Source organism: Hemitrygon akajei, chromosome 9 (assembly GCF_048418815.1).
Source record: "Hemitrygon akajei chromosome 9, sHemAka1.3, whole genome shotgun sequence".
NCBI lineage: Eukaryota > Metazoa > Chordata > Chondrichthyes > Myliobatiformes > Dasyatidae > Hemitrygon > Hemitrygon akajei.
Genome location: NC_133132.1, coordinates 83,200,100 through 84,353,532, shown reverse-complemented (window position 1 = coordinate 84,353,532; position 1,153,433 = coordinate 83,200,100). Strand labels below are relative to the sequence as shown.

The following is a 1,153,433-nucleotide window of genomic DNA, read 5'->3' as shown; positions in this document are numbered from 1 at the left end:
AACAGAAGTGTACATTTAGTATGATGTAGTAATTCAAATCAGTGGACAGAAACCACTGGAAACAGCATGACATTACAGTAATGTGAGAAACATCCAGCGTGCATATTTCAGCATGTTATGTGTTGCTTTTTTACTGAAATACGTACATTCCCAAGCAATGGATTGTGGGCTTACTGAACTCCCTCCATACACTATCTGATAAGAGCAGAAATTTAAGATCCTATGTCACATATGGATGCAGGATTTATGAAATAAATTAATTTAGTTAGATGCCTAATAAGAATTAGTTCAGTTGGCATTTGCAACATCCTGTGCAAAATCTGCAGTAACTAATAAATACTTCCTAATTCCAATTAGGCTGGCACCTTGCAGGTGGCAGGGAGTTGGTGTTGAAACCACAGCCTACCTCTCATCCAAGAAGTGTTTAGAGATAGTGATCCCAGCCTTGCTGCATGAAGGTTCTCAGGAGGGAAAAGAGCTCAGCATGCATAAACTCCCCCAAAAGGTGATGAAAGAAGGTGCAAACAGATGGTGCTCAAGAATATACAGTGACACAGCGCAAGCTGCAGGATACATGCAAAGCGCTAATGGCATCAATTATATACATAAGGTGTGAAAGTATGCTCCCTATTGCAGAATAGTTGTGAAATATGTACAAATCATTTGCTGAAGGGACAACGAAGAGAACATAATCTAATGTTTTTAGTAATGTGCCATTGACTGGATTCCTTAATGTGATGACACCAGTAACTTGTTAATCTCTCTTTATTGGGAAATTACTGGGAAGCCTGGTTGGAATTTTAAAGTGTTTTTTTTCCATGTGGGATAAATTCAATGATCCTGTGTTTTTTTTCAAAATTCCATTGTATTTCTTTATTTTCCTGTAAGTGCCTGCAAGTAAGTATATGGTGAGGTACACACATCCTGTTTACTTGCGTGGACCCCGTCCTTCTAAATCTTTCCCATTCATTCACCTGTCCAAATCTACTTTAATCATTGTAATTGTCCTGCTCTCACCTGCCTCCGGCATCTTGCATCGCAGACCCATTACCCTCTAGGTGAAAATCTTACCCTTCAGACCCCCATCAAATCTTTCCTAACTCACCTTAAATCTGTACCCTCTAATTTTCTCCTGCCTTACACCGGGATGAAGACTGAGACTTTCTATCCTAGCTATGCCTCTTATGGTTTTATAAATCTCTATAATATCACCACTCAGCCTCCTTCACTCCAGCAAAAACAGTCACAGCTATCTAGTATCTCCTTATAATTCAGACCCTCCTCATAAATCTTTGCTGTACCTTCACTAGCTTAATCACATTCTGCCGACATGTAACATCCAAAACTATGCAAAATACCCAAACTTTGGCCTAAGCAGTGCTTTGTTCAACTATAATATGATGTCCTCATTGCTATAGCCAAAGAAGGAAAACTTTCTATAGGCCTTCACTACCCTGTCAACTCCTTTCATGTATTAAACTACCATGTATTTTGTACCTCAATGTTCTCTGGTCTGTGACTCTCTCACAGGCTCTACCATTTCACTATGGTTTCATAGTGGCCTGGCCTGGTTTAGTTTCCAAAACACTTGTCTGCCATTCTCTTGCTCATTTTCCTAATTGGACAAGCTCCTTCACTGTCCACTACTCCACCAATTCTCGTGTTATCTGCAAGTTTACTAATCACGTCACTTATATTCTTGTTGTGTATGTGGACTGATTACACAACAATGCTATTAATAAAAACGCTGGAGACGGGAGCTAAGTTTCATGGTTCTTTACTGGCAGAAACCGAGCTTGGCACAGACGTACAAATCAAATGTGCGCCTAATAGCTCATGCTCAATACGCAGCTAACATCAGGGGTCCCAAAGTATCTTGCAGCATACTTTTGTCATTAGCATCCAATCTGAAAAGGAATCCTCCACTGTCACTGTCTGACTCCAACCGCTAAGTTAATTTTGTATCTATTTGGCTAGTTCACTGTGGATCTGATGCATTCTAACCTCCTGGAACAGTATAGACATGCCATAACTTGTCATTGGCCTTGCTAAAGTTCATAAAGTCCATGTCTACTGCTGAACTCTGGTCAATCCTAACAAAATTTCCCACAGCAAAACTTATGCTGACTCTCATTAATCAGAATCAGAATCAAGATTGATATCACCAGTGTATGTCATGAAGTTTGTTAACTTAACAGCAGCAGTATAATGCAGTACTGTACATGATAATATAGAGGAAAGTAAATAAGTAAATCAATTACAGTAATTATATATATGTATATTAAATACTTAAAATAAAAATAGTGCATAAACAGAAATAATAAAATGGAGGTAGTATTCATGTGTTCAATGTCTATTTAGGAATTGGCTGGGAGAGGGGAAGAAGCTGCTCCTGAATTGCTGAATTTGTGCCTTCAGGCTTTTGTACCTCCTTCCTGACAGTAACAGTGAGAAGAGGATATGTACTGGTTGATGGGGGTCCTTAATAATGGTAGCTACCTTTTAAGCTCCGCTCCTTGAAGATGTCTGTCCTTAGTAATGGATGCTACCTTTTTCAAGCACCGCTCCTTGAAGATGTCTTGGTTACTAAAAAGGCTAGTACACAAGATGGAGCAGACTGATTTTACAACTTTCTGTAGCTTCTTTCTATCCTGTGCAGTAGCTCCGTCATACCAGTCACTGATGCAGCCTGTCAGAATGCTCTCCACAGTACATCTGTGTTTTAGGTGACAAACCAAATCTCCTGAAACTCCAAATGAAGTATAACTGCTGTCTTGCCTTTTTTATAGCTGCATCGATATGTTGGGACCAGGTTAGATCATCAGAGATCTTGACATTCAGGAACTTGACATTGCTCACTCTCTCCACGTCTGTTCCCTCTTTGAAGTCCACCATCAGCTCTTTGGTCTTACTGATGTTGAGTACAAGGTTGTTGCTTCGACACCACTCAAATGGTTGGTATATCTCACTCCTGTACGCCCCCCATCCCTATCTGAGATTCTGTCAACAATGGTTATATCATCAACAAATTTACAGATAGTATTTGAGCTATACCTAGCCTCACAATCATGCATAAAGAGAGAGTAGAGCAGTGCACTATTTACACACCCCTGAGGTGCACCAGTGTTGCTCATCAGCAAGGAGGAGATACTATTGCCAATCTGCACAGATTGTGGTCTCCCAATCAGGAAGTCGGGGATCCAGTTGCAGAGGGAGGTACACCAGCCCAGGTTTTGTAACTTATTCATCAGGACTGTTAAACCCAGACCTATAATCACCCAACAGCATCTTGACATAGGTGTTTTTATTGTCCAGGTGATCTAAGGTCGTGTGAAGAGCCATTGAGATTGCATCTGCTGTAGACCTATTGTGACAATAGGCAAATTACCATGGGTCTAGATCCTTGCAGAGGCAGGAGTTGATTCTAGCCATGACCAAACTCTCAAAGCATTTCATCACCGTGCTACTGGACGATAGTTATTTCGGCAAATTATACTACTCTTCTTGGGCACTGGTATAGTTGTTGCCCTTTTGAAGCAGGTGGGAACTTCTGACCATAGCAGGGAGAGGTTGAAAACGTCCTTTAGTATATCCACCGGTTGGTTAGCACAAGTTTTCAGAGCTTTACCAGGTAGTCCATCGGGGCCTGCGAACTTGCAAGGGTTCACCCTCCTGAAAGACAGCCGAGACAGAGATCACGGAGTCAATGGGTGTAGAAGGGATCTTCACAGCTGTACTTATGTTCTTCCTTTCTAAGCGAGCATAAAAATTGTTGAGCTTGTCTGGTAGTGAACCATTGCTGCCATTCATACTATTAGGTTTCACTTTGTGGGAAGTAATATACGTCCTTCCTAATAAAAATTAGTCCTTTTTCTCAAACACTTCCAGTAACTTTACAACCATTGATTTAAGACTCACTAGCCTGTAGTTCACTGGCTTGTCCTATAACCCTTCTTAATCAATAGCACAACATTAGCCATCCTCTAGTCTCTTGATGCATCTGCTATCGTCACCATTAGTGCACAGTATGTACCATTTACAAAATGCACTGCTCTCAGGGCTTTCCAATTACATCTCCCAAACCTATAACATATACAAAAAAGAAGGTAGTATCACCACTTCATAAACACGAGATAGGTGCAGATACTGGAAATCCAAAGCAACACACACAAAATACTGGAAGAACTCAGCAAGTCAGGCAGCATCTATGGAAAGGTATAAATGTTGACGTTTCAGACTGAGACCCTTCTTTAGGACTCATAAGGAAGGGGGAGGATACTAGAATAAAAAATGTTGAGGGTAGGGGAAGGAGGCTAGCTGAAAGGTGATAGGTGAAACCAGGTGGGTAGGAGTGGTCAAGGTCTAGTGAAGAAGGAATCTGATAGGAGAGGAGAGTGGACAATAGGAGAAACCCATATCAGGGGCACTGGATACAATAGACAGCCTCAGAAGATTTGCAGGTGAAATGTTGCTTCGTCTGGAAGGACTGTTTGGAGCCTGAATGGAGGTAATAGAGGAGGTGTACGGGCAGGTGTAGGTAGCACTTAGGCCACTGACAGGGATAAGTGCCTGGAGAGAGATTAGTGGGGAGGGGAGAATAGAAAAGGGAATTGGAGAGAGAGTGATCCCTGTGGAAAGTGGTGGAGGAGTGAGGTAAAGGTATGTTTAGTGGTAGGATCCCAATGAAGATGGCAGAAGTTGCACATAATTCTGACTTGGAAATTTAGCATCATTTCTTTTAGTTGGTTTAAATTTGGTTATTATTATTGTTATCAAGTGTACTGAGGTGCAGTGAAAAATGTTGTTTTGCATTACCTCCATGCAGATCATTTCATTACATCATTATACTGAGGTAATACAAAGGAAAAGCAACAGCAGATAGCAGAAGAAGTGTTACAAAAAATGTGCAATGCAGATAGACAAAAATGCGCAAGGCCATGATGAGGTTGATTTTGTGGTCAAGCCCTCTCCACCACTGAACACATTTACACAGAGTGCTGTTGCAGGAAGGTTGCATCCATCATCAGGGATCCCACCACCCAATTCATGCTCTCTTCTCATTGCTGCCATCAGGAAGAAGGTACAGGAGCCTTGGGACTCACACTATCAGGTTCAGAAACAGATATTATTCCTCAACCATCAGGCTCTTGACCAAAGGGAATAACTTTACTCAATTTAAGTCGTCCTTAAGGTTAGTGTATGTGCTTTCAGGCTTTTGTATCTTCTGCCCAGTGGTTCAGGTGGGGTAAAACGGGAGAGAGAATGTCTGGGGGGGCAGTGTCTTTGATTATATTGTCTACTTTACTGACGAAGCAAGAAGTGTAGACAGTGTAAATGGAGGAGTGGCTGTTTTTTTGTGATGTGCTAAGCTATGTCCACAACTCGGTCTTGGACAGAGTAGTTGATACATCTAGTTAGGATGCTTTTTATAGTGCATCTATAAACAATAGTGTGAGCCAATGGGGACAAGCCAAATTTACTTAGCATCCTGAGCAAGTGAAAAGTGCTGGTATACTTTCTTGTCTGCAGTGTCTATGTGGTTAGACTAGCTCAGGTAATCGTGGTGTTTACTCCTGTGAGTTTGAAAGTTGGAGGGAAGATTTCAATTTCTGGGCTTACGTTATTAGGAGTTATGGGTTTTGGAAAGTTTATATTTTAGGTTAGGCATATGGTTATCAAGACCAGTATTTCTTCAGAATCATCCTTGAGAAGATAGCAATGAGCACCTTCTTGAATCTCTACAATTGTACTAGATGTGAACAGACCATCTGTAGATCCCATTGTATAGAAGGAAAGGGTATTCCAGGATGTAAATAAGGTGGTGTTGAAGCAACACTGATATATAGTATTTCCGAATGAGAATAGTTTGCTACCTGGAAGGGAATCAATAGATGGTGGTATTCCAGTGCTTTCTGCCTAACCTTGAATAAAGCTGATGATGTGATCACCTTTTGCTGGTTTGTGCTGTTGGTTTGTTTAAGGATAATTCAGTCAGCAACATAGTCTAGTTGTCACGAAATTTGAGAAAACATCACAATAAGGAATTTCCAAAGAACAGCTTGAAGAGAAAATGATAAACAAAATGATAAAATGATTCTGCAGATGCTGGAAATCCAGAGTAGCACACATAAAATGCTGGAGGAATTCAGCAGGTCATGCAACATCTATAAAAGGAATAAAAAGTCGATGTTTCAGGGCAAAACCCTTCATCAAGATGGCCTGAAACATTGATTCTTTATTTTTTTCCGTCAATGCTGCTTGACCTGCTGAGCTCCTCTAGCAATTTGTGTTTTGTTTATTCAGGAGAAAATGCCAATTTTAATCATATATATTCTGATTTGACAGAGGACAAGGTAAAGATTAAAAAAAACTCAAGCTTATTACTGAAATGAAAATGATTCCATATAAAATAAAATGTCATTACTTTAGCACCCATTTGTTTTGAAATTATTTATCTGAAGAAATTATAATCCCTGTACATACATTTAGTTCTCATTTAGGGCAGGCCATTTGCTAAGCAGTAGTTGTAGCTTAGTATGCCATTAACAAACATACAATAAGTCTTGACATTTATAGATAACGTAAATAGTGCAAATAAAATCTACAAACACCCACAATTTTGATGGATGACTGAATCTTGAAATTAGTCTCCATAAGGCAACACAGCAGAGTATCCAGTGGAAAAGCAAAGAATCGCTGCAAGTGCAATTTCCAGATTAACTGTTTAACTCTCTATGTGGCTACCTCAAAAGATTTTGTCAGCCTTGTGGTATAATAAGAGTGAGATTTTAATGTTAGCCGCCTTTATAACTGCAAAATTCAAGCCATTAAGTCTTTGATTCATTGATAGTATTCATATTACTGGTCTGCTGGCTGTTCTATCAAGCCTCTCTTTGTATGGTGAACCCATAATCCTGACTGATATCCCTGTATATTGCTCAGGGAGCAGTTCATGGATAGAAGCAGAATGAGACGTTACACAAAGACCTCATCTGCCCTTTTTGATGTTAAAAATCACTCAGGGGCATTATCATGAAGAGGCCGTGAGATTTATCCTTCGATTATCATCAAAAATAATTGGACATTGGTATCCTTTAAGTTTAAGGGATGTTACTGTGGGTGCAAGTAGACTGACATGTTTTCCACCATTAAAATACTGATTACAAAGGCTGTAAATTATTTTTGAATGTTCTATGTCATTAAATTTGGGATATGAATACAATTCTTATTTCTTTCATCAAAATTTTGTAATCTTCCTTATAGAGAACAATTTCCTTTGTGACATATAGTTCTCTTGTCTTCCATTTTGCAACACACCCCCTTTGTAACCTGCAATTGCATTTCAATCATTTAGAAGCATTCTTACATGCATGAACTCAGAGTAATTATGCCACAAAAAAATTGGATGTCGCTAAGATTGATCAGGAATAGACAACCCTATCTTTTTAGAGAGTAGATGTCACTCTAAATGCTTGTTTCTAAAAGGGCATAGAAATCAAATTGTTATTTCTTAACAGGATGTGTTCTTATTGCAATAGGGGAAAAGGAACCAAATTTGAACAGAGACAATCATTTGATTATTTGCTCTGCAGTACTTAACAGTAATCTCTGCACATCGACAGCAGAAGTAAGTGACAAACCAAAATAGACCAAAAACAAAATATCTCTTACATGAATCAAGTAAAAACAGAAAACTAAAAGCAGTTACGCCTCTCCATGAAACTCAAGAAAAAGTTAGGCTGAGAAGAGAAAAAAATATTTGCCTTGTCAAGCTCCATTCAATCTGAACTCCATGTTAAAAGTGAAAATCAATTGTTTGCATCCACAAAGATTCTTAATTAAAATGTTATTTAAAATATACTTCCATAGAGTAATTTAAAATTTTGATGTCTTTTACTTGTTGTTTCTGTGTTGTTTCTTATGTTCAGTGACAAGCTATTCTTAATATACTTCCTTCAAACAGTGAAGCACATTTGAAGATTTTGGGGAGAATCATCCTGCATGTCTCTGATAAAGCTCTTATTGTGGTAATGATCTGTGAGCTACATGCATCAATAGCTAAGCCACAAGATTTTTCTGCAGTCTCGGATGATAATTATCTGTTGATAGGAAGCTAAGACGTTGGATCCATTGTGTAATGAAAGGATGCAAAATTAGCATGGCTTTACTGGAAAACAAACCCATGAAAATGAGTCATAAGTATGATTTATGGATTACTAGATTTTCTAGGTTTAGTATTGACATTATTCAGTCATAAGCATGCAATATGAAAATAAAACAGAGTATTAACTACTTAGTAATTCAGCTGTAAATCAAAAAGAGTTATTGTTTCAGGTCAATCATCTTTCACCACGCCTGGGAATAAAGATCAAACAAATTTTAAGATGCAGAGAATGAGGATAAGGGAAGGAAAATGGGTCTGTGATACAGTGGAAGGCAGTTGAAATTATATAACAGAAACAGAGAAAATGCTAGAAACTATTAGAAGATCAGAAAGAGAAGCAAAATTAACATCTTAGGCCGAAGACACCTTGTCAACTCAATTATAAACTTTTCATAGCAATCAGATTCACCTCAAGTAAATAGCTTAATTTCAGGTTTCTGTAAAAAACAGAGCTGTCCCTGTTTTTCTTTGCACAGGTGCAGACTCATATGCTGAGTGTCTTTTTTTTGCATTTTCCTTTTGCATTTTGCAAGACCCTGCTGCCCCCCTCACTGGACCCCCTGCAGTTTGTGTACTGTCCCAACCGCTCAACAGACGACGCCATTGCCATCACCCTCCACCTGGCCCTAACCCACCTGGACAAAAAAGACACATATGTTCTGATGCTGTTCATAGACTTCAGTTCAGCATTCAACACAATCATCCCTCAGAAACTGATTGGAAAGCTGAGCCTGTTGGGCCTGAACACCTCCCTCTGCAACTGGATCCTAGACTTCCTGACTGGGAGACCTCAGTCAGTCTGGATTGGAGGCAGCTTCTCCAACACTATCACACTGAGCACGGGGGTCCCCCTGGACTGTGTGCTCAGTCCACTGCTGTTCACTCTGCTGACCCACGACTGTGCTGCAACACACAGCTCGAACCACATCATCAAGTTTGCCGATGGCACGACCGTGGTAGGTCTCATCAGCAAGAACAACGAGTCAGCTTACAAAGAGGAGTTACAGTGGCTAACGGACTGGTGCAGAGCCAACAACCTGTCTCTGAATGTGAACAAAACAAAAGAGATGGTTGTTGACTTCAGGAAGTCACAGAGCAACCATTCTCCACTGAACTTCGATGGCTCCTTGGTAAAGATTGTTAAGAGCACCAGATTTCTTGGTGTTCACCTGGCGGAGAATCTCACCTGGTCCCTCAACACCAACTCCATAGCAAAGAAAGCCCAGCAGCATCTCTACTTTCTGCGAAGGCTGAGAAAAATCCATCTCCCACCCCCCATCCTCATCACATTCTACAGGCATTGTATTGAGAGCATCCTGAGCAGCTGCTTCACTGCCTGGTTCAGAAATTGCACCATCTCGGATCGCAAGACCCTGCAGCAGATAGTGAGGTCAGCTGAGAAGATCATCGGGGTCTCTCTTCCCGCCATCACGGACATTTACACTACATGCTGCATCCGCAAAGCAAACAGCATGTTGAAGGACCCCATGCACCCCTCATACAAAAACTTTTCTCCCTCCTGCCGTCTGGGAAAAGGCACCAAAGCATTCGGGCTCTCATGATCAGACTATGTAACAGTTTCTTCCCCCAAGCTATCAGACTCCTCAATACCCAGAGTCTGGACTGACACCTTACTGCCCTATTGTCCTGTTTATTATTTATTGTAATGCCTGCACTGTTTTTGCACTTTATGCAGTCCTGGGTAGGTCTGTAGTCTAGGGTAGTTGTTTTTTTTTCCTCTCTGTGTTGTTTTTTACGTAGTTCAGTCTAGTTTTTGTACTGTGTCATGTAACACCATGGTCCTGAAAAAGTCTCATTTTTACTATGTACTGTACATAGCAGTTATGGTCAAAATGACATTAAAAGTGAATTGACTTGACTGATTTCTGTTTTTATTTCAGAGATGCAGCATCTGCATTTTAAAATTTCTATTTATTTTTGAGAATAGATGCTCATGGGGATAATGGTACAAGGTGATAGGAACCAAGAGAACAACCTTGTGGATAGGTAAAGAATAGTATCTGAAATAACAAGAGGAAATCACAGTGCATTTTGAAATTCTGAAATAAAAACTCCATCAATACATACGATCTCAAATTGGTAGGTCACGGAAGATATTTTATGCATTGTCAAAAAATGAGATGTTGTTTCAACACTGGGGTCCATTAGGAAACAAAAGGTACAGATGTAGAGTGGGCATGAGATGAAGAATTAAAGATAAATAATAAATGGATCACAATTGTGGACAAAATGGAGATCTTCTGCAAAATGATCACCCAATCTTACAAAATCAGACACTGTAAAAAATGCAGGATCTTGGACCAAAAGGAAATGAATTTTAATTTGCTGTAATGGGAAGATTTAAAATGTCTCAGTCTTTTATTGCAAGATCTCCACTAACCTCTGGAATGATAGAAATAATTTATAGGGTTAGGCTTTAGATGTAAGGTTGGGTCATTTTGATAAAAATAACTCAAAATACTGCAAGTTTTTTTTGTTTTCAGATTAAGAATCATGTTTATTATCACTGCATTATAATGTGAACTTTGTTGTTTTGTGGCAGCAGTACAGAGCAAAGACAAAAAAAAACAATGCTGCTAATAAAAGGAATAATGAGGTAGTGTTCATGGGTTCATGGACTGTTCGGAAATCTGATGGCAGAAGGAAAGAAGCTGTTTCTGCAATGGAAAGTATGTGCCTTCAGGCTCATGTATCTCCTCCCTGATGGTAGTAGTACAGAGAGGGCATGTGCTGGTTGGTGTGGGTTCTTAATGATGGATGCTTCTTCTTGAGGTGCTGACGCATGAAAATGTCCTCGACGGTGGGGATGATGGACCTGGCTGAGTCTATAACCCGCTGCCAACACTTCCAATCCTGTGCATTGGAGCCTCCAAAGTAAACTGTGGTGGAATCAGTCAGAATTCTCTCCATGAAATAATATGTAGAAACTTGAAAGTGTCTTCAGTGACATACAAAATATCCTCAAACTCCTAATGAAGTAGAGCAATTGTCATGCCTTCTTAATGACTGCATCAATGTGTAGGGCCAGTCGCCATGAAAAGTGAGCCAGGTAATAGTCATATAATGACAATGTTGATTAGACCATAAGACCAAAACACCATAAGACATAGGAGCAGAATTAAGCCATTCAGCCCATCAAGTCTGCTGCTACACCATTTCATCATGGCTGATCTATTTCCCTCTCAAACCCACTCCTATGACTTCTACCTGGAAGCTTTCACACCCTGACTAATCAAGCATCAATCAACCTCCCCCTTAAGTGCACCAAATGACATGGCCTCCACAGCCATCTGTGGCAACAAATTCCACAGATTCACCATCCTCCAGCTAAGTACCCCAAAACCACATCCTTAACAATCGACTCCAATGTCTTCCCAAACACAGAGGTCAGGCTAAGTAGCCTATAATTTCCTTTCTTCTGCCTCACTCCCTTCTTGATAAGTGTAGTGATATCTGTAATTTTCCATTCCAGAATAGTCCGGGTGACGTATCTAACTTCAGACTTTTCAGTCTCCTAAGCACCTCTCCCTAGTTATAGCAACTGTACTCAAACTGCACTCAATAGTCCCTTGACACTCTCTAACTTCCAACATACTGCTAGTGTCTGCCATGGTGAAGACTGATGCAAAATCCTTATTCAATTTGTCCGCCATTTTTGTCCCCCATTACTACCTTTCGAGCATCACTTTCTAGTGGTTCAATATTTACTCTCAGCTTTATTTTTACTCTTTATATATCTGAAAATCTTTTGATATCCTCTTTGATACTGTTGGCTAGCTTACCTTCACGTTTCATTATTCCCCCCCCCCCATGACTTTTTAGTTGCCTTCCATTGGTTTTTAAAACTTTCCCAATCTTCCAACTTCCTACTATTTTTTGCTTTATTATATGCCCTCTCTTTTGCTTTCATGTTAGCTACCCTTGACAGCCACAATTGTGTCATCCTGCCTTTAGAATACTACTACTTCTTTGGGATGTATCTATCCTGCACTATCTGATTTGCTCACAGAAACTCCAGCCACACTAATCTGCCATCATCTGTGCTAGTGTACCATTCTAATTGTGCAGTTCCTCTATCTTGCCTCTGTAATTCCCTTTACTCCACTGTAACGCTGATAGGTAGGCCAAAAGGCAGATACTTTATTAACCCTAAAGGAAATAACAGAGTCACAGTAGCATTACCAGTGCACAGATATAAGTATTAGAAGAGAAGTAGAAAGAATAAAAAATAAGTTACCACAACCAATCTAACAGGAGGGAGGTCATCACTTCCCTGGCGAGAGGTAAACTCATTATAGAGACTAATGTTCGAGGGTAAGAATGACGTCATATAGCACCCTTTGGAGCAGCACAGTTGTATTACATCTGACTTTAACTTTTCACTCTTAAATTATAGGGTGAATTCTATCATATTATGATCACTACCTTATAAAGGCTCCTTTACCTTATGTTCCCTAATCAAATCCAGTTCATTACACAACTCCTAATCCAGAATAGCTGATCCCCTAGTAGGCTCAACTACAAGCTGCTCTATAAAGCCACCTTAGAGCATAAGGCCATAAGATATAGGAGCAGAATTGGGCCATTCAGTCCATCAAGTCTGCTCTGCCATTCCACCATATCTGATCCTGGATCCCACCCAACCACATACATCTGCATTCTTGCCATATCCTTTGATGCCCTGTCCGATCAGGAAATGATCAACTTCTGCCTTAAATATGCCCACAGACTTGGCCTCCACCACAGTCTGTGACAGAGCATTCCACAGATTCACCATTCTCTGGCTAGAAAAAAAATCTTCCTTAACTCTGTTCTAAAATCTTGTAGGCATTCTACAAATTTCCTCTCCTGGGATCCACCACCAACTTGATTTTCCCAGTGCATCTGCATATTGAAAACCCCCATGATGATCGTAACATTGTCCTTTTGGCATGCCATGTCTATCTCCCATTGTAATTTGTGGTCCATATCCTGGCTGCTGTTCAGAGACCTGTATGTAACTCCCTTCAGGGCTTTTTTTATCCTTGCAGTTTCTTAGCTCAACCCACAAGAATTCTACATATTCTGATCCTGTATCACCTTCTTCTCAGGATTTGATTTCATTTTTATAAAATTACTATGAAATTTTCACTGTTCAGTATGATTTTCAACAAATGAGGTGCCAGAAAATAGCTTCAAGATTAAAAATAGAGCAGGACACAAATCTATTGTAAACAAATCCACTCCATCCATCTAGACTTCCCAATAGCATTTCTCTCCATTATATTCAGATGACATTGATTACATTTTCCTTCATAAACATCGAACCATTATTTCCTTTGGCTGGTGGCTCCATTACATGTCCAGGTTGGTTTTCATTCCATTTCCAAGATACTGTATATCATACATGCCATTGTATTCAGGGAAGTGGGCCAAAATCAATGTGCCTTACATGAAGCAAAGAGGCTTGAATGGCACATTTATGCATCTCTGATTATTATTCATCAGTATTTGAGATTAGCTATACAGTCTGTTCCTCAGTCATCAGCTGCTTCCTCTCTTCACCATTATATTGTCTCACCCTACCCCAGAGATGTATCCTCTCTGCTGATAGACAGCACACAGAGTCTGTCACTAACAACTGGGTGAACTGTCATTACTAATTTTTATGTAAAATTCCAACAAATAAAGCTTTTTATTGCATAGATTGTATCTGAAGAATTGAAATTCAAATTATTGCATAAGATCTTTTGCATGCATTTACTTGATATGTGGGATTTATCACTGAAGATAAATAAGAAACCATAATTCTCCCTGGAATCCATAGCTAAACTACTTAAGTTCAAATGTAAAAGTTCAAGGTAAATGTATTATCAAAGTACACATATGTTATCATATACACCCTGATATTTATTTTCTTGCAGGCATTCACAATAAATACAAGAAACACAATAGAATCAATGAAAGACTGCCACCAGCAGAAGGACAAACAACCAATGTCCTGAATGCATAAAATCATTCTCTCTGTAAACTGAAGTTCCATCTTTTAGGATATGATTGCAAACTGGAATTCTCTGTTGGTCTATAGCTGAGGAATGAACTGTGAGTATATTACTGATCCTGATTTTCTGAAAACTAATTTCCTGTCCTTCCTGTCAAGAGGGCAGCACGCATACACCAAGTAACAATAATCATGTGTGACTAATGTCAGTTGTATGAAAACTATTGAAAACAAATCCTGAGGAATAGAATTAATCTACACTTGGAAAGGCAAGGATTGATCAAGGAGAATCAGCTATATTTGTTGGTGGAAGATCTTGCCTGACTAATTCAATTGAGGGTTTTTTTTGTAGAGGTATCTAAATATATTGATAAGGGCAGTGCCGTTGATGTGGGTTATATGGACTTCAGTTATGCATTTGGCAAGATCCCCAAAGAAAAGCTGCTCGAAAAACTTAGAGCCCATGGGAATCAAGGCAAGTTAACCAATTAAAACCAAACTTCAGATGGTAAAAGCAGACAGAAGGTGATTGTGGAAGGTTGTTTTTTGTGATTGGAATCCTGTGGCCAGTGGCGTAACTATAGCGATTGATATTGAGACCCCTGACTTCTGTTACATGTATTAACAACTTGGATGTGAATGTAGGAGGAAAATTTAATGAGTTTGAAAAGATGGAGATTGATTGTATTATTTATTATGAAGTGATACCCTTAGGTTGTACAATAATATTAATCTGCTGGGTAGGGTGCTGGGATGTGAAATATAATCTTGATGAATACGAAGAATATAAGGGTAGGATATATAACAAAAATGGAAGTATTGATGGACAAAGTAACCTTGAAGCTCCCTGAGGCAGCACAGGTAAATGGTGCTGTGAAGAAGGTTACAGGATGCTAAATTATTGACATCACAGTGGTGCAGCAGGTAGAAATGTTGTCTCATAGCTTCAGTGATCAGTGTTCAGTCCTGACCTCTCACTCTGTTTGCTAGAGTTGAATTGTTTTTCCTGTGACCACGTGTGTTTCCTTGGGATGCTGCAATTTCCTCCTACTCCCCAAAGAGGGATGGTTAATTGTCCACTGCAAATCTCCCCTTGTGGTAGAATGTGGGGGTAGAGGAATACAAATTGATGGGGATATGGATAAAAGTGAATGAGCTTTGGTGGTTAGCACAGACTTGGTGGGCTGAAGGATCTGTTAACCTGCTACCTACTTTATCTGCTAAAAAAAAAAGAGAAGGCAGACTATATTACAGTAACATATACAGTGAAGCAACAGCATGTAACCTTCTTCAGTGCTGTGCAGAGAACTTGTGCCAGTACCTGAGGCCTCTGTAACTCCGTTGAATCATTTGCCTCATTGCACATACAACTGTTGTTAGTCACCCTCTGGACCATGCAGAATTATGTCATTTCACATCTGTTAGTTAATAAATTAAGCTACAAAAGCAATGTCTTCTGTTTGAGGGTGCACAATGGAACTACTGACTCCTCAAGCCCTCAGTTCAGAAATGGACCAGAGGAGAAGGTGATTTATAACGCCTAGAGTGACGTTCTCAAAAGACACAATACGCTTCTCCACTCAATACGTTTTGGAACTTACAGGAAATTAAGGGCTCAGAGCCACCCTTTAATCTGAATGATATCATTTCACTTCTTCATTGACAAAATGGTGTATAAAGGTCATGTGGATACCCTGTACAAGAATAACCTGAAAACGTGTCAAGAGGCCAGGGGAAAATAAATAAGATTATAGTGAATGGGCTTGAAAGTGGGGGGGGGGGGGGGGGTGCGTGCTCTTGTTGTCTTAGATTCTAAACTTCTTTCATCACATTTCTGCTGCTTATGATATATTTGTGAAAAATGGTGTGTCATCGATTGGAGCACCCTGCTCTTCCTACAATTCCTAGGAACACACTATGAAAACCTAAACATCATCAACGCAATGATCGCAGCACCTAGAAAATGGGAAACATATTTTTAGCCAATGAAGAAAGACTCTACCTCCCTCACTACAGTCTACTTCATTCTGGCTGTTCCACTTGAATGAGATGAATCAATTGGATGATTGATGAATTCACATCACAATAACGACTGCTTCAGTTTTAAGTGTCTAATCTGCCAGATTTATTGGCCGTATGCACAGATTGAGCACATTAGTACTGCGCCACAAATCTTACTAAATTTTGAAGCATCAAGACAAATGAGAAGCAAGTAAATGCCAGATATTGCACCCAACATTGTCAGCCACCAGAGAACATCTGCTGTCTGTGCAGATCATAGCACAGTTCACCAAGCTTAGAGCCCTTTCCAGCCAGCAGAATTTGGAGTTGTGAAGATGGAGATTCATAAAGCTGACAGACTTACCTCTTTAAGACCATTTTCCTTCACGACTTTTCATCCATTAATTTGAATGATTCAATCTCACTACATCATTGTAAAAAAGACACTCCAGTGGAGAACCTGCACACAATTGAGCCCTACATTACAAGAAGTAAACAATGACAGAATGGAGGGAGAACATGTTGCCCCATCCACAGACAGCACAGAGTTTATTTTGTCATTAGTAATGTTCCTTTCTGCTACTTGCCTATCAGTTACAGCATTGAGACAGATCTTCTGTTGTCCCAAAGTCGCAGTCTGCCAACTGCTGGGCTTGCACATCAGTTTTGCACAGGAATATCAGCTCCCAATAAGTCAGCATGACAGAGTGTTGCACAGGGGCTAACCAATGCTGGCAGCCGGCTGCCCTCGCACAACAGCTTTGATTGTTGGCAAGGCTCTGTCTCCAGGCCCCAGCTGTCAAATTTGTCAATCTTATCAGAGAATTCAATATTCACAAGCACTAGGAATCTGCATAAACAGCAACACACATTTAGAAAAATGCCTTATCCAAGCTTTCAAACGAATTGTCGACAATCGCTTTTTTTGCACAGATGCTGCTTGACCCATTGAGTTCTTCCAGCAGATTGTTGCTGAATAATTCTTTTCCACATCTAAAATAATGAACAATATACATTAAATATCAGATATAACATTGAAAGTAACTTAAATATATAATTGTAAATAAGCTATTGCTTTCTTCCCACTGGATCCCTCCCATCTGAATGCTGACAACCATTCTTGAACAATTTTTAACCTGGTACTAACATTGTCCAGTTTGAGAGCTGGAAGTTTTATGAAACATCACACTGCACCAGTTCAGGTTGTGAAGAGTTGAAAAGTTCATGCAACAGGTGGGCAGTAAACACTACTGCCAACTTAGGTTCAGGTCATGCCCCCCCACCCCCACCCCCAATCTGTCACAGCATTCCCTATGTGTATATCCTAATGTGCTTATGAGAGCACTGGAAATAGCCACCATTATTGGTCCAACCATAATAGCTCGACTCAAACCAAGCACTTCAGATATTCATTAATATATAAAACATAGTCAAGAGTCATGGAACGCTACAGTACAGAAGCAGGCCCCCCAGCACATCTAGACAATGCCAAGCCATTAATCTACCTAGTCCTATCGACCTGCACCCAGTTTATAGTCCTCCATACCCCTCCCATCCATGTACCTCCTTCTATTTTCTTAACCAGAGCCTCCATACCTCTCAGAAACCAATGTTCCCTAAATCTGATATCCATGCTTTTATTCTGACAGGAACAGACAAACTCTCTACTCTTAAAATTTCACCTCTTGAAGGCCTCCTACTTACCACATATATCTACCAAACAACTGCAACCATGCAGAAACGTGCAAGGATGTTGAACAATATTGTCCTATCTTCACAAAATGTATTGAGGCACATTCCCTGGTTAATAATTTTGTATGTTAATGCTCTGGAATAACCAAGTACTCAGGTTATATTAGATTAATTTATTTATGATGCAAAATATCTGTTTTAATTCCTGTTCATATCATGAATTTAATTTAATGCATGCAGTGTTTCAACACATAACTATGTCTCCAACACATTTTTACTCTAAGTGTTTCAAGTTAATAATTTGTGAAATACTTTTTGAAAGTTCTAAGAGTATCGAGATCAGGAGCTCTATAAGAAAAATAACTGCACAGTAGCATAGGGTAAACAGTATCAGCATTGTGAGTGAGAGGCAGTGACAATACCTTGGGTACAGCTGTGCACATTTACATGAGGCCACAATAAAGCTGCATCTGTCGAAGACTACACTATCTCCACTAAATAGAACAGTGAAAATTGCAACTGAGAAGGTGCTCAGGAAGCTTAATGGTCTGAGGGTGGATAAATCTCCTGGACCTCATGGAATGCACCCTGGGGTTCTGAAGGAAGTAGCTGGAGAGATTGTAGAGATTCTGGCATTGCACCGAAGGACTGGAAAATTGTAAATGTTACTCCGCTATTTAAGAAGGGTGGGAGGCAGCAGAAAGGAAACTATAGACCTGTTAGCCTGACATCAGTGGTAAGGAAGTTGTTGGAACTGATTGTAAGGGATGAGATTACGGAGTACCTGGAGGCACATGACAAGATAGGCCAAAGCCAACATGGTTTCCTGAAAGGAAAATCCTGCCTGACAAGCCTACTTCAATTCTTTGAGGAAATTACAAGCAGGGTAGACAAAGTAGATGCAGTAAACGTGGTATACTTGGATTTTCAGAAGGTCTTTGACAAGATGCCATACATGAGGCTGCTTAGCAAGATAAGAGCTCTTCAAATTACAGGCAAGTTACTAGCATGGATGGAGCATTGGCTGGTTGGCAGAAAACAGAGAGTGGGAATAAAGGGATCCTATTCTGGCTGGCTGCTGGTTACCAGTGGGGATCCACAGGAGTTGGTGTTCGGACCATTGCTTTTTACGATGTATGTCAATGATTTGAACTGTGGTATTAATGGATTTGAGGCTAAATTTGCTGGTGATACAGAGATAGGTGGGGTAGTGGGTCATATTGAGGATACAGAGAGCCTGCAGAGAGACTTAGATAGTTTAGGGGAATGGGCAAACAAGTGCCAAATGAAATACAATACTGTAAAGTGTATGGTCATGCACTTTAGTGGAAGAAATAAATGGGCAGATTATTATTTAGATGGGGAGAGAATTCAAAATGCAGAGATGCAAAAGGACTTGGGAGTCCTTCTGCAAAGTACCCTAAAGGTTAACCTCCAGGTTGAGTCAGATGAAAGAAATAAGATCAAGCAGACACTCCATAAGGCACTCCTGAGACCATACTTGGAGTATTTTGTGCAGATTTGGACTCCTTATTTTAGAAAGGATACATTGAAGTTGGAGAGGGTTCAGAGAAGATTCACAAGAGTGATTCCAGGAATGAAAGTTTTACTGTTTGAGGAATGTCGGGCAGCTCTTGAGCTGTATTCCCTGAAGTTCAGGAGAATGAGGGGGGATCTCATAGAAGCATTCCAAATGTTAAAAGGCCTGAATAGATTAGATATGACAAAGTTATTTCCCATGGTAGGGGATTCTAGGACAAGAGGGCACCCATGACTTCAGAATTGAAGGATGTCTAGTTAGAACTGAAATGCAGAAAAATTACTTTAATCAGAGGGTGGTAAATCTGTTGAATTTGTTGCCACGAGTGGCTGTGGAGGCCAAGTCATTGTGTGTATTTAAGACAGAGATAGATAAATAGATAGATAGATAGATAGATACTTTATTCATCCCCATGGGGAAATTCAACTTTTTTTCCAATGTCCCATACACTTGTTGTAGCAAAACTAATTACATACAATACTTAACTCAGTAAATAGATAGATAGATAGGTTCTTGATCAGATCAGCCAGGACATCAAAGGATATGAGGTGAAGGCAGGGGAGTGGGGATGACTGGAAGTATTGATCAGACCATGATTGAATGGTGGAGCAGACTCAATGGGCTGAATGGCCTACTTCTGCTCCTATATCATATGGTCTTATGGTCTATCCAGGCATTGCCCTCTTCTCGCTACTTGCATTGGGCCGAAGCCTTAAGTCCCACACGAACAGGTTCACAAACAGTTATTACCCTACAAATGGCATGGATAACTTCCATTATTACTACTCTGAATTGATTCTACAAGCTACAGCTCACCTTCCAGGACACTTTACAACTCATGTTCACAGTATTATAATATGCACAATTTGACTTCTTTGCACATTCATTGCCTGGTAATCTTTGGCTGTTTATGTTTAGTTTTTCATAAAATTCAGTTACAAATATCTATGGATAATGAAACAGAACCAACATTTCAGGTTGGAGACCCTTCAGTAAAGGTCAATTAGATGAAGGGTCTCCAAATTGAAACACTGACTCTGTTTCTTTTCCCACAGAGTGTTTTGAGTATCTCCAGCATTTTCTAGTTTTGTTTTATGTTTCCAGTATCAGCAAATTTTTTTTCTGATTTTTACTTAATGGATTTAAGGCACAATCAGAAGTTCAGTGAAATGTAAGGGGAGGGCGAGTTCAAATGAAGCAAGTGACAGTAGTCAGGACATTTTGTACACCACACTTCTTGAGGAGATGTTGGATTGTGTATAATTAGGTACCTGGCGAGCGCCAATATAAAAGGATAGGCTTAAGTGGGTCAGTCATTGTCAGTGGGCCATTGTTAGAGTGGGGAATTCAGGCTTTGGCTCATAGAAGCTTTGGCAAGGAGATGCAGAGGCTGTATTTGTATTTTTTCCAATTGATTCTCTCTCTCTCTCTCTCTCTCTCTCTCTCTCTCTCTCTCTCTCTCTCTCTCTCTCTCTCTCTCTCTCTCTCTCTCTCTCTCTCTCTCTCTCTCTCCCTCCCTCCCTCTCTCTCTCTCCCCCTTTCTTTCTTTCTTTCCTTCCAGTTAGAGCAGTTGGAATGCCAAGCAGGATATGGGAAGGCAGGGAAAACACCAGTGTATCTGATTACTGCACCTGCAAGAAGTACATTCAGTTGCAACTTCTTTCAGACTATGTTAAGGAACTGGCACTGGAACTGGATGAACTCCATATCATTAGTGAGGGTGCAGGATTGATCGACAGGACCTCCTCTAATCTGATAATGCTGATAAGTGTGAGGTGCTACATTTTGGTAGGAATAATCCAAATAGGACATACATGGTAAATGGTAGGGCATTGAAGAATGCAGTAGAACAGAGTGATCTAGGAATAATGGTGCATAGTTCCCTGAAGGTGGAATCTCATGTGGATAGGGTGGTGAAGAAATCTTTTGGTATGTTGGCCTTTATAAATCAGAGCATTGAGTATAGGAGTTGGGATGTAATGTTAAAATTGTACAAGGCATTGGTAAGGCCGAATTTGGAGTATTGTGTACAGTTCTGGTCACTGAATTATAGGAAAGATGTCAACAAAATAGAGAGAGTACAGAGAAGATTTACTAGAATGTTACCTGGGTTTCAGCAACTAAGTTACAGGGAAAGGTTGAACAAGTTAGGTCTTTATTCTTTGGAGCGTAGAAGGTTGAGGGGGGACTTGATAGAGATATTTAAAATTATGAGGGGGATAGATAGAGTTGACATGGATAGGCTTTTTCCATTGAGAGTAGGGGAGATTTAAACAAGAGGACATGAGTTGAGAGTTAGGGGGCAAAAGTTTAAGGGTAACACGAGGGGGAATTTCTTTACTCAGAGAGTGGTAGCTGTGTGGAACGAGCTTCCAGTAGAAGTGGTAGAGGCAGGTTTGGTATTGTCACTTAAAGTAAAATTAGATCGGTATATGGACAGGAAAGGAATGGAGGGTTATGGGCTGAGTGCGAGTCAGTGGGACTAGGTGAGAGTAAGTGTTCGGCATGGACTAGAAGTGCCGAGATGGCCTGTTTCCGTGCTGTAATTGTTATATGGTTATATGGTTATAAATCTCCTCTGCACTTTCTCAATAGTATCCACATTCTTGTAGTGAGGTTATCAGAACTAAACATAGTACTCCAAGTGGGGTCTGACCAAGGACTTATATAGCTTTAACATTACCTCACGACTCTGAACTCAATCCCACAGTTGATGAATGCCAACACACCATATGCCTTCTTAACAACACTGTCAATCTGCACAGCAGCTTTGAGTGTCTTATGGACACTGACCCCAAGATCTCTCTGATCCTCCACACTGCCAAGAGTCTTACCATTCATACTATATTTTGTCATCAAATTGGACCTACTAAAATGAACCACTTCACACTTATCTGGGTTGCACTCCATCTGCCACTTCTCAGCCCAGTTCTACATCCTATCGATGTCCCACTGTGACCTCTGACAACCCTCCAGACTATCCACAATACCCCCAACTTTTGTGTCATCAACAAACTTACTAACCCACACTTCTACTTCTTCATCCAGGTCATTTATAAAAATCACAAAAAGATCCCTGTGAAACAACACTGGTCACCAACCTCCGTGCAGAATATGAACCATCTACAAGCACACTTTGCCTTCTGTGGGCAATCCAATTCTGGATTCACAAAGCAAGGTCTCCTTGAATCCCATGCCTCCTTACTTAGAGGAGCAAATTTGTAGAGAGATTGCTGACTATTTCAAGAAACATAAGGTTGTGTTAGAAGGTGATTGTAACTTTCCACATATTGATTTGGATCCCATACTATAAAAGGCTGGATGGGATAGAGTTTGCTAAATGTGTTCTGTACATAGAGGTTACACAGAGAGCAATACTAGGTCTGGTATTAGGGATTGAGACAGGGCAGGTGACAAAGGTCTGTGTGGGGGAACATTGTGCATCTAGTGATCATAATGCCATTAGTTTCAAGATAATTGTGGGGAAGAAAAGGTCTGGTCCATAGGTTGAGATTCTAAATTGGATAACAGAACCGGCAAGTGTGGAGTGGGACAGATTGTTTTCTGGTAAAAGCATTCTTGATAAGTAGAAGGCTTTCAAAAGTGAAATTTTGAGAGTACAGAATTTGTATTCTCTTGTCAGAATAAAAGCAAATATAACAAGTTTAGGGAATCTTGGTTTTCAAGAGATATTGAGGTCCAGTTAAGAAAAGTATGCAGTGCAGAGAGGGTGTAGGCAGGTAGGAGAAAATAAGGTACTTGAAAATTTGTGAAAAAGATAAAGGGCTGGAGAAAGGGAAGTCTGATAGCAGAGGACAGAAGACAATGGAAGAAAGGGAAGGGGTGGAAGAACAAAAGGAAGTGATGGACAGGTAAAGAGATAAGGTGAGAGAAGTGAATGGAGAAGGGAGAAGAAATACTAGAATCTCAATAAATCGATGTTCATTCCATCAGGTTGGTAGCAATGCAGACAGAATTTAATATGTTTCTATTATGTTTTATATTTAGAAACACATTTTAGTATGTTTCTAATATGTTTCAACCTAAGTGTGGCCTCATCATGGCAGCAGAGGATTCCATGGACTGACAGGTCGGAATGGGAATGGAAAGTAGAATTAAAATGGGTGGCCACTGGGAGATCCTGTTTCTTCTGACAGGCTGTGCATAGGTGCACAGCAAAGTGATCTCCCAGTCTATAACAGGTCTCACCAGTATACAGGAGGTCACACCGGGAGCAGTGGATACCACAACAGACTCACAGGTGAAGTGTTGCCTCACCAGGAAGGACTGTTTGGGATGTTGAATGGCAGTGAGGGTGAAGATGTAGGGGCAGGTGTAGCACTTGTTCCACATGCAAGGATAAGTGTGAGGAGGGAGATCATTGGGGAGGGATGAATGGACAAGGAAGCTGCTTAGGAAGTGAGCCCTGCAGAAAGTAGAAAGTGGGGTGAGGGAAAGATGTGCTTAGTGGTGGGATTCCGTTGGAGTTGGTGAAAACTATGGTGAATTATATGCTAGATGCAGAGACTGGAGGGGTGGTAGGTGAGGACATGAGGAGTCCTATCCCCGGTGGAGTGGTGGGAGGATGGGGTGAGGGAAGACGTGCGCAAAATGGAAAAGATGCAGGTGAGGGCAGCATTGATGACGGAGGAAGGGAAGTCCCTTTCTTTGAAGTAGGAGGACTTCTCTTTCTATAATGTGTTATTTTAAGGGATTATGATGACAGATTCCATAATCAGGGATATCTGTCTAGAGAGGGGCTGATTAGGGATAGTCAGCATGGCTTTGTTCATGGTAGGCTGTGGCTAACCATTTTTGCATAGGAGGGGAATTAAGGGCAATGTGGAAAAGGCAAGTAGGTGGAGGTGAGTCCATGGGCAGATCAGCCGTGATGTTATTGAATGGCAGAGCAGGCTCGACGGGACAGATGGCCTACTCCTGCTCCTATTTCTTATGATCTTATTTAACCAATCTTATAGAATTGTTTGAGGAAGTTACCAGGAAATTTGATGAAGACAATGCTGTAGATGTTCTCGATATGAACTTTAGCGAGGACTTTGACTGGGTCCCATACAAGAGGTTAAGAAGGTTCAGTCACTTGGTATTCAAGTTGAGGAAGTAAATTGGATTAGACATTGGCTCTGTAGGAGGAGCCAGAGAGCGTTAGTAAATGGTTGCTTCTCTGACTAGTGTCCTGTGATGAATGATGTGCTGCTGGGTCCATTGTTGTTTGTCATCTATATGAATGATCTGGATGGAAATATGTAAACTGGGTCCGCGCATTTGTGGATGACACCAGGAATTGTGATGTAGTGGACAGCAAGGAAGACTATCAATGTTCGCAGGGGGATCTTCACCAACCAGAAAAATGGGCTGAAAAAATGGCAGATAGAATTTAATGCAGACAAGTATAAGGTATCACATATTGGGAGGGAAAACCAGGGCAGGGTTTACACAGTGATCTGTAGAGCACTGAGGTGTGTGATAGAACAGTGTGATCTGGAAATACATATCCATAATGGCTTGAAAGTGGTATAACAGGTGGGTAGTGTCGTAAAGAAATCTTTAGGCACATTGGCCTTCATTAATCAAAGTACTGAGTACAGGATTTGGGATGTTATATTGAAGTTATAGAAGACATCAGTGTGGCCTAGTTTGGAATATTTTGGTCACCTACCTAAAGGAAAGCTGTCAAAAAGATTGAAAGATTGCAGAGAAAATTTACAAGGATGTTGCCAAGATTTGACAATCTAAGTGATAGGAAAGGTTTGAATAGGTTAGGTCTTTATTCCCTAGAGCATGGAGAATGAGGGGAGATGTGACAGAGGTATACAAAGTTATGAGGGGTATAGATACGATAAATGCAAACAGACAAGCAGGGTTTTTGTACTGAAGTTCACTGAGATTAGAACTAGAAGTCATGGGTTAAGGATGAAAAGAGAAAAGTTGTAGGGGAACATGAGGGAGAATTTCCTCACTCAGGGAGTGCCGAGCGTATGGAACAATCTACCAGAGGAAGTTGTGGATGCGGATTTGATTTGAATATTTAAAAGAAACTTTGTTAATTACATAGACGGGAGGGGTATGAAGTGTTATGGTCCGAGAGTAGGCAGATTAATGGTTTGGCATGGATTAGATGGGCCAAAGGGCCTGTTTTGGTGCTGTACTCTTTTATGATTCTATGACTCTAAACCTAGCGTCTCAGGAAAAGGCCCTGGAGATTTTGATCCAAAGCTGATGAACCTATAGGATTTGTCAAATATCCACCTACTCACTATAGGTGGCAAAATTTAATTCTGCGACATAGAGGATTGTGAGGTAAATCAAAGTCAAATTTGAATTTATTGTCACATGCACAAGTACATGCATGTGCAGGAACAACAAGGAACCTACCTGCAGCAACATCATATGAGCGAAACACATATAAGCAGCATTCACAATTCACAAACAAATATATATTTGTTATGATACGGCATCAATGAATATAGAATTGAGACAGGTTTTTATAAACAAATACAACATTTATTAAACACTGCTTAATAAAAAACCAAAAGTAAACAAATGACTAACTTAACCGGAAGTTAACTGCTTTACGGCAACTCGAACAGTTCTTAAAGCAATATATGCGAACACAGTTCTTAAAGCGATAAATGCAAAAGTCCAAAGATTTACACAGTCAATTAGTAGAGACTTTCCTGAAGTAACAAATTCCTCGACGATGTGACGTTACTGCTGATCCCAGACAAAATATGCCTTGCCCGAAGGACTTACAATGAAGGAAATAAAAATGGCTTAAAGGCACTGGCCTTCTCCTTGGCGAATAACCTTGCTCCAGCCCTTTCTGCTCTTATAGCAGGGACCATCTCGGATGCAGGTTACTGTCTCTTCCGAATGAGGATTCAATGAGGTCGATCCTGTATTACCAATGATGACACCAACTTTACTCGATCCTTCGCGTCTCCGTACTTCCATAAATCTTCACTCTCTGACTGGACTAAACTGGCAGCATTTGGCGAGACTGCCGGCAATAACCTTTGAGACTTAAGGCAGAAAGTAAAAATCCTCTTTAAAACAAAACTGCATCATTAGACAAATACGCAGCATTACGGAGTCACTGACAAATTAAACCACAAACTGACCTGTGTCACAGCAAGGATTTCCCCTTTTATACCTGTTGAAACAGGCCATCACATGACCTCTCACTGGCGGGAAAATTACATCATTCCACCATCACAAGACCATTACATCATGCCTGGCAGAGACTCAATTGCATCATGCTTATGTGATAGTCACAAGATACCCACGGGGTATGTAACATATTAAACATAAATAATACACAATTTTTACAAGAAAACACAATTACAATAAAATAAAGGAAAGGTTATTTTATTGTAAAGTGGATAAAGTGGCACTGTCTTACGAAACTGTAGCAATTAGGGTTTTGCTGGTTAGCTCAAGAATCAAACCTGTGAAGAGAAGTAGCTGTTCCTGAACTTGATGCTTTGGGTCTTCAGACATCTGTCTCTCGTGCCCAATGGTAGCTGTGAAAAGGTCACATGGTCTGGGTGGTGGCATCTTTTATGATACATGTTACCTTCTAGTGGCACCACCTCCAGTAGGTACTACCAATGGCAGGGTGTGACATGCCCATGATATATTGGCAGTCTACAGTACTACTCACTACAGTTTCTTACATTCCTGTGCATTCATGTTGCCATACCAGACCATGATTTAGTCAGTTAGGATGTTAAGAAATTTTTAACATAATAACTGGCAGTGATATTCTTTAATCAATGACTCATTGATATGAAGCAAAGATTAAGTTGTCACATTCTTTGTTGTTGTGACAATGTAATGACTGTCAACCAAAAGACTATAACCATGCCAAATAAAAATATTGAATTTGAATGTAAGCCACAGAAACAGCTATATATAACATTTTTTTTTCTTTTAAACATCACTAATAATACGTTTGTCCTGGGCAGTAGCATATTAGACCCCAGGTGAATTATACTTTGTACTTCTTCTGATCTCCTTTCCTCTTGACTTTATTAAAGCAGGGAACTAAACAGAACATAACATGAGATGCCCAATTGTTATTACATATTTTGCACTCTACACAAATAGACAACTCCTAACAACAATCAACCTCTTTTTATTCCTTCAGTTTTTTTAGTTGCTGTTACATTGTTTAACTTTAAAACATTAAACTAATCCAAAAGAAGACACGAGAGTGCAACTTCATGTTTACTTTAAGCAAGGCACACATGTTACACACGTTAGCATGGTGAAGTAAGCAATTCATGTATTTAAACATAATTTAAACAAATTAGTTAAACTAACAAGAATACTTAATCAATGGTTCAATAGTTCAGTGGTTCAATTTAATATCAGAGAATGTATTCAGTATACAACCTGAAATCCTTACTCTTCACAGACATCCTTGAAACAGAGAGAAAAAGGAATGAGTGACAGAAAACATTAGAGCCCCAAAGCCCCTCCCTCTCCCACACACAAGCAGCAGCAAAAGCCTCAATCCTCTCCCACCCCCCCCCCCCCCCATTTGTTCCAGGAAAGCACAAACCTCCCACCATCTACCATGCGAGCAACAGCATAGCCCCAAGAGACCATATTCTAGAGTCCAACAAAAACAAATATCCATTGACAGGCTCTCTCTGTCATTAGCAAGGGAGAGAGAGAGAGAGATATCGCTCTTGCCACAGGGAGAGGGGAGACCAACAGTTCACTGTTTTGATGTTACAATCTGCTGCATCGCTTGTCTGAGCCATCCCTCCTGACTCGAAGACCAACAGACTCTCACTCACCATAGAGAGGAGGGAGAGAGAGAGATTGCTCAAGTGCAGGGGCCTTTGACTGCTGCACACACCACCCTCTGTCTCAATGTTTCAAGCTTACACAACACTTCAGGAAGAGAATTGGGTCATCTACAGGGCAGAACCCTGAAGGTGCATGTCTTCCAGGTTGCTACTGGAGATACTGAAACGCGAGGCCATTCGGCGGGTTTCAAGAGTGAGAACCCACCACCATGAAGAACGTAGTCTAAGCTCAACATTGGAGAGGGTCACTGACAGGACCCAGTCACTCTGAAAAGGAAAAAAAAAGAGACATAAGAAGAGAGTTAAACTGTTTCACTGATGAACTTGAAGAAATCACTCAGTTCCGCAAAAACCTCTAGCACCATCCTCCCACTCCAATCAAGCAATATATATATTGGATTACTCAAATATTACAAAACATTCCTCCCTGATTAGCTATAAACTCCAACTCAACAGAGAATGCATCTCAACTAAAAACAAAATTTACTATACAATATAACTACCATACAGACATCCACAGCAAAATATATTTTTAAATTTCCCAGGTCTAAAGATTTAATCACTGTGGATGATTTCTTACTCTGGTAGGATGAAGTCTTTCCTGACAAAGGGGATCACTCTGCTTGGCAGGTGAGACTCCTCTGACAGTGTAAACAATCTCAGGTATTGGCACCTCCTCCATAATGATTGTAGGAGTTGATTCTGAGACTTCAAGAAGTGGTCTGATAGCTCTGGACAACTTTATTCTCTTTCCATTTTCATCTATTCATTTGTACACCTTGATTTTGGGAAGGTACATTTAGTTCACTGGAGTATTCTCTTATTAATCCTTCTATTGCTCCCTTTACAATCTGATCTCTCCTCATGACTTTTGCATCCACAACATCATCTGATAAATAGCAAACATGAGGAAATCTGCAGATGCTGGAAATAGCCAGGCAGCATCTATAAGGAGAAGCACTGTCGACGTTTCGGGCCGAGAACCTTCGTCAGACATTTTGTGTTTATCATCTGATAAATCCTCTGTTTTCATTGACTCCTTTCTTTTTGACCTTCCATTCATCCTGCTGGGCTTTGGCCTTTGCATCTACTTTTACAAGCATCTTTTTGGCTCCGACATGAAGTTTGTGCAATAACCTTAATGCACACAGAGTAGATTCTGGTTCTTTATACTCACGAAAGCCAAATGCTTCCAGCTTAAATCCATGCCATATTTTGCAAGTAACTTCCTGATTATCATCTCAGAAGCTTTCGCAGATAAGTTGCCAACAAAAACTGTTGTTGTCAGACCACTGCTTTTGTTACTTTCATGATTCCTCTCAACAGCATGGTCCTTCCTTGATCTGATACTCTCTCCAACCAAAGGCACAGAATTTGGCACCAACACCGTTTTTCGCCCTGTTTGACAACAGCTCATGTTGCACAGCATGGAGACAGTTGTGGCATTATCCAATACCAATATATGTTAGCTTTCAGTTGACTCTATTGCGGGGAATGTGGCATGAAAATAGTGGATGGATCTCCAATCAAATTGTAGTTGTGTCAGCCAATCACACCCCCACAATGCTAATTCACCCATTTTTACCATGTACAAGTTCAACGTAGCCTGTTGGTTGTTATAGTTCACTGTTATAGATGTCATTACCACAGAAGTTTTCTTTTCTCCATTCTATGTTCTTAGTTAGATATCTACAGGCTTCAATTTAGTATCTTTGAAATGTTGTTAAAAGTAATTTTGTGGAATGACTGAAACAACCGAACCAGTGCCAATTGCATTTTAATTAACTTGCTGTTCACTTCTGGTGTAAACCATATTGCTTGTCTATTGTTAGGTTCCACATTGTAAATCTCAAGGCTATACAGTCCTGTGTCTCTCTCATCAATATCAGATTTTTCATCAGCAGCATGAAGACTAGTGCTCTTCTGGAATCTGCAACTTGATTTTTTAGCTTTTTTCTCTTCCCTGTGCAATCCATTTATTTTGTCTGCCTTTAATAAATATTTCTATGTATCCTACTGTGTTGCTTCTTCTGAAAGTTTTGCCTTTAAATTTGCATTGGTCAGGTATATGTGAGCTCCTGCCACAATGGTAACACTACTTGTTCAGACAGACCAGTTTCTGTTTCAACGTTGCAATTTTGTTCACACTCACTTTCATTCCAAACTGCAACTCAGTTGCATCTCTATGTGCTGTTTCCATTGATACAGCAATTTCAACTGATCCTTTAAATGTAATTGTGCTTCAGTTAGGAGCTGTAAGATTTTGCAAACCAAATAATCTCTCCGTTCATCATTAAACCCATTGTAATTGACAATGCTCAGACAATCTCTTCAATTTAGCCACATATGTAAATGGACTCCCTTTCTTTTTGTTTCTATTTATGAAACCTAAAGTATTCTGCAATCAACAATGGCTTTGTTTCTAAATGTTTCTGCATTATTTTCACAATATCAGCAAAACTTGTTTCGGCTGGTTTGGAACAGATAAAAATTGAAGCAAACTGTATGCCTTTAAAATCAATGCAATCAGCAAAATTTGTACTTGTTTTTCATTGGCTATTTTGTTTGCTTCACCATGTTCTCAGTTTCTAAAATCCTGTTATCTGTTATGCAATCAAATGTGTTTATCTTTCCAATGCAGCCAGCTATTTCTGCTCTTTTTTAAAATGATTATTATCAACTGTCACTCATTATTTATGAACCCTGAATTTTCCCGTTTACTGGCTCTTTAAAAAAAAAAGTAGACAGTCTCTGCACAAGTTACTCTGTGTTGTGTGTTTTGTTCACTTGCCGTTTCTCACTGTACTTTTTTTAAAAATTGAATTTCTCACTCTATATCCATCTTGCGATCATTTTAAAAATACCTGGTCACTCTGTTAAATTTTGTAACTTCAAAACATTAAATTAATCCAAAGGAAGACATGGGAGTCCGAAAGGTGAGTCTAACTTCATGTTTATTTTACGCGAGGCATGCATGGAATATGTGTAGCATGATGATGTATGAAATTCACGTTATACATATAACCCCTAATGAATTATTTAAATAAACAATAATGCTTATTTTAAACAATATATACAAGATTCCTCAAATATTACTGAAACAATAAATACACAACAGTTGCTTCTTACACTAAATTAATCAAGCAATTTTGCAACATTTTCTATGTACTAATAATATTGGAAACATGGCAAAATGTTCTCCCAGCTATTTTTATACTGAATTATGTGAATTATGAATTAAGTATTTATAATTTAGATGAAGGTAATAGTACGATGAACCTATTTTGACCCTTTTCCAAAAAAACACTCACTGTAGAAAATCTTATATCAAGCCAAAATTAAAATTTCCCCTTAGAATGAGAAGTAAGAGGTACACAAGAGAAAATATTTATCAAAGTGCATAGTTGATTTTTTTTTCTGTAGCAAGTATTGACTTAAGCTAAGGAGAATAATGCTTAATAGGTCAAAGCTCACACAAACTATGTTAAATATCCAGGCCTAAGTATTGATGAAATTCATACCATTAAGCTTCAGACAAATGTGGTAACCGATTGTCAATTATCTGTATTCCCCATGAAGCAATCAGAGTTCTTTGTTCATTGATATTGAATGATAGAAGGCTCAAAATTACTGTTGATGAAGTGAGCCGATCAATGCTTTTGTACTTCACACCTATTATTACTTCTTCTGAAAAACATATAAAGCAACATCAGGCATGTCTACTAACACAACTTTCCACAATTCAGGGCCTGATTGACTAAATGAAAATTGCTGAAAGCCTTCTCAATGTATTAGAATGGAATTAGGGTTTTGACTTACTGTCAATTATATTACTCACTGGGAATACAGCATTCTCCTAGGAGTGAGTAAATAATTATAGGCAAATGCTCGCTGCTATTGCAGGCTGTAAGATAGCCATTTCCCCTAAGGTTTCAGTCATGACACATTAACGTAATAATCATTATCAAGGCTTTGATCAGGCATTGGCATGTATATCAATTCAACTCTGTAACGGAAGAATGAAGTGAGCAGCATCGTCCACATTCTGAAAGCCACTGAAGTGAGGCAAGAAGATTCTCCCGTAAGTAATTTTTGTCATCAGTAATCATGAGTGGAAATCTAATCATCTCTTTGTACTTAATCTGCCCCACTTTTAGTTAAACTTTTAAAAATGAGTTTTCTCTCTCAACTAAATCCAGTTGATTTTGCTTATGTGTCTACAGATTAAAGATGTATTCATTTAGTCAGTGTAGTGCACATGTTATTTCTTATAAACTTATAAGTCTTATTGTCATTAGAAGAGTGGGCAATCATGCTGCAGGAAAAATTTGTAACAAGATTAAAAAGTGTAATTCTGAATGTTTCTTTATTGGAAGCTACCTACGGGTTCATATTTACCCACTAAATCAATCAGCCAAGTAACATTAGTGATGATTTGACCTGAAAGACTTGACAAAAAAAATTAAAGCTGGATTCTGATCAAAATCAAAATATTCTAGTCATGAAAAATGTGAGATGAAAATATAAAGTGTTGGATATACTCCATAAACCAGGCAGCATCTGTGTGGTGAGACACAGGGCAAATAGTCAGAAATGTTCAAAACAATAAAAAACTTTGATACTTCCTTATGTATCTGTCAGCTGCTTTGGGATTCACAAACATGCATGTGAGAAAAGTGATTCTGATGTTGCAGTTGAGAGCTCACACCTCCCTCCTTCCACATTATCCATCACTATACCAACATGGACTTGGCACTAGGAATTACATCACCATTAGCTCTGATAGGATTGAGTACCTTGGGGAATAAGTCAATAAGTCGGTCAGTAAGTTCAGATTTTTTTATTTAATTGTTTTAAAATATTTTTATGCATTTTTGATTTATAGTTTCCTCTTAACTGTTTATTTCATTGATGTAAATAAAGTTCTCTTGAGTAAAACTATCAGTGAGGACTATCTTTGAGTTATTTCATATTTCTCTGGAAATTCAAGCAGGAACATCCAAGCGGGCAGAAACCTTTGACATCAACTTTGACATCAAATTACAGCCTTTGCTGTGCTAGCTTCTTTCTGCAGTACTTTAGAACAAGTTAACTCTTGGCGTCACTGGGAACTCTTGGGTCAGTTAATGCTGGACTTGGACCCTAGTAAAAGTAAAAGAAACAAGAGAGACAACAGGTGCTGGAATCTGGAGAGAGAGACAGAGAGAAATAAAAGCAAAACTGCTGGAGGAAGTCAACAGCTTGAGCAGCATCTGTGGTGGAAAAAATGCTGAGATCCTACCTCAGGACCCTCTAAAGTAGATCACACTTAACACTTACTCTTAGACTGATTGCCACCAACCCCTGTATATTGACATCTAACATGCAAGTGAACTCCTAGCCATTGACAATCTAAGTAGATTTAATGAGTGCTGAATATGCTATAATATCTGAAACATTCATAAACCTTCAATATATTTTCAGTTTGTCAAGTTCTATAACCAACCCAGCCCACTTACGATGCAGAAGGTTCTGTCATAGTACAGGGGCTAATTGAAAGGGATCAGCGTGGCTTTCCTCCACAAGCCTGGGCTATCTAGGTTCTATGAGGTAAATCAGCAGGCCAGGCAGCATCTATGGAAAAGAGTAAACAGTTGGCGTATCGGGCCAAGATCCTTCATCAGGACTACATTTATTATCAATATATATATATATATATATATATAACACTATATATAACCTGGTTTTTTGGGAAGGAATTCACAGTAAATACAAGAAGCACAATAAAATCAATGCACCAAAAAATATGGGCAAACAACCAGTGTGCAAAATACAACAAAATGTTCAAATACAGAAAGAAAAAAGAATAAATGAATAAGCAATAAATATTGAGAATGTGAAATGAAGTAAATCCATAGGTTTTGGGGTGAGTGATGTTGAATGAAGTTACCCCACTTGTTCAAGTGCATGATGGTTGAGGGATAATAACTGTTCCTGAACCTGCTTATGTGGGTCCTGAGGCCCCTGTACATTCTTCCTGATGGTATTAGAGAGAAGAGGGCATGGTGGAGGTCCATGATGATGGATGCTGCTTTTCTGCATCAGTGCTCCATGTAGATGTACTCAATGCTGGGGAGGTCTCTACCCAAGATAAATTTTTGATGGGCATGATGCTTCTTATTGTGAATGAAAGTAAGTTCAGGAAGCACGCAAGTATTGTTCAGATTTTATTGTAACTTGCAAGCAGTAAACTGAAGTTAAAAGCACACAGACTAAGAGATATGTTTTGAAAAATTGTGGCATGAGACAAAGGTTAAGTGTGCACGAGTCAACTGTTAAGACAATGGGGTTGTTTTAATTGCCCTGCATCAACTATGGGTTTAAGGAGTTGGCACCATTGTAAATATAAATAACTTCAGCGAAGTACCCCAGCCAAGGTATTTGAAAACTCAGAGGAGTCTTCCGCTCTAGGTAAGTAATTCAAAAGGAAACATTGGCAACACAAAGTATTGAAGTAAACAATGTCATTGTAACTATTGAAACTTAATTGTATCCCCCCCCACTGTTAAAATAGTATGTACTTTGAGTTTGTGAGCTACCAAGAACAACTCCAGAATGACGACAACTAGTGACGAATAAAGACTTGTATATCTCCAGCTTCAGTGTCTCTCGGGTGACTTTGATCACACTCACATCCATGTTATGGATCTGGATACAGAATCTTAACTCGAAACATCAACAATTCCCTTGATGAGATCCACAAATGCTGCTTAATCCATTGGATTCATACAACAGTTTATTCTTGCTTCTGATTCCAGGATTTCTGGTGCTTTGTGTCTCCATATTAAAGGCAGAAGGATGATTAAGGCTCATCCAGACATCAAGGTTCAAAGGTTCAAAGTTTCAATTTAATGTCAGAGAAATGTATCCAATATACATCCCCCTGAAATGCTTTTTTTCGCAAAACATCCACAAAAACAGAGAAGTGCCCCAAAGAATGAATGACAGTTAAATGAGAGAACCCCAAAGTTACTCCCCCAGCACCCCTCTCCCAATTGTAAGCAGCGGCGAGCAACAACCCCACCTCCCCACACCAGCAAAAGAAAAAGCGCGCCTGCTACTGAGCACAGACATTAGCTAAGCGATAGCAACGACACAGATCTTGCAGTTACCCTAAAGAGTATCGCAATTAATCCGGTATTCAGCAATCCACAGGTTCTCTCTCTCCCAAATAAGGGAGAGGAAAGTATCCCCCATTATTCACAGCGAGCAGGAGACAGAACAACAATCCACTGTTTTACAATGTTAAAAAATCCGTTTTGTCACTTTTTACGAGCTCTGTGCCGGAAGATCACAAAGACCTTGGGTCTTTGGGCCCAGAGAAAAAGATTTTTCAGCCTCCCCAAAGACACACAAGTCTCCTGCCATGACAACGACCCTCAATTTGCTCATCTTCAGAGCCCTGAGATCTTAGGTTTCCAAACTCTAAGCTACCTCTCAGGCCAACCCCTTGGCGTGCCGAACAACAGCCAGTCCAGAAACCCCCAGAACGTGTCCCATTCCCACAAAGAACCAACTCCTGTGTGTAACTCCAGGTCAGGGTCTTCAAAAGAACAATAAAAGGGAAAAATCAAGTTATTAAAGATGGAAATGGAGCTGTTTCCGAAGATGCAAGCAAAGGAGTCGCCGTTTAGCGCCATCTTAACTTTGCCTCTGTGTCTGTCTTATTGCTGATCCAATAACACCAAAAATAAACACCACTTTGCTGGTCTCTCTCCAGAAAACTTGACTGCCCCCTGATTTTAAGCCTCCAGTTTAAATACATCTGTTTAAATAATGATCTGCATCTGCAGCTGTCTGGAGTAGAGAATTCCATAGAGTCAGGACCCTCTGAGAGAGGATATTCCTCCACACCTTCTATCAAATTGGGTGATTCCTTATTTCTGAATCTGTGCCCCACAACTCTAGATGCATCAGTATGGTAAACATCATCATAACTTTTGCCCTGTCAAACTCCACTGAATCTTATATATTTCAATAGGATCATTTCCCATTGGTCTATGTATATTATGATATTTGTAGGGCCAAATCGTTCAGCCTTTCATCATACAGTGGAGTGCTGTTCAATTCCTTTCAAAAATTCAGATGAAGCATATTATATTTACATTGACAATCCCCTCTGTTAAAATTTAGGGAATGTGGTAAGTTTGGTAAAAAAAAAATCAATCTACTGAAAGGCTTAGTGAATGATTTAGATATAAGCAGTTAGCCTACACTGTACATTGGCAATATTAGTAGCACTAACTGATTTGTAATTTGACGTGTTAGCCTTGAAAATGAAGCTTTCATTAATTAAGCTGAATGAAAACCATTTAAGGTGATATAATTTCTTATCTCTTTTTAGTAATTTTCTCAGCATCTTCCTCCAGACATTTTAAGCTCTATCTTCTTAGCTTTGTTATGTTTTCCAATTTATCTCAATTTTTATCTTTTAATTATTAAACCCTGCAAGTCTTAATATTTCTTGATTGTAAAGCTTAATTGAATGTCCCTTTACATTTGATCTAAGAAAATTCATGTTTGGCAATTCACAAATGTTCATATTGCAATAGACATTCAATAAATTGTAGGGTTAATCTGAGCTATGGGTGTCAGTAGCAAAGCGCTTGCCTTGGGTGTTGTTTTTTATTTCAGTCCAAGTTTACTTTGAACAGCCTCTGGTTTTATCCAGCATCCTTTTGTTTTGTTTTTTGGCTTCATGGAAATGTGTTTGATTTGCACCTTTATAATTCTTAAAAAATATTTTCCACTGCTAATTTGTGATTCAATTTATCATTTCTTTCCCAGTTAATTTTGCAAAGGTCCCTTTTTCATCTTGTCATAATATATTTTCCCAATTAAGTACCTCTGCATGAGGCGTATTTCTCTTGCTTCTTTGTCCGGTTTGTCTACTTCCAGGATCAGAATCAAATCATATTAAAAAGCGAATATATAGGCATTCCTAGGGTTAGGGCTTATCCGATAAGGTGTCATTGATCCACATTCATGAGTTCACAAAAATGGGAAGTAATATCATACAAACCATAAAACTTTGAATGATAGTGAATGACAAGTAGCTTTGAGAAAGAGATTTCTTTGACTGGAGTGGCCAGAAGTATTAAATTAATTATGGGATATAAGACTAACATTAAAGGTAGACATAAGAAAATACTTTCTTCCTCAGGAGGTTGTGAACCTTTATGGTTCTCTACACCGGAATTGTTTGTATGCTTAGTCATTGATAATATTCATGGCCTAGCAATAGATTTTTTGGGTGTCAGCAGGAATTCATGGTATCTGGATTTTAAAAAATGGACTTTAGCTTCAGTAATACCATGAAAAACCAATGTTAAGGGCCATGTGCCAACCAACTAGCGGGAGTATTCAAGGACATTTTCAACCTCTCACTGCTATGGGCAGAAGTTCCCACTTGCCTTAAAAAGGCAACAATTATACCAGTGCCAAAGAAGAATAATCTGGGCTGCCTTAATGATTATCACCTGGTAGCACTCACATCGACAGTGATGAAATGCTTTGAGAGGCTGGTTATGACTAGACTGAACTCCTGCCTCAGCAAGAACCTGGACCCATTGCATTTTCCGTATCATCACAATAGGTCAATAGCAGACACAATCTCCATGGCTCTTCACACAGCTTTAGACCAACTAGACAACACAAACACTTACATCAGGATGCTGTTCATCGACTTTTGGTCAGCATTTAATACCATCATTCCCACAATCCTGATTGAGAAGTTGCAGAACCTGGGCCTCTGTACCTCTTTCTGTAATTGGATCCTCGACTTCCTAACCGGAAGATCACAGTCTGTGCGGAATGGTGATAACATCTCATCATCGCTGACGATCAGCACTGGCGCACCACAGGGGTGTGTGCTTAGCCCACTGCTCTACTCTCTGTATACACATGACTGTGTGGCTAGGCATAGCTCAAACACTATCTACAAATTTGCTGACAATACAACCACTGTTGGTAGAATCACAGGTGGTGATGAGAGGGCGTGAGGAGTGAGATATGCCAACTAGTGGAATGGTGTCGCAGCAACAACCTTACACTCAACATCAGTAAGATGAAAGAGCTGATTCTGGACTTCTGGAAGGGTAAGACGAAGGAACATATACCAATCCTCATAGAGGGATCAGAAGTGGAGAGAGTGAGCAGCTTCAAGTTGCTCGGTGTCAAGATCTCTGAGGATCTAACCTGGTCCCAACATATTGATGTAGTCATAAAGAAGGCAAAACAGTGGCATACTTCATTAGGAGTTTGAAGTGATTTGGCATGTCAACAAATACACTCAAAAACTTCTATAGTTGTACCATGGAGAGCATTTTGACAGGCTGCATCATTGTCTGGTATGGAGGGGCTACTGCATAGGACCAAAAGAAGCTGCAGAAGGTTGTAAACCTAGTCTGCTCTGTCTTGGGCACTAGCCTATAAAGTACCTAGGACATCTTTAGGAAGCAGTGTCTCAGAAAGGCAGCATCCATTATTAAAGACCTACTTCCAACATGCCTTGTTCTTATTACTACCATCAGGTAGGAGATACAGAAGCCTGAAGGCACACACTGAGCGATTCAGAATCAGCTTCTTCCCCTCTGCCATCCAAATCTTAAATGGACTTTGAAGCTTTGGACACTACCTCACTTTTTTAATATACAGTATTTCTGTTTTTGCACACTTTTTAATAATCTATTCAATATGCATAATTGATATACTTGTTTACTTATTATGTTTTATTTTATTATTATTTTTCTCTCTCTGTGCAAGATTATGTATTGCATTGAACTGCTGCTAGTAAGTTAACAAATTTCACTTCACATGCCAGTGATAATAAACCTGATTCTGATTCTGAGTCTGATTCTGATGTGCATTGCCACTGTTTGCATTCTTCATGGTTTTAAGCACTAATGGCATGGCAAAAAAAAATAAAACCTCAAACTCTGTAGACAGTGCAACAATACAAAAAATAACATAAGAGAGAGAACCAGAGGTTTGAAAGGTCTCAGGTGTCGGTAAGTCAGGGCAATTTATTAATTCTACCCAATCACAAATAATCTAAATAGAGTTGAAGGTTCAGCTGGGGTAAATAATAGAGCAATGAATCATAGTTTCCTTCCACGTAATGTTAGAAAATGGAAATAGATGAGGAAATCTTTAGAAAATAGAGCAAAGGGGAAATTGTGATGAATGAAGTGTTAAAGAGAGTAAGAATGAGACTTACAGGACACCATGCATACATATATTTTTCAATATCATCCACTGTGCTCCCATTGTGTGGCTGAGAATAGAGACCACTATTCATTCATAATTAACACCTCTGGAACTGCTGGAAGTATTTTTTGTCTACATGTGCGCCAGTACTGATGCCATTGCGCCACTATTGTGGTCAGTGGTCAATATCGAGCTCTCGCTTGTTTTTTCATCCAGTTGTCTTTTTAGTTTTACTGAAACTGTTTGATATTTATCCTTTTGACTTCAGTTTTATTTGGGCTGTGTGCAATTTCATGTTGTGTTCTTCAATATGCCAACCTGCCAGAATGTAAAGAGTTTTAAAAAGTGATATGATTATTTATGAAGTATGAGGTAGGTGTGTGACTCCTTTCAAAAGTGAGTTCAAAGTTAAACTAATGATGGTGCAAACTGAAAAAAAATTAAAAGCAATGATGTCATGATCCCTATGGCAGAGCTGAATTCTGAAGAAAATAATGGAAATTAAATGATAGGGATGAAAGTTAAAATATTGAACACATTCTTGTGAAGTCAAAGACTGGGGGCTTTGCAGTTTCAGCCTTAGAAATTGATTCACGTGAGTGGCTACAGAGGTTTTCAGATCTTGAGGGGAATAAAAAATAAGGAAAAAATAAGGGAATAATGCAATACAAGTGAGGAAACAGAGACCAGGCAAACACTGGAAAAATTAACAAGGTTTCATTATTGGAATAAAAATATTATGATATGTTGATAACACTCCTGAGACTGTAAATGTAATTATACGGTACATATAAATCAATAATTATACAATTAAAAATTCAAACCCACCTGTATGTATTATGCAATCTTGGGAGAAGATTCCCAAGTTTGTCTCTATCTAGAACTATTGAAGTCACAAAAGATACACAATATTGACTGAATATCAGGAAATGGTAACTGTTCAATTGCCATATTCTAGTTGAAGCCTTTGCTGTGACTGAAATGTCTGACAGCCAGTAAAGGAAAATCTACAGAGGCATAAACATTGTCCAAAAATTAATCTCTTTGCTATCTATTTGTTGTTGCCTAATTTAAAAAAAAATCAGTTCAGAGGTTGTTAGTATTATTTTCTCCAAGTTAGCCTGGTGAAATAAAACTGGATATATTGTATAAAATGGTTATATTTATTATTTGTTAACTAAATATTAAAAAATACACACAAAGACTGACAAGCAACCAATGTGCAAATGTACGAATATAAAAAATACCAAAAATATGAGCTGTAGAGATCTTGAAAGTGAGAATAAAGTTTGTGTTCATAGAAACATAGGAACACAGAAAACCTACAGCGCAATACAGGCCCTTCAGCCCACAAAGTTGTGCCGAACAAGTCCCTACCTTAGAAATTACTAGGCTTACCTATAGCCCTCTATTTTACTAAGCTCCATGTACCTATCTAAAAGCCTCTTAAAAGACCCTATCATATCCGTCTCCTCCACCACCATGGCTAGCAGCCCATTCCACGCACTCACCACTCTCTGAGCAAAAAACTTAGCCCTGACATCTCCTCTGTACCTACTCCCCAGCACCTTAAACCTGTGTCCTCTTGTGGCAACCATTTCAGACCTGGGGAAAAGCCTCTGATAATCCACATGATCAATGCATCTTGTCAACTTATACACCTCTATCAGGTCACGTCTCATCCTCCTTCGCTTCAAGGAGAAAAGGCCGATTCACTCAACCTATTCTCATAAGGCATGCTCCCCAATCCAGGGAATATCCTTGTAAATCTCCTCTGCAACCTTTCTATGGCTTCCACATCCTTCCTGTAGTGAGGTGACCAGAACTGAGCACAGTACTCCAAGTGGGGTCAGACCAGGGACCTATATAGTTGCAACATTACCTCTCAGCTCCTAAATTCAATTCCACAATTGATGAAGGTCAATACACCATACGCCTTCTTAACCACAGAGTCAGCCTGCGCAGCTGCTTTGAGCGTCCTATGGTCTCGGACCCCAAGATCCCTCTGATCCTCCACACTGCCAAGAGTCTTACCATTAATATTATATTCTGCCATCATATTTGACCTACCAAAATGAACCACTTCACACTTATCTGGGTTGAACTCCATCTGCCACTTCTCAGCCCAGTTTTGCCACCTATCAATGTCCCGCTGTAACCTCTGACAACCCTCCACACTATCCACAACACCTCCAACATATGTGTCATCAGCAAACTTACTAACCCATCCCTCCACTTCCTCATCCAGGTCATTTATAAAAATCACGAAGAGTAAGGGTCCCAGAACAGATCCCTGAGGCACACCACTGGTGACCAACCTCCATGCAGAATATGACCCGTCTACAACCACTCTTGCCTTCTGTGGGCAAGCCAGCTCTGGATCCACAAAGCAATGTCCCCAATCCCTCCTTACTTTCTCAGTAAGCCTTGCATGGGGTACCTTATTAAATGTCTTGCTGAAATCCATCTACTACTCTTCCTTCATCAATGTGTTTAGTCACATCCTCAAAAAATTCAATCAGGCCCGTAAGGCACGACCTGCCCTTTACAAAGCCATTCTGACTGCTCCTAATTATATTATACCTCTCCAAATGTTCATAAATCTTGCCTCTCTGGATCTTCTCCATCAATTTACCAACCACTGAGGTAAGACTCACTGGTCTATAATTTCCTGGGCTATCTCGACTCCTTTTCTTGAATAAAGGAACAACATCCGCAATCCTCCAATCCTTGGGAACCTCTCCCATCCCCATTAATGATGCAAAGATCATCGCCAGAGGCTCAACAATCTCCTCCCTCGCCTCCCACAGTAGCCTGGGGTACATTTTGTCTGATCCCAGTGAATTATCCTACTTGATGCTTTCCAAAACCTCCAGCACATCCTCTTTCTTAATATCTACCTGCTCAAGCTTTTCAGTCTGCTGCAAGTCATCACTGCAATCACCAAGATCCTTTTCCATTGTGAATAGTGAAGTAAAGTATTCATTATTTACCTCTGTTATTTCCCCCGGTTCCATACACACTTCCCCACTGTCATACTTGATAGGTCCTAATCTTTCACGTCTTATCCTCTTGCTCTTCTCATACTTGTAGAATGCTTTGGAGTTTTCCTTAATTCTGCCCACCAAGGCCTTCTCATGGCCCCTTTTGGCTCTCCTAATTTCCTTATTAAGCTCCTTCTTGGTAGCCTTATAATCTTCTAGATCTCTAACATTATCTAGCTCTCTGAACCTTTGGTAAGTGTTTCTTTTCTTCTTGACTAGATTTATTACAGCCTTTGTACACCACGGTTCCTGTACCCTACCATAACTTCCCTGTCTCATCGGAACGTACCTATACAGAACTCTACACAAATATCCCCTGAATATTTGCCTTGTTTCTTCTGTACTTTTCCCTGAGAACATCTGTTTCCAATTTAAGCTTCCAATTTCCTGCCTGATAGCGTCATAATTCCCCTTACTGCAATTAAACGCTTTTCTAACTTGTCTGTTCCTATCTCTCTCCAATGCTATTGTAAAGGAGATAGAATTATGATCACTATCTCCAAAATGCTCTCCCACTAAGAGATCTGACACATGACCAGGTCCATTTCCCAATACCAAATCAAGTGCAGCCTCTCCTCTTGTAGGCCTATCTACATACGGTGTCAAGAAACCTTCCAGAACACACCTAACAAACTCCATTCCACCTAAACCCTCAATAAAATTGGAGCTGCCAATCAATATTTGGGAAATTAATATCTCCCATCACGAAAACTCTGTTATTATTACACCTTTCCAGGATCTGTTTCCCTATCTGCTCCTCGATAACCCTGTTACTATTACGTGGCCTATAAAAAACACCCAGTAAAGTTATTGACCCCTTCGTGTTCCTAACCTCCACCCACAGAGACTCCGTAGACAATCCCTCAGTGATAGGTTCAGTGCTGAGGTGAATAAGATTACCACGCTGATTCACAAGCCTGATAGTTGAAGAGTTGAAAGTGTTCCTGAATCTGATGATGTGGAATCTAAGCCCCTGCACCTCCTTGCCAATGGCAACAGTGAGAAGAGAGTACAGTCTGGATGGAGGGGTTCCAGTAACATAAAAATCATTATCTTTACTGAGACCAATACATTTGGTAGAATAAAGTTAAGAGTAGTGTGCCTGGTATCTAAGAGGGCTCCTGAAGAATGAAGATGCCTTGCTCCAAGCCATACCTCCTTGGCCCATCTCCCTAGACAGCAATTGGGAAGAGGACTGGTGGATGTACTTTCAAGTTTAGACAGATACAAAACCTGGTTAGTTCCATTGGAATCTCTAGGCATTGGACTTCTAAAAGGCATTTGAGAAGGTGCCTTACATTGGAATGATTAGAATAGTGGAAAATTTGGGTTATAAAATATATGAAAAAATGTGCAATGAATTAAAAACAGCATCAGCTGCTTTTGCAAAATGGTCATTTACAAGGCAGATGCAAACTGTATTGTTCCACAAGTTTGATTTTGGATTTTTGCTCTATATTAACAGATATATAAATGACCTGAACTTAACTGCAAGGTTTGTTTACAATTGAAAATTCAGAAATTTACTTAATTCAGGAAAACAGAATAAGTTACCGATGAACTGAACATGTACAATTTAGGATATAGTTCATAGGAACATAAGACTCTTCAGAGTTAATAACATCATACAGTGATTTGGTGTTCAATGGAATGGCAGGGCAAGGACTGGAAGAGAGCATATTCATCAAGATTGTTTTGAATTTTCACAATGAAAATTCACATTGAAATTGCACTTTGAGTTCTATTTTAAAGTACTAAATATATTTAATATTTTTCAAAACTAGACCTTGATCTTTATGCATGTTTATGCAATAACAGTAAAAACAACTCTAGGTAACTTGAATCTTGTTGGGCAACTTCAGTTAATGTTCACAAAGTTAAGTGTTTCTTGGACTGCATGGAAAGACACTCGCTAACTTCAGATTGCTTTCTTTAATCTTCCAATTCATTTCAAAAGCACTGGAGTAAAGAAAAAGGCATTCAAAGCTCAATAAGGATCTCATCTAATTTACCAGGTTTTCCATTTAGCAATGCTTGTTTTGTCTAATCACTGATAGCTTAACAAATAAACAGTCACTACTTAATGATATTAATTTTGCAATAGTCATTTAAGCCCTTAAGCTCTTAAATGGTTGCTGCCTTTGATGATCAGTACGTTAACTATTTCTTACCCATTTAGTTCCTTAATTTCCTTCCCTAAGAAAAAAAATATTTTATCTAATAGCTTTTTTGGGAATGAGTTCCAAATTTCCACTATCCTTTGAGAAAACCATCCTTGCTAATTCCCTGATTGGGCTCATTCTAATTTAAATGTTATGGCCTCTAGTTTTAGATCACCTCTTTATATGAACGTTTTATTGTGTTTTTGTATTTTCTTTATTAGTTAAAGGATTGATGTGGTCAACCAGTGAGCCATTCAAAATATAAGGGAATTTGACCCAGGAAATATGAAAAACATCTTCATAACTTAATCAAATTGCTGCCATCTGAATCCAGGTGAACTGTCACTGAAGCCCTACCTGGACTGCATAGAGAAGTTATGCGTATCTTAAGGTTTTTTTAGTTAATTGAAATAGACATATGCTACAATGCATAGGGAGGGAAGGGTTGAATTACCACCAAACTAGGGTTTTCAACCAGAGTGCGGAAGACAACAAACCATATAAATGCAAAAAGAAGAAACAATAATATAAATAAATAAGCAATAAATATTGAGAACATGAGATGAAGAGTCTTTGAAAGTGAGTTCATTGGTAGTGGGAACATTTCAATAATAGGGCAAGTGAGGTTGAGTGAAGTTATCTCCTTTGCTCAAATGCCTGATGGCTGAGGGGTAGTAACTGTTCTTAAACCTGGTGCTGGAAGACCTAAGGTTCTCGTTCCTTCTTCCTGATGGCAGCTGCAAGAAGAAAGCATGTCCTGGGTGGCGGGGTTTCTAATCAGGGATGATGCTTTCCTGTGATTGCATTTCGTGTAGATGTGCTCAGTGGTTGGGAGCCCATGATGGACTAGGCTGTATCACTACTTTTCGTAGGATGTTCTGTTCAAAGGCATTGGTGTTTCCATACCAGGCTGTGGTACAGGTGACATTGCCGAAGTGAGAGATTAAAGATCTCACTGAGAACACCAGCTGGTTGATCAGCGTAGTTCTTTAGTATGTGGATAGATACCCCATCCAGGCCGAATGTTTTTTGCGGATTCACCTTCATGAAGAAAGCTCACACATCTGTTTCAGGGACTGAAGTCATAGTATCATCAAGGGATGTAGGAGTTTGTGATGGTTCCTCCATGTTTTTATGGTTAAAGTGAGCAGAGAGGCTATTGAGCTATCTGGAAGTGAAGCCCTGTTGTCATTGAGAGCACTTAATTTAACTTTATAAGATTTTATGATGTTAAAGGTCAGGGAACATGAGTTTGCCAAAAACACACATCAGAGCACCCACAAGATTTTATCATAAAACACATACCTCCTCCTTTTGCCTCCTCTGACTCAATAGTCCAATCCATTCTGTAAACCGAGAAGCTGCCAGTTCTGATCTCTGTATCTGGTGTGCCAGGAAAAATCCACGTTTCAATGAAACATACAATGGAACAGACACTCGGTTCTCTTTGATATAGCAGCCTTGCCCTCAGGTCTTCAATCTTGTTCAACAGCAACTGCAAATTTGCCAACAAGTTGCTGGGCAGAGGAGGCCTCATCCCTCTGTTTCTCTCTTGTTTGGAGTCCCCCTCTCCTGCCTTGTTGTTGGCCAGGGCAATGAACTCTCATCCCTTAAAGGTGTTTTGCTTATATGGTCTATCGAGTCCTTCAGTCAGTCATGAGATCTGAAGGTCATTCAGCCCATTGCTTAAAGGAAAGTTTCATGATGCAGATTGCCGTGAGAAAAGCACTAAAGGGATACTCTTAAAAGAATTTGAGACAGACACAGTAACAATTTTTAAAAGGCAGTTGGACAGGTACATAGATAGGAAAAGTTTAGAAGTACATGGGAAATGAAAATAGTTTGGCTAGGGCATTTTGTTCATCATGGACCATTTGAACCAGAGAGCCTGTTTCCATGATATATAACTTTATGACTGTATATGACTCTAAGAATTTCTTATTATACCTCTGGTATTTACTTAGGCCAAAGACCTGACAGATTTGACCTTTGGCACATCTTCTCCTATTACAAATATAAATGGCTGATTTCTTTGATGTAAAAGCTTTGAACACAGTCAATTTACTTATATACACTTTCAGTCATGCAATAGTGAAACATTACCAAATATGAATTTGTTTCTTCCTGTATGGTAATCTCTCTGGATTCAGAGAGACTTGATTCCTTCTGACTTCTATGGGTCATGAAATGATTGATGAGAACAATGTGGAAATCACAGACCCTTTGATGCACCATCAATAACTCTTGGAGACGTGAGGTGAGATATAGGCTTTTATTGGCTGGAAGAAAGAACAAGCAGCAGTTGACCACCACACTGCATCCTTGAGACTGAGGCCGGGGCGGTGTCCCCAATCGCCTTTATACCGGGGTCCGTGGGAGGAGCCACAGGAGCAGTCAGCGGGGGGGGCGTGTCCAGACAGGTATATGTAGTTCACCACATTCACCCCCCCCCTTTGTTTTAAAAGAGAGTCCCCATGGGGCAAAGTTTCTTACAAGTATATTTACAGGTTAAGTCTATCGGGTGGTCGAATCTGTCGCTGCGATCTATGTAGCACCGGCGGTGATGGCACAGGTGCCGGTGGTGGTGATTGCACCGGAGACGGTGGTTGTGCTGGTTCCGGCCTAACTGGAGGTGTTAGCCCACTAGGCGTCAGTGATCCCTCATGCGTGTGCGAGGCGCCTGGTATATGCGCGTGCGAGACGCCCGGTATAGGAGTGTCGTGAGGAGTCTGTGTAGGGCTCGGTGTGCGTGGTGTCGCCTCAGGTACACGGTTCATAGTTACCGTGGAGTGTTCGGGTTAGTGGTCTGCTGCTCCTGCGGGCGCCAGGTCACGGACGGAGACCGTGTCCTCCCGCCCATCAGGTAAGACCACGTAGGCATACTAGGGGTTCGCATGTAGAAGGTGAACCCTCTCAACCAGCGGGGAGTATTTATTGCTCCTCACATGTTTCCGGAGCAGCACTGGCCCTGGGGATGTCAGCCAAGCAGGTAGGGTGGTCCCAGTGGCAGACTTCCTGGGAAAAGAGAATAGGCACTCGTGAGGGGTGGCATTGGTGGACGTACATAACAGGGAGCGGATAGAGTGGAGTGCCTCGGGGAGGACCTCCTGCCATCGAGAGACCGGCAACCCTTTTGACTTAAGGGCTAAAAGTGTGGCCTTCCACACTGTGGCATTCTCCCTCTCCACCAGTCCATTTCCCCGGGGATTATAGCTCGTGATCCTACTAGTAGCAATGCCCCTAGCCAGCAGGTACTGGCGCAGCTCATCACTCATAAAGGAGGACCCTCTATCACTGTGGATATAGCAGGGATATCCGAACAGAGTGAAGAGCTGGTGCAGGGCTTTTATGACGGACGTGGCAGTGGTATCGGGGCCGGGGATGGCAAAGGGGAACCGCGAGTACTCGTCGATAATGTTGAGAAAGTAGACATTGCGGTCGGTGGAGGGAAGGGGGCCCTTAAAGTCAACACTCAGTCGCTCAAAGGGGCGGGTGGCCTTGATAAGTTGCGCCTTTTCAGGATAGTAGAAGTGCGGTTTGCACTCAGCGCAGACTTGGCAGTCCCTGGTCATCGTCCTGATGTCCTCAAGGGAGTATGGCAGGTTCCGGGCTTTCACGAAATGGTAAAATCAGGTGACCCCCGGGTGGCAAAGATGTGCATGGAGGGCTTATAGCTGGTCGACCTGTGCGCTGGCACATGCTCCCCGGGATAGGGCATCAGGGGGCTCATTGAGCCTTCCAGGCCGGTACAGGATATCATAATTGTAGGTGGAGAGTTCTATTCTCCACCACAAAATTTTATCATTTTTGATTTTGCCCCGCTGTTGGTTGCTGAACATGAATGCAACTGAGCGCTGGTCAGTCAACAAGGTGAACCTTTTGCCGGCGAGATAGTGCCTCCAGTGCCTAATAGCTTCCACTATGGCCTGGGCTTCTTTCTCCACCACGGAGTGCCGAATTTCATGGCCTTGAAGGGTACGAGAGAAGAATGCTACTGGCCTGCCTGCCTGATTGAGGGTAGCAGCCAGCGGAAAATCGGAGGCGTCACTCTCTACTTGGAAGGGAATGGTCTCGCCCACCGCATGCATCGTTGCTTTGGCAATGTCCCCTTTAATGCAGCTGAAGGCCGCGCGGGCCTCGACAGAGAGGGGAAATGTGGTAGACTTGACCAGGGGGCGGGCCTTGTCTGCGTAATGGGGGACCCATTGGGCGTAATAGGAAAAGAAGCCCAGGCACCGTCTGAGGGCTCTGAGGGTGGTGGGAAGAGGGAGTTCTAACAGGGGGCGCATACAGTCGGGATCAGGGCCAATGACCCCGTTCTCCACGACAGGATAGCGAGTCGGGTGGTTCCGAACACGCACTTGTCCCTGTTATAAGTAAGGTTCAGGGCTTTGGCCACTTGGAAAAATCGTTGGAGGTTGGCGTTGTGATCCGACCAGTCGTGACCACAGATGGTGATATTATCCAGATAGGGAAATGTGGCCTTCAGTTGGTACTGGTCCACCATCCGGTCCATTTCCCTCTGGAAGACAAAGACACCATTTGTGACACCGAAGGGGACGCGCAAGAAGTGATAGAGCCTGCTGCCCGCCTCGAAGGTGGTGTAGGGGCGGTCCTCTGGGCAGATGGGGAGCTGGTGATAAGCGGATTTCAGATCTATTGTCGAGTACACCTTGTACTGAGCTATCTGGTTGACCATATCCGCGATAGGTAGGGGGTACGCGTCAAGCTACGTGAACCTATTGATGGTCTGGCTATAGTCCACGACCATCCTATTTTTCTGCCCGGTCTGAATAACAACCACCTGGGCCCTCCAAGGACTTGTGCTTGGCTCAATGATCCCCTCCCTGAGCAGCTGCTGCACCTCCGACTGAATGAAGGCCCTGTCCCCCGCGCTGTACCTCCTGCTTTTAGTTGCCATAGGTTTACAGTCAGGGGTCAGGTTGGCGAACAGCGGTGGGGGAGGGATCTTGAGGGTGGAGAGGCTGCAAGTGGTGTCAGTAGCACAGCTGTCGGCATGGTGCTGGGTGGGATGTGTGGGTCGGTGTGTGTGTGTGGTCAGTAGCGGGGTATATGACGAAGTCCCACAAAACTGAGGATTCCTGACAGTGAGTGGTGGGAGGGGCCCGTCATATGCCATAGTCACACTTTCGAGGTTGCTCTGGAAGTCCAGCCCCAATAGCACAGGCGCGCACAGTTGAGGCATGACCAGTAGCGCAAAGTTCCAATATTCTGTGCCCTGCCCCACCAATGTTGCTACACAACCCCCCCGGATGTCTGTGGAATGCGACCCAGAAGCCATGGTGACCCTCTGGCTTACCGGCCGTGTCACAAGTCCGCAGCGTTGCACCGTGTCCGGGTCAATAAAACTCTCAGTGCTGCCCGTGTCAAACAGGCAGCTAATCCTGTGCCCCTCCACCAGGATGTCCATCATTGACCTTGCAAGCTGGTGTGGGGCGCTTTGGTCGAGGGTTACGGAGGCCAGAGTTGAACTGCCGTCTTGGTGCCTGGTAAGCACCGGTGGGTCGGAGGCGGGGCGAGGTGGCGCCGACAAAAATGGCGGCCCCCATGTCTCGCACGAGGCGGGCAGGCAAGATGGCGGCCCCCATGCCTCACACGCAGCGCTGCTCGACCCTGCTCGTGGTTCAGACTTACAGACCTTGGCGAAATGGCCCTTCTTCCCACAGCTGGAGCAGGTCGCTTCTCGGGCCGGGCAGCGTTTTCGGGGGTGCTTTTCGAGTCCACAGATGTAACACTGCGCGGACTTGCGACTGACAGCAGCTGTGGTCGGGTTCAGGGAGTTTGTGGACTCACGACTGGCAGTGGCGGTGGTGAATTCGCTTGCGGGGGGCGGCGGCGGGGTCTGCAGTGACCACAGAACCGGTGGGGGATCGCGCGGCTGGACAGCGTCAGCGTTGTGCAGAGCAGCCTCCAGCGTGTCGGCCGTCTCGATTGTCGAGCGTAAGGTAAGATCGGCATTTTCCAGCAGCCACTGGGGCACGTACACTGACCTGATCCCCATAACGAAGGCGTCTCGTACTAGCAGCTCCGCATGTTGTTCCACCGTCAGTCCTTTGCAGTCGCAAGTTCGCACGAGTGTCTGTAGGGCTCGGAGAAACACGGCGCTCAACTTGCCGGGTCACTGTCGCCGCGTCGCTAAGCGATGTCTTGCGTAGACCGTGTTCACTGGCCGCAGGTACTGTCTTTTGAGGGCGTCCAGTGCCCCTTGGTAGGTCGGTAGGTCCCTGATAAGGGAGAATACTTTCGGACTTACTCTATATAGTAATATTTTGTACTTCGTGGCAGGCTCAGTCACTGGAATCTGTTCCAAGTATGATTGGAAGCATGCAAGCCAGAGTTCAAAGGCAAGAGCTGCTTCAGAGTCTTGAGGATCAAGGTCTAATTTTTCCAGACGTAAAATGCTTTCCATGTTTTAAAACTTCCAGCCAATAAAATTGATGCACCATCAATAACTCTTGGAGACGTAAGGCGAGATATAGGCTTTTATTGGCTGGAAGAAAGAACAAGTAGCAATTGACCACCATACTACATCCTGGAGACTGAGGCCGGGGCGGTGTCCCCAATCGCCTTTATACCGGGGTCCGTGGGAGGAGCCACAGGAGCAGTCAGCAGGGGGGGCGTGTCCAGACAGGTATATGTAGTTCACCACACCCTTTCATACTTGGGACAGAAGGTATGTGACAGAGCAGTTTGACGAGGAGTTGGTGAGGTAGCACAATTCTTCCTTTTGCTTCTGTGCTCTCTCAATAAACAATCTGATGGTTCTCAGTAACATCCTGAGTGCATCTTCAGTTAGACCACTCATTGGTCAAAGACTCCCAGAAGCTAAAGCAGATGTCTTCCACAGCTCTGGTAAAACATAATCAGAACAGATGGATTAGGGAAGGCTCACTCATGAACTCCTCCATCCTATCAAAAGCTTGGACTATGGTCTTGTCATAATCAACACATATTTTATCGGAGGGACAAGCAGGTACTGGCATGTTGCTCATTAAACTCAGACATCAAATATCCTTAAATTATTAAATCTTGACTTTTAATTTTAGCATTAATGAAATTCTCTGATTCTTTTTTAATATGGATTCTATTAATCTGCTAAATTGGCACTGGAATGTGTGGCAATGCTTGTAGACTGCCCCCAACACATCCTCAGGTGTGTTGTTTGTTAACACAAAGGACACATTTCAAAGTATGTTTGAGTATACATGGGATAAATAAATCTGAATCTTTCATTTACAAAACAGCATCAACATTGAATAAATCCTGATTTTGTAGCTTTCAGTTTGCTCCATCACATTTTTTAAGTCACAAATTTATAAACATTGGAAAAGCATTCTAAGTCAAGATATTACTTGTACTGTGGTACTGGTCAAGCTATAGATCAACCAGTGTGTGTCAATGATCATATTGGACTGCTGCCTGTCTGAAAGAGAAGGCCTCAGCAATGATAGTCCTTGTCTTGGCTCTTTTGAAACTTAGGGAAAAAGCAGATTTGTATAGCATTCTATAATCCTGGACCATTTTAACAATGATACTGATCAATTATTGTAGCATTTTTTCTACTTGCAAATAGAAAAGCAAATTTCTGTATATCAATTTATAAGTGATATTAAGTAGTAAGAAGGATAAGTTCTGGATCTCTATCTTCAGCTTTTTTCATTGCCTGGTGAGATAAAATTGAAAATCTGGAGATGACAAGGCTGTTATATGAGAAGCAATGAGGTTGGCCAAGCTGGTATTCACCAGAATTCAAAAGAATGAGAGGGGATCTAAATAAAACTTACAGAATTCTGACAAAGTAGACAAACGGTGTGCAGGAAGGATGGTTTTCATGCCGGGTCAGCTAGAATGATGACTATCAGTCTCAAGGTGGAAGATAGAGATAAGGAGAAATTTCTTCAGGCAGAGTGGTGAACCTGTGGAATTTGTTACCACAGAATTCTGCAGAGGCCAATTTCTGCTATATTTAGAAAGAAATTAGGCACATTTCCTGAATCAAAAGAAATCAAGAAGTATGAAGAAAGAACAAATATGCAGTGTTGAGATAAATCATTTTGAAAGGTGATACTGCCTTGAAAGGTTGAATGGCTTACCCTTTGCTCCTATTTTCTAATACTGAATTTATGCAAGAAATTAAAATATTTAATAGTAAATAGGCTTTCTATGATTACATCTAGTATCTGCTATTTTAATTTCCATTTGTGAAAATGGATGTTATCCTCCTTTTCTTCCTTCCTTACTTAATCTGCATTGAAGTTGCAAGCAGGGAAAAAAATCAGCCCCATCTTCTTGGAATAAATATTCCAATATTTCAATCATCCATACTTCTGAATTTGGAGGTATGATTTTTACTGTTGAATAGAGCAGAGATTAAGAGGGGAAAATACAATTCTACAACAAAGGAAAATTAGACAGACAAGAATCAGATGAGCTCTTCTATGATGAGCAGGTAATTATTCCTATTGACTTTTAAGAACTCTGTGCTGGTAGATCACAGAATATGCAAGTATAGTTGTTACATTTAAATGTATGCTTCATTATTTTCTGAGGTACTCTGAAGAACAACTGCATTTTAGATGTATTGTCTTGATAAACCATTAGAGAAGCATCCAATCAAAATCAGGCTCCAAAGCACAGGCTTGGAAGAGACTGCAGAACATTGCACACTCAGCCGGCTCCATCACAGGCCCAATGCTTCCCACCACTGAGGGCATCTTAAAATTACAGTGCCTCAAGAATGCAGCATCTACTGTATTACTGAGGACCCTCACAACCCAAGACATTCCCTCTTCTCATTGTTACCATCTAAGAGGAGCTTGAAGATGCACACATTCAATGTTTTAGGAATAGCTTTTCCCCTCCACCATCAGATTTCTAAATTGCTCATAAACTCATGAACATTACCTCACTATACATCTTTTACACTATTTATTTATTTTTTCATTGTAACTTACATAATTTTTTATGTCTTTCACTATACTCTCCTACAAAACAGCAAATTTTATGACATATGTCAATGCTAATTAACCTGATTCTGATTCTCATTCGGAAATGGAGAAGCACAGGTGCAATCTCTCTAATAGTCAATCATCATTAACCACTTCCTCCCCTCTCAGCTTAATGTCTAGGTAACCAATGGTTTCTGATCCTTTGCATTTTCCCAGTGATCTCTCCCAGACAACCATGAAACAGAGACACCTACTTTTGCCACATTATTTGTAGAGAAGCAATGAGATATTTAGTATGAACTGTAATCAAAAAGTCAAGGGACAACCTATGTTTTTAAAATGTGAAGTCAAAACATACAGAATGGTAGAGTTTACTAACGATGACATTAACAAAGTAGATATTTGGAGCCTGTTCACAAGCATTTCTGTAGTGCATCCAATTTCTAACTTCATAAGGTGTCATGGTGTCCCTAGGAACTGATGAAACTGTCAGAACTTGAAACATGCTTGCAGTATTCACAGATAAAGAAGGACTATGCAATAATTCCTGATGCCATTCACTACAGGGACCACAATGCTCTCACCAGACATGCAGTGGATATATGTCATCTGAATCGAGATTATGCATAGACAAAAAGGTTGATTCATTCCCTGGTGGGCCAAATGCCTAATCATTGCATCGGCAGGTTGTTGGAGGATTTACTGCTCCTAGGTAAGCATTGCCATGAACACAGAGAAAGTTCCATCAAGCAAATATCTAAGAGAAACAATTCGCATCCTGAAATATGAGCTTGATGGCCAACATAAAGGAAAACATTCATCAAAGGAGTGAAAAGCAACTAACTGCATACAAAGGGAATGCTGCATCTAGAAATGGAAAACAGTGGAAATGATTGCTTGAACTTAATATACAGTTACTGGATGGAGGAAAAAGAATCACGTAGATCTTTACAGTTTACTGACAAACAAGCAGTAAGATTTCCACCAGCCTTTGTAATCACCAATTAAACAAATCAAATGTAAGGAGAAACAAAATACCATAAAAATGTAGTGAAAATTCAGGAATAACAAAAAGGTTCAACAACAAACAAAACACAGTAACAAACACAAAATGCTGGCGTAACTCAGCAGGTCAGTTAGGATCAAAGGAAAGGAATAAAGAGTCGAAATTTCAGGTCGAGTCCCTTTATCAGTACCAACTCTTTATTCCTTTCCATAATGTCTTTGTTACCGGTGAGGATGACAAGAAACAGCTCTAAAATCTCAAGACAGTATTAAAAAGATGAAAAGATTATGGGCTCAGATCATGATATAATAAGTGTGAATTCTATAAACAAAGCATCACTTACCGTGGTCACACCATTGATTCAGAAGTTTTACAAAAATGTGCTGAGTAAATTCAAGCAATGGTGAATGCACCAAGGCTAAAGGACGTGTCACAACTGTGGTCTTTCTGAGGATCTGTCAGTTACTATAACAGGTTTCTACAAAACATGATTACTGTGGTCCACCCCTTTGAATTCAAGAGGACAACTAATCCGGGAAATGCTGATGAAATGTCCCTTTTGCCCTTGGGATAGGAAATACCTGAAAAATCTAAGAAAGAGGACACCCTTCTTGATGTATTCTCTCTAATGCAAATTGAAGGTCTCCATATTATGGCAGAGATAATCCAAACGAAAGGAAAAAAAAACAGGCCTACATGGCCACCCAAAAATGTTGGAAAAATTCTTCAGAAATTCCAGATCCCCCATTTTTACCAGCGTTGCGATGAACTTGCCCTTGACAGAGGTTGTCTTATGTAAGGATTGAGAGCTATAATACTATCTAACCTGAGATCTAAAGTGCTAGAGGAGCTACATGCTATGGCCATGTCAGGATCCGATCCAGAACCGCGTTCCGGGTTTTGATCCGGTCCAGGGGCTCCGGACTCCGGGTCCTGCAGTTGTCCCTCCCATCACCCATGATCTAGTTAGGACCCTCCTGGTTCAAGAAGACACATCTGTAACTCATTGAGCTGCAGGTGTTTATAAGGGGCCTTGGGACTGGGGCTAGATGGGTGGTTGTTTTGTTTCCCTGCCAGCTCAGAACTTGGCTCTGTATTCTGTTATCCTGCCTGGGCTCAGACCTATTCTTCAGCATGCTTCTCTACCTGTACCAGTATTACCAGGTTGGTCTGCTCTCCCACCTTTCTTCCCATGTGCTGGTCCTGCTTCTCTGCTTGGTTTTGTGTTTTGTGTGGTTGTGCTGTTTGCTGGCCATTTCTGAATTTTCCTGTTGTCATGGCTGTTGTGTTGGTTGACCTGGACCTATGCCTGTTCCTACCCCTTGCCCCTGTTGGGTATATCTGGCTGATCTGCCTTGGCCCGGCAGTGGTTTGGCCTGTTCCTATCTCTTACCTCTGTTGGGTGGTTCTACCCGATGGGCTGTAGCCCAGCGGGGGTTCTGCCTGTTCCTATCCCTTGCCTCTGTTGGGTGGTTCTGGCTGATGGGCTGTGGCCTGGTGGGGGTTTTTCCCCTCCTTCTCCTGCCTGAACTCTGGGATAGTGCCCACACCCACCTAGGGGTCTGTGTTGTGCCTATGCCTCTGGTGTTTCTGCCTGGGAGGTGGCCCTACCTGGGATACATACCCAGGGAGGGCTCTCTGCTAGCCTATTGCCACAAGACCTGTCTACCTGCCTGCTTGAACCCTGGGAGCCTGTCTACCTGAACCAGAACTTTGGGAGTAGCTCTACTCTGCCTGCCTGAACTCTATCTACCTGAACCCCAGCTACCCTTAAGTGCCATGGCATCCCCATCCTGTCCTCCCCCTAGTAGTTCAGTGCCTGTGTCCTGTGTTTGGGTCCATCTGGCCCCTCCTGATAGGCCAACATGGCAGCATTGGCTTAAAGCTTTGTTGTGACCTGGAATAGATCAGCAGATCGAGCAGCTTGCCCTGCACTGTCTGGGATGCCAATGCATCCTGAAGAAGTATATCCAGAGCTGTCAGAACCTTCCTACAGTCCCAGAATCAACTCCTAAAACCACCACTGAGGTGGCCCCAGAACCTGAGATTGTTTCATAGCCACAAGTCTCACCTGCTAAGCAGATCGACCTACTACCCCCTCCCCAACCACTGTCAGTCAGGAATGATGTTATCCCACAAAAGTAAAATATCTCCCACAGTGATGAAATCTTTAGGCCTGAATGGGACAATTTAAAATTCATTATGCAGTGAATGTCTATGTATTAGTTGTATTATATAGTGTATATATACCCAACATGGATGAAAAGCGTGCAAGGAGCTGGCTTGATTTAAACCCAGGACCACTCACCTCAATGTCCGGTGCAGATCCCTCTACGCCCCCAAGAGAAAAGAGAGGGATCTAGTGGTAATTGTACATAGTTTGATAAAATAGAAGTGTAGGTTGAACAAGTGATTACACAAATATTTAGAATCCTGAGCTTTACAAATGGATACAGAAAGGGCGAGAACAAGGAAGAGAAGATGAACATTTATAAAGGATTGATTTAGCCGCAACAGGACAATAATGACCATTTTTGATTATAACACTTTACAAAGGACACAAGGCTGTAACTGGACTGGAGAGAGTCCAGAGGAGATACACCAGGACATTGCCTGGGTTGGCGGGCCTGAGTAGTGTGAGAAATTGGTTTGGCTAGCTGTGTTTTACTAGAACCAAAGAGTTAAGGGTGGAACTAATAGAAGTATACAAGATTATGTGGAAACACACAGAAAATGCTGGGGGATCACATCTGGAAGTCAATGTTTCAGGTTGAAACCCTTCAACAGAACTGGAAAGGAAGGGCAAAAGCCAGAATAAAAGATTAGTGGAAGAGCTGGCAGGTGCTAGATGGAGCCAGTTGTGAGGAGGAAGGTAGAAGGATGGAAGATGGGAAAGAGGAATAATGTAAGAAGGTGGCAAGTGATAGCTGGGAAAGACAAAGGACTGAAAAAGAGGGAATGTGATCAGAGAGGACAGAAATGGAATAAGGGAAAGAGGTGAGAAACCCAAGGGAGGAAGGTGAAGGAAGGTTTGCAGGGCAAGGGAAGAGAAACAGAATGGAGAGCACAGTAATAAGAAAAAAAGAGGGGAGTTAGATTGTTAGAGAAATTGATGTTCATGCTGTCCAGTTGGAGACTAGCCCAAGTGGAATATAAAGTTTTGCTCCTGCAAGCTGCAACTGGCTTTAATGTAGTTGAGGAGGAGGAATAAACAGACATTTCAGCATGGGAATGGGAAGTGGATAGAATTGTTGGTCATAAAACACTGCAGCACAGAATTAGGCCCTTCATCCCATCTAATCTGTGCTGAGTCATTAATCTGCTGAGTCCCATCAACATGCACCTTGGCCATAGTCTTGTGTGCCCCTACCATCCAATGTACCTATCCAAATTTCTCTTGCATGTTGAAAATGAATTCACATCAATCACTTGCTCTAGTGGCTCATTCCACACTCCCACCATTGAAGAAGTTCTCCCTCATATTCCCCTTAAGCATAACCTCAGTTGTTTAGGAAAAAGCCTAAACCCGAATATTGCAATTTACCCCATCTATAACCCACATGATTTTGTATATTTCCATCAAGTCTCCTGTCAATCTTCTATATTCTATGGAATAAAGCCCAAACCTATTCCACCTTTCCCTCTAACTCAAGTCTTCAAGTCCTGGCAATACCATTATAAATTTTCTTTACACTCTTTTAATGTTTCTTGCAACAGTCTGCGATCTCTCTAAGAATTTGCTCATCTAAATCCCACAGACTGTTGAGTGGTCTACAATATAATCCCATTAAACTGGTCATACTCTCCTTATTCTTCTGTTCTACCCAGAAATCCTCACTAGATGAGTTCTCCAGCCTGCCCTGACTGAGCACTGCCATGACATCTTCCCTGACAAGTAATGCCACACCTTGCCCTTTCTTTAATCCCTCTCGCTCTATCTAAAACAGTGGAACCCTGGAACATTGAGCTGCCTATCCTGCCCTCCTGCAACCAAGTCCCACTAATGACTAATGTCATAATTTCATGAGCTGATACATGAAATAAGCTCATCCACCTTTCCCACAATACTTCATGCTTTGAAATATACTCAGCTCAGAACATTACACCCACTGTGCTTGAGCTTTTGATTCCTGACTTTGTACAGATGCTTAACAGAATCTTTCTCTACAACCACTTCTCTATCTGCTTTGATACTCTGTTTCACATCCCCCCACAACTCTAGTTTAAACCCTGCCCCACACTTGAACAGCACTAGCAAACCTTTCTGCTAAGATATTCGTCCCCTTCCAGTTCAGGAGCAAAACATTCCTTTTGTACATGCCCTACCTTTTCTGGAAGAGAACCCAGTGATCCTAAAAATCTGAAGCTCTCTCTCCTGCCACCTCCTTACCCATGTGTTAAACTGCATGATAGTCCTATTTCTGGCCTCACTAGCACGTGGCATGGGTAGCAATCCTGAGATTACAACCCAGCAAGTCCTATCCTTTAACTTTGCACCTAACTTCCTGAACTCACTTTGCAGAACCTCATCATCCATCCTACCCATGTCATCGGTACCATCATGGGCCATGACTCTGTGGCTGCTTAGCCTTCCACTTAACAATGCTGTGGCCTCAATCTGAGATAACCTGACCCTAGCACCCGGCAGGCAACAACCCATCTGGAAATCTCATTCTCATCCACAGAACCCCATTTCTTTCCCTATCAGTACAACTCACCTCTTCTCTCTCCCTCCCCTTCTCGTCTCCCTCCCTCCTTTCCCATCTAAGTCACAGAGCCAGAGACCTGCTCGCAGCTGCTTCTCCCTGGTTGGACCTCCCCCATAACAGTATCCAAAGCAATATACTTATCAATGAGGGTTCTAGCTCAGGATACTCTACACTGCCTGCCTATTCCCTTTCCTTCTCCTGACGTCACCCAGGTACCTGCCTTGTGCAACTTACTACCTTCCTGCAGCTCTTATCTATCACCTCCTTATTCTCCCATATCAGCTGAAGATCATTGAGCTGCAGCTCCATTTCCTTAATGTGGTCTCTAAGGAGCTCAGCTCAGTGCACTTCATGCAGTTGTAGTTATCAGTGTGACTGGAGGTGACCCAAACTTCTCACATCTCACAAAAGGCATGTCACTAACTCTGGATCCATTTTCTGTGCATTAGCTATGTATTAACAGGAAAAAAAACCTGACTGGAAACTTACTTAGAGCATGTCTCTGTTCTCACCCGATCCTGCTGAACCAAAGTCTGACCAATCTAATACTGTCCACTCCAACAATGGCTATTGCAACAATCAAGAATCAAGAGATCCAGGCTGTTACAGTGAATGGAGTGAAAGTGTTTAATGAAGCAATCATCCTATCTGTCTCAGGTCATACCAATATACTGGAGACTCCACTGGAAGCATCAGATACAATAAATGATACCAATGGATTCATATGTGAAACATTGATTGTGAAGAGAGGATTTTCTTTTTTATAGTAAAGATATTAAAGAAATGTTAGAGGTTTAAAGTGAGAAAAAGGGGACTTGAGAGAAAACATTTTTACACACAGAATGATTGATATCTGGGACATACTACCAGAGGAGGTGGTGGAATCAGATACACTTAAGAGACATTTAGACACACACTTAAATAGAGAAGGGATAGAGGGTGCATTTCCAATTTGGGCAAATGGGATTACTGTAGGTGGGAAATGCTGTGTTGTACAACTCCAAAATTTTATGACTGAAGATTTTAGAGAGGATGCAGAAAAGATTCATTAAGTTGGTTCCAGTGATGAGAATCTTTAGTGGACTGGACACGCTAGAACAGAGAAAGTTGCAAGTGAATCTGATAGATCTACTTAAAATCAGGAATGAGTGAACTTAACAATATGAGTGTTATTTTTTCAGATTTACATAGCTTGGCTCAATTCCCAACCCCCACCTTCTTATTCACTGGTCTTATCCAAGGTAAAACAAATTGATCAAAAGTATTGCAAAAGAAGTTTGTAGTCCATTACTTGGGTCATATCTGTTTCTTAAGTGGATCACTAGAAGATGATCATTGTAGTCACATTACTGGTACAGAACTGATATGATCTCAGACATGCCTTTTTTTGTTAGAGCAGTGCAAGGATAACTGACATCTGGACCAGTATTTCGTATCCTTTACTTTTCTATACAGCACTTGCCAGAATGATCATGCTGTATTATTGACAAAATTGTATATTTTTTTAAATTCCTTTTACACAATGAATCAACATTTGCACAGTGCAACATATTAACGTGTCAGCCTATGTGAATAGTTTGAAGGTGGTGAGAGCATAAGGATTAGAGAACTGAAAGAATTTTGATACTGCAAGCAACATAAGATCATCATCCTTTCACAGAAATATATATGACCGCTTTGTGAACAGATGATGACAATAGTTTACAGAGTCAAAAGGGATTAAATGTAGCTTAACATTTTTAAAACAGATTCACTTGGGAGATAAGCAGGCAACACATACAAAAGAGAATGGAACAGTTAGCATGAGTGCACAGGAAGTAATATTTAGAGAATTATTTCAATGCTCAGTTTCCCTCTAAGGGTATTGTTGCTGAAGGATTGATAATGAGTCAACTGCAGTGACAAGACAGACTCTATTCTCTTAATTTCTTTTGACTAAGTATTCAGTTCAAAATATAGAATGAATACTGCTGATGCCAGAAAGGCAAGGCATGATTTACCAGCAAGGATTGAAGGAGAGGGATATGGGCACAAGACCTTCTAAATGTGACTTAGGACATTGCAAACTCTTTCAGCAAGAGAGTATAAGGAATGCTATACACAGCTCTTTTTATTCTTATTGATTCAACTGTATTAGATCATCATTTACAAAAGAAGGCTCATTCCATTGTGCTTACTGCAGATGAAGTATCTACCTTGTTGAATAAATGAAAAGTTTTTTTCCAATTATCCCCCATATCTAATAAGATTTGCTTGTCCTGAGCATCTAGGAATCCTTTTTGCAGTGTTGGTCATCTTTGTGTTCAACTTTATTCTTTCTGACTCCCTTGAGAAAATTGATGATTTTATGGAAAAGGATGGCAGTTTGTGCATGATTATGATATTCTTCTTTTCCAAGCTTTCCTACATTCATACCTATCAATCAGCACAATCCAATGACTGCGCAGTTGCTCTTTTTAAATTTAATATTTGACTGACTTTTTCATTCCTTATTTTCATTTAAATTATGCCATTAGCTTGGGTTTTTCTTAAAACCTGGTGAAGGTGGAGCTTTCGTAAATTACCTCCTTGTTTACTGCCAGAGTTAAATTAACATGCTAAATGTGGTGAATTTGACTTCCAGTAACATCTGTCTATTAGTTTGACAGGAGGCCCTATAATGGTAATCTATTGTTATTTATTTCCCCAATTATAACTGCCTTTCCCCAATCATCATCAACATTCTCTTTAAGTGTACTAAGGTATATTTGTTTAATCATTACATTCACTATCCATGACCACCATAGTTCTTGACAAATTATTCTACAGAAGTGTTTTGCCATTGCCTTCTTCTGGGCAGTGTCTTTAGAAGACAGATGACTCCAGCTGTTATCAATACCATTCAAAGATTGTCTGCCTGGCGTCACTGATTGTATAACCAGCTCTTGTGATGTGCACCAGCTGCTCATACAACCATCCACCACCTGCTCCCATGGCTTCAAGTGACTCTGATCGTGGGGCTAAGCAGGTGTTACATCTTGGCCAAGGGTGACATGCAGGCTAGCAGAGGGAAGGAGCCTTACACCTTATTTGATAGAGACATAAATCCATCTTGCATCCCAGGTATATTATATTGTCTTAATATTATGTCTCCCCATATTCATATACAAATCATCTAAATATTTTACACTGATGATTTCACATTGGTGATTTATCAACCTATCTTCCAGTACTTTACCCTGTTACCTGGTGTTGATTGCTTCTTGTCATGAAGAGCATTGCCTTTTTTTACACAGTAATGTTCTATGGGAGAGATATAACTTTTATGCCTATTATCCTAAGCAATCATTTACTTCCATTTCCATAACCTAGTCAAGCAATGTCTCTAGTAGGGTGCTGTGAAAATAGTAAAAAGCAGCAGAAAACACTGAACATGTTGATGTGTCTGTGCAAATATATTTCAATTAAAATAAAAACATGCATGTGGGAGATGGCTCTAGCTGCAGTATTCACATTGCACGGGGGGGGGGGAGAGAGAGAGAGAGTGATCAATGCACATTCAAATAAACATGCTTTCACAATAACAGTCCATAACTAACTTCACTATACTAAAGATTCAGTCTTTTGTGTGCTGTCATGGTTTTTCCGGGCAGTGCCTCTGAACCGGTGGAGTGGCATCAGATTTGGCAAGTGTCTTGTCAAAGGCAATGGTCTCGGTTGCCGTTGTTACGTTACTGTCAGTGACATCATCACTGTGAGGTAAGTCCTGTGACTGTAATATGTCTGGCTTGTTGAATGCAAATGACTTGGGTGTGTTCTTTGACTGAGCATCTAGTATCTGGTCCTCATGACATCTCCAACATCCACTGAGTACATCAGAGCTCCAGTTCTTGTAGCTATCATCCTCTTGTCTTCTCAGTAATCATGTGCTACAACTTCCTGTCCAACCTTGAAGTTCCTTGCTGCTTCACTTGGCAACTGGTTGAACTGTTTATTCTGCACTTCCCTCCATTGATCTGGTTTCAGGAGGTCTATGCGAGGTCTCAGGGTCCTGCTCCTGAACAGCATTGTAGGTGTCTGATTTGTCATCGTATGAACAGCATTCCGATATACAAAAAGGAGGTTGTCCACCTTGTGCTGTAAAGAAATGTCCACCTTGTCCATCTCTTTAATGGACTTCTTGAAGGTTTGGATAAAATTTTCAACAAACCCATTTGTTGCTGGGTGGTGAGAAGCTGACTTGAAATGTTTGAAGTCATTTTTCTTCATGAATAGTCTGAATTCTTCTGACATGTATTGTGGTCAGTTGTAACTCACAGTTTGTTCAGGTAACACAAACAAAATGCTGGTGGAACACAGCAGGCCAGGCAGCATCTATAGGAAGAATTACAGTTGACGTTTTGGGCCAAGACCCTTTGTCAGGACTAACTGTAAGAAGAGATAATAAGAGATTTGAAAGTGGGGGGGGGGGATCCAAAATGATAGGAGAAGACAGGAGGGGGAGGAATGAAGCTAAGAGCTGGAAAGTTCATTGGCAAAAGGGATACACAGCTGGAGAAGGGAGAGGATCATGGGACAGGAGGCCTAGGGAGAAAGAAAGGCGAGGAGAGCACCAGAGGGAGATGGGGAGCAGGCAAGGAGTGATTGTGAGAGGGACAGAGAGAGAAAAAAAGGAAAAAATAATGAATGAATGAATGAATAAATAAATAGATAGATAAGGGATTGAGTAAGAAGGGGAGGGGGGCATTTACGGAAGTTAGAGAGATCAATGTTCATGCCATCAGGTTGGCAGCTACCTAGATGGAATATAAGGTGTTGTTCCTCCAACCTGAGAGTGGCTTTATCTTGACAGTAGAGGAGGCCATGGATTGACATATCAGAATGGGAATGGGACGTGGAATTAAAATGTGTGGTCATTGGGAGATCCTGCTTTCTCTGGCAGACAGAGCGTAGGTGTTCAGCAAAATGGTCTCCCAGTATGTGTTGCCACACCGGGAGCACCGGAGGCACTATATCACACCAGCCGACTCACAGGTGGAGTGTTGCCTCACCTTGATGCTCACTTTGAAATTCCCGCTTATGCAAGCAGCTCTGACCTTCCCTTCCTTGATCCCCAGGACAATAGGCATGGCCCAATCACTTCACTCAACCTTGGAAACAATGTCAGTTGCCTCCAAGCTCTGAAGTTCAGCATCCACTTTAGGATATAGTGCATAAGGCACTGGACATTCTTTGTGCAATCCATCTAGTTCAATTCTTGTCTTCATGTCTTTCAGTTTACCAACACTCTTCTCAAACACCTCATTAGTATTAAGCACTTGTGACTGCCTTTGTTTAGTACTATCATTTGGGCTGCAAGTGTCTGTTGATGCCACATTGGGAGCTTTGATTAAGTACTAGATTATTTAGATTTTTCTCAATTATTCATGTCTGAAAACTGCAGGACCTCCACTTCTCAATGCATAAAGCTCTAATTGCAGTGTGTTGCCTCCACATGTCACATTCACTTTCATTTTCCCATTGGGAAACACCTTTTCACCTATGTAGATCTTTAGCAGCACTGAGGTCTTCTCTGATGGTAGCTTCGAAAACAGTCTGTTGTAGTCAGCCTCTGGAATTATGGACAAAGCTGACCCTGTATCCAGCTCCATTTTCAGTTCTACACTGGACACATCTGTTGTGATCCACATGATTTTGTGAGCTGCCTCAGTAATGCTATGCAGTTCTAGGCATGACTGCTCACCTTTGTCAGACACTGTTGGCTGATTTTGCTTCACATTTAGTCACTTCGTGTATTTATTTAGTTTTGTGTTTGAAACTTTTCACCTTGGTTGTGCTTTTTTGTCAGACTTGTACACCTTCTACGTGACCTTGTCTGTGACACTTTCTGAAAGCGTTTTCATTGACCCAGCAGTTATTTGCATAATGGGTGGATTTACCACATTGACGACAGTTTTGGCTCTTCCGGGGACATTTTGTACATTTCACAGTCTAAACACTTTTTCTTTAGTTCTGCTGCAACTTTTGCTGCAGTCTCTACTGATATTGCAATGGTCATTGCTGGTTCTAAGGTTGGGTCTCTTTCTCACAGTAATCTCTGAGTGCTTTGACTATGCATGCCATGCACAAGCCTGTCCATTATCGCATTAGAAAATCCACCTCTAAAATCACAGTACTGGGAAAGTTTGCACAGTCTTGCAATGTATTCAGAAATGTTTTCATCCTTTGACTGGTTGCTTTTGTAAAATCTAAATGGCTCAGCTATTACCAGCAGTTTAAGGTTTCAAGTCATTTTGTAAAATTGTAACCATTTTGTCAAATGTTTTATTTGTTGACTTTTTAGGAATTATTATATTGCATAAAGCTTGTACATTTTAGCAGCTATTAAGCTAAGAAGCATGAATACTTTCTTTTCCTCATCCACTTGTTCATGTCACAATACAGTATACTCCCTCTCAATATACTATTCCCAGTCCTCATTAGCACTCTCAAATTCATCAACATCCCTAACTAAAGCCATCGTCACATTATTTTCACTTAATTGTGCCGTGTACTCTTAATCATATGTCCCCTTGTTTGCATCCGTGATTACCTTTGCCGTACTGATTTACTCTTTCCTCTCGCTGTCTCCCCATAACTATTGGGGTGGGTGGTGATAGCCACTGACTTTCAGGATCATACTTGCTGCCAATTTGTTGTGTTTGTGCAACTTCATATCAATTAAAATAAAAGCACAAACACAGAAGATGGCTATAATTGGTGTATTCATATTACAGGAGGAGAGAGAAAGAAATCAATGCGCATGCATAGAAGTGGGTAGGCTATCAGTCCATAAGTAGTCCTAAGGGGAGTCCTTGCTCTAAATGAGATAGATCCATACATTACACATGTACTTTCTTGGCCTCCTAAAATTCTTTCCTTACACCAACTGAAAGGGATTATTAAGAATCATTCTCATTTTCAGAGGTTGTCAGAAATGTATCCTCATTCTAACTCTGCTTCATAACAGCCTGCAAGTAGTTACTCTAACTAAAAAGTCCACAATAGATCCAACTTTCAGTGCCCAGAAGTTATCTCTTTTCGATCCTCCCCATTGTAGTGCTATACATCATCTCCAATGAGCTTTTTACTAGAGTGGAAATGATCTGAAGAATAAGCAGGCAAATTGGTGCCTTGCACAGAACTTGGATTGTCACCCTACCCACCAGTTCCCTCTCACTCACTTAACTTTCCTCTCCTTCACCTACTCCATTTGTCCATCGCCTACACAATCCTCCTTTCCCTCACCCCACTAGCTGATCCTCCTGTCCCACCTTCCCTCATTAAGTTCCATGCATCCACCTTTCCCTTCTGATTGGATTTCGTCACCTCAGCCCTCTGTCAGCTTCTCCAGGTCTTTATCACCATTTCACTCTTCTCTCATCTATCTGCCAATCACCCCTCCCAATATAACCAACTTATCCATTGCAACACACACAAACTCCTGGAGTAACTCATCAAGTCAGGCAGCACCTATGGAGATAAATATACAGTAAATGTTTCAGGCTGAAACCCTTCTGCAGGACTGGAAAGGAAGGGGGAAGAGGGCAGAATTAAAAGGTGGGGAGAGGGGAAGGAAGATAGCTCGAAGGTGATAGGTGAAGCCAGGTGGGTGGGAAATGTAAAGGGGTAGAGAGGAAGGAATCTGTTAGGAGAGGAGAGTGAACCATAGGAGAAAGGGAAGGAGGAGGGCACCCTGGGGAGGTGATAGGTAGTTGAGAAAAGGTAAGAGGCCAGAGTGGGAATGAAAAGAGGGGCAGGGGAGGGAAATCGTTTTTAGTGGAAGGAGAAATCAATATTCATGCCATCAGGTTGAAGGCTACCCAAACTGAATATAAGGTGCTGTTTCTCCTCATGATGGTGGCCTCATCGTGGCACAGATATGGGAATCAGAATTAAAATGTTTTGTCACCAGGAAGTTCTGTGGAAGTTGGAGGCAAAGTTGGGTGCATGAAGCAGCACCAATGCAGTCATCAATTTATTGGAGGAAGCATTGGGGAGTCTTACTAAGGAAGGCTTGGAACATGGAATCTTCTATGTAGCTAATGAAAAGGCAGGCATTTCTGGAGCCCATGGCTACTTCAAATCGGGATAAAATAGGAGGGGCCAAAGGAAAAATTGTTGAGCGTGAGGACTTTTTCTGACATATGGAGAAAGATGGTGGTGGAGGGGAATGGTTCTTTTATTGAGAAGTTTAATGCCTTCTTGATGGGGGAATAGAAGAGTATAGGGATTAGAGATCCATGGTGAAAATGAGGCAGTCAGGACCAGAAAGTTGGAAGTTAGTGAGGAGATCAAGTGTATGCGATGTGTCATATATGTAGATGCGAAGGGAGTGAATCAATGGGGATAAAATGGAATCAAGGTATGAGGACACAAGTTTAGTTGGGCAGGAGCAGCCTGAGGCAATGGGCCTATCCAGTCAGTTTTTTGGTCTTGGGTAGGAGGTAGAAGTGAGCAGTGCAGGGTAAGGGAACTATGAGTTTGGTGGCAGGAGATGGAAGTTCTCCAGAGATGATGAGGTCAGTTATGGTGTTAGAGCCAGGTCCAGAGTGGGGTGCTCTTTATGGGGTAGATATGAGAAGTGGTCTGAGAGTCTGGCCTCAGCAAGGTAGAGGTCAGTGTGCCCTGTTTGTCAGTGAGTTTGATGGTAAGGTTGGGATTGGGGCAGGAAGAGTGGAGGGCAGTGCATTTAGAGGGAATAAGGGACAAGGAGGAGCGTTATCGATTACGAGCTCCTGCATTATCCGTCTCCTCAACTTCTTTTTATATACTGGCTACTTCCCTGCTGCTCTTCCAGTCCAGAGCAAGACTCAAAATATTGTCCATTTCCCTCCACAGATGCAGCCCAACCCATTGAGTTCCTCAAACAGATCATTTATTGTTCCAGACTCCAATATCTGTAGTCTCTTTTGTCTCCACCTCAATCTCACCCATTGGTTTAAAAATAATACTTGCACATGGGCACACATAGCAATTGAGCAGTCATTATGTCCTTCAGTGAAGCACATAAGGTGAGACATACACTCAACATCCCAAGTCAATAACAATCCTATGGGAAGAAACTGGAAAATATGGATCACTTTCTACATCTAGTGAGCCATGTCTTAGTCAAAGCAGGCAACTTTGTTAACATTCTCCCTGCTTCCCTAATGCCAGCACAACCTTTGGTCAGCTAGGGGAAAGAGTGGTGGAAGGCCAATACTTCAAACCCTGCAGTCCCATAGTCTACATGCCAGTAGGGATCTTTGCCCTTCAGTACTTTTAGTGGGATAAGTATCTCAAAAAATCACTAAGCAATTACCATCAACAGATCACTAGCGATACTAGAGAAAACAACACACTGGACCATTGTCACACCACCATCAAGAATGCCTACCGTGCTATTCCATGCCCTCACTTTGGGAAGTCTGATCACCTGACTGTACTTCTACACCCTGGTATAGGCAGAAACTGAAGACTGCAGCACCAGTAGTGAGGTCCAAGAAGGTATGGACAAGGGAAGCACAGGAGCACCTACAGAACTGCTTTGAATTGGTGGACTGGACCGTATTCAGAGATTCATCTTTGAACCTGGATGAATATGCCGCAGTTGCTACCAACTTCATTAAAACCTGTGTTGATGAATGTGTACCTATAAAGACTTACTGTACATTCCCAAACCAAAAAGTGTGGATGAACCAGGAGGTAAGTCGTATGCTGAAGGCTAGATCTGTGGCATTCAAGTCTGGCAACCCAGGCCTGTAGCAGAGAACCAGGTATGATTTACGGAGGGCTATTTCAAGGGTGAAGAGACAATTTTGAACGAGGTTGGAGCCAACATTTGATGCACAGCAGGGTTTGCAAGACATTACTTCCTACAAAGTGAAACCCAGTAGCATGAATGACAAAGATGCTTCACTACCAGGTGACCTCAACACCTTCACTCCTGATGAAGGGTTTCGGCCTGAAATGTCGTCACTAACTCCTCCCATAGATGCTGTCTGGCCTGCTGAGTTCTGCCAGCATTTTGTGTTTTTATCAATACCTGCTATGCCCACTTTGAAAGAGAGAACACAACTACAGCTATGAAGATCCCTGCTGCACCTGATGACACTGTGACCTCTGTCTCAGAGGCCAATGTTAGGCTGTCTTTAAAGAGTGAAAGACAGAAGGTCCAGATAGAGTACCTGGTAAGGCTCTGAAAACCTGTTCCAACCAGCTAGTGGGAATATTTAAGGACATTTTCAACTTCTCACTGCTACAGGCAGAAGTTCCCACTTGCTTCAAAAAGGCAACAATTATACCAGCGCCTAAGAAGAATAATGTGAGCTGCCTTAATGACTATTGCCTGGTAGCACTCACATCTACAGTGATTAAATGCTTTGCGAGGTTAGTCATGACGAGACTGAATTCTTGCCTCAGCAAGGACCTGGTCCCATTGCAATTTGCCTGTCGCCACAATAGGTCAATGGCAGATGCAGTATCAATGGCCCTCCACATGGCTTTAAACCACCTGGACAACACAAATACCCATGTCAGGATACTGTTCATCGACTATAACTCAGCATTTAATACTATCATTCCCACCATCCTGATTGAGAAGATGCAGAATCTGGGTCTTTGTACCTCCCTTTGCAATTGGATCCTCGAATTCCTAACCAGAAGACCACAATCTGTGTAGATTGGTGATAACATATCCTCCTCGCTGACGATCAACACTGGCGCACCTCGGGGTGTGTGCTTAGCCCACTGCTCTACTCTCTATATACACATGACTGTGTGGCTAGGCATAGCTCAAATACCATCTATAAATTTGCTGACGATACAACCATTGTTGGTAGAATCTCAGGTGGTAACGAGAGGGCGTACAGGAGTGAGATGTGCCAACTAGTGGAGTGGTGCTGCAGCAACAACCTGGCACTCAACTCAGTAAGATGAAAGAGCTGATTGTGGACTTCAGGAAGGGTAAGACAAAGGAACACATACCAATCCTCGTAGAGGGATCAGAAGTGGAGAGAGTGAGCAGTTTCAAATTCCTGAGTGTCAAGATCTCTGTGGATCAAACCTGGTCACAACTTATCAATGTAATTATAAAGAAGGCAAGACATCAGCTATACTTTATTAGGAGTTGAAAGAGATTTGGCATGTGAACAAATACACTCAAAAACTTCTATAGATGTACCGTGCAGAACATTCTGACAGGCTGCATCACTGTCTGGTATGGGGGTGGGGGGGGGGGGGAGCTACTGTACAGGACCAAAAGAAGCTGCAGAGGGTTGTAAATCTAGTCAGCTCCATCTTGGGTACTTATCTACAAAGTACCTAAGACATCTTCAAGGAGCAGTGTCTCAGAAAGGCAGTGTCAATTATTAAGGACCTCCAGCACCCATGGCATGCCCTGTTCTCGCTGTTACCATCAGGTAGGAGGTACAGGAGCCTGAAGGCACACACTCAGTGATTCAGGAACAGCTTCTTCTCCTCTGCCATCCAATTCCTAAATGGACATTGAAACTTTGGACACCACCTTACTTTTTTAATATAGTATTTCCATTTTTTGCACTTTTTTAATGTATTCAATACACATATACTGTAATTGATTTACTTATTTATCATTATTAGTATATTACTACATTTTTTTCTCTCTCCTATATTATGTATTGCATTGAACTGCTGCTGCTAAGTTAACAAATTTCATTTCACATGCCAGTGATAATAAACCTGATTCTGATTTTGAAATTCTTTAGAGTGAAAGTAGCAGCAACACTGCTACAAAATCCTCCAAATCCATTGAAGGAGTAAGGAATTTAAGTTCATCATCTTCATCTGTGCCAACTTATCTGGCATTGAGGCTGTGATCACATTCAATCAGCTCCAACTTGCAGGCCATATTGCTTACCTGGCACCACACTTCTGAAATAGCAAGTACATTCAGCTCTGTCACAGTAAGGGTTTAGCAGGAGACAATCCTCTGAGGATGTTCTCAAAGTCTACTTGAAAAATAATGTAACAGGTCAATGCACCCACTATCACATTTGGAGCAGAGTTTGCAAAGTTCACTGGATTCCTCCAAAGATCACCCTCAAAGGGAATCTGTTCCACACTATACCCTCTGCTTCAAATATGCTACTTCCATATTTTTTTGGAATTAAAAATAAATATTCATCTGGCCATTGAACTATGTGCTAATAAAATAGTTTACTATCATTCATGATTTGTACTCTAGCATTAAACCTCCTTGACTTCCTTTGTTCCAAAGAAAACAATTCCAGTTTCTTCAGTCTAACACAATGGTTGAAATCTCTCATCTCTGGTTAATCTTTTCTGCATCCTCATTATCTCATCTCCACATATGCTTGATGCAATTGACAGGGCAAACAATTTACTATTCTTGTTTCTGTATTCTCAGTTCTATTGATATACAGTAAATTCTATCTTCAAAGCTCTGACCTTTTCGTGTTATAATAGAGTACTTCATGAACATGGCCAATCTGCATCCTTTCTGAAAATGCTGAGAAAAAAAATCCTTTGAAATCAAAGTCAAACTTTGTCCCTGATATTACAGCCAAATTTCATTTATTAGCTTTCCACATTCCTGTACTGAATCCCAAAGCAAAGTACTTCACATACTTGAAATCTGAAACAAAAGCAATAAATTCTGTAGGTAAGCAGCAAGTCAAACAGTATCTGTGGAAAGAGAAATACTCAAGGTTTTGGGCCTGTCTGTAACCTTCAGAACATTGTACAGCTGAAGATAGACAAATTGCAAGATTCAGAGAGCGATCATAAGACCATAAGATATCGTAGCAGAATTAAGCTATTCAGTCCATTGAACTGCTCTGTCATTTCATCATGGCTGGTTTATTATCGCTCTCACACCCATTTCCTGCCATCTCCCCATAATCTTTGATGCCCTAACTAATCAACTTTAAATACACCCAATGACTTGGCCTCCACGGTTGTCTGTGGCTATGAATTACACAGATTCACCATAGCTAAATAAATTCCTCCTTATCTCTGATTGAAACTGACTGCCTTTGTACTTTGAGTCTGTGGTTCTGATCCTAGTCTCCCCCACAATAGGAAACATGCTCTCTATGTCCATGCTGAAAGGCAGCATGCGAGCAGAAAACAATACGATGGATGCCAATAGAGGTTAAGTGATAAAAGTGATAATGCTAAGTGAAATTAATGTCAGTAAAGAAAGAAAAATTAGTGTGAGATTTATCTCAATGTGTATCAAATCCTGGAAACCTGAAATGAAAAGGCTCGCAATATCGATTATGCGTATTACTGAATTCTGTTGAGGTAAGAAGGCTGCAGGAGGCCTACATTGAAGATGCGACATTGTTCCATATGGGCTTCTTTGGGAGAGCAAGATCAGAGTGAAAGAGAAATACTGAATTAAAATAACTGGTGACTGGAAGCTGAAAGAGACAAGCATGAACTAAAGGTTAGGTTCTTCAAAGCACTTACTGTTTTGGTCTCTCTGTTGCATATGAAACCAGACTATTAGCAGTAAATATAGTGCTCTGAATTGAATGAAGTACATATACATTGGTACTTCATGTGGAAAATAATACTGGGGGGGGGGGGTCCAAATAGAGGCAATTAAGGAGTTCAAAGGGCAAGAGTTCAGTGGAAATCAAGAGAAGGCAAGATAAACAAGATGGAGTGGCATGGCAGCTTAGCTATTAGTGCAATGCTATTACAATGCCTGTGATCACTGATTGGGCTTCAATCCCTGCCACTGACTGTAAGGAGCTTGTACCTTCTCCACATGACCACATGGGTTTCCTCCACATGCTCTGGTTTCCCTCTACATTCCAAAGGTGCGTGGTTAGTGTTAGTGCATCGTGTGCATGCAATGTTGGCACCAGAAGTGTGGCGACAATCCTCACTGATTTGATCTGACACTAGTAACACATTTCACTGTATGTTTTGTTGTTTCGGTGTATATGTGACAAATAAAGCTAATCTAATAATTGGGAAAGCGAAAGTAGATATTATTGGAGTTGGAAGAGTGTGCTAGAGATTTCTGGAAGGAAAGGTTCCTTTAAAATGAAGGTGAGGGAATTTGTGTTTATAAATATACTGACATTTACCGCACAAACATAGCTGGAGTCTTTCCAGATAATGCAAAGATTTATTAGAATAGGCATGGGCAAGATCTTCCTCTTTTTATAGGAAGATTAATGAAGAGACCATCAATAGATTATAGTCTCTAAGATAAATGTAATCAGGAAATTTTAATGAAAGAGCAATAAGAACATAAAATGGAATTTGTAATTTATTATTGTCACTTGCACTGAGTTATAATGAAAGGCTTTGGATTGCATGCCATCAAGACAGGTTATTTCATACATAATACAGTGAGATAGTACAAAACAAAAACAAGAATGGAATGCAGAATATCGTGTTGACGTTACAGAGAAAGTGCAAGTGCAGAGGAGGTAGACAAATAAAGTGCAAGGGTGATGAAGAGGTAGATCGAAAGACAGAGTTGATCATATAACAGATCCATTCAAGGGTCTGATAACAGCTGGAAAGTTGTCCTTGGTCCTTGTGGTGTGTATTATCAAGGTATTACATTTTCTGTCCAATGGAAGAGGCAAAAGTGTAAGTGACTGGGATTGGAGGTGTCTTTAATTATGTTGACTGCTTTCTCAAAGAAGCAGGAAGTACAGACAGAATCAATGGAGGGGTAGCTGTCTTTTATGATACACTGGACTACAATCACTGGCAGTTTTGAGCAGAGCAGTTGACATACCCAGCTGTGATGCAATCGATTTAATTCTTACACAGATGCAGCTATAAAAATTGATGAGGGTCATCAGGCCGAGTTTCCTTAGTCTTTTGAGGAAGGGAGAGTCACTGGATTATTTTGCTGGCTGTAACATGTGTGGACTTAAAGAAAGCTAGGTCAGCACGGGAAGGAGAAATAAATGAGGGACATTTGGAGTATAAATGTCTGTGTATATTAACTGGGCTGAATGGCTTTCACCTTTGCTATAGGGCTAGTGTAAAGGTCTTTTATTTGTTATGCAGCACTTCCAGGGGACTGGAAGCATCAATATAATGCTTAAGGCATCATACATTGGTCTGAAGAACGACCTGATCTTTCCCTGTTTTGTGTTTTCAGACATTTTCATATTCCTATTGGCTCAGAGGGTTCCCATCCTTGCTTTTACTTACAGGCTTTATCTACTTACACTACTGTGCAAAAGTCTTAGGCCCATTATATAGAGCTATGGTCCAATATTTTTGCACAGTACTGGAGTAATTTTATATTTTGCACCATACTGCTGCTACAAATAAAAACAAATTTCATGACATTATGTGAGTGATGATAAACTTGATTCTGATATGGGTCACTAATGTGCATTGAGAGTGGGAATGGGGTAGGGAGAGGGGTGGAAGAGGGAAGCACCAGAGAGAGATTTTGTAATGATCAATAAACCAATTGCTTGGGATCAAATGACCTTGCCTGGTGTTTCAGATCTGGGTGCGTCTGCACACTAACCAATCCCTGCCCCGCCACTCCTTCTCTATCACCTGTCCCACACCTCTCCTGCAGCACTCCACCCTCCCCATTCCCAACATCCTTTGCTCCCACTAGATTTACAAACTTGTTCTCCACTCTACATTAATAAATAGAGTATGTGCATAAGTCTTAGGCATCCTAGCTATATATACATATCTGCTGAAGACTTATGCACAGTTCTGTACCTGTTTTAGTTACAGTTTTTTTTCTTTTAACTCTAGTTCTTTACCAATAACATTAAGATTGCTGAGGAAATGAAAGTCAACTTGAGGTAACAGCTTAGAAGAATTTACAGTAAAAGAATTTTTAAGGTAACTTTATTCAAACATCTAAAATCCTAAAGGGGCTTGATAGGGTGAACGTCGGAATGTTTTCACCAGAGGGATAATCTCAAACAGGAAATATAACTACAAGACAAGGGACCAGTCATTTAAAACTGAAGTGAAGTACACCCCCATATTATGGAGGCGTTCTTAGAAAATAATCTGTTATTCTATTTTCTGTAAACTGAACACCTGGCAAAGATTGACAGAATCTGTCATTTTTTTCAAATTGAGTGTTTTTCATAGTTATTTGCTCTTACATAAGATAAAGTATCTATTTCATGTTTCAAACTTATTTGGTTGAGAATTTATGAATTTTGTAAGGATGAATTTCCATTATATGAACTGCTGTAACACAGGAGAACACTGTGCAGAAATTTCTTCTCTCAGAGGGAGATGATTCTCTGCAAGTTCCCTTCCTCAGTGGGTAGTGGAAGCTGGGTCATTAGAATTACTCAAAAGTGGTGGTAGATGAATATTTGATAGGCTGAGGAATAGAGGTGTATGAAAAAATGACACAGGAGACAGGTTTGAAGCCAGTATTGATAAACCATGATCATATTAAATGGTGGGGCAGGCTGGTTGGCCTACCTGTACCTATCTGTCCTATGAGAAACATCAAAACATACAGTGGAATGTGTCATTTTGTGTCAAACCAAATCAGTGAGGTTTATGCAGGGCAGCCCACAAATGTTGCCATGTTTCCAGCGCCAATCTCGTCACACTAACCGTACATGTTTGGAATGTCAGAGGAAACTCATGTGATCATGGGAGAGAAGATACAAACTCCTTCCAGACAGTGGTGGGAATGGAACCCCAATCGGTGATTGCAGGTGCAGTAAAGCAATGCGCTAATGGTGATGCCACCAGATGTGATGCTCCACTCTCACTCTTAATACTGTACTACCAGAGTCAGTTTTAACTCAGCATTAAACTACTTAGTTAGTTAGTTAGAGCTTTATTGTCATTGTTGAGGACAACAAACTTGCAGTGCTACTCCAGTCAATGCAAAATAGCATACAGGCAATTCAATCACTAAAAACAGAATGACAAAATTTAAAATAAAGTCTGAGTTATTTAGAGTAACATCTAAGTGTCAACTGAACTAAAAATAAGCAACTCTAAAATGGAGCATTGTTCAGCTGCACAACAGCCCTGGTGTAAAAGCTGTTTTTCAGTCTGGATGTCCGTACAGAAATGTTTCTGTGTCTCCTGCCGGATGGTAGGAGATTGAAAAGGTAATTACTGTCGTGGGATGATTCCATCACAACTTCAGAAGTCCGCTGTAGATGTCGTGAGTTATAGATCATTTCCGTATCTAGTGGTTGTGTCCCAGTGATGTTCTGTGCAGTCCTGATCACTCGCTGAAGTGCTTTTTGGTTTATCTTGTTGCAGCTTGTGTACCTTACTATCATGCAGTAGTTCAGTCTTCTCTCAAATACACATTGATAAAGGTTTATCAGCAGCTTGTGGGGCAAATTTCCGCTCTCTACACTCCTAAGATGGTGTAGGTGCTGTTCAGCCTTCCTTACTATCAAGGAGGTGTTGGTGGTCCAAGACAGCTCCTCACTGATGTTAATTTCCAAAAACTTAAAGCTGGAGGCCCTTTCCACTGCTTGACCATTTATCAGTAGTGGAGTTTGTTTCTTACCTTCTCGATTTCCTGAAATCAATAATCATTTCTTTACTTTGAAGTTGAGTGAAAGATTATGGTTATTGCACCATTTAGATAGTTTCTGCATCTCCTCTTTGTATGACGTTCTGTTGTTATTTGTAATGAATCCAATTACTGTGGTGTCATCTGCAAATGTGATGATGGACTTGGAGGCATAGGCAGAGTGCAGACATGGGTGAAGAGAGTGTAAAAGACTGGGCTCAGTACATACCTCTTTGGTGCACTGGTGTTCAGGGACAGTGTTAGATACAAGAGTTTTGACCAAAGAAAAAATGGCTGAAGTTGCTTAGCACCTTAGTTCAAGGATGTTAATTAGGTGTGTCACAAATCAAACTTTAAAAAATTAGCGAAAATAGTGAAAAGAAAACTGCCAATATTTACAAAAATGTGTCTTCCAGAAAACACTCTATTAGTTCCATACTTTGTCAAGTGTGAAATCCTGGTGGCTGCAAGCTCCCTCTTACTGAGGGCAATCAGCTCCTTTTTTGATGCCCTTGGAATTACTATCTTTAATTACCAAAAAATAAACTTCAGACTATGTGTGAATTAGAATTAGCACAATGTAGTTACATTCATATAACAAAATAAACTGAAGTATCAACCTTGAGTACGGTATACTAACAATACATAGACAGTTACACATCCTCATTATGAAAGAATTGGAATATTCCACCGTGGATTACAGGAAAGGCTGCTTAAAGCCAACCCGAGTGCATCAGCTCATTTTAGGACCCACTATGAGAATATACTGGGAGAGTCATTGAAGTGCATACTCTAACCACAATGACAGCAGAAGGACATGGCGTTGTTTGTGTATGAGTGATTGGCGTATGGAAGGAGTGCATTTATCAAGCGCTCTCCATCTCAGTCAGGGTGGTTGATGTGTATTTGCCTAGTTTGTCTAAATATAAGTCTCCTTTGCATTTCTCTTATTTTCCCACAAATTTGAAGAAAACCATTTGATCCATCAAGTTTATGGGGAGTCTTTGGGGAATCTCAACAATCACATTCTCCCACTGATTTCTCTGCAGCCTCATATGCCCAGGCTGGTGCCTGCCTGCAACAGAGGTGGCAGCCTACTTCCAAATGGTGGAGAAACATTATCATTGATGGAATCGGTATGATATCAGCTCAGCAAATGGACATTGCTGATTGTAACCACTCCTACGCACTGTTTGAAGGGACACTTTGCAATTGAAATCAACCTCTATTTCACACTGTAGTGGTAAGCAATCATCTGGGACAGTAAAGCACAGTGTGTCTGCATCCATTATCATCCCAATAGTTCAAGCAAGTAACATTCTAGAAATTAAATTTCAATGTGCCGAGCTTATAACCCAGCATGAGTATCACAATTAAATCACTAAATTTCAGTAGGTCTATCTATATATATAGATTTATTACAATTACTTAAATGGTGCTCCTGAAAATACACAAGGGGTAAATTTTGTGCAGGAATTTCAATTGAATTACCCACAGCCAAATATCATTAGTCCCACTGCTAAAAACACTTTGGAAGCTGCAGAGTCTGTAATTAAAAAGAAAAACAGTCAGTTTTTCATGGTCCATTACTGAAGCCCAATGAGAAATAGTGATCTTGGGTTATTATAGTTTGATTAACACTATTTATTCTTCTCACTTTTTTCCCACAAATTTTGCAGAGCATGTAACCTTCAGGAGAATTGTAGAGATGTATTCAATGTTTTTAAAGTCTACCCAAAAGACTGTTGTTTTCTGTTGGAGATAACTGAAGTGTTCATAACATTTATAATCACAGAATGTTTACAGAATAGGAGGGAACATTCTGCCCATTGAGTCTGTGCTAGCTATATTTATGTTTAAATGCAATCTAACTGGTAACATTTTTCTCCCATGCTCCAGAAACCCATAGATGTATTTGCTTATAGATACTTGGGGATAATTCAGGATGCGCTTCATTGACTATGGCTTAGCATTCAATACTATTGAAAACTAAATCAAAACTAATCAATAAGCTCCGTGACCCCCACCTCAATACCTTCTTGTGCAATTGAATCTTTCATTTCCTTGTGTTTTTTTGTATTTACTGTGAATGCTCACAATTTCCTCACTTGCAGACCCCAGTCAGTTCAATTGTCAACAACATCTCCACAATCACCACTGGCACAGACGCAGCACAAGGTTATACGCTTATCTGCCTTGTTTTACTCGCTTTATACTTATGACTGAGACTAAGCTCAACTCCATATTTAAGTTTCCTGATGACATCACTGTTGTTGCCCAAATCAAGGCTGATGAGCACTCAGCATACAGGAGTGAGACTGGCTAAATCGTACCACAACAACAACCTCTTTCTGAATGTCAGTAAAACCAAAGAGCGAGTTATTGACTACAGGAGGAGGAAACCAGAGGGCCGTGAACTAGTTCTCATCGGGGATCAGAACTGGAGAGGGTCCGCAGCTTTAAATTCCTCAGCATTACCATTTCAGAGGACCTGTCCTGGGTCCAGCACATAAGTGCCATTACACCTTTACTTTCTTTGAAGTTTGTGAAGATCCAGCATGTCATCTGAAACTGAAAGGTTGCATCACGGACTCGTATCGAAACACCTTGGATCAAGGGTGTCAAACTCATTTTAGGTCATGGGCCGGATTGAGCAAAATGCAACTTCATGCGGGCCGGATCAGTCGGACGCGTGTGAACGCAGCTTTCGTTGCCTCTGTTTTTTCAGCCTGCTCTCATGTGTCTCAGTCTCTGCTATAACTACAAAGTGTTTCACTTTACAAATTCCGTTTCTTATGAAGAAGACTGCCGAGCAAGACTGCCGAATAAACACTAAAAACCCTGAAAACCTGGTACCTGAATAAACTCAGCATTAGCCATATCACACGCCATAGGCGCTTTGATTACTGGGGCCAGCTTTAATAGTAATTAGATATTATCTTGTGGGCCAAAGATAATTCCACCGCGGGCCGGATTTGGCCCGCAGGCCTTGAGTTTGACATATATGCCTTGGATGGAAAAGTCCACAAAAGTGGTGGATACAGCAAGTCCATCACTGGTAAACCCCTCCACACCACTGAATATATCTACAAGGAGTGTTGAGACAGGAAAGCAGCATCCATCATCCAGGACCCCCACCACCCAGTTCATGCTCTTTTCTCACTGCTGCCATCAGCAAGAAGGTACAGGAGACACAGGACCCACACCACCAGGTTCAGGAAAAGTTATTACCTCTCAACCATCAGGCTCCTGAACCAGAGGAGATTATGAATCTCGTGTTTTCCTGGCAATTATGAAGAATGAACTCTTCTCGGGCTTCCAGCCAGGTACAGGTATGGATTATAATTGATGTTTTGATGACAAACTCTGCCATTTCCAGCCTGATTGAAGATGACAGAGCTTGTCTTTGAAACATTGGTTATAATCTATCTGTACCCAGTTGGAAGCCCGAGAAGAGTTTATTCATCAGAGGGGAATACTTCACTCAACTTCATTCACCCCAACACAGAACCTATGGACTCACTATCAAGAATTCTTCATCTCATGTTCTCGATATTTACTGCTTATTTATTTTTTAATATCATTGTTTTTTTTTATTTTTGTACTGTATTTGCACAGTTTGATTTTTGCACATTGGTTGTTTGACTATCTTGTTGTATGCAGTTTTTCATCTATTCTGTTGTGTTTCTTTGTATTTACTGTGAATGCCCACAAGAAAATGAGTCCTCAGGTAGTTAATGGTGACTTGTATGTAACTTGTAACATTTTCAATGTCAACTTTGAGCTTAGCTAGCTCTCCTTTGTACACAACAATTCAATTTGCCTCCATGACTATCTGAGACAATCTAGTCCAATCAATCACTGTGAAAAACACTTCTATCCCAGGAGAACAGAGCTAGCTTTTCAAGACTAGCTTTGCACATAGCTCATTCACATCAGTTGTGTATGCCAGAGCCACCAGGCAGTAGTCATTAAGGAACATTATCTTGTTTTTCTATCCTAGGTTCTGGGATGATAGTGGTCTTCTTAAAATCAATGAGAATCTCAGAATAGAGCAGGGAAAATTTAAATAGGTCAGCAAATTCTCCTGCCACCTGATCTGCACTGTATCTAAAGACATAGATGAGATCACCATCCAGGCCTGATGTTTTCCATGGGTTCACTCCAGAAGACTGATTTTATATCTGCAACTGTGACTTGAGTTCGGGTGCACTGGGTGAGTGGTGACATTCGAATCCCCTTCTGTTAAAAGCATACATGGCATGTGCTAAGCTCATCAGTAAAGGATGTGATTTTGTTGGTGATGATACCCAACTTGTTTGTAGCCATCATACCAATCTATAGAAAATAAACAAACAAATAAATAAATGCGCACACTTCTTGCACAGATTTTCTTGCACCTCTTTACTACCCCTGAAGTTTATATTGCTTCTTTTCATTCCTGTGACCAAACTATAAAAATTCACACTTCTCAGAAGCACAATCAGAATCAGGTTTAATATCACTGGCATTTTTCGTGAAATGTGTTGTTCTGTGGCAGCAGTACATTGCAATACGAACTAAAAACTATAAACTTCAATAAGTAGATATAAAACAATAAAATTAAATTAAATAGGTAGTGCAAGAGAGGGGGGAAATAGTGAGGTAACATTCATGGGTTTATTGCCTATTTAGAAATTTGATTGTGGAGGGGAAGAAGGTGTTCCTAAATCATTGAGTGTTTGTCTTCAGGGTCCTGTACCTCCTACTTGATGGTAGAAATGCAAAGAGGGCTTATCCTGGGTGATGGGGGTTCATAATGATGGAAGCCACCTTTTTTGAGGCATTACCTTTTGAAAATGTCCTGGACACTGGGGTGTCATGTCCATTATAGAGCTGACTGAGTTTACAACTTACTGCAACTTTTTTCAATCCTGTGCAGTGGCCCCTTCATACCAGACAGTAACGCAACCAGTTATAATGGACTCCAAGTTACATCTGTGGAATTTTGCAAGTGAATTGAGTGACATACCAATTCTCTTCAAACTCCTAATGAAACATAGCTGCTGTTGTGCTTTCTTTGTAATTGCATCAATGTGTTGGGCCCAGGATAGATCCTCGGAGGTGATGACACCCAGGACTTGAAACTTCTCACCCTTTCCACTTCTAATTGCCTGATGAAGACTTGTGTGTGTTCCCTCGATTTCCCATTCCTGAAGTCCCTAATCAGTTCCTTGGTCTTACTGATGTTGTGTGCAAGATTATTTCTATGACCCCACTCAACCAGCTGATCTATCTCGCTCCTATACTCCTCATCACCATCTGAAATGCTGCCAACAATAGTGTCATCAGCAAATCTGTTTGTGCTGTGCCTAGCTACACAATCGTGGGTGTAAAAAAAAAATGAGCAGTGGGCTAAACATGCATCCTGGAGGTGCTCTGGTGTTATCTGTTAGTGAAGAGGAGACATTATTGGTAATCCATACAGACTGTGGTCTCCTGGTGAGGAAGTCAGGGATCCAGTTAGAGAGGGGGGTACAGAGGCCCAGATTTTGAATCTCGTTGATTAGAACTGAAGTGTATGCTTGCGTTGTACACTGAGCTGTAATCAATAAACAGCAATCTGACATAGGTATTATTATTCTCCAGGTGATCCAGGGCCGAGTAGAGAACTAGTGAGATTGCATCTGCTGTACACCTATTATGGTAATGAAAAAGGTGTTTATTTAGGCAGGAGTTGATTCTAACCATGACCAAATTCTCAACGCACTTCATCACAGTAAATGGGAATGCTGCTGGGTGATAGTAATTGAGGCAGCCCATCCTTCTATTCTTGGGCACTTTTGAAGTGTTGGAATCTCTGACTGTAACAGTGGCAGATTTAAGATCTCAGCATTTCCTTCACCAATCCTCTTTGTATCATTACCAAAACTGTTTCAAATTAATTAAATCCAACTTGCCTTTAACAAGCCAATGTGTACTTCTCCAAATGAATCTACTTTTGCCCTTGTGATGGCTGATTATTATTTCTAGAACTTTCTCTTCCACTGATGTCCAGTTGATTGGTATGCACACACTGGAAGTATCCTGACACCATTGCTGAACAAGCGTGTAACATGTGCAGTTCATCACTCCTTTGTCAACACTCAGAAATCTGTTAAAGCTGAGAAGATTCCAGCTGAACTCTGCTTCATTTCTTTCCTTCCCTCCCTCTGCAACCTAGGACACATCTCTTCCATGTTAATGTAGCTAATCTTCAACAGTATCATTTTAGCCCGTCTAGAATCCTAACTGCATCTCCATTTGCTCAACTCTGGTAACATCATCCTTATTGGTGAGAACTGATGCAAAATTATCACTTAGCACCTTAGTCATACCTTCTGCCTCCATGAGAAATTTCCAAATTTCTACCTCTTTTAGCTCTCTTATTCTTTTGCCTAGAATCATTTTTGGATTCTCTGGTGCATTTGCTGACAGCATTTTCTTATGCCTTCAATTCCTTTCTCACATTTTCTCTCAACTTTACAGCCAGCCTCATTCTCACATGTGTTAACAATCTGGAATCCATCAAAAGCTGGATAAGCAAATGTCAGTACATTCGGATATGGCCCAAGTGCAGAGAGAGAGAGACACTGAAGCAGGTCAATAGTCCACAGACTTTAATGGGAACAGATTTAGAGGGACAAGAAAGCAATAAATATTAGGCCAAACTGGGCCATTAACTAAAACTTTCAAATGGAAAAAGAAGCCAGCACTGCGGCTGAAAGGAATAACTAAATAGAAAATGAATCCCGCAAGTCTTCAGTGTCAGTTGACTCGACAGTCCAATTTCTCGGGCAAGGCGGAATGCAAGCAGGCAGCAAAACATTGCTGTGCTTTGCTCAAGTCTCGACAAGCACTACGACAAAAAGAATGGTGTTAAATACCATCAAAATTAAATAATAATTAGTTGACGTGAAGTTTCGTGAGTGCAATTGCCGTATTGCTGTGCTGCCAAATCCATGGTTGTGACAAGAAAACACTGCAGATGCTGAAAATCTGAAATAGAATCAGAAAATGCTGGATATACTCAGCAATTCAGGCAGCATCTGTGGAGGGAGAACAGTGTTAGAAATCTAGGTTGATGCCCAGAGATTTTTACAGTATTTTCTGTTTTCATATCTGTAAAATAATCTTTTTCCCTGTCCTGTTTTATTCTCTAACTCTTTGGTCTTCCGGTGGACATCTCCCTCAGAAAATGCAGCAGCCAAATCACTGAGGTACAAATTGGAGCAAAAAATAAACAGTAGGATGAACTCATCGTGCAAGCATTATTTGTAGAGGCAAAAGGATGGTCAGCATTTTGGATCGAGACCCTGCATTGGGACTGAGTGTATAGCCAGTAAATTGAAGTGAGATGGAGGGATGAGCCTAAGGAACTAGGTGAGAGGGGAGGTGACAGGGAGAAATAACAAGCAGATAGAGCAGGTGGAAGAGTTAAGAAGTTGGCAGGTGATAGGTAGCAACAGATGAAGGAGGGATATTGAGGGGATCGAACAAAATGTAGGGAAGGTAATGATTCTTTTTAATGAAAAAGATGAACAAAGGGAGGCAGACTCCAGGTGTACTGTTTGGGGTAGGAATGGAAAATGGTGTGTGGGTTACCTGAAATTGAAAAAAAATGTCAATTCTATTGGGTTGTAGGGTATTCAAGTGGAATATGAGGTGCTGTTCATCTAGTTTGTATTTGACCTCACTGTAGCAGTGGACACAGTGATGACATACAGTGTCATGATGGGAATGAAAAGGTGATTGTGTGTCATTTCAACCTGTCATTCTGTAACTTCGGTCTCACCCTCCCACTGACTTGTATATGCTGGCCATCTTCCCTCCACACTTTCAGCTCCAATGCAGGGCCCAAGATTTTAACCATCCCTTTGCCTCCACAGATATTGCTTGTTCTCCGAGTTTCTCTGCAGTTTATATTTTTTTCTGTTGAATCAACTTCATCTTCAAGGCATCGCACAATTTAATTTTGCCTTCTGAGCTCTGATGGCATTTAATCAATGGTTAAAAACTTAATTTGATTGGTCAGAATCATAACCAGGATCATCACTGACTGATAGAACATGAAATTCAATCGTTGATTTGCAGCAGCAGTACAGTGCAAGGACATAAAATTATTAAAACAAAATAAATAAATAATGCAAAAAAATTGAGTTACTGGGTAGAGTTCATGGATGAATGGATTCTTTAGAAAAAGCAGAGGGCAAGAAGCTGTTTCTGAATCCTTCAGTGTGGGTCTTCAGGTTCCTTTAGTAATGGGAAAAAAAGTATAAAATGGAGATAGCTGATTGTATCCAACACTATTGCCATAGTAACCAAAGCCTTAGATAAACAAAGGAATACTTCAAGCATGAAATTTTCAGACACTTAACCAAAGAAATGGGTCTATATAGATATGAAATGACCAAGCAGGGACAATGATTTCAACAGCAACTTATTATGCACTATATCTATTCATCTTGAATCAGTTGAGAATTGTCAACTGAAAACTGCACCTTACTGACAATACTTTGCCTTATTTTTCAACATGTATAAATATACCATATTTTGTAAAATCAGGATAGAGTGTGTAAAGTGAAAGGAGAGAATGTGATGTTGCAGCACTATTGTCACTGGATTTACACTCTGGATTGCTAGGACAACATCCTGGGGACCTCGGCTAAAATCCCATCTCAGCAGATGGTGATAAATTCTAATCCAAATGCTGAAAATACAAAGTCTGAAGATGACCATGAAAACGTTGATTGATGCAATGACTGAAGTGAGGAATCTGCCATCTTGTTTTAGATTTGACCTGCATGTGTCTCCAGACCCACTGTGACTCTTAACTGCTCCCCAAAATGCCCTGGCAAGCCGTTCAATTGTAATAAACTGTAAGAAAGCCACAAGGAAACCAAACTGGTACCAATCACCTGAAATTAAACAAGGTATTGGAAAAAAAAAGCAAAATGGGCCCTGTAGATCCTATAAGAACATTGTGCTGATTACCACATACCATTCCTCCTCAGCTGAATTAATGCGAGTCCATGGATGTCGCCAATAATTGGGGGAAGCACTGAGAGTGACATAAGTGCAGAATGTGGATGGATGTTTTAATGACGCTATTGGTAGGAGGTATTGTATGTTAAACACTATGTTAGATGGAGAAGATTGCAAATAGATATCCAAATCAGGACCAGGCATGCATGGGGCACTATGGGTTATCAACAACAGCAGATCTATACACTTCTAGTGCCAACATATCAAGCCTACAACTTAACTGTAGTTAGGAAACTCACGTGTTCATGGGAGAACATATAAATTCTCTGCAGACAACAGTGGGAATCAAATCACAATCACTGCCAATATAAAGTTTTGCACTAACTGGAGGAGCAGGATCCACAAAACCCCAACTTATCAGTGTAAAAGAGAAGGCTGAATCACTTGCAAGATTTGTTGCCAGAAGTTCTCAGTGAAAGATTCATCTTGGCTTCCTCCAGTGGTTTCAAACACCTCAGCCAATTTGAATCACTCCACGTTTCAAAATTTGGCTAAACCATTGCATATAGCAAAGGGAATGGGCCCCCTCACATTCTGCAAATAGGACTAAAGATTTGTGCTTCAGAACTTCCCATTCTCTGCACCAGGCTATTCCAATGCAGCTGCCTTCACTTGACGAAATGAGCAATTGTTCATGTATGTCTTGGTTGCAAAATGGAGAATAAATCAAAACTAATTATTTTATGAATAATTTAATCTATTTTATTTTATAATTAAGAATAGAAAATACAATATGATAATTGCTTACTCTTGACCATTGAGGGAAGAGATCATTTCTAGTGCTATCGGGCTTAACAGAAAACTGCCCTGTTTGGGTCCCAAGAAAGTCACCCTGCTTCTGAACTCAATCATGCCTTGCCTCAACATGGACAAAGAGCTGAACTCCAGATGTGAAGTAAGCATAAATGCCATACAAGGTTTTGTAGTTTAAGAGAATGCTGAAGAAACACAATGACGACTTACTGGCAGCAAACAGAACTACTATGTATTTTATTAAACACATTTTTTCTAGAAAATGATCACTGCAATCAATAGCCTGTAACTTCCTTTTCAGAGCTGAGATTTAGTTGTACGACCAATTATTTTTACAGTGTGAACTGAAATCTCTAAGGTGCAAGACGGTTGTGGCATGGTGTGTATGGACCAAATCGAGGCGGCAGGAGCCAGGCCCAAGAGCAAGGAATGAGCCATTGTTGGAGCAGACTAGGAGCCAATTCAAAGCGGTAGATCTGAGGTGAGGCAGAGTTGAGGTGGCAGGGCCTTGGCCCAAGAGAGTGGAATAAGCCAATATTTGAACCATTTAAGTACTAAGCAACATTGGAAAGTTTGTGTATGAGCTGAATCAATGTGGTGGGGCTCAGGCCAGAGAGTTAATCAAAGTGGCAGGACCTGGGTCTGAAAATGAGAAACAAACTGAGGTTTGGCAAATTTAAGTTCCAGGCCAGATTGAAAAGGTCAGAGTGTCAGCCATTGTTCAGCATCTGCTGTGATTGCATTAATAAGAGTCTCAATATTTGCAAAATTTTAGTTTGCTTATCTCGCTCTGGGATAGGAATTAAAGATACCAACATGTAATGTTGCTTAGCAACAACTTTACAGAGACTATTCAAGTCTTTAATACGAGTCTGCACTTGTGAGACATTTTTTGATTCCTACATAATGCTTTTAATTGATTGGATTAAATTTTTAATTTTGCTCACAATCTTCATATTCCTTTTGAGAACTTTCAATTCTATTTGTTAAAACTTTCTCAGTAAGTTTAATTTCTCTTTTAGTCCCAACTTCAAGGTCACTGACTTCAGTTCCACTCATGTTCCTTTTCCAGCTGCACACACCAGACCAAACAAATATCATTTAATTCAAATGTCGGCAACCAGAATACTTCAGTACTTCAATTGAAAAAAAGCGACAAACCCTTAGGCAAACACCACACCATAGAGCATGGCCAGAGCTGATCATTCCAAACTCTGTTCAAACCACCAACACACAGCATGAGTCACAAAAGGTCATTTCTTGCTGCAAGCTGCTCCTGGTTTCTTAGTGTTGCAATTCCAGTTTCACCAACAGATCTGTTGCAACCCATTGCTGTTGACTGATGTTTGTTTGGTATAATTATGGATCCTTTATTTTGACAAAAATTTAGCACTTATTTGAAAACAAACCAAAATCAATTAGTGACTGGGTGTGCGGGGGAGGGGGTTGAAACACTATGACACGCTATCCATCCAATAACAAAGTTCCAAATTTGAAGAATACATTCAATCTTTTATGAAGAAACAAGCAAAACAATCTTGAAACAATTAAAAACTAATGAAACAAAAACTTACAATATAACAAAATAAACACTCTTAGCCTATTAAATACACTTAAGCCAAGTGTTTTTAAATGCATTCAAGAATATTCAAACATATTTAAATGATTTAAACAGTCGTAAGCGAATATAAGTGATCAAAAAATAGATATCACCTCTGGCCTATTCTCCAGTTCTACCCAAACTAGACTGACCCAAAGATAAACCATTAATACGTAACTCAACTCTTTGCTTCTACTACCCCCAACCCACGTGACTAACTCACAATAATAAAAGTAATAAACGTTGAATGTAAAATACAATAGATACATAGCTCCTACACTTTTTATTGTTTACATGATTTGTTCCTTTTTTTTGCACATTGGGTGTTTGATGGTCATCTTTTTGAATTGGGTTCTATTTAATTTCTTCATTTTGCATCTGCCTGTAAGGAGACGAATCTCAAAGATATATAATGTACACATACTTTGAATCTTGCCCTTGAATCAAGGTCCTATCTAAATTGGTGTGAGAGGGAACAGAAGGGGAAGTCCTCTGCTAGTTGAAATCATACTGAGTGCAAAGGAAGATGTTTGTCCTGGTTGGAGGTCAATGATATCCGCCGCAGATTGTCTCAGCAGGAGTTCTTTAGAGTAGTACCCTGAAGCTGTCTTATCAATGACCTTCCTTCAATCTTAAATGATGTTCGTTGATGATTGCATAATGCTCAACACCATTTACGACTCTTCAAATAATGAAGTTGTCCCCATCCAAATATCACAAGACCTGGAATACATAGCTGGAAATCTACAGGAGGCACTCCAACTCGAAGACTCCTTAGATAGCACTTTCCAAATCTACAGCTTCTATCAGCAATAAGGACAAAGTCAGCAGAAACCTGGGTACATCACCACGTGGAAGTTCCCCTCTAAGCCACACACCATTCTGCATTGACAATATTGTGTTGGTTCTTTACAATCACTGGGTCAAAATCCAGGAACTCCCTCCCCAACAGTGTTATGCATATACTCACTCCTCAAGGACAGCAGCAGCTCATCATCACCTTCAATTCAGGCTGGACAATTGCCTGATAAGCCCACATCCCTTGAAAGAATAAAAAAGGGCTTTCTTCCCCTTTTTGAAGTGAAGTGAAACGTTAATTGAGAGAATACGTTTCATTTGTACATGAAAATATTAATTCTTTTACTCCATAGCACTTTCAGGTCTTCTCTCAATGTAAAATGAAACACATGCATGCACATGCACATGGATACTCATCCAGACACTGATGAAATGAATTCCAACTATTTCTTCTTTTTTCAGGTTGCCATTTCCAGATCGTTGAAAATGATCCTTCTCCTATTGATCATTGTATCCTAGGGGTAGTGTGCTTTCTATTCCATTGTTGCTCCAGATCTTCTAGTAACATGGTAACCTTTTCTCAGATATTCCCGCACTGATAGCGGACCAAAAGGGCAATTTTTTCACCCAGTGGGTGATTCACATATTGAATGAGCCATCAGAGGAAGTGGTTGAGACAGGTAAATTAACAATATTTAAATGACACACAGAGAAGTACATGGAGTAAGAGTGATATGGCTCAAACATTGGGGTGAGAGCAAACAGGACCAGCTTGATCGGTAACTTGGAAGACAGGATAGAATGGTGGGCTGACGGTAATTTCTGTGGTGTCTAACACTATGACTATGATAACTGTACCAATCAGCCTGGCACATTTTTCAGGATGAAATTCAGCAAAATGGTCTTCCTCATTAAGGCAGAAATGTACTAATCATAAAGGTTTTGCTAAACACACTTAGGTAACTTATTAAGCTCTTTCCCTGTATGTTATCATTTTTTCAGTATACATTCAGTGGCCACTTTGTTTGGTACAATAAAAACCTACCCGTTATTGCAAATATCTAATCAGCCAATCCAGCAGTAACAACTTACTGCATAAAAGCATGTAGACATGGTCAAAAAGTTCAGTTTTTGTTCAGCACAAAACATCAAAATTGGGAAGAAGAGTGATCTAAGTGGCTTTGACTTGGAATGATTGTTGGTGCCAGATGGGATGTTTTGAGTATCTCAGAAACTGCAAATCTCCTGGGATTTTCACACACACAGTCTAGAGTTTACAGAGAAAAAAAGAGAAAACTTCCAGTGAGCACTAGTTCTGTAGGCAAAAATGTCTTGTTAATGAAAGAGGTCAGAGGAGAATAGCCAGCCTGGTTCAAGCTTACAGGAAGTTGACAGTAACTCAAAGGACCATGCGTAAAAACAACGGTGTGCAGGAGAGCACCTCTGAATGCACAACACATCATACCTTGAAGTGGATGGGCAACAGTAGCAGAAAACCATGAATATACACTCAGTGACCACTTTATTAGCGACAGGAGGTACCTAATAAAGAGTCGAGTGAGTGTAAATGGCTAGTTAAAATCCCACATTAATGAACTGAGTTCTATTGACAGACTTTTTCCTGTCATGGTTGAAATCATTTACTCTTTTCCATTAATGTCTCCAGTGTCTTATTTGTTTTTTTCACAAACTAATGACAATGCTCCTACTCAATTAAATTGATTTAATTGTATCTTAAGAATCCGCACAATGGACCAGCTGTTGTTTAGGGAATTGATAGGCATCAAGAGTAAACTGGACTCAGTTCAGTTTAATTAAAGTTGCTAATTCATATGCATTAAATTAAATTTATTAAGCTGACAAATAGACCTTCAAAACAGTGTTCTATCATATTCCATAGACATGTACCACACTGAAGGGATATTTGACACACAAGTTTTATGCAGGGTTTATGTTACATGTTAGTTCCAGTCTTTTATCATTTAATTCTTGCAGTCTTTCCAGGAATGTAAGACTCATGCAGTCATAGAACCATATAATTCAGAGAACTCCAAACACTCAGGAGCCTCTGAAAAAAATCACGTCTTCCTTGACTTAAATGGAAGATCCCCAATTTCTTAACACAGATTCCTAGTTCTAGATTCACAATAACATGCAAATTCTCTGCCCAGCCACTTTGTCAAGACTCCCAGGAACTTATATGTTTTAGTCAAGACCCTCTCAAGCATTTAAATTCTAATAAATATAAAACTAACCAATCCAAACTGTGCTGACCAGAACTATACACAGCTCCTTCAGCACAACATTTGTCCCCACTCAGTTAAATATTATTAGTAGACTTGGAAATATTACATTTGGCCCCTTCAGCCAAATTATTGATGCAGATTGTGCGTAACTGGTCCAAGAACTGATCTCTAGTATCAGTCTAGTCACAGCATGCCATACTAAGAAAGATCCTCCTCTTTTTTTTATATTTGTGAACCAGCTCTTAATCCACAGTAAATATCAATTCCATTTTCTAAAACCTTACACACAAATAGAGCAACACTATCTTTTGCTTCTTTTTTTGAAAATGTTGGATTATCAGGTCCTTGAGATAGGCTCATTCCAGGACTTCATCCTCTAATCTACTAGTGCAAATTTGATTTACCAGTTCTATAAAGTCCACCATGATACCTGAATTGTCAATCCATTACTTCTGCAATTTGAAGACCTTAAAACAGCTCTCACCTGTGTTTCATGCCCCTGCTGTTTGTTAGGTCCATTCAAACTGATTCTAATTCTGTACTATGATCTATTGAGCTCAGATCCTTTCTGAGTATGGTACTGATGTTCGGGTTCATTAACACCTCTGTTCAATTCATATCTATGTACCACTATGGATGTCCCCCATACTAATCCCCTATTAGTATTGTTTTCTCACTCCTCTTCCTCCTCTCTGGTGCACTTAGGCCACTTATAGTGCAAGAATCACAGTTCTGGCAATGATAGATAGATAGATAGATAGATAGATAGATAGATAGATACTTTATTCATCCCCATGGGGAAATTCAACTTTTTTCCAATGTCCCATACACTTGTTGTAGCAAAACTAATTACATACAATACTTGACTCAGTAAAAAAATATGATATGCATCTAAATCACTATCTCAAAAAGCATTAATAATAGCTTTTAAAAAGTTCTTAAGTCCTGGCGGTAGAATTGTAAAGCCTAATGGCATTTTGGAGTATTGACCTCTTCATCCTGTCTGAGGAGCATTGCATCGATAGTAACCTGTCACTGAAACTGCTTCTCTGTCTCTGGATGGTGCTATGTAGAGGATGTTCAGAGTTATCCATAATGGTCTCCCAAGGAAGCATCACCCTCCTCAATATCAACGTCATACTTGCTGACACAGAATTACATCAGTCCTCGTCCCTACCTGTTATCATCGGATGAAATAAAAACTAGTTATCCTTGATGTTCAGAATTATTTGCTGTGCTTCCTACTTTATTATAGTCTGCAAATTTGGATACTGCCATCTCGAGACCTTCACTTAGACCATATCATGTTGAAATTCACATTGAACAATTATATAATCAGATCAGGTTCTTACTAATTCACGTACGGTTATGAAAAACATTAAATAAATGGACCAGAATGAGACTTTAATTCTTAAACTTTATGAGGAAAACTTTCAGAATCCATTAGTAACCCAAATCAAATAACGTTTTGATTTTAATTTATGCTTATCTTCAAACACATACCCAGTGCAATATAATTTATTGAGTACTTTAAAAGGAGAGTCAAAATTGAAGAGAATGCATTTGTAGAGAATTAAGATAGCTGGAGAACAATAGAGTGATCAGCTGCGGCCAGTGGACTTACAGTTAAGTCAGGATGTTGAAATATGAGCCTTACTTTTCTGTACGTAGAACACAGCTTTACAATCTAGATGGTAAATAAAGGCAATTGTGCATTCAGCTACTGTATAAATCAAAAAGATGCAACATAAATATATCAACTATAAGTATTAATAAAGTAATTTTTTCAACTTTTTGAAGTTCAAAGTAAATTTATTATCATAGTATATATATGCCACCATATACAACACGTAGATTCATTTTCTTGCAGGCATACTCAGTAAATCCAATAACCGTAATAGAATCAATGAAAGACCACATCAACAGGGCAGTAACCATTGTGCAAATACAAAATAAAAAATAATAAATTAATAAGCAATAAATCTGAGAAGCAAACACAAGGAAATCTGCAGATGCTGGAAATTCAAGCACCACACACAAAATGCCGGTGGAACACAGCAGGACAGGCAGCATCAATAGAAAGAAGTACAGTTAATGTTTCAGGCCGAGACCCTTTGTCAGGACTAGCACTAAATAAATTTGAGAAAATGAGATGAAAAGTCTTTGAAAATGAGTCCATAGGTTGTGGGATCAATTCAGTGATGGGGGGAGTGAAGTTATCTGTTTCAAGACCCAGTTGGTTGAGAGGTAATAACTGTTACAAAACCTGGTGGTGTGAGTCCTGAGGCTCCTGTACCTTCTTCCTGATGGAAGCAGTAAGAAAAGAACATGATCTGGATGGTGGGCGTCCTTGATGTTAGACAATGTTTTCCTCTGACAATGTTCCATGTAGATGTGTTCAATGGTGGGGGAAGTTTTACATGTGATGGACTGGCCATATCCATTACTCTTTGTAGGATTTTCCATTCAATGGCATTTGTGTTTCCATAACAGGCTGTGATGCACCAGTCAATATACTCTCCACCACACATCTATAGAAATTTGTCAAAGTTTTAGATGTCATGGTGAATCTTTGCAAACTCCAAAGGAAGTAGAGCCGCTGCTGTGCTTGCTTCATAATTGTACTTATACGCTAGGCCCAGGACAGGTCCTCCAAAATAATAACACCAAGGAATTGAAAGTGCTGACCCCCTCCAACTCTAATCCTTTGATGAGGACTAGCTCATGGACCTTCAGTTTCCTGCTCCTGAAGTCAATAATCAACTCCCTATTCTTGCTGACATTGAGTGAGAGGTTGTAATTGTGATAACACTCGGCCAGAATTTTCATCTGCCTCCTATATGTTGATTTGTCACCACTTTTGATTTGGCCTATGGCAGAGGTGTCATCAACAATCTTAAGTATGCCACTGGAGCTGTGCTTAGCCACACAGTAATAAGTGTAAGCTGAGAAGAGCACACAGCCTTGTGGATGTTATGATGAATAATAACTGCTATGCTACTTATAGAAGTAATTAAATATATTTCTGTGAGACTGACTGAGGAAACAAAGATTAGTACAACCAATTATAAAGAGTAGAGCATGCAGCCTTTCAAGCCAGCTTCATTCACCAAGAATAAACTTTTATCTCAAGTCCAGTTTCCTCCCTCATCTCCAAGTCCTTTATTCCCTTAGGTCCAACAATCCATCAAGTTCAGTTTTAAAATAAATCCAATGACTGAAAAAAAACCACAGACCTTTTGGGTATCTAAGATTCATAACCCACTGAACAAAAAAATTTCTTTTCATTTCTGACTTAAGTAACCAATCCATTTTCCTCAGGCAATATCCACTCATTGTGAAAAAAAGTTGCCAACAGAACCAGAAAACTGATAAATGGTTTAAAATAATCCCCCACTAATCAATCCATGCAATTAACAGCCTCCCAATGGATAACATACTTTTCCTTCGAGAGCATAAAGCAGATCTACAAATCTCCAGTAGTCGCATTCTCCCATGGTTCTGCTCACCGGCCACCACATCAAAGCTGAAAAGCCAAGGAATCTCAGTAAGTAAACAAATCTGCTACCTACAGCACTTGTACACAGTTCTCACAGTTTTTATGCTGAAAATCTTTCAAGTAAGATGGGAAAATACAGAAACACACTAGAGCAATGTCATCCCAAAATGATGGTGTGGTTATGGAGCTTCAGGTGATTGATGCAATTTTAAAACTGCTGAATGTCTCTGCTAAAATGTATTCATATTTAAGCATCACAAGAGTCAAATCATAGTTTAATTTTCTTCGGAGATTAATCAATAATTACCACGCGCAGGATTTGTGTGTCTATTAATGACAGAAATGCACAGTTGTTCTTGATGGCCAAGACTTCTCAGCCCCTTCACTATGGTTCCATCATGTTTTCTCCTTACTTGTAATGCAAGATATTTTGCAAGCTATGGAGCATTAGGTTAGGAATAGCACTCTTTCAAATTAATTCGTTTTGTAAATGTACTGGTGGTTATCATTAAGCTGTTACATAGCAATATCAAAATGTCTGCATGCAGTATTAATAAAGAAGTTTAGTTGCATCTGAAGCACCTATATTTTTTAATACTTTGCTGTTGAGACAGCATGTTCTATGCCTTTTCAGACTTTATTGTTAATCAAGTTAAATTCTACAGATGAAGGATTTCACAACAATATCAATGTCAGGGGTGATATCCATGTCAGGCCAAATGATCTTATATGTGCTGTGCAAGATAATGATTCCATGAATTAAGTAGTGTGTAAACCTGATACAGTTCTATCTACCTAGTAACCTTTGTACTTCAACACCTTCCACCTCCTAGCACGTTGCCAATTTCCCCTGAATAAGGCTACAATGATGCTGTTGACACTGTACCTTTTAAATAATTTGTCACCATCTCTAAAGATAGTCAATGTTATAAGCTGTCAGTAAATTCAAAGATTATGGCTAACTGATTATTTTCCACTGTAGGGGAAATGAATATTAAATCTCTCAATGACTTTGCACCATAATGCATTGCCTCATAAATGTCTCAAACATTAAAGCCAATTTCGATCAATTTGACCAATTGACAATCTGACCCATTTCAGTGACAGATGTCGTACTCAATCATGGAGTAATTCACTCCAGCAACAAGATCAGGTGAGCATGGTTGTCCATTGCAACCATATCAAATAAACAGAAGGATTTACACAAAGATGAAAAATCTCCAAAGTAAATGAAACATCAGTGACATTGCACTGAAGACAAAAAAATGAATGAACTTCAGAACATCTCAATGCACATTACAACCTGTAAATATTGATGTGCCATCAAAGAGCAGGGCCAAAACTTTTGTGAGAATCTACTGCAAACAAAGGTAAGGCCACTGGCCAGCTAATTACTATCAGTGATGTTGATCAAAACATTACAGTAACTCAGAACATCACAGAAATTTCATCAGCTCTTCCTCAAACTTCAGATGTTCTGGGATCTTTTGCATCCACATGGGGATTGGTAGTCCTCAGTTTAATACATTGCATGAGACAGACAGACAGACATACCTTATTGATCCCGAGGGAAATTGGGTTTTGTTACAGCCGCACCAACCAAGAATAGTGAAGAAATATAGCAATATAAAACCATAAATAATTAAATAATAATAATGTTAATCATACCAAGTGGAAATAAGCATAGGACCAGCCTATTGGCTCAGGGTGTCTGACACTCCGAGGGAGGAGTTGTAAAGTTTGATGGCCACAGGCAGGAATGACTTCCTATGATGCTCAGTGTTACATCTCGGTGGAATGAGTCTCTGGCTGAATGTACTCCTGTGCCTAACCAGTACATTATGGAGTGGATGAGAGTCATTGTCCAAGATGGCATGCAACTTGGACAGCATCCTCTTTGCAGACACCACCATCAGAGAATCCAGTTCCACCCCCACAACATCACTGGCCTTACGAATGAGTTTGTTGATTGTGTTGGTGTCTGCTACCCTCAGCCTGCTGCCCCAGCACACAACAGCAAACATGATAGCACTGGTCACCACAGCCTCGTAGAACATCCTCAGCATCGTCCGGCAGGTGTTAAAAGACCTCAGTCTCCTCGGGAAATAGAGACGGCTCTGAACCTTCTTGTAGACAGCCTCAGTGTTCTTTGACCAGTCCAGTTTATTGTCAATTCGTATCCCCAGGTATTTGTAATCCTCCACTATGTCCACACTGACCCCTTGGATGGAAACAGGGGTCACCGGTGCCTTAGCCCTCCTCAGGTCCACCACCAGCTCCTTAGTCTTTTTCACATTAAGCTGCAGATGATTCTGCTTGCACCATGTGACAAAGTTTCCCACCGTAGCCCTGTAGTCAGCCTCATCTCCCTTGCTGATGCATCCAACTATGGCAGAGTCATCAGAAAACTTCTGAAGATGGCAAGACTCTGTGTTGTAGCTGAAGTCCGAGGTGTAGATACCATACTCTGAGAGATTCAGTAATCTGTAGATTATACCCTTAAGACTCTGGTGTAGAAATTGAGACCATGATCTATTAAGCATAGAAGACAGAATTGTACAGCACAGTGCAGACTTTTCAGCCTCAAAGGTGTGCCAACATTTTAACCTATTCTAAGATCAATCCACCCTTCCCTCCTACATAGCCCTCCATTTTTCTTTCATCCATGTAGCTTTCTAAGAGTGTCTGAAATGTCCCCAATGTATCTTCTACCAGCACCACCACAGCAAAGCCTACCTCTGACATCCCCCATATTCTTTCCTCCAATCATCTGAGTTTATCTTCCTTAATTTGAGATAAGGCAGGAATATAACATTGAATTTTTGTTAAGTTGAGCTATAGTTACCAAGCTGTATATCTGCAAACTGTGAAATCAGTTCAGCATTTACTGAGACAGTTATTTTAAATGCTTGTAGATAATTGATCTGGAAAAGAATTCCAAAAGGCTGTTTACTATAGTGTAATGTCCAAGTGAACAAAGACAATGAATGAAAAGAAATTGAAACTTCTCTTGCACACAGACTCAGGGACCAAATACTGTTTTCCTTGAGTAACTCATCCAGTTTCCTGTTTGAACCAATATTAGGTTCAAGGCCAGATGAACCTCTTGTACAAACCAAAGTGGAAAAGAAAAGAATCACACCCATTATCAATAACTTAGGTTGAAAATACAATATGCAAATATTGAAATGTGCCAGACATATGTATGGTTAGATATTCAATCCACCATTTTCATGTTTGGGCAATAATGCCAATAAAATCTGGTGCACTTGCAGGCTACCCCCAGCATATTCTAAGGTGTAATGGTTGTTAATCAAATGGCACATTCCACTCTATGTTTTGATATGCCTATGAAAAACAAATCTGAATCTCAAAATATTTTTGAAGATTCATGAATGTCCTTGACATTTTCATAATTGTTAGGTTTTCCTTCTACTGTAGGAACAAGGTTAGAAATTCTTTGTTAGAGAAATTCATTACACATCATATTATAAAGACAAGCAGGGATCCTGTTGTTGTTTGAACATAAGAACAAGAAAGATAGTTCGTGGACTAGAAAAAAATATCTTGAAGAAAATCAGGTCTAAATTCAGGTCATATTACAGAATGATTAAAATAGCTCAGTCTCATTATGTCTGTACGCTTGTATTTAATAAATGGTTCCTAAAACTCTCAAATTACTATTATAATGGACTACATGGGTCTTTAAACTAAATTTATATCTGTGAAACTGCTCATATATTGCGTTAAGAGTCAATGACATTGGGATTTTATTGAAGACTGAAAATTGCACTCTGCTAGTCATGAAAACACTCTGTGGTTATCTGTGCTCCAACCCAAGCTACTTTTTATTCTTGAACATCAGGAGAATACGGACAAGAGAATCTATTTTCTTGTAGCAATGAAAATATTCTGTATTAAGCTTTAGCATGTAATAGATCAAAGCAGGAAAATCTCAAGTCTGTGCAACCAGTAATAAGATCATGACTGATCGGATCCTGGCCTCAACTCCACTTTCCTGCCAGATTCTCATTGTACTTCACTCCTATATGATCAAAAAATGCCCGTATCATGGTTAAAATATCCAATAACTCAGCATCCATAACTTAAAAACCCTCTAGTAAAAGAAATTGCTGCCCATCTTCATCTTAAGAATCACCCTTTTATTCTGAAACCATGCCCTTTAACTCTAAGATATCACCATGAGTTGAAGCCTTCCACAGCATCCACTTACCATATCTCACAAATGGTATTTTGGTAAGGTTAGTTCTCATTTTTAAAATTCCAATAAATATGAGCTCAATCTGATTAATTCTCTCTCGTAAAAGAATGACATTTTTGCAAGAATCAGCCAAGTGAACCTTTTATGAATTACAAGTATCTTCCCTTTTAGTGAGGAGACCAAAACTGTGCACAGTGCTGCAGGTATGGGCTCACTATCTTCTGCTGAGGAAACACCCCCTCTGTTTCTGGTTCCACATCCCTTACAACACAGTGCATTGTAAAATAAGCTCTAACCGCTTGTTCATATGAGTATTGTAGCTAGTGATTTTAATCAATAAAACTGAGAATTTTTATTTGTAAATCACAAATGTTTTTATAGTAAAACCCAAAAAACTAGGGGAAAGTGTAAAACATGAAAAACTAAAAATTTTAAAACTGAACTGCCAGCATTTCAGAAGTATTCACCACCTTACTTAGTTGAACCACCTCTCATTGTTATTACAGGCAAAAGTCTTTTATGATGTCTCTACTAATTTCGCACAACATGATGGAGCAAGATTTGTTCATTACTCCTTGCAAAATTACTCAAGCTGTGTCAATTTAGTGGGGAAATGTTGGTGGACAGCAGTCCTGAGGTCTTGCCTGAGGTGTTTGATTGGTTTAAGGTCAGGACTCTGACTGGGCCACTCAAGGACATCAATTTTCTTCATTTGAAGTCTCTCCATGGTTGTTCTGGCAGTGAGCTTAGGGGCACTTTGAAAAACAAACTTCTTCCCCAGTTTAAGCCATCTGGAAGAAGTTAGCAGGTTTTTTTCTAATCCAGGATCTCTCTTTATTTAGCAGTATTCAAATTCCCATCAATGCTGACCAGATATCCATTTCCTGCTGCTGAAAAGAATTGCCATAGCATGATGCTACCTTCACCATACTTTACAGTAAAAATGGTGTTACCTGGCTGATGCGCAGTATTACTTTTACGTCACATGTACCACTTAGTTTTGAGGGCAAAAGATTCCACTTTAGTCTTATCTGACCACAAGACCTTCTTCCACATCTCTAGTTCTTTACAGTATCTTCTAAGTAATGTTTTGCAAAGTCTTTACAAGCAGGGATATGTCTTTTTTTTAGCCAGGATTTCTTCCCTGCAGGGTATTACTGTGCTCCAGTCGTCTCCCATATTCCAAACAACGTATGAGTCGGTGTTAGTAAGTTGTGGGCATGCTGTGCTGGTGCTGGAAGCATGGCCAAACTGCAGGCTATTCCCAGCACATGTGAATTATTGATGCAAACAACACATTTCACTGCATGTTTCAAAGCACAAGTGACAAATAAAGCTATTTTTTTAAAAATGAACTTATCATTCACTATTGCTAATGTTAACATTGTCTGACAGCTTATTGAATTATTTGAGTCTAATTTCCCATGTTGCCATGGGAGTTAAAACTCACATCTATTCACCAATAGACAAGCTCTCTGGATGCTGGTCTGCTAATGTAACCAATGGGCTGTGATTAAATTATCAAATAAAACATAGTCAAGAGTGATTGCTCATGAATCACTGTCAAATTACATATGAAATTCTTGGCAGAATTCTAGAATCAAGTTATGAGACAACAGATAACTGATGAAGACTCTCGGCCCAAAATGTCAACTGTTCATTCTCCCTCTGTAGATGCTGCCTAACTTTTTGAGTACCTCCAACATTTTGCATATGTTGCTCAAGATATCCAGCATCTGCAAGATCTTTTGTATCTGAATTACGAGACGATTGAATGCTGAATTAAGACATGTCATGCTTTCACATACAGATACAAAAGGTGATCCGAAAAATTTGGATCTCCACAGTTCATTTGTGACCATATCATGGACCCTGGTGTTTTGATATCTAGATAAGAAAGAAAGTAAAGAATGGTTGACAACATCAATTTATGTACAGTTTAATGGCTCAAACTCTAGCTCTTACATAAAACTTAAGGCTGCAAGCCTATGAGTTATTTAGTGTCTGAAAAAAATAATTAGGTCCATATTGAATTACTTGGTGGCTGAAAAGATGTGTTAGATCCATACTGAGTAAGTGTGTGAGGGATTCAGAAGGGAGAGGGGTAGGTGAAGATGTTAAAGTGTTAGGGCTTCAGTCATGTGAGCCCTTGGCATGAAAGCTGTTCTGATGATTCAGAAGGCTTGCAATCAGGCTAAGATTATTAAATAAGTACTTTAAAATCAATTGATTTACTCATGAATAAATAATGAAAGGTTGTTATTAAAGGCTCCAGATCGACTGAGGGAAAGTTATGTCAGAAATACATGTTGAGGGGTTGGGAAACCTGGGGAATTGCCATCACAAAGTTGAGTATGCAAAAATAGATCTAGCTGAGGCAGCTTCCCAGCGCGTAAGGCAATAGCTTGGTATTTACACAGGCAGATCCTCTTTAACTAGCATAACATGTCTGATCTGCGCAGTGAAGGTTAGTTTAGCTAAGGATTGATGGGATAGGCATGTGCTGATAGAAATTACCAAAATGGTATCCAGTTATTGTGTTGCCCATGTCCATGTACTTCAATACTTTGTATATACAGATGACTTTAAAAATCACAAATTTTATGGTCTGATTATTAAGCCCAAAATTTTCTTCAATGAAAATATTTTCTTAGCACTTCATTTTACAATGCACATCAATATTATTAAATGCTATAGAATTTCTAGGCCATAAACTTCCATACACATTGAACAAGGACATAATTTTTCAGCTATTTGTATCTATTTGCCCTTTGAAAATTGTCAGTCTCTGAACATGACATTCATGTTTCATTCTCTAACAAGTTTTGGAAACTAATTTAATCTTTACTTAGTTTTGTATTTGTAATTTAGATTACATTGCAGAATATGATTAAATGAGCTAAATTACAAATCGGCCTCTAAAATATATATGTATATATATATAGTGCTTCATTGAAATACTCACTCAAGCAAATCACTTCTTTGCAAACTGAATACTTCAACCTCACAACTGCCACTTTATGTAATAATATAAAATATGAATTTTGATTTGTGAATTATTTTACTTTTAAGATCTACACACTCGGTGTACATTTCACTTTGACTTAGCCTGAAATCCTGTGCACTGATAATAACATTTCAATGCATTACAAATATAAATTATATCTAACTTGAATCTGCAATTTAATCTCAACTGGGAAAAAAGAAGAAAAAAATTTACTTCTATCATTCTGCTATTGATCCTGGGAGATGGAACCTCCTTCACTTGAAGGTTGAAAATTGGGTTGAAATGTTATATCCTGAGAAGAGCCTGACTGGGTTTTCTCCCTATAAGGAAGCGCTATAAATGCATCAATTGGGCAGAGAGAACCTACTTCCTGTGCTGGGGCTTCCAGATCAAGAAGGTATCTTAAAATTGCTGGTCATGTTCGGTCCTGATTAGAGAGAACATTTCTTTCTGTTGAATGTTCAAAATATGGGAATCCCTCCATGAAATCACTCTTGAGGCTAATTCAATAGAAGTAATCAAATCTGGGATTGAAGGACTTTTGATAATCAATGTATATCTGATTAGAGAACTGAGGTTAACAGATGGAGTTCAGGTATACTGGCAAGGTCTAATTGAAAGGCAAGATACTACATTCCTGTGTTCTTTTTCACAATATATTGGTCATTATGGTGAGTTAAAAATGACAACTTCAATGAAACCCTTCCATAACTGTTTATCTATCTGGCCCCCATTTTCATTTTCTGTGATTGAACCCTACCCACCCATCCCTTCTGCTCTGTAACCATGTGCAGAAGCATTTACCAGCATCAATCAGCCTTGAAAGCTATAACAGTTTAAAACCTGCTTTGGTAAACCCACTCCACCAGGTTCCAAGCTTCAACAACCACCCCCCTACACACAAAGCATTCCTCAGGAGTATGATTGGGGCACAATGTTTGCCTGCCAATCATAAAACTATCCAACACAAAAGTAATCAGCTCAACTTGAGAGTTAATTTCAGGATGTAAGTGAATCTGGATAAGCTGCATTCAATCCCTCCACTAGTCGTCACAGAGTCATACAGAACCAAAATAGGTCCTTTGGCTCACCTGTTCTGTGCTGATAATCAAAATTAATTTCAGCTATATATGGAATCTTAATGGTAAAGATCATAAAATTACTGGATGGCTGTAAAAATCCTTTCTGGTTCACTAACACTGCATAGGGAGTTTTGTTCCAGATTCCTTGTAGCTCTAGTTGCAGAACATAGTTTCTAAATTAACTTGGCAAGCTATTCAATATATCATCAGTATTATGTTAAACAAACTACCCAACTTCAAGTTAGACTTTGAATTTGGACATGACCATGTCACCCTCAACTTAGACAATCATGCAAAATCCTCCTGACAAAGATCTGGGGCTTTATGTCTAACCTGGGAGAACAGACCCATTGACTGGCACTTAGCACTGATCAAGTCAGAGGACAGGATCTGCAGCAGTTGTGTGCCAATCCGTACAAGTGTTAAACCTGCCTCCTTGTCCTCACTTATGCCAGATGTATCAGTCCATGAGAGCATTGATAGAAGTCATGATTACACTGTCCTTGAGCAGACAGAAGACCAGTTAGAGTCTGAGGACCCCTCCACTGTGTTGCGTGGAACAAAAATTACATTAAATGGAACATATATAACTCTACATCCAGGAGGTATCGAGGACCATAACCAGCAGCAAAAATTTACACTGCTACAAAATGTATATCAAAATTAGCTCAGAAGTAGGAAGCAGGGGGTAGTGGTTGAGGGCTGTTTTTCGGAATGGAGGTCACAAACTGGTGTTGTGCTACAGGGCTCGGTGCTGGGATACTTGTTGTTCATTATTTATATAAATGAATTGGATGCAAATGCATAAGTCTTGATCATAAGTTTGCAGATGACACAAAATTAAGCGGTCTTGTTGGTAGTGTAGAATGTTATTGTAGATTACAAAGGAATCTTGATCAGTTAGGGAAGTGGGCTGATGAATGGCAACTGGATTTCAATACAGGTAGGTGTCAGTACCTCCAGGTAAACTCTATCTTTTTGTGTTTTTTCCCCCTAGCTGTCAGTCTGTGGTTTTGTATTGCCACGTGCTCATGTCCCTGCTCCTACTCTACTCTGGCCCCTGTATCACTGAGTACTCCGTCTCTCATCTGTTTCTCATTATTACCTGTATTGCTGCCACCTGAGTCTCCACCTATCATCTGCATCTCTGTTTGTTGCTCAGTGTATTTCAGTCCTGTGTTTTCACCAGTTTTCTTGCCAGATAGTGCCAATGAATTTTCGTGAGCCTCTCTAGCATTTGTACTCTGAATATCGGCTCTGCCTGTTTCCTGATTTTGGTTTTTGGATTTTTCTGGATGTTTTGATCTCTGCCTGAACTTTGACGCCGACTTGGTTTGTACATCGGGATTTGTTACTCAATTAATATCACTGTGTGTACGGTATTGGATCTGCAATTGGATCCTTGCTCCAGCACCCTGACAGTAGGTCTGAGGGAATGCACTTTGTAAAGTCCAACCAGTTAAAGATCTACACTATTAATGGCAAGGCACTTGGAGTGTAATGGAACAATGCTGAGCTGCATCCATAACTCCCTGTGGTTTTTCACAGTCACTGAAGAGCAAGCTGTATACATCATAATAAGATTCTGATAGGATGCATTGATTAAAAATTTGAGAATCAAACGGGATATGCCAAATATCCTTAGATTCCTGCAGGAGTAGAGGTACTTATTCACCATATATTTGTGCTAGGACGGGCTATTGGGGATGTGCACTCATTGGAATTTGAGCCTTCAACCTCTTGAACCCCACACCATTGATGTAAACAGGAGCATGCACACTGCTCCCTTTCTGAAGTCAATAACTAGCTCTTTTGTTTTGCTAACATTAAGGCATGTTATATTGGTGCCGTAAGTGTTGCAACACTTGTGAGCTCCCTAACACAATTCTTGCCTATTTGATTTGACACAAACAATGCATTTCACTTCATGTTTTGATGTACATGTAACAAATAAACCTAATCTTTATCGGATATTGTCATGAAGTCATGTTATTAAGCTCTCTATCTCCTTTCTGTTCACTGAGTCATCATTATTTGAGATTCAGCCCACTACAATGGTGTGACCTGCCAACCTGTAAATGATCTGCGCAGAGGAAATGATTGAGGCAGGTACATTCTTAACATTTAAGAAGCACTTGGGTAAGTACATGGAGAGGCTGGGCTTAGAAAGATATAGTCTAAACATAAGAAATCGGGAATGGTTGGGTGGGCACCATAGTTGGCTTAGGCTTAGTGGGCAGAAGAGCTGATTATCATGCTGTACTGCTCTATGACTCTGGGTTCAGAACATGTCTCGCTCTATCACTATGGTCAGGCCAAGGGGCGAATGTTGGTATTGGGCAGTATGGTAGTGTAGCAGTTAGCATAATACATTACTGCACCAATGGCCCAGGTTCAATTCACACCATTATCTGTAAGCAAGTTGTACACTCTCCCTGTGACACCATGGATTTCCTCTGGATGCTCCAGTTTCCCCACACATTCTGAAGATGTATGGGTTAGTAAGTTGAAGGCATGTTAACCTTGGCTCCAGAAGCATAGTGACACTGCAGGCCACCTTCAGAAGTTCTTCAGACTGTGGTGGTTGTTGATGCAAATGACGAATTTCACTGTATGTTTAAAATTCTGTATGTGTGACAAATAAGGCTAATCTTTTCTATTTTCTTTTTTTTAATGACAATTGAAGAAGCCCATGAGCAGCACTAGAAGCTCATACAAAATGTGATCTCAACCAGCCACAACACAAGATTCTACCTATGCTAGACCTGCAACCAAGAAATCAAATCTCAGGATAGATGTATACCACTTTAAATTGTGAATGGTGCTGGACAATTAAGCACGGAGAAAAATACAGTAATATTTACATCAGGTCCAGGCCATGCTCTTTTCTTGCTCCTGCCACAGGGAACAAAGAACAGAAGTCGTAGGTCCCACAGCACCAGGTTCAGGAACAGTTATTCTCCTTCAACCTTAAGGCTCTTGAAACCAGCATGGATAACTTCACTCACCTCAACACTGAACTGATTCCATAGCCTATAGATTCACTTTCAAGGGTACTCTAACTCTTGTTCTCAGTATTATTGATTTGCTGTTTACAGTATTATTGTTATTTATTTTTGTACCTACTCTTTTTCTTTTGCTCATTGTTTGTCTATCAGTGTCTGTGTGTAGTTTTTAATTGATTCTGATGTATTTCTATGTTCTTCTGTAAATGCCTGCAAGAAAATGAATCGTAGGGTAGTATGGCAAACATAGAACTTTGAACAAAAAAATTCCAACTTCCACACCCCGTCCATCTCTGTAACCTCTCCAGCTCCTATAACACTCCCTCATCTCTGTAACCTCTCCAACTCCTACATCACCTCTATCTCTGTAACCTTTCGTCCATCTCTGTAACCTCTCCGGTTCCTACATCCTCCCACCCATCTCTATAATCTCTCCAGCTCCTACATCCCCCATATGTCTGTAATCTCCCCAATTCCTACACCCCCCCCCCCAATCTCTGTAATACATAGAACTTAGCACGTAGAAATTTACAGCCTATTACAGGCCCTTCGGTCAGCAATTTCTACAACTCCTACATCCTCTCCCCCCACCCCCCACTTTCCCTGTAACCTCTCCAGCTCCTAAACCACTCAGGTACAGTACAGGATCTGGTCCTTCAGCCCACAATGTTGTGCCAAACCAATTAAGTTAGTAATCAAATGGCCAATTACACTCCTCTCTTCTATTTATATAGAGATGATGACATATATGTACATACTTTGATAATAAATTTACTCTGAAATTCGATAAAAAGTATGAGGGGCAAAGACAGGATGAATGCACAACATTGAGGGCATATGCTTAAAGTGAGAAGGGAAAGTTGAAAAAGGAATCTGCGAGTCAACTTCCTCACAAAGAAGGTGCTGTTCCATTACAGTTACAACACTGGCACCTGGAGCAAACTGCCGGAGGAAATGGGAAAGGAGAATGCAATACATTTTAAAATATCACTCACATCTGGACATTTGGAGATGTATAGGCCAAATGCAGACAAATTACAGTGGCTTAGATGGGCAACTTGTTCAGAGTGGATGAGTTGGGCCTAAAAGCATGCTTCCATGCGGTATTACTCTGGGACTCTATCCCCAGCAAACCTGGCTTCCTCCCAAGTCTCAAAAATCATGGATAGCACTGTTGAGCCAATTTATTTCATGTCAGATATTATCTAGATACGTTTGAAAACACTGAACACAGCAGAAGTTTCAAATCCTGACATCCCAGCTACAGTACTGAATACCTGCATTCCAGAACTGGCAACACCTCCTAGCCAAATTGTCCCAGTACAGCTACAACATTGGCATCTGTCTGACAATGTGAGAAAAATGCCCAAGTCTGGCTTATTTATATGAAATAGGATAAACCCAATTTATTTTCCACCCCATCTACTTATAATGCTCAACAGTTCTATCAAGCAACCCCTACTGACCATCTCCAAATCATATCACAGCCATAAAATAGAGAACTGAATTGCAGAGAAGATTGACTGCACTTCGCGTCAAGACTTCATGTGAATGAGTGAGCTATCAAGATTCTTTGATAGAACCAAAGTCAAAAAGAAAATCATCCCAGTGGTTGGCTTCATATCTCACACAAAGCAAGGTATTTCTGGTTGGCTGAGATCAGACAGCCCAGCTCAGGATACAACTTGCCTCAAGGAATGGGCAGAACAACTCTCCTAGGACAACAATGTTGTATATGCTTGGCCAAAGCTTGCTTAGATCAAGTTGAAGAAAACAATCTAATTGGGTCATTTACTCAGCTTGAACTGCTGATCTTTGACTCCAGCTAAGGATTAGAAGTGTCCATGGTTTTCTTTGATAACTATTCTTTCCCACTCTGGTGGTTCATGAAAATATCATTGGTCTGTTTGGTGCTTAATTGGGAGTAGTCAATCATTATGCTTAGGCACAATATGATTTTGTCTTCACCGGATAAAACCATTAAGATCAATGACGGTGATTGTTGTTTGGAGAAGTCAGGAGTAAAGGGAAGCACCTTTAGCATTTTTGCTTGCAGATCTTCTGAGACCTTTCGAAGATGTTATTGTATACAATGAGAGGATAGATTGGGTAAATGCAAGTAGGCATTTTCACTGAGACTAGAACTAGAGGTCATGGATTAATGGTGAAAGTTGAAATATTTAAGGGGAATATGAGGGGGAACTTCTTCGGAGAGCATGGTGAGAGTGTGAAATGAGCTGCCAGCACAAGTGGGAGTTTGGATGGGAAGGGTATGGCATGGTATGATCTGAGTTTAGGTCCTTGGGAATAGACAAATTAGGCTGAAGGGCTGCAATACTTTGTGACTCCAAAGTCCACAACAGAGTGATTTCCAGATGAAGATTTGACTGTATGATACAGAAAGCCATTCCATTTCATACAGAAAAATTCATGACAGCAATCAGCTAATTTGCTTTTAGAAGATAACTAACTAAATGTCATGTGCATTGAAATTCATTTCAATCTTCTGCTTCTATAAAGAAATGTATTCTTGCTACAGTAATTCTGCTAATAATTTGACTGAGAATTTCAAGAGGTTCAAGAGGTTTTTCAGTTTTCCTGGGTCTGACTGTTGTTTTATTGGCAGTTTATTCCATGACCTATTTGGAATCAAATCCAATAATAAGTCTGGTTCCCTATGGCAGGAGAGATTCTAGAGGGAGTTGTCAAATAACCACTGCTTTCCACTTGACCCAAATTTGAAATCAAAATCTATATATTATAGCTTATTTCAAAGTTTTCAATTGTCATTTTTTTATTTCAGTGATTTTGACTGATATTGAATGGGTGAGGTGTTATTGCTGTTAGAATTAATGTTATAATGGTGTCAGAAACTGCAAGAAAGCTACATCAATTACAGTCCAGAAGTGCATATGGATTGTTAAAACATTATAATTTTTAATCAGACTATGATAAAATATAACAAACCAGAGAACAAGAATATAATCAAGTTTATAGCTCAAGAGCTAAAATTTAAACACACGCTGTTTCAGTGCTAATTTGGGAATCAATGTGAAAGATGTCACAAAATGCAAATTTGTTTCTCGTGACATTCAGATTGGTCAATATTTTTCAGCCTAGCCTAAACCCTGCTGGTAGAAAGCACTCAGAATCAAAAGTGTACAGGAGCTAAACACAATGGGCTCAAGCATGCTGGCAGTGGCTGCTAGTTCCAAGTGGAAGCTCCGGAGATCATTCACACTCAGTGAAGGAAGTACTGAGTTACGTTCAGGCACTGCCACTCTAGACTTCACTTGGCAACGCAGACCCAAATCTGTACTGTTTCACTGGTTTCTATATGAAGGCTTATAGCTGGATTCAGACTGGATGCGAATACCCTACATTTTGCTGCAATCATCTCTCATGTACTGCAACAGCTGAAAGAATTGAGACCGCATTAGTTTCATTTGGAGTTCTAGGCTTATGCTTAAGGTGGGGAACAGAGTCAGAAAATGGACTTCTTTGGAAATTGACTTGCTTTGCTTTAATGCTGTTAATGAGTTTTGAATAATTATAATTCCTTTTTGTTTTAGTTATTTATTTCAGTTGTAATTGTTTTAATTTTATTTCTGCTGTCAGAGATGTTTATCAATTAATATTCATGGCAGCTTTGACCAAGAACAAAGCTCCACTTCCGACAGTAACACAAAAGCACTGGAGGAACTCAACAAGTCAGGGAGCATCTATGGAAGGGAATGAAAAATGACACTTTGAGTAGAGACCCTTCATTACGAGTTTGTGGCACTGCATTCAGCTTTGAGTTGTGTTGAAACTCGTTACAGTGTTCAGGGGAGAGAGATGCCAGCTAGATGCCAAAGGTCCTTTCATCATTAAGACCACTTTGTTTGACTCAGGAGTATGTGGGCACACAGTGGGTGATGATTCTAGGAGACGGACTGATTCCTCACCTATTGACTGGAAACAGAACTGTTCTGATGAAAGGCTGTCGGTGTCATGGTGCACTCACAAAGGACTGGACCCAGGGACAGTCGGCTTGAATCTGACTTACCTCAGGCACTGCCCGACTCGCTGCATATTTCTTACATTTCCTGATTTTATTCCAGGTTTCTGTTGAGAGTAGTTTTTGCTTTTCCCTTCACCGCCATGCCTCTGTGAAGGAGCTCTTCTCTCAACTTGTGTCGTTTAGCATCTCCACTTTCACTGGTTTCTGTTTGCCCTCATTCATTTAGAGATACAGCATAGTAACAGGCCCTTTCGGCTCAGTGAGCTCACACAATTACAAACTATCCTACTAATTCTTAAGTCTTTGGAATGTTGGAGGATAACAGAGCACCTGAAGGAAACGGGGAGAATGTACAAACTCCTTGCAGCCAACAGCGGAAATTAATTCCTGGTCGTTGCTGCTCTAATTGTGTTACCCTTAATTTATCTGCATTTTATTTTTCATTTGATACCTCCACCCTTTCACAAACCTTGCCTTTTCATTATCTCAGCCCTTCTACATTTTTCTGCAGCTTAAAACCTAATTAATTCCTAACTTTTCTCACTACTGAGGAAAAATAACCATCCTGAAACACTGACGATTCTTACTGCCCCTCCTATCTCTCACAAATGCTGTCTGACTTGCTGAGTTCCTCTGGCAGTTTGTGTGTTGCATCCTGAAGCATTCTCTCTGTTTCTCTTCCATTGCAGCTAATCTGTTGATTTTTTTCCCCCAACTATCACAGCATTCTGTAGTGGAATACTTCAGTCAAGCCTGTCTCTTTTCTACCCTGTCCCCTTATCCAAGAAAACTTGAAATTCAAATGAAAATCAGATATGCACCCGTGTATTTGTGCACTTAACAGTGAGCTTAATGTCAACTTCAAAAGGAATGATTGCAAATATAGAAATACACCCTGGTTCTGTTAGTAATGTTGTAGAAGAGGCAGACTTTGTATTGAAAATGGAGGTGGTTAGGGGGAGGGTATGTGCCTTGTTAATCTCAACAGCACAGCATATCCTGATATCAGCTCCTTCCTGTCAGCTGGCCAGTAACCAAACATTACCAGTAGGCAGGAAGGTGCATTTGCAACAGGATCAAAGCCCCTGGAACTGCCTTTGCATTCGGAGGGACTTCTGACCTTGGTGTTGGAACTTACGATACACTCCCCACACTGTCTACCAGCTGCCACATGGATTGCTGCTGAAACGCCTCCACTTTCCTAGCATGTCCTGGCACTTTTCCCCAATTTTGACTCCTCCAATCACTTTCACATGTTTCTGAACTCTTCTTTGCTGAAGACTAGATGCTGCACTTCCAACTCGGAGTTGTTGGATATTTTCTGCTTGAGAGACATAACAAAGCCAGGGCTATGACCAGGAGATCTGCAGCATAATTCTGTCACTGTGGCTGTCAGGTTTCTTTTTAATACTGAGGGATTGAAAGAGCTACAAACTCAATTAGTTTACAAAGACATAATATTCAATCAGCATATACGTGCTTAATTAACTATCAGAAAAAAAAACAGAGGCTACCAATCCCAACCACTTTTTGTAAGAAAGCAGAGGTGTGCTTAATAATACGTCCAATAATTTGCATGATCACACCTGTCAAGGCTGAAAACAGTTCTGGTCAATCACTGCCTCCTCAAATTCTGATGGAGAAAGAAAGCATTCTTCCTTTAGCACAATACAGAGTGAGAACATGTTTCCTCCCACTCTCAGTCAAATAAAAGACTGGTCACCACTTGACAGGGCAGAACAATTAAGGCTTGAGTCATTACCTCACAATAAAATCTAGTTCTTGATGATGAACCTAGTGAGTTAAGCTGAACAACGAATCCGGTTTGATTAAATAAAATGGAGAGAAATTTTCCACTAGATAAACTAAATTGAAAAGGGCATGGAAGAACATAGAAAGCCTTTGGAACACTTCAGTAAGTTTGAACTCATCCCTTCAGTATGCCCGACCTTCCCCTTATAACGATTAACAATCTCTTAAAATAACTGTGGTGCTACGGTGGTGAGTACCCTGTTCAGTAGCCTGGTCCTGCTGCTCATCATTTTCTGTGTGAAGAAATTCTTATATCTCAAACTTGCAATACTCTCTTTAAGCTGTTGTCCAGTTTCACAGAATCATCAAAAATATGACACAAAAGGAGACCATTCAGCCCATCATTCCCAAACAAATGACAAATAACTACCTAGGATAAAGCCACTATCCAACATTAGGTTTCCAACACCCTGTGGACCATGCCTCTATGCCTACAGAAGCAATCTTCTGTAATTCCTGCTTTTCTTTGTAACAGCCTGCAATATGTTTTATTTAAACCTGAAAATTACCTGCATTGTAATGTGCTAAATCCCTTAATACACTATCCATACCACATTTACCCCATCTAATCTGACAAAATTTTGCTCCTCAACTACAAGTACAGTTTCACTTTCTTCTTTTTTAGCCACTTATTCTGCTTCCACACATAGGTCACCCTGCTTGACCCACAATGGAGACTACTTGGTCCTGTGTTTTAGCAATTTTAAAATTATAGTAAGAGACTATAACTTGCCCCTCAACCAGGCAAACAGCTACTCCTGGGGCACTGCAGGATGGATGCAATGGCACAAGAGCAAGAGGATGACACTATGACTTCAAGAACACAGAGGATTTTGTTGGAATAGACAAAGGGGAGATTTATAAACCTATAAGAGGAATAGTCACTATAAATAGAAAGGACCTATTTCCTTGAGAATATGAATCAATAATTATCAGATCTTGATTTAGGAAATAGGCTGGCTTAAAGTTAGAAGGGGAAACTTAGGATAGGTGTTGAAAGGCAGCTTCCTTGAGCTGGAAAGTATAAAGCTATGTATATAAACATCCATTCAATGCATTTTACTATAAGGATGTACATTTGCAAAAATAGAGTATCATTAATCAATATAAAAATACAAATTAGGAGGAGGAATATTCTGCTCTTCTCTCTGTGTCTTCTTGACCATTGAATCATCTTTTATTTGTGTATAGAGGGTCAGCATGAAGATGGTGGCCTGAATGGTTTTGTTTCTATGCCATATAACTCTGTATCCATGACCATGGCTAATCTGATTGTAACCTCAACTCCTTTTTTACATATCCTCCAGAAATTTTCACTGCCTTGCTTAGCAAGAATCTAATTACATTATCCTAAAATTTTTTGAAGACTTATGAACCTCTAAGGGTAATGATTTTACCTCATCTCTGTTTTAAATGGAGAGGATGGAGAAGAGGTCTACCAGGATGCTGTTTGGATTGGAGGGCAAGAACTGTAAAGAGAGTTTGGACTTGGGTTATTTGCTCTGGAGCAACAGAGGCTTTATAGAAGTGTATAAAAATTTGAGAGGCATAGATAGCCAATAGCTTTCTCCAAAAGTGAAAATGTCCCATACTAGAAGACATGTATTTAAAATGCAAGGGGGTAAGTTCAAACAAAACATGCAGTGGAATTTTTTTATATGCAGAGTGTTGGGTACCTGGAAACTTCTGCTGTTGGTGGGCGTAAGTGTAATAGAAGTGTATAAGATGTCCTTAGATAGCATATTAGTATCCAAAGATTGGAGGGATTTGGATGTTGTGCAGGCAGAAGGGATTCATTTAGTTAGGTGTTTAATTACTAATTTCACTGGTTTGGCACAACATTATGGGCTGAAGGGCCTGTTTCTTTGCTGTAGAGTTCTATGTTCCATGTTCAAAATTAATTTAATTTTAAAAGCTGACCTCTCATTATATTTTCTCTGACAAAGGAAAACATCTTCCACACATTCTCCCTGTCAACATTCCTTGTATGTTCCAATTAAGACAGGGATTAGTTAAGGCAGGTTTGTCATTGTTATAGCAAAGACAACCCAGAGAAGAATTCAAGATTCAAGATTGTTTAAGTGTAAGGAGAATAAAATAAGTGTTACTGCAGATCTAACAAAAAAGGATCAGCCATGATTGAATGGCAGGGCAGACCCAATGAGCCAAATGGTCTAATTCTATTCCCATGTCTAACAACCAGTGGTGTATTAAGACTGAAGAGTAGGAGTTTGGTCACTAAGGTCTGTGGAACAATAATCTTCAATGCCAAACTGAAATCCAGAAGCAGTATTCTGGCTTAAATGTCCTTGTTTTCCAGGTGAGCCAGAGCCAGGTGCATGACAGATGCTATAGCGCAGTATTGACATTAAGCATATTGATGAATGGCCAGTGTAGCAGGAATTGAGTGGCAGCCCTTTGCTTACAAATTAGTGATATTAATGTATTTGTTTGGATTCTCTGGCAGAGCTCAGTCTTCATTATTTAGTTTCTGCCATAACAAAATTCAAAACTTATAAAACAATAGCTGTAGATTTAAACATAAAATTTCCTTTAATTTCATTATACTCACCTTATGCTTGTGCACATGTCAGACCGATGAGTTCTATTACAGGCAGCACTGTTTCTCCATGCAATTTACTTCCAATTTATTTTTGTGTAATTTTCATCTAGAAAATAACTAACTTTAATCATAGCTCATCCCTCAAACAGAAAGGATGAACTATGATGAACTTTACACTGCATCTAGGCTTAAGGCTGGATCCTTGGTTTGGTTTAGGAATGAAAGAAAAACTCATTTCTCCTTTGTTGCTGTAAAACTCTTTTGATCCTGATCACTAAATGTGAGGATGGAAATTTATTTATGCAAAGATTTGTTGAATCGTGAAATGCCGCAGGGAATGCATAAGTCCACCGCGTTTCGTTCTGATTGTCTTTCTACTTGAGAATTTTCAACGACTACTTCAGAAGCAGTGTTTGATTATTCCTTTGGCGTTGATAGGTGGGTGAGGATGTTGGCAAGATCTGAAATTTATGCAAAGCCTGTTTTTGATTCCTGTGCCAATTATTTTCAAATAGCAGTTTTATCATGTTGATGCACCTTTTCATCAACACTCTGGTAATTCATGTGAACTCATGAGACTTTTATGTTTATCCAACAACATTTCAAGCTAGTATCTTTTGAGGTGTAAGTTTATACTTTGCAAGGGGTCCAAATTAATAAATTGCAATTTTTTAAAATCTTTGAATGAATTACATTTAAGTTCTACAACAGTATATTCATTATAATGTGCATGTGAAATGGCAGATGGGTTTATCCTTAAAAATAATGCGTGGTGTGCCACTATAAAGGGAACTATTAACAGCAGGATAGCACACAATGAATTGTAAGACCCTAGGAAGTATTGAGCAATGCAAGGTCTTTAGTGTACATGTCCAAGGATCCCTGAAGGCACAAACACAGATTGAGAAGGAGTCCAAGATATCTGCACTGTTTATCTGGGGCATAGAGAGGTTACAGTACAAATTATACACAGCATTAGCTTAGCCACAGGTGAAAAAAATGTGTGCTGTTCTGGTCAACAAATTAAATGAAGGACGTAACTGTTCCGCAGAGTGTGCAAAGAAAACGTATAAATATCTTGCCTGGAGTGGAGAACTTACCCAACAGAAAAGCCAATGGCACTCCTTCCAAATGAGTGCAAATGCTCAACAAAGCGATCACCCTAACTATTTTCTGTTTCTTCACTGAGAGACCACATTGTGAACCCTGACTGCAGTGCACTACATTGGAAGTCACCCAAGTGAATAGGTGCTTTGCCTGGATATCCTGGCTCTCTGAAAGGTAGGAAGGAAAGACGATGAACAGACAGATATTACACTTCCTACATTTGCATTAAAAGGTGCCATTTGTCATGAAGGGAGTCTTCATAATCATGAAAGGGAAGAACAGGATATACATACACACTCACATATACATCTGCTGATGGAACCTTGTTGTAGCTGGCAGAAATGGTGAAGAATGACCTCAAGAATAGGGAGCCCAGTGGCGTGAAAGGCAAATCCATGCTCAGTGCAGGAGGGGCAGGGGTGGGAGCATAGTTGTGGGAAGATGGTATGTGATTAAAGGCTATAGGGGGAGCCATGGTTCATGAAGAAGTACCGTTTGTAAGATACTTCTGATACACTACAGTGGAATACCTAATTGCTAGAGCAACTGTGACAGAGGTTAAAGGAACCAACAAAACTCAAACTGCAAGAGTGACACTGAGATTTTGGTTTTCTGCCAGTTGACGTCACCATCCCGCTCCTATTCTGCCCTTCCTGCCTGAGGTTTCATACACAAATAATCAATGTAAAGGATAAATGTAAAGGATCCTTGGAGAAGTCATGTGGAGTTTTCATGTAGATATAGACAAGCAGATGAGAACTTGGTCCAATAGTTTTTCTGAAAGAGATTATCCTTTGCAATTTTTCTTAGAATCAAGAAAAATTGTTATCACAGGCATATGTTGTGAAATGTGTTTTGCAGCAGCAGTACATTGCAATACTTAAAAATACTAGGAGTTACAATAAAATCTATATAAACATAAATAAGTCATGTAAAAAGAGACCAAAATTGTGAGGTAGTGTTCATGGACCGTTCGGAAATCTGATGGTGCAGGGGAAGAAGCTGTTCCTAAAATTTTGAGTCTGTCTTCATACTCCTGTAACTCCTCCCTGATGGTAGTAAAGAGCATGTTCTGGATGGTCAGGTCCTTAATGATGGACGCCACCATTTGAAGACGTCCTTGATGGTGGGGAGGTTAGTGTCCATGATGGAGCAAGTTGAGCTTACAACGTTCTGCAGCTATTTCCAATCCGGTGCATAGGAAGCTCAATACCAGATGGTGATGCAACCAGTTGGAATGCTCCCCATGGTACATCTGTATAAGTTTTCTACAGTCCTTGATTACTGTACAATATACCTGATAGATTATATGCTTACATGTTCAAGTAAGTCTTAAAGACAAAATAGATCACTGAGCCAAGCTTATTAAGTCACTGTTAAGCCAAAGCAATTGTCAGTTAAACAGTAATCCTGGCAAATAATGTGTCCATCAGTCGAAAAATCGCAGCCCTCCAGAAAAGCTAACACATTAGTGAAATATACAACAATTAAGAACTATTAATAGATTGCTGAGCTGAATAAGTATTTACAGTACTTAAGAGCATAATTCAAGATTCAAGCTTTAATATTCATTATCGTTTAATATCATTTCCAGCACACAAGTGTAAAGGAGAACAAAATACAATGCATAGAAGAAGTATTCAGCCTCTAGCTCTTTGTTCACATAAATGAGTATTATAACCAGGGATTTTGATCAACTTTTCTGAGAATATTTATTTATAAATTGCATGCTTCCTTTTCCACAGTACAGCCCCCAAAATAGGGAAGATTACAACTAAAAATTCATAAACTGAAATGTCAGCACTTCAGTAGTATTCATCCCCCTTTGCTCTATAATTGAACCAACTTTGAACAACCTCTCGCAGCTATTACAGCCAGTAGCCTTTTTGGATAAGTCTCCATTAACTTTGCACAAGGTGATGGAGCAAGATTCACTCATTCTTCCTTGCAGAATTGCTCAAGCTGTGCCAAGTTAGTTGGAGAGCAGCAGTGGACTGCAGTCTGGAGTTCTTGCCAGAGATGCTTGAGCAGGTTAAGGTCAGGACTCTGACTGGGCCACTCAAGGACATCGATTTTCTTCATTTAAAGCCACTCCATGGTTGCTCTGGCAGTGTACTTTGGGTCATTGTCTTGCTGAAAGATGAACTTCTTCCCCAGTTTAAGCTTTTTGGTAGAGGCTAGCAGGTTTTTATCCAGGATCTCTTTGTATTTAGTAGTATTCATCTTCCCATCAATCCTGACCAGATTTCCAGTCCCTATTGCTGAAAAGCAATCCTGGAACATGATACTACCTCCACTATATTTTATAGCAGAGATTATGTTATCTGGCTATTGCACAGTTTTAGATTTATACTACACATACCACTTAGTGTTGAGGCCAAAATATTCCACTTTTGGAGAGCATGCCTTAAGAGAATAGGTTGAGCAAACTTTGCCTTTTCTCCTTGGAGCAACGGAAGATGAGAGGTGACCTGCTGGAGGTGTATATGATGAGGAGCATTGATTGTGTAGATAGCCAGAGGCTTTTTCCCAGGGCTGAAATGGCTAACACGTGGGGGCTCAGTTTTAAGGTGCTTGGAAGTAGGTACAAATGGGATGTCAGAGGTAAGTTTTTCACACAGAGAGCAGTGGGTGCCTGGAATGCCACTACCAGCGAAGATGGTAGATATGGATAAAATAGGGTCTTTTAAGAGACTCTTAGATAGGACATGGAGCTTGGAGAATAGAGGGCTATGTGGTAGGGAAATTCAAAGCAGTTTCTAAAGTAGGTCACATGGCCAGCACAACATTGCGGGCCAAAGGGCCTGTAATGTGCTGTAGATTTCTATGTTTCTATAGTCTTATCCAGCCACAAGACATTCTTCCACAACTTTACAGTATCTCATAAGTGATGCTTGTAAAGCTTTGACAGGCAGGGATATGTTATTTTTCTAGCCAGGGCTTCTTCCTTGTCACTCTTTCACAAGTACCATTTTTGATTCAAGGCCTTAGAGATTGTGAAGCCATAAGCTTCATCTCTCTTTGCAGCCATAGACTTCTGCAGCTCCCTCACAGTGACCACTGATGTCACAGTAACCTCTCTTACCAGTGCCGTTCTTCTCCGGCAACTAAATTGAGAGGGGCGGCCTGACCTAGGCAGTATGGCTATATTTTTCATATTGTTTCCATTTTTCATGATGCTTTAAGCTCTGAGGTATTTTCAGTGCCTTTGAGATGGTCTTGTACCCTTCCCAGATTTGTGCTTCTCTACTATTATTTCCTGACTTGTCATGATCGCTCGTTATCTGCATTTTAGTTTAGTTTGTTGAAAATCTACCATACTGTTGGACCCTATAGAAAGAGGGGGTATTTATTTTTATGAATCCATTAAAAGCAAATGATCCTCAATTATCTGCATCAAAAAGTTGGGTGAGTTGGTAAGGTAATACAGTATATTGAAGCTCAGTGTAGTAATTACAAAAAGGAATACCTTTTAATCCTCACAATTTTGGTTTTTAATTTTCAGTATATTATTGACAGCTTTTGGAATGTTTCTTTTGATTTGACATGATGCACAATGTTTTATAGATTAGCTCAAAAATCCTATTTCAATATATTTTAAATTTAGAAAATGAGACAGTAACATATCAAAATAGTTGTAGGGGCTGAATACATTTTCAAAGCACAGTAATTCTAACTCTGAATGTGATGTAACTCAAAAAAACACAATAAGATAAATAACACAATAATAAAAACACAATAAATATAAACACATAAGATAGCTTTTATATGCATAGCTTGATTGTATGTTTATAAGGTGGCATTAGGCACAGGAACGTCTGTACGTAAAGGTGACTGAAAGGAAATGATAAAGCAGTGGTGGTGGGTTTTTGGATAGAGATGTTGATCAACCTTACCTCCTGGGGCAAGTTTTTAATTATTTAAGTGTGTTAGGAATATATATATATACACATACATATATATATTGTTTAAGGTGAAGATGCATTGTGTAGATCACAATGAGTCAGTGTTAATTGCAAGATACTATTGATAACATGCTTGGTCAAAATGTTTCTTTTTAATTTGTTGTTTTTTGGAAGTGGGCTGATTAACATATTCATTTCAAAGTGCTCAATACCCTATTTTATTTAATTACTTTCAAGTATGCAGTAAATCAACACAAATGTTTTAAGCAATTGAGTACAGTGGATTTAACCCACTGCAGAGTTTGCAGCCAATGAGATAATCAAATATTCTTCAGGGCTGATATCTGCCATGCTTACCTGGGTTAGAACCCTCCATGACTCCGGATCTAGGAAGAATTGTAGACTCTAAACTACACTTTAAAAGGGTCAGGCAAGTTATTGATGGATAATAAATGTTGGCTTTGCTTTCTTTGTCCTGTGGCCAAATGAAAACAATACATTTGGAAGATCTCTTCACCGGTTCCATACAAATATTCTTCATTCTCTTTTATGACATTAATGTGCTTCTCAGAGAAATTGATATCCATTGTACCCGTTCAACATAGCATTGCAATTGATTTCATAGAGTTATAAGAAAAGGACAGCACAGAATATGAACTACAGCCCATCTACTCTGTGTTGAGCCATTTAATCTGTCTCATCCCATTGACCTGCACCGGGACAATTGCCCTCTGTATCCCTACTATCCATGTACCTATCCAAACTTCTCTATTGAAATCAAGCTCAAATGAACCACTTGAGTTGGCATTTCATTCCACACTCACATGACCCTTTGAGTGAAGAAGTTTTCCCCCTCATGTTTCCTTTAAACTTTTCACCCTTCACCCTTAACCTATGATATCTAGTTGTAGTCCCACCCAACTATAGAAAAAGCCTGCTTGCCTTTAGACTTTCTACACCCCACATAATTTTGTATACCTCTATCAAATCTCCCCTCAATCTTCTATGTTCCAAGGAATAAAGCCTTAACCTATTCTGTCTTTCCTTAAAACTCAGGTCCTCCAGTCTCAGAAACATCCTAGTAAATTTTCTCTGCATTCTTTCAACCTTACTTACATCTTTCCCGGAGGAGTTTCAACAGTACGGAAATAAAAAGGCACAGCAAAGGAAAATTATTTTGTGAGACCATGAGAGCATCACTGGGTTTCACATAACAGCTCGGGCTCATTTCCATAGATATACAAGGCCCTAATTTCAAAATCAAGCATGCCTACTTCATTGCAGGGCTGCTTGCAAATCTGCAAACTCTACCAATCAATTGATCAAAATCAAATTGATGAGTTTAAAGACTTAGTTTGTAAAATAGTTGTTTAAATGTTTAAGTCTGTAAATCAAACACTTCACAAAGTATCCATATAGACTTCAAAGTCATAATGATGTTAGTTATCTAATCTTTGTAGTGCTCCAGCTGATGCTTTTTTTAAAAATATGATCAATGACCAAGATCTTAGTGTCCATTCTGGCCTCAGGTGAGATCCCAAAATTCTTCTTGTCAAAAAGCAAATTAATTTCTTTTTCAATAAATAGAATTTCAGGTTGTTTTCCAAATCCAGTCATTGATCTTTCCATTGATTACCACAGCCAATGAATTACAACTCCTGCATCTTGAATCAGAATTGTCACTTCAGAAGTGAAACTCAGTGCCAATTAGACTCACTCTTGCCTAATATTAAGACTGAGCTTATTCAACTTCTTAAAACATCAGAAAATACTGGAATTTTTCCGCGAATCAGGTATCATCTGTAGACAGTAACATTAACCCTGTTCCTCTCTTGTTAATGTTTTTATCATCATGCAACAGTGAGTGTAGGAATAGAATGAGGTGGAGGATAAATGTGTGGCTGAGGGCTTGGAGCAGGGGGTAGGGATTCAGGTTTCTGGATCATTGGGACCTCTTTTGGGGCAGCTGTGACCTATACAAAAATGTTGCGCTTGAATCCCAGGGGGACCAAAATCCTGCAGGGTAGGTTTGCAAAGGCTATTTGAGAGAGTTTAAACTAGAATTGCTGGGGGGTGAGAACAGAACTGAAGAGACAGAGGAGAGGTGGTTGGCTCACAAATAGAGAGCTTGGAGACAGTGTGAGAGGGAGGATAGGCAAGTGATAGAGAAGGGATGAGCTCAGACCGATGATTTGAGATATGTCTATTTTAAAGCAAGGAGTATTATGACCAAAGCAGATGAGCTTAGACCGTGGATCAGCACTTTGAACGATAATGTTGTGGCCATTACAGAGACTGGGATGGTTCAGGGGCAGGAATGGTTACTTCAAGTGTCAGGCTTTAGATGTTTCAGAAAGGATAGGGAGGGAGGCAAAAGAGGTGGGGCATGGCACTGTTGATCAGAGATAGAGTCACGGCTGCAGAAAAGGAGGAAGTCATGGAGGGATTATCTACGGAGTCTCTGTGGATGGAAGTTAGGAACAGGAAGGCGTCAATAACTCTACTGGATGTTTTTTATAGACCACCCAATTGTAACGGACATTGAGGAGCAGATAGGGAGACAGATTATGGAAAGGTGGAATAATAACAGGGTTGTTGTGGTGGGAGATTTTAATTCCCCAAATATTGATTGGCATGTCCCCAGAGCAAAGAGTTTAGATGGTGTGGAGTTTGTTAGGTGTGTTCAGGAAGGTTTCTTGATGCAATATGTAGATAAGCCTACAAGACAAGAGGCTGTAATTGATCTGGTATTGGGAAATGAAGCTGGTCAGGTGTCCGATCTCTCAGTGGGAGAGCATTTTGGAGATAGTGATCACAATTCTATCTCCTTTACCATCACTTTGGAGAGGGATAGGAACAGACAAGTTAGGAAAGCGTTTAATTGGAGTAAGGGGAAATATGAGGCTATCAGGCAGGAACTTGGAAGCATAAATTGAAAACAGATGTTCTCAGGGAAACATTCGGAAGAAATATGGCAAATGTTCAGAGGATATTTGTGTGGAGTTCTGCATAGGTATGTTCCAATGAGACAGGGAAAGGATGGTAGGGTACAAGAACCATGGTGTACAAAGGCTGTTGTAAATCTACTCAAGAAGAAAAGAAAACCTTATGAAAGGTTCAAAAAACTAGGTAATGATAGAGATCTAGAAGATTATAAGGCTAGCAGGAAGGAGCTTAAAATGAAATTAGGAGAGCCAGAAAGGACTATGAGAAGGGCTTGGTGGACAAGATTAAGGAAAACCCCAAGGCTTTCTACAAGTATGAGAGGAGCAAGAGGATAAGACGTGAGAGATTAGGACCAATCAAGTGTGACAGTGGGAAAGTGTGTATGGAACCGGAGGAGACAGCAGTGGTACTTAATGAATACTTTGCTTCAATATTCACTACAATAAGGATCTTGGCAATTGTAGGGATGACTTACAGCGGACTGCAAAGCTTGAGCATATAGACATTAAGGAAGAGTAGGTGCTGGAGCTTTTGGAAAGCATTAAGTTGGATAAGTCACTGGGTTGGGATGTACCCCAGGCTACTGTGGAAGGCAAGGGGGAGATTGCTGAGCCTCTGGCAATGATTTTTGCATCATCACTGGGGACGGAAGTGGTTCTGGAGGATTAGAGGGTTGCAGATGTTGTTCCCTTATTCAAAAAAAGAAGAGATAGCCCAGGAAATTATAGACCAGCGAGTCTTACTTCAGTGCTTGGTATGTTGATGGAGAAGATCCTTAGAGGCAGGATTTATGAATATTTGGAGAGACATAATATGATTAGGAACAGTCCCCATGGATTTGTCAAAGACCTTACAAGCCTGAATGAATTTTTTGAGGATGTGAATAAACACATTGATGAAGGTAGAGTAGTAGATGTAGTGTATATGGATTTCAACGAGGCATTTGATAAGGTACCCCATTCAAGGCTTATTGAGAAAGTAAGGAGGCATGGGATCCAAGGGAACAATGCTTTATGGATCCAGAACTGGCTTGCCCACAGAAGGCAAAGCGTGATTGTAGACGGGTCATATTCTGCATGGAGGTTGGTCACCAGTGGTGCCTCAGGGATCTGTTCTGGGACCCCTACTCTTCATGATTTTTATAAATGACTAGGGTGAAGAAGTGGAGGGATGGGTTAGTAAATATTCTGATGACACCAAGGTTGGGGGTGTTGTGGACAGTGTGGAGGACTGTCAGAGGTTACAGCAGGACATTGATAGGATGCAAAACTGGGCTGAGAAGTGGCAGATGGAGTTCCAACCAGATAAGTGTGAGGTGGTTTATTTTGGTAGCAAAAATATGATGGCAGAATATAGTATTAAAGGTAAGACTCTGGGCAGTGTGGAGGATCAGAGCAATCTTTGGGTCCAAGTCCATAGGGCTCTCAAAGTTGCTGGGCAGTTTGACTCTGTGGTTAAGAAGGCATATGGTGCACTGGCTTTTATGAATCGTGGGATTGAGTTTAGGAGCTGAGAGGTAATGTTGCAGCTATATAGGACCATCATCAGACCCCACTTAGAGTACTGTGCTCAGTTCTGGTCGTCTCACTACAGGAAGGATGTGGAAACCATAGAAAGGTTGCAGAGGAGATTTACAAGGATGTTACCTGGATTGGGGAGCATGCCTTATGAGAATAGGTTGAGTGAACTTGGCCTTTTCTCCTTGGAGCGACAGAGGATGAGAGGTGACCTGATAGTGGTATATAATGAGAGGCATTGATCGTGTTGATCATGTGGATATTCAGAGGCTTTTCCCCAGGGCTAAAATGGCTAACACAAGAGGCTTTAAGGTGCTTGGAAGTAGGTACACAGGAGATGTCAGGGGTAAGTTTTTTATGCAGAGAGTGGGGAGTGCGTGGAATGGGCTGCCATCGACAGTGGTGGAGGTGAATATGATAGGGTCTTTTAAGAGTCTCCTGGATAGGTACATGGAGCTTAAAAGAATAGAGGGCTATGGGCAACCCTAGGTAATTTCTCAGGTAAGGACATGTTCGGCACAGCCTTGTCGGCTAAAGGGCCTATATTGTACTGTAGGTTTTCTATGTTTCTATCAGAAACCCGATCTGCTGAGTGTTTCCAAAATTCTCTAATTTCATATTTCCAGAACCTGCAGCTTTTTGTTCTTTACATGTTTGAATGTCTTCTTTTCTTTCCCCCAGCCTCATTTTCAATGGTTGCTGCTGCATTATTTGTTGAGTTATTACTGACCCAGATGCACCAAAAGCATTGCTGAAAACTCTTTGATATTACTTGCCTTGCAGACAGCCTTCATTTAAGCCTTGGACTCTTTTGCCATTTAATCTTCAGGTATCCAAGACCCAAGAGGTGTATGAACTGAAATGTTAAATTTCCACAGAAACTATCTGGCCTGGTGAGTTCATTTTCTGATTTCATAATTGATCTTCCAACCATTTTGAACCACAAACCATAAGAATTCTATTTGACCATCTGGAATTTCTTTTCAATCCATCTATCCATTTCAAGACTTCACTTGGAAATGGTTGCTGTCTCTCATTCATATGCAAGAACTTAGCAACTTGTTAGCTCATAATTCAAACATAGGTGTCCACTTTATTGACTTTAAAACAGAAGTCAATTTTCTTGGTAACCTGGCTTATTGAATTGCATTAATGAACTCCAATGTAGGAACAGACAAAACCAGCCAATCTTCCAGCCTCTGTTTAACAGGTCACAACCTGCAATACTCTAATGATTTACCTGATTAATGACTGTACATCTCCTTCTTAAAATTGCAAATATAGTTGATTTTGATTACTTTCAAACAGTTGTTTCTGTAACCCCCATCCCCAAAAATACTCTACCTTCTGTTTCTTCTCTTAATAAGTTCTCTCAACACCCTCTTAATAAGTCTGTGTCTCTAAATGCAATTACCCACAAACTGTTTTCACATTCATGAAGTCGAAGTAAGAGACAACATCAAAACAGGCCCTTATGCCCACCATCAAGCATGCATTATCTTAAACATGAGGGATTCTATAGATGCTGGAAATCCAGAGCAAACCATACAAAATGCTGGAGGAACTCAACAAATCAGGCTTCATTGATGGAGGGAAATAAACAGTCAATGCTTCAGGCAAAGACACCTAACCCACGTTAGTCAGTCCACATTCCTAGCAACTCGTCCATCACCAGATCCTACCACTCAGTTGAAAACAGAAGTTAATTATCCCACTAAATTGCCGACCTCTGAGGCTTGGGAGGAAAGTAGAGCAGTTAGGGGACAAACACCTATAATGACAAGGAGAATTTAAACTTCACACAGGCATCGCTGAAGATCTGGATGAAGCCCGGTCACCAGAGTTAATGCCTAACAACTCTCACACCAGCACCACTGCGCTTTCCCATGGAAAAGGAATCCTTTGTTAGCCTTCCTTGTAGTTCTTGTGTTTTATGTCAGGCAACTGCTTCCTTCTTGCTGATTCTTTCTGTAAGATCCAGCTCAATTTAAGGTCGAGGTAAAGGAAAATAATCACCTCAAACTATAACTGAGCAGGAGAACATGGATTGATAGATAAAGAAAGGAGAACAAATGAGCTACCATTAGTTTAGCAGAAAATAATCTGTCACAAGCATTCCAGAAAGAAATAATGCCACTAAGTAGGCCACTGCAAACAATTTGGCAAGATACTCTTTTTGAGCAGTATAGCACTTTAAGAATGGTATTACAATGTCTGACAGGTAACCATAAGCAAAAGTTATCTTTATAGACATTTATATTAGATTAATATTACAGGCATGAAATTGGCCCTGTGTTGCTTCCTTTCAATATTGTCTAATACAATTTTATGTTAGGCTATGTTTATTGAAATTCTGATCTGTGTGCGAAGATTAATCCTAGTATGCACAACATTCTTTCCAGCTGTCAATGATACTCATAACTTTTTTTCCTGTTCATATTAGCTGCTCTGTTCCTTAGTTCAATTGACTATTTCAATTAATTGCATCTCTGAGCTTAGAAATCTCGTATTGTAATCAAGGGCTTCCTAAAGGACACAAAAGCAAATGTACCATTTTACAAACTAACTTCTATTAATTAACACGAGAATTATGGGAATGAATTTTACTGTACGCAGGAGTGTGGTAAGTAATAAACAATTCCCCTGCCAACTTCAACTAAAAGCCCAGACTATTTTTAACATCTGAACCTCACTTATATTCTACAATGGACAAAAACTGGGTGGTCCAGGAAGATCACTAACTAGAAAAGGTTAAGTTTATCAGGGAGGAGAGAGAAAGAGAGACTCAGACCAAAAGAGGCTAAGAAAATCATGTATGGAGGTTTAAGGTCGATCTAATGAAGCTGTTGTCTCTAATTAAAATAATTCATAGTGTAGGAAAGGAATGTGTAGACTCTCAAGTAACAAGGAGATAGACTGACAGTTGCAACACTTAAATAGTAAAAGCACATACAATGGTGTAGTCACCAGGAAGTGACTGAGAACCTAAATTCTCTACTGATAGTTTGATAGAGGATTTTTTTAACATAAATGAGCCCAAAAATTAGCAAAGATTCAGTGCAGTTTATGTTTGCAAAAGTTATGAACAAGGCACTTACTGCTTGGCTTCAAGTAAACTGCATATTCAGGTTTGTAATTCCATTATAAAAAATAACCTGTTTCCCTTCTCCAGGATATTCCTCCCAAACACTGCAGATCTTGGCTGTTAAATCTCATCAACCTTTATAGGAAGACACATGAGACAACAGATGCTGTAATCTGCAACAAACAATTTGCTGGAGGAACTCAGCAGGTCAAGCAACATCTGTGCATGAAAAAGAACTGTCAACATTTCATGTTAAAAATTCTGCAACAGGACCCAAAGCAGTGCTGATGTAGGTTTTTGACTGAAAGTATCAACTAAGCATTTTCTCCCACAGATAAAGATTAAAGATTAGCTTTATTTGTCACATGTACATCGAAGCATACAGTAGGATGTGTCATTTGCGTCAAATCAAATCAGGAATGTGCTGGGCAGCCCGTAAGTGTTTCCATGCTTCCAGCACCAACATAGCTCACTAACAGTAACTTTATGTCTTTAGAAGTTATTTGGAGGAAATCCATACGGTTATGGGGAAAACGTACAGACTCCTTACAGACAACGGCGGGAATCGAACCCCTGATCTTACAGCTGGCACTTAAAGTGATTGTGCTAACCGTTATGCTACTATGCCACTGCCCAAGCCAGCAAAGTTTGTTTTTGCATGGGAATAAACTGCCTCTATAAAGTTATGGAGAAGCCAGAATCGATGGATCAAAGAGCTTTTTTTCAATAACATGTTCTGTTAACCCTGCAGAGAAATGTGCCAGTGAAAAAACAATATGCAACTGAGACTAGAAGAGGTTTAACCATTATAGGGAGCCTCTACATTTGCCCAGTCATAGTTCAGTTCCAGAAAACACAATAAAATACAGCCACTGTGTGCCAGATAATCTATAGAACAGCATACAATCATTAGGAATATCAACAACAGAAAAATGGGTCATTGGTAGTTTTATGCTTCTCATGTGTCTTGCCTTCCCTTCATTAATTCTGGGTGGGAACCTTCTTCATTAACCCTACCTCAAGTGCTTTCAATTTTTACATTTATCAAAGAGGCTAATAGCTACAATTAACTAAAATTTTGGATCACTAAAGGCCAAGTTTTCTATATGAAAGAAGTTTAATGAAAATCAGACTGAATGCTTTCAAAGTGTACGAGGTCTGAGGCTTACTTTGGTTCATAAATTTAATTGTGATGTAGATAAGTATGTAGTGCAGCTCAGAAGCTACAACAATAAGCGTAATTAAAAAAGCCACTAAATTAAAATGGTCCAAACTATTGATGGCAGCCTCCCCTATGTTTGCATCTGGAATGATTGGATGTGCAATAGTTGTAATTGTTAAATAATTGCACCTGTTAATGAGTCACAAAGAGCTGGTTAATTAATACAGAGGAGAGCTAGCCTTTCATTTGAGATTTATTGCAAATGTTTCAAACTGTACAGGCTGCAATTGAATAATATGCCACCTGGACGTAGGCAAAATAAGAGCTCTCTTAGAAAAATACACCTTCTACTGATGCATTTAAGCTTGATGTATGCATTGAGGGAACAGAATAGACAGAAATAAAGAAATCCTTGTATTTATTAGATCGTTGCCTAACAATTTCACAGCAAATCAAAGTGCCTTTACTGCCAAAAGGCCTCTTCTGAAGCAGGGTGACTGCTGCTGAAGCCCAATGCGCTTGGTGGCCACTTTATTAGGTACAACTGTACAGCTGTACGTTAATGCAAATATCTTATCAACCAATCATATGGCAGCAACTCAATACTTAAAAGCATGCAGACATTGTCAAGGGGTTCAGTTGTTGTTCAGACGAAACATCAAGATGGGGAAAGTATTATGATCTCAGTGATTGTTGGTATTGGACAGGGTATTTTGAGTATTTCATAAATTGCTGATATTTTGGGATTTTCACACACAACAGTCTCGAAGTTTACAGAGAATTGTTTGAAAATCAAAATAACATCCAGTGAGCAGCAGTTCTGTAGGTGACAGTGCCTTGTTGAGGAGAGAAGTCAGCGGAGTATTGCTAGACTGGTTCAAGCTGACACGAAAGCTTCAGTAACACAAACAACCATGTGTTACAACAAAGGTTCAAAGATTAATTTATTATCAAAGAATACAACTCTGACATTCTTCTTCTCCAGATAGCCATGAAACCAAGAAAGAAAAGAATGGCAGCACGATCATCAGCCCCCAAATCCCTCCTCCCCACACAGAAAAAAAAACAAAAATCAGAATAGGCACATCAACCCCCAAATTTCCATCCCCACACACAAAATAATGAGAAAGATTGGATGAAAAGCACAGAATATAAAAAAACTATAAGCCTGAAAAAATGTCTATAGTCCAAGGCCATATCTAAAACACAGAAAACCTGGGTAACATTCTCTGGGCACAAAGGCAGGCCTTTCTCTCTGTGTAGCAGAGCGATCCTACCAGCAATCAAAAGGCAGTCTCTCTCCCCTCTCCATAGCAGAACAATCCCACCAGCAATCAAAAGGCAGTCTCTCTCCCCTCTCCATAGCAGAGTGATCCCACCAGCAATCAAAAGGCAGTCTCCCCTTTCCATAGCAGAGCAATCCCACCAGCAATCAAAAGGCAGTCTCCCCTCTCCATAGCAGAACAATCCCACCAGCAATCAAAAGGCAGTCTCCCCTCTCCATAGCAGAGCAATCCCACCAGCAATCAAAAGGCAGTCTCCCCTTTCCATAGCAGAGTGATCCCACCAGCAATCAAAAGGCAGTCTCCATTCTCCATAGCAGAGCAATCCCACCAGCAATCAAAAGGCAGTCTCTTGTCTCTGTAGCAGAGCAATCCCACCAGCAATCAAAAGGCAGTCTCCCCTCTCCATAGCAGAGTGATCCCACTAGCAATCAAATGTCAGGTAGCTGGCGTCACCTTCCACATTTGCCTCGATATTTCAATCTCCCTCGTCACTTTAATTGGTGAAGAATAGAAACTTTAATCAGCAAAATGAGTCGAACATTGGCTCACAGCCTTCTCACCACGAGGTTTGTGCACACTGCCTCTGCCTTCCAGGATCCTCTCAGAGACTGCTGAGTGCTGGAACACACAAACAATCTCCAAACTACACATCACAGGCTCCAATAGTTCCAGAGTCACATTCAAGACTAAAGCCTAAAGTAAAAGAAATAAAAGAAATGAAATATATGATTCCACAGTGGTGTGTAGAAAAGCATCTCTTAGTGCAGATGTCGAACCTGAAGTGGAGGGGGTACTGAAGCAGCAGAGCACACTGGGTTCCACTACCATATCAAATAAAGGACACTGAGTGTATATAAATAAGAAACTTCCAAATGTAATATTTCAGATAATCTTTACCTACCAGTACAATGGGGTCAACTCCATGTTTTTCTTTGAAGTAAGGCTATGATTCTTCAGTATCGATCTGTGAGACAAGCAAGACCTTGATTTGTCTCATTCAAAAGAAGGCACCCAACAGTGATGAAATAAGGTGGGGAGTAGTAAATGCAGGAAATAAACACCAAGCTAGATCTAACAGGCTTCTTTTTTCTGATCTGTCACAGTTCCTGTAGATTTAGACCCTAATTATGAATATAGGTGAACTTGATGGACAAGCTAGGATTTCCTGCCCATCATTATATTTACAGATACATCAGACGCAACAAAGTAACAAGCCCATATCACCCAATTGCACCCTTTTTACTAATGAGCTACTAACTCATACGTGTTCGGAATGTGGGAGGAAACCATAGCACCCAGAGGAAACACCTGAGGTCAAAGAGCAAACATGCAAACTCCTTGCAGACAGTGGCACGAATCAATTACAGATGTTCTTTTATTCAGAGTAGAATAAGGATGCAGCAAATTGTTTGCTAATACAATTGCTAAAAGGGAATCAAAAGTGGTAAATTTTGAAGAAATTTTGCTTAAATACTTATTTATCTTAAATCTCATAGGCTACTTGTTTGCATCCTAACTTATATAATATACATATATATTATAATGTATCCCAACTTATATACACATATGCAATATACTATATAACAAATCTTCTATATAGATATCCACAGAATAGTAAATATTTAATTGTTCCAGTCAGGCCTAGAGATTTCATCAGTGTGTAAGATTTCTTACTCTTGTGGAGTAACGTCTTCACTGACAATGTTGGTAAGGGATGACTCTGCTTGGCAGGTGAGACTTGTGACTATGAAACCATCTCAATTCCTGGGGCCTCCTCTGTGGTGGTTGTAGGAGTTGACTCTGGGAGCGCACACAGTGTTTTTGGCAGCTCTGAACACCTTTCTTCTGAACATGTTGGCAGCCCAAGCAGTGCATGGCAAGCTTCATTGGATCATGTGGATCATAATGTCTGAGTACAGTGTCTAACATCACCACTTACTTCACCTTTCGGAAAGCCACCTCACACTGCTTTGTCTATTGCCATTTCTTCCTGGTCTGTAGTAATGCATTCAAAGGGTGGAGCACAGTGACTAGGTTTGGTAGGAATCTATTATACAATTGACTAATTCTAAAAAGGACCACAGCTGTGACACATCCTTTGGAATTGGGGTATCTACCACTGCTTGATTCTTTTCAGTACACTTGTCGATAATCTGACCACAATAAGTGATGCTTGGGTTAAAAAACTTACACTTGTTGAATTGTTCTCTGAACCCACAACCTTCTAATCTTCTTAACACTGTCTTGATATTTTAGAGATGTTCCTTGTCATCCTTATCGGTGATGATGATGTCATCCAGATAGCACTGAGTGCTTGGACAGTCTTGTAGAACCTAGACTGTATCTTTCTGCTAGAGTGCAGGTACAGATGCTACTCTCACAATCAGCCAATTGTAGTGATAAGGGTAGTGTTTATCATCAGAACCACCTTGGTCTCTTCTTCCATCTCCATCTGTAAGTTTTCAGGTAAGTCCACTTTGCTGAAGTGTTTCCCTCCAGAACGATTTACAAAGATATCCACTATCCTGGACAGAGGTTATTGATCTACTTTCAGTTGATGGTGATTTTAAAATCACCACACATACTGACAGACCCATTCTCCTTGGTTACTGGGACCACTGCCATTGCATATCGGCTCCAATCAACCTTGGAAAGAATTCTTTCAGCCTCCATGCAGTCAAATACACTGGCTACTCTATCACGGATGGTATAAGGAACCAGACAGGCTTTGTGAAACTTGGGTGAGGTATTTTCATTTAACACTATTTTACCTTTGATATGTTTGATTTTTTTTCAATGCCATTCTTGAACAGGGCTGTGGAATCATCCAGTACCTTTCATGATTTCATTTCACTTGACTATATTGTAAGGGATGTGGCATTCAAATGGTGGATGGATCTCTAATCAAGTTGTAGTTATCTCAGCCAATCACGTCCACACAATGTTGGCCCTCCTGTTTTTTTATCCCACATACAAACCCAACGAGGCTAGTTTGTTGTTATATTTCACTGTTAGAAATGTCATTCACGCAAGAATTATCTTTTCTCTGGTAAAAGTTGGATATCTGCAGGCTTCAGTTCAGTATTTTTAAAATGCTGTTCAAACTCATTTTGTGCAACTACTGAAACAGCCGAACCAGGGTCCAAATCCATTTTAATTAATTTGCCGTTCACTTCTGGTGCAAGCCATATTGCTTGTCTATTGTTAGTTTTCACTTGTAATGCTCAAGGCCACTCAGTCCTGTGTCACCCTCATCATTATCAGATTTTTCCTCACCAGCTTGCAGATTAGTGCTCTTTTCGGAAATACAACTTGACTTTGTATCTTCCCAATGCAGTCCATTTATTTTTGTCTGCCCAATATGCTCTTTGTATATGTCCTTCTTTGTTGCATTTTCTGCAAGTTTCATCTTTAATCCTGCATTGAACTGGTATATATGAGGCTGTGCCTCAAAGGTAACATAATTTGTGCAGCCAGTCTGGTTTCTGTTTAGTTGCTGTAATTTTATTCATCCTCTTTCATTCCTGACTTCAATGAAATTGTGGTTCTGCCTCCCTGTCTCCTCTTTCTTTTGATACAGCAATTTCAACTGTTCTGACATGTAGGCAGAGGCGGAGTCATGATGGCACTAAATTTTGACTCCTTTCCATTCATCTACAAAAATAGCTGTTATTTCTACCTTTGAAATCTCTCCTTTTCCCTTTTAGGGTGGATGGGATTCTGTTGAAGACCCCGACCTGGAGTTACACTCAGACTGCGATTCTTTGCGGTGGTGGGGCCAGCTCCCGGGGGCTCATTCCTGCCACTTTATGAAATCCGCAGGACAAGGCCTGGAAGACAAACACACATACAGCTTCCAAGTTCGGAGGTTTGGCGGCCTTGTGGACGGGCTAATTCTAGGCCAGTGCTGCCGACTGAAGTATCGCGGGAGAGAAGGAACATCAGGAACAGCGGATCGGCTCTTGGAGGCTCTGTACTTGCCAAGTCATGATCTCTTTCTCATCGGTGGGTGAGAGGTTGTTACTAACTCTTGAGTCAGAGACCTCAGAAAAAAGCAATGTGACAGACTTTTAATACAGTAAATTAGCGAGTTGTTTTGTTAAGTCTCCCCTCTCCTTTTATTAAGGAGAGAGAGGAAGAGAGTCTGTGGCCTGTCAAATTGTCGGGGGAACAATTAGTTTGTGTTGTACTGCAGGTCATGGTCTTTCTTGGGTCCTTGCCATTGCACGCTTGGTAGGTGGAGGACGCTGATGCATCGTTGTGGAAGTGGGTGGGGTTGAGGAGGGTCGTTGCCTTGCTGCTACTTGTGTGTGGGAGGGAAGGTGCGGGGTGGGGGGGGAGCTTTTGGGTTCTATCTTTTTTTACTCTCACTCATTCTTTGGGGCATTCTTCTGTTTTCATGGAAGTCTGTGAAGAAAATGAATTTCCGGATGTATATTGTACACATTTCTCTGATATTAAATGGAACAATTGAAATGTAAGTTGTGCTTCAGTTAGGAGCCAACTGAATGCTTTCTTGTAAGATTCCGTCAAACTAAAATATCTCTCAGGGCACCATTAAGCCCATTATTGAACTGAAAATGCTCAATTTATTCAATTCATCCACGTAAGCTGAAATGGACTCCCCTTTCTCTTGATTACGCTTATGAAACCTAAAGTGTTCTGCAATTAACAATGACATCAGTTCTAGATGTTCCTGCATTGCTTTAGCAATATCAGCAAAGCTTATTTCGGCTGGTTTGGTGGGAGCAGTCAAACTCCTTAGCAGACTGCATACCTTTAATCCCCATACACTCTGCAAAATTGGCACCCTCTTCTCACTGGCTATTTTATTTGCTTTAAAATACTGCTCAATCCTTTCAGAAAACAAAATCCAGTTATCTGCTGTGTAATGGAATGTATCAATTTTTCTGATGTATACAGTTATTTCTGCTCTTTTTCTTAATTTGTGATTATTATCATCCAGTACATCCTGTATATGAACACACAAATTTGTTCATTTTCTGCTTTTTTTAACTATTACATTTTCTCTCCTTCTGAAGATGTTTTAACTTGGCCATTTCTCACTGTGCTTTTTTTTTAAATGAACGTTGTACTGTGCTTCAACAAGTAGTTGTCTCTGATTCATTTAAAACTTCTTGGTTATCACTGTTGTTTTGTAACTCCAAAAGAGTACTGGGTGATCATCATCATAAATCAAGCTAATTGAAAGCAAACACACAAAAATGGAAACACGGGTCTAACTTTGTTTTTACTTTAAGTGACTTACATATTTATCACAGGATAGAGTCCTGATGTATGTAATTCACTTATTTTTTTACATATAACCTGTAATGAATTATTTAAACAAACCACAAATGCTTAATCAACTACAGCTCTGACTTTAATACCATCATTCCAAATAAATTGATTCCTAAGCTCTGGAACCTGGGTCTTAGCATTCAGATCTGCAGCTGGATCTTCAACTTCCTCACAGACAGGACCCAGGCTGTAAAGATAGGGGACAAGCTCTCCTCTACAATCACTCTGAGCACCGGTGCCCCACAAGGCTGTGTACTCAGCCCCCTGCTGTACTCACTGTACACCCATGATTGTGTAGCCGAGTTTCCATCAAACTCAATATATAAGTTTGCTGATGACACCACAATTGTAGGCTGCATCTTGGGTAATGGCAGAAACAAATATCACTATGATGATTGTACGCTCTAGTATCAATTGTTTAGTGACAATAAAGTATTTGTATTTGTATTTTTAACAACAACATATTTATAATATTACTCAAAGATTACTGAAATATTAAGTACACGGCACTTCTCATTAAAATTTCAAATGGCCCATGACATTGAAAGGTAATCTAAGATGATTGTTGAAGCCTATAATCCGAAATGTTAATGTGCTTTCATGCCATTACTTTATTTTCTTCACAACATAGTAGGCCATTCAGCCCATCAAGTCTGCACCAGCTTTTGGAGTAATTCCTTCAGTTCTCTTCCTCCAGTTATTTCCCTGTAAGCTTATCTCTTTCAAATACCTGTCCACTTTTGCCACCCATCTACACTAGGTGCAATTAAAAGTAATCAATTATATATATTCTGCCAAGGCAAGTATATAGTAACATTCTGATAATCTGGAACACAATCTGTTGTTGTTAGACTGTCAGATATTTTTGGATTTTTGAATATTATTCATATTCCTTGAGATGTTTTAATTAGTTTTTTTTATTTGAAGATGTTACTCATGTTACTTAAATTAATTTTCAGGGGTGAACAGGGATCAAGGATTAGTGAATCCCAGACAAGTGTGGGGGAATCATTAACTCATGAGTCTGATGCAAAATCACTGGATTCCTGAATGATCAGATAGAAAATTATCAGAGTTTCACTACCACTGCTTTGACAAGCATAGAGAAAAAGAAAATGTGCAAATTATTTTGAGTGTGATCTCACCAGAGGATAAATTGTAATAAGATACTTTAGTTCCTTTATTTCAAAAAGTTTTGAAATGGAGGATCCCCAGTGCAGATATTCATAACACGATGGATTTTTATCATTGTGCAGGATGATAAAATGCAGCTCCACAATATTTGTTGAGCTGGTATGAAACATGACATCATTTGTATGATGATGTTCCAAAATATTTTTGAGGAATTTTCAAAGGAACCATTGATGGTAGTGTTCCAAGATATGCCGCTGATTTTGGTACCTCTCCATGGCTGTGAAATCAGAGTTTTGTATGCTCATGGCTTTGTGCACAGGAGTTTGGTTAGGGTCCAGAGATCATGACTTCAAAATATGATTTGTTAGCTTCTAAGGTGCAATGTTTTGCAGACTGGATCCTGTGCAGGATGTGCCAGTATTTGCTTCCAGGGAAAGCAAACCAACTTGGTAAGCAAAATACTTCATAATTTCTGGTAATTGTAGATCAATCTTGATACATTGTGACTGTATGACTAGCCAATGGGCTGATTCATGTAACACTTTCAATTTCTCAATATTGATGATGAGCTCCATGCATTTGTCTGCATAGGAAAAGAGTTGTAGGTGATCTAATAAAAACACAAAATGCTGGCAGAACTCAGCAGGCCAGACAGCATCTATAGGAGGAGGTAGTGACAACGTTTCGGGCTGAAACCCTTCATCAGGATCTATCTTTTTTTATTTTACAATAGCACAATCATCAGAGCAGTCATGTTTAATCTCCTGTTAGTATCCTGCTGGGCAATATTGAAAATCATTGGTGTACAACTGAAGGAGTGAGGATCTATAGAAGTGCAACAGGGATTTTGATTGTTACGTTTGTTTCTTGATCGCTAGGATTTAGTGTTTGAATGATGGGATGAAAATGAATTAATCAGTATGTGAAGCTAATAGTTTCATTGTTGAGGAATGAGATTCATGAATAACCTCAGTGATGTGCACACTTTTACCAGCATTCCACGATTTGATGAAGGGCATTGACCTGAAACCTTAACTTTTACCCTCATCACAACATAGAGATTCCTCCAGGTGCCCAGGTTGCCTCCCACATTCCAAAGATGTAAAGATTAATAGGTTAATTGATCACATGGGTGTAAAGGGGCAGTACAAGCGCATTGGACTAGAGGGACCTGTTACCTACTGTATCTGTAAATTCAAAAAATAATTTTTTAGGTTCTGATGAAGGGTCTTGGTCCAAAGAGCCGACTATTTATTCCCTCCATAAATGCTGCCTGACTAAGTTCCTATAGAATTTTGTTGCCCAAGATTTCCAGAATCTGCAGAATCTCTTCTGACTAAGAAAACCTGCTGTTTTCAGCTCTCACCTTTCCTCACCAGAATTGGCACTTTTTAAGCTTCAAATTTCTGTGTGTCAGCATCACCGGATCTTTCTGGGGTCCAAAACATTGATGCAATCATGGCAAAGGCACAAGAGTGACTATAGATCATTAAAAATTGAGGAGGCGTGGTATTGTAGGGCAAAGTATGGTGGAAACTTACTTAATTCACGACTGACATTGAGTTGGGGGTCACTTTAAAAGGCCAGTCTAACTTGATGATGTAATTACGCAAAGGGTTTTTACTTTGTGTTCAGTTTTTTGGAGTTCAATAAATATGTTGTTACAGTTTTGTTCTTAAACATAAAATGCCTCTCATCATTTTATTTGCGAAGACCTGTACTGGTGACCCCGATGCTCAAGGATAATTCCAGAATTATTGAACATTTCGACCAATGCAGTCACTTTGAAACTACCAGAGTTCTGGGAGCAAAACGCCGTTGCTTGGTTTGTACAAGCCGAGGCCCAATTCATTCTGTGAGAAATCACCGCTGACCACCAAATTCTGCCATGTGGTAGCATCATTCAGTAACTCTATGGCTGTGAGGGTGGTGAGTCTACTAGAACACCTGCCTGAACACAATAAATACTGAAAACTCACCTTTTACAGACTTTTTTGACTATCAGAGTCTGAGCTCTCCTTGCTTGTCCTCAGTGATGCTAAGCCATCAGAGCTAAAGGGGCACATGCTGTCTTTCCTCAAAAATCACCATTCCTTGTTTTATTTTTAAAGAACTCTTCATGCAGCAAATGTCTGATCAAGTTTGTATATCCTTCGCTAATACACCAATGAAGGACATGCTAAAATGGCTGATAGTCTACACTCAGCCAGGCAGTGGTACATCATTCCTCCGCTTTTCCCTGTCTCAATAAGCCTGGTCAGCAAGGACTCCAACATAAGCACGTGAAACAGACGACACCCTAACCTTGTTATTTGTGGGGGATACATTCCTCGCATGTGACACATAATGTGAAATCGCATAATGTGAATAATTATTTAAATGGAGAAAATAGGGACATATTCCAGAGGACTTCTTAAATATGTTTTAGCTGTAATTTATTCACACTTTCATACCAATATTACACAAAAGCAGTACCACAAGGCAACATTCGTATTATATTTCCTCAATTTAAGGTAATATTCAATGTAATAAATCATAGAAAGTTAACATACTAGGGTGTACAGTGCTCACCAACAGTGGCAGGTGTGTTTGCTCTGGGAGAGGAGTGGTTGTTGTGGTGTCGGGCAGTTTTACATGGATAAGGTGGATGGTTATGGTCGTCAGGATCACATCAAGCACAGCAAGGGGTGAAGGAAGACTCACAGAACTCTTAGAACTGCCGGCAGCAGGAGATGACTCCGGTTTGAAGAAAGTGCTGAGGGTTGTTTGCTTGGCAGCATTTTGTTTTTCAGCATAAATTTGCTTGTAGGGAAGAATGGTCGAAGGCAGGGAACAACGGAAATGCTGACTCCGTTCTAAACTTGGGTCCATGTCCATCACCATTTGTGCCAAGTTTTCCAACTTCCACCATTCCCTCATGGTTGGTAAACTCACGGGATTTTCAAAATCATCTGTTGCTTGCAGCATCTGAGAGATAGTTCGCCATTAAAAATAAATACGCCTTGAATGTGGATCAGACATTGGGTAAGTGGTTGAATCAGCGACGTTGTGTTAGGCGGCAGGAAACGCATTGTTCTGTTAGGAGGAATGCTGTCCAAATGTTCAGGATGGGCTGGCGCATTGTCAAGCAACAAAAGAAATTTAAAGGCAAAATTCTGTTCTGGGCAGTAACGTCCCAGTGCCGCGTTACCTTCACCTGATGCCACGCTGTTTATAATTTCCAACTTTTTTTCAAGTGTTAAAGCGGTTCTCTGCCGCTTGGCTGATGGCCCAGGACATGACATCGGATGCTTAGGAGGCACAGTTAAATATTTCAAACACAAAATCACTGCACAGTAGGTAAAACCAACAAAAGTTTAAGAGCGCAAGATCGCACATCCACACCTTGCCAAAACCAATGCAAGACTGGCAGGAGTGAGATTGTGAGGCACACACATCTGACTTGTGTTGGCAGGAAAGTGGTGCTTCTTGTCCCAACATGAGACTGTGAGGCTCGCACACTTGATTTGTATTGGCGGGAAAGCAGTGTTCCTCGCATAACTCTGAATCCGCAATGTATGAAGACGTATATAACGAGGACAGGGTGTACTAATTAACTGTGCTTTACCATGCTCACTTTGGTACAAACACTATGAGGTCTGGTTTAAGATGGCACTGATGAACCTAACTGGGGAGCTAACAAAACAAGGATAGCAACTAAATACTTTGTAAATTACACTTTTTCTGCCAAATGAACACCACAAGTAATAGTCTGTAACTTCCCTATGGACTTGGAGGCAATTCAATTTGGCAGATCCAAGGCAAGGTGAGGTGGCGGGCGCATCACCAAGGGCGTGGAAGAGCATGAAAGATCGGCCACAGGCTGAATCAAAGCTGTGGAGTCCAGGCACGAGACAGGACTGAGCATGACATACTTGTGAAGATTTATTGGCTGAATCTCAGTGGCGAAGTCCAGCATATCCAAGGGTCAGAACCTGTTGTTCGGAGGGAGATTTAAGCACTGGAACAGATTGAAAAGGTCAGGGTGTCAGTCCTGAGGAGAGGTATGGGCAGGTTCTGATCGCTGTTCTGATGGAGAGTGAAGCACTGGGCCAGATTGAAAAGTCAAGGTGTCAGAAAAGTCAGGATGTTGGGGCCTGAGGCAAAGTATGGGCTGAAATAGATGGCTGCTCCACAGCGTTTACACAGCTCTGCACTGAACTGTGGATCTCTCTTGCAGTCTTTAGTTCAGAAACACTACTTGCTTGCGGTTACTGCCTGCCTGATGTTTTCTTTCCATTGCATGTTGGGTGTTCAATGGTCTTTTTCATTGGTTATTTTATTCTTCTATTTTCTTCAGGACATGATTTGTTTTTTATTCTCTGCACATTGGGGGTTGGACCGTCTTCTTTCATATGTATGGTGTTTGATTTGGGTTTCTTTGCTTTGTGGCTGATGTCAGAAGACAAATCTCAAGGTTGTATAATGTATACATATGTCAATAATAAATGTACTTTGAACTTTGAACTGTGAAGTGCTGAATGCCTTGCAGCTCCAACAGTACTAGCACATTGGGACATCAGAAATCTGTGAACACCATAGGTTCCAGCTGCCAGGGTCTTCTACTGTTCATACGGACACCCTTTCAGAACAACGCGTCCTGTGTAACACTGGTGCTCAAGTGAGTGGGCTGCCGGCACCGCCTATTGTTGAGAAGGCAAAAAGTGCTGAAACCTCGCTGAAGCCTGCTAACAGCAGCAAGATCCAGACTTATGGGACACATCGAGTGATGCTCTGCTTCAGTGGGCAGCGTTTCACACGAGACTTCGTCCTGGCTAATGGGGCTAGACCTCTGCTCGGTGCATATTTCCTGAGTGCCGATCTTAATAACTGCTGGCTTGTGGATGTCAAGAACTTTGGTTTCCCCAGTAAGTTCCTCTCAATGACTCTATCAGGCACATGCACCACCACAGGTGGGTTTACTTGACTTCTGGGTGAAATCCGAAACCTCACCCCGCCCATATTCTCCACTACAGTCACAAAACATGAACTCGAACACCACATTCCCACAACTGGTCTGCCAGTCCATGCCAGCGCCTGCAGACTGGACCCTGAAAAGCTGGCAAAAGCAAAGGCTGAGTTTGACAACTTGGAAAGACTTGGCACTGTAGGCCATCAAATAGCCTTTTGCCCTCTATATGGTCCCTAAGTCCACTGGTGGATGCCCCCCATGTGGTAATTACCAATGCCTTAACTACGCAACCATTACCTGGTCTGATCTATCCTAGACTTTTCAACATGTTTAATTTTTTCCAAAACCAAACTAGTTAGGGGATACCATCAGGTGCCTGTGTGCTCAGAAGATATTCACAAAATGGCTGTGAGAACCCCATTTGGACCTTTTGAGTTTCTGCGCATGCTGTTTGGGCTGAAAAATGCAGCAGAGACTTTCCAATGGCTGTCAGACTTTGTATTAAAAGAGATTTTCTTTTTGTTTATCTGGATGATGATACTTGTCACCTGTGCATCCAAATCCAGCGCAAATCTCATCTCCACACATTTTTTGATCACCTAAGCCAAAGCGGGTTGATTATTAACCCTGTTAAATGCAAATTTGGGTTGTTAACCATTGATTTTCTCAGCCATCACATCTCCACAAAACCACTCCAATTGAAAGTAGCAGCTGTTATGGATTTATCTAGCTGCTATTATGTGTTTTTAGGTATGATGAATTTCTGTCACCACTTCGTCCCGGAAGCTGCTGAACTTATCCTTCTCCTGTGTAATCTGCTTAAAGGCGGTACCTCAAATCAGTAGACATGACCAAAGCATTCGATGATACCAAACAAACTCTTTTCAACTCGACCCTACTGGCACACCCACTCCATAATGTACACATAGCCATTACAACTGACGTTTCAGACTATGCTGTGGGTTGATCGAAGGCATGTGGCAGCTGCTCGCCTTCTTCAATTCACAGCTCCGTCCCCCTGAAGGAAAGTACAGCACGTTTGACCATAAGGATCTCAGTCTCTATCTGGCTGTCCACCATTTTCGTTTTCTTCTAGAGGGTTGCCATTTCACAGCATTAGTTGACCATAAACCCCTTGTGCAAATGATGGCCAAAATAAATGTATGCGAGTTCACAACTGATATACAACATATCGAGGGGAAAAGTAATGCTATGGCTGATTGCCTGTCATGGCCAACCATTGAGGCCATACACATAGGGATGGCTATGCTGGCATGGCAGCTGAGCAAGCTACTGACCCAGAGGACCAGGCTTATCTGCGGCTGGCTTGCATTAAGTTTGGGGAAGCTGGGCTTTCTCTCCTCTGCAATGGTTCGGCCAGTTGCCTTCACCTCATTGTGCCCGCAAATTGGAGGTGGACTGTTTCTAACTCTACACATGGCTTTTTGCATCCGGTGCTGAAGGCCTCACAATAACTGGTTGCACTAAATTTAGTGTGGCACGGACCTTGAAAGGTCGTGCGTGATTGGAGTGCAGCCTGCGGGCAAAAGATTAACCGTAGTATCCAGGCACCACTGCCACCTTTTGAGGTCCCTGAGCAACGGTTTGAACATGCCAATATGAACCTTGTTGGTTTTTCCCCCCCTCCTGCGGGTTTATCCGCCCCCTTACCATGGTTGATTATATCACCAGGTGGCCTGAGATCATCCCTCCAGTATTGACAGCATCCACGGACGTAGCTCGGCCATTCATCTACACCTGGGCTAAGCAGTTTGGCGTTCCGCCTGATATTTTACCTCTGACTTCTAGGTTGTGATGGCCCAGAACCTCGATGTTGGGCTACATCACACCACGGCGTACCTATCAACCACAGTCCAAGGGCCTATGCAAGTTGTTTCACTGCTCCTTAAAGGCTGCTCTGAGGGTTTCCCTAACCAATGAGTGTTGGCATGATTGTCTCCCATGGGTCCAGCTAGAGTTCAGAACTAATCCAAAAGAGGCCCTGCAGTTGTCAGCGGCTGAGCTGATGTACAGGCAGACATTAGGAGTGCCAGATGATTTTATTCTTGACGCCATGACCGCTTTGTCAGCCTCTCAACAGTGTTTCACCCTCCTCAGTAAATTCAATTCCTTTGCACCTATTCCTACCTCCCACTATGGCGGTTAGGACTCTTGGGTTCCTGTTGACCAACATTCCACCTCATTTGTTTTCCTCTGCCATGATGCACACCAACATCCTCTTAGGCCCCCTTTTAATTGCCTGTTCCGCATTTTGGAATGGAGAGAAAATACTTTTATTATAGATAAGAGGGTAAACCTGAATGTGTTTTGTTCGATCACCTTAAACCGGCCCACCAAGATTTGGAGTATTCCACTGCTGTGCCCCTGCCATCATGACATGACTATGAGTGTGCCAACAGATCTCTGGATGGGCCAGAGGCACCTGCTGTTCCTTCATCCATTGAACATAGGACCCGAGCCAGGCGGCTCATCGAGCTCCAGACAAGCTCATAATGCCAGTTTTAATAAATTCTGGGGGGCCTAGCATAATGTAATGGGTGGAAATGAACACTATTCACAAACGCTGGCACTGAGTTGGAGTTCACTTTAAGAGGCTCATCCGATGTGATAATGTAATTACCTGAAGGACTTTTACCACACCTTGTGTTCAGTTTTTTAGAATTCAATAAATGAGTTTTTATGTTTTTGATCTTAAACATAAAACACCTCACATTGTTTTATTTGTGAAAACCTACAGTATATGATCAAAGAGTTCAACAACTTTCCACAGATGTACAGTGTCACTGTGTTGGCACATGGCCAAGTGGTTAAGGCATTCGTCTTGCTATCTGAAGGTTGCTAGTTTGAGCCTTGGCTGAGGCTTGCATGTGTGTCCTTGAGCAAGACGCTTAATCACACATTGCTCTGCGACAGCACCGGTGCCAAGCTGTATGGGTCCTAATGCCCTTCCCTTGGACAACATTGGTGGTGTGGTGAGGGGAGACCGCTTGGGCAACTGCCAGTCTTCCAGTCTTCCAAAAAAACACTTTCCAAGGTGCAAATCCATTGTCTATCTCCAACTAACGGAGGCCTATACTGTCTGGTATAGAGACTGCAATACACAAGATCATAAAGAGCTACAGAGAGTTGTAGACACTGCATTATGGGCACAATCCTTCCCACTTTTAAGGATGCAGGTTAATGTAATTGTGAGAAATGTACATATTTCACAACCACCGACTTGAGTTAGGGTTTCGCTTTAGGAGGCTGGTTCAACGTGATGACGCATGATGTAAAAAGGTTTTTTTACAAGCATTTGTTGGAGTTCAATAAAATATGGGTTTCGTTAAACAAACACAATATTTTAGAAGTCACTTCTTTCCCTCTGCCGTCAGATTTCTGATCGATCCATGAATATAAATACCACCTCATTATTCCTCTTTAGAACTATGTATTTATTTGTAACTGATGGTAATTTTTATGTCTTGCACTGTACTGCTGTCACAAAAAAGCTAATTTCACAACATATGTCAGTGTTGATAAAGCTGATTTTGATTCTGATTTTACAGGAAGCACATTTTGAAGAATCTAATAACCTCCAGGTGAGTGACTTCACCTCCAGTAACTGAAGTAGCTGTTTTGTATCCACATTGAATGAGTTTGCCAAGAAATGAATTGCATAGCTGTCACATTGGGATTTCTTTTGAGGAATTTAAAGTGGTTTCACTGCAACTTATAATATTTTGAAACACTCTCCGTGAAGCTTTGTTCTTCAGTAAAGAATTTAGAATCGGAGAGTGTTGTTTCAGAACAAAAAGCCAGTCATCTAGAAGTGCATTGCAAGCAAGTGAACTTCTCTATTCTAAGGGGCGGGGAATTCAGAGCTAATTGATTGACAGTTGTCGTTTATCTTATTCTGTTGTGTAAGGAGATATAAAGCTGGGGTGGGAAATTGCAATTAAGTTTCAACAATGGTTTTACATGGCTTGTAGAAATGAGGGATGAGATTACTGATACATATATGATTCTGATTTGGCTTGATGGTGCAGATATTTTCATCTTAGAATTCACATTCATCCACATTACATCTTTGTGGGTAGACATGTTATGTGAGCAAATTACATTACACGTGCATATTGGGTGTTTCTATTTCCCCTTAACTTTTATCACAGCAATATCTTGGCATTTTTCTGCATCTATTGCACTACTATTTAAAAGTGACCATGATCTTACCAGATCCAACATCCTGGAGAATTTGATATCCCTTCCAAGGCTTGCCACTTAGTTGCTTGATGAATATCTTTCAATTGCTTTTTTCCACCCGTCAAAGTCCAAAAATTCTCACAGAATCTCTGACACAAGTAATATTGAGCAGTTGCTTAATTTCAGATTCAGGTTAGTCATTTTCAACAGGGTACAATAATAAGTAAAGCTCACAAAGTAAACAGTATACTGCAAAAAAAACAATAAATATAGAAAACACAAAGCACAGAATGTTGCAAATTATACATGTGCAAATTGTGGCAGTCTAGAAATAAACACTAAAGTGACAATACCAGAAGTAGAATTAAAGGTTCAAGAAGTTCAAAGTACAAAGCAAATCATCAAAGTATGTATAGTACGTATGTCACCATATACTACCATGAGGTTCATTTTCTTGCAGGCATTTGCAGCAGAATGAAGAAATACAATAGAATTAATGAAAACTGCACAGAGTTTGACAAACAACCAATGTACAAAAGAAGATGAACTGCAAGTACAATAAATAAGTCAACAAATAAGCAAATAATTAATACTGAAAATGAGTTGTAGAGTCCTTGGAAGTGAGTCCATAGGTTCTGGAATCAGTTCAGTGTTAATGTGAGTGAAGTTTTCCTTGCTGGATCAAGAGTATGATGATTGAGGGATCATAAATATCCCACACCTCCAGGTGCAGGAACCGTAATTAAGATTTTTTTTTAGAATTTACTTAAATCTTATGTAACTCTCACTTTGGCTAGTGGCTTAATATAGGGGATAATAACCCCCGGCCCGGCCAAACATAAGAAATCTTGTTTGGGAAGATGCTGCGCGATGTGTCCCCTGTTACAAATCAGTAGTCCGAAATAAGAAACAGTACACAATATGTGATTAAATGATTAAGCTTTATAATTCCTACTTTGACTATATGGTTAGTAAAGAAACAAAATAAAGGGCCCAATCTTATTAAACAGTCTGTTGCACTAAGTTGGAGCTCACTGGTAAGTTGATCGTCCACCATCAGCCTCCTCCGACCGTCGCTGCCCTTCGGACACTTGCTCCGAGTCCACCCCGTCCGGCGGTCTACCAAATCTCTCCATTCGCGTCTTCTCTCCTCATCTCTCCCAGCAAAAAAGACCATGAAAACTCTCCTTCCAGATTCACAAGACAGAGCAACAACCTCCTGATTAGCTACCAGAGTCCTGTTATCTCCAGCCATAACCCAAACATTGCTGCTACAGAGAAACCATTACCTCAGCAGTGAACATTACAGAGAAGCCATTTCATTAGCCTTAGCAGTAAAACATTACAGAGAAGTTATTACATTAGCAGTGAATCCATACAGCGTGTTACACTTACATCCATCCCACAACACGAGGGAGTAAAAATCTTTACGTTATGACTTTCTCACAATGTACAGACATGTGAATTTAGAAGTCAAATGGCTTGTAGAATGAAGCTGTCCCATAGCCTGTTGGCCTTGGCTTTAATGCTGCGGTACCGTTTGCCAGACAGAAGCAGTTGAAACAGTTTATGGTCGGGGTGACTGGTGTCCCCAGTGATCTTCCAGGCCTTCTTTCTGCACCTGCTGCTGTAAATATCCTCAATGGAGGGAAGTTCACATGCACAGATGCGCTGAGCTATCCGTACCACACTCTGCAGTGCCCAGTGATCAAGGTTTTTCCAGTTGGTGGTACCAGGTGGTGATACAGCCAATCAGTATGCTCTCAGTGGGGCCCCTGTGGGACTTGGGGGCCCATGCCAAACTTCTTCAGTCAACTGAGGTGGAAGTGATGCTGTTGTGCTTTTTCTGCCACACAGCCAATGTGCACAGTCCAGGAGAGATCATCAGTGATGTGTATACCGAGGAACATGAAACTAATCACCCTCTTAACTGCAGTCCTATTGGTGTTGATCAGTGCGAGCCTGTCTCTGTTCCTCCTGTAACCCACAATCAGCTCTTTTTTGTTACATTGAGGGAGAAGTTGTTATCCTGGCACCACTGTGTCAGGGTGTCAACCTCTTCTCTGTAGGCTGTCTCATCACCACTATAAATAAGGCCAATCAAGGTCATGTCATCTGTGAATTTGATCAGCAGATTGGGGCTATGTATGGCGATACAGTCGTGGGTGTTAAGGGAGTAGAGTAAGGGACTCAGAACTCAACCCTGGGGTCACCTGTGTTGAGGGTCAGAGGGGCAAAGGTGAGGAAGCCCATCCTTACAATCCGTCAGCAATCCAATAGGAAGACTAGCATCCAGCTACACAAAGTGGGGTGCAGTCCGAGGTCTCTAAGCTTCCTGCCAAGTCTAGAGAGAATGGTGGTGTTTAATGCTGAACTGTAGTCCAGGAACAGCATTCTAACATATGCATCCTCTTCTCCAGGTGAGTGAGGATGGAGTGCAGAAAGTGGGAGTGGAAGAGGTGATTGGTTTAGAAGTCTGACAGCTGTGGGGAGGTGGGGAAGAAGTTGTTCTTGAGTCCATTCATCTGGGTTTTCAAACTCCTGTATCTTCTCCTGGAAGGTAGAAGAGAGAAGGGAATATCCAGCCATTCTTAATGATGTTATGATCCCAGCCCCCTCCTTTGTGAGAATCGCCAGAGCCCTAGTGAAGGGGGGGGTCAATGACCCAAGAGAAGAGAGAGATACGTGCGGTGTTCCTCGTTTCACGGCGAGACAAAGCTGGCGCCGGTGGTCATTGTCTCGTGGAGACACCTTTGTGAATTGGGAACTGTACTACGTGTATACCCTCAGGGCAACGTGGGTGGAGAGATGGAGAGAGATTGCATCATCTCAACCTGATTGACATCTGACAGACGGCCCCCCAGACGCACCAGAAGACACGCTAGAAATCCTGCGACAGCGTTTAATAGCGACAGCCGGTGGTGGGGTTCGTGTGCGTCTTTTCCTTGCCTGGGATTGGTGACCTCACCACGAGAGAACGGCTTAGCTACAGGGGAGGCCACAAGTGAGCGTCCATTCCCCAACAAGACAAAAGATGAAATCGAACTCCTAAAGGTTGGAACAACCCGGCGGGTAACTGTTTCATTCAATCTCTCTCTCTCTCTTTCTAACAAAAGTGCACCAACGCGACACCACAAAAGACGGCAGCTGGTGGAACTGCAGTGACCGCAAGAGACTTTCAGATATACAGCGGACAATATATACATTACCCCTAGACAACGATAGAGCTTATTTCTTATTGATTATTACTATACCTGCGCTTTAGATTGAGTATTGACGACTTATGGTATCTGAATGGTTGTATTAACCTTACTTTTGTGCCCCTTTATAAATAAAACCGTTTGAAAATGGTACCATCAGACTTCAGCGGACCTCTCTATCTTTGCTGGTAAGTGATCCAGTTACGGGATATGTAACAATGATAATATTCACTTTTCTGATGCAATCTGCCACTGAATATGGACTGGCTGGAAGGATGTGATAAGCCTGTAATGAACTGGGCCATGTTCACCACCTGCTGCAGGTTTGCTCAATACAGAGCAAAGACGTTTCCATACTAGTCTGAGATGTAACCTGTCAGGATACTTTGTAGAATGCATTTGCAGTTTTCTCATGTGATGGAAGACAAAGACTTCATGTTGCTCATTCTGCTTTGCAGTGATATCTGCAGTCAATGCAGAATTTGTAATCATTGTGTTAGTGATAGTATCTTTGATCATTTGCTTTTATGTTAAAAATATTTCCCTTCTTATCATTCCTGACCCAATCTTACTATTGCCTATTTTTTCCCTTTGTGACTGCACAAAGAATGGCCAAGAAGGCATGTCAATTGTGGGAGCCTAAGTGCAGCCATATTAATAGTATACAAGTGTAGAATGATGGACTGAAGTTAATAAACAATACTATTTATTCAAACATAAATTTTCAAGTTAGTTGAGCTGTACACACTACATTATGTGTTAGAATATTATCCTTGGCAGCTACAGGGTTAAATGTCAGATTGTCCCAGTTACAGTTACAGCTACAAAAAAATCATTCATGTTAAATCAAATGTAGCTGTTCGTCATTTTATGTTTGTTTACAAATATTTACTACTCAAGTAACTTTTGGCGAAATCTTTGATTTACAAATCTATTTTTCATTATTTTTCATTTCCACCCACAATGCCTGCAATTCTCCAGCTTGGTTGATTTACAAAATCTCATTTGCTCCAATATTTTTCTGAGCTTCATGTAAGAGGTCATTACATTTCAGACTTACAAATATTGGATTTTAGTTGCAGTATCATGTTTAATTCTGGGTGTCACATTATAGGAAGGATGCGGGTACTCTGGAGTGTGCAGAGGAGGTTTTCCAAGACGTTGCAAGGATTAGAGGACAAACGAGAAAAAACCTGCAGATGCTGGAAATCTAAACAACACACACAAAGTGCTGGAGGAACTCAGCAGGCCAGGCAGCATCTATGGGAAAGAGTACAGTCAACATTTCGGGCCAAGACCCTCCAGCAGGTCTGGAGAAAAGAAGATGAGAAGCAGATTTAAAAGGTAGTGGGAAGGGAGGGAGAAACACAAAGTGATAGGTGAAACTGGGAGGGGGAGGGATGAAATAAAGAGCTTGGAAGTTGATTGGTGAAAGAGATACAGGGCTAGAGAAGAGGGAGTCCAATAGGAGAGAACAGAAGGCCATGGGAAAAAAAGGAGGCAGGAGCACCTGAGGGAGGTGATGGGCAGGTAAGGAGATGAGGTAGAAGAGGGTAAAGGGGATGGGGAGTGATGAAGGAGGGGGAGGGCCATTACCAGATGTTCGAGAAATCGATGTTCATGCCATCAGATTGGAGGCCACCTACAAGGAATATAAGGTGTTGTCCCTCCAAGCTGAGAGTGACCTCATTCCAACAGCAGAGAAAGCCATGGATTGACATATCGGAATGGGAATGGGAAGTGGAATTAAAACGGGTGGCCATTGGGAGATCCCACTTCTTCTGGCGGATGCAGCATAGGTGCTTGGTAAAATGGTCTCACAATCTTCGTCGGGTCTCACCGATACACAGGAGGCCACACCAGGAGCATCGGACACAGTACATGACCCCAGCAGGCTCACAGGTGAAGTATCATCTCACCTGGTAGGACTGTTTGGAGCCCTGAATGAGAGTGAGAGAGGAGGTGTAGGGGCAGGTGTAGCACTTGTTCTGCTTGCAAGGATAAGTGCCAGGAGGGAGATCAGTGGGGAGGGATGAATGAACAAGGGAGTCACATAGGGAGCGATCCCTGCAGAAAGCAGAAAGTGGGGTGGGGAAAGGGAAAATGTGTTTGGTGGTGAGATCCTGTTGTACATGGCGGAAGTTCCGGAGAATTATGTGCTAGATATGGAGGCTTGTGGGTGGTTGGTGAGGACAAGAGGAACCCTATCCCTGGTAGAATGGCGGGAGGATAGGGTAAGAGCAGACATGCATGAAATGGACGAGATGTGGTTGAGGGCAGCGTTGATGGTGGAGGAGAGGACTTCAATTCTGAGGAGAAACCAGATAGGAAGGGTTTGTTTTCCTTGAGCTAAGGAGACTGTAGTGTGACCTGAGGTATTCAAAAAATCATGAGAGGCACAGATAAGGCAAATAGCCAGTCTTTTTTTCCCATGGCAGAAGTATCAAAAACAAGAAGGCATAGGTTTAAGATGAGAGGAAGAAATGTTAAAAGGGCTTTGAGAAGAGCTTTTTTTTAAAAGAGAGTGGTGATATCTAAAACTTGCTTTAATAGGAAAAGGAGGTGGACTCATTGAATCATATAAGACATTTTGGCAGACACTTAGATGAGCAGGCAGAGAGGGTATCGACCTAAATTGGATGAAAAGTCCAGCATAGACGTGGTGTATCATAAGGGCTCACCTAAGCTCTAACTACCACATTTAACTTCTGTTCTGCTGACACTTGTGATTTTACACTTGAACAGGAAGAAATCAATTGGAGCAAATCACTTTCAGTTGAAGACTTATGTCTGCAAAAAATTACCTTTGCTGCATGGTTGACTTGGTTCAGAAGCAGCTGCATGTGATAATTCAACAATGTTGAGCTGAAAGCATGTTAAAGGTGAACAACTGCAATGAAATAGTGATGAAACTTGTCATTGAGAGGACTACAACTTGGCCTAATTAGGGAGTGTCAACAGGGCTTTGTGTGACTGAGTTGTTGAAGAAGGTGACAAAAGTGACTGATGAATGTAGAGTTGTAGATGTTGTCTATGTTGATTTTACTCGGGTGTTTGATAAGGTGCCACATGGTAGGCTTGTCTGGAAGATTAAGCTGTATGGTTTCCATGGTAAGTTGGCTATTCGGATTCAGAATTGACTTGCCCATAGGACACAGAATTTAGTGATCAATGGGACTTATTCTGCCTGGAGGCTGATGACCACTGGAATCCATAGAAGTCAGTACTGGGATCTCTGCTGCATACGTTATGCATAAATGACTTTGATGAATACATGGATTGGTTTGCACTGATACAGAGTTTAGTGGTGTTGTGGATAGTGTAGAAAATTGACAAAGGATTCAGCAGGATATAGATCAATGCATATATGTACAGAGAAATGGCAGATTGAGTTTAATCTGCCCAGGTCTGAGCTTTGTACTTTGGGAGATTTAAAGTAAAGTACAGTACACAGTTACTAGCAGGACCCTTAACAGTATTGTTGTATATTCTTGGAGTTCAAGTACGCAACTACCTGAATATGATTGCACAGGTTTGTAGGGTGGTAAAGAAGGAGTATGGCATGCTTGCTCTTTCTAATCAAGACTTTGAGTTCAAGAGTGAGGAACTTACAGTACATTGAAACTTTATAAACCTCTGGCTAGCCTGCATCTGGAGTACTGATTTCAGTTCTGGTTCCCCATTGTGGGAAAGATGTTGAGGTTTTGGAGAAGATGCAGAAAGGTTTTACCAGAACACTGCCTGGATTAGAGGGCATGTGCTATAAGGAGAGCTTGGACAAACTTGGGTTGTTTTATCTGGAGCAGTGAAGGTTGGCGAAAAACCTAACAGAGGTTTATACTATAAGTTTATGAGAAGCATGAATAGACAACTAATATCGTTTTTCCCCATAATAAAATGTCTAAAACCAGCTAGAGATGGCAAATTCAAAGGAAATGTGCAGGGCAAGTTGTTTTTTACACAGAGAGTAGTGGGTGCCAAGAATATATTGCCTGGGCTGGTGTTGGAGAAAACTATGACAGAGATGTTTAAGATAACTTAGAATGTGCAGAACATTGAGGGATAGAAGCCAAGGGTGTCAAACTTTTACATTCCATGCGTCAATTCTTTCACTCACAAGTTCAGATGCGTCATACAATTTTTGTAAAAATATGTTAATATAGAACTCGTGTGTGAAAAAATCGCATTGGAACTCGTGCGTGAAAAAATTGATGCATGGAATGTAAAAGGTTGGCCACCCCTAATAAGCATTATGTGAGCAGAAGAAATTAGTTCAGTTAGTCATATAATTACTTATTTAATTAGCCTGGTGCAATATCGTAGGCTAAGGGACCTGTCCCTCTCCTGTATTGTTCATAGTCCATATTCTGTTTCAACAATATTGATTGAAGAATAGATTGGATTGTGTGGTAATTGTCCCTCCATTTGTACAAACTGGTACAATGAACTATTATACATTCACCTTGGGCTTAATTGAAAACCTCATCCTAAAGACAATATATTAATTAGATTAATTAGTAGTCTGTGCTGAAGTGCAAGAACAGAAAAGTGTGTCTACTTTTTGAAAAAAAACATTTTGTGGTGATCGAAATGAATAGGCTCTTGATTGCTTCTTCTGCTGTTATTTGACTCTATTATTTCCTAAAATCATAGAAATGGCACAAAGATTTATTGGGATGATTGCAAGGATGAGAAAGCGAGATAATAAGGTTGATTTCCATGAAACAGTGGAGGTTGCAAATGGTTTGGTTCAAGGTATTTAAAATAGACCACAAGCCCAGGTGCTACCATCTGGGAAACAGTAGCGCAGCATAAAAGCCAGGACCAACAGGCTCCGGGACAACTTCTTCCACCAGTCTGTCAGACTGATTAATTCATGCTGATAAAATTGTATTTCCATGCTATATTGACTGTCCTGTTGTACATACTATTTATTGCCAATTACTATATATTGTACTTTGCACATTTAGATGGAGACATAACGTAAAGATTTTTACACATGAATATGAAGGATGTAAGTAATAAAGTCAATTCAATTCAAATCAATTCAAATAGGAGCAGAATTAGGCCATTTGGCCCATCAAAATAAATTTCCTGCATTGCTTTCAGGATACAGAAAAGCTTGTTTCGGCTGGGTTGGCTGCAGCGGTCAAACATCTGAGCAAACTCTGCTTTTCCATGCATTGCACTCAGTAAAACTGGTACCTGTTTCTCACTGGCTATTCCATTTACTTTAAAAATACTGCTCAACATGTTCCATGTATAACAACCAGTTATCTATTGTGCAATCAAACGTGTCTATCTTTTTGATGTAGCCAGCCATTTCTTCTTTTTTTTAATTTATAATTATTATCACCTGGTATTCATTGTTTATGAACCTGTGAATTTGTTTCCTGCCTTTTTTTTTTACACTCAAACATCTTTCTTCTCTTCCAAAGAAGAAAAAAAAGTGCTGCAATTATTTTTTTAACTCTAACGTCTCACTGAGCTTCAACAGGTAGAAAGTTATCTCGGGTTCAAATAAAACTTACTCATTGCCACTGTTGTGTGTTGTAACTCCAAAACATTGAACTAATTGGAAGGAAAATGTGGAGTGTCCAGAATGCATGATTTAATTTATCTTTTACTTTAAGCAGGGCATGCACATATGACTTAGTAATTTGATGATATTTGCCATGCACATACTATTACATATAACCCATAATAGGTCACTTAAACATAGAATGCTTAATCAAACAAAGTATTTACAACATTTCTCAAATATTACTGAAATAATAAATACTATAAAGGTCAATGGAAACACTTCGAAGATAACATCAAAATTAGACTGAGGTAATTTAATATTGCATCTAAAAACTAGAAGACAGTGTACTCAGTAGATACACCAGTAAGGATTCTGTTTGATGTGTCACAAAAAATGCTGGAAGAACTCAACAAGCCAGACAGCATTATTGTAAAAGAGTAAACAATCAATGTTTTGGACCGCAACCCTTCAACAGGACTTCTGCTGAAGGGTCTCAGCCCGAAATATTGTTTACCCTTTTCCGTGGTTGCTGCCTGACCCTCCTGAGTTCCTCCAGCATTTTGTGTACGTTGCTGGGATTTCCAGCATCTGCAGACTTTCCCGTCTCTGTTCAAAGGGAGCTGCGCTACCTGTGAGCGGCATCCACTGTGCCACAGTGGCAGCTATGTAAGAAGACACTGAATAACAAAGGGACCCAACCACTGCCACCACTTACTCTTGCCCACACCGCACCAGAATATGTGGATCCAAGATCAGCCTCTACAGCCACCTGAGGACAACCCTATAGGAGAACATCATACTCAACTCCAGTGATTGCACTATAACTACGACGACTACTATTACTCTTTCTAGCAAAACACAGCTGTGCAGTATACTTTGAGTGGATCAACAGAAACATCATCAGTGAATTTGTACTGGAGATTTACATACTTAGCACTTTAAAAGGCTGGCTTGAATTGCTCTGCGGCACACTTCACACTCTATCATTGAAATGCCCACTGCTTCAAATTGGTTGGTTTCAAAGTCAGATTGGGACCTGCACCCTGAAAATTGTTGACACGATGGTGTTGATGCGCAGCCGAAACTGCGTCACATCCAAGATACTAATCAAATATAGTGATTTCGTGAATGACTGGGCACAAGCTGCTTTTCTGTGCTGACTGAAGCAATGAAATTTACAAAATATGCAAGGGAATAGAATGTAATTTTAAGAACATTTCACAGATAGCATAAGATCATGCTGATGTCCATTGAGGACATAGCTGTTGATACCACTTACAGAGCTTTTCTAACACTGGCTGCCTGAGTGCTTTGACGTAATCTTTGTTGCCTGTCTATATGTTGCAGCAGCCTGCTTCAATCAAATCACATCAGCTTTTAACAATAACAAATGCTCACTCTTTAATTTTTTTAATTAGCTCTGGGTTTGTTATACTCCAAGCAGGAGTGGTGGGAAGTCTGGGCAAGACCTGAGGGCTCTGAAATCTGACTTTCTTAAAAGTAATCACACTATCAGCTCCACTGTTATTCATTCTGACTACTTCATTAGAATTTGATGAGTAAAACTAGAGCAACTTCAATTTCCTGAGCTAAATGTAATCACTGGTTTCTTATTGTTGCTGTGCAAAGAATAATAAATTGAGGGAAGCAGTTTTGTTTTGCGAAACTGTAATTATAAGTGATTAGTAGAAAGCCTTCTCTGATTCCTTTCCATACCAGTCAATAAGTAATTTTCCCAAGGAACTGGTGTAAACCTTGTGATTTGCTTCATTGTCTTCCCATTCTTATTGTTGTATTTCCAATCATTTTCCACATTATTGATTTTTAATTCCTCATAGTATAGAAAGAGGCCATTCTGTCAATTATGTCAATGGAATACCATCTAAGAACTTATTTCCCTGTGAACTATTCCCTCATGCACCCCCGTTAGCAACTGCAGTTCTCCCTCCAGCTATTGATACCAGTTGCAATTTTATCTTGGCCAATCACTAGTATACTGTACATGAAGCAATAATTATATGTTTTATTTCATGTGCTAATAAACATATCTCTGCCATTTTCTTATTTATGAACAAGGTGACCATTCAGTCCATTGAGTCTATGCTAACCGCTTGGATCAATCCCATGAATCCAATCTTGCACTTATTTCTCAGTAAACTATTCACTCTCCCATGCTCACATCACACTGTCTAGCTCTCCCAGTAATCGCCTACCAATCTGCAGTAGCTAATTAAACTAACAAACAACACCTATTTGGATGTGGAATGCACAAGGACATCAAAGTGAAACCTCGGTGAAACCTAAGTAATCAGAAAAAATATATGCAAACTCTCAACAGAAAGTAAGAAGTCTGGACTGAACCTAGGTCATTGGAGCTGTGAGCAAGAGGTAGTAATCACAATGCTCCCCTGCTCCCCACAGAGAACAGTGGCTCTCTGTGGCTGGCACAGTAGCACTGTAATAACTATGAAGATATTATTGTGTACAGTTCTGGTCACCAAATTATAGGAAAGATATCAATAAATTAGAGAGAGTGCAGAGACGATTTACTAGGATGTTACCTGGGTTTCAGCACTTAAGTTACAGAGAAAGGTTGAACAAGTTAGGTCTCTATTCATTGGAGCGTAGAAGGCTGAGGGGGGATTTGATCGAGGTATTTAAAATTTTGAGAGGGATAGATAGAGTTGACGTGAATAGGCTGTTTCCATTGAGAGTAGGGGAGATTCAAACGAGAGGACATGATTTGAGAGTTAGGGGGCAAAAGTTTAAGGGAAACATGAGGGTGTATTTCTTTACTCAGAGAGTGATAGCTGTGTGGAATGAGCTTCCTGTAGAAGTAGTAGAGGCCAGTTCAGTTGTGTCATTTATGGTAAAATTGGATAGGTATATGGACAGGAAAGGATTGGAGGGTTATGGGCTGAGTGCGGGTAGGTGGGACTAGGTGAGATTAAGAGTTCGGTACGGACTAGGAGGGCCGAGATGGCCTGTTTCCGTGCTGTGATTGTTATATGGTTATAAGGTATCCTTCTCCAAAGATCATCACCTTCTCGTGGTGGAGAGGCTTGTGAGTTCCTGAGATCCTGAGAGTGATGCTTAGCTACTGGTAGGGTCACTTATGGGAGTAATGTCAAGCGGAGGTTCCAGACAAAGAGCGACCCAATGGAGACTTCGACAATGGAGCTGGCGGAAGATGATGATGCATCACAATGGCAGTGAAGGTGGAGGAAGGCTGCAGCAATGAAAGATCCCCAGTTGTTTTACATTCCACGTCACTGGATGCTAACCCTGATCTGTCGAGAACTGTGTGGTGGCTGCCAGTGCATTAGCTTCCCAAGCCAAACAAATTCATGCACAGGCATTCTCAATTAAGGGAATAACATCTGGGAGATCATCACACTCACACAATCACACAAGTGATTGAACGACTAAAGTTACATTTAAAGCTTGGATTGAACAGTGCAATTGATGTCATTTAAGAATCCATCTTTAAGTAAGAATTGCAATGAATGGTGGACTAGTGGGTAATAAGTGCAAAGCTTGACTTTTATGTCAAGTATATAACCAGAAAGCCATTTATTAGATTATTTCAGTAATTGATATTATTCCAACACCAATAGTGTTAGATCTCTCTGTTCCAGCTGTTCTGCAGGATTTCCTGAGTGAAGGCCCAGTCCTGACAAGGGACAGGGTAGAATAGTAGTTAACATGATACTATTACAATGCAGGGTGTTCCAGAATTCGGAGTTCAATTCTGCCATCATTCTGTAAGGAGTTTGTATGTTCTCCCTGTGGTATGCATGGGCTTTCCTCAAGTGCTCCAGTTTCTTTCCACAGTGCAAAGATGTACCAGTTATAGGTTAGTTCGTCATTGTAAGTTATCCCATGATTAGGTTAGTTTTGGTAGGGCGTGGCCCAAAGGCCCTACTCCACACTGTATTGCTAAATAAAATATATGGTGTCAAGCATAGCTCTGAGAATGACAGCTCGCCAACACTGTGGAACTTCAAAAGATCTCCTAAACCCCTGCTGAGATTGAGCACCAGTTTAAAGTCAGGGATTGCTGCATGTCTGGTTATTGATGTGGTCCTTTCTTACTGACCACTAATCCAGGAACATATTCTGGCTCGAAGCAAATTTTCAGAAGGTAGTCAGGCCTACTGACAATCCATTAATATAGAGGTGCTTAGCACTCTTAAGTGTTTCATCTCCATTCTGTAACTTCTTCCAGCCCTAGAATGTTCTGCAATATTTATGATCTTCCCAGTTTTACAATTATATACCTTTTGGCTTTAATATCGTGCATTAATGGCAGTGCCTTCAGCTTCCAGCCTCCTGTACTCTGATATGTCAATTTGAAAAGCTTTCTTGCTTTTTTTTGGCCTCAAAGATGCTCCAAAAAATTCACCAATATAACTAAGCAATCTTTTTCAGTCATCTATCTCTATCTGCCTTTTGAAGTTTACTGTAATTTTTCTTAAGTTTCCTTCCGAAAACTTCTTTGACATGTATCGGCTATCATGCCTCCTTAATGAAATCAAACTGTATTTTCTGCCAACAACACACACAAGATGCTGGTAGAACACAGCAGGCCAGGCACCATCGATAGGGAGAAGCGCTGTCGACATTTCTGGGTCTCGGCCCGAAATGTCAACAGCACTTCTCCCTATCGATGCTGCCTGGCCTGCTGTGTTCTACCAGTATCTTGTGTGTGTTGTTGTTTGAATTTCCAGCATCTGCAGATTTCCTCGTGTTTGTATTTTCTGCCATTCCTTTTCAGTTTCAGCATGCTTTACCATGTTGAAGCAGCTTCTAAAATTCAAGTCATTGTTATTATTGCATTAAGTAAGTTGTACTGACTGATTAGCTGAAGCAGACAGCTCTTTCAGCATAGATAGATAGGGCTGAAATGGGTGCTTCTGGGGTGTATTACTCTGACTTGATTGCCCCTGGTTAATCTATGACTTTCTATACTAAGGCTTATACTGTTCCATAGAATTGAGTCAAATAACTTTCCTAGCACCAAGCTGAACCAAGGCTCATGTTTAAACAAGGTCCATCTTCAGCAGACTTTCAAACTTCTGGCACCACTTGCAAGGAAGAATGAACAATTGTAATCAGAGTCTTTAGAATTCCCCATGAGTTCTTTTAACAACTTTGGAGGCATTTCATAAGGGCCTGATGATTTATCCATTTTCAAAGATGATAAGCTATTTAATACTTATTTTTACTATGTTTCCTTATCTGATATTTTATACTTACTGGTTTTAATTACAACATTAGCAATACTTTCCACACTCTGCCCTTTAGTGAAAAGAATCGTAAAACATCTTACCCACATTATGCACCTCCATTCATATATTGACTTGTTGGTCATGATCAGGCCTTGTTCTCTCCATCATTATGTATGCTTGAGTTTTGTTTGATGTATTCTCATGTCAAAGTGAAGGGTTATAAGGGTTTTGGACCTGAAAATTTAACTGATGTGTTGAGCATTTTAAAATGTGCATTGCTAACTTTACTATTGGATTTTCTCCTAATTTTTCTATACCTTCCCAGTCTTTTTCTCGTAATAAGTTCTCCGTTTCTTTGGAAAAAGCAACGAATGGTAGGACTCTTGGAAGCACTGAAGAATGAAGTACAAAGATCTTTTTAGATTAGGTGCCAGGTAAATAAGGCAGAGAAAAAGGTACATGGGATACTTGCTTTCAGTAACCAAGGACAGCAAATAAGTGCAGTCAAGTTAGAGTACAACATTACAAAATATTAGTTAACCCTTAGCTGTAGTTCTGTGTAGATTTACAGTTATCACACAATGGGAAGGATGTGATCACACTGGAGACTGTGGAATAACCTCCTGTTGAATACCAAGGCTCCCTCAAGTTGTGAACACAGTAGTGATCTCAAACAATACTATATTCACAAGTGAAGCATGACATATGCTATCTACCATCTTCAGATATCTTCACTTGCACAGTCAGGACTGCCAAGGCACAAGTGCAAGGCTGCTACCTTATCCACAGAAGATAATAAATGTTCGAGCCAACTTTCTGTACATTCATACCTGTGTGAGTTGTACACGGACTGTTTGATGAGGTGGGGATGAAAGCTGATGGTCTGATAATATGCAGACTTTAAAGTCTGTATGTGTTGAGCACAGAACAGTATAATCATATCCTTCACTATGTTACAGTGTACTCACTCTGATGGCAATGCTCATTTCTTTCACTATGTTGCAGTGTGTTGCTCTTTAAAAAATATTTACAGAGAGCAATTCAATTTCTGGACCACAGATAGAAGGATTGATTAATGCAGCAGGGCTTTGGAGAATATCTGAGGAAGGATCCTAAATTTAAAATCTGTTTAACCAGGGCTGGATATCTACGGTAATCATTTTAGTCATTTCCCATTTTGTACTCACTCTTTATATTCACTGTAATTGTTTGCAGAAGGAATTCCACCAGTTCTGAGGCAGTTTATAATAAGTGTATACCAGGGACCCAATAGAATCTTTGGCTGCAGAGGAGACTTTAGTATTCAGACGTTCTCCCCCACAACAAGCGTGCTCTGTGTTGTAAATGGGAAACAGAATCTGCTGCAGTGAGATGTGGAGAATGGCTTATCTAAATGTAGATGGAATTGTTAATTTAGCAATGAATAGAGGCTTTAAAACTCAAAAGGCATATATTGTGAAGGGCAATAAAAGTTAATTAGTTCCTTAAGAAGCAGTGTTACTTCTTGGCTTCTGCTAGGTCCTAAAAATCACCACTTCTTTGACAGTTTGTACAATTGCTGGTGTATTCCAAGCAAGTTCAGCTATCACTATCCCTTACTCTTTACTGGACATATTTTATGATTAAGCTAATGTGGTTGACACTGTTTATTAACAATTCCATTAATAAGGTGAACTGCATTTCTCAGAACTAATAGTTTTTTTAGAAAATCTTTAACATAAACTCTGCTTGCTCTTAAATGCCACAAGATATTACAGCAAATATTTTATTACTTATTATGTGATTGTTCAGGTGTCCAAGTGATTCAGCATCTGGTTCCTTGAGGCTTCCTATCCCATTGTTCATTTAAACTCAATTCAGACTTTTCCCCATATGTCCTTCCTGTTCCCAATACGGCTATTAAACTGACCCAGGCCCATTTCCCATGCTCCTTTTCAGCATCTTAGGCCTCCTTCCTGTGCTCCTTGTAAATTAACCATAGTCCTGATGACAATGTTCCTATTAAACTCATCAGGACCCCATTTCCCCCGAGTGCTTTTCAGCACAACGGAGTCCCTTCTTGGTGCTCCTTTGAAACTTATGGGGCTTTACATTTTGTGCTTCTTTTAAACTCATGCGTGCCCCTTTTGCAAAATTCCTGAACTAACCAGGTCATGATTCCCATGCTCTTTTTACAATGATCAAACACACCAAACCACAAATAATACACTGCTGTTATTGTCCTTCAGAATATTGAATTAAAAGCGTGTTGCAATATTAACCAAAATATCATCCAACTGTCTGGAATATCTTCCTTTTGGACAATGCCAAAATCTGGAGATCGAATGCTTTAAAATACTCCATTCAAAACAGGGCAGAAGATAACAACCTGAAGTAAAATCAGAAAGTGCTGCATCTGCTTTGCAGATCATTGAATATTGTCAGTGGTGAATTAGAAAGAATTTTGGCTCATAAGGGAGTTGAGGGCTTTAGAAGTCAGCTGGGAAGTGAAAGGCAAAGTAGGATCAATCACAATCTTACAGAATGATGAAGCAGGCATAAGTCCAGGACTGGGCCATTCTTCTTTGTTACTTGTGCTCTTTTGTCATAAAGAGGAATTGTCTTACTGAGTTTTTCCAGCATTTTTAGTTTTTTGTTGATACTAAGATTTAGTTTTGAAGTGGCTGATGCAGTACCTTCAAACCTGCTCCAGTGGAAAAGAGGGGAATAAAGTGTTTGATTTATTGATTAGGTGACAGCAAGGTCATGGTTCAAGACTACTGACTGAGACAGAAACCCCCAAATGATATTATCATTTAAATAATGATAAGCAAATGATTTATTATTTTGTTTTCAGTGTGATTGGAATAGTAACAGAACTCAAGTTATAACAACTGACTTATTACGTAGTCATTTATTCCAGGCAGCAGTTCACACATGACCAGGTTCATTGAACTGAATCTCACAACTTGTCTTGAAGGGATTAAAATTTAATTTTGATGGAAAAGGAGAATATTCATTGTTTATAATGGATGGTGCACACAATCAGTAGTTCGATGCCCCTGATATTCTCACAACTTCTGGATTGCTAAAGTAGTAATGAGACAGCTTTAATGCTATATTCCTTAGATTTCACGAATTGTAGTTTCCTATTTTGACACATTGTGCAGTTCAGTCAGTGTCTCCATCACTTTCTGGTTTTGCTTCCGAGTTGTTGAGTTTAACTCAATGGACATTCTGTGTCGAGTTGATTAAATCAGGAAGTACAAATATTCACACACATCACATTTAAATATTAATGGTTCAACAGAAGTCAATGACTTTATAAAATGTTGGACAGACCTCTGCTGGAATATAGTAGTGTGCACTCATCCCGACAGATACTTGGAGAGATCTTTTCAAAGTTAAATAAATTTGTTTCCTTGATTTTGCTTTCTGATTTTTACTCACAGAATTCTATTTCCCCTTCACTCTCTTCAGTTAATTTTAAAAAAATCAACTTATTTCCTTCTCCATATTCTTTCCACATTCTTCTTCTATCATTATAATTAATTGGCTCAGGACATAGGACATTTGGGCTTTGTCATACATTAAACTGTCTCCAGGATATTAAAAGAAAGCACTTCTGGTAATTTAAGATGATATGCAAGAAATCAAGATAAGAATGCATGAAATACGATGCCAGAAACCAACTAATTCATGTTTATTTTTGTCTGAGGCACTGTCCCTCACTTACTTGCTTTCTCAATTCTGGCAGATATGTCTCTGAGATCAGGAAAACTTGTGGAAATTCATGTGCAACATATCACACTGCAGCACCATCACAATATCCCAACTAACAGACAGTAACTGGTGAAGCTCAGAGTAACAATAAAAGGCCACAGTATGAATTGTGAAACAGAAAGAACTAGATTTATTAAAATAAATTGGGGCATAATTTGTTTAGCAGAATCAATTGAATTACCCTGCAGTACCTCTTTACATTTTTATTTGTCATGTTAATCCAGTATTATTGAACAAGTTCTAATGAAAGTGTTTAACCACGTTAAAGATCTTTAAGTGCAAATTTGAGTGATTGCACTTTAGTACAAACAAGACGGCATGTTACAAATAGTTATTATGAAGGGCTGGATAGCCTGACTAAATCATTATCTTTCAAAGCCATAAGCTATTGCTCTTGATCAACCTATATGGAGAAATTGCAGATATTTCAAGATTAATATAACACATCTGATAATTCATCCTGAAAGTGATGACTGTTCAAAGTGCCCAGGGTTCTGCCTGTGCTCTGCAGAGTTGTATTTACAATAATGGGTGGACAGGATTCTCTTTGAGATGTTGTACAGTACCCACCTGCTGATGCATTTCACAAGAAGATTTTGGAGTTCCAGAAAGAGCAGAAACATTCTACTGCACAGGGTAAGGTACAGACATCAGTCAGTTATGATTTTAAATCAAAACCTCTCCTTTGGAATAGAAGTGAAGATGAATTTTATGAATTGTGGTTGAGTACCATTATAGCAGTTAGAGGTAGGATAGAAAGAATGTTGATAATCTACTTCATTCCAGCTTTCAACTTGTCATAGTCTTTGGCTGCCCTCATCTTAATTTTACCTGTGCCATTCAGATCTGTGATCCACTTACCAACGTCCTTTAATGTAAATCTTCTACCCTCATTCTTTCACTCAACCTTCCATACAATCTCCAGCTATGAGTATTCCATCTACTAGCCCTTTTGAGTGGTTTCCATGACTTGAAACAACCAGCCTCATCCAAAGTTCAAAGAAAAGTTTAAAGTTTAAAGTAAATTTATTGTCTAAGTGCATTTGTTGTATCCCATGTAATATTACATAGGCAATCATGGTCTTACCATGACCATAATTGGTCTGGCAATTTTTTCTACAGAAGAGGTTTGCCATTGCCTTCTTCTGGGCAGCGTCTTTACAAGATGATTGACCCAGTCATTTTCAATACTCTTCAGAGTTTGTCTGCCCGGTGTCCCCTTCAAATCTCCTTTTGTAACTCCATTAGCAACCATTTTCATCTCTTATTCTTCAACGATGAACTGGAAATTCAGAATTGGAATTCTCTTGAAGTTTTATAACCACAAGAATATATTGAAACCCTTGAATGTATTTCATAACATAATTGACATTTGAAGTGGAATGACAATTTATAAATTATATATTGAGATACAACATGGAACAGGCTCTTCTGCCCTTTGAGCCGCAACATTGAGCAATCCCCAATTTAACTGAGCTTAATTATGGATCTATTTACAATGACCAATCAACCTCCGAACTGGGATGTCTTTGGACTGTGTGTGGGAGGAAACCAGACCATGTGGAGAAAACCCACATAGTCACAGAAAGAACATGCAAACTCCTCACAGGCAGCGGCAGGAATCAAAACCCGGTCACCTGTATGTTAAGTGTTGTGTTAACCACTACACTAGTGTACCACTATGTACAGCTAAGGTGACAAATGTTATTCAGGATATGCATTCAGTAAAATTGAAAGCCATTGGGTATACAGTCCATTGGATGTATATCAGCACTGCATGAACAGTATATACCAGAGATGTTAAGTTTAGTGTATTATATAGAATTTGTAGCTGCGAGGACAGGAAAAGGAATAGATTTACTTGGTTAAATCTAACAAAAGAATTTTAACTGTACAGCAAAGTGAAGAATGTTTGGTTGGTCTACTGACTGGGAAGAACTAGCTAAAGCAAAGGACAAGAAGACCTTGATTTCAAACTTCAACAACCAGGATAGCAACTGAACTCAAACCACGACAGTCTAATTTATTTCATTGTAATTTATTCCTTGCACTGGCTTCTCACAAGACCAGATTTATTAAAGTGAATCGCACAACTTTCTACAGTGAGATAAATTTAAATTCAATTGAAAGAAAAGAATGGGTATTCATTATTAATGATAATAAACTATAACAAACAAAAGAAAATTGCTATAGTATATCTGAAGCTTCAATTGGCGCTGACAGCCATACTCAAGCCTCTGGTTATCTTGCATTGTTCCTATGAAGACAGCTTCTTTCAGTCTTTAGTGTATTACTCCCGGGCTTGCAAACATGATAACTAGAATTCTCAGAAGGGTGCATTAGCTTTGACTGTCATTTGTTTAAGCAGTGTCACAGGAAGTACAATATGACTAAAAGGGTCAAATCTCTGCAGAACCATTAGACAGACACTGACATAACTCAGTAAGACCATTAGTTCTGCCATTTGGTTTTATTTAAGTCCTCAGCCAAATTGTCTTGAAAAATGAACTCTGCTTCTCTCTCTGCAGAGGCTATATGTGCTATCGAGTATATCCAGCATTGTCTGTTTGTGTTTTTGATTTTTTTTCTATCTGCTGTATGTTATCTAAATGAGAATGTGTGTATAAGTGAATAGTCAACCTACCAATCTTGGATCCAGAACTTGCCAGCCATTTGCCCATTGCCCTGAAATGGGTGTGCTATAATGGGAAGGGAGGTGCAGCGGACATCATTGTTAAGAGGGACAAAACTAGCCGGGAAATTAAAGTCAAGAAATATTTTAATTCTTGCTCTGATTAAGTTAGGAAGGCAAGCATCATGACAGCTGAGACTTACATGGCCTGCACCTTATTCTGAGACCCTGACTCCTGGTTCTAATCTGTCTTCTTCAGGAGGAAAATCAGCACTTATTCCAGAATTTTCAGAATCAGAATCAGGTTTACTATCACAGAAATTTTGTAAGTTTCTGTGTAATTTCCTCTTGGAGTCATAGAGTTATAAAGCACTACAGCATAGAAAAAGGCTCTTCAACCCATCTAGTCCATGATGAACTGTTATTCTGCCCAGTTCCATTGACCCACACCTGGAACATAGCATTCCATACCTTCCCATCAAGGTACTTATCCACATTTCTCTTAAAAGTTGAAATTGAACCAGCATCCACTGTTACACATTTTCACCACGCTCTGAATGAAGAGTACCCTCTAAGGTTCTGATTAAGTACTTCACCATTCACTCTCTTGTTCTTCTAAACCTCAGAAAATATAGGCCACGTATCTTCAACCTCTCCTTATGTGGTAATCCTTGGAACCAGTGCAGTAATTCTTTGCTACAGTCCCTCCACCACGTTCTAGGAAAGGAAACCAAAACTACACAATACTCCAGGTGCCATCACACCAATACCCTTTGTAATTCAAGTAAGGTATCTTTACTCCTGTTCTCAGATCTTCTTGTAATGAAATCTTTCATGGTGTTCACCTTCTACACTAGATCATAGCAACTGATTAGATATTTCTTAATTTTGGTTTCCTTAAGCTCTCGGCAGAGGGCACTGATGCTATTTGGTGGTGGGGGAGGGGGGCGTTGCCTTGCTGCTGCTTGTGCGTGGGAGGGGGGAGCGGAGGGGCTTTAGGGTTCTAACATTTAACTGTCATTCATTCCTTGGTGCACTCCTCTGTTTTCATGGATGTTTACAAAGAAAAAGATTTTCAGGATGTATATCGTATACATTTCTCTGACATTAAATGTAGCTATTGAAACCTAAGTGAGAGGTTTACCCCTTTTATTAATAAAGAAAAACAGACAAGAACTCCAGCCCAATTCCTGTGGTTAAATGTTTAAATATATCTGACCAGCTAATGCTGAGATTTTCAATATACACCTTCGGCATTTAAAACCTGGCTTGATCTTATGTATTTTCCTAGGAGATGGTGGTCTTTTAGCTTCCGATATAGCTGTCTGAAGGATTGTATCTGTAAAGCATGAAATCCAGAATGAAGCCAAATAAATGGAGTTCCAGGTGATTAAAGACACAGAAGTAGTAGAGGAGACGGTCCTTTGAGCCTCTTTCTACTTTTCAATAAGACTGTAGTTGATTTGGTGCTTCCAAGCTGTCCAATCCTCTCTTCATCTTGACCTTGATTATACCCAATGACTGAGCATACACTGCACTCTGTATGAAAGAGAATACTGACTCTGTAAGCTACTGCAAAGCATTTTATTGTGCAAGCATTTAACACACAATCTAAATTTCTCTGTTTCTTGTTTTAACTAAGTCATAAATCCATTATAAAGTAAATAGGTTACTGCCTGTGTTAAACACTGCACATTAAACATCTATAAAATAGCACCAGTGAGAGTGATTTCCATGCTGTAATCTTATTTCAGCTGCAGTTATTTCAAATAATTTTGTGATGACTGATTTCAAAACAGGAACCCAAGGCTTTTAGTCACAGTCATTGAATTATAAAGCTACAGCATAGAGTATGGAAACAGACTCTTCAACTCTACACATCTGAGTCATCCAAGCTGCCTAACTGAACTGGTCCCATCTGCCCACTTTTAGCCCATGTCACTCTAAAGTATTCCTGTACTTGAATCTGTCCAAATGCATTCCAAATGTCTATGCTGTCCCACTTCTTCTCAATTCTTTGTTCTACATCGTGTATGCATCACCTACGGTATGAAAAGGTTTTCCCTCAGTTTTGGACTCGCCTAAAAGACTGTGGCTATTTGCCTTATTCACCTCATGAATTTATAAACATTTACAAGGTCATCTCTCAGCCTCCTACACTCTAAGTGAAGAAGTCCTGGCCTGGCCAGCCTCTTATCAAAAACCAAATTGTCCAATCTAACTACACCCTCTCCAATTTAATGACATTCTCCCTAGAGCAGGACAACCACAACTGCATGCAGTACCCTAAATGTGGCCTTATCAATGCCTTGTATAGCTGTGTTTCAATTTCAATATCAGAATTAGGCTTATCATCAATAACATATGCTGTGAATTTTGTTGTTTTTGTGGTAGTGTAGAGTGTAGAAGATAAAAAGTTATTATAGGTTGCAATAAAAAATAAATAGTGCAAAAGAGGCATTGTGAGGCAGTGTCCATGGGTTCATGGGCCATTCAGAAATCTGATAGCAGAGATATGAAGCTGTTCCTAAAAAGCTGACTGTCAGTCTTCAGGCTCCTGTTGCTCCTCCCTGAAGGTAGTTTGAGAAGAGGGCATGTCATGAATGGTGAGGGTCATTAAAGATGTATTCCATCTTCTTGAGACACTGCCTCATGAAGATATTGTGGATGGTGGGAAGGCTTGTGCCAGTGATGGAACTGGCTGACTTTACAACCATCTGCAGCCTCTTTCAGCATTGTACATTGGAGCCCCCATATCAGGTGTTAAAGAATCCAGTCAGAATACTCTTCATTGTACATCTGCAGAAATTTGCTGGAGTCTCTCGTAACATACCAAATCCCTTCAACTCCAAATAAAGTATAGCCACTGGCAAGGCTTCTTCATCATTGATTCAATATGTTGGTCCTAGGTGGATCATCAGAGATGTTGATGCTCAAGAACTTGAAGCTGCTCAGTATTTCCATTGCTTATCCCTCAATGAAGACTGGTGTGTTCTCCTGAATTTCCCTTTCTGAAGTCCACAAACAATTTTTTGGTCTCACTGATGTTGAGTGCAGCTGATCTGCCTTACTTCTTCATAGCTACTCATCACTATCTGAGATTCTGCTAACAGTAGTAGTGTCCTTGGTGAATTTATTATGGTGTTTGAGCTGTGCTTAGCAACACAGTATTAAGTGTAGAGAAAGTAAGCAGTAGGCTAAACACCCATTCTAAGGTGCACCTGTGTTGATTGTAAGTGAGGAGGAGATGTTATTATTGATCTGCACGGACTGTGATTTCCTGTTGAGGAAGTCAAGAATCCAGTAGCAGGGAATGGTATTGAGCCTGAGGTTTTGAAGCTTGTTGATTAGTACTAAGGGGATGATGGTGTTGAATGCTAAACCGTGATCAATAAACATCAGCCTGACGTAGGTATTGCTATTGTCCAGGTGGAGAGACAGTGAGATTGTGTCAGTTGTAGACCTACTATGGACATAGGCAAATGAATGCAATACAGATCAAAGGGTGACTAGATGCTATAAGGTATAGTTTTATTCTCCCTTTCAAAGCATGCATAAAAAGTATTAAGCTCATCAGACATGAAACATCACAATAATTTATACTGCTCAGTTTTGACTAACAGGAAATAATGGAAGGTAAACCCTGCCACAGCTGTCATGCATATCCGTATGAAGGGTTTCGGCCCGAAACGTCATCACTACCTTCTCCCATAGATGCTGTCTGGCCTGCTGAGTTCTGCCAGCATTTTGTGTTTTTATTTATTTCCAGCATCTGCAGATTCACTTGTGTTGTCATGCATATGATTGTGTTTCTACCTTTCCATGGAATTTCCTTCTCTTCTTTTAATGGCTTTCTGTGGGACACACTTGGACTTCTTGTAGGTTTCTGGATCACTGAATGCCGCAGATCTCAGCAGACTGTGAATCTCTTGGTATATTCATGGTTTCTAGTTTGGGACTGGCTCTGGTTCTGGTCTGGTTCATTCAAATGCATAAAATTTTCAAAATACTGAAATATCCTGCTCACATTTGGCAATCCATAAGAGCCCAAGCATGATTGAACATGGCATTTTTGATATAGTCATCTTTCTTTCATTCACTACCTGATATGACTGAGTGGCAGCATTACAGGCATCAAATCTCCATTCATTAGGATTTGACTGATGCCAAATAATTCCAGACACTGGAGGACTAAGCAATGTGGACCATGCATTAGTTAAATGTAATCAGATATAGCTCTAGCAATTGTCATTTACCCAAAATAATTGGGAAGTGGGAAACTCAGTTAATACAAATAAATAAAAACCCTAAGTAAGCCAAGCTGGTAGTGTGCTGGGAACTGAGGAAGAAGTTAGGACCATTAACAAAGCATTTGTAATTGAAAAATTGATACAATCAGGCAGAAAAACTCAGCAGGCAAGATATGTATATATTCTAGAAGGATACAGCTGAGTGGAACCAGACAGTCTGAATGTGGCACTTGAGGGTTAATGAGATTGATGAGTTATGTCAGCCTCAATCAACTGTAACCATTTCATTTATTTAATGTTTATCATAACAGCAGAGAGATTTAATTGTTTTTCCCAATGTAACTTTGCTCATGAGAATGGCAAAGAAAATATTGCACAGTTGTGGAGAAGTGGAAGCAAAATGTACTCAGGGAAGTTCTCACAATTATTTGGGTTTAGCACAAGCAACATTAGTTCTAAGAAAGCTTTCTGATACTGAAAGGAGAGCTATGAACCTTTTCAAGGTTCTTTTGAAGACTCTGGCCTGGATTTACACTCTGACTTCAGTTCTTTATGGGAATGGGACCTGCTCTCAGGGCCTCATGACCAGCCACTTTTTCATAGCCCAAGGATGCGTCCTGGAAGACTAACGCACCTTCAGGGTGCCGGATTTTCTTGGCTCTGGAGACGGGCTATTTCAAGGCCAGTTCCCCTGACCAAGGCAACGCAGGAGAACACAGAACACTGCGAGCAGTGGGTTAGATGCCATGTGCTGAGTGTCTAGAGACCTGAGCCCTGGGGATGACCCTCTGGGTGCAGAGCTTGGAAAAAGTGACCCAACAGACTCTTAACATCATAAATCAGTGAGTTATTTGTTATGTCTCCTTCTCACTGTGAAATAGAGAGAGAGAGAGAGCCTGAGGTACGTATAATTTCTGGGTGAACGGGTAGTCTTTGGGTTACTGCAAGTCTGTGTCTTTATTGATGCCTTGCTGCACACTTGAGTGCTCGGCGGGGGGCGCACCAAAGCTTTTTTGCTGGTGGGGGAGGGGGGTCATTGCCTTGCTGCTGTTTGTGTATGGGAGGGGGAGCTGGGGGTGGTTTTGGGGCTCTAACATTTGAATATCATTCATTCTCTGAGGCACTCCTCTGTTTTTGTGGATGTTTGCAAAGAAAAAGAATTTCAGGATGTATATTGTATACATTTCTGACATTAAGTGAACCTATTGACAGTCAGTGTTTAGTATTTCAGCAATATTTGAGTAGTATTGTAAATATATTGTTAGATTAGGTATCCTTTGTTGTTTACACAATGCGCATGGAGTATATGTAAAAGAACATGAATGGCATTCGTTATTGTGCCACCACATCATATGTGTACACTCCACTTAAAGTAAAAATAAAACTAAGGCTCGTTCTTCTGGATTTCTGTCTTTTTTCCTTTCAATCAGCTTTATGGTTTATTTACAAAATATAACAGCGGCAATAAGGAAGTTTTAAACAAAGCTGAAACAACTACCTACCTGTTGAAATGCAGCAAGATGTTCAATTTTAAAAAAGTGCAGCAAGAAATGGTTGTGTTAAAAAAAAAGCACATCACATGTTGTTCAGAAAAAAGGAGACAGGCACAGTCGGGTTAACAAAATAAGGCAAAAATAGGAAAAATTATCTGGTTCATAATCAGCACGTACTGGGTGATAATAATCATAAAAAATCAGAAATGGCTGGCTACATCAGAAAGATTGACATGTTTGATTATAGAAAAGATGACTAGAATATGTATTGTACATGGATTAAGCGGTATTGTAAATAAATAGAACAATGAGAAACAAATGTCAATTTTGATGAGTGTCTTAGATTTAAATGCATACAGTTTGCTTAGAAATTTAATTGCTCTCACCAAACCAGCTGAAATGTGCTTTGCTTATATTATGTAAGTAAATCAGGAACACTTAGAACTGAAACCTTTGTTGATTGCAGAATGCTTTAGGTTTCGTAAGTGGAATCAAAAGTAAAGACAGACCACTTCAGCATACATAGCTGAATTGAAAATGTTAACTGAGCATTGCCAGTTCTGTAATGCACTTAATTATGCCCTAGGAGATGATTTAGTTTGTGGAATCTTACAAGAAAACATTCAAAGCAGCTCCTAACTGAAGCACAACTTACATTTAAAAGAACATTTGAAATAGCTTTATCAATGGAAACAGCGGACAGAGGTAATCGAGTTGCAATCAGGAAGGAAAGTGAGCAAGAAAAAAAATTGCAATGTCTAAACAGAAACCAGCCTGGCTGAACAAATAGTGCTACTATTGTGGTAGTGTCTCACATTCATCAGACCAATGCAGAATTAAAGATGAAGACTTGCAGAATATGTAACAAAATAGGACACTTAAAAAGGGTAGACACAATTAAATGGACTACGCAGGGAAGAGAAAAGGATAAGTCAAGTTGTATCTTTAAAAACAAATCTGCATGCTGTTGAAGAAAAATCTGATAATGATAAGAGTAATGCAGGACTGCGTATATTTGGGATTTACAATGTGAAAACTAAAAATAGACAAGCAACATGGCTTGAACCAGAAGTGAACAACAAATTAATTAATATGGAATTGGACACTGGTTTGGCTGTTTCAGTCATTTTAGAAAATGAGTTTGATCAGTATTTCAAAAATACTAAAATAAATCCTGCAGATATCCAATTGAAGGCTTATACTGAAGAAGAGGTAACTCCTGTGGGAATGATATTCCTAACAGTGAAATACAACAATCAGCAAGCCTCATTGACCTTGTACGAGGTATCGTAAAAAACAGGAGGGCTAGCATTGTGGGGTTGTGATTGGCTGAGACAACTACAATTTGGAGATCCATCCTGTGCCATACCACCTGCAAAGGAGTCAGCTGAAAACAAATTAAGAAAGGTACTAGATGATGCCACAACTGGCTCCATATTCTGCACCATGAAATGTTGCCCAACAGAGGGCAAACTGTTGTTGGAAAGCATAATGGAGCAAGGAAGGAACATGCTGCTCAAGGAATTGTGAAACTGACAAAAGTTGTGGTCTGACTACAACAGTTTTTGTAGACAACATATCTGAGAAAACTTCTGAAATGCTAATCAGTTTCTTGTGAAGTGTGGCTTGCTTTTAAGCTGGAAGAGAGTTCAAGAAGTTTCAGGATAGTTGCAAGCATTTGGCTTTTGTGTATAAAGAACCAGAATCTACTCTGTGCATATAAAGGTTCTTGCATGAACTTCAAATGGGAGATATAAAGCTACTTGTGAAAGTAGATACAAAGTCCAAAGCTCAGTTGGATGAATGGAAGGCCAAAAAGAAAGAAGTCAATGAAGATATCAAAAAAGAGGATTCATCAGATAAGCAACCTAAGAGGACAGGTCAGATCATAAAGGGAGCAAAGAAGGTTTATTGAGAGAATACTCCATTGAAGTAAATGCACCTTTTCAAGATTGACATACACCTCACAGAAAGAAGAAAAAGGAAAATAAAGAGGATGGCAAACGTGCTAAGATAATGGAACAGCATAAACAAGACCTAATTTCTCGAGAAATTAGCAACTTCAATGATACTCACAAGAAACTTGAAGAAGAAAATGGAAGGCAAGAAAAAGAAAGACAAGAAGTTGGAAAGGACAGAAATAGATCCAGAGAAAAAAAAACTGAGAAAAGGAGAAGAAAGTTGGCCAGAGCTGTCAGAATCACTACCTACAGGCTCACAGTCAATGTCTACAACTATCACAATGGATACTATATATTATATATTTTTTCTCACCCCTTATGGGTGGTGTGTATGTACTTTTCCCTCAATCTAGGATCCTCTACCAGAGATTTGGGAGCTTGAGAGTTCAATGCAAAATCCTAGCAGTTCCTAGTAGTGTGCTCTTCTGGACTGAGATCTCAGATGTTGTTCCCAGGATTTATTGGAATCACACTCCCAATCCAGGAGTAATGGCTCCAAGTGCTCCTATCACCACTGGGCTTACTCTGGCTTTAAACTTCCACATCCTTGCTTTCTGCTTTTTCAAGCCGTGGTATTTCTCCCGCTTCTCAAATCCTTTCTTCCAGATGTTACTGTCATTCGGGATTGCCACAACTATTACTATTGCTTTCTTCTGTTCCTTGTCCACTATTACTATATCTGGTTGGTTGGCCAGTACCTGCTTGGAAGTTCCACAGGTTCTACGCTCTGTCATTGTCCACTACCTGCTCAGCGGAGTATTTCCCATTTGGATTTGGAAGTGTCCAATCCATATTCAGCACAGATTCCTGCAATTTGGTTGTGCTGTTTAATGAATGTTGTCCTTGCCTGCATTTTGCACCCTACCACTATGTCCTGGATGGTTTCGGTGATTCCTTGCACAGTCTGTATTTTGGGTCTTGTCTAATGCGATAGACACCCTTTTCTATTGCTTGTGTATTCAGCGCCTGTCCTTGTGGAGTCATGAGCAGTGCCTCTGTGCTGTCCCTCAGCCCTACCATTTCCAGCCATTGGTAGGACTTCCTTATGTCAGCCACCACTGGTATCTGACAATGGTGCATCCTGTACAGTGGCTTGTCCTGCCATGGCCTCTGTTCTCTGGCTCTGCTTCACCCACTTCCATTTCCATGCCCCCTGCCTGCTGTCTGAGGTATTCCTCTACTAGGTCATCCTTGGGGTCCATCTTCCTGCCACGCTTATGGATATTTTATATTTCTTCCAGGACTATGGCCTTGACACTTTCAGATCCTTGTCCTCCTTTATTCCAGGTGTACAGTGACTCAGCATTGGACATTGAGTGGAGTCTTCCATGTATTGTTAGTAGCTTATGGGTCTTGATGTCAGCAGCTTCCAGTTCATTCCTTGGCCAGTGCACGATTGTGGATGGGTATCTGATGACTGGTAGGGCAAATGTTTTGATGGCTCTCATATTGTTCTTCCCATTCAGCTGGCTTTTTATGACCTGCCTCACTCTTTGGAGGTACTTGGATGTTGCAGCCTTCTTTGTGTCCTCTTCATGGCTTCCATGCACCTGCAGGATCCCCAGGTATTTGTAGCTGTCTGGTACATCTAGTATATGGCTGTTAGGTAACTCTACTCTATCAACCTTGATGAGCTCACCGCCTTTTGTGACCATCTGGCTACACTTTTCCAGTCTAAATGACATCCCGATGTCTCTGCTGTACACCCTGGTCAGGTGGATTAGTGATTCAATATATGTACTATATACATTAAGCAGGGAGGAGTGTAATGTATTTATTATTTCAGTTATATTTCAGACGAGAAGAGGCTGAGGACGAGCTTCACTCCAAGTTAGGTAAGGCCGGGTAAGTTCCTTTCAAAGGAGAAAGTTTCAAAAGTTGAGGCAAGTATTGGGTAGGTCATGGCAGCTGAGATCGGCCCCGTGGTTTGTTCATCCTGCAGCATGTGGGAAATCAGGGATACTTCCAGTGTCCCTAACGACTATGTGTGCAGGAAGTGTGTCCAACTGCAGCTTCTGGCAGACCGCATTGAGCATCTGGAGCTGCAATTGGATTCATACTGGAGCATCCGCGATGCTGAGAAAGTCGTGAATAGCACGTTCAGTGAGTTGGCCACACCGCAGGTAAAGGCTACACAGGCAGAAAGGGAAGGGGTGGCCACTAGACAGCGTAGCAGTAGGCAGGTAGTGCAGGAGTCCTCTGAGGTCATCTCCCTCCTAAACAGATACTGTTTTTTGGATAATGTTGGGGGAGATGTCTCATCAGGGGAAGGCAGCAGCAGCCGAGTTCATTGCACCATGGGTGGCTCTGCGGCACAGGAGGGAAGGAAAAGGAGTGGAAGAGCTATAGTGATAGGGGATTCGATTGTAAGGGGAATAGATAGGCATTTCTGTGGCCGCAAACGAGACTCCAGGATGGTATGCTGCCTCCCTGGTGCAAGGGTCAAGGATGTCTCTGAGCGGCTGCAGGACATTCTGGAATGGGAGGGTGAACAGCCAGTGGTCGTGGTGCATGTAGGTTCCAACGATATAGGTAAAAAATGGGATGAGGTCCTACAAGGTGAATTTAGGGAGTTAGGAGATAAACTAACAAGTAGGACCACAAAGGTAATAATCTCTGGATTACTATCAGTGCCACGTGCTAGTCAGAGTAGAAATAGGAGGATATTTCAGTTGAATACGTGGCTTGAAAAATGGTGCAAGGGGGAGGGATTCAAATTTCTGGGGCATTGGAACCAGTTCTGGGGGAGGTGGGACCGGTATGAACAGGACGGTCTGCACCTGGGCTGGACTGGAACCAATGTCCTAGGGGGAGCGTTTGCTACTGCTGTTCAGGAGGCTTTGAACTAATGTGGCAGGGGGATGGGAACAAGGGCAGAGAGACAGAGGGGTGTAAAATGAGGGTAGAAGCAAAAAGTAGTAAGGTGAAAAGTAAAAGTGGCAGGCAGGCAAATCCAGGGCAAAAAGCAAAAAGAACCACTTTTCAACATAATTGTATAAAGGCTAATGTGTTGTAAAAACAAGCCTGAAGGCTTTGTGTGTCAATGCGAGGAGCATTCGTAACAGGGTGGATGAATTGAATGTGCAGATAGTTATTAATGAATATGATATAGTTGGGATCACAGAGACATGGCTCCAGGGTGACCAAGGATGGGAGCTCAACATCCAGGGATATTCAATATTCAGGAGGGATAGACAGGAAAGAAAAGGAGGTGGGGTAGCATTGCTGGTTAGAGAGGAGATTAACACAATAGAAAGGAAGGACATTAGCCTGGAGGATGTGGAATCGATATGGGTAGAGCTGCATAACACTAAGGAGCTGAAAATGCTGGTGGGAGTTGCGTACAGGCCACCTAACAGTAGTAGTGAGGTTGGGGATGGCATTAAACAGGAAATTAGAAATGCGTGCAATAAAGGAACAGTAGTTACAATGGGTGACTTCAATCTACATATAGAATGGGTGAACCAAATTGGTAAGGGTGCTGAGGAAGAGGATTTCCTGGAATGTATGCAGGATGGTTTTCTGAACCAACATGTCGAGGAACCAACTAGAGAGCAGGCCGTTCTAGATTGGGTATTGAGCAATGAGGAAGGGTTAGTTAGCAATCTTGTCGTGTGAGGCCCCTTGTGTAAGAGTGACCATAATATGGTGGAATTCTTCATTAAGATGGAGAGTGACATAGTTAATTCAGAAACAAAGATTCTGAACTTAAACAAGGGTAACTTTGAAGGTATGAGATGTGAATTAGCTAAGATAGACTGGCAAATGATACTTAAAGGGTTGACGGTGGATATTCAATGGCAAGCATTTAAAGATTGCATGGATGAACTACAACAATTGTTCATCCCAGTTTGGCAAAAGAATAAATCAGGGAAGGTAGTGTACCCGTGGCTGACAAGGGAAATTAGGGATAGTATCAAGTCCAAAGAAGAAACAAATAAATTAGCAAAAAAAAGCAGCACACCTGAAGACTGGGAGAAATTCAGAGACTAGCAGAGGAGGACAAAGGGCTTAATTAGGAAAGAAAAAAAGATTATGAGAGAAAGCTGGCAGGGAACATAAAAACTGACTGTAAAAGCTTTTATAGATACGTGAAAAGAAAAAGATCGGCCAAGACAAATGTAGGTCCTTTACAGTCAGAAATAGGTGAATTGATCATAGGGAACAAAGACACGGCAGACCAATTGAATAACTACTTTGGTTCTGTCTTCACTAAGGAGGACATAAATAATCTTCCGGAAATAGTAAGGGACCGAGGAACTAGTGAGATGGAGGAACTGAGGAAAATACATGTTAGTAGAAGTGGTGTTAGGTAAATTGAAGGGATTAAAGGTAGATAAATCCCCAGGGCCAGATGGTCTGCATCCCGGAGTGCTTACCACATTATCCTTTTATTCTGATAGTTCATTTACTTGAAGATGGCACAGTAGCATAGCGGTTAGCATAATGCTATTGCAGGACCAGTGACCTGGGTTCAGTTCCTGCTGCCCACTGTGAGGCTACTGTACATTTTTCCCATGACTGTGTCTGTTTCTTTTGGGTGCTCTGGTTGCCAAAGATGTGTGGGCTAGCAGGTTGATTGGTCAGATGGGTGTTGCTAAGTGAAGCAGTCTTGTTGGTCAGGAAGTGCTTTGACTATACTGTATCTCTTTGCTTTTGTAGCCATGACTTGCAATAAGGATTCAGAGACCTATACTGCTCTGAATCCTAGATCAGCAATCAAGTTTGTGTTGCAAGGACGTGGCAATGGAACAAACCCAAGTGCTGAACACGGGCGCGGAGGCTGAGTCGGGAGGCGTTCGGTTGTTGCGAGCGTGGAGTTGGCGCCAAGGGAGTCTATACCCAGAGTCTTGGTTTTAGCAGATAATGCAGGAATGATGCTAGACTTAGAATGGATAGTCCTAAGAACCATGAAACAAGGTTACTCATACATGAGTCGACCAATGAACTGGCACCTTCTAGTTGTGGTCACAGGATTCTTATACTGCATTGGCTGATGGAAAGCAGGTGTTTGTAATTATTGGAACCTGGGAATGATTGGAAACTAAACAAACTAATTAAGCCCCAATTCCTGAGGAAGATTGCCAGGTGCCAGAAGGGACCATGACAGTACCCCCCCCCCTCAATGGGAGCCTCCCGGTCATCCCCCAGGCCTGTCTGGATGGTCCTGTGAAAGTCCTGGATGAGGGAAGGGTCTAGGATGAAGGAGCGGGGGACCCAGGACCGCACCCTTCCCAATCCACCAGGTATTGGAGACCCCTGCCCCGACGGCGCACATCTAGTAGACGGCGGACGGTGTATGCCAGATGGTTGTCGATGAGACGGGCAGGTGGGGGAGTCTCAGCCGGGGGACACAAGGGGCTGACAGAGACTGGCTTTAACTGAGACACATGAAAAGTTGGGTGGATGCGCATGGACTTTGGCAGCTTTAGGTGGACCGCTGCGGGATTAATAACACTTTCGACCTTGAAAGGACCCAGGAAGCAAAGGGCAAATTTCCTATGTTTGTTTGTGAGCGGGATGTCCTTGGAGGAAAGGCACACCATCTGCCCAGGTCGGTACTCCAGTGCCGGAGTCCAGCGTCGGTTGGCTGATCTTATTTTGATCTGTTGATCGGAGTAGGGCCGTGCATGTTTCCTCCCACATCTTAAGGCACCGATTAATATGGTCCCGAACCAATGGTACTGCAATCTCCTCCTCTTGTGCGGGGAACAGCGGGGGGTTGGTACCCAAGGGAGCACTCAAACGGAGACCTCCGAATGGCAGAGCTCAGCAGAGAGTTGTGGGCGTACTCAACCCACGGGAAGTGGTCACTCCAGGTTGAAGGGTTGTTTGCCGTTACACAACGTAGCATCACCTCCAGGTCTTGGTTGACCAATTCCGTCTGCCCATTTGTCGGGGGGTGAAAGCCGGATGACAAACTGACCAATGCACCTAAGGCTTGCAAGAGGCCTTCCATACTTTCGAGATGAACTGGGGACCTTGATCAGAAATGATGTCCGCGGGCATTCCGTGGAGGCAGAAGACATAGCGGACGAGAAGATCTGAGGTTTCTTGAGAGGAAGGGAGTTTAGAGAGGGCTACGAAGTGCACCACCCTGGAGAATCGGTCTACCACGGTGAAGACAGTGGTGTTTCCACGGGAATGGGGTAGACCGGTGACGAAGTCTAGGGCGATGTGTGACCAGGGACAGGTAGAGGATGAAATAGGCCCGCAGGTGATCGATAAGAGACATTTCCCCGGGCACAGATGGAACAAGCCGAAACATAAGAACGGGTGGCCCCCTCCATGGACGGCCACTGAAAGTGCTTCCTCAGGACAGCCAGGGTCCGATCACTCCCGCAGTGGCAGGCGAAACGGGATGTGTGCCCCCATTGGAGAACCTGAGATCTGACGGAGGCAGGTGATCGCTGGGTCCATTGCCAGGGTCGGGGCCATCCTGCTGGGCTTCTTTTACTTTGGACTCGGTCTCCCAAGTGAGGGTGGCCACCACGCAGGATGGTGGGAGGATCGTCTCGGGGCTCGAGCTGTCATCTTTGGAGTCATGCTGGTGGGATAGTGCGTCTGGTTTCCCATTCTTGGATCCTGGACGGTACGTGAGGGTAAACTTGAACCGTCCAAAAAAACAATGCCCAACGGGCCTGGCGGGAGTTCGATCATTTGGCGGTCTGAATATAGCCCAGGTTCTTATGATCAGTCCACACCACAAATGGGTGTCCTGCCCTCTCCAACCAGTACCTTCATTCTTCCAGTGCTAATCTGACCGCCAGCAGTTCCCGATTTCCCATGTCATAATTCCGCTTGGCAGGGGACAGTCAGCGAGAGTAGAAGGCACAGGGATGAAGCTTTTCATCCGATTTTGCCCGTTGGGATAGGACTGCTCCTACCCCGGAGTCAGAGGCGTCCACTTCAACGACAAATTGATGGGATGGGTCCGGATGGACCAGTATGGGGGGTGGTGGTGAAACGCCTCTTCAGGTCAGTGAATGCTGAGCCCGCTTCGGAGTCCCAGCAAAACGGTGTGGTAGGTGAGGTAAGCCAGGTAAGGGGGGTCGCCACTCGACTGTAGTCTCTGATGAATCTGCGGTAGAAGTTTGAAAACCCCAGGAAACGTTGAAGTTGTTTACATGTCGTGGGTCTGGGCCATTCCTCCACTGCCCGGATCTTCTCGGGGTCTTCTTTTTCTTGCCCTCTTTCAATGATATAGCCTAGAAAGCTGACGGAAGGGTCGTGGAACTCGCATTTTTCCGCCTTTACAAATAACTGCTTTTCCCATGGTCTTTGGAGGACTTGATGGACATGGTGTACGTGTTCTTGGGGACTGCTAGAAAATATCAGGATATCGTCAAGGTAAACAGATACGAACCGATTGATAAACTCCCTCAGTACGTCATTGATCAGGGTTTGGAAAACGGCGGGAGCATTGGTAAGGCCAAACAGCATGACCAGATATTCAAAGTCTCCCAGAGGTGTATTGAAGACCGTCTTCCATTCGTCCCCCTCCCTCATCCTGACTAAATGGTAGGCCTTGCGAAGGTCCAGCTTTGAGAAGATGGTGGCTCCATGCAGTGGTTCAAATGCCGAACTAATGAGGGGTAGAGGATACTTGTTCTTAACTGTTATATTATTTAGGCCTCGGTGGTCGAAGCAAGGGTGAAGCGTCCCGTCCTTCTGTTCTACAAACAAGAAACCGGTGCCTACAGGGGAAGATGAAGATCTGATAATGCCCGCCGCGAGGGACTCGCTGATGTACTTCTCCATGGCCTCTCTCTCTGGTCGGGATAGGTTAAAAAGGCGAACGGTGGGTAGCGGGGCCTCGGGGAGAAGGTCGATGGCACAATCATATGGGTGGTGTGGAGGCAGGGAAAGAGCCCGTTGTTTACTAAATACTGATCCCAGGTCATGGTATTCGGTGGGGACTCGGGATAAATTGAGGGGTTCCGGGACAGTCAGGGTCACGGCAGCTTCCCTGGGAGATGGGGCTGACCGCAGACAGTTGGCGTGGCAAGACTGGCTCCATTTGGCTATCCTCCTGGTAGACCAGCCAATGTGGGGATTGTGTTGGGTCAGCCATGGGTACCCTAGAGCTACGGGGGCTTGAAGTGAATGAATGAGACTGAACTGTACCTCCTCCCGATGGTTTCAGGATAGGATCAAGGTCAGGGGAGGCGTACAGTGGGTCACCTGAGCCAGCAGTTTTCTGTCCAGGGCCCAGGCCTACAGGGATGTAGTTAGCGGCTCACGAGGTATTCCAGCCTGGAAGGCTATGTCCTCGTCCAGCAGATTGCCCTCAGCCCTGGAATCCACCAATGCGGATAGGGACAGAGAACGTCATTGATAATTCACGGTAGCTGGGATCTGCATCCGAGTCTGGGGGAGGCTGAAGGGAGTATCGTTGGACCCACCAGAACAGTAGGAGCAGGAGTTCTACGAGGAATGGAAAGGGGAGAGAGGTTAGCGCTGGTTGGAGAAGGTTAGGTAGACCATGAGATGGCCCGAGGAACGGGGTAACCAGTCTTCTCTCTCAGACGTTCTCGAAATTGATAATCTAATCGAATGGCTAATGAGATCAGAGAGTCTAGACAGTCCGTGTCATCCCTCAGGGCCAACTCATCCTTTATCTTGTCCGAGAGGCCTTGTCAGAACACCTCCCATAGGGCCTCATCATTCCACCAAGAGTCTGCGGCTCAGGTCCGGAACTCAATGGAATACCTGGCCACACTTCGCAAAGCCTGATGAAGAGTAAGCAACTGTTTTGCAGCGTCCTTACCGCGAATGGATTGTTCAAAGACCTTCCTCATTTCAGCGACAAAGGAGGAGTAGGAGGAACAAAACTCTGGTCGGTTTTCCCATTATTGTGGTTGACCAGGCCAATGAATCCCCTCGTAGCAGCCCCATGATGAACGTAATCTTTGATTTATCAGAGGTGTAGGTACGTGGCTGCAGCTTAATGACTAGGGAGCATTGTAACAGGAAGGCCCGGCACCTACCTAGGTCCCCGGCGTAGGGTTCAGGCTCGGGTACATACAGCTCTCGAGGGGATGGTGTTGCTGATTCTGAGGGCGAAGCCATCCCAAGCAGTGTGGCTTGGGTAGCCAGCGTTCTTGGAGGGGACGGAGAAACAGAAGCGGAAACCTGGCCCACCCATTCACTGACCTTCTGCACATTCATAGTTCGTGTCCGAATGTTTTCCGTGATCTCCTGAAGTAGTTGGTTGTGGGTGCCCAATAGATAGCCCTGGCTGGCCAGGGCCTGTTGTACGGGATCCGAGTCCGCTGGGTTCATTGTGGCCAGTTCGTTCTGTTGCAAGGATGTGGCGGTGGAATGAACCCAAGTGCTGAACACAAGCACGGAGGCTGAGTCGGGAGGCGTTCGGTCATAGCGAGCACGGAGTTGGTGCCAAGGGAGTCTTTACCCGGAGTCTTGATTTTAGCAGATAATTCAGGAACGATGCTAGGCTTAGAACGGATAGTCTTAAGAACCATGGAACAAGGTGACTCGTACACGAGTCAACCAACAAACTGGCACCTTCTAGTTGTGGTCACAGGCTGATGGAAAGCAGCTGTTTGTAGTTATTGGAACCTGGGAATGATTGGGAACTAAACAAGGTGATTAAGGCTCAATTCCTGAGGAAGATTGCCAGGCTTCCAGAAGGGACAATGACAGTTTGACTCCCATTCAGCAATTTCCAGTTGATAGACTCTGAGCAGAAAACTGTTCTGCGTTAAAGAATAGTGAAAATGTATTGATAATCTTCCAATATTCATTAGCTCAGGAGATACTTGACTTCTATCTTTGAAGAGTAATAATCAAAGCTTAATCATTATTATAATAAACTATCGAGGTATTAGATTTATTTTGTTAAAGATACAGAAACAATGGAGTAAAAACAACTATTGCCGTGGGGTCAGTCTTCTTGACTCTGAATTCATCTCCTCTGAAAGTACTACCTGAAATGGTTCTTGGAATAGGTTTTGTAGAGATTATGAACCATTCCACATTAAAAAGTTATGAGGGAGAACTAAAAACCTGTACTCTATCAAAGTCAAACTAAATTTATTATCAAATTACATATATGTCTCCATATGTCTACCTTTGGGATTGTATTTACTTGCTCTTCTTCTTGCATTGTACTGTCTGTTGTGGTGCTCCTGGTAGTTATCATATATTTATATTGGAATAATCTTGATCTGGACTATCGAAAAGACAAATATCTGGCCCAAATCCAAACCGCAGTATCCAACAAGGATGGCAGTGTAATATCTCATTTGGAGTTACATCTTCCAAAAGAGATTATACTGCCTTCCTAGTGAGGTTTCCTTAGTTTCTCAGCCACTTTCTCAATGAACAAAGCAATTTATCTGACATTGTTTGTAAAAATTCATGTCTTATTACTGTGTTTTCTAAAGAATAGCAATAGCTACATATCAATGTTGTGAAGCTTTTAGAAACAAACTGCACCAACCTCTCCCTTCCTTGGTTTTACAGCTTCTAAAGTTCTCTTTTCTTGCTTGCAACATAGGGCATATTAGCCTTTAGATTCACTTCCCAATGTTTCTACCGAACTCATGATGGACCAATCTTTCTGTTTCACCAGCAAATACTTCCCTTACTTTTTCAGATGCTAATTTTGCCTTATGACTCAGCCTCTGCCATTCCAGTAAGCCTGACAGTGAAGCACCATAGATTAAAGAGGGAGGACCAGAATTGCTACAGAGTCCATTTTACTATACCAGTGTGAATATGATTCCAACTTCTTTGTAATCCCTAAACTTTTCATAATATCTATCATCCAAAAGAAATGCCAGTTATCTAGGCTGGAAATATTCAGCAACTTAGCCAGCAGAAAAATAGTTAGCATTCCAGATCCATAATGCTTCCTCAGAACTCTCTTTATTCCAGATTCCACTATCTGTAATTTTCTCTCAATCTCTGTTGCATTTGCTCTCCTCGGTAAATTGCTGTGGAATTAGTATGAATTTCATGCAGTCTGTGTTGGTCAAATTAAATTATTTAACAGCTTCATTAAAGCAATAGAGAAAAAAGTTCAGTTATATATTTGTGCACTGAAATTATCATTTAAGCCATATGACCCTGAGTCTATAGGGATGAATCAGGCCATTTGGCCTACTGAGTTTACCATTCAGTCATGGCTGATTTATTTTCCCTCTCAACTTTATTCTCTTGCTTTCTCCCCATAATCTTTGACACTCTTACTAATCAAAAACCTACCAAACTCTGTTTTTAATATACCAAATAATGTAAAGCTCAATGTACAGCAAAGCAGGATATTATGGTAGAATATCTTCAAAATTTAATTTAAAAACAAATTACACAATTGTAAATATGTAAACAGTATACCTGGACTATCACTGGTCTCTCCTCATCTTGCAGAAGAAAACTCATTACACAACTGTCCCTATAGTCAATGTCATGACCCTCCAAACAGGAGGAAAAAGACATCTATGAACAAAATCCATTGGTAACTAATGTGAACAATTATTTGGTTGCTATCTCCTAATTTATTAGCTATTAGTCATGGCTGGTCCCGTAGCTTTTCATCAGTAAAGAAATGACTGGCTCGTGGTACAGAAGTATGAATAGCTGAGAATGATTAATGAGACTGCAATTTACTCAGGAGGATTAAAATGACATCATAGACCATGAGTGATGAGCTCAAACAGTTGATGAATCTCACATTAAACTAGCAATTATAGGGAAAATTCCATGTCACTAAGCTTCTGAAGAGGAGAGGTGGTACAGAGAATATGAATTGGTGAATATAAGTAAATTGTTAGACCTATCTCCAGTCCATTTCAGATTTTACCCACTGTTTTCATGGCTTGAGCTGTTCATTGGACTAATGTGATATTTTCATAGAAATAACCCTTCCAGTATTTCAAAACAGCAAATTTAATGAAGCAATACATCATATGGCTCACATGTGATATAAAAATATTAACCATTGAAATTGAAAACTATGGAAATCATTTATATGTAGAAAGTTTTGAAAACTGCTGGAACACTAATGCAGATTTTTTTGCATATTTAATAATGACTGTGCCTTACACTGATACAGTACCTTTGAAGCAGATATCCCTAATCAGCTAAAAATAGATGCCATGTAAATGAAAGTCAAAGACCATAAAGGAAAATTAGTATTCAAATATGGGCCAATTGCGCTTGGGTTTCAGAAACCTCAAAAACATGAAACATGAGCTAACTTGCTAACTTCTAAGCTTTAGACGGAGACAAAACCCGATCGTTAATTCATTTCCAGTGACTGGTCTTTAATTCAAAATTCAACATTCAAGATGCAAGTTCCAAGATTCAAGATGGCTTATTGTAAAGGAGAACAAAACGATTTGTTACTCCGGATTTGATACAGCATAAAAACACAATAAATATAATTATAAGAGTAATCCTATAAAACAGCATGTATAAGTAGCAGTTATATACATAGACTGATTGCACGTACATGAGTGATGCTAGGTGATGCTCACTGTATGCAGTGATGGTGGGGGATGGTAGGATGAGTTAATGAAGTGTCGATCAGTCTAACGGATTGGGGGAAGTAATTGTTTTTGAGTCTAGTGGTCCTGGAGTGGATGCTGTGCAGCCTCTTTCCTGATAGGAGTGGAATAAACAGTCCATAAACAGGGTGGGAGGGGTCTTTCCTAATATTGCTTTCCCAGCATCTTTCTGTATTTTTGTCCTTGATGTTGTAGATTTGATGCCAGTGACACTTTGGGCACTTTTAACTACGCATTGTAGAGTCCTCAGGTCCACTTCAGTTCAATTTCCATACCATACAGTGGTGCAGCATGTTAAGATGCTCTCAACTGCGCATCTGTAGAAGGTTGTAATGTAAAAGTGTTAATGAGTCTGACAATTTGATTAAACCTACTTTAACTGGAAAGTGGCTACTGTTGTTTCATTTTTTAAATAAGGTAGGCAAAATAACCCAGGAAACCATAGGCTGATTAGCCTGACACAAGCTGTGAAGAAGTAACTGGAGGGATTTGTGAGTGGAAGGATCTACAAGCATTTGGATATTCAGAGTCTGCTAAAGAACAGTCAGCATGCTTTATGTATGGGGGGAGGGGGTCTTGCTTGATGAAACATTTAGAGTTTTTTTAAGAAGTAACCAAAAAGGTAAATGAGGATGGAGCACTGGATATTGACTACTTGCACTTTAGCAAGGCTTTTGAAAGATGGCACAAGGTGGGCTGGGCTGGAAGGTTAGGTCCCATGGAATTCATGGAGAGCTAATAAGGTGGATTCAAAATTGTCTCAAATGTCAGAAGCAGAGAGTTGTGATTGAAAGCTGTTTCCTGCAATAGAGGTTGGTGACTAATGGTGTGCTGAAGGGTTTGGTGATGGGACCCTGGTTATTTATTATTCACATAAATGAATTGGGTGTGAATCCACAAGCCTTGATCAGTAACTTTGTGGATGACATAAAGTTAGGAAGTGCTGTTGATAATGACAAAGGTTATCACAGATTACAAGGAGGATCAGGATCAGTTAGGGAAGTGGACTGAGGAGTTGCAAATGGATTTCAGTACAGATAAAAGTGATGTGAAAAGTTTAGCGAGAGTTGGATCTAACCTGCCCCACATTACCTGAGATAATCCTGGTAACTTTTCTTCTGAATATGATGGTGCTGAGCTTCAGAAAAATAAATGATGGCTATAATATGGAGGTGAATGGAGACTGAAGATTTGGAGATTGAACATGAGTGAACAGATGATAAGGATGTACAGTATTAAAGTGACATCACTCATATATTTACAGTATATAATTGAGATAATCTACTCATATTAATATTGTTCTGAAACAAAAGAAACTGCCTCATATTAATTTTAAATAAGGTAAAAGAAAATGGCTGCAATACTCAAGTGGTTAAAAGCTGGCATTCATTATAAATGTATTAATAATTAATGTTTATTATTAAAGTAAATATCTTTAATGCATGCAAATACAAATGTAATTAAGTTACAACCACTTTCAATACTGCAGAATCAGACAGGCTGTATATTGCCATAACTTCTGAATGCATTAAAAATATATCTTCCTTATCTCCCCCTTGTTCATTCTGCTAAAATTTTAAATGTGTTCCTGACAATAGGAGATGCTTATTTACCCTATCTGGACCACTCATAATCTCATAAGAATAAAGATTCAAAATTTCCTTCTCAGTTCAAATGAGGTGTTTGTTGTCTGACCTGTAATAAATGCAGAGAATAGTTTGTAAAAGAAATGAAATTGTTGATGATAAATTCCTATTAAAATGCACAAAAAGAATGTTTCAAAATGTGTTGACAATTATAAGAGTATTGATAAACAGAGTTAATCACATATTATAGAGGACATTTTGGATCTTGTGCTCTTTCATTCAGGAAAGAAGCATCTGGCAACTAAATAAATTTAAGTTTGAATTAATATTATGAAACTTTGTTTGATTGCCCTTTAGGATTGCAAAGAATATTTTCACCATCATTTGTTTCCTTGGAGGTTTGCCTGTAAATAGTTCATCTACTTCATTATTTTAGTTTTCTTCAAACATTCCAAGCTTCTTTTTCCTTCTGCCACTATCTTCAAGGTTGCAACTGAGCCAACAATTAGTTTATATATTAAAGTATTTTGTCAAAACCTATGTCATGGGAAATGCCACATTTTTGTGCTGCAGACATCTTCGATAACAGAAAGAAGGCAGAAGTAGAAGCAGAATTTTACTACTGGACCCAAAGTAATGAATCTGCTGCCAATTTGAGAAGCTATTTGATTAACATAGTGGTGCTCTGTAAAATAAAATGTCATGTTTTGAAAAGATGAAGCTGTGTTAAGAGGGAACAAATATTTTGATAACATTAACAGTAAATAACTGAAAGGATTACCTGTTTTGTTCCCCAATGACACGTTTATTTACAGAGATTCAAATGTGAAGCTTGAAAATCAAACAACTTCATAGAATAAGATGCTTCTTTTAGATGACTAAAGATAGTCAGTTTGCTCCACTTTTTTTTCTCTTGAAAAATCACTGATTTTTTTTTAACTTTGGGGCAATTAGGAGCCAGAGTCATAGACAAAGATGAGCAATGGAATTATGGCAGGACAGTGTCATAAGAGATATCCTTCAAAAAGTAAGTGCATGTCATTCAATTTACTGTGGGACAGCTGCACCACCTTCATACTTTGAGCCCAGTAAAGTATTTCCAAGAGGTCACCATAGAAACAAGCTTCATGCTCTTGTCACCAAAGAAACAGAGGGAGCTAAATCATGTGTTAGTTTTGACTATTTGCAAAGCTGAATTATAAAACACATCAAGCAATCATGTGCAAGAGACCATATAAAATTATTCAAACATTTATTATTAAAGTGATTTAAAAAAACACATCTCCTCAAAATGGATTGAAGTGGTACCTTGTACATTTCCTTTGTTAAAAAGACAAATTCAGATAGAATGAAGTGGGAGGGGAGAAGCACATTCTTTTGTCTATTTAAGAATCTTGTAGGTAACTGTTGTAAATTCTATTATTGATGTAATACTTAGTAATTACATTGCATTTGTATAACTATGATTATAAATCATTGGTTCTTCTGCACATAAAACTCCTACCAGATTTTTTTCATTTATTTGTTTCTTTGTGTTGAGCTCAAAATTGAAAGCAATATGTATAATACTACATCCTGAAGAGGTTCTGGGCCAGTGTTATTTCCAGTGAAATTGGCCACTGTACCAGAGTGCTCGTTTCTTGGATTTGATTTGAATCAATGAAGTGGATGCACTTATTCAGTGAAGAGAGGAAAGTAGCTATGATGTTTCTTGGAACAATGAAGTTAATGAAAGTTCTCAAAGTCAGGAAAATATTTTTGGTATGAGTGAACAGATACATAGAATAGAATAGAATAGAATTTTATTGTCAATGCTCAACAGGGAACTGGATGAGAAATCAGAAGATATTGCTTGAAGGAAATTGGTAAAATGTTATTTCTTTTAAGCAGAAGGCTATCTTGACCTGTAAGTGATGGGAGCAGACTCAATAGTAATTTTCAAAAAAGGATTTGGATAAATATCTGGTAAGGAAAAAGTTTTGGGTTAATAGGAAAAAAAAGAATGTAATTGAGTAATTCCTTAAATAACAGTAAGTTCAGGCACAACCTCCTTTATATCTGTTATTCTATGATTTTCTTCCATCATGTAAGTAATTCTAAAGGTAAGTTAATATATTCATAACAAATGTATGCCTTCAGTCCAGGAACTGGCTCATTTGTAAACAGAGGTCAGAACTGATCAAATAAGTCTTAAATGCCAGAAATGACAATGTTCCTTTTCCCATCTTCGCTGATGGGTAGTAATGTTGCTTCTCTAACAGATCCAAAATGCTGGTAGAACACAGCAGGCTAGGCAGCATCTATAGGGAGAAGCACTGTCGACGTTTTGGGCCGAGACCCTTCGTCAGGCCAGAAACGTCGACAGTGCTTCTCCCTATAGATGCTGCCTAGCCTGCTGTGTTCTACCAGCATTTTGTGTGTGTTGTTGTTTGAATTTCCAGCATCTGCAGATTTCCTCATGTTTGTTCTCTAACAGATAGTTGTTTGTTCAGAGCAGCTCTGGGAATTGGGTCCATAAACAAGACTAAAACACTATTGAAGCAGTAAGTTTGTGCTGCATCATCAGAGGATATATGGAAAAAAATTAGCTTTACCAATGTTTACCAAGACAGGGCTTTGAAGATGTCAGGTTGGAGTGTAGGCTGCTCTGGATTAATAACAATGCATGACAATTTCTTTAAACCAAACTTTCTACATGAACTTTAGGCCAATAAGAGTGAGAACATTCCTTCTAGGACCTTTGTCTTTGCCTCCTCTGTCTGTGATCACTGGAAGCCCCCGGGCCCTGTAATACCCGAGTCTTCAACAACCCCAGCAAGCTTCAATCCCTGATGATACTCAATGATACTTCCTAACTATTTGCTACCTGCCCTGCCTCCCTTGGTTGCCTGTTGTCTAATGAAGGTGCAGGAAATATTCAGGGCAAGTTGATAGTGAGGGTTAAAATCACTCCAATCCATACATTAAAATGAATGGAAAATATCTCATTTCATTATATGAAAAACATTCATGCTGTCTCATTGAACAAGTAAATATTTTTCCCTTAACTGATTTGACTGAAACAGACTTTCTGGTCATTTATTTTATTGCCCTCATTGGATCTCAGCTCCTGGCAAGAAAAAATATAACTGGTCTATTTTAAAAGCTAAGCATACTTGCTTTCTGTGTGACTGATTTGTAGGTTAATGTTGGACGTTAATTTGGTTGCATTCTTATTACATTTTGACACAGCAGTTTAATATAGCTCAGTGCTTTGTAGACCATTTCATAGAACATTGGGATTCAGCCATACTATTGGGTACAAGGAGACACAATCAAGACAGATTGGAATAAAATAAAAACTTGCTTTCCTAAAGGGACACAGGAGGAACATGATCTAGTAGGTTCATAATCATTATTAATGATGGGATTTTTTTAATCCGAAGGGTATTTAGTTGAATTTATATTTCACAATTTCCCTGGTGATGATGCAGGGACTTGAACCAAAGCATTGGCCTTTTCTTGAACACCACAAGAGCTGCTCGATCTGCTGATTTCAAATGAGTGGTCTGCTCCATCTATTAATCTCATTTAAGACCGTGAGATGAGACCATAAAATATAGGATTAGAATCAGGCCATTTCATCATAGCTGATCCAATTTTCCTCTCAGCCCCAATCTCCAGCTTTCTCCCCATGTCCTTTCATTCCCTGACCAATCAAGGATCTATCAACCTCTGTCTTAAATATGCATAAAGAATTGGCCTCCACAGCTGCCTGTGTCAAAAAATTCCACAGATTCACCATTCTCTGGCTAAAGAAATTTCTCCTCATCTCCATTCTAAAAGGATGCCCTTTTATTCTGAGGCTGTGTCCTCTAATCTTAGGTTCTCCCACCATAGGAAATATCGTCTACGCATCCATTCTATCAAGGCCTTTCACCATTTGATATATTTTAATGAGTCACTCCTTATTCTTCTGAATTCTAGTGAATACAGACCCAGAGCCATCAAACACTCTCCATCTGACAAGCCATTCCATCCTAGAATCATTTTTGCGAACCTCCTTTGAACCCTCTCCAGCTTCAGCACATCTTTTCCAAGATAAGGAGCACAAAACTGCTCACAATACTCTAAATGCTTTATAAAGTTTCTACATTATATCTTGGGTTTTATATTCTAGTTCTCTTGAAATTAATACTAACATTGCATGTGCCTTCCTCACCACAGACTCAACCTGCAAATTAACCTTCAGGAAATCCGGCACAAGGAGGTCTTCCAAGTTCCTTTCAACCTCAGCTTTTTGTATTTTTTTCCATTTAGAAAATAGTCAAACCTTTCTTTCTTCTACCAAAGTACATGACCATACATTTAGCTACACTGTATTCCATTTGCCATTTCTTTGCCCATTCTCAATTTCTGTCAAAGTCCTTCTGTAGTCAAAGGTCAAAGGTACAATTTAATGTCAGAGAAATGTATACAGTATAGATCCTGAAATGCTTTTTCTTCACAACCATCCATGAAAACAGAGAAGTGCCCCAAGAATGAACAACAGTTAAATGTTAGAACCCCAAAGTACCCCCCCAGCTCCCCTCCCTCCCTCCCTCGCATAAGCGGCAGTGAGCAACAATCCTCCTCTCCCCACCGGCAAAAATAAAGCGCACCCGCTACCAGCACTCAAGTGTGAGCAAAGCAATAGCAAAGACACAGATCTGCAGTTACTCCAAAGACAACATCGTTCACCTGGTAATTCAACATGCTACAGGCTCTCTCTCTCCTAATAAGGGAGAAAGAGGTGACTCCATTTTCCAGCGAGCGAGGAGATATAACAAACAACTTGCTGGTTTACGATGTTAAAAGTCCGTTATGTCGCTTTTTCCAAGCTCTGTGCCTGAAGATTGCAAGGATCCCGGGTCCCCAGGCACACAGCTGATGTTCCGGCACTCCCAGCGACACACGGGTCTCCTGTGGCGACACTGACCCTCGATCCGCCCATCTCCAGTTCTTCGAGATCCCAGGCTTCCGAATCCGAGCTGAAACCTTAGACCAAGCCTTCAGCATGGCGAAAAGCGGCCGATTGTAGAACCCCAAGAGCAGGTCCCTTTCCCGCAAAGATCCATAGTCAGCATGCCTCTCTACTTCCTCACCACCTATCTTCATATCATCTGCAAACTTTGCTCCAAAGCCAACAGTTCCATCATCCAAATCACATAATGCAAAAAGAATGAGTTGCACAAAGACCCCTGTGGAATGGCAGCTAGACAGAAAAGGCTTCCTTTATTCCTCCTCTTTTGCCTCCTGCCAACCAGCCACTGCTTTATCCATGCTAGAATCTTTCCTGTACACCATGTAGCTTGTTCAACAACCTCACATATGGCACATTGTTAAAGGCCTTTTGAAAATCCTAATACATAACATCAACCAATTTTCCTTTGTCTATCCTCCTTGATACTTCTTCGAAGAACTCCAGCAGACTTATCAGACAAGATTTTCCCTTGAGGAAACAATGCTGACTATGTCCTATTTTATCATGTGCCTCCAAGTACCCTAGTCTTCCACAGTGAAGACTGATGCAAAATACTTGCAACACACACAAAATGCAGGAGGAACTCAGCAGGCCAGGCAGCATCTATGGAAAAGAGTACAGATGACGAAGGGTCTTGGCCTGAAATGTTGACTGTACTCTTTTTGATAGATGCTGCTTGGTCTTGCCACTATTTTTTACTCTATTATATCCCCTCTCTTTAGCTTTTAAGTTGGCTTTGACTTCCCTTGTCAGCCATGGTTGTTTCATCAGTCCTTTAGAATACTTCTTCCTCTTTGGGATGTTTATATCCTGTGCCTTCCAAATTGCTTCCAGAAATTCCAGCCATTGCTGCTCTGCCGTTATTCCTGCCAGTGTTCTTTTCCAATCAGGTTTGGCCAACTATTCTCTTAAGTCTCTGTAATTCCCTTTACTCCACTGTAATACTGATACATCTGCGCTCAGCTTCTACTTCTCAAATTTCAAGGTGAATTCAATTATATTATGATCATTTTCCCCTAAGAGGTTTTTTTTACCTTAAGGTTTCGAATCAATTCTGGTTCATTGCACAACACCCAATCCAGAATAGCTCAACCACATGCTGCTCTAAAAAGCCATCTTGTAGGCATTCTGGAAATTCAGCACCAATCTGATATTCCCAATCTACTTGCATATTGAAGTCCCCCATGACTATTGCAACATTCCCCGCCATAAATTATTGCACCATTCCCTCCATAAGTTCTGCCTATTTTTACAGCACTACAGCAGTGATTACATTCTCTCCCTGTAGCAGCCAGAGAGTTGTTAAATATCCCAATAGGCAATGGGGGGACATTCTGCTATAGACACAGAGAACTTGAGAAGTCTAACCCCAGCTAGGTTCAACTACAGCAGGGAATGTTTAAGGATAAATTTAAATATATTAGTGATTTTTGGAAGTTGTAAAATTACACCAAAGAGTTGTGTAACCAAAAGGGATCTTGAAACAAAAGTGTTAAATATTTTGTAGTGTATTTAATATTTCAGTAACATTATATTGTAAGTACATTGTTTTATTAAGCATTCTTTGTTTACATAATTCATTACGGGTTATATGTAAGAAGTAAGTTAATGGTATAGGTTATTATGCCATCACATCATATGCACGCACCTTACTCACAGAAAAAGAAACAGCACACACAGCCTGGTTCCTATGTTTTTCTTTTGATTGGTTTCTGGAGTAACAAAACTTAAGTAGAACCATAGAACATTACAGCACAGAAACAGACTTTTTCGCCCTTCTTGGCTGTGCCGAACCATTTTTCTGCCTAGTCCCACTGACCTGCACCTGGGCCATATCCCTCCAAACCCCTCTCATCCATAGACCTGTCCAAGTTTTTCTTAAATGTTAAAAATAAGCCCGCATTTACCACTTCATCTGGCAGCTCATTCCACACTCCCACCACTCTCTGTGTGAAGAAGCCCCCCCAATGTTCCCTTTAAACCCCCTTCACCCTTAACCCATGTCCTCTTTTTTTTCTCCCCTAGCCTCAGTGGAAAAAGCCTGCTTTCATTCACACTATACCCATTATAATTTTATATACCTCTATCAAATCTCCCCTCATTCTTCTACGCTCCAGGGAGTAAAGTGTTAGTAAATAAATAAGTGAATCTTTCAGTTGTTTGAACTACCCATGATTAATAATGCAGTGTAGTTATTCGGCAAAGTCATTGTCAGGTGCATTTTATCAGATGCTGCATTTAATTAGCAACAGTTCCTTCAGTGGGAGAGTGTCCTGAGCAACTGAACGGTATTTAGTAAACTTAAGCAATATTTTATTTCTTTCCATTAGCTTACCTACCCCAGGTCTGAAGTTCAATTCTTCCCTCCCCTTGTTCCCTCATGCCTCTACCAGTGGAGTTTGAATGATTTGTCTGGAGTTGAGCAGAGAAGCATAATAAAATGTGATATTGTAATTGTAATATCTGTAATCTGTAATCAGTACAGGAGGATATTAATTGATTTTAAATGACTTCCTGGGAGGCAATCCATAAACTGAATAACAAAGTGATGCATTAGGTAGTGGTACTACTAATTAGCTCCAGAAACCTGAATTCCTGATCCCCATCACAGTCTATGTGCAGTTTTCATCTTCTCCTTATGACAGTGTGGGTTTCTATTACTCAGTTCCCTGCATATTCTAAAGAGTCAAATAAGTGTTTGTAGCTGAAATGGTCACTGTAACTTACCCCTAATGTAGCTGAGTGATGGAAGAATAAGACACCAAGGTGGGGAGATGGGTTGTGATATTGGGGAATGTGTCTGATAGAATTGTTCTGAGAGCTCGGGTAGGCTGGCTACACAGCTTCTTTCTATGCAGCAGGGAAATATATAAAATAATATAAAGTTTTGAAGATGAAGGCAGGTACAGGGCAAGTGGTTAAAATACATAAAAGGCATATCCCCTCTCATCTTGCTGCCTTCCCTGTACAGAGTATAATCTTAACATGTACTTTGGATTGAATGTTTAATGACATTGATGAATCAACTTTTTGATCATGCTAAGTCTATCAGGAGAGGGACTGGGGGTTAGGATGGGGTTGATAAGGTAAAACATTTTATTTTCATGCTCCCTCAAAGGCCAAGAGTAGATTGGTTAACTTCATTTCCTTTCTTTCATCCATCTTATGTCCAGACCTAATCCATAATGAAATTTACATTTGTAAAGCTTGAACAATATAACAGGTCATGGAATTCCTGCTCCCATTTGTTCTGGGTGTGTAATTATTGTATCCTTCTCCCTATAAAATCCAGTCACCTATATCACTGCAGGAGTATCAAGGTAGAAAAAAAAATTGAACACCAAAACGTTGGTGATGAAAATCTGCAGAGTCCCAGTATGGATGAAATCTATTAAAAGGATGAAGAGCACTTGAAATTTCACTTGATATGTAAAGAATATCAGAATGAAAATGTGTGAACAATGGAGATTTAATATTGTGTAAAACAAATTAATTCCATTTCTTATTGCTTGTTTCTCTGGACTGGTAGACAGGTGTCATTGTGAGTTTCTAGATTAGTGGACAGGGATAGACAGTGCAGTCTTCCAAGACAATTTTTAATAACTGTACCGTGCTCCTATTTCAGTTTTTAGAACATCACATCTACTTAAGGTTGAATGCTAATTGAATGAGTAATCAAATACATCAGTAGTCAATTAAATCAGCTTCAGAGCTATGCAAACCTGTGAGTTAATATTCAAATTGTGTTTGAAAAAATGTTACTTGAATAGCAATGGAAAGTGTAATTATAACATAGGTAAGGTAACTACTTAACTGGTTTGTAATAGTCGCTGATCTAATGAATAATAATTTTCGATGTATTTTAGATTTTGACAGTCTGTGTTAATTTGTGTTACAAATATTAAAATGAATAACCCAATATCCTCAAAGTTCCTTAAAACATAATTCTCACTAATGAGAAAGTTCAGGGAAGTGTTTCTGACTTTTTTTAATTACACTGAAATTAAATCAGATTTCATAGAAAGGAAATTTGTCTATTCAAGGTATGTCACTGAACTTATCTTGGTTATTGATAGTCAGATAAAAATCCATATAAATATTAACAGCAGCATCTTTTGGAAATCAGGTAACACAATATTGCAGTAATCATTGAAGCAATGGTGGTCACCACTGACCATATAGAAATATCCTCACACATAGTTATCAATGTCAATGGAGCAACTTTCACTTTAGCCAATATCCATTTTTTGTCAAGGAAATTCCTGATGTCTAATGAAAATGCTATCAGTCAATTGACTGAGCAGCCCATCACAATGAAAGACTCTAACAGTCAACAAGCAGAAAAGTTCTCTAGTCTTAACAAATAACAGCTCAGATTTTCAGATTCACCATGTGATTCTTGTTGAACCATCACTCTGGTGACCATGATTAATGAGGGTCATAAATTCAAGTGACGGGTAGCAGCTGAACCTGAGGGGAACCAATATTCTTGCAGGCAGGTTCGTTAGAGCTGTTAGGGAGGGTTTAAACTAACTTGGCAGGGGAGTGAGAACCGGAGTGAAGGGACTCAGGAAAGGACGGATGGTAAAAAAGTAAAGATAGCGTATAGTCCGACTGTCAGGAAGCGCAGGCAGATGATAAAACATAATTGCAGCCAGTAGGGTGAGTATTAGTGCATTAGGGATGCAGAATCAAAAATGGTAGCAAATACAGTAATTAAAGTGTTATATCTCAATGCACAGAGTATAAGAAATAAGGTGGATGACCTTGTTGCACTATTACAGATTATCAGGTGTGATGTTCTGGCCATCACTGAATTGTGGCTGAAGGATGGTTGTAGTTGAGAGCTGAATGTCCAAGGTAACTTATTGTATTGGAGGGATAAGAAGACAGGCAGAGGGGGTGGTATGGCTCTGCTGGTAAAGAATGGCATCAAATCAGTAGAAAAATGTGACTTAGGATTGGAAGATGTTGAATTCTGGTGTGTGAGTTAAGAAACTGCAAGGGTAAAAGGGCCCTGATGGCAGTTATATACATAACTACAAACAGTAGATAAGATGTGGACCACAGATTACAACAGGAAATAGAAAAAAACACATTAAAAGAGTAATGTTATGAAAGCCATGGAAGATTCAACATGCAGGTCGATTTGGAAAATCAAGTTGGTAATGGATCACAAGAGAGTGAGTTTGTTGAATATCTACAAGATGCCTTTTTAGAGCAGTTTGTCATGGAGTCCTGTATATAACTGCCATCAGGGTCCTTTTACCCTAATAGGGAACCAGCTACAAGAGAAAATTTGCAGATTCTGGAAATCTGAGCAACACACACAAAAAGGTGGAGGAACTCAGCAGGCCAAGTAGCATCTATAGAAAAGAGTACAGTAAATATTTTGGGCCAAAACCCTTCATCAGGACTGGATTGGGTGTTACATAATGAACCGGATGTGATTAGGGAGCTTAAGGTAAACAAGACCTTGGAAGACACAATATAATAGAGTTCAATTTGTAAATTGATAGGGAGAAAGTAAAGTCTGGTGTAGCAGTATTTCAGTGGAGTAAAGGAAGTTACAGTGGTATGAGAGAGGAGTTTGCCAAAGTAAATTGGAAGGAGATGCTGGTAGGGATGACAGCAAAGCAGCAATGGCATGAGTTTCTGGGAAAAATGAGGAAGGTGCTGGATAGATACATTCCAAACACAAAGAAATACTCAAAATGCAACGTAGGTCAAAGCTAATGCAAAAGCAAAAGTAAGGGCATATATAAAAGCAAAAAATAGTGGGAAGACAAAGGGCTATGAAGCTTTTAAAACCCTACAGAGGGCAACTAAAAGAATCGCTTGGAGGGTGTGAGTGCAGTTACTATTACAAGGGAGAAGGTGCTCAAAAAGCTGAAAGACCTATCGGCACATAAGTCACCCAGACCATCTGAACTGCACCTTTGGGTTCTGAAAGAGGTAGAGTTAGAGACTGTGGAGGCAATCGTAATGATATTTCAAAAATCATTGGACTCTGGCATGGTGCCAGAGGACTGGAAAATTGCAAATATCACTCCACTCTTTAAGAAAGGAGGAAGTTATAGACAGTTAGCCTGACCTCAGTGGTTGAGGATGAGTTTATGGAGTAATTGCTAACTCAGGACAAGATAGGATGAAGTCAGCATGACTTCCTTAAGGAAAAATCTTGCCTGACAAATCTGTTGGAAATCTTTGAGGAGATTACAAATTGAATGTAGTGGATGTTGTATATGTAGACTTTCAGAAGGCTTTTGACAAAGTGTTAATCATGAGGCTGCTTACCAAGTTAAGAGCCCATGGCATTACAGGAAAGTTACTGGCATGGTTAGAGCATTGACTGATTGATAGCAGGCAGCAAGCGGGAATAAGAAGGATCCTTTTCTGGTTGGCTGCCAGTGACTAGTTGTGTTCTGTTGGGATTGGTGTTGGGACCACTTCTTTTTATGCTGTATATCAATGATTTAGATGCTGGAATAGATGGCTTTGTTTCCAAGTTTACAGAATAAATGAAGATTGGTAAAGGGGTGGGTAGTATTGAGGAAACAGGTAGGCTGCAGAAGGACTTAGACAGTTTAGGAGAATGGGCAAGAGAGTGGTAAATAGCAAGTGTACGGTCATGCACATTGGTAGTAGAAATAAATGTGAAGAATATTTTCTAAATGGGAAGAAAATTCAAAAATCTGAGATGCAAAGGGACTTGAGAGTCCTTGTGCAGAACACCCTGTAGGTTAACTTGCAGGCAGAGTTGATGGTGAGGAAAGCAAATGCAATTCAAGAGGTCTAGAGTTCAAGAGCAGGGATGTGAAGCTACAGCTTTATAAGGCTCTGGTGAGGCCTAACCTCGAGTACTGTGAACAGTTTTGGGCTGCTAATTTAAGAAATGATGTGCTGGCATTGGAGAGGGTTCAGAGGAGGTTCACAAGGATGATTCCAGGAAAGAAAGGGTTATCAACAGAGGGAAGTTTGATAGCTCTGGGTCTGTACTCGCTGGAATTCAGAAGGATGAGGGGGTATCTCATTGAAATCTTTCAAATATTTAAAGTCCTAGACAGAGTAGATGTAGAAAGGATTTTTCCTATGGTGGGGGAGTTTAGGATAAGAAGGCACAGCCTCAGGATAGAGGGGCATCAATTTAAAACAGAGATGCGGAGAAATTTCCTTAGCCAGAGGGTGGTGGATTTGTGGAATTTATTACCACATGCAGCTGTTGAGACTAGTTCATTGGGTATATTTAAGGCAGAGCTTGATAGGTTCTTGATTGGACATGGCATCAATAGTCATGGAAGACGGCCGGGGAGTGGGGCTGAGGAGGAGGGAATTGAATCAACCATGATTCCATGGCAGAGCACGTTCAAAGGGCCAAATGGCCTAATTCTGTTCCCATGTCATATGGTCTTATGGTCAAAATTACAAGGCATAAGCTTACTAAAGAATTGTAAAATTTGACCTTGATTTCTTCTGATTTGTATGATAAAGGTTTGGCTGTATTGTCTGCCTTTTGTTTATATTATTGTTCTGAAATGATGCACAGATCTGTCTTGAACTTATGCAATAGGTATATCAGAACACTAAGATCTCTGCTACTAATCCTTAATCTAATCTTCAATTAGTGTTTAATTAAAATAGATTCAGTGCCATTCCTAAACGAGAAATGAAAATTATATTTTCCATTATTTAACTTTTTATTTAATATTGACCACAGTGAATATTGTTCTGACTGTTCTGCTCATATCCTCATTTCAAAGTTCAAAGTAAATTTATTATCAAGTACACACGTCACCATAGTGCGTCATGCATACTTTCTTCTCTTAGACTCTCCCCCTCAGTAGTTAACATGGTTTTCAGCTGTATCTAGTGCTCTGACCACATCCTTGCTTACATTCCTTCTATCTATCTTCACCCTACCAATCTTTGCATCCAATAAGTCATTGTCAACCATTTTAGATATCTCCAAAATAATGCCAATACAGACACATTTTCCATTCTCTCTTTTCAGCTTTCCAAATGGACCAGATTTTCAATCAGTACCAGCTCTCCATCCCAAAGCATTTCCCGTGCATTCTAAAGCAATGTAACACTTGCTCTTTCGCTTCTTCTCTTCCTACATAAGTACTGGGAATTTCAGCAGGTCAGGCAGCATCTATGGAGAGGAATAAAGCTGACATTTCAAGGCAAGACCTTTCGTCAGGGCCTTCATCATCTTGCATCTATTGCCTTAGACATTCGGTCTGGAAACTGTCTCTGTACTTCCAGCCCATCAATTTGATTTTCCACTTCACTTCCATGGCAACCTCTCTGCAGTTCACAGTTCTACTGAAGATGAAGACATTGGACAGTATCTTCTAACTATGCATGTCGCAGTCTCCCCTACTCATATTCAGTTTGGATCACCAATGTTTCCTTTGTCTTTAATTCATGTATTTACAGACGTAATGAAAATCTTATTTGTAGCACTGAACAGTCACATAACATCATATAAGCATCATTCACAAGAAAAACAGGAATTAAACAGAAATTAAACACAATCTTTACAAGAAAGAACACAATTAGAACAAAAGAAGAAAATCCCTTTGAGTGCAAAGGTGTCATAGTGTTGCTAAACAGTGGTGTTGCCAGTTGGTTCAAGAACTGAATGGTTAAACAGACATAACTGTTCTTAAACCTGCTGGTGTGGAGTTTCAAGCTTCTGTACTTCGTGCCTGATGATAACTGCAAAACAATGGCATGCCTCAAATGATGAATATCTTTCCTGATAGATGCTGGTTTCTTGAGGCTGGGCCTTATATAGATAAATATAACTCCATCTCCACAGAAGCTGATTATTTCTAGCATTTCCTGTTTTTATTGCAGATTTTTTTTCTTTCATTTAACATCTCAGCTGATTCCTTGGAACTAATTCTTCCTGTAAATTTGATTCTATCTGTTAATATATATCAGTTTGTTCTGAGATACTGAATACAAGAAAATTAGAAGCAATAATGCTCCTGAATTAATCAGAATCATGACACGTTTTATTTCCACTATTTAACCAATTTATTACTGATTTCTTGAGTTATTATGTCTGAAATTCTCATCGATTTGACTTTAATGATCATTCACAAAGTACTTCATCAAATACATTTCAATATTCAGTTTGGCCATCTTGCTGTTTTCTGATAATTTCTTTAGAATATCAGTCCTTCAGAAGATTATAAAACTGGTTAGCTGAATATCTTCCTTTGTAATCTGTTACTGAATCATATGTTTTTGCTTGACAATGCAGATCTTTTAATGTCCTCTGCTCTAGATCATGAGCAACTGGCACATGTCCAGCTAAATCTTAAATGCAGCACTCTTGAGGAAAAATTCAGAGCAAGTAGATCACTGAATGTTGAGTAGTTCAGCATCAATTCTAGACCCTGAGAATGTAATTTTTTTCTCTAAAAAAGCAGACAAATATCCTGAAGGGAATTGAGTTTGAGATATTTAAACCTGGAAATTCTTCCTTACTTTTTGTTGCACTAAATTCTCAGTCAATTCGAGTTTAATTGTCATTGAACTATATTGTACATGAATACCCATGAACAGAGCCAAACAAAACTGTGTTCCTTTGGGGGGCCAAGGTGCTAATCGCAGTACCAGTAGTCATACACAGTGCAAAGTAAATATAGCAAATGTAATTATAATAGCAATTATTATTATTATTATATGTTTACTATGATAACAGTGAATGCAGAGAAACAAAAAAAATAACAATACAGCCCAAGACCCTGAGTGTCATGTCCTGTAGATTGGTTGTCAGCAAGAACAAGCCCACAGTAGTTTGATTATAGCATGCTCTTTCAGCCACAGACAAATGTAATCCGGCTTGTCTTCCACCAAAGAGGATCTGTGGAAATGGGGACCTAAAATGGAAATCCTATTGGGAATTTCATGATAGTCTCTTATCTGGCAGATCATTATTGATCCCAAGAAAGACATCTGATAAAGAATTTTCACCATCCAAACTGAGTATTCAGTGTAAATTCTGGGTTACATGCCAATATCCAAGTTATGCCAGTAATCAAGCAAATGTAGTGTGTGACTTTTAAAGTCATTCAATATGTGACTGATGCCTTGAAAATATCCTCCATCTGAAGGTGAGTTGAGCAGAAAAATGTCAAGCCAATGAGTATGTTTTCACCTAGAAGTAATCCTTCGTTCAGTCTGACCCAGGTAGAACTATTTATTTGCATGATTTGCATAGAGGCATTAATAAATCTGATTACTAGACCCCCACTTCCTTTACTGAAATGTCTACATCCCACTAATGATCCTAAAATAGAGTTCAAATGATTTTGTAAATTTTGAAAGAGTAGATTCACAAAAATTGCTTTTATTGAAAACAAAAGGGCCAAAAAGAATGCAATGTTCTAAGAGACTTTGGGAATGTTCCCTCCTAAACAAGGCAGTGGTCCAGGATGTGAGTGCCAATGACATACCTGAAGCATTTGTAAAAGCTTTCAGTCTAAAGTGAATGATTCATCTGTAGCTCCTCCAGAAGCCCTCACTGAAACCATTCTTCAGTTGTTTCAATTTACTCCATGTAATACCAAAAAGGTATTGTTGAAGACATGCTCTGGAACGAGCCATGCCAACTCCTATACTGTTGTATTGACATCTACCCAGCAATGAGAAGATTTCCCAGGCATGTGCTGACCACAAAATGAAAGGCAATCAAATCTGCCTAACAACCAGAATACTACAGTCGCACAGATAGCAGAGTCATTGCCTGACAATCCTGCCCTGCTGTTGGCATGCTCTCCCTACGAGTGCATGGCTTTCCTCAAGGTGCTTCAGTTCCTGTCAAATCCGAAAGTTGGCAGTTTTATTGTCCACTAAATGTCAAGTCGTAGAATCCAGGGGATTTGATGAGGATGTGGGATTACTTTAGGATTAGCACATATGGATGGTTGGTCATTGTCTTGGATTTGGTGTTACAAAGGGCCTGTTTACATGCTGTAACTCTCAATGACCATCATTTCAGATATCAGCAATGTGATCAAAGGCATCATAAATCACTCAGCAATCACCAATCCTACCTATTGATTCTTAGTTTCAGTTTTCCCAGGATTACTCATGTCCAGATGACATCATGATCTAGCTGAAGACCCAATGTCTGTATGCCGGAGCGTGAATCCAAGACTGCACATTAGGGTTAGAGGATGGTGTATGAGTATGGGTGGGATTTGTTTTGTTGTTCGTTTTGTTCTGTTTTATTGTGTTCTGTGTAATGTTCTGTGCTGTTCTGCCAAGAGTATTGTGTATGCCGGAATGTGTGGTGACATTTACATTCTCCCCCAGCACACCCTCAGGTCTGTTGGTTGTAAATGCAAATGAGACATTTTACTGTATGTTTTGATGTAAACACGATAAATAAACTTGATCTTAAATCTTGAACCCTTCTCCAACCAACAGCATTGTGAGAATGCCCTCAACAAATGTGTTGTAGCTATTACAGAAAACATACCTTACTCTGTATCTCAAGGTAACTAAGGATGGCCAAGATAATCTAGTCTTGTTCACATCTAATAAGAAGGGAAAGCAACACAGGTAGCTGCAATGTTATTGTATGTTAAAAAGAATATGCAGACAGTAAATATGCATGAGTTTATGAAGGCTGTTAATAATAATAACATCAACAAAGTGACATAAAACATCATCTGAAATAGCAACACAAATTTCAGAGAAGTACAGTATCATCTAAATTCGTTTTAATGTTTTCTTTTATTCCCAGCTTACCTTCATGGCATTATAGAACAAGACAGGCAACTTGAAGATGAATTAATATTAAATCATGAGCATTTTTACGATGTGCAGCATGACTCTTCCTCTGAAATTTCGCAAACCCGTTTGGCACAGGACCCTTGAAGTAATTGCAGATAAGCCATGTGTTTTGTTAAACTGGGATACAGTAGTTTAAAATTCAGTTGAAAGAGGTAAAATCAATCAGCGTATCCTGTGGCCCAGTTTCTAAAATCCATATAATTTTTCAATTTGAGACTTTTTAGGTTATTTCATGAGTATATTGAACCACTCTATTATCCGTGGCCAAAAGAAAGTAACTTCCCTTGGAAATAAAGGAACAAAGACACAACAGTTCAATGGAGCCTGCTTAAATTTCAACAGCATCGAGAATTGCTTTCATTCCAACTAACTTAATGCAATTGAAATCTACACTCCAAGGCAAAATAATAGTTCTTGCAACCCGTTCAACTTTCAAGAGTAAAGTTGTTTAAAAAGAAACACAAATATTATGGGAAGAAAACAAATCGGTATTTTGAATTTTTAAAAAAATCTTGTTCAGTAATTTAAGTGAACTATTGAACTATTGTCAATCAAATATTGTAACTTGCATTCTTCTCCTGTAGAATACTTCAAAATTCCAACCCAGAGCAGCATATTAACAAGGAAATATGGTATAATGCTATAAATTGGATTCAATCAGCCTTTAAGATTTCTGGATACAAAAATTAGTTAGTGTAACTTAATGCTTTAAAATTTGGTGTTTTTTCAATATCAAAATGGCTGATATATATTTTTCTAAATGTAGCATTACTTGATTGTTTGAATTATTCAAAGGATTCCAAGGAAGCAACTGCAGCTATCAAGTGACAAGGATTAAGAAACTTTAGACAGTTTGGCCAAGTAAAAGCAAACAGTTCACCTAAGCTACATGCATCTCTTTTTTTTGTTGCATTTAGTGGTTATTTTGTTGTAGAAAATTAATCATTGCGGGCAAGGACTTGTAGAAAATAATTAGAAATCTGCAGCACAGAAAAAAAGCCATGCAACTCATTGTGTCCATGTCTGTGAACACGGAATTTGGGTCACTCCTATTTCTTTGACTTTGCCCCGCAGGTTTTAGCTCTTCAAGAAATCATCCACCTGACGGTGTAGCTTTTGCCTCTATCATCTTCTCATGAGTGCAATCCAAAACCTCACCAATCATTGGCTGGAATATTACTTTCCAACTTCCTTCCAATCATTTCATCAGTTAACTTAATTCTATGTCTTTAATTACCATTTGTTTGAAGAGGGGAATAGATGTTTTCCTATTTACTCTGTTTCATAATTTCATGTATCTCTACTGGGCAGCGCAGTGGGCAGTTAGTACAGCTGTAGCCTCACAGTTCCAGAGACCTCGGTTCAATCCTGATCTCCATTGTTACCTGTGTGAAGTTTGCATGCTCTCATATTGATCGTTCAAGACCTCCGGTTTCCCCTCATATCCGAAACTTGTCTGAACTGATAAGTTATTTGGCTACTGTAAATTGCTCTAAGGTGTAACCTAGGTTAATTAAACCCAATGATGTAATGTTCGAAAGCTCCACTTGTAGAGGGATGAAAACAAGATTCGCCAAATTTGAAAAAGATCTTGAGAAGAAAAGCTATGCAAGAATGAGGTGTGGCTGACGTGGCGCTGGAAAGTGAGAGAAACACAGTAAACTATTAGAAACTAAAGATATAAACTGTTAGAAGTGGAATTAGTAGTGAGTATCTCTACCCTACTTACTTGAAAACCTCTGGGTGAAACCCCTGGAGGAGAGACGATAGGGATAAAAGACCTATTGATGCTATGCCTATAACAAGCAGCAGCCATAACAAGACAATATCGTCGAGACAAGCCTCCAAGATCTCTACCGTGTAACAGGGAATTAGTTCTGTTAAATCATACAAAGGGATTTGGTAGGTTTTACTTGTATAAGTATTGTCAATCGTCCTTCCATAGTTGATCAACTATTTCATCCAACAAAACAAGAAACAAGATCGCAAGCCACCCAAGATGAAAAACCAGCGCCAGAACAAAATGTTTCATGACGTAGAGGATTTAATGTGGTTGGATGCATAAGTTTATTTTCATTCAAAGGATCTGAATTTGATTTTCAGCAAGAAGTGATTATTTTTGCAAAGACTGATAAGTTGCTTAATGAGATTTACTGCGTTTAAAAGTTGTGATGTTAGAGAATTGCTGTGAAAAGAGTTAAGCTGCATGGATATATAATTTTAGAATTTGAAATTCGGTTTGTAGACATACTGGCTTAAACTGAAACTGCAGTTAACCATAATACTTAATAGGAATTCAATTAGTTTTCTAACTAATAGGGACAAAAAGAAAGGTCAGTCTGCAAACCTTTAAATAGGGCATAAAACTAGATCTAACTAGTCAGAGAAATTAGAGTAACAAAGGCTATTCTAATGAATATCACTGATTCCAACTAAACAGGAATTTGTTTTTTGATGACAGCTGAATTTGGAACCTAACAGAATGTTGGAATTTTGAATTGTACTTACTCGTGTAAATATTTTGTATACCTTGTTTTTTTTATTAACAAAACTTCCCTCCAGAATTGTGTATTTCCTATTCACTGCCTCCTTCCGATATCTAGAGTTTCTGATGGCCTACAAGCACTTAGTGTAGTACTATGTAATCTGATCTTTCTCATAAAGAACGTGGCGACCATTCACACGAAATAAGACAAGTGTTACACAGGAGTTACACTTAAGTTCAGTGGTAGGATCTGGGGGTAGTTAAAGAGAATACGGGAGAAAATAAGATAGAATTAATGATAGATAAGTGTTTAAAATTTGATTTTGGTGAAGATTTGATGGGGCAAAGCACCCATTTTCATGCTGCTTGCATTTTCATGCACTCACATCAACAGTGATGAACTGCTTTGAGAGGTTGGTTATGACTAGACTGAACTCCTGCCTCAGCAAGGACCTGAATCCATTGCAATTTGCCTATCACCACAATAGGTCAATGGCAACGCAATCTCAATGGCTCTCCACATGGCTTTAAAACCACCTAGACAAAACAAACACCTACGTCAGGATGCTGCTCATCGACTATAGCTCAGCATTTAATACCATCAATCCCACAATCCTGACTGAGAAGTTGCAGAACCTGAGCCTCTGTACCTCCCTCTTTAATTGGATCCTCAACTTCCTAACTGGAAGACCACAGTCTGTGCGGATTGGTGATAATATTTCCTCCTCACTGACGATCAATACAGGCGCACCTCAGGGGAGTGTGCTTAGCCCACTGCTCTACTCCTTGTATACACATGACTGTGTGGCTAGGCGTAGCTCAAATACCATCTATACATTTGCTGACGTTGCAACCATTGTTGGTAGAATCTCAGGTGGTGACGAGAGGGCGTACAGGAGTGAGATATGCCAACTACTGGAATGGTGTCGCAGCAACAACATGGCACTGAACGTCAGTAAGAAGAAAAAGCTGATTGTGGATTTCAGGAAGGGTAAGACGAAGGAACACATATCAATCCTCATAGAGGGATCAGAAGTGGAGAAAATGAGCAGCTCCAAGTTCCTGGGTGTCAAGATCTCTGAGGATCTAACCTGGTCCCAACATATTGATGTAGTCATAAAGAAGGCAAGACAGCGGCGATACTTTATCAGGAGTTTGAAGAGATTTAGCATGTCAACAAATACACTCAAAAACTTCTATAGTTGTACCGTGGAGAGCATTCTGACAGGCTGCATCATTGTCTGGTATGGAGGGACTACTGTACAGGACCAAAATAAGCTGCAGAAGGTTGTAAATCTAGTCAGCTCCATCTTGGGCACTAGCCTACAAAGTACCCATGACACCTTTAAGGAGCAATGTCTCAGAAATGCAGCATCCATTATTAAAGACCTCCAGCACCCAGGGCATGCCCTTTTCTCACTGTTACCATCATGTAGAAGATACAGAAGCCTGAAGGCACACACTCAGTGATTCAGGAACAGATACTTCCCCTCTGCCATTGGATTCCTAAATGGATACTGAAGCTTTGGATACCACCTCACTTTTTTAAATATACACTATTTCTGTTTTTGCACACTTTTTAAAAAATTATTCAATATACATAATTGTTTACTTGTTTACTGATGATGCTTTATTTTATTTTTTATTATTATTTTCTCTCTCTCTGCTCGATCATGTATTGCATTGAACTGCTGCTGCTAAGTTAACGAATTTCACGTCACATGCCGGTGATAATAAATTTGATTCTGATTCTGCTTGGCACTATGACTCAACTTAACATCCTTGCAGTTTCCTTAGTTACAAAGTAAACTTTCCCAGCCTGGGTAATCTCTCCTCATAACTATATAACTATAATTTCCAAGCACCGCAACATTTTTTTAAGTCTGTTCTGAGCCTCTGTAATTCACTCACATCTTAATTATATTTTTGAAGATCTACCAAATTATTGGACACTATTACATAGCTTTTTTCTTGAATTTTATCTCCAGTGATCTGTCTCTTGCAGATGCATTTATTTAGGGAATGACATTACATAGTCTTTGCAAAGTCCCATTTTTATATTGAGAACCTCTTTTATGTGCAGTACTGTTTTCCATATTCTCCAGCACTATATTCATTAGTAAAGGTTATGCCTATGCCATCTGCACCCGTGGTTAGCTATTTTTGATCTATAATCAGCCTCACCTCCCCTTGACAGTACATACTCTTATAAAATAAATTCAGATCCCCGTATTTGTTGGTCTCTGCATTTTTCTAAAACCCATATTGCTCTTTTTTTCAAAATTTTCCATTCATATAAAACCTAGTTCCCACATGTGTTATCATCCTGGCAGCTATTTTCTGCTCTATTTTACTTTACATCTCTTTGATCAGTTAGAGTGCTCTGGCTTTAATTCTACATTCTCCCCTGTGGAAGTGGCATCTATTCTCTACCTGAACCATCTCTTCATTAACGGTTGCCCAGTCTTCAATTACAGTTTGGCTTGCCAACCTTGGATTCCAATTTACCCAGACTGGTATCTCATTCAAATTAGCTTTTACTTAATTGATTATGTTAATCTTAGAGTGTTCCATATCCTTTTCAGTAGGTATTCTAAATCTTATAAGTGGAGGGTAAGCGGTTTCAATAACTATCATTCAATAGCGCTCACATAATGAAGTGTTTTGGGTGGCTGGTTATGGCTAGAGTTAAGTCCTACCTTAGCAAGGACTTGTACCTGCTGAAGCTTGCCTACTGCAGCAACAGATCTAGAGTGGACACGATCTTGTTGCCTCTGCAATCTGCTTTGGAGCACCTACAGTAGACAATGTCAAGGCATACCTCAAGCTATTGTTTATCCATCACAGTTCAGTGTTCAACACTTACAGAATTAACAACCAAGCTTCAAAACCTGGGCCTCTGTACCAGTCTCTGCAACTGGATCTTTGACTTCATTATTGGGAGACCACAGTCAGTGCAGATCTGTAATAGCATCTCCTCCTCACAGACAATTGATGCAGCTGCATCTCAAGGATGTGCACTTAGCACACTGCTTCACTCCGTCTACACTCATGGCTGTGTGCTTAAGCACAGCTCAAGCATCATCCATAAATATGCCAATGACACTATTGTTAGTAGAATGTCAGGTGGCCATGAGGAGACTTACAAGAATGAGATAGATCAGCTGTTCGAGTGTTGTCATAACAACAATCTTACATTCAATGTCTGCAAGACTAAGGAACTGATTATGGACTTCAGAAAGGGGAAGATGGGAGAACACACATCAGTCCTCACTGAGGGATCAGTCATGGAAAGCATGGGCAGCTTCAGGTTCCTGGCAGCAACATGCCAGAGGATCTCCCCTGAGTCCAACACTTTATGCAATCATGTACAATACATAGCAGAGACTTCCCTTCATAATGAATTTGAGGCGATTTGGTCTGTCACCAAGCATTCTTGTAAATTTCTAAAGATATACAGTCGACAGTATTTCAACTGTTCGCATCACAGCCTGAAATGGAGCCTGCAATGTGTAGGATTGAAAGAGACTGCAGAGGGTTATAGGCTTAACCACCTCCATCATGAACACATTCCTTTCCACCATTGAGATGTGGTGTCTCACAAAGGCAGTATCCACCTTAAGGACCATCACCATCCAGGACATTCCACCTTCTCATTACTAGCATCACTGAAGAGGAGCAAGTACAGGAGCCTAAAAACACATACTTCATGATTTAGGAAATGTTTATGCCCCTCCAGCATTAGATTTCTGAACAGTACACAAACATTTGCTTGTTACTCCTTTTTTACACCTTTATTTCTTTTTCTAATATATAGATTTTAATGTCTTGCATTGTACTGCTGCCACAAAACAACAAATTTCCTGTCATATGTCAGTCGTAACAGTCAGGTTCTGACTCTGACACTTACTCCATTTGGTTCACCTCATTCTTCAAACAAAGTCCTGCCATATATCCTTCCTCTTTTGATCAAAAACATATTGGTCAAGAAATTTCCCCAAAATGCACTTACAAAATTCTTTTTATTAGACCCTGATTATATTGCCATTCTTACCTATGTATATTAGGACAATTGAAGTCCCTTACTATCATTATTCTACAGTAAAAAAAAGAAACAAACTGCTGAAGGAACTCAGCCAACAAACAGTATCTGTGAAAGGAAAGGAATTGCTGACTTTCAGTTCAAAGCCCTGCATCAAGTCAATTTGATTTATGTTCAGAATTCTAGCATCAGCAGTCTCTTTTTACACTTAAGAGCATAATGAAAAAGAGCAGAGGTAGATCATTCAGGACCTCATGACTGATTTTTTTTCTTTCTGTGAGATTGTGACGGATTCATTAGCAAGGGCAGGTTAATATAAGGCATGGGCAAGCAAAGCAGCCATTGTTGCAGCTGGCCGGTGGTTTTGGCTCATCAGGCTTAGGCGAGATCAGGCTTCGGCAAGGTGAGTATCTGATAAGTTTCTTCTTCTTCTTTATTCTTCATTCCTTGTCTGTTAGTGTATAGTTAGAGCAGTGAGAATAACTCCAGGGGCTGTATAATGTTCTTTGTGTAAGATGTGGAAATTCTGGGAGACCTGCAACCACACCTGCACCAGGTGTACCAAGCTGCTGATCCTCAGAGAATATGTTACGGAACTGGAGCTGCAGTTTCGATGACATTTGGCTCATGTGGGAGACTGAGGAAGTGATAGATAGGAGCTACAGGGAGCTAGTCACCCATAAGTTGCAGGATGCAGGTAACTGTGTGACTGTCAGAACATAAGAAATCGGAACAGGAGTAGGGCATCTGGCCTGTTGAGCCTGCTCCACCATTCAATAAGATCATGGCTGATCAGGCCATGGACTCATCTCCACCTACCTGCCTATTCCCCATAACCTTTAATTCCCAGAACAGAATTTCTGGAAGGGAAATGGGCAGCCAGTGCAGAGTACCCCTGTGGCTGTTCCCCTCAATAATAAATATACCGTTTAGCATACTTTTGAGAGGGACGACCAACCATGGGAGCTGCAGCAACCGAGTCTCTGGCACCGTGGCTTGGAAGAAAACAAAGTTAAAGGGTCTACAGTAGTGATAGGAGTTCCTTAGTAGTGATAGTTAGAGGAATAGAGATGAGCTTTTGTAGGCTTATACAATACATTAAAGTTCATACATAAGTGATAAACCCAAGCTATGAAAGAATCCAGCTAGCAATCCCACTTGACTGATTCTCAGTAACAGATCGACAGACCTCACATACTAAGAGTTCAGAAAGAGTTAAGTTGTCATGCAACCTGACAGATACACAAACTACTCTACAAATTCCATATGCAACAGCAGGTCAAACAGCATGCAGCATATGGAGGGTCTTGGCCCAATGCATTGACCGTTCATTTCTCTCTTATGGATGCTGCCTGACACTTTGTTTCTTCTGCATCCTGTGTGTGCTAGGCAAGGAATAAACAAGGGACAGATTAAAAAGTTAGGTAATAAGCCATTACAACAAAGTTAAAAGATTGTTTCCAAGTATAGCTTTAATCTAATAAGGTAGAGAAAAGGTAATCTTTCAAACCATTTGTTGTCATGAGCCTTGAGGGCTTGTGCACCTGTGTCTTGTTCATTGTTGTCTTCTCCAGTCATTAAGCACTTGTGCTTTCTGTTTAATCTTCTCAACTTTACTTTGACTGGCACGAGTTTTCCACAAATTGCAATTATTTAAAGCGGATTCCCGCTTAACACATACTGCTGGGTCCTTCTGTTTTGAGAATGACTCGTCTTGCAGTGTCGCTCAGTCAAGCCACCAATGTTCTGTTGGAATTTCTTTGAATAAATTCTTATTTCTGTCTGTCGTTTTTCCACATCTGGGTTCAGTCGTTAGTCGGTGTACACCATGACAATTTGAAAATCAAGAGTAGTTCATTATTTGATCATTCTACCATTGACGGTCATGATTTTGGATATCAAGATTTAAAACCCTGACTCTAATCCCTCATCATCTCTTTCATCCTTTAAGTTGCTTCTTAATATCTACTTCTTTGATGAAAGTTAAGTTCTCTAATTGGCTCTAGACCAAATTTATGTATAATGGAATGATTCGTGTCAAGTCTGCACATAGAAGCACCTCCCAGCCTCCAGCCAGCTAATAAGAATCAACCGCCACTCATTCCAGACTTTATATCTACAGCCTATTTAACTCCAGTTCTCATTTACAGTACTTGTTTGGTTTGACTGTTTTGGACAACTACAGTAGAGTAAGTGAGATATGAAAAAAGATAGAGAATTAGCATTTTATATGCAGAGGTTCTTCAGTACGTATGAAAGATTGTCAATGAGACCTATTAATTTTCAGAATATGGTTAGATTAAAGTCGGGGTGTAAGGTGAATGATTTTATAACAAAGGATTAGTTGATTGTTGATAGAGTAAAATTTGTTAATTTCATGACAGATGTGGTAAATTGTACAACACAAATGAAAAATAGTTCTGAAAAAATTAAAATTGTATTAAAAGTTTCAGAAAAACCTCTAATGATAAAATACTTAACTTTAGAAGTTATTAATGATGCCTTACATGGAGGAGTAAATAACATTCACACTTCAAAGAGGGGTTGTAATGTTTCTTTTCTTTTTCTTATATTTTTTTCCTCTTTTTTATTTTAGTTACAATGTAGTGCTAGTAAACTGCCAGTCAATGGACAAGGGTTTTAATGCTCATCATACTGTGTGAGGTTGTGACACAAATGTGAAAGGGATGGTGGAGAAAGACTTTCTGGAAAAATAGTATTTGGTGTGCTTGAATAATGCTCAGTAGGTGGAGGTAATGCTCCTTGTGATGGTCTGCCAACCACCATTAAACATTACTAGAAGAAATGCATTCCTTGTTTACTCATCAAACTGGCCTCACTCAGTTGCTTCTAGCCTTCACTTTCCCTACCTAATGTTTATTTTGTTTCCTATTGTGGTTAGTTTCTGTTCTCTCTTGTTCTGTGGCCCCACATGGCTTGCTTTTTTGTGTGGTCAATTAGTAAAGTATTGTTTAATACTAAGTAACCTCTGCTGCCCTGCTTTTGGGTCAAGCCTCCTCTACACTTCCTGGCAGTCTTGTGATGTTGAAGTTCTTTTATAAGTACAAGAAATTTTGGTACCTGGAAGCTATGGTTCTACAAAAATCACAAAATGTGTCTTAACCCACAATGACAGAGATACACAAATGCAGGAAACAACCACTTACAATGTTCTTGAAGAACTGACCAGCAACTAAAGAGATTAAGTTAATACATTGCAGAAGTGTGTGTAGCGTGTAGCCAAGTGGTTAAAGTGTCTGTCCAGTGATCTGAAGGTCACTAGTTCGTGCCTCAACTGAGGCAGCGTGTTGTGTCCTTGAGCAAGGCATTTAACCACACAGTGCTCTGCGATGACACCAGTGCCAAGCTGTATGGGTCCTAATGCCCTTCCCTTGGACAACATTGGTGGTGTGGAGAGGGGAGACTTGCAGCATGGGCAGCTGCCAGTCTTCCATACAACCTTGCCCAGGCCTCAGTCATCATCGAAAATCAATGGACAGCCGAAGAAGACATTGAAGAAGTTACAAGAGACTGTTCCTGCTCTTATAGATTGGAAAATCCTGTATGCTGTGAAGTGTGTACAATTCACATAACTTCCAATCCTTTTGCCATTGACTTTATCACCCATTAAATCAGAAATACAGTGAATTGAGTAAGCCACCTTCTCAGAAGACTCACTAAATTACATTTCTACAGACCACAGTCTCCTAATAAATGCACAGCAGAAATAAACCAAATGTTGAAGAATTAGCCTCCCAATTAACTTGATTGGAGGTGATGATATTGTGAAAAGCGGGTCTGGAGATAATTCCTAGGGTGTTGTTCTATCCTCTAGTTTTAAACAAAATGCAAAATTGTTCAATGATTAGATGAGAAAGGTTAATACAAAGAGGAATCTCAGTCCAATGGTGTTTGCCTGGCTTTGTCATTGGAAATATCAAAACAGATTATGATTCTTTTCAGTGAACATGAGGCAAGTTTGCCTTCTGTTCTAGTGAATTAGAGATGTCATGAGACCTAACACACAGCTCTAATGGTGGTGACAAATGGCTCAGGTATTATATTAAAAAGATGTTATGCTGTGATGTTAAATGCATGTCATACAGGAAATATATTAAGCATTAATGAATGAATAAGACAATAAGTTCTGGCAGCCTGAAAAATGACATAATTAAGCAAGTGCTACATGTGCACAGTGGTGACCTTTCTAAGAATTTCTTTGGTGATATTTGTGAAGTTCTTGAGTTATTCTCCCTTCAACCTAATTAGTCTCAAAATGTTTACAATGTCCTCATAGAAATGTACAATGGAATGCCTCATGATATCAACACTCATGTTTTTGTGCTTTGATAATAACAGAATCTGATAAGAAGATTATATCCTTTCAATTTTTGGATTTCCAGGTTATTATAAGCTGACAAAATTGATATGATTAATAAAGTCCGAGAAAAGAGAATAAAAGCTGATACCATCAGCTGTTGCTGAAGTATTTACAGTGGAATCTGAAATGGTTCAAGGCTAGAGTTGGCTGGAAATGAAGCAGTGGAAGCTAAGATAATTCTTGAGAAGGTCACAATACCTAGTTATATATTTCTCGAGTGGAATTTTATGTGCCACAGAATTTTTAAATCCTCAGCTTCTAAATAATTTATATCATGAATCCTGTGTGCCTGTGCACCTGTTTTTCTTCATTGTTGTCTTACCTAGAGTTGTTAAACCTTTGTGCTTTCTGTTTAATCTTGTCCAGTTTATTTTAACCGGCACAGGTTTTCTGCATATTATGATTATATAAAGCAGACTTCCCATTAGCGCTTATCACGGGGTCCCTGAGTTTTGAGAATGATTCGTTTCCCGGCGTTACTCAGTCAAGTCATTGATGTTGTGTTGGAATTCCTATGAATAAACTCATGTTTTGGTCTCTACCTGTCATTTCAGGTATCTGTTAGCGAACACCTTGACAGTTTTATGCCTCAAGTATTTTTGTGGTATATATTTCCAACTTGCAAATTAATTCTTCATTAGGTCTATCACAGGTCATTGGAATGTTACCTGGATTCCCATTGTTAGATTATGATTGCAGAAAATAAAGTTGCATTTCCTTGAATTTAGAAAATGATATGATGATTTGATTGTGGAGTTTCCAAATGACTCAGAAGTGGCAGGATCAATAGAAGAAACAGTGTGCTGACTGAGAGCCTGAACACTCTGAGAGCCAGACCTTGGTTACAACACTTCTATTTATAAATATTGGTAGAGGTTTGTGACTCTCTACCTGAAAGGTCATTTGGTGCTACTTCATTTGTTATTTTATAGCTAAGATTTGAAGATAACTAAGGTTTAAATAATATTTGGAGGGAAAGAACCTATATAGAGTTAAGTTAGATATCATCTACAAACTTACCGAAAGCCAGGATAGTTTCAGTGTATTTAAATGCCTCATACTCTGCTACTCTTGTGTCTCTATTCAAAATCTATAACCCCTGGTTTCAGAGTAGAGACTGAAGTGAGCTGCAGCTTATATAACCATATAACAATTACAGCACAGAAACAGGCCATCTCAGCCCTTCTAGTCCATGCTGAATGCTTACTCTCACCTAGTCCCACTGACCTGCACTCAGCCCATAACCCTCCATTCCTTTCCTGTCCATATACCTATCCAATTTTGCTTTAAATGACAATACCAAACCTGCCTCTACCACTTCTACTGGAAGCTCATTCCACACAGCTACCACTCTCTGAGTAAAGAAATTCCCCCTCGTGTTACCCCTAAACTTCTGCCCCCTAACTCTCAAATCATGTCCTCTTCTTTGAATCTCCCCTACTCTCAATGGAAAAAGCCTATCCACGTCAACTCTATCTATCCCCCTCATCATTTTAAATACCTCTATCAAGTCCCCCCTCAACCTTCTATGCTCCAAAGAATAAAGACCTAACTTCTTCAACCTTTCCCTGTAACTTAGGTGCTGAAACCCAGGTAACATTCTAAACTGACACAGCTTGTAAACTGACACAATTTTAATCATCATTGTTGTATTCTAAGGATGTAATGCTGAGAGTTTATAAAGCATCAGTTAGGCCTCACTTGGAGTATTGTGTGCAGTTTTGGGCCCCTTATCTTAGAAAGGATGTGCAGAAACTGTAGAGGGTTCAAAGGAGGTTCACAAAAATGAATCCTTGATTGAACAGCTTGTCATATGTAGAGTATTTGTTGGCTCTGGGTCTGTATTCTCTGGAACTTGCAAGAATAGAGTGGATGTGGAGAGGATGTTTCCAATAGTGGGAGTGCCTAAGATCAGAGGACATAGCCTTAAAGTAGAGGGGCATTTGTTAGAACGGAGATGAGGAAGAATTTCTTTAGCCTGAATGTGTTGAATCTGTGGAATTCATTGCCATAGGCAGCTGTGGAGGCCAGGTTTTGGGAGGTTGATAGATTCTTGATTATTCAGGACATGAAGGGATATGGGGGGAGGGCAGGAGACTGGGACTGAGAGATGTGTATCAGCCATGATGAAATAATGGTGCAGACTCTGATGCACCATCAATAACTCACTCTGAGACGTAAGGCGAGATATCGGCTTTTATTGACTGGAAGAAGGAACAAGCAGTGGTTGACCACCATACTACATCCTGGAGACAGAGAGGCCGGGCTCAGGCCTCAATCGCCTTTACACAGGGGTCTGTGGGAGCAGCCACAGGAGCAGTCAGCAGGGGCGTGTCCAGACAGGTATATGTAGTTCACCACAGACTCAAAGAACCAAATGGCCTAATTCTTCTCCTATATCTTATGAAGAATTAACAGACTTACTGTACATCCTTAAATGTGTTAAGGCATTCTACAGAACTTGGCCAAAGTATTATAAGATATGAATCAAACATATACTGAACATTTGTGTTCTGGGGCCATGGGTTCCACTTCTACTGTGATACACCCATTAATTGCAGAAAGACTCCATCGTCAAAACATCTCAGATAATTTGCTTTGTTCTCAGTGTCTTAGCAGTATTTCAAAGTCATTGCAATCATTCATTTCTTTAAGCTGAAAAGAGTAAAATACCTCTTCATAAATTTCTGAGGCAGCCTCACTCAGTGTATGTGTTCTTTATTAGTCTTTAAGAATTCATCTTAAATGTGCTAATCACCTATGTTTGAAGCAAAATATTCTGCTGGAAGCTGTAACATCATGTTAATATCAAAATAATAGATAAAATAGATTAGAACCACTGAAGATGCTTCTTATAGTAAAGAATAAAGGGACAGCAGAATTGCTTGACAAATCTATTTCTGGATTTAGAATGAGTGATGAACAAAGAACTGTGGGTGCTAGAGGAGCAACAAATACATTAAACTATGAAAACATATCAATGGATCCTTAAAACTGGCACTGCACCACCAGTTAACATTCCAAAAGACTGAAATTGGCAATGAAAAAGGAAATAGAAGAGAAAATAGCAGCAATTTATTTTGTTTTTCATTTGTAGAACTTGGATGTTGTTGATAACACCAGCATTATTATTAATTTCTTAATTACTAACTGAACTTCATGGCTTCACAGAGTAGCAATCGGTCTGAAGACGTAAAGTCCAGAACAGTTATGGCTGGTAGATTTTCTTTTCTGAGGAACATTAAAGAACTAGAGCTGATATTATGATAATGATATCACCATTAATAGTCCCAGATTTTAAATAATTTTTTCATTTTATTTTTTTAAATGTTTCTCTATCATCATGGTGTGATTCTCCAATGACTCAGCCTTCTCTTGATGTCCAATAAATTAGCCTCTGTTGTACTGCACCTCTAAATACTACAGTTCTATTCAAGACAGAGATAAACTGGAATATTCTATGCCTGGTAATGGCTAAGATAGTGCTGATAAACCATGCCAATCTGTTGTGGGATGCTTACAAATGCCCTTTTGAGCCATCTTAATGAATTAGCAACTTCATGATATTCTGAAGGACTTGACAGATTTCATTGCCACAGCCGAAAGAAAGGGAAAGAGAGGAGAATTCCAAGCCAATTTAAACTCTGAGGAACAAACTTCCTCCAGCATCTTGTAAGCAAATATATATTTGCTGGAGAACAAAATGAAAGAACTAAGGACAAGATTACTGTATCAGTCGGAAATGAGGACTTGCTGTGTTCTGTGTTTCATGGAGACATGGCTCACTCTGGACATGCCAGAAATGTTGGTAAGACACAAGGGCTTCTTAATATACTGAATGGACTGGACTGCTGATTTGAAAAAGTCAAAAGATGGGGGTTTGTGTTATATGATAAAAAATTTTTGATGCTTGGATGCAGCAGTCTTGTTCCCAAGAACTGGAACTTCTGATGATTAAGTGTCAATCATTCTACTTAGCAAGAGAGTTCTCCTTCATGATCCTGTTTGCGTACCACCAAAGTTCACGTACCACCAAAATGCAGAGTTGAAAAAGCACTCGATGTATTGAATGCCGTCATTAACAAACAAGAAACAGCCTACACCGATGCCTTCCAAATCATAGTCAAGGACTTCAATCAGCTATGTTTTAAGAAATATCTGCCTAATTATCATCAATATAACACACATTCGAGCACTGTTACATGGCAATTAGGAAGCCTACCATTCCATGTCTGGATTGCATTTTGGAAAATGTGGTCAATTAACTGTCCTTCTCCTACCTGCATACAGACAGAGGCTAGAGCAAAGCTCCAGGAAAAGGGACAACAAAGAGGTGGGTGCAGGAAGCTGAGGAGCAGCTACGGGATTGCTTTGAGTCAGCAGACTGGGCCATGTTCAAGGACTCATCAGAGGATCTGAATAAATACACTATGGTTGTCATAGACACTATAAAAACAGTAATTGATGAGTGTATTCCCTCAAAATCATTCCCTAACCAGAAGCCCTGGATGAACAATGAGATCCACAATCTGCTGAGGGCGTGATCAGAAGCATTCAGGTCTGGTGGCCTTGTAAGATACAAGAGGTCCAGTTATGATCTCTGGAAAGCCACCTCATGTGCAAAGTGGCAATTTCAGATAAAACCTGATTCACTGAAAGACGCTCGACAGCTATGCTGGGGCTTGAATCCAAGCACCTCCTACAAATGAAACTAAGCGGCATAGATAACAAAAAGGCTTTTCTCCCAGATAAGCTCAATGCCTTTTATATTTGTTTTGTCCATCAAAACATGGGTGCACCTGCATGCTCTCCCACAGCCCCCAATGACTCTGTGATTTCCATCTCAGAGGCAGACATGAGAGCATTCTTCAGGAGGGTGAACCCATGGAAAGCATCTGGCCCAGATGGGCTAACTGGCCGAGTACAAAGACCAGTGCTAATCATCTAGCTGAAATGTACAGCATTTGGCCACCTCGTGAACCGATCTACCATAGTTAGGAGGTACCGCGCTCCTCGGGACACTGGTGGGGGTCCACGATATCCACATGAATGTGGTCGAACCTCCGGTGGGTGGGTTCGAACTGCTGTAGCGGGCCTTTAGTGTGCCGCTGCACCTTGGCTGTTTGGCATTGCGCGCATGTTCTGGCCCATTCACTGACCTGCTTGCAAGGTCCATGCCATGCGAACTTGCTGGAGACCAGCCGGGCAGTTGTCCTGATAGATGGGTGCGCTAAACCGTGTATGGAGTCAAAAACTCGCCGCCTTCAGGCTGCCAGGATGATGGGACGAGGTTGGCCGGTAGCCACGTCGCACAGGAGGGTCCTCTCACCTGGGCCTATGAGAAAGTCCTGCAGCTGCAAACCCGAGACTGTGGTCCTGTAGCTGGGCATCTCGTTGTCTGCCTGCTGTGCCTCCACCAGTGCTGCATAGTCCACCCCCAGGGACAGGGCCTGGACAGCTGGTCTGGAGAGTGCGTCCGCCACGACGTTGTCCTTTCCCGAGACATGCTGGATGTCCGTCGTGTACTTGGAGATGTAGGACAGATGTCACTGCTGGTGAGCCGACCAGGGATCGGACACCTTCATGAACACGAAGGTCAACGGTTTGTGAACACAGTGAACGGCCTGCCTTCTAAGAAGTACCTGAAATGCCGGATTGCCAGATACAGTGCCAACAGCTCCCGGTCGAAAGCACTGTACTTGAGTTTGGGTGGTCGTAGGTGCTTGCTGAAGAATGCCAGGGGTTGCCAGCGCCCCTCGATGAGCTGCTCCAGCACCCCACCAACTGCTGTGTCGGATGCGTCCACCGTGAGGGCGGTCGGAACGGCCGTTATGGGGTGCACCAGCATCGCGGCATCTGCCAAGGCTTCCTTGGCTTTAACGAAAGTGGCCGCAGCTCCCTCATCCCAAATAATGTCCTTCTCTTTACCCGACATCAGGGTGTACGAAGGGTGCATGATACAGGCTGCTGAGGGGAGGAAACGGTGGTAGAAGTTCACCATACCAACGAACTCCTGCAGGCCTTTGACCGTGTTGGGCCAGGCAAAGTGGTGGATTGCGTCTACCTTGGCGGGCAGAGGTGTAGCCCCGTCTTTGGTAATCCTGTGGCCCAGGAAGTCGATGGTATCGAGACCGAACTGGTATTTGGCCGGGTTGATCGTGAGGCCGAAATCACTCAGGCGGGAGTAGAGCTGGCGGAGGTGGGACAGATGCTCCTGGCGACTACTGCTGGCTATAAGGATGTCGTCCAAATAGATGAACGCAAAGTCCAGGTCGCATCCCACCGCATCCATTAGCCGCTGGAACATCTGTGTGGCATTCTTCAGGCCAAATGGCATTTGGAGGAACTCGAACAGGCCGAACGGGGTGATAAGTGCTGTTTAGGGGATGTCTTCAGGGTGCACCGGGATTTGATGGTATCCCCGGACGAGGTCTACTTTGGAAAAGATTCTTGCTGCAAAGTCTTGTATGTGCGGCACGGGGTAGCGGTCTGGAGTTGTAGCCTTGTTCAGTCTGAGGTAGTCGCCGCATGGTCTCCAACCCCCAGCTGCTTTGGGCACCATGTGCAGGGGGAGGCCCATGGGCTCTCGGACCTCATTACGATCCCCAATTCCTCCATCCTCTTGAACTCCTCCTTCGCCAGGTGGAGCTTTTCCGGGGAGAGCCTTCGTGCGCGGGCGTGGAGGGGTGGTCCCTTGGTCGGGATGTGGTGCTGTACCCCGTGTCTGGGCATGGCTGCCGTGAACTGCAGTGCCAGAATCGATGGAAAGTCCGCCAGGATTCTGGTGAATTCGTTGTCCGACAGCGTGATGGAGTCCAGGTGTGGGGCCGGCAACTTGGCTTCACCCAGGGAGAACGTCTGGAAAGTCTCGGCATGTACCAGTCTTTTCCCTTGCAAGTCGACCAGCAGGCTGTGAGCTCGCAAGAAGTCCGCCCCCAGGAGTGGTTGCCCCACGGCAGCCAGTGTGAAGTCCCACATGAACCGGCTGGCACCGAACTGCAGCTGCACTGTGCGGGTGCCGTAGGTCCATATTGTGCTGCCGTTTGCAGCCCTCAGGGTGGGTTCTGGCTTCCTGTTGCGGGTGTCGCACCCCATCAGGGGTAAGACGCTGATTTCCGCTCCGGTGTCGACCAAGAAGTGGTGTCCCAACTGTTTGTCCCAGACGTACAAGAGGCTGTCCTGGTGGCCAGCTGCCATAGTCATTAGCGGCAGCTGGCCCTGGCCCTGGCCCTTGCAGGGCGGGCGACAACAGCATGCTTTTGTGCCCCACCGCTGGTAGTAGAAACACCACTGTTCACTGGCCTCCTCACTCCTGCCTCTGTGTTGTGTGCGCCCCCCTGCCGGGCCTGGTCTGGTCCGCTGTTGGGCGCGTGGCCTGGTAATCTGACCGACGGACGCCATGCTCTCCCTCTTGGCTTTCCACAGCACGTCTGCCCGGGCCGCCACCTTCCGGGGGTCGCTGAAATCTGCGTCGGCCAGCAGCAGATGTATGTCCTCAGGCAGTTGCTCTAGGAACGCTTGCTCAAACATGAGGCAGGGCTTGTGTCCTTCAGCCAGGGCCAGCATCTCATTCATCAATGCTGACGGCAGTCTGTCTCCCAAACCGTCCAGGTGAAGCAGGCGGGCACCCCGCTCACACCGTGAGAGGCCAAAGGTCCCAATGAGCAGCGCTTTGAATGCTTCATATTTGCCTTCTTCCGGGGGCGACTGTATGAAATCCGCAACCTGGGCAGCCGTCTCCTGGTCAAGGGCGCTCACCACGTGATAGTAACGCATGGAATCAGAAGATATCTGCCGAATCTGGATCTGGGCTTCTGCTTGGCTCAACCACACGCTTGGTCGCAGCGTCCAGAAAGTCAGCAGTTTTAGCGAAACTGCGTGAACAGATAAAGAGTCGGTCATGTTTGGTCCAAATCCCGTCACCAATGTAGCGATGTGCTACACACAGCGCTGAAATAATGACACACAGCCGGTAAATCGTTTTGAGACTAGTTCATTCAAACTTCATGGCGCTGGCATTTAATCCCTAGCGCCCGCCCTCACCAGGTGGAAATGACATCCGAAGTGCTTTACCAAAGTCTCCCCCTGCGTGCTGACTATTTGTGAGCTGGTTCGCCTGCGCAGAAGGTGGGTCACCACACTGTATTAATTCCTGCTTGAGAAATGGCACAGATCCACGTCAATTTGCCTACCACCACAAAAGGTCAATAGCAGATGCCAGTTTATCGGCTCTTCACTCAGTTCTGGAACACCTGGAGAGCGAACATATATACACCAGGATGCCCTATAGCAACTACAGCTCAGCATTCAATACTATCATCCCCTCAAAACTAATCAAAAAACCTCAAGTCCTAGGCCTCAATACCTCTTTGCACAACTTGATCCTTGATTTCCTCACTTGCAGATTCCATTCAGTTGGAATGACAACATCTCCTCCACAATCTCCATCAGCATAGGTGCATCACATGGCTGTGAGTTTAGACCACTGCAATATTCGCTTTATGTTTCTGACTGTGAAGCTAAGCACATCTCCAATGCCTTTTTAAAACTGAATTAAAGGCCATGGTGAATCATCATATTAATGGGAGAATGACCATCTGGTTGAGTGGTGCTACAGCAACAACTTCTCACTCTATGTCACCAGGACCAAGGGGATGATTATTGCCTTCAGGAGGAGGAAACCAGAAGTCCGTGGGTCCTGATGAGAAGTCTCAACCTGAAACACTGACTATTTACTCTTTTCCATTGATGCTACCTGGCCTGCTGAGTTCCTCCAGCATTTTGTGTATATTATTTTGATTTCCAGCATTGTTGCTTGTTTGTGGTTCATAAGCCAGTCCTCATCAAGGAGATCAGTGGTAGAAAGGGTCAACAACTTTAAATTTCTTGAAGTTATCATTATAGAGGATCTATCCTGGATCCAGCACATAAATGCCATTATGAAGAAAGTATGACAGTGACTCTACTTTTCTAGAAGTTTGCAAAGGTCTGGTAAGTCATTTGAAACTTTGACAGATTTTTATCGATGTGTGGTGGAGAATATATTGAGTGGTTACATCACGGTCTGGTGTAGAAACTCCAATGGCCTTGTACAGAAAAACTTATAAAAAGTAGTGGATACCTCTCGGTTCATCATGCGTAAAGCTGTCCCCACCACTGAGTACATATACATGCAGCACTGTCACAGAAAAGCAACATCATCATCAACGACTCCCACCATCCAGCTCTCTTCTCACTGCTGCCATCAGGAAGGAGGTACAGGAGTCTCAAGACCCACAACACCAGGTTCAGGAACAGTTATTAACCCTCAACCATTAGTCTTTTGAGCCAGAGGAGATAGCTTCAGCAAACTTCCCTCACTCCATCACTGAACAAATCCCATAATTTATGGACTCACCTTTAAGGACACTTCATCACATGTTCTCAATATTTACTGCTTATTTGTTTAATATTATTATGATTATTATTAATTATTTTCCTCAGCTACAACTGATAGAACCTGAAGTTCAGGCATAGCCAAGCACACTAATTTGTCAATTTCTCGATACCTTTGGACTATTCTAGTAGTGTTTAGTATTGTAGTTTTCTGAAGATTTACATAAATATTGTTGTGTAAGCCTAATTGTTCAATGCTATTGTATAGTGACTTTAGGATGATGTAGGTTTTAAATATTACCATTGGGAAAATGTGCACCCTCCTTGTGTTCCACAGTCCTTCAATGTCTTCTTTCAATTCAGCACAGTTCTGGTGTTTTCACTTATTGATTTCTATATGTTATATGTGTACTAAATGGCTATATCTATTAAATAAATTGTTTCTTCTCTTTGTCCTGTAATTACAGTATTTTCTAATACATAGTATTTTCTAAAATTTGTCATTTCATTTATTATTTTTCTTTGCAAATTTTCCGAATGAGTTTCAGACCAAGATATTATGCCAGAAGAATATGCTAATTATGGGTATAGCAAAAGTTTTTTGTTGCCTTTATAATATTTGTTACTATTCAGCTCTGGCAGATTTTCCTACACTTTGAAGCAAATTATGTCAAAACTTTTCCCTTGATCACACTATGATCTATTTTCTTTGCTTGTTGATATCCCAGATATTTGTGCATCCATGAGTTGTATTATATCCTGCTACTCTGTTTTATTGCACCTTCCTTAATGCTTAGTGTTCTGTATTTATCTAGTTCAAAGTTCATGTTTATATCTTTGGAAAATGGTTCTACTGTTTAAATTAATTGCTTTAACTGATGGAGTGAATAATTTCAAATTGCCCATGTACAGAAGGAGGTGTACAAGTATAAATCTTTTGGTTGTCTGATTTGATACCCCATTTTTGTCTGATTCAGTAATTTTAGAGAGTGGGTTGAAAGCTAGACAAAACCGTAGTGGGTTTATTTTGCTGAGGTTGTTCTTTTTTGGCTGTTAATAGGTAGTATGCCAATGCTTAATCATATGTAGAAATTTCACAACTGTTTGGTGTAGTCAGAAATATTTTTGTTAGTCAATATAAGAACGTGAAAGATTTCTGCTTTTCCTCTGGGCTTGATATACAATTACAGAATCTTCACATCCTTTCATATCTTTACAGAATTCTTTCTGCCCTTCTTGTAAGAATATTGTGATTATCTAAGTGAGTCCTGATTAGTTGCGAGATGCATGATGTTATAATTTCATATATAATTTGTAAATAAGTAATCGATCAATATGAGTCATTTGCGATTTCTCCTTTCGATAGGAGATGCGTTTTACCTTCTATCAAAGATTCAGGCACTTGTCAGGATTTTTTAGAAAATTATTCATGTGTATTGATGGGTACAGAGGAAGGCTAGTAAATGTTTTATACCAGTAATTATGAATGTTATCACTGCCAGTACTTTTCTAGTCATGGATATTTTTTATAACTACTTTTAGCAAATTCATTGTAACTTCAGATATTCGAATATCCTCAACTGTATGAGTGCATTCTTTTTCCTCCCTAATCCAGCTTGCTTCTTAATACTGTGTTACTTATTTTAACCAGATATTAGACCAAATATGTATTATGTCTATGTTTATTGATTATTTTTTTGCAAGGTTTGGTGACATTTTGATGCATCAAATTTAATTTCAATGTCCTGTATAAACCTTTTTCATTGTTCCTGACCTGATAATTCTGTTTTCTTCATCTCGTGCATTTCATGTATCTGTTTAGATTGGCTTTGTTTGCACCAAGTTTTTGTTTTAGTGTATGTATAAATCCTACAATATTTTTGTTAGGTTGATAATATCTAGTGTAGACCTTATATTCCCTTTGTGGCGACCCACTTCCCAGTGCACTCAAACCGGCTCACAGAGTGGCGCGCGCCGGCATTGAGGCTGGTCCCAAAAAGGGTGCCAAGCCTGCTTCACCAGCAAGGGGACAATCCCGCACGTGGGACGGGACTGTGAATACGCGCCCCCTACAGCATTCCACCCTGGGAGGGTGGGATCAGGAAGGCTTTAAAGCGAGGCCGCAAAGTTCGAATAAGTCTCTTTTGCAACTGCAGTTCATCGACTCTGTGTCGTTATTTCAGTGCTGCGTGTAGCACACCGCTACAATTGGTGACCCCGACGGCCCAAACAATATTTGAGCCAAAGATGAATGATGCTGCATCTGTTCATGCAGTTTCGTTAAAACTGCCAAGGTTCTGGACGCTGCGACCTCACCTATGGTTCCAGTAAGCAGAAGCCCAATTCCACATTCGGCAGATAACCTCAGAGGACACACGTTACTACTACGTGGTGAGCTCCCTTGACCAGGAAACAGCGGCCCAGGTTGAGGAGTTCATACAGTCTCCCCCAGCAGACGGCAAATACACGGAATTCAAAGCCCTGCTCATAAGGACTTTTGGACTCTCACGGCGCGAGCAGGCTGCCCGCTTACTGCACCTGGATGGTTTGGGAGACAGACCGCCATCGGCTTTGATGAGTGAGATGCTGTCCCTGGCCGGAGGACACAAGCCCTGCCTCATGTTTGAGCAGGCATTCCTGGAGCAGCTGCCCGAGGACATATGCCTGCTGCTGTCCGACGCGGATTTCAGCAACCCCCGGAAGGTGGCAGCCTGGGCAGACGTGCTGTGGAAAGCCAAGAAGGATAGTGGGGCGTCCGTCGCACAGATCACCAGGCCACGCTCCCAGCAGCAGACTAGACCAGGCCCGGCAGCAGAGCCCACTAACCCCAGAGGGAGGGGCGAGGAGACCAACGAACAATGGTGCTTCTACCACCAGCGGTGGGGCGCAGAAGCCCGCTGCTGTCGCCCGCCCTGCAAGTTCCCAGGAAACACCAGGGCCAGCTGCTGCTGATGGCTACGGCGGCTGGCCATTGGGATAGCCTCCTGTATGTGTGGGACAAGCGGTCGGGACGCCGCTTTTTGATCGACACCAGTGCCGAGATCAACGTCTTACCTCCGACGAGTTATGACACCCACAACAGGGCACCGGGTCCCACCCTGAGGGAGGCGAATGGCAGCACAGTAAGGACCTACGGCATCCGTACGGTGCGGTTACAGTTCGGCTCCAGCCAGTTCACGTGGGACTTCACACTGGCCGCCGTAGCCCAACCGCTCCTGGGCGCGGATTTTTTGCGGGCTCACAGCCTACTGGTTGACCTACCAAGGAAGAGACTGGTCCACACCGTGACCTTTCAAATGTTCTCCCTGGGTGAAGCCCAGTTGCCAGCCCAACACCTAGACTCCGTCACCCTGTCCGACAACGATTTCACTAGAGTCCTGGCGGATTTCCCATCAGTTCTGGCACCGCAGTTCATGGCAGCCATGCCCAGACACGGTGTACAGCACCACAGCCCGACACAGGGACCACCCCTCCACACCCGTGCTCGAAGGCTCCCCCCGGAAAAGCTCCAACTGGCGAAGGAGGAGTTCAAGAGGATGGAGGAATTGGGGATCATACGGCGGTCCGACAGCCCATGGGCCTCCCCCCTGCACATGGTGCCCAAAGCATCAGGGGGCTGGAGACCATGCAGCGACTACCGCAGGCTGAACGAGGCTACAACACCAGACCGCTACCCTGTGCCACACATACACCCGAGCTCAAATACAGTGCTTTCGACTGGGAACTGTTGGCGCTATACCTGGCAATCTGGCATTTCAGGTACTTCTTAGAAGGTAGGCCCTTCACCGCGTTCATGGACCACAAGCCGCTTACCTTTGCGTTCACGAAGGTGTCCGATCCCTGGTCGTTCCGCCAGCAGCGCCATCTGTCCTACATCTCTGAATACACGACGGATGTCTGGCATGTCTCGGGAAAGGACAATGGCATGGCAGATGCACTCTCTCGCCCTAACATTCATGCCCTTTCCCAAGGGGTAGACTTTGAGGCGCTGGCGGAGGCGCAGCCGGCAGATGAGGAGATCCCTAGTTACAGAACCGCAGTCTCCGGTTTGCAGCTTCAGGACCTCCCCGTAGGCCCAGGTGAGAGGACCCTACTCTGTGACGTCACCACTGGCCAACCCCGCCCCGTCGTCCCGGCAGCCTGGCAGCGGCACATTTTCAACTCCATTCATAACTTGGCGCACCCCTCCATCAGGACAACCGTCCGGATGGTCTCCAACAGGTTCGTTTGGCACGGACTCCGCAAGCAGGTCAGTGACTGGGCCAGAACGTGCATGCACTGCCAAATTGCCAAGGTGCAGCGGCACACCAAAGCTCTGCCGCAGCAGTTCCACCCCACCCACTGGCGTTTCAACCACATTCATGTGGATATCGTGGGCCCCCTGCCAGTGTCGCGAGGAGCGCAGCACCTGCTCACTATCGTGGACCGGTTCACAAGATGGCCAGAGGCGGTCCCACTCACTGACACCACTGAATCTTGTGCCCGGGCACTGATCGCCACCTGGGTATCTCGCTTTGGTGTACCGGCCCACATTACCTCCGACAGAGGCACCCAGTTCACCTCCAGCCTGTGGTCAGCTATGGCCAGCCTTTTGGGGACACAGCTGCACAACACAACTGCCTACCACCCACAGTCGAACGGATTGGTGGAGCGTTTCCACCGTCACCTGAAGTCAGCTCTCATGGCCGGCCTCAAAGGGCCTAACTGGGTGGACAAGCTCCCCTGGGTCCTGCTCGGAATCCGCACGGCGCCCAAAGAAGATCTGCACACCTCGTCGGCCGAGTTGGTGTACGGCGCACCCCTGGTCATCCCAGGGGAGTTCATACCAGCCCCAAGGGGGCAAGAGGAAGAACCCGCAGCAGTCCTGGGCAGACTACGCGAGAGGCTCGGTGACCTGGCCCCCATACCCACTTCACAGCATGGGCAGAACCCGACCTGCGTACCCAAAGACCTGCAGAACTGTAAGTTCGTTTTTGTACGACGGGGCGAACATCGGGCACCGCTACAGCGGCCCTACGAGGGGCCGTTTACGGTGATCAGAAACAACGGGTCCACATTGGTGCTGGACGTTGGGGGGAGAGAGGAGGTTTTCACGGTGGACCGACTCAAACCGGCCCATGTGGACTTGGCGCAGCCGGTCGAGATTCCGGCACCGCGGCGCAGAGGCCGACCTCCCAAACAGGGTCCGGCCCAGACTGTGGACATTGGGGGGTGTATCGCCGGTTCTGGGGGGGGGGGGTTATGTGGCGACCCACTTCCCAGTGCACTCGAACCGGCTCACAAAGCGGCACGCGCCGGCATTGAGGCCGGTCCCAAAAAGGGTGCTGGGCCTGCTTCACCAGCAAGGGGAAAAGCCCACGCGCGGGACGGGACTGTGAATACGCGCCCTCTACAGCATTCCCGCCCGGGGAGGGCGGGATCAGGAAGGCTTTAAAGCGAGGCTGCGAAGTTCGAATAAATCTCTTTTGCAACTGCATCTCATCGACTCCATGTCGTTATTTCAGCGCTGCGTGTAGCACACCGCTGCACCTTATTATTTCCTGAGCTTTTCTCTTAACTTTCTTGTTAGGTAGCATAGTGATTACGACAACACTTTACAGAACATGTGGCCCAGGTTCAAATCCAGATGCCACCTGTAAGGAATTTGTATGTTCTACCTTGACCGTGTGGGATTCCTCTGGCTCCGGTTTCATCCTACAATCCAAAGACATACTGGTCAGTGGGTTAGGTGGTCAATGTAAATTGTCCTGTGATTAGGCTAAATTGCTGGGATTAGTGTGTCACTCAAAGGGCCGGAAAGGCCTACTCCATGCTGTATCTCAATAAATAAAATAAATACATTTTACACTCAATTAGGCAAGCTATTTCTGCTCTTAAAGCTTCAATTTTATTTCTTAATCTCATTTGCCATTTTGGTGTTCTCAATTCATTACTCCATTTTGAGTTCCTATTAATGAGCACCTCTATTTTGGAGCCATTGCTTTGTGCTACTGTTAATGTTATTCTATGTAGTTCTTCAAATATTTTGTTTTCCTAAATATTATGGAAATAAAATATTGCCTAGAACATTAAGAATTTTTGCATATTTTAATTAGTTTTTTTTTGTTTTGGTATGTATGGTCTTCTTGTTGAGTCAATGCTCATATATTCTGTTAGTGTGATGTTAAATATTAGGATAATTTTGTCTGTAAACTCAGCTTCATCATCAGCATTCTACAGAGGCTCTGCAACTGTGTTGTTGCTGTTACTGTCAGTTTCTGAAGCAGTTGTTGAAGTAATTCTATCTTCATCAGTGCATTGAGAGGTTGCTAGTTCTATTTTTATGGTCTTTAGATTGTTTTCTTCTAGCTCCTATGCTAATTTGTGTTTCATTTGGTTTAACCTGTCTATAGATACTAAGTTATTTTTTTATTATTCTACATTGTTACTAATATTATTATTGTTTTTTTTTCTTTCTTTTTGTATTTACACAATTTGTTAGATTTCTTTTCACATTGGTTGTTGTCCATACTGAGGTGCGGTCTTTCATGAACCTGTTGTGTTTGTTGCATTTACTGTAATTGCCTAGAAGAAAAAGAAGCTCAGCATTTGTATGTGGTTACATATACTGTATGTACTTTGATAATAAATTTACTTTGAACTTTGGTAGCTCTACATCAATGGAGATTATAGTAAAGATTGACATCATAAGCACTTAATAAATTGTGGTTCAAAGTGGATAGTAATATTAATCTGTAAAAGGATATTCCCATCTGATTTAATTGAATTCTTTGAGCAAATTTCTGGGAACATTGAGGAAGGAGTTTAATGCAGTAAAATCATTGAGATACATGTACATGTTATTAACGAGTAAAAAAATTTGTGTCTTGAGGAATAAGTCAAAAATTTAAAACTGAGTTTAAACGACATTATTTCTTTGTGTTATGACATTCAGTTGGAAGTATATTCCAGGTCTCCAAGTTGAAACATTGACATAGCAACAATAATTTCATTATGGCCTTAAAAAAATGGTATTAAGAAGATGATGTAATTATTCAAGACTCTAGTTGGGGCACAACATGCATTGTTAGATGTATAATCTTATGCAAAGCAATTGAAATAATGCAATGTAGATTAAGTGGTATTATATTGTGATGTAAGATTGGATAGACTAAAATCTTCCACTGGAGTATAAGATCATAAAGAATATGAGCATTTGATCTATCAAGCATGCTATTTTATTTAATAAAGTTATGGTTCCTATAATTGTTAACCTTAATTTACTTTCATGGTTGTTGTATTTGGCCTTGATTATTCTGTGGACCATAAACCCATCTAATTCAGTTTTGAATATCGTCAGGACACAGCATCTATAGGGGAGAAGAGAATTCCAAAAAGTCACAGCCCCTGATCAGCCAAATTGGCATTTCATCACCAGAAAACCATGTATTGTAATTTTAGGTTCACTCATGAGGTGAACATCCCCTCAGCATCTACACTGTCAAAGTTCCTTAGTACGTCACATGTTTCAATTAGATCATCTCAGTTTGTTAATTCCAGAGTACAAAGGCCCAAAGAAGTCATGAATCTGACACATCCGAATCCCATAGTCACTCTGTGGCCATTTTACACCCGTACAACTGTTCAGTAATGCAAATATCTAATCAGCCAATCTTGTGGCAGCAACTCAATGTATAAAAGCATGCAGAAATAGTCTAAATATTCAGAGCAAACATCAGAATGGGGAAGAAATGTGATCTAAGTGACTTTGACCATGGAATGCTTATTCATGCCAGATGGGGTGGCTTGAATATCTCAGAAACTGCTAATCTCCTGGAACTTTCACACACAACACCCTCTAGAGCTTACAGAGAATTGTACAAAAAACATAAAACATCCAGTGAAGGGCAGTTCTGTGGACAAAAACACCTTGTAATATCACCATCAAGAACACTTATTCCATATCCACACTTTGGAAAGTCTGATCAGCCGGCATCCTTCTACTCCTAGTGTATAGCCAGGAACTAAAGTAGGAAGGTATGGTCAAGGGAGGCAGAAAAACGCTTACAGGACAGCTTTGAATCATGGACTGGACTGTACTTTTGGATTTATCTTTGAGTCAGAGTGAATATGCCACAGTTGCCAATGACTTCATCAAGACCTATGTAGACAGGTGTATGCATTCAAGGCAGCACGGTGGCTTTAGAATCAGTGCAGAAGACCTCACACAAATCAGGGAACGAGCGTATTAAATGCTGGAGCTTTCACAGGATTTTGGTAGTGCAGTTGCAGTCAAATTGCCACAAGAGGCCTCATGCATTAGCAAAGGCAAATAATGTTGAAAGTCTTTGATAGAGTGGATGTGAAGAGCATGTTTCCTATTGTGGGATGTCTAGGACCAGAGAGCACAGATTCAGAACAGAGGGATGTTGCTTTAGAATGGAGATGAGGGGGAATTTCTTTAGCCAGAGGGTGCTGAATCTGTGGAATTTGTTGCTACAGCCAGCTGTGGAGGCTTGGTCTTGGGTGCATTTAAGACAGAGATTGATAGGTTCTTGATCAGTCAGGGTGTGAAACGTTAGGGGCAGGAGGAAATAGATCAGCCATGATGAAATGGCAGAGCAGTCTCGATGGGCCAAATGACCTGATTCTGCTCCAATGTTTAAGAACACAGCGGACATACCCAAACCAAAAGCCATGGATGAATCAGGAGATTCAGTCTGCTGAGGGCTGGATCTGTGATATTCAAGAACACTTTTTCAGAACTATACCAGAAGGTATCTGATCTGATTCCAGGTGCAACCCATGGAAGACTATTTTAAGAGCAAAAATGCAATTCTGCTTGAGGTTGAAAATGGAATCAGATGTACGTTAGCCCTGGCAAAGTTTGCAGAACATTCTTCCTACAACATTAAATCACACATTGACAATGGTTGTGATATTTCATTCACTATTGAGCACAGCACCCTATATGCACACTTTGAAAGGGAAAATAAAACTGCACTTGTGCAAATCCCTGCAGCACAAGATAACCCTGTGAGCTCTGTCTTAGAGGCAGACATCAGAACATTTTTCAAGAGGGTGAACCATTGCAAGGCATCAGGCTCTAATGGTGGACCTGGAAAGGTTCTGAAAACCTGTGCCAACCAACTGGCAGGAGTGTTCAAAGACACCTTCAACCTCTCACTGCTGTAGTTGAAGGTTGCCACCTGCTTTAAAAGGTGACAATGATACCAGTGCCCAAGAAGAACAGGATAAGGTGTGTCAGTGACCATCACCCACATCTACTGTGATGAAGTGCTTTAAGGTATTAGTCATGGTTAGAATCATCTCCTGCCTAGGTAAGGACCTGACTTCAATTTGCCTATCACTGGTAGTACAGTGGATACGATCTCACTGGCTCTCCACTCGGCCTTGGATTACCTGGACAATAGTAATACCTACACATAGCTGCTGTTTAGTGATTACAGTTCAGCATTCAACACCATTATACCCTCAGTTCAATAGATACATTTAATGTCAGAGAAACATATACAATATACATCCTGAAATTCTTTTTCTTCGCAAACATCCACGAAAACAGAGGAGTGCCACAAAGAATAAATGACAGTTAAAGCATCAGAACCCCAAAGACCCCCAGCTTCCCCCTACACACAAGCAACGATTCCCCCCACCCTACCAGCATCAGCACCTCCACCGAGAACTAGCACGCAGCAAGCATCAATAAAGACGCAGTACCTCAAAAAGTACTCATTCATGAAATAATTAGATATACCATAGGCCCTCTGTCTCCGTCATAAGTGAAAAAGAGGTGTCCCCATTTCACAGTGAGAGGGGAGAGATAACAAACAACTTGCTGACTTATGATGTTAAAAATCTGTTGCATCACTTTCTCTGAGCTGTGCACCGGAGAGTCGGCCCCAGAAAGGCACAGCTCTCCAGACACACAACCCACGGCAACTTCCCCACTGCTTCCGGTGTTCCGTGTTCTCCCACAATGCTTCAGTCAAGGGCACTGGCCTAAAATCAGGACGTCTTCAAAGCTACAAAAATTCAGCACTCTGAAGGTGCACTAATCCTCCAGACCATATCCTTGGGATATCAAAAAGTGGCCGGTTGTGAGGCCCTGAGAGCGGGTCCCATTCCCACAAAGAACCCAAGTCAGAGTGTAACGCCAAGGTCAGAACCTTGGAGAAGGAAAAAAGAGAGATCAAAGATAGAAATAGAGCTGTTTCTGAAGATACAAGCAAAGGAGTCACCGTTTAGCACCATCTTGACTTTGCTCAATCAACAAGCTCCAGAACCTCCATCTCCAACTGGATCATTGACTTCCTCACCAGGAGACCACAGTCTGTGTGGATCAGAAATAACATCTCTCCTTGCTGACAATCAACACTGCCACACCACAAGGATGCATACTTAGCCCACTGCTCTACTCTCTCTACACCCATGAATGTGCAGCTAGGCACTGTTCAAATGCTATCTATAAACTTGCTGATGACACAGCTATTGTTGGCAGAATTTCAGATGGTGATGAGGAGGTAGACAGGAGTGAGATAAATCAGCAGGTGGAGTGGTGCCTCAGCAACTCACTGTCAGTAGGACCAAGAAATTGATTGTGGATTCAGGAATGGGAAGTCAGGTGAACGCACACCAGTCCGCATCGAGGGATCAGAAGTGGAAAGGGTGAGCAGTTTCAAGCCTCTGTGTGTTAATATTGCTGATGATCTAGCCTGACATACTGATGCAATTACAAAGAAGGGAAAATCTCTAGCTGTATTTCATTTGGAGTCTGAGGAAAATTGGTATGTCTGCAAAGACACTCGCAAATTTCTACAGATGTACCATAGAGAGCATTCTAATTGGTTGCATTACTGTCTTATATGGAAGGGCCACTGCACAGGATTGGAAAAAGATGCAGTAAGTTGTAAAGTCAGCCCACTCCATCATGGGAACTAGCCTCCCCAATACTGAGAACATGTTCAAAAGGAGATGTCAGAAAATGGCAACGTCCAGCATTAAGGACCCCATCACCCAGGAGATGCCTTTTTCTCATTGCTATCATCAAGGAGGAGGTTCAGAAGGATGAAGACATTGTGGTGAACTACATATACCTGTCTGGACACGCCCCCTGATGACTGCTCCTGTGGCTCCTCCCACAGACCCCTGTATAAAGGTGATGGAGGTCTGAGCCCGGCCTTTCAGTCTCCAGGATGTAGTATGGTGGTCACTCACTGCTTGTTCCTTCTTCCAGTCAATAAAAGCCGATACCTCGCTTTTATGTCTCAGAGTGAGTTATTGATGGTGCATCAGACATATACTCAACATTTCAGCATAAGGGTATTCTTCCCTTTTGTCATCAGATTTCTGAAAGGACAATGAAACCACAAACACTTCCTCATTATTGTTTCCCTCTCTTCTTGCACTACTTTTTTTATTTTTATTTATTCGTGCTCTTATTGTAATATATAGTATGTATCATTATGTATTCTAATGTACTGCTGCTGCAAAACAACAAATTTCATGACATATGCCAGTGATATTAAACATGATTCTCAGGTTCTGAGATCTGTGTTAATGAAATAGACAAGAGGAGACTAGTGGGACTAGTTCATGCTGACAGGAAGGCAACAGTGACTAAAATAACCACACATTACAAAAGTGGTGTGCAAAAGAGCATCTCTGAACACACAACACATTGAACCTTGGAGTGGATGGGCTTCAGAAGAAGAAAACCATAAGATCAGAAGACATGAGAGCCAGTCAGCCCATCAAGTCTGCTCTGCCATTCCATCATGGCCAATTTATTGGCTTGAAAGGGATATTCTCCTGCCCAATCCTCTAACTTCCCACTAATTTTTGCTATATTATATGCCCTCTTTTTTCCTTTTATTCCATCATTGACTTCCCTTGTCCACCATAGTTGCATTATCCTCACTTTAGAATTCTTTATCTTTGGGATGTTTCTATCCCGTACCTTCTGAATGGCTCCCAGAAACCCCAGCCATTGTTGTTCTGCTGTTATCCCTGCTAGTTTCCCCTTCAAATCAACTTTGACCAACTCCTTTCTCATGCCTCTATAATTCCCTTTACTTCGCTGTGATACCAATACATCTGACTTTAGCTCTCCCTCTCAAACTGCAGGGTGAATTTTATCATATTATGATCACTGTCTCCTAGAGGATCCTTTACAGTAAGCTGCCTCATCAAATCTGTTTCATTACACAGTACTGTCCCGAATTCCCTTCCCCCTCATGGGCTCAGCCCTAAGCTGCTGTAAAAACCATCTCATAGACTTTTTACAAATTCTCTCCCTTGGGATCCAGCACCAATCTGATATTTCCAATATGCCTGCATATTGAAATCCCCCATGAATATCATAATGTTGCCCTTTTTGCATGCCTTTTGCATCTCCTGTTGTAATTTGTATCCCACACCATGACTGTTGTTCCATCAGGGTCTTTTTACCCTTTCAGTTACTTAATTTTACCCACAAGGTTTCAACATTCTCATCCTATGTCACTTCTTCCTAAGGATTTGATTTAATTTTTTATGTCATTTTTTACCAGCAGACCCACCCCACCCCCTCTGCCTACCTTCCTGTCCTTGCAATACAATGCGTATCCTTGGATGTTATGCCTAACTGATCATAAACAAGAGAACATCTGCTGGTGCTGGAAATCAAAGCAACACACACACAAAATGCTGGAGGAACACAGCAGGCCAGGCAGCATCTATGGAAAAAAAACAGTCAATATTTCAGGCCGAGACCCTTCTTCCATCCTGATGCTGCCTGGTCTGTTGAGTTCCCCCAGCATTTTGTGTGTGTTGTTCCAGACTATGATCTTCTTTCATCCATGATGTTGTACCTGCCAATCTCTCACTACAAGATCACCTGCCTTATTCCATATACTGTGTGTGTTCAAATATAACACCCTCAGTCCTGTGTGCATCACCCTTTTTGATTTTGGCCCCGTTACACTTCAACACATCTCACTGACTGCAATTTTGCCCTATCATTTGCCTGTCCTCTCTCACAGTCTCACTACACATTATATTTATTTGTACAACACTACCCATCCTCAGCTCTGTCACTCGGGTTCCCACAACCACACATTCAGTGACCACTTCATTATGTACAGGGGGTACCTAATAAAGTGGCCATTGGGTGTATGTGAGCTGTGGAGTCACACAGTATAAACATTTTCCTCAGCCTTCTGAGTGTGTGATGAATATCAAGCACTTTTTACAGTATACAGTACTAATTCTACATTAATCGTAGTTTTTTCTTCCCACATTCCTATGAGTTTTCGCGCGTTGTATCACTCAGCTACACATTAGGGACAATTAACTATGGCCAATTAATTAATACACTCCCACTCCCTAACCAGCAAGTCTTTGGGATTTGGGGATTTGGGAGGAAATTGAAATACAATAGGGAAACCCACAAGTTGTAGGGAGAACAAGCGAAATCCACACAGACAGAGAGATAAGAGATTGCAGATGTTGGAATCTATAACAATGAGTATATTTACTGTGGATGGGTCAGACAGCAGCTGTGGAACCTCAGAGATGGTCAAAGTTTCAGGATGAAAATCTTGATTCAGTGTCTCAACTCAAAAAATAGCAACCATCCCTCTGCCTTCACAGATGCTAACTCTTGGTTAGAAATTCAGGCTGGAGCATTTTGTTTTATGTTCCACACAGAGAGAACCCAATTCATTGGAGCTCTGGTGCAGCAGCTATACTATGTTGTCTACTATACCTCCTTGGAATAGTGCAGATTCCAGATTGTCTCTCTGCAGGAGCATGTCATTCCGATCTGTGAAGAGCTTAATCTTTTAAGCAATAGGCCACTAAACTGCTTTGAACAGAGCTTAATCCATACACCTCTGGAGCTCCAAAGTCTGTTTGAGGAATGAACAAATGGACATGAGGGAAGTAGGTGACCTTTATTCTGCACCTGAAAGTATATCTCCATCATAACAGTTTCTGATAGTCTCACAACACATAAGTGTTAAACGTGTGTATAATAATCTAACTAGCTATCTTACCCCTTCAACCAATAGGCTCTTGAACCATTGGGGATAACGTCACTAACCCCAACACTGAACCGTTCCAACAAGAACTCTTCATCTCATCTTCTTACTATTTATTGCTTATTTATTTATTATTATTATTTTCTTTTGTATTTGCAGTTTGTTGCCTTTTGCACGTAAGTTTTCATCCGCCCTGTTGGATGTGGTCTTTCATTGACTCTATTCTGTTTCTATTATGTACGCCCGCAAGAAAATTAATCTCGGGGTTGTATGTGGTGACATATATGTACTTCGACAATAAATTTACATTGAACTTTGAGCTTTTCTTTAAAAGACAACTTTAAGATGAAAACTTAACAAACCCATGATTAATGTACTGAAAAATTAATGTCTCTAAATGGTCTTATAAATTAAAGTCACAAGTGGATAAAGGACTGTTTTATTTTTCGACAACACTCTAGAACTCTAGAGAGGTAACGTTGCAGCTATATAGGACCCTGGTCAGACCCCACTTGGAGTACTGTGCTCAGTTCTGGTTGCCTCACTACAGGAAGGATATGGAAGCCAGCCATAGAAAGAGTGAGAGGAGATTTACAAGGATGTTGCCTGGATTGGGGAGCATGCCTTATGAGAATAGGTGGAGTGAACTCAGCCTTTTCTCCTTGAAGTGACGGAGGATGAGATGTGACCTGAAAGAGATGTACGAGATAATGAGAGGCATTGATCATGTGGATAATCATAGACTTGTTCCCAGGGCTGAAATGGGTAGCACAAGAGGTTTAAGGTGCTTAGAAGTAGGTACAGAGGAGATATCAGGGGTAAGTTTTTTATGCAGGGAGTGGTGAGTGTGTGGAATGGGCTGTGGTGGAGGCAGAAACGACAGGGTCTTTTAAGAGACTCCTGGTTAGGTACACAGAGCTTAAAAAATATAGAGGGCTATGGGTAAGCCTAGGTAGTTCTAAGGTAGGGATATGTTCAGCACAGCTTTGTGGGCCAAAGGGCCTATATTGTGCTGTAGGTTTTCTATGTTTCTATGTTTCTAAGTCAAACAACCACAAAATGAATTGTAAGTAAGCACTAGCTCTACTAACCAATAGTTCAAGAAAATATTTACATGATAAAAGGAGACAAAAAAGGCGGTCTCAAGCACATTCCTCCAGGGCCACCTCCCAATAAAATGAACTATTTAAGTAAAATCCTTTTCTCAGATGCTTGCAACTATAGTGCTTGAAATATTGATGAACCTTACTGAATAATCTACATGTTACAAATAAGAAATGACATTCGTCCCTTGCTGCTGTGTATGGAACCTTTAAAAAGCTTTTAACATTGAACATACCTGCCAGTTTCTGTTGTCAACTTCATAGTTCTCTCTTTAAAGACAGATCTGTCCTTGCAGGCAGTGAAATCTCTTCTCAATCAAAAGCCTATTGTTTCAGTTGAATAGTGGCACTTAGTGTAATTTAGCTTGATGAGTGGACATTTTCAGATTAAGACTGAATTGGTGTACCAAAACAAACGGATGTTGTGTCAGTAGCTTGTGTCAACTGAATGTTTAGGTATCATTCTGTCTCGTGCTTTGAAGCATAGGTAGCAGTCTTCATTCACTGTTGCTGCAACTATTCTGATTGATGACCCAGTTAATTATTCATTTAGAATCAGAATCAGTATCGGGTTTAATATCACTGACATATATCATCAAATTTGTTGTTTTGCAGCAGTAGTAAAGTGCAATACATAAAATATACTATAATTGTATACTACAATTTACAATAAGAAATATATATATATAAACACAAGTATTGTAATGTCTTGGTTGGTGTAATGACTTACAGATTCCAGCATTCAGGTTCAATTCCTGCCACTGTCTGTAAGGAGTTTGTATAGATAGATAGATAGATACTTTATTCATCCCCATGGGGAAATTCAACTTTTTTTCCAATGTCCCATACACTTGTTGTAGCAAAACTAATTACATACAATACTTAACTCAATAAAAAATATGATATGCATCTAAATCACTATCTCAAAAAGCATTAATAATAGCTTTTAAAAAGTTCTTAAGTCTTTTCCCTATTCTCCCTATGTCTGTGTAGATTTCCTCCAGTGTTCATGTTTCCTCCCACATTTCAAAGATGTATAGGTTAGTAAGTTAATTGGTTACTGTAAGATTCAAAATTAAGATGTGCGTTTCTGAAAGAGGTCTGGGTTAAAGTCAAAGGATAAAGGTGATTTAATTATGTCCGGGGACAAATGTGATTTAATTATGTCTGGGTTAAAGTCTGAAAACAAATGTGATTTAATTATGAATGCAGAAGCCCTGACAAGATTAACTGTTTGTGGAATCATTGAAGTCCTGAGATATGGACTATTGTTTTACAGAAACGTGTAAAAAAACAACTCCAAATATGGAATGGGAAAACACTGTGTACCTCCCGAGTCAGGGAGGGGAGGGGTAAGGAAGAAGGATAAAACCTGCTGCCCTGTAAGGTTCAGGGTTCCCTTCTCTGAAGGGGCCCAGCTCTGCAGAACTGTTAATAAACTTTGTTTCCTTGAATTTGTCTTGAAGCCATTATTCGGGAGCGTGGCTCGTTTCTGACAGTTACTTTGGTGTAACTGGGCAGAGCGGGCTTGTCTGACCAAAAAGCCCTATTACCGTGCAGTATGTCAAAGTAAATAAAAATTAAATTAGTGAGGAAGTGTTCATGGGTTCATGGACCATTCAGAAATGTGATGGCAGAAGGGAAGAAGCCGTTCCTAAAACGTTGAGCGTGTGTCTTCCGGGTACTGTAACCCCTCTTCTATGGTAGTAATCCTTGGTGGCGAGGGTTTTCACTGATGGATGCTGCCTTTTTGAGGCATCGCCTTTTGAAAATGTTTTCACCCACCCTCCAAATAATAAATTATTATCTTCTAACATAAAGAGTCAATTAATGTCTCACCTTGGACTAAGTTGTTTACAATCATCTCCAGAGTTATTACTTTAATTTGGTTTGTGTATTAATGTAAGTCAAATCAAAATACTAATATAGGCTCTGCTGGAGGTGGATCTTCTAAAAGCCTCTTCTACTTTCACAGGAACAGCAGGAGGCGAGCAGTGGTTTATCCACACCTTTAACACTGATTGTTTAACTTCCACTGTATTATTTCTACATCCTCTGCAGCCAGTATTTGCCCCTGTATAGGACTAATTTCATGAGTCTGTGTGAGGCCTCACTCCAAGAGAATTTGCATGTGAGCATGTGAGAAAGATATAAGGGTTCTAGTTAAGAAAACGAGGGAGGCATGTACTGAAGAAAAGCAATTGGGAACTTGTGAATCTCTTGATGACTAGAAAAAGTGAAGAACTGCACTTAAGAGAGAAGTTAGGAAAGCAAACAATCAGCCAGGATCAGGGGCATTAGATTCAATTATAACTGGCTCAGTGGCAGAAACCAGAAGATGATGGTGGAGGGTTGTTTCTTGGACTGAAGGCCTGTGTCTAGCGGTGTGCCACAGGAATCAGTACTGAGACCATAGTTGTTTAAGCAGCTGAGAGCAAAATTAAATCTAACAACAAAAATTAAACAGTGTTCATCTGTCATAAGGATAAACAACTACTCACTGCCATTTTCATTTTTTCTCATATTACCCCATTGCAGAGGAGAAAGCCAATCTGCTCTTTGAGTCTATGCCGACTCTCATCTCCACACTAATTTTCCTGCAAACTCCTCTCTCACATGCCCATTAATGCAGTCAATTCTCCTACTACAAGAACAGAGCAGAGGTAATTTACACTCAGTGGCCACTTTATAAAGTTTCTCTTGTACATAATAAAGTAGCCACGAGTGTATGTTTGTTGTCTTCTGCCACCTTCTGAGGATCAGAGGTGAAGAGGGTCAGTAACTTTAAATTCCTGGTTGTTACATATCTCATAGGACCTGTCCTGGGCATGTAATTGCAAAGAAAGCACAACAGTGCCTCCACTTTTTAGGAGTCCATAATGATTCAACTTGTTATCAAAAACCTTGACAACCTTCTATGGATGTATGGTGGAAAGTGTATTGACTGACTGCATTATGGCCTGATATGGGAGCACCAATGCCTTTGAGTGGAAACTCCTACAAAAGTTAGTGGATTTGGCCTGGTACATCATGAGTAAAGCCCTCCCAACCACTGAGCACATCAACGTGAAATGTTGTCATAGGAAAGCAGCATCCATCATCAAAAATCTTCACCACACAGACCATGCTCTTTTCTCACTGCTGCCATCAGGTAGAAGGTGCAGGAGTTTCAGGACTCATACCACCAGGCTCAAGAACAGTTACTACCCCTCAACCAGCAGGTTCTTGAACAAAAGAGGTTAACTACACTCATTCTACTTTTGGTGTTCCCACAACCAATGATCACACTTTAAGGACTCTTTATTTTGTTATTTCATGCTCTCATTATTTATTGCTATTACTTGCATTTGCATTTGCACAGTTTGTTGTCCATTGATCCTGTTTACAGTTATTGTTCTATATATTTGTTGAGTATGCCCACAGGAGAAAGAACCTCAGGGTTGTATGTGGCGACATTGTATGCACTCAGATAATAAATTTACTTTGAACATTGAACTTTGACATGTAGCCCATCCACTTCATGGTCAAACATGTGTTCAGCAATCAATGCTATTTGAGTTACTGTCACATTCCTGTCAGCTTGAACCAGTCTGGCCACTTTCCTCTGACCTCTCTCATTAATACTTTATCCCACAGAAATGCTGCTCACTGGATACTTCTTCTTACTTGAAACATTCTCAATAAACAAGAGGCTGTTGTGTGTGACAGCAAAAGTTAGTGAATCAGCAGTTTCTGAGAAAATCAAACCACTCCGTCTGGCACCAGCAATCCAAGTCACAAAGATCATAGTTTGTCCCCCTTCTGATGTTGGACTGAACAACAACTGAACCTCTTGACCATATCTGGATGCTTTGATGCATTGAGCTGCTGCCACATGATTGGCTGATTTTGTAATTGTATTAACGAGCAGATGTACAGGTGTGCCTAATAATGTGGGCACTGTGTGTATGTTAACCACTTAACTAAACAGCCAACTACACTTTAGGATATTGGAGGACACAAATGCACCCACGACAAGGTCACAGGGAGAACTTGTAAACTCCTCACAAGAAGCACGCCTAAATCAGGATTGAATCTAGGTCATGTGAGATCGCAACGCTACCTGCAACGTACTGTGTTACAACTCTCACTAAAAAAAAAGAAAGAGATTTTAGCTGCCCAAATATAATAAGAGCTAAAATCTGATTAAATACAATATCTTTATTTGGTTTGGACCACTAGACCATAAGACCCTAAGACAAAGGAGCAGAATTAGGCGAACTGGCCTATTGAGTCTGCTTCACCATTCCATCATGATTGATTTATTATCCCTCTCAACCCCATTCTCCTGCCTTCTCCCTGTACCTTTGGTGCCCTTACTAATCACGAACCTATCGACTCCTGCATAAAATAACCAATGACTGGGCTTCCACGCCGGTATGTGGCAATGAATTCCACAGATTCACCACCCACTGGCTAAAGAAATTCCTTCTCATCTCAATTCTAAAGAGCCATCCCTTTTTTCTGAAGTGTGCCCTCTGGTCACATGATTACATGGAATTCTTTAAATTAGCTTGCATATTAACTGTGGAGCTGAATGCCAGTGAGACAATAGGAAGCAAGACATGCTCTGTAACACTCCAGAATCACTCTTATTGGAACAACTGGTTTGCACAATTGTGACAGTGCCCTGATCTATTATGCTTGGGATAAGAGACATTATATTTGCAATCAGACATCCCTTTTAATTATTAGGCATATAGAAATTGTATTTACTTAAATATGTGGAGAATAATACTGACAGTTCAGCCAATTTTAGGACTGAGGAAAGTAAACATACTGCTCCCGGTTTCATGTTTCTCTTTGTTTTCACTTGTTAGTCACTTAGTTGTTCATAAGTACAAATTGCTTTCCTCATTGCTAACACTGTGAAAATAGCAGAGTCATTACTATTCATTTGAATACTGACATGAGAGACTAACAATCTCTTCAATGTAATGGGGGAATTAAGAACCGTACCCATTCCAATCCCAGTTTGTTTAGGTGCTTGTTGTTCAGTATTTTTCAATTTCATAAGGCTCTATGACTCCAAGAAAATCTGAGAAAGTATCAAAGTGGTTAGACTTCTAAAACGATTTATTTGTTACCTAATATAAATGCAACCACTGCTTTCTGCCCACTGATTTGAGTATGGTCAGGTGCCTCTATTGTACGTCTGATACTATCATATTAGTGCTGTCATTGAAATGGCTTAGAAATAACATTCATGGGAGGGACACAATCAAACAAGATGGGAAGGTTGTGTGCTTTATAAACATTGTTTAAAATAATGAAAGAGAAAGGAAATTGACAAGTGAGGTAATGAAAACTATAGATAGACTATAATTTGGGAAAGGGCACATCTTCTCCTTCATTGAACCTTTCAAGACCACTGGAGTCTGAAAGCTGAAGAGGACGGATTGTCTCAAGATTAGAGTACTGTGTGTGTTGGTGGGTGGGAGTGAAGAACAGGGCTTGTTTTACTGCTGTTGTTTTGTTGCTTGTTGTATTCTGTTTTATTGTGTTCTGCATTACTTTGTTAGTCATGGTAGGTAAAATGTATGTCACTTGTGGGCTGCCCCTGGTGTTGCTTGTTCTGGTAAATTACACATTTCACTGTACGTTGTATAAATAAGCTTGAATAAACTTGCTGCCCCAGGACATCGCTCCAAACTCAGCTGTCCAGCTAGAAGGCGTAATCTCCTTTCAGACAGACAGAAATTTTGCAGCTTCCGGCAAGACCCACAGAAAAGGTCTGTGCAGCCACATCAATAAGAACCGGTGCTGATAACGGTCCACTGCACAGCATAGACAGAGTTTTTAATGGTGGAGTGCAGGACCTTGTAGTTACTGAAGGAGTTCACTGTCATTGTGCTCAGTACTGTTATTTGCCACCCTGTGCTGGTGCTGGGGAAGCACTGCAGGAGATCTACGGTACCGTCTGCAACCTTGAAACCATTCACTCCCATGCTATCTTCATTGTTGCTGCTGATTTCAATCATGCCAGCTTAAAACCTGCCCTGCTAAATTTCTACCATCTTGTCAACTTCTCAACCAGAAGAGAGAATATATTAGACCTAGTTTTTACTGAAGTTTGTGAAGCCTACAAGCGTGTCCCCCTTCCTCACCTCGGATACTCAGACCACATACATATTTTACTGATCCCTGCATACAGACCACAGGTTAAACAAATCAAACTAGTTTACAGAGAGTTCAGGACTAGTCTAGAAGGTGCCAATTCAGCACTCCAGGACTGTTTTAGAAGCATGGACTGGAGCATATTCAACGAGCTAACTACCTATGATCATCATGTCAACATTGATGAATATGTGGGATCAGTGACTGGCAACAAAGGAAGTGTATTGAGGACACCTCCATGATTAAATGCTACACTGCCAAGGCAAACCAGGAACCATGGCTGACTGGAGAAGTTTGTGCACTGTTTAGGGATGTGGATGCTGCCGTCAGATCGAGAAATAGGACAACTCCAAGGTCAGTAAGAGCTGGGCTCTTCTGTACCACCAGGAAGGCAAAGCATGAGTATACATAGAAAATCCATAGCCACCTTTGTGACACCAGGGACGCGCAGCGCATGTGACAAGGTATACATATCACAGTAGCACTGTGGTTAGCGTGACACTCTTACAGCTCAGGGTATCAGACTTTGGAGTTCAATCCCAGCATCCTCTGTAAGGAGCAACACACACAAAATGCTGGAGGATCTCAGCAGGCCAGGCAGCATCTATGGGAAAAAAGCACAGCCGAAGTTTCAGGCTGAATGGAAACTGGTCTAAAAGATACTGCCCACTGATATTGACTTCAACAATCACCTAGTGCTTTAAGCAGCTGGTAATGGATCATATCAAATCACATCTTCCAGCTACATTGGACTCCTTCCAGTTTGCCTACAGATCAAACTGGTGCACTGATGTTCTCATACCCTCGGCTGTCCACTCCATCCTATCCCACCAAGAAAACGACACCTCATATACTAGGATGCTATTCATCGGCCAGCTCAGCATTTAACACAATCATCCCTCAGAGATTGGTGGGTAAACTGTCTTCAATGGCACTCAATACTCTTCTCTGTAACTGGATCCTGGACTTCTTGATGGAAGAAGTCCATCTTCTTAATGGATGGACTCACCTCATAATAAGCAAATGCTTGGAAATGCTGGTCAAGGACTACATCCGCAGCATGCTACCACCTACACTGGACCCCCTACAATTTGCCTACTGACACAACCAATTGACAGATGACGCAAGTGCCACAGCTCTACATACCGTCCTTACACATCTGGAGAAGGATGCTTATGTGAGAATGCTGTTCTTAGAAACATAGAAAAACTACAGCGTAATACAGGCCCTTCAGCCCACAATGCTGTGCCGAACATGTACTTACTTTAGAAATTACACAGGGGTACTCAGCCCTCTATTTTTCTAAGCTCCATGTACCTATCCAGGAGTCTCTTAAAAGACCCTATCATTTCCGTCTCCACCACCATCGCCGGCAACCCATTCCACACACTCTCCACTCTCTGCGTAAAAAAACTTACCACTGACATCTCCTCTGTACCTACTCCAAGCACATTAAAACTATGCCCTCTCGTGAAAGCCATTTCAGCCCTGGAAAAAAGCCTCTGACTATCCACATGATCAATGACTCTCATCATCTTATACACCTCTATCAGGTCACATCTCATCCTCCATCACTCCAAGGAGAAAAAGCCAAGTTCACTCAGCCTATTCTCATAAGTCATGCTCCCCAATCCAGGCAACATCCTTGTAAATCTCCTCTGCACCCTTTCTGTAGTTTCCACACCCTTCCTTTAGTGAGATGACCAGAACTGAGCACAGGACTCCAAGTGGGTTCTGACCAGACTCCTATGTAGCTGTAACATTATCTCACAGCTCGTAAACTCAATCCCATGGTTGATGAAGCCCAATGCACCGTATGCCTTCTTAACCACACAGTCAACCTGCGCAGCAGCTTTGAGTGTCCTATGGACTTGGACCCCAAGATCCCTCTGATCCTCCACACTGCCAAGAGTCTTACATTAATGCTATATTCTGCCATCATATTTGACCTACCAAAATGAACCACCTCACACTTATCTGCTTGAACTCCATCTGCCACTTCACAGCTCAGTTTTGCATCCTATCAATTTCCTATTGTAAACTCTGATAGCCCTTCACACTATCCACAACACCCCCGACCTTTGTGACATCAGCAAATTTACTAACCCATCCCTCCACTTCCTTATCCAGGTCATTTTATAAAAATCACAAAGAGAAGGAGTACCAGAACAGATCCCTGAGGCACACCACTGGTCACCGACCTCCATGCAGAATATGACCCATCTACAACCACTCTTTGCCTTCTGTGGGCAAGCCAGTTCTGGATCCACAAAGCAATATCCCATTGGATCCCATGCCTCCTTTCTTTCTCAATAAGCCTTGCAGTGGGGTACCTTATCAAAAGCCTTGCTGAAATCCACATACACTACATCTACTGCTCTTCCTTCATCAATGTGTTTAGTCACATCCTCAAAAACTTCAATCAGGCTTGTAAGGGATGATCTGCCCTTTACAAAGCCATATTGACTATTGCTAATCATATTATACCTCTCTAAATGTTCATAAATCCTGCCTCTCAGGATCTTTTCCAACTTACCAAAGACTGAAGTAAGACTCCCTGGTCTATAATTTCCTGCGCTATCTCTACTTCCTTTCTTGAATAAGGGAACAACATCTGCAACCCTCCAACCATCCGGAATCTCCCACATCCCCATTGATGATGCAAAGATCATTGGCAGAGGCTCAGCAATCTTCTCCCTTTCCTCCCACAGTAGTCTGGGGTACATATTGTCCAGTCTTGGAGACTTCTCCAACTTGATGCTTTCCAAAACTCCAGCACATCCTCTTTCTCATTATCAATATGTCCAAGCTTTTCAATCTACTGTAAGTCTTACCTACAATCGCCAAGATCCTTTTCTGTAGTGAATACTGAAACAAAGTATTCATTAAGTACCTCAGCTATCTCCTCCAGTTCCATACACATTTTTCCACTGTCATACTTGATTGGTCCTATACTCTCTCGTCTTATGCTCTTGTTCTTCACATACTTATAGAATGCTTTGGGGCTTTCTCTAATCCTCGTCGCCAACCCCATCTTATCGCCCCTTGTGGCTCTCCTAATTTCATTCTTAAGCTCTTTCCTGCTAGACTTATAATCTTCTAGATTTCTATAATTACCTAGTTTTGTTGAACCTTTCGTAAGCTTTTCTTTTCTTCTTGACTAGATTTTCAACAGTCTTTGTACACCACAATTCCTGTACCCTACCATTGTTTCCATGTCTCATCGGAACGTACCTTTGCAGAACTCCACGCAAATGTCCCCTGAACATTTGCCGCATTTCTGCCGTACATTTCCCTGAGATCATCTGTTCCCAATTTATCCTTCCAAGTTTCTGCCTGATAGCTTCATATTTCCTCTTACTCCAATTAAACACTTTCCCAACTTGTCTATTTCTATCCCTCTCCAATGCTCTGGTAAAGGAGATAGAAATGTGATCACTATCTCCAAAATGCTCTCCCACTGAGAGACCTGATACCTGACCAGGTTCACTTCCCAATACCAGATCAAGTACAGCCTTTCCTCTTGTAGGTTTATAGGCTTATTGATATATTGTGTCCGGAAACCTTCCTGAACACACCTAACAAACTCCACCCCATCTAAACCCCATCCTCTAGAGAGATGCCAATCACTATTTGGGAAATTAAATTCTCCTACAACAACAACCTTGTTATTATTACAACTTTTCAGGATCTGTCTCCCTATCTGCTCCTCAATGTCCTGTTACTATTGGGTGGTCTATAAAAAACACCTAGTAGAGCTATTGACCCCTTCCTGTTTCTAACTTGCACCCTCAGAGACTCAGTAAACAATCCCTCCATGACTTCCTCCTTTTCTGCAGCCATGTCACTATCTCTGATCAGCAGTGCATGCCCCCACCTCTTGGATTACAGTTCAGCATTCAACACCATAATTCCCTCCAGGCTTGACAAGAAGCTCAGAGACCTTAGCCTTCACTCTGCCTTGTGCAGCTGGATCCTGGACTTCCAGTCAGATTGCTGGCAGGTGGTAAGGGTGGGCTCCCTCACCGCTGTCTCTCTGACCTTCAACACAGGTGCCCCTCAGGGCTGTGTCCTAATTCCCCTCCTTTACTCTGTATACCATATATGTCAAACTCAAGGCCCATGGGCCAAATCCGGCCCGCGGTGGAATTATCTTTGGCCCACGAGATAATATCTAATTACTATTAAAGCTGGCCCCAGTAATCAAAACGCCTATGGCGTATGATATGGCTAATGCTGAGTTTATTCAGGTACCAGGTTTTCAGGGTTTTTAGTGTTTATTCGGCAGTCTTGCTCGGCAGTCTTCTTCATAAGAAACGGAATTTGTAAAGTGAAACACTTTGTAGTTATAGCAGAGACTGAGACACATTAGAGCAGGCTGAAAAAACGGAGGCAACGAAAGCTGCGTTCGCATGCGTCCGACTGATCCGGCCCGCATGAAGCTGCATTTTGCTCAATCCGGCCCGTGACCTAAAATGAGTTTGACACCCCTGCTGTGTACCCATGACTGTGTCACCACTCACAGCTCCAATCTGCTAACTAAATTTGCTGACGATGCTACACTGATTGGCCTAATCTCAAATCATAATGAATCAGCTTACAGAGAAGAAGTCATCACCCTGACACAGTGGTGTCAAGAAAATATCCTCTCCCTCAATGTCGCAAAAACAAAGGAGCTGGTTGTGGACTACAGGAGGAATGGAGTCAGGCTAACCCCTATAGACATCAATGGATCTGGGGTTGAAAGGGTGAACAGCTTAAAGTTCCTCAGCCACACAACAGTGAGGATCTCACGTGGTCTGTACATACTAGCTTGTGTTTTGAAAAAAGCACAGCAGCACCTCTTTCATCTCAGATGGTTGACAAAGTTTGGTGTGGGCCCCAAATCCTAAGAACTTTCTATGGGGGCAAAACTGAGAACATACTGACTTGTTGCATCACTGCCTGGTATGGGACCTGTATTTCCCTCAATTGCAGGACTCTGCAGAGAGCGGTGTAAACAGCCCAGCACATCTGTAGATGTGAACTTCCCACTATACAGGACATTTACAAAGACAGGTACGTAAAAGGAGCCCGAAGGATTATTGGGGACCTGGGTCACCCAACCACAAACTGTTCCAGCTGCTACCATCCAGGAAAAGGTTCTGCAGCATAAAAGCCAGGACCAACAGGCTCCGGGTTAGCTTCTTCCACCAGGCCATCAGACTGATTAATTCACGCTGATGCAATTGCATTTCGATCTTATATTAACTGTTCTGTTGTACATACTATTTATTACAAATTATTATGAATTGCACATTGCATACAGTCGGCCCTCCTTATCCGCGGATTCCACATGCGCGGATTCAACCAACCGCGGATTGGGAAAACCCGGAAGTTCTCTCTCCAGCACTCGTTGTTTGAGCATGTACTGACTATTTTTTCTTATCATTATTCCCTAAACAATACAGTATAACAACTATTTACATTGTATTAGGTATTATAAGTAATCTAGAAATGACTTTAAATTACAGGCAGTCCCCAGGTTATGAATGAGTTCCATTCCTGAGTCCGTCCTTAAGTCAGATTTGAAGTCAGAACAGGTACATCTGGTATTATTTAGCATCAGTTAATCAAAAGTTTTTCTTAGTATACATTGCATATTTTACCTTTCTATGCATATAAAACATTTAAGAAACATACGTATTTCAATAATTAAACCATTGCGTTACTTAGTAATAATTGTTGCTTTCATCGGGGCAGGGCCTTTCACATGCTCTGTTAAAATTGTTCAGATCGTTGACTGACTGTAGCCTAATGCTTTTCCAATGACTGATGGTGTTTCTCCTCTTTCCGATCACTTTATTACTTCCACCTTATTTTCAGTCGTGACAGTGATTATTTTCGTGAACAGAAACACTGAAGATTCAGAGCAGCGCTGCCGGGTTCAAATGTCCACCGCACTGAGACATATTAAATGAAGTCCGAGTTCCACTGGGTCCTAAAGACCACCGCACTGAGACAGGTTAAATAAGGGACTTGAGCATCCACGTTTTTTGGTATCCCCACAGATCTCAGAACCAATCCCCTGCGGATAAGGAGGGCCAACTGTATTTAGATGAAGACATAACATAAAGATATTTACTTCACGTATGTGAAGGATGTAAGTAATAAAGTCAATGCAATTCAAAGACCTCAGTCAGTCTGATTGGGCAGCACCATCTCAAGCTCCATCAAACTAATCATTGGAGCCCCTCAGGGCTGTGTGCTCAACCCACTGCTGTTCATGCTGCTGACTCACGACTGTACTGTCAGATGCAGCTCAGACATCATCATCCAGTTTGCTAATGATTCAGCAATGGTTGGCCTCATCAGCAACAGTGTTAAGTCAGCATGCAGAGAAGAGGCAGAGAGGTTTGTGAGAACAGCAACCTGAGTCTCCACGTGGACAAGATAAAAGAGATGATTGTTGACTTCACAAAGGTGTCAGTTGATCATTCTCTATTGTACATTTGTTGTGCAACATGGGCTTGGTTCAAAGGTACTTGGAAGTCAATACCTTTCAAGGTCCTGATGATGTGGCGGGAGCAGAAGGATTATGTGACAGACTGCTACCTCTGTCTGAATAGTGTGTCTTGTTTCTTTGCTAAGAACAAAAAATTAATTGAACGCCCCAATCTCCCTTTAGACGTGAGACTTGTGCCTCATGTCAATTGTTTTCCAGTACCGCCGCTACCAGTCACATGGAGTCCAGAGGAGGCAGATGAAGATGCCATGATGCACAAGCCAGGAATGGAAAACCACACTAATACTAACACAGATTTTGAACTGTTTATGTCAAGTGAGCCTCATCTGATAACTCAATCTGAGTTAGCTGACCTGGTCAGAAACTTGGGTTCATCAAATGCAAAAGCAGAGTTACTAGGTTCAAGACTACAAGGATGGAATCTGCAGTCACCAGGCACAAAATTTTCTGTGCAGGATTTTAATATTTGAGACAGATGTTTCACAGTATAACTGATACCATGATTAAGGAAGACATTTTGTTGGTCCACAAATCAAACAGGTTTTCAATGACAGGCAATTCGAAGAACTTCAAGTGGGACCGGAGAAATTCACTTGGAAGGCATTCAAGGAAGTTTTTGAAAATCTTCTTGGCAACTACAGAGCATCAAATTACGTACAGCTGGTTGACAACATGCTTCAAGCATACAAAACCATGATGTGTATCATGTCACTAAAGATTCATTTTCTGTAATCCCATTTAGACTTCTTCTCTGCAAATCTTGGTGCTGTCAGTAACAAGCATGTTGAAAGATTTTACCAGAACATTGCAGTCATGGAGAAATACTATCAGGGCAACTGGAATCCATCAGTGCAGGTTGATTATTGTTGGACACTTAAGCAAGAAGCCTCTGACACTGAGTACGAATGAGAATCATCAACAAAACATTTTCAGCTTAGTTGAACTATTGCAAAGCATCAGCACTGTTACGCAATTAAATGCATGATATTCAATAAAAGTTACTTTTGAGCTTCTCCAAATTCCTGCATGATACAAGTAGCCTGTAATTATATTTCTTTTCAGCTTTAAGCAGTCTTATAAAACCACAAAACATTTCTGAGAAAGAAACATTTTTGAAAAAAATTGGTTTCCAGTGTTATAGGTTTGTCATGATGTGGGGAACATTTGCAATCCTGACCAGTTGCATTGAAATCTGAGCAAGGCAGGTGGCAAGGATGAGAAAATTCCATTTGTCAGGAATTCCATGGCAAATTTGGGACTCATTGGGATCTGGCTGTTTATAAATGGAAAACAGCAGAAGGTCATCAAAATAAAGGACCAAGACTGAAGCTGAGGTGAAAATTACCTAGTGACTTCTCTCTCTCTTGCATAAGCTCTATCTTACACTTAATCAAGGAACTTAAGGGAGTTTTGGTTCAATTTTGTTAGTTGAATTCCATTCAGTTCGGATGTGTTGTCAAATCTTAAATACATTTGGTCATTAATCTTTACTACTTCTTGTTTAACAAGAATGGGAGCTGGCGAATGCTCAAAATCATTCAATTAAATCTGAATAAATCCTCACTCTTGGCATGAATCACCCATCATGATAATAATGAAGGAAAATGTTCCTGCAGAAAACCATTGATAACAGGATAAATGTACTGCTTGATTATGAACCAATGTAATTTCTACTGGGTTGCTCATGTACTCAGTCACATGCAGGATGGGAGAAGATTTAAAGGATGCCTTCCTTCACTCATTTGATAGTTAAGATCACCATTCTTTGTGAAATTATGTATTCCCAGTGCATTTCTAAATATTAATCATATTAATATATTGAAATATTAATTATGTCTAAATATTTTTGTTATTTAGCCTTCCTCTGAACAAGTGTTATATTCTGAATGCAGCATTTTTGATTATTAATTCTGCATTGCCATTTCATCAACAGTGATAATAGCAGTGACCTCATCAATTAAGACAATAATAGAAGCTTTCAATAAGAATTTATTTTTGAATGCTGTGGTCAGAAACAGCCACTCTGGATTTTGCCAGGAACAGTCAGTTCAGACTTCATCTCAGTCTTACATCACTTTGACTACTTAGCATTAAAATAAACTTTGTTTTTTTTTTATCTTTCTTGTGTAGAATTTATGAGTTTCTTGTGAATGTTATGTATCTGATGCTATGTCCCTGGGATGCTGCTGTAAGTATTGTAGATTTTTTTATTGAACCTATGCACATGCACACTTGTGCATATGCCAATAAGCTTGACTTTTTTGACTTTTGAAAGAAGCAATTTCACTTAAAGATGGTTGTGGTATGATCTTTTCTGGATGAAGTTTAAATGAGACTAACATCCGGTATATCAAATTTTCAGACAAATTTGCACTTTAAAACTAGTCAATAGTATGGATAGGTCTTACAGAGGTGAGCAGCAAGAAAGATAGAAAGAAAGAATGAAGAAAAGGAAACAAAAAAGGTAAGACCTCAGAATTTCCAAATAAGTTTTATAACTAATGATATTTTGTTAGCATATGTACAAATGCCTTAATTGTTGGAAAATGTTTTGGTTATTTTGTTGGTCCTGTCCAAATGTATGTTGTTTTTTTCATATTATGGTTCATAAATTTGATTACAGAATTGCTTGGATTAGAATTGATGCTTCCACTTGCAGTGAATATCCGTGTAAATAAATGAGAAAGTGCACCCAATAAAACACCACTTCCAGTCCAAGAATTCTATTATTTATTCACCCTGTAGTAAACACAATCTTCTGTCTTTACAACAGTGACTTTCAAGTGGACTGTAAAAGGGAGTATTTGGCAGCATAGATCTATTTGTTTCCAGCATTATTTTGTTAGATCCGAGTTTTGGCACCTCACAGTTTTCTTGTGGTTCTCCCCAAAAGACCATCCTTCACTACAACAGCTAACATATTCAGTCAATATAGACTCAATACGCGCAACTTAAACCAAATATTTTCTGACAATGATAAGATTTAGCACTTTAAACACTTTTAGATTCTGCCCAGCAAGAATCTGGGGAAGATCACTGAAGTTGCATTAACATCAATTTGTCAGCAAGAGTGCCTTCATGATGAAATCTTCATTCTATATTTATATTCAGTGATATTACCACATTTGCTAAGAGGAAAAATGTAATAATAATGTTGCCTTCTTCAATATTCTACAACCATTTTGATGAGCAACTCAATTTTGAATGACTGACATTTCCACATCCTGGTAAAATTAAGTCTGAATTAATATTCTGCTTCTTAAATACATGCTTGCAGCTGATTAATTGTCAACTAGCATCTGGCTGAAATTTATTTGTGAATCATTTTATCTTCTGTACCTTGGTGTTTAATTGTTTTCTTCTTGTTGGCAGTAGAGAAGAATAACAACTTGCAGCCTCCAGGGAGAATCAGAAAGAGGATTGTGTTGGAGACAGTGCATACAGTACATATTAAATCAGCTTATTTAGCTGTGTACTTCTAGACTTTACCATAGCAGATAAAATTATTTCTGTTCAGTGAGCAAGAACTCAAAAGTTAGTTAGATTAAAAATGTTATAAATTCCAAGCATAGAATTGTAAGAGGCTGCAGAGGTTTATAGTGTCAGCCAGCTCCCCACCGTCAAGAACATCTTCAAGGGGTGGTGCCTCAAAAAAGTAGTGCCTTTCATAAAGGTCCATCACTATTTATGAAATGCCCTCTACTTATTACTACCATCAGGAAGGAGGTATAGGAGCCTGAAGACTCACACTCTGATTCAGAATCCAATTTTTCCCCTGCACCACCAGATTTCTGAACAGTCCATGAAATCCATGAACACTACATCTTTATAGACACGAGATTCTGCAGATGCTGGAAATCTTGAGTAACACATACTAAACGCTGGGAGAACAGAGTCCTGATAAAGGGTCTTGGCCCAATTTGTCAACTGGTTATTTCCCTCCATGGCTGCTGCCTAACCTGCTGAGTTCCTCCAGCATTTTGTGTGTGTTGCTCACTACCTAGATATTTCTTCTTTTTCCATATTTTATTTCTTTTTGTAATTTATAGTGACTTTAACACAACACTATCATCCCCTCAAAACTAATCAATAAGCATCAAGACCTTGGCCTCAATACCTATCTGTGCAATTGGATCCTGGGTTTCCTCACTTGGATTGGCAGCAAAATCTCCATCAACACAGGTGCACTACATGGCTGGATAATTAGCCCCCTGCTCTACTCACCTTACACTTATGACTATGAGGCAAAGCACAGCTCCAAAGCTATATTTACATTTGCCAATGACACCTCTGTTAATGGCCAAATCAAAACTGGTAATGAATCAGCATATAAGAGGGTGATTGAAAATCTGGCCATGGTGCCACAACAACAACCTCTCACTTAGTACCAGCAAGACCAAGGAGCAGACTATTAACTTCTGCAGGAGGAAACCTGATGTCCATCAACCAGTCCTCATCAGGGGATCAGAGTTAGAAAGGATCAGCAACTTAAAATTCCCTGGTTTTATAACTTCAGAGGATCTGTCCTGGGCCCTGCACTTAAGTACAATTTTGAAGAAAGCACTGCAGTGTCTCTACTTTCTTAGAAGATTGTGAAGATTCGACATGATGTCTAAAACTATGACAAACATCTTTAGATTAGTGACAGTTTATTGACTGGTTGCATTATGGCCTGATTTGGAAACACCTACATCCTTGAACAGAAAATCCTACAGAATGTAATGGATATGGCCTGGTCCATCACAGGTAAAGCCCTTCCCACCATTAAGCTTATCCACACGGAGTGCTATCACAGGAAAGTAGCATCCATCATCAAGGACCATCACCATCCAGGCCATGCTCACACCTCAATGCTGCCATCAGGAACAAGGTACAGGAGCCTCAGGACCAACACCACCAGGTTCAGGAACTCCTCAACCATCAGTCTCATATAATACTTAATTTCACTCACGCCATCACCGAACTGTTCCCACAACCTATGGACTCACTTTCAAGGACTCTCAATCTCATGTTCTCATATTTATTCATCTTCCTCCTCCTCCTCCTCCTCCTTCTCTGTCGTTTAGGAAAGGTGTGAATCTAGTTTAATTAAACACTAATTGAAGATTAGATTAAAGATTAGTAGAAGAGATCTTGGTGTTCTGATATACCTATAGCTTAAATTTAAGATAGACCTATGCATCATTGCAGACTATAAAATACTCACTAGGAATACAGTACAGCCATAATTTCTTCAGTAAGCATATGCTCTATAATTTATGGCCTACATTAGTCTTGAAATCACTGGAGTGACAGTTCAACAAGAATCACATGGTGTTTCTGAAAGTCTGAGCTGATATATGAGAAGATTGGGGAACTTTTCTGCTTGTTGCCTGTTAGAGTTTCTCATTGTGATGGGCTGCTCAGTCAATTGTCTGATAGCACTTTCATTAGACATCAGGAATAGTGGAAACAGCCCAGTCCATCCACCTCACCACTACTGAGCACATCTGCATGGACAGCTGTGGCAGGAAAGCAGCATCCATCATCAAGGACGCTCACCACCCAGCCCATGCACTCTTCTCACTGCTGACTTCAGGAAAAAGGTACAGGAGCCTTAGGAGTCACACCACCAAGTTCAGGAACAGTTATTATCCCTCAACCATCAGGCTCTTGAATAAAAGGGGAAAACTTCAGATAACTTCACCCACCTGATCACTGAACAGTTCCCATAACCTATGGACTCACTTTCAAAGACTCTTCATCTCATATTCTCAATATTTATTTAAGGAGTTAAGGAATTGGAGCTGGAACTGGATGAAGTCGGGATCAGTCAGGAGGCTGACGGGGGTGATAGATTGGACATATAGAGAAGTAGATACACCCAAGGTTCAGGATACAGGAAACTGCGTGAGAGTATGGAAGGGGAAAGAGTGCCATTCCCCTCAACAACAGGTTACCCCTCAAATTTGGATACTGTTTGGGGGGGGTTTGACTTAACAGAGAAAAGTCACAGTGGTCAGGTCTTTGTCAGTGAGTCCTGCTCTGCGACTCAGAAGGAAAGTGGGAAGAAGGAGGATGGTAATAGGGGATTTGTTAATTAGGGGAACAGACAGGAGGTTCTGAGGGCAAGAACATGATTCTTGGATGGTATGTTGCCTCATAGGTTCCAAGGTCTGGGATATCTCAGACTGAGCATTCTTAACTGGGAAGATGAACAGGCAGAAATCGTGATCCATTTAGGTACCAATGACATGGGTAGAATGAGTTACAAAGTTCGGCAGGGGAATTCAGGGAGTTAGGTGTTAAGTTCAAGGGCAGGACATCCAGGGTTGTGATTTCAGGATAGCTACCCATGCCACATGCTAGTGAGGCCAGAAATAGAAAGATGACACAGATTAGTATGTGGCTAAGGTGTTGGTATAGGACGGAAGGCATAAGATTTTTGGATCTTTGGGCTCACTTTCAGGGAAGGTGAGATCTGTACAGACGGGACGGTTTGCACCTGAACTGGAGGGGTCTAATATTCTAGTGGGAAGGTTTGTTAATGCTGCATGGTAGGGTTTAAATAGAGTTGCACGGGGATGGGAACAAGAGTGCCCGGATAGTTAGTGGAGAGGTTATGGAGGCAAATGTTGGGAAGACTTCAGACAAAGTTAGAAATCAAAAAGTTGAGCATGGTGCAACTCGTGTCCTGAGTTATTTCAATGCAAGAAATATTGTACAAAAGGTGGAAAGGTGGACAAAGTGATGAAGATGAGGTAGCTGGTTTACAAACAGATGCAATGTGTAGTGAGGAAAGGCTATTGATTGGGTAAAATTGCAGTCAACAGGATGAGTTGTAACATAAAAGGTGTACACAATCATAACAGGTGAATATAGGACTGATGGTGTTATATTTGATTACGCGCAGTATAAGGAATAAGTAGGTGAACTTGCAGCACAGTTACAGATTGACAGGTATGATGTAGGTATCACTGAATCATGGTGGAAAGAAGAATATAGCTGGAAGCTTAATGTCCAAGGACACACATTGTATCAAAAGGATAGGCAGGAAGGTAGAGGGGGTGGCATTGCTCTGTTGGTAAAAATTAAATCAAATCATTAGAAAGAGGTGTCATAGGGTCGGAAGGAGTTGAATCATTGTGGATAAAGCTAAGGAACTGCAAGGGTAAAAAGATCCTGATGGGAGTTGTATCCAGACCCCCAAAAGTGGTAAAGACGTGGTCTACAAAATAAAATGGGAGATAGGAAATGCCTGCCAAAAGCGCAATGTTACAATAGTCATAAGGATTTCAATATACAGATAGAATGGGAAAATCAGGTTGGTGCAGGATACCAGGAGGGAGAATTTCTGGAGTGCCTATGATATGGCAGTTATGAGCAGCTCCTGGTTGAGCCCACTAGCTCAGTGGAGTAAAGAGAATTACAGAAGCATGAGAGAGAAGATAGCCAAAATCGGTAGGAAAAGAACACTGGCAGGGTTGATGGCAGAGCAGCAATGGCTGGAATTTCTGGAATCAATTTGGAAGTCTCAGGATATAAACATCCCAAAGAGGACTAAGTACTCTAAAGGCAAGATACCACAGCCATGGCTAACAAGCAAAGTCAAAGCCAACATGAAAGCCAAAGAGAGGGTGTATAATAGAGCAATAATTAGTGGGATATTAGAGAATTGGGAAGCTTTTGAAAACCAACAGAGGGCAAGTTAAAGAGTCATTAAGAAGGTAAAGATGAAAAGCAAAATTAAGCTAGCTAGTAATATTAAAGAAGATGCCAAAAGTTTCATCAGAAACCTAAACAGTAAAAGAGAGGCGAGAGTGGATGTTGGACCTCTGGGAAACACTGCTGCAAAGGTAGTAATGGGGGACTAGGAAATGGCAGGTGAACTGAAGAAGTATCTTGCATCAGTCTTCACTCTGGAAGACACTAGCAGTATGGTGGAAGTTCCAGGTATCAGGGTGCATGAAGTATGTGAACTCACCATAACCAGAACGGACTGAACTGGGAAGCTGAATGGATGGAAGTTAGATGTCACCTGTACATGCCAGGGTTCTGAAAGAGGTGGTTAAAGAGTTTGTGGAGGCAGTTATAATGATCTTTCAAGAATCACGAGACTCTGGAATGGTTCCAGAAGATTGGAAAATTGCAAGTATCACTCCACTCTTCAAGAAGGGAGACAGCCAGAAGAAAGGAAATTAAAGGTATTCAGTCTGACCTCAGTGGCTGGGAAGTTGTTTGAGTCAATTATTAAGGATGAGATTTCAGCATACTAGGAGGCATATGATAAAATTGGCTGTAGTCAACATGGTTTCCTCAAGGGAAAATCTTGCCTGACAATTCTGTTGGAATTTTTTGAAGAAATAACAAGCAGGATAAACAAAGGAGAATCAGTTAACACTGTGTATTTGGATTTTCAGAAGGCCTTTGAGAATGTGCCACACATGAGGCTGCTTAACAAGCTGTGAGCCCATGGAATTACAGGAAAGATTCTAGCATGGATGAAGCAATGAATGACTGTTTGGCAGGAGGTAAATTGTGGGAATAAAGGAGCCTATTCTGGTTGGCGGCCAGTGACTAGTGGTGTTCCACAGCATATGTGTTGGGACCGATTGTTTTTACGTTATATGTCAATGATTTGGATGATGGAACTGGTGGCTTTGTTACAAAGTTTGCAGACAATATGAAGATTGGTGGTGGGGCAGGTAATTTTGAAGAAGTAAAGAGGCTTCAGAAGGACTTAGACAGATTAGGAGAATGGGCAATGAAATGGCAGAAGCTGTACAGTGTCAGGAAGTGTATGGTAATACACTTTTGTAGAAAATAAAGGATTGACTTTTAACTAAATGGAGACAAAATACAAAAAAAAACTGAGGCACAAAGGACTTGGGAGTTTCTTGCACAGGATTCCCAAAAGATTAATTTGCAGGTTGAATCTGTGATGAGGAAAGCAAATGCAATGTTAGCATTCATTTCAAGAGGACTAGAATATAAAAGCAAGGATGTAATGTTGAGACTTTATAAAGCACCGGAGAGGCCTCGCAGTATTGTGAGCAATTTTGGCCCCCTTATCTAAGAAAGGATGTGCTGAAACTGAAGAGGGTTCAAAGGACATTCATGAAAATGATTCCAAGATTGAATGGCTTGTCATATGAAGAGTGTTTAATAGCTCTGGGTCTGTGTTCACTAAAATTCAGAAGAATGAGGGGTGACCTCACTGAAACCTACCAATTCATGAAAGGCCTTGATAGAAGAGATGTAAAGAGGATGTTTCCTGTGATGGGAGAGTCTAAGACCAGAGGAAACAGTGACTCAATAGAGGGACGTCCTTTTAGAATAGAGGTGAGGAGGAATTTCTTTAGCCAGAGAGTAGTGAATCTGTAGAATTCTTTGTCACAGGCAGCTGTGAAGGTCAAATGTTTATGTATATTTAAGGCACAGGTTGATAGATTTTTGATTGGTTAGGTCACAAAGGGATATGAAGAGAAGGTATGAGATTGGGGCTGAGAGGAGAATTAGATCAGTCATGATGGAATGGCAGAGCAGACTCGATGGGCCAAATGGCCTAATTCTGCTCTTTTTTCTTATGGTCTTACTTGTTCTGTACTATTGTTTCTGTTTTGTCTTTCATATTTGCACCATTTGTTGTCCTTTGCTCTTTGTTTGTTGGTCCATCCTGTTGTCAACAGTTTTTCATTGATTCTATTGTGTTCCTTGGATTTACTGTGTATGCCCACAGGTAAATTAATCTGAAGGTTGTATTTGCTGACATATATGTACTTTGATGATAAATTTACTTTGAGCTTTCTGAACTTTGATTTTTATATCTTTTCACAGGGCTGCTGGAAAATAGCAAACTTCTCGACATTTATGACCGTGATAATAATACATTTGACTTTCCTCACTTCTTGCTTTATTCTACCAATGAGCATCATGAAACTGCAAGGCCATTGTCTAATTAACTTTATTTCCCGCTAGCATTTTCCACTCTTCTCACAATATAACTCTGCAGTTCACAGAGTCACAAATACAGCAACTGGCCCTTTAGCCTACAAGTCCATGATGACCATCAGGGTACAAAATCTTGAGAATTTGTACCATCAGTTTCAAAGACAGCTTCTAATCTACTGTATCAGGCTCTTAAACAGACCTCTTTATATGTGAACGATGATCTCTTGAACTCTCAATCTACTTCATGGCCCTTGCACTGCATTTTCTGTCACACTATATTCTGCTTTGCTTTTTTTTCCTTTCCTTTCATTCAACTTGATGTACTTATGTATGGAATAATGCATTTGAACAGCATGCAAACAAAAGCGCTCACTGTATCTTGCTACATATGACAATAATAAACCAATTACCATTTAAAGTCATCCTTTACAAATCATATTTTATTCTCTCCATATTCCCATCAATCACCCCTTCAGATATTATCACTCATCTACACCCCATGGACAATTTACAAAATGGCTGATTATCCTAGGAACATGCACATTTTTGTCAAGTAAATCAAGTTTATTGTCATTTAATTATATACATGTATATGACGTATATAACCATTAATATATATAGAAATCAGACAACATTTCTTTGAACCAGGGTGTAAAGCACAGTAGTACACATAACAGACAAACCACACAATAACTTATGAAGGTAAGGATAAAATCTATAAATGAATCACACAGAAATCACAAACTACATTGCATTAATATTAAGTATTGTCAGGTACGGAACAGACTAACCAGTCGCACTTCAAATAGGATGTGGCCAGGAGTTCAGAAGCCTAATGGCCTGGGGGAAGAAATGGTTTCTCATCCTGACCGTTCTTGTTTTTATGCTTTGTAGTCTCCTGCCTGATGATAGAAAGTCAAAGAGGATGCTGAGTGGATGGGTGGGATCTTTACTAGTACTAAGAGCCCTGCGTATGCAGTGAGAGGAAATCACATTAAGGAATGTGAAACTTAGAGAAAGTTACAAGATCACAGGGAGAATGTGCGTACTCCACAAAGACTGAACCTTGGTGTCCGGAGGCAGCAGCTCTACTAGTTTGCACTGTTTCATGCCACTATGTCTCCATGCATAATGGGTAACCAGAAAGGTTCACCAAAAACAATATACTCCGCTCTAGAAGAAAGTAACCAGTCATTGTCTATTGTTCCCTTCAGCAAAAGACTGTTTTAAGTACATTTATGAGATATTGCCTCTCTGTAAAGACCAGTATCACCTTCTATAAAGTGAAAACAAGTGACATAGGTGACAACAAGGTTTCACTTCCAGATGGGCTCAATGCCCTTTATGCTTGTTTTGACCATCAAAACATGGTGGCACCTTCATGAACTCCCATAGCCCCCAATGATCCTGTGATTTCAGTCTCTGTGGCCAACATGACAGCAGCCTTCAGTGGGGTGAGTCCATGCAAAGCACCTGGTCCACATGGCATACCTGGCTGAGTACAAAAGACCTGTGCTAATCAATTGGCTGGAGTATCTTTAACTGATATCCTTAACTGCTTGCTTTGGCAACCTGAGATACCCACCTGCTTCAAGCAGGCTTCAATTATACTGGTACTTCAATGGCTATCATCCAGTACACTGACGTCAACTGTGATGAAGTGCTTTGGATTCAGTCCAGTTTGTCTATCGTCACAGTAGATGCCATTAGCTCTTCACTGAACTCTGGAGTATCTGGACAGTGAAGATACATACATCAGGATTTTCTTCATTGACTACAGCTTGACATTCAATTCCTGAAAACTAATCAAGAAGCTCCAAGACCTAGGTCTCACTACATCCTTGTGCAACTAGATCCTCGATTTCCTCGCTTGCAAACCCCGGTCAGTTCGGATTGGCAACAACATCTCCTCCACAATCACCATCAGCACAGGTGCACCACAAGGCTGTCTGCTTAGCTTCTTACTCTACTCACTCCAATGCCATAATGCTGTTTCATTTGGCAGTATTAATGGGTATTCATGTATTGTTGCATGATAATTAAACTTGAACCAAGTTTGCCAGTGGCACCACTGTTGTTAGTCAAATCAAAGGTGGCAATGAATCTGCATATAGAAAGGGAGACTGTAAATCTGGCTGAGTGGTGACACAACAGCAATTTCTCATTCAAGTGTCAGCAAGTCCAAGGAGCAGATTATTGACTTCAGGAGAAGGAAACCAAAGGTCCATGAGCCAGTCCTCATCAGAAGATCAGAGGTGGAGAGGGTCAGCAACTTTTAATTCCTCAGTGTTACCACTTCAGCTGCTCTGTCCTAGGTCCTGCATATAAGTGCCATTACAAGCATTGCAGCACCCCTCCTTTTTCTGAAGTTTGCAAAGACTCGGCATGTCATCTGAGAGTTTGACAAACTTCTGTAGATCTGCGGTGGAGAGTATATTGACTGTTTGCATCATGGCCTAGTATGGAAACCTCGACAATCTTGTACAGAAAATCCTACAAGAAGTAGTGGATACTGCCCATCATGGTTAAAGCCTTCTTACCATTGAGAACACCTACATTGAGTTTTGTTGCAGGGAAGCAGCATCCATCATCTAGGACCCCTAGCATCCAGGCTAAGCCTTCTTCTCACTGCTGTCATCAGTAGAAGGTACAAGAGCCTTGGGACTTGTACCACCAGATTCAAGAACAGTTACTACCCGTCAACAATCAGGCTCTAGAACCAAAGGGAATAAATTCACTCACTTCAATTTCCCCATCACTGAATTGTTCCCACAACCTATGGACTCACTTTCAAGGACTTTTCATCGTATGTTCTTGAAATTTATTGCTTTCTTATTTGCTTTGTTTTCTTTTTGTATTTGTATAGTTCATCGCCTTTTGCGCATTCATTCTTTGTCCATCTTGTTCTGTGCAGCCTTTCAGTGATTCCTTTGTGTTTCTCTGTACTTACTGTTCCAATTAAAGACAGCACTGATGGAACACAGTGATGCTTCACTGGAAACAAAGGAAACTACTAACTACTCCATTAATCCCACTTTTTCTGGATAATTATCAGTGTAACCAATAGCCTGTAACTTCCCTTTTGAAGTTGAGCTTTTGAACTGCCTGCTTGACCTGTCAATTTTGCGGTGTGAACTGAAGTTTTGAGGGTGCAGGACGGTTGCACCATGCTGTATACAGGCTGAATCCAAGCAGTTGAGCCTGCGGCTAAGAGCCAGAATGAGCTAATGTCTGGCCATCACTGGAGTGGACTTGGAGCCGATTCGAAGTGGCAGATCCAAGTCAAGGTGAGGCAGATTCAAGGCAGCAGGGCCCAGACCCAAGAGCAAGGGACGAATCAATGTTTGTCGATTTAAGCACTGGGCCAGATTGAAGAGAACAATGTGTGATTTGGAGGGGTACCAGCAGTAGTAGGGCTCCCATTCACCCACTTCCCTGTACATTTTGGTGTAAAGAGGTCAGAGCTTGGGAGAAACCACTAGAGTAGTTAAAGTGCAGTTCATCCTTCATCCTGTCACCCCTATACTGAATAATAAAGGCAATTAATGGAGGATGTGGAGCCAATGAAGCAGGCTGATCTACCTTGGTTGGCATCCAAGTTTTTATGTGCTATTTTATATATTTAGAGATATAATGCTGTTCAGGCCCTTCCTGCCCAGCAAGAATATGCTACCCAATTACACACATGTGATCAATTAACCTACTAACTCATATGTCTTCAGAATATGAGAGGAAACCAGAGCATCTGCAGTCACAGAGAGAACGTACATGCTCCTTACAGACAGCAGTGGGAACAGAACCTAGGTCGCTAGCACTGTAAGGCATTGTTGTAACCACTACACTACCATGCTGCACTGTTGGAAAACATTCAGGCATACAGTATGTGCAGCACAGTCGGCCCTCCTTATCCAGATTCCGCATGCACGGATTCAACCAACCGTGGATCGGGAAAACCCGGAAGTTCTCTCTCCAGCACTCGTTGTTTGAGCATGTACAGACTATTTTTTTCTTGTCATTATTCCCTAAACAATACAATATAACAACTATTTGCATAGTATTTACATTATATTAGGTATTATAAGTAATCTAGAAATGACTTAAAGGTACAGACAGTTCCCGGGTTATCAATGAGTTCCATTCCTGAGTCTGTCTTTAAGTCGGATTTGAAGTCAGAAAAGGTATATCTGGTATTAATTAGCGTCAGTTAGTCAAACGTTTTTCTTAGTATATAGTACGTATTTTACCTTTCTATGCATATAAAACACTTAAGAAACATATGTATTTCAATAATTAAACCACTGCGTTGCTTAGTAATAATTGTAGCTTTCATAGGGGCAGGGCCTTTCAAATGCTCCATTAAAATTGTTCCGATCGTTGACCGACTGTAGCCTAACGCTTTTCCAATGACCGATGGCGTTTCACCTCTTTCCGGTCGCTTCATTACTTCCACCTTATTTTCAATCGCGATCGTGATTATTTTTGTGAACAGAAACACTGCGGATTCAGAGCTACGCCAGGTCCTAATGTCCACTGCTCTGAATATGTTAAATAAAGTCCGGGGGTTCCGCTGGGTCCTAAAGACCACCACACTGATTCAGGTTAAATAAGGGACTTGAGCATCCGCGATTTTTGGCATCCGCGGGGGGTCTTGGAACCAATCCCCCACAGATAAGGAGGGCCTACTGTATTTATTGTGCAAAGAGTTTGAGATGTCAGGGGGGTAACTTGCCATAAGATAGCCAGTGTCTGACCGAATCATACAGCCACAATTTTGTGAAGGTAGTCCAGTTGCTGGTTCATGATAATCACAAGGAAGATGATGGTTGGGGATAACTCAATAGCAAATCATTTTTAAAATAGATGGTTAGTTCTTCCACTGTAGAAAAGGGACTTTGACCTGAATCATTACCTGTACTTCTCTCTTCACAGATACTACCTAACCTGCCTAATGTTTCAGCATTTTTTGTATTTACGTTAGGTTCTCCCTTGCAGGCGATGGTCATTGCCTGGAGTTCATGTGATATGAATGTAAATTGCACCATTTCAGCCCCTAATTGAATGCATTCCAAATTTGTCGTGTGGATTCATGAAGACTGAATTCTGTTAAGCTGCAATCTGATACAACAGGCATTTAAATGGTCACCCTTATTATTTCTAATGTTCTTGTAATATCATTCAATGTAATATCACACATTGGAAACCTCACTTGAACATAATGCACTTCTCTGTGTAGATTAAACTTCAAGGTCAGCCTAAAAATGTTTACTGGTAATTGTTACAGCTTTGAGCTCTGAGACCCATAAATATAGGAAGCCCTGGGGTAAATGTTACTCTCAAACTATTGCACCACTGGAGCATTCAAACTAAACAACTTATAATATGAAAGTGTCCTTAATTCAGCATATGTTAGGATTTGGTCACAGCTGTTGCCATTACCTCAGAAAGAAAACATTATCCAATAACCTGGCAACTTTAAAAATTTGGATTTTTATGAATTTACCATCTTGCTTTTGTGTGTTAGAAGCCAAAATCAAACTGGCTTTATTCCTTGACAGCAGGTTTGATACTTCAGCTCTGGTAGACTTTTCTCAGCAATATATTATCTAAGCTGTCTCATGTTCTCCAGCATTCTCCCTATGCAGGCTGCCAGATCCCAAGTTTTTAATCTTCTCTTTTTGCACCTTGCAAATCAAATCTGGCTGACTGTTCATCAGTGTTATAATATTCACTGGAGGAAGGCAGAGTTCTAGAAACTTATGTTTAAATCATAACCTTGTGATCTTACTATGCAGCTTTGTGACAAGCATCTAAAATTCTTTTTCACTTACCTTAAAGATGACTTAAAAGTAAAAGACTTCTTACTGTCATCAATGAAATGCCTTAGTTTATTTTTTTTTCTACGTTGTAAAAAAAAATCCTATCAGTACTTTTTCTGCGTGGTAACATCCTTCCTGTTATAAAGTCCACCCCAAATACCAGTTGAGATCAGAAATCAATTGTAGTTTCTCATATGTTCCCAGAACTGGCTGAATTGTGACTAGACAAAATTCAGGACAGTGTTCATAGTTGGTGTGTGCCATCCACAAAACACGGACAGCACATTTCTCGAAATGCAGGATCTTAGATCGCAGAGTCAAATTGATCAGTCCACCATGCCCATACCAGCTCTTCGAAAGAACTATTTAAATCATCCCATTTTCTGCTCTTCATCATGATTTATTTTTAATAGGTACTATTGAATCTGCTTCCTCTGACTTTGCAGTTAGTGCACTATATATTATAAAACTCACTTATTTCAAGAAAAAATATGACCAATATGTATGAAAAGTGCTATTTCATTATATGCTCAGTGGCCACTTTATTAGGTACCTCCTGTATTAAGTGAAGTGTACATTAGCGGTTTCCTGCTGCTGCAGCTGATCCATTTCAAGGTTTGATGTGTCGTGCATTCAGAGATGTTCTTTTGCAAACCATCATTGTAAAGTGTGGTTATTTGAGTTACTGTTGCCTCAGTTTGAACTAGTCTGGCCATTCTCTGATCTCTCTCACTAACAAGACTTTTTGGCCCACACACCTGTTGTTCACTGGAGGATTTTTGTTTATCGCATCATACTCTGTTATCTCTAGAGACTGTGGTTCAGCAGTTTCTGAGATATTCAGATCACCCCCATCTGGCACTAAGAATCATTCCATGGTCAAAGTCACTGACATCACATTTCTTCCCCATTCTGAGGTTTGGTCTTAACATCAGCTGAACATCTTGATCATGCCTGTATCCTTACATGCATTGAGTTGCAGCCATAGGATGAGATGATTAGATATTTGCAATTGTGAGCAGGTGTACTAATAAAGTGGCCACTGAGTGTATGCTAATCTGTTTTAATATTTACCTCTTTAAAGATAGGCTATGTACCATTCTTTAATTTAAAAAGAGCAAATAATAAAATAAAGTAGTTGTGTTTCTGTTTAAATTGTAATCTTTGAGTAATCCAATGTGAATTTTTTAATATTTCAGAGTTGTTAAACTTCACATAATCATTATTACTGTTTAAATCATTTTTGTTTACATCACTTCCCAGCACTGTGCTTTTATTCTCCTCCATTCTTGTTCTTTGTATTTGCAGATTAAAAACTTGTGCATTGTGTTTCCTTCTTTATCTGAGTGCTGTTCCTACAATACAGAGTCTGGAATTATTCTGTCATATGAATTAGTCTTTTTTATACTGGATTCTGCTTTCATGAATAAAATCCTTTAGAAAATGAATTGCCTTGTAGATGTCTACAGGTACAGATTAATTCCACTATAAAATAATTTCATTTATAAACCTCTGTTAATTTTGCATCCAGAACAATATTCTAACATATTGTAATTAATGATAATATGTTTATTATGCAAACTCAACTACTCAGCAATTATGGGAATAATAATTTGTATTCAATGTCAATGTTATGATGAATCATACTAAACTCCAATGTTGCCATGAAAATCCTGTCATGAATTCATAAGTAGGCTAGTGATTTAATACAAATAATCACTTATTAATAAATAATAAATTGTGTAACATCTGAGTGGTTTATGACTAATAGCAGCTGAGATGCAAAAGACCTGATAACCTGCAACAGGGAAACCAATCACAACTAATGCAATCTCTAAATGGTTAGTTCTAATTGCTTTTTTTTAAAAAAATCACACTTTTTAGTATATGCATTATTTGGAAATATATCACCATTCCTTCACCATCGCTGTGTCAAAATCCTGGAAAAATCCCACTAATAGTGTTACAATTATAGCCACGCCTCAAGGACTGTAGTGGTTCAAGAAGGTTGCTCACCATCATCATTTCAAGGGCAACTATAGATGGGCAATTAAGACTGACTTACCTTGTTAAGCCCACACCCTTTGATTCTTTGAATGAAAATATATATTTTTAGAAATATCACATTAAGTATTGCTCTCAATAAAAATAAGCAGGACCCTGACTAAGATGTGTATTGTATACATCTTGTTAATATTTAGAGGCTAAAGTTAAATCTTCTTAAATTATTTGTCAAAAGTAGTGTATGAGTATTCAATATGCACTTTATTTGGTACCTCCTGCAGCTCAACCATGTCAAGGCTCAATGTGGTGTGCATACAGAGATGCTCTTCAGCACATCAATGCATGGTTATGTGAGTTACTGTTGTCTTCCTGTCAGTCTGGCCGTCTCCACAAGCCTCTCTCATTAATAAGACATCTTCACCCACAGAACCACCGCTCAGTGCATGTTTTTCTGTTCTTTACACCATGCTTTGTAAAATATAGGGACAGTTGTGTGTGAAAATCTCAGGAGATCAGCAGTTTCTGAGATACTTAAACCACCCCGTCTGGCACCAACAATCATCCCACAGTCAAAGTCACTTTTCCTTCCCATTCTGATGTTCGGTCTGAACAACAACTGAATCTATTGAGGACATCTACACAGTTTTACGCATTGGGTTGCTGCTACATGGTTGGCTGATTGGATATTTGCATTTATGAGCAGGTGCACAGGTATACCTAATAAAGTGGCCACTGAGTGTATGTTATTGTGTACTGTTCAGATATTTGATTACTATCCATTCATAGAATAAGCAACATTTACACTAACAAATTGAGAATTGCTTCCTTAATGGCCCTATAATTTCCAGGAACTGCAAATAGCAGAGAAACTGTTGGTGTTCACATCTGATAATTCAGCTGGGAACAGTATCAGTTCTCAGGTTTAAATTATTAATAGTGGTACTTTAGCTGCCGACTGGTTTGCAAGGTCTATTTCAACTGCAGGCTCTTCATTGACTGTAGCTGGTCTGACATTCTGAGGAAAGGAATGGAAGCCAGTTGGGAGGTGGTTGGGAAGAAAGATGGATCTTGCTAAAGCATAGGAGATTGCTAATGGGAAAAAGTAGAAGGGCTATGTTTCTGAAGGATGAGGGCAGTAATTGGGGAGCTGTGACCATGAGATAGGCAAGAAGAGATTACAGTGGGCTTCAGTATTGCATAGGAAGCAAAAGATTTACAACAGTGAAAACAAATCAAAAAATGCTGGAAACATTCAGCAGGACAGACAGCGTCTATGGAAAACAAAACAATGATAACTTTTCAGAGCTAAGTGTCTTCAACAGAACAGGAAAAATTGAGCAAACAAGTTAGTTCTAAACTACAGAGAGTGTGATGGAGATATGGATAGGACAAAGAGAGTATCTCTGACAGGGTGACACCGATTGTCTTCCTAAAAGAGATATATGAACAATTTATTGATATAAGATAATAAGAAAAGACAGAGAGAGAGTGAGAGATGCAGAAAACAAAGAGACATGTAAAAACAATGATATGGGGGAAATATTGCACAGTATACCAGAGAACTGAGATTCAAACATATAGACGCAATATCTTCACTCCCATCACCAAGCTATTTATTTATTTATTTATTTATTTATTGAGATACAGCATGGAATAGGCTCTTCCGGCCCTTCAAGCCACACTGCTCAGCGATCCCCCGATTTAATCCTAGCCTAATTATGGGACAACGTATAATGACGAATTAGTTTACAGCTGTCTGCTGCTGTAGCCGATTCACGTCAAGGTTCAATGCGCTGTGCATTCAGAGATGTTCTTCTGTTGTAACGTGGTCACTTGAGTTTCTAACACATTCTTTTAGCTTGAAACAGTCTGGCTATTTTCCTTTTACCACTCTCATTTACAAGGCATTTTTGCCCACAGAACTGCCACTCACGGAGAGTTTTTTTCTTGTTTTTCACACTGTTCTCTGTAAACTCCAGAGAATGCTGTGTATGAGAATCCCAGGAAATCAGTAGTTTCTGGGAATCTCGTATCACCCCATCTGACATCAACAATCATTCCACGGCCAAAGTAACTTACATTACATTTCTTTCCCATTCCGATGTTTGGTCTGAACAACAACCCAGCCTCTTGACTATGCCTGCATGCTTTTATTTATTGAGTTTCTGCCACATGATTGGCTGCTCAGATATTTGCATTAACGAGCAGGTGTACAGTTGTACCTAATAAAGTGGCCACTGAGTGTATAGTGTAGCTTTTACAACTGAAAACACATCACTACATATTTGATACCTTCAAGGTGCAATCACAGTTATAACTTGGGAAATAGGCAATGAATTTTCACTCTATAGGGTCCTACAAAGTAGACAGACAGACATACTTTATTGATCCTGAAGGAAATTCGGTTTCGTTACAGTCACACTAACCAAGAATAGTGTAGAAATATAGCAATATAAAACCATAAATAATTAAATAATAATAAGATAATCATGCCAAGTGGAAATAGGTCCAGGACCAGCCTATTGGCTCAGGGTGTCTGACACTCTGAGGGAGGAGTTGTAAAGTTTGATGGCCACAGGCAGGAATGACTTCCTATGATGCTCAGTGTTAATAGTAAAGTGATAATGAGCAGATAATCTTTCCTAATGAACATCCAAAAGCAAATTACTCCATGTGCTGGTAATCTAACACAAAACAGAAAATGTTTGAAACAATCAGATGACCGGACAGCAGTAGAGAAGCAGGGTTAACATTTTAATAGTGTTAACCCCAAACAGTCCTTTCCAGGTGAGGCAAAATCTCACCTGCAAGTCCATCAAAGTCATCTTCTATATCAGGTGTTCCCGGTGCAGCCTCCTCTACATTAGGGAGACACAACATAGAGTGGGCTTGTTGAGCACCTCCTCTCTGTCCACCACAAAAGGTGGAATTTCCTTGTACCCACCTATTTTAGTTCTACTTCCAATTCCAAAATGTCCTCCTCTACATTCATGATGAGGCCACTCTCAGGTTGAAAGAGCACCACCTCATATTCAATCTAGGTAGCCTCCAACCTGATGGCATGAACATCGATTTCTCCCCACTCTACCTCTCGGTTTTCCCATTTCCCATTCTGGCTCCCCTCTTACCCCTCCTCTTCTCCTCACCTGCCCATCACCTGCCTCCGGAGCCCACCTCCCCCATGGCTCCATTCTCCTCTCCTATCAGATTTCTTCTTCTTCAGAGCTACACACACAAAATGCTGGAGGAACACAGCAGGTCAGTCCTGAAGTAAAAGTCTCAGTCCAAAACATTGACTGTTTATTCATCTCCATAGATGCTGCCTGACCAGCTGAGTTCCTCCAGCATTTTGTACGTGCTGCTCTCGATTTCAAGCATCTGCAGAATCTCCTGTATTTATCATTTCGTTTTCTTCAGCTCTTTCTCTCCAACCTATCACTTCCCAACTTCTCACTTCATCCTCTCCGCGCCCCCTCCCCATCCATTTACCTTGCCCTTTCCTGTGTTACACCTTCCATCTGACTGCTGTACTTCTTCCACTCCCCACCATCTTATTCTGATTCTTCCCCCTTCCTTTCCAGTCCTGATGAAGGGTCTTGCCCCGAAACATTGTTTGTTTGTTCTACTCTACAGCCTTTACCGACTGAGTTCCTTCATGTTTCTTCCTCTCCATAGATGCTGTCTGACCTGTTGAGTTCCTCCAGCATTTTAAATGTGTTTCTCTGGATTTCCAGCATCTGCAGAATCTCTTGTTCAGCTTGATGGCCTTTCAGCTCCATCAGTATATCAACAGGGGTTAAATGCTCCTCACGATGTTGGGGAGAACTCTGCAACTCTTTGAAGTATTGACACAAATATCCTTTTCTTCCAGTCCACCCAAGACAAGCTCATCCAGAAGAGGCCACCTCTTTCATGTCAGCAATTTGAAGGCATCCAGTTTTTCTGCCTTCCCTCCATGTAATAAATGTGAGCTCTACGTTAGCCACAATGGATAATTGAGTGTTAATTACGGTGCCAATCCATGGTCACAACATCATTGCATTTTTGGACCACATTATCTTCTACCTGAGTGGAATTTTCCATTGGCACAAAGAAGGCCAAAATAAGAGCCCTAGGGCACCAGGTTAATATGGATAATATTGTGCCCTGAGGAATGATCTATAGTTTTTATTAAAAAAATACAGTGATTAATTTAGCCAAATGACAGTGATAGCCTAGTGATATGCTTAAAAATCTAGCTTGTTCAGGTTAGCTTGATTCAGGGGTCTAGAGTAACCAAAACTAACGTCAGGTAAAGCAAAAGCTTCATTTCTATCTTAGTGGGTATTACCCTACACAGTCACAGAGTGTAATTAATCACTGAAATAGGATAAAATATACAATAGCAACATTTTAACCAGTACCCTGAAACTAAGCAGAAATATGACACCCATTATCATTGTTTGCTCGCAAAATGTTGTCCAGCTGCAAAACATATCCCTATGTGTCCTGTGTCATGGATAACATATTTAACTCATGGAGCTGTAGGTTTAAGGAGATTAAGCATTTTGTATATACCTTCAGAGTAGAGTCCATCTTAGATTTTTGGATTACCATTGCAATTAACATTGGAGGAAAAATCATAAAATGAATGTAAATGGACAGACCAGACATTAATGTATATATAATATTTGACAAAGCTGTTCAATTATCTCTTCAGTCAATCTTGAGGAAGAACCTTTCATATAACTACAATAAATACAATGGCAATGCATTTACCCTACAACAATATTAGCAATATCAGCAGCAAAATAGTCACAGGGCATGACAAAATACCAGAGAAATGCAGTGCACGAAGTGTAGGGAATCAGTGCAATATAACTTTGACGCATTGTTTTGTCAGATATTGCTGTTAACTGACAATTAGTGCCTTTGATGCAAGGAAGTTCTATTCACAGCTCTGCCCCTGCTATTTGCTTTTTGCAAGCAGCCCACAAAAGATGAGATAAACACTATGAGAACCAAACAAAGAATGTCTTTCACTGGCACCTGAAACTCCTCCTAAGTGTAACTTAACTAGAAGACATTTGGTATGGAAGTCACCAATATCATCATAGCAACCACAAAGCTTGCCAATGGCCACAAAAAAATGGTGAGGTTTCAATTTTAGATTTGATGCATTTATAGCTTCAATTTCCCGAGCACCAACATCTCGGAGGAACAATTCAGAGCCCAGCATTTTCATGCAGTTACAATGATGACATCCTGGCAATTCTACTTCATCAGGAGTTTGAGGAGATTTGGTGTGACACCAAAGACTCCAGCAAATGTCTGCAGATTATACCATTCCGACTGGTTGGATTATAACCTGGGATGTAGTCTTCAGTGCATAGGATCACAAGAGGCTTAGGCAGCTCCATCATAGGCTCAGCTCTCCACCATGGAGGGCATCTTCGAGAGGCAGTGCCTCAAAAAGGTGGCATCCATTATTAAGGACCCTCACTGTCCAGGTCTTATACTTTTCTCATTACTACCATCAGGGAAGAGATATAGTAACTTTAAGACTGATACTCAGTGATTTAGGAACTACTTCTTCCCATCTCACATCAGGTTTCTGAATGATATGTGAACCCATGACCATGGCCTCATTACTTCTTTTATTTACACTATTTATGTATTTTTGTAATTTATAGATATTTATGTCTTTGCACTGTTGTGTTTCACAAAACAACAAATTTCACAGTGTAGGGCAGCAATAACAGATCTGAATCTGATTCTGATCATTTTAAATTTGTGGAACTATCATCTTCTTACCTATTTAGGATTTGTGGCTGGCTTTTCTGTTCTGTGTTCTCCTTTTGCTATTGTACATCTGTAGAAGCTGTTTGGTGTTATGCCAGGCAATTCATCAGACTCACTAAATGGAGTGATTTGTTTCTATCCATGTATTATTTATTGCTGCTCTTTTAAGTATATAGCATCATATATTAAACCATTGCATCCAAATTGATTATATGACAAAGTTGTTCTTACTTCCACACTTATTCTCTGTGGTGCACTCATATTTACTTGTTCACTGGCCTCCCAAATCCCTTTCATTTTTTCTGTACTGGTAATGTTAATCATGGCAGCTGAAATTAGAACGTGATTTAGAGAAACTTCCCACATAATCTTAAGCAGTTGCTGAGCAGCTGCACATATGAATCAGGAAGTGATAACATTGTAATATAAAGTAGAAACACTTAATATTATTTCCACAAGTTTCCTTCTAATCTCAGACAAAGCAAGAAATGGTATTATCTAACAGGGTTATTACGAATTAACCCACATGTCAAAGTTAAATTTATATGTCAGTTATGGTTAAGTTGCCTCTAAGTCTGAAAGTTGCGAGTTCAAATCCTACTCCAGAGACATATGCATATAGACCTTGGCTAGTATACCCATTAAATATTGATAGGGAACTGGCTATCTGTAAGTGCCATCCTTCAGATAAGACATTAAACTGAGGTCTCCTCTCTCTCCTCTCAGGTTAATGCAAAAGATGCCAAAGCATTATTTGAAATGACTGCAGATCAAGATTGCAGGCTGTAGAGTGGCAAAGAATATATAAAGTTAGGGGAGTTGCTTCATGACTACAGGATTTGCTTTCAGCTTGTTTTCAGTTCACAGCTCCAAATACAAGAACATTAAAATGAAGAACACAAAAGTTGTGAAAGTATTATGCCATGTTAATTTATTCATCTAAAACTCTGGGAAAGCTTCTTCAACTCAACCAGGTTCCAAAGGAACAGGCCCTGAGAAAATAAAGAGCTTCAGCTTTAAATCCTTGAACAAGGCTTAAAGGAGGCTTAAACTGGAAACAGATGTTCTCAGGGAAAAGTACAGATGAAATGTGGGAAATATTCAGGGGATATTTGTGTAGAGTTCTGTATAGGTACATTCCAATGAGACAGGGAAGTTATGGTAGGGTACAGGAACTGTGATGTACAAAGGATGTAATAAATCTGATCAAGAAGAAAAGAAAAGCTTACAAAAGGTTCAGAGAGCTAGGTAATGTTAGAGATCCACAAGATTATAAGGCTACTAGGAAGGAGCTTAAGAAGGAAATTAGGAGAGCCAGAAGGGGCCATGAGAAGGCCTTGCTGGACAGGATTAAGGAAAACCCCAAGGCATTCTACAAGTATGTGAAGAGCAAGAGGATAAGATGTGAAAGAATAGGACCTATCAAGTGTGACAGTGGGAAAGTGTGTATGGAACCAGAGGAAATAACAGAGGTACATAAAGAATACTTTAATTCAGTATTCACTATGGAAAAGGATCTTAATGATTGCAGTGATGATTTGCAGCTGACTGAGAAGCTTGAGCAGAGGAGTGAGTAGTCAGCATGGCATTGCAAAGGGCAGGTTGTACCTTACGAGCCTGATTGAATTTTTTGAGGATGAGACTAAACACATTGATGAAAGAAGAGCAGTAGATGTGGTGTATATGGATTTCAGCAAGACATTTGATAGGTACCCCATGCAAGGCTTATTGAGAAAGTAAGGAGGCATGCGATCCAAGGGGACATTGCTTTGTGGATCCAGAACTAGTTTGCCCATAGAAGGCAAAGAGTGGTTGTAGACGGGTAACATTCTGCATTGAGGTCTGTCACCAGTGGAGTGCCTCAGGGATCTGTTCTGGGACCCTTACTCTTCGTGATTTTTATAAATGACCTGGATGATGAAGTGGAGAGATGGGTTAGTAAAGTTGCTGATGACACATGAGGTGTTGTGGATAGTGTGGAAGGCTGTCAGAGGTTCCAGCGGGACATTGATAGGATGCAAAGCTGGGCTGAGAAGTGGCAGATGGAGTTCAATCCAGGTAAGTGTGAAGTGGTTCATTTTGGTAGGTGAAATATGATGGCAGAATATAGCGTTAATGGTAAGACTCTTGGCAGAGTAGAGGTTCAGAGGGATCTTAGGGTCCAAGTCCATAGGACGCTCAAAGCAGCTGCGCAGGTTGACTCTGTGGTTAAGAAGCCATTTGGTCTATTGGCCTTCACCAATCATGGAATTGAATTTAGGAGCCAAGAGGTAATGTTGCAGCTATATAGGACCCTGTTCAGATCCCACTTGGAGTACCGTGCTCAGTTCTGGTCGCCTCACTACAGGAAGGATGTGGAAGCCATAGGAAGGGTGCAGAGGAGATTTATAAGGATGTTGCCTGGATTGGAGAGCATGCCTTATGAGAATAGGTTGAGTGACCTCAGCCTTTTCTCCTTGAAGTGAAGGAAGATGAGAGGTGACCTGATAGAGGTGTATAAGATGATGAGAGGCATTGATCATGTGGATAGTCAGAGGCTTTCTCCCAGGGCTGAAATGGTTGCCACAAGTGGACACAGGTTTAAGGTGCTGGGGAGTAGGTACAGAGAAGATGTCAGGGGTCATTTTTTTACTCAGAGAGTGGTGTGTACATGGAATGGGCTGCCAGCAACAGTGATGGAGGTGGATGCAATAGGGTCTTTTAAGAGACTTTTGGATTGCTACATGGAGCTTAGTAAAATAGAGGGCTCTAGGTAAGCCTAATAATTTCTAAGGTAGGGACATTTTTGGCACAACTTTGTGGGCCGAAGGGCCAGTATTGTGCTGTAGGTTTTCTATGTTTCTAACCATCTCATTAACATAAAACCAGAAGGTACAAGAGTAGAATTAAGCCATTTGGTCCATCGAATCTGCCTTGCCATTTGATCAAGGCTGATTTATTTTCCCCTGATGTCCCTCTGTAAGTTCTGCTCGCATGGAACTATTAATTTTCTGCTTCTCTTATGGTCACGCCTTATTTTCATTTGTGCCAAGGAATAAAGCCTCCTCAACATCTCTGTAAAGGTCAGGCCCCAGCAACATTCTTGTAAGTCTTTTTTGCACTCTTTCCAGCTTTAATTTTGGCACAGCACAGTGTTTCAGGGCCAACATTTACCCAGAGCAGAAGGCTGGATGTCAGCCTGTACTCAGTAGACCCAACTTCCACCCAGTTCAAGGGGAAAAAGGCAACAGATATAATTGGAGACACAAGAGACTGTAGATGCTGCAATTTGGAGCCAAAATCAAACCATTGGAGACATCAAAACCTGATACCGAGTCTCGATTTGAAATATCAACAACTCTGTTCCCTGTACATATGCTGCTTGACCCATGAAGTTTCTCATTGGTTTGTGTTTTGCTCCAGATGTAATTGAATCTTTTGGCTTTCTAGTTTAACTTCAAATTGTATTCAAACTATCGCTGTCCCTTAACCTCTTGGGTTTTATTTTTCTAAAAGTCAGATTTAAATTTGCTACATTCACTTTTGAATGTCTATTTATGTCAATTATATGATTGTCAACAATTTTCTTAGCTCACCAGGAGCAATGAAGAAAATTATGCCTCATGCTCACAAATTACTGGACGTTTGTGCATAATAAGAGGAAGTAGAAAAAAAAATCCATGAGGGTGACATTCATGTGGGAGAGGTATAAAACAGTAGCAACACATTAATAATGAGAAACACAACAGATCCTGCAGATGCTGGAAACCCAGAGTAACATACACACAATACTGTAGGAACTCAGCAGGTCAGGCAGCATCTATGGAGAGGAACAAAAGTTGACATTTCAGGCCGAGAGTCTTCATCAGGATATTAATAATAATGTTAAATTATGTTACAACTCTCACCATTATATTGGCTGAGGAGTTTAAACATGTAGAAGAGATGGAATAGCTGGCTGATCTGACCAACAACTTGTTTATTCTTATCTTGATGAAAAGTTATCATTTAGTATGCTAAACTCATATAATAGTGGATACTTTTTCAACCTTAGTTTTTTTTTGGTTATGACTCGGATTTTCCATTTGTAAACAAATGACCTATCTTAAAAAAAAGGTCTACCATGAGCTTACACCAGGTGGCAACATTGTGCAGAACACAGTGATCCAGAACAACAGGTCTGACCTTCCAAATATTGTATCAGTGTTTCAGTATCACGATGATCACTGAAAGCCATGGGCAACTAAGTGCTTGGCTTATATTTTGTTACATGCCATGTGAAGATATGGAATGTTGGGTATGTGTATTCCTTCCACTCTCACTAATTCTCCTACAGAAGGAGCATTAGTATGAGTGCTTAGCCAAGCACTGGCTCTAGATATCAATTCAAAATTGCAGGATGACCTAGTGGATCAGAAATGTGTATATACAGGCAAATCTGTATCTATCAACCTGTTCTGGAGACACTTTATCTTATCAAACATACTGTGGACACAAGACTGACATAACATGGAATCTGATAAGTTGTATGACAACCTAGTATGGAAAATCTGATGCATGGTTTACAAGAAGCTCCAGAGACTGGTGGACACAGAAAGTTCCATTATTCAGTACAACAATCCACACCTTCAAGAATATCTGCAATGGGTGATGTCTTTGGAAAGTAACACCCTTCATCAGTGACTCCTCTCCCCAAGTCTTAGATCGTGCTTGTTTCGTACTGCTGTCATCAGCAGGAAATACAGGAACTTGAAGACCCAAGGGTCAATAACAGCTTCTTCCTCACTGCCATCAGCTTCTGGAATCAATCTAAAAAGCCCTAACATTATTTTGAACTATATTTCTTTATCTTATTCTCTACATGCGTAAGTATCATCCAGAAGGGTCCCGGTACAAAACGTCGACTGTTCACTCTTTTCCAAAGATGTTGTCTGACCTACTGAGTTCCTCCAGCATTTTGTGTGTGTTTCTTTGGTAATTAATTTCTGTGCATGTGTACATTATGTATGATTTATGTTAATTAGGTTTATCATGCTTTTAATGTACTCTATTGCTGCTACAAAAAGTTTATTTTCATGACATTTATGGTGAGTACATGCATGCCTACAGCAATAAAATTGAACTTGGAATCTCTGTTAATTTCAGAAAATTATTAATTTTCTCAGCATCAGAACTGTCAATAATTCTTCTTAAACACAAGAGATTCTGCAGATGCTGGAAATACAGAGCAATGCACATAAAACACTGGAGGAACTCAGTGGTGAAGGTGGAGATAAAGGGTCTCAGCCAGAAACATTGACTGTTTATTCCTCTCCATGGATGCTGCCTGACCTGCTGAGTTCCTCCAGAAATTTGCATATGTTGCAGCAAATCTGCAACTAGCTGAGGCAAAGCTTTGCATTGTTCTGCAAGTGAAAAGGTAATAACGCCTTCAAACAGTACAGCTGGGTTTAGTTTGCTTATTCTTCTTCAACCAGTAAGTGAGGTTTGTTGAGGGCTCAGTTTCTGTGTTGCATGTGAAAGCCTGAACATTTGGCAAGATCAAGGGCAGCTTCTTCAGCAGCAAAGTCTAGGCCCAAAGTGAATTGCCGCAGCAGTGCCCGGGTCCTAATGCGAGGTACAATCTGCAGTTTGGACAATATAGACTGTGGGCTCCTTGCTCCATGACGCTGAGATTGCGTGCTTTGTATCAGCAAACTTTGTGGCGATTTGCCCCGCTAATATGATAAGCTGAGTACCAAGGCTTTGGGCCTACTCTGGGCTGTTCCAGGGATTTGGATTTAAGTACTCAATTTTGGAATGCTGTTGTCACTGCTCTGTTCTATTGCACTGCAGCAGCCCAATCAGCAGTGAAAGCAGAGCACAGCAATGATGTTTCTCACAAATCGGTGTCGCTTGTTTCAAAGCAATGCTTCGTGGGCGTTCGGGCTTGTTTTGATGGCCCAATCAGCAGCAGGAGCAGAGCACAGCAAATTAAATAAAAGTACAGAAGAGACTAGCGGGGTGACCATTGTTGGTAGTAGGCCAGAGGTAAGAGTAGGAGTGTCAGGTTTTGGCTCAAGGGAGACTTTGGCTCAAAAGAGATGTTGGCTTCAGGTAAGCTTCTGTTAAGGTCCCTTTTTTTTCTCTTACCATTCCTAGTGCAGTAAATGGCCATTGTGTGTGTTCTTCTTGCCAGATGTTGGAGTCCTGGGAAGAGCACTCAGCTGCAGCTCCTTGAAGGTGGTGGTAGGGATCAGGAGCAGCAGCTGGATGACCTTCGGTAGATACAGGAGAGTGAGGAGATCATCAATCAGAGTTACAGGGAAGTAGTCACCCTGAAGTTGCAGGAGGCAAGTAGCTGGGTGACTGTGAAGAGAAGTGGAAATGAGCATAGGCAGTTAATGCAGAACATGCCTGTGGCCATTCCCCTTAATAATAAGTGTACCGTTTTGGATACTGTTCTGAGGGATAACCTTCCAGGGTAATGCTATAGAGACTAGGTTAGAGGTCCACGGTGCAGAAGGGAAGATGAGAGCAGTAGTGATAGGGGACTCAGTAGTCAGGTAGTCAGAGGAACAGACTTGAGAAACTCTGGACATCCGAATGGTATGTTGCCTCCCAGGTGCCAGGGTTAGGGACATCTTGGTTTGCGCCCGCAACATTTTGGAAAGGGAGGGAGACCAGCCAGATGTCTTGGTACATATTGGTACCAAAGATATAGGAAGGAAAAGTAAAGAGGTCCTGAAGAGAGAATTTAGAGAGCTAGGTAAGAAACAGGAACAGCCGGGTAGTAATTTCTGGACTGCTGCTTATGCCGCGTGCTAGTGAGGGTAGAACAGGATGCTTTGGCAAATTAATGCATAGCTGAGAAGCTGGTGCTTCAGGTTCTTGGATCATTGGGATCTCTTCTGGGGGTGGTATAACCTGGGTTGCACCTCAACCCAATGGAAATCAATATTCTCGTCGGCAGGTGTGTTAGAGCTATTGGAGAGGATTTAAATTAATTTGGCAGGGGGGTGGGAACCAGAATGAAGGCACTCAGGATAGGACAAGTGGTGAAAAAAGCAAAGACAGTGTGCAGTCTGACTGTCAGGAAGGGCAGGTAGATGATAGGACATAATTGCAGCCATCAGGGTGAGTATCAGTGCACTAGGGATACAAAATCAAAAAGGATAGCAAATACAGTACTCAAGTTGTTATATCTCAATGCACAGAGTATAAGAAATAAGGTGGATGAACTTGTTGCACTACTACAGATTGTCAGGTATGATGTTGTGGCCATCACTGAATCGAGGTTGAAGGATGGTTTTAGTTGGGAGATAAATGTCCAAGATTACACGTTGTATTGGAGATATAGGAAGGTAGGTAGAGGGGTTGATGTGGCTCAGTTGGTAAAGAATGGCATCAAATCAGTAGGAAGATATGACATAGGATCAGAAGATGTTGAATCCTTGTCGGCTGAGTTAAGAAATGGCAGTTATGTACAGGCCTCCCAACAGTGGACCACAGATTATAAAGGGAAACAGAAAAGGTGTGTCAAAAGGGCAATGTTATGATAGGCATGGGAAATTTCAACATGCAGGTCGATTAGGAAAATCAGTTTGGTAATGAATGTCAAGAGAGTGAGTTTGTTGAATGCCTACAAGATGGCTTTTTAGAGCAGTTTGTCATTGAACCTACCAGGGGATCAGCTAAACTGGATTGTGTTTTATGTAATGAACTGGAAGCATTTAGGGAGCTGAAGGTAAAAGAGCCCTTCGGAGGCAGTGATCACAATATGATTGAGTTCAACTTGAAATATCACAGGGAGAAAGCACAGTCTGATGTAGCAGTATTTTAGTGGAGTAAAAGGAATTACAGTGGCATGAGAGAGGAGTTGGCTAAAGTAAATTGGAAGGAGATGCTGGCAGGGATGACAGTGGAGCAGCAATGGCGTGAGTTTCTGGAAAAAGGTGCAGGATAGATGCATTCCAAAAATGAAAAAATATGCAAATGACAAATTAGTACAACCATGGTTGACAAGGGAAGTCAAAGTTAATGTAAAAGCAAAAGAGAGGGCATACAACAAACCAAAAATTAGCAGGAAGAAAGACGATTGGAAAGCTTTTAAAAACCTACAGTGAGCAACTAAGAGAATCATTCGGAGGGAAAAGATGAAATATGAAAGCAAGCTAGCAGACAATATCAAAGTGGATAATAAAAGCTTTTTCAAGTATGTAAAAAATAAAAGAGAGATGAGAGTGGATAAGGGCCACTAAAAACTGAGGCCAGAGAAGTAATAATGAGGGACAAGGAGATGGCAGATGAACTAAATGTATATTTTGCATTAGTCTTCATTGTGGAAGACGCTAATAGCGTGCCAGATATTGCAGGGTGTGAGGAAGGGAAATGAGTGCAGTTGCTATGACAAGGGAGAAGAAGCTCAAAAAGCTTAAAGACCTAAGGGTAAATAAGTCACCCAGACCAGAGGAACTGCACTCTAGGGCTCTGAAAGTGGTAGCGATAGAGATTGTGGAGGCATTAGTAATGAGCTTTCAAAAATCATTGGACTCTGGCATAATGCCTGAGGACTGGAAATTTGGAAAATTCACTACACTTTTTAAGAAAGGAGGATAGCAGCAGGAGGGAAATTATAGACCAGTTAGCCCAACCTCAGTGGCTGGGAAGATGTTGGAGTCAAATTTTAAGGATGAGGTTATGGAGTACTTGGTGACACAGGACAAGCTCCAACTGCTATGCTACCATGACAAAGTCAGTATGGTTTCTTTAAGAGAAAGTCTTGCCTGATGAACCTGGTGTAATTCTTTGAGAAGATTACAAGTAGGATGGATAAAGGAGATGTAGTTGATGTTGTATATTTACACTTTCATGAGGTCGTTGACAAGGTGCCACACATGAGGCTGCTTACCAAGTTGAGAGCCCATGGTATTACAGGAAAGTTATTAGCATGGTTAGATCATTGGCTGATTGGTAGGAGGCAGCAGTTGTGAGGAAGGCAAATGCAATGTTAGAATTCATTTCAAGAGGTCTAGAATTCAGTCTTTTTTTTAAATTGAGTTTTTGTTTGTGTTCCTTGCTTTGCAGCTGCCTGTAAGCTGACAGACCTCATGGTTGTATAATTCTTACATTCTTTGATAATAAGTGTACTTTGAATTTGAAAGTGCAAAGTAAATTTACTGTCGAAAACAGTAAAGGAGGTTTCAAAATGGTGGCAAAGTTGGTACAATATTGGTAAAGTGATTGAAAATAAACAGAACTAAATTTAAGAAGCAGAGTAGAACGTAAATAAAAAGATCTTGATATGCAGGCAAATTCTTGATGGTCATGAACTAACAGCTCAAAATGCTGAACAGGATAATGATGCACAAAAATTAACTGGAATGTGTATACGGAAATTGAGCAGTATTTGAAATGCAAATGAAATAGTCAAAAAGAAACATACAGTTTACTTAGATGTTTGATGCTTCAGCTACAGCAGCCGAAATGAGCTTTGCTGATACCAAGAAAGTAATGCAGGAATATTTGTTTGTTTGTTTGTTTGTTTATTTATTTGGTGATACAACATGGAGTTGGTACTTCTGGCTTTTTAAGCAACTCTGCTCCAGCAACCCCACAATCCCAATTAACCCTAATCACAGGACAATTTATACTGATCAATTAACCCGGCTGATATGATTTTGGACTGTGGGAGGAAAGCAGATGACCCAGAGAAAACCCATGCATTTCACAGGGATTCCTTACAGAACAACTCCAAACCTCAGGCCCGCAAACTGTAATAGCACTGCTCTACCATGGCACACAGTGATTTACATTATGTTTATCTATAACACAGAAAGTCAAGCTGTTGGAAAACTGGTGTAAATATGCCAGAGGAGTAAAAACAACCACCATCTACAACATGAAGAAACAGAATGACAAGCTGTTAAAGTTCTATGTTGAAAGTAATGAACAGAAGTTAATGAAAAATACAAAAGCACTGCATAAAGCGAAAAATGAAGATTGTGATGTTCATTTGTCATGAAAAAGTGGGTTTGGCAGCATCAGAGAAAATATATACTGCTTAATGTCATATTGATCATGAAACAAGCAAAGGTCTATCATGACTAACTGAATATTGAAGGTAATTGTGAATATTCAGCAGGCTGGTTTCAGAAATTTAATAAAAGGCACAACATTAAATTTTTAAAGATTTGTGGTGATAAAGTATCTGCTGATCAGAAAACTGCAGCGAAATTCATTGATGAGTTTGCCAAAATCTTCACAGGTGAAAATATCGTGGCTATCCCTCGAGGTTGAGGATGATGGTCTTCATTCCGTTTCCACAGAGCGAAGACGCCTGTGCGTGTATTTGTTTAACATGTATTTGATGTTGCACTCCAAGATACTTCACAAATCAATCAACTGATTCAAATGGAATCAACCAACTGATTCAAATGGCATGTAAACCACAACAATTGGAGCTGATGGATTTGTTGCAGCCTTCATCTGCCTTCACAGCCATTGAGTTTGAAGTAACTTCGTCTGCCTGTTCCACTGTTGAGGTCTTGGTTGGATTGTTCTTTGTCAAGGACCTCACCCTCAACCTTACCGCCATAGGTGACCATACCAGGAGCATAGATCCAGACAGCATCACTCTTGGGATCTCAGGAACACACAAGCTTCCCCACCACGACAAGGTGACAATCCACGGAGAAGATGAAAATATAACGCTAGAGCAAGTCTACAATACTGATGAGGCAAACTGGTTCTGCCATTATTGCCTCAGGAAGACACTGATGACAGCTGATGAGAAAGTTGCTGCAGGAATTAAGGATGACAAGGACAGAATTACTGTGCTGGGATGTGCTAATGCAACTATATACCAAATCAGTGTACTGTAAACTTTTAATCAAGTATGCTGCAATGAGCAAGTGGAAGACAAAAACTGCTTACTGGTAACACATGAATTCAAAGTGGGGAATGATGGCAATGCCAAGCAGTCACTGACTGTACAGCTAGCCAGCTGAGGTAGTGATACCTTACCTTTCTGATGGTTCATATACACATTTGGTTCATGCACAAAATTATTTTAAAATGATATAAAACTGGTTTCAGGGTATACAAGCTTTGTACGTAATGTAAATGAATTACAGGTTTAGGCTTGGGTCCCTTCAATTATCTCATTATATATATGCAAATATTCCAAAATCTGAATAAATCTGAAATCTGTAACACTTCTGGCCCCAAGCATTTAGGATAAGGAATGCTCAACCTATAGTAATAATAATAATAAATAGATAAGTAAATTAAAATGAGGAGCTCAACCTAGGGTAATATTAATAAATAATTAAGGTAATAGTAACACTGAGAACTTGAGCTGTAGAGTCCTTAGGTTGCATTCAGTGATTAGTTCAGTGCTGAGATGTGTGAAGTTATCCACATTGGTTCATGAACCTGATGGTTGAAGGGTAATAACAGTTCCTGAACCTAGTGGTATGGTACCTAAGGCCCTAGTACCTTCTTCCTGATAGCAGCAGTGAGAAAAGTGCATAGCCAGGATGGTAGAGGTGCTTTCACCATATGATTTTCCTGGACTCTCCAGTACTGTGTCCTACCAGTCCCTTTGGCTCTGATAAGGACAGTCACTGTCAAACCCAAGTCAGCCATCCCAAGGGTGAATGAAGGAATATGTAGAGTGGCTCTTAGAACTATCTCAGTTTGATTTGATTTATATCTGTATATTAATTTTATTATTGTAGTTTGAAATTATTTATATTGCATTCCATATTCTCTTTAATTTTGCATTTCATTCTAGAATTAATTATGGCTGAGTGATTTTTAATCCATATTAATTTCTGAATATTTATCATTCTTTCGTCTTCTTATATTCTCTGTGCATCAAATTGAATTATTTGCAAGGAAACCGACCTGGCTGCTATCCGATGGTGCGGTATAAGGAACCAATAGACTTAATAGACTTAATTCCATTAACATTTTGTTTGGTGTCTCAGTTTACCATCACTGCTTTGTTTTAGAGTTACAGTATTTTCAATTCTCAGCAGGAAAGTCACTTAAGACACATGGCACCACCTATGTATCTGTAGCACTTTATTGACCATACATCAGGGATCACCCATGCATGCTGTCTACTTGCCTGGAAGTTTTGAATATGTTTTGATTCAACGGCCTACCTTACTCTGATTAATGCCACCATAATCAGAAGATAGGATAGGGAAGAAATCAGTAGTACGAGAGATGACAGCTGTAGTTAATATTATCCCCACTGTTGCAGAAGCAACTGTGGCTAGGTCAGACAATGCCCCTAAATCATGCGGCTCACAATGGATCATTTAGGTAGTGTTTTCTGCAGATCTAAATGCCCAAGGTGATTTTCACTCAGACAAAGGTAACTGTTTTTCTTTTCCCTTCTCCTAACCTCTGTTCAGTCATTTCTTAACCATTATTGCTGTTTGTGCCTTCTATTTCTATTCAACTGTATTCTTTATTTTACTGCATCAGAGAAGTAGTTATCATGTGATTTCATGAATTATCTCTCTCATTGGGGATGAACTGGTCTTAGAATCACAGTGAACATGACTTTGTCCAGGGGAGAACAGAAGTTCAATTGCATCAATTATTTGGTGTCCGCCAGAAGGAAAATAATTAAAAGGACCCTGCTAAATTGCCTCCTTTCTGCGACAGAAGAGCTGGTCTCCAAATTATAGTGTGAATTCTACCCATTGAGATGCATAAGGAACACAATTTCCATCACATAACAGATCTATAAAAAAAGTAGCACCAACACTTCAAATTAACATAAAAATTCACCTGCAACAACAGAAAAAGAATTAATTATGTAGATTCCTTCTAGTCTCTGGTGTTGAATTTCCCCATGGGGATGAATAAAGTATCTATCTATCTATCTATCTATCTAATCATCATTATAAGTATTTTACATTGTGAGATGCAAGCCATTAAAGGGTAGAATCAGTGCTGTGGCAAGGAAGATTGATGACAGGGATGGAGAAGTGACTAAACCTTGTTTAACCACTATTTAAAAAATTGGCAGATTCAGATTGTTGAGTATTTAATATTTCAGTAGTATTTGAGTAATATAATAAATACATTGCTTGATTAAGCGTTCTTTTTCATTTAAATAATTAATTGTGGGTTATATGTAAAAATAAGTGAATTGCATACATCGCTTAAAGTAAAAACAGAACTAAGATACATTAATCCCAGCTCTGTGATTTTGTTTTCCATTAGTTTAATGTTTTGGAGTTACAAAATATAACAGTGGCAATGAGCAAGTTTTAAAGCAACCCAAGATGATTACCAATCTGTTGAAGCATAGCAAGATGTGTTCAAGTAAAAAAAAGCAGCACAGCATGTGTCTCTTCAGCAAAGGAGACAAACACAATCAGGTTAAAAAACATAGAAAACAGATGCATCAAGTGTTCATAAACAAGTGAATATCAGGTGATAATAATCATAAATTTAAAAAAAGCCAAAATGGCTGGCTACCTCAGAAAGATAGATCTGTTCGATCGCACAAAAGATAACTGGAATACACATCTATGGAACAATTTGAGCAGTATTTGAGAAGCAAATGAAATAGTCAATGAGAAGCGAGTGCCAGTTTTGCTGAGTGCATTGGATTTAAAGGAATACAATTTGCTTAGATGTTTGACCACTCCAACCAAACCAGCTTAAATGAGTTTTGTTGATATTGTGAAAGTAATGCAGGAATATTTAGAAGCAAAACTACTGTTGATTGCAGAATGCTTTAGGTTTCATAAGCAGAATCAAAAGGAAGGGGAGTCCATTTCAGCATAATGGCTGAATTGAAGAGACTGACAGAGCATTGTCAGTTCAGTAAAGGGCTTAATGATAGATAGATAGATAGATAGATAGATACTTTATTCATCCCCATGGGGAAATTCAACATTTTTTCCAATGTCCCATACGCTTATTGTAGCAAAACTAATTACATACAATACTTAACTCAGTAAAAATATGATATGCATCTAAAATCACCCTCTCAAAAAGCATTAATAATAGCTTTTAAAAAGTTCTTAAGTAGTTTACTTAAATACATTGAGTCCTAACCCCGGCACTTTAACCTATCTTACTCCTGGCAGTTGAATTGTAAAGCCGAATGGCATTGGGGAGTATTGATCTCTTCATTCTGTCTGAGGAGCATTGCATCGATAGCAACCTGTCGCTGAAACTGCTTCTCTGTCTCTGGATGGTGCTATGTAGAGGATGTTCAGGGTTTTCCATAATTGACCGTAGCCTACTCAGCGCCCTTCGCTCTGCTACCGATGTTATACTCTCCAGTACTTTGCCCACGACAGAGCCCGCCTTCCCTACCAGCTTATTAAGACGTGAGGCATCCCTCTTCTTAATGCTGCCTCCCCAACACGCCACCACAAAGAAGAGAGCGCTCTCCACAACTGACCTATAGAACATCTTCAGCATCTCACTACAAACATTGAATGATGCACTGAGAGATCATTTAGTTTGTGGAATCTTTCAAGAAAGCATTCACAAACAGTTCCTAACTGAAGCATAACTTACATTTAAAAAAATAGTTGAAATCAGTGGAAACAGCAGACAGAGAGGCATTTGAAATGCAGTCAGGAATGAAGGTGTGCATGTACAAAACTGCAGTGTCTAAACAGCAACTGGCCTGGCTGAACAAATTCCGTTGTGGCAGTGTCTCACATTCACCAGACCAAAGCAGATTTAAAGGTGAACTTGCAGAAAATCCAACAAAGTAGGACACATACAAGGAGTAATTCAGGCAGACAAAAATAAATGGCCTGTAGGGGGATGAGAAAATAATTTAAAAAATCAAGATGCATTCTCAGAAACACCACTAATCTGCATGCTGTTGATGAAAAATCTGATTATGATGAGAATGATACATGACCGGATAGCAATGAGAGTTACAATGTCAAAACTAGCAATAGACAAGCAATATGGCTTACACCAGAAGTGAATAGAAAACTAATTTAAATGGAATTGGATGCTGGTTCGACCTTTTCAGTCATTCCACAAAATGAGTGTGAATGACATTTCAAGATACGGAACTGAAGCCTGCAGATGTCCGCTAAGATCTTACACTGGAGGAAAGATCATTCCTGTGAGAGTGACATTTGTTACAGTGAAATCAACAACCAACAAGCCACATTGTGGCAAAAAAACAGGAGAGCCAATATCGTAGGGGCATGATTGGCTGAGACAACTACCACTTGATTGGAGATCCATCCACCATTTGCATGCTACATCCCTATAATAGTCAAGTGAATGCAAATTAGGAAAGGAACTGGATGATGCCACTGCAGTCTTCAAGGATGGCATTGGAAAACTCAAGCATAACCGGGGTAAAATAGTGTTAAATGAAAATACCACACTCAGGTTTTGCAAAGCACATCCAGTTCCTTATACCATCTGTGGTAACATAGCCAGAGAGCTAGATTGCATGGAGGCTGAAGGAATTCTTTTCAAGGTTGGGTGAAGCCCATGGGCAACACCTGTTGTCCCAGTTGCCAAGAAGAATGTGTCTGTCAGGATCTGTGATGATTTTAAGGTCACTGCCAACCCAGTTCTGAAAGTAGATCGATACCCTCTGCCCAAAATAGATGTCTTTGCAAACCTTTCTGGAGGGAAACACTTCAGTAGAGTGGACATTACTGAGATTTACTTACAGATGGAGATGGAAGAAGAATGCAAGATGTCTCTCACTATAAACATTCACAAAGGGTTTTTCACTATAGTAGGCTTATTTTTGGTTTAGCAACTACTCCTGCATTCAGGCAGAAATTTTTGGACCAGGTGCTGCAAGGCTGCAATTGTTAGAAAAGAAAGGTGGCCAGGGTTGTCAGAACCACTTTCTGCAGAGCCAGAGTTAACTCCCACAACCATCATGGAGGAGATCCAGAACCCGAAATTGTTTCACAGGCCTCAGAACCGGATATTGTTTCACCTGCCAAGCAGTGTGATTCCACTTGTCAGGAAAGACATGTCACAAGAGTGAGCAAGCCTCAACATTCATGAAATCTTAAAGCCTGAATGGAACAATTTTAAACTTGCCGTGGATGTCTGTATAGTAGTTGTATTATTATAGTATACTGTGTATATAGTTGAAATGCATCCTACATTGAGTTGGAGTTTGTAGCTAAGCAGTGAGAAATGTTATGTATTTAATACTTCAGTGGTATTTAAGAAATATTGTATATATATTGTTTGATTAAGCATTCTAATTAGTTTAATAATTCATTACTGGTTATGAGTAAAAATTTATCAACTGCTAACATCATCACATTATCATGTCATGCAGGTGTGCCATACTTTAAGTAAAAATGAAGCTATGATATGTTATTCCTGGCTCCGTATTCTTGCTTTGAATTACTTTAATGTTTAGGAGTTACAAAACATAACATGTGATCATGGGTGTCAACATCTCTGAAAGTCTATCCTGGGTCCAATAGCGAAGAAGACACATCACCAGCTACATTTCATTAGGAGTTTGAGAAGACTTTGTATGTCATCAAAGATTCTGGCAAATTTCTACAGACGCACCATGCAGAGAATACAAACTGATTTCATCACCATTTGGTATGGAGGTGCCATTTCATATATTTGAATGGACAATGCACACATGTCCATTTAATATAATTAATGTATTTATAACATTTAAAATATTGATATTAATATAATTTATATACACGTACATTAAAATAATTATATATACACTTTATTTATCTAAGTACTTTCCCAAATTAGCGTATAAATATTGCACTTCTTAGGAATACTTCCAATTTCATATAAATGAAGTCATTACATCTCAATATTCAATCTCAATGTTCAATTACTATTATAAAGTGTAGCTGCTATCAGTCACTCTGGGGCAACCAAGAGTTTTCCATTATGGCATTTATAGTCTCTCTCTTTGAGGCCAGTGTTCCTGAAGTGCATTTTTGTGTTGCCTAGATAAGCTTAATTTAGGAAAGTGAGCTAGGACCATGGTGAGATCATATCAATGGCAGTATTCATACTGATCTCCAATCAGCATGAAAATTCTGACCTCCCTGCTATACTTATATGAAACATATTCCTCCTGCAGTCTTATCAGCTCTATATACTAGCATTACCAATACATCTCAATAAAAAATATACAGTAGACAAGATTGCTTCATCTGATTTTTTTGAGGGAATGGTCTAAAGAGTTGTCAAACAATCTGGTTCACTAAATGTTTTTCTGTGGAAGAACATCTGCCTTCTTTACCTGGTCTTATGTATGTGTGAATTCAAACATAACAATGTGGATTAACTCTTTGGCCCAGTGTGAGGTGTTGCATTTTGTAGGTTAAAGCAGGCCAGAGCTTACATAGTAAAGGAGAATATTGTAGAACAGACAGACCTAGGGGTACAGGCACATAGCTTCCTGAAAGCGGTTTGCCTTCAGCTGTCAGGACATGAAGTGCAGGAATTTGAATTGCACAAATCATTGGTGAAACCACGTTTGGACTATAGTGCACAGATCTGGTCCCCAAGTTTAGAAAGCATGCCATTAAGCCGGAAAGGATGCAGAAAAGATTCAGAAGGATTTTACTGGGATTGGAGGAATTGAATTATGGGAAGAGGCTGGATAGGCGTGGACTTTTTTTCAAGGCTGCAGTGTGAACTCAACATAAAATCATGAGGGGTGTAGATATGGCAGGTGGTCACAGATTTTATTCCCAAGGTAAATGAACCTAATACTAGAGGGCATAGATTTAAGGTAAGAAGGAAAAGGTTTAAAAGAGATCTCAGAGGTAAAACAGTGAATTGTGGGTATATAGAATGAGCTTCCAGAGGAAATGTTCAAAATATATTTGGATAAATTCATGGAAAGGAAAGGTTCAGTAGGACATTGCCAAACACAAGCAAATAAAACTAGCTTGGATATCTTGGTCAGCATGGATGTTAGACAATTGAGACCAGGCTCTCTTCTTGATAGTATCATTGGACAGGAGGCACAGGAGCCTTAAGCTCCACACCACCAAGATCAGGAACAGTTATTACCCTACAACCATCAGGCTCCTGGACCAGTGTGAACAACTTCACTCATTACAACTCTGAACTAATTCCATAACCTACAGACTCACTTTCAAGGACTCTACAACTCATGTTCTCAGGATTATATATTTGTTTTATTTGCACAGTTTGTCTTCTTTTGTACATTGGTTGTTTGTCAGTCTTTGTTTATGTATAGCTTTTCATAAATTCTATTATATCTCTTTATTTTCCTGTAAATGTCTGCAAGCAAATGAATCTCAAGGTAGTATATGGTGACATATACATACTTTGATAATAAATTTACTTCGACTTTATTTCCATGCAGTATACTTTTATGATTTTAATCTTAGCTGACTAATCTTGCCAGCAAATCCCACATCCATGAACCAATAAATTGAAATTTTCATTGTACAATTTTGGCAGCTGCTGTTCTTCTATCACCGAATAGTTACAGCAGAGAAAGCCCTTTGTCCCATGAAATCTTTACAAGCTGTGTGTAACTATAGCTCTTTACAGGGCTATGCCTTTTTCCCATAGCTCTGTAAAGTCTCTCATTTCAAATACTAATACTTCTCTGTAACAGGAAAAAATAATTGGATCCATTTTCTTTTCCTGTGTAAAAGAAGGCTGAGGGGTCAAATAAAATGAAGTCTTTCAAACTATGAAACATTTTCATAACATAGACACAAGCAGTGTGTTTCTTCTTATGAGGAAGAGCAAAATTTAACTGTCATTGAGAAAACAACTATGAAATTCAGGAGCAATTTGTTACCCAGCAATGAAGTGAAATTGTGAAACTCAGCATCACAGTGAGTAGTTTTGGTGTATAATACAGATGAAGGACCCCCATCTTCCAGTATATGCTCTCTTCTCAATACTATCATCAGGGAGGAGATACAGGAGCCTAAAGGCACACCCAGTGTTCTGGAAACAGTTTCTTTCCCTCTGTCATCAGATTTCTGAACAGGCAATAAACCAGCTAGTGAACACTACCTCACTACTTTTGTTCTCTTTTTGCACTACTTCTTTATAAGAGTATATACTGTATAATGAATAATATTTTGTAACCTGGGGAAATCACACTTGCAGGACACCAAACACTTTTTGGGGTCTTTAATTTCTTTATCTGTTTTTAGATGTTTTAATGCAGAAAGTGGGTATTGAAATAAAAATGACTAAATAAATTTTTTTTAAATACAGTTCCCACTGTTACAATCTCTGTTTAATCTCAGACTGCATCCTAGTTATGTATGCAGTATGAAAATAACCAAAACAAAATACAGTAGTGGCAATTTTTGCCACACATGTGCTTAACTTCCAAACACATATAGGCTAGACCCTGAAATGAGTTCTCCTTGCTCATGCTATGTAAACAGAGATTAACACATTCACATTATTCTTACATTCACATTCGGTCAAGAAACAATAAAGTAAGACAAAAATAAACTTTTACAAGAATTTTTTTACAATTTATTACTTTGAAGTTTAAATTACAAAAGACTATTAAGATCATCACCCCATCATGCAATCCAGTGCGCCCCCACCACCACTACTTTATCATTGTGCCTAGTGTCACTTTATGAATAATTATACAATCAATCTACATATGATACAAAACAATCTATGTATATAGACCACATTATGTACTTACATTTATTGTGTTTGTTTTATTATTGTGTTCTTTATCTTATTGTGTTTTTTGTGCTGCATCAGATCAGGAGTAATAATTATTTTTTTCTCCATTATACTTGTATACTGAAAATGACACCAAAAAATCCTGAAATGTGGAATATAGTTCTTATTGTAATTTATAGTATTTTATGTATTGCAATATACTGCTGCTGAAAAACAATAAATTTCACGACATACCTCTGTGATATTAAACCATATTCTAATTCCGTTTCTGATCCTGAAGGATGCTTTTAAGAGAAATTCAATAAAAACTTTAAAAGAAAAGAACTGAACAGTATGGTGTTGAAGTGGCTGAGAAAGTGGGAGCAGGGGGAAGCATAATTGCATAAATCCTAGCATGATTTGGAGTAAATGGCCTGTACTATAAAATATTTTTGTGTAGAAGTGTTAACAGCTCCTATATGAGCGACTGCACATAACAAGCCAATACAAGGAGTAAATATGTGTCAAAGTATATGGGGGTCCCCAGATTAAGTCAGGGTTCCTTTTCCTGAGGACAGTCCACAAACTGAATTTTCTGTAATCTGGATCAAACAGTTTTCCGAAAAATTGTAGTGTGAAGCCTTGACAGTCCTTGAAGACTGATTTTCATATAGACTGGGGAGGGTCAGTGTCGGTGACAGGGGTTGTTCCAGCAAGAAAACTGTGAAGAAATCTGAGTACTGTACCTGGGAACAGAGTCTGGAAGAATGTACGTAAAGCTGGGTTGTTCTAAGTCAGGTCTTCTGTAACCCAAGAACCCCCTGTAGTTATGACTGTGATTCAGTTTAAAGTGACCTCAAGAGGAAATAGTCTCAAAAAGCTGTAAATATTCTATCACAAGTGGTGTACAAAGGGTAATGTCGAGTGACTTCCTTTTGATTGTGATTTTATTGTGCACTAGTTTAAGAATCTGAGTTCTAACGTCAAGGCTGAGTTCAGGGAAGTGATGATATCATCTTGTTTTATTTACCTAGAGATATGGTAATAGACCCTTCCAACCCAACAAGGCCATTCTGTCCATCTACACCCATGTAACTAGTTAACCTACTAATTCATACACTGTTTTGGAAAGTTAGGGGAATCACCCAAAACAAAACCCACACAGTCACAAGGAGAATATACAAACTCTTTACAGACAGCAGTGGTAACTGAATCCAGGTTGCTAGTGCTGAAATAGCATTGCACTAACTGCTGTGATACCCCATAGCATATATTCCCCAAACTTTTATTTCCCCTTTTTCAGCTATATTATACAGAATAAAAGGATCCAGGATCCAGGCAAAGTGTTCCAGGCACTAGCACTAGGAAATGGGAGAAGACCAAGGTGCTCAGAAATGAATTGACCATGGGATGTCATAATGAAGGGAGAAGGAGAGTAAAATACATGAGTGGTAGAAAGGTAGCTGCATGTTAAAAGATCTTTATTGGCATTGAAACACTTTGAAGTGAGTTTAACATAAAATGATGCTCTTAAGAGACAACTTCCATCTTATTAATTAGCATTCTTCTCTACTATAATGAGCATGACAGAAATAAGGAACTACTATGGTAATTACCTGATTGAATATTGATTAGAACTCCTCAAGTAATAACACCTGCAGTACATTTGTCAACAAACTAAGTATTAAACTATTTTAAAGCAAATTAGTGAAATTGGATAAGCATTTAAATATGATTTGCTCCTTTAAGTATCTATTTTAGATTGATACAACTAAGGAAAGGAATGACACTAATACAAAAAAAATGTTACAGCCATATATTGAAGCAAACCAAAACGCAGGTGTCATGAAGGTTACATTTTAAAAACCTACGGGAGGAAAGGAAATGTGATGGAGCTTTGGATTGATCTCCGATTGGGATTGAAATCAATTGTTTAGAGTCCGTATTCAGTTTGAGTAATATAATGCACTTCCAAACTAAATGTGGACTGAATTGATCTCTGTCCAATGACTCAAAAGTGCTACTTGGTGTTATCAAAGCCTAACACAGGAACAGATCTCTTCAAAAGCTTATTCATGAATATTGTACAGTTTACTAAGTGTCTCCAAAATAAGCATTCTCTTTTAAATTTGTTTGGAAAATAATAATATACTGCAAACTCAGACATAAAAAACACTCTTCTTCATAGAAGTACTATCAAATAATTTGAAGAATGGGACACTAAAAATCAGCATTGTCTCATGTTTGCAGAATTAATCCCAAGTAATCCCTACAAATGTAAATCTATAAATCACCACAGGGGATCGAGGTGGATAGGGTCAGTAACTTTAAATTCCTCAGCTTTATCATTTCAGAGGATCTGTCCTCAATACAACATTTATGACATAGCCTCAAGATTCAGAAGAGTAAATTTAGAATGGAGATGAGCAGGAACTGCTTTTCCCAGAGAGTGGTGGATCTGTGGAATTCTCTGCCCAATGAAGCAGTAGAGGCTACCTCAGTAATATATTTAAGACAAGGTTGGATAAATTTTTGCAAAGTAAGGGAATTAAGGGTTATGGGGAAAAGACAGGTAGGTGGAGATGAGTCCATGGCCAGATCAGCCGTGATCTTCTTGAATGGCAGAGCAGGCACAATGGGCCAGATGGCCTACTCCTGCTCCTATTTCTTATGTTCTTAAGTATCATTGCAATGAAGGTATGGCAGCTTAGAAGTTTGCTAAAATTTGACAGGTCATCTAAAACTTCGACGAACTTTTATAGATGCAAGCTGGAGAGTTTACTGACTGATTGCATCATGGCTTTGTATGGAAACACCAATGTCATTGAATAGAAAAGTCCACAAAAGGAAGTGGACTCACCCAGCCCAGTGAAGCCCTCCACACCATTGAACACATCTACAAGTAGTGCTGCTGCAGGATAGCAGAATCCATCATTAAGGACCTCACCCTTCCAGGCCCTAGTCTCTTCTCATTGCTGCCATCAGGAAGAAGGAACAGGAACCTAAAGTCCCACAGCACCAGTTTCAGGAGCAGTTGTTACACCTCACTCATCAGGCTGTTGAACTAGAATGGATAACTTCAACCATCCCACCACTGAACTGATTCCACATCCAATGCACTCACTTTCAAAGCATTGACCACTCATGTTTCAATATTAATTAGTTATTTATTTGTTATTATTACTTTGTTTATTTTTCTTTCTGTATTTGCACATTGGTTGTCCATTTTTGTTTGCAGTTGCTCACTGATTCTGTTGTGCTTCTTTCTATTTTCTGTGAATACCTGCAAGGAAATGTACATCAGGGTGGTGTATGCTGATACATGTATATACTTTGATAATAAATTTACATGGACTTTGAACATCCTCAGGAAGTTAAAGAATTGTCGCACATCCCCATTGACACTTACAGAGTTTTATCCGTGCCCCCTCCTATCTGTATGCATCCTGGCTTGATATGGCAACTACTCTGTTCATTGATCACAAAAACTGTAGAAAGAGGTGGACACAACTCAGTATATCACAGAAATCAGCCTCCCCTCCACGAATTCAGTCCACCCTTCGCGCTGCCTCAGTTAAACAGCCATTATAATCAAAGACCCTCCCCACCTGGGCATTCTCTCCATTCCCCTCTTCCATTGGGCAGAAGATACAAAAGCCCCAAGGACAGTTTCTATCCCACTGTTGTAAGAATACTAAGTTATTTATTAGTACAATAAAATGGACTGTTGACCTTACCATCTACCTCTTTGTGATCTTACAGCTTATCGTTTACCTGCAATGCACTTACTCTGTAGCTGTGACACTTTATTCTGCATTGTTATTTTACTTTGTTTTACATTGATGTAATGTATTGACATATATGAACTGTATGCGAAGCAAGCTTTTCACTGCATCTTGGTAAATGTGACAATAATAAACCAATTCCAGTAATAAATCAATTCCAATTTCAATTCCAACACATAATGCAATTTCTAAAGTTCTTGTGGGAAGGAGACAATGAGCAGAAATAGACAGATAGGTATTGATCCAATGGCAAAGTGATCCATGACGACTGGAGGTCAAGTTCTATTCTACAGACTTACTCCACAAATACAATAAGACATAAGACTGTAAGGCAGAGGAGCAGAATTAGGCCATTTGGTCCATCAAGCCTATTCCACCATTCAGTCATGGCTGATCCTTTTATCCACTCCTCAGCCACACTGCCCAGCCTTCTCCCCATAATCTTTGATGCTGTGTCCAATCAAGAACCTATCAAGCTCTGCCTTAAATACACCCAATGACCTGGTCTCTACAACTGCCTGTGGTAATAACTTTACTCAAATTCACAACCCTCTGACTAAAGAGATTTCTACTCATCTCTATGTTAAATGGACGCCCCTCTATCCTGAGGCTTTGCCCTCATGTCATAGACTTTCCCACCATGGAAAACATCCTTTCCACATTTACTCTGTCTCAGCTTTTCAACATTCAAATGGTTTCAGTGAGATCCCCCTCACCTTTTTAATTTCCAGCAAGTACAGACCAAGAGTTATCAAACATTCCTTGTATAATAACTCTTTCATTCTCGGAATTATTCTTGTGAACACCCATTGGGCCCTCTCCAATACCAGCACATTTTTTCTTAGATGAGGAGCCCAAACTTCTTCACAATACTCAAGGTGGGGCCTCACCAGTACCTTATAAAACCTCAGCAGCACATCCATGCTCTTGTATTCTAGATACAAATGCTAACATTGTATTTGCCTTCCTCACCACCAACTCAACCTATAAGTTAACCTTTAGGGTATTCTGAACAAGGACTCTCAAGTCCATTTGCATCTCAGATTTTGGATTTTTTTCCTGTTTAGAAAATATTCTGCACATTTATTTCTACTAACAAAGTGCTTGATCTTGCATTTTCCAACATTGTACTTCACTTGCCAGTCTCTTGTCCATTTTCCTAATCTGTCTAAGTCCTTCTGTAGCCTACCTGTTTCCTCAACACTACCTGCCCCTCCACCAATCTTCATATCATCTGCAAACTTGGCAACAAAGCCATCTATTCCATCATCTAAATTATTGATATACAGCATAAAAACAAGCGGTCCCAATCCCAATCCCAAAAGAACACCACTAGTCACTGGCAGCCAATCAGAAAAAGGATCCTTTTATTCCTACCAATCAGCCAATGCTCTAACCATGCCAGTAACTTTCCTGTAATACCATGGGCTCTTAACTTGGTAAGCTGCCTCATGTGTGGCACCTTGTAAAAGGCTTCTGAAAGTCCAATTATACACCATACACTACATCCCCTTTATCTATCCTATGTGTAACCTCCTCAAAGAATTCCAACAGGTTCAGGCAAGATTTTCCCTTGAGGAAACCATGCTCACTTTGTCCTGTCTTGTCCTGTGTCACTAAGTACTCCATAACCTCGTCCTTATAAATGGACTCCAACATCTTCCCAACCACTGAGGTCAGGCTAACTTTCTGTTGCCTTCCTCCTTTCTTAAAGAGTGGAGTGACATTTGCAATTTTTGAGTCCTCTGGCACCATGCCAGAATCCAAAGATTTTTTGAAAGATCATTACTAATACCTCAACAATCTCTACTGCTACTTCTTTCAAAACCCTAGAGTGCAGTTCATCTGGATTTTCAGTTTTTTGAGCACCTTCTCCCTTGTCGTAGTAACTGCACTCACTTCTCTTCCCACACACCCTGCAACATCTGGCACACTGCTAGTATCTTCCACAGTGAAGGTTGATGAAAAATACTTACTTAGTTCATCTGCTATCTCCTTGTCCCCAATTATTATTTCTCCAGTCTTATTTTCCAGCAGTCCTGTATCCACTCTCATCTCTCTTTTATTTTTTACATATTAGAAAAAACCTTTTACTTTGATATTGTTTGCTTGCTTGCTTTCATAATTCACCTTTTCCCTCCTAATGATTCTTCTAGTTGCACTCAGTAGGGTGTTAAAAGCTTTCCAATCCTTTGCCTTCCCATCAATGTTTCCTTTGCTGTATGCCCTCTCTTTTGCTTTTAAATTAGCTTTGACTTCCCTTGTCAGCCATGGTTATACTATTTTGCCATTTGAGTATTTGTTCATTTTTGGAATACATCTATCCTGCACCTTCCTCATTTTCCCCAGAAACTCACAACATTGCTGCTCTGCTGTCATCCCAGCCAGCATCTCCTTCTAATTTACTTTGGCCAACTACTTTCTCATACCACTTTGAATTCATTTACTCCACTGAAATACTGCTACCTCAAACTTTACTTTCTTCCTATCAACTTTCAAGTCGAACTCAATAATATTGTGATCACTGTCTCCTAAAGGTTCTTTTACCTTAAACTTCCTAATCACCTCCAGTTCTTTACATAACACCCAATCCAGTATAGCTGTTTCCCTAGTAAGCTCAATGACAAAATGCACTGAAAAACCACCTTACAGGCATTCAACAAACTTACTCTCTTGGGATCCATTTCTAACCTGATTTTCCCAATTGCCCTGTGTATTGCCCTTTTGAGATGCCTTTTCTATTTCCTGTTGCAGATTGTGGTCCGTGTCTCAACTACTATTGGGATGCCTGTATATAACTACCATTCAAGTCCTTTTATCCTTTCAGTTTCTTAACTCAATCTACAAGGCTTCAACATTTTCCAGGCCTATGTCACATCTTTCTACTGATTTGATGCCATTCTCTGCCAGCAGAGCCATGCCACCTCCTCTGTCAACCTTGTTCCAAAGGACTGGAGGGTTGCAGTTATTGTTCCTTTATTCAAGAAAGGGAGTAGAGATAGCCCAGGAAATTATAGATCAGTGTGTCTTACCTCAGGGGTTGGTAAGTTGATGGAGAAAATTCTGAGAGGCAGGATTTATGAACATTTGGAGAGATATAATATGATTAAGAATAGTCAGCATGGCTTTGTCAAAAGCAAGTCATGCCTTACGAGCCTGATTGAATTTTTTGGGATGTGACTAAACACATTGATGAAGGTAGAGCAGTAGATGTAGTGTATATGGATTTCAGCAAAACATTTGACAAGGTATCCCATGCAAGGCTTACTGAAAAAGTAAAGAGGCATGGGATCCAATGGGACATTGCTTTCTGGATCCAGAACTGAATTGCCCACAGAAGGCAAAGAGTGGTTGTAGACGGATCATATTCTGCATGGAGTTCGGGCACCAGTGGAGTGCCTCAGGGATCTGTTCTGGACACTTACTATTCGTGATTTTTATAAATGACCTGGATGAGCAAGTGGAGGGATGGGTTAGTAAATTTGCTGATGGCACAAAGGTTGGGTGTGTAGGTAGGGTGGAGGGCTGTCAGAGGTTAGCAGCGGGACATTGATAGGATGCAAAATTGGGCTGAGAAGTGGCAGATGGAGTTCAACCCAGGTAAGTGTGAGGTGGTTCATTTTGGTAAGTCAAATATGATAGATAGATAGATAGATAGATAGATAGATAGATAGATAGATAGATAGATAGATAGATACTTTATACATCCCCATGGGGAAATTCAACTTTTTTTCCAATGTCCCATACACTTGTTGTAGCAAAACTAATTACATACAATACTTAACTCAGTAAAAAATATGATATGCATCTAAATCACTATCTCAAAAAGCATTAATAATAGCTTTTAAAAAAGTTATTAAGTCCTGGTGGTAGAATTGTAAAGCCTAATGGCATTGGGGAGTATTGACCTCTTCATCCTGTCTGAGGAGCATTGCATCGATAGTAACCTGTCACTGAAACTGCTTCTCTGTCTCTGGATGGTGCTATGTAGAGGATGTTCAGAGTTATCCATAATTGACCGTAGCCTACTCAGTGCCCTTCGCTCAGCTACCGATGGCAGAATATAGTATTAATGGCAAGACTCTTGGCAGTATGGAGGATCAGAGGGATCTTGAGGTCCAAGTCCATAGGACACTCAAAGCAGCTCTGCAGGTTGACTCTGTGGTTAAGAAGGCATATGGTGTATTGGCCTTCATCAACCATGGGATTGAATTTAGGAACTGAAAGGTAATGTTGCAACTACATTGGACCCTGGTCAGACCCCACTTGGAGTGCTGTGCTCAGTTCTGGTCGCCTCACTACAGGAATGATGTGGAAGCCATAGAAAGGGTGCAGAGGAGATTTACAAGGATGTTGCCTGGATTGGGGAGCATGCCTTATGAGAATAAGTTGAGTGAACTCGGCCTTTTCTCCTTGGAGCGACGGAGGATGAGAGGTGACCTGATAGAGGTGTATAAGATGATGAGAGGCATTGATCATGTGGATAGTCAGAGGCTTTTTTCCAGGGCTGAAATGGTTGCCACAAGTGGACACAGGTTTAAGGTGCTGGGAAGTAAGTACAGAGGAGATATCAGGGGTAAGATTTTTTCCTCAGAGAGTCGTGAGTGCGCAGAATGGGCTGCCGGCAACAGTGGTGGAGGCAGATATGATAGGGTCTTTTAAGAGGCTTTTAGATAGGTACATGGAGCTTAGTAAAATATAGGGCTATAGGTTCGGCACAACTTTGTGGGCCGAAGAGCCTGTATTGTGCTGTAGGTTTTCTGTTTCTATGTTTCTATATTCAGCTCCTAACTACAACTATCCTTCAGCATGATTTAGTAATGGCCACAAGATCATACCCAGCAATCTGTAAAAGTGCAAAAAGATCATCAACCTCATTGCTTACACTCCATGCATTGAGATATAACACACATTAATTTGCCAAATCATCCTGTTTCTACCCTCACTGGCATGTTATACAGGCAGCAATCCAGAAATTACTACCTCAGAGGTCCTGCTTCTCAGATTCCTACCTAGCTCTCTAAATTCTCTTTTCAGAACCTCTTTGCTTTGCCTTCCTATGTCATTGGTACCAATATGTACCAAGACGTCTGGCTGCTCTCCCTGCCTTTCCAAAATGTTTTGGACATGATCCAAGACGTCCATGACCCTAGCAACTGGGAGGCAACATACCATCCTGGTGTCCCTGTTTGTTCCCCTGACTATTGAGTCCCCTATCACTACCACTCCCTTCTTCTTCCTCTTTCCCTTCTGCACCAGTGCCAGTGCACAGTGCACAGGTTACTCAGTGCCAGTAACCTGGTCTCCATGGTATTCCCCTGGAGGGTCATCCCCCACAACAATATCTAAAACAGTGTAGTTGTTATTGAGGGGAATGTCCACAGGGGTGCTCTGCGCTAACTGCCTATTCACATTTCCAGTTCTTTGGACAGTCACCCAGCTACTTGCCTCCTGCAACTTCGGGGTGACTACTTCTCCATAATTCTGATTAATTATCTCCTCACTCTGTTGTACAAGTCAAAGGTCATCCAGCTGCTGTTCCAGATCCCTAACATGGTCTTCAAGAGCTGCAACTGGATGCACTTGACAAAGATTTAGTTCCCTGACAGACTTTGGGTCTCCCAGGACTCTAACATCCAGCATAAAGAATACACAACAGCCAGTTACTACACTAGGTACAGTAAGAGAGACAAAAAACCTTAACCTTAATAGAAGCTTACCCAGAGCCAATGCCTCTTTCGAGCTGAAGCCTCCTTTGAGCCAAAGCGTGACACTCTTAACTCTCACCACTGCCCTACTCCAAACAATGGCCACCCCGACAATGGCAGCCCTGCTTATCCTTTCTGTATGTTTAAACAAGAGTTGCCAGCCTGTGAGAAACCCAGTCACTGTGGTCTGTCCTGCTGCTGATCGGAGAATCAGAATAAGCCTGAATGCCTGCAAAGCTGTCCTTTTAAACAAGCATCTCCGACCTGCGAGAAACCTTGTTGCTGTGGCCTGCTCCTGTTGCTGATTGGACCAACAGAATTGAATTAAATTGACTTTATTTCTTACATCCTTCACATACATGAGTAAAAATCTTTACGTTACGCTGTCATCTAAATGTGCAATGCGCAATCATAGTAATTTATAATAAATGGAACAGTCAATGTAACATAGAAATACACTCAGATCAGCATGAGTTAATCAGTCTGATGGTCTGGTGGAAGAAGCTGTCCTGGTTTTTATGTTGTGGTACTATTTCCCAGATGGTAGCAGATGGAATAGATTGTGATTGGGGTGACTTGGGTCCCCAATAATCCTTTTTACACAGCTGTCTCCGCAAATGTCCTGAATCATGGGAAGTTCACATCTACAGATGTGCTGTGCTGTCAGCACCACTCTCTGCAGAGCCCTGCGATTAAGGGAAGTATAGTTCCCATACCAGGCAGTGATGCAGCCAATCAGGATGCTCTCAATTGTGCCCCTGTAGAAATTTCTTAGGATTTTCAGGCCCATACCAAACTTCCTCAACCGTCTGAGGTGAAAGAGGCTCTGTTGTGCATTTTTCACCACACAGCTGGTGTGTACAGACCACGTGAGGTCCTCGGTTACGTGGATACCAAGGAACTTAAAGTTGTTTACCCTCTCAACCCCAAATCCATTGATGTCAATAGGGGCTAGTCCATCTCCATTCGTCCTGTAATCCACAACCAGCTCCTTTGTATTTGCGATATTGAGGGAGAGGTTGTTTTTTTTTGACAAAACTGTGTCTGAGAGATGACTTGTTCCCTGTAGGCTGCCTTGTTATTATTTGAGATTAGGCCAGTCAATGTAGTGTCATCAGCAAATTTAATTAGCAGATTAGAGCTGTGGGTGGTGACACAGTCACAGTCATGGGTATACAGGGAGTAAAGGAGGGGACAGTACGCAGCCCTGAGAGGCTCCTGTGTTGAGAGTCAGAGGGGTGAAAGTGAGGGAGCCCACCCTTACCATCTGCCAGCGATCTGGCAGGAAGTCCAGGATCCAGCTGCACGAGGCAGGGTGAAGGCTGAAGTCTCAGAGCTTCCTGTCGAGCCTGGGTGGAATGATAGTGTTGAATGCTGAACTGTAGTCCAAGAACAGCATTCTCACATTAGCATCCTTCTCCAGATGTGTAAGGATGGTATGTAGAGCTGTGGCTGTTGTGTCGTCTGATCAGTTGTGTTGGTATGTGAATTATACCCTTCCTGCCCTCTCTGTCCTCACTGTCTCAGAATCCCCTCCCTATTTCTTTCCCCTTCTCACTTCCCCAATTCATTTTTCTTTTTATCCACTGTTCTCACTCTCATAACCATCTTCATCCAGCCTTTACTCCTCTCCAACTACTCACTGCCTACTCACTCCCTACTCACTCTCAGTCTTGAGATTGAAGATCAGACAAGATTGTATTGAGTGGCAGAGGAGATTCAAATGGCTGAATAGTCTACACCTACTCTTAATTTTTCTCCATGTTAATATTTTTTGCAGTCTTCTGGTGCTCTGTGGTGCACTTGCGGGTCCCAACTAATGAATGTTGAATGAGTGACAGCATCTCACTTGGCTTGTGTCATCACTTAGAATGTCTAATCCTAAACTCACCTATCCTCTATATCTCATGTCCCCTTCAAACTGTGCAGCATGCCATTTCAAAACAAACTAACAGAAGTGGCTTCCATTAATTTTATCAGTTACGCTTACTACTTCAAAGACATTAATTATTCATGCAATAGCCTTCTAAGCTCTATGTAATACAACCCTATTTATATAACCTCACTTCATAATTTAGTCCCTGAAGTCCGGGCTTCATTATAATACTCCCATCTGAGGTTTAGAGTGCCTGGGAACTGGTCATAGTTAATGACAAAAATAAAAGCTGCTAATGCTTGCAGTCTGAGATAAAAACAGAAAATGCTGGAAACACTGAACAGATCAGGCAGCATTTGTGGAAAGAGAAATAAATTATAAGTTCATAATTTAAAAGAAAAATTATTTGAATCTATTTTTTTGTCCAAAGTTAGTGACCTCACATTTGTCTGCATTGACATCTATTTATGACTCCATCATTATTCCTTTCTGATTTAATGTGATCCATGTTTAAACTTCATGTTGTCCGTTTTTGTGTGATTGATACTCTTGGGCATATGCTTTCCTGTCTCATCTTCAAGTGCAGTAAATGGTCTCTACTTGAACAAAGATTCTCAAAAAATACTGTCACATCCTGTCAATTCAGAATCTGCCCATTATTGCTACTCCTTGTTTGTGTTACTCAGACAGTTCCTCAGCTAGGCTAATCAATTATCAGTCCAATGGGGTTCAAGTTCATTTAGCAGTCTTGCATAAAGAACTTCATCAAATGTCTTCTGGACGTACACTGAAATGGCACATATAGATATTTCCTTTCTCTTCAGTCCTTCATCTTTTCTACCCACTTAGCTTCACCTTCTAGATATCCTCCTTTCCCTCCCCCACCTTTTTTATTCTGGCATCTTCCCCCTTCCTTTTCAGTCCTGAAGAAGAGTCTCAGGCCAAAATATCGAATGCTTATTCATTTCCATAGATGCTGCCTAATTTGCACAGTTCCTCCAGCATTTTGTGTGTGTTACTTCAAATATTTACCTGTTTATCCCACATAAAGCAACAAAGGGCTGAGGACACCTTTCAGCTATCGGAATCCAGCTTCTGGTGCTATTTCCACACTCCCCTCTTACATCTCCTTATCAACTCCCTCATCCCGATTCTCATAACATCTGCCAGTTCTTGCTCCATCCCTTCCCTCCACATTTTTATCCTGGATATCTTCCCTCCATCTATCAGTCAAGATGAAGTATCTTGACCCAGAACATTGATAGTCTATTCCTGTCTGTAGATGGACAGGGGAGGAAATGACAATATGAAGCAATTAGGGACTAGTAAGCAGGCAGCCATTTTGTATGGCTTCTGGAGAAGACCAAGCAGTAAGTTACAAAACATATTGCTTTGCCATGGATGTTATAGAATTGTCAAGGAAAGAATATTAAGCAGGTTTTTCAAAAATAAAGTTAATCAGCTTTATTGGGGGAAAAATTATGCTTTTAAAGCAGTGAATGTGATTAATGATAGTATGTGTTTTCGTTTATAGAAAATAAACCTAAAAATGATGGTGTCCTGATTGTACATCTGTTGCTGCTATTGTTTGCCTTCCATAAAGATATTTTTAAATCAAAACTTCTACCCAAAATGCAACCTGTATCAGCCTGCACTGTCCAGTTCATGAATAATTCTGGTGCAATAAAATTCTATGGTTCTAAAGCAAGGCTCTAAATAAATCAGTGAAATATTATTTGCTGACACAAAAGGAGCACTCATCACAATAATTAATTTTAATGCTGTAATGTACCGACCATACTAGAAAACATGATAAAGAAACAAGAGCCACTTCAATATTTGTTTTAACAAGTCAAGTGGCAATCACCCTTTCACAGCCCTGTGTAGGTTGCCATCAATACAAGATGTTTGTTTTTCCCTGAGGAGCTAAATGCAAATCCACCCATTATATTGATTTGGCAGTTGTCTTTCCATTATCAGAAATGAATTAAGATAACTCTAAGTCATTAATCTTAATTGCAATAACCCACAACATTCGATTAATCTGTAAGATTGGCAAATATTTTTAATAAAGGCAAACAAGTGTCATTAAAATATTACTGGCAAACCAATTTGTTCAGATGGAGATGTGTTGATGGTAGTCTGAGTATCATATCTGCTCTAAAAGCTTGGGGGAAGATGCATGTCTGAAAATGAAATCCAATGCTTTATATTTTAACAAAATGAGATAAATGAGACTGTCTAATATTAATTTTGTTTTCAAATACTTTTCCATTATAATATGCCATTGTACCATCATCTGCTACAATTGATTATAGAAGTGATGATAGATCACAGGCAGCATAATAGTGTAGTGGTTAGCTTTACAGTACAGGCTACTTGGGTTTATTTCCCACTGCTGTCTGCAAGGAGTATGTTCTCCCTGTGGCCGCGAAAAGAAGGCAGGGGATTAGAGCTGAGAGGAAAAATGAATCAGCCATGATGAGCCAAATGGCCTAATTCAGCTCCTATATCTTTTGGTCTGATAGCCTTTCCTCCAGGTGCTCTGGTTTCCTCCCACAGTCAAAAGATACTTAAGTTAATTGCTCATTGTAAATTGTCCCGTGATTTGGTGATGTATGAAGGGCTTAAGGGCCTTTTCTGTGCTACACAATGATAAAAAGTGTCAAACTATTTTTAAAATGTGCATGATGAAAATCTGAAGTAAGAACAGGCCTGCTGCGTTCCACTGGCGTTTTGTGTGTGTTGTAAGAACGGGAAATCCTGGAAATGTTCAGTAATATATTGATTATTCATAAAAACAAAAATGCTATTTCAATTTTCAGCTATTGAACATCTATTAAACCAGCTCCATTGATAAAAAGTAGTTGGTGAAATCATCTGAGGCTAAAGGTGAGAGTTTTTCTGCAATTTTTACAGAAAAAGTAAACAATATAAAATGTAATATAAAACAGACCTCAAGAATAAACATTTGAACCTCTACAAGGCATGGAGAGATTGTCTATGAAGTCTCTGTGAATGGAAGTTAGGAACAGAAAGGGGTCAATAACTCCACTGGGTGTTTTTTATAGACCACCCACTAATAACAGGAATATTGAGGAGCAGATAGGGAGACAGATTCTGGAAAGGTGTAATAACAACAGGGTTGTCATGGTGGGATATTTTAATTTTCCAGATATCAATTGGAATGTCCCTAGAGCAATTGGTTTAGATGGGGTAGACTTTGTTCAGTGTGTTCAAGAAGGTTTCTTTTTTTCTTTTAAAAAATTTTTTTTAATTAGTTTTTCAAAACATTTTACAAAATTAAAAACCCCAAATCCCAATGAGGAGAATTAATACAGTGCAAGATTAAGCATACAATAACAATATGCTACAAAGGAAGAGAGTTTAACAAAAAAGCACCTAAATTGAAGACAAGTGAGCTTAGTGTCCTCCCCAAGCCCCACAACACAAGAAAAAAACAACAACTCCAGACCAACCACCACACAGTATAAAGAGTATAAGTCCGGACAGTCAAACTCCCAGACTGTAAATACACTTAGTAACAGAGGATAATAATGCCTACTGCCAGAAAAAAAAAGGAGCTGAAAGCAAGGGACCGAAAAGAAGAAAGAAAACGGAAAAAAAAACCCCTAGTCAAGAGGAAGGTTATGAAAGTACTCGATAAAAGGTCCCCAGACCTTATGGAACTTTAGATCTGAATTCAGAACTGAATAATGAATTTTTTCGAGGTTCAAGTAGGCCATAATGTCGTTAAGCCATTGCGCATAAAACGGCCATTTGTATCAGATATTTTATTATGGAGTTCAAAAGGAATATTTGAGTTAATAAGAATGGAAACTCCCCTAGCTTTAGCGTCAAAGGATGAATGAAAATGCTGACCCGCCCACTTTGACAGAAGCCGGGAGTTATCAGAACAACAAATATGAGTTTCTTGGAGGAAAGCAATGTCAGCTTTGAGTTGTTTAATATGTGAGAATACCTTCCTCCTTTTAACAGGGTGGTTCAGTCCCTTTACATTCCAGCTCATGAATTTAAGTGCACCAGCCATTATCAAATACTAATGCATAAAAGGCAGCAGGCATATAAAAAATCAAGCAGTACAATAACAGTCTGGAAGCAGAGATGTAAACATAGATTCGTAAGGTCAAAATATAAACATGTCCTAAGCAATAAAGAGATGTTGGAACTGGAAAACCCACCCCATCTGCACAACCCAAAACTAGACGGCTACCAAAACAAGTAGCTAGCTCTACCAAAAAAAAATTAACCCAAATACAACTTCCAGATCTGTGTCATTAACAACATTTCCGTATAAATATTATAGCAAATAATAACTAGTTTATGCACTAGAAAACATAACTACAGATTAGAACACCTTCTGCAGAAATATACCACTTAATACAGAGAAAATCAGAAGAAAACCAAAACTAACCTACCCGCGAAAAAAATTATAGAAGAGTAAAGTAAGAGAAAGGGAAAAAAAGGTAAGAAGGAAAAAGAAAAAAGAAGAGGAAGGGAAAAATTATAAATTCAAGACGAGTATTTATCAATCATTTACAGAGAAGGGAGAGAAAAATTCAGAGATTAGAAAAAGGGTGAAGGAAAGAAAAAGATAAAATAAATAAATATTTAAAGCAAAGGAAAAATAAATCAGCAGTTGAACTGTGAACCGACAAACAGGGAGGCCTTCACTAAAGACTTCGAACCTCCAAAACAAGTTAGAGTTAGTTATAGAACTCTGTAGGTAAAGTTATACAAGAATAAAAATAGATTACACACACACCAAATCCCGGGAGAGATTGTCAACAGCCCTTAAAGTTTCAATGAATAATGTCTGAGTGATTCAAGTGAATTCCGAGTCCAGAGAAAGTAATTTTACTACGAGGAGTACTTATCCACCATTTTAGGAGGTCCGATCAGATTCCGAAGATGACTAGATAGCCGGAAGACTTGCCACAAACGCTTCAGCTTCCTTTACTGATTTGAACCACTTGAATTCCCCGGTATTAAGCTTGATTCGTAGATCAGCAGGATTATGAAGGGAAGGTTTGAAACCACAATCAAAAAGCACTTTCATTACGCCTTTAAACTCAGCGCGCATCTTTAAGGTCTGGGGTGCAAAATCTTCCACAAAGCGAATGGTTGTATCCTGGTAAGAAAAAGAACCTCTGCGACGTGCCTCCACAATCAGACTGTGTTTTACCTGGTATTGATGGAAACACAAGACTACTGGTCACGGACGGGAGCCCAGAATTCCGGAGGTAACGTAAACTCTGTGTGCCCGTTCGAGCTCGGGCCGCTTCGGAAGCAAATCTTTCCCGAATAACTCACAGAGAAACTCGGTGAAAAACTTCACAGTTGATCCCTTTTCAGTCACCTCTGGTAGTCCCAGAATTCTGAGGTTGCAGCGTCTGCTGCGATTTTCGAGATCCACCATTTTGGAAAGAAGTTTATTAGACTTTTCCTCTAAGCTGGAACAGAGAGTCTCCAAGTATCGAACACGACTTTCTAAATCTTCAGAAGTCAAATCGATGCGAGATAAGTGTTCAGCATGTTTGTCCACTTTATCGTTGATCCGATCCAGTTTGTCTTCTAACTGTTTGAAAGCGGTTTTAAATTCCTTTAAGATTTCATCTCAGAGGTTTCCCAGCGCAACCAGCGTCTCGTCCGACGCGGTCATAGCTTCTTTTCTCCCGGATTTAGAACTCTTGCTAGACATTGTAAGTTAGATATATTCACAGGCAAGTAAGAGATACTGAAATAATTCCTAACTAAGGTTTAAAAAAATGGAGACATTTAGTGCAAAGGTATCGACAGTAACGGAACAAAAGTTCGGAGCAGCTAAACAATCGCCATCTTACTGGAAGTCCCGTCAAGAAGGTTTCTTGACACAGTATGTAGATAAGCCAATAAGAGAGAGGTTGTACTTGATACGGTATTGGGAAATGAACCTGGTCAGGTGTCAGACCTCTCACTGGGAGAGTACCTTGGAGAATAGTGATCACAATGTTATCTCCTTTACCACAGAATTAGAGAGGGATAGCAACAGATAAGTTAGGAAAGTTTTTAACTGGAGTAAGGGGAAATATGAGGCTATCAGGCAGGAACTTGGAAGCATAAATTCGGAACAAATGTTCTCAGAGAAATGTACGGGAAAAATGTGCCAAACGTTCAGGGGATATTTGTGTGGCGTTCTGCATAGGCACGTTCCAATGAGACAGGGAAAGGATGGTAGGGTACAAGAACTGTGGTGTACAAAGGCTGTTGTATATCTAGTCAAGAAGAAAAGTTACAAAAGTTTCAAAAAACTAGATAAAGATAGAGATTTAGAAGATCATAAAGCTAGCAGGAATGAGCTTAAGAATGAAATTAGGAGAGCCAGAAGGGACCATGTGAAGGCCTTGGTGGACAGGATTAAGGAAAACCCCAAGGCATTCTAAAAGTATGTGAAGAGCAAGAGGATAAGATGTGAGAGAATAGGACCAATCAAGTGTGACAGTGGAAAAGTGTGTATGGAACAGAGAAAATAGCAGAGGTTCTTAATGAGTACTTTCCTTCAGTATTCACTATGGAAAAGGATCTTGGCGATTGTAGGGATGACTTACAGTTTAAGCATGTAGATATTAAGAAAGAGGATGTGCAGCTTTTGGAAAGGATCAAGTTGGCTAAGTCACCGGGACCGGATGAGATGTAACCCAGGCTACTGTGGGAGGCAAGGGAGGAGAGTGCTGAGCCTCTGGTGATGACAAGAGAGGTTCCAGAGGATTGGAGGGTTGTGGATGTTGTTCCATTATTCAAGAAAGGAAGTAGAGATAGCTCATGAAATTATAGACCAGTGAGTCTTAGCTCAGTGGTTGGTAAGTTGATGGAGAAGATCCTGAAAGGTAGGATTTATGAACATTTGGAGAGGCATAATGTGATTAGGAATAGTCAGAGGCAGGTCAAAGACAGGTCATACCTTACAAGCCTGATTGAATTTTTTGAGGTTGTGACTAGACACATTGATGAAGTTAGAGCAGTAGATGTAGTGTACAGTGGCATGCAAAAATTTGGGCACCCCTGGTCAAAATCTCTGTTACTGTGAATAGTTAAGTGAGTAGAAGATGAACTGATCTCCAAAAGTCATAAAGATAAAACAGTCTTTTCAACATTTTAAGCAAGATTAGTGTATTATTTTTGTTTTGTACAATTTTAGAGCGAAAAAAAGGAAAGGAGCACCATGCAAACATTTGGGGACCCAAAGAGATTTGAGCTCTCAGATAACTTTTACCAAGGTCTCAGACCTTAATTAGTTTCTTAGGGCTATGGTTTGTTCGCAGTCATCGTTAGGAAAGGCCAGGTGATGCAAATTTCAAAGCTTTATAAATACCCTGAATCCTCAAACCTTGTCCCAACAATCAGCAGCCACGGACTCCTCTAAGCAGCTGCCTAGCACTCTGAAAATTAAAATAAATGATGCCCACAAAGCAGGAGAAGGCTATAAGAAGATAGCAAAGCATTTCCAGGTAGCTGTTTCCTCAGTTCATAATGTAATTAAGAAATGGTAGTTAACAGGAACGTTGGAGGTCAAGTTGAGGTCAGAAAGACCAAGAGAACTTTCTGAGAGAACTGCTTGTAGGATTGCTAGAAAGGCAAATCAACCCCCCCCCCCCCACAATGTTTGACTGCAAAAGACCTTCAGGAAGATTTAGCAGACTCTGGAGAGGTGGTGCACTCTTCTACTGTGCAGCGACACCTGCACAAATATGACCTTCATGGAAGAGTCATCAGTAGAAAAATGTTTCTGCATCCTCACCACAAAATTCAGCATCAGAAATTTGCAAAGGAACATCTAAACAAGCCTGATGCATTTTGGAAACAAGTCCTGTGGACTGATGAAGTTAAAATAGAACTTTTTGGCTGCAATGAGCAAAGGTATGTTTGGAGAAAAAAGGGTGCAGAATTTAATGAAAAGAGCATCTCTCCAACTGTTAAGCACGAGGTTGGATCGATCATGCTTTGGGCTTGTGTTGCAGCCAGTGGCATAGGGAACATTTCACTGGTAGAGAGAAGAAAGAATTCAATTAAATACCAGCAAATTCTATAACCAAACATCACACTGTCTGTAAAGAAGCTGAGGATGAAAAGTGGATGGCTTTTCCAACAGGATAATGATCCTAAACACACCTCAAAATCCACAATGGACTATCTCAAGAGGTGCAAGCTAAAGGTTTTGCCATGGCCCTCACAGTCCCCTGACCTAAACATCATCGAAAATCTGTGGATAGACCTCAAAAGAGCAGTGCATGCAAGGTGGCCCAAGAATCTCACAGAACTAGAAGCCTTTTGCAAAGAAGAATGGGTGAAAATGCCCCAAACAAGAATTGAAAGACTCTTAGCTGGCTACAGAAAGCATTTACAAGCTGTGATACTTGCCAAAGGGGGTGTTACTAAGTACTGACCATGCAGGGTGCCCAAACTTTTGCTTCAGGCCCTTTTCTATTTTTTTGTTATTTTGAAAATGTAAAAGGTGGAAATTAAAAAGTAATCTTGCTTAAGATATTAAAGAAATGTGTCATCTTTAACTTTATGCCTTTAGGAAATCAGGTCATCTATTACTCGCCTAGCTATTCACAGTAACAAAAATTCTGACCGGGGTGCCCAAACTTTTGCATGCCATTGTATATGAATTTCAGCAAGGCATTTGACAAGGTACCCCATGTAAGGCTTATTGAGAAAGTAAGGAGGCATGGGATCTTAGGGGATATTGCTTTGTGGATCCAGAACTGGCTTGCTCACAGAAGGCACAGAGTGGTTGTAGACGGGTCATATTCTGCATGGAGATCGGTCACCAGTGGTGTGCCTCAGGGATCTGTTGTGGGACCCCTGTTTTTCATGATTTTTATAAATGACCTGGATGAGGAAGTGGAGGGAGGGGTTAGTAAGTATGCTGATGACACAAAGGTTGCGGTGTTGTGGATAGTGTGGAGCGCTGTCAGAGGTTAGAGCAGGACATCGATAGCATGCAAAACTGGGCTAAGAAGTGGCAAATAGAGTTCAACTCAGATAACTGTGAAGTGGTTCATTTTAGTAGGTCAAATATAATGGTAGAATATAGTATTAACGGTAAAAACTTCACAATGTGGAAGATCGTAGGGATCTTGGGTTCCGAGCCCATAGGACACTCAAAGCTGCTGCACAGGTTGACTCTGTGATTAGGAAATAATATGGTGCATTGGCCTTCATCAATTGTGGGATTGAGTTTAGGAGCCGAGAGGTAATGTTGCAGCTATATAGGACCCTGGTCAGACCCCACCTGGAGTACTGCGCTCAGTTCTGGTTGCTTCACTACAGGAAGGATGTGGAAACCATAGAAAGGGTACAGAGATTTACAAGGATGTTGCCTGGATTGGGGAGCATGCCTTATGAAAATAGGTTGAGTGAACTCGTCCTTTTTTCCTTGGAACGACGGAGGATGAGAGGTGACCTGATAGAGGTGTACAAAATAATGAGAGGCTTTGATCGTGTGGATAGTCAGAGGCTTCTTCCCAGGGCTGAAATGCCTATCATGAGAGGGCCCAGTTTTAAGGTGCTTGGAAGAAGGTACAGAGGAGATGTTTGGGGTAAATTTCTTATGCACAGAGTGGTGAGTGCATGGAATGGTCTGCCAGCGACGGTGGTGGACGCAGATATGATAGGGTCTTTTAGGAGACTCCTGGACAGGTAAATGGAGATTAGAAAAATAGAAGGCTGTAGGTAACCCTAGGTAATTTCTAAGGTAAAGACATGTTCGGCACAGCTTTGTGGGCTGAAGGGCCTGTATTGTGCTGTAGGTTTTCTATGTTTCTATGTTTCAAAGCGCAACATTATGAACTAAACTCTTTTACTAAAATAAATTTATCTGAACTTTGAGAAATAAGTACTCAGCTAAAACCGTCCACTTATGTCCTTGATGTTATTCCCACAGGCTTTTTTAAAGAGATTTCGGATGCGCTCATCGACAGTGTACTCGACATAGCTAATTGCTCACTTCTTTCTTGCATTTTTCTGGATTTCTTAAAAGCTGTAGTAGTTAAGCACCAGCTTAAGAAAAATAATCTAGACTGATCCACTTTGGACAATTTTAGACCTATTTCCACCTGCCTTTTCTAAGTGAAATTTTAGAAAAAGTAGTTTTTGACAGTTAATGAATTACTTGAATATAAATTCTATTCTTGATAAGAATCAGTCATGTTTTAGATCAAATCATAGCACAGAACTGCATTGCTTAAAGCTGTTAATGACTTATGGCTTAATGCTGATGCAGTTGACAAATCTGTTCTTGTTCTCTTAGATTTGAACACAGCATTTGATACCATAGATCACAGTATTCTCAGAAACTGCCTTAGTCAATGGGTAGGGGTTTTTTGGTACGGTTTTAAGCTGGTTTCAATCTTCTACAACCAGTAGAAAGTTCTTTGTTAGCTGTGGTGATTGTGTGTCCAAAATCCATGATAATGTGTTTGGAGTGCCACAAAGATCAATGCTTGGCCTGTTGTTGTTCTCACTCTACATACTTCCATTAGGTCGGATTATTTCAAAGCACGTTGAATTACCACAGCTATGCAGACAGCACGCAACTGCGTTTGTTTTTATGCCAGGTGACCCTGAGGCTCTACACCCTCTGATCCCATGTCTTACTAGCATTACAGAATGGATGAGTTCAAATTTCCTTAAACTAAACAAAGAAAAATCAGAAATTTTGGTTATTGGTAGCAATAAAAAGTGTGAATTTAGAAATAAACTTGAACATCAAGCTCCACAAATCAAGCCAAAAATAAAGAATTTAGGTGTTATTATTGACTCTGATCTAAATTTGAAATCACATTTTAACTATATTATTAAGGCTGCGTTCTTTCGTTTAAAGAACACGACAAAAGTTTGATTTTTTTTTGTAACATCTCAACATGCAGAAAAATAGATACACCTTTTTCTTGGAGTCAACTAAACTACTGCATCCACTCTTTTCAGGGCTGCCTAAGAAAGATATAAATTGGTTGCAGCTGGTTCAAAATGCAGCAGCAAGAATATTAACCAAAATAAGACAATCTGAGCACATTTCACTGGTTTTGGCATCATTACACTGACCTCCTGTGTCATTTATGATCAATTTTAAATTACTCTTAATTGCATTTAAGGCTCTGAATAATCTAGCCTCTCCATTTACAGTATTTTGGAGTGTCTATCCCATTACATCCCTAATCGTTATCTTAGATCCATCAGTACTGGTTTTCTCAACGTTCCTAGAGCCAAGCACATAAGAACTGGTGATGGAGTCTTTTGCTCCTATGAACTAAAAATCCGGAATACTCTACCAAGTGAAATACTCCAGACTAGTGTTGAGAAACATTTCAAACATTTCTAAAAACCTTTTAAAAACTTTTTAAATTTGGTCTACTTGTAGGATTATGTAATACCTATTGATCTTGATTACAGTTATTGCACAAAATGCTGGAGGAACTCAGCAGGTCGGGCAGCTTATATAAAAATGAATAAACACCCGATATTTCAGGCCAAGATCCTTCATCAGCACAAAATGTTGAATGTTTATTAATTTCCATAGATGCTACCTATCCTTCCGAGTTCCTCCAGCATTTTGTATGTTTTGCTTTGGATTTCCAGCACCTGCAGATTTTCTTGTATTTATTGATTACGCTTATATAATTTTATATATTTGATTACAATTTTCACTGTATAAAAATTTGGTCTTATGAATTTTAATGAAGGTGGCACATTTGAATGCAGTGGCCTCTCTGAGGCCAATCAAACATGCACTTCTCTTTTTAAAAACTGTTTTTCATGAACATAAGACTGTTCTGGACTCCAAGAACTATGGGTAGAGCAGGTCAACCGCATCAGTGATTAGCTCGATATACGGAACAGCTGGCCATTGTGTCAAAGCAGCTGGCGGATATTTCGGAAAAAAAGTGGATGGCAGTCGGATCGTAGAAGGAAAAGCTGGTGGTTGGGACAGAAAAGTAGAACCTGGCAGCTGAGTCAGAGAATGAATATCCGGCAATCGAGTTGGAGACGGAGAATCCGACAGTCGGGTTGGAGACGAATAATCCGACAGTTGGGTTGGAGACGGAGAATCCGACAGTCGGGTTGGAGATGAATAATCCGACAGTCGGGTTCGAGACGGAGAATCCGACAGTCGGGTTGGAGACGAATAATCCGACAGTTGGGTTGGAGACGGAGAATCCGACAGTCGGGTTGGAGACGAATAATCCGACAGTTGGGTTGGAGACGGAGAATCCGACAGTCGGGTTGGAGACGAATAATCCGACAGTTGGGTTGGAGACGGAGAATCCGACAGTCAGGTTGGAGATGAATAATCCGACAGTCGGGTTCGAGACGGAGAATCCGACAGTCGGGTTGGAGATGAATAATCCAACAGTCGGGTTCGAGACGGAGAATCCGACAGTCGGGTTGGAGACGGAGAATCCAACAGTCGGGTTCGAGACGGAGAATCCGACAGTCAGGTTGGAGAAGGATAATCTGGTGGATGGGCTGGAGTGGGTTTGGAGGAGCTGATCTGGGTGCAGACTGTGCTGCTGCCTGCTAATTGACAGCATTGGAGTTAGTGCGTGAAAGCAGCGTGAGGTGTAACCGTGAGTGACTGTCTTGGACATTTGTCTTGCAATAGCAAGATCCTGATGGACATTGACAATGTAAGAAGCCAAATGTCTGTTACCCTTATGAGACAGGCAAAGAGGCACCAGCATGGCCTCAGTTTTAGTGATGACTAGGCCTCAAGCTGCAGGCTTGCCTGTTACTGCAGTACAGTGAGGCATTCGTGTTCGGTTGGGGGATGGCCTCTCCTGTCCCAGCCTTCCAATTTTTTGACCGTGGAGTGATAAGCTAATTGCCAGGAGCTGAACCATCAATTTGCATGTTACTCAGGATCTTGCACTATACATGTGCTTTTGTTATGTAAAGATGTGTGTTTTATTTTTCTCTCTCTATTTTGAATGTTCATGCACCTTGACACCAGAGGAACACTGATCTTCTGACTGTCTCCATGATTGGTTTGAATGGCAATTAAACTTGAGTTGATTTAATTTCATTTCATTTTTATAAATGCATTTATTTATCTTTAGAACTTATGTAAAGCACTTTGAGCCTACATCTTAGTGTATGAAAGGTGCTATATAAATAAAGTTATTATTATTATTATTATTATTATTATTATTATTATTATTATTATTATCATCATCATCATTACTATCGGTTATTTTCTCAGCTCAGGCTGGTAAACCTGAGGTGCAGGCATAGCTAAGTACACTCATTTCTCAATTGCTAGGAACTTTTGGACTATTCTAGTAGTGTTTAGCGTTGTGGCTTTCTAAAGATTTACATAGATATTGCTGTGTAGCCCTAATTGTTTAATACTGTTGTGTAGTGCCTTTGGGATGAAACCAGTTGTAGGTATTACTATCAGGGCAATGTATACCCTGTTTATGTTTCAAAGTCTGTCAATTTCCTCTTTTTATTCAGCATATTTCTAGTATTTTACACTTACTGATTTCTGTACCTATGTGTGTTTGCAATAGGTACATCTATTAATTAAGTTGTTCTTGCTTGTTTATCCTGTATTATTACATCCAGATGGTTATTATGGATTGTCCTATCTGTAATAACAGATCGGATGTAACATAACTTGTGGGATTCTGACTCTAAACTAGATCAAGTTTTTATTTATAGTAAGGTCTTTCATGAATTGGAATTTAAAGCAGGATTTTGGTGAATGACGCTTGTCACTTAATTGTGACTGTGTAAGTAATCAGATTGAGTTAAACTGCTGCAGGATCTTGTAGTGTGTTGGATTGTTTCTGGTTTTTCTTGGCATTTTCCGCATTTATCATCTTCAATTTGTTTTTTTTTAATTATGCATTTTTGATAATATTCTGTTATTGTGATTATGATTATGATTATTATTATTATTATTATTATTATTATTATTATTATTACGTTCTCCCCAGATTCATAATAATGAATTCATGTTCAAAGGCTGAACTCAACTCATAAATAGTAAGAAAATAACTAATAAATTATGTCATTTAGTATTAAATAAAATAAATGAATTTAGTTTCATACCATGATTTATGGTTCACATGTTTTGACATTGAATTAAATAAGTTAGCAGGGAACTTGATCAAAATTTTGCAGAGATAAAGCAAAATAATCTTTAAAACAATTTAAAAAATACAAGTTCTTTAACTCTGAAGTAAATATAGAAAGCATTGGAAATTCTTAACAGGCCAGATAGGAAAGGTAAAGAGAAACAGAATCACCATTTCATTTCAATGATGCCACTGTATTTGGAAATCTCAGATGACTCGATAGAAAGCTGCATCTGCGTGTTTCAAAAGAAAAAAGAAGCAAGACAAGTGGTGATAATAGAAGCATTAAATGATAACTGTTCTTAAAAGTTTAAGTGAATAAGTTTTCAAAGTACGCTAATCTGAGGTGATTCACTTTGGATAAATAAAAAGTTGTAAACATTGCTTCAAACTGGACTTTGAACAAACTAGTTTCGTAAATATTGTAGCTACAAGAGCAGGCAAGAGATGAATATACAGGGAACTAGGTATCCTGTGGTTGGTGACTCATCTACCTTATACCCTGAAGCTTTTTCATCATCAATAAGACATATCAGCTGTGAGATGTAGTCATCTCTACGTGAAATGCCAACAAGCTCAACATTGCCCAAGAGAAATCTACTGACTTGACTGGCACGTGATCTACCATTGTAAATCTTAATTTCCCCACCACCAGCAGACTGCACCTACAGAGTATGGTATCTAGAAAATACACAGGAGGCTACATCAAAAGCACCTCCCAAACCTGTGAGCTCTGGCACTAGGCTGTATCTCAAATAACGATGAGTTGAAGTACTGGAAGGAGATAGAAAGCTTAGTAACATGGTGTCATGACAACAACCTTTCCCTCAATGTCAGAGAAAAAAAAAATTGACATTTCCTTCAGGAAGGGGTTGTGATGAATGACAGTATATTCTTGTCTACGTTAATGGTGATGAGGTCAAGAAGATTCAGAGTTTCAAGATCATTGGAGTGAACATCACTGATAGCTTATCCCAGTCTTGACACCATGGTCAAGAAAGTTCACCAACATCTCCACTTCCTCAGGAGGCTAAAGGAGGCTAAAGATGCCCCTGTCAACCATCACAACCTTTACTGATGCACTGTAGAAAGAATTCTGTCAGGATGCTTCACAGATTGGTATAGTAACTGTTCAAAGTTCAAAAATTCAAAATAAATTTGTCATCAAAGTACAAACGTTTGTACATATATGTCACCACATACAACCCTGATATTCATTTTCTTGTGGTCATTCATAGTGAGTACAAAGAAACGCAGTAGAACCAATGAAAAACTGCACATGACAAAGACAGATGATCAACCAATGTGGAAAAGACAGCAAATTATACAAATACAATAAGAACAAATAATTGATAAATAAACAAATACAAACAAATAAATATTGAAAACCTGAGTTGTAGACTCCTTAAAAGTGAGTTCATAGATTGTGGAATCAGTTCAGTGTTGGGGTGAGTGAAGTTCTTCACTCTGGTTCAAGAGCCTGATGGTTGAGGGGTGCTCAACTTGATGGTATGAGACCTTCATAGTGGCAGTGGTGAGACGAGAGCATGGACTGGATGGTGGGAGTCACTGATGATGGACAAGGCTTTCATTTGACAACACTTCTTGTAGATGTGCTCAGTAGTTGGGAGGGCTTCACCTGTGATGGTTGGATGCATGCATTACCTTTGTACACTTTTCCATTCAAGGGCATTGCTATTTCCATACTAGGCCGTGATGGAACCTGTCAATATACTCTCCACCATGCATCTATAGAAGTTTGTCAAAGTTTTAGATGATAGATAGAATACTTGCAAACTTCTAAGAAAGTAGAGGTGCTGCCATGCCTTCTTTGTAATGGTCAGTTACGTACATGCTGGACAAAGGATAGATCCTCTGAAATGATAATGCTGAGGAATTTAAAGTTGTTGACCCACTCCAAATCTGATCCCCTGATGAGGATCAGCTCATGGACCTCCAGCTTCCTTCTCCTGTAATATGGATCTATGCTTTAGCTGACACTGAATGAGAGGTTCTGCCGCTGTCTGCAAGAAACAGCAGGCAGTTTTGGAAACAGCTCAGTACATCATGAAACCCTACCTTTGCTCAATGAACTCTGCCTGTAATTGTCACTGCCTTAGTGAAGCAGCCAGCATAATTGAAGTCCCCACTCACTTTCTTTTCCCCTTTTGCCGATCAGGCAGAAGATACAAAGGCCTCAAAGTACCTACCACCAGACTCAAGGACAGCTTCAACCTCTCTTTATAAGACTATTGAATTCAACAAAGTGGGGTAGAAGCTGTCCTAGAGTCCCTAGTATGATAAGATTGACCTTTGACATCACAATTGGCACAAATCTCGTTAAAAGCTTGTATCTTGTTTCCCACCTGCACTGCACTTTTTTCTGTAACTGGTGCACTTTATTTTGCCATGTACTACCTCAGTGTACTGTCTGTCTGAGCAATGCGCAGGACAAGCCTTTAACTGTAGCTCATTACATGTGACAATAATAAAACAATTCCAATTCTACCACCATTACAGGTTCCCTTCCAGATCACACAGCATCATAACTTGTAAATATTTTCCTATTCCTTCATCATAATCTGCTCTCCATCCTGGAATCCAGCATTTTGAGGATTTTTCCCTAGAAGGACTGCAGCACGTTAAGAAGGGGACTCACAATCACCTTTTCAAGGGCATAAAGGTTTCAATAAATTTGGACCTTGCCGGGAGTGCCAACATCTCCTAAAATTGAAAATAAAGTGAGCAGTCCAATCTATTGGCAAAACAAAGTGGTCACAACACACCAAGAGTGCACTGAACAACTCACATCATGGATCTAAGAAGGATTAGTGGCTTGGAGCAAAGAAATACCTTTTTAAATTGTCAAGGCCCCAAATGTTATATTGTAATTTATCACAGAAACTGTGGTGGCTTTTCGCATATTTTTAAAAAAAATTATTATTCCATCATTTTCAACGTGTGCCAAGAGGACAACGAAAGAATGATCATTCCCGATGGTTAGTGGTCCTAGAGCCAGGGAAAAGATTTAGAACCTGAGCCAGGCTTTTCAGGATTGAAATCACAAACTATGCTTTTGTAAGTGGTAGGAAATTGGAACTCTCTTCAGTTAATGTTGATCTGGATCCACTGGGTTGAGTCTCTAATCAGCACATTGAACAGACTTGAGGAGCAAATGATGAGCTCCCTTGTACTTATATTCCTAGAGTTTTAAAATTGAGGCATTGCTAAACCGAGAGCCAAAATAGGATAGAAACCATGGGGATGAGTGATGATTTGGAAAAGATCCAAGAAGGGATATAGATTACTGAATGTAATGAGTTCAGGAAATAACATTAGTGCAGACTGGCAGGCTGATTAAGAGAACACCAAATATGCCATTCAGGAGAGCATTGATGTCAGCTTGTGTTCAGGAAGTGCTGCTATTGTCATTAACTTCATTTATTATTTGTTCCTAATTACTCCTGGGGACATGGAGTGAGCCACCTTTTCAAACCATTGCAAACCTTATGGCAAACATGCAGGCACAGTGCTGATTAGGAAGGGAGTTCCAGGATTTAGATCCAGTGATATTAAAGGATGTAGATATGCCAAGGCAGGGATGCTGTGTGATTCAGAGGGAAGCCTGGAGCTGGTGATGTTCCCATCCATCTGTTGCCCCTTTACTTTGTGATAGTCCATGTCACAGGCATTACTGATGTGTAGATTCCTCACGCAGTGGCATTGGAGGTAACGAACACTTCCAGTGGTGTGTGACCAGCTAATTAAACTGCTTCAACTAATTGGGGCAGCATAGTAGCCTAGCTGTAAGCATAATTACTTTATAGAGCCAGCTGTCAGATCGAGGCTTGATTCCTGTCACTGTCTGTAAAGAGTTTGTACATTCTCGCCATAACCATGTTGGTTTTTTTGGGTGTTCCAGTTTCCTCCCACATTCCAAAGATGTACAATTAAGTTTAGTGAGTTATGGGTGTGATATGCTTGTGCGAAGAGTGGCAGCACTTCCAGGCTGCCCAGCACAATCCTCATTGATTTGATTTGATGCAAGCAACGTATTTCGATGTACGCATGACAAATAAAGCTAATCTCTTGCATCTCACTTCATCCTAAATTTATGTCAAGCGCCTTAAGTGTTGTTGATGCTGCACTCAGTTAGGAAAATGGAGAATATTCCATTACACTCCGAACCTGTGCTTTGCAGAGGGTGGAAAGGCAGGAGGTGGGTCAGCACTACAAACCTTGAGGCTAGCTTGGAGTTGAGATTATCAACGTATTTAAATAAAAATACTAGTATTTTCCACTAAATATCATCATTAAGGGGGCCGGCTGGTTGAAGGGAAAGCTTCATCACCAACTTCTCAAGTCTTCCCCGATAGACATGAAGCTGGTCTTATACACATAGTAAATAGTTTAAAAAAGGCTTGAGTAAGAGCAAATAATAATTTTAAAAAACAACAGATGCTGGAAATCTAAAATAAAAGCAGAAACTGGAAGAATTAGCAGCTCAGGCAGCATCTGTAGAAAGAGGAGAAGTTAATGTTCCAAGATCTACAAAAACTATTTGGGCCCTTTTACTGGCACATTGACTGCATTTGTGAGGCTTCCTGCACTCGGGCAGAAATAAATTTTATTACTTTTCTGCCTGTCTCCACCTACTCTCATCTACACATGGTTCATTTATGAATCTTCCTTTCCCATTCTGGAACTATCCAGCTCCATCTCAGAAAATGGACAAGCCACTAACATCCATTGCAAATTCCATAACTATCTTGTCAATATTTCTTTTCACCCTACCTCCTGTCAGGCATTCATTCCATATTCATAAATTGCATTTTCTCTCACAATGAGGCAATCTGTAGAGACTTCCTTCTTCCTGGGCAATGGCTTCCATTTACCATAGATAAAACCCTTGACTGCTCCTCATCTACTACCCTCACAGGCGCTCTTAGCCACTTTGCACGTAGACAGAGCAAGAACAGAGAGCCTTGGTTCTAACCTTCCACCTTCTACCAAACTTAACCCTCAATGAATCATCTTATGAATACGCACATACAGTACTCCCATCACATCCCCATTCAGTATTTCAAGGTGTTTACTTCCTTCATGAATCCCTCTCTTGCAACCCCATGAACATCCCACAAAATGGAATTTTTCCATACTACACCTGTCACCCTTTCCCTTCTCAACATATTAGACCATAAGACCATTAGGTATAGGAGCAGAATTAGACCATTTGGCTCATTGAATTTGCACCACTATTTCATCATGGCTGATCCATCTTTTTCTCAGCCCCATTCTTCTTGCCTTTTGCCAATCAGCCACTGCTTTATCCATGCTTGTATCTTTCCTGTAATACCATGGGCTTGTAGCTAGTTAAGCAGCCTCTTGTGTGGCATCTGAAAATCCAAGTACACAACATCAACTGATTCTCATTTGTCTATCCTGCTGTTATTTCTTTAATGAATTCCAACAAATTTGTCAGGCAAGATTTTCCTTTGAGGAAACCATGCTGACTATAGCCTATTTTATCATGCGCCTCCAAGTACCCTGAGAACTCATCCTTAATAATCGACTCCAACACATTTCAAACCACTGAGATTTGACAAACTGGCCTATAGTTTCCTTTCTTCTGCCTCCCTCCCTTCTTGAAGAGTGGAGTGATAGTTCCTCCAGAACCATGCCAGAATCAACTCATTCTAGAAAGATCATTTCTAATGCCTCCACAATCTCTTCAGCCACCTCCTTCAGAACCTTTGGGTGTACACCATCTGATCCAGGTGACTTATCCACCTTCAGACCTTTCAGTTTCACAAGAGCTTTCTTCCCAGTAATAGTAACTTCAGGCACTTCATGACCCCTGACACCTGGAAATTCCACCATACTGCTAGTGTCTTCCACAGCGAAGACTGATGCAAAATACTTATTCAGTTCATCCGCTATTTCCCTGTCCCCTGTTACTACCCTTCCAGCATCATTTTCCAGCAGTCCACTTGTCTCCCTCATCCTCCGTTCTCAGCCAATTTCTTGAGGGAAGACCAGTGGTCTCACTATTGTCTGATTTTGGCCTTGATATCTCTCCTCCATGTGTTCTTTGGCTATTCCTTTTTCCTCTTTCCTTGGGGATTCCATTTTTATGCCTGCCTGATGATGTTATTGGTTGACTTCCTCAGTTTGACTGCCATTTCTTTGTCTCCCATTACTACCTCTCCAGCATCATTTTCCAGTGGTCTGATATCCATTCTCACTGCTCTTTTACACTTTAGGTATTTGAAGAAACTTTTGGCATCCTCTTTAATATTATTGGCTGGCTTACTTTCATATTCCATCTTTACCTTCTGAATGACTTTTTTAGTTGCCCGCAGTTGGCTTTTAAAAGCTTCCCAATCCTCTAACATCCCATTAATTTTTGCTCTATTAAATGCCCTCTCTTTGGCTTTTATGTTGGCTTTGACTTCACTTGTTAGCCTCAGTTGTGTCATCTTTCCTTTAGAATACTTCTTCCTCTTAGGGATGTATGAATTATGTGCCTTCTGAATTGACTTTAGCTTCTCCTTCTCAAATTTCAGGATGAATTTGATCATATTATGATCATTTTCCCCAAAGGGTTCTTTTACCTTAAGCTCTCTAATCAATTCTGGCTGTTTGCACAACACTCAATCCAAAATCTCTGATCTCCTTGTGGGCTCAACCATGAGCTGCTCAAAAAAACCATCTCATAGACACTCTAGAAATCTCCCCCCTCCTCCCTGCTAATGTTTTCCCACAGTGTCTGTATGGTTACTTTGTCAGTCTATCCAATGTTTAGGATCCTTCTCAGGCACTGGTTGCTAAAAGCCTGCAGTTTTTGTAGTGTCTTCTTTGTTGTTCTCCAGGTTGGAGAGCCATGGTGGAACACTTTTCTAACATCTGAGTTGGAGATTCTGATTTTGGTTTTCCTTTATATGACTCTGGATGTTCACACTTTGTTCAAAGTGTCAAAAACTACACTGGCCTTGATTATTCTGGCTTTGACATCCTCATCTATTCCACCATATATATTCACAATGCTTCCAAGATAGACAAAGGAAGTCACTTCTTCCAGAGTTACCCTTGTGAAATGAATACAGATGTTCTACAAAGCAGAATGGCTACATTAATTTTGCAAATGTAACCCCGAGCTTCCTGTTGCCTGTCACTTTAAATTCTATCCCTTTCCCTTTCCCTTTGTCCTGTCAGTCTGTGGCCTCCCGTTGTGTTTAAAATTAGCCAATTTTAGACAATACTCAATTTCTTTCTGCTGATTGCACTAGCACTGGCCATTTTTACTTATTATCATTTCAGACTGGTGTTCTGGACAAGTCTCATAGCCTTTCTGCAGATGTTAGAAATCTTGAGCAACACACATAACTCCCTTCTCTTTCTTCCACTGTCCTCTCTTATTAGATTTGTTCTTCTTCAGCCCTTTACCTCTTCCACCTATCACTTCCCCACCCACTCACCTTCCACTTCACCTGGTCTCACCTATTACCTACCAACTTGTTCTCTGTTACCTCCTCTAACTTCTTAATCTGCCTCCTTCTAACATCCAGTTCTGGTGAAGAGTCTCAGCCCAAAATGTTGACTGTTTATTCCTCTCTATAAATGCTGGCTGACTTACTGAGTTCCTCCAGCATTTTCTGTGAGTCTGCCAAAAAAGCATAGTGTGATCCTTGCCAAGAACTATATCATTCATCCCACTGGAGGTATTTTCTTTGTTGCATTCAACACCCCACCACCACGATCTCTACCTCTGAAAAATAACTTGTTTTCTTTCTTTTTAGATTTTAATGATGATTCCCAGGCCTGAGACTTCAACTGTTTTTCCTTCCACAGATACCTTCTGAGTGGATCCAGTATTTTCTGGCTTTTGTTATTATTTAAACATTAGAAGGTACTGGAGAGAGTCTGCTAACTGGCAAGTACAGGACCTCGGCACTAGAAAATGCCTTCAGCAGAACAGTTGTGTAGGAAAATTAATCGAGAAGAGTTTGCATTAAAGAGGGGGAAATTAGTCTCCTCTTACTGCAATGAATTTACAATGTGATGATAAATCTTCATCCTAGCATTTCCTCAGAGCTGACAGATTTGACCAATGCTTAGATTAGTAATGTATAGGTACTGAACAAGTAATCCCTCAATGCACAATTTTGTTTTGCACATCCTTCAGTTTTACAATAATAGCATGATACTCATCTTTGCAAATGCTAATCTTGCTGATTGTATCAATGTCATATAGTTCTGAAATGCGCCATTTTATGATACATTTGTTTGTTCACAGCTTTGTGAGCAAGGGAGATGTCTTCACTTCATGTTTCCTGTGAGGACCCATTTTAGAAGGCTCCGCCCTTGGATTAGGACATTACCTGTGAATACTAACAAAAGCAAAAATAAAACTGCAGATGTTGAGAATTTGAAGTGAAGCAGAAAAATTGGTGATAGTGCAGATACATTTTTGTAGCTGTCCAGTTAATGGGTTCAAGGGGGCATTTAGTAATTAAGAATACAGAAAAAAAGAGTAAAAGATTTGGTAAATGCACCACTATAGGTCTTCGCCAGAATGTACGGTTGTGCTAATGGAGAGATACTTTCTACACTGTTGTTTATGAGATGTCTTCTTTCGCCGTGGACTGTAGCTTCCACTCAACCACGGAGGACAGAGATTTGGACACCTTTCGTATATAACCGGCACCTCGGCTCTTATCTCCTCTCTTGCCCAACAGACCAAAGATAGAATAACCTTCTGGTGTAGTCGGTGACCCTCCATGGATGGAAGAACAATGGAGGGTTAGAGGCTATGTAGGGCGTAAGGTTTAGATTGATCATGGAAAATGTTTATATGGATTAGCACAATATTACAGATTGAAAGGTCCAAACAGTACTGTACTACACCGTTCAATTTTCTGATTCCCCTGGGCCTTACTTTACACCTCACCAACCCTTGCTTTCAACAGATCTTCCTTTGTAGTTCCCACCCACTTACACTTACAGTAAAGCTAATTTGCTTCTCTCTCATAGCAGATCTGATGAAGGACCTTCAACTTCTTTCTGTCTGCACAGATTTTGCCTGACAGGCTGTGTGTTTTCAGCATTCTCTGTTTTACATATAGGAATACCAGCTACAGGAGCTATGCTAATAAGGAAAACAGAAGGTCCGGCCAGCAAAATGAACTTAATATGGATTTCAGTCACAATGCAATGCGTATACCAAATGAAGATTCAATTTGAGGAAAATAAAAGGCAAAACCATGGGGATCATTTTACATGATGGCAGTTCTGCAGAGACTATTAATAAATGGAACACTACAATAAAATTAAACACACAGCTACTGGAATTGGCAAGATTCATATAGGGGTGATATATGACCATTTCTATTGTTTGCATATGTCCCATTATGCTCTATTGATCACCACAAAAGCCAGTTCTTAATCCAGTTGGCCTTCCATCACTATGAACTTTGTTGTTTAAACAAAACTCAATAAAATATAGGAGCAAAATTAGGCCATTTGGCCCATTGCCTCTGCTCTGCCATTTCTTCATGACTGATCCATATTCCCTCTCAGCCACAATATCCTGCCTTCTCCCCACATTGTTTCATGCTCTGGCTAATCATGAATCTATTGACCTCTGCCTTAAGTGTACCCAAAGACTTGGCTTCCACAGATTCACTACTCTCTGGCTGAAGAAACTCCTCCTCATCTCCATTCTAAAGGGATGCCTCTCTATTCTGAGGCTGTGTCCTCTGGTCTTAGACTCTCCCACCATAGGAAACCTCCTCTCCACATCACTCTATTGAGGTGATTCACCATTCAATAAGTTTCAATGAGGTCACCCTTCATTATTTTGAATTCTAGTGAAAAGGGCCCAGAGCTTTCAAACGCTTTTCATATGACAAGCCTTTAAATCCTGGAATCATTTTCATGAACCTCCTTTGAACTCTTACCAATGTCAGCATATCCTTTCTTAGATAAGGGGCACAAAACTGCTGTAGCCTCTCTCTTTCCTCAGAACCATCTGTGCCTCCACCTATCTTTGTATCATCTGCAAACTTGGCCACAAATCCATCAATTCCATTATCCAAATCATTGACATATAATGTAAAAAGAAGCATCCCAGCACCCATTGCTGTGGAATACCACTAGTCACTGGCAGACAATCAGAAAAGGCACCCTTTATTCCCACTCTTTGCCTCATGTCAATCAGACAAAGATCCATCCATGTGGCAGAAAGTAAACAATTTCACTCACTTAAACTGCAAACTAATGATACCATTTTTGAAAATACTAATTTGGCTGAATACACCAAATTGAAATTCAAATCATTTGAGGACCATAAGTGTGTGTCTAAAGTCATTATTTCACCTTTGCTGGGAGATAAACAACTGACATATATATGTGTGTGTGTGTACATATATATATATAAAACAGTAAAACAGTTACTAATTAAGTAGTCAGTGTGGAATTTACATTAGGCTCATTAGTCATGATAGTTCCAAAGTCATTTTTGTTAATGCTCTAAGTTTATTCCAAGAAGCACACTGGGATTTAAAGTAAGGTTTTAGTTAAATATTGTACCATTAATACCAAAAGAATCCAGGACAAGTTATAGAGAGACATTCAAAAGAATAAATAGAAAAAATAAGGAAATATGAAGATAGGATTATCCAAAGGAAGATCATATACCTTTTTAAAGATGGTCTTCGAGAGAATGGTAGGCAGGGTGGTGATATGTCTCTATTAAAGGAGGTGTAAGGTGTCTTTTCTCTCCGCTAGCCTACAGGTCCCCCTTGAGCAAGGTGTAGCATCTGCTTAACCGCTGTGATCAGGGTCACATGAAGCTATGGGAGCAGGCAGTGGATGGTTGTATGAGCAACCAATGCATATCACACTTGACCATTGATGCCAGGCAGACAATTTCTGAAGAACATTGACAATGGCAGGTGTCACCCGTCTTGCAAAGACACAGCACAGAAGAAGGTTATGGAAATATTTGCCAACAACAATCATGGTTATGGAAAGATCATAGTCACCCACATCATGCAACATGGCACATAATAAACAAACTTCAAGGAGAAGAGAGGAGGGAGAATTTGAAGGAAAGAATTCCAAAGTTTAATACTAGAGCAAATTTGTTTGACTTTGATTAATTAGCCCGCTCCAACAATGTGTATCAAACTGGATGAACTCACAGTTAAATCAGAAGAAAGGTCGTGAAGTAATTTGAAAGCATTTTACATTTTGAAGTGCCATCAGAAGGTGTGAGTTAAGGAGGAGAGAACTAAAGACCGTGTTTCTGGGTCGGACAGCAAGGTAATTAGTGAAAGAGCTGAACTTCTCTCAGAGAGAGTGGAGAATGGGAAGACAATCAAGATAATTTTATGTCAGTCACAAAAGTGTGGTGGGTTTAGCAACAGCTACACTGAGCTGAGATTGGAGTGGATGAAGCTACTGAGGAGCAGCCAGGCAAAATGAAGAAGTTACAGAAATTTTAGGGGCAGTATGGTAGTGTAGTGCTTAGCACAATGCTTTGTAGTACCAGTGACGCGGATTCAATTCCTGCTGCTGTCTGTAAGGAGTTTGTACGTTCTTGCCGTGACTGCGTGGGTTTCTCCCGGTGTTCTGGTTTCCTCCCACTGTCCAGAAACATACTGGTTGGTAAGTTAGCTGGTGATTGTAAATCGTCCTGTGATTATGCTAGGGTTAAATCAGGTGTTGCTGGGCTGGAAAGGCCTATTCCACACTGTATTTCAATAAAAATGAATAAATAAATTGTCAACGCTGAGAACTTCATCACTGGTCAGTGGTGGTAGAATGAATGTGTTGTACTCCATTCTATTCAATTACTGGAACTCTAATGGAGCAGAATGGATGGTCTGAATGGCCTAACTCTGCTCCTGTGTCTTATGGTCTAACTCCCTGAGCGCAAGGGTCTGCATTTCTGAGGCAAAGCATTTATTATTAAATAGCACCTTCAATGCTAGCAGATAATGATGGAATTCCAGACAATGGTCTTTTCACTCTTTGGTTGATGGCTAACACAGCTAGAAAGAAAGTCTGCACTCAGAAAATAATTATAACTGCTGGCCACAATCTTGTGGTTGTAATTATCAGACTTCACACATTATTACACCATTCAGCTGTGTGCAACTTTGTTACCTTCAGATCGTAATGCATAAATTGCTGGAAGAACTCAAGCTAAATCTGTGGAGGCAAAGGGATGTTTGACATTTTGATTGAGACACTGCATCAGCCCAAATTCTGTCAATTAGACAAAATTTCAATTACTAATGTCAATTACGCCATTTCTGACACCTCCTTCCCCTTATTCCATCTCTGGAGACAAACTGTCAACCAACATCTTTTATAAACCTACTGATTCCCACGGTTACCTCTTCCCACCCAATCTCCTGTAAACATGCTGTTCCTTTTCCTCAGTTCCTTTGCCTCTGCCACAGCTATACCCACAACACGACTTTCTTTTCCAGATCAGCGATTCCCTCCCTTCACTATTGAAGCTCCCCTCATCCGAAATTTCCTCCACTTCCTGAATATCTCCCCACCGCCTTAACAGTGTGAGAGTTCCTCTTGTCCACAAGAACAGCTCCCTCAGCGATCCCCTTGTCTATTCATCTGTCCCCAGTATTCTCCCTCCCAGCACTTATCCCCATATGCTTCCTAAGTGCTAGACCTGCCCATTCACCTCCTCCCTCACTTCCATTCAGGTCCCCAAACAGTCCTTCCAAGTGAGGCAACACTTCACCTGCAAATCTGCTGGGGTCGTCTATTGTTGTCCAGTGCTCCTAATGCGGCCTCCGACGAGGCCTGTCGTAATTTGGGGACCACTTCGTTGACCACTTCTGCCCCATCTGCCAGGAATGGAACTTCCCACTGGTCGAGCATCCTTAATTCCGATTCCTACTTTCGTTCTGTGATGTTGGTCTATGGCCTCCTCACGTGCCAAGAAGAGGCCACCTCAGGATGGAGGAGCAACACTTTATGTTCTATCTGGGTAGCTCCAATCTGATGGCATGAATATCGATTTCTCTTTCAGGTAAAAAAAATTCCATCACTCTCCCCTCTTCCTCTATTCCCCACTCTGGCCTTTTCCCTCTTCTCAATGACTATCGCATCCCCTCGGGTTTCTTTCTCTTATGGTCCACTCTCCTCTTCAACTAGATTCTTTCCTCTGCAACCCTTTACCTTTGCCACACACCTGGCTTCACCTATCACCTTCGAGCTCGCCTCCTTCCCCTGCCCCTACCTTTTTATTCTGGTGTCTTCCCTCTTCTTTCTCAGTCCTGAAGAAGGGTCTCAATCCAAAACTTCAACTGTTCATTCATTTCCATAGATGCTGCCTGACCTGCTGTGTTCCTCCAGCATTTTGTGTATGTTGCTTTGGATTTCTAGCAACTGCTGACTTTGCCATATTCATATTCTATCAATCAGTCTTTATTTTCTGATTTTGAGCTTTCAAAAATATTTCAAATTAAATCATGGACTTTTATTTGACTTTATGTGAAGAAGCTGTCTGTTTTGGTTTCATAGTCTAGTTGTGGAAGATCATGACTGCAGAAACAAATTCACACACCCATTAGCCGAGGCATAATAATATTGTCTCACCATCTATACAATTACACCTTGACAAATAGATACGTGGACATGGTTTCCAGCCAAAACCCTTCAGCAGGACTGCAGAAGAAAGCTGAGTAGATTTAAAAGATGGGCGGAGGAGAGAGAGAAACACAAAGTAATAGGTGAAACCTGGAGTGGAAAGAATGAAGTAAAGATCTGAGAAGTTGGTTTGTGAAAGAGACTGAAGGCCATGAAAGAAAGAAAAGGTGGGAAGTGCACCAGAGGGAGGCAATGGGTGAGCAAGGAGATAAAGTGAGAGATAGAAAAGGGGGATGGGAAATGGAGAAGGGTGGGGGGTTGTTGGAGGGCAATACCGGAAGTTTGAAAAACTAATCATCATGCCATCAGGTTGAAGGCTATGCAAACAGAATATAAGGTGTTGTTCCTCCAGCCTAATCGTGGCCTTATCACAACAGTGGAGGAGGCCATGGATGGACATATCAGAATGGGAATGGGAAGTGGAATTAAAATGGGTTGCCACTGGAAGATCCCACTTTTTCTGGTGAAGCAGTCTCCCAATCTACATCAGGTCTCACTGATATACAGGAGGCCACACCAGGAGCACAGGACACAGTATATGACCCCAACAGACTCACAGGTGAAGGTTCGCCTCACCTGGAAGGATTGTTTAGGGCCCTGAATGGTACTGAGGGAGGAGGTGTACGGGCAGATGAAGCACTTGTTCTGCTTGCAAGGTTAAGTGCCAGGAGAAACGAATGGACAAGGGAGTCATGTAGGGAGCAATCCCTGTGGAAAGCAGAAAGTGATGGGGGTGGGGGTGGGGAACATGCTTGGTGGTGGCAGAAGTTTCAGAGAATTATGTGTTGGACACAGAAGCTGGTGGGGTGGTAGGTGAGGACAAGAAGAACCCTATCCCTGGTAAGGTGGTGAGAGGATGAGGTAAGAGCAGACATGCATGTAATGGTAGGGATACGGTTGAGAGCAGTGTTGATGGTGGAGTTAGGGGATCCCCTTTCTTTGAAAAAGGTGGATATCTCCTTCATTCCAGAATGAAAAGTCTCATCTGGAGAGCATATGTGGCAGAGACGGAGGAATTGTGCGAGGGGATGGTGATTTTGCAAGTAACAGGGTAGGATGAGGTATAGTCAAGGTAGCTGTGAGCGTCCGTGGGTTTATAATAGACATTGGTGGATAAACTGTCTCCGGAGATTGAGACAGTGAGATCAAGAAAGGGGAGGGAGGTGTCAGAAATGGAGCAGGTAAATTTGAGGGCAGGGTGGAAGTTGGAGGCAAAGTGGATGAAGTCGACGAGTTCAGCATGGGTGCAGGAAGCAGCACCAATGCAATCGTCAATATAGCGAAGGAAAAGCGTGGGACGATCACCAGTGTAGGGTTGGAACATAGATTATTCCACATAGCCAACAAACAGGCAGGCGTGTGAGTGCCCATGGCTATCCCTTTTGTTTGAAGGAAGTGGGATGAGCCAAATGAGAAATTATTTAGAGTGAGGACTAGTTCTGCTAGGCAGAATGTACATTCACAGTACATCTTTTCTTTCTCAAACTCAGTATACTCCAAGGCAAATTATAAAAAATGTAATGTCCACACAATTATAATGTATACCACACAGCCTCCAGTTTGAACATCATTAATATTCAAAGGAGTGCTTCACATAGGGACTGGTGAGTACCTGGAACGCACTGACAGTGGGAGTGATGGGAGAATTACTTACAGCATTTACGAAGAGTCTAGACAAGCACTTAAATCCCTAGACATAAAAGGCCATGAGCCAAATGCTGGATTAAAAGGGATGGGTGCCCATTGGTCAGATAGGCCACTATCATGCTGTATGACTCTATGACAGTAAGTCTGTCTATGATAAACCGGATTGCTAATTAGACCTCACAATAATGAGCAGATAATCAATTTTAGTGATGTTGATTGAGGGGTAAATATTATTCATAACACCAATCTTTCATATTGTACCAGAAGCTCTTTTACCTAGAGGGTTTAGTTCAGTGTTTCATCCAAAACTTGACACTTATAGTATATTATCAATCTCACAATCACTCAGGAATTAGTTAGCTAGATGAAGTCGCAGAAAAGATTTTACATTTCAATGAAACTCATTGTCTACTTTGACACAATTTGAACACTGGCACTGCCTAATGTGAGTGGCGGTGGAATAGGAAATGTACATGCTACTCTTTTTCAGGCCTTGCTATTTTTGCTTTGTTTAAAGCTACACCAAGCCAGCCTACCTGTAAATCAGCCTTGGAACTATAGGTTAACGTCCTTTGGCCATACCCATTGCAAATGTCCTTGGCCTGTTGAAGCCATAGGGGAGCACTAAATAGAGATGTGGCAGGGTGACTGTTTGTCTCCAAAGCTATTGTAGAAGGATTTCAAAAGAAGACAGGATAGGAAACTGCTGAGGCTTTATAAGGCAGTGGTCAGACCACATTTCAAGTACAATGACGAGTTTTGGGCCTGCATCTAAGAAAAAATATGCTGCCATTGGAAAGGAACCAGAGGAGGTTTACAAGAACGATCTCAGGAATGAAAGGTTTAACATATGGAGAGCATTTAATGGCTCTGGGCCAGTACTGACTGGAGTTTAGATGAATGAGGGAAGATCACACTCAAACCTAGGCAGGTTTACTAGAGGTATTGAGGAAGATTTAAACTAATTTGACAGGAGGAAATATGTAGTGAGATTCCTAGCAAGGAAAGGCTGATGATATGGCAAAATTGCAGTCAACAGGATGAGTTGCAATGTAAAAAGTGGACAAATCAAAAAGGGTGAGTACAGGACTGAAGGAGTTATATTTGAATGCATGCAGTATATGGAATAAGGTGATGAACTTTTAGCACAGTTACAGATTTGCATGGAAGACATTGTGGGCATAACTGAATCATAACTGAAATAAGATTATAGCTGGGAGATTAATGTCCAAGGATACACATTGTATTGAAAAGACAGGCATTAGGCAGAGGGGGTGGTACAACACTGTTGACAAAAAAAGAAATCAAATCATTAGAATGAGGTGACATAGGATCAGCAGGTACTGAATTGTCATGGATAGAGCTAAGGAATTGCAAGGGTAAAAGGACCCTGAAGTGAGTTATATACAGACCCCCAAACAGTAGTAAAGATGTGATCTACAAATTACAATGGGAGATGAAAATGCATATCAAAGGGCAATGTTACAATTGTCATGTAGGATTTCAATATGCAGATAGATTGGAAATCAGGTTGGTGCTGGATCCCAAGAGGGGAAATTTATGCAATGCCTATGAGATGGCTTTTTAGAGCAACTCACGGTTAAACACACTGGAGTATCAGCATTTCTGGATTAGGTGTTGTGCAATGAATCAGAGTTGATTAGAGAGCTTAGGGAACAGTGATCATAAAATGATGGAATTCACCCTGCAATTTGAGAAGAATTACAGTGTAGTAAAACGGCATGAGTGAGGAGCTGGCCAAAATTGATTGGAAAAGAACACTGGCAGGAATGATGGCACAGCAGCAATGGCTGGAATTTCTGGGAACAACTCAGAAGGTGCAGGACATATACATCCCAAAGCAGAAAATGGATTCCAAAGGCAGGAGGACACAACCATGGCTGACAAGAGAAGTCAAAGCCATCATGACAGCCAAAGAGAGGGAATATAATGGAGCAAAAATTAGTGAGAAGTTAGAGGAGCTTTTAAAAACCAACACAAGGCAACTAAAAAAGTCATAATGAAGGAAAAGATGGAATATGAAAGTAAGCTAGCCAATGTATTAAAGAGGATATCAAAAGTTTCTTCAGATTATTATAAAGTGTAAAAGAGAGGCGAGAATAGATATCGGACTGCTTGAAAATGATGCTGGAGAGGTAGTAATAGGCAGTGAGGAAATGCCAGATGAAGTGAATAAATATTTTGCATCAGTCTTCACTGTGGAAGACACTTGCAGTATGGTGGAATGTCCTGGTGTCAGGGGTCATGAAGTGCCTGAAGTTACTATTACTGGGAAGAAAGCTCTTGTGAAACTGAAAGGTCTGAAGGTAGATAAGTCACCTGGATCAGATGGTGTACACACAAAGGTTCTGAAGGAGGTGGCTGAAGAGATTGTGGAGGCATTAGAAATGATATTTCCAGAATGAGTTGATTCTGGCATGGTTCTGGAGGAACTATCGCTCCACTCTTCAAGAAGGGAGAGAGGCAGAAGAAAGGAAACTATGCCAGTTTGTCGGACCTCAAGTCGATTATTAAGGATGAGTTCTCAGGGTACTTAGAGACACATGATAAAATAGGCTGTAGTCTCCATAATTTCTTCAAGGGAAATCATGACAAATCTGACAAATCTGTTGGAATTCTTTGAAGACATAACAAGCAGGATAGACAAAGGAGAATTGGTGGATGGTGTGTTCTTGCATTTTCACAAGGCTTTGACAAGAGGCTGCTTAACAAGTTAAGGATCCTTGGTATTACAGGAAAGATACAAGCATTGGTCAAAGATTGGCTGATTGGCAGGAGGCAAAGAGTGGGAGTAAAGGGAGCCTTTTCTGGATGGCTGTCAGTGACTAGTGGTGTTCCACAAGGGTCTGTGTTGGGACCTCTTCATTTTATGGTATATGTCAATGATTTGGATGATGGAGTTGATAGCTTTGTGGCCAAGATTGCAGGTGATACAAAGGTAGGTGGAGGGGCTGGTAGTTTTGAGGAAGTAGAGAAGCTACAGAAGGACTTCGACAGATTCGGAGAATGGGCAAATAAGTGGCAGATAGAACATAGTGTCAGGAAGTGTATGGTCATGCACATTGGTAGAATAAATAAAAGCATAGTCTATTTTCTAAATGGAAAGAAAATTCAAAAATCTGAGGTACAAAGGGACTCGGGAGTCCTCGTTTCGGAATCCCTAAAGGTTTATTTGCAATGTGAGTTTGTTGTGAGGAAGGCAATTGTGATATCAACATTCAAAGGAGGTTCACAAAAATTGATTCTGGGATTGAAAGGCTTGTCATATATAAAGTGCGTTTGATGGTTCTGGGACTCTACTCACTGAAATTCAGAAGATGAGGGGTGACGTCACTGAAACCTATCAAATGTTGAAAGGCCTCAATAGAATAGATGTAGAACAGATGTTTCCTATGATGGCAGACACAACCTCAGAACTAAGTTGCATCCTTTCAGAATAGAGATGAGGAGAAATTTCTTTAGCCAGAGAGAGATAATTCTATGGAATTTGTTGCCATAGGCAGTTGCGAAGGCCAAGTTATTGTGTATATTTAAGGTAGAGCTTGAAAGATTCTTGATTAGTCAGGGCATGAACGGATCCAGTGAGAAGGTAGGAGATTGAGACTGAGAGGGAAGGTGTATCAGCCATGATACACTCAGTGGGCTAAATGGCCTAATTCTGCTCCTATATCTTATGATCTGTTGATCTAATACCACAGGCTTCTCAGCAAACGACAAATGACACTACAGTTGTGAGGATCCCTGCTGCACCTCGTGACCCTGTAATCTCTGTCTCAAAGGCTGATGTCAGAAATGGTAGATGGAATACAGTGTCGTGAAGTGTATGGTCATGCACTTTGGTAGAAGAAATGAAAGGGTTGACTATTTTCTAAATGGAAAGAAAATACAAAAAACTGGGGTGCAGTGGGACTTCGTAGGATTGTGTAGGATTCCCTAAAGGTTAATTTGCAGGTTGAAACTGTGGTGAGGAAGGCAAATACAATGTTAGCATTCATTTCAAGAGGACTTGAATATAAAAGCAAGGCTGTCATGTTGAGGTTTTATAAAGTACTGGTGAGGGATCACTAGGAGCATTGTGAGTAGGTTAGGGCCCCTTATCTTTGAAAGGATGTGCTGTAACTGCAGGTGGTTTGAAGGAAGTTCATGAAAATTATTCCAGGATTGAATGGTTTGGCATATGAAGAATGTCTGATGGCTCTGGGCCTGTATTCACTAGAATTCAGAATAATGAGGGGTTACCTCATTTGAAACCTATTGAATGGTGAAAGGCTTTGTTAAAGTGGATGTGGAGAGTACGTTTCTTATAGTGGGAGAGTCTAAGACCAGAGGACCCAGTCTCAGAATAGAGGGGTATCCTTTTAGAATGGAGATGAGGAGAAATTTCTTTAGCCAGAGAGTGGCAAATCTGTGGAATTTGTTGCTCTTATGGCCTTGTGAGTGAATAAGTTTTCCTTATGTTCCCCCTTAACCATTTCACCTTTCACCCTTACCCTTGACCTCTGGTTGTGGTCCCACCCAACCTCAGTAAAAAAAAGCCTGCTTGCATTTACCCTTTCTACACACCTCATAATTTTGTATGTGTCTATCAAATCTCCTCTCAATCTTTACATTCTAAAGAATATAGTCCTCATCTATTCAGTCTACCTTATAACTCAGGTCCTTCAGATCCAGCAACATTCTTCTAAATTTCTCTGCACTCTTTCAACCTTTTTTACATCTTTCCTGTAGGTAGGAAACCAAAATCGCTCCAGTACTCCAAACACGAGGAAATCTGCAGATGCTGGAAATTCAAACAACACACACAAAATGCTGATGGAACACAGCAGGCCAGGCAGCATCTATAGGGAGAAGCACTGTCGACGTTTCGGGATCTTACTATCTTTCCTTTCAGTTAGTCCTGACGAAGGGTCTCGGCCCGAAACGTCGACAGTGCTTCTCCTTATAGATGCTCCCTGGCCTGCTGTGTTCCACCAGCATTTTGTGTGTCCAATACTCCAAATTAGGCATCACCAAACTCTTAAGACCATAAGATATAGGCACAGAATTAGGCCATTTGAGCCATCAAGTCTGCTCTGCCAGTTCATCATGGCTGATTGAACTTTCCTCTCAGCCCCAATCTCCTGCCTTCTCCCTTGATGCCCTGACCAATACAAGTGCCAGCACAAGTGTGCATGTGAGCTTGATTTTAAGTTATAAAGGAAGTTTGGATAGGTATCTGGGTAGTAGAGATATGGAGGGCTATGGTTCTGGTGCAGGTCGATGAGAGTCGACAGTTTAGATGGTTTCAGCATGAAGTAGATAGACTGAGCAACCTGTTTCTGTGCTGTACTTCTCCATGACTCTGTGACTCTCTATTTTGCATGATGTACATTGGCCTGGAAATCTGATTGTGCATTGTGTTCAGGGTCAAGCCTAATTGAGTATCAAAAATTAGGTTGTGATTCTGAGGCTTTACAGGACATTGGTTAGATGTGCCTGAAGTATTGAGAGCAGTTTTGGGCCCTTTATCAAAGAAAAGATGTGCTGGCATTGGAGAGGATCCAGAGGAGGTTCATGAGAAAGATCCCAGGAATGAAAGGTTAATGTATGAAAAACATCACACACTCCACAGGAACTCAGCAAGTCAGAGAGCATCTATGGAAATGAATAAACAGTTGAAGTTTTAGGCTGAGACACTTCCTTAGGACTGGAAAGGAAGGGGAAGATGCCAAACTAAAAAGGTGATAGGAGAAGAGAGTAGAACATAGGAGAAGGGGAAGGGGGAGGGAACTCAGGGAGAGGTGACAGGCAGCAAGAAAATGTAAGAGGCCAGAGTGGGAAATAGAAGTAGAGGGTGTGGTAAACTACGTATACCTGTCTGGACACGCACCTCTGCTGACTGCTCCTGTGGCTCCTCCCACAGACCCCTGTATAAAGACAACTGGGACACTGCACCTCCCTCAGTCTTCAACATGGTCGTGCTCCCCTTTTCGCTGTTAATAAAAGCCTGTTGTTCACTTCCAGTCTCCTAGAGTGCATCAGAGGGTGAGGGATTTTTTTTACCGGAAGGAGAAATCAATATTCATGCCACTAGGTTAGAGGCTACCCCGATGGAATATAAGGTGTTGCTCCTCCACCCTGAGGGTGGCCTCATTATGGCACAAGAGGAGGCCATGGACTGACATCTCAGAACAGGAATGGGAATGGAAATTAAAATGCTTGGCCACTGGGATGTTCCGCTTTTGGAAGATGGAGCAGAGGTGCTCAGCAAAGTGGTCCCCCAATTCATGACAAGTCTCACCAGTGTAGAAGAGGCTGCATCAAAGACAGGAGACAAACACAATAGACAAAGGCAGCAGATTCACAGCTGAAGTGTTGCCTCAACTGAAAGGACTGCTTAGGGCCCTGAATGGAGGTGAGGGGGAGGTGTATGGGCAGATGTAGCACTTCGGCCACTTGCCAGAAAGGAGATTAGTGGATGAGGGACGAATGGACAAGGGAACCTTGGAAGGAGCGATCTCTGTAAAAACAGAAGGGAGGGTGTTTGTAAAGCTGTACAGTATTTGGTAGTAGGATCCCTTTAGAGATGGCAGAAGTTGCGGAGAATGATATGTTGGTTGCGAAGGCTACTGGGTTGGTAGGTTAAGAACAAGAGGAACTTTATCTATTAAGGAGGCAGGAAGATGGGGAAAGCACATACGTTCAGGAAATGGAGGAGATGTGGGTGAGGGCAACATCAATGTTGGAGGAAGGGAAACCTCCTATGGTCCGTTCTCTTCTCCTATCAGATTCCCTCCTGTCCAGCCGTTTACCTTTCCTACCCACCTGGCTTCACCCATCACCTTCTAGCAATCCTCCTTCCCCTCCCCTCACCTTTTTATGCTTGAGTCTTCTCCCTTCACTTTCAGTCTTGAAGAAGGGTGTCCGCCCAAAACGTTGACTGTTTATTCATTTCCGTAGATGCTGCCTGACCTGCTGAATTCTTCCAGCATTTTGTGTGTTTTGCTTTGGATTTCCAGCAACTACGGAATTTCTCATGTTTATAGTGTATGAGAAGCATCTGATGGCCCTGGCCTGTACTTGCTGCAGTTTAGAAGAAAAAGGAGGATCTCATTGAAACCTACTGAATATCAAAAACTGAGGATTTTCTTTATTGAAAAAATCCTGTTAAATATTGAAAGGAATAGTTAGACCAGTCATGGAGAGAATGTCTCCTATAGTGGGAGAGTCTAGGACCAGAGTGCATAGCCTCAGAACACAGGGATGTCCCATTAAAACAAAGGTAACAAGGAAATTTTTTTTAGTCGGAGGGTGGTGAATCTGTGGAATTCATTTCCACAGATAGCTGTGGAGGCTGTGGGTATATTTAAAGCGGAGGGTGATAGGTTCTTGCTAAGTAAGGGTGTAAAGGTTACAGAAAGAAAGCAAGATAATGCAGTTGAGAGGGATAATAAATCAACCATGGTAGAATGGCAGAGTGGACTCAATGGACCAAATAAACTATTATGGCCAAATTCCTATGTCTTCTGATGTTCTCCTGCATTAACTGGGGAGGCACATCACAATGGCAAAGAACTACTGCAATGACTTGTATACATAAGATTTAGGTTTTGTGAAGAACTGTTTATTATATTAAATGTAGTTATCAAAAGGAAAGCAATGGTTGGAAGGGGCAAAAGCATGCTGCATTTCCTGTACCCTTGGATGACTTTGGGGCTTAGATTCCAATCAGAATAGAGATACTCAGCTGGTCCATGAATACACAGTCATGGATGATTGTAAAGCAAAATGGAAATACTGGAATGTAGCCTTGGCTGCCTCTGTTCAGGCCTTCTCGGTCTCCATTTCTGACCATCACAGACTCACACTCCAACTCTAGTCATCTGCACCTTCTCCACACCCCCTATTAAAATAAATTCTCATTACTGGTTTTGAAAATATAAGTTGACATTGCATCTGAAATGTTTTATAGAAACCAGTTGAAATTTCCAATATCTTGACAGGCAGCCGTGCTTTGTGACTTTCCTGTGAAATGTGTCTAATTTCTCTAATCTAAAAATCATTATAGGATTATTCTGGGTTTTCTCATAGGAAGAATTATTTTCTATGAATTATCCTCATCAAGTTGCTTAACAATTTTTGGCACAATGTTCCAAACTGAAGAGAATAAAACTCATGTACAGTTAAAAATCCAAATGTTCAGACAGACCATCAAACTCTTCATTTAACCTATTACTAATCTGGCTACCTATCTGATGACTATGTATTTCTTTGGAGATTCAATGCCCAAAACTGAGCTCAATCCTCCAGTTGAGAATTGACCAAACTACTGAAAAATTTAAGCATTAGTTTATTATGGTTGATGCCAAACACTACCTAATAAAGATCAATGTCAACCTTGTGATTATTTTCTTGTTTGAGTCTTTATAATTTATGAAAGGGATCTGTGTACCTGAGCACCTATAACCCTCTGGATTATTAATGTTCATTAACCTTTTCCTTTAATCCTTTAACATTACACACTCTTATCTTTAGTTACTCACTTACATCTGCTTGGATGACTACTGGCTACTCAAAGTATTCATTCCACATACCCTTTATGTTTAACTTTTCTCCATATTCAGCCTGAAATTTATGTTTTATCTTGTTTCTCCACCTCCAGACAAAACCTCTATTTGCATTTTTCTCATATCTCCAGTAGCTTTCTAATAGCCGCTCACTCTCACGAACACCAGTTGTTTAGAGAAAATAAACAGAATGAAATAAGCCAGGAGAAAAAAAATGTTCAATGCCTTCGTCTGTCAGTCGGAGCAGGATACCCAAGAGCATCAGACCGGGCAAGCACTGGTGGCATTTTAGAACAAGGTTTCTGCATGTTAACTGTGACCGTGACCACATGTTTGTAAAGTTTACTGACCTTTTTGCTTTCTCCTAGGACCAAACCAGCTTGAATACATTTTATTGATGGAAACAGCACCATGAGATGCATGCCAATTGCTCAGTCCTTCACAGGTACTCTCTCTGATGCTTTATTCTGGATGGGTAAGATTGTCATACAGAGGCAATGGACAAGAAATAACTGACTAAAAAGATTGATGCAAATGATAAGCAACCAGAGAGCTTATTGGAGAGCAAGGCTTTCTCCTGGTTCTGCTGAGCTTCATACCGATAGCAGAGCATTTGGATTCACAAGATGCATTTGATACCCATGAGCATTCAGAGTAGCAGTTTCTACTGTTTCAATAAGCCATTCTGCTTTAAATGATCTAGCAGCTCTTTTGCGCTTCACATCCTTTGCTTCTTTGGAATTTGACGTAGTGAATCAATAATTCCTTCAATAAAAACAGTATAAATAAGCCAGTTCTCAAATCTGCAGACAAATCATCACAAATTCCACATTGTCAACACCATCTGCATCAGAAACTGGAAAAGGAAAGGTGATTGTGTATGATTGTGAAATATAATTAACATGTCAACAAGATAGAGAGTAACAACTTCTTTTGTGCAGTTTAATTTCCTTTGTGCACACCTTAGAGGGAGTACTGGGCCCGACCTCACTCAGAATCCTCACTTTGAACATGTGGCTCAGAGAGGCTATAAAGGAACCCATCTTCTTCTGCCTACTGGGAAATCCTTGAAAACAATGAGTCCCAAGCTAGTAGGAGTACAGAATTAGAATTAGAATTAGAATTTTATTTCTTACATCCATCTCATAACATGAGGGAGTAAAAACCTTTATGTTGTGTCTCCATCGCTATGTGCAAGCAATTAGGAAGGGAAATGTGGGAGGATATCGCCCAAACACTAAGACTGTATACATAATTGTTTTGTGTACATGTACGCACAGTCAGATATGCAATCAGATCAATGTGTGTTGATAAATCTGATGGCCCGGTGAAAGAAGCTGACCAGTAGCCTTAAGGCCGCAGTAGCGTTTGCTAGATGAAAGCAGCTGAAACAGTTTGTGGTTTGGGTCCCCGATTATCTCGCCCCCGGCCCTTCTTACGCACCTGCTACTGTAAATGGCCTGAACAGAGGAAAGTTCATATCCACAGATGAGCTGGGCTGTCCGTACCACTCTCTGCAGCGCCCGAGGGTAGCACAGGGTAGCACTGGTGATAACACAGTCAGTCAGGATGCTCTCAACAGTGCCACTGTAGAAAGTCCTGAAGATTTGGGGACTCATGCCAAATTTCTTCAGCTCTCTGAGGTAAAAGGGGCGCTATTGTGCTTTTTTCACCACACAGCTGGTATGTACAGTCCAGGTGAGATCCTCGGTAATGTGTATACTTGAAACTACTCACCCACTCAACTGCACTCCCACTGATGTCAATAGGGGCTAGCCTGTCTCCATTCCACTTGTAATCTACGATCAACTCCTTTGTTTTTTTTCAACATTGAGGGAGAGGTTGCATTGGGAGTGGCATCCCTCACATCCTTAGCGAATCAGCTCCTTCAACTTCCCTTTCAAACAGAGCTATTCTTCTGCCAAGACAGCCTACTCACTAATGTTTTCAAACGAGTCTTGCATTTGCTATCTTAGTAAAGATTTTAATCCATTTTAAAATTCAGGAGTTAATGCATACCTGCATTAAAATACATGGCTGGAATACTGCAGAATCTTGTACGGTGTTTATTCAGTAATGTCAGAAACTGTCATCTTTAATCTGGTATTATCTTGAATCTGATGTTCCTTACTTTTAAACCAGAATTCAATTTTTCAGCTGTCCAAGCAGAAACTAAGTGTTATCAATGCAGTAGTAATCTTTACAAAGGTATTTAAGCTTTTTTTTGCAGTCATAAGAGGTCTTGATACATGGGGTACTGACCTCTATTCTCTGACCATTGATTTGTGCCAATCATCAAGGCAGAATCCAAGGATGAGCACAGATGGCAGTGATATTATACACAGATTAGGTACTTTCTGTTCCAGCTTTGTCACAAGCCATGGATATGTCATTATCTGCAGGAGCAGAAAACACAATTGTCACAGTCTTTCTAACCATCCACTGCAAAAGTGTAGCTGTGAAATTTTGAAATTTTACTGTAGTCTCAACAAGAAGTTGCTAAATTTTGGCAAAGTCGCATGCTTCATTTTTAATCTGCATGTAATTTACCAGAAAGATGAAGAACAGGTCCTGCTTTTTTCGCTCATTAAAGATTCACAATTCTTGCATGTGTGCCTTGAAGTTCTCAGCATGGAATGTACCCTTGTTGTCTGAAAATGTCTTCTGAAATGGAATACCATTACCAAACACAAACTTTGACATGGTGTCTACATCCCAATGGTATCTACATTGAATTCTCCAAGTTCAGGTCATCTACTCTCTGGGGGATTGGGTGGAAATATGTCTTTCCCAAAGGAGGTAGAAGACACTCCATCCCTCTCCTATTCTGCAGGTCACACTTGGGCAAGATGTATCACCTGCTTAGAAACCACCCCCCACCCCCACTGATCAGGGTTACGTGAAGCCATGGGAGCAGTTGGTGGATGGTCACATGAGCAGCTGGTGGATATTACAAGTCCTGGTTATGCAACCACTGATGCTCATCACATAATCTCTGAAGAGTATTGGTAATGACTGGGGTCACCCATCTTGTAAAGGCACTGCCCAGAAGAAGGCAATGGCAAAACACTTCTTTAAAAAATTTGCCAAGAACAGTCATGGTCATGGAAAGACCATGATCGCCTTTGTCGTACGACATGGCACATAATGAACGAACAACCCTCTGTCCCTTTTATCCCTCCTCCTGATTTACTCAGATCTTTCTACACTCATCCTAAACCCCATCATCTTTTTTTATTACCTCTCCTTCATTCATTGTGTCTGCCTATTACACACACACACACTCTCTCTCTCTCTCTTTCCAATAGTGCCTCTCCACTCACTGTCCCCATCTCCCTTAATTGGTTCCATCTATCAACTTCCTCTCCTATTAGATTTACCTGCAGACCTTTCTCCTCCCAGCATCTATTGCTATTCCCATTATCCCTGCCTCCGTCTGGTTATCACCTCTCCTCACCTGATTCCACCTATCACTTGCTCCACCAATTTCCTTCACCTTTTTATATTTGCTATCTCTCCTCTATCTTTCAGTCTATATGAAGGGTCTTATCCCAAAGCATCGACTGTGCATTTCCTCCACAGATGCTGCCTGGCTGGTTGAGTTCCTCCAGCAGCTTGTTTTAAGCTGCAAGCCTTGACATGTCAATCTGGCCTTCACCTGCTATACAAAGGCATTGTGAGCCAGCCAAAATACACATGTTAAAATGGCTGCTAAATCAATATACTTCTTGCCCCTTCTGTAACCAATATCTGGGTATAATGCATAAAGATCTTGATGAATCTTCCCATCATACCTATTGATGCTACTGAATGATAGGTCAGTTAATTAAACTTCGTATTAATGTTTGCTCAAATAAGTACTTTGATCCATACTTGCAACTGCAAAGATTTAAGATGCTAATTTTATGTTCTTTATTTCTCAGAGAAACATCATGCTTAGGACTCTCTGAGCCTGTTCCTAGTGTGTGGTCTGCATGTTTGATAAAGCACACATCCTAACTATGCATCAAGTGCAATGGCATCACTATCATGGACAAGCAAGTGAAAGAGCTCTCAGGATCAGTGACAGGGCTCTCTCCCAGGCATGGTTTCAGTGACCTCTTCCTTCCCTTTCTCACAAGATCCACTCTCTTCTCCTATCAGGTTTCTTCTTCTTTAGTCCTTTACCTTTCCCATGTATCACCTCCCAGTTTTTCACTTCATCCCCCTCCCCTACCCACTTCCACCTCACCTGACTTCTCCTCTCACCTACCAGCTTAAACTCCATCCCCTCCCCCTCCTTCTTACTCTGGCTTCTTCCCCCTTCCTTTCCAGTCCTGATGAAGGGACTCTGCCCAAAACATCGACAGCCTATTCCTCTCCACGCATGCTATGTTTCCTGTTCGTTGCTCTGCATTTCCAGCATCTGCAGAATCTCTTGTGTTGATTGTTTCAGCTTTTCACGGCCACTGCTCAGCTCGAGAAGAAGACTCACCAGCACCGTTTCCTCAAGGAACTTTGGAGACTGCCAATAAACGCCCAAATCTTGAAATTAATATTCCTGACACAAATTCATAAGGTGAATCAAAATTAAGGAGAAATGTTCGGCTAAAGTCACTCTATCTACCAACCACATCAGGCTCCTGTCTCACAGTTGCCATCCTCCTCTCTATACTGGCCACCTTCCCTCTTCACACTCAGTCATGTTTTTTTCTCTCTGCACATTGGATGTTTTATTTAATGGGCTGTTTTGGGTTTCTTATTTTGTGGCTGCCTGTAAAGAGGTGAATTTCAAGGTTGCATAATATATACGCTTTGATAATAAATGTACTTTGAACTTTGAGGCAGGGCTTTGACCCAGTGTCGACAATTCCTCAATCCCCACCCACCCCCTTACAGATGCTGCTCAACCCACTTGTTCCTCAGCAGATAGTTTGTTGCTCCAGATTTTCAGCATCTGTTGTCTATTGTGCCTCTTAAGTCTCAGAGTCACTAGTTAATCCAGTGTAGGGAAGATTTATTTATTGTGTCTCATTAAAGCTGTTACTTTAGTAAAACCACAAGTAATACCTGTGACAAATATTCATGTGGAAGAAATTGTATATCCTATTTCTTGTGCCAATTAATAGCTGATAGCAAGGCAGTTATTCTGGCTTCAAACAGAGGGCACAAATGGAGTGGTGACTGCACCCCAGGTAGGTTTCATGTCAAGGTAACCATTAGAAGCTCTGCTGCAATATTTCATTGGAACACTTTGTAAAAACACATGTGATAGGGATGTGCAAAATGTCGAAAAAAAACCTGCATGCTTGGAGAACTAAAAATGCAAGTGACACATTTTTGTAAAATGTTACTTAAAAACTCACACAAAATGCTGGGGGAACTTAACAGGTTAGGTAGCATCTCCGGAGAGGAATAACGAGTCAATGTTTGGGCCAAGACCCTTCATCAGGACTAGAAAGGAAGGGCAAGAAGCCAGAATAACAATATTGGGGGAGGAGAAGACGAAGACAAGTGGGGTGAGAGGTGAGTGGGTGTGGGAGGGAGCATGAAGTGAGAAATATGATGGCGATAGGAGGAAAAGGTAAAGTGATCAAAAAGAAAGGATTGATAGGAGAAGAGAATGGAACATGAGAGAAAAGGAAGGTGGAAGGGCACTGGGGGAGTGATAGGTAGGTGAGGAGAAGAAAATGAGTAATAGGGAAGCCAGAATGGGGAATAGAAAAGAAGAAAAGTGGAGGGGGGAGAAATGACCGTAATTTGGAGAAATTGATGTCCATGCCATCAGTCTGTACTCAAACTGGGCAGATCTCTTGCAGGATAACTGGTGGATTTTCCCATTCAATTCAATCGCTGCCTCAGTTCACATCAGCTATTGACCTGGTACTGACCTATTATGTGCAATTTTTCAAAAGCAGAAATTTGGACCTAACTGATAACAACTGATGCTGAATGTGGTGGCTTTGGAGAGGATGCAGAAGAGATTTGCTTGGTACTGGATTAGCCAGGTGCTATGAGGAAAGGTTAGACAAACTGAGATTGCTTGCTCTGGAATGGGAGAGGCAGAGAAGCATCATAATGGAAGTTTATAAAATTATAAAAGGCCACAGATAGAGTAGAGAGTCAATATTGTTTTCCTCATACAATAAAGGTATTTAAGAAGCTATTAGAGAGGCATATATCAAATAATAGAGAGATTATGGATCACATGCAGGCAGAATGGATTCATGTAATCAGGCAGTCATGTAATTATAAACACAAGAAATTCTGCAGATGTTGGAAATCCAAACTGACATACTCAAAATACTGGAGGAACTCAGCAGGTCAGACAGCATCCATGGAAAAGAAAAAAATCAGTCAACATTCTGGTCAGAAACACTTCTTCAGGACTGAGAAGGAAGGGGGAAGGAGCCAGAATAAAAAGGTGGGGGGAGGGAAGGGAGGATGGCTAGAAGATGATAGGTGAAGCTAGCTGTGTGGGAAAGGTAAAGGGCTGGAGAGGAAGGAATCTGATTGGAGAGGAGAGTAGACCATAGGAGAAAAGGAAGGAGGAGGGGCACCAGGGGGAGGTGATATGCAGATGAGAATTGGTAAGAGTCCAGAATGGAAAATAGAAGGGGGGGGGGGTGCATCCTTCCGGTAAGATGGCAGCATGTAGGAATGCAGCAGCTGCTCTGGGGCCAACCAAAGGTGCTTTTACGATCCAAAGATAATTCTGTTACAACTACTTTAAGTACTGCAGGGCTAGTCCATCAGTGAGCTGCTCATTGATCAGAGTAGCTGGACTGGTGTTGTCAGCAGAGCCGGCCGAGACATTGGAGAAGGAGCCAGCCGAGGTGTTGAAGGGGCTGGTCAGTCAGGATATCGAGGAAGGAGATGGTCGGGATTTTGGAGGAGCTGCTTTGGGTACAGAGGACTCAGAGTGTCTGAGTCACTGCCCGCTACTCAGCAGCATTGGAGTCAGTGCAGTATAAAATGGGAGATTCACTCAGACATTTCACATGCAATTGTGAGACTTTGTTGGACAGTAATGATGTAAGTTGCTGCAGGCCTGGTACCCTTCTCTGGTGGAGAGACCAGCAACATGGAAGCTGTGTAGCTTCAGCTGTAGCAAGGACTAGGCCTCAAGGCTCAGGCTTGCCTTCTGCTGCAGACCAGATGAGAGAATGTAGAAGTGTTACAGCAGGGTGTCCACTACTTTGAATTATGTTACTCTCTATTTTGAAAGTTTGTTTGCTGTTTTGAATGTTTTGCACCTTGGCTCCAGAGGAACGCTGTATCAATGAATGGTTTGAATGATATTTAAACTTGGATTGAATTGATTTGATTCTAAATCTTTGAGGGTTTTTTTACTGGAAGGAGAAAACAATATTCATGCCAACAGGCTGGAGGCTAGCCAAATGGAATATAACGTGTTGCTCCTCCACCCTAAGGGTGGCTTCATCATAGGACAAGAGGAGGCCAGGAACTGATGTGTCAGAATGGAAATGGGGCTTAGAAATAAGATGTTTGGCCACAGGAAGTTCCACCTTTGTCAGATGCGGCGATGGTGCTCGAGGAAGAGCCCCTCCCCCAATTTAAGATGGGTCTCACCAATGCAGACTAAGCCACATAGGGAGCACCGGACACAATAGACAACCCAGTAGATTCACAGGTAAAGTGCTGCCTCAACTGGAAGGACTGCTTGGTGCCATGAATGGAGGTAAGGGAGGAGATGATTGGGCAGGCGTAGTACCGAAAGATCACAGCCCTCCATACCGCTCTCATCCAAACTGCTTTTAAATATTAAAAATTATATATTATATTGCATCCACCACTTCTGAAGTTAGATTGCATGGTGAACAACAACAGCAAAGCTATGTATGTCTGGTCTAGACAGTGATGTTTCGGACATTTTGGCACACTTCAGGTAGTTCTTTGTTTTATAAAATGGAATTGAATAGAATTCCAACAGCACTGATGCTTCAAAGGCACAATTACCTGGGTCTGAAATAAAATTTGGGATTCCCACAAAGCACATTTTGCTTGTAAGCTTAAACTAAGTGAAACACCTGACATATAATAACTCTTTAACTCATGAAATAAATATCAATATTTCATTTTTCATTATATATTATACAATTTAAATACCATATACACTTAATAAATGCCTGACAAAACACTGCAAGATCAGGGCATTGATCACATGAAAGCATCTCACTTTATTTAATTTTGTCATCAATTTATGCTTCTCATAACAATTGCTACCATCAAAGATCATCAGAATATTTCCTAGGCCTTCTTCAAAATTATACTACAGATCCTGTCTGATAGCAGGAATATACAGCATACAAAGAGTAACAAAAAACAGATGGCTGAACATTTTTCCATAAATGTACTAAAGGGTAAGCAGAGCTGGAATATTAAAGCATATGAAAGAGATAAGTAGGAGGTCATTTGTTCCCTCGTTCAGTAGGATCATTGCTGATCATTTACCCCAGTTCCATTTTCCTGCAGTTTCTACAGTAAATCGTTTGATTCCTTTAATATCTAAATATCAATTCCAGTCTTTACTACACTCAGTGACTCCATTGTTACTTTGAGTGTGAATGGATGACCCCATATTCTGAGATTGCAGCCCTTGGATCTGGACACAGAAGGGGAAACATATTAGTGTGTGAATTAGGAGTGGAATGAGATCACTTGGCACTTAAGCTGCCTCTGCCATTCAGCTTATTGTAATGTTAACACCACATTCTAGTTTAACCCTTCCAGAAGCTTTAAGTCCCACAACACCAGGTTCAGGAATACGGGTAGCTATTACCCTACAACCATCAGGCTGCTGAACCGACGTGGATAACTGCACTCATCTCAACTCTGAATTGATTCCACAATATGCAGACTCACTTTCAAGGATACTTTACAACTCATGTACTAAGTTTTTTTTATTTACACAACTTATCTTCTTTTGTACATTGGTTGTTTGTCGGTCCAATACCACCAATAGATGTACCCACCACTCTTTCAGAAGAGAATTCTGAATACCCTCGGATTACCTTCTCTGAGATAGTGAACTAATTTCCCCTACAGCGTGTTTTGCGCAATGACCCTTCTGTAAGCTGCTTTGACTTGGAAACAATAGAATAGAGTGGAGTCAAATAATCTACAACTAACTAAAACTTCACTGCATTCTAAAATGGTGAGTTCACCGATTCTGCAAAACAAGATTTTGATGGGCTATGCCTTCTAGAAGATACCGGATGAGACTGTTGCTTTTGCATTTTCCTTAAGTTACACTACTCCTGCAGCCATATTTCCAAGTAGATTCTGTGAGAGAAATCTGGGCCTGATTCTTGTAGCAATCATTGAAGAACAATCAAAATCTTGCAAAAAAAAAACCTGTAGCAGTTTACTCAGGATCAAATAACTAGAACATATACATTCTGGTATATTGTTGTTGCTGTGAAAAAATATAAGTACTAATTACCTCGTGACAAACCTGTCTCTCAGCATGTAGCAGGCATGAGCTATTAATACTTAGATATGCATGCCCTGAGATTTAAAAGCTAATAATCACTGCCTGAATATACTGGCAATTACGGAATAATGAGTCAATCTCTTCATCAGGAAGACCACCTATCTCCAGCTATCTGACATTGCTGCCTCCAGTACTATCATCGTAAATCAATGTAAGTACAGTTAATATAAAATATACTCTCACAATCTTCCAGAATCATCAATAACTTATCCTGATGCAGATCACCATCTGCGGTATTCATTGCTCTTGTGCTCACTGCAACTTAAATCTTCAAAAATCTGAACAGTTTGAAATATTGGATTCAATCATGTGAAAACATACATTATTTTTTATCCTACTTCACCAAGATGGATTTGTTTTCCTGCAAAACTCTATTAGAATGGTGGATACATTGCTATTAGAATGCATATAATTACTAGTAATCACTTCCATATTTATAGTGGATGAAGGAATATATCAGAGATGTGAGTGGTAGTTGAAGAACAACAAATATGAATCAATATGCAATATGCAATTAGACTGTGTTCAGATGCAGGAGGAGGGTGATGCTACTGTTACTAGGATATTAAAAGCTCTAAGAATAAAAAATCCAGGATAGATAACATTGTTCACTCCCAATCAACTATAGCTCAGTATTTAATACCATCATTCCCACAATCCTGATTGAGAATTTGCAGAACCTGGGCCTCTTTAGCTCCCTCTGCAATTGGATCCTTGACTTCCTAACTGGAAGACCACAGTCTATGTGGATTGGTGATAACACATCCTCTTCGCTGACAATCAACACTGGTGCACCTCAGGGGTGTGTGCTTAGCCCACTGCTCTACTCTCTATATACACATGTCTGTGTGGCTAGGCATAGCTCAAATACCATCTATAAATTTGCTGACAATACAACAATTGCTGGTAGAATCTCTAGTGCAGAGGTGCTGCAGCAACAACCTGGCACTCAATGTCAGTAAGACAAAAGAGCTGATTGTGAACTTCAGGAAGGGTAAGATGAAGGAACACATACCAATCCTCATAGAGGGATCAGAAGTAGAGAGAGCGAGCAGCTTCAAGTTCCTGGGTGTCAAGATCCCTGAGGATTTAACCTGGTCCCAACACATCAATGTAGTTATAAAGAAGGCAAGACATCGGCTATACTTTATAAGGAGTTTGAAGAGATTTGGCATGTCAACAAATACACTCAAAAACTTCTATAGATGTACTATGGAGAACACTCAGACAGGCTGCATCACTGTCTGGTATGGAGAGGCTACTGCACAAAACCGAAAGAAGCTACAGAGGATTGTAAATCTTGTCAGCTTCATCTTGGATAATATCCTACAAAGTACCCTGGACATCTTCAGGGAGTGGTGTCACAGAAAGCCAGTGTCCATTATTAAGGACCTCCTGCACCCAGGGCATGCCCTTTTCTCACTGTTACCATCAGGTAGGAGGTACAGAAGCCTGAAGGCACACACTCAGCAATTTAGGAACAGCTTCCCTTCTATCATCTGATTTCTAAATGGACATTGACCCCTTGGACACTACCTCACTTATTTTAATGTCCAGTTTTTCTGCATTTTGCACGTATTTTAATCTATTCAATATATGTATTCTGTATTTATTTATTACTATCATTATTATTATTTTTATTATTGGTCATCTCATTTTTGGAAGAATGTAGGAGCTTTAGAGAGGGTGCAGAGGAAACTTGCCAGGATGCTACCTGGATTAGAAAGCATTTCTTATGAGCACAAGTTGAGCAAAGTGGGGTTTTTTCTTTGAAGTGAAGGAGGATGAGAGCTAACTTGATGGAAGTTTGCAGAATGATCTTCACAGGGTGGACCTGGCTATTAGCAGGGGCTATAATCTTAAGGCAGCTGGAAGAAAGAATAGGTAGGATGTCAGTGGTGAGCTCTGTACAGAGAGAGTAGTGAGTGCATGTAACACCCTGCCAAGGGTGGTGGTAGAGGCAGATACACTTAAGAAACTCTTAAATATGTACATGGCTGATAGGAAAGTAGGGGACTATATAGGAGATTGATTGAACTTAGCATAGATGTAAATGTTGCCTCAAAATGATGGGCTAAAGGGCATGTGCTCTGCTTTATCATTTTATGTTCTATGTTCTAATATAGTATTTAATGTGCCAAAGAATGAATGATGTTTATTAAACTACCTAAAAGAAACTTGATGTTTGACAGAAGAAAAAACAGTTGCTAAAATGCCAAATAAGATATCAAAGAGAAATTATTGGAACTTAAGGTTTCCAGAATGAAGCGATTGTCGAAAAAGAAGCAAAATAGGTGCTTCTGAGTTTGGCAAGTGATTAGTAACTTTAATTTATCATTCAGTGTTGGGATATGTTCTAGCTTCCATACATACATAATAGAAACCATCCAGTCTTTAAATTAAAGAATAGATGCCTCAGTTTAATGTGGATACCAGACTAAGAAGAGAATTAAACTGTATTGGAAAATGTGGGAAATCTCATAAATAAGTACAAAGATTAGAGGAACACAACAAATCCATTAGCTGCAATTTGGCACAGAACATGTCAATGCATCTTTTGTGGAAGAATGGCACACTGAAGTGATACAATTGCATATGTTTTTGGGAACTCCATAAGCCAGAGTTTCCACTCTGAGCAACGTTTCCCTGACTTGAAAGTACATTAACATTCCTTCATGTTTCCTATATCTGCAGTCCACTAACTGGATGGTGACCTTCACCATGGAACTGGATGAGTATGATCAGAGTCGCACTGTTGGGTATGTTGCTCTGGAAGAGGAGATTGACATAGGTTATTGACTAAGTGGTTTTGGAGAATTTTTATTTCCAATATTTTACTTCTGACATTTCTTCAGAACTTTGTGCTGCTGGTAATAAGTTGCTAATGCAAACAGGAGGACAGGGGAGAATGCTGCTCTGTAGACCATGAGTTAGCCGCTGGGTTTGAAGTCCAGGTCTTCAAGCACTCCTTTCTAATCCTAATGAAGGCTGTCTTAATTAAAGGTAAGTAGTAGACTTAGTCTTCAGTGTTTCTTTCACTGACAGGTGGCTCCTAAGAGATGGGTAGTGATCTGCAATGACTAGGGTCTCAACTAGGCTCAAGATTGTTGGGGCCCATGTTCTGAGATGAAGGACCTCTGTTTTCTAAACGTTTAGAATTGGAGTCCACCCTCCCATAGGTTTTGGTTCAAGGGAGCATGAGAGATGTATGAGTGATTAGGACACGGAGTAATGAAGGGTCAGAGGATGAGATGGTAAGTAGAACCAATAATCTACAGGAGAGCTGAGTGGTCATAAAATATTTGGATGGTAATTATGATCCTGGCCCAAAATAGTGTTATTAAAATCTAATTATTGTAGAAATGTCTAATGATGGACATTTCTGAGAAAACACATTCAAATTCTCCAAGCAATAGCTGATCACAAGCAAGATTCATATCCAGAAATACCACTCAAATTATTAGGTAATTTGAATGTATCTTCCTCTGGAAAAAGCTGATGGCTGAATAAACAGCAGTTGAGAATCACATTTCAAGGCTGTTGGTTTACTGCAAATGCTTTCCAAGTACATCACAATCATGCCAAAAGGAAATGGCCTCAGTCTCTCAGCAAGTCATATTTAGATGAGGATAGAGACCTAACTTGCAGAAGTTCAGGCTCTACTATTGACTTTCTGCACCCAGTTCAAACTGGCCAAGGAATTAATTATCTAAAACAGCAATGGCAATGAACTAACACTGTTAATGTTAGAACATATCTCAAGGATCTGCAGAGAAGCTTGTCAAATCAAATCTAGGATTGGGCTACGCAGGGTAACTATTCACAATGTTGGTCAAAGAGAGAGGTAATTAATTGCAAGCATTCTTAGACAGGCACATGAAAGTGCAGTGCTTTCTGGTATGCAGTGAAACTTCAATAATTCATACCTGGCACTTTGGTTAGAGCTTTGAAACTGAAGGCATGGTCACCATGCTTTTAAAAACAGAGATTCACAAAAGTGCATGAATAAAGCTGCCTCTACTTGCTGAGGCCAGACGGTAACTCTCAGACACCTCCTCCCCTTGAGACGGACCACACTCGGGACCATCAGGGCATTTTCTCCAGTAACATCACCAACCTCATCAACTCCAGGATATCCCATCCTCTGCCACCAACCTCATAGTTACCATACCCCATACTGCTTATTTCTACCCCCTAACAAAGATTCACAAACTTGAGTAATGTGTAGGCACATTGCTTCTGCCTGCTCCTGACCCAATGAACTCAAGTCCACATACCGCAATTGCATTTTATCCCTTTTGGTTCAGTCCCTTCCCACCTACAACCACAATACTTTACATGCTATTGTTCTCCTCAACAACTTTGAATTCCCTGGCCTTGATTGCCTCATTTTCACCATGGATGTCTACACTTCTTTCTTCCATCAAGAAGGCCTTATGAGAATAGGTTGAGTGAACTTGGCCTTTTCTACTTGGAGCGACAGAGGATGAGAGGTGACCTGATAGAGGTGTATAAGATGATGAGGCATTGATTGTGTGGATAGCCAGTGGCTTTTTCCCAGGGCTGAAAGGGCTAAAATGAGGGGGCATAAGGTGCTTAGAAGAAAGTATGGGGGGGAAGTCAGAGGTAAGTTTTTCACACAGAGAGTGGTGGGTGTGTGGAATGCATTGCGGATGGCAGTGGTGGAGGGAAATACAATAGTGTCTTTCAATAAGTACACGTAGCTTAGAAAAATAGAAAGCTATGCAGTTGGGTATGTAATTCTAGGCAGTTTCTAGAATATATTACATGGTCAGCACAACATTGATGGGACAAAGGACCTGTAATGTGCTGCAGATTTATATGTTCTTTGTTCAATATGGCAGGGTGATTGGAACCAGTATGATAGAGCTGAAGATGAGTCAGCAGGTTTACAAGTAGATAATGGATATAACATGAGTGTAAGAAAGGACAAGCAAATGACTGGGTACAAGTGCAGACAGAGCAAAGAGTCAAATAGTACCACAAAGGCAAAATTCAAAAGGGAATAGAATGCAGGACTGGACATTCTGTATTTAAATAGGTGTAGCACTCACAATAAGGTGGACAAACTTTTGGCACAATTAGAGATTGGTCCATATCACGCTGCGGGCATCACTGAGTTGTAGCTGAAAGAAGGCCCGAGGGAGCTTAACATTAAATGATATACTTTGTATTGAAAGGACAGGCAGGAAGGCATAAACAATGGTGTGGTTCTATTGATAAGAGATGGAATTACAACTTTAGAAGGAGGTAACACTGGGTCAGAGAATGTTGAATCTTTGTGGTGGTGTTAAGAAACTGCAAGGGTGAAAAAACCATTGTGAGGATCATATATAAACCTGCAAATAGCAGCCAAGGTGCAGAGTTAAGATTGCAAAGGGAGCCTGAAAAGACATGCAATAAGGATAATATTACAATTGTAATGGGTTCTTCAATATGCAAAGGGTTGGGAAAATCCAGTTGGTGTCAGATCACAAGAGAGGGAATTTGTTGAATGCCTTCAAGATGGATTTTTAGAGGAGCTTATGCTTAAGCCTACTTGGGGAAAGGTTATCTTAGACTGGGTGTTATGTAATAACCCAGATTTTTATTTTTTTAAGGAGGCTAATGTAAAGCAACCCTGAGGAGGCAGTGATCATAATGTGATTGAATTCACACTGCAATTTAAGAGGGAGAAGTGTAAGTCACATGTATCAGTATCACAATGGAATAAGCGGAATTACAGAAGCATCAGAGAGGAGTTTGCCCAGCTGCACTGGTGCGGATGATGGCAGAGCAGCAATAGCTGAAGTTTCTGCGAATAGTTCAGAAGGCACAGGGTAGATATGTCCCTCAGAAGAAGTAGTTCTCAAATGGCAGGGGTAGGCGACCGTGGCTGACAAAGGAAGTTAAGGACTACATAAAAGCCAAGGAAAGGTGACCAAGCAGTTTGAAAAGCTCAAACAAATAAATAGAGGGTTACCTCAAGTGGAGCGGCCTGTGTAAAGTGGCCAGTGAGTGAGTGGGCCAGTGAAGGAGTGGAGATTTGAGGCTTTGACTCAAGAGGCTTCGACGAGAAGAGGCGGAAGACGAGCTTCACTCCAAGTGAGGTAAGGCCAGGTAAGTTCCTTTCAAAGGAGAAAGTTTCAAAAGTTGAGCCAAATATTGGGTAGGTCATGGCAGCTGAGATCAGCCCCGTGGTTTATTCATCCTGCAGCATGTGGGAAATCAGGGATATTTCCAGTGTCCCTAACGACTATGTGTGCAGGAAGTGTGTCCAACTGCAGCTTCTGGCAGACTGCATTGAGCGTCTGGAGCTGCGATTGGATTCATACTGGAGCATCCGCGATGCTGAGAAATTCATGAATAGCACATTCAGTGAGTTGGCCACACCGCAGGTAAAGGCTACACAGGCAGAAAGGGAAGGGGAGGCCACTAGACAGCGTAGCAGTAGGCAGGTAGTGCAGGAGTCCCCTGAGGTCATCTCCCTCCTAAACAGATATACTGTTTTGGATACTGTTGGGGGAGATGTCTCATCAGGGGAAGGCAGCAGCAGCCGAGTTCATTGCACCATGGGTGGCTCTGCGGCACAGGAGGGAAGGAAAAGGAGTGGAAGAGCTATAGCGATAGGGGATTTGATTGTAAGGGGAATAGATAGGCGTTTCTGCGGCCGCAAACGAGACTCCAGGATGGTATGTTGCCTCCATGGTGCAAGGGTCAAGGATGTCTCTGAGCGGCTGCAGGACATTCTGGAATGGGAGGGTGAACAGCCAGTGGTCGTGGTGCACGTAGGTACCAACGATATAGGTAAAAAAACGGGATGAGGTCCTACAAGGTGAATTTAGGGAGTTAGGAGATAAACTAAAAAGTAGGACCACAAAGGTAATAATCCCTGGATTACTACCAGTGCCACGTGCTAGTCAGAGTAGAAATAGGAGGATATTTCAGTTGAATACGTGGCTTGAAAAATGGTGCAAGGGGGAGGGATTCAAATTTCTGGGGCATTGGGACCAGTTCTGGGGGAGGTGGGACCGGTATAAACAGGATGGTCTGCACCTGGGCTGGACTGGAACCAATGTCCTAGGGGGAGCGTTTGCTACTGCTGTTCAGGGGGCTTTAAACTAATGTGGCAGGGGGATGGGAACAAGTGCAGAGAGACAGAAGGGTGTAAAATGAGGGTAGAAGCAAAAAGTAGTAAGGTGAAAAGTAAAAGTGGCAGGCAGGCAAATCCAGGGCAAAAAGCAAAAAGAGCCACTTTTCAACATAATTTTATAAGGGCTAATGTGTTGTAAAAACAAGCCTGAAGGCTTTGTGTGTCAATGCGAGGAGCATTCGTAACAGGGTGGATGAATTGAATGTGCAGATAGTTATTAATGAATATGATATAGTTGGGATCACAGAGACATGGCTCCAGGGTGACCAAGGATGGGAGCTCAACATCCAGGGATATTCAATATTCAGGAGGGAAAGACAGGAAAGAAAAGGAGGTGGGGTAGCATTGCTGGTTAGAGAGAAGATTAACGCAATAGAAAGGAAGGACATTAGCCTGGAGGATGTGGAATCGATATGGGTAGAGCTGCATAACACTAAGGGGCAGAAAACGCTGGTGGGAGTTGTGTGCAGGCCACCTAACAGTAGTAGTGAGGTTGGGGATGGCATTAAACAGGAAATTAGAAATGCGTGCAATAAAGGAACCGTAGTTATAATGGGTGACTTCAATCTACATATAGATTGGGTGAACCAAATTGGTAAGGGTGCTGAGGAAGAGGATTTCTTAGAATGTATGCGGGATGGTTTTCTGAATCAACATGTCGAGGAACCAACTAGAGAGCAGGCCATTCTAGATTGGGTATTGAGCAATGAGGAAGGGTTAGTTAGCAATCTTGTCGTGCGAGGCCCCTTGGGTAAGAGTGACCATAATATGGTGGAATTCTTCATTAAGATGGAGAGTGACATAGTTAATTCAGAAACAAAGGTTCTGAACTTAAAGGGTAACTTTGAAGGTATGAGACGTGAATTAACCAAGATAGACTGGCAAATGATACTTAAAGGGTTGACGGTGGATATGCAATGGCAAGCATTTAAAGATCGCGTGGATGAACTACAACAATTGTTCATCCCAGTTTGGCAAAAGAATAAATCAGGGAAGGTAGTGCACCCGTGGCTGACAAGGGAAATTAGGGATAGTATCAAGTCCAAAGAAGAAACAAATAAATTAGCAAAAAAAAGCGGCACACCTGAGAACTGGGAGAAATTCAGAGACCAGCAGAGGAGGACAAAGAGCTTAATTAGGAAAGGGAAAAAAGATTATGAGAGAAAGCTGGCAGGGAACATAAAAACTGACTGTAAAAGCTTTTATAGATACGTGAAAAGAAAAAGATTGGTCAAGACAAAAGTAGGTCCTTTACAGTCAGAAACAGGTGAATTGATCATAGGGAACAAAGACATGGCAGACCAAATGAATAACTACTTTGGTTCTGTCTTCATTAAGGAGGACATAAATAATCTTCCGGAAATAGTAAGGGACCGAGGGTCTAGTGAGATGGAGGAACTGAGGGAAATACATGTTAGTAGGGAAGTGATGTTAAGTAAATTGAAGGGATTAAAGGCAGATAAATCCCCAGGGCCAGATGGTCTGCATCCCAGAGTGCTTAAGGAAGTAGCCCAAGAAATAGTGGATGCATTAGTGATAATTTTTCAAAACTCCTTAGATTCTGGATTAGTTCCTGAGGATTGGAGGGTGGCTAATGTAACCCCACTTTTTAAAAAAGAAGGGAGAGAGAAACCAGAGAATTATAGACCGGTTAGTCTGACATCGGTGGTGAGGAAAATGCTAGAGTCGGTTATCAAAGATGTGATAACAACACATTTGGAAAGAGGTGAAATCATCGGACAAAGTCAGCATGGATTTGTGAAAGGAAAATCATGTCTGACGAATCTTATAGAATTTTTTGAAGATGTAACTAGTAGAGTGGATAGGGGAGAGCCAGTGGATGTGGTATATTTAGATTTTCAAAAGGCTTTTGACAAGGTCCCACACAGGAGATTAGTGTGCAAACTTAAAGCACACGGTATTGGGGGTATGGTATTGATGTGGATAGAGAATTGGTTGGCAGACAGGAAGCAAAGAGTGGGAGTAAACGGGACCTTTTCAGAATGGCAGGCAGTGACTAGTGGGGTACCGCAAGGCTCAGTGCTGGGACCCCAGTTGTTTACAATATATATTAATGATTTAGACGAGGGAATTAAATGCAGCATCTCCAAGTTTGCAGATGACACGAAGCTGGGCGGCGGTGTTAGCTGTGAGGAGGATGCTAAGAGGATGCAGGGTGACTTGGATAGGTTAGGTGAGTGGAAAAATTCATGACAATGCAATTTAATGTGGATAAATATGAGGTTATCCACTTTGGTTGCAATAACAGGAAAACAGATTATTATCTGAACGGTGGCCAATTAGGAAAAGGGGAGATGCAACGAGACCTGGGTGTCATTGTACACCAGTCATTGAAGGTGGGCATGCAGGTACAGCAGGCGGTGAAAAAGGCAAATGGTATGTTGGCATTCATAGCAAAAGATTTGAGTACAGGAGTAGGGAGGTTCTACTGCAGTTGTACAAGGCCTTGGTGAGACTGCACCTAAAATATTGTGCACAGTTTTGGTTCCCTATTCTGAGGAAAAACATTCTTGCCATAGAGGGAGTACAGAGAAGGTTCACCAGATTGATTCCTGGGATGGCAGGACTTTCATATGAAGAAAGACTGGATCGACTAGGCTTATACTCACTGGAATTTAGAAGATTGAGGGGGGATCTTATTGAAACGTATAAAATTCTAAAGGGATTGGACAGGCTAGATGCAGGAAGATTGTTTCCGATGTTAGGAAAGTCCAGAACGAGGGGTCACAATTTAAGGATAAAGGGGAAGCCTTTTAGGACCGAGATGAGGAAAAACTTCTTCACACAGAGTGTGGTGAATCTGTGGAATTCTCTGCCACAGGAAACAGTTGAGACCTGTTCATTGGCTATATTTAAGAGGAAGTTAGATATGGCCCTTGTGGTTAAAGGGATCAGGGGGTATGGAGAGAAAGCAGGTACAGGGTTCTGAGTTGGATGATCAGCCATGATCATACTGAATGGCGGTGCGGGCTTGAAGGGCCGAATGGCCTACTCCTGCACCTATTTTCTATGTTTCTATAAGGTAGGAAAAGTGAGTGAGAAGTTGGATGAATGGGAAGCTTTTAAAATCCAACAAAAAGCAATTTAAAAAGCTAATAGAATGAAAAAGATGAAATATAAAGGCCAACCAGCCAATAATATAAAGCAGTTAACTAAAAGTTTTCTTTTCAATTATATAAATAGTAAAAGGTAGGTGAGAGTAGATAATAGACCACTGGAAACTGATGCTGGTGAGGTAATAATGCAGGACAAAATAAATTGCAGATGAACCTAATGGGTACTTTGCATCAGTCATCACTGTGGAAGACACTAGCAGTGTGCCAGAGGTCCATGAGTGTCAGAGAGCAGGAGTGAATGCCATTGCTATTATGCAGGAAAAAGTGCTGGGCAAACTAAAAGGTCTTAAAGTAGATAAGTCAGCTGGACAGATGGACTACATCCCAGAGTCCTGGAAGAGGTTGCTGAAGAGATAACAGATACACTGGACATAATTTTTCCAAGAATCACTTGATTCTGGCATAGTCCTAGAGGACTGGAAGATTGCAAATTTCATTCCACTCTTCAAGAAGTGAGGAAAGCATAAGAAAGGAAATTATAGGTCAGTTAGCCTAACCTCAGTGGTTGGGAAAGTGCCGAAGTCTATTATTAAGGATGAGGTTTCAGTATACTTGGAGACTAATGATAAAGTAGGTCAAAGTCAGCATGGTTTCTGTAAAGAGAAAATCTTGTTTTACAAATCTGTTAGAGTTCCTGAAGGAGCACATTTGAGGAAGTAACAAGCAGAATGGACAAAAGGGAGGCAGTAAATGTCATTTACTTGGATTTTCAGAAGGCCTTTAACAAAGCACCGCATATAAGGCTGTTTAACAAGATAAAATTGTCTAGCATTACAGGACAGATACTGACAAAATTAGGGAATGACTGACAGGCAGGAAGCAGCAAGTGGGAATAAAGGGGGCCATTACAGCAGGTCTTAGATAAATTTGAAGACTGGGCAAAAATTGACATATGGAATACAATGCATTTTGATAAAAGGAACAATAGTGCAGACTATTACCTAAATTTGGTAAAGGATCAACTATCAGAGGTGCAGAGGGACTTAGGAGTCCTCATACAAGACTCCCAGAAGGTTCATTTATAAGTTGAGTCTGTGGTAATGAAGGCAAATGCAATGTTGGCATTTATTTCAAGGGGCAATCAAAAATAAAGATAATGCTGAAGCTTTATAATGCACTAGTCAGGCCACACTTAAGAGTATTGTCAACAGTTTTGAGCTCCACATCTCAGAAAGGATGTGTTGTCATTGCTGATAGTCCAGAGGATCTGCACAAGGATGATTCCAGAAATGAAGGGATTCACATATGAGGATCGTTTAGCAGCTTTCGCCCTGTACCCACTGGAATTTAGAAGAAAGCACTATACTTTAAAAGTGCTGTACTTGCCCATTCACCTTCTCTCTCACCTCTATTCAGGTCCCCAAACAGTCCTTCCGGCTGAGGCAACACTTCACCTCTGGTTCTGTTTTGTTGAGTGCCTTCACTCCATCCAGAAAAAGCAGGATTTCACGGTGGCCAATCATTTTAATTTCAATCTCCATTCCCATTCTAACATGTTGGTCCATGGATTCCTCTTCTGCCGTGATAAAGCCACTCTCAGTTTGGATGAGCATCACCTCATATTCCATCTAGATAGCCTTGAACTTGATGGCATGAACATCAATTTCCCCAGTTTCCAGTAATTTTCCATTCCACCTTCCCCTTTCATTAATCCCACACTCTGGTTCCCCTATTACCTCTTCTCCTCACCTGCCTAATACCTCTGGCCTGGTGCCCCTCCTCCTTGCCTTTCTCCCCTGGTTCTCTCTCCTCTCCTTTTTCACCAGTCACCTCCCAGTTTCCTACTTCATCATCCCTCCTCCACCCACCTGGCTTCACCTATCACCTTCTTGCTTGTACTCCTTACCTTCCCTCCCCCCACCCATGTTCTTCTTTTGGCAATTTCTCACTTCCTTTCCAGTCCTGCTGAGGAGTCTTGACCCCAAATGTCAACTGTCCATTCACTTCTATAGATACCGTCTGACCTTTTGAGTTCCTCCAGCATTTTGAGCATATTGCTCTGGATTTCCAGCAGAATCTCTTGGGTGCGTGTGCGTCTTGGAAACATGTAAGACTTAAGGAAATAAGAGAATTAGGAAGGAGAGGGGCTTTGGATGGATTTAAAACAAGATAACAATTTTAAATTCACAGATTGATGAAGACATGAATGAATCTCATCCCACTCATTGAACCCATGTTAAGTATGTGCAGAGCAAAGCAGTCACCAACACACCTACTCTATCCTGACATCTCTGAGATCCTTTCCCATAAATTTGTATCCATTTCTTTTTGATTCTAAGCCACTGGTATTCCCTATGTAAGCATACATCTCCACAGCTCCCCACTGTATGATTAACTCAAGACTTTAAATCAGTGTCCCTGAGTCCTTGTACAAACAGCTTACTGAAAAAAATAGGAGGCAATTAATATCAGCAAATAGAACTTAGACTCATTTGGACCATTTTAGGAAAAAATAGAAATAGGGAGGCTGGACAGCTGTGTGTTTAATGGAAGATTCAAGTCCAGAAGTAACAACAGAATGGATAGGAGCTTCAGCAGCAGACAAAGGGGGGCAAGGGATATAAAAAATGTGTTAAAAATTGAAAATGGTGTGAAAATCTGGTCTACAATCAAGAGGAATAAATTCTGTTTGCCCTTTTTATGCACGTTTTTGTATTGTTGTACTACCCTTTAAAATCCTCTCTGCACATTCTCTCTATTTCTTAATAATATAGTTGCCAGAATACAAACAGACAGACAGACATACTTTATTGATCCCGAGGGAAATTGGGTTTCGTTATAGCCGCACCAACCAAGAATAGTGAAGAAATATAGCAATAGAAAACCATAAATAATTAAATAAAAATAAGTTAATCATGCCAAGTGGAAATAAGTCCAGGACCAGGCTCAGGGTGTCTGACACTCAGAGGGAGGAGTTGTAAAGTTTGATGGCCACAGGCAGGAATGACTTCCTATGATGCTCAGTGTTACATCTCGGTGGAATGAGTCTCTGGCTGAATGTACTCCTGTGCCTAACCAGTACATTATGGAGTGAATGGGAGTCATTGTCCAAGATGGCATGCAACTTGGACAGCATCCTCTTTTCAGACACCACCGTCAGAGAGTCCAGTTCCACCCCCACAACATCACTGGCCTTACAAATGAGTTTGTTGATTCTGTTGGTGTCTGCTACCATCAGCCTGCTGCCCCAGCACACAACAGCAAACATGATAGCACTGGCCACCACAGCCTCGTAGAACATCCTCAGCATCGTCCAGCAGATGTTAAAGGACCTCAGTCTCCTCAGGAAATAGAGACGGCTCTGAACCTTCTTGTAGACAGCCTCAGTGTTCTTTGACCAGTCCAGTTTATTGTCGATTCATATCCCCAGGTATTTGTAATCCTCCAATATGTCCACACTGACCCCTTGGATGGTAGCAGGGGTCACCGGTGCCTTAGCCCTCCTCAGGTCCACCACTAGCTCCTTAGTCTTTTTCACATTAAGCTGCAAATGATTCTGCTTGCACCATGTGACAAAGTTTCCCACCGTAGCCCTGTAGTCAGCCTCATCTCCCTTGCTGATGCTTCCAACTATGCCAGAGTCATCAGAAAATTTCTGAAGATGGCAAGACTCTGTGTTGTAGTTGAAGTCCGAGGCGCAGATGGTGAAGAGAAAGGGAGACAGGACAGTCCCCTGTGGAGCCCCAGTGCTGCTGACCACTCTGTCTGACACACAGTGTTGCAAACGCATGTAGTGTGGTCTGCCAGTCAGGTAATCAATAATCCATGACACCAGGGAAGCATCCACCTGCATCACTGTCAGCTTCTCACCCAGCAGAGAAGGGTGGATGGTGTTGAACGCACTGGAGAAGTCAAAAAACATGACCCTCACAGTGCTCGCTGGCTTGTCCAGGTGGGCGTAGACACGGTTCAGCAGGTAGACGATGGCATCCTCAACTCCTAGTCGGGGCTGATAGGTGAACTGGAGGGGGTCTAAGGGTGGCCTAACCATAGGCCAGATCTGCTCTAGAACAAGTCTCTCCAGGGTCTTCATGATGTGGGAGGTCAATGACACCGGTCTGTAGTCATTGGAGCCACTGGGGCGCGACGTCTTCGGTACAGGAATGAGGCAGGACGCCTTCCACAGCACAGGAAGCCTCTGAAGACTCAGGCTCAGGTTGAAGACATGGTGAAGACATGATGAATAGTGTGTAATTCTCCGTGTAGCCTATTCATGATTTAAGACAAGTTTAGAATGACTTCTGTATTATTCCATTCTGTCCTTCAAGAAATAAACCATAGTGTCTTGTTTGCCTTCTTTATGACCTGGCTAATCCATATCATATTTCTGAGATTCCTTTGTCCTTCTACCCAGATTATACTCTCATCTACCAATATGTGTTGAATCTTCACTTTTATTTAATATTCTACATTAGTTTAATACTCTCTGGTAATTTACTTTACAAATAAGTAGAAATAGTTTAAAGTAAGATGAAGAAAAATATTAAGGGGAACTGAAATCTACAATGAGACTATGTATCTGGCTGTGATATAACAGCAATGGACTAATTTAGCTCTGTGGATTGGAGTATTTTTTCCCTAATTAAGCCACAAGAAACCAGTTCCCCAATGCTAATTTAGTGATGCCTTAAATATTCAATACTTGGTAGATAAGATAACTACAAAACCATCATATAATGAGATAATGTTGTGGTACCGAATTGGAATTGCAAATGTAATTCAGCAGAAAAATCCTACACATTGCTATCTTAATTCTTTTGCTATTTTCTGAAAAATAAAATTAAATATTTCTTTAACAGCAACAAAGAGACAATGCTTCTTTTCATTTAAAAACATTTATTTTGACATTTCATCTACTTGAGAAAAACTGTCTCAATAAATTTGAATTTATATTTTTTCCCTTTATTAGAAAATAATGCTCCTATCATTTCACCAGCAACAACTGTTTCAGCCACAAATAGGAAGGGGTAATTTCATCTCTAATGTAGGGCTGCACTTCTCAAGAAATTGCAAGCATAGAGCTAGTGATTTTCTGTCCCTTTACCTTTTATGAAATGGAAAATTAAGGGCTATATACCTGCAGCTTACCAAAACTCCCTTGTTGGGAGCACCACTCAGTTCAAAAAGTGCTTGATTGTGAAATTGCATTATTACAAAGAAATACTGTATCTCCCTGGCAGGCATCTTTCTTGTTGCAAAGGATACCCATCACTTCACATAGTGCTAGAGTGCACACTTAAAACTGAGGGTACTAGAGAAGTTCAAGAATACGCACAACACTGCTCCTTAATTCTGGCTCAAAAGAGGGGAAAAAAGAGTTAATTCTCCAAAGTTTACATTGAAGATTTATAATTTTCATAAAACCTCATTAAGAACTTATCAATGCTGAACCTCAATGTCAACTAATTACTTCACAATTAGTGCAATATCACAGGAACTAACTTTTTCCCACCTGTTCCTTTATTTGTATTTATCACTTCTTGACCAAGGAAAGCTTGCATTAAAACAAAATCATATCTTAACAATGGCCTTTTTTGCCATTCAATAAGTTCATTGCTAATCTTTTGCTTTAGTCTAAAGTACCTGTACCAACTCCATATCCTTTAAAATCTGAAAATCAATTGATCTCTCTCTTGAATGTAATCAGCCAATGAACCACCCAGCTCCCCTGGACAGCAAATTCCAAAGTGGTCCTAGCCTCTGGACAATTTCCTCTCTCTCTTCTTAATTTTGAGTGACATTTCATTCTTAAATTACTATCCCTCCTTCAATCCAATCAGGGAAAACATTGTCTCTGTACCTAACCTGTCAAGACCCTTATAGATTCTGTTACTAGAACAGGAAATGTCGGAAATACTTAGTTGGTGAGGCAGAAACTGGGGAGAGAGAAGCAGTTTTGATATTTCGGATTGATGACCCAAATGAGGAAAATTTAAGAAACACGCATGGAGGGAAGGGGGAAGGGAGGAAATAAAAGAGTACATCTGTGATAGAGAGGACAAAAACAGACTGAAGGATGCTGGTGATCCAGACTGAGAGAGGGTGGTAAAGGCTTGCTAATTGTGATTAACTTGTCAGATGGAGATGTAAATAGAGAAAGATAAATAAAAATGAGGGAGAGAGAGGAGCTGAAGCATTATGAAATGCAGAAAACCACAATTACTGGGAATATTCAGCTCTGGGAACATCCGTAGAAAAGTAAAAACAGGAAATGTTCCAGGTTGAAGCCATTACATCAGAAATGACCAGTTTTGTCACATGTTGGAAAGACTGCTTATCTGAAGCCATTGAAGTGAATAATTGAAAAGCAAAGAGCTGCATATAGTTGCTGGAGAAGTGTAATAAGAAAGTGCTGAAAAGTTCATTGTATCTGGTAACATCAGTGAAGACGGACAAAGAATTAATGTTCACAGAAATTGTTATTGAAGTGTCACATCTGTGATTCTCTCCAGTAGTAGCCTGACTGCCAAGTATCCCCAGAAATTTTTGTTTCTAATTCTAATTCAATAATGAATCCTGACAGCTTAACAGAAGATGAGTGGAACAAGAGAAGTGTGGATGGTGATGAATCCAAGTGCAGAGTAAGGTCTAGAATTAACTCAGACTCAGAATAAACAAGACAATACAAACCAGTACTACTAGAAATAGAACTCCTACAACCGAGTGTTGAACGCTCAGCAAGAGGCCTCCAAGTCCAGACTTTCCATGAAGGAATGTGGCAGGTAATAATTTGCTGTCTGAGTCTTAAAGAGACAGCAGCTGTTAACCATACTCCAGAGAACTAGAGGGCCAAAACTTGGAGGCCTGCCACTGTTCAGTCAGGATCATGACAATGAGATGCTGCTTCTCAAACTGAAACTGAGTTCTATTAGACAGTACAAGTGGATAAAGACAGAAATGTCAAAGTGAGAGTGAGATAGAAAATTAATTACTTCATCAACAGGAAAATCAGGGTCACACTTACATACTCAATGGAAATGTCCTGCAAAGCATTCACTCAACCTGTACATGGTCTCTTTAATATCGAGAAAATCTCAGCACCAGTACAAAGAGTAGCAAAGTGAGATTAGTAACCATGGTTTGTGACTCTGGATTACGGTCGCGAATTTGTATTCATTCAAAGGCTGCTCCAAATCAAGGCACACCATGCCCATTTATTCTACCTTTAACACTGTCTTTCTGCCTTTGGTGAATTGTTTTCTATCTAAGTACATTGTTGTGGAATGTGAATAGGCTGAGCCACTAAATTCAAATTAAATTTAATATCAATGTATGTATATGTTAGAATATACTACCTTCAGATTCATTTTCTCACAGGCATTCATGGTAGAAAAAAGAAATACACACAAAGACTGACAAAGTCAATGTGCAAAAGAAGACAAACTACGCAAGTACAAAGAAAAACAAATAATAAGTAAATAGAAATAGATAGATACTGAGAAAATGTGTGAAAGAGCCCTTGAAAGTGGATTGTGGAATCATGTCAGTGTTGAGGTGAGGTGCCTGATGGTTGAAGAAGAATAATAACTGTTACTGAAGCTGATGGTATAGGACCTAAGACTCCTCTACTTCCTTCATTAAATTGGAAGAAGTATTGGTGAACCACTACTTCCACTGGAAGGTTAGTATGGCTCTCTGGAAGGTGGGAATGGAAAAATCAAAAGAGCAGGTGTTACTTCAGTTATATGGGAATGTTGTGTGAGAAAGAGAGTGGATGTTGGAGTTGGGAAAATAAACCACATAGCTGGAAAGAGTAGATTAATTAAGGATGCTAACACTGGGGAAAAGATCTGCCTGCTGCTGAACTCATTCCTCTAACCTGACTTCAGACAGAATTTGTTATGTTTCACTGAAACCATTTCACATTCATCTAAACTCAAGAGACCATAGGTTAATCTCTTTTGATATGATAAATCAATCTTGTGAACCTTCATTGTATTCCCTCTGTCACATGTACAACCTCCCTTATGCATGAAAATCTAACCTGTTCGTAATATTCCAGATGCAGTCTCACCAGGGTCCCATATCGTTGGAATGAGATATTGCTACTCTTATATTCAGAATTTCTTGCTGTAACGACCAAAATCCCATTTGCCAACAGTGACTACAGTTCAAATGTCTGTCTTGCTTGTAAATCAGTAACCATAAATTACACTATTTAAATAGAGGTTTTCCTAGGATATATTTTGGCTCTTATAGAGAGAGTTGGAAACAAAGGGATCAATGGTGCTTTTGTTCTCAGACTAATCATCGACATTTGAAGAATAATGACAGCAGAAGTCTGGCATCTCTGCCTTCATAGATGATCATAGATCAATGTCCTCTGGGATGGAATTGTAAAAGAAAAAGATGAGAATGTTGCCTGTAGAAACATTCTCTCCCCCCATGACATCCACTGTGAAGAAGTGTTTTGAGAGATTGGTGATGAAACAGATCAACCTCTGCCTGAGAAGCACCTTGGATCTGCTTCAATTTGCCTACTGGCACCACAGCTCCACAACCGATGCCATCTCATTGGCTCTTCACTCAATCCTAGAACATCTGGATAACAAGGATACCTACATCAGGATGCCCTTTATAGACTGCAGCTCAGCACTCTTTTACTATCGTCCCCTCAAAACTAATCAATAAGCATCAGGACCTTAGCATCAATACCTCCTTATGCAATTAGAGCTTCAATTTCCTCACTTACAGACCTCAGCCAATTTGGGTTGGTAACAACATTTCCTCCACAATTTCCATGAGTTCGGGTACACCACAAGGCTATGTGTTTAGCCACCTGCTCGACTCACTTTACTCTTCTGAGTGTATAGCTGAGCACAGCTCCAATGCCATATTCAAGTTTACTGATGACACCAATGTCATAGGCAGAATCAAAGGTGGTGATGAATCAGTATATAGGAGGGGGATTGAAAATCTGGCTGGGCGGTGCCATAAAAACTCAATGTCAGCAAGACCAAGGAGCTGATTATTGACTTCTGGAAGAGGAAACTAGAGGTCCATGATCCAGACTTCATTAGAGGATCCGAGTTGAAAACTGTCCTTAAATTTCTTAGTGTTATCATTTCAGATTGTCTGTCTTCGGCCCTGCACGTAAGTGCAATTATGAAGAAAGCACAGCAGCACCTCTACTTAGATGTTTGTGAAGATTTGGCATGACATCTAAAACATTGACAATCTTCTATTGATGTGTGGTGGAGAGTATATTGACTTGTTGAATCACAGCCTTGTATGGAAACACCAATGTCCTTGAACAGAAAATTCAAAAAAATGTGATGGATAAGGTTCGGTCCTTTACAGGTAAAGCCAACCCCACCACTGAGCACATCAATATGGAGCGCTGTCAGATGAAAGCAACATCCATCATCAGGGACCAGCCACCACCCAGATCATGGTCTGTTCTCACTGATGCCATCAGAAAGAAGGTACAGGGGCCACAGGACTCTCACCACCCGGTTCAGGTACAGTGATTACACCTCAACCATCAGGATTTTGAGCCAGCGGTGATAATTTCACTCAACTTCACTTGCCAGTTTCTCTGAAATGTTTCCACAACCTCTGAACTAACTTTTAAGGACCCTTTATCTCATGTTCTCAATAATTATTGCTTATTTACTTATTATTATTTTTTTCCTCTTAGCTCAAGCTGGTAAAACTGAAGTATGGGCACAGCCAAGCACACTCATTTGACAATGGCTAGGTACTTTCAGACTATTCTAGTGATGTTTAGTATTATGACTTTCTGAGGATTTACTTAGATATTACTGTGTAGCCCTAATTGTTTAATGCTATTGTGTAGTGCCTTTGGGAGGACACCCCAGTTGTAGATATTACTATCGAGACAATGTATATCTTGCTCATGTTCCAAAGTCCTTCAATTTCCTCTTTTAATTCTGCATATTTCTGGTGTTTTTAACTTATTGATTTCTATAAGTTATGTGAGTTTGGAATGGCTATATATATTAAATAAGTTGTTCTTGCTTGTTTATCCTATATTTTTATGTCTGGATCAGGCTTGGATTTATAGTAAGGTGTGATTTCTTTTATGAGTTTGTATTTTAAAGCAAGCTTTTGATGACTGATGTTTACCACTTGATTATGCCTGTGTAAGTAATAGATTGAGTGAAACTGCTACAGGATCCTGTAATGTGCTGGATTGTTTCTATCTTTTGGCATTTTATACATTTATTATCTTGAATTTGTTGGTCTTTTATTACATATGTTTGATATTTTTTGTGTTAACCACCTGGTCCTGTATTGCAGCAAGGAACCCTTCTGTTTCTGGGAAGAGGTCTCCAACTCTGTGCCAGGTGTTCTACACTTCCTTGTTGACATCTAGTTTGCTCAGTTTGTGGGAATGTCTTCCAAACAATTATTAGTAGTAGTAGTAATATTGTTGTTGTTGTTTCTTTTTTCTTTTATATTTGCACTGTTTGTTGTCTTTTGCACATTAGCTGTTTGTCCACCCTGTTGACTGCAGTCTTTGATTGATTCTATTTTGATTCTTAGATCTACTGAGTATGCCTGCAAGAAAGTGAATCTCATGGTTGTATGTGGTGACACATAGTATTTTCACAATAAATTTACTTTGAACTTTGCTACAAAACTTCTTAATTATCTGGCAACAACACTGGAATACTCAGATATAGCAAAACCAAAATTATTTTTAATTTTATCGGTTACATTGAGAATTACAAGTAGACATTATCCAGAGACACAGATAAAGCAAGTTTTTAACTGATCAAAATGAGCATGGAGGGGAAGTCTCTGGAGGAGATGGTTTCTCCAATTGTCAGTTACAATAATTTTTAACCATCTTTGTACAAAAATATAGCGTAACAGTTTACAAATTGTGATGTGACCAGCGTAAGTATTGTTAATGTTTAGTTGTTCAGTTAAGTTACCCCACAGGCTCTTTAACAATGGCCAAAGAAAAATCTTTGTCTTCTCAATCAGGCTTCATCCTTGACAGAGATGTGATTCTTAGTCCCGATCTATCTTGCCCTCACTTCACCCTGTTCTGCTTATTTGTATTCTTGGACCAAATGCTTATTCAAATATTCTTGGGCTGTTTGTTAGGACTTAAACTGCTGGTACTGATCTATGGATTTTTAGTGTTCCTGGCCTTCTGACATTCTTACATTGCTCAAGTGTCCCAGCAGGCTTCCCAAGTTTTGCTCAGAGCATTTTTACAGTGCAGAAAATATTTTTAGAACAATAGTACATACATTTACTCAATTTCAAAGATCAGATTTGTGATTTTACACATTCCCCATAAAGCTAGACCTAAGAGTTGTACCTAATACAAACAGGTAACATTGGAACAACTTTTACACAAGTGTTCAACCGGTGAATCACCATGGAAACTGTTACTGGATTTTATTTGCCTGCAAATAAAATCATATTATTACTATTTTATCATAGTGTTCTGGGCACTGATCTTAGTTCTCACCGCCTGTAAAGCAGTAGATTTATACTGCATGCTGTTTGAACAGACAGCCTTTTTATCCACTTAATTTATTCAGAATTAAATAGGTACTTTTTTTGCTTTTGCACTCAGCTGTCTTGAGAATGGTAAATTATGACCACTGCCTACCTTTGACCAATGCAGTTCACAGTTTGCCTTGACACACTGTGAATCTATTCCTTACTCACCGTGCTTATAATAAAATAGAATATTGAAATTAAAATCATTAGCATTGTTGCTTCTGTACATCCTGTGCAGCTGTTATCTGAAATCCATTCTTAGCTTTTCAAGATTCTACAATGAGGTGGCTATTATGAAAAACAGGAACAGTGCAATTATTGTGCTACATAATTGTGGCTTGAAGAGGGGCTGATACCTTAGCACGTTGCAGCTCCTTTTTCAAAATTCACATTATTAATATTCTCCAGATGGTTGGCTGTTAACTGACCTCTGAAGAGGCCTAGCAAGTTACTCAGCCCAAGGGTAATTAGTGAAGGACAATAAATGGTGATGTTGCAAGGATGTCCACACCCATGAACATATAAACAAGCAGACATGTAGTGATTCTCACCCAACTCTGGCTGAATTCTTGTCCTACTTTTGGTCATGCCAATATGGCAACAGGCACAATTGCAGCATTTAAAGCAGATTTGGATATGTTCGAAGTTCTAATGGGACTAGCTCAGGTAGATGATTTAGTTGGCATGGATGAATTGGGCCAGAGTATCTGCTTACAGCTGTACAGCTCTATGACTCTATAACATTCCTATTTCGTACAGTCATTGACCAACAAGCAGCTTACCCATAACGCATCATCATTTCACATATTCGGTGAACATTTTAAATGATTAATTATTGAGATTTTTAATTGTCATTTTGCTTGACTACAGTCACTATAAATCACTTTTCACCTACACTACCTGACTCATAGGAAGGTACCCTCATTGATAAAAGAATCTAACAGGAAGGTTTTTAGATTACGGAAGGTCATTATGACATATAGTCGATGATTTATAGTCTGGTAAGAAATGGATTAAGACACAGGATGCTGAGGCATCTATGAAAGGAAATCAACACTTCAGATCAAATGCGTTCATCTGCCTAGTTCCCTCCATGGATGCTGCCTGACCTGCTGAGTTCCTCCAGCATCCTGGGTATTGCTCCAGATTAAAACATCTGCAATCCTTGTGCCTCCATCACTCTAAATAGTATTAATTATTAAAAGGGCATTGATGTCAGGAAATCCTATGAAAGGAACATTTAGATTATTTTTTCAACTGGGAACAATAAATGACGCATATTGTTGAAGCAATAACTGTAAGGAGTTTGTATGTTCTCCCTGTGACTGTGTGGATTTCCTCCGGGTGCTCTGGTTTCTTCCCACATTCCAAAGACATACAAATGTGTAGATTAATTGGTCACGTGTGTAATGGAGCAATGTGGTCTTGATGGGCCAGAGGGGCCTATTACCAAGTGGTATCTCTAAATAAAATAAAATAAAATAAAATAAATAAGATAAAAGACAATAAATCTCCTGAACTTGACGGCCAGGTGTCCTAGAGTTAGCTTACAGCAGGGGTTCCCAAATTGGGGTGCCCGCACCTCCAGGGGGTGCGACAAAGAGTGGTTTGTGTCCTTGAGTGACAAGTCATGAGTCATCACTCAGCCAGCTGCCAGTGTGCCTTGAGAAGTGGTAGTAACATTTGTCCCAAGCACACTCCAGTCTCCTGCTGCTCAAGTCAGCGTTGAGGAGTCTCATCAATGTTAGCTAGAAGGTTACATCTCAGAGTTAAAAATCATCTCATAATGCCAAAATCTTTATACATCCCGAATCAACCATTGAGTAACGACTTCACGTTAAAACCAAACCCGCAGACAGTAGGTAAATTATTCAATTATAAAATTTTAAAAAGACGCATTTTGATAAAAAGCAGCTGAAGTCATTCATTCATATTTGTCTCAATGCATTAAAGAAGTTTTTGAATTTCAAAGTTTTTTTTTCTCTTAAAAGGTTTTTTTCTTGAATCATTGATAATTTTGAATTGTGTTAGTTGAGAAGGTATCATGGTTAGCACCGAGGACTTTGAATTGTGTGATGAGAGTTCATATCTCCAGTAATCATCGGAAATAGGTGTGTAAATTCAGTAGAGAGTAGCCTAATAAGTTGTGTCGTGTCCCCAAAGCACTTCCACCTGACGATTTATCTTGGCGTAACCGCAGATAATATCATAATATAATATTCAAAAGCGTATTTCGCATGATACTTTACTGTAGGCATGTCTGGTTGAGTAAAGCAGTCATCCCTGACTTAGTCAGATAGTTTTTCTCATATTAGCTCATATTTTTCTCTTTACCCCTAACCCTTCATTAACCCTTCATCATGTCAAAAAGAAGGAAATGGAATGATGACTATGTGTGCTTTGGTTTCACTTGCACAACAGGAAATGATGCTTGCAAAAACCCCAGTGCATTCTTTGTAGCGTTGTGGTTTCCAACTCAAATCTGAAGCCATCCAAGCTTCAAGAGCACTTCAAGAACAAGCATGGTGGAGCTGATGTTGAAGGACATGATGTTGGGTCATTGAAAATCAACAGAGCTCGTTTTGATTCACAAGGAACTCTTCCAAAATTAGGTTTTGTTTCTGTTGAAAAACCACAATCACTTGCTTCATACCAAGTGGCATATAAAGTGGCCAAATCCAAGAAGCCCCATACAATTGCGGAAGATCTCATCAAGCCATGCGCACTGGAAATGGCAACAATTATCCTGGGCAAAGAAGCAAGGAAAAAATTTGAACAGGTGCCCCTATCAAATAATGTCATTCACAACTGAATCAGTGATTTGAGTGAAGATATTTTGGACCAAGCCATCTCAGATGTCAAAGCTAGTCCTCTTAAAATCTCTATTCAGTTGGATGAGTCAACTGATGTCTCCAGTTGTAGCCAACTCATCACATTAGTGAAGTATGTCAATGATGGTGCTGTGAAGGAAGATCTCCTGTTTTGTAAAGATCTGAAAACAAACACAACTGCAAAGGATGTGATGCAGCTGGTGAAAGACTTCTTTGCCAAACATGATTTAGATATCAAAGTCATTGGTTCTGTGTGCATTGACAGGGCACCTGCAATGCTTGAAAATAAATCTGGCTTTTCTGCATTGATGAAAAAGGAGATTCCAGACTTGCAAGTTACCCATTGTTTTCTTCATCGGCATGCTTTGGCATCAAAAACATTGCCTCCAAATTTGAAGAAAGTCCTTGATACTTGTGTGAAGATCATCAACTGGATCAGGGAGCATGCTTTGAACCATCACATCTTCAAATCTTTTTGTGAGGATCTGGGAAGTGAGCATTCAGTTTGGCTTTTCCACACTTTGTCCATTGGTTGTCACGAGGACAAGCTTTAACCCGCTTCTTTGAACTGCAGGAAGAAATCAAAATTTTTCTGGAGGAGCGTGAATGTGATCTGGATGGGGCAATGGAATCACAGTAATTCACCCAAATGCTGGCTTAATTAGCTGACATTTTCACTCGTATGAATGACCTGAGTGTTTCTCTTTAAGGAAAAGGGATAGATATATTTAAGGCTTGTGAAAAGTTGAATGCCTTCAAAGAAAAGTTACGTCTTTGGCGTCAAAGGATGGAAAGAGGCAGTCTCTCAAATTTTCCTTCACTAGAAGAGATGGTTGATGATGCTGGATTCATAACTCCTATTGTGCATGAAGAAATTGTGGCTAATTTGGAAATGCTGTCAGAATCGTTTGATGGATATTTTGCTGCTGGAGACCTGAAGATTTCAGAAGAATGGATCATGAATCCATATTCCTACAATTTGGAGAAAATGTCAGATGATGAAGAGCTGAAGGAAGATCTTACTGATTTGCGGACAAATCGAGCTCTTGAAATGCAATTTGAAAGCAAGACTTTGGAGGAGTTTTGGTGTGCAGCACTGGATATGTTCTCAAGACTTGGTGGAAAAGCACTCCGTGTCCTCATTCCATTTGCAACAACATACTTGTGTGCAAGACAAAATCTAGGAATCGCCTGAATCCACAGGCAGACCTGGGGATCGCAGTCAGCAAGAAAGTTCCATGTTTTGAAAAAATCATGAATGAGAAGCAGGAGCAAAGAAGTCATTGAATTTTATGTTCACAATTGGGATTGATTTTACTGTTTACAATTTTTTCTGAATAAATTAGAATCTAATTGCTCAATTTATATTTGCATTTTATGCACTGAGTTAAAAGCTTATTTTTTTAAGTTCAATTTATTCACCGGCAGTATCGTATGTGGTTCAAAAATTAGAAATTAGACTTCTCCATCTTCAAATGGGATATTACTTTTGTAGGGGGTGCAAACATTAATCAAACATTTCCTAGAGGTGTGGGGCATAGAAAAGGTTGGAAACCATTGGCTTACAGTTTGTCCGTGGATTGAAATAGAAACACAAAACATTGTAAATTCTCGGCAGATTCAACAACTATAGCAGTTTCTGTGTATCATTGGATGAACTGGTTTTCAACCTTCCAAAGTTAGCTAGATTTTAGAAATGGTCCTTGCAAGTTAGAATATAGAAGAGTTAACCACGGTGTAACATGAAAAAGACAAGGGAAAAGAATAACAGAGGCTAGCATATTAACAGTGCTTAAATTGTTGATTTAATAAGTCATTACTAATTCATGCTGGGTTTTCCAATATAGCAGCCCAGTCAATAAAGAGAATGTGGTGGCTTTCCTAAAGTATCTCAGCAATGGATGGCATTACTTAAAAGTAGGGTTCGTTAGAAAATAGGAGAATTGGTAATTAGCAATTACTTTATTATTGTCACATCCCAAGATACAGTGAACTGCTTTATTTGCATGGCATCTGGACAGATCATTTCAAACATATGTACATTGAGGTCGTAAAATGTGAAAAATTATTACAGATGGCAAAATATATTGTAACAGCTACTGAGAAAGGTAGACAAATGAGGAGCAAGGACCATGACAAGGTAGACCGAGAGTTCAAGACTTCATCTTTATCGTACAGAGTTCATTTTACTGATCATCTTTAGTGTGGAAAATCACTTCTGGTGGTTTAACACAAAACCTGGGTCTGAACTAGTTGTGATCTACCTCAGTAATGTAAAATACGATGAATACATCTATGTTTCCTGGCGCAAAAATTATCTATTTTACTCAGTATATATTTATAAACTGGTAAAGTGAAGGCATGAACATGACAGATAGAGTATAAAATGAAGCACGATGTGAACCTATATTGCCCCTTGGGAAATATCAGAAAGAAAATATGGTAGATTTAGAAGGTGAGAGATTTCAAAATAAACCACAGAAAGTTAAGCTGGCGGTGTGGCCGCAAGTGTCAATTTTACCTGTTCATCAAAAGCCACTCCCCCATGTTAGGTAGGGACTGGCACACTTAAGGAGCTTTGCAGCCCATCCATAGCTGCCACTGGCTGATGAGGTCACAGTGCCAGTGGAACACACTGAAAGCACTCGGTATTTTTGCTTTGGGTGCTTGCTGACGGAATCCAGTGCCAGATGAACAGCAGAGGGTTACTGCAGTGGGAGAGGGTCTGAATGGACACTTTGGATAAATATTTGTACTGGGTGTGTCTTGAAGGGTTTACTGAATGTTTAGTGTCTGTCTTGCCCTGTAAATAAATAGTGAAATTACTTAAAGGTCATGTCTTCTGTCCCTATTCACTGAACCCACAAATCTGATTTCAAACAATGGTCCTTGTACATAAATCACTAAAAGTTAATGTGCTACCACAGCAATGACTAATAAAGCAAATTGTATACTGGCTTCTACAACAAAGTGTTGGAATATACAAATAAAGAATACTAATAACAATACAGTAACTAAGGTCATAGTGAGACTACACATGAAGTACTGTAATTTTAGTCTTTGCTAAGGAAAGATATATTTTGTCATAGAAGGAAAACAATGGGGCTCTTCAAATTCATTTCTGAGGTGGGAAACACCTTATAAAGAAAGGTTGATTAAACTAGAACTTAATTCCCTGAAGTTTACAAGGGTCAGAGAAGCTTTCATTGAAAAATATAACATTATAAGAAGTTTGATGAGGTATGTTATGGAAGGATGTCTAATGTTCTTAATATTTATTGTTTATTTATTTATTCATTTATTTATTATTAATTGCTTGTTTTTAACGGGGGTTTCTTTTTTATTTACTCTGAATGCCTGCAAGAAAATGAATCTCAGGGTTGTATTCAGTAGCAAATATGTACTTTGATAATGAATTTATTGTGAACTTTTATATTTTCCATGGTTGTTTAGTCCATATCTAGGTGCAAAGTCTCAAAATTAAACATCAGAAATGAGATGAGATTGTTGGCCAGAAAGAATGACAATCTTCAAATCAGTGAATTCAAATGAATCAAGGACAATGGAAGCAGTCTTTGTTCTTGCCGTGTGCTTGGGGGATGGAGGCTGCCATTTTGTGAAGACACTCGATTCCCCATTTTGTGAGCTTGACATGCTGGACTTGATTAGTGTTTTAAAGAAGGCACAAAGACTCTTCAGGTAATCTACTGGACTGGAGGTCATTTCCAAATAAGGAGTTATTTGTGAGGTGTCCTTTGGTTGGCTATAACATGCAGGATTGTGAATGCCTGAGGCGATTCGAGCTCATTGCTGACTGAGAACAAAGAGCCATGAGTCAGCAACTGTCCCTTGATGAGAAGAGGACAATAGATGGATGCTGGCTTGGACCAGAGCCAATGACCAGGTGTTAAAGACCAGACACATGACCTGCGGCCAATGACACGGGAATGCAACATTTAAATTGATAAGCAATGGATATAAAAGTGGATGCTTTGTGTGTGCCGGTGGCGGTAACTTCGAAGAATAACCATCACAGACACAAGCGAGAAGAACCCTGCGTGAAGCACGTGGAGAGTGAATCGGGACCACGAGGAACAAGGAGCGCCTGGCCAGCGTAAATTCCTCCACCCGGGTAATACCTTTGCTATTCTTTGACTATCCAGGAGAGTCAGGGACACTTAGCAGGTGTGCACACAAGGTATTTAGTGTATGAATTCACATATTAGTTAGTTTGAACAATAAAGGTAATAGTCCGTAAATACAGATCTCTCTGTGCCTCACTCAGAATCGTTGGAAGAGGTAAAAGTGGTATCTCTCTCTCTCTCTCTTTTCCAACAAGATAATTTTATTCCCCACTCAAAGCCTTGTGAATTTACTCATTTGCAATGATACAGGGCTCCAGATTTTTTGTCTTTGAGTATATTCAAGAATACAATTGCTTGATTACGGATTCAGAGGAAAGCATGACATCTGTAGAGGAAGATGAAGTTGTAGTTAAAGTTCAGATATGATATCAGTGAACATTAAAGCAAACCCAATGAACTATATGGCATGCCTCTGGTTCTATTTCTTCTGATAGACTCTCCAAGCACCAAGACAAAAATCTGTTCATGCACAATGTTATTGGATTTGTCTTTCGGGTATATCTGTGAGAAATAAGAACATGGAGAACAAACAAAACTCAGTGGGTAACTCCGCATATTATTGCGGCCGTCTTAAATTTTCAACATTTTCAATGGATTATTTACATTGTGTAAGAATTTTTTCTCTTTTTCGCCTATAGCCATTGTTAACTGTTGGAGGAATTCTGAAATAATTTAGCAGCTAGAAATAGCAGTTCACAATATTACTGATCAGTGAATGTCAGCAAAACAAACAGAAATACGAGGCTAGAATCTAATGGGAGCGAGGAAAGGGATTACCGCCAGATAACGGGGGGGGGGGGAGGGGGAAGGCACTGATGTGAAGAAGAGACAGAATGCAAGATGTAAGAGAATCTGAATCTGATGCCATGTACAGTTTGCAACTTAAATCTTTTATTTAAACAAGTCTTTGCCAAGCTCAATATTTTGTTGGAGTAGCCCCACAAAAATAAATGGAAGTGTTCCACTATTTCTCTGCAGAAATAGAAACTTGGTGAAGCTATCATTTTTATCTCCTTCTGCATATTGTTAAAGAATAGATCGATCTTTAAGGGCATATGGCCACGGCACTGTCCTTGGAACAATAATGATTCATTCAGGCTGAGCGGGAGTTGCTTTTGCAATGAAAACATAATACTGCTTTTCCAAAGGTACTACTGTACCAACATAAATTCCATGTAATAAGGCAACATTACAGTATTTTCCTATTTCAAGACAACTTTGTTTCTCAGCTTATTGACAAAACATAGTCAATGGGCAGATACACTGTATCCTTCAAATTTTTAGCCTCAGCAGAAAATAAGTGCAGTCAGCTGAACTGTACTCCTACATTGAATCTGAAATCTTCCCTAGAAGTAAATAATTTAGCTAATTCATTATGCTTGCTGCAATAGAAATCTATTCATCTGCAAGTCAATAAAACAAAATCTTAATTAAATGACATCAAACAAAAATATTAATCTGACATAAATACATACACAATTCTGTTTTCTAATATAGATAAATTATAATTCCTGATTATTAATCTTAAGACAAATATACAGACAGGGCAATGGGAGAAGAAATTAGGTGACAATAAATGTAGGTCCGAAACCTATGAAACCTACTGCAGAAACTATGAAGCTGAAATGAAGCAGCAAATGCTAGAAATACTCAGCAGGCCAGCCAGCACCTGTAGAAAGAGAAACAGATTTAACACTCCAAGTCAAATGCCTTTCATCAGAATTTGTCTTTTGCAAGTCCAGTCATTAGCAGATTAGAATGAGTTAGTGGACTGGCAAAACTGAAATGCCACACAGGAAATTTGCAATGAGGAAATCTAGACAGGAGAGGCAACCAAAAGACCGAGGTCCAGATGGATAAAGACATTCTTTCTAATAATGGGAGAATTTGTACACTATCGCAAGGGAAAACTTCTCACTGAAGAGTTAGACATAAAGCCAACAAGTGCAACACTACAGTGGGCTCATGGTTCATTTTATTGGAGATCTAGGAGGAAGAAGTTCTGGACTCTGAGGACATAGAATATCAGGACTCTCTGAGCTCAGGTTTAGAGAAGATCAAAAATATGGCAAGGCCAAAACCTGAGGGACCAGTGGATGAGACTATAGTGGGAGTGAAAACCAGAAGGCAAGCCTTCAGTACTTGGACTAATGCCAGTAAATATTTAAAGACCTCACACAAGTGTTTCATAACTTCTCTTCTTCCCAAAAAGTTTAGATTGAAATCCAACTCAATGCAAAGCATTCAATCATTCACCACTGACAAGTTCTATCAATCAAGGCATTGCTATAACTTCCGAATGTCCCATATAAATCTTACATATCTCCTACTAGTCCAGGACCTCTTTGCAAATAGAACATAGAAAACATAGAACACAGAACATAGAAAACCTACAGCACAATACAGGCCCTTCGGCCCACAAAGTTGTGCCGAACATGTCCTTAACTTAGAAATTACTAGGTTTACCCATAGCCCTCTATTTTTCTAAGCTCCATGTAGCTATCCAAAAGTCTCTTAAAAGACCCTATCGTATCCGCCTCCACCACTGTTGCTGGCAGCCCATTCCATGTACTCACCACTCTCTGCGTAAAAAACTTACCCCTGACATCTCCACTGTCCCTACTCCCAAGCACCTTAAACCTGTGCCCTCTTGTGGCAGCCATTTCAGCCCTGAGAAAAAACCTGACTATCCGCATGATCAATGCCTCTCATCATCTTACACACCTCTATCAGGTCACCTTTCATCCTCAGTCGCTCCAAAGAGAAAAGTCCGAGTTCACTCAACCTGTTTTCATAAAGCATGCTTCCCAATCCAGACAACATCCTTGTAAATCTCCTCTGCACCCTTTCTATGGTTTCCACAACCTTCCTGTAGTGAGGTGACCAGAACTGAGCACAGTTCTCCAAGTGGGGTCTGATCAGGGTCCTATATAGCTGCAACATTACTTCTCGGCTCCTAAATTCAATTCCATGACTGATGAAGGCCAATACAGCATATGCCTTCTTAACCATAGAGTCAACCTGCGCAGCTGCTTTGAGTGTCCTATGGATTTGGACCCCAAGATCCCTCTGATCCTCCACACTGCCAAGAGTCTTACCATTAATACAATATTCTGCCATCAAATTTGACCTACTAAAATGAACCACTTCACACTTATCTGGGTTGAACTCCATCTGCCACTTCTCAGCTCAGTTTTGCATCCTATCAATGTCCTGCTGTAAACTCTGACAGCCCTCCACACTATCCGCAACACCGCCGACCTTTGTGTCATCACCAAACTTACTAACCCATCCCTCCACTTCCTCATCCAGGTCATTTATAAAAGTCACAAAGAGTAAGGGTCCCAGAACAGATACCTGAGGCACACCACTGGTCACTGACCTCCACGCAGAAATCCCTGAAATTCCACATAAACTTACCTAGACAGGCACGATGTTAGAGCATGTTATATGATGCTCATCTTGAGGAAAAATATGGCATGATGTTTTGCTTCTTTTTGGGAGCAAGGTCTCATATTGGAATGCTTTGGCATAGAAATCTACGGATTGAGTGTTAGAAATGATTTTGGTCTAGGTAGGTACTTGATGGCCCATGTGAACAAAGTGAGAAGGTCTGTTTATGTATTGCATGATGCTCTATGACATTTGTAGTATGTCTTTCATTTTATGTATATCAAAATATTGTACATAATATGCTCCCCTGTAACAACTGAGAGAAAAACCTTGAAGTGGGTCATGAGCATCTGCTTTTTAAGCTGCTACAGGATTCAATTTTGATTTTACTTGATGTAAATCATGTTGCACTTTATTTCTGAGTGAAATCACTCTACTTGCAAAAGCTGGACGGAACTCTTCCAGCTGCAATGTAAATGACCTTTCCTGAGGACAGATGCACACCAGACAGGTAGCATCCCTTTTCATCTATAATGATATAAACTAGAATTCTGTGTTCCACACTGCAACTGACAGGAAACTCTCCAATTCAATGGAGTTGAAATAGGAGAACATAGCATGAACCTGTTGCTTTTCTCACTATTTTAAACTTTGTCACATCGGGGGGGGGGGGGGGGTCTCTCTAGCACCTTTAGAAGTAGGTGTGGGCTGTTCAAACATTTTTCTAAGCTACAACTAACAAGGACTGTTTTTTCCTACTGACATTTAACTACTGAGGAACTCATGCTACAGGTGGATCAGGGCCACAGCAATGACATATCCATTTAGAAGTGCCTGGCACCAGAGGGTATACAGGCAAACCAAATCCTAACTAGAGCTTTCTCACGAGTAAGGTAGTCACCTGCTCAGGTTTTCTGGCATCAGGAGATACCTGACATCTAGCAAGAAAACCTTCACCCAATTTCTCATTCCTGGACTGCACTCTTCATGGAAGTTAAGGTCATATTGAGTGACTGCCTAATCCCCCAGGATCTTTCCAATTAGTTGAATCAAGGAAGTCACTCAGACATCATACTCATGAAGAAATGATGTTATCTTTGCTTATTTCAGTGAGAACCATGTGGCATCTCAGCCACAAGCCAGCTTTATCGGTTTAACCTAAGTGCACTCAGGCATTTATGTGCTCTTAAAGGATCCTATTTAAAATCGAGTTATACACATGGAAACAAGTCCTTCTGCCCAATTAGTTCACTCTAACCAGCAAGGGAGGAGATGGGCATGTGAGAAGAAAAGGGATCAGAAAGGAACACAGAAAGACAAAAGAAGTGGTGGGGGGGGGCGGGAGGGGGGAAGAAATTACCAGAAGTTAGAGAAATTGATGGTCATGCTATCAGTTTCAGAATCGGAATCAGGTTTATTATCACCAGCCTGGGAAGTGAAATTTGTTAACTTAGCAGCAGCAGTTCAATGCAATACATAATATAGAAGAGAAAAAATTAAAATAGTAAATAAATAAATAAATAAATAAATAAATAAATAAATAAATAGATAGCAGTTAATATATATTGAATAGATTTTAAAATGTGCAAGAAAATAGTGCATATCTTAAAAAGTGAGGTAGTATCCAAGGATTGAATGTCCAGTTAGAAATCGGATGGCAGACGGGAAGAAGCTGTTCCAGAATTGCTGAGTGTGTGCCTTCAGGATTCTGTACCTCCTACCTGATGGTAACAGTGAGAAAAGGTCATGCCCTGGGAGCTGGAGGTCCTTAATAATGGATGCTGCCTTTCTGAGGCACTGCTCCCTGAAGATATCCTGGGTACGTTGTAGGCTAGTACCCAAGATGGAGCTGACTAGATTTACAACTTTCTGCAGCTTCTTTCGGTCCTGTGCAGTAGCCCCTCCATACCAGCCTGTCAGAATGCTCTCCACGGTACATCTATAGAAGTTTTTGAGTGTATTTGTTGACATGCAAAATCACATCAAACTCCTGATAAAGTATTGCTGCTGTCTTACCTTCTTTATAACTACATCAATATGCTGGGACCAGGTTAGATCCTCAGAGATCTTGACACTCAGGAACTTGAAACTGCTCACTCTCTCCACTTCTGATCCCTCTATGAGGATTGGTATGGGTTCCTTTGTCTTACCCTTCCAGAAGTCCACAATCAGCTGTTCCGTCTTACTGACATTGAGTGCCAGGTTGTTGCTGCGGCACCCCTCCACAAGTTGGCATATCTCACTCCTGTATGCTCTCTCATCACCACCTGAGATTCTACCAACATTGGTTGTATCATCAGCAAATTTATAGATAGTGTTTGAGCTATGCTTGACACACAGTCATAGGTATATAGAGAGTAGATCAGTGGGCTAAGCACACACCCCTGAGGTGCTCCAGTGCTGATCGTCAGTGATGAGGAGATATTATCACCAATCTGCACAGATTGTGGTCTACTGGTTAGGAAGTCGAGGATCCGATTGCAGAGGGAGGTACAGAGCCCCAGGTTCTACAACTTCTCAATCAGGATTGTGGGAATGATGGTATAAAATGCTGAGCTCTAGTTGATGTACAGCATCCTGTTGTCCAGGTGGTCTAAAGCTATGTGGAGAGCCATTGAGATTCTGTCTGCCATTGACCTATTGTGGCAAATTGCAATGGGTCCAGGTGCTTGCAGAGGCAAGAATTCAGTCTAGTCATGACCAACCTCTCAAAGCATTTCATCACTGTAGATTTGAGTGCTACCTGGTGATAGTCATTAAGGCAGATCACATCATTCTTCTTAGGCACTGATATAATTGTTGCCTTTTTGAAGCAAGTGGGAACCTCTGCCCGTAGCAGTGAGAGGTTGAAAATGTCCTTAAATACTTCCACTAGTTGATTGGCATAAGTGTTCAGAGTCTTACCAGGTACTCCATCTGGACATTCTACCTTGCGAAGGTTAATTCCCTTTAAAGACAGCCTAACATCGGCCTCTGAGACAGAGATCACAGGGTCACTGGGTGCAGCAGGGATCTTCACAGCTGTAGTTGTGTTGTCCCTTTCAAAGCAGGGATAGAAGGCATTGAATCCATCTGGTAGTGAATCATTGCTGCCATTCATGCTATTGGATTTCACTTTGTAGGAAGTAATGTCTTGCAAACCCTGCCAAAGTTGCCATGCATCAATGTTGCCTTCAACCTCATTCGAAATTGTCCCTTTGCCCTTGAAATAGCCCTCCGCAAATCATACCTAGCTTTCTGGTACAGCCTGGTTGCCAGACTTGAATGCGACAGATCTAGCTTTCAGCAGACGATGTGCCTCCTGGTTCATCCACAGCTTTTGGTTTGAGAATGTACAGTAAGTCTTTGTAGGCACACACTCATCCACACAGGATTTAATGAAGTGAGTAACAACTACAGCATACTCATCCAGGTTCGAAGATGATTCCCTGAATACAGTCCAGTCCACCGATTCAAAGCAGTCCTGTAGGCACTCCTGTGCTTCCCTTGTCCATACCTTCTTGGTCCTCACTACTGGTGCTGCAGTCTTCAGTCTCTGCCGATACTCAGGGAGTATAAGTCCAGCCAGGTGATCAGACTTCCCAAAGTGAGGGTGTGGAATAGCATGGTAGGCATTCTTGATGGTGGTGTAGCAATGGTCCAGTGTGTTGCTTCCTCTAGTATTGCAAGTGATCTGTTGATGGTAATTGCTTAGTGATTTTTCAGACTGGCCTGGTTAAAATCTCCCAAAACAATGGTGAAGGTATTATGATGTGCTGTTTCGTGCATGTTGATCCCATTGCTCAGATCATCTAACACCTCATTTGTATTGGCCTGAGGTGGAATGTAAACTGCTACTAAAATGATTCCGGAGAACTGCTGTGGTAGGTAAAAAGGACAGCACTTAACTGCTAGATATTCCAGATTTGGTGAGCTGAATTAGGACATCACTGATATATTCATACATCAAGAAGAGTTGATCATGAGGCATACTCCTCCCCTCTGTTTTTTAGAGAGTCTATGGATTTATCTTGATGGTGTATAGTAAACCGTTGATCTGATTTGCTGCATCCAGTATGGAAGGGGTTAACCAGGATTCTGTGAAACAAAGGACACATGCGGTTTTAATGCTGCTCTGATTCAGCAGCCTAGCTCTGAGATCATCAATTTTATCCACCAGAGACTGCACGTAAGATCATTGGTATAGATAGTTTAAAACCCCATTTCCTTGAAAGCACTTGTAACCCCGCTCTACAGCCACGCTTCCTCTGAGGTGTCCTACGTGGGTGCTTCTGTCCATAATCGGTGTTGTTTCCATCGGTTTCAAACAGCGATAGTTCATTTAAAGGCATTAAGACATCTTTTTTGACTGTACTGACCTTGGAAGCTTTTGTGCTTTTTAGCTGTATCAGGCTGAAATGGGAGTATTTAATCGTATCCATTGACAGTACTGCTGCTACTCGAGTTGTGCCTAGGCGCCCCAGAAGTATTAGGCTATCCAGGTAGAACATGAGCTGTTGGTCCACCAACTGAATGCGACCTCATCATGACAGTAGAGAAGGCCATAGACAGTCATGTCAACATGGGAATGGGAAGCAGAATTAAAATGGATGGCCACTGGGAAATCCTAACTTTTATACAGGACTGATCGAAGGTGCTCAACAAATCCCTACCAGTCGTGCCTTTGGGCCAAATCTTTTCTTCAACAGGGTAGAGTTTACAATGTATTGGTGATCATGGATCATGAGAAGAAGTTCAGCAACGTGAAGACCTTGTGTTCAGACATCATATGTGACCTATGTATCCTTTAAGACTCCACAATGTTCCAATTTTTTTAGTCACCAGTGCTGTTCAGACAGATGGATACAGGAGATAAAGTCTTCCATTTAAGTTCAAATTCAATTTCAGGTTTAATCGTCATCAGCCATACATGAATATGAAACAGAGTTACTCAAGGGCCAAGGTGCAAAACACAATACCAAAGGCACACAGCACATACAGCACATACACTGTGGTTACAACAGCAGAAAAACATACAGTCACAAAAAATATAGCCCTAGTCCTTGAGTGACATGGCCTATAGATTGATGGTGCATGGGATGTTGTCCTGGTCCAGCTTATCTTCCGTCAGGCAGACAGTGAAGGGCACCACCAGCAGGAGGGACCAGCCCCGAACTCAGTACAGATTCCAGTCTGCCCACAGAGTCCTCTGCTCTCTCTCACTCCATCTCAGCATCTCCTCTCCTGGACATCTGCAGCAGGCAAAACTGGAGCATGAGGGCCTGGTCCACACAACAACCAAGGCAACGACATTCTACGTTACGCATGTCCAGTAGGGTCTTGTGAGCATAATTGTGCATATTCCAAGACAATCTTTTGCACTCTTTCTTGGCCTGTGTGCTGCCTCCACACAACAACAGTACGTAACAAGTTCAGGTGTTAACACAATATGCAATCAGACCAGCACCGCCACTATCAAGCAACTTCCTGATGTGGCAGACTTTCAGTGCTTGATGTTCTTAATATCCAGCAATGTCTTGCAATCGTAAAAAACACATAAAGGGCAAACTTTTGTACCTTTGGTTGGACCCGGAGCATAAGACGGTAAGCTATAGGAGCAGAACTGGGCAATTCAGCCCATTGACTCTGCTCCAGCATTCTATGATGACTGATTTATTATTCCTCTCAAACCCATTCTCCTGCTTTCTCCCCATAACCTTTGACACCCATACTAATCAAGAAACTATCAACCTCCATTTTAACCAAAGCCATCTGTGGTAATAAATGCCACAGATGCACCACTCTCCGGCTAAAGAAATTCCTCATTCTCTTCTATTCTGAAGCTGTGCCCTCTGGTCCTAGGATCCCTTACTACAAGAAACATTTGCTTCATTTCCACTCTATATAGGCCTTTCAATATTTGATAAGTTTGAATAAGAGCTTCTAAACTCTAGTGAATACAGACCTAAAGCCATTAAATGCTCCTGATACATTAATCCATTCATTCCCGTGAACCTTCACTGGACCCTCTCTGATGCTAGGGCATATTTTCTTAGATAAGAAGCTCAAAACTACTCACAATACTCTGAGTACAATCTGGCCAGTGCCTTAAAAAGACTCAACATTACATTCTTGCTTTTATATTTTTGTCCTCTCGAAATGAATGTTAACTTTACATTTGCCATTCTTAACACCAACTGAACGTGCAAGTTAACCTTTAGGGACTCTTGCACAAGGCTTCCAAAGTTCCTTTGCACCTCTGATTTCTGAATTTTCTCCCTATTTAAAAAATAGTCCATGCCTTTATTTCTTCTATCAAAGCGCATTACCATACACTTCCCTACACTATTTTCCGCTTACAACTTCTTTGCCTATTCTTCTAATCTAAGTCCTTCTGCAGATTCACTATTTCCTCAACACTACATGCCCCTCCACCTACCTCCGTATTGCCTGAAAACTTGGCCACAAATCTACCAATTTCTTCTTCCAAATCATTGACATATAATGTGAATAGAAGTGGACCTAACAACAACCCTACGGAACGCCACCAGTAGCCGGCAGCCTTCCAGAAAGACCGTGTTATTCCCATTCTTTGTCTCCTGCTTGTCAGCCAATCTTCTGTCCGTCCTAGTATCTGCAATATCATGGGCTCTTATCTTGTTAAACAGCCTCACGTGCAGCACCTTGTCAAAGACTGTCTGAAAGTCCAAGTAAACAACATCCACTGGCTCTCCTTTGTCTATCCTGCCTGTTATTTCCTCACATTATGACGAGCATTCCTATTGAGTCAAGGATATTAGATGTAACAAAAGCCCGAATCATTTTAGGAAGAATCTTCAGGTCTCTTGAAAGTTAGGTTTCATTACCTTCATCAGTCCAGGAAAGTCATACTGATGTGAAGACTTCAGCAGCTGGCAATGGCAGAGAACAAAAAGACGTAAGACCACAATACAAACCGTGGAGAACAGCAGAGTAAGAGAAGCAGGAGATGGAAGTGCTTCCAGGTGAATTTTCTGACTCAACACCCACAGTTTCATTTCTCAGGCAAAGTGACAAGGTAGGAATTGGCACATGTCCTGATAAAGTATCTCGGCCTGAAATGTTGACTATTTATTCCTCTCTATAGATAATGTATTTGACCTCATAGGAGTGAATAAAATCGTGAGGACTACAGACAGGGTGAATGCGCTCAGTCCACTTCCTGGGGAAGGGTAACTATAAACTAGAGGGCATAGATTTAAAGTGAAAATTGCAAGATTTAAAAGGGACCTGAAGGGTGGCTTCTTCAAACGGAGTAGGTGTACAGAATGAGCTGCCAGAGGAAGTGGTTGTAGCATGTAGAATAGCAACATTTAAAAGACATTTTGTGAGGTACATAGACAGGAGGGATTTAACAGATGTGGGGCAAATGTGAGTAAATGAGAATAGCTAAGGTTGGCCCAAAGCAACTGTTTCTGTGTTGAGTGACTCTGTGGCTCTGAGAGGCAAACTAACATATATTGGAAATCCCATTACATTTTCAGTCTAGTTCTTCCTGTACTGAATATAATCCATTACTGATAGATTACCTGTTGTTTCCATAAACTGCCTCCTGCAAACTCCCAGAATTCCTCCAGAATGGCACTTAAACAGTTGCGATCTGGACACAAAATCCACTTTCCTCAGATCTGCTCCACTCTGTAGGTTATGCATTTTGGTCAATATTCATGTGTCCCTTGGATGGCTGCTTAAAATCATTTGTGGTCAGTCCTCATTATACCACAGCAGCCGAAGTGGCAGATTGGCATTCGATTGGCAGGAGATATAATGAGGAGCCATCAGTTCATGCAAATGAAATCTACTCTTTTTAACCCATTGCACCAAATTAACCCATTTCAAAGTTCTCAACAGAGAACAGCTGAAAAGGACTCATCAGTAGAAGCTTACAGCCACAGGGTCTGATCTGTGCTGTGTCGTGTCTCCTACATATCCTATCATTTTCCATTCATAATCTCTACACTATTTTTCTCAAACTCCTTGTGTCTTGTACACACTGCCACATGCACATGCACAGCAAGGGGGCATCTGAAAGAGTAACAATGTAGATAGTTCTTCACAGCATACAAATTTACTCATATTTCTCACCTCTCAGAGGAGTCACTTTTACTGAAGCAGTCGCAACAATAATTATAAGAGGAGAAAATAATTGGGATAAAGTAAGTAATTTCTCACCCTTGGGGTGCAGACATAAAAGTCACAAGAACAACATTGTAGCTATGGTACATAAGAACATAAGAAATAGGAGGCCATCTGGCTCGTCGAGCCTGCTCCGCCATCATAGCTGATCTGGCCATGGAGTCATTTCCACCTACCTGCCTTTTCCCCATGACCCTTAATTCCCCTACTTTGCAAAAATCTATCCAACTTTGTCTTAAATATATTTTATATGGTATAGGCATAAAAACTTCATGTAATCCAATGTCAGGAGAGCCCGCATGCAAAGGTCATCAAACCCTGGGTGAATATTTCTGTTCATGAAGAGCTTCAAGATTCTCCAATGTGGCAGAAAGCTGAAAACCAGGTACAATAAGGTGAGTCAAGATAGAGATTGAAAGATGCTTATGCCTCCAAAAACCTGTTACCAGCACCATTTTGTGTTGCTTTATTGAACAGTTGAGGTTGCTTTACTAATAATTGCACACAGTGAAGGAGGAGTCTTCTGGTCATGGTATTCTGGTTCCACACAACTTCTGCATGAGCATGGAGATAAGCTCCTACTTGCTCCAGACATTTTCTGCAATCAACTGGCAGGTCTGACAACATGATCAGCATCTCAGTACATATCTATTTCAGGCCTGTCATGAAAGCATCAGTTGTGGTCCTCACCTGAAGCTAACAAGGCAGTATAGATGCATGGAATTCCCATCTGCTCAGTCCTCACATCAGATGCTTGCGACTAGATTTCAGGCAAATGGAGCCTTGTATATATTTTTTCCTATTTACTTATTTTAGTGATGCATTGTGAAACAGGCCCAACTGGCCCAATGAATCACACCGCCAAGCAGTCTACCTATATTTAACCCTAGCCTAATCACAGGACAATTTACAGACCAATTATCCTACTAAGCAGTATGTCTTTGAACAGTGGGAGGAACCCGGAGCATGGAGAGTAAACCCATGAGGTCACTGGGAGAATATACAAACTCCTTACAGACAGTGTTGGAATTGAACTCCAAACTCTGTCACCCTGAGCTATAATAGTGTAGCTGCTATGCTACCGTGGCACGCAAAGCTGCTGTGCAACACTGCTGGCAGCTGCATTCAACAGAGTTTGAAGTTGTCCAGTTTTAGCACTCAGTTATAGGCATAAACCATCTTAACATTCATTCAAGGTTCCGTTCAACTAATTTTTCAATCTTTTTACATGGTTCCAATTCTTTGCCATCTTTCAAAGCCACCTTTTAACAGATCAGAAACAGATGAGTAAAATTATTTATTAAAAATATCTACTTAACATGCATTCCTCTATGTTTATCACACTCATCCCCTGGTAACCTAATGTTCGTGTATCTTATGTCAAAAGAATACTTGAAATTGTTAAAATGCTATATATTTCATTTTCCTCTCAACTGTTTTTTACACTCTGTTCTAAATTCATCTGATGAATGTTCCCATCATGTTCTTCAAAATTTTAGATTAATTTTTATCTTTGATGTTACTTATCCATGGTGTAATATCTGAGGTAGTTTTTCTTATTTTTAAATAAAATATGAAATATAAATTCTGTATTCTCTCAAACTCTCCTTAAGTAGTTCTGCCTCCTTGTCATATTCTTCTGCAGTTTATCTCTCACTTTCATTTTCATTGGCTCATAATTGTTTTTTCTCCAGCCTGTCACTGATTTATGTAACATTTATTTCTGTAAATCATCAGCTGAAACCGACTCCCTATATTTTCTCCAACATTTATTTCCTCAGTCTGTTTCAGCTCATTTTAATTAGTCAGTTTAGCAATGCTTCCTCCTTTATTATGCATCTAAATTATTGGGTAAATATTGAGCTTACTGGTTAAGCTTCTGCATTTCATTATCTCTCTCTTTGCAGTTGAGTTGGTGGTTGCGTGGAGCTTCAAATTTTTCAGAATCATGAATCATTGTTTTCCAGTCTCTTCATATAATTGCAATTTAATGCTTCCCCCACTTCTATTCTGCTTTTTGAAACACCCATGTACATCTTGAACAGTGTGACATTTGCCTTCATATATTCCAGTTGGGACTGTGAGCCTGGTATCTTTCTCATGCCATTGCTTCTCATCAACATGGTTGCCTCTCAATCCTCTCTCTTTTCTATATGTATTGCAGCCTGCAAAACTGTTTGTGTCCTGTCTGTAGTTTTACTTTCAAAGTCAAAGTCAAGTCCATTGCAAATGCACAAGTACATGTATGCACAGGTGCAATTAATTAGGTTTCTTGGACAGTCCTGTTATGAAGTTAGCCTCAAGATGCATCAGTAGTCACAGCATCCTAATAATGTAACCATTCTCAGAAATTCCCTCACTAATCTTAGTTTGCTCCATGACAACATTCATGGCATAATCCTCACCAATGGATTTGTAGTTAATAGTTAGAGCTTCATTGCCATTGCAGACGACAATGAGATTGTAGTTCCAGTCCATTCAGTGCAAAACAGCACACAGGCAATACAATTACTAAAAACACAATGACTAAATTTAAAATGACATCTGAGTTTTTAAGAGTGACATCTAAATTACAATTGAATTAAAAACACACATCTCTAAAATGGGGCATTGTTCAGTTTCACAACAGCCCTGGGAAAAATGATGTTTTTCAGTCTGGATGTCCATGAAGAGAGTTGCTAAATCTCCTGCTGGATGGTAGGAGATTGAACAGATAAATACTGGGGTGGGGTGAGGCCATCATGATTTTCCAATGTGGACATCATGAGTTTTAGATGGTTTCTGTATCTGGTAGTTGTGTCCCAATGATGTTCTGTGCAGTTCTGATCACTTGCTGAAGTGCTTTTTGGTTGAGCTGTTGCAGCTAGTATACCTTACTATCATGCAGTAGTTCAGTATTCTCTCAATCACACATTGATAAAGGTTTACCATCAGCTTATGGGGCAAATTTGTTCTCTTCACACTCCTAAGATAGTATCGGTGCTGTTGAACCTTCCCTACTATCAAGGAGGTGTTGGTGGTCCAAGACAGCTCCTCAGTGATGTTCACTCCCATTAAATTAAAGCTGGAGACCCTTTCCACTGTTTCTCCATTTATCAATAGCGGAGCTTGTTCATACCTTCTCAATTTCCTGAAATCAATCATCATTTCTTTGCTTTTTTGAAGTTGAGTGAAAGGTTATGGTTATAGCACCATTCAGACAGTTTCTGCATCTCCTCTCTGTATGCCATTCTGTTGTTATTTGTAATAAATCCAATCACTGTGGTGTCATTTGCAAATTTGATGATGGAGGCATAGGCAGGGTGCAGATATGGGTGAAAAAGTATAAAGGAATGGGCACAGTACACATCCATGTGGTGCACTGGTGTTCAGAGTCAGGGAGGGTGATGTGTTTATTGTCTAGTCTGACTGACTCGGTGCGATTGAATTGATTTGAATTGACTTTATTTCTTACATCCTTCATCTGCATCAGGAGCAAAGTTCTTTATCTTCATCTCTGTCTGAATGTGCAATGTGCAATTTACAGTAATTTGCAATAAATAGTACGTACAACAGGACGGTCAATATAGCAAAGAAATTCAATTGATTCAGCGTGAATTAATCAGCCTGGCCTGGTGGAAGAATCTGTCCCGGAGCCTGATGGTCCTGGCTTTTATTCTGCAATACCATTTCCTGATGGTAGCAGCTAGTGGTTGGGGTGACTCGGGTCACCCAGTGATCCTTCAGGCCCTTTTCATGCACCTGTCCCTGTAAATGGCCTGATAGTGGGAAGTTCACATCTACAGCTGCACTCGGCTGTCCACACAACTCTGCAGAGCCCTGTGATTGAGGAAATTACAGTTCCCATATCAGGTAGTAATGCAGCTAGACAGGGTGCTTTCAATTGTGCCCCTGTAGAAAATTCTGAGGATCTGGGGACTCATGCCAAATCTTCAACTATCCAAGATGAAAGAGATGCAGTTGTACATTTTTCACCACACAGCCAGCATATACAGATCACGTGAGATCCTCGGTGATGTGTATATCAAGGATCTTAAAGCTGTTCACCCTCTCAGCACAAGATCCACTGATGCCCATTTCCATTCTTCCTGTAGTCCACAACCAGCTCCTTTTTTCTTGTGACATTGAGGGAGAGGTTGTTTTCTTGACGCCACTGTGCCAGGGTGATGACTTCTTCCCTGTAGGCTGCCTCGTTATTATTTGAGATAAGACCAATCAATATGGTTTTGTCAGCAAACTTAATCAGGAGATTGGTAAGAAAGTCCAGAATCCAGTTGCAAATTGATGGATTCAATCCCAGATTGTGTTGTTTAATGACCAGCTCGTTGGGGAATATGGTGTTAAAGGCAGAATTGTAGTTAATAAAATATTCTGGTGTAGGAGTCCTTATGCTCCAGGAGTTCCAATACAATGTAGAGAGTGATGGAGATGTCAACCTTGATTGATTTGTTTGGTGCTAGTCCAGAGTAGCAAGGATAATGTTCTTAACGTGGAACATAAACAGTCTCTCCAGGCACTTGGCCGGTGGGGGGGGGGGGGGGGGGGGGGAGTGAATACAACTAGTCTGTAGTCCTTGAGGTATGTTACCGCTGCCTGCTTTGGGATTGATATGATGGTTGATGTTTTGAAGCATGCAGGGACCATCACAAGGGACAGAGAGAAGTTAAAGATTTCAGTAAAAATTGCTGCCAGCTGGTCAGTGCACTCCCTAAGAACCCGCCCGGGTTGGCTAGCTGATCCAGTTGCTCTGTGTGGTTTGATACATGTTACGTATTCGGGCAACAATAATATAGATGAGTTAGGCAAGGGGTTTTATAACGAATAACACGTTTATTAAACACTGATAACAAACCCCCTTCAAAAGTAAACAAACCCAAACAATGACCCGAAACCAGCTGCTGGCAGCTGAATCAAACAGTTCTTAATAGCTTTGCAGTCCCAAACAGTCTTTAAAGTAGTATTGAAAAAAACTCAGTTCTCCAAAGCGATATGCCGAATGAAAGCAGTATTTTAAAACGATATGCCGACAGTTCAAAAGCTCACGGTATTTTTAAAAGGAGAGACTTTTTAAAGCGATGTAAATTCTCTTCCACGTCGATGTCCTTCGATTCCCAGCGTCGAACTCCCACGTCGAATTTTATTAAATATAACAACTTAAAGTGACTGACCTTCCTTCCACACTATTCTCAAACCCTTTCTGGTCATCCCAGGGGTCAACAGCGAGAATAGTCAACGAAATCCTTCCGAATGAGGATCAAACAAGGTCGAAGTCAATCCATCGAAAATCGATTCTTCTTGATCTCCAAACTTCACTCTCCATTAGCAAAGAAACCGTTGGCTCTGACCTTTTAAACTTTAGGCATTATATAAAACTTCATTTTTAACTAAACTGCGTCATCACATTAAATCACACAGTAACATGAAGTCATCTTGGCAAATCCAGCCACGAACTGCCCCACCTGACAGGGTGGGTCTTCCTTTTATACCCTGTAGAAAAAACCTGTCACATGACCTCTACTGGCGGGAAAATGACATCACTCCACCATTACCTCATGTCCAGTATAACTTCAACCCCAGTCACGTGACAAGGGTACCACTGTCATGTGTCACGGGTACGTAACACCTCCCTCCAAAAAAAACATTTTTGGTCTATCAAGAACAAAAATTTTTAACAATTACTTACAAGAAAAAAAACAAATGTATAAATCATAACATACACAATATACAATACAGTAGGAGTGTTACAATAAAAAAAAACCACTCAAAAAAAAACATTGTACAGTCAACATCGAGATAGACAATCAGCAACCACATTATCTTTACCTTTAATATGAGTTATCACAATATTGTACTCTTGTAACATCAAACTCCAATTTAACAATCTTCTGTTTTTGTTTTTCATCTTACTCAGAAAAACTAACGGATTATGATCAGTGTAAACAATAAGTGGTTTTTGAGTTGTACCAACATATACCTCAAAATATTCCAAAGCTAAAACAAGAGATAACAATTCTTTCTCTATTGTTGAATAGTTTCTTTGATGCTTATTAAATTTCTTAGAAAAGTAAGCTACTGGATGATCAACCTCATCACCCTCATTCCTTTGCATCAATACTGCTCCCGCAGCTTCATCACTAGCATCCACAGCTAATGAAAAAGGTTTTTCAAAGTCAGGTGCTTTAAGCACAGGTTGTTCACATATCATTGTTTTCAATTTTTCAAATGCTTCCTGACAAAACACTGTCCACACAAACTTTACATTCTTCTGCAGAAGATTAGTTAATGGAAGGGCAACATTAGCAAAATTCTTACAAAATTTTCGATAATATCCTACCATTCCCAAAAACCTTCTGAGAGTTTTTTTCCCCGTTGGAGTGGGAATTTCCAAAATTGCCTGAACTTTTGCCTGAACAGGAGCTACCTTACCTTGACCCACAACATAACCAAGGTAAGTCACAGTAGCATGTCCAAATTCACTCTTGGCTAAATTAATAGTCAAGTTAGCTTTTGAAAGCTTTTCAAACAATTTCTCCACCGCAATAATGTGTGCTTCCCAAGTATCATTTCCTGTCACTAAATCATCAATATAAGCATCAGTATCTTTCAATCCCTGAATCACAGAATTAATCATCCTCTGAAAAGTACCTGGCGCATTCTTCATCCCAAATGGAAGAACATTATACTCATATAACCCAGATGGAGTTACAAATGCAGAAATCTCTCTACCTCTGTCCGTTAATGGAACACACCAATACCCTTTCAATAAATCAATCTTTGTAAGGAACTTTGCTTTTCCAACTTTATCTACACAATCATCTACTCTAGGAATTGGATAGGCATCTGTCTTCGTTACAGCATTCACCTTCCTATAGTCCGTACAAAACCTAATACTACCATCAGGTTTTGGCACCATTACACATGGCGAACTCCAATTCGAGTTAGAATGTCTAATAATATCATTCTCTAACATGTATTCAATTTCTTTCTCAGCAAGTTCACATTTTTCCATGTTCATCCTATATGGATGTTGTTTAATAGGTTTGGCATCTCCAACATCTACATCATGTGATGCTATAGTAGTCCTTCTCGGAACATCTGGAAACAAATCCTTATACTTAAAAATCAATTCCTTCATCTGTTGTTTCTGCTCTAGCTGTAAATGCGCTAATTTCTCATCCAATTTTTCCAAAATAGTCGAATTAGGTAACCTAACAGAAACAATGTTAGATTTAGAATGAAAGTCAGATGAATCATCTATCATGTTCCCAGTTAAATCCAACTCATTCTCACTAACCACAACAGTCACAGTATCAGATTGTTTCTCAAAATATGGTTTAATCATATTTATGTGGCAAAGTTGTGTTGACCTTCTACGATCTGGAGTTTTTATTACATAATCCACATCATTAACTCTAGACACAATTTCATAAGGTCCATGAAATCTAGCTTGTAAAGGATTTGTCTGCACTGGGAAAAAAACCAACACCTTATCTCCAGGCTTAAACATCCTCATCCTAGCTTCCTTATCATACCAAGTCTTCATTTTCTCCTGAGCCAACTTCAAATTTTCCTTGGCTAAGCTACAAGCTCTATGTAACCTGTCCTTAAATTTCAAAACATAGTCCAACAAATTAGTATGCACTTCCTTACTAATCCACTGTTCCTTCAATAAAGCTAAAGGTCCTCTAACTCTATGCCCAAACACAAGTTCAAATGGACTAAACCCTAAAGATTCCTGTACCGATTCCCTCACTACAAATAAAAGTAAGTTTATACTCTCATCCCAGTCACTTTCATTCTCCACACAATATGTCCTAATCATATTCTTGAGAGTAGAATGAAACCTCTCCAAGGCACCTTGCGATTCTGGATGGTATGCAGACGAAGTAATTTGCTTAGCTCCCAATTTATAAACTATCTGTTGAAACAATCCAGACATAAAATTACTACCTTGATCAGTTTGTATTTCCTTAGACAATCCAAAATAAGTAAAGAATTTTATAAGAGCCTTCGTCACAGTTTTAGCTTTTATATTCCTAAGTGGTACTGCCTCTGGAAACCTAGACGAAGTACACATGATAGTCAACAAATACTGATAACCAGTTTTTGTCTTTGGTAATGGACCAACACAATCTACAATAACTTTAGAAAACGGTTCACCAAATGCTGGAATAGGTTGTAATGGAGCTACTGGTGTAACCTGATTTGGTTTACCCACAATTTGACAAGTATGGCATGTCTTACAAAACATCGCCACATCTTTTCTTAAACCAGGCCAGTAAAAATGTTTTAAAATCTTGTCCACAGTTTTCCTTACCCCTTGATGTCCACCTAAAGGCACACTATGAGCTAAAGTCAAAATCTCATTCCGATAAACTTTAGGAACAACCACCTGATAAACAACATTCCATTCCTCACTTGCAGGAATTGTAGGCGACCTCCACTTCCTCATTAACACTCCTTTTTCCAAATAATATCCTACTGACACCTTCTCAATTTCACTACCTAGTAAAGCTTGTTCCCTTAATTTTATAATCTCAGGATCTCTATTCTGCTCTGCTATCATCTCCTTCCGAGACAAAGATAAATCTTCATAGTCAGACTTACTCCCAGAATCTTGTTCAAACAACGAAGGTAAGAAAGTTTCTGACACATCCTCAAAACTCGAATCCTGAGTTGAACAGTCATGAGTAACAACCTCATTCTGCACATCAATTTTTTTAGCCATAGCTCTAGTCACAACACAGGAAGAATCTGTGTTAGAATTCACCTCAGGTACCTCTGACTCCATTGTCAAATGCACTTCAGGAAAAACTTGTCCACCTGCCAAGTCATTACCTAACAATAAAGAAATACCCTTCACAGGTAAGCTATGCTGTAATCCTACCTTAACAAATCCTGTAACTAACCCTGACTTTAAAGTTACTTCATGTAAATGTACAGGCATAAAATCACTTCCAACACCTCTTATGTAATTTACCTCACCAGTATCACTCTCTTCATTAAACTTCAACACACTATCTAACATCAGTGATTGAGAAGCTCCAGTATCCCTAAGAATTTTTATTGGCACCAGAGTAGATCCTTCTTTCAAGGATACAAACCCTTCAGTTATAAAATGATCATATCCCTTTCTAACTTTGTCAGACTCTAACAAATCCTCATTTGTGTTTACCAAACCCTGTAACTTTACAGGTGCTTTAGTATGTTGCACACAAGCATCCGGAACTGCTTCCTTCTCTTTCTTTTTCAATTTGAAACAGTTAGCTATTACATGGCCAGGCTTCTTACAATAGTTACAAATAAGACCAAACTGTTTTTCCTTCACAGGTTTTCCTTCCTCCTTACCTCTCTCATTAACCTCTAATTTAATTTCTGATTTACCTGGAGTCTCCATATTATTTTTCCTCTTGAAAATTCTACCCTGAGGAAATTTATTCTTATGGATTAAAACATACTCATCAGCTAATCTAGCACAGTCCTGCAATTTATCAGTATCCCTCTCATTTAAGTAGGTCCTTACTTCAACAGGAATGCTTCTTTTAAATTCCTCCATTAAAATCAGCTCTCTCAATGTATCATAGTCCCCATTTACATTTTTAGAAGAAACCCATCTCTCAAAACACATAGCTTTATCATAGGCAAATTCCACATAAGTCTTTTCCACAGACTTTTTCAAACTCCTGAATCTTTCCCTGTACGCTTCTGGGACCAACTCATACGATTTGAGAATATTTTCCTTCACAATATCATAATCTAATGCTTGTGCAGCAGTTAAAGCTGTGTAAACCTGTTGTGCCTTTCCTTTGATTACACTCTGTAATAACACTGACCATTTATCTTTCGGCCACTCTGACATCCGAGCAATAGTTTCAAAATGTTGAAAATATCTCTCCACTTCTGTTTCACTAAATGGAGGGACCAATTTAATTTCTTGGCTAGCAACAAACGGTTTTCTAGAATCAGCAGACTGTTCTACAGACCTTAATTTCTCCATTGCATATTCAAAATCTCTTTGCTTTTGTTCAATTTCCAATTTACACCTTTCTAACATCATTTGTTCAATTTGCAACTGCATCTCCAGATTACTTATTGGAAACGATTCTAAAATCGATTCTTCAAAATGACCCGAAGCCACAAAATGTGATGCGATTTTTCTCTGTATTACAGCTTTTGATGTAGTTGGCAAGATCCCTTTAAGATGCAACCGATTAGCAAGTTCAGAGACTTCAGTTTTTTTCGCCTTCACTAACAAATCCGCGTCTGGCGAATCCAGAAACTCATCAATATTCATCGTTGCCGAATACCACTCACAAGCCAATCAAACAAAAAAAAACCGAGCAATCCCCCGTTACCAAAACACCGATTCAAAATTCAAAAAACTTTTTAAACACAAATAATTCAATCCCGGACGAGCCCCCATAATTATGTTACGTATTCGGGCAACAATAATATAGATGAGTTAGGCAAGGGGTTTTATAACGAATAACACGTTTATTAAACACTGATAACAAACCCCCTTCAAAAGTAAACAAACCCAAACAATGACCCGAAACCAGCTGCTGGCAGCTGAATCAAACAGTTCTTAATAGCTTTGCAGTCCCAAACAGTCTTTAAAGTAGTATTGAAAAAAACTCAGTTCTCCAAAGCGATATGCCGAATGAAAGCAGTATTTTAAAACGATATGCCGACAGTTCAAAAGCTCACGGTATTTTTAAAAGGAGAGACTTTTTAAAGCGATGTAAATTCTCTTCCACGTCGATGTCCTTCGATTCCCAGCGTCGAACTCCCACGTCGAATTTTATTAAATATAACAACTTAAAGTGACTGACCTTCCTTCCACACTATTCTCAAACCCTTTCTGGTCATCCCAGGGGTCAACAGCGAGAATAGTCAACGAAATCCTTCCGAATGAGGATCAAACAAGGTCGAAGTCAATCCATCGAAAATCGATTCTTCTTGATCTCCAAACTTCACTCTCCATTAGCAAAGAAACCGTTGGCTCTGACCTTTTAAACTTTAGGCATTATATAAAACTTCATTTTTAACTAAACTGCGTCATCACATTAAATCACACAGTAACATGAAGTCATCTTGGCAAATCCAGCCACGAACTGCCCCACCTGACAGGGTGGGTCTTCCTTTTATACCCTGTAGAAAAAACCTGTCACATGACCTCTACTGGCGGGAAAATGACATCACTCCACCATTACCTCATGTCCAGTATAACTTCAACCCCAGTCACGTGACAAGGGTACCACTGTCATGTGTCACGGGTACGTAACATACTGCAGAGAGTACGTCTCGCTTAATGTGGGCTCAGTGTCAGTGCTGTGTCCTCGGGTGCAAGGCCTTCATCACTGGCTTGTTGTTGTCCCTTAAGACTGAGTAAAATAGCTGTCTGTAGGGCAGGAGATCTTTCCTTTACAGTCAGTGATGGACCTGATGCTTCCCCACGCGTGTTTGGGGTTGGTGGCATTATCGAAGTGTGTCTATCTGTTGTGTGTCTTTAGCAGCTTTAATGCCTTTTTTAAGGTTTGAATTGGCTTTGCTGTATGCTGCAGTGCCGCTTGATTTGTAAGCAGCATCAGCAGCCCTAAGCATGGTCTGGACTTTGTTGTTTATCCATGGCTTCTGATTCGGGAATACATGGATGTTTTTATAGCTGCTGACGTTGTCTACATTGTGTTTGATATAATTCATGACCATAGTGGCATATTCCCGAATCATGCTTTGCTTGGCATGCAAACAGGTTCCAGTCTGTGAACTCAAAGCAGTCCTGAAGCTGTGAGGCAGCTCCCTCAGGCCATACTGTCTCTGACTTGGTAATTGGTTTTGTCTTCCTTATCACTAGTCTGTAGGCTGGAATTAGAAATAAAGACAGGTGGCTGGACAGTCCCAGATGAGGGCATAGATGAGCTCCGTATGTGCTTGCAATATCGGTGTAATACTGGTCTAGATTCAGTGCATTGTTGCCCCTTTTGGGGCATTTCACATTCTGGCAAAATTAGGTAACACTGTCTTAAGGTTGGCTCAATTGAAATCACCACTACAATGAACGCACTGTCAGGGTGGACAGACAGTTACTTTTTGATAACATCATACAGCTGTGCTAATGTTAACTTAGTGTTGTCTTCAAAGGTTCATTTATTATCAAAATATACAACTCTGAAATTCTTCAATTCTCTGGATAGCCATGAAACCGAGACAGAAATGAAAAACAGCATGATCATCAATCCCTAAATCCCCCTCCCCACACAAAAAAACAAAAACAGTCAGCCCCCAATCACCCCTCCTGCATAAAACACTGTACAATGGAACATGCACATTGACCCCCTAAATCCCTCCTCCCAGACAAAGAAGCAAACAGGATGGAACAGGCACATCAGCCCCCTCTCAAATACCCCTCCCTGCACAAAAAAATGAGAAGACCGGCGAGAAAACACAAAATATAAAAACTCATAGAGTGTTAAAGAAGTCTATCGTCCTGGGCAACACTTTCTGGGCACAGTAGCAGGCTCTCCCCTCTCTGGCACAGAACAACTGACCAAGGGGCAAGCAGCCAGTGCTCACGCTCTGCACTCACTTCAATGCTTCAATTTTCCTTGATGCTTTAGTCAGCGAAATGGAGCCAAACAACGGATTAGCACTGCACTACAGCCTTCTCACCACAAGGTTCGCACACACCCTCTCTGGCTCCTGGAATCCTCTCAGAGACTGCAGAGTGCTGGAATACCAAACTTCCGCACTCGTCTTGAAGCTTCAGTCGCCCTTGTCACTTTAATCAGCGAACTATGGAGGCTATAATTGGCGAAATGGGGTCAAACATTGCTCACTGCTCACCCCGAGGTTCGTTCACGCTGTCTCTGCCTCCTGGAATCCTCGCGGAGAATGAATAGCGCCGAAGCACGCAAACTATCTCCAAACAGCAAAACATAGGCTCCAACAGTTCCAGACTCCCATTCGAGATGAGAAGCAAATGTAAAATATATAAAAGAAGTAAAATAGATGTGTTCATGATCTATCCAGAAGATGACGACCCAAGGAGCATTGTACCAGATGCCATCTTGATCGGAAGTTCCAGTTGCTCTGTACTGGAGATGGGCAAGGCCATCACTGCACCCAGAGGGCATTGCTCAGGACTGTAGACTCTTTATTTTCAGACTTACAGTTTTTTATGTTCTGTGTTTTTTCACCCAATCTTCTTGTGGTTTGTGGTGGAATGTAGACCACCGTATACAACTGTGAATTCTCTCGGCAGATGGAAAGGCCTACACTCCAGCGTGAGAAATTCCATGCTGGGACAACAGTAATGATCAATGATAACAGAGTTCATGCACCAGGCATTGTTGACATGAATGCATAAGTCATCACCTAATTTCTTACCATGATCCTGCAGTCTATAGGCTGTATGTCCTGCTAGCTTAATCACAACATTGGGTACTTTATGATCCAGTCAGCTTTCAGTAAAGATCGTTAATCAGTAAAGATCAGGTAAATTCCTTTGTGTGCTAATTCCCAGTCTGATTTCATCCATTTTATTAGCCGTTGATCAGGTGTTTGCAAGGAAGCACTCGGAAGCAAGAGCTTGAAAGGTGAAGCTTTTAGCCTAGTACAGATCCCGCCTCACTTACCATGTTTCTGTTCCTCTTGTTACACCGTCTGCAGCATCTCCCTACAGGGATGGTGTCCAGGCTTGCCCCAATGTTATGGCAACCTCTGACGGTATGTTTTCGATGAGAGTGAGCTGATTGCTCTTAATACACTTGATATTGATTTTCAGAAGTTCCCGTCGGCTATGTCATAGAGTGTTTTCCTGATTTGCAGAGCTTGAAACCATTATGAGAATGCAAGCCGCCATTTTAAAATGGGGAGTATAACACATATTTCCATTTCCAATGAGTCTAGAGTCAACCAAGGGGCTGTAATGGCACCAATATTCTTGCCAACTTTCTTCACTGTAATATTTCAATTTAGTAAGAAGCTCACTACTGTATTGAGAATGAGCAGGAAACTGTACAACATTAGAGGTCTCGGGATTCAACCAAGGCAAACTGACCTTAATACATCACAGACAATGATTGTGTATCTGTAAATTTGGAAACTGCAAGAACACAAAACACAAGAAAATATGAACAGGGATAGCCCACTTCGCCCTTTCAAGCCTACCATTCCATTCAATGTGGTCTCAGCTAATCAGCCCCAAGCCTTAAACCCTCTGCTGTGACTAACTTCAAACATGTACAATTTACTCCTTAAGGTTGTTAAAGCTGGAATGGGAGTGGGAGTGACCCCCACTACCTATTAAATGCTTCCAATAGCATGTGTCTCAAATAGCCTCTGACCATCAAGTCCAGCTCCTGGCCTTCATGTGTGGCTTAGCTACTAAGCCCAATGGAACTGCTTCTATTGACTGGAGAAGTGGCAAAGGCTGGTTACTGGTGCCTTAATACACATCATTTTGGGCAGATGGGATGGCAACTCATCTAGGAGAAAGAAAACTCTGATCTCAAACCTCTGCTGCTTTGCGCTATCCCCAAGGAAAGTGTGAGCTTTCAGAAATACTTTCCTATCCACCGCCCCCCCTACCAACTTTGCAGTGCATTTGTATCTTGTCTCTCTCACTGAGATGTCACAAGATGGCAGTGTGCCTGAACACAGCAGCCACTCCGGCTGCAACCAACTGCAAAATTTCTTGTCCTATTTATCCTTTCCATAACCAAAAAACACTGCTGACCATTATGAACACTAAAATCCACAAACCTACTGTGCTAGCAAGCGGAATAAGAAAGAAGGTGCAGAGTTACGGATTAACACGGGGAGCAGGCTCTCACTCTGCACCATGGTCTACTGGAGCTACACGGGGGAGCAGTGCATTCAAACACAGACAGGTATTAAAGTGCAGCAAAATGTATCCTTTTAGGCCCACGTTCCCATCGACTCTACTCGCTAACCTCTGATTGCTACAACATAAACTGTGTCTGCATCTGAACCATTGGGTGATGAGAAGCTGTTGCACTTCCATCCAGACAGAAACATGGCTTCAAAACAACATTCCAGACTCAGCCATCCACCTGGAAGGCCTAATCTCCTTTCGGGTGGACAGAAATGCTGCAACCTCTGGCAAGACCCATGGCACAGCTCTGTGCATCTACATCAATGAGAACTGGTGTGTAAATGCCTCAGAGGTATTCGTGCACTGCTCACTACTGATAGTTTTTAATGGTGCAAAGCAGCCCCTACCACTTGCTGAGGGTGTTCACTGCCATTGTGATTATTACTGTTTATAATACCCTGATGCTTTTGCTGGGGAAGTACTGCAGGATCTCTTTACAATCTCCAGACCACTCGCCCTGATGCTGTCTTCATTGTTGCTGGTGACTTCAACCATGCCAACTTAAAAGAAGTCATACTGAAGTTCTACCAACATGTCAACTTTGCAGCCATAGGAGAGAATACATTAGACCTGGTCTATACCAAAGTTCGTGGAGCCTACAAGGCTATCCCCCACCCTCACCTAGGATACTCAGACCACTTATCCATTTTTCTAATCCCTGCATACAGACCCCAGGTTAATCAAGGCAAGCCCAGTTCACAGAGAGATCAGGACCCAGCCAGGTGCCACCTGAGCGTTGCAGGACAGCTTCAGGAGCATGGGCTGGAGCATATTCAGGACGTGGCTACCTACGATCATCACGTCAACATTAATGAATAAGTGGAATCAGTGACTGGATACATAGGAAAGTGCAATGAAGACATTACCATGATTAAACACTGCACTGTCAGAGCAAACCAGAAATCATGGCTGCTCAGGGATCAGGGCACGGTCTTCAGATTGGTGGACAGAACAACTCTAATTTCAGCAAGAGCTGCGCACTCACATGCCATCAGGAAGGCGAAGCATGAGTATACACAAAAAATCCACAGACACTTTTGTGACACCAGGGGAAAATGGCACATGTGGCAAAGTATACAAACTATAACCAATTACAGGTCTACTCTGCATATCAACAACAGCAACGTCTCCCTTCCTGATGAGCTGAATGCTTTCTAATTGACTAATTTGACTAATTGAATGATGTGACATCGAGGAGAGCCACTTCTCTTCCTAAGAAACAGGCAGTCTGTCTAGCCGCAGCCAAGGTGAGGAGGGCCCACACAGAGCTGAAGGCGCAGACAACCTGCCTGGTCAGGCATTGAAGGACTGTGCAGCCCATCTATCAGAGAGATCTTTCCAGACAACTTTAATATCTCTCTGAAACAGCTCTCTGCTCCTGCAAGCTTCAAGGTAGTCACCACCACTTTGGTGCCCAAGAGACTAACGGTAATTGGCTTCAGTGATTACCACCCAGTGGCACTAACTTCAACAATCATGAAGTGCTTTGAGCAGTTGGTAATGGATTGTATAAAATCCCATCTTTCAGTTCGGCTACCACTCAAACTGGTCTACTAATCATACCATAGCCTCAGTCCTCGTACGATGCCAGGATGGTGTTCATCGACTTCAGCTTGGTATTTAACATGATCATCTCTCAGAGGCCAATGGGTAAACTGTCATCATTGGGACTCAGCACCCCTCTCGGTAACTGGATCTTGGACTTCTTGATGGAAAGACCCCAGTCAGTCCAAGTTGGCAACAACATTTCAAGCTCCATCGCGCAGAGCACTGGCTCCCCCCAGGGTTGTGTGCTCAATCCGCTGCTGATTCACGACTGCAGTGCCAAATTTAGCTCAAACCACATCATTAAGTTCGCTGATGATACTACAGTGGCTGGCCTCATCAGCAATAATGATGAGTCTGCCTACAGAAAAGACGTAGAGAGGCTTTTCGCATAGTATGAGAACAACAACCTCAGTCTCATTGTGGACAAGACAAAAGAGAAGATTGTGGACTTCAGGAAGGCACTGGTCAACCACTCTCTATTGCACATCAATGGCTGTGCCGTGGAGAGAGTGAGAAGCATGAATTTCCTTCGTGTGCACATAATGAAAATTTAACCTGGACCCACAAAAGCTCCTCACTCATCAAGAAGGCACAGCAGCTTCCACCCTCATTCTAACAACTTCCAACAGGAGGACCATCAAGGGTGTCCTGTCTGGTTGCATCATTGTGTGGTATAGAAGCTGCAAGGCAGCACTCTGCAGGACCCTACAGAGGATCACTGAGGGGATATCCCTCCCCCCTATTTGTAACATTTATCTGGAGTGTTGCAGATGAAGGGCCCAAAGCATTGTTAAGGATCCCTACCACCTATCCCACAATCTCTTTGACCCACTGCCATCAGGAAGGAGGTACAGAAGTATCAGGACTAGGACTGCCAGGCTCTGAGGCTAATGAATACCCTGACACCACCGAGATCTCGTCACCAGGACAGTGAGCTGTTTACTGTTTATTGTTTACTTCAGCTGAACTTTACCACATGCATTTGAACTTATATTTTATTCATTTATTCATAGTATAATATTTTGATTTATGTGCTGTGTGGATGCATTGTGGTCCAGGGGAACGTTGTTTCACTTGGTCCTATATATGTACAGCCAGATGACAATAAACTTGAATTTGAACCTGAACTTGTATGACGTTATAAATCACACCACACACTTGTTGCGGCATTGATGAAGTAAATTTTGCAAAATGATGCTCTTCTAAAAACTCTGCTGTTGAAAAAGACTTCTGAAAAGCTTGGGTGTATTGGTAACTAAGAAAATCTGCTCCCTTGTTACACAGAAAACTTGTGATTAATGACTTCTAAGTAATAAACAAATGGGAACATGGGAAATGTGAATATTTCTTGATGTTAGGGCATTTTTATCGGATTTACTTGTAAGTGGATTTATTTATTTGTTGTTACCTGAAGACTGAAATAGCAATCCAGCTCAGGATTTTACAATCAAAGCATTGCTGTGGTTCAGCATTTACTGTTTGCTTTATTTTCTAAACCCTTCTTTTGCATTCAGATTAAACATGTCAACGAATATCAAACTGTAAATGACTGTTACATACCCTGATACTACAAAGCTGGTTAATGTATCTTACCTCCCACGATTGTTGTTAAAACTGTAAATCTGACATGAAGCATTTATGACAAATAAGCCAAACATGTTTTTGTTTGAACGATGTTAAAGAATTCGTAAGAACCTTATCATTCTAAACCAGAATACTCAAAGGGAAGTTCAGACAATGCCAGTGGATATTAGAAATGCAAAGGCGAGAATCAAAATAAATTAACTCGTGATTTGAAAAGAAAACCGTCACTTATCACACCAAAGTAAAGAAAAAACTAAAATGTTTGCCACAATTTTCCTCAATGGAAAATCTGGAAAATTATAGTAACAGCTGAGAAGTTATGATGATGATAAATCTGATGTATAGAGAGTGGACATGACTAGAAAGCCTTGCATCTGTAGAGTCTTTTCATGGTCATTTCAAATCGCCTTACAAACGATTGCAAAGAGAAAATCTGCAGATGCTGGAAATCCAAGCAACACACTAAATGCTGGAGGAACTCAGCAGGCCAGGCAGCATCTATGGAAAACAGTACAGTCGACATTTTGGGTTGATGGGTCTCAGCCTGACTTGCTGAGTTCCTCCAGCATTTTGTGTGTGTGACAAACAATTGTCCGCTTTTTGAATGCAGTCTCAAAGCTGCAGTTTGAGTCAAAATGCCATAGAGAAATCCAGCACAGGAAAAGACCTTTGGTCCACTCCTTTATAACAATCCTATATACAGTAAATCCCATTTTTATTTATCATATAATCAGAGAGTAATCCAGCATAGAAAGAGGCCCATCAGTATAACTCATGCATGCCATCCAAGGTCTCCCTGTAAGCTGAGCCGTTTACCCATGTTTGGCCCATTTCCATAAGACATAGGAGCAGAATTAGCCCATCGAGTCTGCTCCGCCATTCAATCATGGCTGATCCTTTTTCCCCCTCCTCAACCCCAGTTCCCAGCCTTCTCCCCCTCTAAACCCTTCCTGGTACCTGTCCAAGTGCTTTTGAAATGTTGTTATAGTACATGCCTCAAACACTTCCTCTGGCAACTTGCACCACCCTCTGCACCTTCAGTTACCTTTTAAATCTTTCACCTCTCACCACTAGTTTTTGATTCCCTTTCCCTAAAAACAATACTTTATCTATGTCGCTCATGATTTTGTTGACATTTGTAAGGTTCCCATTCTCATCCCCTACTCCCCTTACATTCTCATCAGCTCCTTCAAGACTTTACTAATTACCTACATATTCAGGTCAGTTTTAAGTGGCCAGTTAATTAAACAACCCAGTCATCTTTGGGCTGTGAGTGGAAATCAGAGCACTCAGAGGAAATTAATGCTGTCGCAGAGAGAATGTGCAAACTCCATACAGTTCTGTGCAAAAGTCTTATATATATATATATATATATAGCTAGAGTACCTAAGACTTTAGCGCAGTACTGTATTTGTCAACATGTAGAGTGAGTTCGTAAATCAGGCAGGAGCAATGGATGTTGAGAATGGTGAGGGTGTTCCACTGGGAGGGCTGCGGGACAGGTGGCAGATAATGTGTGCTGGGGCGGGCAATGGCACAGGTGCAGATACATCCAGCCCTAAGACACCAGGCAAAGTCCACACAATTGGTTTATTGATAATTACAACACTTCTCTCTGGTGCTTCCCACTTCTTTCCCTCTCCCTTCCCCTTTTCCCAAACATGATTCCCCTCCCCCTGCCCCCTCCCCACTCTCAGTCCACAATAGAGACCCATATCAGAATCAGGTTTATCATAACTCACGTACAGTATATCATGAAATGTGATTTATTTGTATCGGCAGTACAGTGCAATACATAAAATTACTACAGTACTGTGGAAAAGTTTCAGGCATTCTGATTATGAATAGAATGAGGATCTGTCTGGATCTGGAAGGAATGTGGAGCAACTTCCCCTTGCACATATCCTTGCATGGACCATGTGCCAGAATTGCAAATGATTTCCAGGTTTCAGGACTGATAGACTTTTCACAGTCTTGCCATGATACTGTTTCTGTTTCTCTTTCCCTTTTACTTTAGCCATATTGACCTTGTGTGCTTCTCAGGTGTCAACAGGTTTTCATGCACTGGAAAATTAGTGTGTATGTACTGACCGATCTGCATTTGGGCTAGTGACAGGCCATTCTGTGGTGGCACACTTCTGTAAATAATCAGACTTCTATGGAAATCCTCTTGCCCATACTGCACTTTCTTCATGAGACCCTTCACAACCTTGACCAAACCCTCTGTTAGGCCATGTGCATCTTTCTCGTGGTAGCCTCAGCTTTGCAGCACTTTGCAAAATGATCCATTTCCCCCACAATTATTGCAGTAATTTCCATAAGCCAGACACGTCTTTGGGGTGTGCCTACCCCCACATTTGCTCCATTTGCTGTTTGAGCCTTCCTTTTGCTTAGCTGATGCTTTAGGAATTGCCCTGTACTTTATCCCTCTGTTTTCACAGCATGCACTGTTTTTTCAGCTCTGTGCAGTTCCTTAACCTGTACTCATGTGGTCTCCACTGCCCTACACATGTTCACAGTCCTTTCTGGTGTCAAATCCTTTTCACGGTGCAAGCTTTCTCTGAGCTGTTTATCTGGGATTCCACAAACTATTTTGTCTCTGACTAGTGAATCTCTTAAATATCCAAACTCACAGAATTTACTCAACGTGTGAAGCTCAGTTAAGTATTGGTCAAAGATAACACTTTGTTTCTGGTCACAGAAAAGTAACTTAACTCTCAAAAGTAACATTTTTACTCGGGACATAACACTCTTCACATTTTGACATCAGAGTATCCAATGTAAAGGCTGTCTCATTGATTTGAAGATTTGAAAGCTGTTATAGATGTCAAAGCATGTTTGGCAATTACATGCGAAAAGATACTTCCAATTTTTTATCTGCCCCTCCCACTCTGCTAGCCGTCATATAAATAAATAAACATTTGACCGCTCTTGGACTGTACCCCTTGGAGTTTAGAAGAATGAGGGAGGACCTCATAGAAACATTTCAAATGTTGAAAGGCATGGACAGAGTGGATGTGGCAAAGTTGTTTCCCATGGTGGGGGAGTCTAGTACAAGAGGGCATGACTTGAGGATTGCAGGGTGCCCATTCAGAACAGAGATGTGAAAAAAAGTTTTTAGCCGATGGGTGGTGAATCTATGGAATTTGTTGCCACGGGCAGCAGTAGAGGCCAAGTCATTGGGTGTATTTAAGGCAGAGATTGATAGGTATCTGAGTAGTTAGGGCATCAAAGGTTATGGTGAGAAGGCGGGGGAATGGGACTAAAGGGGAGATTGGATCAGTTCATGATGAAATTGCGGAGCAGACTTGATGGGCTGAATCGCCGACTTCTGCTCCTTTGCCTTATGGTCTTATGGTCTTTTATATATAGAATGTCTCTTTGAAGTGTTTCCAGTTATCTGTTAGATTGTTTGTAAATTGCAAAGGTACGGGAGGACTTAACTTATCCATGATAGAAAATTTTTGGCTCCCATTTGGATTTCCTGTTTAATCCAGTGTACTTCAGGACATAAGGTGCTCTGTTGCCTTGCTGGCCTGCTTCGCTCCTTCACTCTCCGTCTAGTGTCTCTTTCTTCAGTCGCTCATGGTAATCATTTACCGTCCATGTTTAGGCCTCACGCTGACTTCTTACACTATGTTATGTTTATTCTTTGTAAAGACAAACAGTGCGGTAAAAATGCTAGAACTATTTTATATACAGATTTACAGCAATGGCTATTGCTCCAACCCGAGCCCATGGGATGATCTCACTCTTGTGGTCTTTGGTTCTGAGTGAATCACCCACGTTGCCCATTGGGAACTGAAGTTCCTTATTATGTACACGTATAATACTCAGTAGTTTTAAAGAAACTGCAACCAACTTGCCCTCTGCAAGTTCGCAAAAGAATTAATGGGATAGTGACCACGTAATCTGATTGCGTGATACTGAAATGAGGGGTAAATATTGGCCATGACCCTGGAAATAAATCTTCACAAAACCACCAAAGGCACCACTGACATCAACTTGAAAAAGCGTACAAGGTATTAGTTTGTAGTCTGGACATGTTGAACACTTAAAATGAGGAAGTGCAATTCCAAAAATAGTATAATTGTTATCATGTTCAATATTATTGTATTTGAAATAAATACAAAATAAAATGCTGAAAATATTCAATAGGTCAAGCTGCATCTATTGAGAAAGAAACAATGTAAGCAGGTGAAATTATGCTGATGAGTGCATTTCAGCATGTTACATTTACATCTGTGTATTACAACAAAGTATGGAATATGCTGGCGATCAGATGAAGGAAATCAGACTTCTTGCAACAGTTAGCACACTCTGTAAGGTGCTGAACTCAGGGATTATATGTACTTCACACCTGGCCCCTCTACTTCTTGCCAGCCATGCTGAAGCACATCTATCATAGCCCCATATCTTTGAAGGGAATTTTATGTACCTGCATAAAAAGTATAAACAAAGCTAACTTTTATACACTTAATTAATATTAGTATTACATAAACTTTTTCCTAAGTTGAATGATTCAAATTAACTTATCATTTTACTTTAAACAGCTGCTGTTTCTAAGTGATTCTGATCAGTGGAAAGTGGCTTCCACTACCTTGAACATCATGGAAGAACTGCATCAGTGAGATCTGAGTGATATCAGGAACCACACAATGCCATGAGGTCAGTAGGACCTGCCCTTCATTAGAGCTGAAAGCATTTGTAGAGCAAAAAAAAGGGAAAGAGGCAAGAGTAAATGGGAAGAACTATAATAAGATGGAGGGGTGGAGAAATGATGTGAGAGAAAAGCGGTCATACTGAGTGAGAGAGGGTGGGGGAAGGATATAAGTGAATAATGGGATAAGTTCTGCAGGAGGAGTAAATAGACAAGTGTAACAAATCTGTGAAGTACTGGGAAAAAGGCGGAGAGAAATCTATGAATACTGGAATACAAAGGGAATTATCTGACTATCCTGAAATGCTGAGCTCAGCGTTAAGACTGAAAATGTCCCAAGTATGACAAAGTATAGATAGCCTTAATCTCACATTGGACTTTCCTAGAGGTCAAAGTCAGAGTGTGAGAAGAATGGAAAGCTGGTACAGAACTGTATGTTGCCTAACTTACAGAGTATTTACAAAATTTTCTGTTTTATTTCAGATTCCCAATATCAACAACTCTTCTTTTGTTTTTGGACATTAATCCACTCCTTAGAAAGGCAATTTTTCCTGGCTTATGTGTGCTGGTGAGCACAGCTTTAATGCAGTGTGTGAGTTCTGTGGGAGAGAGAGGAGGCGCACTAATTGGGCAGATAGCCAGCAGGTGAATGAGCTACCAGAAGTGAATATTCTGTACCCATCATTACAAAGACATTGTAAAAGCTGTCAGGTCAAGCCTTCTTCAATCTGTAAGCAACAAACTTTCTATTCCACTAAGTTTCATCTTCATTTCTATCAGGTATGAGGTCACTAGAAACATTCTGATCAAATGGTAATCAATAACTATCTCACCTGTCCACATAAGAAGTCCCTGCCTCTTCCAAAGAGTTGGGCACCTTGTGAATCCCTTTGTTTTCCCAGTTAGCATCCATCACTTCCTTTAATCTCACTTTAATCAAAACAGAAGTGCGCAGAAAGGATCAATGAATCCTTTACTTACCAGTTTATGGGTTAATATTTTCTGTTGTATACTTTAAAACTGTTTTACCTTTAAAAACATGTGCTTCCCATTTTGATGCCCTTCATTAATATAATGAATCTGACTTTTTTTCCAATTGTGTGTCTTTGGCTCTAGAGGTAGAAATAAACAAACAAGCAATCCAGTGCTGGATGGCATTCTGCAGCTACATCAATCTGAGAGCTTTAATATTTTCTAGTTATAAATGAAGCTGTAAGGCATATTGACACTAAATGTAAAACATTATGCGCCATTATAGTAAAAATAAAATTAAGATTTCTTGGAGTTTTATGGCATGCTCCAATCCAATTTAATTTGAATTTGAAGAGTATTTCTCTGACTACCTCACAATATTTAATTTTATCTGTTGTAATCTGTCTTCCAAGATCATCTCTTCTGCTTCAGGCTAAGGATCTGCGTGACATCAGTGGTTTAGTGATAAACTTATGTAACACTTACCCAAAAGGTTGGTATATGTCTAGGGAAAAAGGAGATCCAGCCACACACCACTTCGCACCGCTCAGGCAGGCCAGCGCATCCTCGACTCTTGGGACAGTATATTGATCAGGGACAGTTCGCCGATTCAACGTCCTGTAGTCAACACACATGCGCACTCGCCCATTCTTCTTCCGTGCCACCACTATTGGGGACGCATAAGGACTTCGGGACTCAGCTATGATTCCGGCCTCCTTCAACTTGCACAAGTGCTGCCGCATGTCCTCTACATCTGCTGGAGCCAGCCGCCGGGATCTCTCTCGGAACGGGGTGTCCTCCATCACCCGGATGGTGTGGCGAGTGCTTTTGGAGCAGCCCACATCAAACTTGCCCCGAGAAAAAACAGCTTCCATCTTCAGCATCTTCTCCACTAGCCTGCGTTTCCACTCCGGCGACACAGGGGAATCCCCGAAGTTAAAGACTTCAGCGGTCAGCTCCCTTCGATGCTCCGCTCCCTCCCCGTAGGGGTCCTCACTGGTGCGCTAGACATTACCGTCACCGGGAACAGATGTGCCAGCGGCATTCCCCTCTTAAAGGTGATTTCTCTTGCCGTGGTGTTCCTTATAGCTATACGCCTCGCATGTACCACCCCTGGTCTCTGCACTTCGGGCCTCACCAGCGCCCCCGCCGGAAATCGTGTCTCCCCTTCAAGATTGTCCGGGGCGTCTACTAACAGGGCTTCGCCCATCGGCACTCCTGGGAATCTGGGGGTCCCCATCACTAGTGCTACCTCCCCGGGTCGGATCACCTTGGGCCTCGCCTGCGTACACCACACCGTCCCTCGTTTACACTCCGGGTCCAGTCCTAGGGAGGCAACCCCTTCTTCGAACACTGCTCGAAACACTGGATGCACCGAGGGGATCTCCAGAAAGTCTTCCCCCGCTTTCTCCTTACAAGCTCCCAGGAGCCGTCGCACAACGGGGGAATTAGTCCCCACCAGGAGGGCAGCACCACCAGTTTCCACCGGGTCAGGACACACCAACACCAACGTCTCAATAGCTTTGGACACTCCCACATCGCCCTCCAAGAACTCCAATCTCACCGATAGGTACCCATCGTACGGGTAGTCACCCTCACTCACACCCCAAATCTGCAGGGCGTCAAATGGGGTTACGGGCAAATGCTTTAGATATTGGTTGTAGAAAGACCGGTACAATAAGGTCACCTGCGATCCCGTATCAAGAACGGCTTTTGCGTAAACTCCCTCTATCCGTAGACCCACACTGGCACGGGGTCCTACCAGCCCATCTGGAATAGAGGCGTGGGCACCCGGTGGTCCCCTGGCTGATCTCTGGGAACGTGTTCCTCCAGAGGCTCCAGTCCGTTCCCTCACTGAGCCTCTCCTAAGTTTCCCGACACCTCCCCCTTCTTAGTCGCAGGGGGGCTTGTCCTCCGCGGAACTCCTTGTCTCTCACAATCCCACCTAAAGTGTCCCTCCTCTCCACAGCTATAGCACACCCTCGGCCGCCCACAGTCCCGCCTGAAATGCCCCTCTTTCCCACAGTTAAAGCACACGCTGCCTGCCGCCCCTCCTCTCCCAGGACGACTCCCACTCCCAACCCACAGCACTGGTCGCCCCTGAGAGTGGGTATCTCCCCTGTCTCTCCCCTCCAGAGGGGGTTCTCTACCCCTCGGTGGGTTGTCATTCCTCCACCCAGCCACCACTTCCTGTGTCGCTGATGATCGCTCCCGTAGGCCCGTGCCCCTTTTCCGCCCCAACGCTCTCTCTTCCTCCCGCACCTCTCTAATCAGTGGCCCGAGCGATGGAGGAGGGCCTTTCCTATAAGCCTGCCGGATAGTCCACGCCACCTTGTCCTCCTCCAGAGAGCCACTAAATAACTGACTCATCCTCATGCTAGCCACGTCAGGCGCCTTCACTACCCCCCGGCGCCGCAGCCCCGAGAGCATCCCCTCCATCCTAAATATGTACTCGGAGAGCTTTTCCCCTCTCCGTTGCTCCAGGCATTGGAACTCTGCTAAAAGCAGCCAGGGTTCCCCTGACAACCCAAATGCTCCCTCCAAAACTTCTATACATTCCTCCACTGAGGCCCCAGGCTTCTCCACTTTCAACTCCCGAACTGTTTTGGCTGCTAAAACCCTCAAACTTCCCACTAATCACTGCCGCTTCTCCTCCTCCGAGCCTGGCCACTCCTCTAACATCAAGGACGTATGCTCGATCCAGGTCTCATAGTCCACCTCCCCGTCCTGAGTCGGATTGGCTCCGGAGAACACCCCCAGCTTCAACCGTGGCCTCTCGGCCACTCCCACCAGGGAGTTAAGTGCGGCTGCCAGCTCCGAGGCTTCCCCACTACCTGGGGGGGCGGGGCCTAGTCACAACTCCCTCCTCCCTCCTCCCTTTGCTAGTGCCTGCCACCTCTCCGGGGTTTTCCTCTAGCTCTAGCTCCTCCTCCGATGTCTCCTCAGCCTCATCCTCGGAGAGAGTGTGGAGCCCCCACAGCCCCTCCTCTCCCGGTACACTGACCGTCGCCGGCAGTTCCAACGTCCTGACGTCAGCACTCGTACTAACCATTAACTAAAGAAGTATTAGGTAATACAATATATATATACAAGGAAAGAAAAAAACAAAAGGCGCCAACTTATCAAAGTTCAGTCAGTGTAGTGCACATCGTAGGAGCTCAATCAACGAATCATCCGACAGCCACGTCGTCACCCCTGGGACCACCCGGTGGTCTTACGAGCCGTCTAGCGCCAGTCGCGGTGGTCCTATGAGCCGTCCAGCGCCCATCACGGTGGTCCTACGAGCCGTCCAGCGCCAGTCGCGGTGGTCCTACGAGCCGTCCAGCGCCCGTCCACCTTCCTCGTCCGTCTCTCCTGCCGACTCCCTTCACCCCCAAGCCCGCGCAACCCCTCCCCCAAGTTCCCAGCCTCACAAAACATAATAACATTCCCCATTGATTAACAAATGAATACAATTACCATATCAGCCATTCTAAAGTGAAACAACGGCGAGAGAAACTTTTAACAGACAAAGAAGCATTCCTACTCATAACAAACCAAAGAAGCCCTTTTTAGTAACATACACAGGACATTGTACACTTACAACTTTTATTGGTCTGTGTTCTACAAAATAATTAAAACTGTAGCATGTCTGGTGGGCATCACAGAAGTGTAGTGGTTAGTGTGATGATATAACAGCTTGGGCCATCAGAGTTTAGAGTTCAATACCAACGCCACCTGGAAGGTGTCTGTACATCCTTCCCATGAGTGTGTGGGTTTCCTCCTGGTGCTCTGGTTTCCATCCACAGTCCAAAGATGAACTAATTAGTAGGTTAATCGGTCATTTTAAATTGCCCTGTGATTAGACTATGATTAAATAGGTGGGTTGCTGCGTGGTGCAGTTCAGTTGACCAGAATGGTCTGTTGGCTCTGTATCTTTAAATAAAAAAATTTATGTGCCATATGTGGGATCCATAGATCCAAAGCAAAATACAATGGATTTTGAAACCAGTGTTTTCAGTATTGAATTTGCATCAATATTGCTCTGATAAAAGGTCACTAAACTGAAACATTAACTCTTTTTAGATGCTTCTGAGTGCTGGCAGCATTTCAGTTTTGAGTTTCAGGTTTGAATACACTATGGTATTTGTTCTTGATTAATAGTTTTGAAGTTTCTTCCAATGAATTCAACCTTTTGGCAAATTCAGAATTTCAGTGAAATCATTTTTATACACGACTGAAACCTTCCTAGTGAGATCACTAACTACAAAGTGCTTGTAAGAAATTATGGCCCCAGAGGTGTCAGGGTCACTGGTGAACTCAAGTGCAGGAATCCCAGGGACTTTGGCAATTCAAACAAAATGAAAGGTGTAATGCAGAGATTAACCAACAAAACTAACAGGAATGCAAGGAAATTATACAGAGTCTTGAAGAACTGAAATCACACATGATAAACAGAAGAACTCAGTCAGAGTTTCACCAGACAGGAATTCATGACAACTGAGCTAAGAAGGGTTGGCAAGCCCCCTGAAACACACCCTGGAGCATGTAGGAGATCAGGACAAAGCAGACAGCCTTGGTGTCCAGATGAAGCAATGTAAGATGTTGCAAATCCTGTGCAATTCAATTACCCCAAATTGAATAAAAATGATAAATGCAAACAGAGCTTAACAATCCCCATGATAACAAATGAGACACCTGCAACACAAAGTGAAAACCCAGAGCTAGTCCACGGACAAACAATTAGACATTAAAGTAAGCAATCCAAGGAACATTAGATACCCACTAGGTTACACCGTTAAAAACCAATCCACACAATCTTTTCTTTTCTTTGTTCTAAACGACCTCTGGTTGTGGCAAGAGGATGCTCAAAAGATTTATTTTGCAAATGAATGTTGTACGTTTTTCCTGCTTTAGACTTATCATGCAAGAGTATCCCTTTTTCAAGTTTTTAAATCATTAAATACTACAAATTAGTAATTAGGATTGAAATAAACATTTCTTTGATATGGTTGGGCTTTACCTTTGATCCCAGTGGCCAATGCAAGGTTAACTATAATAATTCTGTTATTACATAAATAAATACTGTTGCTATGTGATGAACTTGCACACCATGGGCAAGGAATTGCATGTTTAATGTTAAAGAGTGTTAATGAGAGTTTTTACACTCTTCACAGATGGAAGGTCCAGATGTCAATTAATGGCACTTACCAGGATTTACCAGGATCAAGGCAAGCAACAACGTTTTCCCTTTTTTGCAGTTTCATACCACTGAGGCAACTCCTGCACAATGTAATGAAATTCATTGTTAACTCAACCACCTCTTCAGAGACACTCAGAAATATTGGTTGCTCTAAGATCTCTGGGATAGCAAGTTTCTTGGCAGGTCCATTAAGGCAGAGGATACTGGATTGTGTATATTATAGATGGTGTATCCGTATTGTTTTATTTTTACAATCTCACATTAAACTTTCCTTTAAATTACTTGTCACCCTTCTTACTAGATTCCACATCTGTAGCTTTTGCTTCCACATCACCTTCGAGCCTCTCTCTCTCCTTCCATCGTCCCCTCCCCTCCCCACACCAGACTCCATCTGTCCCTTCTCTTCTCTTTTCTGTCTCTACCTATTACCACCAGCCATCATCTCCACACTCAAGCTCTCTCCTCCCACCTAGCTCAATCTGCTGATCATCTTTTGTTCTCATCTGGTTCCACCTATCAAATGCTAGTCTCTGCCTCACCCATCCCTCTAACCTCTTTACACTGGCTATCTCCCCCCGCACTCTCAGTCCTGATACAGAGTCTCCACTGAAATGTCTGTTATCCTTTTCCTCCACAGATGCTATTTGGGCTTCTGAATTCCTCCAACAGTTTGGTTCTTGTTTCAGATTCCAACCTCTGCAACCACTCTTGTCTCTCTGCAAACTATTCTCACCACATACATTATAATTCTATCAGTCACTATACTAGGGGAAACTTAGAAGTCAAATACTCTGCAACCCATGTATCTTTAGAATATAGGAGGTAACTAAGGACTCTGTGGTCACAGGAAGAACAAATAAACTCCAGACAGACAGTGCTAGAGGTCAGGATTGAGCTCAGAATGCTAGAGCTGTGAGTCATAAAGTAATGGCTAGGCCCTTCAATCCAACAAAATTTGTGGCAGCCATCAAGATCTTTTCTATACTAAATCCGGCTTTCCAGCACTTGGCCTGAAGACGTCTATGCATTGGAGATTCAACTGCTTATCTGAATATTTCCTAATTGTTGTAGGAATACCTTCATTTGCCCTATCTATGCTCTTCATAATTCTGTATATCTCAATCAGGTCCACACTTGGCCTCCTCTAATCCAAGGAAGACAAACCTGGACTACCTAACCGTTCTCATTATTGAAACTCCTATTTCAGGCAACATCCCGGTAAATCTCTATTGCCCTCTTTCCAATGCAGTCTCATTCCTCTTGCCGTGTGCCAACCAGAATGACACACAGTATATTGGACGTGGACTTACTGATGTTTTATATACTGTAGTTGTATCACGTCCCCATTCTGTGGATTAGTTAATGAAGGCAGCAATTCCTCCTGCCTTTTTACATACCATAACTACCTTCAAGGATTCTTGCTCAGCTACATCCAAAATCTCCTTGCACTTCAGTATTTATTAGCTACACATACATTATAATTCCACCAGTCACTATACAAGGGGTAAATTAGTGGTCAAATAATACACCAACCAAGACATCATTGGAATGTAGGGGGTAGCTGAGCACACCAAAGAAACTCGTGTCATCACAGGAAAAATAATCAAACTCCAGACAGACAGTACTAGAATGCTTATCACCTAGACTTATTGGTCTGCCTGAAGTATATCACCTCACATTTTTCAGGATTAAATTCCAACTCCCATTGCCCTGCCTAACTTACCAGCTCATCAATATCATTCTGTTGTCGGAGATATCTCTCGTCGCTGTCAGTAACACTACTAGTTTTTGAGGTTTATTATACGTACAATAGAGCATACAGGCAGTCCCCGGGTTACGTACGAGTTCCATTCCTGAGTGCATATTTAAGTCAGAGTTGCAGGTAAGTCGGAACAAGTACATCCGGTATTATTTAGCGTCAGTTAGTCAAACGTTTGTCTTAGTATATAGTATATATTTTACCTTTTGATCCATATAAAACACTTAAGAAATGTATGTATTCCAATCATTAAACCACTGCCTTGCTTAGTAATAATTGTAGCTTTCATCGGGGCAGGGCTTTTCACATGCTCCATTATTCTCACTTTATCCGTTATCCTTTAAAATTGTTCCGATCGTTGACTGACTGTAGCCTAACGCTTTTCTAATGACCGATGGCATTTCACCTCTTTCCAACCACTTTATTATTTCCACTTTATTTTCAATCGCAATCGCTTCCCGTCAATGGAACAGAAACACTGCAGGCGTCGGGTCCCGACCCCGCCGGCTCCCGAGGTCCGCTGGATCTTAAGGACCACCGCACACCGTCAACGGAACAGAAGCACTGCGGGCGGCGGGTCCCGAGGTCCACTGCGTCCTAACGACCACTGCACTGAGACAGGCTGAACGGGACAAGTGGGGGCTGTGCTGGGTTTGGGTATTTGATCATCCACAATATTCCGCGCGGGAATTTAAACTGAAGGTGGCAGTGAGTTTTTTTTACGAGGTTGAGTTGTGAGATCGCTATCAACCCGCACGGAAGCAGTCTGTCACTGGATTGAATCTCCATTCTCTAGCCCGGCGCTGATCTGACTGCGCCACCAGCCGACCGGAACGAGGGGTGGGGGGGTAGCGGGGTCAGGGTGAATCTTACTAAGAAAATTCTAAGCCAAATACAAAGTTAAACACTCAACATAGTGTCAACGGCAACGACTCAAAATGGCGGACGGCGTCGGGATCTGACGTTAAATGATGGACGGCGTTCTCCTTCCTCGGTTCGTGAATACGAGTTGTCTGTAAGTCAGGGACTACCTGTAATCTAATTGCTGGAGATGCTATAACTTTAAAGCACCACGTTACAAGGTTAATTAGTGCAAAATCGTACGCTCCATGACTTGAGCTCTTGTGGGGCAGCTGCTCTAAAGAACAGGTGAGCTTCCCTGACTCTCCGAATGCAAATGAGTAAGAGAAACCCAACACTTTAGGTCAATAAATGGTTCACCTGGCTCACCAGCTCCATGGACAGGACAGTACAACTAATTCTGCAAAGTTTGAATTGATGTTGCATCTGAGAGATGAAGCATCCTTGTTTAGTATGTTGCTGCAGTTTCCCCAATACATCAGAATATAAGCTTAGTTCGGGCATCAGAGCATAAAAGCAGGGCACAGAGGACCTTACTTCTATGATGAGTGGACTTCAGAGGAGAGTGCAAGAGGGAAAGAGGAGCTGTCACTCACTCCAATCTGTGGGCCAGAAACTTGGGGGATGGAAACTTGAAAGAATATGGTTTTGATGAGAGGATGAGCATAGTACGATGGCAGCAGCTGAAACTGTAGATAATGCACAAACACTGTGCACAGTGCAAGTGCAAGTTGAACAGTATTTGAGTTGGAGGAGCAATTTTACTTTATGGCAGTGAATCAGCGCTGATGGCCAGAGGCGGGTTTCTTTATACCTCTTCTCAGTAAATGGAGCATTTGACAGCTATTTGACAGACTGTTGCTGAGTGACAGAGGACAAGCGGAAAGACAAGAACACATCCATTCTGTTGAAGATGCAGAGGCCTGATGATATGCAGGGGTTCTGCAAAACAATGTACATCTGGCCAAAGTAAAAATGCCCACTGCATACAATACAGCATCATGCTGATAATCTTGTTTTATCAGAACCAATGCAGGTTAACACAGTCTGATTAAGAAAAGATGGAACAGATTGTATAATTACTATGCAACCAGGGCAAATAAATTGTTTAACAAATGAGAAAGTATCAACTATTGCTGCTACTGTTCAGATATGGCTACTGTTCGATGTCATAGAGAGGTTTAGTATGTTTTTGTTTACAATGATGTGCCTTAATTATTCATTTGAATGACATGGACTTCATTAGCTAAGCCAGCATTTATTGTCACTCCCAAGCTTCCCTTGAACTGAATGGCTAAAAGGCCTTTACAGAACATGGTTCAACCATTGCCTCAATAATTGATCAATAATATATAATCTATAAAGTAATGTAACTTTGCAGGTACAATTACCAATTTCCATGGGTGGGAAAGCTCTTTCAGAAGCTCGTAAAGGATATGGACCAAATGCCAGTGACTGGGATTAGCTTGGATAGCCATTTTGGACAGCATGGAGCACTGGGTCTATTTCCATGCTGTATGACTCCATGACTTTACAAAAGAGAGGCAGACTCTGATATGTGCTGTCCAGCTGTGTGCAACCACTTTTTTTTCTTCCCTCCTGATTTCCCTTGCTGGAGAATTGTTGGTAAGCCAGTATCATGGCTAAACAAAGCAGACAAACACAACAAATTGCACAATTGAATTTAATACACACTGAAAGGATTAAACTTCCCTTCACGAAAATGTGAATGTGTTCATCAAAATAGATCACAACAGTTACTAATTCCTGATCTGAAGTACACTGTTAAATGCCAAAACAAGTTTGGTGGATTATTCTACCAGTTTATAGATTTGTTGCCCATTAACAATGCAATCCTGTCTCCCAGTCCAAAGGCCATTTCTCTCCATCCCCTTCCATTATCACATGAAATCCACAGTACTGGAAGTTGATGACAAGAATAGGATTCAAATTCAGATTTATTTATAAATCACATGTACATTGAAACATACAGCGATATATGTCACTTAGGTTAACCAAAACATACTGGAGGGATGGCATTACTAGTCACATCACAGCAGTGTCCATCACGACAGACTGGAAAACACGACTAGTGAGGTATTATGGGTGGGACTGAGAAATGAGAAATATATGACCATGTTAATGAGGCTATATTACAGACCATTCAACAGTACTAGTGATTTAGAGGAACAAATCTGTTAAGAGATCACAGCCAAAGTTATTATAGTATGTAGATGATTTAAACTTTACACATATTGACTGGGAATCCCATACCATAAAATGACTAGATGGGATTGAGTTTGTCAAGTGTGTTCAGGAAAGTTTCATTCATCAATACATAGAAGTCCCAATGAGAGAGCAGGTGATACTGAATCTGCTATTAGATAATAAGGCAGGACAGGTGACAGAAGTTAGGGGAACATCCAGTAGCCACAATGACATTAGTTTCAAAATAGATATACAAAAAGATAGGCCTGGTCCATGGGTTGAGATTCTAAATTGTAGAAGGACCAAACTTAATGGTACCAGAAATGATCTGGCAAATGTGGATTGGGTCAGTCTGATTTCTGTCAAAAGTGTATTGGAAAGTGGTAGGCATTCAAAAACTAAATTTTGAGAGTACAAAGCTTGTATACGCCTGTCAGGATAAAAGGTGAAAACAACAGGTGACTACCAGCAAGGCCTCTGTCAAAAAGGGGTAGGTTCAATCATTTTAATAGTGTGGCGAGTACTCTTGGAGTGAGTAACATCTACTCATCAGTACAAAAGATGTCTTCATGTTCCCACATCTTCTCAGTTAATCACCTTTTCCATTCATTGTCTATTGGTGAGTCATCAAAGTTGAATGAGTTTGAGGTCAGCTTCCTTGATCCAGGAGATTGTTCCTCTTCCAATTCCCCGAGAAAACTAGACCCTACCATTACAGTAAACCGAGGAGCAATCAGCATCATGTATCTGAGGTCATCCTGACAATTACTGTCATCCTGAAGATATCTGCAGTTCAGATCTCACCAGTATTCCTGCAGGTAAGTGTGACTCTTCTTCCTGATCATGAGGAGCATCCACTTGGCTGGCCAAGGCATTAGGCATTCCAGCAAATTTGGGGATCCCCATCACTCAGCTACTCCTCCAGGATGTAACATGACAGGTCCCTTGTTTCTGCTCATCTACCTGCTTCAGAGGAACTTGCACCTTCTCAAAAGTAGCTCTGAATACAGGGTGAATGGACAAAGTTTTCAAAAAGTTCTCTCCATTCCTCTCCTTGCATGCTCTCTTGAGCCTTCTCACACTGGAAGTATTTGTTCCCACAAGAATGGAAGCTTCACCCTTTTCAACAGAATCCAGGCAGACCAGCACTAGGGTGTCAATCAGAGCTTGGTCTCACTAAACCTTCAGGAATAGTGTTTTGCACTTTAGTATTTCTCCTGATACACTGATTGGAATGTAACCTCTCTGGTGCACCATCCCGTTCCTTTACTGAGTCCCTCCATAGTTTTGCTTCTTTTCTTCTCTGTTTGATTAACTGCTGAAGATTTTCCTGCCCCTCACAGTCTCACTTGAAATGTCCATCTTCTCCACAGTTGTAACAAAAAATACTGGTCACTCTCTAGTCAAGAAACCCTTTCCAGCAGCATTCCTCTGTGTTGTAAGTCCTACAGGTGCACATTAACCCTTGGAGCTTATACTGGAGTCGTCTTTTACTTACACGATGGTTCCATGCTCATTGTGACACCATACACCACGTCCCAAACTTCCTTCAAAGTTATTCTCGAACAAACTTGCCCTCCCTCAGGAGTATTGGCCCTTGGAGCCATTCATCTGCACAAAACACTTTGTGTTCTTTCCAACAGCATTCTACAGCATCTTCCCTTCTGTCCCACTCCGCAGCTCCGGACAAAAGACCCCAAGCCAGACTACTGCCCATCACAAAACTCTCTCCAGCCCACTCTCTCTGGAACTGTGTCCCGATCCCACTATCCTGAGTGAAAGACACAACATTCCTAAGTTGAACAATATGGTGTCTTATCTCTAGCCAAAACCAAAACATCCTACCAGCAGGACACACTGCTTTCAGAAAACAGCTGAAATCAAATACCTACTGCATAGCAGGTAGAAATCTTAACCAGGGCATTACATAAGGTTAAAAGAGTGCAAAGAAATTTTACAAGGATGTTGCTGGGTCCTGAGTTATAAGGAAAGATTGAATAGGTTAGGACTGTTGTCTTTAGAATGTATAAGATTGAGAGGAGAGTGATAGAGGTATACAAAGTTATGGGGGTATAGATAGGGTAAATGCAAGCAGGCTTTTTCCGCTGAGCTTGGGTAGGACTACAACCAGAGGACGTGGGTTAAGGGTGAAAGGTAAGAAGTTTAAGGTGAATATGAGGAGAAGCTTCTTCACTCCGAGAGTTGTGAGAGTGTGGAATGAGCAGACAGCACAAGTGAGCTCGATTTCAATGTTTAAGAGAAGTTTGGATAGGTATGTGGATAGTGGTGATATGGAAGGCTATGAGCCCAGTGCAGGTTAATGAGGGTAGGAATGTTCTAAATGGGTTAAAGGGCCTGAATCTGTGCTCTATTTCTCTATAACTATGACTCTATAACCTAAGGATATATTGACAGCCCAGAAATGTTGCCATACATTCTGATGTCAACATCGCATGTCCACAATTTTCAGCAGAATGAGATTCTGTGAATGTGCCTATCCTTTGCTGGAACTTGATTGTCTCAAGAATTATGTTTCTTCTATACAAAGATGACTGAGTGATTGTTCTCTCACATCACAGCATCTCTCTGCCTATGTGCCTTGGGACAAGTGATGTCCCAATGCCTATCTGCATGCTCACAGAATTTCCTGGTGAGAAATTTTGTCTCTACTCTTTTGAGTTGTAAAAGCAACTAATAACAAAAATACCTCTTCCTCTAATTCTGAATTCTCTTCAGTGTCAATTAAGTGCCCTGCAAGATCAGCATGTTCTGAACTTTCCTATGTTGTTTATACTTTTTAGCAGCTTACCTGATGCAATCATCCAATCCATGTTTTGGCACTTCCATTGCCATCTGGTGCAGTGTATTTTTCTTGATAAGTGCTTCTGGTTAAGTTAGAATGGCCTTCTTTCTCTTTGGCACTTACAGGTGAGGTCCAAAGCCAATGCACAGACACATGCTGACTTGAAAATCAAATGTCTAATGACTGCAATGGTTTACACTGAGCATCCGCACAGACAATAAACAAACTATTCTTGACAGCATCATTTAAGAACCTAACAAATCAGAGGAGCTTGCTAGATGTTTCAATGAAATGTTGTCAGCAAGAACTACCATTTTGCCTCGATCCAATGATGAACTCCGAAGTGTACTGCAATGAGAATTGACTTTCATGTGAAATATATTTTGCCAAGGCAAATGCACCAATATTTTTGGTGTAAGAAAACTCTTAAAAAACCCAACATAGTGATGAATATATTTTCCCTTTTCTCATCTGCAATAACATTTTGCCAATAAACTCTATTCAAAGAATTGCAAACAATAATCAAAATTTTCTTTGGATCCCTACTCAGTTGGCATTTGATTTCTCTGCAAATTTAGTTTACCAGGGAACTTTAATTGCAATAAACATTGGTGGTTACTCACGCATCCCAAAACAATGTACAAGATATTTGTGGTACCCAGCTCAGGTCAGTTCTACCTCATTGCCATGGTATTAACTATGGTTACAATAAAATAGAAAGGAGACTGAGACATTTGATAGTGTGGTCACATTTATTCTTCTCTAATCCTCACTCCTGCTGGTAACTATTGCAACCCAATGCAAGCAAGCATAATAAACTGCACAGCTTGGTGTACACTACTACCATATTGGTGCATTTGGAGTCACCCACTGGTCAGACCAAGTAGGTGTGACAGATGTGACTTCCTGAAAACACCCATGAATGAGCTGAATTTTTTCAACAATCCAAAAATTTCATGATTACCATGACACATTTTTCATTTCATATTTATTTAATAAGTTAATTCTATTCAAGTTCAAATTTACTGTTGAAGGCATATATACTCATGGTATAAATGCCATGAAAATTAGGTTTTGTATAAATTAAATGGAAGCAAATTAATATAAATTATACATAAATTACACAACACAATAAGTGAGAGATAATATAATGATATGAGTGAAAGTGGAAGGAAATCATAAATCGCATAAATTGCATAGGTCACTAGATCCTAAAAGGACAATGAGTATCAGGGCACTTTATTTCAATGCCTGTAGTATTAGAAACAAGGTTAGTGAACTTGTGACATAGATCAGTACCAAGGTATATGATTTAGTGGCCATTCCAGAAACCTGGTTGCAAGGTGCAGATGACTAGGAATTTAATATCCAAGGGTATCAAGTAATACAGAAAGATAGGCAGGAAGGCAAAGGAGGTGAGGTGGTGTTCTTAATTAAGGATATCAGGGCAACTGTGAGAGGCAATATAAGATCTACAGAGCGGAATGTTGAGTCCATCTGGGTAGAGATTAAGAATAGTAAAGGGAAAAAAAATCACTGGTGGGTGGTGTCTATTGGCCACCTAATAAAAATATTGCAGTGGCAGAAGTGATTAATCAAGAAATAACTGAGGCTTGTAAGAATGGAACAGCAGTTGTCATGGGGGATGTAGTGTTCTCGCTCAGGTGTAAGGGAACGCTGAACTAAACACCGAGGTAAACCGTAGTCAATGAAAACAGGATCGCAGTAAGATTAACCGTTTACTGTTCACTCTTCCACATTATCGTATAGTGAAAACTGTTGATAAAACAATACAAGATTTGTACAGTATTTGTTTCCTTCTTGATATCACATTTACATCGTAAATACTTGCAAAAGTAAACTACAACTACATTACATTAAAATGCAGCATACAGTCAGAATCTACCTACGCCATTGACTGCTTTAAATACACTTCAACACAAACTATCCGCAACTCTTTAACTAACGAAAACATAAACCTTATCAACCGTCATTACTTTTAAAAGAATCAGTGTTAACATTTTAATTCAACATATCGATTATCTCATGAACTTGCGGCGTTGCTTCGCTATGTTTCTAATGCGTAGAAAGACAACTTTTCTTGCGCTGATCTTGCACATGTGAGCCCCCTCCATCCCGTTTCTCCAAACCGGTATTTTCCCACAAGACGCGGCGAAACCGGATGTGACGTCATCACATGCCGCGATATATCACAGACAACGAATTTACTTTAAACAATCCTAACTTTAACTAAAAAATGCCAACAAACGAATTACTAAGCAAAAATATTATAAACTAAACAAATGCCATAAAGGCAACACACTCCCCGCTTGACCTTCGTAAGGTCACAATGAACATAATACAAAACTTCAGTCTCTAAATCAGTCCTTAGGTAGAAGTAGAATGACTTCTGTAACTGGCCTTTGGTAAATTTTCACATCACCTTGGTCGGTAGTTTTCAACTCAACCTTCCTGACATGTCCATCCCTACTAGGGAATGTGGCAGTGATTCTGGCCATTGGCCAGCTGTTGCGGGCGATTTGCTTGTCCCTGAGCAGGACTAAATCTCCAACTTGAAGATTCCTGCAGGGTTCTGTCCACTTTTGTCTGTGTTGCAACAAAAGTAGATATTCCTGTCTCCAACGAGACCAGAACCGATTTGCCAGAGCCTGGACCTGTCTCCATTGCTTTGTGTACAAATCCTTATCAGAGAAGTCCCCTGGTGGAGGGGGGGCTCCTGCCTTCTGCGTAAGGAGCATTGATGGCGAGAGTATGAAGGGTTTTTCCGGGTCAGAAGACACGGGTAGGAGTGGTAGTGCATTTATAATGGCTGTGACCTCTGCCATTAGTGTGCACAGTACCTTGTGGGTCACTCGGGTGCATTGCTGCATCTCAGGTTTCCTTTTCAGGGCTTTATTGCAAGGACGTGAACCACTTGACTGCCTGCTCTTTGTTGTTTGGCAAGCACTGGCGTGGTTCTCTGAAAGGTAGTGGGGCGACCCAATTATTTGCTTCATCTCTGAAGACCTTGGTGTCCTTTGTTTTTAAGAAAATGGCGTCTTGAGCTGACGGAGCAAGTTTATTATCGTGCTCAGTTTGAGTGAAGACTGACTGACCCAGCGTCTTGTCGGTTACTTTACATTTGTTAAAGCCTTGTCGTGCTTCCTTGATACACATGAAACTTGTGCAGGGTTGAAAAATTGAATGGCAGCCACTCTCTAGCACATTGGTCTTGAATGTGTTAACCATCGGTTTGTGTACGTTGCCAAGACACACCTCTCCTATCAGCACCCAGCTCAGATCCAGGCATTGCACAAAGGGGGCGTCGTGTGGTCCATTGACCTGCTGCCTAACCTTGTGCACCCGGAGAACATCTCTTCCTAATAGCAGGAGTATTTCTGCTTTTGGATCCAGTTCTGGGATGTGGTGGAGATGTGGCTGGTGTAGCACCGCACTTGGCGTCGGGATCTCAGTGCGGTTATTCAAAATTTCATTGCACTCTAAGAGCGGAGGGAGACAGATGACAACTTTACCATCCAGCAACTCAAGCTGGAAGCCTTCTGCCTTCCTCCCATATGTTTCTACGCTGCCTGAACAAGTTCTAAAGTAGTATGGGAACTGATTACTCTCTACGTTAAACAAATCAAAGAACTCTGGTCTGACTAGTGAGCGATTGCTCTGGTCATCCAGAATTACATAGGCTTTGATGGCCTTGTCTTTGGCTCCCTTAGGGTACACCTTAGTGAGACAGATCTTTGAACAAGAACGGCTTGACTGACCTTGACCGCAAACTTCTGTGCAGCTCGAGCTGACAACAGTTGTCCTGGAGTGAGCCTCTCCCTCCCCGCCGTCCTCTTGTGGGGGTGGTGGAGCTTTGTCGGTTTGCAGTAACGGGCCGGGATGCATGGCCCCATCGTGATTAGTGCTATTACATTCCGGGCACCTCACGGCGATCGTACACTCTCTAGCAAGGTGAGAGGTAGAGGAACAGCATTTAAAACATATTCTTTTCTCCTTGAGAAGGGCCAACCTCTCTTCAAGGGGTTTTTCCCTAAATGTTCTGCATTTCTTGAGGGGGTGGGGTTTGTTATGTAATGGACAATTCTTGCTAGGGTCGTTGTTAGTTGTAAAGGCTTCAGTCTTAAGCACTGAGACTGGTTTATTAATGTTGAAATTATTCAAAGAGGATTTATCTGGCTTGGTGTAAATTGTATTGCTTCCTGGACCCATGAGGCTAGGGTCGTTTCGCTTCTTCACCTCCTTGCACACAAACCTAGTGAAATACTCAAAGGGAGGAAATCGACCTTTGTGGTCTTCCTTGTACTCTGAGGCAACAGACACCCACCTTTCTTGCAGCCCAAATGGAAGTTTGTCCATGATTTGTCTAATCCCGTATGGAGACTCTAGGTATATTAGACCAGTTGAGTAGCCATCTTCTTTGGCGCCTTGAATCTCCATGAGTGAATCTCCGAGCTCTCTTAACTTAGTGTAGTTCTTGGCTGACACCTTAGGAAAATTTTCCAGACGTCAGTATAGCGCCGCTTCAATAATTTTGGGGGCCGCATAGCCCTCCCGAAGTCTCTCCCATGCTTTGCTCAAGGCTAGCTCGGGTTTGTTGATGTACACTGAACGTATGCGTCTCACCTGTTCGCATGATTCTTTTCCCAGCCATTTCGCCATAAGATCCAACTCTTGGGTTGCTCTGAGCTGGACTCCGTTGATAGCGTTGGTGAATGTGGAGTACCACGCACGGTAATTTTCAGGTTTATCGTCAAACTGGTATAGTCCTGAAGTGACGAGATCTCGTCGTGCTGAATACTGTGCCATGGGTTCAACTGCAAGTGGCATGCGGGCTGTGGGAATGTGTCGGCAGGTATATGACTGAGAGCGTACATCTGTTATGGAATTTGCTGTTCTGAATTCGGCCTTTGGCTCTCTTCTCGCCAAATCTGGTAAGTTTGGTGTCGAGAAGTATTTGTCATCAGCCCTTTCATTCTTGAATTCATCGCGGAGTTGCGAGGGTAAGTCGTCTTCCTCGGATGGATGTGATGCAATCGGGCATCTCGGAGACTCCTCATGAAGTGGGATGTTATCAAATAACTATGGAGAGGAAGAACGAATCTTCCAGTCTATTTGAGATTGGACATAGTCGCTTGTGCGTTCCAATCTGATCTTTTCTGAAGTAGATTTTGCGTCAACCAGATCATGCATTCCTTCAGCATTTTCTATGAACTCTGCTTCCACCCTGGCAGCTTCTGCTTCTTGTTGTAGCGTCAGCACTTCTAACTCTGACGCTATCCTTGCCCTTTCCAACTGGTTTTCGGCTTCTCTGGCAGCCTTTTCCATTTCTCTGGCAGCCTTTTCCATTTCTCTGGCAGCCACTTCCTTCTGGTTTTCGGCTTCTCTGGCAGCCGCTTCCATTTTCAATTTTGCTTCTCGATTGGCGTAGAGCGCTCGCACCCTGGCGGATTCTGCTTTAGCTCTTGCATGGGCAGCCTTACTTGATGGCTGGATGGCAACGACTTGATGCTGGATCAAGTTGTCATTGCAGCACTTGAAACACCTGATAACAACGCCTTTTCACTGTAGTGTTCTCGCTCAGGTGTAAGGGAACGCTGAACTAAACACCGAGGTAAACCGTAGTCAATGAAAACAGGATCGCAGTAAGATTAACCGTTTACTGTTCACTCTTCCACATTAACGTATGGTGAAAACTGTTGATAAAACAATACAAGATTTGTACAGTATTTGTTTCCTTCTTGATATCACATTTACATTGTAAATACTTGCAAAAGTAAACTACAACAACTACATTACATTAAAATGCAGCATACAGTCAGAATCTACCTACGCCATTGACTGCTTTAAATACACTTCAACACAAACTATCCACAACTCTTTAACTAACGAAAACATAAACCTTATCAACCGTCATTACTTTTAAAAGAATCAGCGTTAACATTTTAATTCAACATATCGATTATCTCATGAACTTACGGCGTTGCTTCACTATGTTTCTAATGCGTAGAAAGACAACTTTTCTTGCGCTGATCTTGCACATGTGAGCCCCCTCCATCCCGTTTCTCCAAACCGGTATTTTCCCACAAGACGCGGCGAAACCGGATGTGACGTCATCACATGCCGCGATATATCACAGACAACGAATTTACTTTAAACAATCCTAACTTTAACTAAAAAATGCTAACAAATGAATTACTAAGCGAAAATATTATAAACTAAACAAATGCCATAAAGGCAACACAGGGGATTTTAACTTACACATAGATTGGGTGAATCAGGTTGGTCAAGGAAGTCTTCATAGAATGCATCTGATGGGTTTCTTTTTTTTATATATTTTTTATGAAATTTTTAAGAGAATTACATACAATGAATAGAATACTAGAGTAATGAAAATGATGGGTTTCTTGAGCAGCATGTTAGTGAACCTACAATGGAAGTTGCTATCTTAGATCTAGTCCTGTGCAATGAGACAGGAAAGATTAACAATCTTGTAGTCAGGGATCCTCTTGGAAAGAGTGATCATAGTATGACTGAATTTCACATACAGATGGAGAATGAAATAGTTAGATCTAAAACTAGTGTATTATGCTTGAACAAGGGAGACAACAACAGGATGAGGGAGGAGTTGGCTAATGTGGATTGGGAGCACAGGCTATTTGGTAGGAGAGTTGAGGAACAGTGGAATACTTTCAGAGTGATTTTTCACAGTGCTCAACAAAAGTATATTCCAGTCAAAAGTAAGCACAGTAAGTGTGGGGAGAGCCAGTCTTGATAACTAAGGAAATAAAAGATAGTATCAAATTAAAAGCTCATGTTTACAAAGTCACAAAGAGTAGTGGGAGACTAGAGGATTGGGAAAACTTTAAAAAGCACCAAAGAACAACTAAACAAGATATAAGGAAAGGGAAGATAGAGTATGAAAGTAAATTAGCACAAAATATAAAAGCAGATAGCAAAAGTTTTTATAAATATATAAAGCAGAAGAGGGTGGCTAAAGTCAGCGTAGGTCCCTTGGAAGACGAGAAGGGGTAATTGATATTGGGTGATAAGGAAATGGCTGAGGCATTGAACAACTGTTTTGTGTTGGTCTTCATGGTGGAAGACATGTCTAATATGCCAAAGAATGATGTTATGGACAAAATGAGAGGTGAGGACCTCGATAAAATCACTGTCACTAAAGATACAGTGATGAGCAAACTAGAGGGCCTAAAGATAGATAAGTCCCCTAATCCTGATGGGATGCATCCTAGGGTGCTGAGGGAATTGGCGGAGTTTATAGTAGATGCGTTGGTAATCATTTACCAAAATTCTCCAGACTCCGGGCAGGTCCCAATGGATTGGAAGGCAGCAAATTTCACACCACTTTTTAAAAAAGGATGTAGGCAAAAGACGGGCAACTAGAGGCCAGTTAGCTTAACATCTGTGGTTGAAAAATTCTTGAAGCTGTCATTAAGGAAGAAATGGTGAAACATTTAGAAACGAGTTGTTCCATTAGACAGTTGCAGCATGGATTCAGAAAGGGTAGGTCCTGTTTGACAAACTTACTGGAGTTCTTTGAGCACATAATGAGTGCAGTGGATAGAGGGGAACAGGTGGATGTCATATACTTGGATTTCCAGAAGGTATTTGATAAGGTGCCGCACAAGAGACTTATAAATAAGATACAGATGCATGGAGTTGGGGGTAGTGTATTGGCATGGATAGTGAATTGATTAACCAATAGAAGGCAGAGAGTTGGTATAAATGGGTGTTTCTCCGGTTGGCAGTCGGTGGTGAGTGGGGTGCCACAGGGGTCAGTGCTGGGCCCGCAGCTGTTTACCATTTACATTGATGATTTGGAAGAGGGGACTGAGTGTAGCGTAGCAAAATTTGCTGATGACACTAAACTGAGAGGAAAAGTAAATTGTACAGATGATGTGGAGAGTCTGCAGAGGGATATAGATAGGTTAAGTGAGTGGACCAAAGACTGGCAGATGAAATACAATGTTGGTAAATGCGAGATCATCCACTTTAGAAGGAATAATAGAAGAGCAGATTATTATTTAAATTGTGAAATATTGCAGCATGCTGTTGTGCAGAGGGACTTGGGAGTGCTTGTGCATGAATCACAAAAAGTTGGCTTGCAGGTGCAATAGTTTATTAAAAAGGCAAACAGAATGTTGGCCTTCATTTCTAGATGGATTGAATTCAAGACCAGGGAGGGGATGCTGCAACTCTACAGGGTACTGGTGAGGTCGCACCTGGAGTACTATGTTCAGTTTTGGTCTCCATACTTGATACTCCATACAGATGAAGGATATATTGGCTTTGGAGGCAGTGCAGAGGAGGTTCACCAGGTTGATTCCAGAGATGAAGGGGTTAACTTATGAGGAGAAATTGAGTCACCTGGCATGATACTCCGTCTGGAATTCAGAAGAATGAGAAGGAATCTTATAGAAACATACAAAATTTTGAAATAAGATAGAAGTAGGAAAGTTGTTTCCATTGGTAGGTGAGACTAGAACTAGGGGACATTGCCTCAAGATTCAGAGGAGATGATTTAGGACGGAGATGAGGAGAAACAGTTTTTCCCAGAGAGTGGTGAATCTGTGGAATTCTCTGCCCAGGGAAACAGTTGAGGCTTCTTCACTAAATATGTTCAAGATACAGTTAGATAGATATTTACATTGTAGGGGAATTAAGGGTTATGGGGAAAAGACAGGTAGATGGAGCTGAGCTTACGGACAGATCAGCCATGATCATATTGAATGGAGGGACAGGCTCAGTGGGCCGTATGGCCTTCTCCTGCTGCAACTTCTTATGTTCTTATATTCTTATGAAATATAATCTGAGATGATTAAGGTTTTTAGGTTAGTTCAAGAATCTGATAACAATGGAGAAGAAGTTATTGTCAAACCTTGAAGTATCGATCTGCAGACTCTTGCCAGATGACAGCAATGAGAGGAGAGTATGGCCTGGGCAGTGGGGGTTCCCTGATGATGGATGTCACCTTTCAGATAAATCACCTTTTATAGATGTCCTCAACGGTGGAGCACGCTGTATGTATGCATGATAGAAATGGCCAATTCCAGCACTCTGTAGCCTTTTGTGTTCCTATACATGGAGTTTCATATACAAAATCTGCAGATGACATGGTGGGATTCAAATGTGTGCCCTTAAAATCGATGTTACTAGTTTTTGGATTCTGTAATTCAACAAATATGCTGCATTACACCAGGAGATCCAGAAACAAAATGCAACCATGAAACTATTTAATGAACACTCTGGTCTGGGTCTGTGCACAAATTTCATAGAAGTCGTAGTTACAGGGCACCAGCAGGAAAATATAAATGACATAGAAATTGTATTGTATCATTGCCCTGAATACCCTCGGGATTGTGTGTTGACTTAAAGTATTCCTGAAGCTTGATGTTTAGTCAGCTGAAAGCTTCCCTGATTAACCCCAGTCCTTTCATATATTCTTCTTCCATTATGAACAGCTAGTTGCTTCTTGACCTTTACACACACCCTGAGGTAATTGATGCCGATGCTCACGAGTCTTCTATAACATCTCTGCCTTGTGCTGCACTGACTCCTGTGGGTGTTGTGGGACAGAAAATATTATATCTGTAATATTTCAGAGATTGCTCACGCATGCCAGAAATACAATATAACTGCAGCTTAGATGAGGACTACCATGCAACATGCCGTCAGACAACATAATGCTAGCTACAGAAAATAGCGGAAAACATCATTAAAACCCAATGAAAAACTAACAACAGGAATCATTTAACATAATGTCAGTGCTAGATCATTCTGTCTTCACAGGTCAGAGACAAGAATTATTGCGAAAAAAACAGTTTGTTCTACAAGCACACTTTTATTTCTATTACATTGATGTTTTGCAATTTTTATGAGCAGAAGGGCTGCAGAATATTCTTAGTGATAATAGCAATGCTGATATGAAGTACATTAGCTCTTGCATTGAATTTTTAAACTTGGTAGATTGTCTTTACTTCTTAAAGCTTTTCAACTCATTTACAGATCTTTTGAATTACTACATTCTGTACTCAGCCTGCAGCAAGATTTGATACTTAGAAATCCACACACAAAACACACTTTTCTACATACATTTAAGTACATCAGTAGTATTAGCTTATAAACTATTGCTGTTGCTTTGAATGTTCAATGGCTGGGTTCCGGGACACAGCTACAAATTTCTCCAGGATCTCAGATGTGTCAGTATCCACAAAACAATATCAGAGTAGTTTGTCCTCTGTTGTTTGCACAAGGCATTTGATTTACTAACTTCTCTGCATCAAACATCACCTCTGGAATTCCATTTCACTCTGTCTAGGCTTATACTGAATTATTCTGAAACATTTCTACTGCTATAATAAATCTGAATCCAGGACCTGCAACTATGGGAGACACACTCAAAATTTAGCTTATAAAAGAACACAGAAACCTTGCTGCTGGCCATTAATTCTAATTGAAATTACAGATCCTGATATTATTATTATTTTTTTTTTCTCAGCTGAAGCTGGTAAAACCTAAGGTACAGGCATAACCAATCTCACTTATTTCTCAATTACTAGGAACTTTCAGATTATTATACTGTAGTGGTGTTTAGTATTGCAGCTATCTGGAGACATATAAACATTATTGTGTAGGCCTAATTGTTTAATGCTGTAGTGTAGTGACTTTGGAATGACATTACTTGCAGATATTACTTTTGGGACAATGTCAACCCTTTTCATGTTCCATAGTCTTTCAATTTCCTCTTTTAATTCAGCATATTTCTGGCGCTTTTCACTCACTTATTTCTGCCTGATATGGGTATTAAGAATGGTTATATCCATTAAATAAGTTGTTCTCGCCAGTTTTTCCTGTAATATTATATCTGGCTGGTTATTATAGGTTGTCCTATCTGTAATAATGGATCGGTCATAATATCACGTGCAGGACTCTCACTCTAAAACTGGTTCAGGCTTGTTCCAGTTGAATCAGTAATATATGGTGTCTTCCATGAGTTTGTATTTTAAAGAAAGATTTTGGTGAATGATTTTGCCACTTGATTATGACTCTGTAAGTAATCCTGATTGAGTTAACCTGTTGCAAGATCTTGTAATGTGTTGGATTGTTTCTGGTTTCTTTTGGCCTTTTCTGCATTTACCATCTTTAATTTATGAGTCTTTTATTATGTATTTTTACAATATGTTTTGTGTTAACCACCTAGTCCTGTATTGACACAGGGAATCCCACTGTATCTGGGAAGTCTCCAACTCCAAGCCACTTCCTTGTCAACATCTAGTCTGCTTAGATCAACTTCCTTGGAGGTTCATGCTCTTCCATTCCTTAACGTTTTAGTGACAATTACTTCATTTTTCTGGGTTGTGCTTTCATTTAATTTTAGTGATGTGTGCTTCTTATCAGAATTGTGTATGCTCATGTAAAGTGCTGAATCATTTGTTTGTTGATGGAAATACCGTAGATTCCGGATTTTAAGCCGCTACTTTTTTCCCACATTTTGAACAGCTTTGAACTCTGCGGCCTTTAATATAGAGCGGCTAATGCATTATTTTTTTTCATGCCGCCAAAAACATTTTGCCTCGTAACAGTAGACCAATAAAATTGATGAGTAGTTCACAGAGGTCCAATGAAATTGTACGATAAATCAAGCGCACTTTCACAATTAAATTATTGTAAATCAGTCATTTGTACTCACCCTCATCAACATGGAAAACACTCGAAGAAAAGCATTGTGCTGCCTTTATGGCAGTTATTTAGTTTATAATATTTTCGCTTAGTAATTCATTTGTTAGTTAAAGTTAGAACTGTTTTAACTATATTTGTTTTCTGTACTACATCGCGGGATGCTATGACGTCACACCCGGTTTCGCCGCGTCTTGTGGGATACCGGTTTGCGATAAACGGGAAGGAGGGGGGCGAGCGGCGGAGCGAAAACGCTGCTTTTAAGTTAAAGGCGATCAATAACTTTTCCTGGTAGGCTGCAGTATATATATTTTTTACCAGTCGTTAGGAGATATTGGAATGTTGTTCAGTAAAGAAGTATACGCAACGTATATTTAAAAGTAGCCGCGTTACAGGCACGGTTCGAAAAAAAGCATTTGCAATATGTATTTGTTTATGTTACCATATGGATTTAATTAAAAGTTAAAAAATCCTCACGTGTAATATCTTTCTGTGTAAATATCTCATATTACAACGTGGGACACCTGCGGCCGAAAATCCGGTGCGGCCTAAAATCCGGTGCGGCCTGTACAAGTAAAAAATTGATTTTATTTCTAAAATTAGAGCCAGCGGCTTTTAATCAGGTGCGCTCTGTAGTCCGGAATCTACGGTATATCCTCAGAAGTTTCATCTCACTGTTGTGTAGATGTGTTATGCCTGTTATTCCTCTTCCTCCATCTGTGTGTTCTAGTATACAGTGTGTTCTAAAATTTGTCATTTCAGAAAAAAAATAACAAATTTTCATTGTAAATTTTCCAGATCAGTTTTGGACAAGATATTATGCAAAATGATATATTGATATGTGTATAGCGGAAGTGTTTATTGCCTTTGTTATGTTTTTACTATTGAGCTCTGTTTGGCAGATTTTCTTTAGCCTTGTAGTAAATTCTGTCAAATATTTTCCCTTAATCGCATTATGATCTATTTTCTTTACTTGCTGAAAACACAGATACTTATGTTTCATACTCATCCATCAGTTGGATTGTATCCTGCTGCCCTGTTTTATATTCTACTAGCTCTATTGCACCTATCTTTAGATAGTGGATACAGCCCAGTCCATCATGGGCAAAGCTCTCCCAGCCATTGAGCACATTGACATTAAATTATCTCACAGAAAAGCAGTGTTTATCATCAGGGATCCCTACCACACAGGACATGAGCCCTTCCCTCCGCTGCCATCAGGAAGAAAGTCCTGGAAACTCAGGATAGGATTCACACCACCAGGTTCAGGAATAGTTATTATCATTAAACCATCAGGTTCTTGAACCAAAGGGGATAACTTCACTTGCCCCATCATCGAAATGCTCCTGCAAGCAATGGAATATGGATTTGTTGAGCACAAGAAAATGAATCTTAGGGTTGTATATGATGACATATATGTACTTTGATTATAAATTTACTTTGAACTTTGAACTCTAATGTTCTCCAATTATCTAATCCAAAGTTCATACATATATCTTTAGAAAATAGTTCTATTATTTGTATTAATTGCTATAGCTTTACTGATGAAATAGCATATAATTTCAAATTGTCCGTGTATAGAATGTGAGTCATTGTATAACGTGTCTGGTTGTCTCTGATTTGATACCCTATTTTTGTCCAATTTGATAAATTAGAGAGAAGTTGTAAGATAAGCAAAACCATGGTGGCTTAGAGAGTCATTCTCTTAAATCCTGGCACATTTACTCTGCACATTCTTCAAATCTTCTACATCCTTCCTATAACGAAGCAACCAGAACTGAACACAATATTCCAAGTGTGGTCTAGCCAGAGTTTTATAGAGCTACAACATTACTTTGTGATGTTTGAACTCAATTCCCTGAGTAATGAAGGTTAAAACACCATACACCTTCTTAATAACCCTATCAATTTGTATGGCAACTTTGAGGAATCTATGGATGAGGACCCCAAGATCCCTCTTGTTTTCCACACTACAAGGAATCCTGGCTTTAACCCTGTATTCGGCCTTCACATTCAATTTTCCAAAGTGAATCATTTCATCCTTTTCCAGATTAAACTCCATCCAGCCCAGCTCTGTAACCTGTCGAGGTAGGTTAATTAGTTAATGTCAATTTTCCATTATGTATAGGTGAGTAATGGAAACTGGGGGAACTGAACAGAGTTGGGGGGAATGTGAGGGATGGGTGTGAGGAATAAAACAGGATCATTGTACAGTTGATTTAAAAGTGTGTTTGGTGGTTGGCACGCCATAGATGGCCCAAAGGGCCTATTTCCCTAAACTTTGACACTAAGTGTCCACCAAACTTAGTCTTGAATAAACTCAGCAACTGAGTATTAAATTCCCTCTAAGATCAGGACCCGCAAATATTTACAACATCTTGGGCGCCATGGTAGTGGAATGGTTAGTATGATGTCATTACAGCTTGGTGTGTCAATCCTAGCATCCTCTGAAAATAGTATCTATATTCTCCCTATGAAATGCATGGGTTTTCTCCCGGTGCTCCAGTTTCCTCCCACTGTTCAAAGTCACAACAGTTAATAGGACGAGTCTCGACCCAAAACGTTGACTGCTCCTTTCAACGGATGCTGCCCGACCCGCTGAGTTCATCCAGCTTGTTTGTACGTCTTGATTTGACCACAGCATCTGCAGTGCACTTTGTGTTTACTATTAGTTAATGGGTTAACTGGTCACTGTAAATTGTTCTGTGATTGGGTTCCGGTTATATTGGGGGCTTGAAGTACCAGAGGGGCCTATTCTATGCTGTATCTCTAAATAAATAAAATAAAATTCAAATAAACAATGAGATTCTGCAGATTCTGAAAATCCAAAGTAACACACTCAAAATGCTGCAGGAACTCAGCAGAGCAGGTAGTATCTTTGGCGAGGAATAAAAGGTCACCATTTCAGGCCAAAAGCCTGATGAAGAGTCTCAGCTTAAAAGTTTGACAGTTTATTCTTTCACGTATATGCTGCCTGACCTGCTGAATTCCTCCAGCATTCTGTGTATGTTACAATACTCCGCATGAAGAAATATTTTCTAATCTTGAACAAGAACAAAAATGCTGGAAAAACTCCAACCAGTCCTGCAACATCTGTGGAAAGTGAAAACAGTTATCATTTTGGGTCAGGGACAGCTCCTCTGAAGTGAGGAAAGGTCATTAAGTCAAAACATCAAATGATTTGTTTACACAGATCCTGCTGAATTGGCTGAGATCCTCCAGCATTTCTATCTTTATTTCAGGTTGCAACATCTGTAGTTTTATTTATTTATCATGTTCTAATTTCAGCTTTGAATGCTTCGCTCATCCTCTTCCTTTATCCTGGAGCCATGTCTTCCCAGTTCCAAATTGCCTTGACAGAACAAACAATTGCCCTGAGAAATTATTCTTTGAACTTTTTATGTTTCATAGAAATCGCTTCACATTCTTATAAAATCCAACAAGTGTAGACCGATCTCACTTCTCTTAACATTAATCTATCAATCGAACATCAAATTTTTACTGCATTGACTGCATTCAGATATATCTTCATGTTCAGAGATCAAAAGTGAGGAGCAACAGTACAAAAATAAGAAGTGTCATTTTTATTTAGAATACATTTGGAGAAATTATGTAGAGTTTTATCATTCTCTTAGTAATGGGAGGGTGGGAATCTATAAAATGCCTCAAAATTTCCCCATTTACAATAACTTAAAAGTTTGGTTAAATAAATGGATAGTTTTACACCAAGGCTTGCAAATAATGCTAAAAGGGAGACAAGGCAGTTTAAATAGCCAAGAAAACAACAAAGATAAAGTGTGAAATATAGGAATGTGAAGTCTTTGACTTTGGATTTAGGAAAGCATTACAAAATATTTTGTTGAAAACTCTATGGCCTGAAATTTTCACTTTGTTTCTCTTTTCACAGAAGCTGCCTTATCATTGAGTATTTCCACCAATCTCTGTCTTTAATTTCAAATTTCTACCAGCTGCATTATTTTCTTTTACAAAATAAGAACATTTTCTTGTTCATTGTGACTGCACTGGAATGAAATCTTAAGCAGTTTCAAACAATCTTTACAATGACTTATACAGACCAAGCCTTATCATATTGGATTTCTTAAGTTTGCAAGGTCAGGTCACTTTCCCTAGACATGATCACCTCAATCTCACATCCAATCCTACTTCAGTGTAATGCGCTGAACATGGGCTCAGCTCGAAGGGCACTGAACCCACTAAATTTATACTTACAAAATCACAGATGGATGCTCTCATTTTCATTTACTATTTATAGTGAAGTGGACTTAAATTTAAAAAAGATCAGCATCATAAAACTGTCTGCAAGAACGTTTGCAAAGTTTTCCTCTGACCATATAGTCTTCCAAAACATTTCCTATGTGTGTGTTTTTAGAACACTTCCATCTATGACTGACGTTCACATTCCTCTATTACAGGCAGATCATTTCTGTTATATCCACCTGCCCCTCCATGGCCTCAAACCACTGTCCTTTAAATTACCAGATTCTATGATATCCGGTTTAGAATGACATAAAAGCTGGTATTTATTTATTTATATAATTGTTCACTTGTTTGCTTATTTATTATCTACCTATCTATTTATTTATTGATGGAGATATAGCACAGAATAAGCCCTTTTGGCCCTTCTAGCCACTCCATCCAGCAATCCCCCGATTTAATCCTAGCCTAAGCACAGGACGATTTACAAAACCCAATTAACCTCCCAACTCATACATCTCTGGAATGTGGAAGGAAACCAGAGCACCCAGAGGAAGTGCATGTGGTCACAGGGATAGCAAACAATCTCCCTACAGGCAGCTTCAGGGATTGAACCCAGGCCGTTGGTACAGTACTGTAATACGTTGTGCTAACCACTACGCTACCAAGCCACCCCTAATTACTGGCCAATTCCACATGCTGATGATGAGAGATCATCAAGTATGAATGATATGAATGGATCCAGCCACAAAAGACAAAGAGAAACCCAGCAGAGGGAAGAGGGGTTGTGGGGAAGAGAAGGCGGACACAAGAGTGCTGATGGTTTCTATAAAAAGACTGTTACACTATCATTTCATTCATTTGTGCTGTTCCTCTGTATAGTCAAAATCTTTATTTCTTCTCCAAGTTGTAACTTTATGAGGAAAGTTCAGATTGACTCTATTTCTCACATGTACATTGAAACATACAGTGAAATGCATTGATGTGTCAAATCAAAACAGCAAGGATTTTGCTGGACAGCCCACAGGCGTTACCACACTTCAGTGCCAACATAGCATGCCTGGAACTCACTAAACCTAACCCAATGTCTTTGGAATGTGGGAGGAAACCAGAGCACCCAGAGAAAACCTACATGATCACGGGGAGAACATACAAACTCCTCACAGACAGCGGTGCAAATCGAACCCCGCTGTGAAGTCTTGCACTATCTCCTACATTACCTACCATTCTGCTTGGGGGGGTGGGGCAGATTTGGGTGAGAAATGAGATCATAAGTCCATAAGATATAGGAGCAGAAGTAGGCCATTCGGCCCATCGAGTCTGCTCCACCATTCAATCATGGACTGATCCAGTTCTTCCAGTTATCCCCACTCCCCTGCCTTCACCCCATATACTTTGAAACACTGGCTAATCTCTGACTTGGCCTCAGTGGTGTAGGCTCCAACACAACTACTCAGTTTGAAAAATTAAGCACACGTACACACTATCACATGAACTTGCAGGATGTCATGAAAAATATCAATATCTCATCTGCTGTAAAACCCATTAGCTTTGTGATGGATCATTGGAATCACATTCCCTTCCTCTTCTAGCAATTTTTATTCTATAAAATGTCTCTATCAGAACCTAATTTGCCTGTAATGCATTTTGTGCAGAAGGATGAAATGACTGAATTGACAGAGAAATACCTTGGGGACCTTAAAACAACCTGGGCAATTCGGAGGCCACTGGAAGAATCCCAACACACATCCCTCTCTAACAGGTTGGATAAGTAGGCTGGTAAAAGTATGAAAACTGCCGATTAAAGAAATTATCTGAGTTTCACACACTGCTGCCAAATGGATCTGGTTCAGTGCTGTCACAGCATCACACAGTTGGACTAAATTATGTTTATTTCCCAATTGTCATCATGTAACATGCAAATACTCTGTCAGGTCGCTCTAAACAGAGAACAATCCAAAGTGGATAGTAAACAGAGAAAAGAGCTTTAAAACACCTTGTAGCTGAAAGTATAGCAAGAAATAAAGTTAAACCTTGCCACATTGTGCCTTCTAGTCTCATTTGCTTTGAATCGGCAGGATGTGTACTTTGGTCCTTATTCCGATTACAGAAAACACAATATGCTTTACTGCCAATGAAGCGTAATTACTTTTGGGTGATGCAGACTCCTCAGTATAGCAAAGTGCCACAAAAAGCAAGCTGTGTCCAGATAAATGGATTGCTTTATTGATGCTCATGGAGGCATAAAAATTGACCTGGGCGCCAAGGAGAACTTTTTATTTTCCATTAAAATAGAACCAAGGGACCATTTACATCCAATCAAAAGTGGAAACGAAGATTCAGAGCAGAGCTTTGCCACTAAAAGAAATAGAAGTTGTCATGTGCATAACAATGGCACTGCATGGAGAGCTGGCATTGCTTTTGTTTGGCTGTACACAAGGCCCAAGATGTCGCATGTGGGCAACAGGGATTACAAATTGGAAAGGGATCAGAGGCCTTTCTTCTGTTATCTGGTGTTGCTGAGAGTGCAGATTGCAGTTGAGGTGTGAATGTGGCCAGATTGGAATGATCTGTGGAAATCATTGCCACAGGCAGCTGTGGAAGACAAGTTATTGTGTATATTTAAAGCAGAAATTGATAGTTTTTTCAAAGCTTACAGAGTGAAGGTAAGAGAATGGACATGAGAAGTACAATCAATTTATTTATTATTTACTAGTTAACAGTGGAACCTCAGCCATGAAGGAAAGGCAGAACAGACTTGATGGGCTGAATGGCCTATACTGCTCCAATGTCTTTTGGTTTTATGGACATTTGATCTATAAGGCACAACGTGGATGATCAAGGAAAGGACTGCAAGTTAAGGAAAATTTGTGGGAAAGACTGAAAGAGGGGGAGAGGTCTTCAGGCAGTTTGATGGTTGAGAGGAAGTGTGTACATCAATACAGGTCAGTTTGCTCCACTGTGTGATGAACTGAGGATGAGGTTGTGGGCCTGCTCTGGCTGCTCTGGGCTTTGTGTCTATGGACTCACTTTTGTTCTGAAGGCTGTTGCTTGCTTTTATTGTTGGCACGATTTGTATTTTTTGGTGCACAGGGTGTTTGTTAATCTTTTTTAATGGGTTCTTTCTGGCTTTTTTTTGCTTTGTGGCTGCCTGGAAGGAGACAAATCTCAAAGTTATATAATTGTTACATACTTTGATAATAAAAGCACTTTGAATGTTGAACACTGAGTTAGGGAGATGCTCCAGGTTGGGAATTATCTAAGAGGAAATCAATTAGGAAGGTGTTGTATATGATCTCGATGCTGCTGACTAGTTAGGCTGCATTTGTTTGAAGATCTCTGCATGTTGCCTGATTACTAATAATGAGAACTGAAGCAAGATGGACACTTCAGTTTCCCGAGTAGCTGCCAAAGTAACATAAGGCCTTTAATCTGAATTTAAAAAGTAGGACTCAGCTCTCAGGTAATACTTGTTTTGAATCCCAGTAAATTATCTCTCAATCAGTCACTTCATAATGATGACAGAGTGAAGCATGGACAGGACAATGCTGGAGTCATAGAGCCATAGTGAAGAACAGCACAGAAACAGTCCACGCCAAAGCCATTTAACCTGCCTACTCCCATCAACTTGCATCGAAACCAGAGTCCTCCAAATCCCTACTATCTATCCAAACTTCTCTTAAATGTTGAAATCAGGCTTGTATGCACCACTTGTGCTGCTGGCAGTTCATTCCACACTCTCACGGCATTCTTAGTGAAGAGGTTTCCCTTCATGTTCCCATTAAACTTTGCACCTTTCACCCTTAACCCATGACCTCCGGTTGTGGTCCCACCCAACCTCAATGGAAAAAAAAACTTCTTGCATTTACCTTATCTATACTGTCAGTCTTCTAAGTTCTAAAGAATACAGTCCTAGCCTATTCAATCTTTCCTTATAACTCAGGTCCTCCAAACCTGGCAAAATCCTTGTAAAACTCTCTGCACTCTTTCAACTTTATTGACATCTTCCCTGTAGGTAGGTGACCAAAACTGCACACAATACTCCAAATTAGGCCTCAGTAACACCTTACACAACTTCAAAATAACATCCCATCTTCTGTACTCAATACATTGATTTATGGTGGCAAATGTGCCAAAAGGTTTCTTTATGCCCCTATCCACCCATGATACCACTTTCAACAAATTATGGACCTGTGTTCTGAGATCCTTTTATTCAACCACACTTCTCAGTGTCCATGCCCTTCTGTGTAAGACCTACCCTGGTTGGTCCTGCCAAAGTGTAAGTCTTCGCACTTGTCTGCATTAAATTCCATCTGTCATTTTTCAGACCATTCTTCCAGCTGAGGCAGATTCCTCTGCAAGCCATGATTCTCTTCCTCACTGTCCACTACACCCACAATCCTGGAGTCATCCGTAAATTTGCTGATCCAGTTAACCACATTAACAATCCAGATCATTGATATTGATGACAAACAACATCCCTGTGGCACACCAATAGTCACAAGCCTCCAATCAGAGAGGCAACCCTCTACTACCACTCTCTGGCTTCTCCCACAAAGCCAATGTCTAATGTAATTTATCACCTCATCTTGAATGTTGAGCAACTGATCATTTTTGACCAGCCTTCCATGTGGGACCTTGTCAAATACCTTACTAAAGTCCATGTAGACAACATCCACTGACTTGCCTTCATCCATTTTCCTGGTAACTTCTTCAAATAATTCTATAAGATTGGTTAGACATGACCTACCATGCACAAAGTCATGCTGATTATCCTTAATCAGTCCTTGTCTATCCAAATACTTAATATCTCTGGTTCCTTAGAATACCTTCCAATAAATTCCCCACAGCTGATGCCAGACTCACCTTACCTCTAAACACGTATAAAATTGCCACACTTTGTAAAGTTAAACAATGTGTGTGGATCACACTGTTAAGGTGAATTAACCTCATCAAACGGATATGATTGACCTAAAGTAAATGATTCCCTCCAAAATATCCAATGGAGGATATGGAGTTTGATCTGATGCACAATGCATCCAAGTGAGATTAGCAATAAAATTGGAGTCTGACCTCAATACTGTAGCACTCTTTCCATGGTACAGTGATGTAACAGTGGTGAATCTGTGCTCAATTTGCCAGAATATGGTTTGAATCCTCAGCATCTGGACCAAAGTCAGTAATGCGGGAAATTCAGTCATGCCGGTAAATAATGACGGACCCAGCATAGTGCTGACTGCAGCAGAATATACACTCAGTGGCCATTTTGTTAGATACACCTGCTCATTAATGCACATATCCAATCAGCAAATCATGTGGCAGCAACTCAGCAACATTCATGGAAACATGCAGAAGTGGTCAAGAGGTTCAGTTATTGTTCAGATCAAACATCAGAATGGGGAAGAAAACACAAAAATACAACTGCAGATGCTGTGGATCAAAGAATACGTACACAACGCTGGAAGAACTCAGCAGGTCGAGCAGCATCCGTGAGAAAAGAGTAGCCAACGTTTCAGGCCGAGACCCTTCATCAGGAATGGGGGGGAAGAGAGGGCCGAAGCCCAGTAATAGAGATGGGGAGGGGGTAGAGCCTAGAGGCACCAGGTGCAAAAACCAATCAGAGGAAAGATAAAGGGGGGAGGGGGAGGGGATAAGCATGAAAGAACTGTAGAGATAAAGAGCAGAAAGTTGAAAGGGGAAAGAGGCAGAGAGGGACCTGGGATAGGGGAAGGGGGAGGGAATTACCGGAAATTGGAGAATTCAATGTTCATAGAACCAGGCTGGAGGCTGGAGAATGGGGAAGAAATGTGATCTAAGTGAGTTTGACCGTAGAATCATTGTTGGTGCAAGATGGAATGATTCGAGAATCGCAGAAAGTGCTGATCTCCCAGAATTTTCATGCACAATGATCTCTAAAGTGTACAGAGAGTAGTGAGATAAAAAAACATCCAGAGAATGACAATTCTGTGGGCAAAATTATCTTGTTAATGAGAGAGTACAGAAAGAGAAGGCCAGACTGGGTTGAAGTTGACTTGAAGGTGACAGTGTAAACTCAAGAGATTGTGCTGGTGCTGGAGATCTAGAGCAACACACACAAAATGTTGGAAGAACTCAACTGAACAGGCAGCGTTTATGGAAATGAATAAACAGTCTATGTTTCAGCTGAGACCCGTCATCAAGTGTCATGACGGACTCCAGCTAGAAATGCATAAGAAAGTGGAAGAACGAAAACTAACACAAGGTGAACAAAGATGAGAGAGCAGGACTGGACTGGTGAACAAGTGATTACAGGAAGTCCAAAAAGCAGAGACAAAGAAGGGGATTAAACTGCGAATGGTAGTGCACAGAATGGAGAATGGCTGAGCTGAGTTGTGAGATGGAGAAAGCCCATGCTGTTCCGCAGTGGCATTTAGAAAGGGATACAAAGCTGTAGCAGCAAAAAATGATGATTTGCTGCATTAGGGAGCTGAGGAACAAGACATGGAGCAGCACTCACTGGATTCAAACCAAACCATTATTTTGGATCAAATAGGATGGTAAGAAAGTGGACAGCTGATCTGATCTTTAATTACAATTTAGCAGAAGGGCAGCTTTAGTAACCATGAGATTCAACAGCTCATCTCAAGTGTTGAATACCATACAGGAGGAATGGAGGCAGGCTAACCCCTATTGACATCAATGGATATGGGGTTGAGAGGGTGAAAAGCTTTAAGTTCCTCAGTATGCACATCACCAAGGATCTCACATGGTCTGTACATACCGGTGTGTGGTGAAAAAAAGCACAACAGTGCCTCTTTCACCCCAGACAGTTGAAGAAGTTTGGTATGGGCCCCCAAACCCTAAGAACTTTCTACAGGGGCACAATTGAGAGCAACCTGACTGGCTACATCAGTGCCTGGTATGGGAATTGTATTTCCCTCAGTCACAGGACTCTGCAGAGAGTGGTGCAGACAGCCCAGTGCATCTGTAGATGTGAACTTCCCACTATTCAGGACATTTACAAAGACAGGTGTGTAAAAAGGGCCCGGGAGATCATTGGGGACCCAAGCCACCCCAACCACAAACTGTTCCACGAAATGGTACCGCAGCATAAAAGCCAGGACCAACAGACTCCGGGACAGTTTCTTCCACCAGGCCATCAGGCTGATTAATTCATGCTGATACAATTGTATTTCTATGTTATATTGACTGTCCTGCAGTACCTACTGTTTACTATAAATTAATAAATTGCACATTGCACATTTAGACAGAGACATAATGAAAAGATTTTTACTCCTCATGTATATGAAAGATGTAAGTAATAAATTCAATTCAATTCAATTCAATTTAGTTTTGAACTTCATGATCATGTACAGCTCTTATTCATCCATCATTATGAAGGCAGTCAGAATGAGTGATTATGAGTTTGATGGGGTTTAGAAGGTGTGTAGAAAGAAATATCAGGAGCAGGACCAATCATACTTTAAAATAAGGCATCAATCATCTAAACAGCAGCATTGGGTATCTGCCATAACAGAATGCAAAGTGAACAATCTGCTCATCCAGAGTAATGTCCAGCACAGAATAATCATGGACAGCAAAGTAACCATTGGGAGGAGTAGATCCCAATACCTAGCACCTCAAAGCTCAAGGACAGCTTCCATCCCATTATTATAAGACTACTGAATGGTTCCATAGTATTGAAAGATGGATTTTTGACCTGACAGTCTACCGTGGCATAGCCTTATTGTCCTGCGGCAGTGCACTTTATCTGCAGCTGTTACACTTCATTTTCCATTCTGTTATTGTTTACCCATGCTTTACTGTTGCGGTGAAGTGATCTGTATGGACAGCATGCAAGACAGGTTTTTCACTGTGACAATTTACCTGCATTATAGCAGAGTCCAACATGTCACGGGCAAGTATTGAAGTGTTTGCAACAATCAATGACACAACATGTCTGAAAGGCAATCTCATTTGATTCCTCCAGAATTGCATTCTATAGTTCATGCCAGTGCATTGCCATTCAATTCAATCCATATGACATTATGTAGTGTTTGATTTAACTGGTCAGAACATGCTCCGTAACTATTTGATTCTTTGGTGCAGTGTTGCCTACACTCAGTGGCCACTTCATTAGGTACACCTGTAAACCTGCTTGTTCATGCAAAGATCTACCCAGCCAATCATGTGGCAGGAACTCAAAGCATAAAAGCATGCAGACATAGTCAAGAGGTTCAATTGCTGTTCAGACCAAACATCAGAATTAGAAAAGAAATATGATCTAGGTGGCTTTGACCTTGGAATGATTGTTGGTGCCCAATGGGATGGTTTGAGTATCTCAGAAACTGCTGACAACAGTTTCTAGAGTTTACAGAGAATGGTGTGAAAGACAAAAAACATCCAGTGAGCAGCAGTAGAGTGGGCAAAACACCTTGTCAGTGAAAGAGGTCAGAGGAGAAAGGCCAGACTGGTTCAAGTTGACAGGAAGCTGTCAGTAACTCAAATAACCACACATTACAACAGTGGTATGCAGAAGAGCATCTTTGAATGCACAAAATGTCGAAACTTGAAGTGGATGGAAACATAGATAGAATGTGCTACAGTAGCAGAAGACCATGCATGAGGTACCTAATAAAGTGGCTACCGTGTGTACATTATTCACTACTCAACCAGTATAGTGTGTTGCCTGTGCTTTACAGAGTGACTGATAAATAATTTTGTGACTAAACTTCATTGGTTGCTAAACAGAAGGGGACGTGAAATCCACTATAAACCTTTTGGCTCAGCTGACAATGTGGAAAATTGGCATGCATGCCGTATCCTTGGAAAGCTGAACAAATCTAACCCAGTCAATTACTGACCTGTCAGCCTCCACCCAATCGTCAGCAGAATGATGGAACAAGTAATCAATAGCACCATTAAGCAGCAACTGCTCATCCACAACCTGCTTCCCAACGCTCAATTTGAGATCTGCCACAAAGATTAGGCTTCATCAAATTCCTGATCCAAATGCAAAGCAAGAACTGAATGGAAAGAGGGTGGAGGGAACATCTACTCTCAAGCTAAAGGCAACATTTGACTGAGTGGAGTACCAAGAAACTTTATCAAAGCAACACGTGCCCTTTAATTTCTCTCTATCTTCCAGTAATCCAAGTACTTGTTAGCTGCCATTGTCTGTCAATTGATAAATTGGTTTATTGTTGTCACATGTACCAAGGCATAGTAATTCAATTGCCCTCATCATCTAAGTTGTACTGCATTCATTTCTCTTAGTGTGGTCTCCTCAACAATGAAGTATCTCATGCTTGGAGTTGTATCTGACACAAAGAAAATATAAATAGAAAATGTTGGAAATACTCAGCAAGACAGGCAGCATCTGTATAGAGAGAGAAACAGGGCCAAGAGCCAACATGACAGGTATCATACAGATTCCTCTGTCATTGATAGATAACACTGGAAAAGTGAAAACACCCTGTATAGCTAGCTATATGAATCATCTCATAGAGTCTTACAGCATGAAAACAGGCTATTCATCACACCATTCACACTAAATATGAAGTACCCAGTTACACTGATCTTAAACAAGTGATCTTAGCCTGAAACATCGACTGTACTCTTTTCCCCATAGATGCTCCCTGGCCTGCTGATTTCCTCCAGCATTTGTGTGTGTTACACTAATCTTATACCACTCTCATTTTATTAAGCCTACACTCCTACCGCTCCCCAGAGTCCGCCTCTCACCTACACACTAGTAGCAAATTATAGTGGCTACTTAACCTACTTTGGGTCATATTTGGGATTTGGGAGGAAAATAAAGCATCCAGTGGAATCCAGGGAGAACATGCAAACTCCACAGAGAGAGCACCAGACATCAGGATTAAAATTTGCTCAGTGAAGATCTGAGATTTGAGGCAGCAGCCCTACTACCTTCACCAGAGTGTCATGCTCAAGATTATTGTGCTACTGACCTAGATTATTTTTACCTTGATTTTTATTGTTATAAATGTTACCATCATGTATTCAGGGCTATCAGGGTGTTTTTGCCAACAAGAAACAACAGGCAGAAACACTGAGTCTTGTTGTTGGCAGATAACAGAATTCTATTGAATTCACAAGTATAAATCTTAGTATAAAATGTAACTACCACTGAAACTTAATCAGTACCACTGAAACAAAGCCATAATTATCATTATAAGATTTATTAGTAGTGAGTGTAGCAAGCTGAGATATTGCTGCTGCCAGATGGCGCTGGTGAAGAATCCAATTAACTCTTTCCCAGATGGGTTTGCACAGCCGACTGTCTTCCAGATGCAAATAATGATGAATTTTCTCCTAACAAGATGGATAATCACCTGGGTGCTGTCCAGATCAATTGTGTCCAGGAGGGTTAATAACATATCTGTCTTACTATAACACTTTCTTCTAAAATCAGCTTCTGGTTCTGTTTGTAAAGGTTACAAGTCTAGAAGACAATGTAAACCAACCAGAGGTATTTGCTTCAGGGCTAATCGAAATTTGAGAGTTTTTAGAGGCTCTTCAAAATTATATCAGTACTGGTGAACTCCCTGTCAATAGTCCTTCCTATTCTAGAGTGCCAAGTAGTCTTTCCATTCTATGCTCAATCAAGAACATTTAACTGTTCTCATTTACTGTCCTTCATAGGAACTATATTAAAAAAAAATCTGCTCTGAATGAAACCTAAGGAAATGAATTTAACATTGGAAGGGGTAAATTCAAAGGAGATGTGAGGGCCAAGCTTTTTCTGTAGAGTGTGGTGGATGCCTGGAATGCACTGCCCAGGATGGGGTGAGAGGCAGATACATTAGAGACTTTTAAGAGGCCTTAGATAGGCACATGAGTGTGAGGGAAATGGAGGAATATGACATTGTACAGGCAGAGGTGATTAGCCTAGTTGACATTTGCTTATTAATTTAATCAGTTTGGTACCACATCGTGGGCCGAAGGGCCTGTTCCGGTGCTATACTCTTCTGTGTTCTATGAATCTTCAATGTATTTTGTTCCATGATGTAATGAAGCATTGAGCAAGTTCTGATCTGGATTTACCTTTACCTGGATTATCACAGATGTATTACCAGTATTTTCTGGGGATTTTTAGGGGTGCCTCAAAAGGACAAGGCACATAAAAAAAACAGGTTAACAATTCAAATTTAAACTGGTGAATGGGGTCAATCCTGATTGCTACCATAACTTCCAGACCTGTTATTCATTAGCCGCTTAAGGTATCTGGCCCGGGGGCAGATAATGATTGTGAGGATCCAGAGTGTTTGAATTTGTATTACTTCCGCATACAGGTTTTCAGAGGTGAAAGAACCTGAGTTAAAATCCATTTGCAATCCTGGTTGATATTTGCCAATGCAATACGCCTTTCAGCTCAGGGTTTGCAGAGTTCTCATCAGCAGCTTATTTTTGTGTAATATTGGGTGTTAACAACTATTGCTCTTTATGTTTGCTCCACTTTAAGCAGCATACCATGTGACTGACTACACTAGATTGGAATATCTCTTAGAATGGAATTTGCTGGAAGCTGTCAGTTTTTATAGAAGAAAGGCATGGCTGCAAAATATTGTCTAGACATTGTAAGCCTTTCTTTTATTTAATAAAGCACCCTTGTCGGTTTGAATTACCAAGTCTTTTTTCCAGTATATATACTGAGACTCGGTGGCAGAAGTGCTGATTGAAGTTCTACATCAGGTCTGAAGGCAAATATTAAATTCTAGTCATCTTCCTTTGCAACACATAGATGTGAACCAAGAGCAGAAAATTGTGTGGTTTAACTGAATAGGTATACAATACAACATCTAAAAACGCCAAGATTCAAGGCATTTTCAAGTCTAAAGAATGAAGAGAGTAGAAGGAAGAGTTTACATTGAGTATTGAGTCGTTTTGGCAGCTAATCCAGACAGACAAAAGTAATTGTTGTTGTATCTCATCAGTCACAAGGGGTGAGGACTGTGCAATACCATAAAGACCTCAAATGAGACCTTCGAGAATACATTAGATGAATTGCCAACACTCTTCAACTCGCTCAGAAATTAATTAGCTGACCTTTACCTGTAACTCATAGCCAGTCATGTGATGCAATCCTTAAAGTGGTATAGCCTTAAAATAAAGTCAAACTGGAATTTATTGTCATATGCACAAGTGCATTGGAAAATTTGCTTGCAGCAGCATCACAGGAATAAAGCATCAGTAAAGCAGCATTCACAACATAAATTAACTATAAATTAAACAATTAGTTAACAAGAAAACACAACTAGAACAAATAATGTCTATTTTAATACAAAGAGGTTGTAAGTGTTGCTGTAGTGACAGGTTGCAAGTTGGTTCAAGTGCCGAATAGCTGAAGCAAAGTAGCTGTTTTATTATTTTTATTCTTTGTTCTAGTTCTGCTTTTCAGCAGAAACCAACATCTCTAAATAATCAGACAGAAGAGATGCTGCAGGTGCTGGAAATCTTCAACAATACACAAAAAATGGTGGATAAACTCAGCTGGAGGTCTGATGGAGGGTCTCAGCACAAAAAGTCAACTGTTTATTTCTGTAGACCAAAAGATTTAGAAGCAGAATTAGGCCATTCAGCCCATCAAGCCTGTCCACCATTCCATCATGGCTGATCCTGGATCCCACTCAACCCTATACACCTGTTTTCTCACCATATCCTTTCATGCCCTATCCAATCAGGAAACCATCATCTTCCGCTTTAAATATAGCCACAGACTTGGTCTCCACAGCAGTCTGTGGAAGGACATCCACAGATTCACTACTCTCTGACTAAAAAAGTTCCTCCATACCTCTGGTCTAAAAAATTGTCCTCTAGTTCTGGATACCCCCGCCTTAGGAAACATCTTCTCCACATCCATCTTATCTATTCCTTTCAACATGTGGTAGGTTTTAATGAGATCCTCCCCCGCCCCCCCCCCCCATGCATTCTTCTAAATTCCAGTGAATACATGCCCAAAGCTGCCAAATGCTCCTCATAGGTTAACCCCTTCATTCCCAGAACCATCCTCATGAATCTCCTCTGGACTGTCTCCATTGACAACACCTCCTTTCTGAGATATATGGCCTAAAATTGTTGACAATACTCCTAGTACAGTCTGACTAGTGTCTTATAAAACCTCAGCATTGCCTCCTTGCTTTTATATTCTATTCCCTTTGAAATAAATACCAACATTGCATTTACCTTCTTTACCCCACACTCAACCTGCAAATCTGGAGTCTTGCCCATATAAGTAATAGTCCACACTAATGTTCCTTTTACCAAAATGCATTATCATACATTCCCAACACTGTATACCATCTCATGAGAAAATCTGCAGATGCTGGAAATTCAAACAACAACACACACAAAATGCTGGTGAAACACAGCAGGCCAGGCAGCATCTATAGGAAAAAGTACAGTCAACGTTTCAGGTCGAGACGCTTCGTCAGGACTAACTGAAAGAAAAGATAGTAAGAGATTTGAAAGTGGGAGGGGGAGGGGGAGACCCGAAATGCTAGGAGAAGACAGGAGGGGGAAGGATGAAGCTAAGAGCCGGGAAGTTGATTGGCAAAAGGGATACAAGGCTGAAGGGGGAGTTTCATAGGATGGGAGGCCTTGGAAGAAAGAAAGGGGGAGGGGAGCACCAGAGGAAGATGAAGAACAGGCAAGGAGTTATTGCGAGAGGGGAAGAGAGAGAGAAAAAAATAAAAATTAAAAATTAGGGATGGGGTGAGAAGGGGAGGCGGGGCATTAATGTAAGTTAGAGAAGTCAATGTTCATGCCATCAGGTTGGAGGCTACCCAGACAGAATATAAGGTGTTGTTCCTCCAACCTAAGTGTGCCTTCATCTCGACAGTAGAGGAGGCCATGGATTGACATATCGCAATGGGAATGGGACGTGGAATTAAAATGTGTGGCCACTGGGAGATCCTGCTTTCTCTAGCGGACAGAGTGTAGGTTTTCAGCGAAACTGTCTCCCAGTCTGCTTCGGGTCTCACCAATATATAGAAGGTCACACCGGGAGCACCGGACACAGAATATCACCCCAACCCACTCACAGGTGAAGTGTCACCTCACCTGGAAGGACTGTCTGGAGCCCTGAATGCTGGTGAGGGAGGAAGTGTAAGGGCAGATGTAGCACTTGTTCCACTTACAAGGATAAGTGCCAGGAGGGAGATCAGTGGGAAGGGATGGGGGGGAAATGAATGGACAAGGGAGTCATGTAGGGAGTGATCCCTGCGTAAAGCAGAAAGTGGGGGGAGGGAAAGATGAGCTTGGTGGTGGGATCCCATTGGTGATGGCGGAAGTTACAGAGAATTATATGTTGGGCCTGGATGCTGGTGAGGTGGTAGGTGAGGACAAGAGGAACCCTATCCCGAGTGGGGTGGAGGGTGGATGGGGTGAGAGCAGATGTGCATGAAATGGGAGAGATGCGTTTGAGAGCAGAGTTGATGGTGGAGGAAGGGAAGCCCCTTTCTTTAAAAAAGGAAGACATCTCCTTCATCCTGGAATGAAAAGCCTCATTCTGAGAGCAGATGCGGCAGAGATATCTGTATACCATCTGCTAATTCTTTGCCCATTCTTCCAATTTGACTAAGTCCTGCTGCAATCACATTCCTTCATCTGCACTATCTACCCCTCCACCTCTTTATATCATCTGCAAACTTTGTCACAAAGCCATCAATTCCATTACCTAAATCATTGGCAAACAATATGAAAAGTAACAGCCCTAACACTGACCCCTGAGGAACACCATTAGTCACTGACAGCCAACCAGAAAAGGCCCCCTTTATTCCCACTCACTGCCCCCACCTGTCAGCCATTCCTCTATCCATGCCAGTATCTTTCCTGTAACACCGTAGGATTTTATCTTGTTAAGCAGCCTCATGTGTGGGAACTTATCAAATGCCTTCTGAAAATCTAACTAAATCACATCCACTGCTTCTTCTTTGTCTACCCTGCTTGTTACTTTTCTTGAAGAATTCAAACAGATTTGTCAGGCAAGATTTCCCTTAATAGAAACCATCCTGATGTTGACATACTTTATCATTAGTCTCCAAGTACCCTGAACCTCATCCTTAATAATGGACTCCAACACTTTCCCAAACACTGAGGTTAGGCTAACTGGCCTATCATTTCCTTTCTTTTTGCCTTCTTACCCTTCTTAAAGAGTGGAGTGACATTTGCAATTTTCCAGTCCGCCAGGACCATGCTTGAATCAAGTGATTCTTGAAAGATCATGACCAATGCATCCATTATCTGTTCAGCAACCTCTCTCAGGACTCTAGGATGTAGTCCATCTGATCCAGGTGACTTACGCATTTTAAGACCTTATAGTTTGCCGAGGGCTTCTTCCTTTGTAATAGCAATGGGACTCACTCCTGCTCCCTGACACTCACGAACCTCTGGCACACTGCTAGTGGCTTCCACGGTGAAGACTGATGCAAAGTACCCATTAAGTTCATCTGCCATCTCTATGTCCCCCATTATTACCTCACCAGCATCATTTTCCAGTGGAACTCCCACCTCCCTTTTACTCTTCATATAACTAAAAAAAAACTTATAGTATCCTGCTTTATATTATTGGCTAGTTTACCCTCATATTGCACCTTTCTCTTATGGCTTTTTTAGTTGCCTTTTGTCAGATTTTAAAAGGTTCCCATCATCTAACTTCCCATTCACTTTTACTACCTTCTCTGCCCTTTCTTTGGGTTTTATACAGTCCTTAACTTCCTTTGCCTACCCCTGTCATTTGAGAACTTCTTCTTCTGTGGGACATATCTATCCTGTGCCTTGTGAACTATTCCCAGAAACTTCAGTCACCTCTGCTCTGCCGTCATCCCCACTGGTATCCTCCTCCAATCCACTTGGGCAAGCTCCTCTCTGAGGCCTCTGTAATTCCCTTTTCTCCATTGTGATGCTGATACATGTGACTTATGCTTCTCCCTCTCAAATGGCCGTATGAATTCAATCACATAATATTCACTGTCTTCTCAGGGTTCCTTTACATTAAGCTCCCTAATAAAATCTGGGTTATTACACAACACCCAATCTAAGATAACCTTTCTCTGAGTCGGTTCAAGCTCAAGCTACTCTAAAAAGCCATCTCATAGGCATTCAACAAATTCCCTCTCTTGCGATTTGACAGCAACCTGATTTTGCATATTGAAATCCCCCATTACAATTGTGATATTACCCTTATTACACGCCTATTTCAACTCCCTTTGCAATCTCAACCCCACAACTTGGCTACTATTTGAAGGCCTATATATGATTCCCATAATGTTTTTTTTACCCTTGCAGTTTCATAACACCACCAACAAAGATTCAATATTCTGTGCTGTATGTCACCTCTTTCTAAAGATGTAATTCCATCTCCTACCAACAGAGCCACATCACCACCTATGCCTTCCTGCCTGTCCTTTCGATACAAAGTGTATCCTTTGATGTTAAGCTCCTAACCATGGCTTTCTTTCAACTATGACTCAGTGATGCCCACAACATCATACTGACTAATCTCCAATTGCACTACAAGTTCATCCAAATGCTACATACATTTAAATTAAGCATCTTCAGTCCTGCATTCTTCAGCCTTTTGAATTTTGTCTCTGTGGTACAGTTTAACTCTTCACTCTTTCTGGATTTGTACCCAATCATTGGTTTGTCCTTCCTTACATTCATCCTCAGTTCTATCATACTGGTTCCCATCCCCCTGCCATTTTAGTTTAAACCATTCCCAACAGCCGTAGCAAACCTACTCACAGGAATATTGATCTCCTTCAGATTCAAGTGTAACCAGTCCCCTTTGAACAAGTCAACCCTACCCCAGAAGAGGTCCCAATTATCCAGAAATCTGACTCCTTGACCCCTGCTCCAATTTTTCAGTCACAGTCATTCTATTCCTATCCTCACTGTCGTGTGGCACAGGTAACAATCTCAAGATTACTAACCTTGAGGTCCAGCTTCTCAGCTAGCTTCCTAACTCCCTGTATTCTGTTTTCAGGACCTCTTCCCTTCTCAACCTATGTCGTTGGTACCAATATGTGCCATGACTTCCGGCTGCTCAACCTCCCCTTTCAGAATATTGTGGATGCAGTTAGAAACATCGTGGATCATGGCACCTGAGAGGCAAACTACCATCCATGCTTCTTTATCGCGTCCACGGAATCTCCTATCTGTCTCTCTAACTATAGGATCCCCCATTACTGCTGCCATCCTCTTGAGATCCTTACCTTTCTGAGCCACAGGGCCAGCCTCAATGCCAGAGGCATAGCTACTGTTGCTTCCTGCAGGTAAGTCGTTCTCTCCAACAGTACTCAAAATAGAGTACTTATTGTTGAGGGGACAGACACAGGGGCTCTCTCCTCTATCTGACATTCTCCCATCCCTCTCCTGACAGTCACCACTTATCAGTCTCCTGTAGCTTTAGTGTGACTGCCTGCCTGTAACTGCTGTCCATCACTGCTTCACTTTCCCTAACAAGCCGAAGGTGATCGAGCTGCAGCTCCAATTCCTTAATACAGTCTCTTAGGAGCTGCATCTCGATGTATCTGGTGCAGATGTGGCCGTCAGGGAGACTGGTAATCTCCCGGAAATCCTATGTCGGACACACAGAACAGAACAATGGCTCTGTAGACATACCCCCTATTCTCTCAAGAGTTAAATAAGAAAGAAGAAGTAAGAAATAAGGAATGAACTTACCTACCTACCTTGCTGCCGCCTGTTCTCGTCAAAGCCCTGTTGAGCCAAAGCCTTACTACTCTAACTCAGACCACTTCCATGATGACAACTCCACTAGGTGGTACCCCTCTTTTTAGGAAATTTGGTTTTTAAAGCTCTTCACTGGACTTGCGCGGGAATGCTTCTACTGCTTTCACGCAGTACTCAAATCAAAGCTTTATCCCTCCATAGATGCTGCCTGATCTACTGATTTCCTCCAGCATTTTGTGTGTCTTGATTTCAAGTTAATGCTTTATAGTGCCTGACTTCCTGAGCCATGTAAATTTACAGAATTACACACTTGAGCCAAATAATCTTGACTGTCCAATTTTGCAGTGTCAAAGCATTCAAAAATTAATATCAAAAAACTGCTCTAATGGTAGGTTGCTCTTTATTTATGATTTTTTTCAGGTAAAGAACAATTTTTTTCTGAAGTCTCTCTCTTTTGGAAGGAGAAGGAGCGATGAATAATTGGAGTCAATTCACAATAGGTGAAAAAAATAGATTAAAGGAGTTTCTTTCCATGTTTCTTGACCTCTTGTGTGGGTTGAGGTTTGAAGCAGTATAAAAAGGTTTCAGAAAGGAAGGATGCATTTACATACTGCACTTCACTAGTGTAAAAGAATAGAAAAAGATGACTTAAGTTTACTTATGCCATCAATCAGCAATACCTAATCTGGCATAGAATTTTAAATATTACAGCAGAGATTTAATAATAACTATGTTGTAACCACTTAATTGAGTAATATTTCTTGTAAAATGTAGGCATTTTGCTAATACTAAACTATCTCAGATATTACAGATGGGAAATACTCAAAAAGTAAGCATCCATTAACAACCAGATGCCAGGCACACTCATAGGAGAACCATTACATGGTATTTGATTGAATTCACTTATGCGTTTTTTAATGCTAACCTTTTTTTCAGCTTGCTTTCATAGCTGTACACTAAAGAGCCCATTACCATTGATTTAACTCAAAGAGCAATTTTATTGAATGGCAGCCAGGTATAATCTGCCCTGTTGTATATATTCATTTTGATCCTGAGTGTTGACTCATACACAAGTGCCTGCAGTGAACCCCACCCCCGATGTCTTGTTAGGCTTATGCATGGCCTTTTACTGAACAAAGCCATCAGCCCAGGATAACTGCTGGTTCTGTCCCCGTGCAGTACTGAACCAGCTGAGCTCAGCAGTAGGGCTTACCTACCGTAGATTCCGGACTACAGAGCGCACCTGATTTTTAGCCGCTGGCACTAATTTTAGAAATAAAATCATTTTTTTAAATGTAAAGGCCGCACCGGATTTTAGGCCGCACCGGATTTTCGGCCGCAGGTGTCCCACGTTGTAATATGAGATATTTACACAGAAAGATATTACACGTGAGGATTTTTTTAACTTTTAATTAAATCCATATGGTAACAAAAACAAATACATATTGCAAATGCTTTTTTTCGAACCGTGCCCGTACGCGGCTACTTTTAAATATACGTTGCGTATACTTCTTTACTGAACAACATTCCAATATCTCCTAACGACTGGTAAAAAATATATATACTGCAGCCTACCAGGAAAAGTTATTGATACCTTTAACTTAAAAGCAGATTTCGCTCAGATCCAAAGCCGCTCGCGTAATGCCGCTCCCCCCCTCCTTTCCGTTTCATCGCAAACGGCATTTAAAAGCAGATTTCGCTCAGATCCAAAGCCGCTCCGCCGCTCGACCCCCTCCTTTCCGTTTCATCGCAAACGGCATTTTCCCACAAGACGCCGCGAAACCGGGTGTGTCGTCATAGCATCCCGCGATGTAGTACAGAAAACAAATATAGTTTAAACTAAGAGGGTAGGTAGCACAATGCTTCGAGTGTTTTCCATGTTGATGAGGGTGAGTACAAATGACTGATTTACAATAATTTAATTGTGAAAGTGCGCTTGATTTATCGTACAATTTCATTGGACCTCTGTGAACTACTCATCAATTTTATTGGTCTACTGTTACGAGGCAAAATGTTTACGAGGCGGCATGAAAAAAAAAATGCATTAGCCGCTCCGGATTATTGGCCGCAAAGTTCAAAGCTGTTCAAAATGTGGGAAAAAAGTAGCGGCTTAAAATCCGGAATCTACGGTAATTGGTTTCACTGACTCTGGGACAGGGAATGCGAGAAATTGCCCATACCTCCTTCTCTAAATCGCTATCTTGGCTTTAGATACAAAGAATGGGCTCATAGGTGACCTGTGGGAGAGCCTTGAATTTATTATGGATTGAAATCCATAGTGAATTGACATTTTTAAGACAGGAAGGAAAAAAATATACAAAGTATTTTTTTAAGAACACATTTCTATTACATTGAAAAACCTTAGTACAGATAACAGACAACAAAATGATACTCCACGCGGCACCATTCTGCTTACTTTTATTTTGCAGCTGATGTTTCTCATTATAAATTGAATCCTTTCTCAAAAGCTTATTCATCCCTAAAGCCCTTAATTAAACTGTTCACCTAAATGTAAATTTTCTGTTGCAAAAATGCTATTTTGACACAGAGGAGGCAAATTTCTTTAGACTGTAGATTTTATACTCATCTTTTGATGTGATCCTAGCATCATTCTAACAGTGAGACACTGAGCTGTGTTGTTCTTATCCCATTACTGTACCAGGATTAAACAGCATGTGATTCTTATATAAATGCGGTTTTCTTTTATACCTGTTGTTTATTACCACACTCTCATCGTATAGAATAGGATAGTTCTAGTTCAAGTTTATCGTCATTCAACCATACATATGTATACAGTTAAATGTAACATTGTTCCTCGGGGGCTAATGTTCAAAATACATATAGACTCACACAGTATATATAGTTACGATACAGCACATACAGTTAAGTTAAAGGACAATACAATCACAAGATAATATTAACACAAGACTGAGCAGCATGGCCTGAAGTTTAATGGTGTATGGATGTTGTCCAGGAGTCATGTTTCTGTAAGTAAAAGCAAGTATCAGATCCTCATCTCATGGTAGGTCAGTTGTGTACAAAGGTAATACAGTTAGCTTTCCAGGGAGAGCATTTTTGACGGGAGGGCCAGACTGCAGAGGTTATCCTTTTATCCTAGAATGGATTCCACTGCACTCTCTCATACCACCTCCGGTACCTCCTACCCTGAGTGGCTGTAACAGGCGACGCCCACAGAATGAGAGCCTGGAGGGTCTGGTTTGTGCAATAACCCAAGGCCACACAGCTCCTCTGCTGTCGGTGTTGCTAATGAACGAGACATACAGTATTCTGTATTATTAATGTTCAACAGAGTCTGGCAAACATAAGGCAAATGTGTAAGTAAAACATTTGCATCATTTGTTGAATCTGGAGACTAAGTGTGCGAACACTTTACTGCAAGTCACTTCTTGGATAAGATATGATAAAATAGGATGGGATAGAGGAAGAGGATGGGACGGGACAAAATGCAACCTTCACCTTTTCTGAACATATTGTGACTTCAAGTACAAAAACCAATGTGATTTTAGACATACCGACTATAAGAAAAGACACTGCCCTTCAGGTGTGTGGTGTTATGAATGTGAAGCAACTCTGAGGGGCCGAAGGGTACAAAGTCACCCCCTCCTTTTTGAGAGTCGCAAGATCGCTATTAATTCGGGTCTGGGACCCAGGAAATGAGAGGGAGACACGCAGAATACACAAGGTTTGGAATGTGTCCTGGCCTCAGCGGAATGGAACCACTGATAACAGCCATTGTCTCTTGGAGACGGAATTGTGTATTGAGTACTGTACTATTCATTGAAACCCCTCAGGGGACGACCAGAGTGGTCTGGTTGAGGGATTGCATCATCCCAACTTGATTGACATCTGAGACCCCATGAGTAAGGATAAAAGAGGGGTCTGGGGAACAACCCCTTTAGACTCACCAGGAGAAACGCTAGAAATCCCGTGACAGCGTTTAGTAGCGAAAGCCGGTGAGAGCTCGTGTGTGTCCTCCCTTGCCTGGGGTGGCGAGCTCATCACGGAAGAACGGTTTAGCTAAAGGAGAGGTCACACTTAAACGGCCACACCAACGAGACACCGACGGATCGAAATCATAAAGGAAAGCCGGCAAGTTTTTCTCCTAAATCTCTCTCTCTCTCCAACAATTACAACACAGCGGTCCCCAACGGCTGCAGCCTGCATGAACTGAGTGAACTTTATATTTCCATCGGACAATACATTATCCCCTAGACAACAATAAAGCTTATTTCTTATTGATTATTATTATACCCGCACTTTTAGATTTAGTATTGACGATGTATATTATCTGTATATTTGCATTGATATTATTTTTGTGTATTTTTGCTAATAAATACTGTTAAAATTAGTATCATCAGACTTCAACGGACATCTCCATCTTTGCTGGTAAGTGATCCAGTTACCGGGTTCATAACAGTGGACAGAATCTTCTACAGTTTAGAATTGCTTCCAGCCATTCTATCACATAAATGACCATGTTGATATTTGTCAAATGAATTATTAGTACATAATGAATTACTATAACATTATAAAGTGCATAATTCTCTGTCTTTCCTCTGCAAAAGAATAGTTGTGGAAAAAAAATTACCATATGTCATAACTATGACTGTTATTAGACACTAATGTTCAACTCATTAAATAATTATAATAGGTTTCAACCTGGTTTGAATCTCTGGGAAGAACAAATTTGTTAGTTCTCAGATAATGATCCAATTGTCTTTTTTCTGTAACAGAATTACATGTAAGATGTTCCCTCAATTACCGGATGAAGAGTGCTGTGAAAGAGAATATTATATGAACATGGAGGTTGTTGCCTGTCTAACCAGCAGCATGGGCAGCACAGAAATTTGGCCCATTGAATCTGTGTCGGCTCTTCAAAAAATATTTAAAATAGAACTATCATCCTCTTTTGTCACCATAGCCCAACAAATTATCCTCAAATACTCAAGCAATTTCTTTTGAAAGTTGCAACTGAATCTGCATGGGCTTTTTTAGGCATAATAAGTGCAAACAAGGCTTTTCCTTATGTCACCCATGATTGCTTGCTAATTATTTTAAATTACTTTCTGGGTCTTTCTGCTGAAAAGAGTACCTTATATTTGCCCTAACCATTGCAGATCTGCACACACAGTCTGCTAGAGGAACACAACAGATTGAGTAGCATCTGTGGGAAGAAAGGAGCTGTTGATGTTTTGAGTCATAAGGACTGAGAGTGGAAAGGTGAGATCACCAGTGTGAAGAGGAGAAGGGGAATGGTGAAACAGAAGCCCAAGGTGACTGAAGTGGTGTGTAAGATCTGCACACATATGCAATTCTGTGGACGTGTTTCAACTTGTGTTCAACATGACACCTTCTTACTTTTACTCTCTATGACGATGTAATGAGCTCTCTGGTCCTGTATGGGGAGCCTGAGAGCATAGGGCTCTGAGGTCTCCAGAGCACCTTAACTGGTTAATTGTTGTTTAATAAGTATCATTAATTGTTTAACCTTATCAAGTTTATCTTGATAGGCTCAGGGATTCTGTGTACCTGTCTTATTTAAGTGAATGCTCCTTAGCACTTATCGCAGGGTCCTGGTTTTGAGAATGTTTTACCTCGCAGTGTCACTCGATCAAGCCACTGATGTTCTGTTGGAATTCCAATGTATAAACTCTGGTTGCTATCGCTACATGGGAGTCTGTCTTTCCTTTGAGCTTGGGTTCAGTCATTGCCAGCACCCACTGTGATGGACTCTATTTATTAAGTTCACGCAATCACACATTTGAATTCATCAGGAGAGGACATCCATTTCCTGAAGCATGGTGGCACGTGCAGCACACTCCACATACTGTGTCAGTCCTTGATGCAAATCGGCGCATTTCACTGTAGATTTCGATCTTTTGATGCACATGTGTCAAATAAAGTTAATCACAAATCTTAAAAAATGGCCTTCTGCATTTTACATTGTATGACTAAATAACCAAAAGATATAACATGCCAGTACTAGTTGCTGCAGGTATTCCTTAAATAGACCTTGGACTCTTGTCCAAACGGGGGTATGTAAACAAGAGCAAAGTAAATGCCTGTTTCCTCTCAATAGATGGGAGGCTTTTTAAATTGTTAATCAGGGTCAAAGGTTAATGGGCACTTGGACAAGTCAGAATTATGAAGGGGAGTCAAATGTGGAAGACAAAATGTGTTTGATTAACTTGATTTTGTTTTGTAATGAGCTAGCTTAAAGAAATAATAAGGATAGCATGGGGGTTGTAGATGTAGATATTCAGAAAATGTTTGATAAAAGGCTGGTAAAGTGAAGTTGGTCAAATAGGAGGGTCTTTGACAAAATGGATAAGAAATTGGTTTAGGGAGTGAGAGCAGAAAGACATGGTAAATATTTCTTTTCTGATTGATTGGTGATCAACAGCAGTGTTACCCAATTTTAGTGGATGAGCCAATGCTAATTTTGAATAGTATATCTGACTTAGATATGGGTTGCAGCATTTAAAATTTGGTGGATGAAGCAAAGCTGAGCAAAAAGGAAAACAGTGAGGTGGAAGGAAAGAGGGAGATCAGAGATGAGCTTTTATTTGTCACTTGTACATGTGAAATGTGTTGTTTTGCATCAAATCAAATCAATGAGGATTCTACTAGGCAGCCTGCAAGTGTCGCCACACTTCCAATACCAACATAGCTTCCAATAACTCACTTACCCTAGCCGTATGTCTTTGGTAAACAGAAATGAAGGTTAGTCATGACTAGACTGAACTTCTGCCTCAGCAAGGAGCTGGACCTGTTGTAATTTGCCTATCACCACAATAGGTCAATGGCAGATGCAATCTCAATGGCTCTCCACATGGCTTTAGACCACCTGGACAACACAAGCACTTACGTTAGGATACTGTTCATCGACTATTGCTCAGCATTTAATGCCATCATCCCCACAATCCTAATTGAGAAGTTGCAGAACCTGGGTCTCTGTACCTCCCGCTGCAATTGGATCCTCGACTTCTTAACTGGAAGATCACAATCTGTGCGGATTGGTGATGACGTCTCCTCCTCGCTGACAATCAACACTGGTGTACCTCGGGGTGTGTTTTTAGCCCACTGCTCTACTCTCTATAAACCCAAGACTGTGTGGCCAGACATAGCTGAAACACCATCTACAAATTTGCTGATGATACAACCATTGTTGGTAGAATCTCAGGCGGTGATGAGAGGGCATACAGGAGTGAGATATGCCAACTAGTAGAGTGGTGCCACAGCAACAACCTGGCACTCAACATCAGTAACATGAAAGAGCTGATTGTGGACTTCAGGAAAGGTAAGATGTAGGAACACATACCAATCCTCATAGAGGGATCAGAAGTGAAGAGAGTGAGCAGCTTCAAGTTCCTGGGTGTCAAGATCTTTGAGGATCTAACCTGGTCCCAACATATCTATGCAGTTATAAAGAAGGCAAGACAGGGTTATACTTTTTTATGAGTTTGAAGAGATTTGGTACGTCAACAAATACATTCAAAAACTTCTATTGATGTACCGTGGAGAGCATTTTGACAAGCTGCATCACTGTTTGGTATGGGGGCAGCTACTGCACAGGACCAAAGGAAGCTGCAGAGGGTTGTAAATTTGGTCATCTTCCTCTTGGGTACTAGACTACAAAGTACACAGGACATCTTCAAGGAGCGGTGTCTCAGAAATGAGTGTCTGTTATTAAGGACCTCCAGCACGCAGGGCATGCCCTTTTCTTACTGTTACCATCAAATAGGAGGTACAGAAGCCTTAAGGCACGCACTCAGTGATTCAGGAACAGCTTCTTCCCCTCTGCCATCCAATTCCTAAATGGACATTGAACCCTTGAACACTAACTCACTTGTTTTTAAATATGTAGTATTTCTGTTTTTTTTGCACAATTTTTAATCTATTCAATAAGTATACTGGATAATGTTTACTTATTTATTATTATTATTTTATTTTTTCTTCTATATTATGTATTGTATTGAACTGCTGCTACTAAGTTAACAGATTTTATGTCACATGCCGGTGATAATAAACCTGATTCTGATTCTGATATGGGAGGAAACTAGATCACCCAGAGGGAACCCACACAGTCACGGGGAGAATATACAAACTCCTTACAGACAGTGGCAGAAATTGAACCCTGATCGACAATCTCTAACATTGTAAAGCACTGCACTAACTGCTATGGCCCATCGTTTTGTGGTGTATCTTTTATATTGCAGTGTGCTCATTTCCATGTTCCTGCTTCCCCCCTATAACACTAAATTTTTGTCCAATTCACTTTCAAAGTTACTTAGCAAATCAGGTTCTCCTTCCTTTCAGCTGAAGCAGTACAAATTGCAGCAAATGACTGGATGCAAAATAATCTTCACATCTCCACTTTAGACTTTTTCAGAGTAATTTTAAATATATAGCCCTTTGTAATGACCTGCTTGCCAAAGGGAATAGCTTATCTATCCACTTCTTCAAAAACCCTCATCATAAAAGCCTTTATTTATCCGCTATTTGAAATAATTATTTTCCTTATTTCAAAAAGCACAGAATGTTTTAATCATCCAAGTTAAGCAGTGAGCTGCTTTTCATTACTTTTCTCTGTGAACCGTTCTCATAAGGTGAATTACTGTGGGGATTTCTCCACACTCTATTGTAATTTTTCTGGGAGATTTAGAAAGCAGGAAGAAACACAATAAACATTTACATTTATAGAGCTTCTCTCATGACCTCAAGATGTCATAAAGCACTTTGGGGTTAATAAAATTCTTTTCAAAAGTAATCACAATTGAAAAATAGGACAGGTGGTAACCAATGGTTCTTAGCATTGTCAATGAACCCTCCCATCCATCCTTTTGGATAAGGATTGTTAGGATGGGAAAGAGCTTCTTTCCCCAGGTCATGAGAATACTAAACTCCCTGTCACCACCTAGGTCTCATCACACATAAAACGCTAGCAATGGTGTACTACATACTTCTCAACTTGTGTCATAAATGCACCATATTATTTATTAATTTATTTGAGATAATATTACTTTGTGCATTGTATGTGAGTTATATGTACTGTGTTGTGCACCTTGGTCTGGTGGAACATTCCTTCATCTGGTACAATACATGCATATGCCTGAAATGACAATAAACTTGAACACAGCTCCGAAAACATCAAGAGTTAATTTCCAGATGAACATTTTTTGTGCCATTAAAGTTTCTTTTTTAACCAATTTCATTCCTGAAAAGCAAGACTTTAATAATTTCCCCCTCCCCTCCGGTCTTAAGTTCCCTGCTAGGGTAAGTAGTTTAGCCCCCCCCCGCTCTACATAATATATCAAAAGCTTCTGTAAAATCATCTTTTATTCTCCTACGTTCCAGACAGTACAGCTCTGGGTTCTGTAATCTCATCCCATAATATCAAGCTAGTAATACCTGAATCATTCTGCCCAACTACTCTCCAAGACACTTCAACCTTCAGTGCCTGTGTTCTATCTCACACTGTGTCCTCTTCATCCCCTGTTCCTGATTATCCAACACCTCAGTTTAAGTTCTTTATCCTAAAGGGTCTCTATTCTATCATCATCTTTGTTCTTTTGAAGCATTCTCCAGCTCCAGGGCATTCAGAGGAGTCTGTGTTCTTTTAATCCTGGTCTTTTGAGCCTGAGTGATAATCATTCTTCAATATATGCTCATGCTTGCAACTACAAAGACAATGCCTTGATTTGAAATTCTTCCCTAAATTTTTCTGCCTCCTACCACACTTTCTTCTTCTAAAACATTCATTAATATAGATCTTTTAAACTACTTTTTTCAAACTGCTTTAATATTTCCTAATATATTTTCGTGTCATTTTTTACTGTACTCCTGTGAAATGAAATGTTGTACTGCATTAAAGGTATAAAGCAGCTGTGCCTTTCTTTTCTCAAAACATTTTAATTTAATATACAGTTGGGTCTTTCAGGAGCTTTCTGTTTATTATGAAAGTGCCTTATTCTATATCTACTTAATGCTCACCATTACTGAAGATAGATATCTAATTTCAGATTTATTCAATTAATAGAGTTCAAAAACCCCAGCTGCCAAGGAGGAATTTGATTTCATATATCCAGGTCATTATTCAACGTAGAATACCTTTACTATGTAATCAAGTCCTTTGTGAAATTCAGTGTTCACATTTCTTGCCTTCTCCATCATGCCAGTGATCAACTAAATTAAATGGCATAACCTACCCTTCACAAGTTTCTGCTGGCTTGCTGAGGTATTGATACTTGTTCATGCTCACTCACTGTGATTTCCAGTAACTCCCTAGAAATTATGTTAATGTTATAAGACTTTGGATTCTCTGATGGAAACATCCATCGTTGATCATGTGTGTCAATTATTTAATATTGGAAAAACTATGCTATGTGTTTGACATCAGACTGGAGCAGAGGCTCAGAACTAGAGCAGTGTACAAAATCCATTGTATCACTCAATGAACACATGCAAGAATAAGTTCTTACTCCCTGTACTGTATGCCTCTAAGTTTTCTGCCCAGTGCTCCAGGCCAAAACAACTCTATTCTTATTAATTTTCCTCATCCACAATACCCATTGCAAATATTTGAACATACTGAATATCATTTCTGAGCTACCTTTTCAAGATGCCCCAGTGAAATATTCCAGTTTGTAGACTAATCAGGAATCGTCTCCTCCCATCCTCCCTTCCTCCTGCCTTACATCTTACATCTGTTGCACCATTAATTGCATAGCCCTAAGCAAGCTATTCCTATCGTCTGGAACTCTTGTATTAAACTTCATCCAAACCTCAATAAAACTCCTCAAAACCTACCAACTTAACTATGGGTTATTACTTCCTGAAGGTCTTCCATTGTGTGACATCATTGTCATAGTCATAGTCTTAGAGCACTACAGCACCAGACACAGGCCCTTTGGCCCATCCAGTCCCTGCCAAATTGCTATTCTTCCTAGTCCTTTAAAAACACATCTGAACCATGGCCCTTCACATTTTTCCCATCTATGTACTTATCCAAATTTCTCTTAAATGTTGAAATCAAATCTACATCCACCACTCCTGCCGCAGCCCATTCCACACCCTCACCACCCTCTTGACTGAAGAGGTTCGCCCTCACGTTCCCCTTGAATATTCCACTTTCACCCTTAATCTATAGCCTCTAGTTATAACTATAGGTTGTCACATCCTGAAGCTCTTCTATTGTGTGACAAAGGAAGAACTTCCATTGTGTAGAGCTCTGTGGGATAGCTCTGCAATAGCTGAGACTTTTCTATAGTTTGAAGGAAGGAAATGATTCACCAGCAAGAAGAGGCACATCATTATAAGACAAATCAAGAAACAATCATTATATTATACTTAATTTTCTATTGTTTAATTTAAATTGTAGGATAGTTAAGTGGAAGGGGTAGTAGAGGAGACTGAGTAGCAAGACTCCAAAATTCTCAGAGCCACTGTCTCCAAGAGCTTCATTTCCAAACAGATAGAATTTGTAATTGGGCAATAAAAATCAATTTCACAAAGTTATCCTCTTACTAGAACACCAAATAATTCAGTCCCTTTTGACAATGAATTTCCTATTAACATCGCCAAATTCAAATCATTAGATAATGCATACACAGAGAGAGAAAAAAAAATTATGTGTCCATTCAAACTGGATTGCTTCTGAGTAGGAACAGCATATTAATGAGCAAAGGAAGGGATCTGTTCATTCTCCATGTAACAGAGCAAGTGGTGACAATTCCAAATCACTGTCAGATTCGCAGGCTGACAAGGCATTGGGTGCTACTGGATCTCAGAAGTGGCTGTTGAAAAAGTTGATGCATTGGTTTCAACTTTCCAAATTTCCTAGACTTGTGTAAGATTAGAGAATAGCAAGTGTGAGTACAATATTCAGGAGATAGAAAGAAAGCAGGAACACTTAGATCCTAAAACTTGCCTGGCTGACCAGGAAACTATAAGCCAGTTAACTCAACATCTGGCAGAGGGAAAATATTTGAAGTTATTATTGATTATCTTATAGTTAGCCACAACAAAAAATCCAATATATGGTCTCACTACTTACATCACACAAAACAACAACACCACACATGGAAACTGGCCCTTCAGCCCAAATAATCCTTGACATCCAAGAGTCCCACCTAAGTTAGTCCCACTTATTCACATTTGGCCCATATCCCTCTAAGTGTTTCTATCCATGCACTTATTCAATAACCTTTTAAACAGTGTTAATGTGGCTGCCTCAAACACTTCCTCTAGCAGCTCAGTTCATATACTGACCACTCTCCAAATGAAAACATTATCCCTCAAGCTCTCATTAAATTTTTCCCATCTTATCTTAAGCATTGGCCCTCTATTTCTTTGTTCCCTGACCTTTAGAAAAAGCCCATGGACATTGAGTAAATCTATGCCCCTCAGAATCTTATACACCTCTACATGATCACCCTTTATTCTCCTACACTCCAATAAAGAAGTGTCAGCCTGCTCAACCTAGCCCTCAAATCATGGTAACATCCTCATACATCTCCTCTGCACTCATTCCAGGATTCCTACTTCTTTCCAAGAGCAAGGTGTACAAAACTGAATACAATACAGTATTCCAAATTCAGCCTCTCCAATGTCTTGTACAACTATAACATAATATGTTTGCATTTATACTCAGTGCCCTGACTGATGAAGGCCAGCAAGCTAAAAGCCTTCTTTACCACCCTGTAATTTAACTTTCAGGGAGCCATGTACACCCCTCAGTTGTACAACATTCTCCAGAAGCTATCAATCGCTGTGGAAGTCCTACCCTCATTTACACTCTCATAATGCAACACTTCCAACTTACCCAAACTCACATCTGCCCATCAGATCAATGGAGACACAGCAGGTGCTGAAATTGAAATCAAAAAACAATCTGCTGGAAGAACACCATGCGTCAGCAGCATCTGTGGGAGGGAAAGAATTATTGATATTTTGGATTAAAATCCTGCATCTAGGGTGAATCCAGGTATAATGAATTATTTAAGGTCCTGTAAAGGAACTTAAGAGCAAGCCTGAGATCCCTCAAGGGAAGTCATTTTGGCTTGTGAATAAGACCGTGGTGAAGGCAGTATAAAGGAGTTGTGTTCAACCCAAGTACTTCTGTCCACTCAGGTACAATAATTGGTGAAGACCTTTAACTCACCACACAATAGCAAGAATGAGAGGGGATTATCTGATTAATAATGATCTCCCCCTGGATAAATGGAACCCTCTTTGATTTAGGACTCCTCACAGGCATCAGAGACTGGGGCAGTGTCGACACCTTTAAATTTTAAGGTGAAGTTCCCCACGTTCATGAATTGGTATATCACTAGACAGGGATCAAACGAGAATGTTAGTATTAAGTACAAACTAGATGTTGCCTCATTATGTAACTGGATAATTGATTAATAAGATAATTCTAAGACTGAATGCAGGTAGGAAGGAATAGCATCATTGATATTATGACTGGTTGAAATTTGGAAGCTCAGAATTATCAATAAGGTAAAAAATGTGATTTTGAAATACACAAAAGTCAGTTTTTAAATCAAAACCAGTGTTACAGAGTCATAGAGCACTATAGCCAGAAACAGGCCCTTTGGCCCATCTAGTCCATACCAAACTATTATTTGGCCTAGTCCCATTGACCTGCAGCTGGACCATAGCCTTCCATGCCTCTCTCATCCTTGTATCTATCCAAATTTAAAATTTAAATACAAATTTAAATTTAAATTGAAACTTTAAATATGCTTCTTCTCCTGAACTATGAACAATTGTGCTTGTAATTTCCGTGTGATTTGAGCAGGCTGAGTAATCTGGTATTTCTGATATCTCCTGGGGATTTGGTGAGGTTGGGAGTGGAGTGTGCAGGCATCGTTTCCTAATGGTGGAACGCAAACCCATTGTCAGCTGCATTACTCCTTGGTGATTAAAACGTAAAGGAAGATTGAAATGGACGAGGATGAGAGCAGAAGATGAGTGAGTGTTCAGTAGCATCTGCCGGCATTTGACCTGTCTCTCTCTTTCGCTGCTGCAGGTTCAAATGCCTCGGTGGTGTGGATTTTGGCTGTATGACTCTTTTTCAGCAACTTTGTGGTTTGATGTTTAATGTCCTCAGTTGGTGGTACCAGTTTTTGAGTACTCTGAGCTTCATGTTCCATGTGTTTCTGGTTTGTTGAGGTGCTGCAGTTGAGGCATGCCGTTATTAACACAGTGCTAAACTGAACTGACTCAGTAGCTGTTTCGGGGACTCTACAGTGTAATGCTTAATACTCTTTGTGCTATTTGCTCATTTTTTGATGTTTCTGTGATTTGTTCCTTTTTTCACATATTGGGTGTTTAAATGGTTTACATTTTGTTTCTTTATTTCATGGCTGCCTACGGGAGGATGCATCTCAGGGTTGTATAGTGTATACATGCATTGACAATAAATGTACTTTGTAACTGTAAAACTTCAAAACTTTGAAAATTTATCTTAAATGTTGAAATATAACCCACATCTACCATATCCTCGGGCAGCTTATTCCACGCTCTCACCAAACTCTGAGTGAAGTTTCCCCTCGTGTTCCCCTCTTTCACCCTTAGCCCATGGCCCATGATATTTCTACAGAACTTAATCTGAAATAGATGAAACATTGTCCATGTGTACATCCCCAATTCATTGCACAAGGGTTATTAAAGAGTTTCTCAGCAGCCAAGGTTTGTCAGAAGAGTTGTCTGAAGAATTCCTATGCGCAAGGCAAGGACCTCCTTTTAAAAAATGCGTTTGTCCTACGACTATGAAATTTTGATGTAAAGTTGGTAAGTTAGTTTACCTTTGTCACATGCATGGAGGTAGTCAAAATCTTCCTTTTACTTGTCATTTTATTTCAATGCATTCAGGTAGTACAAAGGGAAAAAATAACAGAATAAAGGATAAGATGACACAGTTAAAGTGCATAGCAAATGGCCAATAAGGCACAGGGCCATAACCAGGTGTACTGTGAGGTCAAGAGTCCATCTGTCATACTAGCAGACTATTCAATACTCTTATAACAGGAGCACAGGAACTGTCCTTGAACTTGGCGGTATGTGTATTCAGGTTTTTCATCTCGGACTAAACTGGAGAGAGAATCTGCAACAGCTTGTGGACTTACATCCATGTGATGACCTTGTATTGTGTTCTTATTGGTACCAGCAAAGTCTAAATGCTTGTTATATGGTGTTCCATTGTACTGTGAATATCCTTTTATGATTTAATGTATGTCATCATTGAAAAACGCTGGTACAATGCAATCACTGACAGGACATTAGTCAGAGCCCCTGTAGATTTCACTTCATGTTCTCTGAATAAATCTTGCTGTTAATTGATTGGTGGTTTCCTGGCCAAAAATAATACTTACTTGGTGACATTGTATAAGAACAAAACAGAAGCAACCTATAACACACACAAAATGCTGGAGGAACTCAAAAGGCCAGGCAGCATCTATGGAAAAGAGTACAGTCAACATTTCAGGCTGAAATGCTTTGGCAGGACTGGAGAAAAAAAAACTGAGGAGTAGATTTAAAAGGTGGGGGGATGGAAACTCAAGGTGATAGATGAAAACTGAAGAGGGAGGCATGAAGTAAAGAGCTGGGAAGTTGACAAGCTGGCAGCTAAGACATGTTCCCAGAAGGGATACATGGCTGTAGTAGCGGGTCTGGGTAAGCATGCAGTCGAAGAGTTGGAGAGCAGCAGGGATCACAGAGGGGGAGCAGTGAGTGGGGATTTCATGGAACTCCTTTCGAAGGGAAGATTTAAACTTCTTCAGGGTAAGCATCCCTGGAAGAGACTTCACAGTGTAGTAAGTCCATCACAAACAATACAAAATCTGCAGATGGTGGGAATCCAAGCAACACAGGCAAAACGCTGGAGGAACTCAACAGGACAGGCAGCATCTATAGAAAAGAGTAAGTCAGCACTTCGGGCAGAAAACCTTCGGCAGTACTGGAGGAAAAAAAGCTGAGGAGTAGATTTAAAACGTGGGATAAGGAGAAAGAGAAATACAAAGTGATAGGTGAGGTGAAGTCTTGAAGCAGAAAGGCCTTTTTGAGACATTAAATAGCAGTTCTTTCCAGAGTTCTTTCAGTATGGATTGAGAGAAATGCAAGGAAGCTGGGACCTTGAACATTAGAAGCTGATGTTTGCAGAGATGACAGCAGAGCAGCAATAGTGTGAGTTTCTAGGAAAAATGAGGAAGGTTCAGGATAAATGTATTGCAAAAACAAAGTAATACTCAAATGGCAAAATAGTACAACTGTGGATGACAAGAGAAGTTAAAGCCAATATAAAAGCAAAAGTGAGGGAATAAAACAAAGCAAAAATGAGTCAAAAGTCAGATGATTGGGATGCTTTTAAAACTCTACAGAGATCAACTAAAAGGATTATTAGGAGGGAAAAACTGAAATATGAAAGCAAGGCAGCAAACAATATCAAGTTAGTAAAAGCTTTTTCAAGTATGTGAAAAATACAAGAGAGGTGAGAGTGGATATAGGAGCGCTAGAAAATAAGGCTGGAGAAGTTATAATCAGGGACAAAGAGATAGCAGATGAACTAAATGAGAATGTTGCATCTGTCTTCACTGTGGAAGACACTAGCAATGTGCCAGATGTTGAAAAGTATGAGGCAAGAGAAGTGAGTGCAGTTGCTATTACAAGGAAGAAGTTGTTCAAAAAGCTGAAAGACCTATGGGTACACAAGTCACCCAGGCCAGATAAACTACACCCTAGGGTTCTGAAAGAGGTAGTGGTAGAGATTGTGGAAGCATTAGTAGATAGATAGATAGATAGATAGATAGATAGATAGATAGATAGATACTTTATTCATCCCCATGGGGAAATTCAACATTTTTTCCAATGTCCCATACACTTGTTTTAGCAAAACTAATTACATAAATTACTCAGTAAAAATGATATACATCTAAATCACTCTCTCAAAAAGCATTAATAATAGCTTTTAAAAAGTTCTTAAGTAGTTTACTTAGATACACTAAATACAATCAACCCCGGCACTTTAACATATCTTACTCCTGGCGGTTGAATTGTAAAGCCTAATGGCATTGGGGAGTATTGACCTCTTCATCCTGTCTGAGGAGCATTGCATCGATAGCAACCTGTCGCTGAAACTGCTTCTCTGTCTCTGGATGGTGCTATGTAGAGGATGTTCAGGGTTTTCCATAATTGACCGTAGCCTACTCAGCGCCCTTCGCTCAGCTACCGATGTTATACTCTCCAGTACTTTGCCCACGACAGAGCCAGCCTTCCTTACCAGCTTATTAAGACGTGAGGCGTCCCTCTTCTTAATGCTGCCTCCCCAACACGCCACCACAAAGAAGAGGGCGCTCTCCACAACTGATCTATAGAACATCTTCAGCATCTCACTACAGACATTGAATGACGCCAACCTTCTAAGGAAGTACAGTCGACCCTGTGCCTTCCTGCACAAGGCATCTGTGTTGGCAGTCCAGTCTAGCTTCTCATCTAACTGTACTCCCAGATACTTGTAGGTCTTAACCTGCTCCACACATTCTCCATTAATGATCACAGGCTCCATATGAGGGCTAGGTCTCCTAAAGTCCACCACCATCTCCTTGGTCTTGGTGATCTTTCAAATATTATTGTACTCTGGCATGCTGCCAGAGGACTGAAAAATTACAAATGTCACTCCCCTCTTTAAGAAAGGAGGAAGGCAGCAGAAAGAAAATTATAGACCCAATTTAAGTGGTTGGGAAGATATTGGAGTTAATTGTTAAGGATTAGGTTATGAAGAACTTGGTGACACAGGATAAGATAGGAGAAAGTTGGCATGGTTTCCTTAAGGGAAAATGTTGCCTGACCAATCTGCTGGAATTCTTTGAGAAGATTGCACTTGGGATAGATAAAGGGGATGCAGTGATGTTGTATATTTGGACTTTCAGATGGCCTTTGACAAGGTACTACAAGTGAGGCTGCTTATCAAGTTAAGAATCCATGGCATTACAGGAAAGTTACTGGCATGGTTAGAGCATTGGCTGATAGGTAGGGGGCTGTGAGTGGGAATAAAAGGATCCTTTTCCGGTAGGCTGCCAGTGACTAGTGGTGTTCCACAGGTGTCGGTGTGGGGACCGTTGGTTTCTGTGGTGTATATCAATGACTTAGGTAACAGAATAGATGGCTTTGTTGCCAGGTTTTCAGACAATATGAAAATTGGTGGAGGAGCAGGTCATTTGGGAAAATTGGTAGGCTACAGAAGGAGTGAGACAGATTAGGAGAATGGGCAAGAGAGTGGCAAATGAAATACAATGTTGGAAAATGCATGGTCATGCACTTTGCTAGTGAACATAAATGTGCAGACTGTTTTCTAAATGGGAGAAAATCCAAAATTATGAGATGCTAAAGTCTTGGGATTTCTTGTGCTGAAAACCATAAAGGTAAACTTGCAGGTAGTGTTGGTGGTGAGGAAGGCAAATGCAATGTTTGCATTTCTTTCAAGCAGCCTAGAATACAAGAGCAGGGATGTGATTCTGAGGCTTCATAATGCACTGGTGAGGCCTCACCTTGAGTATTGTGAACAGTTTTGGGCTCCTCATCTAAGAAAAGATGAGGTGGCATTGGAGAGGGTCCAGAGGAAATTCACAAGGTTCATTCCCAGAATGAAAGGTTTATCATACAAGGAACGTTTGATAGCTCTGGATCTGTACTTGCTGGAAGGATGAGGGGGGGATCTCTTTGAAGCCTTTTGAATGTTGAAAGGCCTGGACAGAGCAGACATGGAAGTATGTTTACCATGATGGGGGAGTGTCAAAGGTTTAAAATGTACATTTAATATCAGAGAAATGTATACAATAAACATCCTGAAATTCTTTTACTTTGCAAACATCCACGAAAACAGAAGAGTGCCCCAAAGAATGAATAACAGTTAAATGTTAGAACCCCAAAGCCCCCAGCTTCCCTCCCCTCACTCATGCATAAGCAGCAGCAAAGCAATTCCCTACCAGCAATAAAAGCATCAGCACCCCCACCAAGCACTCAAACATGCAGCAAAGCATCAATATAGACACAGACTACCCCAAAGACTACTCGCTCACATGGTAGTTTGACATACCACAAGCTTTCTCTCTCTTTACTAAGGGAAAAAGAGGTGTCCTTTCTCATAGCGAGAGGGGAGATATACCAAAACAACTCACTGATTTATGATGTTAAAAATATGTTGCGTCGCTTTTCCCAAGCTCTTTGCCCAAAGAACTTGGGCCCCTGGGGACACAGCCAGCAGCCAGCTAACTGTTTTCAATCTTCCGTGTACTCCCACGACACACCAGTATCTTGCGGAGGCACCGACCTGGAGTCCATCCACCTCCAGGGCCACGAAATCCCGGAAGCCTGAAGGCACACTAGTCTTCTGGGCCACATCCTTGGTATATCAAATACGGCCGGTCGTGAGACCCCGAGAGCGGAGATTTTCTTCTCAGCAATGACACTTCTGGATTGCTTCAGCTCAGCCACCTTCAGTGCAATCAAAGTTTCATGTTTCATGTTCAGCTTCGATCTTAACTTTCGTTATCAGTAGGTAATTAGCTGTTTCCAGTGGAACTGACACCATTATGATCCTTTTGATGTTGCAAAAAAGCGCTCATAAAATTGCTCATCTAAAATGTACTCAAAATATTACATTCGCAAGCATCCACTATCAAGAGATTTACAGGAATACGCATTGGCTTCTCTCGGACAAAGAGGAATGATCCTTTCAGAGGCAATGGAAACAATGATAAATTAATGACAATGTACAATGCCATTATTTTTAAAATGTAGTATTTATCTTCTTTATTATAGTGAACAGAAAATTCAAAGTACATTATGTACATTTCAAAATGCTTAAGTGTGCTTTTAAGGTCCTATAAAACAGTTAACAAAAGGAATTAATTGAAAGTAAAAACTGAAGGGAATCTCAATCTTTCAGGGTTCAAATGAATATAAACTAATTACATCGAGCAGATGGGGATATGTCAAGACAAACACAAGCAATAGTTTTCAGAGAGGAAGACAGCAATACTCTGCCACTGAACACTCTGCCAAACTAATCTCTCACAACCAATTCCCTTCCAACCCAAACCTCTATCACCCAACCATCTTCTCACACAAACCTCTCCCACTTAACCACCTCCAACCCAGTATGCCCCAATTAACCAACTTCTAATGAATCCTCTCACATTCAACCCTTCTTCATCCAATCTTCTATTCCCGCCTAACCCTCTTGCTGTCAACACTATCAATTAAAACCTCTCTCACCCAATCCTGTCTCACTGAAGCCACCTAAGCCAACCTATTCACTCAGAAAAACATTTTCCAGCCAAATCTCCCCCATAAAACACTCTTCCAAAGCAACCCATACAACTGACTCTCTGCATCCTCTTTCACATAGCCATCTCTCTCCTGATCAACCATTACCCCCACCCCTTCACTCAGCAAGTCAGCTTTTGAGTAAGTGGACTTGCAAAGGGTGAGACCATCCTAACACACTCCTCCTACACTCTTGGGCTTCCAGAGGGGTTCTCCTTACACTACTGCAGGTATTAACAAACTTGAGCAATCACAACACATGTTCACAAATGGCAAGCTGCTATTAACTGAAAAATAACAAGTATCTCATTAAGTTCTTCTGTGTGAAATTCAGCCCAATTATAAACTAAGACTTGTAACAATGAACAGCTGCTGAAGCAGTGTTTAGTACTTAGGTAACAATTTTTATCTTACTTGTGAAGATAAATAATGCACATTTGTGCACTGGAGCCAAGTAATTAATTTGCTTGGCATCAGATGAGAGAAGGGTGTGATGGCCACAACCGGTCTTTGGGTGGATACAACATTGCACTGCGGCATTTCTATGTAGGCAAGGCACTGATAACTTAGTTGTAATTTTCTTGACTATTTCTCTAGCAAAGTTTTTCCAAAGTTGAGTGGGACTCTTTAAGCTTTCTCAGAAGCCATGAAGTTTTTTCAAGGAGTCATAAGGTAATACAATATGGAAACAGACCCTTCAGACCTATTCAATCCTGATGACTATGGTGGCACCAAGCTATTCCAGTTACTCATATTTAACACATATCCTCCCCAATCCATGTACAATACTTACTCAAAAATCAGTGGTGTGAGTGATTTGGACTATAAGATTAATGGATTTTTGGCTAAATTTGCTGATTTTACAAAGATAGGTGGAGGAACAGGTAATGTTGAAACATTTTGAGGAAAGTTTTATTGTCTGCTTGAATATAAAATTGAAATGGTTATTTCAGAAGAGATTTTATTCTGTTATTATTGTACAAGGGAGGGATTACATGTCTGCAGTAAGATGGAAAATGCTCAAGACAATTTATATTTTAAGTATACTTTTAAATACTGACAAGTGATCACCAAATTTCCTTCTTTTTGATCTGGAGACTTGTTTGTAGTTAAACCGATGGGAAAGCAAACCAGTCTCCTTACTTATGGATGAACACTAATATGTTAGAAGTGGTTCAGAGTAAGTTTATTCAAACAATACTTGGATGGTTGCCTTTTGCAGAAAAGTTCAACAGGTTAAGCTTGTATTTATTGGGGTTTAGGAGAAAAGGGGTACTTGATAATAACATTGGTCTTAATAGGATGAATATGTTATCCACATTGGATTTTTGCTTCTGGAAGTATCTACATAAAATAGGTAGCCATCTCTGTTTAGAAATAAAATGTTTTTTTTGCTTTTAGGTTATTATAAGTCATTGGAAGATTGTTTCTCAAAAGCTGGTGGCAGAAAATTTATTAAATATTTTAAGCCAAAGTAGACAGATACTTGGGAATCAAGGATGTGTTTTTTAACAGCAGGACTCTTTTACACTTATCTTATTAAATGGCAAAGTGAGATTGCAGAGCCAAATAGCTCAGTCCTGCTCCAGTTCTGGAAGTTTATTCATAAGTACTCAACTGAATGCCAAGAAGGCATTGAATGATTTATGCATCTTCATATGCTCTTGATGTTAAGACTGTTATGTTTGATATTGAGGGATAGTGCAGAGCACACCAGAATGCCAGCCACGCAGGATATTCAACTGAACTTTGGTGATAACCCTGCTTGTACAGAACGTGAAATCTTTTCATGTGGGAGTGAATAACTGAGTAGCATAGGAATAACCTATCTCCCCTTCTTGAAAAAAGGAAAACCAAGTACAGTATGTACTTCCTGACCATAGAAAATGCATTAAAATTATAGTCACTGAAATTGAACAATTTACCCATAGCACATAACTTATGCTCCTTACATAAACTGGAAAAATTGCCAATGTTATAACTGTCTTTCTTTTTGTTTTAATGGTCTCACTCTTTGCATACTTTTTTCCCTCCCACCAATTCTTTGTTTTTACAAACACTGCCATTTGTGAAATGTTTTCAACCTTTTAAAAAACACAATCTAATGAAGGTCAGCATAGAATACTAGATAGATGATAGATAGATAGATACTTTATTCATCCCCATGGGGAAATTCAACTTTTTTTCCCAATGTCTCATACACTTGTTGTAGCAAAACTAATTACATACAATATGATATGCATCTAAATCAATATCTCAAAAAGCATTTATAATAGCTTTTAAAAAGTTCTTAAGCCCTGGCGGTTGAATTGTAAAGCCTAATGGCATTGGGGAGTATTGACCTCTTCATCCTGTCTGAGGAGCATTGCATCAATAGTAACCTGTCGCTGAAACTGCTTCTCTGTCTCTGGATGGTGCTATGTAGAGGATGTTCAGAGTTTTCCATAATTGACCGTAGCCTACTCAGCGCCCTTCGCTCAGCTACCGATGTTAACTCTCCAGTACTTTGCCCACGACAGAGCCCGCCTTCCTTACCAGCTTATTAAGACGTGAGGCGTCCCTCTTCTTAATGCTTCCTCCCCAACACGCCACCACAAAGAGGGCGCTCTCCACAACTGACCTATAGAACATCTTCAGCATCTCACTACAGACATTGAATGACGCCAACCTTCTAAGGAAGTACAGTCGACTCTGTGCCTTCCTGCACAAGGCATCTGTACTAGAGTACTCTGGCAAAGACAAAGGATTATTTTGCCTCCTAGTCTTAAACCCTAATTTCCTTATTACCTCTGCTCTAAAGGGTTGCCCCTCAACTTTGAGGTTATGTCCTCTAGTTCTGGATACCCCCACCTTATCTATTCCTTTCAACATGCAGTAGGTTTCAGTGAAATCCCCACAAATTCTTCTAAATTCCAGTGAGAATAGGCCCAAAGCTATTGAATGCTCCTCATACTGTCATAAGTCAGGTGTTGAATCAGGACCCAACTGCAGGACACAGACATTGGAGTCCCAGATACAGGACTAGACAGAACCCAAGGACAGGACAGGATGCAGTCAAGGCAAGGGAAGCAGGACCAGGACGAGGGACTGGGAACAAGGAGCCTGGGGTGGACTCTGAGCCCAAGACTAGATAAGGACCCAGAACCTGGGTCTTGCCTCAGGCTCAGACCCCCAAACCCAGGCGAAGATGTGACAAGGCTTGGCTAGGGACTTGGGGTCTTGAGGCTTGGGTCAAGGCAAGAGCTTTGGCTGGAGACTTAGGGTCTTAAGGCTTGGCTGGAGGCTGTGGTCCTGGAGCTTGGGGAACTCAGAGGCTGGAGCTAGGGGCAGACTAGGAACTTTACATCAACATGGAGATAGGACTTGCCCTCCAACAAGCCAGGGCTCATCTTTGACAGGACACTAACATAAGACAGGACAGTACACAGACATAGAGCCTAGGCTTATCCACCAACAAGCCAGGACTCATATCTATAACTCCACACCAAGGTAGGGCAGGACCATCCATCAGGTAACAGCAGAACAGCCTGACCTACCCAACAGAGGCAAAGACAAGACAGATCCCCCTGCAGGGCAACAGCAGAATAGCCTGACTTACCCCACAGAGGCAAGGACAGGAAGCGACAAACACCAAAGAACAACAGACAGTTCCACCTCTGCATCAGGGTAGCTCCAAGTAGCCATTACAGCCAGTAGCCTTGCCTAGCTACAGAAACAACCAGATCCCTACCTAGCTCAAAATGGCTGACAGTCACCCAGCTGGCCCAGGAAACAGCTGAACCACTACCACAATAACAGTTCCAACTACAGCCAGCAAGGCTCCCAGAAGCCATAGTCCTCTAACACAGCCCCAAGGATGGCAATAACCCATTCTAGCCTTCCACCAACCATCTGTACCATAAATCTCTTGACATCATCATCCCCAACCACACTCAATGCCAGGGCCACTTATATTCCCAGTTCCAATATGAGCCTCAGGTGGTTAAGTCCAACCACAGCAAGGGACAGCTGGAAAACCCGGAGTCCGTGGACCGGACCACGAACTTCAGACTGAACCACCACACATACTCATGAACCTCCTCTGGGCTCTCTCTAATGGCAACACATCCTTTCTGAGATAAGAAGCTCTTTACTGTTGACAATACTCCAAGTACTCCAAGTACAGCCTCACTAGTGTCTTATAAAGCCTCACTATTACCTCCTTGGTTTTATATTCTATTCCCCTTGAAATAAATGTCATCATTGTATTTGCCTTATTTACCACAGACTCAACCTTTGAATTTACCTTCTGGAAGTCTTACACGAGGGCTCCTAAATCCCTTTGCACCTCTGATGTTAGAATTCTCACTCCATTTAGATACAGTAATAACCCTTTTACCAAAATGCATTATCATACATTTCCCAACACTGTATTCCATCTGCCACTTTTTTGCCCATTCTTCCAATTTGTTTAAGTGCTGCTCCAATCACATTGCTTCCTCAGTACTACCTACCACTCCTCCTGTCTTTTTATCATCCATAAACTATGCCACAGAACCATCAATTCCATTATCTAAATCATTGACAAACAGTGTAAAAAGCAGTGGTCCCAATACTGACCCCTAAGGAACACTACTAGTCACTGGCAGCCAACCAGAAAAGGCCCCCTTTATTCCCACTCACTGCCTCCTAGCTGTCAGTCTTTCCTCTAGCCATGCCAGCATCATAGGACTTTATCTTGTTAAGCAGCTTCAAGTGAGGCACTTTATCAAATGCATCTGAAAATCTAAGTAAATGACATCCACTACCTCTCCTTTGTCCACCCTGCTTGGTACTTCCTCAAAGAATCCTAATAGATTTGTAAGGCAAGATTTCCCTTCAGAGAAACCACACTGACTTTGACTTATTTTATCATTAGTCTCCAAGTGCCCTGGAACCTCATCCTTAATAATGGACTCCAACACTTTCCCAAACACTGAGGTTAGGCTAACTGGCCTATAATTTCCTTTCTTTTTGCCTTCTTCCCTTCTTAAAGAGTGGAGTGACATTTGCAATTTTCCAGTACTCCAGGACCATGCTTGAATCAAGTGATTCTTGAAAGGTCTTGACCAATGCATCTATTATCTCTTCAGCAACCTCTTTCAGGACTCTGGGATTAGTCTATCTGATCCAGGTGATTTATCCATATTAAGTCCTTTCAGTCTGACTGGCACTTTTTCCTTTGTAATAGCAATGGCACTCACGGATCTCTGGTACATTGCTAGTGTCTTCCACCGTGAAGACGGAAGGAAAGTACTCATTAAGTTCATCAGCCATTTTTTCTCCCCCCTTACTACCTCACCAGCATCATTTTCCAGTGTTCCAATATCAACTCCAACCTCCCTCTTCTTCTTTATATAACTGTAAAAAATTAGTATCCTGCTTTATATTATCGGCTAATTTGCCCTCATATTTCATTTTTTCCCTTCATACAGCTTTTTAAATGTCTTTTGCTGGGTTTTTGAAAAGCTTCCCACTCTCTTTTTTCTATGTTATATGCCCTTTCCTTGGCTTTTATGCAGTCCTTAACTTTCCTTGTCAGCCACAGTGGACTAGACCTGCCATTTGAGAACTTCTTCAGTGGGACATTTCTATCCTGCACCTTGTGAACTATTCCCAGAAACTTCAGCCATCACTGTTCTGTCAACTTTGAAATTTTGAATATGGAGAGGATGTTTCCAATAATGAGGGAGTCTAGGACCAGAAGGTATAGCCTTAGAATACAAGAATTCATTGCCACAGACAACTGTGAAGGCCAAGTCTTTGGGTATATTTAAAGTGGAAATTTAGGTTTTTGATTAAAATTTAAACTACGATGTTCAGGGCAATTTTTTTAATCAAAGTACATATATATCACCATAAGAGCATAAGACCATAAGACATAGGAGCAGAATTAGGCCATTCAGCCCATCAAGTCTGCTCCACCATTCTATCATTACTGATCCCACATCCCACTCAACCCCATACACTTGCTTTCTCGCCAGATCCTTTGATGCCCTGACCAATCAGGAAACTATCAACTTTCACCTTAAATACACCCACAGACTTGGTCTCCACCGCAGTCTGTGGCAGAGCATTCCGTAGATTTATTACTCTCTGGCTGAAAAAAGACCACCTTACCTCCACATCCACCCTATATAGTCCTTTCAACATTCGGTAGGTTTCAATGCTGCTTTCCTATGACAACATTTCATGTAGATTTGCCAATAGTTGGGAGGATTTTACCCATGATGTACTGGCCTGAATCCACTACTTTTTGTAGGACTTTTCATTTAAAAGCATCAGTGTTTGCGTACCAGGCCATGATACAGCCAATCAATACTCTCTCCAGTACACATATATAGGAGTTTGTCTCTGCAGACTCCTAAGAAAGGAGAGGTGATACAGTGGTTTCTTGGTAATTGCATTTATGTGCTGGGTCTAGGACAAGTTAATGTTGCTAACCCTCTCCACCTCTGATCCTCCAATGAGGACTGGCTCATGGGCTTCAGGTTTCTCTCTCCTGAAGTCCATAATCAGTTCCTTGGTCTTGCTGACATTGGGTGAGAGGTTGTTGTTGAGACACCACTTAACCAAATTTTCTATCTCCCTCCTGTATGCTGATTCATCACCACCCTTGATTCAGCTCACAACCAGTCAGGGTATCAAAGGTTCCAGGGAGAATGCAGGAGAATGGGGTTGAGAGAGATAATAAATCAGCTTTGGTGTAATGACAGATGCCGAATGGTCTAGCTTTGCTCCTATGTCTTATCAGCTTATAGTATTATACCCATTCTCGACACAAATGACAAGTCGGTAGGCACTGAACTGTATGCTGAAATAACTGAAAATTCTTTTTCTCCTAGAGCTTGAATTATCATTGGAGATTTCACAGATCATTAACCCCAGGCCTCTGGGAGGCTAAGCTACTGGCTCACACTGGGCCCCTGTTGAGAACTAACATCAAGGCTCCATTTGAAGACTGACACCAGGGCTCTTGTTAGCCATTGGCTGGAATGACTGGTTGAGGTTTTGATAGGTAGCAAGGGAAAACTAGGCTCAGTTGCTGGATCAGCATAAATGTTGCTCCTGTAGATCAGGTGAAAGTTGTTCACAGAAGTTATTGGGAAAGTCAGTGTTGGACAGGTACAGGCAGAAGCCATTGTCAATTGTTCTGCTTTCATCTATTTAAAACCAATAGTTGATCTCCACTCTGTGTTAAATACACCTTAACAATCCATAATTTTCAAATATATACATAGCTTTATTATCTAGAATATTTACAGTTAAATAAAACCAACATGTTTGCATGAACACTTTCATTGCATCAGAATCCAGTATCTCAAGGTTCTGGAATATTTGTATAGTGTACAGCATAGAAAGCATAAACTATTCATTTAAAAGTGGATCAAGGCTAGCTGTATTAACAAACATGACTGCGACCAGAACTGGACACAGTACTCCAAATGTGGCCTAACTAGAGTTTTATGGAGCTGCATCATTACATTGCGTCTCTTAAACTCTATCCCTCGACTTATGAAAGCTAACACCCCATAAGCTTTCTTAACTACCTTATCTGCCTGTGAGGCAACTTTCAGGGATCTGTGGACATGTACCCCCAGATCCCTCTGCTCCTCCACACTTCCAAGTATCCTGCCATTTACTTTATACTTTGCCTCGGAGTTTGTCCTTCCAAAGTGTACCACCCCACACTTCTCCGGGTTGAACTCCATCTGCCACTTCTCAGCCCACTTCTGCATCCTATCAATGTCTCTCTGCAATCTTTGACAATCCTCCACACTATCTACAACACCACCAACCTTTGTGTCGTCTGCAAACTTGCCAACCCATCCTTCTAACCCCACATCCAGGTCGTTAATAAAAATCACAAAAAGTAGAGGTCCCAGAACAGATCCTTGTGGGACACCACTAGTCACAACCCTCCAATCTGAATGTACCCCCTCCACCATGACCCTCTGCCTTCTGCAGGCAAGCCAATTCTGAATCCACCTAGCCAAACTTCCCTGGATCCCATGCCTTCTGACTTTCTGAATAAGCCTACTGTGTGGAACCATGTCAAATGCCTTACTAAAATCCATGTAGATCACATCCACTGCGCTACCCTCATCTATGTGCCTGGTCACCTCCTCAAAGAACTCTATCAGGCTTGTTAGGCATGATCTGCCCTTCACAAAACCATGCTGACTGTCCCTGATCAGACCATGATTCTCTAAATGCCCATAGATCCTATCTCTAAGAATCTTTTCCAACAGCTTTCCCACCACAGACATAAGGCTCACTGGTCTATAATTACCTGGACTATCCCTACTAACTTTTTTGAACACGGGGACAACATTCGCCTCCCTCCAATCCGCCAGTACCATTCCCGTGGACAACGAGGACATAAAGATCCTAGCCAGAGGTTCAGCAAACTCTTCCCTTGCCTCGTGGAGCAGCCTGGGAAATATTCCATCAGGCCCCGGGGACTTATCCATCCTAATGTATTTTAACAACTCCAACACCTCCTCTCCCTTAATATCAACATGCTCCAGAACATCAACCTCACTCATATTGTCCTCACCATCATCAAGTTCCCTCTCAGTGGTGAATACCGAAGAGAAGTATTCATTGAGGTCCTCGCTCACTTCCACAGCCTCCAGGCACATCTTCCCACTTTTATCTCTAATCGGTCCTACCTTCACTCCTGTCATCCTTTTGTTCTGCACATAATTGAAGAATGCCTTGGGGTTTTCCTTCACCCTTCTCGCCAAGGCCTTCTCATGCCCCCTTCTTGCTCTTCTCAGCCCCTTCTTAAGCTCCTTTCTTGCTACCCTATATTCCTCAATAGACCCATCTGATCCTTGCTTCCTAAACCTCATGTATGCTGTCTTCTTCCACCTGATTAGATTTTCCACTTCTCTTGTCACCCACGGTTCCATCACCCTACCATTCTTTATCTTCCTCACCAGGACAAATTTATCCCTAACATGCTGCAAGAGATCCTTAAACATCGACCACATGTCCATAGTACATTTCCCTGCAAAAACATCATCCCAATTCACACCCACAAGTTCTAGCTTTACAGCCTCATAATTTGCCCTTCTCCAATTAAAAATTTTCCTACCCTCTCTGATTCTATCCTTTTCCATGATAATGCTAAAGGTCAGGGAGCGGTGATCACTGTCCCCCAGATGCTCACCCACTGACAGATCTGTGATCTGACCCAGTTCGTTACCTAATACTAGATCTAGTATGGCATTCCCCCTAGTCGGTCTGTCAACATACTGTGACAGGAATCCATTCTGGACACACTTAACAAACTCTGCCCCATCTAAACCCTTGGAACTAATCAAGTGCCAATCAATATTAGGGAAGTGATGCACCGTCAATAACTCTGAGACGTGAGGCGAGATATCGGCTTTTATTGACTGGAAGAAAGAACAAGTAGCAATTGACCACCATGCTACATCCTGGAGACTGAGGGCAGGGCTCAGGTCTCAGGTCTCAATTGCCTTTATGCCGGGGTCCATGGGAGGAGCCACAGGAGCAGTCAGCAGGGGGGGCATGTCCAGACAGGTATATGTAGTTCACCACAGGAAGTTAAAGTCACCCATGATAACAACCCTGTTATTTTTGCACCTTTCCAAAATCTGCCTCCCAATCTGCTCCTCGGTATCTCTGCTGCTACCAGGGGGCCTATAGAATACCCCCAGTAGAGTAACTGCTCCCTTCCTGTTCCTGACTTCCACCCATACTGACTCAAAAGAGGATCCTGCTACATTACCCACCATTTCTGCAGCTGTAATAGTATCCCTGACCAGTAATGCCACCCCTCCTCCCCTTTTTCCCCCCTCTCTATCCCTTTTAAAGCACTGAAATCCAGGAATATTGAGAATCCATTCCTGCCCTGGTGCCAGCCAAATCTCCGTAATGGCCACTGCGTCATAATTCCATGTATGTATCCAAGCTCTCAGTTCATCACCTTTGTTCCTGATGCTTCTTGCATTGAAGTACACACACTTTAGCCCTTCTACCTTACTACTTTTATACCCTTTATTCTGCTGCTCTTTCCTCAAAGCCTCTCTATATGTTATATCTGGCTTTACTCCATGCACTTCTTTCACTGCTCTATCGCTCCAGGTCCCATCCCCCTTGCAAATTAGTTTATCGCCCCCCCTTTCTCTCTCTCCCACTCTCTCTTCAGTTTCTCCTTTCCCCCTGTCACTCTCATCTCTCGTTCTGAACTCAGCAAATGACCTGAAGATCTCTAGGGTCAAGGCTGCCCCCTGCTGGGAAGCACAATCAAAAGTCACAGAGGGAAATGGAGCAGGTACAATGTCAGCCTCCTAAACTAACAAACACCTATTTTTTCTGGACACCCATTTAGGAGCTTAATAGAGAAGCAATCAATCTTAAAACATTTAAATTATTTTCATAGGTGGGCACACCAGGACCACTTTTGGGGCACTTTTGGCCTCTATGAGGCCACTCTCAGGGTAGAGGAGCAACACCTCATATTACGTTTAGGTAGCCTCCAACCTGATGGCATTAATGTTGATTTCTCCTTCCCGTAATTTGATGCCTCCCTTTTCCCGCTTCTATTCCCCACTCTGACCTCTTACCATTTTCTTCACCTGCCTATTGCCTCCTCCTTGGTGCCCTTCCTTCTTTCTTTTCTCCAATGGTCCACTCTCCTCTCCTATCAGATTCTTTCCTCTCTAGCCCATTGCCTTTCCTACCCACCTGGCTTCACCTATCACATTCTTGCTGGTCCTCCTTCCCCTCCTCTCTCTTTCTATTCTGGAGTCTTCCCTCTTCCCTTCCAGTCCTGAAGAAGGGTCTCAGCCTGGAACACCAACTGCTTGTTCCTTTCCATAGACGCTGCCTTACCTGCTGAGTTCCTCTGGCACTTTGTATATATTGCACTTTTGGAATATGTTCAGTTTGCAAGTCTTCAAAACAACGGGGATACTGTAACAATTTCCATTTTCTCCAAGCCAATTTCAATTAATGTAGCTAACAGGTAATAAGAGATAGAGACTAATGACTTGAGAAGACAGTGTTGTGGACAGATGTATTCTTCCTGATTTTAAGATGGAGAGGTTTCCATCTATTGCAAGTGCAATAGCAACTATGGGCACCAGCAAAGCAGGAAGAAGGTTAAAGCAGCACTGGGCATGAGAAATCGCACAGAATAGTCTTCTCACTGTTCCCGAATCGAAAAGCAAAGAACTGCCGGCACTGAAGTAAAAGCAGAAGAATAGGAAGTCGGGCAGAATCTGTGGAGAAAGTAAACATTACTGATTCTATAGCTTTTCAGAAGCTATCGCCAGTATTTTCTGTTTTCATTTCTCATTAGTTCTCTTGGGTGCATCTGAGAAAATGCATTTAGAAAACAGAAAAGGGGAAAATCAGCCTCTGTGTAACTAATTACAGTGACTGACTTTCCAAAGCAATTCATCGGGTGCAAATGTCTTTCAGATATGAGGAGAATATGCTGAAGCTCTTTATTATATTTTTCTCAGACATATCCAGAGGTAAGCCACAATTTCCTAGCCCTGAACAAGGATTTTTTTTTCCCAATAAATGTTTTCTCTTTGGCTACATATAGCAGTTATTTTAATCATAAAAATTAATTTTATGCATTAGTGAAGGTGACTGTAAAACATACCTGCAGAAACTGTACTAAAGCAATGTCAACATGCTGTTATAAAGAAATCCATTCAAAGCCTTTAGCATATTTGTGTGAGCAGCATAAACAGCTTTGCGCTTGGGTGACACGTAGCCTCTATGAATGTCCCCAGAGAGACTAAATGCCTGAAAGCTGTTAAGAGAAAAATTACCTTAAACCTTTACAAGTGGATTGTGTTGTACTGCATGGAAAGATTTGGTACACAGTGTTAAAGTAATCTGCCCATGGCTTGGATTGAGAGGTCAGTTCTGCTCACTGTAAATTCAGGATTACGCTTGTACTTTGAACTCGGCGGATCAGTCACAACACAAAAGCAACTGCTTCTCTCTTTCAAGTTACAACGTGTTGGAGGATTAAAGTCATTGAGTTGCTTCCTGAAGTCAGCATCTCTCTCAATCTCCTTTTTGTGAGAAAGCATGAAGCATAAACAAATGTTTCGACCATTTTGACTTCCTACTTGCAGGAGCAATAAATATTCATGCTAGGAGGTGATCTTGTGAATTGCCAAACATCTCATTTCTGTGAGGGAATCTGTGCCAACAAGCAACCTGTCACCAGTGGGATGTATGGTTAACCTGGGGCATTGAGGGGATCTGGAAATATGTCTAAAGTAATATCTGCTTTTGAATGCTTCACATCAGACAAAATTTTAAAAAATATTGCCCCCAACAGCAGTTGGCTCCATTCAAATATGCTTTATTTGTAAATCCTTCAAAAGGAACTATGAACATTAAAGCAGCTAAAATTGTTTCATATTGAGACCAACTTGCTTAATACTAAAACAAATTCAATTGTTTCTATCTGAGTTAGAGGTGAATAACAGAAATAGTGAATGGAAGCTATTGAATGAAACCAAATACTGGCCAGTGTCTGGCTTTGTTATTGATTGACTCAAAGTACAAGAATAATGGAAACTCTAGGTCAGAGAGCATTTGTTCCGGGACGAGTGACTTCATTACTTCACATGAGGAATATTGAGATAGGTGACTAAAACATCCATTCCCACATGCCCCTAAGTAAACCTTAAGTACATCTTAAAGGAGATAAGGAGGAGCTGGAAAGTTGTCATGTTGATTTGGGGAGGTTCCTTCAGAGCTTAGGGCTTGATAACTGGTTTCCATAAGCAAAGCAATGTGATGTGCAAATAGCTAGAATTGCAAGAGTACAGAGATCTTGAGCATTGCTGTCTGATGGAGAATTTAGAGAAAAGGGATGTTCAAGGCTATCAGTGATTCAAAAGCCAGCAGACAAAGCATAAACAATTCTCTTGCTTGATTGGAAGCCAATGCCAGTTAGTGACCAGAGTGGTAGGGGTGATGAGAAATTGTTATTAGCCACTCTTTGCATAAACCTAAGCTGAGGGAAGTGTGTGAAATTGGGAAGCTAATTGGATACATTTCTATCAGAGGCCAAATGAATACTTGCAAGTTGTTGATGATCCAGAAATTTGAGTGCAATAATTACTTTGGCTTTCACCTGCAGTTTCCTTTCCCTTTGGTGATTTTAGCTATGAATGTCACAGAACAAACTGTAATTCAAGGTCAGGATCGTTTGCCAGTTTGAGTCTATTCAAACACTGCGTCTCCTATAGCTGCAGTTTGTATCATAGTTTCTTATGTACAGTGGCGCAAGGAAGTTTGTGAACCCTGTATCATTTTGCATAAAATGTGATCAGATCTCAACATAACTCCTAAACTAGATAAAGAGAACCCAATTAAATAAACACAAATAACAGCATAATAACAGGCCCTTTTGGCCAACAAGACCGAGCCACCCAATTACACCCATGTGACCAATTAAATTACTAATCACTACATCCTTGGAATGTTGGTGGACGCCAGAGCACCTGAAGAAAACTCACGTTGTCATGGAGAGGACGTACAAACTCCTTACAGACAGTGGTAGGAACTGAACCCAAGTTGCTGATGCTGTGAAGTGTTATGCTAACCACTACGTTACCGTGCCACTCAGAGAATCAAACTCTTCGTGAGAATTTTATCCACCCAAGCAATTCTTCAGCCAGCAAGATTGCTGAAGAACTATCACTTGCAGTGTAATGCATAAAATCTTTTACAGTTAGCAAATATTCCCTTGGAAGTAAAAGCATCCCAATTAGATCCATATAGCTACACAGACCACGTGAAGGACCCATCCTGCTATCCCTTTGCTCTTAATGGACCAGTAGAAGCCCCTGTGATTCTCTTTCACCTTGTCTGCTGGACCAATGTCATGCCTTCTCATGATTTTTCTTTTAAATAATACACACACACAAAATGCTGAAGGAGCTCAGCAGGACAGGAAGCATCAAGAGTAAACAGCCAGCATTTCAGGCTGAAATCCTTCTTCAGGACTTTCCTTTTAAGTGTTCTCTTGCATTTCTTATACTCGGTGACCTCATTTGTTCCTTGCTGCTTACAGCTGCTATGCACCAACTTCTTCTTAACCAGGGCCTCAATATCACTTGAAAACTAAGCTTTCCTAAACCTTTTAGTCTTGGCTTTTATTTTGACAGGAGCATACAACTCTGTACTCTCAAAATTACACTTTTGAAGGCCCAATCCACACTTGCCAGAACCTTTCTGATGCCATCAAGATTGGCTTTTCCTCAAATTAGAATCTCAACCTGAGGACCAGACCTAGCCTTCTCCATAATTATCTAGAAAGTAATGGAATTATAATCACAAGATCCAAGTTGTTCCTTTACACACACGTTGTCTCATTCCTTAATAGGAGAGCCAGTAACGCACTCTCTCTAGTTGGGGCTTCTATATATTGATTAAGGAAACCTTCTTGGGCACATTGGACAATCCCTATCCCATCAAGCCCTTTTATAATATGGGAGCCCCACTCAATATGTGGAAAGTTAAAATCACCTACTATCATAACCTTACGTTCCTTGCAACTGTCTGCTATCTCTACAAATTTGCTCCTCAAAATCGCTTTAGTCTTCAAATAGTTCCCTGTCATAAAAGTGATTAAGCAAAACTCATCATGTAATAACTATTTATGTACACTGGTTAATAATAATTTAGTGCTATGATTACTGAGAAAATGTGGAGGATTACTAACACTAGAAATTTTCCCATTGGCCCCAGTAATTCACAGATTCTGCTGATTTGGCAGAAGGCACTATGGATTACAATCCAATTAAAGCCTTGGAAGAAATACACAAAGTCCACAGGGAGTACAAAACTGAAGAAGGATAAACATTACTAAGAAGCATTATTTTCTAAAGTGCACAGGTGAGAGATGGCTGATAGAGATTTTTGGCTGATGTTTTAGTTTGTTCCAGCAAAGAAAATACATTAGAATGTCACATCATTCTGATTGAGCCTCAGATCCAAACAACAGAAGGAACTTAATTGCAGACAATCAATGATTTAAGGATGCCTTTGAGTGCAGGAAATCGGAATGGATATAAGATGAATAAGGTAACTACCTTGATTACTGCCATTGATATATTCATATATGTCAGCTGAGGTAAATACCTTCTGAGGTAAATAACTCAGGTCCTGAAATCACAGCACAGTTTAGTGAAGAAATATTAATGCTTTTCAATTAGAATTCAGTGTATACTAATGACATTAAAGATTCATAATAAAACATATCCTTTCCACCTCTAGTACTGAATTAACCACATTTCACTTGACAAGAATACCACCATATTTAAAGTGAAAAAGCAAGACAATTCAGCAAAAGGTCTAAAATTTTCCACAATAAACACTACAAATTTGCAATTGAATTTTCTCTGTATTTTATAAATGGGACAAAGATCATGTTTGGTATCAGTTACAGATATAGAAGAATTTTATTAGATTATGTAGAACAATTTGAGTTTGCTTCAAATTTGGAATGATCCACATTTTAAATTAAACAAATATTTAATACAATAAATTAGTACATTCCTTTATCTGGAAAGAGAAGAGAGGGAGATCATTTTTTCAGCAAATTATTTTCTTGCCCGAGTGGCGGTGGCTAGGAATATTTCTAATGATCGTAGTGAACAATGACAGAGAAATGGATTTCGGCTCATATTAGCAGAGATGCAAGTTGACACATTTGAGTATATCAGAGATACAATGTGGACACTGCTTTTGTCTTTCAATTGGCCCGAAATAGTAATAACTTTTATTTTTGCAGAATAGGATTGGACATTAAAAAACTGCAAATTTTTCTTATCCATCACAGGTTCATTGCTGTTATCTTTCATTGAATTTTTATTTGCTTAATGTTCATCTGCGGCCTCCAGTTAATTTCTGATTTGAGGAAGGACATTCTGCCTCTACAAGTATTACCAGTCACCCTTTATGGTAGCAGTTGTTTGTACCTTAAGTGCCTAAACAGACCTGTATCTGTCTAAGTGGCTATCATCCCCAACATGTACAGCACAAGCAGCTTCAGTTTCATTACTGGGATGTGAAAAATCTATTGTAGACTACAAATCGACACCTTTACATTAAGATTTCAAAGAATATATTTACTAGGTGTATGTCAAAGTTCCAAGTAATTTTATTATCAAAAGACATGTATGTCACAGTATACTACCTGGATATTCATTTTCTTGCAGGCACATACAGTGGAACAAAGAAATCCAATAGAATCAAGGAAAAACTATACACATGTGCAACTAATGTAAAAAAAGACAGACTGAGCAAATGTGATGCAAGTTTGGTTCAGTCAGTGAAGTGCTTTTAATAAAACCAGTTAATAGTTTGGCAAAAGGAACAGTTTGTGTTATAGTGTTCTATAACTTTAAACCATTAATAATGCAAATGTATCAGTGATTAAAAGCAACATTCATAACTCATCCCCAATTACCACAACTATATAGAGGGCATTTAGGATCAAGCACATTGCTGGATATGCAAACCCTATGAGTGTGACAAATTTCCTTACCTGCCAGCCATTTTTAATGATCACCATGACTATTGCTGCTTTATTTAATTCCAGATTTAATGAACTAAATTTAAATTTCCCAACTGTCAGAGTGGGATTTGAATCTCTGGATTTCTAGTCCAATGTCTTAATCAATGTGTTATTCTACAGTAATATTTGCCTAAAAGGCAAATATTTTAGAAAGGCATAGAAGTGGAGTTATAACTTGATGATTTGAATATCTAACCTAAGCAAATATTATGGTGTAGCACTAGATTAACTGCATGCTGGTGGAGATAGTGTTCTTTATGATGAGATGTTAACCAGAAGCCTGTGTGAATCTGTAACAAGGATGCCATGGCATGATTTGAAGTACAGCAAAATCTTCCCCTTCATTATTCCTTTCTCAATCACTGACAATGAACCCTGAATTTCTTGTTTCTTATCTCACTGCTATTTGTGAGTACCTGCTGCATGGATTGATCTCAATAGTACAAGATGAGAAACTTTGAGGCAAAACTTGAGATACCAACACTATTCTCTTAAGAAAACATCTATTAACTGAAAGTAAGCATTAAAAATACAAGGAAGGAGGGTACGAGAGATTTATTCCTGTTTTTGGAACATGGAATATTGGCTATGGTAGGATGTGCTTGTCTTTTGGGAAAACTGGATGAAAATATTTGGAAGATACTGGGCTAGAGAGAGAATGCAAAGTACAGGATCCATCATAGCTGACACATAGCAATGGTAACCATATGTACTTTAAGGATTTTTATTCTCTGAATAGGTCTTCAAAACAGAGACTACGCTGTATTAGATGAGTGGTTTTTAAATATCTGGGAATATTGTAAGTTACTTTCAAAGGGAAATTCTTTCTATTTGCTTTCTGTGTTGCATCTAGTTTCATTTTAAGAAATGGATAGTTTAGAAGGCATATTGTTTATTTTTATTGTTTTTATGATTTTATTATGTGTTGGCGCATGGCCAAGTAGTTAAAGCATTGGTCTAGTGATCTGAAGGTCCCTAGTTCGAGCCTCAGCTAAGGCAACGTGATGTTTCTTTGAGCAAGACACTTAACCACACACTGCTCTGCGACGACATCAGTACCAAGCTGTATTGGCCCAGAAACATGGGTTAGATGTGGGCATACCAAGTTGGTGCTGGAAACATGACGGCGACACTTGCAGGCTGCCTTGGACTGTGCTGGTTATTGATGCAAGCAATGCATTTCACTGTATGTTTCAAAACAAAACGAATCAAAGAAAACTATGGAAATCAGTTCAAAGAGAAACACCGCCGCACAAGAAAAAGAATGTCAAAATGATCCTCGATCCCCCCCAAACCCCACCTCCCCTTACAAAATATGACAAGAACATCAGCCACCAAAACCTCCTCGCCCCGCACAAAATGCAACAAAAACATCAGCCCCCAAATACCCCTGTCCCTGCACAAAAAAAACAGAACGGGAGAAAACAGAATATAACATCCATAAGACTGAAGAAATCCATGGTCTGAATCCATAAAAGCAGAACCTCAGTAACATCCTCAGATGTCATAAAAAGACAGACTCCACTTAGCCCTGGGGCACAGTGAGCCTCCACACAGCAACAGGCTCCTTCTCCTGCAGCAATCAAAAGGCAGGTAGTCAGCGATGAACCCTCGATCACCTTCCACAACCACCTTGATGTTTCAATCTTCCTTACCGCTTTAATCGGTGAATAAAGAAATCTTTAATCCCCAAAATGGAATCAAACATCGGCTCCTGCCCAAGATGGAACTTGGACTATCCAAATATAGACTGAGTTAGGAATAACATACAAGTTAAAGAAGGCAAGGAATATGTGAAGTGTGTTCAAGAGACTTTTTTGATCAATATGTTTCCGGCCTAATGAGAAACGTTATATTGCTAGACCATATTCTGAAAATGAATTCCACCAAATAGTCTAAATATCTGAAGGGAATATCCAAGAAACAATAAACATGATATCCTAGCTGTAGGGTGGTTGGGGTGAAGATTGTTGCTACCAGAGGAGGTGTAAAGTGCTTCCTCCCTCCACTGGCCTGCAGGTCACCCTTGGGCAATGTGTAACACCTGCTTATCCCCTCCCCCCGATCAAGTTCATGTGAAGCCAAAGGAGCACGTGGTAGATGGTCATACATACAGCTGTAGCACATCACAAGTCCTGGTTTTGCAACCACTGACAAGAGGAAGACAATCTCTGAAGAGCATTGAAAATAGATGGTGTCACCCATCTTGTATAATACACTGCCCAAAAGAAGGCAACTACTTCTGTAGAAATATTTGCCAAGAACTGTCATGGTCGTGGGACCATGATCCCCTACGTCATAATGATGGTCCTATCTATGGAAAAGGATAAAGAACACGCTTCGGTAAAAGTAGTCAATTAGAGAGGGGATGATTTTAATGAGATGAGAACAGATCTGGCTCAGGTAAACAAGGCGCAAACATAGCAAGACAGAACTATAGTTGAACAGTGGGGTGTCTTTAACATTGAGATATTTCAATTATATTCTAGGTACATACTCATGTAGGAGAAGGAAATTAAAGGCAGACACTCTAAGGATGAACAAAAAGATAGAGAATAAAATGTAGCAGGTGCCAAGATGTTAGCGTGAATGAGATCCAGGCTTAATTGCAAACAAAGTTTCAGAAGGAAATGAGAAAATGAGAGAAGAAAAGATAGTCTGAGAAAAGACTGGTATCCCAAACATTCTATTGAGGTGTGAAAGGGAAAAGGGTTGTAGCTGCAGAGGTGGAGCTCAGAATATAATCTGAGCTATAGAAAATAACCTCATGGTGGCAGAGGGCATAGTTGAAGCATTACATGGTTAATTTATATATCATTCTGCACTGAGGAAGCTGAATCTTCAGGAAAAGAAAACGTAGTTGAGATAATGGATGGATGACTGATTCAGAAAGAGGAGGAACTTGAAAGACTGACCGGATCCAATGCAATGTTTCCAAGATTGCTGGAGAAAAGGGGAAAAATGTAGGAGATCTGTTCATAATCTTCCAAATGTCAATCAGTTCAAAAAAAAATTGCAGGTCCATGGAGAGAGGCTAAAGTATTGGAAACATCCAAATTAATCTTACACAGATTTAAAGGAATCAATGGACTAAGAGGCCCCTTTTCATTCTATAAATGATCTGTGATTCTATGATTTGGTGGCATACTATGTTTTCAAGGTACGGTGTAGTCTTCTGCTGACATCCAATATATTAAGAACAGCCACTGCCATAAGTTGACAACAATGAGCTAAAGGAAAGACTCCAAAGGCTCCAAAGACCAACGATGCTCCTTTTCCAAATTAAAATACAATTACTTGTGAAATATTGCCTGTGAGAATAACATTCATTTACATTAAATCTCAGAGCCTTCAAGGGTCCTCTCCCCAATATGACTGACAATACAACTTTATTAAGAAAGAATGTTTGAGCAATTTCACTATCTCCATGTCTGTCAGAGGCATTATTCGTGCTTAAATACTTTGACTATTAATGCTTCTCATGCAGGTAAAACCCCCAGGTTCTGCGGGCTGTGTTAGTCTAGGGGAAGACAGTCCATTTGTGTTGATGCCGCATGATGTTTCCCCTGTTACAAATCAGTACTACAAGATATCAAACAGTACACCATATGCAATTAAACGATTGAGTTTTATCATTCTTAATTTGATTGTAGGTTAGTAAAGAAAAAAAAAAGAAAAAGGGCCCATTTTAAGGAAACAGTCTAATGTGCACGCTGGAGCTCACAATTTTCCTGTCTGTTTGTTCTCCATCGATTTCCTCCGGGCATCATCAACTCCTGACCCCATTCCAAGTCCACTCCGTCCTGTAGCCTACCACCTCTCCGTTCTGGCATCTTCTGTCTCCATCTTCTGCTGAACAAAAGCCTGCAAATCCCTCGCTCTTGGGCACAGAAAAACCTCCCCTCATTGGACGCTGCGCATTCCAAAGCCCCCGTTATCTCTAGTCATAACCCAAACACTGCTGCTACAGAGAAACCATTAACTTAGCAGTGAAACCTTTCCCAGGGTGTTACACAGGTAATTACACAGTAATCAAAATTCAAATCAACTCCATTTCAAAATTAAAGCAGGCAATATAAAAAGTTGATGAATTTAAACAAAATGAAGTTCCCACTGAATTATCTTCCTATAGAAGAATGTCGTACACAGTAAATAAAGTAAAGCAAGCCATGATTTCAAACTAAACTTCAGTGGTTGGGATGGTGTTGGAGTCAATTGTTAAGGATGTGGTATCAGGGTACTTAAGACCACAAGTCCATACAAAATAGGAGCTTAAATAGCCCATTTAGGCCATTGAGACTTTTCTGCCATTTCATCATGGCTGACCCAATTTTCCTCTCAGCTGCAATCTCCTGACTTCTCCCCATAACCTTTCATGTCCTGACCACTGAGGAATCTATCAATGTCTGCTTTAAGTATGCATAAAGACTTGGCTTCCACAGATTCACTATTCTCTGGCTAAACAAATTCCTCCTCATCTCTGTTCTAAGAGAATACCCCTCTATTATCAGGCTGTGTCCTCTGGTCATAGACTCTCCCACCATAGGAAGCAGCCTCTCCAAATACACTCTATCATAGCCTTTCACCATTTCAGGTTTCATTGAAGTCATCCCTCATTCTTCTGAATCCGAGTGAATACAGGCCCAGAGCCATCAAACACTATTCATATAACAAGCCATTTAATCCTGGAGTCATTTTCATGAACCACCTTTGAACACTCTCTAATGTCAGCACATCCTTTCTAAAACAAGGAGCCCAAACCTGCTCATACTCCAAGTGAGGCCTCACTTTATCAAGCATCAGCAGTACATCCTTGCTTTTATATTCTAGTCCACTTGAAATGAATGAAAGCTTTGAATTTGCCTTCCTCACCACAGACTCAACCAGCAAATTAGCCTTTAGGGAATCCTACACAATGAATCCCAAATCCCTTTGCATCTGAATTATTTGTATTTTCTCTCCATTAAAAAATCATCAACCTTTTCATTTCTTCTACCAAAGTGCATGACCATACATTTCCTGACACTATATTCCATCTTCCATTTCTTTGCCCATCTTCCTAATCAGTCCAAGTCCTTCAGTAGCATCTCTACTTCCTCCAAACTACCTACCCCTCCACCTATCTTCATAGAGTCTGCAAACTTGGCAACAAAACCATCAATCCCGTCATTTACATGTAATGTAAAAAGCTGGTTCCACCACAGATCCCTGTGAAACATCCAAGATCACTGGCAGCCAACCAGAAAAGACTCCCTTTATTCCCTCTGTTTACCTCCAGCCAATCACCCAATATGTTATCCATGTTAGAATCTTTACTGTAATACTATGGGCTTGTAACTTGTCAAGCAGCCTCATGTGTGGTACCTTGTTAAAGGCCTTCTGAAAATCCAAGTAAACAACATCAACTGATTCTCCTTTGTCTATCCTGCTCATTATTTCTTCAAAGAATTCCAACAGATTTGTCAGGCAACATTCTCCTTTCAGGAAGCCATAATGACTATGGCCTATTTTATCCTGAGACTTCATTCTTAATAATCAACTCCAATATCTTCCCAACCTCTGAGGTAATAGAAACTGGCCTACTGTTTCCTTTTTTTCTGTCTCACTCCCTTTTTGAAGAGTGGAGTGACATTTGCAATTTTCCAGTCTTCTGAAACCATTCCAGAATCTAGTGATTCCTGAATGATCATTACTAATGCCTCCCCAATCTCTTCAGCCACCTCTTTCTAAAGGGGTGTACACCATCTGGTGCAGATAACATTCAGACATTTGTTTCCCAAGAACCTTCTGTCTAGTTATTCTAGTTATGGTAACTTCACACACTTCATGCCCCCCAACACCTGAAACTTCCACTATCTTTTTTAGATATCTTTGTTGCAAAGTTTGCAGGTGATACAAAGATAGGTGGAAGGCAGGTAGTTTTGAGGAAGTAGAAGGACTACAGAAGGACTTAGATTAGGAGAATGGGCAAGGAAGTGGCAGGTGGAATACAGTGCTGGGAAGTGCATGGTCATGCACTTTGGTACAAGAAATTAAAGGATTGACTATTTTCTAAATGGAGAGACAATACAAAATCTCTGAGGCATAAAGGGATTTGTGAGTCCTTATGCAGGATTCTCTGAGGGTTAATGTGCAAGTTGAATGTTAGCATTAATTCCAAGAGGACGAGGACATAAAAGCAAGGATGTGATGTTGAGATTTTATAAAATACTGTGAAGCCTCACTTGGAGTATTGTGAGCAGTTTTGGGCCCTTTATCTTTGAAGGGATGTAGTAAAACTGGAGACAGTTCAAAGAAGGTGCACAAAGATGATTCCAGGATTAATCAGCTTGTCATATGAAGTGCTCTTGATGTCATACAGGGGAGTTGAATCAGGACCCAAATGCAGGAAGCAGACACTGCAGTGCTAGGACCAGGTCAGGACGAAGCTAAAGGACAGGACAGTACGTCTGGGGTGGACTCCGAGCCCGAGACTGGACAAGGACCCAGAACCTGGGTCTTGCCTCCGGCTCAGACACCCAAACCCAGGCGACGTGATGCAGCTTAGCTGGAGGCTGGGGTCTCGAGGCTTGGCTGGAGGCTTGAGGCTGGAGTCGAGTGGGACTGGGGTTGAGGCTGGAGTCGAGGCTTGGAGGCAGACTAGGAACTGTACATAAGCATAGAGCCGAGATTTCTCCTTCGACAAGCCGTGACTCATCTGTCACAAGACACTAGCCTGAGACTGGACAGAACATAGACATAGAGCTGGGACTTCTCCTTCAACAAGCTAGGACTCAACTTTTACTCCACACCAAGGTGGGGCAGGACCATCCATCGGGCAACAGCAGAACAGCCAGACTTACCTGACAGAGGCAAAGACAAGACAAATTCCCCCCACAGGGCAACAGCAGAACAGCCTGACTTACCCCACAGGGCAAGGACAAGAAGAGACAAACACCAAAGAACAACAGACAGTTTCATCTCTGCATCAGGGCTGCTCCAAGTAGCCATTACAGCCAGCAACTTTGGCTGGCTACAGAAACAAACAGATTCCTACCTAGCTCAGAGTGGCTGACAGCCACCCAGCTGGCCCAGGAAACAGCCAAATCCATACCACAATGTCAGCTCCAACTACTGACAGCAAGGCTCCCAGAAGCAATGGTTCTCCAACACAGCCTAAATATGGCAAGTGGCCATACCAGCCATTTGCTCCAGGGAAGCTTAACAAGACAACCCTCCAACCACACTCAATCCCAGGGCCACTTATATTCCCAGCCAACAAGATGAGCATCAGGTGTTTATGGTTTAGTCCAACCAAAACAAGGGACAGCCGGAGGACCTGGAGTCCGGAGCCTGCAGACCCCGGACTGGACCATGACACTTGATGGCTCAGGACCTATGCTCACTGGAATTTAGAAGAATGAGGGGTGACCCAGTTGAAACCCATCAAGGTGAAAGACCTTGATAGAGTCGATGTTTCCTATGGTAGAACTGTCTAAGATCAGAGGACACAGCCTCAAAATAGAGGAGCATCCTTTGAGAATGGAGATGAGGAGGAATCTCTTAGCCAGAGAGTGGTGAATCTGTGGAATTCTGTGCCACAGGCAGCTGTGGAGGCCAAGTCTTTATGTATATTTAAGGTAAAGGTTGATAGATTCTTGATTGGTCAGGGCATGAAGGGATAAGGGGGGCAGGGCAGAAGATTGGGGCTGAGAGGAAAAATGGATCAGACTTGATGGGCCAAATGGCCTAATTCTGCTCCTTAATCTTAAGGTCTTATGGTCTTATTTTGTAATTTGTATAACATCGAGTTTGCCGTTTGCAGTGAAAACTGCAGCAGGGGTTTTCTATAAAATGGTAACCCTTGGTTACAAGAATATAAACAGATCACATTAAGTCCAATGTTGAGCTTATATTTTTCTGGTCAATTCAATAATTTCACAATCTCATTTCCTCAGTTATCAGGGAGTCTGGTGATAATGATCTGCTTCTGCCATTCAGATTGCCCGAAGATTGATCTTTCAGTTGCATTACGTTAAGACACTGATAATATGATATGCTTGGGGCTTTGTTGGTGTTTAACTGTTAGATCTTCCAGACTGGATGTTATCCTTATTAATAGCCCAACAAACTTCTAATTCACATTTGATTAAATATTAGATTTTCCAGTGAACCTATTAAGTTTAAAGAGAAGGTGGCAAATGGGACACTGGTAAGCTTAAAGGGTGCATGGAATCTGGGATCTGGAGCACAGGAAGCCCGCTTAGCAATATGGATTATGTGAAGGAGATAGAGAGGCCAGTGTAATGGCATTAATACAACAACCTTTCACTCAGTCAGCAAAACAAAGGAACTTTGGTTGGTGTGGCAGAGCACACACTCCTCTATATATCAATGGTGCTGAAGTGGAGATGGTGGAGAAGTTCAAATTCTTGGATGCAAACATCAACAATAAGATTGTTCTGCACTCACTATGTATAATCTATGGCTAAGTAATCATACCAGAAACCTCACTTCCTCAGAAGCCTAAGAAACTTTGCCAATTCCCCACTAGCCCTCACCAGTTTTTATAGATTCATCATCTGGATGCATCGCCGCCAGTACGATAACTGCTCTGCCCCAGATCAAATGTATTTGTAAAAAGCTCATCCATCATGAAAAATATTTCACCTCCACTGACTGTCTACACTTTTTGCTGCCTTGGGAAAGCAGAATAATCAAAGTCCCCTCTCATTGCCCTCAGTCACTCTTCTGCCTCCTTTCTGATGCTGCTGTCTTGTGGCTGCAGTGCTTGGAGACTTCCGTACGAATGCAGGATCTTGATCAGAAAGATAATTTCCACCTTTTGCCTCCACAACATTTCCAACTTTACAGTTCTTTCATTGTTTGAAATTATATTGATTTATGTTACATCCTGAGATTCTTAACAATCAATAAATTAATCTTGACATGAAGTTAAAATTTGTGACCAATTTGCATATAATAACATCAATCGAATCCAGAGTTGAAGAACATATTAATTAATAATTGGTATTGGTTCCTTATTGTCACACTTTGCTGCTTAAATTAGTTTCTGTGATTCATTGATACCAATATTGTTGACCTACAGCTATATTATGTTGCTATATCTGAATCAACAGTTGTTCACATCATGTACCAACAATCAAATAGGTTTGTTTTTCAAAACCTAAAGCCTTGCTCACTTGCTGCTAAAACATCAATACAACCTGACCTATGTAAATCAGATGAAACTATAGAGGGAATCCATGATGTATGAACTCACTAAACAAATAATGCTGCAGTGTTCAGTAAGATCTCCAGCAAGCTTCTTCATATTATTTATATTGTTCCACACATTTCTTGAGTATGTCTGTATATATGTGAACTGACAATAAAACAGTCCAGGAAAATATTAGAAACATGGAAAACCTACAGCACAATACAGACCCTTCAGCCCACAAAGCTGTGCTGAACATGTCCTTACCTGAGAAATTAGCTAGCAGTACCCATAGCCCTCTATTTTTCTAAGCTTCATGTACCTGTCCAGGAATCTGTTGGAAGGCCCTATCATATCCACCTCTACCACTGTCGCCAGCAGCCCATTCCACGCACTCATCACTTTCTGCGTAAAAAACTTACCCCTGACATCTCCTCTGTACCTAGTTCCAAGCACCTTAAAACTGTGCGCTCTTGTGCCAGCCACTTCAACCCTGGGAAAAAGCCTCTGACTATCCACACGAACAATGTCTCTCATCACCTTATGCACCTCAGTCAAGTCACTTCTCATCCTCTGTCACTGTAAGGAAAAAAGGCTGAGTTCACTCAACCTATTCTCATAAGGCATGCTACGCAATCCAGGCAACATCCTTCTAAATCTCCTTCAGTTTTGCATCCTATCGATGTCCCACTGTAACCTCTGACAGCCCTCCACACTTTCTAAAACGCCTCCAACATTTCTGTCATCAGCAGATTTATTAACCCATCCCTCCACTTCTTCATCCAGGCCACTTATAAAAATCACGAAGAGTAAGGATCCCAGAACAGATCCCCGAGGCACACCACTGGTCACCGACCTCCATGCAGAATATGACTCGTCTACAACTACTCTTTGCCTTCTGTGGGCAAGCCAATTCTGGATCCACAAAGCAACTTCCCCTTGAATCCCATGCCTCCTTACTTTCTAAATAAGCATTGTATGTGATACCTCATCAAATGCCTTGCTGAAATCCATATACACTACATCTACTGCTCTACCTTCATCAATGTGTTTAGTCACATCCTCAAAAAATTCAATCAGGCTTGTAAGGCATGACCTGCCTTTCACAAAGCCATGCTGACCATTCCTATTATGCCTCTCCAAATGTTCATAAATCCTGCCTCTCGGGACCTTCTCCATCACCTTACCAACCACTTAAGTAAGACTCACTGGTCTATAATTTCCTGGGCAATTTCTACTCCCTTTCTTAGATAATGGAACAACATCCACAACCCTCCAATCCTCCAGAACCTCTCCCTTCCCCATTGATGATGCAAAGATCTTCACCAGAGGCTCAGTAATCTCCTCCCTCGCCTCCCACAGTAGCTCGTCCAGTCCCAGTGACTTATCCAACTTGATGCTTTCCAATAGCTCCTGCACATCCTCTTTCTTAATATTTACATGCCCAAGCTTTTCAGTCCACTGTATGTCATCTCTATACTCGCCAAGATCCTTTTCCATAGTGAATACTGAAGCAAAGTACTCATTAAGTACCTCTGCTATCTCCTCCGGTTCCATACACACTTTTCCACTGTCACACTTGATTGGTCCTATTCTCTCACGTCTTATTCTCTAGCTCTTAACATACTTGTAAATTGCCTTGGGGTTTTCCTTAATCCTGTCCGCCATGGCCTTCTCATGGCCCCTTCTGGCTCTCCTAATTTCTTTCTTGAACTCCTTCTTGCTCGCCTTATAATCTTCTAGCTCTCTATCATTACTTAGCTTTTTGAACCTTTTGTAATCTCTTCTTGTCTTCTTGGCTAGATTTACAACAACCTTTGTACACCACGGTTCCTGTACCCTACCATCCTTTCCGTCTCATTGCAACGTACCTATGCAGAACTCCAAGTAAATAACCCCTGAACACTTGCCACATTTCTTCCATACATTTCCCTGAGAATATCTGTTTCCAATTTATGCTTCCAAGTTCCTGCCTGATTGCCTCATATTTCCCCTTACTCCAATTAAACGCTTTCCTAACTTGTCTGTTCCTATCCCTCTCCCATGCAATGGTAGAATAGTGATCACTATCTCCAAAATGCTCTCCCACTGAGAGATCTGACACCTGACCAGGTTCATTTCCCAATACCAGATCAAGTACAGCCTCTCCTCTTGTAGGCTTATCTACATATTGTGTCAAGAAAATTTACTGAACACACTTAACAAACTCTACCCCATCTAAACCCTTTGCTCTAGGGACATGCCAATCGATATTTGGGAAATTAAAATCTCCCACCACAACAGCCCAGTTGTTATTACACCTTTCCAGAATCTGTCTCCCTATCTACTCCTCAATATCCCTGTTACTATTGGGTGGTTGATAAAAAACACACAGCTGAGTTATTGACCCCTTCCTGTTCCTAATCTCCGCCCACAGAGACTCCATAGATTATCCCTCCATGACGTCCACCTTTTCTGCAGCTGTGACACTATCTCTGATCAATAGTGCCATACCCCCACCTCTTCTGCCTCTCTCCCTGCCCTTTCCAAAACATCTATAGCCTGGCACTCAAAGTAACCATTCCTGCCCCTGAGCCATCCAAGTCTCTGTAATGGCCACAACATCATAGCTCCAAGTACTGATCCGTGATCTAGGCTCATCCGCTTTGTTCATAATACTCCGTTTTAAAATAGACACATCTCAAATCATCAGTCTGAGCATGTCCCTTTCTAGCATCTGCCTATCCTCCCTCTCGCACTGTCTTCAAGCTTTCTCTATTTGTGAGCCAACCGTCTCTTCCTTCATCTTTTCAGTTTGGTTCCCACCTCCCAGCAATCCTAGTTTAAACTCTCTCCAACAGCCTTCGTAAACCTCCCTGCCAGAATATTGGTCCCCCTATGATTTAAGTGCAACCTGTCCTTTTTGTACAGGTCACTCCTGCCCCAAAAGAGGTTCCAATGATCCAGAAATCTGAATGTCTGCCCCCTGCTCCAATCCCTCAGCCACGCATTTATCCTCCACCTCACTTTTTTTATACTCACTATCGCATGGCACAAGTGATAGTGAGTTTCTATTGTTTTGGGTCATGACAAAATTTAACTTTAAAGACAATTATCTTTGTGTCTGTAGCAAAATCACATGCATCAGTGTCAATTCCACTTCATCAATAAACACATTAATTAAAAAGGAATTCATACACAAAGGCATGAGGCCCTGATGGTTTACCTGGCTGAGTATTGGAAACCTGTTTCAACCGCTGAATGAAATATTCAAGGACATCTTCAACTGCTATAGTCAGAGTTTACCAGCTGCTTCAAAAGGGCTGCAGCCATTCCAGTGCCCAAGAGTAGAGTGAGTTGTCTCAATGATTATTGACTAATAGCACACAAACATTCCATAATGAAGAACTTCAAGATATTGGTTACAGCTAGAATTAACTCCTGCCTGAGCAAGGACTTGAATCCATTGCAATTCACTTATCACTGCAATAGGTCTAACCCTGATGCTCACTTGTTCTCCATTTAGCTTTGGAGCACTGCGACGACTTTAAAACATGTGGCAGGCAACTATTCATCAATTACAGCTCAGCATTCAACACCATTATCCCTCACTTTTTAATCACCAAGCTTCTAAACCTGGGTCATTGAACTTCTAGCTGCAACTTCTGATTCTGCTTCCTTATCAGAAGACCACAGTCAGTACAGATCAGTAATAACATCTCCTTGTTGACAATCAACACAGGTGCATGTTAAAGATCTGTGTTTGGCCCATCACTTTACTCTCACTACAATCATGAGTCTGTGGTTAAACACAGCTCAAAAAGCATTGATAAATTCACCAATGACTGCAGTATTAGTATGATCTCAGATGGAGACAAAGAATCATACTGGAGTGAGAAAGGTTAGCTGGTTGAGTGGTGTCACAACAACTACCTTGCACTCAACTGCAGCAAGACCAAATAATTGATTGTGGACATCAGGAACAGGAAGTCAGAAGAACACATACCAGTCCTCATTGAGCAGTCAGCAGTGAATAGCTTCAAGTTCCTCGCATCTACATCTCAGAGAATCTATGCTCAGCCAACACATTGTTGTAATCACAAAGACACACCTCAATATATGTTCTTTTACATGCTCTTGGGACCAGGACAACAATAGCAGATATCCAAAATAACTTGTCTCCACAAGATCTCCCAAATTCACTGTAAGGCTAAGTGAAACAGTGTCAGGGTCATCACCCACAAAGAAGAATGCTTAGCCCACTGTTCTACTCTCTGCACATGCATAACTATGTGGCTAAGCACAGCTCAAAACACATCTATAAATTCAAAAATTACACCGTTGTTGTTGATAAAATATTAGATAGCAACAAAGAGGGAAACAGGAGTAAGAAAGATCGTCTAGTTGAGTTGTATCATAAAAACAAACTCACACTCAACTTCAGTTTGACCAAGCATTTAATTATGGACTTCAGGAAGGAGAAGTCATGTCATACACACACCAGCCCACATTAAGCAAAAGGTGAGCACTGTCACCTTCCTGGGTATCAATATCTATTCTGGAACCAACACATTGAAGCAATCATAAAGAAACCAGCTGCTCTACTTCAGGAGGAGTTTTGTAATGTCATGAAAGACTCATAAAATTCTACGGATACAGAGGAGACCTTTCTGACTGGTTTCAGCACTGCCTGATACAGAGGCACTAATGCACAGGCTCACAAGAGGCTGCGGAGGGTTGTAGCTTCAATCTGCTTCATCATGGCCACTATCAAGGATATCTTCAAGAGGCAGTGCCTGAAGAAGGTGGTATCAGTCACTAAGGACCCTCATCATTTGGGACAAGCCCTCCTCTCATTACTACAATTGAGGAGGAGGCACATGAATCTAAACTCAGTGATTCAGAAACAGTTTCTTCCCCTCCACCTTCAGATTTCTGAATGGTCCATGAACCCATCAACACTATCTTGTCACTCCTTTATTTGCACAATTTATTATTTATTTATATTGCATAGTAATTTTATTTCTTTACACAGTTGCTGCTGCAAAACAACAATTCATATTATATAAGTTTATGATGATAAAATGTGATTTTAATTATGATTCTGACATAACTGACATAAGATCTGTGGCATTCAAGTCTGGCAATGCAGGTCTGTACCAGAAAACCAGGTATGATTTGCAGAGGGCTATTTCAAGGGCGAAGAGATAATTTTGAACGAGATTGGAGGCAACATCGGATGCACAGCAACTCTGGCAGGCTCTGCAAGATATTACTTCCCCTAAAGCAAAACACAGTAGCATGAATGGCAGCGATGCTTCACTACCAGATGTGTTTGATGCATGCTTTAAAAGGGACAACACAACTACAGTTGTTTAGATCCCTGCTGCACTTGATGACCTTGTGATCTCCATCTCAGAGGCCAATGTTAGGTTGTCTTTAAAGAAAATGAATCTTTGCAAGGTGGAAGGTCCCGATGGAGTACCTGGTAAGGCTCTGAAAACTTGTGCCAACCAACTAGTGGGAGTATTCAAGGACATTTTCAACCTCTCACTGCAATGGGCAGAAGTTCCCACTTGCTTCAAAAAGGCAGCAATTATACTAGTGCCTAAGTAGAACAATGTGAGCTGCCTTAACGACTATCACCCGGTAGCACTCACGTTGACAGTGATGAAATGCTTTGAGAGGTTGGTCATGACCTGACTGAACTCCTGCTTCAGCAAGGACCTGGACCCATTGCAATTTGCCTATCACCACAATAGGTCAATGGCAGATGCAATCTCAATGGCTCTCCACATGGCTTTAGACCACCTGGACAAGACAAACACATACTTCAGGAGGCTGTTCATCGACTATAGCTCAGCATTTAACACCACCACTCCCAAAATCCTGATTGAGAAGTTGCAGAACCTGGACCTCTGTACCTCCGTCTGCAACTAGATCCTTGATTTCCTAACCTGAAGACCACAATCTGTGTAGATTAGTGATAACATCTCCTCCTCGCTAACAATCAACACTGGCGCACCTCAGGGGTGTGTGCTTAGCCCACTGCTCTACTCTCTATATACACATGACTGCATAGCTAGGCATAGCTCAAATACCATCTATGAATTTGCTTCCAATACAACCATTGTTGGTAGAATCTCAGATGGTGACGAGAGGGCATGCAGGAGTGAGATATGCCAACTAGTGGAATGGTGCCACAGCAACAACCTGGCATTCAACGTCAGTAAGATGAAAGAGCTGATTGTGGACTTCAGGAAGAGTAAGATGAAGAAACACATACTAATCCTCATAGAGGAATCAGAAGTGTAGAGAGTGAGCAGTTTCAAGTTCTTGTGTGTCAAGATCTTTGAGATGTTTGAGGATCTAACCTGGTCCCGACATATCAATGCAGTTATAAAGAAGGCAAGACAGCAGTTATACTTTATTAGGAATTTGAAGAGATTTGGCATGTCAACAAATACACTCAAAAACTTCTATAGTTGTACCATGGAGAGCATTCTGACAGGCTGCATCATGGTATTGGGGGGGGGGGGGGGGGCTACTGCACAGGACTGAAAGAAGCTGCAAAAGGTTGTAAATCTAGTCAGCTCCATCTTGGGCACTAGCCTACAAAGTAGCCAGGACATCTTTAGAGAGCGGTGTCTCAGAAATTCAGTGTCCATTTTTAAAGACCTCCAGCACCCAGGGCATGCCTTTTTCTCACTGTTACCATCAGGTAGGAGATACAGAAGCCTGAAGGCACGCACTCAGTGATTCACGAACAGCTTCTTCCCCTCTGCCATCTGATTCCTAAATGGACATTGAAGCTTTGAAAAACTACCTCACTGTTTTTTAAATATACAGTATTTCTGTTTTTACATGCTTTTTCAATTTATTCAATATACGTAATTGATTTACCTGTTTATTTATTATGATTATTATTATTTTTGTTTTAGCTATTATTATCTTTTTTTCACTGCTGGATTATGTATTGCATTGAACTGCTGCTGCTAAGTTAACAAATTTCACGTTACATGCAAGTGATAATAAACCTGATTCTAATTCTGATTCTGATTCTGACGTCAGTGGCATATCTCACTTTCAATTCAGTTATTTGTAGGTGCAAAATCCGATTGTTCAAGGGCCATCCTCTGTAACAAATGGAAAACTCCATACTGATTGATGGCCTTTTTATTGAACTCCACTATTACATTATTATTCTGTTCCCTCATATTAGTTTTTGTAATTTATTTTTTTATTGAAGTTCATCAAACAAACATTTCCATAAGATGTATTTCAGACATTGTACATATATATCATATAATCATATATATCACAAAATCTCCACAAAGTATTTATCTGAGGTATACACTTATAGAAAAGAGTGGAAAGAAACAACAAGCAAAAGGAAAGAACTATGTACAAGTAGGGAGTGATCGTTTTTTTACAACAGATTCATTGATTTGTGAGAATAAAATCAGGCCTATGAGGCATTATATAGTTAAACCATTTTTCCCAGTATGAATCAAATTGTTCCAGCTTATGATTAACACATGCTGTTATCTTCTTCATTTTGTAAATGTCCATTGTTATTTCCATCCATGTATTTAAAGTTGGGGTCTCCTGTGATAACCATTTCCTAGTAAGAGTCTTTTTACCAGCCACCAACAGCATATTTATTAAATATTTATCTCTTTTCAACCATTCTTGAGGTATATATCCAAAATATATGGTCTTACTCTCCAAGGGTATTTCACATTTAAAGATGTCTTGTAGGGCATTGTGTATCCCCCTCCAATAGTTTTTGATAACAGGGCAGTCCCAAAAAATATGATTCTGCCTCAGATGCCTTCTATTTCAATTAAAAGTAAGAATAGACATTCATGACAGTAAAATAATTTCTTAAAAATTAAAACTGTGAAGAGGCAAAAAATACTTATCAGTATAAGAAAATTGATTGACCAATAACAGTCCATCTCCAGAATTACTCCCAATAACCATTCTCCTGTCAAATACTAATGTCCACCCTGCTCCCAAACATATTACCACTGCTATTTCCTTGTGAGATTGTTACATTAGCAGCACCACAGAGCACAATTTTTTTGCAATCTTCTTTATCATGCTCAGATTCGTTGGGACCTGGATTGAGAATGCCCTAGTTAATTTCAATTGAAATTTTATATAGCTTTTGCAGAAAAGAGACATTTATCTAATCTCATGGGAATGAAAAGGATTGGAGCCCATCTTGCTGAAATTAAAGGGCATATTTCCAAAATGTGCAGGCTGTGCTTTTAAACCATTTTCTCGTGTAACTGTCTTCATTTTCTTCACCTCCAGCCCTAGAGCACTTTCAGATTTCATTTAAGTGCAGTAACGAACTGCCCTAATTTTTGTCTTCAACAATTGTGTTCCATTTATTAGCCAAGGAGCAGAAAAACTTGGTTGAAGATAGGTAAAAGTTACAAAGCCACAAAGATCAACTTGGAGAGAAAAAAAATTCAACATTGAAATGCTAGGACCCAAACTACTTTGTATGCTCCTGTCTTCATATAATACTGTTCTTAGAACTCATATTGAAAGAAAGTTATGTAGAGCTAGTATTAAGTAAATATGATGTTTGTTAGTTAATTTATTAATTTCACATGTATCAAACTAAAGTGAAAAGTTGTTTTTTTTTGTGTGCCCTCCAGAAAGATCATTCCACAGATAAGTACATTAAGGTAATTTAATTTTAATGGGAAATTTAACCCATTTATGCAATTTGATTCAGGAATAAATAACATGTTAAATTAATGGATGACTCCTTTATTTGAAATAAGCAAGTCGGGCTACAATTGGGAAACAGCCTCATGGAAGGCAAGGATTCTCTCTCACTATGGTGTGGCAATCACCCATTAAACAGAGCAATGCAGAGGAGCTTGGTATTAAGTGATCATGGGTTTACCAAGCTCCCTAACCTAAGCCAAGAGCTGAGCAGTACTGCAAAAGACCTGACAAATTGACAAACAAGATAATAAAAACTGCAATCTCGCAACTGCCTCTTTTACAGATTTTGTGAAAGACTTTCTTCACAGAAGGGAGAATATAAAAATATAAGACATAGAAGCAAGAATAAGTTATTTGGCCCCTTCTTGCCTGTTCGACCATTCTGAGACATTAATTGTGCCAATTTCTTATTGGTTCTTTCTGCATAGAAATTGCCTAACTTAATGAATTTTGAAAACATAACTAGGAAAGCAACAAACAACTATAACATTAAAATATGAAAGGACATGCAGTAAAACAAAATAATGAAATACCTTACAGACATTAATAAAAATGAAAATGGGTTGGGAGGAGGTCCATTAAAAATAGACACAAGAATACCACAAAGGTATACACATCAATCTCTAAAACAAAGATTACTAAAATATAAACTTAACAATAAAATAGATAGTCCTAATCCCCACCCAATGTGTATCTATTTATGTTGATGTCTACAAAGGGATGTGGAAGAAATGTTAATTTATTTCTTTCGCTCTAGAATTTACTGGGGAGAACAGGTATTGGGTGATGAGATTAGCAATGAAGTGAGTGCATTTAAGATAGAGAATAAAAGGGAAATACTGAGAAACCTACCCAGTGAGGATAAAAATTCTGTCCAATATGGATTATATCTGTACATTGTTTAAAGCTCACAAGTTAACATGGCAGTAATATTGCCGCTCATTGTTAATAATCTATTAATGAAAATTACAGTGCCAGGTAGACTATAGAATGTCTTTATTTACAACAAGGGAAATAGGAAATGCCTTGGGAATTATATGCTAATCAGTTTGACATCAATAGTAGGGAAAAATTAATCCCAGCTAAAGAAGAAAACGGAAGAATATCCAAGGATTAAAATTATAATAAATATACAGCATAAATTCCAGAAGAGAAGTAATTGCTTGACAAAACTGATTGAAATTTTCTGGAGGAAGCAAACGATAATATTAAAAAGTGGGTATAATTTACTAGAATTTCCAATGGCCTTTAATAAGATATCACATAATAAATGAATTAAAGAGGTCAAATAGAAGAATGGCTTATATTGGACCAGAAGACCATACAACATAGGAACAGAATTTGGCCATTTGGCACATCCAGTCCGCTCTGCTATTTCATCATGGCCAATCCATTTTCACTCTCAGCCCCGATCTCTTGCCTTCTCCCTGTTATCTTTCATGCCCCAACCAATTGAGGATCTATCTACCTCTGCCTTAAATATACCCAAAAAGTTGGTCTCCACAGCCACCTGTGGCAACAAATTCCACAGATTCACTATTCTCTGGCTACATAATTTCCTCCTCAGCTCCATTCTACAAGGATGCCTCTATTCTGAGACTGTGTCCACTGGTCTTAGACTGCCTCACCATGAGAAACATCCTCTCCACGTCTACTTCATTGAAGCCTTTCAACATTCAATGAGTTTCAATGAGGTTACCCATTGTTCTTCTGAATTCTATTAAGCAGAGGCCCAGAGCCAACTAACGCTTCTCATATGATGTCATCCAATCCTGGAATCATTTTCATGAACCTCCTTTGAACCCTCTCCAATGTCAGCACATCCTTTCTCAAGTAAGGAGTCCAAAACTGCTGACAATAACCCAATTGAGCCTCACCAGTGCTCTATTAAGCATCAACATTACATCCTTGCTTTTATATTCTAGTCCCCTCAAAAGAAATGCTAAAATTGCATTTGTCTTCCTCATCACTGTCTCAACCTTCAAACAAACCTTTAAAGAATCCTGCACAAGGACTCCCAAGTCCCTATGCACCTCAGATTTTTGAATTTTCTCTCTATTTAGAAAACAGTCCACACTTCTATTTCTTCTACCAAAGCACATGACTACATCCTTCCCAACACTGCATTCCCTCTGCCATTTCATTGCCCATTCTCTTAATCTGTCTGTCCTTCAGTAGCCTCTCTACCTCCTCAACACTACCTGCCCTTCGACCTATCTTTGTATCATGCACAAACTTGGCAACAAAGCCATCAATTCCATTATCCAAATCATTGACATTTAATGTAAAAAGAAGTCGTCTCAAAACAAACCCCTGTGAACATCATTAGTCACTGAGAGCCAACCAGAAAAGGCTCCCTTTATTCCCACTTTTTACTTCTTGCTAATTAATCAATGTTTTATCCATGCTAGTATCATTCCTGTAGCACGATGGGCTCTTAACTTGTTAAGCAGCCTCATGTGTGGCACCTTGTAAAAGGCCTTCTGAAAGTCCAAGTACATAATATCCACCAGTTCTCCTTTTTCTATCCTGCTTGTTATTTCTTCAAATAATTCCAACAGATTTGTCAGAAAAGACTTTTCCCTCAGGAAAGAAACCATGCTGACTACAGCCTATGTTAGTATGTGCTGCCAAGTACCTCGAAACCTCATCCTTAACAAGTGATTCCAACATCCTCACAACAAAATCTATAATTTGCTTTCTTCTTCTTCTCTCCCTTCTTGAAGAGTGGTGTGATATTTACAATTTTCCATTCCTTCGGAACCATGAATTCAATTGATTCTAATGCCTCCACAATCTCTTCAATCATCTCTTTCAGAGCCCTGGCGTGTACACCATCTGGACCTGGTGAGTTACCTATTTTCAGAACTTTCAGTTCCTTAAGAACCTTCTCCTTAGTAACGGCAACTTCACACACTTCTGCCCCACCCCCGGCATTTTCAAACTTCCAGCATATTGCTAATGTTTTCCACTGTGAAGACTGATGCAAAATACTTAATCAGATCATATGCCATTTCCTTGTTCACCAATCCTACCTCTCCAACATCATTTCCCAGTGGTCCAATATCTACTCTCGCCCCTCTTTTACACTGTATATATCTGAAGAAGCTTTTTGTATCCTCTTTAATATTTTTGGCTAACTTACTTTAGTATTCCATCTTTTCCTTCTTAATGACATTTTAGTTGCCTTCTTTGGTTTTAAAAGCTTCCTAATCCCTTAAATCTCCACTAATTTTTGCTCTGTTATATGCCCACTCTTTGGCTTTTATACAGGCTTTGACTTCTCTTGTTAGCCACTGTTGTGTCATCCTGCCCTTAGAATACTTCTTCCTGTTTGGGATGTATATATCCTGTGCCTTCTAAATTGCTTCCAGAAAATCCAGTCAATCCCTGCCAGTGTTCTTTTCCAATCAATTTTGGCCAGATGCTCTCTCATGACTCTGTAATTCCCTTTACTCCACTCTACTGAACATCTGACTTGAGTTTCTCCTTCTCAAATTTCAGGGTGAATTCTGTCAATTTATGATCACTGACCTGTAAGGGTTCCTTTACCTTAAACTCTCTAATCAATTCTATTTCATTGCACAACCCCCAATCCAGAATTGCTGATCCCCTAGTCAGCTCAACCATGAGCTGCTCTAAAAAGCCATCTCATAGGCATTCTACCAATATCGTCTGTAGGGATCCAGCAGCAAATGATTTTCCTAATATACCAGCATATTGAAATCCCCCATGACTATTGTAACATTGCCCTTTTGACATGCTTTTGGTATCTCCCATTTTAATTTCTAGACAACATCTTTACTACTGTTTGGGGGGGATCTGTATATAACTCCCATCAGGGTCTTTTTACCGTTGCTGTTCCTTAGCTCTACACTCAATGGTTCAATACCTTCTTATGTCTCCACTTTCTATTGATTTCATTTTATTGTTACCAGCAGAGCCATACCACCCCCCTCTGCCTACCTGCCTATCCTTTTGATACAATGTCTATCCTTGGACATTAAGCTCCCGGCTATCATCTTCTTTCAGCAACAATTCAATGATGCCCACGTCATACATGTCAATCTGTAATTGTGTTCCAAGTTCATCTATTTTGTATTCTACATGTATTCAAATATAACACCTTCATTATTCATTCATCAGCCTGATGAAATGTCAATAGTAATGTTAGCATTTATTGTCCATCCCTATTTGTCTTGAATTGAAAAGGCAGCAACGGTTCAACCACATTGCTAGATCTAGATTCACATAAACACCAGAAGGGGTACAGACAGCAGACTTTCCTCTCTGTAGGACATCAGATTATTAATGGCCTTCTTGACAGTGAAAACAATGTATAATTATTCATAGCAGAAGAAGGAGAAAGTGATATTTTACGAGGATTGGTACTGGAGCCATTGTTTTTCATAACTTACATTGATGATTTGGATTCTGAAATGAAAAACAACTGGGTTCAATTCCTGCTGCTACCTGTAAGGAGTTTGTATGTTCTCCCTGTGACTGGGTGAGTTTCCTTTGGGAGCTCTGGTTTCTTCTCACATTCCAAAAAAGTGTGCGAGTTAGTAAGTTACGGGCATGCTATGTTGCCACTAGAAGAATAGCGATAATTTCAGGCTGTACAAAAAAGTATGACACAAGCTACATATTTCACCGTGTGTTTCGGCGTACATGTGACTGATGTCAAGATCTCTGAGGATCTAACTTGGTCCCAACACATTGATGTAGTCATAAAGAAGGCAAGACAGCGGCTATATTTTATTAAGAGTATGAAGAGATTTGACATGTCAACAAATACACTCAAAAGCTCCTATAGATGTACTGTGGAGAGCATTCTGACAGGCTGCATCACTGTCTGGTATGGAGGGGCTACTGCACAGGACCGAAAGAAGCTGTAGAAAGTTGTAAATCTAGTCAGCTCCATCTTGGGAACTAGCCTACAAAGTGCCCAGGACATCTTTAGGGAGTGGTGTCTCAGAAATGCAGCATCCATTATTAAAGACCTCTAGAACCAAGGGCATGCTCTTTTCTCACAGTTGCCATTAGGTAGGAGATACAGAAGCCTGAAGGCACACACTCAGCGATTCAGGAACAACTTCTTCCCCTCTGCCATCTGATTCCTGAATTTTCTTTGAAGCTTTGGACACCACCTCACTTTTTAAAATATACATTATTTCTGTTTTTGCATATTTTAAATAATCTATTCAATATATGTAATTGATTTTCTTGTTTATTTATGATTATTATTTTTAATTTTTTATTATTATTTTTCACTGCTAGATTATGTATTGCACTGAACTGCTGCTGCTAAGTTAACAAATTTTGTATCACATGCTAGTGATAATAAACTTGATTCTGATTCTAATTATGCTAATCTTTAGTAGATACAACAATCTCTACAGGTGCAAAATCAATCATAGTAGTGCAAACTGAGATGGTGGAAAAGGAAATGATAAAGTAAATAATTGGCAATGTAGTTGAATAAAAGAAAATGAGATGATATATTTTGTGAAAGATGCAAATCTAGGTAGGGTAGAGATGCAAATATACCAATTACATATGTTTATTCCAAAGCTTATCTATTTAAAAAATATCTTGCTTACAAAGAGAGATAGAATCGACAAGTTGGGAAGTTATGCTAAATATAAACTTTTGTTTGCCTACACTGTGTAAAGTTCTGATTGACATAAAAAAACATATTAAGCCATTAATTGGGTCTTATTTCTAGTGAGAGAAGGAAGATGAGGCTGATTTCTTTTTGTTGGAGGCCTTCACAATGAAAAGACTGCTGGAAGTGTACAACACTAAACTTCTCACTGGCAGCTTGCCAGACCTCATGAGGAAGGGAATTATTACCTTTATCAACAATAAGAAGGGGAAGAGAGAGACAACTTCATGAATTGGAGATGCTTTCATTCTTGAAAGTAGATGATTAGGTCCCGTCCAAGGCTATTTCCAACAGGTGATCCACCAAGTCCAAACCTGTGCAGTATCTGGCAGGAAAAGCTCTGACAATCCCATGAATATGTGCAGGGGAGAGGGGCAAATGACTCACTGGACCAGTAGAAGGCTTTTGACAGGATTTCACACACATACAACGTGTACATTCCCAAAATGAGCTTCAGGGAAGGAATCAGAATTTGGAGCTAACCTCTCCACACAGATACGTACAGTATAGTACAGTTCAAATCAATGGCTGGATGATATTGTTACGAAAACCCCGTAACCAGGTAACTTACCAGCAAAGATAGATGGATCAGCTGAGTCGGATGCTACTATTTTCAACCGTTTTATTCAACAAGGGCACAAACGTATGGTTAATACAAAACATTCAGATCATCAAAACTCAATCTAAAACACCGGTGTAATAATAATCATTCAAAACACAAGCTCGATCGTCGTCTAGGGGTAATGTAGATTTTATATCGTTCACTGGATATCTAAAAGTCTTTTAGATCATGGCAGTTTCACTTAGTTGCCGGCGGAAGTGTCGCGTTGGTGCACTTTTAGTTAGAAAGACAGAGAACATGAAGCATTTACCCGACAGGTTTTCCAACCTGTAGGAGGTAGTCGGAAGTCTCGTTGGGGGAATGGACTCTCATCTGTGGCTTCCCCTGTAGCTAGGCCGTCTTCCGTGGTGAAGTCGCCAATCCCAGGCAAGGGAAGGACGCACACGAACCCCACCACCGGCTGTAGCTATTAAAACGCTGTCGCAGGATTTCTAGCGTTTCTCCTTCGTGTGTTTCCTTGGTGCATCTGAGGGTCCTCCCCTCAGACCCGCCTTTATACTTCTTCACGGGATCGCAGGTGTCAATCAAGTTGCAGGTAATGCGATCTCTCTCTCAACCAGCCCACTTTGCCCGAGGGCTTTTCAGGTGGTCTCCATGAGACAATAGTCAAAGTCACTTTTATTCTGCTTCTTGGAAGAACGTGGTCTTTCGCACGTCTCTCTCTCTTGGGTCAGTTGACCCCCCTTAACTAGAGTTCTTGCGATTTTCACAAAGGAGGGGGCCAACGGCATAACAATATATATTTTACCCATCAAGTCTGAAGTCTGGCAGTATTGCCTACTGTCCCCTGTCTTGTTTGTATTCGACATAGAACCCATTCCTGAATCAAACAGGAGGGACAAGGGCATAAGAGGGATTATGCTTCCAGCAAGTGGATGTTGCCAGGTCAAAATCTCCCTGTACATGAATTGCCATCAGGTCCAAAGTTAACTGTGATACAAACAAGGTCATGCTCTTCATGAAATGGACCAACTGATCCAAAGTCCCCTTCTCTGGCGGGACTGTTTACCTGAAAGCGCTTGTATCTCTGCCTCATAGCTGAAGGTCTTTGCAGACATGTGCAACTCAAGACAATCCAAAACAATAATGACATTTGCTCATTAACATTCAGATAGTCTGCAACTACATGAAGACATAAGGAAAAGAGGCAGGAGCAGACTATCCAGAAAGGAGCAAAGCTTTAGGTAGCATGAATATATATGTACATGTATGTATTTATTTTTGATTTGGTCAATTGGGAAGTAAAGTGAAAAATGGAATTTACGACAGAAAAGCATGAAGAGTGAAATTCGGAAAATGCAAAAAGGCAAGAGGATTTACAATAAATGGCAGGATACTGGGAATGAGGAAAAACTAAAGAAACTGTGGAATGTATCCTTAAAGGGAATGAGCTTCATATATGTCAAACTCAAGGCCCGTGGGCCAAATCCGGCCCGCGGTGGAATTATCTTTGGCCCGCGAGATAATATCTAATTACTATTAAAGCTGGCCCCAGTAATCGAAGCGCCTATGGCGTATGATATGGCTAATGCTGAGTTTATTCAGGTACCAGGTTTTCAGGGTTTTTAGTGTTTATTCGGCAGTCTTGCTTGGCAGTCTTCTTCATAAGAAACGGAATTTGTAAAGTGAAACACTTTGTAGTTATAGCAGAGACTGAGACACATAAGAGCAGGCTGAAAAAACGGAGGCAACGAAAGCTGCGTTTGCACGCATCCGACTGATCTGGCCCGCATGAAGCTGCATTTTGCTCAATCCGGCCCGTGACCTAAAATGAGTTTGACACCCCTGACTCTAGATCAATAAGATTGTCAAGAGGTTCAGAGAACACTTCTTTCTTTAGCTCAATCATTTAATGAAACAATTTAACAACACTATATAGACTAGTACTTACATGCATTGTATTTGAACATTAAGGTAGCTCATCAATAGAAAGACTATCAAAGAATATTAGAGAATTTCATCAAATACCAAAGACTGCTATAGGCATAGTAATACTCAGAAAGCATAACAAAGTCCAACGCTACAGAGCAAAATCTGAAGTATGCAGTCAGAATCAGAATCAGAGAACTAGGTGTATTATCATTGAAATATATTGTGATATTTGTTGATTTGTGGTAGCAATAGAATGCAAGACCAAAAAATCACTATGTTACAATAAATAAATAAATAACTGAATGAATGAACCTACCAAACAAACAAATTAGTAAATAAACAGCGAGATGAATAAATAGTGTAAAAGAAGAATGCACCATTCATAAATCTGAGGGTGGAGGGGAAGAGCCTGTTCCTAAAATGTTGAGTGTGTGTCTTTAGGCTCCCGTACCTCATCCCTGATGGTAATAAGGAGCAGAGGACATAATGGATCCATCTTCTTGACTCACCGCATTTTAAAGATGTCCTTGATGGTAGGGAGGCTTGTACATGTGATGGACCTTGTTGAGTCTACAACTGTCAGCAGCCTTTTTTGATTTGTGCATTGGAGCCATCATTCCAGAAGTGATGTCATCACCAAATTTATAGATGACATTTGAGCTGTGCCTCACCACACAGTCATGAGTCCCGAGAGAGTAGTGCAATGGGATAAACATGCATGCTTGAGGTGTAACTGTGTTAATTGTCAGCGAGGAGGGGATACTCTTACTGATCCAATTGTGGCCTCCCAATTAGGAAAACAAAAATCCATTTGCAGAGGGAGGTACAGAGGCTCGGGCTTTGAAGCTTATTGGTTAGTACTGCAGGTGTGATGGTGGTGAGTGTTGAGCAGTAATCAATAGACAACAACCTGACACAGATATTGCCTGATGGCCAAGGCCAAATAGAGAGTCAGTGAGATTGCATCCACTGTAGGCCTGTTGCAGTAGTAGACCAATTACAGCCAGTCCAGGTACTTGCCCAGGAAGAAGTTAATTCTAACCATGGCCAACCTCTCAGAGCTCTACCTCACAGAATGCAACTGAGTGATAATTGTTGAGGAAGATCACCCTGCCCTTCTTGGGCACTGGTGTGATTGATGCACTATTGAAGCAGGAGGCAATCTCTGAATGCAGCAATGAGAGGTTGAAGATGTCCTTGAACACTCTAGTTAGTTGGTTGGCACAGGTTGTCAGTACTCTGCCTTTTACACCATCAGAGACTGATGCCTTTTGATGGTTCATCCACTTGAAAAATATTTTGATGTCAACCTCTGAGACAGAGATCTCTGAAATCCCCAGATGCTGTGGGGATGTATAAAAGGCACTATGCTCATTTGGGAGTGAAGCATCACAATCATTTATGCTGTTAGGTTTTGTCTTAAAGGAAATATTGTCATGCAAATCCTTCCATTGTTGTTGTGTTTCTAACCTCTATGATAGTCTACAATAAGTCATATGCTGGACTTCTCATAGGGTTATAGAACACCAGCCTTGAATGAGATTGATCTAGCCCTCAGAAGACTACAAATAAACAATAGGTTCATCTACGGTTTCTGGTTTGGGTATGCCTGATATGTTCTCGAGGGCACATACTCATCCATATAGGTCTCGATGAAGTTGGTGACAACTGTGGAATATTTTTTCAGGTCCAAAGATGAATCCCTCAACATGGTCCAGTCCACTGATTCAAAGCAGCTTTGTAATCACTCTATTGACTCCCTTCATGATTATTATCACCTGTGCTGTGGTCCTCAGTCTTTGCCTGGATGCCAGGAATTTAAATACAGCCAGATGATCAGATTGGCAAAGTGTAGGTGTAGAACATCATGGTAAGCATGTTTGATAGTGGTGTAACAGTGGTCAAGTGAGTTGGCTCCTCTGATTTCACAGGTGAAAGCTTGTCAGAGACTTTGTCGAGCTGGCCTGGTTGAAGTCCCCTGCAATGATTAGGGTGAGTTGTTCATAGGGCTCAACTTGTCTATTGCCAGCCTAATGTTGGCCAGATTGAAATGTACTTTGTAACGAGGATGACAGCAGAGAACTCCTTCAGCAGATAGAATGGATGACATTTCACCACCAGATGTAACAGATCAGGGGGGCTGGAATGTGACTGAACCATTATGTCTAAACACCATAATGAGTGAATCATGAAGCAATCACCACCACCTCCACCTTTACTTGATGTTGCTGTCCAGTCCATGTGATGGAAGCCAAAGCCATCATGTTGTCCCACTGTATCTGGAGTGCTGGGGGTGAGCCACGTCTCTGTGAAGCCAAGAATGCAGCAGTCCCTAATGTTCCTCAGTTGCTGCAATCTTGTTCTAAGGACTTAAATTTTATTTTCCAGAGACTGTACATTAGCCAGGAGGATAGGAGAAGATGTTAGGAGTATTTTGAGATCAGTTTATCCTGTTACTTTAATTTCAGTCCCATCACTCATCTTGTGCTATCAATTGAGAACAAGTGTTTCATTTGAGGAAGACAAGCTCCAAGTTCAAAAGTTCAAAGTAAATTTATTGTCGAAGTATGTATACAATATACAAACTTGAGATTCATCTTCTTGCAGGCAACCACAAAAAGAGAAACACAAAAGAATCCATGAAAAACCACATAGAACAAAGACCGACAAATATCTAATGTGCAAAAGAAGACAAATCGTGAAAATAATTTTTAAAATAAACAATTAATACATGAAACATTAGACCATAAGACATAGGAGCCGAAGTAGGCTATTCAGTCCATCGAGTCTACTCTGCCAAACCATCATGGCTGCAACATGAACGGTAGAGACCTGAAAGTGAGTCTGTAGACTGAGGAGCCAATTCAGTGCTCAGGCGAGTTAAACTGGTCCTGGAGCTCAATGGCTGGAGGGCAACGTCTGCTTCCAATACTGGTGGCATGAGACTCAAGGTTCCTGCAACTTCCTTATGAAATTACCTTCCTCCACAATCTAATCTTGTTCACATGATATATAAGTTACCAACTCATGTGTGGTCTGATGTAAAAGTCAGGGAAGGGCTGGAGTCAACTCGGGATCAAAAGGCCATTTTTGCATAGACATGGGCCAGGGTGGAATACTTACTGGAGCAACAGGCATTCTACTAGAGGAGCTTAATAGGTTGAGCAGCATCAATGGGAGGAAAGGGAATGTTGAAATATCAAGTTCTGATGCAAGTTCTCGACATGGCACATTACTATTCCTTTCCTCCCAGAGATGTTGCTCAAACTGCCTAGCCCTTACAGCAGATTGCTTGTTGCTCCAGATTCTGGCATCTGCAGTCTCTTGTGTCTTTGGAATATTTACTGAGTACTTTGTGGCAATTTTTGTAGGGAAGATGATGCTACCAGACTATCAGAGGAATGAGTGAAAATTAATAGGATGAGGTATCAGAAAGTCTGACAGTGGGAAATCAGCTGGTCCAGAAAGTGAAAATTACGGAAGGGTTTGATTTTCTATAATCTACCCATCTTCCTTCAGTATTTGAGAAGGGTTAAAGGCCTACTCCACATGAAATGCAACAGCTCTGTTTGAACAGTTGCAGTAATGTGTTGAGTATAAGAGGTGGAACATTATGTTTCAGCTGCAGAAGTGCCGGTTAAGCTGCATTTGGAGTATTGTGCTCACTTCTGGTCACTGCCCTATAGGAACCACATGATAATGCTGGAGGGGGTACAGGAAATACGGACAACTAGTTTGCCTGTATGGAACGGCTTGAATTATCAAGATCAGATTTGTTTTCCCAGGAGCAAATCAGTCTGAGAGATGATATAATGGTGACATAAAATCAGGCATAGGTAGCTGGAGTCTGTTTCCCATTCTAGTCATGCCTAAAATGAGAGCATGTAGATTAAGGTAAGAGGAGGTGGCTTAAAAGGAATTTGAGAGTAATTTTTTTCTACACAAAGAGTAGGAGTTGAAAGGTTCTTTATGAATAGGAGTGTCAAAGGCAAGAGAAGGAGGTTGAGAGGGAAATTAAATCAGCTACGATCAGCAGATTCAATGGGTCTAAAGGCCTTATTATGTTCCTGTGGTTTATGGGCTTATGGAATGTATAGCAGTGTTATAGGCAGGAACTGTAACAACTTCTATGAGGCAGCTTGACTGGTATTTGAAATAGACGAGGTAAGAAGGGATATGGAATTAATGAAAGCAAGTAGGATTGGAATAGATTGATAGGCACGAAGGTCAGTATAGATGTGATGGGTCAGAGGATCTGCTTGTGCTGACAGCTCTATAATTTTATGACATTGCAGGCTGGTTAGTTTAACCTCACTGTTGAAGAAAGCGTAAGAGAAAAAAAAACGGGTAACAAACTAATAGGTACTCAAGTGCTTTCAGAGTTATTAAAAGATGAACCATCACAGATCCATTGGAAAAAAATGAAATTGTGACTGATTTTTTTCGTGAGGTGACAGAAAGGCTTGAGTGTGGAATTTAGTAGATGGCATCGATATGGATTTTCAGCTAAAAGGGCTACTGTAGTTCACAGATCTGATGAACGTGAAACAATAGGGTCAGAAACAATGTGGATAAAAAATTAACTTTGATTGCAGAAAATGGTTGGGTTTTTTTACACAGTTTGAAGGTAGACAATGGCTTTCTCCGGAGATCAGATGAAAACCATAGCTTTCTGTATATACTGTGTATTAATGACTTGAATATGGTTGCTCAAGAAAATTGTCAAAATATGAGGGTGACATCAAATTCAAATCTAATGACATAGTTGATAGTGAGGAAAATAGATAAAGGATGTGGATTAAAAGAATGAGTAGACAAATAGAAGACAGTATTTACCGGTAATAAAGAGAAATGTAAAATAATACTTTTAATCTTAAATAACAATGCATAGACTAAATGGCACATTTCTAATGAGTGTGTAGGAATAGACAGATCATCTATGAAAAAGGAACAATATGCTGAGAAAGCATGTCCACTTACTGAAGGATATAGCACCTGAACTTCATATAAAGAGGCATGGAATATAATTATGTTGGTACTAAAACACTAGCTGGACCACAAATGATGCATTACTGCTCATCATACTATACAAAGGTCGTGAAGGTCCGGGAAAGTCTACAGAGAAAGATACTCTTGAACATTTACAGGGATGAGAGACCTCAACTCCGAAGTTAAATTGGAGAAACTGGAATTATTTGCCTTGGAGCAAATAAAGAAGAGACTTGATACCAGTTGACAGAACTTGGTGAGTATTAACAGGTAAATGGAAAGAAACATATTTTTCCAGTAAAAGTTGTTTTGAAGACTGTTGTGTCTGTAGATTTAAGGTGGATGTGAGGTAAACTATTTGATACAGATTTGTTAATGATTTGGCATTCATTTCCTGGAATAGTGGTAGAATCGCAATTAGTTATTTCAAAAGGAAAATTAGATGGGTCATGAAATAAGATGATTCGTATGGTTAAATTTAAAGAGCACATGAAAGGAACTGACTGGTTTATTTACCAGGAGGCAATGTTTTAGACTGATTAGCTCATTCTGTGGCATAACAACTCTATGATTCTAAATCCTAGTATAAATGTCCTGGTGTTGTCTGATACTCATCCATCAGCAGCTATCTCAGTTTCATCAAAACTTAATATTATACAATTTCATTTCTAGACACCGCCTTAACAAGCTTGATTATATTTTTTAAATCCTTTATAGGGAACCTTGATCTTGTAAATGAACTTCTGTAATTCAATGAAATGAGTGTCCTCTGTTTCCTGATACATCAGCCATTGAAGCCACATGAGTAAAATTAGCCACTTGCAAGAAGTATATCCTTAAACTTTCTCTATAGTGGATACTATAGAGAGAGCGCAGAGGAGATTTACAAGGATATTGCCTGGATTGGAGAGCATGCCTTATGAGAATAGGTTGAGTGAACTCGGTCTTTTTCCTTGGTGCGAAGGAGGATGAAAAGTGACCTGATGGAAGTGCATAAGATGATGAGAAGCAGAGCCAGAGGCTTTTTTTTTCCCCAGGGCTGAAATGACTAACACGAGGGGACATAGTTTTAAGGTGCTTTGAAGTAGGTACAAGGGGGATGTCAGAGGTAAGTAGTTTACACAGAGTGTGGTGGGTGTGTAGAATGCACTGCCAGTGAAGGTGGTAGAGGTGAATACAATAGAGTATTTTAAGAGACTCTTAGATACATGGTGCTTAGAAAAATAGAGGGCTATGTGGTAGGGAAATTCTAGGCAACTTCTAGAGTACATTATATGGTCAGCGCAACATTGTGGACTGGAGGGCCTGTAATGAGCTGAGGATTTCTGTGATTCTATGATAGATTGCATTCAACTATATTAGAAACTGCAAATAAATCCTGGTGCACAGTGCACAAATGGGAGATTTCAGTTTGTGGGCTCTTCTTAGTCCATAATTATCTTTTAATCTCCATTCTCAGTTCTGGTCTATAAAAGCTTTTGTGTACTTTTTCTAACTCATTGACTAATTTCATTTAAAAATTAAAAAGCCAATTTCCATTTGATTTCAGTAAGGTCATGATTGAAGTGGCTGAGGAATAATTGATTTGTAGGAAAAGTGAGGACTTTTGTAGATTTCACTATAAATTTATGTTTTTCTCCCTCAGCATTTTATTGCCCTGGAAAACAGCTCCTTAAAAAAGAACATGAAAATGTTAAAGTCAGCCAGTTTATCCAGAAATGAATCTGCTGCTCCACAGTGTAATAATGAGATGAGAGTGGTAGCACAAAAGCATATTGTACTTCACTGTTGGATCTTTAGTTGAATCTGTACAAGGGACATCTTGTATTTACAAAGGATTTCATTTATGTCAGCCATTTATTCCAACAGTTTATTTATTTCATAGCGCATATTAAATGTCCTCAAACTGTTGTTTATTCTATATTTAACTTAGGGATGGCATTGTACCTCAAGGCATCATTAATTACCACAGATTAACAGAATAGTTTATGATAATTCCATGTCCTGTTTTAATAGAAGAATGCATCAAAACCAAATGGGAATTCTTAAAAACGGAGCAGGCGCGGATACTATGGGCAGTGTGGCAACCTCCTGTGCTGTAATAGTTTTTATGATTCCAAAGAAAGATTTGTTACCATGTAAAATGATGAGGGGGACCATAAGTGGAGGAGGAGCATATTTTATTTTCAAACCATTAAAATCATTGATAACAAAAGTACAACTCTAACCAAATGAACACAAAGTTAGTTTGCCCAGGAAATAGCGCCTACCAGAAAGGCAGGAGAAGTGTCATTTTCTACATTATTTCTGGTGCCGCGCTGTGCTCATCAGGGTGAAGGGCTGCAGTGGAGGAGAATGAAACAGTTGATTTGTAACAGTAGCCCCATTAGGTACAAAATAAATGTACTTTACTTCGATCCGAGCAACAAAGAATTGTTTTCCCTGTGCAATAAATGGAACAAACTAGGCAATACTTTATAGATAATTCTGCTAGAATGTTTTCTACAATGCAGTAGATCTCCTGCCAAGACCTAGTCAACATGTCCATAACCTAACCTATGCTAAATGCTCTGGGGCCTTTATTTATTTGTGGTGGTTCCTCGTGTTGTCCATGTTGCAACAAGTACACTTGCCTGGAATGGTGATGTGGCTCCCTATACGGTGAAAAATGATGTGCCTCCCTAAACTGTGAATGACCAGATTCTGATTCTTACTTTTCTTTTAAATTGACATCAAATTTACAGCACGTAAACAGGTAATCCAGCCTACTTAGTCTATTCTGGTGCCATAGAAGGCTCCACCAACTCAATTAATTTCAGCATTATTTCCCAATCTGAATTGATATCTTTTCCCCCAAGGTTAATTCCTGTAGGGAAAATAATCTCACACATTTTTCCTGGTGTTATATAAATGCCCTTGTCTATTGTATATTTCTATGTCATTACAAGATGGTGGACTATCTGTAGATTCTCGCTGCACCATTATCCAAATTCAACCGGTTAAGAGTAGTGAAGAGCTCATGGCATGGTCAGTCTCACCCGAGTCTGCCCAATAACTTCCCTAGTCTTTGTCTTTCTTAAATGATTCAATGTTAAAGCCATTTGACAAGTGGGCAACATCACTGTACATCGACACATGATGCTCTGCCGTGGAATACTGAGTGCAACATACCACAGGCTTTTGTTATAATAGTACACATCTGGTGCTTTTGAACAAGGATGAATTCATAGGCAAATATGCTCAGAATTTTGTTCCAATCAATACTCAAAGCGAGCTATCCTCAATGAGTCAAACTCAACTCCAGCAGAACAGCCTATCTTGGCATTTTGATTCCACTCGTCTTCAGTTAATGATCCTTCTGAATTGTTTCATCCATTCTGCTCAAGCAATATTAAAACTAGACACTTAGTTACATCACTACCTGTGTTGACTATGATCCATCCCATTTGGGATCCATAATGTCCAGGATAATTTTGTGCAAAGGGCAGATTGGGAGGGATTGGACTAGACTGGATCTGATTCAAGGCCTCTTTGATGAAGGGACCACATTGTAATGGACAGCATGCCCAGCAGTGAGATATATTCAATGTCTGTTGGTCATTTTAAAGTAAATACGTGGTTTTGAACATGACACTGCTTGGAAATCACATAAATAGGCAAAATTGGAAGAGGTTTTCTCTCTAAGTTTGCCAAGTATCTTTTAAACAAAGTAATTCTTGCATATTTGCTGCCCTGAAATGTTGATGTGTCTTTCAAGTCTTTTACCCTTGTATCATTTCTAATTCTCTTCTAACTCCCTTCTAAATAAAATATTTCTTGCAAAGTATGTACATACACTTGGTGGTCAGTTTATTAGGTACACCTGCCCATTAATGCAAGTATCTATTCCGCCAATCATGTGGCAGCACTCAATGCATAAAAACAGACATGATCAGGAGGTTCAGTTGTTCAGGGAAAAAATCAGAATGGGGAAGAACGGTAATCTAAATGACTTTGACCATGGAATGTTTGCTAGTGCCAGTTGGGTGGTTTGACTATTTCAGAAACTGCTGATCTGTGATTTTCACACAAAACAGTCTCTAGAATTCATCGGGATGGTGCAAAATAACAAAAGAACATCCAGTGAGCGGCAGTTCTGTAGGTGAACTTGCCTTGTTAATGAGAGAAGACAGAGGACAATGGCCAAACAGGTTTAAGCTGACAGGAAGGGGACAGACACGTAAATAACCAGCGGTGTGCAGAGGAGCAGCTCCAAACACACAACATGTTGAACCTTGAAGTGGATGGACTAAAGCAGCAGAAGACCACAAACATGTAATCTGTGGCCACTTTATTAGTTACAGAAGGTACCTAATAGAGCAGCCACTGAATGCATGTGAGTATGCATGTGCACAGAGATTGATATGGCATTTCTCATTTGGGGACGGGAGGTAAGGAGAATCTTGACAGGAAGTAAGGTCAGAGGAGAATTAATAATTGAACAAAGATTTCAAAATATAATTTAGTTTCTGGTTCACTGAGCTATATTTTGTCTTTATTTTAATAAAATGCCCTAATTTTGGATTATTCTTTATCGCTATTCTGGAAACAGGTGTTCCACTTCAGGTCAGGCATATTGTGAGGACGATATGAGAGAGAGAGAGAGAGAGTGTTGCATCACATTTGGAGTTAACTAAATCTGAGGATAGTTTCCATGGATAATGGAGTGACGTGATTTTGCTTTGGATGTAGGGAATCTGAGAAAGAATAGGAAAATTTGGTCATGTCCACCTTTATTCTCTGAATTTAATTTATCAGAACAGGGATAGCATAGTTATTTCTAGGCCAGATAATCCTGCTGACTCACACCTGAGTGGACTCATGTTTGATCCTGACCTCTGGTGCTGTCTGTAAGGAATATGCATGTGCTCCCAATGATGCTCCAGTTGCATCCCCACCCCCCAACATTTTTTTGCAGATTGGTAGATTAATGGACTACTATATGTTACATTTGGTGAAAGACAGGGAATTAGGGAAGTTGATGGGCAAATCTTATAATAGAACGTAAGTTACAGGGAGGTAGTTTGGAAATGAGATTGAAGGGATTACATTGAAAGTCAGCATAAACTCAATGGGAAGAATGATCACTCTTTTATGTTGTAAAGGAATATGAAAATATGTAATATAAAGATGGTACTTAGTGAATACCTGAATCATCAATGATTCTGTTCTGTCCAGTGGGCTCAACTCCCCACCAGAAGTGTAGACATAGAGAATTATTCCCCAAATGCAAATAGAATAACTTTAGGATACTGAAATCAGACAAAAATAAAAATATATTAATTCCAGGAATAATATTAAAAATGGTTAACAGGGAAGTTGACATTGATCCAGTGTTCTTTGTTCACTCAATGTTCGATGTTCAAATACTACAACCAATAACGCAAGTAGGATATTTCACCAGGTAACCAAAGCAACCACACATGTCAGAGAAATCATGCTCAGTAATATCCCAGTCAGGGTACAGCTTGAGTTCTATACCCACTTCAGGCCACTCTCATCCATTCTCCCAGGAGGCTGTTTGACAGCAGCCATGACCCAAGTTCTATGGTGTGGCAGAAAACAAGTAAAGCGGATTTTTCCTTGGATGTGAATTAGAAGCAACATTACAGATGGACAGGAAATAGTAATTGTATTTGGAAGACATAGATTCAGTAAATTATTATGAGAATGGCACAATGAAGAAACAATTAGCAGGTAAATTTAGGACTAAGTTCATGAAACTCTTCTTCACCTATTCTACCAATAACAAAAATATGTGGTGATTTTTTGCAAGGAGAAATGAACTCTGAAATTCCTAAAATGAATTGAAACTATCAAATGCCAGGATGGGCTGAGGTTGGAGTGGGAGGTGAAGGACCCAAAGCAATTTTTCTAGATAAATAAGAGAGAAAAATGGCTATCATTCTCTGATTTTGAGGATATGAAATATGTTAGTTTTGATTTTTCTGACATTTCTCAATGCGATGACATTTAACACAATTAGATTTACTTCACACTATTTTAGGTAACTGCAAATATCAGCAAATGGAAAAACATCATATTTTACTCTCTGTAGTACTTGGTGAGTTATTTTGCTGGAACAGTTGCCAAATAATACCATGAGGAAGAAGGGATGCAACGCACTTCCACTGGCGGCCAAACACTTTGTGCAAAATATTGAGTTAAATGTAGTGTGAAATAGTCAACTATTTTTTCTATTCCATTATTTTTCTCTTTGTGCATAAATTTCAGACAATACACAGTATGGACTTCATTTATTATCACAATATATGGCCAAGACTTTGCCTTTTATTACACACAATAGTTCATCACTGTATGCTATCAGCCTAATGGAAACCCATTGAGATTTAGTGCCCAAGTGTTCATTTTTTGATAAAAATTATTACAAAAATTCCATACAAAAACTATTTTCATATAAATCTTGCATTTCCACAAATAAACATGAACATCTTGAAAAACTGCCCACAAGGAGTTGTAGCAGTGGTGATTTGAGATTTAGTGCATTCTACAAAAGAGTCTCCTGCAACATTACCATGGGATCATGTCAATGAACAATCCTATATCCGTATTTATTTTGGCAGAACCACACGAGTTGAAAGGTCAGGTGTCAAATCACTTCAGCTGGATGTGGGTGTAGGTGGGTGACACAATTTGAAAGGACTGATTCTGAAGAACCAGGGAGGGAAAACACACTCTTCTGTTACCACAACGAGGTATGCAAACCGAAACGTTAAACCCTACCTCATCATTCAAGTTCTGAAAAGTACTTCACAATCCATCATTTAATAAGATTAATTGTCTAATAGTCTCTTTTTTTGAGGGTTCATTGCAGTCTGAATCTTGCTTTTAACGAAGTAGATCGACAGAAAACAATTATTGCCTTGTGTTGCCTTCTGATGGCGAAACACCTGAGAGATCACGAGGGTTTCACCAGGCTTCCTATGCCTCTCAGTTCTCTTTCATCTTTAGCCTCAATTATTTCAATGCCCTCTGCGCATCTTTGAACATTTATTAGCACCATGTGCTCTTTTTATAATTTAGCTAAAGCTCCATATCAGTTTTCTCTTTCCTTTCCATTTTTCTCTCTTTTCCATTATTATCACAGTTTGTTACCTGCATGGGGAGAAAGAGAAGGAGGGATGAGAAGAGGAAAGGAAAGGGAAAAGTCTAAGCTCTTTTTAAAAAATTTTATTTGTAAGTTTTGGTCCTTCACAAGGTTTTCAGGATCTGGCTTTGACCACCCTGTTTTTATGTGGTAGGTAACTTCTGTTTCTTGATGCGGCAACATGAGGTAACTCGCTTGTTCGGCACGGTTTGCATATTTCCACAGGAAACACTCTTGCAGGTCATTGGGAACAAAGATTGCTGTTTGTGCTCGGTGTGGATTTTCTACACTTCATGCCATTGTTTCCTTTCCAGGCAATCTCCTGTCGTTGAAGGTATGCATGTTGATAACCTCTTCTGTTTTCACTATGACTGGTGGCTGAGGCCTGTGCTTCAGTCGTCGTTGACACTTGAGAGACAACCTGAGCTCCTCGACCATTGCACTACAGAAGGACCTCTGTGGGGAAAATTAAAGACTGAAAATGAGATGCCTTGAAGCAACATCAAATTCACATGTCAGCATAGATTCTTTCCCCTAACACCAAGTTTTCTCGACAAAGATAGAAAACAAACCCTTTAGTACATTTCTTCTCTTTAAATAAAAAATCATGATTGATTTTTAAATGTATTCTGTATAAACTGCAAGAAGCTATGGGGATGAATGATATAAAGCTGGAAATATTCAGTAGATCGGGCAGTGTCTATACAGACTTAAAAGCTTGTCTGATTTATAATTTTCCCTCATTCTGATCAAAGGGAATTTACTCAACACATTGCTTCTCTTCATGGATACTGCATGACCTTCCATAAACTACCAACATCTACTCTATCTAGTATCTGCAGGTGTTTTAGAGCAGCAATGGAGCAATCTATTGTAGTCACACAGTAATCAAATGAATATTACATATCAACAAATAATACACATAACAAAAATAAATGCTGATCATAATCTCCTAAATCAGTAGTTGCCACTGTAAGGTGACCAATTAGTGTATGTTCCCACTGATAACCCCTGATCTACAAACAACCCTATGCCAAACTTTTCTCTAAGAGAGAAAGCTTTCTTCAGTTGTCAGCACTAAACAAGTGCAAGGGTATCATTCTTTAGGTTTATTCAATGCCCACACATTTAATTCAATTGACTTCAACAGAGTGGGATGCATAAGATGTAGGAATGACCACAGCTTGATACACCCACACAGGTTTGGTATTGGTAGGCAAAAGTATGTTTTTATCACCAAGCTGCCAGGATGAATTGTAACATTTCTAAAGATCACTAGCAGTTAGATTTAAATTACACAAATGAAGAAGAATATCATCTCAGATATCTGAATTTTAACCCATAACACAATGGCATGAAAGGAGATTAATTCCATACATTGCCATTGAAACTTGTTAAAAGTCAGTCAAGGCTTATTGCACTTCTCAGCTCCACACCTGCAGCTCATTTCAAAATTGACTAATAGAGCAGTTACACTTATCTTACAAAAGAATAGAGAAAAGCTACCAAATGCATTAACCTTTTAACCGACAGTATTTCACAAGCCGGTGTGCTAAAATCAATCATGATAAAACAATCAAACCTCGGCATCTTTTAATGCCTGTACAGATATGCCAGAAAGGCTCAGCCCCCAAGTTTGCTTTCTAACCAGTCTGTGACTCCTCCTGCCATTCATTAGGACACTCAAGTGATGATTCGTGAAGAAACCACCCGTCCGGCAACTTAACCCCCGAGGCAAAATGAGTCCTAAAAAAATGTGGACATGTGACAAGATGTAAATTTTACATGATAAAATTTAAACAGGAGAAAGTAGCTAAAAAGTATAGAAGTGCAATGAATATAACCGTTTGTAATCCTTCAATTATCTGTTGCTGCAGCCATAATCTTTTTTTTAAAAAAAGCTAATGGCTTCTTGAGGCTGAATAAACCACATATTGGCCCATGTTTTGACAGTAGAAAAACAAGTCAAAGGTTCAGATTTACTAATCATAGTTCTAATGATTGAACATACTTCACCTATGTTGAAAAGCATTACATTTGCTTTTCCCATAATCTTAAACGTTTGTAATGGTGACCAATTTGAATGACATGATCATTCTTTCATTTGCCATAAATGAGGCAGGCTTTGTCCCAAGACTACTCTTACTCGCTGCAACTTGGCAGTCAGAGAAAGTGCAAGGCCTCAGTTTAATGCGTCTTGAAACAGTGTAGTAATCATTGCACATCTACAGAAGAAAACAGCGTTTAATCAGAAAGGAAAATTCAGGAGATGTTCAGTGGAGACAAAGCATTATGGTTAATTAAAAGCACAGCATGAATCAAAAATGCTATAAATGGTAAACATGGATTCAGCTTATTATCTGACAAACACAACTGTCAGTTGTAACATGTTTGTGGACTGAGACATGGATTCAATGACTGCTGTTTTAATGCACTCTGCTTTCTACTATCTGTGTTAATGAGACAAAGTCATAATGCTTCCTTTTTATTACTGTTTCCTACACTGAAATATACTGAACTGCCAATAACTACTTTACACAATTACATTTATTGAATTGAACACCAAATACAATGGGTAAACAATGAAAACATTGTGTTTTTTTTGCTGCTCAAAGTTTAGAATGTACCTCAGACACAAAACAAAATTTATAGTTTTTCAAACGGAGGTATTCATGCAGTATTTGAATGTGTCCCCCTGGTTATCTCACACAATGAATAAATGATATTATATAACACTGCATTAGTGTTAACACTAAAAAAAATCATTATTGTACATCTTCAAAGAATGATTCAATAGAAGTGGGCTTCAAGAAAGTCGGTAAATATTACTATTGGTACAAACTTTAAGTTCTGCAAACATATATTTAAAGTCTGCCATATTCAACATTTAAATACCACATAATCAGTTTTTGCACTAATATAGGATCAATTGGACTGCACCATACAATCTCCAGTAACTTGCAGATGTGCTGGAAAAGTCCTTTACCTTCTCAAGCTGTGCACTTTTTTTCGACTTATACAGAAATTCGCCCACTGCTACAAAGATGGAGAGCACCAGACCAGCAGCTAGTACTATAAAGATGCCCCCAATGTTCTGGACTCCTAAAGCACTGGCTTCTTTACTTTCTTCCTCAGGGCAGCCATTCCCCCTCCACCATTTCTCTTTCATCATGTGCAACTTGCCGTCCTCTTGTAGCTGGAGAATGGCAATTGTGATCTTTTCCCTGTACGGTGAACCTGGAGGTCAACAGAATGAAATAGGATTAGCTGCTTACCATTGAGTTCCATCCTTTTGTTTACAAACCTTATGATGGCCAAACTGCTCTATGTTGCCCAGTAACTATAAAGATCAAAGAGATAAACAATCAGTACAAAATAAGTTTGTTGTGAAGAGATAAACATATGCCTGTGATGTACACTGGTGCTCTGAAGTCAGGGCGACTTGACTGTAGTCAGTTGAAGGTATCGGTAGAGGGTGTTAAGGATTGGACTGAATTTTTGACAGCAGACATGCTTGTAAGAGCATCCCCTCAGCACGAAAATTAAGTAGAGAGACCAATGAACAACTGATACATTGAGTCAGTCAACCCCTCCATTCAATCAGGTCAATAAACAGTATCTTCTGCTAAAATAAGCAGACTTTTAAATGTGCTACTTTTAATCAGATCTGACAGTGGAGAGTATTATAATGTGAAGTATCTAAAGGAAATTTTATGATTCAGGAGAGGATCATTAAGCCTATTGTGTCTGCATCTGACAAAAGAAAACTGTAAACCCACTCCCATCCTCCTGCCCTGGGCCTATATTTTCACAGGCAATGGAGCAGTGGAAGGAGTACTCTGTTTTACAAACTTTGTTTTCCATCCCATCAGCCACCTCCAATCCCATCGGTGGAAGACTAGATGACTCCCAAATTGGCTTCACAGAACCAGAGTCTAGAAATATCATCCTTAATTCTAAATAAATGTCTAGGAAGTGAGCAGGAACATCTATAAGTACCAGCTAAATACAGTAAGGTTTCTGGTTTGACCACAAGAACAGAAGAAAATATGTGGGACCAGGTCGCCTGGTTCCTCAAGCCTACTTCATCATTCAGTTTAATCACTGATAACCTGTCTGAGGCCTCCATTCCACCTTCTGAGCCAGTTTTCTACAGTTCTGAATTCCTCAATCCTTCAAAAAATTCTCCACCATCTTTGTAAATACCCCCAGTGATCTGGCCTTTACAACCCATCCGAGATAGATAATTTTACAAATCTACCACATTCTGACACATTCACATTGTTCACATTCACTTTAGTTTTAAAAGGTCAAGTCCTTACCTTGTAACTGTGTCTCCCCATGACTCTTTCACTAGCAGGAATATCACAGTACCTTGTTATGCTTCCTTAAGACCTTACATGTTTCAATATGCTCACCACTCATTCTTTTAAACAAGAAATTCATGACCCAACCACGGTCTAAAAGAAAAGCAATTTCCTTATCTCCCCTCTAACCCGCTACCAATTGCTGTAAAACTCTAGTCTTCAATCTTAACTACTCTACAAAGGGAAATAAATTATTTCTTTTCATTCTGTCTCAAGCCTGCATTATTTGATGCAATTGACTTCCAACTGATTCCCTTATCCCAAAGAAAATAACCACAACCCACAGAATTATTCCTCTAATGAAAATGTCCCAATCCTGACAAATCTTTTCTCCACTTTCTCCAGTGCAGCTGGTGCCACAGGAAGGCAGCACCCATCAGTAAGGACCTTCACCATCTGGTACATGCCCTCATTGCCTGACTGCCATCAGAGAGTAGGTACAGAAGCCTGAAAACCCACACTCAACATTTTAATGACAGCTTCTTTGCATCCAGCATCAAATTTGTGACCAATCCATGAACCTATGAGCACTACCTCACTATTCACCTTGACTAATAACTGCAGTGCAGATTTCTTTCTTTCATCTGGAAAATAAGATCAATAGGTTGGCTTAAAATTGCACACCATTTTGTCTTAGAAATAAATTATAGTTCCTTTAGTCAGTTCACTTGGTCCACAACCTAAAACTCCCACCCAGTCTTCTTGAACCATTGCAAACCCAGTGAGAATAGCTTCCCAGTAGGGTTGTAGATGTTCTGGAAAACAGTTCATTCTCAAGAGCAATGGTTCCGGGCTTTTACAGTGACACTTCATTCTGTACCTGAATTTTAAAAAAAACCATAGACTCACACAACAATGGAACAATTTTCACTTGAGGTATCAGATAGGGAATGTCAGAAACTGGTGGCACAGCAAGTGGATAGTCACTGTGTGATTTATCTCCTCCAGTTTCATAGGTCTTGATATTAATCAGCTTTTATTTACTGACTATCTGAAAACAGCAAAGAGATTGAGAGTTGTTGTTGTTCAGGAAGCTGTGTATATGAGCCACTGAAGGTGAACATGTAGCTACAGCAAACATTTAAGAAACCAAATAATAGAGGACTTGAATGCAAGAACAAAAACAACTTTCACCAATTATATTAGGTCCTGGTAAGGCCACACCTGGAAAATTGCGTACAAGTGGGATGGGAAGATTGTCCTTTGAGAACAGATTAACCAAACTGGACCTGTACTGTTTTGAATTTGGAAGTAAATGCCTTCTCATTTAAACGCTCAAAATTTTACTGAGCACAAAAATTTAGATGCAGGGGTGATTTCTCCGTTTAGAGTCACAGTTTCAAAGAAAGTAGTCAGTATTCAACACAGAATGAGAACTTCCATCATGCAAAGAGCAGTGAATCACAGGAAATTTCTACTCAGCATTGTAAAGGCTCAGTTGCTAAATATGTTCATAACAGAAAGAGAGAGATATGTCAACATGAAGAGAATTAAGGGACATGATGCATCAAGAAAGTGAAGCTGAGTTAAAAGAGCAGACATGATGTCATCAAATGATGCAGAAAGCACAGGGCAAAATAGTCTACTACTTGTAATTTTTTATTGTTGTTCTCTAGCCTTAGAGACTGCACTCTGCTAATACATCCTGAACCCAAAACTAAGTACTAATTGGAGATCTTTGCATGGCAAATACTTGATGGATTAATGGGCAACTCAAAGTCTGTCTGAATAAGTAAGCATTCACAGAGTAGCCCTCTGCTTGGACTGAGCTGCAGGACAAAGCCCAGCTAAGGAACTCATGGGAAGAAAGGGAGAGGCAACGGCACGGAACAAATCACAAATTGCCTTATGTGACCTCAAGAAGAAGCTCTAGTTTTTCTGGTACAACAAGGAAAATGCTTGTACTCCCAGCAGCTGCCAATACCTACTTTTACTGCTCAAGTAAATGCTGTTTCAAATTTCCTACTCAGTCCCCGGTTAAAATGAAATCAGAGCCCCATTGCCATCATACACAAATTTAACAGAATAATTTTTACAGTTCATATTGAAAATGGAAATAAAACTGAGTCAACAGCAGAAGCCACTGACAGCTAAAAGACTGATTGCTTCTCTTTAGATGCTGCCTGATATGCTGAGCATTTCAGGCATTTTTCATTTTCATTTTATAATATATAGTTTAAAGATTATGTAATACCCTGGGAAAAGTTTTACTGCTAACGTAATGGCCATTCTGTAGCAGCAGTGTTCGGGTTATGGTTGGAGATAACAGGTGCTTTGGAATGTGAGCCGTCCAATGAGGGGAGTGTGTTTTTCGTGTTGTGTGTCTGACACAGTGTGTGAGCGGGGTCATTTGGTTTGGTGGGAGATGAAGGGAGAAATCACTGGAGGGAAGCAGTCATAGGACTCGACCTGGAGCGGGACCACGATCCGACAAAGCCAGGGGAGATCAAAGGAGGATCGGCAAAAGGGAAACTGTGAGTCCAACTTGTGCACATTAGGCTGTTTCGTTAAAATGGGCCCTTTCCCTTTTTTTTGCTTTTTCTTTACTAACCCTGTAATCAACTTAAGAATTATAAAGTGAAATCATTTAATTGTATGCAATGTACTGTCTGTTATTTCGCAGTACTGGTTTATAACAGGGTAACAAATCACACAGCATCCACACAAACAGGGGGTTTCGAGTTGGGTTTACACTTCAATCTCACACGTTCGGTGGGGCCAGAAATTGTCTTCCCTAGACTTACGCAGCCGACAGAACCAGAGTGTTTCAATTAGATTTATTTGTCAGATGTACATCAAAGCATACAGTGAAATGCATTGTTTGTGTTAAATCAAATCAGCAAGGATTGTGCTGTGCAGCCCACACCCTTTTACTTAACATTGTATGTTTCATTTCTGCCTGGCCTATAATCAATTAACTACATGGGAGGATGAGCAAGTGGAACTAAAGATCAAAGAGACCCATGGAGTTTTAGAGAGATATAGCACAAACCATGTCCTTGCAATCTATTTGTGCTAATCTTACATTAATCCCATTTTATTTTCCTCATATTTCTGTCAATTTCCCTCAATTTCCAAGACTCGCCTACACAATTGGTGCAATTCAGTGTCCAAACAACCTGCATGTCTTTGGGATGTGGGAGAGAGTAAACCCATACAGTCATGGGGAGAATGTACAACCACCCCACAGGCAGTAATAATGATAAATATAAATGAAAATATAGATTATACATACAGGTAGTGCAATCCAAGTAATAGTTAGCCGACAGTTAACCGGCAGTTAACTGTTTAGCAAAGTGACCGCAGTAGGGAAAAAACTTCTCCAGTGCCTATTAGTCTTAGTCTGGAGGAATCTGAAGCGCCTACCAGACGGAAGCAGATCAAACAGACCGTGCGCATATAATGTAAGCTACATATAATAAATCTGTTCATTTGATGGACACATGAGCATAACACTGCTCGAGTTGACAGTATTTAAACTTGAAAGATAAAATTTTACATTTATTTAGTAATGTCAGGGCATCTTACAGAGCCTTACAGCTAATGAGGAACTTTTGTACTGTTGTAATATAAGTATTGCCGATAATTTGTGCATAGCAAGATCTCACAATAATCAATCCAGTAAGGAATAACAATATTATGGAAGTTGTGGTAAGGCAGGGGTTAAAGACAACATCCAGGCAAGTACAGCCTGGGGCAGTTGTTGTCAGGTGAAACCTTTGAAGTGAGACCACCAGAGACAGCTCTGTTTACCACAGACAAGATAGGCTGGGGTGGCTGTGGCAGCATGTACTCAAGCCAGCAGAGTTTCTAGCAAGGTCTTCCTAAAACACAGCACTCCTTTACACAACAGGAGGTGCTGGAGACAAATGAGATAAGAATAACGGAAGGATGCGAAACATACATAACAATGAGGGGATAATTGCTTTACTAACATCGAAGTATCAGCTTGCAGTTTCTATTGACCTAGAATATCTCTATTGTGAATGGTGATTCACAATAAGGAACTCAAAGGTATACAGACAATTTACCAAATGGTCAACATCCGTAACAGATAAGCCAATTCTGCATAAAGATACCAATTTTCTGTCCTGGCTTCAGAACAGTGTGGGTGACAGGGGTCATGTTGTTCTACTTGTGTAAAAGTAAGCACGTTTGAGTTGTAAGATTGAGTGTGTTCTGCACCAAGTTATGTTATTTATTTTATTATTAGCAATGACAGTTACTTGGAGGTTCCACTGACATGGCTAATCTTTGACTTTGTTATACATGAGGAAGGAATTCAGCCAAGTTGTTGATCAGTCCTAAAGCGTACGGTGCTCATATTTGAGCAAAGAACTTAGTCTGCTGCTGGAATGCAAATTTCCTCTTACATGGAGTAGCCAAGGTATGCCTGTACCTTAGTTGCAAACACAGGAAAACAGCAGCATTAAAAAAAAGGTTGCCTGGGCCTGTGTTGTACCCCATATAATGTTGCTGTGGTCAAGGATGTGTCCTGCATGAGGTTGCCATGGTTTAGGTTGTGTCACACATGTGGTGTCTCACACGAAGCACAGGGAAATTTGATAACTATGTGGTTAAAAAAAAAGAATTCCAAAATTTGTACGTGCATGCAAGTGTTTCTGTGTGTGTGTGTGTGTGTGTGTGTGTGTGTGAGAGAGAGAGAGAGAGAGAGAGAGAGAAAGAAAGAATATGGTAACATGAAAGTCCCGTCTTGCACCTCCGGTAGCATGCATGTTTGTACATTTTAAGACTATAAGACATAGGAGTAGAATTAGGCCATTCCAGCCCATCGAGCCTGCTCTGCCACTTCAACATGGCTGGTTCCGGATACCACTCAGGCCCATACACCTGATTTCCCGTCATATCCTTTGATGCCCTGACCAATCAGGAAACTATCAAATTCCGCCTTAAATATTTCCATGGACTTGGCCTCCACTGCAGTCTGTGGCAAAGCATTTCACAGATTCACAACTCTCTGGCTAAAATAAATCCTCCTTATCTCTGCTCTAAAAGCTCACCCCTCAATTTTGAGGCTATGCCCTCCAGTTCTCTTGTTCTGAATACACCCCCCCCCCCCAACCAGAGGAAACATCTTCTCCACAGCCACCATATCTAGTCCTTTCAACATTCAGTAGGTTTCAATGAGAGCCCTTTGCTTTCTTCTAAATTCCAGTGAGTACAGGCCTAAAGCTGCCAATTAAGGAGTCTGTGGACTCCAGGTTGGGAACCCCTGAAAAATGCGAGGACACTGTGGTTGTTCAATGTATATGTGAAATGCAAAAACAGCTAGATGAATCCTGTAAAAAGCAGAGAAAGTGAGCAAAAGTTATTGGAAAAGAACAGGCAAAGTATAATAGCATCTACCTCTGTGTTTGAATAGAAAGAATTAGCACCAGAGTCTGACGATGAACCTGTATCCCTGCTTACAGGTTTTAACAAAGCCCATACCAAGTGATATCTCTTGATTACTCAGTGACGCTGGTGTCAGCTGGTACCCTACCATAGGCAGTGGTTCCCAAAAGCAGTAAGGGAGATGGGAGACAGGTGACGGAGAGGTGCAGAGGGGATGAGAGAAATGTGATTTAAATGTACCTTGAACTTAACTAGTAGAAACTTTTACGAAAATATTCCCCTCGCACTGAGGATTGGCACAAAAAATGTGTTAGATGGGACAATGATATTAATGAATATGTAGAACACATGTGTAAGTGTTTTCAAAAGTATTCTGGATTTAATGTAGAAGTGATGACACCCAGTTTAATAAATGTTATTGAAAATAAATTGCAACCTAGTTTGAAGGAAAACATATACTGTTACTTCTGTGAGATGAGAAGAGTGAAGTAAAATTGTGAGTGTTTTACAATATTGCCAACAGTAATTACAACTTCAGAGGATTAAAACTGTTTAGGGGAATGGGGACGATACGTGTGAGATTTCCCAAGATGCTCCACTGTAACCTCTTGGCAATATTGTTCATTGCTTTAAAATTATTGCGATAGCTTCCTATACAAGTTGAATGCTATTTTAACATACACCTTTGTCCTATACTTAATCAAACTGGTAGTGACCAAATTTTGGCTAATCATTGCCAAATTAACTTCTCCTTAAAATTTTATTGTCAACTTTGGTTTTAACATTACCTGCTTTATACACATATAGCTCATGCGACCCACTTGCAACTTGTAATTTTTGTTTTGAACAGCATAGTTGTTTAGATAATAATATTCTAAATGTGAAATAAATTCTAAATGGGTTTTACAGTTCTTTGATGTAGCAAACATGGAAACGGGATGGTGGACTTGGTGGGGTAAACATGGGTATGCCTGGCCAATAGGTTCAAAGATGCCCTTGGGCCAGGACAACTTTGATAAAAGTTTGTACCTCTACCATCATCAGCACCATAGACTATGCAACCTATGTATTTCCGAACTATACTTAAGAACTTGCACAATTTTAATTTTGCCCGTTTTTAAATGTCACCTAATATATGCCTACACTACATGTGATTTTTCTCTTGACTATTTTTCTTCCCAATCTGGTACTGGGGGAATTTTAGTGGGAAATGCCATTGGAAATAGAGCGTGTGCACCACATATACCAGTTTAGGTGGTGCAGCTACCTTCCCTCCTGTTCCTGCTCTGCTCAAGCCCTGTTTACTTTAACTAAAACCTGCAACCTTGCAGCTGGTGCACTCAACCTCGCTATGCATTAGGAGTAGCACATGACAATGGACAATTAAGAAAACTACGCATGTTTCACATCTCTTTGGAACTCCGATAAAACAGTGAATTAACCATGAATCTTTTCCTGCTTTTCAATCACTTGCTACAATTGTTGTTAAACTATGTCGTTCATACAAATGGGAAGAATGAAATCTTCTGTTTTAGGTAGTGCTACCGAATGTGTGCAATAGCTTACTGGTCGTCAAAAAGCTAAAAAAAAATCTGACCAAAACATCACTACAAATACCTTTTTTGAGGTAAACTGTGTTAAGTTATCGCAAAAAACAGTGACGGGACAACTGATGGTGAGGGAAGTTCGGGAATTGAATTGATGCAGATGGAGTTCCAATGCTCTTACAGCTGGCCTGGGAGTGAGGCAGGATCACTCTGGTAGCCAAGCTGATTTGAATAGTTTGAGAGTGGTTTTGGGCTGGGTTGTGAAATCTGGGCCAGGACTGAGTCACTGGGTGATGAAATCTGGGCCTGGAGTGAGTTACTGGGTGGCATGGTCTAGGCCCGGGGTCCTTCACAGCAATGGTGACTGACTCCTAGTGCAAGGAACCTTACGCTGTTTAGACAATTTAAATGCCAGCCCAGATGGGAGGCGAGTGCCAATTTCACCTACTCTCCACGATCTTCACTCAGGGCAGGGCGCCGGTGCCTTTCGCTGTTCTGTTGTTAGGTCAATTTAAACATGGTCCCAACAGACTGAAAAGACAGGGAGTCGGTTGGGATAAGAGCTGATTTTGCTCGTTCTCTACGATTGTCATCTCCATGGCACTGGCTATGAAGACTGCCCCGATAGTGTGCTGCTGTGCTTTGTGCCCTGATAAGTGAGGATTTGGGCTGCTACAGGGTTTGGATCTGAGGACTGAATTGTGGTACAGAATGCTGTTGTTTGCTTCAACTGTTTGCATGATTCTTATTTTTTCCCTTTCTGTGGCGCTTCGAAAGTTGGTCTTTTATTTTTATTCTTTTTTGGTTTGTTTTGGGTTTCTTGCCTTGTGGCTACTTGCAAGCAAACAAATCTCAAGGTTGTATAATTTATACATTCCTTGATAATAAAATGTACTTGAAATAACTAAAGGGATCTAACAAGCTAACTCCTTTGATGAGGCAGCTAAAAGATATCTTCTTGCTATGTAGCATTTCACTGTGATCAGACTGCCAATATTTTCCATATTCTTTGATGAACTATTACACCATGATGTGTCAGTAGTTGAAAAAGACTTTTTAAAGCACATTATGTGCAAGACTACATAGAATGATGGTTATAATCGAAAATGAAAAATTCTCAGCCAAAGTGAGTAAAGCTGCAGCAACTGTATGATTTGCGAGAGACATAGTCCTGAAAGACACTGCCGGTGTCTGCAGTTGCTGCGTCCTCGCCCCGGAATACATTTGTGCATTTTCAAATGGACTTTATGCAGTTACCTAGATGTATGGATTATGATTATGCACTTGTTATTTTGCTTGTTATCTCCACGGGTAAGAGCTTATCCAACACGGAGAAATTATACTGTACTGTTGCTGATTGTTATGATGAGAATTTATCCATAGGTTCGGGATTCCTCAGAAAATCACAAGTGATAATGGTCCTCACTTTATCAGTAAAGTATATAGGAGTTGACAAAAATCTTGTAGTGTAAGTATCACCTCACTCGCCCTTACCACCCTCAATCTTACCAGCAGATGAAACGCAAAATTGGAGCCCAGAAATGCAGGCCAGCTAAATTGTGCGACAAGACTGAACAATAGTGGCCAGAGGTACAACCGTTGGTCCTCATGACAACGTGCTGCGCTCCAAACTGCGTAACAAGCCGATCTCTACATGAGATAGTTTTGCAGCATCCTGTATACTTGCCGGTAGCCCTGCCCTTTTTGATTAAACAGATGGATATCATATTGTGAGTGGAAGCATGTTGCATTATTGTATAGCACTAACATGAGCTCTTAAAGGTTTCCATCAACAGGTACTTAAAGCCAAGTAGATCATGCTGACTGCAGAGTGCCACACTGACCAACCAAGAGATTGGGTACCGCTGAGAGCCTACTGATGAAACAAATATCTGGAACCCCACTGGGAAGGTTCATTCCAGGTGTTGCTGACCATATAGATCACTTTAATAATCCAAGGAAAGCTGCTGTTGATACATGCTTTACATATTAATCCTGTGGTGCCACCAGACCAGGGAAGAATGTTGATGATGAGGACTGATGGACTGAACTCTTGATCTTTGCTATTTGCCGCCTTAAGTAATCACTATGCATTATAAATTTGTGTAATCTGAACATCTGTTTTCTGCCTAAATGCAGAAGTATATCACAACACTAATAATCCCAACACTTTTCTTTGCCTTGGTCACATATTAACCAAGTTGGGTTGTTGGGTGTGTTCTAGTGAGGGCCCATTCATTCAGTTGGTCGCTTGCTGTGGTGAACTACATATACCTGTCTGGACACCCCCCCCCCCCCCCGCTGACTGCTCCTGTGGCTCCTCCCACGGACCCCGGTATAAAGGCGATTGGGGACTCCGCCCCGGCCTCAGTCTCCAGGATGCAGTGTGGTGGTCAATTGCTGCTTGTTCTTTCTTCCAGCCAATAAAAGCCTATATCTCGCCTCACGTCTCCAAGAGTTATTGATGGTGCATCACTTGCCAATGTGTTTATCATAGTAATCTTGATCCTGCGTTTTACTTTGATAATGAAATTAGAACCATAAAAGGAGCATAGGACTGCACTGCCCATAGGAATGACTCTTGCCAAAACCATTGTTTTCAAGGATAGCATCAACCTACTTATAACAATTGCATAAAACAGCTCCCCCCATCCCCCTCCACCACCCCCAGCTCCAAAGCTGCTTCATGAGGACAGGGTGAAGAATATTACTGTAACCAATGAGGGACGGAGTTGGGTAACAGTATGTGCAATGTCTCTACTACTGCTGACACTCCGAATCCTGTTAACCAATAGGCCTATCACTGGCTGTCAGTGATACCCCTTCTAATATGGATCTTTGTCCTGAACCAAAACATTGGAGGGATTGGCATCTGGCCTACTCTCTCTCTCTACATGCTACTGTGTCGGGCTGCCATTCAAGAACTACAGAGACTGAGTGTTTTTGGATTGTAATGTTCCTGTTCTAGGAACCTGCCAGGCTGGCTTGTGAAATCACTAACACTGTGTTAGCACTGCTGGAGAAACTGGCTAATGATACAACCTTAGTACTACATGGTACAGGTCAGGCCATCAACAACATAACTGCAGAAATGCTCCAATCTGCATTGTGGCTCTTCAAAATCAATCAGCACTGGAGTTTCTGTTGCTTGAAAGGTGGCACTGGTGCAATTATTAGCTAGGAGTTTAGCACATATGCCCCTGATGTCAACAGCCAACTATCCCTGATGAAACTCTTAATCTCAGAGATTCTGTGCTATTGAAATACAATAAATACAATATCTCTACAGGACAAAGAGGTGAAAGTATGGAAGTTGTGGTAAGACAAGGGTTAGAGACAATAGCCAGGCAAGTAAAGACCTTTGAAGTGAGATTTTAGAGACACCTCTGCTTACTACAAATCAGGTAGACTGGCGCAACTGTGTTAGTGTGTACTCAAGACAGATGAGTGAAGCCTCTTTAGTGAGACTTTTCTGGAAAGGTCTTTCTAAAACATAATGACACTACACAACAGGAGGTGCCAGAGACAGGAATAATGAATCACACCCAGCAACTAAGGGACAATTGCATTACTAACTTCAAAGTGGCAACTTGTAGTTTATGTTGACTTTGAAATCTCTATTCTGAATGGCAATTGATTTTGCAAGTAAGGAACTCAAACATATTCAATTTACCAAAGAGTCAATATCCGTAACTGATAAACCAATTCTGTATAAAAATAAACAAGAAAAAATCTGCAGACACTGGAAATCCAATGCAACACACACAAAATGCTAGAGGAACTCAACAGGCCAGGCAGCATCTATGGAAAAGAGTACAGTCGACATTTCGACCCTTCATCAGGACTGAAGAAAAAAGATGAGGAGTCAAAATAAGAAGGTGGGTGGGGGGGGTGGTGAAGGGAGGAAGAAACACAAGGTGATAGGTGAAACTGGGAGGGGGAGGAGTGAAGTGAAGAGCTGGGAATTTGATAGGTGCAATAGATACAGGGCTGAAGAAGGGGGAATCTGATTGGAGAGGGCATGTCCATGAAATAAAGAAAAGGGGGAGGAGCACCAGATGAGCAGGCAAGGAGATGAGGTGAGAGAAGGAAACAGGAACGAGGAATGCTGAAGGAGAGTGGGGTGGGGGAATACCAGAAGTTTGAGAAATCGATGTTCATGTAATCAGGTTGGAAGCTACCCAGACAGAATGTAAGATGTTGCTCCTCCAAACTGAGTGTGGCTTCCTCGCGACAGTAGAGGAGGCCATTGACCAGCCACCAGCCTCCGCATCCAACACATATTTCCCCATAACCTCTGCTGTCTCCAATGGAATCCCCCCAGCAAGCACACTTTTCCCTCCCTCCCTCCCCCCCCCCCCACAATTCCAATTTCTCTACGCGAATCTCTTGTCCATTTGTCCCTCCCTACTGATCTCCCTCCTGGCACTTATCCTTAGCTCTACACCTCCTCCTTCAGTGCCATTCAGAACCTCAAACAGTCCTTCCAGATCAGGTAACATTTCACCCGTGAGTCTGTTGGGGTCATCTGCTGTATCTGGTGCTCCCGGTGTGGCCTCCTATCTATTGGTGAGACCTGACATCAATTGGGAGACAGCTTCACTGAGCACCTATGCTATGTCTACCAGAAAGCAGGATCTCCCAGTGGCTGCCCATTTTAATTCTATAACCTATTCCCATTCCGACATGCCAGTCTATGGCCTCCTCTACTGCCACAATGAGGCCACACTCAGGTTGGAGGAGTGGGTATTCTGTCTGGGTAGTCTCCAACCTGATGGCATGAACATCGATTTCTTGAACTTCCAGTAATGCCTCCTACCCACTTCACCGTTCCCCATTCCCATCTCCCTCTCTCACCTTATCTCCTTACATGCCCATTACCACCCTCTGGTGCTCTTCACCCATTTTATTTCTTCCATGGCCTTCTGACCTCTCCTAAAAAATTCTCCCTTCTCCAGCCCTGTATCTCTTTCACCAATCTACTTCCCAGCTCTTTACTTCACCCCTCCCCACTTCCCAGTTTCACCTATCACCTTGTGTTTCTTCTTCCCCTCCCCCTACCTTCTAACTCCTAATCTTTTTTTCTCCAGTCTTGATGAGGGGTCTCAGCACGAAATGTCAACTGTTTACTCTTTTCCATAGATGCTGCCTGGCCTGCTGAGTTCCTCCAGCATTTTGTCTGTTTAAAGAGAGCAATTTTCTGTTCACACTTCAGAGCAATGTGGGTGATGGGGGTCATGTTGTTCTCCTTGTTCACAAGTAAAATAAATGAAGCTTGAGTGATAAGAGTGTATGTGGTCTGGGCCCAGTTATTTTAGTTATTTTATTATCAGTGATGACAATTTGTTTTTTGGAAATTATTTCAGGGGCAAATTGAAGCTAAACTGTGCCTGATCTAAGATCTCAATCTCAAGCACATTGTGGTTAAAACATATTGCAATTATGCAAACCTTCTTTCTTTAATGACAATTAATTAACTTTTAAAATATACATACATATTGCAAAAAATATTTCCAACAAAATGTTTATCCACTAGAAAAACAACAGATGGACTTCAGCCTGGAGTTCTGTTTAATGCTTGTTTCAATAATTGAGATTTGAAATATTGTGGAATATTGGTAGCTTGGGATCAATAACTGAGATTGCTCACAAAAAATAACTGTTCAGAGAGTGTTCTTCAGTTGTTAAAGTTGCTCAGTGCAAAGAAATAGAAGCTTACTTGTACAAAATGCCGTGTTAGACGTCACTAAAAATCAATCATTTTCAGTTCAGTAGCTAAAGTGCTACAGCAGTTGAGTGTTTTGGTTCCAACTGTAAAATCATGAAATGATGTCCAAGGGTTGCCAATCTTTTTACTGTCTCTATTGGACAGGCTTTGTCAGTTTTCAACCAGCTTGTTTGGTGGAATGTCACATGTTAGCAAGCTTTTCTACTTGAGACAGGATGAAACTGCAACAAGCTCCCAATCGAGCAAACTGAAAGTACTGTTAATGACAGCTGTGGAGACAAGAACAGCACAGATATGCTCTGCCATCCATTGCACGGGAGTCTATTCGAACACAAGCAACATCCATTTGGAAACAAAAATACGCAGAACCAGTTCAAAAATAATTTTTTCCAATCTATCATATTAGAAACATATCTCTGCAGTATAATATTGTTCCAGAAGACAAGTCATTCTATTGAGAATAGGAAAATTGAACATTTCTTTTAGAAGTTCTAGTGAGTATATGACTTCAGTATGTGAATTAGATTTACTAATCCATTATAAAAAATCAATTGTATTTAAATTTTATGCTACCAAATTAATCTTTCTTTGGAATCATTGGACTGAATAAAATTGAAATTGATGTATTTTTTAACATGTTATTAGTGGAGTTTTGTTGTTACAGTTGAAGGCCAGCTGTTACTGTGCAACCATTATCATGAGAAAGAACTCTCTCTGTTCCCCTAGCAATGATTATAGGCCTTGACATACATTTGGTTATTTTAGACTAATTGCAGTTTTTCATGTTTGCACATTTCAAATTTTCACTCTGCATGTTAAACTGACTGTTAGATTAGCTCAAAAACCCAACAGTATAAAAAATGAATAATTTTCAAAATTTTTTTTAAGAGAATATAGAAAGTTGCAGCAAACTGATAAGCCACGGCCAATTATGACAGAAAAGTATGATTGTGATATCTTTCTGTCTAATATTTTAAAACAAGGATTGAACTATTTAATTGAAATGGGTTATTTATAATCTTTTTACTGTAAATTTACCTTCTTTTACTCCTGTAACTTTACATCTTCTGCCTTTTCCAAAACAAATCTAATTGCTCACCTGCATTTTAGCATCTTCCCATATTCTAGAATCACTTTAATATGCCAGACTTCAACTGCTCTAAATCATTGCAGATCTGTCTATCATAGTCATAATTAGATTAGTGATGCCATCTTCCTCTGGATATTCTGTTGTCCCATTAAAAAAAAACAGTGTACCGTAGATTCCGGATTTTAAGCCGCTACTTTTTTCCCACATTTTGAACAGCTTTGAACTTTGCGGCCAATAATCCAGAGCGGCTAATGCAAGGTTTTTTTCATGCCGCCTCGTAAACATTTTGCCTCGTAACAGTAGACCAATAAAATTGATGAGTAGTTCACAGAGGTCCAATGAAATTGTACGATAAATCAAGCGCACTTTCACAATTAAATTATTGTAAATCAGTCATTTGTACTCACCCTCATCAACATGGAAAACACTCGAAGCATTGTGCTACCTACCCTACTTAGTTTAAACTATATTTGTTTTCTGTACTACATCGCGGGATGCTATGACGACACACCCGGTTTCGCGGTGTCTTGTGGGAAAATGCCGTTTGCGATGAAACGGAAAGGAGGGGGGAGCGGATTACGCGAGCGGCTTTGGATCCGAGCGAAATCTGCTTTTAAATGCCGTTTGCGATGAAACGGAAAGGAGGGGGGAGCGGATTACGCGAGCGGCTTTGGATCCGAGCGAACTCTGCTTTTAAATGCCGTTTGCGATGAAACGGAAAGGAGGGGGGAGCGGATTACGCGAGCGGCTTTGGATCCGAGCGAACTCTGCTTTTAAGTTAAAGGTATCAATAACTTTTCCTGGTAGGCTGCAGTATATATATTTTTTACCAGTCGTTAGGAGATATTGGAATGTTGTTCAGTAAAGAAGTATACGCAACGTATATTTAAAAGTAGCCGCGTACGGGCACGGTTCGAAAAAAAGCATTTGCAATATGTATTTGTTTTTGTTACCATATGGATTTAATTAAAAGTTAAAAAAATCCTCACGTGTAATATCTTTCTGTGTAAATATCTCATATTACAACGTGGGACACCTGCGGCCGAAAATCCGGTGCGGCCTAAAATCCGGTGCGGCCTTTACATTTAAAAAAATGATTTTATTTCTAAAATTAGTGCCAGCGGCTTAAAATCAGGTGCGCTCTGTAGTCCGGAATCTACGGTAATTGTTCGCTGTGCAAGGCATGCTTCCAACTCCTCAATTTTCTAGTGGCACACACATATGCTCTTTAAAAAAGATAGGATGTTGCTAAGAAACGAAGCATTCTTGGAAAGATGGTGGTAAACGACCAGGATGACACCGGGAATTGCTACAGTCCGTTTTGTGAAGGTAATCCACAGCACTGTTGAGTAGGGAGTTCCAGGATTAAGAGCAAAAAGGAACATTTCCAAGGCAGAGTGATGTGTGACAAGGAGGGTAACCTGCAAGTTCATGGTGCTCCTCTGCAGCTGCTGGTTTTGTTCTTTCATATGATACAGAGCTCAGATCTGGAAGAATATTTTAAAAGTACCCTGGGCAAGTAACTCCTGTGGCTTTTGGTAAATAGCAGACACTGCAAAATTGGCAGTGATCTTCAGGGTAGTAGATTACACTCGTCCAACGCAATACTGATAATCAAAAGGCTTGAATAATCAGGAGATGTGCCATTTACTGCAGGATATCTAGTGTCTGATCTGCTGTTCAGATTTTCTTCATAACAATGGAGTTGAAAACTGTCTTTCTACTTCTGAATGAGATACTCCTTCATGCTATAAGAACAAAGTATGGCAATGTTCCACTCTAATTCTGTGGCCAGCACTGGAATACTTCTGGATTTTTATGGATGACTCCAAAACACTGGATCAGCTCACACCTAATTTGAAAATCATCATTGAAAGTCTTTGAAAACATCCAATGATCCAAATTTAGAACGATCATTGAGGGAATATGACAATATGCATAATAATTTAGATTCAAATTCCAGTGGTTAGCATTCCAAATATTCCAGGTGTCATCCTAGTGGTCTGGAATGGAAAGTTAACTAGCACTGAAACTGCAAAAGTGAAATTGAGGCTGGGACAATAAGAAAACTGAACGTTACCCATTTTGAGGGAAACTGTGCAGAGATTTCCAAATGTCGTACTACTGCACCATTCCCTCCTTTGCACTACCTATGCATCCAAGTCATATTTCAATTTTTATCTCCTCCTGCCTATGAGTATGGACAATCTTGAACACTCCATGCATACCCTGGCCCATTCAGATCAAACAATGAATGAGTGTTCATCAAATAATAATATAACAAAAGCTTGTTATACAACCTTGTGCAAGAGCTAAGATTTTCAGTTGATGAAGAAAGAGAATATCCTCTTCTGTTTAACCCAGACAAGCACTTAAAGTAGATTAAATACAGCAATGTAGAACATCAATGCCAGATATATAATTTAAAAAGGGCTAAATGGCTTTTGGAATTTAAACAAACCAAAGCAAACTTGTTCAAACACACCTACAACAATCTACAGCACATTTCAGAACATAAAGTGTCTTCTGCCACTTTAGAACTGCAGAAAGTCACAGTTAAAACAATCATTATATTGTCACCATACAACCTATAAAAAGCTTTTTAACATCTAATCAACCCTGCAAACAAGATGAAAAGGGTAAAGAAGACAACTCTTAAATAATGTCTCTTAGAGCACAACATACAACGAAGAGCAAAATCTTTTATTTAGCAAACATGGCAAGTAGTTTCACAAATTTTCACAGATTTCTTTGTTTAGAACTGGAAAGCAGGTCAGTATTTCTGAAAATCTAACATCTATTGATCACCCGGCCCTAATCGTTCTTGAGTAGATGTTGGTGAGCTTGATTTTTGAGCTGCTGCAATTCTTCTGGTGACTGTGCTGCCACAACACGGATGGGACTAGGGTCAAGCAGCAAAGGAATAAGAATATATTTCCAAATTGGGTTGGTGAGTGAATTTAGGAAAAACCTAGAGATGGTGGCTTTTACATGCACTTGCTACCTTCTTGATCTATGATGTTGTAGAGTATACTGGTCTGGGGTGGGCTATTAATATAGCTTAGGTGAGAATCAGCTGTGCATTCTATAGGTGGAGCAAACTTAATGGGCTGAATGGCATAATTCTGCACCTATTTCTTACGGTCTTATGGCACAGACTGCAGCCAATGTGTGATGCTAAAGAAGCAGGTTGATAAACTGAAAGGTGATAAACTACTGTGATACTGTTAGAAGATAGAGAATAACATCTCTCACATGTAATGATTATCAATTGGCACCCGTATAGCACAAATGTTGCCACTTATCAGCCAATGACAAGATGGTATCTGGAGACTAAATACTGTACTGCTGCAAAACAACAATTTTCACAACATCCTGTATGTCAGAGATAATAAACCTGATTCTGAGATCTTACAAGCAGGCATGGACTGCTTTAGCTAGTGAAGAGTTGTGAAAAATTAACAGTTGGCTTAGATTTAATGGCACTGGGAGCAGTTCTCCCGATTTACAATAGACATGACAGTAAGCCCTGAATAAGTGGTTCAGGTTGTATCCAGTAGATCATCATCACCGCCTTATCTCTCGCTTGTCAGCAGATGCAGGGCTTTACAATGGCACAGTGAACTGTTTTTGTTTGTGACCCCTTTCCTTTGGATTTTGACAGACCTTGCTGAATTATCCGTGACATTATGGATTCTGCCTTCTTGTCTTGTGGTGACATAGGATGATATCTACAGTACTCATATACTTTCTTGCTTTAATGCCTGCTTAGTTTGAATGGATTCATAGGACAGAAAAATGATTCTGAAGAAAATAAGCTTAGAGATACTGTATGGTACATGGGGCACTACTTGTTAACCTTGTAGAGGTAAATCAAGTCATAAACAGGCTGCAAAAAGCAACTAAAGATATGCAACTCTTGCAGGGAGGTTAAGTCCACATTAGCTTGTGTTATGTTGGATTAGGATTCTGGATTCAGGCAGCATTTACATTAATAATGTAACATTTGTTTAATAACAAAAAGCCCCTGCTTTTTGCTGGCTACTTATAATGGTATGAATGCAACCATTATCAGACAAATGTTGCTTGTTAAAAATAATCCGGTAATTGACCCCCATAAAAAGACTACCAATAAATCACATAGAATCAATGAAAAATTTTTTTCTTGGATTTAATAAAATAAGGACTGTAGTATGATAGCTCTAAAAAGATTTGCTAAAGCGAGTACCGTATTCAAGACCAATGAAGAATATGCTAAATCTACCAAAAATTGGGAAGCTTTCATGTCAAAAAGCTCTGCTAATAGCTTTGAAATGAAAGATATCTTTTGGCTGACTCTGGATTCCAGAATCATTAGTAGTATTGTTCCAAGATCTGTTCTCTAAAGTATTAAAATGTACTGAAGAAAAAAAATATATACTATAACAATTAAGTGTTACTTTTCCTTTGGAAATCGAGTGTTTATAGAAACTCTCCAATTCCTGTAAGCAAAGCCTTTGGAGGGAAAGAATTAGAAGCTTCTTTTTGCAGAGCATTTTACCTCTCGTTCAGAACATCACAGAACACTTTACAGTCAGTCAGTATGTCCTCCAAACTTTGAGTGCATCTCCATGTGCGGCTCGACTGAACTAAGGAGGAGAGGCATGAGGAAGAAGAGCAAGTAGGCAGATGGAGAATAAATGAGAAATATGAGAAAAGATGCAAATGCTGGAAGTCCAAAGCAACACAAAACGCCTGAAAAACTCAGCAGGTCAGGAAGCATCCTTCAGGGTCTCTATGTGAAAAGTCAACTGTTTACTTTTTTCCTTAGATACTGCCAAAACTGTTGAATTCCTCCAGGATTTTCTGTGGGTTACTGCAGCAGGAGGTTAATCCTGAAAAGTGTGAAGTGTTGCATTTTGGAAATCAAATGGGATGGGTATATACAGTAAATGGTAGGGCACTAAGGAATGTTGATAAATATAGAAATCTAAGGACCAAGTCCATAATTTACAGAAAATAGCAAATTATATCAATATGGTGATGAAGAAGCCATATGGTATGCTTGTCCTCATAGGTTGGGGCAGAGAATAAAAGGAGTCGAGAGGTTATTTTGCAACTTTGCAAAACACTGGTTAGGCCACACTTGGAGAAACATAAGCAGATCTGGTTTTGACACTAAAGCAAGAAAGGGATTGAATTGGACACAGTACAGAGAAGATTCATTAGGATGTTACTTGGATTGAAGAATTTTATTTAGATAGGCTGAGCTTGTTCTTCCTGGAGCAAAGCAAGCTGACTGATAACCTAACAGAAATATATAAAATTATGGGAGATTTAGATAGGGTAAAATAGTTATACTAGCCTTACATTGGCAGGACTTGGAAAGTTAGAGTATTCAACAGAGGTGAGAGAAAGTGGTAAATTTCTTATACAGAGAGTAAAGGACAGAACATACTGCCAGAGGAGGTGGTGGAATCAGATACAAATGTTTTATTTAAGGGTCTTTTGGACAGATACTTAAATTGGCAAAGCAAGGAAGGATATGTTCCTAATACAATAAATGATATTAATGGCCAAAAAAGTTTTCCGCAGGCATGGTAGACCAAAGGGTCCATATCTGTGTTCTACATCTCTATGACTCAATGGCTCTAAGGCAGGGGCAATAGGAAATTCAATAGCTAGGGCAAGTGGATTTTATATGGTGGTAGCTATGACTCTAAGATGATTTCCAATATCCCCTGGAGCTCCAGCAACTCAAGTTCAACCCTGACCTCCAGTTCCATGTGACAGCTTAGATGTTCCCCCTGTGACCACATGTATTTTCATAAGACCGTAAGACCACAAGATATAGGAACACAATTAAGCCATTTGGCCCATCGAGTCTGCTCCACCATTTCATCATAGCTGATCCAATTTTCCTTTCAGCCTCAATCACCTGCCTTCTCTCCATACCCCTTCATGCCCTGACCAATCAAGGATCTACTGGCCTCTGCCTTAAATATACATAAAGTCATGGCCTCCATAGCTGCCCATGGCAAAGAATTCCAAGATTCAGCACTCTCCGGCAAAAGAAATTCCTCCTCAGCTCTGTCCTAAAAGGACGCCCCTCTATTCTGTAGCTGTGTCCTCTGGTCTTAGACTCTCTCACTATAGGAAACATCCTCTACATCCACTCTGTCCAGGCCTTTCACCATTTGATAGGTTTCAATGAGGTCACTCCTCACTCTTCTGAATTCCAGTGAATACAGGCCTAGAACCATCAAATGCCATTCATATGACAAGCCTTTCAGTCCTGGAATCATTTTTGTGAACCTCCTTTGAACTCTCTCTAGTTTCAGCACATCCTTTCTAAGATAAGGGGGTCAAACCTGCTCAAGTGAGGCCTCACCAGTGCTCTATAAAGTCTCAACATTACATTCAAACTTTTATTTTATTTTATTTTTAAAATATTTTATTTATAATTTTCTACAAACTACAACGAAGAAAAGAAAATCAATAATATACATAGAAGGATCATTGCCATATAAACAAAAATAACAATAATACATGTCTTAACAAATGAGCAAGTCACCCATAGTAAAAAAGGAAAAAAAAGAGAAAAAGAAAGAAATGCACCCAATCCATCACCTATCCAACTCCAAGCCAACCATTATATGAGATACACTTTTATTACCCCAGAACTATATATTGTAATAAAAAAGGGGGGGGGGTCAGCCTGCTACCTGATCAGAAAAAAACAAAAGGAAAAAAAAAGCTGGAAATGTAGGGTCCGATTATCAAGGGAAAAAAGAACAAACACCTGTCAATCTAGGTGAGAGTTATGAAAATATTCGAGAAAAGATCCCCACACCCTATGGAACTTTATGTCCAAGTTAGAAAGTGAGTAGTGAATCTTCTCGAGATCTAAACAAGACATAATATCCCTAAGCCATTGAGCATGGGTAGGGGGAACTACATCTCTCCATTTAAGGATTACTGCTCGTCTGGCTAGAAGAGAGGCAAAAGACAGTGTTCGTTGTTTAGCCGGGGTCAAATGCTTGTCAGGGTCTCGAAGAATACCAAAAAGAGCGATCAAAGGATCAGGTTCCAAATGACAATTTAATATAGAAGATAAAGTTAAAAAAACATCTTTCCAAAATTTTTCCAAAGTAGGACAGGCCCAATACAAATGGAAAAGGGAGGCCTCACCTCCTTTGCATTTGTCACACCAGGGACTAATATCAGGATAGAACTTCGCCAATTTGGTTTTGGACATATGAGTCCTGTGGACAACTTTAAACTGCAGGAGACAATGACGAGAACATAAAGAGATTGAATTGACAGATTTAAGAATTGAATCCCAAACCTTGTCGGACAAAGAAAAACCTAAGTCATGCTCCCAAGCAGTTTTAATTTTTTCACAAGGGGCTCGTCTGAGAATCATAAATTTAACACGAATAGTAGAGATTACACCTTTGGCCAAGGGGTTCATTTGAAGAAACAAGTCTACAACTTTTTTATCAGGTTGTTCAGGAAAATGTGGTATTAAAGGGCTAATAAAATGTCTAATTTGAAGGTATCTAAAAAAATGAGTATTTGGTAAATTAAACTTTATAGACAACTGTTCAAAAGACACAAACCGATTGTCTATAAAAAGATCTTCAAAACGCCTGATACCTCTCCTACACCAGTCTTGGAATGTGGAATCCTACATAGACGGTTGAAATAAATGATTGTATAGAATAGGACTAGAGAGGGAAAAACTATAAAGACCATGGTATTTTCTAAATTGAGCCCATATTCTCAAGAGTATGCCTGATTACAGGATTAATAATAGATTTTGGCAATTGACAAGGAAGAACAAATCCAAGTAAAGCTGGAATAGATAATTTCTTATAAGCGTTTAATTCCATTGCCACCCATGTTGGACAAACAGACTGATTATAAAAGTAGGACCAAAAGATAATATTACGAATATTGGTTGCCCAATAATATGACCAAAAATTAGGGAACGGCAAGCCACCTTCTCTTTTAGGCTTTTGAAGATGAGCTTTATTAAGTCTGGGCTGTTTACCCTTCCATATGTATGATGAGATAATAGAATCTAAAGAATCAAAAAAAACTTTAGGAATAAATATTGGTAAAGATTGAAATAAGTATAAAAATTTAGGGAGAGTATACATTTTAATTACATTAATTCGCCCAATTAAAGACCATGGACAGAGGTGACCACTGTGCTAATCTCTGTTTTATAAAATTTAAAAGATTATTGAAATTCTTATCGAACAGTCGATTATAGTTCCTTGTTACGATAATACCAAGATCAGTAAAACAATTGTTTACTACTTTAAAAGGGAGATTGTGAAATTCTAATTCTTGTGCTTCCTTATTTATCGGAAAATGTTCACTCTTATGTAGATTAAGTTTGTATCTGGATAGCTGACTAAATTTATTGAAAAGTGAAAACAACAAAGGTAAGGAGGTGGTGGGGTTTGATATAAAAAGTAACAAATCATAGGCGTATAGAGAGACTTTGTGCTCAAAACTGCCCCTCCAGATCCCAGTCAGTTCTGTACAACTGCAAAATGCAATTGCCAATGGCTCGATAGCCAGATCAAATAACAGAGGGCTTAAAGGGCATCCCTGTCGGGTGCCACATTTAAGATCAAACGGTTGGGATTGCTGGGAATTAGTCAAAACTAATGCAATTGGATGGAAATATAGTAACTTAATCCACTTAATAAAATTATGTCCAAAATCAAATTTTTCTAAAACCGCAAATAAATAGTGCCACTCTACCCAATCAAACGCCTTTTCGGCATCAAGAGAGATAACACATTCAGGGGTCCCTGATGAAGATGAATATAGAATATTAAAAAGACGTCTAATATTGAAAAAGGGAAGGCGATTTTTAATAAAGCCAGATTGATCCTCAGAGATAATTAAGGGTAAAATTGTCTCCAGCCTACGGGCCAAAACCTTAGTTAAAATTTTAGCATCTACATTTAATAGAGAAATCGACCTGTATGAAGCACATTCTAATGGATCCTTGCCTTTTTCCACTAAAAAATGATACAAGCCTCATCAAATGATGCAGGCAATTTATTTTGTTTAAAAGAATCAGAAAAAACTAAACTAAGTTGGCATAAGAGCAATGAGGAAAATGATTTATAAAATTCTGTAGAGAACCCATCAGGACCAGGAGATTTACCAGGCTGCAAAGCAGAAATAGCAGAGGATATTTCCTCTAAGGATAATGGCTCATTCAATTTATGTTTAAGATCAGAAGAAAGTTTAGGAATATTTAAACTATCTAAAAATTGCATAACAGTAGTATTACCATTAAAGGATTCAGAGGTGTAAAGTTGAGAGTAAAAATTCCTGAATGCATCATTAATTTCAGACTGGTCCACACTAATATTCCCATTACTCATTCGAATTTTAGTGATGTGTTGTTTTGCTTTAGTGCACCTAAATTGGTTAACTAAGGACTTACCAGATTTATCCCGGTGAACATAGAACTTACTCCGACTGCCCAAAAGTTGGCGTTCAATCGGATAAGTATAAAATAAGATTAAATTTAGTTTGAAGTTCCATTCTTTTCTTATATAACTCCGGATCCTTGACCTGGGTGTATAATTGGTCTATAGCTTTAATCTGATTGATCAGTTCTAAACGTTCTTTGTGAGTCTTTCTTTTCAAATTTGCTCTGTAGGAAATTATTTGACCTCTTAGATATGCTTTCATTGCGTCTCAAACCACCTGACTAGAGGTTTCAGGTAGTGCATTGGTATTTAAAAAGAAAGTTATCTGATCCTCCATAAATTTTACAAAGTCTTTATCCGACAACAAGGTCGGATTAAAACGCTAGTGTTTATTTACTTGAGGGAGGCCAGGGAGAACTATGGACAATGTAAGTGGGGCATGATCTGAAATCAATATACTCTTATAGTCACAAGAACGGATGGATGGGATCAATTGATTATCAATTAAAAAATAGTCGATTCTAGTAAATGTATGGTGAACTTGTGAGAAAAAGGAGTAATCTCTTTCATGTAGATGAAAGAAACACCAAATATCAGATATTCCATAATTAGAAAGAAAAGATTGAATAAATAAAGTAGATTTACTTAATTATCTAGGGACAGAAGAAGATCTGTCCAAAACTGGATCCAGCCAACAGTTAAAGTCACCACCCAATATAAGAGAGTATGAACTTAGTTCTGGCAATGAAGAAAAAAAACGGTCAAAAAACCCTACATCATCCAAGTTAGGAGCGTAACGGTTGGCTAAGACCACCCGTGTATTATAAAGTTTCCCCGAAACAATAATAAAATGACTATTAGGATCAAATATCTTATTATGAAGCTCAAAAGAAACATTTTTGTTTATAAGAATTGAAACACCCCTTGCCTTGGCTTGAAAAGTTGAATGAAAGTGTTGTCCTGCCCATCGTGTCTTAAGACGAGAATTATCTGAGTGACGAATATGTGTTTCTTGTAAAAAGGCTACCTCTGCTCTAAGCTGTTTAAGATGTGCGCACACTCTCCCCCTTTTAACCGGATGATTCAAACCCTTAACATACCAGCTGACAAATTTCAATGGACTAACCACTGAACATTAGAAAAAAAAGGATAGCAGGCATTAAACCATATCTGAAATTTATATGTAATTCTGGGGCAAAAGTATAGAAGAAAAAAAAACAGGATGAAATTACATCCTGTATAGTACAAATATGTCAAAATTCCATATGTAATATTAGCATTGGAGTTCCCACCCACACCCTCTAAACCTACAACAAGAAAGCTGCAAATATGAAGCAGCAAGCTCTCCCTGAGAAAAACTAACCCCTACTGGACTTCCAATTAGGTAACATCTTAATTATCTCCACTCCAACTGTTGATACAGTAATGGAAAAAACACCAAAAAGCTTTAAGAGTTACAAACAAAGATTTACCTTAACAAGAAAAAACAATACATTCAAAGTTTGTAAATCTTAAAGTATAATAATGGTCTAAAAAAAACTTTACCCCAACCTTCCCACTAGAGTTGATAAACCCAAAAAAAGATCATCTATAAACTCAGTAATAAAAAAAACTTTAACGTCAAAGTAAGTAATCCAACCGAATCATAAAAATAAGAAAAAAAACACAAATAGCATCTTGAAACACAGGGAAAAAAACCACCAAAGAAAAATCCATTTGAGAGGAATTTGATCCAAAGCTGAAACTGAGTTTAAAGGTACAGCATCAACTGCTGATAAGGTTAAAATAATCTAACTGGAGAGAAAAAAAATCATCACCTTTAAAGAACTAAAATTATGTAAGATAGAAACTAAAGTTGAGAAAATGGAAAAAAAACACTTCAATAGGACAATGCAACATAACTAAGCTACTGATTAAATAGATGCGACAACAGCTACATTTTAAATTTAAAAAAGAAAATATCAAGATTTGTAGAAATTGGAGACTGAAGTCTGAAAAGAAAAACAAAAAACCATTCAAAGACGTCGTCACTTCACGAATCGATATCAATTTTTTAATGCAACACTGACTCCATTTTGGAATAAAGTCTCCAAAGAACTTTAAGAGGTGTCTAATTACATAGTTTCACAACCAGCTCTATTTAAGGAATATGAAAATGCCCATACTGAAAAATAGAAATCCACTGTATCAAAATATATTGAGTTAAATGGATAATGAAAAAGATAGAAATAAAGATTAGAATATTAGAAAAAAATAACCGTTATCTAAACAGAAACGAAAAAGGCTGAAGAAGAAAAAAAATCATATCATATCGTATCTGAGGAACTCGAAGCAGCAGATAGGCTATCAATGAAGGTCTGCACCTCTGCAACCGAATTGAAACGTTTAAAATCGCCGTTCCTAAGCTTGATTCGGAGCCGGGCTGGATAGGCGAGAGACGGATGAAGTCCACGATCGTAGAGAACTTTCATTACTCCTCTGTATTCAGCACGTTGACTCATAACTTGAGGTGCATAGTCCTCTACTAAACGGATAGCATGACCTTTATATTGAAGCGTTTTATGTCGGCGAGCTTCTTTAATTAGTAAATCCTTGATTTGGTAACGATGGAGGCGAATTATCACTGGACGTGGGCTCTGGCCATCCGCTGAGCGAGATGTAAAGATACGGTGCGCTCGATCAATCTCTGGAGGACTGGAAAGTATTTTGCTTCCAAAAATCTCACATAGAAAGTTTGAGAAAAATTTGACAGGAGATCCCCCTTCAACAGTCTCAGGCAAGCCGAGAATTTGAAGATTTTGGTGTCTACTCCTGCTTTCAAGGTCCATAACTTTAAGAGTTAACTTGCTATTATGCTCCTTTAGGGTAGAGCAAACTCTTTCCAGGTCTTTACAACGACGGTCTAGTTTCTCCGTGACTTCTTCAACGTGTGATAAACGTTGAGCGTGATTCTCCAGTGTAGAGTTGATTTTATCCAGTTTCAGTTCCAACGAGCTAAATTGAGAAAACATATCTTGTCGGGTTTGTTCTAACAGCGACACAATTCCACTCAAGGTTGCTCCCGATGGAGTGTCTTTTTTTGCCAATTTAGTAGGCTTAGATACACTCATTGTGTAGCCAGCAACTTCAATAGTGGGAGGAAGAGTAAGAAATAAATGCAAGTATATGAAATGAAGTAAAGCAATAGTTTTAGCGACTTAAGCTACCGCCATCTTAACCAGAAGTCACATCCATGCTTTTATATGCTCGTCCTCTGGAAATGAAATGCTAACATTGCATTTGCCTTCCTCACCACAGACTCAACTTGCAAATTAACCTTTAAGGAATCCTGCACAAGGACTTCAAGTCCCTTTGTGCTTCAGTTTTTTTGTATTTTCTTTCCATTTAGAAAATAGTCAACCCTTTCCATTTCTTCTACAAAGTACATGACCATTTACTTCTAGACACTGTATTCCATCTACTATTTCTTTGCCCATTCTCCTAATCTGGCTTAGTCCTTCTGTGGCCTCTTTACTTCCTCAATGCTACCTGCCCCTCTACATATCTTCATTTAGTCTGCAAACCTTGCAACAAAGCCATCAATTCCATCATTCAAATCATTGACATATAGCGTAAAAGGAATCGGTCCCAACACAAATCCATGTGGAACACCACTAGTCACTGGCAGCCAACCAGAAAAGGCTCCCTTTATTCCCACTCTGCCTCCTGACATAGGCAGGAAAAAGGACGAGGTCCTGAAAGCAAACTACAGGGAGTTAGGAAAAAAGTTGAGAAGCAAGACCACAAAGGTAGTTATTTTGGGATTATGGCTGTGCCACGTGACAGTGAGTATAGGAATAGAGTGAGGTGGAGGATAAAAGCGTGGTTGAGGGATTGGAGCAGGGGGCAGGAATTCAGATTTCTGGATCATTGAGACCTCTTTTGGGGCAGGAGTGACCTGTGGAAAAAGGACAGATTGTACTTGAATCCTAGGGGAACCAGTATCCTGGTGGGGAGGTTTGCTAAGGCTATTGGGGAGAGTTTAAACTAGAATTGCTGGGGGGTGGGAACCAAACTGAAGAGATGGAGGAAGAGGCAGCTGGCTCTCAAATAGAGAAAGCTTGGAGACAGTGCAAAAGGGAGGATAGACAGGTGATAGAAAAGGGACGCGTTCAGACCAATGGATTGAGATGTGTCTATTTTAATGCAAGGAATATTATGCAAAAAGCAGATGAGCTTATAGCGTGGATCAGTACTTGGAGATGTGATGTTGTGACCATTACAGAGACTTGGATGGCTCAGGGGCAAGGATGGTTACCAGGTGCCAGGCTTTAGATATTTCAGTAAGGATAGGAAGGGTGGCAAAAAAGGTGGGAGCATTGCACTGTTGATCAGAGATAGTGTCATGGCTGCAGAGAAGGAGGAAGACACGGAGGAATTGTCTACGGAGTCTCTGTGGGTGGAAGTTAGGAACAGGAAGGGGTCAATAACTCTACTGGGTGTATTTTTATAGACCACCCAATAGTAACAGGGACATCAAGGAGCAGATAGGGAAACAGATTCTAGAAAGGTGTAATAATAACAGGGTTGTTGTGGTAGCAGATTTTAATTTCCCAAATATTGATTGGCATCTCCCTAGAGTGAGGGGTTTAGATGGGGTAGAGTTTGTTATGTGTGTTCAAGAAGGTTTCTTGACACAATATGTAGATAAGCTTACAAGACGAGAGGCTGTATTTGATCTGGTATTGGGAAATGAACCGGGTCAGGTGTCAGATCTCTCAGTAGGAGGGCATTTTGGAGATAGTGATCACAATTCTACCATAGAATTGGAGAGGGACAGGAACAGACAAGTTAGGAAAATGTTTAATTGGAGTAGAGAAATAGGAGGCTATCAGGCAGGAACTTGGAAGCATAAATTTGGAACAGACGTTCTCAGGGAAATGTACGGAAAAAATGTGGCAAAATTTCAGGGGATATTTGCGTGGAGTTCTGCATAGGTATGTTCCAATGAGTCAGGGGAAGGATGGTAGGGTATAGGAACCGTGTTGTACAAAGGTTGTTGTAAATCTAGTCAAGAAGAAAAGAAAAGCTTATGAAAGGTTCAAAACACTAGGTAATGATAGAGATCTAGAAGATTAAAAGGCTAGCAGGAATCAGCTTATGAAAGAAATTAGGAGAGCCAGAAGAGGCCATGAGAAGGCCTTGGTGGACAGGATTAAGGAAAACCTGAAGGCATTCAACAAGTATGTGAAGAACAAGAGGATAAGACATGAGAGAATAGGACTAATCAAGTGTGACAGTGGAAAAGTGTGTATGGAACCAGAGGAGATACTTAATGAGTACTTTGCTTCAGTATTCACTACGGAACAGGATCTTGGTGATTGTCGGGATGAATTACAGTGGACTGAAAAGCTTGAGCATATAGATATTAAGGAAGAGGATGTTCTGGAGCTTTTAGAAAGCATCAAGATGGATAAGTCACCGGGACCAGAAGAGATGTACCCCAGGATACTGTGGGAGGTGAGGGAGGAGATTGCTGAGCCTAACTGGCAACGATCTTTGCATTATCAATGGGAAAGGGAGAGGCTCTGGAGGATTGGAGAGTTGCGGATGTTGTTCCCTTATTGAGAGCCTGATTGAATGTTTTGAGGATGTGTCTAAACACATTGATGAAGGTAGAGCAGTAGATGTACTGTATATGGATTTCAGCAAGGCATTTGACAAGGTACCTCATGCAAGACTTATTGAGAAAGTAAGGAGTCATGGGATCCAAGGGGACATTGCTTTGTGGATCCAGAACTGGCATGCTCACAGAAGGCAAAGAATGGTTGTAGACAGGTCATATACTGCATGGAGGTTGGTCACCAGTGATGTGCCTCAGGGATCAGTTCTGGGACCCCTACTCTTCGTGATTTTTATAAATGACCTGGATGAAGAAGTGGAGGGATGGGTTAGTAAATTTGCTGATGACACAAAGGTTGGGGGTGTTGTGGACAGCGGGACATTGATAGGATGTAAAATTGGGCTGAGAAGTGGCAGATGGAGTTCAACCCAGATAAGTGTGAGGTGGTTCATTTTGGTAGGTCAAATATGATGGCAGAATATAGTACTAATTGTAAGACTCTTAGCAGTGTGGAGGATCAGAGTGATCTTGGGGTCCAATTCTCTAGGACACTCAAAGTTGCTGCGTAGGTTGACTCTGTGGTTAAGAAAGCATATGGTACATCGGCTTTCATCAATCGTGGGATTGAGTTTAAGAGCCAAGAGGTAATGTTGCAGCTATATAGGACCCTGGTCAGACCCCATTTGGAGTACTGTGCTCAGTTCTCGTCACCTCACTATAGGAAGGATGTGGACATCATACAAAGGGTGCAGAGGAGATTTACAAGGATGTTGACTGGATTGGGGAGCATGCTTTATGAGAATAGGTTAAGTGAACTCAGCCTTTTTTCCTTAGATCGACAGAGGGTGAGAGGTGACCTGACAGAGGTGTATAGGATGATGAGAGGCATTGATCATGTGGATTGTTAGAAGCTTTCTCGCAGGGCTGGAATGGCTAGCATGAGAGGGCACAGTTTTAATGTGCTTGGAAGTAGATACAATGGAGTTTTCAGGGGTAAGTTTTTTTACACAGAGAGTGGTGAGTGCATAGAATGGACTGCCGGCAACAGTGGTGGAGGCAGATGCAACAGGATCTTTGAAGAGAGTCTTGGACAGGTACATAGAGCTCAGAAAAATAGAGGGCTATGGGTAACCCTAGGTAATCTCTAAAGTAAGGACATGTTTGGCATAGCTTTGTGGGCCAAAGGGCCTGTATGTTTCTATTCTATGTTTCTAACCTTCTCTTTAGTCATAACTTCATGCACTTTATGCCCCATGATACCTGGAACTTCCACCATAACGCTGGTGTCTTTCACAGTGAAGACACATGCAAAATACTTATTTAGTTTGTCCACTATTTAGTTGCCTCCATTACATTCTCTCCAGTTTCATTTTGCAGTGGTCGAATATCCACTCTCATATCTCTATTACACAGAATGTATCTGAAGAAACTTTTAGTATCCTCTTTAATATTATTAGCTAGCTTATTTTCATATTTAATTTTTACCTTCTTAATGACTTTCTTTAGTTGCCTTCTGTCTGTTTTTAAAAGCTTCTTAATCCTCTAATTTCCCACTAATTTTTGCTCTAATTTAGGCCCTTTCTTTGGCTTTTATATTGGCTTCGACTTCTCTTGCGAGCCATGGTTGTGTCATCTTTACCTCTTCCTCTTTGGGATGTATATATCTTGTGCCTTCTGAATTTCTTCCAATAGTTCCAGCTATGCCATCATCCCTGCCAGTGTTCTTTTGCAATCAATTCTGGCCAACTCCTCTCTTGTACCACTGTAATTCCCCTTCCTCCACTGTAATACTAATACATCTGACTTTCAATTCTCCCTCTCAAATTTTAGGGTGAATCTGATCATTTTATGATCTCATCCCCTAAGGGTTCTTTTAACTTAATCTCTCTAATCAATTCTGGTTTATTGCATAGCACCCAGTCAGAAATGCTGGTTCTCCAGTGGCCACAACCATGAACTGCTCTAAAAAGTCATCTCATAGGTACTCTAGAGATTCCACCTCCTGTAATCCAGCACCAACTTAATTTTCCCAATCTATCTGCATATTGAAGTTCCCCACAACTATTGTAACATTGCCCTTTAGGCATACATTTTCTATCTCCCATTGTAATTTGAAGGCCACATCCTTACTACTGTTTGGGGGTCTGTATACAACTCCCAACAGGTTCTTTTTAACCTTGCAGTTCCTTAGCTCTATCCACATTGATTCAATGCCTTCCGACCCTATGTCATCTTTTTCTAATGATTTTATTTCTTTTTTTTTGCCAACCAGGCAATGCCACCTCCTCTGCCTACCTGCCTATCCTTTTGATACAATGTGAATCCTTGGACGTTCAACTCCCAGCTAAAATTGTTCAGCCATGATTTGGTGATTCCTAGTACACCACACCTGCCAAATTGCACTGTGCTACAAGTTCATGTACCTTTTTCATATACTGTGCACATTCACATGCCTATACTGTGCCTTCTGGCCTGTATTCACTCTGCTTGATTTTGTCCACCTTTTACATTGAACTCATCCTGTTGACTTCAATTTTCTCCTATGAATAGCCTCTCCTCTCTTCACTTTGCCTCTATTTGTAAATCAGTTTTCTCTGGATGTTCCTCCCACATTCCGAAAAGTGCAAGTAATAGATTAATTGGTTGCTGTGAATGTTTCATGTGTGGATGAGCCTGTAGAATTTGTGGAGATGGTGTAGTGGAGGAATTGATGGGAATGTGTAATGCAGAATCAACTGGGATTTGGGTAGGATTAGTGTAAATATTGTTGGATGATTGACACGGACTCAGAATGACTCTGATGCCCTGATAGAGAAGCTCAAGGTTTTCAATGGCTGACTTGAGAGGATCCTGAAATGGTACAGTGGAATTCAAAGGATATGCTCTAGGTCCAGAATACATGGACATCCCATTAGAACAGAGATGAGCCGGAATTTCTTTAGTCAGTGGATAGTGAGAATATGGAATTCAGTGCCATAAGACCAAAAGACATAGGAGCTGAATTAGGCCATTTGTCCTATCGAGTCTGCTCCATGATTTAATCATGGCTGATGCTTTTTGCCCCTCCTCAGCCCCACTCCCTGGCCTTCTCCTTGTAACCTTTGATGCCATTTCCATCTAGAACTTATCAAACTCTGCCTTAAATACATCCAACAACCTGACCTCCACAGTTGCCTGTGGTAATAAATTCCACAAATTCACCACCCTCTGGCAAAAGGAGTTTCCTCACATCTCTCTTTTAAATGGTCGCCCGTCTATCTTGAGGCTGTGGCCTCTTGTCCTAAGACTCCCCCACCATGGGAAATATCCTTTCCACATCTACTCTGTCTTGGCCTTTCAACATTTGAAGGTTTCAATGAGATCCCTCCTGATCCTTCTAAATTACAGCCAGTACAGACTCAGAGCTATCAAACATTCCTTGTATGGTAATGCTTTAATTCCCAGAAACATCCTTGTGAACCTCCTCTGGACCCTCATCAATGCCAGCACACCTTTTATTAGATGGGGCACCCAAAACTGTTCATAATACCCAAGGCGAGGCCTCACCAGTGCTTTATAAAGTCTCAGCATTACATCCTTGCTTTTGTATTCAAGACCTCTTGAAATGAATACTAATATTGCATTTGCCTTCTTCCCCACCGACTCAACCTGCAAGTTAACCTTTAGGGTAGTGGTCGCCAACCAGTCGATCATGATCATCTGGTCCATCTTTGAGACTTTCCCAGTAGATCCCGAAAAAAAAATGAAGAACGCTCACTGGGCAGAAAAGACCGGAAGCAAAACCTCGCAACCCCGGAAGCAACCTCTCCCCACAAACAGCTCTCCACAGCGGGAGCACCGATACATCACCATTATCCTAATCGGCATCAACCTATCTTTATAATGCTCACATTGCAACACTTCTCCCCCTTTAAATTCCAACATTCCCCAAATGTAAAAGAACTGGGAAACAAAAAATAGTGGTGTCATTAGCTTGCATACCTCTGAAACGTATACTAGTGTCTCAGTAACAGTTTACCAATACAAAACACCTGAAAAATGTGGCAGATTCAACATTCAGTCTAACAAAGGAAACTGTCCATTCAAATATTTAGTCTGTCAGGAGGTTTTGGAGGGCGCTGTGCTGCAACAGATGAAAATTATTAAATCTAAGTACAGGAGCTGTCTTACTGACAGACACCTCACAGACTGTCTCAAACTGGCTGTCTGTAGTTATGAGCCAAATTTCAGGGAACTAGCAGAATGTATTCAGCCCCAGTCATCACACTGAGTGCAACAGTCAATTTTTATTCATTTATTTTTTGTGTTGAAATAAAATTAAATAACGAAACATAGAAGTAAAGGGGTTGTAATGTGAGCATTATAAAAATAAGTAATACCAATTAAGATGATGGCAACATAGCAACACTCCCGCTACAGAAAGCCGTCTGCAAAGAGAGACCGCTTCCGGGGCTGCGGGGCTCCACTTCCGGTCCCTGTGTCTAAACGATTTAGTTGGTCGATCTTGCCTTTCACTAAGGCTGAGGTAGGGAATTTTGAGCTTAAAAAGGTTGGCGACCACCATTATAGGATGTTCTGCACAAGGACTCCTAAGTCCCTTTACATCTCAGATTTTCGGATTTTCTCCCCATTTAGAAAATAGTCTGCACATTTATTTCTATTATCAAACTGCATCAAATGTGTATTTTCCAACATTGTATTTTATTTGTACTTTCTGGTCCATTCTCCTAATCTATCTAAGTCTTTCTGCAGCCTACCTTTTTCCTCAACACTACCTGCCCCTCCACCAATCCTTGTATTATCTGCAAATGTGGCAACAAACCCATCTAATTCATATCTAAATAATTGATATATTGCATGAAAAGAAGCAGTCCCCACACTGACCCCTTTGGAACACCACTAGTCACTGGCAGCTAAGCAGTAAAGGATTCTTTTATTTCCACTCACTGCCTCCTATCAGTTAGCCAGTGCTCTAACCATGCCAGCACCTTTCCTGCAATACCATGGGCTCTTAACATGTGCCTTAACATGTGCCTTATGTGTGGCACCTTAACATGTGCCTTATGTGTGGCACCTTGTTAAAGGCCTTCTGAAAGTCCAAATATACAACATCCACTGCAATGTATAGTCTCCTCAAAGAATTCCAACAGGTTTGTCAGGCAAGATTTTCCATTAAGGAAAAAGAAATCACTTAAAGCAGAAGTTGATTGGTTCTTTATTGGTAAAGGTGTCACAGGTTACAGGACGAAGGCAGAAAAAATGAGGTTGAGAAAGATAATAAACCAGCTGTGATTAAATGGTGGAGCACATCGATGGGCTGAATAGACTAATTCTGCTCCTGTGTCTTATGGTGGCACCAATAATATAGGTGAAAAGATTATCTCCTCCGAACAGGTATTAAGGAACAAGAAAATTGGTTAAAATACAGGATCCCAAAGACTGCAATCTCAGATAACAAGCTCAAACTACAAGTTAGAACAAATGAATATATAGATGAAGAATTGTTACAGGAGTTCTTAGACTTTAGTATCATTTCTGGCACAGTTGGACAGATTATATCTCACCAGGAGTGTGACCAATATCCACAGGGAGGGATGTACTGGCGATATGGGGGAAGATTGAAACAGGGTTGAACAGGGCATATGGGAAATTGAGATTAGTCAAGAGGGAGGGAAGCACAGAGAGATGGAAGTTATAAACGATAAAAATGAGCAATATGGGAGATGGAATACAGTGTGGAGAAACATGGCAGATGAGTACACTGTGTGGAATCATGCAAGTATCGAGTTCAATAGGAAAGATTTAAAATATTTTATTTAAATAGGAAATGTTAATGTGCTAATTCTGTACATCAAAGCAGCAGTCAATTAGGAGGGCAATAGTTGTGTTGGTTTAAGTATATGAGTGAAGGTCTCTAATAACAGTTTTATAGGACTTGGTGAAATTAAACCTGGAATACTGTGCACAATTTTCATCTTCTCAAGAAAAAAAAATGGTAAACTTGCGGCTGAGGAAGTGCCATAAAGATTCATAGGACTGGTTCTTGTTGTGGTCACTCTGTTATATGAGAGAATGAGGAGGGTGTCTTTTTTCTCTCGCCTTCAGAAAATAGAAGTGACCACATTCATTACTGTGAAATTCTTGGAGAATTCAACAATATAGATGCAAGAAGGAGCTTACAAACTGTTGGGATAGATGTAACATAGGCTGCAATTCTCTTTCAACCATAGTATATTAACACACAAAGTAGAGATTATACATATAATAAATGTTGACAAAAAATGCCACTACTCTGTCTTATGGTGCAGAGAAGCTTCTTCAGAGTAATAACATAAATGAGATTTTTGAATAATTATCTTGCAGCCAGCCTTTCCATAAGAGGCAAAAACAAATATATCTGACCTTCCATGGAAACTAACAATAGATCAAGGATCAGCATTCAATAGACAATAGACAGTAGGTGCAGGAGTAGGCCATTCGGCCCTTCTAGCCAGCACCACCATTCACTGTGATCATGGCTGATCAAACACGATCAGTACCCCGTTCCTGCCCTCTCCCCATATCCCTTGACCCCACTATCTATAAGAGCTCTATCTAACTCTCTCTTGAATGCATCCAGAGACTTGGCATCCACTGCCTTCTAGGGAAGAGCATTCCACACATCCACCACTCTCTGGGTGAAAAAGTTCACTAACTAAGCACAACAACAGTATGAAAAATTTGATAGTTTTCATCATGAGGTTTTAAAGGACTACTCTTAAAATCCAGATGTGTCAGTAGCACACTTCTATACCTCTTTTGATTCCGGAATTGCTGCACCCATTCCTCCATCAGCAACACCCTTTCACCTCGAAACAACCCTCAACTCAGCAACCCTCCCCACCCCCCAATATAAAACTGCAAGTTCATTATTGGGTAATAGTTCAATAATGTAATATTTAATATCTGTTTTAAGAGGTTTGTTGACATTTACAGGCAAAGACAGAGTGACTAGGCATGGAAAGAAATTTGAGGAATTAACAAAAGTCAATGTGGGTTTGTAAAGGGGAAATTAATGCCTCATAAACTCATTGAATTTTTAGTTAATGTCTAAGTGGCAGACAGAGAAAAATATAACATATGCACTTTATATGGATCTCCCGAAGATGCTCAATAAATTCCACATAAGCAGTTCACGAACTTTAAAGCTCAAAGTTAAGTTATTCATCTGGATAGGAAAGTTCCATTTGTAGAAGGTAAAGTTTATAAATATTGGTCGTAAACCTGAATTAGAACAAAATGGAGTCTTTAGGATGAGAATTCAACTACTCACTACAGTTGTGAATGACTTTAATAGCACAAGAGGACAATACAAATCATGATACCATTTGTCTATTGTCATTATTTAAATACATTTGTCTACTTACGAAGAGACAATTTAAGTTTGTTGGCCAAACTGTTAGATGGTATTTATCACATTTAGGTGAGAGGTGAAAGTAAAATATGGTGAATCCTAGAAATCCGAAATAAAAACAGAAAATGCTACAAATAACCAGCAGAGACGCAGCATCTGTGAGCATCTCTGGAGAGAGAAAGACATAGTTAATGCCTTGGGATGATGATCTTTCATTGAATTTTAAGGTATAGAGGCCATTGACAGAAAAAAAGGAGAAAGGAAAAGGGAAGATTTGTGAAAGTGGAAGGCAAAAGGGATAATCAAAAAGTGGATATTAGAAGAAGGAAATACTGTATCAAAATGTTAAGAGCCTAAATATTGAAATATCTTTAAAATATTGTAATTATACAATCTCTTCCACTTCCTCTGGCATCTTATTCCATTCACTCAACACACTTGCCTCTCAGGTCCTCTTTTAATCATTCCTCTCTCAACCTATGACCTCTGGTTTTAAATTCCCCTAACCAGGAAAAGGGCTGTAACTATCCACCTCAAGATTTTATAAACCTCTGTAAGGTCACATCTCAACTTCCTTCACTCCAGAGAAATCAGTCCCAGCTGACCAGACTACTATTCTAATTCAAGCCCTCCAGCCCTGGCAAAACCCTTTCTGCATGGTGACAAACTTAATGGTTTCTTTCCTATAATATGTAAACCATGCATTATTACAGGTGAGGTATGATTTGTCACCATGTTTGTACAGCTGCATCATGATATCCCAATTCTTATTACTCAGTGCTCCAGTCGTTAAAGGCAAGTGTGCCATTTGCATTCTTCATCACTGGTTACCACTTTCAAGAAACTATGGTTAACAGGGCTCCAAAGGTATAAGAATGTGAGGCGTAATTTAATAGAAACATATTGTGTGGAATATAAAAGATTAAGATTAAGGAGTGATTTGGAGGAATTTGAAAGGCAAATAAAGAATGCAGCCGTTAGAACTCTAAAGCAGAAAGTGTTGGGAATGCTCAGCAGGGAGTTAGGAGAAACAATCAATATTTTAGTTACCTCCCATTTTCATTGATACAGGGAGAATTCAGAAAGGAAGCATGCAAGAAAGAAAGGAAAGAGAGTAACAGCAAGAAACAGCAAGGTATTGCTTTTGCAGACAGAGAGAAAATAAATAATTGAAGTGGTGGTTTTGCTGGCTAAAAGCGCATGTTAATTTAAACTGATCAGTTTGTAGAGAATGAAAATAAAAGAGGTGAAAGAAAGTAGAAAAAAGACTGTCTCCAAAAGAAGCTTCCTTTCTCTTCTACTCACTCATTCCTATTATTTGCATTATCTCCATACAAATTACCTCTAATTAACATCTTTCCCCACCAACATTTCATCCAATTAGGCTCACTTGGTCTCTATCCTACCAATCACATAGCTTTAGACCTCTTCCCTTTCCCCACCTTTCTCCACCCCATCTCTCACAAACACATACACTTCTCTGCATCTTAATGCATGGTTGATTCCTAAATTCTCTTGGTCCTATTGAAAAGTCATTGATCTAGAACATTAGCTCAGTTTCTCTCCTCATGGTACCACCTGACCTGCTGAGTGTTTCCAATATTTTCTATTTTTCTAAGTTAATCCATAAGTTAAGCTACCTGCGAAAGTCAAGAAAGTTTAAATATGTCTGCAGGGCAGACCGAGGGAAACTTTGTTTTATTCTTGTCTAATCATTCAGAAGTTTAGTTAGGAAGAAGTCCACATATTGACAAATGAAGCAAATATTGAATATTCATTCAAAAAGTACAGCAGATGTCACTTCAGTTAATAATTTATAATTAAAGATCAATTGATCTAGACTGCCAAATAAAGATCATAAGATATTAAGCAATGTGAGCCAGCAATTTCAGAAAGCCTCAGTGGTTTAAAGCAGCCTATTGGAGGAATGTGCAAAACTTCTCTCAGTTCTATTCCACTAAGCATCATGTTAGGGCAGAAAGGCTGATAAGATCAGAGGATAAAGAAAAATTCAATGGTGAAGACAATGGATTAGAGAGTGGGGAAAGGGCGTTTAAGTTGTTGTTCAGGGACAAAGAAGGACGAGACCAGATTTATGTGAGAAGGTATCGTCAGGAAAAAAATTGTATTTTGCCATCCTATGGTTATGAACGCCTGACTTAGTGACACTTACACAGAGAAATGAACTCCCATAATATTATTAAATACAAAATTCCTATGTACCTATATACATTTGTTCCTACAATGGTATAACTAGTTTCCTCTTGCCTCTACTTTTAAAATTAGTTCCTTCTTACCAGTCTCATCTCTTTCTGATGCCTTTCATTTTGTACCAAGGAGGTATAGTTACCCATTTGAGTAACTTATTGGGTATCATCTCAACTTAAGGACCTGTTTGTACCTGAATTTGGTAACAAAGATCAGCGATAGGTAAACAAATGACCAGAGTCTTAGAGTTTAGCTTGCATCATACACTGGGGCCCTCTCTTCAGTTACTTGATGAGGTAATCATAACCTTTGGCCAGGGGCAGATGTCATTAGGTGGTCCCCAACCTTCATAGAATACTTCTACCCTTAATCACTACATTCCCCAGCTGGCATGTCAGCAGTGGTGGCCAAGACACTGCCCATCTGCTCATGATTTCCAGCTCAACTCCTCTCACTTGCTCCATATCCAGCAAAAGGCTCTTTTTGTTTCCTTCTCCATCCTGCAAGCTGCTTGTTTCTTGCTCTTTTCATCAAGGCCCAGCACAGACAGCAACCTCCATGCTGACCTTGCTGGGAACCCTCTACTGCCAATATCCACGGGCAATAGCCACGTCTACCATCGTTTTTCCCTGAGCTCCTGGACTAAGGACCAGTACTTCAGAGCCGTCATCCCATGAGCCTCCTCACATCCTTCCTCCCATGGTACTGTGAGCTCCACCAGGATGATTTTCTTGTCCTCAGTGGACCACAGTATAATGTCTGGTTGAAGTGTGATTTGCACCACCTCCAGGAACTGCAGCTTCCTCCCCACATTGACCCTCGTCTCCCATGATTTGGCAGTTTGCATCAGAATGAATTTAGGCCTCTTTGATATGATTGGTGTGGCCCCCTCCTTGAAGAAAATGCCCCCTTTGCCTCTCTGCCACCTGGTTTCTTTTTACACCTTTCCTGCTCCAGGCTGTCAGCAACGGACAGAAGGAACTTGTCATGGTGCCACTTATATCATTATGCTAAAGCTGTTTTTGCATAAGTGACTGTGTGGCGGGTTTTGAATCAATTGGAATCGATGGCATTGGACACAGAAGTGATTAGGTATTAGGTAGAAAGGCAATCGAGTGCCATTGCTAAGGTGGAGATAGGGTGGGGTGAAATCAAACGAAAATTCACTGATGATTTTTTTTTCTTTCAACTTTCAACTCTGTGTGTGTGTGTGAACAGTCCTGGGGTTACTGTCAATTTCATAGTTTAAAAACAGGGAATACTGACAGATTTGCCATCATCACACCACAAAATCTGAGCTATGAAATCCATATTTTCAACAAATTTCCTCTGATGGAGTGATGGCATTGACCCTAACAGCAGTCATTCAGTCACAGACATCAGTTATCACAATCTGAGTGATCTGATTACTGCTAATTTAATATTATGTTAAATGTGAAGAGTGTGGTCTTGTTGTTTGGAATACATTGTTCCTGCAAGAATCCATAAATAATACATGCATCTCATTTCCAATGATTTATAACTTGAAGAATGGCCTTTATGTGGAGAATAATATTAATAATTCATGATTCTCAGCTCCTGACTTGTAATATGAATCAGTATAAGTTAGAGGTCTAATGAAATAATATATGTTGCATCATTGAATTGAACTGACCAGTTTAAACAATGCAGTTTAAGAGTTTTCTAATACAGTGAAAAATTTGTAGTATTTCAAAATTATATGTGAACATTCTTCAGTTGGATCAGCTTCCAGACTTTCTGTCTTTGAGGTGTTTGTGGTAAGGAGTAATTAATCAAGCATGATTCATCGTGTATGACTAGACATTGCCCTTTAAAACTAGTCTGCTTCCCTTTAAAGCAGTTACTTCAGCAAGTGCTCCCTTTTGGGCAATGCATCTCCTTCGGTTAAGCAGTCTAAGAGGATGGAATGGGTGGTGGAGGGCAGGTCAAGGATGACTTGTTTTAACCCCAGTTCAAATGTAGACGCCACAGAATGCCATGGATCAAGCAGCAGGTGCTTGGGAGAGGCGGTGAATGGAAAGTTTATTGAGTGCTCTCCTGCTGAGTTTCTCTGCACTACTGATCAATCAACACAAGAGTCCTGATTTCCCCCTTCCCTCCTCTCCCACACCCCAGATACTCATTAATTCCCAGTAGTGATAGGCTGGGAATTCACAAAGGATGTTGGAGATATTACACCTTCTTAAGGAGTATTTAAGAACATTTTATCTTTACATGCTGGAATCCATGTCAGAATAGAGTACATTTTAGAAGATTGGTGGTTGGCATGTTTGTGATGTGGCCTGATTTCGGTTTGCCTACATGGCCATAGATCTGAAAGAATTTGCAGAGATATTTCTTGTGGTTTCTCTCAAATGTTTTGAGGTGACTGTAGGTGATAGAACAGATATTTCAGCACAAACTAGGCCCTTTGGCCCATGATGTTGCGCTAACTTTTTAACCTACTCTAGAATCAATCTAGCCCTTCCTTCACACATAGCCCTCCATTTTTTACCATCCAAGCCCCCAATGCATCTGCCTCTATCGCCATCTCTGGCAGGGTGTTCCATTCACTCAACACTTTCTGAATTAAAAAACCTATCGCTGACATCACCCTCTGATCCCAAGGAAGTACAGGACTACAGAGATCACTATTGCCCAGTAAACCGACAAACCAGGTTTGTGGACGATATGAAGATGTGGAGAGGCAGTTAGTGATGAGGTAGAAACAATCCTGCAGAATAATTTAGACAGATTAGGAGAATAGGCAAAGAGGTTGCAGACAGAATACAGTATAGGGAAGTGTATGGTCATGTGCTTTGGTAGATGGAATAAAGGCATAGACTATTTTCTAAATGGGGAGAAAATTCAGAAACCAGAGATGCAAAGGAACTTATGGGATCTTTAAAGAGTCTACAAGTTAACCTTTGGGAATTCCTACACAAGGACGCCCAAAGGTTAACTTGTAGACTCTTTAAAGATTCCATAAAAGTTCCTTAAGGTGGTTATAGCTGGGGGAGTAGTGGGGATAACTTCACAGTACCAATAAAATACTCCCAATGACATGCATCTCAAATAGCTTCTGACAACCAAGTCCAGCTCCTGGCCTTCACGTGTGGCTTAGCCACTAAGCCCAGTGGAACCATTTCCAATGAAAGGGGAAGGGGCAACAGCGGGTTACGGGTGCCTTAAAACCAGTTGCTTTGGGCAGATGGAGCTTGTCAACTGCGATTGACAGCTCATGTAAGAGAAAGGAAACACTGATCTCAAAACTCCACTGCCTTGTGGCTATATCCACTCATGGGGAAACCTTCAGGAAAATTTTGGAGCTGGAGTTTCTAAGGCATCCTACGTTGGGTTCAATGCTGACTGGCAATTCCTGCGACATGGCTGCTGCCAAACTGTATTGGTTTCTGCTATTCTTTTGGAATCATCAGCTTCGTGGGGTGGAGCCTGCTACATTGGCACAGCTTGCTTTCCATAGCATACTGCTCTGGTTTGAGCAGAGAGCTAAGACATAACTTTCACGTTGAGTTGGTAGTATGAAAGGCAAATGCAATGTAAACACTCATTTTGAGAGGACTAGAAGATGAAAACAAGGATCTAATGCTGAGGTTTGATAAGGCATTGGTCAGGCAGCACTTGGAGTACTGTGAGCAGTTTTGGGCTTCTTACTTAAGAAAAGAGGCATTGACATTGGAGAGGGTCCAGAAGAGGTGTGCAAGAATGAGCAGGGATCTCATAAAAGCCTACTGAATATTGAAAGGCTCGGATAGAGTAGATGTGGAGTGGATGTTCCTTACAGCATTGGAGTCTAGTGTCAGAGGACACAGACTCTGAACAGAGGAATGTCCTTCAGAACGGAGATGATGAGGGAATTTATTAGCAGAGATCGGTGAATCTGCGGAATTCGTTGTCACAAACAGCTGTGGTGGCCAAGTCATTGAATATATTTGAAGTGGAGGTCAATAGGTTCTTAAATACTGTACTAAGGGTGTCTAAGGTTCAGGGAGGAAGCAGGTGAATGGGGATGAGTGGGATAACAATTCCACCATCTTTTTTGCCGGTGGGGGGTGGGGGAATTGTTGCTTGCTGCTGTTTACATTTGACTTACAAGTGGGAGGGGGAGCTGGGGGGGGGGCTTTGGGGTTCTAACATTTGACTGTTGTTCATTCTTTAGGGCACTCCTCTGTTTTTGTGGATGGTTGCGAAGAAAAAGCATTTCAGGATGTATATTGTATACATTTCTCTAACATTAAATAGTACCTTTGAAACCTTTGATATAATCACAGAACAGACTCGATGGGCTGAATGGCATAATTCTGTTCCTACAGTATGTCTTATGGTCTTACAAACAAATAAAGGCCGTGCTAGCACATGGAAAACAATGGTAAATTTCATAATTGATGAAGTTATTGCTGAGGAGTGGCTCTCATGAGATGGAAAATAGTTCATATTTTTTAGGGTCTCTTCATGGTCTCTAGTGCAGGACAGCTATTTTAGACAACGGTGTAGCTTTGTGGATGTTAAGTGTAAAGTTCACTCTCTTCACTTCCTGATGTGCAAGCATTAGCTGCATGTTGCATCTTGATGACTAAAGCTGGCATGATTTTCATAGCTTCCAGAGGCTCTACAATATGTTGGTGAAACACTGAGCTTAGGTTTGGTTACCCTGATTTAGGCAAGATGCCATGAAGCAGGAAGGAGTGCAGAGGTTTTGAAGGATTGAGTTATAGTGAGACATAGAGAGGGTTGGGACTTTATAACATCACTCTACATTCTGCTATGGTTCAATGAACAGAGGCATATAAAATCATGAGGTGTATAGATAGGGTGAAAGTGAACAGTCTTTCTTCCTAGGATTGCAGAATCAAGATGTAGAGGACATAGCTTTGGGGGGAAGCAAGATTTATTAGGATTCTGAGGGGCAACATTTTCATCCATAGGGTGGTCTGGAAGTGGAATGAGCTGCCAGAGAAAGTGGTTGAGGTAAGTACATTAGCCATTTGGATAGGTACATGGGTAGGAAAGATTTAGAGGGTATGGGCTAATGGGACTAGCTGGGAATGTTGGTCAGCATGGACCAGTTAAGCAGAAGGGCTTGTTTCTGTGATGTATGGCTTTATTACTTTATGAGTCTACAATAGTTTTCTGTTGGTCTAGCACATTAACCTCACTCCGTTGGAAAACTAGATGAAGCTGAACTACAACATGATAATGACAATGACTGAGGATAGTTTACGGACAATGACCCAGCCTTGATTGACATAAGTCTGCATTGAATGTTGATATATTGTGAATCCATTGGTAAAAATTACAGCTTGTATGCCGTTAAGTACAATAAGAGGTGTTTTATTACTGACCAAGCATCTTCTCAGTGGCAATTAATACCAAATTTCTCTTACCTATACAAAGAACCCACATTTCTCCTCCTCATGCAAGAATAGCACACCTTCCACAGCCAAATGAAAAAAAAAATGTCTAAGCACACCTTTGATCAGTAACTGTGTACCTTCTGGGTTTAAATATTTGAATTGCACTGTTGCTACAGCCTCAGTGACTGCAATGTCTATAGTTATTCATCTCAGCTTGGAGGGAGAACTGGCAAGTTTCCCTCCACATTTATATTTTATCCAGTATGCAACAGAGAACGTCTCTTCTCTTCATCTCTACTCCTAGGCCACTTCTTTTTTTTAATGTGAATCTTGTTCCCCATGAAGAAGATTGTCAAAAGGCTTTTGATTCAAGTTGAGAAAACAGCTGATGCTGCTGAGCCAGCAGATCTCAGCTTAGAAGTCTTTCTTTGATTCTTAGCAAGCAAGGGAAATCTCGGTAATGCCATTGAGATATGAGTCCCCACAATACAAAGCAGAAGAGGCAGTAAAATAAAATCAAATATTACAGATGCTGGAGATCTAAACGTAAACAGAAAACGATGGAAATACCCAGCAGGTTAGGGAGTAATGTGGAATGAGGAGGAGTTATATTTTAAGTTCATTCACCATTTTACAGCATCTTAGTAAAGCTATAACTTTGATAGAGTCCCTGGAGTTCATTTTCATTTGGAAATACAAACTTATCAATTAGAAGTTATGAATGGGTTAGTTGGCTCCTCAAGTTTAGTGTCATGGAAGTCTTACTGCTATTTTCTCAGTATAATTTATTTTCTTATTTATTATTTTGTTTTTTGCATTTGCATTGTTTTGTCTTTTTTATCGATTGAGTGTCAGTCTTTCTGTGTCGCTTTTCATTGATTCTATTGTACTTCTTTGTTCAACTGTGAATGCTCATAAGGAAATGAATTTCAAGGTGGGACATGGTGACACCTTTTATCCTCCAGTTTATCAACAACCTACTTATAGTTCCCTATAAAATATTCCTCTATTCTTTAAGGAAGAAAGATCTGAAGACCTACCATTCAGAGGAAACAAAAAGTCTCATCTCTGTCTTAACTGGATGAGTCCTCTTTTGAATTAAAAAGAATGATTACTGGCTCCAGATTCGTCCTCAAGAGAAAATGTACTTGGTGTTGCCACCCTATCAGAATTACTCACGATTCTGTTTGTTTCAATTAAGTTCCCATTCTCTCCTGTAAAGTCCAGCAGAAATAAGCTTCACCTGAACAACTTTTTTCCCCATGGTAAGTCCTAGTCCAATAAACCTTCCAAGGCATTAATGTCGTTTTTTAACAAGCAGGTATGGTACTCAAAATAAGGTCTCATCATTATATCCGAAGCTTAACCTTGCAAATTTCATGTTCAAGTCTGCTAACAATAAATAACCAGAGAGAATTACACCTGTAAATAAGAATACAGAAATTTATGAAGTGCATGGCATATACCATTAATTGAATTTTTCTCTCTTTCTCTCTCACCATATATTTATGTACAGGCACCCAGGGAACTATTTACATAGTCTATGCAAATTACTAGGCAGTTTAATGCAACTTACAATATATTTCTGTTAATAAGTGACTCAGTAATAGGTCACCTAACCAAGACCTTGAAATCTGCTCGATCTTAGAGATGAACTTGAACCTAAAATTCCAGCATTGCACCAAGGTTGTTATGGTAATGTTATCACATCCTACATCACTAGATCTATCACATGACAAGTGACTAGAAGTGACATAATTTACCCTGTGTCCAGTACACCAGGAGAGCCTTCAGCCACATAACAAATCAGGACTATTACCCTGGCACCAAGCTCAAGATGACCGAGCAGAAGAGATCCTCGCTTTCTGAAGAAGAGATAGAGTAAATGTGGAGAGGACGTCTCCTATAGAGGGGAAGTCTATGACCAGAGGGCACAGCCTCAGAATAGAGGAACGACCCTTTAGAACAGATGGTTGTATGGTCTTCCCTTCAAAGACATGGCCACCACACAAGAGGCATCTCAATACACTGGAGGAGTATCACTAATAGCACTTCCAAAAATATCCTCCACATGGACTGGGAGATACATGAATCAATGGTAAGTGTTCCAGTACTATGTTCTCAGCATCAAAGCTCTCTTCATAATCATTCCAGTGTAGTGGTAATGATGTCTGCATCTTGTCACCAGAGTCCGGAATGAAGCTCTCTACTCCAAATTCCATCGTAGCAAGTGATTCTCAGGAGGACTGATAATGCTTGAAAGCCTCTTTGCCGATAAGTAACCAATTCACTAACTCAAAAAATACTCAAGATTGATGGTGAGGCATCCAGAAAGAAATCACTGACACCAAATGCAAACAATCCAAGGAGTGTGTAACAATCCAAGCAACCCACTCACTTGCCTCATTAAGGTCCAAGAGCTCCACCTGTGGCAGAGTATGTGGGTCCCGCCTTAACATATGTTATCTGAGAAAACACGGGACAAGAGCGAGAGCAAGTCACACTCACACCACGGAGGGACAGCTTAAGAAGGGGATGACAAGAAGGAAGAATAATTTGCAGCTGACTCACTAGCAGCTTTGGAGAACATCATCACCTCTTTATTGGTCAACAACGCAGGTCGACTCAAAGATGCATGCTTAGTCCCCCTGCTCTGCTCCCTATACACAAATGACTGTGTGACTAAGTGCAACTCCAATGCTATCCTCAAATTCACCAGTGGTGCTACTGCTGTTTGACGAATCACAGGTGGCAATATGTCAGCTTACCAGAGTACGATAGAAAACCTCGTTGAGTGGTGCTACAGAAAACAACCTCTTATTCAGCAATAGCAAAACTAAAGAGCTAATTGCTGACTTCAGGCAGGGGAATGAGGGCACACATGCGACTGTCTACATTGGGGAATTAGCAGTGGATGAAAGTGAGTAGTTTTACATTTCAGGACTAAAGTATTTCAGATGATCTATCCTGGGCTCGGCACTTAAACGCAATCATACAGAAAGCACACCAGCATCTTTACTTTCTTATTAGATTCAGCTCCCATATATGAACTGTCAGAAATATTCTGACTGGTTGCACCATGGTCTGGTCTGCCATTTGAAATATGCAGGAACACAAGAAGCTGCAGAGAGAAGTGGACTTTGTCCAATATATCACAAGTACATCCCTCCCCAGCAATGATAGTATATACATGAAGTGCTGCCTCAAGAAGGCAGCATCTATCATTAATTATCTCTACCATCTGGGCCATGGCATCTTTTTGATGCCAAAACTTTTAGTTGTCCTGCCCTCTAACCGTTTTGCTTTTCATTCATTCCCATGTCTTAGACGTTTTATTAGAACTATTATTTGTGTTCCCAACATTCCTGATTAGCCATACCCATCAGCAACATACTCTTGAGTTCTGCACTTTCTTTGAGTTGTTGTTTTTCTCTCTGTCTGCATTTCCTTTCCTTAAGACAAGGCTAGCAAATCATTGTGACAGCAATTGCCCAAATTGGCAACAATCTTCTAAAAAATTCTCTCCCATGTTATGGTCATTTTGAGCAGAGATTCTCATTGATCAATGAATTAATAGCAATATTTATGGACTTTTTTTTAAAAAGGAAGAAGGATAATTTCTGTTGCTTATTTAAGTGTATACATTGTTTTACTATTAATAAAAGTATAATAGGGACAGATTGAAATAGAGACAGACAGTACTTTAGAAAACCTGTTCAAAACTGATTAATATTAGTCTTTTAAAAGGACAATCTGAAAATATCATGTCGAAATAGTATTGTTATTACAATATTTGCTATCTAAGTATTGACATGTACATCAGATTGGTGAGGATTTCAAAACATATCATCCAACATCAGGTGTTCTTGCAACAGACTAACTGGCACCAAGCTGGCATGAGACATTTCCTTTGAGAACATCTCGCTGCTCTCAGGTTGTAAAAAAGTAATTTGCTGCTTCATTTGTCAATAAATATACTGACTATGCATCTTTTTACTATTGATGGGGTTTAAAGAAACAAGGGAATGGCACTGTACGTCTACAAAGTTTTTGTCATGCCTTCTTTGGCCATGCATGTCATAGGCTCACCACCCCCGAGACACAAGGACATATTTCTGAATGCACTGAAAAACATTTATAGACCTTCTTTGAGACAGGAAAAAACCATATCAAGTCAGCAAAAAAACAATATCAAGGCAAGCAGCAGAGGTAAAATCATGATGGAAAACTCAATAAACATCAGATAGAAATTTGCTGCTGACACACAATATCGTAGCATCTTGGTAATATACACTCAGTGACCACTTTATTAGGTACACCTATACTCCTGCTCGTTAACACAATTATCTAATCATCCAGTCACGTGGCAGCAACTCAATGCAGAAAAGCAAGCAGGCATGATCAGTTGTTATTCAGACCAAATATCAGAAAGGGGAAAAACTGTGATCTAAGTCACTCTGACTGTGGAATGATTGTTGGCACCAGACAGGGTGGCCTAAGTATCTCAGAATCTGCTAACCTCCTGGGATTTTCATGCACAACGCAAGAGTTTACAAAAAACGGTGCAAAATGCAAACAAACAAGAAAAAAAACAACTAGAGGTGGTAGTTCTGTGGGCAAGAAAGCCGCGTTAACCAGTGAGGTCAGAGGAGAATTGCTAGACTGGTTCAAGCTGACTGGAAGGTGAATGTAATTTAAATAACCACACATTATAATGTGGTAGAAGAGCATCTCTCAATGCACAGAATGTAAAACTGCAAGGAGGATGGCCTATAGCAACAGAAGACCACACCAGGTTTTGCTCCTGTACCTAATAAATTGGCCACTGAGTGTATATTCCACTCCTAGAATTCCATGTCAATGCAACAAAATTTTAGACACGGAGCACAACAGAGAGTTCCTATTACGCTGCACATTTATTTAAAGTAATCCAGTGTGTACTACTGCACATTACATGATTATTTCAAAGGAATGCAGATGAAAGCATCCAGAGAGAGTAAGAGGCATAGCTATCAATGGGGAACCAAAACAGAGGGATAAACAGAGTGGTTTGAATTTAGGGGACGGGAGAGTGGAAAGGCATGTTCGGACAGGAAGAAACAGCAGACATATGGAAGGACAGGTTACAACATCAGCTAAACACAGCAAGAATCATCACTTGAAGTATTGTTGGTCAGCAGCAAGGAGGGGAGCATGATAATTTGGGGTAGAACGGCTATGTTTTAGATGATCCATTTAAATTTACAGTAAGGTGAGAATGGGAGATTAGTCAGCAGGGTATTCAGGTATTTGAATCTGGAGTTAGTCAAGAAACATAACTGAGTTTCATATTATGTGGGCTACCGAGAAGTGTTAAAACCTGGTCACAGAAAGGAAATCTGGTTTCAAAACAGGTTTAACATTGCAATGGATATGAAAACCTTAGGCAGAATTCAGAATGTGGTTTGGAACATCCACTATGTATGGGGTGCTTGAAGTTAGGATTAAAATTCCTGGGATTTGGTCTTCTTGGTTTTAACAGGAGGAAATTATGGTTTATTCATGACATAGACCACATGTGGTGGTCCATTCGTGAACACAGCCCAGCACATCGCACAATCCAATCTTCCATCCTTGGACTCACTTTACACCGCATGCCGTCGGAGCAGTGCTGCCAGGATAATCAAGGACACGACCCACCCAGCCAACACACTTTTTGGCCCTCTTCCCTCCGGGAGAAGGTTCAGGAGCTTGAAGACTCATATGGCTAGATTTGGGAACAGCTTCTTTCCAACTGTGATAAGACTGCTGAACGGATCCTGACCCGGATCTGGGCCGTACCTTCTAAATGTCCGGACCTGACTTGCACTACCTTACTTTCCCTTTTCTATTTTCTAATTATGATTTATAATTTAAATTTTTATTATATCCACTTAGATTTGTACTCCAGGGAGTATGAAGCAAAGAATCAAATATCGCTGTGATGATTGTACGCTCTAGTATCAATTGTTTGGTGACAATAAAGTAAAGTAAAGTAAAAGATGCAGTGAAGCAGCACACCCAGCTAACAATGGTGCTCACATGCAAGTTGACCCCTGGAAGAAAAATAATATTGCCCACGGAGCTTCATCTAGAGCGGGAACAGGAAGGCCCAAGGTCCTATTTATCAATTAACTAATCTGAGACACATTTTCCAATTCTGAATTCTTACTGTAGCAAAATTAGCATTCTACGAATGCTTATTGTACATAATTATAAACAATGTAACTTTTGCACCAATTCCATTAATAACAGAAATAATAAATTGGAGTTAACGTAAGCATAGACACATTTGTCAGGTATAAATTGTACAAATTACACTACTTTTTAATGTAAATTATACACATATTCTTATTTCATAAACAGAACTAACATGTAATTCAGCATCTGATTATAAAATTGATGTTAACCTCTCTGGTGGGTATTTCAGCAACAATCAAAATAATTATTAAGAAATGCATATGTAAGGCAGCCTCAGCTACATATTGTGCTTCCAATCTGCAGACACATGCATCATCAGGATTTATAACCAAAAGCATTTTTCCATATATTAGGTATCAGAGAGCAAATTCATGCAAAGAAAATTCATTAGTCAATAGGTTAAATAATATGTGTTTATGCCACGCAAAATGAACAGCAAGATTTATCATTATAAAGCCTTGCTACAAAAAGAACATTGCCTAAGTCCTACTTGACGTATTACAGCATTAAGAAACTTATGGTAAATAATGTGTGTACAAATAGCTTGCGACATTCAGTGGCAGGCTACTTTTAGTTTTATTGTGTTCCTGATTAATTTACACTGAATAAATCGGCTTTGTTACATACCCATGGGAGTGCCAACTCCATAAGCTTTGGAATCTATGAGACCTCCGATCTGTGTCAAATTGCAGTTTCTCTGTGTGACAAACTCAATGGTCGTTGACTCCATTAGCAAGGCATAATCTGTGGTTAAAACACGTTGGATTCCCTCTTCATTATTTTTGACAAGCGCTGTGTGCTGTCTGCTGCTCATGAAGGCCCACATCTTCTCATAGGTTGATATTTTGGATTTCTGGAGGAGATGAGCATGGAAGGGAGAGAGAAACAAAAAGTACAGCTGAATGTGATTTCTGAGTGGAAAATTAAATGGCTGTGTCAGTCAAGAGAAAGAAGTGTTAAAAAAAGGCATGAGTAATATTCCTGTCAATCTCCTTTAATGTTCATGGCAAGGGAGCAGCTGAGTGCTGTAAAAGCCTGTGAGGATGCTCAGGCTAACATCAGCACAAAAACAATCACAATTTCTTCATGAAATGTTCTGTTTTCACTGCTGACAGCAGTTTGCACAGTTGACAGAACAGAAATGGACCAAAGAAATGGAAAGTCACCAGTGGAGTTACTTATTGGAAATAACATGTATATTAAATATGTAAACCCAACAACTGACTTCAGAAACGCTGGCAGTAATTTCTTTCCAACTCTTCATCTCACACGCATGATCATGCATTGTTGCCTTCTGTGTACTAACAATAATTATTAATGGAATTGCACTCCTGGGGGCCAGCATTGGTATAATTTTAATTTAAATTGCAACTTGGCACACAGAGAAAGCTGAGCATGTACAGTGGAATCCACTGGCATGCATATGTAGCCTTTATCATGTTACCCTATTTACTTAGAGCCAATCTACCTGATCAAGTCATGGGTCATTCTGACATCTGCCCCTCCCGCCTCCACCATCACCAATCAATCATCCAATTCCCCTCCCCCCATTGATCCTTGAGCTATTCCAATCTATGTTTTTAATCTCCCTATAAATCAAGCAGCTAATCATGAACTATAAAGTTACCAGAACCTTGAAATCCCAGACCCCCAGACCACACAATAATTTCCTAAACCTCAAAGAATATATTTCTCCCCTGCACCCCCAAATGCTCCTGTAAGATGGATCTAGACTTGCACATACAGGAAGGAAAAACCTGTTTAGTTGGATGAACAATTGCATATCAGGAAAGTCCCACTAACAGCAATTATACAAATGAATAGTCCACTCAATCAAATTAGTTTCTTAAGAAATAACTATGAGGCGGGGGGGGGGATGGGATGGGGAAGAATCAGGATAACTGTAAGAAAGAAATAGCAAATGTGATGCAAATTCAAGTCCTGTCATTATGTTTAGAAAATCTCCACTTTATAGGAAACTTAAATTATTTAGGAGTGATGGCCACCAAACTATTCACTGTGAAAATTAGTTTTACAGTATCAATTTGTTAAACAAAACATTAGCCAGCTTGTTGCATGTACTCGATTAATTCCCTTTTACTGGTCTCCAATTCTTTACAATGCAGCTCCCTTTGTTCTCATTTCTGATTATAATTGAAAAACAAAGATAAATGAATCCTGGAATTAGTCTGTTCCAACTATGATGAGTATGCAAATAATGATTTTTAATTTTGAGATTATTATGGATTTTAGTTATTTAGAGTATATCTAATAAAATAGACAGAATATGAAAAAAGCATCATTAAAATTAGTCTTTTTTTAAAATTTTCCATTAAGTATTTAGTTTAAATTCATTGATTCACTATTTCATCATTTAAATATGCTAATTCAAATAGCTCTCAATGTAATAGACTTGCAGCTAAAGACTACAGTTAGATATTTGAAATTAAATACTGGAAATACTCAATATGTAAAGCGGTATCTGCAATAAGAAAAACAACATTAAAATTTCAATTTTCAGATAAGTTCATCAACCCTGTTCCTCTGTCCACAGACGACACCTGACCTGCTGAGGATGTCCAGAACTTTCTGTTGCAATGTTAAACATAATAATATCAGTCTTTGTTTATTTACGGCATTTTCACTGAAGCTTGAATTTCACATATTCAGAATCCACTCTAGAGACTGGCATTCATAAACTGACCTTCATAACTGCATTGAACCAGGTTGGCTGGATCATTTCGGACGACCTGAATTGCCAGGCAGCAGCACTATCTGCTGTGCCAATCCACTTCACTCTCTTTACAGTATTTGAATCTCCTAAGGTCCCAAAAGGTATTGTATAAGTGCAAATGCCTTCTTTCACTAACTCTGCTGCATACAAATTAACACTAAAACTATTGCAGTCATATTACAAAATGAAGGAAAGAATATGCAGCTCCCCCATCAGGATACACAAACCAATTAATTATTTGCATATAATTTCACTGATGTAGATGAGCAGAAATCAGAAATAATTACGAAAGTCCCAGCAATAGCAACAAGTTAAATAAGAAAGTTGTCTGCTTACTTGGATGCATGGCTGAGGGACAAATATGGGGCAAATAACAAGAAAATCAGGTCAGGACACAGGAAATTAGCACGAGTTCAAATCCCACTGTGGTAGTTTAGGAATTTATATTTAGTTTAATTACCTGGAATTAAAATAAAAACCCTCTGGTCTTAATGTTGCTGACACAAAAAGACTCCTGGTAATAAAACACATCTGCTTCACCAATGTCCTTCAAGGGAGGAAACCTACAATCTTTCCCAAGTGGGACCCATCACATGGTGGTTAATTCTTAATTGCCAGTTGTCACGGCTCAGCAAGCCACACTGTTACACCCAAACCACTACAGGAAAAACATAAAATCAATAGAGGCGTCAGACTAGCTGATATCAACTGGAAGATTAAATTTGGACAGACCAAGCCGAGCCCAGGGAGAGATGTTTTAGTGTCTGATGTAACAGACTGATATAATCAAACTTCCATCTATCAACTGATTTAGATGGAGCTATTGCTACAGGCCTTCCCTCTACTTTTTTATACTGACTATATCCCCTCTATCTTTCAATCCAGATGGAGGGTCTCAACCTGAAAAATTGATCGTGCATTTCCCTCTATAGATACTGCCTGACCTACTGAGTTCCTCCAGCATTTTGTGTGTTGCTTCGAGTATTACCTTAAAGACAATGGGCTAAACTATTCCAACAGTCAGGTGGGAATAGCCCTGGAAGACTTCACTATTGATTCCAATCTCCAAAAGATTTGTTGGTATCATGTCAACCATATAGAAGGAAACCTCCTCCGGACTACCACCTTCCACTCTCCCTTGGCTGATAAATCAGTGCTCTACATTGGTGAGACTCGATGTAGGTTGGGGGACCACTTTGTAGAGCACCTTCGTTCTGTCTGCAACATTTATGATTTTCTGGTGGCCAATGTCTGTAATTCAAATCCCCATTCCCTTTCTGACTTGTTGGTTCAATGGTCTCCTGTAGTGCCATGATGAGGCGACCCTCAGGCTGGAGGAGCAACAGCTCACATTCCATCCATGTAGCCTCCAACCTGATGGCATGAAAATCGATTCCTCTAACTTCTGGCAAATTTCCCCCTCCCCCTTCCCTCTTCTTCTATTTCCCACTCTGACCTCCTCTCTTCTCGTATAGCTATCACAAGAAGAAACAAATGATAGCAGTGAAAGGACTGTAAGCAGGAAACCAGACAAGGAGGTAAGTGTGTGAGAGTGGACTACTTGTGCAAGAGACAGAAGATGAGAATTTAAGAAATCTCAATGCAGGTGTCATATAAGAGGTTGTTAAATGAACTTGAGTTATTTTTTAACACATCCTCTGAAGCATCGACAGTCTATTTTTATGTATCTAATTAGAGTCTTGTATCCTACTTTCCCTTTTCTTTTGGATGCTTTGGTCCTGCTTCACTGAATTAAGTTTTTTTTTGATTATCAGCCTTTCTTGGCAGGATCTCTGCCCAAAATGTCAACTTTTTCATTTGCACAGATGCTGCCAGACCTGCTGAGTTCCTCCAGCATTTTGTATGTGCCACTCTGGATTTGCAGCATCTGCAGAATCTTAAGTTTAAATTAAGATGGATATGACAGGTCTTTAAAATTATGAGGAGCATAGATTGGAGAGACTACTTTTCACTCTATCTGAAGCAGATGTAACTAGAAGACGTAAACTTAGGATAAAGGGTAAGAAGTACAGAGGGACACAGAGAAGACCTTCTTCAGCCATAGGAATGCAATGCTTGAAAGAGTGGTTGAGGCAGAATTACTGACAGCATTTAAGAGTGCTGAAGTGTATTCTAAGACTCGATCATACGAAGATAGGTGCGAAACTGCTGATGCAGAGACATACATTTATGTGGCATGCAAGCAGCCCACTGTGTCAATTGGAACCAGTGGAAACCATCTGTATTTATCCCAGCACTTGCTCCCATTGCCTCTTAATGCCCAGGAAATTGAAGTACACGTCTGGGCCAGGAGGATAAAATAGAATAGGGATTGTGAGGAGATGAAGATGAATGGAGGGCAGAAAACAGGTTCAGGATAAACACTGGATGGTAGACCGTGGAACAGACTTAATGCATTGCATGAGACAGGAATTGTAGATAAATCTGATCAAGAGATAGGAGATGTAGATAAATTTGAAGCAGGAGACAGGAGAATAAACAGAAAATGAGGATAATTATGAGGCAGGAGACAGGCAAAGAAGAACATTTACAGCAGCAGGCAATAGTTGAGGATAAATTTGGTTTAAAAGATAGGAGATGCAGGTAAATATGTGGCAGAAAATGGGAAAAGTGAAAGAACAGAGGCACTTGGCAGCAAATTTACTATGAACAACATGCACACAAAATGCTGGAGGAACGCAGGTCAGGCATCATTTATCGAAATGAATACACAGTCGACATTTTGGGTTGAGACCCTTCTTCACGACTGGAAGAAGAGGGGAAGCACCAGAATAAAAAGGAGGGGTGAAGGGAAGAAGGACTAGCTACTAGATGATAGGTGAAGCCAGGTAAGTGGGAAAAGTAAAGGGCTTGAGAAGAATGAATTTGATAGGAGAGGAGAGTGGACTGTGGGCAAAAAGGAGAAAAAAAAGAGCAGCCGGGGGAGGTGATAGTCAAGTGAGAAGTAGAGCTAAGATGCCAGTATAGGACACAGAAGAAGAGGGAAGGGGGAGGGAGAAGAATTACTGGAACGATGAATCAATGTTCATGCCATCAGGTTGAAGGCTACCTATATGGAATATGAGGTGTTGCTCCTCCATCTTGAGTGTAGCCTCATTATGACAAAAGAGGAGACGTGGACCAACATGTTGGAGTGGAAATGGTGATAGGAATTAATATGGGTGGCCACTTGGAAATTTGCTTGTGGCAGATGAAGCTGAGGTGCTCAACAAAGTGGTTCCCAATTTACGTCAGGTGCCACCAACGTAGAGGAGGCTGCATCAGAAGCACTGGATACAACAGACAGCCCCAGCAGATTTGCAGGTGAAGTGTTGCCTCAACTGGAAGATCTGTTTGGGACACTGGTTGGAGGTAAGGGTGGAGGTAAATGGGCAAGTGTAGTATTTCAGTCACTTTCAGGGATATGTTTCAGGAAGGAGATTAGTGGTGATGGATGAATGGACAAGGGAATCATGGAGTGAGCAACCCCTGCGGGAAACAGAGAGTGGTGGGGAAGGGGAGACAAAGATGAGTTTGGTGGTAGGAACCTATTGAAAATGGCCGACGTTGCAGAAAATGATGTGTTGGATTTGGAGGCTTATGGGTTGGTAAGCGAGGAAAAGAAGAGGTCTATCCTTGTTAAGACAGTGAGAAGATGGGGTGAATGTGGATGTTGAGGAAATGGAGGAGATGCAGGTGTGGGTAGTATCAATGGTGGAGGAAGGGAAACCCCATCCTTTGAAGGAGGACATCTCTGATATCCTGTAAAGGAAAGCCTCATCCCAGGAACAGATGTGATGGAGTTGAAGGAACTGAGAAAAAGGAATGCATTTGTACAGAAGAGGGAAAAGGTATAGTCAAGATAGCTGTGGGTATCAACAGGTTTATAAAAGATGTTGGTAGACAGAAATGTCATGAAAGAGGAGAGAGGTATCAAAATAGAGCAAGTGAATTTAAGGGCAGTGCTCAAGTTCGAGGCAAATTCAATGAAGTCGGCAAGCCCAGAATGGGTGCATGAAGCAGCATCAATGCAGTCGTCAATGTAGCGCAGGAGGAGTTGAGGAGCATTAACAAGGAAGGCATGGAACATGCTCTATGTAGCCAACAAAAGGGTAGTCCTAGCTGGGGCTCATACGGGTGCCCATGGCTACCCCTTGAGTTTGAAGAAAGTGGGTAGAGCTAAAGGAGAAATTGTTGAAGGTGAGGAACAAATCTTGCAGACAGAGGAAGGAGTTGATGGAGGGAAACTGGTTGGGCCTTTTACTGAGAAAGAAGTGAAGGCCTTCTAGATGGAGATAGAAGTGTATTGGGACTGGACATCCATGGTGAAAATTGGGCAGTTAAGGCCAGGGAACTGAAAATTGTTGAGGAGATCGAGATCATGTGAAGTGCCATGGCTGGAGGTGGGTAGGGACTGAATCAAGGGGGTTGAATGGAGCCAAGGTATGCAGATGCATTTATTCATTTCCATAGATATGACCTGAGCTGTTGAGTTCCTCCAACATTTTGTGTGTGCTGCTCCAGATATCCAACATTTGCAGAATCTCTTCTGTTTACAATTTACCACGACCCAGGATATACTTACAAATGTAGGAATGCAAACAGGATATAACAGATAAAAATGGACTGGAGTTGGTAAGGTGAGACTAAATGTGAGGCAGACTTACATATAGGAGAATAAAGATAAACATGGGGCAAGAGATAGGATAGGAGAGTATCTTAGCGACACTAGGCGGGGGGGTCATCAGGAAACTACAGGACAGCTGGATAGAGATAAATAAGGACAATTGACTGATAAAATGCAACAGAACAACTCCATTTTCAAAAATGATTAAAAATGGAAATTGTGGCTTAACTTCATTTCTTCATCCAACATCAGTAATCTGACAGGTAGGATCATCTGCCAAATTATGAATGCATTAAAATCAGAGGTAAGTGAGCTTATTTTAATAATACGATCCCCACATTATGTTCCTGGATAATTCTCTATATTGTGATTTTCCATCATGCCTCCATCATCTGCACATGCATCAAGAAACCCAAGTTTTTAAAAAATAATTATTTTGTGTTTATTTTTCCACATAAATTTTTAAGAGTAAATTTTGCTCCGCATCTCAATTTTTGGGTTGTGATTTGCACATACTTTAAGGGCAAATTTCCATCATCAAAATATCCATAATGCAGGGGTCACCTTTATTAAGCAGATGATAATCTCCAGCAGAATACTGGCCTCATAGTCAATCTAAAATCTATTCTGTATTTTCTATTGGAACAAATTACCCTGGATACTCTTCATTTCTTATACAATAAGAAGCAATTAGTGTTTCTGCTCTTACTACAGAGGTTTCATAATGCAGCATCCTGTGATGTTTGATGTTTAAAATCAAACTTGACTGAAATACCATTACTACATCGTGGATCCTCCAGAGAACTCTTCCCAGATCAGTGCCAGTCACTAACTAGATTACCAACTCACTAAATGTATGGCAGGAGGAAACAAGAAACCTGGTTCTTATAAAAGTGGCATTGAGTATAAAAACAAGGGAAGTCACCTAAGTATTTATGAATCACTGATTAGGCTCCAGCTAGGGTACTGTTTCCAGTTCTGAACATAAGTATTGTCAAGGACTGATGTGCTGGAACCCATTGATCCACACACCAGCAAGAGTTTTAGAAAGACATGAGAGAGAGTTTAAAGAAATTTGTTATTGTTTGAGAACATGCTGTTAAAATATTTATCTATCACAGCGATGTGAAGTTGGAAACAGGGTTGAACCAGCTATGAACAGGAAATTAAAGAATTTCAGTTGTGACTTGGAGCATTCTCAGGAACAGCAGGGAAATGAAGCTTGTAAAATGATTCTTTCCTTCAATACTGCAATCATTCTTACTTAAACAAAAGACTTACCAGGAAATGATGAAAGATGATAAAATAAGTGAAGGAGTGGCTTGCTCCAAAATGGTTTCAACTTGTGTAAAAACTCCAGTGATTGACTGATACCTACCAACGTGGCAGAATTGATACTAACAACAGAGCACATTGGAGGAAGTGCACAAGAAGCAGTGGCGGGGCATGGAAAGTGACCTTGTGATTTCTTGAGATGAAATTACAGGTTGCATGGCAACAAACTTTCTCAGTGAATTAAAGTCAGTAGCATTATTGATCCATGGTAATGCAGGCTCCCTGATCTCCAATTTTGTAGATTTTAAAGGAGGATTGGAGAAATTCTCTCTTAACTATCATTTATGAGGTCTTTCATGAAATATTATTGAATAAAAGCAGGATAATACACAAATAGCTCTTTTATTCTCTCATTGCTGCTGGTGATTTCCTACTTTGTGCCGATTACATGCAACAACATCAACCACATAGTATAAGTAACTGTTTACAAAGTGCAAAGAGAAATTGTGAGAAAGCAAAAGGTGCTAAATGAATGCAAATTCTATATCTTAAAAGAATATTTTAGTTCCTTTTGCTGCTAATTTGTTTTCAAACTAATTAAAGAAAAATGTGTTTGTATTTGTGAAATATGTTTCAAAGTTTCCAGTACCAATAGTTTCTATTTTCATTTAGTAAGACCATAAGACACAGCAACCGAATTAGGCCATTTGGCCCATTGAGTCTATTCCACCATTCAATCATGGCTGCTCATTTTTTCCTTCTCCTCCTCGACCCCAGTTCCTGGTCTTCTCCCCGTAACCTTTGATGCCATGTCCAATCAATAACCTGTAAACCTCTGCCTTAAATACACCCAACAACCTAGCCTCCACAGCTGCATGTGGCAACAAATTCACCACCATTTGGCTAAAAAAAATTCCTCTGCAGTAAAATGGACCCCCACTCAACTGCTGCTTCAAAGGCTTAATTACTAAGCAACAAAACAAAGACCAGTTAATTAAAGAATCAGTATGGATATATAATGGGTAAGTAATTTATGACAAATCTAGTTAAATTTTTAATAAGCAGTTTACTTGGATGATTAACAGTGCCTATGGATGTTACTTACAGTGCAGTGAAAAGCATTTGGTTAGGTTCTGCATGAGAGATTATTAACAAAACTGGAAAGGCAGAGAATTGGAGGTAATCTTCTGACATAAGTGGATAATTGGTCGGGACAAAACAGGCAGAGAGTGGTGATAATGAGAACAACCTCTGATTGATGGAATCTGACAGGTAGCATTCTCAGGGGATGGATTCTGGGCTCTTATCTTTTCTCATATGTTTGACTGACTTTGATGATTTCTTATTCAAGTTTGCATTTGACATCAAGGTTTAGATACTTGTATGCTCAAGTGTAAATGAGTGCAAAGTATTGCAATCTAACAGAGAGGATCTGTACCCTAACCATTGATATGGAGCCTCCGCAGCTAAAAATCAAGAGAACCATTAATTAGATGTCTCAAGACAAATATTAAGGGAACTATTAGGCTACTTGCTAGTGTTATTAAAAGATCTAATGGCAATAGACTCCTTACAAAACTTAGTTGAATATAAGATGAGCAAAATTTAGGTTTCAAGCTTTTAATTTAGTTAAAACCAGATATGCACTCTGACCAGGGGTTGACTCCTGCCATCCTGATGTTGGGGTATATAGCTCAATAGACAATAGACAATAGACAATAGGTGCATAAGTAGACCATTCGGCCCTTCGAGCCTGCACCGCCATTCTGAGATCATGGCTGATCATCTACTATCAATACCCGGTTCCTGCCTTGTCCCCATATCCCTTGATTCCCCTATCCATAAGATACCTATCTAGCTCCTTCTTGAAAGCATCCAGAGAATTGGCCTTCACTGCCTTCCGAAGCAGTGCATTCCACACCCCCACAACTCTCTGGGAGAAGAAGTTTTTCCTTAACTCTGTCCTAAATGACCTACCCCTTATTCTCAAACCATGCCCTCTGGTACTGGACTCTCCCAGCATCTGGAACATATTTCCTGCCTCTATCTTGTCCAATCACTTAATAATCTTATATGTTGCAATCAGATCCCCTCTCAATCTCCTTAATTCCAGCGTGTACAAGCCCAGTCTCTCTAACCTCTCTGCGTAAGACAGTCCGGACATCCCAGGAATTAACCTTGTGAATCTACGCTGCACTTCCTCTACAGCCAGGATGTCCTTCCTTAACCCTGGAGACCAAAACTGTACACAATACTCCAGGTGCGGTCTCACCAGGGCCCTGTACAAATGCAAAAGGATTTCCTTGCTCTTGTACTCAATTCCCTTTGTAATAAAGGCCAATATTCCATTAGCCTTCTTCACTGCCTGCTGCACTTGCTCATTCACCTTCAGTGACTGATGAACAAGGACTCCTAGATCTCTTTGTATTTCTCCCTTACCTAACTCTACACTGTTCAGATAATAATCTGCCTTCCTGTTCTTACTCCCAAAGTGGATAACCTCACACTTACTCCCAATTAAACGTCATCTGCCAAGTATCTGCCCACTCACCCAGCCTATCCAAGTCACCCTGAATTCTCCTAACATCCTCATCACATGTCACACTGCCACCCAGCTTAGTATCATCAGCAAACTTGCTGATGTTATTCTCAATGCCTTCATCTAAATCGTTGATGTAAATTGTAAACAGCTGTGATCCCAATACCGAGCCCTGTGGCACCCCACTAGTCACCACCTGCCATTCCGAGGAACACCCATTCACCGCTACCCTTTGCTTTCTATCTGCCAACTAGTTTTCTATCCATGTCAATATCTTCCCCCCAATGCCATGAGCTCTGATTTTACCCACCAGTCTCCTATGTGGGACCTTATCAAATGCCTTCTGAAAATCGAGGTACACTACATCCACTGGATCTCCCTTGTCTAACTTCCTGGTTACATCCTCGAAAAACTCTAATAGATTAGTCAAGCATGATTTGCCCTTGGTAAACCCATGCTGGCTCGGCCCAATCCTATCACTGCTATCTAGATATGCCACTATTTCATCTTTAATAATGGACTCTAGCATCTTCCCCACTACTGATGTTAGGCTGACAGGACAATAGTTCTCTGTTTTCTCCCTCCCTCCTTTCTTAAAAAGTGGGATAACATTAGCCATTCTCCAATCCTCAAGAACTGATCCTGAACCTAAGGAACATTGGAAAATGATTACCAATGCATCCGCAATTTCCAGAGCCACCTCCTTTAGTACCCTAGGATGCAGACCATCTGGACCTGGGGATTTGTTAGCCTTCAGTCCCATCAGTCTACTCATCACCGTTTCCTTCCTAATGTCAATCTGTTTCATTTCCTCTGTTACCCTATGTCCTTGGCCCATCCATACATCTGGGAAATTGCTTGTGTCTTCCCTAGTGAAGACAGATCTAAAGTAGTTATTAAATTCTTCTGCCATTTCTCTGTTTCCCATAACAATTTTACCCAATTCATTCTTCAAGGGCCCAACATTGTTCTTAACTATCTTCTTTCTCTTCACCTACCTAATAAAGCTTTTGCTATCCTCCTTTATATTCCTGGCTAGCTTACGTTCGTACCTCATTTTTTCTCCCCATATTGCCTTTTTAGTTAAGTTCTGTTGTTCCTTAAAAATTTCCCAATCATCTGTCTTCCCACTCACCTTAGCTCTGTCATACTTTTTTTTTAATGCTATGCAATCTCTGACTTCCTTTGTCAACCACTGTGGCCCTTTTCCCCCCTTTGAATACTTCCTTCTCTGGGGGATGAACTGATTTTGCACCTTGTGCATTATTCCCAAGAATACCTGCCATTGCTGTTCCACTGTCTTTTCTGTTAGGATATCCGTCCAGTTAACTTTGGCCAGCTCCTCCCTCATGGCTCCATAGTCTCCTTTGTTCAACTGCAACACTGACACCTCCGATCTGCCCTTATCCTTCTCAAATTGCAGATAAAAACTTATCATATTACTCCTTTACTTCAAGATTGCTTATCAAATCCTGTTCGTTACACAACACTAAATCTAGAATTGCCTTGTCCCTGGTCAGCTCGCGTACAAGCTGTTCCAAGAATGCATCCCGCAGGCACTCTACAAACTCCCTATCCTGAGGTCCAGCACCAACCTGATTCTCCCAGTTCACCTGCATGTTGAAATCCCCCATAACTACTGCGACATTACCTTTGCCACATGCCAATGTTAACTCCCTATTCAACTTGCACCCAATATCCAAGCTACTGTTTGGGGGCCTGTAGACAACACCCATTAGGGTCTTTTTGCCCTTACTGTTCCTCAGTTCTATCCACACAGACTCTACTTCTCCTGATCCTATGTCCCCCCTTGCAAAGGACTGAATCTCATTCCTCACCAACAGGGCCACCCCACCCCCTCTGCCCACATTTCTGTCCCTACGATAGCACGTATACCCTTGTACATTCATTTCCCAGGTCTGATCTCCCTGCAGCCATGTCTCCGTTATCCCAACAACATCATAGTTACCCATTCGCACCTGGGCTTCAAGCTCATCCGCCTTATTCCTGACACTTCGTGCATTCAGATATAGAATTTTTAACCCATTTCTCCTCTCTCTGTTTGAATCGCTGCCTATTGTGCTTAACCCAGCTCCCGAACTCCCATCGGGCTATACGCCCCTTGAATTTTGTTGTCCTTCCTAAATTTACTTATTCTTTCTGCACATTTAACTCCATGTTCCGTCAGACCATCCCTCTGTACATGTGTCCTCCTTATCACCTGTTCTGCCTCACCTTTCTCTACTACACACTTAATATTCCGGAACAGTGTAGTCCCCACCTGTCCTTTATTCTTCATCTCGCTATCCTCTCTCACATTCTGGATCCCTGCCCCCTACAAATTTAGTTTAAACCCCCCCGAGCAGCACTAGCAAACTTCCCTGCAAGAATGTTAGTACCGCTCCATTTCAGGTGTAAACCATCCCTCAATTTCTGTTCCAAAGACAGAAACAACAATTAGTTACATGAATGAGATTAGTATGATGCAGAGGGACATAGACTAAGGCAAAGCTCTGGCAAATGTATGTATACAGTGATAAATTGAGGGATGATCCACTTGAGGTGTTTAAAATGATGATGACTTCTTTTTATGCTGTATATCAATGATGGAACAGATGGCTTTATTGCCAAACTTGCAGATGATACAAGGATTGGTGAAGGGTCAAGTAGTATTGAGGAAACAGGTAGGCTGTAGAAAGACTTAGATAGATTAGGAGAATGGGCAAGGAAGGGCAAATCAAATACAATGTTGGAAAATGCATGGTCATGCATTTTGGTCATATTTTTTGGGACTGCCCTGTTATTAAAAACTATTGGAGGGGGATACACAATGCCCTACAAGACATCTTTAAATGTGAAATACCCTTAGAGAGTAAGACCATATATTTTGGATATATACCTCAAGAATGGTTGAAAAGAAATAAATATTTAATATATTGTTGGTGGCTGGTAAAAAGACTCTTACTAGGAAATGGTTATCACAGGAGAGCCCAACTTTAAATACATGGATGGAAATTACAATGGACATTTACAAAATGGAGAAGATAACAGCATCTGTTAACCATAAGATGGAACAATTTGATTCATACTGGGAAAAATGGTTTAACTACATAATGCCTCATAGGCCTGATTTTATTCTCACAAACCAATGAATCTGTTGTAAAAAAAAGATCACTCCCTACTTGTACATAGTTCTTTCCTTTTGCTTGTTTTTTCTTTCCACTCTTTTCTATAAGTGTATACCTCAGATAAATACTTTGTGGAGATTTGTGATATATATGATTATATGATATATATGTACAATGTCTGAAATACATCTTATGGAAATGTTTGCTTGATGATGAACTTCAATAAAAAAAAATTTACAAAGAAATAAATGTGCAGACTATTTTTCTAAGTGTGGAGAAAATCCAAGCAAAGGGACTTAGGAGTCCTTGTGCAGAACACTCTAAAGGTTAACTTGCAGGTTGAGTCAGTGATGAGGAAGGCAAACACAATGTTTGCATTCATCTCAAGAGGTCTTGAATGCACGGGGAGGGATGTGATTTTGAGGCTTTATAAGGCATGGTGAGGCCTCACCTTGGGAATTGTGAAGAGTTTTGGGCTCCTCATTTAAGATGTGCTGACATTGGAGAAGGTTCAGAGGAGGTTCTCAAGGATTATTCCGGGAATTAAAGGGTTAACATATGAGGGACATTTGATGGCTCTGGTCTGTACTCACTGGAATTTAGAAGGATCAGAAGGGATCTTATTGTCTGCTTTCAAATGTAGGAAGGCCTAGACAGAGTAGATGTGGAAAGGATGTTTTCCATGGTGAGGGAGTATAGGAAAAGTGGGCACAACTTCAGGATAGAAGGGTGTCCATTTAAAACAGAGATGCAGAGAAATTTCTTTAGCCAGAGGGTGGTGAATTTGTGGAATTTGTTACCACAGGCAGAGCTTGACAAGTTCCTGACTGAACACGGCATCAAAGGTTCAGGGGAGAAGGCTGAGGAGGGGAAAATAGAATCGGCTACAACTGAATGGCGGAGCAGACTCGATGGGCCAAATGGCCTTATTCTGCTCCTATGTCTTATGGTTTTATGGACTTTTACAAAGAATTTTATCAAAGATGAAGGTCTCACTCGAAGTAAGAACTGGAATTCAATTGTAAACAAGGTGGGAGAGCGGAAATTTGATTGGATGAGGACTAACCAATAAGGAGGGTTGGACTATGGGGGTATAAATACCATTGGACTAGACATACCCACACATCATCCCTGATGAAGATGGCAGAGTTTGTCATCAAAACATTAGTTATAATTGATGCCTGTACCCGGCTGGAAGCCTAAGAAGGGTTTATTCGTCAGTTTTCAAGTTGTTTATTATGGACACTGAACTGCAAAAAAAAATAGTTAGTTGCAATGCTGCCCTCTACCTGTACACAAAAATGAATGACATACGTCAATATGCGACTTACTTCACGATTATTCAGCATCGACACATAATACATTAGAAGCTACAAATTATGGTATATCTGTGTTACGTTTATATCACGCTGTTTACATTGGGTGCTATTCAACCAACTGTAGCCATGCTCAGTTCAATAATGAAACCTGGCACTATCTCATCCATGGTTGCACCCTGTGTGTTGCACAATATATTAAACAATGCAGTGAAATAATGGTTAAAATAGTTTAAATTGAAGAAATTGCATCTCAAAGTTAACCTCTCAATCATACTATTTCTATAATTCAAATTAAATCCTCATCTAATGATATTATGTGGATCATTTTGTGGATCCTACAATATTTAACAATGTTAATTAATGGCAAGGTATTATTTTTTTTTAAATGACCGAAGTGACACATTTGGCTTCAAACACAATGTCAAAGTAAGTTTGTTTCAGAATAAAAGGGCACAACATAAATTGTTTCACTGATCAATTTTCTAAAGAGATACGTAAATGCTCAGTAATTCTTATAAACAAAGCACCAACCATTCAATGTGACTTTGGAGATTAACGTGCATGGATTCACTGTAATTGCTCTCTCTTGCCATCAACAGGTCAATTGTTACAGCCACCAGTAAACAAAACCCCAATTATACTCATTTAATAAAGTTTTTTTTAACCATCAATAGGATTGAATTTTACTGCAGCCATCAAGGCATATAGTTAGGGTAAGTTTTTTTTAAACATTTGGTGGTACCATTAAAGAGGCAACTCGTCTGAGCAGCTCCAATGGAAATTTTCAAATATTCCCATTTTAGACTGCTGCAGCTGAAATCCACAGCTACAGACATGGCTAAAATAGTAAATGACATAATTTTAAGGTGTTTAAAAATTCCATCACTACTCAAGGTCGATGGATCTCAGATCTCGAATCTCCGGCTCCAAGTGCAGACAGTAGAATACAGATAAGACGGTGGAAGAAAGGATGATCCACTGGTTTAAAAGTTAATCTAAGGAGAAGAGGGCTCTGACTTCCACTACTGTCTAATCTGCTGGAAAAAAAAATTGAAAACCTCAGAGCAAGATTGCTGTACCAGTGAGACATCAGAGACTGTTATTTTTTTTTTGTTTCACAGAAACTTGGTTACTGCTGCTATTCTGGACACAGCAATACAGCTTATTGGTTTCATGATTCACCATTATGATAGGACTGCTGAGTCTTTCAATAGCAGAGGAGGTAGAGTATGCTTTATGATTAACTCCTTGTGGTGCAAAAGAACAATTCCAATTGAGGTTAGAGATGGAATCAGATGCACGCCAACTCTGGCAGGGTTTGCAGGCCATTACTTCCTATAAAGCAAGTCCTAATAAATAGCTCTCATGCTTCACTCCCACATGAGCTTAATGTTTTTTTATGCATGCTTTGAAAGGGAGAATAAAATTACAGCTATGAAGATCCCTGCAGCATCTGGTGACTCTGCGATCTCCGTCTTGGAGGCTGACATCAGAACATCGTTCAAAAAGGTGAACCCCTGCAAGGTGACAGGCCCCGAAGATGTTCTTGGTAGGGCTTTGAAACACTCTGCCAACAAACAGGTGGGTGTGTTCAAAGACATTTTCAATCTCTTATTGCTACATTTGGAAGTTCCATCTGTTTCAAGAGTGTAACAATCATACCAGCGCCCAAGAAGAGCAGGATAAGCTACCTTAATGACTATCACCCAGTAGCACTCCCATGTACAGTGATTAAGTACTTTGCAAGGTTGGTATGCCTAAGCAAGAACCTGAACCCACTGCAATGTGCCTATCATATTACTGGGTCTACAGTGGATGCAATCTCATTGGCTCTTCATGTGGTCTTGGACCACCTGGACAGTACTAATACTTATATAAGGCTACTGTTTATTGACTACAGTTCAGCGTTTAACAGAATCACTCCTACAGCTCTGATTGAAAAGCTCCAAAACATGAACCTCTGTACCTTCCTCTGCAACTGGATCCTCACCAGAAGACCACTGTCTGAGCAGATTGGAAATAACATCTCCACCTCATTCATAATCAACACTGGTGCACTTCAAGAATGCCTGCTTAGCCCATTGCTCCACTCTCTGTACACCCATGACTGTGTGGTTAGGCACAGCTATATAACCATATAACAATTACAGCACTGAAACAGGCCATCTCAGCCCTTCTAGTCTGTGCCGAACGCTTACTCTCACCTAGTCCCACTGACCCGCACTCAGCTCATAACCCTCCATTCCTTTCCTGTCCATATACCTATCCAATTTTACTTTAAATGACAATACCGAACCTGCCTCTACCACTTCTACTGGAAGCTCATTCCACACATATACCACTCTCTGAGTAAAGAAATTCCCCCTCGTGTTACCCTTAAACTTTTGCCCCCTAACTCTCAAATCATGTCCTCTTGTTTGAATCTCCCCTAATCTCAATGGAAAAAGCCTATCCACATCAACTCAATCTATCCCCCTCATTATTTTAAATACCTCTATCAAGTCCCCCCTCAACCTTCTACGCTCCAAAGAATAAAGACCTAACTTGTTCAGCCTTTCCCTGTAACTTAGGTGCTGAAACCCAGGTAACATTCTAGTAAATCTTCTCTGTACTCTCTCTATTTTGTTGATATCTTTCCTATATTCAGTGACCAGAAATGTACACAATACTCCAAATTCGGCCTTACCAATGCCTTGTACAATTTTAACATTACATCCCAACTCCTATACTCAATGCTCTGATTTATAAAGGCCAGCATACCAAAAGCTTTCTTCACCACCCTATCCACATGAGATTCCACCTTCAGGGAACTATGCACCATTATTCCTAGATCACTCTGTTCTACTGCATTCTTCAATGCCCTACCATTGAGGAAATACGGTCTGCCTCAGGAATTGCTGCTGCAGTTCTACACTGCAGTCATTGAGTCTGTCCTGTGCACCTCCATCATTGTGTGGTTTGGAGCCGCCACCAAGCAGGATAGAACCAGACTACAGCGCACAGTGAGGACTGCCGAGCGCATCATTGGAATCTCCCTGCCCTCTATTGTGGACCTGTACTCTTCCAGGTTGAAGAAGAGGTCGGGGAACATCATAAAGGACTCCTCCCATCCTGCGCACGGACTGTTTGATCTGCTTCCATCTGGTAGGCGCTTCAGATCCCTCCAGACTAAGACTAATAGGCACTGGAGAAGTTTTTTTCCCTACTGCGGTCACTTTGCTGAACAGTTAACTGCCGGTTAACTGTCGGCTAACTATTACTTGGATTGCACTACCTGTATGTATAATCTATATTTTCATTTATATTTATCATTATTATTGTTATGAGCAGAGAGACAACATCTGCCGGAAGTAAATTCCTTGTACGTGCATAGGTACTTGGCAATTAAAGTCTGATTCTGATTCTGATTTACCATGTATGTCCTAGTTGGATTATTCCCACCAAAATATAGCACCTCACACTTATCAGCATTAAACTCCATCTGCCATCATTCAGCCCATGCTTCTAACTGGCCTAAATCTCTCTGCAAGCTTTGAAAACCTACTTCATTATCCACAACCTTAGTATCATCTGCATACTTAGTAATCCAATTTACCACCCCATCATCCAGATCATTAATGTATATGACAAACAACATTGGACCCAATACAGATCCCTGAAGCAGACCACTAGTCACTGGCCTCCAACCTGACAAACAGTTATCCACCACTACTCTCTGGCGTCTCCAATCCAGTCACTGTTGAATCCATTTTACTACTTCAATATTAATACCTAACGATTGAACCTTCCTAACTAACCTTCTAGGCGGAATCTTGTCAAAGGCTCAAATACCATCTAAATATTGCAGACAATACAACTACTGTTGGCAAAATTTCAGATGGTGACAAAAAGGCGTGAAGTAGAGAGAAAGATCAACTGGTTGAGAGGTGTCACAACAACAACTTTGCATCAATGAAACCAAAGAATTCATTGTGGACTTCTGTAAGGGCAAGACAAGGCACACACACTAATCCTCACAGATGGATCAGAAGTGAAAAGGGAGAGCAATTTCAAGTTCCTGGGTGTCAACATCTTTGAGGATCGATCTTAGGCCCTACATATCAATGCAGTGCCAAAGAAGGCACTACGGCGGCTATATTTCATTAGGAGTTTGTGGAGATTTGGTATGTCACCAAAGACACTCGAAAATTTCTACAGATGTACTGTGGAGAGCATTATAAGTGGCTGCATCACTGTCTAGTATCGGGGAAGGGGGGTCACAGCACAAGATTAGAAAATGCTGCAGAAAGTTAAGAACGAAAGTCAGCTCCATCATGGACACTAGCTTCCCCAGCATCCATGGCATCTTCAAAGAGCAATGCCTCAAAAAGGCAGCATCCATCGTTAAGGACCCCTTTCACCCTGGTTATGTCTTCTTCTCATTGCTACCATTAGGGAAGAGGTACAGAAGCCTGAAGGCACACAAACAATGATTCAGGAACAGCTCTTCCCCTCTGCCACCAGATTTCTGAATGGACATTGAACCCACACTACACTACCTCACTACTTTTACTCCCTCTTTTTACACTACTTATTTAAATTCTTTAAAAAGAAAATTATATATATACACACACACACACACACACACACACATACTAATTGTAATTTACTGTTTTTAATTTTGTATTGCATGGTACTGCTGCCACATAACAACATGACATATGCCAGAGATATTAAACCTGATTCCAATTCTGATTTTGATTCTGAAATAGGTAGAATTTTAGCAAGCCTGTGTGACAATATACTACATAAATTAACCCAGCATATGTTTGATATTAGTCTAGCAATTCCAACCATAAAATCATATCCCTTACTGTTTGTCACAAAGGAAATTAAGTCTTGACCAAATATCCATACAATACCTTCTAATATTGGTGACCATTTTATACTGTGAGCAAGCAGACTTTCTAAATATTAAGCCACCTTTTCAGGAAAAGAGTGAATCACAGACCTAAAACAAAGTCTGAGGATTGAAAAACATATTTTTATGACAAACATGTTTGTTCCACAGAAAAAAGCACCTTTATAAAGGGCTGTAAGCACACATTTTATTGTATTCTAACGTGTATCAGAAGTTAGTACATGCAGGAGAATAATTTGAGACAATTCCATTCTGCAATTTATGGAACATATGTAGTTCATAGTTGTCCAAGTATTTACCGAATGTATGACAAAAAAGTTTACTGCGTCTTTAACAGAAATAAATGTAATGGCAGCCATTTACAGAAGTAAGGTTCACTATAGTTAGCAACAGAAGTAAAGATGGCAGTATTCATCATTAGAAGTAGCAAGGTTATATCACTCTGGACTTGGAACTGTGTTTAAAAGCCATCCATTACAGAATTTGGGTTTATAGCTGTCGATAAAAGAGAGCAAGTTTAAAAAAAAATTAGTAAGTCCAAAGGTAAAAGTATGCCCTGAGTAGGTCCAATCAGCATGGCTTTGCGTAGTGTAGGGCAGGCCAGGCCTAACTAACTTGATTGAGATTTTTTAAGGAAGTAACAAAGACGATTGATGAAGACAAAACAGTGGATGGTGTCTACATGGATTTTATTGAAGCATTTGACAAGGTCCCTCATGATACACATGGGATCTATGGTGCCTTGGTCATTTGGGTTTAGATTTATCTTGCACATAGAAGACAGAGGGTAGTGTGGTTAACGAGTCTTACTCTGGCTGGAGGTCTGTGACTACCTGTGACCAGTGGTGTTCCACAGGGATCCGTCCAGAGATCTCAGCAGTTTGTGATATATAACTGACCATGATGAAAAATCTGACATACTGGGGGATCCTGAGGTCCAAGCCCACAGCTCCCTGAAAATGGTCATACAAGTTGATAGGCTGATAAAGAAGGCATATAGCATGTTAGCTTGCATTAATCAAGACAATGAGTTCAAGAATCAGGAAGTTGTAACTTTGTAAATCTCTGGAGTATTGTTTTCAGTTCTGGTCACCTCATTATAGGAATGTTGTGGAGGCTTTGGAGAAGGTGCAGAAGAGGCTTAGAATGCCTGCATTAGAGTGCAAGTGCTATAAGGAGGGATTGAACAAACTAAGGCAGTTCTCGCTCTAATGAGAATTGATAGATTTTATAAGATTAGGAGAGGCATAGATCACTCAGTTATTAGTAATAATAAAGGGCATGCATTTAAATTGAGAGGGAAAAAATTCAAAGGAGAAGTATGGGATGAGTTACTTTACTCAAGAGAGTGGTGAATGCTAGGAATGCACCACCAAGGGTAGTGATGGAAGCAGGAATAATAGAGATGTTTAAGAGGTACATGAATATGAAGAAAATGGAGAGGGGGGACCACGTGCAGGCAGAAAGGGATCAGTGTAATTAGATATAGTTACTTTAATTAGTTCAGCACAACCTTGTGGAGTAAAGGGCCTGTTCCAGTGTGGTACTATGTTCTGTGTAATTCTATTGCACTATTAAAGTGATTACACTATTAAGACAATATACTATAAACAATTAACTCTATTAAAGTTCCTTAGGTTGGCATAGCCGGGGAAGGTAGTGGGGATAAGCTCCCGCTGTCTATTAAATACTCTCAGCGGCATGTGTCTCAAATAGACTCTGACAACCAAACCCAGCTCCTCGCCTTCACATGTTACCGAAGAAGAGGCAAAGTAGGGTTAAAACAGTTGCTTCAGGCAGATAGGCTGAGTCCCTTCACTTCATCAGGACTGGAAAGGAAGGGAGAAGATGCGGAAAATGGAGCTAGGGTAGGGGAGGAAGTACAAGCTAGATGAAGCCAGGTGGGTGGGGCAAGGGGGGTGAAGTTAGAAGCTAGGAGTGATAAGTGGAAAAGGTAAAAGACTGGTGAAGAAGGAATCTGATAGGAGAGGAGAGTGGACCATGGGAGAAAGGGAGGGAAGAGGGGCATCAGGGAGAGGTGATAGGCAGGTGAGAAGAGGGGAAAGTGGGGGTTACAGAGGACAGTCTATGCACCAAGCTTTCCTGGTAATGCTCTCCAACTCTTTCTGTGCTACATTGCTGACTGCATTGGAACTGCTTCATGCATTTCTGACATCTCTCACCTCTTTCTCAATCTGTTTGTCTCAATCTCTGCAACAAAAACTGTCCACCAATATTTTTTGTAAACCTACCAATTCTCACAGCTATCTTGACTATCACTCTTCCTACCCTGTTTGCTGTAAAGATCCTTTTCCATTTTCCCAGTTCCTTCATTGCCACTGCATCTGTTCCCAGGGTGAGTCCTTCCTTGGTCTGGGGATATTCCCCTTGCTCAAAGAACAGGGTTTCCCTTCCTCCATTATTCATGCTGCCCTCAGCTGTATTTCCTCCTTTACCTGGACTTCCACACTCACTCCATCTTCCTATCACTTTATCAGGGATAGATTTCCTCTTGTCCTCACTTACCTGCCATCCCACGAGCCTCCATATCCAACACATCACTCTCAGCAACTTCCGCCATCTTCAACAGGACCCTACCACCAAACATACCTTTACTTTCTCATCCGCTCTCTGCTTTCTGCAAGGATCGCTCCCTCTATAATTGTCCTGTCCATTCATCTCTCCCCACTAATCTCACTCCTGGCATTTATTCCTGCAAGTGGCAGAAGTGCTACCCTCTCCCTAACCTCCATTCAGGACTCTAAGCAGACCCTTCCAGTTGAGCCAACACTTCACCCGCAAATCTGTTGGGGTTGTCTACTGTATCTAGTGCTCCAAATACAGCTTCCTCTACGCCGGTGAGACCTTCTGTTGACTGTTGACACTTTGATGATCACCTTTGCTCAATCCACAAAAAGCAAGATTTCCTGGTGGCTAAACGCTTCAGTTCCAATCCCTAGTCCCATTCCAACATGTTGGTCCATGGCCTCCTCTTCTGCCACAATGAGGCCACTCTAAGGTTGGAGAAGCAACACCTTATATTCAGGGTAGTACACACAAAATGCTGGAGAAACTCAACAGGCCAGGCAGCATCTATGGAAAAGAGTAAACTGTTGATGCTTCAGGCCAAAACTCTTCAATGGGATGAGTCCTGATGAAGGATCTCGGCCTGAAATGTCGACTGATGTCTTTTTTCCCCCATAGAGGCTGCCTGGCCTGCTGAGTTCCTCCAGAATTTTGTGTGTATTACTTTGATCTCCAGCATCAGCAGATTTCCTTGTGTTTGTAATGCGACCTTATATTCTGTCTAGGTAGCCACCAACCTGATGACATGAACATCAATTTCTCCAATTTCTGGTCATTTTTCCCTCCCTCCCTTCCCTCTTCTTCATCTTCTCACTCTAACACCCCCCCTCCAATTACTTCTCCTCACCTGCCCATCACCTCCCCTTGGTGCCCCTCCTCTTTCCATGGTCAACTCTCCTCTCAGATTCCTTCTTCTCCAGCCCTTCACCTTTTCCACTTATCTCTTGTCAGCTTCTTACTTTATTCCCCCACCCCCAGCCACCTGGCTTCACCTATCAGCTTCTTGCTTGTACTCTTTCCTCTCCCACACGTTCTTACGCTGGCATTTTTTTTTTGCCTTTCCTGTCCAGTTGTTATGAGGGGTCTCAGCCTGAAATGTCAGCTGTTTTTTATTTGCCACCTGACCTGCCGAGTTCCTCGTAGATTTTGTTTGTAGTTCTTTTCGTTTGCCTCTGCTAGACTTTTAAAAGGAATACTTTACAGTTCAAGATGGACTCTGAGAGACATCAAGGATAAATGTTTTGAGAAAGTGAATTACTCTCAGGTAACGTGGAGCCTCATCACTTCAGTCAAATGCAGTCATGGTCAAAGTTCATTCGCAATAATCCATACCAGATACGAGAGGGGCAATGGAGAAACTGAGCAGGGAATGGGTCTGTTAATTAAACCCAGTTCATTGTTGCACTATTAAGTTCTAACTCCTCACTAAATAAACAGTGTAAGGAAGTCAATTTCTGTACAGTAGTAGCTTCTGGTCTGCTCAGGGCTGTGCAAATAATATCAGCAGTAGTAAGCTTGAATTCATTGCAATTGCCACAGCTCAGCTGGAGCCTTCAAGCTCCAAGGCCGTACACAATAAGTGCAGTGTGTATGTATATAACATCAATGAACGCTTCAAAGTAATTTGTTTTACATATTTTGCCTCAGGATATTTCTGAAACACGTGTGCTATGCTTTCTTAAATCTGATTCTTTAGATTCTTCGGCTGTGCACATTTTCCTGTACACAGCCTTTCATCATTACCACCTTTCACTTCATCATAAATATACAATCCCTAGGTGAAGTATGTCAGAATCCACATTTATAATGTCTCCAATTTGAACTTTCTCTTCAGTTGAGTTCAAAGAAGCAAAATCTGATGGATAATCACAAACTTTGGCAAAGTGTTGGACTTTTAAGAAGGATCATGCAAATGGAAGAAATTGAATTCTTTAAAGATCAAGGTACATTTATTATCCAAGTATGTATACGAGATACAACCTTGAGGATAGTCTTACAGGCAGCCACAAAACCAATAAACCCAATAGAGCCCATTATAAAAAGACTGTCAAACACCCAATGCACAGAAAAAAAACAAATAGTGCAAGCAATAAAAGTAAGCAAATAACACTCAGAACTGAAACTCACAAAGCCAGTCATAGCCGATCCAAGAGCTCGTTAGCTGCAAGTCAGTGCAGAGATGAGTTAATCTCATGGAGCAGCAAGCTGAACACCAACGCATCCCTCACCTATTGCCCCAATACCCTGACCTTTTCAATCCGGCTCGGCACTTAAATTGGCCAAACCTCAGGTCGTTCTTCGCTCTCGGACCTGGGCTCTGCTGCTACAGGGTCTTGGTCCTGTCACCTCAATTTGACTCATACCTGACCTTTCCAATCTGACCCTGTGCTTAAATTGGCCAAACAGCATGTTGTTCCCCTCTCTTGGACCTGAGCCCTGCTACCTCGATTCTGTCTCATTTCAGTTCTATCACTTTGAATCGTCTCCAACAATGGTCAAACATTGTTCTCTGCTCTTGGGCCTGGACCCTGCCTCCTTGATTTGGTCATACCATAACCGTCCTGCACCTTCAAGACTTTAGTTCACACCACAATAATGCCAGGTTGTACAGGCAGTGCTACAGCTCAATTCCAAAAGGGAAGTTCCAGACTATTGATTGCAGTGATCATTTTTGAGAAAAAGTGTGCATAATAAAGTGTTTGCTGCTAGCATGTCGTTGTGGTGCTTCACCAGTGCCATCTTAAACTAGAAGAGTGGATATTTAAGGAGGGTATTTCAGAGAGTAAGATTTAAATGACCTCAACAAATGGAGTAAAAACAGAGGAGGGTATGTAGGGGATCTTGGAATGATCAATGGGATAGAAATGCATAAAAGGTGATAGAGAGATATGAGCCAAACAAGAGATCCAGAACAAATGACTGAGACTGAAAATTTAGTCTAGAATGCAAAACTGCAAAGACAGCCGAACAGCATTTCCTCACGTACAAAGGTTAGGCTTTTAAAACACTAAACAGAAGACACTGTATAAATTTGAAAGAATAATTAATTGACTTCCTGGATCAGACTATAGTATTAACTTTTCAGAGCAACAATCAGGAGATAGCAAAAGCATTAAAGACACGCTGAACAAATTAAGGTTGAAGGAAGGTCAAAGGTTCAACACTGTGCCAGAGAGTAAATATGCAATGAGACATTAGTAAACGCTGGTTAATGTTGATTGATTCAGTATAAACAGACCTGGCAAAATATCTATCAGGGAAATACGCTGATTGATCAATTGACAAGTTTATTGCAACCCAATTACAGACTGTGATTAAAAATATCACGGTGTAATTTCATTAATATACAAAATGGGTGCATTCTTGTGTCAGTTCATGAGTTTAGAAACATAGAAAACATAGAAAACCTTCAGCACAATACAGGCCTTTCGGCCCACTAAGTTGTGCCGAACATGTCCCTACCTTAGGATTTACTAGGGTTACCCATAGGCCTCTATTTTTCTAAGCTCCATGCACCTATCCAAAAGTCCCTTAAAAGACCCTATTGTATCCGCCTCCACCACCGTTGCCGGCAGCCCATTCCAAGCACTCACCATTCTCTGCATAAAAAACTTACCTCTGACATCTCCTTTGTACCTACTCAAAGCACCGTAAACCTGTGCCCTCTTGTGGCAGCCACTTCAGCCCTGGGAAAAAGACTCTGACCATCCACACCAACAATACCTCTCATCATCTTATACAACTCTATCAAGTCACCTCTCATCCTCCGTTGCTCCAATGAGAAAAGGCAGAGTTCACTCAACCTGTTTTCGTAAGGCATGCTCCCCAATCCAGACAATACCCTTGTAAATCTCCTCTGCACCCTCTCTATGGTTTTCACATCCTTCTTGTAGTGAGGTGACCAGAACTGAGCACAGTACTCCAAGTGGGGTCTGACCAGGGTCCTACATAGCTGCAACATTACCTTTCGGCTCCTAAATCCCATGATTGATGAAGATCAATACTCTGTATGCATTCTTAACCAGAGTCAACCTGCACAGCTGCTTTGAGCATCTTATGGACTCGGACCACAAAATCCCTCTCATCCTCCACACTGCCAAGAGTCTTACCATTAATACTATATTCTGCCATCATATTTGACATAACAAAATGAACCACTTCATACTTATCTGGGTTGAACTCCATCTGCCACTTCTCAGCCCAGTTTTGCATCCTATCAATGTCCCGCAGTAACTTCTGACAGGCCTCCACACTATCCACAACACCTCCAACCTTTGTGTCATCAGCAAATTTACTAACCCATCCCTCCACTTCCTCATCCAGGTCACTTATAAAAATCACAAAGAGTAGGGGTCCCAAAGCAGATCCCTGAGGCACACCACTGGTCACTGACCTCCATGCAGAATATGACCCATCTATAACCACTCTTTGCCTTCTGTGGGCAAGCCAGTTCTGGATCCACAAAGCAATGTCCCCTTGGATCCCATGCCTCCTTACTTTCTCAATAAGCCTTGCATAGAGTACCTTATCAAATGCCTTGCTGAAATCCATATTCACTACATCTACTGCTCTTCCTTCATCAATGTGTTTAGTCACATCCTCAAAAAATTCAGTCAGGCTCGTAAGGCATGACCTGCCCTTGGCAAAGCCATACGGACTATTCCTAATCATATTATGCCTCTGAAAATGTTCACAAATCCTGCCTCTCAGGATCTTCTCCATCAGCTTACCAACCACTGAAGTAAGACTCACTGGTCTATAATTTCCTGGGCTATCTCTACTCCATTTCTTGAATAAGGGAACAACATCCGCAACCCTCCAATCCTCCAGAACCTCTCCCATCCCCATTGATGATGCAAAGATCATCGCCAGAGGCTCAGCACTCTCCTCCTTCGCCTCCCACAGTAGCCTGGGGTACATCCCATCTGGTCCCGGCGACTTATACAACTTGATGCTTTCCAAAAGCTCCAGCACATCATCTTTCTTAATATCTACATGCTCAAGCTTTTCAGTCTGCTGCAAGTCATCACTACAATCACCAAGATCCTCTTCCATAGTGAATACTGAAGTAAAGTATTCATTAAGTGCCTCTGCTATTTCCTCCGGTTCCATACACACTTTCCCACTGTCACACTTGATAGGTCCTATTCTTTCACATCTTATCCTCTTGCTCTTCACATACTTGCAGAATGCCTTGGGGTTTTCCTTAATCCTGCTCACCAAGGCCTTCTCACGGCCCTTCTGGCTCTCCTTATTTCCTTCTTATGCTCCTTCCTGCTAGCCTTATAATCTTCTAGATCTCTAACATTACCTAGCTCTCTGAACCTTTTGTAAGCTTCTCTAGTCAAGAACAAAAGATTTACTACAGCCTTTGTACGCCATGGTTCCCATACCCTACCCTAACTTCCCTGTCTCATTGGAACGTACCTATGGAGAACTCCACACAAATATCCTCTGTATATCTGGCACATTTTTTCTGTACCTTTCCCTGAGTTTGAATCCCATCAAGTTGACACTTCCTTGCTGAACTGATAATAAAATGTATTCTTCAGTGAGAACAATCAGGAATATACTTAATCTCTTCTGTTAATATCAGTCTTGTGGTATTGGTTAGAGAATGGATGTTTCTGGTTAATGATGTGAGCTCTGGGGAACTTGGGACCAAGTGCAATAATTTTGATCATATGGGTGGATAGGGGAGGGATCTTCAAAGAGATTCTTCACTGTGTTAGTCTGCACCTTCCCTTGATCTGTAACCTGGATTCTATCTACGGTGATAACCGGCTATCATAATTATATGATATTATATTTATCTATTCAAGATGTTTTTTTCTGCTTCAACAATTGGAGTTCTGTTTAATGATCACCATACTAGGTTCACTGTTGAATCTAACATAGCACACTAGATATTTTGATTGCCTATCTTCCCCCAAATTTTATTCTGCATTTTTACCAAATATGAAGTTTAATAACAAGGGACAAAGATCTTGATCTTCCATAAAGATGGACAAGTATTGAAGACCATAAAGCATAAGAGCAGAATTAGGCCACTCAGCCCATCAAATCTGCTCCTCTACTCCATCATAGCTGAATTATTATCCCTCTAAACCCCACTCTTTTGTTTTCTCCTTATTATCTTTGATGCCATGAGTAAAGCTCTGCTTTAAATATTCTCAATGACATGGCCTCCACAGCAGTTTATGGCAATGAATTCCACAGATTCATCACCCTCTGACTAAAGAAATTCCTTCTCATCTCTGTTCTAAATGGACGCCCTTCTATTCTGAGGCTGTGCGCTCTGGTCTTTGGCTCACCCACTGTAGGAAATATCTTTTTCACATTCACTCTGTCTAGGCTTTTCAGTATTTGAAAGTTTTCAATGAGATACCCTCTTCATTCTTCTAAACATTACTAAGTACAGGCCCTGAGCCATTAAATGATCTTCATATGTTAACCCCTTTATTCCCAGAATCATTCTCTTGAAGCTCCTCTGGACCATCTCCAATGCCAGCTCACTTTTTTGTAGATAAGGGGCCCACAACTGCTCATAACACTCCAGTGTGGTCTGATCAATACCCTATAAAGCCTTAACATCACACCCTTGCTCTTATATTAAAATTCTCTTGGACTGAATGCTGGCAGTGCTTTTCCCTTCCTTATTACTGATGCAACCTGCCAGTTAACCTTCAGTGAATCCTGCACCAGGCCTTCCAAATCCCTTTAAACCTCTGATTTTTGATTTTTCTCCCCATTCAGAAAATAGTCTGTGCCTTTATTCCTTATACCAAGGTGCATGACCACACACTTCTTCACACTATATTCCAACTGCCACATCTTTGCCCCTTCTCCCATCCTGTCCAATTCCTTTTTGCAGATTTCCCTCTTCCTTAACACTACCTGCCCCTTCACCTACTTTGTGTTTGAGGCACAATTGGCCACAAAATCTTCAATTCTGTCAACCAAATCATTGACAGACAATGTGAAAAGAAGCGGTCCATGTGGAACTCTACTTGTCACCGGCACCCACCCCTATATCCCAACTCCTTATAACCATATAATAATTACAGCACGGAAACAGGCCATCTCGGCCCTTCTAGTCCGTTCCGAATGTTTACTCTCACCTAGTCCCACTGACCCGCACTCAGCCCATAACCCTCCATTCCTTTCATGTCCATATACCTATCCAATTTTTATTTTAATGATAAAATTGAACCTGCCTCTACCACTTCAACTGGAAGCTCATTCCACACAGCTACCACTCTCTGAGTAAAGAGATTTCCCCACATGTTACCCTTAAACTTTTGCCCCCTAAGTCTCAACTCATGTCATCTTGTTTGAATCTCCCCTAATCTCAATGGAAAAAACCTATCCACGTCAACTCTATCTATTCCCTTCATAATTTTAAATACCTTTATCAAGCCCCCCTCAATCTTCTATGCTCCAAAGGATAAAGACCTAACTTGTTCAATCTTTCCCTGTAACTTACGTGCTGAAACCCAGGTAACATTCTAGTAAATCTTCTCTGTACTCTCTCTATTTTGTTGACATCTTTCCTATAATTCGGTGACCAGAACTGTACATGATACTCCAAATTCGGCCTTACCAATGCCTTGTACAATTTTAACATTACATCCCAACTCCTATACTCAATGCTCTGATTTATAAAGGCCAGCATACCAAAAGCTTTCTTCACCACCCTATCCACATGAGATTCCACCTTCAGGGAACTATGCACCATTATTCCTAGATCACTCTGTTCTACTGCATTCTTCAATGCCCTACCATTTACCATGTATGTCCTATTTGGATTATTCCTACCAAAAAGTAGCACTTCACACATAGCAGCGTAAAACTCCATCTGCCATTGCTCAGCCCACTCTTCTAACTGGCCTAAATCTCTCTGCAAACTTTGAAAACCTACTTCATTATCCAAAACAACACCTACCTTAGTATCATCTGCATACTTACTAATCCAATTTACCACCCCATCATCCAGATCATTAATGTATATGACAAACAACATTGGACCCAGTACAGATCCCTGAGGCACACCACTAGTCACCGGCCTCCAACCTGACAAACAGTTATCCACCACTACTCTCTGGCATCTCCCATCCAGCCACTGTTGAATCCATTTTACTACTTCAATATTAATACCTAATGATTGAACCTTCCTAACTAACCTTCCATGCGGAACCTTGTCAAAGGCCTTACTGAAGTCCATATGGACAACATCCACTGCTTTACCCTCGTCAACTTTCCTCGTAACCTCTTCAAAAATTCAATAAGATTTGTCAAACATGACCTTCCACGCACAAATCCATGTTGACTGTTCCTAATCAGACCCTGTCTATCCAGATAATTATATATATCATCTCTAAGAATACTTTCCATTAATTTACCCACCACTGCCGTCAAACTGACAGGCCTATAATTGTGAACTTTACTCTTAGAACCCTTTTTAAACAATGGAACCACATGAGCAATACGCCAATCCTTCGGCACCATCCCCATTTCTAATGACATTTGAAATATTTCTGTCAGAGCCCCTGCTATTTCTACAGTTTGCTTCATGTAATTCAGCCAAACTTTTATCCTTACTTACATCTTTCCTGTAATATTAGCAGCTCTTACCTTTTTAAGCAGCTTCATGAAAAGCATGTCAAATGCTTTCTGAATATCCAAGTTAGAAAACAGCCACTGACTCTCCTTTGTCTATCCTGCCTGTAATTTCCTCAAAGAATTCTAACAGATTTGTCAGGCAAGATTTCTGTTGAGGATACTATACTGACTTTGGCCTACTTTATCATGCACCTCCAAGTACCCCAAAAGCTCATCCTTAATAATGAACTCCAACAGCTTCCCAATCACTGTTGTCAGCCTAACTAGCCTATCATTTATCTTCTTCTGTCTCCCTCCATCCTTAAATAGTGAAGCGACATTTGCAAATTTCCAGAATCTAGTGATTCTTGAAATCGTTACTGATGCATCCACTATCTCTTCAGCCACTTCTTTCAGAACCCTGGAGAGTAGTCCATCTGGTCCAGGTGACTTATCTACCTCAGACCTTTCAGCTTACAAAGCACCTTCTCCTAAATAACTGCAACTGCCTCACTTCTGGCCCCTGGCACTCTTGAATTTCTGGAATACTGCTTGTGTCTTCCACAGTAAAGGCTGATACAAAATACTTAAGTTTCTTTGTCCTCCATTACTACATCACCAGTGGTCCAATATCCACTCCTGCACCTTCCAAACTGCCCCCAGAAACTCCAGCCGTTACTGATCTACCATCATCCCTGCTGGCGTCCTCTTCTAATCAACTTTGGCCAGCTCTTCTCTCATGCCTCTGTAATTCCCTTTACTCCACCTGCAATACTGATACATCTGAATTCAGCTTTTCCTTCTCAAACTGCAGGGTGAATTCTATTATATTATGATCACCGCCTCCAAAGGGTTTCTTTATATTACGCTCCTTAATCAGATCTGGTGGACTAATTGTCTCTCAACAATTTCTGGAACATATTAAAGGGCATTCTTAAAGACAGATATCAAAAATAACTCATTTGACCTATTCTTCATATGACATTTTTTTTCAAATCAAATCAGCGAGGATTATGCTTGCCAGCTCACAGTTCTGCAGATAGATGTTGCAGAGGATGTGATACAAATTACAACTTCTACACATCATTTAGAGGATGCTACTAAAGCCCAACTGATTCCACTCCCTCCTCTTCGCTAGGTGCAGCACTGATAGGAGGCTCACATGAAACATACAGTAGAAGCTAAGGGGCTAGAGTATCCAGCCTTTAGATCACGCTTCACTATTCAATTTAAACAAGGCTGAATGTCTATTTCAAAGCCATGTTCCTGCTTCCTTCCAATAGCTTCTGGATGCCTTTTTCATCTACAAATCTATTTACCTCCTTAAATATATTTCCCAACTTATACACTTATACTCTTATTCTTGACACTCAGCCCTGTGAAAACATCTCCTCTGCATCCAATTTATCTAGCCCAGTCAGAGTTCTATATTTTCCAATTAGATTCTTTCTCAATTTTCTAGACTCATAAAAATAAACTTATTTGACCTGATCTCTGTTCAGACAGCAGTCTTATCATCCAAGGAATCAGTTTGGTGAAATTCTACTGCATTCCCTCAATGATAGGCTTATCCTTCATAGGTAAAGAGACTGAAAATGCACAAAATAAAGTCAATCTCGTCAAGGTCCTGTGTGGGTGCAGTAAGGTTTGCTTCCTCCTGAATACAAAACCTCTTACAATGAAAACCAAAGTAGACCTTGCCTTATTAGGTGCTTGCTGCATCTATATAGTATTTACCTCAAGTGACTGATGTACAAGGACTTCCTATCTTTCTGTCTTTATCTGTTTATCTCCATTAAAATGCCACATATCCCTTAACACTTCAAAATTCAGATTATGAAGACATAGGTTAGCTCTGATATGTACAGTCACCAATTGACTGAATCAGGCAACATTAAATACTCTTGCTGAAGACTTCTTCAGGCCACAACAATTCAACATCTTAATATTGCCAAATTCAAAATGAATTCAATGGCTTAAAAGTACTTTGTAATGTTCTGTGGACATGAAATACATCAACATAAATTCAAGTCTTTTGATGGTGCTCCATCTGGTTCTTGGTGCAGACAGAAATCAACTTCTCTGTATCTGCCTATGCCATATGGAAAGGCCACTAACATGCAAGTCCATGTTCTTTCATATAAATAGGCTAGTCAATGGTCTACTATAACTAACTTGAGTGGAATACAACCAACATTTATTGGTAATGCAGAGGAGTCTAAAGAAAAATTGGAGTTATTTTCATAAAGAGCAGGAATAACTTTCTGGGACTGATATGCTGACCAAAAAAAAAGGCCACTGCATTGCAAAATTTTCCTCATCCCCACCCGCTACAGAAAATAGCACCTACACTTTCCTCAGACCAAATGATTAGTCATTTGCCCAATGTTATTCTAAACTTCCCAGGGGCATGTTTTATACCTGTCACTTATTTCCATGTATGACTAAGCTTTAATCCTCTCACTAGTAGGCTCAGACTTCAGACAATGTAGCAGGGATACAAATGTCCAAAACTGATGGAGAGAAAAACCTACTCTCCAGTTTCCCACTTTGCCACATTTTCAATATTGGTAAATTGGTAAACCAATTCACTGTTGTCACTATACAAATGCACAGCAAAAAAGGTATCAGATGGTGGCACAAAGAAGCAGTTTCTCTTCCTTGGCAAACCCTTTGGTAGCAAGGATCCACATGCAACAGGCCTGCAGGTCACAGAATTAACATTACTAAGCTACAGCTCCCTGCAATCTTTGATGCACAACCAATTTTCCTGTCGACGAACAATGCACTTACTATTTACTATTTCAGATTATAAGGCAAATTTAGAAATGATCACTCTAAAATAGAATTTAAGCACTGGAAAGTGCCACTGTATTTTCTTTCTTCGTGTTTCGTTAAAGAAACAAGGTATAAATTACCAAGTGATTAAAAATAACTTAATGAAACTGTGTCACTTCACACAGCCATAACAATGACTGAATGCATAGAATCCTAAGTCTTTATTCCTATAATTGAAGTCAGAAGCTGACTCATTAACCAGTGCTTACTAAATGTTATTTATCAATGTCGTACTGACAATATAATTCGTGCTTTAATGAACATGCCACAGAGACATGTCCTCTAACTTGAATCGCTCTTCTTTTTTCTTTAGTGGTATGAACAAATGTGAATAAAGAAATGGTGTATGCAGCAAGAACATACCTTAAAGAAAGTCACAGTGGCTCCATCTGCAACTGCTCCATACTCTATCTTGGTTTGTTTTGCCAAGTCATCTGCTGAATCAATAGGAGATTCCATGCGCTCTACCGTGAGAAAAGCAGCTAAGTTTGCAGTGTACGATGAAATGATGATCAGCGTGAAGAACCACCAAATGCCACCCACGATCCTGGTGGAAAGGGCTTTGGGCATTAGTTCGGAACCTGACAAGAGTGGTTGGGGAGTGGGGGTGATGGTGGTTGGGGGGGGAAGGGGGGGAACAAAAGTGATGGAGTTAAAGAGCACAGGGTGGTACAAGTGTCTCCACTTGTGGTCTGAAACACCAGACAAAAATACATAGAGTGCTTAATGAAAATCACCACGGTATCAGATCAATCAGTGCTCCAATTTGTTTTGTGCAATATAGTCAGGGGTTCAATTATATTGTTTCCATATCTGTAAGGAGCATTAATTGCAAATCTATCATCTGATGTGATGTTTCAGACTTGCATTGGTAGAATAGGTATTTCTTTGCTTTTAATCAAAATATTTGCAAATAACAGCATCTGAGTAAATCAAATTCTTCAAGGAAACCAACTGAACCTTTTTTTTCCCCATTATAAAGATTTTAGCTCTGAACAAAGGGTCAGATTTACCTTTGGAGGGTACAGTCCAATGCTTGGCTCTGTTTATACAAAAATAAATTGAACATTTACTGCTAATTTACACTATATTGGTGATAATTTTAAGTTTTGGAATTTGGAAACCAAGAAAGTGGTTGAGGTCGATAAAGTTCATCATTCCTCAAGATCTCTTTTAGAAGTTTACCAAGAGGAAATGTTTTCAAACCCTGGTCTAACAAATTCCTGTCAGATGTATTTTGAGTTCATGATGAAAACATATTGTCATCCACTTAAACAGTAACTATTTAGCCAAAGATAAATTTATAGAATTTGTATAGCACAGAAAGGGGCTCCGAAGCTCAGCATATCCATGCCAAACCTTTTGACCATCTTAACTAATCTAAATTTACCACATTAGCAATGCAACCTTTCATGACTTGCGTATTTAAGTAAGTCACAGTGATTGTATCTGACTCCAAAACTTCCTCTGTCAACACTTGCCAGGTATCACTCACTCTCTGTGTAAAATAATCTTTCTCCTCAAATCCTCCTTCAAGCTCCTTCACTTATCTGAAAACTGTGCCCTCGTGTTCTTGATAGCACTTTTGTGGTAAAAAATATTCTTTAATGTCTACATTATTTATGTCTTTTATAATTTTATATATCTCTATACACTCACTCAACAGCCTTCTTTGGTTGAAACCAAACCCAAACTACCCAAAACACAACACCCTGCAGATGCTGGAAATCTTGAGTAACACACAAAATACTGGAGGAACTCAGCAAGTCAGGAAGCATTAATCTAGGGAAATAAACGGCCAACATTTTGGGCCAAGTCCTTTTATGACCAACCATCTCTCCCCTTGCTTCCCATAACAATTTGAGATAGAATTCAGCTGGAGTGGTATTAGTGCTTATGCATCCTATAACATTTAACACCACCTGCCTAACAATGACAAACTCCAGATTATCCATATAATCTCTTCTGATCTCACTATTTTCCATGTTCCTCTCCTTGGGACTTCAGCCACATTAACTAGCTGCACAGCTCAATAATCCCTTTGGCCCAATGGGAACCCCACTGCTATTCTCTCACTCCTGATATAGTGTTTCTTGTGATTCTCCTTAGTCTTAACTGCCAACGATATTTCATGCCTCTTTTTTTATGTCCTCCTGATTACTTCCTTAAGTTCTATTCTTCACACTCTATATCTCCTCAAGATAGTCAGTTGTTCACAGTTGCCTATAGTAGCCATTTCTTTACCCCTTTTTCTCTGAATCAAAACTTCAGTATACTTTGTCATCCAAGTTTCTATAATCTTGCCATCTTTGCCTTTTACCCTCACTGGAATATGCCACACCTGAACTCTTATTCTCATTTGAAAAACTTGTGCTTGTCAGCTGTCACTTTATCCACAAGCATTAGCCCCAATTTAGTTTTGCCAAGCCCTTTCTTAACTATTGAATTACGTTTTCCCCCCAGTTCAAGAAAACAATCGGTGGACTAACCTCATGCCTTTGTAATAACTATCTTGAAACCTACGGAATTATGGTTAATATTCTTAAAGTGTTCACCCTCTGACAATTTCACGGCCTGCTCAGATTTATTTCATAGGATAAGGTTAAGCACTATCCCATCTCTAGAGAGAACAACTCTCAAGTAGATACTATTGTCATTCTATTAACTTTATTATGCTTTCTGTAGATTCAAACAAGAGAAATGTGTTTCCAACTCATCAGTATAAATTATAAGGACTGAAACACAACAATGTTGGCTATAGTTAGGTAGAGCCATATATGGTAATTTTAATCATAAATGATTGCCTGAGTCACAGATTCTTCAGTACTCAGTGGCTTGGGAAATACGTTTCAAAATGTATTTTTATTCTAATCATTTTCATCAAGCCAATCAATTGAAATTTGGTGTGTTCATTGTGTCTCACCAATAGAGTATCTGTCGAAAAATATTACTTGTTAATCTTCATGACTGTTTTATTTGGGATAATTGAATGGTGATATAGACAGAGGTATCAGTGCACTGTATTTAGAAACTGTCTAAAATGACATTGAATGGTGGACTTGTTCAAATTTTCAATTCTCCTTATTACAGATGCACCTGAATTTTATTAATATTTTATTGAACCCCTGAGTATAGTGTTTCCAATAGTTAAGTAGCTTAAAGTATATTCCATTTATTCAATACTGGATGGAGTTGACTGTTCGTGATTTTATAACAGTCATAGGTCAGCATTATACTAAATAATGAGGATAAGCAAACCTTAATCCTTAAATAAATTCATACTTGTGATCATTTTTCTCTCAATCAGTTTTGTAATAATATGTTTAACTGGGGCTATATGAGTTTGCCAATGATGAAGAACCATATCTTTGCAAGTATATATTGGGGATCTGCAAATACACTTAGTTAATTGGATTAAAACCCCATATCTAATGGAAGGAAAAAGTCTGTAAGTAGGGTAATCTTTAAATCTCGGCATTTTATAGAATCTCAGAAGGATTCTGTGGAGAGGAATGCCTTTCAATGCTACATGGCCCAGATGGCTTTGAAGAAGCTATCCAAACAGTGCTAATCACCTTCCTTTTGCACAATGCCTTACATCTTATTACATTTACTTTTGAAAATAAACTTTGAATCTCATTCCATCATCATTTCAGCATGTACATTCCAGAACTTAAAACGTGCCATATTAAGTCTCCCTCATGCAGCTTTTGGCTCAGTTGCCAATTAGATTAAATTTGTCTCCATTGGGAACTGGGCATTTTGCCTTTAGAAGTGGTTTCTTCATTTTGGTTCCAATCAAGCCCTTTGATCATTCCTCACTTCTATCTTAAATTTCTCAGAAACTGTTTGCAGGGAGTTTATGCTGCAACTGTACAGGGTACTGGTGAGGCCGAACCTGGAGTGCTGCGTGGAGTTCTGGTCTCTTTACTTTGGGAAAGGCATACTGCCTTTGGGGGTGGTGCAGAGAAGGTTCACCAGGTTCATTCTGGAGATGATGGGAGTTAACCTATGAGGGGAGATTGTGTCACCTGGGACTATGCTCACTACAATTCAGAAGAATGAGAGGGGATCTTATTAAAAAAAGCATAAAACAGGGATAGATAAGATAGGGGCAAGAATGTTGTTTCCAGTGAGACTAGACTAAAGGAAATAACCTCAAGATTCAAGGGAATAGATTTAGGATGAAGATGAGAAGAAACTGATTTTCCTAGTGGGTAATAAATCTGTAAAATTCTCTGCCCAGGAAGCAGTCATGGCTACCTTATTTAATATATTTAAGACACAGTTAGGTAGCAAGGGAATTAAAGTTTATGGGGAAAAGGCAGATAGGTGGAACTGAGACCACATCCAGATTAGCCAGAATCTTATTGAATTGTGGAGCAGGTTTGATAGGCCAGATGCTACTATTTCTTATGTTCTTATTTCTGCTCTCAAGGGATCACGCCCAGTTTTTCCAGTCATTCAGATAACTAATGATTTATATTCCTTGGTACCATTTCCAGATTTTCTTCTTCTGTTTCCTCTCTGAGGTTTAAAAACATCTTACAAAGCATGGTGACACCTTGCTGGGTTTTAAATTCAGAATGTAGACATGAATGTAAAATGGCCTCAATTGATCTACTTAGCACAAAACTGTAGTGGTAGCATGTCATTACTTGAAAATCACTTGAATCCCTAAACTAATACTGGTATAGGCTAAATGCCTTCAAAGCAATGAAAATGCAAGTGAATCCAATTTTCTATTAGTGAATACATGCCAAAGAGGTATTTAGCAACTAATGGGGTAGGGGCAGATCACATGTCTCCAGCTGACATTTTCAATAAATTTTCAGTGAGAATACAAATTAGGACTTCCACTAAAATGATCATCAAGAAATATTTCTCCCCATCTCATACTTGGGCTAATTATTAAAAGAAGAAATTGCACAATTGATGCTCAATCATGCATTTTATTGCATGCTATGTTCATTTAACAGATATCATGCAAATGTAAGATTGCTTACATTAACCAGGATGGAAACATTGGAAGTGCATTTTAATTAGATTTGGGTAATATGGAATGTGAGAAAGATGGATTCTTTAGATAAATTTACAACTCCTTCTTCAAGCCTTTGAGTAATTTGGTTTAATGACAAAGTTTAAGAGACAAGTAAGCTCTTTTTGATCCATCTTACAATCACAACCCATCTTACCGCCTGACTCCTAAACTACAATAGCTTGGACATGACAGCCAACTCCAAATCCAGTCTTAACTTTATAAAACTCTAAGAAAAGAAGAGAAGTATACCTTGTTCATGATGACAAATAGGCCCTGAGAGGCATGCAGTCCGATACATAAATTCATAAATCATACCCACTCAGGGACTACTCGCCCACTTGGACTGCTCTTAACTCCTTAAAGGTGGGGGCTGCAGTCAAGCAATGTTGCATTTGCAGGCACACAACACGCCAGGGTAAGACGGAACTATCTGCTGTAAGAGTCACGCAATTACCACACAGTTCTTATCTTAGCCACAAACCAGAGGAGGTGCCTTTTAAGGATGCTTAGACAGAGCCTGGTTGGGGCTGACTGTCATGTACCCAAGGTAACGTCATGTCCAACACTTTATCCCACAGTTTTCTGGGGGGTCAGCAGGCGAAGAAGGGTTCCCTCTTATCATGTACCCTGTTGTACTGAGGAATGTGTGTTAATGTGATGGGATACTTACCTGTACATCAGGCACACATGTCATGGAGTCACATGCAGTGTGTAGATAATGATGAGCGCCAAACTGCGCAGCTCATTTCTGATGTAGATCAGTAGATGCTTTTAACAATGAAAATGTGTGTGCTTAGATAGGATACATGCAAAGAGGCACCCATGCAAGCCAAGTGCCTGAGAGCAGTTACCCCCAGCAAAGAGTGGGACATGTGCCCAAAGAGAGGTGCAGGCTGAAGCGTATACCTTGCTGCATGAGAGCTCCAACTCCAAACCAGAAACTATTTAGCAAGGTAAAATTGTTTTCCACCACATCTGAGTCGGGATTGCAAGGGTGGGGATTATACCACTCATATGGGCTAAACCTGTGGTAATTGAGAGAAACAAATTGAAACTATGAGCAGAGAAAATCTCAAAAGAGTGCACGATTCCTGGAGGAAAAGAAAACAAAGGCAAGTTTAAAATCCATAACTGAGATTTCACTAACAGATTCATAAAACTTCTAGTCCATTGTAAAACAAAATTTGAACAACACATATAAGCAAAACTGATTTTTAAAACATATATGTTCTGAAGGTGACTTCAACTTAAAACACCCAAAATTAAGCATTTCACAGTATTTCAAAGCAGCACTTCCAGAATTAATTGGACATTGTTAGCAGTAGTGCTTTAGTGTCTCGTCTAAAGGTATTCCTTCTCTGTCAAACATTTTGTGGTGGTAGAGAATGAAACAGATCCTTCAGCAAAAATCTACCCTAGTATCCTGAGCTTCTGGCATTCATGTATTTAACTACAACCAAATTGAATATTGTTCCATGGATTAGTTGTTAAACAATAAAATGTTTTGTTTTGGAAATTCAGGCATTTTATCTTATGTCATCTAGTGACAGTCACAAGAAATTTTATTAGGTTAGCTCAACATTGGTTGATTTGGATTAAACAACCTAAAGAGCTAAATTAAGATCTTTAAGCAATTCAGGAACAGTGCAAGTAAAAAAAAATGTGCCGCATGCTCCTGATGAAATATCTCCAATATAATTTAAAATCAGTTCTCCATCTGCTCTCTTTTCTGCAACCATGATTGTTCCCTGCATTGTTTAGCTTCTTAAGCATAGCACTGTCTTTCTGAATGATAAGGTCCTTATTAATCTGTTCATCATAGGTGCAAGAAACCTGACTAAAGCAATTACATTTTTATTTTCATTGTGTGTATTTTGTCGGTGAGTCAATTCATTTTACCTCAATGAGCAAAAGTATGCATTGTGGTTGATCTAAAGATTTTGAAGGCAGAGCAGTTCAATCCCTTTTTAAGTTATGTTCCTTCTTTTTCAGTTCTACCATATACTAATCACCAAGAATGAAAGGGAACATGACATTTTGCTTCCAGGGGTTGATCCCAATTCTCCAACTACTACACTTTATACTAAAAATACCCAGTTTTCTAATGGATTTCTGTTTCATCAAATCCAAGGTGTGGAAATGTGAGAATGATTCAATGTAATCCTGTGGTAGGTGTGCATTACAAAACCACTTAGTCCAGTGAAGCTTGATTTAGCATGTAGTGGAACTGTTAGCTTGGGATAATGATAGACTCTTCTGTTGGAGTGCATTGTTACCATCAGAGAAGAGTTCTGCACTTATAGTGTATATTTCGTACATTATTATATAACCAATGTTACTGCCCTTAATTCAGTTATATAGGTACAAACCAATGGAGTATCTGGAATGAAAATAATAGATTATTCCTCAATATTTCTCACTAAATTGACTTCTTACCAATAACATATATCTTACTAAAACTTAATTTTTTTTACCATTAATGCAGACATTACCAATTTGGCAGTATTGAATTTCAGCTGTTGATAATCTTAGCAATCATGGAACACTTGCTACTTCACACAGAATGACTCTTTTGAAGAAAAAAGTAATTTGAGAACTTGCATTGCCTTTTAAGGTCAAACAAAACCACAAAAAGTAATAAAAAAGTGCCTTTAAAATGGTGCTCCACAAGAATAACTAACAAAAACTGTGTCATACAAAAAAATCTTCAAAATGCAGAGTGTAGAGATGTAAAGAGTGTTGCAAAAAAGGAAGGAAAGGCAGAGATTTCTTGAGGAAATTTCAGAACTAAAGCAATTAAGGGATTCACAAAGACAGCCTTAAACTCCATGCACTACTTAATTAAGAGCCAAGGTTAATAGTTGAATGAGATGGAGCAAGGTATAAAAAAGACATTGAAGTTTTGCACTGCTCAACCAAGAATGTACTGGAGATAACAGAAGAAACAAGACCTCAATGAGTTTGGGTTTCTGTGACCTTAGCGATATTAACTGTATGTGGTCAGAAGTTTTTCTTGGAGTCTGATAAGATACCAGTTGCAAGGGGGAACATTGTAGGAAGCAGCTCAGAAATAGAAATTATATCTCGGGTTGAAGAAAGTAGTTTGGGGCATCTGCATTATTTGAGAACTTTTGTTTCTCATCCAGTACTGGATCCTGGCCTGGATAACTGATCAGTCAATTCAGATCCAGAAGTAGAATTGAGAGAGGGGATGGTGAGATACATTGCTATGATGTCAACATAATGAGGAAATTGATGCTCTGCTTTCATATAAAGCTAATGCAAGACATTGTGCCAATGAGAAACAAGATGGGATCAAGGGTGAATCCTTTGAGAGCAACGGTATGGGAAAGGAAGTTGACACAGGTGGTGGGCGGGGGTGAACAGGAGGAGATGGAGACAGAGAGAATAACTTTAGAAGACAGCTTGCAGTACAGAAATCACTGCATATATTACTACTTTAATACTATTTGGTCATTTATCAGTCAGTGAGGAGGAAGGAGGTAAAAACATCTACAGATCTAAATGGTCCTTATGCTTGTCATTTAGAAGCTTAGCTTAATTTTTTTATACAATTAGGAAGATACAAATAGTAAAGTAACAAATTGCTCACTGATTCACTTTCCCACTTTTGCCATGACACATCTTAGAGATAAATATGCAAATATTGAAGGAGTCTCAACTGTAGTGTTTCAGAGCTTTCAGAACTAATTGAAAGGCAAGACATACCAGCAGTGGGAGCTGCAACACTGATGATCCATAGTGGAAGTAGAATTATATGCCAAGCTTCATGGTTGTCTTTATTATAGAGATGTGTGTTTTGTTCAAATCATTAAAGCTACTCACATAATTATCAGCTTCTTCTTCATATGTGTCAGTTTTCACTGAATTCTAATGACATTACTGTAGCCAGATCATTAACATGGGATGCACATTAAACTGGAACTAGATAATTCGCAGCCCTTTATACCTTGCCTGATTTTCTTTCCATTGATCATTGGAAAGGCCTTAGAATGGATAGCGGGATTATGCCAGCATCTTCCACCCCTGTCAAAGTCGAAAGTATTTCTTTATTTCACTGATTTTTTCAATTATATTTTCAACAATTAAATGTGGCAGGCTATGTAGCAGGCATTTGTGGGCTTCATGCTTTGTGAGGTTTCTATTTACCCAAGTAATTGATGACTTGACATCTGTTAGATATTGGGTATTCCTGATCAGGTTAGCTACTGACACTGATTTCTTTAAAAGCTGAAAACATTTCAACCTAATTTACTTGGGCAATTTCACACATTGTTGTATTGATTTAGGTTTCCAACAAACCAATTTCATTTCTTTTATTTTGTATCAGCATTTTAAAAGTATAAGTACATAATTTTTAAAAATAGGTTAAGTTTACAAAATCTTGAATTTAGTAGTTTTTAACATTCAGTGCTAATGATTTTACTTTGACGTAAAGTTGATGCAGAGGTTTAAACATGTTATTTTAATTTTACCTTTAGAAACTGTGGCTTAACACCTGCAGCTAGAAGCTCAGCAACAAACTTGGTAGTTAAACAAAGTTATATTTATGTTGTAGTCAATGTAATTATGGTTTTGGAAATAGGTAGGATTTCTACTGTCATTGCAGAAATACCACTTAATCCTGAAAATGTGATTTGGACAGGCATACCTATGAAAAGGAAAATTAAGGGGTTTATTTATAAAACACCTTCACAACCACAGGATATCCCAAAATACTGTCCTTCAAAACAATACTTCTGATTTGCAACTTTAGGATGCTTTAGAATGCCCAATTTCCATTCTAACTGCTATTTAAATGGGAAGGATAGGGCAGTTTAGAGAAGTTTCAAAGAAGATTTACCAAGATGCTGCCTGTATTAAAGAGCATATGCCTGTATAAGAGAGCGTCTCTTATGAGGAAAAGTTGGAAGAGCTAGGGCTTTTCACTTGTGAGCAAAGGATGATGGAAGGTGAAATGATAGAGGTGTGTGAGATGATAAGCAGCCTGGAGGGCTCTTCAGGAGAGAAGCATTAGAGTAGGTTAAAAGATAGGTACAGCATCGTGGGCTGAAGAGCCTGTACTTGCTGCACTGTTCTATGTTCTTTGTTCATGAAATACAGTATATTTGATGTGGCCTTGAGTAGTGATTCCAGATTATACACCTTCTTACATTAATCTTACATATGGTCAGTCAGGATAAAAACCTCTAGCTAAGTTACCAATAATCGCAATATATAAAATAAAACATCACCCTATTGCAGGGTACCATTCTATAATTTGACAGGCCGTATTAAACAAAAAAAATTGTGCAATACATGCCAGATATTTTATTTGAGCAAAAGTAAAAACTAACCTGTCATCTATCTGAGAAAAGATAAAACCAACAAGACAAGGGTAAGAAGAGGCTGTTAGCAGAAACAATAACCAATCTATAGCAGCGAAAAAGCAAACACAAATATTTCTTAGCATTATCTGGCAAGAGTTTGAATGTTATTTCTAAAAGTAGAACAATGTCACTGAAAATGAGTTGATGCTTCAGTAGGAATAAAATGAAAGATAAAGCCAGCTGTAATTTCAAATTGTTCTGCATGAGTTATAAGCTTTACATATGACAGAGCACAGATTAAAGCATGGACCCAAGAAATAAATGAAGTACTAATTAAGGGATTACTGCATAGATATTAATGTTGATTGCTGGATTTCTGTTATATAGTAGATCTGATATAATACATTGGAAAAATACTTAGATTATGGATGGAATTTATCCAGAGTGTAGACATGTAGGCTACGCAGATCCATTTGCTATATCACAACAGATAGGATTCTGAGATGTTCAACTAAAATCTGCAATATCTTCCACACCAACTGGAATGGAGTGACATTTTATTCAATGAATATCTGCTCAGGCCTTTGAACTGTTGTCCTAGATTTTGAAGAGTAACTACATTGAAACTAATAGCACAAGGATATTCCAAACTTCTTGTCAGAGACTCGCCACACTCCTACATTCTGTGCTGCACATAGTTTTCTCCAAAGGAATCAAAGAAAATCATTTGAACTGCCTTGAATTTGTTACTTATGAATTAATCATTGCAAAATACCCTATAAATCTTATATCTGTTACCAGAAGTTCAAGTAAATGATTACTGAGTTACAGTTATTGCTTAGCTGGTCCTATCTTTCCATGAAGAAATCAATTTCATGTAAGATTATTGTAATTCCATCATATGAATATTTTAAACGGTAAGGGATTAAACATTTTTAATTTAGTATTGTTTCAGCATCAACAACTTCTTGCAAATGCTCCAACTTATTTGGCACTCTACATAATCTTTAAAAAAACTGCAAATTCAAATTAATGTGTTTGCTCTCCCTTAATTCTCTCTAAGTTCTTCAATGTGATTGGCTGCCCAGCCGGCTTGATGATACCACAGCTACTGGATGCCAAGGATTCCATTGAACTAATGCTGACCTAAGCAGAAACTGGAAAGGATGTCTCATTGCAGCATTGACAAATCTTAGTGGTTAGCTCTATCCAGCAGACATCAATTGAAAAGTTAATACTTTGTTTTTGCAATATTTTAGCAATTATATTTTCTTAGGTCTGTGCCAATAGAACTAAAGGCTTCCGATCAACTGGTTACTTACAAATATATCACCTTAACTAATTCACAGGTCATTATGAACTTGCTATATAAACATGAATATACAAGCTATTTTCTTTTCTCTCTTTTCATTAGACTTCCTTCTTCCTTGTTTTTTTTACACAGAAGGAAAGTGAATCTGTTTTGCAATACCTGTTAAATGATGCTTTGTATTACAATCAATCCAAATGTATTGAAAAATCTAAATTTAGTGCCCTGGGGTGAAATTAAAATGTAGTACCCCTCGTACTTCTTTAATGCCTTATCCCATTTGTCTATTACTAAAAGAGATTATACACTGCAGATTACATATTATATTATTTTATCACAATTCTTCCCTTCCTTCCAACTTCAAATAGATAGTATTACAACGGTTTTAACATTTGGATTCTTAACTATTTTTGTCTCTTCATAGATTTTTATTTCTAGCATGTTTGTATTTTGGTTCAGAATTTATTCCACGTTAAAGAGAGAATTGTCATAATGCCATCATTATCTCAGCGTTTAACTTATCTCAATGATGGGGTTGCAGGAACATTGTAGTGTTTGTACAACAGCAGGGATTACAAAGTGCAAACTGTAATCAGGGAATTGAAAATTCACTTGTACAAAAACTCCTCTTTACATTAAAGCCAGACCTGTTTACACTCTGTTGCTATCTGTGTGCTGGGAATGTTTCTGAAATAATTTTAAAAGACGCAGAACAGAAATAGCTTCGGAAAAATGTCTGAAATAAATTATTTTTGTAATGTAAAGATACTAATGAGATCATTCAGCATCTAGATTTAGTATATTTGAGTCTCCTACGCTGTGTATTATAAGAAGAAATCTTTATCATGGTCCCAGCAACATTATCATGTTACCAAGTCCGAAGCACTAGAGCAAGTTCTTTGATAATGTAAATAATATCTAAAGGAAGTTTTACTTTAAGTGCTGTTCAAATTCAAGAGACCATCAGTATATGAAGTTTGTAACAGAACATCTGTAATTTAAATAATTTTGGAAAAATGGGAGTTCTTTACAGCTTCGATAGAAACTTTTCTATGTTTGACTGCTTTGCTAAGTTAAGTTTTAGTTGAGGAAAGCCAAGGCATAGAAATTATATATCAGTATTAACCTATGAATAATTAATCAAATGATATTTGACTTCAATTAATCTGTTTCCAGTGGCAAAGAAAGACATAACCTGTTGAAAATGAATCAAGCCACTGTACAATGGCATTATGCAGTAATAGTTCCAGGAGTTCAAGTTAACTGATGAAGGGATAGTCCTTGCTTAGCTTTCACAACTCCCACCTGAGTCAAGAAGTCATGAGGATAAAGGCCATTCCAGAGCATTAAGCAAAATGTCCATGCTGATGCTCTAATACAGTCTGAAGTATTATGCCATATTTCAGTTAAGACCTTAAATCAAACTGCCATCTAGTGTGATACCATTCTGAAAGTTATTTATCCTATTCCAATCTTACCCATCAATTATTACTAAAAAATTATCTTAAATTACCATATTACTTTCTGTAAATTGTTCTGAACCCAAAATGTTAATTCCATTTCTTATCCCACAGGTGATGTCTGATCTGCTAAGAGCTTGCAGCACTTTTTTATGTTTTTATTTTGGATTTTCAGCATCTACAGCATTATACAATGTTTTAACATTGTATTGCTTCATTTTCCTTATTTCGAGTCAGACTGAGCTTGTGAAAAGTGCTGCATTCAGCCTTTCCTGTTATTCCTTATAATTAACTTGGAGACAGGGACTTGCTGTATGAACAAAAGCAACTTTCTTTTCCTGACAAGGAGAAATTAATACCTAACATGTATACACAATACACGTATAAGTGTACATCCTTATTTATACAACATGCAGACAAAAGAAACAATGACAGAGTGAACGTCTTTTACAAGAGAAAAAAAGCTTTATGAAAATATATTTCAAATTGTGGAAATAAATAACTATATCCTGTGTGGAAAATATTCTGTAAAGCTATATTTCTTTGAAAATATGTAAAGCTATTGCTATTTATGCTACAATGTTTGACTAAATCCTTGGCAATCAGTCATTTTTTTTTACGTTTGACCTAAGACAAAGTATTTTTGGCTGACCCTGCATGTACCAGATTTAAAAGGCAATACACAAGGTATTAAATGCTCCAGTGGAGCTGACCAAATCACTTACTTCTGTGTGACAGCTAGTGTTACCATCATTGCAACAAAAAAAATCTATTTGCAGAAAGGTGTTCTTTAAATCCATTTAAGGTAAAGTTATTATCAAAATGCAAAAAAGATTTTTGACCTTCAACACAAGATCCCTACAACCAGAATTAAACTGTGTTGAAGGTAAATATTGTAATATATTGTGATATGTAAGGTATCATGCTGGATGGATGATTGTGCTTTCCATGTCCAACATGGTCTTTTGTCCCTGCTTTACTAGTCCTCTGCTACTGGAGATACTAATAATTCTGGACTGTTAAAAATGATGCTCATGGCAGAAATACAGGAGATTTTGGAGACACAGTCAAACATGGACTAAATATCAGTCTAACAAATACTGGGGAACAGGGATTTTCATGAAGGAAATTGAGATTCCTCACCCCTACCGTTCACTTTTCACAAAATACTTTATTTTATCCTAATCTAGTTTGGCTAATTCTACAGATATTGACTGTGAAAGGACTGTACTTCCCTGTTCTAATTCCATCATTTACAATTTCAACAAAATATATAGCAAAATGAAAATAAAAATCAGTTTATTTTCTTTTCCTGCAAGGTATTAGTAATAGAATTAAATCCATGAGCAATGAGCTTTGTTATCAGTGCAAAGAAACCTGTGCTAAACAACAATAATGTAATTCTGCTGCATTTTAGAATGCACAATAGGATCTTGTAATGAAAAATATATTGACTTTACGGCTTAGATTTTGATGGATTACACCATACATTACAAAATGCCACCTGCTTTTTTTGTATGCAAAGTATAATTTTTGTATTTTCCTCTAAACTACTCCTACAGAATCTGGGTTTTCTTTGCACAGTATGGATTTCTTTTCCTAACACCAGAAGTTAAGCCTTGTGATTACTGTCTTACTTTCATTAAAAATAAATCTTGTTGATTAGAGTGCATCATTTAATTTTGTGACAAATAAGTCTCGACACATGCTGATTTCTTTTTATCTTTAGCTTCACAGACGAGAAAGGCGAAAGAGGGAGTAACTTACCTAATTTATCCTCACAGAGATGGTGAATAAAAAATAAGCAGGTGCATATTCTGAACCAACTTAGATGACAGTTGCTGCTCATTACTTTAGGTGTTCGTATTGCCAGTAACATCCATTGAGTGGCCAGGCCACTGTGCTTTTCACCATTGCTTCAAGTACTGACCCTTCAGTTAATCTTACAGGAGATATGTAGTCATGACTTCACTTCATTTTTGGCCTCTGCCATAAAACATATGCTGAGCCATCTCTAATTTTTAATATGTAGTGGCATTTTTCTTTATTTTTCTCTAATAAGTTCTCTGTTACTTCACAGTGAGCACAGAAGCTACTCTGGCATCCTCAGAATTATGGGTATGAAGTACGACTAAACCATATGAAGCCTACCATTCCTATCCTGACAATTACTTCAGATTTCAGATGGCATACCAGAAGAACCACTCACTAAAAAGTAAGAACATCAGTACAAATAGGCCAGACAGCCCACTGAGTCTGCCTGGCATTATATCCAAAAGTCAATTGATTTAATTTTCAATGTACTACCTAAAAGAAGCACCCATGGCATAGTCCTCTAGGGTAGAGCCTTACTATAGTTAGGTAAAGTAAAGTACTTTGACAGCCCAGAACTTAAGATGAAAACAGTGGCAGAGATAAGTGCATAAGGAGCAAAATCTACTGAATGCTCCTTGTAATTATATTAAAGTACTAGACCATAATCTGATCCACCGAGAGAGCTGAAAAACGGCAATGGATAAATTTTCAGCTCACTCTCCTGGTTCCTTGAAGCACAACAGACTAAACTTTAGAAAAATGTGTGAACTCACCAATTGGCAAGATCTAATCATGGACACATTACCCGCAACGGTGCATCCAAGATTAAACTTGAATTGTTGTGGTGTGATCATTGTTAACAGAAATAGCAAATGTGTTCATTAAACCAACATGAGAAAATATATTATTTTTCTGTTTCTTCCTTCTTCACTTTGATGAATGATTCTTTAACAGCCTACCAATGAGAATGACAGTATCAGCAGTGATTGTGCTGACATTTCTAAATTAGGTTTACATGGCCTTCACAGATTCACAAAATTATAGAAATTTGTGACCCATCATGTCCATGTTGGGATTAAAAAGAGCTATTCCCATGTCCTATTTCTCTTTCTGTACAAATACTACCTCAACAGCTCTATCAAGATACTTTTTAAATATGGGAGTGCTTCTGCGTCAACCACTCTTGAGGCAGTGAATTCTGAGGCCAAACCAGATTTTTAAAGATAACTGTATACCATCCCTCTTCATAGATTCTCTATTTTAGCCTTTACAACCATTTCCACATTCAGGGATCTCAGGGTATATACAAAATCCCTCTGTTCCTCGAAAGTCCAGCACACTATTAATGATTTTGCATTCCTTTGCCCTATTAGCCTCCCACAGATGTACTAACGGATTTTCATCTGAAATAAATTTCATATGTCACATTTTGCAAGGCTAACCATTTCACTGATACTTTTCTGCAGCTAAGTTAAATTATTTCCACAGCCCATTTCTTGGTCTGCACTCTAAATGGCATAACTTCCTTCCTCACTTCACCAGCTTAAGTTTTGTCATCAAATATCTTAATTGTAACTCCTGCATATATGTCCAAAGCACAATTAGCTGCTACAATAAATGAGGAATCTAGGAATTCAACAGCATAGGACATGTTTCAGGGAGGTGTCTATGGCCCAGCTACTTTCTGCTCCTCCACCAACCGCTTCCCTCCATCACAGGGTCAGGCAAGGCGGCATCTGCTGACACTGCTGCAGTGTTCAACTCCAATAATGGAACAGCTCATGGCAGCAGCATTGGACTTTGACACCTGCACAAAAAAAAAGCAATGCCTGGATATGCTCCAAGCTACATTTGACAAGTGGCATCTGCTGCAAAGTTCTGTGTCAAAAACTCATTGCATAAGAGACAGCCTAGTTGTCTTCAACTGACTTTCATTGCTATGCATGCCTGACTGACAGTACCAAAAATGGTGTGCAATAACATGGCACCAAACATCATGCATTTGCTTGTTACTGACCAGGTAGGGCTTTCAAAGCATTCATGTTTCACTTCCGTAGTTTGCTACTCAGAAGATGACTTTAACCCGAGGACATTAGGATCACAGCTGTAAGACTAGAGCGGAGATTGGCTACATCAGAGCAAATAGCTCACTTCCTGATCTTTCGGACCGTCAAGAGTCATCAATAACAACCACAATAATTTTCAAGATTTTCAGCAGTATTCACGACCAAGCAGGGATTGAACTGACATTCCTATCTGCATCCAACTTCCTTTTTCTTCAAAGTATTGGGTCTCTAATATACCCCAATAGCATCATGCCATCCCTATCGGGATCTCTACAAGAAGAAAGGACTAAAGCTCTAGTTTAAGGAATATCATTAACATTATTTCAAATAAATGCATAAAAAGTTGAAGATATATGGCAGGCAAGGCAGCAACAGTAGACTGAGAAATAAAGTTCAACATTCAGATCAATGACCTGTTGTTAGTACTAGGATAAGAGAGAAATCAATCATGTTTTAAATGGTAGAGAATGAGAAGTGAAGAGAACAGTGGGAATATCTGTGATGGGATTGGGACCAAGAAGGAATATGTACCAAAAGTGATAGTGGTACTGGTTGAGAGAGGGTGGTAAAGGCGTGCTAATCACGGCTGATCCGTGTGAAGGAAATGTAAATAGATGGAGATGAATAGAGTGGAGAGAGGAATAAATAGTGGAACTTTGAGATATAAAACACAGCCCCTTCTACATAATACTTCTTCATTCAAATCAGTATTGACTAACAAGCCTTCAATACTATCTCTCAGCTGACACAACCATCATTTTTTTTATTCAGTCCCTTTTGATCCTCATCTGATCAGAGACATTCCCTTCAGTTTACTCTCCACTTTCATCCTCCTTTGCAGGAATCTACTCTGGTCAACCACAGGTAGCCCATTTCTGTTGACTGTAGCTTATGGAGAGATTGGTATAGAGTAAAGAGACTTTGAAGATAAGAAGCTGTCTCAGACTTTGCCCTGCTCTTAAAGTTGTGGTAATTAATATGCCTCACTGAGATATCTGAAATCACCAGTCCTTCTCTGATACAGAAGGGGACAGGTAAAGGTGCTCATGTAATATAGAATTGGATAGGTATTTGTGCCATTTTTAGATGTTAGTGGCCAGGTTGACTTGATGGCATTAGGCAGCATGCATTTGGTATATTTGTCAGGCAAAGCCTGGACATTATCCAGCTCCAGCAAAGAGCCTGGACCTCCTTATTATTGAAGTAGTTGTGAATAGAGAGAATAATGTGGAACCATCCTCAAATAACTCATGATCATGATGATGGAAGGAAGGCCATTGACACAGCAGCTGAAAATGGCCGGGCTGAGAATACCTTCCTCAGAAACTCCCCCCACGCTTCCAGTGATATCCTGGGTTGTGATGAATGGCCTTCAACAACCTGGAAATTTTTCACTGCAATGAGTAGCCTCTGAGAGTCAGTGGAGGGTTTTCTGCAGAAACTCCTCTACCTCAGTACAGCCAATGATACCTCTCACAAAACCAAACAGTTTTGACAAAGGTCCACGGTGCTGCCTAAATATAAGAAAAAGCTCCTTTCACCCCCCCCCCCCTTCTCTGGCAGTCAATGCATGAAAGAAATAAGTATTAGCATACTTTTCATTCCAGAACTGGCATTGTAAAATGACATTTGATTTTGTTCCTACACTACTCCATATTCTACTTAGCCATACCGAGTAGGAAGATCCATTTCTGTGTAAGTTAGCTCAGCGCAACCAGAAGGGGCAATGACACTCCAACTGGCCTCTGTTTTTCTGCATCAGAAAAAGGGAAAAATTAGCTCAAATTTGCACTTTGCAATGACAAACAAATATGCTTGCTGAAATCCCTACAGTCAAGTAATTTGCCAACACATAGAGATTAGACTTACATGTGAAGAAGTTTAACACTACGTGGGGAGCACATTTTTAATGAGAAAACAACACGGAAGACGGTGTCATGGACAATAATGAAGGAAAATATCGAGACACAAGAGACCGGAGATGGTGGGATCTGGAGAAACAAACAACCTGCTGGAGAAGCTCAGTGACGTGAGCAGCATCTGTACCCCGATGCAGGGCTTAGGCTCGAAACATCAACAGTTCCTTTCCCCCACAGATGTTGCTCCATGTATTAAATTCCCCCAGCAGATTGTTAGGGACTATGCAAAAATTAATGGACCAGAATGGAAACGGTTAAGCAGAATTGCAGCCAATCTCTTATTTGTATCTTTAACTGTTGGCTCATCTGGTGATTTTAAGATTGCAATAGTTTATTAGAAGCAATTCTAAATCTTAAATTTTACTCATCGAACAGGATAACATAATCTTTAAATGCTGATCTCTTAAAATAAATAATCAAATCTTAATTACTATTTTGCAATTGTTAAGTTTGGAAATGCTTAACTATTGGTCTGTGAATGAGTGAATGAAAAGAAATGAAATCTATGGTTAGGATACAGTAAAAATATTAAGGGGAAAAGTAAGTGGGTTCTGTCTCTACAATGAAACCTTCCACTATAGGATAGGCAGAAAACTTGGATACTGACAGATTCTCATGAATGAATAGCAACAGATTTATGGTTAGCAGTTTCACATGGTTGAACAACAATTGACTCTAGAATGAATGTGCTGTGTGATAAGCAAACTGGTCCATACTGTTACAAATTGCAAGGGTACCAGACTGTTAATTCAGCAAGAAAAATCCATTTGGTCAAACATGACATCTTTTCTTCCAGTACTAAAGTCTGGGGACAAAGGTGCTTTGCTGCTGAAGCAAGATGTTGAGTGACACCTAACGGTGATAAGGAAGGGTATAAAGGGAGAAAAGATCTGCCCTGTTGTGAATTATCAACAGAAGGAAGAAAACTTGTGTGATGTGGCTAATGTGACAAAAGTAATCACTATGCTCTGTTTCCTATCTTTGTCTGCTCTTGTACTGCAAAGTGAATATTGCCACGATCAAGGAATACATGAGTCTCTATCAAAAATAAAAATGGAATACGGATATATGGTTGATTCAATAGGTGGGAAGTAAAACTGTGCTTAATTACTAAACAAAAGACAACAGTGCAGGAAACTCCAAGCTAGAAGGAATAAAGCCAAGAATTTCCTCAGCAACTCTTGCTTCCCCAAAAATGTAGTGAAAATTATGCTTAGTCATTCAAATAGCATGTCCATGAGATAACACTTCCAGGCCAAAAATCTCCAAAAAGACGTTTTCCAGCCTGAACATAGCAATGAGGGAAATTGGGAAGTGATCAGGAAATATAATATTTGGTATTGAAAGTGCAGGATTACAGGAAGCAGTAGGACATCCACGTTTTAAATCCAGCACAAAAGACCTAAATTTATTCGATGGTTCTCACACATTTAAGAGGCAGTGGTTCATAGGCAACTTCATTTGAAATTACAATCTTCTTGTAAGCAAATTTGGTAGCTAATCGATCCCTTATAAATTGAAATGAAAGAAACGGCCGGGCAATTCTTTAGTGCAGATTACTGGATGAATTGTCAAATGTACCATGAAATCTCTAATAAATGAAGCAAGCAGATACAAAGGTCTTTTTTTCCCACCCCAACACTACTAGTCTGGCTTTAGGTTATGGGTCAGATTGGGTGGGCTTAATCACAAAACCTACGAATATCATATCACAAAACTATGATGATGCCAGAACAATATCATGTACAAGGAACATAAGAGCAAACATGGAGGTACAAAATATTTAATGGATTTTTTGAGCAAACAACAAGCATTTGCTTGTAACCTTTTCTAGAATTGTGAAAAAAATATGAATTTCTTTTTGAAGGTCTTAGAAATGTGTGGGGAAGCTTTTTCTCATCAATCATGATATTTACTGGAGTTGCAGCCCCAAGCAACAGATTAGTTAATTCAGTGACCACCTTAGAAGAATGTGACACAGTCCCACTGTTTATAAAAACCTGGGCGTGTTCTTGGCAGAGTTGGAGGTCCATTCACACAAGAAGATGGACAGGTCTGCAGTGCATAAACAACAGAGTTTCAGTGATTGTAAACAAAGCAACTAAAAGAATGACCATTGAGTGTAATAGCACAATCATTGAATAAGTTTTGATTTGATTGATCGGACAGTACAATTAGACACATATAGGTCAGTCTTTAAAAACTTCGTACAATTGTAAAGAAAGGAGGGAAGATGATTAGTCCTTCAAGAGGAGGAAACTGAATCTCCATGAGCCAGTCCTCATTGGGGCATCAGAGGTGGAGAGGGTCAGCAACATTAAATTCCCTGGTGTTATCATTGCAGAGGATCTGTCCTGGGTGCAGCATGCAAGAGCAATTACAAAGAAAGCATGGTAGCGCCTCCACTTTCTTAGATGTTTGCAAGTAATTGAAATGTCATCTGAAACTTTGGTGAACTTCTATAGATGTGTGATGGAGAGTCAACTGAATGGTTGCAGCATGGCCTCGTATGGAAGCACCGATACCCTACAAAAAGTAGTGGATATGATCCAGGCCATCACGGGTAAAGCCCACCCCGCATCTACACAGATCACTGTCACAGAAAAAGCAGCATCCATCAAAGACCCCCACCATCCAGGCATGCTCTCTTCTTACTGCTGCCATCAAGAAGGTGGTACAAGAGACTCAGGACCCACACCACCTGGTTCAGTAGCAGTTGTTAGCCCTCACTCATCAGGCTCTTGAACCAGTGGGGATAACTTCACTCACCCCAGCACTGAACTGTTCCCACAACCGATTGACTCACTTTCAGGGACTCTTCAGCTCACTATTTGCATAGTTTGTTGAGGGTTTTTTTTTTGCACATTGGCTGTTTGTCCATCCTGTTGGTGTGGGCTTTCATTCATTCTATTGTTTTTCTCGTATTCACGATGATTGACTGCAAGAGAATAAATCTCAGATGAGCATAGGCGAGGGGGTATGTTGAATGAGTAAGGTGACGTGCACCTACTATCCATTAAACTGTTCATCACTGCCCGGTTTTGGTTTCACCAGAACTATTCAGCTTATCTCCAGGGTTTAGCATTGCCTTAAGGAAACACGGACGAGATCTGAATATTCCAGTGGCAAATTATATCATTTGAGCAAGTGTGGCTTCAAGGAGCCCAGGTAAAACTGGAGTCTTCAGACATCAAGTGAGGGAAAAGAAAACACTCCAATTGTTGGGAGTCATATCTTGCACAAAGGAAGGTGGCTATAGTGACTCATTCCAACTCCAGAACAACACTCCAAGAGTACCTCATAGTAGTGTCCTATGCCCAACCATTTCAGCTGCTTCATCAATAATCTTCCTTCCATCATAACATTGATATGGGGATATTTGCTAATGACTGCATAATGTACAATTTCATTGGCAATTCCTGATCAAATGAAGCAGGCAATGCCTCCAGGCAGCAAGTCCTAGACAACATTTGGATCTGGGTGGATGAGTTTCAAGTAACATGAATGTCACAAAAATACTTGGCAAAGGCTATCTCCAAGAACAGAGCATTTATCCCTCAACCTTCATATTCAAAAGGATTTATCATCAGCAAGTACTCCCTCCCACTCCCGCATCAACACATCCGAGGCCACCAAGGACCAGAAGCTCAGCTAGATCAGCCTTACAAACACTGAACAGATCACAGCATGGCATTCTATATCACTTCCTGTATCTTATATATATTTGCATGGTGAAATTGTAAGTGGGCTGATGACACCTAGGAAGGTTGCCAAAGGATATAAAACAGATGGAAATATGGGCAGATGGAGTTTAATCTGGACAAGCATGAGGAATTGCATGAGGACAAGCTGGACAAGCATGAGGAAATTAATGAAGCAAGCTTTTTATTCCACAAAGCGTAGTAAGAGCTTGGAACATTATGCTAAGGAAAGTAGTGGAAGCAGATACACAGATACACTCACAACAAGACAAAATCTGCAGATGCTGAAAATCCAAAGCAACACACACAAAATGCTGGAGGAACTCAGCAGGCCAGGCAGCATCTATGGTAAAGATTACAGTCGATGTTTCGGACCGAGAGTCCCACTGAAGGGTCTTGGCCTGAAATGTCAACAGAACTCCTTTCCATAGATGTGGCCTGGCCTGCTGAGTTCCTCCAGCATTTTGTGTATGAATCAGATATGTTCACAACATTTAAGAGGCACTTGGATGGGCACTTGATCAAGCAGGGAATGGAGGGATATTGACTATGTTCATGCAGATGAATTGGTTTAAATTAACGTCATAAGTGTCAAGGACTTCAAGAGACTATGAGACTGTTTCTGTGTTGTGCTGCTCTACTTTGTACTTTCTTCTCTCCATAAGCAGCCTATCAGCTCTACTAGCTGCAGGATACTCTGAAGTTTCTCACCTTAGATCCTTCAGAATTACATCCCAGAACTGCTACCCTTACAGGCAGCACATGTAATACAGGCTCCTTATCAGTTTAAACAAGTTTGAATTCAAACAGCTTCCTGACTTAGAAATACACTGCTTGCTGGTGAAGTACTTTCACTGAATGATACAGTACTGAAAGGAGGCCACTAACCACTATTTTCTGAAGGTACCGTAGTTATGGAAGGAGCAATAAATGTTGCCCTTACCACCAATACCCATATTCTGAAAATATATAATATAAATTATGGTGGGAGCAGGCTAGTAAAGAAATTGGGCTGAATATCCTTCTAAAAATTCTATGTACCTTTGATCCTATGCAGAGGTAGTGGTGCTATATCCATAAACTTTGTCTTGTCCCCAGTCAGGCTGGAGGCTGGGTATCACATAGCAAATGCCTTGCCTTCAGATACCCAACAAAGCTCTTTACTGTCCATGAAGCGCAAGTCTGAATTTACCTAGATGAGTGCAACTCCAATAACTTTTAAGCTTGACATCATCCAGGACTAAGAATTCTGCTTGACCGGGCACTGTGCATCATCCTAAACACTGAATACCTTCTCTATTACATTTGGAAATGAGACAAGGACAGATAATACCTGTCTCTGTTATTTACACAAGGCAATAACATTAGCTTTCACACCATGCAGCACCTTTCAGAATGAGACTTCAAGGCAGGCATCAGGTTTCAACCAGAGGAATGAAAATCACTCACATTCCAAAATGTACAGCAACAGCCAACAAATTTGTCCTGGTGCTTACGGTATTTGCAAGACTTCCTTTATAGTGAGATTTTAGCTCTATAATGCCTACTCTCACACCTTGTACTCCTTACTTTATATATCAGAACTTTAATTACGAATAAACAATGATATATGGGGGTAGCACCATAGTGTAGTAGTTAGCATCATGTCATTACAGCTACCTGGGACCTGGGTGCTTCTCCCACCAGTGCCTGTAAGGGGTTTACACGTTCTCCCATGACTGTATGAGTTTCCTCTGGGTGTCTGATTTTCTCCCACAGTCCAAAGATGTATGAGTTAATAGGTTAATTGATCACATGGGTGTAATTGGATGGCATGGGCCTGTTGCTATACTGAATCTCTAGAAATATCTAAACCCTAGAATTAATACAATGAATGCAGTGTAGCCATAAGCTTCCAATATTGCAATCTACCCTGTAAATTGTGGCTTTGTCTTTACTTAATACACGTCCTTAATTGCTTTTCATGTAAATAATTATAGACATTTTACTTCAAGTGCTGGTAAATAAATAGTCTGGAATGATGATGATTTGGAGGTTTTCATCTTTGCTACATGCCAGTTCTCACCAGTATTATACCTCAAAATCTAATTGAATGAACTCTAAAACTTAGTAAAATCATAAACTATATGTCATTTTCCTGTTTGGAAGTGCACTCATTTGGAAAAGACGTGAGACCAAGGTCACGTCCAGAACCTCAGTTATACTTCTAAGATCTAAGCACATGAAGAACAGGAAGTCTATCACCACACCCCAACCAATTCCTCAAATAGCAACACTACAACAAATTATCTGGCCATCATGGCATTCTTACTTTGAGAGCCATGCTCTATGTAAATTATCTGCCATGTTTTGTTCATTGCAACACTGACAATAAAAACAAAATAGAGGGCTATGGGTCACCCTAGGTAATTTCTAAAGTAAGTACATGTTCAACACAGCATTGTGGGCCAAAGGGTCTGTATTGTGCAGGTTTACTATGTTTCTATGTAATAATTCAGGAGTATCTCATTGACTGTAAAATACATTTTAATAGCCCAAAATCATGAACTGGATCTATGTACGTGCAAGACTTTCCTTCATAGAATCCTAGAAATGTTACGACACATAAATAGGCTACTTGTCCCATCCGGCTATGCCAGATCCGTTGATCAATCCTTTCATTTCCCTGCTCTTACCCTTACCCAGAAGTTTGGTGAGTTGCTCTTCCTCAAGTTCTTATCCATTTCTCTTTCAAAGGCATTGAGTGATTCTGTTTCCACCTCCGTCTCAGAGGGGCAAATCTAGGCAATTAGCCTCTCAAGTTTTTCCATCACTTGATCTTTCATATTATATTCAAAATGTTAAACTTTGTCACAGACTCTTTAATTTCCCCCTTCCTAAACCAAGTTGTACACCTCTATGAAATCTCACCTCATGCTACTATCCCGCAAGGAGAAAAAACCCAGATTCTCCAGTCTACAGTTGTAGCAAAAATCCTTCAGTGCCGTAATTGTTAAAGCAAATTATCATTGCTCCTTCTCGTGGATATCCATATCAGTCTTAAAGCATGGTAACCAGAATTGGATTCATTAACCCAGATGCATCACTCCTTAGTTTGTACAGATTCAAGGTTACATTTGTACTACGGCACTCTGCAGCTCTATTTATGAATCTAGCATCCACATGATTTCCTGATGTATGACTATATACTGTGGTTCTATTTCCATACAACACTATAGAAAGTATAACTAAATACTACTGTACAGTGGGATAAATCTTGCTCTCTCTATCACCTCTACTCCCACGATATCTCCATCCCAGCCACTCCCACCACAAGCAAAGTGCATACATAATAATTTTAGTACTAATGAGGTAACAAGATCAGCAAATGATTGGTTCATTTTGCTGGAACTTTCTTGGACAAATTTACAAAAATGTTTGAAACTTTTGTAATAATCAATCCTAACATGAGCTTAAATCTCTTCATAGAAAAAGCTACTGCAAATACAGTATCTGATGTTGAAAGGACTGCAATGGCAAATATTGCTGGAAGAGCTACTTTCTCTTCACCAAGATGCTAAGTGCCCTTTTCAAACATTATTTTTAAAGTCTGATCTGGTCAGCCATTGCACTATAATCTGAAATGTAAAGGTGGAAGTCCTAGACATTCTGCAGATTTCCCTCTATCTCCTCAAGTGTAATTATTTATGGCAGAAAATATCTGATAGCAGATGGGAGACAGCAGCGTCTCGCATGTGCATTTTAGTACAAATTATGCTCTCATACTTTCCCACTTTGTAATATGAATCACTACTCCCTATTCACATTAATCTTAAAAATGCAGTCAGTACTGCACTGGCTGATGCAGTATATAACTGCAGCAATGATATCATGTTCAAAAACATGCATTTGAAGCAAGGTGAAAAGCATTTGTTGGTAACAGTGGGGGTTGGGCACTTGGTTATCCTAACTTGCAGCGCTGCATGATAAACTACCATCTCTCTACTACTTTGCCTGTCCACACAAATACCCCTGCTATGACTAATTAATAGCCTTTCTTAAGACGTTTTCTGTGAAACCACATTTTCTATGCTTCAGTCCATGTGTGCAGTGAAACGGTGTAATGTGTAAAATTCAATTAACTGCCTTCATTTTTCTTCTGGACAGCATTCATCGTTTACACTGTGTCAGCAGCGCAGTAGGGGGACTTTAAAAAAGAGATGCTGGTTTAACATACTTATCTGCACCAGAAACCCAAGTCGAAAATGCCTTTCTGAAGCCATTTTGTTTTCCTCCCCGATATTAGCAAGATTTAATCTCAGACAGAGATGACAAACAGCACAGAGGTGTTAAAACAAAGAGGGACAAAAAAAATCAACAAAAAAAAAATCAGTGACTTTTGACAACATTTGCAAAAACATAGTGGCATTGCCAAAACTCACTGAAGGCATCATGTTACCTGGCTATGACAAACAGCACACAACTGACACCCAAGTAAGCCAGCAGAATATACATCCAGATATCAGGGGAGAGAGGATTCAGGAAGGAGAAAACGCCAGGGTTTGTACCGTTGGGCTTTCGGTACAAAATACTTATTCCCAGAGTCATGAATGGCTTTGAGAAGTCAATGACCTTCTCTCGTACGTAGGTGATAGTCAGGGGTGCAACTGCAAGATCAGCTTTCTGTGGACAAAAGAAAGAGAACGTCTGGTTAGTACATTAGCAGGGCAGAGCACTGTCACAATATCAAATTGGTTATGGAATTTCTAAACAAAAAGCTGCAATATTTTCATAATAGGTCCTTCACCAAAAACACAATGTCTTGGCAATTGACACAGCCACTGATAAATAATATTGCTGAAGTCAAACATTAAGTGTAAAGTTAAGAAGTGAAACACTACAATATGTTTCATTGGCACATTCGATCCCTTGTTCACAAAGAATTGGAGAGTGGACTTTTAATTACACTTAAAATGTTACTACAAGTGGATTCCGGAGAATTTATTACTTGCTGGAAGATTTTCTAGATTCAGTACTACCAGTCACTTCCTAAAGCAGGCCTTGGGGACTCATCAGTCTGCAACGTACCTTTGTTTGCCCTATATCAAGTTGACCGATGATGTAACTACAGATCATGGGTTTGAATTTTCACTCTGTACACTGGTTACTATACCACATCACAGCTTAGCACTGCGAGCTCCTTAGAGGCAGCCCATGTACTTCTGGAACACATTTCAATTCCAGAAGTATTTTTATTTTGCACTTAGTAACTGCATGAATGTTTCATGACTTCCACAATAATCTTGTTTTATTCTGCACACGGGTTGAAACAAATATATAATCTGCTTTTTCTTTATTGGTGAGCAGGATGTTTGGTAAAGATCTGAACCACAAATCAGTAGCAGAGAGGGAGAACTGGGTGGCACATGAATTTGAAGGTCCCTAGCCCTGTCTCTATGCTTCAAAACCCTCTCAGGTATAAGAAAACAAAAAAATAGCAGTAGGCCATCACTCCTCTCAAGGTATAAGTAAGCAAAGAGGAAGTGTTGCCTTTTTGATGAGAATTGGAATTGGAATTAGAATTGGTTTATTATTGTCACATGTACCAAGGTACAGTGAAAAAACTTATCTTGCATACTGGTCATACAACAGCAGTACTTAGAGCTGACATTCTTGGAAGATTGTCCATTGAGGTTTATCATCAATCTGTCCATCAGATTTACTAGAATGTTATCTGGGTTACAGCACCTAAGTTACAGAGAAAGGCTGAACAAGTTAGGTCTTTATTCTTTGGAGCGTAGAAGGTTGAGGGGGGACGTGATACAGGTATTTAAAATTATGAGGGGGATAGATAGAGTTGACGTGGATAGGCTTTTTCCATTGAGAATAGGGGAGATTCAAATAAGAGGACATGGGTTGAGAGTTAAGGGGCAAAAGCTTAGGGGTAACACGAGGGGGAACTTCTTTACTCAGAGAGTGGTAGTTGTGTAGAACGAGCTTCCAGTAGAAGTGGTAGAGGCAGATTCGATTTTGTCATTTTTTTAAAAATTGGATAGGTATTTGGACAGGAAAGGAATAGAGGGTTATGGGCTGAGTGCAGGTAGGTGGGACTTGGTGAGAGTAAGCGTTCGGCACGGACTAGAAGGACCGAGATGGCCTGTTTCCATGCTGTAATTGTTATATGGTTATATGTTATATGAGGTCTTATGTTTAGAACTTAGAAACAAGATGGGGGGAGTCACTCTAGTGTAGCTGCATTAGATCCCGTAATAGCCAGCCAGAACTTGAGGAGCAGGTATATGGAGAAATTACTTATAGTTGTAGTTATAGTGGGAGATTTTCACTGGACTGGACTGGACAACCCATACTGTTAAGAGTCTGAATAAGATGAAATTTGTGAAATGGATCTAGGAAAGTTTCCTAAGTCGATATATAGCAGGACTGACTAGTATGGGTGCAATACTAGACCTTCTCTTAGGGAATGAGGTAGGACAGGGAACTAGAGTGGCAATCAGGGAACAATTTGGCTCTAGTGACCATAATTCTATTAATTCTATGATGGCTATGGAAAAGAATTGGACAGGTTCACAGGCTAGTGTCCTAAATTAGAGCAGGACTAATCTTGGAGGAATTACGGAGAATACGTAACAAGTCAATTGGGTGAATCTATTTGAAAGGAAAGGAAAGAAGAGCAGGTGGGAGGGTTTTAAGAGTGTGATATCATACATACAGAAGCAACAGATTCCTGTCAGGGTGAAGGGTAAACCTGGAAAGTTTAGGGAAGCTTGACTGACAAGAAAGATTAAAGCTCTGGTCAAGAAAAGGAAGAAAGCATACTTAGGGTACACTCAAAAAATTAAGAGTATTCTTAAAAAGGGTAGTAAGGAAGACAAAGAGAGGGTATGAGATTGTCCTGGCAGGTAAGGTTATGAGAACATCCAAACTGTTCTACACCTGTATTAAGAGTCAAAGGAGGGGCGTGGAGAGGGGGGAGAGGGTCCCCTTAGGTCAGCAAGGCCATTTAGTTGCTCAAGAGATGAAACAAGCAGAGGTATTTTGGAGAACATTCATAGTACCAGAAAGGAAGTATTTGCTGCCTTATAGCATATTATGATAGATAAATCATAAGGCTGCATCCTTTCTCCACACCTTTTTAACGTCTACACTGAGATGATCAGGAGACTGACAATTCCAGACAACACTGGCATTAAAATAGGAGGAAGAACCATCAGTAACTTGAGATACTCCGATGACACAGCCCTGCTAGCCACAACAGAAGACCTACAAGCACTACTCAATAATGTTGCAAAAGTCTCTGCTGAATTTGGATTGCTGATAAATGGTAAAAAGACCAAAGTTATGGTGAAAAGCAAAACTGCAATTCAAGCTGACATCTACATTGGAATCGACAAGATTGAACAAGTGTCCTCCTTTATATACCTTGGTGCAGAACTAAATGACACAAACGAATGCAGCAAGGAAATAAGGCGAAGGCTAGCAATGGCATGCACAAGCACTACCAAACTCTGGAACATTTGGAAAGATAGATCTGTGAGCACTGACAGCAAGATACGCCTCCTCGAGTCTCGTCTGGCCATTAGCCCTACATGGCTGTGAAACATGGACCCTAAAAGCAGCTGATGAAAAGAAGTTGACAGCATTTGAGATGTGGACATACAGACGGATCCTTGGGGTATCATACATTGAAAGGAAATCCAGCAATTTCAACCTAGAAAAGATTGGCACAAAATCAATACCTCTGGAAACCGTTATCCAAAGGAAACTTGGCTATTTTGGACACATCTCAAGGACTGATGACACACTGGAACACACTGTGCTTGAAGGCAGAGTCGAAGGAAGCCGCTCCCGAGGCAGTAAGAGGACAACCTGGATCGACAACACCGAGAAGTGGACCAGCCTCACCACCAGAGATGCAAGAGGCTGCTGACAGATTGCAGTGGAAGAAAGTGGTCACCGAGGCTCTGGCAGTGTATGGCATGATGATAATGATAGATAAATGGATGGATTTTAATACAAGTAAATGTCAGGTGACACACACAAAATGCTGTTGGAACACAGCAGATCAGGCAGCATCTATAAGGAGAAGCACTGTCAATGTTTCAGGCCGAGACCCTTCATCAGGACTAACTGAAGGGAAAGATAGTAAAAGATTTGAAAGTAGTGGGGGGAGGGGGAAATGCGAAATGATAGGAGAAGACCGGAGGGGGTGGGATGAGGCTAAGAGCTGGAAAGGTGATTGGCGAAAGTGATACAGAGCTGGAGAAGGGAAAGGATCATGGGACGGGAGGCCTCGGGATAAAGTGGGGGGGAGGGGAACACCAGAGGGAGATGGAGAACAGGCAAACAACTAAATATGTCAGGGATGGGGTAAGAAGGGGAGGAGAAGCATTAACAGAAGTTAGTGAAGTCAATGTTCATGCTATCAGATTGGAGGCTACCCAGCCGATATAGAAGGTGTTGTTCCTCCAACCTGAGTTTGGATTCATTTTGACAGTAGAGTCAAATGTCAAGCGATGTAGTTTGGAAAGTTCAACCAGTGGATGACTTATACTATCAAGGTTAGGCCACTAGGGAATGTAATGGAATAGACTGAGTGAGAAGTAATAAGTGCATAGTTCATTGAGAGCTACACCACATGTAAACAGGGTGGTGATGAAGGCAGCATGCTGGCCTTCATCAGTCAGGGCACTGATTTGTTTGGAGTTGGAACATTATGATGTGATTGTATAAGTTGTTGGTGAGGCCACACTTAACAGTTTTGTACAAAGTTTTGGTCACTCTTTTCTAGATAAGATGTAGTAAAATTGGAAAGATTGCAAAAAAAAAGGACAAGAATGTTGTATTAGATGGATTGAGTTTATAGGGAGAGGATGACCAGGTTAGAAGCACAGGAAAATGAGGAATGGCCTTATAGAGGTTTATAACATCATGAGAGGCATGGATAATGAGGATGCTAGCAATTTTTTCCCCAAGGTAGGGGAATCCAAAACTAGAGAGCACCAATTTAGGGTATGAAAGGAAAGATTTAAAAGGGACCGAAGAGGATCTTTTCAGTCCAGAGAGTGGTGAGAATGGAATGAGATACCAGAGGAAGTGGTTGCAGACAGATACAATAGTATAACTTAAGAAGCACTTGGATAGGTACAGTACATGGAAGGGTGAGTTTTAGCAGAAGCTGGAACTAGATATGTTGGCACAGTGGTCAGCATGGATTGGTTCGGCTGTCATTGCTTGGATTCCACATGACACCAAGCCTGCCCTATTATTTAATACAAAATAAGCTGACTTCAAATCCTCTTCTATGTCAGTTCTCAATAATCCTTAAGTCCCTCTTAAGTAACACCAAGACAGGCTTCATATGACATGATCTTGCACAAGCAGCAGTCAGACAATGCAGCCCGCATGTATACATGATTCATGCCAGTGGCCTGCAGGTGATCTCTCTGGGTACACCTGGTATGCTCTGTGCACTAACACCATACTGACATATAGGACCATGAAGACTTGATGCAATTCATTTAAGAACTATAATTCTGGCTGATTATTGTTCCAAATGCCAGATCAGTGGAATTCTTTAAGTCGTTTCTCATCACACTGGTGAGCTGTGTTGTGGTGTATGTAAACAGCCTCTAACAGATTGAGCAGCTGCCCATTCGATGAGCAACTTGATACAAGCTAACTCATACGTTTCAATCCACACTATGTAGGGGAAGTTTGAAACAGAGAAGGAGCAGCTTTCATGTAACTTTGAGTTAATTAACAAATCTCGGTGGGCCAATGATGATATTCAACTGTACAAACACTCTCCTGAAATAAAGATATTTTATTCATTGCAGGTATTTTTTATCTCATTAAAGGAGAAGAAAACTCACCCTAGAAACATTCTATAATGTAACCATAAATTTAAAGCTTAGTTTTCATAATTTTTTTTTCAGTGGATCAGAATCAAGTTTAAAATCACTGGCAATATACCCTGAAATTTGTTGTTTTGGGGAGCAGTACAGTGCAATACATAAAAAGAACTATAAATTATAATAAGAAAGATATAAGTTAACTAAAATAAATAGTGCAAAAACAGGGCAAAAATAATGTGGTGGTGCCCATGAAATGGATTATTGTCTATTCAGAAATTTGATGACTTAGGGATATGAAGCTGCTCCTAAAACAGAGAGTGTGTGTCTTCAGGCTTCTGTACCTCCTTTTTGTTCATAGTTCAAGTTTAATTGTCATTCAGCCTTACATGAATACCCATGAATACAGCCAAAAGAAACCCCGCTACTCTGGGGCCAAGGTACATAATGCAATACCAACGGTCCTACACAGCACTGGGCATATAATAAGGTAGTAAACACCTACAAGAGATCAGTATAATACAGTCACACAAAGAATATATGGTCCAGGATCTTGATTCCATGAATGTTGTAGCAGTCTGCAGTCAAACACAATACAACTTGTCTTCTGCTGAGTGAACACTGGGGGGCAGCACCGACTCCAGCTTGGATGCTGCACCATTTCACTTCTGGTCCCCCAGTGGAGTGCACCAACTCCAATGCCTCTCTCCTGGGTGGCTGTAAACAGGCAACACTGCAGCTTGAATCCTGAACTTCACTACAACTGAAGCTACTCAGCTCCCCTGCCGTCTGCTAACACCTTGGGTTTGCTGCATTCCACATTAACAATTTCCAATAGGATCTTGTGATCACAAGAAAAGCGCCTAAGACAATCATTCACTTTTAGACTGGACACCACCTTTGGGCACCGACTTGTCTGACGCAGGAAGCAGCACGATTTGCCCAAGTCCAGCTCCTTCAGTTTCTCCACCAATAAGCAGTTCGCTGATAAGGTAGTGACAAACCAGATCTCCTCAAACTCCCAATAAAATATAGCCACTGACAATTAAATCAATACGTTGGGTCCAGGGTAGATTTTCAGAGATGTTGACTTCCAGGAATTTGAATCTGCCCACACTTTCCACCACTATTCCCTCAATGAAGACTGGTTGTGTGTTCCCCTGTCTTCCCTTTCTGAAATCCAAAATCAATTCCTTGTGAATCACTAGAACAGCATTTTTAAGCTGATATTTTCTGCTTAGGGCGAACAGTACTCTCGATGTAGCATTTAGCAATAGAGCCACTGGGCCAAAACACAGCTATTTGTCACTGGATGGCTGAACTGACATTCCCAATATGCAGCAGGATTTCCTGCAAGTTTGCAGCACCAGCAAATCAGGAACATGCTTTAGCAGTATCATGCGGTCTGGATAACCTGTGAACAGAATAATCTACCAGCTAATGCACAGAGAAGCTGCTGCAGTGCAAAAGGTAATTGGCAAGTTTGAAGCGATCTCAATCAAGCAGCCAAATGAAGCCTTCCAATGAAATCAAAACCACAAGAGTTTTAGCACTTTGTCACTCCTTTAAAACAAGCAGTAAACCTGCTGCCTTGTGGTGTAACTCTTGTTTACCTCACTCCTTTTGTAATTGCCTGATCATCAAATTGACAGATGTTTGGGATGACAATGGAATTAAAAATCCCCGAGTTCTAAAACAATCTTCCCTCAGGCACAGTGCTATCAACATTAAGCACAACACAGGCAGGTTTCAGGTTCTCTACACCGAATACATGTCTTTGACTCTTTCTCAGTACAACCTCCAATTGCACTTGCACACATTTTGCTAATTATGTGTCACCATCTATCACTATCGCCTGAGTAACTTTGTCAATATATTTTCCAAATCAAGTGGTTTGTTGTGTGTCCATATTTATAAAGATTTGATTGACAACATCAATAAAAAGTTAAAATTAAATATAAAGTACTGTGTTGTCTTCCGTTTTGCCTCCTAAATCTGTACTAATTGATAAACTGGATCTCTGAGTCTGTCACTGAGTTTCAGGGTTCCATGTTTCACAGTATATACACAGATCTCTAAGACGTGTTTTACTTTTAAGCCACCAGCACAACTTGGTCCAGAATAATCAATGCAATGTTGTTCAGAGAATTAACTGCAGGGGGTGGAATTTCCATTCAGTGGGAAATTGAGAAAAGCTTGCTTGGTCAAGTCTCCCCTATAATTTATTGATACACAATCACAAGTGTAAAATAGAGCATTATAATTTATTTCTCTTTCTAATATAAAAATCCTTGACGCAGCCAAGAATACTGTTGGAAATTAATTTAGCTGGAAATAGGTTTATCAGCAGGTGCATTTTTAATAAGGGTGTCTGGGCCCCTATCTGTGAATAATCTGACTTAAATTAGTGAAACTGACTTTAAAAATATGCTGAACTACTTAATAATTTCCTTGTGCAATAGTCAGTTCATTAGTAAATTAAATATTGTTGATATAAAAAGCTCTTAAAATGTGCCCACGTGTGCATGTATAAAAGAGAAAAAAATGCAATTTGAAGCCTGTGGCAAAGCTAATACCCATAGTAATTTTGACCCACAGCATTTTGACCCTTATCTTGTTAAGCAGTTGGCATTAAAGTCAAAGAACTTCTCAATCCAGCATTAAAATTCTCTATACAATTCAGCTTTGAGTTAAAAGAAAAGATTTTCTGCATCAGCTGCTAAATAGGCAACAATTAAATGAACACATGGCCCAAACAAATCAGCAATCCAAACTCCAATCAAAACTTGCAGTTGTTGACTTATCACACTTGCCTTAGTGCCTGGCTTCTATTTGGCTGGTTAAGAATGCCACAATTTGAAAGGAGTCATCAGAATCAGAATCAGGTTTAATATCACTGGCATATGTTATGAAATATGTTATTAACTTTGTGGCAGCAGTACAATGCAAAACATAATGAATATTGGAAAAAAAAACTGAATTACAGTAAGCATATGTATGTATATTAAATAGCAAAGTAAAAGTAAGACAAAAACAAAAATAAGTTTAAAAAATAGTGAGGTAGTGTTCATGGGTTCAATGTCCATTTAGAAACTGATGGCAGAGGGGAAGAAGCTGGTCCTGAATCGCTGAGTGGGTACTTTCACGCATCTATAACTCCTTGCCAATGGAAGAGGGGATGTTCTGGGTGGACTTTGCCATCGTGTGGCACCACGCCTTGATATCTTGGACACTACAGAGGCTAGTACCCATAACGGAACAGACTAATTTTACAACTTTCTGCTACTTAGTAGTGTGCATTGCTCCCCGCACCCCACCCCTCCCAATACCAGATGGTGATGCAGCCAGTCAGAATGCTCTCCACGGTACATCTACAGAAGTTTCTGAGAGTTTTAGGTGTCAAACCAAATCTTCTTAAAACTCTTAATGAAATATAGCTGCTGCCTTGCCTCTTTAAAGCTGCATCAATATGTTGTGACCAAGTTAGATCCTCAGAGATACTGACACCCAGGAACTTGAAATTGCTCACTCTCTCCACTTCAGATCCCTCTATGGGGATTGGTTTGTGTTCCCTCATTCTACTCTTTCTGAAGTCCACAATCAGCTCCTTGGTTTTACTGAAGTTGAGTTCAAGGTTGTTGCTACGAGACTATTCAGCTAACTAGCATATCTCACTCTTGTACGCCTTCTCATCACCATCTGAGATTCTGCTAACAATGGTGGTATTATCAGCAAATTTACAGATGGTATTTAAGCTGTGTCTGGCCACACAGTCATGGATGCAGAGACAATAGAACAGTGGGCTAAGCACACATTCCTGTGCAGGTACATTTAAACAATCCACAATTAAACAGAGCATTAAAGGTAGCAGATGGATGTCAATATCCAATGTGTGAACAACATCTCATTCATTCAGAGAAGACAATATTATTTTGATGAATGCTGTAATGAGCACAACATGTATTTTAAAAGATAAATGTTACTCATCATATTTTTTTAAGTCCATGATGTGATCAGATGCAGAAGTTGGTTTCATCAGGAACTATGAATCTTCCTTGACACAGAACCAGTGCCTCATATAAATTAATTTTTCAGAAATCAACTGATAAATAGTATTACTGAAATTAACTTCTGTGCATTGGCAATGCAGCTACCACCTTAACATTCTCATATTCTGTCAGCTTGGCGTTCCTCTTACACTTCCACCCTTCAAGCTATTCTGAGATAATATTTTATGAATGACAAATACAGAATTAATGTAAGCTGTCATTGCATTATATTTGCAAAATACTGAACTTGGTGCCAGTTGAGGAACAGAAATGATCAATTTATTTTAATATAAGCTTCACCCGTCAAAACACCTACATACACAATCCCAATTTTAAGATAGCCTGCCTGGGTGTGAGCATATTCGACACCCCTCCAAATTTTACTTCCCAATTAAGTCAAAATCAGGACTATTATAGTTAAAGCACAGAAGGAAGTAATTCATCCCATTTAATCAAAGCTGGCTCTCGTACCCACGCCCATTAGTCTCCTCTTTTCATAGAGCCCTGCAAAATATTCTCTCTTAAGTGTCTGCCCAGTTTTGTTTTGGAAGCAATCATTGATTCTGTATCCACTTCACAGGTGATGAGTTTCAGAGTACCTGCATAAAATTGAAGATTAACCCTACAGTCCCTTTGTCTTTGCCAAAAATATTAAATCTGTATGTATACTAGAGAATTAGGCAAAGAACAATGCAAACAAAATTTAGAATTTAGAACTTAAGGATATTTTCCAACCTTTTACAGCCATTGAATGACTTCTGAATGTAAGGAGCTTGCAAACAATATTTGATCAATATGATCTTCAGTTGATTACTGACATTGCTGAGACAGAGGCAAAGAAGCAACGTGTAGCACAAATCTGCTGTTCTCTTTTAGATGATAGCACAGTGATCCCACCACTGCCTCTGCACCAGTGCCCTTGTAATTTGCCTGTCAACCTACAAATCCCAAACACAACAAGACATAACCTGAAGCTGGGACATTCAAGCTTAGGGACGATCACACTTTTCATTCAGGGCCCCCTATAGCTTTCTCCATTGTAAAGCAATAGTCTTCCATCAAATCGGCTGCAAACACCGGGGGATCAATGCACAGCAGCAGCAAGAGATGCAAAGCTATATGGAAGCCAGGCATTGAGGGTAGTCAAGTGTAGTAAGTCAACAACTGCAAGGTTTGGTCTTGATTGGAACTAGGATTACTGATTTGGTTTGAGAAATGCACTCATGAACTTCAGTCGTTGAAGCTGCAAAGTTGAACAGAGGGAATGTAAACCACTGTAGGTGAATGTGGACTTTCTTTTCAAAGTACACATTTGTGAAAAGTCACCTTTTAGTGGCAGGGCTGAGCTTTGCTGGAAGTGTTAGTAATTCCATTGTTCATTCATGAGAGGACACCACTCAACCTATCCAATTTATGCCAGCACACAGAGCTACATTTCCTGGTCATCCTTTGCTGACTGCATTCTCACTAATTCTTCCACCCACCTACACAAGGTGTTGGCAGCGTGAAGCAATTAAAATATGGAAGAAAACATCAAATTTAAATGAGTCAAATAGAAGTGGACAAGCCAATTGTCTTTGCTCTTGTCATGTGGTTTTAGGAATGGAGGCTGCCATTTTGTGAAGCTGCTCTGTAAGCTCCATTTTGTGAACTATCTTGTGAAATGGTTTTACTCCGGAGTAATTGTATCAAAGTGCTTTAAAGTAGAAGCTTCTGATGATCTGCTGAACTAGAGATAATTTCTTAATAAGAAGTTATTTGTGAGGCATTCTTTGGTATGATAGAACATGCAAGTTCATGAATAAGGGTGTCTGTGTCTGAGCTGAGTATCTTGATCCTACTAACTGGCTGGGCCTGCTCTGATTCAGAACAAAGAGATATTAATTACTAGTTGTCATTAGCGAAAAGAGCAATAAAATGGTGCTGGCTTGACCAGAGCCAATGGGAAGCAGACACACGTTAACCAGGTAGGCCAGAGCCAATGAGATTGAAATGCAACATTTGAACTGATAGGGAGTGTGTAAAAGTGAGAGGCTTCAAATACAAAGCAATGAGAACTTTGGAAATCCCCCATTCCAGGGGCTAGAAGAAGAAGGATCAGTTGTTTGGCCAACAGAATATCCCCTATTTTAATGTTTAAATTGGAGAAATGTTCTGAGTAAGTATCGGTATAGAGGGAATGGTAGAATTCATGTTTTAATTTGTTTGCTGGGGTCAACATAGTTAAGTTGACGTCTGTACAGAGACAATAAGGTGCAAGGTTTGATTAATTAAGAGTTGGATAGTGAATCGGTCAACCTAGATCAGTTGATAATAGTCAACATAAGGGTAAAGTACAGTGACAAATTAAGCTACCATCCCCTACTATGTGGGGAAAACCAGAGTACCTGCGGTAAATCATGTGGTCACAGGGAAAAACAGCAGAGCATAATTTGCTGCAATCCCTCAGCAAGGGCTGAGGACCCACTGCACTGAACGTACACTGTCAGCCCTGACTGAGGATGAGCAAGACCATTCATTTCACTGGAGACCAACGACTGCAACAAGGAAAGGCAGGTAGAAGACCTTTTTTTTTGATTGAGTTTGTTTTTTTTTATTTTTAAGGACTAAAAAATATTTTAAAGTGTTACTACCTAATCCATTTCTAGCTTTGATTTACTTTTGCCATCTTTGTTTAATTGCTTAACTGCTTTTTAATTGCAGAACAATCTGCCCTCCAACTGATCAGAGCCATTGCTGAGGAACTGCCATGAAGAACTGAAACTACCCATGCAGAACACAGATCTCATAATACTTCAGATCCAACAAATGTAACTCCTGCAAAATCATGAGTGAGGGTGCCAGGTGGAAAAGGCAGCAGACATCCGTGAGCCATCAACTGAGGGAAGTGTCACTAACATGGGGGAGTGAGGATGGATGATAATCAGAATCACATGGGAGTACAGAAAGAAAATCTATAAATAAAATACTGAGAGCAGACCAACTCAAGCAGAGTTCCCATTCCTTAATTCCCTCTGGAGAAATAGAGTACAAGCAGGAGCAACCACTCCACCATAGTCTTTATGGCCAGCCACTGATCATAATGACAACCTCTACTGACTAATTACTTAACACCTCACCTCACCAAATCAAGTAGTCCTCCTATTCACTCATCCCTCTTCCCCCTTGCATCAACAGTAGAAACCTTCAGCACTGACCTCCTCACACCTTCCGATCTACTAATTTTGCTCAGCTCTCCATTGTGCATCCCTCAGCTCTGATCTTGAAGGTGTGACATCAGTCAGAACAAGCGCAATGACCTCCATCAGGTACACCACAGTCACATGGAAGTGCCCAGACAGACTGTGAGTCCCTAGTTGTCATTCACTATTCATTTTTCAGGGAAATTGGATTGCATAACACATGGAAGTACTGCACAATGCAAAATAATTTCTTGCCATGCATCTGTTTCTGCACTCATGCAAAATGGGATAGATTCAGGACAGCTTTACCAACTCTAATCTAGGCATCCATTCAAACTATGCACCATCAGTAGCACCAGAACACAAACTACAACCTAGAAAGAAAGCACATCTTTGAAATGATCACTAACATGAATCAAGATGGTAACTAAGGCAAAACTGCCCCAACCTCAAAAAATGAGTCACAATCTGAACATCCCTGTTAGGAGCAGGAGTAGACGATGTGGTTTCTCAAGCCTGGCCCAACATTTGATAAGGTCATGGCTGATCCAACTAACCTGTATTCCTGTGTAGCCAGATTTCTCATATTTTCACATGATATTCAGCCTAGTAAGCTAATGCCAATTCTCAAACCCATCACCCCACTTATTTTTCTGTAACCTACTGCTCTCACATGTTCATCAGTTCTCCCACATTTTCTCACTGACGGATGTTAAGCTGATGTACCTGGTGAAGATGCAGCAGAACATTAATAGCATCATGCTGTGTGCAAAGCAAAGCAAAACAATCCTACAAATAACATATTAATTGAAATCTCCAAAGTACTGCAAAATCCAGCCAGAAACACCAGTTATCACAAAACAGAGAGATGCATGTGAACGTCTTCTCATGGAAGCTGAAGAATCTGGTGAAATTTCTATTCCAAAATGTTCTGGGTGAGATCATCGAGGGCATTTGAAGAAATAGATTCCTTTTTTAAAAAAAAGATAGCTGGTACAGAAGAGGACATGAGGCTTGAAGCAGATCAGATTTATTGAATGGTGGGGCAGGACTGAAGAGCCAAGTGGCTTACAACTGCTCCCAATATGTTTTTATGTTCATAATTATATCAGTGTTAGCAAACCTGACTGTCTCTATGTTAAAAGGAAATGAGTTCAAGCCTCATACCATAATTATCTTGTATTAACATTCAAAGCTGAGCAGGAAGTTTTCCTGACCCTCAATCACCCCTTAAGTAAGCAATATTAATAATAGACTATTTTTTTCCTTTTTCTTACCGTTGTTCATTATGTCTTAGAGCATGCAAACTAACTGCTGCATTTTTGCATAACTGCACTCTCGAAATATTCAGTTGGTTTTGATGTCCTCGGGATTTCATAAGATCATGAAAGATGTGACATAAATGTGTTACGAAAACCCCGTAACCAGGTAACTTACCAGCAAAGATAGATGGATCAGCTGAGTCGGATGCTACTATTTTCAACCGTTTTATTCAACAAGGGCACAAACGTATGGTTAATACAAAACATTCAGATCATCAAAACTCAATCTAAAACACCGGTGTAATAATAATCATTCAAAACACAAGCTCGATCGTCGTCTAGGGGTAATGTAGATTTTATATCGTTCACTGGATATCTAAAAGTCTTTTAGATCACGGCAGTTTCACTTAGTTGCCGGCGGAAGTGTAGCGTTGGTGCACTTTTAGTTAGAAAGACAGAGAACATGAAGCATTTACCCGACAGGTTTTCCAACCTGTAGGAGGTAGTTGGAAGTCTCGTTGGGGGAATGGACTCTCATCTGTGGCTTCCCCTGTAGCTAGGCCGTCTTCCGTGGTGAAGTCGCCAATCCCAGGCAAGGGAAGGACGCACACGAACCCCACCACCGGCCGTAGCTATTAAAACGCTGTCGCAGGATTTCTAGCGTTTCTCCTTCGTGTGTTTCCTTGGTGCATCTGAGGGTCCTCCCCTCAGACCCGCCTTTATACTTCTTCACGGGATCGCAGGTGTCAATCAAGTTGCAGGTAATGCGATCTCTCTCTCAACCAGCCCACTTTGCCTGAGGGCTTTTCAGGTGGTCTCCATGAGACAATAGTCAAAGTCACTGTTATTCTGCTTCTTGGGAGAACGTGGTCTTTCGCATGTCTCTCTCTCTTGGGTCAGTTGACCCCCCTTAACTAGAGTTCTTGCGATTTTCACAAAGGAGGGGGCCAACGGCATAACAAATGCCAGTCCTTAAACCTCAAATTCTTGTTGCATACAGTGCACTGTACTATGGTTACAGCTGACCCCCATCTGAGACTGGACTGACAGCCATGTAAAATAGCAGTATGGTGAAAGGCCGAGCTGTACTGTATGATGTTGGATTCAATTAATGTCATTCTTGCTGGAGCAACTTCTCTTGATGTACCATGTACTAAGCAACTTGAAAAATTGGTGACATTCCCATTACTTCCAACTTAACTCCAAAATGAATCACTGGGTCAACAGTTTCCTAACACTTAAAGCTATTCATCTGCAAATTTTGTCTCCATAATTTTGAAGAAGCATTAAATGATTTATTTTTATGTTTTATATGATCCTAAACTAATCGAATGAGGAATTGCTGGAGAACATATTATGAGGCAATTGGCAAGACCTTTACATTAACATGGAATTATATCAGACTTTGAAGTACTCAGTTGTTGCAGAAGCTGGGAGAAGCCTGTCAAGAAAATGCTACTGAAGGGCAGCTGCAATAGTGTAAGAGGAACTCTGCACTGCAACAGCTGATATTGTCTCATATGGGATGAACTCTTGGAAAGCACTTAATTACAAACAATCATATTCAAATAAAACTGAGTCTGAGGTAAGAATCCCAATCCCCTGAATAGGTAGATTGCAGATGGAAGGCAAGAGAAAAATGTGTCAAGTCTGAAACCCATCTTTAATTTGTATTTCTGGTTTTAATGGAGGCAAGTTAGGTCAGATACTGAGATATCTGAGATATTTTAATGACAATTTGTTTATATCTATATATATTTTAATGCACAGAAATTTGAATTCTTCCTGGAAATGACAGCAGTTAAATTTGTGGTGGTGGGGAGGTGGGAGGTGTGCTTCTAAAAAAAACAAGCAAAGTGGCCTCTTCACCCACCTCTGATCATCCAATGCCAAATTCAATGTCAAGTTCCTGTTCTAACATCAGATTCAACCCTACCATCACATCAGATTCATCCACTGCCCCTGCTAGTCAGACTCACACACTCATGCAGTGCCAGGTTCACCCACTATATCTGCAAAATCAAATTCACCCTCACTTCCATGGTTAGGATCACAGCCCAGATTTCCATAAAGTCAGATTCATTTACACCTCTACCCAGATTCATCCTGTATCATCACTCTTGCCTGACTTTGTCTCTCCTGTAGGTTTTTGGCACTGCAACCAGGTTCATCTGTAGACTAGTTGGCTAGCCAACAGGACAACATACACAACAACTTAACAAGATTTCCACCTACCAAAATGGAACTGTTCAATTAATCCATTCCTTCATAGAAAGTATACCAAGTTTTACTTGTTTTGAGCTGGTCAGAAGTGAAAGCACTCTTGCACCACCATCAAGAACACTTAATGTGCCAAAGAGTCTGTGCCTTGGCATTCCAGCCACCTGGCTGTGCTTCAGGAGTAGAAGCAAAGACTGATGACAACAAATGTATGGTCAAGGGAGGTGGAGAAGCATTTACAGGAATCAGTAGACTGGATAATATTCAGGGAATTATCTTTAAATATGAAATAATATGCTACAGCCATCACTGTCTCCATCAAGACCTACGTGGAAGAGCACGTTCCTTAAAGAACGTGCTGATTCTTCCCAAAGCAGAAGACCTGGATGAACCAGGAGACTTGCAGTTTGCCAATGGTTCAATCTGTGGTGTTCGAGACCAGTAAACCAGAACCCTCCAATGAGTTCAATACATTTTATGCATAATTTGAAAGGGTGAATAACCCCATGCCTGTGCAAATCCCCACACCATCCAGTGATCCTCTAGGATGTCAGAAGATCCTTCGGGAGTATGAACCCTTACAAAACCCTCATGCTGTACCTGGCCAAGTACTGAAAACCTGTGCCAGCCAATTCACTGGAATGTTCAAGGATATCTTCAAACTCTCACTCCTGTGTTCTGAGGATCTTACCTACTTCAAAACGGCAGTAATATTACTGGTGCTCAAGAAGCTGCCCTCAATGACTATTTACTGGTAGTACTCATCTCTACCATACTGAAGTGCTTTGGGAGGTTCATTATAGTTACAGTTAACTCCAGCATGAGCAAGAACGTGAATTACTGCAATTCACTTACTGCCACAACAGGTCTATATAGCTGACACAATTTCACAGGCTCTCCACTCTGCGTTGAAGTACATAGACAGCAACAATGCATACATAAGGGTGCAGTTCATCAATTATAGTTCAACATTCAATATCATCCCTCAGTATTATTCACCAAGTTTCTAAATCTGGGCCTCTATTCCTCCCTCTGCAACTGGATCTGCAGCTTCCTCATTGGGGGACCACAGTTAGTATAGATTGATACTAACATTTCTCTGCAGTGACAATAAACACAGGTGTACCTCAAGGATGTGTGCTTAGTCCACTACTGTATTCTCTCTATACTCATAGCTGTGTGGCTGGGCACAGGTCAAATTTCATCCATAAATTCATAAATGGCACTGCTGTTGTTGCTAAAATCTCAGATGAATACAAAGTGGTGTACAGGAGTGAAACAGGTTGGGTGGTTGAGTGGAGCAACAGCAACAATCTTCACCAGCAAGATCAAAGGAGCGGCTGGGGACTTCAGCGAGGGGAAGTCGAGGGAACATGTACCAGTCCTTGTTGAGGCAAGGTCAGCGGTGGAAGGGGTAAGCAGCTTTAAGTTTTTGGATATCAACATTTCAGAGGATCTATCCTGGTGCAATCATGAACAAGGCATGATAGTGGCTCTGCTTCATAAGAAACTTGAGGAGATTTGGTATGTCACCCCAAACTCTTGCAAATTTCTGCAAATGTACGTGGAGAGCATTCTGACTGGTTCATCACAGCCTGGTATGGTGACTCCAATGCAGAGGATTGCAAGAGCGCATATAATGTTGTAGACTTGGTGATCTCCATCGCAGGCAGAACATCATCGAGAAGCACTGCCTCCAGAAAGTGGCATCCATCATTAAGTACATTACTACCCAGGGCATGCTCTCCCTCTTCCTATTACCATCAGGGATGAGGTACTAAAGGCCCACATTCAATGATTCAGAAACAGCTTCTTCCCCACAGGCATCAGATTCCGGAATGGTCCATGAACCAATGAATGCTATTCATTACTCCCTTCTTTCTGCATTATTAATTTATTTTGTAATTTACACTCATTTTATGTCTTTGCCCTGTACTGTTCCTGCAAAACAACAAACTTCATGTTGTGATTAAAAAAAAACTTGATACTGAAACCAAAACCTGAGCAAATATTTTACCACCTTTATTTTTACCACTGAATAGACCTCCACATACAAACCATTTTCAATGTCAGTGCCACAGTAAGAACAGGGAGCTAGTTGTCCTAAAGTTACACCATAACCAAATGAATACTTTCAGAGTTTCCCCATTTGAGAATCACACTTCAACGTTCAAAGTAAATTTAATATCACAGTAAGTATCACCATATACAACCCTGTGATTCATTTTCTTGTGGGCATACTCAATAAATCCATAATAGAATAATAACCATAACAGAAGCAATAAAAGACCACAACAAGTTGAACATTCAACCAGTATGCAAAAGACAACAAACTGCAAATACTAAAAGAAAGAAATAATAATAATAATAAATAAATAAGCAATAAATATCAAGGACATAAGATGAAGAGCCCTGAAAGTGAGTCATTCCCCTCCTCTCTCTACCATTCCATTCCTTTGTTTTTGCTAGGTTTGAATGTTCACACTGTGACCACTTGCATTTCCATCAGATACTCCCTCACATTCCAACGTCCTGTAGGTCAATGGGCCACTGTGAATTGCCCTTACTGTTGTCAGGTGAGGTAGATCAGGGAGAAGTTGATAGTAATGTGGGGAGAATATGTTAAAATTAGTAGGGAAAAGGGATTGTCCTATGACCCAGTATAGACTCAATGGGCTGAAGAGCTCCATTCTATATTGTAAGGATACAATACAAGCACACAGAAGAGGCAGTCGATACCTATGACAGGCCAGCAACTTGAATGACGATTCCTCCAAATGAAAATGTGCTGAGGTATTGTCCAAGTCAGTTACTATGCCAACATGATCTCCTTAAGTTACAATTAAAAGTAATAAGATACTTCAGGCATGAAATTAGATGTACATTATATAAAATAATCCCCTGCAGTTGTTATTTTTCTTTACATTTTCTTGCCATCTTATTGCAGATCTGTAAAACCAATAATTCTTACGTAATCTGTATTATTAATGAAAGCTTCTCACAAAAGAATTATTTAAGCACTCACTTTATCACATTCCCTGTAATCATATGCACATGATACCTGAAACCAGCTTTTACGAAGTCCATCTATGACACTTTTTCTACATTATAAAAGTATCTAATTGATTGTAAAGCCCTTTCGGACATGCTGCAGTGAAAAAAACCATTGCAATTATGGTTTTTCTTTTATTGTATTTATAATAGTTCCAAGCAAAATTACTTACATGATCCATCAGTTCCCTGACCATTCCATTCCACTGTCCTTTTTCATCCTGAACTCCATATCTCCCATCATCCACCAATCTGACCTCATAGGTGAATCCGAGGATATTGGACAATTCCTTGAGGAGGTCAATGCAGAATCCCTCAAATCGACTATTTCCATAAAGAGGTTTATCGGACTTTTTAAACATCACATAAGGCTCTTCCTGTGAAGGTTGATAACAGAAAAGAGATCAATGCAAGGACTTTACATGTCCCTGGTGACAAATAAATCTTAGAGATAATGTCTACCACAACTGCCCTCCACTAATCAGGTACAGACCTAAGTCAGAGCAGATAAATTTCAAAGGCTTCTGGCTATAATCCCTGAAGGTTGGCATTCCCTGCAGTGGGAGCTGTTGAAACTGAACTATTAGCTGTTGGAAAGGCTGTAATTTCAGATCAGAGCTATTTAAATAACAGATTTAGGTTCTATTTTCATTTATCCTGACATTTAAATTTTCAATACCATTAAAATTACTAAATGATAAATGTATATGTATATAGAAATAACAAATAATTCACTGTGAGTGCTTCCTGACCATAATTAGCATCTATTGGTTTTATTTCAGTACATTATTTCTGTTTCTATCAAGCCAAAATAAATAGGACTAAATATGAAAATTAAACGGAGAGAAATAGTAGCATAATGACTTGGATATTACCTCTTCCTTGCAGAAAACTTTTATTTTAATTTAAACTTGCACAAATTGTCCTGTACCAAGAATCATGGGTTGTTGTTTGACTTTAGCTTCTGTACAATCATGTAACATGGTGTAAACATTTTCAGAGTCTTTCATTCCCTTTATGATTGCCATATTGTATACATACAAAGAGATAGACCATCTCATGTCAAGTGTCATAGTCGCTGAGTCAAGAGGTGAAAGGGGCAAGCAAGAGGATCAGCAGCATCACCATCTTATTTTGTTTCTCTGCTTCTGCCTTGGTGTCCTACACATGCAAAGACTAATGTATGTATTTCATTCTGGTGTCCAAAGAGGATGCTGGTTTTATAAGACAATAAAACACAGGAGCAGAATTAGCACATTCAGCTCATTGACTCTGCTCTGCCATGCTAACGTGGCTGATTTATTACCCCTCTGAAACTCATTCTGATATCTTCTCCCCATAACCTTTGACACCCTAATTAATCGAGAACTTATCAACATCCACTTTAAATATACCCAATTAATTGGCCTCCACGGCCATCACAGATTCATCACCTCCTGGCTAAAGAAATTCTTCCTCCTTATATTCTGAGACTGTGTCCTCTGGTCCCAGACCTTCCCCACAGTAGGAAATATCCTCTCTACATCCTCTCTTTCTCGTCCTTTCATTACTTGTTTTGTATCCACTACATCTAGGAAGTCAGATCCAGATTCATCTAAATCAGGCATTCTTAACTGGGGTCCTCAAGGGTCTGTGGATAGATTCCAGGAGGTCCGTGAACTGGGATGGGAAAAAATTTACACCTTTATTTTCACTAACCTCTAACTGTAATTTAGCATTTCCTTCAATTATGAATGTAGGCGACAAATCACAGTAGTTTTAGCAGTATCTGTGACTTTGTCACCAATAGAAATCACCGATATTTTCATATCACATTACAGTTGTTACAAATATCTCAAAATATCATTACTACTTCAAAATTACAGTAGTTATTAGTGCTGCCGCTAGATCGAATGTGATTGCAGTCTTGCTGTCGACAGCAACTCACATGGCGTAGCAGGCCAACTTTTGGGCAGCCTACATCTAGTAGTCATCCAAACACTAAATAGTGAAGTCGCATTTTCTCAACTTTCTGTCCCAGACATCTTCACTGCTCTCCATTATTCCCTATCTACAATTCCTTGTTGATCAATGCGTAGAAGGAGGTAAGTCATTTTTATTGTTTATGTTTTGCAAAATTGGACAGTTCAAATGAAAATTCTTAACTCTCCATATTATAAGGCCTTCTGTAATATGGATAGGTGTGCAGGCTACGAGTGTAGGACAGGCAAGTTCAAACATGTTGACAGTTGTAATAACTGCTAAAGTGCGTTATTTAAAGCAACATATTATTGCTAACAAATTGGGAAGTGATACAGGTCAAGCACAGTGATGCAAGTTCTGTGTTTCTCTTAGTTCTTCCTTTTTGTAGACTGTTTGTGTTCTGCAGTAAGGACATGCACACTCAGTATGTTTTATAAGTGGTGTTCATGTATTATTATTCCATGAAAACACTGCACATCTTAAAAATAACATTGCAAAAATACTGCAAGCTATATCAGATATGAGAACCACTATTACTAGAAAGGCACAGAAAGTCAGATAACTGCACAACAATTGCTGAATTCCAGGAAGGATATGATACCTAAGCTACTGCTGTAATCCTTGCATCTATGCAGGTATCTGAAAGCTCTGAATTAAAACTTTGGATGAATTGTAAAACCTGCCTTGTTCTACTTACTTGGCATACAAATTTTGTTGATAGCTTACACTTCATTTAATTAAGTTTCTTTGCAGATTTATCAAACAACTTATTTAAAAACATACAAGCATTTTCTTTCAAAATATGTCAATTGAATAAAATATTTTATTTTAGTTTTTTTTTGCAGACTCAATTTAAATTGAGATGTCGAAGAAAGAGAAGTATGATAAAAAGGTTGAGACACTTCCAACACCTGGGTTTGCCTTATAGAGTGGTTTTTTTTCCCAGTTTGCTGATCAAAAGAAGACTCACAATATTGGCGAGACTTTTAGTAAAGCCATGTCCACTGGAAATGATCAAAGCGGTTTGTGGACTGGAACAGAGGGAAAAACTGGAAGTTGGTCCCTTATCAAATAATGTGATATGATCTAGAATAGTTGATATTTCTTTTAACATTTTGAAGCAAGCCATTGAGGAATTGGGAGCCTCGCAATTCCCACTCAGTATGCAATTGGATGAAACTACAGATATTTCTCAATGTAGTCAGCTCCTTCTTTTTGTTTGTCAACACTATCAAAGAAGAATTCCTATTTCTGAGTCACTTTTGGAAACTACAAAGGCCATCAATATTTTGGAAATGGTAAGTAGTTTTTCTGCCAAACAGAACTTTGACTGGAAAGAAAAAGTTCATATTCTTTGCATAGATGGAGCTCTTCTTTTGCTTTGTAGTGTGTCTTGTTTTGCTACTTCAGTGAAAAAGGAAACTGCAACAAAAACACTTCCGACAACCCCGAAAGAGGTTTTGGCAATAGCCATGAGAATCATCAACTTTATTGGAAGAAAATTTCTGAATTATCACATTCTTTATGAACCAACACACACAAAATGCTGGTGGAACACAGCAGGCCAGGCAGCATCTATAGGAAGAAGTACAGTCGACGTTTCAGGTCGAGACCCTTCGTCAGGACTAACTGAAAGAAAAGATAGTAAGAGATTTGTAAGTAGGAGGGGGAGGGGGAAATCCAAAATGATAGGAGAAGACAGGAAGGGGAGGGATGAAGCTAAGAGCTAGAAAGTTGATTGGCAAAGGGGATACAGAGCTGGAGAAGGGAGAGGATCATGGGATAGGAGGCCTGGGGAGAAAGAAAGTGGGAAGGGAGCACCAGAGGGAGATGAAGAGGAGGCAAGTAGTGATTGTGAGAGGGACAGAGAGAGAAAAAAGAGAGAAGGAACGAATATATATATATATATAAATAAATAAGGAATGGGGTAAGAAGGGGAGGAGGGGCATTAACGGAAGTTAGAGAAATCAACGTTCATGCCATCAGGTTGGAGGCTACCCAGATGGAATATAAGGTGTTGTTCCTCCAACCTGAGTGGGGCTTCATCTTGACAGTAGAGGAGGCCATGGATAGACATATCAGAATGGGAATGGGACGTGGAAGTAAAATGTGTGGCCACTGGGAGATGCTGCTTTCTCTGGCGGACAGAGGGTAGGTGTTCAGCGAAACAGTCTCCCAGTCTGCATCGGGTCTCACCAATATATAAAAGGCCACACCAGGAGCACTGGACACAGTATATCCCACCAGCCAACTCACAAGTGAAGTGTCGCCTCACTTGGAAGGACTGTCTGGGGCCCTGAATGGTGGTGAGGGAGAAAGTGTAAGGGCTGGTGTAGCACTTGTTCCACTTACAAGGATAAGTGCCAGGAGGGAGATCTGTGGGAAGGGATGGGGGGGACGAATGGACAAGGGAGTCGCATGGGGAGCGATCCCTGTGGAAAGCAGCAAAGGGAGGGATAGAAGGATGTGCTTGGTGGTGGGATCCCGTTGGAGGTGGCGTAAGTTACGGAGAATTATATGTTGGACCTGGAGACTGGTGGGGTGGTAGGTGAGCTCAAGGGGAACCCCTATCCCTAGTGGGGTGGCGGGAGGATAGGTAAGTCATTTTTAATGACTTTGTCAAGAAATGGGGGCAGTATATGAAGTGCTTCTCTACCACACAAAAGTTCACTGGCTTTCCGGAGGACGTCTTGATGCGCTTATTTGAACTAAGGACAGAAGTTTCACTTTTTCTGAATGAAAAAGAAAACCCAACCTTGGAAGTTTGATAAAAAAAAGAATTGTATTCATGGGTTGGCTTACCTGGCAGATATTTTTAACTGTATGAATTAAATAACTCCTTCAGTTCAAGGTCCTGAAGTCACCATTATGGATGCTACTGAAAAATCATAAGGTTTCTTTTCTAAACTGCTGATGTGGAAGAAGAGAGTAGAGGTCGACATCTTTGCAAACTTTCAAATGCTGGAGGAAGTGCTTTACCAAGATGGAGTTGAGATACAAAATTCTCTGTCAATTTCTTTGAAGAGACACATATATGAATACCTCTAAACACTTTAGAACTCCTTCAAAAGTATTTCTATTAAAGTTGAACCATGGATCCGCAATCCTTTTCTTTCTGCTGTAAACGGTATCAAAGATGTTGTTCTAGTCAAAGATGAACTCATTGATCTGAGGACAAAAATTTACTACAATGGGAGTTTAACTCAAAGAGCCTTGAAGAATTCTGGTGTTAATTGAGAAAAGCCTATCCTCACCTTGTAAAGCAAGCTATAGAAGCTTTCATTCCACTTGCACCAAGATATTGTTGTGAATCAGGATTTTCAACATTTCTAACCATTAAAACAGAAATCGATATTGACTGGATGTCCAACATGACATTTGTATTGTTTTGTCAAAGACCACCCCACAGTTTAATTTTCTTATTCAAGCTAAGCAACAGCAGCCTTTACAAATACATCTTTAACAAATAAAATTTAACTTGCCTGTATTTTAAATGTATAGCCTTATTATTTGATATATTAATAAAGCAAAAATTGCTATGAAATAAATGTTTGTTAATATTTCAATATAATTGGTTTCTTTTGTAATCCTCTATTTTTATTTTATATATTTAAATATATTTTTCTGTGAAGGGGTCCACAGGCTTCACTGAACTGCCAAAGGGGTCCATGGCATAAAAAGGTTAAGAATCCCTGATTTAAACATTATATTACATTTCCATTTAGTTTGAAATTTATCAGCGGTAGTTACTTTGCATTTTGATTATCAAAGGGATTCATTGTTACTCATTTTCACCTCCCAAACCCAGATCTGCTACTGCTGTACAGAACGTGGGCAGTAAACACCAGGGAACAACACAACTTGCAAGTAAGCACCTCTCCAGAACTAGCATCAGCTGAATGCTATTCATCCATCATCACTGAGTAAAAATCCATAAACTCCCTAACAACACAGTGGAAGTACCTAATACTCACATATTGCAGGAGCTCACCAACACCTAATGAAGGATAATGGGAGCTGTGTTATAAATACTGGTCTTTGCAGTGACTTCCGCATCTCTTGAAAAAATCTGCAAGAATACATTTTTCTTAAATGAAGAATCAAAATTGCCGTACTTACAAACGGCAAATCGCCAGGCTCTCAGTTCAGGTTTGTTTTGGATCCAATTTCTAACTTTGCTCTGATATGTCATTTGTGAGACCATTTAACTATGCCTGTTACATACTAGTTTTGTTGTACCGCATGCATGTAGCTCTAACTGGAATGCATTCTGCACCAGTCATAACTGCAACTACTTTTTAAGTCGAAAGCAGTGAGGAATATGCTGAGGCCAAATGTCAGATTCTATTTGATATTTCAACTGATGATGATCTGCAGCTTTTCCTGGGTGCCTGGTTTACATCTGCAATGCATGTTAAGGGTCTAAGACACTTAGCATGCTTAACACCATAAGAACACCATTAGTCCATTTGATCCATCAAGTCTGCTCTGCCATTTCCCTTTCAAATCCATTCCCCTACTTTCTCCCTGTAACCTTCCACTCCCTGACTAATCAAGAACCTAGCAACATCCACATTGAATAATCCCAATGACTGGGCCCCCACAGCTACCTGTGGCAATGAATTCGACAGGGTCACTACCCTCTGGCTACAGAAATTCCTCCTCATCTCCATTCTACATGGATGTCCCTCTATCCTGTGGTCCCTGATTCTGCCACTATACGAAACATCCTCGCCACAACCACTCTATCAAGGCCTTTCGACATCCGATAAGTTTCAATAAGATCCCCCCTCATTCTTCTAAATCGCAGTGAGTACAGGCCAGAGCCATCAAACACTCTTCATATCATAATCCTTTCATTCCATGAATCATTTTCATGAACCTTCTTTGAACTATCTCCAAAGTCAGCACATCTTTTCTTGGATAAGGGGCCTAAAACTGCTCACAATACTCCAAGTGAGACCCCACCAGTGCCTTATAAAGTCTCAGCATTATATCTGTGTTCTTATATTTTAGACTTATTGAAATGAATGCTAACATTGCATTTGCCTTCCTCGCCAACTACTCAACCTACAAATTAACAATTAGGGAATCCTGCACAAGAACTCCCAAATCCGTTTGCACCTCAGACTGTTTAATTTTCTCACCTTTTAGAAAATACGTTTTTATTCCTTCTAATAAAGTGTGTGACCATATACTTCCTGACACTATATTTCATCTGTCACTTCATTGCCCATTCTCTGAATCTGTTTGTCCTTCTGCAGCCTGTTTGCTTCCTCAACACTACCTGCCCCTCCACCTATCTTTGTGTCATCCATAAATCGGATCTCAAAGCCATCAATTCCATCATCCAAATCATTGCATGCAATGCAAGAAGCAGTCCCACCACAGACCACTGTGGAACACCATGCAGCCAACCAGAAAGGCCCCCTTTATTCCCACTCTTTGCCTTCTGCCGATCAGCCAATGCTATTTCCATGCTAGTATCTTTCCTGTAGTACCATGGGCTCTTATCTTGCTCAGCAGCCTCATGTGTGGCACCTTGTCAAAGGCTTTCTGAAAATCCAAATGCACACCATCAACTGATTCTCCTTTGTCTATCCTGCTTGTTATTTCTTCAAAGAATTCCAGCAGATTTGTCAGGCAAGGTTTTACCTTGAAGAAACCATGCTGACTATGGCCTATTTTATTATGTGCCTCCCAGTACTCCAAAACTTCATCCTTAACAATGCACTCGAACTTTTCCCATCCACTGAAGTCAGGTTAGCTGTCCTATAGTTTTCTTTCTTCTGCCTCTCTCCCTTCTTGAAAAGTGGAGTGACATTTGCAATATTCCTGTCCTCCAGAACCATGCCAAAATCTAGTGATCCTTGAAAGATCATTACTAAGGCCTCCACAATCTCTTCAGCCACCTCTTTCACGACATTCATCTGCTTCAGGTGACTTTGCTACCTCAGAGCTTTCAGCTTCCCAAGCACTTACTCCCTAGTAATGGTAACTGCGCTCATTTCTGTCCCAACTCTCTCGAAATTCTGGCCCAGTGCTAGTGTCTTCCACAGAGAAGACTGATAAAATAAATACTTCTTCAGTGTGTCCACCATTTCCTTGTCCCCCATTATTACCTCTTCAGTGTAATTTCCAGTGGTCCAATACCTGATTTCACCTCTGTTTTACTCTTTGCAAGGAAGGATTTTTGACTTGGTGATGCCCGCTAATCTCCAAATGTGCTTCAAGATCATCTATCTGATTCCATGTACTGTGTGCATTCAAAATATAACACTTTCAGTCCTGTATTCCTCATTCTTCTCAATTTTGTCCCCCTGTTACCCTGCAACTCATCCCACTAACTGCTATTTTGCCCTATCATTGGTTTATCCACCTGACAGTCTTTTTACATACTGCATCTGCTTGTATAACAACTGCCCCATCCTCTTCCCTATCACTCAGTTTCCCATCCATCTGCCAAATTAGCTTAAACTTTCCCAACAGTTCTAGTAAACCTGCCCGCAAAGGTATCGGTCCCTCTTGGGTTCAGGTGCAACCTGTCATTTTTGTACAGGTCATACCTTCCCAGAAGTGATCCAGAAATCTGAAACACTGCCCTCTGTACCTGTTCCTCAGCCAAGCATTCCTCTCCCAGTACATGGAGAAGATCCTGAGAGACAGGATTTATGAACATTTCAAGAGGCATAATATGATTAGGAATAGTCAGCATGGCTTTGTCAAGGGCAGGTCATGCCTTAGGAACCTGACTGAATTTTTTGAGGATGTGACTAAACACATTGATGAAGGAAGGGTAGTAGATGTAGCGTATATAGATTTCAGCAAGTCATTTGACAAGGTACCCCATACAAGGCTTATTGAGAAAGTAAGGAGGCATGGGATCCAAGGAGACATTGCTTTGTGGATCCAGAACTGGCTTGCCCACAGAAGGCAAAGTGTGGTTGTAGACGGGTCATATTCTGCATGGAGATCAGTTACCAGTGGTGTTCCTCAGGGATCTGTTCTGAGACCCCTACTCTTTGTGATTTTTATAAATGACCTGGATGAAGAAGTGGAGGGATGGGTTAGTAAATTTGCTGATGACACAAAGGTTGAGGGTGCTGTGGATAGTGTGGAGGGCTGTCAGAGGTTACAGCAGGACATTGATAGGATGCAAAACTGGGCTGAGAAGTGGTAGATGGAGTTCAATCCAGATAAGTGTGAGGTGGTTCATTTTGGTAGGTCAAATATGATGACAGAATATGGTATTAATGGTAAGACTCTTGGCAGTGTGGAGGATCAGAGGGATCTTGGGGTCTGAATCCATAGGATACTCAAAGCTGCTGTGCAGGTTGACTCTGTGGTTAAGAAAGTATATGGTGCATTGCCCTTCATCAACCATGGGATTGAGTTCAAGAGCCGAGAGGTAATGTCACAGCTATATGGAACCCTGGTCAGACCCCACTTGCAGTATTGTGCTCAGTTCTGGTCACTTCACTACAGGAAGGACTTGGAAACTATAGATAGGTTGCAGAGGAGATTTACAAGGATGTTGCCTGGATTGGGGAACATGTCTTATGAGAGTAGGTTGTATGAACTCGACCTTTTCTCCTTGGAGCGAAGGAGGATGAGATGTGACCTGATGGAGATGCATAAGATGATGAGGGGCATTGATCGTGTGGATAATCAGAGGCTTTTTCTCAGGACTGAAATAGCTAGCATGACAGGGCACAGTTTTAAGGTGCTGGGAAGTAGGTACAGAGGAGATGTCAAGGGTAAGTTTTGTTTTTTTTTTTACGCAGAGAGTGGTGAGTGCGTGGAATGGACTGCCGGCGATGGTGGTGGAGGCAGATATGATAGGGTTTTTTAAGAGACTCCTGGACAGGTATATGGAGCTCAGAAAAAGAGGGCTATGGGTAACCCTAGGTAATTTCTCAGGTAAGGACATGTTTGGCACAGCTTTGTGGCCTGTATTGTGCTGCTTAGGTTTTCTATGTTTCTAACATCCTTTTCTTACCTTCACTGGTGCATGAAACAGGCAGCAATCGAGAGATTACTACCTTAGAGGTACTGCTTTTCAGCTTTCTACACAGCCCCCTAAATTCACTCTTAGGATCTCCTTACTCTTCCTACCTATGTCATCGGCATCACCATGTACCAAGACTTCTGGGTACTCACCCTCCTACTTCAGAATGCTGTGGACCCAATCCAAGATGTCCCCAAGCCTGGCACCTGGAGGCAGCATTCCAACCAGGTGCCTCCATTGCATCCACAGAACCTAGTGTTTACTCCTCTAACCATGGAATCTCCTATCACTACTAGCTATCCTTTTCATCCCCCTTCCCTTCTGAGCCAAAGAGCCAGAGACCATGTTGCTGTGTCTCCCTCATGGTAGGTTATTTGCAGCACACCATCCAACCCCACCTCCAAACAAGTATACTTAAATTATTGAGGGGAACAGCTACAGGGGTACTCTGCACTGGCTGCCTGTTTCCTTTTACTCTCCTCACTGCCACCCGCAACTTAAGGGTTACTACCTCCCGATCACCTCCTGAGTTTCCCGTATGTTTAGATTGACAGACGATATGTTGAAAGGTACGTAGACAGGACAACAACTTGAAATTACTAGCAGTGCTTCTGTCACTGCTTTCAGGGCTCGATATATCTGTCAAGAAGAGGTCAAGTAGGTTTAACTGTGTATTCACTCATTACACGCTACAAACTCCTGCTGATGGCTATGTCCTTCAGGGAATGTCCAGCTCATTCTGAAATGGTGCTACAAAGCCACTTTTGCTGATGAGCATCATGGTTCCCTGATTCAGAGTATATTCTGTCCCCTGTTAATTTCGGAATCCCCTGAAAGTATTGTTCAATGTGGGGAAGCGCTGATTCCCAGCAATAACAAAGTAGGCTCCCCATGTGGTGTCCCCATCCAAAAATGTCCCTCTACAGATACTGCCTAGTCTGTGGCATTTTGCATGTGTTGCCTCAGGTTTCCTCACCCACATTTGAGCCGACAGCAAAATGATAGTGGTTATTTGCAGTTAAACACATCAGCCATAAACCACAGGTTTCTGCAGCTTTCTCCACAAGATTCAAAGGAAAATCAGTTGAATCAGTAAAGAAATTGAAACATTTATAAACCAGATCAAGAGATTAGTTTACACATGCTGTAGGAGGCCTTGAAAATCCATGCTCTGTTGGATGAGGACCTCATATGAGAGTTTAGTGGCATACTAAGCTACTGCCATTGTTTAACAAACTCCTGGGCACTACGATAGATAAAGTATTACTGGAGGATTGAAATATAATACTGAGGAAATCTTGCTGTATTGTGTGACCATACTTGATGTAGTGTGTATAATATGGCCTGTTGATTTTAGGAAAATCACATTTGCCTTACAAAGAATGCAATAAGGTTTATTCTTGGAACAAGAAGTATGTTCTTTGAGGTGGGTGGGTAGAATAAACCCACATTCTCTTGAGATTAGAAGAATGAATCATGTATCCTAAGGACATTCTTTGTTGATAAGTTGTTCAAGTTTATTGTCATCTGATTGTACATATATAAAACCAAATGAAACAACGTTCCTCAGGACCATGGTGTGTCCACAAAACATATTGCTCACAGCACAGAAAAAAAATGTTATACTATAAATATGTAATACCCTGGCAAAGGTTTTACTGCTAATTTTGCAGAGTATTTCATGTAATGGTCTTTCTGTAGAAAGAGTGTTTAGGTTACTGTTGGAGGCAAGGGATGCTTAGGAACCTGAGCCATCCTATCAGGAAAGTAGAATGGGGAGAAGGTTCTAGAGAGGTTTGGGGGAACGGTTTTGTAACTGACACCAGTGGTGGGTCTTTTGTTTGGCAGGAGACGAAGAGAGACGACACTGGAGAGAAGCGGGCAGAGGATTTAATCCGGTGGGAAACACGATTCAATGGAGCCCAGGCGTGGAGGTCTGCCGAGGACAGATAAATATAGCTTTTGAAAGATTTGAGCTCTAACCTGTGCACTTTTGACTGTTTAATTATAATGAACCCATTTTTTTGCCTTTCTAATCTTTACTAACTCTTTGGTTAACATTCACAAATATACCGGTACTTCTTTTTAATTGTATGCAGTGTGTGATTTGTTATTTTGTGCTGGCTGGCTTTTGCAGGACAGTAAACCACACAGAATTCATACAGACTGGGTTTGGGTGGGTGTGACATCCCAACCTCACAGATTTGGTGGGACCAAAGTAATATACTCCCTGGATGTAAGAAGCTGGAGAAAGGCAGGTTCTTGCTACAGAATCCAGGGGCTGTTATTGAGGGGCTAACGAGCTGCATTTCCAAAGATGCCCAGTAAAAAGGGGTTGCAAATAAGTTAATAAAATATAATTAAAAATGCATGTAGAAAATGCATTGAAAATGCACAGCACAGGTAAACAGTAAACAGCTCTCTGTCCTAGTGACAATACCTCAGTGGTGGCAGGGTATTCATTAGTTAATTGGTTATTATTAATTCATTACTCCTTGTGTGTGGCAGGGAGGGGAGAGTTGTTGGAGAATCAAAGGTATGTGAGAAAGATTAGGATACAGAGAAATATGTGAATGAATGGGACTGATTTGATTTTTCTGAGAGGTGGCATAGACTCATTGGGTTAAAGTCCTTCTTCTGGAGTCCAACAGAGCACCACAAATCTCCATAGATCTTTCAGTTCTCAGAAAGGAAAGTGTGCCCACTGAACCAAGTCAATGGAGTAAATGGCTGCCAGAACAAAGCTAAATATACTTTTTAGTCTAATCACATTAAGGTCTTTTAAAGTGTTTGAATTTTGATGAAGAATGCATGTTTTTTTTAACTTTGAAAATACAATCATCTAAATTATTTTTTTAAGTTATTTGGCAGTTTGGAAATTGTTTCAAACTGACAACTTTAATAGCTGGTGATCGTGGGAGAAGACAGGTGAGGAAGGGTGGGGAGGGTTGGAGCACTCAGTTATTCTGTGAATGGAGACCGATACTGGTTCTGAGATAACCTCTACAATAAACTCCATTATGCTGAGATGCTGGTTAGCTGGGTTCCTGGCAGAAGACTGCATTGAAAACCTCGCTCTAGGAAATCTATTTAAACATAATTTCATTATATCACTGCTCCTTTTTTCATTTGTTGTGTTGCCTAAATCTAAAGAGTTATTAACATGAAAATAAAGTATGTTTGATGATGAACTTGCCAGGGAAAGACTACTTAAATCTCACTTAATTTCTGCTTTCAAAATCATGGGCTAAAATGCTTGAATGTACTAGTTGACTACCATGATGTTGTTATTGAACAAAGAATCAGGAGAGGAGCAATTTTACCTGTCAGCATAACTAATGAAAGATAAACTTTTAGACCTCATGGTAGCATAATCAAATCCATAACCTTCTGATTCAGTGGCAAGTTCTAATCAAAGATTTTATCAGACAAGTCTGCTCTGACACTCCAATATTTCCTGTGGAACTGTTGCAAAGACCATAAGACATAGGAGCAGAATTAAGACATTGGGTCCATTGAATTTGCTCTGCCATTTGATCACGGCTGATTTGTTTTTGCTCTTAACCCTATTTTTCTGCCTGCTCCCTGTAATTTTGACACCCTTACTAATCAAGAACTGATCAACCTTCACTTTAAAAATACCCAATGGCAAAAGTTACAGACAATGATGTTTTCTCGTTATCCATTTAAAATTAGAGGAGCTGCATTACAGGTTAGATATGAACAGTGACAAAAAGAGAAAATGCTGGAATTGCTCAGCAAGCTATCAATCTGAATTATTAGCTCTCTCTTCCTAGATGCTACCTCATCCACTGAATATATGCAGCACTGTCTTGATTTGATTTTACATTTCTGTACCTGCACTAACTTGCACATATTACTGATAAATAAGGCTCACCATTTTCATTCAGGAAGATGTTAGTAACCTCATGAGATATTTTAGAAGGTTCCAGAGGCACAATCCTGAGTTCTCCAATAAATGTTCATCTCAAGTCATCAGCAGAAAAACACTGATTTGCTTATCATTACTACGTCCATGGGGGCGCTCAAGTACAAATTGGCCTACATTGCAATGGCAACTAATTTCAAGAATGTCCTCAAAGTCACCAGGAAAACATGCAACAACCCCATCAGCTCATGGTAATCCTCAGTCTATGACCACTTAAAATGGAGCAGGAACATTTTGAATGCCGCTGTCCAAACATAGGACAGAGAAGGCCAGTGTAAAACATGGATAGAATGCACTGCCTCCACAACTACCCAGCCACCCATTCCAACCAGCTCCACCTGTGCCACAGTCTGCAGGTCTACCTCAAAATTCACAAGGACTACAGTGGAAGCAAAAAAATGCCTGAGAAGAATGTGCCAACACCATTTTTACTTCGGACTATAAACACTATAACAACAGCACAAAGAATAGCATAATGGCTGATGACTACCAAGGTCATGGGCCGATCTTCATAATATTGGTAGCACTACAGCTTCATGCTTTGGTGTGGCACAAATGCAGTGCTGTTTCTTGGAACCAATTAAGACCCTGTAGAATTCCCAAAGTAGGTGACAAAGCTGGCAAAGCTGAATGTAGTCCTGAGATAGGAGGCTGAGGGGTTCAGGTTGAGAGATTAGAGCTTCAGTGCTCAGGATTTGTGGGACTAAGGCTCCAGGGTGAAAAACTTTGGAGTGGAACCTAGCATGTCAGGAGTTGAATCTTGGAGAAGTTGGGGCAGCCTTTGTGATTGTAGACATAGTAGACAGAATGATCATAAATTGAGGCCAGGATAGTGCAGGAGAAATGGGTCAATTCCTTGAGTGATTAGAACAGCATGCAGGACACGTAGCATTATACAGAGACCCTACCAGCAGGATATTTATCAAATATAGAGTACTATAGCACAGAATCAGTCATTTTGGTCCATCTAGTCCTTGCTGACTTGATCTTCTGAATAGTCCAACCTATGTGCACCCAAACCATATCCTTCCAACCTCTCCCATCCACTTACCTATTCAAACTTCTCTTAAATGTTACAATGTCTGTAGTGAGATGCTGAAGATGTTCTATAGGTCAGTTGTGGAGAGCGCCCTCTTCTTTGTGGTGGCGTGTTGGGGAGGAAGCATTAAGAAGAGGGACGCCTCACGTCTTAATAAGCTGGTAAGGAAGGCGGGCTCTGTCGTGGGCAAAGTACTGGAGAGTTTAACATCGGTAGCTGAGCGAAGGGCGCTGAGTAGGCTACGGTCAATTATGGATAACTCTGAACATCCTCTACATAGCACCATCCAGAGACAGAGAAGCAGTTTCAGCGACAGGTTACTATCGATGCAATGCTCCTCAGACAGGATGAAGAGGTCAATACTCCCCAATGCCATTAGGCTTTACAATTCTACCGCCAGGACTTAAGAACTTTTTAAAAGCTATTATTAATGCTTTTTGAGATAGTGATTTAGATGCATATCATATTCTTTACTGAGTTAAGTATTGTATGTAATTAGTTTTGCTACAACAAGTGTATGGGACATTGGAAAAAAGTTGAATTTCCCCATGGGGATGAATAAAATATCTATCTATCTATCTATCTAATTGAACCATTTCTGCTGGCACATTTACACCATTTTCTGAGTGAAGTTTTCACTCAGGTTATGATGCCACAGTAACATAGCGGTCAGCTTAATGCTGTTACAACTCAGGGCATCGGAGTTCAATCATAGCGTCCTCTAGGGGGTCTCTGGACATTCTTCCTGTGGAATGAGTGTTTCTTTTTTTAAAAAATCAGGCCTTCTGGTTTCCTTGCACCGTCCAAAAACATACCAGGTAGGTTAACTGATTAATATAAATTGTCCCGTGCTAAAATTAGGGTTAAATCAGGGTGGGTCAGGGGTTGCTGGGCAGTGGTGCTTGAAGGGTGGGATGGGCTTATTCCATGCTGTATCTTGAAATAAAAAATAATTTCCTGAAATATTCCAAGAGTGACCACCAATTGTCAATTAATGATTGTTTCCAGAAAGTGACTCAATTTCCAAAACAGTATTTCAAAAAAAAAACAATGCACTTGAAATGGTACCACCTCAACATGTGTCCAATGCAAATATTTATTATGATTGGAAATGGGCAGTTGAATTTTTGAATAAATGGTTAACTATGACAAAAAAATGTTACAGCTGCTTTGCCATTTGTCAATTTATATGGGATCTTGCTGTGCTTCAAAAATAAACCGCATGATTGGGTCCAACATCAAAGCCAATGTAAGCTTTAAAATCTTCAAAAAAAATGGAGATGACTAATGTCAAGATGTACACACACAATTCTTTTTGCTCATAACATACAGTATATTCAGAAGACAACATGCGCATGTGCTGCATTTTTGTGAGCTGCAAAGATATCAATACAAGTAAACAGATATTTACCAGAATATCGATTTAAAAACAGGCTAGGCTTTTCCAGCAAATAACTAAGTCTGGGAATTAAGTGAAATGGCCCAGGTCCACTAATTTAATTATTTTTTTCCACTCAACAGTTTTTTTTAAATCAGAGTGATTGATGAAAGGACAAATCTCTGCTGAGCAATCTGTACAAACTAATGTTTTCAGTCTGCGTAGCTTCAAGCTTTCCTTCTTCTATTAGCTTTGCTGAGTGTGTGCAACTTTTATGTTCATTACTACTTCGTGCTTTACATTGCCAGTTCTCTGATGTCCAATGCTTAAAATAAAATTTTGCTTTTTGAAGAGGTGCCAGCAAACAGCAAAGGTTTTCGTAGCATGCAATGAGCAGGAGAATTGTAGAGGACTTCAACCCCATCAGTTTTCCTGCATATAGCTTCAGGATGGCCCTTACAGTTTACTTAAATTGATTGTCTTCATCAATCACCCTCTAACCAATGGCAGTCAGTCAAAGAATTCAGTGTAATGGGATGTCACTAAAAATAGAGTATAGGAATTGGATTTTGAAGGTGTCAATTGCAGTACGCAACATAACTAAAAATATTGATTTATTACCCTCTGGTACTCCATCCAAAATTCAACATACAATCTTTTTTTTTACAGAGATATCAGATTCTGTAAGAAAAGCTATAACTTAAAGAGAATGAGAGAGAAAGGAAGGACAGAAAACAAGAGAGGAGGATTGAGAAGAAGTCAGTGAGGAAGGGAAAGAATGAGAGTATGTATTTTGTTCTGAGGAGATAGAGAAGAAAACAATTAACCCTTTGAGGTTCAAACCTTTGTTTATTTTCAACTCAGCCCAAAAGTGACTATACTGACATCAAAAAGTGCTGTAAAAGCACAGCAAATCAATTAGTAGCTGAAACAAAAATGATGTGTTGATTTCTCATCTGGTAACTCTTATTAGATTATCCTGCTGTCTATTCCAAGCATTTTATGCTTCCTACTTTGCAACATCTTATCTCTGAATTGTTTTACTTTTCAGCAATATGACCCATAGTTCCTTGGTGGGATTGCATGAGTTAAATATCATTATGTGCTGTGCTGCCTTAGCCTTAACAATACACATCTAGAAAGATATAATAATTGCTATTATGATATGAAATTATCTCTATGAAACAACTGCTGGTTTCAACAGCCTGGAATAGCAGTTAATCCTATTACTTAATACTGCAAAATGTCACTGCGCATCCATGCCAACACTAGCAATTTTCTAATTGAGAAAGCAGCTGAAAATTTGACAAGACCATTGGTAATAAACTTCATTTCTAGATTATAAAACATGGAGTAATATCTCTGTTGAAAGTTGACTTCAAGCAAATGATCTACAAATACCAGGAAATGGATGAACGAGTGTACTTGCCAGAGTAAACACATAAAATGTTGGAGGGACTCAGCAAGTCAGTCAGCGTCTTTCAAGAGGAACAAACAGTCAGTATTTCTGGCCGAGACTTTTCATCAGAACTCCTGATGAAGGGTCTCAGCAAAATACTGTGATTGTTTCTTCCTCTACATAGCCTGACCTATCAAGTTCCTGTGCGCTACTCTGGATTTCCAGCATTTGCAGAATCTCTTGTGTTTATGAATGTCTTTACCATCATTTTTACTTAGTTGTCTAGGGAATATCACAGTAACCCACCATCAAAACAGATTCCTCAAAATAATTAAACCCGGAGTGTTGAAACAGCATCGAAGGAGATACAAAATTCATGACTTGAATATCCCAGGGGACAGACCCTCGCATTCCATTCAAGTGGTCATCATTGAAAACAACATTATCATGAGTAAACATGAGTTATCAAGACAGAATAAATAAATCTATATTTGATTGGCTATTACAACATGCTTCTCTAATGTTCCTTTAATGAAAATTGAGGGTGATGTATTATCTGATATTGGCTCTGATTTCCATCAGCTTGCTATTTCTAGTCATCTTTAGTGTTGCCAAACTTTGTGATCACAAGGGCATTTTGACCAGGTGTAATTTCCACCATCCACTTCAACAGACGGCAGCAGGAATTTTACCCACCAACCTAAAGCACAATACCAGCTTGCATTGCCTTTCAAAGATAAGCTATCTGAGGAACATCTATCTCAGCGTCGTCTGTAGACAAAGCTTCCTTACTGGTGTCTAAAGCTCAGCCATTTAATGGAGACATTCAAAGAGATACTGGAAAATTTAATATGCTCTGAATTCTAAAATTTTACTTATAAAATCCAAGTTTTGTTTAAATACAAATGTACTGAACAGTGCAAACTAGGGATTAGCCTTGGGGAAGAGTGGTGCCATACCTGGCTGCAGTGGCCTCTGCGGGTCCCACAAATGGTGCAAATGTTTGTCTTAAATGTTCTTCTTGTGATCACAAGACCACGCTGGACATTTAGAAAGGACTTTTTTTTCCCTTAACAGCTCAGATTTAGCTTAATTGCTAGAAAGATTAAAGCAGAAAATATCACTTCATGGAAGAATGTACAAGGGTCTCCAATGAAAGGGTGGTGGTAAAAGAATAACTTGGCATATTTGAAATGCTCATCCACACTTTTCAATTCAGAGGATGAAAAATGTGGAGGACAAAGGACCAACAGCAGGGCAGTAGGATGAACCAAAAATCCACTCTAGACTGACATTGACAGATGGGGTTAAAAGCATCTATCCATATGTCAATTTTCTATTATTCTAGTACTCATTCATAGCCTGCTTTCATCACTTGGCCTTTATCTCATCTGCACATTAATAAACTACATGCCTCCATCTGATTATATATCTCAGCATATTATTTTCCGATGCTGAAGTCCTGTCTCCTGTGAACACCATGAACATTTTAAATTTGTATTTGGATTAGAAAACTTTCAATACTGAGGAAGAAAATTCAATTACCTCACAAATATGCTAATTTAACCAACCACAAGTGACATTCCTAAATGTTCCAGCAATCAAGCTGAGAGAGTTTAGCATAAGCAAATTAATTGTTTTCTTTTCACAGCACCCGAAAATGGAATAAAGCACTCACAGGTCACCAATTTGTACTTTAAAACAGTTCTGATGAATGATTTTGGATTTGAAACATTAACTCTGTTTTTCTTTGCAGTAATGCTGCCTGAAATATTGAGTGCTTCCAGCATTTACGGCTTTCAATCTTATTGCATTTGGTTTGTGATTACTTAGAATTTTGGCCCAAGTGCTGTATTTTTGTGCTTCGGATCCTTGCAACCCTCCTCCTTCAATCCTACTCTATAATGAGTCATTTCTAATCCTTTTATGGTAAAACTGAAGACTGGAGACACTGCAGTACTTCTGATGAAACATCAGTCACTTTAATGTTACACACACACACACAATGCTGGAGGAACTCAGCAGGTCTTACAGCATCTAGGGAAAAGAGTAAACAGTTGACGTTTCAGGCCAAGACCCTTCTTCAGTACTGGAGAAGGGTCTCAGCCCAAAACGTTGACTGTTTACTCTTTTCCCTAGATGCTGTAAGACCTGCTGAGCTCCTCCAGCATTTTGTGTGTGTTACTTTGGACTTCCAGCATCTGCAAACTTCCTCTGTCATTGAATTGTTAATTCTGTAACACTATCCACAGATACTTCCTGACCTAACAAATATTTCCAGCATTTTCTGATTTTATTTCAGGTATCTAGCATCTGCATTCTTTTGCATTTAGTGCAGAAATTACTTTGACAGTTCTGGATTGGAGTGAACAATAGTTATTTTTCTTGTAATTTAACATTCCTATGCTAGCTTATATTTTTATATATTCACCGATATGGATGTGAATTTTCCAGTAATTGTGCTACAGCTGATTCTGTATTTTTCGACACATTTAATTTTAAGTTACAGGAGTCATGGCACTCGAATCTGTCAATTTTATAGGTTAATTGTTATTAGCGGAATTTGTATTATTTCTAATCTGAGTATGTGATGACCATTACTGTTTTTTTCCTTTACCCTTTCTTTGTTCTCTTGACTTCTCATTCTTTGTTCATTCTTCGTTCCTGTAACACTTAATAAAATTGCTTAGCAATTAGCTTTATAACCCATTCTTGACTTCCAAAGAACCTTTGGATCATAAAAGCATCAGGAAACATGAGCTGTTCACCATGAGCACAATGGACAGAATGGTCTTTTCTGTGCTGTAATTTTCTTGGATTTAATGCACTGCATACTGTATGTACGGTCAGCTGCCCTGCACTACCATCAACAGAAGCTTCAACAGGAAGCAGCAGCTGGGACCATCTTAATATCATACTTCTATTTCTCATATTGTGTCTCCTTATGGACCACTTTGTGTCAACTCAAGGGCTGTTTTGCATCAAGGATTTACTAGGTTGAAACTGGCCAACTCATTCAATTACGCTGATTGTATGCTTTAGATTTCCTTCCACATGGCTGAGTTTTACTTGGACTCAGATTTCAGATGTTAACTTTTCAAATATTCATTATTATAATCTTCCTTCCTGCAGGCATTAGAAGATTAAGAGCATGAATCTGTTGCAAGATTACAGAGGTATGATGTACATTTGAGCTAAGAATCCCCAAATGGTAAATCTCAGCAGCTCTGTCATGGGGGATGGTTCCTTCAGGCAGGTAATATTAAAGGATGAAGCAGTCTGATGCCTCTCACGCACCTTCAAATGCTTGGTTGCAGAATAATTTTGGCAGAGATCCAGGAGAAGAATGCCTTTTTTCCTCTTTTAATAGTGGCAAGATACTGATAAGTGCTGATCCAATTTACCCGTAATATAGGGAAAACAGTACATTTCAATAGTATGTTTCAATTCTTATATTTTTTGAACTAAATAAACAGCCAAAGTAAATGACTGGCCCAATTCACATACCTCGATACTAAAATTATTTGTCCTTATTAATTTGGGAGAATATAGTAATTTAACATGAACTATTTGCATAAATATTGCAATATTAACCACCCTGTGAAATATTTTACTCCAAGTCACACATCTCAACCTTAATCCACTATAAAAGTTTACTCTAAATCTTATTAGTGCATTATAATTTTAATTGCAAATTAAAATTGTCAATTCATGAATTGATGCAGTGCAGGGAAAAAATAAGGCTGGAAATTGTTGATTTTATTTTAAGGTTTTTCATACATCGACTCAAATTTCTTTTTATCTTCACTGCATGAACAGAAACATAGAAATTTATGGCATGGACTATGGACGTTCAATACATTGTGTTCCTGCCAGCTGAAAATTAGTTTCTTTGGATAATTATGTTGCTTGCCAAGGTCTGATTTAGTCCTATTAATAAATCCTTCCTTGTGATTCTGTGGTCTTAGAAAGCTACTGATACTCATGACAAGAGGTTGCTGGGTCTTGTTTGATGCGATGATAGTACAGTTGTATGAGGAGAGATTGGGTTGATTAGGCTTGTATTCAATGATATTTAATGGGAATGAGACAAGATTTCATTGAAACATGCAGAATTCTAACAGGATTCTGCAGGCCAGATGATGGTAGGAAGATTTCTATGGCTAGCAGTCGAGGGATCAGAGTCTCAAGATATTGAGTCAATTAGGAGTGAAGACAAATTTAGTCACTCAGAGGAGACTCAATTAACAGAAAGTTCAGATGGCTGGAAAGTAGTTGACAAGAAGAGAAAGAGAATGGCACTTTTCCACTTTATTTCAGCTCGAATTAAATTTTGCAAAATTTCGAACACCACTTGAAGATAAATCTGTGCAAGTTTCGTGGAATAGAAAGTCTGGATTCAAACCAAATTTACAGTGCCTTCTTGTTAAGAAACTGTATTCTCTCAGGAATCATTTTGTAAAGTACAATTCAATTGAGGGAAATAAATATCAGCAAGCAAAATAAAGGAAAATTGAAACAGCTTTGAAAAGATAAATGCTACGAACATAACAATGGAAATACAAGGCTCTATTTAAGGAACAGAATAGCGTAACTGCAAGAAGAGTGGTCCAAACAAATACTTCAAACTATTTAGTGAAGGAGGAATGGTGTGAAACTACAGGGAAAATTCTCTGTCAGGATCTGCCAGTACGTGGGTCCCGAAATAGGAAATTGCCAAAAGGAAGTTACAGCACTGTATTCCACTAACGAACTCTAGCTGTGGGACTTTCACACTGCCTAACTGAATACCCATGAAATCCAGTGGAGCAGCAAGGAATTTCACAAATTTCTCAGATCTTATTGTCTGCAAATCAGAGTTAGATTTAGTATCACTGGCATATGTTGTGAAATATGTTACCTTTGTGGCAGCAGCTCAATGCAATATATGATATATATAGAAAGAAAATGTACTGAATTACAGTAAGTATGTATATTGAATAGTTAAGATAAATAGTGCAAACACAAATAAATTTAAGTAATGATATAGTGTTCATGGTTCAATGTCCGTTTAGAAATTGGATAGCACAGGGGAAGAAGCTGTTCCTGAATCATTGAGTGTGTGCTTCCAGACTCCTGTACCTCCTTCCTGACAGTAACAATGAGAAGAAGGCATGGCCTGGGTGGTGGTGGGGGGGGGGGGGGGTCCTTAATGATGGACACTACTTTCCTAAGACATTGCTCCTTGAAAATATCTTAGAGGCTAGTACCCATGATGGAACTGATTAATTCTACAACTTTCTGTAATTTATCCAGATTAACCTGATTCATGCACAGGGGCCCAATGAAATCAATAGGACTAAATGACTGTTAGGAGAAAGGCGAGTATCAATTCAATTTTATTAAGTTAGTTTGAAATTTTCAAGTTTGTGAGTGAGTGAGCAAACATTTGTGTGCATGTAGTCACTCTTTAATTTTTCTGTGATAACTTGAAGATTTTAGTATGATCATTAATACTTAAAGGATTTCAGTGATTTAGAACATTTCAGAATGTCAAAAAATCTATAAACACTCATTGTAAACACCAGTTTGACAGCTGAGGGTGAGCCCCATTGTTGTTTTTGTTTCTTCATAGATTAACAAAACCAGAGGAATGTAATTCTAAGAGAGAAATACAAGGATATTGCCAAAAATCATTTTGAGGGAAGATTGTGATTTTGCAGGATATACTGAGTGATTATCAGTGGTGAACAAATTATTACTCAAACCCACATTGTGTTACTATGATTTAAAATTAATCTGATGAAAATTTAATTGAGGTGCATAAAATTATGAGAAACTGAGTTATGATGAATAGGAAGAATGCATTTCCCTTAGAGGAGATGAATAATGAGAGACATTGATCAAAAGTACTCAAAAGAATAGGTGTTGATGAAAGATTTCTATGACACTATGTATGCCTCCATGAAATTTTTTTTTCTCCCCCACTCGAAAAACAGCAGGAGTCCGGAACCTTATACCTGAAGATTGGGCATGTATGGTGGGATGGTCAGAAACCTTCACATTGAGAATGTACTTGGAAGAAAATTTGACATTCATGATATCAAATTATTTAATTATGATTTGAGTCAACCTTAGTAGTAATCAAGGTTAAAGACCAAGATGGAAACTATGGTTTCTAGAGAGAGGATCGCCTATGATTGTGGAAACAGATTCAAAGGCCTACCCTTGCTCCTATTTTTCTAACCTATACATTTTGTCTTAGGATCCATTGCTAGGAAATTCCTGAACCAATGAATTCCAGTTATATCTACTCCTCCCATAGCTGAGGTCAACTCCTGGTTTAAGCATGTATGAGATCAATTGTTTATTCTTATTAAAGCTAGGACATTATCGTCTGCAGGCATTCTACTGGTGCAAAGTTTGATTGAAATTGACCACCAGCCCAGCATACTTGTGAGAAAACAGCTACAAGTTTCACTTATATAAGTTGGGTCCACTTATATATTTTATATTATATATTTTTTTCAGGCTCCATTGTTTATCCTGAGATTGTTCAATAATGAGAAATCAGCATTGATGAAATATCTGCAGTCAAGTTCTCAAATGAATTTAAAAGGAGCATTACTTCATTCATTCCGGGGGGTAAAGTTTTAATTTTCAAAGCAGATAAGCCAAAAGATTTTCATCTGCCTGGCCAGTTAGAAAAAAGTCTGAGGATCTATGAATTGTGGGTTGAATTAAGAAACTGTAAGGGTATAAGGACCTTGATGCCAGTTATATACAGGCCTCCCAACAGCAGCTGAGATGTGGACCACAGATTACAGCAGGAAATAGAAAAGTTGTGTCAAAAGGCCAATGTTATGATAGTCATGGGAGATTTCAATGTGCATCCAGATTGGGAAAAATCAGATTAGTAATGGATCTCAAGAGAGTGAGTTTGTTGAATGCCTATGAGATGGCTGTTTAGGGCAGTGTGTTGTTGAGCTGATGAGGGGATCAGCTATACTGGATTGGGGTTTAAGCAATGAAACTGAGGTTTTAGTGAGCTTAAGGTAAAAGAACCTTTAGGAGACAGTGATCACAATATGATTGCACTCAACTTGAAATTGGATAGGGAGAAAGTAAAGTCTGATGTAGCAGTATTTCAGTGGAATCAAGGAAATTATAGTGGTATGAGAGAGAGGAGTTGGCCAGACTAAATTGGAAGGAGATGCTAGCAGCGATGACAGCGGAGCAACATTGGCGTGGGTTTCTGGGGAAAATGAGGAAGATGCAGGATAGATGTATTCCAAAAACAAAGAAATATCCAAATGGCAAAACAGTACAACTGTGGCTGACAAGAAAGCTAATATAAAAACAAAAGAAGGCATACAACAAAGCAAACATTAGTGGGGAGATAGAGGACTGGAAATCTTTTAAAAGCCTACAAAGAACAACTAAAAGAATCATTAGGAGGGAAAAGATGAAATATGAAAACAAGCTAGCAAACAACAAAGTGGACAGTAAAAGTTTTTCAAGAATGTAAAAAATAAAAGATGGGAGTAGATACAGGACCCTAGAAAATGAAGTCAGAGAAATAACTTAACAGGGGACAAGGAGATGGTAGATGAACTAAATTAGTATTTTTCATTAGTCTTCACTCCGGAAGACATTACCAGTATGCCAGATGTTGAAGGGTATGAGGGAAGAGAAGTAGGTGCAGTTACTATTACAAGGGAGAAGGTGTTCAAAAACCTGAAAGACCTAAGGATAGATAAGTCTCCCAGACCAGATCAACTGCATCCTAAGGGTCTGAAAGAGGTTGCGGTAGAGGCTGTAGGGGCGTTAGCAGTAATGCTCTTTCAAAAATCTGTGGACTTTGGCATGGTGCCAGAGGACTGGATAATTGCAAAGTTTGCTCACTCCATGAGGAAGGCAACAGAAATGAAACTATAGATTAGTTAGATTCAGTGACTGGAAAGTTGTTGGAGTCAATTGTTATGGATGAGGATATGGAGTACTTGGTGACACAGGACAAAGTCAGCATGGTCTCCCTAAGGGAAAATTTTGCCTTACAAACTTGTTGGAATACTTTGCAGAGACTACAAGTAGGATAGATAAAGGGGATGCTGTGGATATTTGGACCTTCAGAAGGCTTTTGACAAGGTGCTACAACATGAGGCTGCTTACCAAGGGAAGAACCCATTGTATTCCAGGAAGGTATTACAGCATAAGTGCTAGACCTGTCCCTACACCTCCTCTCTTACCACAATTCAGGGCCCCAAACAGTCCTTCCAGGTGAGGCAACAGTTCACTTGTGAGTCTGCTGGGGTCACCTATTGCATACGGTGCTCCCAGTGCGGCCTCCTCTACATTGGCGAGACCCAAAGCAGATTGGGGGACCGCTTCATCGAGCACCTGCGCTCTGTCCGCCACAACAGACAGGATCTCTGGTTGCCACCCACTTCAACTCTGTTTCCCATTCCCATTCGGATATGTCCATACATGGCCTCCTCTACTGCCATGATGAGGCCAAACTCAGGTTGGAGAAGCAACACCTCATATACCGTCTGGGTAGTCTCCAGCCCCTTGGTATGAACATTGAATTCTCCAACTTCCGGTAATTCCCTCCCTCATCCCACTTTCACTCTGCCTCTTCTTCCAGCTGCCTATCACCTCTCTCATGATGCTGCCTTCTTCTACTACCCATAGTGATTTCCCCTTACATTCCTTCTTCACCTCTCCTGCCTATCCCCCCCTGCTTCCCCTCCCCCACCCCTTGATCTTTCCTCTGATTGGATTTTCACCTGGCATCTTCCACCCTCCCCCCACCTTCTTTATAGGGCTCCTGCCCCCTCCTCCTTTAGTCCTGACGAAGGGTCTCGGCCCAAAACGTTGACTGCTCGTTTCAACGGATGCTGCCCAACCTGCTGAGTTCATCCAGCCTGTTTGTACGTGTTGGTATTACAGCATGGTTAGAGCATTGGCTGATTGGTAGGAGGCAGCAAGTGAGAACAAAATGATCCTTTTCTGGTTGTCTGCGAGTGGCTAGTGGTGTTCCACAGGGGTTGATGTTGGGACCACTTTTTTATGTTATATATCAATGACTTAGATGATGGAATCAATGGCTTTGTTGCCAAGTTTGCAGTTGATATGAAGATTGGTGGAAGGACAGGTAGTGTTGAGGAAACAGTGTTAAATGGTATTGTTGAGTGATGGAGAAGGACATGGACATATTGGGAGAATGGGCAAGCAAGTGGCAAATGAAATACAATGTTGGAAAATGCATGGTGATGCACTTTGGTAGTAGAAGTAAATGTGCAGACTATTTTCTAAATGGGGAAAAAATCCAAACATCTGAGATGCAAAGGGACTTGGAGTGTTGTGCAGAACACCATAAAGGTTACCTTGCAGGTAGAGTCGGTGGTGAGGAAGGCAAATTCAATGTTAGCATTCACTTCAAGAGGTCTAGAATGCAAGAGCAGGGAAGTGATGCTGAATCTTTATAAGGCATTGGTGAGGCCTCACCTTGAGTACTGTGAACAATTTTGGTCTCCTCATCTAAAGAAACATGTGCTGGAATTAGAGGGGGGTTCAGAGAATGTTCACAAGTATGATTCCAGGAATGAAAGGGTTATCATATGATGAACACTTGATGGCTCTGGGTCTGTACATACAGGAATTTAGAAGGATTAAGGGGGGGGGGGGGGGATCTCATTGAAACCTTTACAAATGTTGGAAGGCCTAGACCGAATAGATGTGGAAATGATGTTTCCTGCGGTGGAAGAGTCTAAGACAAGAGGCAGAGGCTCAGGATAGAGGGGTTTCCATTTAAGACAGATGTGGAGAAATTTCTTTAGCCAGAGTTAGGTGAATTTGTGGAATTTATTACCAAAGGCAGCCGCAGAGTCCAGGTCGTTCAGTGTATTTAAGGGAGAGCTTGATAGCTTCTTGATTGGATAGAGCACTAAAGGTTATGGGGAGAAGGCCAGGGAGTGTGGCTGAGGATGGCTTAAGAAAAGGACCAGCCATGATTGAATAGTGGAGCGGACTCAATGGGCTAAATTCTGCTCCTATGTCTTCAGGTCTTATGCTCCAATATACTGTTAGCACTCGGGACAGCAGAATCATTCTTTTGAATTAACATTTTGCAAGAAACAGCACATCTTTGAATGTCATAATCATTCCTTGCTTCAGCATTGGAAAGAAAGTTATGACGCAGCAATGAACAATTTGACTTAACCTTACCTAGATTTGCCAGGAGGTGCTTTAATTTTGTTTTGCCCCAAACTGACCTGTAGGTAAATGAGCTGAAAATGTTCAGTAAAAATCTATATTGAGTACAAAAGTACAGGACTGGCTGGTTCAAGGTTCAAAGTAAATTTATTATCAATGTACATGCAGTATATGTCACTGTATAACCCTGAAATTTTTATTCTTGCTGGCATATTTGGTAAATTCAATAAGGATAAGAGAATCAAAGGAAGACCACACCCAACAGGGCAGACAACCAGTGTGCAAAAGACAACAAACTGTGCAAAAACAAAAGAAAAATAATAATAAATAAACAAAGCAACAAACTTAAAGAACAGGAGACAAAGAGTCATTGGAAGTGAGTCCACAAGTTGTTGGAACAGTTTAGTGATGGGGCGAGTGAAGTTATTCCCTCTGGTTCAACATCGTGATAGTTGATGGGTAATAACCATTCCTGAACCTGGTAGTGTGTGTCCAAGGCTCCTATATCTCGTTCTGAAGGCAGTAGCAAGAAGAGAGCTGTGGGGGACCCTGACGATGAATGCTGGAGTCCTGTGACATTGCTCCATATAGATGAGAGTGGTGGGGAGAGCTTACCTGTGATGGATTGGGCAGTATCCACTACATATTTTTAGGATTTTCTATTTAAGGTTATTGGTGTTTCCATAGCAAGCTATGATGCAATTAGTCACACATCTATGGAAGTTTGTCGAAGTTTTAGATGTCATGCCAATTTTTTGCGAACTTCTAATGAACTAGAGGTGCTACTGTGCTTTCTTTGTAATTGAACTTGTGTGTTAGGCCCAGGACAGGTCTTCTGAATTGATAATAGTGAGGACTTTGAGGTTGGTGACTCTTTCCACCTCTGATTCTCGAATGAAGATTGGCACATTAACCTCTGGTTTCCTCCTCCTTAAGTCAATAATTAGCTCCTTGGTCTTGCTGACATTAAGAAGTTGTTGTTATTATTATACCTCTCAGCCAGATTTTCAACCTTCCTCCTATTTGCTGATTCGTCACCAACTTTGATTCGGCCATTGACAGTGGTATCATCAGCAAATATAGCATTGGAGCTGTGCTTTACCTCACTGTTGTAAGTGTAAAACAAGTAGAGCAGGGGGATAAGCACACAGGCTTGTGGTGCACCTGTGCTGATGGTGATAGTGGAGATGATGTTGTTGCCAATCCAAGCTGACTGAGGTCTGCAAGTGAAGAAATTCAGGATCCAATTACTCAGGGAGGTATTGAGACCAAGGTCATAAAATTTATTGATTAGTTTTGAGGGGATGGTAATGTTAAATGCTAAGCTGTAGTCAATAAAGAACATCCTGATGTATGTATCCTTGCTGTTCAGATGTTCCAGGGTTGAGTGAAGAGCCAAAGAAATGGGCATCTACTGTGGACCTGTGGTGCCAGCAGGAAAACTGGAGTGAGGACAGTATAATTGATGCTTTGTTCAAGTAACAAAGTAACAAAGTAAGATTGTGTCTATAGCAATGGTTTTCATCAATGTTTGAATTTCTGAACATCTTTGATTCATCCCATTACAATAACTACTTTAGTTTTATCTGCAAAAGTGCATAGATAACAATTGCTCTAGCAAAGTAATAGACTGAAAGTATAAGCCCTTTGATTCTGAAAAGAGGATGCTGTCCAAGTTGCATGCCATCTTGGACAATATCTCCCATTCACTCCATAATGTACTGGTTAGGCACAGGAGTACATTCAGCCAGAGACTCATTCCACCGAGATGCAACACTGAGCATCATAGGAAGTCATTCCTGCCTGTGGCCATTAAACTTTACAACTCCTCCCTCAGAGTGTCAGACACCCTGAGCCAATAGGCTGTTCCTGGACTTATTTCCACTTGGAATATTTTACTTATTATTATTTAATTATTTATGGTCTTATATTGCTATATTTCTACACTATTCTTGGTTGGTGCGACTGTAATGAAACCTAATTTCCCTCTGGATCAATAAAGTATGTCTGTCCGTCTGTCTGCCTGATTTAGGTATATCCCCAACAGCAGCACCAGTCTGCCAGTCAGAAACTACACCCTTTTCCCTCGTTTCTTTCTCTTGATTTCCAACCAAACCTCAGGAACAATATTGAATATTCATACATATTCACTTTAGCTTATAATGCTGCTAGATTATAACTTGCTTGCACAAAGAGAAAAAAAATTAAAATTTTACTCATCTCCACCCCAAGCTACCACATTATTCTGTTTCTGACCTGAAATGACCTGTAGCTGTTTCCTAGTTTGCTTGGCTTTAGCTCTAGGTTCTTGCTGTTACCTGGTATCTTTGTGCAATCTCCATTTTGAAATCCAGGAGCCATGCCAAATATGCTGTTCAATGCAACCACTGGAATTTGAATTATTCAACTACAGCCTCAGGAGTAGCTCCCTCCTGAGTAGTATTGGCAATGTCTTTGCTTGTGTAACTCTGGCACATCTACAAACTGGCAGAATGAGTCTACCCTGAATTCCAATGTGGTTTTCGCGCAAGGAGGTTAACTATCAACATGAATTTCTCACTCCGTCAACTCCAGGAAAGGTGCAGGGAACAACAGAAACACCTCTGTGTCGCTTTCATCAAATTGACCAAGGCTTTTGCTTTTGTCAGCAGGGATGGGCTCTTTCAGATTCTCCTCGAGATCGGCTGTCCCTTGAAACTCCAAAGTATCATCAAGTCGTTCTATGACAACATAAGGGCTACTCTTCAGTACGATGGCAGCTTATCAGAATCCTTTGCTATTCATACTGAAGTCAAACAAAGATGCGTGTTGGCCCCAACATTATTCTGCATCTTCTTCTCTCTGCCATTGAAGCACGCATTTGGGACATTGACAGAAGGCATCTACGTGCACACCAGGTCTGATGGGCAGCTGTTCAACCCTGTGCGCCTGAGAGCAAGAAATCTTAATACATGACATGCTCTTTGCCAATGATGCTGCTATAACCTCGCACACCAAACAGCAACTATTAGCTCTCATGGACCACTTCTCTAAGGCATGCAAGGACTTTGGGCTTATCATCAGCCTAAAGAAAACAAATGTCCTTGAGCAGAACGTAGTGGAGACACCAGTTACCATCAACATAGACACTAGTTACCATCGACAATTGGTAGAAGTGGTCCACGAGTTCACATTCTTGGGGTCGACCATTATCGACACTCTCTCCCTTGATGCTGAAATCAATAGGCATATTGGCAAAGCAACAATGATCCTTGCTGGACTCTCCTCATGGGTCTGGGAAAATCCAAAACTTGCTACAAAGACCAAGACTGCTGTGTACAATGTATGCGTTATTCGCACCCTCCTGTATGGTAGCGAGACTTGGACCATCTACTCCAAGCAGGAGAGGAAACTCAATAGTTTTCAACTGTGCAGCCTTCGCCGCATCCTCGGCATCACCTGGAGAAACAATGTCCCAAACTCTGAGGTCCTCTCCCATGCTGGACTTCCCACAATGTTCACGCTTTTAAGACAATGCAGACTGTGCTGGCTGGGCCATGTCCATCATATGAAGGATGGTAGACTGCCAAAGGACATCCTCTATGGAGAACTAGCAACAGGCAAGAGGAATGTTGGTAGATCCCAGCTTCGCTTCAAGGGCCTCTGCAAGCGTGATGTGAAAGCCTTAAAAATCAAGACAGAGTGCTGGGAGGATACAGCAGATGACCGCAACAAATGGTGAGGTACTCTTCAGCAACACCTAGAACAAGGTGAAAGAGTGATCCTGAGTCAGTTTGAGGAGCAGAGAGCTAAACAGCGGACAGCGGACAAAAATTCCACAATGCCCTACACATGCAGCAACTGTGGCAGAGTCTGCCGTTCTAGGATCAGCCTCAATAGCCACAGTCGACGCTGCTCGACAAACCAGTGACTACCAGAGCCGTAGTACCCATGGTCGACCACTACCGGCGGAGGCCACACACACACATTCTTGCCACATGTACAGAGGTACAGTAAAAAGCTTGCTTTGCACAAATTCATAAGATCATTCCTTCACACATGGCATTGAGGAGGTACATGGTAAAGCAATCACAAAATGCAGAATAAAGTGTAACAGAAAAAGTGCTGTGCAGGTAGAGAATAAGGCATAGAATCATAATACAATAGATTGTGAGGTCAAGGAACCATCTTATCATACTGGGGAATCATTCAATAGTTCTATAACAGTGGGATAGAAGGAGTCCTTGAGCATTTCAGGCTTCTGTATCTTCCACACAGTGGGAGGGGGAATGAAGAGTGAATGTTGAGGATGGGTAGAGTCTTTGATTATACTGGCTGCTTCACTGATCATGATCAAGTATAGGCAGAGTCCATAGAGAAGGAAGAGGAGAATGACCATCACATTATTTTAATGGATGTCTTAATTAGAGAATGTCATGGATACTTGGCTGCACTGAATGATGAATACCATGTACTAAGATGAGATAACTGCATGGTTCAGATTTTCCACCTCATACTTGAATCTTGAGATTACTTTTGGTTAGGTAAGGAATTCAAACCCGATGAGCATCACAAATGCACTACATAACTATGGCTTTGATGCAGGAAGCGGAATAAACGGAAAATCACCAGAATGAATTTCAGAGTTCCTGCAAAATCTGACATTGGTGGCTAGCTAGATACAATGTTTTGCACCACTAAGTGGGGATAAATTCTAGGTAAGTGACTTATAGACTAAAGTTTCAGGTAAACTATGGTATTCATCTGAAATAAAACACATAGATAGATAGATAGATAGATAGATAGATACTTTACTCATCCCCATGGGGAAATTCAACTTTTTTCCAATGTCCCATACACTTGTTGTAGCAAAACTAATAACATACAATACTTAACTCAGTAAAAAATATGATATGCATCTAAATCACTATCTCAAAAAGCATTAATAATAGCTTTTAAAAAGTTCTTAAGTCCTGGCGGTTGAATTGTAAAGCCTAATGGCATTGGGGAGTATTGACCTCTTCATCCTGTCTGAGGAGCATTGCATCGACAGTAACCTGTCGCTGAAACTGCTTCTCTGTCTCTGGATGGTGCTATGTAGAGGATGTTCAGGGTTTTCCATAATTGACCGTAGCCTACTCAGCGCCCTTCGCTCAGCTACCGATGTTAAACTCTCCAGTACTTTGCCCACGACAGAGCCCGCCTTCCTTACCAGCTTATTAAGACGTGAGGCGTCCCTCTTCTTAATGCTTCCTCCCCAACACGCCACCACAAAGAAGAGGGCGCTCTCCACAACTGACCTATAGAACATCTTCAGCATCTCACTACAGACATTGAATGACGCCAACCTTCTAAGGAAGTACAGTCGACTCTGTGCCTTTCTGCACAAGGCATCTGTGTTGGCAGTCCAGTCTAGATTCTCGTCTAACTGTACTCCCAGATACTTGTAGGTCTTAACCTGCTCCACACATTCTCCATTAATGATCATTGGCTCCATATGAGGCCTAGATCTCCTAAAGTCCACCACCATCTCCTTGGTCTTGGTGATATTGAGACGCAGGTAGTTTGAGTTGCACCATATCACAAAGTCCTGTATCAGTTTCCTATACTCCTCCTCCTGTCCATACTCAAGCAGCTGGTTTTTCTTTTACTTTCTGACATTGTATTTGGGTCTTCTATTCTTGGCACTATTAACATAAATCTATCCAGCTACATTTTCAGTCCTGAGTCCACTTAGTGCTGTCAGATTGCCATCAATACAATAAAAGCAAAATATAAGGAGGCTGATTTGATGTGCTGTTTCTGACAATAATTTCAGAGTTGGGACTGAAACATTGAAACTAGTGATTGTAATTGTGGGATGAATCTTATATTTGTCAATGGCTGTTATATGGCCGTAACAGAATCACCGAAAGTTCTGGATCACGAATCTACTGATTATGAATGGGGCAAAATACTCTCTCAAGTGCTTTTGCAACAACCCCCAGATAATTTTTAATAAATAATTTATTTTGATAACTAATACAGTACATGTTTCATATAAAATGGATTTAAAATTAATACAGAATAGCAACATAAAAATCAACCCTTACAAAACTGATTATCAAGCAAACTCAGGTCATGAGAAGGGAGGCTGAAATTTTCCCCAATAGGAAGTACGGTCATGGATTAACTCCTAATAAAGCCCATTGCAGATTCCTTCACCAGTCCAACTGATTACAATGCTTACCTAACTATACATGAACAGCTGTACCACCTTTAATGTGTCTGTGGTATTTCTCAGAAACATCATCACAATTTCATATAAAACCAGACTGATTTCACTCAACAAGCTCTTTGCATTCAAGACATCGCTGTCTTGATGAAAGGTCTCAGCCCAAAATGATGCTGCCTGACATTTTGAGTTCCTCCAGCAATTAGTGTGCTGCTCTGGATTTCCTGTATCCAGAGCATTTCTTGTGTTCAGAAAGTAAGTATGTGCTGAATTGCAAGAATCTTTGTTCTTAGCCCAGGTGAATAGTCTGGCACAGTCCAAACCAACCCTATACGTCTAAAACTAGAGGGTAGGCATTAAGATGACTTCAGAGGATGAGTGATTTTGTTTTATTTTAAATTTTAATGCAGATAGGGAGAGCCTAAATGTGCTGCAAGGGATGGTAGTAGAGGCAAATATGATGGAGTTGTCTCAGAGACTCTTGGATTGGCACATGAATGTGCAAACAATGGAGGTATAGAGACATTATGTAGGCAAAATGTAGATGGGCCATATTCTGCATGGAGGTCAGTCACCAGTGGAATGCCTCAGGAATGTGTTCTGGGACCCCTACTCTTCGTGATTTTTATAAATGACCTAGACAAGGAAGTAGAAAGGATGGGTTAGTAAATTTTCTGATGACACAAAGGTTGGGGGTGTTATGGACAGTGTGGAGGGCTGTCAGAGGTTACAGTGGGACATTGATCGGATGCAAAACTGGGCTGAGAAGTGGCTGATGGAGTTCAACCCAGATAAGTGTGAGGTGGTTCATTTTGGTAGGTCAAATACGATGGTAGAATATAGCATTAATGGTAAGACTCTTGGCAGTGTGGAGGATCAGAGGGATCATGGGGTCCGAGTCCATAGGACACTCAAAGCAGCTGCGTAGGTTGACTCTGTGGTTAAGAAGGCATACGGTGTTTTGGCCTTCATCAATAGTGGAATTGAGTTTAGGAGCCGAGAGGTAATGTTGCAGCTATGTAGGACCCTGGTCAGACCCCACTTGGAGTACTGTGCTCAGTTCTGGTTGCCTCAATCCAGGAAGGATGTGGAGACCATAGAAAGGGTGTGGAGGAGATTTACAAGGATGTTGCCTGGATTTGGGAGCACGCCTTATGAGAATAGGTTGAGGGAACTCGGCCTTTTCTCCTTGGAGCGACAGAGGATGAGTGGTGACCTGATAGATGTGTATAAGATGATGAGAGGCATTGATCGTGTGGATGGTCAGAGACTTTTTCCCAGGGCTGAAATAGCTAGCACGAGAGGGCACAGTTTTAAGGTGCTTGGAAGTAGGTACAGAGGAGATGTCAGGGGTAAGTTGTTTTTTTTTCCAAACACAGAGAGTGGTGAGTGTGTGGAATGGGCTGCTGGCAACGGTGGTGAAGGTTGATACGATAGGGTCTTTTAAGAGACTCCTGGATAGGTACATGGAGCTTAGAAAAATAGAGGGCTATGGACAACATTAGGCAATTTGTAAGGTAAGGACACATTTGGCACAGCTTTGTGAGCAAAGAGCCTATATTGTGCTGTAGGTTTTCTATGTTCTATGTTCAAAAGGAATTAGTTTAATTAGTGTGGGATAACATTAAGAACTGAAGGGCCTGTGTAAAGGGGGTTTCTTCTTTTTCTTTGTTACTGTGTATGTTTGTGTTTTGCTGTTCTGCAGCCTATGTTTTATATAGTTCCATTGTCAATGCTGGCAATTCGCAGAGGCTAATGTAGAAATGCAACCTATAATCCAGAAGGACTGCTGAAACCATGATGCCACCTTGCTTTGTCTAAGGAGAACACACCTGCCCAGTTATTTCTTTTGCATCTGAAAAAAAATGACACCACAGAATGCTGCAGATATTGCTACAGGATAAGAATATGAAGCTGGTCAACAGGCACCAACCCCTGAGCAACAAATTCAATGGTGATTCTGATTTTGTTTTCAGTTTCCCTTTGTTGTCCATTGAAATGGAGCTTTCAAGTTAAAGTGAAATAGCATTGAATTATAGGAATCTTTGTTCCAGTGATCAAACTTCCCTTAAGAGAAAAATATTGATACAGTGTAGTCCAGACCAGGGGTTCCCAATCTGGGTCCACAGTTCCCTTGCTTAATGGTATCGGGCCATTACATAAAAAAGGTTGGGAACCCCAGGTCTAGTAAATCAAATGCAAGTCTATTCCTAATGCTGCAATTCTTAAACAACAGTAATGTATCAATCCAAGAATCCATAGGGACTATTGAAACCTTGACACCACCTACTTAGCTCCTTCTGAGGCAAAGGTTAGCAACACCCCATTGAGCACTGGCGTGCCTAAGAATCAACAGATAAAGGAAGTTGTAACGTCTTCCGTCTGGAGCAGATTTAGATGTTGGATCACATAACTTTATTTGAATAATAAAGCCTAATTGCTAAAGGACATATTCTCGTTCCAAATAGGCACAGTTTTGGCCTCACCATACTAATGTCATACTTCATCCAGTACAGACTTTAATGATAAGGATGATCAAAAAGAACATTGTCATGGGTGACTCATTATTGCAGCTTTATTGCTCACCTCGGTCTTTCAGTTAATATAAAAGCAGAAAATCTTGAAAAAAAACAACAGGTCAGGCAGCATTTGTGGAAAGGTTATTGTTTCAGGTCAAAGGTCCTTCATCTAAACTACCTTGTCTCTTCCCCAGTTCTGAAGCAGTGTTTTTGAACTGTAGCAGTAGCTTTATTTTCTCTTTCCACAGATATTGTCCAACCTGCTGAATGTTTCTGAAATGTGCAGGCTTTGTTTCAGACTTCCGGTGCCTGCATTTTTTTTAATTTTAATTTTCATTTGCTTGCTTTTAATGGCCAGAGTGCTGATAGTTCACGATCAGGAAATATTTGAAGGATAGTGGACAAGGCACAGAAGAGTTACACAAATGAACAACACTTACAAAAAGCTGGCATGAGCATAATGGGCCAACTGATTTTTTTTTGTGCTGTATCATTCTACGACTTCTGTTTATACAGTTATTACCAAACTATCAGAATACTATTGGTATTGGTTTATTATTGTCGCAAGTACCAAGATAGAGTGAAAAGCATACTGTATGAAGAGATCAAACCATTACACAGTGCATCAACCTAGATGAAAGTAAAACAACAACAACGGCGGATAAAGTGTAAAAACTGCCAAAAAAGTGCAGTGCAGGTAAATGATAAAGTGCATGATCATATTGATGCAGATTGTGAGGCCAAGAGTTTTTGTATAAGAGATCCATTCAAGAGCCTGAAAAAAGTGAGACAGGTGTCACACACAAAATGCTGGAGGAACTCAGCAGGCCAGGCAGCATCTATGGAAAAGAGTGCAGTCGACGTTTTGGGCCAAAATCCTTCCTTGAATCTGGTGGTTCAAGCCTACAAGCTTTTTATCTTCTGCCCAATGGGACAGGGGAGAAGAGAGAATGTCTATGATGGTTGAGATTTTGATTATGCTGGCTGTTTTATGGAGGCAGTGAAGAGTACAGACAGAGTCCATAGAGGAGAGGCTGATTCCTGTGATCTGCTGAACTGTGTCTACAGCTCTCTGAAGTTTTGTGGTCACATGCAGAGCAAATGCCATACCAAACTTGTGTATCCAGGCAGAATGCTTTCTATGTTGCATCAATAAAAATTGCCAAGAGTCAATGTGAATATATCAAATTTCTTTAGCCTGCTAAGGAAGTAGAGCTATTGGTGAACTTTCTTGGCCACGACATCACTATAGTTAGAGCAGGACAAGCTATTGGTGATATTCACAGCTAACAACTTGAAGATTTCAACCCTCTTAACCCCAGAACCATTGATGTAGACAGGAGCATGTACACCTCCCTCTTTTCTGAAGTAAATGGCCTGCTCTTTTGTTGACATTTAGGGGAAGATTGTTGTCATGACACCATGTCACTAAGCTCTCTACCTCCTGCCTGTGGGCCGACTCATCATTATTTGAGATGCAACCCACTGCAGTGGTATCATCTGCAAACTTGTAGATGGAGTTAGAGCAGAATCTGTCCTGCTGAAGGGTCTCGGCCCAAAACATCGACTGTACTTTTTTCCAAAGATGCTGCCTGGCCTGCTGAGTTTTGTTTTGCATATCATTCACTTTTTTAACACTGGTCTTGGATTTGGTTTTTAAAATATATTAATTTTGCTCTGGCTAGAAAGTGAATCAGAGGTTCATTTTATGCATTATTTCTCCATCAAAAAAGTCCTTTGATTTTGCAAGGAAATGTGCTGCAAAGTATATAATAATAAACTCGGTAAGTGATCCCTGGGAATAATAATGCAAGACATTAAGTAAATACAGGAAGCTGCCACGTGTGAGATAACTTTCCAGTTCTGGCTACAAGAAACTGCAAAGCAATGCAGATTAAATCATACATTGCTTTAGGAACAGAAAATCATTGGAAGAAAACAAAATGAAATCAGCAGAGCATAGATGTAATTATGTTTCAGCATCTCTGCCAATATTTTGTCGACCCCAAATGCCAAAGGCAATTATAAACAGCCATAAATAAAGTGCTTCAATGCAGATGTTTCTGGAATTTTTCTGTATTACTAACAGAAGGCAAATTTACACCTATTTTAACACCATCTCCGGGGCCACCTTTGTATGCTGCCACTTTAATCCTTTCAGGGCCTAACAATTTAAGGTTAACAAGTGCACATATTTGTTTTGTCAGGAAAAATGTAGATAGAAATTAACATTGCATGCACTATGTTGTTCAATGGGCCGGCTAACCACATGGTCACTGCAGATATCAGAAACAGCGCATTCCTATTGTGGCACTGTTCAGTGAAGGGCAAAGATGTTTGCTTGCAGTCCTGGTCAACAATAGTTTTTCCACAACATTACCAGAAAAAACAATTACTCATGTCAAAAGTTACGGAGTCATAGAACATGGAAACATACCCTACAGCCCAGTAACCATCAACTACCCGATTTACACTAACGCTACACCAATCCCATTTCTTATTCTCCCCATATTCTTGCCCAGGGAAAAGAGATTTGTTTATATTCTGTATGCATCCTCCAATTCCTACTTTAATTATAACTGCCCTAAATAAAAACAATTCATATTTAGAATTGCAGCCTTTATCATTTTGGTGTGAGCACAATTTGAGTCTCACCATGGACAAGGCTAAAAAGATGATTGCCAACTTTAGGAAGGTGCAGACTGACCTCTCCTTCATGGAGAGATTTAGAAGGGCCAAGTTTCTGGAAGTGCATATAATGGATGATCTCACCTGATTGTCAATACCATCTCTTTAGTCAAGAAAGCACAGCAACATCTCCACTTCCCGAGGAGCTTGAGACAAGTGAGGATCCCCCCCCCCCTCATTATAACCAATTTTTACAGGAGCACCATTGCACCAATGAGAAGGGATACGGGGGGGGGGGGTGGAAAGAAGGCAGGAAATTGGGCCTGAGGGGGAAAAAATTGATCAGCCATGATGAAATGTCAGAACAGACTAGATGGGCCAAATGACCCAATTCTCATCCTGTATCCTACAGTCTTGTTATTCAGGAACGCTGCATACGCAGGGCCCTTAGCATTGTTAAATCTCCTTCCTATCCATTCAACAATCTCCTTGACAACCTACCATCATGCAGGAAGTAACATAACATTAGGATAAAGCACTGTTAGGATGGGAAATAGCTTCTTCCCCAGGCTGTAAGACTACTGAACTCCCTGCCAGCACTCAGGTCTCACCACATATGAAGCGCCTGTAGTGTTATATTGTTTACTTTTTAAACTTATGTTGAAAACACACCTTATTATTTGTTGCTTCCTTTATGGCAACATTACGTTGCATTTTGTGAGTTATACAGCATGAACGGCCAAAGAAATATTGTTTCATTTGGCAATATATACGTGTACAGTCAAAATGACAATAAACTTGAACTTTACTGCACCATTCTACGATAGCCTATCCCAGTTTGCAACTTCAAGACCTCTCAAAAGACTGGATATTTAAGCATTTTGCATTATTGTGGATTATGCTGCACTTCTTGAGGATTGTTAAAGCTACACTCATCCTCTGAAAAGTCCCAACTCACACTGACTTGAAATTTTAGAAAACATCTGGGATGTTAAGAAATCAGTCATGAATTGAACTCATCTCCAACCCATTGGCTTCTAGGCCTAGTTGTATAACAACCACACAGTAGTTCCTGTTGTGCTCATGATCACTCAAACACAAAAGAGTAGAAATGATTAGTGAGACTTCTTTCTCAGAAGGGAATTCTAAAAACAGTCTTTGGGTAACATGAAAGGGAAATCTTGTGTGATGGATCCAATAAACCCTAGACTGACATTTGCCAAAGAAATGTGTCACTCTTTGTTGTGATGGGTTTTAAGGGCCAGATGGGACCACAGTTTGATTACTGGTATTACCTTTGTTGGCTCTCGGAGTTCTGTGATCTTCAAAGTTCAAAGTAAATTTATTATCAAAGTACTTATATGGCACCATATACAAACCTGAGATTCATCTTCTTGTGGGTATTCAGAGTAGAACAAAGAAATGAAATTCTTGGTCGCTTTGTCCAAGAAATTAAGAAAAAAAATGAGCTAGGTTTCCAAATTCAGGAGGCCATCCAGATACTTCCACTGAGAAATGGATGTGCAGCAATGGATACAATGTTATTCTGCTCCTACTCCGTTTACTTCATAAGCAGTCTCTCATAACTGATGATGACTTGCCTCCCTTTAGTTTCTTGGGGGAGGTGGTGAGTTAAAGTCCAATGTGGGAAAGGCTGTCTTTACAACAGGAGAGCAGCTGATGCTTGGTGGGCAACTAGGTAGGTAGATAAGAATGTTGTGTACGACTTCCATGATTAAAGAAGCAGCCTTTTCATACACCTTAAAAGGAAGCTCAAAAATGTAAAACATCTTGGGGGATTCCTTCTCCCTGTTAAGTGGTCCTAAGCCAGGGATTCCCATTAATCAGTGATCATGCTTTTCTTCCCTATCTCCCCCCCCCCCTCCGAGGAGCCAATGAGAGAGATCGTCAAGTGTTTTTTCTGTCCTTGTAATGGAAGTCAGGGCACCATCCACAAATTTGGCCCTCGTTGGCCACGCTTATAAACACTGGTTTCTGAGGAGCAGTCACTAAACATGAACACAAGAACAAGAACCCAAGAAAATAGGAGCAATAGCAGGCCACTCGGCCTTTTCAGCCTCTTGTGCCATTCGTTGCCATCATGGTTGATCTATGTTTGCCTCAATTTCTCATCTGTGCCTACTTCCACAACACTCAACTCCTTGATTTGTCAAACGTTTACCTATCACAACATTAAATATATATCAGCCAACACCTGCACCTGAGGAAGTTTTTAGATGAGGAACAATGCAACTATACAGATGTGGAAAAAACTAATTCTATAAGTAGAATTGCTCTCTGAAGAACTTTCTCACTGGTGAGCAAGCACTAATAATACTGAGTCAGCATTCAAGGTTTATAACAGGTTTCTAATTGCTCTGGGATAAAGGAGACCACAATGGTACCCAAGTCACATTTCATACACTAAGATAAAGTTTGCATTTTCAGAAGTGCAAACAAAGTGAGAAAGCACCAGAGATCTGTAAAATGGCAAGGTCTGATAGCATAGTGTGGACTAGAGAAGAGCGAACTTGTAATCAATCTGTCAGATCAAACTCACTCTCACCTCGATCTGAAAATGTTCCAGTGTATTATTAATGTTGTGTCATCCCTGATAAAATCATTTATCTGTTCAGCGTTAATCTTGTCAAGGCATTGCAGTATGGGGAATACATGTGTTTACAATCTGTGCAATTGGATTAAGCACCAATAAATCATTCCAGTAAGGGATCGGCATCAGATTTGTAATGAGTGCAATAGGCTTTCGTAGTTCCTTAATTTTGCTTTACTCTTTTTGTCATCATTGTTGGTATTTTTATGGTGTACCCTTCTTCCTCAAGGACCTTGGCCCTTTGCTTTGAGAGAATTCTATTGGCAATGTCCATCCTGCAATACTTTGACTGTGTGCCATTTTCCCCAAGTGAGTCTTGATGGGTTTCTTGGTGAATTGCCATTTTTTGTTTTGCTGCAGGAAATGCAGTAAAATAGGATAGCTACATAGGATAGCTTACCCTGGTCAGACAATTTTTAAATTCCCTTCAGCCACAAATCCTCTCGCCAGGTTATTTTCCCCAATTCTTGGATCAAAACATACCAAAATAATTATCACAAGACAATGGAGGAAAGTTTTGGAGAATCCCTTCCCTGTTGTACTGCTCCCTGAATATAAATAAAGTCCTAATCCTAGGCATTGTACCATGAGTTTCATCATAAAGGTGATAATTATGAGAGTATGAAAGCTGGGCTGTTCTACACTAAACAAGTTCCCTCTTGGCACCCCAAATCCTACCCACCATCCACAATGCAGACTTAAGAAATGCAATGACACCCTCTCCATTGCCTGATTGAGTACAACTCCAGTAATACCCACTAGGATCCATAGTATCCAGGTATGCATCCAGCACAACAAAGCCTTGCGCCCTCTGCCATCAAATCACTGTCAAAAACCAAGTTCTTAAAGGATAAAAGCCAGCATGTATGCAGATTCCACAGCAAGATTTACACAACGCTAATATGGAAAAATATCATTTTTTCATTGTTGCCAAATCAGTACCCTAGAACTACCTCTGTAACGGTACACTGGAGTATGCTCAGCTAATAGACTGCTCCTTCCCAAGATATGTGGAACCAGATGGGCAAACATATTCACTAAAAGTAATCTTAATAATCAAGAAAGTAACAGCACCAAGGAAAAGTTTTTAGAAAATAGTAGACGCTGGTCTGAGCTTCTGCCAGTGCACTAATATACAGCCAAGTAGACTTGAGCCCAAGATTTGCTCTTGCAGGTGGAGCTTGGAATCAGACTTTGTAGATGCGAAATGTGAGTCCTTAATATCCAGAGTGACAGTGAACTTGGAGACCGCACTAAGTAAATACTTCCTGTTGTTTACACAATGCTCAGGTTTAGTGCTGGCTATAGCAGCCTTACCGCTACACAAATTGAAAGTCAAAGTTGAGTTTACTATCATGCACAATTACAGACGTGCAAAAGTGCAAGCAAACCCTTGCAAGAGCATCACAGGCACAATATTCACAGGAAAAACCTTGCATGATTTATGTTTAAATAAGAAAAAGACATCAGACCAAAACATTTTATATTGCAAAGTGGTCATAGTGTTGCTATACTGAGTTAGCAATAAGGGTTATGCAGATCTGAATGGTTCAAGATCTGAATGAAGTTCTCAAACCCGATAGTGTGGGACTTCAGGCTTCTGCACATCCTGTCTCTACTCACACTGATGTGAATTACCTTAAGACAAACCAAAGTCAGAGCAAAGATCTGAAGGAGATGGCGTTCCCCTTATTTCTGCATCTAAGAACTGAAAGGGCCAAAGGAAACAAGTTTTCTGTAACTTTCTGAACTGGTCAAAAACAAATCATTCAGTTCACTCAGTTCCTGTCACTGAAGAAACCATTATGGACAGGATATTCACATGCAGGTCATTGATCAGCTTTCAGGCGTCTATTTGAGGCTCCTGGCAGTCTCTGGTGGGTATTAGACAGGCTGTGCAGAGGAGCTGAATGCACTTTGCATCTCAGACTTCCTCAGCCATTTAAATTGGGTCCTGTCCTTAACTGAATAAGTGAATGCAGCTGAATGCCTTGATCTTTCTTTGCATTGTACTGAGATTGTTTTAAATTCATTTATTGCACTATAGTATGTGTTTTAAGTAAATGTATTATTTTCATTACTTTAAAAAAAGACCTGCTTCCATTTAAATTGGTGTTTAAGTACCTCTGATGAACCAGAGGTCAAAATGCAATAACAGGGCAATTGGAAAAGACTGGAAGCCTCATCACCTGTCTGAATCATGGCAGCAGATCATGAGGAAATGTTTGAACTTGCAGGATTACAAATAATGACCACAGCCTTGGGAACACCACAGACAGTAGGCAACAGTGTTGAAGAGCAGGCTAGACTTGTTTGTTCTGGACTAACAGATGCAAGCTCTACTGTGTCCAGAATAGCATTGCTTTGTGATTATTAGGTAATCAATGCCCATCTATCAGTATCAGACCACTCTGAACTCCACAGGGGAGATATGGCATTGAATAGAATCTGAGAATAGACATGTACTATTACAGGCTGAATAGCAAAATAGGAAAACACAGTAGCATTGCAAATTGAAAGAACCTCATTTTATTTTTAACAATGAGTGATCACAATACTTGGATTCATTAATACAATTATCTGTTGATTTAACCCAAACGAACTGAGCTTTTTTTCCTGTCATGATACAGCTTGCTGGGTCACTATGATATGCAGAATCATACCCAACACACAAGAAGTTGGAAAGTAGTCATTTTCTTTCTCCAAACCAGAAAGTAACCCAGGATCCTTATGCTCGAGGCTCTGGTATATCAACTCCAATCTTCAGTTATCTTGATGCCATAATTGTTCTAGCTCGCGGTTCTGAATTGCAATTTACTATCTTCATGGTAGCAGGTCAAAATCTATTTGCTGACTCTAAATACCCAAATGCTCAAGGCAGCTTCAAACATTTTGAGTATTAAAGAAGTAACATTTAGCAAGTACCCCTGACTGGTTAGAATCCTACAAATGCGATGTTGATGAAGTGGTATTGACTATTGAAATTTAGCCTAATGAAACTGATACTAAATATGCAGGTTATTATAATTTTCCAGGCTAATCTCCTTGCCACTAGATAGACATTTATTTAAAACTCTTGTGATATAATGTAATTAAATAAGCCCTACACACTGGCTCCATCTCTTGCAGGAACAAGCATGAATCAGAGCACAAACTGGTAATCAATTTTCCACAACTTTGTGTCAGCAGTACAGAATATACTAACAGGAAATACATGCACTCTCACGTGTCTATGAGTGAGCTGGAAACCATTAACTTCTTTCTGTATCAGGATGCCTTGTGCAGGATCCTGCTGACACCTATGCATATCACTATGTTCTTTTTTCCTTGACAGAACTCTGATAAAATATTCAACCTTAGAATCCAGAGTAATGAACCTCTGTACTTCACCTCAAACTTCTGGGAACATCTATCAGTTCTCTAATTCCATAGTGCCATACTATAAATGGAAGGGCAACAGGACAGATTTTCTAGCATCTATAAAACTCCTGCATTCATCTTACTAACACCCTGAGCATCATTTAAGATACTGAGCTGGGCATACTTCTGGTCACGGCTCAGCAGGAATGAATCCCCTATGGAAGAAGCAGTTACATGCAATAATAATAAACTGTTCTAACAAATTGCCTGTGCAGTTCCAATCTCTATTCTGTCACTACCAACAGAATGCCCAAGTTTATTACTTAATTGGCTGCAGAGGTTTTGAATAGCTTAATGCTGGGAGTTTTGCAACTAACAGAAATTCTACTTTGTAACCTAAAAGGACAAAAGTAGCAAGGGGATCAGAATCAAGTTTAATATCACAGCATATGTTGTGAAATTTGTTGTCTTGGCAGCAACAGTACAATGCAATACATAATAACAGAGAAAAAACTGTATTAAAGTGTGCATGTGTATATTATATATAATTTAATTAAATAAGCAGTGCAAAAATAATTTTTTAAAGTAGAGAGGTTGTGTTCATGGGTTCAATGTCCATTCAGAATTGAATTTTTAGTTTTTACATCCTTCACATACTTGAGGAGTAAAAATCTTTGTTACGTCTGCATCTGAATGTGCAATGTGTAAGTTACAGTAATTTGCAATAAATAGTTTGTACAGTAAGATATACAACAGAACAGTCAATCTAGCTTAGAAATACAATTCTGTCAGCGTGAATTAATCAGTCTGATGGTCTGGTAGAAGTAAATGTCCCGGAGCCTGTTGGTCCAGGCTTTTATGCTGCGGTACCCTTTTATGGATAGTAGTAGCCACAACAGTTTGTGGTTGGAGTGACTCGGGTCCCCAGTAATCCTTCAGGCCATTTTTATGCACCTATTGCTGTAAATGTCATGAATAGTGGAAGTTCACCTCCACAGATGTGCTGGCCTGTCAGCACCACTCTCTGCAGAGTCCTGCGACTGAGGGAAGTACAGTTCCCATACCAGGCAGTGATACAGCCAGTCAGGATGCTCTCTATTGTGCCCCTGTGGAAAGTCCTTTGGATTTGAGAACTCATGCCAAACTTCAACCGTCTGAGGTGAAAGAGACACTGTTGTGCTTTTTTCACTATACAGACTGTATGTGCAGACCAAGTGAGGTCTTCAGTGATGTGTATACCGATGAACTTGAAGCTGTTCACCCTCTCAACCCCAGATCCATTGATGTCAACAGGGGTTAGCCTGTCTCCATTCCTCCTGTAATCCACAACCAGCTCCTTTGTTTTTGCGACATTGAGGGAGAGGTTGTTTACTGGACACCACTGTGTCAGGCTGATGACTTATTTTCTGTAGGCTCCCTCTTTATTATTTGAGATAAGGCCAATCAATGTAGTGTCATTAGCAAATTTAATTAGCAGTTCAGTGGTAACACAGTCATGGGTGTACAGAGAGTAAAGGAGAGAAGTCCTGTGTTGAGGGTCAGATGGCAGAGAGGAAGAAGCTGTTCCTGAATTGTAGAATATGTGCCTTAAAGTTCCTGTACCCACTTCCTGATGGTAGCAATGAGAACAGGGCATGTTCTGGGTGATGGGGGGTCCTTAATAATGGATGCTGGCTTTTTGAGGCATCGCTCCTTGAAGATGTACTGGATTCTACAGAGGCTGGTGCTCATGATGGAGCTGACTAAGTTTACAACTCTCTGCATCTTATTTCGGTCCTGTGCAGTAGCCTCTCTCCCACCCCCATTTTAGACAGTAATGCAGCCAGTTCAAATGCTCTCTCCACAGCACATCTGTAGAAATTTGCAAGTGCCTTTGGTGACATACCAAATCTCCTCAAACTCCTAATGAAATATAGCCGGTATCATGTTTCTTTGTAGCTGCATCGATATGTTGATCTCAGGAGATATCCTCAGGGATGTTGCCACCTAGAAACTTGGAATTGGTCACTTGTTCCACTTCTGATTCCTTTATGAAGACTGCTGTGTGTTCTCTCATCTTACCCCTTCTGAGGTCTACTATTAATTCTTTGGTCCTACTGACGAGTACAAGGTTGTTTTTGCAGCACTACTCAACTATCTGATATACCTCACTCCTGTACATCCTCTCATCACCATCTGAAATTCTGCCCACAATAGTTGTGTTATCAGCAAATTTATAGATGGCATTTGAGCTGTGTCTAGCCACACAGTCATGGGTGTAAAGAGAGTAGAACAGTGGGCTAAGTACACATCCCTGATGTGCGTTATTGTTGATTATCGGTGAGGTGGAAATGTTATTTCCAATCTGCACAGATTGTGGTCTTCCAATTAGGAAACTGAGGATCAAGTTGCAGAGGGAGGTACAGAGGCCCACGTTTTAGTGCTTTTCAAATCAGAACTGTAGGAATGGACAAATGTAACAACTTCAAGTGATGTACTATCATAATTTGGTTATTTATACATACACACATACATACTTCCATCATTGCTGGGACAAGATTCCTACTACTTAACAGAACTATGGAAAGGCCATTAAGATGCAATTTAAGATGGCTGCTCTCTCATACCTTCTGAAGGAGTCAGCAACAAAATCCAGCTTCAACAATGATTCCCACTGTCCAAGAATAAGCACAGAATATGATTTGCAAAAGGTGTTGCTTAAGCTATAGAGGCAATAACCATATGAAAAGTTAAATCCTTGAAATTTCGGCTTCGCCATCAATGGCGTTTAGTCCATCAGAAATAAAATTAGGGCCAAATGGAAACTTCAACAATAGAATCAAATCATCTAGCCTCTAAAGGTGGATACTGCTGCAGAAGTGGATAGATAGCAGCAGAGGTAAGCCCAGAGTAGGCACATTACAAAGAATAAATCACCAAGTCAAAGAAAAACAACCTGTGCAATACCGTTCCCTCTAAACTGCGCGGGTGCACAGCTGCACAGTAATTGAAATGCTCCCACACACACACTGTATGCTTTCCACTTTATGCATTTTTACATATGAGAAATTTTATTTTATAGAGAAGGATTTTTATTCAGGGCAGAAATATAGCAGAACAAAAACATTGGAGAAACTAATTTCAAAGACATAAATTTCAAATGTTATACCTGAAATAATCTTTGTTCCTCCACTGCTCCTCAGCCTGTGTGAGATTATTTCAGTAAAATGCACAAGGATGCCTTTATGTGAGCAATTTGAACCAATTGTCTGCTTGATTTAACTGCAACGAATGGCACATGCTACATTCATGTAGAAGACAAGAAAGTGCCCAAATGACTGATGAAGTAGAATCCTGCCAACTAGAGAGGGAACTGAAAGGTGGGACATGCAGTGAGAGTAAACAATCTGGAAAACAACACTGGTACACCTTTCATTGCTGTTTAGTCAATAGATTTCTCATCTCACCATAGGACTGGATCTGCAGCATATAATTTGAGCATAAGGAAATTGGAATATTTCACTCGACCTAAAGTCTCAAGAGATACCCCAGATTTGCTGGCTAATAAGACTTTTCAATCTGCAAGAAAATAGTAAGGAGAGGGGTTCCTGTGAACTCAGTGGAAATAACGTCAGTGAAATATATCATGGAATGCCACCTACCTGTCACATAGTTTACCCTATCATTTGAAGTAACAATTACTCCTGAGGCACTGAGAACCAACAAACCTAATTGTAAGATTAAACAAAAATGTTTAAAAAACTGCAGAAGCTGCATTCTGTGTACAGGTCCAGATAATAAAAGTGGAACTGTAGAGAAGCTGGATAATATGAGGAACATTTAATGTAAATGGCCACTCATAACATCACTAAGCAATCTGAATTAGCACATTGCATTTAAAATAACAGCAAATCATAATCTTGGCTTTTAAGTTCTGCATGGATATTCCAATCCCATGCCAGGAGTTCAGACAGAGAGCAACAGAAGCCCAGAAGAAATTGTGTAAATATATCTTTTCATTTACATTAATTTCTTGAAAATTTCAGCAACCACATACTCAGAACATTCCCACAATAAAACGGAAGATAGCATTTATTACTGAGATGTGCTTTTCAGTACTGATTGAAGTTAGTTGTTTTTCCTATAACCACAAAATATCAGCATGGCTAAGGCTTATGTTGTGGACCATATATTTTGAAGAACTGAATACTGATAGCTAACACAGGTTAAATAGCATTGAGAGTCTCTCAATAACTTCCACAGGCATACAGCCAGAATTAATTGATTGAGAATGATAACACAAATGATAACGTGCTAACACAAACAAGCCTCCACACAATTTTACCTTTAAAATTAAGTAATAATCCTATTTTGGAACATGCTTTGTTTCTTGACCAAATAAAAAAACAGGTGAGTTTTTGCATTGTCAGAATCCTCTAATTAAAGTGGCAATAATTTTACAGTGCACACTTTATTCATTATGAAAGAACAGCAAACACCTTACAGTCAGAATGAGCTTGTGAACGTACCTATTTCAGCACATAATAAATGTACAGGTGATTGAACTTGATATTAGGCAATCCAAAGGTTTTGAGAAATGCGTTCAAAAGTGGCTCCTGAAGACTAGATTTACCTTCAGTAGACCCTTTCCATTTTACATCCTTAGGATCTGTTATCTTAACATCAGTCACCATATTATAAACAGACTGAACTAAAGCAAATCCTGAAAAATCAGGTAATGCAACTAACAGGTCCATGTCTAACCACACACATAGCTTTGGATAGGTTAGTTTCAGCAACATATATTATTATTGACTGAGCAATCTATATTATTAAGCACATGATAGTTTTATATCTATTTTTAACTGGGAAATATGGTCCTGAGTAAACTTCAACCACATTTTCAGCATTTACCTCATGGCCAAGGTCTTCTTCCTTTTCAAAGACCTGTAATTTGTTAGACTGCATCATTGAGAAACCACCCCCTTCCTAAACCTGCAGACAGCAATAAATTAGGAATCTCAATGTGCTCCACGTATGAGTTTCAAGTCAGTTATATATTCCCACTGACAGCAGAGTCAGGTGATTCTGCCTCAGAGGAGTAGTCTACCAATGAGCAATATTTCTGGAAGAATATGGATTTCTGGCAGACCTCAAATAACTGCAACCTAATGCACCATCATGTCATGAATTTTACAAAAGATAGGATGCTGGAGGAAGGGGTGGATTAAGCTCTCTTTTATAAAGGGAGTTTTATATAGAAGCATGACTGATCCAGCAATATCTGCTGGGATACAGGCAACATAAAAATTCATTGCAGTGGTAACCTTCACTGATACTGATGCAACAGTATAGATAATTAATTATCCTGGAAAAATTTTTATGCACAGCATAATATGCTGTTCTCATATCCTGTTCTGCCACGACTTTGCATCTAGCTTAACTATGAGAGATGTGCAACTTATGCATCTCTTATGTTCCCTAATCACTGGAGACACATTATAATGAAAATACAAATCTGTTGGACTTCACTTAGGTCTGACTATTCACTACAGCCCACCTGCATTATATTATAACTGAAAAGAGCAAGATATGGGTCAAAGTTTTAAAAGTTTATAATCTACATCTGCTACTACAAAGTTTATAGCCAGAATATTGTTCTAAAAATATTGGCAGAAAATTCATCCATAATTGATTGGATCAAACATGCCAAAATGTGATGCTAATTTCAATGGAATGAATTTTAAAAGTGAAACTCAACGTGCTGATCGTACACAGTGTGTCAGTGCCACCAACAGGGGTAAATGTCCAGCCAGCAGTTGTCATAATGAGGAAAATGCATGATATTCTTTTAGAAGCATAAAATGCAATCAAAGAGTTTAGAAAGTTATGTTACATACAACTGAGCAACAAGGGTCCATTATCTTTGAACTTCTGTTATCTCTACCTTTTCTTTTTTCCCCTACATGGGTCACATTTTCCAAATAAATGCTCCTCACTTGCTGATTTGCATTACCTGCTGTTTTGCTTTTACGAAGTTTGAACCTTGTACTTGAAACCTTTGCCTTGTTTTCTCAGAAGTAAATGGTTTCTCAGCAACTAATCGTATTATCTAAATGTTTCGTGGGTCTTTAAGGCCTGTGAATTTCAGTTGGAAAATAGCACACATTCTCTGTTCCTTTTCAGAGCTTTCCACATTAGCATAGCACTATGTCAGAAATGAGAGGAACTTTACCAGGATTGTTGTAACAACTAAAGACCGGTTAGATAACGAATCTGTGATATTAGCCGTCTTTCCTTTGCGATTCTCAGTCATGTTCAACCCACTGTTGGTTTCCCAGGTTCCAACCTGTAAAGGAGAGTGACATTATGCAATTATCAAAATAGCCACACCCTTAAGAGAATCCTTAGATGGCTTTACATTATGAAGTAACCTTCCCCAAGAATTATGACTGAATGTAACAATTATTAGCAATTAACAACAAACTATTCTTTGGGTTGCATTTCTTCTTTAGTTTTTTTCCTCCCCCTTTTCCTTCCCACCCCTATGGAGCTACAGACTCAATAAACTATTATCCAGATATTCCTATTGGAAGCTGGTGAGATGCACCAGCTCAAACCCCTGGCCTTCTTGGGTGATCATTAGACCTAGCAATACCATGTGGCTATAAAACCTGACATAATTCTTTTAAAAAAAAGCAAAGAGAAATCATTGAACAGTGTAGCTTCAATTTTCCCTTGTGAAGCATCAAGAATGAACATGAAAACTGTATTCTGCTTCTTCACCATATAGATTACTTTGTTTCTCTGATCCTGCTGCATTCCCACCAGATATAAATTTTATGAGCAGATGAAAAGTAATAGAGTTCTTCTTTAAAAATACTGATTATAGACCCTGATGATTTCTTAGGGACTAAATTACAACATCAGATCTAGGCCTATCTGAAAAAGCCATCCTGACTTCACTGCCAGGATAAATCATACAACAATAAAAGCAGAAAACATGGAAATACCACAGTTAAGGTTAAATAAAAGTAAGAATCTGTTTTGATTCATTTTTATGTTTCCTGAGCAACTTCTTAAGCTTCCTCCATTTCATGCATCTCTGTTCCTTGATACATTTGGCTGCCTCTCCCAAATACAAACCAAACCGGTGAAGACCCTTCCGTTTAGTTCCCAGAATCCCCCACACCAACGATCTGAAATGTATTTGGTGATAATGGTGCTTTTCCACCTGGTGAGAAGTTCACTCTGGCTATGAAAGATAATATTTCAAAGTTAGAATTCTCTAACTCATTCTCTCGCTGGTTGGGTGCTCTCTCATTTTGCTAATTCTCCAGGTGTGCATAGTTAACCCAATTTATCAATAGTATAAAATCTGATTAAAGATGAAAACTTTGATTCCATCTTCAATTTTGTTTTAGTCTAATTTTAACGATGGCTTAGCTGGTCAATGGTAATTGTTGGTTCTATTACACAATACCAGAGGCATTTGAATAAGTACAGGTGTCTAAAGAAAATACATTTGCAAGGTATATCCCTGTGCATCAATGCTGTTGAATCATCACTGCATCTCTAAGCAATATCTCAGCTATCAAACTGGTTTTCATTTTCATAAATGCCATTAATCTGACACACTGTCTGATAGGGATTATGTTTTTCCATTGTTTTACAATTACCCCGTATTTTCCCTTTGTGTTCAGTTTGCTAAGTTTAAAGCAGAACTCAAATACCTTTTCAAGTCCTTCCTCCTTCAAGCTGATCACATCCAAATCAAAATCGGTTCTCAAGCCATTAGAACTATTGAATATAATCCTCCCTGTTAGACCTTCCCAGTGAGCCTAGATAGGAAACAAAAGATAAGCAAAGTATAGAAAGCATAGGTTCTTTGCAAGATCAGCTGAGCATTTTAATTTGAAATTAGATATATATTTGTCACCATTTATAGCATAGTGTTAATGGACTCTACTGGCTACAAGTGCTGGGCAGTAAAAACAATTTTCCTGGCTCTCCTAGTTATTAACATATTGATTGATGTCAGATGAAACTTCTACTCAATTCCTGGAGAACTGCCAACAAAAAATGCAGGTCTCCCAGCAATGAGAGAGTCATTAAGGAGGCAGACAGCAATATTGAAGCTTTCTGGATTTCTCATCAGAATTAAGGAACGTGCATCACACTTCTGTTAAAACCAGAGAAAAGTAAACAAGATGCACTTAACATTGTCATGGTAACAATGGTACCAGCTAAAATGCAGTTGCCTGTGATAAGCACAGATAACTTAAGTGCATCTTAAAGGGATTGACAAGCCTGGACAAAATTCAATCATTGATAATAATCATTCTTGAATTTGTTAGACCTAAGAACCATTTTCTTCCCTGAACAGATTTTATATTATCTTTGATATTGGAAAGCTAATAAGATAGTTAAGGACATACATAGCTAACATGGAAAGACAATAACCTGTAGCTGGAGCACTACCAGATATAAATACACCTAGGTCTTGTGTTCTGCGGTGTACAAGCATTAATGTTTGTAAAGCTTCTAAAGTAGTTTTGCTGTAGGAGGGCTAGAATACCAAGGGGTCCATTAATCAGATGTTTGCATTTCTATAGTGCCTTGTTTTAGAGACAACTTCTCCCTTTTCTCAGTAGAAAATATATGTCAGTAACTCAGGTGAAGTCGCTCGGAAACCCCTAGGCTAAGAGCTTCTTTAGCTTCAGATTGGGATTTCCCTGTGTCTGTTTTGGGGCAAGTGATCTTGGAAAAATGGAACCTAGCCCTGGAAATGTAAGGTAAAAAGAAGGAACAGCTGCAGACTCAGCCCCTTTCAAAAGGAAGAATGATAAAACCCCATCTCAAAGGCTGCCAAGTTTTACCAGGCAACCAGTCCAGACCCAATATACTCCCGGCTATTAGTTATGAAGATTCTCAGATTTAATTACACTGACATTCCATTACAATGTATCTTCCATCTGTTTTATTCCATATTTGTTTGTCATAAACACAAGACACATTATACAGGTGCTGGAAATTCAGAGCAACACACACAAAATGCTGAAGGAACTCAGCACATCAGACAGTAACTATAAAGAGCAAATAGCAAACCAACGTTACAGGCTGAGACCCATTATCAGAACTGGAAAAAAGGGGGAAGAAACCAGAATAAAAAGCTGGGGAGGGGAGGAAGGAATACAAACTAGAAGGTGATAGGTGAAACCAGGTGGGGAGTGAAGTAGATAGGTGGGTATGTATTGTTTTCATTATATTGCTCTTCACTTTTAACTATTTTATTATAACAGGCCATTGCCTGGGGAGGAGGGGCACCTGGGTGATTGCAAAACCATGGAGATGTAAGGACCTTTCTGATTTGCTCAAAAAGTTTACTAACAAATATAGTCCAACATCCATTCAATGATAAGATCAAAAACTTTTTTGAGCTGGACCTCCAGCATAAGTAAGAGATCAACCACAACTAAAGTGAATGGAATAACAGAGGCAAGAAGCTAAATCGACAACTCCTTCGTCTATTTCATATGTTCACGGACATTTTTCAGGCAACTTATGAGAAGACGACATTGGCCCACACAGTCATAAAATACATGTGGCTCTTCTCATCTAACTAGGCCAAGATTTCAAATTATTATCACTGCAGTGACTCAAGATCTTCCTCCCCAGGACATGGATAAAGCACCAACTGGAGGGAGTCATATGAGTGCAGCAGGAGGAAGTCAAAAAGAGGACATACAAGCAGAGAGGAAATAAAAGCTTGAGATTGAAATGCTTATCAACCAAGCAGATGCTTTACTTCACTAGAATTAGCTAACTAGACAATTCAATGACAAAACCCAATGAAACTTTTGAATGAGACGAGGAAATAAGAACTGATCGAACAGGAGTTCAATAAAAATCTATCACCTGCACTGCAGCATCAGCAGTAAACAGTGAAGACCATTAGTGCTATATCATTACAGTGTAGCGCAGCGCAACACAGGAACAGATTCCTTAGTGTTTCACGTCTGCACTGACCATAGTGCCAATCTAAACCAATCCCATCTTCTGCACGTTGTCCTTATCCCTCCATTCCTCTGCCTGCCTGTCTGTCTGTCTGTCTATCTAACACTGTTATGCTATCTGCTTCTACTACTTTCCCAGGTAATGTGTTCCCAGGCACCCACTATCCTCTATGTAATAGTTCCCTCATACATTTCCTTTAAACTTTGCTTCCCTCACCTTAAATCTATGTCCTCTAGTATTGTGGCACTTTCAGCCAGGAGAAACACTTGTTTCATCAAAAACGCTCATCATTTTGTAAACTTCTGTAAAGTTTCCCTCTGGCTGCTGATGTTCCATCAAAAGCAATCCAAGTTTGTTCAAATCTTCTTACAGCCAATACTCTCCAATTCAGTCAACAATCTGATGAATGTGTTCTGCACCCTCTCCAAAGCATCCATATCCTTCCTCTCTGGCTATCCATCCCATAGGATGATGATGGTTCCTTTCAGTTAGAAAGGAACAGCGTATGCATGAATGGATTTCAGGTGAGTAGGGGGTTGCGCAGGTCCAGACCCACACTCTCGACATCCCCACCTGGATCCACTGGCATGGTGGGGTCCAAGACGGGTGGGGGAAATTCTGTTGCAGTGACTGGCCAGACCAAGCTTCGATGAAAGGGATGCCCTTCCCGCGCTTCACGGCACATCTAGCACGTGTTTGCTCGATGGCCGTTGACCCTACAGGAGTGTTCATCCGCCCTTTGACAGGTCTTGTTTTTCGTCCTGCAGGGTGTCTAACCACCCTCGTCACCAGGCAAGACTGGTGGGGGAGCTGGTTTAGTCGCCGACCACCCGACCATGCGACAGGTAGTACTGGGTTACATGGTACCAGTCGCACTCAGACAAGTGATCTGACCTGATCCTTCCTACAATACAACCAAAAGTGTACACACTACTCCAAATGTGTCTGAACTAAAGCTTTATACAGCTGTAACATGACTTTCCAACACTTATATTCAATATCTGGACTAGGAAGGCAGGTATGCTATACATCTTCTATACCACCCTTTTGACTGAGCTGCTGCTTACAGGGAGCTATAGACTTGTACCCCAAGATCCCTCTATACATCAATGGTTCAAATAATCCTGCCTTTTATTATATACTTTACTCTTGCCTGCTACCTCACACTTTACATTTTCCATCAACAATTCCTTTCTCCCCACATATGTTGATTGACCACCGAATTCCTCCAGCAGACTGATCATTGCTCTGGATTTCAGATTCTGTAGTCTCTTGTGTACCCACCTCACATCTGTCCAGATTAAATTTCATTGGCTATTTCTCTGCCCAAATTTCCAGCTGATCTATGTTCTTTGATAACTGGTATCCTTTGACAATCTTCCTCACTCTGCAATTCCACTAATTTTTTAGGTCATTCACATATTTTTGTCTAAATCATTTTTATATATAACAAGCAGAGGTCCCAACACCTGATCTTACAGAATACCAGTGGTTACAGACCTCCAGTCAAAATAACAACCCTCCAATCACTACTTCATTCAAGAGATGATAATGTATTATCATACAACAAAGCTTCACCAATTTGTATTCTGTGATAGAAAGTCTGTCCTACGAAGAGAGATTAAACACATTAAGCCTACACTCTCATGAGTTGAAAAGAATGAGAGCTGGTGTTATGGAACTCACTTTTTATGGGAATTGATCAGGTAGATGCAGGGATGATATACTTAGAATCAAGGGTCACAGTCTCAAAAGAAAAGGTTCAGTGATTGATAATAATAATAATAACAATAATAATAATCCTTAAATTTGTGAGATAAAGAAAAACACTTGAAAATACTTTCAATGACATACAAAAATAATTTTCCAAACATCTTACTGTTTGTCATACCTCTTTAATAAACTTCATGAAACGTCCTCCGAAGCGCCAGGGTTTGTGCCTGTTGCACTGTAATGAACTGACTGTCATCTGTGGGGACTGCTGGACAGCCACAGATACAACGTGGACGGCATCATACACCAAAGCAGCATTTGTCTGAAGTGAGAAACAGAACAGTAAAAGTTAAGCATTAACCTGGAATATCTAGTACAGTTGTTGCAGCACAGCACCACTGACCTGGGTTCAATTCCCAAATCCCGGTGGTATCTGTTTACCTGTAGAACTTGCACATTCTCCCTGTGACTATAGATATTTCCTCCATATGCTCTGGTTCCCTCCCACATCCCAATGCCATGCAGATTGGTTGGTAACTTGGCCACTGCAAGTTGCCACCAATGTTAGAACCTGGGTCTGTTGATAGGAATGTGGAAAGAATAAAATGGAATTTCTATGACTGGGCATTCAATGATCAGTGCTGAATTGATGAGCTAAGGGCCTTCTCCATGCAGTTTGACTCTAAGATTCAAATAAAATAAAATTTCCAATTCACTAACAGGTTTGATCAGTTAAATTATAGATCATAATGTTGGAAGGCAATACAGAAAAGAGATCAGACCAAAATGTGGTTCTGCTTTTCTAACACGTTTTATTTCAATTTCCAAAATTCATGACTTATTTCAGTCTTTACTATTTGTGAAAGTAGTGAGCTACCTAAAAAGTGAAATACAGTTTACCTCCTGAGGGTAATCATAAATGTGTCAGCATTTTCATTTTTATAAAGTAGCCTTTTGTTAAGGCATAAACGAAAAACATGTGAAACTGAAAATCATAAAGATTCTTTCTTGGCAGGTCTCATAATTATTTCTTTACTCAGAGCGACCATATTTCAGTGTCCGTCTCTGGCTCTCAAAATCCACTTGTAGGAAGAGGCTGCTACAGACTCACATACATTGAGGCTGAAGAGTCAATTTTGATCAACTTCCCACTTTGTCTTGGCTCTTCAATAGTATGCTTCTGGGCTTTTATATACAGTTTACATTTCTAGGATAATGGTGAAGTTCGAATTCTACATTCTGTTCTTTGTTGGACCTTTAGCTTCAATAAGTTATCAGCCCTACTTATGCCCTGCTTGACCTTTTTATCTTGTATTCCTTAATCCACTGCTTCAAACAATAGCATTAATCTGCGTGTCTTAAGCAGGTTAATGTATCTACTAAAGTAATAGATTATGAAATTGGATATTAATGTTAATTCTTTTAATCTATGAGAACCAATAAAGGCAAAGCAGTTTTATAGACTGTTCCCGTATTCAATTATGTGATGGCTGCTATCTACCCAGTGGCGTACCTAAGGTATGGCAGGTATGGCATGTGCCCTGGGCGCCACTGAGCAGTTTCTATTAAAAGTCAAACCAGCCATCCTTGGATAGTGAAATAGAATTTTCTTCAGATGTATGATCTGTCTTTGATTATCATGGGTGAGAAGCACTAGGATGGCCTTATGTCAGAGCATTGTGTAAGAAGACCATGAAACGTTTCTTCACGAAGAAGAAGGAAAGTGGAGCTGAAGGACGGAAGAGACGAAAGTTGGAGGGGGAGGAAGTCAAGAAGTCGAGCAAGTTCTTCATGCCCTTCTTTGAAAAGCCCGGAACAAGTAGTTCAACATGTTCCATGGAGTCGCCTGTACCTGCTACAAGTTTGTTAGAATCCGAAGGTGGATCAAGTACAAATACATCACAAGCCGAGGAGGAAGTTAAGTCAGATAAATCCGAGTATGATGAGATTAAGAGTGAGGCTGCCACAGAGAACGTGGACATGACAGGAGGGGAAGACAATGGTGGTAGTGGTGATGTTGAGTTTATTGACGCGATTTTACTTGACGAGATTGAACCTGACGACACTGAACCTAGTGAACTGGATGGTGTCAAAGAGCCTCGAACTGTCATACCAGGAGTGATTGAACAGCATGAGATCGGACTTCTGAAGTTCAACAAGGATACTGGAAAAGCAATTCTGCCTGATGCGTTGAGAACAGAAATAATAAAGCTGGGTTCGAAGTAGTTCCAAAACAGTGAGGGGCCTTTCCTACCAACAAATAACCGCTCAATGAACAAAACTTGGTTCAAGAGGAAATTGAGAAATGGTTTTGGTGAGGAAGTGACTCCCTCATGGCTGGTCTATTCCCCTTCTAAAAGGTCTGCATTTTGTATCTGTTTTCTCTATTTCCAATCAGACCATCAATCCTCATTGGAGTAGGAAAGAGGATTCAAACAGTGGAAAGCACTTGAAATGACTATTGTTCATGAAAATGTCAAGATTCATCGGGAATGCTTCACACAGTGGAAAGAAATTTAGCTGGAAACAGAGGAGTTATTGACATGGTATTTCAGTCACAGTTTTAGAAGGAAAAGCAGAAGCAGCGTGATATCTTGACGAGAATCCTTCACTGCATAAAATTCCTTGTGACTCAGAAACAGGCTTTGCAAGGACACCGGGAGTCACTTCAGCTAGACGATGACTCCAATGTGGAAAATTTCCTTGGCTTACTGAAACTACTGGCCATCTTTGACCCTGTCATAAAAGAACACCTCACTCATTTGGAAGGTCATCCTGGATCCACGTCTTATCTTTCACCGGGTGTCCAGAATGAATTCTTCCACATGATGGCATCTATTGTTCACCAAAATTTACTGGGAAGCATTTGTAAAGCCAAGTATTATGGTCTCAAGTTTGACTTGACTCCTGATCAGGCACACCGTGAGCAGATGTCAGAAGTAGTGAGGTATGTGGAAGTTGATTTTGAAAGGAAAACAGTCTGTGTTAGAGAGTCCTTCCTTGGTTTTATCCAGATAAGCCAGAAGGATGCTGAGAGCTTGGTTGAAGACATCTTGAAACAGCTAGAGAAGGACAAAATGGAGCTACAAGATTGTCGGTCACAGTGCTATGACAACGCTGCTGTGATGGCTGGACACAGAAGTGGTGTTCATCAAAGAATCAGTGAGAAAAACAACCTGGCAGTGTTTGTGAATTGCGACAATCACTCACTCAACTTGGTGCGTGTACATGCAGCCAAGCAGGATACAATGATGGTCACATTTTTTGGAACCATTGAAGCTCTCTACATGTTTTTCTCTTGTTGAACACAGTGTTGGGAAAAACTCAAAAACGCCGTGCCTGTGGTTGTTAAGTCGGAGTCTGAAACCAGATGGAGTGCAAGGACAGAAGCAGTGAAGCCTGTCAACAAGTACCTTGAGGAGATACTTCAAGTTCTCCAGGACATGATAGACAATGAAAATGAGACCAGTGAAACAAGAAGTGACGCAAGGCAGCTGTACAACCGCATGTTGAGTTACGATTTTCTGATTTTGCTAGGATTTTGGAACAAAGTACTCAATCACATTGACCGTATTCAAAAGAGGCTACAGGATCCTAGCATGAATTTCCGCGGTGCTGCCCTGGATTTGAAAGCCCTCCAAGTTAATTTTTATGATGAAAGAGAAATGTTCGTCAGTGAGTCACTCGAAGAAGAAGTCGGTCTCTGTCAAGAATGGAATATTGAAGTTGAAAAACATCAGAGACGAAAGAAACAAATGGTTGATGAGAATTTGAGAGACACTGGGTTAACAGCTAAGGAGGAAATGGAAAAAGTCATGAAGGGAACACTTGACTGTCTTCACAGAGAAATGGATGAAAGGTTCGCTCGTTTGCACAACACTGACACCAAGTTGGGTTCCTTCTCAATGTCGAGGGACTGTGTTACAGCGCCAACAGTAACAACCTAAAGAAGAAGTGCGAAAATTTGGGTGAATTGTACAGCTCTGATGTTGATGGACAGCAGCTATATGAAGAAATTTTGGATTGCAGAATGTTGCTATCAAGATGGGTCAACATGAAAAAATCAAGACCTGAAGAGCTTCTTGTATTTATTGTTCAGTATGGAGATGAGAGCATCTTCCCCAATCTTCACATTGCTATTCAGATAATGCTAACCATTGCAGTTTCCATCGCCAGCTGTGAGAGATCATTCAGAAAGTTAAAACTAATACTTTCATATTTGAGAGCCTCCATGGGTCAAGGCAGACTCTGTGATCTTGCTCTGCTGAGTGTAGAAAGAGAAGAAACTGAAAAAACTGACTTTGATCACATCATAGACCAATTTGCATCAGTGAAAGCAAGGAAGGTGCAGTTATAATATTCATATAGTGCCATAATTTGTTAATTAAAAGATTAACGAGCTTGTCTTGTATTTTTGAGCTGATATTATGGTAAAGTTATCTAAAAGATGGGTGTCAGATGTTTGGACAGGGGTGCAATTTCAGGGCTTGCTACAGGCGTTATTTTCTGTAGATACGCCCCTGTATCTACCTTAATTTCGTCCAACCTCAGTTCCAAAAAAATCTTATGATAATATTACAAATATATTTTTGAGGTCATTGTAAAGAAAGCAAATGTAATGTTAGTATTCATTTTGAGAGGACTAGAATATAAAAGCAAGGATACAATGCTGAGGCTTTATGAACTATAGATCAGACCACGTATGGAGTATTGTGAAGAGGTTTGGGCCTCATATCAAAGGAAGAATGTGCTGGAATTGAAGATGGTTCAAAGGAATGGTCCTGGGAATGAAAGTGTTAATGTATGAGGAGCGTTTGATGGCTTTGGGCCTGAACACAGTGTGGTTTAAGAGAATGAGGGATAACTTCATTGACGCCTATTGAATATTGAAAGACCTAGATAGAGTGGAGCTGGAGAGGATTTTCCATAATGGGATCTAGGACAAGAAGGCACAGCCTTAGAATAGAAGGATGTCTCTTTAGAACAGAGATGAGGAGGAATTTCTTTAGCCAGAGGGTGGTGAATTTGTGGAATTCATTGCCACGGGTGACTGTGGAGGCCAAGTCATTGTGTATATTTAAAGCAGAGCTCTTGATTAGTAAGTGTGTTAAAGGTTACAGGAAGAAGGCAGGAGAATGGAGTTGAGAGGGATAATAAACTCAAGAAGTACAGCAGCTGCTGGAAATCTAGAGCAATACACATAGGAGGGATAATGTATCAGCCATGCTGCAATGGTGGTGCAGTGGTGATGGGCCAAATTACTTATTTCTACTCCTATCTCTAACAGCCTTTTGTTCTTATCAGCAGGATCACAGAAAGGAATCCTGATATCAGTCAGAAATAAAATCATAGTCACATGTACAGCTTGGTAGATTTTTAAATGGTGACAGTATTTTTCACATGAATACCTGCTATTGAGTTACATGAAACTATGAATGCTCTGGAGGTTGGCATGGACTTTGAATGTTAGGTAAGTATTCTGACGGGGTGGCCACAATACTTTAAGATTAAAATTCAGATTTATTTATCACATGTAGATCGAAACGTAGCGTAAAATGCTTTGTTTGCAAGGATGTTTTGGGAGCCGCCCACAAATGCCAGCATACATTCCGACTCCAACATAGCATGCTTACAATGCTAGGCAGAACACAACAAAATAGAAGATACCCAGCAACATAGCAACAGCAGCATTTTTCACCACAACATAAATAATGACCCATTTTTCACTGACAGATCTCAACAACATACAAAAGTTTATTTTCTTTCTTCTCCTCTGTGTTCAACAGAACCATCAGTTTGGTGATGGGCCAAGAAATCTGTATCTCATTATGCCAAACGGCAAAATAGGTAGAAATTCACCACAGAACAAACCAGTTTTAAAATCATAACAATTAAAACGGGTTCATACAGTACACCTAACTAGTCAGTGGGACAGATTCTGATTGTGTGGATTAATGTGAAACAAGAGGTTCTCCATTGTGTACCTCACAGAATACCATGCTTGCTTTGTTCCGAGCAGAAGCAAAAGCTTGCTCTACATCACAGAGCGATCAATTTAAACAGCAGTATTCAAGATGAACTATACGGCAGTTTTAGTTCACTTTGGTAAGATGACTGAACACTATTCGGAAGTAGCAATGGTTGCAGCCTCAACTAAAGTGTTTTCACTACACTATGCATGAATTAATAAAGCTCCAATCACTATGCTTACACTGCTGATTTTATGCATCATCAGTACAGCCCACCACATTCCTACACTATAACTATGTTATTCATGATACACAGCTATTCATGAAGAGCTAAATAGTAATACCTGGGCCTCCTGATCTCACAGTTTCAATAACAACCACACTGTAGAACTGCAGTTTCCTTACCGGAATACATGAAAATTAAAACTAGAAATTCTGATTTTGCTCATTTGTGTGAAACGTGATGGTGATTCAGCCATCCATTTCATGCCCCTGGCAAACTTGCATGATTTTTTTTGTTCCCATATCCAGTAGAACGGATGACAATATGTTCAGGGATTCCTGTCAGAATTGACACTGGCTAACATTGTTCCTTTTGGAGCTTGTGGATTACTTTCTGAAGACTGCCGAATGCCCGCGAGGATATTCAGATGAGATCAATCCTCAATCAACTACAAACATCTTGCTGATTGGGTCAGAACCTGTGTCAAACATTTCTTCTATCTGATGTCCAATTGATCCTCGATACGCTTTGGAGTTAGCCACAGTAACACAGGCAAAGCTGCAACCAATATTTGTACCACAATGCCCCATAACCAGCGGCTTGAAGATTATCAGATACTCTGGATTAGAAATATTGACTGATGTAGAAGCTTTGATCAGGACATTCATACAACTCAACAACTTCTCCAAAGATTGCAGTTATTTAGAAATAACTGAAAATTAGCTGAAAATACAAACAATTTGCCTTCAAATAATAAAAGCAAATCAATTTTATTAACAAGCTTTGATTTGGATTGGCTAAATCATCAGCCTCACTTTACCACCTCCAGACCCACCCCCACAGCATGACCATCAACTCCACCTCCTCCAAACCTCAACTACTGCACTGCTTCTCTGCAATCTCAATTTCAGGAAATCTCTGATCTTTGCTCATTAATATGAGTGGTCACTGATTGCAAGTATTCTCTCCAGCATCAATTACTTTAGCCTATTATGTCTGAGATCATCAATGTTAACTCACACATCTTGTACATCATAGTTTCTCTCAATGAAATTTTATAAACCTTACATTGCTGGATTAAATTTTACTGTTTTACGAACAATTAAATTGCATTATATTCCCACTAAAGCAAACATCATTCTATTTCTCCACATGTTCCAAATTCTTGCATTCGGCATCTTTTACTCACATAAGAGACAGATTCGTTTCCCCCCATCTACCTCTGGTAGGATTTGTCAAGTATTACTGCAGCACTTAAAAAAACTTGAATTATAACATTATAATTTAAAAAAAACTCTGAATTGGAACAGATGTATTTTAATCTCACAACAATAACTTTTGATAAAGTGATTAAAACTGATTCCGAGATGGTCTTCTACACAGCACTGCAAGGTTATTTGAGCTACTGTTGCATTCCTGTCAGCTTGAACAGATCTGGATTTTCTCATCTTACCTCTCTCATTAACAAGGCTCTTTCACCCACAGAACTGCCACTCACTGCATGTCTGTTTCTTGCATCATTCTCTGTAAATGCCAGACTAGAGATTGTTCTGCATGTAAATCCCAGGGGATCAGCAGTTTCTGAGATACTCAAACTAACCTGTCTGGCACCAACAATCATTCCACAGTCAAAGTCACTTAGATGGCATTTCTTCCCCATTCTGACGTTTGGTCTGAAAAACAACTAAACCTGTTTGAGTTGCTGCCACATCATTGCATTAATGAGCAGGTGTACAGGTGCACCTAATAAAGTAGCCACTGTGTGTATATTGCTTGCATCAATAACTCAGTTAATTATTCTTACACACAATGTCCACTGACAATCTATTTTCAGTTGGTTTGCTCAAATCACTATTTTATGCTGTTTCGCCGGCCAATTTCAATAAGTATAGATTATATATGATAAATTATTACATCCAGCTGATCAGAATCAGAATCAGGTTTATTATCACCAGGATGTGACATGAAATTTGTTAACTTAGCAGCAGCAGTTCAATGCAATGCATAGTCTAGCAGAGAGAGAAAACAATAATAAAATAAAACATAATAATAAATAAACAAGTAAATCAATTACATATATTGATTAGATTTTTTTAAATGTGAAAAAACAGAAATACCATATATTAAAAAAAAAGTGAGGTAGTGTCCAAAGCTTCAATGTCCACTTAGGAATCAGATAGCATCATCTCTGAAATCACTGATGTGGTATCCAATTTTCAGCTCACATTCCAACTTTCCTGTTCCATTGAACCCAAATCATACCGATGCTGGATGTGCATTGCTTATTAAAGGTGGCCTTCTCACTGTTATCTGTGCAATGTGGCTAGCAGAGTTAGCTAATGAGTAAAGTTTGTTATGGTGAGAGAGTTACAAATACAAATGGTGAGAGTTGAAGCTTTATAATCAGAATCAGGTTTATTATCACCTGTATGTGCTATGAAATTTGTTATCTTAGCCACAGCAGTTCAATGCAATACATAATATAGGTGAAAAATAATAATAATAAGTAAATCAATTACAGTATACATGTATTGAATAGATTTTAAATCATGCAAAAAAAAGAAATATGTATTAAAAAAAGTGAGGTAGTGTTCATGGGTTCAATGTCCATTTAGGAATCGGATGGCAGAGGGGAAGAAGCTGTTCCTAAATCGCTGGGTGTGTGTCTTCAGGCTTCTGTACTTGCAGCCTGATGGTAACAGGGAGAAAAGGGCATGCCCTGGGTGCTGGAGGTCCTTAATAATGGACACTACCTTACTGAGACACTGCTCCTTGAAGATGTCCTGGGTACTTTTTAAGCTAGTTCCCAAGATGGAATCAACTAAAATTACAACCCTCTGCAGCTTCTTCCAGTCCTGTGCAGTAGTCCCCCCCACCCCCCTACCAGATTGTGATGCAGCCTGTCAGAATGCTCTCCATGAAACATCTATAGAAGTTTTTGAATGTGTTTGTTGACATACCAAATTTCTTTAAACTCCTAATGTAGTATAGCCACTATCTTGCCTTCTTTATAACTGCATCGATAAGTTGGGTCCAGGTTAGGTCCTCAGAGATCTTGACACTGAGGAACTTCAAGCTGCTCACTCTCTCCTCTTCTGATCCCTCTATGAGGACTGGCATATATTCCTTCATCTTTCCCTTCTTGAAGTCCACAATCAGCTCTTTCGTCTTACTGATGTTGAGTGCCAGGTTGTTGCTGCAACACCACTCCGCTAGTTGACATATCTCACATCTGTACGCCCTCTCGTCACCATCTGAGATCCTACCAACAATGGTTGCATCTTCAGCAAATTTATATATGGTATTTGAGCTATGCCTAGCCACACAGTCAAGGGAGAGAGTAGAGCAGTGGGCTAAGCACACACCCCTGAGGTGCACCAGTGTTGATAGTCAGCGAGGAGGAGATGTTAACACCAATCCGCACAGATTATGGTCTTCTGGTTAGGAAGTTGAGAATCCAGTTGCAGAGGGAGGTACAGAGGCCCAGGTTCTGTAACTTCTCAATCCAGATTGTGAGAATGGTGGTATTAAATGCTGAACTATAGTCGATGAACAGCACCCTGAGGTAGGTGTTTGTGTTGTCTAGGTGGTCTAAAGCCATGTGAAGAGCCATTGAGGTTGCATCTGCCATTGACCTATTGCGGTGTTAGGCAAATTGCAATGGGTCCAGGTCCTTGCTGAGGAAGGAGTTCAGTCTAGTCATGACCAACCTCTCAAAGCATTTCATCACTGTCGATGTGAGTGCTACCAGGCGAAGGTCATTAAGGCAGCTCACATTTTTCTTCTTAGGCACTGATATAATTGTTGCCTTTTTGAAGCAAGTGGGAACTTCCATCCGTAGCAGTGAGAGGTTGGAAATGTCCTTGAATACTCCCGCTAGTTGGTTGGCACTGGTGAACCTCACTTAGAGAATCATACGCAGTTCTTGTACACTTATCAAAGAAAGGATGTGTTACCATTGGAAATAGTTCAAAGGTGGTTCACAAAAATGATTCTGGATTTGAAAGACTTCTTATATGATGGCTCTGGGCCTCTACTCATTGGAATTCAGAAGAGTGAGGGGTGACCTCATTGAGAGCTATCAGATGCTGAAAGGCCTCAATAGTCTGAATGTAGAGAGGATGCTTCCTATGGTGGGGAGTCTAAGACCAGAGGACACAGCCTCAGAATGGAGGGGAGCATCCTTTTCAAATGGAAATGGGGGGGAATTTGTTTAGCCAGAGAGTGGTAAATTTGTATAATTCATTGCCACAGGCAGCTGTGGAGGCCAAGTCATTGGGTATATTCAAGGCAGAGGTTGATAGATTTTTGATTAGTCGGGGCATGAAGGGTTACAGGAAGATGGCAAGAGAATGAGCTGAGAGAAAATATATCAGCTATGATGAAATAGTGGAGCAGACTCAAACTGCCAAATGGCCTAATTCTGCTCCTGTACCTTATGGTCTTATTAGGACCGATATCTGTAGGTGTTTTTTTTACACAGAGAGTATGATTTTGATTACTTTATGCCTTTGAAAATCTCTGGCTAATCTTCCCTTTAAGTATCTCAATTTTAGCAACAACCCAGCTTATCTGCATAACTGGCCACCCTCCTCCATGCAATATTTCTGCACTATTTTTCAGTCCTTGATATTTTTCTGAAAATGTCACTGCCAGAAATTAATTCTAACTATGTATAGAGTTCAACAAGACATTGCATCACTTCTGAATAATATTATAAAACTAAGAACCAGATATTATTACTGTTTTTTACAACGTTTCCAATTATCATCAATAAATTATGTGTATGCGTCCCAGATTTATGTTATGGTATATCCCTGCACTGCTGAAGGAACATTGATTCTTGTATTAAAAGTGGAATGAAACAGTTTACACACAAATAACAATGCAGGAATGTATCTATTAACCCAATCCTTCAGGCTCCATGCAAATTTCCTCCCATAGTTTTTCCCATCATCCCAATGCTTTATGTTTTCCCTAATTGCTTACTTAGCTTCTCAGTAGATATGGCTGACTTGGCCACATGCCCACAGAGTTTTGGCAAAAACATTTGAAATTCACTGGTCCTGACAGTCACAGATTTTATGCAAGAGAATTTTCTAATAATGGTACTAGATGAAAGGAATTTTCAACATGCTTGTACATCTCTCATACCACCTTGTATTACTTTATTATACTTCGGTAAGTCAACTAAAATTTCATCACTTTATGCTTCCTGATAAAGTTTCCGAATGTATCATACAGATCAATAAAAAGCATGACACTGAAAAGTCTTATACTTCGATTGACTATAACACATTAACACAATGCAGAAGAATAATCAATTGCTACTCATTTCCACTGTTCAAACACATTATTATTCCTCATGTGATATTTTTGTAAATTGAAGATCTTTGTATATAACTCCACAGTATGGAAATACATTTAATTATTATATTAGCATTTTCTGAGCTAAATAGACCAAACAAAGGAATTAAATTATGAACTGTAGAAAATATTGAAAACATGGAAAATTTAACAAGAATTATAGCATTAAACAGACAATTTCAGTGTTATGGATGCCAGCTTAAATAGTCACAGCATTTGGAAGAAGAATATTATTCTGGCTGCATGTTTAGTAAGTCAGAAAGAAGAACTATACTACTGTATGTAATCTTTAAACAAATTCCTCAATTATACCCATGTGAATATTAATACACAGAACTTCAAAGCACTATTTAAAATTCAAATAAATTTCGGCCTTTGAGAAAAATGTTCACAAATAAAATGGCACTGCTTGAATTGTGCCATAAAATGCATGTAAAGGTATTGCTTTTTTTATGGAGGAAATGCCTCGAAGAGGAAAGTCAATGAACTATTAAATGAGAAATCATCTTGTTCCAGATTTACTATTACATTTCTCCAGTGAGCCATTATCTGATGCAGGGCTAAATCTTCTCATTTTCTGGTGTAATATTCCCACACATTTCAATAAAGCAGGCAATGATGAATGGTAAGGTATGTGTTTATCATGGAATTTACCACACTTGCACCTCTTTTGGCAGGAGATGCAACGTGATAAATGGACATGCTCTTGACTATTGTGGCAAAATAATAGAATCCATTGTTTTTAAAAATGTATGTATCGGGAAAAAAAGTTGAAAAATTTGCGTATTAGAAGAATAGTACCTTTATTTTATATCATGATTTATTTGCAAATTTTGTGGCAAACGATTATGTATGCCCGCATCAAAAAATGCCATGTTTTTCCCTCTTTGAAGCATAATTCAACTGACTGTATTTCTCAGCATGACACGTCAACAGAGGCTGCTGAAAAGTGTCTTAATGTTCTTACATCCACTTTTTTGTCCCGATTATTTGAACTTGATGCAATGACTACCAATGGGACATAATTAGCTCCATTTTCTGTCAGCAGAGACTTTTTTCTAAGACATATGGTCCGTGCTTCAAGCAGAAACTAATACTACAGATTGCAAAGCACCTGCAGCTGATTGTCCTTTACACAAAAGGAAAATGCAGGAAATACTCGACAAAGTGGGTGATATCTATGGGGATGGAGGCAGTGTTAAAACTATAGCTCATTGACCTATCATCAAAGACAAAATTGTTGGTGCTTCAGAATGCTAGCTATTGTAGTAGTACAATACTGCTTTTATTTTTAATATGCTTTGAATTTTACTAATAATTTTACTCAATCAGCAGGATCAGAATTAAAATGTTATTGTTGTGCCCTTATTTCCCAGGACCTAAAGCTGCTAAAATGAATTGTCTCTATCAATTTTTCCTTCCTCCTTATAAATTATAGGGCATTTCAAACCAGAGCAGGACCTATCTACACCAGTCATTTTTCCAAATTTTCTTTCTAAAAACATCTGTTGAGTTTGTAAAATTCAATTTGACTGTCTGTGCATGCACACATATGTGTATACAGACAGAGCCAAGGGCCTGGTGAGGTTTCCGGAATTGGGAGATGGAAACCGGATCATAGCCAAGACCGTGGGTGGAAATTAAGGAGAAATGCAGTGAGAAAGGTCTCTTGTGCCTGCGTCCATTGGTGAATGAGTGTGTCTTAGTTCCCTTTGCCACTGTACCAATACCTTGCTCTATGAAGCCCGTCACTGGTATCCCACATTGAAACTAACTTTCACTCCTAATATGAACTTCACAGCCAGTCCAAACAGCAATTGATCTGAGCATCACTCTGCTGTTATAGGTCAGGACCGATACTAAATTACTTTGCCATCAGTATCAGTTGACTGAATAAAACAAAATGGGCAGGAGTTGGCCAGTTCAAAGATAAGCCTGTGGTCACATTTTCTTTTGGCAGGACAAATTAGAAGTGGAATGTTACCACATGGAATGAGCTTTGCCATCAAGAATAAACTAGTTCAGTGTCTCAGCAACACTTTCCGTAGAATTAGCAAATGTCTTAGGATGTGTTGTCTGTCTGACGAGGAACCTAAATACTTAAGCCATCAGTTATACACCTTAACCTTTGGATTTAAAGCTTTAGGTGAGGACAAAGAGGACATTTACTCTGACCTGGTTAAAATCACTGTCCTCATTCTAGTGGGAGACAAACTGATACCCCTAGCTGACCAATGCCGGGGTGACAAGAAACTCAAACCTCTGGTTAGGTGCGATTCGCACCTTTGGTAAGAAAGGAATAGGGATAGCTAACTCCAAGAGTCTTTGCCCTCTTCCGCACAGCTGGATCACAGTCATCATTCAGAAGAACTAGCACAAATCTCATGGTAACACACTTTGTCCTTTCCCTAAGACCCTATCAGATCATAAGATCGCCCAAGTGAGAGAATGCAAAGATGTTTGCATCATCATGCAATGACAACTACCCAGCATTTTAGGGCCAACTTACTACATGAACAGTCTAAATTCGACATTGATGGCCCATTATAGTTTATTTAAACAAGTTTCCATTCTAATAGTTTTGTATAAGTCCTGAGATGTCACTTATCAGGTAACTTCTAATTTCAAAAGCTGATTATGAAGGGAACATTTTTAATATTTTAAAAAGAGCTGAACTCACTTTGATGTAATTAAATACAAGTAACCAAACCATAAAATATCAGTTATTCACTGAACACCTGTTTCCCAAAATAATTTATGCTCAAGTAGCATTTGAGGATTTAGTACCAAACAAAATTGCCAAATGATGTATGCTGTTATTTGAGGGTGAGATCCTGGAGAGGTGTGCAGTGTTAATTGTAGATGGTGTAATCAATTATTAGCCAATGACTTGTTGTAAAAGCCTAACAGCTATCCATATTGTTCATTGATGTAAGGTGACAGGGGATAAACTTCCCTCCTTCCACCTTACAGAATCTTATTAATCATTGTACACTCTTGACAGGAATCCTTTCAATTTTCTAATCTCAAATACATGTCTATACTTATCTTTATACTATAGTCCTTCTATCCCTGGATACAAAACCTTGAAAGTGCATACCACCAGCATCAGGAATTCGAAGTTTAATTTAAATTTATTATCAAAGTTCTTTTATGTTCACCATACACCTATCTTGAGATTCATTTCCTTGCAGGTATTTATAGGAAAATAAAGAAATACAATGGAGTTGATTAAAAACCATACATAACAAAGTCTAATAAACATCCAATGTGCAAAAGAGGACACACCCTGCCAATGATAAATAAAAAAGTAAATAAATAATACCGAGAACATGAGAAGTAGAGTCCTTGAATGTGACTCAGTAGGTTGTGGAGTCAGTTCAGCATTCAGGTGAGTAAAGTTATCCACACTGGCTCAACAGCCTGATGGTTGTAGGATAATAACTGTACCTGAACCTGGTGGTGTGGGACATAAGGCTCCCGTACTTTATGCCTGATGGTAATAATGAAATGAGAGCATGGTCTAGATGTTGGAGATCCTTGATGATGGATGCTGCTTTCTTGTGGCTGCACTCCTTGTAAACGTGCTTAATGATGGGGAGAGCTTTGCCTGAGATGGAATGGGCTGTATCCAAAACTTTTCATACACCTTTCTGTTCCTGGGCATTGTTATTTTCATATCGGGCCATGATGCAATAGTCAGGATACTCTCCATTGTGCATTTATAGAAGTCTGTCAAAGCTTTAGATGACTTGCTAAATCTGCACAAACTTCTAAGAAAGTGGAGGCGCTGTCATGCTTTCTTTGTGATGGCACTTGCATTCTGGTCCCAGGACTGATCCTCTGATATGGTCATCTCAATGAATTTAAAGCTCCTGCTTTCTACTGTGCTGTTACTAAACACTTGATTGGATCTCTCATACATTCAGGAAAACTCTTGATCTCTCAATCTACCTCACCGTGGCCATTGCACTACCTACACTGCATTTTTTTCTGTAGCCACATAAGTATAATCTGCATTCTATTTGTTTCTTTTTACTATTTATGTAAAAGCTGATTGCACAAACTGATTGGATGCCACACAAATAAAGCTTTTCACTGTATCTCAGTACATGTACAAATAATAAACCTTAACAAATCAGTTAATTGTTAGCCTCATTATTATCAATGTGTCTCTCCTCTAACTTGATGCCCAAAATTAGGTACAAGATCAAAAGACCCTAGAGTCAAGGAATCAGAGCAGACTCTTCAGCACTCTATGTCTCTGACAGCCATCAATTACCTCTCTATACTAATCTTATTTTCCAGCACTAAGCCCATAGTCTTGTATGCCATGCTATTTCAAGTATCATCTGAATACTTCTTTAGTGTTGTGAGAGTCTTTGGTTCCACCACTCCATCAGTGAATTCCAGGTTTCAGCTACCCTCAGCTGTTTTATTTCTTTCAAATCCTCTTTAATCTTTTACCCCTCCAACTTAAATGTATACCCTCTGATTAAAGATGTCTCTGTTACTAGAGAAAAAATATCATTATCTACCCTATCTATGCCTTTTATAATTCTGTTTACCTCAAGCATGCCCCCATTTTGCCTTCAATACTCTAGGAAAACAAATCCCAGCCTATCCAGCCTCTCCTTATCAGTGATCCCATGGGCACTTTCCTTTTGGACTAGTCTCCATGTGGGAGCTTGTCAAAGGCCTTACTTAAGTCCAGGAAATTTACATCAAATGCACTACACTCGCTAATATAGGTAACTCCTTGAGAAATCAAATCAGATTACATACACATGATCTTCCCTTAACAACGCTATGCTCACGATCCATGCTCACAATCCATGTCAATCCCTGCCACTCCAAATACAAAGTAGTTTTATTCCTCAGAATATTTTCAGTAATTTCTCAACCACTGATGTTAGACCTACCTATACATAAGCCTAAATGCTTGTAACCACAGTGAGTAAAACAGTCCTGAATTGTCTTATTGCCTATTACTCACTAACTATCAGTGACAAAGTTCATTGCCTTATAAACACAGACACTTGGCAGTGACTGTTTAAAACCTGTTCATTCTAAGCACAGTGTTGTGTTGAAAAGCCACAAAAATGCATGTGATTGACACTAGTTAGAAACTGTTCAGCAAATTTCCTTCTCCAATTAAGTGGCATATTGTCCCAATTAACTGAAGCAAATCCTGGCTATTTTCTTAATTTGTTTTTGTTCTTTAAGAGTTGTCACAAATATGCAGCTATCCTGATTAACTGATAGCCCAATTTTCTTTTGTATTTGCACAATTGTTGACTTTTGCACACTGGTTGTCTATCTCCCTGCTGGGTGTGGTCTTTCACTGACTCTATTATGGTCCTTTGGATTTACTGAGTATGGCCACAAGAAAATGAATCTCGAGATTGTATATGCTGACATATATGTACTTGGGAATAAATTTACTTTGAACTTTGTAGTTTGAACTGTATATCCTTCCTTAGGTAGGGATGTAAACTCACCAAGGTTTGATATACTCTCATCCCATGTACCCAGTCTTCCTGTAATAAGGGCTAATATGCTGACATTTCAAATTAATTTTCAGAGAATACATTAGAAAGATACCTACATAATCATTATTTGATGGTTTTTAATTTTTTAACATAGTTTACAAAAATTTGTTGCTCACCACATTATATTCCACTTTTTCCCCGATATTCAAATTTATTATTTTATACTTTTCAAAGGTTCAAAGATTTCAAGTACATAAGTATACAATATACAATCCTGGGATTTGTCTTCCCCACAGACAGCCATGAAACAAAGAAAAACCATGGAACCCATTCAAAACATCAACACTCTCTCCCCACTACTACGTGTGCAAAAAAAATTGTGCAGATGGCAACAAAGACAAAGAGCGAAGAACACAGAAAATAAAACTGAAATTGAAAGTATACAGGCATATTCAATTCCGAGTGTCGTTGCCTACAGGCAGCCCCAATTCAAAATTGCCCAAAATAGCACCAAATGGAGGAGCAAACACAGAAATACATCATAATGTGAATTACAGAATGCAATCCACAAAGTGCATCAAGTAAACTGTACTCCGGCACCATCTGCAGACAGCAGCAAGTTAGAGAGAGAGAGAGGTCATTCAAACGCAGAGATCATCCGTCAGAAACAGCAAGCGAGAGGCCGGCAGAGAGCACTGAACACCTGCTTGCCTTCCACACTCGCCTCAATGATTTCAATCTTCCTTGATTGGCAAGAAATGGGGTTGATCATGGACTTATGCCACATCTCTAGGCTTCTTGGCCTCAAGGTCTCATGCTTTGCCTGAAGCCTCATGGAACTCACTCGGAAACAGCAAAGTGCCAGATCACTCCACCGGCCCAAAAATACACAACCAAAATGTAAATCACAGACTCCAACAGTAGCAGAGCCACATTTTAAAGAAGCAGAAGATGTAAAAAAAGAGAAGTAGTTTCATGGACCATCTGATGGATGTCACACTGGGTTGCTTTGTTCACTGGTGCCATCTTCTTCAGGAGTGTATCACTGTATCAGCTGGAATTTTAAATCCCTTTCCATGTAGCTGCACCACCTAATCTTGTGTCTTCTACAAAATTTGACTAATAACTATATCACTGTATAGAGTGAAATACCCTGGGTAATACCCCGATTACATTTGATCAACAAAATAACATCCCTTTCATCCTCATACTCTTGTTTCTTGCATTCCAAGCAACGACCAGCCTGTAATTACAAAGGCACATTCAATTGTTTGTGCTTTTATTCTGTTAAATAATTAATTGTGTAGAACAAACACGAAGAAATCGGCAAATGCCGAAAATTCAAACAACAACACACAAAAATTGCTGGTGGAACACAGCAGGCCAGGCAGCATCTATAGGGAGAAGCACTGTCGACGTTTCGGGCTGAGACCCTTCATCAGGACTAACTGAAAGGAAAGATAGTAAGAGATTTGAAAGTAGGAGGGGAGGGGAAACGTCGACAGCGCTTCTCCCTATAATTGTATAGAACTACTGTCAAGTCCATGTACACCACATCCATATATCCTTCCCTGTTAAGGAAAGGGGAACTGTCATTCCTTATATTTAACCTATCTGTGACTTCAATGATTTTTAATGTGGCTGGTTTATAACTATTGTCTCAGCCACTGAATGACATCACTCCATAGCATAGTAGTGGTTTGGGAAGAAGATACAGGGAAACTAGAATAAGCAAATAAAGGGAGTGCCATAAATCTACAGCATTTACTCAAAGGAGACTTAATTTTCTTCCTTCCTGATCTCCTACAGATGTAGTTCTTTTCATGGTCAGGTGCTGGGTACGGTTTCCAAGCCCCCCCCCCCCCCAACTAATGTCCACTGCCTCTGATATTCTGAAATAAATTCCACTCTGGCCAGATAAATAACATCTATTAATGTTGCCAGTGTGTATCGTGTCCTTCCCCTGTGGAATGCAAGAAGACATGGTAAAATTCCCTCAATGTTTTAAGTAAATTTATTATCAAGGCATGTATGTGTCATCATACACTACCTTGAGATTCATCTTCTTGCAGGCATTGACAGAAGAACAAGAAAATACAATGGAGTCAATGAAAAGCTACACACAGACTGACAAACAACACACGTGCAATAGAAGACAAACTGCAAATACAATAAATAAATAAATAATTCTGAGAACATGAGTTTTAGAGTCCTTGAAAGTGAGTGCATAAGTTTGAGAATTAGTCTTGAGGTTATTCACACTGGTTCAGGAGCTCAATGTTTGAAGGGCAAGAATTCAAGTCAAGTCAAGTCACTTTTATTGTCATTTCGACCATAACTGCTGGTACAGTGCATAGTAAAAATGAGACAACGTTTTTCAGGACCATGGTGTTACATGACACAGTACAAAAACTACACTGAACTACGTAAAAAAAAAACAGAGAGAAAGCTACACTAGACTACAGACTTACACTGGACTGCGTAAAGTGCACAAAAACAGTGCAGGCATTACAATAAATAATAAACAGGACAGTAGGGCAAGGTGTCAGTCCAGGCTTCGGGTATTGAGGAGTCTGATAGCTTGGGGGAAGAAACTGTTACATAGTCTAGTCGTGAGAGCCCGAATGCTTCGGAGCCTTTTCCCAGATGGCAGAAGGGAGAAGAGATTGTATGAGGGGTGCGTGGGGTCCTTCATAATGCTGTTTCCTTTACGGATGCAGCGTGTAGTGTAAATGTCCGTGATGGCAGGAAGAGAGACCCTGATGACCTTCTCAGCTGACCTCACTATCCGCTGCAGGGTCTTGCGATCCGAGATGGTGCAATTTCCGAACCAGGCAGTGATGCAGCTGCTCAGGGTGCTCTCAATACAACCCCTGTAGAATGTGATGAGGATGGGGGCTGGGAGATGGACTTTCCTCAGCCTTCACAGAAAGTAGAGACGCTGCTGGGCTTTCTTTGCTATGGAGCTAGTGTTGAGGGACCAGGTGAGATTCTCCGTCAGGTGAACACCAAGAAATTTGGTGTTCTTTACAATCTCTACCGAGGAGCCGTCGATGTTCAGCGGGGAGTGGTCGCTCCGTGCCCTCCTGAACTCAACAACCATCTCTTTTGTTTCGTTCACATTAAGAGACAGGTTGTTGGCTTTGCACCAATCTGTTAGTCGCTGCACCTCCTCCCTGTAAGCTGACTCGTCGTTCTTGCTGATGAGACCCACCACGGTTGTGTCATCGGCGAACTTGATGATATGGTTCGAGCTGTGTGTTGCAGCACAGTCAAACCAGGTGCTGTGGGACCTAAGGTTTCTGTAGCACTTTTCTAATGGCAGCAACGAGAAGAGAGCATGATCAAGATCTAAATAGGTAATATCTCTTTAGCAACCTCCATGCAATCAAAGGAGCCAACAGTTGATTCATCTGTGAAAATCTATTCAGCATGTATCCACAGAATTTGATAGTACCCAAAATCCAAGGGTTAATTTCCCCTAAACTGCATCAAGAATATAGCATAGAACTCACCTGGAGAAAAATAAAGAATAAACTGCTGGATAATATTCAGACTGCAGCATCTGCATTTGGTCGTACCAGACATGATAGAATGGCAGAGCAGGCTCAATGGGCTGATTGGCCTAATTTTTTCCTGTCTTATTGTCTTATGGTCTCTACAGAACTTAGCTGCTTTGATTCATTTCATCCAGTCATACCATCACTAGGGTCAAAATGACAACATCTATTTCTTCTGAAAATCTTAGAATCGTATCTGACACTGGATTTATCCAGTGAGGGTGCTATGGCAGCGTAGTAGTTAGCGCAATGCTATTGCAGCTTGGGGCATTGGAGTTTGGAGCTCAATTCCAACACCATCTGTAAAATGTTTGGACATCCTTCCCATGAGGGTGCTCTGGTTTCCTCCCACAGTCCAAAGATGTACTGGTTAGTAGGTGAATTAGTCATTGTATATTGTCCTGTGATTAGGTGAGGGTTAAATAGGTGAGTTGATGGGCTGGGAGGGCCTGTATCTCTATATAAAATGAACTGGATGGTGACAAATATCCTAGTAGGAAGGTTTGCTAGTACTGCAGGGTGGTGGGGTTTAAGCTAGAGTTGCAGGGGGATGGGAATCAGATTGCCAGGATAGATAGTGGAGAGGTTATGAAGACAGATGTTGCTGAGACCTCAGCCAAAATCAGGAATCAAAAGGTTGAGCATGGTGGGACCTATGTTCTGAGCTGCATATATTTCAATTTAAGCAGCATTATAGGAAAGGCAGATGAGCTCAGAGTACAGATCATCACATGAAATTATGATATTGTAACCATTAGTGAGACCTGGTTGCAGGATGGGCAGGATTGGCCGCTCAATAATCTGGGGTCAGTGGAAGTGGCTTGGTAGTGCTCAGTCAGGACAGACTGGAGAACTCGTCTAGTGAGGCTTCATGGGTAGAACTGAGGAATAAGAAAGGTGTGACCATGTCAATGGGACAATATTACAGCCCACCCAACAATTGACAGGATTTAGAGGAATAAATTTGTAGAGAGTTTGCAGACTGTTGCAAGAAACATAAGGTTATCAGAATAGGTGATTCTAATTTTCCAAATATTGACCGGCACTTCCATATTGTAAAATGATTCAATGGAATAGAGTTTGTCAAATGTGTTCAGGAAAGTTTCCTTAATCGGAACATAAAAGTCCCAACGAGAGTGTGTTCAATATCTGATTTCCTATTAGGGAATGAGTCAGAGCAGGTGACAGAAACTTGTGTAGGGAAACAGTTTGCATCTAATGATCATAATGCCATTAGTTTCAAGGTAATTATGGAAAAGGATAGGTCTGGTCCTTGGGCAGAGATTCTAAATTAGAGAGGCCAATTTTGATCATTTCAGAAAGGCTCTGGCAAGCGAGGACTGGGACAGGCGGTTTTCTGGCAAAGATGTACCTGATAAGTGGGAGCCTTCAGAATTTAAATTTTGAGAGTACAAAGCTTGCATGTGCCTGTCAGAATAAACGGCAAGAATAATAGGTTTAGGAAACTTGGTTTTCGAGAGATATTAAGGCCATAGTTAAGAAAAAAAGAGATGCATAGCAGGTATAGGCAGTTAAGAACAAACTAGGTACTTTATAAGAAAAGGAAGAGAATACTTAAAGAAATCAGGAAGGCTAAAAGAAGGCATAATGTTGCTCTAGCAGACAAGGTGAAGGAGAATCTTAAGGGTTTCTCCAGTAAGAGGAAAAGGATGGCAAGGGCTAAATTAGTCCTCTGAAAGATCAGAATGGTAATCTAGGCCTGGAGTCAAATAAGATGCGAGAGATCTTAAATTGAATTTTTTTGCATCTGTATTTACTCGAAAATGGACACAGTCTACAGAAGTGAGGCAAAGCAGCAGCGAGGTCATTGGCTCCATACAAGTTACAGAGGAGGAGTTATTTACTGTCATGAGGCAAATCAGGGTGGACAAATTTCCAGAGCCTGTGACAAGATGTTCCCTCGGACCCTGGTGAGACAAGTGCAGAAATTGCAGGGGCCATAGCAGAGGTATTTAAATCATCCTCAGTGTCAGGTGAGGTACTGGAGGATAGATAATGTTATTCTGCTATTTTTGAAAGGCTCCAAGAATAAACCAGTAAATTATGGGCAGGTGAGCCTGACGTCAGTAGTGGGAAAGCTACTGGAAGATATTCTAGGGTCTGGATATATGAGTATTTACATAGACAGAGACCAGCTAGGGAGAGTCAGCATGGCTTTGTGTGTGGTAGGCTATGTCTAACTAATCCTGTAGTGTTTTGCAAGGAAGTTACCAGAAAAGTTGATGAAGGGAAGGCAGTGGATGTTGTCTACGTAAACATTAGCAAGGCATTTTACAAGGTCCTGCAGGAAGGTTCAGTCATTTGCCATTCAAGATGAGGTAGTAAATTTGATTAAACATTGGCTTTGGAGGAGAAGCCAGAGATTGGTAGTGCCTCTCTGACTGGAGCTTTTGACCAGTGGAGTGCTGCAGGGACTGGTGCTGGTTTCATTGCTCTTTGTCATCCATATCAATGACCTGGGTGATAATGTGGTTAACTGAATCAGAAAATTTGCAGACGGCACCAAGACTGGGTGTGTAGTGGACAGTGAGGAAGACTATCAAAGCTTTTAGCAGGATCTGGACCAGCTGGAAAAATAGGCTGTAAAATGGCAGATGGAATTTAATGCAGACAAGGCATTGTACTTTGGGAGGACCAACCAGGGTAGGTCTTACATAGTGAGTAGTAGGACACTGAGGAGTGCAGTAGAACAAAGGGATCTGGGAGTACAGGTCCTTAGTTCATTGAAAGTGGTGTCACAGGCAGATAGGATCATAAATAAAGCTTTTAGCACATTGGCCTTCATAGAACAAAGTATTGAGTACAGGAGTTAGGATGTTATGTTGAAGTTGTATAAGACTTTGGTGAGGCCCAATTTGGAGTATTGCAATGCAGTTTTGGTCAGCTACCTATGGGAAAGATGTCAATAAAAAGAATGAGTACAGAGATAATTTACAATGATTTTGCCTACACTGGAGGACCTGAGTTATAAGGAAAGATTAAATAGGTTAGAACGTTATTCCCAAGAACATGGAAGACTGAAGGGAGATTTGATAGAGGTAATCAAAATTATGAGACGTACAGATATGGTAAATGCAAGCAGACATTTTCCACTGAGGTTGCGTGGAACTACAACTAGAGGGCATGGGTTAAGGTTGTAAGGTGAAAAGTTTAAGGGGAACATTAGAAACCTCTTCGCTCAGAGGGTGGTGAGAATGTGGAATGAGCTGCCAGTGCAAGTGATTCAATTTTAACATTTAAGAGAAATTTGGATAGGTACATGGAATGGAGGGATATAGGGATGCATCTCGATGAGACTAGGCAGTTAAGTAGTTTAGCATGCACTAGATGGCTGAAGAGCCTGTTTCTGAGGTGTCATTTTCTATGACCTTATAGTTCTAAAATAAAAATATACACTGAAATTTTATTCATTATTGTTATCACTAGAAAACAAAATAGTCAATTGGCTCCAAATAATCAAAAAATTTGCTGCTTTAGGGTTAATTCATTTATTTACTTTCTTAGCTGGAGGACACAAAGACAGCCTGCTAAGCAAAAGCTATTTTCCTGTTGCTATGTAACACAGTGGTTTTCATATGCTTTAAAATACATATATATTTTAAAATAATAGCTAGATCCAACTCATACAACTTTCAGGTGATGAAATCCAATTTATGATGAAGGCATTTATTAATATTATATGCTATTCTCTTTGTAGTGGACTCAAAGCATGTCGCCAAGACCTCAAGCATAGAATGTCATCAGGGAAAATGTTGTATATCAGTGGAGACAACACACACAAACTGCTGGTGGAACACAGCAGGCCAGGCAGCATGTATAGGAAGAAGCAATGTCGACGTTTCGGGCTGAGACCCTTCGCCAGGACTAACTGAAAGAAAAGATAGTAAGAGATTTGAAAGTAGGAGGGGGAGGGGGAAATCTGAAATGACAGGAGAAGACCGGAGGGGGAGGGATGAAGCTAAGAGATAGAAAGGTGATTGTCAAAAGGGATACACAGCTGGAGAAGGGAAAGGATCATGGGATGGGAGGCCTAGGGAGAAAGAAATGGGGAGGGGAGCACCAGAGGGAGATGGAGAACAGGCAAGGAGTGATTGTAAGAGGGGCAGAGAGAGGAAAAAAGGGAAATAAATAAATAAATGAGACGGGGTAAGAAGGGGAGGAGGGGCATTAACGGAAGTTAGAGAAATCAATGTTCATGCCATCAGGTTGGAGGCTACCCAGACAGAATATAAGGTGTTGTTCCTCCAGCCTGTGTGTGACTTCATCTTGACAGTACAGGAGGCCATGAAAAGACATATCAGTATATCAGTGGAGCTTAGGATACTGAGGAACATACAAAGAAAGAAAGAAGCAGTTTGATAATTTTGAGTTCCTTTTGGTAACAAGTGAGTTATTTTTGATTTCCTATTCAATTTCCATTCCTAAATCAACAACACCATCCAGTCCTAACTACTGTCACACTTTTTGGAGCTCACTTTGGTTTTAATTCCCATAATACTTTAGAGACTACACTACAAAAGTGTCTCTTTGCTGTAAAGCACACTAAGGAATCTCGAGGTTGGGACTGGTGATATGTTCTGTAACTCCAAAGCATACAATAAATTGAAATGAAAACAAGCTGAACTTCATTTTTACACTTTGTGAGATGCTTATGTATGACTTGGTAGCATAATGGCACAAGGCATTTATGTTCTTTTACATATAACTTCTAATGAATTATTTAAGAAAACAAAGAATACTTAATCAAGTTACATATTTGCAATATTACTCAAATAATACTGAAATATTAAATTCACCACACATCTGGCTTAGCTATAAACTCCAATACAATATAGAATCCATCCCAATATAGAATACTATACACATTTACGTACTATATTACATAACTACCATACAGACATGCACAGCATAGTCAACTTTAAATTGTCCCATTCAGGGCTAAAGATTTAATCACTGTGGAGGCTTTCTTACCTAGTGGGATAACATTTTTCCCAACAAGGGAATTGCTTTGTTTGGGAGGTGAGACTTGTGGAACAATCTGAGGTTCTAGGGCCTTCTCCATAGTGCAGGAAATGATTCTAACAGCTCTAGAAACCTTTCTTCTCTTTTTCTTGACTTTTCTCTCTGGTTTGGAAACAGCAATGCCTTTGAATAGAAAATCCTACAAAGGGTGATGGATTGGGCCCAGTACATCATGGGTAAAGACCTCCCAACTATTGAGCCCATCTACATGGAATGCTGTCATAAGAAAGAAGCATCCATCAGCAGAGATCTTCACCACCCAGGCCATGCTCTTCCCCACTGCTGCCATCAGGTAGAAGGTATATGAGCCTTAGAACTCACATGACCAGGTTCAACAACAGTTTCTATCTCATAACCATCAGGAGCCATAATAATCTCATAATAAAAAAAATCACTTTGAACTTCAATACTTGCTACACTCCCAGTCTCAGCTTCTTTCTCTCTCTTTATCCTACCCTCAATACCTTTCTCAATGGCACTCCCTTTCCTGTCCTTGGCTCTCTCGTGATCCCTATCATGGACTTGGTAATGGTTCCAATTCTGCTCATGCTCACATACCTGCTCTTTATTCCACATTTCTCTCTTTCATGTCTTTCTCTTTCTCAATTTCCTTTTTCTTCTAGATTTTTTATCTCTGAATTTGCTAATTTCTCAAGAAATTAGGTCTTGTTCATCCTCTTCCATTTCCACAGCGCTTGTGTCATCCTTCTCTTTCTTTTCCTTTGTTCTTCATGCTACATTTTGTATCTTGATCTTGAGAAAGTGCATCTAGTTCACTGGAGCATTCTCTTATTAATCCTTCTATTGCTCCCTTTACAATCTGATCTTTCCTCTTGGTTTCCTCATCCACAAAATCATCTGACGAATCCTCTGTTTTCGTATCTCCATTGACTCCTCTCTTTTTGGCCTTCCATTCATCCACTTGGGCTTTGGGCTGTACATCTACTTTTACAAGCAGCTTTTTGTCTCTCACTTGAAGTTCATGCAATAATCTTAATCCATGCAGTGTTGACTTTGATTCTTGATATTCAAGAAAGCTGAATGCTTTCAACATTCCTCTCATCCAGCTTAAAACCAAGCTACTTTCATAGGAACTTCCTCAAATATGTTGCCTACAAAATTCTCAGTAGTTGTACCATTGCTTCAACACTTTCTCAATTTCCTTGAGCATGGTCCTTCCTTGATCCAATATACTTTCTAACTAGAGCACAGAGTTTGGCATCAATACCCATTTGCTCTTTGTTGGCCGATGATTCGTGGTGTACAGCATGGAGGTGGTTATAGCATTATCCAGTACCTTTCTTAATTCACATTCAGTCGACTCTATTGCAGGGGAGGTGGACCTCCAATCAAGCTGTAGTTGTCTCAACCAATCACGGTACCATAATGCAGTTCCTCTCATTTTTACCACATACAAGCCTAATCTGGCTCGTTGGTTGTTGTATTTCACTGTTATGAAAGTCATTCCCAAAGAAGTTATCTTTTCTACAGTATAAGTTCTTGGTTGGCTATCTGCAGGCTTCAGTTCAGTATCCTTGAAATATAGTTCAAACTAATTTTGTGGAAGGACTGAAATAGTCAAGCCAGTGTCTAAATCAATATTAATTAATTTACTGTACACTTCTGCTGTTAGCCATATTGCTTGTCTATTGCTAGTTTTCACATCGTAGATCTCAAGGTTACACAGTACTGTGTCACTCTCATCATTGTCAGATTTTTCCGGGAGGTCTCAAGATGGCACTTATGGAGTGAGACTGTTTTAGGCTTCGCTCCAATCCTTTTACTTTTTTCTACCTACAATCACCCTCTAATTGACCTGTTTATACCTATTCTAAAGGGGTTGATATTTATGAAATTTTTTTCAACTGTTTGAATTATTTTTCAACTCATTAAAATGTCTAAACAACGAGAACCTAAGGAATCAAAACAGGTGAAAGAACCGTTATCTTTGGAAGCAATTCTGAAACTTATGGACGAGAGACTTGAAAAACTGGAGAATAAACTAACCCCAAAGCTTTCTACGCTGGATGAAATTTTAAAGACAGTCAATGTAAAACTTCAATCACTTACAACGGATTCTCAACAACAAGAAGCAAGAATTTTAGCTCTCAAAGAAGCCGCTCGCCAGAGAGATTGCAAAATTGAAACTTTGAAACAACAGCAATCTTCAACTTCTCAACTGCTGGATCGTTATAAATCTAAAATTACTGATCTTGAAAACCAGTCTCGACAACAAAATCTTCGGCTAATTGGGATTCCAGAAAATTTTGAGAACAGTGATCTGACTGTATTTTTCTCTAAATTTTTAATGGACGTATTGGGCTCAGAAGTTCTGGATACCCCTCCAATAATCAACCGTGCACATCGCATTTCTCGTTTTCAACCAGCTCCAGGTACGAAACCATGACCAGTGATTCTCCGGATTCATTATCCTCATACTAAAGAACGTCTGATTCAGGTTGCCCGGAAAAGGGTATGATCAGCTTTCAAAATTTCCAATTTTGTATTCTGGAAGACTACAGTCCCGAAGTTTGGAGGGCAAGAATGGCTTTTAAATCGGTTATGTCGGAAATTCATCAGAAAGGCTACAAACAAGCGCTGCTATTTCCAGCACAATTGAGAGTTACTCTCAAAGATGAGACTTGTCGGCTGTTCAAATCTCCAGCGGATGCTCAAAGATTCCTTGAAGAATAGTACTTTTTTCACTACGAGTTGACTAATGTATTGTATTTTTACTATTTGTATTAACTTTTTTCTTTATGCTAATAATTAGTCTATAGATTCGGACCTTTTATGATTTGATGATTCTTACGCGATTGTTGATACACTTAAGTAAAGGTCTGTTTTTTTTTGGTTTATTCTGAGTTTGTTCTTTTTATATTATTATTCTGTTCATCTTAAAAATAACTCATTAGATTTTTTGTAAGTTTATATACACCTTTTTATATTTCTAACGCTTAAATATTAAGGTTTTTTTAAAAAAAAATTCTAAGATGTTGTTTCTTTTTCCCATAAGACCTTGGTGCTTGGATACGTCACATCCGTTTGGATGTGTCTGAACAAGATTAAGGACTTGCTTTTAAAATATTAATACAATATTATCCATTCTTGGGTTTTAACATTTTAGTTTTTTTTTTCTTTTAATCCTTTTGTTTTATATATATAACACTAATTTTATAGTTTAATCTTTTTTATACTCACCCATTTTTTAAAAAATATGGGTGGTTTGTGTCTTTTTTTAACTTTTCGTTTGAGTTGCCGTCTTGAGGCACGGGGGTAAAGTTAGTATTAGTTTGCCTGCTTGCCTCTTTTTGGCTTTTTTTCTGGGGTTTCGAGGGTGGGGGGAGGGGGATTCTTTTTTCTTTTGCTTGCTTTTTGCTTAGTTTTACTTCATGGGCTGACTCGAAACTACAAAAATGGTTGGAGTGTCATAACTTCCAGTTCCTCCTTGAACTTAGTTCCCTCTTCCGGATTCGTGGGTTCATCTTTTTTTTAACCTTATCTGTTAACTGCAATAAATATTGGCGATATGGATAAGATTATTAAGTTTGTTTCTTGGAATATTAATGGTTTAAATCATCTGATCAAACGGAAAAAAAATATTCAAAGTATTCCACAGAATGAATGCTAATATTATCTTTCTACAAGAGACTCATGTGAGGAAGGTGGATAGTCAATGTTTTTTTAGGTTTTGGAAAGACCAACAGTATCACTCAAATTCCCAAGCGAAAGTAAGAGGCATTTCCATTTTTATAGATTCTTCAACCTCTTTTATACACTATGAAACAATTTTGGACTCAAAAGATAGATTTTTGCTTGTCACTGGTTCACTTTTCAATCAAAAAGTTGTTTTAGTTAATGTTTATGCTCCAAATACTGACTGTCCTGAATTTTTTAAATGTCTATTTACATCCTTTCCTAACTTAAATGAATACATGTTGATAATGGGTGGGGATTTTAACTGTTGCTTAAATCCTTCGATGGATACTTCTAAGCCCACCCAGGTTCTTCTGAATAAATCGGCCTCTCTTATTAATTCCTTTATGGTTAAGTCCCCGGGACCTGATGGTCTGCATCCCAGGGTACTTAAAGAGGTGGCTCTAGAAATCGTGGATGCATTGGTAATCATTTTTCAATGTTCTATAGATTCAGGAACAGTTCCTGCTGATTGGAGGGTGGCTAATGTTGTCCCACTTTTCAAGAAAAGAGGGAGAGAGAAAATAGGGAATTATAGACCGGTTAGCCTGATGTCAGTGGTGGGAAAGATGCTGGAGTCAATTATAAAAGAGGAAATTACGACACATTTGGATAGCAGTAGAAGGATCAGTCCGAGTCAGCATGGATTTATGAAGGGAAAATCATGCTTGACTAATCTTCTGGAGTTTTTTGAGGATGTAACTATGAAAATGGACAAGGGAGAGCCAGTGAAGGTAGTGTACCTGGACTTCCAGAAAGCTTTTGATAAAGTCCCACAGAGGAGATTAGTGGGCAAAATTAGGGCACATGGTATTGAGGGCAGAGTACTGACATGGATTGAAAATTGGCTGGCTGACAGGAGACAAAGAGTAGTGATTAACAGGTCCCTTTCGGAATGACAGGCTGTGACCAGTGGGGTACCGCAAGGTTCGGTGCTGGGACTGCAGCTGTTTACAATATACATTAATGATTTAGATGAAGGGATTAAAAGTAACATTAGCAAATTTGCTGATGACACAAAGCTGGGTGGCAGTGTGAACTGTCAGGAGGATGTTATGAGAATGCAGGGTGACTTGGACAGGTTGGGTGAGTGGGCAAATGTATGGCAGATGCAGTTTAATGTGGATAAATGTGAGGTTATCCACTTTGGTAGCAAGAACAGGAAGGCAGATTACTATCTAAATGGAGTCAAGTTAGGAAAAGGGGAAGTACAACAAGATCTAGGTGTTCTTGTACATCAGTCAATGAAAGCAAGCATGCAGGCACAGCAGGCAGTGAAGAAAGCTAATGGCATGCTAGCTTTTATAACAAGAGGAATTGGGTATAGGAGTAAAGAAGTCCTTCTGCAGCTGCACAGGGCCCTGGTGAGACCCCACCTGGAGTACTGTGTGCAGTTTTGGTCTCCAAATTTGAGGAAGGACATTCTTGCTATTGAGGGAGTGAGTGCAGCATAGGTTCACAAAGTTAATTCCCGGGATGGCGGGACTGTCATATGTTGAAAGATTGGAGCGACTGGGCTTGTATACACTGGAATTTAGAAGGATGAGAGGGGATCTGATTGAAACATATAAGATTATTAAGGGATTGGACACACTGGAGGCAGGAAGCATGTTCCCGCTGATGGGTGAGTCCAGAACTAGAGGCCACAGTTTAAGAATAAGGGGTAGGCCATTTAGAACAGAGATGCGGAAAAACTTTTTCACCCAGAGAATGGTGGATATGTGGAATGCTCTGCCCCAGAAGGCAGTGGAGGCCAAGTCTCTGGATGCATTCAAGAGAGAGTTAGATAGAGCTCTTATAGATATCAGGGTCAAGGGATATGGGGAGAGGGCAGGAACGGGGTTCTGATTGTGTGTGATCAGCCATGATCACAGTGAATGGCGGTGCTGGCTAGAAGGGCCGAATGGCCTACTCCTGCACCTACTGTCTATTGTCTATAATAGCTGTTTATCCCCCTCAGCTCAGCGGATGATTGCATTTGTTACGTTAATGGCTAGAAGATCTATCCTATTGAATTGGAAAGAAATTAATCCTCCAACCATATTTCAGTGGTTTTCTGAAACTATTTCTTGCTTGAGTTTAGAAAAAATTAGAAGCGTTGTTTTTGACCCTTCAATTAAATTTGAAGAAACTTGGAGACCATTTATTCAACATTTTCATATGAGCTAAACTGACTTTTCCTAAACCTTACTTTTATTATCCTTAATTATTTGGATGGAGGTACGGAGTTATTGACGCTGCTGTGTATATTTGACATAATGCAATGGCCCATGTTGGTTAGGTTTTTTTTGGAGGGTTTTTTTTTCTTATTTACTCCTTTTTTTCATAATTACTATGAGTTTGGGAGGTTATTATATATGGATTATCATCTATTTGTATTTATACTTTAACCTATTAATTATGTATTCTCAAACTTTCTGTATCTATGTTTCTCTTATGTTTGTTTAAAATTAATACAAAGATATAAAAGGAAAAAAAAAGATTTTTCCTCACCAGCATGCAGATTAGTGCTCTTTCTGAAACCGCAACTTGACTTTTTATCCTTTTCTCTTACTTGTACAGTCCATTTATCTTAGCAGCCCCACATGCTATTTGTAAATGTCCTATTTTGTTGTGTTTTCTGCATGTTTTGCCTTTAAACCTGCATTGGTCTGGTGCAAAGGCTCTCACCTGGGGCCCACAGCTCCCTTGGTTAATGGCAGAGCTCTATGGCATAAAAAGAGGTTGTGAACCCCCTGATTGGTGCATGTGAGCGCCCGACACAATGATAAAAGAATTTGTTTGGCCAGGTCAGTTTCTGTTTGGACACTGCAGTTTTGTTCACGCTCACTTTCATTCCTGACTGCAACTCAATTGTGTGTCTGTCAGTTGTTTCCATTGATACAGCTATTTCAACTGCACTTTTAATTGTAAGCTGTACTTCAGTTTGAAGCTGTTTTTGAATGATTTCCTGTAAGATTCCAAAAACTAAATGATCTCTCGGTGCATCATTAAGCTCATTACTGAACTATCAATGCTCAAGCAATCGATTCAATTCAGTGAACTATTTTGAAATGAACTCCCTTTCCTTTTGATTCTGCTTATGAAACCTAAAGTGTTCTGCAATCAATAAAGGTTTTGCTTCTAGATGTTCCAGTATTACTTTCACAATATCAGCAAAGCTCATTTCGGCTGGTTTAGTGGGAGCAGATAAATTTCTAAGCAAACTGTAAGCTTTTGAATTCAATGCATTGGTACTTTAAATCCAATAATTGGTACTTGCTTTTCATTGACTATTCCATTTGCTTTAAATCATTGCTCAACCCATTCAGTGTACACAACCCAGTTATCCGTTATGCAGTCGAATGCATCTATCTTCTTGTAATAGCCAGCCATTTAGGCTTTTTAAATTTAAGATTATTATCAACTGGTGCTCACTATTTATGAATATGTGAAATTGTTCATTTCTGCTATTTTTAACTCAATTGTCTCTGTCTCCTTTTCTGAAGTGACATGTTCTGCACTGCTTTTAATAAACTTGAATCTTGCTGCGCTTCAATAGGTAGGTAATCAGCTCAAGTTCATTTACAACTTACTCATCACCACTGTTATGTTTTGTAAACCCAAAGCATAAATTTAACTGAAAGGAAAACACAGAGTCCAGAATGTGAATCTAACTTCATTTTTACATAAAAACCATAACTAATTATTTAAACAAAGAATGCCTAATCAAACAACATATTATTATATTACTCAAATATTACTGAGATATTAAATACACAATAAAGGATGTAGTAGAAAAGTAGGACTCTATTTCAGTTTTTAAGCAAGGAAATAGTGGTTTAAGACCATAAGATGTAGGGGCAAAGTAGACCATATGGCCCCTTGAGCCAGCTCTGCCATTCATCATGGCTTATCCATTTTCCCTCTTAGCCCCAGTATCCAGCCTTGTCCTTCTATTCCTTCATGTACTGGCGGATCAAGTACTTGGCCTCCATAACCACCTGTGGCAACAAATTCCAGAGATTCACTACTCTCTATCCAAAGAAATTCTTCCTCATCTCCATTCTAAAAGGACAATCCTCTATTCTGAGGATTCCTCTATTCCTCCACCATAGGAAAAATCCACTCCACGTTGACCTATTGAGGCCTTTTAACATTCGACAGGTTTCGATAAGGTCATCCTTTATTCTTTTGAGTCCCAGTGAGTAGAGCCCCAGAGCATCAAACACTCCTCATATGACAAGCCTTACAACCCTGGAATAATTTTTGTGTACTTTTGTTGAAGCTTCTTCAATGCCAGCACATCCTTTCTTAGGTAAGGACCCAAAACTGCTCACAAGTGTGACCTCACTTGGGGTAATAGATAAAGCTTCCACAATGAAGACATTGTGGCATAATAAAGGACTCACTCTTCCCCTCTGCCATCCAATTCCTAAATGAAATTTGAACCCTTGAACACTATATCACTTTCTTAATATATATTATTTCTGTTTTTGCACGATTTTTAATCTATTCAATTAACACATACTATAATTGATTTATTTGTGTTCCACTAGCGTTTTGTGTGTGTTGCTATTTATTTATTATTGTTATTTTTTCTATATTATGTATTGGATTGAACTGCTGCTGCTAAGTTGCTGCTAAGTGTTTCACGACACATGTCGGTGATAATGAACCTGATTCTGATTCTGACTCTGACATCAGTTATAACTGGTGTGCTGTCTCAGCTGAAAGTCTCTAGTGTCATTCACATCAACTTATTGGCTGTCCATGAATAAATCATAACTGGACTGCAACAACAATTAGCCAGCTTCAGATGCAATTGCATTCAGCTCCATTCTATGCAATCAATTAAACAGAACATTGAAGTCTCTGATGGTCATTTCCGTTGCATGTCATGATGAATGGAAAGTACTAGTCATGCTGAAAACATTGTGCTGGAGGGGTGAGGTGCTTAATCTAACAGCACATAGTAGAGCACATCCACTCAATCAATTTCCCTCCAACAATATCCGTATGGAATATTAACCATGCAATGGTCAGAGAGAACCAAAACATTTTTATGTTTAGTTTAACCATTGTAAACCAACAATAATAGCTTATCACCCTTCATTAGGGAGTTCTCACAGCATGTTGAAATAGCTTACTTTCTAGAGCATATATGTCAAACTCAAGGCCCGCGGGCCAAATCCGGCCCGCGGTGGAATTATCTTTGGCCCGCGAGATAATATCTAATTACTATTAAAGCTGGCCCCAGTAATCGAAGCGCCTATGGCGTATGATATGGCTAATGCTGAGTTTATTCAGGTACCAGGTTTTCAGGGCTTTTAGTGTTTATTCGGCAGTCTTGCTCGGCAGTCTTCTTCATAAGAAACGGAATTTGTAAAGTGAAACACTTTGTAGTTATAGCAGAGACTGAGACACATGAGAGCAGGCTGAAAAAACGGAGGCAACGAAAGCTGCGTTCGCACGCGTCCGACTGATCCGGCCCGCATGAAGCTGCATTTTGCTCAATCTGGCCCGTGACCTAAAATGAGTTTGACACCCCTTTTCTAGAGCATATAAGAATAAGGGGAGATTTGAGAGAGGTATACAAATTATGAGGGGTATAGACAAGCAAACATTTTCCACTGAGGTTGGAAGAGACAATAACTAGAGGTCATGGGTTAAAGGTGAAGGGTGAAATATTTAAGGGGAACATGAGAGGGAACTTCTTCACTCAGAGTGTGGTGAGAGCATAAAATGGGCCACCAGTGGAAAAGGTGGATGCAGGTTTGATTTCAAGATTTAAGAGAAATTTGGATAAGTGCATGGATGGGAGAGATATGGAGAGCTATATAAGGTGCAGGTCGGTGGGACTAGACAAAGTTATAGTTTAGCATAGACTAGATGGGCTGAAGGGCCTGTTTCTGTGCTGTAATTTGAGTGAGGTTGATGTTCTGGAGCATGTTGATATTAAGGGAGAGGAGGTGTTGGAGTTGTTAAAATACATCAGGACGGATAAGTCCCCGGGGCCTGAAGGAATATTCCCCAGGCTGCTCCATGAAGCGAGGGAAGAGATTGCTGAACCTCTGGCTAGGATCTTTATGTCCTTGTTGTCCACGGGAATGGTACCGGAGGATTGGAGGGAGGCAAATGTTGTCCCCTCGTTCAAAAAAGGTAATAGGGATAGTCCAGGTAATTATAGACCAGTGAGCCTTATGTCTGTGGCGGGAAAGCTGTTGGAAAAGATTCTTAGAGATAGGATCTATGGGCATTTAGAGAATCATGGTCTGATCAGGGACAGTCAGCATGGCTTTGTGAAGGGCAGATCATGCCTAACAAGCCTGACAGAGTTCTTTGAGGAGGTGACCAGGCAAATAGATGAGGGTAGTGTAGTGGATGTGATCTACATGGATTTTAGTAAGGCATTTGATAAGGTTGCACAGGGTAGGCTTATTCAGAAAGTCAGAAGGCATGGGATCCAGGGAAGTTTGGCCAGGTGGATTCAGAATTGGCTTGCCTGCAGAAGACAGAGGGTCGTGGTGGAGGGAGTACATTCAGATTGGAGGGTTATGACTATGGTGTCCCACAAGGATCTATTCTGAGACCTATACTTTTTGTGATTTTTATTAACGACCTGGATGAGGGGGTAGAAGGGTGGGTTGGCAAGTTTGCAGGTGACACAAAGGTTGGTGGTGTTGTAGATAGTGTAGAGGATTGTCGAAGATTGCAGAGAGACATTGATAGGATGCAGAAGTGGGCTGAGAAGCGGCAGATGGAGTTCAACCCGGAGAAGTGTGGAGTGGTACACTTTGGAAGGACAAACTCCAAGGCAGAGTACAAAGTAAATGGCAGGATACTTGTTAGTGTGGAGGAGCAGAGGGATCTGGGGGTCTGTTTTCTGGTCTGTTTCAGGAAGGAAAGGATCCCATGGTTCTGTTTAAAACTAGCAAACAGCATGCAAGAGCTTCAGGGCAGTAGAAAGAGGAGGGTTCATGTGCAGCTTTTTGGCAGATTTAGTACTATCTATCTTGAACCACAACAGAGATGTTTGCCCAACAATTGTCTATTTCAGTGTCATGGAGTCAAGAGCAATACAGGATGGAAACAGGCCCTCTGGCACCTGAGTCCTTGCCAAGTCAGTCACCATTTTTAGTAAAAGTTTAAAGATTAGAGAGGATAATAAAATTCTTTGAGCCATGGTGTTAAAACTTTGATTAACAATTATTTTTTGTGCTATACCTGCCTCTACACCTCCCTCACTACCATTCAGGGACCTACACAGTCCTTTCAGGTGAGGCTGTACTTCACTTGTGAGTCTGTTGGCATCATCTATTATATTCGATGAGACCGGTGTAGATTGGTAGATCACTTCGCCGAGCACCTAGGATCCGTCCGCCAGTAAAAGAAGGATCTCCCAATGGCCACCCAATTTAAATCCACTTCCTATTCCCATTCCAATATGTCCATCCATGGCTTCCTCCACTGTCATGATGAGGCCACACTTAAGCTGGAGGAAAAACACCTCATATTCTGTTTGGGCAGCCTCCAACCTGATGGCATGAACATCTATTTCTCAAACTTCCAGTAATGCCCCCATCCACCACCAAACCCGCCCACCTCCCATCCTTCACTATTTCCCATCCTCTTTTCCTTCTATTAATTTTCTTACCCATCCATCGCCTCCTTCTGGTGTTCCGCCACCCTTTTCTTTCATCCATGGCCTTCTGTCTCTTTCACTAATCAACTTTCAATTCTTCATTTCATCCTTCCCCCTACAGGTTTCACCTATCATCTTGTGTTGCTCTCTCCCTCCCCACACCATTTAAATCAGCTCCTCAGCCTTATTCTCCAGTCCTGCTGAAGGGTTTCGGCCCAAAACGTCAACTGTATTCTTTTCCCGGATGCTGCCTGGTCTGCTGAGTTTCTCCAGCATTTTGCATGGGTTGCTCAGATTTCCAGCATCTGTAGATTTTTTTCTCGCAAACACAAAGGAATCTGCAGAAGCTGGAAATTCAAGCAACACACACAAAATGCTGATGAAACACAGCAGACCAGGCAGCATCTATAGGAAGAAGCATTGTCAACGTTTTGAGTCAAGACCCTTCGTCAGGCCTAACCGAAAGGAAAGATAGTAAGAGATTTGAAAGTAGGAGGGAGAGGGGAAGATCCGAAATGATAGGAGAAGACCGGAGGGGGAGGGATGAAGCTAAGAGCTGGAAAGTTGATTGGCAAAAGGGATACAGAGCTGGAGAAGGGAGAGGATCATGGGACAGGAGGCCTGGGGAGAAAGAAAGGGGGAGGGGAACACCAGAAGGAGATGGAGAGCAGGCAAGGAGTTATTGTGAAAGGGACAGAGAGAGAAAAAAGCGAGAAAGAAGAAAAATATATATATAAATATATAAGGGATGGGGTAAGAAGGGGAGGAGGGGCATTAACGGAAGTTAGAGAAATCAATGTTCATGCCATCAGGTTGGACGCTACCCAGACAGAATATAAGGTGGTGTTCCTCCAACATGAGTGGGGCTTCATCTTGACAGTAGATGAGGCCATGGATTGACATATCAGAATGGGAATGGGATGTGGAATTAAAATGTGTGGCCATTGGGAGGTCCTGCTTTCTCTGGCAGACAGAGCATAGGTGTTCAGCGAAATGGTCTCCCAGTCTGTGTCGGGTCTCACCAATATATAGAAGGCCACACTGGGAGCACCGGACGCAGTATATCACACCAGCCGGCTCACAGGTGAAGTGTCACCTCACCAGGAAGGACTGTCTGGGGCCCTGAATGCTGGTGAGGAAGTGTAAGGGCAGGTGTAGCACTTGTTCTGCTTACAAGGATAAGTGCCAGGAGGGAGATCGGTGGGAAGGGATGGGGGGGACGAGTGGACAAGGGAGTCACATAGGGAGCGACCCCTGTGGAAAGCAGAAGTGGCGGGGGGGAGGGAAAGATGTGCTTGGTGGTGGGATCCTGTTGGAGGTGACAGAAGTTACGGAGAATTATATGTTGGACCTGGAAGTTGGTGGGGTGGGAGGTGAGGACAAGGAGAACCCTATCCCTAGTAGGGTGGCAGGAGGATAGGTAAGTCATTTTTAATGACTTTGCCAAGAAATGGGTGCAGAATATGAAGTGTTTCTCTACCACACAAATGTTCACTGGCTTTCCAGAGGATGTCTTGATGCGCTAATTTGAACTAAGGACAGAAGTTTCACTTTTTCTGAATGAAAAAGAAAACCCAACCTTGGAAGTTTGATAAAAAAGAATTGTATTCATGGGTTGGCTTACCTGGCAGATATTTTAACCATATGAATTAAATAACTCCTTCAGTTCAAGGTCCTGAAGTCACCATTATGGATGCTACTGAAAAATTGTAAGATTTCTTTTCTAAACTGCTGATGTGGAAGAAGAGAGTAGAGGTCGACATCTTTGCAAACTTTCAAATGCTGGAGTAAGTGTTTTACCGAGATGGAGTTGACATACAAAATTCTCTGTCAATTTCTTTAAAGAGACACATATATGAATACCTCCAAACACTTTAGAACTCCTTCGAAAAGTATTTCTATTAAAGTTGAACCATGGATCCGTAATCCTTTTCTTTCTGCTATAAACTGTATCGAAGATGATGTTCTAGCCAAAGATGAACTCATTGATCTGATTTTTGGTGACATTTGTTGACAAAGGAAAATTGGCCTGAACAATGGGAATAACATCCATATTGAAGAATCCCGTGAAAAACCATTGTCCTGAAAAATGTTGTCTCATTTTTACTATGTACTGTACATAGCAGAAATGACAGTAAAAGTGACGACTTGAAAACACCATATTGATAGAGTTAGATTAAAATTGTTGTTCTTATCCTGAAGAAAAGCTTAACGCCAACATTTCAACTCATCTGTCATTGGGCTGCCACCACACATTTGGATTAGGTGCTCGAATAGGCTACTCAGCCACTCAAGCTTTTTCTGCCATTTAATATATTCATAGCAAATCTCACTGTTAATCTTTATTCTGCAGGCCTGTCTATCCACTGTATCATTTCACCACTTGCTTATTGAGACACCATATAACTCATGCTTAAAAATATTGAAAGGTATTGCTTCTACCATCCTTTGAGGAAGAAAATTCAAAACGGCACATCATTCTTCGAGCAAGAAATAATCATGCCTCATCTCTGCATTGAATGGGTGATCCCTTTACATTTGAACAACAGCCCCTTGCTTCCAACTTCTCCCATAAGAGAAAATATCCTCTTTACATCTACTCACTGGAATGTCTGACCTCCCTGTGCACTGGCAAGATAGACTGTTCCATTCATTGCTGAGCCATCAAAAAACCCCCTTTATGATCAAGATCATTTGTAGGTGAGAGTGTTGAACAAGCTGCTGCCAGTGGAAATGGTGAATGTGGGTTTGATTTCAAATTTTAAATAAAATTTGAATAGGTCCATGGATGGGAGGTGTATGGAGAACTAAGATCAGGGTGCAGGTTAATGGGACTTGTCAGAATAATGGTTCAGCACAAACTAGATGGGTCAAAGGGCTCATTTCTGTGCTGTAATGTTCTATGACTCTACGATTTCAGCTCTGAGTGGTAGGAGACCTGGTTGGATTCAGGAAGTAAATGAGACAATAGTTCAGTTCAAGACTTGCAAACACCATGCAAGAGTTTCAGGGCAGTTGCAAAAGGAGCTTCTTGGAAGATTTAGTACTCAGCATTTTGAACTATATGTACCACAATGATGATGTTTGCAGAGTAAATAAAAGAAAAGTACAGCTAGGACTTATAATTCCCCGTCTACCATTATTTACAATGTTACCAGCAGTACTGAGCAAAGGTTACAAATGCTATAAATTCCAAACCATTTATAATTTCATGTAGAAAAGCTATTTTTTTCTGCTCTCCATTGTAGGAAAATATCTGAATTTCAATATCTAAATGGAAACTAGTCAATCAAAAGCTCTGTAAATGTACACCTGTTGTTTCAAGGAACATTGAAATAAACTAATAAATCAAACTTATTTTAGTATTAGAGGATGGGAGTGATGACGTTCATTGTTAATGGCAGAGTTAGGAAAATATCAACAACAATTCTGGGAAATGAGTCCTGAAACATTAATATTGATTGAAACAGCTAGTCGATACTGTTAAAAAGCATTAGCAGATGCAGAAAACCTTTCAATGTAGTGTCAGAGTGATGATCTATTCCCTCCACTCATCAAATGCTAACAATATAGAATGATTGCCTGTTTCAATAATCAGAAAAATAAATGCTTTGAGATATTATCAAAAAGCTGCATGGTAAATGTGCAGGAGCCTCCTATCTCAGGAAAATGCTGAAATGTTAGATTTATATGTTTTTATGGACTCTTAATTTATATATTAAATACATAGTCCTATGTTAAATATACTTCAAGGAAGATTAATTTTTATATATTATTGCACATTTCTGCACTCCATAAAAACAACCTGTGAGATCTATAATAAGTTCCTCATTATTATAATCAACAATTTGCAGTGAGATCTGAACTATAAATGAGATAGTAATCAAGTATGAATTCAACGTCAATTCTAAACACTTAAAAGTAAAATTGGATGCAATCCTAAACTGGTATAAGTAACTCTACCCCAATGATGCCAGTTTTAGTATACCTATAGAAAAACAATGATGTGCTAAGGATTTAAACATGTAGAAGGAGTAAAATTAAACACATTTCCAGTTGGCTAATGAATTAATGGAACAGTTCAACTATCTTACATCGAAAAATACATCAGAGATGTGTCGGTAGTATGTTAGAGCATGATGCCCTTCACATAGAAGGCGCATACTGAGGCAACTATCTCTCAACTCAAGAGACACGGGTTCAGCCCTGATCTCAGGTGTTCTTTGTAGAGTTTGGATGTTCTCCCATGACCAGATGGGTTTTCCCTCTGTGCTTTGGTCTCCTGCCACATCCCAAAGAAGTCCTGGTACAATAATTGTTGAATGAAGATTAGAATTACTGTAGGCACGTGGCCAAGGAACCTTAGGGGAGTGAATGAGCATATACACCGAGGGGCAACCTTGTTAGGTAGCTCTGCATACCCGATCATTAATGCAAATATATAATCAGCCAAACATGCGGCAGCAGTTCATTGCATAAAACCATGCAGACGTGGTCAAGAAGTTCAGTTATTCAGACCAAACATCAGAATGTGGAAGAAATGTGATCTAAATAACTTTGACCGTGGAACGGGGTGGTTTGAGTGTCTCAGAAACTGCTGCTCTCCTGTGATTTTCACACACAACAGTCTCTAGAGTTTACAGAGAATGATGTGAAATACAAAAAGAACATCCAGTGTGTGGCAGTTCTGTGGGTGAAAATGCCTTGTTAATGGGAGAGGTCGGAGGAGAACGGACAGACTGGTTCAAGCCGACAGGACGGCAACAGTAATTCAAGTAACCTCCATGACAACAGTGCTGAGCAGAAGAGCATCTCTGAATGCTGAGCACATTGAATCTTGAAGTGGATGGACTACAGCAGCAGCAGTCCACGAATATACACTCAAGTGGTTACTTTTTTGGTGCCTCCTGCTTCTAATAAAGTGGCCACTGCGTGTAAATGTGAATTAATTGCAGACTGCAGTGCAAAAGGAGCAGAGCAATGCTACTGAGGGCATTGTTCTGCTGGGGTTGAAGGCAGGACTTGAGGGGTTTATTAGCTGTTTTCTCTATCATAATAAATACCACACACAATTTACCAAATGAAGTGTTTCTCCCAGTATAGCCACTGAAGTCTGGTGTCTGCCACAGAGAATGTGAGTTGAGCAATGACTTGTACTACAGCTCTAAGGACATGCAAAATAGCTACCATGTAGCAATCTGGAAAATCCAGCCCATTATGTTAATTTCCCAATTAACAATAGCATAATTCTGGATCAGAATAATTAAACTCAACTTTAACTGGGAAACACAGCATTATCATTTTGGCGCAATGACCTTTTATCACTGTTCAAATGTAACTATAGACTTTCTCTGTGTTATAAGTCATATTGAATATAACCCCAGTTGAAGATTACAGAGGCTAGTTGATGTTCAAACGACTAAATTAGCTGAACCCTTCGACAAGCAGTAGGCTGCAAGTTTTAACTAAGATTGGAGTAAATGGTTAGTGCAACTTTACCAGTACTGTGTGCACTATATACCGTATATCCTCTCTCTGTTTAGAAAAGTTTTGTCAAGCAGGCAAAATAAAATTGCTAACCCTTTGATTATAAGTCTTAACACTTAACAAAGTGTGTGATTTCAGACATCACAGCTTAAATCAAACTCTGAGAGTCAGATGAAATACTGTTATGTACAAACTGCTGTATTAATTACACATCTGTTAGATGTTTATATGAAGTATACATTGTATAACAGTAACAGTCCTGTAGCCTCAACATCATTTGACCAAGTGTTATCAAAACTGAAATCAATGGGCAACGCAAAGTGGACAGTCAATGCCTTGGGCTGAGCCCTTTCAGCAGAATCATGAAGTTTCTCAGTCCAACTTGTAAATTGTCCATCTCCTTCCATGGATGATGTCTGACCTGCTGAGTTCCTTCAGCATTTTATGTGTTTTGCTCAAGATTTCCAGCTTGTGTAGTCTCTCATGCATCTTCATTGTGAAGTCAATGGGCATCAGTAATTGGGCTCATTGCTTGCACAAAGGATAGAGTTGATCTGAGGTCAGTCCACCTAATGCCAGAATATCACTGCAGGATTCTGCCACGGCAGGCAACCACCAGTGGACAGGCACTCCACTCAACCACTTCCAGTAGCTTCATCAAACTCCTTACGTTCATCATAATGTCAAAAGCCTGAAGTTCACTGGTGACTGCATGATGTTCAATTCCATTGACAAGTCCTCAACAAAAGAACAGTCCATGTTTGCATGCAACAAAACCCAAGCAACATTCAGCCATGGGCTGACAAGTGGCAAGGAACAATTAAGTCTGTAAACTGATGTACAATGATCACCTTTAGCAAGAGAGAGTCCCTATTACATCACTCACCGTCAACATCTAACTAAGGGACCGGGGGTGGGGGGCAGGGGGTGTGGTGGTGGTGGAGTCACAATTGACCAGAAACTCAGCTGCACTCAGTACATGTGTACTATTACTACAAAGCAGGTGTGCTGTGGAATCTCTTAATACCCCAAAGAATTTCCTCCCCTGAGAAAGCAAGGTGAATAATATAATGGAATACACTTCGCTTGCCAGATGAAGAAAGTAGCTCAAAACCATCTGGAGCAAAGCAGAAACTCAATAGGGATCTCATTTTCCAGCTTAAACCTTCCATTATTTTCTACTACTGGCGTACAGTCACTGCAATGTGCACCCTAATACAAAATGAACACCAGGGAGTTGGATAAACTACTCTTTACAGCCCTTCCAAAATATGCAATCTCTACCACCAAAGAGGACTAGGTCACATCTCCACCTACAAACATCCTTCCAAGTTACACCACATCTTGGTTTGGAAACATCTGTCAGCTTCACTCGAGAGGTCCTTACCCAACAACACTGTGGAAGCACCTTCACCATAAGAATTACAGTGGTTCAGAAAGGCAGCTCACCACTATCCCAGCAATGCCCAAGTCACAGAAAAAAAAACAAATTTAACAACTCTGACTCATCTGTTCATATCCATATACATTCATTTTATTCTCCACAAAAAACATTAAATGGCATGAGCAAATAAACTCCAAGCCTGAATACCCCCGTATTATGGAAATATTTCAGCCACACAATTCATGTTTAAGCAGTTATCAACCTGAGGAAATGCACTGAAAAACATTAATGATCACAGTGGCCATAAAAATCACTCAATCTGCTCAGCCTTGCAGCAGTTAATTTAAGTCCATACGCCACTTCGTGCATTTCTGTGCACTTCAGGTTTTTTAGCCTGTGATGGTTTTTATTTCCCTTGCAAGCAAATAGACCTTTTGTAATATATTCCTAAGGCAAACAAAACTGCAGTGACAAACGGACTTTGCTGCTAGAAGAATCAGCAACATAATTATAATAAATACATTTTAATGTGACTTGAACAATATAATGGAGAAGATGAGATCAACTGAAAGTAGTGATTAATCTCCAACTTGCAAGCAGGATGAAGAAAAAATGTGAGGTGCTATATGTAATAAATAGCTCATCTTGAGGCCTTGAATGAATTTAGCTAAGTAGGGGTGGCGATTCACAATTAATAAAGGGAAAAGTATTTGAACAGACTGTGAGTACCAACTTGCCATCTCTCAAGAATGCAGATGATAGCCACCAAGTCACAAGCTATTTTAAGAGAGACATGGGAACAATTTGAAAAATTATTGACCGTGCTATCTATCACTATGATCGAGGTCAAAGAGCAGATGCAACTGAGGAACGTAGAAAAGAACTGCAGAATTAGTTGATTCACCAAGGTAATGAATAACAGATGAGACAAGTTCTCTAAAAAGTTTCACATCAGAAGGCTCAATTAATTTGCTGCACAGACTACTAAGCAATGTGTAGCAATGGCATCAGTTTGGTATTACTGAAAAATGTAGCATGAGGTACTATAACAGAAGCAAGAGGATTGAAACAAAAGCAACCATTATGAAATTCCTCCATTTACCAGGAAATATTGATGAAGGGAAGCAAAATAGTGCCGATGCCTGACTGAAATATCATCAGAAATTGTTGGGAATACTCAGTTGGTAGGCCAGTGTCTGTGTAGAGAGAACTCTAATCAAGTTTATTGTCATACACAAGCATGGTGAGGTCCAGATGCAATGAAAAACTTACTGCAGAAGCATCATGTGCAAGTAGATTTAGACAACAGGACAGAACATGTTATGCATAATTTATACAAGGCAATGAAGGAAAAAGGACTGTGCAAAACAAGACATGAGGGCAAAAATATGTGCCATCAGAGACAAGTCCATGGTACTGCATGCAGTAGTCCATAGAGTTCCACAACCAAGGTAGGATTAGGGTCATGCAGGTTGGTTTAAGAATCTGATGCGTAGAGAAAAGCAGTCACTCCTGAACCTGTGGGACTTCAGGCCTTTATACTTCCTGCTTGATGACAGCAGAGTGAAGAGGGCACGATCCAGGCTGTGGAGATGGCTGAATACAGATGCCATGTTCTTGAGGCAATGTCTCACAAAGATACAGTCAAAGCTGGGGAGAGCTCCGCCATAATGGAGCAGGCTTTCTCCACCACTCCTTGCAGCCGTATCTGACCATAATGCAATTAGTCAGGATACTTTCAACAGACATCTGCAGAAATTTGTTAAAGTATTTGGTGACATGCCAAATTTCCTTAAGCATCTAACAAAGTAGAGGCGCTCACATGCTGGACCCAGAACAGGTAATTTGAGACACCCAGGAATTTAACGCTGCTAACTGTCTTCACCACCAATGAAAACTGGTATGTGGTCTCCTGAGTTCCCCTTTCAGATATCCACAATTAGTTCCGTGCTCTCGATGGCATTCAGTGTGAGGTTGTTATTATGACACCCTTCAGACAGGTGTTCAAACTCACTCCTGTTCATTGACCCATCACCACCTGTGATTTAGCCAACAACAGCGGCATCATCTGTGAATCTGTAAATGGTACTGGGGCTGTGCTTAGTCATGGGGTGTAACAATTAGAGCCGGGGCTAAGTAAAGGGCCTTAAGGTACACCTACGTTGATTATCATTGAGCAGGAGATGTTTTTACTGATCTGTACTGATTGAGGTCCGCCAACCAGGAAGTCAAAGATCCATTTACAAAGGGAGGTACAACGACCAAGGTCTTGGAGACTTGGTGATATGTTTGGAGGTATAACTACGTTAAATGCTGAATTGTAGCCAACGAACAGCAGTCTCACATATGCATTACTGTTATCCAGATGGTCCAGAACAAAACAGACAGTCAGTGAGACAGTATCTAGCACTGACCTGTGGAGGTGATTCAGTTCAATGAGGTATTATTAGAAATATTTACTGGAGTCCATTTCATTGCTTTGATGCATCCCCAGGCACAATATCATTTCAAAACAAAACAAGAACTCCTCCAAAACAAGGCCTGTATTATTTACATTTGCAACTTAATTATTGTGTACAATGTGCAATTGCTCAAAATTGTTCAAATTTGAAAGCCAAAAGACTAGTCCATTTTGTGCGCATGAGATCCGTAATAGAATGTTAAATAGAATGAATGAAGATGGATTACCATTTAGGCTTCTTGCATTATTACTAAATTGAGTCAAACAACACTAAGTGCTTGCAGTTAAATGATTCTAATGAAAATTCATTGGCTTGAAGAGCACTTGTAGCATTTTTTTGGTTTCTACATTGAAAATAAAAGTCTAAAACTGGAGGTGGAATTTTCCATACAATCCAAAGAGTGGAAAAGCAAATAATTGCATTTGGAATCCAGCAGACGAAAGAACTGATGAATTTGGCCTTATAGAATCTCTCAGTAACTCCCACAGTTATGAGGAAACATTGGACCATATAGGTTTGTATCCACTGGCGTTCAGTAGAGAGGGAGAAAATGATAGAAACATGTATGAAATTTGAGATGTCTTGACAGAGTGGGTGAGTCAGGATACTTCCCCTTGTGAGAGAATCTAGAAGTAGGGTTCTATGTTTAAAAGCAAAGTAACATCTGCTTAAGGCAGAGATGAGAACATTTATTTTTCCCTTAGGATTGTGAATCTTTGGGATTCTTCTCTTCAAGCACTGCTGAAAACAGTGTCTTTGAATACTTCTAAGACAGAAGAAGATTGTTTCTACTTCTGTTCCCAGAGGTAGAAAGCAAAGAATAAAAGATTTATTGGTGTGGAGAGAAATACAGATTTGAGCATTTAACTAAGATCAGTCATAACCTTAATAAAAGCCATTAAATTCACAAGGGGCTAAGGAACGGGATCAAAGGAAAAGTGAAGCATTTGCCTTTCCCATTTACTGCAAGTATTTACCTTAATTATATTGCTTTAGTGTTTTTAAGTATTTATCTGTTTCAAATGCTTACAGCTTTCTCAAAAATGATAGATAAAGCTTAATTTAGATTTAATAGTTTCTAAAGCACCTCTGAATAGTAGTTAAAAACTATTAAATTATAACTATTACTGCTAAAGATTGCACAGAAAAAACATAAATATGTGGGACAAAAGACAATGCAATAAAATTCATTTCTGCTTGATGAGTTATAAAGAACAAAATGTAGTCACTTATAAATGTTTAGTATAACCAAGCAAAGTCAACATTATTTAATGAGAGACAACAAATCCAAGATTTATTTGAGGATGTAATGAGCAGAGCTGACAGAGAGGAACCTGTATTTATATTTTGATTTCCAGATGGCATTTGACAAGGTAACACCTCAAGGGCTATGCCCAACACAAGAGTTCACTGTTCCTAATGGTGTTCATGATAAGTTATTTGAAAATGGGACCATCAACTGGTACATTTTCAACTTAATTTGGAAATGTATTAAACTTTGGAAAGTTTTCCATTAGCAGTACTGAGAAACCACAGAACTATTGGCTTTCTTGACAGGCTGAGATTTTCTTTCAAAGATTTACATGATATGAGTAATTGGAATTTTAGAGCTCCTTTTCCATCCAGGACACAGACCAGAAGCACTGTATTTGCAGAGCCCTCAGCATTGTCAAGGACACCTCCCTACTGTTCCACAATCTCACTGACCTCCTACTGTTAGGCTGGGCAACAGCTTCTTCCCCCAGGTTGTGAGACATCTGAACACCCTACTACCACAAAATACATGTCATTTACAACAAGGTTAATAGCATTAAAATGTGGTGTACTTAACTATATGTTGTGTATACTCTATGCCAACTTGTACATCTACAGAACTTTTTTTATTATCTGTTCATACCATTAGTACCATAAATGCTGCCTGGGCAGGGCAAAAAGCATTATCAAGGATGCATCTCACCCTAACCATGGGCTTTTTACTCTCCTCCCATCCAGTAGGCGCTACAGGAGCCTCCACTCAGGAAGCAATTCTTCCCTGAGGCTGTGACCCTGCTGAACCTCACATCACAGCACTAAGCCGTATTGCACCCATACTGTACTGTCTCTGTACTTTTATATTTGTGTGCTGTAGCACTTCCTTTTTATTCGCAGTTATTTTGTAAATAATACTATTCTTTTGCACTTCTGCTTAGATGCTAATTGCATTTCATTGGCTTTGTATCTGTACTCGGCACGACGACAATAAAGTTGAATCTAATCTATCTAATATTGCTGTTAATACACTCAGTGGCCACTTTATTAGGTACACCTGCTGGTTAATGCAAATATCTTATCAGTCAACTATGTGGCAGTAACTCAATGCATAAAAGCATGAAGACATGGTCAAATCATTCAGTGGTTGCTCAGAACAAACAGAAGAGAATGGCCAAACTGGTTCTAGCTGACAGAAAGGCAACAGTAACTCAAATAGTCCTGACAAAGGGTCTCGGCCCGAAACGTCGACATCGCTTCTCCCTATAGATGCTGCCTAGCCTGCTGTGTTCTACCAGCATTTTGTGTGTGTTGTTGTTTGAATTTCCAGCATCTGCAGATTTCCTCATGTTTAGTAACTCAAATAACTGCATTACAAGAGTGATGTGCAAAAGAGCACCTCTGAAAGCACGACACATCAAATGGAAGAAATGTGATCAAAGTGACTTGACCATGGAATGATTGTTGGTGCCATAAGGAATGGTTTGAGTATCTCAGAAACTGCTGATCTTCTGGGATTTTCTCGGGAGTTTACAGAGAGTGCGGTAAAAAACAAAACATCCAGTGAGCAGCAGTTCTGTGGGCAAGAATGCCTTGTTATTGAGGCAAGTCAAAGGAGAATGACCAGTCTGGTCAGGCTGACAGAAAGGTGACAGTAACTCAGATAACTCCACATTACAACAGTGGTGTGCAGAAGAACATCTTGGAATGCATAACACATTGAACCTTGAAGTCTTCCACAGCAGCATAATACATGAACATACACTCAGTGGCCATTTGATTAGGTACAGAAGGTGGCCACTGAGTACATTATTCTATGTGCTGTATGTGATATATGTAGTGTATTCTGCACCTTCGTGCCTGAGGAAAGTTGCTTCATTTAGCTGTAAACATATGTACAGTTGAATGACAATAAACTTGAATATATTTCTTCACCATGCTTGCTATTTCTTTATTCCACAGTATTATCTCTCAAACGTTATTTTCCAATGGTCTAATGTCCACTTTTGTCTCTCTTTTATTCTTCTTAATTCTGAAAAATATTTTAGTGTCTTTTATTAAAAACAGTTGTGGGCGAGTATGTTCTCAAAAAATCATTCAGAGTCTTCCTCAACCAGAAACCATGAGATCTGCAATCTGCTAATGGCCAGATCAGTGACATTCAGGTGTGGTGACCAAGTAAGATGCAAGAGGTCCAGGTACGATCTCTGGAGAGTCAGCTCACATGCAAAGTGGCAATTCTGGACTAAACCTAGGTCACTGAGGGACGATCGGCAACTGTGGCAAGGGTCTTACAAAGTGAAACCAAGCAACATAAGTTGCAAAAAGGCTTTGCTCCCAGATGAGCTCAATGCCTTCTATGCTTGCTTTGACAATGAAAACATGGAGGAACCTTCACAAAACTCCCACAGTCCCCAATGACTGTGTGCTTTCAGTCTCTGAGGCTGATGTGATAGCATCCTTCAGGAGGGTGAACCCACAGAAAACATTCAACTCAGACTGGATACCAGGCCGAGTTCTAAAGACCAGTGCAGATTAACTGATCAGAGTGTTCACCAAGCTCTCCCTTCGACAGTCTGACGTACCCATCTTCTTCAATCTGGCTTCAATCTTCCAGGTACCTCAGAAGAGTATGGTTCAGTGACTATCACCCAGTAGAGTAGCAATTACATCCACTGTGATAAAGTGCTTTGAGGGATTTGTGATGAAACATATCAACTCCTGCTAGAGAAGCAACTTGGGTCTGCTCCAATTTGCCTACTGGCACAACAGGTCCACAGCAGATGCCATTTCATTGGCTCTTCACTCAATCCTGGAACATCTAGGCAGCAAAGATGCATACATTAGGATGTTCTTTATTGACTACAGCTCAAGATTTAATACTATCATCCTCTCAAAGCTAATCATTAAGTTTCAAGACCTTGGCTTCAATACTTCCTTGTGCAACTGGATCCTCAATTTCCTCACTTACAGACCCCAGTCAGTTTGGATTGACAATAAAATCTCCTCCACAATTTCCATCAGCAGAGGTGCATCACAAGGCCGTGCATTTATTCCCTGCTCTACTCGCTTTATACTTATGATTGTGAGGCTAATCATAGCTCCAGGATAATATTTGCTACCAACACCACTGTCGTCGGCTGACTCAAAGGTGGTGATGAATCATCATATTGGAGGGAGATTGAAAATTTATCTGAGTGGTGCCACAAAAACAACCTCTCACTCAATGTCAGCAAGACCAAATACCTGATTATTGACTTCAGGAGGAGGAAACCAGAGGTCCACGAGTCAGCCCTCATCGAGGGATAAGAGGTGGAGAGGGTCAGCAACTTTAAATGCCTGTGTTATTATTTCAGGGGACCTGTCCTGAGCCAAGAATGTAAGTGCAATTACGAAGAACACACAGCAGTGCCTCAAAATCCTTGGAAGTTTGCAAAGATTTGGCATGACATCTAAAACTTTGACAAACTTCTATTGATGTGTAGTAAAGAAAATGAATCTCCGGATTGAAAAATGGTGACATATATGTATGTACTTTGATAATAAATTTAGTTTGGACTTTGAACTTTTTACATTATTGGCTAGATTATCTTCATATTTCATCTTTTCTCTCAATGTTTTTGTTGCCTTTTGTTGGTTTTTAAAAGCTTTCCAATTCTCTAGCTTCCTACTTATTTTTGCTATATTCCATACCATCTATTTTACTTTTATGCTGCTTTGATTTCCCTTTTCAACCATGGTTGCTTCTTTCTCCCTTCAAAATGCTTCTTCTTCTTTAGGATGAACCAATCCTGTGTCTTTTAAAATGCTTCCAGAAACTCCATTCATTGCTGCACTATCATCATCCCTGCTAGTGTCCCCTTCCAATCAACTTTGGTTAGTCCCTCTCTCATATTTCTGTAGCTTCCTTTGCTCAACTGTAGTACTGATACATTTGATTTTAACTTCTCCATCTCAAACTGCAGAGTGAATATTATTATACTTTGATCACTGACTCTTGTGGGTTCCTTTGCATTAAGCACCCTAATCAAATTTGGTTCATTACACAAATGCCCATCCAGAACGGCTTTTTTCCTAGGTCCCTTTGACCACAAGCTACTCAAAAAAGTCATCTCATAGGTATTCTACAAATTCCTTTTTCTTCTGGAATCCAGCACTATCCTGATTTTCCCTTTCTACTTGCATATTGAAATTCACTGTGACCATTGTAACATTGTTATTTTACATGCTTTTTCTATCTCCCTTTGTAATTTGCACCTCACATCCTGCCTGTTGTTTGGAGTCCTGTATATAAGTCAAACAAAGGTCTCTTCACCCTTGCAGTTTCTGAACTCTACCCACAAGGATTCTACGCTTTGATTTCTGTTTCCTTCATAAGGATTTGACTTCATCTTGACAAACGAAGTCACACCGACCCCTCTGCCCACTTGCTTGTCCTTTTGATATAATGTGTGTCCTTGGATGTTAAGCTCCCCTCTGTGATCTTCTTTCGTCCACGATGTTGTGATGCCCACAACATCATTCTTGCCAATTTCTAACTGGGCTACAAAATATGACCTTATTTTGTATTCTGCGCAGATTCAAATATTACACCTTCAGTCTTCTACTAACTATCTTCTTCAATTTGTCTCCACATTTCCTGAAGTTAAATATCTTTGGAATATAAAAAGAAACCAAAGCAAAACACCTGAAATAAACTTACATGATCAAGGAGAGAACATGTAAGATACAAATTGCTGCTCCAACATTCCTCATTTTGTACCAGTGCTTCCCTCATTGGTCACCTGTGAATATGTTAATGTCAAACACCTCTCTGCATTCTTTCCTTTGTGGTATTTCATTCTTACATTACATCCCATCAGCCCTTCTGTTTCACCATGAGCTTCCTATCCATCTATTCATATCCTCCATTTTCCTTGTTGAAGTTGTGGATATTGAGTCTGATATCAATTTCAACTGTCAGAAATAAAAACACTAACTGGCAATGAGTCAGAACAGAGTCAGTCACGATGGTCACACCTGAGGACAGCTTGTCTATAGCAAGGTGGACACTTGCAATATTAATGAAAATCTCCAGATTTTGTATCTGAATAGGGAAGCAACGGAATGGGTCTGAAGAGAAAAATGGTGAAGTACGATGTGCTCAAACATGAATTGAATTATGATATTAAATCTGCACACCTTCAATACAATCTGGAGAACATGAATAGTAAGAAAGTCAGGGTGAAACAAAGAGATAGAAGAGATGAATGAATGAATAATACAATGTAGAGAATGCAGAGAAATGTGTATATATATTTACAGATAACCAGTGAAGGAACCACAGTATATAACATGTGATACGGTGGAGCAGCAGTAGGGATTCAGATAAAGAGCAAGAAGGAAGCTAAGGAATTAATATCCTCTATATCAGTTGCATAGATTCAATCAGAAATAGGTTTGGATCAGTTTTAACTCAGCATTATGTGCATGATATATGATCATCATTTGTCATAAATTAGAAATTTCCCTTGAGAAAGATATGTGTGGAATAATAGATTAACTGAAAATATCTGATCTAGAAGCAAATACTATTCTATAGCTGGAATTAATAAGGTTTCTCCAGGCAAAATAAAGGAAGCTTGGTACTATATCTAGGCACGTTATTCTCTGTCAGTGAGAGTTTGACATTAGCAGTGGGTAATGAAAAACAAAAATGATTCTTATCTCTCCTATTAATAATTCCTTGCATTGATAAATACAACAAGGAATATCTTTGTTTAAAAAACTGTACTTCAAAGGAAGATAGTTTTTGCCTTCCATTAATTCCTCCGGAGGCATATTACTTTAAATGTATAGGTATATTATAGTTTGATTACAAGATGTTGTAAAATTCAAATTAATTTATTGTTTGCATTAAACAATGTCTGGGGGTAACCGACTGCATTTTCATTCATTTGATCATACAGTTGAATCCAGTAACAAGTTTCTTCAATAACAATGAAAAATGTTTTAAATTTGACCAATTCTGTAGTCTTTGTAAACTACTCAAAAAGTGACTCGCTTTGTATAGTCAATAATAGAGCATGGATTTGATTTATTTCTCACATTTTAGCTTAGTGGATACAAAAAGGGAGGTAAGGCTTTAAAATGGAAGATTCTTGGGAATTAGGGAGAGGTGAAATTCACCGTGTTAAAAAAATTGCATCATCTCAGTTTCTGTTGCATTTAGCTTTAATAGTCTGCCCTAGAATGACATGGATTATCATTGAATTTTGAACAGCTTGATATAACTCACTTTGTTCCACTTTGTCTGAGTTGAATTTGATTTTGCAAAGGTCCACATCATAACACAGATTCATATTTTGGCATCTACCAACTTAACTGGTGAACAAGAAGAAGGGATATCTTAAATTAAAGAAACTACAAGTAACAGAATTGGAACAGTTACCACACCTGCCCGTACACCTCCTCCCTCACTACCATTCAGAGCCCCAAACAGTCCTTCCAAGTGAGGCGACACTTCACCTGTGAGTTTGTTGGGGGTCATCTAATGTATCCGGTGCTCCCAGTGTGGCCTCCTGTATATTGGTGAGACCCGACATAGACTGGGAGACCACTTCGTCGAGCACTTTCACTGCATCTGCCACAACAAGCAGGATCTCCCAGTGGCCACCCATTTCAATTCTACTTCCCATTCCCATTCTGACAAGACAATCCATGGCCTCCACTAATGCCACACCGAGGCCAGACTCAAGCAACACACACAAAATTCTGGAGGAACTCAGCAAGCCAGGATGCATCTATTAAAAACAGCACAGCTGACATTTTGGACCGAGACCTTTTAGCAGGAGTGGAGAAAAAAGTTGAAGAGTAGATTTAAAAGGTGTACGGAGGGAAGAGAGAAACACAAGGTGATATCACAGAGGGGGAGTAGTGAGAGGGAGCTCCTGTCGAAGGGAAGATTTAAACTTCTTCAGGGTAGGCATCCCTGAAAGAGACTTCACAGTGTAGTAGTCCAATCACAAACAAGAGAAATTCTGCGGATGCTGCAAATCCAAGCAACACACACAAAATGTTGGAGGAACTCAGGAGTCCAACCAGCATCTATGGAAAAGTGTACAGCTGATGTTTCAGGCCATGATCCTTCGGCAGGACTGGAGTAAAAAAGCTGAGGAGTAGATTTAAAAGGTGGGGGGTGGGGGAAGGAAGAGAGAAACACAAGGTGATAGCACAGAGGGGCAGACTATGTAACAGTTTCTTCCCCCAAGCTATCAGACTCCTCAATACCCAGAGCCTGGAATGACACCTCACTCTATTGTCCTGTTTATTATTTATTGTAATGCCTGCACTGTTTTTGTGCACTTATGCAGTCCTGTGTAGGTCTGTAGTCTAGTGTACCTTTCTCTGTGTTGTTTTTTTTTATGTAGTTCAGTCTAGTTTTTGTACTGTGTCATGTAACACTATGGTCCTGAAAAACGTCTCATTTTTACTATGTACTGTACCAGCAGTTACGGTTGAAATCACAATAAAAGTGACTTGACTTGACTTGACAGTGAGAGAGGATTTAATTGAATTCCTGTTGAAGGGAAGATTGAAACTTCTTCAGGGTAGGCATCAGTTAGGTTGGAGGAGCAGCACCTTATATTCCATCTGGGTAGCCTCCAACCAGATAGCATGACCATCGATTTCTCCAACTTCTGATAACTGACCCCCTCTCTCTTTCTCCATTCCGCATTCCCATTTCCCTCTCTCACCACATGTCCTTAACTGCCCATCACATCCCCCTGGTGCTCAACCCCTGTCTCTTTCTTCCATGGCCTTCTGTACTCTCCTATCAGATTCTCCCTTCTCCAGCCCTCTTTCACTAATCGACTTTCTAGCTCTTTACTTCACCACTGCCCCCTGCCAGTCTCACCTACCACTTGTACTTCTCCCTCCCCTCGCCCACATTCTTACTCTGAGCCCTCATCTCTTATTTCCAGTCCTGACGAAGGGTCTCTGCCCAAAACATCAACTGTTTACTCTTTTCCATAGCTGCTGCCTGCCCTGCTGAGTTCCTCCAGCATTTTGTGTGTGTTGCAAGTAAACAGTTACTGTATTGTTCAACTTTTAGCATTTGATAGATCTCGAAAGTAAATGTAGATTTCTTAGTACAAAACAACATTGCCTAAAATGCTGCCAAATTGTTTCCTGAATTTGGCAACAAATATTACAGGGCCTATTGGAAATAGGTAGCTGTCCCTAAAACAGCACAAGGAGATACAGATATCCTCCTCCTCATAGCTTATCACTGCAACTTTGATTTAACACTGCATACTCAAATTCTTGTTGTGACTACAGTTGGGCCTTAATTGATTAGGGTAGTCCTTCATGTTCTTTTTACAACGAAATATGAAAACACCTTTTAATTCTTTGAAATAGATTGAAATATAAATGATGTAGTGTGATATATTGTAATGTTTGATCACCCTCATTAATTAAATGTAAGGAATGTTCAGAAGTTGAAAACAAAATCTCACCAACTGATGAGGATATTAAGAAGGAATCACCAATGAATTGATCTGGTTTCTTATGACATTGATCACCACAACATCTATAATATAAATTCAGTGCACAGTTACCATCTCTTTGGCTAAGTTTTTGTTCATGGCTTCTATGCAACTTGGTTAATTTGATTCTGCTCAGCAAAGTGTGTTTACTCATTTAAAGTCACTGCATAAATATATATTTGTGATGAATGCACAGCCAGATTGGTTTGTAATTCAATAAACTTCACAGTGACACACAGTGTGGCTCTAGCTATGCTCAAGCAACTCAGTCTTGATTCTAACGTGGGTGTTGCCTGTAGCAGGTTTGAATGGTCATCCTGCAGTGACTTGCTTTCTTTTCGGTTCAGTGGAGGTTGAGACAGGTTAATAACTTACTGTAAATTGGTCCTAATGTAGGTTTTAAACATCTACAGGGGTCTTGCCATTGAAGATCCTTGCAACTGTTCATTTCTGGATTTGCATCATCCTTGATTTAATTAGTTCTACCATTGATAGATGTGCCTTTTAGTTGCCTTTGGCCCCAGGCCATTGCATCCCCTTGCTAAAGCTCCCTTAAAATCTGTGGAATTCATTGCCATGGCAGCCGTGGAGGCCTAGTCACTGGATATATGTAAAGCAGAGATGGATAGGTTCTTAATTAGTAAGGTTACCTAAAGTTATGGGGAGACAGCCAGAGAATGACTCAGCCATGACAGAATGGTGGAGCACACAATGGGCCAAATCACTTAATTCTTACTCTGTCTTATGGCCTTAAAAGGAGCTCTTTAACATGATATTAGGTCCCAATCTACTATTAGCTCCTGGTATGTTCGGTGACAATCTTGTTTGATAACTTTCCAGTTGATGCTACTGACTGAAAGATTACTTTCCTCAGGTTATGAATAAAATAATACATCCTCTGAACTAATACAACACAGCAAACATTAAAGTACACAAGTTAAAACAGAAGATAGCTAAGGTAATTAACAAGGGAGAGTTATGCTAATGATGTTGGAAGGCTTGTTAGATCTTTTTAATTATGCATGCAAAACTTCAGGCAGATTAAGTAGTTTATTGAGATAGGTTCAACTTTAGACCACTTTGTTCACATTACTATGACTAAAGATCAGTCATTCTCAATGTAATTTTTATATGATCATAACTGAATGAAGTTTCTGTAGCAAGGATGGAACATTGCTGGGAATACTTAGCAGGTCAGTCTTCATTAGGAGGGAAAACAAATTCATTAATGGCTGTGGCTGGAGTGCTCTTTCTGTTACAATTAATCAGCAATTTTTAAAGAAGCTTCATGAAAGGAAGGAGAACAAAATAAAGAGAAAATAACCGAAATACAGGAGCCATCTAATAAAATAGCCACTGAGTATATGTTCATGGTCTTCTGCTGCTGTAGCCCATCCCCTTCAAGGTTCAACATGTGTGTTCAGAGATGCTCTTCTGCACAACACTTTTGTAACACGTGGTTATTTGGGTTACTGTCACCTTCCTGACGGCTTGAAAGAGCATGACCATTCTCCTCTGACCTCTGTCATTAACAAGCAAACACGAGGAAATCTGCAGATGCTGGAAATTCAAACAACACACACAAAACGAAGTTAGTCTTGACGAAGTGTCTCGGCCCGAAACGTCGACAGTGCTTCTCCTTATAGATGCTGCCTGGCCTGCTGTGTTCCACCAGCATTTTGTGTGTGTTGTCTGTCATTAACAAGCTGCTTTTGCCCATGGAACTGCTGCTTGCTGTAATTTTTGTTTTGCCTTTCACGCCATCTTCTGTGAACTCTAAAGGTTGTTATATGTGAAAAGCCCAGGAGATCAGCAGTTTCTGAGATACTCCAACCACCCAATCTGGCACTAACAATCATTCTACAGCCAAAGTCACTCACATTAAATTTCTTCCCCATTCTGATGTCTGTCTGAACAACAACTGAGTCTCTTGACCACGTCTGTATGTATTTTTGCTTTGTGTTGTTGCCGCATGATTGGCTGATTAGATATTTGCATTAAACAGAGGGTGTACAGGTGTACCTAATAACTATAGGTACAGGTGTACCTAAGCTACTGGCTATTTGCAGGAGGCAGCTATATGGCTGAAATGATATTAACAGGAGATGATAGCAGGCCTTCTGAAGCAACTTAAAGATTTCCATGGCAAAGAGATTAAATGGAAAAAGTTATTTGGGAGAATACAAGGCCTGGGTTTGGAGAGAAGTGCGGAGAAGAAGCTGATAAAAATGTTGTCACAATTGGCTGTACTGTAGTATTTACCAAGAAATTCAATGTTGGCCACCTGTGCTAAATGTCCAATTGAGATGGCATCTTGCATTTCACTTCCAAAATTAAATTCTATTAGTCAATGACCTGAATTTTGGAAGCAGAGCACAACATGTGAGCAAGAACCTCTTCCTCCTCATCTCTTCTTTATGAAAATGCTAACTGAGCTACCCAGTAACTCCAGATTTTCTGCATTGTTCAATGATTTTCAGCGTCACAGCCTTTAGCTTCTCGGTCTTATAGTTTCCACAATATTGGACACCTTTAACTTGCTATTTTTGGAGCTAACTGCTTTCAGCTTCTCTTGTCAGCACATCAGTATGAAAGGATATCATTCAATATTCCACATTTAAGTGCACAAAGACAAATAATACAAGTAAGTCAAATGTATAGGTATCTAAAAATTGTAGAATATAGAGTACAACTTGGAAATCTGCACTAGCTTCATGGAAGTTTCTCTCTAAATTGTCCAATTATTAAAATATATTAATGGCTCCGTCTGTCTAAGTAGACAATGGACGCGCCCGGTATAGGACTCAGTTGGGTGTGGAACAGAGCTGGCTGTGGCTGAATAAGCCGATTCTTGAGCAGCAGTCCTTGGCACGGCTGCTGCACACGAAGCTGGGTAGTGACTGCCACAGCTTTCCTTCTCCTCCTTCTGTCCGACCACAGTCGAGTTCGTTTTTCCTCTGCATTGGTAATGCCTGTACATACAGCCCGTCGCCAGGTGCAGCGATTTGCAGCTGTCTCTTCCCAAACGTCCACCCTGATATCAGCAGATTTCAGGTCACGTTTACAAACGTCCCTGTAACGCAGCAGTGCGTGCCCTATGGGCCGGGATCCTGTGGCCAGTTCTCCATATAGGACGTCCTTGGGGATGCGACCATCCTGCATGGAGTGGAAGTGGCCAAGCCAGCACAGTCGTCGCTGTGTGAGAAGGACATACATGCTTGGCATGTTGGCCTGGTCCAGGACATCCTTGTTTGGCATGCGGTCTTTCCAGGAAATGCCCAGGATCCGACGCAAGCACCATAGGTGGAAGCTGTTGAGGCAGTGCTCTTGGTGCGCGTAGGTTGTATATGATTGGATAGAATAGTCTGGAACTCCCTCATGACTCAATATGTCAATTCTCAGTGCATTTAAGCTTTTTAAGTTTGCAACACAAATTCTCAAGATTTCCACATGTAATAAAAACACTTTACTGGTCATCCTAAGAGGCAAGTATCATATTTAATTTTGTTCATCTCACTAAATAATTCTTGTAATGAGAACAGCACAAGCAAGAAAAAAAACTAAATGTGTCCTAGCAAAATTATGCTTATATAATACTGTAGTTCTAAAAACAACACTTTAATGGATTTGTAAATCTAAAATGTCAGTTAAAACAGTATACTTCAAAATAAAAGTTTGATTAGGTGCTCATAATCTGGTAGTAGTGAGTGCTATTTTAATTTTTAACTGAAATTTGCTCAGTATGCTTTGCAGCAATCAGCATTGGCTGCAGGTTTTGTTGCTGACATTAACTTAACTATGCCAATGTAGAATAGATGCATAAGATGGTCCATGTCACGAATATATATTGGTTCAAACTTTAAAATCAGTAGCAAACTGATGATGTCTCTAAAGGAGCCAAAAGCAAATTGCTGGAGTAATTCAGTGTAGATCAAGAGGCATCTGTGGAGGCAAAGACATGTTCAACATGTCAGGTTGAAAAACTGCATCAGCACTGAGGGTGCAGAGGGAATATAGCCTGTAGAAAGAGTTGAGAAGAAACATACACCCTAACTAAAACAAGCCTGCTTAACTGCACCTTTAAAGTCTGTCCTTACCACATAATTTTGCGGAGAATATTGGAGAAAATGTTTCAACTCCAATGTTATAACAACAAAGTAGATATTTCAGCAGACTCAAATTGCTGAAGGAACTCAGCAGGCCACGCAGCTTCTCCATAGATGCTGCCTGACCTGCAGAGTTCCCCCAACATTTGTGCTCAGAATTTCCAGCATCTGCAGAATTTCTTGTGAGGGAAGAATGTTCCAAGTACACCAACTCTATCCCAGGGAGTCCCCTTCTTCCATCATGACCTCTAACCCACCATCAGCTTCTCAGTTCAGTGCATCTAAGCTCTGACCTGAAGAATGATGAATGTAGCAGTAGAGCAGGAGATCAGCTGCACAAGCTTGTGAATTCCAGTACCATCCACAAGATATGAGCTGGTACTCAAAGAGTGCCCCACTGCAGTTCTCTGTTTTTCGATTGGAAAGTAATGGCAAAAGCTATACAGTTTGCGCCAATTTTCTCATTCCAATCTTCAACATGTATGATAAGACAATGAATTTCATTTCATATTGTGGTCACATTATTGTTTCTTGAATTGAATAAGACTGACTTTTTTTTGCAATGTGATAGCATGCAACACCATTTCTCATACCGTCATGAAACCATCCAGCAAGCCTGAGCCAGGTTTGGGAGGGGCTTGCAATCTTTCCATCGACCATTTTTCAATTATGGAGGCGACCTGGCTGTTCTCAGTGTTGAGAATCTGGAACCCCGTCATATTCACTCCACTGTAACGGTAAGGCTCCAAGTCCAAGGCAAAAATATCCTGAAACAACATCCAGCAACAAGACAAGTTGTTGTTTATTCTGGACTAAATATTCTGTTACTGTATTTCTTTTTGTTCATGCCTTTTTAACTACATTTAATCCAAATGAAAGATGTGACTTTGTTTTCCATTCAATGTTTATGACTATATCTATAAAGGACAGCAAATTTTACCCTTTGTTAACTTAACTGAAGGTTGACCTCCTCCAAAGATTCAATCATGGAGCGTAAGAATTGTACTGACAATAAATTGTTCAAGTGAGGATGTTCAAAATTCAAAGATACAAAGTTCTTCCAGGGGGTTGTTCTCGGAATATTAAAACAGCAACTGAAAAGAATCAGTGAGTAAGGATGTTGTATCATTTCTAAGGGAGTTTGTCAATGCTAGTGTTGCCATGGGTTATCTTTCTGTCTTTTCAGGAAGTAAGCAATGTAGGTTTGAGAGGAGATACTTATATAAATTAAACAGTGTTACAGGTGTTAAATATACCCGAGTTATGCAAAAGGTTGGGCAGGCTAAGACTTTGTTCATTGGAATGTAGGAGACTGAGAGGTGATTTTACAGAGGTGTATAAAAAACCCTGAGAGGTGTAGATAACATGAATGCTCACTGTCTTAATCCCAGGGAAAGGGAACAAAAAGGGCATAGGTTTCAGATGAGAGGGGAAAGAATTTAAAAAATACCTGAGGGTCAACTTTTTCATGCAGAGGATTTTGTATATGTGGAATGAGCTGCCAGGGAAAGTTGTTGAATCAGGAACAATAATGACATTTCAACGACACTTGAATTAGTACATGGATAGGAAGAATGAAACAGGCCTCCAAACAAGCAATTGGAACTAACTTGCATGGGCTATTTGGTCAGAATGGATGAGTTGGTCCGAAGGGCCTGTTTCTGTGTTGTGGTGCTCTATGACTTGGTCATCTGTAATCCAGGTTACAACATTTTCACAATGTAGGTTTAATGATATTGAAAGTAATTGTGGTTAGAAACTATGGATGAGGCTACACCATTTCTACAATGTTGGCGTTACCAACAGTAAGGGAGCAAATTTAAACTGCAAACTACACTGGGGAAAAGGTAAATTTGAGACAAGTGAGCATGTTCAGAGTTTTAAGATACTGGGAATGCTGATATTCCATAGAAACAATACAAAATATTGATGTAAATCAGCAGAGCAAAATGATAAAATGCTGCTGTTCAAGGTTTATTGTTGACTGACACTTTTCCAATGCATTACATTGGTGAAATGAAAGAGAATAAGGTGAAAACAAATCAGCCATTCATAAATGAGCATCTTCCTTACACATCATGTAATGACATTAGATTGTTCAATTGCTTACCAAGGTAGTGAAAATGTAATGATAATATTCAGTCATCATTCCCATTGACAAAGCCTGAGAAAGAAATGAATAGACAAGTCAAGTTCCAACACCTACATATTAAGAGAAATATTCAGAGCAAATCAACAGAAAAAAAAACAAAAAATGACTTCCACAGTACAATTAGAACAAACCAATTGAAAACTCCCACGTTTCTCAATCTGACATTAAAAATGGTGGAAGAATGATTCAGCCACTCAGCCATTTTATATTATTAGAGTCTCATCATTAGGGGCCTTAGTACAGTTACAAATAGGCTTCATGGCATATAAGATCTGTTGGGTATTCAATTGGGAAATTGTATTCAAAATGAACATGGTTTTTTGCTCATTAATACAAAGCAGTACAAAGGCAAGTTTCAGATAGAAAAGAAACTGTAAATCTTCCTTGAACCAACATAACTGGAATGGCATAATTTAAAGCAATTGTTTCTTTTGCAGTTGTTTCCTTTTGTTCCTTTCTAATAAAAATCTGCTTGCGACACTGAAGGCAATATTCTGGTTCTGTTTTATTACCCAGCCACACATACAGTACAATAAGATACAGGAGCTGAATTAGGCCATTAGGTTCATCAAGTCTGCTCTGCCATTTCATCATGGTTGATCCATTATTCCTCTCAGCCCCATTCTCCTGCCTTCCCCCATCCACCCCCACCCCCATATCCCTTCCTGTATTGACCAATCAAGAAACCTGTCAACCACTGCCTTATATATACAAAAAATTCCTCCTGACCTCTATTCTAGAAGGATATCCCTCTATTTTGAGGCTGTGTCCTCTGATCCTAGACACTCCCACCATAGGAAAAATCCTCTCCACATCCACTCTATCAAGGCCTTTTGATAGGTTTCAATTAGGTCATCCCTCATCCACCTAAGTTCCAATGAATACTGGCCCAGAGCTATGAAATGCTCTTCATATGACAAGTGCTTAATCCTGGTATCGTTTTCATGAACCTCCCTGGAACCTTCTCCAGTTTCAGCACATCCTTTCTAAGATAAGGGGCCCAAAACTGTTTACAGTACTCCTCGTGAGGCCTCACCAATGCTTAATAAAATATGAACATTATATCCTTGCTTTTATTTTGAAATGAATGCTAACATCACATCCACACCACAGACTTAACCCACAAATTAACCTTTAGGAAATCCTGCACAAGGATACCCAAATCCTTTGCAGCTCAGATTTATGTATTTTCTCTCCAATTAGAAAATAATCAACACTTCCATTCCTTCTACCAAAGTGCATGACCATACATTTCCCAACACTGTCTCCATCTGCCCTTTCTTTGCCATTCCCCTAATCCGTCTTTCTGTGGTCTCCCTATTTCTGCAAATCTACCTGCCCCTCCACCTGTCTTCATATCATTTGAAAACTTTGAAACATAGGTGTCATTCTATTGGCATGTAATGTAATAAGAATAGGTCCCAACTCAGACATCTGTGGAAAACCATTGGTCACTAGCAGCCAACCTGAAAAGACTGTAATACCATGGGCTTGTAACTTGTTAAGCAGCCCAATGCGGGGCACCTTGTCAAAAGGCCTTCTGAAAATTTAAGTACAGAACATTAACTAATTGTCCTTTGTCTACCCTGCTTGTTATTTCATCAAAGAATTCCAACAAACTTGTCAGGCAAGATTTTCCCTTGAGGAAACCATGCTGACTACGGCCTATTTTATCATGTGCCTCCAAGTACCCCTCACTAACCTGATTTTCCCACTCTACTTGCATGTTAAAATCCCCCATAACTATTGTAACATTTCCCTTTGGCATGTATTTTCTATATCCTGTTGTAACTTGTAGAACACATCTTTACTACTGTTTGGGGGTCTGCATATAACTCTTTTCAGGGGCTTTTTGCCTTTGCAGTTCCTTAGCTCTATCCACAATGCTTCTGACCCTATGTCACCTCTTTCTAATGATTTGCTTTCATTTTTTATCAACAGAGCAACGCTGCCCCCTCTGCCTTCCTTCCTGTCCTTTCGATACAATGTGTATTCCTGGGCATTAAGCTCTGAGCTTTAATCTTCTTTCAGCCATGGTTCAGTGGTGCCTACAACATCGTACTTGCCAATCTGTAACTGAGGTTACAAGTTCATCGACCTTATGTAGAATAAAAACAATCTTCAATGCAAATATCTCATTTGCCGTTACTGGTCAGGATTGTCTGTAAATCTCTTTTTTTTGTGTGTTGAAGTGTCATGATTGTTAAAGCAGTGACTGTACCTTTGTTGTTCCCCATTTACATCCCTGCAACAGTTGTCTTGAATCTTTGCTGTGTATATCAGGAAATTACTAATTTGCATTCTCAAATCTGCGGTACAGACTGAGTTAGCTTTGCAAAAGCTGTCATGAATATGCAGCTGATTTGCTCCTCCCAACAAAAAAGCTGAAGCAGAAGTACTACAAATTGAATTACACAGGAAAACTGCACTGAAAAGGGTAAAAATAAATAGAAAAATGAACATTTCACATTTAGTGGAATGATTAAAGTTCAAAGTAACTCAAAGTAAATTTATTGTCAAAGTACATGCAGTATATGTCACCAGATACAACCTTGAGATTTGTTTATTTGTGGGCATACTCAGTAAATCCAAGAAACAAAACGGAATCAATGAAAGACCACACCCAGCAGGACAGATAAACTACCAGCGGGCAAAAGACAACAAACTTTACAAATGCAAAAAAAAAGAATAAATAAGCATTAGTTATCAAGAGCATGAGATGAAGAGACCAGCAATGTGAGTCCATAGTTTGTGGGAACAGTTCAGTGATGGTGCAAGTGAAGTTGAGTGAAGTTATTCACACTGGTTCAAGAGTTTGATGATTGAGGGGTAATAACTGTTCCTGAACCTGGTGGTGTGAGTCCTGAGACTCCTCTACCTTCTTCCAGATGGCAGCAACGAGAAGAGATCATGGGCTAGGTGTCGGGGGTCCCAAAAGATGGATGCTGCCTTCCTGCAACAACACTCTGTGTAATTGTGCTCAATGGTGGGGAAGATTTACCCATGATCTACTGGCTTGTATCTACTACCTTTTCCATTCAAAGGCATTAGTGTTTCCATACCAGGCAATGATGCAAACAGTAAATAATCTCTTCACCTAACACCTTTTGAAGTCTGTCAAAGTTTTAGACATCATGCTGAAATTATGGAAGTAGAAGTGCTGCCATGCTTTCTTCATAATTGCACTAACCAGCTGGGCCCAGGTCAGGTCTTCTGAAATGATAACACTGTGGAATTTAAAGTTGCTGACTCTCTCCACCTTGGATTCCCCTGAAGAGGACTGGCTCATAGACTTGTTTCTTCCTCCTGAGTCAACAGTCAGGTCCTTGCTCTTGCTGTCATTGCACGAGAGGTTGTTGTGGCATCACTCAGCCAGATATTCAGTCTCCCTCCTATCTGCTGATTTGTGACGAACTTTGATTCGGCCAATGACTGTGGTGTCATCAACAAGCTTAACTATGGCCTTGGAGCTGTGCATAGCCACACTATCTTAAGTGTAAAGTGATTAGAGCAGAAGGCTAAGCACATAGCGCACAACCTTGTGGTGCACCTATGTGTTGAAGAAGATTGTGGAGGAGGTGCTGTTGCCAACCTTAACTGATTGGGATCTGGAAGTGAGAAAATTATGGACCCAATTGCACAAGGAGGTTTTGAGGCCTGCTTGAAGCAGGTGGATACCTCGACTGCTGAAGCAAGAGTTTAAACATTCTGGTGGATTAGCACAGGTCTATAGTACTCGGCTAGGCACCCCTTCTGGGCCGGATAGTTTCCATGGATTCACCCTCTTGAAGGATGTGCTGTCACAACCATGGGTTCAGCTGCGCAGCAGCTATGACAACTGCACTCATGAATATGGACACATCAGCTAATCATTATTTCATTGTGATAGTATTTAACTCCATTCATTCTGTTGTAGTATTTGTCGAGACTTGTACATGGACATAACTACGCTTCCTTATCTGCATTCCGCCTTCCCTGAGGAATTGGACTGAAGAGTCAACTGACTCTGAAGACAAGCGGTATTCGTTTTATTCTTAGCTTTTCTTTTCAGCTGCAGTGTAGGCTTTGGTTTTGATTTGAGTGTTTTAGTCAACGGCCCTGTTTGGCCTAGCCTGTATTTCTGTCTTCCTTTAACTTTGTTCACATTAAAGTCTGTGAAATATCGACCTGCTTCAGTATCTCTTACTCCGCACTTGGGCCATATCCGTACCGGGTGACATGCGTGCACATTGGCTCTCAGGGTCATCGGGAACTGTGGGAGTGTCCTCCATGTTTTGATGGCCAAAGCGAGCAATAGAAGGCATTGAGCTTCTACAGTATTTAAATATATATTACAGTGCTACAGTATTTCAACCTGTTAAAGTATTTTAAATATACAGTATATACCCTCTTTATTTCCCACCACTGGAAAAATTAACTCTTTATTTACACTGCCAAATACTTTCATCATTTTGAATTGTCTTTGTTTAATTTTACCCCATTCAGCTCAAACATATACTGGCCCAGCTTCACCTCGTAAATAAGTAGTCACATAACTTCAGATAACAATTCTTTGTAACGCTTAACTACACCCAAAGGAAGTCATATAATTGAATCAAGTTCAGGCTCTCCTTGTCCCCTTTTTGTAAAAATATTACATTTTTGTTAAAGATTAAGTTTCTAGGTGAAGAATTAACTCACGAGAAGATTGATTAGAGGTGGATCAAAGCCAGTGGGTGATGGTTATGTAAAAATTACAACCTTATTTTACCAAGCAGACATTGCCTGGCTAATAATAATGTTAACTTTAAACTTCATCACTGACATATTACTAAACCCACAGTAAGTGTTCCCAATGGCAAAACAAATTTGAAAATGCAATAGTTATGCTAATATCTTGTAAGCTTATAGCAAAATTAAATATTTATCAAAAGCTAAAGGGGTTCAACACAGCAGTGGTTTAGATGTAACAGAATATGTAATATGCTACACTAAGCAGAGGCAAGAAATTCCCTCAGAGCTGCTTCTGTACTTCAAGAGTTACTTTACTAAAATTGAATGTGAGAATGGGCTTGGATTTTGCTGGAAGTAACTCCGGAAAAGCAGTTCAGCAAAGGGACTCAAGCTTGAGCTTTTAACTCTGCTTCTCCCTCCACCAATGCTGCTTGGCTTGATGAATATTTGCTGCATTTTTGAGTTATTTTTATTTCTGCGTGAGTGAAAAAGCTGAGAGGAACTTCCCTTCTTTTACCTGAAAGATTCTAAACTTTGCAGGTTTTATTTAATGTGCTTAAAATTTGGTTTATTTACTGTGCAGCTTCAGAAACAAAGTGAAGCAACCCATCATGGTAACACAAACAGAATAATGGCACCCAATAAACCTGACTCTGAGCCACTGTTATTGTGATAAAGGTGTCACAATAAAAGGTGAGAGAGCAAGAAAATCTCGTGTTGTCAGTTGTATGGTATGAATTTTGTGTGGGGAATGCCACATACAGATTTGTATCTGCTCTTTCTAAATCCATTACTATTTCCCCCCATAGAGAAGGTCCAAATCAGGAAGATGGGAGCAAAACCTTGTTAATAAACATGTATTTATGTGCCACCATCATCAATATTGATGACTCCTCTGGGTCTGTAAAATTCATACAACTTGAAATCCATCAAGGAGGCGGGATCTGCTTACATCTTATTTGGTAAAATTATAGTTCAGCCTGTTTTAACCAAATGGACTTTTGGTTTGGTCCTGGAACTGTTTACCTGTTTCAAGATCCCAGCCGCCATTTCGTGACTACAGTCAAATATTATGTGGAATTCCTTGTTCCTTTTCATTTCCTTCAGCAAGGGCTTGGAATCCTTTGTATCTGCAGGAAGCTGCCGAATCTTCAAGCGGATACTATACCGAGATGGAGCTTTAATGAGCTCTTGTAACCGAATCAGACCTTAAGAAGAAAACAATACAAATACAACATAAGATATCTGACCTTGTGGAGTGTGGGGGCGGGTGAGAGAACATTTCATGCTGTCACAGAATATGAAAAATAATTGGCATTTTTTCACTTTGCTGCACGTTACACAAAAATATAATGACGTTGCGTCTGTTAGAGGCAAATGAATATTCTTTAAGGATAACTAATCCGTTGCTCTCTGCCCATGTGTGACATGTGTGCCAATATTGCAACTAAACCTCCTGAATTCCAGGCACACGTTTTTACCAAGGAAAAGTCAAAGGCCACTGGCTGAGTGGCAACACTTTCCTCCAACTAGTATATCTTCTGAAATACTTCATTTTAATGACTGTTACTGTGGTAATGTATGCTGAATAGAAGATGATGTAAATTCATTTCAAAGAGTGCACATGACTAATTTACAATTCAGCAATAACTCTCATGCTCATTATACATTGTTGTTAATTTTGCATTTTTTGGGTATTTTTTTGTTATTCAAGATGTGGAATATCAGTGCAAGAAGATTAGTATTTTTATTATATTCCACAAGCGATGTCACAATGAAGAACCCCAAAGCCAGATATATTGCAGTCAGTACAAAGAAGCTCACAATATCTTAACCCTGTCCTCAGGGAGCCAGCTCTCTGCTCCATCATCATGATTTTTCTTTTACCTATCATACATCAAGATGAGTGAAATTGAGTACTTTGCTATTAATTTGTACCAAGCCATGTGCAGTCATATGTTATGAGTTCACTCGCACTAGAAGCTAGAGATTGCAGGTGTTGAGCTGAGAGACTGCGATTGATTCAAGCCCAGGTCCCAGAGGTGGAAGCATAGAATTCTGACCCAAAGCACCACTCAATCCTTCTCAATCTTTCTATTTAATGTTAGTGCACTCTGCCTTCAGCGCAGTGTATTAGTTATTGATTCACAGCCACACAATATCATCCGCATTTCTCCCTCAATAAAAATATTTAAAAACTGCAGCGAAGCAAGTCAATTCTGCTCTTGAAATGGAACAGAAATGAATTCAGATAAATCCGAGAATCATTTAGTGAAAAGGTAAGATAAAAATAGAAATGACAATCCACTTTAGTATTCAAATGTCTGCATACAGTTATGAGCTATGCTGCACTGTTAGTTTGGGTCTGTAGGCTGGTAGCCTCAGGCTCTAAATATAAAAGCAAAAACTTCATTGAAGTACTTAATCAACAGCAATCATTAGCTGAGATGTGCGCATGTAGCTCCGTTGGTTTACAGAGCAAATGTCATTGTCATCTCCGTTTTTCCCCCAAAGAAAACTGATCACTGATTGCCTGAGGGAATTCCTGTAAGAAGGAATAAAATATTTCATTTGACAACTGTCTCAAGATATATCAGTCAATGCAGTTAGACTGCCTTTCAACGTATCACTAGATGCATGGGATAAGAAAATATATTTTGAGCTGGGTAGATGTGAGAATAGGGAGTTTAGAAACACATCCATTCATCCAGAAAATTGCTTCAGCGAAGTGCCACTACATACATCATGTAGCTAATGGTTTTGACTAGCCAACTCACAGCCAGCATATTCAGTCGTCGCTGAATATGCAAAGTCCCAGGTTTGATTTCCAATCTGAGCTTATTGGCTCCTATTAGCAAAATATTGTGATATGCCTCAGCAAACGGCTTGGAGTATCTTGACTTTTTGGTGGGTTGCAATCTTAGGCACTCGGCAAAGGCCAATAAAAAGAAGTGAGGTGTAAGTGGAGTGGCCATTGTTTGAGTGGACAGTGTTAGAGCAGTCAGGCTCTGACTCAAAAAGAACAAGTGGAGACTCAAAATAAGTTTCTAGTCTGTTTTTTTCCCTCTTTTTTGCCCATTAGTATATAGCTCGTGCAGTGAGAATGGATCCAGGGTTCATGGTATGTTCTGTTTATGAAATGTGGGAACTCTGGGAGGCTTTCAGTCCCCTTATAACTACATCTGCAAGAAGTGCAGCTCCTTAGAGACTGTGGTAAGGAACTGGAGCTGCAGCTTGATGACCTTCAGAACATACGGGAGAAAAATAACAGCTACCAGGAGTTTATCACCATTAAGTTGCAGGAAGCAGATACCTGGGTGATTGTCAGGAGAAGGGAAGGGAATAGGTCGCCAGTGCAGAGTACGCCTGTGGCTGTTCCCCTCAATAATAAGTATATTTTGGATACTGTTGGTGGGAAGCCACAGCGACTGGGTCTCAGTCACTGAGTCTGGCTCTATGGCAGAGGAGGAAAGGGAGAAGGAAAGGAGTGCAGTAGTGATGGTGGATTCCATAGTTAGAGGCAAATTCTGTGTATGTTGCCTCCCAGGTCCTAGGTCATGGGTATCTCAGATCAGATCCACAGCATTCTAATGGGAAGGGGTGATCAGGCAGAAGTCATGGTACGTATTGATACCAACAGTATAAATAGGAAAAAGGAGGAGGTCCTGAAGAGAGAATTTTGGGAGTTAGGTAGAAAACAAAATTGCAGTCAATGGGATGAGTTGAGGAGTAACATGGGACAAAATCAAAAAGGGTGATGAATACAGAGCTGAAGGTGTTATATTTGAATGCCTGCAGTATATGGAATGAGGTAGATGATCCGGTAGCACAGTTGGAGACTGGCAGGTATAACTTTGTGGACATCACTGAGTTGTGACTGAAAGATCATAGTTGGGAGCTTAACATCCAAGGGTAAGCATTGTATCCAATGGATGGACAGGTAGGCAGAGGGGCTGGGATGATCCTGTCAGTAAAAGTGAAATCAAGTCCTTAGAAAGAGGTGCCTTAGGATTGGAAGATGTTGAATCCTTGTGGGTAGAGTTAAGAAACAGTAAGGGTAAGAGGACCCAGATGACAGCTATATATAGGCCTCCGTACAGTAATCAGTATGCGGGATACAAATTAGAGTGGCAGATAGAAAAGGTATGTAAAAAAGGCAATGTTGTGATTGTGATGGGTGATTTCAATATGCTTAAGTCATATTTATCAGTATTACAGTATTACAAGAGAATTACTGAAGCATGAGAGAGGAGCTGGCCTAAGTTCACTGGAAAATGACACTGGGATTGATGCTGGCAGAGAAGCAATAGTTGGAAATTCTGGAAGCAGGATAGATACATCCCAATGATGAAAAAGTATTCTAAAAAGAGGATGACCAAACCACGGCTGACAAGGAAAGTTAAAGACAGCATATTTTTTTCAAATGTTCAAGGAGCTTAGATGTTTCATTGCCTCATTTGAAAAAAAACATTTTCTCACAGAAGACACATTGGCTGCTGTTGGTTGCTTGGTGCTGGTATAAATCCATATTTCAAATACTCCACATTCTGTCTATATTTGGGCTGCTTCTGCCATTTATATTATGGATTAATGACTACAGTCAATTGCCTATTGTTTAAATTCAACCTCAAGCCCTGTGATCAATGAAGGGAAAAGTTAGGATGTCATCATAGCTCAGGTAAAACCTTGCTCTCTGGTTGAAGGTACATAAAGTGGGGCAGTGATATCTCAGTTGGGGCTGTGCACCAGAGAAATGTGGTCAAGACCATTCCAAAGAGAATATTCAGAACTTTGTGCCATTGATTGCCATACCATAACTCACAGGAATTAGAAGCATAGGAATGTAGAAAACCTACAGCACAATACAGGCCTTTTGGCCCACAAAGTTGTGCCGAACATGTCCCTACCTTAGAAATTTCTAGGCTTACCTATAGCCCTCTATTTTTCTAAGCTCCATGTACGTATCTGAAAGTCCCTTAAAAGACCCCATCATATCTGCCTCCACCACCGTTGCCGGCAGCCCATTCCACGCACTCACCACTCTCTGAGTAAAAAACTTAACCCCTGACATCTCCTCTGTACCTACTCCCCAGCACCTTAAACCTGTATCCTCTTGTGGCAACCATTTCAGCCCTGGGAAAAAGCCTCTGACTATCCACACGATCAATGCCTCTCATCATCTTATACACTTGCGTCACTGAATGATTAGAGTATGGAAACTGTACGACCTAACACTGTACTAGAGTAGTGAATGGTAATAGCGTGCAAGCCAGGCTTGGAAAAACACAATTTCTTCTATTCAGATTTTTCATGACATGCCAAATACAGAACTGTCACATTGCTTTACAACAATTATAATGCACTTCAAGCAAAATCTAAGAGAACAATGGGTTAGGAAGAGATGAGGCAATCATTGTAATCAATTTTGAGGCAATGAAAATCAGATGCTTATAAGTAATTATTTTATTAAATTAAGCCTCTAATCCATTGGCTTCCCCCTTGCCATCAAGTACCCTACCCCCAACCCCTTAAACTTTATCGCCCTCTTAGAAACTCCCGTCAGCCCCAGGGGGGCAAATATTGCCAACTTTGGAAACTACTGCTTTAGGACATTGACTTAATGTGTATTCAAAGTCCCCTCACAAAGTGAGAAATATAGTACCAATTTCTGTAAGCAAGATCCACAATTCCTTATTTTGTTATCTGTTCTCCATCAGATCGATAAACAACCATAAGCTTTTAAAATTCTTTCACCAGCACAAAAGGGCTCGTAATTTAAAGTGCCGTCAGTGATTTCAAGTGGAGAAGTGGGGAAGAGTCTTCTCACTTTGTCACTTCAGAATCTGCTAAATAATCCTATCTTGTCCAAATTTACCATCCTCCTTTAATTTGCATGCTTAAGAATTCATTAGAACATCACAAATTCCTCAAGTGTTCAGCATCCTCTTTATTCCTCTGACTGACTCAAGCTATCAGTACAAGCCACATTGCAAGAGAGATAAAATACGTTTTAATTAAATGGTGATACGTAAGTAATATTTCACCACTTGATATTCAGAGGAAAGCTGAGCTGTACACTTCACCTCATACTAAGGGACCAAGGAAGTAAACTTTAAATTATGATCCTTGTCAGTTCCAGCTTCAAGGTCATTTTTTTTTTAGCAATTGTTACATTTATTTCTATATGCCACAAGAATACAACACTCATATAAAAAGAGCTAAACTGATTCACAAGTTGGTGCTTAGACTTCTCCAGCCTGAGTAAACTGTAGAACAATCTGTTGTCCTTGTACAGGCTTATTTTCATACTGGAGGTGAATATTAACTAAAAAACTGAAATTCCGTGAGTATGATCCCTGATGAAGAAAAGAATATTTGTACTGTTAACACAAGTCAAACACAGATTAATTTCCATTTGTTCTGCAAAATTATTGAATTCTTTTATCCCCTAGTAACAGAGGTTCTGTTTTTTCTTCACTGAACTACAAAAGTTTATTCGCTCTCAAAATACACAAAATGATCAGGGATTTATAAAACTATTTACAATTTGAAATTAAAATACGGTTATTATTATCTACAAAACACTCAGTTCCCTGGGGTCCACCATCCCTGGAAACCCCCCACTGTGCACGCTCCCTCTCCAAGGACAAACGGGCACGAACGAGTCCTCGACTGCCTGCTACCCAGACCCATGAATGGCCATCTTGGAGCAAGCCCACCAGGAGATCCCCCAAGCTACCTTTCCACCCCCTGTACTGGATGACCATATATCAGGAGTAGGGGCTGAAGTGCAACCAGAATTTGATGAGCAGCCGCTTCAGATACTGAAACTGGGTCTGCAACCTCTCACACTCCATATAAACATGGCACACTGACTCCTCCCAGCCACAGAAAGGACAGATGACAGTGTTTCAGTGAACCAACCGGCTCAAAAATCTGTTGCACGGCATTGCACTATGCATCTCCAGAGTCTTCAGTTCTGTTCCTACACATGCCTTTCGTTCCACTCTACTAATTATTTACAGCCTACGAGTTCATTAGCCAGCATCAGATGTGCATCAATGCCACTGTCTAGGTTTTGCGCCAGTCTGTTCCAGTGACATTAATGGGCATTTTTGACTACACAGCTTAAGTACGCAATTGTGTGCTTTGAAGGCTCCAATCACAACTTTTATTCCCATTTCTTCATTGAAATTGGGAGCAATTGCAAGAGCTAGGCATGCATTAATTTAAAGCAACTAGCACCAATTCATGTCTGTATTTCTTAAAGAAAAGTTGATCCAACTACTCAGTAACTTTGCAAATCTCTTCTGTCGGAGAGATGTAAGAATGGACTCTGGCTCATAGAACACCCTAACCAGGAAAAGAAGTGAACACCTTCAGGACAATCAGTAAGCTACATCAGACAGAAATAAAGCCCCAGACGGAAGAGGTGACCAGAAAGATTGATCTCTGTAGTTGCACTCCAAGGGTAAAAGTCAGAAAAAATATTAACAATTGTATCAGGCTAAACAAGTACTCATACACTTGCCAGTTCTCCAAACAACTTCAATCTCGCACAACTTTATCAGTCATCCATACCAAGAGGAGAGGGTCTGACCATATCCAGTGGTTCAGTTAGTTAAAGGGCTTGGCTTTGCCAGTGTGAATCAGTGATCATTTAAAATGTTGCTGGTTCATTTCTAATGCATTCCACTATCCCCTTATCTTAGCATTTATTTTTCCTTAATGCACATAGATGGTCCAATGTGGCCTTTCCATTAATACACCATTCCCTCAGGTCTCTCTCATCTCAAACACATAACTGATGGCACCTGGCCAGGCCCTCTGCAGAAAAACAGATACAATCATGGCATCTATCAGTGCATTCATTATTTACATCCCTCAGCTCATATTCTGAGGTCAGTTTAGAGACAGGACTAGCCAGAGAGGAATCAACAGGGAGGCGTGGACTGCAGCCAGACCAAGACAGAATATTGCTGTGGTTACACTTTTCTAAAACGAGAAGCTGATCACCAAGTCTGCCCAAAGGTTTAGAGAAGGATAGCGAATGAGCAACGTACAAAAGCTCAGAAAGTGCTCATGGAAATAGAACATTGATCAGCCTGCCTGAGAGCTTAATTAGCATGAAATGCTGAAAAGATTAATTAGCATAAAATGCAGCATCTGTGGTTTAAAGTTCCTGAATGTCAACGTCTCTTGAGGATCTATCCTGGGACCAATATATTCATGCAATTACAAAGAAGGCACGCCAACAGCTATACTTCATTAGGATTTTTAGGAGGTTTGGTATGTCACCGAAGACTCTAGAAAATTTCTACAGATGTATCATGGAGAGTGTTCTGGCTAGTTGCATCACTGTCAGCTATGGAGGCTCCAATGCACAGGATCATGATGGTTGTAGAGTCAGCCAACTCCATCATGGGCTCTAACCTCACCACCCTTGAGGTCATCACTCAGAGATGTTGACATTCAGGAACTTGAAACCACAAATGCTGCATTTTATACTAATTAATGTTTTTAGCCATTTATGCTAATCACCAAATGGTGATGTCATCCATCATGAAGACCCTCACCTTCCAGGATATGCCCTCTTCTCATTATACCATCAGGAAGGAGGTACAAGAGCCTGAAGAAACACATTCAACATTTTAGGAACAGGCTCTTCCCCTCTGCCATCAGATTTCTGAATGGTCCATAAACCCAAGAACACTACCTCACTATTTTGCTCTCTTTTTGCACCACTTATTTATTTTTATTGGAACTTATAGTCATTTTTTTTTAATGTGTGGCAATTGTACTGCTGCCCCAAAACAACAAATTTCATGACAATTTGTCTTATGAGAGTAGGCTGAGCAAGCTAGGGCTTTGCTCTTTGGAGCAAATGAAGATGAGAAGTGTCTTGATAGAGGTGTACAAGATGATAAGAGGCATAGATCGATTGGACAGCCAGAGACTTTTTCCCAGAATGCAAATGGCTAATACAAGGGAGCACAAGTATAGGGGAAACGTCAGAGTTAGGGTTTTCTCATCCAGAGTATGTTGGATGCCCAGATGGCATTGCCAAGGGTAGTGGTAGAGACAGATGTATTAGTAATATTTAAAAGACTCTTAGGTAGGCACATGGATGACAGAAAAATGGAGGACTATGCAGGAGTGAAGAGTCAGATTTATCTTAGAGTAGGTTAAAAGTTTGGCTCAACATCATGAGCTGAAGGGCCTGTACTGTGCTCTAATGTTCTATTTTCTATATGTCAGTGTTAAAAAACCTGGTTCTCATTCTGAGAGAGGAATAGGGTCAATGTTTCAGATCAATGACCTTTATCATTTGGTAACGGGTGAGCTCATAACCCGGACAGAGGGTTCTAGCTCAGAGATTTGCAGCATATGCAGAGTGTGTACAGTCAACTACAACTAAGTGAGATACAGAAGAGGCCAACTCCAGCCTACCACATGGCAATGCAGAAGCTATGACCACCACGTCAATGCTAACAGATGCGACTGCGATGCACAGTCATGAAGGCAAAAACCTCTGGCTCCATTTTAAATTTAAGTGGGAGATTCTCAAGATCTGAGCAGCAACTAAGTTCCAAGTGTTGGATTCTGCAATTGATGAGAATTTCAAAGCTATAATGGCACTTAAGCAATCTGTCTTCCAATCAATTGCTAGGTAAGCAATTGTGAGACCCTCAAGTGAATCAAAGTGTCATAAGTTGTGTCACGTGTGTGTGTATGTAAGAATGAAGGAAAACTGGTTTTCTACTGGAACATGGAGGTGCTGCTCCATTAAAAAATCCTGTGGATAATCCATCTATCCAGAACACTTCTGACCCCAGTCCTTTAGTTTTCTCTTACATTAGCCTTGATTAGACCTCCATTTGCTCCAGTGTTGCTGGAGTCCCAAGCAGACATCATGATCTCTGAACTCAACCACTTATAACAAGCCTTCATCTTACACTTTACAGCTCTATCATTCTTAGTGAGTTCTCCCCCAACTCAGTGTCCAACAAGTCCGCAGGTAATGAATGATTTCAAATAGTGCCTCTATAGATCCTGAAACTCCTGGTAATCCTGCCTTACTATGTTTGATCAATGCAGATTGTTAATTCCACAGTCAAGAATCTAATTCAGAAGGGAACAGCCAACTGTGTACAGCATTTGGTTTGACATGGAAATTCCACAGTACAGCCAGAAAGTTGCCATTGAGGCTCAGCCAGCAAGTTTGGAATGTCCACTTTTGCTCAGCATCCAAACATATGGAACTTGCCATTAGTTGCAAAATCACTGGGATCTCCCAGCAAGTTCCAGGTACAGAATTATGATAATGTGTAAACACAAGAGATTTTGCAAATAAAAACACAAAATGCTGGCAGAACTCAGCAGGCCAGACAGCTTCTATGGGAGAAGGTAGTGACAATGTTTCGGGCCAAAACCCTTCATCAGGAGTGAAGTAACATGGGATGGTCAAAGAGGGATAAGAAGTGGGGGGAGGGATGAAGTAGAGAGGTGGGAAGTGATAGGCTGAAGGGAATTGGGCTAGGGGAAGGTGGAGAATTATGGGAAATAAAAGACAAAGAAAGGTAGGGCTGGGGGGAGATTATAGTGAGGGGGGGGGGGAAAGAGAGAGAAAGAGAACCAGACTAAAATTATAGATAGGGATGGGGTGGGGAGGGGCAGGGGTATCAACGGAGGTCTGTGATTTGAATGTTCATGCCGGCAGGTAGGCAGCTACCTAGGATTTTGCAAATGCTGGATATCCAGAGTAAAATACACAAAGCGCTGGAGGAACTCAGCAGGTCTAAGGAGAGAAATAAACAGTCGACATCACCCCAAAATGATGACTGTTTATTCTTCTCCATAGTTGCTGCCTGGCCTGCTGAGTTCCTCCAATACCTCATGCATGATAGTGTGTCACCATTTAGCTTTCATCCAATGAAAATTCATAGCCAAGAAATTAAGGAATGTTTTTCCTCGCCAAAGTTAATTGTTATTGTGGGTTTTTTTCTGGTTCTTGCTGTTTTTTTATATAATGGTAATACTAATTATAAAAGGTTCCTTAAGGTTGTTATAGCAAGGGGTTGTAATGGGGACAAGCTCCCACTACCTGTTAATTCCTCTCAAATGGTGTGCGACTCAAAAAGCCTCTGACAACCACGTCCAGCTCCTGACCTTCGCATGTGGTTTAGCTACTAAGCCCTGCAGAACCATTTGTACTGACAGGAAAAGGGGCAAAGGCAGGCTACTAGCACATAACCAGTCACTTCGGTCAATTGGGACTCATCAACCGTGGTTTGCAGCTCATCAAGGAGAAAGAAAACTCTGATCTCAAACCTCGGCTACCTTGTGGCTATACCCACTCATGGTGAAGACTTTGGGAGTAAACATCAAGGGAAAAATCCAGATCTGGAGTCCCTAAGGCAGTATCACATTAAGTTCAATGCTGACTGGCAACTCCTGCTATGCTGCTGGTGCCAAACTGTATTGGTCTTTGCCATCATCATCAGATGTATGGAGAGGGAGAACTTGCTACATGAGCAACAGCTTGGTCTCTATATTGTACTACCCTGGCTTGTGTATCTAGACATGCAACATCCATGGTCGACCCTGACCGAAAGAAGCCTTATCTTAATTATTTAAACCTGTTTCTTGCCAAAAGGCTATCCCAAAGTGATTTCTGTAAAATAACAGCAATGACATTGAATGCTTTGCATTTTTCCTTAACATTACTATGATATATACAGTAAGTCATTCTAAGCTATGGTTCAGTTCATCATCAACCAACTGGCTCTTTACATCTGTTCAGATGGCTATTTGGACTTCCTTACCTTCATGGTAGAAATTTAATCAACAGATTTCCGGGAGAATGGTAAGGAAGGCCAAACTGGCATCAAAGACCGGCTCCCTGGAAATGAAGTTGATCCTCTGGAACATAGATCTGCTGTCCCTCCTCAGGGTGCCTGCGTTTGTCCTCTCACCCCTGCCACTCTGCCAGTGTCCTTGCTGCTGCTGTCATCCAGCCAGACTGGACCACTGCCACCCATGGTGCATTCAGCAGCTGTGTCTCTCGGCCCTGCATTGTGAGCTCAATGTGCACGGCCTTCTGCAGTGTGCCCTCTACTGAAATCCAGCTTTCCACCTTTTGGAACTGCTCTGCAGGACCAGACCAAACAAATGCAAGCAGAACGTACACAATGATAAGAAATTTCATACTGCAGTAGTAGAACCACTGCCTCACTGCACCAGAGACCTGACCTTCACTGTTGTCTGAGTGGAGTGTGCATGTTCGCCCTGTGAACACATGGATTTGCTCCACATGCTCTGGTTCCTCCCAAATGTCATGTTCTAAGTTAGAAGTTCAAAAGTAACTTTATTATCAAAGTACATATATGTCACTGTATACTACATTGAGATTCAATTCTTTGCAGGTGTTCACAGTAGTATAACAAAGGAAGACAACAGAATCAATGAAAAAAATTCTCAAAGGCTGATAAAAATGTGAAACAAACTGTACAACACAAAATAAATGCATACATAAATGCATACATACTGAGAACTTGAGTTGTAAAGTCCTTGAAAAGAAGTCCACAGGTTGAAGAATCAGTTCAGTGTTGAGGTGAGTGAAGTTATCTACACTTGTTCAGGAGCCGGATCGCTGAAGGGTAATTAATAACTGGTCCTGAATCTGGTGGTGTGAGATCTAAAGCTCCTATATTTCCTTCCCGATAGCAGCAGTGAGGAGACAGCAAGGCCTCGATGTTAGGGATAGGGTTCTTGATAATGGAGGCTGCTTTCCTGCAACAGCACTCCTCGTAGATGTGCACAATGGTGGGAAGGGATTTTCCTGTGATGGACTGAGCTGTATCTAATACTTCTCGTGGCTTTTCCATTCCTGAGCATTAGCGTTTCCCTAACAGGTCATGATGCAACCAGTCAAGATACTTTCCACTGTGCATCTTTAGAAATTTATCAGTTTTTAGGGGGCATGACAAATCTGCACAAACTTCTAAGAAAGTAGAGGGGTTGTCGTGCCTTTTTGTAACAGATCCTCTGAAATGAAAACACTGAGGAATTTGATATTACTGACCCTCTCCACCTCATTGACCTCTGGTTTCTTTCTCCTGTAGTCAATAATCAGCTCTTGAGTAAGTTAATTAGATGGTAAATTAACTTGTTGTACATTGCTTATCAGCGGTTGAATCCGAGGAGATCTGATAGAAATGTGGAGCTGCATTACAGACCCCCACCCCATCACTCGGTTGAAAGTTAAACGAGGCATCGATGCATAGAGACACTGCTTGTCATTGTAAGAATAACAGGATTTTATTAGTGGGAGATTTTAATTTCTCTGGTATTGACCGGATCACGCATTGTGTTAAATAATTGAATGAGGTGGAACTTGTGAAGTGTACCCAGAAAAGTTTCCTGAGACAATGTATAAAGGGCCCTGCACAGGAGGGGGCAAAACTATGTCTCCTCTTGGTAACGAGGCAGGGCTAGTAACTGACAGGGCAGTTAGGATGCTCCTTGTCTCTAGCAATCGTAATTCTATTAGCTTTAAAATAGTGATGGAGAAGGATAGTACAGGTCCCCAGGTTAGGGTCCTAAAACTTAGCGGGGCTAATTTTGAGGGAATTGGCCAGGATAAACACAGGGATCAGAAGTGGAGAGAGTGACCAGCTTCAAGTTCCTGGGTGTCGAGATCTCTGAGGATCTAACCTGGTCCCAACATATCGATGTAGTCATAAAGAAGGCAAGACAGCAGCTTTATCAGGAGTTTGAAGAGATTTGGCATGTCAACACTGAGCACGGGGGGCCCCCCAGGGCTACTTGCTCAGTCCACTGCTGTTCACTCTGCTGACCCACGACTGTGCTGCAACACACAGCTCGAATCTCATCATCAAGTTCGCCAATGACACGACCGTGGTGGGTCTCATCAGCAAGAACGATAAGTCAGCATACAGAGAGGAGGTGCAGTGGCTAACAGACTGGTGCAGAGCCAACAACCTGTCTCTGAATGTGAACAAAACAAAAGAGATGGTTGTTGACTTCAGGAGGGCACGGAGCAACCACTCCCCGCTGAACATCGACGGCTCCTTGGTAGAGATCGTTAAGAGCACCAAATTTCTTGGTGTTCACCTGGCAGAGAATCTCACCTGGTCCCTCAGCACCAGCTCCATAGCAAAGAAAGCCCAGCAGCGTCTCTACTTTCTGTGAAGGCTGAGGAAAGTCCATCTCCCACCCCACTCCTCATCACATTCTACAATGGTTGTATTGAGAGCATCCTGAGCAGCTGCATCACTGCCTGGTTTGGAAATTGCACCATCTCGGATCGCAAGACCCTGCAGCGGATAGTGAGGTCAGCTGAGAAGATCATCAGGTTCTCTCTTCCCGCCATTACGGACATTTACACTACACGCTGCATCCGCAAAGGAAACAGCATTATGAAGGACCCCATTCACCCCTCATACAATCTCTTCTCCCTCCTGCCATCTGGGAAAAGGCTCCGAAGCATTTGGGCTCTCACGACCAGACTATGTAACAATTTCTTCCCCCAAGCTATCAGACTCCTCAGAGACTGGACTGACACCAACTTACTGCCCTCTACTGTGCCAATTGTCTTGTCTATTATTTATTGTAATGCCTGTTATGCAGCACTGGGTAGGTCTGTAGTCTAGTGTAGTTTCTTTTTTTCTGTGTTGTTTTTACGTAGTTCAGTCTAGTTTTTGTACTGTTTCATGTAGCACCATGGTCCTGAAAAACATTGTCTCATTTTTACTGTGTACTATACCAGCAGTTATGGTCAAAATGACAATAAAAAGTGAGTTGACTTGACTTGACTTGAACAAATACACTCAAAAACTTCTATAGTTGTACTGTGGAGAGCATTCTGACAGGCTACATCACTCTCTGGTATGGAGGGGCTATTGCACAGGACCATAAGAAGCTGCAGAAGGTTGTAAATCTAGTCAGCTCCATCTTGGGTACTAGCCTACAAAGTACCCAGGACATCTTTAGGGAGCGGTGTCTCAGAAAGGCAGCGTCCATTATTAATTACCTCCAGTACCCAGAACAAGCCCTTTTCTCACTGTTACCATCAGGTAGGAGATACGGAAGCCTGAAGACACACACTCAGTAATTCAGGAACAGCTTCTTCCCCTTTGCCATCTGATTCCTAAATGGACACTGAAGCTTTGGACACTACCTCACTTTTTTTAATATACAGTATTTCTGTTTTTGTACATTTTTTCAATATACATAATTGATGTACTTGTTTATTTATTATTATGTTTTATTTTATTTATTATTATTATTTTTCTCACTCTGCTAGATTATACATTACACTGAACTGCTGCTGCTAAGTTAACAAATTCACGTCACATGCCAGTGATATCCTGATTCTGATTTTGATTCTGAAAGAGACTGTTTTAAAGGGAAAGGAACAAATGGCAAGTGAGACGCTTTTAAGGGTGAGATATTAGGAGTCCAGGCGCAGCTGGCTTTCGTCAGTTCAAAACACTGAGTATAGAGACTGGGCCATTATGGTGCTGTTGTACAAGTCATTGGTGAGGTTACCTTGTCATAGAAAAGATCTGGCTAAACTGGCAAAAATGCAGAACAAAAATTACGCGGATGTTGCCAAGACTAGAGGGCCTGAGTCTTAAGGAAAAGTTGGCTAGGCTAGGTCTTTATTCCCTGGAATGTAGGAACATGACTTAGTAAAGTTTTTAAAATGATAAGCTGCCCAGATAAGGTGGATGGTAACACTCTTTTCCTCAGAGTACAAGAGTCCAAATCTAAGGGGCATAGATCAGGATGAGAGGAGAAATATTTTAAAGAGGCTTTAACACTTTTCCATGCTTGGGTTGGTGAGTGTATGACATGAACTGCCACAGGAAGCGGTTGAGGCAGGTACAATAGGACCATTTAAGAAGCACTTGAATATATGTGTGTTGTGAGAGAGAGAGAGAGAGAGAGAGAGAGAGAGGGGGGAGGTGCCTGGAGAATCTGGAGGATATGGGATGAACCTGGGAAATTGGGACTAGCTAAGTACACAAAATGGTTAGCATGGCCTCACTGGGCTGAAGGGCCTGTGTCTGTGCTGTATTGCTCTGACTCAAGGTGTAAATGGTTAGTTGATGGTCACTGTGAACTCAAGAGGCTTCAAAGGCCTGTTTCCTTGCCACATCTGTCTCTGAATATATGAGGATAATAATGAAATGCACAACTTGATTATTTTTTTATGTGCACAATGTTGCATTATTTCATTCATAACTTCATTTTGGCATCTTTTACTCTATCTTCTGGTTTCTATTTTGCATTGTGGGCAAACAAACACTGAATAGACAGTGTCAGAGGAAAGAGAGGACCTATGTCCTTTTATGAGGAATTCGGATTCCACTTTCAGTTATCCTGACCACAAACAATGCTTCTCACATGTAGCCCCGGGAGAATGGAGCTGTCGAAACTATCTCTCTTTCTTCTGTCTCCTACTTTTACTCCGACTCCTCAGCCGCTCACACTGCAATTTGTGCTCTGGCTCTCCCTCAAGGTTATGAGGCTGAGTAATCCTGACACCCACACTGCTAAGCACCACAGACCTCCTTCAGATCAATGACAGCACAGAAACATCATTTCAGAATACACTTGATGTGCTCAGCTTCATCTCATGTGTTTGTGCTTTTATTTTCTGGGATATAAGCATCACTCTCTAGGTCAGCACATTGTTCATCCTTAATTCCTTTTGAGAAATTGTTGATACACTATTCTCTTGAAGCGTTGCTGCTTATCTTGTGAAAATGGTCCCACAGCTTCCAATAAAATGCAGAGATTGGTCTGCTCTAATACCTCCTTCTAAATCTAGCCCTCCAATCCAGTCAACATCCTCGTGAATCTTTTCTGAACCCTCTCTAGCTTAACTGCATCATAGCAACCAGAAATGCACACAATACTCCAAGTGTTGCCTTATGAACATTTTGCTCAACTATAACATGATGCTTCATCTCTTGCATTCCATGCCTTGGACAATGAAGGCATGCATGTTCTGTGTGACCACTTCTTATTCTCTCAGTCATAACAAATAACAAAGAGAATTACAATTAGACTACATTTGTTGGCTGGCAACATTCCTTATTCTGTTCATCTGATAATTCAAGCAAAGGTTCTGAGAGGATATATTTGAGATAAAATATACATACTTTGCACATGGTTGAGAGATCTAAACAGCAGCATTCTTTGTTTCAGTGCAATGAAATTGAAATTTGACTTTTTCAAGTCAGGGACGTGATGTCAACCAAGTTATTTTACATTGCTCTGGAATTTCATCTAAATGTTTTCCAGGGAGAGATGTTCTTGCACGTCAAATGCAAAATTCAAAGTGAAAGTAAATCCGAGTACATACATGTCACCATGTACTACTCTGAGATTCACTTTCTTCCAGGCACTCACAGTAGAATGAAGAAATACAATAGAATCAATGAAAAACTACACACAAAGACTGACACACAACCAATATGCAAATACAAATGTGTACATCAAAAATCCTATACAGACTGAACATTCTAAACCGTCTGGGAAATTAGACCAAATAGTTATGGGTGTGCCTATCACTCAGCATTTCTGGACCAATGCAGAGTTTTCATATTTTTATCCTAGTCTGAGGTACAGAAGCCTTCTTCCACGGTATCTTTCCCAAACCCATCAAGCTCATCCCTAACACACTCTGATCAAGCTGGGCTTTCACCCGATATTCAATGGGCAGTCTTCTGAACTGAAACTCCCTCATTCATTGATCCTTGATTGTGGCTATCATCTACTCCTCCCACCGTCCCGCCAATCCCAAACACCCCAAACTTCCAAACTTGCTCTAAGTCAAGATCTTGTGTCCCCCAATTGCCAAAGCCCTTCCCTAATTAAGTTACAATCTCTACCACACACCATTGCCAGACATCCAAAGTCAACACTCCCCAACCTCTACTCCCTCTTTCACTACTCACCTCACTCCTGGTCTACAAACCCATTCTACCTAGAGTCTTATCTCCACCTCATCCCAACCTCACAAGATGCAGATCACTAGCCAGCCAAATGCACATACCTGCCCCCTGTTTGAGATTCCAATCTCCAGTCCCCAATTTCTCTCCACACCCCACACCCCCTTTAATCCAGCTCTCTCTGCCAGATGCACATCCTCCTTCATCCCTCCCCCACCAACAACTTTCCAAACCTGGTCTCAGTCTCAGACTCTTTGTGTTCCTTTGCATGAAGGCAAAGGCAATGGCTGCTCACAATGAGAAAGTTTTAGTAAAAAGACAGAATACACTGCAAACCGTCAGCAAGTCTCAACAAAGTATCCTTGGCATATTCTGTATTTATTTCCGATTTGAGCATCTGCATTTTTTAACTTTCATTTCCTCAAGCTATGATGCAGTACACAAACAGACAAAATAGAAGTGATCAAACACTGTTGCAAATACACCTCACAAGTTCTATGCCATTGCTCCACTGGAACTAGATTACAAAAGGAAATAACAGTATAGGAGGAACACAAATAGGATAAATCAATTTGAAATTGTCTCACTTTATGATGAACGTTGGTACGTTAAAAACAGCCTTATATACTAAACACCGAGCTTATTCCTTCCACATTATAAACAGATTTTTAAAAAACAACTCATAGATTAATGATAATAATTACAATAATACTTATTTGGGAGGAAAGTAGTATTCAAATACTTTGATTGAGCAGAAGTTGCAACTTAAGTCATAATTAAAGTGGCCAGAAACTGACAATTACAGTAATCACTGAGCCAGCTGCCGGTATTAATGTTCAGACAGATGACACAGATCTCAAAGGAAGTTCAGTAGAGGATATTAATGTGTTGTTTGAGGGAGGTAAAAATGTCACTATTATGTATATGATTATTCAACGCCAATATTCCTATACTTAATGTAGGTATGCCAAAGGCTCTATTTCATTAGAGTTTGAGGAAATCCAGTATGACATCAATGACTCAAGCATATTTCTACAGATGTATAGTGGAGAGCACTCTGACTAATTGTATCGCTGCCTGGTATGGAGACTCCTATGCATAAGATCTTAGAGGCTGCAGAGGACAATAGATTCAGACAGCTCCATCATTGGCACAAACCTCACCTCTATGGAGGATATTTTCAGGAGGCAGTGCCTCAAGTTGGCAGCATCCACTTTTAGTGTCACTCCTCTCTTCAAGAAGGGAGAGAGGCAGAAGAACGGAAATTATAGGCCATTTAGTCTGACCTCAGTGGTTGGGAAGATATTGGAGTCGATTGTTAAGGATGAGGTCTCAGGTAATTGGAGGCATATGATAAAATAGGTTGTAGTTAGCATGGTTTCCTCAAGGGAAAATCTTACCTGACAAATCTGTTGGATTGAAATCTGTTGAAGAAATAACAAGCAGGATAGACAAAGGAGAATTTGTTGATGTCGTGTACTTGGATTTTCAGAAGGCCTTTGACACATGGGGCTGCTTAACAAGCTACGAGCTCATGGTGTTACAGGGAAGATTCTAGTATAGATAAAACAGTAACTGATTGGCAGGAGGCAAAGAGTGGAAATAAATGGAACATTTTCTGACTGGCTGCCGGTGACTAGAGGTGTTCCACAGAGGTCTGAGTTGGGACTGATTCTTAGTACATTATAGATCAACAATTTAGATGATGGAATTGATGGCTTTGTTGCAAAGTTTGCAAATGATATGAAGACAGGTGGAAGGGCAGGTAGTTTTGAGTAAGTAGAAATAGTACAGAAGGACTTAGACAGATTGAGGGAATGGGCAAAGAAGTGGCTAAGTGGCAGATGGAATATATTGTTGGAAAGTGTATGGTCATGCACCTTGGTAAAATAAATGAAAGGGTTGACTATTTTATGAATGGAGAGAAAATACAAAAAAAAACCTGAGGTACAAAGGAATTGGGGAGTCCTTGTGCAGGATTCCCTAAAGGTTAATTTGCAGGTTGTCTGTGGTGAGGAAAGCAAATGTGATGTTAGCATTAATTTCAACAGAACTAGAATATAAAAGCAAAGATGTAAGGTTGAGACTTTTTAAAGCACTGGTGCGGCCTCACTTGAGATGAGCAGTCTTGGGCCCCTTATCTTAGACAGGATGAGCTGAAATAGGAGAGGGTTTCAAAGGAGGTTCATGAAAATGATTCTAGGTTTGAACAGCTTGTCATATGAAGAGAATCTGATTGCTCTGGGCCTGTATTCACTAGAAATCAGAAGAATGAGGGCTGACATTGAAAACTATCAAAAGTTGAAAGGCCTTGATTGAATAGATGTGAAGGGGATGTTTCCTATGGTGGGAGAGTCCAAGACCAGAGGACACAGCCTCAGAATAGAAGGGTGTCCTTTTTGAATAGAGATGAGGAGGAATTTCTGTAGCCAAGAGTGGTGAATCTATGGAAGTTTTTGCCACAGGCAGCTGTGGAGTCTAAGTCTGTATGTAATCTTAAGGCAGAGGTTGATAGATTCTTGATTGGTCAGGGCAGGATATTGGGATGAGAGGAAAAATGAATTAACCATGATGAAATGGTGGAGCAGACTCGATGAGCCAAATGGCCTAATTCTGCTCTTATGTCCTCTGGTCTTATCATCATTTTATGGGCATGCCCTCTTCTCATTACTGCCATCAAGGAAAGCTACTGAAGCCTCAAGACTCACATTCAATGATTTGGGGACAGATTCTTCCCCTCCATTTTGAGATTTTTGAATGGTCCATGAACATTACCTATTTTTGCCCTATTGATTTATTCTGTAATTTATAATTTTATGTCTTTGCACTGTACTGCTGCTGCAAAACAACAAATTTTAAATAAGAAAGTGATAATAAACCTGATTCTGATTCTGATCCCGACAACTAAGGAAAGAAAAATAGTTACCAGCACTTACAGGACGGGGACAGAATTGACAGGCCAACATTTCCTGACTACCCCTATTTGCTCCCCAACCCCAGAACTTATTGGCTTTTTGAGTCACTTCAGTCAGTTAAAAGCCCAGGGATCTTGAGTTATGTGCTGTTCAATTGGGTAAGGAGAACTGCTTTCTCTTGCTGAATGAACCAGATGGGTTTTAAGATAACCTAGTTTAATGGTCACTGTTAATAACCTTTGTTTTTCATTATAATATCATTCAGTCAATTCGATTTTGCCAGCTGTCATGATGGGATTTGAACTCTTGAGTCCAGGTCAACAGTTAAGGCCTTTGCATTCTAATCCACGAATTTATCCGCAATGTTACTATGATTTGTTTAAAATCCATGCAAAGAATCTATTGGCAGATCAGAGTTATGGTAGATAAAGCTGTTTTAGAGGCAGTGAATGGATGCTACTTCGAAGTGCCTGAGGGTCTGGCATCAGAAAGCAGGCGTGGACACAAAGTTCAAGTCCCAGACTGCTTCTAAGACAAGGAAAGCACCAGCTGAGTGGTGAGTAATGAGAAGTGAAATGAAGCATCATGTCTGAGCAGCTCCTGACACCATCTAATGGCAATTTTACAAGATTCAGGCTCAGCACAGCCAGGGAGCAGGAACAGGCCTCACTACCTGGATCAGAGTGTCTGTGGTCTCCTAATGTATTATATTCTCAAACATATAGTGATGTCACAGACTGATGGAAAAATATAAATTCATTTAATTTCATTTTAACATTGTCAAACATGAGCCAATAAGACAGGCTGATGGAGCAAAACTGGAAACTGTGGGGCAAGGATTTATTCCATGAAAATAAAAATCAGAATAAATTTTTATGGGCTTCAATTTGACAGAGTTTGACATCTGCCCCTTTGTCAGAAAATAATAAGTATTGCATGTTTGTGGAAAATAAAGTGTTACCTTCTTTCTTATACAACACACGCAAACTGCTGGAAGAACTCAGCAAGTTAGGCAGCAACTATGGAGGGAAATAAACAGTCAACATTTCAGGACAAGATCCTTCATTAGGATCCTGATAAAGGTCCTCAGCCTAAATGTTGACAGGCCATTTCCCTCCATAGATGCTGCCTCACTCGCTGAGTTCCTTCAGCATTTTGTGTGTGTTGCTCAAGATTTACAGCACCTGCAGAATCTTCCGTGTTACATTCTATTGTATGTACTTTTAACCATTGAAAGAGAGTAAAATGTATTCCAGCCATCACTGAGCAGGAAGATCATCTCAGGTTTCCCATTTGGTCTCAGTTCAAGAGACACAAGGACTGCAGATCTGAAACCCAGAACAACAAACAACCTGTAGGTCAAGTATCATCAGAGGAAGGAAAGCCCTAATGGAGGGTTTCGACCCGAAACTTCAACAATTCCATTATTTCCAAAATGTTGCTTGACCCACTGACTTCACCCAGCAGAGTATTTTTTGCTCTAGTCTTAGTTCAATCTTGTCCTGGAGGTTTGGGAAATTAAGAACTAGAATACATAGGATTAAGGTGAGAGAAGAAATATTTAATAAGAGCTTAAGGGACAAACCTTTTTACACCAAGGGTGGTATATATGTGGAATGTGCTGCCAAAGGAAGCAGCTGAGGTAGGTACAAAAACCACCTTTAAAAGACAATTAATCTGATACATGGATTGTAAAAGTTCAGAAGGTTATAGGCCAAATGCTGGCAAGTGGATGGTCATGGGTCCACATGGACTAGTTGAGCCAAAGATCCTGTTTCTCTGCTGTATAACTCTATACCTCCATGACTCTATGAAGTTCAATAATTCATAATTATAAGCATAAAAGGGATGCCCTGGATATTCATCAGCACCTTGGCCTGGCATGGCACACCAGTGAACATTTTGGTTCTGACCTGATACATAAAAATCCAATGGTTGAACCAAGCACAACGGAAAACCCTATACAAACTTTGGACTCTGTATCTCCACAGATTATGCAAAGGAACACTACAGGTAAGGGCAGAATCAGTGACAGGGTGAAAGAGACCTGGCAGTTGCTCTGCAAAATGAAGGTATGGTGCTCAAGGTTAAAGGGCTACAAAAGTCTCAGACTGCAATCTACATCAAGGGGAGTCATCAGTTCATGGTCTGGCATTCAACAGAAATCATGTATTGGCACGTAATTAAAGAAAGGCTATCAGATTAGGGCTTGCAGGGGTCACAGTTTGGTCCTTGAGTCATTAGATTAATGGTTGCACATCAGGGCCTTTGGTCTCTGAATGGGGATGGAGGGACAAGGGATTGGATGTGGGAGCCAAAGATTGTGAGATGGTGTGGGTGGCAAGTTATTATAATAAAGATGATATTCCTGAGCGACACTGTTAACATTTGACTGAGAACTGCCTGGGGAGGGTCCTATAATTCAGGGTGCTGTGGTGGAAACAATGCTTTCAAAACCTGATGGCATGAAAATTGAATTCTCCATTCTAAGTAACCAGATCCTCATATTTCCCATTTCCCTCTCCCACTTCCTTCTATAGCCACATAAACCAGCCCTCTGTTACCTGTTTCTTTCCTTTCCTCCAACAACTCCATCCCCACAAGCCAAAAACCCTTCCCCCATTGTTTTCATCTGCCCATCTCACCTCCCTTATATAGTTTTATGCCCCATCTTCCTCTCTGATCAAATTCCATCATCTTAAGAGCTTTGTAATCCCCACCTATCACCTTCCAGACACTGTCACAATCTCCATTCTTCCCTACTCTATCAGCATATTAGGACCTTCACCTGCATCCACCTATCTCTTGCCAGCTCTTGCTCTATCCCTTGCTATCATCTCTTTACACTGGCTCTCTCTCCTTTATTTTTCAGTCAAGCTCAAGGGTTTCGACCCAGTATGTTGAGTCCATTTCCCTTCACAGATGTTGCCTGACCTGTTAAGATCCTCTAGCAGTTTTTTTTTGCTCTAGATTCCAGCATCTGCAGTCTCTTCTGTCTCTTTCAAAACATAGTTGCCTTGCCAATACTCAAAACAGATATCCCTCAGAACTGGAAGGAGTAATTAGCTGGAGAATAATGTTATTAGGTGTTCATCTGACAACGGAAGGATATCACTGGAACAAGAGTGATTTATGATTCTAATATAAGTATCCAGTCAAAATTCTGTTGAAGTATAATTCCACCTAGAAATGTTCATGATCATATTACAATTGGGGAAAAATGCATGCAGCTGGAAAAAAAACTTTACATATCTGTATTTCCAGAGCAAGGTATTACTGACTGCTAGTAGAAGCAATTAAAAAAATCTTGCTATTATTTGAATTATGTGCACCTCCTCTAGAGTAAGGTAAGCTATCCAAGCAAATTTTTGTGTTTGTCACTGTTGACCTAAACACGCTGGATGCAGATACATTTACAATTTGTCAGGCAACTCCTTGATGGAACTCTCTCAACGGTCTGAATGACCTGAGGCCATGAAATAAATATTGACCTCCAAGAAAACTGCTCAAAAATCTCTGGTTTAAAAAAAATCATTTTCCACACCAGCCAAACACTTCCCTGGAGTAAATCCATAGAATAAATTATAATTTAATTATCTATTGCATTTCTTTCAACAATTATAAAATAAGCTAAAATAATATGTTGAATAAATGATAAACATAAGCTGTTACATATTGAGTTTCTTTTCCATTTTGAGTGATATTCCTGTGAACAACAACATCACTAAACCCACAAGAACATTTAATTGCTTACAGTGGGAGACAGTTATTTAAATTCATCTAAACAGACTGGCAAGTCAAAGCAGCTGGACATCTGCACATATTTATTTGATTGGGCTGTATAATAATTCCCCTGCTGAATTGGTATTGTTTAATAAGTGCCGCAGTGTATTTAATCCACAAGCTGTTATCAGAATTGGTTAAGTAATATCTCATTACACATGTATATATTTAGACATAATGCTTTTTCATTCCATGGCACCCAGGTAGTGGTGCAGAATATAGCTTGACTCATTTCCATTAATACTATCACTTCCACCAACCTTATGTAGGTTCGAGCATAGGAAAGATAAGTGTTGCTTGAATTTTTGGAAGGGATGCAGTTATCCTGACCAATAACAATAATAAAAGACTCTTTAGATTTCTTAAATATATAGGTTTGTAGCAATAATGGCTATGCCACTGGACTAGCAACTCATGGGTCCACATTAATTACATGGAAACATGGCATCTGGAAATGCAGTGCAATAAGCATATTAAGGTGAGAGGGGAAAGATTTAACAGGAACCCAAGGAGGAATCTTTTTACACACACACACACTCCCTAGACTTACTGCACAGGACCTCTACCCCTCTCCTGCCTACGTCATTGGTAACAATATGTACCCCACAACCTCTGGCTGCTCACCCTCCCCTTCAGGAATATTCTGCAACCACTCAGAGGCATCCTGGATCTAGCACCCAGGAGGCAATACATTATCCTGGCATCTCTTTTGCTGCTGCAGAATCAACTATCTGTCCCCCTAACTATCGAGTCCCCTATGGCTATTGCTCCACCTGACTTCATTCTACCCTTCTGAGGCTCAGAGCCGACCACAGTGTTATTGGTCTGGCTGCTGCCTCCTTGCCCAGATAGGTCATCCCCCTCATGAGTATTCTAAGGGGTATACCTATTGCTGAGGGGAATGGCCACAGGAGGCCCCTGCACTGACTTCTTTCTCCCTTTACCTCTCTCCATGTTCATCTATCTACTCACAGAATTCTGGACTCTGGGTGCAACCACCTGCTCAAAATTCTTATCTATCATTTGCTTTGCCTCCCAGATGATCCAGCTCTTAATGTGGTCTTTCAGGAGCTGGAGTTGGCTGCATATCCTGCAGGTATAGTCAACAGGGAGACCATCAGGTTCCATGAATTCCCACATCCTACAGGAGGAGCATTCCACTGCCACATCTGCCATCCTGCCTGCATGGTACTATGGGCAACCAGCAATAATGAAAGGAAAAACCTACCTTTCAAACCTGTTTCTTTGACCTCAGCTTCTTCTCGTTGAAGCCTCTTGAGTCAAAGCCTTGAAGTTCCCACTCTGACTCTCGCCCCCACTCCAACAAGGGCCACTCCGCTAGAGCCTATCTCTCTTTCATGGTTTGAAAAATAAGAAAATCCCCCACGCTAGGAGAAAGAACTCACTGCATTTGGTGATGCTCTACCTGCCTTCTGCTGCCAGCGATGTCTTTAATGCTTCCCGCGCCTCCATACTGGCTACTTTAAGTAACCTGGTATTTCATTGCTGGCATTAGGAACAACAACCTTGAAACTATATAATTGTTAGAAAATTGTTGTTCTTTATGGGAAGAAACTTATTGTTCTTAACCAGTTTGATCTGTATATGACTCTAGATCAGGTGTTCTTAACCTGGGGACCACGGACCCTTTGCTTAATGCTATTGGTCCATGGCATAAAAAAGGTTGGGAACCCCTGCTCTAGACCAACAGAAAAGTGATTGACTTTTAACTGTGCTCTGAAATAGGTGAACAGGCCACAAAGTTCAAAGGTAATAAGGCATGGGCAATTAGTGCAGGTTTCGTTAACAACGCTCAGATCCCTTGAATGAATTTTTTTTAAAAGCTGCCTCAGCTTTTTAAGATTTTCAGGCCAGTAGCAGGTAAAAGCAGCTGATACAGAGGCAATTTAACGTTAGCCATCTCCTCCACGGTATCAGTTGGCACTGGCACTCTGCCAAACCCAAAATATTGAAGTAGATTTGCAAGTAAAGGCAATAGGACAGCAGGTTGCCCAAGTGCATCTTGGGAGAGAAAAGCCAACAAATTCATAATGCTTAAAATCATTCATACTCCACTATCTACAATCCATACAGATCAGCTTTGATTAACAAGCATTCATCATCCGCTCTCTATTGGCATCAGCCCCTATTTTATCATCCAGTTTCCCTCACTTTTCACCCTATCACAGACATTTCCCTTGTCCCTGGTTCCAAAGAATAGGCATCAACCTGCAGCATAAACTCTAATTGTTCTCCCATAGATGCTGCTTGATTTGCCTATTATTTCTGGCATATTCTGTTTTTATTTCAGGTTTTTGGCATCTACTGCCATTGCTTTCTTCAACATCCAAATTCTGTTGCTACGCCTTAACTCACAATGGATAACATTCACCTATTCCTGGAAGTGTTGATTGACTTATGAATGGAGAATATAAACAATATACAGTATTTGTATTGATGGACCATTTTTATCATAGCAAAATATCCAAAGGATCCATAGGTGTTGTACCCATGTCCTAAATAAGAATGGGCAGATAGAATGGTAGAGAAGTTTAGGAAGGAAATTCTAGAACATGGAGCTTTTGGAGCTCAAGGCAAGTTTGATCCTAATTCACATTTTCATTCATAAATCTGTTAACAAGTCACTAAGTTAATACAGGGCAATAGAGCTTGAATGATTAAAAAGACAACAGCGCTCTTTGGATCTGTTATGCTTGAATAAAGTCAACCTCCCACTCTAAACTCCAAAGAATGCAAATTCAAACCATCTGCGCTCTCTTGAATAAACTACTTTCTCAGCCTAGTAGTTAAGCTGGTGAGTCTCCTTTGATTGCCTCCAATACAACAAAGTATTCTCAATAGATAAGGCAACATCTGTGGAGAGAGAGAAATAGGCAGATTATATGACAACTAGCCAATCCTCCATGTCGTCTCCAACACCAAACTTTCATCTGTAAGAGTGGTCCTGAATTCAAGTTGCCTATGACTTTAATTCACCTCCGCACTCTGACCTTTGCTGTCGTTGTTCCCTTACACTATTCCAATAAAGACCAATATAACCTTTGCTCCAACCAGGCAGATTACTGAATTCAACAATTTCAGATAACCAGCCCTCCCAGTTTCTTGCAGAACTCACCAGCCTGATAAAAGTTAATTAAATTGTGATGTTACCATGGATTTTCTCTATCCCTGGGTGGTTCCCTAGCTTCTGGTATTTCCAACATTCTTGATTATTTCAGATATCCTGAACAGCTGTGTTTTATACCACACAGTCCCCACATATTTTCGCTCTCTTCCATTTTCATTTATCTCCCTCTACTTACACCTCCTACAGACAGATCCTGAGCAATTCACAATTCTTCACCGCCCTCTCACAGCCAGCATCATCACTTTTGTGTCATTAGGTTTCTCTTGGTCACATTGCCTTTGTTTCCTTTTTATTTTTGAATTGGCCGTTTACTGTCTTCTGCACTTTGGTCATTTACCCATCTTGTTGTGTGGTTTTTCACTGACTCTACAGTGTTTCTTTCTGTTTAGTGTGAACGCCCACAAGAAAATGGTGACATACACATATTTTGATAATAAATTTACTTTGAACATAGGAATTAGGTGAAAGATGAATCTGCATGGTGCCCAAAGCCTGTGGCACCATTCAGTAAGATCAACACTGATCAAACCCAGGTCACCTATTCACAGACCATAAGACATAGGAGCAGAATTAGGCCATTCAGCCCATCAAGTCTGCTCTGCCATTCCATCATGGCTGATCTCAGATCCCACTAATGCCCACACATCTACCTTCTCACCATATCCTTTGATTCCCTGACCGATCGGAAACAATCAAGTTCCGCCTTAAATATATCCATAGACTTGTCTTCCACCACAATCTGTGGCAGAGCATTCTACAGATTCACCACCCTCTGGCTAAAAAAAAAATTCCTCCTTACCTTAGTTCTAAAATGCCACCCCTCAATTTTGAGGCTGTGCCCTCAGATTCTGGACACCCCCACCATTCAGAAACATCCTCTCCATATCCACACTATCTAGTCCTTGCAACTTTCGGTAAGTTTCAATGAGATCCCCATGCATTCTTCTAAATTCCAGTGAGTACAGGACCAAACTGGCAAATGCTCCTTATATGTTAACCCATTCACTGCCAGAATCATTCTTCTGAATCTCCTCTGGACTCTCTTCAATGGCAATATATCTTTTCTGAGATATGGGACCCAAAACTGTTGACAATACTCCAAGTGTAGCCTGACTAGTGTCTTATAAAGGCTCTGCATTACCTCCTTACTTTTATATTCTATTCCCCTTAGTCCCTCTGCACCTCTGATGTTTGAACATTCTCCCTACTTAGATAATAGTCCGCACTATTGTTTCTTTCACCAAAATGCAATATCATACATTTCCCAACACTGTATTCCATCTGCCACATTTTTACCGATTGTTCCAATTTATCTGTCCTGCTGCAATTGCACTACCTCAGCACTACCTATCCTTACACATATCTTCACATCATCCGCAAACTTTGCCACAACAGCATCAATGCCTGTAGTGTTCTCGCACAGGTGTGAAAACTCTGAACTAAACACCAAGTATAAACCGGTCAATGAGGCGCGATCCCAGTAAGATTAACCGTTTACTGTTCACTCTTCCACATTAACGTATGGTGAAAACTGTTGATTAAACAATACAAAATATATACAGTATTTGTTTCCTTCTTGGCATCACATTTACATCTTAAATACTTGCAAAAATAAAACTACAACAAACTATATTACATTAAAGTACAACATGCAGTCAGAATCTACCTAGGCCATCAACTGGCTTTAAATACACGTCAACACAAACTATCCGCAACTCTTTAAATAACAAAGAACATAAACTTTATCAACCGTCATTACTTTTAACAGAATCAGCATTAACATTTTTACTTCAACATATCGATTATCTTATGAACTTATGGTGTTGCTTCTATGATGTTTCTAGTGCATAGAAAGAAAACTTTTCTCGCGCTGATCCTGCACACACAAGCCCCCTCCTTCCCGTTTCTCCAAACCGGTATTTTCCCACGGGACGCAGCGAAACCGGGTGTGATGTCATCACATGCAGCGATATATCACAGACAACGAATTTACTTTCAACAACCTTAACTTTAACTAGAAAATGATTACAAACAAATTACTAAAGCAAAAATATAATAAACTAAATGAATGCCTTAAGGGCAGCACACTCCCCGCCTGACCTTTGTAAGGTCACTATGAACATAATATAAACTTCAGTCTCTAGATCAGTCCTTAGGAAGAAGTAGAATGACTTCTGCAACTGGCCTTTGTTAAGTTTTCACATCAACTTGGTCAGAAACTTTCAACTCAACCTTCCTGACATGTCCATCCCTACCAGGGAATGTGGCATTGCGGGCAATCTGCTTGTCCCTGAGCAGGTCTAAATTTCCAACTTGAAGATTCCTGCGAGGTTCTGTCCACTTTTGTCTGTGTTGCAACAAAGGTAGATATTCATGTCTCCAACGGACCAGAACTGATTTGCGAGAGCCTGAACCTGTCTCCATTGCATTGTGTACAAGTCCTTGTCTGAGAAGTCCCCAGGTGGAGGGGGAACTCCTGCCTTCTGCGTAAGGAGCATTGATGGTGAGAGTATGAAGGGGCTTTCCGGGTCAGAAGAGACAGGTAGGAGTGGTCGTGCATTTATAATGGCTGTGACCTCTGCCATTAGTGTGCACAGTACTTCGTGGGTCAGTAGGGTGCGTTGCTGCAGAAACATTGAATCAAGGATCTTTCTGGCGATACCAATCATCCGCTCCCATGAGCCTCCCATGTGAGAGGTGTGTGGTGTGTTGAACTCCCAGTTGCATCCCTGCTCACTGAGGTACCTTTGCACCGTCTTGTCCATCCCAAGCTCCTTGAACGCTCCAACAAAGTTCGTGCCGCAATCAGACCTTAACTGTTTTGCAGGGCCTCTTAGCGCAAAGAAGTGCCTGAGAGCATTAATGCAGCTGGATGTATCCAAAGATTCAATGACTTCAACGTGTACCGCTCTCAAACTCATGCAGCTGAACATGATGGCCCACCGTTTGCTCTCTGCTTGAGCTCCTCTTGTGCACCTAGTGGTGATAGTCCACGGACCAAATACATCAAGCCCCACATACGTAAAAGAAGGGCAGGCTTCAAAGCGTTCTGGTGGGAGGTCCGCCATACGATGAGCTTCCATCTTCCCTCACAGTTTCCTGCAGGTTACACATCTGTGGAGTACTGAATTGATCAGTGTTTTCCCTCCTAAGATCCACAGTCCAGCTGCCCTGATTGCTTCTTCCGTCAGGTGATGGCCCTGATGCTTTACCTGTTCATAGCGATGGCAAGTAAGCAGTAAGGACACATGGCTGTCTTTGGGCAGGATTACTGGGCTCTTTTCTGCAGCTGAAAGGCGAGAGTGTATTAACCGGCCTCCAATGCAAATGAGATCGTTCTTCAGGATCGTGTTGAGTTTCCTCAAAGGGCTGTCCTTTGGTATTGGTTTATTAACTTGGAGGGCCAAAAACTCCCTTGCAAAAGCTGCTCTTTGAGTTGCTTTAAGGATGACATCCTTTGCCTGGGCCAATTCGTCCGCAGTGTACCTATGTGGGATATGAAGCTGTTTTGGATCTTGAAGTGAATCTCTCCAAGCCTCCCATCTGTTTAACTTGTCTTCTGGTAGGGGAGTATCCCAGTCAGACAGCTCAGAGGTAAGTTCCCTGAGAAGGGCTCTTCCTTGGATCATAACTGGTGCCAGTAGACCCAAGGGATCGAAAACACTGTTAACAGTGGAGAGAACTCCATGGCGGGTGAATGGCTTGATCACGGTCGGCACGGAGAATGTGAATGTGTCAGTTGTAATCTCCCAAAGGAGGCCCAAGCTCCTTTGTGTGGGTATGGTTTCTCCATCTAGATCGAGGTCTTTGATTGCCGGAGCACAGTCATCGTGTGGAAAGGTCTCCATTACTGCCTGACAGTTTGATGCGAACTTGTGCAAGCGGAGGTTTCACTCAGCGAGTGAGGCTTGTGTACGTCAGAGCAGATCGATTGCTTCGTCTTCTTTCTGTAGCGATATCAAGCCGTCATCAACATAGAAATGCCTTTCTACAAACTTAACAGTGTCATCGCCATGCTCCTGTGCGCCCTCTCTGATGGCTCTTCGCAGCCCATAGATGGCCACGGCAGGTGATGGACCATTGCCGAAAACATGGACTTTCATCCAATACTCAATGACTTCCTTGTTAATGTCATTGTCCTTGTACCATAAGAAATGGAGGAAATTGCGATGGTCTTCCTGTACTAAGAAACAATGAAACATCTGCTGGATGCCCGCTAAGATTGCGACCTTCTCCTTCCGGAAGCACAGCAGGACCCCGAGAAGAGTATTGTTGAGTTCAGGGCCTGTAAGGAGCACGTCATTAAGGGAGATACCAGCGCACTGAGCACTGGAGTCAAAGACCACCCTGATCTGATTGGGCTTTTGTGGGTGGTAAACCCCAAACGTTGGGAGGTACCAGCACTCCTCGGCTTCTCTCAGTGGCAGTGCTACTTCAGCATGTCCATTAGCGAAGATCTTCTCCATTAATGCTACGTATTGTTGCTGCATCTCAGGTTTCCTTTTCAGGGATTTTTGCAAAGACGTGAACTGCTTGACTGCCTGCTCTTTGTTGTTTGGCAAGTGCTGGCGTGGTTCTCTGAAAGGCAGTGGGGCGACCCAGTTATTTGCTTCATCTCTGAAGACCTTGGTGTGCATTATTTTTAAGAAGATAGCGTCTTGTGCTGATGGAGCAAGTTTATTATCATGCTCAGTTTGAGCAAAGTGTCTTGTCAGTTACTTTACTACACCGTCCCAGTGTCTTGTCAGTTACTTTACTACACTTGTTAAAGCCCTGTCGTGCTTCCTTGATACACATGTAGCTTGTCCAGGGTGGAAAATTTGAATGGCGGCCACTCTCTAGCACATTGGTCTTGAGTGTGTTAATTGTTGGTTTGTGTACATTGCCAAGGCACACCTCTCCTATCACCACCCAGCCCAGATCCAGGCGTTGGGCAAAGGGGGCGTTGTGTGGTCCATTGACCTGCTGCCTGACCTTGTGCACCTGGAGAACGTCTCTTCCTAGTAGCAGAAGTATTTCTGCTTTTGGGTCCAGTTCTGGGATGTGCTTGGCAATGTCGTGGAGATGTGGCTGGTGTAGCACTGCACTTGGCATCGGGATCTCAGTGCGGTTATTCAAAATTTCATTGCACTCTAAGAGCGGAGGGAGACAGATGACAACTTTACCATCCAGCGACTCAAGCTGGAAGCCTTCTGCCTTCCTCCCATATGTTTCTACGCTGCCTGAACAAGTTCTAAAGTAGTATGGGAACTGATTACTCTCTACATTAAACAAATCAAAGAACTCTGGTCTGACTAGTGAGCAATTGCTCTGGTCATCCAGAATTACATAGGCTTTGATGGCCTTGTCTTTGGCTCCCTTAGGGTACACCTTAGTGAGGCAGATCTTTGAACAAGAACAGCTTGACTGAGCTTGACTGCAAACTTCTGTGCAGCTCGAGCTGCCAACAGTTGTCTTGGAGTGATCCTCTCCCTCCCCGCCGTCCTCTTGTGAGGGTGAAGGAGCTTTGTCGGTTTGCGGTAACGGGCCGGAGTGCATGGCCCCATCATGATTAGTGCTATTACATTCCGAGCACCTCACGGGGATCGTACACTCTCTAGCGAGGTGAGAGGTAGAGGAACAGCATTTAAAACATATTTTTTCTCCTTGAGAAGGGCCATCCTCTCGTCAAAGGGTTTTTTCCTAAATGTTCTGCATTTTTTGAGGGGGTGAGGTTTGTTGTGCAATGGACAATTCCTGCTAGGGTCATTGTTAGTTGTGGAGACTTCAGTTTTACACACTGAGACAGGTTTATTGATGTTAAAATAATTTGAAGTGGATTTGACTGGCTTGGTGTGAATTGTACTGCTACCTTGATTCATGAAGCTAGGGTCATTTCGATTCTTCGCCTCCTTGCACACAAACCTAGTGAAATACTCAAAGGGAGAAAATCGACCATCGTTCTCTTCCTTGTACTCTGAGCCAACAGACACCCACCTTTCCTGCAGCCCAAATGGAAGTTTGTCCACAATTGGTCTAATTCCGTATGAGGTATCTAAATATGACAGACCAGTTAAATAGCCGTCTTCTTTAGCGCCTTCAATCTCCATGAGTAGATCTCCGAGCTCTCTTAGCTTAGTGTGGTCCTTGGCTGACACCTTAGGAAAATTTTCCAGATGTCGAAATAGTGCCATTTCAATAATTTCAGGGGCCGCATAGCACTCCTGAAGTCTCTCCCATGCTTTGCGTAAGGCTAGCTTGGGGTTGTTAATGTACACTGAACGTATGCGTCTCACCTGTTCGCATGATTCTTTTCCCAGCCATTTTGTCATAAGATACAACTCTTGGGTTGCTCTGAGCTGGACTCCGTGGATAGCGTTGGCGAATGAGGAGTACCATGCACGGTAATTTTCAGGCTTATTGTCAAACTGGTATAGTCCTGAAGTGACGAGATCTCGTCGTGCTAAATACTGTGCCATGGGTTCAACTGCAAGTGGCATGCTGGCTGGGGGAATATGTCGACGGGTATATGACTGAGGGTGTACATTTGTTATGGGATTTGCTGTTCTGAATTCAGCCTTTGCCTCTCCTCTCGCCAAATCTGGTAAGTTTGGTGTCGAGAAGTATTTGTCATCAGCCCTTTCATTCTTGAATTCGTCACAAAGTTGCAAGGGTAAATTGTCTTCCTCAGATGGATGTGATGCAATTGGACTTCTCTTTGACTCCTCATGAAATGGGATGTTAGCATATAAGTATGGAGAGGAAGAACGACTCTTCAAGTCCATTTGAGATCAGACGTAGTCGCTTGTGCATTCCAATCTGGTCCTTTCTGAAGTAGATTTTACGTCATCCAGAACATGCATTTCTTCAGCATTTTCTAATATCTCTGCTTCCACCCTGGCAGCTTCGGCTTCTCGGTGTAGCGTCAGCACTTCTAACTCTGCTTCTATCCTTACCCTTTCCAAATGGTTTTCGGCTTCTCTGGCAGCCGCTTCCTTTTGGTTTTCGGCTTCTCTGGCAGCCTTTTCCATTTTCAGTTTTTCTACCTGTTCAGCGTATGATGCTCGCATCTTGGCGGTTTCTGCTTTAGCTCTTGCATGGGCAGTCTTATTTGTTGATGCCCTACTGCTCCTGGCGCTGGATGGCAACGACTTGACACTGGATCGCGATGCCATCGTAGCACTTGAAACACCTGGTAATGCTGCCTTTTCACTGTAGTGTTCTCGCACAGGTGTGAAAACTCTGAACTAAACACCAAGTATAAACCGGTCAATGAGGTGCGATCCCAGTAAGATTAACCGTTTACTGTTCACTCTGAAAACTGTTGATAAAACAATACAAAATATATACAGTATTTGTTTCCTTCTTGGCATCACATTTACATCATAAATACTTGCAAAAATAAAACTACAACGAACTATATTACATTAAAGTACATCATACAGTCAGAATCTACCTACGCCACTGCCTCTATCCTGTCAGCTGTTCCTCTATACATGCCAGAATCTTTCCTTTAACACCATAGGAATTTACCCTGTTAAGCAGCCTCATGTGAGGCATCTTATCAAATACCTTCTGAAAATCCAAGTAAATGACATCCACTGCCTCTCCTTTGTCCACCCTGCTTGTTACTTCCTCAAAGAATTCCAACAGATTTGTCAGGCAAGGTTTCCCTTTACAAAAACCATGCTGCCTTTGACTTATTTTATTATTAGTTTCCAAGTACCCGAAACACCATCCTTAATAATAGACACCAACACTTTCCCAACCACTGAGGTTCGGGTAACTGGCCTGTAATTTCTTTTCTTTTGCCTTCCTCCCTTCTTAAAGAGTGGAGTGGCACTTGCCATCTTCCAGTCCTGTGGGACCATGCCAAAGTCAAGTGACTCTTGAAAGATCATGACCAATGCATCCACTACCTCTTCAGCAATCTCTCACTGGAGTCTGGGATGTAGTCTATCTGGTCTAGGTGACTTAATACCTTTGACTTTACCCAACACTTTTTCCTTTGTAATAGCATTGGCACTCACTCCTGCTCCCCGATACTCATGAACCTCCGGGACACTGCTAGTGTCTTCCACAGTGAAGACAGAAGCAAAGTACCCAGTAAGTTCACTTGCCATTTCTTTGTCCCCTATTACTAACTCGCCAGCATCATTTTCCAGTTATTCAATATCAACTCTCACCGCCCACTTAGTCTTTATATAACCGAAAAAACTTTTGGTATCCTGCTTTACATCATTGGTTACTTTGCCCTCATATTTCATCTTTTTAGTTGCCTTTTGTAGGAATTTAAAAGCTTCCCAATCATCCAACATCTCCCTCACTTTTGCTACCTTATATGCCCTTTCCTTGACTTTTTTGCACTCCTTAACTTCCCTTGTCAGCCACAGCTGCCTACCCCTGCCATTTGAGAGCTTCTTCCTCTGTGAGACATATCTATCCTGCGCCTTGTGAGCTATTCGCAGAGACTTCAGCCGCCTCTGCTCTGCCGTCAACCCTACTAGTATCCTTCTCCAATCCACCTGGGCAAGCTCCCCCCTCATGCTTCTTTAACTCACTTTATTCCATTGCAATAGTGATACATGTGACTTATGCTTCTCCCTCTCAAATTGCAGAATGAATTCAATCATATTATGATCACTGCCTCCTAAGTGTTCCTTTACATTAAACTCCTTAATAAGATCTGGGTTATTACCCAATCTAAGATAACATTTCCCCAAGTAGGTTCAAGCACAAATTGCTCTAAAATGCCATCTTGAAGGCATTCAACAAATTCCCTCTCTTGTGATCTGACACCAACATGATTTTCCCAATCCCCTTGCATGTTGAAGATCCCCATTACAATTGTGACATTACCCTTATTACATGCATTTTCCAGCTCCCATTGTAATCTCAATCTCAATCTTGGCTGCTATTTGGAGGGCTATATATGATTCCCATAACGTTTTTTTTTGCCCTTGCAGTTTCTTAACCCCACCCACAAAGATTGAACATTCCCCGACCTTATGTCACCTCTTTCTAAAGATGTAATTCCATCTCTTAACAACAGAACCACAGCACTGCCTATGCCTTCATGCCTGTACTTTCGATACAAAGTATATCCTTTGATGTTAAGCTCCCAACTATGGCCTTCTTTCAGCCACGACTCAGTGACGCCCACAATTCCATACCGACCAATCTCTAATTGCGCCATGAAATTCTGAATGTTACACGCATTCAAATATAGCAACTTCAGTCCTGCATTCTTCGCCCTTTTGAATTTTGCCTCTGTGGCACAATTCAGCTCTTTGCTGTGTCTGCCTTTGTACCCAATCTTGTTGTGGTCCTTCCTTACATTCATGTTATACCCATCATTTACTTGTAAACCTGCTGGCTCATCCTCAGCTCTATCATACTGGTTCCCAACCCCCTGCCATATTAGTTTAAACCACTCCCAACAACTCAAGTAAACCTTCCTGCAAGAATATTGGTCCCCCAAGGATTCAAGTGCAACCCATTCCTTTGTACAGGTATCATCTGCCCCAGAAGTGGTCCCAATGATCCAGAAATCTGAAACCCTGCCTTCTGTTCTACGAGTCTGTGGTGGCCACTGCTATCATGTTTGCTGTTGTGTGCTGGGGCAGCAGGCTGAGGGTAGCAGACACCAACAGAATCAACAAACTCATTCGTAAGGCCAGTGATGTTGTGGGGGTGGAACTGGACTCTCTGACGGTGATGTCTGAAAAGAGGATGCTGTCCAAGTTGCATGCCATCTTGGACAATATCTCCCATCCACTCCATAATGTACTGGTTAGGCACAGGAGTACATTCAGCCAGAGACTCATTCCACCGAGATGCAACACTGAGCGTCATAGGAAGTCATTCCTGCCTGTGGCCATCAAACTTTACAACTCCTTCCTTGGAGTGTCAGACACCCTGAGCCAATAGGCTGGTCCTGGACTTATTTCCAGTTGGAATAATTTACTTATTATTATTTAATTATTTATGGTTTTATATTGTTATATTTCTACGCTATTCTTGGTTGGTGCGACTGTAACAAAACCCAATTTCCCTCAGGATCAATAAAGTATGTCTGTCTGTCTGTCTGTCTGCTCCAATTCTTCAGCCATGCATTTATCCTCCACCTCATTCTATTCCTATCCTCACTGTCAGATGGCACAGGCATCAAACTCAGGATTACTACCCATGAAGTCCTGCAACTCAGCTTCCTTCCTAACTCCCTATGTTCTGCTTTCAGAACATCCTCCCTTTTTCTTGCTTTGTTGTTGGTACCAATATGTACAATGACTTCTGGCTGCTCACCCTCCCTTTTAAGGATATTGTGGACATGTTCAGAAACATCGCAGTACCTGGCACCTGGGAGACAAACTACCATCTGTGTATCCTTTTCATGCCCACAGAATTGCCTATCTGTTTTCTTTACTATAGAGTCCCCTATTACTGTTGCCATCCTCTTCAGTTCCCTACCCTTCTGAACGCAGGGCCAGCCTCAGTGCCAGAGGCATGGCTGCTGTTGTTTCCCCCAAGTAGGTCATACTCTCAACAGTACTCAAAATGGAGTACTTATTATTGAGAGAATGGCCACAAGGGTGCTCTCCACTATCTGATGTTCTCCCTTCCCTAGCCTGACAGTCACCCATTTATCTGTCTCCTGTAGTCTTGGGGTGACTACCTCTCTGTAGCTCCTTTCTGTTACTACTTCACTCTCCCTTAACAAGCTGAAGGTCATGGAGCTGCAGCTCCAGTTCCCTAACTCTCTAAGGAGCTGCATCTCGATGCATCTGGTGCAGATGCGGCCACTGGAGAGGCTAGAAGCCTCTTGGAAATCCCACATCTGACACCCAGAACAGAACACTGGCTCCGAAGACATTCCCGCTATTCTCTCAAGATTTAAATAAGAAATAAGGAATGAACTTACCTACTTACCTTTCCTTTGCCTCATTTCACCAAAGCTCTGTTGAGCCACAGCCTGACTACCCTGCCTCAGAGTACTCCAATGACGACTCGTCCCACAATGAGCACTCCACTAGGCAGTACTTCTCTTTTATGGAGACTATGTTTTCAAAGCTTTTCGCTGGAGCTGCATCTGCGCAGTACTCTAATCAATGACTCCAGTCGAAAAACTTCCTGCTTTTTAAAGCTCTGCAATGGATCTGCAAGGGAAATCCTCTGTTGCATCTGCACACTTCTCCAATCGAAGAACTCCCTACTTTTTAAAGCCCTTCGCTAGAACTGCTTGGGAATGCTTCTGCTGCATCTGTGCAGTACTTCAAGACATTTCTTGTCCTTTTCAACTCTCTAATTTTTCCTAGTTCAGATGAATCACCAACTATCTGCAATGTTAATTCTGCTTCTCTCCCATGGATGCTGTTCATTTTGCTGAGTATTTCCAGCAGTTTCTGGTTTACTTCTGTAAGATTATTGTTTGTGGTTATCCATGGCAATAAGTGAAACTCAAAGTTAACAGAATTCTATAAATAGATTGTACAGCATTTTACTTTTTTCAAATTTTAATTTCATGGCGCAATTATATAAGTTTTGCAAGAGTTTTTAAAATGAGCATAAATCTAATATTACCATTAATTCAATATGCAGTGTCTTTTTCATAATGTGTGGGAGGGTGAGGGAGTTGATTTTCATAAAATTATTATAGAGTGATTTTCAAAAATGTGGCTAATTAAAAAGCATAAACTGCATTGTGTGCTTACTTTTCTATGAATGGTTTAGTTATCTGATAAACATTTTCACAAGTTTACCCCAGAAATATAAACAAGAGCAGATCAATAGGAAAACTATCTTCTTTTTACTGTCAGCCAACATCAATTGGTACCATCAAACATAAACAAAGATTTCATACAATGACTCACCATAATTTGTTCATTTCCTGAAAATAGAATTGTTTAACACTGAAACTTCCAAGCATTTAACAAAAGTCAAATTTCCTTATGATGAATAAGTATGTCTACACATATGATGCACCATCAATAACTCTCGGAGACTGGAAGTGAACGATAGGCTTCTATTAATAGCGAAAAGGGAGCACGACATGTCGAAGACTGAGGAAGGAGCAGTGCCCCAATCGCCTTTATACAGGGGTCTGTGGGAGGAGCCACAGGAGCAGTCAGCAGAGGGGTGTGTCCAGACAGGTATACATAGTTTACCACAACATAAAAATCAGTATCATAGATAAATAATATTAAGTGTTTATATGCTTTTACTATGCAAATATACATACCTGTACTGTCATCATAGACCACAGTGACAGTTTTCCATTTGAAGAAATGTACCAGATCTAGGATGGCTTGACTAAGAGAAGAGAAATCTGGGTAGAGGTTGACATAGAAGGAATCCCTGTTGTCTGAGACTTGATGCTTCCACCGGGTCTGTATGTGGGGGACCCCAAGTGCATTACAAATGGACTGCACTGCGTTGGCTGAAGAACTGTGAGAAGGACCAAAGATGGCTGCCACCCCCAGAGAGAGCTGATCACATGCTAAAGAAGAGACATATGATACTGTCAGTAAAAGTACAACACAGGAAGAAGCCTGTCAGCCCATTCTGTCCATTTGGCATGAATTATTTAGGAATGAGCAGGTTGACAAAACATATTTCATTACGTACTATAAATAAACTAGTTAGCTTTACTTAGTCGCTTCAGAATCACAGTTTGTGCTTAGCTAACTCAAGAGTTTTCTTTCATAACATTTGCTGATTAAATTTCCAGGTACTCTGGGGAAATCTAGTCAATAAATTTTGATTTTATGGTTTTGAGACTGTATTGTCCACATTTACCTTTTCTGGATGCTTCAAAACTGTCATAAATATTTATCCTTTGGATGTCATACGTTAACGTTGTGTTTGGCAGCAGTGTTCTGTTTCGGTTGATAGTATTTAAAGCAAATTTAAATGCCAGTTCCTCTGCCCCAGATGGGCTTTTTTCCACTGACTCAAAAATACCCCCTGAAACAAAAAAAGAGAAATAATCATGCTTTAGACATCACAAATGTTATTGAAACTTTCCAATAAAACCAATCATAGGGCAGTGGAGAATAGCAGTGAAGTGATCTGGAGTGACAAAGATGGTTGAAAAACACATAAATAACAGATACTGTTTATTCTGAAGGAACTTATTTTGGAAGTAAAAATAGGAAAGTCCTCAAATTGAATATGAACAATTGTCAGAAGGACTGTAAAATGAAGCCAATAATTTATCCCAGTGTAGGCCACCAAGACTTAAAGCGTATAAATGTGATTTTGAATCTAATGGCAGAAAATACAATAAGTATAAAAGATAACCACAGCTGGAATTTTCGTAAACAGCTTTTTCTGAAGCCTACTCTGAGAAGAGTATATGAACAATGGAGAAGATACTGTATAGAACTGCCAGACTACACATTTCTGCAATGCAGCTGCGGGAAAGCAGGTCAAGGTGGCCCAGCACCTACACAATGTCTTATCCAGAAACAAGAATATAGATGTGGAAAGCAAAAGACAAGCTGAATTAAGAGGCAGCCAAAAACTAATCCATAAGAAAGATAGGTTTGCTGTTTGCTAATAAAGCAAGTTTCTCAGTGAGTTATTCATATGGCATTAGGTGCTAGGGAAAACCAACTTCACACATAATATAGGAGGCTTATTTCAATATAATAACATTGTAGAGCTCTATTCTCTAATCAATTTTAACATGACTGAGAAGTGTTTCTGGAATAGGTTCAACAATACATGTCATTGGATCCTTGCTATGTCAATAAAGGTTTCTGACAGGTACTTGGACAGGAAGGACTTAATGCAGACAAATGGGATTAGCACAGATAGTCATCACAGTCAGGACAGTCACCTGTGCTGTATGATTCTAATCAATTTTCTCTTCAAATTAGTTTTGGCTTTTTTTGACGAAAATAGTATTCTGTTTCTCCTGGGTATTGTTACATTGTAATGTATTTTAAAAATGGTTATCTGACGTCATCATAAGGATTCTTTCCTTTTGACCTTAGTAAATGTGAAGAACATGATTTCTGATAAAATAAAATTTCAGTCCCTTAAATCCACTTTAACAAGTGGAGATTGAATATAACAGACTAATTTCAAGGAATGGTTGGGAATTTAGCAAATAAGTATAAAGGAGGTCAGATGTAAAAATGTATGGCTCCTTTACACCATATCCCAGTGTAGAAAAAGGTAAAAGCACCAATATTATAAATTCAGGCTCCTTATCCTGGAGAGCAGAGAGCACAGATGGGTATCATAGGTGATTATATGACCTGTGACTTCTGTGAAGCTTATTCTGATTTTAAATCCTATAATCCAGTCCTAGCCTATCTGAGATATTCCATTTCTTCCATTATCCCTCCCCCAACTACTCTGTTACCTAAAACTAACTTGATTTTTGTCTTTCCCAATACCAAAGAAGGGCCTCTGACCTAAAACATTAACTGTTTTTCTTTCTACAGATCATTTCCGACATTTTACGTGTTTTTCTCCGTGACCTGTACTCCTGTTTCTTGACCTTGGCTATAAAATAGAAAGAAGATAGGATAGGCTCAGCAGCTAATGAGACAAGAAAAAGGAATGAACGGGTAGCCACAAAGATCAGCATAGGGTTGATTAATTAGAAGGCAGGACAAGGATGGCAAACTAAGAGAACACTGGGATGTTGAGCAATATAAGATTTAGGAAGCATAAATCAAACAGAACTCAAGGATTAGAAATAAACCATAAAAGAGCTCAAGGAGGGAATTAGGAGAGCAAAGAGGGGCCATGAAAAGTCCTTGACAGGAAGGATTAAAGTGAATCCCAAGGTCTTCTCCGCATATATCAAGAGCAAGAAGGTGACTAGAGAATGGATAGGGCAAGTCAAGGATAAAGGAGACATCAGATATTTGGAAATGGAGGATGTGTGTGAGGTCCTAAATGAGTGTTTTGCATCGATTTACCAAGGAGAAGAATGGAGAGGCTAGGGAGATCATTGCAGAACATACTGATATACCAGGATATTTTGAGTTCAAAGGAGATGTGTGGGGCAAGTTGTTTTACACAGAGAGTAAAGGTGCTGCGAATGCAGTGCCATGTGATGGTGGACTCAAATACAATAGAGGTATTCTGCTTTTAGATAGCCATGTGAATATGCATTAAAATGGAAGAATACGGACATTGCGTAGACAGAAGGGATTAGTTTAGTTAGGGATTTGATTACTAATTTAATTTGTTCAGAACAACATTGTGCATTAGGAATCCTGTTCTTGTGCTATTCTGTTCCATATTTTATTAATTATAAGTTAATGGTCTGGATTTAGTAATAAGTTCCAAAATTTGTTGATGATACCAGATAGAGGAAGAAAGTAATTTGTTTAAATAGACACCTGTGAGGTGTTGTACATTGAAAGTTAAATAGAAATATCGCCTCCACCACCTAATACCGGAAAGGTAAAGACTCAAAAAAGGGATACAAGTAAAGAAATAATTAAAAATAGCATGAAAGGCCAGCACAGCACTAACTATGCTTTTGAAGTTATTCTTAGGGGCATAAGAATTCATTATTACTGAAGTTAAGCTAAACCCTGTGTTACATCTAGCCAGGAGACGCAGCCAATATCTTTTTTCCAGGTTGAATTATCAAAGGTCAGAGTGCATACATTTAAGCTGGGGGGGGGTAACTTCAAAAGAAGCAAGATTTTTTACACAGAGGGTGGAGGGAGACTGGAATGCACTGTCAGGATGGGTGTGGAAGCAAATACAAAAGATAGAGGTGTGAAGCTATTGTGTAAAAATAAAACAAGAAACTCTGCCTAAGGTTAAAGAAGGATGGCAACATATCCGAGGTAATGCACGGCCAGGAAAGGTTCAAAAAGTTAGTGTCTTTTTTAAAAAAGGCCATCAAACAGGAGTCTTTAAAATGATGAATCCTTCCTCAAAATGAAGCAGGAGGAACATATGTAAGAACAGAGCAGAATGTAAGTAGGAAGACTGAGATCACATGGGTGGAATGTTAGGAGGCTAGAATGTGAAGTTCATCAGCCACTTGGGTAGAATGGCACAATTCTGTACCACAGAGTGAAACCAATTTCATGTTAACTGGAGATGAGGCTGGACTAACACATCTACATAGCAGGCCCATGCACCAACAGCAGTCTGCACACCAGCACTGGGGGCGGTCAGTGGCTCAGCTATTAGTGACAGCTGTTTTAGAGATGAGCTGATGGAGATAACAAAGTGGATTAGGCAGCATTCTGTCCCACTCTCATTGGCATCTGCCATGGCCTGGGTAATGTGGAAATCCTTGCAGTCTTCAACACAGCCAGTAATATAGTTTAACTAAGGTCTGTGACTGGATCAAGGATTTTGCTATGTAATCTTGTCTCACTGGTTGCGATAAGGTTGCGTCCCAATTATTTTTTCAGAAGGAGAACATTTTTTGGATTTAATTTTCCAATCCCATCCATTCCATCCATTAGAACACTACATGATCCATCACCACTACCATCCCAGGGTAACTATTTAAATTAATGGTTGTCCCTTGAGGTCCGAGGAAGACTACATTGTGCAGGGTGGCAGTGTTTTTAAAGGGGCCGAGTTGCGAGCTCGACATCAACCCGGCACAGATGGAGAGCACGCTCGGGGGCGGTCTGTCACTGGATTGAACTCGGGAACTTCCGTTCTCGAGCCCAACACTGATCTCACTGCACCACCAGCCAACCTTCTTTGCACAGTGCATGAAAAATATTAAAGTGGAAATGCCTTGCACAGAGACAATCCCACTCTCTCGGCCTCAGAAGTCAGGATCCAGTGGCACAAAGAATCGTCACGTCTGGCAACTTCCTTGGCTACATCGGATGGCCGTGTCTTCTTAAGTGTTCTGCCGCGCCCTACGCACTCCGCAATGCGCTACTGCAACACCTTTCCAGCCGCTGAGCCCCCGGGGTTTCCTCCGCCTGATCCACCGAAGCAGTCTTCGCATGCTGGGATGAGCAAATTCCTATCAGACCCGTTGGCTACCCTCACCTGATTTAGCCGGCCTGTCAAAGCTGTTGCCCAGGGTGTGGCCACAGTCGCATGCAAACAGGTGCGAGGAGCCACAGGTGAGAGCTGGGCGTTGGTGGGGACCAACAGATGATGAGCCACTTCAAGGAGTGCGACAAGCCCCTCATCTCGAGGTGCCACCCCTCTCATGCACTCCATGCACCCAGGGTAACTAGAAATACTGCAAAGCTCCAGAGAGGACAGCACCTTCTTTGAAGTTCTTCATTATCCACACCTGGGAAGTGAAGGAAGTGTTGTGAACTTCAGTGATACAATGATACTTGTCATGGCAAGATTCAAGATCCAAGATGTCTTTTCCTGTATACAAGTGTAAAAGAGAATTAAATACATGCTCCCGTGTAGCACAAAAAAAAACAGTATAAGATAAAGAACAAAATAATAATAAAAATATAATAAATATAGACACATATGATAGCTTATAGACAAGGAGTGATTGTGTGTCCATAAAGAAGACAATGCTGAATGAATAATGCAAAGGGACCTTCCTGCTGCCTGCCGCAGGACAAGTCAATGCTAACTTAAACTGACTGAAGAGCTGGTTCCAAGTTTCAGTGTTAAATCATCACGGACATGATTTTCACTATTTAGTAACTCAGAGAATGCAGGAAGCAGCATCAAAACCTACTTGTGGCCTTTTTAGACCTTACAAAAGACTCTGAAGCCTGATAATTAAGGACAATTGTGACAGTCTAAGGTGAGACCTGGGAAACAAGGACCACATCCCACATTTCTCAGCATAGGCAATTATTGACAGTGAAAATCATTGCCACCTTTAATCCCCTACCAAAGCTTTAATACTGCTGAGAAATGGATGTTCAGAGATCAAGACCTCAAGCACAACACAGTACACGACATCTCTACAGCGGTGATCCCTGCACTCCTTTATATTCCAGAGACACCAACTACCTACAACAGGATAGGTTCTACCAACCCGCCCCTGCAAATCCATCAAATATACTGTTTGATAATGCAAAGCAATCCCAGCATCAAGATTTCAATTACACCTGTCCAGCTCTGAAGGGTATAGCACGTTGATCACATGCCCAGCACGTAACGCTCGAAGCAGGCAATCTACTCTGAGCTCCATCACCGCAAGACAGAGTGGGACTCAAGAAGGAAATTAAAGAATGAAGGATGTTTTCAGAGCCTTGCTGAATTCAAATGTGATATCTTCGCTGACCGGTGGAAATACCCAGCTCAACAGGAGCACAATAAGAACCCTGAGAGCCTTCACCAGGAGTACGTAGACGTCCAGTGAAGATGTGAAAGGAGCCTTACAGCCCATAGACTACGCACCCACATTCTGTCAAGCAGCTTCTGCCCTGAACATGAAAGAGTTTGTAAGTCCCACATTGAATATATCTGATAACTCTAATTCTACAGAAATTAAGTGGGAACAAAGCATCCTTAATCCTGTGGAACTAAGAAGAGAATTCTGTGTCATTCTCCACCAAGACCATTGCATACAAAAGTCATGCAACCTAGCTCTCCAAACAGTTTAAGGCTAAGCAATTCCATCCCTTCAGTCTTAGTAGACAGTAAAGAATTGGCTTCATGCTGAATAAAAGTCAGAACATTTAATCAAAATGGACAATTACAATCCTCACGTGAAGGATTAACAGTGTAAGGAAAATGGTTTTAACTTGTCACACAATCACAACAATTAAGGTACACTATCAGTTTTGTTCATCTTATTTTGCCAATAACCGTCAACAAAGTCAAATGTTGAAAAAGAAGCAGTGATCTCTGAAGGAATTAAATGTGTCATGAATATTTAGTAAAGAGCTATCATCTGTCATTTCGCTTGGTTTTCTGCTTTCAATACAAAAGCTCACACTGAAACCTTAACTTTTTATCAAAACAATTAAGGATGCCCATGGGTTGGTCTAAAACCAAATTTCATCATCTGTTAACAAATAATGAATATGCTGCTTGACTCTGTCCTTCTGTTACGCAGGAATGCAACTGTGTCATTTTTTAAAAAATGACTGTAGGAAAACTAAATCATTCAACACTTCAAACTGGCTGTTTTCAGAAAGTGCAAACAGTATCTGACACACTATAATGTAAGTGCATTGGTAATATTTTTAACAAATCAAATTTGAATGATTCTTCTATATCAATAGCATCTTTCTTCAATCAATATTTCTGTGAGACAATAAATAGATTAACACCAGTGTCATTCTGAATATCATCACAAGAAGTCATAACTTAATCTTTCCACCCGTAGCTATTATTAACCCATTTTCTTTCAAACCATTATTCACAATCATAATCTATAACAAATACAGGAGATCCTGCAGAAGCTAGAAATCCAGAGGAGTAACACACACAAAATACTGGAGGAACTCAGCAGATCAGGCAGCATCTATGATATAAACAGTCAATGTCTCAGCCTCAAGCGTTAACTGTTTATTCTAATAGATGCTGCCTGACCTGCTGAGTTCCTCCAGCATTTTGTGTGTGCTGTTCTCTAACAACATACATTATTTTCCTCTGGATTCAATTTTCTACACTCAGGTATCCACAATAGAATATCTTCTGCTATTTACCTCCAGCACCTTGATCAATTTTTCTCATTTAATTTAACAAGACTTTGCTGATTGCTTAACTTTCAATACCATTTCATCACCTCAGTGATACATGTAATCAAACTGAAACATCCTCTCTCTCTCTTCCCCCATCCATCTCCCACTTCCTCTCTCCTCCCCCTCCCCCAATTCCTTATTCATATCACCATCCATCAGCCACAGCTTCTACCTTTTAGCTCTAATTTCAAATCTCGAGCATCCACAATATCTTGCATCTTTTTTAACAATACAAGCTATTGCAGGTGAACTAATTCCCTTATCACCAATCACACCTTCCATGAATGAACACAGTTGTCTTGGTGTTTTGTTTGCTACTTGACTGGGAGAGATTTTTATTGTCACAATTAGATATTTTACAATTTTTCATGGAATTTGTATAGTAACACAAACACCAGGAAGTAATGATATTGCTTGTCAGCCAGGGGCAAGAGCATATGACCACACCCCACCCTTGATTTCCTATCCTCTTAATCCTTGATGCTGGCTCTCTACTGAATCCCTTCCCAGGGAACACAGTAACTCAGCCTAGCCAGCTGCTGGTCAGGAAGTACAAAATGAGACTCTCACCAGTAAATACCTTTACACAAGAGCTCCTTCACGAAAGCAGCAGTCATCATCACAGACGTCCACTATCCAAGCCATGCTCTTTTAGTGTTACCAGCAAGAGGCAGGACATACAGAAGCCTTAGATACCACAGCTCCAGGTTCTGGAATAGTAATTAGCCTGCAACCATCAGGTTCTTGAACCAGCGTGAATAACCCCACTCACCAGAATCAGAATCAGGTTTATTATCACTGATATACGTCATGAAATTTGTTGTGTCACGGCAGCAGTACTCAGAAATACATAAAATATACTATAAATTACACTAAGTATATATAAAAGAATTAAATATGGAGGGAAAAAAGAGAGCAAAACTAGTGAGGTAATGCTTATGGGTTCATTATTCAGAAACTTGATGGTGGAGCGGAAGAAACTGTTCCTGAAGACATGCACTTGATGTTTTAGGAATCGTTTCTTCCCACTACACGGAAAGGTTTCCATGACCGATAAATTCACTTTATAGGACTCTTCGCAACTCATGCTCATAGTATTATTTTTTTTATTTGCAGTTTGTCTTGTCTGCACATTTGTCAACTTTGTGTATGTATAGCTTATTTCATAAATTCTATAAAGCGCAAACATGAGGAAATCTGCAGATGCTGGAAATTCAAACAACAACACACACAAAATGCTGGTGGAACACAGCAGGCCAGGCAGCATCTATAAGGAGAAGCACTGTCGACATTTCGGGCCGAGACCCTTCGTCAGGACTAACCGAAAGGAAAGATAGTAAGAGATTTGAAAGTAGTGGGGGGAGGGGGAAATGAGAAATGATAGGAGAAGACCAGAGGGGGTGGGATGAAGCTAAGAGCTGGAAAGGTGATTGGCAGAAGTGATATAGAGCTGGAGAAAGGAAAGGATCATGGGACGGGAGGCCTCAGGAGAAAGAAAGGAAGGGGGGAGCACCAGAGGGAGATGGAGAACAGGCAAACAACTAAATATGTCAGGGATGGGGTAAGAAGGGGAGGAGGGGCATTAACGGAAGTTAGAGAAGTCAATGTTCATGCCATCAGGTTGGAGGCTACCCAGCCGGTATATAAGGTGTTTCCCAGTGTGGCCTTTTATATATTGGTGAGACCCGACGCAGACTGGGACAGCGTTTCGCTGATCACCTACGCTCGGTCCGCCAGAAAAAGCAGGATCTCCCAGTGGCCACACATTTTTAATTCCACATCCCATTCCCATTCTGATATGTCTATCCATGGCCTCCTCTATTGTCAAAATGAATCCAAACTCAGGTTGGAGGAACAACACCTTATATACCGGCCGGGTAGCCTCCAACCTGATGGCATGAACATTGACTTCTCTAACTTCCGTTAATGCCCGTCCTCCCCTTCTTACCCCATCCCTGACATATTTAGTTGTTTGCCTGTTCTCCATCTCCCTCTGGTGCTCCTCCCCCTCCTTTCTTTCTCCTGAGGCCTCCCGTCCCATGATCCTTTCCCTTCTCCAGCTCTGTATCACTTTTGCCAATCACCTTTCCAGCTCTTAGCTTCATCCCACCCCCTCTGGTCTTCTCCTATCATTTCACATTTCCCCCTCCCCCCACTACTTTCAAATCTCTTACTATCTTTCCTATCGGTTAGTCCTGACGAAGGGTCTCGGCCCGAAACGTCGACAGCGTTTCTCCCTATAGATGCTGCCTGGCCTGCTGTGTTCCACCAGCATTTTGTGTGTGTTGTTGTTCATAAATTCTATTCTATTTTTCCCTGTAAGTGCTTGCAAGAAAATGAAATGAATCTCAAGGTATTATATGGTAATATATACATGCTTTGATAATAAATTTACTTTGAACATTGACTTTGATATTAAATACTGTGGCAACTTTGCATTTCTGGTTCACCTCTGCTCTTGAAGTCAGCCCAGGCTTTCTCTGCCTCATTGCCCTTTGGCTTCAACACAGAACAAGTCTGAAATTACTTTTGCAATCCTTTTCATAAAATCTCGCTGAAAATGGCTTACACATTCAAATGCTTACATAATTTTCATGCAAATACCTCAGACGATATACATCAGAAGTAACCCTCACACATCCGTCAAGATAACTAACAAATTTTTCAGATCATTTTCTCTTAATTAGCAGTTGAGATGTTTGCCAGAAAATCTCCATGTTATGTCAACAGCCTACTCATAAGAAGGCAATAAGATGTTGCATTTACTCCAACACACTGTTTGTGGCTACACAATGTACTGTAACTGATGTGTTCAGAAAGTGTCAAGTGGTTAATAAAGTTTTGTTTTTAGTGCACTTTACTGGGAAGCAGGTGATGAAATGCATTACCTGTGCCTGAAGTTTTGACTTAATTTATAAAGGTGAAATTTTATTGCCTGTTTCAGAAATTACAAGGTCTTGAGAAGGGAAAAACCTGCCAGGGAAATTTAAGATTTTCAGATGCATATACATCTGAGCTCATCTATCATGTAATAAATGTGAAATTCAAACATAAATCACAGCATGATTTCATTTCAGCCTGACATTTTATGGCTAATGTCTTTTGCAGCCAACTGCTGAAATTCCGAGAAAGGTGATTCCACCTCCTTAATATTGTTTAGTCACATGTTAATTTGATCAGGCAGAATGACAGAATTTGGATGGATAATTTTGTGCAAGATATGATAACATTTTATTAGTATATTTTAAGGTAAGTGCATCCTTTCAAGACTGCATTTTTACTAAGTGCAATGCACTGGTTATGCTGGATAGAGGTTTCCTCAGCAATAGGGTAAAAATAAGTTGGAAAGGCAAGAGACTGTGTTCACTGGAGTTTGAGGCAGGAAGTAAACTGCAGAAGAGCCCAGCAGGTCAGGCAGCATTTGTGGGTTAAGGAATTGTCGGCAAGTTGGGTCAAGACCTTGCATTAGAACTAAGAGTGTTGAGAGAAGGGAGCCAGTATACGCAAGTGAGAGGAAGAGATGACAGAGGCTGGCGGGTGACAGGCGAAACCCGATGAGGAGGGACTTTTAGGAGAATGATAGACAGATGGATCTTCATGGGGGAAGGACGATGAGGGGAGACAAAGGCTGGCAGGTGATAAGGGGAAATATAAGCAAAAGAAAATTTTGCCAGATGGTACCAGGGTGATGATTCAGGAGTTCCTAACCTTTTTTATGCAACGGACCCCTACAATTAACCCCTGGGAACCCCTGGTAGGTAATGGGGGAGGGGGAGGAATGACAAAGGTGAACAGAGGGAGAGAGAACATGGATAGACTGGTTAGAGTGGGAAAGGAACTCAGGGCAGTGGGTTGCCTAAAATTGGAAAATACAATGTTCACACTTCAAAGTTTTAAGAAAATTTATTCTCGAAGTACATAGATGTCACCATATACTACCCTAAGATTCATTGACTGATTTTCATGTGGGAATTCAAAGTAAATAAAATAAATACAATAGAATCAATGGAGAACTACACACAAACACAACAAACTGCAAATATATATTAAAAAAAGATAGATAGGTAGTCAAGAAAACCTCTCCTTCAATGTTGCAAAAACAAAGGAGCTGGTTGTGGACGACAGGAGGAATGGAGACAGGCTAACCCCTATCGACATCAATGGATCTGGGGGTGAGAGGGTGCACAGCTTTAAGTTCCTTGGCATACACATCACCGAGGATCTCACATGATCATATTGGCTGTGTGGTGAAAGAAGCACAACAGCACCTCTTGCACCTCAGTTGGTTGAAGAAGTTTGGTGTGAGCCCCCAAATCCTAAGAACTTTCTACAGGGGCATAATTGAGAGCATCCTGACTGGCTGCATCACTGCCTGCTATGGGAATTGTACCTCCCTCAATCGCAGGACTCTGCAGAGAGTGGTGCAGACAGCCCAGTGCATCTGTAGATGTGAACTTCCCACGATTCAGGACATTTACAAAGACAGGTGTGTAAAACGGGCCTGAAGGATCACTGGGGACCCGAGTCACCCCAACCACAAATTGTTCCAGTTGCTATCATCAGGGAAACGGTACTACAGCATAGAAACCAGGACCAGTAGGCTCTGGGACAGGTTCTTCCACCAGGCCATCAGACTGATTAATTCATGCTGATACAATTGCATTTCTATGCTATATTTACTCTCCTGTTGTACATACTATTTATTACAAATTACAATAAATTGCACAGAAACGTGATGCTAAGATTTTTACTCCTCGTGTATTGAAAGGTGTAAGTAATAAAGTCAATTCAATTCAATAAATAAACACATAATATTGAGAACATGATTTGTAGAGTCCTTGAAAGTGGAATCAGTGTTCAGGTGAATGAAGTTAACCACTCTGATTCAGGAGCCTGATGGCTGAAGGGTAATAACTGTTTCTGAACCTGATGGTGTGGGACTCTAAGTCTCTTGTACCTCCTTCCCAATGACAGCTGCAAGAAGAGATGGTCGGGCTCCTCGATGATGGATGCTGCTTTCCTGTGACAGCTCTCCATACGGCTGTGCTCAGTGGTGGGAAGGGCCGTATCCACTACTTTTCCCAGCTTTATCATTCAAGGGCATTGGTGCTTTCATACCCGGCTATGAGGAAACCAGTCAGTATATTTTCCACCATGCATCTATCAAAGCTTCTCAAAGTTTTTAATGACATGCTAACTCTTTACAAAAGGCCTCTTTACAAACTTCTTAGAAAGTAGAGGTGCTGCTGTGCATTCTTTGTAATAGCACTTACGAGCTGTACCAGGAACAGATCCTTTGAAATGATAACACCAAGGAATTTAAAGTTACTGACCCTGATCCCCTGATGATGACTGGCTCAGAACCTCCAGTTTACTTCTCCGTTACTGATATTGAGTAAAAGGCTGTTGTGGCACCATTCAGCCAGGTTTTCAATCTGCCTTGCATATGCTGATTCCTCACAGTGGTGTCACCAGCAAACTTAAATACGGCTTTGGCACTGTACTTAGCCTCACAGTCATAAGCGTAAAGGAAGTACAGAAAGGGACTAAGCAGCCAGCCTTGTGGTGCAACTGTGCTGAAGGTGATTGTGGAGGGGATGTTGTTGCCAATCCGACTGACTGGGGTTTGCAAATGAGAAAATCAAGGATCCAGTTGTATAAGGAGGTATTAATATACAGACCAGGATGTCCTTTATTGACTACAGTTCAGCATTCAATACCATCATCCACTCAAAACAAATCAAAAATCTTTAAGATCTTGGCCTCTATACTTCCCAGTGCTAAGCACAGATTTAATGCTCTGTGATTGTGTAGCGGTTAGCATAATGCCTTACAGTACCAGCAACCTGGGTTCAATTTCCACCGTTGTCTTTAAGGAGTTTGTATGTTCTCCCCAAGACCACAAAGTTTCCTCCGGATGTTCCAGTTTCCTCCCACAGTCCAAAGATGTACTAGTTGGTAGGTTAATTGGTCATTGTAAACTGTCCATGATTGGGCTCGGGTTAAATCGAGGGATTTCTGGGCTGCAGGTCCAAGGGACAGAAGGGCCTATTCCGTGCTGTATCTCAATCAATAAATAAATAAATAACATCCAATTCCATGTTCACTTTTGCTAACAAAAACACTGTTACAGGCTGAATCAAAGTTGGTGATGAATCAGCATATAGGAGGGAGATTGAAAATACGGCTGAGTGGTGTCACAACAACAACCTCTTACTCAATGTCAGCAAGACGAAAGAGCTGATTATTGACTTCAGGAGGAGGAAACTAGAGGTACATGAGCCAATTCTCACCAGACGATCAGAAGTGGAGAGGACCCTGGGTCCAGGATGTAGGTGCAATTACGAAGAAAATGCGCCAGTACCAGTTACCTCCTTTGTGAAGACTCAGCATGACATCTAAAACTTTGAAAAGTTTATGGTGGAGAGTGTATTGACTGGCTGCATCACAGCCTGGTATGGAAGCACCAATGCCCTTGAATAGAAAATCCTACAAAAAATAGGGGAGACGATCCAGAGCATCATGGGCAAAGCCCTCCCCACCAATGAGCACATCTACATAGAACTTTGTTGTGTGAAAGCAGCATCCATCATCAGGGACCCTTCCCACCCAGGATATGCTCCCTTCTCACTGTCACCATCAGGAAGAAGATTCAGGAGCCTCAGGCTCACATCACCAGGTTTAGGAACAGTTATTATCCCTCAAGCATCAGGCTCTTGAATCAAAAGGAGATAACTTCATTCAACTTCACTTACACCATCACTGAAATGTTCCCACAATCTATGGACTCACTTTCAAAGACTCTTCATCTCATTCCTTGATATTTATTGCTTATTAATTTATTATTATTATCTCTTTCTTTTTGTACATGTGCAGTTTGTTGTCTTTTGCACACTGGTTGATTGCCAAAGTTGGTGCCATCTTCCATTGATTCTGTTAGGGTTATTATTCTATTATGGATTTATTGAGCATGCCTGCAATAACATGATTATGTCCACAGGAAAATGAATCTCAGGGTTGAATATGGTGACATATATGTAGTATGATAATAAATTTACTTTGAAATTTGAACTTTGATCTCTGAAACCTCAGTTTTGGAGCTTACTGATTAATTTTGAGGGAATTATGATGTTGTGTGCAGAGCTGTAGTCAATGAAGAGCATCCTGATGAATGCATCTTGACTGTCCAGATGTTCCAAGGCTGAGTGAAATGCCACTGAAATGGCAATTGCTGTTGACATGGAGTGGAATCAATTTGCTCCTCAGGTAGGAGTTGATATGTTTCATCACCAAGCTCTCCAAGCACTTCATCACAGTGGATGTAAGTGCTACTGGACAACAGTCATTCAAGTAGGTTACCATGTTTTTCTTGGGCACTGGTATAATTGAAGCCTGATCGAAGCAGATAGATACTTCAGACGGCCAAAGTGAAAAGTTAAAGACACTAGTAAGCACTTGACTAGTAAGCAATTGACCAGTAAAGGTCTTCAGTACATTGCCAGGTAAACTGTCTGGGCCAGATGCTTTTCGTGGGTTCATCCTCCTGAAGGATGCTCCCACGTCAGCCTCCTGACAATCCCAGGATCGTCAGGTGCTGTGGAAGTTTAAGAGGGTTCTGTCATGTTCATACCATTGGGTTACAGGCTACCCAAGTAGAATATGAGGTTCCGTTTACATCTGGCTTCATAGTGGTAGTACAGCAGGCCAAGGTCAGGCAGGCTGATGTGGCAATGGAAAAAGGAAGTGAAATAACATGCAATCAGAACCTCAAGATGGCCATTGTGGACAGGTTGCATGTACCCATGTACCTAGTCTACACTGGGTCTCACCCATTCACCAGAAGCCACAGCGTGAGCACTATATGTAACAAACGCGGTCGGAGGCAGTGCATGCCATTCTCTGCTTCACTTATAGGAGCTGTTTAGGGCTCTGATAGTGATGATAGTTAAGCTGTAGACAAGACTTACACCTCCTATGGTTGAAGGAGAAAGTCCCGGGAAATGAGGGAGGACTGCACGGTAAAAAAAACATGAGTGAACCAGGAAGTCATGGAGAGAGCAGTTCCTATAGAAAGCAAAAAGGTGAGAGGATTGTGAGGTGGCTAACGGTGGGATCCCAATGGAGGTGGCAGAAGAGATGAAGCATGAGATTATCCTGGATGTGGAGGCTAGTGGGTGAAATTCTATATCTGCACTGTCTGGAGAGAACAGGCATGTGAGCAGACGTACATGAAATAGAGGAAATGCATATGAAACCTCCATCAACCACATCAAAGGGGGAGCCACATCTGAGGATAAGAACACGTTCTGCAGGTGGATGAGAGTATTGCCGAGGCATTCAGGTTGAATATTTGTTCCAGAAAGAAACGGAGGGTCCTAACACATTTCCTGATGATAGAAGTGAGCTGTTTGATAGATTATTGTGAACAATCAGAATGCCCCTCAGGTTCAGTGAGGTTAATTCTTACTTGGCCTGGCAGAGATAGGAAGGAACCAAATAAGTTATCAATTTAACATCTCACCAACTGCTGTCTTTACTGCATTCTTTCAATTTATTTGTTAACAACAATAGATGTGAAAAACGGGCTTACTTTCATTCAGTAACACAAAGGATTCTGCACACACTGGAAATCTTGAGCAACGCACACAAAATGCTGGAGCAGTTTAACAAGTCAGGCTGCATCTACGGAGGGGAATAAACAGTTGATGTGTCGGGGTGAGACCTTTCATCAGGACTGCTGGAGAGTTCCGATGAAAGGTGCCAGGCTGTAACATTGACTGTTTATTCCCCTGGATGGCACTGCCAAACTTGCTGAGATCCCTCAGCATTTTGTACGTATTGCTGCAGCAATTCACTGCCCAGATACTACAAGCCTTGGTTACATATCAAGACACAAGGCTTGTTCTGCTTCATTTACACTGCTCCCACCTGCCCATTAACAGGTGATTTGTTGCCATTGTATGATTAACCCATATTAATTACATGAGCAGACTTGCTAAGCGAAGGACATCTGCTGTTGACATGCACCACAGGCCTGGTACCAGAGCCAGACATTGTGCCATTAGCTGCCCTTCCATCCCACTAGGAATAAATGGTGCCAAGTTTTAGGAATGATATTGTGGCAGAATAAAAACAAAATCCACTTTACCACCAACTCATGCACAACCATCTCCTTTGTCGCAACAATAAAAAGTGGAGGATTCCTCTATCATTTTTAAGCAAATTCAAACCAACTCCCGGAGCTTTTCTTAAACGCAAAAGATTCTGGAGAGGCTGGAAATCCAGTGCAACACACACAAAATGCTGAAAAACTCAGCAAGCCAGGCAATATCTATGGACCATAAAACAATAAGACATAAGAGCAGAATTAGGTTATTTGGCCGATCAAGTCTGCTTCACCATTCAATCATGGCTGATCCATTTTTCCCTCCTCAGCCCCACTCCCTGGCCTTCTCCCTGTAACCTTTGATGTCTTGTCCAATCAAGAGCCTATCAAGCTTTGTCTTAAATACACCCAACGCCCTAGCCTCCACAGCTGTCCGTGGTAATACATTCCACAAATACACCACCCTCAGGCTAAAGAAATTTCTCCACATCCTTGCTTTAAATGGACATCCTTCTATTCTGAGGTGGCAGCCTCTTGTCTTAGACTCCCCACCATGGGAAACATCCTTTCCACATCTATTCTGCCTAGGCCTTTCAAAGTTCCAAAGGTTTCAATGACATTTCTCCTCCCACCCCACCCCAGCCTTCTAAATTCCAGTGAGTACAGACCCAGAGCTATCAAACGTTCCTTGAAAGATAACCCTTTCATTCCTGGAATCATCCTTGTGAACCTCGTCTGAACCATCTCCAATGCCAGCACAACTTTTCTTAGATGAAAAGCCAAAATCTATTCACAATAGACAAGGAGAGGCCTCCCCAGTGCCTTATAAAGCCTCAGCATCACATCCCTGCTCTTGTATTCTAGACCTCTTGAAGTGAATGCTAACATGGCATTTGCCTTCCTCACCACTGACTCTACCTACAAGTTAACCTTTAGGATGCTTTGCACAAGGACTTCCATGTCCCTTTGCATCTCAGATTTTTGGATTTTCTCCCCATTTGGAAAATAGACTGCACATTTCTTTCTTTTACCAAAGTGCATGGTCACGCATTTTCCAGCATGGTATTTCATTTGCCAATTTCTTGCCCACAGAGAGGAATAGAGACACTTTCTTGTCAATAGAGAGGAATAAAGTTGATGTTTCAGGCCAAGACCCTTCATCAAGACTGAAAGATGCCAGAATAAGAAAGTGGGGGAGGGGAAGGAGGACAAGCTAAAAGGCAGATGGGTGGGGAAGGCGGATGAAGTAAGAAACTGGGAGCTGATAGCTGAAAAAGGTAAAGGACTGGCGAAGAAGGAATCTGAGTTTTTCTTTCCTCCTTGACCTGTTAACTCTTTCTATTAATCTTAATTTCTCTACTATTTTCACTTTCTTGAGATCATTTGATTCACTAAAATCAATTTCAAAATATCATTGTCCTTTTAGTTCAAATAAATGTGTGGACTATTTTCTAAACGGGGAGAAAATCCAAAAATCTGACATGCAAGGGGACTTGGGAGTCCTTGTGCAGAACACCCTGAAGGTTAACTTGCAGGTTCAGTTGGTGGTGAGAAAGGCAAATGCCATGTTAGTATTCATTTCAAGAGGTCTAGAATATATGAGCAGGGATGTGATGCTGGCTGAGGCTTTATAAGGCACTGGTGAGGCTTCACCTTGAGTATTGTGAACAGTTTTGGACTCCTCATCTTAGAAAAGATGTGCTGGCATTGGAGAGGGTCCAGAGGAGGTTCACAAGGATGATTCCAGGAATGAAAGGGTTATCATACAAGGAACGTTTGATGGCTCTGGGTCTGTACTCGCTGGAATTCAGAAGGATGAGGAGGGATCTCATTGAAAACTTTTAAATGTTGGAAGGCCTAGACAGAGTAGATATAGAAAGGATATTTCCCATGGTGGGAGAGTCTAGGACAAGAGGGTACAGCCTCAAGGTAGAAGGGCACACTTCCAAAACAGAGACGTGAAGAAATTTCACTAGCCAAATAGTGGTGAATTTGTGGAATCTGTTACCACGTGCAGCTGTGGAGGCCGGGTCATTGGGTATATTTAAGGCAGAGATTGATAGGTTCTTGATTGGACATGACATCAAAGGTTACGGGGAGAAGGCTGAAAACTGGGGTTGAGGAGGAGCAAACAAAAGGATTGAATGGCGGAGCAGACCCGTTGGGCTAGATGGCCTAATGTTTTACGGTCTCTTATGGTCTTCCTGACTGAGCATGGGTGGCAGAGTGGTGCAGTGTGTACAGCATCAGCCACCTGACTTTAACCCTGACTCTAGGTGCCATCTACAAGGGGTTCACATATTGTCCCTTTGTCTACACGGGGTTTCCTCCTACATCTCAAGGACGTGTGAGTGGCTGGATTAATTGCTCACTGTGAATTGCCTCTGGAGTGTAAGTGGTAGAATCTGCAGGGAGCTGGTGAGAATGTGCGGAGAATAACATATAGGATTAATGCAGGATTGGGGTAAAAGAAGCTTACACTAAATTATGATCTAATAGAGGGATAATACATCAGCCATGACTGAATGATGGAGCAGTCTTGATGATCCAAATGGCCTAACTCTGCTCCTGTGCCTTCTAGTTTAAGTTGGATGCTCAGTGAGCAAAGTACCAGTTTCACTGCTGTACCTCTCCAGGCTCTAAAATCAAAATATAATCCCCCATTTATCTCTTCCCTTTCCACCTTTCATGGATATAAATATTCCTCCCAGGTGAATTTAATAATCTGGGGTACTGTTTTCAGTGTGGTCTCCCCTATACTTGAGGAGATTAATGCAGTTTTGGTGACCACATGCTGTAGTGCTGTGTTCCATGCAGAGAGGCAACCCACAGCATTGAGTTGCCTGTCAATTTACCTGCTCATCCCATGACTAGTGTATCTTTCTGAGACCAACTGCATTTTATCATAATAGGCCTAACCTGTGTCTGAAAACAGCTCCTCATCTTTAGTCTGGTCACAGCATGCCTTCTGGGACTTCCTTTAGAATTCAACACCTTCAGGTAACTTGCTCTCGCTCTATTATGTAATCCTTACCCAGCAGTAATGCTGGCTCAATTTCATAGATTGTCCATGTACCCTTTGTTTGCATTCTTGCATTTTAATTGCCCTCATTAATCTATCAAACAGACGGCTTCAACAGCTGCTTGTGCCTCTTCTTCTGGTCCATTTCCTATCATCGGGTTTCATGCTTTTTCAACAGATAAGTAGCATTGTCAGTACACAGGATATAGTACACAGGAAAATAAATTTTGATGACAGTCCTGGATCTTCAAGCCCCAACAAGCCTTAGCCTTGATCTGTTGTAGATCATTTGCAGCTACCCTGAAATTCAAATTAACCACTTCCTTCTAATGAAAAGATACAAATTTTTTGGAAATTAATTCCTTTCTCTCATGTATCAAGCAAGTGAGATGAGTTCAATTAGTCAACCTGGTTGGCATGGATGAGTTGAGCCAGTTTTTCATGTTGTATAGCTCTACTATTCAACTCAATAAGTTCTCCTGAATTGGTCAGGGCACGAAGGGAGAAGGCAGGAGATTGGGGCCGAGAGGAAAAATGGATCAGCCATAATGAAATGGTGGAACAGACGTGATGGGCCAAATGGTTTAATTCTGCTCCTACGTCTTATGGTCTTATGAATACTTTGTCAAATACTCTAGCATTTTTCTGCTCTGACACAGATGTGAACAAAAGCGACTGGTAGATTGCCTAAACAGGATTGGAATCTATCACAAACATGGTGGCTTGGTAAAGGAGAAATTAGAAACATTAAAAATTAATTACAAATTGACTATATCTAACACAAGGGATTCTGCAATTGATGGAAATCCACACAAAATGCTGGAGGATCTCAGCGGGTCAGGCAGCATCAATGGAAAGAAGTAGAGACAAAATCTTGGGCCAAGAACATTCATCAGGACTTGAAAGGAAGGGGAACAAAGCAGAATAAGGAGGGAATACAGCCTGAAGGTGAAGCCAGGTGAGGAGGAACGTAGGTGGTGGGGGAGGAGGACGAAATGAGAAGCTGGGAGGTGATTGGTGGAAAAGGTAAAGGGCTGAAGAAGAAAGAATAAAATAAGAGAGAACAGATCAAGAGAGAAAGGGAAGAAGGAGGGGCACTAGAGGGAGGTGACTGGCAAAGAGAAGGGATGAAAGAAGAGTCAATATTTTTCTGTGAGTGAAGTACATTTAATTGTGCATATCTGTGGAACAATCAAGAGACCCCACCCACCATGGACATTCTCTTTGCTCCTCCCTGCCCCCTCCCATTGGCCAGAAGATGAAAAAGCCTGAAAGCACATACCACAAGGCTCAAGGATAACATCCACTCTTATCCCTATTGAAATGTCCACAAATGCAGTAAGATGGACTCCGCACTTCTCACTTTGTAGAAAGCCTTGACTTCTTGCACTGCTGTATTGCTTAATTGTAACACTTTATTCTTCATTCCTCAGTGCACTGTAGAAATGATCAGCACAGATGGAGTTCTTCACTGTACCTCAGTACATGTGACAATAATAACCAATTTGCTAATTTATAAGTACAAATTGCTCAAGATGATGGCTCTGGCAATTCAGTACTTAAACACTGCAAAGTGGTTCAGTGAAGCACTACCTCATATTGCCAACAAAATCAGAGAGCTTCCGGTGAGATGGCAGTGCGTTGGATCACAGCAGCCTCTATGGGGCCACCCAGAAGTGCTTTTGTCCTTCTTAAACATTTTATTTTACTATTAAGACCCTGTTGGACATTAAGAACTTAAAGAACTACAGGGCTACCCCATCAGTGAGTTGCTCATTGGGAGAGAAACCGGGTGTGGATGGTGCTGCTGCATCAGAGGAGTTGGTGAGTGAAGGCAGCGTGCAGTCTAACAGTGAGTGATCATTGTAGTTGCTTCTCTTGTGACCGTAAGACCCTATTGGAAATTGTTAATGTGGAATGCTGCACTGACTTATTGGCAGGCAGCAGGGGTAGACGGCAGGAGAGCTTCGTGCCCTTGGTCATAGTGAGGACCAGGCCTCGAAACACAGTGTCGCCTGCTACCAGCCGACCGAGGGAGAGATGGCGGAGAGTGCACCCCACCAGAGGTGTGTGATGTGCTGTCCAAGCTGGAGCCAGTGCTGCCCCCCAGTGTCCTCTCAGCAGAAAACAGGCTGTATTCTGTTTGACTGCAAAGAGGGACTTGGACTACATTTTTTGTGTGACTGTTTTTACTAATATCCTATCTTATTTGTGCCTTATGCTGTGCATAGTGGTTAGTACTGTGTTTTTGCACTTTGGCCCCAGAGTAAAATGGGCTCATTTGGTTATATTCATAGGTACTCATATATGGTCGAAATCTGTGAAGATCTGGGCCCAGAGTGAGTTGCTGGGCGGCACGGTCTAGGATCTGAGCCCTTCGTAGCAGCTGGGTCCTAGTGCGAGGTACAGTCTGCTGTTTGGACAATTTAAACGCCAGCCCAGATCGGAGGCGAATGCTGGTTTTGCTCACTCTCCACAATGTTCATTCCTCTCTCCAGGGCACCAGCGCCTTTCACTGCAGTGATTCCTGAGTACAACGCGAGGTACAATCCACTGCCTGGTCAATTTAAAGGCTGGCCCAGGGTGTCAGGATCCAAGGAGAGAGCCGCAATGGTCACAGCTCTCTCCGTGGTGCTGAGGCTATGAAGACTGCCCCGGCTGCTGCGCTTTGTGCCTGCCAATACGAAGAAGCTTTCAGCCTACTCTGGGCTGCTCCGAGGTTCAGACCTGAGAACTCAATTTAGTTCGGAACATTGTTGTCCATTTCAACTGTTTACATGATTTGTGCTTTTTGCCTTTTGTGCATCGGGAGTTGGTCTTTTAATTTTTTTAATTGGATTCCTTTGGGTTTCTTGCTTTGTGCCTACCTGTAAGCAAACAATTCTCAAGGTTGTGTAATTTATACATTCTTTGATAACAAACGTACTTTGAATATTAAACGAGCCTGAGCTCTTTATGCTTTAGGGGCCGAACAAAGTTATCAGCCAACAACTGTGTAGTCTTGATCAAAGCACCGTGCTATCTGATTTTGTATGATTCCTCCCCTGCATGAGACTTTAACGTGAGGTACTAGACAAGGTCTGCTGGAAATGACGCTGGAGAGGTAGTAATGAGGGACAAGGAAATGGCAGGTGAACTGAATGAGTATTTGTATCAGTATTCACTGTGGAAGACAGTTGCTGTATGTTGGAAGTTCGAAATTGTCAGGGTGCAGAATTGAGTGCAGTTGTCATTAATCAGTTGAATCTCATTGAAACCTATTAAATGTTGAAAGGCCTAGATACAGCGGATGTGCAGAGCATGTTTCCTGTGGTGGGGGAGTCTAAAACCAGAGGGCACATCATCAGAATAGAGGGGCATCCATTTAGAATGGAGATGAAGAGGAATTTCTTTAGCCAGAGGGTGGTGTATCTGAGGAATTCATTGCAACAGGCAGCTGTAGTGGCCAGGTCATTGGATGTATCTAAGGCAGAGGCTGATATGTTCTTGATTAGTCAGGGTAATGAAGATTACGGGGAGAAGGTAGGAGAATGAGATTGAGAGGGAAATGGATCAGCCACAATGAAGTGGTGGAGGAGAGTCAATGAGCCAAAAAGCTTAATTCCACTCCTGTGTCTTCTGGGCTTAAAGTCCACTGAGATTCAGCAGCCAGCATGTGAGGCCTTGTGCTCCTCAATGCAAACATTTGCTTATCTGCCTGTTTCTCAAAAACTTAATCCAAATGTAGTTGCAAAATGTTCACAACATAGGTATTCTTACAATTCAATTCTAAAATTTTGAGCCAGTGTTTTTCCTGATAGAATTAGTTTATTTGCATTGTCAGCTGCCTCGGTTAGTGGCCTTATTTTCTGATTATCATGTGAAATCTGATAGCACATCTGACCTAGAGTCTCCAAAGTCTTTCCAGTACTGAGTCTTCAAATTCAGCATGCTTTTTTTTATTGCACTTTACCGAACATCTTGACGAACATAATGTATTAGAGCCACAACATAATAGAGCATGGAAAGATGTCGGCTGGTCCGTCTCACCCATGCTTTACACAGTGCTAAGAAGCAAGTTCAACTCGCCCGCACTTGGCACTCTAAATCCCTCCTATCTATTCCCTGATCCAAATGTCTTTTACATTTTGCCATTGTACCTGCCTCATTCACTTCACTTGGCAGATCATTCTATGTATGTACCACCTTCTGTCGAAGCAGTTGCCCCTCAAGTCCCTTGTAAGTTTTTGCCCTCTCACCTTAAAGCTCTGCCTCTAGTTTTTAGTTCCCCTTCCCTGGGAAAAAATATATATCTCTACAAGTCACTTCTCAACCTCTCCTACTCCTAGGAATAAAGTGCCAGACTTTACACCCTTACCCTGTAACTGAGAGGCTCGAGTCCGAGCAGCATTATTTGGAAATCCTTTCTGCACTTTTTACAGTCTAATTGCACCTTTCCTATAACAGGGTGACCAATGTACATAATACTCAGAGTGCAGCCTCAAAAACATCTTGTACAACCAAAAAATAGCCCTGTATTAAATGCTCTGACTGACGTCTCCTTGCAACATTGCTTTCATTGAGCTAAGTATCAATACGCCTGGTCCCTCTGTTGCACAACACTCTTCAGGATCTGACCATTCACTGCATAAAACCTACCCTGGTTTGACTTCCCAGAATGCAACGCTTTGCACTTACGCAACTAAAAGATATTTGCCAATTGCTAACAAGAGTAAATCTGCAGATGCTGGAAACCCAAGCAATACCCACTAAATGCTGGAGAGACTCAGCAGGCCAGGCAGCATTTATGGGAAAGCGTAAACAGTTGATGCTTCGAGTCTCAAGACCCGAATGTTGTGGGTGTTTAACAATCGCTGGCTCACTTATCTTGATGATCAAGTTTCTCCTGTAATCTCTGATAACTCACATATACAAATTATAAGCAGTTGTATAAGTTATGTAAGAATTATTATCTTTAAGTTTAATTTTATAATCACTGCACGTTCTATTTTTGCATAGTTTTTGGTCTTCATGCTGCTTGACAGCTTCAGTACTGTACAATGAAAGTTCAAAACTGAAACTGCAAGTGCCACAAATCTGAAATAAAAACAAAATATCTAAAGATACTCAAAGAGTGAGTTAGCACCTAGGGAAAGAGAAACATAACTCTTGTATCTGGCCAAAGGCCAGTCATCAGAACAGAATAAAAAGAAAATATTGTAGCCTTTAAATCTCAAGAGAGGAAGAGATGGGATCAACTGACATTTTAGCTTGACATCCCAAGCCTTACCAGCTGAAATAATTATTTTAGCCTAGGCAAAACAGCTGAAAATTTAATTATAATAGCACATTAAATATATTCTTTATCTAATAGTTTGTGACTGACTAATGTGTGGAGAGACACTGCACACTAGAGAAATGCACTGAAATCACTGCCACCACTCAGGTCTCATCAATTACAAAGCACCAGTAGCATTATACTGTTTACTTCTAATCTATGTCATAAATACACCTTATGCTATATCTACTGGAATAGATTTTATTATTTATTCCTTTATTCATGGTAATATTACTTGATGTGTTATGTGTGAGTTACATTATATATACAGTATTGTGAACCTTGGTCTAGAGGAACGTTGTGGGAAGAGGTTTAAATGACTGACAGCAGGACAGACACAGGAAATAGGTGCTCAAAAGGGGAAAGAAATAAAAGAGGATTGGGAGAGAGAATAGACACTGGAGAAATAAATATAGTCTTTTGCCCAGACCAAAAGAGTTCAAGACACACCAGGAGAGAATTGTTGTGCATGTATCTAAATGCAAGATGTATAGTAAACAGGGTTGGTGAGCCACAGGCATTATCAGCCACTTGGGGTTATGATGTCATGGCAATAACAGAGAGATGGCTAAAAAAATGGCAGAAATGGATTATAAATATTCATCAACACAAGGTGTTTAGGAAAGATAGGGAAGCTTAAGAAAAGAAGGGGAGTGGCAATAGAATAACACACAGGATGCCTTGGTGCAATAAAGAAAGGAATCTATGCTTAGAGTAAAGAAGAACAGTAGTAAATTGAAAATACCAGGGCTATTCCACAGAACAGGGCTAAAAATAATAAGGTGTTAGTTTGCAGAGGAAATACGCAAAACCATTTTGTAGTTTTAATAGAGGACTTCAGCCACCCAAAACAAAAGCAGTAATGTAAAAATCAGATTAAAGGTTAGTTTTATTTGTCACATGTACATCAAAACACACAGTGAAATGCATTATATGCATCAAATCAAATCAGCGAGGATTGTGCTTGGCAAGTTACAAGTGTCACAACAATTCCAGCACCAACACAGCATACCCACAACTAACTGTATGTCTTTGGAATGTGGGAAGAGATCGGAGACCCCAGAGGAAACCCACATAATCACAGAGAGAATAGGAAAAACTCTGTACAGACAGCGGCGGAGTCAGCTCCCCAATCTTACAACTGCTGCTGTCAAAGTGTTATACCAACAGCTACGCTACTGTGCTGCCCAGGGCAGCAGAGATAAGAAGTCTCGAAATGGTGTTTCATAAAACCCTCTTGATCAGTATCATTCTGACCTGATGAATGAAGCGGCATTATTAGTTTGTGGAAACCAGGAAGATCAGTAGTAGTGGACTATCAAGTTAACAATGTAACATCATAACATTTCCAATGAGAATGGGAAAAAATATAGAACACATCATCTGAAAAAAAAGTCAAATTGGCAAAGGACCAAATTCAGCTCTGACAAACTTTCTAGTAAAGGACAAGTAAACATGAGTAAAAGTTTGCCAGGCAAAAGTATTTAAGGATGTGCAGACTTTGGGGTACAGATGTATGTTACGATTTGTAACTCGAAACACTTAGCAAAAGACAAACACAAGAGACCAGGAGAACATGTATGTTTAGCTTTACTTTAGTCAGACGTGTTCTTATGACATGGTGGCGTGACTGCGTATGCCATTCACCTATTTTTACATTTGGCCCCTAATGAATTATGTAAACAGCAAAGAATGCTTAATCATACAATATGTTTACAATATTACTGTTAAGTTAGTGAAATTATAAAAACACAACGCTCCTCCATGCTTATCTATAAACTCCAACTCAATACAGAAGCATTTCAATGTGTGTGTGTGTGTGTATATCTGTGTCTGTGTGGAGAAACTCAGCAGGCCAGGCAGCATCTATGCGCTCATCCAGAACCAGAGTGCAAAAGTGTGGGTTTAAAGTATAAGATATTTCAATTATTAAAGCAAAGACATAGAGACTCAGTATTGAGAGGTAACAATGGAAAGGAAATAATGAAATTGATGAAGATGAGGAAAGAATCCATTTAATGTACCATATACTCCACTAGTGGTAATAAAGTTATCAATTTCAACATTAAAGATTAGTAACCAAGACAGCAATATGACTGTTCATGCTGATGATGATTGATCCATCATTGGAAGGGATGCCAATGACAAGTTTAGCAAAAAGCACTTCCTCGTTAAGGACACATTCTGGCAAGAAGCTAAGCAATTCAAAGGAAATGTTCTCTAGAATTAGAAAATGGCGAGGCTACTGGTTAAGTTTGTTGATCACGTAAACAAGCAAACTCTAGGGACAGAAGAGTTGAACATGGATTACAAAATGTATTTAAAGAGTTAGGTCACATCCACATTTATAGAAGCTTCTGGGATAAAACGAAGATCTATTTCGAGATTTATACACAAACACTAAAAGACATTAAACAAAACCAACTCATTCTAAACTCTGGTTTATACTTTATCCACCCCCCCCCCCCGTTACAATTGATGGTAAGGACGTGGATGTGGTGAGGACCTACAAGTACCTGTGGGTGGACCCAAATGACAGAGTAGAGTGGAGCACCAACACAGAGGCTGTGGACAAGAAGGATCAGAGTTGCCTCTACTTCCTGAGAAGACTGAGGTCCTTTGGAGTATGGAGTATATCAGTGCATTTGTAATACTATTGTGACACTGTAATTTACTTTGGGATCAATAAAGTACCTATCTATGTCTCTAAAAGTTCAGACAGAAGAGCTAAGCAATTGGAAGACCACAGGGTTTGGCAGACATGTAACAGATTGTGTGACATCCATCACTGTGATACCCAAAACATACAACTCTACAATTATAAAGTGACCCATAATGGGCAGTAGATAATGAACACTAGAAGATCATTGGCAATTGTTAAGGACTGTATCTCAGTAAATATACAGAATATTTTCTCAATAGTGAATACTGTGTACTCTTGAGATTCCTCTCACTTAACAACTCATTATTCAACACAAAACAAGTGATGGAGGAGCTTGGGAGGATTAATGGCACCTAATGGCAATTCCTTTGCTTGCATCTTCAGAAACAGCTCTGTTTCCATCTTTAATATCTCTATTTTTCCCTTTCAGGGTTCTTTTGAAGACCCTCACCTGGAGTTGCTCACTGACTATGGTTCTTTGCGGGAATGGGACCCGCTCTCAGAGTTTCACGAATGGCTGTTATTTGGCACACCAAAGACTCGGCCAAAGAGCTCAGCTCTCCTTTGGAGGGTCAACATCTCATGGCTCTGGAAATGGGCAGATCGAAGGTCGGTGTCCGAGCAGATCAGTGTGTCATGGGAGATGGAAGATCTAGGCCTTGTGTCCAGAGACCCGAGATCTTTGGGCACAGAGCTCAGAAAAAGCAACGCAATGGATTTTTAACATTGGAAACCAGCGAGTTGTTTGTTATGTCTCCCCTCTCACTGTGAAATGGAGATATCACTTTCTTCCCTATTAGGGACAGGGAGATCCTGTGATATGTCGAATACCTGATGAACAAGTCGTCTTTGGAGTACTGTAAGTCTGTGTCCTTGCTGTTGCTTTGCTCACACTTGAGTGCTCGGTGGTGGGTGCCGATGCTTTTTTTTCCGGTGGAGGGAGGGGGGAATTGTTGCTCGCTGCCACTTACCCGCAGGAGGGAGGGGAGCTGTTGGGGTGGGACGACGACTTTGGGGTCCTAACATTTAACTGTCACTCATTCTTTGGGGACACTCCTCTGTTTTCATGGATGGTTGCGTAGAAAAAGCATTTCAGGCATCATAGATGCTGCCTGGCCTGCTGCGTTCCACCAGCATTTTGTGTGTGTTGCTTGAATTTCCAGCATCTGCAGATTTCCTCGTGTTTGCGATTTCAGAATGTATATTGTATACATTTCTCTGACATTAAATGGACCTTTGAAACCTTTGAAACAAGTGGAAGTGGTGCAGACATTTAAGTCATCCAGAAAATGTAGCAATGACTACCAGACTGTGTGGCAGACAGGATGTGAAAACAAGTTTGGCACAAGAAAGTGAGTCAAGTACATTAAAGAGTGCACCACTCCTTGACAGCATTTTGCACGGTTGTAGTTTGCTGATATTCTGTGTGTGCTTGCTGTCTTGGGTGTGCGGGCACTGGACCTCGGGCTGCGGTATCGCCTGGATGAGGCATTGGAGCCAGTGTGCTCCATCAGGGCAGTGTGTTGCGGTGTCCACGCTTGAGTCAGTGCTGCACACCACCCACACCCCCGCCCAATGTGTCGCTCGACAAAGGACAAGCTCTGTTGTGGTCGACTGTAAATGATAGCGCAAGTTTTTGACTCTTCTATTGTGTGACTGTGATACCATTTATGCTTGCTATTTTGTGTGTGCTTCATGCTGCGTGTGACAGTTGGTACTGTGTTTTGCACCATGAGCCCAAAGTAACGCTGTTTCATATGACTGTATTCATATACGGTTGAGGGACAATTAAACTTGAACTGAATTTGAGATAAAGAAACTTCAGTTTCATTATCCGTTGCTCTCTCGGTGATTTTAATTCTATGTCATTGAGGTAATGGTAAGATAGCAAACAAAGTTAATTTTTTTAATGGACCAGGTGATTATTTTGGGAAGAAATTCTACTATGAAGAAAGATGTGCATTTGAATCAGGACGATTAATACTTGCCACTTAGACCCAGTGTGGGTGGCATCTGAAATTCACTTTGCACCTCATAATAATTGTAAAGTTCAGCCAGCACCATTAGTACCGATTTACTATGTATAATTTTAGAAGTCTCTTGCGTTTGCTGAAATGAACCCTCACTGTTTGAAGTTATAATACTTATAATGAAAGTGTTCACTTCGCAATGTCAGGAATATTGCACCAAGCCACGGCAGGGCAGTGACAGGAACACCACTTTTTTAAAGCTGGTCTGGATACTTCGGTCCAAAAGGATGAAGAGGTGAGAATGGTCCATTGCATCCAGGACCCTATGAAGCCTGCAGATTCATTATGCAATAGGTGGCAACCTAGGTCAATTCCAGGATGAAAACTCCCATGACCAGGATGTGATGCATTAACTAGATTAATTATCTCACGTCAAGATCAGCAAATATGTTACTTACTGGAAGCACAATTCTAAAAAAGTCACAAGAATAGATTAGCTTTGTATAGTTACATGTACAGTACATCAAAAATTTGAAAAATACAGTGAAATGCATTGGGTTTTTTTGCATCAATTGTCAATACAGCCTACAAGTATGGTCACACTTCCACCAGCAAAATAACATGAGCAAAACTCAGTAACCCTATCTCTAAACATGCTTTTGGAATGTGGGAGGAAACCAGAGCACCTGGAGGAAATCCAATGTGATAAGCAGAACATACAAAATGCTACAGGAACTCAGCAGGCCAGGCAGCATCTATGGAAATGAATAAAGAGTCAAGGTTTCAGGCAGAACGATCCCTGCAGAAAGCGGGGGGGGGGGGGGGGGTCGCGGAAGATGTCTTGGTGGTGGGATACCACTGGAGATGGCGGAAGTTCCAGAGAATTATGTGCTCCCTACGCAACTCTGTTGTCCATTCGTCTCTCTCCACTGACACTTATCTGCCGGGTCTCCTGGCACTTCTACTTGCAAACAGAACAAGTGCTACACCTGCCCCTACACCTCCTCCCTCACTACCATTCAGGGCCTCAATCAGTCCTTCCAGGTGAGGCAACACTTCACCTGTGAGTTTGTTGGAGTCTAATACTGTGTCCGGTGCTCTTGGTGTGGCCTCCTACAGATCGGTGAGACCCGACGTAGACTGGGAGACTGTTTCGACAAGCACCTACACTCTTGTCTGCCAGAAGAAGTGGGATCTCCCAGTGGCCACCCATCTTAATTCCACTTTCCATTCACTTTCCGATAAGTCAATCCATGGCCTCCTCTACCGTTGTGATGAGGCCACACTCAGGATGGAGGAACAACACTTTATATTCTGCCTGGTAGCCTCCAACCTGATGGCATGAACATTGATTTCTCAAACTTCCGGTAATGCCCCCTTCCCCCCTTCACCAGTTCACATCCCCTTTCCCTCTCTCAAATTCTTGCCTGCCTATCGCCTCCCTCTGGTGCTCCTCCTTATTTTTCTTTCTTCCATGGCCTTCTGTCCCCACCTATCAGACTCCCCCTTCTCCAGACCTGTATCTCTTTCAATCAAGTTCCCAGCTATTTACTTCATCCCTCCTCCTCCCCCTCACCAATCACCTTGTGATTCTCTCTCCCCTGCCCCCATCTTTTAAATCTACTCATCTTTTTCTTTCCAGTCCTGCCAAAGGGTCTCAGCCCGAAAGTCGACTGTACATTTTTCCATGGGTGCTGCCTGGCCTGCTGAGCTCCTCCAGCATTTTGTGTGTGTTGCTTTGGATTTCTAGCATCTGCAGCTTCTCAATTGTTTGTGGTCAGCAGAATGAAGAAATGCCTAACAGACAATGGTGGGAATTAAATCCTGATCAATAATTACTGGCACTGTAAAGTGAAGCACTAACTATTACTCGAGCATGAATCTTCAACAGTCTGTGCATAATTGTTGAAAGAATGAGAGCAGGTTGATAAAGTGATTTAAAAATTTCACATGATCATATATTTAAAAGAAAGAGCCAGCAGTGCAAAAGACTAAATCATGATGATGCATTATAAAAGACTTGTTCAGTCAAGGATGCAGTACTAAGTTCAGCGTACCTTTGGGAAATGGGAGGAAACCTGGTCTCCAAGTGACCAGCACACAGTAGAAATCTACGGCATCACAGGGAAGAAACAGAAATCCACACCGTCAGCAGGTGAAGTCAGGATCGAACCTGGATTCCTGGAGCTATGAGGTAGCAGCACCATCGTGGTGCCATCTTGCTATGTGAATGAATTGGGAGAAGCAGGAGCTGTTCTCAGAAACTTCACATGAAACCCCCCAGTTTCCTTGGCTGCGTAAGTCTAGGTAAGACGCAATCCAATCCTGCCAAACCCATGAGATTGAGATGGCGCTCCCACCCCTAACCCTAGTTTGTGTGGATGCTGTGTAATTTGCTACCCTGTTACAAATTAGTGCCATGAAATAATAGACAGTACACTGCATACCATTAAAGGAATTATTTATGAACCCTGACTTAACTAAAGAGTTAAAGAAAAACAAAAGGAAAAGGGCCTATTTTAATTAAACAGTCACATGCGTGCAACTTGGAGCTCAACACTTCACCAATATTCACCGATCCTCAATCAATCTTGGCACCTGGCTTCACCAAATCACAGGCCTGCACCGGGTCAAATCCTGTGACCTGTCTCTCCAGAGTCTTCTCTCTTCATCTCCCACCAAACAAATGCCCCAAGACCAACCTTAGTGTCTCTCATCAAAAAACCTGCCCCCACTTCCACCATCCTAATTGGATGGCACTCATTCCTCATCATCCCTTATCTTCAACAATAACCCAAACAGGCTGAAAGCATAACAAACAGCTCTTACAGAACTGCTAAATGAAATACCTACGGCATAACGGTAAAAATGTGAACCAGGGTGTTACACCTTCATTTGTGGGAGTAGTTTACAGGCATGATCTGCACATTACTAGTCACTGAGCATGGGTGGTCTGCAGACAGGCTTGAGGGGAATGATAGTTCAAGGGCCTTTCACTCAGGAGTGAAAAGTTGTGTCAAGGTTCTGTTTCAGACAACTCAGTTGAAAAGTTTGATGGGGAAGCCGGCAGAAACAAGGTGATGGGTATGATGCTTACAGCAAGACCCAAACTATCTGAAAGACTGCCTCAGCTGTCAAGACAAATGGAGAATCAACTCCAAGCTTGTGTGTAACTTCGCTGTAAGCCAGGATCTTGTTTTCAAAGAAAGGGGGACACAACATTCAGGTCAAATTCCAACCAAGTCAGCACTCCATCCATTGTGTAGAAAGGTCTACACACAGCCCATAAAATGACATACAGTAGTATGAGCTCATTTCTCAGAGAGCTTTGAACTAGTTCATCTTATCAGCATTTATTTCCTGGGAAATTCAGTTTCTCTGCAGTGAACCTCACCAGTAGTTTTCTGGTTATTTTCATCCTTGTCTGTTTGATTCAAACAAATAACTAATAATGATTGAGTACAATAAGGGTATCGCTTTGACTAGGACTTTATTCCTTAGAGCATGAGGGAAGATTTAATAGAGGTATACAAAATTTTCAGGGGTGGGGTTTAGAGTGTGGTATGAATTTAGAACAAGCTACAGCGGAAGTAGCAAATGTGGGTTTGATTTCAACATTTAAGAGAAATATGGATAGGTACATGGACGTGAGGAGTATGGAGGGCTTTGGTCCGAGGGCTGGTCCATAGGACAAGGCAGAATAACAGTTTGGCACAGACTAGATGGACAGAAGGGCCTGATTCTGTGCTATGGAGTTCTATAACTATGATTATTTCTAGAGCCTGGTTATTCCTATGCCATACAAAAACTAATGGTTAAAAGTTCACCTTTGAACACCATCCCTACTTTAACCAGCATGGATACAATGGACCAAATGGCCTTCAGTCCCATAAACATAGTGATCCAATGGTTTAGGACAAGTTGGCCAAATATCAAAGTTTGCAGCAGCAGTGAAATTCTCCTTTGTTCTCTGGTGCCAGGAGCAGCCTACAATGTGGTGCTGGAGAACAATTGTAAATTTCTTCTGCTGTAAACTTTATGCACAATTTACAATCTGATAATTATATAACCCAATCCACAAAACCTTTACTAACTCCCACATCAATCAAAATGCCAATAAGAATTTAGTTATTTATGAGATCCAATACTCATTTAAAATGAAAAAGACACTCTTACATAAAAAGCTTGGCTTCTCAAGGTCAACTCTTCAAGTAGGAACAAAAGCACTATCTATTAGGACAAGCTAAAGCAGTACCACACTGGCAGGAGTCAAATCCATGGCAGATATCAGGAATAATGGAGTTTTAGATGGATCACTTTCTTATTGTCATGCCAGCAACAGAGAATACAGACCATTGATTATAAATGTAGTAAGCAAAACGAACCTGTCATTTTTTTTCTGAACTAGTAACTAGAAATAATAGCAAGTGACTAGTTCAATTAATTTGGTGATGTGGTTATTCATGTCCCTGATGGAGTTACTTACGTACCAAGAAATTTGAAGAAAAGCTTTGATAGCTAATCACACGGTTGAGGACAGAGGCTTTGATCTCTATACAATCCAACTATTTAATTAGATTCATCAAGACAATACAATTTTTGATCTGGAAGATGTCTAATTAAAGGTGCTATCCCTAGATATCCCAATGTAGCAAAATCAAGGTTTATATAGCTGAATCACAATTCATTAGCTTTTATCCTCATGTAAACCATGTTCCAATAGTCCAGCAAAATAAGATATTCCTATTACATCTTTATGCTTATGTTACTAATCCTAAATTTCTGCCCCTTTGTCTATTGATTTATTAACTATTGGAAGTCATCCTTGTATCTACTTTCAATACCTTCTGAACAGTCTTATTAAATCACTCCCTTTGTTATCCTGCCCCTCAGAACCTGACTGTAATTTTTCTTGTCTCATGTAATTATATTCTCATTTTTACATTATCACCCCTGCAAACCTCTAAGTTAGCAGAGAATTAAGACAGACAGATGATCCAAATCTGCTGGCTTCCCCCCAAAAGGTTAAGTTAACATTGCCACCTAGAATTCACCTTCCTTATGTTTCCAGTACTTTTTATGTAATGGGATGCCCAATCAGCAGTTAATGCATCCAACTGTGAATGCTTCAAACATGGGTGCATTACAACTTCAGTTGGGGATGGGAAGTACATTACAAGGGCATCTGGGGCTTCAGTAATACAGGGTTAATTTAGTTGAAAATTTACTCACAATAAACATAAAAATTAATAAAAATGTATTCCATACACTAACTTGGTTTCCTCTAGGTGCTCCAGTTTTCTCCTACATTCCAAAGACGCACAGGGTAGGTAGGGCTGGTATGTTGGCACCAGAAGTATGGAGACATTTCTGGGCTGCCTCCAGAACATCCTCATTCACACAGACAATGCATTTCACTGTATGTTTCAATGTAAATATGGGAAATAAAGCTACACTAAGAATCTTTAATCTATAACCTCTTTCATAAAAAAAACTATTTACCTTTCTGCTGGAAGCTATGTCCATAAGACCATAGGAGCTAAATTAGGCCAACTGGTTCATCAGGTCTGCTCCTCAATTCCAACATGGCTGATTTATTATCCCTCTCACCCCACTGTCCTGGCTTCACCCTGTAAACTTTGACACCTTGACTAATCAAGATACTATCAACCTCCATTTTTTATATACTCACTGACTTAGTCTCCACAGCTGTCCATAGCTGTAAGAAATTCTTTTACATCCCTGTTCTAAATGGACATTGCTCTATTCTGAGGCTGTGCCCTCTGGTGCTAGACTCACCCACAATAGGAAACATCATCTCCATGTCCACTCTGTCTTAGCTTTCTAGTATTTGATGTGTTTCAATTAGATCCTTCTCATTCTTCTAAACTCCAGCAAGTAGAGAGCCAGAGTCATCAAATGCTCTTCATACATTAACCCTTTCATCCCCATAATCATCCTCATGAACCTCATCTGAACCGTCTCCAATGTCAGTCCATCATTTCTTAGATAAGGGGCCAAATCTGCTCTCAATACTGCAAGTGAAGTCTGACCAATGCCTCAGAACCAAATCTTTGCTCTTATATTACATCCCTCTCCAAATGAATGGTAACATTGCATTTGCCTTCCTTACTATCAACTTAACCTGTAAGCTAACCTATAGGGAATCCTGCACAAAGGTTCCCAAGTCCCTTTACTCCTTTGGTTTTGAATTTCCTCCTCATTTAGAAAATAGTCTATGCCTTTATTCCTTCAGCCAAAGTACATGACCATACAATACCCTACAATATATTTCATCTACCACTTCTTTGCTGCATAGAACAATTATCCAAGAAGGTCATGTTAGTAGACATGTTATTGAAGTAGACAGTAAGTAGCAAGCAGAGAATTGTAGAAAAGAGCAGACCCATTAAACACATTAGATACATACAGCATCAGAAAGGCAAATGTTCTGTAAATGTTCGAACATAGAACAGCTCAGCACAGGACAGAACCAAATAAATTAGTAATAAAATGGCCAACTAAATTAATCCCTTGTACCTACACAATGTCCACACCCCTCCATTTTCCTCACATTCACTTGCCTATCCAAACGACTCTAATGCATCTGCCTCCATCACCATCCCAGGCACCCAAAACTCTGTGTAAAAAAACTTGCTTCTCACATCTCTTTTAAAATTACCTCCTCTCACCTTAAATGCATGTCCTCTGGTATTAAACATTTCAACCCTGGGGAAAATATACTGTCCATCTGTTCTATCTATACCTCTCATAGTCTTCTGAACCCCTATCAGATTTCCCCTGAGCCTCCACCACTCCGGAGAAAACAACCCGAGTTTGACCAACCTCTGGTTATAGCACATGCCCTCTAATCCAGGCAGCAGCCTGGTAAACCCCTTCTGCAGCCTCTCTAGAGCCTCAACATCCTTCCTATAATGGGGTGACCAAGAATTGTACGCAATACTCCAGATACAGCCGAACTAGAGTTTTATAAAGCTGCAATATAACTCACTGACTTTTGAACTCAGTGCTTTGACAGATAAGAACAAGCATGCCATATGCCTTCTTAACCATGCTATCAATCTATGTAGCCACATTCAGGGAGCTATTTTGACGAGCATGTTCCAGACACAACATGGATAATGAATGGATTAGTCTCAAAGAAGCTGATACAGAGAGTGTAGAAACATCCCATTGTAAAATGTGTAGAATGTTAATACTGACAGGGAAATAAAATGAAAGTAATGCTGTAAATACACCTTCCCATATCGCTCCTTGTAATACGCTCCATCACTGATCCTGAAATTCTGAAGTGCTTTCATGAAATCAGAGGTGCAATGGATTTGGGAGTCCGAGTTCAGGATTCTCTTAAGGTTACCTTTCAGGTTGGGTCAGTTGTAAAGCAGGCAAATGCAATGATAATATTCAGATCGAGAGCACGAGACCATAAAAGCAAGGATGTACTGCGGAAGACATATGAGCCATTGGTCAGACTGCATTTAGAGTCTTGAGCACAATTTTGAGCCCTATAATGAAGGAAGAATGTGCTGGCCCTGGAACGATTCCAAGGAAGTTACCAAAAATAATCCCAGGAATAAAAGGCTTGTCAAGCATTTGATCTCCGAGCCCATACTCAGAGGATGAGGATTGAAGCTGACCAGATACTGAAAGGCATGGATAGAGTGGAAATGGACAAGATGCTTCTATTAATAGGAAAGTCTAGGATCCATGGGTGCAGCCTCAGAATAAAGGGACATCCCTTTAAAACAGAGATTATGTGAAATTTTCTTCAGCCAGGAGGTGGTAAATCTGGTGGCAGAAACTGATAGGTTCTTGATTGGTAAGGAAGTTAAGAGTTGTAGGGACAAGGCAAGAGAATGGGGTTGAAAAAAATCAGCCGTGATTGAATTTCTGAGTAAACCCTATGGTACAAATGGATAATCCTACTCCTATTTCTTATGGTTTTATCACCTATTTCTATAAACCCATGCTCAGAATGCCCACTAACCCTCTCTCCTGTGAGCTTCACTGATACATGGAAACCTGTGGAAAAACAAAGAGTTCCAGTGAAGAAGCAGAAAGCAGTATAAAATCACTAAAGTGCCATGCAGTCTGAGTCCTCTTCAGTACTTTTGTTTTAAAACACAAGTACAAATAAAAGGCTGTCCCTTCAGGCTTAGATCATGAAACAAAAGGGCTGCTTGCCCTCTTATTCCACTTAAGACAATAAGAAATATGAGCAGCAGTTGGTCATCTGACAACTCAAGCCTGCATTGCCCTTCAATGAAATCATAGTTGATCTACTTATATAGCTCTTTCCTACCCTATTTTCGTAAACCTTAATACACACCGATTTCTCATATTCCCAATGATTCATCAATCTCAGTTTTTAGGGGAATCAGTGCGTCTCCTCTGTACTCCAGCACGGAGAATTTCAGAGATGTGCGAAGAAATTTCTCTGCCTGTCAGTCCTTAATAGCTCAGTGCAATCCATATTTTTAAAAATTGAAACTCCAAGCAGATCTGTTATAATGGGATAGTGATTAACCTCTTGTTATAGAGTGCCATGTTATTTAACTTTAAAGCACAGATTTAAACAGGTCTTCATAATTAGGATCACGCTATTAACAATGTCACCTGCACAATGTAAATAGTGTTCTCAATTCTATCACTTGTATTATAAAAAACTTGCATTATTGGAAATGTGTTAAATCAGAACTATATTATTTACATTACTTACACTATATTACCTGATTTTCCCTAATCCCTAGTTTAGATGCTTCAGCCAGGAGAAACATGCTCTCTGTAAAGAGTGTAATGTCCCTTCCTGCTCCTTTCCTCCCCCATATTCTTATACTGGCTTCTATCCCCTTTCTTAAAAGGCCTGATGAAGGGTCTCAGCCAAAAATGTTGACTCTTTATTCCTCTCCATTGTTGCTGCCTGACTTGTTGAATTCCTCCAGCATTCTGTATACGTTACTCTGCCTTTCCAGCATTTGCAGAATCTCTTGTTTTACTCTCTCTTTCTATCTTGTCAGTCTCTCTAAGAATGTTGACTGAAGTTGACTTCTTCTAAACTCTAAAGAAAAGGCTGAGCCTACTTCATCTCTCCTGATAATAACAGACCCACCATTCCAGGAACTAATCTAATGAATTTTCCCTGCACTCCATTTATAGCAAGTATATCCTTCTAAGTAAGGAGATCAAAATTATACAGAATACTCCAGATATAATTTGATGCTATATAAATGTAAAAATACTCCTTTATGATTGCACCTAAATCTTCTTGAAATAAAGAGCTTTGAAATTTACTTTCTTGGCCAATCTGCAGGGCATGCACTCAAGGATGTCCTAGCCTGCTTGAATATCAATACTTCTCAGTCATGACCATTCAAAAATATTCTTCATAACTGTGTTATGTATTGAAATGAATACTCATCATATCCTGTTCTTTTTACCACATACATTTATATTTACGGCATTCCTGCAAAAGAAGACAGATTCCAACACAAAGCATCTGTCGATTACAGTTTGTGACTAAAAGGATGGAAAATGTTATGTTGTTAAAGATTTAGAGGAAGCTTGAGTGGCTATTATATTTGTCTAGGACATTAGTAAGGTAGAGCATACTGAGTCTCCACCAACTCCTCAAGGATGGTTGTGAGGAACAGCAGAATCTTTCTCAGAGAAGTTTTTGAACAAAAAGACAGAATGAATGTGTCCACTCCCTTCCCCCTCAGGAAGCAGCTTCTGGCAGCTAGCTGATATAGCAAGCGTGCACAGTATATTTTTTTTAACTTCCTGCACATACAATATTCCATATAATGAGCAACAGTATTAGGAATAGTTTACTGATGTGGCAAATCATGCATGTTAATAAAACAGCTATTCCATTAATTCACTATTATGTATTATAACTTTTGCAAATATCATTCCCTCAATCTGTATGGTATTACTCATCAGTATTGCTATGATTGTTCATTAATATAGAATGGATGTGGACCACAATCCTTCTTTTTAAAGGTCATGTCAATCAAAATTTTGAATCTACTCATCGCATTTTCGCCACAGAAAAGCATGCTCCATTTTGTGGCAGGATCTGGATGCAATAAATCAAAAATCTAAGCTTCCATGACACAATTAACAAAGGAAGATTTGGACATTAGATTAGTTTAATTGATTAACCTATGCCATTTATCAAACTATTTCTATATCAGTGCTGTTGGTATTGCACTCTTTACAAAGATAGCCAGTGCAGAAAGGTAGTTACAGTACAGGCCTAGCACAATTACGTTACTTCCGATTCACATCAATTACCTTTTAAGAACTGTTTCAGTGTGGTTCTAAAGTTCACTTTTTAATGTTAATGAACAGTGATTTTGTAAAAATCATAAATCACTTGCTTCAAATGGAATTCACGAATTATAGTTGAAGGAAATTTTTCTACTTAATAGAAACTTTTATGCAATCCTATCATTAACGGATGATTGAAATAAATAAAACCTTACAAACTGATACAGCACAAGGTGGCCCTTTGGCCATTTCAGCTCCCTGAAAGAAATCCGATTAGTGCCTCTCCCTGGTCTTCCCCTGAAGCACTGAAGAACATTATCACCTGTGTCAAAAAATTCATTATTGTCAATTATGACCTTGCAACTATCATTCCCTCAACCTATATAGAATTACTCATCAGTATTGCTATGGAACTACAAAATAATTGCTACAAATAAAATCATTACTACAAAAAGTCCCTTCTGAATACGCTGAAGCAAACTACAGCCAGTTGTAGTGTAATTAATATTTCAGTAATATTTTGAGTAATATTATAAATATATTGTTTGATTCATCATTCTTTGTTTGGTTACAGATGTCATTACAGGTTTTATGTAAGAAGTACGTGAATCGCAATGGTGCAAATGGTTGTTGTGATGCGTCTAGTGTGGTAGTGTAGTGGGTAGTGTTTATCGCAATCACTTTCAGCTTCCATCAGCAGCTAATAGTGTTACGGAAAGGAGAGCTGAATGTATAAGTCTCTCCTTGCTAGTACATAGCCTCTCCAACAACAAGCCTCACTCATGTAGTGCCTCCTCGCTGTCAACATATGGACATGGGCTGAACTACAAACATGGGGAGGAGCTCTGGCCCCTGCAGACATAGCACACAGGTCCACCACCGTCTGGACAAGCGCTGGTGCTGGTGAACCAGATTTCCAGCTATGGGTAAAGAGCCCCATTGCCTTGTGGGTAGCCTCAGGAGAGACAAAGGCTACGGGAGTAAACCCATTTAGAAAATCCAGAGCAGCTGGATGTCACTGAATATCTTTCTGGCAGCTCCTGCAGCCAAACTGATGCCAAATGTATTGCTTCGTTTTCCTTTAGACTACACCAGTTAGGTCGACAGGGGGATTTTGATGATTGGGCATTCCAGGATCTCCATACCTTCTTGTGCCCTAGAGACACCCACTGTCCTTTGAGACAAACAGACACCATCATGTCATCATACTATCAAATGAATGGCATACACAATTACACCACCACGTCATATGTGAGTGCCTCACTAAAAGAAAAAGTAATAACTAAGTAGACTAGTTTCCCAGTTCCCACGTTTGTCTTTCAATTAGTTTCTGGAGTTACAACGTTACAGTGGCAACGAGGAAGTATTAAAACAACCCAAGACAACTACCTACCTATTGAAGCGCAGTAAAATATTCAAGTTAGAACAAAGTGTAGCATGTTTTTTTTTTCGGAATGAAGAGAGATGATCAACTTGAAAAAAAAAGGCAGAAAATGAATGAAACTAACAAGCAACATGTACAGCCACAAGTTCATAAACAGTGAGTAACAGGTGATAATAATAATAATAAATAAAATAAAGAAGCAGACATGTCTGACTACATTGAATAGATAGACACATTCCGTTGTACAACAGGTAACTGGGTTGTGTATGCTCAACAAATTGAGCAGTATTTTAAAGCAAATGGAATATTCAATAAGAAATTAGTCCCACTGTTGCTGCGAGTAATAGGTGGAAAATCATGCTGTTTCCTCGGAAGTTTAACTATTCCAACTAAACCAGCCAAAATGAGCTCTGCTGACATTGTGAACTTAATGCAGGAGCATATAGAACCAAAACCATAGTTGATTGCAGAATACTTCAGGTTTCAGAAACAGAATCAAAAAGAAAGGGAATCCATTTCAGCTTATGTAGCTAAACTGAAGAAATAGTCCCAGCATCGTCAGTTTGGTGATGTGCTTAATGATGCACTAAGAGATTTTAATACTAATATTAAAATGGTGGATGATATTAATCCATCCACCTTATGCCACATTTCCTACAATAGGGTCAAAAGACCTTTCTTGAGGAAGAAACTTCTACAAAATGGACTTAGCTGAGGCCTACCTACAGATGGCGATGGAAGAAGAGTCCAAAGTGTTTCTCACCATAAACACTCACAAAGGGCTTTATTGCCATAATAGGCTTATTTTGGTGTAACATCTGCACCTGCATCTGGCAGAAAGCTGTGGACTAGGTACTGTTAGGCCGCCCAGACACTCAGATCCAGGCACCTTGATGACATAATTGTTACTGGTGACGATGACAACTAACAACTCCAAAACCTCAAGACAGTGTTAAAAAGATTAGAAGATTATGGACTCAGCGTAGTATGCAACAATTGTGAATTCTTCAAATAAAAACATCACTTACCATTGATGCACACCGTTGATGCACAGAAATTACACAAGTGCATTGAGAAAAATTCAAGTAGTGGTAGCTGGCCCAAGGTCAGCGACATGTCACAGTTACAGTCCATTTTAGGATTTGCCAATTACTACAACAGGTTCCTGCCAAATGACCCCCTCCCTTTGCTCTACCCATGGAACTCATTAATACTGTTAGCAAAGAAATGGCAATGGACAAAGCAGTGTGAGGTGGCTTTCCAAAAGGCAAAGTAAATGGTGATGTCAGACACTGTACTCAGACATTATGATCCACATCAGCCAGTGAAGCTGTTCTGTGATGCACTGCTTACAGTATAGGTACAGTCATGTCACATGTTATGAGTGATGGAAGTGAATGAACCATAGTCTTTGCATCATGTTCCCTACTATTGCAGAGAAAAATTATGCACAGATAGACAGAGGCCTTGAGTCTGCTTTGGGGTCTAAAACTTTTCAACCAGTACCTGTATGGAAGAGTGTTTACCTTCCTTACTGATCAACAACTACTAGCGTCCATTTTCAATCTACAGAAGGGTGTTCATGCAGTAGCATGAACACAGAGACGGGCTCTGTTTCTTGGAGGACACAAGTAGAAGAATGAATTCAAGGAGACAACTATCATGGAAATGCTGGTGGATTGTCCTGTTTACCCTTGGAAAATTTACAAAACACTTCTCTTTACTTATTCTCCCTGATGCAAGTCAAAAGTCTCCCTTAAATGGCAGAAATGATCCAAAGGGAATCCAGAAAGGACCTCACACTCAGATCTACATGGCAACCCAAAATGTTTGGAATATACAGCAGAAATTCCAGTTTTCTGCATTTTTATGAGCCCCAGGATGAACTTGCCCTTGCCGCAAGTTGGCTTCTGTGGGGATCAAGTGTTAATAATCAAGTGCAAATAATCCAGTCTGTTCTCTGTTCTTCCATCACTGTCTGGTTTGGATCAGCTACCAAACAAGACAAGAATAGACTCCAAAGAACCGTCAGGGCTGCAGAAAGGATTATTGGTGTGAAGCTGCCCTCGATCCAGGACTTATATGCATCTAGAGTCAGGAAGCGAGCAAGCAGCATTATTGTAGACCCAACACACCCTGGAGATCACCTGTTCCAACTCCTTCCTTCTGGTAGGCGCTTTAGATCACTGTATGCCAGGACAAATAGGTACAAGAATAGTTTCTTTCCATATGCCATCAATCTTATGAACACTTGAATTTTAGTCTATTATAAATCAAGTCCACCTGTACATTCAATGAGGTGGACCTCATTGTATATAGTTTATGATTATTTGCACTATTGTTTTGTTTGCTTTTAATTCTGTACAGAGAGAGCTCAGGGAAACCGGCATCAAATTCCCTGTATGTGTCCTCATACTCGGCGACAATAAAGGATTCTGATTCTGATTACTATACTATCCAAGCTGAGAGCTAAAGTGTTGGAGGAGCTATATGGTCCAAGGGATGGGCAAAATGAAAGCATGGCTTAAAGCTTTGACCAGTGCTCTGGGATACATCAGCAGATCAGGTAGCTTGCCATGCACTGTTCGGGGTGCCAACCTTTCCAGAAGAAAGGTGTCCAGAACCATCAGAACCATTTCCTGCTGGCCCTGAGTCACTCTTACAACCACTGCAGAGGATGTCCCAGAACCTGAGACGGTTTCACAGTCACAATCTCATAAGACATCAGAGTGACCCCACCCCCCGTCAGAAAGACGTTATCCTACAAGAGTAAGAAATCCTCTACAGCAATTAAATATTTCAGCCTAAATGTGACAATTTAAAATTTACTAAGTTCCAATGTTTATACAGTAGTTGTATTATATAATACTGTATGTGTATACACACATATATTCACACGCACACGCACATATATACATATGACTAAAGAGTAATAAGTTACCTTTTTGAATTGAGATGCATTCTATATTGAGTTGGAGTTTACAACTAAACAGGAAGTGTATTTAATATGTCGGTTATATTTGAGCAATATTCTAAATATATCATTTGATTAATCATATTTTGTTTGTTTACATAATTCATTATGGGTTATATGGAAGAAGTACGTGAATGGCATACATCATTATGCCACCACATCATATCTGAGAACCTCCACTGAAGGAAAAGAAAAGTAAAATCTAAGTAAACATGCTTCCTGACTTAAATATTTTTCTTTCAATTAGTATCTGGAGTAATAAAACATAAAACCAATGTTGGACATCTACATCAAAAAAGGAATGTGTTGAAAATTCCTGACCTAACCGGTTAAGTACTGCCCTCTTTTCATTATTGAAAATGCTTCCAATGACCTTCCATGGGTATCTCCCAGGACAGATAAGTTTACTATGCAAAAATATTTTGCCTAAATATTCATAAATGGTTCTTTGAATTATTTAATTTTGTTAAATTATGGAAAATGCACAAATGAAATGACGAACAGGACTTTCTTAAAACACATAATGATTGTTTCCTGGATTCCTGTTGGAGCCAGCATGCCAGTGAATAATTGATTGTCATACTGCAGCAAGAAACACAGCAAGTCTTCCAGATTACTGTGATAATTGTGATATCTGTTTTTGAATCATCCATAACAATCTGAGATTAATTACTATAATTGGTCTTAGGACTGAATATCCATATGTTAATTGTGAATGCAGTCAACAGACAAGTGTTGATCAACAGTTGATGAGAGCAACACAGATTCCAAAAAATATTTAATGCATTGGAGTTCCTAAAATTTTCAATGACCTGATAGAAATTTGTCTTGTTGAGTTACAATAAGTTTTTCCACTTCCCATTCCATCCATTACATCTAAATCAATAACCCAATATTAAGCCATGTTCCACATTAATGGTAATCAATCCAATATTGCTCATTTCCCAGTATGAGATACATTTCTATTCTAGATGTTTCTGTAGAACCTTGTTAATCTTCACAGATTTTCTTGTAAACAGGAATGTAGTTCAGGAGTTCCAGTGCAGAGATAATTCAATACATTATAAACATAAAATCATCCAGTATCTGCTGACTTCTGCATCCACGTGCCTGGCATGCACACCTCACCATGGGAGGCACAAATTTGTAATGTAATCCATTTAAACACTGTTTAAAATGTTATTGGATTAAAGAATTATGTAACTGGAACAAACCTCAATGAAAATGAATATGGAATTTTCGAAATGAACTTTAGAATGGGAAATTATAAGTTTTGCAAGATCACAACTCAAACTTATAGTTCAGATGGTTAGATTTCAGGTCTGAAGTGATATCAAAGTAACAGCTGTAGTAAACTTTCATCATCATTCCTCTCCCCTGCAAAATCGATATGTTGTTATTTTAGGATTATGCCCTGATGGATTTCTGTCCATTTGTTTTAAATAATCATAGCTTTGTCTATAGGTGATCACATTGCTCCACTTGTTCTCTCCACCCCTCGCAGGCATGCCATGATATTTCACTTTTGATGATACCATATAATCAGCAATAAAACAAACTTCCAAAGTAGAATTAAATTCTTATTATTTTGTTGACATATAAGATATGGGTGTGGCTAACATAGCCTAACACTTATTGAAAAATTCCTAACTGTCCTTGAACCTTGTCAGTTTATCTATTGTTGTTAGGGAGCTCTAAGATTTAGACCCAGTGATGATGAAGGATTGACAAAATTACACCAATTCAAGGCATTATGTGACTTGAAGGGGATCCCACAGTTGCTGGGGTTGCAATCCTCACTGTGCTTAATATACTTATATACAAAAGAGGTTGAATATCTGCTCTTCCAGCTCTTTAACCTAGTGAGGGAGGCTTGTGTCCTGTCCATGGGTATGTTGTCTTTTTCTACTGACTTCACCAACCTTTTCAAGGTTAAAACATGCATTACTTTGCATTAGTTGTGTTTTTTAAAGTATTTTAGAGGTCTTCTACTTGTGAATTGATCAAATTTGTTTCAACTACCCCATCAAGGAGTTAGTTGGTACAGGATCATTAACAGCTGACACCTGTGCTCTGAGTTGAGTTCTAATGCAGACAGATGACTTGATAGTCCCCTCTTTCTATTGGCTGCACAACCAATGAAATGATACTGAGATACGCCTCCAACATTCCGGTCTTCCCAAGGAACTGTCAGTTCTACCACGACCACCAGCATTGAGGTTTCTGACAGAATGACCATGACAGGCCTCAAAGATGACAATGCGATGAAGTCAGGGAAATTTAATTGCTTGCAATGGCATGGTAAGCAAGCAAATATCTGTTGCTGTTGTTGAGTGTCGTCCATGGCGACCCTATGGATGGTGTCGCTGTTAAATGAGTTTTTGTAGCAAGATACAGAAGTAGATTGCCAGGCCTTTCTTCCGTGCAGATGCTACTGCTGCTCCAGGTTGGGACCTGGCCTGATTCAGGTCGGGACCATCTGCATTGAAGTCCAGTGCTGATGCCACTACACCACCAGCCAGCCCAAGCAAATCTTAGTACACTGAAAATGCAGGGATATTTTATAATTCACGTCAGTGTTTTGAAGACCTGGTGAAGGATCTCTGCCCGAAACGTCGACTCTTTACTCCTTTACCTAGATGCTGCCTAAATGCTGAGATTCTCCAGCATTTTGAGTGTGTTATTCTGGATTTCCAACATCATCAGAGTCTATTTTGTTTTGAAGAAGATGCCAGGATATCGTTCAATAGCTTGCACTTTTCAACTGAACAGCCATAGTCTGCTGAACTATTTTAACTGATATTATGTAATTGAGTTAGTATTTTGCAAATAATGAACAGTTATTGCACACAGCCACCTTTAGGTTTTGATATGTATATTTAATCTAGGTGTTTTTCAAGTTGAATGGATCATTATTAAAGGGACAAACTAATTAAAAATGTCTATGATAGAGAGATAGGTAGAATGAGAAGCAGGCTCTTATGATATATGCATTTTCCTTAAAAGAGGGCAATAGTGAAGGGAATTGGAACACCTGGAAACAATAACAATCCAGTCCAGTGACTTATTATCAACATCAGACAAGACTGTAACCATGGCAACAACTCAGTCAGATGCATGTAAAATTCAACAATCTAGTTCAACAAAGATATAAATGTCAAGCGATCACAACCACAATTATCTCTCTGCTTGGCTGCATTTCTCTATTTTATTGAACAGCAGAGGAACACAAAGCATTGTCCCCACCCCAATCAATGCAACCATAAACCCAGTTCTAAATGAAACCAGACAGGTTGCTGTGCATTTGGAATACTGATTCTTGGAAAAATCTTAGTAAGTAAAAGTGAAATAAAGAATAAGTTTCATCTGGTATAGTAGCACATTATATTTTATTTATAGCCTACTAAATAATTAATGGCATTAATCATATTTTATGTGTTATCAGGCAAATTTATTTATAAACCAAATAATTCAGTCCCAGTTACTAAGTTGATTGCATTTTATAAAACTATAATTGTATGGTAATAATATATGAATCTTGTGCTTCTCAACATATGCTTGTCAGGAACTAAATAATTTACTTATTTTCCAAATAAGAAAACAAAATGGCAAGAATAACATCAAAACAATGAGCCTGACATTGCACAATAAAATGTGCCTGGACAGTCACTGTGAAATTAGGCCATATAGACCAAAGACTATAATCTTACAATCTGGAAATATTTGATTCTGTTTCTGTATGATATCAGGTTCCATCCAAAACTTCACAAACAAAAACACTTGCTAAGATATTAATTTGTACAAATAATACATTTTCTAATATCACTGTTTGTGCACCAAAGATTCACTGCAGTCCTAATGGATAAACTAGGTAGTTGACTCATGTGCTGCTGTTAGAAGTTCAGGACAATTTGACTCAACATTTTTGATGAGATCTTCTTTCCAAACTTTCTGGAGCTCCTTTTCAAATATATCCTTCTGCTACTGCCTCAATATTGCAGCAGTGTTTCAACTCCTTTTAACTTCCATGCATTAAAGAAGTCACAGGAGCAAAGCAGAGGACCTCAAACCTGACAGACATATAAGCTGAATAACACCACCTTTCCATTGTAAGACCATCATTATAAATCATTTACTCCAGGATGCTAGGTCATTATCATCAGTGAGGTCTGCTCAGAGCTTAAGCCTTTGGAATGGAGACTGAACACAAGAAATTTGATTCAGATGCAAGACTGTTGCCCCATACTCCAGGTGTCACCTTCTAGCTGCAGAAATTACAACAGTAAGGACTCCAACTTTTCTGAATACCAACACTCTTTAAAACCTCATCAGCACAGCCACTGGAAGTTGTCTGATTTGCCCTCATAGTTTTATATAGATAATACCAGCTATCACTAACTGTTGTGTTATCAATGACTTACTGCAGATATCAGAGGGCAGGTACGAGTTAGCCACATGGCTACAGTTCTGGAGAGACTTATAGGCCTAACTGGGTGGGGGGCCTGAAATGTTTTTCTTTCCCAATAAACAATCCAGCAATTTAGTGATTTCTCCACTGCAGCAAATCACAAAGCTCCTAACACAGAACTCTGCAGAACTGTCAATGATCTTTAAATAGATCTACCCTGAGTATAATTATTGACCAGGAGGCCTTTTTGTCAGGGATAGGGATCTCATACCATCACCTTGTAAATATCAGGGTATCAGATCTTTCTCTGATATTATAAATACAAGACCTAATCAGTTCCCCTCCACCAACACCCTCCTCTGTCTAGCAGAACTGGACAGGTTCATGGTCACCCACACAGGCCCCAGCTATGCTTGCCTTTTCACTGGCTTTGTGGAACAGTGCATGTTCCAAGCCTTCTCTGGTAATGTTTCCAAACTCTTTCTACATTGATGACAGCATTGGTGCTGCTTGCTTCATGCACCCATGTTGGGCTCATCAGTTTTATCAACTTTGCCTCCAACTTCCACCCTTCCTCTTGTCCTTCCCTACCATGTCATGAGCCTTAGGATCCTACACAACATTCTCCACAACTTCAACCATCTTCAATGGGATCCTACCACCAAACACATCTTTATCTCCACACCCTCCCCACCTCCAACTCCCTGGTTTCCTCAGGGATTGCCCCCTTTCCACTAATTTCCCTCCTGGCACATATCCTGGCAAGGAACAGAAATGCTACACCTGCCCATTCACCTCCTTCCTTACCTCTATTTAGGGCCCCAAACAGTCCACCCAGCTGAGGCAACATTACACCTACGAACCTGCTGGGATCATCTGTTGTATCTGGGAGTGCTGCCAATCCAAGGACTGCAATGCTGAACATCTCCTTTCCATCCACCAAAACTGGAATTTCTCACTAGCCAACCATTTGAATTTCTGTCTCCATTCCCGTTCCGACATGTCCTTTTCTTCTGCCACAATGAAGCCTCTCTCAGGGTAGAGGACCAACATCTCACATTCCGTCTAGGTAGCATCCAACCTGATGGGATGAACATTGATTTCTCCTTCTGTTTTTTACTTTTATTTTCCCCTGCACTTTTCTCTTCTTCTATTCCCCTCTCTGGCCTTTTACCGCTCTTCCTCAGTGCCTATTACCTCCCCTTGGTACCTCTCCTTCTTCCATTTCTCCCATGGTCCACTCTCTTCTACTATCAAATTCCACCTACTCCAATACTTTTCCTTTCCCACTCACCTGACTTCACTTATCACCTTCTATTTTGTCCTCCTTCCCCTCACCCCCCCCCCCCCCACCTCTCATTCTGGCGTCTTACTCCTTCCTTTCCAGTTCTGATGAAGGGTCTTGGACCGAAACGTCGAACATTTATTCATTTCCATAGATTCTGCCTGACTTGCTGAGTTCCTCCAGCATTTTGTGTGTGTTTCTCAGATATTGCCAAGTCAGACTGGATTGACAATCAGGATTTCTCCTGACAACTGGTTTAACTCCTTAAAAAATGTTCACCTGAATGTCTTCCTCACATGACAGTTTTCTCTTTAGATCAAAATGCTAACATTTCTGAGTTTTGCAACCAAGCTCTGCCTTGTCTCAAGCTACTGCCTCCCACTGTCAGATCAAACTCGTGCATCTGATGCCTGAGCTCCCACGTGGTTAATGAATGAAGGAGTACCGTGTATATCAAGGATCTGCAAGGAAGTGACAGACAAGTCAGGGGAGTAGATTGCTTGCTATGTCTGCTTCAATAAGGTCATAAAACTCTTTCTTTATTGACAGAAAATGCAGAAATTTGAAAAAGTGGAAATCCCTATTATGAAGTAAGGCATCTGTGTCTGCCATCTTCTTGGCTGACATGCTGTCCCAAAACCTAATCTAACTGCCTCTTTCGCTCCTCACTTCACTGCAAAACACAATAAGCCATATTCATAAAACATGCTGCTTGTTCTTTCTATCTAAGATGTTGCCCTAGAGGTGCTTTGTCTGTGAATGTCAATTCATCAGGGTAAGTTTGCTTCAACCGGGGGTCCCCAACCTTTTTAATGTAATGGACCCCTATATTTAATCGAGGGTCCATGGACTGTGGGTTGGGACACCCTGGCTTAGACAATTTTTTTTATTACTAGAGGCTCATAATTGAAGTTTATAAAGAGGAGCAAATTATAGGAACTTAAATTAGGAACAAGAGAAAATCTGCAGATGCTAGAAATCCAGGCAACACACAAAAAATGCTGGAGGAACTCAACAGGCCAGGCAGCATCTATGGTAAAGAGTACAGTAGACATTTTGGGCCAAGATCCTTCAGCAGGACTGGAGAGAAAAAGATGAGGAGTCGAAGAGTTAGAAGTTGGGGTAGGGGAGGGAGAAACACAAGGTGATAGGTGAAATCGGGATGGGAGTGGTGAAGTAAAGAGTTGGGAAGTGTATTGGTGAAAGAGATACAGGGCTGGAAAAGGGGGAATCTAATAGGAGAGGACAGGAGGCCCTGGAAGAAAGAAAAGGGGGAGGAGCACCAGAGGGAGGCGCTGGGCAGACAAGGAAATAACTTGAGAGAGGGAAAAAGGGATAAGGAATGGCGAAGGAAGAGGGGCTGCAATTGCCAGAAGTTTGAGAAATCAATGTCCATGCCTTCAGGTTGGAGGCTACCCAGACAGAATATGTTACTCCTCCAGCCTGAGTGTGGCCTCATCCTAACAATAGAGGAGGCCATAGATTGATGCCTCGGTATTATAAGTGGAAGTAAAATGGGTGGCCTTTGGGACTCTTCGGTGTGCTCCCTACACGATTCCTTTGTCCATTCGTCCCTCCCCACTGATCTCTCCCTCCTGGCACTTATCCTTGCAAATGGAACAAGTACTACACCTGCCACAACACCTTCTCCCTCACTACCATTCGGGGCCCCAAAAAGTCCTTCCCGGTGAGGCAAAACTTCACCTGTGAGTCTGTTGGGATCATCTACTGTATCCAGTGGCCTTTTGTATATCGGTAAGATCCAACGTAGATTGGGAGATCGCTTCGCCAAGCACCCACAAAAAAAGTGGGATCTTCTGGTGGCCACCCATTTTAATACCACTTCCCATTCCCATTCCGACATGTCAGTCCATGGCCTCCCTTTCTGTCGCGATGAGGCCACACTCAGGTTGGAGGAGCAATACCTCTGGGTACCTCCAACCTGATGGAATGAACTTCCGATAATGCTCTCCCACTTCACCATTCCTCATCCCCTTTTCCCTCTGTCACTTTATCTCCTTGCCTGCCCATTACCTCCCTCTGGTGGTCCTCCCCCCTCTTCTTTCTTCTATGGCCTTCTATCCTCTCCTATTAGATTCCCATTTCTCCAGCCTGTATTTCCTTCACCAATCAACTTCCCAATTCTTTTCTTCACCGCTCCCACCCCGATTTCACCTATCACCTTGTGCTTCTCCCTCTCCTCCCCCCACCTTCTAACACCGACTCTGTATCTTTTTTTTCTCCAGCATGCTGAAGGGCCTCTGCCCAAAACATTTACTGTACTCTTTTCCGTAAATGCTGCCTGGCCTGCTGTCGTCCTCCAGCTTTTTGTGCGTGCTGCTTGGACTTTAAATTAGGATATGCTAATCCATTTATCAGCCCTTCATGGTTTTTAATATTCCACACAGGAGCAACTGATAGTTTGTTGATCCAAAGATATTAATTTGAATATCACAAGGTGATCAGCGTTAGAGGAAAACATTCACTGGGCCAATAAATCCAGATTGCAAGTGGTAATGGCAGAAACAAAACAGGGAATGGTTTCCAGTAGTTTCAAGGTTCTGTCATCATTTTCACTGAATGGGGTGTCTCAAAGTTTTAGCACTCTCTGTTTATTCACTCAACCAGAGCACGACCATGGGAAATGCTTCAAGAAATTAATCTGAAAATGCCTAGAAAATTAAGAGTCATGGAAATCCAACATCTGGATGTATATGATTTAGAAAGTTATATTTGTATTAGCATATGAATCATCCTAAATAATCAAAACTTTTAAACAACACACACAAAATGCTGGTGGAACACAGCAGGCCAGGCAGCATCTATAAGGAGAAGCACTGTCGACGTTTCGGGCCGAGACCCTTCATCCTGACGAAGTCCCAAAGGGTCTTGGCCCGAAACATTGACAGCGCTTCTTCTTACAGATGCTGCCTGGCCTGCTGTGTTCCACCAGCATTTTGCATGTGTTGATTGAATTTCCAGCATCTGCAGATTTCCTCGTGTTTGCTAATCAAAACTTTTGGTGGTTTCCTTTTTAATTAATTTTACTGCAGTAATTCAATTTTTGAATGTTAATTGATAACTAATAATAGGATGGAATCTTGCCTAATTTCCCTAAATATCCCATTTCTCTCCCCCCCCCCCCCCCCCCGACTCCCTACCACTCCATAATCCCTAAACGTTTGCTAATCTGGTGCAAATGTAGGAGCCCAACTGTCCCTGGCTTTCAGTCTTGGAGAGGGTCAGCAGGGTGTGGTGATGTGACAACAAGGCTTTCATCAGCAGACTCACCATGGCCTCACATCTGCAATGTTGCTACCAAAGACTTTCAAACAGATTTTTAACATCTCATTCAAAATTTATTTGAATAGATTTAGATAATTAAAAAATTAAGATTAGTAACAAGAATATAATTAGATACTAACAAATAATTAAAAACTGAAACAAAGTAAAATAATTCCAGCACATACATTTTTCCCATAGTGTCCACAACACATTCACAGATTTTTAATTTATTTTTCATTATTTAAACCTCGATAGATAGTTTTTAAATGGAAAACTGCTCAAAAGCATTTGACCGCAGCACATGTTACTGCTATCTGGGTATTTGAGAGTTGAGGATTCTGGGGCTAAACCAGTGAAGGCTTAGTTACCGCTCAGGCCTTGCAAGACTTTGTTTACTGACACAATGATCGGGGGGGGGGGGGGTGCGGTGGGTAAGGGGTAAGGATGATTGACAACGACTTTAACAAAATGTTTAAGACATCAAATGAATATGCACTAGCCCTCACTGGTGTAAGGCCGAGGAGCTGCGGACTTAGACCCTTCCTGACACCCCACTTCCCTATCCCTGGCCTCAATACCAAGTTAAAGTGGGACAACAGTTGGCTGATTGCACTGCCATCTTAATTCCAGCTAGTCTCAGACTTCCAACCTATTGGCGCAGGCATTAAAGATGTGTTGAACATCAGAAGACTGATAGCCAGAACCTCAGCAGTCAGAAAACACAATCCAGCCCATTATTTATAAAGCAAGAATTAACATGCTTGGTGGTTTTAGCTAAAGGCCGTGCACCCAGTACTGAAGTTGCTATTAGCCTCTATTTTATTAGTAAAGCTTGAGATGATCTCATGCTTCAAGGCACAGATATCATATTCCAGGCTGTACACTGAAATAGTACTTATTTATAGTATGCCTAGAAAAGAAAAATATAAATCATAATTTATCTGCTCATCTGACATATTTTCGTATTTTCATTTTGGAACAGGATGTAGTGAGGCAACAGCTCAGTGATAATTACGGCAGTCAATCTCTCCACCACAGTGCAAATACCAGATATCCTCAAACTAACATGAAGACCCTTTGAAAGAAGAATCACCATGAAAAAAGATGTGTGTACAGGATACATTTTATCACCTGCTTTCTTTTTATTCTTGCCTTGAATCAGAGATTATGTTTCTCTACGATGATGAAATATATAATAGTGATCAAAATGAAGCGCACTTTCATTCAGATAAAATGAGAAAGCACTGGTCAGATTAATTTGATAAAAACTGAACAGGATTCTGACTAATAAAATAAAGAAGTAATTCAGTCTTCAATTCATCTATATTTAGTTTTTGTAGATCAGCCAGTATAGAGTAGACATGACACACTGTTAAAATGAAAATCAAAAGAACTAAAAGCATTACAACCCTTTTTTGATGCAAAGTATGAACACATTATGATAGCTTTCAGAAACAATTCTGAAGGTGGCAAATTACAATGTAGGAAAGTAGCCAAGTTCTCACAATGTAAAAAGATTCATCTTTTTAGTGCACTAACTCACGTCATCTTATTGCAGAATCAATCGGTCAGTTTATCTAGTACAAGCAAACATTCACACTACTTACCAGAAGAGGCATTAATTGTCACAATTGCACCATTTACTGCACTATTTATCTATCCACTGTCATTTTACAGGTGTCCAGGCTAAGTGAATAAGCATGTTTCTCAGGCAATGGGCAATGTTCCACATGTAAATTAGGATCTTTGTATGTACATACAAACATACAAATTGGGATCAGGAATAGACCAAAAGGTTCCCTGATCCTGTTTTGCCTTTAATAAGATTATCCACTATCCCTCATTTCAACATAATGGTCCATTCACCCCATTACTTGTCTAGAAACTATCTATTGAGACACCATCCTTTCAAGAAAAAAAATTCCAAAACCTCCTGAGAAAAAAGATGCAACCCTTTACACTTTGAAATAGGTAACTCTTTTTTTTTAAGCACTGATTCCTAGTTCTAAATTTTCCCACAAGAGGAAACATCTTCTCCCAAATTAAGGAACCTCCGAACATTACTTTTCAATCATGCCTTTCTTCCTACTGTCTAGACTGTCCAATATTTCCTCAGACAATCACTGGTCCATACCAGATAGTGGTCTAGAACATAAGAAAATAGAAGCAGGATTCAAGGATAAATTTTATTGGCCACATGTATTAGGATATGACTGTGGAGTGTTGGTGCTACAAGCAACAAAAATGGCAACATTCAACAATTATACAGAATAAAGAATTACATAGAAGCAAAGTTATAAGTACAGATATGGAATAAAATGTGCATAAATACATAAATACTGGATCAGCATGCATTGACGATGTAGAAAAAGTGGTTTAAAGTGTGTTCTGTGCAGTGCAGTGACTGAGGCAATAGAGGGTGTGTGGACTAACAAGAATTGTTGATCAAAGGAACTGCCTGGGGAAGAAACTTTTAAGAAGGCATGAAGTTTTGTTTTTTTGGTTTAGTATCCCTATAGCACTTCTCAGAAGGGAGCTTTTGGAAAAGGTAGTTAGACCAGTTGCCCCCTCACCTCACTCCCACCATTCACTATGATGATGGCTCTCACCTGCCCCAGGCTTCGACTTCTGTGAATTTGTGCATGAAAGAAACTAGATGCTGGAATCTGGAGCAACAGACAACCTGCTGATGGAACTCAGCATGTTGTACAGCATCTCAGGGTGGGGGGGGGGGGGGAGAAGTGGGTAAGGAGTTGTTGATATTTCATGTCGAAACCCTGCATCAAGGCATCAAGATCCTGAGCTGGATAAAGATGAAAGATTCACTGTTCAGAGGTGTTGCATTCTGTGCTTTGACTTTAAACTGACCAGTTGCTTTGCTAATCTTGTGTCCTGCTGCATGATTTCAACCAGAAATGCCGACAATTCCTGTTCCTCCTACAGATGCGGCTCATCCCACTGAGTTCATTCATCATCATTTGTTACTTATAACCATGTCTTCTTGTTGCAGATTTTTCTTCTAGGACACCTTAACACCTAATCTGTTGTGCCCTCTCCAAATCTTGAATGTTTCAGTATAGTCAATCCACAGTCTTCAAATTCCAAAGAATACAGACCAATTATTACCCATGACAGAGTCCAAAGATTCACACTGCAACATGCTGTCCAACCTATTTTCAAATTGGGATTTTGATAACTTTCATTCTGCCCACTCCTCTAGGATTGTAAATAAACCTAAATAGCTAAGTAAGTCTCCAAGCTGCTTCCAATGCACAAACAGTAGGCTTGAGTGCTACAGGGTGATAGTCGCTGGGGAGCTCTCCTTGCTTTTCTTGGGTACCAGTACGATTGATGCCCTTTGAAAGCAGTGAGAGATTGAAAATGTCCTTGAACACTCCAGTTGGTCGGCATAGGTTTTCAGTGCCCTTCCAGGCTCTCCCAGGTATACCATCGGGGTCTGACGCATTCCAAGCACCACCAAAGACCCTAGCAAATTTTTACAATGTACCGCGGAGAGCACTCCGACTGGCTGCAAGAGCCTCTGGTATGCAGGCGCCAAAGCACATTATCGGACGTTATGCAAACTCAGTCAGCTCCATCATGGGCACTAGCCTCCCTAGCACTGAGGACATCCTCAAAAGTCAACGCCTCAAGAAGACGGCATTCATCATTAAGGAACCTCACCATCCAGGACATGCCCTCTTCTCACTACCACAATCAGGGAAGAGGTACAGAAGCCTGAAAACATGCATTTAATGTTTTAGGAACTGCTTTTTCTGTTCCGCCTTCTGTTTTCTGAAAGGTCCATGAACCTGTGAACGCCACCTTCCAATTTCACTCTCTTTCTGCACTACTTAATCTTTTAAATAGTCTTTATTGAACCTTATAGTATATTATTTTTTGTATTGCATGTAGTGCTGCCACAAACAACAAAAAAATTCACGACATATATCAGAGATAATAAACCTGATTCTGATTCTGAAGTTCACGGATTATGGGGAAAACATCTAAATGATTATGTGTGGATAAGGCAAGAAAATCTGCAGATGCTGGAAATCCAAAACACAGGAGGAACTCAGCAGCAGCTAGGGAAGAGTACACAATCAACCGAATATGAGAGTGACCTGTTCTCCACTGAAAATGGTAACCAGCAAGCTCTTACATCCTGTAATGGCCTTGAGCAACGTAGAGCAGTTTTGGATGTTCAATTGCATAAACATAGTCTGTGCTGGAATCAGCCAATAACCTGAAAAGGCAGAGAGACTTCCCAATGGAGGAGCCTCACTGCGCATGCAATCCTTTTTGTTACTTGGAATGTGCTTTGACAGTGAATTTCATTACAGCAGCAGGCAGTTTATTGAGCTTTGCAGGCTTACTGTTAGATTAAATGTAAGGAAAAATGAGCTTCTTTAATTACTGTTGAACAGTCAGCCTGCACTGGAAATCCTCAGTTCTCAACATCGAACTGGAGAAAGATTAAAGATTCACTGCCCAAAACAGGTGCTGTAGACTGTGCTTTGACTTGAAAATGATTGGTTGCTTCAATATAAATGATCATAATTCCAAGTTTGTTTCATGAAGCTAAATGAAAATTAATTATTTTTAAGTATAATTAAAAGATTCATCCAGCAGATAACAGACACAACCTTTTGTAACTGGAGGCATTTGTTTTTAATTGAATTCCATTGTAGACTTGGTGTTCCTTCTGTGCTGGATAATGAAAAGTAAATATTCAAGTTTCCAGCTGCTAATAGATAATAAAAAGTGTACCATTCAAATATATGATCAGTGAGTTGAAATCTGCAAGGTGCTTTCACTACATTAGATTTATCTTCACACTTTACCATATAATCACCTAAAGGAAAACACCAAGTCCTCAATAACTTTGACTAGAGGAATACTATGCCCTTCTCATCAAAATTAAGCAATTTTAAACCTAAAACTATATTTGAAAATGGCATTTTCTGAGATTTATTGATAATATGTAATATGCTAATCCCAATAGGCAGTCTGATCTCTCTGATACTTTATTCAATGCTGCAGCATTCAGTCAATAAAAAAAACTCATTAGTAGCACAGCTTTTAAAGATCTCATCGACTGAAAAAGAACGTGCACCTTTATGCATAAAGCCACAACCTGTAAAAATCGCTCAAAAACCAAATGTTTTCTAGAAAGAAAATCGATATTTAGGACCCTAGTTATAATTCCAAATGTTTTTGTACATCTTTACATATATTGCCACTAAATTCTGTTTCATCAGCATACCATCAACAAAGGAACTAAAGAGATTGTGCTTAAGCAGAAAAATATTTACATCCATTCCATGTTGTGAAATGATTAATTAGAGCTTGTCCAATCGTGAACTTTCTAAAGGTTTCAGTCTGGCCATAATAATTCACAAATAATTCAGGGGAAAAGTAAATCTCAGAGTGTACCTCTGAGTAGTACCTCCGAGTGGATTCTTAAATTTTGCTTAAGAGCGAACATCTGCTAATAAATCTGCCTTATTTTACAAGGATGGGGATGCAGTTTTGTATGATGGAAAAGGTACCACAGCTGAAATGCAACAGTGCTTCAGACAGCGAGAATATTAAGGCCACTAGGCCTAACTTTAGCAAATATCTATGGCTACAGCAATAAAAACTGGTATTTACTTAGTTCCTTTAATATAGCCAATATAGCCCACTTTAATAAAATCCAAAACCAAAGAGAACACTTGAGAAGTTCTAATGTGGAAAGTGACATTGCTAAAGCAGATAAGGTGAGTTCAGACTGATCGGCTGGAAGAGAATAGTGTTGTTATATGAGCCAGGCAAACTAAGGAGGGCATTAGACTCAGAATATACAACACAACAGCTGGTGAACATGTAGAAACCAGCTCCTATTCACCTCTCTATTTCAATAACTAAAGGTGGAATTATTGAATGGAGGCATAGAAGGGGGCCATTCAGTCCTTTTTGCTTGCTGCAGCTCTTTGAAAAAGGAGTCCCATGGGTGCCAAATTTATGCCTTTTTATCTGCAGGCCTGCTTAGAATTGCTGAGGAAAACTGATTTAAAATGGATGATTTCTTAACATAATACTAGATATCTACACTCAGTGGCCACTTTGTAAGATATATCCTTATAAAGTGGCATCTGACTGTATGTTCGTGATCTCTGCTCTTGTAGCCCATCCAATGCAAAATTCAACAAACTGTGCATTCAGAGATGCTGTTCTGCACACCATTGTTGAAATGGTGGTTGCTTGATTTTCTGTTGCTTCCTGTCAACTTGAACCAGTCTGATCATTCTCCTCTGACCTGTCTCATTAACAAGGTGTTTTTACCCACAAAACTGCCACTCACTGGAAGTTTTTTGATTTTCACACCATTCTCTGCAAACTCTAGAGACTGTGAAGCATGAAAATCTGAGGAGTTCAGCAGTTTCTGAAATACTCAAACCACCCCGTCTGGCACCAGCAATCTTTCCATGATCAAAGTCACTGAGATCAAATTTCTTCCCTATTCTGATCTTTGGTCTGAACAACAAATGAACTGTTTCACCAAATCTGCATGCTTTTATGAATTGATTTACTGCCAAATGATTGATTGATTAGATATTTGATTTAACAAGCAGGTGGACAGGTATACCTAATAAAGAGACCCTTGCTGTATGCATTCTGGTCAATATAGGAATCACAATCACATTTTCTTTCTTTTCATTGAAAGCTCTGTATATATTGACTCATCCTGGATTACAACTCTGGATTCAGATCTTGCCAATGTTTCTAGTTCATCTGAGAGATGCAAGAGAATACAGATGCTAGAATTTGGAGTAACAAACCACCTGCTGGAGGAACTCAGTGGTGGAGCAGCATCTATGGAGGAAAGAAATATTCAACACTCTGGGTCAAAACTCAGCATCAGGACTGAGTGTGAAGAGATGAGAGGGCCAAGATGGAAAGGAGAAGGAGAGTGACACGAAAGCAAGGAAGCGATTGGTTGACAGGAAGGTAGTGCCAGATATGATAGCTGAGTGTGGGTGGAGATGGAAGACAAGCTTTGTGAAAGCAGACAAAGAGAGTGGAAAAATAAGTTCTGTCATTTACAGTCTACTAACTCCTCCTGCTCATGTCCCCTATCTGGCACTACCTACGTGTCATCCTACGCACCTTCTCAGTCCACCAAACACCTGGGAATCCTTCCCTCTATGCTGACCGTCTTGCCTCTCCACTCTCAGTTCTGAAGCAGGGTTTTGACTCATGACATCAATAACTATTTTCTCTCACTCAGATGCTGCTCAACATGTTGAGATCCTCCAGCAAGTATTTGCTTTTCCATTTCATTGGACAGTGACCAGTATTTATTTTAATATCCTCTTAAATATTGGATCTTTCTCCTGTATCACCTTTTTTTTCTTATTAGTTGCCATTCTCTCTGAATCTTGGTCACCAGTCTTTCTTTGCTTCTGGATCTTTCATTTACCTCTCTTTGTTATCATTCCCAGGTCTCAATTTCCGTGACAGGCTTAGTCACAGTCTATTAAAGTATTGATTTCTAATTCCATGCCTTTTACAGTTTTCTGCCACATTGATACAATAGATTGCTTTCTTGTGATCTTTCTTTCAAAGGGCACTGGTACATATTGATACCAATGACCAAGGTAGGAAAAGGGAGGAGGTCCTGAGGAGCGAATATTGGGAGTTAGATAGGCTGAAAAGCTGGGCATCCAAGGTAGTAATCTCTAGATTACTACCTGTGCTGAGTGCCAGAGAGGGTAAGAATTGGATGAATTGACAGATGAATGTGTGGCATGGAATTGTGCAAGGGCAGGGATTCAGGTTGGTGGATTATTGGGATCTCCTCTGGGAAATGTATGACCTGTACAAAAAGGAAGGATTACACTTGAACCTGAGGTGGATCAATATCTTTGTGGGTAGGTTTGATAGAGCCATTGGGGAGGATTTAAACTAATTTTACAGGTGGGTGGGAACTGGAATGATAGGTCTAGGGGGCAGTTGGTATACAAGTAGGTGCAGCAAGTAGTGAGGCTGTAGGAAGGACAAGCAGATGATAGGTCAAAATTGCAGTCAGTCAGATGAGTCGAAGTGTAAAATGGGGGCAAAATCAAAAAGGCTGATGAATATAGGACCGACAGTGTTGTATTTGAATGCATGCAGTATACAGACTAAGGTAAATTATCTTGTAGTGCAGTTAGAGATTGGCAGGTATCACATCGTGGGCATCAGCGAGTCATGGTTGAAAGATCATAATTGGTGCTGAACATCCAAGGATACATATTGTATCAAAAGGACAGGCACGTAGGCAGAACAGGTGGGCTGGCTCTGCTGATAAAAATGAAATCAATTCCTCAGAAAGAGATGACATAGGATCAGGCGATGTAGAACCCTTTTGGGTAGCGTTAAGAAATGGCTAGGGTAAAAAGACCCTTATGAGAGTTATATATAGGCCAAGATGTGGGATACAAATAATAATGGGAGATAGGAAAGGCATGTCAAAAGGGTAATGTTATGGTAGTGATTGGAGATTTCAATATGCAGGTAAATGGGGAAAATAAGGCTGGTGCTTGAGCCCCCTAGGGGAAAGGCAATTTTGGACTGGGTGTTATGCAATGAACAAGATTTGATTATGCTGCTTAAGGTAAAGGAACCCTTACGAAGAAGTGATCATAAGATGATATGAATATACGATATGCCAAGGACATGGCCTAAGAGTTTAGCTCACCTTCAGAGGACCAGGATCTCGTGGTTCTAGAGAGGGGCGGACCGAAGGTCGGTGTCCTGGCAGGAAATCGGTGTGTCGTGGGAGACGGAAGATCTCTGGCTGTGTGCCCAGAGACCCGAGATCTTTGGGCACAGAGCTCAGAAAAAGGGAAACAACGGACTTTTAACATCATAAATCAGTGAGTTGTTTGTTATGTCTCCCCCCTCGCTGTGAAACGGCGACACCCCTTTCTCCCTTATTAGAGAGAGAGAGAGAGCCTGTGGTATATCGAATACTGGGTGAACGAGTAGTCTTTGGGGTGCTGCAAGTCTGTGTCTTTGTTGATGCTTTGCTGCATGCTTGAGTGCTGAGTGGTGGGTGCCAATGCTTTGCTTTGCTGGTGAGGGGGGGGGGGATGGTTGCTTTGCTGCTGTTTATGCATGGGAGGGAGGAGCGGGACTTTGGGGTTCTAACATTTAACTGTCATGCATTTTTTGGGGGCACTCCTCTGTTTTCATGGATGGTTGTGAAGAAAAAGCATTTCAGGATGTATATTGTCTACATTTCTCTGACATTAAATGTACCTCTGAAAGCTTTGAATGCACCTGCAGTTTCGGAGAGAGAAGTTAAAAGTCGTATGTATCAGTATTACGTGCAGTTAAGTTAGTTAGAGAGGCATGAGAGAGGAGCTGGCCAAAGCGGATTGGAATGGGACACTATTAGGGCTGACAGCAGAACAGTAATGGCTGGCATTTTTGGGAACAATTTGGAAGGCAATGGATAGATACATTCCCAAGATGAAGAAGTATTCTAAAGGGAGGATGATGCAACCATGGCTAACAAGTGAAGTCAAAGACAACATAAAAGCAAAGGAGAGAGCATATAATACAGCAAAAAATAATGGGAAGTTAGTGGATTGGGAAACTTTTAAGATCCAACAGAAGGTGACTAAAAAGGCATAAGGAGAAAAAAAATTAAATATGAAGGTAAGCTGGCATTAATAGAAAAGGATATGAAAAGTTTTTCGGATATATAAGAGTAAAAGAAAGGTGAGAGTGAATATATCAGAGTTCTGAAAAATGATGTGGGGAGGGTAGTAATGAGAGATAAAGAAATTGCAGACAGACTTAATCAAGTATTTTGCATTAATTTCATTGTGGAAGACAATAGGAGTATGCTAGCAATTTGAGATTGTCATGGGGCAGAAGTGAGTGTAGTTGCTACTAATAATGAGAAAGTGCTTGGGAAACTGAAAGGTCTGAAGGTGGATAATTCACTTAGGGTTCTGAAAGAGGTGGATGAACAGATTGTGGAGATATTAGTAATGATCTTTCAAGAGTCACTGGATTCTGGAATGTTTCCTGAGGAATGGAAAATTGCAAATGTTACTCCACTCTTCAAGAAGGGATGAAGGCAGAACAAAAGGAAATTATAGGCCAGTTAGCCTGATTTTAGTAATTCGGAAGATGTTGGAGTCTATTATTAAAGCTGAGGTTTCGGGGTACTTGGAGGCACATGATAAAATAGGCCAAAATTAGCATTATTTCCTTAAGGGGAAATCTTGCCTGGCAAAGCTGTTGAAATTCTTTGTGGAGCTAACAGACAGGATAGACAACAGAGAGTCAGTGGATTTTCAGAAGGCCTTTGACAAGGTATCACACATGAAGCTGCTGAACGAGGTAAGAGGTCAGGGTACAGGAACAATGTTAGTATTATATACCACTTTCAGTTTGTAACTATACATCAGAGACATTCTGGGTAACATTTTCACTTTCTTAAGGATTCTGAAACAAGCAAATATTTTAATTGCTAAATTTTCTGTATATGCCTGTGGTAAATTATGCTTTAAGGACCTAACCATATATCTTAAAATAAATTTCCACACATAAATTTGTTTCAGTATTTCTGTATGTTTCTTTGGATTTCCAGCATTTGCGGAATCTCTCGTGTTCACAATATGAATTGTTGTTTGAAACTTTGGTATGAAATATTGAATAAAATAATGAATCCAGTCCTCTTCTGTTGTTTTTTTCTCTCTCAAAGAAAACACTTAAGGACCTAGGTATTTTCAGAGTGAAACAGGCAACCCCCGTGAAAGATCAAACACTTACACCCTTTACTTCAGCTTCCAACATCACACTGGCAAAAACATCAAAAGACTTTCATAGTCCATGATTGAAAAAGCCCTTTCAACAAAGAGGATGTTTGCCAGATCAATTTTATACATTTCAGCTGTGGTACAGCTACATTCAGGTAAACATACATGCACAGGTTGACCTGCGGTCCTCAATAAGACAATTCCAGCCACTATTAAATAAGTGATATGTTATAAAAAAGTGACCTGTCTTAAAAGGCCAAGAGAGTTGTCAGGCAAATGTAGGTAAATGGGGACTAGCCCAATAGCTCAGTTCTGAGCAAGTTTTCAACCCAAAATTTCTTTCCTCCCTCTGACGCTGAATTCCTCCAGCAGATTCTTTGGTGCTAGCTCAAATAGACATTTTGTCAGCATGGATAAAATGGGAAAAAATGGCCTGATTCTGTGTTGTCAGAGTTTTTAAATATTGATCCATAAGATACAGAAATGTTGAAGAATGTTGCCTGCCACACTCAACCTGCTTCTTCTGCTCATTTTCTCCATTTTGCTGATCATCCTTCTCCCTCTCAGGTACCTGCTCTTCCTCCCAGCCTCACAACCAGGCATTAGTAGCATTCCAGAAACATTATCTGCTAACTGAAGGGCCATAAATGACCACACTGGATGGGTGCTTCAACAATCATACTGAATCGGTGTACTGAATAGTTGAAAATGTGCCACCATGGACAGAGACCAGTTCTGGAAGACCAGGCTGTACAGAGTCCGTTAGCCCGTGACTGATATCAGGTCATTGAGGAGACCTGAACATGGTAATTGCTGGGTCAATGTCTGATCAAGTGTTTGTGCCTGAGTCAGGTCCTCAGGGAGCCATGGAGTTTCACTAGGTCCTAAGCCAGGTTCTCACAGAGGTATGGGGCTTCACTGAGTTCTGAGTCAGGTCCTCAGAGAGTCATGGGGCTTTACCTGGGCCATGGATGAGATCCTCAAAGAGTCAGGGGGCCATGGAGGATCAGGAGCATTAGGGATCAAAGAGAAAGGGGATTACTGAGCTTCCTAGGACCTTGAGCAGCATTGAGGGTGTTGGGATTGGTTCCACAAGGAAGCAGCAGGGAGAAGGAGTCCCAAGGAATGACAATTAAGGAAGGATATACCAAAAAGTTTTCCAAACTCAGATCTACATTATGAAATCACAATTGTCCCTGAAGTGCCTACAGCTGATTGCTTGGTCCAGATTACTCAACAATGCTCCAAAAGAAGCATTGCATGGAAAATGATGACATTCCGCAAAGAACTGAAGAGGAAAACTCATCAATATTTTGAGAATAACCCAAGCAAGGAACTGCCCAACCAAATTTCTTACTGGCTCAGAAGTCATCAGTCTCACTGAGAATCAATCACAGAAACTACTGTACTGCAAGGCCACCGTATCTTTATGGAGAAATTGCCCTTCTTTCTTATCGGTAAGGCAACATTTTTATAAATGTGTCAACTTTTTCACCATTTTATTCTTTTAAACTTTGATTTGCGTGAAGACTGCATTGACGTTTCACTCTTCCTGATACTCACATTCATTCACAATCTGAAAATTACACATGGTTTAATGCAACAGTTTAAGCACAGTGTGAAAGTGTGGCATTTCTGCCCCGTCACATATCAAACCAGTAAAATACACATTTATGCTGCAACAAAAGAAAGATCCTGATATGATTATTATTCAATCCAAAGGAAAATATCACAATATAAAATGTATTTTACCACAGATATTTCGATCAATGAAAAAGTAAGGCACCATTAAATATACTCTATTATCACAAATTAATCTACCCTTCAATAATTTGAAAAATAAAATAAATATTATTTCAACTTGATGTACTAAGTTCACTCTCAATGTACAGATTGCGGTATTCAAGAATAGATTTATTGAAGGTCCTGTGTTGTAAGGGTTAAATCTAAAGAAGATAACAGTTATAAGAAAATTCCTTCAACTGAGGCAGAGCATTGTTTCACAGTTAAATACCTGGGCCAAAAAGGAATGCTGTCCAAGTTAACTACAGCATATCTTGTAAATTATACACAATGCAACCGGTGACGAAGTATGATTGACTTCAAAGTCAGGGGTACAGACACAGTGAACTGCAGCACCCTAGTTCTAGTCTACAATGTTGTGTCAAACCAGCTAAAAAGCAAATCAGAAACATCCAAACACTAATTCCTCCTACCTACACAACATCCATATCCTTCCATCTTCCTTATATCCAAACATCTCTTAAAAACCTCTAATGTGTTTGCCACTGCCACCATACCAGGCAGTTCATTCCAAGCATCCATGACTGAGTAAAAATCTTATCCCTCACATCCCCCATAAACCTACTCACTCTCACGTTCAATGTCTGTCCTCAGGTATTAGACACTTTAACCCTGGGAAACAGATACACCCTGTCTATTCTATGCTATGCCTCTCATAAACTTATAAACCTCTATCAGATCTCCCCTCAGCCTCCATCACTCCAGGAGGACTGCTTCTTGCAAACTAACATTAATTGTTCCAATCCTATAAATAAAATATTGACACAAATGCCTCAGTCAAGGATAATCCCCAAGGGATAGAATATCACCTGTTTTCCTCTAAAATTTATTCACACTTGCGTAAAAGACCGGATTTTGAAGGCTCCTCTGAAAGGCCAATAAACATTCTGCTTAAGAGCCCACCAAAGGGCAGTGTAGTAGCACATTAGGACCAAGGTGTTATGTGTTACCTGAGGAAAGGCATGACTATTGAAGAGCACTCCACGCCAGTCCAAAGCAGGACCTGGTCTATGTCAGTAGAACGAAGACTGCAGAAGGTTGGAGGCAATCAGAGATTAGATAGGCGAGTTGACAGAGGGCTCGAGACAAGAGTCAGTTGGTTTACTGTGAGTTAGCAGTTGGGGGAGAATCAGTCTGATGAAAAGGAAGAGTGCAAATCACTACACTGGATTCCAGCAATAAGTATCCATTGGGACCAGTATATTTTGGCCCAATTAGTCAAAGTTTCATGGAAATAGTTAAAAAGGTATAAAAAGACAAACTACAGAGTACCAAATTCTGTACTTAAATGAAATACACAACAAATTAGAACACTATCAATATTACTACAGTATTATAAAACTCTGTATTTGTTCCTAATAGCTATTGACACAGGAATTAAGCTACCCAATTCTTTTGATTGACTGTGGTGCATGAAATCCCAATATATCAGCAGTTTCTGAGATACTCAAAACACCCTGTCTAGCAACAACAACATTCCATAGCAAAAGTCATTTAGATCACACTTCTTTCACTAGTCTAATGTTTGGTCTGAACAGCAACTGAACCTCTTGACCAATTTTGCATGCTTTAATACATTGAGTTGTTGTCACATGATTGGCTGATTAGATATTTGCATTAACGAGCAGGTGTATAAATGTACCTAATAAAGTAGCCACTTCCAACCGTTGGGAGGTGGGTATTGCTAGCAAGTTCAGAATGTAATGCCCTTAAATATAATAATATTGACCATGAATAATGGTCTTGCATCCACATTCCTTCCAATACTCCTTCTAACACTTCTGAAGTACAAATATTCAAAGGTAAATGTCTTCCACTTGTAGTTAACGCAGTTCAATTAAAATGTCTGCTTTCTTTCTGAGCTTAAAATTCTGTAAGTTGATTTATTTCAGAGTCATAAGATCATAGAAGCTTAAGCGAAGGAGACCATTCAGCCCATCATGTCCATGCCTGTCAAAAATCAGACTTCAGTGTAGTCCCACATCCCAGCTCTTGATCCATCTCTGTACAGGTTATAGCTCTTAAGAAGCTCATTTAGATATTTTTTGTCTTGACTACCCCTTTAGCTGGCAAGTTCCTGATTTTCATCATCTGTTGCATGAAATATTATTTTCTCTCAATTCCACTCTTGTCTTTCTATCACGTATCCTTAACGTATGCCTATAATTTATAGACCTTTTAATTAAAAAATGAAAAATTTATAAATAAAAATCCAACTAACAAACAAAAATGAAGAGATTTCCGATTTGCTTAGTATTTTATTAGCACGTTCTGAGGACCAGAGTACCATTTCCAATCTTGGCCATGTTATCTCAATTGAAACGCAACAATACTTTATTGATGTTTCCCTGCTTAGGGACTCTGATTGAAATAAAGCAAGACTTTCTGAAGCAACATAGTGACTGGCTGCTACTGGATTTAAAATGTTATACAGCATACTAAAAAACACAAGGTCTCCAGTTCCACCAGGGTTGTCTCAGTCTGTTGTATAGCATCAGAAGCACAAATTGATGGCTTTGCTTCCCATCTTATGATAGGCATGAATCTTGATAATCAAGAACCACTACAGCATACATACACTTCTGTCACCTGCATGAAAGGAAAATTCAAACCCAGACTGATATAATCAGCCATCTCCACACATCACAAGACTATAGACTAGATGTTACAGTCTTACTTGAGAACAGATGGCTAACAACAGATTTGCTAATATCCTGCCACCTTCAAAAATTTGTGCACATTATCCAAGTATTTATCATCTTACTCTACATTTAATGTTGTACCATTTAGTACAGCTTCCCTTACTCATGTTATCTAAAATTCATCACCTCACTCTTTCTGATGTTAAATATTATCTCCCATATTTTTCCCATTGCACCAGTGTGTTTATGTCCTGTTGAAGTATTTACCATGCTTCTATATTTCTTGCCATCTGCAAATTTTAAAATCTCTTTTAACAAATTTCATTACATTCATTAACACAATGCAATTATGTCTGCCATCACAGATTCACACCTGTAACTTTGCATCTAGTCAAATAGTGGAATATCCTCTCACATGCATGTAATCAGAAAGGAAACTCTATGTTGAGTTCAAAATTTCAGGAATTAATTTTAAAAAACAAAAGCAATTTTGAAACATGAATCTCTGAGTATACAATTTTGTTGCCAAATTATTAATTTAGTACAAAGATATTTCCTGTTTGTATTAAAACAGGAAACTACCTTCCACATGCCCTTTTCTCACTGTTAGCATCAGGTAGGAGGTACAGAAGCCTGAAGGCACACACTCAGCGATTCAGGAACAGCTTCTTCCCCTCTGTCATCCGATTCCTAAATGGACTTTGAAGCTTTGGACATTACCTCACTTTCTTAATACACAGTATTTCTGTTTTTGCACATTTTTAACAATCTATTCAATATGTGTAATTGATTTACTTGTTTATTTATTATTAAGTTTTATTTTATTTATTATTATTATTTAAATTACACGTCACATGCCGGTGATAATAAACCTGCTTCTGATTCTGAATCTGATAAATTAACAAAGTATCAAAATCGAAATCAGGTTTATTATCACTGGCATGTGACATGAAATTTGTTAACTTAGCAGCAGCAGTTCAATACAATACCTAATCTAGCAGAGAGATTTTAAAAAAGTAAAATAAACATAATAATAATCATAATAAATAAACAGGTAAATCAATTATGTATATTGAATAAATTTTAAAAAACATGCAATACAGAAATATTGTATATTAAAAAAAAGTTGAGGTAGTGTCCAAAGCTTCAATGTCCATTTAGGAATCGAATGGCAGAGGGGAAGATGTTGTTCCTGAATCGCTGAGTGTGTGCCTTCAGGCTTCTGTACCTCCTACCTGATGGTGACAGTGAGAAAAGGGCATGCCCTGGGTGCTGGAGGTCCTTAATAATCAATGCTGCCTTTCTGAGACACCACTCCCTGAAGATGTCATGGGTACTTTGTAGACTAATGCCCAAGATGGAGCTGACTAGATTTACAACCTTCTGCAATTTCTTTTGGTCCTGTGCGGTAGCCCCTCTGTACCAGACAGTGATGCAGCCTGTCAGAATGCTCTCCACTGTACAACTATAGAAGTTCTTGAGTGTATTTGTTGACATGCCAAATCTCTTCAAACTCCTAATAAAGTATAGCCGCTGTCTTGCCTTCTTTACAAATACATTGATATGTTGAGACCAGGTTAGATCCTCAGAGATCTTGACACCCAAGAACTTGAAGCTGCTCACTCTCTCCATTTCTGATCCCTCTATGATGATTGGTATGTGTTCCTTTGTTTTACCCTTCCTGAAATCCACAATCAGCTCTTTCGTCTTACTGACTTTGTGTGCCAGGTTGTTGCTGTGGCACCATTCCACTAGCTGGCATATCTCAGTCCTGTATGCCCTCTCGTCACCACCTGAGATTCTACCAACAATGCTTGTATCGTCAGCAAATTTATAGATGGTGTTTGAGCTATGCCTATTTGTTCACTTTGTGACAGCAGTACAATACAATACATGATAAATACAGGAAAAAACTGAGAAACAGAAATAAATGATGTAGTGAGTTAGTGTTCTTGAGCTTAGTGTCCATTTAGAAATCGGATGACAGAGGGGAAGAGGCTGTTCCTGAATCACAGAGTGTGTGCCTTCTCTGAGTATTCTGTTATTGGTGACATTTTATTTTTAAAATGAAATAAACATAATAAGTTCAGATATTCAAGAACAGTTTTATGAAATAATATCACTTACTAAGTATGTGTGAGAAACTAGCAGAACTAGGGAATTACTATAATTTATCTATCACTTACAGGCTTTGTCAAAGAGACCACATCCGAATTGCAGTAAAATCTAGCACGTCACATAGAATGTGATGAAAGCTGATGTTAATGTGATGATAAGGCCACCATTTATATTAACAAAGTATTCTTTATATGACTATTTGATCCTCAAAGGAATTACCAATTAAGTGGTCTCCATTTAAACACTGACTTACTTATAATAGCCCCAAGTGACCTGAACCTAAGCAAGGTTCCCGGTCAGAGAGAAAATCATCAATTTCTCTCACAAATACAGAAAGTAGAATATTTTATTTTATTGGATTTCAGGTGACTGAAAATGTTCCTATAATCACTGAGATAAAAGACAAAAAGCACCAAATCAAGCAACTAATAATCTTTAAAATTAAAATAAACTGATCTATCAGCTGCACGGGATTAGAAAAGGTTCTTTGTTTGAGTGTCAACATGAAAATAAATTAGCAGGATTTCAACTCAAATAAGAAGTCAAGGAGGCTCTTTTTCCCTCCATTGGTAGGGAGAGTAATAACCCATCCAGAATCTGAAAAGGATGCAGGGCATTTGATTATGACAGGTGCTGAAAGTGCCTACACTGGATACAACTGAGAGAATTAAATGGGCAGCTGGAGGTAACTGAAGCAAATCTGCTCTCAGCTGTTCAAATTCCAATTAAATAAACTGGCTAATTTATGTTTCACAACAATATTTGTATATTTGGCACCTCCGCAGTCTGTGTATCAAAATGCCTTTCAGAGATGGTGCTGTGATGCTTTGCAAGTTAATGTGTCTGAGCTGCTGATGTTTACAAGTTACAACAAAAAAAAAGCCTCACTACTCATGGACTGCAGAGCTCAACCAAAAAAAGTCCATTGAATAAAGAAGAAGAAATTATGTTGTTATCTAATTCACAGTAAAACCAGTTAAAAACATTTTATAGGAAGTACACTATGTGACTGGTGGTAGCTTTCCAACAAGCTCCAGCTGTCCTAGTCAACATGAATAAACCATGCCACATAAGCATACATTATTAGCAAACACTATTTTACCAGTCGTCTGAAACGTGATTAGATCTTAAAGTTCAAACACGAGGAAATCTGCAGATGTTGGAAATTCAAACAACAACACACACAAAATGCTGGTGGAACACAGCAGGCCAGGCAGCATCTATAGGGAGAAGCGCTGTCGACGTTTCGGGCTGAGACCCTTTGTCAGGACTCGGGTGCTGTGTTCTACCAGCAGTTTGTGTGTGTTGTTGTTAGATCTTAAAGTTACTTATTTAGTTCAGATAATCAAATCTAAAAATCTTGCATCAAGTGTATATCCTACATCGTTCAAAGGGTCAACATTATCAAATAAAAGAGAAATATTCGATCCTGCTGTTATTTTAACAATACCTTTGTTCAAGCCTTCATAAATCAAAGTATTGGGTATAGAAGATGGGATTTTACATTGAAGCTGTATAAGATACTGTTGATGCCTAATTTGGAGTATTCTGTGCAATTCTGGTCACCTACTTACAGGAAAGATATCAAAATTGAAAAAGGATTTTTGATAGAATTAAGAATGTCCTCATTTTCAGAAATTTGAAATCCAATGTATAGCATTAACTAGATAATATCATGTATCTAAACTAGTTACTACAGGCTTTAAGTTAATATCCAAGCACCTTAATAACACATGTACATCATCTCCCAACTTACACATGTGATGTTGCTGGAGATCAGTCGATATGATTTTCAGTCTTTGGAAAGTTTGGATTATAATGTGCTTGGGTAGAGATTCTACCCTAGTAGTCTGTGCAAATGCATGGAACTGACTCTGCACAGAACCCTACCTTTGAGTTGGTTCAATTGATTGCAATGTACTGAATTCCAGAAAAGGTGTGGAATGTGCAGCTGTTGCTCTATTGTATACTACCAAAGATAAATTTAGTCAATCAGTTTCACAACCAATAACAGAAGGCCCAGATCCTGGAAGACATTTTTTCATTACTCGCATGAGAGCACTGTGGCCTCTCCAAATAAGAATAACTCTGTAAAATTAGGAGTAATCCTGGTTTTCCTTTCCTAGCAAACTAGAGCAGAACTTCAGATGTGTTGATTAGCATGGATCTGACTGCAGTAACCTGACTAAGGTTGATTTTACATACAGTATATTTCACATGTATTGCACACTCACCATCTTTTCTGAATGAATTATGCTGTTGCTGTTGGGAATTGCTGTAGATTTTTATCTTTGTTCTGATATCTACACCTTTTAAAGACAAAAGCAAATGCTGATCATTGATTAAATTGATCGTGTTTGTGCATATCAGCTCATCATGTGGTCTACCCTGCTCATAAGAACTTCTGAACCGATTGAAATCCCAGATAGAGAAAATGACATTGGATCTGCCCCAATTTTTCATCAGCCTTGACAATATCAACAGGCATTTCTGTTCCTGGCACATATTTAGAGTGAGTAATAGATAGTAAAGGAAGTTGAAATTACTGTCACCATTGTTCCACCGCACTGCCCCACCCCCCTCTGGTGGAGAAAAATTAAAGCAATAACCAAAGAGATGAGGTTTTCACTGTCTCAATCTATGCTGGATGTTATAACCTATATCTAATCATACTATCATCCAATTTTCATATACAATTTCTTTTAATCATTGATAACAGTTAAAAAACTGAAATCAAGTGTAAATATTTTACTTTTCTATACATTTTGGACAGTCTTGGGCATGCTATCCAGTAGCAGATGCAATCTCCTTGGCTTTCAATTCAGTCTTGGATCACATGGACAACAGCAATACCTACCTCAAGGTGCTGTTTATTGATAACACCATCATACACTCAGAAGGTGTACTTTGCCCGCTACTATACACTCTCTACAGCCAAGACTGTGTGGCTAGGCACAGTTCAAATGCCACCCATAAATTTGCCAATGACACAACTATTGTTGCAGAATATCAGATGGTGACGAGTAAACACACAGGAGTGAGAAAGGTCAGCAAGTTGGGTGCTGTCACAGCAACAACATTGCACTCAGCATCAGTAAGCCCAAGGAACTGGCTGTGGACTTCAAGAAGGTAAGCTGAGGGAGCACACAGCAGTTCTCATCAAGGGATCAGCAGCAGAAATGCTAGGCAGTCTTCATCAAGGGATCAGAAGTGGAAAGGATGAGCTGTTTCAAGATCCTGGGTGTCATAATCTCTGTGGGTCTAACCTAGGCCCAGCATATTGATGCAATTGCAAAGAAGATATGACAGTGGCTATATTTCATTAGGAGTTTGAGAAGAATTGATATATTACCAAAGGCATTCACAAATTTCTACAGAGGTACCATGGAGAGCATTCTAACTGGTTGCATCACCATCTGGTATGGAGGGAGCACTGCACTGGATTAGAAAAAGCTGCAGAAAATTGCAAACTCATCCAGCTCCATCATGAGCTCTCACCTCTCTAGTATCCAGGACACTTTCAAAAGGTGATGCCTCAAAAAGGTGGCATCCATCACTAAGGACCTCCATCACCCAGGACATGCACTCTTCTCATTACTAACATCAACAAGGAGGTACAGGAGCCTGAAGACACACAATCAGCATTTTGGGAACAGCTTCTTCCCCTCCGCCATCAGATTTCTGAATGGGCAATGAGCCCATATACACTACCTCACTTTTTTCTCCTTTTCCCCTCTCTTTTTGCAAGATTTAATTTTATTTTATATATATTTCTTATTGTAATTTATTGCTTTCTTATTATATATTACAATCCACTGCAATATATTTTACACCAGTGATACTAAACACTGCTCCAATCCCATTTTTAAGTTTTCTGACAACAGCACTGACATTGGCCAAATCAAGGATGGCAACAAATCAGCACATAGGCTGAATGGTGCCACAACAAGTGCTCAGGCAATGTCATCAAGTACTACTACTACTACTACTACTACTACGTCGACTCAGCCCTAGGGGGCCGGCATCGGGCACAATGACGGACTCTCCACTCCTCCCTCTCCCTCATCAGTGTGTTCAGTTCATCTACAGTAGCCGTGCCGCTATCTTCTAGGAGCATGCTGACCATAGTCTTGGGAGGGCACCCAGGGTTTACCCTCCCATGTGATGACTTGGCTGGCAGGTAGCTCAGGGTGGCGTAGACAGTGCCCCGCTAGTTGCAGTCTTCTCACCTCAATGTTAGTAGTGAGCATCGGTAGGTCGTCATAGAGATCAACGTTCGTTATGTGCTGTTGCCAACTCATGTCAAGAGCCATCCGGAGCATTCGGAGGCAATGGGCAATGTCATCAAGACCAAGGAGATAATTATTGAATACTGGAGGTCCATGAACCAGTCCTCATCAAGGGATCAGAAGTGGAGAGAGCAGTAACTTTAAATTCCTCAGTATTATCATTTCAGAGAATGTGTCCTGGGTTCAGGACATAAGTGTCATTACAAAGAAGACTTGGAAGCATTTCTAATTACTTTGAAGTTTGTGAGGATTTGGCATGTCATTTAAAACTTTGACAACTTCTATAGATGCATGATGGAAAGAATACCGACTGGTTGCGTCATGGTCTGGAATGGAAACGCCAATGCCCTTGAGGAAAAGCCTACAAAAAGTAGTGGATACCACCCAATCCATCAGGAGTAAAGTTCTCCCCACCACTGTTGCAGGAAACCAGCATCCATCATCAAGGACCCCCACCATCCAGACCATGGTCTCTTCTCACACTACCATCAATAAGTAGATACAGGAGCCTCAGGACCCACACCACCAGTTTCAGGAACAGTTATTACCCCTCAACTATCAGGCTCTTGAACTAGAGAGGATAACTACACTCAACTTCACTCACCCCAACACTGAACTGTAACCAAAACTTATTGTCTTACTCTTAAGGACACTTTATCTTATGTTCTCAATTTTTATTGCTTATTTATATATTATTATTTTTTCCTTTTTATAATTGTACAGTTTGTCATCTTTTGACATTCATTGTTGGTCAGTCTTGTATGGTGACATATATGTACTTTGGTAATAAAGTCACTGTGAATTTTGAGCTTTGTTGGCATTGGAAGTGTGGCAACACTTGCAGGCTTCCCTCAGCACAATCCTCGCTGATTTGATTTGATGCAAAATGATGCAGTCCAACATGTTTCGATGTACATGTGACAAATAATCTTTATCTTTCATACTGATATACTTTAGTTTGTAACCACATTACACTACACATGCGATACATGTTAGTATGTAACCACGTACTAGTCATACTACATGAAGTTGAAATTTGTAGGTATAATTAAAATGTCATGCCAAACACAGTTCAAAAATAAATTTCGGAGTTTGTTATTTCCTACTTAAAAGGTAATGCTAGTTCTAATGCAATCATTTCTATTATATGAGGGATAATAGATATGTTCATGGCCTGAGGTAGAAGAAGTCTATTTTAGAAAACTTAGCACATTTATTTTTCAACATAGTCCCCTCCTACATTTATACACTTAGTCCAGCAGTCGTGGAGCATACGGATCTTGGACCTCTAGAAAGTGTTCACAGATGAGTGATTGATAAGTTTGTGGCCTAAGATAGAAGGAGATGAGTTATACAGCTCTTGTTACATGCACATGCAGTTCAACTCTTTGACTGATTGTGCAGAAAGTTTGAAGTTAATAACATCTATTTCTACTCTAGGTCATGAACTTATCAATCACCCCGATGAGTTATTAACTTCAAACTTTCTGCATAATCACTCAAAGAGCTGGCCTGCATGTGCATGTAACGAGAGCTGTATAACTCATCTCCTTCTACCTTAGGCCACGAACTTATCAATCACCCCTGCTGTGGACACTTTCTGGAGGTTCAAGATCCGTATGCTCCACGACCACTGGACTAACTGTATAAATGTAGGAGGGGACAATGTTGAAAAATAAATGTGCTAGGTTTTCTAATATTGACTCGTTCTAGCTTAGGCCACAAATTTATCAATCACCCCTCCTATAAGCAATAAAAAGTTAATGTCAGCACAATGTCAGCAAAATGGAAGTATGCCCAAAATGTAATCTCTTTACAGCAATCAGACAATGTATTCAATTCAAAGACAAGGAAGGTACTCAATTCAAAACAGTGGACTGAATATTGAATATTTTAGATAATACAACTGGATATTTTAGCTACAGTAAAATATGAATACTATATTTCACTGCAGCTAAAATGTATTAACATTTAATATGCAAATCAGATTAGATGCTCTCGTACTTTATCTTCCAATGGTCTTTTAAAGGTTCAGGTGGGAATTACCTCCAGCTAGGAATATGCTAGTTACAGCAGCTCAACTTGGTGAATGACTTTTTTGAAGACTGGTGGTGATAATCTTCATGTTAATTAGAATAGAAATGATTAGTTAATTCACTTGTCCATGAAGCCTTGATTTCAGACTGTTGGAGATTGACAGAGGCTGATTTTATATAAAGAATTTGCAAGTACGGTCCACACACTGCTTTTTTTTCAATGAATCGTACTGCAGGCGTAAAGAAAAGTAGTTCTATTTTCTAACCTTAGTTCTATTTCTGCTGCTTAAAAAAATCAACAGCGAAAACAGATCTATTTTCTGAATAAACTGAACATGTTTGTGCATTACAGATAATTGGCTGTCAAGCCAATCATTGCCCTACCCCATTTCATGCTCCAACTCACTGGTGGAAGAGATTATTTTTAATGTGATTAAACATGCATAAATAATAATAATTTTTTGTAGTGGCAAAATTTAAATAGCTGGAGCTGAACGCCACTTTTACAGGGCTATTTTAGGAAGCGTATACCTTTTGTGGAGATTTCTTTCATTTTGGACCCTCGGGGATTCCTGCAATTTTGCTTCACATCTTGCAATTAGGCACAATGTAGATAACATTATTGCTAAATTTAATCAAGTACCCAACCAATCAACATATGAACACAGGTACAGAAGCTCATTACTACTGCCACTGCACTAATCCCTCTACCCTCACGGCTGTGTGGCTAAGCACAGCTTAAACACCATCTATGAATTCACAGAAAACACCACTCTTGGGAGAATCTCAGATGGCGATGAGGAAACTTACAGGACTGAGATAGATCAGCCGGTTGAACGGTGTCACAAAAAAAACCTCACACTCAGCATCAGCAAGACTAAGGAAATGATTGTGGACTTTGGGAAGGTGAAGTCAGGAGAACATGCAGTCCTTATTCAGGGGTCAGCAGTGGAAAGTGTGAGCAGCTTCAGGTTCCTGGCTGTAAAATCTCAGAGGACCTATCATGGCCTCAACATATTAATGCAATCACAATAGTTCTTCCCCTCCTTTTTCCACAATGGCCATTCTTATTTTTGTTAATATCCAATTGATTTTCATTTAAAACTGCACTTACTTATCAAAAACATGCCAAATTATTAAAATTATTATTCATTGGCATGGTTTATTTTTTAACAATTATTTTAAGTGTATATTATTTGGTTACAGAACCTCTTGCAAGTGGGAACAGTAGAATCATGAACAAATTTCAAGAGTCTTCAGGATTTGGTCAGTCTGGATGAACATTGAAAGCCCCCTCTCACAGTACATTTGTTCTGTTATGAGTGCTGATCAACACAAAACAGCATTAATTTATCAGTTGAAAGAGGAAAGTAGCAAATAATCAGGAGGAGCTTCCCTTGTTTGTGTTTGACCTAATGTTATATTTCATGGGTTCTATGGAGCTTGATGCTGATTCCCCTCACATATTCCACTGTCCTGGAACATCTGGTGTGTCTGTCCTTCCTGGGAGACAAAATACGCCCAGAGGATGAAATGAAGGTGATTGTTTAGTACGATGTAATTCTGGATCATAACCATGTCAGGCTGTTCTTTGATAAGCCCATGGGCAATGCCCCAAAGCAGATATTAGTTATTAAATGGATCAGAACTATTTAGAGGGATATGAGCCAAAGGCAGGGAAGTAGGACATATCTAGCTCAAGTAGGGAACCTTGCCGGCATGGACGAAATGAACCAAAGGGCCTGGTTCCATGCTGTATGATTCTGTGAATATTGAAACGTGCTTTATAATATTGAACTCTTCTGACTTTATGACTCTATGTTTGTGAGGACTTTGCAGGAACAATTTTGCCATGCCCAAAGTTAGTGACTTAGTCAACACGAAATGGACCATCCAAGTTAATTCCTTCTTTTTTGAATATTGTACCAGTGGTTTGCTAGGCCACTTTTCATAAGACATTTAGACATCAAACATAAGGAGATGGCTTGGAATCACATGCATGTCTGACTGGGCAAAGATGGGAGAGGAAAAGTACAGAAGGCTGGAATCAGCATGACACAAAATTTATCAAGGTTACTGTAGGCTTGAAGCAAATTACAACAGGAAAGAGAAGGCTCTGTAAGAATATAAAAGCAAAAGGCAGGAATCTTAGTTTGGAGATCTGAAAGAGAGGAAACACACGTAGGTTAACAAGGACAAGTTTAACAAGGGTAATGGCAGCTGAAACACTGTGTGAAATAAGATATGGGCATCAGAGTTCTAAAATGAATTGAGGTTTGAAGAGGGGTTTACAGAAGTGGAGTGCACCCTCATCAAAAGGTCACTGGGGACACCATTGCAAACCCCTAAGGAATAACTGATCCAAAGGCCAGCAGGGATAATGGAGCAGCACCTTGCAATGATGGACTAACCTATCGATCCCATTTCCAACCCAGTTTACTAGTAAGGAAAATCTGGTAGAGGAAGGAAATTGCTAATTTATTGCGTCCTGGATCTATCTTTTACTGCAACATTTAGATGCACCTTTAGAATGTCACACCTCCTGAGGCTAAAGCCGCACAGATTCATCCTGATAACTCAGTCTGGTAAAGCAAAGAAACAAGCCTCTAACCTTGTTTCTCAGTCTCTTGGGTTAGATGCCTTGAGAAAAGAAATAAGACAGAACTGATCAAACTGTGTCCTGGTCAGAATCACATTTACCAACTCTACTTTGTTCTCTTAACTGCAAACTCATCTTTTTGCATTTCTGGATTGAGTGTGTTTCGTACTGAGACCACTATAAGCTACAGGGTCCTGGAATTCCTTCAGCTGGAGAAGAGTGTTGGAGAATTTCACTACGAGGCTAAAGAGAATGGGATAGTCTTTGGCAGAGGGACAGGTAGTGGCACAACAGATGCGAAATGAGGCAAAATGTTCAAGGTATCTGCATTAAGCATGTTCTAAATCCAGAAGCATAATACATCCTGTACTCGCCTATTTATTACTATGACTGTTGTGGAAGAAAATATGAAAAGGTTAACATCGAAGTAATTTTCAAAGTCTCCAGTGGAGCTTGTGAGCCTAATAGGGTGGAAGAGTAGCACAGCAGTTAGCACAACACTATCACAGCACCTGCTACTTTGGTTCAATTTTGCCACCGGTCTGTAGTGACCATGCGGCCTTCCTCTGGGTGCTCCACTTTCCTTCTACGTTCCAAAGATGTACGAGTTAGTAAGTTAATTGGTCACATGAGTGCAATTGGGCCTCATGGTGCCAGAAGGGCCTGTTACCATTCTGCATCTCTAAATAAATTAAAAAACAAAATATTTTCCCATATTCCTCCGATCTCAAACAATGTCTCGAAGCAGATGTGTACTATCTCTCAAGATTCCTGACATCAACAATGATATAAGCCATTATGATATATTCCAAAAGCCTCATTACCCATTGTTATCAATTCTGGACATTTTTGTAATCTATTTTTCGCTTATTTTCAGTACTTTGTCTTCATCCACATTAAATTGTACATGTTGTTTTTCCTCTGAATTTGCTTACATCCCCAAATCAACCATAAATTCAGAAGTTATATCTTCAGCCTGAAGTTTTTTTATGTGATACCGAAAATTCTGTAGCTACTACTTTACATCTCCATCATCACGTGTAACATCATCCTTTGTAGAAATTAGCTAAAATGTTTTATCATGTCAAAGCACATATTTAACTTCACTGAATCTCACCCTGTTAGATCCATTACACTGAATCAGTTAATGCTCAGTGTCGGTCCTGATAACCAATCCATTATTTTCAGCAGCATTGATTTCAATCAATGCATCTATCATTGCATAGATGTATCTGTTTGAAAGTAGACATTTTGTTGGTCGGTTCACTGGGATCACCCTCATCACCAAATACTTTGCATACCTGATGTCCCTTTATACTTAAGAGTTAAATACCAGTTATGTTTGATAGCTGTTTTGCCTTCTCTTAAGCTATTGGAGACTTCCAGTTGACTCCTGTTAAAGTCCTCAGTTCTCCTTGCCCTGCTGCTTTTGAGGGAGGGTGGCCAATACTCTCTAAGGACCTGAAGAAAGCACCAATTTGGTATTTAACTGTCTTCTCTACATCACCTGATGAGCATGTTAAGTATTTTAATTATTATCATCTGTGTTATAATGCTGAATCATTTTTTATAGTTCTGTTTTGTCTCTGTAACGATGGTTACTTCCAGGTCTATTTCACCTTCTGATAACATTTTAACTTTTATTAAATTCAAATCAGTGGATGTCTTCATCTGCAAGATCTGGATGGGTGACTTTCAATTTGGTTCATCCAATACCTTGGTCTATTGTCTTTCAGTAGGGCACAGACAATCCCAAGGCACTAATACAAAGGCAAGCTGAGGCATCTAATCCAGCACCTTCTTCAACCAACTTCACTAAAAGAAAACAGATAATTAAGCTATTATATTTTGTTTGTGGGGGAATTGCTGTGCACAGTTTGGTTGCCATTAGTGAATGGCAACTCTTGCAATTTAAGGGATCAGTTGCACTATAACTTTACCATCAAAATAAAATAGCCTTGAGTGCATATCAGTACTGAAATGGCAGGACAGCTACTGAGTAGGTATAATTAACTACAAGTACATTCATCAATCCAGTAGGAGACTCCCACTTCAGACTAAATTACGTTCATACCTGATGTGACACAGGACCAACCAACCCACTGTAAAGACGAACTGAAGAAGCCCTTATGCAGCATATGCTTCATGAAAAGTGTTAACAATCTTCTAACATTCTCAGAATGTGGCATCATTGGCAAATCTGCCATTTATTGCCAATCACTCGCTGGTCTGAGTTCAATGTGACTAGACCATTGGCGGTTAAGAGTTAGTGTGTGGTGTGGACCAGAAACACAGACTGCTTCACTGAGGACCTCCATTCCATCTGCCAAAAGCAGAACTTCCCAGTAGCCAAACATCTTATTCTGATTTCCATTCCCATTTTGTCACGTCAGTCCACTGTGTTCTCAGGGTGGAGAAGCAACACCTTATATTCCGTCTGGGTAACCTCTAACCTGACGGCATGAATATCAAGTTCTCATTTGGGTAAAAAATTTCCCTTCTATTCCCCTCTTCTTTACTCCCCACTCTGGCCTCTTGCCTCTTCTCAGCTGTCTATCACTTCCCCCGGAGTCCCCTCCTCCTTCCCTCTCTCCTGAGGTCCACTCTCCTATCAGATTCCTTCCTCTCCAGATCTTTACCTTTCCTAACCCCTTGGCTTCACCTATCACCTTCTAGCTATACTATACTCCTTCCCCTCATCTCATGTTTTTATTCTGGCATCTTCCCCCTTCCTTCTCAGTCCTGAAGAAGAGTCTCAGCCCAAAACATCGACTGTTTATTTACTTCCACAGATGCTGCCTGACCTGCTGAGTTTCTCCAGCATTTTGTGTGTGATGTTAATGTTAAAATTACGTTTTTAAATACAACTATGGTTGCATTTACTTTAAAAAAGCTGAACTAAGGTTGTCATGAAGGGATTTGACGTCCTGATCTCCAGATACAGGTTTATTAACACAACGACTGAACCTTTATACTATTATTTTCTATCCAATGAGCCTTGTACATCAGGCTGTACAGTCACTAGGGACACCACATCGGTGAAATGAGTATTACCATTAAGCAAAGTGGCAGTGGTACACTGGCAATATATTACCCATTTTATGTTATTGTTAAGTAGGGATGGAAATGCACTCAGTGGCCAGTCTATCAGGTACATCTGTGCACCTGCTTGTTAGAGCGAGTGTCTAATCAGTCAATCCTATGGCAGCAACTCAATACATAAAAGCATGCAGACAAGGTCAAGAGGAACAGTTGTTGTTCAGACCAAACATCAGAATGGGGAGGAAATATGATCTAAGTGACTTGGGCCATGGAATGGTTGTTGGTGTCAGAGAGGGTGGTTTGAGTATTTCAGAAAATGCTGAACACCTGGTATTTTCATGCTCAACAGTCTCTAGAGTTTACAGAGAATGGTGAGAAAAACAATAAAAAACAAAAAACATCCAGTGAACAACAGTTCTGCGAGCGAAAACACCTTGTTAATTAGGTCAGAGGAGAACGGCCATGACTGGTTCAAGCTGACAGGAAAGTGACAATAACTCAAATAACCACGTGTTACAACAGTGATGTACAGAGAAGCATCTATAAATGCAAAAACAAGTCGATTCTTGAAGTGGATGAGCCACAGCAGTAGCAGAACATAGGTATAGGAGGTGGCTAATAAAGTGGCTATTGAACTCTTTCTAAGGTTTTTGTAAAGCAAAGGTAATTGTGGGATAATTTACAAGTTACTTAATAGAATCTACTTAATATTTAACACAAGGCAGCTTTGGTTTAGATGTAAACAGCAGCTGGACATATTTGCTCTCAATAAAAGAAATTAGAAATTTACAGGACATGACTAATATTTAGGGGTTACCAAAGTCTGATAAAGCGTCAGTATCCCAAAATACAAGTATAATCGATCTTTTATAGATTACCTGAGCTGACAGGTTTCTGCGACTTAATTCAATGTGAAAAAAAATCCAGTAAGTGCTCTAACACGCATAAACCATTTTTTTATGTAAAGAGATTAATGCAACACTGGAGCAACTAATTAGGTAATTTGGAAAAAAGTTGAATGTAAACAGGGACTTTAATTTGTACAGAGATGGCCTGAAGCAAACTGGTAATGCAATTCTTCAGGAGCTCTATTAAAAATGGCTAAAGCGGTGAGGAGCTTTTCAGCTTACTCACAACACTGTTAGAAGTTTATTCATTTTAAAACTGCTCTGAGATGTATTATAAATAGAACTATTAAGGATTTTGCTCATGAGCCATTAAATATTTTAATGTGAAATATGTAGTTTTAGAGGAAACAGATCATTATTAGTAATTATATGATGTTAATTATGTGCTTGCAAAGGAGTCAGTGCTATTCTTTCCAATTTCTGTGCAGTAAAATGCTGCAATTGAGCTCCCTTTACAACTGCCCTGTAGCTAACAAAAAGTCAGTGTCAAAATTGTGCTGGCATAATTGTCAATTATCTTTAAATTCTGAGGCTTTATTCATTCAGAGTATAAGATTTTGCAAAGCAGCTGAGACAGTCTTTTATTGGCCTCCTGCTTTACCTGCATGCATTAGAATCTACTAAAAGCATTAATTAATGGGGTATATTTTTCCTCTCATCAATTGTCCACCTAGGATTGGAAAGGATGATTGCAATAGTTAAGTTCAGATTCTTGTTAGCAAATTCACTAACACAGATTGGAATTTTACAACAGACTGTGTTATAATTGTGTTAAGACAACAAAATACTCATAAATAAGTGTTCAATATATAAAATTGGGTTCAATGTTAATTTTCTGTATGGAAAATGTGTAAGATTATAAACTATCTTATCCAAAAATATTGAGTCAAATTTGAGTCTTTTATAAAATCATGCAGCAAAAGTATTTACATTAGTCAACAGTCAAATTAACCATAGAAGAAAATGTAAGTCTAATGTTGAAGAAGTGATTTGCAAAAGTACTTTGAGGAATAATGGAGGAAAAGAAATCAAATTCTCCCTAGATCAGTTGTACTGAATGAAGATTTCCTGTCTACTGTTCAGTAAAGAAACGAAAGAGATGGGGGAGATTTTGAACAATTTCTTTTCTTCGGTATTCACGAAGAAGAAGGGTATTGAATTGTGTAACGTAAGGGAAACAAGTAGAGTTGTTATGAAAACTATGATGATTAAAGAGGAGGAAGTACTGGCACTTTTAAAGAATATAGAAGTGGATAAATCTCCAGATCCTGACAAGATATTCCCTTGGACCTTGAGGGAGGTTAGTGTAAAAATAGCAGGGGCTCTGAAAGAAATATTTCAAATGTCATGAGAAACGGGGATGGTGCCGGAGGATTGGCGTATTGCTCATGTGGTTCCATTGTTTTAAAAGTGTTCTAAGAGTAAACCTATCAATTAGGGGCCTGTCAGTTTGACGTCAGTGGTGGGTAAATTAAAAGTATTCTTAGAGATGGTATATATAATTATCTGGATAGACAGGGTCTGATTAGGGACAGTCAACATGGATTTGTGCGTGGAAGGTCACGTTTGACAAATCTTATTGAATTTTTTGAAGAGGTTACGAGGAAAGTTGACGAGGGTAAAGCAGTGGATGTTGTCTATATGGACTTCAGTAAGGCCTTTGACAAGGTTCTGCATGGAAGGTTCAATGGTTCGGTATTAATATTGAAGTAGTAAAATGGATTCAACTGTGGCTGGATGGGAGATGCCAGAGAGTAGTGGTGGATAACTGTTTGTCAGGTTGGATGCCAGGGATCTGTACTGGGTCCAATGTTGCTTGTCATATACGTTAATGATCTGGATGATGGGGTGGTAAATTGGATTAGTAAGTATGCAGATGATACTAAGGTAGGTAGTGTTGTGGATAATGAAGTAGGTTTTCAAAGTTTTCAGAGAGATTTAGGTCAGTTCGAAGAGTGGGCTGAGCGATGGCAGATGGAGTTTAATGCTGATAAGTGCAAGGTGCTACATTTTGGTAGGAATAATCCAAATAGGACATACATGGTAAATGGTAGGGCATTGAAGAATGCAGTAGAACAGAGTGATCTAGGAATAATGGTGCATAGTTCCCTGAAGGTGGAATCTCATGTGGAGAGGGTGATGAAGAAAGCTTTTGGTATGTTGGCCTTTATAAATCAGAGCATTGAGTATAGGAGTTGGGATGTAATGTTAAAATTGTACAAGGCATTGGTAAGGCTGAATTTGGAGTATTGTTTACAGTTCTGGTCACCGAATTATAGGAAAGATATCAACAAAATAGAGAGAGTACAGAGAAGATTTACTAGAATGTTACCTGGGTTTCAGCACCTAAGTTACAGGGAAAGGTTGAACAAGTTAGGTCTTTATTCTTTGGAGCGTAGAAGGTTGAGGGGGGACTTGATAGAGGTATTTAAAATTATGAAGGGGATAGATAGAGTTGATGTGGATAGGCTTTTTCCATTGAGAGTAGGGGGGGTTCAAACAAGAGGACATGAGTTGAGATTTAGGGGGCAAACGTTAAAGGGTAACATGAGGGGGAATTTCTCTACTCAGAGTGGTAGCTGTGTGGAATGAGCTTCCAGTAGAGTGGTGTATACCTCAGATAAATACTTTGTGGAGATTTGTGATATATATGATTATATGATATATATGTACAATGTCTGAAATACATCTTATGGAAATGTTTGTTTGATGATGAACTTCAATAAAAAAATAAATTACAAAAAGAAAAGAAGTGGTAGAGGCAGGTTCGGTATTGTCATTTAAAGCAAAATGGGATGGGTATATGGACAGGAAAGGAATGGAGGGTTATGGGCTGAGTGCAGTTCAGTGGGATTAGGTGAGAGTAAGCGTTTGGCATGGACTAGAAGGGCCGAGATGGCCTGTTTCCATGCTGTAATTGTTAATATATGGTTAAAATCTCAGTGAGTCTGAGAGTTGGAAACTTCGTAAAGATCAGTTACTACTTTAAGAGCACTTTGTGATTGCTAGTAGCAAGCAAAGAGCATGTCAAAGAAAGGAGGTCAAAGGACAAAAGCAAAAGTCAACATAGTCACTATAAGATCAATGCAAAAGTTATAGACTTATAACTGAAGGAATGAGACCTTAGACTCACTAGAAACAAGTTGATCAAGTGCCTCTCTGCACTAATTCCATTTTCCAGTACTTAATCTGTAGACCTCTAATCCTTGGCAAGTGAAATACTTGTCTGGATGCTTCCTAAATGCTGTGAGAGTATCTGAAACCAGCTGACTTCAGACAGTGCAATCCAGATTCTAATCACCCAGGAAAGCTTCTACCTTAGGTTCCCTCTATATCCCTCTGATACAGAGTTTTACCTGGACATAGGCCAACTACACACAATGGGTATAGAATGGAGAGATATCTTGGTCAACATGAAGGAGTTGAGCCAAAAGTACCGTTTCCATGCTGTGAAACTCTAAAGCTATGGACCCATATGCCTTCTTTACCAGTTTATTTATGTGTGCTCCCACCACCAGGAATTTTGGGAGCTTGTCTTCATCAATCTTCTTAGTTAATATCTAAATAGAACTCAAATTAGTGAGGTGGGGTTTCTCCTGCATGAAGCCTCATTGAATATAGAACAGAGAACATAGAAATCTACAGCACATTACATGCCCTTCAGCCCATAATGTTGTGCCTACCATGTAACCAACTCAAGAAACTGCCTAGAATTACCCTACTGCATAACCCTCTATTGAATATTCACAATTAGCCTGTGCCTTTTCAAATGTGCATAAATCCAGTCCCTTAGGACTTTCATCAGTAAAAAATGCTTTATTCTTTTAAATTTACTTAAAGATATGGCGTGAAATAGGCCCTTCTGCCCACTGAGCCATGCTAGCCAGCAACCCACTGATTTAACCCCAGCCTAATGAGGTGATGTGAACAGAGGCAGATTGCCCAGAGCAGAAGCTCAGTAAGTAGGTGATGGACAGTCTTATAACTGCAAAATCACAAACTGCGCAATTCCACACAGTCCATTAATCTGTCCTCAAGTAGTTGAGGGTCATCCAGGACTTCCATGGCAAGGCATAAGCCTGAGGTATAAGTGTGTGGTGGTCACTAAATTCTGGATGGTCATGCTTGTGCTCAGATATGCAGTACACCCATGCAAGATGTTGCTGACTTCTGTTTCCAGGGTTTGTGTCTGCTGCTCGAGGAGCTAGAAGATTTTAGGTAATAACGTGTGGGGTATGGGAGCTGATTAATATGATTTATCAGTGGGAAAGCTTTGTTGGCTGCTGGTGTTCTTTGAGAAGAATGTTTTCTTTGCATTTAATATGAGGTTTGATGCAGGATACCTCAGAAACCCACTCAAGATGTGCTGATTTCAGTCCTCCAGATTTAATCCCCCTGGCTTCGCAGAGATGTGTACATACCTCGTGATTCCATTGCCCCATCTTGAATGCACCAGCTTCCACATGAGATTAGTCTCATCTTGAAACTAATTCTGGCACGTTGGAGGTGTTGCCTGAAGACAGCAGATGGTCCAGATATTTTGGTAGTTCCTTGTAGAACTGACCATGAATATTTTCTGCAGACCTTCTATACCTAATAAACTCACCACTGAGTGTATGTTCATGGTCTTCTGCTGCTGCAGCCCATCCACCGCAAGGATTGACAGAGTGTGCATCTTCTGACATCACAGTTGTAATGTGTGGTTATTTGAGTTATTATCACCTTCCTGTCAACTTGAGCCAGTTTGGCCATTCTCCTCTGACCTTTCTCATTAACAAGACGTCTTCACCCACAAAAGTGCCACTCACCGGATTTTTATTTTGTTTCTCTGTAAATTCTGGAGACTGTTGTGTGTGAAAATCCCAGGAAATCAGCTGATTCTGAGATACTCAAACCACCCTGTCTGCCACAAACGATCATTCCACGGTCAAAGTCATTTGGATCTTCCCTATTCTGATGTTTGGTCTGAATAACAGCTGAATCTCCTGACCATGTCTGCATGCTTTAATGTATTGAGGTGTACTTAATAAAGAGACCAGTAAGTGTAAACCTTCAATGAGTATATCTTTCAATGTTCATTGTTTTTTAGCCTGACAAACCAGGGGCAAGTCACCAGCAGATGTTCAGAGTCATAATTTTGTGAATGATCATTTGTGGCAGACAGGGTGGTTTGAGTATCTCAGAATCAGCTGATTTCCTGGGATTCTCACACACAACAGTCTCCAGAATGAGGCTATCCAAAGCCAGAACTGCTCCCCACGGGAGCTCATGACAGATGGAGCTTGGGTGGTTGAATTAAACTCCAAGATGCACTTGGAACTCTTGTTTGATGGAGGTGGAACTAATTTATTTCATGGATTTCTCACTGCAGGCAATTTTGGAATCTCAGGAGGATGCCTGAGAACCACAATGTGTCACAGGCACAGATACATGCTCCTGCCTTCAAGCCATCCTGGTAACCAGTCTCAATGTGGGAGGTCAGTGACAGCACCTGCTCAGAGCAGTCAGGTCTTATGTGAAAACCTGTCTGCTGAGGGGACATGGTTGTTTCCAGGGTAGAGCTCTACCATTTAGTCAGGAGGCATTCCAAAAAAGATCAACAACCTTCACATGTGCTCTTGTTAGAACAAGATTTCCCATTGAAACTAATGCTGTCAAGAAGGTAAACAAATCTCATTTAGTGGGTTTCCACCCCAATCAATAACAACCTTCTGAAAATGGAGATAGTGTGCAATGCTTGTTGATTATCAAACAAATTCTTAATTCTTCAGAGTTTCCCCAAAGCCCAGAAAAAGCAAAATGTGCCATATTCTTTGTGTGGTATTCCACTTTTGAGTTATGGTTCCATTGATAAAGAATCTTAACAGTATTTCAATCTGGTCAAATCCAGTTGTAATACACTGTCGCATATCTTAAGACTGAATCTCGCAGTTTTACCTATATGTTGCATCACACACCTGATGCCTTTGGAAGATGCAGCAATGGTATCAATCACTCTTTATTTGCTGTCCTTTTCAATTAGTCCATATCAATGGGGTGGCTCTCCACTGTCATGGTTACTGTAATGATATTACAGTGCCAGCATTCCAGGTTCAATTCCCATGGCTGCCTTTAAGGAGTTCATACATTTTCCCTGTGACTGCATGGGTTTCCTCTAAGTGCTCTGGTTTCCTCTCACATTTCAAAGACATGCTGGTTGGTAGGTAAATTGATCAGGTGGGTGTATTTTAGTGGTGTGGGCTTGTTGGGCTGCAGGGCTGCAATAAAAATAAAAATTCAAATTAAGTGCAGTTTGGGACAATCACTGAAAAGTAGCCCAGTATTTCAAACACTTTTTATTTCCAATGGGTTTATTCAGGATTGAGCTGAATGGACATGGCAGAACTTCACTTTGAAGTGCAGCCATTGTGCTGCAATACAGCTTTTTTTTCCATTTCAATATGTCCCAGCTGAACTTGTTAAGTTGCCAGGTGGACCTTAAGCACATCTGGAAGCTGGACTGAGGTCAAGGCCTTCACCATAGAAGAGGCTCCATGAGAGAGCGAGAAAGGCTCCGTCTTCTTGCTCATGGAAGCCTGTTGCAGAGAAAAGCCTTCCAAGAGCAATAAACACAACGCCAATGACTTCGAAAGCTTTTAATGACGCTGTCCTGCCTCTTTTGCAGCCAGAGCTCCAGCCTGGAACCTATCCCCGTGGAAGTGAAAATCACTGTCAAATGGAACTTCTTGGGCCTCTGTTTATTCAGTTGACACTGACTGACCATCATCATTGTTATGTGCCATGTCTTACGACATAGGCGATCGTGGTCTTTCCATGATCATGATAGTTCTTGTCTAATTTTTCTGCAGAAGTGGTTTGCCATTGCCTACTTCTGAGAAGTGTCTTTACAAAATGGGTAACGACAACCATTATCAATGTTCTTCAAAGATTGTCTGCCTGGTGTCAGTGGTCACACAACCAGAACTTGTGATATGCACCAGCTGCTCATACGACCATCCACAACTTGGTCCCATGACTTCACATGACCCTGATCAGGGTGGGGGGGGTGGGGGGCTAAGCAAGTGGTACACTTTGCCGAAGGGTGACCTACAGACTAGCGGAGAGAAGGAGCGCCTTTCAACTACTTCAGGAGAGACGTATCTCCATCCCACCACCGACTGATTCATGCTGAGTATTCCTGTCTGCTGCATATCGCTCTCCACACAAGGAGGTAAGAGTTGTGAATCCACCAGTACACCGCAATCTGTGAAATGAAGTAGGATATGTATCTCACTTAGAGGGCAGTAGGCAATGCGGGCATGTGGATATGTCCAGATTGTGGGATTTCCAAACATTTGGTAAATAATACACATCAAACTTGTAAACTTGAGTGATTATCTAAACTGGCAGCAAAAAGGCTCAGGTAAATCATAGGAGAGATGGAGTGTGAAATGGAAATAATTCTTCCAAGGTTAAGACTTGTGGTTGAGGCAACACAGAGGAGCCTTGATCCTCTATCTGAGGGTGCATGGTTCTGAAAAGGTCCATTCCCCATACAGCAAGAACTCACATTCACTATTGTTAATATTTAATAAATTCAAAAGGAAAATAGAACTTTTAATGTATCTGATTGGTTGCCACTTACACATATCCAGCGTTTTGTTCAACTCAATGGAAGTAAGGTACAGGGCATAAAAGGGAAAAAGAGAGAGTATGGTGAAATTTTAATGTAATTTCTAGAAGAAATGTTGACAGCTCACTTTACAATTAACTGGGTACTGATTTAGTACAATTTTCTAGCAATATCAATATACATGATAGATGAAAATATATTGGTGATTGGTCTTTCACCTGTTAATATTAGTCAGATAAAATTATATGGGATAGGAATAAGCAGAAACAGCTCCACTGCAGGAGTCAATGTAGACCCTGATATTTTAGAGAGAATTGTCATAACAGACTGAGCAATGTCACAAAACAGAACAACAGGTGTTCCTGCAGTAATGCACTGAACTGAGTTGGACTCAATACCCAGAGCAACTGGGAACAGTCTCTGTCAGCTCCTGCTTACTCAAACTAAAGGTGGAGAGTCAATCAAATTAACCCTCCACAGGCCAGCAGGGTCTTGCATGCTATCAGCAGTGCTGAGGTGTTGGGCAGCGAACCACTAAGATTTTATAAGTACAAGAAATTCTGCAGATCCTGGAACTCCACAGTAACACACACAAAATGCTGGAGGAACTCGGCAGGCTGGGCGCATCAATGGAGAGGAATAAACAGTCAATTTTTTGGGCTAAGACCCTTCGTCAGGACTAGACGTCCTGATGAAAGGCCTCGGCACTAAGAGCTCAACCATGACAGTCTTTAATATTTAGCCAAGCTTGAAATAATTAAAAATTGCTGTATATTTAGAAAGTATTTTATTTATTTTAATTTTTAAAATTGTAAAATATACTCAACAATAATTTATAGCACTAAAATAAAACGAAATACAAATATCAATTCTTTGCCTTTATGATCCAGAAACTAGGAATCCCATTCAAGAGGAAAGAGATTTCAGTTTTATGCCAGATCAGAAGTGCAGTAAATGAGAAGCAGATCAAGTTTGGGTTCTAGTGCAGGACTACAGGTGGAGTCTATCAATGCTCCACTGCCACACTCTGCGTTTCCCTGACATACAGTGCGTCCAGCCTCACTGTTCTTGGAGTAGCTGAATGCTGATGGATCGCTTCAGAAACACCAGATAGAGTTAATACAATTCAACTCAACAGTTTTTGATTGCTGCCTTTTTAATATTCCCGTCAATTTCAATATGCAGAAGATGTGATAGTGTTGCCGATTATTATGCATACTTAATCAGTAAACAATTATCATGTTTTACAATAATCTTTGAAGTAGGGTCAATCATATAAAGGAGCATACTTAGCACTTGTGAAATTTATATCTGTGTATCTATCTTCAAACTGTGAGCAGAATCACCTGTCAGTACTGAGTAATTTTAATTAATTCACATGAATTGAATACAAATTACATTTCATTATCTCTCAATAGTTTTTCAAGCAACCCACACATGTAGGATTTCTGCAAGAATTAATTTCAGCTTTATTTAATTGTTCTACCTCTAATAAGTTCCAAGGACAATTTAATTGTCCCCGGTAGGTCATGTCAGCTGCTTCACATCTCTTTCCAAAGGTCACATCCTCCTGAAGATTCCCATGGTGGAGTTTAAATATTCAATTTGTGATGTCACATCACTCAAGTGGCATTTTGTTCATGCAAATTGTTCCAAGGGTCAAGACATCCATAGAAAAATGTACAATATCTTTTCCAAAAATATTGTTTCTTTCTGTAAAATGCTGCTCGTCCTCTGAACTGCAGCTGCCAGGAGAATTCTTGAAAACTGGTTGCCCATACTGGGTAGCCGTCACTTACTGATAGTCACCAGTAATATGTTAGCACCAAAAAAAAAGAGGTTTATGCTCACATTTTAACGTTTCTTCACCTGCCAGAGCACAGGGCATAAGAAAGGGTAGGCAGAAAAAATAAATGGTCTGACACAAGATATGTTAATGTTTTCAATAACTAGGCAGTGATTCTATTGAGCTGGTTAGTGCTCTATTTTGCAGCAGCTACTAGATAACTGCCTGTCCAAGTTTGCACATCACTATTTGAATTTTATTCATTGTAGTTAGCTGCTTCAGAAAAAAAGTTAGTCCTTATCTTAATTCCTTTGTCCTGAAGAATAATGGATCTTCCAGAGGAGGAAGGTTTAGACATAATAAATTGAGTTCTCTTCTGAAATAACTGAAATACTATGTTATTCCAACAGAATTGATTGCAGCAAATGCTCAACTGAAGATTCCCATAAATTCATTCAAGTGGGACTTTTGTTCAAACAAATTGAAGTGAGGGTCAAGATATCCATAGAAGTAGATAGATAGATAGATAGATAGATACTTTATTCATCCCCATGGGGAAATTCAACATTTTTTCCAATGTCCCATACACTTGTTGTAGCAAAAACTCATTACATACAATACTTAACTCAGTAATAATATGATATGCATCTAAATCACTAACTCAAAAAAGCATTAATAATAGCTTTAAAAAAAAGTTCTTAAGTCCTGGCAGTTGAATTGTAAAGCCTAATGGCATTGGGGAGTATTGACCTCTTCATCCTGTCTGAGGAGCATTGCATCGACAGTAACCTGTCACTGAAACTGCTTCTCTGTCTCTGGATGGTGCTATGTAGAGGATGTTCAGGGTTTTCCATAATTGACCGTAGCCTACTCAGCGCCCTTCGCTCAGCTACCGATGTTAAACTCTCCAGTACTTTGCCCACGACAGAGCCCGCCCTCCTTACCAGCTTATTAAGACGTGAGGCGTCCTTCTTCTTAATGCTTCCTCCCCAACACGCCGCCACAAAGAAGAGGGCGCTCTCAACAACTGACCTATAGAACATCTTCAGCATCTCACTGCAGACATTGAATGACATCTGTGTTGGCAGTATGAACCTCCATTTTCCTAACAAGCCACAGGGAACATAGAACAACTAACTTTCTTGGTACAGTTCAACATAGGTTTAATGACAGCTTTTTTTTCTATGTTTTCTTTATTCTGGTGTTGAGAAATTCACCGCTGATTACTGAAGAGAGGTAATATTCACTTTTCAGTTTGTTTAAAAATAAAGTTGCAATGCGGGTGTTGGGGAAAACACTTCAATCACAGATTAGACTGAATGATCCTGAAAGAGTTTAATTATGAAGCCACCATTAACAGTTCATATTCCCCTTAGTTTGGATTTGTGGTTGATTGGAAGCTAATTAAAGAAAATGAAATGATAACAGAATTTGACACTGAAGTATCAAAGATTACAGAAGCGAAAATGGTTTTCAGTGCATTATGCCCATGGGGAGCTATACTTTCACTATAGCCCTGCATTTTTTCTGCATCTTCAAGGTCTTAGCTAGTTGAAAGTTATTACATTTTGAATCCACTTCTACCACCCTGTCAGATAATGCCTTCTATATCATGGAAACCCATACTGCCAAAATAAATGTTTTCCCTGCTTCTTTTGTGAATCACCTTATAAATGTGGCCTCTGATGACCAACTTTCTGCCACCTGACATTATTTTTTTCTATCAGTTTTGAACTCTCTGTCATGTCTGCACTTAACCCCTCGGCACTAAGGGAAAAAATTCAGCTCTCTAGCCTGTTCAGATTGCCGATGTCATTCATTCCCAGTACCCTTCTAGTAAATCAATTGGGCACTGCTCTGAAGATGCTGGCATTGATCCTTGAATATTGTATCCACAAGTGAAGACAACCCTCTGTCTAGGGCCATAGCAGACTTTTCTAAGGATGTAGCCCAACTTCCTAGCTTATATTCTCTGCTTCCATTGATATGAAGAAGGGCCCTGTCTGCTTCTGTTAATAAGAAGCAGGGGCAAGAGCAGGGACTATTGGGGCTTGATTGCAGTGCGACAGATCATAGAGATTTGGAGATAATTACTTGAGGAGATTACAAGCCAGTTTTAAAAAGTGAGCTATCAGATCTTGTGTGAAATGGGAGATTGCTTGTATTATTAGTAACTCAGCAAGGGCCAATAAAAATTGGGGTGTAAGCAGAGCAGCCATTGTTCGAGTAGGCCAGGATTAGAGCGGGAGGTTTTGGCTCAACAGACTTCGGTGAAAACAGGCAGAGGTAATAAGTAAGGTTCTCGTAAGTTTTTTTTCTCTTTGTCTATCAAGACCATAAGACATAGAAGCAGAAAGTAGGCCATTCAGCTCTTCATGTTTGTTCAGTATTCACTCCTGGCTGAATTGTTATCCTTCTCAACACCATCCTACTACCTTCTTCCCACAACCTTTGATGCCCTGACAAATCAACAACCTATCAAATTCTGTTTTACATATAAGTAATAACTTGGCTTCCACAGCTATCTGTGGAAATGAATTCCACAGATTCACTTTCACTAAAGAAATTCTTCCTCATCTCTGTTCTAAACAGATGTCCCTCCATTCTGGTGCTGTGCTCTCTGGGGTCCAAGATTCCCCACTATAGGAAACGTTCTTTTCACATTCACTCTTGTCTAGCCCTTTCAGTATTCCATAGGTTTCAATGAGATTCCCTTTCATTCTTCTAAACTCCAGCAAGCACAGGCACACAGCCATCAAACACTCCTCATATGTTAACCATTTCATTCCCAGGATCATTCTCATGAACCTCCTCTGGACCCTCTCCAATGCCAGCACATCTTTTCTTAGATAAGTGGTCCAAAACTACACTCCAAGTGTGGTCTGAACAATACCCTGTAAAGCCTCAGCATCACATCCTTGCTCTTATATTCTGGTCCTCTTGAACTGAACGCTATCATTGCATTTGCCTTCTTCATACCAACTCAACCTGCAATTTAACCTTTAGGGAATCCTGTACCCATCTTTGTATTGATCCAAGCAACACACACAAAATGTTGGAGGAACTCAGCAAGTCAGGCAACATCTATGAAAAAGAGTACAGTCGATGTTTCAGCCCGAGACCCTTCAGCAGGACTTTTCCATAGATACTGCCTGGCCTTCTGAGTGCCTCCAGCATTTTGTGTGTGTTGCTTGGATTTCCAGCATCTGCAGATTTTCGCTTCTTTGTATTGATCCACCTATCTTTATATTGTCTGCAAACTAGGCCACAAAGCCATGAATTAGATCACCCAAATCATTGACATATAAAATGAAATGGTCCCAATAGTGACCCCTGCGGAACACCACTAGTCACTGTCAGCCAACTTTATTCCCAATCCTTCGTCCCTGCCACACAGCCAAATTTCTGTCCATGCTAGTATCTTTCCTGCAATACCGTGGGCTCTTGTTAAAGCAGCTTCATGAGCAGCACCTTGGCAAAGGCATTATGAAAATCACAGTACATACCATTCACTGACTTCCCTTTTTCTATCCTTCTTACTTCCTCAAATAATTCCTCCAGATTTGTCAAGCAAGATTTCCCTTTAATGAAACCCTCCTGACTTTGGCCTACTTTATCATATGCCTCCAAGTACCCCAAAGCCTCATCCTTAATAATCGACTCCAACATCATCCCAACCATTGAAGTTAGGCTAACTGCCCTATAATTTACTTTCTTCTGCCCCCACCCCATTCTTAAAGAGTAGAGTGAAATTTGCAATTGTCGAGTCTGCTAGAACCATTCAAGAATCTCTTTAACTCCCTCTTTCAGAATCCTGGGGTGTAGTCCATCTGGTCCAGGTGACTTATCCACTGTAACTTTGAAACCAGTGAGCTTTCCAAACACCTTCTCCTTACAATACTCACTGCAGTCCCCAACACTTGCTAATTTCTGCCATCCTGCTAGTGTCTTCCACAGAGAAGACTAATGCAAAATTCTAATTAGCTTCATCTGCTATTTCTTTCTCACCCTTTGTTACTTTTCCAGCAGCATTTTCCAGCAGTCCAATATCCACACTCACCTGTGCATTACTCTTTATATGAAAAATCTTCTTGTATCCTCTTTTATATTATCCACTAGCTTACCATCATATTTTACCTTTTTTCTCCTCATGTTTTTAGTTGCTTAGTTTCTTTTAAAGCTTCCCAGTACTCTAACTTCCCACTAATTAGTGCATAGCTAATGCATTGTGAATGGATCTAAGGTTAGTGGTATTTTCCTTATGTGAAATATAGGAACCCTGAGAGACCTCCAGTCTACCTGATAACTACATCGGCACAAAGTGCATTGAACTGCCACTCCATAGAAGACATATTAAGGATCTGCAGCAGCAACCTTCAGCTTACATGCAAAAATAAACAGGTGATAGATAGGGTCTACAGATAGGTATTTACCCCTAAGTTGCACGAAGCAGGTATGTGGTTGACTGTCAGGAGAGGGAAAGGGAATAGGCAGCCAGTGCAGAGAACACCTGTGCCTGATCCCCTCAACAATAAGCGCACTAATTTGGATACTGTTAGAGGAGACAGCCTACCAGGGAGAACTACAGCAACTGGGTCTCTGGCTCTGTGGCTCAGTAGGGAAGGGAGTGCGGTAGTGATAGGGTAGTCTAACGTTAGAGGAGCAAACAGGAAATTCTATGGATGTGCAAGAAACATTTGGATAGTCTGTTGTCTCCAAGATACAAGAGTAAGGGAGGTCTCAGATTGGATCCACAGTACTCTGAAGCGGAAGGGTGAACAGCTGGAAGTCATAGCAATATTAGTACCAACAACAGGTTGGCAGGAAAAGGGATGAGGTCCTGACGAGAGATTATAGGAAGTTAGGTTGAAAGCTGAAAAGCAGGACTCAAGAATAACAAATCTCTGGATTGCTGCCTATACCATGCGCCACTGAGGGTCAAAATAGGATGATTTGGCAAATGGAAGTGTTGCTGTGAAATTGGTATATGGGGCAGGGATTCAGATTTGTAGATACTAGAAATCTGTTCTGGGGAATGTATGACCTGAACTCAAGGGGCACCAATCTCTTTGTAGGCAGGTTTGCTAGAGATGCTGGGGGGGGGGTTAAACTACTTTTACAGGAGGATGGGAACGGGACTGATAGGACTGAGGAGGAGGCAGCTGGTGTACAAGTAGTTGCAACATGTAGTGAGACTGTGAGGAAGGACAGGCAGATGATAGGACAGCATTGCAGTCAGTCAAATGAGTTAAAGTGTAAAATGGGGGCAAAAACGAAAAGGGTAATGAAAACTGAACTGAGGGTTTCATGTATGAATACACGTAGTAGAGAATAAGGTAGATAACCTTGTATCACAGTTAGAGATTGGCAGATATCACATTGTGAGCATCACTGAATCATGACAGGAAGAAGGAAGCGTAACATCCAAGGAGACACATCGTATTAAAAGGATAGGCAGGCAGGGGGTGAGATGGCTCTGTTGACTAAAAAATTAAATCAATCCTTGGAAAGAGATGACATAGGATCGGAAGATGTAGAATCCATGTGAGTGGAGTTAAGGATCTGCAAGGGTAAAAGATACCCTGATGGGAGTTATATACAGTCATCCGAACAGTAGCCAGTATGTGGGATACAAATTACAATGGGAGATCGAAAAGACATATAAAGGGCATTCTTCCAATAGTCTTTGGGGATTTCTACGTGCAGGCAGATTGGGAAAATCAGGTTTGTGCTGCATCCCAAGAAAGAGAATTTGTAAAATGCCTACGAGATGGCTTTCTGTATAGCTTATGGTTGTGCCCACTACGGAAAATGCAATTCTGGATTGGGTGTTGTGTAATGAACCAGATTTGATTAGGGAGATTAAGGTAAAGAAGGACTCAGGAGACAGTGATCATAATTTGATAAAATTCGCACTGCAGTTCAGGAGGGTGCAACTAAGGTCAGATGTATCAGTATTACAGTGGAGTAGAGTGGAGTTACAGAGGCTTGAGAGAGGAGCTGGCCAAAGCTGATTGGAAGGGAACACTTGCAGGGATGACAGAAAAACAGCACTGCTGGATCTTCTGGGAGCAATATGGAGCGCACAGGACAGGTACATCTGAAAGATGAAGAAGTATTCTACAGGGAGAATGAGGCAACTGTGCCCGACAAGGGAAGTCAAAAACAGCATGAAAGCAAATGGAAGGCATGTAATATTGCCAAAAATTAGTGGGAAGTTCAAAGTTTCAGAAGAGGATAGACAAAGGAGAGTCAGTCGATGTTGCTTACCTGGATTTTCAGAAGGCCTTTGACAAGGTGTCACACATGAGGATGGTTAACAAGGTAAGAGCCCATGGCTTTACAGGAAACATACTAACATGGATAGAAGATTGGCAAACTGGTGGGAGGCAAAGAGTGGGAATAAGTGGGGCCTTTTTTGGTTGGCTGCCAATAATTATTGGTGTTCCAGAGGGGTTAGTATTAGGACCACTTCTTTTCACATTATATGTTAATGATTTGACAAGTAAATCAATTATGTATATTGAATAGATATTTTAAAAAGTGCAAAAACAGTAATACTGTATATTAGAAAAAAGTGAGGTAATTTTCTCCAAAATTAGACATAACATAGTTTGAGAAAGCCAATGAAATATGGTAGGGGGATTAATTTCTTTCCAACTCAACAAAATAGATCTTCTAGCCATTAATGTAAGAAATGCAATCATTCGACAAGCAGAAGAAGATAAATGGATTGAGTCCATCATTGGTAAACCAAAAATTGCAGTAATAGGATGAGGTTGTAAATCAATGTTCAATACCGTGGAAATAATATCAAAAATGTCTTTCCAATATTTTTTCAAAAGCGGACATGACCAAACCATATGAGTTAAAGACGCTATCTCAGAATGACATCTGTCACATATAGGATTTATATAGGAATAAAAACGAGCCAATTTATCCTTGAACATATGAGCCCTGTGAACAACTTTAAACTGTATTAATGAATGTTTAGCACATATAGATGATAAATTGACTAATTGAAGAATTTTATCCCAATTCTCAATAGGGATAGTAAGGTTAAGTTCTCTTTCCCAATCATTTTTAATCTTATAGAAGTGTTGTATTTGACCCTTCTATTAAATTTGAAAAGACATGGAGACCATTTATTCAATATTTTCATATGATGTAACTTGACCCTGTTCCAAACCTATTCGTTTTTCCGGTTTTGATTATACATATGTTGAGAGGATCGGAGTTGGGGACACTGATGATTTTGTATTTTTTCATATAGATACTAGAAACAGCCCATTATTCATTATTTTTTTTCTTCTTTTTTTTTATTAGTTATTAGGTTGTTAGATTAGTTTTTCTTAGGGTTAATTTTTTTTCTTTTTCTCTTTTCTTTTCTTTAACATATAATATGATATACCTAGTTTTGCATTGTTTATATGATATTTGTATCATTCATGATTTGGGAAGACTTAACTATATTGTAACTATTGCTTGTGTATCCTTTCATGTTCAGTTTAAATTTGTAAGTTTGTAATCCCACTAATCCCACTATCTATGTATTAATCTTATCATGTTGAAATTAATAATAATAATAATAATAATAATAATAATAATAATAATAACAAGATTGAAAAAGAAAGAAAAAAGTGAGGTAGTGTCCAAAGCTTCAATGTCCATTTAAAATTCAGATGGCAGAGGGGAAGAAGCTGTTCCTGAATTGCTGAGTGTGTGCCTTCGGGCTTCTGTACCTCCTACCTGATAGTAACAGTGAGAAAAAGGCCAAGCCCTGGGTGCTGGAGGTCCTTAATAATGGACATTGCCTTTCTGAGACACCGCTCCCTAAAGATATCCTTGGTACTTTGTAGGCTAGTACCCAAGATGGAGCTGACTAGATTTACAACCTTCTGCAGCTTCAGAGCTTTTGATAGCTCTGAGCCTGTACTCACTGGAGTTTAGAAGAATGAGGGGGGGAATCTCATTGAAGCTTGTCAGATATTGAAATGCTTAGAGAGAATGGATATGGAGAGGATGTTTCCTACAGTCAGGGAGACTAGGACTAGGGGGCACAGCCTCAGAATAGAGGAATATCCACTAAGAACATAGATGAGGAGGGATTTGTTTATCCATAGGGTAGTGAATCTATGGAATTCATTGCCACAGATGGCTGTGGATACCAAGTCACTGGATATACTTAAAGCTGAGTTTCTTTATTAATCAGAACTCAAAAGTTGTAAGGAGAAGACAGGAAAATGGGATTGAGAGGGGTAATAAATTAGCCATGATGGAATGACAGAAAAGACTCAATGGGCCAAAATACCTAATTCTGCTCCTATGTCTTATAGTTTCATAAAACCAAGTTTACAAGTTTGTAAACCAAGTTTGACATCAGTTTTACTATTTAGAATGAATATGGTACATGTGGCCCTTCCTGTTCTGAGCTACTTTATAATTAAAGTGTTTTGTCATGGAACACAGAGTTATACAGCTCAGAAACAGCTTCCTTAGATCCTTGCTGACCAAGAGATCAATCTGAGCTAGTCCCATTTGCCCGCTTTTGGCCCATATCCCTCAAGGCTTTGCCTATCTGTGTGCTTATCCAAACATCTTTAAAACATTGTAATTGTACCTGCCTCAGCAGTTTCCCCAGGGAACCTTTCGCCCACTCACTTTAAAATCTGTGCCCTTTCAAAGTTCAAAGATCAAAGTTCAAAGTAAATTTATTATCAAAGTCATATACATCACCATATGCAATCATGAGTTTCCATTTCTTTCAGGCAATCACAGAAAATACAAGAAACACATTAGAATCAATGAAAGACCTCACCCAACTGGGTGGACAACAACCAATGTGTAAACTTTAAAAACTGTATAAATATAAAAGAAAGAGAAAAGAAGAAATACAAATGATAAATAAATAAACAAGAAATAATGAGAACATGAGAGGTGAGTCCTGGAAAACAAGTCTAGTTCAGTGGGAAAAGTTCAGTGATGGAGTAATTCAAGTTCAGTGAAGTATCCTCTCTGGTCCCATGATGGCTGAGGGGTAAAAACTGTCCTGAAACTGGTAAAGCAGGCTCTGAGGCTCCTGTACCTTCTTTCTATGGCAACAGTAAGAAGAGAGCATGGCCTGGATAATGGATGCTGCTTTCCTGTGACAGTGCTCTGCATAGATGTGCTCAATAGTGGAGAGGGTTTTTATCCATGATGGACTGGGCCATATTAACTACTTCCTGTAGGATTTTCCATACAAGAGCATTAAGCTGTGATACAACTGGTCAATATGCTCTCCACAACACAAATCTACAATTTTTGAAAAAATAGATGTCATGCTGAATCTACACAGTAAGAAAGTAAAAGCACTGCTGTGCTTTCTTCGTAATGCCACTTGCGTGTTGGATCCACAACAGATTCTCTGAAAAGTTAACACTGAGGAATTTAAATTTGCCGACACTCTCCACCTTTGATTCACTGATGCATACTGGCTCATGGGTCTCCAGTTTCCTCATCCTGAAGTCGATAATCAGCTCTTTGGTCTTGCTGACAGTGAGTGACAAAACTGTGTATATTCACCCTATCTATATCCCTCATTATTTCATATAGCTCTATAAGCTCAACGTCCAACACTTCAGGAAAAAAAAGACCCAACCTGTCCAGCATCTCCTTATGCATCATGCCCTCTAAACCCAGTATTGGGAATCTTTTCTGCACATTTTACAGCTCAATGTCCTTAGTTTAAATTGCTACCTCAATGTTCCTTCCTCACACTTCTCTGCATTGTTTCCTCAGCTTCATTCCTTGTAATGGAATGAGGCTGTACACAACTACATACAATTAAATAAAAGCACACATTGCAATGAGAGACAGAAAGAGAGAGAGAACAATGTGCATGTGTAGATAACAGCACATACGCAGATAACAGATCAATACATAGTGCAGGGTGGTGGGGTTATTGCTCTAAAAGAAATTGATCCATACATTAAACCTCCTCTTCTTTTAGATTAATGCAACATAAAACTGTATATGTACAAAACATTCAATTTCCCTTTCATAAACCCATATTCCAAATAAACATGGTTATCACAATAAAAGTCCAAGACTAAATTCACAGTTCTAAAGATTCAGTCTTTGAGTGGCACTCTGTTTCAGGATAGTGCCTCTGGACCTGTGTAGTGGCATCAGTTTTGGCAGGTGTCTTGTCAACAATAATGTCCTTGTCACACTTCTGGACCTGTGGAATAGCATCAGGTTTGGTGGGTGTCTCCTCTAAGACAACGTTCTCGGTTTCTGGAGTCATATTACTGTCAGTGACATAATCACTGAGAGGCAAGTCTGGTGACTATAATGTGTTGATCATGTTGGATGTAGTCAACTCAGATATGTTCTTCAGTTGAGTGTCCAGTATCTGGTCCACATGATATCTCCATATCTGATTACCTACATCCATACATCCATGATGTACATCAGTGGTCCAACTCTTGTAGCTACCCTACTGGGTGTCCACTTGTCTTCTTGGTAATCACGTGCTAGGACTTCCTGATGAAGTGCTGCTTCACTTGGCAACTGGTTGAGCTGTTTATTCTGCACTTCCCTCCCTAGGTCTGGTTTCAGGTGGTCTATGTGAGATCTCAGATTCCTGTTCATCAACAGCATTGCAGGCATTTGATTTGTTGTCACATGAACAGAGTTCTGATACACAAAAAGAAAGTTGTCCACGTTGTGCTGTCCTCCTTTTCCATCACTTTAATGGACTTCTTGAAGGTTTTGATAAACCTTTCAGCTAACCCATTTGTTGCTGGGTGCTAACTTGAAATATCTGATGCCGTTTTTCTTCATGAACAGTCAGAATTCTTCTGACATGTATTGTGGTCTGTTGTCACTCACAATTTGTCTGGTCAGCTATTTCTGGCAAAAATAGTTAGTCCTTAGAGCAGAGACAGACTTTGCTGAGGTGGCTGAGTTCATTAGTATAATCTCTGGCCACTTCAAAAGAACATCCACGGCAATCAGAAATATGGAGTCCATGATTGGCCCAGCAAAGCCAATATGTTCTGTTTGCCATTCAGACGACGGCCACTCCCACGGGTATAACGGTGCCTGTGGGGGTGCATTTTGAACATTTTGGCATCCCGAACAGCTTTTGGTCAAGTCTTTGATCTGTTTATCTATTCCCTTCTCAAACACCTTCTGAATAGCATTAAGCAGCTGTGACAGCCTCGGGTTAGTGATACCATTTGGACTGCCATTGCCTATTGATGTCACACTGAGAGCTTTGATTGACTGCTAGTCTAGTTGGACTTTTCTCAACCATTCACATCCAAAGAGTGCTGGCCCTCCACTTTTTAATACATAAAGCTCCAACTGTTTTGTTTCACCTCTGTACGTCACATTTACTGTCAGTTTGCCTATAGGAGGCACTTCTTGTGCTTGTGTAAATCTTTAGCATCACTGAGGTCTTCTCTTATGGTATCTCAGAGAACAGTCTGTTGCAGTCAGCCTCTGGAATTACGTTCAGAGCTGACTGTATCCAGCTGCATTTTTGGTTTTACACCAGACACATCTATTGTGATACAGCTGAATTTATGGTCTACTTCAGTTATACTATGTAGTTCTAGGGTTGACAGTCCACCTTTATCAGACTCGATGATGTCTGACTCTGTTTTACAATTAGTAACTTTATGCATTTGCTTAGTTTTTGTGTTTGAGACTTTTCACGCAGTTGTGCTTTTTGTCTGCCTTGCACTTTCTCTCTATGTGACCTTGTCTGTGACACTTTCTGCAGGCTTTTTTCTTTAAACCACCAGCCATCTGCATCATGGGAGGATTTGCCACATCAATAACATCTTTGGCTTTTTGCATTATTCAGGGACATTTTGTGCATTTCACATTCTAACCTCCTTTTCTGTAGTTCTGCTGCATCCTTTGCTACAGTCTATAACGATGTTGCAATGGTGAATGTTGTCCTAAGGTTAGGTCTCTTTCATATAGTAGCCTCTTTTAAGCACTTTGACTATGCATGCCATATAAAAGCCTGTCCCTTAATGCATCAGAAAGTCCATTCTCTAAAATGACAGTACTGGGAAAGTTTGTGCAATTCTGCAATGTATTCAGAAATGCTTTCATCTTTTGACTGGTTCCTTTTGTAAAATCAAAATCTCTCAGCTCTTACCAGTGGTTTAGGGATCATTTGATTTTGTAAAATTGTAACAATTTCATTGAATGTCTTGCTTGCTGACTTTTCATGAATTACTAGGTTGCATAAATGACTGTACGTCCTTGCACCCATTAAGTTAAGAAATGCAAGGGGTTTATTTTGCTCCTCCACGTTATTCACTTTACAATACAGTTCAACAATCTCGATATAGGGCTCCCAGCCTTCAGTGGAGCTATCAAATTCATCAACTTTCCCAATGGAAGCTATCACCATGTTATTTTCAATTTAAATTGAGCGCGTCTTTCTCTGTTACTCACTGTTCAGCATTCTCGTGCTATTTAACTCTCACAGTGTCATCCCGTAACTGTCAATGCAGTTTGTGATATTTTCTGACATTCAGGTTCACGTTCCTCACCAATTTGCTGTGTCTATGCACAACTAAAGTTAAATAAATAAAAGCATCCATGCAGTAGACGGCTTTAACGGGTCTATTCACATTGCAGCAAGAGAGAGAACATTGCACAACAGATCGATACACAGTGCAGGGTGGTTGTCATTGATCTAAAAGAAATAGATCCATACATTATACATTGTGTCTGTCATTCTCCTCCTTATTTGTTTTTTTTTGCTTTTCTGATCTTTAGCCTTTGAAGTTATTTCTGTACCCTAGTCTGAGTGATTAGTGGGTCAGATCAAGCTTGCACAAGTCCCATCTCCTGCTAACTGTCTGAAGCCCATAGATCTAATGAAGTTTAAGCCTCACTATAATGAAGCAAATTGCTGTCTGAGTGGCAAGTGGGCCTCTGGTAATAAACTTCGAGGCCCTGGCCCAGGCAACCCTGATGGCTTTCTGACAGCTCATGATACCAATGACCTTTTCATCCTTTTCTCAATGCAACAGATGATTGGAAACATTTTTTAAACAGCTGAAATAGATTTAACTAAAATGAAAAAATAAAAGGCCAAAATGTCGAAGAATATTTTACAACATATTTGAAATCTCTATGCTAATTAATAATAAACAATCTTTACCTTAATTTAGCTTGCCCACAGAAGTTGGCAAGTTGGCTACTGGGTACACTCGCCATTTTTAGTGTAAGTCACAGAGGCCAGATAGGAAGTACAACCATTTCCTTGACCTAGTCAAGTCTGGCTACAGAACAGTCATTTCAGAGGTTTTCTTCCTTTAGTTTAGGATCCAAATTGGCATATTTCTTGTAGATTATCTTTCTTTATGTCAGCTTAAATGTTTGTGTAATCATCCTCTGTTTATGTTCAGTAGATGTTCAGTAACTTGTAGTATAGTTGGTTCAGTATTTTTGTTGCCTATGTCATACCAGTATAAATCAGGTTGTCTTCATTGTCATGTAGGCTGTCCTCAACAAAATAATTTCTTTATCTATCTGAGCTAGATAGTCAGTACAAAGACAACAAGAAGACAAAATTCTTTGTCTTTATCTTTTATTAGGTTCTATTTTGTTTTTCCTTATTCTCTTTCCTTCTTCCTTAAAGTAGAGTGAGCTGGTTACAGTTCGGGTTAGTTATCCGCTGCTGCGTTTTTTGCGAATAATGAATAACTAGAAGACTTGTGCCTCGTTTTTTACTTCTACAGAACCTTCTGGAAAATATCATCACCAGATCCAACTTTTTTGCACCACCAGAAAATAACAAGTGTCTTCTGCCATTAAACATCAAAAAGAGCATGGGCTTAAATGCCATAATGGGTTACCAATACTCACAGATTTCTTTCTGTCAATCAGTTTCTGGATGTCCTGAGGATTTTAATTCTACTAAGAGCATGAATTGAGAGAAACTATTTTTTCTGGTATTACACCCAGGACATCTTCAGATTCAGATTCAGTTTATTGTCATTTAGAAACCACAAATGCAATGCAGTTAAAAAAATGAGACAACGTTCCTCCAGAATGATATCACAAAAGCATATGACAAAACAGACTACACCAGAAAATCCATATAACATTTGGCAATCCCCAATCCAGAGTCCGGAGAGGCTGCTGCGTATTAATATTGCGCTACCGTCTTAGCACGTTCCCCAGAAAGGAGCTCCAAATCCACCAGACAAAACAAGACCAAAAACTAAAGCTACAAGACCTGCACAAAACCACATAGTTACAACATATAGTTACAACAGTGCAAACAATAGCATAATTGTTAAAAAACAGACCATGGGCACAGTAAAAATAGTCCAAAGATGTTAAAGGACTATAAGTTCAAAAGAAATCACCACACAGTTTCCACAAGTCCCCAGGGTCCCAACAGACTCGTCATCCCGCGCCAGCGGCAGAAGGGAATACCCCCGCTATGGACTTCCACGGCGCCACCTGACCTAGCCTCGCAGACGCAGCACACAATGAAAGCTCCGTTGAACCCAGCCTTGCAGACGCAGCACACACCGAAAGCGACCTGACCGCAGCAGACTCTGAGTCCGTCGAACCTCTGAGTCAACGACCATCCCCTCCGGCACAGCTTCTCCGAGCACCATCCTCTGCCAAGCGTATTAAGACGGCCCCGCTAACGGCCATCGGCAACACGACCCCGAGGACTGGGGGTCTGTTCTTCCCAGCAGAGTCCCGGACCTCACAGCAGCAGCAGAAACGAAGAAAGTCTTCCTGGAGATGTTCCCGATGTTCCTCCGTGCTCCCACATCTGTTTTCAATCGATTATGATTGCGCACGGCACCCCACTTCACAAATAACAGATAATCAGCTCCGGAGTGGCCGCCTGCAAGCTGCGTTGCGCCGCCATCTTGGAATCTTGACGGTGACAGTTGGGCATGATCATAAAATTAGAGCAAAGTCATTCAAAGCAGAGTAAAATCATTCAGCAATGGCCATAAGCATGTCTTGGCACAAAGGACAGTGAAAATCCTGAAGCTCTTACTTCAGGTTCTGCATGCTGTGCCAATTGATGTTTTAAGCCTGCTGAGCAATAAAAGACCTGCAACAATATGAGCAATATATCATATCAAGATAAATCATAAAATTCAGCAAAGAACTCAATACAGTCAGAAAATAATAGTTCTTCATTAGGAAATGTATCAAGGGATTTAGGCAGAAGTGGTTAAATGATGTTGAGGTGCAAATCAGACACAATATAATTGAAAGGTAGCATTAGCTCTAAGGAATGAATGACCTAATGTTATGCATACCTGATTTTTACTGTCTTTCCAGTATTCTTCTCTCACGCTATTTTGTTCTAGGGATTGGTTACTTACTCCAAATGCAATGTCAGTCATTAACTTTATATCTGAGATTGACAGAGTTTTGAAAACAGAAGGTATTAAGGGATATGGAGAGAAGGTAGGTTTCTGGTATTAGGTCAGATTATACATGATCCATCTGAACAGTAGAACATGTACATAAGGCTAAATACCCGCTCCTAATTACCAAGGAATTACCACAGATGTAAAGTAAACCTTCAGGAATTTTGTTCTGTCATCTCAACTGCTATATGCTGCTTTATCTGGATTTTAAAATGACCTTTAACTGTTTGTCATTTTGGACTTCTGCATGATTAGACCAACCTTGTAAAAATTGCTTCATCATGCATGGTACCTGAAATACATTAATCTTCTTGACATGAACCAGAGTTATGTCTGCTGCACACTGCACACAGTACTTACTTGCTGACTTAATGAGATGAGACTCGTTGGCTGGACTGTCAGCTGCTGCAACATCTCGGACCTCCATGCAGGCATCGTTCAAAACAGAGGTCAGAGACACACTAAGTGGCAAACTGTACCACATCTGTCACTATTCCCTATCACTGGACTCCACAAGGAATCCAAAGATCCAACCCATTTTTCTGGGATTGTTTCAGAATTATTCTGGAGCAACACTACTCAAGTCCAGCAAAAGACCAAATTCTCTTTCTTCCAGTGGGGTTTAGGACTAGAAGATGAAGGAGAAGATGTTACAACAGTGCAATTACTTAAAATATTTCTGAGTATTTTATGTGCCTTTAATTAAGTTTGCAACTCTCAATTCTTTTCACCATTTATTCCAATTTCACTTTTTTCTTATTTTACTTCCTTACTGGTAGTTACACCTGCTGGTGTTTAGGGCAGCAATGAAGCTTCCTCTCAGCTTTCACTACTGTCAGCCATGCAAGTTCCGGGTGGAGACTCAGGAATACCATCAGACACAGATGTAGAAGGATTCTTCATCGCTGCTTCCATAGCCAATTTGTTTGTCCAATCAGAGTTGTTAACACTGAGCTGGACCCCTGAACCTGGAGGACCAGTGGACCAGTCTTCGTCTGGCCTCTAATCTTTGACCAGTTTGGCATTTATGCCAAAGCATAAAGCTGAGTCTAGCCTGCATAGCTCTCCAGATATGCAGGATACTCCAGGATGCATGCCTCCAAACCACCACAAGGTTGCGGTTTTCATTTATTTCTATTCCAATATTTCTTAGGAAGTCATAGTATCATACAGCACAGAAACAAACATTGATACCATAAGACAGGAGAAAAATTAGGCCACTTAGCCCATCAAGTCTGCTCCACCATTCAATCATGACTGTTTTATTAGCCCTCTCAACCTCATTCTCCTGCCTCTGCCCAGTAATCTTTAACACTCTGACTAATCATGAACCTATCAATCTTTGATAAATGTACCTAATGACTTGACCACTACGGATGTCGGCAGGAATGAATACCACAAATTCACCACTCTCTGACTAAAGAAATTCCTTTTAATTTCTGTTCTAAAGGACATCCTTGTATTCTGAGGTTTTTCCCCCTGGTCTAAGGCTTCTCCACTATTGGAAACATCCTCTCCATGTCTACTCTATCTAGCCTTTCAATATTCAAAAGGTTTCAATGAGATCCACCCCTTCCCCGCCGTTCGAAACTCCACTGAATAGAGAACCAAATACACCCAAACAACTTGGTCTTCATAGACACAATCTTCCTGCTTAGCTTCTGTCAATCGTAGGATAAGGGGAGGCTCCGCACTCCACCTCTTGAGGCCCAGCCTCCCAGCTCCTGCGGTATGGGGAATCATCATGATCAACCCTTCACATTCTGCAAAAAACTGATTGTGAATAGAGTGCCTCACACGAATCCCAAAGTTTGAGGTCTCAGTAATCAAGTTTTATGTAAAGAGGAAATTTACCAGTAATTTGAAAGAAGAAACTTAAATTACAAGGCTGCCTATCAGAAAATTACTGGGGGAAATTCTGTGGACCAATGCCTCGGTAACAGTTTTTACTATTGTGTGAAATTGAAAGCTCCATGTTCCATGCAGTTCAAAATGCCATGAAGGCTTGCTAGTGTTAAAGGTCAATTGAGCTGGGAAATGAAAAACCCATCTATCTACATGGAAGTCAAGGACTTTGCAGCAAGAATTCCAGGCCACCTATATTCTGCTGACCCAGGAAATCTGATTTAATCAGGTTCCACTGTTTCCATGTCATTATGTTACTTTCTATTTACAGCATTTGTTCGTCAGTAACAAGAGGATCAGCAACAGTTCTCAATATCGTAAATACAATTAAATCTGGATGAAGCAGTTTTCCAAAATATTTTAATTCTTATTTAATTATTAAAAATACATTTTTCTCTTTCTAACTGGCATATCCAGAGATAATGATGGCACTGTTTGAGTGTCAGCCAAATTTCTTTTTATATTTAGCAAAACTTATCTAATGATAAAGAACATAATCTTAACTTACTTCCATATCTCTGCAACAAGCATTATTATGATGATTCCCTCAGTTTATTCAAAGAATCATAATATTGTTATACCATTGAATATGTACTGGACTTTTTTCCCACTCTTACACAGTAAATTTGTTCCCTGTAACTTATTTTCTCTCTCGCCTCTAACCATCAAATCCACTTTGAAAGCACTGATTGATTGTGCTCCCACCATGCTTACTTACATGGAGAATTGTTCAGAATGCTGAGTAAACAAAGGTTTTTCCATATACATAAGACCATAAGACATAGGAGTAGAGTAAGTAGAATACATTTCTTGCTCAAAGTTTACTTCTTACTCCCTGAACCTTCAAAGATCTGCTACTTAGAACCACTTTTCTCCACTTAGCTGCAGAAATTAGTCATAATCATATGGTAAGAACTTTACATTATGTGCTGTGGTCTGCTGGAATAGAACCACATCTGAGGTCATTCTCACTGCTACTTCCATCACAGTGGACCCAGCTCCTTTAACTCTCTGACATTCAACTTGGTAAACATTAATTCCAGACATATAACACAATCTTCATAGTTGGCATTTCACTCATCAGCCAGTGAATCCATCTATGTTAAAATAAAAAGGATTAAAAAAGGTCAATGATTGTCAGGCTCAGAATGAAAAAACTCAGCCTACACTGGCAGCTAGAACACTTTGCTATTGCCAACCTCTTCAATGTTAACTCTTCAGATCATTTGACATAACTCCATCACAAACCACAGCAACATGGTGCATGGGTCAATCACACAGAGTATACAGTACAAGTATTAGTCCAAATAGTCTGACTGGTTGTTCTACTCGTTTCCTCCAATTCTTTCTAATCAGCAAAATAAACCTTTATACCTTTCTCTTTCTTTGACTTATCTATTTCTCCATAAATGTATCCATATAATTTAATTTAGATGCTGTCTATGAAATGAGGTTTGCATATTCTCACCACCCTCTGGGTAAACTGATTATGAGTCAGGTTCCTTGATGACTGACATGCTGACACACCCACCAGGCTTCACAAATCTGACCATGATTTTGTGAGCTCGGGTCATTGTTTGTTTTGATGATGGCCCTGCAGCAGTTTAGTGACTCTTGATGATATATGTTTTTGCAATGACAAAATCCTATCAAATTCTAGATTATTTAAACAATACGTGAAGCTTGGTGTCTACACTACCAATATCACTTCAAAGTTTGAAGTATATTTATAAGAAAACTACATATCTGTCACAATATACAACACAGAGATTAATTTTCTTGTGGGCATACACAGAAAAGCCAAGTAACATAACAGAATCAATGAAAGACCACATCCAACAGGATAAGACCATATGACATAGGTGCAGAATTAGGCCATTTGGCCCATTGAGTCTGCTCAGCCATTCAATCATGGCTGATCCATTTTACCCCTCCTCAACTTCAATCCCCAGCCTTCTCCCCATAACCTTTGATGCCATGTCAAATCAAGGAACTATCAAGTTCTGCCTTAAATACACCCCACAAACAGGCCTCTACAGCTGTCTGTGGTAACAAATTCCACAAGTTCACTACCCTCTGGCTAAAGAACTTTCTGTGCATCTCTGTTTTAAAAGGACACCACTCTATCCTGACACTGTGCCCTCTTCTCCTAGACTCCCCCACCATGGGAAACATCATTTCTACATCTACTCTGTCTAGGTCTTTCACCTTTCGAAAAGTTTCAATAAGATCCCCCCTCATCCTTCTATATTTCAGCAAGTATAGACGCAGAGCCATCAAACGATTCTCATATGCTAATCCTTTCATTCACAGAATCATCCTTGTGAAGCACCTATGGACCCTCTCCAACAATGCCAGTGCATCTTTTCTTAGATGGGGAGCCCAGAACTGTTCACAATACTCAAGGTGAGGCCTCACCTGTGCCTTATAAAACCTCAGCATCACATCTCTGCTGTTGTATTCAAGACCTCTTGAAATGAGTGCTAACATTGCATTTGCCTTCATCACCACTGACTGAACCTGCAAGTTAACCTTTTGGGTGTTCTGCACGAGGACTCCCAAGTCCCTTTGCATCTCAGATTTTTGGATTTTTTCCCCATTTATAAAATAAACTGCACATTTATTTCTACTACCATGCATTTTCCAACATTGTATTTCATTTGCCGCTTTCTTGCCCATTCTCCTAATCTGTCTAAGTCCTTCTGCATCCTACCTGTTTCCTCAACGCTACCTGCCCCTCCACCAATCTTCATATCATCCGCAAACTTGACAACAAAGCCATCTATTCCATCATCTAAAGAACTGATATACAGCATAAAAAGAAGCAGTCCCAACACCAACCCCTGCAGACCACTGGCTGCCAACCAGAAAATGATCCTTTTTTTCCTACTCATTGCCTCCTACCAATCAGCTAATGATCTAACCATGCCAGTAACTTTCCTGTAATATCATGTGTTCTTAACTTGGTAAGCAGCCTCATATGTGGCACCCTGTCAAAGGCCTTCTGAAAGTCCAAATATACAACATCCACTGCATCCCCTTTATCCTACTTGTAATCTCCTCAAAGAATTCCACCAGGTTCATCAACCAACATGTTCCCTTATGGAAAGCATGCTGACTTTGTCCTACCTTGTCCTGTGTCACCAAGTACACCATAACCTCACCTTTAACTATTGACTCCAACATCTTCTCAACCACCGAGGTCAGGTTAACTGGAATGTAATTTCCTTTCACAAACAAGACAACATCATCAGATGCTGGAAATCCGAGCAACATACACAAAATGCTGGAGGAATTCAGCAGGCCGGGCAGCATCCGTGGAAAAAAAGTCAAAATTTTGGGCCTAAACCCCTCGGCAAGACCAGAGAAAAAAAGCTGAGGATTTCAAAATGTGGAGAGAGAGGACAAAGAACCACCAGGTGATAGGTGTCATTTAGTTGTTCTCTATATCTTTTTAAAAGCTTCCCATCCTCTATCTCCCCACTAATTTTTGCTTTGTTGTATGCCCTTTCTTTTGTTTTTACATTAGCTTTGACTCCCTGTCAGCCACGGTTGTACTATCTTGCCTTTTCAGTATCCCTTCATTTTTGGAAAACATTTATCCTGCACCTTCCTAATGTTTCCTACAAACTCACCCAATTGCTGCTCTGCTGATATCCCTGCTAGCAGCTCCTTCCAATTTACTTTGGCCAACTTCCCTCCCACACCACTGCAATTTTCATTACTCCACTGAAATACTGCTACATCAGACTTTACTTTCTCCCTATCCAATTTCAAGTTGAACACTATCATATTGTGATCAGTGGCTCCTAAGGGCTCTTTTACCTTAAGCTCCCTAATTGCCTCTGGTTCATTACATATTACCCAATCCAGTGTAGCTAATCCCCTAGTAGGCACAAAGACAAACTGCTTTAAAAAGCCATCTTGCAGGCACTCAACAAACTCACTCTCTTGAGATCCATTTCCAAAGTGATTTTCCCAATTGACACGCACATTGAAATCTGCTATGACTATTATAACATTGCCCTTTTGACACACCTTTTCTATTTCCCATTGTAATCTGGTGTCCACATCCTAACTGTTGGAAGGCTGGTATAAAACTGTCATCAGGGTCCTTTTACCCTTACAGTTTCTTAACTCAATCCACAAGGATTCAACATCTTCCAATCCTATGTAACATTTTTGATGACATTCTTTACCAGCACAGCCATGCCACCACCTGGGTCGACCTTCCTATCCCTCCAATACAGCGTGTAACCTTGGACATTCAGCTTCCAACTACAACCATCCTTCAGCCACGATTCAGTGATGGCCATAACATCATACCTGACATCTGTAATAGTGCAACAAGATCATCCACCTTATTTCTTATACTCCGAGCACTGAGATATAACACTTTAGGTACTGTATTTATCCCTCAGAAACTGATTGGAAAGCTGAGTCTACTGGGCCTGAACACCTCCTTCTGCAACTGGATCCTAGACTTCCTGACTGGGAGACCTCAGTCAGTCCGGATCGGGAGCAGCATCTCCAACACCATCACACTGAGCACGGGGGCCCCCCAGGGTTGCATGCTCAGTCCACTGCTGTTCACTCTGCTGACCCATGACTGTGCTGCAACACACAGCTCGAACCACATCATCAAGTTTGCCGATGACACGACCATGGTGGGTCTCATCAGCAAGAATGACGAGTCAGCTTACAGAGAGAAGGTGCAGGGGCTAACGGACTGGTGCAGAGCCAACAACCTGTCTCTTAATGTGAACAAAACAAAAGAGATGGTTGTTGACTTCAGGAGGGCACGGAGCGACCACTCCCCACTGAACATCGACGGCTCCTCAGTAGAGATCGTAAAGAGCACCAAATTTCTTGGTGTTCACCTGACGGAGAATCTCACCTGGTCCCTCAACACCAGCTCCATAGCAAAGAAAGCCCAGCAGCGTCTCTACTTTTTGCCAAGGCTGAGGAAAGTCCATCTCCCACCCCCCATCCTCATCACATTCTACAGGGGTTGTATTGAGAGCATCCTGAGCAGCTGCATCACTGCCTGGTTCGGAAATTGCACCATCTCGGATCGCAGATAGTGAGGTCAGCTGAGAAGATCATCGGGGTCTCTCTTCCCGCCATCATGGACATTTACACTACACACTGCATCCGCAAAGGAAACAGCATTATGAAGGACCCCACACACCCCTCATACAATCTCTTCTCCCTCCTGCCGTCTGGGAAAAGGCTCCAAAGCTTTCAGGCTCTCACGACCAGACTATGTAACAGTTTCTTCCCCCAAGCTATCAGACTCCTCAATACCCGAAGCCTGGACTGACACCTTGCCCTACTGTCCTGTTTATTATTTATTGTAATGCCTGCACTGTTTCTGTGCACTTTATGCAGTCCAGTGTAGGTCTGTAGTCTAGTGTAGCTTTCTCCGTGTTGTTTTTTTTTACGTAGTTCAGTCTTGTTTTTTGTACTGTGTCATGTAACACCATGGTCCTGAAAAATGTTGTCTCATTTTTACTATTTACTGTACCAGCAGTTATAGTCGAAGTGACAATAAAAGTTGACTTGACTTGACTTGTATTTGCTACTCTTTTTGATTTTGTAGCCCAATACACCGATACTCAACCTGTTGACTGCAATTTTGTCCTTTCACCTGCCTGCCTTCCTGACAGACTGACTGCACCCTATCTCTGATTTTTAACAATCGGTCCTATCCTGAGTCCCTTCATTCCCGTTCCCACCACCCTGCCAAATTAGTTTAAATACTCCCCAACAAACCTGCCTGCGAGAATATCAGTCCCCCTCTGGTTCAGGTGCAACCTGTTCTTGTTGTGCAGGTCATACTTCCCCTAGAAGAGTTCCCAAAGATCCAAGAACCTGAAGCCCTGCCCCCTAAACCAGCTTCTTAGCCACACATTTATCTGCCAAATCATCCTGTTTTTACCCTCACTAGCACGTGGCACAGGCAGCAATCCAGAAATTACTATCCTGGAGATCCTGCTACTCAGCTTTCTGCCCAGCTCTCTAAATTCTCTCTTCAGAACCTCATTGCTTTTCTTTCCTATGTCATTGGTACCAATATGTACCAAAATATCTGGCTGCTCTCCCTCCCACTCTAAAATGCTGTCGACGCAATCTGAAATGTCCCTGACCCTGGCACTTGGGAGGTGTCCCATTCATGTCCACAGAATCTCCTGTCTGTTCTCTGACTATTGAGTCCCTTATTACTACTGCTCCCCTCTTTTCCCTCTTTTGCACCACAGGCCTATGCTTAGTGCCAGTAACTCGGTCTCTGTGGCATTCCCCTGGGAGGTCATCCCCCACAACAATATCCAACGTGGTACACTTATTATTAAGGCGAATAGCCCAGGGGTACTCTGTGCTGACAGCCTGTTCAAATTTCCATTTCTCCTGACAGTCACCCAGCTACTCGCCTCCTGCAACTTCGGGATAACCCTGTAACTGATCAATGATCTCCTCACTCTCCTGTACAAGCTGAAGGTCATCCAGCTGCTGCTCCTGATCCCTAACACAGACTTCAAGGAGCTGCAGCCGAATGCATTCCACATAGATGTAGTCTCTGGGAGACTCTGGGTCTCCCAGGGCTCCAACATCCAGCATGAAAAACACACAATGGCCATTTACTACAGCAAGAGAAAGTAAAAAGAGCACAGAAGCTTACCCAGAGCCAACACCTATTCCAAGCCATAGCCTCCTTTGGGCCAAAGCCTGACAACCCTACTCTCACTACTGGCCATCTTCCAACAATGGGCACCCCATCGTCCCTTCTGCACTTTAAATTAATTCACTATGCTCTGCTCCCACCGCTGATTGGGACTCCAGAATGTCTGAATGCCCACGAAGCTCTCCCTTTAAACAAGCGTTGGCCACCTGCGAGAAACCTCATTCTGCACTCTGCTCCCGCTGCTGATTGGCCCAGTCCATCATGGGTTTAGCTCTCCCCACCACTGAGCACATTTACACGGAGCACTGTCGCAGGAAAGCAGCATCCCTTATAACTTTCCTCCACCACCCAGGCCATGCTCTCGTCAATGTAGAGGTGGTCGCACCGGGAGCACCGGATGCAATAGATGACCCCAACAGACTCACAAGTGAAGTGTTGCCTCACCTGGAAGGACTGTTTGGGGCCATGAATGGTGGTAAGAGAGGAGGTGTAGGGACAAGTGTAGCACTTGCACTTACATCGGCGAGACCCGATGCAGATTGGGGGATCGCTTTGTCGAGCACCTCCGCTCCATCCGCAGCAACAGACAGGATCTCCCAGTTGCCACCCACTTCAATTCTGCTTCCCATTCCCATTTGGATATGTCCATACATGGCCTCCTCTACTGCCATGATGAGGCCAAACTCAGGTTGGAGGAGCAACACCTCATCTACCGTCTGGGTAGTCTCCAGCCCCTTGGTATGAACATCGAATTCTCCAACTTACGGTAATTCCCTCCCGCTCCCTTCCCCCATCCCACTTTCACTCTGTCTCCTCTTCTAGCTGCCTATCACCTCTCTCATGATTCTGCCTTCTTCTACTACCCATAGTGCTTTCCCCTTAGATTCCTTCTTCACCTCTCCTGCCTATCCCCTCCCTGCATCCCCTCCCCCACTCCTTGATCTTTCCACTGATTGGTTTTCCACACTCCCCCCCAACTTCTTCAGTCCTGACAAAGGGTCTCGGCCCAAAACATTGACTGCTTATTTCAACGGATGCTGCCCAACCTGCTGAGTTCATCCAGCTTGTTTGTAAGTGTTGATTTGACCACAGTATCTGCAGTATACTTTGTGAGTTACTGAGAAATTCTAAGGGTAGAAAGACCCTAATGGGAGTTATCTACAAGCCCCCAAACAGCAGTCTGGATGTACGGTGTAAGTTGAATGAAGAGTTAAAATTGGCATGTTGCAAAGGTAATGATACAGTTGTCATGGGGGATTTCAACATGCAGGTAGACTGGGAGAATCAGAATGGTACTGGACCCCAAGAAAGGGAGTTTGTGGAGTGCCTCCGAGATGGATTCTTAGAACTGCTTGTACTGGAGCCTACCAGGGAGAAGGCAATTCTAGATTTAGTGTTGTGCAATGAACCGGATTTGATCAGGGACCTCGAGGTAAAAGAACCATTAGGAGATAGTGACCATAATATGATATGTTTTAACCTACAATTTGAGAAGGAGAAGGGAAAATCGGATGTGTCAGTATTACAGTTGAACAAAGGGAACTATGGAGCTATGAGGGAGGAGCTGGCCAAAGTTCAATGGAACAATACCCAAGCAGGGAAGACACTGGAACAAAAATGGCAGGTATTTCTGGGAATAATGCAGAAGGTGCAGGATCGGTTCATTCCAAAGAGGAAGAAAGATCCTAAGGGGAGTAAGGGGTGGCAATGGCTGACGAGGGAAGTAAGGGGCAGTATAAACATAAAAGAGAAGAAGCATAACATAGCAAAGATGAACGGGAAACCGGAGGACTGGGAAGCTTTTAAAGAGCAACAGAAGATAACAAAAAAGGCAATACGCCAAGAAAAAATGAGGTACGAAGGTAAACTAGCCAAGAATATAAAGGAGGATATTAAAAGTTTCTTTAGGTATGTGAATAGCAAAAAAATAGTTGACCAAAATTGGGCCACTGAAGACAGAAATGGGTGAATTTATTACGGGGAACAAGGAAATGGCAGATGAGTTGAACAGGTACTTTGGATCTGTCTTCACTAGGGAAGACACAAACAATCTCCCAGATGTAATAGTGGCCAAAGGAACCAGGGTAAAGGATGAACTGAAGGAAATTTATATTAGGCAAGAAACGGTGTTGGATAAACTGTTGAGTCTAAAGGCTGATAAGTCCCCGGGAACTGATGGTCTGCATCCCAGGGTACTTAAAGAGGTGGCTCTAGAAATCATGGACACATTGGTAATCATTTTCCAATGTTCCATAGATTCAGGAAGAGTTCCTGCTGATTGGAGGGTGGCTAATGTTGTCCCACTTTTCAAGAAAGGAGGGAGAGAGAAAACAGGGAATTATAGACCGGTTAGCCTGACGTCAGTGGTGGGAAAGATGCTGGAGTCAATTATAAAAGAGGAAATTACAACACATTTGGATAGCAGTAGAAGGATCAGTCCGAGTCAGCATGGATTTATGAAGGGAAAATCATGCTTGACTAATCTTCTGGAGTTTTTTCAGGACGTAACTATGAAAATGGACAAGGGAGAGCCAGTGGATGTAGTGTACCTGGACTTCCAGAAAGCTTTTGATAAAGTCCCACATAGGAGATTAGTGGGCAAAATTAGGGCACATGGTATTGGGGGCAGAGTACTGACATGGATTGAAAATTGGCTGGCTGACAGGAAACAAAGAGTAGCGATTAACAGGTCCCTTTCAGAATGGCAGGCTGTGACCAGTGGGGTACCGCAAGGTTCGGTGCTGGGACTGCAGCTGTTTACAATATACATTAATGATTTAGGTGAAGGGATTAAAAGTAATATTAGCAAATTTGCTGATGATACAAAGCTGGGTGGCAGTGTGAAATGTCAGGAGGATGTTATGAGAATGCAGGGTGACTTGGACAGGTTGGCTGAGTGGGCAAATGTATGGCAGATACAATTTAATGAGGATAAATGTGAGGTTATCCACTTTGGTGGCAAGAACAGGAAGGCAGATTACTATCTAAATGGAGTCAAGTTAGGAAAAGGGGAAGTACAACAAGATCTAGGTGTTCTTGAACATCAGTCAATGAAAGCAAGCATGCAGGTACAGCAGGCAGTGAAGAAAGCTAATGGCATGCTGGCCTTTATAACAAGAGGAATTGAGTATAGGAGTAAAGAGGTCCTTCTGCAGCTGTACAGGGCCCTGGTGAGACCCCACCTGGAGTACTGTGTGCAGTTTTGGTCTCCAAATTTGAGGAAGGACATTCTTGCTATTGAGGGAGTGCAGCATAGGTTCACAAGGTTTATTCCCGGAATGGCGGGACTGTCATATGTTGAAAGATTGGAGTGACTGGGCTTGTATACACTGGAATTTAGAAGGATGAGAGGGGATTTGATTGAAACACATAGGATTATTAAGGGATTGGACACACTGGAGGCAGGAAGCATGTTCTCGCTGATGGGTGAGTCCAGAACTAGAGGCCACAGTTTAAGTATAAGGGGTAGGCCATTTAGAACAGAGATGCGGAAAAACTTTTTCACCCAGAGAGTGGTGGATATGTGGAATGCTCTGCCCCAGAAGGCAGTGGAGGCCAAGTCTCTGGATGCATTCAAGAGAGAGTTAGATAGTGCTCTTATAGATAGCGGGGTCAAGGGATACGGGGAGAGGGCAGGAACGGGGTACTGATTGTGTATGATCAGCCATGATCACAGTGAATGGCGGTGCTGGCTAGAAGGGCCAAATGGCCTACTCTTGCACCTACTGTCTATTGCCTATTATTACAACCAGATTAGCCATGATCTTATTGAATGTGAAAGATCCAGCTCAAGAAGGCAAAGGGATTTCTTTGATCCTGGTCCATCTGTTCAGATGTACATCCCTATCCACTGCAAAAGACGCATGTCACAGTAGCAGCCTGGCTCTCAAGAGGCAGAGGTTGTTCAACTGAAACTCCACGCAGGCAGATTCCAACTGTTTCAACCCTGCCACACTCTGCTCAGAATCAAATGCAGAATGTGAAAAATCCCTTTGGAGTGCAAACATCAGTGCCTGTACTGAATGATACAGTTGACATGTGATTCCAATGTTTAAGTTCAACAATACAATGCGAAAGAATTGACCATTGTTGCATTGGCTGTCAGCTGCCACTCAGGACCAAGCAGAGTGCTTGCTAAATCCAATTTCTTCTCTTAATTGGTTTATGTATTCTGTTCCCTAGCAAGGGGAGCACAGTTAAATAGAGGGGCTCCAATTGCACTGGGAATTGAACAGAGCAGCTTGACAATCAGTGCAGAATCTGGTTTGGACAGAATCACACACCAACGCTGTGAATGGTCACTCAGCAATAGTCATAGTCAGCTATGCACTTAGTTTAAATTGCAAGCTATAGATTTCAGTGTCATAGTGTTTACTGTCAACACAAAGCAGAAGAAAATGATTTCCTGGCCATTTATGTTGTTACACATCCAAATTCAGTATCTATGTGCAGGCTTTTCACTGCCACAACTGAAGACTCGGCATGTTATCATTTTTAATACAAAAGATATTACTAGTGTTTTAATTTAAATTAGATTACTGTGTAATAAAAGAAAATAAAAGCCCATATCACATATTGTTCAATATAGTCTGTAATTTATTGTAATCCTGACCCTGAGGGTAATTAATAAGATATCATGGAACTTCACCATTAATACTGCACTATTAAATATTATTTCAGAGACCTATTAAGAAACAACAACAATTTCAAACTCTTCTCTGTATTGCTGAATCTCTATGCTTTTCTTTTCAATTTTCAAAGCAGTGTGGCATGTGACTGATGACGTCTCACGGTCACTACGGTCATTCAGTTCTGGTTATAGTGTTCTGGAGATTAGATCAGTTAAATGCAATTTCAGCTGGGGAATGCATTCCAGAAAGTAGCAAATCATCTCTGTTGTCATCATGGGAAATTATACCAAGGTTTCCAATAGAAATCTGTTAGTGAGTGGGAGGTCCAATATTCCCAAATTTGTCCACTTTTAGGAGTACATTCCACGTCTCTTTTACTTCAAACAATTCTTTTCTTCAAATGGTACTATGGTTACACTTCATTTCTTGGTAGATTATGGTCTAAAATGTTTTCAACAGTGATAATTTTTTCTTGAAATTGCACAACTGAATAATTTTGACTTATGTCACTGTAGTTAAATTGACATGAGAATCACTGGGAAGATGTCCACAGCATGAATTTAAGAGGTCTGCATTCTAATGATTTTCTTGAGATGTACTGAACTAAGGTGAATAAGAGGATTTTACAGTTCCCTCTTCTTCCTTTTGCCAAGTCAAGCCAGGCACCAGTACATCGTGTGTGAACTTAAACAACTGCTACCATCTTCAGCATTTACCCTAAGGTCAGATTGTAGATGCGAAGAGAATGTGAATTCTAACCCACCACAGCAGTTGGAGAATTTGAATTCTGAAAATCAACTTATAAAACTATCTGTGTTTGTAGTGACATTTGAGGGTAAGTTATGGCAAGATTAGTAGATCTATCCTTGTGGGAGAAGTGTAGACAATTGAAAATACAATCTAGCTTATTAAAGTGATTTACACTTGCTTATTGGTTCTTGCTTCTTGAAATTGTGCTTCGTGGAGCAGTTCTTGGATGATTCCAGTTCCATAACTCCATGGCACAATGTAGGGAAGTAGGAAGGTTCGTAACTTGGGAATAAAGCCTACCTCCATTATTAGATGGAAAATAACAATGATTACCTCTGCTACAACTTTGGGAGTCAGTTACCGTTCTCTGAATACACAACTACCATTGCATTCCCTTTTGGAAGTACTCTTGAGTGTTACGGATAGATGAAGAAATGAAAAGCAGTTACCGCTAGAGTTGCTGACAAATCTACGCACATGACTTCTCATGAAATTTCTGGATAATGAGCAAAAGCAGAACAACATTTGTCCATTGCTCATTCCTCAGCATTAGTCCAGATGTACAGTACCAACACCCAATGCCACAGGTGTCTCAGGCATTAGTAGCAAAGTTTAACCCATGTAGTTGTTCATCATACAGTAAGATGCAGCTCATGGAAAATATTTGAATATTAAACTAGCATAATTGGAAGATACTTGTTACTTACTAACAGATTTTAGCTCCATGGTGAGAAATTGAACTGCTTTTGAACAATTCTGCTACAGCCTTGGATCACACAGATTACATGGAATGTCTGTCTTCTATCCATTGCAAGCATACACATGTACAAAAATGGACTGCTATAGAGTACCATTTCCACCAAGCCTCTCCCATGCCGTATTGCAGTAACCAGCATACTGACAACACTCAATTCCTTCCTCTTCTGTTCCTACATGAAGCGTCATAATACTGTAGCTGTTAGCGGCACACTATTACAGCTCGGGGTGTCAGAGTTTGGAGTTCAATTCCGGCGTCCTCTGTAATAAAGTTTGTATGTTCCCTCCCATGTGCAAATGGAGTTTCCTCCCACAGTTCAAAGAAGTACCAGTCATTAGGTTAATTGGTCATTGTAAATTGTCCTGTGACCAGGGTTAAGTAGGTGGGTTGCTGGGCAACACGCCTCAATGGGCCAGAAAGGCATGTTCCACAATGTATCTATATTAATAAATAAATATACATATAATATTCTTGAGGGAAATGAGTAGAGTAGATGGGTAGAGTATATTACCTCTTGTAAGAAGCATAAAACTAAATGTCATAGTTTCAGAATTATGAATCATCCATGTAAAATAGTGATGAAGAAGAATCTCTTTGTAAAGTGTTTAGTCTGAGTTGTTAATGCTTATGGAAAGACGTTTGGTCTGTAGGATAGTGAAGGAATATGGGGAACAAGCACAAAGTGGAGCTGAAGCCTATATTAGGTCAACCATGATCTTATTAAGTAGTGAGACAGGCACAAGCGTTTATAAGACCACACATAAGACGTAGGAACAGAATTAGAACACTTGGCCCATCGAGTCTACTCCACCATTCAATCATGGCTGATCCTTTTATCCCCTCTTCAGCCCCACTCCCCAGCCTTCTCCCCGCAACCTTTGATGTATGATCAAGAATCAATCAAACTCTACCTTAAATACACCCAATGATATGGCCCCCTATGGTAATAAATTCCATAAATTCACCACCTCTGGCAAAAGAAATTTCTCTACATCTCTATTTTAAATGGACACCCCTCTATCCTGAGGCTGTGCCCTCTTGTCCTAGACTCCCCCACCATGGGAAACATCCTTTCCACATCTACTCTGTCTTGGCCTTTCAACATTCGAAAGGTTTCAATGAGATCCCACCGCCCCCCATCCTTCTAAATTCCAGCGAGTACAGACCCAGAGTCTTCAAACGTTCCTCATTAGGATCTGTTCTGTTCCTACACCTCTGTTTTTATAATTTTACCCACAGGCCATGAAATGGGAAAAATAAAACAGAAAATGGCACTGTTGTAACTACTTTGGAAAATCTCATTTCTTTGAGCCTGCAAACAAGCAGGGTGAGGTTCCAGTCCATAATCTTCTGACTGGATTAGTGGCAGTAGTAAATCCCTACAGATTAAAGCTTGAAAGCACACATTGTCAGGCTCGAAGAAGACACAAGAGACTGCCGTTGCAACACACTGAACATTCTGTGGGTCAGGCAGCATCAGTGGAGGGAAACCGAGAAATGTATCAGATCAAGACCCCTCATCTGAACTAGACTCAAGGACAACTTCCGTCCCGCTGCTATAAGCCTTTTGAACAGACCTCATGAACATTAAGACAAACTCTTGACATCACAATCTACTCTATCCTGGCCCTTGCACTTCATGTCTACCTGAACTTTCTCTGTAACTATAACACAATATTCTGTAATCTACTATTACTTTTTCATTGCACTACTTTGACAAATTATATTTGGAAATTTTCGGTAAGGGTTCACTGCAAAATCACTGTATCTCGGTATATGTGACAATACTAAATCAATTCCAATTCAGAGCAACTGGCAACAAACACAAGAGATCTTGAAATTTAACAACAACCTTATGGGAAAGATATATTAATCTCAACCCTAATTACACATTCAACAAACATCAAAAGCATATCTTCAAAATTAACAATGATCTTTAAATATTTATTATTCATAAAGCACATCAGATTTTTATATTCTAGCTATTAAAAGGAAAAGTTACTAGTGTAAATTAAGGCTGAAAGTACAGCAATAAATCAATACAGAAAGTCTTCATCCTAATCTATATTTCCAAGGGGAAATATTCTGAAATTAAATTGTTTTATTATTAAAGAAGCAAATCCTGCTCTGTATCAAACAAATCATTAACATTTATAGTCTCAATAAAGCTCCAACATAGACCCTCACCATGGGAGAAGTAAGGTGTGGCCCAGAGCACCAGAATTAGAATTAGCATTGAGATGGGAATGGACTTAATCTTTGTAAATGATTGATTGCTATAGAGCTACAAGACCGATCAAAGAACAGCATAGCATAATTAAGAATATCTGACGTTTGGTACCAAATTTCTGCCTTTAAATATTTAAACAGCACATTTCTTTATTGATAATGAATAGTTAGTGTATAATATGAAAGAAATATCATTCCTTTGTTGATCATTTGTTACTATAGGAAACAAAGAATAGAGAAACTGTATCATAATGAAATACAAATAGTTTTCTGGGAAATATACACAGAGTGGCCACTTTATTGAGTACACATATACTCCTGATTGTTAACTCAAATATCTAATCAGCCAGTCATGTGGCAGTGACTCAATGCATAAAAGCATACAGACATGAATAAGAGGTTGATTTGTTGTTCAGACCAAACATCAGAATGGGGATGAAATGTGATCAAAGTGACTTTGACTGTGGAACGACTGTTGGTGCCAGATTGGCTGCTGTGAGTAGTTCAAAATTTGCTGATCTCATAAGATTTTCACACACCGTTTCTAGAGTTTACAGAGAATGGTGCGAGAAACAAAAAGGCATCCTGTGAGCAGCAGATACAGTATACAGGCAAAAATGCCTTGCTAATGAGACAGCCTATGTTTTCCTGTAGGGAGGTATGATTCTGAACCATATGTATGAACTGGCATTTTGTGGTATCCTGAAAGAATTGCAAAATGGACTCTTAAGAAGCAACACACACAAAATGCTGGAGGAACTCAGCGGGACAGGCAGCATCTATGGAAAAGAGAACAGTCGACGCTTTGGGCCGAGACCCTTCAGCACGACTGCTGGAGTCTCGGTCCAAACCGTAGTATTTTCCCATAGATGCTAACTGTCCTGCTGAGTTCCTCCAACATTTTATGTGGTGCTTGGATTTCCAGTATTTGCAGACCTTCTCTTGCTTGTGATTGGACTCTTTAGAATGCAGGTATGGCCTCTGCAGCCACTGCTGAGGCAGAATTGGGGCCAGACTGAAATGTCGGGCCAGATTGAAGCAGCAGGGCCCAGCTCCGAGGGCAGGAAATGAACCAATGTTTGTACAATTTAAGCACTGAGCAAGATTAAAGGTGTCGAGGCCAAGGGTGAAGAACAAACCAGGGTTTAGCTCATTACCCACTTCAGCATGAACTGACTCTACAGCTATGTCCTACAGCCATCGGGCTCCTGGACTCTCTGTGGTGCTGAAATGGCTCCGTGGCAGTGGACTCACTTTCGGCAACTCTGCGATTCATGTTCTGCGTGTCATTTGCTTATTTTTATTGTTTGCATCATTTGCTCTTTTTGAAAATTGGGTGTTTGACTGTCTTTGTTGTGTGGGTTTTTTAAAATGGATTCTATTGTGTTTCTTTGTTTTGTGGCCGACAGCAAGAAACAAATCTCAAGGTTGTATGTGATATACATACTTTGATAATAAATTTACTTTGAACTTTGAGGTCAGAGGAGAATGGCCAGACTGGTTCAAGCTAACAGGAAGCCAAAAGTAACTGTGTTAGAACAATGGTTTGCAGGAGAGCGTTTCGGAATGCAGAACAAGTCGAACTTTTAGGTGGATTTCATCAGCGATAGAGAGGCAAAAATTTTCTGCCTGCTAATTTTGTTGCAGAGCAGTGGCACACTTTTAGATTTAAAATTTTGTAAAAACTCAGATAATAGAAATTAATTTTAGACTTTATCTAAGCATAATTAACGGATTGTCTCCCTTGTACTCTGAGAACTCTAGGAAACTACCTCATGCCATTCTCACTAAATTATCCATCTGTAATCATTGGAATTATGGCATAACTGCTGACACCAGCTCAGAGCAGACCCTGAGAACTATCGGTGCAAATGTTGCAGTAAGCCATCTGCTGGAATCTGGAAGAATATTCGATGTGCATCATACAGGACCTGCAGAAACAGTAGGTTGAACTATCATACAGGCTCCTCAGTAAAGAAAGTCCAACCTCAAATCTTTACCTTCAAGCTGGCACTTAGTAAAATAGTGATTTTTTTCAAAAAAACATATAACTGTCATCAATTATACAGGAAGATTTAACAAGCCACTGTGAAGTTGTTTTCAAAATGCACAGCACATTTTTTATCCAACGTTCTTTTGAAGATTGATTTTCCCCCCAGATTGAAACACAATAATGAACTCTCCTGTGTCAATTTGCTTCAATCAGAAAATTCAACCAGACCTTCCTGACGTCAGTCCCCTTCACTGTGACTAAAAGGATGATGCTACTTCACACACAAAGCTCTCGTTCAAGGTCTGCAAGGGAACAAGCTGGCTGGAGAAAGCACAAGGCTCGGCTCTCCTGGGACAATGTGCAACCCAAAATTAGCAGACCTATAGAGTGAGTTAATCATCCAGCTGCCTGGCTGGGTCAACCCAAAGCATAAAACAACAATACAATACTTACTGAACTCCAGTCTTCCACCAACTCTCTGATTTTGAAGTGACACCTAATGCTGTACTACTCACTCAATCTGGCGATCACTCCATACATTTTGAAGTCTTAATTGCTCTTCAACTCTTCTCCTCTTCAAAACTCCAACACACTGCTTTCCCCCACTCCACACCCCCTACAATATACTGCCAACAGCCCCTCCACCAGCAGCACCACATATTACCACAGTACCCCTTCCCCATTCCCTGTACTCTGCACACCGGCTCATCCCTCCTGGACTTTCTCCCTTCCCTTCCACCCTGACACTGACAATTCCCTCTTCCCCAAAACTCTCCTCAACCCACCTCTGCCAACACTCTCTCTTCACCCTCTTCCCCAAAACTCTCCTCACCTCCTTCCTCTGAGATAATCTCCATACTCCTTGTCCATTAACATTCTCCCTGACAATCTCCCCATTCCCTCCTCCCTGGCACTTTCCCGATTCCTGCCTCCAATCACACTCTTCCACTCTCTCGTGCCAAGTACCCCTCCCCATCCCCTCCTTCCTGCCCTCTCTGTCAGGAGGTTCTATTTCCTTAGCGGTTTGTGAGATGCAGATGTTGCTGGCATTTGTTGCCGATCTTTAAATGGCCCTGAACAAAGGAGACTGTTAAGATTAGACCACATTAGATAGGCCAGCAAGTGGCTCAGTCACTATTACAGGGACAGATTTTTTTCATTTTGAATTTCAGACTTAATGACCTACTTCAGATTAAATTTCCTGGCAGCCATGGGGGGATATTTCTGGATCAGTATTAGCTCCTGTCTTGTCTCCTCATCTCTCCAAAGGTCACATAACTCTACCTTATGTTCTTTCCTTAATCTAGCCACTCTCTGTCCTTTCATGTATTTTCAATAATTCTACACTTTCTCCACCCAGAGGATGATAGTGCATGTAAGAGTCTAGGATGATAGTTTTAATTTTAGTACCAACTAACATGCTGTTTCATAACGACGAACACGTCTTATCACGAGGAGTGTTTGCTTACGGCAAAAGTATGTCATAAAGCATACAGAAAATTATTTAATGACCAGTACATTGGAAAACCACATTGGAAGTCCTGTGTCTGGCTCATTTGATAACATTCTTAACTCCTGAATTACTAAATGGTGCGTTCAGCCTCCATCGCAGGACCCTTGCACATCATGTTACCTGAAACTCCAATGCAGCACTGGGGCAATACTACACAGTCACACATGCCAAATTGTGAATGAGATAGTATTTTGGTGCCCTATTATTCTCTCAGGTGGATTTAAAATATCCTATGGAATTGTTTCCAAGGAAGGGGAGAATATTTCTTCCTGGTGTTCTGTACAGTTCCCAAAACAATGAAATGGACAATATGAGGAAAATTATGCTGTGTGAATTAGTTCTGCAGTTCCAACCGGATAATAATGACTACACATCAGAAGTTTTCATGGTTTATAAAGTGCTTTGGATATCCTGATTAATATAAATGCAACCTTTTCTTTTTTACATAATGCAATACCACATAAATGGACAGCATCACTTTGCAGCTCCAAGTAATAGTCATACTAACATGTATGAGAAAGGTGAAGTAACTGAGATGCTAATGTCTCCCGACGGGTCCTGTCAAAGCTAAACCTTTTGTGCACCCTTACAGCAGTAAGGGAATTTGATTACAGCTCCAGAACTTATGGAACTGCCATGTACCATTACTCTTGCACCACACTGTTTACATGCTGAAGAGAAATATAATTAAAAATTTAAAAGGAAAACCACTTCTTTACAACTTATTTAACATTTTAGCATTGCACTTTTTTGAACAAAGTCCTCAGGCAAACATTTTGAACCTTGACACAACACTAAAGCTTAAACCATTTACTTAAGCCGACCAAGAGTGAGTGATTTGTTTGCCATCGTGCAGCAGGTTCCTCAGAGGCTTCCATCAATATGGTCAAATGAGTTTTGTAGTAGTAATGTCAATCAATCCAGCCAAATGGTTAAACCTTTTCAAATTGATCATTTAGAAACACAATATTGAGCAGATGCTGTGTATTCTCAGTAGGGAGCTCAGCATACATGCTCAGATCTTATCATCGTGACTTTTTAAATGTAGGAAAATCACAAGCAGGATGAGGCCAGCCATCTGATTTGTGTGTAGGTCTTTACCATGTGCCGAAGATGCATTGTGACTTGGTGTAGTCAGCACAAGAGTGCTGTGGGAAAGGATCACATCTAGAGTCCTTCCACTACTGCACATGGAGAGGCAGAGTTGGGTGGGGAAGCCCTCAAACATTGAGGGCCAAATGAGTGGCAATGGTGCTAGGGTTTAAAAAACTTGATAACACTATTGAATGCATTGACTAAATTACACCAAGAATATAAAATGCTTTAGCTCTGCTGCATAGCTATGGCGCCTCGGACTTTTGCACCCTACTATAATAATTTTATGTATTACATTGTACTGCTGCAAACAAAAGCACATTTCATGACATATGTGAGTGATGATATCAGTCTCTATTGTGGACTGAGAGTGGGAAGGGGGCAGGTAGAGGGGAATCATGATTGGGAGAAGGGGAAGAGAGAGGGGAGAGAGCAGGAAGCACCAGAGATATATTCTACAATGATCAATAAATCGTTTGGAATCAAATAACTCCATGGTCTCAGGGTTGGGTGAGTCTGCACCCACTTCACCCCCTGCCCCTGGCAAACTTCTCTGACACCTGTCCCACAACCCTCCTGCACCACTCCACCCTCACCATTCCCAACATCCTTTGCTCCCGCCAAGTTTACAAACTCGCTCTCCACTCCTCGTTGACAAATACAGTTCTGAGGAAAAGTCTTAGGCACCCTGGCTACACATATGTGCCTAAGACGTGCACAGAACTATATATACTTTTTCTATGCTATGCATATCCAATAACGGAGATCCAATCACTGACTTTGCTGGTGGCATCTTTCTCAGAGCTCTGAAAGAATGGAGGTCGCTGATACATTTTATCAAGTGCATCAGGGGATTCATTGTTTTTCAGTAAAAATGGGGACTGTGATGAAGAACGTCTGACATTTAACAAGCTCTGCTCACCTGCTCAGAAGCCAGAAGCTGATTGTAGTGCTCTGGCCCCATGCTGTACTTCCCACAGTGAAGCTGCTCCGAGATGGGCCCGATGCTCTCCTACAACACCAGCTGCTTCAGGCCTGCTGCTTCGGCCTGCTGTGCTACACTGATACTAGCTGCTTCCATTTGTTGCTCTGTTAGTTTTAACTTGCAGGAGGTTTAAGTGCTTCGAAACCATTGCTTTCTGCACTGCTGTTAACGGATCCACAGGGAATAGCCCTTCATAAATGGCAGGCGCCCTGTGGAATTAATTCAGTTAGAACTACAGGACAACAAATAGATGAAAATGGAAAAGATCTCAACAGTGCATGCTTGGTTTGCCAATTCACAGTAACGAATACTTGATATTATTTTATTTATTTATTTAGCGATACAGCATGGTAACAGACCCTCCCAGCCCAATGAGCCCAATTAACCTACTAACCCATACGTCTTTGGAATATAGGAGGAAACTGGATCACCCGGAAGAAACGCAGGCAGTCACAGGGAGAACATACAAACTTCTTATAGGCAGCAGTGGGAATTAAACCTGGGCCACTGACTATGTAAATTGATGCGCTAATTGTTATGCTCATTGTGTCAGAATGTTCATCACATCAACAACAGGGTACAGTGGTAGCACAGTGGTTAATTTACCTGTGAGTCTAAATCCCCTCCTATAGCTGCCTCTAAAAAACTTATGCCCATGAAAATAACTGTTACAACCACCCTCTCAAAAAGCAGTCAGGGTTGTGTAATAAATGCTGCCTTTACAAGTGATGCACAGATCCTGATAATGAGTGAAAACTAAAAGATACCCCAGCATTATTCTCCAAGTTTACTGAGTAATAATTATCCTTGAGCCACCACTGACAAAGATAAGCTAACTTTGACTCATCTAAGTAGTATCTTCTGGTTTGAGATGGCGCTACTGAAAGCATGCTACTGACAGCTCACTGGTAATTCAAAAAGAAAGAAATTTGAGTAAAATCGTTACTAATAACACCTTCTCTGAAGTAAATAGTGGTAAATTATCACTGCCAACAATGAAGAGACGAGCGAAGAGGAAGTGAATTCAAGTGATGAACTGTGCTGGTATGTTGTTGAATCGGCATAGCCATTCAGAGAGGAGAAGTCAAGGCACAGGAGTTCCGATGTCTGTACAACTGGCCTAGGTGTAAGGTTGGACCGCTCTGGGTGCCAAGCTGATTTGGAGAAATTAAGAGCAGCTTCATGCTGGTCAGTGAAATCCAAGCCGAGAGCGAGTCACTGGGCAACGTAGTCTAGGCCTGGTGCACTTTGCTGCACCAGGGCCCGGGTCCTACCTAGTACGTGTTATGCTACACTGTTCGGAGAGTTTAAACGCCAGGCCAGTTAGACTAGAAAGTCATTACTCACTCTCCTGCGATGTTCACTCCTCTTTCCATGGAGCTGAGACTATGAAGACTGGCCCAGTTTCTGTCCTCTGTGCCATCTAAAATGATGGACTGATACCAAGGCTTTGGGCCTACTCCAGGGTTCGGAATTAAGGACTCATTTTGCTTTGGAATGTTATTGCTTGCTTCTGTTTGCATGATTTGTGTTTTTTTTTTAATTCTGCTTTCCTTGTGCATCAGGTGTTAGTCCTTATATTATCCTTTTTTTAAAATTGGGTTCTTTCAGGTTTTTTGCTTTGTGGCGACCTATAAGCAAACAAATCTCAAAGGCTGTATAACTTATACATTCTTTGATAATAAATGTACTTTGAACTTTGAAACTTTGAGTATTTGTGGGACCTTCCTCTATGCAAACTGGCTATAATATCACAAAAGAACATTGCATTTCAGTTGCCACCATTTTGTATATAACAAGCTCTCAAACAATGATAGGCAGAAACAGGCACTTATACCATCCACCTGCCTGTCTCCCAACTCCACCACTTCCCCTCCCCTTCATAGTTCTATCTACCCATCATTGTTCACCCGTCCTCAGTCACCCCTATCTCCCCAGTCCCCTTCTCCCCTTTATACTGAATTTCTTTCCTCCCCACATTCAGACTGATATAATGTCTAAACACCACAGGGATGTTGCTCAACCCACTGAATTCTTCTAGCAGATTTGTTTTTGCTCCAAAGGTATCTCTCTGTTTTGTTATTGTTATTGTTGTTGCTGCTGCTCCGTATGTTGTCGAGCTTGCTACATCGACAAAAGAATGTGTTGTGTGGTATTCGATGCTATCATGCCCTTAAAACGAATCAATAATTTCAAGACCTTGGCCTCAATACCTCCTTGTGCAACTGGATCTTCAATTTCCTCACTGGCAAACCCCGGCCAGTTCAGAATGACGACAACATCACTCTCACAATCTCCATCAGCACAAGTGTACACAAGGCTGTGTGCTTAGCCCCCTGCTCCACTCGCTTTACACTTATGACTGTGAGGCTAAACACAGCTCCAATGGCAGATTGAAGTTTGCTGGCGACACCACGTTCACTGGCTGAATCAAAGTCTGTGACAATCTGGGTAATTGAAAATCTGGCTGAGTGGTCACATAAGAACCTCTCAGTCAATGTCAGCAAGACTTCAGGAGGAGGAACCCAGAGGTCCATGAGTCAAATTTCATCAGGGAAATAGAGGTGGTGAGAGTCAGCAACTTTAAATTCCTTGGTGTTATCATTTCAGAGGATCTGTTGTGTATAGATTTCTGAATGGATATTGATGGTTGTATGGTATGTAAACACCAATGCCCTTGAAGGGAAAAGCCTACAACAAGTACTGGATACAGCCCAGTCCATCAAGGGTAAAGACCACTAAGCTCATCTACACGGAGGTCTGTTGCTGGAAAGCAGCCTCCACCATCAAGGACCTCCACGATTCAAGCCATGCTTGCTTCTCCTTCTCATCAGAAAGAAGGGACAGGAGCCTCTGGACCCACACCACTAGATTCAGGAACAGTTATTACCCCTTATCCATCAAAAGGGCTAACTTCACGCACATCACTGAACTGTTCCCACAACCTATGGAATCACTTTCAAGGACTCTTCACCTCATGTTGTCGATATTTATTGCTTATTTATTTCAACGGAATTTACTATGTGAATTCCAGGCGATCTCCAGGCACAGAGCTCAAAAAAAGCGATGTAACGGACCTCTAACATCGTAAACCAGCGAGTTGTTTGTTACCTCTCCCACTCGTTGGAAAATGGAGTCACCTCTTTCTCCCTTACTAGGAGAGACAGAGCCTGCAGCACGTCAAATTTTCGGGTGAACAATGTTGTCTTTGGGACAAGTCTGTGTCTTTGCTATTGTTTTGTTCATGCTTGAGTGCTGGTAGTGGGTGCGCTTTATTTTTGCCGGTGGGGGGAGGAGGATTGTTGCTCACTGCCACTTATGCGAGGGAGGGGAGCTGGGGGGGGGGACTTTGGGGTTCTAACATTTAACTGTCATTCATTCTTTGGGGCACTCCTCCGTTTTCGTAGATGGTTGCGAAGAAAAAGCATTTCAGGATGTATATTGTATACATTTCTCTGACAATAAATGTACCTTTGAAGCTTTGAATTTCTTCTTTTCCTTCTTTTTTGCATTTGCACAATTTGTTGTCCTTTGCACATTAGTTGTTTGTCCATCCTGTTTAGTGTGGGTCTTTCATTGATTCTATTGTGCTTCTTGTACTCAACTGTGAATACCCAGGAAAAGAAAATCTCGGAGTTGTACAGAGTGACATATATCTACTTTGATAGTAAATTTACTATGAACTTTGTTAACACATTACATGGTATGCTTCAATGTGCATGTGATAAATGAATCTGAATCTTTAAACCTAGTCTCATTCACAATTATCCTGCTCTGTTCTGAGATGTTTGACGACTGGCTGTGAACAAACTCTGAGCTGAGTGTGACAGGGATGCAGGCTAGTCATCCAAATATTTATGAAACTGACTCATCCAAGATGTCTTACCACTGGCCATTTATGACTTTGAGATTTCCTGCAAGTCCATGTGACTTGAGAATATATATTTTAAATATATTTTCCTGGAAAATAAACTGGATCACCGTGGGGAACTAAATCACCATTTCACACAGAACCAACACCAGTTCATATCTCCCCAGGTCAAAACTGCTGAACTGGGCAAAAAATTTTTTAAGGCGCCTGGTTGTTTCTCCACTTCTACAGAGGTGATAATACTTGACCAATCAGTTTCCTGTCAGGAGCTGAATGAGAAGCACACAAATGCTCCATTATTGCCAAGATACTCAACGGGAAGGTCAAGAGTCCTTAAGGAACCTCTTTCCCATGGCAAAACAACAGGACAGCTTTATGAAAGTAAGAAAACCAGATGCTAGAAATATGAAACAAAAACAGAAAACTGCAGAAATACTCAGCCTCAAAGGAAAGAGAAACAGAGTTAAGGCTGACAGAACTCGGTGGCCTTTCATTACATATGCTTTCGTGCCAATTTGGTTTCTCTCTCCAGAGACACTGACTCACCTACAGAGCATTTCCAACACTTTATCCTTTCATTCTAGATACATAAATGTCTGCCATGGGAATAAGGAAAAACACAACGGAATGGAAAGATTCCACTTTCCGTGCATTTGACCAGCCCTGAACACAGACCTCAAGTAATGTGAGGCCTCTGAGGCCCGAAGCAACTTGAAGTATGAGATAACCAGTGAGGCAGAATTACCATCATTTTATTTGGAAGTGTAGAATATACATTCTTGGAACAAATAATGAGTCTGCAAATATCCTGAACTCACAAAATGGGCCAGTCAGATGCTATGTGCAAAATATCAGTGCAGAAATGAAGACCCTTTAAACCCTGTCTTGTTAGCAAGGTTCAGTGGGTTCTGCTCCTTGTTTACTGTTTACTAGGATAGTCATTACATCACTGGGAGTGCAAGTAGGAAATAAAAGGTGCAATGCAGAACTAGTGACCCCTTTTCCTGTAAGTCTGATACCATGTACGGTAAAGATGAGATGCAGCAATGAGAAGCCTAACTATCTGTGATCGTCACAAGATCAGACTGGGCACAATTTCACTTACGAATAATCCCTAGATCGATCTATTCTGGTTGAAGTCAATTTTTAAATGCTCGGAGCCCATAAAGCAGGAACTATGTTCCAATTTAAAGTTTACTATAAGCTACTTAAAGATGACATGGACAGTTAAAATGTCAATATAATCAGGACAAGTGATTCAGAACAGTTTGTCTTTGGTGATAATGATGTCAGTGACATCAATCGAACTGAGCTTGGGAGATGAATACTGCCCAAACGCTATTGTGTTACAGACCTAAAATCAAACAGCTAAGGAACAAGCACCTTAATGATTTTACATTGTTTTAAAATTAAGGTTTTGTTTTAATGATGCTCCAGCTTCTAACTTAATTGTTTTGGTATAGATTGTATTGGATTGAAATGTTTCTAATTTCCACAGAGCAGTAGCTGTTTGAACAAGTTATTTTTTTGGGTAATAAAATCAGGAAATTCTGGAAAAACTCAGCAGGTCAGGCAGCATTTGTAGAAAGACAAATGGTCATGGTTTTGGGCCAGCAGGAACACTGTTGAATATAACCTGGGAATACTATACTTGTTAATTTTTACACTACATAATTTTTTTTTGTAATTTATAATACTGTACTGCTGCCACAAAACACAAATGTTACATCATATGTGTCAGAGATAATCAACCTGATTTTCATTCTCATTCCCGGAATTCACATAGTAAATTTCCGTTGAAATGCCTCCATGCCTCCTTATAAAAAAGACTGAAAGATGCATGTGTTACGAACCCCGTAACTGGGTCACTTACCAGCAAAGAGTTGTGGTACATGCAACACTCCAGGTATGATCCTGAAATTCAGCAAGTTTCCTAACTTCGAATTCTATCCTATTGCAGTAAATGAGCCTTCTTAAATTTTGAAATATTTTCGGAAATATTTAAACAAGAAAATGGACATTTTATCAGTTAAGTAGCATGTCTGACACCAATCATATTTTAACTCATTTATGGGATGTATGAGTTAACAGTGTTGGGAGAGTAACACATTCCCAAGTCAGATGATATTGGACCCAGAGTGGGACCTGCAGTTTGTCATGTTCCCATGTACTTTAACCTGGCTTCGTGATAGGTACTGGGTTTGACAGTTTCTGTCATTGTAGTCTCGTTCAGTGCAGTGTATTTTTATGTAGTTTTGAGGTCAGAGGTCATATTATAGGCCCCATATGTAGAGAATTATTTACTGCTGGAGTTGCAATAAATATTTTTGCTGAAATCTCTTGTGTCCTATAACTTACCAAAAGTCCAGAATTGCCCAAGGTCCACTGATACCTTTTTAATAGGGGGTAGTCTACTGGCTGGAAGAATATTTTAACCCACAGCCATTTGAGATAGAAAAGTGTAATAAATCTGACACAAGTAATCAAAAACAACTTATGGCAATATTTGTAAAAAAAATTGAAAAATAAGGTAGATTCCAGTTAATTAGCCCATCAGTTAATTGGAGCAGCCACATATTTTGAACAACTCTTAAAGAACAAAGCTAATTGAAGAAACAGCTGAGATTTCCTTCATTTATTTTGACTCTGTGCTGCTTAATTGATGCAGGAGACAGTTGCCGAACAGTTTGGAACTCGCCTCAGTTGTGTGCACAAGCACAGACATTAGAGACGACACCAAGGATAATTCCTTGGTGTAAGGGTAATTTCTTGGTGCAAGGATAATTCAGAACTGTTTTGTTCACTGTGGGTCCAAGCATTAAGGCTTGGAAATGCCAGAAATGACTGGGAGTGGAAATGAAACAATTTCACGACTTCAGCAAATTAGAAACTATGAAGAATTTGAAGATATCGACAATTATCTTAAATGTTACAATGAAAATGACAATTTAGAAGATGAAACTGTTGAAAGCATTGTATAAAAGCAGTGCATTATCTGCACTCATTTTGTTCATTACAGTCAAATAAAAGATTATAAGACATGGCAGTGTACTCTGGATTAATTCCTCCATCAGAAACTATTAGGAACTATACACAGTTTTATAGTACTGTATTAATAGTGTTCTGATCTGTTCTGTATTTCATTTGAATAGATAATTTGTTACTCACTTAAATGGAAATTTCTCATTTTTATTCTTTTTTTAAACTATTTCCATGAAATTTCAGCTAATTGGGATAGCTGCCCAATTGGGCCAAATGTACTTGCCCCAATATGTCCCAATTAACTGGAATCCTCTGTACATGGAATGATTTTTTTTAAAGTTTGACACTGTTGAGTTATGACCAGGGCTGTTGACTCTGCGGACTCTGAAAACTTCTCAGGAAGAAGGACAAATGGCAAAACAGAGGCAGAAAATGGGCAATGAAGGTTGACTCCTCTATATCAGTTCATGTTCCTTCAGTCCCATAGATTGCATAAGGAGAGCTCCAGGCACTGCTCCTAACTGTGGAATGCTTAAGGATGCATACTTAAGACTTTTCTAAAGTAAAGTAGACACTGTAGGTCTATAAATAGAGGAAGATGCTGAGAGTGGAAGAAGAAAGTGATGGCTCATGAATATGCAGCCATCATAGAGAGCCATGGGTGTGTAACAAAGTGTATTATTATTATCCTCCATGAAAAGGAGAAAGACGACATAAAGGCCAGAAATATTCTTGAGTTGCAAGGCAGTGATGAAACTCTGCAGGCAATAAATACAGTGGTGAGGGATCATGAGAAAACAGTATTGCTGACGTAAATTGGTCCCAACTGTATTGCTTTCTTACTAATTTATTGCCTCCACAGAAAGTTAAAGATCTCATACTTGCATCTGGGAAAACAGAAATATATAAATTTAGCACACATAATCAAAAGATAGGAGAAACTAAGAGTGATTATATTGTCATCCTCAAAGACCCAACAGACTACTTTAACATTGTAAAGTTTTTGAATTGCACACACACAAACACATCTTTATAGTCTAAGAGACAAAAAGATGTAAACTAAGCTGCTAGGCACAAAAGGACTTAGATTTGGTTCGATGTGTAGGACAGGTGCATTTTTACATTAAAGATTTTAAAAGGAATTTGATTGTAATTTATACAGCTCCCCTATTCTGACCTGTGAACTATATAACTCTGCAGGGGATACTGAGTTTAACACATTCTTTTTAGTGAGTAAAATGCAAGCAATTTATGGTGAGGATAGGTACGTATTGACATGCAAGTCACTACAAATTTCTGGACAATTTCTACCAGTCAACATGTTCCATGCTTTGCAACAAACTCTTGGATTTGTGCTGAATATACAAATTATTCTCATCATTAAAGCTCATAGCTGAGATATAATTATAAGATTTGTGCATATGTTTCCCTGTTGTCTGTGATAGATGTATAAATGATGTTTATGAAAATGTAGATGATCAATTTGTAAATTTACACATCCTGTAAAAATTGATGGAGCTGTGGATAGTGAGGGAGGTTGTCAAAGATACAGCAATATAGAAATTAGTTGGAAATTTGGGTGGAAAAATAACATCTGGACATTTATGAGGCATAACATTTTGGGAAGTTGAATGAAAGAAGAGAAAATACAGTAAATGGCAGAACCCTCAGGAACATTGATAAGTAAGGGGATCCTGAGGAACGAGCCCATAGCTCCAAGAAGGTGGCATCTCAATGGATAGGGTAGTAATGCTTTAGAGCATATATGACAAACTCAAGGCCCGCGGGCCAAATCCAGCCCGCGGTGGAATTATCTTTGGCCCGCGAGATAATATCTAATTACTATTAAAGCTGGCCCCAGTAATCGAAGTGCCTATGGCGTATGATATGGCTAATGCTGAGTTTATTCAGGTACCAGGTTTTCAGGGTTTTTAGTGTTTATTCGGCAGTCTTGCTCGGCAGTCTTCTTCATAAGAAACAGAATTTGTAAAGTGCAACACTTTGTAGTTATAGCAGAGACTGAGACACATGAGAGCAGGCTGAAAAAACGGAGGCAACGAAAGCTGCGTTCGCACGCATCTGACTGATCCGGCCCGCATGAAGCTGCATTTTGCTCAATCCGGCCCGTGACCTAAAATGAGTTTGACACCCCTGCTTTAGAGCATGCCTGCCTTCATCAGTCAGGTGATTGAGTAGAAAAGTTGGCAAGTTCATGCTATAATTGGATGAAAATTTGGTCATTCCACATTTGGAGTATTGTGTGGAATTCACAATGATTCAAGAGCAGCTTCTTCCCCTCTGCCCTCTAGCTCCTGAATGGACATTGAGCCCATAAACACTACCTCACTACTTTTTTATTTTTATTTTTGCACGACTTACTTAATTTAACTTTATTTATTTATTTATTTATTGTAATTCATGTTTTTTCTGGGATTATGTATTGCATTGTATTGCTGCCACAAAGACAAAAAATTTCACACCATATATATTACAACATGATATTAAACCTGATTCTGATTTTTGGTCTTGAAAAAAGGTGCAGAAAATGTTCATCAGTATCTTGCCTGAACTGGAGTTTATCAGCTACAAGAGCAAGTTGGCTTGCTTCTGCTGAAACACCAGAGCCTGAAGAACAACATGACAGTAATATAAAAATTTAAGAGAAGCATAGATAGTCTTTTTCCACAAGATGGAAATGTCAACGACAAGAGGAAATAGCTCAAGGTGGAGGGGCATGTATGTATAATTTGATTCAAAAACAGGCAATTAAACAAGGAGTCCATAAGTCAAGACAAAAATGGGAAAGTGACTTGAATATTAAAATTGAAGAAAAAAATTGGTCAAGACTATGTCTTGAGAGTATGACAAATACAATAAATGTCTGATTAAGATTAGTGCAATACAATTTTTTACATCAATTATATATTACACCACAAAAAATAAATAAATTAAACCCAAATTTATCTGATCAGTGTTTCCGATGTAACCAAGAAATTGGTACTTTTTTACATTCTACTTGGTCTTGTTCTAAAATTCAACCTGTTTGGACAAATTTAAGAGTTTTATTGGAACAAATTATTGGAATACAACTTCCACATAATCCAATATTACTTTTACTAGGTGATTTTGAAGGGATAAAACCGATATCCAAATTGAATAAATATCAGAAAGAATTTATAAAAATTGCATTGGCAGTAGCCAAAAAGGCTATTGCAGTTACTTGGAAATCGGATACATATTTAAGTATAGATCGTTGGAAGAAAGAAATATATAGCTGTATTCCACTTGAAAAAATTACTTATAATTTAAGAGATAAATATGAAACATTTTTGAAAATTTGGCGCCCTTATTTACAAAAGATAGGATTAAATATATAGGTGCTCCGAAGATGAAATAATTAGTTACTTGGGGAAAGAAATAAATATATATACTAAAGTTATTACGAACTCCATGGAGCATGTGGGGATCTTCCAATATCCAGGAATTCCTTCTTTTTTTTTCTTTCTTTCTTTCTTCTTTTTTCTATAGGGATGTTGGGGGGAGGGGTTAAGGGGAGGGGGGATGGGTAACATACATTTTCTTTTTCATACACTTTTATTCTGTAACTACTTGAAAACACAATAAAAAAAGTTTAATAAAAAAAAAGGTGGAGGGGCATATGTTTAAAAGAGTTTTAAATAGTGACAGGTGACTGGGGCTCACTGCCAAGGGAGGAAGTAGAAAGCAGCTTTGATAGCAACATATAAGGTGAATTTAGACAAATGAACAGAGGCAGTATGGAGGATATGAAGCATGTGAGGGCAGGTGAATTACTTTGGTTAGCAAGATGGTTCCATGGAACTGGTGGGCCCAAGTTTCTTTTCCTCTGCTATAGTATTCTATACTTTATATTCTTATTTTGATTCTGAATTAAGTTTCTCTTTCCCCCTTTACTTTATTTCTGTATCTCATTCTGATTGATTTTATAGTCTTCACCATCATTCAATGTGATTCCTTCTGATTTTCAAATCTACATAGTTACAGTTAAAATCCTGATGCCATGGACTACCATGATTTCCCCTTTGGCCCATTATCAATGTAATAAACTGTGCATTTGTAGCAAAAGAACCCAATTTCAATGGGCTGCTTACAAGATATCCTGCTCCAGTAGATTAAAAAAAACATTCAGCATAATTTTTCAAATTTAAGATGAGGGCATTCATTAAAAATAAAATTCGTTTGGAAATAATGAATGAATATTATAAGTGTCCGTTAAATTCAGAATTGTTTTTAGCCTCTTAGAAAATTCATTCAGAGCCAAATTACTAAGGGGTACTTAAAGAATGCTGATCAGCAACATAATATTGGAACATATTCAATGCACAATGTGTATTAAAAAGAATCAGTTTCTGCTTACTGCTCTTTCTTCATCAGTTTCTTACAGGGCTAAAAAAAAAACAGGTTGAACTAGTCAATAGCAGACCACAGATTATATACATGTTAAATTGTACTCCAGAAATATTGATCAAATTGTTTTGCTAAAGTACACCAGACATAAATGAAAATCATGGTCAAATAAGCACTCATTAAAAGAGATCATCAATAAAGCAGAAGAATATTGAGAGAAAGAATGCTGTTTTACGGATAAACAAAGAGCTGATCATGTAGGATAGTCAGCTTCAAGATAACTAAAATAACTGGACTTGGAACCTACAAAAAGCAATGAATACAGCCCAGTCCATCACAGGGAAGCCCTCCCCACCAATGAGCACAACTATAAGGAGTGCTATCACAAGAAAGCAGTATCCATCATCAAGGACTCCCACCCTCCTGGCCATGCTCTGTTCTCACAACTGCTACTGGGAAGGAGGTATAGGAGCCTCAGGTCCCACATCACCAAGTTCCGGAAAGTTATTACCCTTCACTTCATCTCTGAACTGATTCCACAACCTTGGACTCACTTTCAAGGACTCTACAACTCATGTTCTCAATATTATTGTTATTATTGTTATTTGCTTTTTTGTATTTGCACAGATTGTCTTCTTTTGCATATTGGCCATTTGTCCATACTTGTGTGTAAGTATTCATTGATTCTATTGTTTCTCTTTTATTTACTGTGAATAAAAGGGAGGAGCTTAGGGGCCAATGGTGCCTAACAGTGACTTCTTTGCTTGCATCTTCAGAAACAGCTTTATTTCTACATTTAATATCTCTATTTTTCTCTTTCAGGGTGAAGACCCTGACCTGGAGTTACACGCTGATTTCGTTTCTTTGCGGGAATGGGATCTGCTCTTGGGGTCTCACGACTGGCCATTATTTGATATATCAAGGACGCAGCCTAGAAGATTAGCGTGCCTTTGAAGTTTTGGGGTTTCGTGGCTCTGGAGGCAGGCGGACTTGAGTTTGGTGCCTCTGGAGGAAATCGGTGTGTTGTGGGAGTACATGGAATATTGAAAGCAGCAAGCTGGCTGGTGGCTGTGTGCCCAGAGACCCAAGTTCTTTGGGCACAGAGCTCAGAAAAAGTGACACAATGGACACACCATAAATCAGTGAGTTGTTTGTTATGTCTCCCCTCTCATGGTGAAACGCAAACAGTTTTTTGTTACCTTATTAGGGAGAGAGAGAGAGCCTGTGGTATGTCGAATTACTGGGTAAACGAGTAGACTTTGGGGTACTGCAAGTCTGTGTCTGTATTGATGCTTTGCTGCACACTTCAGTGCTCGGTGGGGGGCACTGATGCTTCTTTTGTTGGTGGGGAGGGGGTCATTGCTTTGCTGCTGCTTACGTGTGGGAGGGGGAGCTGCGGGGGGCTTTGGAGTTCTAACATTTAACTGTCATTCATTCTATGGGGCACTTCTCTGTTTTTGTGGATGGTTGCGAAGAAAAAAAATTTCAGGATGTACACTATATACATTTCTCTGACATTAAATGTACCACTGAAACATTTGAATTGCCCATAAGAAAATGAAACTCTCCATTTTTCCTTTTCAGGGTTCCTTTGAAGACCCTGGCCTGCAGTTACACGCTGACTTCAGTACTTTGCGGGAATGGGACCCACTCTCGGAGTATCACGACTGGGCATTATTCAATATATCAAGGATGTGGCCTAGAAGACATATGGTGACATATACAAACATTGATAATGACTTTACTTTGAACTTTGAGAACGTAATCTGATGATCTACTATAGTTTACAAGAATCTCTATATAAAATTGCATAATCTAAAACAAAGTTGGCAGAACTGTTAGGTCAAAGCATCAGAGCTGCAACAAAAGCTAACAATAGAAGTCAGCATCAACGTACCTTGGCATTAGGGTAAAGAATTGAGACTGAGGCGCGATCTTTTTCTGTCAATTGAGGGTAACTAGGAAAACGAAGCAGTAGGTCAGAAAATGGAAATGACTTGCAACTCAATCTGCCTAATGGTGAAGATGGCCTGAGGGAGTGAATGTCTTATTCCTATTCCAGATCTTTGCACTATCTCTTTATATATTCTGGACAACTCAACTTATTCCCATGGGCTAGGATATACACAATCACCCAGACTTCTCAAATTAGCAACATATTGCACAGAAAAGGGAGCACAACTGTCTATTCTATGTCTACGTCACATCAGCATTTTACAGACTTTCCCCTTGTTCCAACCATTACCATCCCCTTTTCTTTTCCATAGACGAATTGCTTTCTCAGTTCTGAGGAAGGCTTACCACCTCTGCACTCTAATTGGCTTCTCTTTCCACAGATGCAACAGATTTCTTTCAGCATTTCTGTTTCTGCTTCCTCTTCCAGCATCTGAAGTTTTATTTCTTTTCCCTTTTTGATGTGTAGACAAGATTATATGTTGACTGTAGAAGTGACAAATTCATCTCATTGAAACACCTACAGAGAGCTGGATTGAACAGCGGTTTTGCAAAACGCATGGCAGCCATTCCCTGCCAGCTCTCAGAGCAACCACACCACTCCCATTCCCTGCCATTCATTTCCTTGCAGCCCATTCTTCCTTTGGCAAGGTGGACGGGTTGAAGGCCTGATACAGCCTTATTGCTTTTCCTTCAACTTTATCCTGATTCTTCAAACACTGCAGGTAATTTATAACAGCCAATTAACCTACCAACCAACATGTCTTTGGGATATGAGTGACACTAGAGTACTTCGAGGAAACACACACAAACACAGGGACAGCACAAAATTTAACTCAAGCAAATCAGGAATGAACAGGTTATTTGAACTATAAGGTAACACCTCAAACTTTTGTCCCACAGTGACACCAATGAATACTACTGGAGCTGGCTCAACCTTTGAAAAGTTTAATATTTCTAGAACTAAGCTTTATGCAAAGGTGTAAAACGGATGACAGCAGGTCAGCAACTGAATTCTGATTTCTCCTTGGGAATTTTTTGTCTTTGATTTCAAAGCACCAGCTTTACATTATCACAGAAGGTCAAATTTACTCTAAAGGAATCAAGTGAATGAAAGGGCAGAATGGTGATGGTGCTTAAATTAGATTATGCTTCACTACAAAAGATTTAAATAAAGGGGACATTCAGTAAAGACCAGAGGAAGTTATGCCACACTTCATGCAAACCATGACAAATGGAAAGAACAATCGAAGAGAAAGCTCATTGAAGTTGCACATACATTCAGTGGCCACTTTATTAGGTACACCTGGACATGTGCTCATCAGTGGCAGCAACTCAATGCCTAAAAGTATGGTCAAGCTGTTCAGTTGTTCAGACCAAACACCAGAACAGAGGCAGACAGGTGATCTAAGTGGTATTGACTGTGAAATGAGTGTTGATGCTTCATGGGCAGGTTTGAGTATCTCTGAATCTGGTCATTTCCTTGGACTTTGATACACTACAGTCTCTACAGTTTCTGGAGAATGGGGTGAGAACCAAAAAACATCCAATGAGCAGTATTTCTGTGGGTGAACGTGACTTGTTAATGAGAGAGGTCAGAGGAGAATGACCATTCTGGTTCAAACCTGAATGATTAGGTACTAGAGAGTACCTTGGGATTGTCCCCCTTAACGATAAGTACTCCTCTTTGAGTACTGTTGCTGGGTCAGCATACCTGGGGAAGGCAACAGTGGTTGTGCCAATGGCACAGGGTCTGGCCCAGTGGCTCAGAAGGGTAGGGAAAGGAAGAAGGCAGCAGTAATAGGGGACTCTATAGTTAGGGGGTCAGGCAGGTGATTCTGTGGACGCATTAAAGAAACACAGATGATAGTTTGCCTCCCAGGTCCCTGGGTCCGGGATGTTTCTGATTGCGTCCACAATATCCTGAAGTGGGAAAGTGAACAGCCAGATGTCATGGTACATATTGGTACCAATGACATAGGTAGGGAAAGGGAGGAGGTCCTGAAAACAGACTACAGGGAGCTGGGAAGGAAGTTGAGAAGCAGGACCTCAAAGGAAGTAATCTCGGGATTACTGCCTGTCCCAGGCGACAGTGAGAAAAGGAATAGTGAGGTGCAGGATATATGCGTGGCTGAGGGATTGGAACAAAGGTCAGGGATTCAGATTTCTGGATCGTTGGGACCTCTTTTGGGGCAGGCATGACCTGTGAAAAAAAAAGGATGGGATGCACTTGAATCCGAGGGGGACCAATATGCTGGCAGGGAGGTTTGCTAAGGCTATTGGGGAGATTTTATACCAGAATTGCTGTGGGGTGGGAACCAAACTGAAGAGATGGAAGAAGGGGCTGTTGGCTCACAAAAATAGAAAGCTTGGAGACAGTGCGAGAGGGAGGATAGGCAGGTGATAAAGAAGGGATGCGCTCAGACCAATGGTTTCAAATGTGTCTATTTTAATGCAAGAAGTATCATGAACAAAGTGGATGAGAGAGCATGGATCGGTACTTGGAGCTATGATGTTGTGGCCATTACAGAGACTTGGATGGCCCAGGGGCAGGAATGGTTACTTAGAGTGCCAGGCTTCAGATGTTTCAGAAAGAACAGGGAGGGAGTCAAAAGAGGTGGGGGTGTGGCACTGATGATCAGAGATAGTGTAATGGCTGCAGAAAAGGAGTAAGTCATGGAGGGATTGTCTATGGAGTCTCTGTGGGTGGAAGTTAGGAACAGGAAGGGGTCAATAACTCTACTGGATGTTTTTTATAGACCACCCAATAGCAACAGGGACATTGAGGAGCAGATAGGGAGACAGATTCTGGAAAGGTGTAATAATAACAGGGTTGTTGTGGTGGGAGATTTTAATTTCCCAAATATTGATTGGCATCTCCCCAGACCAAGGGGTTTAGATCGTGTGGAGTTTGTTAGGAGTGTTCAGGAAGGTTTCTTGACACAATATGTAGATAAGCCTACAAGAGGAGAGGCTGTACTTGATCTGGTATTGGGAAATGAATCTGGTCAGATGTCAGGTCTCTCAGTGGGAGAGCATTTTGGAGATAATGATCACAATTCTATCTCCATTACCATAGCATTGGAGGGGGATAGGTACAGACAAGTTAGGAAAGTGTTTAATTGGAGTTAAGGGAAATATGAAGCTATCACGCAGGAACTTGGAAGCATAATTTGGGAACAGATGTTCTCGGGGAAATGTACGGCAGAAATGTGGCAAGTGTTCAGGGGTATTTGCATGGGGTTCTGCATAGGTACATTCCCATGAGAAAGGAAAAGGATGGTAGGATACAGGAACCATGGTGTACAAAGGCTGTTGAAAATCTAGTCAAGAAGAAAAGAAGAGATTACGAAAGGTTCAAAAATCTAGGTAATGATAGAGATCTAGAAGATTATAAGGCTAACAGGAAGCAGAGTAAGAATGAAATTAGGAGAGCCAGAAGGGGCCATGAGAAGGCCTTGGTGAGCAGAATTAAGGAAACCCCAAGGCATTCTACAAGCATGTGAAGAGCAAGAGGATAAGATGTGAGAGAACAGGACCAATCAAGTGTGACAGTGGAAAAGTGTGTATGGAACCAGAGGAGATAGCAGAGATACTTGATGAGTACTTTGCATCAGTATTCACTACGGAAAAGAATCTTGGCAATTGTAGGGATGACTTACAGCAGATTGGAAAGTTTGAGCATATGGACATTAAGAATGAGGATGTGCTGGAGCTTTTGGAAAGCATCAAGTTGGATAAATCTCCGGACCAGATGAGATGTACCCAAAGCTAATGTGGGAGGCAAGGGAGGAGATTGCTGAGCCTCTGGCAATGGTCTTTGCATCATCAATGGGGACGGGATTGGTTCCAGAGGATTGGAGGGTTGCAGATGTTGTTTCCCTATTCAAGAAATGGAGTAGAGATAGACCTGGAAAATATAGACCAGTGAGTCTTACTTCAGTGGTTGGTAAGTTGATGGAAAAGATCTTGAGAAGCAGGATTTATGAACATTTGGAGAGGCATAATATGATTAGGAATAGTCAGTTTGGCTTTGTCAAAGGCAGGTCGTGCCTTACGAATCTGACTGAAGTTTTTGAGGATGTGACTAAACACGTTGATTCAGGAAGAGCAGTAGATGTAGTGTATATAGATTTCAGCAAGGCATTTGATAAGGTACCCCATGCAAGGCTTATTGAGAAAGTAAGGAGGCATGGGATCCAAGAGGATGTTGCTTTGTGGATCCAGAATTGGCTTCCCCATAGAAGGCAAAGAGTGGTTGTAGATGGGTCATATTCTGCATGGAGGCTGGTGACCAATGGTGTGCCTCAGGGATCTGTTCTGGGACCCCTTCTCTTTGTGATTTTTAAATGACCTGGTTGAGGGAAGTGGAGGAATGGGTTAATAAACTTGCTAGTGACACAATGTTTGTGGGTGTTGTAGATAGTGTGAAGAGCTGTCAGAGGTTACAGTGGGACATCGATAGGAAGCAAAACTAGGCTGAGAAATGGCAGATGAAGTTCAACCCAGATAAGTGTGAGGTGGTTCATTTTGGTAGGTCAAATATGAAGGCAGAATATAGTATTAATGGTAAGACTCTCGGCAGTGTGGAGGATCAGAGGGATCTTGGGTTCCGAGTCCACAGCACATACAAAGCTGCTGCACAGGTTGACTCTGTCGTTAAGAAGGCATACGGTGTATTTGCCTTCGTCAACTGTGGGATTGAGTTTAGAAGCTGAGAGGTAATGTTGCAGCTACATAGGACCCTGGTCAGACCCCACTTGGAGTACTGTGCTCAGTTCTAGTCACCTCACTACAGGAAGGATGTGGAATCTATAGAAAAAGTGCAGAGAAGATTTATAAAGACATTGCCTGGATTAGGGAGCATGCCTTGTGAGAATAGGTTGAGTAAACTTGGCCTTTTCCCCTTGGAGCAATGGAGGATGAGAGGTGATCTGATAGAGGTGTATAAGATGACGAGCGGCATTGATCGTACAGATAGTCAGAGGTTTTTTCCAAGGCTGAAATGGCTAACACGAGAGGGCACAGTTTTAAAGTGCTTGGAAGTAGGTACAGAGGAGACATCAGGGGTAAGTTTTTTTACGCAGAGAGTGGTGAGTGTGTGGAATGGGCAGCCGGCAATGGTGGTGGACGTGGATACGATAGGGTCTTTTAAGAGGCTCCTGGACAGGTACACGGAGCTTAGAAAAATAGAGGGCTATGTGTAAGCCTAGGTAATTTCTAAGGTAAGTACATGTTCAGCACAGCTTTGTGGGCTGAAGGGCCTGTATTGTGCTGTAGGTTTTCTATATTTCTATGTTTCTAAACTGACAAAAAGCTGACAGTAACTCAAATAACCACAAGTTACAACAGTGGCGTGCAGAACAGCATTTCAGAACGCATAACACATTGAACGAAATAGATGGGCTACAGTAGCAGAAGACCAGAAAAAGGCACTCAGTGGCCAGTTTATTAAGTTAAAAAAGTACCTAATGGAGTGGCCGCTGAGTGCATTTCATGGGAGATGTTCATCTATTAAAAGGTCTTTTGAAATCAGCTCACCTTTAGAAATCCTCTAGTGCACATTATCACAGCTGCCAGAAAGGAGGCGAAGCTAATTTGGAAATGTAAATATGTTCAAAGATTGAAAAGCAATCAGCTAAAATATGCAGCTGAATATTAATTAATTCCAGTTGAAATTGCTTATAGGACTTAAGGCCATTGGAAAAAATGAGAGGAGATACTGAAATCACATAAAAAGTCAAGCAGCACAAATACTGCCAAATGTAGCATTGGATTTTAACAAGTTCCTCACTGATCTGTCAGAAGTTAAAATGTCCAACTAAGTTATTACATAACAGTGAACAAATAATTATATTACAACTTTTCAAGATTTACAACACCTCATAATAACTTCAGTGCTGAAATACTGTAACCAAGCCTTCGATGATGGGTATTATCACTTCCATTTGAAGAATATATCAGGAATGATTCACAACCTCACAGAGTCATAAAGGGATACAGCATAGAAACAGGCCTTCAGGCCACAGAGTCCAAACTAACAACCACCCATTTATACTAATCAAATTTTAATCTCCCAATATGCTCATCAACTATCCCATGTTTCTTCCTCTTACTTACACACTAGGAGCACTTACAGCATCAATTAACCTACCAATCAGCATGTTTTAGCGGTCTACGATGAAACCGGAGCATTTGAAGGAAGTTCACGCAATCACAGGATGAACATTCTAACTCCACAGGGGTGGCAATGGAGGTCAGGCTCTAACATGGGTCACTAGAATCGCAAGCAGCAGCTCAAGCAATATACCTTCACAACAATTTAGCATTGAGATTCCCAAACAGAGAGAAAAGTGATGGCTGAAAAACTTGGAATTGAAATGTTCTACCAGCAAATGTGTGGAAGATATTCTGTACTGGAGTATAATCATAAGCTATTTGTAACAACTGCAAAGTGACAAAACAATCCTGACATCGAGAAAGTGCCTTTAATTAAATTACATGTGAAAGAAATGCAAAAACAGAGGTTTACAAGAGGTATAATTTTAAGGTGATTAGAGGAAAGTATGAGGGGGATATCAGAGGTAAGTTATTTTTTACACAGAATGGTGAGTGCACGGAATGCCCTTCCAGGGCTGCTGGTAGAGGCAAAAACATTAGGGGTAATTAAGAAACTGTTAGAAAGGCAAATGGGTGATAGAAAAATGGAGGGCTATAGAATAGTGAAGATTTCGATTGATCTTAGAGTAGGTTAAAAGGTCAGCACAACTTTATGGTCTGACGTGTTTCTCAAGTTTTAATTACAGTACCCACTCACTTCATCTTTTTTTAGATTTTTTTAAATTAGTTTTTCAAAACATTTTACAAAATTAAAAACCCCAAATCCCAATGAGGAGCATTAATACAGTGCAAGATTAAGCATACAATAACAATATGCTACAAAGGAAGAGAATTTAACAAAAAAGCACCTAAATTAAAGACAAGTGAGCTTAGTGTCCTCCCCAAGCCCCACAACACAAGAAAAAAAACAACAACAACTCCAGACCAACCACCACACAGTATAAAGAGTATAAGTCCGGACAGTCAAAATCCCAGACTGTGAATACACTTAGCAACAGAGGATAATAATGCCTACTACCAGAAAAAAAACGGAGCTGAAAGCAAGGGACCAAAAAGAAGAGAAAAAAAAAGAAAAAAAAACCCTAGTCAAGAGGAAGGTTATGAAAGTACTCGATAAAAGGTCCCCAGACCTTATGGAACTTTAGATCCGAATTAAGAACTGAACAATGAATTTTTTCGAGGTCCAAGCAGGCCATAATGTCGTTAAGCCATTGCGCATGAGTGGGCGGGGCAACATCTCTCCATCTGAGGAGGATCAAGCGTCTCGCCAGGAGAGAGGCAAAGGATAGTATTCGGCATTTGGTCGGACCCAGACATAAATCTGTCTCGCCCCAAAAACCGAACAGAGCAATTAAGGAGTTAGGTTCTAGGTGCTGATTCAGAATACCCGATAATGTAGTGAAGACATCTTTCCAGAATTTCTCCAAGCTAGGACAGAACCAGTACATATGGATGAGAGAGGCCACGCCCCTCTTGCATTTATCACAGAGCGGACTAATGCCAGGGTAGAATCGAGATAGTTTAGATTTAGACATATGGGCTCTATGAACAATCTTAAACTGTAAGAGGCAATGGCGAGCACAAAGGGAGGTTGAGTTAACCGATTTGAGAACTGAGTCCCAGCTCTCCTCAGATAAGGAGATATTTAAATCCTGCTCCCAGGCCATTCTAATTTTATCCACAGGGGCCCGTCGTAAGGCTGCTAGTTTATCTTGGAAAATTGAAATTAAACCTTTACCTAGTGGATTAATGGAAAGAAATAGGTCCATAGCATTTTTCGCAGGCATTTCAGGAAAGTTAGGAATTAAAGGAGCAGTAAAGTGTCGGATTTGGAGATATCTGAAAAAGTGAGCGTTAGGCAGGTTGAACTTAACGGAGAGCTGCTGAAAAGAAGCGAAGCGATTATCAATGAAGAGATCTTCAAAATGTCTAATGCCCTTCCTGTACCAAACATGGAATGCTGAATTGTACGTAGTAGGTAAAAAAAGGTGATTATGTGCAACAGGGCTAGAAATGGAAAACCCCTGGAAACCATAGCATTTCCTGAACTGAGCCCATATACGCAAAGTGTGTCTAACCAGAGGATTAGCTATTGATCTGGGCAGACTGCTAGGGAGTGCAGAGCCAAGAAGTGCAGATATAGATAATTCTTTAGTGGAGCTCAACTCCATTGCCACCCAGTTAGGGCACTCGGGTTGACCGTGGAAGAAAGACCAGAAGGCAGCACAACGTATATAAGCTGCCCAATAATATAAGCGAAAGTTAGGTAAAGCCATGCCACCCTCTTTTTTAGATTTTTGGAGGTGGATTTTATTAATTCTAGAGCACTTATTCTGCCACAGATATGACAAAATAATAGAGTCTAAGGAATCAAAAAAAGATTTAGGAATAAAAATTGGGATAGATTGAAATAAGTATAAAAATTTGGGGAGAACATACATTTTAACAACATTAATACGACCTACCAAGGACATAGATAGAGGTGACCATTGTACCAGACTCTGTTTTATAGCATATGAAAGATTGACAAAGTTTTCACAAAAGAGATCTTTAAACTTCCTTGTGACTGTAATTCCAAGATAAGTAAATTGATTATGGACTACTTTAAAAGGGAGATCACGAAATATTAGTTCTTGTGCTTCTTTATTAATTGGGAAAAGTTCACTCTTATGTAAGTTGATTTTATAGCCAGAGATCTGGCTAAACTGGTCAAGAAGTGAAAACATTAGAGGTAAGGATGTAGACGGATTTGAGAGAAAGAGTAGTAAGTCATCAGCATAGAGAGAAACTTTATGCTCAACACCCCCTCTCCAAATCCCGGTCAATTCAGGACAATTTCGAAATGCTATCGCCAGAGGTTCTATAGCCAAATCAAAGAGAAAGGGACTTAAGGGGCATCCCTGACGGGTGCCACGTTTGAGATTAAATACTTGGGATTTCTGAAAATTAGTTAGAACAGAAGCAGTAGGACACAGGTACAGCAATTGGATCACTTCATTTTCTATGTGCTTATGGTATTTTTCTTGGGTTGCTCTTTTCAGGAAACTTCAATCCTGAAAACTCCAGGACAAAAATGGAGGACTGGTAGCCCTGGATTATATGTGGTTATGTACTGAGTTGAAACACAAATGACTGAACTAATTAAATGTATGTGAATCCTACTGCCCTATAAAATGGTGGTGGTGGTGCTATCAGATTAACAATCTCAAACCTGGAGTAACAGTCCATGGACCCGGGTTCAAACCCCACAAAGTTGCAATGGGGTCCAAAATGATCTGTTGAAAATCCAGAAATAAAATTAATCCAATTACTACTATTCATGATAAGCACAAAACTGTTGGACTTTTATAGAAAATGCATCAGGTTTACACAGGTACTTCAGGGAAGGAAAACTGTTATCCTTTCCCAATTCATTAATGACTTGGAAAAAGTCATTTAGTCCAAGGGACAATACAGTGGACCATATGGGCCGAAACGTCTGTTACCATGCTGTTCGACTTTATGACTCTTTCTTGATTTTCTGTTAGAGTTCAAGGTGAAATAGAAACAGAGACTGAGGACAAATCATGGTTCCAAAAATGATTTCACTGTACAATTTCAGGCCATGAAAACTGAAAGCTGATTTAAGACAAAAGAAATGTTGAGATTTATCTTCAATGTGGTACTATTGTTGTGTTTGATGATTTGGGGAAGCTGACTGTGGTAAATTCATTGCTGCAGATGACTGTGGAGGCCAAGTCATTGGGTATATTTAAAGCAGAGGTTGATAGGTTCTCGATTAATAATGAGATCAAAGCTTATGGGGGAAGGCAGGAGAATGGGGATAATAAATCAGCTGTGATTGAATAGCAGAGCAGACTCGGTGGACCAAATGACCTAATTCTGCTCCTATGTCTTATGGTCTTATGAATTCTGGTCTAAGCTGGTGCTTTAAGAAATACCTCAAAACCAAACAATTGAGAAGTACAAAGACCCAACAATGAACACATTGGTCCATCCAAACTTCTATGTTCTCTCTACAATCATAAATCCTTCCTCCTTTGATTATACTTTAGACCTTATGTGATTCAGTGTCACATTTTGTTTTGAACTATTTGTGATAATGCCAGAATGTGTTAATTGTATTGATAATGATATCTAAAGTGGGTCATGATAAACATGCACCATATTGGTGTCAAAGCTTTATATCCCATTTCAGAAATTCAGTTGGACTGCCTTTGGAGATGATTCAGATTCAGTTTCATTATCATACGTACTTCGAAATATACAGTGAAATGCGTCATTTGCGTTAACAACTAACAGTGTGCTAAGGGCAGCCTTCAAGTGTCGTCACACATTCTGGCGCCAACATAACATGCCCACAATGTTGAGCAGAACATAAGCACCATCAACAATAAAACAGACAAGAGCAAAGCAAGCCCCTATGCAGCTGCCACTATATGCCCTGGTTTCCAGTTAATTTGGACACAGTGGGAACGAAACACTTTGGCCCAATTAAGCAGCTACCAAATTAGCCAAAGTTTCATGGAAATAGTTAAAAGGTATATAAAAAAAGACAAGCTACTGTTTAACTGAGTAACAATGCAGGTATTTAAATGAAACAAAGAACAAATTAGAACACTGCCAATAACTCAGAAGTACGATAAAACTGCATACTGGTTCCTGACAGTTTTCAATAGAGGAATTCATCTGCCGTATTCTTTTGATTGACTATAAATGAACAAAATCAATGCGGACACCTAGTGCAGATAGGGGACTGCCCTCATTGGAAATAACGGAATGCTGTCGATGGTTGCATCCTCCAAATCTTCTCTTTCTTTGTAACATTCAAGATGATTGTGAATACCTTTGTAATTCCTAACTTGTTGAAATAACGAAACCATTTCATTTTCGCTCCCGGCCATTTCAGGCATCTGCGAGCTTGAATGCTTGAAACCGTGATGAGCAAAACAGTTCTGAATTTTCTTACTGCTTATTTCTTGTCAACTATCAGTGACAAAAATCACTGCTTTTTGAACACAAAACACACAACTGACGCTATTTATAACTGAATGCTCTAAGCACAGTGTAGTGTCTTACGACCACACAACTAATGCCACTTAGAAACTGTTCGGCAACTGTCTCCTGCCCTAATTATGCAGCATAGAGTCTCAAATAATCAATGTGAATCCCTGCTACTTACTTTTCATTCTCTAAGAGCTGCCCCAAATAAACTGCTACCCCAATTAGCCAAAATCCACTACAGTATATTTATCCCTACCGACCAAGGACAAATCTACAGCTATAAATAGTTATTTTTGACAAGGTTGCATTTGTTATTAATGTGAACATGCGAATTTACAATGAAAGGAATTACATAGCTACATGAGGAAAGCTTACTCTGACACAAGAAAATCTACAGCTGCCGGAAATCCAAAGCAACACATACAAAGTGCTAGAGAATTCAGCAGGTCAGTCAGCATCTATGGACAAGGGTAAACAGTCAATGTTTCAGGCTGAAATCCTTTATCAAAACTCTTCAAAAGCTTACTTATTCTGAGCAAATATGATGTTGTGTATCTTTTACTGTTAGCTGTTTGAGAATATTCAAGAGAGCTACTGAGAAGACTGCATACAAACACACTTATCTGGCTGAAAGTAAATGAACTCATTTTAAAATAATCACAGATGGCTACTGCTTATCATCTTGTTAAAGATAAATTTCCTTCCTACTACATTTGAGGAAAGAAAGTCACATCGAGAGGGAGTGCTTATGAGCTACAGGTACTAGACATCACAGCTAAAGTCCTCCCCACTACTGAACACATCTACAAAGAGCCCTGTCACAGGGAAGCAGCAACCATCATCAAGGAGCCCCCACCATCCAGGCCATGCTCTCTTCTTGCTGCTGCCATCAGGAAGGAGCTAGAGAAACCTCAGGTCTCACACCACAAGGTTCAGAAACAGTTATTACCCCTCAACCATCAAGCTCTTGAACCAGAGCGGATAACTTCAATCACTTGCAATGAATCTACAACTCATGTTCACAATACTCATTGCTTCTTATTCATTTTTGTATTTGCACAATTTGTTGTCTTTTACACATTGGTTGTTTGTCCATCTTTGCCATGTATGTCTGTGTTTCTTTGTATTTACTATCATCAAGTTTGCCAATGACATGACCGTGGTGGGTCTCATCAGCAAGAACGATGAGTCAGCATACAGAGAGGAGGTGCAGCGACTAACGGACTGGTGCAGAGCCAACAACCTGTCTCTGAATGTGAACAAAACAAAAGAGATGGTTGTTGACTTCAGGAGGGCACGGAGTGACCACTCCCCGCTGAACATCGATGGCCCCTTAGTAGAGATCGTTAAGAGGACCAAGTTTCTTGGTGTTCACCTGACGGAGAAGCTCACCTGGTCCCTCAACACCAGCTCCATAGCAAAGAAAGCCCAGCAGCATTTCTCCTTTCTGTGAAGGCTGAGGAAAGTCCATCTCCCACCTCCCATCCTCATCACATTCTACAGGGGTTGTATTGAGAGCATCCTGAGCAGCTGCATCACTGCCTGGTTTGGAAATTGCAACGTCTTGGATCGCAAGACCCTGCAGTGGATAGTGAGGTCAGCTGAGAAGATCATCAGGGTCTCTCTTCCCGCCATTACAGAGATTTACACTACACGCTGCATCTGCAAAGGAAACAGCATTATGAAGGACCCCATGCACCCCTCATACAATCTCTTCTCCCTCCTGCCATCTGGGAAAAGTCACCGAAGCATTTGGGCTCTCACGACTAGACTATGTAACAGTTTCTTCCCCCAAGCTATCAGACTTCTCAATACCCGGAGACTGGACTGACACCAACTTACTGCCCTCTACTGTGCCTATTGTCTTGTTTATTATTTATTGTAGTGCCTGCATTGTTTTGTGCACTTTATGCAGTCCTGGGTACGTCTGTAGTCTAGTGTAGTTTTTTTTCTCTGTGTTGTTTTTACGTAGTTCAGTGTAGTTTTTGTACTGTTTCATGTAGCACCATGGTCCTGAAAAATGTTGTCTCGTTTTTACTGCGTACTGTACCAGTAGTTATGGTCGAAATGACAATAAAAAGTAACTTGACTTTACTTGAACCCTCACAAGAAAATCAATCAAAGTGAATCTTAGGGGAGAATATGGTGACAAATATTTACTTTGATTATAAATTAACTTTGAATTTTCAACTTTAGAATTATTTGCATTCATAATGTCTGGTCTTACAGCAAAAGAAGACATTGAGCACTCAAGAAAAAATTGAATTTCAAATGAAAGACCCAATCAAAATTGAGAAGGCCTTTAGTAGTTTATAAATGTATTTTTGCACATATGGCCACCTTAGTATAAGTATTGTAATTATGTCAAATCACTTCTGATCATTTTAAGCCTATTTTCCTACCAAACAGTAGGAAATTTCTATGACTGTGTTTAATTTCATGGCTTTACATTCTACTCATTTCTAAACATTATCTATTTCCATTCCTGGAAATCAATCTAGTTTCACCTAGTGAAAAGAGCATCTTTTTAAAATCTAGTATGGTATATTTAGTAAATGAATCCATACCACAAGTGTGTACTGGGAACCATGGGGTGTGAACCAGTAATGTTCCCTATTGCATATATATCATTCTGCCCACAAGTTCCCACTGCTACTGTTCCTCTAGGTGACAACTTGTCCATCTTCAAATTTAACCTGTGAATTTCTGTGCCTTTTAGCTTGAGAAGCAGTTTTCCATTCATAATTTTACCAGTGGGATTTGAAATGTTATTGGCTTTCCAAATGTATATTAGAGACACTGCCATCCAAAAGCGGGAAGGTTTATCTTGCAGAGTTATGCTCTCTCAAGTTTATTAGCAGTCGCTTGCCCTTTAATTTGCACTGATCTTCAGTGACTCCTGGGCCCATAACCACTCAAAATGGAGAGGGAGATTCCCATGTGGTATTAAGAACCTCAAGGCCACATGTGACAAGCACATTGAAGCCCAGGATGAATGGCAGAAGAAGGCACCATATTAGAAGCTGCCCAACCTATCAAACAGCACTTGCATTATCAGCAGAAGCATTTTTAATTACCATATAATCCTCAGATGTTATCAAAGAACCCATAGAAATGGAACGGAAGCTATCCTCAATCCCATGGAATGAGTGAAGAAAAAGAAATTGTCATATTAGTAGCTATATAGTCAAACATTGATGTAACATGAAGGGTCACAGATCTGAATTGTTGACTGCTTATTTTTCCTTAGATGCCATCTGACTTACTGAGTTTTTGAGTGTTTTCAATTTCTGTTTCAAATGTCTAGCATCTGCTGTTTAATTTTTATTTTCATCAATCTAAAATTAATGGTTTAAAGTTGTCTGGATTAAATTTGTCCCTTTCCTTTCACTGTAGCATTATATTAATATTTCTCATCTACTTGATGATCAATCATTCCTTTGATATAATTTATGGCAGTTGCAATTTAATCTCTCTTGTTTCTTAGTACTTTGGGATATAACCTATCTATGCTGCAAATTTATTGGTTGCGGCTTTTAATCTTGTTTGGAATTCTATCTTTTTGATGTCAAATTCCATAAATCTGCTTAGAATATCTCCATTAATTGAAAGAATGATATTATTAACATCTCCAGTGAATTCTTCAAGGAAGACTGAATTGAATAGATTTACAATTTGCTGCTTATTCTCAGTTTTAACTCCACAGGCATCGTTTAAGATCTTCACCTTCAAACTGTATTATACTGCTTTCTCCATACTGGAAGAACTTCTTGTTGTGTTTAGTGCCTGCAGCTCCTCTTATTTCCTATTTGATTCCGTCCCCTTCAAATCAGTCTGCTGCATGTTACAGAACCTTCTTCTCTTCCCAGTGGGCATCCTTGCCATTTCCTCTGAGTTTTTAAAATTCCTTTTTCTTTCCCATTTCTGTTCTTATCATCTTATTGAGCCATTAGACTGATAGTTTTCAATCAGTTGGTTCTTTTATATTCTACCTTTGTTCTTCGTGGTTGTATTTGTTTTAGTCCTTGGTTATTGACTGAGGTGTCAATAACCATCTTCTATCATCTAAGCCATTTCAGCTGCTCAGACATAACCCTTAGGTTGGCATTTTAAAATATCAGATATTGTACCTCAGCCACCTCAGGCATCCATGAGACACCAGATCATGGAACATCTATCATTGTCATTGAACAATCATAGTTTATATTTGGCTGACTGACATCCACATTAATATAATTTCCCTGCTACTGATGTGACCCTAACATTACAAGCTCTCCTTCCCTTTTATTACAAACTAACTACAGTTTATGTGTGCTTACAGTTTAATTGTAGTTCTCTTTCAACCAAGAAACTCCAGCCTATTTTCTATGTTGGCTGAAATCCAATATTCCCGAGCACTTCTTAATATTAAACTTGATTCCCTTTCCCACAGCACATCTACCTTCTTCCTTTCTCTCTGTGTATTCTTAGAGCAACATGTCCTATATTTATATTAATTCCATCTTATCTGCTGTTTATTTTGGTTTATAATTTTAGTGCAAGTTTTGGACTCTGAGAAGTGATCTGAAAGTAGTTTTCTAAATGGTATGATGGCTTGCCTGGGGTATATCTCCTCTTGCATTTAATCAATTTTATCATTAAAATTGCAGCAAGGCTCTCATGAGACTTAGAAGAAGTACCTTTTCCCACAAAGATTTGGAAGAAATTTAGGGCTCTCTCCTCTGAAGGTTGCAACTTACATCTTTGTTCCCTGATTTGCAATTATTTTAAAAAAAGCACTGGCTTGAACAGATGAAAGTTAGAATCTGTTTGGTTTAAAAGTCATGCAAGGTTAAATAGTGTCAATGTGATCTGAACCATTACTAGCATACCACTCTGCAAGCAGTCCACTGAAGTGCTAGCTCCAATGATGCACTAAAGTTGATAGTCAGGCTTCTAGCACATCTGATGCAGGGTTAATCGATTAACAAAGAACAAAGCTCATGCCTTATTGTCTGGTATAACATTCTCTGGTACAGCATTTCACTACAATTATGTCCAGTGTTTGTCATTGCCATCAGAGGCTGTTTGTGTTGGATGTTACATCCTTGGCTCCTGCCACGCTTCAATATTAGATGTGTCATGGTTAATTCTGAATGATGGCAATCACAGCCTAATTTAGTTTGGTATGATTTCGGATTTAGGGTGCCTGAGAATCCAACTCTATCATTTTTAGAGGCCTAACAAAGGGGTAAGACTAAGAAAGTGAAATGGTTTAAATGATGGAAGGTAATTGTTGACACTTCAGTCAGAGAGTTTAAAAAGGAATACACCCATGTAGAACAAAGTTGGCAAAGAAGCAAAGTCCGTGTAACGCTATTACAGCACTAGTGACTTGGGTTCAATTCCTGTACAAGTTCCTGCAAGGAATATATACGTTCTCCTCGTGACTGTGTGGGTTTCCTCTGGGTGCCCCAGTTTCCTCCCAGATCCTCAGGGCATTCCGGTTCAGTAGTAACGTGGGTGTATTTGTACAGCACAGGCCTGTTGAGCCCGTGAGGCCTGCTACCATGCTGAATCTCAAAAAAATAGAAGAACCAACAGACTATCACTCTCATAGCTCAATAAGATGAAAAGAATGGAAAGGTGAAACAAATACTTTTTTTAAAACTCAGTAGTTGCTTTGTGTGCTTCATTAATGCCATTGGCCCTGTAACCAGCCACTCTTTGCTTGCAATTACTGATGAAACTGACACTATTGTTGTGGCAACTGTTTATCAGTACCGTCTATTTTCCCAATGTAGCAACAGAGTGCCATTGATCAATTGTTTGGTACAGTAACTAATCTTTTGAGTGTTACAAATCCCTTTCTAATCTATGAACTGAGCAGAGAATTTCGCCTGTATACTACAGAGGAAACGAACCTGAATTCAAAATTCCTTTCTTAGTAATTTCTAGAACCTATATGGTTTTGGAAGCTGCTTTCCTTGAAATTCTCTCTGATGAGTCAACCAGGGAAATCATTTGAAGCTAGATTGTCAAGAAAGTTTTAAGATGCATTTTAGAATCCTTAATGTCATTTGGAAGAGTGGTTTGCACAGCTGTTCTTCTCAGTACAAAAAATAAAAATGAAAAATACTGCAGTTGTTAGAAGTCTAAAATAAAAACAGAAATGACTGGAAATGCTCAGATCAGGCAGTATATGAGGAAAAAGGAACAGAGTTAACAAAAGGACCCTCACCGGAAATGTTAATTGTTTCTCTTTCCACAGATGTTGATTGACCTGCTGAGTAATTCTTGTGTTTTCAGCTTTTAGTGTCACAGTACAAAACATGGGCATTACTGATGGTTTGCAGCAGCCAAGCTCCTGGAGCAAAATATTATTCACTTCATCAATACTAAGGTTAACCTTTGACCAAGGCTACTTGTAATCTCCTGGAGCCTGGAAAGTCAATACCTTCAGTGTAAGAAAAAGACAATCAACAATTACTCTAAGATTAATAGCAACAAGCATTGAAGTTTGAGTCACTAACTTTCTGTTTCTATTTGCAACCATTATTTTATCCATCTCAGAGGATCACAATCATTAGGTTCGTCATTCACAGCTTCCTTGAAGGAATGCCATCATTTTTGCTGCTTTTATTGTTTGTGCCTCTAACTTATTTTACTCAAATCTCCCCAGGCAGTGTCATGGCAATTCTGTCTGATGCATTGTCAATGTAACAGCCATTGTAGATATTTGTCAGTGGTAAAAGCAGTGACTAGTATTTTGCAAACATGAGAAAATCTGCAGATGCTGGAAATTCAAACAACACACACAAAATGCTGGTGGAACACAGCAGGTCAAGCACTGTTGATGTTTTGGGCCGAGACCCTTCGTCAGGACTAACTGAAAGGAAAGATACTAAGAGATTTGAAAGTAGTGGGGGGAGGGGGAAATGCAAAATGATAGGAGAAGACTGGAGGGAGTGGGGTGAAGCTAAGAGCTGGAAAGGTGATTGGCGAAAGTGATATAGAGCTGAAGAAGGGAAAGGATCATGGGACGGGAGGCCTCGAGAGAAAGAAAGGGGGAGGGGGGAGCACCAGAGGGAGATGGAGAACAGACAGAGTAATGGGCAGAGAGAGAGAAAAAAAACAAACAACTAAATATGTCAGGGATGGGGTAAGAAGGGGAGGAGGGGCATTAACGGAAGTTAGAGAAGTCAATGTTCATGCCATCAGGTTGGAGGCTATCCAGCCGGTATATATGGGTGTTGTTCCTCCAACCTGAGTGTGGCTTGACAGTAGAGGAGGCCATGGATAGACATATCAGAATGGGAATGGGACGTGGAATTAAAATGTGTGGCCACTGGGAGATTAACTTGTATTAACTAGTATTTTGCATTATTAGCAGCTCCAAAGAGATGGGAAGCACCCTGCATTTTCATTGCCATTGGTCGTTGAAGAAAAATATTTTTGAAGATCAAGGCCTCAAACCCAACAGAAAAGACAGAGCATCACCAGGACTCATCCCTGCCCTTCTGTGTGCTTCTGAGGCATTAACTACCCACTAGATGCACCTCAAAGCACTGGCAAGGTACTGTCAGTACTGTCTCTGCAAATCCTCCAAATTCTATAGCAGAACATGTAATCTACCTTCATGTTCTGCTGCAAAGACAATATCCCCATGATAAGGGTCTTTTAACAATCTTCAATCATGAACAAAGTGCGGGCCATATCAGTCACATGGCTAACTTAAGATACCTGAAAAATGTACTTTATTATAATTTCAGATTTTTAGCACATGTGGTCTCTTTGTTATTATTCCAAGAACAACAAAGGCAAGTGATAAGCAGTGTGCAGAGGAATAACTCACAAATGTACTCAAAGTTTGCTTGAAAAAATGTAACAGCACTACTAACTCAAGGAAGACCCACATGCTCAAAATGGAGGACAAGGATTTTAGTGGCCTGAATCCAATTTTTTGGGAACCCACATGGCAGAAGACTCTAATCTATCCATCCACCTGCTCCATCAGACACCTCCTGCCTTTCCTGTGGGTCGTCCAGTCACCTCAGAATCCAAGCAAACGGAATGGATGAGTTTTCCCTTCAACTTATATTAGGTTTCTTGTTAACTAAATGGAAAGTGTTTTCAGGTTAAATTCTTCCCATTGTAATATTCTGGGATCATCCAATCAGTTAAATGAGTCAAAAATACCAAACAAGTAAAATGGATATTTTTTTTAAATGGGCAGCATTTTTGTTTGCTGTTTCCTAAGCATTTGTCTGTTTTTTACAAGGTTGAGTTGTTAACTCAACACTCAACCCAGCAACAGACTGACAGTGTGCAAGGAGCCTGCCAGATTCAAACCCGTGACTATTGGGCTCGAAATCCGGTGCTGATGCCAATATACCGCCAGCCAACAATGTGAATGTATTACTTAAGATCAAATTGGAAAGGTTTGGATTCAGTTCATAATTAACATTTAGTGAAAATCACAAAATAGTGAGTTTTTAAAACTTACCTTCAGTTATACTCAAACTCCAGATCACCAAGATCCATCTATCAATCTGGACTCAACTACAATATTAACATGCCTCACCTTGCCCTTACACATTCTTTATTGCAACCTATCCCGTACTCACATCTCATCATTGGCAAATGTTACTAATTATTCAGCCAAAACAGCTAAATAACGTACACAAAATGCATTAACACCCAGTGAAGCAATTGCACCCCTCCTGTGGCGATCAACGTGACCCAGAACTGGATACCGTAGTAATGAATTGGGTGGAGACAGGCACACCTCCTTATAGAATACAACCCTGTTGTCCTCTCCAGAAAGACCACTTTCTCCCTTTCACTCTCACCGTTCTGCAAATGTCTTTGGTATTACCTGTCTGCTGTCTCCCATGCTGAGATGAAAGTGTTAACAAATGTATCCTCTAGATAAAAGCATACGTATTGGAAGAAAATGTCCCAATAACTCTACTCTGTCATTCAATAAAACCATGAGTGACCATGCCTTCATCTACTTTTCCATCAAATCCCGATGCAAAGTGTATAAAAGACCTCAACCTTCAATACTCTATCACTTTCTTCTAAGTAGAGAATTTCAAAGAATTGCAAATCCCAAAATTAAAAAAATTCCCCATGTCTTCCTCTGAATTAGGTTAATGTTTTGCATAACGACAGAACAGCAATGGCTACAGTTTCTGGTAAAAATGCAGAAGGTGCAGGATAGATACTCTACATCGCAAAGAAGTATTCCAAATGATGCAACCGTGACTGACAAGAGAAGTCAAAATCAACATGAAAGCAAAAGAGAGGGCATATAACAGAACAAAAATTAATCAGAAGGCAGAGGATTGTGAAGCTTTTAAAAATCAACAAAAATCCATAAGGAGGGAAATGATGAAATATGAAGGCAAACTAGCCAATAACCTCACAGGGGATACCTAACAGTTATTCAGATATATGAAGAGTAAAAGAGAGGCAAGAGTAGATAGATATTGGGCCAATGAAAAGGTAATAATGGGGAACAAGGAAATGATAGATGATCTAAGTAAGTATTTTACAGCTTTCTTCACTGTGGAAGTCACTAACAGTATGCTAGAAGTTTGAGTGTCAGAAATGAGGTTCATTGCTATTAGTAGAAAGAAAGCTTTAGGGAACCTAAAAGGTCTGATGGTAGATTAGTCAATGGGCTAAATGGCCTAATTCTGCTTCTATCTCTCCTGATCCTGAACTCTGAATTGAGGTCCCACAAACCTGGTTCAGAAATAATTATTACCCTAGAACCATCAGGCTTCTGTACCAGCTTGAATAACTTCATTCACCACTACTCTGAACTGATTCTAAGGTCTATATAGTATAATCACATTCAAGGGCTCTTTACAACTATATAACCATATAACAATTACAGCACGGAAACAGGCCATCTTGGCCGTTCTAGTCCGTGCCGAACGCTTACTCTCACCTAGTCCCACCGACCTGCACTCAGCCCATAACCCTCTATTCCTTTCCTGTCCATATACCTATCCAATTTTTTTTGTAAATGACAAAATCAAACCTGCCTCTACCACTTCTACTGGAAGCTCGTTCCACACAGATACCACTCTCTGAGTAAAGAAGTTCCCCCTCGTGTTACCCCTAAACTTTTGCCCCTTAACTCTCAACTAAGTTCTCAATATTATTATTTTTATTTTTACAGTTTGTCTTCTTTTGCACATAACTTGTTTGTCAGTATTTATGTATAGTTTTTATCATAAAATTCCATTATACCCCTCTTTTTTCCTGAAAAGGCCTGCAAGAAAGAGAATCTCAGGGTAGTATGTGGTAACATATACGTACTTAGATAATAAATTTACTTTGACTTTGAATCCCTCATCATGGGATATTGCTCAGAGTATTCTAGGTCTGGAGCCTTCTGGGGGTCTTGCTCTGCAAGTCTTCCTCCAGGGTAGATTTGGTGCTGGGATTGCTCAGAGTGCCAACATTCTGCACTCTCCATGGATTTAATCATATATACATTGCCCCTGATGTGCTGGGCATTGCTGTCATTAGTCATGCTGTCAGCTGATAGCTGTTTTTTCCTACCAGCAAAACTGGTATGGCAGTTTGCTGCAGAATGAAAGGATTAAGACACCAGCCAGAACAATGGGTATACTGTTCACATGGGACACTTATAAAAAGATTTGCATGTATTCAGCTACACCCTGCACACTGGAGAAGCCTGCAGTCCTTGCTCTCTCTGCTGGTTTCAGCGTGGATAAAATCCAGTCTGTTCTAAGTTAACTGCAGTAGAATTCAACAGTAATGTCTCTAGCCTCAACCTAAAAATTGCCAAATACATTTTAAAAAATCAGCAATCTTGTCACTGCTTTACTCTACAACTGAAGTTTTGTCAAGGATATTTTTAAATAAACAGAGGCATCTCACACACTGTTCCTCGCCAGTTCCACACATAAAAGAAATGCTGCTGAAATCTCTGGGCATTTGCAACCACCTGCTACAGGTTTTTCTCCTTCCATCTAAGAATCCCTTTAAATCTCCTTGCTGAGGAGTTCTTCCTGATGCATAATAGATACAGTACATGAGTATTGATCCCATAAGAGTATCCATAAAGCCATAAGACATGGAAGCAGAGTTAGACCATTCGGCTCATTGATTTTACACTGCCATTTCATCATGGTTGATCCATTGCCCTCTCAACCCCACTCTCCCACCTTCTCTCTGCAACCTTTCATGCAATGACTAATCAACCTCTGCCTTAAGTACACCAAATGATCTGGCTTTCACAGCCACTTGTGGCAACGAAGCTGTGGCATTACACCCTCTGGCTAAAGAAATTGCTCCTCATTTCCATTCTATTCTCAGGCTGTGCCCTTTGGTCCCAGACTCCCGCACCATAAGAAACATCCTCTCCTCATGCACTCTATTCAGGCCTTTCAACATTCAATGAGATCCCCCTTCATTCTTCTAAGTTCCAGCTAGTAAAGGCCCAGAGTCGTCAAACACTCCTCATACGATAACCTTTACATTCCTGGAAATATTTTTGTAAATCTCCTCTGAACCCTCTCCAATGTCAGCACATCCTTTAACTAAGGGCTCAAAACTGCTCACAATAATTCAAGTGAAACCTCACCAGTGCTTTATAAAGCCTCAGCATTGCATGCTTGGTTTTATATTCTAGACCTCTCAAAATAAATGCTAACATTGAATTTGCTTTCTTCACCACTGACTCAAACTGTAAATTAACCTTAAGGGAATCCTGCACAAAGACTCCCAAGTCCCTTTGCACTTCAGATTTTTTTTTACTTTCTCCCTGTTTAGAAAATAGTCTGTGCTTTTACTCCTTCTACCAAAGTGCATGACCATACACTTTGTGACACTATATTCCACTTACCACTTCTTTGCCCATTTTCCAAATCTGTCCAAGTCCTTCCGCAGCCTCCCTGCTTCCTCAACACTATAATTTCCTTTCTCCTGCCTCCTTCCCTTATTGAAGAGTGGAGTAGCATTTACAGTTTTCTAGTCCTGCAGAACCATGCCAGGATCTAGTGATTCTTAAAAGATCAATAGTAATGCCTGCATAGTTTTTTCAGCTACCTCCTTCAGCACCTTGGCGTATAGTCCATCTTTGTACAGGTGACATATCTATCTTCAGACCTTTCATCTTCCCAAGAACTTTCTCCTTAGTAATAGCAACGGCGCTCCTAACACCCAATCTTCTGGCATACTGCTAGTGTCTTCCACAGTGCAGACTGATGCAAAATATTCAGTTCATCCACCATTTCCTTGTCCCCCATCACTAGCTCTCCACCATCATTTTCCAGCGGACTGATATCTACTCTCGTCTCTCTTTTACTTTTTATACATCTGAAAAAGCTTCTGGTATCCTCTTTCATACTACTGGGTTGCTCACTTTCATGTTTCATCCTTTTCCCCCCTTAAGGTTTTTTTAGTTGCCCTCTGTTCGGTGCTTTGGGATGTTCTGCCCTGTGCTTTCTGAATTGCTCCCAGAAACTCCAGCCTTTGCCACTCTGCTGTCATCCCTACAAGTGTCCCCTTCCAGACAACTTCGGCCAGCTCCTCTCTCATCCCTCTGTAATTGCTTTACTACACTGCAATACTGACACATCTGTTACAGCTGGAGGAGGTAGTGGGGGTAAGCTCCTAATGCCTATTAAATGTGATACATCAATCGATAGCCTCCTCTCCTGTTGCAATGAGGCCACACTCAGGTTGGAGGAACAAAACCTTATTGGGTAGCCTCTGACTGATGGTATGAACATCGATTTCTCACACTTCCAGTAATAGCTCACCATTCACCATTCCCCATCCCCTTTTCCCTCTCTCACCTTATCTCCTTGCCAACCCATCACCTCCCTCTGCTGCCCTTCCCCCCTTTTCTTTCTTCCATGGCCTTCTGGTCTCTCCTGTCACACTCCCCCTTCTCCAGCCCTGTATCTCTTTCACCAATCAACATCCCAACTCTTTACTTCATCCCTCCCCCTCCCAGTTCCACATATCACCTTCTGTTTCTCTATCCCTCCCCCACCTTTTACATCTACTCCTCATCTTTTTTTCTCCAGTCCTGCCGAAGGGTTTCGGCCCAAAACATCAACTGTACTCTTTTCCATAGATGCTGCCTGGCCTGCTGAGTTCCTCCAGCATTTTGTGTGTGTTGCTCAGATTTCCAGCGTCTGCAGATTTTCTTGTGTTTGTGAAATGCTCTCAATGGTGTGTGCCTCAAACAGCCTCTGACAAATAAGTCCGACTCCCGGCCTTCACATGTGGTTTAGCTAGTAAGTTTAGTGGAACCATTTCTACTGACAAGATAAGGGGCAAAGGTGGCTGATGAGGCTCATCTGTGTGGTTGACAGCTCATCCAGGAGAAGGAAAGCTCTGATCTCAAACCTCTGCTGTCTTGCGGCTGAACCCACTCATGGGGAAGGCATCAGGAGTAAACCCTGAGCAAAAATTCCAGAGCTGGAGTCCCTGTATGGGTAACAGCTGTGTGGGCAGAGTACCGTGCCGTATGGGTAACAGCTGTGTGGGCAGAGTACCGTGCCGTATGGGTAACAGCTGTGTGGGCAGAGTACCGTGCCGTGTGGGTAACAGCTGTGTGGGCAGAGTACCGTGCCGTGTGGGTAACAGCTGTGTGGGCAGAGTACCGTGCCGTATGGGTAACAGCTGTGTGGGCAGAGTACCATGCCGTGTGGGTAACAGCTGTGTGGGCAGAGTACCGTGCCGTATGGGTAACAGCTGTGTGGACAGAGTACCGTGCCGTATGGGTAACAGCTGTGTGGACAGAGTACCGTGCCGTGTGGGTAACAGCTGTGTGGGCAGAGTACCGTGCCGTATGGGTAACAGCTGTGTGGGCAGAGTACCGTGCCGTATGGGTAACAGCTGTGTGGGCAGAGTACCGTGCCGTGTGGGTAACAGCTGTGTGGGCAGAGTACCGTGCCGTATGGGTAACAGCTGTGTGGGCAGAGTACCGTGCCGTATGGGTAACAGCTGTGTGGGCAGAGTACCGTGCCGTGTGGGTAACAGCTGTGTGGGCAGAGTACCGTGCCGTATGGGTAACAGCTGTGTGGGCAGAGTACCGTGCCGTGTGGGTAACAGCTGTGTGGGCAGAGTACCGTGCCGTGTGGGTAACAGCTGTGTGGGCAGAGTACCGTGCCGTGTGGGTAACAGCTGTGTGGACAGAGTACCGTGCCGTATGGGTAACAGCTGTGTGGGCAGAGTACCGTGCCGTATGGGTAACAGCTGTGTGGACAGAGTACCGTGCCGTATGGGTAACAGCTGTGTGGACAGAGTACCGTGCCGTATGGGTAACAGCTGTGTGGGCAGAGTACCGTGCCGTGTGGGTAACAGCTGTGTGGACAGAGTACCGTGCCGTGTGGGTAACAGCTGTGTGGGCAGAGTACCGTGCCGTATGGGTAACAGCTGTGTGGGCAGAGTACCGTGCTGTATGGGTAACAGCTTGCTCTCCATATCATACTGCCCTGGCTTCCACATCACGTAGACAGCTAGGATGCAATATCCGTGGTCGACCCTGACATATGAAGGACCTTAACGTGCCTACCGAGTGTCAGATTGGAGGTGTTAATATCACATTGACATCAGGTGCTGGTTGCTCTACTTCACAGATTTAGGCTGGCTGTCCAGTGCACACACATTAACACTCTCACCAATCTGGCATGTGAAATGAGAGCTGTGCTCACAAGTACGTGTATGTGACAGGAATGCCATTATCTCTGAGATATCCCATAATCCGCAAAAATCAGCCACTTCCAAGTCCAACGTTGTCAACTCTGATTAATGGTATTAAGCAAGTCCCCATCCCGGGGGTGGGGGTAAGGTAACTATGGAATTACTCTTAACATTCAAATGAGAGCTGAATCCATACCAGACCTATCAAAAAACAGAATTGATAAGACTCAGCTCAGGAAAAAAAAATTGATGAGATCATCCTTGACGCAAACAGGCTGATAGAGCCAGAGTAATTCAGCTGTGCATTAAAGGCAATACCAGCTCAACAGCCTTTCCTTCTTCCGACATCACAGTTTTTAGCTGCTCCAAGCACTGATACTGGCTTTCATTCTTTAATGACAAAATGTGACATTTCAATAGTGAAGCACACATAATAGTGCTTTTGATGCCCAAATGCTTAGGGGCCCAGGACTTTTCATTATACACTCAGGCCTTCAAGCATCAGCCTCCAGCTGCAAATACAGGGAGAGGAATGTTATTCCAGCGAAAAAAGCCGCCTTGTATCCTCTTTCAAGTCTTCTGCTTTGTTCTTTTGCACAGAGAAATAGGATGCTATAAGAAATTATGGCTGTTGTGTATCAAATATTGCAACAGTATTTGAGTAATATTGCAAATACATTGTTTGATTAAGCATTCTTGTTCATTGAAGTAATTCATTATCGTTATACGTACAAAGTACGTGAATGGCATACTTCATCACACCACCACATCATATGCGAGCGTCTTGTTTAAAGTCAAAATGAATGTACTGTACAGGAGTTATGCCCAGGTCTGTGTTTTGCTTTCAGTTAGTTTCATGTTATGGAGTTACAAAACATAACAATGATGAGGACATTGCTTTGTTAATAATTGTTTCCCAAAGGTGGCAGCTTGCAATTTTAGCACAGGACTTTTGCCCCATAATCTGTGAGGAGGAGTACAGCAGACTGAGACACAGTCACAAGCATCTACTGTGGTTGACTCAGCCATACTTGATAGGGCTCATGATAAGCTTCCTTGCTGAAGACAAGCACCCATCCAGAATGCTATTCGAATGCTCAGAAGACCCTGTAACACAGCATCTGCCTAGTGATGCTGGCACCAAGCAAACACCAATGGGATAGGACAAGAGTGACTGGAACTAGAACCCAAAACCAGAACAGAAAGTGCTGAAGGTCAAAAACAAAGAGAAAATCTACAAAGGCTGGAAATCCGAGAAACACACACAAAATGCTGGAGGAACTCAACAGGCCAGGCAGCATCTATGGAGAAAAAAAGCACAGTGATGTTTTGGGCTGTGACCCTTCTGTTTCTCTTCCCAGAGATGTAGTCACCAGCATTTCTAACATTTTTGTTCTTGCTCCAGATTTCCATCATCTGCAGCTTTATTTCTAAATTTTGGAACAAAACTTTTTGAGTAAATGCAAGTAATCCCATGGCATTATTTGCCCAAGAACAAGGGAGTCACCCCCATTCTTGACTTTCAGCTGTCCTTAACCAACATGAACACAGTTAACATGACCATTCACTTCATTATGGCTTTGTGGTACCTTACTCTGCTTTCTACAGAGCTATTGTGTCTACACTTGGAAAATTTATGCTTTGGAGCATCATCCTGATGTTCTGAAAAGTGCTGTGTAAATGCAAACTGTTTTGGTGAGAGAAAGCCATTGTACTTAATATGAGATGATGATTCTGCTAAAATAGTGAAAATATTTTAAAAAAAAACAAATAGTCTTATATTAACCTTTCAAATTGTACCTTTGACCACAGTTTAAAATTCAAATCTATGAGTCTGTGACAGTAATTGACTACAATTTAGTACTATTATTTTGCTTGAGTTTCATTTGAAATTGATACTTCTCTTCCCTATTAATAATCCCTGCATTTCAAAAGAAAAAATATTAGTGACTCCAAACTTAATTTGATTTTTAGCTTTTGTATGTTAATATAGTTATTAACACCTTCAATCTGGTTAAAGTTAGATAGTCCTCATCAATGAACATGTATGACCTGTCAATTCATTAAGATAGTTGGCAAAGGATTGAAGGAAGTGCCTCTAAAATTACTTGGTTCATTTAAGACAGGTAATTGTGATATAATCCCAGTAGGGTAACTGTGACACACACACACAATAAATCTAATACCTCGGAGTCATTTTGATAAAATGAGCAATAAAGATGTAAATTAAAATTGGAGAGTTGTAAAACAAGCTCCGGAACTACCATCCTACTATCAAAACAGGATGCATTTTACCACACTTGAGAAGGTCATGCAAACTAATAGAGGAGCTGCAGAGGATGGCAAATGTTTCAAATCCTTCAAAGCACATTTTATTCATAACTTATGTAAGAGCAAGAGATTATGAATAAAATAAAAGGCCAGCATCTAAGTACTATGTTAACACTCATATTTTTACAACTTTCTGAAGAAAGAAAGCCCAGAGTACTGTAACCCATGTCAAGTCAACAAAAGGCATTGCAATCAATCAAACATATAACTCACCCAAGGCTCAAAAGGTGTCACAACTAGATAGGATTTAAAATTAAACACAAAAATACTGGAAGAATCCAGCAAGTCAGGCAGCAGCAGTGGAAAGAGAAAAAGAGTTATCATATTACCTCAATAATTTTTCAAATCTAATTAGAGTCACAGAATCATAGAAAAGTACAGCACATAAACAGGTCCTTCAGCCTATCTAGTCCATGCAGAACCACTTAAACTGCCCAGACCCATCGACCCGCACTCCATTCCTCTGCCATCCACGTACCTCTCCAGACTTCTTTTAAATGTTGAAATTGAGCTCACATGCACCACTTACACTGGCAGCTCATTCCACAAGCTCACCGTCCTCTGAGTGAAGAGGTTTCCCTTCATATTCTCCTTACACTTCTTACCTTTTACTCTTAACCCATGACCTCTAGTTGAGGTCCCACCCAACCTCACTGGAAAAAGCCTGCTTGCATTTTCCAGATCTATACCCCTCATAATTTAGCATACCTTGATCAAATCTTCCCTCCTTCTTCTAAGTTCCAGGGAATAAAGTCCTAACCTTTTCAATCTTTCCTTATAACTCAGGCCCTCCAGTCCCTTGAACATCCTTGTAAATTTTATCTGTACCCTTTCAACCTTATTTACAATCTTTCATGAAGGTCAGTAACCAAAACTGCACACAGTGCTTCAAATTGGGCCTCATGAATGTTTTAGACAACTTCAACATTCCATCTCCTGTACTCAATACATTGATTTATGAAGGCCAAAAGCTTTCTTTATGACTCTATCTATCCGTGACACCACTTTCAATGAATTATGGACCTGTATCCCAGATCCCTTTGTTCTAGCACACTCCTTAGTGCCCTATCATTCACTGTGTAAGACCTACCCAGGTCATACAGTTTATGACTGTTGGTCCTACCAAAGTACAACACCTCGCACTGGTTCCTTAAAACCTGTTATGTTTACGTTTTATACTGACAGATACATACAAGGTTTGCACTCCCAAAATTTCACTTTTGAAGGCAGCCCACTTACCAAGTACACCATTGCCAGAAAGCAGCCTGTTCTAATACATACTTGCCATACCCTTTCTGATACCATCAAAATTGGCCTTTCTCCAATTTAGAATCTCAACCCAAGGACCAGACCTATCTTTTCCAATATTTACTTTGAAACCAATGGCATTATGATCACTAGATATAAAGTGTTCACCTACACAACTTCTGTCACCTGCACTGTCTAAATCCCTAATAGAAGATAAGTATTACACACTCTTTCTAGTTGGAATTTCTATGTACTGATTATTGAAGCTTTCCTGAACACATATACCAAACTCTATACCATCTAGTACTTTTTACAATGTAGGAGTCTCAGTCGGTGTGTGGAAAGTTAAAATCACCTTCTATAGCAACCTTATATTTCTTGAAACAGTCCACCATCTCTCTAAAATTAGTTGCTCTAAATTCTGCAGACCGTTGGATGATCTATAATATAGCCCAATAACACTGTCATACCCTTTTTATTCCTCAGTTCCACCCATAAAGTCTCGCTAGATGAGTTCTCCAGTCTGTTCTGACTGAGCACTGCCATGCCATTTCCTGACCCAACATTGTTGAGTTGCCAATCCTGCCCATCCAGCAAGCAAGTCTCACTAATGGCTACAATCTCATAATTTCATGTGGTGATCCATACCCTGAGATCATCTGTCTTTTCTACTGTACTTCTTGCATTGAAATATACGCAGCTCAGAAAATTAGTCCCCCCATACTCAAACTTTTTATTTTTGACTTTGAGGTCTTAACAACATCCATTTCTATAACCTCTCCACTATCTCCTTTGGCACTCTGGTTCCTATCCGCCTGCAACTCTCGTTTAAATCCCCACCCACCCCGTGAAGTACTAGCAAACCTTCCTGCTAGGATATTAGTCACCCTTCAGTTCAGATGCAAACCATCTCTTCTGTACAGGTCCCATCTTTCCTGGAAGAAAGCCCAATAATCAATATAACTGATGCCCTCCCTCCTACATCAACTCTTTAGCCACATGGTAAACTGTAAGATGTTTCTATTTCTGGCCTTACTAAAATGTGGCATGAGTAGCAACCCTGAGATCACAAACCTGGAGGTCCTGTCCTTTATCTTAGCACCTAACTGGTTGAATTCACTTTGCAGAACCTTGTCACTCTTCCTACATATATCACTGGTACCTACATTGGTCACATCCTCAGGTTGCTCACCTTCCCATGTCCTGGACCCTGACACCTGGGAGTCAATATACCATGCAGGAATCTCATTCTCGTCCACAGAACCTCCTTTCTGTTTCCCTCACAAATCTGCTATCATCACAGCTCATCACACTTCTCCCCTCTTCCATTCTAATCACAGAGCCAGACTTAGTACCAGAGACCTGATCACTGTGATATTCCTCTTTGAGGCCATCTCCCCCAAAAATATCCAAAGTGATGTAGCTGCTGTTGAGGGGAAATGGCAACAGGGTACTCTGCTCTGCCTGGTTAACCACTTTCCCCTTCCTGATTGCCACTTAATTTCCTGTGGCCAGTACCTTAGCAGTAACTACCTATCTATCAATCCTTCAGCCTCCCAAATGATCTGGAGTTCATCCAGTTCCAGCTTCAACTTCTTAATGCAGATTGTTAGAAGCTGCAGCTGGATGGGCTTCTCACAACTGTAGTCATCAAGGACACTGGAGGTCTCCCTGACTTCCCATATCCCACAAGAGCATTCAAATACTAGACAATAGACAATAGGTGCAGGAGTAGGCCATTCGGCCCTTTGAGCCAGCACCACCATTCACTGTGATCATGGATGATCATACACAGTCAGTATCCCGTTCCTGCCCTCTCCCCATATCCCTTGACTCCGCTATCTTTAAGAGCTCTATCTAACTCTTTCTTGAAAGCATCCAGAGAATTGGCCTCCACTGCCTTCTGAGACAGAGCATTCCATAGATCCACAACTCTCTGGGTGAAAAAGATTTTCCTAAACTCTGTTCTAAATGGCCTACCCCTTATTCTTAAACTGTGGCCTCTGGTTCTGGACTCCCCCAACATTGGGAACATATTGCGTGTCCAATCCCTTAATAATTTTATATGTTTCAATCAGATCCCCTTTCATCCTTCTTGGCTTCATCCATTCTGCTTGGCATCCATACTAGTCTAACAGTGCAAATATAAAGAAGGAAATAATAAATAAACTAGAAAAAAAATCTACCTACAGCTCCTTCACCTTCTCTCACTCTAGCCCCTCCTCACTGAAGCCTCAAATAACCAATAACCCAGGGCATTCCAACAATGGCCATTCTGTTTACCCCTGCTTTATTTTTATTTTCTTGCCAATCAATCCCAATTGCTTATTGGCCGTTGTTCGAATGCCACACTGGCGTTTCCTAATGGAAGAATTGCTGGGGCATTGAACTCGCACACAAGTTCATTTTGTGTTATAATTTCAAATTTCATATGGAGTATTTTGCTTAGGAATCTTAATGCTTATTTTAGCAAATCAGAGAAGCTCACCAATTTTTGATGAGGCTGGACTATGCAATCTAAACTCATGTCATTCTGCAGAGCATCCTAACAAGCTGCATCACCACACAGTGCAAAACTGCACTGTGGCAGACAGAAAGGCTCTACAATGGGTGGTCAAAACCTGCCTAATGTCTTACCGGCACTAGCCTACCTGCCATCTCGGACACATACACAGGAAGTTGCCAGAAAAGGGCTGGTAACATCATGAAGGATCCCACCCACCCTGCTCATGGACAGTTTGTCACCCTCCCATCCCCGAGAAGGCTATGTAGAAGCTACGCCAGGACCACCAGAGTCAAAAAGAGCTACTTTACCCAATCAATAAGGCTGATCAACACCTCAACCAATTAACCCACCCCTCCATGCGCACAACCATTTATCATTTCCTGTCAGTCACCTTATGTACAGACACTCCTCTCTCTAGTATCACTTTATGAGCATACAATCAATCTATGTATATAAGCTATCTTTAATATTTATATTTGTTGTGTTTTTTTTAGTTACTGTGTTCTTTTCTATATTGTGGTTTTCTTTGTGCTGCATTGGATCCAGAGGAACAATTATTTTGTTCTCCTTTACACTTTTGTACTGAAAATGGCATTAAACAATCTTGATATTAAGATGTAATGAAATTTGTCAAATATATTTTGTTCCATTAATCAAACTATAACATGTTGCCAAACTTAAATTTACAGAGTAATGTAATTTAATACAAAGTTAACATATATTGAATTCTGAAACGCTACTAGATGATTGTCTTTTTTTTAATCCAGTGATACCAGAGTAAAGTTCCAGTTCAGTTTTGAAGGCAATTTGCACCTGGACTGACGATTGTGTGCAAGATGGAAATCGTCAACCAGAATGTTTGGGCTATGAAGGTCATTGAAATTAAAAATATTGCATCTCTACGTATTTAGGTTTATGGTTTTACAAAATAACTGGCTTTAAGAAGGTGCAGAAAACCATTTTTGTAAGACTAATTTGAAAGGCAAGGTATCTGCACGTCCAAATTTATGAACATGTAAATAATGATAGGCAAGGATGCACTCGTCCAGCCTGCCCTGCATTTTCATAATGCCCTGTGTATCACAACATATCTGCAAAAGTACATCATGTCCTGGGCAATTCCACACTTCAGTGGTTAAATTCAAGATATACACATCATTCCTGATTAAGTAAAATTTAAATTGGACAATATCTCTTTAAAACATTAGGAAGGGAGGCATTTGAATTTTCAGTGATACTTCCATTTGCTTTAGATTAAATACCACATTCAATTACTCCGCCTGTATTTTAGTGACTCAAGTGTAGCCAAGGGATTTCATTGCAAGTGCTTATCATTGCTTCGAAAATTAACAATTTAATGAAGGCAAAATCTAATTGGTGAGGTTTCACAGTTGAAGAAACAAGGGAAAATGCATTTTGATACAGAGCTTTGAGTTCTCTAAATCTTGAGAAATTTCCATGCATTTTTAACATTGAACACTAGATATATTTATTTCACCATTACTTAGGATACTTGGGGTATCATACTTGAATCCCAGTCTTTCCATCAGTCTCCACTATTTAAATATTTAAATTTTGACATTCTAAATTATATCATAATATATGACAATATTTTAATTGACAACATACCCAGCAGATATTAATTTCTAAAACCTAGATGTACATGAATTTGTGAAGTAATGCAACTGTTTAGATTAGTGCTTATATAGAATACCTTATTTCTGATGTCAATGAAAGAATATAACAGAGAATCACGAAAATGAAGCAGTATTTGCAATTTTATGATGACAAATTCTCTATCAATCATTCTAATGAAAGTATAATCCAAAGGTTAACAATTCAGTTCAAGTACTGAGCATTTCATTTCAAATCACATGCATATAAATTTCTTATAAACATATAAACATATTCAGCATTAATGCTATTTCAAATCATTATAATTGAGTAAGCCATGTTTTTACTCAACCCCATTTCAAACTTAGAATGTATTTTATATAACCTGCTTATGCTTGAAGCTATAGTTTAATACTTAACCTAGTACATTAGCAACATCTGCTTGGCTAAGAGTTCATTAATATAGCTGGAGCAAGCTTCCAGCTAAGTGCCACCAATATTACCTTTGATTTAGACCTGGCTGTAGATATTTCTGACAAAGGAGTAGTTTTTTTATTAACCAACATGATTTTTGCATCTAATTGATGTTTCTCTTTTCATCACTTGGCATAATGCTGTATAAGACTAACTACTAATTGCTATAAAGATCCTCACAAACATGGAAGGAATCAACACTTCATGACCTCTGAAAAGGTTCATCAGCCTGTCAATCATTCCAAAGATATGCAATAACAACCTCTACCAAAATTGTCTTGTTGCCATATAGTGCACCACTGTCTTCATACTGCCAATATCCTTTTAATCTCGAGTATATGTCTACTACCCGGTAAACTATGTAATTAATATTCAATAAACATTAATTAGAGAAGACAAGACTTTCACCAAAATTGCAGCATTGGTAACTTTTAACAATAAAAAGTCCTGTTGGATGTGGTCTTTATTTGGTTCTATTGTGTTTCTTCTATTTTCTGTATGCCCACTAGAAAAAGCACCTTAGAATTGTATATGGTGACATATATGTAATTTGATAATAAATTTACTTTGAATTTTGATTATAATGCCATTCTAGGGCAAATCAGGACCTGATTTGTCCCAGAATTATCTACAAATGACTGGTAGATTCATTATCTACCAGTTACCAATGACTGGTATACATTATAAGCATTCTTTTGGAAGCTTCAAAAATTAGTTTTCACAGGAAGTTGGCTCCAGTGTGAGGCAATTCTAAGTTTGGCCTAGGCCTCAAACCAGCATTGACTGGTGCACTGGCCAACTACTCCAACATTATTTCTTAATTCAAGCCATTTTTATTTATTTCAGTAGCATGTTGACTGCGCACTGACTTACTGAAGACTCATTGCTTTATTCCACCCATATCTTACAATTGATCCTCACTGGAGTTTGGGGACTCTTTCTGATTATGCTGTTAACAAGAATGCAGAAGCTTCCTAGTTGGAGAGAAAGAATTGCATTTTTATATGGGCCCTTTGATGACATCTTAAAGTTATTGTCAATCTATCAAGTATTTCTGAAGTGTAGTCACTGGCATGATGCAGGAATGCTTCATTTCCATCTGCAGTAGACACTCTGCTGCACTCCGATAAAAAGAATACAAATTTACCAATAAAATCCAAAACTGACAGTCCAATTTATTAGAACAAACTCAGTAATGCTTGTTTGATATATGGAAAGGTCAATTTAGAATTCAATCAACCTGAAATCTGTTTGAAAAGTTAATTCAGCATCATGTGCTTTATGCTTCATCTGAGTTTCATAAAATTAATATTTAATCTGCAAAAATCAATTGAGAACATCACAACTTTAAAATTCCACTGACTTAAATAACAAGGATCCTTTCTGTTTTAAGAATTAAGACTGTACCACTGCAATGTAAATTCCAACTTGGCTATTTCATCCTTTAAAGCCTCATTTAGCATCAACAGATCAATGATATATTAGAGATAAATTCACTTCTTGCACGGAAATCACGAGGAACATATTGATGCCCAACATAAATGATAGGAAAGGGAGAACTGTAAAAATTGCCAGTGAGAAAATATTATAGGAAGAAGTGTTTTAAACAGAATCTAAAAGCAATGTACAGATGACGTTGCAGCAAACTGTATTCTACATTGACTGATTTGTATTGAATATTAACAATTACTGACTGATATCCTTTGTGGAAGGTGGGGAGAAATACAGCTCCAATTATTCCATGTCTTTGTGATAACACCACCATTAACAAGCAAAGCAGCTTAACAGTTGACATTGGCTATTGCCCGTTTGTTTAAATCACATGTGTAACTAAAGATTAAGCTGTTTATTCAGCTGTGTTAGATCGCTATTGCAATAAAATGCTTTTAATTCACAAACAACTGCCCATACAAGTGGATTTAATACATATCAAATGCTCATATTTCTATGGTATATTACTGCAAACCAAAAAAGCATTAGCCAGTTCAAAGGAATTTACCTTCCGATCATACAAGATTTATTCTACTGGTACAAATGGCTGCATCTACAAAGGAAGCTTCTAGACAAAGAATACATTCAGTATTATTTACTAAAGTACACTGTTAAAGATGCATTATCAAGCAAAATCCAACTCCGAGGTGGATAGAGATATTGGAGACTAGCAAATGAAAAAAAAAAATCTAGGCTTTAATGAGTAATCCACAAATTAATTTGGAGTGATAGAGAACTTCAGTGGTGGAATTACTAAGTTTAGGCTCCCCCTGGGCAGTTTCTTAAATGACTTGCTTCCATGTGAGTTCTAAGAATTGAAAGACAGCTAACGTGGGATGCACAGACACTCCAGAGTTTGGTGAAGAGGTGGCTAAGCAGGGCAGTTGGCAGTTTATGAGGTGGTTTGTTTTTCATCTGCTCACGTAGGAGTTCTATGTGTAACTGAAACTAGCCTCAAGGTTCTCAACACCATCATGAGCTGCCTTCAGTATCGGTGGTCAAGGACTAGAGGTTCCAAAGAGTCAGTGGGGATGCTACACTTCTTTAAGCAAGCTTTCAGCACATCCTCGTAATCACTTCTCACAATAGCATAGTAGCTAGTCATTGCAGCCAAACAGAAAAGGCTCCCTTTATTTCCATTCATGGCCTCCTGCCAGTCAGCAGGTGTTCAGCCAACGCTGAACGTAATACCATGGACTCTTACCATGGAACCCCTGTCACTACTGCATTCCTCTTCTCCCCCTTTCTGTTTTGAGCCAGAGTACCAGACTCAGTGTCAGAGACCTGGTTGCTGTGGCCCACCCTTGTTAGGTCATCACCCAACGGTACCAATGCAGGGTAATCTACACTGGCTGCCCATTTCCTTTCCTTCTCCTGACAGTCAACCAGGTACCAGTCTCCTGCAACTTAGTGGTGACTACCTCCTTGTGGCTCCTATCTATCATGTGGTCAGTCTCCCGTATGGGCCGAAGGCCAGCGAGCTGCAGCTCCGCTTCCTTCACACAGACTCTGAGGAGCCGCAACACGGTGCTCCCGGTGCAGATGTGGTTATCCAGGAGGCTGGAGGTCTCCCAGAATTCCCACATCTCACACACAGAACAAAACACAACCCCTGGAGCCATTCACACTGCTCTAACTCTATCTATGCTAACAAACAAAGAATAAAGAATGAAGAAGAAGCTTACCGGATACTTACTGATGATCAAAGCCTCCCCACTCTAAAACTGGTCCACTGACACTCCGTTTATCCCTACCTTATTTTTATTTGCCCTTGCTAATGAATTGTTATTCGATTGGGCTGCCAGAAAACAGCGAAAGAATCATGAAAGCTCCTTTTTAAATCTCACTGATGGACCTGTGAGTTGCCTCTCTCTCCAAATGAGAAGATGGACATGAAATTCAATATCCACAAGCCCAAGGTCCTCCACCAACATGCTGCGGCTGCACCAAAATGCCTTCCAACAATTAAAGCTCACAGTGAGACCCTGGAAAAAGTGGAACACTTCTCATATCTCGGGAACCATCTCTCAATGAAAGCAAACATCAATGATGAAATTCAGCTCTACCCTGAATACTCCACTCCCCTGGTCTCCACCGTAGCATAGCAGTTAGCACTAGGCTATTACAGCTCAGTGCACTGGAATTCAAAGTTCAATTCTGACCCCTAAGAAGTTTGTACAAATTTCCTTTGAGCACATGGGTTTCCACCCACATTCCAAATGCATAATGCTTAGTAGATTAATTAACCATTGGAAACTGTCCTGTGATTAGGCTAGGTTAAAAAGTCAGGTTGCTGGGCAGTGTGACTTGTTGGACGTGAATGGGCCTCTCCTGCACTGGATGTCTGAAGAAATAAATATATAAATAAACTTCAGCATAGCCTTTGGACAATTCAGATAAAAAGTATTTGAAGATTAAAACATCAAACTTGACACTAGACTCATGGTAGCAGCACTTCACCTACAAACCTGCTGGGGTCGTCTATTGTGTCTCGTGCTCCTGTTGAGGCCTCCGCTACATTGGTGAGAACCACCTTAAATGGGAGACAGCTTCATCGAGCACCTCCGCTCCATCCGCCACAAACAGAACTTCCCGATGGCCAAACATTTCAATTCCCATTCCATTCCCATTCCAACATGTCGGTCCATGGCCTTCTCTTGTACCAAGGTGGAGAAGCCACACTTTATACTCCCTGTTTGGTTTGTGTGTACATTTATGGCACAAATCCAACAATTTCTTGAAACTCATTGGAACAATTATGGTAAGATCCTATTGTTGCCAATTTGCAATTCTTGGGTTTGTGGCTCACCCAAACTGCTATGATTACTGTATGCCAGCCTACAGTTTTACCATACGAATAACCCTGCCAGTAAATGTCTTCTGTTGGTTTCCATAGCCAGGGAGATGCAACAAATAATTATTAGTGATGGCTTTTAACCAAATTATTTCATGTAATGCAATCTGTCTTCAAAGTACTGGAAGACTGAATTTTATGAGAACTCATTAAGCCATAAAATACTCAAGTCACAATAATTTCCAGAGAACTTATCTCTTCATTTTAATAAGATTATGGAAACTCTCTGAAAATTCAGTACATTTATTTTCAACCAAAATTATCGGTTAAGTGATGAAACATTTTATTCAAGCATTGATTTGCTACCCTTTCAATTCCTTGGTTAGTGTGTTTGGGCTCTTCAAGCAAGTCAAATATATTATAAATACATAATCAGGCAGGCAAAGTGATGCAAAGAATCTTAATGTTTGTCAGTTATTAATAATGTCCTTCTGAAAATTCATCATGTGCACTCAAGTGAAACATTTACCATCAGTTTTTGTACAGAAATAAACAAATTTGTTTTCCCAGTATGAAACAAGCTGAACTATTACCTTTTTGCAGAATGAAAAACAAACTGCAAACATTATTAGATCTGCTGCTTGCAAATCCTCCACTCTGCTGCAGCTGCAGTGCTTCAGGGAAGCAAACAAAGACATCATCTACATCCATCGCACAGACATTTAGATCTCTCTTCTCTTATCCCAAGTGATTTGATAAATTCAGAATAACAAATTTGCTTTTTTTAGCCTCAGTAGGAATAATTTTCCACATAAGATTAAAAAAATAAAAGTAATTATTCAGATAAAGTATGCAATACAATGTAATTAACTTGGACTGTGAGTCTGAATATGCAAAACTCTAATGTAGGTGGTTCTGCATGATAATCGCTGTACAATTTCAGCTTATTCCTGTGATTACTTGTACCTGTGCACCTATAAAATGCTCATTTAATAAAAAGTTTCATCTCAGAAATATCAAAATATATATTTCAAGATATTGCCAAATTTCTTCTTTTGACTTTAAAACATCATTATTTTCTGTACCTACACCAGGGTGGTCAAAAGGGGTTATCTTTAAAATTTGACATTAAGGGTTAACTCTCAGTCAGATTACATCCATGGTAAAACTCCGTAATGTGTCATACTGATTTGTATGACACTACTGTGAAATGCTCCTTGGCCCTCAAAAGCCATAAGTTTATGACAAGGCCCAGTGGTCTGATGCTAGCTTGTGTCAATATTGATCAATGTTTCATGTTACTATTGACTTAGAATTCAATTAACACTTCCATCAGTAAATTCTTTCCTTCACTCCTAACAAAGGGAAGAAACTCAGGGTGTTTTTCATTTGTTGGAAATGGGAATAGTTAAGGCCGTATTTTATGCACAACACTAATTCTCCTTGAGCAAAGATAAATTGCTTACCACACCAGTTCAGAGATGAAAAAACTTCACATTGCTGAACAACTGGAGTTACAGAAGGAGGTGACAAAGATTTCCTTTCCTAAAATAAGCATTTCTGACAATCTGGTAGATTTCTGGTCTCGGTTATTGATACTAACTTCGTACACGAGATTCTAGTTATTCCAATAAGTGAAAGCAAATTTTCCTTCTGTCCTTGAGGAAGTTGAACCTAGCTCTCTGAAAAACCCATTGAGTATCCTTCTGTCCTTCCTGAGAGAAGATCAACTCTGCTTCCCTTGTGTGGGTCATGAGACCATAGACAATCTTCCTGTGGTTAAACCTGTAATGCCGTCTGAAACCCTCCCTGGTCATGTACTGATTGTCCTATTCCCATCAAGGAGGAGGATATTTAGCATTCTGTCAGTGCGGATTAGAAATAACATTTCCTCCTCACTGACAATCAACACTGGTGCTCCTCGAGGATGCATACTTAGTTCCACGCTCTCTACACCCATGACTGTGCGGCTAGGCGCAGCTCAAATGCCATCTATAAATTTGCTAACAACACAATTATTGTTGGCAGAAGTTCAGATGGTGATGAGGAGGCATACAAGAGCGAGGTAGATCAGCTGGTTGCGTGGTGTTGCAACAAAAACCTTGCACTCAATGTCAATAAGACCAAGGAACTGACTGTGGGCTTCAAGAAAGACAAGTTAAGAGGACACACACCAGTCCTATTCAAGGGATCAAAAGTGGAAAGGGTGAGCAGTTTCAAGTCCCTGGGTGGCAACATCTCTGCAGATCTACCCTAAGCCCAACATGTTGATGTAATTACAAAGAAGGCACGTCAGCAAATATATTTCATCAGGAGTTTCAGGAGACTCAATATGTCACCAAAGGCTCAAGCACATTTCTACAGATGTACAGTAAAGAGCATTCTAACTGGTTGCATCACTGTCTGGTATGGTGGGGCCACTGCACAGGATGGGAAGAAGCTGCAGGAGGCTGTAAACTCTGCCAACTTCATCATGGGCACGAGCTCCCTCAGCATCAGAACACCTTAAAGACACCATCCATCACCCAGGACATGCCCTCTCCTCATTGCTACCACCAAGGAGGAGGTACAGGAGCCTGAAAACACACACTCAATATTTCATCAACAGTTTCTTCCCCTCATCAGATTTCTGAATGGACAATGAATTCGTGAATGCTACCCCCCTTATATTTTGCTCTCTTTTGGAACTACTTGTGTAATTTATTTTTATAGATGTATATATACTTCTTATTTTAATTTATAATTTTTTATGATGTATTGCTACTACAAAACAACACTTTTCATTATATGTGCCAGTGATATTGAACCCAATTTCGATTCTGATTCCAATCCATGCCAGGACCATCAGACTCAAAAAAAGTTACTTTCCCCAAGCAGTAAAACTGATCAACACCTCCACCCACTAACCCACCCCACCCCACCACCACTTCTTTATCATTTCCTGCCAGAGTCACTTTATGTACAGACACTCCTGTACCTAGCATCACTTTATGGACATATAATCAATCTATATACATTAACCATCTTATGTATTTATATTTACTGTGTTTTTTAATTTTTTTATTGTTTTTCTTTATCGTATTGTGTTTCTTTTGTGCTGCATCGGATGCGGGTAACAATTATTTTGAGCTCCTTTACAATTATGCACTAGAAATGACATTAAACAATCTAGAACCTTAAACAACCTTGAACACTGAAAATGACACAGCAGGCTGCACTGTTCATATGCAATTAAGGACAAGTAAAAGAGGCTGAACTTACGTTGTGCAAGCTCCTGAAAAATGAAGGTGCATGCTCTATTTGGTACTTTTCTCTGAAATGTACAGCAGAGAAGAGATCACTGTCGCCAGACACACTGTCAGGCTTGTGCTGTGTTTTAGGTTTTAACTTCTTCCGATAGCGAAAGGTGGTAACTGCTGACATAAAGTGAAGACAAAACTCCAATGGGTGGAGTCTTTTTCTTGGCTCCTCAACTGACTTCAACTCTGAACTAATTCCACAACCTATGGACTCGCTTTCAAGGACTCTAAACTCATTTTCCTTGTACTATTTATCTATTATTGTGTTTCACAATTTGTCTTCATTTAGATGTTGGTTGTTTGTCAGTGATTGTGTGTAACTTTTCATTGATTCTATTGTATTTCTTTATTCTGCTGTGAATGCCTGCAAGAAAATGAATCCCACAGAAGTAAATGGTAACATACTGTATACATCCTTTGATCATAAATTTACTTTGAACTTCTCTTTGGAATTACAGCCAACTAACATAATCACAGTACCAGCATTCTCTCTCAAATACTTTAATCAGTAATTGCCGTAACAACTGCACCAACCGCTGCACCAGATAACTATTAAATTTAAATTTTAACAAAATATATTCAACAAAAGCATTAATCTAATTTCATACTATTATATTAGTTTCTTTTCATTCATCTGATAAAATACATCACCCACAGAGCAATCTATGAAAGAAATGTTCAATCACTAAGGCAAATTCAGTGCACTTTAAATAATCAGCCATAAGCAAATGGAAAAACAAAAAATTGAACTTTAAGACAATTAAATATTCCCTGTTAATACTTCCTCCAGATTACAGCCAGATGGCAAAGGGATTAAAGCAGTCTCTGACTAAAACATCAGAGTTTACATTCCAATCTCAGCTCACCATGAGTAAGGCTTTGCTCTGGAGTGAGTCTGTTCATTTCTACCACTTTCCTTGCAACCTGAAATAAATTAGCTTCAGAGGGATATCCACGATTCTATTCATGCATGTTTCCGCTACTGCCAATGTATTCCATTAAATGATTTGTAAATTGGACCTTTAGACCAATTGTGGGGATGAATTACAATGGACTGAAATGCTTGGGTGTATGGACATTAAAAAAGAGGATGTGCTAGAGCTTTTGAAAAGTACTAAGTTAGATAAGTCACCGGGATGGGATGAGATATACTCAGGCTATTGTGAGAAGCCAGTGAGGAGATTGCTGAGCCTCTGGTGATGATCTTTGCTTCATCAATAGGGATGGGAGAAATACCGGAGGATTGGAAGTTTGCAAATGTTGTTCTCTTGTTCAAAAAAGGGAGTAGAGATAACCCAGGAAATTATAGAGCAATGAGTCTTACTGCAGTAGTGGGCAAGTTGTTGGAGAAGATTCTCAGAGGCAGGATTTATGCGCATTTGGAGAGACATAATCTGATTAGGGATAGTCAGCATGGCTTTGTCAAGGCAGGTCATGCCTTATGAACCTGACTGAATTCTTTGAAGATGTAACAAAACACACTGATGAAGGTAGAGCAGTAGATGTAGTGTATATGAATTTCAGTAAGGCATTTCATAAGGTTCCCCATGCAAGGCCCTTTAGATAGTAAGGAGACATGAGATTCAAGGAGACCTTGCTTTCTGGATCCAGAATTGGCTTAACCACAGAAGGCAAAGGGTGGTCGTGGATGGTTCGTATTCTGCACGGAGGACAATGACCAGTGGTGTTCCACAGGGATTTGTTCTGGGATCCCTCCTCTTTGTGATTTTTATAAATGACCTGGATGCAGAAGTAGAAGGGTGGATTAGTAAGTTTGCTGATAACACAAAAGGTGGGGGTGTTGTGAAGAGTCTAGAAGGTTGTCAGAGGTTACAACGGGACATCAATAGGACGCAGAACTGGGTGGAGAAATGGCAGATGGACTCCAACCCAGATAAGTGTGAAGTGAATAAAAAACACAAAATGCTGGCAGAACTCAGCAGGCCAGACAGCATCTATGGGAGGAGGTAATAACGATGTTTCCGGCTGAAACCCTTCATCAGGAGTGAAGTGTGAAGTGGTCCATTTCCGTAGGTCAAATTTGAAGACAGAATATAATATGAATGGTAAGACTCTTGGCAGTGTGGAGGATCAGCGAGATTTTGGGATCCATGTCCATAGGACATTCAGAAGTGCTGCATAGTTTGACAGTGTTGTTAAGAAGGTGTATGGTGTGTTGACCTTCAATCAACTGTGGGACTGAGTTCAAGAGCCGTGAAGTAATGTTACAGCTACACAAGACCTTAGTTAGACCCCATTTGAAGTACTGGTCACCTCATTACAGGAAGGCTGTAGATACTATAGAAAGAGGGCAGAGGAGATTTACAAGGATGTTGCCTGGATTAGAGAGTGTGCCTTATGAGAATAGGTTGAGTGAACTTGGCCATTTCTCCTTGGAGCGACAGAGGATGAGGAGTGACCTGATAGAGGAGTATAAAATGATGAGGGACATTGATCATGTGGATAGTCAGAGGCTTTCTCCCAGGGCTGAAGTGGCTAACATGAGGGGGCATATTTTTAAGGTCCTTGTAAAAAGGTACAAATGGGATGTCTGAGACAAGTTTTTCACACAGAGAGTGGTGGGTGCGTGGAAAGCACTGCCAGCAATGGTGGGGGAGGCAGATGTAATAAGGTCTTTTAAGAGACTCCTAGATAGGTACAAGGAGCTTAGAAAAATAAAGAACTATGTGGTAGGAAAATTCTAGGCAGCTCCTAGAGTAGGTTACATGGTCGGCACAACATTGTGGGCCGAAGGGCTTGTAATGTGCTGTAGATTTTCTATGTTTCTTTGATCACAAAAGTATCAAAAAGCTGCTCTAACATGTAAATGTGTATGGACTTCCATCTTGTACTGTATCTTCTACATATGATTATTGGCTTGAAACATTCATGTGTTTTACCAGGCTTTTCTCTATACTAACCTAACAACAATACAAGAACAGACATCAACATTACGTGAAGTGGGACACTCACACTCAATTTCTATATCCAGCTCCAGATGGGACTGGAAATGTTTGCAACACCAACATACTTTGTGAGGAGAAACAACTTGAGGCCATCAGAATGGTCAGACTGGGCAATGAGGTGAGTCAAACAGCACATTCACAGCAATGCAATGGGGAGACTGCTTGAAGTGAAAGAAATTTAGTGGATATGCCTGATGCTACACTGAATGGGTACAGTGTTAGGTTAGTGTGATCAACACTTATTTGAGTAAAGCTCAATCACTAGTACGCACACTAATTCTACACACTCATTCTATTCCTTAATCATTTTCTGTTTTCAATTTTATAATAACATAGGATGAGGCATTCAACCTAATAGCAGATTTCCTTCCCTGAAGCGATTAGAATCAGAATCAAATTCACTGACATATGTGGTGAAATTTGTTTTGTGGCAGTGGTACAATGTAAGAAAATTATGTGAAAAGGGAATAAACAGGCCGTGTTCCTGGGTTCAAGGAGTGTTGAGAAACCTGGTGGTGGTGGGGAAGAAGCTGCTGCTAAAACATTGAGTATGGATCTTTAGGCTCCTCTATCTCCTTCACAATGGTAATAATGAAAAGAGGGCATGTCCTGGGTGGTGAGGATCAGTAATGATCCTATATCTATTTAGTGATTTCATACCATTATTGAGCTTCTTCCCAGAATTACATAACTATTTAAATTTAAATTCTACAGGTGTTGTGTGAGTTGAACCAAAGTTCTGGGCTGTTAGCCTCACAACCTAACCATAACACAATCTTTCAAGATAGTGATGTGGTTAAATTATGTGGATAATAGCTTCATCTCTCAAGTGTCAGGAATGGTTCCAGAGGACTGGAAAATCACAAATGTCACTCCAAACTTTAGAAGGGGGGGAAGGTAAAAGATAGGAAGTTGTAGGCTAATTATCTTGACATCAGTGGCTGGTAAGATTTTAAAGTCCATTAAGGATACTTGGGAGCACATGATAAAATAGGCCGAAGTCAGCACGGTTTCCTTAAAAGGGAGAACTTGATTGAAAAATTTGTTGAGATTCTTTGAGGGACTACTAGGCAGGAGAGAGAGAGAGACAAAGGAGAATCAGAGGATGTTGTTTACTTGCACTTTCATAAGTTCTTTGACAAGATGGCACATGTCAGACTGCTGAACAAGATAGGAGTCCATGGTATTACAGGAAAGGTACTAGCAAGGACTTAAGAATGGATGGCCAGCCAAAGGCTAACAATAACGGGGCCTTTTCAGGTTGACTGTTGATGAACAGTGGTGTTCCACAGGGGTCAGTGTTGGGTCTACTACTTTTCATATCAGATGATAATGATCTAGAAGACACAATTGATGCCATTGAGCGTGATACTAAGACAGGTGGAGCAACAGGTAGTCTTGTGGAAACAGGGAGTCCTCAGAAGGATTTGGACAGGTTGTGGAATTGGCTAAGAAGTGGCAGAAGGAATGCAGTGTAGGGAAGTGTATAGCCATGCACTTTGGTAGAAAAAGTGAAGGCACAGATTATTTTCTAAATGGGGAGAAAATTCAGAAATCAAAGCTACAATGGGACTTGGGAGTCCTAGTGCAGGATTCCTTAAAGATTAACTTGCAGTTTAAGTCGGCATTAAGGAAGGCAAATGCATTCATTTTGAGAGGATTGGAATATAAAAGCAAGGACGCAATGCTAAATTCTGTAAGTCATTGATCAGACCTCATTTGTGATATTGTGAGCAGTTTTGCTCATATCTAATAAGAATGTGCTGACATTGGAGAGGGTCCCGAGGAAGTTTATGGGAATGATCCTGAAGATGAAAGGGTTAATGTACATGGAGCATTTGATGGCTCTAGGTCTATACCTACCACATCTGAGATGGATGAGGGCAATCTCATTGAAACCTACTGAATAACGGAAGGCCTGGATAAAATGTTGGAGAGGATACATCCAGGGCTAGAGAGTTTAAGACCAGAGGGCAGAGGCTCACAATCAAACAGAGATGAGTGAATGCCTCACAATAGATGAGTCATTAGGTATATTTAAAGTCCAGTCAAGTCAAGTCAAGTCAACTTTTATTGTCATTTCGACCATAACTGCTGGCACAGTGCATAGTAAAAATGAGACAACGTTTTTCAGGACCATGGTGTTACATGACACAGTACAAAAAATTAGACTGAACTATGTAATAAAAAAAACAGAGAAAGCTACACTAGACTACAGACCTGCACTGGACTGCATAAAGTGCACAAAAACAGTGCAGGCATTACAATAAATAATAAACAGGACAGTAGGGCAAGGCGTCAGTCCAGGCTTCGGGTATTGAGGAGTCTGATAGCTTGGGGGAAGAAACTATTACATAGTTTGGTCGTGAGAGCCCAAATGCTTCGGAGCCTTTACCCAGACGGCAGGAGGGAGAAGAGATTGTATGAGGGGTGCGTGGGGTCCTTCATAATGCTGTTTCCTTTGCGGATGCAGCATGTAGTGTAAATGTCCGTGATGGCAGGAAGAGAAACCCCGATGATCTTCTCAGCTGACCTCACTATCCGCTGCAGGGTCTTGCAATCCAACATGGTGCAATTTCCAAAAGCAGCAGTTGATAGGTTCCTGATTAGCAAGGGTGTCAAAAGTTACAGGGAGAAGGCAAGAAAATTGAGTTGAGAGGGAATAATAATCAGCCATAATCAAATGTTCCTATGTCTTACAGGTCTTGCAATCTATCTTACCCCATCTAAACTGGCATGGGTTTTATAAGTTGATAGTCCATGTGACATTCTCTCCAACAGCAAAGCAGAGTCAGTAATACTGCTGAGTTTTCTTCACAAACTCCAGGCCAATGTGTGGTCAGCTGTATCATGCTGCAGATAGCAGTTTGGTTCATCTTTGTTTCAATAATCCACCAGACTGAGAATCAGGAAAGATTTAAGAATAATCCAAATAATAAAAAAACTCCTTTAAATAATAAAGCATCAAATACAGTAAGATACCAATCCATCTGACTCTGACATCAGAGAAACAAATTAAATGGACATTTACTCCATTCTAAGACTCTATTAATAGAGTGTCGTCACGGTACAACATCTTGCTAATCTGCTTTACTAAGTAGTGAATTAAATAGCCCTTTTAACTGTCAGTGCTAAAAAAGAATGTACAGAAGCACAGCTTGATACATGGCATGATCAGTACTCTACCAAAACTCAGAAAAAGAACACTTTAGCAGCATTTTACAGTATTGCTCTAGGGTACTGTAAAAAATACAGCGATAAATGAATACCATGCTCTTCTCGGGTCACCTCTTTGCTTTTGTAATTTCAGGGTGCGTAGTGGAGGAACGACAGCCTCTTTCACAGCTGGAAAAAGTAGGTTGGTGCAATAATCATTCATGAGATAGTGCATTCCTTCTACTGCTTATACTAGACTTCTCTGTGATGCCAAACCATGGTCTTTATGCCCTGAATGCCCTTTCCCAGGTTTGAATGATCATATGCCAAAAATTTCCAGGAATCAATGCCATTGTTGCGTTTCTTCCAGTGCTGGAGAGTTTAAGACCAGAGGGAAGTGCCTCACAATAGATGAGTCATTTAAAGCAGAACTTGATAGGCTCTTGATTAGTAAGGGTGTCAAAAGATACAATGCATTTTTTTAAATTTCCATGTTGTATTTTTCATATTTCTATTGGTTTTGGTTTATTATTGTCACATTCGGAGATACACGGAATAGCTTCTGTTGTGTTTACCATCCCGACAGGTCACGCCATATTTAATTACATACAAGATAGTAGAAAGAAAATAGATCCCAGAATGCAGAGAAAACGCAGCGCAGACTGCGAGATCAAGAGTTCGAGAATTCATCTTGAGCATATGAGAGATTAAGGGTTGAAGAGTTCATCTTTTTGGGTATGAGACATCTGTTCAAGAGCCTGTTAACAGTGGTGTTGAAGCTATCCTTAGTTTATGTTTTCAGGCCTTTGTATCTTACACCCGATGGGACCAGGATGGGAAGAGTCCTTGATTGTATTACCTGCAAGGGACACTACAGATGCAGGAAATCCAGAATAACACATAAAAAATACTGGAGGAACTCAGCAGGTCAGACAGCATTCATGGAAATGAATAAAGGGTGAACATTTCAGGCTGGACCCTCCATTAGGCCTGGAAAGGAAGGGACAAGAAGAAGCCAGAACAAAAAGGTGGAGGGAGGGGAAGGAGCCAAGGTTCGAATGTAACAGGTGAGGCACAGTGAGGGGGAGGGTAGGTGGGTGGGCCGGTGGAGCAAGAGGCTAAGAAGTGAGAGGTGGAAAACTTAAAGGGCTGAGGAAGAAGGAATGTGATAGGAGAGGAGAGTGAACCATGGGAGAAAGGGAAGGAGGAGGAGCACAGAGGGAGATGACAGGCAGGTGAGAAGAAGTGAAGGGGTAAGAAGGGGAGCCAGAATGGGGTGTGCAAGAGAGAGAAGGGCAAGGAGGGAAACTTTATCAGAAGTTAAGAGAAATTGAGGTTTGTGCCGTCAGGTTGCAGGCTAATCAGACGGAATATGAGGTGTCATTCCTCCAGCCTGAGAGTGGCCTCATCATGGTAGTAGAGGAGTTGATTATGTAAGCTGCTTTTTCCAAGGCAGCGGGATGTCCAAATTTAATCAGTGGAGGAGAGGCTGGTCTTGCAGTGAACCCTTATTGTCAGAGAACTGTGTGATGCAGCAGGGACAGGTTGGCAGATACAAGACACATCTTTTAATATACTTTGGTAAATGAGTCAACAATGTCTTGGAGCACGCTCTTCAAACCTGCGCAATCCAAGCAGTGTCTGCATACTGCAGCTTAAAATTTGAGGTTTGGATGCAGTTGGTTCTAGAATGAAGCTGTTGAAGGTTGAACAGTATCCCCATTATTTCTGAAGATTAATTCCCCTCACACAGGAAGCTTGTTACAGCAAGAGAGATGGAGAAAGGTGTTGAAAAAATCGTGACAACCACATTTAACACTGAACTACACTGAGATTGATTCTTTTGTAAAACATTAGTTAGAATTATGACTTGCACGCTGTCATGGAACATAAAGGATGGAGACACATTTCTACAAGCAGCGAAATCTGAAGAGTGTGTTCTACACCAGTTTTTTACATTCCACCAATTATAGTCATATTGAGTACTTACTCAACTGCATCAACTGCCAAATGCAAATTTCTTATTTGTAAAAGTTATTGAGTTTAGAACAAAAGTAACCAAATAATCCAATATGCAATGTTAATCATACTCAAAATTAAAATAACAAATCTGTCCACTAGTTCGGTTATTTTCTGGTATATCCCCATAGTTCTGAATAGAACCTTTAGTATCCAGTCATTTAAATGAAAACAAATTCAAGAGCTCCATGCATCTGTAAAGAAGACGTGTAGACTTCAAGTTAATCAAGAAAAATAGGTGCCACATCTATCAAGGCACTCCACTGCTGGAATCCAGAGGTGGGTTTTAATCTTTCTGTGGTTCTGGAGAGTTCACTGGGGAATTGGCTCTTGGACACTAGTGTAAGATCCATCATCCCCACTGATTTCACTGGGATTCCTAGCATTATAGAAAAGAAAGCTAAGGTGATGGTAGATTGCTTCACTTTTTTTTTGCCACAGAAGTTTAGTTTCAGGTGCCAAGTGTAGTGCCTATATCAACAGGATACGACCCATGACATTATTCTTATGTTAAATCACAGAATCAAGGCCATCCCAGTTTCATTAATCAATCCTTCAAATGGTTTAATCTGAGCAAAGCTCCTCGTGATCAAGTCATCAGCCTGTTAGGGAGATTTTGCTAAGACAGCCACATATACCTCACCTGGTATAGTTCACTGCAAAACAATTAAGGTAGAAAGTATTCTCAACAGAGTACAAGGTTTATTACTATATGGTAATTGTGAATTAAGATCATAAGTCCATTCTAACTATTTGTTTGTGCATGAAGTACCATATCAATTTGTCAAGCTGCACCACTGCCTATCAGTTATGTTGATCATATACTGGCAACGGAAATGAAAAATATTTAAAAAGCATTAAGTTACTCTTTCTAGCTTAATCTGGTTTTATAATACATTATAATAACAAATAAAGGAAGTTTTCAATAAATATAGTTTATTTCAAGCTTATTTTGAAAATGTATTTAGGGAAACATTTCAGATACTAAATATAAATAAGTTATAATACATAACAAAACAAATAAGTCTGAAATATTCAGCAGGACAGGCAGTGTATGGAGAAAGAGAAAGAAAGGTTTCAGGATGATGGCATCTCCTCAGAGATCCTGAGATATTTCGCTAATTATCAACTAACAATTACTTGTAATTACCAATTACAGTTAGTCCATTATCTTATTTTTAGTCAAAAATATTAGCGTGAAGAGAGGGAATTATTCATCTGACTGCAGTACAACATAATCAAAATTTCTAATTGTATTAATATCTATATATTCCTATTTGTATTGTATATGTATTTGTATTGTGCACTGCATTAATTTCACAGCGTAGAAAATATCATACAAATCTACTAAATAAAAAAAAGTCTTAATATAACTTCAGTTTCAGTGTACAGCAGTGAACAAATTAAACATCTATTGAGAAACTGGGTGGATTTATCTGCTGAAGCTGACATTGGGATTCCCAACACCAAGCCAGCAATTGTAAACTGTCATATTCTGTCATGGAAACAATGCTGGATGAATCTTAAAGATACTTAATTATTGGTAAATTGTAAAAGTGATTTGTTTTTTATAATTGCACTCCTGAGTTTCAGTTTTAATAACAGATTGTTTGAAAAATGTCAAATCAATGTGTAAGTTACCAATATATGAATTCCACTCACTAAAGAAAATAACATCTAATAATTAAAATTTTCTCTGCTATATGCATATTGTATCTCCTCCACTGGTACACAGTTGAGGGGATAGGTGAGATGGAGTTCACAGATGCCAGAACAACATGAATGAACTCATGTCAGAGTACCAGCAGTACTGAGATGCCACAGCAGAGGAAAAGGGAGAATTTGAGCAAGGCAAGGTTTAAACAAAACCCTTTTTATTTCTTTTTTTTCCCTGTGCATAATACATTATTTTGAAATTGTGTAAATGAAAACAGTAAACACAATATGATATAGATTCAAATCTGTTGAAACCATCCACCTTCCAATTGCATAATTACAATTGCCTCACAGATATCCATGGATAATTCAAAGTAGACCAGTGGTTCCTGAAGTGAGAAAGTAATTTCTGCTCAGTTCCCATATTAATAAACCAAACTCCGTTGATTCATTTCACCAGGAAGCAAACCTGAAGTGACAGGTTTCATTTTGTTGTAGAACAGCAGGTGAATTTGCATCACTCCTACGACCATAAATTCAGCTCTAAAAAATCACCACAATGTCTAGTTACAGATAGACTGCTTGTCTCAAACAATAGCAATAATAACAAGTACCCAGCATATTCATGCAATAATCCATCTGAGTGATTTGTCTTTTTTGAATTTGTGTCATTAACTGCATGCCTTTTCGTGTTTTAATAGTTTCTTTAATACGTGTGTATATGGGTTATTACTTCTCAAGAAACTGCATCTTTCATACTGTTATCATTCTAAATTAAAAACTGCACTTCCCTCCTGCTGATTAACTATCATTGTTTACGCATAATAGGTCTCAAATGGCAATTATTCTGTAACTGTTTCCTTCGATATGGCTGAATACTATGGATATTATTCTAACAGCATTAGCAAGCAGTGGAGAAGTATGTCAATACATTAATGAATAGAAGTCCTTAAATAAAACATTTTAACTAAATCAGATGACAGCAGTTCTATGTATCCCTTTAAGTGATGGGCCAACTTTACCTGGATGTATGATAAAAAGCAACTATTTTCCACGTGTACATCCTCCATTTGAGAAGGCTTATTCAATTCACCCAAAAGGAATGTGGTGTGCAGCTTTTAACTAAAAAATAGTTTACCGTGGATGGTTTAATGAAAAGCCAACAACCAGAGAAAACCAAGTTAGCCTTAAAAATTAAACCTTTATCACTGTCCTGCTTATTGCTGCTACATTTTCTCTTCAATTGACAGGGGACAAGAACAGCAGAAGTGAGAATGAATCAAGCTGAAACAGTCTTCTGTTCATTTTCACAAATGATAATACAGTTGTCTTGGCAGAGGCTTGCCTCAACTGGCCCCACGCTTGCACCCCCCAAAGAATGATGCATAACAGAAACATCTACAACAAAGGGGAGATAGATTTAGCAAACCAGAGAACAGGACCAAAAAATATAGAGAGCTGAGGTATTTGATCAATGTTTTAGGAACAACTTCTTCCCCACCGCTATCAGAATTCTGAATACTCATTCACTAATTTTGCTCTCTTTTTGCACCGCTTATTAAATTTTTTTAAATATATTTCTTTTTATAACTTAATAGTTTTCTTATGTATTGCACTTACTGCTGCCACAAAACGACAAATTTCACAACATATGTCAGTGATATTAAACCCGATTCTGACCCTGAAATAGACGTATTTCTTCTAAGGTGCACTGGGCAATTAAGAATATCCAGTAAATTTGAATGACATAGCAGAATATTTCTCGCCAGACCAGGTGTTGTGTATACTTCAAGGCATTATTCTTATGAAAACAAATGGTCCTCAACTATAAGAAAGAAGAAGCAGTGTTTCAGTTAATATTCACTTAGAAAGAGATTTTATAGATGCTGCAAAACCAGAGTAATACACACAAAATGCTGGAGGAACTTAGGGGATCGTACAGCATCAACGAAGAGGAATAAACAGTTCCAGGCCAAGTCCCAATGAAGGATCTCAGCCTGAAATGTTGACTACTTATTCCTTTCCATAGATGCTGCCTAACCTGCTGACTTTCTCCAGGGTTTTGTGTGTTTTACTCAGAAACTGTAATCACTGTAATCTGATATTAAAAAAAATCATGAATCAAGATCCATTCCAGAACTTGAGTGCGTATGCTAGATTCAGAATCCAGTGCCAAGCTAAGGAAAACCAAATTGTCACAGGTGCCAGCCTTCAGGAGGAGGTATAAGTAAAAGTGTACTAAATCTGTTCCAATAGTTCTAGTAGGCATTCAAGGTTTTATGAGTTGTTCTAGCATTCTCTTTCAGCCAGCAGCACAAAAATAGATCAACATGACATGCACTTCATTCCTCTTTAGATCATCTGTTAAATAGTTGTCATTTTTCCATATGTAGCAGACACTAAATATAAACCACTCAAAGCCATTTCTCCAAGATAAGTTATAGAAGGACTAGAGTTTAATTATCTTCATTTCTCTTCATGTTTCATTTTATAAAATTCCAAATATAAGTATAAATAAATGGTCTTTTGACACTAACCTTGATGGATAAGAGATAGAGATAAATCACTGTTGTCAACTAATTCACATGTGCCCTCAATTATGATGCAAAGCTACAACGGTTTCATGCTTTCTGAGTTTCACTTCTCATAACTATAATTCATCAAAAAAGTTGTTTCACATCCTGTCCAACAACCTTCTCTTCAGCAATTTCCATCGTTTCCTCATCCATTTGTTTTTTCATTTATTCCAACTCTTCATCATTTGTAACTCTCTAGTCATCTTGCTCCACTTGTTATTCTCAACCTCTGACCTCTGGCTGCTTTGATTTACTCTCTTTGCATTCCACCTGGGGCATCATAATCATCAGTCATCTCACAACGCTTACAAACCAACTCTTTGACCATAGCTTTGATCAAATTCATTCTCCGTCATTTTTTCACTAAATTACTACATTAAACCTCTTATAAAACTCCATATGTTACTATAATATCATATTCATATTTTCCTTCTTAATTTTCACTCATTGAAGGGGGAAATGTGAAATCTAAGAATCTTTACACTATATAGTGCTCTTATATTAGATACAGCACAGCATGAGTAGTCAGCAACAGATGCAGTATTAATCTAAGAACGCAAATGACTGCAGATACTGGAAATCCAAGGCAACATACACAAGATGCTGGAGGAACTCAGCAGGTTAGGCAACATCTTTGGAAAAGAATAACAAGCCTACATTTTGGACCGAGTTCCTTCATCAGCCTTTTATCTGTTAAAGGGTCTCAGCCTGAAATGTTGACTTTGTATTCTTTTCCATAGATGCTGCTTGACCTCCTGAATTCCTCCAGCATTTTCTGCTGCAGAAGTATTAATCACTTTTAATACCTATATCTGATATTTTTCTGTTTGCTTTGATGGAGATGGCTATTTTATTAGCTAACATGTGCAGGACTGACAATTCTAGCATGGTTCTATAGAACTCTCACAACCCACAGAAAAGTAAAACTTTGCATTTTGTTGGTCTGGGCAGGATCCTAGGCCAAGTCCTGCCATTGCAAATAAATTATACTTACTCTTTCTGGAACTTGTATTTAATTAAACTGGGACTTAATCTGCAATGGCTGGCTCTTTGGTGATAGAATCAATCAATAATGTTAGGAACATCAAAATTACCACCAAACATTGAAGGAAAAGAATCCATGTTTGAGATAACTGTTAAGTGGCAGCATTTGAATTTGATACTGATAACCACAATTACCAGTGAGAGGTGATTATATGAAAGGCAATACTACCAGGTACCCAAAGATGATGCCGTACTTATGTAACCCTGGTGGTATATTTTGTTATGTGTAATATAAATACACAGTGAATTGTTACCCATTATATCAGTGTAATTCACTCTTTTATATAACATATGTATTTATAATAGTATTTTAAAAAAATATATTAAAATACACCTGACAAACACGTTTCTTTAAATACTTCCAAAGCTCTCTGTAAATTAATACATGGCTTTTTACCCCAAACACTTCTCAAATTGGAAAACGCTTTTCAGGATTGATGTATCCTTTAAAACCATGAATTGATACTATGTTTTCAATTACTTCTACCCATTTTGTACAAAGCATACAGACTGAATGACTATTTTTAAATATATCTCTGAAACAATAAACATTTTTTATTCGCAAGTAATTATTTTTCATCGTTGTGTTTCCTACAACAAGCACAATATACAGAATAATTTTCCATAAATTTGCCATTTATGTTCATGGTTACTGCACATTGTTATTAAGTGGGAAAGTACCATATGTTACATAGCAATCTTCAATATTTTAAACATTAAAGGTTGTAGACTATGTTTTATTTTATCAAAAAATGTAGGCAGTTAAATGGATTTGTTCTATAATAACACCACACTCTGAATGATCAGGGGCAGGAGATCACACAGCCATAATTTCTTATTATTAACAATAGTTCCACTTAGGTGGTTAGTGAGCTGACAAGATTCTGATTATTTTTTGTGATTGCAAGCTCAAACAAATATGTTTGTATATGTTATAAGGTAAATGATTATTAGATTAAAAGCTAATATACACCTGATTGTCTCATGCTGTGAAAACTGTATAATCTTTAATTTGAATTCTAAAATAGTGGTCCAGACTTCATTCCACTCTGCCACTCATCACAAACCATCTATTATGCTATATGAGGATTCCTCAGCTGTTATGTACTATATCCATCTAAACCCCATCGCCTTTTACAATTAAACTGCTACAGGTTATTTTATTACTATCAACCACAGTGGTGTACTCCTAAAATTCCTGTCCACGACAGCTTTGTGTCAATCAGTGATCCCAGTTTGCTGCCACTCCCAAACCTTTAAATATAAATCTCATTAATACTGTGACCTGCGTAATTGCACTGAGAGATGCGGTAGAGAAAATATGTACAGGAAGATCAGCAAATAAAGATCAGACAAGTTTCACAATGGGATCTAAGTGGTAATTAATTGAGAAAGTGTTCACCTTTCGCTAACAACGGGTTCTAAATTCACAAGTTCTGTAAGAATTTCTTCTAAGTCGTAGATGATTAGATTCTTAGGTTGATGGGGGATGGCTGCTGGTAAAGAATCAATTATACATATGTCCTTATCAGTACAAGGATGGGAGGGATCTGCAAACCATTGCAAAGTTCAGCTACTGTCAGTCCAAAAAAAACTGAAGAAAAAAACAGGTGTTGGGAGCTGGTGGAATAAAAATAAAATGCCAGAACTGCTCAGCAGGTCGTGCAGCATCTGTGGAGAGAGATACAGAGTCAATGTTTCAGGATAGTACCTGATGAAAGTAATCTATCTTAAAGGTTTCCTCTGTTTCCCCTTCCATAGAATCTTCCTGATCTATTGAGGTTTTTGTTTATTGCCGAGCTATCCATCCCGGTGGGAACACATTTGCCCAAATCATTATGTCTAGATGAACAGCGGTCTAATTCCGCGGGCAAAGCAGTATCGGGGTGAAAATAAGTACAACAAAATTCAAGCAATCTACAGTAAACCTCTATATCGCATCATTTTAGAAAATAGTCACTTTAAACTGGAGTTTTTGCGTCAGGGTGAGTGTAAGGAACTGAAGCATTAATCAATGGCCCTTCTGAAACCCCAATATCGCGTTGGGCTGGATTCTCCCGTTCAGTGAGGCATTCCGACTGTTCGCCGTTTGCTGCTCGTTCGGTCCACTCTCGAGTTTTCCAGCTGACTGTAACTGTGGAACATTACCTGGCGAAATGTTAACGTCGCCTCTTGCTTGTCCGACTCCAATCCTTACAACTGCACCTCAAATCTTTTTTTCTCTCTTGTCGACATTCCGTATAGTGCCCAAGTATAATGGAGCACCTGACAAGGGAAGGGGACGACTTCTGGATCCCTCCGAAACTGTGATCTGGGGTACTTATTACACAAATGCTCCGGTGTACCTCTCCGAGACGGCTGAAAGTGGTTTGGGAAAGTTCTGGGAAACACGCCGCGACTCTAACCTAAGCCTTGGAATCATGCTCTGCATAAACAGCCTTCCAGTTTTACCTATGCATCTGGTTTCAGTTATAACGCAGATTGGAAGGTTACAGTTCTTTTTGTGAATAGGTCGCAGAGTGTGACAATGGTTGTTATCTGCCTCTTGGGGCGTGCGGTTATGTAGGTCTCCGATGCTGCTGCTCCTGACCTTACGGTTCAGGCTGTCACTGCTCTGCCTGTTGCTCCGATCTTTAGCGTTTGTGCTCGCTGTAAAACACGGTGTTATCTGCTTGTGATCCCCTCTCTGATTATCATTGGCTGCTGTCGAGATGAGTGCCCGTCACTCGAGCGCTGCCGCTCGCCCTGCCTCTCGGAAGGTTGGGCTGCGGATGCGGTGCCGCTGTCCGGAGTGCTGAAAACTGAACGGGCGCTTTCTCCGGCAGCCGATTCGCCAGTAAACCTGCACATTACAGGGTCTGCAGGGCACTCACGTCCTCATCGACAGAAAGACAACGGCCTAAAGCCCGGCTTCTCTGCTGCTGCCTTAAGCGTCCCTCCCAAAGATAGGATTAGCACGCTGCTGGTAAACTCGATAATTTAAAAAAAACATAGACTTTTAATGTTAGTGAAGCCAAATAAGAGTCCGCGGGTTTGTGGAGCGCTAGAAGGTGCTCAGCCCTTACCTCGAAAAGCGGTGTGCAATGCTAATAGATCGAAGCTTCCACTAAATCAGAAATAAATATTACTGCGTATTCGTACTGATATTTCTGATGTATACGGGAATGTATAGGACGGGATAGGGAATAAGGGGTGAAAGCAGTTGCAATGTTGCCTGGAGCTACTAAGATATACTGTATGTCACAATTATAAAGCTTTCTGTGGATTAGCGGACAATTGCTGCTCTGAAGGTTATGCACGTTGATACTTAACTAACCGCCGTTGATGGATTCTCAGCAGAAATATCACATGCAACACCAATAGACCAGTGATAACTGTGAACTCTAATCGCACGCTTTATTTTTTTTCAACTATGTAGTTAGGTTTTCCGTCCACCCTCAGCAGACAGAGAAGGAGTTGCGCTGCACCATCACAAGCCCTTTCCCAATGGACAATTAAAAATCGATACCCAATGTTGAGTGTGGTAATATGTGAATATTTGTTTTCTGAGTGTTAAAAGGCTATAAGGGTAGTGGTTTATTACAAACGCCGTGGCTGGAATCCTTCAATTCAAAGCGCGTTTCCATAGCGCTGCTGAATTGAAGACGCGGCCTGCCCGTTAAATAGCGCTTCCTGAAACATCCGTCTTCCTCGCTTTAAATAACTACGGGAGTGAAGCAAGCTCACAGGAAATCTCGGCCTGTCTGCTTTCTAAACGTCAGAACCAAAGCGAAACGTTACAAAAATTAAATAGATCTGGGATATAACTTGACAATGCTTACTTTTCTTTAAACAGGAATCCTGAGTATTTTTAATTGCCTGAATGTTGATCATAATTATTAACAAGCAGCCTGCAAACATCATAGAAACAGATCAACGGACCAATCAAATTGAATTAGATCCAATCAACTTTCAATTCCGACATCCTTGGGCGAAAGGACTCTATCTAGCCTTAGGGGTGAGTGCCCTCCATAGTCCCGAGGGACACTCCGCTACAAAAAGGCTTGGAAACTGGTCATGAAAGGTAAAGGACGTTGTAGTTTTGTACTTTGATCTAGCTATTGTCTGCTTTGGTATCCGGTAGCACACTGAAAGGGCATTTTACACGCGCATTATAACATTCCGCCATGATAGAAGTTATAATGCAATGCTTTCAATCCGAGTGGATTTAATAAACGTCATTTCTAAACCGAGTGGATTTAAATAAATGCTTATAGCTTTGGGCTTCTAGACCTCATTGAAACGCCATAAATCCAGCTGTTACATGGTAAGTTTTGGCGATATAACCATTACCAACATCGTGGATCCTTCGGATAAATTTCGAAGGAATTGCATCAGTTTCCAGCCGTTATTAAACACCGCAGCAGCACGAGTACCGGTTAATGCGCATATTCTCACTTACTACAACCATCTGTTGGCCATAACTTGTTTATGAGCTTCCCGACGCAGAGCGTTTGTAAGAAAGTGGGTGTGCGCGTCGTGAGAGAGTGATTATGATATAATTCAATTAGGAGACCAAACTCTCTCGCCTTGAGCTCTTCCCAACCATCGCTACCACCGTTAACCAAAAAGCAGTCCCTAAGAGTGTGCAAAGACGGATTAATTGTGTCATTCTGTTGAGAGGTTCGCTCTTGAGAGCGTTGCTAACTGTTCAGATGAACCCGTAACTACAGGGAAATTAACAGTACCCTACAATTGTGAACACAGTATGCTGAATTAATAATAATCAAACTGCTGTGGTGATTATCAAGCGAGTGCTCATCAACATTTGCGGTTTCATTCCGGGAACTTGTTGCGTCCGGAGCCCAGTTCGAAACGTCCCTTCTCTGTATTGCAAGGCGCCTTTTTACTTCAATGTAAAAATCCAATATTTACACTCACACATAATAGGATTTAATGGCAGACTTTGTTTTTACCCTCTCTCGGTTAATTGATCAAATTAGTAAGAAATCAGAGTCTCAAATTGTTTGCAAACAGAAAGCGCTAATTGGTTAACAGTTGTCTTCGCGCATTCGTCTCATGGATTTTAATTGTCTTCAGCACTCCACCTGGAACTTCGCCTGCCTATCCTTGTAATTAATTACAGCAGTAAATATTCATACTCAAACACATTATTACCACTTCCTGTTCTTTGCTTGGTTTTCTTCAGATCCAGCTAGGGATCTCCTAAATGTGTTTTTCTGCGTTCTGAGTTGAGATAAACGCACTTTTATTGTCGATGCTTTCAGCTTTAAGCTTAGCCTGCTCTCCAGATACAGTCGGTTTATAATTTTGTGCAGAATATCTCGCTTTGGCAACAGACGCTTGCGTAAAAGAGTTTGACTTAAATGCTCGGGTATAATCAACCAGTACAACTATGGATGATGAAACACTCCATCAAAAACATGATTAACTCCTTGCACATTGACGACACCGGGATCCTGCCCCGCACAGAGAAATAAAAGCTATTTCCTTATTGGCCAACAGTACCGAAATGTTAACTTTATGCGGAATCGGATAATGTTCCTAGTTGTTTATAGACCTAAATGTCTATTTTATTTTTTAAAAAACATATTCGACCACGAGGTATTGGAGATTGCAAGGTTGTCAAAGTCAGGACCGCCAGTCAGCTCATCCTTAGCAACGAGCAGAATTCCGAGCTGAGCGAGTCGAGAATTGCAGCAAACGGACCAGACCATCTTAATCCACTAAAAATGGAACAGGACGTTGCTGGGGGTCAAGTACCCAACCTGCAGCTTGTCCGCACCGATCGCATGCAACTTTAGTAAACCTGCATTCGCAAATCAGATCCGATAAATCAAGGATAACAAAAAAAATCTTACCAAATCTTAAAACGTGCGGCATTCCTTGCGAATATCCCATCCCCAAGAGGCACAGGAAAAGTCTAATCGAGTACTCAAAGACCGGATTGCTTAGAAGCGGAGAGATAATCTTCATGATTTTTGTATGTATATCAATTCCAGGGGCGTGTTTCCCTTCTTTGTGTTATCAATTATCAGGTTCCACGGGAGGGCTAGATGCACGGCGAGCAAGAGCGGTCGATGGCACACGGAAAAGATCACGACATGGTCACAGAGATGCAGAGAGACTGGAGACAGCATATGCTTCCCAAACCATTAGCAATCCCCGCATGTTCTTCATTCATTCACTGCGCAGAGAAACACTCTTCCGCTGCAAGGAATGGTGGGACATCCATGTTTTCAGACTCCGAGATTCTTGAAGAAATCCATCCACAAGTCCAGATCGGTGACGCTGCAAGGAGGGAGGGGAGGGGAGGGGAGGGTGTGGGATGAGTGAATGGAGGAGGGGTGGGACCGGAGGAGGAGAGAGGAAAGATGGGTGCAAAAAGAAACAATAATAAGAATCAATATCGAACGCCCTCAGACGTCAGATCTCTCAACTGGTTTTAAAAAAAGGAACATCTGGTAAAATAAGTGATCGGCCCGTTGCTCTGCTACACACACACACACACACACACACACACACACACACACACACACACACACACACACACACACACACACACACACACACACACACACACACACACACACACACACACACACACACACACACACACACACACACACACACACACACACACCTCGTCTGACGTGGACCTTTGCATTCGGCCGGGAGCGAAGGAGAGGTGCAGGGGACCGGCTCTCCTACCGCTGTTGTTCCCCTGCATCCACTTCAGGCCCTGTGTTTGACGCTCTCGGAGTTAGTAAAATCTTGCCGTGATCGGAGAGGAAATAGGTCTCTCCCAGAGCCCGTGGGTTCTTACACACTCACCACATTAAATGTCCCAGGTGTCAGTGTGAGGCCGAGATAGGCCAAGAGTCACTCGGGCATGAAACCGCCACGGACTTGCTGACAACACGCTTTGGTCTATGCATATCGAGGCAGAGAAAGAATGGCATTGATTCAGTTTGTGCTTCAAACAATGATGCGTTTGGTCTCACACACTTTAAGGAAGTTGCGGCGGTAGTTTAATGTCGCTGACATTCAAGCAATGAAATATCCTTAAGTAACCTTTGGCAAAATAAATATTAAATGCAGTACTAAGAATATTATATGAAGTACTGCTTAGCAGAGGTTATGCACTAAACTGACTAGAAACGCGGAGTGCCGTGTTCACGGTGTGCGTGTGTCTGTCGGAGGGTAGTTACAAAAGTGACAGAAACTGTTGCAATTCGACGGAAAGGCCAATCAACTAAATACTCGTCGCTTCTCGGTATCAGACCTGTATCGTACCTGCGATCATCTGACATTAGACTATAGGTGTCCCGTTCAGCTCCCAGCTAGCCTAACCCCAACGTCTGAGCAGTGTGGATGTCTCAGTAAAGCAGTAATAGTAATTTTTATCTATATTAAAAAACCTCTGCTAGTTTAGGTGTCGTCGCTGCCGCTGATTATAAATCTTAGCAACTGAGATAAACACGTTTCATATTACAGTGCGGCAATTGATATCAATACGTCAAACCCTTTTAAATGTACCGAACAGTTTATTAGCTCGGAAATTAGTTAACATTCGGAATGGCTGGATTCGCAATAAGGCCATGGCAGGAACTGTCTTGGGTGATAACAGGGAGGGGAGAATTAAAACAAATATCTGGTGCTCGTTCGTTTTAAATTTGCCGATTTAACACTTTATGCTGTAGTCGCTCGTTGAGAGATTCTGGAGCACCCCCGAAAGACTGCAGGCGACGCGTTAGCCTCTGTTGCAAGAGAGTGCGAGACGAGCAACGCGCCGAATGCTAAACTAAGGATCCAGCGACCCCACCTGGCCATTTCATCGTCCACACCCTCTCGTCCCGGGATAAGAGTTGGAAGGAATCACATCGAAAAGCAGGCTCGCAAATGTCACTCATCCGTCCTTTATACCCGAAGGAGTATATAATGAGCGATTATATCCTGGAAATATTGCTGTCCATTGAGTGAAAAGATCGATTTGAAAGCTGATATCCCAAAAATGTTACAAAATAGTACCAAGTAGTGGATACGACCCAGTCAATCACGGATAAAGCCCTCCCAAGCACTGAGCACATCTACATGTCGTAGGAAAGCAGCATCCATCATCAAGGACCCATTATCCAGGCTTGAACTCTTCTCGCTGCTGCCATCAGGAACGAGGCACAGGAGCCTCAGAACCCGCACCACCAGGTTCAAGAGCTATTATTATCCCTCAACCATCAGGCTGTTGAACCAGAGAGTATAACTTCACGGCCGTCACTGAACTGGGCTCGCGTTCAAAGACGCTTCATCTCATGTTCTCGATATTTATTACTTATTTATCCATTGTTATCATCATCGTTTCCTTTTTCTCTTTCATTTTTGTATTTGCACCATTTGTTTTTTTTTTACATTGGTTGTTGTCCACCCTGTTGGGTGAGGTCCCACAGTAATTCTATTGTGTTTCTTGAATTTGCTGTGACTGCCCGCAAGGAAAGGAATTTCAGGAGTGTATATGGTGCCGTATATGTATTTTGATAATAAATTTACGTTGAACTTTGAAATGCTATTATACCTACAAGTTAAAAAAAAAGCCGACAATGCATGCAAACCAGTCGCAGCTTTGCTGGGACTGTCCCCAATTAAAGTGGAATGAGAGGAAAACAGGTCAACCTGTAGCTCGTGGATCACTTGTAGCAAAACAGCAATTCGCCAGTTCACCAATACTGCACACAGCTCTTGAGAAGGTTCCCGTTTAAAGCGCCGGAACTTACCTACGAAAAGCTTGCATACTCTTGATTTGAAAAATCAGATAAAGCGCAGGACCGCAACAGTGCAGACCAAGGAACAGGCCAACTCTGCAGACCGGTGCGTGGACTGCGCGGGAAAAGCCAGCGGCCGGATCGAACTCCGTGCGAGCTGGTGGGTGGCGATGCTAATTTGCCATGACGTGACTGAGGGCGAAAACGTGGAAAAATGAACTCCTGCCAAATGCGCCATCCCAGTGACTCGGTGAAGTAGGAGGTGCCCGATAAGCCCGGTACGGCACTGGGCTTTTGGTTCAGAACATCAATTAACCGAGCACTTTGCTCAGTTGCCCGTCACTTTACAGGCGGGTGGCTTCAGTCACACATCTTACGGATCTGCTGTACTCCCAGAAGTTGTTCTGGTCGACTAGGTCCTCCAAATCAAACCGTTTCCATCAAATCAAACTAACCGTAGTTGCGTGAAATTGAGAGCAGGTACATGCCAGTGACGTGTGTGGTTATCGGGCGCACTGTTCCTTCCGAAAGCTAGAGGCAATGGAAGTATTTTGTTTTTTTAAAAAAGGAAACTGATACTCACAATCGTGTCGGGAACCCTGAACTTGGCGCTACGGTCTCCCAAACCAAGCAGGGACGTTGGAAGCGAGACAGACTGTGTGGTTTTCCCGCATGAGATATCCAAGTCACACGCGTTCCTGGACTTCATTTAGGGCAGAAAAGTCTGCTACCCATTCGACCACTGCGCCTGCCTCTCAGGCGTTCACATGCAGAACTGACCAAAAATTGGTTTCTTACTTATCATTCAGGCTGACACCCCAGCCAAGGATTGTTGGGTGACTGCCCAGCGCGACTAAAGGGGCGCGTTCTGTTGAGCCTTACAATCAGTGAACTAGCCGCCAACCGCGGAGACAGAGCGCCCTTATGTTAACTGCATAATGTGAACGCTTCATGCGCATTGTTCAACGCGAGCGAGATGGCTTCCCGGAAAACCATTTTATTATCATGTCCTGTAGCCCAATAAACAAAACGCGATATATCTGCTGGATCTATTCAGTGTCTGATCGAGACGTCTCTAATGCAGCCAATCGTTTTGCAACTTATAATCAATCCATCCAACCACCTTTTGCACAGATCCTCTTAAAACTGGGCTGTGAGTCACAGTCCCAGCAAAATTAATCGCGACGTAAAGACATATTTGTTTTATTTGACAGAAGACTTGAAATTTAAATACCTTATTTCGTTAATGCCTCGGGTTTTGGGTACATTAGTACCTGATGCAAAACGCCCTAAACGGTACTAACGCGCTCGTTTCCTTGCTGCCTCGAGTTAAAAACCTCGGGTTGTTTTCCCTTTACCAGACTTTGGCAATGTGGCGAGCAGTTCCGCTGAAGGATAAATGATCTTTAATTCCCACAAAGTGAGCGCAGCGTCGTAAGCGCCTTGGTACACTCGCGCGTGTAGCCGTGCGGGCTCTCAGCCCATCCTCGTCACATGTCCTGTGTGGGAGGGGGTTGTGTGTGTGTGTGTGTGTGTGTGTGTGTGTGTGTGTGTGTGTGTGTGTGTGTGTGTGTGTGTGTGTGTGTGTGTGTGTGTGTGTGTGTGTGTGTGTGGTGGGCGTGCATATGGAATTGCAAACATTGCCCCCAGAATATTCTCAATAAACTAATGAGTTCAAGTCACACGCACCCAATTCCTTCCAAACATCGTGTTCGCCCAGTTTTCAGTCATGCAATAGTTCAACGCAGGAACCTTCCCGCCCTATTGCTTCTGGAAACATTTCCCCCTAAGCAGAAATAATTAGTTTGTTGCAAAACCTTCACTTATTGTTTCGTGACATTTATAATTTTTTTTGAGAAAAGCGGATTGCTGTAACCAGAGACAAAATCCGTGCCGCAGCGGTCAAAAGTCACGAATGTGAAACCATCGGGTCACGCAGTTCCTCATTCACGTCTCTCCGCTGCGCACTGCACAGGCTGCGAACTCCCGCAACTGTGTGAACGAATGAACATTGGGTTACTTTGCCGCTTCCAGTTCGCCCGGATTATTCTGCGGACTTCCAGTAATTATTTTACCTCCTGCAGATGCGCAAAATCAATTCTCGAGGTTTTAAGTTCCTTCAACCTCTTTCCCCTATTAAATGGCTAAATCAAATAAGCTCGTGTACGGAGGGTTGAGATCTAGACAGGACTGGAATAAACGAGCCATGTGGTTAGGACTTTAGAACCCACTGGACAAGGGATCTGGTGCCACGAAGGAGAGAGGGTTAACGTAGCGGTTAAACATTCTTGGGGGTGATGGTCTGAGATTGGTACCCATCCCCACCGCGGAGTGGGTTCAAGGTTCACAATGGAAAATGCCAAGGCTGGATTACGGCGTTGTTATCTATTAACCGCCGGCGCCTTTTCTTCCGCCCCTCCCCTCCCCTCAGCTTTCTCTCCCGCCCCCTTCCCAAAATTCGTGCGATTTTACCAGTAGCCGGGAACTGAAAGGGGCGGAGATGTGCCGGATCCGGTGACAAGACTGGACTGTTGAGAATTATGTTAATGAGTTGGTACCTTGCAGAAACAGCGGCAGTGCGTGTGCCAGTCAGTCTGAAGACGATCAAACACGAAGTTTGTTACAGACTCCTCTGGAGATACCGCCTGGTCACCGGGTAATGAGCCTTACAGTATTAGACCACAGCAGGTCACGTGGAACTAGGGCGGTTTTAAAACGCAATCCTGTTGTAAATTGCTTTATATATATAAACTTGCTAAGCTAAACAGTGTGAAAGGCGCTAATCTATGTGAAAAAGCGCCATCCCAACGGAAACTTCCATACTTGATGACGGACGAATCACACTCTAAACCCAAAATTATTGTAGTAGCAAAATACTCCAGGAATCCAGTGCCAAGTACCGTTGCCAGACTTGCATAGGCGTACACAGAGTTCATCCACCCCCTTCCAAATTACAGCGCTTTGCACCGTAATCCATACGTGTCGGCGGCACTTGTCGAATACTTAACAGATCCGACGGTTCTGCAGTCAGTTAGTTTGTTGATTCGGCTCTTTATTACTTATGTGTTTGTAATATTTATATTTTACAAAAAACATGACGTGAGTTGTGAACCCCAATAAACACACTTGATGCTCCCCTCAGCCCAGATCTTACTGGGAATGTGCATCTGTAGAAGCGCACAGCGCCAAAACTGTACTCTGCCGTATTACTGTCGGTAATGCTGCTATTGCGGGAGAGTCGCGCCCCCTGGCGGGGCAACTCATTATTGACCGCGTCCAGAAGAGGACTTGCTCAACCGGGCTCGGGAACCTAAAATTGAACACTCGTGCGGCTTACTGGGGGCAAGGAAAAGGAAGATTGTGCGCGATATGATCAGTGGGGGCGCTGAGGTGGTGCTTGCTGGTGCAAGAACCACCTCAGCGATTAATTAAGTCCAAGAAATTAACTTAAGTTTGACCTACAAATTGCAGCTGCTTTCTCTGTATACTGTAGTTTTGAATACAGAGGCAACACGAGTGAATCTGCAGATGCTGGAAATAAATAAAAACACAAAATGCTGGCAGAACTCAGCAGGCCAGACAGCATCTATGGGAGGAAGTACTGACGACGTTTGTGCATGCTCTGTGTAGCCCGGGTTGTCTCCGATGCTATTGACACTGTCACAGTTCACTTCTATATTAGATCTACCAATTGCTGTTGCTTGTGAATCAACAGAGGCATTTATAGTAGGCACATAATGCTTGAAACTGACTTTTGAATGTCACGTGTAAATGATAATTTTATGACCTCACTTTCATTATGGCCTTTCATTCCATCTATTGAAAGGAATGAGAAGAATCCTTCACAAATATGGCTGCAAGACTTGAAGCTGCTACATAAGGTCACATAAGACATGACTTTAACCAATGAGTCAGAGCAGGCTGGAATCAGGCTTCATCACCAAGCTGCAGTATACAAATGAAGCTTGCCTTGGAGCACTTGTGGACAGAGAGCTCCAAGTCCTTGTTGACATATTCACTGAAGCAGGTGAAAGGATTAATTTTACACAACCATTTTTGCAATAAACATCCCATGTCAGCCTGGCCTGATTGTACAACACTGCTCCCCAGCAACAAAGATCACCAATCAGATCTAGGTACCTCACTTCCATATTTGGGCTACTTCCCAATAACGGCAAGCATCAATGAAGAAATTCACCATCACATCCAATGTGCCACCACCACTATTGGTTATCTGAGGAAATTAATGTTTTGAAAATCAGTACCTCAAGCCTGACACAAAGGCTTGCAGGCAGTGGTGAGGTCTGCCCTCCTAGGCTCTCAACAACAAGCACCTCAAATCACTGGAAAATTCTCCAAATGCACTGGCAGGGTAAGTGAACAACATCGCCAACACTGACATCCTGATAACACTCCAGAGAGCTATATTATTCACATGGCCAGGACCAATCTCCCAAAATGGGCACCTCACCCCAAGCAATACCCACAATGCGCTGGAAGAGCTCAGTAGGTCAGGCAGCATCTTTGGATGAGAATAAACATTCAAAATTTTGGGCCAAGGTCCTTCATCAGTGCTGAAAAAATAGGGGAAGCAATCAGAATAAGAAGGTGGGGGGAGGGGAGGGAGAAGTACAAATTTGTATTCCAAGTTCTGTGATAGTAACAGATCATCAATGGACAGAGGAAACTATACCAGAATGTTCTCAAAGCCTCCTTGAAAGCATGTAATATTGCACCTACTTATGGGAAATTGTGCCTCATGACTGCTCAAAATACAGGATCATTGAGGAAAATGTGCATTCATTGGAACAAAGGTCTAGTATAAATAACTGCAGAAGGCCAGCACCTATCCATTCAACAAGCACCTCCTGCCATACCTGTAACAGGATCAGCAGGGAGCCAAATTGGTCTCTTCAGCCACATCAGGACCCACAGAACTAGAGGAAAGAGTCATCCTCAATCTCAAGGGATAATTCAAAAAGATAATGAATCCAAAAGACAATGTGTCTTCACTAAGCAACATAAAAATAAAGAACTACAATCAGTCCCTTGGATCTTAATAGATAAATTGAACATTTTCCATATTAAAATCATAATAGTATTTATTATAACACTCCACTAAGAAATATTAGACCAATTGCGACCTTGGCATCTGTACAACCACCACATCTTCAGACAAAGTGAATTGAAAGTTGCTAACTGTGCCTTTGGATATATTATTGGTGTTTAAGATAATGTTAATGTCTTCAGCGCAAAAACAGAGAGACCAGTAACGTGAATAATATCAGCAAAATACCTTAAATAACATTTTTGAGAAACAATTATTATACGGTTTTTGACCCCTTATCTAAGAAACGATGTGCTGGCATTGGAGAGAATCCAGAGGAGGTTCATGAGAATGATCCCAGGAATGAAAATTTTAATGACATTTGATGACTGTACTCATTGGAGTTTAGAAGAATGATGGAGGCTCTCATTGACATGTAACTAATATTGAAAGGCCGAGGCAGAATAGATTTGGACAAGATGTTTCCTATAGTGAGTGAGTCTAAGACCAGAGGGCATAGCCTCAGAATACAAGAGATGAGGAGGAATTTCTTTAGCCAGAGGGTGGCGAATCTGTGGAATTCATTGCCACAGATGGTTGTGGTTGCCAAGTCATTGACTATATTTAAAGCAGAGGTTAATAGGTTCTTGATTAGTAAGATCAAAGGATACAAGGAGCAGGCAGGAAAATAAGGTTGAGAGGGATAATAAATCTGCCATGATGGAATAGCAGAGCAGATTCAATGGGCTAACAAGCCTAACTTAGCTCCTATGTCTTACTGTTTTTATAAGCCAGAGTTAATTGTATTATAAATTACATAGCTTATCATATATAAATACTGTAATTTTATAAGATGAATTACTCAGTGTCTCATCATTACCAGAACCCCTTCACTAACATTGGCATACAAAACCAACATGATGTGGATGTTGAAAACCTAACATAAAAACAGGAATGATGAAGCACCAGTACGGCGACATCTGTCGAAATCAAACTAATAATTCAGGGAATGATTTTGCATCAGAGACTTCTGTCAAACCTTCTTGCCAGTGTTACAGTATATTCTTGGCTATCTTCCACAAATTTCATTCTTTCCTGATAAAAGGTTACCATCCTGAAACTTTAACTCAAGTCCTCTGTCTCCTGCCTGACCTGCTGAGTACTTACAGTGTTTTGTACTCTTACTTACATTTTCTACTGCGATGATTCTACCGCAACCAGAGAGCATTGGGCACTTTACTAAGGTATCTGTTCTTCACTTCCGTGCACTGCTGCTTGGCATTAGCTGCTAGACAAATGAAGGGAAGTTCTAACATTTCAAGATTACTCTCTCTCTTGCCTACAAATCAAATTTCAAGTATGAATCTGACTGCACTTTCACACCATACCCAAGGGACGCAAAAGCTATCTGTCGTAATAATGCCTAAGGTGGTCTTAAAATACAAGGCAGAAGAGGGCACAGTGGTGCCACTAGCATAATTGCTACCTGCCATGTTCATCCTCATTTTCAGCGCTGTCTGTGTGGCGTACACACATTCTGCTGTTTGGGTTTCCTTTGGGTGCGCTGGTTTCTTCCCACGTTCCAATAGTTGTGTGAGTTGGTAGATTAAGTTGTCATTGTTGAACTACTGATTAGGCAAGGAATAGAATCTAGATAAGGTTGTTGACAACATAGAGAAAATGGGTTAGTTGGTTGGTGCTGACTTGGTGGGCTGAATTGCCTAATTTCCATGATGTACGACTTATGAAACTTAGCTGCATGTCTCAGCTGCATTAGTTAAATGCAACTAGCTAACAGAGTAAAGATTTACTTAAACTGCATTGAGTACCGAGGAGACACCTTGAATAAGATTGTACTGCAGATGATATTATATATTTATTCCATTCATTGGGTGCAAATGTCACACAAAGCCAATCCAATTCAATTTTTATTATTTCTAACACAGAGAAGTCACATATTACTTAGGCAGGCAATAAGACATCCTTCACACAGTTGTAACTTCTTGCACAATTTATTTCCTCAGGGTTAATTTGCTTTGTGCCTGATTAAATGGATCATGTGCAAATAATATCAACTGGGCATTTCTTTTTATAAACAGTCAATCAGAAGTTCCCATTCCAGCATAATTGTGATCTGAGCAGAACGTTTCTTGGCAAACTGGTCATGCATTTATCAAGATTAATCTTAATTGTTTTTTTTGTGAACGTTTTTCTGAGTTAACCTGAATGAAAAGGGCTTACCAATAACTGAAAGAAAAACTACTTCAGGTCAGATTGCATTTATTACTTTCTAAAAGTCTGAAGACTAAATCCAATTAAATATGCCCTGCAGCCCTGAAGAAAGTAACAAAATCATATTAAGAGTCTCAACTGTAACAGTTAAAGAGATAACAGTCTCCAAAATGAGGTTAATTGAAAACATGAAAGGGAATGTGTGTTAATTTTAACAAAAAGAATTAGTCATGCATAAACATACTGTAGACGACTCAGATGAATCTGGCAATGAACTTCTCTTCCTTTTTTAATTCTGCTTTTCTGATTCATATATTCATTCTAAATTGAATGAGTGAAAAAAATCTTAGTTCAAGACCAATCAGGAGATATCCATGTGTATTATTCTGTGGAGGTGAAAGAGAAAGAAGCTTTAAAAGAAAGGTAAGGTGAAGCTCATACCAGGAGAGTGATTTCGAGACTTACTACAATACAAATGAATGACACAACAGTGTTTTGCAGTCTGATATTAAGTATCATCAAACACTGGGCATCATTTGGAGTCCAGGAAGTGGCTGTCCATAAAGAACAGGAGTTCACTTGTACCATGTAAGTGGATCTTGATGCACCATCAATAACTCTCTGAGACGTGAGGCGAGATATCGGCTTTTATTGACTGGAAGAAAGAACAAGCAGCAATTGACCACCATGCTACATCCTGGAGACTGAGGGCAGGGCTCAGGCCTCAATCGCCTTTATACCGGGGTCTGTGGGAGGAGCCACGGTCAGTGGGAGGAGCCACAGGAGCAGTCAGCAGGGGGGCATGTCCAGACCGGTATATGCAGTTCACCATAGATCTATCTCACAGAATCAACAGACATAAAAACAGGAAGTGTTTTAAGAGAGAAAATAACAGAAATAACAAGTTAGTTCCAATGAAGAGCTTTTATTTCTCTCTCCCTCTAAAATGCTATCTAAACTACTGAGTATTTACAACACTGTGTTCCTCAATTACCAAAATCTGTAGGTTTTTAAAAATTTTTCAGGACAGGTAAAAAAATGTAACTTCAAGGGATATATCCTTTGTGTATCTATCCCATTCCACACTCTTGTCAGCTTAAAACTAGCTTGATTTTTTCCCTTTTTTCCCCAGTTCTGTCTTTGACTTGAAATTTTAAATGATTCTCTTTAAACAGTTGCCAACCTGACCAGCTAAGTGTTGCTAACAATTTGTGATTTTTATTTCAGATTTCCAAAATCTGCAGTACTTTTATGATTTTTGCTTTCAGTTTAAAGTTCATCGGTGAAACATTAACTCCTGTGCTGAATGTATTGCGGAAGTGATCACTTGAGCTACTACCAATGTGGACTTTGCTACAAGTGACACTGAAGGCCACCATAACTGAAGACTACCTCTCTGCCACATGGTCCTTTGAAACACTGGTAGAGTACAGTACAGGAGGTAGCCATTTGCCCAGTTCTTACGCTTCCACACACATCATCAGTATCTGCTTTAGCAGTGGAAGTGGCAAAGGTATCATTGGCTTTAAACTTTGTTTAAATACCCTAATTATGAAACCTCTGTTGGTCAGGGTCTACATGGCTATTGTGCCCTAGCTGTCTAGGTGTATAAGTCAAGGTAGTACAACAGGGAGAGCAAGCTGGTGGTGGACCTGAGGAGGGCTAAGGCACCAGTGACCCCTGTTTCCATCCAAGGGGTCAGTGTGGACATGGTGGAGGATTACAAATAGCTGGGGATACGAATTGACAATAAACTGGACTGGTCAAAGAACACTGAGGCTGTCTACAAGAAGGGTCAGAGCCGTCTCTACTTCCTGAGGAGACTGAGGTCCTTTAACATCTGCCGGACGATGCTGAGGATGTTCTATGTGTCAGTGGTGGCCGGTGCTATCATGTTTGCTGTTGTGTGCTGGGGCAGCAGGCTGAGGGTAGCAGACGCCAACAGAATCAACAAACTCATTCGTAAGGCCAGTGATGTTGTGGGGGTGGAACTGGACTCTCTGATGGTGGTGTCTGAAAAGAGGATGCTGTCCAAGTTGCATGCCATCTTGGACAATGTCTCCCATCCACTCCATAATGTACTGGTTAGGCACAGGAGTATGTTCAGCCAGAGACTCATTCCACCGAGATGCAACACTGAGCATCATAGGAAGTCATTCCTGCCTGTGGCCATCAAACTTTACAACTCCTCCCTCGGAGTGTCAGACAACCTGAGCCAATAAACTGGTCCTGGATTTATTTCCACTTGGAATAATTTACTTATTATTATTTAAATATTTATGGTTTTATATTGCTATATTACTACACTATTCTTGGTTGGTGCGGCTGTAACGAATTCCAATTTCCTGCGGGATCAATAAAGTATGTCTGTCTGTCTATTGCCCATGCAGCAGGCTCCCACTCACTGTGCTTCTGATTAATCCAAAGGAACAGCAGAAACCAATACAGATTGGCACCAGTTGCCAGTCAGCATCGAAGTCAACATGGAGCTGCCTTAGGGACTCCAGTTCCAGATTTTTTCCTTGGGGTTTAATCCCAAAGCCTTCCCCATGTGCGGGTATAGCCGCAAGGCACCGGAGGTTTGAAAAAAAGAGATTTCATTCTCTTAGATGATTTGCCAGCCACAGCTAAAGAGCCCATTTTCCCCATATGACTAATTCACTAGTAAGCCCCTTCTCCTGTCAGTCGAAATGGTTCCGCTGGGCTTAGAGCTAAGCCACATATCTGGACTTGGTTGTCAGAGGCTTTTTGAGGCACACAGCATTGGGGGCATTTAATAGGTAGTGGGAGCATATCTCCCTACCCCATCTGGCTATGACAACCTTAACGAACCCCTAATTCATCTTTGGTATTTGGATGATGCGTTTTACTTTCTAGGTGACCCCTATATTATAGAAGGTAGCATTACTAGAAAACTATTCATGTTGTGCTTTTCTGTAACATGATCCGTATTTTCCTCACTGAATCCCATGTGTATAAGCAGAGATATTTTCCTGTGGGATGTTTTTCTCTCACAATAAGCCATTTTTTTGGCAATGACAAAGGCACCCACCACCATTATTAAATAGCTGAAGCTACTATTAAACTCAGGGGATGGTCAAGGCTCATCCAAAGGAAACAAGCTTTGTTATTTTTTAAATTTTTGATCACTCAGTTCTGTGGGGCAATAAGATTTGGATATGACTTCACCACACTGACATTGTTGGATGTCACAACCGAGTTCCTGCTTTGCCGCACTCTCTCCAGCCTAAGGATCAGAATGGACATGTCAACAACAGGACTTCTGCCCTCCTCATCCATGAGGCATTTCTTTGACACACAAGGCTTATAGATTGAGGAAGGATTTAAGAAGTGAGGATATCAGGGAGAGGAATGGGATTCAAGGATTGAGGTTCTTGGGAGAAAGGTGGTGTTGAAGGAATTAAGGGTGTAAATGGTCAAAGCACAGAGACTTTACTGGACGTGGTGTAAAGGCTGAGAGAGTATGTTAAGAAGCTGCCCATGGCTACCATGGCCCTCCACAATTCATCGTGTCAGTAAAATCGTTATGATAGTCAACCTGATTGGTGTGGTGACTCATATCCAAATCTTACCGTCCCAGAGTATTGACTAAAAATTTAAAAAGTAACAAAATTTGTTATTTCTTTCACATTTTGTGTTTACTTCTTGCAAGGTAAACTCCATAAGAGCAAATTTTATTCCATACCTCAAATTATCAGGTAGTGATTTGTGAATTCTGTCAAGACAAACTTCTAACCCAAACAATCATAACGCAGAGGTCACCTGTATTCTGAAACAATTAGGTGACACATAGCACTTACAAGGAGAAAGATGGATTCTAGGTTTATGGACTGTGAAGTGATGACGCCTCTTTCCAAACCTGATCTTCCCTCTGGACATAAAAAGGCTTACTGCCAAACCTGGTTCTTCATATGGTAGATTTATAAGTCTATGCTGGTTCTTTAGAGATTTAAATCACTGATGGAGGAATGCCTTACAATAAAGCTGAAAAACATTAGGAAATTTATATTCCTGTGTTGACTGGAAATATACACTAGTTGCATCTTCTTGTGATAGCATTTTCACCTCTGAGACAAAGGATTGTGGTTTCATGTCCTACTTTAAACACATAAAAAGGAAAATGTCATTCTCATGCAGTGTAAAGAAATGATCCATTGTCAATGATTCCATTTTGGGTAGGTATAAAGTATATCATAGCACAATGCAAACTGCAGTGCATTTCTCCTTAGAAATCACTGAAGAATTTCTCCATTCAATTCTTATGCTTCAATAGACGTCCCTAAAAATAGGTTATTTAATCTTCACTAAAATAGCTATCTTGTGAATTTCCAATGTTCAAATGAACTTTCCACAGTGATTAAACTGCAAAACCTATTGCAAATCTTTCAGTTGGGGGAGGACAAATTTGTAAAATACATGTACATGTATAACATCTTGGTTTATTTTCTACAAGGATATCAAAACAATATAGCACAGAAGATTAATTTGCAAGGAAAATATCAAGATTAATATAACACCACCAGATGGCAATTGTTAATCCAAAAATATCAATGGAAGGATATTTTTCTGTACATTGGACTTAAAGCTTCACTTCCAGATGAATTCAATGCCTTCTATGCTCACTTTGAAAGAGAGAGTACAACTACAGCTGTGAAGATCCCTGCTGCACCTAATGACCCTGCGATCTCTGTCTCAGAGGCCGATATTAGGCTGTCTTTAAAGAGAGTGAACCCTCACAAGGCAGAAGGTCCAGATGGAGTACCTGCTAAGGCTCTGAAAACCTGTACCAACCAACTGGCAGGAGTATTCAAGGACATTTTCAATCTCTCACTGCTACGGGCATAAGTTCCTACTTGCTTTAAAAAGGCAACAATTATATCAGTGCCTAAGAAGAATAATGTGGGCTGCCTTAATGTCTATCACCCGGTAGCACTCACATCAACAGTGCTGAAATGCTTTGAGAGGTTGGTCATGACTGGACTGAACTCCTGTCTCAGCAAGGACCTGGACCCATTGCAATTTACCTATCACCACAATAGGTTAATGGCAGACATAATCTCAATGGCTCTTCACACAACGTTAGACCACCTGGACAAACATCTATGTCAGGTTGCTGTTCATCGACTATAGCTCAGCATTTAACACCATCATTCCCACAATCCGGATTGAGAAATTGCAAGACCTGGGCCTCTGTACCTCCCTCTGCAATTGGATCCTTGAATTCCTAACTGGAAGACCACAGTCTGTGCAGATTGGTGATAACATAACCTCCTTGCTGATGATCAACACTGGCGCACCTCAGGGGTGTGCACTTAGCCCACTGCTCTATTCTCTATATACACATGACTCTGTGACTAGTCATAGCTTAAATACCATCTATAAATTTGCTTCCGATACAACCATTGTTGGCAGAATCTCAAGTGGTGATGAGAGGGTGTACAAAAGTGAGATATGCCAACTAGTGGAATGGTGTCGCAGCAACAACCTGGCACTCAACGTCAGTAAGATGAAAGAGCTGATTGTGGACTTCAGGAAGGGTAAGACAAAGGAACACATACCAATCCTCATAGAGGGATCAGAAGTGGCGAGAGTGAACAGTTTCAAGTTCCTGGGTGTCAAGATCTCTGAGGATCTAACTTGGTCCCAACAAATCGATGCAGTTATAAATAAGGCAGGACAGTGGCTATACTTCATTAGGAGTTTGAAGAGATTTGGCATGTCAACAAATACACTCAAAAACATCTATAGATGTACTGTGGAGAGCATTCTGACAGGCTGCATCACTGTCTGGTATGGAGGGGCTACTGCACAGGACCGAAAGAAGCTGCAGAGGGTTGTAAATCTAATCAGCTCCTTCTTGGGCACTAGCCTACAAAGCACCCAGGACATCTTCAGGGAGCGGTGTCTCAGAAAGCCAGAGTCCATTATTAAGGACTCCAGAACCCAGGGCATGCCCTTTTCTCACTGTTACCACCAGGTGGGAGGTACAGAAGCCTGAAGGCACACACTCAGCAATTTAGGAACAGCTCCTTTCCCTCAGCCATCTGATTCATAAGTGGATATTGAACCCTTGGACACTACCTCATTTTTAAAATATACAGTATTTCTGTTTTTGCACGATTTTTAATCTATTTAATAAATGTATACTGTACTCTATTTATTTATTTCATTATCTATTTATTATTTTCTTCTATATTATGTATTGCATTGAACTGCTGCTGCTGAGTTAACAAATTTCACATTACATGCCGGTGATAATAAACCTGATTCTGATTCTGAGCCTTGTACTTTGACTGAGCTCTTTCAACTTTGGAAACAGTCTTCCAAGATTAGTAGGAAAAACGATAAGGCTAGCTGGATCTGGTGCACATATATTGTGTCCTGATTTATTATCAAGGTTGTCACTGAATATTCCAATGCAGTTGTTTATAATTATTTACAATAATTTAATTTATATAAGTAATTTGCTGAACCACTTCTGGACAGTTAATAGTCAATGATATAGTTGGAGTTGTACAAAGCTAGGCCAGGTAAGGCGGCAAATTTATTTTTTGCATCTGATGAACCAGTTGTGTCTCTGAAACAATTAGTTCTAGCCTCTGGATCACATTCAGTGATGTAACTAAAAATATTGTGCCCTAGATATTTTCATAAGCCATATCTTGTCCAATAGTGGAGTATCAGTTTGGGGTTATTAATGGGCCAATATAAAATGGTTTTTAGATTCAATTCTGTTACAAATTATGAAAAGTATGGATGTATGTTAAAAGTTCAGCCAAAGGGCCTGTACTGTGGTGTACTTCTCCATGTTCTATGTTCTAATCCATTAAAGGTGGAAATATGTCTCATCTGGAAAAGATGTGGAATTGATTAATCGGAGAGACAATGTTAGATCATTTCAAATGTCATTTGGTCAATGTTCCTACATCACACAGTGATTGATAATGCAACTGATTTGATTGGGCCCTGTCCATTGTCAAAAAATTGAAATGAAGATCATTTAAAGCATGCAGTTGTGTTCTGATTCAAAAAGAACCTAAACATGGGGACATCACGTGATGACGTAGGATCGAGACGCAGGGACCCAGCTCTCCCGTAAAAAGTTAATAAATTAATGTTTAAATGAAGAAAAGTTAGTCAATACTCTCTAAAAGTTGCTTATAAACGACTCCGGACTGTGTCAAGCTATGCCTCAAGGAAAGAAGATGAAGAAAACTAATACCGGGAAGACTACGCAAGCTGGAACAAGAGCGAGGCCCACGTCTACCGAGGAGCCGCGATCTCAGGTACATTGTATCGCCGGTGATACTGAACAGGAGATGGTGGCAACGCTTGCCACTTCCAAAGGAAAAAACCAACGTGAACTGCGCAAACAGGAACAAAAAGAACTACAAAGCCCAGCTACCACTGCAACTGAAAGTGATAGCGAATCGGAGGGAGAGTCAAATCTCTCGGAAGGATCAGCTGAAGGAGGTAAAAGTCCTTCTAGAAATATAGAAAAGACTTTGAGGCAAATAATGCGTAAATTAGACACATTAAAAGTAATTAAAAATAACCAAAAAAAACTCGAAAAAAAAATGACCAATATGGAGACTATGCTTGATAAAATGACAAAGAGACAGGAAAAAATGGAAAAAAGAATTACGGACTTGGAAACTACAACGGAAGACATGGTTGAAAGAATGGACAAAATGGAAAAGGAAAATACTGCTTGGACATCAGAAAGAAAACAATTTATGGAAAAAATTGATAAGCTTGAAAATCTCAGTAGACGAAATAATATTAAAATTGTTGGACTTAAAGAAGATATAGAAGGAGAAGATCCAATAAATTTTTTTCAAAAATGGATCCCTAAAAAATTGAAAATGGAAAGAGAAACTCCAATTGAGATTGAATGGGCGCATAGATCTTTAAGGTCAAGACCTCGAGCTGACCAAAACCCACGATCAATTTTGATAAAATGCTTACGATACCAAGACAAAGAAAAGATCCTGAAGGCCGCTGCCCAAAGTGCCAAAAATAGAAACGGGCCACTGATGATAGCAGGGAAACCAATTCTTTTTTATCCTGATATAAGTTACAACCTGTTGAAGAGAAGGAAGGAATTTAACCCAGCGAAAAAAGCCTTATGGGAAAAGGGTTATAAATTTACAATGCGTCATCCAGCAACACTGATAATTTTTTTGGAGGACAGAAAATTTTTTTTTTCCGACTATCGAAAAGCGGAGGAGTTTGTACAAGAACTTCCATCTATTCGCTAACTACACATAGAGGCTTCCAAACGTAATGGATTAAAGATGAAGATAGAACCAAGGAACAGAAGTGATGGACATTTATGGATATTACAGAAGAGAAAAGCAAAATTTTAGAAATACTAAATGAGAATAGTATTTTTTTTTCTCTTCTTATACATATACTTTTTTATGTTGCGGGGGAGCTGGGAGGCTGTGGATCGGTTACTGCGGGATTCACGTGTGTAATCATGGCGGTTGCCATGACCCGTACAGCAGAGGGGGGTAATGTTGTGTCTTTTTTCCACAACATTAGTAGGGGGGTATTTTTTTTTTCCTTTATATTTTAATTTTTTTCTATCTTTTTGCCTGGATGAATGGTGGGGACACACATAGCAACATGGAGACTTTTATAAAGATTTCCCAGGATACCACGAAAGTGGAAAGATTAGGTATTATTATAGATTGAAAAGAAAAAGAACTTTAACATATATTTAAAAAAAAAAATGAGAACTCCGTGGAGTATGTGGGGATCTTCCAACATCCAGGCATTCCCTTTTTTTTTCTCTTTCTTATTTTTTTAATAGGGATGTTAGGGGGGAGGGGTTAAGGGGAGGGGGCTGGGTAACACTTTTTTTTTCATGCACATTTATTCTGTAACAATTTGAAAACAATAAATAAAAAAAAAAAAAAAAAAAAGAACCTAAACATTGTCCAATGACAATGGTTCAATTCTGTGCTTTGCCGTAAAGTCCTCATCCTCTCCAAGTGCATCACCAAGCTCTAAGGCAAATGGATGCTTGACTTAAACTAAAAGTTTAAAAATATATTATCCACTTTAAAATTATGCATGGTCTAATAGAACTTTGATTTTGTCATGATGTAAACAATGGTACCTATAACTACACAATATGATTATGAGAGAAACAATTTCAGGATGATGCCAATGCTTAAAAGATTATACTGATGACAAGCTGATAAACTTTGTTTTCCTTTTGTTTTGACAGCAAAAGCAAGGTCCGTTTAAGATCTGTCCCGATTCTTTTCTCAAAATGATAAAGTAATTCAATAAATTTGTAACACATTGATTATTACACTTGGTAGGGATTTCGGATTTCCTAAAATTATAGATATCTGAGTTAAGTTTCCAATAAGGAAGCATCTTTTCACATAAATGGTTATAGAATTAAGGAACTCCATTCACCAGAAGGTTGTTGTAGACAAGTTAACTGAAGTTTAACTGAAGGTCAATAAATGTTTTGTTAAATAAGAGTACCAAGTAAAATTCAGCACAAGTAAGAAATTGGAAAGGCTCAATTTTTATAGTACTTTTGAGGATGTCCTAAAAAATCAGTCATGACTTAATAGAATGGATAAACAAATTTATGGAGCCAAATTCGTAATGCATTTAAATGTATAATGCAAATAAAGTTGATCCTTGATTGAATCTTCTTTTTCATTCAATTTGTTTTATCTGTCCTGTCTGAAATTTATAGAATTCACAAATTTACATAAATCTTTGTGGAAAACTACTAGTTATGGTGTGAAATTAATTCATCTATTGCTGAATAATTTAAACAGAAAGCAATTATACAGTTATACACACCAATGAGCATGTAATATTAACTTCATGGTATCATAGTTAGATTAAGCTGTCTCAATAATCAATTGATTTGTTGGGCAAGGAAACTAAACAATGAAGTGGATTATAATGGTTGTTGCACCAAATTTGTGATTTGACTGTTTTGACCTCCATCTAAATAGGCCAAACCCTGCACTATTGAGCTGACGGAACTTTGTAGGCTCAACATCCAATGAGCGCTTAAATAATCCATTTTAGAACTTCAGCAGCACTGCCAGAATAGGCACCATGGATTACAAAATAAAAAATCAAACCTTAGGTTTCATTTCAAAAATATTCTCTGCAAAGCATTACTGCTTCATTCTAATGATCCAGTTGGAAGATAATCAGAAACACCTGACTCAATTTTTGAAAATTCCACTGTTCATGTTTCATTACATTGGCCTGTGGCTCTGATATCCATTCTCATAGGAATATTTGTCTGGGAAACATTAATTGAAAATATTAGCCTAAAGTAAATCAGTTACGTTCTTCCCATTGAAGGAAAGAATATAAAATGTTAAAATCACATAGAGGTCCTGAATGTGGGAAGATTTTTAGATTTAACTCTCTGACAAAATAAAAAATAGAACTTATGCTGTTCTATTTTTATGTTTAATTAGAGGAATCCAAACCAATTAAAGGGAATGTAAATAATGTTACAGGCCCTGGAGACCAACTAATCCAATAAGCACCTTGGTATGGATGATTCTTCTGTACAGATTTGGGGAGTGAAATAAGGCCAGGACAGATGGTTTCTTTTGGACTCCACATATGCTCATGATTGTATTCCATTAATTGCAGAAAAATTCTCTTGAATAAAATGCTGTGTTGCCAAGCACTGGTTTATCACAGTTCAGTTTGGAGCCAATAAATGTGTGCAAGAAGATTGTTTGATGAAGCAGTTAGTAACACGGAAAAGATAGTTTGCCCTATTAAAAGAAACAAAACTCTCATCGCCCTTCAACAATTGTAAGAGTTGTCGAGCCCTTTCAGCACTTATGACCACAGTTCAAAGAGGAATTCAACTCAAAAGTCTTCAAACCTCAATTTCCTTAAAGGATTTTCAATCTTTCATGGAGCATTAAAAATATTTGTTTTAATGTGTTACAATTCATTTCACAAGATCAGATGCAAGATCAAGGTGTAAGAAAACATGATTTGGAAGAGTTTATCTGTTACAGTAAGGTCCATTCTCCCATAGGCAAGTGCTGGAATATTGAAAGCTTCAGTCAATACTAGTTCTAAATGCAATGCCGCTAACATTTCCTTCAAATTGATCTACCATACAATTTGAAAATTTTCTTTTCCTTCAGGAAGAAAACAGATACTTCTCTTTTGCCTAATCTTATTTAAGAGTTATTGCTTAACTCTACCTTGGACAGTTGGCCTCTATTTACCTGGGGGTTAATGCCTGCCCCCAAACCCTTTCACAGTACTTCTAAACCCATGACCTCACACTTCTGCAGTTTGGGAATGGGACAAACAGGATTGGTCTTATCTAAAGACAGCACAGCTCATTTCGGTAAATGCCCTCCTAACCACCTGTATTTTTTCCATGATTCGGTAAATGCTGCATAGTCATTTAAAAGAGTACAAGGTGCTGCCAAGCCATAGTCTATTTAAAGTTACCATCAGAGAATGAAACAATAAGAGTGGTTATGGCTATGCGACCAGTAGAGGGTAGACTTGAGCCCTTAGTACAAGCAGAAAATGCATATATAGTTAGTTCTCATTATTTTAAATTTTTTGCACAAAATATTGATGTTGAAAGACAGTTAACATTGAGGAAATATAAAAATAAGCATAATACTGAGTAGGATCTGTTCTTGTGTTATGAATTCTATATAAAAAGACATTTTGGAAATATTCGTCCAAAAGGAGAACATTGCCCCGAGCAAAATATTTACCCTCTCCTAAGTATGTTTGAAGGTAATTTAGAATTTAATATTAGTTAGACAGAGTATGAATATCTGGAACATACAAATGACCTCCAAATTGGATAATAAATAATTTTTCCCGAAGTAGCCTAATAAGGATGAGATTCTGATGGAAGGAACCCAAAGCCCTGGCCTCTCTCCCTTCCACTCTCACATTTACATAAAACATAAAGTAGTACAACCCAGGAAGGACATCTGGCCTATGAGCTTGTGCTGATCTTGATGCCAATTTACTGTAAATGCCTTTCTTCTGTGCATCATCGTAATTCTATCCCTCCATTCTCTTAATATTCATCTGTCTATCTGAAAGCCTCTTAAACTCCACCAAACTTAATGCTTCCACTGTTACTGCGGGTAACCATTTCCAGGCATCTACACTTTGTACAAAATAATTTCCCTCAAAATCATGTCCTCTGGAGTTTTTCTTCCCCAGGGAAAAAATTCTGATCATTACCCCATTTGTTCCTCTTATAATTTAAACTAAAATCTCTATCAGACTTCTCCTTGGCCTCTGATGTCCTCAGAAGAACAGCCCAATTTTGTTGGCCTGATAGCTCATACCCTCTAATCCATGCAGCATCCTGGTGAAGCTCTTCTGCACCATCTCCACAGAGTCCACATCTTCCCTGGAGCAACCAGAACTGCATGTAATACGTCAAGTGTGGTCAGAATAAAGCTTTATACAGCTGCAACATGACTTCCTTATTCTTATACTCAGTATTTCTGCCAATGAAGGAAAGCACACTATGTGCCTTTTTTAACACCTTCACCACTTGTGTAGCCATTTTCAGTAAACTATGGACCAGGACCCCAAGATCCCTTTGTGCCGCAGTTCTGTTAAGGGGCCTACTATTAACTATCCACTTTCTCCTTTCATGTGAACTCCCAAAGTGTGACGTTGATCAATTTAATCTGCATCTGCCACTTTTCTGCCTTTGTTCATAACTGCTCTGTATCCTATTGTACTCTTTGATAATCCTTTGCACTGTCCATCCTACTGGTCTTGGTATCATCTGCAAACTTGCTAACCCATCAATCCATATTTTCATCAAAATCATGTATATATATCACAAACAACAGAGGTCCCAGCAACAATATTTGTGAAACACCACTAGTTATGGATCTCCACCCAAGTAAAAGCTTTCAACCCTTACTCTCTGTCTTCTAGGTGCAATCCAGTTCTGAATTTAAACTTGAAATTTACCCTGGACCCCATGCATCTTTATCTTCTGAATCAACATACCATGAGGGACCTTATCAATTGCCTTACTAACATCAACATAGATAACATCCACTGCCTTGCCCTCAAGTTTTTTTGTCACCTTCTCCAAAAATCCTCAATAAACACTGCAAAGCATGACCTGCTCTGCACAAAGCCATGTGGAGTTCCTCTAAGCAAGCCATGCTCTTTCCAAATGTGCATAGATCCTCTCCAATATTTTCCCTAAAATTGACTAAAGGCCTAAAGTTACCTGGATTATCCCTATTTTCCTTCTTGAACAAAGGCATAATATGAGCAATACTCTATGTCCGATACTCTGGGACCTCTCCTGTTTCTAGTGAGGACACAAAGATTTTTGTCTAAGTCCCAGCAATTTTCTTGCTTCTTCCAAAATTCTGAGATTTTGAGGGTATATCTCCAGATCACCAGATCTTGGAGGGTAGCCACCTGAATGCTTTTCAGAAGGTGCAGCACTACCTCTTCTTAATCTCAAAATGTCTCAGCACATTTGTATCTCTACTCTGCCTTCACTATCGTCCAAGTCCTTTTCCAAGGCAAAATAAATACTTATACAAGGTGCTTATTCATTACCTTACCACAAATTCCCTGCTTTCTCCTTGAGTGGAGCTACCCTCTCCTTAGTTATCATCTTTTTCTTAACATGTCCTGAGATTATCCTTGATTCTACTCACTAACGATTCTTTGTTGACTCATTAGACTTTCTAATCATCTGCTTGAGCACTTTCCTGCACTTTTTATGTTTCACAAGAGTTCAGTCTGATGTTAGCTTCCTAAATCTTATGTATTCTTCCTTTTTCTTTCTGATTTATTTTAGGACCTCTTGGTTCACCCACCGTTCCCTTGCCTTCCTGCCTTTTATCAATGTCAATCCTTGAACTCTGATCAAATGATCTTCAAACAGTTCCAAAATGTCAGTCATGAACTTATCTGACAGCAGATGCGCCCAATAAACACCCCTTACCTTCTATCTCATCCTGTCATAATTTGCCCTTCTCCAATTTAGTATCTTCCCACAGGAAATGATTTTATCATCACTCACAAATATCTGGAAGCAGACTGAGCTATGGTCACTATTCCCAAAATTTTCACCCACTATCAGATCTGTAACCTGCGCTTATTTCCGAGAACCATGTCCAGTATGCTTTCTCCTCTAGTTGGACTCTCCATGTACTGCTTCAAGATACCCCTCTTGGATACATTGAAGAAATTCCACCCTGTCTAATCCTCATGTGCTAAGGAAGTTCCACTCAAAACACAAAACTACAACTGCAGATGCTGTGGATCAAAGAATACGTACACAACGCTGGAAGAACTCAGCAGGTCAGGCAGCATCCGTGAGAAAAGAGTAGCCAACGTTTCGGGCCAAGACCCTTCATCAGGAATGGGGGGGGGGGGGGGAAGAGAGGGCCGAAGCTCAGTAATAGAGATAGAGGAGGGGGTAGGGCCTAGAGGTGCCAGGTGGAAAACCAATCAGAGGAAAGATAAAGGGGGGAGGGGGAGGGGATAAGCATGAAAGAACTGTAGAGATAAAGAAGCAGGAAGTTGAAAGGGGAGAGAGGCAGAGAGGGACCTGGGATAGGGGAAGGGGGAGGGGAAGGGAATTACCAGAAATTGGAGACTTCAATGTTCATACCATCTGGCTGGAGGCTACCCAGATGGTAGATGAGGTGTTGCTCCTCCAACCTGAGTTTGGCCTCATCATGGCAGTAGAGGAGGTCATGTATGGACATATCTAGATGGGAATGAGAGGCAGAGTTGAAGTGGGTGGCAACCGGGAGTTCCACTCAATATTGGGGAAGTTAAAATCCTTCCCATAATCTGTCTTCACACCTGTTCTGCATCTCTCCATGGGTTATTGGGAAGACTAGAATATTATCCCGTAGCGTAATTACACATTTCCTTTTTTAGATTTCCAAGCAAAATGCCTCTGTAGATGAGTCCTCCAACATACTCTTTCTGAGTACTGTAAGTGACATTGTCCCTTATAAGTAGTGTACTCCCTCCACCCCAATTACCCCCAACCACACCCCAACCAATTTTAGAACAATGAAACACAGGAACATCTTGAGGTCCATGTCAATAGGACACTCAAAGCTGCTGCGCAGGTTGACAGTATTATTAAGAAGGCATATGATGTGTTGGCACGGGACTGAGTTCAAGAGCCATGAGGTAATGTTACAGCTTGGTCAGACCCCACTTGGAGAACTGTGTTCTGTTTTGGTCACCTCACTACAGGAAGGATGTGGATGCTATAGAGAGAGTGCAGAGGAGATTTACAAAGATGTTGCCTGGATTGGAGGGAATACCTTATGAGAATAGGTTGAGTGTACTTGGCCTTCTCTTCTTGGAGCAACAGAGGATGAGAGTTGACCTGATAGAGGTGTATAAGATGCATTGATCTTGTGGATAGCCAGAGGCTTTTCCCAGGGCTGAAATGGCTAACACCAGGGGACATAGTTTTAAAGTGCTTAGAAATAGGGACCGAGGAAATGTCAGGGGGAAGATTTCCATACAGAGAGTGGTGCGTATGTGGAATGCCCTGCCAGCGGCAGTGGTGAAAGCAGATGCAATAAGGTCTTTTAAGAGACTCTTAGATAGGTACATGGAGCTTAGGAAAATAGAGGGCTGCATGCTAGGGAAATTCTAGGCAGTCTCTAGAGTAGGTTACATGGTCGGCACAACATAGTGGGCCGAAGGGCCTGTAATGTGCTGTAAATTTCTATGTTCTCTATTCTATTGAACTGCCAGTCCTGTACCTAATGCAAATGGATCTTTGTAAAGGGAACAACTTCATAAATACATGAACTGATCCAGACTCTGAGTTCATCTTACTTACCCATAATACTCCTAGTATTGAAATAAACACATTTCAGCCCATCAGACCAGCTTGCCCCTTGCTCTCCTCCTTTTCTATCTTATTTTTATACCATCTTTCTACCAATTACTATTGTCATGCTGCTGTAATTCCCATTTCCTGTCACTCTAGTTTAAACCTTCTTGAGTAGCACCAACAAACCTCCAGTAAGGAAATTGATTCTCTTCCAGTTCAGATGCAAACTGTTTTGCTTGTGCAGATCCCACCTGGCCTTGAAGAGAGCGCAGTGATCCATAAATCTGAAGCCTTCCCTCTTGCACCAGCTGCTTAGCCAATTATTGAACTGTCTAAGGTATTTCTCACCTCACCAACATGTGGCATTGGTAGTACACCAGAGACAATTACGGATGTTCTTCTTTTTAGTTTTCTACCTAGCTCCCTGATATCATTTTGCCAGACCTCAGCCCTGCTCCCGCCTATGTCATTGGTACCTATGTCATATGGACCACAACCTCTAGCTGCACATCCTCTGCTCTCAGAATATCCTGTACCCGCTGCAAGATATCCTTGACTCTGGCACCAAGGAGGCTACACACCTATCTGGGGTCGACTTTGGCCTACCTGCAACCCTTACTATCAAGTCTCCTTTCACCCTGCCTGACTTCCCCTGTCCCTTCTTTACCTCACAGGTGTGCACAGTGCCATTAACCCAGCTACTCTTGCTGACCTCTGAAAGGTGATCCCCCAAAAACCTATCCAAAGGATATAACAATTTGCCTGTTACGAAGGGGAATGGCCACAGGGGAACCCTGCACTGTCTGCTTACCTCCCATCTCCTGTTAGTTCCCTCCCAAAGCTTTGGTCCCGGATAACTGCTTGTATACTACGAGCTGCCTATCTGCAGTATCTACAACTTTGCAAACAAAGTTTTCTTTATTTAAAGACACAGTACAGTAACTGGCTCTTCTGGCCTAATGAGCACACACTGCCTAATTATGCCTCTGTAACCAATTAACCTAGTAACCCGTAGGCCTTTGGGATGTGGAGGACCCGGAGGAAACCCATGCTGGCACGAGGAGATCATACTTACAGACAGCGGCAGAACTGAACCTTGGCCACTGGCTCTGTAATAACATTACACTAACCACTCCACTACTGTGCTGTCCCACCCCCATGCTGCCTCCACCCACGTCTCCTCCAGCTCCTGGACAACCCCGCTCACCCCATCTTCCCGCCACCTTAACAATGATAGAGTTCTTACTTTCCTTACCTCCCAGCCCAATGGACTCCACATCCAACACATCATTCCCCCCAGCTTCCACCATTTCTAAAGAGATCCTACCACCAGATACATCCCTACCTCTCCCCACTCTCCATTTTTCACAGGGGTTGCTCCCTCTGTGATTCCCCTGTCCATTAATCTCCCTCCAGGCACTTATCCCTGTAAGCAGCCAAAGTGCTAATCCTGCCCGTTCACCTACACCTCACCTCCTTTCGAGGCCCCCAACAGTCCTTTCATGTGAAGCAACACTTCACCTGATAATCTGCTGGGATGGTCTATTGTATCGGGTGCTCCTGATGCAGCCTTCTCTACGCTGGTGAGACCTGTCATAAATTGGGGGACCACTTTATCAAGTACCTCTGCTCCATCCACCTAAACTTCCCAGTGGCCAAACCTTTTAATTCCAATTTCCATTCTCGTTCTGACATGTCAGTCCATGGCCTCCTTTTGTGCCATGATGAGGCTACCCTCAGGGTGGAGGAGCAACACCTTATATTCCATCGGGGTAGCCTCAAATCCGATGGCATGAATATCAATTTCTCCTTCCAGTAAAAAAAAGTCCCCCCCCCTTCTCCTCTTCTTCTATTTCCCTTTCTGATCTCTTACCTTTTGCCTTTTATCTCTTCTCACCTGCTGTCACCTCTCCCCTGGTGCCTCTCCTCCTTCCCTTCCTCCTACGATCCAGTCTCCCCTCCTATCAGTTTCCTTCATCTGCAACCCTTTATCTTTCCCAGCCTTTCCGTCCTCTAGACATGGTTAAAATGAAGGTGTTAGTGTGAAGCTTTGTCTGGCCTAGGATCGATCAGCAAATCAGGCAGCTTGCCATGCACTGTTAAGGTTGAAAACTCGTCCAGAAGATGCCAAGAGCAGTGCTTCTCCATTCCTGGTAATGGCCTGCGTTGCCCTGGTAGAGGACTCATGTGGATTTTGACAGACCATTCATGGGCACAGATTTCTTGGTAATAGTGGATGCAACTACAAAGTGCCAGAGTGTTCCCAGCCGCTTCCATTATAGCCTTGCACACTGGAGATGTGTTGAGAAGCTTCTTCTCAAGGGCTGGCATTCCAGAACTCCTGGTCAGTGACAATAGAGCTCAGTTTGTTCCGGAGCAGTTTCAGTCATTCCTGAAAATGAATGGGATAAGACACCCGTAACACCGAAAGGGCTTGGTAGAAAGGTGTGTCAAGAGTCCAAAGAGTGAGTGCATTATAAACAATGTCAACAGAACACGCTACATTGACGCCGAATCAGAAGCTCACCAACGTCCTCCTTGCATATTGCAATGCAGCACACTCTACAACCAACAACTCACCAGCTGTGCTTTTCCTGGGTCATTCCTTGCGTTCATGCTTGGACCTTCTTAAACCCAATCGTAGAAGAAGCGGGCAAGGCAAACAGCTGAGACAAATTGAGGGCTCCTCGATGTTTCACTCCAGGACAAGCAGTCCTGGTGAGGGACCACAGAAGTGATCAAAACTGGGTACTTGGAAAGATTAAGGACAGAACTAGACTACTTGCCTACATAGTAGAGATTGCATCTGATGTCATCTGGAGACAGCACATCGATCAGTTGGGGAGAGCAGAGTCAATTGTGAGAGAAGAAAGTTAGCTACTGCTATCAGAACCACTTCCTGCAGTCCCAGAGTCAACTCCTACAACCAACATGGAGGAGGTCCCAGAAGCTGAGATCATTTAATGACTACAAGTCTCAAGTCTCACCAACCTTGCACAGTAACCCCACCCATTAACCCCCACCCCCCACATCAGGAAAGATGTTATCCCACAAGAGTAATAAATCCTCCACGGTTATTGAACCTTTAGGACTGAATGGGACTATTTAAAATTTACTATAGTAATTGTATAAATGCTAGATATACAGTATATAGAAGACTAGAGAACAGTACTTTATATATTTGAGTTGAGGTGCATTCTATATTGAGTTGGAGTTTATAGCTAAGGAGGGAGGAATGTTGTGTATTTAATATTACAGTAATAGAAACATAGAAAACCTACAGCACAATACAGTCTCTTCAGCCCACAAAGCTGCATCGAACATGTCCATACCTTAGAACTACCTAGGCTTTACCCATAGCTCTCTATTTTTCTAAGCTCCATGTAGCCATCCAGGAGTCTTAAAAGACCCTATCGTTTCTGCCTTCACCACCACTGCCCATTCCACGCACTCACCACTCTCTGCATAAAAAACTTAATCCCTGACTTCTCCTCTGTACCTACTTCCAATCACCTTAAAACTATGCCCTCTTGTGCTAGCCATTTCAGCCCTGGGGAAAAGCCTCTGACTATCCACACGATAAATGCCTCTCATTAGCTAGTACACATTTATAAGGTCACCTCTCATCCTCTGTCACTCCAAGAAAAAAAGGCCGAGTTCACTCAATCTATTCTCATAAAGCATGCTCTCCAATCCAGGCAACATCCTTGTAAATCTCCTCTGCACCCTTTCTATGTTTTCCACGTCCTTCCTGTAGTGAAGTGACCAGAATTGAGCACAGTACTCCAAGCGGGTTCTGATCAGGGTTCTATAAGCTGCAACATTACTTCTCAGCTCTTAAACTCAATCCCACGATTGATGAAAGCCAATGCACTATATGCCTTCTTAATCACAGAGTCAACCTGCGTAGCGGCTTTGAGTGTCCTATGGACTCGGACCCCAAGATCCCTCTGAACCTCCACACTGCCAAGAGTCTTGCCATTAATGCTACATTTGAGGAATTTTGCAAATATATTGTTTGATAAAGCATTCTTTATTGTTTACAGAATTCATTACAGATTATATGTAAAAGTACGTGAATAGCATACGTTATTACATCACCACACCATAGGTGAGTAAAATGAAGCACACCTGCGTATCCTTAGCTCCATGCTTTTCTTTCAATTATTTTTATGTTTTGGAGCTACAAAACATAACAATCAGCTTACTAAAATTGCAGTTATGAGAGACACATTTGATAAAAATATATCTTCATGTGCAGTAATTTACCAACACTACTTGCAATAGAAGTGATAAAACTGCGAATTTCTTGTAGAAGAAAATATCTATGTCATCATTAACCTATTCCATTTATTTTTGTATTGTTACTTTCGTTAAAGTCAGTCACTAGCCTGGAGCACGAATCAAAAATGTAAGCACAATATAAATAGTTTTCTGACAATCTGATAATAGTGCTTGGGAAAATGTATGCATCGTGAGCTTAAAACCCCCAGAAGCACAGTGTCAGATAATCAATTCACAAATGTTCAGTACTTCATTCAATACTCCATGTTTTCTTTTATCTCATAATGTGACAAAGAAGAGATTTCTTTTCTTTTCATGAAAGAAAATAATCAGGGCCTAGATATTTCTCCATACATACTTTTAGCATCACCATAGAGCAGTGCAGTACAAAAAGCGACCCTTCAGCCCAACTAGTCCATGTCTGACTGTTACCCTGGTCCCATTGACCCTCACCTAGACCCTCACCAGACTACTTCCATGCATCTACTTATCCAAACCTCGTAAACTTTGCAATCAAACCCACATCCATCATTTCGGCTGACATCTCATTCAACATTTGCGCCACACTCTAAATGAAGTTCCCCATTAGGTCCCCTTAAATATTTCACCCTTCACCCTTAACCTATGACCTCTGGTTCTACTTTCACCCAACCTCAGTGGAAAAAGCCTACTTGCATTAAACCTATCTAACCTCCCCTCATTATCCTACCCTCCAGAGAAAAAGTCCAAATCGATTCAACCTTTCCCTATAACTCAAGTCCTCAAGTCCTGGCGTACCCTTATAAATTTTTTAATGTACTTTCATACATTATTTGCGAGGTTCCAATAGAAAGTGTTGCCAGGCTTCTCAGTGTAATAGAGTCATAGAGTAATACAGCTATGAAACAGGCCTTTAGATCAACTGATCTATGATGACCAAAATGCCATCTAAGTTAGTCCTATTTGCTTGTATTTGGCCCATATCCCTCAAAACTTTTATCTATGTACATGCCCAAGTATCTTGAATGTTTTATTGCACCCTCCTTAAAAACTTCCTCTGGCAGCTTGTTCCAAATTTTTAGATATGCAAAAGGCCAAAAACTAAGTGATCAGAGTAAGAGTGGGTTGGAGAATTAAAGCCACAGACAACTGAAAGCTCAGACTCTTTGTAGACAGAATGGGGATGTTCTGTACTGTGGCCACCTGATCAGCTTTTTGTTTCTCCAGCAGAGAGGAGCTACACCACCAAAACTCAATGCATTACACCAAATCGCTAGAAGATCTTCAGTCTACTTAGTTAGATGCATATAGTTCATCTGTTTTATAGTATTTATTCCTAAATGTACCTTTTTTAATTTTTGCCTTTATTATCTACTATTTTATCCTTTAACTAATTCTCAAAGTCCTCTCTTGCCACTTCTCATTTCAAAGCTTCCAGATCTAAGTTTCTCACTTTCAAACTGTATGTGAAATTCTATCATGCTACAGCCAGTCTTATCCCAATAAACCATTTATTAATACTGCTTCATTGCACATCCATTGGAACTATAAATAAAGTGTTCTCTAAACACAAGAGATTCTGCAGATGCTGGAAATCCACAGCAACTTACACGAAATGTTGGAGTAACTCAGCAGGTCAGGCAGTCTGGCAGTATCTATGGAGAGGAATAAACAGTCATTGTTTTGGGCCAAGACCCTTCTTCTGGACTGGAATCCCCCCCCCCCCCACTTGTTCATTTGTTGTTTCCACAATGTACTGTTTTAAGAAGCTGTTCCTCATACACTCAGTGAACTCCTCCTCAAGGCCACTTTTGGAAATTATATTAAAGCCACCCATAATTCTTGCAGTATTGTTCATGCAAGTGTTCATTTTTTTCGACTTAAACTGACAGATTTTTTTTTAGGAAGCCTAGAGACTACTCACAATAATAACTGCTTTCCTTTGCTATTTCTTAATCCCACGCAAACTGGCTACATCTTGATCTTCCTAGCCAATATCCTTAACCCACAGATGCTACTCTCTTCGCAGATGGTATCTGATCTGCTCCCTATTTGGATCATTCTCATTTATTTCAGGTTCTCAGAACTGCCTTCACAGTTCTAGTATTGATGTTGTATCTTCTCTCATCCATATTTACCTCCTTTCGGACAGATTTGCTGTGATTAATCACATCAAGATTGGAAGTCGCCTATTGCATTTGCATCAGTTATAGTCTCCACCAAACCACACACAGATACTCTGCTCTGTCTGCTTTCCCTCACTCCGAAACCTCAAACACACACCACCCCACCCATTTGTTCTCTCACTTTCCCAGTTGTAACGAAAGGTTAACTCTGTTTTTCTGTCTGATCAGTTTTCACCTCCGATTTACAGTGTATGCAGTATTTTATATGCATTTCCATTCCCAGTGTGGCAGGTCAGTTCCTTAATATCCAGGTATATATTCACAAAATGTTTTTCCCAATTTATGAATATAATCATTGCTTGCTTGAATTATAGAAATAAAATATCATCAACTTCCCATTTATTAGCATAGAAAAATGTCCCAAGGCATTTTACCAACGCATTATCAAGCAAAATATGGCATCAAGCCATGAAACAAAATTTGAGGGCAATGAGAACAAGCTCATATATAGAGCTTGATTAAAAAAAGAATGAATTTAAATAGGACCTTTACAGGACCTCGGGACATTCAAAGCATTTCCCAGCAAACAGCATTCTTTTTGAAGTGTTGTCACCATAGTAATGTGGAAATCTGACAATTCATACTCAAGGTTCCACTAAGAGCAAGATCCAAGGTCTGAATGTTCCTACGAAACCAAGGTTAGCTAAGAATTGAAAGTATAAAGTGGCTCAAAGGTACCTTTCTTAAAAGGAAATTACAGGCAGCAGATTGCAACACTAGTAGTTCAGAAGAAATATACAGTATTCAGTAATTTTGTGAGTTGCCTGTGTATCGGCAGTACCATCTTGGATCTTATCTCCATCTTGGATCTCAGGCCATGCCCTCTTCTCACCTGTGCCATGGGAAGGAGATACAGGAGCCTTACATCTCACATCACCAGGTTCAGGAAGTTATTACCTCTTCAGACAACAGGCTCCTGAACCAGTGTGGATTACATCACTCAACACTGAAGTGATTCCACAACCTATAGACTCACTTTCAAACACTCTATTACTCATGTCCTCAGTATTATTTATTATTTTTATTTGTGTTCTTTTGTAATTGCATGGTTTGTCTTTTCCACATTGTTTTTTGTTTCACCTTGGTTGTTTGTCAGTCCTTGTGTGTTGTATTTTTTGTTCTAGACCATAAGACCTTAAGATACAGGAACAGAATTAGGCCATTTAGCCCATCAGGTTTTCTGTACCATTTCATCATGATCCAATTTTTCTCCCTCAGCCCCTTTTTCCTGCCTTCTCCCCATATTCCTTCATGCCCGACTAATCTAGAATCTAACAACTCCTCCTTAAATATACAGAAATATTTAGCTTCCACAGCTACCTGGGGCAAAGAATTCCACAGATTCGCCACTCACTGGCTAAAGAAATTCCTCTCCATCTCTGTTCTAAAAGGATGCCCCTCTATTCTGATGCTGTGTCCTCTTGTTATAGACTCTCCCACTATAGGAAGTGTCCTCTCCACATCCACTCTATTGAGGACTTCACCATTCGATAGGTTTCAATGAGGGTATCACTCATTCTTCTGAATTCTAGTGAATAGATGCCCGGAGCCAGCAAACACTCTTCATATGACAGGCTATTTAATCCTAGAATCAATTCTTGGAAAACTCCTTTGAAACCTCTCCAATTTCAGCACACTCTTTCTAAGATAAGGGACCCAGAACTGTTCATCAACGCTTTATAAAGTCTCAACATTACATACTTGCTTTTATATTCTTTACCTCTTGAAATGAATGCTAACATCATATTTGCCTTCTTTACCATAGACCCAACCTGTAAATCAGCCTTTAGGGAATCCTGCGTAAGAACTCATAAGTTCCTTTGCATGTCAGTTTTTTGTGTTTTCTCTCCATTTAGAAAATTGTCAACCCTTTCATTTCTTCTACAAAAGTGTATGACGATACACTTCATGACACTGTATTCCTTCTGCCACTTCTTTGCCCATTCTCCTAATCTGTCTATATCCTTTTGTAGCGTCTCTACTTCCTCAAAACCACCTGCCACCCATCTTCATATCATCTGCAAACTTTGCAACAAAGCCATCAATATTATCATCCAAATCATTGAAATATAACATAAAAAGAACCAGTAAACACAACCCCGTGTGGAGCACCACAGGTCACCGGCAGCCAACTAGAAAAGGCTCCCTTTATTCCCACTCTTTGCCTTCTGCCAATCAGCCACTGCTTTATCCATGCTAGAATCTTTCCTATAATGCCATGGGCTTGTAGCTTGTCAAGCAGCCTCATGTATGGCACCTTGTCAAGGCCTTCTGAAGATCATAGTACACATCAACTGACTCTCCTATGTCTACCCTCTTTGTTTATTTTTTCAAAGAATTCCAACAGATTTGTCAGGCAAAATTTTCCCTTTGAGAGCTGCTCTAAAAAGCCATTTCATAGGCATTCTAGAAATTCCCCTTGTTGGAATTCAGCACCAACATAATTTCCCAATCTACCTGCAGATTGAAGAAACCCCATGACTATTGCAACATTGCCCTTTTAGGATGCATTTTCTATCTCCCCTTGTAATTTGTAGACCACATTCTTACTACTGTTTGGGAGGTATGTATATAACTCCCTTGCAGTTCCTTAGCTCTATCCACAATGACTCAACACCTTCTAGCCCGATATCACCTCTCTCCAATATTCCACTGCGAGTGCCTGCAAGGAGATGAATCTCAGAGTAGTATCTGGTGACATATCGTATACGTACAGGGAAATTAATCCACTTCAACTTAAATGGAAATCTCTTATAGTAGGTTGAAAGCACATTTCCCTACAGCCTACTGATGAATCAGGATTCATAAAAGACAAAGAAGACTTCATTTTCAGTCACTTTTGCTAACCGTGTGATATAATATACATTCAATTCTACTGACAAGAATTTAATCAAATTTTCAAGCAAAGAAATTTCGTACACATGTAGCTATAATTGCATGTTTAGCAAATGCTAGTTAATTTTAGGGACTACTCACATATGAACACCATTTGGTGTATTATTCATTTAAATGAATGCATTAGAATAGCAACACATCAAGCAGAATTATATATGCCATTAGTGCCTAGCAACATTTCATTTTTATTTGTCTTTCACATTTCACTTTGGCTTCAGCATTTCTCTGCATCTGATAAGGCTCATTCTTAAATCAGGTCAAAAACAGAATGAATTTGAATGGAACCTTCAGGACCTCAGAACGTCCAAAAGCATTTCCCAGCCAGCTAAATACTTTTTGAAATGTTGTCACCATAGTCATGTGGAAATGTAAGAGCCAATTTGTGTACAAGGTCAATGACATTAATATTGAAAAATGCAGATGTTGGAAATCTGAAATAAAAGCAGAACATGGGGATTAAGAAAACTGCATACACAGGGAAATCTGAAAAGGTTTCTTTGCTCATCTGTTGAAAGAGGAACAGAGCTAATATTCTGGTTGATGACCCTTCATCATGACTGTGAAAAATTTAGAAAGAATTTAGAAAGGAGAGAACAAAGGGAATGTTTGTGAGAGGGTGGCGGCAAGAAGGTGATGGGTGACTCTGTTTTGTATTAGTTGAGTGAGGGTGATGAAGAATTTTTAATAGCAGCTCGCACAAAATGGTGAAGGAACTCAGCCAGTCAGGCCAAAACCCAAAAGATTGACTGTTTATTCCTCTCCACAGATGCTGCTTGACTTGCTGAGTTCCTCCAGCATTTTGTGTGTGTTGCTCAAGATTTCCAGTATTTGCAGACTCTATTGTGTTCTTAATAGCAGCTTATCTGTCTGGAGGAGATGTAAATAAAAGAGATGAATGAGGGAGATAAAATGCTGGAATATTGTGATACAAAACAACTGCAGTTCTTAGAACACTGAACAAAAGGAAATTCAAGATATACTGAGCTAATCAGGGAACATATGCAAGGGGAGAAATATTTGAGCTAATGTTTGAAGAATTAAAAACAAATCTGGAGGGAAAATGTCAACAATTAGTTGGCATTATAATTAGATAGATCAGCAGAAAGCACTGATTCTCACTTGAAACATTTTGAAAGATAGGCCTCAGATCAGAAAACAACAAGTTTATTTCTTTGGGCATGAAGATTTTCAACTTCTAAAAGGTTTGATTGCCCCAAAGAAACTGATGGATATTTCTTACATTGCATTAATAAAAACACTGGCAAATCCTGTTGAATGTAAGCATGTTCTCAATGCAGAATGTTTCAGAATTCATTGTTGGCACTGATAGAATGGCAACGTTCTTGCTGATAACACCAGACAGGTATCTGATCATCCCTTTGGTCACAACATGTGAGACATGGAAGACATTGCTCCTGTTTGTGTGACTGTAGCAATGCCCCTTTCACATGCATTGATCATCCAACCCCACCAGCACTCCTGACCAAACATAAGCTGCAACAGAGCATGTCAGAAAGTCCTGACCTTTAAAGCAGACATGTCTAACTGTGTTCTATTGGTAACATGTTCCATCATGGGGCAGAGTAATCACTTAAAATTGTGTAAAATAACTTAGTGGGTAATTGTTGTATTGTGTTTTTATTGATATTTCCTTTTATATGATGTTGAATCCATTGTGAAGAATGTGTGTCATTCATTGTATTTGTCTGCTTTGAGTTGCCATAATACTGAGGTACCATTTCTTAAACAGTAGGTAGCATCAGGGTGGAGGGGAGAGAAAAATAAGGAGTGGCTGAACACAAATGAACAACCACATCCTTCGTCATTATTTAAAGGTTATTACTGTTCACTAATGTGAACTTTGAATTCTGCCCCCTCAAAGCAGTAGCTAGGACTAATTAAATGAAGCATTTCATGGAGATATGTGAGCTTATTTGGACAGAAATGTATCAGGAGGGAGGCAGTGAGTGAATTAATTGTTCGGGGTGTGAATTATGCTGTTATAATATGATGGTTAATACAAGAGAGGAGGGAGGGGGAGAGGGAAGACAACTTGTAAGAGATTGTTGACAGTTCCTTGACAAACTCCCTTGAGCTATGACCAAGGTATTTTTCTCTGGAATCAGAGTAAGACAGAAATAAATAAGCTGCGGTTACAGTTTGAAACTCTGTAAGATTGTTGCTCAAGATTTCCAGCATCTGTAGAATTTCTTGTGTTTATCATTACTTTATACAATATTATAGTTCCTTGTAATTGTTAATGTTCTATTATGTGCAGTGCTTCATATTATTTTATTTACAATGTTTACCTTCTTGAAATAAATTTTAAAAGTTCTATGTTATGTTGCTTTATCAATCATGATTAGTATTACTCCACCTGAACAAACTGAGGTCAAACTTGCTGAATATGTATAAAAGAGAACTACTAACAAGATCTTTAAAGCATATTGGATGAGAATCTTTTAATATAGCACATTAAAACATTAAAAATGCTAAAACTAATCATTGCTGATTGGGCAACAGACATAAATGCTGGAGGAACTCAGCAGGCCAAGCAGCATCTATAGAAAAGGGTACAGTTGGTGTTTTGGACTGAGACTCTTCAGTAGGACTCTCGACGTTTCGGACCAAGACATCAATCATACTGATTTCCATAGATGCTGCCTGGCCTACTGAGTTCCTCCATCATTTTGTGTGTGTTGCTTATTTACTTTGATTTGATTCCATCAGAAGAGGCCGATTAAGCTGCAGGTCATTCATCTGTATATTAGCTCAGGTTTCCCCTTTCCACTAATATGGCCTAACCTGTTTAGCAGTCCCTACACCTTTGCATGTCACGTCTTTTAAGTTCCTCTGTTCTTCCAAAAATATTTCATACACTTTTTTAAAAATATTATTTTTGGTTTCTGACATTTTGTTTTTAAGTTTCGTTTGTAACATAACACAAGAAAGCAAAACCATAAAATTATTCAAAATAATGCCTTTACACAACTCTTATCCAGTATATTTCTCTTTGAGTGTTAAATTAGGTTTAGCATGAAGAACGTATGTCCAGATATATAAATAATTCTGTGTGACATATTTTACAGAAATGTGTTAATCTACCAAACGCAGGGATAAATCACCAAATCTTTCAACCATTGATGGATTAATGATAGTAGTTCATCAACACTAATCCTACAACAATGCTGGCCCCAACATATCAGAGATATTCCCTTTCTTCTATCCATTCCTTCACCACCTTCACTGTAATTTAAAACTCATTTCCTTCTGGCTTCCCCAGTTGTAATCAAAGATTTTTGACCTGGAACCTCAAATTCTTCTTCTTTTTCCACACACACTACCAGATCTGCTCAGTATTTCTAGCATTTTATAATTTGCTTTAAGGTCTTAAATGTCTGAGTGGCAAATAGGGATTTTTCTAATGCAGTATAATTTATAATTGCTGAGTTATTCAGTTCATTTGTAACAATATCCTTGGTATATTAACATGTTGAGCTGCCACCAGCGGAAAGAAAAGTCTTCTACTGTCATTTGGAGGTCATGCATTACTGCTAAGCTAATGATATAATTAAAGCACCATTTTGAATTTGCTGGGCTGTTAAATCAACATAACATTATGTTTATGCTGCAGGGTGGCATTAGAATGCACAATGAGAACAGCAAAATTGTCCCTTCTGTTAGCAGATCCATCATTTATCCTCTGAGGAGTTTTCATAGCCAGACAGGAGGAAGTATAATTTTTACACCTACTGTCATTAAGACAATAATACTTAGAAGGTGAATTAGGCCAATCAGCCCAGAATCAGCTCCATAATTCATTCATGGCTGATTTATTTTCCCTCTCAACCTCATTCTCCTGTCCTCTCCTTGTAATCTTTGATGCTCTAAATAATCATAAATCTACTTTAAATATACCCAGTGACATGGCCTCCACAGCCATTGTGGCAATGAATTCCACAGATTCACCAAACTTTAGTGAAAGGAAGTTCACCTCATTTCCCTTCTAAAGGTATGTCCTTCTAGTCTGAGGCTGTGCCCTCTAGTCGTAGACTCCCCACTACTAGAAACATTTTCTCTTTGCATATTCTAACTAAACCTTGTAATATTTGAAAAGCTTCAATGAGATTCCCCAGTCACTCTTCTAAACTCTAGTGAGTTCAGAGCCAAAAAACACTCCTCATACATTCCTGGGATCATTCAAATAAACCTGATCTGGATCCTCTCCAATCTCAGCACATCATTTCACTGATATGGGTCCCATAACTGCTCACAATACTCCCAATGTGGTCTGACCAATGCCTTATAAAGCCTCAGCATTACATCCTTGCTTTTATATTCCAAACCTCTAAAAATGAATACTACAATTATATTTGCCCTCATGACTACTGACTCAACTTTCACGTTAGCCTTTAGAGAATCATGCAGTAGGATTCCCGAGTCCTTTGAATTTCCAATTTCTATAATTTGCTCCCCATTTAGAATATAAATTATGCCTTTATTCCTTCTAATAAAGTGCATGATCATACACTTCCCTACATGGTGTTCCATCTGCCACTTCTTTGACCATTCTCCTAATCTCTCCAAGTCCTTCAGCAAAGTCACTGCACCCTTAACAGTACCAGCCCCTCTACCTTGAACACAAAGACATCAATTCCATCGTCCAGATCATTAACATATAACGTGGAAAGTAGTGAATCCAATACCAGCTCCTGCAGAACACTATTAGTCACTAGCAGCCAAACAGAAAAAGCCCTCTTTATTCTCATTCTTTGCCATTTGCCAGTCAGCTAATCTTCTATCCATGTAGTACCTTTCCTGTAATACCATTTATTTATTTATTTATTCATTTATTTATTCATTCATTCATTCATTCATTCATTTAACAGCCTTGTGCAGTACCTTGTCACAGCCTTCTGAAAATCAAGTAAGCAGCACTCACTGACTCCCCCTTTTTTTTACCCTTCCTGCTATTTTCTCAAAGAATTCCAGCAGATTTGTTAGGGAAGATGTCCTCTTAAGGAAACCAATCTGACTTTGGCCTATTTTATCATGTATCTCCAAATATGCTGAAACCAAATCTTTAATAATAGAATGTAGTATCTTCCCAACCACTGAAGTCAGGCTAACTGGCTTATAATTTCCTATCTTTTGCCTCTCTCACTTTTTAAGGAGTGAAATGACATTTGTGGTTATCAACCAGATAACTCAGGTCATTAATCATTTTCAACAATAAAACATAAAATTACCAGCTCCATAGGTTACACAACTCCTTTCTGGAACCAACCAGACCATGCTCTTACTGCTGTCATCAGGTAGAAGGTGCAAGTATCCCAGGACTCACACCACCAGATTCAAGAACAGTTACTACCCCTCAGTCTTCAGGCTCTTGGACAAAAGGGGATAAATACATTCATTTTGTTTCTGGTGTTCCCACAATCAATGGTCTCACTTTAAGGACTCTTTATTTGTTATTTCATACTTATTATCTGTTACTATTTATTTGTATTTGCATTTGCACAGTTTGTTATTCATTGATCCTGCTTGCAGTTACCGTTCTATAGAATTGCTAAGAGTGCCTACAGGAAAGGAAATGTCAGGGTTGTTTGTGATGACATGTTTTACTCTGATAATAAATTTTACTTTGAACATTGAACTTCGAACAATCCTGAGCGTTATTTAGTGGATTGTCAAATTAATTGTTTATGCATCTGTCAGAAGTGAATTCTTCCCTACAAATGTGTGTTTTAGGTCAAGTAACATGTTGATACTTTTTATTAGAGCCAATTGCAGTTCTGCAAATTTGATGAACCTGCTTATCATTTTACTAAGGTCACACTGGAGTTAACTGCAGGCGTGCAAAACTACAGAGCCATTCAAGTCCAGACTTGAAATGTTGGATGGCCAACAGAAGAAGGAGCATGGAGGAAGTTTATATATGAAGTGTTTGACAAAAGGTAGAAAAGGCAGTGTACAGCCAATGTACCATGGGTTTTCAAGTATTGGAGATGGCAACATGAATAGATGAAAAATAATTTACCTGTATATAAGGAAGCATTCATGTAATATGGATTGGAAAATTATTTCTACGAACAGTATACATGAAGAGCAGAGAACAGGTCTGTGTACTTTGACAACTTTAGTAAAAACATCTATTCTTGCGTGTTGTGCAGTGCCAAAAATAAGCAAGTTGAGAATCTGCCTAAATCTGAAACACCATAATAGAACTCTGAAGTGGAACCTCTACCTCGCAAAGATGATAGAAGATGTGTTGATAGACATGGTCACAGCAAGTATTTTCATTTTTCCAAATTCAAAGAATGAGTTTTGATGTGTAAAGTTTGATGAGAAGGATTCATATTAAACACGGTCTTCAGTTGGTACCATTGGAGAAGAATGTCAACTGGATCAATATAGTAACATTAAACAACATTTATACTCGATAACTAAATATGGCTGATCAAAGCATATTAAAAGGAATTTTAATTGAAAATAGAACAAAGCTTTGTAAGATCTGGGAATTTATCTAATGAATTTTTAAACAATTTAAAAAATCCTGAAAAATAGAAATCCAGTGCAAGGAGAAATGATGTAAAGAACATAGTATCAAACAAACAAATGTAAGATTTTCATCTTCATTGGAAGTAACATTAATTATTTGCTATTTTAATGGAGCAGAATTTACAGTGGAATTGGCACTATGGCTAACAGTGATCAACATTACTTATGCATAAATAAATAGGTTCTTCAATTGAGCACAGATGGATGGTAACCAGAAAAATCGAATTTGCTGTTCATGATATACTTACTCTGAAAATTGTATGAAAATGGTTTCTATTTGACTCCCCAATGAAATCAATAGAGCAGCATAATTTAGTGTATTCATACACTGGTATAAACTGAACATGTTACAGTTCCTTTCCAGTTCAGAGTAAGCGATCTTTCTAAAGGTGTAATAAGTTTTGGTTATCATCAATGAATCTCTGACAGAGAAGATAAACATCTACAGATAGACTTTCAATTGTTCGGCTTCTAACTGGTAAAAGTTAAATTACTTGTAGTCTTTTAATTTCACTTATATTTTGGTTGCTCAATCCAATCTTTCACTTGTGTTATTTCCTGCAGATTATTTGACTGTTTTTATTTGTTTTATTTAGAGATACAGCGTGGTAACAGGCCCTTCTAGCCCAATGAGCCTGGACCGTCCAGTTACACTCATGTGACCAATTAACCTTCTCACCCCACCCCATAATTTTGAAATGTTCATGGAGGTACTATTTTTCTCAACCTCGGTTCTCTTCAGAAATTGACCACATTGTCTATTTTATTCTGGAATCTAAGCATTACTGGGCATTCATTGTCCACTTATCAGGCAAATATGGTCCAATCATGTTGATGTCACATCCAGGAAGGCTCACCAATGCCTCTACTTCCTCAGCATGCCACCATCGACGCTTACCACTACAGAAAACATTCCCTCTGGATGCCTAATGCTGGGTATAGCGACCGCTCTGCAAGTGATCACAGTAAGTGCAGAGAGTTATGGATATAGCTCAGCATATCGCAGGAAGCCGCCTCTCCTCTATGGATTCTGTCTATATTTCTCACTGCCACATTAAAGCAGCCAGCTTTAATGACCAAAGACCCCATCCACCCCAGACATTCTCATTTGAGTTGAGCAGAAGAAACAGAAGCCTGTAAACACTTATCACCAGGCTCAATGACAGCTTCTATCCCACTGTTATCAGAGTCAGATGTTTTGTATGATAAGATGGTCACTTAGTCTCACAATCTACCTCACTACTTTATCTTTTACCTGCATTGAACGTTTTCAGTGGTTTTTACACCTCATTCTGCATTGTTGGCGTTTTACCTTATTTTTGCTCAATGTACTGTGTAATGATTTGATCTGTATAAACAGAATGCAAGACAACACACACAAAATGCTGGTGGGACACAGCAGGCCAGGCAGCATCTATAACTAACGAAGGGTCTCGGCCCGAAACGTCGACAGTGCTTCTCCTTATAGATGCTGCCTGGCCTGCTGTGTCCCACCAGCATTTTGTGTGTGTTGTTTGAATTTCCAGCATCTGCAGATCTCCTCATGTAAGCAAGACAAGGTTTTTGCTGTATCTTGGTACATGTGCCAGCAATGAATCAAAATCAATACCAGTCTTTTTTTAATGGACCATCCACAGCTCTCCTTCAGAAGGCAGGGGTGAGCCTCTTCTCAATGCACTGTAGTCCTTCCAGAGAAGATTTAGATTCAGTGACAATGAAAGATGAGTGATCAGGATGGTGTATGGCTTCGAGGGAACCTGAAGGTAATGGTGTCCTCAAGTACTTGATGCCCTTGCCTTCCTCGGTGGTTGAGATAGCACATTCACAGAAGAGAATATATATTGGAACCAGTGTCTGATGGCTTTACAGGAAATGAATGTTTGGGCTCATTGATGGGGTGACAATCAAATCAGCTCCTTTGACCTTTATAGTAGGCAGCTGGTCCATTCTGTCCACAATATAAGACTTCCATTCTCTACTATCATAGAGTCATGATGCTCAGTGTATTTCTTTTTGCTCCTTTTCCATTTTGATTTTATTTGGGCCAGGGATAACTGGCCATTAATAAGTCTGTTACATTGATTATACTTCGGGACTATCCCTTAAGTAATTTCTTTGCCCAATTGGAAATCGTGACTTACACTGGTGTTATGCCCAGGTTTGATTTCAGAGGTCCGGTATCATATACGTGGAAGATGCAGCCTATTTGACTGCCCGCCAATGAATCTGGAGGACTCTGCAGAGACACCATTGTGGTACTTCCCTGCTGCTTTGAGGTGATCATGATCTTGGTCTTTGAACACAGACTTTTAAGATTGACAATTGTCATCATTATCTGTCTATGCTGAGAGGCATCTCCTCAGTTACATAAAATTATCCATATATTCCGTACTTCAGCATGAATCTTGTTTGTTTAGAGTCTTTGTAGTGCAGCACAATAGTTGGATTTAGTGATTTAACCATTCTGATATTTAGTAAAAGTCCCATCCTCCCATACATTACAGTGAAAGGGCAACAAAATCAGGGGTAACAAACAACAAGCTAGAGAAGCTCAACAGTTCGAGCAGCATCTATTGAAGTGAAGGAACTGTCTGGTTTGGGTCCACACACTGTAACAGGCTGCTCCAGCAAATTGCTTTTCTAAATTCCAGCATCTGCAGTCTCTAGTGTCTCCTATAATATTGTGGATCAATCCTCCTTCTGCATCAATACACCCAGTGGCCACTTTATTAGGTAAATCCTGTACCTAATAAAGTGACCATTGAGTGTATGAACTTTTTAAAAGCTATTATTAATGCTTTTTGAGATAGTGATTTAGATGCATATCATATTTTTTACTGAGTTAAGTATTGTATGTAATTAGTTTTGCTACAACAAGTGTATGGGACATTGGAAAAAAAGTTGAATTTCCCCATGGGGAAGAATAAAGTATCTATCTATCTATCTATCTATCTATCTATCTATCTATCTATCTATCTATCTATCTATCTATCTATCTATCTATCTATCTATCTATCTATCTATGTTCATGTTCTTCTACTGCTGTAGCCCATCCACTTTGAGGTTTGAGGTACTGCACGTTCAGAGATGCTCTTCTGCATACCATATGGTTATTTGAGTTTCTGTCGCCTTTCTGTCAGCTTGAACTTGTCTGGTCACAGAAATGCTGCTCACTGGAGTTTCTTTTTATTTCACACCAATCTCTGTAAACCCTAGAGAATGGGGTACATGAAAATCCCAGGAGGCTGGGAGTTTCTGAATACTCAAACCACCCCATCTGGCACCAACAGTCATTCCACTGCCAAAGTCACTTAGATCACATTTCTTCCCCATTCTGATGTTTGGTCTGAACAATGATTGAACTTCCTGATCATGTCTACATGCTTTTATGCATTAACTTGTTGCCATATGACTGGCTGATTACATATTTGCATTAATGAGTAGGTATACCCAATGAAGTTACTCAGTGCCTCTGGCACTGAGTCTGACCCTATGGTGCAGAAGGATGGGACGGAGAAGAAGAGAGTTGTCGTCATTGGAGACTCTATAGTCAGGGGAGCAGACAGGAGATTTTGTGGACATGGAGAAGGAAACCCGCAGGGTTTGTTGCCTCCTGGGTGCCAGGGTCTGGGATGTCTCTGACCAGGTGCATGACATCCTGGTACGAGAGGGAAAGCAACCAGAAGTCGTGATACATGTTGGGACCAACGACATAGGCAGAAAGAGGGATGAGGTCCTGAAGTGTGATTTTCGGGAACTAGGCAGAAGGCTGAAGAACAGGACCTCAAGGGTGGCGTTCTCAGGATTGCTGCCAGTACTACGTGATAGTGATGGTAAGAATTGGAGGAGATGGCAGTTGAATGTGCGTCTGAGGAGTTGGTGCAGGGGGCAGGGTTTTAGATTTTTGGACCATTGGGATCTCTTCTGGGGAAGGTGGGACCTGTACAGATTGGATGGGTTGCACCTGAACTCGAGGGGGAGCAAAATCCTTGCTGGTAGATTTGCTAGCATGGTTCGGGAGGATTTAAATTAATTTGCAAGGGGGATGGGACCCGGAGCAATAGAGCAGTGAAAGAAGTGCATGGAGTAAAGCCAGATCTAACATATAGAGAGGCTTTGAGGAAAGAGCAGCAGAATAAAGGGTATAAAGGTAGTAAGGTAGAAGGGCTAAAGTGTGTGTACTTCAATGCAAGAAGCATCAGGAACAAAGGTGATGAACTGAGAGCTTGGATACATACATGGAATTATGATGTAGTGGCCATTACGGAGACTTGGCTGGCATCAGGGCAGGAATGAATTCTCAATATTCCTGGATTTCAGTCCTTTAAAAGGGATAGAGAGGGGGGGGGAAGGAGGAGGGGTGGCATTACTGGTCAGGGATACTATTACAGCTGCAGAAAGGGTGGGTAATGTAGCAGGATCCTCTTTTGAGTCAGTATGGGTGGAAGTCAGGAACAGGAAGGGAGCAGTTACTCTACTGGAGGTATTCTATAGGCACCCTGGTAGCAGCAGAGATACCGAGGAGCAGATTGGGAGGCAGATTTTGGAAAGGTGCAAAAATAACAGGGTTGTTATTATGGGTGACTTTAACTTCCCTAATATTGATTAGAACTTGATTAGTTCCAAGGGTTTAGATGGGGCAGAGTTTGTTAAGTGTGTCCAGGATGGATTCCTGTCACAGTATGTTGACAGACCGACTAGGGGGAATGCCATACTAGATCCAGTATTAGGTAACAAACCGGGTCAGGTCACAGATCTGTCAGTGGGTGAGTATCTGGGGGACAGTGATCACCGCTCCCTGACCTTTAGCATTATCATGGAAAAGGATAGGATCAGAGAGGACAGGAAAATTTTTAATTGGGGAAGGGCAAATTATGAGGTTATAAGGCTAGAACTTGCGGGTGTGAATTGGGATGATGTTTTTGCAGAGAAATATACTATGGACATGTGGTCAATGTTTAGGGATATCTTGAAGGATGTTAGGGATAAATTTGTCCCAGTGAGGAAGATAAACAATGGTAGGGTGAAGGAACCATGGGTGACAAGTGAGTTGGAAAATCTAGTCAGGTGGAAGAAGGCAGCATACGTGAGGTTTAGAAAGCAAGGATCAGATGGGGCTATTGAGGAATACAAGGTAACAAGGAAGGAGCTTAAGGGGCTGAGGAGAGTAAGGAGGGGGCATGAGAAGGCCTTGGCGAGTAGGGTAAAGGAAAATCCCAAGGCATTCTTCAATTATGTGAAGAACAAAAGGATGACAGGAGTGAAGATAGGACTGATTAGAGATAAAAGTGGGAAGATGTGCCTGGAGGCTGTGGAAGTGAGCGAGGTCCTCAATGAATACTTCTCTTCGGTATTCACCGATGAGAGGGAGCTTGATGACGGTGAGGACAATATGAGTGAGGTTGATGTTCTGGAGTATGTTGATATTAAGGGAGAGGAGGTGTTGGAGTTGTTAAAATACATTAGGACGGATAAGTCCCTGGGGCCTGATGGAATATTCCCCAGGCTGCTCCACAAGGCAAGGGAAGAGATTGCTGAACCTCTGGCTAGGATCTTTATGTCCTCGTTGTCTACGGGAATGGTACCGGAGGATTGGAGGGAGGCAAATGTTGTCCCCTTGTTCAAAAAAGGTAGTAGGGGTAATTATAGACCAGTGAGCCTTACGTCTGTGGTGGGAAAGCTGTTGGAAAAGATTCTTAGAGATAGGATCTATGGGCATTTAGAGAATCATGTTCTGATCAGGGACAGTCAGCATGGCTTTGTGAAGGGCAGATCATGCCTAATAAGCCTGATAGAGTTCTTTAAGGAGGTGACCAGGCATATAGATGAGGGTAGTGCAGTGGATGTGATCTACATGGATTTTAGCAAGGCATTTGACAAGGTTCCACATGGTCGGCTTATTCAGAAAGTCAGAAGGCATGGGATCCAGGGAAGTTTGGCCAGGTGGATTCAGAATTGGCTTGCCTGCAGAAGGCAGAGGGTTGTGGTGGAGGAAGTACGTACAGATTGGAGGGTTGTGACTAGTGGTGTCCCACAAGGATCTGTTCTGGGACCTCTACTTTTTGTGATTTTTATTAACGACCTGGATGTGGGGATAGAAGTGTGGGTTAGCAAGTTTGCAGACGACACAAAGGTTGCTGGTGTCATGGATAGTATTGAGGATAGTCAAAGATTGTAGAGAGACATTGATAGGATGCAGAAGTGGGCTGAGAAGTGGCAGATGGAGTTCAACCCGGAGAAGTGTGAGGTGATACACTTTGGAAGGACAAACTCCAAGGCAGAGTACAAAGTAAATGGCAGGATACTTGGTAGTGTGGAGGAGCAGAGGGATCTGGGGGTACATGTCCACAGATCCCTGAAAGTTGCCTCACAGGTAGATAGGGTAGTTAAGAAAGCTTATGGGGTGTTAGCTTTCATAAGTCGAGGGATAGAGTTTAAGAGACGCGATGTAATGATGCAGCTCTATAAAACTCTAGTTAGGCCACACTTGGAGTACTGTGTCCAGTTCTGGTCGCCTCACTATAGGAAGGATGAGGAAACATTGGAAAGGGTACAGAGGAGATTTACCAGGATGCTGCCTGGTTTAGAGAGTATGGATTATGATCAGAGATTAAGGGAGCTAGGGCTTTACTCTTTGGAGAGAAGGAGGATGAGAGGAGACATGATAGAGGTGTACAAGATATTAAGAGGAATAGACAGAGTGGACAGCCAGCGCCTCTGCCCCAGGGTGCCACTGCTCAGTACAAGAGGACATGGCTTTAAGTTAAGGGGAGGGAAGTTCAAGGGGGATATTAGAGGAAGGTTTTTCACTCAGAGAGTGGTTGGTGCGTGGAATGCACTGCCTGAGTCAGTGGTGGAGGCAGACACACTAGTGAAGTTTAAGAGACTACTAGACAAATATATGGAGGAATTTAAGGTGGGGGGTTATATGTGAGGCAGGGTTTGAGGGTCAGCACAACAATGTGGGCCGAATCTATGTTACCATTGATTATATATGAAAGTATGATCATTGCACTGAAGAATGATATTATGTGGACAACGGTAAGTATAAACTGAAGTTTATACCATACATCAACCAATGAAGTCAAAACATGAATTATAAGCAGAGTACAGTACAGAATATGGATACAATATTCTCAGCCAATGATTTATTAAATCCAATATGATAGGAAGTGATGTTGAATCTGCTTTTAAGAACTGAAGAAGGAGAAACAAATAATGTAAAGAGAGGGATAACTTAAAACTAATGACATAATTAGGTACAAAATGAAAAATTAACTAGATACAAGTACCTGACTAGAAATAAGCTGGTTTTAAGGAGCTAAAAAAAGCCACTGGCCCAGATAAAATGGAAAGAAAATTTGGCGGATAAGACCAAGGAAAAACAAATATAACTTTTTCAGTAAGAGTTAGAGTAAGATTTAAATGAAATGTGGGAAAAACTGGAATGATATAGATGAAAGAGCCATTAAAATTAAAATGATACGAACAGAAGGTACAAACATGAAGCTAACATAAACCAAAATAAACCAATAACGTGTAGGAAAGCAGATTTAGGGGAAGACTAAGGCCACATAACAGGAGAAATAGAAAAAGGATTTACAGACATGGAAATAATATAGCAGCTGATGGAATAAATTCAGAATCAGTAAAAAGAAGTGTGACATAGCAAGACAATACCTGGCCTCAATTTTTCACAAAATAAAGTAATAGATGAAATAAATGACAAGATTTATGAGGAAATGGCAGCCATTCATTAGTTTTTTGTTTCAGGAAATACTGTAATTGTTTTGATAAAGGAAATACAGTGATTTGCCTGGATCTCCCAGGAAAGTTATCCCCATCAGAGATATCAATCAAGTGAGCAAATATAGAATAAGATAGTAAACTTACAATAGAATGTAAAGCTTCTGCAAATGTGTCAAAAGTGGAAGTTTAAACAAGTTGAGTGTTGGCCCCCTACAGGTAAAACCAGGGAATTCATAATGTGGACTGAGGAAATGGCAGAACAATTAATTAAAAGAGCACACCTGTAATTCTCCAGATAATGTAATGAAGGCAAGGATGAAAGAAAATTTGTGCTAGCATGTAAATAATGATGGAGAAATTAAAGGCATGGAAAGCTGACAATTACCCAGAGCCTGATTATTTGCATGCCAGATTATTAAAAGGAAAGTGGGCAAAGAAATGGCAGATGGAATTTAACTCAGCCAGGAGTGAAGTGATGTAAGTGAAAGCAGGGCTAGACTTACACAGTAAATGACAGGGCACTGCAAGTGTTGTAGAACAGAGACACCTCAGAATACAGTACATATTTCTCTGAAAGTGGCAAAACTGGCAGACAAAGTGAATAAGAAGGCAAATGGAATATTTGCTTTCACTGGATGAGGCACTGTGCAAGAATTAACACTTCATATTAGAGGACATTGGTGAGACCGCACCTGGAATATTACGTGTATGCTATCAGAGGGATGGATTAAGCTAATCAACAAACTCCAAAACCTGGGCCTCTGTGCCTTGCTCTGCAACTGGATCCTTAATTTCTTCACCGAGAGATCGCAGTCAGTGCAGATTGGAAATAACATTTCCTCTTTGCTGTGTTACGTACCCCGTAACTGGGTCACTTACCAGCAAAGATAGAGAGGTCCGTTGAAGTCTGATGGTACTATTTTTAAAAGTTTTTATTTATAAAGGGGCACAAAAATAAGATCAATACAAACATTCAGATAATATATGTCGTCAATACTCAATCTAAAAGCGCAGGTATAATCATAATCATCAATAAGAAATAACTCTATCATTTGTCTAGGGGTTACTGTATTGTCCGATGAAGAAATAAAAGTCAATTGTCATTAAAGATGCAGCTCTTTTGGGTTGTAGAGAGAGACAGTCTTAAACTTGCCTGTGTCTTTTATGAGGCCGATTCGTTGAGTCGGGGGAGTTGGTTCCCCATTATTACCGTAGATTCCGGATTATAAGCCGCTACTTTTTTCCCACATTTTGAACAGCTTTGAACTCTGCGGCCTATAATCCAGAGCGGCTAATACATGGTTTTTTTTCATGCCGCCTCGTAAACATTTTGCCTCGTAACAGTAGACCAATAAAATTGATGAGTAGTTCACAAAGGTCCAATGAAATTGTACGATAAATCAAGCGCACTTTCACAATTAAATTATTGTAAATCAGTCATTTGTACTCACCCTCATCAACATGGAAAATACTCGAAGAAAAGCAAGACCCGAGCGCGTCAGACCCGATTAGACCCGATCGCAATGCGCAAGCGTCAGACCCGATTAGACCCGAGCGCATTGCGCAAGCGCGTCAGACCCGATTAGACCCGATCGCAATGCGCAAGCGTGTCAGACCCGATTAGACCCGATCGCAATGCGCAAGCGTCAGACCCGATTAGACCCGATCGCATTGCGCAAGCGTCAGACCCGATTAGACCCGATCGCATTGCGCAAGCGTGTCAGACCCAATTAGACCCGATCGCATTGCGCAAGCGTCAGACCCGATTAGACCCGATCGCATTGCGCAAGCGTGTCAGACCCGATTAGACCCGATCGCAATGCGCAAGCGTCAGACCCGATTAGACCCGATCGCATTGCGCAAGCGCGTCAGACCCAATTAGACCCGAGCGAAAACGCTGCTTTTAAGTTAAAGTCGATCAATAACTTTTCCTGGTAGGCTGCAGTATATATATTTTTACCAGTCGCTAGGAGATATTGGAATGTTGTTCGTGCTGTTCAGTAAAAAAGTATATGCAACGTAATTTGTGTTACCGATACGTATGTATATTTAAAAGTAGCGGTGCGGCCTTTACAATTAAAAAATTGATTTTATTTCTAAAATTAGAGCCTGCGGCTTTTAATCAGGTGCGCTCTGTAGTCCGGAATCTACGGTAGTTCAAAAATCGTTTCCGTGGTACCAGCCAACGGCTCCCAGGCAAGGGAACCGAACGCACGTGGCTTTCTTCAAATGGCTTCCCGCTATTACGGGATCGCTAGCATTTCTTCTGGTGCATCTGAGGGGCCGTCTCTACAGCCCCTCTTTTATCTTGACTCGCAGGGTAGTAGATGTCAATCAGGTTGGGGGTGATGCAATCTCTCTCTCAACCAGCCCACTTTGCCCGAGGGCTTGCACGTAGCATAGTCCCCAATCCACAAATGTGTCTCTAAGAGACAATGGCCAATGTCGCGTTATTTTGCATCGCCGGGGAACGAGGCATCCTGCACATCTCTCTCCCATTTCCTGGGTCCTCTGACCCAACCCACTAGTGCCCTTGCGATTCTCACAAAGGAGGGGGCTGCGGGGATTACAGCTGGTAATCAATTCACACTTCAAGGATACATGTTAGCCCACTGCTCTACTCTCTCTAGACCTGCCACTGCGTGGCTAGACACAGCTCAAATACCATCTATAAATTTACCAATGACACAACTATTGTTGGCAGAATTTCAGATGAGTGATGAGGAGGCGTACAGGAGCTAGACAGAATAGATGTAGAAAGAATATTTTCCATGGTGAAAGAGTTAGTATAGAGGGGCATCCACTTAAACAGAGATGTGAATAAATTTCCTTAGCTAGAGGGTGGTGAATTTGTGGAATTTATTACCACAGGCAGCTATGGAGGCCAGGTCGTTGGGTGCATTTAAGGCAGAGCTTCATAGGTTCTTGACTGGACACGGAATCAAAGGTTATGGGGAGAAGGCTGGGGAGTGGGCTGAGGAGGGGGAAAAAAGGTCAGCCATGATTGAACGGCAGAGCAGAATTGATTGGCCAGGTGGCCTAATTCTGATCACATGTCTTATGGTCTTATGGAGATAGATCAGCTGGTTGAGTGGTGTCACAACAACAATCTTGCACTCAACAACAGTAAGACCAAGAATTTATTGTGAACTTCAAGAAGGGGAAGTCAAGGGAATCTACTCCAGTCCTCAACAAAGAATCAGCAGAGGAAAGGGTGAGCAGTTTCAAGTTCCTGGATGACAACACCTCTGAAGAACTATCCTGGGCCCAATAAACTGATGTAAATACAAACAACAGCCACAGTTCTTTGGGGATTTGAGGAAACTTGGTATGTCATCAAATACTCTCTTATAGATGTTTATAGAATCATGAGGGTCATAGACAAGATGAGTAGACATAGTCTTTTTCACAGACTAGGAGAGTCTACAAATTGGGCATAGTTTAAAGTGTGTAGAGAAAGATTTAAAGAGAACCTGACAGGTAAGTTTTTCCATGGATGGTGGGTATGTGGAAGGAGCTACTGGTTAAAATGACAGAGGCAGATACAGTTACAGTGTTCACCAGACGTTTGGACCTGTCCATGGGTAGGAAGGTTTCAGGGGAACATGGGCCTAATGGGATTGGTCAGGAAGACGCCTTGACCAACATGGATGAGTTGAGCTGAAGGCCTGTTCCTGTGTTATACGATTCCATGTCTCTTTGAGACAGCCATGAAAATAGTGGACAGATGGTTATCATCTTCGAGAATTCTGTAGATTTGAAAATAATTCCCAAATATTGGAGGGTAGTAACTTCATTCACTTTTTTTAAGAAAGAGAAAGAGAGAAAACAGGAAACCACAGACCCATTAGCCTCACATAATGAATGGTAAAATGCTGGAGGCTTTTATAAAGAATTAGATCATTGAGAACCTGAACTCTTGGAAAATACCGGCCAAAATAGATATATCAAGACAAGTTTCCGGAAGAAAAATCATGTTTGACAGAACTACTGGAGTTTGATAATGATGTAATGGGTTGAATAAGTAAGGGGAAACTAGTGGAGTACTGGATTTTCAGAAATACTTTGATAAAGTTTAAGATAGAAAGTTAAAGTATAAAATAAAAACAGAAGGTCTTGGAGGTAATGTATTGGCATAGATTGAAAATTGGCTGACAAACATGAAAAAGAGAGTAGAAATAAACAGAAGAGATTCTGCTGATGCTGGAAATACAGAGCACACACACAAAATACTGGAGGAACTCAGCAGGTCGGCATAATCAATAGAGATGAATTAACAGATAACATTTCAGGCCAAGACCTCTCATCAGGACTGGAAAGGAAGGGGATAGAAGCAAGAACAAAAAGGTGGGGGGGAGGGGAAGAAGTACAAGCTACAACTCACTGAACTCCCATCAAAGAGAAGGTTTAAATTTCTTCAGGTAAAGCATATGTCGAAGAGACTTCACAGTGGGGCAACAAATCATTAACAAAAGAGTCTCTGCAGATGCTAGAAATCCAGAGCAATACACACAAAATGCTGGAGGAATTCAGTGGGTCAACCAGCATCTATGGAAAGGAATAACCAGTCAATGTTTTGGGCCTAAACACTTCCTTGGGTTTGGGAAGGAAGAAGGAAAAAGCCAGAATAAGAAGGTGGAGTGGGGGAAAGGAGTACGAGGTAAAACGTGCACAGAGAGGTAGCAGTGAAAGATGTTCTCACTGAACTCGCAGCAAAATGAAGAAAAGTAAATGGTTTTTTTGGCAGGTAGTAACCAGTTGGGTACAGCAGAGAGGGTGCTTGGTCCTCAGCCTTCGTGCACCCCTTGCTCCATCTGAGGAAAAGTCTGTGATCCCCACCCTGGCCCTGCCAGTCACCTCAGACACCACAAAGCTAGAGGGTTAAAAATATCCATCAAATTACTCCTGACCTGAAGAGACGATGCAAACTGAGAAAGGTGAGACCAGACAGAGTTCTGACAAAGGCTCTCTTACCTGGACTGTGTATCATTTTGCAAAAGTATTACTGTATTTAATATTTCATTAAAACTGGATAGAGATTTTGAAACAAAAATACTGGTCAGATAGCCAGTGTAGAATCAGAATTGGAATCAGGTTTAATATCACTGGTATATGTTGTGAAATATCTTGTTTTGAGACAGCAGTACATTATAACACACATTTTTATATGAGTTATAATTAAGAAAAATTATGCATATTGTGTATTTAATACATCAGTAATATTTGAGTAATATTGTAAATATATTGTTTGAGAAAGCATTCTTTGTTGAAATAGTTCATTATGTTTATGTGAAATGCATATGTCATGATGCTACCATATGATACATATGCGTCTCACTTAAAGTAAAAATGAATTTAGACTCTTATTCCTGGCTCTCTTGTTTTCCTTTCAATTAGTTTTTATATGTTAGGGTTACAAAACTTAACAATATATACATGTATGCATATATAAAATTACACGTTTGTAAATTCAATAACTAGAGCAAAAAGTGAAAAAATTTAATAGTGAGGTAGTGTATATGGGTTCTGCAAGGGGGCTGGGGATGTGATGTTATCATTGTGTTCTTTTCTGCGAGGAGAGGGCTGAGGATTTGATGTTATCGTTGCTGTGGTTTCAGTGAGGGGGCTTCACGATTTGATGTTATCATCGCTGTGTTCTTTTCTGTGAGGAGGGGGCTGGGGATTTGATGTTATCGTCACTGTTTTTTCTGCGAGGTGGGGCCTGGAGATTTGAATATATCGTCATTGTTTTTTTCTGCGGGGGGGCCTTGGGATTTGAGGTTATTGTCACTTTTTTTTCTGCGAAGGAGGCTGGGGATTAGATGTTATTGTCATTGTTCCTTTCTGCAAAAGCAGGGCTGAGGATTTGATGTTATCGTCACTGTTTTTTTCTGATAGGTAGGGGGCTGGGGATTTGATGTTATCGTCACTTTTTTTGAGGGAAGGGGCTGGAGAGTTTTGGGGTTTGCATGTTTTGTTTTTTTTCTTTTTCATGTTGGGGAAGTGTGTTTTCTGTATTTCATGGCTGTTTGGAGGAGATGAATATCAGAGTTGTACTTACATGCATCCATTGACAACAAAATAAAATGAAAATGAAACAAAGTAAATATTTTATTCAGCAGATTTCATGGCATGTGAAGGTTTATCATGGATAGTGCGGCTCTTTCTAACAACCTAATTTAATGTATAAGATTGTTCCAGGAAATTTCAAGAGAAAGAAGGAACGTAAATTAAGCCAATCTTATTTCCCCCTGAAATACTGTACCAATTGAGGTTTATTTCATTGTTTTCTATATAACTATATGTAAACTGGCAACTTTCTTCTGCATTATAGAAGAGGAAAAATGTGTGAAGTGTTCTAAGTCATTTCTTGTGGATGCAATAAAACACCATGACCTTTAATGTCTACAGAGTTTTGTGCTCTACAGCCAACAAATGACTGATCACGTCTTTAATATTTTGTGAAAGTTCAGCTTTAAAGGAAATGTTTTAAGGTAATCAATTGCATTAATGTGTTGCATTTATACAAGGTTATTTTGCACTGGCTCAATTGCACCAACATAAATGACTTTTGATCCAACTTAAAAACATATTCCTTTATTCAATTTAAATATATTAGTACTAACTAAAAGTTAAGTGAATGTTTAATGTAAGACAGTCAACAGATTATGACATATAAATTTACTGTATCTAACTCCATCGAGCTCCCTTCAGAGCTCCATCGTAGCTAACCAGTCAAGATGGCACTGAGCCACAATGCCTGTCAAGGTCATAGCTAGTTGTCTTTTAGGTCCATAGGAATAGTTTTAGGGGCAGCATGTGGAGTTTAGGGTCAAGTTAAGATTTAGGGGCAGGGCTGAGGGGAGTTAGAGGTCAGGGACAGTTAATAAGGTGTCGGGGCAGGAGCCTTTGTCTGGAGTCCAAGTCAGAGCACTTCACTGTCGAATGTCAACGATCCCCACAGACGGTTATCAGGTTACCAGGCACAGAGGATGAAGACCTTTGATTCCTGTAGTCAATGAGTGAGGTTAGTGTGGCCCATGGAACATGGCTGTTGACCCCCCATGATTGAAGGTCTGTGCAGGCAGGAGGCACGAGGGCTAGTTACCCCCACCCCCCCATCACCACAGTTTGGTGAGTCCTGGGGCCGGATGTCCATGGGAGTCTGGAGTTTGAGACCAAAGTCCTGTGATCTGTGAGTACTGCGGTGAATATTGGAGGTCGGAGGTCAAAGACCGCAGTTGCCGAGTCCGGAAGTTAATGCCTGATATTTGCAAGGTTGCGACTGTGAGTCCAGGCGCATTATCTGTTAGACTGAGAGTCTGGAGCCAAGGACCCTGAAGGCGCCTGTTCTGAGGTTGGAGGCCTATCTGTATGTATTCAGGTTCAGGTTTATTAACATCTGATGGTACATATATACAACCAAATGAAACAATGTTCCTCTGGACCACACACAGCACATAAATCAAAATATTATCATAAATAAGATAATAAAATATCATTCAAAATTCATGTAATTCACAGCATCACTCTCTCTGTAGCAGAACTGTTGATGTCAAATGGAGAGTGGTCGGCCTGTGCCTGGTTGATGTTCTTACACCATTAACACGGCTCTCTACTTCCTTAAGTATGCCACCTCATCATTGTTATTAATGATGCCAATCACTTAGTATCATCAGTGAACTTGATGGTGTGGTTTGAGCTGGATCTGACAGTGTGGTCATAAGTCAGCAGCATGAACAGCAGCAAGCTGAGCACACAGCCCTGGGGGGATCCAATGCTCAGCGTGATGGAGCTTGAGATGTTGCTGCCAACTCAGACTGGCTTGGATCTTTCAGTCAAGAAGTCCAAGATCAAGTTACAGAGAGAGATGTTGAGACTGAGAACAGTTTACCCAACAGCTTCTGAGGGATGATCATATTAACTGCTGAACTGAAATTGAGAAACAGCATCTTGGCATCTGAGACACCACTTTTCAGGTGGGACAGAACAGAATGGAGAACAGAGGCTATTGCATCATCAGGGCCAAAATTGAGTGATAAATGAACTGGAAGGGGTCCAATGTAGCTGGAAGGTGGAATGTTATACGATCCATTACCTGCCACTCAAAGCACTTTATTATTGTTGAAGTCAGTTCCACTGGGCAGTAATCATTTAAGCCAGCTACCGTTGATCTCTTGGGCACGGGAATAATGATGGCTGCCTTGTAACCTGCAGGGACAGTGGACTGTTTCAAAGAGATAGTAAAGATGTCAATTAAAACCTTGGTTAGCTGGGCCCCACAGTCCCTCGGCACCTGACCAAGTATGTTGTCCAGTTCTGCAGTTTTGCATGGGTTTACCCTGGTTAGGATGTTCCTCACCTTGGCTGCAGCCAGAGAGGGTGTCTGTTCCTCAGAAGGAAAGGGGCTTTCCTTGATGTCACATCATTCATTGCATCAAATCATTACTGAAAGCATTCAGCCTATTAGGGAGGGAGGCATTGCTTCAATGATGCGCAATGTGGACTTGTAATTGGTTATGGTTTGTATCTTTACCTTGCAACATGCGGTGTATGTCCCTGGTGTCACAAATGTATCAGTAGATTTTCTGTGCGTACTCATGCTTTGCATTCCTGATGGTATGGAAGAGCAAAGCTCCTGCTGATCTTAAAGTTGTCCTGTCCCCCAATCTGAAGGAAGTGTCACAATCCCTAGGCAGTGCATGAACCTCTGCATTCTGGTTTGCCCTAGAAGTATAGTATTTATTTGCTGTAATGTCCTCAATGCACTTACTTATGTAACCAGTCACAAATCCCACATATCAATCACTGTTGATATGAAGATCGTAGATAGCCACCTCCCCGAATATGCTTTCAAAGCATTCCTCCAGCACTGATGTGGCACCTTCTGGCCAGGTCCTGATCTCTCTGTGAGTTTCTTTCACTACTTTAACCAGTGATCTGTGTGCAGGGATTGGCAAAATGGAAATGTGGTCTAAGTATGTGAGGTGAGGATGGGGGGGGGGGGGGGTGGGCTGCCTTGTAGGCACCACAAACTTTGATTTAAACAAGGTTGAATATATTCTTTCCTTAGGCTGTGAAGTTGACATGCTGGTAGAACTTCGGCAAGACTGTTTTTAAGTTGGCATGATTGAAGTCTCCGGCAACAATGAAGACACCATCAGGGTGAGTAGCTTTGAGACTGAAGATGGTACTGTAGAGCTCCTGCAACACTTCCCCAGAACTGTCTGGTATGGAGGGGCTACTGCACAGGACCGAAAGAAGTTGCAGAAGGTTGTAAATCTAGTCAGCTCCATCTTGGGTACACAAAATATGCAGGACATCTACAAGAGGAGAGGCTGTACTTGATCTGGTATTGGGAAATGAACCTGGTCAGGTGTCAGGTCTCTCAGTGGGAGAGCATTTTGGAGATAGTGATCACAATTCTGTCTCCTTTACCATAGCATTGGAGAGGGATAGGAACAGACAAGTTAGAGAAATGTTTAATTGGAGTAAGGGGAAATATGAGGCTATCAGGCAGGAACTTGGAAGCATAAATTGGAAACAGATGTTTACAGGGAAACATACGGCAGAGATGTGGCAAATGTTCAGGGGATATTTGCGTGGGGTTCTGAGTAGGTACGTTTCAATGAGACATGGAAAGGATGGTAGGGTACAAGATCCGTGGTGTACAAAGTCTGCTGTAAATCTAGTCAAGGAGAAAAGAAGAGCTTACGAAAGGTTCAAAAAACTAGGTAATGATAGGAATCTAGAAGATTATAAGGCTAGCAGGAAGGAGCTTAAGAATGAAATTAGGAGAGCCAGAAGGGGCTATGGGAAGGACTTGGCAGACAGGATTAAGTAAAACCCCAAATCATTCTACAAGTATGTGAAGAGCAAGAAGGTAAGATGTGAGAGAATAGGACCAATCAAGTGTGACAGTGGAAAAGTGTGTATGGAACCGAAGGAAATAGTGGAGGTACTTAATGAATACTTTTCTTCAGTATTCACTATGGAAAAGGATCTTGTCGATTATAGGAATGACTTGCAGTGGACTGAAAAGCTTGAGCATGTAGATATTAAGGAAGAGGATATGCTGGAACTTTTGGAAAGCATCAAGTTGAATAAGTCACCAGGACCAGATGGGATGTACCCCAGGCTGCTGTGGGAAGAAAGGGAAGAGATTGCTGAGCCTCTGGAAATGATCTTTGCATCATCAATGGAGACAGGAAAAGTTCTGCAGGATTGGAGGGGTGCAGATGTTGTTCCCTTATTCAAGAAAGGAAGTAGAGATAGCCCAGGAAATTATACAGCAGTGAGTCTTACTTCAGTGGTTGGTAAGTTGATGGAGAAGATCCTAAGAGGCAGGATTTATGAACATTTATGAGGTATAATATGATTAGGAATAGTCAGCATGGCTTTGTCAAAGGTAGGTCATGCCTTGCGAGCCTGATTGAATTTGTTGAGGATGTAACTAAGTACATTGGTGAAGGTAGAGCCGTAGCTGTGGTGTATATGGATTTCAGCAAGGCATTTGATAAGGTACCCCATGCAAGGCTTATTGAGAAAGTAAGGAGGTATGATATCCAAGTGGACATTTCTTTGTGGATCCAGAACTGGCTTTGCCTACAGAAGGCAAAGAGTGGTTGTAGACGGGTCATATTCTGCATGGAGGTCGGAGACCAGTGGTGTGCCTCAGGGATCTGTTCTGGGTCCTCTTACTCTTTGTGATTTTTATAAATGACCTTGATGAGGAAGTGGAGGGATGGGTTAGTAAATTTGCTGATGACACAAAGGCTAGGGGTGTTGTGGATAGAGTGGACAGCTGTCAAAGGTTACAACAGGACATTGATAGGATGTAAAACTGGGCTGAGGAGTGGCAGATGGAGTTCAACACAGATAAGTGAGAGGTGGTTCATTTTGGTAAGCCAAGTATGATGGCAGACTATAGCTTTAATGGTAAGACTCTTGGCAGTGTGGAGGATCAGAAGGATCTTAGGTTCCAAGTCCATAGCACATACAAAGCTGCAGTGCAGGTTGACTCTGTGTTTAAGAAAGCATATGGTGCATTGGCCTTCATCAATCGTGGGATTGAGGTTATGAGCCAAGAGGTAATGTTGCAGCTGTATAGGACCCTGGTCAGACGCCACTTGGAGTACTGTGCTCAATTCTGGTTACCTCACTACAGGAAGGACGTGGAAACCATAGAAAGGGTGCAGAGGAGATTTACAAGGATGTTGCCTGGATTTGGGAGCATGCCTTATGAGAATAGGTTGAGTGAACTTGGCCATTTTCCTTGGACCGATGGGGATGAGAGGTGACCTGATGGAGGTGTATAAGATGGTGAGCAGTATTCATCGTGTGGATAGTCAGAGGCTTTTCCCCAGGGCTGAAATGGCTAGCATGAGAGGGCATAGTTTTAAGGTGCTTGGAAGAAGGTACAGAGGAGATGTCAGGGGTATGTTTTTTTACACAGAGAGTGGTGTGTGTGTGGAATGGGCTGCCAGCGGTGGTGGTGGAGGCGGAAACGACAGGGTCTTTTAAGAGACTCCTGGATGGCTACATGGAACTTAAAAAACTAGAGGGCTATGGGTAAAGCCTAGGTAGTTCTAGGGTAAGGACATGTCCGGTTCGGCTTTGTGGGTTGAAGGGCCTGTATTGTGCTGTATGTTTTCTATGTTTCTATCTTCAAGAAGCGGTGCCACAGAAAGGTAGCATCCATTATTAAGGACCTTCAGCACCCAGGGCATACCCTTTTCTCATTGTTACCATCAGATAGGAGGTACAGAAGCCTGAAGGCACACACTCACCTATTCAGGAACAGCTCCTTCCCCTCTGCCATCCGATTCCTAAATGGATATTGAATCTTTGGACACTACCTCACTTGAATTTAATGTAAAGTATTTCTGTTTTTGCACTTCAAAAAAAAAATCTGTTCAATATACATTTAACTGTAATTTATTTATTTATTATTATCTTTTATTTTATTTATTATCATTTATTCTCTCTCTGCTAGATTATGTATTGCATTGTACTGCTGCTGCTAAGTTAACAAATTTCATGTCATATGCTGGTGATAATAAACCTGATTCTGATTCTGATTCTGAACGAGCACAGGGGGAGATAGAAACGGCAATAATCACCAATGGCAGTGAACTTCCCTGGTAAGTAGAAGGGACTACACTTCACCATTAAAAATTGTATCTGCATGAGCAGTGGGTTGTAATATTGAGGCAATAACACACCAGTTCTTATTGATGTAGGCACACAGACCTCCTCAGCAGGTCTTGCCAGAAATTGTAGCATTTCTGTCCACTTGGAGATTTTGCCTTCCAGGTGGATGACCAAATATGAAGCAGTGTCCTGGAGCCACGTTTCTGTCAGGACGAGTGTACAGCAATCTCTCATCTCCTACTAGTCCAGAGGCAGACCGGAGTAATCCAGCTTATGTTCTAACTATTGAACGCTAGTGAATAGAATTGTCCTTTGGCGAGCAGAGATCAAATATCATTGCACTTACTGCTCTTCTTCATACTCACACATCGCTGTGTGTGTGAGTGAGTGAGAGGAAAGGTGCTTGTTTTGCTGTTGTGTGTTGTTCTGCTGAACATTGTGTGCATGCTATGTTAACGCTAGAAAGTAAAGTGGCATTTGTGGGCTGCCCCAGCACATCCTTAAGTTGTGTTGGATGTAAATGCATTTCACTGAATGTTTCAATGTACATGTAATAAAGGAATGTATCTGAATATGAATCTAACCAATGTTTATCTAAGTCCACTTGGACATTCCAATTTGTCTAACACCACCATCTTTGAGTATTGTTCTAGGTGTCTTATATCCCTTACTTGCTGTTTCATCCTCTAATAGCCAAACCCTAATTTTTAAAGTTATGTCATTTTGTTCTGTACTCCCCATCTACTCTATCTACTCTATTAAGCTTAACCACCTTAAAGACTTCAAATCGATTATCTTTTAATCACCTATAGTCATGTTAAGACAAGGGTACCACAATCCAGTCGGTGACTGTCAGCATGGACGAGTTGAGTTGGAGGGCTTGTTTCTTTGCTGTATGTGTCTATGACTCTGTAACACATCTTTTTAGCTCTCTACCATTCCAGTGTATTTGTGCTATATGCTTGAGAAGACAATTGTATCTTTCTAGAAGTTCAATGATCAGACTGAATACAATATTTGAGATGAGATCTCCAGTGTTCTGCAAAGCTATAACTTCCATCCCTTCATATTTCCTGGCCTACTCTTTAATGTAAAGTTACAATTGGAATTAGATTTATTGTCACAGACCTACACGTCAAATGTGTTGCTTTGCAGCAGCAGTACAGCACTAAAACAAAATTACTATAAATTACAAAAATAGGTGTAATGATGTGGTGTTCAAGGACCTTTCAGAAATCTAATGATAGAGGCGAAGCTGTTTCTCAATCATTGAATCATTAAGTGATATTTCAACACATATCCAGTTCAACAATGCTGAAAAAAAGTATTAGATAAATGGAATCTTGCATCATCCACCTTTGAACAAATTAAATCTTGAGACTTCCCATTAAACAGTTTAGTTCACTGTTTCATGTTTATCTACATTTTGACTGTCCATTCCAATTGGTTATCTGCTACTTTTTCCATTCCACTCTCACCCTGAATTATCTGTCAGTGGCTTCCTGCATTGTTATAATAAGGCTCAATGTAAACTTGAGGAATTGTCCTTCTGATTGGGCATATTGCAGCATTCCAGACTCACTAATGAAGTCAACATTTTCAGAAAATTCACTCTTGTTGTTTGTTTCAGATATGGCCAGTTATATTTTATATTATCCATCTGCAATATTGACACAACACTCTTTATTTCTCAGTTTTATCCTTCCTTTGTACTTCCTCTAATTGTACACCTCCAATTAATACTTCATCTTAGTAATTTTAAGTTCCTTTATTTGTATTATCTCTCTTCAGTGGTGGTTGACAAATTACTCGAACAGCTAATCCTCCTTGTCCTAGCCTATCAGGGATTTTCCCTTTGTCCTATGCACCCCTGCACTTCCTGAAACTTGAACCCTTTTTTCTTTATTTCCCAGTTCTAAGGGATCCTTGTCCTAAATTTAACCTTCACTCTCTGTAGTTCTTTGAATTTCAGTTGTGACTGCCTGTTAGGTACATCCTATTCTAAAATCTGTTGTGAATTTTAAGGTTGATTTTCTGAATGCATATGTATAAATCAACAGTATCCACAACTTCCTGAGCTTTCAATTAATGAAAAGAATACTTTAAAGCAAAAGTTTAAAGATGACACATGAAATGCTGCCATAGTGAACAACAGATGTTTCAAGCAAGCCAGGGAATCTGAATGTCTGTCTGTGAACTCTCAAGTGAGCCATTCCGGTAATCATTAGTTGAGTAACTGACAATGAGTCTGAATTTAATTCTAGTTAATAAATGGACTTAGTTCTGTTCTGTTAATTCTAGAATAGAATATTCTAGTTTATGAAGCTGTCAAAAGTGATCTTAACATGAACTAATCTCACAATTGAAGAAACCAGTACAAAATTTCTACAGGCACACTCTCTTGAAAAGAGTTCATATTTTTATTTGACTGTCATATTTGATTCACTTTGACTATTGCTAATTTGCATGGAGAAAGTGACAACAAATACATTTCGCATATTCTTAATTTTTGAGGTATTACACAGGGTTACTATTTTGGAGAATGAAATTAATGTAGGTGAACTACAAAAGAAAAAAACCATAAATAGCAAATTTCTACAGATGTACTATGGACAGTATTCAATGCCTGGTGTGGCGGCACCAGTGAGCAGGATCATTAGAGACTGCAGAGGGTTGTGGACTCAGCGAGTTCCATCCACAAGCCTCCCCACCACTGAGGACATGCGTCATCAAGGACATTCAGCATCTAGGATATCCCCTCTTCTCATTTGTATCATCAGGGTACAGAGCCCGAAGACACACACTGAAGAAAGGCTAAACAAATCATGAGGAACAAACTTCCTTCATAGAATTTCATGAAGCCTGCAACAACCCATCCCATTCCCCCAACCCATTCATACTTTGATCTTCTTCTTGACAAGAACTTGAACACTTGGCTGCAATGGCAGGTCTAACACAACATCTGAGAAATAGATTTTTTAAAAATGTTATACAAAATGGATATCACTGGTAAGGTGAGCATTCATTACTAAGTGATTCTGTGAAGGTGTTCTTAAGTTGCCTTCTTCAACTTCAACTTGTCTTTGGGTAAGGAGTTCCAGCATTTTACACCCAGGATAGTTGAAAGAATGGCTATGTATGTGACTTGAATAGGGACTTGGAGGAGGTGCCTTCCATGAGCCTGCTGATCACGTGTATCTAGGTCATGAGTTTATAAAGATCTGTTGTAGAAGTTTTAGTGTATTGCTACAGTATTTTTTAAATAGTACACACCATTTGACCATGTTACTTTATCCTTCCCTTCAACAGTGGACCTAATTCATCTACCTATGCTCTTCCAATTCCCTTCAGAGCACCTCACCTGGGCAGCTACTTTTTTATTGAAGGGGAGTGTAAGCAGAAATAGCAATCTGTTTCTTAAGATAAAAATATGCAAAATATTTTCTGACCCTCTGAAGTCCATTTGATCTCAAGTGCAGCTTCACCTTCAATCCCCATCCTTCACCTTTGCACCATCCCACATCATCGGCCGAACCTTGCAAAATTATCTGCACTTCTGTCATCTCCAGTCTTTGTTGTTCAAATGTTTTTCTTCCTAGCTTTCCAGTCAGTTGCTTTGAAGTTTGGTCCCAACTGATTTGTTTTGGCTCATAGTTCAATACCATTTAAAAATTAAAATCCTAATTGTTGGAATTTATATTTTTAACCTTTTTAGGTACAGTATTGTTGTGTACAGTATTTAATATTTCAATAATATTTGAGTAATCTTGTATATATATTGTTTGATTAAGCATTCTTATTCATTTATATAACTTATGGGTTATATGTAAAAATATGTTGATTGCATGTTATCATGCTACCACATGATAATGCGCAAACCTCACTTCAAGTAAACTCAAAGTTAGACTCACATTTCAGACTCCCAAGACCTCCTCTGAATTAGTTTCATGTTTTGAAGTTTCAAAACATAACATTGGTGACGAGGTCTTTTAAGATGAATTTGAGATGGCTACCGACTTGTTAGAGCTCAGCAGGAGTTTCAACCTAAAAAAGACATGGTGAGTGAAAAATGTAGCCCAATACATGCAGAGAAGTCGAGTTTAAAAAATGGACATAAACAGAAGAATTCAGGGTTCATAAACACTGAGTCTGGGATGATAATAATCATTTGAAAAAAAAATCAGAAATGGCTGGCTACAACAGAAAGATTGACGAATTTGATTACACATTTTCTCATGTAAACTGAGCTATTGGAACAGTATTTTGAAGGAAATGAAATAGCCAATGAGAAGCATGTGCGAGTTTTACTGAGTTCATTGGCATAAAGTTTGCTTTGATGTTTAACTACTCCAACCAAACCATCAGAAATGAGCTTTGCTTCGACTGTAAGAGTGATGCAGGAACACTAAGAACTGAAGCCATGTTGATTGCAGAATGCTTTAGAATATTATAAGCAGAATCAAAAAGAAGGGGAGTCCATTTCAGCATACATGGCTGAATTGAAGAGACTGAGCATTGTCAGTTTAGTAATGGGCAAATCATATAAATCAGTCAAAAACAGATCCTGGCTGAAAAAAAAGCTTACATTCAAAAGAGCAATTGAAATCACTGTTACAATATAAATCACAGACAGAGATACAATTGATTTGCAGTCAGAAATGAAAGTGAGGGTGAATGGAATTGCAACGTTTAAATGGAAACCAGCCTGGCCAAACAAATTGTGTTACCATGGTGCCGGGGGCTCACAAGCAAATGCAGATTTAAAGGTGAAACTTGCAGGAAATGCAACAAAGTAGGACACATACAAATAATATGTTAAGCAGACATAAATAAATAAACTGCACAGAGAAGAGAAAAAGCTCAAAAGTTACAGTTTCAAAGAGAGCTCTAACTGGCACGCCGTTGATGAAAATCCTGTTAATGATGGGAGCGGCACAAGAATGTGTAGTCTTGAAATTGACAGTGTGAAAATTAACAATAGGCAAGAGAACAGTCCACAGATGTCTTGAATGGCAATGTCAAACACTTTAATGAGATCACAAAGATCGCTATGTTTCTCTTGGAATTGATGCATGGCAGAGGTCATATCTGCTTTCCATTTTATGGATGGAAGCCGCACTATGATTCAAGGAGTAGGTCTTCAGGCCCTGGGAGACAAGGGCACATTTGATAAGGGCACTGGTGATGCCAGGCAGCAGGAGATGTAATGTGATTGTCATCTTTTTGAATATGGTCAACCATAACTGCGTATGATGTAAAGTTTTACAAGAGCTGAACATAAAGGAAGAAAAACAGGCTATAGATGCATTAATATTTTATCCCTCCTTTTTGAAAAGCATCACATGAAAAGGAGAAACATGAAACTATCCCTTATACAGAAACCACATGCACAGAAGTTTATTTTAAGCAATCACCTCAAAGGGTACCTGTGCATAATACAAATTCAGTACCTACTCTTCATTCTTCTAAATCTTCCCTTCAAAAGCTTAAGGTGTAGGTATCCATAAAATTAAAAATATCATAGTATAGGGAGTAAGTCTCACATATATCACTTTTCAAAGGCATGGAAGCTTTAGAGAATCTGCTCAAGAATGCATTTTTCATTAACTGATTAAATATATTCAACAAAGGAAGTACAATAGGAAATGACCTGAATAATGCTGTGAGGACTGTCAAACTGCTCTAATTCAGGTTCCAAGAGAAGAACTTTAAGAAATTTTTCATTTACCTGTTATATTCACCTTTCCTGATTCTTCCTTACTATGACTAGTTCCTGAATTTAAATGATATATCTCAATGTATGTTTAAGTTATAGAAATTTTTATCCATATTTTAACACAAAAATACACATCTCATTGTTTGGAATTTTAACTATTAAAACAATAGAATAAAATTAAATATTTGACAATCTACCAGAGTAATCTAATCTAAACTTAGAGCTTCCTGGAAACTATTCAAGCATTATATCTATTCAATTTAAATTAACAGAATGAAAACAGAGAATAAGAATGAATGAATTGGAAGCTGTGAGACTGATTAATTGCTTACATTGGGGATTGATATTGGGATGATCAATGGTTTGGATCATGCATAATATGTCCATAACGTGAAAATAAAACAAAATTTACAGATGCTAGAAATCTAAAATAAAATAGACAATGTTGGAAATATTTGGCAGGTCAGAATGCATTTGAATTAGAACACTAGAACTAAATCTACTGGTCGAAAACCTATTATCAAAATTTGGAAAGAGAATTAGGAAGTTGCTTTCCACTTACAGTAAATCTTTGACATCTCTCATGCCCCTCACTACTTTGTTTCCAAATCCCTATTGCCAAAAGGATCATCTTTATCATGGATGTGCAATCCTTTACACTCCATCCCATGTCAGTATGCTCTAAGAGCCTTCTGTTTCTGCTGTGTCTGTGCACAACAACATATCAATTAAATAAAGGCACACACATGGGAGATGGCTTTAACTGGCATATTCACATTGCAGCGAGACAAAGAGAGAGAACAATGCACATGTGTAGACAACAGCACATGTGCAGACAAAAGATCAATACATAAAGCTAAGAGGAGGGTGTCATTGCACTAAAAGAAATACATCCGTACATTACACTTCCTCCTCCTTAATGGAGGAAGATTAATGCAACATAAAACTGTATATGTACAAAACATTCAATTTCCCTTTCATAAAGGCATATTCTAAATAAATATGCTTTCACAATAATAGTGCATAACTAACTTCAGAGTTGTAAAGGTTCTGTCTTTTGGGTGGTGCTCTGTTTCTTTCAGAATAGCTCTTCTGGATCTGTGGATTGGCATCAGATTTGGCAGGTACCTTGTCTAAGACAACATTCTGGGTTTCTGCTGTCACGTTGCTGTCAGTGAGAGGTTAGTTAGGTGATGGTAATGTGTCTGTCTTGTTGGATGCAGTGCATTCAGGAGGGTACTTCAGTTGAGCATCCAATATCTGGTCCACATGACGTCTCTATGTCTGCTCTTCAACATCCACTGTGTACATCAGTGGTCCAGTTCTTGTAGCTATCTTACCAGGTGTCCACTTGTCATCTCAGACTTCCCACACTAGGCTCCTTGCTGCCTCGCTTGGCAACTGGCTGAACTGTTTATTCTGTACTTCCCTCAAGAGGTGTGGTGAACTACATATTCCTGTCTGGACTGCTCCTGTGGCTCCTCCCACAGACCCCTGCTGAGTGCTTCTGTGGCTCCTACCACATACCCCTCCCCTGTATAAAGGCGATTGAGGCCTGTTGCCCGGCCTCATTCTCCAGGATGTAGTGTTGTTCATTCTTCCAGTCAATAAAAGCCGATACCTCGCTTCTTACGTCTCAGAGTGAGTTATTGATGGTGCATCAGGAGGTCTATGCAAGATCTCAGATTCTTGGCCAGGAACAGCACTGCAGGTGTTTGATTTGTCATCACATGAACAGAGTTCCAATAGACAAAAGGAAAGTTGTCCACCTTGTGCTGTAGAGAAATGTATTGCTTGCCGGGATACCAAAAAGTTCACCTGAATGGCAACTTCCTGAAAATTTGAATAAACATTTCAGCTGACCCATTTGTTGCTGGGTGGCGAGGAACTGACCTGAAGTATCTGATGACGTTTTTCTTCAAGAACAGTTGGAATTCTTTTGATGTGTATTGAGGTCTGTTGTCACTCAATTTCTTCTGATAAACCCTTTCTGGTAAAAATAGTCCTCAGGGCAAAGACAGTCTTTGCTGAGGTGGTTGACTTCAATGGTATAACCTCTGGCCACTTCAAGTAGGTATCCACAGCAATCAGAAACATGGAGTCTATGAGCAGCCCAGCAAAGTCAATATATACTCTTTGCCATAGTAAAGACAGCCACTCCCAGGGATGTAACAGTGCCTGTGGGGGGTGCATTTGGAACTTTTTGGAATACTGAACAGCTTTTGGCCAAGTCTTCAATCTGTTTATCTATTCCCTTCCCAAACACCTTCTCACTAGCATAAAGCAGCTGTGCCTATCTCTGGTTAGTGCTGCCATTGGGCTGCAGTTGCCTGTTGATGCCAGCTTGAGAACTTCGATTGAGTACCAGTTTAGTTAGATTTTTCTCAATCATTCACATATGAAAAGTGCTGGCCCTCCACTTTTCAATACATATAGCTCTAATTGTTGTGTTTGGCCTCCATATGTCACATTTACCTTCACTAGCTTTAGCTTGTGTATTCACATTGCAGCGAGAGAGAGAGAGAGAGAGAGAGAGAGAGAGAGAGAGAGAGAGAGAGAGAGAACAATGTGCATGTGTAGACAACAGATCAGTACATAGTGCTAAGGGAGGGGGAGGGTCATTGTTCTAAAAGAAATAGATTCATTCGTTACGGTTTCTTCCTTGAGAGAGACCCAACCAGCTCTCATTCACTAACACACTCATCCTCCTGGCTGAGCTTGATCTCACATTGAACAATTGTTCCTTCAACTCAATTCACTTTCTCCATATCAAAGTTCTAGATATGGGCGCAAGCATAGACCCAGACAATGCTTGTCTAGATATATGGATCAGTCTCTGTTTTAGTCCTACCCAAGCCTATTCCCCTTTTTTTTTAGCCAGTACTTCAACAATATAATGGTACTGCCTTCTTTACTCATAGAACATAGTACAGCACTGGACAGGGTATTTGGCCCACAATATTGCGCCATTCTTGATGCAATTTATACTTAAGTGTCCTCTTCCTGTGTACAATCCATGTCACTTCATTCCCTCCATATTCATGTATCTATCCAAGCTCAACTTAAACTCCACCACACTGCTTTCACCACTACCTGAGTAATCCATTCCAAGCACTTACCACTCTCTGCGAAAAAAGTTACCACCTCACGTCACCTTTAGATCTCTCCTCAAATTTTAACTTTCAAAGGATGTTCTCCAGCATTTGACATTTTTGTGCTCAAGAAAAGATTCTGACTGCATATCGTCTTTATGCTTCTAATAATTCAGAACTTGTCAATTTCATGACTATTGCTGTATATTTCCACACTGCTCTTGCCTTCACATGACCAATCTCTGGCTCTTTGCTTTCTTTATCCTTTTGTCTGTTCTCTCTCTCCCCCCCACTCCTCTCCCTATCTCCCTCTCCCCCCCTTTCCCGCTCCCCCTCTACCCCCTCCCTCTCTCCCCCCTGCATTCGAATGGTCTCCCTCTTTCGATGCTGTGGGAGTGTGGAACCAGATTTCTGGGTTTTGGGCAAGGTTTAATCGATGTGGTTTGTGGATTGGTGCTCTCGTTATGATGTGTTGCTGTCACTTTTTTGATGCTATTTTGGGCGACTTTGATCAGGGAGGCTTGCAGATAACAAACTGAGTTGAACTAAATATAAAAACGCAAACACGAGGAAATCTGCAGATGCTGGAAATTCAAGCAACACACACAAAATGCTGGTGGAACGCAGCAGGCCAGGCAACATTTATAGGAAGAAGCACTGTCATTGGTTCAGGCTGAGACCGTCTCGACCCGAACCATCGACAGAGCTTCTTCCTATAGATGCTGCCTGGCCTGCTGCATTCCACCAGCATTTTGTGTGTGTTGCTTGATCTGAATATGCCTGGACTCATAAGATTTTCTGTTCTATATTCTGTTTTTTGCTCGTTTTTTGTTGCCATTTGAGCAATTTGTGTTTTTTTTTTGCCCATGGGTGTTGGTGTTGATGTTTTTCTTTGAACAAGTTCCATGGTTTTCTTCGTTTTATGGCTGTCTGTGGGGAACAACTACCTCAGGATTGTATACTGCATAGATACTTTAATAATACATGCACTTTGAATCTTTGAGTCAGTTCTTGCATTTATCTGTATGAGTCAGGAACTTGGCAGAATAATCTCCACTTGGCTGAATGAGTGTAGCTCCAATTATATACCAGAAGCTTAACATCATCCAAGAAAAATTAGCAACCTGCTTGACAGAGTACCATCGACAAAATGCATTGTTGCTCTATTCTAACAGAACCTCCCAAAATCATGTACTTTATTATCAAGAAGAACAAATATGGCAAGAATATAGAAATACCAAAACAGCAGGTTCCCTCTGGGATGCCGACTAACAACATTTTAAGGGGCATCTGGACAGGTACTTGAATGATCAAGATACAGAGCCAATCAATGCTGAGAAGTGGAATTAGCATAGCTAGGTATGATAGTTGGCATACACATGGTGGCCTAGAGGACCTATTTCTATGCTTATAACTCTGACTTCATGACTATCCTGACTTGGAAGTACATCATTATTCTTTCATTACCATTCTTTCTAAATCAGTAATTCCATACATGACACCATTACTGCTGTATTCAGGAAGATGGTGGTGGTGTTGTCAAAATCTGTCTTCGATGTCTTTAAAGTCATTGTGCATATCAGATACCTCCTTTTGGAAGTGTATCATACATATAAAAGACCTGGAATCAAACTAACACCTTATGATAATGTCCACTATGTACCTAATTATTCTGGATGATCCCATTCTTGACCAAATTCCTTTCAGCAGCATGTGAAAATAATATATTTTATGAACCTATGAAAGAACAAGGAGGAATAAGCCATTCAGTTGCTTGCAATTCCAGACTATCTGCGGATAACTTTTTATATGCACTGTCCCATCCATGTCCTGTTTACTTATCTAATTCTGTCTTAAAAACATTCATAAATTATCCGCCAACCTTTGTGGAATTCTAAAAGACTCATGCATAATTGAAAACAAATTTTACCTCTGATGAAAGAAAGGTAGATCTTATTTAAATAGAGTTTCATCTATGCTGGAATGTTGAATCCTATGAAATAATGCAGCAGTAGAAGTTGTGTTTATCAGAGATTGGTGAATAACAATGGAATAAATGAACAGCATGTTTTAAAAAATCATTCCCATAGGCAATGCTATGTATCCTATTGAGTGTTCTGACTGAAATTCTTTTGAAATGATATCGATAGAATGCATTTTGGAGGAAGAATACTGTGCCCTGATAATTCAATATAATCTGTTGAGTTCAAAGAGATTGGAACGAATTGCTAATCAACTCTATTTTGACATTACTGTTTTCCCAAGAGCAAAAAAAGCTGTGTTGCTATGGAACCTCTATGTTCACTTGAAGTGTACATGAAGTCTTGGTTTTTTAGCTCTTTCAATGGATTGCATCTTCACTGGTGCAGTAGACCCTTTAGTACTGTATGGAAAGTTCATTTTTAATTATGTGCTTAAGACTTTGCTGAGGTGTTTCAGAATCAAAGAAAAATGCTTCCACTGAGCCAAGATTAAATTCTAAACAACTACTTGTTCATAGAACATGGAACGTTGAACAGTACAGCACAGGAACAAGCCCTTCTGCCCACAATGTTGTGCCACACCAAATATATTAGTAATCATTTGGCCAACTGAACTAATTCCTTACGCCTCCACAATGTCTGTATCCCTTCATTTCCTTCACATTCAAGGACCCACCTGAGCATCTCTTAAAAGTCACTTATATATCTACCTCTACCATCACCCCACCAGCACATTCCAGGCACTCACCACTCTGCGTAAAAGATTTACCTCTCACATCTCCTTTAAAATTACCCCCTCTCACCTTAAATGCATTCCCTCTTTTATTAGGAATTTCAACCTGAGATAAAGATAGTGTCTGTCTACCCCCTCTATGCCTCTCTTAATCTTATAAATCTCTATCCCCTCTACCTCCTCAGCCTCAACCCAAGTTTATCCAAACTCTCTTTATAGCACATGCTCTTTAATCCAGGCAGTATCCTGATAAACCTCTTCTGCATCCTTCTTATCATGGGGTGCCCAGACTTGTATGCAACAGTCCAGATGCGGCTTAACTAGTGTTTTATAAAGCTGCAACATAACTTCCTGACCCTTGAACTCAATGCCTTGACTAATAAAGGGAAACATACCATCGGTCTTGTTAACTATCCTATCATCCTGCATCGTCACTTTTGAACTTGGACCCCAAGATGGACTTGGGCTCATCAACACTGATAAGGGTCTTGCCCTTAATAGTATACCGTCTCTTTACATTTGACCTACCAAGGAGTAACACAACATTTGATAGTGTTAAAATCCATCTGTAATTTCTCTGCCCATATTTGCAATTAATCTAAACCCTGCTCTATTCTTTCCTAATCTTCTATGCTATCCATTACACCACCAACCTTTGCATCATCTGCACATTTACTAACCCACACATGTACTTTTTCATCCAGGTCAAATAGCCAATTGATCCCATGCATCATAATCTTCTGGATAAGCTTCCCACAAGGGACCTTGTCAAGTGCCTTACTATAATCCATGTAGACAACAACCACAGCTCTACCTTCATCGATCACCCTTTTCATCTCATCAAAACACTCAATCAAGTTAGTAAGACATGACTTGCCCACACAAAGCCATGCTGGCTCCCCCTAATTAGATTAACTTAATGTTATGTAAGAAATCTCTGCATAACCAAAATCTAAATTCAAGCACTCAGAGATAAATTAAGAACAATATAATTCAAACATATTCTAATAAAGAAAAATAAAGAATTTGAATACTGGCCAAAAAGTGAAAAGAATAAGACTATAAAGAGATTAAATGGCTTTATAGGGACACAAGAAATAAAGGCAGGAATTGTGTTGTAATGGAGAGCAATGGAAAAAAGATGAGGAAAATATATTACTTCACCTAAATTTTAACTACGTACAGTAGGTGAATGTTGGGAGGATAGAAACATCAGCTGAACAACCAGTGGAGGTTATTATTCAAAAGGAGTTATAAAGAAGGCTTTATTTAAAGTTAAGATAGAAAATTCCCAAGATTTGATAGTTTACATTGAATAATCTAGTAAAAAGCTAGGACAAAGCTGGTTAGGCCTTTGACAAAAAATTTGCCTGAGTATTAGAAACTATCAAGTATAATTTTCCTCTTGAAACATAGAAAACCTACAGCACAATACAGGCCCTTCAGCACACAAAGCTGTGCCAAGCATGTCCCTACCTTAGAACTACCTAGGCTTTGCCCATATCCCTCTATTTTTCTAAGCTCCATGTTGCCATCCAGGAGTCTCTTAAAAGACCCTATTGTTTCTGCCTCCACCACTGCCGCTGGTAGCCCATTCTACGCATTCACCACTCTCTGCGTAAAAAATTTACCCCGACATCTCCTCTGTATCTACTTCCAAGCACCTTAAAACTATGTCCTTTTGTGCTAGCCATTATAGCCCTGGGGAAAAGCCTCTGACTATCCATATGATCAATGCCTCTCATTATCTTATACACCTCTATCAAGTCCCCTCTCATCCTCCGTCACTCCAAGGAGAAAAGGCCGAGTTCACTCATTCTATTCTCATAAGGCATGCTCCCCAATCCAGGCAACATCCTTGTAAAACTCCTCTGTACCCTTTCTATGGTTTCCACATCCTTCCTGTAGTGAGGTGACCAGAATTGAGCACAGTACTCCAAGCGGGTTCTGACCAGAATCCTATATAGCTGCAACGTTACTTCTTGGCTCTTTAACTCAATCCTACAGTTGATGAAAGCCGACGCACTGTACGCCTTCTTAACCACAGAGTCAACTTGCATAGCAGCTTTGAGTGTCCTATGGACTCGGATCCCAAGATCCTTCTGATCCTCCACACTGCCAAGAGTCTTACCATTAATGCTATATTCTGCCATCATATTTGACCTACCAAAATGAACCACCTCACATCTATCTAGATTGAACACCATCTGTGATGCACTATCAATAACTCCAAAAGACTGGAAGTAAATACTGAAAGGTTTTTATTAGCAGTAAAACACAGCACACCCATGCTGGATGACTGTGGGAGGAGCAGAGACACAATCACCTTTATCCACGGGTCTGTGGGAGGAGCTACAGGAGCAGTCAGCAGAGGGGTGTGTCCAGACAGATATACATGGTTTACCACAATCTGCCACTTCTCAGCCCAGCTTTGCATCCTATGAATGTCCCATTGTAACCTCTGACAGTGTTCCACACTATCCACAACACCCCAACCTTTGTGTCATCAGCAAATTTACTAACCCATCCCTCCACTTCCTCATCCAGGTCACTTATAAAGATCACGAAGAGTAAGAGGACCCAGAACAGATCCCTGAGGCACACCACTAGTCACCGGCCTCCATGCAGAATATGACCCATCTACAACCACTTTTAGCCTTCTGTGGGCAAGCCATTTCTGGATCCAAAAAGCAATGTTCCCTTGGATCTCATGCCTCCTTACTTTCTGAATAAGACTTGCATGGGGTACCTTATCAAATGCCTTGCTAAAATCCATATACACTACATCTAAGGCTCTACCTTCATCAATGTGTGTGTGAACTCCGAAGACAAAGTGAGATCAAGGAATTATATGTTGATTAATCTTACTTCAACCACATACAGTAAGCATATATCTGAGATAGCTTGGAGATCACCTTTGTTCATCCTTATAATGTTCCCTAATGATGCTGCACCTTAGTTCATCTGCTGCTGAGCCTAATCTGTATCTTTTTTACACATACTTAATATACTGTGCTTTGGCCTCTCACATCGTGCTCCATAAATGTGTAACCAGTCAGAACTCTGCTGCTCGGGTTTTAGCTTGCACCATGTCATACTCATCCACGTACCCTGCATTTACCCTACATTGGCATTTCCTACACACTGACGTAAGGCTCACCAACCTGTTGCTACCTGGCTTATCCTAGTATCTCTCTTAAATAAAGGAACAACCTTCTGTTCCTTTAATCTCAACTTGACGCCCCACAAGGCTGTATCCTTAGCACCCTACTCCACTCCTGGTAAACTCATGGCAGTTGAGAAGGCTGAAAGTTTCCAATTCCAAGGAGTTAACATCCACATTAGTCTGTCTTACACCAACCACATAGATGCCACACTCTCCAGCACCTCTACTCCCTAAGGAGGCTAACAAAATTTAGTATGTCTCTTTTGACCCATGGAAAGCATCCTATCCTGATCTACCATGACCATAAGAAACTGCACCGATTTGTGGACACAGCTCAACAAGCTATGGAATGAACCCTCCTTTCTCTGGCCTTTGTCTACATCTCTCACTGCATCAGTAAGGTAGCAAGCATCATCATCACCTACCCCAGATACTCTGTCTTCACCCACCTCCTCACCCCATTCAACAGAAAATATAAAAGCCTGAAAGAACGCACCTGCTAGACTCCTGCTGAAGGGTCTCAGCCCAAAACGTCGACTGTACTCTTTTCCATAGATGCTGACTGGCCTGCTGAGTTCCTCCAGCATTTTGTGTGTGTTGCTTGGATTTCCAGCACAGGCAGATTTTCTCTTGTTTGTCAAAGAAGAATAAAGTCACCTGCTTGACACTTCATGCATGCAATGAATCAATAGCTCCACTCTTTTTGAAAATGTTAACAGAAAAAAATCATGTTCCGAAAATAACTGTAAAACCACAGCATTTAAAACAAACCCATCAAAATCTAATTGTCCTGGTGTATATCTCTCTACAGTTTGAAGTAATTTGCATCATCTACTCAAATTAGGGTATTACGAAATCAAATGGCACAAAGAATTCATAAACATATTGATAATGAAGCCTACACAGATGATAAAGATCATTTTGACTAGTGGGATTTCACTCCACGGCTACACAATTAAATTTCCCCAGTTCATTAAAACTAACCTTTTTGGTACAACTGTGACATCGTTATGATTGCTAAACATATTTTCTTGTACTAGTTGATTAATGTTGTGACTTACACCATGTTTAATAACTTCATCTCTGAGTCTGAAGTACGCAGGTGTTTCCAATGAGTGGACAATCGCAAAGCTGTGTGACCGGACGGCATCTCGGGGCGGGTACTCAGGATATGTGTGGCACGACTAGCAGATGTGTTTACAGACATTTATAATCTCTCCCTTTCCTAGTGTAGAGTGTCTTCCTGCTTCAAAACATTCAACATTTTTCCTGTACCTAAAAAGACCGAGGTAACATGTCTGAATGACTGGGGTTCAGTCGCACTCACCTCAATAATAAACAAATGTTTTGAGAGGCTGGTCAAGGACTACATCTGCAGCATGCTGTCACCCACACTGGTCTCCCTACAAGTCGCCTACTGACACGACTAATCGGCAGATTGATTGATTGATTAATTAATTAATCAATCACTCAGTCAACAGATGCCACAGCTCTACATACCATCCTTACACATCTGGAGAAGGATGCTTATGTGAGAATGCTGTTCTTGGACTACAGCTCAGCATTCAACACCATAATTCCCTCCAGGCTCGACAAGAAGCTTAGAGACCTCAGCCTTCACCCTGCTTTGTGTACCTGGATCCTGGACTTCCTGTCAGACTGCCGGCAGGTGGTAAGAGTGGGCTCCCTCACCTCTGCCCCTCTAACCCTCAACACAGGTGTCCCTTAGGGCTGTGTACTAAGCCCCCTCCTTTACTCGCTGTATGCCCATGACTGTGTCGCCACCCACAGCTCCAATCTACTAATTCAATTTGTTGATGACACTAATCTCAAATAATAATGAGGCAGTCTACAGAGAAGAAGTCATCACCTTGACACAGTGGTGTCAAGAAAACAACCTCTCTCTCAATGTTACAAAAACAAAGGAGCTGGTTGTGGATTACAGGAGGAATGGAGTCAGGCTAACCCCTATTGACATTAATGGATCTGGGGTTGACAGGATGAACAGCTTTAGGTTCCTTGGCATACACATCACCAAGAATCTCATGTGCTCTGTACATACCGGGTGTGTGGTAAAAAAGGCACAAACAGTGCCTCTTCCACGTCAGACAGTTGAAGAAGTTTGGTATGGGCCCCCAGATCCTAAGAACTTTCTACTGGGGCACAATTGAGAGCATCCTGACTGGCTACGTCACTGCCTGGTATGGGAACTGTACTTCCCTCAGTCGCAGGACTCTGCAAAGAGTAGTGCGGACAGCCCAGCACATCTGTAGATGTGAACTTCCCACTATTCAGGACACTTACAAAGACAGGTGTGTAAAAAGGGCCCAAAGGGTCATTGGGGTCCTGAGTCATCCCAATCACAAAGTGCTCCCACTGCTACCATCGGGAAATGGTACCATAGCATAAAAGCCAGGATCAACAGGCTCCAGGACAGCTTCTTCCACCAGGCCATCAAACCGATTCATTCATGCTGATACAATTGTATTTCTGTGTTATATTGACTGTCCTGTTGTACGTACTATTTATTATAAATTACTATAAATTGCACATTGCACATTTAGACAGAGACATAATGTAAAGATTTTTACTCCTCATGTATATGAAGGACATAAGTAATAAAGACACATCAATTCAATTCAATTCACTTGTTGGAACCTTTGAGGTTCAATTGTGATTCATCATTAGATATTCCAGTTGAAATCATGACAACTAAACTGGACACTTTCCTGCATAATTCATGTCAGCAGGCTTGCTGTCAGGCACACCCTTCATGATATTAATATTCATGTAATGCCAAAGTTGATATGGAACAACCTAGAATGAAGTGGAAGCTTCACATTATGATTAGCTTCAGACAGATTCATCAGTAAATAGAATTTCTTGGTGTTTTTGTAATTCAGACAGACATTCTGGCTCCTTCACAAAACTATTGTTGACTGCACAAATTCTTTCCAACATTCAGAGTGCTTGTTCCAGTATTCAGCTGAATATATGAATGTAAGAAGCAAGAGTTGACCAGTTAGCTCCTTGAATCTGCTCCTCCATTTAATGACATCATGGCTGATTCAATCTTGGCTTCATCTACTTTTTCACTCTCTCGCTGTATTCTTTGTTTTTCTTCCAGTCTAATACTTGTGGATTTTGTCCAAAGATTTATGACTCTCTGAGAGAAATAAAGATTTGAAAAATTAACTTTGTTTCTCTTTCCATAGATGCTGCCTAATATTTTTGATCATTTTCTGAATTTTCTGTTTTATTTCAGTTTTCCAGCACAGATTTTCTGTCCTTCCTTTATTTAGGTTTACACATCAGCATGTTTTCCAACTATATCACACAAGTGAAGATACACTGGGAGCCATGCAAGTTTGTGGATAATGCCCACTGGCCTCCTGTCCTTATGAATTTCCCCCCACCCTAACATAAACATATAGATTGGGAGGTTAATTGGCTTAAAAAGGTGCAATGGCTTTAGTGCATAAGTGGGTGGTAAAATTGGATAGTTGACGAGAGTGCTGGAAGAATAAAAATTAATGTAGGATTAGTTTAAATGGGTAGCTGACTCACTGGCCCAAAGGGCTGGTTTCCATTCTGTATGGCTCCATAACTTTATCTCCTGCGCAGGTTCATAGTTAGTGCAGATCCCTGATTGACTGCATCTCTCACCAATTACAGTGTAGGGGAAGATTGAAAGCATCGAGGTCAGTGCAGCAGGTGAGCAAGTGTTCAGCACCATCTACCAGCCTCTCACTTACTGCTGCCAGAGGAAGGTGTCTGCGTCTGGCAGTCTCTTGCACTCTGTTCCCGTGGTAAGGTCCATGCGTTCAAGTCATCTCTCTCTCCCTGACATTGAAGCGAGGTTTAATCAATCTGGATTGTAGATTCGGACTCTACTTCAGGTTTATGACCTGTTCTAGTTTCTAGTTCTAGTTCTCGTCGCTCTTTTTTGTTACTACCTTTTGGTGATTTTTCAATCAGGATGGCCTGCAGATAATGAACACTGAGTTGAACTGTACTGAAATATAGATTTTATGGTTTATATTCTATGTTATTGCTAATTTTTTGTTGCTGTTTGTGTTTTTTGCATGTGGGCGGAGGAGGGTTTGATGTTTTTCTTTGAACAGGTTGGTTCCATGGTTCTTCTTTGTTTTGTGACCATCTATAGGGAAGATGACTTTCAGAGTTGTATACTGCATACATAGTTTGATAATAAATGTACTTTGAAATGTCCTTTGACTCTGTGGGCTCAGCTGTGTCAATCTTTGATTCTATGTAGTCAAAACAGGAGATTGAAAGAAACTTGTAACAATAAGGAAGAGATTTTTTCTTAATCTATTGGATAGTAAAAATTTGGATTTCACACCTGAAATTATATTGGGAGACAGTATAATTGACTGGCTTCAACACAGCTTGGTATGGAAACACCAATTTCCTTGAACTGAAAATCCCACAAAATTGGTGATACAACCCAGCCCATCTCGGGTAAAGCCCTCCCCACCACTGAGCACATCTACCTGAAGCATTGTCACAGGAAAGCAGCATACATCATCATGGACCCCCACTAGCCAGTACATGCTCTCTTCCTACTGCTGCCATCAGGAAGATGGTACAGGAGCCTCAGCACCTACACCACCAGGTTCAGGAACATTTATTACCCCTCAACCATCAAGCTCTTGAGTCAAAGGGAATAACTTCACTCAACTTCACTTGCCCAATCATTGAAATGTTCCAGCAATCTATTGAATCACTTTCAAAGACTCCTCCTTTCATGTTCTTGATATTCATTGCTTATTTACTTACTACTATTGATACTCTCTTTTTGTATTTGCAGAGTTTTTTTGTCTTTTACACGTTGGTTAAATGCCCAAGTTGGTGCAGTTTTTCATTGATTCTATTATAGTTATTATTCTGCTATGGATTTAATGAGTATTTCTGCAAGAAGATGAGTCTCAGGGTTGTTTATGGTGACATATAAGTACTTTGAACTTTGAAAGTATGGAGTTAGAAACCTTTATCAGGTTTCAAAGGTACTTGGGTGTATGTTTGAAGAGCTGTGATTTGCAGGGCTGTAGACTTCCTGCTGGAGGCAGGATTAGACTGGACAGCAATTTTTTTTATTGGAAATGGACTGTATGGATGGAAGCTCTGAGACAAGGCTCAGGACATGGACTGTATGCATGGAAATTCAGAGACAAGGCTCATCTAGTGTCATGAATCCTCACACTGATACAGGTTTTGGAGTCTCTAACTGAAGAAAGATAAAATCATCCATGCCACATTACCCTAATAGAGAATTCCATAGGCATGCTGAAGATGGTATTCAGTTCTCTTCATAAGAGTTGCTTTTTGACCCTGTTGATTTTACTATTTTCTGTTTCATGTGCTTAGTTAGTTAACAACAGTGCAGAGCCGTTGCTGGCCAAAGTTCGAGAAGATACCTCAGAAGAGCAGGAAGAGTGGGAGCAGGATACATTTGCCAACACACAGCAGTCTTGGCTAATGTCAAGAGTCTGATAAAAAGCAACACTGAAGGCAAACATTCTTTATTGAGCTGTGAAGCAGCAGGTGGAGGACAACCTGCTTTCCCAGCCCACATTATAAATAAAGCTGAGGTTGAAAAGTATGCCACCAGCAAAACCTCATTTCTATTTGTCAAGCTTTAACCAAGTTTTCCAAAAGATTTGGCTAGGCTCTTTTGTCCATCATTAACAATATATACTGTAGGAAATGAAGTTTGTCTTCCATTAAAATTCTTCAATCTGATTTAACTCAAACTGCAAATCTCAACATTAAATTCTGTCTCATAAACAATCATGCAAACTACCAAATTGGAATACAACATTTAGACTTTACAGTTACAATATTTGAACATGGTGCCTCAAAGCTACTATCTATAAAATCTTTATTTTTTTCCATAAACTCTCCAACAAATACTGACACGGCCATAGTGGGGTGTGTCAGGAATGGACAGGAGGAGTATAGGAAACTGATACAGGACTTTGTGATATGGTGCAACTCAAACTACCTGTGTCTCAATATCACCAAGACCAAGGAGATGGTGGTGGACTTTAGGAGATCTAGGCCTCATATGGAGCCAGTGATCATTAATGGAGAATGTGTGGAGCAGGTTAAGACCTACAAGTATCTGGGAGTACAGTTAGACGAGAAGCTAGACTGGACTGCCAACACAGATGCCTTGTGCAGGAAGGCACAGAGTCGACTGTACTTCCTAAGAAGGTTGGCGTCATTCAATGTCTGTAGTGAGATGCTGAAGATGTTCTATAGGTCAGTTGTGGAGAGCGCCCTCTTCTTTGTGGTGGCGTGTTGGGGAGGAAGCATTAAGAAGAGGGACGCCTCACATCTTAATAAGCTGGTAAGGAAGGCGGGCTCTGTCGTGGGCAAAGTACTGGAGAGTTTAACATCGGTAGCTGAGCGAAGGGCGCTGAGTAGGCTACGGTCAATTATGGAAAACCCTGAACATCCTCTACATAGCACCATCCAGAGACAGAGAAGCAGTTTCAGCGACAGGTTACTATCGATGTAATGCTCCTCAGACAGGATGAAGAGGTCAATACTCCCCAATGCCATTAGGCTTTACAATTCAACCGCCAGGACTTAAGAACTTTTTAAAAGCTATTATTAATGCTTTTTGAGATAGTGATTTAGATGCATATCATATTTTTTACTGAGTTAAGTATTGTATGTAATTAGTTTTGCTACAACAAGTGTATGGGACATTGGAAAAAAAGTTGAATTTCCCCATGGGGATGAATAAAGTATCTATCTATCTATCTATCTATCTATCTAATGGTCCTTGTGGAAGCTAGAATCAAAATTTGGTTCCTGTACATATTTGAACATGGCCATACTCTGCTATGGCTTAATTGAAGTAAATGTCCAAACACTTTTTAAGTGTTGTAACTGTGTCTGTCTCCACTACTTCCCAAGGCAACTCCATCTAGATATTCACCACCCTCTGTATAACAAAATTACTACTCAAATCTCATTTATATTTCTCACTTCTCACCTTAAACACATAGATTCTATTTCAAGACTCGACTACCTTGGAAAAAAGATGCTGACTATCTACAGTATGTCTCTTATAATTGTATAAGCCTCTATAAGATTACTCATCAGCCTCGGAGAGTATGTTTCAGTGAAAATAATCCCAACATATCCAATCTCTCTTTATAACTACTGCCATCCATTCCAAGCAACATCCTGCTAAAATTTTTCTGCATTTTCTATAGCTATGCTCTTCATGTAGTACAGTGACCAAAACTATACGCAGTTCTCTCAAGGTGGACTAACAATCTTTTGTGCTACTACTAAATGACAATACAACTTTTATATTCAATGCTTCAGTCTATGAAGGAAAGAAACCCAAGTGCTTGTTTCTCTGCCCTATCCACCTGCATTATCACTTCTAGGGAACAATGAACTTGCACCCCAAAATCCCTCTGTACATAAATGCTCCTATGGTCCCTGCAATTTTTCTTACAAGAACGTGATCTCTCCAAAACACATTCATTCAAATTTGACTGAATTAATTTCCATCAGCCACAACTCTACCCAACTTTCTGGCTGCATGACATCCCACCATATCCTTAGATAGCCTTCTTTGGTATCTAGAACTTTAAAGTTCAAAGTCCAAAGTACAATTTATCATCAGAGTATAGACATATCACCATATACAACCCTGAGGTTCTTTTTCCTGCGGAGATACTTAGCAAATCTATCAAACAGTAACTGTAAACAGGATTGATAAACAACAATCTGTGGAAATGCAAATATAAATAAATAGCAATAAGTAACAAGAGCATGAAATAACAAGATAAAGAGTCCTTATAGTGAAACCATTCGGTGTGGGAACACCAGAAATTGAATTAACGTAGTTATCACTTTTTGTTCAAGAGCCTGATGGTTGAAGGGTAGTAACGGTTCTTAAACCTTGTGGTGCGAGTCCTGAGGGGCCTGGACCTTCAACCTGATGGCAGCAGCAAGAAAAAAGCATGACCTGAGTGGTGAGGATATTTGATAATGGATGCTGCTTTTCTACGTTCCATGTAGATGTGCTCAATGCAGATGTGTGTGAGGATGAACTTCACACACTTTTGTGTCATCTGCAAACTTAGAAATCATACTTTAGTTTACAATTCATTTATATATATATTAAAAAATGGTCCTAGCATCAATCCCTGTGGTATACTATTCTGCAGAATTCCAGTCTGAAAATCATCCACCTACCACTACCTTTTGCCTCCTATTATCAATCCAATTTAAAGTTGAGTTTTTATTGTCATAAGCACAGAAACATACATGTACAGATGCAATAACAAACACAACTTAAAGATTGAAAACAGACTTTCTTAAATAGTGATATTTAGCCAATGCTGGCTAACATTTGTTAATTTTACCAAATCAAGAGTGTATCTACTCTGTGTTTTAATACCTGAGCTATGTTATGCATACTTTCTGTATTTGGCTTGAATAATATTCTTTGACAGAGGACATGAGAAAAATCTAGGGTAAATATTTTAAAATAGTATTTGCTTAGAAGAAATTCTTATTTTCCTTCCACAACAATTAATTTGACATCAAAACACATCATATATCTTTATCTCAAAGTACTTTCAATCCAGTGATATTTTGGCCCACATTGTCAAATGTTTGCTAATTTCAAAATGTTTGACAATCTAGTTGCAGGATGAATCCCATAATATTCATAACCACATAAAAGGTCAGAGGAAATCTCATTTCATTATGTGAGTTGGTGATTAAACAGCCGACTGGTCTTTAATGAAGTTGGTGAATTTTATTACCAGGTGCTCCTTGCAAACAAATTATCTCCTAGATGTTGTTTCTGTAATTAGAAAGAAATTGCAGTAGGAAGTAAATTTGAAGGAAAAAGTGCAAAATGTTGAAGTGCAAGGCTGATGATCTGAATGTATGGAGTATTTGTAATAAGATAGATAACTTGATGGCAAACATAGAAACAGACAAGTTTTCTCAAATAGCTTTTACACAGACAGTTGTAGGATGATCAGGACTGGGAACTCAAAATTCCAGATTATTCAAGATTTCAAATGAATAGACAAAAAGGAAAGGAGGCAGCATAACTTGGTTAATTAAGGAAAGAATCCATGCTGTGTTGTATAATGATATATATGCACGGGACTATGATGTGGGATCAATTCTGATGGCAAAAATGAACAGGGACAAAAGACATGGGTGGAAGTATTCTAAATGTGTTGCTTCTGAATTGGACAAAGCATAAATATGGATATATCAAACAATATAAGAAGTGAACTGCAATTAACATGGGAAGTTTTAATCTGCATATTGATTGAATTAATCAATTATAATTGTGGAAGTGGAATTTGTGGAATGAGCCAGGGATTGTTTCTGAGAGCATATGCTGCAAGGTCAACTTGGGAACAGGCTATTATGGATATAATCACATTTAATAGGGTAGAATAAATAAAAGATGAATATGACTAAGGATCTCCTAGTGAGAAGTGATCACAAAGTGATGGAATTCCAGGTACAGTTTGAAGGTTAAAACTCAGACAGAGAACCAATGTCCTCAAACGAAATAAAGTCAACTACCGTTGTATGAAAGTAAAGTCTGGAATAGACTTAGTAAGATAAGGGATTGGTCAGTGAATGAATGTGGCAGATACTTAAACAGCTGTTCATAACACTCAGCAGAAATTTATCCCAATTAAAAAGACCACCATCCAAGATTAACAAATGAAATTAAGAAAAATATTAAACAAAAAGTAGTGTACCAAGTGTTATGTTCCCCGTAACGGGGTGGCTTACCAGCAAAGATAGATAGGTCCGCTGAAGTCTGATGGTACTATTTTCAAACATTTTTTTATTTATAAAGGGGCACAAACGTATGATTAATACAAAACATTCAGATCATATATGTCGTCACAACTCAATCTAAAGCACAGGTATAGTAATAATCAATCAGAAATAAACTCTGTCGTTGTCTAGGGGTAATGTATATATTGTTCGCTGTATATCTGAAAGTCTCTTGCGGCCACTGCAGTTCCACCAGCTGCCGTCTGTTGTGGTGTCGTGTTGGTGCACTTTTGTTAGAAAGAGAGAGAGAGAGAGAGATTGAATGAAACAGTTACCCGACAGATTTTCCAACCTGTAGGAGTTCGGTTCGTCAAAGTCTCGTTGGGGAATGGACTCTCATCTGTGGCCTCCCCTGTAGCTAAGCCGTTCTTTCGTGGTGAGGTCGCCAATCCCAGGCAAGGAAAAGACGCACACGAACCCCACCACTGGCTGTCGCTATCAAAACGCTGTCGCAGGATTTCTAGCGTGTCTTCTGGTGCGTCTGAAGGGGTCATCCCCCCCAGACCCTCCTTTATACTTCCTCACGGGATCGCCGGTGTCAATCTCTCTCTCAACCAGCCCACTTTGCCCAAGGGCTTTACACGTGGTCTTCATGAGACAATAGTCAGAGTCGCTTTATTCTGCTTCCCGGGGGAACGTGGTCTTCAGCACGTCTCGCTCCCTCTTGGGTCATTTGACCCCCCCTTGACTAGGGCTCTTGCGATTCTCACAAAGGAGAGGGCTGGGGTTATAATACCTCCCCCTTAAAAGTTTTTTACCAGCGGTTAAAAACAAGTTGGTACAGAGTCTCATAGGATTTTTTTTTTAATCTACCACAATACACAAGCTCCTCTTTTCACAGAGTACTACTGTTATACATTCAAGTCAGTATCTAAACAGGTAACAATTACAATGTCCCTTTCTTTAATATCTTAACATCGCGTACTGTACTAAAGTCTTGTAGCATCAAACTTCAGCTCAATAACCACCTATTTATTTATTTTCTTCAGCAACAAAACTAAGGAGGTGTGATCTTAGCTTAGGTGCATCTACAAAAGTTTATACAAATACTAATCGTTTCGGTCGTGTTATTTCACCGGCAGGTCTCCAAAGGGGTTGTCTTTATATTTCACAGGCTTTGGCATAAACCCGTACAACCAGCGTTGCTGTTTAAAAATGGCATTTCTATTAACCATCGCCTTTTTTCTGATGAGTTCCCCCGTGGGAAACTTGAGTAATTTGGCGAGGTACTCTCCCACCTTTCCTTTCCACAAGGGTTATTCTCTTAACTCCGTGTCCCCAACCTAGTCCATCATGGGAATTTCCACCCAATTCTTTAATGCTACACAGGTAGTTAACCCTTTTGTCAAGACCATACAGGCTGATGTGTTTCAGTTCGAACCTTTTTCTCCGGCCGCATTTAAATTTCGGCTTCCTCACAGCGCTTTCTTGAATAACAATAGCGTGTGGGGCACCTTTACATTCCAAATCAACCTGTAATCGATGCGCAGGCATCAATCTAGGCCTTAATTTTTTTTCATTCGATTTGGGAACTACAGATTTACCATTCTCTTCCACAACAACAGTTACCTCCCCATTCGTAAACTCCACATTAACTCTGAACACCCCCTTCAGCACAACCATCTGGGAACTCACACTTCCCAAGGTTAACCCTTTCTTCCCCGAACCAAGTCTATCTGATCCAAAAGGACGGCCGTCTCGTCCTGCTGAGTCAAATACCTCAGACTTTTTCTGAGCTCCGTGACTAGGTTCAGGACCACGTGCATCCCCATCTTGGACACACTCAAATGGGGCATTGGCCTCTTCCAGGCTTTCAATACCCGTAACCTTTTCAAATGCTAAATACCCCTGATCCTCCCAGTTACTCTCTGGGCAACTCACTTCCGGAGTAAACTCAACCCCGCGGGCTGAAACAACCTCATCTGCCAACCCAGCAGACTTCTTCAAGGTAATGGCATCCTTTTCATCTAGGACTGCCCTCATTTCATTATCGGGAACACCTTTAGAATTTTCAACTTCTTCAAACAGTTCTGCCAAACCAGACAGATCATCCATGTCCAACCCTGGACCTTTTAACAGCTTTATCTGTTTCTCCTCTTTATTTCCTACCTCTAGGACCTTTTCCTTTGCTAAGGGAAGATCTACCTTCTTTCCCTTACCCCCTTTTACGTTATTATTCCTCGTTTTACCACCCTCGAAACCCTCGTGGCACAGGGTCAGTAAAGACGTCTGAGCCACATCAAAACTGGCCAATTTTAAACTGCTCTCGTTCTCAGCTGCCGCTCTCGACAGGCTGCGAGTGACCGCGCATGCGGGATAGATTTTTGGATCTGAGGGAGGGGCCTCAACTCTCACAGGCTGGGTTGTCAGCTTCACGGCTGCACCCATCTTCCCACCCATTAGGTCGTTACCCAGAAGGACGTCCACGCCTTCCCCCGGCAACTCCGGCAGGACCCCCAGTTCCACTGGTCCCGACACCAACTCACAATCTAGAAGGACCCTATGCAAAGGCACTACCTTGGTCCGGTTTCCTATGCCTCTCAGGGCTACCTCTCCCGTCCGAGGTCCGAATTTTAACACATTACGGCTAATCAAGGATAGCTCCGCCCCCGTGTCTCCCCAAATTTGTACGGGAATTGGGGGGTCCCCCTTCCTCACAGACACGGTTCCGTGTGACAGATAAATCTCCGACCCCTCGCGCTCTCTGCTTACCTGGGACCCTCTTGCCGATTTTCTGATTACCACAGGACACCCAATAGGGACCGCTGCCTGCCTTCTCTCTGGCTCCTTCCTCGGAGCAAAGCACTTAGATGCAATATGACCCACCTTTCCACAATTAAAACAGGTCAAGCCAGGACCTCTCCTGCCGTCTTGCCTCTCCTCCTCAATTTTACCACTAGCTCCCAGCGGGATCTCTGCCTCAGTCGGCGGGCTTTCTCTACCATTCCCACGGTCTCTCTGGTAACTTTTTGGCGAGGAAAACTTTGTCTTGTGGGTTAGGGCATATTCATCTGCGAACCTAGCGATTTCTGAGATGGACTGATTTGTCCTCTCATTCAAATACATCCGGATCTCTTCCAGAACACAACCTTTAAATTCCTCAATCAAAATTAACTCCCTGAGATGCCCATAATTCTCGGCCACCTTTTCCGCGGTGCACCAACGGTCCAAGAGCACACCCTTCTCATGGGCTAGCTCGGTATACATTTGATTCCACCCTTTCCTTAAATTTCGGAACCTTTGTCTATACACCTCAGGTACTAACTCGTAACCTACTTGGTCATAAGTCCCTTCCCCTTCCGGGGGCAACGCTGCATATGCCCGCTGTGCTTTCCCTCGTAACACACTTTGTAACAACGCCACCCACTGCTCTCTGGGCCACTTCTGATTCACTGCCACCTTTTCAAAAAGCAAGAAATAACTATCAACATCTGTCTCCTCGAATGGGGGGACCAACCTCAACGCCCGACTAACATCAAACCCCTCCTCTCTCTCTACCCCTTGAGCTCTTCGCTCTTGCCTTCGCCTGTCCAGCTCTAATTCATGGCTCCTTTGTTTCTCTTTCTCTTCTGCTTCCAGCTGCTTTGACTGGAGCTCATGACCCCGTTTCACCTCTAATTCCTTTAGTTTGAACGCCTGCTCTCTTTCCTTTTCCTTTTCAGCCCGTTCCTCAGCCCGTTCCTTTTCCTTCGCAGCTGCTTCTAGCTGCTTTACTTTAAGATCATGTTCCAACCTTACTTTCTCCAACTCTAACTGATCTGTCCCACTCGCTAATCTCTTTTCGGGGATATTTTCCAAATCCTCAGCTGCAAACACCTTCTTCCCAATGTAATACTGATTTATGACCCTTCGCACTTCCTGCTTTTTCATTGATGACCTCACCTCTGCGAGGTCTAACCCCTTTGCCAGATTTACCAAGTCTAATTTGGTAGCCGCCCCTAGCGCCTCTACAGTCGGGTTTCTCATAAATTCATCCACATCCATCTTTGCTGGTTTCCTGTCTGGCTACCTGCATAACCATATTTAAGTTTGGACTTTCAGCCCGATTCACTGACCCTCCCCTTTGGTTTCAAATCCCGGGACGAGGCCCCACTTGTTATGTTCCCCGTAACGGGGTGGCTTACCAGCAAAGATAGAGGGGTCCGCTGAAGTCTGATGGTACTATTTTCAAACATTTTTTATTTATAAAGGGGCACAAACGTATGGTTAATACAAAACATTCAGATCATATACGTCGTCACAACTCAATCTAAAGCACAGGTGTAGTAATAATCAATCAGAAATAAGCTCTATCATTGTCTAGGGGTAATGTATATATTGTTCGCTGTATATCTGAAAGTCTCTTGCGGCCACTGCAGTTCCACCAGCTGCCGTCTGTTGTGGTGTCGCGTTGGTGCACTTTTGTTAGAAAGAGAGAGAGAGAGAGAGAGAGAGATTGAATGAAACAGTTACCCGACAGGTTTTCCAACCTGTAGGAGTCGCTTTATTCTGCTTCCCGGGGGAACGTGGTCTTCAGCACGTCTCTCTCCCTCTTGGGTCATTTGACCCCCCCCTTGACTAGGGCTCTTGCGATTCTCACAAAGGAGGGGGCTGGGGTCATAACACAAGCATGTGGGCCTTTATTGCAATAAGGTTGAAGATTAGGAAAAGTGAAGTATCATTATAATTGTACTGTGCAAAATATGATGCAAAGAAATACATTTATTATCAAAGAATGTATACTGTAAATTATACAACCTTGAGATTTGTTTGCTTACAGGTAGCCACAAAGTAAGAAACCCAAAAGAACCCAATTAAAGAAATAAAAGTAAAAGGCCAATGCACCTGATGCACGAGAGAAAGGATAAAAAATACAAATCATGCAAACAACTGAAGTGAATGACAACATTGTGAAACAAACTGAGTCCTTAGATCTGAACCCCGGAGCAGCCTGAAGTAAGTTCAAAGCCTCGCTTATCTGTTCATCATATTAACCGAGTCTTCATAACCTCAGCGCTATGGAGAGAGGAGTGACCGTCACGAAGAGTGAGCAAAATCGGCTTTCACTTTTAAACATTAAAGATCCTACAAGACATATTGAAGATAGTATGCTCCCTAGTATCTTAACTAACATTCTTTGTATAACCAAAGTCATCAGCTATCAAATTAGTTGGTTAATTACCTTTTTATATATTTATTTTTTAGGATATGAGTATTCCTGGCAAAGGCAGCATTTATTTCCCGTCCATAATTACCCTTGTGATTCTTGAATTGTTGCAATGCCTTCCATGAAGGTGGTGCTGCAATGGTATTATGAAGGTTCCCTGACTTAACTCCAGAGACGATGAAGGATTGACAATAAAGATTAAAGAATACCTTTATTTGTTACATGCTCATCAAAACATACAGTAAAATGCGTAATTTGTGTCAACGACTAACACCTTCCAGGGATGTGCTGGGGACAGCCTACAAGTGTCACCATAATAGCATGCACACAACTTAATAAACCTAACCCAGATGTCTTTGGAATGTGGGAGGAAACCTATGCAGTCACTTGGAGAACATATAAACTCCTTACAGGCAGTGGCGGAATTGAACCCAGATTGTTGGAGCTGTAATGTGTTACACTAACTACTACACTACTGATCGAGGCACGACTGCACAAATACGTGGATGTCAGTGAGTTAGACTGGTGGAAAGGATTTAAAAGAAAGCAGTTTTTTCCTTAGTGGTTTGATCAAGGCACAAGTGCACAAGCACGTGGACATCAGCGAGTTAGACCAGAGGGGAGGATTTAAAAAGAAGACAGCTTTATAGAGCAGGTGCCAGAGTAGAGGGAGACAGAGTAGGAGGGCTTTGACTCAATGGGATTTCGGCGAGGTAAGTTACTTGTGAGGAATAGAAATAGAAAGTATGTCTGAGAGGCCGGTGTTCTGTTCTGGGTGTCAGATATGGGATGTTCGGGAGACTCCTAGCCTCCTGGATGGCCATATCTGCACCAGGTGCATTGAGCTGCAGCTCCTTGGGAACCGCGTTAGGGAACTGGAGATGCAGCTCGATGACCTTCGTCTGGTCAGGGAAAGTGTGGAGGTGATAGATAGGAGCTATAGGCAAGTAGTCACACTGGGGCCTCGGGAAACATTTAAGTGGGTAACAGTCAGGAAAGGGAAGGGCAAGAGTCAGGTACTAGTGAGTACCCCTGTGGCTGTCCCCTTTAACAATAAATACTCCGGTTTGAGTACTACTGTGGGGGGGGGGGGGAACAACCGACCTGAAGGGAGCAACAGTGGCCGCACCTCTGACACAGAGTATAGCCCTGTGGCTCAGAAGGGTAGGGAAAGGAAGGGTAGGGGAAGGTGGCAGCAGTGATAGGGGATTCTATAGTTAGGGGGTCAGACAGGTGATTCTGTGGATGCAGGAAAGAAGCACAGATGGTAGTTTGCTCCTAGGTGCCAGGGTCCACGATGTTTCTGATCGCATCCACGATATCATGAAGTAGGAAAGGAAACAGCCAAATGTCATGGTACATATTGATATCAACAACAGAGATAGGAAAAGGGAGGTCCTGAAAAAAGACTGCAGGGAGTTGGGAAGGGAGTTGAGAATCAGGACCTCAAAGGTGGTATTCTTGGGATTACTGACTGTGCCACGCGACAGTGAGTATAGGAATAGAGTGAAGTAGAGAATAAATGCATGGCTGAGGGATTGGAGCAGGGGATAATGATTCAGATTTCTGGATCACTGGAACCTCTTTTGGAGCAGGTGTGACCTGTACAAAAAGGATAGGTTGCACTTGAATCCGAGGGGAACCGATATACTGACAGGGAGGTTTGCTCAGGCTATTGGGCAGAGTTTAAACTAGAATTGCTGGGGGGTGGGAACCGAACTGAAGAGACGGAGGAAGGAGTGGCTTGTAGGCAGTGTGAGAGGGAGGATACAGGTGATAGAGAAGGGATGCACTCAGACTGATGGTTTGAGATGCGTCTATTTCTATGCAAGAAGCATCATGAACAAAGTAGATGAGCTTAGAGCGTAGATCAGTACATGGAGCTATGATGTTGTGGCCATTACAGAGACTTGGATGGCTCAAGGGCAGGAATGGTTACTTAGAGTGCCAGGCTTTAGATGTTTCAGAAAGGACAGGAAGGGAAGCAAAAGAGGTGGTGGCATAGCACTGCTGATCAAAGATGGTGTCACGGCTGCAGAGAAGGAAGAAATTAAAGGGATTGTCTATGGAGTCTCTGTGGGTGGAAGTTAGGAACAGGAAGGGGTCAATAACTCTACTGGGTGTTTTTTATAGACCACCCAATAGTAACAGGGACATTGATGAGCAGAGAGAGAGACAGATTCTGGAAATGTGTAGTAATAACAGGGTTGTCATGGTGGGAGATTTTAATATCCCAAATATTGACTGGCATCTCCCAAGAGCAAAGGGTTTAGATTGGGTTTGCTAGCTGTGTTCAAGAACGTTTCCTGACACAATATGTAGATAAGCCTACAAGAGGTGAGGCTGTGCTTGATCTGGTATTGGGAAATGAACCTGGTCAGGTGTCAGGTCTCTCAGTGGGAGTCAGCATGGCTTTATGAAAGGCAGGTCATGCCTTACGAGCCTGATTGAATTTTTTTGAGGATGTGACTAAACACATTCGATGAAGGTAGAGCTGTACATGTAGTGTATATGGATTTTAGCAAGGCATTTGATAAGGTACCCCATGCAATGCTTACTGAGAAAATACGGAGGCATGGGATCCAGGGGGACATTGCTTTGTGGATCCAGAACTCTTGCCCACAGAAGGCAAAGAGTGCTTGTAGATGGGTCATATTCTGCATGGAGGCTGGTGGCCAGTGATGTGCCTCAGGAATCTGTTCTGGGATCCCTACTCTTTGTGATTTTTTATAAATGACCTGGATGAGGAAGTTGAAGGATGGGTTAGTAAATTTGCTGATGACACAAAGGTTGGGGGTGTTGTGGATAGTGTGGAGGGCTGTCATAGGTTACAGCAGGACAATGATACGATGCAAAACTGGGCTGTACTGTGCTCAGTTCTGGTCACCTCACTACAGGAAGGATGTGGAAACTATAGAAACAGTGCAGAGGAGATTTACAGGGATGTTGCCTGGATTGGGGAGCATGCCTTATGAGAATAGGTTGAGTGAACTTGGCCTTTTCTCCTTGGAGCGATGAAGGATGTGATTTGACCTGATAGAGGTGTCTAAGATGATGAAAGGCATTGATCATGTAGATAGTTGCTTTTTCCCAAAGCTCAAATGGCTAACATGAGCGGGCACAGTTTTACGGTGCTTGGAAGTATGTACAGAGGAGATGTCAGCAGTAAATTTTTTATGTAGAGGGTGGTGAGTGCGTGTAATGGGTTTTCGGTGATGGTGGTGGAGGCGGATCCAATAGGGTATTTTAAGAGACTCCTGGTTAGGTATATGGAGCTTAGAAAAATTACCTAGGTAACCCTAGGTAATGCCTTGAGGTGAATGTGCAGGGGGTTATGTTGCTTATGTCCTTGTCCTTCTCAGTAGCAGAGGTCACAAGTGCAGGAAGTATATTGTTAGAGTGGTCAAGATGAGCAACTGATGTGTATATTTTAGATGACGTACACTGCAACTGTCCACAAGCCATGGTCACTGCTTACATCCCTTGTTATATTTGAATACATTGATTATATCAACTGCTGAGAATCTCTGATGGTAAAACAAAGCCAGAAACTGAATCTGTTACATTCAATCCTATTGTGAATAGTTGAGGGCTTCTGTGCTGACCCTGGTAGTACCAAGCTACCAAAAGTCTGCTAATCTGAAAATAACTGTAGTGGGCAGGTGGGGAAGGACCACTGTGTAGGGTTCTTCTACTGGAGTGGGAGAGGCCAGGTTGAAAGAAAAGCCCTTCAGTAATTATAATAGCAGTATACCACCCCAGAGTGCCAGGTGAGTAGCAGCAGTGCTATTAATGTGCATGAATGCAATTGAACAGTGTGGAACACATTTACTATGAATGTAAAGAAAGAAAAGGCATTTAATTGGTTATTCTTGTATGTATTTTTTTTATTGTGATCTAAGTTTATTTTGTTTCAAAAATTGAAAATGATCTGCATTCTAACTTGTAATGTGTTATATGTCTACACTAAAACATTGCCATAACCCATGGTTCCTCATTTTGTGGAGCAACCCTTTGTGTTGTCAAATGATTTTTGAAAATCCAGGTACTCTTTATCCAGTCAGACACCAGAGATTCCTGATGAAGGGTCTCAGCCCAAAACATTGTCTGTTAATTTCTCTCCATAGACAGTTGCCTGAACTGCTAACTTCCTGCAGCATTCTGTGAATCTCTAACCACTGGTTTCTCCCCCCACCCCTCAACTATACTGTGGATTACATCCTAGTAAAACTATTATAACTGTCTAAACATTTTTTCTCCTTATAAAACCTGCTGATTTTAGATGATTTGAAATAAATAATTTGAATCATTTTCATTTCTAAGCTTTTGAATGCTTTTCCATGACAGACACATGTAAAGTTGTTTTTTGATAAACAAGATTGCTTCATTTATTACAAACCCTAAGAGCCCTGCAGCAATGCGAATTACATCTTTTCCTACCCTGCATCTTCTAATGACTCTAACCTCTCAGTTTATCTGGTTTTGTCATCATCAGAACAGATTTAGCAGTTCCCACATCAGTGACTCTGAGATTACTTCCGTTTTATCTGAACCATGGCTTTTCCTTTTCCACATTTGTCTGGCTATCAACACCCATCTGCTCCACAATTAAGCTCTCATCCTCTCTATTGCTAGCCAGAATGATGCAGTTACATTCAATAGATTATCCTTCATAATTTCTACACATATATTCTCTTCCCTTTCAACATCCTAGCAGGCCATACTCTGTATCACTCTGATTCACTTTTGCTTTCTATCAACTTCCCTTCTCTTGGCACTATCCCATGCAGGTATTGCCAGCTAATTCTGTTTTTATTTCAATTTTTTTTGATATCACTGATATATGGCTGAGTCAGGGTTATTTTCTTATTCCTTTGCAGAATGTAGGTGTTACTAGTGTTTATTGCCTAACTCCAATTGCCCCTAAATCATGAGGCAAAAAAAGTTGCTGGGTCAGTGTTATGACCTCAGCCCCCTCCTTTGTGAGAATCGCAAGAGCCCTAGTCAAGGGGGGGGGGTCAAATGACCCAAGAGGGGGAGAGCCGTGCTGAATAGACACAGGAAATGGGAGAGAGAGAGGGAGACGTGCGGAAGACCACGTTCTCCCGAGAAGCAGAATAAAGTGACTCTGACTATTGTCTCATGAAGACCACGTGTAAAGCCCTAGGGCAACGTGGGCTGGGTGATGGGGGAAAGATTGCCTCACCCCCCACCCTGATTGACATCTACAACCATGCCAGTCCAGATAAAAGGTGGGCTGCCGAGGCGGGGCCTCAGACGCACCAGAAGACACACTAGAAATCCTGCGACAGCGTTTTGATAGCGACAGCCGGTGGTGGGGTTCGTGTGCGTCTTTTCCTTGCCTGGGATTGGCGACCTCACCACGGAAGAACGGCTTAGCTACAGGGGAGGCCACAGATGAGAGTCCATTCCCCAACGAGACTTCCGAAGAACCGAACTCCTACAGGTTGGAGAACCTGTCGGGTAACTGTTTCATTCAATTCTCTCTCTCTCTTTCTAACAAAAGTGCACCAACGCGACACCACAACCATGGCAGCTGGTGGAACTGCAGTGACCGCAAAAGACTTTTAGATATCCAGCAAACAATATATATCTACATTACCCCTAGACAACGATAGAGCTTATTTCTGATTGATTATTACTATACCTGTGCTTTAGATTGAGTTGTGACGACGTATATGATCTGAATGTTTTGTATTAACCATACGTTTGTGCCCCTTTATAAATAAAAACGTTTGAGAATAGTAGCATCAGGCTTCAGCGGACCTATCTAGCTTTGCTGATAAGTCACCCGGTTACTGGGGAACGTAACAGTCAGGAACCACAATTCAGTCAGGTTAGGGAAGGACAGTATATTTCCTTTCCTTAAGTACATTAATAAACATTCAGAATTAGAATCAGAATCAGGTTTATTATCACCGGCATGTGTCGTGAAATTTGTTAACTTTGCAGCAGCAGTTCAATGCAATACATAATATAGAATAATAATAAATAAATAAATTACAGTATATGTATATTGAATAGATTAAAAATCATTCAAAAACAGAAATTATATATATATATTTAAAAAGTGAGGTAGTGTTCACAGGTTCAATGTCCATTTAGGAATCGGATGGTAGAGGGGAAGAAGCTGTTCCTGAATCGCTGAGTGTGCGCCTTCAGGCTTCTATACCTCCTACCTGATGGTAATAATAAATAAAGGGTATGCCCTGGATGCTGGGGTACCTTAATAAAGGACGCTGCCTTTCTGAGTAACTGCTCCTTGAAGATGTCCTGGGTACTTTGTAGGCTTGTACCCCAGATGAGGCCAACTATATTTATGACTCTCTGCAGCTTCTTTCGGTCCTGTGGTGCAGCCTGTCAGAATGTTCTCCCCTGTACAGCTACAGAAGTTTTTGAGTGTTTCTGTTGACATACCAAATCTTTTCAAACTCCTAATGAAATATAGTCACTGTCTTGCCTTCTTTATAGCCCCATCGATATGTTGTGATTAGGTTAAGTCCTCAGAGATCTTGACACCCAGGAACTTGAAACTGCTCACTCTCTCCACTTCTGATCCCTCTATGAGGATTGGTATGTGTGATGCACCATCAATAACTCTAGGAGACTGGAAGTGAACAATAGGCTCCTAGAGTTATTGATGGTGCATCAATTTTATTAACAGCAAAAGGGAAGCATGACATGTCGAAAACTGAGGGAGGAGCAGTGCCCCAATCGCCTTTATACAGGGGTCTGTGGGAGGAGCCACAGAAGCAGTCAGCAGAGGGGCGTATCCAGACAGGTATACATAGTTTACCACAATGCGTTCCTTCGTTTTACCCTTCCTGAAGTCTACCATCAGCTCTTTTGTCTTACTGACGTTGAGTGCAAAGTTGTTGCTGCAACACCACTCCACGAATTGGTATATCTTGCTCCCGTATGCTCTCGTCTCCATCTGAGATTCTACCAACAATGGTTGTATCATCAGCAAATTTATAGATGGTATTTGAGCTAAGCCTAGCCACACAGTCATGGGTATAGAGAGAGTAGAGCAGTAGGATAAGCACACACCCGAGGTGCACCAGTGTTGATGGTCAGTGAGGAGGAGATATTATCACCAATCCATACAGATTGATAACATGGTGGAATTTTACAACATTTTCTTAATTTTATGATTACCACCACTGATATTTGCCCTTTTTTATCTCCAATATATTCACCAAAATGTACATTGTTCAGCTACTATGCTAGGGCTCAAACTCTGGATCAATGGTTCTAAATTCATGATACTATGTTGCATAAATATTGGTAATTCTACCTAATGGAATCCAAAATTGTTCGGTTCCCCTTAATTAATTTTAAATATTACTTAATTTCACATATAAGGTTAATTGAACATTTTATCTTGAAATTACTTCAACATGGTTGAGTATAATTTTGCATACTGATGCCGACCTAATCAAAGTCAACTTTTGTTAAGCAATGACCTTCTATAGTAGTGAACAGTAAGTTTAGATCTTTGAATGCACATAGTTAGTCATACAGTATGAAAACACACCTGTTAGCACACTTATCAAAAAGGTACCTAATCCAATGCTCCAACACTTAGCCCTTAACCTTCTATCCCAACATTTTTCATGTGCTTATATATTGTATATTAATTAAATGTTGAGCAATCCCTACCTCCAACCTAAGAGTGGCCTCATCACGACAGTAGAGGAGGCTGTGGTTCAACATATTGGAATGGGAATGGGAAGTGGAATTAAAATGGGTGGTCATGGATGGACATATTGGAATTGCCTCCTCCACTGTCCTGAAATTCTGTTTGGGTAGCCTCCAACTTGAAGGCATGAACATCATTGTCTCAAACTTCCAGCGATGCCCGCCAATCCCCTCTCCATTTCCCATCCCCTTTTCCCTTTCACCTTATCTCCATGCCCATCTATCGCCTCCCCCTGGTGATCCTTACTCCTTTTTCAATCTTTCATGGCCTTCTGTCTCCTTCACCATTCAACTTCCCAGCTCTTTACTTCATCCTCCCACTCCAGGTTTCACCTATCACCTGGTGGTTCTCTCTCCCCTCCCCCCACCTTTTAAATCTACTCCTCAGCTTTTTTTTTCCCCAGGTCTGCAGAAGAGATTCAGCCCGAAACATCGACTGTACATTTTTTCCATAGATGCTGCCTGACTTGCTGAGTTTCTCCAGCATTTTGTGTGTGTTACTTGGATTTCCAGCATCTGCAGCGCATCTCCAAAGCCATTTGTGAGTTGGTGTGTGTGCTTTGACCTCTTGTCTCCAGATTCTTGGTGTGCAAAGGCAGTTCTTGACTGGGTTGTCTGCACTCTATCTTTACGTTAATCCTTGACTTACCACAACTTCCACATTTGGTCTACCAACACATCATGACGTCCATGAAGAAATGCTGCTGACTGGCTGCAGGAGTACCTGCAGAGGGACGCAAGGGCTGGATGGGGAAGGACCACAGTGTAAGATTCTTCTCCTACTGAAGAGGGTAGGAGGAGGAAGGCACTTAATTGTTATGGTAGTAGTGTAGCACCCTAGAGTGTCATGAGTGGTAGCAGTGCTGTTGATGTGTATGAATGCAATGGAACCAGAACTAAAAAATTGACCAGAAGTAGAAAGAATGAAAGGGCATTGAACAGTTTATACTTGTAAATAATTTTATTATGAATAAAGTTTAAAAATTACAGTGCTCAGAATTTGATTTCTTTATTAATTGTGATATGGAAGGGGAAACAAGATATCCTGACATATCTTTAACATCTCAATCAAAGGACGGCACTTCAGATATCTTCCTATGCATTATAAAGGTCAATTAATATAATCAGTTGTAATATATCCGATAATTTAAGTCATATGGATGTTACTTCAGACACAAGTCCTTAAACGTCTGATGATAGAACTCCAATTCTGCAAAATGTATTTCAATGGGATTACATCAGGCAAGACCACTACAACTTGTATATTAACTGCATCTTCAGGAGGTTATCATTGAATTTAAAGGATCAAAGCAAATTAGGCTTTAAGTAGATATAATTGATTGCAATATCCTTTGTATTATAGTGATCCACATTTGGATTCATTTTCACTGTACCAGTGGATCTGTGGATCTGTACCAGTGGATCTGTGGAATGCCACAATTTGAACTGGGTGTCACCCCACCCACAACTAGAACGAAACTGACAAGTCTCTGAAAAATAGCTGGACCCATAAATTTTACACTTCATGGTGAGATTCCTCCCCAAAAAAATAAGGGATTCTTTTTTTAAATATCAGGAAGACACCTTCACAATCACAATACAGACAACTTCACAGCAACTTATACAGAGGATTAAAAGCATGCAGAATTCATTATCTATATTCAAGTACCCTCTTCCACATACTGATTTCACAAATTGATCTACATTTTGCTTTTCATTTCTCAATCAAAATAGCTGCAGATTCTTGAACACTCCCTCCTACATCGATACACTTGTTTCAGCTTCATGGAGTTGATGGAAAACTACTGCAAAAATATATGTTATAAATTGTACAGGAACAGACAAGGTTCTTAAAGAAAACCAGAAAAAGGGAGATGCTGGAAAACTGAAATAAAAATAGTAAATCCTAGAAACATTCAGCAAGTTGAGCACAATCCATGGGGGAAAGAAAACAACTAATTAATGCTTCAAGCTCAAGGTAGCTTGTGAGTTTCTACAATTTCTGGCAGGCAATTTATTTATTGATGATCCTTTTGCTGAGTTCAATAAACTTTTTCTAAAAAGCGTAGGATTTCACAATTTGACTCATCAAGTCTGTTCGCTCATTAAAAGCAATCATGGCTGGATCTAGATGCCAACTCCACTTCATCACAAAATTTTCTTTTCTAATTTGGAATAAACTCATCTTCTGAGCATCCACAGCTCTGAAGAAGAGGAATAGAAATATTCACTACTCTCCAAAATAAGTTTTGCCCTATCTCAGCCTTAAATGGGTGAAACCTTATCCTGAGACTGGAAACCCCGAATCCTGTACTTGGTATTCAGGAGAAACAGATTCTCAGCATCAGTGTTGTCAGAACCCTCTAAGAATACATTCCCATAATATTGACATTCAGTTGTTTATATTTCAGTAACATTGTTGCTACTTTGAAAAAAAATTGTCAATGAATTTCCAAATATACTTGAATATTTTAATTACAAAGCTAAAATACCGGAAACTGACAGACTCTGAAACTGACTACCACAGGTAGGGAGTGAGTGAATTATGAATGTAATCTTTCATTGTGGAAATACAACAGAAACATTGCATTCAAAACAGATTTCTTGTTATTACCCTGGAAGTAAATGGATTTGTATACATTCTGATTAACTAGACTGGGAGAAATATATTTCCTTTAAGAACGTGCATGTTAAGAGGTTTAAAATTGTCAGTGTTTATAATTAATCCTCATACAATTTTCCTGCACTCACTATGTAATATCCTCCAGGTACAGGAAGGAAGATGTGCCTATTTTTATATGAAAGGCTGAATTCTCTTGGTCTTTTTTATTTCTTGATTTAAAGAATTACAGTTGTAGCCAATGAAGGCAGGTCTCAATAGCAAGGTTAAACTATCCAAACTGTTGCATCCTTTAGTGATATTTTCACTTTCTGGCAGTATTAATCTATGTGCTAGCTTTTCTTTCCATGCCATGCGAAAACATAAAGGTTGGTAGCTCATTTAGATCTACACAGAACTAATTCCATCAGACTGACAGCGTATCTCAGAGAACTTCATGTGGAAGAGGCATAATACTGAATAATGCTGCAAATGACGCAAGAAAGGTGACTCAGTAGTTTTTTAATATATTAAATATCCCATGCATTTAAAAGAGCTTAAGCCCAGCAGTAGGTAGTTAAGATTTTTGATACAGTAACAGATCTATCAGAAATACTATTATTCCTGGCTTCTAGTAGCAACTAACTATTGGATGATGAGACACTCAGCACAGATGCTTCTCAAATGTCTTCCTTTTTCTCTGAACTGTGGCTTCCTCTCTGCCTGATCTGCTCTTGCCTCTTAACAGGAGAAGAACAGAGTTCTATTTCCACTAGCTGCTCTGATTTTACCACCACATATTTTCATTCCCTTTCAGGTTTGTAAGTGATAATTCTCTTTGCAACTCCTTGGTCAGCTCTTCTGTCCCCACCTAGCAGTTTCATCCTTATAGCATTTTCCCATACAATGGCAAGAATATCTGTCTGTTCACTGCTTATTGTCTTAGCATCTAGGGATCAAGCAGTGATACACTTGCATTTTTTCCAATCTTCAACATTGTTCACAATGTGGCCTCATCTACAATGCAGTAAACCAGCCTTTCTTAACCCTTTTGCCACAGAGGAACCCCTGCATAAAAATTATTACATCTACAGCTTGCGTGATCTACAAGTTATAAATACAATAATCCAAAAATAATTGTCAATGCTGTCTTGGGTAGAGAATGAATTTTTAGCTTACCTTTCTTGAAATTAATCACTTCCTTTTGCTTTCATAAATTTTAAAAACTCATAAGCAATCATAATAAATTTCTCAATTCTGGGCAGAACTTGAGATAAGCACACATGAATTTCACCTTCAACTGAAATCAGACGATTTCTATCCTTGCTCTTGATGCTTGTTAAACAAGAAAAAGCTTGCTCACTCAAGTTGAAAACTGCAGCATAATGTTCATTGCTTTCCTATGAATGACAGAAATACACTTCTTTCACAGAAATCCAGAACTTGCCCAGGGCAGGGCAGTAAACCTCATCTTGAGTGCATGATTAGAGTGCAGCTCATAAAGTTCTTCCTTTTCTCTCAAAGCCAAGTTCTCAGTCTGAGCAGAAAGTTCACAGAAAGGGTTTCTCAGCCACTTGTTTTGAAAGGGAGGAAAAATACTGTTCAATTTTGTTCTGCATATCTTCCAGGTGTTTTTCAATAAGACTTGAGACCTTCTGATATCCTTCCTCACTGTCAAACCCAAGCAGCAGTGGAAACATTTCAAGATTTCCTTTTGCAACATGATTTTTCTAAAGATTCAATTTCCTATTAAATCCAAGAATCTTGTCACTTGAAGTCGAAACATTTTCTCCAGGCTCCTGCAGAGATTTGTTCAACTGGATCACATGATGAAAAATGTCTGTTAAGTTGGCTAGTTTCTGCAGCTATTCTTCATCTTCACAGCACTCAGCAAACTCTGGCGTACTATTTTCTTGAAAGTACTCCCGTAATTCACCTTTCAGATCAAACACCCTGTTCAGGACTCTTCCTCTGCCAAGCCACCAGATTTCTGCATGTAGCAGGAGATTGGTGTGCTCTTTGTCCAGATTTTCATACAGTTTTTTAAAACATTCTCTAGAGAACTTATCTTAAAGCTATTAAATAACTTGCTTCCTGGACCTTTTTACTGAAAAGGACGTCATTTTCAAAAGCTTCAATCTGTTTGTTCTCAGATTCCCGTAGTCACTAAAAATAATCAGCACTTTAACGTGTCATATGGCTGTGATTTATAGTTAAGTATCTTTTCAATTTTGCTGGAGGCATTGCTATATTTGTAAGTCGTTTGTCACAGACTGGGCACAATGGAATTGGACAACTTGGATCTCCACTCCATGTAAAACCCAGTGATAAGTAGCTTTCATTGTAAAGGCGGATTTTTTTTGTGTCCGTTGTTGCACTAACACAGTGAAATGACTCAGAAAATTGTAATTCTTCATCATTAACCTTATCAGAATTGTCCGTAGGTCTAGACCTAGAATCTTGCTCTTCCATCTCACACCTCCTCTTCAAAAATGGCCATGCTGGACTGTCTTTAGAATGAAAATTTCCCTCCCATTTTCTACTACACCAGTAGTTTGTTTGCTCGATGGTGTGCATGGGGAAGTTGTGGGGAGGTAATTTGGAAGGGAGAGGCTGACGTCACAGCCGGAGTTGAGTGAGTCCGTTCAATACTTGGAAAAATGCACACTCATCCCACCATCCTCCTCTCCATGCAACACAACACTCACTAATTAACAGCCTACTGTCCTCCCCTCCGTGCAATACAGTGCTCACCAATTATCAACGGTCTCCCCTATCTCGTGTCAAAAGCTGAGAATGGACTCACCAAATAAACATGGTCTTACTGCACATTGCCATACTGGGCTGAGACACCTCTATTGAGATTGCAAATGGGGCTGCTCAGTCACCGCCCACTACAGCAAGTGCTAGCATCATGTGTTGCATAAAGTTCAAAGAACAATGTTTATTTTTTAAAGTCACCATCTCTTGCGGAACCCTTAGCGACCTCTCATGGAATCCCGGTTGAGAAACCCTCCAGTAAACAAATGCAGATTGGACAATCACTTAGCCATGCATTTGCATTCGGTCAGCAGGAGTGATTCAAATTTTCAGTTGTCAGCTACTTTAACTCACATTCGGCTGACCTTTCTGCTTCTGGTCTCTGGCACTGGCATGAGGCTCAATATGAGTTTATGGATCATCTTCTTGGCAAAATGCAGCCTTCAGAATTCAGTGTCAAATTCTTCACCTTTAGGTAACTTGGTTGTTTAGATAACTAGTTTGCTGATGATACTAGATAGAGTGAAAAAGCAAATTGTGCAGAAGATATGGAGAGTCTGCAGATATAGATAGGTTAAGTGAGTGCTGGGCAAGGATCTGGCAGATGGAGTACAATGTTGGTAAATGCGACCTCATCCACTTTGTAAGGAAAAATGAAAATGCAGATTACTTCAATAGTAAATTGCAGCATGCTGCTATGCAGATGGACTTGGGAGTGCTTGTGTGAAATACACAAAGTTGGTTTGCAGGTGCAGCAGGCTATCAAGAAGGCAAATGGAATGTTGGCCTTCATTGCGAGAGGGATTGAATTTAAGAGCAGGGAGGTTATGCTGCAACTATACGGGACACTGATAAGACTGCATCTGGAGTTCTGTGTGCAGTTCTGGTCTCCTTACTTGAAGGATATACTGGCTTTGGAGGCTGTGCAGAGAAGGTTCGCCAGATTGATTTTAGAGATGAGGGGTTAGACTATGAGGAGAGATTGAGTCGCCTGGGAATGTACTCGATGGAATTCAGAAGAATGAGAGACCTTATAGAAGCATATAAAATTATGAAAGGGATAGATAAGATAAAGGCAGGAAAGTTGTTTCCACTGGTAGGTGAGACCAAAACCAGGGGATATAGCCGCAAGATTCTGGGGAGTAGCTTTAGGATGGAGATGAGGAGAAATTACTTTTCTCAGAGAGTGGTGAATCTATGGAATTTTTTGCTGAATGAAGCAGTGGAGGCTACATCAGTAAATATATTTAACACAAGGTTGGATAGGTTTTTGCATAGTAGGGGAATTAAGGGTTATGGGGAAAAGGTAGGTTGGTGCAGATGAGTTCATGGCCAGATCAGAAATTATCTTAGTGAATGGCAGAGCTGGCTCGAAAGGCCAGGTGGCCTATTCCTGCTCCTATTTTTTATGTTGTTTTTTTATTCCTGTCTGCATGAATACTGATCATAACTGTTATCAGTTTGGCTCAGCTTTTATTTCTATTTGGCCTGCTGGGCGCAAGCTTACTGTGAGTAACCAATTATACAGATATAGCACAATCTGCATCGTAAAGTTATCTGGTCTTATTGTACGGAGATATTCCTTTAGGTCCTCCACCTTCTATACAACTGAAAACCAACTTAATTTCTATCCCAGTTTCAAGAAGGTTCGTATCTTTGAGTGGTTAACAATTCCCCTTTCCATATATATTCCACCTGGTCTGCTGGAATAATAATTTTTCTGTAGACACAATCTCAGTAGCTTTCATCTTGAGTTACCAATGAGACATCAACCATCTCAATTTCAGCACTCCTCCCTCCTCCTCCAACCTTACCTTCTCTGGACACACTGCCATCCATTCTCTTCACATCAATCCTAACCTTACAATCAAACCCACAGGCAGAGGGGGTGCTATTTCAGTGTTGCACACCGACCTGTAACTGGCTGAGGCCAGGCAGCAACACCTCATACCTACCCCTCAAAGAGGACCCCACTCCAAACTATCAGAAATCTGTCTCCGACACAATCACTGCCACCAAACTCATAGTTCCCTTACCCCACATTGCTCGCTTATACATACAACTCAAGATCCACAAACTGGACTGTCTGGGTAGTCCTATTGTCTTTGCCTGCTCCTGCCCCACTGAACTTGTGTCCTGATATCTCAATTCCATTCTATCTCCTTGGTTCAGTCCTTCCCACCTACATCCACAACACTTCTCATGCCCTTGATCTCCTAACTTTTAATTCCCTAGCCTTGACCATCTCATCTTCATCATGGATGTTCGGTCCCTATGCATTATTATCACCCATCAAGAAGGCATCAAAGCTCTCCACTTCTTTACTGACAACCACCCCTCTCCTCCAACTCGCAGAACTAGTCCTCACCCTCAACAATTTTTTCCATTGGCTCCTCCCACTTCCTCTAAACTTGAGGGGTAGCCATAGGCACTTGCATGGGCCCCAGCTATACTTCCTCTTCAACAGCTACATAGAACAGTTCGTGTTTGATGCCTTCCTTGGTTATACTCTCCAGCTCTTCCTCCACGGCACTGATGACTTCATTGGTGCTGCTTCACACATCCATGCTGACGTTGTCAATTTGATCAACTTTGCCTGTAACTTCCACCCTGCCTTTAAATTCACTTGGCTCATCTCCCTTGCCTCTCCCTATCTCTCTGTGGAGACAAAATGTCAACCGATTTTTATAAAACTACTGATTTCCACGGTTACCTCAATTATACCTCATCTCACCCTATCCCCTGTAAAAATGTTATTTCCTTTTTTCAGTTTCTTCGCCTCTGCCACAGCTTTTTTGACAAAAAGTGGCTTTCCGTTCCAGGACGTCAGAGATATCATCCTTCTTTAAAGAACGGGGTTTTCCTCCCTCGACGATTAATGCTGCTCTCACCCGCTCCACTTTCATCCCATCCTCCCACTGTCTTAATAGTGATAGAGTTCCTCTTGTCCTTACCTTGCACCTAATCAGCCTCCGCATCCAATGCATTATCCTCCACAACATCCGCCATCTCTAAATGGATCCTACCAGTAAATAGATCTCTACATTCAGCCCCAACTCCGATTTCCGCAGGATCGCTCTCCATGCAATTCCGTTGTTCATTCATCCCTTGCCACTAATCTTTCTCCCGGCACTTAACCCTGCCAGCAGCCCAAGTGCTACACCTGCCCATATACCTCCAACCTCACTCCCATTCAGGGCCCCAGGCAACACTTCACCTGTGGATCTGCAGGAATTGTCTCTGGTGTCTGATGCTCCAATGCAGCCTCATCTACATTGGTGAAATCTGCTGGTAAACTGGGGGACTGCTTCGTCGAGCACCTCTGTACCACCCGGTGACCAAACATTTTAATTCCCATTCCAATATGTCAGTCTGTGACCTCCTGCTCAGGATGGTGCAGCAACACCTTATATTCTGTCTGGGTAGCCTCCAGCCTGGTGACATGAATACTGATTTCTCTTTCTGGTAAACAAACTCTTCTTCTATTCCCCACTCTGATCTTTTAACTCCTCTCACCTATTACTTCTCCCCCGGTCCCCTGCTCCTTCTGTTTTTCCTCTAGTGTATTCTCCTCTCAGATTCCTTCTTTTCCAGCCCTTGACCTTTCTCACCCACCAGGCTTCACCCATTGACTTCCGGAGAGCCTTATTCCCCTCACCCCAATCTTTTATTCTGACATCTTCCTCCTTCCTTCATAGTCCTGAAGAAGGGTCTCAGCCTGAAATGTCAACTGTATATATTTGCATAGATGCTGCCTGACCTGCTGAGTTCCTCCAGCATTTTGTGTTTGTGCATTGCTTTGCATTTCCAGCATCTGCACCTTCTTGTGTTTATCAGTGGCTTTCCACTCTGCTTAGGAGCATCCATTCAACAGCAAAACATACACCAGGCTGCTGACAATTCAAGTAGCCCAATGGGGCAACAATTGTGCTCTCCTTTTGCCTTTTGTGTGTACAGTATGCACACACCATCTTGCACATTGACAATTGAGTCAATGTATTTAAGGTAAGTTTGAGATGCTTAGCTAAAGGCATTGCTAATTCTATAGAACACGACTTGAGCAATGCAGTTGGGATTTTGCCAGTGCCAACTGTCTTGTATGAAGCAGTTTCTTTATGTCATCTGAAATAACTAAAAAGAGCAGAAAACATCTGTTACTGATGGTGTGTTGTCAAAAAGGAGCATGTGTGTACATTGAAATGAAGATGGGTTACTGAGAATCTAGTCCTGTCTTCTTCACTCTGCAACGAGGTGTAGAAAAAAAGACTTGCTATTAACACAACTACAGAAACCAGAGATACCAGAGAATCAAGAATTGTCCTATTTAAACAAGGTGATTACTGACGCCACAGTTAATTTACTGAAACCACCGTGCACTGGTTATCCGGAAATCAATGATGTTGGAGGCACTAACTGCCATATCCAGACGAAAGGTCTCCACTCGAAATGACGACCATCTATTTCCCTCTACAGCTGTCTGACCCAGAGCTCCTCCAGCCTTTTTGCATGTAACTACACAATGTTGCCTTCATAAAACCAGTAGATTAGATTCTGCTTGTCAAAATCACAGCACCTAGAATGCATAGCATCAAGCAATCTGCTAGAGGAACTCAGTGAGTCCAGAAACATCCGTGGAGTGAAAGGAACTATCGGCGCTTCGGGTCGAGACCGTGAACCGGGACACGACGACACAAAATGACAATCCTTCCCCTGAAGCTGCTCGACCCACTGAATTTCACCAGCGGATTGTTTGTTGCTCTAGATTCGGGCACCTGCCGACTCTCTGTAATTTGTAACGATTAAGTGACAGCAATTTGTTCTCAACCTCTCCAAACATACTGGTTGATTTGGCTCTGCAAAAAAGGACTGTAAATTTACCACTCCCTCTCCAGCCTGACTTTAGAATAGCGCAATTAAGTGCTCCATTGTTAAGAACGATTCTAAGAGTGCGAACGCTTGCATGTTCCAGCATGTGCGGGTTGAAAACTTAAACTACTGTTT

At 40.5% G+C, this 1,153,433-nt stretch overlaps 1 protein-coding gene and 2 pseudogenes across 4 annotated transcripts; 1 reads left to right on the top strand and 2 right to left on the bottom strand.

The window, feature by feature from the left end:
• Positions 1 to 28,993: 28,993 nt before the first annotated feature.
• Positions 28,994 to 29,652, bottom strand: LOC140732668 (RNA-binding protein 25 pseudogene; annotated as a pseudogene).
• A 143,034-nt stretch (positions 29,653 to 172,686) lies between these two features.
• Positions 172,687 to 173,578, top strand: LOC140732667 (RNA-binding protein 25 pseudogene; annotated as a pseudogene).
• A 356,803-nt stretch (positions 173,579 to 530,381) lies between these two features.
• LOC140733312 (glutamate receptor ionotropic, kainate 2) lies at positions 530,382 to 1,049,314 on the bottom strand. 4 transcript variants are annotated; one of them, XM_073056472.1, is made up of 17 exons: positions 1,049,230 to 1,049,314; positions 1,043,777 to 1,044,206; positions 839,600 to 839,767; positions 839,043 to 839,300; positions 800,019 to 800,200; positions 794,238 to 794,291; positions 792,721 to 792,894; positions 732,114 to 732,257; positions 727,939 to 728,046; positions 726,441 to 726,554; positions 675,157 to 675,360; positions 655,807 to 656,030; positions 634,675 to 634,793; positions 629,091 to 629,308; positions 594,808 to 595,033; positions 542,837 to 543,087; positions 530,382 to 540,306 (listed from the first exon to the last, which is right to left on the bottom strand). In XM_073056472.1, exons 2-17 carry the CDS (start codon positions 1,043,889 to 1,043,891, stop codon positions 540,142 to 540,144), a joined length of 2,724 nt encoding a protein of 907 aa, XP_072912573.1. In that variant the 5' UTR covers positions 1,043,892 to 1,044,206; positions 1,049,230 to 1,049,314; the 3' UTR covers positions 530,382 to 540,141. The 4 variants fall into 4 exon arrangements, with proteins under 4 accessions (XP_072912573.1, XP_072912571.1, XP_072912572.1 ...); XM_073056470.1 differs by lacking the exon at positions 1,049,230 to 1,049,314 and adding an exon at positions 1,047,906 to 1,048,066; XM_073056471.1 differs by lacking the exon at positions 1,049,230 to 1,049,314 and adding an exon at positions 1,047,255 to 1,047,433.
• Positions 1,049,315 to 1,153,433: the final 104,119 nt, after the last annotated feature.

Excerpts from the sequence above, each read along its gene's own strand:
- LOC140733312 (XM_073056472.1), bottom strand. The coding sequence starts at position 1,043,891 with ATGAAGATTATCTCTCCGCTTCTAAGCAATCCGGTCTTTGAGTACTCG. Across the intron at positions 794,292-800,018 it reads CGGCTGGGATCTTGAAACAG|GCTTTGTCAATGGGAATGAT; the intron begins GTAAACAGTTCC and ends TTTCTTTCTCAG. Across the intron at positions 675,361-726,440 it reads TAGTTGTTACAACAATCCTG|GAAGAGCCTTATGTGATGTT; the intron begins GTAAAGTTCCTC and ends CAACCTTCACAG.